The 998407-nt window shown below is 43.8% G+C and overlaps 7 protein-coding genes across 15 annotated transcripts; 4 read left to right on the plus strand and 3 right to left on the minus strand.

Annotated features, from left to right (window-relative positions):
• Positions 1-101780: 101780 nt before the first annotated feature.
• LOC148538826 (uncharacterized) lies at positions 101781-151830 on the minus strand. 2 transcript variants are annotated; one of them, XM_088452280.1, is made up of 6 exons: positions 151171-151830; positions 145369-145486; positions 108921-108980; positions 108255-108305; positions 103705-103762; positions 101781-102347 (listed from the first exon to the last, which is right to left on the minus strand). In XM_088452280.1, exons 1-6 carry the CDS (start codon positions 151194-151196, stop codon positions 102211-102213), a joined length of 450 nt encoding a protein of 149 aa, XP_088308406.1. In that variant the 5' UTR covers positions 151197-151830; the 3' UTR covers positions 101781-102210. The 2 variants fall into 2 exon arrangements, with proteins under 2 accessions (XP_088308406.1, XP_088308407.1); XM_088452281.1 differs by lacking the exon at positions 108255-108305.
• A 90-nt stretch (positions 151831-151920) lies between these two features.
• On the minus strand, positions 151921-188171 carry LOC148538827 (uncharacterized). The gene is made up of 5 exons (XM_088452279.1): positions 187879-188171; positions 184926-185081; positions 184466-184594; positions 184250-184387; positions 151921-152496 (listed from the first exon to the last, which is right to left on the minus strand). Exons 1-5 carry the CDS (start codon positions 187879-187881, stop codon positions 152407-152409), a joined length of 516 nt encoding a protein of 171 aa, XP_088308405.1. The 5' UTR covers positions 187882-188171; the 3' UTR covers positions 151921-152406.
• BBS12 (Bardet-Biedl syndrome 12) lies at positions 188108-226769 on the plus strand. Of its 6 annotated transcripts, XM_088452272.1 has the most exons (5): positions 188108-188330; positions 188428-188485; positions 193131-193244; positions 223847-223936; positions 224585-226769. In XM_088452272.1, exon 5 carries the CDS (start codon positions 224606-224608, stop codon positions 226592-226594), a length of 1989 nt encoding a protein of 662 aa, XP_088308398.1. In that variant the 5' UTR covers positions 188108-188330; positions 188428-188485; positions 193131-193244; positions 223847-223936; positions 224585-224605; the 3' UTR covers positions 226595-226769. The 6 variants fall into 6 exon arrangements, with proteins under 6 accessions (XP_088308398.1, XP_088308402.1, XP_088308399.1 ...); XM_088452276.1 differs by lacking the exon at positions 193131-193244; XM_088452273.1 differs by lacking the exon at positions 188428-188485.
• On the plus strand, positions 197306-198705 carry LOC148538829 (microtubule-associated tumor suppressor 1 homolog). The gene is made up of 2 exons (XM_088452294.1): positions 197306-198099; positions 198429-198705. The coding sequence occupies exons 1-2, from the start codon at positions 197306-197308 to the stop codon at positions 198703-198705; spliced, it is 1071 nt and encodes a 356-aa protein (XP_088308420.1).
• Positions 226770-317937: 91168 nt separating the features above from the next.
• On the plus strand, positions 317938-386412 carry FGF2 (fibroblast growth factor 2). The gene is made up of 3 exons (XM_088452287.1): positions 317938-318448; positions 341544-341647; positions 386162-386412. Exons 1-3 carry the CDS (start codon positions 318271-318273, stop codon positions 386345-386347), a joined length of 468 nt encoding a protein of 155 aa, XP_088308413.1. The 5' UTR covers positions 317938-318270; the 3' UTR covers positions 386348-386412.
• Positions 386002-421204, minus strand: NUDT6 (nudix hydrolase 6). 2 transcript variants are annotated; one of them, XM_088452286.1, is made up of 5 exons: positions 421131-421204; positions 416903-417106; positions 408668-408723; positions 388669-388723; positions 386002-387065 (listed from the first exon to the last, which is right to left on the minus strand). In XM_088452286.1, exons 1-5 carry the CDS (start codon positions 421156-421158, stop codon positions 386671-386673), a joined length of 738 nt encoding a protein of 245 aa, XP_088308412.1. In that variant the 5' UTR covers positions 421159-421204; the 3' UTR covers positions 386002-386670. The 2 variants fall into 2 exon arrangements, with proteins under 2 accessions (XP_088308412.1, XP_088308411.1); XM_088452285.1 differs by lacking the exon at positions 421131-421204 and adding an exon at positions 420251-420483.
• On the plus strand, positions 420888-965051 carry AFG2A (AAA ATPase AFG2A). 2 transcript variants are annotated; one of them, XM_088452282.1, is made up of 16 exons: positions 420888-421078; positions 435505-435629; positions 437708-437865; positions 453009-453070; positions 455491-456096; positions 457944-458073; positions 473922-473978; positions 474671-474794; positions 478681-478936; positions 596143-596297; positions 599073-599282; positions 608531-608584; positions 619528-619607; positions 680373-680496; positions 900501-900665; positions 964818-965051. In XM_088452282.1, exons 1-16 carry the CDS (start codon positions 420955-420957, stop codon positions 964992-964994), a joined length of 2607 nt encoding a protein of 868 aa, XP_088308408.1. In that variant the 5' UTR covers positions 420888-420954; the 3' UTR covers positions 964995-965051. The 2 variants fall into 2 exon arrangements, with proteins under 2 accessions (XP_088308408.1, XP_088308409.1); XM_088452283.1 differs by lacking the exon at positions 900501-900665.
• Positions 965052-998407: the final 33356 nt, after the last annotated feature.

Consider the following 998407-nt stretch of genomic DNA (forward strand, 5'->3'; position numbering starts at 1 on the left):
GAGGAGGAGTTTCATTGGGAGATGCCAAATGAAAAGGAAAGGCAGAGAAGTTTGGAGGTAGCAGGGTTGGAGATATTGTCAGTTGGTATGTGAAAGTCCCCCAGGATGAGGGAGGGCAGGTCAGAAGAGACAAAGTGTGGGGACCATGCAAAGAAATTATCAAAAAAATTGGGGATAAAGAGGACAATAAATGGTGGCAATGTGGAGGTGTATAAGATGGAAAGAGTGGACATCAGAGGAGGATAATTAGAGAGGATGCATGTTGTGGAAAGCAACCATGGCAGCTGGTTGGTCCGTGGGTGTGGAAGAAGAAGAGCCTCATAGGATAGTGCAGCTTGAGAGGTAGTGTCAGTGTGAAATAGCCAGGGTCCTGCAATAGCGAAGAGGTGAAGAGAAGTAGAGATCATGGATGGGGTCAGCTTGTTGCAAACTGTCCTGACATCCCAGAGGGCATAAGCGGAAGTACAGAGGAGGAGAGATGTAGATGAGGTTAAAAGGGTTGCAGTAGCGTAGGTCATAGAGTGGCAGTATTAAATAGTAGATATGACAGTAAGCAGACTAAATTAATCAGTACATAAGATGGTAAGTTTTGACGGTGGAGAAAAGAAGGCTAAGTAATATTGAGACAACTATGGTGTACTACACAAGGGACAATAAGGAGATGGATGAGGGAAGGAAATAGTGAGTTTGCAGGTATGGGGAGTAAATACATGAGAGATAGAGAATCCTAACCAGTAGTTGTGACTCTGAAATTGTATTACATAGAATTGGCAGTAACAACAATAGAGGCACTGAGGGTTGAAGCCGAAGAAATCACAATATTAAAAAATATGAAGTTACTCAGATTGGCTCTCACAACTCTGTGACCAAGACCATGAAGTCTGCGTCATAAAATAGAGAACCTGGCCTCAGGACCCCCGCACCGCCCCCAAATGTCCGTAGCCTATCAATCAGGCTGGGGCTCAGGGGGCACTGTGTGCAACAATGCAGAATCCATTGAGCACATGCATAAAACGAGTCCTGAGCATGCACAGGAACCCCACCATCAGAGATGTATGCAAAGTCCAGACCATCGGATTTGCGTACATCTCTGAATAAGGCCCTCAGAGAAGTGTGTTGAATGTAGTCCTCCTGTAGCAGTGGTTTCGGGTAGAATGCTCTCTTCTGTCCACTCTGTTTAACACCTTAACAGTTTTGGGTTATGCTACACCTAGTAGTAATAATCCATTTGTAGCAGACAAAACTAGATAAGCAGCTAGAATGGCTATGTAGCCAATACACACTGATTAAATATGATATGTGATCAGTAACATGAATCATCACACAAAAACCTCTCACACATGCCTAGCAATAAAATCCCCTCTCAAAAAACCCAGTGCAAAAGCAGCATGCCAAATATTTTTAAAAACAGCACTGTCCTATTGCTGTTCAGAGTCTGTGGGGTAGATTCACTAAAGCACCTAAAAATAAAAAGTGGTGGTGTTACTCATAGCAACCAATCTGATTCTATTCTAGCTATCATTTCTCTATTGCATCCTAAAAAAAAGTAGACAGAATATGATTGGTTTCTATCGGCAACACCACTGATTGCCTACTATAGAAGCTTCAGTAAATCTACCCCATTTAACGGGTGCAATTATGGTATAGATTAAGTTCAACCCATTTCAGGTAGCCATGTAGAGCAGATAAGAGATTGAGGGTAAAGGCGGGTATCCACTAGACGATATGCTCCATGAGCAATATCGTCTAGTGTTTCCCCAGCAGTGATGTGCTCAATGTCATTAATGACATTGAGCACCTACTGTACACTGAATGATATATCATTCAATGACGTCACCCTCCTTCATCCCCATACTTGCGGAGCCTGATATCGTCAGGTTGCCCTGCAAGTACGGTACGGGGGATGACAGATGCCATCAACGACCAGCGGGAGCACGCATCGCTGGTCGTTGACGGCATATACACTGGAAGATATTGCAGACGATGAATGATAACGATATCGTTATCGTTCAAATTGTCCAATTTATCATCTAGTGGATACGTGGATTAAGTTTCTGAATTGCACACAATTCAAATGCAGCCGCATCCCACACTTTTTAGCAAACTGCAACTGTAGTGGCCTACATATGCAACTATGAGTGATTCTGAGTTGGACACATCTCAGTAATTTCTCACAATAGACTGAATGAGCATATCTGAACTGCATTTGGGTGGCATTGTAGCATTTGCACATTTAAGTGTCCCGTGGGTGTGTAGCCATAGTTGTGAATATATGCAGAATGGACACCATTTTCTGTTGGATCTTAAACAAACCAGACAAAATAATATGGAATGCTAACATTAGATGTTAATATGGTGTTACATCACCAACTACTTTAATTACAGCTCGGCTATTCCGAAGCATGCTATCAATATGACTCTAAATCACATTTATATCGATTTGCGCCCATTCCATGACCAAGTGGTCCTTCAATGCAGTTAAATTTGGAGGTGTTTGTGTTTCTACTTCACAGCCCATTCCAACATGTCCCAAATGTTCTCAATAACATTGAGATCTGGCAAATTGGAGGGCCATGTGAGATGTGGCACTTCAGTCTGGTGTTCTGCAAACCAATCCTGCACAATCCTAGCGCGATGGACAGTACAGTTACCTTCCTGAAACATTGGATCCAGGAGACGGTCTTCGTCTTTCAGAAACTGGAGAAATGGCAAGAATGCATGATCCAACAATGTAACATAGTCCACCGCTTTAATGCGATTGGACACCTTGACCAAGGGTCCAGCTTCAACTCTCGAAATACACACCCAAAACATGACGCTTCCACCTCCTTTTTGCACAGCTTGTTGGACACAGTCTGGTTGGAACACTTTCCCAGCCCTCCTCATGCCGTCATAGGAATACAACCAAATCTGTATTCATAAGACCATATAATGCATCTCCACTGTTCAATGGTCCACTGACGATGCTGTTTGGCCCATGCCAGATGCTGTTTCTTTTGGATGGTTGTTAATCTGGGACACACCTGGGTTATGCGATTAAAAATTTGTAACCCCTGCAGTTCACGTCTAAGTGTTTGTTCTGACACTGTTTGGCTGAGTCCAGCATTGTACTGTTGGTGCAGGTCCTGACGCATTTGGAACTGATTGGTGGTTGCTTGGCTCCCTAAACGCCTGTGGTCCCGATTTGTCATGATTGACTTCGGCCACTGTTCCACCGCTGGTGTCCATGCTTCTTCCACAGTAGGTGGATACTGCTCACTGTATTCATGGGCACACCAACAAACACCGCCACCTCCTCCAGGCTATGGCCATACTCTTGGCCAAAAACAATAGCTCCCTTTTGCCACTCAGTCAAGTCACGTGTACGACCCATGGTTCCATCTGAAAAAGAAACAATATCTCAACAAATTCGCATTTTATCAATACCTCAGACATTCACAATGATCATCCAATAATTTTAGTGAAACCATCTACACGCATGTTCACGTCCCGCTTCATTGATACCACCTTGTCTTTCTGCATTACATATTATTTTTTCCGGTGTGTTCATGTATGGATAGGTGCAAATGAAGATTGTAGTAACGATGATTATGTAATGATGGCTGCACTTGCAGCGGAATGCAGAGGGTGGTGCTGTCACATAGATTTGCCTGACTTAGCGTGTGGGTGGATATTTTTACAGGCCTTCCAATCGCAGTATGTGTCTAAAATTACAACTGACCAGAGTGTGCACACAGGCATTCCAGACCCGTAGTGTTGAGTGTCAGCTCTGACATAAACCTGTGACCCACTATCAAAATTATTTATGGCTTGCAGGTAAGTGGAATGCTTGAATAGTAGTGGGTCATGGGTCATGAGAGTTAGCTGTACATTCAGTGGCGAGTGCTTTCCAGGTGTGGTGGTAATGGAATTAATTTTAATCAATTATTTAATACACTGTCTACAGTGCCATTACACTTACGGAAACACTTACACAACTTACATTGCTTGTTATTAAATATAAAATATATTACATACATATTGATGATTACAGACAGTCCGCAGGCAGGCAGTCAGCGCTTTGCCCGGGCAGCATCCATTCCCTGCTCCTAGTCTCTGAGACGAAAAGAGGAGGAGCAAAAGGGAAAGTACACAGAACTAGTGGGGCGGGCGATTAGCTGGCCTGCTTTCACAAGTGAAAGCAAGCGCTGCGGCCGGGCGGCAAGTTATGTCAGCAGCAGCACTGACGCCTGACGGACACTTTTGTAACCCTCCCTTATAGGGTACTATATTATTGTGCCTCAACCCAAGCTTAACAGTATAGGGATATATAGTTTGGGCTTGCTTGGGTAAGCCCAATAAAAGCTGTAAGTGATACCCCTATTATATAGTGTTATACAGTAAGGTATGTCACTGGATTATCTATAAGATAAATACGTTTTTTTCTATTTTACTTAGTATAATAAGACTGCTGGTATATTCTACCACTCTCCCAGGTAAGTAAACAGACTGTTCAATAAGGCAACTCATTTATGAGAGTGCAGGGGAAAGTATTATATCGCCTGAGCGCTCATTGACTGCTTCTGATGATAAAGCCCACTGGTAGCTGTACAGTATCTGCTGCCCAGAGTGTAAAATAAGTAAAATCCATAAACACGTTAGTCCTCACTTCACATACTTTTACTTCAGTGACAGATTACTACTACATGTCTGACAGATCTGCCGAGCTGCAGCTTATCTCACAGTGTGGTACAATGACCCATTACCGACCTCTAAGCGCAGTTGTCTTCACTCCTAAGCTCTTGCTAGCTATGGCTGTAATGCTACAGTGCTTTCCCAGCTCTCCTCACTGCTGTCACCAATTCTAGGGAAGCTTCTTCTGTAAAGGTACCTACACACTAGAAGATGTGATATCGTGAGCTATATCCCTTGAACTCTGGGCCTGATTCAGAGCCGGACGCTCTGACCAGAGCGCTCGCTCTGAATCAGGGCCCTCCTACCTAAAAATGGAGCAGCCTCCTGGCCGCTCGCATAGCTGTGGGTGACCACCCACAGCTTATGCGAACGGCCAAAAAGATGGTCGCAATGGTCATGACCATCGCGACCATCGGGCTTGCGACGCGACCCTGCGGTAGGGTCTCGCTGCCGCAAGCCGAGGAGTGCTTTTGGCTCTATCGGAGCCAAAAACACTCCCACTGACATCACTAGTGATGTCAGTGGGGCCGGACCCAGACGGTAGGTGTTCCCATGGGAACGCCTCCGTCTGGACAGCAACACCCCCGGCACGCCCACCAAAGGGGGCATGCTGTCACTCACCATCGACAGCACGCCCCCTTTGGTGCGAGATCCATAGCAACAGCTTGGCTGTCGCTATGCGGGTCTCGCGCATGCACACGACGGAGCTTCCTCCGTCGTGCGCATGTGCATTAGGGCACCATTGACCCGCTTGCGAGCGGGTCTGAATTAGGCCCTCTCCCCGGCACTCCAGGACACGATATGGTGCTAAATAAGTGTCCAATCTGACTTAAGATCTATCGTGCACAAAATCTATCTATTGCACATCATCGTGTATGAGATTGGCAAATCTTGCCTGCGTTAGGCAAGATCTGAAGATGCGATATACAACCAGCAGGTACGTGCATCGGCATCGTGATCGTGTGTGGACATATTTTACATGATTTGTTGTTCCGATGCGTCTAAATCGTGCAAATCATGTAAAATATCGTCTAGTGTGTAGGCACCTTAAAACAGGCAGGCAGGCTGCCCTGAACCCGCCACCTGATGCTGAGGCTGGGGGTGGGTTCAGGGCCCCCACTCCAGGGAGTGAGGAAACAGACAGTGTGCACTGACGCTGCAGTCCACTGTCTCAGTCCCTGACATATAGCCCAGTGGCAGCGGCCGGCTTTGCAAGTGCCGCGGCCGCCACTTGAACATTACATGGGTGGCCGGGCCATTATACTGTCTGTGCCCGGACATACAGTAGCGGTGGCTGCATCTGGCTTTACAAGTGCCGCGGCCGCCACTCGGAATTTACACGCGGCCATTATAGTTAGTAGTACACTATCCCTAACATAACAGGGCACCGAGTGGCTCCCTCCAGTCGCCGATGCCCCTAGGCAGCTGCCTAATGGTGATGCCAGCCTTGCACTACTGTGTGTCGTAATGTGAATAAGGGACACTACTATGTGGTGTAATGGGAATCAGGGGCACTATTGTGCTACTGTGTGGCATAATTTGAATTGAGGATTCTATGTGTGATTTTGGCTGTGCAAAAGGGAGCATGACTTTGCAGCAAGGGGCGTGGGACCACTTGCTGGGAAGTTATGCCCCCTTTTGCATGCCACGCCCTCTTTTTCAGGCTTGGTAGATCACAAAAGGATTTTAGCTTTATAAGCAGATCATCGAAAAGTCTGGCCACCCCTGCTCCCCCTGCTCTAAGAAATGGGTAAGGGATACAGGCAGAATACTGACAGGGTTAGAATCCCGACACTTTGTCGTCGGTATACTAACTCTCGCCCTCTCTCTACCCTAACCCTCCCTCCCTGGTGCTTAACCCTAACCACCCCCTTTAGTGCCTAAACCTAACCTCCCGTTTCCACACCCTAAACCTAACCCTCCCCTATTAGTACCTATCCCTAACCCTCCCTCTAGTGCCTAAATCTAACCCCTGACCCTAATGCTAACCCTCCCCCTAACCTCGGTACTTACCTTCGGGATTCTGGCGGTCGGGATACCTGCGGCGGGATTCTGACAGGTGTTGGGATCCGGCGCTGGCATTCAAACTGCCGGAATCCACTCCATTAGTATATTAATCGCATCCCCTGCTCTAACCCCTCCGTGCAGTGATGACAGAGGAAGAATACAAGGCAAGACTCTCTCACTTGCTGTTTGTTTTAAGTTACGAGACAGCATCTGAGATGTGTTGTGGGCAGTCATTTTTAAAAAGCTACAAATATTTTTTCTACTGTAGATTTGTAGAATTGCCCTGTATAATTCCAAATATTATTATTTTTTTTAATTCTTTATTTATAAAAGGAAACCACAAAAATAGATGACATCATAGAAACAACTAACATAATTTCCTTTGTTTTCTGTAATTTTGAGAAAAGAAAGAAAAGAAAATGAAAAAAGGGATGTAATAGAAAATGAAAAAAAAAAAAAGAAGGGAGGGGAGGGGGGTGGTGGACAGGCACATAGCTAGCCTAGAACTATAGCCACACAAAAAATACAAAAATAAAAATACAGTAGAGTCCATACATAAAAAAATAAATAGGTAGCTAAATAGTTCTTACATAAACAGGAGGGGCTGTATCCATCGTGGAGGACCTGAGGACAGCAGTGTAAGCAATTAATATAAGAGTTTCATGGTCAAGGGATAGGGACTGGTCCAGAAGAGGTAACAGCATTCTCTATGAAACCAGGGAGCCCATATAAGATCAAACTTATGAGGTGTATCATACAGGTAATGAGTAATACTTGTTACAAGTCGCGGTCACGACTTGCTTCCCTCTAGCAATTTATCTCTTTCTGGCAGTTTGGTTCCAGTTCCGTCGGTTGCTAGTTGATCTGGATGCCACAGGATGTCACGTGCTATCCACAGCATGGCATGATTGGTTCCTTCCCCTTTTTGTACATGCTTGCCTTTTGCCGCCTCGCTGACTTTAGGATTTCTTGTGGATTTCTTAGCTTTGCTGCATGGTCAGCGTTTTCGTCTTTCCTGGTCGTAGCTCAGTCTGTTTCCCTGGCTTCCACCTACTCAGTCAGCCTCCTAGCCGCTACCAGCTTCCAAGCCGCTCCACTGGCACTGCAGACGCTCCATCAGCCTCCTGGCTGCTACTGGCTTTTAAGCCGCCCCACCGGCTCTCCAGCCACTCTGTCAGCCTTCAAGCTACCATCGACTTTCTAAGCCGCATCACTGGCTTCCAAGCCACTACATCAACTCTTCAAATTGTATTACTGGCTTTAGCCGCACCATCAGCGTACACAGCCGCACCATCGGCTCTCAAAGCCACATCACTGGCTTCCAAGCCACTGCATTAACTCTTCAAATTGTACTACCAGCTTTAACCGCACCATCGGCGTACAAAGCCGCACCATCAGCTCTCCAAGCCGCATCAATGGCTTCCAAGCCACTACATTAACTCTTCAAATTGTACTGCCGGCTTTAGCCACACCATTAGCATGCAAAGCCTCACCACTGGCATACAAAGCAGCAACATTGGCTCTCAATGCCACATCACTGTCACCACATTCAAACCACTTCATCAATTCATCAAATTGTACTGATGGCTTTAGCCGCATCATTGGTTCTCTTAGCCGCACCATCGGCTTCCTAGTTGTGCTACTGACTTTCCTGCCAGTATCCAGTATCTCCTGCTATTCTATAGTTTCCGAAGGTAATCAGTGTAAACCTCTGCTACCCTGAGTATTAAGACCAGATGGCCACTTAAGTACCGGTGAATGTCTTCCAGTTCTAAGGGAACAGCAGGTGGCTATTAGTGGCAGAAGATCTTGCCAGCCTGGGTTCTAGGGGTTTACACGGAACAGCCTAGGAATCCGTAATATTATAGTCTGCGCTAAAAAGATAATATGGAACGGGCACAGAATCCTGCCCAGCTGCTTGCTACACAAATCCAAGTTCTCAAACAAAAGGTTCAAGAGCTTTCCCTTCGAGTTGAGGTTTGGTCTCCAGCAGCTCCAGTTGCTTTAAAGGAACCTAAAATGAACTTGCCAGATCATTTTGCCGGGATTGCAAACAATTCGAGTAGGTCTGATCATTCTTATGTTTCATAGAATTGTAGCATTCTACCTCTATGGAGCTACGTACGAGTGATTATGAATATGAACATTTAAAAATAATCTTTTATACTGCCAGGAGATATTAGCTAACTCTCTTAAAGTACTACTTTGCTGATTGCTATTTCTAATAAAATAACATATTTTTTTGAGTATTAGTGTGTCAAAGTATATATTGTTCTAAGCGCCACTGCATAACATTTGTTTTGTCTGGGACAGACACTTACCTACTGCAGCGCCAACCCGGGGTATGGCCGGGTCAGCACTGTTCACACCAGAGTCGGGTCTGCAGTGACCCAGCTCTTCCGACGTTGCAGTGCATGCTTGGAAATGATGTAATCTCCAAGCGCCACTGAAGCCACCCAATTGGGTAGCATGCGGCACGATCTGGGTCATCATGACCCGGATCATGATGTTTACACTGCAGGATGGCACAGGAACGACACGTGGCCAACCCTGCAAGCTACCCAAATTTATACTGACAAAAATCCTGGGTTGATGCGCGTTCGATGTTCAAGTTTAGACCCGTTATTTGCTTGGATGCTGCCAAGCACACACACACAATTTTTTCTCTTCCCATGGGTCACAGAATCATTCCAATACCAGGTGGCTGGAATGGTAAGTGGGGTCCACTGCATTACATTCATATTTTTTATAAGTGGTTGATACAGTGCAGTAATGAGATATTGGGAGGAGTAGGAGGATATTTATGTTGGAATGGTCTATGTATGTGAGTAGCGGTGGATATTATGTGATGAAGTACTGGTGTGTGAAGGTGCAGCCTTATGAAGGTGCTTGAAATTAAAATGTGACAATCAGTGTAGTGGGAAACTATTTATCTTAATATATAAAAACAATGTACTGACTCACTGACTCATCAATGCCCAGCCCAAACCCCTGGACCTAGAAACATGAAATTCCAAGAGTATATGCCTTCAATCTCAAGAAACACAAATAATATCCTGCACAGGACAAAAATGTAATTCAATTTATGGACCAGCAATTTAGTACATTCTAATAATTAGGTACCAAATTTTGTATATAGCTGGATGTGCTCCCTGGAATCGAATATGAAATACTCAGAAAAAAACCTCCATTGGCCTTGGCCAATGTGCAGCAAGTGATTCCTTTGTGGGGCACTCTTTTATAATACATTAATTGATATTATTGATATCAGGAAATATACATAATTACAGTATAACTTTAATTGGTTCCCTCTTTAAAGAGATTGAGGATTATTTTGACTCTGTGGGTCTGATTCAGACCCAGTCGCAAGCGCTGAGCGCTCGCAACCGGGTCGATGGTGGCCCACAGTGATGCGCGGCCAAGCGTGGTCACCCACAGCGCATAGCGTGATCACACACAGCTATGCGAGCGGCCAAGAGGCCGCTCCAAAAATAAAAAAGCCCGGCCCTGATTCAGAGCGAGCGCTCTGTCAGAGCGAGCGCTCTGTCAGAGAGAGCGGCTCTGAATCAGGCCCTGAGTGTGTAAATATGACAGTCACCCATCAATAAACACCCAAAAATACCATATAGTTGATATCAGAAAATAAACATAATTAAAACATAACTTTGAGTGAATATACTAACTGCTAAACCTGTCTATTTTACCCATTAGGGGATATGTTGTTAATGATTAAATATGATCACCACAAGGTAATTATTTCATACACCATTACAGAATGTCTAATATATTTGTGTTTGCTTATTGATGGACATAATATTTATTTGTGCTTATTGATGGGTGACTCTATCATATTTTCATAATCAGAGTCATAATAATTCCCAATTTATTTTAAAGAAGGATCCGATTAAAAGTTATGTTTAATTATGTTTATTTTCAATCAATTATATAAATTAATTTATTATAAAAGAGTGCCCCACAAAGGAATCATTTGCTGCACATTAGCCGAGGCCAATGGAAGTTTTTTTCTGAGTATATTCCTTCAATGACCTAAGCATGCACTAAGGGGGTGAAAAGAGGTAAAATGTTTCCACCCCCTGTACAATGTCCTAACTGACTGTCTTATCAACTCCCAGCCCAAACCCCTGGAACTGGAAATTTGGGGAGTATATTCCTTCCATGACCTAAGCACCCACTAAGCAGGGATTTTTCAAAATTCGACTTCTAAGGGCCTGAAAAGGTGTAAAATGTTCCTTTAGACCGAGGTGATTGGGTGACAAAGCAACATTGCCCAAATGCTGAGGGACTGTAAGCTCATTGTCTGGGACAAGTGGCGGCTCCAGAGGTGTGGCTGTAGTGTAGTGCAATATTCAAATAGGTGAGCCACACCAACTGCCAGTTATGTTTGGCAGCATTTGAGGTGGCAGGTGGTGTGGCTCCCCTATTTGAATATTGGACTGCACTGCTGTCCCACCTCTGGAGCCGCCACTGCTAAGGATTTAACACTTTGACTAGGTCTTTTCTTATTAGAAAATTTGCTTCATTTGTATTTGGATATTAAAAACTTACCTTAATTTGGATTGCAATACGGTACTTCACTTAATTTGGATTTCGAACATGGCAATTGAGTTTTTGAATGTTAATGGGGAGATGGTTCCTCACACCATTGTCCCAGTCACAGGAGATAGAGCTTGCCTGTATCTATCTCCTATCTCATGTATGGCACTCAGCTAATGGCTAGGGAGGTACGTTAGCTAAACGTGAGGAATGAGGTGGACAACTGGAAGGACTTCTCCATCATGTCACATGATAGCAAGGGGGACAACTACACCAGCTCCACTGAGTGCCTCCTTAACATGTCCCAACCCATTACTTATGATGGGATTGACTTGAGGGAGGACTGCTTCTCACATGTGCAGTTCTACATGGCCTGCTCCAGAGTCAGCTCATCCAGCAGCGTGGTGATCCTAGCACCTGAGCAGAGAACCACCAATGTGGTTTACAAAGAAATCCTTAAGTAGAGAAAAAAAAACAGTTTTACCGTATACAACTGGGTGCTTTCATGATTGGCCCTGTATTTGCGAAAATAGTTTGATGCTCTTTGCAGACAGGTATTTTTCCTGAACCACTAAAGGAAGCAATTATTAGACCACTTTGTTAAAAAACCTAATTTAGACCCTGACTGCATGACTACAGACCGGTATCAAAGCTTCCTTTTCTAGGAAAGGCTACTTGATATTTATGATCCATTCCAGTCAGCAGGGGCTGGCTGGCAACTTTTAGCCTGGGGGGCAGGCACAAGTAGGTGGCCCGGTTTTTAAACCAGCGCATTGAAATGGGGAAAGACACATGATAATAGCCTCTGTAGGTAAGGCTTGTCTAATGTGGGCGTACTTTAAATGGGATGTAGTTGCGGCCGCCGGTCACAATACCGACTGTTGAATGCCGGCAAAGGAGGAAGCATGCCCGAACGAGTTAAGTACGGGCCGCCCGTCCTTTTAGCCGCGGAGATGGGTGGGTTATGTTTAGGGCTGTTAGCGGGTTAGTGTTAGGTTTTGGTGGGGGTGGTTAGTATTAAGCACCATTTCAAACCCATTCCCCAATGAAGTATATCAAAAATTGTTGTGTCAAAGAGCCCTGTCCCAAACCAGAAACCAGAAGTTCAGAAAATAGTTCAGCCAAAAATTTTTAATATAAGCAGGCTCCCTATGATCCTGGAATTGGGTCTGGCTCTTTAACAGAGCTATGTGCTTTGCAGGGGCAGAAGCATGGGAAACAATGGAGGCGCCTGCCGCCGGGCTCCAGCTCTGAAGGGGCACCTCCTCCATTGTCACAGTGATGTGCCGTATAATGCAGAGGTTCGCAGTGACCACCAGATCATGGAGCGTCGCAGTGATGTGCTGTATAATGCAGAGAGGTTTGCAGTGACCATCAGATCAGGGAGCATCGCAGTGATGTGCTGTATAATGCAGAGAGGTTTGCAGTGACCGTCAGATCAGGGAGCATCGCAGTGATGTGCTGTATAATGCAATCGCCAGATAACGCAGAAATCGCTAGATAATGCAGAAACCAACAGATCCACGTATAACACAGATATTATGAATATCCCCTAACACACAATAATAATACACCCTATAAACACTCATTATTACACCCCCCCAGCACAGACTGTATTAAAACACCTCCCCTCCCCAACAGAAAACAAAAAAAAAAGCAACTACACCTCTCCCCATTGCATAAGTAATCCAACCCCCCCCCCCCCCTCAAATATGATTTAAACATTTCACATCTCCACTGACACTCTGCCAGATAATGCAGAGAGGTTTGCAGTGACTGCCAGAACAGGGGGCTTCGCAGTGATGTGCCATATAATTCAAAGAGGTTTCCAGTGACTGCCAGAGCAGGGAGCATCGCAGTGATGTGCCGTATAATGCGGAGAGGTTCCCAGTGACCGCCAGTTCAGGGAGCGTCACAGTGATGTGCCGTATAATGCAGAGAGGCTCCCAGTGACCGCCAGATCAGGGAGCGTCACAGTGATGTGCCGTATAATGCAGAGAGGTTCCCAGTGACCGCCAGATCAGGGAGCATCGCAGTGATGTGTGGTATAATGCAGAGATTTTCTCAGTCACCGCCAGATCAGGGAGCGTCACAGTGATGTGCCGTATAATGCAGAGAGGTTCCCAGTCACTGCCAGATCAGGGAGCGTCACAGTGATGTGCCGTATAATGCAGAGAGGTTCCCAGTCACTGCCAGATCAGGGAGCGTCACAGTGATGTGCCGTATAATGCAGAGAGATTTGCAGTGACCACCAGGTCAGGGAGCATCGCAGTACCTACCACATTATACAGAGGGGTATGCAGTGACCGTCAGATCAGGGAGCATCGCAGTACCTGACACATAATACAGAGGGGTTCGCAGTAGCCGCTAGATCAGGGAGCATCGCAGTACCTGACACATAATACAGAGGGGTTCGCAGTAGCCGCTAGATCAGGGAGCATCGCAGTACCTGATACACCATACAGAGGGGTTCGCAGTAGCCGCTAGATCAGGGAGCATCGCAGTACTGACATAGCGTTCCCGCTAGGCTGTTTTAGCGGGGCGCGGCGCCCTGCCCTCCTTCTGGAAGGCAAAAAGCACCCTGCCCTCCAGGAGGAGGGCAAAAAGCGCCCTGCCCTCACAGCCTGCGGGTGCCGTTCTCACCCGCGGGACGCAGTGTCCCGCGGGTGGAGAAACATGCGGTGTCCCGGTCACCGCCGGCATCTATTCTCCCTTTCTGCAGCGCTTGGGGGCTGCTCGGCATGTCCGTAGCGCCGGGCACGCCCCCAAGTATGACGAAAAGGGGACGCTTCTTATAAATATGCCCCTTTTCATGACCACGTCCCCTTTTCGGGCGCGCGCATAAGGTTGCCCTCTCTAGAGTGAACACTACCTGACACATCATACAGAGGGGTTCGCACTAGCCGCTAGATCAGGGAGCATCGCAGTACCTGACACATCATACAGAGGGGTTCGCAGTAGCCGCTAGATCAGGGAGCATCGCAGTGGCTGCCAGATTATGCAAAGCATCGCAATAATCGCCAGATAATGCAGAGACCAACAGAGATCCACATATAACACAGATATTATGACTATCCCCCTAACACACAATAATAATACTCCCCTATAAACACTCATTATTGCACCATCCCCCGCACAGACTGTATTAAAACACCTACCCTCCCCCACAGAAAACAAGAAAAAAAGCAGCTACACCTCTCCCCATTACATAAGTATTCCACCAGCTCCCCTATAAATATCATTTAAACATTTCACATCTCCACTGACAGTCACTTACCTGTCTGGAAGGATCAGTCTGGTCCCTGCAGAGTGCGGAGCTCCAAGTACAGGAAGGGATAAAAGATAGACTTGAGAGGGGGCGGGGACTCAGGGTGAGGAGGCAGGGTCTCTTGGGCAATGGGCAAGGACAGGAGGAGGTGAATTAAAATAGTCACACAGGTCAGGAGAGGGGGGGCGGGGCCCCTGGTGAGGAGGTGGGACCTTAGTAGCGGACAGGAACAAGTTTAAAACACAGAGGGTAGAGGAGGGGGCGGGGTCTTGCCCGGGATACTGGAGGGATAGAGTGTGAAGTCAGAGTAGTGACAGGGGATAGCAGGGAGGTGGAGACTCAGGAGTCTCAAGCAGGGAGGGACTGACACTCGTATCAGAGAGGAAGCATGTAGTAGTGTACCAGTGCACAGTGCACAGCCCCTGCTGCGGAGCGGACTCAGAAGGAATACAAGCTGCATGAATGTGACAGACAGCTGGGTAACCGGCAGAGAATGCTGCCCAGCCGCTCTGATGGTTCTATTGTCGGAGCGACTGCAGAGCACTTTCTGCCTGTCACCCGGCCGTCAGCCCTTCATGTGCAGTGTGTGACACCGGCCCTCACTGAAGGATAAGTGTACCGGCCTGGGGGGCATATGGCACCCTGCCCCCCAGCCCTGCCTGCCACTGCCAGTCAGGAATCAGGAGAAGACATAGCACTGAAACAGCCATGGTATGTGTGCTTAATGATCTTCTGATGGCAACAGACAGAGGTTCAATCTTAATCCTTATTGATCACTCTGCAACATTTAATATCATGGACCACGGGATTCTAATTGAGTCCTTAGCTGGTTCAAATAATTTCTCCCCGGCAGGTCACAAAGAGTTTCTTTTGGAGTAAACTCTTCATCACCAGTGCCACTTCCATGTGGTGTCCCACAGCTTTCTATAATATCTCCCATTATTTTTGCAGTATACATGCTAATACTGGGTGAAATAATCAGATGACATGGCCTGGTCTACCACTGCTATGCAGATGATACAAAACTGTACCTGTCCATTGCTCCAGGTACTGAGAACCCAATAACAACCCTAAATGGCTGCCTAGCAGAGCTCCAGGAGAGGATGAGTGCCAGTTGGCTGCGACTCAACCCTGATAAAACAGAGGGCCTGATTCAGAGGCGCTCGCTGTTTGATCACCCACAGCTTTTACGAGCGGCCTGGCGATGGTCCGATTATCACGACCATCGGGCCTTTGGTAGGGTCCCTTTGGTAGGGACCCTTTGGTAGGGTCTCAGCTCTCGCAAGCCCGAGTGGACTTCCTGCTCTAATAGAGCAGGAAGTCCACTACTGTCATCACAAGTGATGTCAGTAGGGCCGCCCACAAACGCCAGGCATTCCTAAGGGAACACCTGCATTTGTGCAGCCACCCCCCCTCCCCGCCTACGAAACGGGGCGAGCTGTCAATCAACATCAACAGCCGCCCCGTCTTGTAGCGAGACCCGTTGCGATGGAGCTGCCGTCGCAGTACGGGTCTCGTGCATGTGCACGCCGGAGGTGGCGCATGCGCAGTCAGGGAACATCGACCCACTTGCGAGCACTATGCGCTCGCGAGCGGGTCTGAATCAGGCCCAGAGATCCTTACGATAGGTCACAGGACAAGACTGCAGCAAAGCCAACCAACAGGACTTACACTTGTGGGCTCAGAACTACAAAACTCTGAACATGTGCCGTAATCCTTGGTGTTGTCCTGGATAGTGGCTTGACACTTAAACATCAGGTATCAGCCATAATCAAATCCTCATTCTTTCATCTGAGGAATATAGCCAGATTCAAGCACTTAATTCCCTCAGAAGATCTGTCTAAAGTCATACATGCATTTATATCACTACACCAGTGGCATCACAAGATGGTGCGGGGGGTCCGGTCCGCACCCGGGTGTCACTCGCTGAGGGGTGACACCAAAGTGCAGACTCCCGCTCACTGACAGGAGCCGGGTGCTGCACTGTAGCACTGAGTACAGCACTCGGCTCCTGTCATTGAGGGAGCCGGCCAGCACTCCATACACGGACCTCTTGCACCCCCCACCCTTCTCCCCCAAATAATAGGCACAGGGATTCAGGCTGTGTGATCATGCCCCCTTTCCACATTACCATGCCCATTCTGCGTGGCCAAGCCCCCTTATTGCGGCACTTGGTTGCACCGCACGCACAGCGTCCCTCCCCGCACCGAGTGACACTGCGGGGAGGGACGCCACTGCATAACACCTAGACTACTGCAATGTTCTCTACTTTGGTCTCCCAGCAAAAGAACTGCACTGCTTGCAGACGGTCAAAATGCAGCTGCCAAGCTATTAATCAACCAGCCCTGTTCCAGCCACATAACACCCATTCTCTACTCCCTTCACTGGCTGCATGTAAGATGGCACATCGTTTTCAAGATTGGCTTACTGACTTTCAAAGCCCTACATGACCAGGGCCCAAGGTTATTGAAGCAGCTTCTGATCTCATATGATCCCACTCAATTACTGCAATCCATTAACGAAGGACTATTAACAGTACCTAGAATCTCCCGTAATTAATTTGGGGTTCAAGCTTTCTACTTTGTGGCTCCGACTCTATGGAACTCTCTTCCACGCACAGTTCGAGAAGCCTCCACTCTAGAATCCTTCATAAATAGATTCAAGACTCTCCTTTTCACCCAAGCTTTTCACTAATGACCCTTGTTAAACTTGTTTTGTACTATGGGCCTGATTCAGAGCTGAACGCTCTGACCAGAGCGCTCGCTCTGAATCAGGGCCCTCCTACCTTTTTTTGGAGCGTCCTCATTGACGCTCGCATAGCTGTGGGTTACCACCCACAGCTATAGCGAGCGTCCATGATGATGGTCGCGATGGTCTTGACCATCGCGACCATCGGGCTTGCAACGGAGACCCTGTGGTAGGGTCTCGCTGCCGCAAGCCCTGGAGTGATTTTGGCTCTATCAGAGCCAAAATCACTCCCACTGACATCACTAGTGATGTCAGTGGGGCCGGTTTGAGACGGTAGGCGTTCCCATGGCAGGCACGCCCTAGGCACGCCCACCACAAAGTCCAGGAATGATGATGTTTGTCAATGCAAGATGACGTTTTGCCTCTTTCTGAGTTCCGTTTTTTTGGAGGGAAAAATCCGAACTCGGCATGCAAACTCGAACCTATCCGAGCCTGCACATCCCTACTTCAAACCCAAATGCCGCCTTGTCAGCTGCCACTCAAGTTCCACCCAGCCGACCTCCAAACTCTCTGTCCTTGCCACAGGCAAGAGGAGTTGTCTGCCACCTTGCCAGAGGTCCCAAATTCTTTTGCCAGGTCCAAGAGGTATCCGCCACCTTGCCAGGGCAGTATGAAGCATGAGGGGAGCAGTAAAAGGCAAGCGCTATGAAGCATGAGTGGGGCATTGTGAGGGGGGCAGAATAAGATATGACAGGAGAAGTGTGAGCGGAGCAGCATGATGCATGAGGGCAGAGCCGTAACTAGACTTTTTGGTGCCCTGTGCCAGAAAGAGCATTGGCGCCCCCCTCATTTTTCAAAGGGACATAATGCACCCAAAAAAGGGCCATGGCTTCATGGGGAAAGGCCAGGGAAGAGATAGGAGAGGCCAGGAGATGCTGGGGATGAAATAAGAGGAAGCTACAAGCAAGAATGAAAATAAACAGAAATTTGACAGACCCAAACAGTGCCCCCTGACCTGTGGTGCCCTGTGCGATGGCACCGGCCGCACTACCTTAGCTACGGCCCTGCATGAGGGGAGCAGTGGGAGGAGAGCAGCATGAACATGAAGGGAGCAGTTTGAGGTGTGATATAGGGCAGTGTGAGAGGTGCAGTATGAGGCATGAGCGAAGCAGTGTGAGGGAAGCAGTATGAAGCATGAAGGGAGCAGTGTGAGGTGTGATCAGTGGCAGAACTAGCGGCGGTGCAGCCAGTGGCTTGCACCAGGGCCCACTGTTGTGCATGGTTCCATAGCCGCCTGCATTCAACAGCACCGCTGCACCCGCTGCCAGTGTCCCCCGGACCCCACAGTATTTAAGTGTATTGCAGACCGCAGTGAGAGAGGTTCGCACTACACAGTAACAAATACACCACCGCCAGCTGCGGCTGTGTGTTTGTTATAGCAGCCAATCAGAGTCAGACAGACTCTCATTGGACACTGCATAGGGAGGACTATTACTGGGGACAATGCATAGGGGGACTACTACTGGGGGCATGGCAAATGGGGGACTACTACTGGGGGCACTGCATAGGGGGGACTACTACTGGAGGCAATGCATAGGAGGTACTACTACTGGAGGCAATGCATAGGGGGACTACTACTGGGGGCACTGCATAGGGGGGCCACTGCTAGGGTCACTGTATAAGGGGCATTACTGAGGGCACTGCATAGGGGGACCACTACTGGGGGCATGGCATATGGGGGACTACTACTGGGGGCATGGCATATGGGGGACTACTACTGGGTGCACTGCATAGGGGGGACTACTACTGGGTGCACTGCATAGGGGGGACTACTACTGGAGGCAATGCATAGGAGGGACTACTACTGGAGGCAATGCATAGGGGGGACTACTACTGGGGGCAATGCATAGGGGGACTACTACTGGGGGCACTGCATAGCGGGGGCCACTTCTAGGGGCGCTATATAAGGGGCATTACTGAGGGCACTGCATAGGGGGAGGACTACTGGGGGCACTGTATAGGTGGACCACTACTGGAGCACTGTTGTCACGACCAGGGTTTCTCGGCATGCCGGCCGGCAGGTATTATCTGTGAGGACGCTATGGCGAGGGGCGTCTGGCGGTGGCGCTGGTATCTGGCGGGGTGCATTGTCTGCACGTAGTCCTGTGCGGGCATACTGTCACTCTGGTCTGGTTAGGCCTGGTGGTGCTTCCATTCCGCTCTGGCATGGGCGCCGCCATCTTGCCTCTGGTCATGTGACCCAGTCGCCCTACCCTGGTGTGTCACATGCTCTCTCTGGCCTGTCACAGTATTTAAGGGAGTGCCGAGCTTCCTCTGATTGCCAGTGCAACGTGTTTCTCAGCGAGAGCTGAGAGAGAGAGTTCCTGTGCTCATTCATCTGTCTGTTGGGATCATTACCTAACCTGCTTCACCCTGCCTGTCACAAACTGCTGGCTCCTGCCTCCTACTTTGCCACTCCCTTGTCTGAGTACCTGTGTCAGCTGTTACCCTGCACCTTGCCTCCACTTGCAGTTTCCCTGGACATTATTTCTCAGCCTGCAATTCCTTTCAGCCTGCCATTCACTTCAGAAATACATAAAAAACATAGGCGGCGTCTAAGAACACGTCTGGAAGTGTATTTATAAACCAGCTTTATTGAAGGCTATAATATTAGTATTATATAAACTTTCAAAAATCTCAATAAAACTCCCGGGAGTATAAAAAAATTCTATACACACAGTATGTATTTAAATGAATAACATGTCTTCAAATAAAGCACAAAATTACAATTAGAAGATAAACAATTACAATAAAATATCTCAATTATTCTTAAATTGATGGATTGAACATCTGAGCTCTAATGCTTCAATGAGCCAAGTGAAAATGACCCAGTTAGCAGCAATGTTCTGAATAACTGAGAATGTTAAATGACATGTTATTCATTTAAATACATACTGTGTGTATAGAATTTTTTTATACTCCCGGGAGTTTTATTGAGATTTTTGAAAGTTTATATACTAATATTTTAGCCTTCAATAAAGGTGGTTTATAAATATACTCCCTGATATGTGTTCTTAGACGCCGCCTACTTTTTTTTTGTATTTCTTTATTGTTGTTGGAAGTGTGGCAAAAACTTCCTGTGGGCGTGCTGCAGTCTACACAAGGAGAGGGGTTAACAGCACACCATTACTGGCGTTTGGGCTATCTATCTTTTTTAAACTTTTGCAACTCACTTCAGCCTGCAATTCACTTCAGTCTGCAACTCACTTCAGCCTGCAATTCTTTTCAGCCTCACAAACCCTGGAATACTGGACTACCTTCTGTTATCACTACCTGGACTTTTTCCCATTGCTTCACTACAGTTTCCCAAGTGCACTTTAGTCCTATACCCGGACTTTTTGTTTTTCCACATTCATCTCTGTTAAGCCACTCATTAAAAACTCCATGTTTATTATTAAATCTGCTTCAGTGTCTGCTCCTTTTACCACCCTGGGCCCACAACAAAACCAGAACCTCACAGTTTGCACTGGCCCCATGGACCCGGCCACGGGACAGAAGTCTGGAGTGGATTTATTCCGATGTATTGCATACCGCTTGGAAAACCTGGAAGCTACATCAAATGGCTCAGTTTCTAAAGAAATGTCCAAACAACAGGATAATCTGCAAACCTCCTTGTCTACCTCTAATGTAACTATAGTTACCTCTACTACTCCCCCCAATAATACCGTTTACAGGGCATCCCCTTGACTACACCTTCCTATGCCAAGTAAATTTGATGGCAACCCCAAGCTCTGCCGTGGATTCCTGAATCAGTGCGATATACATTTCACCCTACAACCTGACAACTTTCCCACTGCTAGAACCAAAGTGGCCTACCTGGTGTCTCTATTGTCTGGTCCCTTATTTGATTGGGCTTCCCCACTCTGGGAGCATTCAGATTCTCTACTGGACAACTATACAGACTTTGTAACATTATTCAGGAGGATTTTTGATGAACCTGGGCGAACTGTATCAGCCTCATCTAGCATTATGTCACTGAAACAAGGAACCCGTCCCTTCAGCCAATATGTAGTACAGTTCCAGATTTAGCATCAGAGCTCAAGTGGAATGAGGAAGCTCTCACCTGAGCTTCCTGGCATAGGCTTTCCGACCGTCTGAAAGATGAGTTGGTCACCCGCGACCTTCCTACTAATCTCAATGACCTGATTTCTCTCTGTAACAAGGTCGATCTCCGCTTTAGAGAACATCAGGCTGAGAAACAAAGAACTGACTATACTAAGTCCACCACTCTTCCTTCCTCTACCCGTCCATCTCCTCCTCCTACAGATGAAGAGCCAATGCAGGTGAATCATACCCATCTCTCCAGAGAAGAATGCCAGAGAAGAATATCAAAAAACCTCTGCCTATACTGTGGAGCATCGGGTCACCTGGTGGCCACTTGTACCCGCAAGCCGGGGAACGCCCGTTCCTAACTGACCCTGGGAACATCAAGTTAGGAGTAATCTGTCCATCCCCAACTTCCAAAGACTTTGTCCTGATCTTGGCCATAGATGTCAAGCCTAAACCTGCCTTTGTCACTGCTCTACTAGATTCTATAGCAGCCAGAAACTTTATGACCTCTAGTCTCATTGAGAAATTACGAATTCCCTGTTCTACCCTGGATCATTCAATCTCTCTGACTGCTGTAGACGGATATCCTCTGGCTAACGGAGTTGTCACCAAGGAGTCTCAACCAGTGCTAGTCTGCATTGGAGCACTCCATTTTGAGTATCTAAAATTTCTCATGATTCCTGAGGCTTCCCAAGAAGTCATTCTAGGTTGCGTCTGCACAATCCCAGGATAGACTGGTGCTCTATGCAAATTCTTTCATGGGGAGTTGAGTGTCAGAGATACTGTCTTCCCAAGATACGACCTATGAGGAAAACAGTCTCGTTAGTACCTCCAGCTATTCCCAAAGAGTATCAACTGTTTGCTGACGTTTTTTCTGAACGACAAGCTAATATCTTACCTCCTCACAGGGATTGGAATTGCCCCATCGAATTGCTGCCTGATAAGATGCCTCCTCGAGGTCACACCTATCCTCTATCCTTGCCAGGGACCAAAGCAATGTCCAAGTACATCCGGGAGAATTTAGGGAAAGTCCTCTACATCTCCTGCTGGTGTTGGATTATTTTTCGTCAGGAAGAAGGATGGTGGGTTAAGACCATGTATAGATTATCGAGGCCTTAATGACATAACAGTCAAGAATCAATACCCTCTTCCATTGATTACAGAGCTATTCGACAGAGTCAAGGGATCCATCGTTTTTTCTAAATTAGACCTACGAGGGGCCTATAACCTTATTCGTATACGTGCGGGAGATGAGTGGAAAACCACTTTTAATACCAAAGATGGACATTTTGAATATCTCGTGATGCCCTTCGGCTTATGCAATGCTCCTGCTGTCTTTCAAGGCTTCGTCAACGAGATTTTCCGGGATTTGTTGTATGTCTCCGTAGTCACTTATCTGGACGATATATTGATTTTTTCCTCCTCTCTAGAGGAGCACCATAAACATGTGAAGGAAGTGCTGTGTCGTTTATGACAAAACCATCTCTATTGTAAACTAGAGAAATGTGTCTTCAGTGTACCCAGTGTACCATTCCTTGGTTATATCATCTCCGGTTCCAGTATGGAAATGGACCCCAAAAAGGCTCAGGCAATTCTAGATTGGTCCCATCACAGTGTTGACTCATAAAGGCGCCAATCCTACTCTATGGACTCCTGAAGCTGAGACAGCCTTCCAGCTTTTGAAACAAGCTTTTATCACTGCTCCAGTGTTAAGACAACCAGACGTGGATAGACCTTTTCTGTTGGAGGTGGATGCATCTTCGGAGGCAGTGGGAGCAGTTCTATATCAACGGTATGAGGATAACAGAGTTCACCCTTGTGGCTTCTTCTCCAAGAAGTTTTCTCCTGCTGAAAAAAATTACGTTATTGGTGAGCAAGAACTTTTGGCAGTTAAGCTGGCACTTAAAGAGTGGCAATACCTGTTGGAAGGAGCTAAATTGCCTTTTACTGCCTTCACCGACCATAGAAACCTCCTCTTCCTCAAAAATATCCACTGTGTAAGTCCTCGTCTGGCCTCATGGGCAATATTCTTTGCTCAATTCCATTTTACTCTGACCTTTTGCTCTGGAGCCCTCAATCAGAAAGCAGATGCTCTATCTAGATCATTTCCCTGTGACAACAATACTGAAACCTCATGCAGTACCCCCGTACTGGAATCAAGGGTGTTTGCTATCACACAGCTACAGCCTCCTACTGGGAAAACCTTTGTGGCCCCAGAGTTAAAGAAGCAGCTGCTCACATGGGCTCACTCCTCATGCTTCGCAGCTAATTCTGGTACTCGGAAAACCCTGGAATTTTTGAAAAGGTCCTACTGGTGGCCCTCGATGAAGACTGATGTATTGGAGTTTGTCTCCTCATGTACCCCATGTTCCCGCATCCTCCCGTCAAGCCCCAGTGGGTGAGTTTTGCCTCTACCCATTCCATCATGTCCATGGACACACCTCTCCATGGACTTTGTAACGGACTTACCAAGTTCAGAGGGCTATACCACCATCTGGGTCGTGGTGGATCGATTTTCAAAGATGGTCCATTACATTCCTCTAAAGAAATTACCCACAGCTTCTGATTTGGCTCATTTGTTTGTCCAGCAGATATTCCGCCTGCATGGACTCCCTGTGGAAATAGTCTCAGATCATGGCGTTCAATTTGTGGCAAAGTTTTGGAGAGTCTTACGTTCCATTCCGCAAGTAAAACGAAATTTTTCCACAGCCTACCACCCACAGTGTAATGGATCCACAGATAGAGTTAACCAGGACCTTGAGACTTTTCTAAGAATATTCATGTCATCATCCCAAGACAATTGGTCCGAATTACTGACCTGGGCCGAATTCGCGCACAATGCCTCATATCATTCCTCTACGAATCAAACTCCATTCCACGTGGCTTACAGTCTTCACCCTCGAGTACCTGAATTCTGGAGCTTGCCGGCTTTTGATGTACCAGCCATAGAGGATACTGTACAGAGATTTGCGTCCATATGGGTTCGAGTGCGCACTGATTTGGAGAAGACGTCCTCTCGCTCCAAACTACAAGCAGACAGGAGGCGAAGGAAGGTACCTTGCATGAAAGTTGGAGACCAGGTTAATCCTAAACAAGTTCCTCAAAGTTCTCCCTGTTCCCCCTCGTATCCAGACTGCCGGAGGTGTGGAGTTCGAGGTCTCCCAGGTCCTGGATTCTCGTGTCCGCAGGGGTCGATTACAGTACCTTCTGGATTGGAAGGGTTACGGCCTGCACTCATCAGGAAATTCCATGCTGTCCATCCTGAAAAGCCTGGTGAGTGTCCTGAGGCCACCCATAAGGGGGGGGGTTCTGTCACGACCAGGGTTTCTCGGCATGCCGGCCGGCAGGTATTACCTGTGAGGATGCTATGGCGAGGGGCGTCTGGTGGTGGCGCTGGTATCTGGCGGGGTGCATTGGCTGCGCGTAGTCCTGTGCGGGCATACTGTCACTCTGGTCTGGTTAGGCCTGGTGGTGCTTCCATTCCGCTCTGGCATGGGGGCCGCCATCTTGCCTCCGGTCATGTGACCTAGTCGCCCTATCCTGGTGTGCCACATGCTCTCTCTGGCCTGTCACAGTGCAGCACTGGGTATTTAAGGGAGTGCCGAACTTCCTCTCATTGCCAGCGCAACGTGTATCTCAGCGAGAGCTAAGAGAGAAAGTTCCTGTGCTCATTCACCTGTCTGTTGGGATCATTACCTAGCCTGTTTCACCCTGCCTGTTCTAGCCCCGCTGGCTCCTGCCTCCTCCTTTGCCTCTCCCTTGCCTGAGTACCTGTGTCAGCTGTTACCCTGCACCTTGCCTCCACTTGCAGTTTCCCTGGACATTATTTCTCAGCCTGCAATTCACTTCACTCTTATTTTTATATCTGCTTCAGTGTCTGCTCCTTTTACCACCCCGGGCCCACAACAAAACCAGAGCCTCACAACTGCATAGGGGGGCCCAAAGCTTATTCTTGCACCTAGGCCTACCACTCTCTAGTTCCACCACTGGTCATGATAGAGGCAGTATTAGAGGAGCAGTGCGTGAGGAGCAGTATGATGCATGAGGGGCCAGTGTGAGGTGATGCGGCAGTGTGAAGGAAGCTGTATGAGGCATGAGGGGAGCAGGGGGAGGTGATGGGGCAGTGTGGGGGTACTCAGGGAGCAGTATAAGGCATGAGGGGAGCAGTGTGAGGTAATGGTAGTGGCATGTGAGGGGAGCTGTATGAAGTATAAGGGAAGCATGTAAAGTATAATAGTGGCATGTGAGGGGAGCAGTATGAAGCATGAGGGGACAGTGTGAGGTCGGATAGGGGCAGTATAAGTGGAGCAGTATGAGGCATGAAGGGAACAGTGTGAGGTGATGGGGCAGTGTGAGGGGACCAGTATGAAGCATGAGGGGAGAAGTGTGAGGTATGATAGGGACAGTGTGGGGGGAGCAGCAGGAAGCATGAAAGGAACAGTGTGAGGTATGATGGGATTAGTATGAGACCTGAAGGGCTTAGTATTAGGCTTGAGGGAAGCAGTGTGAGGGGAACAGTGTGCGGTGTAATGAGGGCAGTGTGAGGGGTGCAGTGTGAGGGGAGCAGTGTGCGGTGTAATGAGGGCGGTGTAATGAGGGCAGCGTGAGGGGTGCAGTGTGAGGTGAGCAGTGTGAGCTGTGGCTTGGAGGGAACTGGCAATGAGAGAGCTATGGAAGGAGTAATGAGAGAGCTATGGAGAGAGCAATCCAAAGATTTTTAGAGAGCAAGCAATTCGAGAGATATGGATGACAGTGGCAGTGAGAGAGCTATACTCCAGCATCACTGGTCACTCCCCCACATCACTTGTCACTCCCATATATATCAGAGAAACATCAGAGATGTACGCAAACCATCGGAATCAGGCCCTTAGTCTGTTCTTACAAAAGTGATAAACTATTTACTCACAGGAAAGTCCAAAAGCATTTTCTCTGGAACTTTTGACACCGTTTTCCACTGGTCTTCACAGAACACTTCTTTCCTGGCCCATATCATATCTGTGCAACTGCTCCTTCAACACCTCCACCTTTAGGACATCCTTCTGCTCTCACAATCTGAACCAGTTACATAAGGCTCTGTTATGGCCCACTGCTTTTCTTGCTAAAAAATCTCTTGTCCCTGTGAAAAAATCCACTCATTTGGCCCACAGTGTTTGCACTACATGGCTGATACCAAATCCTCCTACATTCCCCTGGTCTGTCCCCTTCCTCCTATCTCAATCGAACAATTCTCTCTCCACTATTATTACCACATGGATGTCTCAGTATTACTAGCTCAACAAAACCAAAACAGATCTCATTTCTTTTCTCCTTCTAAGGTTCCCAACCACTACAATTCTCCAACACTGTCAATAACACTACATTGTCTTCAATCTGCCTGGGAGTCTTACTGTATTTTAGACCTTTCTGCCCTTTCTTTCAAGCCTCATATCAGTTTTGTCCCCAAAACTTTAAACAATCTCTAAAACGGGATCTATTCTCTGAAGTCTACTCAGCAACCACCACTGCCCTCTAACACAGTTACCCTGCTATATCAAGCTCTAACCCGAGTAAGACTTGGTCCTGAACTATTTCCCATCATCACAACATTGTAAGCTCTCAAGACTCAAGAGTAAGGCCCACTCCACCATTATTTCACATCTAAACTCTTGTTGGTTCACTCTTACTTAATATCTTATGTTTATTATTTGCAGTCCTGTGTATCACCAGTAATCGCTTTATGTAGTTTCCCATTATCAAAATAATATAGACATGCAGTCGACATGTTGAATGTCGATGTTGCATGTCAACATTATGAATGAACTTGTCCACATTCAGAACATTCAATATTACAATGTTGACATTGCGAATGTCGACAATATTATTGCATACCATTAAAACAGTCCCCATACTCAGATACTGTTACTAAACATCTTTCTGATTCTAGCTTCCTTTTAAGGTTTTTAAATAATAGGAATTGTTCCTGGACACAAAACTTTGTTTGGTTTTTAACGTAAAGAAACAAATGATATGGAGAATCAATAAAATGATGGACTAAAATGCTTATAACACAACTTTCCCTTTGATACAAGTAATAAATTTGCTCTAAGGGATAAATTTACTAAAGTGAGAGTTTTTAGAAATGAGTTTTAGAAGAGATGTTGCCCATAGCAACCAATCAGCTTCTAGCTATTATCTTCTAGAAGATGCTAGTTAAATGTTAAGTAGAATCTGATTGGTTGCTATGGGCAACATCTCTTCTAAAACTCACTTCTAAAAACTCTCACTTTTGTAAATTTACCCCTAAATTGTATCTAATGTGCATGCTGTGACCACACCTTGCAATAAAAAAAATCAAAAAACAATATATGTAAATTAAGTATGTAAATTATTAAGATATTATATCTAATGTATATATTTTTTATACTTCCTGTGCTCTAAACGAGACCTTTTAATTTTCCTAGGTGATGTCATGGGTTATTACTGACAGTTTAATGTTTATCTGTGAGGAAATCTTGAAGACGCAAGGATCATAGGTGAACACCGCTTGTGTTTCATTTTGATTGTACCAGCGCTATTCCACGTAGATGGAAAACTCTGAAGGCGGACGAGCATCACTAAAAGAATAAAGAGAGCGACAGTAAAATAAACAACTTCCTATTTTCTTGTTTAATTGTGCCGTGGTAAGAAATGTCAGCTTTTAAGATGAGTTTCGTTAATCAATATAACACAATATCAGTAACAGAGAAAATAGATACATTCTGTATTTGCAAATATAGTTTAAAAAATAGGTAATAAATGAAATAATTTTGTGCTGTCTTAATTCATGCTTTTCATAGTATAATCTATCTATTTGCCAATGTGCTATTATGGTGCAGCCAGAAAACAGGAAAGGATTCACCAGCTCTCATCTCTGAGCCCTGAACTACCCCTTATAATGTTTGTCACACTTTCTACAGCTGTTTATAGGTTACTACAGTAGAAATTGATGCAGAGGAAGGGAAAACATGTAAACGCTTTTTAAAATGCTTGTGACTTCTGCATTCGAACATCTGCATTCATTTATTATCAGTTATTTATAAAGCACACACCAGGAGTGTTTTAAGAAAGGACCTCCCTGTTTGGGTCCCCTCATCTCTGGGAAAATGGTGCCCGCGCCTTTTTCTTAGGGACATCTCTTCTGCGAATGCTTGAGTCCGCCGCCATTTTCCCTGTGACTTTTTGCTGATCTGCAGCACCAGTCCTACGCTGCAGGGCAGTACACCGGAATCGGTGAAAAGATGAGTATAATTAACTATGGATGCAGGGTGTGCGGTGGGGCCCCCCTGGATCCAGGGGCCCGTGTGCACCATACACCTTACACCCATTATAAAGACACCCCTGGCACACACATCAGTCCGTCCCAGTGTAGTTTACAATCTATAACCCTACCACATGTACACGCACACGTGTAAACACTAGGGTTTTGTCAGGAGCCAATTAACCTAACAGTATAGTTTTGGATTATGCCCTGGAGGGAATCAAGCCCAGGATCTCACTGCTGTAAGGCAGTAATGCTAACCATTACATCTGTGTTCAGTCATTACACATAGTACTATGTGCCTGTGTATAATTAATAAAACACATATATATTATTTATATAAAATTGTTAATAGTTTATTTTTATCAATTAACAAAATGCAATGTGAATGAACAGAAGAGAAATCTAAATCAAATCAATATATGGCGTGACCACCCTTTGCATTCAAAACAGCATCAATTCTTCTAGGTACACTTGCACAATGTCAAAGATTTTGTAGGATTATAGTCAGGTGTATGATCAATCAATCATATCAAACAGGTGATAACGATCATCATTTTCATATGTAGGTTGAAACACAGTCATTAACTGAAACCGCTGTGTAGGAGGCATAAAACTGGGCGAGGAACAGCCAAACTCTGCTACAAAGGGGAGGTTGTTTCATGTCACAGGTCATACACCATGGCAAGACTGAGCATAGCAACAAGACACAAGGTAGTTATACTGCATCAAGGTCTCTCCCAGACAAAGATTTCAAAGCAGACTGGGGTTTCAAGATGTGCTGTTCCAGCTCTTTTGAAGAAGCACAAAGAAACGGGCAACATTGAGGACCGTAGACGGAGTGGTCGGCCAAAGAAACTTGCATCAGATGAAAGACACATCGGGCCAAATGTAATAGGTAGTCTGTTTTGGAAAATTGCGAGTTTGGTGCTAAACTCGCAATTTTTCACAACTCTCCAATGTAATAGGGTGTCTGTTCACTAAAACTAGCATTTTTCAGAGTTACTAAAACTCTCCATTCTCAAACTCGCATCCAGATGTTTTCTCATTGAAAACAATCAACTCGCCCAATGTAATAGAGTGTCTGTTTCAGACTCGCAAAAAAAAGTTTACCAAAAGTCCCCAAATAATAGACCTGCTTCAGGCTAGCGAGTACATCCTGAGCAGGTCAGATTAACACAGAAACATGCACATATCCATGAGATATGTACATGTTTCTGTGTGTACTTATGTTAAATGGTTTTAAATAAAAAAAAAATTACGTGCACCCCCTCCCCAAAAGCATAACCAGCCCCGGGCTTTATAAAGCCTGTTCTGGTTCTAATAATACAGGGGCCAAAATGCGTAGGGGACCCCTGTATATTAAGAACCAGCACAGGGCTTTGTTGAGCTGGTCCTGGTTCTGGAAAATCAGGGGACAAAACGAGTAGAGGTCCCCCGAAAATTCCAGAACCAACACCGAACTCTTTCTAGCGGGGGGATAATGCCACAGCCAGGGAAAACCTTTCACCAGTTTCCCCGGCCAAATCATTACCCCTGACCGCTAGTCAGTCCAGGCCGGGGATCCCTGGGGAGTTGGGTACCCACCCAATAAAGGGGTACCCCTCTCCAGGGCACCCCAGGCCTAGACTGATAGCCCGGGGCTATCCCCGGCACCCTAGGGCGGTGGGTGCCGGGTTGATAGTGTTAGTGTAAAGTGTAAAATTAAATTTTCAATATTGTCTTTATTTGTAGAACCACAAGTACCAGCAAGCCTCCCCTGCATGCTGGTATTTGGAGAACCACAAATACCAGCATGCGGGGCATTACGGGCCCGCTGGCACTTGTAGTTCCACAACTAAAGAAATACGTAAATAAACAAACATACACCGTGAAAGTATAATTTTAATAAAACATACATGCACACTCACACATACTCACCTAGTATCCGAAGTAATCCATAGGGGTGTACCTGAAAAAAAAATCCATACTCACCTCTCCTATGCGTCGATCACGTCCTCTTCTCCAAGTAGGCAATCCAGGGGTTAAAATAAAAAAACGCAAAAAAACCTGATCCATACGGACTGAGCAAAGGTATGTGTGTACACATACCTTTGCTCCGCGTAAATGACCGGGGCACACGTGTGCCCAGTCAGTGAAGGGGCCACCAGCCAATCAGGGAGCATCTCCGTCGGAGCAGCTCCCTGATCAGGTGAATGTGGCCAGCCTGTGTGTTCCATAGACTTCTATGGTGAGAAATCCCCATAGACGTCTATTGTGGGAACCGCTACATCGTAGCCGCAAAATTAATTGAGGTTAATCTTGTGGTTACATCAATGATACAATGTCGCGACATTGTATCAGTGATGTAACCACAAGGTGAAAGGTTTTCCCTGGCTGTGGCATTATCCCCCCGCTAGACAGAGTTCGGTGCTGGTTCTGGAATTTTCAGGGGACCCCTACTCGTTTTGTCCCCTGATTTTCCAGAACCAGGACCAGCTCAACAAAGCCCTGTGCTGGTTCTTAATATACAGGGGCCCCCTATGCATTTTGGCCCCTGTATTTTTAGAACCAGAACAGGCTTTATAAAGCCCGGGGCTGGTTATGTTTTTGGGGAGCGGGTGCACGTTTTGTTTTTTTAACACACACACAGAAGCCATCACAGATCTCACTGATCTGTGATGGCTTCTCTAAAACTCGCACCTTTTAATGCTACTCGCATTAAAAGGTGTCAGTTTACATAGTCCTAAACTCGCCTAACCTCGCAAATGCAGTAGCCTCGGGCTGAAAAGTTCGCAGGCTATTGAATTTGCGAGTTTCAGTACAAACTCGCACTTTCTAAAAGTGCGAGAAAGTGCGAGTTTGTACTGTTACTAAAACAGACTACCTATTACATTTTGCCCATTATGCTTACTTCCATTCGAAATTGGAAGATGTCCAGCAGCACCATCAGCTCAGAAATGGCAGAAACTAGTGGGACCCAGGTAAACACATCTACTGTTTGGAGAAGTCTGGCCAGAAGTGGTCTTCATGGAAGAATTGCGGCCAAAAGCCATACCTTTGACATGGAAACAAGGCCAAGCGACTCAACTATGCACGCAAACATAGGAACTGGGGTGCAGAAAAATGGCAGAAGGTGTTCAGGACTGATGAGTCAAAATTTTTAATATTTGGCTGTAACAGATGGCAGTTTGTTCGCTGGAGGGTTGGAGAGCAGTACAATAATTAGTGTCTGCAGGCAACAGTGAAGCATGGTGGAGGTTCCTTGCAAGTTTGGGGCTGCATTTCAGCAAATGGAGTTGGGGATTTGGTCAGGATTAATGGTGACCTCAATGCTGATAAATACAGGCAGGTAAATTTATTCTGCAGCAGGACAATGACCCCAAACATACAGCCAATGTCATTAAGAACTATCTTCAGTGTAAAGAAGAATAATGAGTCCGGGAAGTGATGATATGGCCCCCACAGAGCCCTAATATCAACATCATTGAGTCTGTCTGGGATTACATAAAGAAACAGAAGGATTTGAGCAAGCCTACATCTACAGAAGATCTGTGGTTAGTTCTCCAAGATGTTTGGAATTACCTTCCTGCTGAGTTCCTTCAAAAACTGTGTGCAAGTGTACCTAGAAGAATTGATACTGTTTTGAATATTGATTTGATTTTGACTTCTCTTCTGTTCATTCACTTTGCATTTTATTAATTGATTGCTAAAAATAAACTGTTAACACTTTAATTTTCTGAAAACATTCTTACTTTGCTGCATTTTTCCACACCTGCCTAAAACTTTTGCACAGTACTGCATATATACAGTGCCTTCACACCCCCCCCCCTTTGCATTTTTCATGTTCTGTTGTCTCACAAACTGGAATTCAAATGGATTGTTTGAAGGTGTGCATCATTTCATTCACAGAACAAGCCTACAGCTGTGAAGTTGTGTTTTTTTTTATATTGTGATTCGAACATTTAGGACAACATAACAGAAAACTTCAGCGTGCATAACTATTCACCCCCCTAAAGTCAGTACTTTGTCAAGCCACCTTTTACAGCAATTACAGCTGCAAATCGCTTTGGATAAGTATGAGCTTGCCACATCTTGCCCCTGGGATTTTTGCCCATTCCTCAAGGCAAAACTGCTCCAGCTCCTTCATGTTTGATGGTTTGACCACAGATTCTCAATTGGATTGAGATCTGGGCTTTGACTAGGCCATTTCAACACATTTAAAAGTTTCCTCTTAAACCACTCGAGTGTTGCTTTAGCAGTATGCTTCAGGTCATTGTCCTGCTGGAAGGTGAACCTCCGTCCCAGTCTCAAATCACAGGCAGACTGTAACAGGTTTTGCACAAGAATATCTCTGTATTTAGCACCATCCATCTTTCCCTCGACTCAAATAAGTTTCCAGTCCCTGCTGCTGAAAAACATCTCCACAGCATGATGCTGCCACCACCATGTTTCACTGTGGGGATGGTGTTCTTGGGGTGATGGGATGTGTTGGGTTTGCGCCAGACATAGAGTTTTCCTTGGTGGCCGAATTTTAGTTCAATTTTATTCTCATCTGACCAGAGCATCTTCCTCCATACATGTGGGGAGTCGCCCACATGCCTTTTGGCAAACTCAAATCGTGTCTTCTTATTTTTATCACTAAGTAATGGCTTTTTTCTGGCCACTGTTCCATAAAGCCCAGCTCTATGGGGCGTATGGCTTATTGTGGTCACATGCACACAGGGCCGCCATCAGGGGGGACTGCCGGGACTGGAGTCCCGTGCCCGGACACTCGGGGTGCCCACTCCTACCCCCTCCTACCGCACTGTAAAAGTGTGTGCCGGCTGCCCTCCTGCTCCTCCTACTTACACCACGGCCAGATACACAACATTAGCATCTGCCGGGAGATACTGAGTCAGAGGGAGAGGAGACAGCACTGTGAGCATTGCAGCACTGGGATGGGGGCAGGGCCTGGCTGTCTGTGATGACTCCTCGGATAATTAAGCCAGTGATCTGAGGAGTCTGAAGTGAGCTGAGCTGTCTGCTTCAGGCTTCTTTGATCACTGGCTTAGAGAGCTGATGAGTCATCAGGAAGCTCTGCCCCCACCCCAGTCAGTGCAGTATGCAGTGTGTTCAGCTTCACCAGGGACCCCGACCAGCATCAGGCATAATGACAGCAGCACAGCAGTAGAGCCAACTGCCAGGGAGCAGGACTGGCCAGCATTGTAATAGGTAAGTGTTGGAGGTGGGGCACAGTGTGGGTGAGAGGAGGGGGCACAGTGTGAGATGAGGTAAGGGGGGCACAGTGTGGGTGACATCAGGGAGCACAATGTGGGTGACATGAGGGAAAGGGAAAAACAGTGTGGGCAAAATGAGGGGGCACAGTGACTGAGAAGAAGGAAGGGGGAGAACAGTGTGGGTGACATGAGGGGGCACAGTGTGGGTGACATGAGGGGGCACAGTGTGGGTAAAATGGAGAAGGGGGAGCACAGTGTGGGTGAAATAAGGGGGCACAGTGTGGGTGACATGAGGGAAGGGGGAGAACAGTGTGGGTGACATGAGGGGGCGCAGTGTGGGTGACATGAGGGAAAGGGGAGCACAATGTGGGTGAAATGAGGGGGCACAGTGTGGGTGAGAGGAGGGAAGGGGGAGCACAGTGTGGGTGAGATGAGGGAAGGGGGAGCACAGTGTGGGTGACATGAGGGGGCACAGTGTGGGTGACACGAGGGGGCACAGTGTGGGTGAGATGAGGGAAGGAGGAGCATGGTGTGGGTGACATGAGGGGGCACAGTGCGGGTGGCATGAGGGAAGGGGGAGCACAGTGTGGGTGGGATGAGGGAAGGTGGACCACAGTGTGGGTGAGATGAGGGAAGGGGGAGCACGGTGTGGGTGAGATGAGGGACTGGGGAGCGCAGTGTGGGACGGGAAGCATAGTGCGGGATAGGGAAAGGGAAGCACAATGTGGGATGTGGAACACAGTGGGATACAGAGAAGGGGAGGCTGAACATATAGGGGGCACAATGCAGAACATATAGGGTGAAGCACATACATACAGATATAGGAAGGGACCAGACAATATATTTTTATGATGGCATATATTTTATATTGGCTTCTTTGCTGTTCAAGTTAAGTCTGCCAGGAGTCAAGTTGACGGTGAAGTCAAGCTACCGCCCAGAGGCAAGTGAGGATCCAGCGCTTGGCAAGTTGAGGAGCGGCGCTGACCCTTACAGGGAAGGGCTGGCATAGAGGTTACATCGCGTTGCTGGTCAAGGTCAGCAGAGCAGGTAAGGTCTCAGTGGGACAACCCTTCCTCATTACCACCCTAGACCACCAGGGTATCGGGCCTTATTCCCTGGGCACACAGCAAAGCCAGAGCCACTTGCTTGTATTTGCCTCTTTATCTGAAAGTTACCAGCTAGTCCCTCACTATCCCCCCCTTCTGCAGCACAATAGAGTGAGTCAAGTCACTTTTCACCCAACTGCCCAGGGCCGCCCTCCCACAACACCTCCTACATATACGCCACAATAAGTTTGAGCCGGCATGGCATAACGTCAAGGGAGGGGGGGTTGAGGCAGGGGTAGGGGGCCCTGCCTATTTTATCAGTCCCTGGCCCCACACTATTTGATGGCAGCCCTGCATGCACAGATACACCAGTCTCTGCTGTGGAACTCTGCAGCTCCTTCATGGTTACCTTTAGTCTCTGTGCTGCCTCTCTGATTAATGCCCTCCTTGCCCGGTCTGTGAGTTTTGGTGGACGGCCCTCTCTTGGCAGGTTTGTTGTGGTACCATGTTCTTTCCATTTGATGATGATGGATTTGATGGTGCTCTGGGGGATCATCAAAGATTTGGATATTTTTTTATAACCCAACCCAGAATTGTACTTCTCAACAACTTTGTCCCTGACTTGTTTGGAGAGCTCCTTGGTCTTCATGGTGTGATGCCTCTTGCTTAGTGGTGTTGCAGCCTCTGGGGCCTTTCAGAAAAGGTGTGTTTATACTGACAGATCATGTGACACTTAGAATTCACACAGGTGGACTTCATTTCACTAATGATGTGGCTACTGAAGGTAATTGGTTGCAGCAGAACTTTTGAGGGGCTTCATAGCAAAAGGGGTGATTACATATGACATGCCAATTTTCTGAATTTTATTTATAAAGATTGTTTTTTTATATATATTTTTCTCATTTCACTTCACCAAATTAGACTATTTTGTGCAGATCCATCACATAAAATTCAGAATAAAAAATTTAATAAATTACAGGTTGTAATGTAACAAAAAAGGTAAATAGCCAAGGGGGTGAATACTTTTGCAATGCACTATATATATATATATATATATATATATTCATAGTGTGCCTGGAGGCCAGTGGGGGACAGGAGACCAGTGTCCAGACCCACAAGAGGCAGGGAGGAACACAAATCTACAAGATTATTTGTGAGAAGTTGTGACAGCCAAGCTGCAGGCCAGGAGGTGCAGGGAGGAACACAAGAGAGACTTTGGGCCCTATTTACTACAATCTGCATTTAAAATGTGGTTGTAGTGTGATTCCTAAATTTAGGAAATATCACATGGATGTACTAACATCCACACACAGGGACAGAGCTTGTGATGAAGCTCTGTCCATGCGAATCCCATCCGCACACTTTTCTCTGTATTTTTCGGAATAAATACAGGGAGAATGTGTCTGTGCTTGAGCTGCCGCCGTATACCGCAAACCCCCCCCCCCACTCTGCTGCTCAGGGTCACAGTGCAGGAGCCAGGAGACCGGAGCACCAGAGGACATCGCCGGAGTACCTATCACCAGTCCCTGGATGCAAGTAAGTGTTTTTTGTTTTTTTTTGCAGTGATCAGCTTGTGGTCTATTTAGACCAGTGATGTCAAACTCGGGCCCTCCAGCTGCTGTGAAACTACATATCCCAGCATGCCCGGCCACAGTTTTAGCATACCCTAATAGCAAAACAGTGGCAGTGCATGCTGGGATGTGTAGTTCCACTGCAGCTGGAGGGGCCCAAGTTTGACACCACTAAGTTAGACCATACAGATGATCACTGGGGCCCAGCTCCCAACTTTGCTCTGCCTGTCAGGAGTTGGTGAACCGGGGGAAACTCTGGATAATGCTATCTCCAGGTGGCGTTATCACAGGCCTTCTCCCGGTATTTTTTCACAATAAATTTTTAGTAAATCTGGGCAGATCACATTTCCAATTACAAGTATGGGAAATGTGATCTGCTTACTAAAAATATGTGATAATTAGGGTTTGGAATAGAATTTTGCGAATTCTACTCCAATTGCCCTTTAGTAAATTCATGTGATAGTAAAATAATGTGAAGAGGTTGTTGAAACACCCGTTTTTACATTATTTTAGTAAACATAATGTTAATAAATAGGCCCCTTTGTGTGAAGGCCAGGAGGCTACATGTGAGAAACTTTTGAGAGACTTTCTTACATTTGCAGACTAGCTGCCAATTATAGTTAGGGTTCAAGAAGTGAGGAAGTGTCCTGAATGTTGGGCTAGGTTTTTTCCTGAATGCTGACAGTAAAGCTCCATTTATTTTCATTTAAACCTTAAAAGCTGTGTGTGGACCCTTATTATGCACCTAACACAGCACCACTGACCACTGAGTCACCACTGAGCTAATTACCCCAAGTTATTACAATATGGTGGAGAATGTGTGCATGCATAAGGATCTATGCATATATGAATCTACTGAATTGATCTGCACAGAAATAATAGATGCACAGCATAATGGAGACAACAAGATTGAACTCGCCTGAATGAAACCCAGGGAGATGGTGAGTGCCTGCGATAAATTGTTGTTGAACACAAAAAAAATTGTCTGCATAGGTGATGCAAAATTTGCTAGAAAACAAGTGTGCAAAGTCACTTTTTCCTTTGGAGATGAAGACAATGTGTTTGCAAAGCTGCTAAAGTGTTATTTCAAAGAAATGCAAGAGGTTATGATATTTGTTACAGCAGTGAAAGTGTTAAAAGGAAAAAAATGTGTTTATCTTACTGAAAGCACCAAAAGTGTTGCTCTGGCTCATTATGTGAAGATGTGTTGTTGTTTTGTTTTTGCTGAAGAGAAAGAAAAAGTGTTTTAAATCTGCATCAACAAGAGAGTGTCTGGCAGAGCAAAGATACCTCTGGCAAAGGTTGTTAAAGAGACAGTGCTTGATACATGCTGGTAGTGGTAGTGCCACATCAAGTGAAATGTTTTGCTGTGCTGGACATAATTTTGAAGGCAAAGTGTGATACAGTGAAAACAAAGGCTGATCCTGTTCTTATGCTGTGTGGAGATATATTTTGGAAAAAAGAAGCAAGCTCTCAAAAAAGGCAGGTTGTCTACAATTGTTCAAGCTGTAGAGTTGCAAATCCAGGACTGGAGTGTACAGTCTGAAAGTAAAGCAAGTGTGTTGCAATGAAGTAATTTAAAGTTGTTTGAAATCCTATGTGGTAATGCTTTTCAAAATGCTGGGGCTTCAAGTAATGTTCCAGAGAAAAATACATTTAAATTGCCAAAGCAGAGTAAAACTGGCAGTGTGTACAGTCAGTGTATGCTGCAAGGTCCACCAGGAAAGGACTATATCAGCATAGAAAAATTTGAGTCTCTGTGTGAAGTTTGGTATGAAACACTTTTACGGTATTATGACCTGATAAGTGACTTAGAGGAAAAGTCTACGAAAGAGAAGCTTTAGCATGTGTAAATTGAAAAGACGTTACAGAGTGAGTTATCCTCTTTGAAAATAGCATTTAAGCTGGAGGAAGAAAAAAAAACTTAAAGCTCTTAAAGACACAGACCTCAAAATAACGGTTATGGCGCGTATTCAATTAGAGGCGAAAAGCCGCCATCTCCAGAAAGTTTACGCCAAAGCGCAGTTTTCACCAGTATACGAAGTATTGCATTAGTCAATTCCAGGATGTTTTCGCCTGGGTGAAAACTCCATAGGCAAAAACAGGCAAAAAAGTTTCTCCACCCAAAGGCAGTAGAAAAGATGTGCAAAATCCCTATTTTTGATTAAAAATGTGGGAACTTGGTTCAGAACTCTTTGGACACCCCCCATACTAACTAATTAGGTACCAAAAAATTTTTATCTTAATATCCCCTAAATAAGGCATGTCATTTTTGGGGTGATAATTTAAAAAAAGTGTTTGAAAATGGGTTTTAAGTATGGAATTGGGTATTTTGGGGTGCTGCATGGATGGGACAGGTGATGCTAGGATTGCAGGGGGCAGCAGCAGTTTTTTTCTAAAATTTTATTAAAATGCACTTTATTAACTCCAAAATATACTAGTACCCATTTAAATGTTCCCCCAAATTAACTACTGCAATTATTTTTCACCAAATAAATTGCTTTATATATGTTTTTATACTAAGTGCATATAACAGCCATTTGACTCAATTTAGGAACCCAAAATAGTTTTATTACAGCTATTAATACACTTCTATATTAATTACCAGGGTCACTTATGCTTTTTTTTGGGTACAGACTGATTTCTCTATTTTTCTATTTTCGCTATTCGCAGCATTCACATGTCCGCATTTTTGCCTGTTTTGCAATTGAATAGGGCAAAAAGCGGGAGCGCTCATTGTGAAAGTACGCGATAACTTTGCCTCAAAACAGGCAAATGAGGCAAAAACATTACGCTTTTCATCGCTAATTGAAAATTATGTTCTTTTCATAAAGAATTAAGTGTTTTGGGGAAAAGAGCATGAGAATGAGGTGCTTTTTGCAAAACATTGTTGAACTGCATCAGAGGTGTTTGGAACTTCAGAGGGAAGTGGAAGAATTAAAAGAATGTGTAAAGGGACATCAGAGTGATGCAGCATGCACACAAGTAAAAGTGGCTAATTTAACTCTGGCGATAAGAGAAAAGGACATGGAGATTGTCCATCTTCAAGCAAGTTTGGAAGAAGTGATATTTTGAAAATGAACTGTACCATGCACATGTTGAGATTGTAAAGTTTCAAGAAGAGAATAAGAGCCTTGAGAAGTGTCTGTTAAGTACACAGAACAGAACCAGTTGCAAAATCTCCAAATAGAAATGTGTGCCAGAGAACTGGAGCTTCAGTGTAAGTTAAACATGGCAGAATCTGAAATAGCTGTACATAAGTAGAGACTGATTGAATTTGGATATATGGAGAGCAATCTTCTACAGTCTGAGTACAAACTGGAAAGCATTATGGCGAAAATTACCCAGTTGGAAGAGCAGCTCTCTGTAATGAAAGGAAAATGGCACTTGGAAATGGGAAAATCAGAAGAGGAAAAGAAGTTGGATAACACACTGAAATTAGATTCTGGTCTCAAAATGGTGTCTGATGTATTTGCTGAACCTAGTGGGATAGAAATACAGAAATTCAAGAAGTTACTACTGGTTGATCGTGAAAAGGTTGGCATAAAGAGTGATATGCTAGAGATGCAAAGCGACCTGTATAATGAACAGCAAACAAACAGTGAATTGCTTGAACAAAGGATGCTCCAGAAGAATAATATCTTACAGCAGCAGTGGGACGATGGAGATGTCCTCATTAATTGTCAAAGAGATACCTTGCAGGGACATTTAGCTTCAAGTTATATGTCTGAAGGAGTGATGTACACCCAAAGGGTTACAGTTTCAGATAATAAAGCTGTGTCTAAAATTGGTGCTGTGAAGCTGACAAATAAAGATGATGGTTGTTTGTGCCTTGAGGAAAAGGTACAAGATATACAATAGCCTACAGAGATATTGATGGCTCCCAAGGATGAGACTGTTGTTTCACCGTGTAATCAAAGTGATGTGAATATGAATTGGTCACACAATTTTGCAATAGAAAGCAAAGGCCTAAAGAATGTTAATGTTGACAGTCGCATGAAGAGTAATACTCTTGTATGTGAACAGTGTCATTATGCAACCAGGATGTAACTTGCAATGCAGCTGAATTTGTCTGTGAGAAAGTGAAGTTGTCTCACACTACAAGGTGTTAAACAGGTAAAACAGCTAAACAGAAGCTGAAATTAAAGACCTGTGTTGAGGGTGATTCTGAATCTATGCTGATGGAACATGTTGGTGATGTCACTGGTGATGTCAGTAGGGCCGCCTACAAATGGCAGGCGTTACATCAGGAATGCCTCCGTTTGTCCGGCCACCCCCGCACCACGCCTACAAAATGGGGCGAGCTGTCGATCAACATGGACAGCCGCCCCTTTTGTAGCGAGCCCCGGAGCGAGTGAATTTGTCTGGGACGGTACACCTGTCAAACCGTAACGCAGGTGTCCTAAGGCGAGCTCAGGGAGGACAGAAACCTCCCGTTGAGCAGAAGGGAAAACTTACTTTTGGCCCCTTAAAAAGTGGGAGGCACATATAGAAACCGTTGTAATTCCTACACTGTTCACCTGATTTGGATGTAATTACCCTCAAATTAAATCTGAAAGTCTGCAGTTAAAGCACATCTTGTTTGTTTCATTTCAAAGCCATTGTGGTGGTGAATAGAGGCCAAAATATGAAAATTCTGTCAATGTCCCAATATTTATGCACCTGACTGTGTATGTGTATGTGTATATGTATATATATATATATATATATATATATATATATATTTATTAGGGGTGTGCATCGGCCACTTTTCGTGTTTTGTGTTTTGGTTTTGGATCTGGAACTTTCTTCATGTTTTGGGTCTGGATTGGTTTTGCCAAAACCACCCTTCCGTGTTTTGGGTTCTGGGTTTTGTGTTTTGGATCTGGATGTTTTTGAAAAAAAAAAAGCATAAAAACAGCTAAAATCACAGAATTTGTGGGTTTTTCTGCTCCTATGCTATTATTAACCTCAATAACCTTAATTTCCACTCATTTCCAGTCTATTCTGAATACCTCACACCTCACAATAGTGTTTTTATGTCCAAAAGGTTGCACTGAGGTAGCTGGATGACTATGCTAAGCGACACGAGTGGGCGGCACAAACACGTGGCCCATCTAGGAGTGACACTGCAGTGGCAGACAGGATGGCAGTTTGAAAAACTAGGTCCCAAACAGTACATAATGCAAAGAAAAAAAAGAGGTGCAAGATGGAATTGTCCTTGGGCCCTCCCACCCAGCGCCAGGGTCTGCCACACAACTGTGGCTGAAATGATTGCTTCGTTTGGGCCCCCACAAAACAAGCTGGCAATTAATCTGTCCCTGCACAAACTGGCTGTACGGAGGCAAGATGTCGTCCTCATCCTCCTCATCCACCGATTCCTCATCCTCTTCAGTGTTGTGTACATCCTCATCCTCACAGAGTATTAATTCGTACCCACTGGAATCCACCACCACAGGTCCCTCTGTACGTTCTGGAGGCTGGTCTCCCTGGAAGAGTTGATAATTCATTTTTATGAACATCATCTTCTTCACATTTTGTGGAAGCAACCTCCTACGCCTTTCGCTGACAAGGTTCCCGGCTGCACTAAACACTCTTTCGGAGTACACACTGGAGGGGGGTAACTCAGGTAAAATAGAGCCAGTTTGTACAGGGGCCTCCAAATTGGCTCTTTTCCTGCCAGTACAGGTACAGACTGTCTGACATCCCTACTTGGATGCTGTCACCAATGTAATCATGTAATCCTCCACCATTCTGTCAGTGGTGACAGTATCATATGCAGTGACAGTAGACATGTCAGAAATTGTTGGCACGTCCTTCAGTCTGGACCAGATGTCCAAACCGGCCCTTGACTTATGACACAGGCACACGCTGGGCGCTGCTGCTGTGTTGATGCATGTGCGGCTACTGCGCATACATTTCACACACAAACACAGAAAAAAAAGAATTGTTTATTTTTTTGTGGAGTGTACTTTGGGGGTTACACCACCCTTTAACAGACTTATGGGACATAGGCGCACGCTTGGCGCTGCTCCTTTGTTGATGCACGTACAGTGCACACAATTCACAAACACAGAAGAAAGTGTTTTATTTCTGTTGGAGTGCACTTTGGGGGTTACACCACCCTTTAACAGACAGACGCATGCTTGGCACTGCTGCTTTGAGAATGCAGGTGCGGCTACAGCCCACACAATTCACAGACAGAAAACAAAGAATTTTTTATTTTTTGTGGAGCGCACTTTGGGGGTTACACTACCCTTTAACAGACAGACGCACGCTTGGCACTGCTGCTTTGAGGATGCACGTACAGTGCACACAATTCACAAACACAGAAGAAAATATTTTTTTATTGTTGGAGTGCACTTTGGGGGCTTACACCACCCTTTAAGAGATGAGCCAGCCGGCCCTTTACTTATGGGACACAGGCGCACGCTTGGCGCTGCTCCTTTGTTGATGCACATGCAGCCACAGTGCACACAATTCACAAACACAGAAAATATTTTTTTATTTTGTTTGGAGTGCACTTTGGGGGTTACACCACCCTTTAACAGATGAGCCAGCCGGCCCTTTACTTATGATACAGGCGCACGCTTGGTGTTACTTTGTTGATGCACGTACGGCTACTGCGCACACAATTCACAATCACAGAAAAAAATAATTTTTTTTTGGAGTGCACTTTGGGGGAGCACCTCTGATGCACAGATCACCCCCTGGACAACACTACAGCACCCCTCTAGGACTACAGCCTTTATGGGACACTACACTACACAGTTCAGCCAGCCCCTATAGACTTTGGAGTGGACACAGCCCCTATGGACAACTGACTGCACAACACAGCCCAGCCAGCCCCTATGGACTGAGTGGACACAGCCCCTATGGACAACAGCAGCACAACACAGCCCAGCCAGCCCTAGCTCCCACCCTCCCTCTTCACTGTAGACAGCCGGAGTGAGAAATGGCGCCGACGCGGGGACCTTTTATAGAATCCAAAACCCGCGAGATCTGGAAGGCAGGATGATGACGTTTTGCCTCGATTTCAGATCAGAGTCAGGCGGGAAAAGTCGAGCCTGACTCGGATACGTCTCAGATCCGGGGGGGCTCGGATTTCAGAAATCCAAACCCACTCATCCCTAATATATTTTATAATATATATTTTATATATATATATATATATATTTATATATATATATATATATATATATATATATACACACACACACACTCACACACACAATCGTGCCCTTATATTGAGGCTGAATAGAAAAAAATGGAAATCTCCTTAGAGAATTCCAGAGGGGGGGCAGGGTGTTTAAGGGGCTACACCTCAAAAGCTATTGGAGGTACTGTGCTGAAATTTGAAATGGACTAGTAGAACGGTTACTCGGTGCTGCATGCCAAATTTCAGGGCAACAACAGACACTTTTTTCTGACATTCTCAGTTAGGACTACTTTACTGCTGTTCTCTATGGGGGATTTTTGAGAAGGCATAACTCAGGATAGGGGGTGAATTTAGACTTGGGGTTTGTTTTATTAGGTAGCTATTGTTCCAGAATAGAACCTTTTGGGGTTCAGGTAATTGAGAAAGTTACAGTTTTTAAACTATTAACTAATAAAAAAATCCAAACTCACCTCCTTCTATGCGAAGATCTGTCTGTCCTCTTCGTTCCAAAGTAGGCAATCCAGGGTCTTGGCAATAAAAAAAGGCAAATAAGCGGAACCTCGTACATTAGTAGTGTCCTCTAAGGACACTACTACCCGAATGACAGCTCTGCCGTGGGATTTCAGAAAATCACAGATTACAGAAAATGACAGAAATCCCGGTGCAGAGCGCTCATTGGCTGAGAGAGGTAAGCCTTTCACCTCTCAGCCAATGAGCATTCTCACTATTGACTTCAATGGTGAGACATGAGCGTGCCCATTTAAAAAATGGTGCCTCAGCGCCATTTTTGAAACTTAAATATGGCCGCCACGAGCCAATAACGGCTCGCGATGTCATCGCCCCGCCTCCTCATGGCTTATATAAAGCCAGCTACAGGCGCCGTCCAGCAAGTTCGTTGGCCGGGTAGCAGCAGACAAGAGCTGCTGAAGAAAGAAGACGCCGGGAAGTCCTGGATGAGCGGCGGCCGTGAAAAAGAGCTGGAAGGCCGCCGCCCTCCAGGTGAAGACGCCGCAGATGTCCTGGGGGAAGCGGCAGCCATGAAAAAGAGCTTAAAGGCTGCCGCCTCCCAGGTGAAGGAGCAGATTAATTAAATATTTGAATTTCTGCCACTCAAACTTCAAAAAGCAATAAAATTACGATGATTACGGCTGATGCCTTAATGGACATGTTCCTTGCGTAATACAGATATGGTATGCCATGACACCATGTGGTTAACTGCAGACTCAGCACTCTCACAGAGTGAGATTGCTGTCACTCACAAAATGGTGGCACTGCTAATTCACAGAATTGTGTGCTCATTGGAATACACACATGCAGTCTATGCAACTGAGGTCTGAGCAGAACATAGAGCTGCGCAGATGGGATAAGAGTATGGTGGATGGGGAGAAGACAAAGTGGTGTGGATGGGGCAGACAGATATGCGTGGAGAGGGGAAGATTAAGCAGTACAGATGTGGGCAAGCCAAAGTGATGCAGATGGGTTGAAAACAGTGGTGCACATGGGGGGGAGACATAGTGGCACGGTTTGGGGGAACAGAGAAACATGAATGGGAGGTACAGAGTGTCATGGATGCTGGAAGACTGAGCAGTGCAGATGACTAAAGACAGATTGGTGTGGATGAGGAATACAGACTAACACAATGGGAGAACACACAACAGTAGGGATTGGGGAAGACAGAGTGGTGTGGATGGGTGGGAAGAAAGAGAGGGTCAGAGATGAGGTTAAGACAGAGTGGTGTGGGTGGGAGGGGAAAGACAGAGTGGCACAGTTGGGGGGGCATAGTGGTGAAGATGGAGGAAGAAAGAGTGGCAGAGATGAGGGGAAGACAGAGTGATGTGGCTAGGGGCAAGGCAGTGGTGCAGATGGAAGGAAACACAGTGGCACAGATGCAGGAAGACAGGGCGGTACACATGGAGAAAAATATATTGGTGTGGATGAGGGAATGCAGACTAGCACAGTTGGGAGAACACACAGCTGTAGGGATTGGGGAAGTTATAGCAGCATGGAGGCGAAGAAAGTGTACATGTATAGACAGAGTATGATAGTTTTAGCAATTAGGGGCTGAATGTGTATAATGAATGAGATGGATGTATTCAGTAAGAAGGATGTTGAAACCCAGTGGGATTATTGTGGTGACTGAATGGGAAGATTGTGGGCACTGAGTGGGATGTGTGTGCCACATAACTGCTCAGATCTCAGTTGCATAGACTGCATGTGTGTATTCCAATGAGCACACAATTATGTGTGTCATGGTATACCATATCTGTATTACACAAGGAACACATCCATTAAAGCGTCAGCCTTAATCATCGTAATTTCATTGCTTTTTGAAGTTTGAGTGGCAGAAATTCAATAGGTTTTGTGAATATTATTTATATATAAATAATGTGACAGTCAGGATGGGGGTCCCTCTCCTGGGGTAGATGGACTCCCTCTTTATACACACAGCAGCCGTAGAAACAGGACACAAGTCTGGGGTTCTCGTACAAACTGGTCGGCGCCGGTCTTTATTGTGCCAGATAAATATAACAAAACATAAACAAAAATCCTAGCCCCGTCTGGGCACTAACTAAACATCAGGTACCTCACTACCAGGACGGTATGGCCTACTGCCCTCACCATCAATAACAGCACGTGCACAGTACTCACAGGAATATCACAGTGTCTCTGGACATGCTAGCGTGCATGCCTGCTTCCCCCAGGTGTGAGACACTCAGCCACAAACAAACCAGGCTTATCTTAGCCCTTTCCAACTGCAAGCCCTAATGAGCCTGTTACCAGGCTAAAAAGGCCCAAAACCTGGAGTGGGATGTGGATGGAGCCCTCCCTCTCCTCACATCCACACCCCGAGGTCCCAAACCAGCTTTTCCAAAAGCAGATACTCTGGGCTGTTTACAAAACAGACTTCTCCTGGGTTTTTTTAGAACACATAGGCCAAAACCTAGGAGAAATGTACCTGCCACTGACCACTTTACTAGTGCTTCTACCACAATATATATATATATATATATATATATATATATATTATATGTGTGTGTGTAAGTGTTAAACATGCACACACACACATATACTGTATATATGTAGCAAGAGTATATATTACATACACACTAACACACACATATAAAGGGTACACACTTGTTCACACATGCTTACACAATAACACATAAACATTATACACACACTGACACATATACTGTATGTATGTATGTATGTATATATATATATATATATATAAATATATACATTAACACATACATACACATATATACATACTAACACATCCACAGTATGCACACAATAACACATACACATACTGTACAGCAGTGATTCCCAACCTCGGTCCTTTAGAAAAAAACTGCTCTAAAAGACCCAGTCGATGGCGCCTTTGTAGAGTATTACTTGAACATTTTACTCATTGCTATAAAGAAGCTTACAGAAACAATAGGAGTATATGCGACTTTCAAACAGTAATTTGAGTATGTTCCTGTAAGTATTTAACATTTCGAATATAGAGATCTGATAAATAATAACAAAACTCTACATTTGTTTTGGCTTGTGGCAAATGAAAGTGCTATTTTCACCTTATATTATACACTGCCACCTACGTACTACTTTGCTAATCAGTCACCAGGCTTAATCATAGAGGAATGATATTACAGGTAAACAGTAAAATGTTTGCAACATATTGGCTCCAGCAACACAGATTTTTCAACTATTATATAATGCATTGCTACTGTGGTCTCTTTGGTTTACTGTTTCTTATAGATGAGTTTTGCACAAAACAGGAAATCGGTGCATAGAAATTTTCTTCTCATATAGCTAAACTTATTATTTTTCCCATATTTTTTATCTACAGGATTAGGGTATTAGCACATACAGTAGGTGTGCACATTATAACTACTTGTAAATGCATAGCATTATTATACTGTAAGTACAGTAAAACATTTTCCTGAGCATACAACTTTCACCTAACTGCCCTGTTTGCCTAAAACACAACAACTAAACACTAAAAGCAATATAAATAAAGCAAACCACCTGCAGTCCTGGTTTTGCATTGTTGTGAGAATACCATGACAGGCAATATTTTTAAGGCAGATTCTCATTAAATTCCATCAAGACAATGGGCCTGATTCAGACCCACTCGCGAGCGGCTGTACGCTCGCAAGTGGGTCGATGGTCTGCACTGAGCATGCGCACGACGGAGGGAGCTCCGTCGTGCGCATGCGCCAGACACGACGAGCGAAGGACTTTCCTTCGCTCGTTGTGTCCGATCAAAGGGGGCGTGCTGTCAATGTTGATTGACAGCACGCCCCCTTTGGTGGGCGTGCCGGGGGCGTGCCTCCCTGACGGGGGCGTTCCCACGGGAACGCCTCCCTTCAGAAGCCGGCCCACTGACATCACTAGTGATGTCAGTGGGAGTGATTTTGGCTCTGATAGAGCCAAAATCACTCCGGAGCTTGCGGTTGAAAACCTCAACCGCAGGCTCCGGCTCGCAATTTCGATGGTCGCGATGGTCACGACCATCGCGGCCATCAAAATGCACGCTCGTATAGCCTGTGGGTGGTGACCCACAGCTATACGAGCGTCCAGGAGGACGCTCCATGAAAAAGGAGCCCGGCCCTCATGCAGAGCGTGCGCTCTGCTCAGAGCGTACGGCTCTGAATGAGGGCCAATGACTGTTGATTTTTTGTGTAATATGTTACAATTGCGACACATTTACTGCTGTACCTTCTGAATGACTTATCTAACGGTCAACACTAGAGGGCATAATCATTCCATAAGACAGCGGTTCCAAAACGTTCTCAAATCAAGGCGGCGTAGAGATTCAGCATATTGTTACAGCACCCCCTAGGCCATATGTTTCTTGTTGAAATAATCAGTAAACATTATTAAAGTTAGCAAATTGTGCTTACCTATCATCTTTAGGTCCAGTTATGTAGTTGTGCGTCCCTATATCCATGTATTTTATCATTGGCAACCACAAGCATAATTTTTGCCATAAATCATTTGATATAGGACTGGACCACCAACCTGTGGCACCCCTGCAAATGAACTGCGGCACCCTGGGGTGACACTAGGTTTGCCATCTCAACCCTTTAATAAGGGACACACATGGATTACGGAATCTGTGGCTGGCTGACTTCAAGTGTCCACTTAATCTGGTTTTAATCAGCCATAGTACCTGTGTAATACATATGTATCCCTTTATATAGGGATGAGGTGGAAACCCTAGATGCACAGCACACAGTTTGGGAATCACTGCCATAAAGATTAGCATAACATTTGCAACTTGAACTATTTTTACACAATAATTACAGTGGAACCAAACCTCTGACTAGTGACTATCCATATCAGGCAAACCAACCTGGCCACTAGTTTCAAAATTTAGGGCTCTCACCTGACTATGATGCGCTTGATGAAGAAAATACAGACTTTCCATTTACCTTAATTTACACTGCATTAATCTACACATATATTGAATAGACAATTACTGTTCAAATGGCTTTATTACAGACTGTGATGCAAACATAGGTGTAGCCAGAACCTTGTGAGCCTCATAACAAGATTCTGAACGTGCCCCAACCCCAATGCTTCTGAAGAAACTCCCCTCTCCGCATTGGTTGTTCATCATATGATCCATAGAAGTTCCTTAGTTAAGTTTATGAACCATAGTAGTGTCCTAGTTCTTGTTATCCTTCATAGTGGTGTCCTTGTTCATTTTATGCCCCATAGTAGTGTTCTTGTTAATTTTATGCCCCATAATAGTGGCCCAGTAAACACTACATCACACTGTGCCCCCAGGTCATATAATGCCAACTGTAGTACTGCCAGTAGACATTATGCCAGATAGTGCCTCTAGTTCATTATATACCATATTGTAGTATCCAGAGTTCATATTATGCAACATTGTAGTGCCCCCAGTTCATTATATGCCACACTGCATTGACCCCAGTTCATACTGTGCAACATTACATTGCCCCAGTTCAAATTATGCCACATTACAGTGCCCCATAGAAATTATGCAGTGCACCTAGTTCATATTAAGTCACATTACAGTGCTCCCAAATCATATTATGTCACATTACAGTGTCCCCAGTTTATTTTATGCCACGTTACAGAGCCCATGTTCATATTATGCCACATTACGGTGCCCCTGTTCATATTATGCCACATTACATTGCTCCTTGTTCATATTATGCCACATTACAGTGCCCCTGTTCATATTATGCCACATTACAGTGCTCCTTGTTCATATTATGCCACATTACTGTGCTATTTGTTTATATTATGCCACATTACAGTGCCCTGTTCATATTATGCCACATTACAGTGCTCCTTGTTCATATTAAGCCACATTACAGTGCCCCTGTTCATATTATGCCACATTACAGTGCTCCTCACTCATATTTATGCCACATTAAAGTGCCCCTGTTCATATTATGCCACATTACAGTGTCCCTGTTCATATGATTCCACACTATAATGCCTCCGGTTCATAATATGAAACATCACAGTGCCCCCAGCACATTAAAAATGCACTACAAACACACCCCTTACCAGTATAACATCTGCTACACACACCCCTTACCATTATAATATCCAGTATACACACACACTCCACTAACTGGTAAAAAAAGGCTGGTAAGAGATTATGGGCCTGATTCAACATTGGATGACTTTACACAAATGCCACCAGAAAGCCCTTCCCTGATGTACATCCATGCATATGAATATACAAGGACTGACACTCCCACTGTCAGCCTCTGTAGATGCTGCAATACCTCCTGATGCATCTTTAGATGCCATCATCGGTCACACCATCAAAACTTGGATCAGTTCTATGGCAGGTGCAGATTTGCTGTGTGAGAATGGCCTCCAAAGTGAACGATTGAGTGTTGTGTGTACAAATACTTCAGTGACACGCCCACGACACACCCATAACACACCCATTGGATGGACCATGCATGTGCGTCCCTTTAGCCACCTCCCAGTCACCATTCTGGAACGCCCAGCACTTTTCCAAGACATTTCTGTTACTGTGCATCTCAATTACTACATTGCCTTTGTGAGTACACTTGGTGTAACGCATGCGCCATAGGAGTTATTAGGGATTTTCGTGCATGCGAACATCGGCAATGTGTGTGCCTCTGAATCAGGCCCATATCGCTTTGACCCCTTATCAGGGCAGGTGCAAGGTTTCCTGGCACCCTAGACAAAATGTCAGCCTACTGCCCCCCTCCCCAGATCCAGACGCTCTATAATGGTAGAGCCAACCCTGCCAGTGTTACTCATAGTTGTGTTGTCTTAATATTATAGTGACTATGTGCAGCGTCTTCTGCTACTGCACAGTGACACATGTATGTAGACATGATACTGTGATAAAATTATACATGGCATAGATGCTTGTATGTATGCATAACATGAGCAAGCGGTACACACATACATAACAGTGACATACATTTGTTGACATGACAGACACTCATGATAAACATGAGTTATACACTTACAGTATATATATATGACAGCAACACACAGTATATATACTTGACAGACACATATATGTATTTATAACAAAGCAATACATATTGATATACAAGAGTAACAAGACACAGCAAATTATACACTTATACAGTATATGTGATCAGGCTTGGACTGGGGCCCCGGGGATTCGGGGATTTCCCCGGTGGGCCCCGGTGTTTAATAGCCACGCCCTCTTTTGCGAGTGGGCGTGGTCTAGACCAGGTCGCATGCAGGGTTTATTTTATAGCAGGCTGTTTAGGTGACTGACCCGGCTGCTGATCGCTGACCCCCCCTTCCCTGCACTGGGCTGTCTCATCACCTGCCGCGGCATTCCGCGCTGTTCACTACTTTGTTTATAGTCTTGCCTGCAGAGTCCCGTCTGGTGTAAGCTGCTGCCCCTCTCCCAGAACCATCCACCAATGAGATAGGTTTGTCTCTTCTAGACACGCCCGCCTCTCCTCTCTCTGCACGGACTCCTGTGGCTGTGGCTTCCTGCTCCCTGCACAGCACTCTGACATTACAGAGAGTGAGAGGCTGGCTGGAGGCTGCTTTATATAGTAGTGTGCAGCATGGATTGCTTCATGTCTCCTTGCACTTGCAGCAAATGTCTCTCTCCAGTCACCTGCCATGAGAATGGCTTCAGGTAACATAGGACAATAAAAAAAAAGTTAATAAGTGCAACACCCCAACCCCCCCCCCCCCCCCCCAATCCACTACACATGTCCATTTTCTCTGCATCCCAATCCTTGGAATCCTCCTAATCTCTGGAATGTAACAGACCCTCTTGTCTTGTAAATTGTAACCCTCTCCCTGCCAGCCTCCTATTCCATGTACAGTATAGATTTTATTCCTGCTAAAAAATAGATTAAATATATTAGGTATGTATATAGAATATACACTATGTATGTATACTATGTATATGTATGCATGTTTATGTGTATACTAATTATATGTATGCATGTGTATACTATGTATGTATGTATATGTATGCTATGTGTTTGTATGTATGTGTATGCTATGTATAAGTACAGTATGTATGCATGTCTGTGTATACAATGTATATGTATGTATTATATATGTACAATATGTGCGTGCATGCATGTTTGTATGTTATGTATGTATGCATGTCTATGTATACAATGTATATGTATACTATATATGTATTCTATGTGTAGTTAATTGTGTATGCATGCTATGCATATATACATGTGTTCTATGTACATGATTGTTTATGTACAGAGGGTCTGATTCAGAGCCGGACGCTATTTGCGGACGGTCGTTCTGATAAAGGGGGTGGCTATTTAAATGAACCGTTCGCTCTTTGTGGTCTGTTGACGCCTCTATGTCTGAACGAGCGAACAAAACATGTGGTCGTTATTTAGAAAAATACGCCCCCTGGCCGCTCGCATCCTACGTCATGTCCGCTATTTAATAGATTAATCGAGTACATCGAAAGGCGAAAGAACTGCTCGCTATTCTTGTGGTTGGTTTTTCCTACCGCTATCTTACGAGCAGTTCTGACTATAAAATAACCAATGACGCTGCTGTATTAATTATGCACACCTTTAAAACGCCCATTTTGACCTTTAAGCACGCCTGCGTTCTGATCTCCACTCCCCGTTTTCAAGCACCTTCCCCTGTTACCACCCACATACGCCTCATTCTGTCACTCAAAATAGCAAGCATTCGCTATTTAGCGAACAAACGATTTTCGGCCGCACTGACTGGTTCGCGCATGCGTATTACAATCCGTACGTATGCGCAGTTGTGCAAACATCGCTCGAAACGAACGAGCGGCCGCTTACGAGCGGCTCTTAATGAAGCCCAGTATGTGTACACTATATATATATATATATATATATATATATATATACACACACACACTCAGCATATGTGTGTGTGTGTGTGTTAACTATGTATATTATATATAAGCAATAATTGGTGCCCCTTTTATTAGACTACTATAATAAAAGGGTCACCGATTATTTATACTTTTAGAAAGGGGGCACGAATTATTACTCATTTAATAAAACAGAGCACAGAATACTATAATAAAAGTGGGCACGGATTATTGGTATTATTTTAAAAGTGTCATAGATTATTGGTATTTAATGGGGATGACCATACCTACAAAAGGCTGGTCATGGTCACGCCCCATCAGTGGGCCTCTGTCATTGCATTCCCCTGTGGGCTCTTTATGCCCCAGTCCGACACTGTATGTGATACAGTTACATATACATAGACATGACACAGCAATACATACACTGATATACAGTACATGACAGTGACTCATATATGCACATGACACAACGATATACAGCCAGAGCGCCTGCACTAACCTCTAGCCTGTTTAATGTAGATAGACTTACTATTACATAAATATTGTCATGATAACTGATGATAATTATTACATTACAGACGGACCGCTCTCTGCCCGAGCAGCACCCCGATTCCTTTCCATGCTCCTCGTCTCTGAGAGGAAGAGAGGAAGAACAAAATAGAAAGTACACAGTAATATTGGCTGGCAGCCGGGCGGCACTTAACAACACTTTGTCACCGGCAGGCTGCAGCGCTGACACCCAACTTGTGACAAAGCAGGCAGGCAGCCTTGAACCCTGACACTCAATCCCCTAATCTAAAGGAAAATAAACAAATCTCATTTAAATTTTATATAATCAAGTTCTGTGCGGAACAGGGTGATCTGCAGATGTGGGAAGTTCCAGAAAGGACCTTTTCGAGTTCTGCTTTTACTTCACTATTCTTCCAGCCTCCCCTACTGTCAAGAAACTGCATAGATAATGGCAGAAGATCAGAAATATTGCTATCTGCTAAGTATGTTTCATAGTAATCTGTGTCACAGAGCTAACACTATGATCGACAGTAAACTCCCAGTGGGAGTGATTGCCATCCATGGACTATTATACAGTACAAGTGCATTAATTACTACAAAGATAAGTAATAATAAATTGACTTGGTTTATTAGCAATATAATTTGACTATACCCAGTCAGGATGTTACTGTACAGAGGGAATGCTGATAGCATTAGTCAGTAAAGCACATTCACTAAGAGCAGTTATATGGTCGCTTATGCTCAGTACTGCTGTGAACATGTTAGTTAGGAGTGGATGAGTTGTATAGAGAATACTCAAAATATGTATATGCATTAACATTGTTATATTTGATTTACAAGTAAAGAGTATACAGCAGCTCAGTACAGTTTGTTTATTATAGTCTTAGGTCAAACATATGATTTTGGGTTCCTCACTACGGTATACAATCGGGAAGCCGGCTGCCTTAATACCGACAGCCTGCTTCCCGACTGTCATATCCCGGCGAGGGTGAAATGCCGGGCGTCTATAACTAGACGCCTGTCATTTCCCCGATCGGGATGCCGGGCACCGCGAGCGGACAGCCGCAGGGGGGGAGGGTTAGGTTTAGGGCACCTGGGGGGGACTTAGGGTTAGGCTCCCCCCCGGGAGGGTTAGAGATGGGCACCCCCGAGGGGGACTTAGGGCTAGGCACTTAGAGGGGGGATTAGGGTTAGGCACAGGGGGAAAGGTTAGGGTTAGGCACCCCTAAGGAGGGTTAGGGTTAGGGGGGTTAGGTTAGGATAGTAGATACTTACCTTAGGACGATCAGGATTTCCAGCGCTGTCGGCCTTCCACTGCCGGGCTCTGCTGGTTTGTCGGGCTGCCGCTGCTGGGATTCGAACTCCCGGCCATGCGGCAGCCGGGATATCATACAGATTCCCTCACTACCTCTCCTTCTATTTACTCTGATGGTAGAGTGCAGCTGAAAACTTGATGCACATACGGTACCCCTACTATGGCGGTGGTCTTCTTAATTTAACAGCACCCCAAACACTCTCCCCGAATGCAGCAAGCAGGCAGACATCGAGTCCAGTCAGAGTGAAAGACCCTCCCCCATTCCCTACTGACCACTACCCCAATTGTAGCAGGTGGATGTTAGTAAGTGCAAACAGTAAAGGCAGTGACAGGTGCACCTCACCTTCCAATCTTCTATCCTCCCTAGGGAGCGGTGCACCTCACCTTTTTCTATCTTCTCGGCTCCTCTCTCTGTGCGTGTGACGTGACAGGTCACTCGCAGCACAACACAGTGCAAGAGAGGAGACAGAGCAGAGTGCGCTTGAGCAGGCACCTGGCAGCTGTCCAATGAAATCACTGACAGCCTGCCGGGGACCAGAAATATTCAACAAGCCGAACGCAAGCAAAAATGCCTCCAATTATACAGCCCTGTCAGAGGGCCCCCTGGTACCTGCCGGGCCCTTAGTGGCCGCTTGTGTTGTCTAGCAGTAAATTCACTACTGCTGTGGAATGCCATTCAGGATTGTATGTTTACATTTCATGGAATGAGAGCTGGGATGAAATCAGCTAGTTCATAGTTCTGTGTGGTGCTATTATGGTAGGATTAGGATACATTGTAATGCACTTTTTGTGCTGAGAAAATGCTTCATGGAAAGAGAGGATAACAATATAGGAGCCACTTTGTTTCCACTCTGTCAACAAGAGCCCTATTACTTTACAACAGAATGGTTAGAGAGTTGGCAGTAAGAAACAAAAGCTTTTAGATGGTGTCTTGAGCATCGTTCTGCAAAAAATATTGACTTGTTTTCTTGGGATAACCTCGGAAATTGGTTCTTCCTTTCCAACCCCCTCCTGCCTCCTCTGTTTTTATATTATTACTGTTTTAGTTGTATTATGCCATTTGTTTCACGGAAAACTTGGTCATTGTAAAAAGTAATTTTTTTATACTCTGTATATGTTTTGAGAGCCTGGTAATGGGTTTCAGACTCCCTAGCCTCATATGCTTGGTGCCCTGTAATGATGCTAAACACAGAGCACAATGCATAGGCATGCTTAGGAAATCAGCATTTACAGTATACTGCATATGTGCAGGCAGAGCCATAACTAGACTTTTTGGTGTCCTGTGCCAGAAAGAGCATTGGCGCCCCCTTCATTTTTCAAAGGGATATAATGCACAAAAAAAAGGCCCATGGCCTCATGGGGAAGGGCCAGTGAAGAGATAGGGGAGGCCAGGAGATGCTGGGGATGAAATAAGAGGAAGCTCCAAGCAAGAATGATAATAAACAGAAATTTGATAGGCACAAACAGCGCCCCCTGACCTAGTGGTAGTGGTGCCCTGTGTGATGGCACCGGCCGCACTACCCTAGCTACGGCCCTGTGTGCAGGTAACAAGGGTTATGCAACTGACATGATTGATTTTGGCTATAAATGAGCCAATGATGTTTGTGGAGTGTGAAGGAGACTTTGGCTTCTGGGGAATGTGATGGAGAATCACATGCAGTTCTTCAGGCTACCCAGATGGCGCTGTAGCACAATGTATACAAAGCAAAGGTTTAGCAGTAAGTTACATTGGGCTCTATTTATTAACATTATTTTTACTAAAATAAAGTGAAAAAGGGTGTTTTCACACCCTTTTCACATTATTTTAGTTTCACCTGTAGTTATTACAGGGCAATTGGAGTAGAATTAGTAAAATTCTACTCCAACCCCCAGTATCACTTATTTTTAGTAAAGCAGATCGCATTTCCCATAATTGTAATGGGAAATGTGATCCGACCATAGTTACTAAAAATAAATTGTAAAAAAATACCAGGGGAAGCCCTGTGATAATAACGCCACCTGGAGGTGGTGTTATCCAGGGTCTCCCCCGGTTACCGGGCTCCCACTCTGCTCTAACGGGGAGAGCAGAGGCGGGAGCCGGTACCAGTAATCAGCTATGTGGTCTAAGAAGACTGCAAGCTGATTACTGTAAAAAAAAGAAAAAAAAAATTAAACATTTTTTTTTTTACTTACCTGAATCCAGGGAACGGTGATCGGGCCTCTGGTGATGGCTCCTCTCCGGTCAGCTGGTCTCCCACAGTGCACTGGGGCCTGGTCATCAGGTGATCGGGCCCCAGTGCAGTATGGGAGATCACCTGATCGGGAAGCCCGGATAAGATCACCGGAGGCCAGGAGGTGCAGGTAAGTGAAATGAAGGGAGGGGGGGTCACGGGGGGGAGGGGGGGGTCGCGGGGGTCCGCGATCGCGGGGGGCGGGGCTTAGCGCTGGGGGCGGGGCTTAGCGTCGGTGGGGGGGTAGTAGTGGTGGTCAGTCGGCGCATGTGCGGGCTCTTAGTCGCAGTATTTTTCCGAAAATACCGCGACTAGAGTGCGGATGGGATCCGCAGGGACAGAGCTTTATCGCAAGCTCTGTCCCTGCAAGGGATTTATAGTAAATCCCTGTGATATTGCCTGAATTCGCAATGCGAATTCACTCGGTAATATCACACTACAATCCGCATTCAATATGCAGATTGTAGTAAATAGAGCCCATTGTCACATTGGTGAAGCCATTTGGTGCACAGGTACACACTTTTAAAATTTCCCTCAATACTGCCTCAGGATGACTATATAAGTAACAAGATTCTTTAATTAAGCTGTGCAACATGAAATGAATAAGGTATTCATTGTATTCTACAGATGACAAAGGGCCTGATGCAGTACAGATCGCAACTGCGATCGCATACACATTAGTGGAGAAGTGGGATGGTCTGCCATAACTCTGGAGACCATTTACATCCATAGGATATATCTGGAGGACATTTTCCTGGAACTAATCTACAAAGAAGCAATAAAAGATGTTCCTTTTATGGCCATCTCATACATAACTCAATATTCAGTATTCATATTATTTTGATATTTAAAATCCACTGAACCATACCTTATTTTTTAAGTAGGATAAACCAATGCCAAAAGCACTGACAATGTCTAAATGTCAGGGCCATCTCTTCCATTGGGCTTGTTGGGCAGTTGCCCAAGGGCCCGAAGCTTGCAGGGGCCCGCCAACATGCCCCTTGCAGCCGTGGCCATCCCCCCCCCCCTCCCTTGATGAGTACACACCTCCGTTCCAGTTTCACTTCATCCGCCGGCTTCAGACCAGTCAGACAGAGTCTCTCTGCATGTGTGGGAGGTCTGATGGGCATGCAGGAGGGTTTCATTTTATTGACCATTTAAATTTTTTTCCCGTGAATGGGTGGGAAGGGGCCCCTGTGCATTGCTTTGCCCGGGGCCCACACCAAGACAATTCTGCTAAATGTATCCCCTGACAACAGCTGGGGACACTAAAAGGAAAAGCTACAGAAGTCACTGCTCCAAATATAGTGAACACGTATAAAAGTGTGTTTAGCATAGGTTATGGTATTTACATTAAGTGAGAATTCCATACCAAATATTATAAAATAAAAAAAATATGTTAAGCTAGACAACTATAGAGTGGATAAATCACATCAGTGGAATATTGCCACTTTGTAAAAACAGTGCACTTAAGGAGTGACACAAACTCACAAAAACTGAAAGCTGAAGAAGTACATAGGGATTTAGCTACAAATGCTTATAAGTGGACAATGACGGCAGACAGAATTCTGGGGCCGTTATCCCGACAGCAATCAGATTACCGGTTCCAGAATCTCGACAGCTGCGATCCCAACAGTAAGTATTAGGCTTAGGTTTAAGGTTATGGGTTAGGGTTAAGCACTAGGGGGAGGGTTAGGCTGCAGGAGGAGACAGCTAGGGTTAGGTTGCAGGAAGAGAGGGATAGGGTTAGGTTGCGGGAAGGAAGGGTTAGGGGTAGGGTTAGGGGAAGGATTAGAATACTTACCTGCATGAGTCTGAATTTCCACTATCGGGATTATGCTGCCAGGATTCTGAACACCGACATTATCAGAAAATGCCAGGATCGCGTACCAACCCCTTATAAGCCTTACTCCTACACACCAAAGTACTAATTTCTGCTATATAGAGCCTATAATCATTATCCATATTTATTTGTATGTCATCATATTTTCTATGGTGGCTGACATATATGACATACATTAAAACAGAAAGAATAATAATAGACACATAGATAAAAAATTAGTAGAATATAAAATGCATAGATGCAATTATCAAAACATATTGCAAGTCCTACAGAAACAATTCAGCATCATAGATGACAAGAAGCACACGAGGTAAACAGATTGTGGACGTACATGATGCAGAGGGTACAGAGGTGCCTGTACAGTACATGAGAGCTTTCAGTCTAGGGGGGGGTGAAGAAAGACTGTATTGGTAAAGTTTAGTTTGGGGTATGGACCAGTGTAGTTGAGATACAAAGTAGTAGAGCAGTTTACAAAGAAAGCACGCGCCTAGGGATGAAAAATAATGCTGCGATAATTACCATTTACTTTAAGAGCTAACACAGGGCCTGATTCAGAAACTGCCGCTAATGCAATTTTCTCACAGATCGAGCGATTGTTTACCATTGTACATGCGTGTGCAGCATACTACGCATGCACTGCGATGGCACTGTGAACACGCACACACAGAGGAATTCATCGGCAAGCGAGTGACAGACTGCCAGCGTTTGGGGGTGGTAATTGGAAGTGGTCACAAAAACGCATCCGTGCCTGTCCGTTTAAACGCCATTACGTGGGGGTGCATAAATTAGCCACTGCGATTGCATATGCAGCTCTACGTGTCAGAAGAGCACTTGCACGCAGGTGAGAAGGCAGCAGTGGGCATCTTGATGCTCAAAAGATCTTTGCTGACACTTGCATATTTTCGCAACTGCGTTGCGTACAGAAACACAGTTGCGATCGCATTAGTGTCCGTCTCTGAATCAGGCTCATTGCTCAGTTACTCCCTGATTTATCCCAAACAGTAATAACAAACTAATTTAATCAGATAAACTGTAAATTGAAACAAATTTATTTGAGGCATTAATGTAGAATTCTAAGGGCGGAATTCCATTGTTTTCATCCCCTATCGCGCCCGACGGAGCTATTCTATTTCTATTCTTGCTCCTGTCGGGCGCGATCAGCTGCCAAGCGCTACATTTCAGCTCGCAGCCCCTGGGGGATGAGAGCTGAAATGTGCGAAAAGTGACATGTTTGGGCGCCCAAACATCACTTTTCGCGATCGCGCCCAGCACTTTGGTCAGGGTTAGACGATTTACGCGGCTAAACCCGACCACTTTGGGTGCGATCAGCGTGAAAAGCTGGCACAATTGAATAGCGGCCCGCGATCTCCTGTCACTTTAGACGGGAGATGCGGGCCGCGAAAACAATTGAATTCCACCCTCAAAGTCAAACCTCTATGATACATCGATTTTTTAAGGACAGAACTTTATTGCATGATATTTAATATGACAAAAAGTTACAATGCTATTAAGTATAAATGGTGATTACAAACTGAAATACCAATGTCAAATTTTATGTTCAGCTATGTGGATGCATACTACCAGCTAAGATTTGCATAACCAATAACAGGTGCAGAGCTAAAGGAAAAGAAAAAGAACAGGCTAGGAAATAAGGAGAGTTATGGTAAAATCCACAGGGAGACATTGGGGGTATAGGTGGGACCTGGAGGAATAGACACCAACAGCAAAGCTTTTCAATCCCAAAATGCTGCAGCCCTTCCTCATATACCCCACCCACAGCCTGGGGGCACTTCATTTTTGTTAACGAGGTCAATGCAGGAGCAGGACAGGAGAGAAGGAAGACTGGTACACTGAAGAATCACACTCTCACGCAGAAAAAGGAAACAAGTGACCAAGAGGAGAAGCCCATAGAAGCCAGGTGTATCAGGGCAGGTGCCCTATGTGTCACGATCCGGTGCAAATGTTCCTCTGTGGAGGATGGTGAGCCAGGGGGTTCGGGTGACTATGGGAGTGACTGGACTAGGTCTCCTAGTTGCAGCCGAACCCAGGTTTGACTAGACCTGCCCAGAGGCGCGGAGTCTAACTCACTTGGTGGTTTTCTCCAGTGACCCCTCCAATTGGGATTTGGTTTTCCACTGCATCAAGTGAGCAGGTCGTGGCCCTCTGGACAGGTACCTGGGAATGGCAGAAGACCGAGGATATAATGAATGTTATAATACTGGAGGTGAATGGAATGCTAGAACTCTGGAGATGGATCTGAATGCTAGAAGACAGGCATGGACTGGAAACAGTTAAATAAGTTGGTGCTGATTTGCACAGACAAGACACAGAGCAGAGTGGACAAAGGCAAATACGGGGAGTGCTAGAAATGCTGGTACTGCTTGCACAGACAGGACACAGAGCAGAATGGACAATGGCAAATACTGGGAAAGTGCTGGGAGGACCAGCTGAGAGCTAACTAGTGATTAGCACAGTGAGACACAGAGAGAAGTGGACACAGGCACATATATTGGGAATTGTAACAAAGCAGGTGCAGATTTGCACAGAAATACACAGAGATATACTGGGAATGTTACATATGCAGGAGCAGATATACACAGACAAACACAGAGCTGTAGACTAGCTGGGAATGCTCAAAGAGGCAGCTGGGAGCTAATTAGTACTAGCAGGTAATCAGACACCTCAGTAGCACAGAAAGCTGCAATAGAACTAGCAGCACATATACAAGACACACAGACATTGAACACATGAAAGGTAGAATATTGAGAGAGAACTAATCTCTCAGACTGAGATTAGCATGAAAGCTAATACTGGAAACTGGAGAAATGTGGGCAGGCTGAAGCAACTCTCTGAAGGAATACCACAGAGCAACACTGGTATCACAGGCACTGGAACAAAGAAGTTGAACAGCAGCTTCCTGTTCCTCGGGTCAGACTAAAACACCCCTGAGTAGCTGATCATTGGATCAGAGGATCAGCTGAGCGACCACGGGACTATCACTGGGAGAGACTAGTCAGGTGATATGAGCCAACATGGCTGTGCCCATGTCCGGCACCCTGGAAACCAAGACGCAGGCATGGAAGCCCTAGCAGACCCCAGGGAGAATACTCAGTCACCACTCACCTCCACTCCCAGCGTCTGGACACCTAAGCCCAAGGAAACCAGCGCAGAGGTGAGTAGCAGTCGATCCCAGGCCGAATCCTGACAGTACCCCCCCATTTTAGGGTGGACTCTGGACACAAAAAAATGTGCACAAAAATTTCCTTCCAGAAATACAAGAAAGCTTGAAACTTGAAATATCAGGACAAACTCGAAAAACTTCCAAAAACTTGACTGAACCTGTCAGATATCTTCAAGAAATGATGCACACAAAGACTTAGTGTGAAGAACTGTGGACTTCCCAATCTTAAGTTGATTTCTAGTATGGAAGGAAGAACTTTTCTTTTGCAGTGAAGTAGTTCTTACTGGTAATTCTTGGGGGAACATACAACTAGGAAGAATATGGTCTGATACCAAATGGTTGTCAAGGAAAGGAGTATTGTCATGCACAGGATCAATATCAGAATCAGAATCCATGTCCAAAGGAAGATCAGAGGAGTTAATATGACTTGAAAACCTAGAGGACTCTGGAGATGGGCAGAGGGAAACACAACCAACTCTCATGGTGTCATGTTGTTGGTCCCTAATAGTTCTTTGAGTCTTCTTCTTTCGGACTGATTGATCCTGTACCATATGATTTTGAGAAGGGAGTACAGCGGTGTATGCGAGTTTAATATCTGAAGGTGGTGAAATAACTCTAGAATATTTATCAGAAAAGGTATCTGAAAACGGACACATAGGAGCAAATTCTTTAAGCAGAGCTGCACTAAAAGCTATTACGTCTTGTAGAATTGGATCTACGGACTCAGTGAGTGGGTTAGCCCACTCCAAGGCTTTACCTCTAAAGTGCATAAAAAGAAAGATGACGATGTTGGTGGGAGTAATACCACAAGTTGGATTGGTTCTCATTAGGGCATCATAATGCTTAAGCAATATGGTGTACTGGGACACATCATCATCGAAGGTCATGGACACTATGGCATCCTGAGTTACAGCATTCTTTTCAGGAACTGAGAAGGAACCACTTAGAGATTCTTTAACGCAATGATTGGATGATTCAGCCAAAGCTGATTGATGTTCTTTCTTAGACAGGACAGAGGAAACTTCCACCAAGAGTGTGGAACATGAAATCTGCTCCTGGGGAACGGGACTTGAAACCTCCTCCTGGGGTATGAGACTTGGAAACCCCTCTTGGGACATGAGACTTGGAACCCCCTCCTGGGGTGTGACTTGGGACCCCCTCCTGGGGTGCGAGACTTGGGACCCCCTGCTGGGGTGCGAGACTTGGGACCCCCTGCTGGGGTCTGAGACTTGGGACCCCCTGCTGGGGTGTGCGAGACTTGAGACCCCTGCTGGGGTGCAAGACTTGAGACCCCCTGCTGGGGTGCAAGACTTGAGACCCCCTGCTGGGGTGCAAGACTTGAGACCCCCTGCTGGGGTGCAATACTTGAAACACTCACTTGGGGTAAGGAAGTTGGGACCCCTTCTGTACAATATTTGTAATAATGTTGTGCCTTAAACAAAGTTTATGTACATTGAACCATCAAAAAGCAAAGATTTCTCTATCTCAGTCATGCTGAAAAAATTTCATATATATCAGAATATTCCGTATTTCGGAATATTTGGATATGGGAGACTCAACCTGTAAATTAAAGTCTGGCTAAAATAGGTTTAGTGCCAAGGATTCTCAAACAGCATAATTCTGTATTGCACTTAAAGCATTACCTGGAGCCAAAAACACACACTTAGGTTGCATGTAGACCTTAGTACGTGTGTGTTCTAGATATACTCATGTAGACATTAGCACGCGTCTGTTCTAGATATACTTTAATGCAGAAGAGAGTAACATGCTGTTGTTTCAGTCCACGAAAAATAAATCTATAACATGAATGTGCTAAAAAAACTAAAATTATTTCCAATATCTCAGCATGGGTCTGCAGAGGGTTCAGAGGAGGATACAGCCAGGTGGGTGGTATGGGGCATGCCACTATGATCCAACACAGTAGGCCATCAGTCATATGGCCCACATAGCACTGGCAACATCCACACAGCACTGATCACACCTCCTCCACTTCTCACAATAAGGCCTTGATACTTTTCAGCCCCAGGCCCGTGTAGCCCCTAAACCTGCTCTGCTTTTCTCAGATGTTTATGGATGGCCAAAAAGCATGTGAGAATGCCTATACTCTGCTCTTGTAAGTTGCATCTGCAACCTAAATGTGCACCTAAGTGTGCAAAATTGTAAACATTACATAAAAATCAAACCAAATTACTTTAGTACCCTCCCTTTCAATAAAATAAAAATAAATATATTATAATAATAAATCAATTAATTTCAATATAGCCCACAAGCTCAAAACTAAAATGAAATTATCTATCGGATTTTATCACATTGACATGTTCAGCTGTACCCTAATTTATATACTATTCTATATACCTAATATACTGTACAATTTAGGGTCTGATTTATAGTCTGGCTGAAATATTACACAGCTCTTATTGTTGAAAATGCTGATTTGCTTCTAAATATTGCCATTTGCTTTTGATCTGCTTAACCACTTAACTTAGCTGATGAATTTTTCCCCTAAAACCGGTCAGAAATTGTTGTTTTTTTATATAATAAAGTTTTTAAAGTTTAAAATAATATTTCAATACATTATTGAAAAAAATATATATATGCCTAGGGGGTGTCTCGCACCGCCTCGAGTCTATAGGTCCCAATTGTTAACTTACCGCCCACCCCCCATTGGCAATAGTGGTCATAGTTTCTATTAACAATACGCCTCACACAAATCCCCTTAGTGGACACTGTTTTATAATCCCCCTCTTGTGTAAAACACCAGTTTTTTGCACCCAAACCCCATCACCCACCCTGACTGAAAGTAGATTACCCCCCTGGGGTATTACCCCCCACCCCCAAGGGTCGCTACCCCTTGCCCTACACACATGCAAAGCGCAGCGGAGCATGTGTCAGGGAAGACAAATGATCAGTTCCCCCAGCTGCAGCTGATCTGTACTCTTGCAGAGATCAGTCAAATTGTGCTAGGCGGGAACAAAGCTCCCATGCTCACACTTTTGTCCCCGGTGATTGCGCTACAGAATGCCGTTCTCACAACATGCTGGGTCCTTATTCTGGCAGTGATATCGACGGTTATGTCCTTTAGATGCTCCAGACAGGAACCCTGCAGTCTGTGCACAACTGGTCGTAGCATCCTCAGAATGCTCCAGTCAGCAACTGGTGCTGCTGGCCCCGCCCCCTCTGTGCAACGTAATGATGTCATGACCTCGGATGCTAAGACGGCGGGCCGGACACAAGGAGCACACTATCAGCTACTGGGGTTAAGAAGCAGCTTCATAGTGCTGCTGGCATCAACATCATCACTTATCTTCACATTAGGCCTTCACCACCGACATAAGCTGGACCTTCTAAGAAGCATATGGTGTATTTCAATCAAGCTTCATTAGGTTGCATTTCCAGGAGGAGTGGGGTTAGGCAGTTACTACACTTTCTACTCAACTTGTGCTTGCCCTTTCTTCCTCTATAGGCATAATGGGTTAAGATATGCACAAATCTAGATGCTGTATGTAACACAAGAGGACCAGGGAGTTTTATATCCAAAATATATAATGTACGGACCAGAGCTGCTACAATATTACTTATACAAAGTTGCCTCTTTTTGGAACCTCTGTGCTCCAAAATTTCTGACTAGGTTTTGCACTTAAGAGATGCCTGTTTCCATCATACCTCATATACATATACATATAAAAAAAAAAAAAAGTTTAAGTAGGGTAAATATAAACTGCTCATTTTGGAACTTATTGAGTACCTCAAAGTATAGTATAATATAGCAACAAGCTTTGGAAAAATTAATGCAAACATATTGCCATCTTGCTTTGTTGTGGGTAACTCTATCACAAAATAGTTTCACTCTTGCTGCTAATGTAAACAGCCTTTGAAGTAGAAAATGTAATGGTCTCCACAAACAAGTAATGGGGACACATACCACTGGGCTCCCGCTAGGCGGAAACACCACCCACAACAATGTATCTCATCACAGTTCATGTCAAAGGAAAGCAGGAGAGTAAAAACTACCTTCTGTCTTGGTCAATATTGTCGGGTTTCATAATGAATAGTAAATAGAAAGATTCAAAAATGAATTTTACCTATTGTTACTGTAAATGCAGTAGAAAAAAATTACCGTAGGTGGGTATAATTTGTCTGAAATGCAATATAAATATACAGTATATCCAAACTCAAGATTGATTTTATTGAACACACTCCAATGTGCGGAATCATTGATTAAAACATAATACAATTATATATTTTATATATATATATATATATATATATATATATATATATGTCTAGTTTTTGGTAAGGAATAGAAATGTACAGTTTTTCAATTATTTTTACAAAAAGAATTAAAGCATTATTTCATGAAAATATGACAGATTAAAGAAAAAACATACAGAGCTGAGAGCCCAGTAACAGAACTAGACGTGGCTCTGGAGGTGATGGAACCTACTGTAGCAAGGACGTCCCTCACCTTCCCATTCCCCGAAATTCCTGATATGCTTTCTTTTTGTGTGCAGAGAAGGAACCTCTTCTGGGCAGCTCCCAATAAATTTAGATGTAGGATGATTCAAATATAGAGATTAAGGCACACCATGTAAGAGAGGTATAGGAATTTAAGTATATGTTTGAAATGATTGTGTTGAGGAAAGTAATCGATAGACACAAAAGTGGAACTCAACGTGACAAAAACAAAAATGTTCAACAGAGAAAGTATTTATAAACTACTGACAATTTGTTAGCTATACATTACCGAAGATGTATTATACCTAAACTGTGATTTACATTTATGATAACTCATAATCTAAACTATCTAAATAGGACCTAAACAGCTAACATTTCTTTTCCTGTGGAACATGATCCAGTAGGTGATTTTAAACAAACCAAACAGCACCTCCCTGAAACTTGACAGTAGCCACCAGTTTAGTAGATGTAATTAAATGCAGGGTCGTAACTAGAGTGGTGTTGTAACATGTGTCATGGCACAGGGCACCGCAGAGCAAGGGGCGCTGCTCAAGCCTGTCAATTTTCTGTTTATAGTTTTTACTTGTAGCTTAGTTTTATTTTATTCCCGCCACCTAAGGGCCATCCCTATCTCCTCCCTGACTGACTCCCCCTCCCCAAGCACCTGCAGTGACATCCTCTTTGTATTTAATACACACATTTAAAAATACTGTCATACATAGGACTCAAACCTATCACCTCTTACATGGCAGTCAGACACCTTACACATGGAGCTATCTGCCCCACAATTTCTGATTACAGCCCTGAACACAGCCACTGATCAAGGTGTTACCAGCACACTTCGAGTACCTTTGCCGGTGAGTTCAGCTGGCAGCGCAGAGTACATACATGGATCTCTCCACCCCGCTGATATTTACTGCATATACACTACTAATATACCTTCAGACGGTGATCTATACTGCTGGCTCCAAGCTTGTGCACAGCTGCTCTGATGGACACCTGGACATTAACACTAAAATCCTTAAGGGGTGGTGACAGAGCAGGTGACCTCTTGCGGAAGGAGGCCTGGTGGATTTTCCATCTTAACACCATCAGCCCTAATGGTCTTAACGAGAAGATCACATGGAGCGTATTTAATTAATCCCAGAGCATTCCGGTATAATATCCATCTAGACTCCAGCCATATGTTCTTCTCTACTAAACGACCACCCTCTATTTAGAGATGGTTGAGCGCACACATTAATTCCATCCTACTTCTCTAGGTCCCATTTGCATGAAACATCTATATTATCTCCGCTACCATGAAGTTATTACAAAACCCCATTTCCCATGTGTTTAGAGTCCACAGGAACGCAGTCTATTGTTGCTTAGTTGAAGTTTACAGTGTTCATTTGTTGTTGTCTATAGTTATGTATACTTTGTGCAGCAATTATAATATGCACTGCTATTTTAAATGTCATGGTGGGGGTTTAAGGTAAACTGTTTTTCATGTTCTCTGTACACACCTTGACAAAGGGGCTTATTTGCCCCGAAACGTTGGCTGTCTTGTTATGTGATTCATCACAGTAGAAATCTTTTGTACCTGTTTGGAAGCCTCCGAGTGTCGCTGCCTTTTGTTTACTATTGATTTGAATCTCCAGAGGGCACCGGAGCACATTGTTATTGATTCACCGAGTGCCGGTCTGATATCACTTGTCGAAGCCGGATAATTGGCTGAGACAGGATCAGTTAATAATTAGATCGGAGCTACGCCATCTTGCGAATGGCGACACGACTCCATCTTCAAAATGAGATCTGCTCAACTCCATTTTGCGAATGGCCGCCCAGCGCCATTTTAGCGAAACACACTTAAGTACATACGGCGATGCTATTATTAGCTTCGTGCGATCGCATACATCATCTTACCCCATATACACATTAAATACGCACAGTTGCGCTGTTAACACCATACGCACATTAGCGTACGAACGCTGTTTGTTAGTTTCATGCGTTCGCATCTGCCCCAAGTTAAAAGTCCTCACTATATAAATACAGACAGTCACTAAAACATACAAGGGGATTAACCCTGCAAAACACGTACCATGGTGAACTCTAACTAGCATCCTTTCCCAAACCCCTAATACTTACACACTGCACACTTACATAAAAGGTTCAATAGCTCCAAAGTGTAATATTCAAGGTTTATTCATTTATTACTAATGTTCTGAAATAAAGATTATTTGATATCTAAGGTTTAGTACATGATAAGCAGACCGTGTTTGGTGTTTTACTGATCTACTGTGTCTCAACAGTGTCACGGTTTCATCGGTGAGAAGATCGCAACATGCGTCCGCAACTTATGGACTATAGAGAGTTAAAACACTAAAATGTACTATGTAATATTAGCAGCTTAGATTTGCATGCAGCGGGAAAAAGGAGACAAAAGGCTGTCGGAGGCTGACCTGTGTCCATTTGAACTGACCTATTAACTGTCCTGTAACAGAAGCATCGTGACGGAAAACCAATGGAATCATGCCAAACTTGCTTATTGTATTGCCTATCCCTGTAAGAGTATATATGTGTGCTCTCAGACCCCAATCGGGAGTCTTCTTGCTGATGCTGTTGACAGATGTTTCTTGCTGATGCCGGTATCTGGTCCCAGAGCACGTGCGTATGTAACAACTGTACCTTGGATCTGTACGATATATTTGCGCTAATTGTCTTTAGATCACAGTGTGTAACCTTCTGTTTTTATGTTGAATAATAACCACTTGTGCATTGAAAACACATTCAAAGTCTGAAGGCATTTATTTACTGTATGACTCATTACGCTAATAGCGATAATTTTAGAAGGTATAGGCAGAATCGTATAAAGGTGTAGAAGGTATAGGCAGGATCATACAGAGGTTTTTACTAGGCAACGATAGTTGGGGGCTCGCAGTGTTAATCACGCAACTGGTCGGTAACTCGGTATCGAACTCTCAGCAAAAGGGTGGAGGCGCCTGGCAGGAGAATGCATTGTGTGTTCGGAATCTGTTACCACCGTTGTTGCTGAGAGTGCGCTACCTGTTACTGTGACTTTAAGAGTGCTGATTGAGAATCCAGGGATGAGGGAGGAAAAAGTTTGTTTTCCTTCGTCGATAGGTTTTTTTTATGTATTTTGTTTTGTGTGTTAAAAAGGGGAAATCGCATTTTTGCGTACGCAGCTAATTCGCATTATTACGTACGCAGCTAAGTCACAATATAGCGTAAGAGTCATAATACGGTTGTGTAGTAGTCGCATTATTGTTTGTGCGACTACTTGCACAATAGCGTATATGTATTTCCGGTCTTGCTGCCACGTGTTTTAAACAAAGCCATTGAGATTACATTATCAATTGTTGCCAATAACTGGGTTAACGTGTATTTTTCTGCGCAGTAAAGAAATGTGTAACAGTGAGTATTTGTTTAGGGTGTAACACGGGTCCTAAATGTTAAGGGTATCGTAGGACCCTTAAGTGCTAGGCGTAACGAGCGGCCTAGTGACTCGGTGGCAGCTTACCGTTTACTTTACACAAGGCGGGTGTGTGGGTTGTTATTTTTGTTAGGGTTCGGCTCTCAGTGTGATTACAGTATTCAGTAATCGGTTAGGCTTATTTGAGCACTGTAATTGAACCGCATAGTTTTGGCTAAACTGTGATTGTGAACTGATGAGAGGGTGGACGAAATCAACTGGAAAACAAAGGTTATTTACTGCCCCCTAGCGGTTGAAAGGTAGTCAAAAAGGGATTTCTGCTTGGGAGCAGCTTTTCTTCCATAGGTGAGTGGAGGCGTCTAGAGGTCTTCCATAGGGATTGTGGATTCACCCTTTTTCAAAGACGTCCACAGGTAAGTGAAAGTATCTTGATTGTCTTTCACCAGTTTAAATCTTTATCGAAAAACGTAGGGGTTGTCCCAGGATGGGAGCCACGCAAACAGTAGAGATTTTAGACAATGATGTGCTGCTAATGGAAGCGCCGCTTGGTTCGGCACGCCGTATTATGCATACTAAGTACGGTGCTTATGCTATTAGGTACTGTGATGTATGGTTTAAGATGATGATGAAGAGTGTTAGACCATTTCCCAGAATTGGTAGCTTTGATAAGGACGTATTGAACAATGTCGGAGATCACATCAGTCTGGTGCGTTCTCGTGTGAAAAAGATAAAATATAATGAATGTTTAAAATTATGGCAGCATGAAGGGGATGTGTGGCTTAAAGGTGTGCAAGCGACGCAAACTAATGTCGTGAGCACGTTACCAGAAAGTACACCCGCAGCGCTAAATTGCAATGTGTGCGAGCCGCGAAATGGCGCGCACATGCAGCAAGGTAGCGTTGTGGAAGGTATTGCCAGTGGTTCACGCGCTGACGCCCCCCCGCACTATGCTGATGGGGGTGCAGGTACAGTTGTTGAAAAAACCCATAAAAATGTAACAAGTAGTTTGTACCCTCTCTGAAGTAACCATAAGGAAAATGTTTATGATGTGGATGATGAGCCTATTGTTATGTCTGCCATTTCCCATGCTGTACACATGTTAGATGCTCCACCACGGCAACCACAAGTGGTGCCGCCATCTCCATCAGTGATAGTACAGGAAGTGTTAACATCCACTGCACCCGTAGAGGAAGTTGTTAACCCTATATATAGCAGTAATAGACTAAACCTCCAGCGAAGTAATAAGGTCAAAAGTAGTAGTGCGGCCGGTCTGCATCCCATCCGGACAATAACTGTTCCGAATGGAAATGCAGATGCGAATGGTGTAGTGCCCACAAGGGAAGTAGCAATGCATTGTCCTTGGACAAGAGCGGAGCTAAATTCCATAATGAATGATTTGCCCGATCCCAAAAAGGAATTAGCCAAATGTCAAAGATTTTTGAAAAATTTGGGTAGTTCTCACGAGCCAACCAATAAAGATTGGAGAGTGGTGTTAAGGGCTTGTCTTCCATGCAATACCGACGTGACAAAATTTATCACGGATTGTGTATTAGATGGAGATGTTCCCTTAACAGACGAAATTAACCAAGGTAACATTTCCCACATTGTAACTAAATTAGGTGTATATTTTCCAGTAGTAGTTAACTGGAGCAAAATTTTCACCATAAAACAAAAAGAGAGTGAATCTGCAGAAGATTATTGTAACCGGGCTCTGCAGGCTATCACCCAGTACACTGGGTTAGAAGATATTCAAGATAGCACTCACCACAGGGCAATGATTGTCACTGTACTCATGGACGGTCAGAAAGACGATTTAAAGATTCGGGTTCAGACCTCACAACCTGGCTGGAGGGGACTTACAATAGATAACCTCATAGAGTCTGCCATAGAACATGATAAAAACATCTCCAAAAAGAGAGAAGCCCAGAGCGAGAAACTAATGGCTGTCAGTATACAAGCTCTGGAAGGATGGTCTTAAAGAGAACCTAAAGACCTGGGTTCAGACCTCACAGCCTGGCTGGAGGGGAGTCACTGTAGACACCCTCATAGAGTCTGCAATTGAACATGACAAAAACATCTCTAAAAAGAGAGAGACCCAGAGCGAGAAACTAATGGCTCTTAGTATCCAAGCTCTAGAAGGAATGACTGTAACATCACAGCCAGCAGACACACCTGCAACTGCACCTGAACAGTTACACGTCCTCACTAATCCTAAACCACCGCAAACACAGCCCTACCCCACTTATCACACACAACCACAATTCCCGTACTATCCACAAACCCCATACCTCCCTCAATATCCTTACCAATACCCACCACCTTTCCCTCCAGCTCAACCCACACAACAATCCTTTGTTCCACCTCACCCACAAAAGTGTTTTAATTGCAAACAGCCAGGACATGTAAGTAAGAACTGTACAGCAAAAAGGGTAGGACCCCCAAACCAGGGAATACCTGGATATTCCCATAAAGGATATACACAGAGACCAGCAAATGTCCAACAGGCACCAGCTCCAATTGTGGTCGTTGATGCTTTATTGGAGAGTGGGAGCCAACACTAGGGGTCAGGTCATACCTGTAGTCTACAGATAGTCAGGTTAACGGGAAGTACTAGGGAAGAACCGGTAATGATGGTTGATGTAGCTGGTACCAAATATCCTTTTCTTGTAGACACAGGGGCGACTAGGTCAGTGATAAAATCTCCCATTAATTTACAGGTAACCAACGAGACAGTACCAGCAATGGGCATAATGGGTAAAGTGCAACATTATCCTTTAACAAAATCCACAGAGGTCACTATCGGGCCATTGCATGCCAGGCATTCATTTCTCCTGGTAGCGGCGGCCCCTACTAACCTACTGGGAAGGGATTTGTTATGTAAAATGGGATGTGTCATATACTGTACCCCTGATGGTGTATTTTTAGATATCCCAGAGAGAGTTGCGCATGAGGTGAGGGATATGTTGGACACTCCCCAAAGGATAATGTATCACTCTACTGGTTTAAGTGAAAATCCATCTCAGGTAGATCAAATGTTATCCCAAATTCCAGATTCACTTTGGACCAAGGATGGACAGGACACTGGATTAATGGCAAACGTAAGTCCCGTAATGGTAAATTTAAAAAGCGGTAGGCAAGCTCCAAAAATTCCCCAGTACCCATTAAAACAGGAGGTAGAATTAGGGGTTTATCCCATAATTGAGCGATTGTTGCAACAGGGAATTTTAGTGCGTACAGCTAGTGTAGCCAACAGTCCCATCTTTCCGGTAAAGAAGAGTGGTGGGAGGGGTTATAGGCTGGTACAAGACCTTAGAGGTGTTAATAAGGTGGTAGAGAGCCAATTTCCCATAGTGCCAAATCAGCTGTCATTCTCATGCAGATCCCACCAAATGCAACCCATTTCACTGTCATTGACCTCTGTTCTGCTTTCTTCTCTGTGCCTCTTCATCCTGACTGTCAGTACCAGGGTTTCATAGACAGCCCCAGTATCTTCTCCCAGGCCTTGCACGACTGTTTACAATCTTTTCAACCTGCCAATGGATCTGTTCTAATACAATATGTGGATGATTTATTGTTATGTTCTGATTCGTTTATGTCATGTTTAAATGATACTAAACTATTGTTGCTTCATCTCTCGCAAACAGGACACAAGGTTGCCAAGGACAAACTACAGCCATGCCAGTCCAGGTTTAAATATTTGGGACACTGCCTAAATCAGGGATTACGACATCTCACAAATGACAGAATCCAGGCCATACAGAACATGACACTGCCGCAGAACCAACAGCAAATTTGTACCTTCTTGGGAATGTGTGGATGTTGATCCCAGGTTTTTCTATTTTGGCCTTGCCATTACAGGTCTTTTCCTCAAAGCCCGACCGTGTCATACACACAGAGGAATCAGAGCAGGCTTTCCTTAATCTTAAAGATAGTCTTACAAAAGTACCTGGATTGGGAATACCTGATTATGAAAAACCTTTTGGTTTGTATTGTACAGAAGCCGATGGTTGCGCAGCAGGTGTCCTCACACAAAAACATGGTGATGCCAGCAGGCCCATAGCATACTACAGTGCACAATTGGACACTGTGGCAAGATCACTCCCAACGTGTTTAAGAAGTGTAGCAGCAACTGCTCTATTGGTCAGTAAGAGTGAGGATGTGGTACTAGGCCATGATATGATTGTCTATACTCCCCATGTTGTATCTGCTCTGCTGAACTCTGCCCAAACCAGACACGTCTCTTTGACTAGATTTACCAAGTGGGACCAGACCTTTACCGCAAGACCTGACATACGTGATACACCTTTAGAGAATGTGGATGTGACATTTTACATGGACGGGAGTTGTCATAGACAAACAGACACAGGTGAGTTGTGTACAGGTTATGCTGTTGTAAATGAAGAAGACATCATAGAAGCGAACCTTTAGGACCACCACACTCGGCACAAGTGGCGGAACTGGTGACTCTAAAGAGAGTGTGTGAATTAGCGGAAGGTAAATCTGCTAATATCTATACCGACACTAGATACGCCTTTGGAGTAGTACATGATTTTGGTGCCTTATGCCGTCTGAGAAAATTTATGACAGCAGCAGGCACATTGCACATTCCAAACATATAAAAGGACTATTAACAGCAATCCAATTGCCAAAGGCAGTGGCAGATTTTAAGTGCAAAGCCCATACATGTGAGGATGATCCAGTGTCACTGGGCAACAACAGAACAGACGAAGCTGCAAAATGGGCAGCAGGGTTAAAACTGAATGTACCAACGGAACAAATTATGTCTTTTCAAACAATTGATATGCTGAGATTAATTGAGATGCAAAATTTGTGTTCTACCCAGGAAAAGTCAGTCTAGAAGTCCAAGGGATGTGGGCAAGAGTCCTCTGGACTCTGGAGGGACGGACGAGGTAAGCCAGTAGCTTACGGCATATTACCCCAGCCTGGCTGAGGCAGCACACGGTCTGACTCATCTGGGAAAGCAAGGTATGTGCAAATTGGTGAGAGCATACTGGTGCGCACCGGGTTTCTCTTCTCAAGCAGAAAAGAGAGCAATGTCCTGTCTGACCTGCATGAGGAAAAACATTGGGAAAACGATCCCTACCAAACCATCCCACATTCCACCGACTGACGGACCTTTCCAGGTAATACAAATCGATTTCATCCAATTACCACCCTCCAGGAATCTCAAGTATGTATTAGTGTGCGCTGACGTGTTTTCCAATTGGGTTGAGGCATACCAAGCTGCCACGAATACTGCTGCATTTACTGCCAAGAAAATTGTACAGGAGTTTGTATGCAGATACGGTATCCCTAAAATTATCGAGAGTGATAGGGGTACTCATTTCACATTTGATGTTTTTCAAAATATGTGTAAGCTGATGGGTATTAATAGTCGACTTCACACCCCCTACTGACCGCAAGCCAGTGCCAAGGTAGAGAGGATGAATGGGACTATTAAAAATAAACAAAGTAAAATCATGGCAGAGACTGGACTAGGATGGCCAGAAGCATAACCGTTGGTCCTACATAGCATAAGGACCACTCCTAGACCCCCTCTAAATATGTCCCCATTTGAAATACTGTTTGGTAGACAATCTCATTTGATTATATGTCCGCAGGAAGATTTGAAGGGTAACAACGAGGTAATTGTAAAGTATCTTATATCAATGAGTAAACAGTTAAAACAGCAACAGCAGAAACTGAAATTGTTGTCCCATGATATGCCTGAAACAAACTGTTATGATGTTGAACCTGGAGAATATGTTATGATCAGAAATTTCTTGCGTTCAGGTTGTTTGACTGATCATTGGGAAGGTCCGTATCAGGTATTACTGATGAGTACCACATCTTTGAAGGTGGCCAAGAGAGATACCTGGGTCCATTCCACTCACTGCAAAAAGGTCAACCAACCGGTGGAGAAAAAAGGCGTAGACGAGGCTGATAACGTGGGCCTGTTGATAGCGAGCTTGTTCCGGGAGGATTAAAAGGTTGTAGTGAGATACCTGAGCTAAAGAAATTTGCAGTTCCTTGCTGCGGCGATGGACTGGTCTGCTGTGTTCATTTTTATATTCTCTTCCAGAGTTTCCATCAACTTGGTTTGCTAGGGGATTTCTGGTTTCTGTGACGATAGAGGAAATGGAAGCTGATGGTAGTGCTGATGGAGTGGAGTCAAGAGGAGGAGTGCTATGCCAATCAGGGGAGTGTCTGACTAATCTTAGTACTGTGATTGTTAAGAGATCTGCTATTTTGGATACTCGGGGACAGTGTGAAGGTCTATTGACTGAGGATTATTGTATGTGTGCGTCCAACAGTGTCAACCCAAATATAACCAGTATTGGGATGAGTATCCTTTAGAGGATTATCACACCATGGTGGGCAAAATTTTGAACCAAACTGACTGTTGGGTGTGCTCTCACGTGCTCCAAGGACAACATAATGTAGGATTATTGCCCTTCCCGTTAAATATCTCTGAAATATTAGAGTTGCCAAAAGGGAAGATACTGGACGGGAAATTTCTTAATACCAAACCACCCCATTTTAAACTCTACCAGTACCAAGTAGATAAAACACTTTTATGTTTAAACATCACCAACTCCAATGACCCAGGAAGTTGGGAGGTGACTGGTAATAATCAGACGATGACCTTCTCAGAAAGAGCTGACTGTGAGTGAGCCTATGAATTATGAACTATTGCGCAAAATTAGATCAGGTGGAAGACACTTCCGGTATAAATATACACTGAGCAACACCAAAGAAATGGTTGGTAGAATACCAGAAGGATACTGTGCTAAGGTTCTACAACCAGAAACATGTATCCGGAGGTTATGACCCTCACAAATGTTGAAATGCTTGGTATTCATAAAAACACACCATCACCATATCTTCATATGCAGTATGAACACAGAGGCAAAAGAAATATGATACCGATGTGCATAAAGCCACACAGTTAATTAGTGAGACAACTGGCTTTCAAGTCTTAGTAGCACTGGATCCCACCAGGTTCGCTCGGGGTACACTAAATTTTAGATATATCCAAGATCTTGCTAAATTGATAGATAATATCACCGAGATGTATGATGACACATTCAGGTATACAGGTAGGGAGTTGCAAGCGTACAAGAAAGAATTGGTGCAACACAGACTAGTGTTAAATTACTTAACAGCTATCACTGGAGGGTACTGCGTAACTTTGGCCACCCAATTTGGAGTGAAGTGTTGCACCTATGTCACAAATGATACCAGCGACCCCAAGGAGGTGATAGGCCGGAAGGATGAAATTCTGCAGCTAAAATGGGAATTTCGAAAAGCACCATAATGCTTCAGTGGCTGAAGTAGAAAAGAAGGTAGAGGAATGGGTTTCATGGTTGAACCCATGGAAATGGTTCTCAAGTCTAGGAGAATGGGTCCAGGAAATGATCACAAGCATAGGTAAACTCCTGATCCTCATACTAGTTGTCATCATAGTAATTGGCATATGTGTCAAGTGTGTTCCTACTGTGTTGAAGTGTGGAAAATGTAAAAATAAGGTAAACCGGAAGAACAGATTTATGATGGTGGTCAGTAGTGACAATATGAATACTGAGGTAAATGTAGAACTGCATTACAACCCTGAACTAGGAAATACCATCGTATAATGTATTATATTTAGACATGCACAAAATGTATTATTAAAGTGTTATTTTAAAACACCTCAAATAATGTAAGTCCCTATCTCCCCCTCAAGACTTCCTTTATAGGATAGGTGCATCCCCACATCTTTCCCATGATCATCCAGGATCCGCGGTGTGTGTATAAGACCAGTGTATGATAGCATGTTGGTTGCTATCAAAGGGTGGACTGTCGAAGCCGGATAATTGGCTGAGACAGGATCAGTTAATAATTAGATCGGAGCGATGCCATTTTGCGAATGGCGACAAGACTCCATCTTAAAAATTAGATCTGAACAACTCCATTTTGCGAATGGCCGCCCAGTGCCATTTTAGCGAAACTCACACTTAAGTACATATGGCGATGCTATTATTAGCATCGTGCGATCGCATATCTCATCATACCCCATATACACATTAAATACACACAGTTGTGCTGTTAACACCATATGCACATTAGCGACTCAATAATACCCTGCATACAAATGCTGTTTATTAGTTTCATGCGTTCCAACTGCCCCAAGTTAAAAGTCCTCACTATATAAATACAGACAGTCACTAAAACATACAAAGGGATTAACCCTGCAAAACACGTACCCAAACCCCTAATACTTACACACTGCACACTTACATAAAAGGTTTCATAGCTCCAAAATGTAATATTCAAGGTTAATTCATTTATTACTAATGTTCTGAAATAAAGATTATTTGATATTTAAGGTTTAGTACATGATAAGCAGACCGTGGTTGGTGTTGTACTGATCTACTCTGTCTCAATAGCGTCCCGGTATCATCGGTGAGAAGATCACAACATGCATCCACAACTTATGGACTATAGAGAGTTAAAACACTAAAATGTACTATGTAATATTAGCAGCTTAGATTTGCATGCAGCGGGAAAAAGGAGACAAAAGGCTGTCAGAGGCTGACCTGTTTCCATTTGAACTGACCTGTTAACTGTCCTGTAACAGAAGCATCATGACGGAGAACCAATGGAATCATGCCAAACTTGCTTATTGTATTGCCTATCCCTGTAAGAGTATATATGTGCGCTCTCAGACCCCAATCGGGAGTCTTCTTGCTGATGCTGTTGACAAAGGTTTCTTGCTGATGCCGGTATCTGGTCCCAGAGCGCGTGCATATGTAACAACTGTACCTTGGGTTTGTATGATATATTTGCGCTAATTGTCTTTAGATCACATCGTGTAACCTTCTTTTTTTATGTTGAATTATAACCTTTTGTGCGTTGGAAACACATTCAAAGTCTGAAGGCATTTATTTACTGTATGACTCATTATGCTAATAGCGATAATTTTAGAAGGTATAGGCAGGATTGTATAAAGGCGTAGAAGGTATAGGCAGGATTGTACAGAGGTTTTTACTAGATAACGATACACTACATATATATATATATATATATATTCTTCATTAATTTCCCTGTACATTAACCACATCTGTGAGATGTTGTACTGTTTTGTTACATAAGAGAATAACAGAAAAGCTTAAGGAGGAAATTGTGATTGTGTTACTAAATCAACAGCTCTCTGAACAACATAAAATAATTTACGTAAACTAAATATTATACATTCTTGTTTTAATATTTATTTCATACATATACACTGGGAAAATAAATCCATTACAATAATAATAATAATAATAATAATAATAGAGAATTGAATAAATGTACCTCTATCAAAAACAAAAAACAGTTTCTTTGCAAAGCCTTCCTTTCATTTATTGGAACTTTCCAAGCGGCTCATCTCAGTGTGTTCAATTCCAAAGATACAAACTGAATATACAGTACTGCATGGACATAGAAATGGCTATTAGCCATTTATGCTATTGGTACCATCCTGTAACTGAATATGTTGGTATATAAATGCTGGCAGCTGTGTCCCATGAAATAGCACAATTAAACTATCAGGAAATTTGTTACTTTAAGGGCTTATCTACACCTACAGTATTTGCTGTTAATACACTTTTCATTCATTAACGAATACCTGAAAGTGCCTAAGAAGAGAATTAAATGGTTTAATGAATGTTTAGAATGCATTGTGCCTTATTCCTCTTGTGTGGACATACTATACCAATACAGGTTGAGTCTCCCATATCCAAATATTCCGAAATACAGAATATTTTTAGCATGACTGAGATTGTGAAAACTTTGATTTTTGATGGTTCAATGTACACAAATTTTGTTTAAGGCACAAAATTATTAAACATAAAGTATAAAATGACCAATAGGCTTTGTGTATAAGGTGTATATGACACATAAATGAATTTCATGTATGTACACAAACTTCATTTGAGCCACAAAATTATTGAAAATATTGTATAAAATTACCTTCAGACTGTGTGTACAAGGTGTATATAATACATAAATGCATTCTGTGTTTAGATTTGGGCCCTATTCCTAAGGCAATTCAATATGGTATACAATTATTCCAAAATACGGAATATTCCGATATCCAAAATACCCCTGGTCCCAAGCATTTTGGATATGGGAGACTCAACCTGTACAAAAAATAATTGCGGCTGAATATGAGCCGCAAGCAATGTGGCAGTAGTTGCGGGCAGCCCCAGAAGCCTGACTTACTACCTCATGCTAATGCCAGTAGGGCTAATGCGGGCACATGTATGCCTGCAAGCGGGAATCTGTGCCACGCATTGAACTTATGCCAGCCGCCACAAGCGTCATCGTTATTATAGGCACTTGCACCAGCCTCTTACTAAGTGCAAGATATACATCAGAAATAGACTTCTCTTACGCGTACACATGACTCTGAATCACATGGAGCCTTAGATACACGCCCACGACACTCTCATGACAGTCCCATGGGACTCCAACAAGACAGGGGCACTTCCAGTTGCTATCCCGAAATGCCCAATTTCATGGAAAGACAGATCTGAATGAGTCCCGTACGACTCAGCATAGAACAGACATAAGCAATAATTTGCATCTGCACTGGCACTGTTTGCATACATGTACAGAGATCCATCTATATTGGTAAAATCACAACGCATGAATAGCACAAGTAAAACACATTAAAATGGCAGCATTAAAGATCACATTAGTGTTCACGTATTTTACCACTATGTGTGAACAAGCCCTATAAGCACACGTGAGATTGCTACCTGACACTCTTGCAGAATCATTTTGCTTATGATTCATTTTCTAATTTTCATCAACACAATAAGATAAAAACCAGCTGCAGATGACCAAACTGCCTTGCTTTTCTATAATGAATAAAGTCATCTGATGCATACTTATTAACTGCACAATAGAGAAATCAACAATATAATATACATTATTGATGCATACAATGCATATTAAAATTTAAAAAAAACAATAGAATTAAAATGTTTAACTTAGAAATTAAGCAATTATTTCATTACATTGGATGAAAATGTAAAAGAAGCTACCTGAAAACTAAAGCATGACAATCCCGTGTGACTGATCCACAAGTAATTGTATTTGGTCTATTAATGTACAGTAGACTTTTTTCTTTATATCAGTCACTCGAGAGATCAGACTGACTCATATCACCTTTTAAGCCTACATGTCTTCCTTGTATATACCATGCCAGCATCCAGCTACAGACCAAAGCCTGTGTGCGACTTTCATTTCTGCTTAATTTTCTGTTTTCCAGTCAGTTAAAATGTCAGTGCTGACCTTAAAAAACAAAAGCCATAAGTTTCAGATAGACTCTGCCCTAACGTAACAATGCCGTTAACATCGTTGATAGCAGACTCATTTGAAGAATTAAAGTTTTGATGTTTACTTTATTTGTTTTTTATTGTGTATGTATATTGTACATGTAAATATATATATATATATATATATATATACACACACAAATAGTCAAAGCGCAAGACTTGAAGAACGGAATAGTAGTCCCAATAAGGAAATCCTTAAAACAGGGATCTGTGTGCAAATGCCTCATATATTGGGCCGGCGTATCTCCCTTCCAAGAAGTCACTGTATCCACCACACAGGTAATCAATTTCTAGAAGAAAGATAGAAGGGGCGCCAATAGTGCATTATCTTCCAACTTTTATTAAAACATATCAGAAAAAACATATGTCTTAAATGATGTACCAGACATAGCGGTCAAGCCACCGCAAGTATACAGCGCATAAAGAAAATTGATCCTCTGTCTCCGGGAACAACAGGTTCACTCGTAGGAGACCTCGTATCACAGAACAATGCTAGGCCACGCCCCTACGCGTTTCGTCACTCAGGACTTCGTCAGAGGGCTGGCCTAGCGTAACCAGAACTCCCCATATATACGAAGTGTAGCCAATCACTTTGCCACACCTCGTTTAACTTTCAAACAGTGCAAGAACATTATAGCGTTTATACGTGGTTTAAACATACAATGTAACATAACATATATTAAAACATACATTGTGACACAGCATATATTAAAAACATGGTAATATCCATTACTTACAAATACAACAATCAAAATTTGATCATATACAAATAAATATACATATACATAAGACATAATGATTCAAACCAAATACTATATAATATACACATATGCAAATTCACAAATAATTAAAAATTTAAAATTCATTATACACTATATATTAAAATGTAACAAGAAATAATTCATGACAAGAAAGGTGTAATCTCGAAACCTTCATTAAGACCTAGAGGGTGTAATGTATTCAAAGTAATAATCCAAAACGTCTCTCGTTTGGATAAATTATTTAATCTATCTCCACCTCTTTGATCTACTGTAACATGTTCCAAACCTATAAATCTAAGATTATCTAATTTACTGGCTTGACACGTTTTAAAGTGGCGAGGGACACTGTGATTGTCAATTTGATTCTTTATGTTTCTAGTATGCTCGAGAATTCTAATTTTTAGTGGACGCTTAGTTTTTCCCACATATTTCTTCCCACAGCCACAAATGACCATATAAATTACATAGGAGGTATTACAATTAATAATACCCCTAATTTTATATTCTTTAGAGCCTTCATTACCCGTAAAACTCTTTTTACCTTTGTGGCACAGTTAGGTTAGGGGGTCCCTCTCCTGGGTAGAGGACTCCTTCCTTACACACACACACAGCAGCAGGGAAGCAGCACACCAGTCTGGATGCAAGTACAAGCTGGTCGGCGCCAGTCTTTATTGTACAATAATAGAAATATAAAGAAAACATAAATACAAATCCTAGCCCTGTCGGGGCACTAACTTCACAGGTAGTTCCCTCACTACCAGAACCTGGCAGGGCCTAATGCCCTCGCCAGCAACAAAGCACAGCACAGTACTCACAGGTAGGTTTTTCAAGTGTCTCTGAGCAAACTCCCTGCCTGCTCTCCCAGGTGAGATAATCAGCCCTCAACACACTAGGCTTATATTGGCCACTCTCAGGTGGGAACCCAATCAAGCCTGTTACCAGGCTGCGAGAACCAAAACCTGGAGTGGCCATGGGTGGAGCCCTCCCTCTCCTCTCACCCACAACCCCCAGGTCCCAAACCGGCTTTTCAAAAAGCCGAAACTCAAGCCTGCTACACTGCAGACTTTCTCCTGCGGGTTTAAAACACAAAAGACAGGAATCTGGGACAAATGTACCTGCCACAGACCACTTTACCAGTGATCCTATCACATATCCCCCCCCCTTTGTTTCTACCTGTGGGGCGGAACAACTGAAGCCCCCAAACAATGAACGCGTGACAACGCATCAGCATTGGCCAGCTGGCTTCCTGGCCTGTGTTCCACTGAAAATTTAAAAGTTTGTAACGCCAAGAACCATCTTGTAATTCTCGCATTACTGTCCTTATTTTCAGACATCCACTTCAGAGGGGCATGGTCAGTGATCAATTTGAACTTTCTTCCGACCAAGTAGTACCTGAGAGCCTCTAACGCCCACTTTATGGCCAACGCCTCCTTCTCCACTGTGGCATAGTTTCTCTCATGTACATTCAACTTTCTGCTAAGATATAAAATAGGGTGTTCCTCACCCTCCTTGTTCTGGGACAGGACCGCTCCTATACCTACTTCTGATGCATCGGTTTGTACTATGAATTCCCTTTCAAAATTAGGAGTCATCAGGACTGGTTGGGAACACAACACTACTTTCAACTCCTGAAAAGCTTTCTCTGCCTCAGGACTCCATTCTACCATGACTTTTTGTTTGCCTTTGGTCAGGTCAGTCAGTGGGACTGCCATGGTGGCAAAGTTGGGTATAAACCTCCTGTAGTACCCCGTAATTCCCAAGAAGGCTCTCACCTGCTTCTTATTCAGAGGCCGTGGCCAGTTTTGTATGGCATCAACTTTATTGAGCTGAGGCTTTATCAGGCCTCTGCCAATGGTGTATCCCAGATATTTTACTTCCTCCATGCCTAGACAACACTTTTTTGGGTTGGCTGTCAAACCTGCCTTATAGATGGAGTCCAACACTGCTTGTACCCTGGGTAAGTGAGACTGCCAATCAGGACTATGAACGACCACGTCATCCAGATAAGCAGCCGCATACCATCTATGGGGCCTTAGAATCCTGTCCATCATTCTTTGGAAGGTAGCAGGTGCCCCATGTAGCCCGAAGGGCAACATCTTGTACTGAAACAAGCCCTCTGGTGCTGAAAAAGCTGTCTTTTGTTTGGCACTCTCGGTTAACGGTACTTGCCAATACCCTTTGGTTAGGTCAAGAGTGGTTAAATACCTTGCCGTCCCTAGTCTCTCAATCAGTTCATCCACTCTTGGCATCGGGTAGGCATCGAATTTTGAAACACTGTTCAACTTTCGGAAGTCATTGCAGAAACGCACACTCCCATCGGGCTTTGGAATCAACACAATGGGACTTGACCATTCACTATGTGATTCTTCAATAACCCCTAACTCTACCATATTTTTAATTTCTTTCAACACCGATTCTCTTTGTGCTTCTGGTAACCTATAGGGCTTTAGATTAACTTTAACCCCTGGGTCAGTGATGATGTCATGTTTAATGACCGAGGTTTTCCCAGGTACGTCAGAGAACAGCACCCTATTTCTAATCAGAAACTCCTTGACCTCTTGTTGTTGAATTGCCGACAGGGTTTTTGCCACTGTCACTTCGGGAACTAAGGGCCCTGGACTTACTGGAGGGTCTCGGATGGCCGACAGTACCGTTCTACCTTTCCAGGGCTTTAACAGATTTATATGGTATATCTGTTCCGGCTTTCTTTTCCCCGGCTGGTAAACTTTGTAATTGACCTGTCCCACTCTTTCTAAGATTTCAAAGGGCCCTTGCCATTTAGCCAAAAGTTTATTTTCCACAGTGGGAACCAATACTAACACTCTGTCCCCAGGAGCAAAGCTGCGTAACCGAGCATTGCGGTTGTATACCCTCTGCTGTGCCTGTTGAGCCTGTTCCAGGTGCTCTCTCACTATCGGCACTACCGCAGCAATTCTCTCCTGCATTTGAGAAACATACTCAATCACCGTTTTGTAAGGACTAGACTGCCCCTCCCATGTCTCTTTGGCAATGTCTAGTAACCCCCTTGGGTGTCTCCCATACAACAAGTCAAAGGGTGAAAACCCGGTGGAGGACTGTGGAACTTCTCTTATGGCCAACAATAAATACGGCAATAAGTAGTCCCAATCCCTACCATCCTTGTCGACCACTTTCCTAAGCATGTGTTTTAACGTCTTGTTAAACCTCTCGACCAGCCCATCGGTTTGGGGGTGATAAACCGAAGTTCTTAACTGTTCGATTTTGAACAGGCGGCATAACTCTTTCATGACTTTGGACATAAACGGTGTACCCTGGTCAGTTAGTATCTCCTTAGGTATACCCAGCCTGCTAAAGACATGAACTAGCTCTCTGGCAATAGTCTTGGTTGACGTATTGCGCAACGGGATCGCTTCTGGGTACCTGGTAGCGTAATCCATTATGACCAGAATATACTGGTGTCCCCTGGCAGACTTCATTAAGGGTCCAACCAAATCCATCGCTAATCTTACAAACGGCACCTCTATGATAGGCAATGGAACTAGTGGACCCTTAAAATGTGGCCTGGGAGCATGATACTGACACTCAGGGCAGGATGCGCAAAAGTCAGATACCTCTTTATGAAGCCCGGGCCAGAAAAACCTCTGCATTATTCACTCAGTGGTTTTCTCTACCCCTAGATGGCCTGCCGTTATATGACCATGGGCCAGATCCAACACTGTTCTTCTGTAGGCTTTGGGAACTATTAGTTGTTCCACAACATCTTCCCCCTTCTTAGTCACCTGATATAACAAATCCTGCCACATTGCCATGTGGGGATAGGACAAAGAACTATCAGGGTCTACGGGTTTACCATCAACTACTTTTACATTCTCCCTGGCTTTTACCAAAGTAGGGTCATTCAACTGCTCCACGGCAAAGACCTCTCTTCTGACCTCTAAATCAGGCAGACGATCACCTGGCCCAACAACACTTCCCACCTTAATGGGAGGCACATCAGTTGGCGGGCCACCGTCACACTCCGCATTCTCTAGTTCGCCAATCATAGTAGAAAAAGGGAATAACTCTGACTCAGAAGAAACTCCCTCCTCCACTACATCGACAACCTTCTCAAATGGATCGGGGTTGTTCACCTCTGGAACAAAACGGCTTTCCCACAACTTCCAGAAGAGAGCAAAGTCTCTCCCCAATATTGCATCGTACATCAGACCATGTACCAAACCTACAGAAACTATAGCAGAACCACATGGTGTCTCGATGTTCACCCCGGCAGTAACAATATCGAGTATCCCCATGTATGCAGGTCACATCAACAGTTTTCCCCTCATGCCGCAAGGGGTTCACCAGCTCAGCTTTTATAAGTGTCACCAAGCTACCAGAGTCTAACAGTGCCTCTACTCGGTTGCCATCTACAGTGAGTACACACAAGCGCTTATCAGTCACAGCCTGCCGGTCAGCCGTACAGGCTATCTGTGCAAAGAAAGACCCCCTGCGGTAGACATGAGCAGTATCACATTGCATAGGTTCAGTTGTAAGTGCACAATTAGCGGCAATATGGCTGAAGCCACCACATCGGAAACACTGAGTCATATTAATGTCTAGTCGTTTACGGGGCAAGAACCTTCCCGGCCTGGCAGGCCTGTCTCCAGGTTCTACACCCTTAGTCTTAGGTACATTCCACCGCCCAGCACCCTTCTCCCCTGGAACAGTCTTACCAGTGTCTGTGGGAGTTCGCCGGTGCACCATCGGGGCTTGGTGGGGCATACTCATCAGCTCCTCAGCCGCCACGTACCTCTCCACCAGCTCGACCAACTGGTCCGTGGACTTAGGGTCTGCATGGCTCACCCACTTGCGCAGAGTCGCAGGTAATGATCGCAGGTACCGGTCCATCACGACCCTTTCCACGATCTGTGGTCCCGTCAGTGTCTCGGGCTGTAGCCATTTTGAGGACAGATGGACGAGGTCATGCATCTGTGAACGTGGAGGCTTGTCCATATGGAACTCCCAGCGGTGGACCCGTTGGGCACGAACAAAGGTGGTGACTCCCAAGCGAGTTAGGATCTCCTGTTTTAGTTTTTTATAGTCCTTGGCATCAGCCAGGCATAAGTCAAAATAGGCTTTTGTGGCTCCCCAGACAAAAAAGGTGCCACCAGACTTGCCCACTGCTCCTTGGGCCAATTCTCCCTTTCGGCCGTTCTTTCAAATGCGGTGAGATAGGCCTCCACATCATCGCCCGAAGTCATCTTCTGGAGGAAGTGACTGGCTCGTACGGAGTGAGTGGTGGTGGGAGGACCAGTACCAACATCTCTGGGCCGGGCGATCAGGTGCTGTACCACCTCTTTTATGGCCTGGCTGTTTTCCGCTAAGGCCCGGCGAGTTTCCTCGATGGCAACCTGTTGTTGCCCCTGGGCTGTCTCCAAGGCCGACAGTTGCACCCTGGTGGATTCCTGCAGAGCCCTGGTAGATTCCTGCTGAGCTGCTGTAGCTTGGAGCAGGGCTTTAATAATGTCCTCCATTTTGTCCTGGGGTGTAGGTTGGAAGCTGAACCTTGCCTCTCTGAGCATGGGCTGACGCCTCCTCTATGGGACTCCAAGGACACAGCGTTATTTCCACACTCACAAATTGGGTGTCTGTCCCTTTAATTTTTAAACGGAAAGTTTTCCTCTTGCTGCAACTTCAGTGTGTGTGGGTGCCCGCATTCTCCACCATATTGTGACACAGTTAGGTTAGGGGGTCCCTCTCCTGGGTAGAGGACTCCTTCCTTACACACACACACAGCAGCAGGGAAGCAGCACACCAGTCTGGATGCAAGTACAAGCTGGTCGGCGCCAGTCTTTATTGTACAATAACAGAAATATAAAGAAAACAAATACAAATTCTAGCCCTGTCGGGGCACTAACTTCACAGGTAGTTCCCTCACTACCAGAACCTGGCAGGGCCTAATGCCCTCGCCAGCAACAAAGCACAGCACAGTACTCACAGATAGGTTTTTCAAGTGTCTCTGAGCAAACTCCCTGCCTGCTCTCCCAGGTGAGACAATCAGCCCTCAACACACTAGGCTTATATTGGCCACTCTCAGGTGGGAACCCAATCAAGCCTGTTACCAGGCTGCGAGAACCAAAACCTGGAGTGGCCGTGGGTGGAGCCCTCCCTCTCCTCTCACCCACAACCCCCAGGTCCCAAACCGGCTTTTCAAAAAGCCGAAACTCAAGCCTGCTACACTGCAGACTTTCTCCTGGGGGTTTAAAACACAAAAGACAGGAATCTGGGACAAATGTACCTGCCACAGACCACTTTACCAGTGATCCTATCACACCTTTTAAACCATACTGACACACTTTACATGAATTACATGTAAAAAAACCTTGCGTTTTATTTACAGACAAAAAAGAAGAAGAATCTTTAAAATCTTTTAACACAGGTAATAAACTTGGGCACACCATATTCTTCAATGTTATTGCTCTTCTGAAAATCAATTCTGGTCTATCAGACACAAAAGAAGACAGAATTGGGTCCATTTTAATAATGTGCCAATGTCTATTAAAAAATTTTCTCAGCTCTTCACTTTGGCTAGAAAACTGGGTGACAAAAGGACATGTAAAAGTTTTCTCTTTAACCTCTTTATTCTTATATTTTAAAAGAGTAGTTCTGTCAAGATTTTTTGCCCTCACTATAGCAGCTTCTATTAATTTTATAGGATAACCTTTTTCAACAAATCTTTCAACATAAACCTTAGACTGTTCATCGAATATTTCTATATTAGAACAGTTTCGTCTCAACCTCAACAGTTGAGAAAAAGGGAGATTTCGCTTCCATCGATTAAGATGACAACTATTGAAATCTAAGTAGTTGTTACTATCGACTGTTTTGAAGTGAGTTGATGTATTAATAACCTCATTCACACCATGGCTGTTATTAACCTCTAATAATAAATCCAAATATGTTATTTTTAATGGTTGAAACTCCGAGGTAAAACTCAAGTTATAATCATTCTTATTTAAATACTGGATAAAACTATCAAATTCCACTTCTGAGCCACACCACACAATTAACAGGTCATCTATGTAGCGTTTAAATAAAACCAATTTTCCTATAAATGGATTATTTGAATAGATATATTGTTTCTCCCATTCTCCCAGAAACAGATTTGCTACAGTCGGAGCGCAAATCGTCCCCATAGCAACGCCACACGTCTGTTTATAAAAATCAGCCAAGAAAGTAAAATAATTGTGTTGCATAACAAATTTAACGGCACTAACTAAAAAATCGATTTTAAGAGGGGGCATATCAGGGTCATTTTCCAGTACTAATTTAATACATTCCAAACCTTTATTGTGTGGGATTGACGTATATACAACGATTGAACGTCAATTGTACCCCATTTATAATTATCTCTCCACTCCAAATCATTTACTATCTGTAATACACTCGTAGAATCTTTGACATATGAGTCTAAGAGCGGGACATATTTTTAAAGAAAAATGTAAATATATTCAGACAATCTAGCAGTCAAGGACTCCACTCCGGGTATTATAGGACGACCCGGAGGAGATCTCTGATCCTTATGGATTTTTGGCAAATGATATATAGTTGCAATTCTTGGAGTCTCATTATACAAATATTTATACTCCTCATTTGTTAGTACCTTCTCTGCTAACCCTTTATCCAATAATATTTTTAATTCTACCAAGTATTCTTTGGTTGGATCATGTGATAACTCAATATAGGACTTTGTATCTGATAATAGTCTTTTAGTTTCTAATATATATTTTTCCCTGTCCATAATGACAGTACCCCCTCCCTTGTCAGCTTGTTTTATAACCAACTCTTTGTTCTCCATCAACGTTTTTAATGCCTTAATTTCACCTTTAGTAAGATTATTCACTCCACTATTATAGGCATTATTCATTTTATCCAAATCTTTTTTGACTAGTTTAGAAAAAAGGTCCAAATACGAACCTCGTGATTCGATTGGATAAAAACTGCTCTGTTTTTTAAGGCCAGAGGATTCCCCAGGAGTTGCTTTCCAGTTTATAACAGGAGCTAAAGATTTATTATTGTTCCGCAGGAAGTGCCTTTTTAATGTCATCTTTCGTATATATAAATTCAAGTCCATATATGTTTTAAACTTATTACTAGCCATCGTGGGAGCAAAACTAAGTCCTTTTTGTAATAACTTACTAGTATCAGCTGACAATAAATTTAATAAAATAAACAATTTTGTCTGTAAATAAAACACAAGGTTTTTTACATGTAATTCATGTAAAGTGTGTCAGTATGGTTTAAAAGGTAAAAAGAGTTTTACGGGTAATGAAGGCTCTAAAGAATATAAAATTAGAGGTATTATTAATTGTAATACCTCCTATGTAATTTATATGGTCATTTGTGGCTGTGGGAAGAAATATGTGGGAAAAACTAAGCGTCCACTAAAAATTAGAATTCTCGAGCATACTAGAAACATAAAGAATCAAATTGACAATCACAGTGTCCCTCGCCACTTTAAAACGTGTCAAGCCAGTAAATTAGATAATCTTAGATTTATAGGTTTGGAACATGTTACAGTAGATCAAAGAGGTGGAGATAGATTAAATAATTTATCCAAACGAGAGACGTTTTGGATTATTACTTTGAATACATTACACCCTCTAGGTCTTAATGAAGGTTTCGAGATTACACCTTTCTTGTCATTAATTATTTCTTGTTACATTTTAATATATAGTGTATAATGAATTTTTAATTTTTTAAATTATTTGTGAATTTGCATATGTGTATATTATATAGTATTTGGTTTGAATCATTATGTCTTATGTATATTTATTTGTATATGATCAAATTTTGATTGTTGTATTTGTAAGTAAAGGATATTACCATGTTTTTAATATATGCTGTGTCACAATGTATGTTTTAATATATGTTATGTTACATTGTATGTTTAAACCACGTATAAACGCTATAATGTTCTTGCACTGTTTGAAAGTTAAACGAGGTGTGGCAAAGTGATTGGCTACACTTCGTATATATGGGGAGTTCTGGTTACGCTAGGCCAGCCCTCTGACGAAGTCCTGAGTGACGAAACACGTAGGGGCGTGGCCTAGCGTTGTTCTGTGATACGAGGTCTCCTACGAGTGAACCTGTTGTTCCCGGAGACGGAGGATCAATTTTCTTTATGCGCTGTATACTTGCGGTGGCTTGACCGCTATGTCTGGTATGTCATTTAAGACATATGTTTTGTCTGATATGTTTTAATAAAAGTTGGAAGATAATGCACTATTGGCGCCCCTTCTATCTTTCTTCTAGAAATATATATATATATATTTATTTATAGATTCCCAAACAAGGTAAAATAAAGTATTAAGAAAATGTTGAATATTAAGTTCACTAAAATTGTGTAAATGATATTAGATTATATTTCATCCTTAAATTTTGGAATATTTCTCGTGAATTAATTAAAAACGGAATTTCTAAAAAACAATTGATCACTACAAATTAATAATAATGTATATCAGCTCCTAACTGTCATGTTACAGGCTGTTTGAAAAATGAGTTAGGAGCTGATTGGTTGGTAACTTATCTCTCTCCACTTTATCTCTCTCTAAGATTTAATAAATGCAAATATATTTGTCAGAATGGTAAGGAATGATTACATTTACACAGTTGAGATCATTTTAATGTATGGTTTCTCTATTTATTTAGGTATTAAGATGACTATTGTAATAATGGTTTACAGAAAATGATTTATTACACTGAAACCACGCAATGTGGCAGTAGCTGTGGGCAGCCCCAGAAGCCTGATTTACTACCTCATGCTAATGCCAGTAGAGCTAATGCGGGCACATGTATGCCTGCAAGCGGGAAGCTGTGCCACCCATTGAACTTACGCCAACCACCACAACCATCATCGTTATTATCGGCACTTGCACCAGCCCCTTGCTAAGTGCAAGATATACATCAGAAATAAGCTTCCCTTACGTGTACACATGACTGTGAATCACATGGAGCCTTAGATACAGTGGCAAACGCAGGATTTCTAGAGGTGGGGTTTCCAAATGCTTGATTTAGAGTGAGTGTGGCTAGTCCATGAAGAGGGTATAATTAGTACGTATCCAGCTTTAATATGAATCATACAAAGTGTATTGTGTGTCATAATTCCAGCATGTACAGGACCAGCGATCACAATAAGCCATTAAATGCAGCAGTAGGGCCATCCTGAATGTTTTTATTTTAGATGTGGGCTCCATTCCACAGTATTAGAGTAAGTCCTGGAGTCTGAGAGCAACCTAGCACTGCCCTGGACATATATGTACATATTGGGCTCTATAGCAGCACATCCCTAACAGTGAATGTTTTCCAAATCTCCTAGTTGCTGCACATGTTATTTATTACTAGCTGTTACATGTTAAAAGATCCACAGGTAAAGCTAATAATTTCATTTGTGATAGTGAGAATAACATGCAGCACTTGTAAAATCTATTATATTACTATTTCTATTGTAGTCATGGTGTGGGCTAGGGAGGGGGGGTTTCCAGGCAGACGGAAACCCCCCTGCGTTTGCCTATGAGATACACGTCCACGACACTCCCATGACAGTCCCATGGGACACCAACAAGACAGGGGCACTTCCAGTTGCTGTCCCAAAATGCCCAATTTCACGGAAAGACAGATCTGAATGAGTTCCGTACGACTCAGCATAGAGCGGACATAAGCAACAATTTGCATCTGCACAGGCACTGTTTACATCCAAGTACAAATTGGTAAAATCACAACGCGTGAATAGCACAAGTAAAACACATTAAAAAGGCAGCATTAAAGATCACATTAGTGTTCACGTATTTTATGACTATGTGTGAACAAGCCCTGTAAGCACACATGAGATTGCTACCTGACACTCTTGCAGAATCAATTTGCTTATGATTCATTTTCTAATTTTCATCAACACCAGAGATAAAAAAAAAAGCTGCAGATGACCAAACTGCCTTGCTTTTCTATAATGAATAAAGTCATCTGAGGCATACTTATTAACTGCACAATAGAGAATTAAAAAATATAATATACATTATTGATGCATAAAATGCATATTAAAATTTAAAAAAACAATAGAATTAAAATGTTTGACTTAGAAATTAAGCAATTATTTCATTACATTGGATGAAAATGTAAAAGAAGCTACCTGAAAACTAAAGCATGACAATCCCGTGTGACTGATCCACAAGTAATTGTATTTGGTCTATTAATGTACAGTACAGTAGACTTTCTTCTTTATATCAGTCACTCGAGAGATCAGACTGACTCATATCACCTTTTAAGCCTACATGTCTTCCTTGTGTATACCATGCCAGCATCCAGCTACAGGCCAAAGCCTGTGTGCGACTTTCATTTCTGCTTAATTTTCTGTTTTCGAGTCAGTTAAAATGTCAGTGCTGACCTTAAAAAACAAAAGCCATAAGTTTCAGATAGACTCTGCCCTAACGTAACAATGCCGTTAACATCGTTGATAGCAGACTCATTTGAAGAATTAAAGTTTTGATGTTTACTTTATTTGTTTTTTATCGTGTATGTATATTGTAAATGTAAATATATATACACACACACACATATATATATATATATATATATATATATATATATTCACAAACAAGGTAAAATAAAGTATTAAGAAAATGTTGAATATTAAGTTCACTAAAATTGTGTAAATGATTTTAAATTGTATTTCATCCTTAAATTTTGGAACATTTCTCTTGAATTAATTAAAAGTGGAATATCTAAAAAAACAACTGATTACTACAAATTAATAATGACGCATATCAGATCCTAACTGTCATGTTACAGACTGTTTGAAAAATGAGTTAGGAGCTGATTGGTTGGTAACTTATCTCTCCACTTTATATCTCTCTAAGATTTAATAAATGCAAATATACTTGTCAGAATGTAAGGAATGATTACATTTACACAGTTGAGATAATTCTAATGTGTAATTGATGGTTTCTCTATTTAGGTAAGAAGATTACTTTATTATAATAATGATATACAGAAAATGATTTAATACACTGAAACCACGCAGTAAGAATGAAATGATTAGTGTATATAATATCAAACAGAGTGAATTAAGATAAAGCTACAAATTAACTATAGCAATCAGTAGAAAAGCTATATATCAGGGCTAATGCCACTTATGGAAACTAAGTAGCCAAATGAATGCCTTTTAATATAAATCTTATTATATAATATTTTAAGTATTATTATAGCAATTTGAAACAGTATATCCCATATTATAAATGATGAGGAAATTATAAGGTAATAAAAGTCACTGAGGCTTTCCATGTTTCCTATATTAATACACGTAGTTACATGCTGTTGTCCTAGTGCTGCCTGGGTTATCTTTCTCTCATTCTCCCTCTCTCTCTCTCATTATCTTCAGCGCTCCCCTCTTTATCTCCTTTTCTTTCTCCCCCTTTTACTTCACTTCTATTTGCCTTGTCTCTCTCCTCCCTTCTCTTTTTCTGTTCACCTTTATTATCTCCAATTACTCTCTCTCTTGCCTTCTCTCTCTCTACCCTTCTTCTGTCTTTTCCCCTCTCGTTTATCTGCCCCTCTGTGTTTGCATTTCTCTCTCTCATTATCTTCAGCACCCCCTCTTTATCATCTCCTCTGTCTACTTCACCTATCTTTGCCATCTTTCTCTCCTCCCTTCTCTTTTTCTGTTCTTTTTTTCTCTCCCAGTACTCTCTCTCTCTCTTCTGTCTTTTTCCCCTATCGTTTTACTGCGCCTCTGTGTCTGTGTCTCTGTTTCTACAAACCCCCCCCCCAGCTATATCTCTCTTTTCTAGGCTTTATATCTCCGCCTCCATGGCAGCGTGTAGGCATAGTCTGTGGCACAGGCTGTGCACATCACTGTGTTAGTCTGTGCTGCTGACCTAACATGCACAAGAGCAAACCTGTATTGTGCTTTTAAACTTTACAGGCTAATGCAATTATTTAGTTACTAGTTGATGTGCTCGGTTTCACCCCGGTAGACTTTAGATATTTACTGTTTCCATTTCCATCTCCCCACTCCAGTAACAGATGAATCCTTCACCTCTATAGTAGTGCATCACTGTTATATAAAGAAATGACCCTCCCTCACCTATTTACTAACACATTCCACTCCCGCATCTCTGTAGTAACAGATTAACCATCCTCGCCCGTGTTGGTACACATGTGACATTCCCCTCCTTCAGCTGTGTAGAAATACAATCCCTTCCTCTCACCTGTAGTAACACATTACACTCACCCACATCTGTAGTAACTTATTCCCCTCCCTCACTTATGGAGTAAGATATTCCCCTCCCTTACTTCTGTAGTAACACATTACCCCCACTCACCCCTATAGTAACACATTCCCCTCCCTTGCCCATGTTGTAACACATTCCCTTCCTTTACCCTGTAGTAACACATTTGACATTCCCCTCCCTCACCTCTGTAGTAACACATTCCCTTCCCTCACTATTCAAATAGGAGAGCCACACCAATTGCCAGTGATGTTTGGCAGCACTTGGGGTGATAGGTGTTTGAATACTGTACTGTGCTACAGCCACAATGAGTCAGTTTGGACATTGCACAGGGGGAGGAAACATTTTAGCCCTATTCACCCCCTTAGGAGTAAAATTTTGAAAAATCCCTGTTTAGCGGGTACCTACATCATGAAAGAAATATACTCCCCGCTTTTCATGTTTCTAGGTCCAGGGGTTTGGGCTGGACGTCGATGAGACAGTGAGTCAGTCAGGACATTTGATTTTATATGTATATAGAGTGTTTAGGGGTTGAATGTAATTTTTTTATACTATGACTCAGTTTGAGATGACTGCTGTTCATGTTAGGTCAGACATGCAACATATTGAATAATTTTTATCAGCACTTGATTTTATTATATTGCTTATCCTTAATATTAGTATTTTCATTTTATCCAATTGTACTTTTTAGGACATCCTCATCTGGGTGCCTTTTTCCTTCCCCCTATATTCCTACTTTTTTTTAGTTGTGGATGTTATGATGTCATTGCTTGATTGTCAGGAATGTCTATCTTCTATCAGCATGATTAACTATGGGAAATAACAGAAGTGCTTGCTTACGGGAAATCATTTCTAAGAGCGGTTTCTAAACTATTGAAAATATGCCACAATCCACTGTATTAAGTTGTTTCTGTACTTGTTTGAAAATACAGCGTATCTAGAATGGGTGCAGGGTATGTTGTGCACACAGGCCCCTGGGTCCAAGGGGGCCCACGCCGCACACTCTACATCATATATTATACTCACTTCTCGATAGTCCCGCATTGACACTCCAAGAAGCCCGGGTAATTAGTACCCATTCCCCCCCTCTCTCAGCGCCCCTGATGATGCCAAGAGACTACTGCACCACAAGAGATGAGGGGACCCACACGGAGGCTGTACACAAGCCCCCTCCTAACTTAAACCATTACTGGTGGGTTGTGAGTGAAAAGTCTGTTCAAAAACACAGTTTGGTGGTGAGATAGAGAAAGTTGGTTTAAACTATCAAACAGAAGGATGCGGTCATAATACTGACCGAGAGGATTCTGATGCTCAGAATGTCTGTCAGTATCCCGACCGTCAGATTTCCCGAAGGTAAGTAGCGGGGTTAGGAGGAGGGTTAAGGTTAGGCACTAAGGGGGGAGGGTTAGGTTTAGGCACTAAGGGGGGGGGGTTAGGTTTAGGTTGCGGGGAGGGGAATGTTAGGTTTAGGCACTAGGGGGTAGGTTAGGTTTAGGCACTAGGGGAGAGATTAGGTTTAGGCACCCGGGAGGGAGGGTTAGGAGTAGGGAGAGGGTTAGGATACCAACCGGCAGGTGGTATCCTAAACCTGCCGGGATGCCGGCATTGGGATTCTGACCCCGGAATCCCATACCCAACCCCATACAGATATGTCCACCCTCGTCAGAGCCGGCCCTAGCCCATTTGGTGCCCTAGGCAAAATTTTGACTGGTGCCCCCAAACAACTTCCTATACCGAGCGGAACAGCCCCTCAGGAAAAAACAGGCAACACTACTCAGTAAGTGCTGTTAACTATTTAAGACCCATCTGTCTTTTCATCAGGACATGTGCTGATGAAAAAACAAATGGGTCTTGAAATGTCAACAGCACCTATGTGATTTATGACAATATATCACTTTTTTACAACTACTGAGGAATGCCGTCTGTTTTGCTTCCCAAGGGGCTGTTCAGCTCAGTATGGGAATTTGTTTATTATTCCTTACTTAGGAGGGCACCCTCAAGATTAGCAGTAAATCTATACTATATATATATATATATATATATACATACATGTATATGTGTGTATATATATATATATATATCTTACATTCTGATCAGGTCTCCGCAGCGTGGAGGCAGGGGGCGGGCAGCTGGCACACATTGCTGGGCATATGGTGGTGGCACATTGCAGGGCTCCTGTGGCAGAGTCCTCCTGAGGAGGGGCGGGCAGCCGGCACACATTGATGGGCGGGTGGCTGAGGAACGCAGCTGCAGGGCTCCAGACAGTGGATGAACACGCGGCACATTGACACAGGAGGCGGGCGTTAACACAGAGCCAGCCGCACAAACACACACTGCGGCTGGCTTCCTTGTATGACTGACAGTAGTGGGCGGGGGCATGTACTGCTTTCTAGCTCAGTGCTGAAGCAACGCCTCCGCTGGACTCCGATCGCAGTTGCAGTCGGGGGGCGGAGTCAGCGGTAGTCGGAAGGGTAGCGGCAGAGCCCTGGAATGCCCCTAGGCATTTGCTTATAATGCCTATGCCTAGGTCCGGCTCTGACCCTCGTCTTTGGTGCGGTCATGACAAACAGACCCTCTCGGCGCGCCTTGTCCTGTAAGACTCTGCTAGCGCAGGGCGTCCTTTTTGTCAAAAATGAATCTAAGTTGCAATGCAATACTATGACGCACCAGCAGACTGTGCTGATTAATTTGATAGGTGACACTTGTATATCTCTGTGCGACTGAGTCTCTCAATCAGCATGTGAAGTGCTACAATGCAGCGGCCACATCTTTTATCTACATCAAGTTCTGTTTACAGACTCAGTTGCACACAGATATACAAGTGTCGCATACAGGTCCGGATTAAGGCTTGTGGGGGCCCCAGGGCAACTAAGTTGCGGGGGCCCCCTTCAAGCCACACAGAGCTGAACCCAGCCCAGCCGTGCCCCCAGTAGCAGTCCCCCAGGAGTACCCCTAGTAGTGATCCCCACTCTATGCTCTGTCCCCCAGTAGTGGTCCCAGCAGTGTGCAGTGTCCCCATTGTTATCCCCAGCAGTGCCCCTAGCAGAGCCCCCCCCTCTATAGAGTGTCCCCCAGTAGTGGTCCCAGCAGTCCCCTTAGGAATAGTCCATCCCCTCCCTCCCAGCAGTGCCCTTAGGAATAGTAATCCCCCCCCAGCAGTGCCCTTAGGAATAGTAATCCCCCCCCAGCAGTGCCTTTAGGAATAGTATCCCCCCCCCGCAAGTCCTTTAGGAATAGTAATCCCTCCCCAGCAGTGCCTTTAGGAGTAGTAATCCCCCCCAGCAGTGCCCTTAGGAATAGTAATCCCCCCCCAGCAGTGCCTTTAGGAATAGTATCCCCCCCCCGCAAGTCCTTTAGGAATAGTAATCCCCCCCCAGCAGTGCCTTTAGGAATAGTAATCCCCCCTCCCGGCCAGACACACGCAGACACACACAGGAATAAAAAAACTCCACTTACCTTAATCCCCGCTCCTGCATCTGCTCGTCTTTCCAGCGTCCTCCCGGGCCGGCCCACTCTGCATGATGGGAGAGATGTCGACGTCTCTCCCATCAGCCACTGCGGGAGCCGGAAGACAGAGGCTCCAGCAGTGGGCCGCAGCGCAGCAGCCGATGAGAGTCTGTCTGACTCTCATCGGCTGCTAAAACAAACTCACAGCTGCCGGCACCGGCGGCTCTGTGTTTGTGCTGTGTAGTGCGGACGGAACTTATGTGCCGTCCGCACTACCACCCTGCCCCAAGCTGATGCAGCAGCACTGACTGTGCTGCTGCATGCTGCTGCAGAGCGCCCTCCTCCCGGGAACAGGTGCCGCCGGCACCTGCTCTCGGCAGGGTCACATCGACCCTGTGTGGTGGCCCTCTGTGTGTGGGGGCCCAGGGACGACCGCCCCTGTCGCCCCCCCCCTTAATCCGGCCCTGGTCGCATACTAAATTACTCTGTACAGTGAATTAAAACGACAATATACAGTGGTGCACGCAAGGGGAGCTGGAGTACCTAGAAACCTAGAGTTCATAGAAACACCCCTGAATTACCACAATCGAAGCCCTGCCCCATCACGGCTTAATGGCAGAATTCGTGGGTTTCATTTTGGCTCTGCCCCCTCCCATAGACCCACAAATTGCAGCATTATGTTGCAAGGGGCAAGGCCATAATGACTTTGCCTTGCCCCATCCCCAACAAGAGCTAATGTATATATATATACACACACACTTACATATATATATACTAGGGGTGTGCGCCAGCCACTTTTCGTGTTTTGTGTTTTGGATCTGCATCTTTCTTCGTGTTTTGGATCTGGAATGGTTTTGCCAAAAGCACCCTTCCGTGTTTTGGGTTCTGGGTGATGTGTTTTGGATCTGTATTTTTTTGGAAAAAAGCATAAAAACAGCTAAAATCACAGAATTTGTGGGTTTTTCTGTTCCTATGTTATTATTAACCTCAATAACATTAATTTCCACTCATTTCCAATCTATTCTGAACACCTCACACCTGACAATATTGTTTTTAGGCCAAAAGGTTGCACCGAGGTAGCTGGATGATTATGCTAAGCGACACAAGTAGGCGGCACAAACACGTGGCCCATCTAAGAGTGACACTGCAGTGGCAGACAGGATGGCAGTTTGAAAACCTAGGCCCCAAACAGTACATAATGCAAAGAAAAAAAAGAGGTGCAAGATGGAATTGTCCTTGGGCCCTCCCACCCATCCTTATGTTGTATAAACAGGACAAGCACACTTTAACAAACCAATCATTTCAGCGCCAGGGTCTGCCACACGACTGTGGCTGAAATGATTGGTTCGTTTGGGCCCCCACAAAACAAGCTGGCAATTAATCTGTCCCTGCACAAACTGGCTCTATGGGGGCAAGTTGTCGTCCTCATCCTCCTCATCCATCGATTCCTCACCCTCTTCAGTGTTGTGTACATCCTCATCCTCACAGAGTATTAATTTGTCCCCGCTGGAATCCACCACCACAGGTCCCTCGGTACGTTCTGGAGGCTGGTCTCCCTGGAAGAGTTGATAATTAATTTTGATGAACATCATCTTCTCCACATTTTGTGGAAGCAACCTCCTACGCCTTTCGCTGAGAAGGTTCCCGGCTGCACTAAACACTCTTTCGGAGTACACACTGGAGGGGGGGGGCAACTCAGGTAAAATAGAGCCAGTTTGTATAGGGGCCTCCAAATTGCCTCTTTTTCCTTCCAGTACAGGTATGGACTGTCTTACATGCTTACTTGAATGCTGTCACCAATGTAATCCTCCACCATTCTGTCAATGGTGACAGTATCATATGCAGTGACAGTAGACATGTCACAAATTGTTGCCAGGTCCTTCAGTCCGGACCAGATGTCCAAACTTGGTCCTGCCTGCCCTGCATCACTGCCAGCAGGTTGCTTAGGATACCCAAGTTGTTTCCTGGCAGCCCCAGGTGCAGTAGAAAATGAACAAGGAGCTGTTGACATGTTACATTCCGCTTCAGCTGACAGTGTTTTCACCAGCAGGTCTTTGCACCTCTGCAGGCTTGTGGCGGCTGGAAAGAGAGACACCATGTAGGCTTTAAACCTAGGATCGAGCACGGTGGCCAAAATGTAGTGGTCTGATTTCAACAGATTGACCACCTTGGAATCCTGGCAAAGCGAATGAAGGGCTTCATCCACAAGTCTCACATGCCGAGCGTTTCGCTCCATCTTAGCTCCTCCTTCACTTTCTCCAGCTGCTTCTGCAAAAGTGATTTTTTTTTTTACAAATCTTTAAAAAAAACAAAACTTTTTTTTTATGAAACCATTTTGAATAAGTTAAAGTGGATGTTCCTCACCTAATTCACTCATAAAAAAAACCCAACAATTTTGGAGCGGTTTTTGGAAAAACAAATTATCAGTTAAGTGGTTAAAAAAGCATAAATATACTTAGTATACATATATCACTACTGTGTATAACGTATTCTATATAATTTGACTTGCCTGTAAATAAATATCAGATAATCAGAGCTTGAATTTCACGTTTGAACTCACTCATAAGTATGCATGTATTTGCAAATATATATATATATATATATATATATACGATAAAACATATTTAATTGAACTTTATCTATATTTATAAATATATATAAAAATAGTATACATATATTATTATTGAAGACTCCATCTTCAATAATTGGCACCCCTAATGGATAAATATTATACATAAAAGATTCCTCCACAACACGGACCCCTGGGGGCGCACACCACACAACCATATTTTTAATACCTCTCTGGAGTCCCACATCGGCGCTAGCAGTGCTGCACAAATCGCCTGGAAAATAGCTGCTGCGGCTACCTATGCTGCACCATCCTTGTCCATTTCCCCGGTGATCTGTGCATGTGCAGACTAGTGCCCAGAGTCTACTGTGGTGCTCAATGTGCCGCCAGTCACCAAGGAGAGAGGAGGGGGCCTCGGTCAGCCCATCCTCTCTTAATATGCCTGTGAGTAGAATATACCATATAAGTTGTAAAACATAAAGTGGATAACACAATGCAGTATTTATAGGTTAATAATTATAAGCAATGTGAGTGACCGAATAATTGATACTTTTACCATTATCGCTAAATGCATGTTAGGTTTTATTCAGAAGGCAATGTGCTATCATACTAAATGTCCTATTGTGGACTATGCTGCATGTTACTGTGCCAGCAAAAGTCACTGATCACTGTAATGCTTCTTATTATAATGTTGGGGGAATGATGGTATCCCACTCTTGGAAGTGCAGGGAATGGTGTGAGTCCACAAGTGGTGCAAGCCCTGCCGGGGGAGTCAGCTCTGGAGGGGCGGCATCCTGTACCCTCCATTTGTGTCTTGCTGTGCGTTCCAAGCAGTATATTGATGTTGTTGTCCTGCTTCTGCCCCAATGCTAAGGGCTGACCCGTAGTGTGTCCGCACTCGGGAGTAGGACTGGCAACAGAAAGCCCAGTCCATTGTGTAACTGTTTGTCCCCACCTCTTTTCCTCATTACACCCCGCAGATTTGTTTTTATCTCTTCATAAGGGGGGGGGCAGAGCTTTCATTGTACCCCAAGATCTGTTGCCAGTCCTGATCGGGCGTCACTTGTGTTCTGCAGGACAGATGCTGCGGTCCCTCGGTGGTGGCCCCCGACTCCACGGCATGTTCTGTGAAATATAATACATGATTATTTTTAATTTTTGGTGTCGTGTTTTAAAGAATATGGCTTCTTGCATGTGGGGCAAGGATGACGCAGCATATTAGTCCCAATAAAGTGCTAGGTTTAGTGGCCATTTTCCCCAAACTGTGAATGCGCACCTGCCACAATGAGGTAACACATAGACAATAAAAATGGCAGCAATAAGCGCTACACCTAAAGGAGGTCCACAAAGTCCACAAAAAAAGCCATGTCTTGTAGTAAAATAATTTTTCACATTCCACTTCTCATGCGACGCTGCTATTTCTCCAATAACACTGTTGTACTGTATGGCAATAGATGAATCTAAAGCAATAAGGGGTATATGTACTAAGCCACAGAGAGAGAAGAAGTACCAAGCAATCAGCTTCTAATTGTCATTTTTCATATACAGCATGTAAAGTGACAGTTAGGAGCTGATTGGTTGACACTCCTACTTTAGTGGAGGTAACGGCATACTTACCAACATTTCAGTGCAGCAGGGAGGGTGGGGGCGGTTTCAGGTGGCAGAATGGGGGCTTGCGCTATCCTGACCCTGCCCCCCACATTATAATGCTGATATTACCGGCAATATAAAGCAGGCGGCGAGGCTACGATGACGCGATTCAGCCCGAAATGCGTCATAACACCCCCGGACCACCCACTATCATGGCGGGCGCGGGAGGTGAGGTCGCCATTCTGGGGGGCTTGCTTACTCTTGCGGGGTGACGGGAGCTGCACCCGATTTTCAGGAGGCTCCCTGCAGTCCCGGGAGAGTAGGCAAGTATGGTAATGGGGAGTGTCGGCAAAAAATGCAGGCGTGTCACAACTGTTTTGTGGGTGTGTCGCATCCTGTGTCTGCAATCCCGTATGGAAGAAAAAAAGTCTCTGGTGTCTTAGTGAGCACGCCCCATTCTACGCGACCAGAGGGTGACTCAGAAGACCAATATTTAAAAGATCTGTTTCTATGTACGCGGATGCTTGGATTTGCAAAGCCATAGGGGTAGGGGGGTCTCAATACATTACTGGGCGTCTGCGACATTTGCATATTTTCGCACAACAGTTGCGTACAGAATCGCAGCTGCAATTACATTATCACACAACTCTGAATCAGGCCTAGAATGCAATAAAATGTGTTTGAAAAAATACTTATTTGACATAAAACTTAAAATTGATATCACACAATACATATACACTTCCCATTATCAAGTATAACACACATGGCATTAACAGTGAAATATTCATATAGTATGTCATACAGACTTGATGTCATAAGCAAAGCTGCACCTAGAAGAACAGCAGGTGGGTGAGGATGATGTGGAGGATATGGAGACCGCACATGATAGTACCTTGCCGGTCTGGCTGATATAACTGCTGGCGGATACAGGAGATGTCCGGGCTGTATGCCTGGCAGAGGAGAAGGGATAAGAAGGAAAATGCATTTAGCCAAAGAGTGAGGAGGATTCACAAGGGGAATTCATCTGTGTATGTATCCCTTTTCCTTCTTCACTATCATGTGCCAGCAATTTCCCTGACTATACAGCGTGCCGGCACTCTCACTAACTATACTGTGTGCCAGCAATCTCATTACCAGTACTGTATGCTGGCACTCTCACTAACTATACTGTGTGCCAGCAATCTCATTACCCGTACTGTATGCTGGCACTCTCACTAACTATACTGTGTGCCAGCAATCTCATTACCCTTACTGTATGCTGGCACTCTCACTAACTATACTGTGTGCCAGCAATCTCATTACCCATACTGTATGCTGGCACTCTCACTAACTATACTGTGTGCCAGCAATCTCATTACCCGTACTGTATGCTGGCACTCTCACTAACTATACAGCGTGCCGGCACTCTCACTAACTATACTGTGTGCCAGCAATCTCATTACACATACTGTATGCCGGCACACTCACTAACTATACAGCGTGCCGACACTCTCACTGACTATACAGCGTGCCGCCAATCTCACTAACTATACTGAGTGCCAGCAATCTCATTACCCATACTGTATGCTGGCACTCTCACTAACTATATAGCGTGCCAGCAATCTCATTACCCATACTGTATGCTGGCACTCTCACTAACTAAGGAAAAAAGAAGAGAAAGAACAACTCCCTAGTTTGGGGCACACTCAGTCGTATTAAAAATTAACTTTAATTTTTATATTTTTAAAAAAATTCTTTTAATTGGAACTCTGAAAACCAAAAAACTTGTTTGAATCCTTGAAAAAGACAAAGTTGTATTCCACCATAAATATAAGAATTGCTTCTCAAAATAAACACATGTAACAAGATATCCGCAATTTGCAAACAGACATTATAACATGTGAGACCATTAAATAATTATAATAATATTTCAAGAAGAACAATGATAGCAGCAATTATTAATAAAGTGCTAGTGTTTAAACATGGCAGTAATAAGTTATCAAAGTGCTAAGTGCATAGTAATCCATTGCATGATATAACTTCAAATACAATATATAAATGGAAAAAGCACATAAGATAACAACAGTTGTTATTGGTGAATATGGCTGTGCCAAGGCAAAAAATAAAAATAAATAAAGTGCTAGTGCTTGATAAATAATTATATGTATATCTAAACAAAAGAACACAAGATGTGGCAATAATTCAAAGTGCTTAGTGCATAATATAACTGCAAATTCAGTATATGAGTTACATATTGGAAAAACACATAAGGTAAGTTGCTATTAATAAATATGGCTGTGTCAAGGCGAAAATACAATAATGCAATAATAATGTTAAACAAATATCACCATTTGATATTTATATAATATAACGACAAATAATTTACATTACACCACGGACAAAGTTTAAATAACTCTGATATAGTAGCATGAGGCATCCCTCTGCATAAACCTTATAATAAGGTGTCCCCAATAAGAGTGTGCTGAGAAAAAGAGACAATAGTGCATGTGCACTTAGAGGGACTTAGATCTGCTTTTTACCAGTCTTGTAATTACCATTGGACTGGAAATGAGAGTCTAAGTCTCAGGGCACAGTGAAGAAACAAAAGAATACTTTCTCTGCTGCCAGTGCGGGGCAGTACACTCACCCTGTTACCTCATAGCATTGCAGGGTTGAAAATGTATAGCTAGCAGCTGATGAGAGTCTCGTGAGGGAGAAGAAATAAATACCTGTCAGCACAACAGCGGGGAAGAGGTATGTATGCCTTAGACTGATGTCCGTGGTGTACGAAGTCCCTGTGCAACCCTGACTATACAGCATGCCGGCACTCTCACTGACTAAACAGTGTGCCGGCACTCTCACTAACTATACAACGTGCCGACACTCTCACTAACTATACATCGCGCCAGCACTCTCACTAACTATACAGCGTGCCAGCACTCTCACTAACTATACAGCGTGCCGGCACTCTCACTGACTATACAGCGTGCTGGCACTCTCACTGACTATACAGCATGCCTGCACTCTCACTAACTATACAGCTTGCCGGAACTCTCACTAACTATACAACTTGCCGGAACTCTCACTGACTATACAGCGTGCCGGCACTCTCACTGACTATACATCGTGCCGGCACTCTCACTAACTATACAGCGTGCCGGCACTCTCACCGACTATACAGCGTGCCGGCACTCTCACCGACTATACAGCGTGCCGGCACTCTCACCGACTATACAGCGTGCCGGCACTCTCACCGACTATACAGCGTGCCGGCACTCTCACCGACTATACAGCGTGCCGGCACTCTCACTAACTATACAGCGTGCCGGCACTCTCACTAACTATACAGCGTGCCGGCACTCTCACTAACTATACAGCGTGCCGGCACTCTCACTAACTATACAGCGTGCCGGCACTCTCACTAACTATACAGCGTGCCGGCACTCTCACTAACTATACAGCGTGCCGGCACTCTCACTAACTATACAGCGTGCCGGCACTCTCACTAACTATACAGCGTGCCGGCACTCTCACTAACTATACAGCGTGCCGGCACTCTCACTGACTATACAGCGTGCCGGCACTCTCACTGACTATACAGCGTGCCGGCACTCTCACTGACTATACAGCGTGCCGGCACTCTCACTGACTATACAGCGTGCCGGCACTCTCACTGACTATACAGCGTGCCGGCACTCTCACTAACTATACAGCGTGCCGGCACTCTCACTAACTATACTGTGTGCCAGCAATCTCATTACCCATACTGTATGCTGGCACTCTCATTAACTATACATTGTGCCGGCACTCTCACTAACTATACCGTGTGCCAGCACTCTCACTAACTATACAGTGTGCCGCCAATCTCACTAACTATACTGTGTGCCAGTAATCTCATTACCCATACTGCATACTGGCACTCTCACTAACTATACTGTATACTGACACTCTCACTAACTCATTACTCATACTGTATGCTGACACTCTCACTAACTCATTACTCATACTGTGTGCCTGCACTCTCACTATACTGTGTGCCAGCAATCTCACCAACTATACTGTATGCCTACACTCTCACTAACTCATTACTCATACTGTGTGCTGGCACTCTCACTAACTATACGGTGTGCCTGCACTCTCACTAACTATACTGTGTGTCAGCAATCTCATTACCCATACTGTATGCTGGCACTCTCATTAACTATACATTGTGCCGGCACTCTCTCTAACTATACAGTGTGCCGCCAATCTCACTAACTATACTGTGTGCCAGTAATCTCATTACCCATACTGCATTCTGGCACTCTCACTAACTCATACTGTATGCCGACACTCTCACTAACTCATTACTCATACTGTGTGCCGACACTCTCACTAACTCATTACTCATACTGTGTGCTGGCACTCTCACTAACTATACAGTGTGCTGGCACTCTCACTAACTATACAGTGTGCTGGCACTCTCACTAACTATACAGTGTGCTGGCACTCTCACTAACTATACAGTGTGCTGGCACTCTCACTAACTATACAGTGTGCCGGCACTCTCACTGACTATACAGCGTGCCGGCAATCTCACTGACTATACAGCGTGCCGGCAATCTCACTGACTATACAGCGTGCCGGCAATCTCACCGACTATACTGTGTGCCGGCAATCTCACCGACTATACAGCGTGTCGGCAATCTCACCGACTATACAGCATGCCTGCACTCTCACTAACTATACAGTGTGCTGGCACTCTCACTAACTATACTGTATGCTGGCAATCTCACTAACTATACAGTGTGCCGGCACTCTCACTAACTATACTGTATGCTGGCAATCTCACTAACTATACAGTGTGCCGGCACTCTCACTAACTATACTGTATGCTAGAAATCTCACTAACTATGTTTAGCCACCGGTTCAAATCCCGACAGGAGAAGCCCAACAGGTGGAGATCCCGACGCCATCTGGTAAGGACCCTAACCCTCCCCTCTTCTCCCTAACCCTCCCCTTCCCCCCCCTAACCCTAACCCTCCCTTAGGAGTGCCTGACCCTAAGTCCTCTCTGGGGGTTCCTAATCCTAACCCTCCTTCCCGCACCCTAAACCTAACCCTCCCGGGGGGTGCCTCATCCTAACCTACTGCCAGGGGTGCCTAACCCAAATCTTCTCCCCTAGGGGTGCCTAACCCTAATCTCCCCCCAAAAAACCTAACCCTAACCCCGCTACACTCCTAAACCCAACCTTTCCCCCCCTGCGGCTAATGCTAAGGACGCCCAGTATTTTGACCCCTATCTTAAGTCCCCCGTCGGGCTTCCCCTGTCGGGATATAGTCCAGCGGCATTCAGTCTGCAGGTCTATAAACTGCATCTCCTCACTAACTATAACAGAGAAATACAGTAATATATGCCATTAAGACCATTAATTGAGGCTTCTCTATCAGTACAATTGGACAATACATAGAACAATCAAATTACCAGGAGCCACAAGGTCTTCATGTACTTTTTTGTGTTGAAATATACCAGGTCCTTTAAAATGAAATAGAAATATATACATATGTTCTTATTAATGAGGAAAATGACATTATTATTACACCAGAATAAGTATTTATGTATCTCAGGGTGTGGGGATAACAGAAAGACAGGGATACATAGGACATTGTATTATCCATACATCAGAGAGCTATGAAGCTCTCAGTCACCTCCATGCAGGGTCAGACCTACCGGTGGTGTAGCCGGTGCATTGCACCAGGTCCCATAGCAATGAAAGGGCCCACAGCTGGTGGCATTATCAGAGAGCCGTACTAACAAAATGTGTCACACTGACTCATTACACTATGCCGCAGCTGGTCATGGGCCATAACTAAGGAGAGGCGGTCCGGCCAGTGGAGAAGAGAAGACCCCTTCCCTTAGTATCCTCTAGCTGTCACTATACACTAGAGTTACTCCACTCTAAAGCTGGGTACCCAGGACCCAGTGATACATTGCATAATCCCGTATACAATGCCATAAATGTATAGCGACATAATAAGAAAATAATACCCACATAACTCAAATGATCTACATGCACAAGTCTTTGCCATGCAAGCCAGGGACTCTCTGTGTTATTTATATGAAAAACATCTCTAACAAATATAGACTTACCATTTTCTTCCATCTCCTGCATAAGGTAGGCCTCATATGCCTCAGGGCTGGTTTACTTCTCTGCAAAGAAAAATAAATAATTACAAACACTATCAAGTCATGTATTGTCCAGCATGAGGCTAGTGAACTAGATTTCTGACTAGACCCCTACCAAATCCCAAACATACAAAACATCTACCACACAGAGGGGCCTATTTATCAAAAACAGTTGCGGAAAATCCCAGTTTTCGGGGGATATACACAAATGCATATTAAGTATCACCTGTACGTATGAAGGAGGAACTGAAGCAGATATCTCCATACTTTCCACAACAGCAATGCGTACCACTGCGCCAATCATAGTGCTGCCCACCACAATAACACATAAAATAAGAAATGTGGGATAAATGAAGTTCATTAAGTGCCAATTTTCCTGGAACAAGTTGTGAGACATAATTGTAAACCGTATTAGTGCTATATATAATAAACTAGCTGTAATGGCTAGTGTAGTCTAACTTTTATTTAAAAAATTTCTCTTCCTCCCCTTCCTCTCTCTCTCTCCTCCCCACCCCAACACTTTCTCCCTACAACACAGTCCAGTCAGCCCCTATAGACTTTGGAGTGGACACAGCCCCTATGGACAACTGACTGCACAACACAGCCCAGCCCAGCCAGCCCCTATGACAGCAGCACAACACAGCTCAGCCAGCCCCTATGGACAACAGCAGCACAACACAGCTGAGTTAGGCCCTATAGACTTTGGAGTGGACACAGCCCCTATGGACAACTGACTGCACAACACAGCCCAGCCAGCCCCTATGGACAACAGCAGCACAACACAGCCCAGTCAGCCCCTATGGACTGAGTGGACACAGCCCCTATGGACAACAGCAGCAGAACACAGCCCAGTCAGCCCTAACTCCCACCCTCCCTCTTCACTGTCCACAGCTGGAGTGAGAAATGGCGCAGCCGCGGGGACCTTTTAAAGAATCCAAAACCCGCGAGATCCGGAAGGCAAGATGATGACGTTTTGCCTCGATTTCAGTTCCGAGTCAGGCGGGAAAAGTCGAGCCTGACTCGGATACGACTCAGATTGGGGGCGCTTGGGGGGGCTCGGATTTCAGAAATCCGAACCCGCTCATCCCTAATATAACAGTATATGTGTTCATTCTAGCACCTGTCACAACAGCCCCTTTGCTTCTTACCATAGGCCCCTGCTTCTCACTCCTTCTTACCACAGCCCCCTGCATGACCACACAGGCCTCTGCATCTCACCACAACTCCTTGTTTCTCACTCCTGCCCCCTGCATCTCACCAGTATCACCACAACCCCCCTGCTGCTTCCCTGCAGCTGGCTGGGGCCCGGCCACTGGTATGTCCTGGGAAGGACAGGAGAATCATGGATGAGAGATTTGTATTGCAGCTACCATAAACATGTCCAGTGGCATCCGTCCCCGCGGTGTGACCTGGTGCGGGGAGGGATGCTGTGATCGCGGCATAGCCTCGCGCCACCAAAAAGGGGGTGTGGCCTCACAGACAGGGGGCATGGCCTAGCTGGCCGAACCCCTTAGTCCCGACTCCCGTGCTTTTTACTGGGAGGGTCAGGTGGGTGCCCTGTGTACAGGAGCCGAGTGCTGCACTTAATACTACAGTGCAGCACCCGACTCCTGTCACTGAGGGGGAAGTCTGCACCTTCGTGTCACCCCTCGGCGGATGGCACCCGGGTGCGGCCCGCACCCCCATTTGTGACGCCACTGAGCATGTCCCCGAAGCTGGAGAACCTGTGCATATTTCTGCAGCCTCCATGCGCACCCTTCCCTGGCTGCCAAACATGGTGATGAGCAATGTCCTGTTTGCACAATGTACTCTGTATTTCCGGGGCTTCCTGTGGAGCTTCCTCGTCTGTGTATTCTGGGAGAGCAAAAAACATTCAATATCAGCTTGACACCAAGTGACCTATCAATTCCCACTGAAGGTCCAATATTGTATAGATAAAACGAAAGGTTGTTTTCCCTGTTTCCACTGCAAAGTAAGTGTAAATGGCATTCTACTTTAAATAATAAAATGAATGCACTTACTGTCTTCTACCATTTAGAAAATAAAAAATCCTACACTAGGATATTATTTGTTGATTACAGTTCAGCTTTTACACCATTATACCATCTTCATTCGTGACTAAATTATAGTTTATTTGTAACTGGTTTCTGAGAGCCTGATTCAGCAAGGAACACAGGGCCTGATTCAGACCCGCTTGCCAGCGTGTCGATGGCCGGGCAGTGCAAACGTGCCGCGTGCGTGAGCCCCGGAGCGAGCGAGAAATCACTTGCTCCAGGGCTTGCAGCAAAACGGGGCGGCTGTCGATGCTGATCCCGAAGGAACACCTGCTGTTTGAGGGCGGCCCTACTGACATCACTCGTGATGTCAGTAGTTGAGCTTCCTGGTCTATTAGAGCAGGAAGCTCACTGGGGCTTGCGGGAACGAGACCCTACCACAAGGGTTTCATCGCAAGCCCAATGGTCGCGACCATCGCAACCATCACCTGGCCGCTCGCAAAAACGCCCTGATTCAGAGCGAGCGCTCTGAAAAAGAGTGTCCAGCTCTGAATCAGGGTCACAGTTGCTAATACGCACGCAATTGTCCGAATGTTGCATTCTGCGCATGTGTATGCATCGCAGTGCGCGAACTAGCCATTGTGATCAGGATTGCGATCGCTGTGACTACACAGACCCATTGCAGAGTGATTGACAGGAACTGCCATTTTTGGGTGGTGACAGGGGGGGTCCTATTAGGCATGCCAGTGCATTTGAACACCATTACAGAGGCGTACATAAATTATCCACTGTGATGGCTTACGCTGCCTGAGGCCTCATAGTGTGCAATGAAGTTAGCAATTTCTGAGTAAGGTCAGAGCTTGTGCAAGTGTGCATGAGGCTGCGATGGTACTCGGTTGTACCGATGGCTTCACAGTCTTGTTAAACATTACAGATGTGTGAAAGGTAAAGTGGGCATACTTATGTAGTGCTACAATGGCATTGCGATCACAATGAAGTAGCATACTATCGCAGTTGAACTGCGTGCGTAATCGCTATTGCATTCGTAGTTGCGTTCCGTAGTGAATCAGGCCCTGAAATTCTTGGTGGAGAACTAGTGAAATTAGGATAAGCACAGGTGTGTCCCAGGGGTGCATTTTAAGTCCAATATTTTAGTCTCTCTTCACTTACGACTGTGTCAGTTTCCAGTTCTATTAAGGCCATAGATTTGTAGATAAAATTGCTGTTGTTTCCTTATTAAGCAATGGGAAATAATGGACAAAACTGTGTACTGGAATGAAATATCACTATTTGTTAGATTAAGTGTGAAGAATCATTTACATCTAAATGTAAAAAAACCCTAAACCCCCCCGGAGATTCCTAAACCTAACCCTCTCCCCCCCTGTGGCTAAGACCTAAGGGCTCCCACTGTACTTACCATCGGCATGCTGGCTGTCGGGATCCCGACGTCGACATCTCCCCTCTTGTTGGGATTCTGGCACAGGTGTCTTGTCCCCGGTTCGGGATTCCGGCACCGGGATTTCGTCACCTAGCATGGCGATGGTCGGCATTTTGACTCCATCCCATACAATGAACCAGGTCGCTGCTCTAGACAACTGCTCAACCGAGGTCCATTGTGAATTGCCCTAGAAGCCCCAACTGCATGAACAGAATGAGCTCGTAGGAAAGTTGGGACAGGCTTATCTAAAGTCAGGTAAGCCTGGCAGATAGCAGAGGTAATCCATCTCACAATGGTACACTTACTGTACATGCCGGCCAACCTCTCTTTAGGGTAGGGATGGGGAACCTCAGGCCTGGGGGCCATATAAGGCCCCCAGAATCATTTGGTCTGGCCCTCTGAGCGTTTTTCTGCTTGCCTCATTTGGCTAGCAGGGTGCCTAGAATAGCACCCTGCAGCCAAAATCTATGCAGCAGTGCCGTCTGGAGCGTCCTTAGGTTGCTGCAGATGGTCACACCACTGTCCTTACAGCTCCTGGAGCATCCTCAAGATGCACTGGGCATTGCTGTAATCACTGACGATTGTGGCCCTGCCCCTGTGTGACATCACACGGCGGGGGCGTGGCCTGCACCAGGCCCGCAAATAATGTTATATATATCAAAATGGCCCTCAGTAGAAAAAAGGTTCCCCATCCCGGCTTTAGGGCATCAACTAAAATGGAATACATATGCTGAATTGAAGATGTGTGGTCAATATAAATCTGAAAAGCACAGATCATATCCAAAAGTTGTAAGGACGTAGAAGTAGAGGATGAGACTGTCCCCCGTAAAGGCCTGAGAAACAATATCCCGGTTCATATGAAATTTTTAAACCAACATCGGTAAACACAAAGGCTTTGTCCAAAAAACGACCCTGTAAAAATGAAAGATTACAAGGGGAGGCTTACAAGATAAAGCAGCCAACTCTGAGACGTGTCAAGCAGACACAATAGCCAGAAGACAAAATATCTTCTACATAAGAAGTCTCAAGAAATTGGAAGGAAGACCTGTGAATCACTTCTGATACCAATTCAATTCCCACAGAGGGAAAGGCAGGGTCGCCCTCAGGGGGGACTGCCGGGACTGGAGTACCGGGCCCAGACAGTTGGGGGGCCCGCTGCTACCCCCTGCTACCACATTGTAAAAGTGACTTAGACTTACTGACAATGAGAGGGCCAGCTCAAGGCCACCCTCTTGCTCCGCCTACCTACGGCTGGCACACACATCCCTTTGAAACAAGTGAGTTACAGACCCAGCCGGGGCCGGCTTCTGCCAACACACTGCAGCTGCCCACCACTATGAAATGGTGCTGCTAGCAGTCTGCAGCCGGACGCTGCACATACGTGCAGGACCTGGTCTTGAGTGTAAGCGAACAGGCCGGCATTAGCATCTGCCGCCGTGGCCTGGAGAAGCTGATTCAGAGAGGTGCAGCACTGGGGTGGGGGCGGGGCCTGGCTGCTTGATAACTAGTTGGATATTTAAGCCAATGATCCGGGGAGTCTTAAGTAAGTTGAGCTGTCTGCTTCAGACTCCTCTGATCACTGACTGAGAGCTGAGGAGTCATCAGGAATCTCAGCCCCCACCCCGGTCAGTGAGGTGTTCTACTTCTCCAGGGACCCTGGCAGCCAGCGTCAGGTTACAGCACAGCAGGCTCAGCACTCAGCAGCATCTGCATGCAGAGGAGCCAACTGCCAGGGATCAGGACTGGCCAGCAACAGTGTAGGTGAGATTAGGGAAGTGGGGCACAGTGAGGGGGCCCGACTTCCAGAGCTGTATAGAGCTGTGCAAGGCCCTGATACAATCGATGGGTGTAGCCTAATGTCAGGAGGCATGGCCATGCCTCCTTTAAAAACAAATTAGTATTTGCTGCAGCATTACAGGGGGCGCTGTGTGCTGCTCAGCCAGGGGAAAATCCAGGCAAATTTCCTCCATACAGCCAGGAAATACTGCTGCTACTGATCAATGTCAGCAGCCTCCTTGGGCCCTGGTAATCAATACATGCTTCCCCTTCCCACTCTGCGCCCTTGGTCTCTTTTACAGCATATATACATTGAAACAGGGGTAATACTTAGCTATTATTATAAAAATGTAACTTTACTTAATGCTTTTCCTCACAGTAGTCCTGATTCTGAGGTGGACGCACATGTCAACAAAACTGCGTCTTTATACCAGTGGCGTGCGGGGAGTGTGGGCCACACCTGGGTGTCACCCTTGGAGAGGGTGACACCAAAATGTCAGCTCCTCCTCAGTGACAGGAGCCGGGTGCAGCAGTGTGACATTCTCCTGCAGCAATCGGCTCCTGTCATAGAGGAGGAGCCAGCAGAGCAGGCAGTAGTTTCCTGGGGCAGCCCAGCATCTCCGGAGATGCTGAGTACGCCCCCAGAGTGATGCGATCGGAATATCCCGTGAAGCTACGCCGCTTTATGTTAGGCCACACCCCTTTTCTGGTGTCGCCGCCTGGGGGAATATAAAGTGCGCATCGGTTGTCACCAGAGCCTATGACGCCTCTGCTTTGCACACAAAGGCCGTGTGGCAAAATGCGGGAGGAGTCTTGTGTAAAAAGACACCCACTGCCGACTTCTCAGATCCACTGGCTGCATCCTAAGATGCAGCATCAGATCAACATCGCAACCATCAGTTGCAGCAATAGACATCTGCGTAACTCTCAGGTTTATCAGGATGTCCAGCAAAACTCCGCTGCCGCGGCCAGTGAAACTGCACCTGAGGACGGAGCCACAGGCTCCGGTATGCCCCCAGAAGGGAGAGACGCCTCCATTTTGTGGAAGGCTACCCATCTCCTTCCCCAAATGCCTGCAGCATGTAATTTATGCTGTGGTGTCCAGGGCACTGCAACCGGGGTTGTAGTAACATCGCTGCACATTATTATCCTCATGCGCACTGTGGCCCCCGGTGCATAGGTAGTCCTGGAACCATCAGTCATTTGAGACTGAATCAGGACTGCGTGTGCCCTTAAATCAGGCCCTGTATTTGTATGTTCAGATTTTGCAGAATGAACAGAGCTAGATCAAGACGGACCTTAAATTATACTGTGCATGGGAAATTTTTGTTGCTAAATGTGGAAATAGACAATTTATGTATTTACAGACAAGACGTGTAGCAATAACACAGATTGCAAGCATTAAAGAAGATACAATAGATTATGAGAACAATATGATAACAAAAGAAATACAGCAAAAATAAAATAATATTGGGTAACCACAGACCTGGTCATCTCGCAGAGAATATAAAAACCAAACAATGAAGGTCAGGGAGCCACCCAGAAAAAAAAAAAAAAAAGAGTAAAATGGCAGCCTGGTACAGTATATACAGTCTCATACCAGGGAGTGTTTTTGAAAAAAGGCCAAATTTGTACCTTAATACGGGGTGACAGATCAGCAATGATGCACTACCAGGTATCAAAACAGTGTGGTAGTTCTTTTGAAGATAGGTTTTTTTTATTCAATCCGTACTAAATACATGATATAATTTTTGTCGGAACAGTGATCCAGCTTTGAAGCACACTCTTTCTGGCAGCCGCAAATTTCCTAATATAAGGAATATTTACTAAAGCTTCTAAAATAGACACGTGGTGGTGTTGCCCATAACAACCAATCATATTCTGCATAGAATTTTATAGAATTCAATAGCTAAATGATAGCTAGAATCTGTTTGGTTGCTATGGGCAACACTTGACTTTAGCGATTCTTAAATATGCTTGCATCCATTTTCATGTACCCCAAATTTGATGGGACTACTTATTTTTCCAAAAAAACAGTGGTATATAATATTCTTCACCACTTGCTCAAAGACGCTATATAGCACCTACTGAGACCATTTAAAGACCCCAAATACCTTTAGCAAGGCTATTCGGGGGTACCCATAGCGAACTCCAATGTCAGAGTATCTTTTGGGAGGTGTCTGGCTGATTTCCCCAAAAATGACAGCATTTTACGCCGTCTTCAATTTCCGCCGATTTGGAATTGAATACGGGGATACGGGGGGACGAGCGCGATAACATTTTTGACCTGAAAACCTCCGATGATGATGAAAAGTCCGAGCCATATTTGCAGACCCCCCAAAGGCTATTGTTAGTTTTTGAATTTGTACCCCCACTTTTAACTTTTTCACTTTTTTGGGGTGTCTTGTATTTTTTTAAGAGTTTTTTTATGCAGTTAGCGTCAAGGGGGATGTACAAAGGGTGCAGAGTGGTTTCCGCACCTCTGCACCCCAACACCGCAATTCTGCACTTTTTTCCGCCGGGTAATCATAGGCGAAACTTTTTCGCCTATTACATTGCATTGTGTTTTCGCATCGGCGAAAAGACGCTACAATTGAATATGGGGATAAGCGAGAAAAGTTTAGCCGAGAACGGGTTTTCGCAGCCTAATTGAATATGGCCCTAGTTTCCTTGAAAAAAAAAATTACTCAATATAGCCCATTCAGGAGTGAGGTATAAATTGTTGGCCAAACATTAATTAGTGAATATCCATAGATGATGAGAGAGGTCTGCTCTGGGAGAGCGAATCGAAAGAGTCTATGGGGAGATAAGTAAGCATGGGGATAAATATTAAAAACATTTTTTGGCATATATTATTATCATCAAGAAAATTTTAATGGAAGAGACAAATGCTAAATTTATATGGGGGGGTTCTATATATGTGCTATATTATATTTGTAGTACACACATAATAATAATCTAACATATATAACTATATATATAACACACAGACACACTTTTCCCCGAAGAGGGTCCTGATGGGGACGGGGCTGGGTGCTTTGCTTCATTAGTTCTGCCCCCTCATGGTGTAATGGCACAATCCACAGAACTATGAAGAGAGGGCAGGGCCAAAATGATGCAATTTGCATAGCTCCGGGGCAGTCAGTGTAAAAACCGTATTCAGAAAGCCCCCCTCTGTGCACCACTGGATGCCAATGCTTTAAGGAGCACATCAATAGATAATGAGGGGAAGAGGATTGTGATTTTATTATAATACAGAGGCTTTCTAAGAAAAGCATAATGAAGACAGGGGGACCAGAAAGTAAATTATAAAGTGAATTGTGCCAGTCATGGGAAGAAAAAATGCAACTACAGCATATACAACAACTACAGCCTGGATGAAAGCCAGTAGGAATGAGGCTGTAACATAAAGGCTGGTATCTAATTAGCCCCAATATATTTTCAGGGGTGAAAAACTAGTATTTTTTTCAGATAATCCCCGTTTTTCATTAAAAAAATTTTATCACCCTATCCTATATTTTTGGACAAACAAATAGGATAATGTGGCTCAAAACACATAGGATTAGTGATAAGTTCACAGACCTGTGTGTTTTTTGCGCCGGCGAAAACACAGCACTTTTTGGGAATTATTTTTTGGGACACATCTGGTCACGAAAAAAATCGGTGATAAATGGGCTGAACTTCGAGGCTAATTGGATAGCCTCACTGGGATCCATTAGCGGCAGTAATTAACCACTGCTAATTGGATACTGGCCTATATTGTGTACAGCCTGGAATGTTAGGGGTTTCAAATAAGAATCTAAATGTTGTCCTACACAGGTCAAACCTGTCACATGCCACAAAGTGAAGGATTTGGCTGCCGTGCCCTCCTGAAAAGCCAAATTACCCAACAGTGGAGAATGAATCTAGTAATAAGGAATTAAATCCTACTTGTATCTCAGTATGTTCCATACCATCTGCAGAGAGGTCAGAAGAGGATTCTCGCTTCCATGTAGAGGAATTTCGAAATCGTGGATATGAAGAAAAGCTGTCAACTCATTTCCAGCAGAAAAGCCTGGTCCAAAAAGGTATTGGCATAGCTGCAAGTGGAGATGCAACTGAGTTTCTTATGACTGTGAATCACCGTAAGATGCGTGCACTCAAGTCCGGATCATGCGCAGTGAATAGTATCTGTCCACAAAACAGATTTGCGTGCAACTCTGCATTAGTCCCTTGGATCTGATTCTGAGTCACTCGTTGCTGCAACTGCTTTAGCGTCTTTTGGTGGAGTTACACCTGCCTCTTAATGCTAATGTTATTATTAGCCCTTCTTCCCTGGTGTACATCTGTGCATCTGACTGTGCAAGGACTGAGGTGCCCACTTTAACACTGTAATACCGCTTGGTGCATCTTGAAACACCACCATCGGTTGCACCATCAAAACTTGAACCATTCCTATGGTAGGACTCTTCCGAGTATGGTCTCCAGTGTGAGCGATTAAGCATCTCTGGGCCTGCATCTGCACAGACGCCTGACCCGTTCTGCGCAAAACGGAGGCATGTCACCGTGTTGGGGGGGAGGGAAGACGCCAGGATCTCCGTCGGCTGACGGAGATTTCCTGGCCTCTTTCGCTCTTCTGCGGCAGCCAGTTTGCGTGACCTCATGGGTCACTTAGCCGGCCAATGCTCCCACAGATGATCCGATCCTGCGTTGTACAATGCTGCTCAGATAAGTAGTGTATGCAAGAGGCGTGATGCATCCTGCAGAATTATCATAAATGCAAGAACGGAATTGCAAAGTTGCTTGCGTACAGTTTTGCAGTTCCGTCCTAAGATAAATCAGGCCCTCTGTATGCAACCACTTCAGTGACACGCCTGCCACACTCTAATAACATGGACCATTTTCATGTGTCTGTATAGCCACCTCCCAGGAACGTCCAGCACATTTCCAGAAAATTTCTGATCACAGCTGCGTCATCTCAATCACAGCTGCGTCTTACGCATTGCTGGGGATTTTCGTGCACGCACAGTAGCAAACAATCGCTCAACTACCAGCAATGTGTACAGCTCAGAATGGGGCCCTATTTGTCTAGATTTTATAGACTGTGATTTGTTCACATTTAAAATAAGGACAAACATCTATAATAGCAGCCGTAAAGGAATTGAAAATCACCAATCTGTCACATACTTACTTTTCTTATGAAGGAGACATATTCAATACATTCCTTGTAAGAAGTTGCTCATTACCTGAACTTCCAGTGACAATAACAGCAAGACTGACAGAAGTCCCCATGGAAGGAACAAATGAACCTCACCAGGAACAAGCAATACGTTTACAAAACACAGCGCAAACATTTCATTTCTAATTAACTCCATTGTTTTTGCATAATGCTTACTAGACATTTATTGCAATTTGTATAAAACATTTTAATCATTTTTAGAATGTGACTAATGTTTAGTTATTTAGTTTTGAAAGGTCTTGAAAGTTAGTGAAACTTCAGACTTTCAGGTACTTTCCTAAGCTGCATACATCGAAAGAATTGGAAAATGCATTGATAGATGTCTACAAAAAATGCTGATGGAAAATGTGCTAAGCAGTTTGCTTTAAGATCTGTTGCAGGTTCAGGAATACAGACAGACAATGCTTAATAATACTTTAGTCTTGTAACACTCAAAAGTACATCTGCATAACTAACATGATAGCTTAGGGCCTGATTCATTACGGATCACAAAGTGGACGGAGATAAAGTACCAACCAATCAGCTCCTAACTCATTTTTCAAACACAATCTGTAACATGACAGTTAGGAACTGATTGTTTGGTACATTAACCCGTAAGTCATTGTGGTAAGATGAGGCGACACTGTAACTAATGGTATATCAAAGCATGTAAATCAAGTGTTCTACATTAGAGAAATATTTTGAACAAACAGGATAAATATCTTCCCCTATCAAAACTAATAAATATAGATACAACAATACAAGTTTTCCCTCTGCTCTGTTTGATGGACAGTATGGGCGGGATGTAATAGAGATCGAGTCTGCCGGAGGTGCGGGATGCAGACTGATCTCGATCGTTTTTTTAAAGTTGCAGTCATTTACAAGGCAAAGCCAAACTGGCCGCGATGGCCATTTTGCGGTCTTCAAATTACTCTATACACTACACCCATTATAGATACGCCACTGTGCAAAACCATCGGTAACATCAAGTACCATCGTAGCCTCACAAGCACTTGCACAAGCTCTGACCTTACTCAGGAATTGCTAACCGCGTTACACGCTATGTGGCCTCAGGCTGCATAAGGCATCGTAGTGTATAATTTATGCCAGCCCATGTAATGGTGTTCAAACACCCTGACACACCTGCGTTTCGCTGACCACCCCCACGTCACCACCCACAAACGGCACTTCCTGTCAATCACTCTGCAATGGGTCTGCGTAGTCACTGTGATCACAGTCCCAATCGCAGTGCCTGGCTCGCGCACTGCTATGCATACACATGAGTGGTACACAACAATCGGCAGATTGCGTGTGTATTAGCAGTTGCGCTCCTTGCTGAATCAGGCCCTTAATCAATCTTTTTCTGTGAGTATTTTATGTCTTGTTGCCAGAGGGGTTTCAGGCAGGGCATGGAAATGTTTGTAAGATGCCTAATAACACACTGTATTGTAGGTACAAGTAGGATCTCATTTAGTTGAAGACAATTATGAAAAAGGTAAATAGCAGGTCATTCAAAATAAATAACATTTCTGCTATTATTGTTTTTGTTATTCCACTGTCAGTTCCCCAGTTTTATATGTTTGTTTCTCTTCCCATTCAGTGTTGTCATTAGGATAAGAAGAGGGGGGCTTTATTAATTGGCTTTACCATTTCCTTTCTCATGTTTGTCAGCAAAAAGAGATATGACTTTGGGGCGCTAGCAAGTTTTTTTGCTGTTTGTGACTAAAAATATGTTAAATAAAAAATAAACTTAAATTTTATTGCAAATACATTACAATACATCCCAGCCCTATTTGAATGCATACCCGTATACTGTTATCACCTGTATGCATCCACATTTAACTGCTGGGACCAGGGGGCATATTAATGCCTGAGGAGGCACATGTGCAGCGGTCCCCCTTCTCTGAGCAGCGGGTCCCCTCCTCCCCAGATACTTACCTTGTGCCTGCAAACTAGTCCCTCCTCCTCCACGGCCCAGTGATATTCGGGAACACGGCACATGCGCACAAGAGTGCAAAGAATCTGGCACAGTGACAAAGTCTTTCCTTACACCACAAGTCGCCATGTTCCCGAAGATGTCACTGGGAAGATGGAGCCGTGGAGGAAGAGGGACTCGCTTGCTGACACAAGGTAAGTAACTCTGGGTGCAGGGGGTGCGATGCGGGGCTCCCCCTAGACCCAGGGCCCTGTGTGCACCATACACCTTGCACCCATTGCAAATACGTCTATGGCCGGGACAGTCCTTCTGATATATAAAGCTGTCCAGTTGAAGAATTGACATCTGGGTTTATGATCTGGGGGTCCTAATGAACATGTGCGGCCATCGGCCAGCTCATGAGAAAGCTTTCCGGAGCTTGCTGCATAAGGCCGCATCGCAGTTCCATAGAATTCTATGGGGCTTGCTGTGCTGTGGGTCCGCAGCAGGTATCTCTTTTTTTAATACATATGGGGATCCATATGTATTGCAGTAAATCTCGGAAAACAACAGTTTTCTGAGGTTTTATCGCATTTTACATTTTGATGCATCCTGGTCCCTATGAAATAACCTACATCACTTGATGTCCAAAATAGATTGAAGGCCTGGTATGCCTTCATCACTACTTACATATTGATACCTGGGCCCAAATGTAATAACATGTGAGTTGTTGGTGGCAGAGACAAAATTTCAGTGATGCAGCCTGAGATTTACAGGGCAGTTTTGTTACAGGCAAAACCAGGTTAGCTTTCCTTTTTTTTTTTTTAAATATTGCCGCTTTAAAGCTCGAGGTTACACTGCTGAAATCTCACCACTGCCCGAAACTCACAGGCTATTACATTTGGGCCACAGTGTTTTTTTCACAACCATTGGAGAAGCATCAGGTTCTGCCTAGTGAAGGTCGTTCAGTCGATGTAACTATTAGGGTGAGATCCTTTTTTTTCTTAAACAACATTTGTATCAGAAGAAAAAGCTCATGGTTTCCAAATGTTTCACACAGATATACACATGCTACCCTTCTCTGTGGACATAACAGTGAATAAAAGTGATAGTCATGGAATGTCCTGAAAAATATTTCAGTTTGTACAGTATCAAGGTTTCTAAGTTAACATCCTTTAAAAATGTAACTGCAGCTGGTTAGCACTGCAGACCACAGCCCCCATTATTATCAATGGGGACTACGATCTCAGCCCTATGTACCAAACTCCGAAAAGTGATGCTTTTAGGAGTTTGGCCCCAGTAGTTTACACCATATTCAGTTGGTGTAAACTGCTTTAAGCCTATGGAAGTTTACGAGCAGGAGAGATATCTTCTGATCTCTCTCCCGCAACCTCCAGCTGGCGGCAGAAACTGACAATGTGTGCATGCGCAGTAACAGCTTCCGCCAGAGAAGTCTTTCACAGACGTCTACATAATGCCAATTCACACTGCAGAGAATGTTAGCTCCACATAATGCAATGCATGTCAAGCTGACAACTCACGCCAAAGTCTTCCCCATCTAACCAGTCTTATATGCTTTTTGTGAAAAAAAAAAAAAAGTGTTATACAAACTAATACATTTTTTTTACAAAAATAATAATTTATTATTGATGCCCTTGCAGGCAGGCAATAGACAGGTCACTGATATGTGTGCATTACTAAATGCACTCAAAATAGACACCTTGGAAGAAGTCCAACATTAAATAAATCATTGTAACAGTTTATTTACACAACTAAAATGCAATACCGTGTTTCCCCGATAATAAGACACTGTCTTATTTTTTTTTTGGCTCCAAAAAACACCATAGGGCTTATTTTCGGGGTAGGTCTTATTTTAACTAACATTGACAGCCCCTTATGCAGGCCACCCTGTAGCAGTGCCCCTTATGCAGGCCCCCCCTGTAGCAGTGCCCCTTATGCAGGCCCCCCCTGTAGCAGTGCCCCTTATGCAGGCCCCCCCTGTAGCAGTGCCCCTTATGCAGGCCCCCCCTGTAGCAGTGCCCCTTATGCAGGCCCCCCCCTGTAGCAGTGCCCCTTATGCAGGCCCCCCCCTGTAGCAGTGCCCCTTATGCAGGCACCCCCTGTAGCAGTGCCCCTTATGCAGGCCCCCCTGTAGCAGTGCCCCTTATGCAGGCCCCCCCCTGTAGCAGTGCCCCTTATGCAGCCTCCCTTGTGTAGCAGTGCCCCTTATGCAGGCCCCCCCTGTAGCAGTGCCCCTTATGCAGGCCCCCCCTGTAGCAGTGCCCCTTATGCAGGACCCCCCCTGTAGCAGTGCCCCTTATGCAGCCTCCCTTGTGTAGCAGTGCCCCTTATGCAGGCCCCCCCTGTAGCAGTGTCCTTTATGCAGGCCCCCTTATTGCAGTGCAAGTACGTACTTACCTGAGTCACCGCCGTCCGGGATGTCCCTTTCACCTGCGCGCTGACTGGATCTAATATGATCCAGCAGGCGCGGCCGCACAGGATCCTCAACACGCGGGTGACGTCATGACGTCACCCGCGCACTGCATGACTGGGAACGCTGGTCTCTGCAGCGTTCCCAGCTCAAAAAGAAAAAAGGTAGGTCATATTTTCGGGGTAGGGCTTATTTTAGACCGGGCTTCACAAGTAAGGGTAGGGCTTATTTTCAGGGTAGGTCTTATTATCGGGGAAACACGGTATATATCTGCTGAGAATGCTTTTTTTAACTGACAGTATTAAAAAATACTAACAAATTGAGTCATGATAGCAATGCATGCACCCAGAAGGAGGCGCTGTTGCTTAATATAATATTATGGAATTGTTTCAATCTTACAGAACCATTTTGCAACATTTTCCATAGATTACTGTTAATAGATCTACTTTAAAATATAAAAAGTAAACTTTTCACTCTGATATGCATTACCCATTTATGAATAAAATAATTAAAAAGTGAAATTCAATTTTCATACTAATTACAGATTCTTTGAACTGTAGTTATAGAGAAGCACATAAAAGCATGTCTCATGGTTACTATGCTAAATATAATGTCATAAGCTGCCGAAAATTGAGATATATAAAAAAATATTCATAATATAACTGACAGTAAAACTAGTTCTCCATATACTGTACTAAAACTATCAAGAAAATCATTAGTTTGCTAAAGAGTCCAAATAGCTATTTCTGGTTAGTTAACCACCTAATACATAGTACATTGGAGATCAAACAGTACAGTTATAAACAAGTTCACAACTTTACAGATATACAAATTTATATAACAACAATAATATAAGCCATAGAGCAGTGATTCCCAACCTTGGTCCTCAAGGCACACCAACAGTGCTGGTTTTAGTGAAATCCATGCTTAAGCACAGATGGTTAACTCCTGAGGTACTAATTAAGTCACCTGTGCTCTACTATGGCTATCCATAAAACCTGGACTGTTAGTGTGCCTTGAGGACCGTGGTTTGGAACCCCTGTTGTAGAGAGAGTGGGGCCATGATCACAAGAGTTTACAGGGGCTGTGGGTGGACATAGTGAGAGAGAGAGGAGCAGAGTTGGGGATTGCAAAGGCTGAAGCATCATGTAAAGTGGTGGTAGGCTTGTGTGAATAGACGAGTTTTGAGGCCATGGGAAGCTGGGATAGATGACACGTGCTTGCCTATATTGTCTTTTTGCTGATGCTTGCTTTGTTTAGTCTAAGTAGGTTTAAATAAAAGTAGATCACATTCGGGCTAAAACTTAAAAGCACCTTAAAAATGCATTCTAAATTTACCATAACTGCTAACACTGACATGTACTGAGTGTGTACACAACCACATCTTTACAATTTTGGCAAACCACCGCCTAATAAAAGGGGAAGTAGTTATGAGACCGGCGGCCTATCTTAATCCCGACATCGGAATGCCGAAGGACGCCAGACCAAACAAGGTAAGTCTGGGGCACCCTTAGTGTTAGCAACGGGGGGGAGGGTTAGGCTTAGGGACCATAGCGGGATTAGGGTTAGGTTTTTGGGGGGGCGGTTAGCGTTAGGCACCCTAGGGTTAGGCACCCCCAGGGGGAGGTTAGGGTTAGGCACCCCCTGGGAGGGTTAGGCTTAGGATGCGGTAAGGGGCGGTTAGGGTTAGGCACCCCTGGGGGGCGGTTAGGGCTAGGCACCCCCGGGGAGAGGACAGGGTTAGGCACTGGGAGGGGGGGGTTAGGGTTAGGTACCACTAAGGGACTTCATACCCATTCCAATGAAAGTATAGGTGTAAATCCCTGTAAGGACTTTAAACGCAATTGTGATTTAAGACCTTGAACTTTTGTTTGATGCTATTTTATGTGCAGTTTTGCCATTAATAGATTGAATATTTTACAAATCTGTATCCACAAACTGTGTATGTGTCTATCTAGGTAAAGTAAGGGGGGAACAACAGCGCTGTGGAACACCTGAAACCTAAATAAATAGTAATCAATAAAAATAAATACATTTGTCAGCTATGTCAAAGAACAGTTTAAATCTGTTTATTATTAAAAATATAATAAGTTCAATGTAAAACATACATCATTGGCCAATGAAACACACATGAATATAGATATAAATTTACAGGATGCTTAAAAAAACATAGAACATAAAAAATATAAAGAATGCGTAAAAAAGTAGCCAATGTCGATAAATATTGCAATAATGAACACTGATGCTGATTATTTAAAACGCAGATATTTATTATCCCAACATATGGGATGATAAATATCTGCACTTTAAATAATAGTCATTAAACCTTTAGCTGATACAAAGTATTGTGGTGATTCAAACAAGCCAACTACCTTGCTATAGTGTTCATTACTGCAACACCCAGTAAGTCGTGAGAACCGGCATTTTCGACTTGTTGCAATGAAAGGGGTGCAAATACATTTATTTATTTTGCATGCAGTTAAACACTGGCTGTTTTTATGTAGGGCCTGATTCAGAGAAGTACACTATGCCAATGTTTTCGTAGTTGAGCAATTAACGGCTGTCTGCGCCAAGGACATGCAGTCAGGGTAGGCAGAGCCTCCCCTGTCACACTCCCTCCTCTATCATACTCCCTGTCATGCTCCAGAGTTTTGATATGAAAACTGTGTTTTTATACATGTGTGCCTCCCCAGCCATTGACCTCACCGCACGTCACTGATCTGCGTATGTGTCTGAGTCGCACTGAGCATGCGTCAAAGTCCATTATCATAGTCACAAGCAGCGACCATTTTATTTGCAGAGTGATTGACAGGTAACGGTTGTTTGCAGGGGTGGAACTAGCGGCGGTGCAGCAGATGCACTGCAGCGGGGCCCACCACAATATAGGGCTCCACACTGCCTGTATGGCAGGTGCAGTGCAGCTGCTTGCCGGGCGGTCATCAAGGCTGTGACTAACCCGGCCGGCAGCTACACGTAGGGGACTGGAGCACAGTGCAGTCAGGCTCAACACTGCAGTGCACTGCTGGGTAATACATCCCAGTAGTCTCTGCAGTGTGGGCAGAAGACCATGTGCTGAGCTCTGATTGGAGAAGCCCATCACATGCTCCTCTGACCCAGCAGCAGCGCAGCTTCATGGTGTGACTCATTGTGAGGCTGTGACTGCTGCTCTGTCGGCTGCCTGAGGATACTGCTGGTGAGTACACTGTGTGGGCACTATAGATGGCATAATGTGGGGACTACAGTGTAGCATAATGTGCGGGCACTACAGGTGGCATAATGTGTGGGGTCTACAGTGTAGCATAATGTGCGGGCACTACAGGTGGCATAATGTGTGGGGTCTACAGTGTAGCATAATGTGAGCACTACAGGTGGAATAATGTGTGGAGACTACAGGTGGCATAATGTGTGGGCACTACAGTGTAGCATTATGTGTGGGCACTACAGGTGGCATAATGTGGGGGTACTACAGTGTAGCATAATGTGTGGGACACAACAGTGTGACATAATGTGGGGGGTACTACAGTGTGGTATAATGTGTCGGGCACCCACTGTATCTCCCTGTCACACACTGCCTGTCACCCTCTCCCTGTCACCCACTGCTTTTCCCCGTCACTACCGCCTGTCACCTCTACCTATCACTCTCTCCCTGTTACCCATTGCCTGTCAACTATCCCTGTCACCTTCTCCCCCTCTGTCACCCACTGCTTCTTCCTGTCACCTCTCACCCTCTCCCCGTCACCCACTGCCTTTTCCCTCTCCCTGTAACCCACTGCCTGTTCCCTCTTCCCGTCACCCACTGCCTCTTCCCTCTCCCTGTCCCTGTCACCCACTGCCTCTTTCCTCTCCCTGTCACCCACTGCTTATCCCTGTAACCCACGGCCTATCACCTCTCCCTATTATCCTCTCCCTGTCTCCCACTGCCTCTTCCCTCTCCCTGTCTCCCACTGCCTCTTCCCTCTCCCTGTCTCCCACTGCCTCTTCCCTCTTCCGGTCACCCTCTTGTCTCTCTTGTCTACCTCTTGCATCTCCGTCACCCTCTACCTCTCTCTGTCACCCACTGCACTTTGAACTTGGAGTAGGGCGGAGGAGGGGGGCCAAAGAAAATTTTTGCACCTGGGCCCACCACTTACAAGTTCCGCCACTGGTTGTTGTGGGAATAACGGGGTGTGCCGCCAAAAATGCAGGCGTGTCGCAACCATTTTCAGGGCATGTCGCTTCCTGCATCTGCAATCCTGTACGCACAAAACATGGCTATGGCGTCTCAGTTCAGGCGGCCATTCTACATGACCATACAGTCACTCCGGAGGCCGATTATCGAAAGATCTGCATATGCAGCTGCGCGTTAATACAGAGTTGCTTGGATTTGCAATGGCACTTGTGGATGTCTCAATACAAATCACGGGTTTGCAACATTACAATAGTTTTGCATATCCTTTGGGTATACATATGCAGAAGTGGTGGCATTAGCGTACAACTCTGAATCTGACCCGTAGACCACAAATGCTGGACAGTTTTGTTTTTAAACTGCAATTTAGAATTGAGCAAGGCACACCTCTCCCAAATCTAAATATCTCTCTACACTTTAAATCTGCCCCACTAGCAGTGCAACGTGGTTTTGGCAAGGTTTCAAGTTACTTGCTGTTTTTGCTTTGCTCCCAGTTTACAATCAGCCCCATAAGCAACAGATTAATGCCAATGAATTATTTCGTTTCATATGGGCCTATTCATAATCACTTAATTTCTACAAATGCAGGTGAAAATGAACATATTTACCTGCTTTTGTAGAAATTAAGTTTTTGGGCCATTCATCAAAAAGATAATGCTCCTGCTTACCTTTTGCTCCTGGAATGGCCCAATGTCCCCATACACTAGTATGGGGACAGAATTAATCAAGCTCCGAAAATACAATATTTTCGGAGCTCATCTGCCGAAGCATTCGCCATCTTCAGGAGGAAGGAGCCCCGGGTTGTGAGGGATCCCTATGCCCGTCCGGCTCCTTCCACTGGACGCCGATGGTTTTGTGCGCATGTGTAACCTGTAGGTCACGCAGGCGCACTAGTTTCACTGCTCCAAAAGGAGCAGTGAAAAGACTCTGGGAGACAGATGATTTTTGGAGGATTATAATTAACATAATGAATAGAGCCCATTTACAGAAATAAAGTACAACAGGTGTGGTATAAAAGATCAATAAATGTAAAGATCGACAGTCCATAGGTCGACATTCAATAGGTCGACAAAGACAAACGTTTGACTGGCAAAGGTTCGACAGTGCAGAAGGTCAACAGGGTTAAAAGGTTGACAGGTTCAAATGGTCGACACTTATGGTCCACACAAAAATGGTCAACACTTTTTTTTTGCAATTTAACCCTAACCCTACCACTAGTGCCTAAACCATATCCTAGCCTAACCCTAACCCTCCCCATAATAACTAAACCTAACCATCACCAGCGGCTGCCTAACCCTAACCCTCCCCCAAATGCCTAACCCTAAAAATGTTGAAAAAAAAAAATTTTCAACCATGTGTGTCGACCATTTGAACCTGTTGACCTTTTTAACCATGTCAACCTTCTGCACTGTCGACTTTCTATCAGTTGACCTTTTGTACCTGTCGACATTTTATCCCTTTCAACCTATTGCATGTGTCGACCTTTACATATGGTGTCGACCTATTGACTGTCGACCTTTACACTGTCAAACTTCTATCCAGTACAACATGGTCTCTTGGAATATGTGAAATGTAAATTGTCTTTTAAGAAACTGCTAAAGCTATTACTGACAGGACTAAGACCGAAGCAAGGTTTCCTCATACTTGCCGACTGCTAATTTCTCCTCTCTGGGAGGAGAGGGGATGAGACGGGCTCTTCACATCATGTTGGCCCCACCTCCTCTCTACATACCTGCAATTCCCAGTATTATTCTCCCCATCATGCTCACTTCTTTAGGAAGTGGACGGGATGCGGAAGAACACATGGGTAGGATATGACAATAAAAAAAGAGCTGGTCAATAATCTTATAAAAACAACGATTAATGGATAAAATAGAAAGGCAGGTTTTCACTATTGTTGACTTTGTATGGGTTGTAGCAGCACAACCAATACCATTATCACTGAGATCAAGTCAAATACAACAGGAGAGAAAAAAACTAAATTAAACAATAACTAACATGCCATACAAATGAGTCATTTATGTCATATCCTGCCCACGTGGGCTACAGTATGTGGGGAGAACTATAAGACCATTCAAAACGAGGATCACATAACACAATTCAAAAACATCAGAATAGGGTATGAGAAGCGCAGCCTTTCACTACACTATAAACAGGAATACCAGCAAGACCCATCTTCACTTCATTCACAGCTATACTAGCAATCATGCAAAATTGGAGAGGAGGGGACTACATCACTAAAACCAATAAGGAATAATTGTGGTGGATATACAGGCTCAAAATATTGGCTTCCATAGGACTTAACATTGAATTCAACATACAATCAATCATAAGGTAAATCCACCTTGATTCATACAAACACCAGAGAAGAGGTACTGTATTTTCAACAGTAATTCAATATATCCATATCAAGTTCACAATTATGGCACGAAATAGGCTCCTCACTTATAGACATATACTGGGATAGATGCTTAGCATTGCGTAGGACCCCCCCTCTAGCCCAGTGAAGTACAGCAACTCAATGTCACATCTATTCAACAAGTGGACAGAACTTAGACCTCTGAAGAGATGTTGACCCATGCCGTCTGGATAGCTTCTCACAGCTCCCTGATAGTTGTAGGTGCAGGATCTTGGGTGCAAATTGACCTCGCCACAACTTTCCATAAATGCACAATTGGGTTAATATCGTGCAAATGTGATGGCCACACCATTCGTCAGAACTCTCCAGAATGCTCCTCGAACCAATTCTGGGCAACTTGGAACTGATGACACAGTGCATTTTCCTGCTGGAATATTCCATAATTGTGGTCAATGACTTATTCAGGTGGACAAGCTGACCCAATCCATACCTCATGAAACACACCCCAAACCATTATGGAACCACCACCAGCCTTGTTGACAACTGAGATCCATGGTCTCGTGGGGTCTGCGTCATACTCTAACACCTATCATCAGCCCAAAACAACTGGAACTCTGACTCATCGGACTATGCCACATGTTGCCAGTCCTCCAGGATCCAAGTAGCAACATCACGTGCCCAGATGAGACACTGTGTCCGGTGTCATGGTGTTAACATGAGCACTCTACTACGGACTATTCTGGCCAGACACCACTTCGCTGTCCATGGTGGGTGGTAATGCCTTCCATGAGGTATTCCTGGCACAGACATGGCACTGTAGATTGAGGAATGTTGAATGTCTGCACAATTTCAGGCACCTACTATCATGCCCCATTTGAACTTCAATAATTCACGTCGTCTTGCCATGAGCAGCCTATCCAGTGTTCAAACTGACTCACAAGATCCCTACACATCCCAAACATCAAGGGGTCCTCCATAATAGTGGAAGTATGCCGGTCACCTACCTGTATGCAATATAAGAGTAATCCCTGAAAGATAACACCTAAAAGAGAGAGCGCTAAGATGCTTTAGTCAATAAATTAATCTTACCACCTGTACACTCTTCATTTAGAGTTATACACACATCATCTCAGGCAGACACAACCTCATCTGATACATTTGCTTTGCCCTCTCTCCCTCCCCTTTTACAAAAGATCCACAATGTAAAGTTCAACAGTCAATGGGTGGACCAGAGCCGTTTTAAGGGGGGGCTTTACCCTCTCAATTCTTTTATGAGCTGTAATGCAGCATAGGGCTGCACTGGCAGCTGTAGAACAGGAGGGAGGTGGAGTTCGAGGCAGAGCTACATGGCACTGTATATTTAGTGCCTGCAGCATAGGAGAGGAGGAGAGAAGACCTTACTATCCAGCAGCCAATATGGAAAGCCTGACTCAGGGAGGGGCACTGTATGTATGTATGTATGTGTATATATGTGTGACTGTATGTAGTATATACAACTCCCCAGTGGCAGAACTAGAGTGGTGGGCCCAGGTGCAAGAATATGCTTTGGGCCCCCCTATGCAGTGCCCCCAGTAGTAGTCCCCCCTATGCATTGCCCCCAGTAGTAGTCCCCCCATGCAGTGCCCCCAGTAGTAGTTCCCCCTATGCATTGCCCCCAGTAGTAGTCCCCCCTATGCAGTGCCCCTAGTAGTAGTCCCCCTTATGCAGTGCCCCTTATACAGTGCACCAGTAGTGGTTCCCCCTATGCAGTGCCCCCAGTAGTGTCCCCTCTATGCAGTGCCCCCCCAGTAGTGGTCCCCCCTATGCAGTGCTCTCAGTAGTGCCCCTTATACAGTGCCCCCAGTAGTGGTTCCACTATGCAGTGCCCCCCCTAGGCAATGCCCTTTATACACTGCCCCCAATAGTGGTCCCCCCTATGCAGTGCTCCCAGTAGTGCCCCCCCTATGCAGTGCCCCCAGTAGTGTTCCACCCCTATGCAGTGCTCCCAGTAGTTCCCCATATACAGTGCCCCCAGTAGTGGTGCCCCCTATGCAGTGCCCCTTATACAGTGCCCTCAGTAGTGGTCCCCCCTATGCAGTGCCCCTTATACAGTGCCCCCAGTAGTGGACCCCTTATGCAATGCTCCCAGTAGTGCCTCTTATACAGTGCCCCTTATACAGTGCCCCATATGCAGTGCCCCCAGTAGTGGGCCCCCCTACATATATAAAACAAACACACAAAAAACTACACTTACCTGAATCCTCGCTCCTTACGCCCACTGCCATCAGCTCCTCTGTCCTCCCGCTCTGCACGATGGGAGAAACATCATGACATCTCTCCCATCACCACTGTGGTAGCCCGAAGGGCTGAGCTCATGAGTGAGCTCCAGCCCTGCTCCCTCCGAGGATGCAGCAGCGAATGAGAGTCTGTCTGACTCTCATTGGCTGCTATAACAAACACACAGCCACCGCTGGTGGTGGCGGTGTGTGTGTTACTGTGTACTGCGGACTGCTCTCACTGCAGTCCACACTACACTTAAGTACTGTGGGGTCTGGGGGACACTGGTGGCAGTTGCAGCGGCGCTGTTGGATGCAGGTGGCTATGGGCCCCTGCACCACAGCGGGCCCCGGTACAAGGCACGGGTTGCACCGCCGCTAGTTCCGCCACTGCCCCCCCCCCCCCCAGTGCTGTATCTTTCCCAATTATATAAATTATCCATAGGGGGCTTATACAGCCATGCATGCTAGTGCATGGCTGAAAGCAGATTCCCAATGGTCGAGAATCTGTGCAAGCGCCGGACCCATACTGCACATGTGCAGTACGGGTCCTGTGTGTACGCACGCAGTCTGGCAGCAGACTGTCAGTGATTGACAGTCTGCTGTCGTTTGTGGGCGGCGACTGCCTACTTTTCCCGAAACGGAGGCATATCGCCGCTGTTGGGGGGGGAAGGAAAAGACCAGGATCTCCGTCGGCTGACGGAGATATTCTGGCCTCTTTGTTGTTTCTGCGACGGCCGGCTTGCGTGACCCCATGGGTCACTTAGCTAGCCAATGTTATCGCAGATTATCCGATGCTGCATCCTTGGACACAGCTCATATAAGTAATGCATGCAGGAAGTGTGATGCCTCCTGCTGCATTACCATAATTGCAAGGACGGAATTGCAAAGCTGCCTGCATGCACCTTTGCAATTCCGTCCTAAGCTGAATCAGGCCCACAATTCTTTATACAGCATCGCTTTTATCCACACTCATCAGTGAGCGCAGTATACCTAGCATTTCTATACCTAGCAATTCTAAGAAATACTTTATAGTTTTTTGCAAATCGTTAAAATTACTAGATATTTTGCTAGCGAATGAGTTTATGTAATCCACTTAATAAGATTAATGCTGCCATATATTACTGTTATAAGTATAAAATAATATACGGCTTTCAATCATGTGTTACTTTTTTCCTCTCAATGGGTTTGGTCTGCATAGAGAAAGCAGTCTGTTGTTAGGCCTCAAATAGCAAAACATCTCTTGAGAGCTGCATTTTAATGAGTATGGAAAAACAGCTCATCAGCGGCAATGGTAGCAGGATGTTTTTGTCTACGCAGAATACTTGGACCCTTGAGAATGAAATGTTGAATTATATTTAACACGCCATTATTAGCAATGCTAAAGACTAAAATAAAGCAAGGCTTTAACTTGTAATTAACTGAAATATCTGTGTTTTGGAGAAACATATCCTGCTGTGTTATATCTCTTGGGATAACCCTGATTGACTTCATTATAGTTCTTCCTGTATTCTATTGAAATGATTCCACTAGCTCATCATTTCTGCAAATTCGCAAAAGGTCTGTGTGGGTGGAGAGATTTCTGGTAATAAGTCCTCCCACACAGATCCCCTGCCCAAAATTGAAAGTGGATTATTGAGGCATCAATGACAAATATTCAGTGCGATGAGTCACAAGTTATTTGTCGTATTCCCTTTCTAAAGCAAGGTTCTAATGTCTTTCCTGAATGGCGGGCATCATTTGCAGTTTAATTCAACCCCTTCTTCATTTCTGAAATAACTAATCTGTTCATGGATCCGACTACTGGACATAGAGCCTGATTTAGCAAGGATCGCTACTGCGATTACGCACTCAATTGGCCGATTATTGCGTTCTGCGCATGCATCTCAGTGCGCGAACCAGCCACTGCGATTGGGACTGCTATCGCAGACCCATCACATGGTGATTGACAGGAAGTATCTTTTAGAGGTGGTGAAGAGGGGGGGTCAGCGGAACGCAGGCGTGACAGTGCTTTTGAATGCCATTGCAGGGGCGTGCATAAATTATCCACTGCAATGCCATATGCAGCTTGTGTACTCAATGCGTGCGACGAGATAAGCAATTCCTGAGTAAGGTTAGACCTTGTGCAAGTGTGTGTGAGGCTGATGGTACTCATTGTTACCGCAGTCTTGCTAAGCATTACGGATGTGTGAAAGGGACGGTGGGCGTCCTTATGTTGTGCTGCAACGGCATAGCAATCGCAGAGGATTAGCATATCTTCGCAGTGAGACTGCGTCTGTAATCGCTATTGCATTCAGTTGCAATTCGTACTGAATCAGGCCCATAATTAAGCAGACTGTAATGCTTAATGCATGGTAAAAATGTGTTTACTGAACACATACTGTCCATCAAACAGAGCAGAGGGAAAACTTGCGTTGTTGTATCTCTATTTATTGGTTTTGATAGGGGAAGATATTTATCCTGTATGTTCAAAATATTTCTCCACTTGATTTACATGATTTGATATACCGTTAGTTACAGTGTCACCTCATCTTACCACAATGACATACAGGTTTATGTTCTAAGCCTTGGAGAGGGATACAGTGGACGGAGATAAAGTACCAACCAATCAGCTCCTGTCATGTTACAGGCTGTGTTTGAAAAATGACAGTTAGGAGCTGAATGGTTGGTACTTTATCTCCGTACACTTGATCACCATGGCTTAGTACATAGACCCCTTAGCCACATATGAGTACACGTGTGTGTGTGTGTGTGTAAATGTTCCTCATCATCCACTCTATAAGTCTGTGTAAATGTCATTAACAAAAATGAGGGAATATTAATGGGCATGAACCATACACTTAGCAGACAATGGGGTCCATGTACTAAAACTCCACTTATCGTGGATAAAAAGCGCTGCTCCTGCCTCGCCTGCCATCATTGCGAAGCAGGAGGCAGTTACTGCAAACATTACTAAGAATAGCACCGCCGAGGAGAGTGAACGTTGAGTTCCCCCTCGGCAGTGACACATTTCATGCTGACTGAAACTGTGCACTCACCTCTCTCCCAGCCCGTGCAACTGCAGCAGAGAGGATTTTTTTTGTCAAAACTTTATTGACAAGTGGCCAAAGTGACAAAGAGCTATCTTCCTGCTTCTAGCAGGGATGGGGAACTCCAGGCCCGGGTGCCGAATAAGGCCCGCGGAATCATGTGGTCTGGCCCTCTGAGCTTTTTTCTGCTAGCCTCATCTGGCTAGCAGGGTGCCTAGAATGGCATACTGCAGCCAGAATCTATGCAGCAGTGCCATCTGGACGCTTCAGACGGTCACACCGCTGCTCTTACAGCTCCGCGGAGCATCCTCAGAATGCTCCAGGCATTGCTGTAATCAAGGGTGATTGTGGCCCCGTCCAGTGTGGCGTGGTCTGCAAAAGGCACGTGAATAATGTTATATATATCAAAATGGTTCTCGGCACAAAAAAGGTTCCCCACCCCTGTTCTACAGTGAGGAGAGGCAGATAACAACAGCTAGAGGTGACAAAGCCGCAGACCCTCCAACATGACCCCTTCCATCAGGTACAAAATGCTCTGCTCCTGGACTTCCCTCTTATTTATGACTGCTGTCACCTGTGTTGAAACACTTTTCTCATTAATGAACTAGTTCAACACAGGTGACAGCAATCATAAATTAAGAGGGAAGTTCAAAAGAGTATTTTGTACCTGATGGAACGGTTCATGTTGGAGGGTCTGAAGCCGGCGCTAGAGAAGACAGCTGACAGTAAGTGACCTCGCTCCTTAGTAACACCTGAGCAGTGACGTGCGGTGAGGTAAATGGCTGGGGAGGCACTGGCTAGTATTAGAGTTCGAATTACAGATACATATATGAACCCAGGGTTCATGTGGGCATTATACTAAGGTGCAGCAGTATATAGTGATGGAAATTTGGTGTTTTTTGATCAGGATGTACAGAAAAGGTAGACATGGAAGGCAGTGCCTCACCTACCATATACTTTTTACTGCAGAGTTTTGACTATAAATGATTAGAATAATACAAAGAAGATATTTATATTTTCTTTACATTATTCTTATGATTTTTATAGTCAAAACTGAGGAGTATATCTAGTTTCTGAGGAAACTTTAGTGGAAAGAGAAACATGTAAAGGATGTTCGGGTCAGGGGAGTAGCAAGGGTGGCTCCAGTGGAGCATCTGCTCCAGGTGCCTGCTTTGGCCAGGGCGCTGGAGATCAGCCATTCCGAGGAAGGGCAGAGCACCTGCTAAGCTGAGCGTGAAACACTTAAAGAGATCAGCGCTTCCAGAAAAGGGGCATGGTGTGGACGGTGCAGCGCTTGTGGCTTCGCCCACACCACGCCCCAGCAAGGATGCACTGATCTCTGTATAAGGCATAACATGAATAAGGGGCACTACTAAGGCATAATGTGAACTATAGATATTACTGTGGCATTATATGAAATGTGAGGACTACTATATAGCATAATGTGAAAAAATAGCAAAAACTGTGGCATAACGCAAATTAATGGGTACTAAGGTGGGCATAACGTGCATTGTGGCCATTATTTTATAACATAATATGAATAAGGGGCACTACTGTGGCGTAACATGAACAAAAGACACTACTGTGTGGTGTAATGTGAATAAGGGGCACTACTGTGTGGCAGAACGTGAATTGTGGGCACTAATGTATGGTTTATTTTTAATTGGTGGAATTACTTTAGTGGGTTGGAATATATCTAGCCCTCCATGTCCCAGTTTGATACTGCCCCTAATGTTTATTTTTATTTCCCTTTAATTTGCCCCTACATGCTGGACACGTCCCCTACCTGACAGGAAAGGCTCTGCCTCACCTCACTGCACCTTGGACACTTAGGGCCGGATTCATTAAGGATCGCTATTGCGATTACAGTTCCGTAATTGCACGCTGGTCTGCTGCGAAAATATGCTAATGATTGTTATCGCAATGCCGTCGCACTGCCAGCATAGAGATGCCCACTGCCTCCCACTACCGCGATCTCACATCCGTAATACATTGCAAACATCCATACACATTGGTAACATCGAGTACCATTGGCCCGTCATGCAGAATTACAGCAGCCCTGACCTTGGTTAGAAATTGCTAACCTTGGCCCTCATTCAGAGCCGTACGCTCTGAGCAGAGCGTACGCTCTGAATGAGGGCCGCCCTCCATAAAAATGGAGCGTCCTCCTGGACGCTCGTATAGCTGTGGGTCACCACCCACAGCCTATACGAGCGTGCAGTTTGATGGCCGTGATGGTCGTGACCATCGCGACCATCGAAACTGCGAGCCGGAGCCTGCGGTTGAGGTTTTCAACCGCAAGGCCCGGAGTGATTTTGGCTCTATCAGAGCCAAAATCACTCCCACTGACAGGGAGTTCCTCCCTGACCGTCAGGGAGGAACGCCCCCGGCACGCCCACCAAAGGGGGCGTGCTGTCAATCAACATCGACAGCACGCCCCCTTTGATCAGACACAACAAGCGAAGGACTTTCCTTCGCTCGTCGCGTCTGGCGCATGCGCACGACGGAGCTCCCTCCGTCGTGCGCATGCTCAGTGCAGACCATCGACCCACTTGCGAGCGGACAGCCGCTTGCGAGTGGGTCTGAATCAGGGCCCTTGTTGCATGCAGTAAGTACTAAAGCTGCGTATGCAATCGCACTGGCTAATTTATGCACACCCATGCAACAGCATTCAAACGGACACACACGCCTGCGTTTCTCCGACAACCCCCTCGTCACCACCCCAAACGCTCACTGCCTGTCAATCACTCTGCGATGGCTCTTCGTGGTCTGTGTGATCTGCGATCGCAGTGGTGCCTTTGCAGACTGCGATGCATGCGCAGTACACAACAATCGGCCACCTGCGTACACTTTAGCAAGAGTGATCCTTAATGAAACAGGCCCTTAGTGCTGCCATAGGTGCCTATGGCAGCACTAAGCTGAAGGCAAAGAAAACCTTTTAGTACATACTGAGAAGCAATATGTACATGGATTTTCTCTGTATTTTTCATTTGGCCCCTTATCTCCACTTAGTACATGGACCCAAATTATCCCTTACTGATCAACAATGGAAAACCTGAGGAGCAAGTAACACTGTAATACCTTCACTAAATGAGGGCTTATACAACGGCAGTATAAATCTTTTTAAAATGATCATGCTGCCTAAATACAGTACCTGTATCTTCTCCAGTATATATCCCTAGAAAAATGTTTATTACTACCTGTATTGTTTCTTCATCTATTTGGGGGTGATAAATGCGTGTTAGTCTCTGTATATTATTCAGATCTAAGGCCTCTAAGGGTTTGGGCCTTCCCAATCTTCATTTAATGGACACTATGCTGGCAGACTTTCTGGCAATGCAGATGGGATCTGTACTCACTTTGTTGCAGTTTTTACTTTCTAAATTTACCGGTGTTGGTTTGGCTCCACTTTTACGCTGGGCCATCCTCATCTGGTGCTTTGTACAGTATTTGCATATGGGTGTGGATATTGACCCCGACTCTCCTTTATGGTTTAAAAATACTCTCCTTGAGCTGGGTGCGCTCAGCTCTGACAATATTTGGCTGCTGTATTGTGTGGGGCAACTTTATTCAGATGGGGTCTTTTACACCTTTGCATATATGTAGGGGGTCTATTGTCACCCAAATACAGCCTTTTACAGATACCTTCAGCTCCGATATGCTGTGCGTGCCCAGTTCGGGAGTAGATATCTATATCTTTCGCTTTCCCATTTAAAGACTACACTTTTTTGCTTAGGCAGGTTTCCTTTTTGAAGACGGACCTAAACTCCTGATATTTTCCAGATATTCTCCCTTTGAAATTAAAATGGGAAGTGGATTTGGGTCCCCTTTCTGATGAGGACTGGGTACAGGTTCATCGATCTCTTAGACCTCTAACTGTCTTAAATGTGTGATCTCAGAAGTGGGGTTTTTGCATCTTCTATGCGATTGCCCTTTTGTCTTTGATTTCTGGGCTCAGGCCTGGACTAAAATTAAGATAACGCTCATACAGTATGCTTCCATCATTAGATCATAAAATCTGCTTATTTGGCCTTGGCCTGTAAAAGTCATACAATAAAATTCTTTATAAACACAATCTGGACCTCATTCAGAGGCGGTCGTTAGTTGCAAGCAACACCTACAGCTCTAGCGACCGACATGGGTGATGGTCAAGACCATCGTGACTTACGACCAGACCCTAAGGTTGGGTCTGGGCACTCCTAAGACCCAGGGAGCTTCCTGCTCTGATCGAGCAGGAAGCTCCCCACTGACCTCAGCAATGAGGTCAGTGGGGCCGCCCCCAAACGGCAAGCGTTACGGCGGGAACGCCTCCGTTTGGGAAGGCACGCCGGCTCCATCGTGCGCATGCCCAGTGGGGCAACATCGAGTCGGTTGTGAGCGCTCAGCGCTTGCGACAGACTCTGAATGACCCTCTCTCTCTCTCCACCATGGCTAAAGTCACTATAGCTAGGATGTGGTTTCCTCCAGAGTCCCCGGATATTAAGTGGAGAGCTCTTGTTGATGAGGTTTCTAATCATGAACATTACTTATGCACGCATAGAAATGTTCTCACTAAGTACCATAAGATTTGGGATGGTTGTCATTCTAGATTTGGTCTCCACAGGGAGCCTCCATCGGATCTTTTTTATTTTTTTACTTTTTTATGCTTCACAAGTTATGTTCTTCTATTCTCTTATTTATCCACCACATATTCTGTCAAGATCAATGTTGAACCATTAGATATGTGTATGTGTACATGGGCCTTTATCTCATGGCTGTGGCCTGAGGTTTATTGGGTCTATTATTGCCATAATGTTTTGGTTTATTTTTTGTACTGGCAGCATTTACAATGTGTATTTACAGACTCTTGTTTTAATGTTTATTTTTCAGTTTTCTTCTACACAAAACTCTCAATAAAAATTACATGAGTTCAAAATAATGGTGCATTATATAAAATCTGAAAAGGGCTACATCTCATCAGTGAGCTTCAAGTTGTAAGAAAGAGCAAAACATGTATGTGATGGGGCTAAGCTGCCTGATGAACAAGTACTAAGGAATAGGAAGATGAGCTATCTGCACTAAAACCATAACAACATGTTATAGGAAATGTAAGACTCGTCAATTTGATGCAAATGCACCCACAAAGCAATTTGATGGCCCTATAATGAGTCTTGCTCTGACTCAATCATTTCCCAATTCTAAAGGTTCCATACAAAGCTAGAGAATTCATCACTACTAATCTACTTACCTAAAGTAACTATCCAAAATAACACATTTTACAGACTTCACTATTGTTAAATGTTATGCCTATCTTTCAAGCTGCAATACCACCATATAGCATATTTGACTAATGTGTCCCTTAACTAAGCCTATTCCCTGTGGGTTTCCCATTGCAGCATTTTCCCAAGGCTGCTTGCCATCTGCTCAGAGGAGACTGAGGAATGTGGTTAGCTCTAACACTCACATCTCATCCCACTGTCACCATTCAAATAGTTAGCTCACTTGATTTGCCTGTTCTACTTTACAGAACTAGGCATGCCTTGGCACAAGAGGCTAGAGGTCATGTGCATAGTATATTGGTGGTCGTGCTAGGTGATGGTAACAATTTGTGTAATTCTTTTTCTTTATTTCATCATATCCTCTTCCTTCATCCTTTTTCTGCTTTCTGGGTTTTTCTTTTTGTTTCTTTTCCCTTCCATCTTTCCTTTCTTGCATCTCTCAGTATATTGGCCAAAACATTATATAGACCTTAGTCTGGACTTTGATTGACATGACCTCACAAACCGTTGCAAGAGAAATGGTATGAACCATTTCAGACCTTACCCCTTTTAATAATGCCAATCAAACCGCAAAGCAGATTGTGTGCAACAGTGCCAGGCATTGGGGTAAATGATATACTACGCATGGTAATGGCAAATGGAAAACTTTTCATAGAACATTTAATTAATTTGGCTCAGGGAACTATATAATAGTCAAGTAATCTTGACGCAGTGATTGGATCAGATGCCTTATTCACCAACACCAGCTTCTTATAAAACCTCCTTCCCTATTGTCCTCTAACATAGAGAGCTGGAATCCTCTATCTTCCAGGTAATAGTGGTCATCTCAGTTTTCATACACCGATGCATGCACAGATCATAAGTGCTCACATATGGGCATCAGCACTTGAAATATTACAATAGATGCTTAGACCAAATTGCACAAGCCTAAAATCTATATTGTTTAAATTTTTATTCCACCGCTATCATAAACAGCTATAGCCACCCCCACAATTCATAGATAATGAACAAAAGCCAGTGTATGAATTCTCCAATATGCACAGGGCATTTGTGTAAGCCTGGATATTATGGCCCTGATTCAGAGCCGGACGCTCTGACCAGAGTGCTCGCTCTGAATCAGGGCCCACCTCCATAAATATGAAGCTTCCTCCTGGACGCTCGTATAGCTGTGGGTCACCACCCACAGCATATACGAGCGTGCAGGATGATGGTCGCGATGGTCTTGACCATCGCCACTGCGAGCCGAAGCCTGCGGTTGAGTTTCTCAACCGCAAGGCCCGGAGTGATTTTGGCTCTATCAGAGCCAAAATCACTCCCACTGACATCACTAGTAATGTCAGTGGGGCCGGCTTCTGACAGTAGGCGTTCCCTTGGGAACGCCTCCGTCTGGGAGGCACGCCCACCAAAGGGGGCGTGCTGTCAATTAACATCGACAGCACGCCCCCTTTGATCAGACACAACGAGCGAAGTAAAGTCCTTCGCTCGTCGCGTCTCGCGCATTACGGAGCTCCCTCCGTCGTGCGCATGCGCAGTACACACCATCGACCCACTTGCGAGCGGGCAGCCGCTCGCGAGTGGGTCTGAATCAGGCCCAATGTTTCTATTATGATTCATAATAGCTACTATTTGTAAATATGTACTTTACCTCCCTCATTTCAGTTCACAAATCCAAAGCACCTTTCGCCATCTAAATCATCACTTACAGTGAAAAGTCTTGAAGACTATTACAAACAAATGCTGCTACCCAATATGACATGCTTCCCAAAATCCACATACCAGAGCAACTTCTGTCCTCAGAACCTTATTACAATTATTACCTACATGTCCATCCCTCACTCAGCTCTTTTCTCTCTTTTGAAAAGCTTTTTTTTCCCATTTTTTTTTTAATTTGTGCAGTTATTCATTCCATACATACAATGAATATCAAAATACTGTAGTTAATTGCATCTTAAAACTATTGGCAAGATATTGCCAGATACATCAGACACTCACCAGAGGTCTGATCGCATTCACTTATTTCCCATCTGTACAATAACTCCTCATAGTGGTTATTCCCTTATTCAACTAACTTCTGTACAGTCAATCTGAGATACAGTTGGCAAGCACATCTACAACATCCTCCTATCCTCCTCTGCTACTTCCCTTTGTAATTCCTTGTTCTAGTTCTCTATAGCTTTGTCTTTAATATGCTTAATTTCCTTATTTTACTGGATGTACAGTATTTGTCTTTGAAGACCTTTGCTTGCTTAATGTGACTGCAACTGTACACTAGATGTAGTTAACAAGATGCAATGTATGCCTTACAACTTTCATGCAAAGGTTATTTATGTTAATGGTATGCAATCTGATGTTATAAATAAAAAAACATTTATCCTCCATTAGTTCTGACCCCCTAATTGTTAAATACTTTAAAAAAAATAGTACGTGAGCTATATATTACAATTACCAAACTACACAACACATTAATTGTACATGTTATATGAAAGTATTATATATGCATTTATTTTTTCTCTTTTTATTTATGCACAGTAAATAATATTTCTGGTCTAGATTTAAAGATCCTCATGTATTCATCAATGTGAGTTAGATCTAGACCTTTGTGACTCCAAGAACCAAATGTAATAGCCCATTATTTGTGGGAGCCGACACAATTCAGACAAGATATTCACTAGATTTAAAACAGTAAATAGTTTAAATGCAAAAACAAACCAGGAGCTAAATGCGAGACTTCACTCCTCCTTCGGGAGCTGGGCGCACTACTGCGAATGCACAGTCTGCTGACCATGAATACACAAGTGGTGGCTGCCTACAGATCCCCCTCCTTAATCTTTGCGGGAAATCTGACATACCAGTCATATTATTCCAGTTAAAGATTTTGTTCTTGAACATGTGCTTTGTGGATAAGGCTTCTCCTTTTATTGCAGTTAGTATTATTCTTTATTTTAAATTACAATTGCCCATTGTTAAATTTTTTTCTAATGCAGCAGTGGCGTAACTACTGCCCCCGCAGCCCCCGCGGTGGCTTGGAGGCGCTGGGTAGCTTGCGGGCGACGGGGGCAGTAGTTACGCCACTCAGTGGCGGAATTCCCGTAACTACGGAGGGTGCAGGGAGTGCAGTCGCACCCCCTGCACCCTCCATCTGACGGGCGCCCGCTGAATGTGTTACCAGTGGGCGCTATGTTCCCAATCAGGCCCTATGTTCCCAATAATCTGGTTCTACACGGACAGAAAAACTGTGCAATCTGTCTTGAGCAGAGGTGACAGACTGGCAGGAGCAGAGAGGAGGGTTGGTGAAGTAGATCTGTCAGGGTGGGATGTAATGGGCATTACTGTTTGGCATAATGTGTATTTGGCATTACTGTGTGCACAATGTGCTATTAGGGGCATTACTGTGTGGCATAATGTGTTGTATGTGGCATAATGTGGTGTTCGTGGCATTACAGTGTGGCATAATGTGAAATAGGGGTATTACAGCATGGCATAAATTTGTTATAAGGGCTTTACTGTATGTCATTATGTGTTATACGTGGCATTATTGTGTGGCATAATGTGTTGTAAGGGGCATTCCGGTGTGGCTTAATGTGTTGTGAGGGGCATTCCGGTGTGGCACACTGTGTTATAAGTGGCATTACTTAGTGTTTCATAATGTGTAAGGCACGTTGCTGTATCATGTAACAACACACCTTAAATGTCGTCTTTGGGTGTGTTTGATGTTTGGGCAGGGGGGGGGGGTGAAACTTTTTTGGCATGGGGGAGCAAAATTTATAGTTACGCCACTGTAATGCAGTATACAATCTGTCTCTAATTAACCATTAGACATGTACAACATTCAATATACTGCCTCTTTACTTACATCTAACAGTTCTGAAATATGCATGCTGCAAAACACTCATTTATTCAGAACCTTAAAAATGACTTTGTGCACACTTACGGCTACAACAAGGAAATATCTTTTCATATCAGACAGCAATGGACTAGTGGGAATTAGAGGCGACAGTCACCCTCAAGTCTTTAGGTGTCATGTAGAGGATGTAATTTGAAAGTATTATTTCATGGTAACTGACTAAATATAGGACAACACTGAAGGAGGCTGAAAATATTTTAGAATTTCACCATATATACACACACTAAACATTGAGTAGCTTACAAGCTCCCTCTGGTGCATAACATGCAGTTAACAAGCAAGTTTAAAAGGGACAAAATAAAACAAAAATTTAGTTAGATCCCAGTCCACCACAATCAAAAATTGGATTAAAGGGGGGTGGGGGGCATTGGGGCTATGGCTAGACAAAGGGGGTGGGGACAAGCTGAGGCTATGGCCAGATAAGTGGGGGAGTGACAAGTTGAGGATATGGCCAGGCGAAGGGGGGCAATGCTGTGGCTATGGAGAGATACAGGATGAGTGGGTGAGCTGAGGCTATAGAGAGACAGGAGGCTGCTGGAGACACAGGGGACTGAGTATACGAAGAGAGACAGGAGACGGGGGCGAGCTAAAGCTATGGAGAGACGCGGTGGGATAAGTGTTGTAAAGAAGCAGAGGGGAAAGAGCTGGGGCACAATAATAGTCATTAAGACAACAATGAAAAAATAAATACCTCTGTTGTATTAGGATACCGAATGAAGTTATCTGTCCAGGGAGGATCAATTTCTTCAGATATTCCCCGTTGCAGAGAAACCACCATATAGGGGAGACTCAAGCTGACTGGCGTGTACCTAGCAGAAAGCGATGGAGGAAGAAAAAAAAAAAAAGTGTACTAGGACCAAAGATTACTGTTGCCGGCTGTCCGGGGATGATTCTGCTCATCTCCAGCCTCTGCCACCAGCAGCAGCTCTCCCAGCAGCAACACGACAATAGTTGCTACACTGCTACTAGGTGAGCTTCTGCTAGCAGCGGATACTAAAATAAATATACGTACATACACACGACATGTAGTGCTTTGTGTTTTTTATTAAGTGGTTTCACTGATTTTTGTTTCTGTTTGCAAAACTAGATATAAGAATTAAAAATGACACCAAAGAGGGTGATGGTACTGTGTACCTTTGAGTACCACCAGAAACAAGCACGAGTAACTATGTAATTGGTAAAGAAACTCGGCATATGCTGCATGCAGCCTGGCTCCCATTTCATGTTGAAGAGGGGATAATTATATGGGTAAAAGATTTTTTACAGTGTGCTTGTATGGGTGCTTCTAGGGTCAGAGCAAGCCTAAATGTGACAGAGTCTCCCTAATTAGAACTCACAAGGGTAACAATAATGGCAGAAAAAAAAGTCACAAATAATTGGCACTAGCCCAATAAACCATAAAGAGATATTATTTATCAAACATCTAAATATGTGCATAGATAATTATGCACTGATCACCCTATAGATAATCTGGTGGATATGGGTACATAAAACAATGAACAACAGTAGGCAGAAATAATGTGCCAGAAATTATCATAAAAAGGCCTTAATAAAGAAGGCTAAGTTCTCCAGAACATGGAATCATAAAACAATGGTAAAAACTAGGGACGTGCAGGCTCGGATAGGTTCGAGTTTGCACGCCGAGTTCGGATTTTCCCTCCAAAAAAACGGGACTCAGAAAGAGGCAAAACGTCATCTTGCATGGACAAACATCATCATTGCTAGTAAAAACATAAGTCACATAAGTAAAAAGAAGTTCCTACTGCCAACTGTGAAGAGGCACCGCAGGTGTTAAGGCAAAAAAAGCATGCTGAGGCATCGGTTCCACTGCATGTGGCTCCTAGGCTTTACCAGTTGAGTTACGTCCTTATTGCTGCATCAGGGGTCCGGGTAGCATGGGGGTACGCCAACATGTTTCGAGAGGCTTCCTGGACTCTTCCTCAAGGCTGTAACTTACCCATGCTGTGCTAGTCCTATTTATACCTGATTGATGTCCTGGTGCTGATTCGTGGCTCCAGATCCTGTGTGCTGCCATGTGTATCACAGGAAGATGATGTCAGAACAAAATGATGATAAACACAGGTGATGTTGGTTTAAAGAGAAAGCTGCAAGTTGTAGTGTCTTTAATATGTTGTTGTGTCGGCCATTTTTTTTGAAGTTCCGCCGGCCATCTTTTTGTAGACAAACAGATGGTGGTATCCCATTGGCCATTTTGTAGAGGATAAATGTATATATGTTTCTTCAGCCATTTTCTGGAAGTAATAAAGATGCAAATACAATGGAGGACTGTGTAATTGAGTTTTATATTCCGTTAGCCATCCTGGTGGAGATTATGTTCATAAAGATTTTCCACTGTAGATTGTTCCATATTGAGAGGATGTATAAATAATAATGGTTGTCATCACAGGTGGTAGGATCACTTTACTCCAGATACAGGGAGAGGGGTAAAGGGGTAAAATATCTAAATATGTATATATTATATACGAATATTATATACATACACACACATAAAAAAAACAATCATTGCAAAAACCACTTCAGTTCAAAATCTAGGTTTAAACCTAGTGGTGCCAGAGTTTGTAACTTGAATATAGTTTTCATTTCCGTTCGGGCTAAATTGCCCTCAATATCCCTGTCTCTCCATGTAGACCTCACGTGTTGGAACCCCATGAAATATTTAATAAAATCTGGGAAACTATTGTGGTGTGTTCTGAAATGTTCAGATAGGCTATGGGTAGTTAACCCTTTTCTGATGTTTCTTATGTGTTCTCCCAGATGGGTTTTTAGGGATCTGGAAGTCATCCCTATATAAGCTTTATCACAGGAACACACAATCAAATATACCACGTTAGTGGTGTTGCAGGTTATGAAGTCCCTGATTTTAAAATGATTTCCATTGATGGTTGTTTCTGTGAATTAACTTTTTTCTGTTTTGACAGGTTTGCAGGCTGGGCAGAAACCATATCTGTGAAAACCCTTTGGCCTGATGGGGTTAGGTGGTTTGATGGTTAGGGCACTTTTAACAATATGATTTTTCAGGTTAGTCGCCTTCCTATAGATGAATTTGGTTTACTAGGAAGAATTCCCTTCAGGATTGGGTCTTTATGAAGAGTGTGCCAATATTTCCTTACGATGGTTTCAAATTGTTTATATGAGCAATCATAGCCCATTATGAAAGACCACTGATGGTCATTGTTTAGTTGATGATGAATTAGTGGTTTTTGGTTTAAGTAAGGTTGATCTATTGGTGTTGAACGAGATGGTAGCTGCTTTGTCTAGATCCTTGTCTTTATAACCTTTTTTGAAAAAAAACCTCTTAATTCCTGGGTCTATTCTAGACATATGGTGTCCTCACTGCAGTTACGTCTAATTTTCTCTTAGCAGTCTGTTTTTGAGTATTTTTGGGTTTTGTCTTCTTTCCAGCTCTTATTCCTCATATTAGTTTTCTACGTAAAATTGTGCCTGAAGTGGTGGATGTCAGATTACTCTTCTTTTTGTGATACTTTTTAACGACATCTTCTTCGGTCCAACCTTCCTTCCCAAAAAGGAGACTTAATTCTTAAAGGTGTTAGGGCTTTTGGTTATCTTCATGGAGTGAACCTAGGTTTACTTAGTTTTCTCTGTTGACCTCACGTGGATTTTTGGGAGAGGGCCATCTGTCAATAGTACAAATGGTACTAAGCGAATTTCTTCTGTTAGGCGATGGTCTTCGAAGGGACTGTCTATGGCATTCTCTCCTATCTTCCCTTAACGGAGGAGAAAAGTCTCTTCGTGAATGATATCGAGTGAACCTATTCTCGATAGGTATGGCCAATGTGTGTACCATAGTCCATAAATGGTTCGTTATATCGGTGTCTTGTATTGAACCTGATGTTCCTTCCTGGTGTGTATCGTCTGGAATAGTCATCACTAGGGAGAAAGGATTGTCATTTATTGAACTGGTGATGCGGTTTATTCCTTATGTTCTGAAACCTTTTATTTCTGGAAGGGGAAAAAAAAGGTAGTTTAGAAAGGTCTTGTGAATCTCGATGGTGGTGTTCCACGGTTTCTCTGTCTGGTGTATCTCCCTTGAAAATATTAGTGGGGGATAATAGTCGGCCCTGATTGGGAATAAGCTTCCTGTTTTTATGGGGTCTGATTATCCCGAAGTTATAAAAATCAAAGTCCCTCTGTAATTTTGTTTGTTTTTTTCTTTACAAGTTCCTTTTTGTTTTGTTCCATCTTCAAGGATAGTTCTTTTTCCAAGGTATCATATAAAGGTATTTCTTTAAAGGGTTGTATTAAGGACTCAAGAGTGTCGATTCGGTCTTTGGTATCTGTTAATTTGTGTGCCCTCTCATTTATGATGATATCAATAAGGGCAAAGGAACATGCATCCAAAATCATGAACCAAAGTGAATTCCTCTGTTGCATCAGTAAAAGAGGGATGTTTTTCAACCCTAGACCCTTTAGGTATGACTTCTTCAGCTTGATATTTCTCAAAGGTGGCTACTTCCCACCATAATATGTGTGTGTACATACATATACACACATATACATATATATATATATACACACACACATACACAACAATAGAATAGCGGCACGCTGGAGACTCCTTAATGCGGTGAAAAAAAATAAGTCTTTAATTCAATGTTTCGGGTGACAATCCCCACCATCCACCGGCATGAGACTACTCACTTCCAGTCACGGCATCCGAAAACCGCGACTGGAAGTGAGCAGTCTGATGCCGGTGGATGGCGGGGGTTGACACCACGTTGAGCACCTAATAAGGTATTTAAGTCAGTGTTTGTGTATTTTTTGTTCCGTGTGTGTTCCTGAAGACGGGGTCACCTAACCCTGAAATGTCGAATTAAAGACACTTTTTTTCACCGCATTAAGGAGTCTCCAGAGTGCCGCTATTCTATTGCTATATATACACAAGGAGTGAGCTCTACCATTGAGGGCGCCTGGAGCAAGGTACATGCCCTGATTGGGGCTAATAGAGTGCCAGGCCGTGTGTGTGTGTGTGTGTGTGTGTGTGATATATATATATATATATATATATTTTCCCCCCTTTATCCCTCTCCCTGTATCTGGAGTAAATTGATCCTACCACCTGTGTTGACAACCATTATTATTTATACATCCACCCAATATGGAACAATCCACAGTGGAAAATCTTTCTGAACATAATCTTCACCAAGATGGCTAACTGAATATAAAAAACTCAAGACACAATCCTCCATTGTATTTGCATCTTTATTCCTTCCAGAAAATGGCTGAAGAAACATCTATACATTTATCCTCTACAAAATGGCTGCCATCTGTTTACCTTCTACAAAATGGCCAATGGGATACCACCATCTGTTGGTCTACAAAAAATGGCTGACAACATATTAAAGACACAACTTGCAGCTCTCTCTTTAAACCAACATCACCTGTGTTTATCATCATTTTGTTCTGACATCATCTTCCAGCGACACGCATGGCAGCACACAGGATCTGGAGCCACAATCCAGCACCAGGACATCCATCAGGTATAAATAGGACTAGCACAGAATGGGTAAGTTACAGCCTTGAGGAAGAGTCCAGGAAGCGTCTCAAAACATGTTGGCGTACCCCCATGCTACCCGGACCCCTGATGCAGCAATAAGGACATATTCCAACTGGTAAAGTCTAGGAGCCACATGCAGGGGAACCGGTGCCTCTACATGCTTTTTTTGCCTAAACACCTGCGGCTCCTTTTCACAGTTGGCAGTAGGACCTTCTTTTTACTTATGTGACTTAGGTTTTTACCATTGTTTTACGATTCCATGTTCTGGAGAACTTAGCCTTCTTTATTAAGGCCTTTTTTATGGCACATTATTTCTGCCTACTTTTGTTCAATGTTTTATCTACCCATATCCACCAGATTACATGTTGGGTGATCAGTGCATAATTATCTATGCACATATTTACAGGTTTACTGAATGATATAGGTAACCCTACAGGGTCTGTCCCAAGTTAGACGTGCAATTAGAGGTGAGGCATGTGCCGCAGGGAACAGAGTGAAGGGGCGAGAAGCCGCGAGCATGGAAGAGGTCACAGGTGAGTAAGTATACACTTGTACACCTGGTCAAAAGTTTTAGAACACACCCACTTTTCCCATTTTTATTGAAATTTACGCAGTTTAACGTCTCAATGTATGTTTAACAAAATGTAATCTACATTTCTGATTCAAAGTAGCCACTTTGATATAACCGCTGAACTTGTGACATTCTTTCTGCAATGGAAATCAAATATTGTTCAGGATGTTGCTTGTACTTTGGCTAGTATGCTGTAAGCCTCAATAACTACTTTGGTGTTTCCTATGACATGAGAAGTGCATTTCTCAACGTTATATGGACTCATCTCTGGCATCCTACCCAATACATATTATTGGATTGGAGTTTCCAACTCCATTCCAATAATATATCTTAAATTAGGGCTATAAATACATTTGAAGTATCCAAAAAAGGTGCAGTTTTATTACCATAAGAACATGTCCATAAAAGCCATAAGGTAATAATCAAATAGAAGGTAGACATTTAAATTCTTTTAAGAACCATTTTCAAGCCACATCAATGTACATGCATAAAGTGAAAGCCGTCTGTTGAACAGGTCCCTGCCACACCGGACCTGGGGATAAAATACAGACAATGCATATAATTTGTACTGGCAGTGGGGTATACGCACCAGAAGTGCTTGGAGGGTGGGGGTTCGGTGGCTGATGCTCTCAGGCAGGAGATGAAATATTAAGTGAGGAAAGTATTCAGAGGGACAGCAGCAAGCATGCATTGTGCACGTCAGCTCCAACATGCACACTTCCCACTAGAGAACCATTATTTATATTGATTAGGCTTTAACCCAGAGAAGCATCACTCAGCAATTAAAACAATATTGTGCATGATCCATAAATATAAAAAAATAGTGAGGTGGGAGGGAAAACTTGCAATGCCGGTTGACACAATGTGCCATGGAGAAACAGCCCATTGCATTAATGACAATTAATTGAATTCCCCACAAAAGATTTTTTTTATTTCTGAGTGTGGAAAGAAATCCAAATACTGTATAATAATGAAACACCAACACACTGTGCCCCCAACCACCAAACATACAAAAGGCACCACCAGGTTGTAGGTTTGCTAGAATTATACATTTGTCATTTGCTAAAACCTCATTAATCTCTCAATTAGATGTAAAAAATAAATAAATAAATATTCAAACATCACAGAGCCAAAACCACTATAAAAAATATGTTTATTACAAAATATCGGAATCAGTCAATATGCTACAATATACTTTAACACTTGACAGGACAAAAAAAAATGCTAACAGTCATTCATTACAATCATTAAACAGGCACCAAACAGGCAAATGAAATCTAGCTATACTCTACTGGTGGTAAATAACAAAAACACGCATTTAGTTAACCTAACAGAATGTACACAAATGCATCTATGCTTGCATGATGTAAATGTATAGATAGTGATATATTAACACTTCGCTAAAGAGCAGCTAGGAACATAAAGCAAGTTGTTTGGCTATGCCTTGCAAAATGGCACATTTCAGAGAATCCATACACACTGTATTCAGTAGAATGATACATAATTGTTTTAAAGCAATTAAGTAATGATATGAAGTAATAAGAACACCGGTTATTATCCATGGTTTGGTTTGTTTTACGATATACCGCCATAATATCACATGTTCATCAACAAGCGTTTCATTAGTAAAGACTTGTCTTTCTCATGATCCTAAGAAATTCTTGCTCATTAATTTCACCATCTCCATCACGATCGGCTTCATCAATCATTTCCTAAATAAAATAAAAATTAGGACATGCATGTAAACACTTATTACATGGTAACATGAGTCTGCATGAATCTTACATTTAAACAAATATATTCAGAACAAAGGCTGTGGACATATGTAATCTAGTTCATAAATAGCCGTGACGTCAATTGACATATCCTGAACAGACTTCTCTATGGTGAATTCAATGCCAGAGGGGATTGCAACAGATTGCAAATGTACAAAAGGTTTGCCACAGATGTGCAGCTATAATGTCATTCTTATCCCCAACACCTCTGACAAGATTATTGAAATAATTAGTTTCCTGCTGAATTAGGTTTTAAACAAAAAATAGGAGTTTGTTAAATAAATATCTGAAAAAAAGCCAACTGGGTTTTGGGTACTTACACTTAAATCTGTTTCACAGAGTCCATCTGGAGTACACAGCTTCCATGTGTTTGTGTTGATGACACAGGAACTGGGCACTTAGAAGAGCTTTATTCTAAAAGAAAATAACCTTTTTCCTCACAACCCCTCCTTCGTATCAAATTACAAAGCCCCAATAGATAGATTGTAAACCAAGAGAATACAAAAAGCACAATACACTAACAGAAAGAACATAGAATGAGAATAAGGGAGGAAACAGCGTCTTCCGGATGGAGCTCGGAAAAACAGATTTAATGGGGAGTACCAAAAAAAAATAATTATCTATCTTCTCCTTTATCCAATCTGAAGGACATTGCTACCGTGGGGACATTTCAATACTACTCACAAGGGGAGGTAAACTCAGACCTGGCGGGACACAACATTTTGCAACCAAGTCTAACATCTTTGGATGCAAAAACAAACAATAACAAAACCTGGTAAATGTGTGGACAGAGGACCAAGTATCTGTCCTACTCAACTGCTCGGCAGAAACTCTCCCTCATTCTGCCAAGAAAAAACAAAAATTACTGAATTAGCCTAAATCTGAGCAAAAACCAGCTATTCTACTCAAGAACACATCTGGTGAACATAATCCATATGGCAGTGGTTCCCAAACCTTTTCACTTCACGGCAGCCTTAGTGTCTCAATTTCTGGCGCAAAACCAGTCAGAAATTGTCAGGTCCCTAGGAAAGTCTGGAGTCAGAAGGGGATCGTATGATTTACAGCCAGACCCATGCCCGGCGGTTGGAAACCCGACAGCGGCAGGAGGAGGAAATCCCGATTGTCCAAGGTAAGTATTCTCTAAAATAATTCTACCCCCTAACCCTCCCTTAGGGGTGCCTAACCCTAATCCCCCCTTCCCCACCGCCTAAACCCAAGTCCCCCTGGGGGGGTGACTAACCCTAAGTCCCCCCCCCCGAGGGTGCCTAACGCTACCCCCCCACCCTTCCCCTAGCCTAAGCCTAACCTTTGGGGGGGTGCCTATCCCTAAACCTAACCCCTCCCCCGTTGCTATCCGCGCTCAGTGTCCCATCGATTGGGATGCCGGGCGCCGGTCTCCCGGCGTCAGTAAAATGACAGGCGCCTAGATTTAGACGCCTGTCATTTAACCCTCGCCGGGGTTAAGCAGTCGGGAAGCCGGCTGTTGGGATTAGGTCCTCCGGCTTCCCGACTGCATACAGTCAGGAGATCCATTCTGCACGTGTAGAACAAATTTCCTCTTCAAAAACTCAGCAGGGCGGTGTGGTCATACCGTGTCAGCGGATGCACAACTGGCTGCGTTTGCATTCCCATATGACCAGGTCAGTAAAGTGGTTAAAAACATCGGAATGGTTTTAGTTCGCCATACTATGGTATGGCGATGTCAAAATCATTAGATGTTTGCAGATAATGTAGAGAAAAGTGATTTTTCTCTACATTATCTGGGTTTCATATATACTGATGTTGGTTGTGTCATATAGCGCTGGTTATAGCACCTCTTCTTACATCTCCCCCACTACACTGGTGTGGGATTGAAGATAGTATTGAGGACTATAGTAATGATATTATTACATTGTTATAGATATTTTTTACTGAAGATAAAGTGTATAAGAAAAAATGTTTTACGCACTTTATCTCCATTTAAAATATCTATAACCATGTAATAACTTTACCATGGTCTGCAATACACCCTTCCACCCCACACCAATGCCAAATATACAGCTTGTTTACCAATCAAAAAAAAAAAAAAAAATCCACAACCAGGGTAAAATTATGAAATTACATATATTCAATTTTAATCAATAATAACTACACTACCTCAAAACTTCAGACACTGTCACTAACCTAGGCAGAGGAGAGTCCAGGAGTCATGCTGTGAGGTGCAGCCTGCCCTGCAGGAGAAGAGGAGTCTGGGTCACACAACTCTGACTGTTACAAGCAGCGAGAGCCAGCAGCACAGCATGGGACCAGCTGTGCAGTGTAAATGGCCACGGGCTGCTTAGAGAGGGAGCGTGCGGCCTGACCAGCTTAGTTGCTGTGAAAGCATAGACCCTCTGCTCCCCTGTAAAAGTGGAGCGGCGCACAATTTGGGAACCACTACCATATGGCCATTTTCAGTTTAGAAGTAGGCCAACCTCTTTTCTGCATATAATAGAGAACTACAAAAATGTCTGTATTTGAAGACTGGTAGTCCTCATCAAAAGGTAAATATGCAGTGCTTTAACATCTAGAAAAGAAGAGAAATACGCTTTGAGGGAAGGGAAGGAAGATCTCATAATTAATGACAAACTTGACACCACCTTCGACAGAAAAGATTGAATCGTACGTAACTCTGCCCTGCCAAAAATGGAATAAAAAAAAAAAAAAAAAAACCACCAGAAAACATCTGCAGGACAGAGCCTCTAATTCTGAGATTCTTCAAGTAGACAACAGCTAGAAGAACACCTTACATCAACTGTCTCCAGAGGCTCAAATAATGGAAACAGAGGAGCTGAAAGGACCAGGTTAAGATCACATAGCTCCATGGAAGGAACATATGGAGGTTGTACTTGAAATCCACCTGCAAAACAGTTGTAATCTCCACAATGCCAATTTTCTTTTCAAATAAACAGATAAAGCAGATACCTGCAACTAAAGCCACGTATCCAGTAGGCGATTGAACGATAACTACATAGTTAGCATTCATTCGCTCATTAATCGTTCACAAATCGGGCATAAAAATGTCGAAAACGACCAGCGATGCGCGCTCCCGCTGGTCATTTTCAACATCAATTATCGCCTGAATATGCTGGTCAATCTGCCAATAACGACAGATTCAGCATGTTCAGGGATGAGGGAGGGTTCCTGTAGTGAACGACATTTTGTTCAGTGTAGGCACTGCACATTATGAGGAACGACTGTACAATTACAATGTTGTAATCGTACAGCCGTTCCTCCATCTGCTAGTGGATACGCACCTTAAGGCAACTGGCTCAAATAAAAAAATATTTAAAAAAAAAAAAAAATGCATGAGTGGAATACAGCGCACTCACAACCACACAAGTCTTCCAGATCCTATAATAGTTGTGTGCTGAAATGAGTTTTCTAGCTCTTAACATAGGGCTTGATTCAGAGTTGTACGCAATTCTGATATTTTCGCAGATCGAGGGAATGTTTGCTAATTCGCGCTGCGATCGCATTGCAATTACCCTCGTGCACAGTAACCAATTGCAAAAAGAGTCACAGGTAGTCATCATTCGGGATTTGTAGGTGGTTAGGAAAACTTAAGCATCCGATCGTTTAAACGCCGGTTCATGGTTGTGCATAAATAAGCAATTGCGTTCTCTATGACAGCATGAGAGCGCTCGGAGTGTCAGAGCTGGTTAGTCAGACTTGACTTACATGCTGCGTGACTGCCCGATGTGCGTCGAAGGTACCGATGTTTACAGTGTTGCACGAAGTTAGAAGAAAATTTTTTGAATTCCCGCACAGAATTTTTGATATTAGTCTTAAAGCCCCCTATTAATATTGCATTTATATTGTAGTGCATATTCTGTTTTTTGCATATTTCAATATGGGGGAAGTGGTGCTACCTTGCTCACTAAAAAGATATGATATCACATCAAAAAGAAAAACAGTGTGAGACTATTCAGGTGCACACAAAGACACTCAAAGATTAATAATTACTAAACTAATAAAACAACCTTTATTTCATATATAAAATTTTTTATTAGTTTTGTATTTTGCTGTTTCTTTAAAATAAAAACAAGACAAGAAGTGTTTACAGTAAGAAAGTGTTTAAAATCAGTAAGTTCGTTTCACTGAGTCACAGTGGGATAATATTCTTGGCTCTTATATTTCATTCATGTTATAACTTATTGATACATACAACTGGATACGTATAATTCTATGTATTCACCTATCAAGTGAAGGTATACTAGTTGTTTTAATTAAACAATTGCATGTTGTAGCAACACAGTAAGTGTCTTTCAAAACATGAAATCTATTCTTAGAAAGAGCAGCTGCAACAATGTAAGCTAATTATTGCTTCACTGTTGCTCAGGTCCACAATTTGTATACATTGTAACAGACTATTTGTATATTTTTTGCAGCGTGTTGACGGTTGTCTAGAATTCCTATTTTAGGGACTCATTTATGTATTGGACATATTTTAAAACCTTTATAGGTATAATTCTTTATATTTCTTATAATTTTTCTATCCATTCCACAGCACTTATTAATGTGACCCACGTGTTTAATCTCACATTAAAGGTTTTAAAATATGTCCTTTCCAATACATAAATGAGTCCCTAAAATAGGAATTATAGACAATCGTCAGATACTTGAACATGCTGCAAAAAATATACAAAAATAGTCTGTTACAATGTATACAAACTGTGGACCTGAGCAACAGTGAAGCAATAGATAGCTTACATTGTTGCAGCTGCTCTTTCTAACTAAGAATAGATTATTTCAGGTTTTGAAAGACACTGTGTTGCTACAACATGCAATTGTTTAATTAAAACAACTAATATACCTTCACTTGATAGGTGAATACATAGAGTTATACGTATCCAGTTGTATGTATCAATAAGTTATAACATGAATGAAATATAAGAGCCAAGAATATTATCCCACTGTGACTCAGTGAAACGAACTTACTGATTTTAAACACTTTCTTACTGTAAACACTTCTTGTCTTGTTTTTATTTTAAAGAAACAGCAAAATACAAATAAATGTGTTTTTTAAATATGAAATAAAGGTTGTGTTTTATTAGTTTAGTAATTATTAATCTTTGAGTGTCTTTGTGTGCACCTGAATAGTCTCACACTGTTTTTCTTTTTGATGTGATATCAGTATTGCACGAAGGACTGATACAAGAAGGCAGCAGTGGGTGTCTATCCTCAGCTGTGCTTTGAAAAGCCTTAGCATATAACAGCAACTGCGAACCATGAGAGAACGCAATTACGATTGCATTAGCATACATCTATGAATCAGGCCCTTAGTCAGTACAACCTCTTTTGAAAATCTAGCTTTACGCTCAAAGTCCTAGTTTCAACAGTGATGCTTACAAACCAAACAAAGAAGTCCTAATGTGGACAAGGACCGTCCCTGAGACAGGAAAATTTCCCATCAGAGAAAGATGCTACCCAGGACCTACTGCCATACTTAGTACGTCAGACCCTCTTGGCCAATCCAGGCCAACTGTAAGTCCCATGGATTTGTCATGGCATCTACTAAAGTGGCCAATGGGTTTGTGGACCAGGACATAACATAAGTAACTGGTTATTGTGTCAGGAAATCATCAGATCAATCTACTTCTGACCCCCACCATTAAACCAACAAATTAGATACCTCGGATGGAGAGACCACACTCCTTGGAGAATATATTTCTGTCTCAGATACTCTTCCTCTCAAATCTCCACCTCCAAAAAAATGTACACAGTGGATATCTCTGAAAAAAAGCATTCTGCCAAGTTACAATATGAAAGGACTTGCAACCCGCTAATGAGTTATACAGTCAGGTGCATAAATATTGGAACATTGACAGAATTCTCATATTTTGGTCTCTATTCACCACCACAATGGCTTTGAAATGAAACAAACAAGATGTGCTTTAACTGCAGACTCTGTTTTTTAATTTGAGGGTAATTACATCCATATCAGGTGAACGGTGTAGGAATTACAACGGTTTCTATATGTGCCTCCCACTTTTTAAGGGGCCAAAAGTAATGGGACTATCAACTCAAAAGCTATTTCATGTACAGGTGTGGGCTATTCCCTCGTTATTTCATTATCAATTAAGCAGGTAAAAGGTCTGGAGTTGATTCTAAGTGTGACATTTGCATTTGGAATCAGTTGCTGTCGACTCTCAATATGAGATCCAAAGAGCTGTCACTATCAGTGAAGCAAGTAATCATTAGGCTGAAAAATCTAAATCAAAACAAACCCATCAGAGAGATAGCAAACACATTAGGTGTGGTCAAATCAACTGTTTGGAACATTCTTAAAAAGAAAGAACGCACCGGAGAGCTCAGCAACACCAAAAGACCCGGAAGACCACGGAAAACTGTGGTGGATGACAGAAGAATTATTTCCCTGGTGAAGTAAAACCCCTTCACAACAATTGGCCAAATCAAGAACACTCTCCAGGAGGTAGGTGTATATGTGTCAAAGTCAACAATCAAGAGAAGACTTCACAAGAGTGAATATAGAGGGTTCACCACAAGATGTAAACCATTGGTGAGCCACAAAAACAGGAAAACCAGATTACAGTTTGCCAAACAACATCTAAAAAAGCCATTACAGTTCTGGAACAACATCCTATGGACAGATGAGACAAAGATCAACTTGTACCAGAGTGATGGGAAGAGAAGAGAAGGAAAGGAACTGCTCATGATCCAAAACATACCACCTCATCAGTGAAGCATAGTGGTGGTAGTGTCATGGCGTGGGCTTGTATGGCTGCCAATGGAACTGGTTCCCTTGGATTTATTGATTATGTGACTGACAAAAGCAGCAGAATGAATTCTGAAGCGTTTTGGGCAATATTATATGCTCATATTCAGTCAAATGCTTCAGAACTCATTGGACAGCGCTTCACAGTGCAGATTGCAATGACCCGAAGCATACTGCAAAAGCAACCAAAGAGTTTTTTTAAGGCTAAAAAGTGGAATGTTATGCAATGGCCAAGTCAATCCCCTGACCTGAATCCGATTGAGCATGTATTTCACTTGATGAAGACAAAACTGAAGGGAAAATGCCCCAAGAACAAGCAGGAACTGAAGACATTTGCAGTAGAGGCCTGGCAGAGCATCACCAGGGATGAAACCAAGCGTCTGGTGAGGTCTATGCGTTCCAGACTTCAGGCTGTAATTGCCTGCAAAGGATTTGCAACAAAGTATTTAAAAGTGAAAGTTAGATTTAGGATTGTTTAGTTTGTCCCATTACTTTTGGCCCCTTAAAAAGTGGGAGGCACATATAGAAACAGTTGTAATTCCTACACCGTTCACCTGATTTGGATGTAATTACCCTCAAATTAAATCTGAAAGTCTGCAGTTAAGCCACACCCCCACAAGATGTGCTTTAACTGCCATCTTGAGTGGACGCGTTGCTGAATAGCTCCAGCTCTACAATATTTATAAAGTGCTAATCCTTTGGTTTTGTTTGAGTTTTGGGCTCCATTGATGCTGGGCAGCTACTTCTGCACACGGAGGTGCCTGATTTGGAGGTTCCCTGGTGCCTGTCTGACTGATCTTCGGCTCCGGGCCTGACACGCGGTCTAGGCCAACGCCGCTGGCTTCACCCCACACGGAAGCACCCTACCGCTACACCGCGCTGTGTAGCTTGGCTTGCCTAGGTTAAGGCATTTGCTGTCTGCCTCCTACCTGCTGCCGTCCGTCTATCCGCACTGTCTTCCGGTCCTCTGTGCTAGGATCCTGCTCCCCCGACGCTGGACTAGTTTTGCAGCCGCCACTGGATCCCGGCCTCCTTCTTCAGCGTAGCGTCTCCCGATGCCGAGGACCTCCGCACTCTGCCTCTCCGTCGCGCTGCACAGCCGCATTCTGTCTCCCACCTGCTGCTCCTACTGCCTCCTGTGATCAGGCCGGCAGGAAGATTCTGGACCCTGGTACTGAGGTCGCCCTGCAGATGCTGCTGGGTTCTACCCTCTACTGCAGCAATATCAGGTACTGTACTCTGTTGTGCCCCTGGAATACCCTCCTGGTTAGTAACCCTGTTTTGAGAGGCTGGGCTGTATAATTTGCACTCGGTCTCTGCTTCCAGACTGTGTTCCCTGGCTGCATAAGGTGTGCTGGTCCGTCTCCTCACAAGGCACACAGTCGGGCATGGTGCTGAAGATTACACCATCTACATATACGGCCCTGCAGTAAATATATTGCTCTCTTCATCTCTCAGCATTGTGAGTTGTTCAATGTGCATAAAGTGCCCTACTAGTTACTAGCATTTCTCCTGTGGACTTTCTTATAACAGTATTTAAGGGTCTGTACAAGTTGCCACTGACTCCGGCTACCCTCATTATCAAATAGAAGACCACTATTTTTGCATCCATTTGTATTTTTTGAAGACTTTGTTGATGTAGGATTAACTTACCTATATATATTACACAGCAACAGCTCTTGCTTTCCATATTTTTTGAAGTAATATTGCAATCTAGTGGATTTGCGGGACTTTGTGTGCATTTGTTATAATATAACTCTGATATTCCTTTTTCCTATGCTGGATTTTTTTGCTGTTTTAGTACCAGTGCTCATGGATTAGTTTATTCATATCCTGCTCACCCGGAATATACCTCACTATACCTGCATTGTTTGTTTTGTTTTTTTTGTTTGCTTTTGGTTTGTCTGTTTTTTGTGTTTGCCCTATACCATGCATAAGTCTTCAGCTAAAGGAGGTAAAAAAAGTACCCAACAAGGTATCATACAACACTTCCCTCGTTCTGACTCACGTCAACTGTCGGAATCTCCTCCAGCCTCTCAAGGCCCTGATCTCTCACCTGGACACACTTTTGCTACTAAAAGTGACATCCAATCCATGATTGCTGACCTCAGTAAATCTCTTACCGCAAATTTCCACCAACTATCTGTGGACCTTAAAAATGAGATCGCTACACTTAACGGACGCATTTCTGAGGTGGAGACTAAAGTTGAATCTAACACCAGAGGCCTAAGAGAAATATCTCAGGACACAGACTTTCTATATAAGGAGCTTGCTTTTCTTTGCGATAAAAATGAAGACCTGGAAAACAGAGAACGAAGGAACAATCTTAGGATTCGTTATATCCCTGAGTCTGTTTCCTCTCAACAATTGGAGCCTTACTTGCATAGACTCTTTCTGATGATGGTTCCTACCCTTACAGAGCAATCTCCTCATTGAGTGAGCCCATAGAGCTCTACGTCCTAATTTTTTATTAGTTTTGTATTTTGCTGTTTCTTTAAAATAAAAACAAGACAAGAAGTGTTTACAGTAAGAAAGTGTTTAAAATCAGTAAGTTCGTTTCACTGAGTCACAGTGGGATAATATTCTTGGCTCTTATATTTCATTCATGTTATAACTTATTGATACATACAACTGGATACGTATAATTCTATGTATTCACCTATCAAGTGAAGGTATACTAGTTGTTTTAATTAAACAATTGCATGTTGTAGCAACACAGTAAGTGTCTTTCAAAACATGAAATCTATTCTTAGAAAGAGCAGCTGCAACAATGTAAGCTAATTATTGCTTCACTGTTGCTCAGGTCCACAATTTGTATACATTGTAACAGACTATTTGTATATTTTTTGCAGCGTGTTGACGGTTGTCTAGAATTCCTATTTTAGGGACTCATTTATGTATTGGACATATTTTAAAACCTTTATAGGTATAATTCTTTATATTTCTTATAATTTTTCTATCCATTCCACAGCACTTATTAATGTGACCCACGTGTTTAATCTCACATTAAAGGTTTTAAAATATGTCCTTTCCAATACATAAATGAGTCCCTAAAATAGGAATTATAGACAATCGTCAGATACTTGAACATGCTGCAAAAAATATACAAAAATAGTCTGTTACAATGTATACAAACTGTGGACCTGAGCAACAGTGAAGCAATAGATAGCTTACATTGTTGCAGCTGCTCTTTCTAACTAAGAATAGATTATTTCAGGTTTTGAAAGACACTGTGTTGCTACAACATGCAATTGTTTAATTAAAACAACTAATATACCTTCACTTGATAGGTGAATACATAGAGTTATACGTATCCAGTTGTATGTATCAATAAGTTATAACATGAATGAAATATAAGAGCCAAGAATATTATCCCACTGTGACTCAGTGAAACGAACTTACTGATTTTAAACACTTTCTTACTGTAAACACTTCTTGTCTTGTTTTTATTTTAAAGAAACAGCAAAATACAAATAAATGTGTTTTTTAAATATGAAATAAAGGTTGTGTTTTATTAGTTTAGTAATTATTAATCTTTGAGTGTCTTTGTGTGCACCTGAATAGTCTCACACTGTTTTTCTTTTTGATGTGATATCAGTATTGCACGAAGGACTGATACAAGAAGGCAGCAGTGGGTGTCTATCCTCAGCTGTGCTTTGAAAAGCCTTAGCATATAACAGCAACTGCGAACCATGAGAGAACGCAATTACGATTGCATTAGCATACATCTATGAATCAGGCCCTTAGTCAGTACAACCTCTTTTGAAAATCTAGCTTTACGCTCAAAGTCCTAGTTTCAACAGTGATGCTTACAAACCAAACAAAGAAGTCCTAATGTGGACAAGGACCGTCCCTGAGACAGGAAAATTTCCCATCAGAGAAAGATGCTACCCAGGACCTACTGCCATACTTAGTACGTCAGACCCTCTTGGCCAATCCAGGCCAACTGTAAGTCCCATGGATTTGTCATGGCATCTACTAAAGTGGCCAATGGGTTTGTGGACCAGGACATAACATAAGTAACTGGTTATTGTGTCAGGAAATCATCAGATCAATCTACTTCTGACCCCCACCATTAAACCAACAAATTAGATACCTCGGATGGAGAGACCACACTCCTTGGAGAATATATTTCTGTCTCAGATACTCTTCCTCTCAAATCTCCACCTCCAAAAAAATGTACACAGTGGATATCTCTGAAAAAAAGCATTCTGCCAAGTTACAATATGAAAGGACTTGCAACCCGCTAATGAGTTATACAGTCAGGTGCATAAATATTGGAACATTGACAGAATTCTCATATTTTGGTCTCTATTCACCACCACAATGGCTTTGAAATGAAACAAACAAGATGTGCTTTAACTGCAGACTCTGTTTTTTAATTTGAGGGTAATTACATCCATATCAGGTGAACGGTGTAGGAATTACAACGGTTTCTATATGTGCCTCCCACTTTTTAAGGGGCCAAAAGTAATGGGACTATCAACTCAAAAGCTATTTCATGTACAGGTGTGGGCTATTCCCTCGTTATTTCATTATCAATTAAGCAGGTAAAAGGTCTGGAGTTGATTCTAAGTGTGACATTTGCATTTGGAATCAGTTGCTGTCGACTCTCAATATGAGATCCAAAGAGCTGTCACTATCAGTGAAGCAAGTAATCATTAGGCTGAAAAATCTAAATCAAAACAAACCCATCAGAGAGATAGCAAACACATTAGGTGTGGTCAAATCAACTGTTTGGAACATTCTTAAAAAGAAAGAACGCACCGGAGAGCTCAGCAACACCAAAAGACCCGGAAGACCACGGAAAACTGTGGTGGATGACAGAAGAATTATTTCCCTGGTGAAGTAAAACCCCTTCACAACAATTGGCCAAATCAAGAACACTCTCCAGGAGGTAGGTGTATATGTGTCAAAGTCAACAATCAAGAGAAGACTTCACAAGAGTGAATATAGAGGGTTCACCACAAGATGTAAACCATTGGTGAGCCACAAAAACAGGAAAACCAGATTACAGTTTGCCAAACAACATCTAAAAAAGCCATTACAGTTCTGGAACAACATCCTATGGACAGATGAGACAAAGATCAACTTGTACCAGAGTGATGGGAAGAGAAGAGAAGGAAAGGAACTGCTCATGATCCAAAACATACCACCTCATCAGTGAAGCATAGTGGTGGTAGTGTCATGGCGTGGGCTTGTATGGCTGCCAATGGAACTGGTTCCCTTGGATTTATTGATTATGTGACTGACAAAAGCAGCAGAATGAATTCTGAAGCGTTTTGGGCAATATTATATGCTCATATTCAGTCAAATGCTTCAGAACTCATTGGACAGCGCTTCACAGTGCAGATTGCAATGACCCGAAGCATACTGCAAAAGCAACCAAAGAGTTTTTTTAAGGCTAAAAAGTGGAATGTTATGCAATGGCCAAGTCAATCCCCTGACCTGAATCCGATTGAGCATGTATTTCACTTGATGAAGACAAAACTGAAGGGAAAATGCCCCAAGAACAAGCAGGAACTGAAGACATTTGCAGTAGAGGCCTGGCAGAGCATCACCAGGGATGAAACCAAGCGTCTGGTGAGGTCTATGCGTTCCAGACTTCAGGCTGTAATTGCCTGCAAAGGATTTGCAACAAAGTATTTAAAAGTGAAAGTTAGATTTAGGATTGTTTAGTTTGTCCCATTACTTTTGGCCCCTTAAAAAGTGGGAGGCACATATAGAAACAGTTGTAATTCCTACACCGTTCACCTGATTTGGATGTAATTACCCTCAAATTAAATCTGAAAGTCTGCAGTTAAGCCACACCCCCACAAGATGTGCTTTAACTGCCATCTTGAGTGGACGCGTTGCTGAATAGCTCCAGCTCTACAATATTTATAAAGTGCTAATCCTTTGGTTTTGTTTGAGTTTTGGGCTCCATTGATGCTGGGCAGCTACTTCTGCACACGGAGGTGCCTGATTTGGAGGTTCCCTGGTGCCTGTCTGACTGATCTTCGGCTCCGGGCCTGACACGCGGTCTAGGCCAACGCCGCTGGCTTCACCCCACACGGAAGCACCCTACCGCTACACCGCGCTGTGTAGCTTGGCTTGCCTAGGTTAAGGCATTTGCTGTCTGCCTCCTACCTGCTGCCGTCCGTCTATCCGCACTGTCTTCCGGTCCTCTGTGCTAGGATCCTGCTCCCCCGACGCTGGACTAGTTTTGCAGCCGCCACTGGATCCCGGCCTCCTTCTTCAGCGTAGCGTCTCCCGATGCCGAGGACCTCCGCACTCTGCCTCTCCGTCGCGCTGCACAGCCGCATTCTGTCTCCCACCTGCTGCTCCTACTGCCTCCTGTGATCAGGCCGGCAGGAAGATTCTGGACCCTGGTACTGAGGTCGCCCTGCAGATGCTGCTGGGTTCTACCCTCTACTGCAGCAATATCAGGTACTGTACTCTGTTGTGCCCCTGGAATACCCTCCTGGTTAGTAACCCTGTTTTGAGAGGCTGGGCTGTATAATTTGCACTCGGTCTCTGCTTCCAGACTGTGTTCCCTGGCTGCATAAGGTGTGCTGGTCCGTCTCCTCACAAGGCACACAGTCGGGCATGGTGCTGAAGATTACACCATCTACATATACGGCCCTGCAGTAAATATATTGCTCTCTTCATCTCTCAGCATTGTGAGTTGTTCAATGTGCATAAAGTGCCCTACTAGTTACTAGCATTTCTCCTGTGGACTTTCTTATAACAGTATTTAAGGGTCTGTACAAGTTGCCACTGACTCCGGCTACCCTCATTATCAAATAGAAGACCACTATTTTTGCATCCATTTGTATTTTTTGAAGACTTTGTTGATGTAGGATTAACTTACCTATATATATTACACAGCAACAGCTCTTGCTTTCCATATTTTTTGAAGTAATATTGCAATCTAGTGGATTTGCGGGACTTTGTGTGCATTTGTTATAATATAACTCTGATATTCCTTTTTCCTATGCTGGATTTTTTTGCTGTTTTAGTACCAGTGCTCATGGATTAGTTTATTCATATCCTGCTCACCCGGAATATACCTCACTATACCTGCATTGTTTGTTTTGTTTTTTTTGTTTGCTTTTGGTTTGTCTGTTTTTTGTGTTTGCCCTATACCATGCATAAGTCTTCAGCTAAAGGAGGTAAAAAAAGTACCCAACAAGGTATCATACAACACTTCCCTCGTTCTGACTCACGTCAACTGTCGGAATCTCCTCCAGCCTCTCAAGGCCCTGATCTCTCACCTGGACACACTTTTGCTACTAAAAGTGACATCCAATCCATGATTGCTGACCTCAGTAAATCTCTTACCGCAAATTTCCACCAACTATCTGTGGACCTTAAAAATGAGATCGCTACACTTAACGGACGCATTTCTGAGGTGGAGACTAAAGTTGAATCTAACACCAGAGGCCTAAGAGAAATATCTCAGGACACAGACTTTCTATATAAGGAGCTTGCTTTTCTTTGCGATAAAAATGAAGACCTGGAAAACAGAGAACGAAGGAACAATCTTAGGATTCGTTATATCCCTGAGTCTGTTTCCTCTCAACAATTGGAGCCTTACTTGCATAGACTCTTTCTGATGATGGTTCCTACCCTTACAGAGCAATCTCCTCATTGAGTGAGCCCATAGAGCTCTACGTCCTAAGCCTAAAGATGGTGATCCACCTAGAGATGTCATTCTAAAATTTTTGTCATTCAAAACTAAAGATTTGATTGTCTCCGTAAGTAGGCAGTCGCCTCATATTTTTTTTGAAAATAGTCATTTGCAGATCTTTCAGGACTTAGCACCCTCTACCATTCTCAAACGCCGGGACCTGCGGGAAGTCACCAAGGCCCTACGGGACAATGGCTATAAATACAAGTGGGGCTTCCCTTTCCGTTTGATCGTAGATGTCGGAGATCGTTCGGTGTCGGTACGAGACCCTGAAGAGGGTAAAGAACTCATACATAGGCTGAAGATTACTGTCTCTGCTCCGCCTCCCTCTTCTCGTAGTCAAGATATCTCTCCTACTTGAAATCTATATATGTATGCATATGGTAATACTGTTTTTTCATTTGCATTGCCCTTTCTGTAGTTTACTACTGTTTTTTTTATCTCAGGGTTATCTGCCATTATTTCTTTTCCATAATGTTTCATGGCCATTTCTTGAGTTTAGTTTGAAATGTTACAGGTATAGTGACCTATTATATGGGTCATATTTGTTTTAATGTTTCCGGGTGGCCGGTATTTAGACAGTCCTTTTCTGCCAACCCCCTTGCACTCAGTGGGACTAGTGAGAGTTCCTCCATAGCTTTTTTCTCTCACTTTATTTAACTTTAGCTTTATTAGTGGATCTCCCAAATTCCCGAGCCCATTGGATCCATTCTCTTACTGAGACGGATCTTTCCTTTTTCCCCTAAAGGGCTCTTCTACTGTGAACCTTGATCTCCCTGTTGGGGAGTGATCTGTCCACATTCCCCTAACCACCAATTCATTTTTATTTTATTTATTTATTTTTTTCACCCGACACCAGGCAGCGTTGTTACTGATTGTTTTATTTGTGTCTACTGTTTGCCCCTTGTTATCTTTCATTATGCCTCTAACCGTGCTCTCGCTTAATGTGAAGGGCCTCAACACTCCCCAAAAATGCTCACTTATGTACAAAACGATTAGTGCTCACCGGGGGGACTTTATTTTCTTACAAGAGACTCACTTTAAAAAAGGCTCTCACCCCTCATTGATATCTCGTAGATTCCCAATTGTTGAATATTCTTCACACTTTACTAAAAGAAATGGGGTAGCCATATTGGTTCGCTCCTCTCCAAATTTTTTCTACTAAAAGTGACAATGAGGGACGCTATATCATATTGGTAGGTCAAATTGGCCACCAAATTGTAACCTTAGTTAATTTATATGCTCCTAACACAGGTCAAGCAGGATTTTTCCGTGCGCTCTTTTCTGATTTACAAAAGACGCGCAGAGGTATGGTAATTCTAGGAGGGGATTTTAACACTATTTTATCTCCTGAGTTAGATAGATCAGGTCCACGTAGCGCTTTTCCTCAACGTCACCCATCAGGTGCTTTACGTAGACACATGACCGAGGCTGGTCTCTTTGACACATGGAGGGCGCGTCACCCATCCTCTCGGGATTATACTTTCTACTCGCATCCTCATGGATCCTACTCTCGCATTGATATGTTAATGGGTTGTAGTGAGGTTTTAAAGGCTCTGACTAATGTAGATTTGGTTTCTAATGTATGGTCAGATCATTCTATAGTAGTAGCACAGTTTGACCCCTTCCAATCTCCTAGAGGCCGTCCCTCATGGAGACTGAATGAAGCGCTTCTTCGTATCCCTAAATTTAAAGAGTATCTCCGGGCTCAGATTGAGGATTATTTTCAATTGAATATTACCCCAGATGTTAGTTTCTCCACAGTTTGGGAAGCACACAAAGCAGTAGTGAGAGGTGCAGTGATTAAATATGCTTCCCATAGAAAGAAACAAAAATCTGAAAAGATTGTTGAACTTAACGCCAAATTAGAACAGCTTGAAAGTGTTCATAAATCTACCCACTCTCATTCTGTATATGTCCAGATCCAGGCTGTACGGGGGGAGCTCCAGTCCTTACTGGCTGAACAGACAGAAAGATCTCTTAGATGGTTGAATCAGAGATTTTATGAGAAAGGAAATAAATCTGATACATTGTTAGCGGCTCGCTTACGTGCTAAACGAGCAACCCAAAGAATTACATCCATTAGGAATAAAAAGGATATTAGCTATGATCCAGTAATTATTAATGAGTCTTTCTATACTTTCTACAAATCCCTGTACAACTTACAAGAAGGTGACCATATACCTGCACCAACTTCGCTTGATTTACAGGCCTATTTAGATTCTTGTAACCTCCCCAAACTGAGTAGTTCCTGTATATCTAAACTGAATTCCCCAATTTCAATTGAAGAACTAACCACCGCCCTGAACAGCCAAAAACCTTCTAAATCCCCTGGCCCAGATGGCCTTCCTGCTTCTTACTACAAATCTTTCTCAGGTGTATTGCCGTCCCATTTGCTCACTCTTTTTAATAAAATTTTACAGGGGGAAAGTTTTCATACAGATACCCTGAAATCGGCTATTATTGTAATTCCAAAGCCACAAAAAGACCCTACCTGTTGTGCCAATTACCGACCTCTCTCTTTGATCAACAACAACCTTAAATTGTTTGCTAAAATACTGGCCAATAGACTTAATTTGTACCTTCAGCAGCTCATTGATATAGATCAGGTTGGCTTTGTGCCTACCAGACAAGCTCTGGACAATACTCGGCGTACAGTTAATCTGATCACATATATTAATAGATTTAAAACACCTGCAGTATTGTTATCATTGGACGCAGAGAAAGCCTTTGATAGGCTGTCCTGGCCTTTTATGTTCCAGGCGTTACAGACGTATGGTCTCAGTGGTGGTTTCCTGCAGGCAGTTCAAGCATTGTATATCAATCCAACTGCAACAGTATCCACTAATGGACTCTCATCCCCGACATTCAAAATAAATAATGGAACCAGACAGGGCTGCCCCCTCTCCCCCTTACTTTATGCCTTAAGCATCGAACCTCTGGCGGCCAAGATACGGGAAAACCCTGATATCAAAGGTATCTCTATTTCAAATAAGGAATATAAATTATCACTATTTGCGGACGACGTATTGCTGACTCTTTCCTCTCCTCTGACCTCACTTCCCAATTTGGAGGCTGAAGTAGCCTTGTACGGTACATATTCAGGGTATAAAATAAATGGATCAAAATCGGAGGCACTGGCACTTCACCTTCCCCCTTCCGCTTCTAATTTACTGGAACTTAATTTTGGTTATCTCTGGCGACCGAAATCTATTACTTACCTTGGTATCCAGATAACCAAACTGTATGACCAGTTGTATGCAGCTAGCTATATCCCTCTTTTGCAATCCATCAAAGCGGATTTGGCCAGATGGGCTCCCCTCTGTGTTTCCTGGACTGGACGTATCAATTCTATCAAAATTTATGTTTTGCCCAGACTGCTTTATTTATTTTAAACGATCCCAATCGCTATACAGACTAAATTTCTACGCACCATTCAGTCGCTATGTGGTATTTTCATTTGGCAGGGTAAAAAACCTCATACTCGCAGAAATTGTTTAGCTAAGACCTCTATTAACGGTGGTTTAGGCCTCCCTATCTTTGAACGTTATTATTTTGCTGCACAGCTTAGTCACATTATGTCTTGGCATCTAAATCCTGGACATAAAAAATGGGTGGATATTGAAAGCGATTTGATTGGGGACCAGAGGGTGGGCTTTCTCCCATGGCTCCCTCCACGTCTGAGACCAGCCTCAGTGCATAAGGTTCCATGTGTCAAGGCCACTTTGAGTATTTGGGACAGAGTGAATAAACGATTAGACTTAGCCTCGTACCCATCCCCCTTGACACCCCTTTGGAGACACCCTCAGTTTCCCTTGGGTTGTATAGGTCCTTACTCGCGACCCTGGGTAGCGGTGGGTATCACTAGAGTTTTACATGTTGTTGGGGATTTTGCCCCTCATACTTTTGGAGGAACTGTGCGAAAAATATGGCTTGCAACCGAATTACTATTTTGCATATTTACAGATAATTAGTTTTATCAATTCCCTCAGTAAATCACGATCCTTCAGGGAACTCAGCTCCTTTGAGCGACTCTGTACTTATAACCCTGCTCGTAAAGGAGCCATTTCCATTTTATACTCTCTATTAACTGGGTCTCCCACTGAATTTAAGGAACCATTTGAACTAGCATGGGAGACTGACCTGGGTAGGAATCTAGATGATGAGGAATGGTCAGATATTCGTCAGTTGGTCTCTAAGACATCTATTAACACCAACCTTAAAGAAACGGTTTACAAACTTTATACCAGATGGTATATGGTTCCTGAAAAACTTCATTCCATCTACCCATTGACATCAGATCTTTGTTGGCGTCAGTGTGGACATAAAGGTTCCTACTTCCACATATGGTGGGATTGTCCACTGATTTCAACGTACTGGGACGAAGTTTTATCGCTTCTAGGCAATATCTTCAATTCTGCACCTATTAAAGATCCATTACATGTCTTGCTATGTAAACCATTTCCTGGCACTTCTAAACCCTACAACAGACTATGTGGTCATGTATTTAACGCTGCTAAAAATTTTGATTGCAATTAATTGGAAAAAAATATATTCTCCCCCCATGCCTGCATTAATCAATAGAATCTGGTACACTGCTTCCATGGAATATATCACTGCTCTTCTCCATGACAAAATACCAAAATTTCATGAAGTATGGAACCCCTGGTATTCTTACTTTAATAGGACCCTTCCAGTTCTAGTTTGACCTTAATTTTTGAATTCTTGGAACCTCTTTTATTTATTTTCTGTATTTATTTACTTTTTTGCCTTTTGTTTTATTCAAACTCTGCTGCCTGGTGTCCCCCCTCCCCCTGTTATATCAGTTTTATCTTATTTTATGCTCTTAATTATATCTTTTAGATGCTATTGTTGTTTGTCTGGTTTTTTTTTTATGTTTCATTTTTTCAATATCAAAAGCAAGAAAATATGGTAGTTTTGCTGCTATAATTGCTTGTATTTACCAGTTATCTACCTTTCAATAAATAAAGAGATTTTTTAAAAAAAAGCACATCTTGTTTGTTTCATTTCAAAGCCATTGTGGTGGTGAATAGAGGCCAAAATATGAAAATTCTGTCAATGTCCCAATATTTATGCACCTGACTGTATATGCAGTGGAATTGCCAGACTAGACACAGATCAGTCTGTCTGGAATCTGCCCTCAGCTCAAGCACATTGATGAGATATTGCATCTTGTCGCTTGACCAGAGCCTCTGTCAGTAAATATTCAGGTCCATCAGTCATGATGACTTGTGTTTTTTGTCACAACTGTCCAGCCAGCAACTACACAGGTTTTCCTTTCCACAAGCACCATTTGATAGACTGATGCACCTCTGCTTTCAGCCTAATAAACTGTGCAGCCAACTGGACCTCAGCACGATACTCAACGTCCTTGATGTCCAAGAATGGATGTTTATGAATGCGAAAAATGTTTTGCCCCATGCCTTTTAGCATTGCGATCATTGACTCCATGTTGAACTTGTCCACTCAAAGCCGTGTGCCCCAGGCCTTTGGTTCAAGAAATTGATTCTCATTTTTGGACAAGAAAGGTTGGAGTAGAAACCCGGATTTCATAATGAAAGGGAGAAATAACCCCTGAATACAGTAGAGACTGTTGCCTGCCTGATGGCCAAGTGTTTTTCTCTGTCTTACAGAAGGCCTGTGGAAAAATCTTATTGGCAGAGGCCCTTGAAGTTCATGGACATAACCTTGCTCTATCACTGCTGTCACCCACAGGTCTGAAGAGGAAGCTTTCCCTCAGTCTCTGTACAAAAGGAGATAAGCTCTCACTCTGTTTGTCTGAAGGCTTAGGCCCTTCACACTTAAGTAACCACGCATGTCAGTCCCTTTGCAAGATACCCTGCTAAGAAAAAGGACTGGTTTTGTATACTCCATACTCATGCCAAAAAGACTTGCTCAAAAGGGAGAGCGACAAGAATTAAACCTAGGTCCCATAGATATGAAACTGCTTACTGGGAGAAAATTACCCTTTCCTCCGGTTATTTCACAAATTCTTCTCCTAAGTTTTGCTCCAAAACAGAACCATCCTATCAAATGGCAATGCCTTCAAAGATCTATTATTCTTCGAATCAGCTATCCAAATCCTGAGCTAAAGCACTTTCTGGCAAAAACTGTTAAGATCAAATCTTTCAAGCAAAGCTGCATCTATGGCTGCACCAACAAAGTAATCTGATGTTCCCATTATATGTTCCACCAAGACCTGGAGCTCTGTCCTAGGACAGTCCAACCATATGCCTTCCTCAAGAAGTGCTGACCAATTCCATGGTCTTTGAGACACACACTGACACTAGGTTAAGCTGCATCCACAGTAGATGGACTTCAAAATGCTCTCACATTTTCGGTCTGTTCCATCTTTAGAGGCTGCTCCTGGAAGAAGAGTAGTATTCTTAGAAAGACATCTCTGGGGCATATACTCATGACATTTGTTCTTAATGTGCCATTTCCCCTGGGGGTAAAAGGCAAACCATTGGCACTGATGCAGTATAAGAAACCATTTGGTCGGATCCATGGATCCCCAAAACATTTAGTCAACTTAAAGCAAAAAATATGGTAGTTGCTCAATCAGCTTAATATACTACAGGTGCTTGTAAAGGGCGGGGTTTACACTGAACACAGAAAAAAGAAAATTGCGGCTGGAATTTTTTGGGGTGCCTTGCTTCTCGGACGTGAACCCCTTAATGTTAGGGACGCTGGTATAGAGGAGCCTTGACGTTGGCCCAGCGCTTATTCATATATTTGCAAATGTATGTAAACCAATACCTCTGAATTTCTATTATCATGTAGGATTCAAGTATTTTTGATTTATCTGCAGTGTGCTGGGGGGCAATTTTCTTTTTTCTGTATTTAGTCAACTTAGCAGAGGAAAAAAAAAAATATATATATGTTCTTCTAAAGAGATCATCTGTGGGAGTCTCAGGCTCAGCCACATCTGTCATTTAGTAAGCCTGATGGGTTGCAAAACACCAGGTCCTCAATTCCCTAACACCAACCGCCTCATCCACATTGCAGACTGAGTGCTCTAGGGTGGAATCACACTAAACTTCTCCATCACCCTGTAATGAGAACTCTGAATCCGAATTAATCGCCAAGTAAATCTGATCCACTTGCAGTTTAGGGACTCCCAAAGTGTCTTTTCAGATATCATTTTTTTTTCAATTCGAAGGGCAGTGCTTTCAATTTCTTTGGTCCAGGATGGTGAATTAGAAGAATACACAGTACAAGTGACCTTAGCCAGAGAATGCTGAGAAGAGGAGGGAATAAATGTCAACTTTGCTCTCATTGCCAGGGCAAAAGTCGGACCCAACGATCATGCCCAAGTTAGCTCTTCCACCACCACTGGGGGGGTCCAACTGTTCTAGGTACCATTCTAAATTATCTTGAACAGAACAGGTGAAAAAATAAGAGATATGGTAAGAACTTACCTTTGTTATATCTATTTCTACGAAGTCCATAGGGTTCCACAGGATACCTTGGGGTATAGGTGATGACGTCAGTCTTCAGGCACCACAGAGTTAAAGTTTTCAGCCTCCTAGGATGCATCTGGGTCCCTCTCCTATACCCCGCCCCCGGGCCAAGGCATCTCAGTTACGTCACAAGCCATAGGAGGAGGAGAAGAAAGAGAGAAGAAAGATCTGGACACTCACGAAAATCACAATCGCACCATAGGGAGACGGAAAAACCGGAGACCAGAATAAAGCCCATCTGCAGTACAGGTGCGACAGGGCGGGAGTCCTGTGGAACCCTATGGACTTCGTAGAAATAGAGATAACAAAGGTAAGTTCTTACCATATCTCTTATTTTCTACTGCAGGGTCCATAGGGTATCCACAGGACACCTTGGGGATGTCCCAAAGCAGTATCCTTCAAGGGTGGGGACGCTCCTGTGCGGAGAGGAGAATCCACCGCCCGAAGCATCCTGAGAGGCAAAGGTGTCAAAAGCGTAATACCTCACAAAGGTATGAACAGAAGACCACGTAGCAGCCTTGCAGATCTGAACTGCAGAGGCACCACGTCTAGCTGCCCATGAAGGACCCACAGACCTAGTGGAATGAGCCCTCACAGAGAAGGGAACTGAAAGACCTTCATGAAGATAAGCTTCTGAAATTGCCATACGAATCCAGCCTGCCAAAGTCTGCTTTGAAGCAGGCCAACCTTTTTTACGGAAGCCATAGAGGAGAACAAGGCGTCCGACTTCCTAAACGAAGAAGTGCGGTGCACATAAACCTTTAAGGCCCGCACAACATACAAAGTGGCTTCACCCACTGAAAGTCCAGGTGAATTGAAAGCTGGCACAACAAATTTCTTCATTGATGTGAAAACAGGATACCACTTTGGGAAGGAATCCCGGACGAGTGCGAAGCACCGCCCTATTCCTATGAAAATTCTGAAAAGGGGGTCTACAAGAGAGAACCCTTAAATCCGAAACCCTTCTGGCCGAGGCAATGGCCAGAAGGAATATGGTTTTAGCTGTAAGCCATTTAAAGTCCACTGAGTCCAGTGGTTTAAACGGCGGTCCCTGGAGAACTCTCAGGACCACAGCCCAATTCCAATGCGCCACCGGTGGAACAAAAGGTGGCTGAATGCGAAGAACACCTCGCATAAAGGTGTGCACATCAGAGAGCGCAGTAATCCCACGATGAAACCAGACTGACAGGGCAGACACCTGCACTTTCAGAGAAGCCAGGCGAAGCCCATGATCCAGTCCATCCTGTAGGAAAGCCAACACCCTAGACAGGCGGAACCCTCTAGGTCTACACCACCGGAAGAAAAGTATGCCACACACGATGGTAGATTCTTGCCGAGGAAGGTTTACGAACTCTTAGCATGGTTTGCACCACAGAGCCAGAAAACCCCCTGGACCTTAGCATGACCGTTTCAACAGCCATGCCGAGTCAGGTCCGGGTGAAGACAAGGACCCTGTGACAGCAGATCCGGTCGTAATGGTAACCTCAGAGGAACGTCTACTGACAGACTCTGGAGGTCGGACGGGCCACTCGGGAGCTATCAACAGTAGCGTACCTCCTTCTCGTTTTGAATTTCCGTATTACCCGCGGAAGAAGGTAAAATGGAGGGAAAAGGTAGGCAAACTGGAACGTCTACTGGACGGACAGGGCATACACCAGAGACGCCTTTTTGTCTCTTGTTCGAGACCCGTACACCGGCAACTTGTTGTTGTGCCGGGACGCTATGAGGTCTATCTCTGGAAGACCCCACTTGTCCACCAGACTCTGAAAGACGTCCTGGTGTAAAGACCACTCTCCCGGATGCACGTCCTGCCTGCTGAGAAAATCCGCATCCCAGTTGAGGACTCCCGGGATGAACACTGCTGAAATTGCTGGGAGATTGCGCTCCGCCCAGACCAGAATACGGGACACTTCTGCGAGTGCTGCCCGACTGCGGGTTCCTCCTTGCTGGTTTAAATAGGCCGTGGTGGCGTTGTCCGACTGGACGTGCACAGGGTGACCCTGGAAAACCGGCTGTGCCAGCTTGAGAGCACTTAACACCGCATGGAGCTCCAAAATGTTTATTGGAAGCTCCGCTTCCGCCCGAGTCCACCTGCCCTGAAACAAGTGTGGACCCACGACAGCTCCCCAGCCCCGGAGACTGGCGTCCGTTGTTAACAGGACCCAGTTCGCCACCCAGAACGGGTGACCCTTGTTGAGGGTCGTCTGCAACCACCAGGTTAGAGACAGGCGAACGTCCGGAGTGAGCCCCATCGTCTGGGACTTGAGACACTGAGACAATCCATTCCATCTGGACAGGATCAATAGCAGCAGAGGTCTGGAGTGAAATTGGGCGTATTCCACCATGTCGAATACCGACACCATTGAGCCCAATAACCTCATTGCCGAGTGTAGTGACACTCGACGACACTGCAGACAACTGCGCACCCTCAACTACAAAGTAAGGATCTTTTCCTCCGAGACAAAGAGTCCAATAAGGCCCCGAGGTGCAGGATCCTCTGAGACGGGGTGAGAGTGGACCTCTGCCAGTTTATCAACCAGCTGGGACGTTGCAGTACTGCAATCGTCAGATCCATCTGGTGTAAAAGAGCTCTGGAGACCCCGCTATCAACAGGAGGTCGTCCAGATAAGGCAACAGTCGGACTCCCTGCGTCCGCAGGAGAGCCGCCATGACCTTGGTGAATACCCGTGGAGCAGGCACCAGGCCAAAAGGCAGCACCCGGAACTGGAAATGTTTGTTGCCGATTGCCAATCTGAGGAACTGCTGATGGCGCAAAAGAATAGGGACATGCAGGTAAGTGTCCTGGATGTCCAATGACACCATGTAGTCCCCAGGTTCCAGTGCCAGAATAATGGACAGCAGGGTCTCCATCCGAAACAGAGGCACCCTCAAGGACTGTTTGAGGGACTTTAGGTTTAGTATCGGACGGCAAGACCCATTGGGTTTCTGCACCAAAAATAGATTGGAATAGAAACCCAGGCCCCTCTGGGAAATTGGGACATGCACTAAAACTCCGGCCTGGAGCATAGTGTGCAAAACCTTCCGCAGTTCCGAGGCTTTGCTCCGGTCTAGCGGAAGGCAGGTGGTAAAGAACCGGGATGTAGGCCTGTACCGAAAGGAGAGGGCATACCCGTGAGAGACCACCTCCTGAACCCAAGTGTCTGTCGTAGTCCTCGACCAGCACTGGGCGAACCGAAGCAGGCGGCCCCCCACTTTGGGATCCCCCAAAGGGAGGCCCGGACCGTCAGGCCGCAGGTTTGTTATCTGACCTAGGAGCCGGACGTCTGGTACTCCAGACCTGTTTCTTGGGCTTGGACAATTTCTTGGTCCCAGCCTGCCGTGGAAAGGACTGTGCTTTAGGCCTACCTTGGGCCCTGTGAGGCCGAAAGGACGACCCACCAGCACTAGAAGGAATCGTAGCAGACGGAAGACATGCAGATTTTGCTGCTGCCAACGTAGCTACTATTTTGTCCAGATCTGGACCAAAAAGTACCTGTCCATTGAAAGGCAGACCTTCTAATCCCTTTTTGGAATTCGCGTCCGCTTTCCAAGAACGCAACCATAAGGTGCGACGAGCAGCCACGGCTGCAGAGGAGATCCTAGAGGTGAGCATACAAATATCTAAGGCCGCTTCATTAATGTAAGTGGCCGAGTCTCGGAGATTGCCCACCAACTCGGTCTGTTCAGCCGAACAGTCAGAGTCCAAAGACGCCTCCAAATTTTCCGCCCAGCGCTCCATAGCTCTGGCTACCCAACACACGGCCATAGCCGGTCTGGATGCTTCCCTGCAAGGGAATAAACGGATCTGAGGCAGATCTCCACCTTGCGGTCAGTAACATCCTTCAAGGATTACATCGAAGGCATAGGCAACGTGGCACTTTTGACTAGGCGTTTGATATGTGAATCCACTTGCGTAGGGGATTCCCACTTAGAAAAATAATTGACCGCAAACGGATAAGCCACAGCTAAGCGCCTCTGGGGCTGAAACAGTTTACCTGGATTTTTCCACGCCTCCTCTAAATGATCCACTAATTGATCAGAAAGAGGGAACACCGTAGCCTCACCCTTAATAAGGCATATTTGAATGTGGCCACCGAAGGATCAATATCAATAACTAAAGCCGTGCGGACCGCACGAATAAGACCAGGGATATGCACCTTGGACTTAGCGTCCGGCTCTTTGGTACGGAGAGGTTCCTGGTCAGATAGATCCAGAATCTCCCAAACATCGGACGTCTCATAGTCATCTCCATAAGGAGCAGATAAAGATGCCACCGGCCGTTTATGAGGCCGCAACACAGACTCCCCCTGTAAAACATCGGACAAACGCAGACCGATGTAGTTAGAGTATTAACCCACGCAGGCTCCGGAGAAACCTGGGAAGGGACAGGGAGACTGTGGGGTACCATCAATTGTCTCGGGAACTCCCGCATGGGTGACGACACCACTGACTGCTGGGACAAACCCGTCTGGGTAAACGCAGGTGGCGGAGCTAGCTGGCCCACAAGGGTTGTAAGCGCCTTAGCGAAACAAGCCCAGGGAGGTTCCTGTACCGGGACCGTGACCATAATCGGCCGTGACAGTGTCAGGCACTGGGACATAACCCCTCCGCATTACCCTCCCCCTCCGCTATTGGTACCTTACATTTAGTACACATGAGCTGGAGAGGAAAATCAGTCTCTGACATGATGGTAAGTATGTGACACTCACACCTATACGTATTTGTATAGTGTGAATAACACCCTGCACACCGCGCACCGTAAGGGCTTTGAGCAGAGCAAGATCAGGGACAGTAATATGGCTGACAGTAGAAAGTGAAAGTACAGACAGCAGGCTAGCAGATTAGTCACATACAATGCAGAAGAAACAAATCCCTGCGCTATTAGCACTGATTCTCAACTACTCAGACCCTCAGGCTGGTAGAACTCAGCGCTGCATACACTGACCTGTGACAAACAGAGGAGAGGTATGCTGGGGGACCCAGACCGCAATGCCACTGCTCATAGGCTTCCAGCAGCGTTCACCATGCTTCAAAGATGGCCACCGAGGAGCAGAGAATGAAGGAGGCCGGCCTGGGGGAGGAGCGCTGACACACTATGGCCAATCAGGCAGAGCAGAGAGGCTGTGTGCAGCACGGGAGGCGCCGGCTGTGAGACAGGGAAAGCGCGCTCCCCTGGCATGCATTTAACCCCTGGGACGCCGCAGCGCATGCCGCTCAGCAGCAGCCCGCTGTCCCAAGGGATCGTGGAAGCGCAGGTTGGTCGCCTGGCTCCACGCTGCAGCCAGTCCCCAGGGAGCCCCCTGCCTGGGGACTCAGGACCATGTGACCAGCGGGGACCCACCGCGGGACCCCGCTGCTTACCTGCTATCCCCTGGGATCCGGCCATGGTCCAAGACATCTGGGGGCACCGCTAGCCGTGACCCCAGATGTCTACCAGCATCCCCGGATCAGTACCGGCGTTCTGGTACCGGCGGGGTGTAGGGGAGACAGCATGGACGTCAGTACTGACTGTCCATGCTGTACTTCCAGATGTGCAGCCAGTGCTGCCTTTAAAACAAACTTCAGGGGCTCTTCATAGCCCCCCTCTGCACAGTGCCTCCGACTCAGAGTCAGGCGCCGACGAAACTGAGATGCCTTGGCCCGGGGGCGGGGTATAGGAGAGGGACCCAGATGCATCCTAGCAGGCTGAAAACTTTAACTCTGTGGTGCCTGAAGACTGACGTCATCACCTATACCCAAAGGTATCCTGTGGATACCCTATGGACCCTGCAGTAGAAATAAACCGTGCTCCCTCCTCCAGCTTTGCCCTGGCACAGTTTCCCCACCACATAACAGAAGCTTTCAAATGATAATTCTAGCTGGCTTTTTATTCCTGAGCAAGCCCCGGACTGATCAAACTTTTTTTCTTTCCTAAACACACTCTCTTTAGGGACAAATGGGCTGCTCCTTGCTTTTGCTCCGCTTCTAGCTGCCTTTTCTTACCTCCGATAGTGGCGACCATCTTTGGAAATAGGGACCACAAACTTGTGACCTGCTCCCAAACATGATCCCCATAGGTATCCCTGGAGAGCAAGCCCCACCCCCAAAACCTGGACACTCATCTGAAAGCAGCACTAACCAAAATGGAGTACTTACCAGCAATTCTATCCCAACAGGGGACCCTTCTCAGTAAACACCACCAACGCCTTTTTTCAGAGGACAGGGTGAAATATAGCTGCACCAACAGATAGCTCCACTATTGCTGCAAATAAAAAAATACTATACAAAAAACAGAGCTGTCTAGACAGCTTGAAACCCCTACTCAACTCCTTTGGACATTTAACCAAAATTAAAGTAGGGACTACAAGGGGAGAAGCTTTAAGCAATTAACCTAGCGTTCCCGCTAGACTGTTTTAGCGGGGCGCGGCACCCTGCCCTCCTTCTGGAGGGCAAAAAGCACCCTGCCCTCCAGGAGGAGGGCAAAAAGCGCCCTGCCCTCACAGCCTGCGGGTGCCGTTCTCACCCGCGGGACGCAGTATCCCTCGGGTGGAGAAACATGCGGTGTCCCAGTCACCGCCGGAGATGCGTCCGGCATCTATTCTCCCTTTCTGCAGCGCTTGGGGGCCGCCCGGCCTGTCCGTAAGCGCCGGGCACGCCCCCAAGTATGACGAAAAGGGGACGCGTCTTATAGACATGCCCACTTTTCATGACCACGCCCCCTTTTCGGGCGCCCACATAAGGTTGCCCTCTCTAGCTCCGGCGCCCTGCCTGCCGCCGGAGCTAGAGTGAACACTATAACCTTTTATGTGCCCAGCTACTACACCCTCAACACAATCCCATGGTAGCAGTTCCCCCAGAGTTAATGAAAAAAAAATACAAAATTTCGCCATGATGACCCCAAACGTATACTTTGTAGGAACCTGTGCGAATCTCAGCATCAGGTTTGCTAGCATTGCACCTTTTCAAAATACAGTTAAAAGATGGTGGAACGGCAGCCACCAGAGATATCGTAGACAAGTGGCAAAAATGATTGCAATAGAGTATAACTTCCATCAGCCAGAGTGCATGCACCCTATAGCAGTGCTAAACACAATGTGTCCCTTCCCTGTGACATCACAATGTTGCTTGTTGCCTGGTGAAGTCTAAATAATGAGTAGGTTGGTCAAATATTTCGAAGTCTTCACATTAGTGTCTGCTAACAGGGCAACCGAACAATAATACTCCAAATGTAGTCAGGCATTCATGGACGTGACAAAATAAAGTTCACAAGTACAGTGTTGTATTAGATTATATGTATGCTTGAGCGCAAGAGATTTAATGTAAGCCACTTGTATAAAAATGTACATACAAGTTGAGTCTCCCATATCCAAAATGCTTGGGACCAGGGGTATTTTGGATAACGGAATATTACGTATTTTGGAATATTTGCATACCATAATGAAATGTTTTGGAACTGGGACCCAAATATACACACAGAATGCTTTTATGTGTTATATACACCTTATACAGACACAGCCTGAAGGTAATTTATACAATATTTGCAATAATTGTGGCTCAAGCAAAGTTTGTATACAGAAATTAATGTTTCATATACACCTTATACACACAGCCTGAAGGTAATGTTATACAATATTTTTAATAATTGTGTGCCTTAGACAAAGTTTGTGTACAGAAATTAAATGAATTTATGTTTTATATAACCTTATACACATAACCTAATTTTATACAATATTTGCAATAATTTTGTGGCTCAAACAAAGTTTTTGTACATACATGAAATGAAATTAATTTTTGTTTCTTATACACACAGCCTGAATGTAATTTTATACAATATTTTTAATAGTTGTGTGCCTTAGACAAAGTTTGTGTATATTGATCCATCATGCCCAAAAAATTCCGTATTTCGGAATATTTGTATATAGGAGACTCAACCTGTATTTAAATTATGTAGAACTCTGTAACTACACATCAGGGGTGTATCTACCCATTGGCCAGGATGGCACTCGCCAGGGGTGCCGGCAAAGGGGGAGGGGGGCCATCCAGCTGTGCCATCCAAGGCCAGAGGGTAGAATCAGTAAGAGACTGTCCCGGGTATGCCCCTGCCTCCTACCCTGGGCAGATCTCCAGGGCCGGGAAGCCGCTGACGCTTGCCGGCATTTGCTTGCTGGACACAAACACAATTAGTGAATAAAGTTTTTGTTTTGTATTTTGACACAAGGCATGCGTGATGTCATGACGTCGCATCGCTGCGCTGAGGAGCCGGCCACAGCCAGAAGATGTGGTAAGTATGTGTGGGCAGATTAGCTCAGGCTGTCGGCATAAACTCAAGCTGCCTGAGCTGAGGTGGAGATCACCCCAAATTCTCACTGTGAGCTCATGTCAGATCAAGCTGCACCAATATTTTCTATCACTAAATTTCATATAGGTTTCTTCTTCAGAGTAATATAATATAATATAATATATATACACACACACATATACTATATTGTTACTGTTTTTCATTTTAATATTGTAGATCTAACCATATACTTGCCTCATACTTCCTTGATTTATTTTACTGTGAGTCATCTATAATTTTTTATGGTTGTTGGGATTTTAAATATTTCATTACAGATTTTAATATTCTGTAGGATTTCCTCATTCCACCTAAGTACCCAAATCTATGTTCTAAGGTGCTGTAATACTGCAGTTTAACAATGCATGATGCTGTAGATGTGCAATAATAAAATAGACTTTTTTTCTGAGTCCCCATATAGTTATAAATGTCTGTTGCCAGATATTCATATTCATGTACTTCACTGTGTTCCATGTTTCACTGTGAAAGTATTCAACGGCTACTACGGTGACAGGAAATATTCCTATATATCAGGATCACCTCTTACAGCAACCGGTTGTAAATAAGGTGATACAGCATGTGTTGAAAAAGTACAATTCTACTTTGGCAAACCCTTTAAGGTCATAAATGAGATCTGAATTACAGCGTGAATGGTATGCTTATTGGATCAACGATATTGGAATTATGAGCATTTTTTGTGTGATGTATCTGAAATAATTAGGGCATTACAATGCAGGCAAACAGTCCTGAACTTAGTTTTAAGATACAAACAGGGGGGCGGTGGGGGTGTTATCTGGCTGGCGAGACAGATGGGGGGGGCTGGTTGGCGAGACAGACAGGGGGGGGGGCTGGCTGGCGAGACAGACAGGGGGAGGGGGGCTGGCAAGATTTATTCTTTGTATTATGACATAAGTTATCATGTGACCGCTTAAGCACAATGCAGGGAGGTCAGGCAGCATAATTACAATCTGTCTGGAACAAGTGACTAAAGGTGTACCTGCAGATAGCAGGAGCTAGTACAGTGCCGATAATCACCAACTATGCAGAGCCAGGAACTAGCACTGTCTTTGTTTACCAATTGCCAAGAAGCAGCTCCTGGCACTTACAAACTGCTGGCAACTGGGACTTTGTCAGTGATCATCAACTACATGAAGCCAGTAAATGGCATAGAACCTGTATCCACTACAAGAGAAGGACTGGAACAGGGGCTCTACGCATGATCAACATGTCCCGATCCACAGCTACAATTGTTATCTTACTACTTTACGATTCTGGTTATTTCCCCAAGTCTTAGATATGAAGCTCATTTGGGCAGATTCATATATAAACTTCTGTTCAATGGCACTGTATTTATTTTATTTCTAGGGTGTCACAAGGTATCCCAAACAATACAGTGATAAGAACAGTTGCATAAAACTTTATGAATAAAATATAATACTTTGCAATGTATTATACAAAAATACCTGTAATTCTTCATCTGTAAGGTTTTCACCCAATTCCTTGGCAACCCTTTTCAGGTTTTTGAAAGAAATTTTTCCTGTACCATCGTCATCAAATAATCGGAAAGCCTTCATTATTTCTTCCTTGGAATCCTTTTCACTCTTAGAACAATAAAAATAATGTTATGAAGTAAGACATTTTATGTGATGTTTCAGAGGGAGGTATAAGTGCCTGCTTACCATCTTGTGTGTCATTAGAGACAGAAAATCTTCAAAGTCAATGGTGCCAGAACCATCTTTATCAATGTCCGATATCATCTTCTTCATCTCTTCCTTCTTTGGCTCAAAACCCAAGGCACGCATGGCAACCTAAATGGGGACAAATAAACTGTCCAAACATAGAAATTCAACATATTTCATTCTCAACATTTTTGACATCTACTCAACCATTGGAGCAGATGGAGAGCACCATGATAATTGCATGGAGCACATTCTTAATTGCTTCTACAAACTTGGCGAGTTCATTTTGAATCAAGATTCAGGTAAGAAGGACTTATAAATAAAGGATTGGTTTCCCTTTCCATGAATGCTAATATTTATAAAAGGAGGAAGGAGCCATTTATTCCCATATATACTTTTTCTTATGCAGAGAAATGTAAGCTAACATACAAGTGTAGACAGAACATGATTCCATACCCACCTTTAGTTCCTTGACATCAATAGTCCCAGATCCATCTGTATCGAACAAATCAAAAGCTTCACGGATTTCTTGTTTCTGTTCTTCTGTTAATTCAGGTTTTGCACCAGTTTTCTTGCGTTGGACTGCCCCAAGACCAGGTTTCCTCAATACAGATGCCTGACAAGTAAATAAGAGAAGGTGATCATTAATGTGTGTGAAGAACGAAAGATCAAAATGCTGAATTAAAGGGGAAAAAAAAAAAAAAACCCTTCCTGCTTCATTTAAATATGCAAGTGCTAAATACATCCAAGTCTGCATTGGCACATATGTATCTATTCTCTTCACAGGCATACACAGTGCGTATTTATACAATTTACACTATGCAAAGTGTTCAACTCAGCATTAGGCTCTTCATATCTTTCTTTGGCACAACCACTCCTCTATGTGCTGAGGTCCCACAAGTTTTTCTCACTGTACACTCTCCTCTTGGGAAACTATAGCTGGGTACACGTTTGCCGATGTGTGTACCCAGCGATGCCCGACTGCATGATATATGGGGCGGGCGGTAGAAAGACACTGCACGATACAGTTACCGTCCGACGCCTCCATCTGGGTTGTTCCTTCGGTCCTACATCCAGGCTGATGGAACGTCCCCGTGGAAGTGTGCATGGTCACGCATAGTGGGTACACTGGCCGATGTGGACGATATGTCGGCCCGATCCGCAGGATCGGGTGACATATCGTCTAGTGTGTACCCAGCTTAAATGACTCAATCGGCCTCAAGTGCCATCCTTAACTGTGACAATACCAACATCTACCTCTCTACGTCTTTTTGGGACATCTCAATGTATCCATTGTTTTTTATGCAAATGGAACTTTGTAACTTTAATTTGAGAAGTAAATTCTCTTACCAAACAGACTTATCTTGGCATTTACCTTCTTAGAATGTATGCAGTGAACTGTTATTTACAAGATGCAAAGACTGTGGGCCTCATTTATTAACGAGTTTTATTATTCACAACAAAGATAAAACTTATTGCGTATAATAAATGGTGCTCCAGCCAATCAGCTCCCAACTGTCATCTGTTTGAAAAATGACAGCTGGGAGCTGATTGGCTGGAGCACCATTTATTATACGCAACATGTTTTATCACTCGTCGTAAAATATAAAACTCGGTGCTAAATGAGGTCCTTTATTTTAATACTACACAAACATGTGATCCAAAATAGATAATTTATCATTAACATAAGTAGGATATTTACACATCTCACTTGTGAAAGGAAAACCTGCTCAATTAATCCTAAATGTAGTAGCAAGGCTGACCATCCTCTCGCTGATTCACTTTGCAAATTGCTACACTGGCTCCCAGTGTTGTATAGTATAAAATTCTAATTACTTCTCCTCACCACCACGCCTTCATACAGCCCAAAATACTTTCGCTCTTGTACTCTTAGCTCTGACCTACACCCTGCCATAGGTAACTACCTCTCACTCACACATACAAGACTTCTATATAGTGCACTACGCACTTATGGAATTCTCTACCATGCCAAAATAATCTTTAAACACTCTGTATACTCATCTATTTAGTACAGCTTACCCTATCTACATCTATACAGCACACACACAAGTGTCCAAATCCCCACATTGAGCAACACCTGCAAGCTCCTTCATGAGCACCTCCATAGCCTTTTTTTCAGGTCAGCATTTAGTTTGTCTACTTTGTACACATCTGTTTTATGCAAAAAAAAAAAAAAAAAAAAATTCAGACTAATCAACTTATAAAATAAACATAAAATACCATAACAAGGGTTGTTTAAATAAAATTACAGATACAAGTTGGGAGCTGATTGGCTGCAGCACCATTTATCGTACACAGACACATTTATTACTAGTTTTGGTGTAAAACTCGTTAGTAAATGAGGCCCTTTATTTAGTTACACTTCTGAGAATTTAGAAAAAGGTTTACAAGGCGGAGTAGTGTCTACTTCTGCAAAATACCATGACAAATATAGAATTTTTAAAATCATGAGTTCATAAAGTCACCAGGAAGATACACATTCAGAAACAATTAGCTTCTGTTCCCCATGCAGCATAACAGCTTTTACAGGAAAACTACCAAATCATACAACAGAATGCACTGCCTATAAGAGCAGAAAGCCATATGATTGCTTTCCAATTGCCTTTTATTCCAACAACATTGGGACATAAGTCTCTGAATATATATATATATATATATATATATATATATATATATATATATCACCAATGTGATCTATGAACACAGCATGCTACCTTATCAATACACTATTACCGTAATATCTGTCCGCATCCTGAGCACAGGGTACATTGGCCGCACAGGAGGCACGAAGAGTGGTGGAGGCCGCACTGGGTGGGAAGTACTGAGAGCGGATGATGAGGATCCCATACTGCCTTATACTGCCTGATAGAGCAGGGATGCTCTGTGCTTGTTATATCTCCCTTCCCCAGAGGGTATTCGTACATCTTGGTAACATCAGTGACACAGTGTTACTGTATTTAGCTACCAACACTGGGAAGGACCATGCACTAGTCAGTATTGAAGAAGATGGTTTATCTGGGAACTCTCAATTACCTTATGAGTTTATGCAGGTGGCCTTTGGTAACTTTGTATTTAGAACTCTCACTGTCATTTTTCAAACAGCCCCTGAGATGACAGTTAGGAGCTGATTGGCTGGTACCTTATCACTCTGTAGCCTCACATTGCTTAGTAAATAGACCCCTAAAGCAGAAATACTTGCTCCCCAGTGACATCAGCAGCCATTAGCCACCTTTTTATAAAGTACTGAGCAGTCACCTACAGGTTAGCAATGTTACAAATTATCATATTGTTTATTCAACGTAACCGGGTAACAGGGGAATCCCCGAACATGACAGACACCGGGCATGTGCATATGTGCATGATAATACAATGTAGCCGCCATTAAAACATACCATGTCCCTGTGTACGGCCAGACGCACCTAGCCCCAGTCCTCTTCCTCTGTGCAGCGAGTACAGGGACAGTCTGTTACCGGGTAACGGATCTCAAAACCACCAACACACGCTCACCCCTCCTTCTGCTGCTGCTGCTGCTGCTGCTGCTGCTGGGAGCCGCCTCCGATCCCTGCCCCCGCCCCGTGTGTGTCAGGGAGCCTCTGCTCAGTGTGCTCACCCCCAGCTATAGCGACCCCTGGGCGGCGGCAGTAGCTTTACAATGGGCGCCCGCGCTGCTACCCGCCATTCCCGGCGAGGCGCCAGAAGATGGTAACATAGACGCTAATTAGGACGTCTCCATGGTAACGCTCCCCCTACCTGCAGCACAGAGACCAAGTGACTCCGCCCCCCCTGTGTAAACCCAGTCCCAGCACAAAGCGGCAGTAAATGGCAGACTCCTCCCCCGCACTCTGTAAGTACGTTGTGCTCTGTATACACTCTGCTCACGCACTGCTTTAATATACACACACTGTATAATATGTTCACTGTGTATATACGTCTGTACACAGGGGCTGCGCCGATCAGCGCGGGAGGTTTGGAGGGAGAGGGGCCGCTGTGGTCAGACAGGTCAGTGCCCAGTGATAGCACTCAGTCCCAGGCTGCCAGCTATCTCTAATCTGCTGGATGTTATACCAGGTCACCATAATCGGTATATATCACATACGCAGAACTGTATAAGAAGGAGGATCTAACGTCCCAGAGAGAAGTTGTTGTTTTTTTATAGTGTGCTGATGCAGCATTTGCTAATCCTGGTCTATGTCAGGTTTCATGCATCAGAGAACAAAACGCAGAACCGGGTACCAGTGTCAGATCCAGCAGGGATCACCCCCCCTTACCACACAAAGCCCTAGCCCCATTCCACCTACTGATCCTGTAGGCGGCAGAGGCAGTGGCAGATTTAAACTTTACTTTTAGCGGGGGAGCAGTTTAAGAATTTGTATTGACTCCCCCTTTCTACTCATTGCTCCTCCAACTCAGTCCTGTCCCCCAAAGTGAGTTTCCGTGGTGCCTGAAATTATAATACACAAAGAGCATAATTCAAATGTTTTTTGGGCGCCGATATTTGCATATCGCCCGTCACTTTAGACAGGGGAATATGCAAATGTTTGTTCTGACGCCGGACTCCCATTATTTTTGGTGATTATCAGGAGGGAGTGAGCAGAAATAATAAGCGCCTGTGGCATGCGTGTTTGGAATTGGAATTGCTGCGCAGGGTGCTCAAAAAACATTTTAATTGTCCCAAACTCATTTGCAGATTTTAGACTTATTTCAACAGTTTTGATCTACCAGTGGGAACTCTGGCAACCCAAGTAAAGGCCCCCATACATCAATTGATTGCAGCAATCGTGCAATTTGCAATCGATTGTGTATAAAAATCTTTCCTTTTTCAGTCGATTGCAAATTGTACGATTGCTACAATCAATTGCTGATGCATGGGGGGCCTTAAGCTTGACCTGAGGACTACTGCAACATTAATTGACACAGAAAACATGATTGTACACTATTGCTAAGTTTCTGGACATTGCTGATTTCCTCTACTCAGATACCAGTACTGCCAGCCTAACAATAACTCTGTAATACATATTACAAACTGCATATACAAGCTAAGATATGTCACATGAGTCCCATACAACACACAGCCCCGTGATCCCCAAAACACAGCGACAGCCCATATAGTTATCCGTGCAGTACATTGTGTCACATAAAGTATAGACATCGCGCTCATTTCCAGCAAATGCCACACTAAAGGATCCCACCTTCCCCTCACATACATACACACATATACAGACACATGCAATTAATTAGACTGGTAATTAAAAAAAAACTCTTAAACATCACAATTCAGTTACAAAGCCCTCTCACTGATTTCTTGTACAGTCAGTTAAACCAGAGTCCGTCTGCAGATTTGAACTCCCCCACTCCCTTGGATCAACCACTCGATGGTCCTACCTGATGGCGGAGGGTCCCTCCCTCTTCAAGTTCTAAGTGGTTTGCAATGTGTACCACTCAGTCCCAGCCTGTGCTGACAGCTGACTCGTCTCAGCAGCCCACCCCTAACTGAATATTACATCTGTAATACTGTACCTGGCAATCCAGCCCAAACATCTATGTACATCGTAGCCACTCGCACATTTAAGGCAGGTCTGACCATACCACTAAATTGCTAACATCCCCGCAGGCAGTGAGAGCTCGAGCTGTGTATGCCATCGCAGTGGCTAATTTATGCATGCCCATGCAATGGCGTTCAAACGCACTGGCACGCCTGCGTTTCTTCGACCACCCCCCCCAGTCACCACACCCAAACGGTACTTCCTGGCAATCTCACCGCGATGGATCTGCATAGTCACCGATCGCAGACCCGATCGCAGTGGTGCCTTTGCACACTGCGATGCATATGCAGTGAGAAACAATCATTAGTCTGCGTACGCTTTAGCAGTTGCGATCCTTGCTGAATCAGGCCCAGTGTACCCAGCGATGATGCAGTGTAAAGTTACAATACATCGTGTGTACCAGCAACGTGTCCTTCATTTCATGAGACATACAATATATTGTTCCGATCCGCGTCAGAGTAATATATCGTACAGTATATCGTATAGTGCAGTGATTTCCAAACTGTGCACCGCGGCTCCCTGTGTAAGATATTTTTTTCTTGCACGGGCGGGGAAGGGGTTGGCAGTGCAGGGAGGTGGGGGGGTTGTGATGAGCGGAGGGAGCGGTGTCACTGTAAAGCAGGCATGGGGAACCTTTTTTCTGCCGAGGGCCATTTTGATATATATAAAATTATTAGCGGGCCTGGTGGAGACCACGCCCCCTCTGAGTGACATCACATGGAGGCAGGGCCACAATCGCCAGTGATTACAGCAATGCCCTGAGGCAGTGAATCCTGAGGCTGCCTGCTGCTGATTGGTTACCCCTGGATGGTAGTTGTTATCAAATAAACTTTTTTGTTTAATTTAAATACATTTTAAAATAAATCACGGATTAACTTTGGGGTTGGGTTGGGTGCCTATTCATGCACTACTGGCAAAAGGAACCCCATTATAATAATCTCCAAAATACAGTAGAAACCAGCCCAGCTGTCTTACTTTGGTTGAAAATTTGGGGTGTAGGCACACAGCTAATTTCATAATTATTATTATTTTCCTTTTTAAATATATTATATTTAAAAGAAAGAAAATAATAATAATTAGAATTGAATGTAAGCTCTCACAAGCAGGGCCCTCTTCCCTCATGTTCTTCTCCTTCACCTTCTTATACTATCATTTACTCCTAACTCCTTACAACAGCACCTAGCACTTGGTTGCTGGCGCCCTTATGCTTATTTATTTGTTATGATCGCTAATGCAGAAAATGCTTATAAACCGTGTCCTGCATTGTTTTGTACTGTTAATACCTGTATTCCTGTGTGCTCATTTGTTTATGTACTTTGTAAGGCACTGCGGAATCCTTGTGGCACCATATAAATAAAGTAGTGTTCCTGCACAGCATCTATTCATAGTGAGGGGAGAGCTTGGGAGCAGTGCAGCATGTCTGTATGTGCTGGGCTCACCCCCAAGAGTGATGAAAATATACTCCCCCCTTTTATCGTGGCCACGCCTCCTTTTTGGGTGCACACCGCAGCGTGAGTGCCCTTTCTATGGTCTGGCGCCCTGCCCTACGCCAGACATAGAATGAACGCCATAAAGGATAATAATAATATATATAAGTAAAGTAACAAGACCTCTCACGTATGTAATGTTCTCTATTTCATTGTAATTTCCCACCAGGCCAGATTAGGTAGACCACTGCTATCACTCACGCCCATTAGACTGCGGCCCATGTCAGTCATATTATCCCAACATCAGCTGTAAAATGACAGGGCTGGTGGAATATTTCTGCGTCTAAAGGGCACATCAGCAGCTGAAGTTCATTGCCAACTTGTCAAGGTGTACGGTGGTTAATGTCATGTCACGGAAACATGTTTGTGTTTGGTGCACTGCCTCTTTGTCGTCTGTAGTGGGCGTGCTTGGCCGGCTGGATCGCTGCTCATCATGAACATCTGTCCTACCGTTATCAAAGCCAGTGCTTAATCTGATCACACTACACACTTCAATGTTTTACCATGTTTCCGCCAGCCCTGCCATAGGTCATTTTAATTTTGTCGTCTATGCTATTAATGACATCTATCTGAGGGCCTGATTCAGCAAGGATCGCTATTCTGTTTATACGCACATAACGCAGTTGCTAATATTAGCGGTGATATGCAAATTTTGCATTCGCATTGTGATCGCAGCCTAACATAAGGACACCCACTTCCCCTCACATCCGTATACTTTGGCAACATAGGGAAATAATCAGTAATATCGGACCCATACGCACATTAAGGCAGGTCAGACCTCACCTAGGAATTGCTAACTTCAGCGCACGCTATGAAGCCTCAGGCTGCGTATGGTATCGCAGTGGCTAATTTATGCACGCCCATACAATGCCGTTGAAAGGCACTGGCATGCCTGTGTTTTGCCTCCCAATCACCACACACAAACGGCACTTCCTGTCAATCACTCTGCGATGGGTATGCATCGCCATTGCGACCGCAGTTCCGATTGTAGCGTCTGGTTTGCACACTGCGATGCATGCGCAGTGCAAAATAATCGTCCGACTGCGTGCGTATTAGCAACTACGATCCTTGAATCAGGCCCTGAGTCACAAATTCACACCTGTCTCAAGCCCAAAATAATAGAATGTCATCTATATAGCGGGTATAGAATAATCATTTCTCAGAAAACGCAGGTTGTGTAAAAACAATATCTGTTCAATTTCAATCATATAAGCCGGAGCTACATTGGAGCCCATGGCGCAGCCATGTAGCTGAAGATACAGTAATGGGCTTCTTCAAAATACAGTAAAGTTCTGTGTTATTTGATGTAATATGCAATTTAGGTGTATATAAAATGCACTTTTGATTAGATGCATCATAACTGCTCAGCTGCCTTTAGCATAGATACCACATAGTTATTTCAAAGTTTCTGTTTTTTATTTAATATAATTGTGTTTGATAAATGTAGCGTTAGCGCCATTAGCAAAATATTATATTTACTAAGTGCGTCCTTAATATTATTAAGTAGTTTAAGCAGGCTGCTGTAGTATGTACATTCCCCTTGTGTGCCTGTGTAATGGTTACAAAAGTTTATTGAAGGTTGCTTTGGTGATGGGATGCACTTTTCATTATCAGAGCCTGCATATATCACCTGACCTGAAGGAGGCGTTTACCGTCTTCGCGCACACCAGCGGAAGAGGAGGGGTGTCGACCCGGCGGCTTTTGCTTATGGGTGAACTGCTTTAAAAGGTAACAGTGTTTTTCTGTATTTACAGAATGTTCTGAATGTTGGGCTTTATTGGATTGGCTTTTATGCTGTATTAGAAATCCATGAAAGTTTAGATGGCAATTTTACGACACCACTAGGACGAAAATCACAGTCTTGCCGAAACCTGGTAAGGATCCCCAATTGGTCACCAATTATCGCCCAATCTCTCTGTTAAACGCAGACCTAAAACTTTTTGCTGAAAATCTTGTGATCAGGCTGAACCCCATCCTTCCCTCACTCATCCACCTCGACCAGGTGGGCTTCGTACCGTCCCGTCAAGCTCTGGATAACATCAGACGCACGCTTGTCTTAATCCACCATATTAATACGATTAAACTCCCCTCCTTACTCGTGGCTCTAGATGCAGAAAAGGTCTTTGACAGGGTCTCTTGGCTATTTATGTGCGCCACCCTTCACCACTTCGGCTTTGAAGGCAAATTTCTACAAGCTGTACAGGCCCTCTACTATAATCCCTCTACGTCAGTTCTAGCAGGGGGCCTCCTCTCTGACTCTTTTAATATCCCGAATGGGACCAGGCAAGGGTGCTGACCCTCTCCGCTCATCTTCGCATTAATTATTGAGCCCCTTGGATCCTGTAGGATCTGGGTCAATCTGGATATTACTGGCATCTCTGTTGGAGACTCTAATTATAAAATATCCCTTTTTGCTGATGACATTCTCCTCTGTCCAGTCCCCTGATCTCTCTTCCAAATCTATTTCAGGAACTGTCAATTTACGGGCACCTCTCTGGCTATAAAGTAAACCATGACAAATCCAAAGCGCTGCCTTTGCACATCCCAAACTCAACTATTGCTCTTTTGTAACTCAATTTCATTTTCACCTGGCGTAAGGACTCTTTGAAATACCTTGGCATTCACCTGACTAAGTCCTATGATAGCTTAAATAAAGGCAATTTTCCACCCCTTTTCAGGTCTATTGAGCAAGACATAGCCAGATGGCACAAATATTTAATCTCCTGGATTGGCCGCATAAACTCATTTAAGTTGAATGTTCTCCCCAAACTGTTGTACCTTTTCCAAACCCTTCCTGTTGCAGTCCCTGCTCGGGTGCTTGCCTCCCTACAAACCTCCTTTGGCATATTCATTTGGAATGGACGGAGACCACGCTTGCGTAGGGCAATTCTCTTCAAGAGTTCTCTTGACGGGGGTTTGGGCCTGCCATCTATCTCCAAATACTGTCAGGCAGTCCGTCTTAGCCAGTTGGTGGCCTGGCATTCTCCCGGGGGATCCAAGCGCTGGGTGGACCTGGAGGGGAGTTGGGAGGAGTGGATTCTAAGTCATACCAACCCTGGCTTCTCCGTAAACATAGAACTCCATCTGCCCTATCAGTTACTTTGGTAGCTCTTACCTTGTCTGTTTGGGATTCCCTTTCCACAAAGTTTAAACTATACACCTATCCCTGCCCCCAAACATCCTTGTGGCAACGTCTCTCATTTCTTCTGGGTCAATTCCATCACATGGCTTCCACTTGGACAGCAGCTGGTATTACTCACTTTCTGCAGTTTTGCTCCTGCCAGGTGAGGCATTCCTTACCCACCTCTTGCTTCTTTCAGTACCTTCAAATCTGAAGCTTTGTAGACTCGTCCCTTTCCAACTCTGCTCCGCCCGGTGTCCCCTCCCCCCCCAAGGGAACACCTGTGTATTTACCGCCCCTTAGATAGAGGCACCATATCCGACTTGTGTCACTCCATTTTCACCCCGGAACATCCACCCCTGGCCTCCCATGAACTATTGTGGGAAGCGGACCTTGGATCCTCCTTGGGGGAGATCACTTGCGAGGCAATTCGGTATATTGTGTCAAAATGTTCCATTAGTGTTTCCATTAAGAAGACTTCATACAAGGTGTACTCTGGTTCCGGACCGCTTACACCAAATGTTTCCCAATGTCTCACAGTTGTGCTGGCGCCACTGTGGCCAGATTGGAACCTTTTTCCATTTTTGGTGGACCTGTCCAATGATTGCACCCTTTTGGACTATGGTTAAATCGCTTATATCCTCAATAGTGCCCTCACATCCTCCCCTCTCCCCAGCCTCGCTACTCATGTGTGCCCCAGTCTGTCAGTCATCTAAGCAGGTCAACAAATTGATCCTACATATTTCTTGTGCAGCTAAATACAAGATTGCTAGGGGCTGGAAGCAGCCCTCCCCACCCTCTCGCCAGTAATAAATAAACAGGATTTGGTACGTTTCCAAAGTGGAATACATAAGTAGTCTTCAGAATGGCACAGTGGTCAGATTTCATGATGTTTGGACACCTTGGTATCTCTTTCAAAATGTTCCCCTCCCTGGTCTGGCATAGTGGCTAGCCCCATCAACCTGTTTTTCTTTTTCTTTTCTTTACATATCTACATTTTGTTGCTCTCACCCATCTCATCTCCAGCCTCTTTGCCCTTCTCCCCTTCCCCATTCTTCCTGGCTCGCATCTATGCTCATTTCCTTCTCTCTATTTGGACAAGTTATATTTTTATATGTGTAACCATACATGTACACATATATTTGCAAATGTGTCTCCAATGCTTTATGTTTGAATGGTTTATGTTGGCTACATATAGCCTTTTTTTGTTTTTGTGGCTGATTTGTTGTTTTTGTTTCTGTTGCTCCTACTTATGTGGACTCATCTGTGAAAAAAGAAAAAACATCTAAAAGGTGCGTACACACTGTGCGATTAGGAAAGACTGTACGATTACAACATCGTAGTCATACAGTCGTTCCTGTTCCCCTGTAGTGCCTACACTGAACGATTTGTCGTTCAGTGCAGACACCCTCCCTCATCCCTGGACAAGGCCAATCTGTCATTATCGGCATATTGACCGGCATGTTCAGGCGATGATAGATGTCGGAAAAGACCAGCGGGAGTGCGCATCGCTGGTCGTTTTCGACATTATAGTGCACAATTTGTGCACGATTAATGAACGATTACGATGTTGTAATAGTTCAAACGCTCATTAATATCGCCAAGTGTGTACACACCTTATATGTAGGGATTGATCTATTGCAAAGGAGCAGTCTACTTGTCTTGGCTTATGACAGGTTACCACTAGGATGCCCCCTGATAGATACAGCCTCTGTTGAGTAAGCTGTGTTTTTAAATGTATTTATAGCATCTATTCCTGTGGAAGCCTTGTAATATTGACTTGAAAGCAGTGCCATGCAAGAAAAAGGCTTGGGTGTCAATATTAACCAGGAAGCACATAACAGATACTGCCAGGGTCTTGTGTAATGGGGGGGAGGAGTCTCAGAATATTGTGAATAGTCTTAAACTGGCCATTCACCGGACCAACTTTTATCCAACCATCCAACTAGTTGGTTGGAATGAAATTCGGTAATGCATGTGAGCAAATGACAATCAGCAATCAGCAATTTGCCCCCAAACAACAGAAAACACGAAAAAGGTTGTTCAGGCAAGTTGGGTAAATCTGTTTTATTTAAAATAAAACTTGTCTGAACAACAGCTTTCGGACATTTTCCAGTGTTTGGGAGCAAATGGCTGATTGTCATTTGCTCCCATGAATTACCAGATTTTCATTTAAACCAACTAGTTGGATGGTTGGAGAAAAATTGTCTGGTGTAAGGCCAGCTCCACATTATGATGGCACAATGGTATTATGACATAGCTAGTGACTTACATAGCTAGTTACTGAGGGGGTCTATTTACTAAACTTTGTTAGGAGATAAAGTGAACGGTGATAAGGTACCAGCCAATCAGCTCCTAGTCCAAGCTGCCATTTTTCAAACACAGCCTGTGACATGGCAGTTAGGATCTGATTGGCTGGTACCATCTCACCGTTCACTTTATCTCCTAACAAAGCTTACTAAATAGACCACTGAGACTTATTGGCCTGATATTGGCTGGTAATGGCCGATATTAGCAGATATTGGGAGAAGAGGACGCTAGATAGTGGCCAGCCGACTCTGGCTCAGTGGAGTGCCTTTTCCCATTCTGCTGCTGTTTTGGTAAATGCAAGTAGATGAAAACAAGCCCTGAAGGGCCAGTTACGCCGACACAGTCAGCAAAGTGCAAGATGGTATGTGAGGAGCAGAAAGGACTTATCCAGCACCTGAAGTATCTCCTCACCTGCAGCAACCAGAGGTTTGAAGGACTGACAGCGGTAACACAGTACGTAATTAACCAGTGTGAAGAGGCTCTGAGGAAATGGAAAGAACTATCTCAGGAACTTCTAAACTTGCGTGGTGATTTAGTGTCCACATCCAGTACATGTGACAAATTAGAGAAGGAGAAGACCGACTCGTTGGTTGCTTATGAAGGGATCCTTCAAAAGGTGAAGGATGAGCATTTCTCCGAGCTGTCTGACCTGGAGAAGAAACTCAAGCAGTTCTACACTGGCAAGTGTGAGAAACTACAGACCATCTGCATTAAGGAAGCAGAGACATACAAGACTGAGCTGCAGGAAAAAGTTGATGACCTCAAAACCACTCATGAAGCCTACAGATTGGCAGCAGAGACCAGTCATAAAGAGTTGATAGAAGCTGCGAAGCAAGAGTTTGAAAATTCCATTGCTGAACAGAGAAACCACCAAGAGCGAGAAAATAAAGCATCAGAAGACTCTGCTAAAGAAAAGCAGGTGGAGCTTGAGAGAAAAATAGAAGAGCTGAACAGGGAGAATGAATCCCTGAAGGACAAGCTAAAAGCTGAGGAAGAACAAAGAAAATTGTCCAAAGAGATACGGGTCCAGAAGAACCCTCAGGTGATGTACCTGGAGCAGGAGTTAGAGAGCCTGAAAGCAGTGTTAGAGATTAGGAATGGGAAATTGCACCAACAAGACAAGAACCTGATGCAAATCGAGAAGCTGGAAGAGACTTAAGGCGGGTATCCACTAATAGATATACAAACGAAAGCACGATTACAACATTGCAATCGTGCTCTCGTTTGTATATCTAGTGATGTGCCTAGACTGAACGTTCACTTGTTCAGTCTAGGCACATCCCTCATCCCCGCACATGCTGAACCTGACGAGATCGTCAGGTTGACCAGCATGTACTGGCAATGTCGGATGTCTGAAGCGACCAGCGGGCACGTGCTTCGCTGGTCGCTTCCGACCAAAACATGCGCGATTTGCAAGCGATTGCACGATAATGATGTTGTTATCGTGCAATCGCTTGGTTAAATCGCTAAGTGGATACCCCCCTTAACACAACCCTAGAGAAAAGATTGAGCACATGCCAGCAGGAAAGCGAGGATATCAAGGCTCGCATAGCGAATCACATTGCTTTATTAAGGCAGCTGTCTACAGAGCAGGAGGTTTTGCAGCGATCTCTGGAGAAAGAATCCAGAGTGAACAAACGTCTCTCAATGAAGAATGAAGAACTCCTCTGGAAAGTTGCACAATGGATCTATGCAATACTAATTAACTGTCCCCATCCTCTCCTGGTTTTCCTCTCCATCCATATATTAGATACCTGAACATCTCAAATGACTGGATTTCCCGGTTCAATTAAATGGTTCTGTAACCTACTGGAATTGAAGCTTTGTTAATGTTGCCCTTTTAGCTAAAGAGAAAACTTTATGGTAGATATTTATTTATTTATTACCAGTTATTTATAAAGCGCACACATATTCCGCAGCACTTTTACAGAGAATATTCGGCCATTCACATCAGTCCCTGCCCCAGTGGAGCTTACAATCTATATTCCCTACCACATGCACACGCACATACACACAATAGGGGTAATTTTGTTAGGAGCCAATTAACCTACCAGTATATTTTTGGAGTGTGGGAGGAAACCGGAGAACCCGGAGGAAACCCACGCAGGGTCCACACCCACGTACCAGGGAGAATATACAAACTCCACACAGTTAGGGCCGTAGTGGGTATCGAACCAACGACCTCAGTGCTGTGAGGCAGTAATGCTACCATTACACCATCTGTGCTGCCCAATATATAATATTAAATAAAAGTAGCAGGGTCCACACCCACGTACCAAAATGCATACATTAATACATCTCATACATTAATACATCTCATCGTTAGTGCTTCCTGTTTCGCCTCGGTAAAGAGGTGAAGCAGGAAGCGTTATAGCGGCACGTTAAGTGCCGATATAATACATCCTCCGCACTGTGACTAGGATGCACCAGCAGTCTGTGCTGATTAATTTTTTTTTTTTATTATTTTTTTTTATTGAGTAAATTTTTATTGGTTTATAGAAATACATTAACAAATAACCAAACAAAATATATATACACATACTCATAAAACATATATATATAAAAAAAAATATATATATATACCACACTATACAAATATTGGAATATTGTCAAAAATAACACCTGAAAAATTGGCAAAATCAACTAGATCCCAACAAATTCTCAACTTATCACACAGCACATTACCTCCAACAAAGTAATAATCTACCTAATTATCCTAACAATAATATACCGGTCAATCATTAGGCAATGCACGGGCATAACAGGATTTAAGCCAACTGCTCCAGATACGTTCATACTTCTTCTCAGCTTTGCGACAAATAAACACATGTTTTTCATGTTCAACAGTGGTACGGACCAAGGACAGCCAAGCATTATAATCTGGTCCTGTAGGAGCCATCCACGACCGAGCCACACATACCTTAGCTAGTGTAAGTACCGCTACTAATTTTACATTTAGGGCATATGTCAGATGCTCTCCCCCCAAATCTCAGCAAACGAACAGGAGTTAAATAGGTACGGTGTAAAATAAACAGTTGAATCTGTTGAAATCTTATAGAAGTTGTGGAAATACGAGGAGCTTCTAGAGCATTATCCCATTCCGCATCACTTATAAGGCCAATATCTCTCTCCCACTTTGATCTAAGATGTGCTAAACTATCCTTATGATAAGAAGACAATATATAGGAGTATAAGTAAGAAAGCGTCTTCCGGGGACCTAAAGATAAAAGGAATGACTTCAATGGGGATATTTGAATTAGAGGAGGGCCATCTGAAAATTGAGCCGAGAGAGCATGCCGTAATTGTAAATATCTATAGAAATATGATTGAGGGAGATGATGAGCTTCTTGGAGTTGTGCAAATGATTTAAGAATTGAAGTGTCATATAAATGACCCAATGTAGTTACACCGTTAGAACCCCATGTCACCTCAAGCTGTAAAGAGGCCAGTTCAGGTAATATACGATAACTACATAGAGAAGTGTCTGGATCTAATCCCGTAAACTGTAGAATACTAGATACCAATTTCCATATCTTAATAGCTTGCATCAACAGGGGAGGGCCTTTCTGTATAATTCTACCCGCAAGCAAGGCCTGCAATGGTGTAAAGTTAGGGAAAATCTGAGAAACCAACAAAACGTGCAGGGCATTAGGGGAGTCATCTTGAAGCCATAACCGTATATGTGCCATCTGCGCCGCATAATAATAAAATGTAAAATTTGGAAGAGCCAAACCTCCCCCAGACCTAGATCGGGTCAGAGCTGCCAATTGAATACGTGGTCGACGATTCACCCAGACCAATAAAGAAAGAAGACTATTCAAACGCCTAAACAATGTATCTGTAATAAAAACAGGAGAATGCTGCAAAACGTACACAAATTTTGGCTGCACCACCATCTTTATTAAGTTAATTCTACCAGTAACGGTAAGAGGGAGCCGGCGCCAGGACTGAAGTTTGCCCTTTAAGTAGACAAACAGGGGCTCAACATTCAATACTATATAGTCCTTTGGGGAATTAGTTATCCAGACACCTAAATATTTAAATTTATTTACCCAACAGAGAGGGAGAGTGACAATGGGAACAGTCGGATACAACCCCCTAAGAGGAAGGATAGATGATTTGTCCCAGTTTATCTTAAGACCAGAAAAAATACCAAATTGTTCTATGACTTGAAGAACCACAGGCATAGCTGTTACATAGTCAGACAAAAAAAGTAATAAATCATCTGCATATAAGGAAACTTTGTCCATTCTATTACCCAATTGTAGACCTATAATATCATGGTGAGAACGTATAATACAGGCTAAAGGCTCAATAGCCAATGCAAACAGGGTTGGGGACAAGGGGCAACCCTGTCTTGTGCCCCGAGACAGGGGGAAGGATGGGGAGATAAACCCATTCACTGACACCCTGGCAGTAGGGTTCGCATACATAAGCTTTACCCATTTCAAGAACACCGGCCCAAACCCAAAACATAACATGACCTCCCACAGAAAGGGCCACTCCACAGAGTCAAATGCTTTTGCAGCATCTAATGACACAATAACAGAGGACGATTCTTCGCCATGGGAGGCCTGTAAGTGAGTGTGCAGCCTTCTAATGTTCTCCGACGTCGACTTGCCTGGCATAAATCCTGATTGGTCTGGGTGAACAATTGAAGTAATAACAGTGTTTAGCCGAATAGAAAGGATCTTAGCCAAAATTTTGGCATCTGTGGGAATTAGAGAAATTGGCCTATAGGAATCAGGGTATCTAGGGTCCTTCCCGGGTTTAGGGAGCACAACAATTATGGCTTCAGACATAGATGGAGAGAACAAATTATCTTCATAGAGCCCATTAAACAGATCTAAAAGTCTTGGAACAAAGATACGAGCATGTTTTTTATATATCTCTATGGGAATCCCATCAGATCCGGGTGCCTTGTTACCGGGAAAGGAACTAATCGCAGCATCTACCTCCTCCAGGGTCAACGGGGCATCTAAATACGCCCGAGCCTCGGATGACAATTTTGGAAGCCTAGCAGAAGCAACATATAATGACAAAGCATTCACGTCCTCAGTCAACTGTGTTTGATATAAGTTTTTATAAAATAAACTAAAAACCTCTGCAATATCTTGTGTAGATGTAACCATAGAACCCTCAGGCCCAATTAGTTCCGAGACAACAGCAGAAGGACGATCAGCTTGAACCAAGTGTGCCAAAAAACTACCAGTTCTGTCAGCCTGCATATAATATAAATGAGAACGGAATAACAGTCTACGGTTCATTCTATCTGTCAAATGATCAGTCCACTCTGTCTGTGCAGTCAACCATTTTAAACGTGAAGATTCCAACCTGTCCCCCAAGTAATCCAACTCAAGATTTCTACAGGCCATTTCCAAAACACGTTCTTTTTCCCTATAAAATGTTTTTAATTCTGCTACCCTTTTGATCAGAGACCCACGTAAATAGGCCTTGAAGGCGTCCCAAACATTAGCTACAGAGGCAGATCCCACATTGTCAGTGAAATAGCCATCCCACATAACTTCCAGCTCTGAACCTGCACCCATTTGAAGAAGCCAAGAGGGGTGTAGTTTCCATAAACGGAGACCTCTAGGACTACACATATTCAATTCTACTAGAAGTGGGGAGTGATCTGAGATTCCTCTGGCTTTATATTCAATGTTAGTTATATTAGGTACAATAGATGGGGACACCAGGGCCAAATCCAATCTAGAGAAAGAGTGATGCGCGGAGGAAAAACAGGAGAATTGTTGTACTCCAGGGTGTTTAACTCGCCACGCATCAACCCATCCCAAGTCAGTTACAAACTTAGCAAAGCCCTCACCACCTTTAGAAAGAAAACTGGAAGACTCACGCCACTTATCCATAGACTGGTCCATTATATTATTGAAGTCTCCCAAACAGAGCACTGGCGTATCTGGAGAACGGGCCACAAATTCAGCAGCTTTTTTTAAAACGTCATATGAAAAAGGAGGGGGGATGTACACTGCTAACAATAAAATGGGCTTAGAATACAGTACACAATCCAGAAACACATATCTGCCATAAGGGTCAGTTTGGACCGCAGTAAAAGAAAAAGGGACAGATTTATTAATAAGAATGGAGACACCCCTGGATGATGAAGTATGCGAGGAGTGATAAGCCCATCCCACCCATGGTCTTTTTAGAGCTAGTACTTTACTCCCGACCAAATGCGTCTCCATTAGACAAGAAATATCAGGCCCATATTGCTTAATCATTTTAAAGACCAAAGAGCGCTTTAAACGATCATTAACCCCCCGGACATTCCATGTTAAAAGTTTCACCATTGTGATACATTGAACTATAAAGCATAATTGAAGTTACCTTAAAAATAGTGTGGTACAGAAAAAATAAAAAAAAACATTTGTAAGAAAAAGACTGGACAACCCATCCAAAACCACCCCCCACCCTGTATACCCACCTGAACTTAGGCATACTTAAACCCAAAACTAAACTACACTAAAACCCACAGGATACAACTACTCGATCCTTATAGGCGTAAAAGGCACTGGAATAAAAATAACCACCAATGCAACGGAACTCTCCGGCCATATTTTGACCGAAATATCAACATAAACAACAAAAGAAAAAGAAAAACCCTACCAGGGAAAAAAAAAAAAATATTCCCAGTAAGGGGAGCGGGACATAGAACAATATCCAACCAATATCACAACATAAAATTATTATAGAAATATAAATATTGGAATATCAGAAAAAGGCCTATTTAATGTCGTAATGACACTAGCAATTTCTGGCCATAAACAAATATAATCAGCAAATGCAATCAGTACAGTCATTCCGGTGCCATTTGCCTGTTCCCAGGAGATCTCCGGTCCAGCCACGCCGCAGCCTCCCGTGGTGTAGAGAAAAAGTTTGACTCTCCATCCGCAACCACTCGCAGCTTAGATGGAAAAATCATAGCGCACTGAAGATTTAAATCCCGGAGACGACGCTTTATTGGAAGGAATTTAGCTCTGTCTTTTTGGACATCCATTGCGAAATCAGGAAACATAGAAATGTTTACACCGTTGCGTTCCAGTGGCCCTTTAACTCGAGCCAATCGAAGCACAGTATCACGATCCTGGTAATGAAGAAATTTGGCTATAAATGTGCGCGGTGGAGTGGCAGGGGACGGGTAGGGATCCGATGCGCTCTCTCCACAGCAAATTGGTTAGTAAATGAGTCTCTGCCATATGTATCCCCCAACCACTTCTCAAGGAATGTTTCAGGTGAAGACCCCTCCTCTCTTTCCGGGAGACCAACGAACCGCACGTTATTGCGGCGCAGTCTGCCCTCCATATCGGAAATTTTCTGCTGCATTGCGGACATTTGGGATGTCAGGGAGGCCACTTGAGCCCGTAGTGGGGTCTGGGAATCTTCCAGATTAGATAGACGTGTTTCTGCCTCCCCGACTCTTTCGCGGACCTGCTGGAGACCTTGATGAAGAGAAGATATATCGGATTGAACTTTCTCAATCTTATCTGCCAATTTAGTCTCGCAGGAGGTAACTGCTTCCAGCACTTGTTGCAGCGTAACTTCTGGTGATGAATCTGACCCAGATGCAGCAGGGGGAGGTGGGGTCACAGACTTGGATGTACCCTGGGGATCACAACACACTGGGGGCACAGGAGTAGAGGAACGGGCAAAGCGTTCCAGTTTTGCAGCAGCAGCAGCATGACCTGTTTTCCCCATAGTATTAATATAATGTAGGAGAATAATGTAGGAGACTAGTTATAATATATAAATGCACAGGTAGTGACACAGCAGCAGCAACAGGCAGATATTCCTCCAAACTTAGAAATCACTTACAAGGAAAGAAGTGTTGCTGAGTCCCACAGTTGCAGAGCTGACAGTTCTCCACACAGAGCAGGGAGAAATAGTGATGTCTGGCAGAACTGGGCAGTATCAGACTCAGAGATAACCTCCCTGGACCCTGACTCTAAACACAAGCCAGGCAGGAGAAGCAGACCAGAAGCTCCCAGCAAAGCCCCCTTGTCAGGCACAGACAGGCTGCATAATACAGAAGCCAACAGGAGAGGAGAGGCCTGGGTGCAGCTCTGGAATCACAGATAGGCAGGCCCAGGGAATGCAATGGAGGCCCTCAAGAGCCACTCTCCTCACTCCACACAGCTCCAACCAAGTCAGCAGGTTCCTGGCAAGGTATGTGAGAGACAGCAGGGTAGTAACGTTGATATAGGGGTCTCAGGAGGGTTAAGCAGGATTATCAGCCGGAGAGCTCAGAGTCCCTGTGTCCTACACTATTGCTGCCGTGGCCACGCCCCCCCTGTGCTGATTAATTTGATGAAAACAAATCTGTATTTAAAGTAAAGTGCACTTACCTTTTTCCCTGGTGGTCTATGGAGATGTGGAGCACTCTGCGGACTCTTGGTTCTCCCAGTTCCCCTCTCAGGGAACTGTAATGTCCACCCTTGCAGCATCCTGCATCAGAGTGGCAACAGGAGGTGCAAGGAGAGCTGTCAGCACAGCCAGCTAATTGTTTCACTGGAGCTCCAAAGAGATCACTCTCGATGGCCAGGAGACACCTGCCTGGGGATCCTAGCTCCCAGCCTCTGGATCGCATATTTTGCCAGAGAACATAATAAAGTTCCCCAGCAGAATCCAGGAAGTAAGTTTTGGAGGGAACCATCCCCCCTTCAGACTTGCCGGCACTTGGGTGTGGTTTATTGTCCAGGTGATCTCAGGCACAGCAGAGTGACCAGTCCCCACTTTCCATTAGGGACAATGTTACAAGGGTCCATGTACAGCACATGCATTTAGCTTGATTGGTTAAGGGACCCAGTGCAGGCTTACTCCCTGTGGTATTGTGGGGCCCTGAGTGTGTGTATCCGCTGACTCTGATGGAGGACTGTGCTTCTGGAGAATACCTGTATGCTGTGGAATGCAGACTGGTCCATAGTGGGGGACCAGTGGGAATTAACCAACACTATCTAGGTGTGTTGCAGCAGTGGGTACAAACATTCCCTGAAGTAGGCAGCTCCAGGTGCCTGTCCTTGGAGTCTTGGAAAAGTGGTTCCAGATGCCAGTGTAGAAGCTTGGGTGAAGCAAGACATTCCAGATGCCGGTGTAGGAGTCTGGTGGTAGATTACTCTCCTGCTATGTAGTGGGAGGAATCGGTAACAAGCGGATACTAATGGTGAGAGAGAATCCTTAGGAGTGGTGAAGTAAGTCCACTCAGGGAAGAGTAACCACCCCCTATTTTATTAGTGATAAAAATTTGTGATGGCCTGGTGACAGATTATCTGGTCACAAATAGTAAAAAAAAAAATAATAATAAATTATATAAGAATGTGAATGTGTGTGAAATCTCGAAGCCACATGATAAATGGGTGGTGATTACATTTTGGGAAGGATTAATGGAAATTTGCTAAATGTAGTGAAAATGGGCATAAACAAAGAAAACATTGTTCAATTTTTGTTTTTCTATTTCTGCCACTTATCGTTCATAAATTAAATCGTTCATAAACGGCAGTATACAGTGGTGCACGTAAGGGGAGTTTGAATACCTAGAACCCCCCCAACTAACTACAATTGAAGTCCCGCAGATATATATATATACACACACAGGTGCATAAATATTGGGACATTGACAGAATTTTCATATTTTGGCCTCTATTCACCACCACAATGGCTTTGAAATGAAACAAACAAGATGTGCTTTAACTGCAGACTTTCAGATTTATTTTGAGGGTAATTACATCCAAATCAGCTGAACAGTGTAGGAATTGCAACGGTTTCTATATGTGCAGTTAAAGCACATCTTGTTTGTTCCATTTCAAAGCCATTGTGGTGGTGAATAGAGGCCAAAGTATGAAAATTCTGTCAATGTCCCTATATTTATGCACCTGACATATATATATATATATATATATATATATATATATCCATCATGCAATACCATCAGGGAGGCGTTTGGCTCTACATTTATTCTGCAGCAGGATAATAACCCCAAACATACAGCCAATTTATATTAAGAACTATCTTCAGCTTAAAGAAGAACTAAGAGTTAAGAGTCTTGGAAGTGTTGATATGGTCCCCACAGATCCCTAATCTCATCATCATCGAGTCTGGGAATACATGAAGAGATAGAAGGATTTGAGCAAGCCAATATCCACAGAAGATCTGTGGTTAGTTCTCCAAGATGTTTGGAACAACTTTCCTGTCGAGTTCCTTCAAAAACTTGTGTGCAAGTGTACCTAGAAGAATTGATGCTGTTTTGAAGGCAAAGGGTGGTCACACCAAATATTGATTTGATTTAGATTTCTCTTCTGTCTATTCACTTTGCATTTTGTTAATTGACAAAAATAAACTATTAACATTTCTATTTTTGCAAGCAGTCTTACTTTGCAGCAATTTTTTCACACATGCCTAAAACTTTTGCACAATATTGTGTTAGTGTGTGTGTATGTATGTATATATATATATATATATATATATATATTTCTACTTCAGGGTCCATAGGGGTCCACAGGGTGACCTTGGGGTATAGCTGGATCCTGGATCCTCGGGCACCACGGAGTTAAAGCTTTTAGCTGCTCCCAGGATGCACTTGGGTCCAACCTCCCCTATACCCCGCCCCCGAGCCACAGGCACCTCAGTTTAAGATGGTGCCCGGCCGGAGTCGGGTCACCCTGCGGGGGGGGGGGGCTGCAGGAGCAGCCCCCTAAAGCTTTTTATTTAACTTAGTTTAATTTCCTTTTTTTTACTATGAGTTTTTCTCTAGAGCAGCAGCGATGGGCTGTCTGTACAGACGCCCACGCTGCCGCTCCTTCTCCCTGCTGGCGCCGCGACGCCAGCACTGAACTGGGGATCGCGGCGGGGGAAGCCAGAGTCTGTACTAGCCGGACTCTGGCTTCCCCCGGGACTGCTGCCGGAAGACGCCGGGGAGATCAAGGTAAGCCGCGCACCGCTGATTAGCGTCGGTGCGCGGGTTCCTTTTAAAAATGCAGTCCCATGCCCCCGGTTCTAGGGGACAGACCGGGGGCGCTAGCGGTGGTGGCGGGCCCCCCCTCCAGCGGAGGCATACCCCGCCAGACCACTAGACCACCAGGATTAATATCGCGGCAAGCGGGATGCCGGCAACCCGGGGGTTAAATATGCTAGCATGGGGAGGAAGCCTTCCCTGTCTAGCGGCTCCTCCCCTCAGCTCAGCGCGCCTTTCAGCACGGAGTCTGGCGTCGCTGAGCTGCAGTTACTCGGGCCACTCCTCCTCTGAGGTCTCCAGCGGCCATTTTCTTCAAGTGGCAGCGCAGATACTCTCAGGGAGCACGCGGACCGGTCCCCCTGTGTACCTCTCCCCCCGACAAGGACAGTGTACACAGCACTATAGCCCTCCCAGACACTGAAATTTTGCTAGTGCTGCCTGTCTGTGTCTTTTTTCTACTTACTGTCAGCCTATACCTATCCCTTTCCTTCTCCTACAAGCCCTACAGGTGTGCGGGGGAAGGACGTTTCTACTGACCTCACTTATATAGATCACGTATTTGTGAGGTCCGTCACATACAGTTGTGTGATACACGGTGCCATATTGTGGGCTGTTGTCCAGCACACGGGTGAGTGCGCAAGTTTTCTTCCTAAGTCATGTCTGAGGAGGAGATTGAGCACTCCGGGGCTCCGGTATTGTTCTCCTGCAGGCGCTGTTCTGCAGGAGTGGATAGGGAGGATTTGTCACAGGACGGCCTGTGCGGACGGTGCCAGGCGCTCCCTGGTATGTCTAAACCTCCCATGTCGCAGGAGCCACCTTGGGCGATGTTTTCCCAGGTGCTGGTGTCCATCGCGGACCGTCTGTCGGTCCCGACTGCCGCCCCTACTAGGGCGTTGCCCCAGCCTGCCATCCCCCATTCCCCGGGTGTCCCACAATTATTGCAGACTCCCCCGGGGTCTCAGCCTGTTGGTCAGTATGCGGGGTTGCCAATGTATATTCAGTCCACCCCTGTGGCGCAGCAGGCTGTGGTGCCGTTTCAGGCTCCTGTGGCAGCTCCTCCACCCTGGGTGGATGCGCTTTCCCACATTGTCCAAGATTTGGCGGCAGCATCTTCGGCTTTTCAGTCGATGTTGCGCAGTGACGTGCCCTCCAGGGCGTCTAAACGCTCAGTCATGGTGCAGGCTGCGCATCTTTCGGATTCTGAGGGGTCCTCGGATGATGGTGAGGTGCAGGATGACTCAGGCTCAGATGCCTCAGTCCAGGAGGTAGACACTAAGTCTTCCATCAATGTGCGGGCTCTGGTTAGGGCGGTGCGGGCCATTCTTCTGATTGAGGATGAGGCACCCGCTCCTAAGTCGAGGTATCCTAGTTTTAAAAAAGCTAAGGTTACTTCTGCAGCGTTCCCCTTGTCTGATCAGTTGACTGATCACATGGCGGTGGCCTGGCAGACGCCCAGTAAGCGATTCCTGCCACAGAAACGCTTGGCGTCCAATTATCCATTCCCGGAAGCGCATTGTAAGAAATGGGAAACTCTGCCTGCAGTCGATTCACATGTAACACGCCTCATCAGGAGTGCTACTTTGCCATTGCCGTCTATATCCTCGCTGAAGGATCCTACGGACAGGAAGGTGGAGACTTGTCTAAAGTCTATTTATTCCCTCTCAGTGGCTGTAGCCCGGCCGTCCATGGCCATCTCCTGGGTGGCCAAGGCCATTGAGGGGTGGGCCAACGCCTTGGAGGACACGTTTACGGATGAAGCTCCGGACGTCCAGAGGGCGTTGTTAGGACAGATGAGAGATGCCGCCTCCTACATTGGAGAAGCATCTTTGGATGCTAGCCTGTTGACCTCTAGGGTTTCGGCAGCAGCAGTGTCTGCTCGTAGATCCTTGTGGTTGCGGTCTTGGAGAGCAGACGCGGATTCAAAGAAAGGCTTGGAGGCCTTACCTTTTAATGGAGAATTACTATTTGGTCCGGACCTGGACAAAATAGTAGAAACCCTGGCAAAATCCAAGTCAGCCTTCCTCCCTTCAGCTACTACACCTGCTAAGGTCCGGAGCTCGGCCTTTCGTTCCTTTCGGGTTCAGGGCAAGGCAAAGGGTCAGTCCTTCCCGAGGCAGTCCGCACCCAAGACCGCCTCAAAGCCAAAGAAGCAAGCTTGGAGTGCTAGGCGCCCTTCTTCCAAGCAAGAAGATAAGCCTTCTGCGTGATGGGACAGGCCTCCCTCTGGGGGACCCCAGAGTGGGAGGCCGACTTCTTCAATTCACCCAGTGCTGGCACAATACCACCACGGATGCCTGGGTGCGAGAAGTGGTCTCCCAGGGGTACGCCCTGTCTTTTCGGCACAGGCCGCCTCTCCAGTTTTTTTGCACAAGTCCTTCTCAGGACAAAACCAAGGCCTTGCAGGTTCAGGAAGCCATAGAGGCCTTGCTGACGGCGGGGGTCATTATACCCGTACCACAGTCTCAACGTGGGATGGGGTATTACTCTACGCTGTTTCTGGTGCAGAAACCCAATGGCTCTCATCGCCCCATCCTCAATTTGAAGTCCCTGAACAGGTTTCTCAGGGTTCCAAAATTCAGGATGGAAACTTTGCGTTCCATCATTCTGGCGATGGAACCGGGGGATTATATGGTCTCCCTGGATATCCAGGACACCTACCTCCATGTGCCTATAGCAACATCGCACCAACGGTTTCTGCAGTTTGCTATTCTCCACAACCACTACCAATTCAGGGCTCTACCCTTTGGTCTCTCCACGGCACCAAGGGTATTTACCAAGGTGATGGCGGTCATGGCGGCTCACCTTCGGAGCCAGGGGATACGGTTGCTACCGTATCTAGACGACCTCCTCTTGCTGGCGAGCTCCCCGGAGGTACTGATCCAGCATCTCCACCTGACGGTCGCTTGTCTACAGGCGCACGGCTGGTTGATCAACTGGAAGAAGTCCTCCCTCATCCCATCACAGCGGATGGTTCATTTGGGGGCCCTGCTGGACTCTCGTTAGCAACGGATTTTTCTGACTCCAGAGAAGGTCTCCTCCTTACAGCTGCGGATTCACGGCTGTCTGAGCAGTGGCAGAGTGTCAGTGCACTCAGCGATGAGAGTTTTGGGGTCCATGGTGTCGGCATTCGACATGGTGGAGTTTGCCCAGTTCCATTCCAGGCCCCTGCAGGGGCTGATTCTTTCGGAATGGAACGGATTGCCACACAGGATCCGCTCTCAGATGCTGGTGTTGTCCTCGGAGGTGCGTCTGTCCCTAGCCTGGTGGCTGCTGACAGCTCATCTCCTAGAGGGGCGCCCCTTTTGGATCCCGGAATGGGTTCTGCCCACGACAGATGCCAGTCTCCGGGGTTGGGGGGCGGTGACAGGCTCCTTGTCACTTCAGGGTCGTTGGTCGGCGGAGGAAGCGATTCTTCCCATCAACATCCTGGAACTGAGGGCAGTATACAGAGCCCTGCAGTCGTCCGGCACCGCTCTTCACGGAAGGGCCGTTCAGGTGCAGTCAGACAACGCCACCACGGTGGCGTACATCAATCACCAGGGAGGGACTCGCAGTCGAGCTGCGATGTCGGAGGTGTCCCGCGTCCTGGCTTGGGCGGAGCGCTATCTTCCAGCTCTCTCGGCAGTTTTCATCCCAGGAGTCCTCAATTGGGAGGCAGACTTCCTCAGCCGTTACGACGTGCATCCCGGGGAATGGTCGCTTCATCCAGAGGTATTCCAACTACTCGTGGACAAGTGGAGGCTGCCAGAGCTGGACCTGATGGCGTCCCGTCACAATCACAAGCTGCCTGTGTACGGGTCAAGGACAAGGGACGCAGGCGCAAGTCTGATAGACGCGCTGTCGGTGAGATGGCTGTTTCAACTGGCTTACTTGTTCCCTCCGATATCTCTGCTGCCTCGGGTCCTGCGCAAGTTCAAACAGGACGGAGGCACACTGATCCTGGTGGCTCCAGTGTGGCCCAGAAGGCCGTGGTACTCCGATCTGCGGAGCTTGTCCATCGACGCTCCGTACCTCCTACCTAAACGGCGCGACCTGTTGTCTCAGGGGCCCTGTCTTCACCCGGATCTGGGTCGACTATCTTTGATGGCGTGGCTCTTGAGACAGCCGTCCTGAGGTCTCAGGGCTTTTCTAGCTCCGTTATTACCACCATGCTGAGGGCGCGCAAGCCTTCTTCCGTGAGGATCTATCACAGAGTGTGGCACACTTACTTTCAGTGGTGCGAGGCCAGAAAATATGATCCCCAGGTGTTCCGGGTTTCGCGTATTCTGGCTTTCCTTCAGTCGGGTTTGGATTTAGGATTACTTCTTTCCTCACTGAAGGTGCACGTGTCTGCTCTGTCGGTGTGGTTCCAGTGCAGGATCGCTGCTATGCCGGACGTACACACCTTTTTCCAGGGAGTTTTAAGTATCCAGCCTCCCTTTGTGCCACCTGTGGCCCCGTGGGATTTGGCGATGGTTCTTGGGGCCTTACAGGGTCCGCCTTTTGAGCCCTTGGAGTCAGTGGAGCTCAAGTGGCTAACTTTTAAAACTGTTTTCTTCTTGGCAATTGCTTCTGCCAGGAGGGTTTCAGATTTGGGGGCGCTTTCTTGTCGTCCCCCTTTTCTGATTTTTCATCAGGACAGAGCGGTGCTTCGCACTCGTCCTGATTTCCTGCCTAAGGTGGTTTCCAGGTTCCACATTAATCAGGAAATTGTTGTACCAGCCTTTCAGTCGCCTGATCTTTCGGCTGGGGAGGCTTCCTTAGACGTGGTCCGTGCTCTCCAGGTTTATGTGGACCGGACTAGTTCTGTGAGGAAGTCGGATTCTTTGTTTATCCTCTTTGGTTTTCACAAGAGGGGTTGGCCTGCCAACAAACAGACTCTAGCCCGTTGGCTTCGTTCTGTTATTATTGAGGCTTATATGCAGGAGGGTTTACCTGTTCCAGCCTCTGTTAAGGCTCATTCCACTCGGTCTGTGGGCCCTTCTTGGGCTGCTAGCCGTGGCGCCTCTGCTGTTCAGCTTTGTAAGGTGGCCACCTGGTCTTCCATTCAGACCTTTTTGAGGTTCTATGCGTTTGACACCTTTGCCTCTCAGGATGCATCCTTTGGGTGCCGGGTTCTCCTATCAGCACAGGAGCGTCCCCGCCCTTAGTTGGACTGCTTTGGGACATCCCCAAGGTCACCCTGTGAACCCCTATGGACCCTGAAGTAGAAAACAAGAGATATGGTAAGAACTTACCTTTGTTATCTCTGTTTCTACGAAGTCCATAGGGTCCACAGGGCACCCGCCCTGATGCACCTGGCTTCATATGGGCTCTGTGACTGGTCACCGGTTTTCCGTCTCCCTTTTCTGTGAGTATGGTTCTTGTGTGTTCCAGTCTTCCTTCTCTCTGTTTCGTCTCCTCCTCCGGCCTGGGCTGCTTACCAACTGAGGTGCCTGTGGCTCGGGGGCGGGGTATAGGGGAGGTTGGACCAAAGTGCATCCTGGGAGCAGCTAAAAGCTTTAACTCCGTGGTGCCCGAGGATCCAGGATCCAGCTATACCCCAAGGTCACCCTGTCGACCCTGTGGACTTCGTAGAAACAGAGATAACAAAGGTAAGTTCTTACCATATCTCTTGTTATATATATTAGTCCCACTTTATGTCGACACTCACAATAGAAAAGACAAAATGCTCAGGTGCCAAGTCTGATACTGAAAAATAAACAAAAATCAGGAAGGAAGACAGCACTCAGAGACTATAAAAAAATCCAATATATTAAGGTGCAGATAGGGCAGCGTTTCGGGGTGCAACCCCCTTTCTCAAGCCAACACCACAGATACAGTGAAAGGGGGTTGCACCCCGAAACGTTGCCCTATCTGCACCTTAATACAGGCTTACCTATCCTCCCGATTTGGCCGGGAGCCTCCAGATTTTCAGGTGCCGCTCCCGGACCCCCGGAAAGGCAGGCAAGCCTCCCGGAAGCTTGCGAACCTCCCGACCTCCTCCCTGAAAAAAATGGAAACCCCCGCAGCGGGGGGCCCGGTGACGCGATTCGCGCAGAATCGCGTCATCGTGGCCCCGCCCCCTGCTTCACGATGCTGAAAATAACAGCATTGTGAAGAGGGGGCGGAGTCACGATGATGCGATCGTGCGGCCCGCCCCCAGTGTGCCACCAAATGGCCGCCCCCAATGGCCGGCCCCGCCCCCTGCTATTAGCCGACAATCAGCTCCCTCCCGGAAGGCTGGAGCTGATTGTTGGCAAGTATTCCTTAATATATTGGATGTTTTTACAGTCTCTGAGTGCCGTCTTTCTTCCTGTTTCTTTGTTTTATATATATATATATTTGTGCCGTCTCCCTTCCTTATTTTTGTTATATATATAAGAATCCGCTGTCATCACAAAAATGTGCTGGGGTGCTTGCTCAAAGGCCATCACAAGTTAGTCCAAGCTGCCTTCCCCAGAGGTTCCCAAATCTGAATTAAAAAGCACTGGATTTCCAACTTCCCTGGGCTCTGGTGCTGAGGCTTGAGACGTGATCTTCCTGCTTTTATAGAAAGCAGCTGAGGCTGTATTGTGCGGGGATTGGTAGCAGAGGAGGAATGATTGTGCAGGGCAAGGACAATGAGTTTGTACTTCACCATTTTTATTCATTAAAATACTCTGTCTGTAAAGTGAAATCTTGTTTCTGTACCTTTCCGCCCAACTCCTTCCTTCTGCATATGCAAACTTCCGCTCTTACGCATTACAGACCATGGTGCGTGGCAAATTTATGGATATCTAAGCACATTTGCCCAAATCAAAGCAAACTGGAGTAATTTAAGGTGCTCGAACCCACACAACTATTTTTAATCTTGATGCAATAATATTAGATGAGATCTTACAAAAGATCTTCATCAAAAACTATATTAACAACTATCCAAGTTTGGTCGTATTTACTGTAGATGATCTTTTTCACTTTTGGTGATGATTAATTTGTCAGGTGTGGATAACAATTTGTGTACCAAAGGTTCAGTATGGAAAAATCTGAATATGGGCCCTCATTCAGAGCCGTACGCTCTGAGCAGAGCGCACGCTCTGCATGAGGGCCGGGCTCCATTTTCATGGAGCGTCCTCCTGGACGCTCGTATAGCTGTGGGTCACCACCCACAGGCTATACGAGCGTGCATTTTGATGGCCGCGATGGTCGTGACCATCGCGACCATCGAAATTGCGAGCCGGAGCCTGCGGTTGAGGTTTTCAACCGCAAGCTCCGGAGTGATTTTGGCTCTATCAGAGCCAAAATCACTCCCACTGACATCACTAGTGATGTCAGTGGGCCGGCTTCTGACGGGAGGCGTTCCCGTGGGAACGCCCCCGTCAGGGAGGCACGCCCCCGGCACGCCCACCAAAGGGGGCGTGCTGTCAATCAACATTGACAGCACGCCCCCTTTGATCGGACACAACGAGCGAAGGAAAGTCCTTCGCTCGTCGTGTCTGGCGCATGCGCACGACGGAGCTCCCTCCGTCGTGCGCATGCTCAGTGCAGACCATCGACCCACTTGCGAGCGGACAGCCGCTCGCGAGTGGGTCTGAATCAGGCCCATAATTCATAAAATTATTGCATGTTTGGTTCTGTGTTTTTGCATTTAGCAACAGTAAATACATTGGTCAAGTTTAAAGTGATACGTTAAACTATAGTAAAATTACTTCTGGATCTCCTGGAGGTGAGAGCATTAAAAAAAAGAAAATTGAAGGTCTGTGGGTATATGACCTTATAAGTTTTTTTTATTGTCTGTCCAGTTGTTTAACTTAATCATAGAATGACTAGATCTATGAACATTTTTGGCACACACACAGGGGCATATTCAAGTAGCCGTGGGTTCTGTGCTTGTGGGTTAACATTATGTACATTAAGTGGGCTATTTTTTTATAAAGTCTGCTCTTGATGTCCACGTAGTGCAATTAGAAATGGCAAGTTGTGGATATTTATTGGAGGCAGCTATATGGTGTTAAATGGTTGTAAATTTTGGAAAAATGAGAACCCACAACTGTATTTCTGGAAATAAGAGTATTTTGAGGTACACACACTCTAAATTATAGTGAATTTTTAGTATGTGTATATAAAAGTTGTAAAAAAAAAACCTTGGAACTACCTTTTGCATGTTCAAAAGTCCATTTCCCATCAATACAACACTTCCACATACATGGCAGTGGCAAATGTAGAATTTCTAGAGGGGGTTTCCAAATGTGGCCAGTCCATGAAGAAGGCATAATTAGCACTTATCCAGCTTTAATATGCGTCATACAAAGTGTATTGTGTGTCATAATTCCAGCATATACAGGACCAGCGATCAAGCAATTACATGCGGCAGTAGGGCCATCCTGCCTGCCCTGAATGTTTTTATTTCATATGTGAGCATCATTCCAAATCATTGTAGCAAGCCCAGGAGTCTGGGGGAACGGCAGAAGAACCTAGTACTGCCATGGACATATATGTACATATTGGTCTCCTTATGTACTGGATAGTGTATTATTATACAGTACTAATAATTAATGGTCTATAACAGTGCACCCCTAACAGTGCTTGTTTTCCAGATCTCCTAGTGTGTGCTCAGGGGTATTTATTACTGGCTGACACATGTTAAAATTTCCACAGGTGGTGCTAATTATTTCCTTTGTGATACTGAGAAGAGTCCTCGGGCCCTGAGGAAAGTAATGTTGTGAAACACATGTTGGCAATTTGATCCTGCTGTGTATTAATTACATATCAATTCATCTAGAATAAGATTGTGTCATACTAATGAGGGTGGCTGTTATACTGTGACAGGAACCAAGAGACTGTGGGGTCTATTTACTAAGCCTTAGATGAAGATAAAGTGAACAGAGATAAGGTGCCAACCAACCAGCTCCTAACTGTCATTTTTCAAACACAGCCTGTGACATGACAGTTAGGAGCTGATTGGCTGGTACCTTATCTCCATCCTAGGCTTAGTAAATAGACCCCTGCATTTGTTAATGTGTGTATGCCATGAGAACTGATCATAGACTGCTCACAAACACCAGTGAACGCAAACACACTGGTAATGCTCTGTAACTAGCTGTATTTAAAAGCAGATGCCGTTCACAAACTACATAGAGAGATCTATACAGCATCTCTGAATAAGATTAACAAACAAGTGTGATTGCTAACCTGCCTATAAGAGCTCATTGATTGCAATGCTATGAAACAACATTATTCTGTGGCAGTAATTCATTGCTGACTTTACAGAAGGAACTTGATACATTCACAAGTATCTTTGTAACTATCTTTATCTAGGAACAGGTGCAATCCGTAAACCACATATAGGGGTATTCAATATGGGTGCGATAACATCGTTTTTTGCGTTAATATCACACTTTTTAACGTTTTTGCGTTAATATCACCTGTTTTACTTTTACACCCTATTCAATTTCAAAGACTTATCGCAGTTTTGACAAGTCTTTGATAAAAAACGGTGATAACTTTTCACCATTGAATAGGTGTCAAAAAAAAGTGCAGAATTGGGGTTTAGGGGTGCAGGCTTTAAAAAAATAGCCTGCAGCCCTGAGATTGACATTTAAAAAAGAACTGTGTCAAAAAAAGTTTACAAAAAAATAGGGACACCCCAAAAAAATAATTTAAAAATTGGGGTGCAGAAAAAAAAAATGGGAAAAAATTGTTAAACAATAGGGAAATAGGTTCAGGGCTATTCTGCATGTATGCGGCAGGTGTTTTCTAGAATAGAATTATAGCGGCTGGTGCACAAATGCAGAATTTAAAAAAAAATACTTTAGGGACACCAAAATATGCTAGTACCCATTTTCATGTACCCCAAATTTGATGGGACCATTTAAAAAGCGAAAAAAATAACCTAAGTGCTCTTCTGCATCACTTCTTCAATGTCGGGAAAAAAACACCTGCTTCGGCTATTTAAATCCCCGACTTTCAATTAAAGGCTAAAACAGGGGTACCCATAGTGTTCCCCCATGTTTTTACAACTTTAGGGGGGTCTTACAATTATTTTAAGGAAAAATTCGTAACTTTACGCAAATCCAACTTCGGAGTTTCCCATTTTCGTTAATTTGATATTGAATACGGGGATAAGCGGGAGCGCGCACCATACCTTTACGCAGAGAAAAACTCCGATATGAAACGTTAACTTCGCCAGGGAAGTTAACGTTTCATATTGAATACCCCTCATAGAGAGAGTTACAATGTCTCTAAATGAGATTAATAAATAATTATGACTACTATAAAAAAGGAGATATTACCGCGCTGGTACACAAATGCAGTCAATTAGAAATAAATATAAATGTTTTAATAGTAAGCAAAAACAAGTATTAGATAAATACCAAGGAAATATTGTAGTTACAAAGTATCAATAATATACAGCTATAAAATAAAATAATATTAATAATAATATTAGAACTAAAAGCTGGTATAATGAATGGTGGTTCTTGATGAAAGAAATGTTCACAATAAAAAGTCAGAGAGTACTGTGTCCCGGATACATATTAATGTCTTAAGCTGCATACACACACAACGATTTTGTAAATGAACGATTTTAGTAAACGATTTTCGTTCCTTTTTTCAAGGGAAAAATGAACGAAAATCGTTTACTAAAATCGTTCATTTACTAAATGTAATGAACGATTTTTTTGAACTACAAACAATTTTTGCATATTCCCTTAATGAAAATAGTTGAGTTGGTCAGTCTGACTGAACTACAAACGTGAACGCGCATGAACGATAATCGTTCATTGTTTTAAGTTAGAAAGCAACGATTTTTTCAACGATTGAACGATAAACGATATCGTTCAAAAAATCGTGTGTGTATGCACCTTTATTGATTAGATAAGAAGAAGTGCACAAGCAACAATTGTATCCACGAAATGAAGAAAAATGCAAAAATGATACTTGCAAGTATTAACAATATATCCACTGCTTCCTGGTGAATGGGTCTGTACTGCCCGCTGAGAACTACAAGCAACGTGAGGGAGATGTATAGCCGCGTGGACATGAGCCACTGGATTTCACTGCGACAGTACAGCTCTCCACCGAGCTCCACAATGCTGGGTCGGTGTAAAGTACTTAAGTGGTTAGGTGATCGGCATGTGGGTTGATGTTTCTATATAAGATTTATCTAGTAATGTTTAGTAAGTAATCAATATTTATTCTGTTTTTATTCTGAGTTAATTTGTCTGGTATTATAATGAATATCATATGTTGTTTTTATAAATTCTCTCTGCTATGTGCGCATGCTGAATGTACAGTATGTATGTGTACACATGTTAATGTGCATACAGGTACACATATGTCGTGTACATCCTATGTATATTACTGTGTATGGATAATTGATCATGAGAATTTATATGTAAAGATCATTGCAATACTTAACAGAGGATTCTGTCTCCGACTCCCTAATTTGGATACAATTAGGATATGCTGATTCCAATTAGGGTTTGATTGGACTTAATACCTCCCCTATTTAAGAGAGGGATCTGCACCATGGGCATTTAGCTTGAAAAAGTCCCAGGATAGGGACGAAACGCGTTGCTTCCCACGGTCTGAGATGTGCTGATTACCGGGGTACAATTTGAACCTCTCTTCCTGGTATAAGCACCAGTTGCTCTGCTCTCTTGCGTGGGATATTCTTTCAAGTCACGGCCGCGCAATTACCGCTACACATAGTGAGAATACCCCCTTCATCGAGCTGCAAGCACAGAGACATCCGGTGCTACAGACACTACTCTACTTGTGGAGCCGGGCAGGGAACCACTAAGCCGGATGATATCCGGACGCTTGCACCCCACATGCCGATCACCTAACCACTGAGGTACTTTACACTGACCCAGCATTGTGGAGCTCGGTGGAGAGCTGTACTGTCGCAGTGAAATCCAGTGGCTCATTTTGGATATACATCTCCTTCCCGTTGCTTGTAGTTCTCGGCGGGCAGTACAGACCCATTCACCAGGAAGCCGTGGATATATTGTTAATACTTGCAAGTATCATTTTTGTATTTTTCTTCATTTCGTGGATACAATTGTTGCTTGTGCACTTTTTCTTAATATGTATCTGGGACACAGTGCTCTCTGACTTTTTATTGTGACTTTTAGTTCTAATAGTATTATTATTTTCATCTTTTACTGCTGTATATTATTGATTATTTGTGACTACAATATTTCCTTGGTATTTATCTAATACTTGTTTTTGCTTACTATTAAACATTTATATTTATTCTGCATGTGTGTACCAGCGCAGTAATATCTCCTTTTTTGCTTTCCTGTGGGGTTTCAGTGTTTTCCCCTTTATCTTTTACCGCTGCAGGGAATTTGTTAGTACAAGTGTGATCTTTGAGCGTTGTGGTATTTCTAATTTAATTGTGACTACTAAGCTGCACACAAGAGCTTAATGATTGCAATGATATGAAACATAACACTGTTTTGTGGAAGTAATCAACTGCTGATTTAACAGAAGGTATCTGGTAGATTACAAATACTTTTAAAACACAGTATACTGATTTATAATATCAGATTGTACTTCTGTGCTCAGATAACCAGCTTAACATGCATACGGTGGTTACACATATGACACTATATTGAGAAAATTATTGGAGGAGAATCCGCTAAAAAAGTATGTAATGTGTAATGTAGCCAGCCCTCATATGAATAACAAATCTTTTTTGGGTGTAATATATTAGCATATTAGTATTGAACTGGATTACCAGCATTGAAGCAATCAACACACAATATAAAACAGATGCTGCTAATGTACAACAATAAATAAACCCACAGTGGGTCAATTTGCTTTTTAATCACTTTATTCACCTTTTTATACACTTACAGTTGTTTTTAAATATTTCACTATTTAGCTTTCATATTTTAATTGTATTTAATAAAGGTTAAATTTTATTAATTAGTGCGCCAAACAGGACAATGCTTATTTTCTTCTTTGGCGTTTTGATACTGAGAAGAACATGCAGAACTAGTAAAATTCTCTTATATTACTTTTTTTATTGTCATGGTGCCGGCAACCAGAACTCCCCCCTGGGTATGCCTATGCATGTCCCACATAATTAGACCCATTTTTCTTCTTTTTAGAGAAAATTCCATATTTTCCTTTTTAACCTTCAGGGAACCATGTGGAGAAAATCAACATGGCGAACCATATGGGGTATCTCATACCCCATGCTATACTTCACAATAGGTATACTAACTTAGTACGACAGTAATTCTGAGTGTCATAAAATCGATTCTTGTCCCTTAAGGCAGTGGCTCCCAAACTCTGTGCCGTGGCATCCTGGGGTGCCTCAGGACACTTACAGGGGTGCCACAGGTTGGTGATCCAGCACCATATCAAATTATTTATGGTTAATGTAAATATGTGGACAAACAGAAGCGCAAACCTGTCCACCACCACATAACTGAACCTAAAGCCGCGTATCCACTTGCCAATTATAATGATAATGACATTTTTATCGGTCAATCGCTCATTAATTGTGCATGAATGTCGAAAACAACCAGCGATGCGCGCTCCCGCTGGTCGTTTCCAACATCAGCCATCGCCCGAACATGCTGGTCAATCTGCCTATAACGACAGATTGGGCATGTTCGGGAATGAGGGAGTGTGTCTGCACTGAATGACATATCGTTCAGTGTGGGCACCTACAGGATGAGGAACGACTAAACAATTAGGATGTCATAATCGTTCAAACGTTCCTCAGTCAGCAAGTGGATACGCACTTTAAGAATGACAGGTACTGTAAGCACAATTTACTTCCCTTTACTACATTTTCTTCTAAATTTCTCAATAACAAACTTTTGGCTTAGGAGTGCCATGAAAACAATGCTGATACTCTAGGGCGCCGTAATTCAAAAAAAATTAAGGTATAAAAATAAAACCAAAATAATAAAAAGGAATAAACTCTTTTTAAAACAAGAAATCAAAAGTAAGACTTTTTTTTAAGTACTAAACTTATAAGTCTTCTAGTAACAACTGTTTTGAAAAAGACCCTTGGAACACGTTTGAATTACAATCATTAGTAAAAACGTAAGTTTTTTTCTTTTAAACAATTAGAAATAGTAAAAAAAGACTTAGTCAACTCAGTGTTAACGAGACTACTTTTGTCTGACATCAAGGTAGGCTCTGAACCAGATGGGGTATGAGATTCCGAAACACAATTTACGCATGTGTACTCGCTGTGCTAGAGCTCGCTGCACTAAACCGCCGGCACTACGCCAACTGACGTCGCAACTCCAGCTACACAAATGGCAACTTGCCAGCAGTATTTTTTTTTAAAGTTATAGTTTAAATCCTGCTGGTATATGTCACACTCCACCTTGTTCACCGGTGGTTAACAACCATTAAAAACCATTATTATTCATTGGGAGGGTTTCCACAGGGATACTGCACTGTGTCCTATCATTTTTATAGTAAAAAAAAAGGATTTTCCTCTGCTTTTCATCTAGTCTGGAGCTGCGAACATAAATATGCATTAAGTCTCATTGGGACCACATTACCTTTGTGTAGATTTCTAATTGCTCTGGGTTATTAACCTGAAATAAGCAATTTTCGGTCAACTCGCAGCTACTTATATCTCTCCCATAAAGTAAGAGAGGCATTTCCTAGGCTACCGTTCTGCCAGAATGCCTTGCAAACACAGGGCACTCACTTCTGAATGCGTGTTGTATGGTTGTTTAGCTGCCCAAGAATAGCATAACCCAGAAACAACTTCTGTTTTATATCTGATAAGTGACAAGTGTTTTATCTACATTTGCACCTTCTAAGAACATATTTGGTAGAAAATATCTTATTGTCTGGGAATATGTTGAATTATAAAAGACGACCTCAGTTGACCAGTACTTTGTGCAATGTACATACCTTGTCAGGAAGTGCTCCTTACTGTGCATGCAGCAGGTGGTGGTCAGTGATCATATCTGCATTTGTGGCATTCTGCTCCTCAGTGCCTTCTGTAGCAGTGTTCTTCATAGTGACCATAAGGGGAGGTGCTCTCTGACATTACCATCCGTCAGCAGTTATTTACTTTTGTTCCTGATTTTTATTGATACACAAATGTTTATAAACAGATTATGGGCCTGATTCATACATGGACGGAATGGCAGAGCAGCACACAAGTGGTTGTGCAATTCTGTCCATCTCCGATACAGCAGGAGGTGCCTGTAGGAAACAGATTACCTACTTGCTGCATCTGCGATTCCAACGCTGAGACCGAGGTCGCAGCCGCCAGGCTGAGGTAGCTGAAGCTTACCGCAGCCTGGCTGTGTCCTGGCAGCTGCGAGCCCAGGAAATTTGCATCCACCGACGCAGACCCTGGCCTCGTCCCTCCCGGAAAAATGCGACAACACGCCCCCATTTCCAGAAACGGCCAGCCACGCCCCCCAAAATGCTGTAGCATTACAATCATGCTGCAGCTTGGGGGGGTATGCGAGCGAGATCACAGGACCCTTTCTGCATATGCACAGCATGTGTCCTGTCCATGCGCAGACCCTGAACCATCGGAGATGTACGCTAACCATACATGAATCAGGCTCTATGTCAGGTATGCAGAAAAGATGTAATGATGATTTACTTACATTATATAATGTCAAATACAGGGCTCAGGATAGTTTTCAAACCCAGATGGTCTGAGATAGGAATCTTTGTTATTGCGGAACTACAGGGTGACGATAACAATGTCATGGCAAATTGTATCAAATTGTGTTAAAAGAAGATCTATTTAAAACACATGCTAAATTATTCAGTCAGTTTCCTCTCTCTAGTGCAAACACATCAGGTCATTGAAAAAGTTAAGCCCAAATCAGGTTTGTGCAGTCAAAAATTGTCCAAAATCCAGATACATGTTTATGTTTTTATTTTATTAACAGTTTCTTCTATAGCATGTTTATAAATGTCCTGTTTAAAGTTAGCCTATCAACTACCTAAATACTGTAGTAATATCTCCACTCTTTCCTCCAGAATTACCTCTTCTAGTTGCTCTGTACGGCGTGCGATGGAGACATATCAGGAGGCGGAGCTAAAGCAAGACAGATTATTCATTATCATGAGGTTTGTACGCCACATCCTGCTCAACTTCACAGGTTTCCATCAGAGCACCACTGTATGCAAATCAAGATAAACACTTACCAACTATATATGCTATATCAAACCTATTAATGTACCTGGAAGACGCCCTAAGGAGGGGGGAGAAAACTTAACTGTGGGATAGGTAGTAGCAGGTACTCTTGTTGTCTGCAGTTAATCTAAGGGGTGGATTTCAGCATTTCACATATCTCAATATCTAAATTATAAGTTTTTCTTTATGTGGCACTTAGACCAATGAAATGAGTACAAAAAAATGAATCTAAAAATGTGGCCAAAAATCCCACCACCCATCCACTTTCTTCTGTGTAGTGGTGGGAGAGCCTCTGATATACATGTTACAGCAGAGTTAATAGTCGCCTATACCTACAGTATTAGCCAGTTCCAGCCTCTTCTTGCTTTTTACCCAAACTAAAAATATTGTGAATTTGTTGATAATTAGCAGAGTGCATTTGTAGCAGAAATTTGGATACTGATGGAAAAGTTCTAAATATCACATATTCAGGCAACTTAGGTTTTCATTATTGTTATATATCAGTCATATTACTATTGTGTTATATAACACTATACACAACATATACCTAACCTACAAAAATGTATTCTGTCTAAACATAGGCATTATTTGTAATCAACACAATGACTGCTAGAAACATTCAAGGACACGTGGGACTGATGGAATTATGTAACATGTCGTCTCCAGTAAGGACCTTCCTGGGACCTGTAAAATCATACAAGTTTATTTACGACCAAGATACCTATGAGTGTGCATTGACTTGTTCTTCATTTCGCCTTCTAGAGAGTCTAGATTTGACCAGTCCAGTTGGACAGCTTCTTAATGAAACAATTCAAGCTCATCAAAAAACATATAAAACTGGCACAACAACCCTGCTTTTCCTTGTTGGAGCATGGAGCAACGCTGTACTAGAATGCCTTCACCATGGAGTCCCCATTTCACTGATCGGTTCAGTAATGTTAGAAGGACTAAACTCTTGCATTGCAAATCTTGACTCTTTGCACATACATCTCAATAATATAGTTATAACAAATCAGAGTTCAAGTAGCTCAACCACTGTCAGACGTGAAAACACTTCTAATGGTGATGACCATTGCTTTCCCTGTTCTGATAGAGAAGACTGGTCAAAGCATTTCTCCAAAGGCAGCAAGCACATACAACTTACAGAAGCTAATGTGGAAAGCTTAAACAGTAGGGCACAACAGATGAGTAGACTCTCTCGTAGTAGATACTTTTCTGTCCAGAACAGAAGCTGCTTTCAGAATACCTCTGCAACGTCAGACAATAATCACTCTTTAGGAGATCTGACTAAGTCTTTGAGTCATGGCAGTTCAGAAGCCATGAAACTTGTGGATAAAGCTGTTACTCATCTTTTTGAAAATGCTGAAGTTACATCCGTGACCAAGGACCTCTTTCAGGCTTCCCAACTTGAGATTTGTTTTTTAAGAGGTCAATCAGACGTGTACTCATATGCTTCCTTTGGATATACAACTTTAATCGCATCAGAGAATGCTGCCGTCGCCAGGGAATTAGAGGGCAAACCTCTGCAGGTCCTTCTTGTGGATGGGGAACTGACTGAGAAGTATCGTCATTTGGGCTTTAATAATGCAACCAATGTAAAATCAATATCTGAGTATACAAACTATGGAAAAAGTACTCCTGAGGACTCATGGATATGTTCTGCATGTAGGAAAATTATTGAAGCTAATATTGATTTAATTTTAGTTAGGGGTGTTGTCTGCCCAGAGCTTATGATGCTTTGCATTCAGAAAAATATTCTTATTATTCCTAATGTAAAGCAAAAGGTTCTTCAGGCATTTAGTGAGTGCACAGGAGCAGAGCAAGTGACCTACCACACACAGATAAATCGGCACAGCATAGGGTGCAGAGTTTATGCCAACATATGCACACAGTCCAGCTCGGTATTAGAATCCAGCCAAAAAATTGCTATCACCCTCCAAGCAGGCAAGATGAACTTGGTCACAGTGGTGCTAAACTGTAGTTTGATCCCCAAAATGCAAATACTTGAAGACCAATTTTGGGCTTGCTCATATAGATTACATCATGCTCTTCATGACCAAAAAGTCTTTCCTGGTGGAGGTGGGGTGGAACTTTTGTGTCTCAGTCATCTTAGAAAACTTGAAAATAGTGTAGTACCCTTTAGTGCAGACAATGGAGGACACAAATTCTATATGTCATCATGGGTGGCTACTACTGCCAAAGACTACAAGGCTTCTGTTTTCAAGTGTCTCGCCAAAGGCTGGTATCGATATATTTCCGTTCTTCTCTGTAACCTGGATGCATCTTCTTCAGAGTTAGAATCTATGACTTTCATACACAATGAACTGCAAAACATCAGTGATTCTTCTTCTCCCTCTTCATATATTTTAAATGAATACTCCAAAAAGATTGGTTTGATTGATAATTTAGGAGCGCCTGCAGAAAGCAGACCAGCAATGGTGTACGATAATGTTGTTCCAAAGGTGGAGGCAATGCGCAGTGCCCTGCATCTAGTTCTCACAGTGCTTCAGTCAGATGCAGAGATTATTACAGGATCTACTACACACATAATAAAAAGAGAATCTGTAAATGGAGAATATCTGTTCTTATAGTTTTTCATGTTTTGTAAATATGTCATGTGAGATTAAAACGAGGATATGACAAATTATACATCTTCATTTAATGGTTTATGGAATATATTAAAAGTGACTGTTCTCCTCAATGTTTTTTCTGTCCGGCAGTAGACATAAAGAAAAAAAATATTAACTAAAAACAATATGATTTAAGTTGGCTACATAAACTTTTTATATAGAGATGCGTTTCACATTGCAGTCATCCTACATAAGGAATGTAATATCACTGCTCTGCTGTTGGTGTATCCTACTCCTTGCACTGTCTGTCTGTGTCTTCCTGCTTGCTTCCATCATGGCACTGCCTTCTTCACATCAATACCTATTCTCACTAATATGACCACACAAGTGGACAGGTCACTGCCTCCTATACGTAAGGTCAGCACATTACCTACTGCTGCCGGGAAGATTCCAATGATCCGATATGCTACTGTTTGTTCTATCCCTGCCCACACCAAAACTGAGGAGGAGCAGCATATGAAGACTGAATATATGGAGGTGCTCATATCAGTGGTGGATCCAGGGGAGGCAGTAATGGATCCAGGATGCCCCTCCATAACGCTTCCCTCCTGCCTACTACCACAGCTCTAGCAACGCAGCGGAGAGCTGGTATGCACCACTATAAAGCTTCCTCCAAAGTACAGATGTATTCCCCAGACCTCACCACATGATGCCACACTTCCCCTTTGCTATAAAAAATAACACCATGGTGTCATCCCACTGCTGATGTCTACGTGAAGGTGGTTCCATTAGCAAATAAGTAGTATGGTATGTGTAAATAAGCAGGTATGAGAAAGGCAGTTATGGCAACACCACCGACCTTAATGAAGGAGGTATAACACTTCACAGTACACGTAATGATAAGGGGCATGGCTACACAAAACAGAGGAGAGTGGAAAGAGAGAATGAGAGACATCTTCTGATTGGTAGGTGGTCCCAAGGGAGTGAGCATGAAGCTACCACAACCAGGAGCTTAGAGAGCCAGTCCAGGAGGAAGAAAGGGGCATGGCCTAATCACGGGAGGTGTGGCTACGCCCCCTTAGGGGGCTACATTTTTGCAGTGTCCCAAGAAGCTGGTGACGGAGCGCTGTGAGCCCCTCAGCCCGGTGGAAATTCAAGGAGGTGCACGATCAGTGTGATTGCTCCCCCTCCCACTGCATCCCAGAACATAGCAGCGTGTGCTGGGCTGTTGACAGGTAAGAGTAAGGGGGGGTGGGGTCAGACCTGGGCCCCACCAACAATCTCTGGTTCAGGTAATTAGTACCTGCTCCCCCCCTCTCAGCACCCCTGACCACAGCAATGCCAGGGCCACACAGCTCTCCCAGACCAGGGCCATAAGTCTCACACAGCTGTACCTGCATCTGTAAAACTGGGGCCTCACTCAGCAAGAGAAAGGGCCTCAGCAGAATTTTAAAAAAAAAATTGGGACCTGGCGTTCAGGAGCATTGGTGTCAATGGCCCCCCTGTCAGCCTTGGGTTTACTGCCTGTACCACCCTGATGGTGACCCTGGATGGGAGTAGAACCTAGTGCTTTTGGGATCTAGTTACATAATGTCAACATTAGAATATTGACATGGTTCACCATATTGACATGTTCACAATGTCAACACCTGAATGTTGTCATGTGAAATGTCAACATTCTCAGAACGCCGACAGGGTTAGGCCCAGCAAGGAGGATTAGAGTTAGGCTGCATTAATGTTAGGCACTAGAGGGGTTGGGTACAGGATGCCGGCGGTCAGAATCCCGATGCCGGCATCCCAACAGGGTTAGGATACTGACACCTGTTGGTCAGTATCCTAACCCCCCCTCTTCCATACACTTAACCCTCCCTCCCTGCTGCCTAAACCTAATCCTCCCCTCCTAGTGCCTAAACCTAACCTCCCCCCTTAGTACCTAATTCTGCCCCTAGTACCTAACCCCAGTACTTACCGTCGGGATGCCGTTGCCAGCATTGTAAGCACTGGCATCCCAACTGTTAGGATTGTAACTACATCCCCACTAGAGGAAGGGTTAGGAATAGTACTAGAACTGAAAATGTTGGAGCCGACACAGCTCCCAGGACCGGGTAAGTGACCACTGGGTCATCAGGGATGTTAGGTCGATGTTCTATCATGCCGGCATGTCATCTGTGTAAACATGGTGAATGGTGATATGGCCATAATAGTTCATGTGGACAATGATGCACAACGACCTAACATACCACACCCGTGCTTTAAGGTTTTTTTTTTCCCAAGAGGTGCGCTGCATTTTTTTTGGTGCCCAATTCCCCTAGGTGCAGGGGGAACCCATGCTGTGAATTTCTCTTTTATAGTGTGTCCAGTCTGTGATAGATTAGTGCTTGTTGCTGCTTTTGTTTGGGGGCGGGGGGTAAAATTCAGTGGCATCTGTATTGAGGTCGAGAAACACTGTTGTAGCGTGTTTATCATAATCCAGAATACCACACTAAATTCTGTTTTTGTTACATCATTTTAAAATATTAAAAGGTATAACCTACAAGCATCAATATTTAAAGAATAAGAATTTAGAAGTTATATTGTACCACTAGATGGCAGACTCCTGATAACTTATATACAAATCAGATACTTGCATTTTGTAAGCGACCACTGTGTTTACACTATAAACATGGCTCATAGCTTGTTACCTTAGTTTCACTTTTGCCATTTGTTATAAAATGTTATTAAAACCCTATTAGTATCGTGTTACATATATTAAGTCAGTAAACATATACTGTCAAATAAGAATGTGGTGACTGAGAAGGATGTATAAAAGCACATGTTGATCTGACCATCGTTATAACAGTCATAAACCACAAACCACTGTTTATGACAACAACTTTTTTTCTGCACTTTGCAGCCTCATTACCTATTATTGAGTGTAGCTTTCCTTATGTGCATTGGAGACAATTGCCACAAACCATGCAAAACTGACTTCTGTATATTTTGGTTTTACATATTTCTGTTTTCTGCATATGCACAGTACAGATCCTGTATATTTTCTGTATATTTTCTGTATATTTTGGTTTTGTACTGCATATGCACAGTACAGATCCTGTATATTTTCTGTATATTTTGGTTTTGTACTGCATATGCACAGTACAGATCCTGTATATTTTCTGTATATTTTCTGTATATTTTGGTTTTGTACTGCATATGCAACAGTACAGATCCTGTATATTTTCTGTATATTTTGGTTTTGTACTGCATATGCAACAGTACAGATCCTGTACTGGATCTGTACTGTGCATATGCAGATCTGTGTCTGCAACAGCGGCCGCAGTGCCCCCTAAGTGGCAGCATGATTGACATGATGTGGCTGTTTGTGGGCGAAGGAGGGGCGACCTCATTATCCAGTGTCCTCTTCACTGGCCCTGACAGCGTAGAATACACAGCAATCCTCAGTAACTTTAGGATTACTCAGATAACCATGTTACCGCAATGTATCTAATGGCTGAGCCGCTGGACATAGTATAGGATCAGAGAAGCCGGCAGTGGGCATCGTATTACTTGAGACATCTCCTGCGGCTTTTGCATATTGTAGCACAGTCGCTGCATACAAAGGCATAGCGGCTGTACTGCAGTGTCCATCTCGGAATCACGCCCACAGCTATATGTCTGACGTACATTAACTACTAAACATTGATTATTATATGCTATTCATTTGTTTTTCACTATTATCACTTAGACCAATTGTTCTCATTCCCACTGGCAGCTCGCTGTTGCCTGGGTTTAAATATTCAAGTTATTAAGTTTTATTATGTGATGTTGCCTAAATCCATCCAGTGGAAAGCACAGAACAGGCTACCGGGACCCCAACCACTCCATTAAGCATCCCAGATCAATTACCACCCCTCTGTGAAGTTTTCATACAAAACCATCCAGTGGAAGGCACAGAACAAGTTCCCCAGGTCAAAGTTCTGCCCAGCGTACACCAACGTGAGGTCTGACCGGGACTTCAAACCCCTTATGGGATCCAATGTTACACTCTAAAGTTTTTGTCCAAATGATGTGATGTCGTTCAAATCCAGCTAGTGGAAGGCCATAACAGGCTCCCTAGGTAAAAGTTCTGCTCAGTGTACTCTGCCGTGAGGTCCAAACAGGACCCCAACCACTCCATTAGGTGTTCCAGACCAATTGCCACCCCTCTGTGAAGTTTACATCCAAATCCATACAGTGGAGGGCTCGGAACAGGCTTCCTGGGTCAAAGTTCTGCCCAATGTACATGAACAGGAGGTCCGACTGCGACCCTAACCTCCCAAAAACCTGGCCAGGATCCATCTGGACCTCCTCGCATTGGTTTCATCCCAATCGGTGCAGGGGTGTTCGAATGCATAACCGGACAGATAAACAGACCAATGAATTGTATATTTACTGTAGGATGTGCTATAAACCAGATTTTTAAAAAAAATTCACAAAAATGGAATTGAAGGTACATCTATATTTCTCAAATATTACAATTTATGAAAAATGTAAGATGAACAATAAAAATATAGTCCACATATGCTTTCTTTTACAGGGATAAACTTTTTCATTTTGTTTTTAGGGTCATCTAGTGATATGTGGGGCTAATTATCACCTGCATGGCCTGCCCTGCCATTACAGAACCCGTGAACAGCAAAGATGAGAACTACTGACTTTGACAGTCATATTTCTTCCACCTTTCGTGCACAGAAGACTAGCAAATTGCCAATCCATTCATTATTCTGTAACTAGTGACCCACGCCGGCTTCACCTGAGAGCAATTTCACCAGCTCCCTGCATCTCATAACCTACGCCATGTTACCACAGCCCCCTGCATCTCACAATAGCCTCCTGCTTCTCACTACTGCCCCTGTTTCTCACTACTGCCCCTGCATCTCACTACAGCCTCCTGCTTCTTACTATTTCCCTCTGCATCTCACAAAAGCCTCCTGTTTCTCACTACTGCTCCTGCATTTCACCACAGCATCCTATATTTCACCATAGCCCCTTGCATCTCGCCACAGGCCCCTGCTTCTCACTCTTGCTTGTTACCACAGCCCACTGTATCACTACACAGGCCTCTGCATTTCACCACAACCCCCTGCTTCTCACTCCTGCCCCCTGCATCTCACCAGTGTCACCACAGCCCCCACTCCTGCTGCCCTACAGCTGGCTGGGGTCCGGCCACTGTGATGTGCTTTGAAGGGCAGGGGGATCATGGATGAGAGATTTGAATTGCAACTACTGTATGCATTATCAGCAGCATATCCCCGGGGCTGGAGCACCTGTGCATATTTCAGCAGCCTCTATAAGAACCTGGTCTTCCTGTTGAGCTCTCTCTCCACGGTTCCCCTGTCCGAGAACAGCGCTGACTTCCATGGGAGGTGCCTCCTGTTTACCGAGGGTGTGTGGATGAGAGGGAACATCATGTTGGAGAGGGAACACTTCACGGGGGAGGAGTGGTGGTCGGAGTTCGCCTGCAGGTTCAGCATAGGGATGAACATCAGAATCCAATGATTACTAACCATCAATGTTTTGTTCCAATGGTAGTGGTTACCATTTGGTGGTGGTCCACCATCGAATTTAAATCATTCAATGGTGTTCCAATGGTTGTTTGGTTTTATTAATTCCTGATAGCTATGCCTCCCTTGGCTCCTTCCTGGTTACTGCATCAGGGCATTTTCATGGGTTAGTTGAAGGCTGTCTCTCACTTTGTCTCGCTCAGACGTGACCCTGCTAAGTCCCTGACTCCTCCCCTCTAGGCTGCTGCTAAGCAACAGAGCACATTGCTATGGGAGCACTTCACGGTGGAGGAGTGATGGCCGGAGTGCACCTGCAGGTTCAGCATAGGGATGGACATCAGAATCCGATGGTTGCTAACCATTGATGTTTTCACAATTTGATGGTTCGATGTTTGCCATCATCGAATGGAAATCATTCGATGGTGTTCTGATTGTTTGCTTTTATTACATTCCTGACAACTATGTCCCCTGGCTCCTTCCTGGCTACTGTGTCTGCATCAGAGCATCTTCAGGGGTTGTCTCTCACTCTCTGCCTCAGACGTGACCCTGTTCAGACCCTGGCTCCCTCCCCTCCCTAGGCCGCTGCTAAGCAACAGGGCACATAGCTATCTCTGAATGGCTCATTTTCAGATGCTCACTTGCTGTTTCAGCACCATGACTAACTCCTATAAAACATCTTGGTGCAAGATTTTTTCTGTGACTTGCTTCACTAAAATTGTGACAGCTTGGCTCCATTTTGTCACAGATGAATGCTTCATACACCAAAACCTTCCTCGACCAATGCTGTATAGAATAGTGAAGACCCCATCAAATTCCGTCCAGTAGTTCAATAGATTACCCTGAACTAACAAACAGACCTCTAAGACAGGGATTTTATTTTATACAGTCAGGTGCATAAATATTGGGACATTGACAGAATTTTCATATTTTGGCCTCTATTCACCACCACAATGGCTTTGAAATGAAACAAACAAGATGTGCTTTAACTGCAGACTTTCAGAATTAATTTGAGGGTAATTACATCCAAATCAGGTGAACGGTGTAGGAATTACAATGGTTTCTATATGTGCCTCCCACTTTTTAAGGGGCCAAAAGTAATGGGACTATCAACTCAAAAGCTATTTCATGGACAGGTGTGGGCTATTCCCTCGTTATTTCATTATCAATTAAGCAGGTAAAAGGTCTGGAGTTGATTCTAGGTGTGACATTTGCATTTGGAATCAGTTGTTGTCGACTCTCAATATGAGATCCAAAGAGCTGTCACTATCAGTGAAGCAAGCCATCATTAGGCTGAAAAATCAAAACAAACCCATCAGAGAGATAGCAAAAACATTAGGTGTGGCCAAATCAACTGTTTGGAACATTCTTAAAAAGAAAGAACGCAACGGAGAGCTCAGCAACACCAAAAGACCCGGAAGACCACGGAAAACAACTGTGGTGGATGACAGAAGAATTATTTCCCTAGTGAAGAAAACCCCTTCACAACAGTTGGCCAAATCAAGAACACTCTCCAGGAGGTAGGTGTATATGTGTCAAAGTCAACAATCATGAGAAGACTTCACAAGAGTGAATATAGAGGGTTCACCACAAGATGTAAACCATTGGTGAGCCACAAAAACAGGAAGACCAGATTAGAGTTTGCCAAACAACATGTAAAAAAGCCATTACAGTTCTGGAACAACATCCTATGGACAGATGAATGGAAAGGGAAAACGAGAGCTTGTTAAAACTAGATCAGGGAAAACAAAAAAAATGAAACAATAAAAAAAAAAAAATTATATGGACAAACAAACAAATGAACAAACATAAAACACTGAAACCATATGTGTAAGCTCTTTTAGGAAAAATTGATGGCAGGTCCAAGCAAGCGTGCAGTGGTATGTTAAATCCAATGCGACCTAGCTGTCCCTACCTTAATCTGTGGCTTCTAGTGCTGGCAGCGTGTTGAATTGCCTGCACTGCACAGGAAGCTGCACGAAGTGTAAGTGGGGTAGCGGTGGTTGTGAGCAGCGGCACAGGATGACGTCAACAAGTCAGGAAGATCGTCAAGTTGTAGTCCAGTAATGCTCCACTGTTCTTCCTCCACACTATCTCAGGGGTCCAACGCGTTTCGTACCTGCCTAGGTACTTTTTCAAGGATAGTTTCCTTCTCTCTGGTTACTTCCTTTTATAGGGAAAACTGTGTCTGCCGGCTACAAAGTGTCCTATAGGTGCCACACACCTGGGGCGGAGATCTGGCTGCAGTCTCCAGTAAGCGATGTGTAAGCCATTTGCAGTAGAGACCTGGCAGAACATCACCAGGGATGAAACCCAGCGTCTGGTGATGTCTATGCGTTCCAGACTTCAGGCTGTAATTGCCTGCAAAAGATTTGCAACAAAGTATTAAAAAGTGAAAGTTAGATTTAGGATTGTTTAGTTTGTCCCATTACTTTTGGCCCCTTAAAAAGTGGGAGGCACATATAGAAACCGTTGTAATTCCTACACCGTTCACCTGATTTGGATGTAATTACCCTCAAATTAAATCTGAAAGTCTGCAGTTAGAGCACATCTTGTTTGTTTCATTTCAAAGCCATTGTGGTGGTGAATAGAGGCCAAAGTATGAAAATTCTGTCAATGTCCCAATATTTATGCACCTGACTGCATATAAATATATATAGAGATAATTGAATGAACAGAGATTCATTGTTTGAATGGCAGCGATCTCCATTGTGGATGTAGTTATTAGGGCTACATTTACTGTGTCAACATTCATAATGTTGACAATACAATGTAGACGGTTCTGCTGTTATACATTGTTAGATGTCAACATTAGAGTTAGGCTGTGGATGCGAGGGTTAGGGTTAGACTGCATGGTAGGGTTAGGCACTAGAGGGGTTAGGTTTAGACTGCAAATGGAGAGGTTAGGGTTTGGGAATAGAGCGTGGGTTAGGTAATGCGTACCGGAAAGCTGGAGAATCGGAGGTCTGACCCAGAAGTGACAGTCACATGACTGCCGGGAACCCGGAAGCCGCACTGGGGCCACTGCAGCCACTGCAGCTGCTGAGAGCAGGTAAGTCACTGCTGTGTCACCAGGGACAATATGTTGACATTTCCTGTGTCTACAAGATGAATGTCGACATAGTCAATGGGCCTAATCATAGATGGACACAATGGTGATGTTTACACAGTTGAGCGCTTATTGGTGGTTTGCGCGCACGTCTGAGTCGCAATGTGATGTGTCATTTCCATTGTTGCTCGCAGTGAGAATTTAATTGCAAAGTGATTGACAGGCAGGTCCTGTTTGTTAGTGGTAACAGAGGGGCAACGACTCCAGTGCAGACATGTCGTGACCATTTTCATGGCATATCTCAGTCTGCAACTGCGATCCTATATTCAGTAAACTGGCTCTGACAACTTAGTTTCCTCAGCCATTCTGCGCAACCATAGGGTCACACAGAAGTCTGACAAGTGACTGATCTGTGACCGATGCTGCATCTTTGTATGCAGTCGCTTGGATTTGCAAAGCCGCTAGTGGGCGTCTCAATACAAATCCCGGTGGATGAACATTTTAATATTTTCGCATATCCATTGCAAACAAATTTGAAACTGAGGCGGCATTAGCGTACAGCACTGAATCACGCCAATTGGCAACAAGCATATCGTGAACAGCATTTAGATGGAAGTGAGTGGATGATTAATCAAACCTGAATGGTATAAAAAGGGTCATGTGCTGTTACCAATAATGCTGTTTCATTATACATTATCCTAAAAACACTTTGGGGCTTATGTAATAGGGTGCGATCTGGTGCCGCTGTGGGAACTCCTGTGAGTCTTCCCGTATTTTTAAAGCAACAATCATTTTAAAGGCAAAACCAGCTGGATTTTGCCTTTAAAATGATTGCTACTTTGAAAATATGCGAAGACTCGCAGGAGTTTCCCGCAGCGGCACCAGATCGCATCCTATTACAGAAGCCCCTATAAATGACATGTCACCAGTACTCCATTACAGTCTCCATAGAGTGCAGGGATTTTGGATATATCAGCGTATTACAGGTTAGGGTCTTTTGATATTCTGTTATTTTTCTGCTCACACAGTTATATAGGCGATATCAGGAAACCAGAGGGGAAATTGTTTAGTTTCATTAGTATGTACATCCCTTATGGTAACCTGTAAGTAGGAAAAGCAATTACCTGAAAATGACAAAAGTAGACAAAAGCCCATCATCCATGTCTGCACATACTGTAAAAGAATTTGGAGCTAATTAGATTGTATACGAAAGCCTTCTTTGGGCACCAAATCAGCAGGGGTATTCAAACAGCAGTCTGACCAAAAGGTGTGTTCAAACCTCAAGTGTGAACAAAGACCAAAAGCATATGTTATCTGCTTTGATATGAAATTTATATTCTACACTAACTAGGAGCTTCAGAAATCATAGAAATATACCTGACATTTGTGCGCAGGTTAGGTGTGATTTGGGATCACCTATGACATATGGTTTGGTGAGAAATTAGGTATCTAACCAATCACACATCCCTGAGCAGTCTTGTAAAATCATTTTATAGTTTACATAATACAGATTAATGTGTACATATCATATTTCATGAGACTACTATATAGGGAAAATTATGTACAGTTATTTATACTTTAGTTAATAGTTATGTTAGCAGTCTTGGTATGAACTCTGGATTTTCAACAGGCCAGCAAGTCAGCAGGGACTTAGTCATGACATCACTATGGGCGATGGAAAAGTTGATAACAGGTATGGGAGCATTTTGCTCTGTGCCAGACTTTGGGGGATCAATTCTAAGTTGAAGCCTAGACCATCAATTCCTGTCATTCCCTCCTGTCTAGAATAAACCAAGTGTAATACTGTGTGGGTTTTTACTTTGAAATTGTAACTCATTTGTCTATGTAATCTGTAAGCCTTTTAATTTATATAATTTCTGTAATTTGTGGCCTCAGCAACATATTTTGTTTAGTATCACAGTGATACTAATGAATATGCCACTGGTATTCAACATTACTTACCCCTCCGATGAGGTCCAGCGACGTCCCCCTCTGCGGCATCCTCTGCTCTGCAGCTGGCAGCCTACCACTGCCAGTGTCGGGCTGCTGTGTCATGCACAGACACGAAGGTCAGCCTGCATTCGCATTTTAGTTGGACAGTATTGCACAGTCTCTTTTCTGGGGCCTACATTATTTCAGTAGTGCGGACACAACATTTATATTACAGTTTTTCAGCCTTGGCCACATCTATGAATCCGCATCACCCCTATACAGTGCATCCGGAAAGTATTCACAGCGCTTCACTTTTTCAACATTTTATGTTACAGCCTTATTCCAAAATGGAATAAATTCATTATTGTCCTCAAAATTCTACACACAAGGGCCCTGATTCAGACCCGCTCGCTGCCGGAGGCAGCTCGCTAAGCTGTGTGCAATTATTGTCGCAATCCTTCGGCCTTGCAACGAGACCCTGTGGTAGGGTCTCGGCTACCGCAAGGCCGAGTGGACTTCCTGCTCTAATAGAGCAGGAAGTCCACTACTGACATCAGTAATGATGTCAGTAGGGCATCCCACAAACTAAGGGAACGCCTGCGTTTGTGCAGCCGCCCCCTCCTCCCCGCCTACAAAACGGGGTGAGCTGTCACTCACCATCAACAGTCGCCCCGTCTTGTAGCGTGCTCCGCAGCGACTAAAGTTCAGTCGCTCGGCGAGGCTCTCACATGCGCAGGCCGGCACATTTGCAAGGGGGAAACATCGAGCGCTCGCAAGCGACTCTGAATCATGCCTAGTACCCCATAATGACAACATGCAAAAAGTTTTTTTGAGGGTCTGCGTAGTCATTGTGATCGCTGTGAGACCTTCGTTCACGCGTATTGTGATACATACGCAAGCGCAGAAAGCAACAATCGTCCGACTGCGTGTGTAATCGCAGTTGCGATTGGTAATGAATCAGGCCCTATGGGGCATATTCAATTGTGTGCGAGAAAAGCAAAAAACCCGCACCTGCAAGGTTTTGCCTGCAGGTGCGGGTTTTTTATCTATTTTGCGCGTTGGGAGGTTTTTATTCTCGCACCTCCAGACCAAGTGTGATTTTTTTCTAAAATCGCTAATTTTAAGAAAAATCTGTGGGACTTGCTCTGGGACCCCGGTGGCAGCCCTCCTAACGACTAAGCTTTTGGATGTTTCCAATTAACTTAATTAGTTAGTAATTACTCACCTTCCGAAGTGCTGTCTTCTGCATCCAGCGTCGGGACCCGGACTCCAGCATCAGCGTTGAGTATGTAGTGTGTATGAGTGAGTGTGTGTGCATGAGTGAGTGTGTGACCCCTGGTGTATGTGTGTCCCCCTCAGTGTCAGTGTGGCCCCCCCAGGATGGGCACTGGGAGAACTACATCTCCCAGCAGCCCTTGGAGCCTCCCAGCAGCTCCCTCGCCAGTGAGATGATAGAGAGGAGGCCACCAGGAGCCATGGAGTCCACCAGAAACCCCTGGGCAGGTAAGTGCAGAATTTTTTTATTTCATGTTTTACGCGGTGCAGGGTTTTCAGAGCTGAAAACCCTGCAACCACTTTTTTTAATTGGATCCGCGAGTATCGGGAGTGCGCATACCCGCAGTTATCCAAAATTGTGCGCAAGTTTTTTACCTCGCTAAACCTCGCGCCCAATTGAATATGCCCATATGTGTGGTAATGTTTCTCACCTATTTTTTGAGAAACTGTCATGACGCATTTGTTACCACATATCTGGAGCATCACTGAATTGAAACCACCATCTCATATCTAAGGGAAGTGTTTTCCATTGATTTTGATATTTAAAGTATTTATTTTTATACACTGTTTTAAATCCACGTTTTCAAGTTATACACAGGTTAGCGCCATTACCCTTGTCCATATATTTCTATAGTGTATTTCATTCAGCTTATGTTGATGGCGGTTTGACTACCTTCAGAAGTGCCATAGACTAATTCCTTACCATTTGTTTCAGCTTCATTGGCACTCCGTAACACCCACTCAGCCGCAAGCAGGGATGCTGAGGAGGGGGGGAGCAGTTACTAATTACCCGGTTCCCCTGTGTGCCCCCCAGCAGTGAGGAGGAGACATAGGGCGGGGGACATGTGCACTCAGGATGAAGTCTCTCCCCATAGCTGCCAGCTGGGGTGATCTGCAGGACACACTCTGAGAAGGCCATAATTCCGGGAAAATATATCTTAGTTCCTAAAGTGTGTATAATACGTGTTCTGAGGTATCAGCACAATAATGGCCTGTATAATTTTGTTAATGTTCCCTGCTTGACAAATCTTTTTCTTAAAATGTGTATCCTATTTACATCACATTGTAACATTACAGTGAAACTATTAAATTACCTTTCAGGCATACACTGAGTATTGGGGCTGGCAGTACTTGTACTTCTGTGTGTGACTAAGTAGAAGAACTGGTCCCAATACGAGTGGGCATGGCCATACCTCCCGCCGTGTTTTGTTATGCTTAAGTGCAACTTTATTATACTAATTCCTTTGCGACAAATGTAGTAACCTAGTGTCCCCAGTACACTGTGAGTGGCTTTGTTTTGGCTACAATGTGACTAAGATGCAATATTTAGGCAAAAGTAACCTTCACTACCCTTGGCCAAACATCTAAGTCGCACCAAGCGTCTTGCACCATATTGCAAAAAAGGTGCTAGGTGTAGGAGGACACATCTGTATAAGCTTTGTATAATCAACGGAGATCTATCCAATCGTGTCTAATACACCAAGGTTACTCAACCTCTATGAAGACCCTGTTATGTCTGTGAATATTGAAACCAATGGGGTCAACTGAGGGCACCAAAGGTTATATACCTACAGGCACCAGGGGAGTATATCTGGCTGTGGTTAGAAATTAAATGGATTCAACAGGAAACAAATTAAATCAAAATAATGAACGTTATTGACTAAATTAGCAGATTTTAGCGGTAAACTACATGTTTTGCCAAGTAAAAAATTATATTTTAATACTGTCCTTTTAGCATTTCTTCTTTAAGTTTATAAATACAAAACAAAAAAATATACCCAAACTGATGTTTATATCTTTATTGCTGTGCATATGACATCAGGCTGGATTCAGAGGTAGACGCTAATGTAGCTGCGGCTATAACTTTTTACGCATCTTGACTGCACCTTTATACTAGAGACGCCCACCGGCTGCAGCGCTAATCCACACATCGGTTGCACCATCGAACATTGCACCATCTCTATCGAGGCGCGGAATGTCTGTCTAAACATGGCTGCTGAAATCAGTGCAACTGCATTGGTGCAGACCGCAACACACCTGCGTCTGACATCCAGGAACACCCCCTGAAATTGCATTTTCCCAAATTCTTTCTGCGTCCCCTGGCGGTATCAATCGGAACGCATGCGCAGTGCAACTCGGATGTGCCGACTGAAAAAATAATCCACTTGCATCCCATGTTGACACTACGTCCTCAGAATAAGGCCCATAATTACAGATAAAGTAATTCAACTCAAAAGGGGAGTGTGCTGATTCAGTGGAAGGCAAGGACCTGTCCTTTGGGGCTGCAAACAAAAATCAGCATGTCCAGTACTACCATAATTGCTACATATGCGCACACTCAATCATGAGTCTAATTGAATTGACCCCTATATGATGCAATTCTACCTATTCTAAATGCTTTCTGTAATCTGGTGCACAACTCATATGATTTATTAATATATTCCTAAACCCATCTTTCCCAGCTGCCTTCGCTTCACCACCTTATTAAATTTCAGATGATAATGTCTCTGTGTGTGACAATCTCAGAATGCAGTGGTAATGAATGACTTTCTCTTTCTGATCTGCAGAGCTTTATTCATGCCAGATAGAATGGCCCTATGCTTGTTAGATGGAGGTACATTTCCCTAAGAGTCCTGGGAATTAATATCCAGAGTTCATTCATCTCCAGGAGAGGCTTTCACGCTTCACGGTCTCTGATTCACATTGTACCAGCTGGCAAGCTTTGGGACAATGCCTGCAAACTGTGAGCCCAAGGTTGCTGTGACCTTATTGTGGCTTGTAAGTTAAATGTTACTTCTTAAACTGTAGTGATTCAGAGACACCACCCTGAACCAATTCACCAAGGATATTTGTCTGCTCTCAAACTAGACTTTGTTACTGAATTAACACTAGATTCATTCAAAGAAAAATGTAGAGATTATATAAAGCAGCCTTTCTTAACCTGGGGCACGAGTACCCAAGAGATACTCACCATGCTGTTCAGGGTAAAAAATGTCTATATTGTGGGGGGAGAGAAATTTCACTTGTAGGGAAACAGTGGGCCTGATTCAGACCCCGTCGCAAGTGCTGAGCGCTCGCAACCGGGTCGATGGTGGCCCACAGCGCATGCGCACGATGGAGCCAGCTCCGTCGTGTGCATGCGCGAGACCCGGCTAGCGACGGGCTCTCCGTCGCTCCGGGTCTCGCAACAAAGGGGGCGAGCTGTCGATGTTGAGTGACAGCTCGCCCCCTTTGGTGGGCGGGCCGGGGGGTGGCTGCCCAAACAGGCGTTCCCATGAGAACGCCTGTCATTTTGGGGGCGGCCTCACTGACATCACGAGTGATGTCAGTGGAGAGATTCCGGCTCTGTTAGAGCCGAAATCTCTCTGGGGCTTGCGGCCATGAGACCCTACCACAAGGGTCTCGTCGTAAGCCCGATGGTTGCGATGGTCTTGACCATCGCGACCATCATCATGGCCGCTCGCTGTAGCTGTGAGTGGTCACCCACAGCTATGCGAGTGGCCAGGAGGCCGTTCTAAAAAAAAAAAAGACCGGCCCTGATTCAGGGCGAGCGCTCTGTCAGAGCGACGGGGTCTGAATCAGGCCCAGTGTCCTGGGAATCTGCCCCAATGCATCAGAGTGTGGCCATGATGACCCCTGGGCAGCACCAGACATCCCCACTCCAGTGGAATGCTGCAGAAAGAGGTCTATAGAAGCATTTGGGGCCTGTTCAACTCAGCAAATGTAAAAGTCTGCAAACTTGTGAGTTCGAGGCTATTACCTTGTGCGAGTTTGTGTGAGTTTTCTCATATGAAAACTCAGACCTTGTAATGCGACTTTCATTACAAGGTCCGAGTTATACAGAAGCCTTCACAGATCAGTGTGAAGGCCTCTGTGTTTAAAAAAACACAGAAGCCTTCACACTGCCGTTCCTGGTTGTGAAAATACAGTAGAAAAAACGTAGGGTTCCCCTGTATTTTCATCAACAAGCACCAGGCTCAGTAAGCTAGTCTTGGTTCTGGAAATAGAGGGCACAAAATGAGTAGAGGTCCCCTGTATTTTCCATAAACAGCACCAGACCCCTTTCACTGGGTCCCCGGCCAAAGCAAGTCAGCCCAGGCTGGGGATCCCTGGGGAGGTGAGTGCCCTGGCTCATGCTGGCTAGTGATTGGATGGATCGCGGTCATGTGATCAGGACAGCAGTACTCCTGGTCTGGCTGGCTGGACTGCGGCCTAGTAGGCCGGAAACAATGAAGCCTGTGTCCCTTGGGAACGATAGTTTACGCATGTACCATGTTCAGAGAGCGAGTCGGCAGGCGTCAGGAGCGGTAAGTGATCCAGCGGCAGGGGTAACAAACCTTGGTTGTGACAAATAGCCTTCAAACATTACCCTGACACTATAACTCCCCCACTGTAATCTTTTTCACCCATCACAACTCCCTGGCTGCACATCACACCCACTAAAATCCACTCTAATATTTGACAATAAAAGTGCACCGAAAACTATAACATCTTTATGTGTTAAATTAAATTGTCCTATATCTCAATTTCACCCACATATATTCATCATCCTTTGGGCTCCAATAGTACTCGGTAAAGGTGTTACGACATCCATTCCGTATTTAGCAAACAGCTTAGCTTATTGCTGCTTATGACTGCACCGCTTGTGCCATCTATAGATAGTTAACAGCCTCCCAGGCTTTGCTGAGTCCCCGCTAGGTTAAGCACTATGCGCATGCACAGATGGCTGTTACGCATTAGGTCCATTTCACAAAAAAAGAGGAAATTTTTGTAAAAAATTACATTTTTCAATATTAATTTTCTGTGTCACACAAACAAGGTCATAGATTGAGCAACATTAATCAGAAAACTAGTTATTTTGTTTGTTTTATTATGAAATTCTGAAATATTTAAATATACAAAAGGTGGAAGCATTGGTAGGATGATGCTCATTTGAGGGTAAGAGACGGGGACCTCTTTGGACATTTTTTTGTGGTTTTTGTTTACACAGTAGCAATGCTCACCAACCAATTGCAGAAAATATCTCCTCATTCATTTAACATAAGCAGGCAAGCTTCAGAACTGAGAGCTCAAAAACAAAATATTAAAGAGAGTACAGTCCGACTTCACTGAAAATTATGCCATTCAGGGGGCAATTCAATTGTGCCGCGTGTCCCCCGATGGGCGTTATTGATCCCTACTTATCTATACACTCTAAATGTCGCTATTTAGCGTTATAAGTCGCACAAGAAATAATTGCTTTCCAGACTTTGATTGTGGTTCCAAAGCACAAAAAGATATTCACCAAAAAGCAGATAGTTACACCCTGTGATCTAAATACAATTAGCGCAAACAAATTATACAATCACAAGGTACAGTCGATACATACGCAGGCACTCTGAATCCAGATTTCCGGCATCAAAGGTGAAGCCTCCGTCAATAGCAAGAAAATGATGACTAACTAACAGATTCAGAGAGCTTGCATATATACCCTTACAGAGATAGGCAATACAATAGAACTAGTTGGCATAATCCCATTGGTGGTTCTTCCTAGTTCTGTTACGATGTAATTCATAGGTCAGTTTGTACTGTAATAGTTCAGCCTCCAACAGCTTCTTTGTGTCCATTTTCCTGCCAAAGAACAAGTCTAAACTGGCTAATTACATTACATTTTCAGAGTACATTTCAAAGCCTATCTCTCTATGATCCATAATTTGCAGACATATGTTGCGATTTCCTCGCCGATGGAACCGGAAATCTGCAAATAAACAGTGGTTCAGAATGGCACCAAACACGGTCTGCTTATCATGTACTAAACCTGATATCTTAAATACAGTCGCTTTATTACATAATAATGAATAAAACCTTGGATATTAACCTTAACTGCTAGGGAACCTTCCTATGTAAGTGTGCAAAGTGTAAGGATATTAAGGAAAGACGCTAGTTAGCTTTGTGCGACTACGTGTTTGCGGAGTACACCGTGGTACGTGTTTTGCAGGGTTGTTCATATTAAATGTTTTAGTAAATGTATGTATTTATATAATGAGGACTTTTAACATTGTTCAATTGCATGGGAATCGCACAACGATAAATAATAACCGCCGTATGTACTTATAATGTGTGAGATTCGCTAAAATGGCGCTGGGCGGCCATTCCCAAAATGGCGTCTTGTTGCCATTCGCAAAATGGCGTCATGCAGATTTTAATTTTAACAGATTCTGGGCCTGATTCAGAGCCGGACGCTCTGACAAGAGCGCTCGCTCTGAATCAGGGCCCTCCTACCTAAAATTGGAGCGGCCTCCTGGCCGCTCTCATAGCTGTGGGTGACCACCCACAGCTTATGCGAGCGGCCAAAAAGATGGTCGCGATGGTCTTGCAGGGTCTCGGGGTTGCGACGAGACCCTGCGGTAGGGTCTCGCTGCCGCAAGCCCAGGAGTGCTTTTGGCTCTATCAGAGCCAAAAGCACTCCCACTGACATCACTAGTGATGTCAGTGGGGCCGGCCCCAGACGGTAGGCGTTCCCAAAGGGGGCGTGCTGTCACTCACCATCGACAGCACACCCCCTTTGGTGTGAGACCCATAGCGACGGCTGGCCGTCGCTATGCGGGTCTCGCGCATGTGCACGACGGAGCTCCCTCCGTCATGCGCACTAGGGCACCATCGACCCGCTTGTGAGTGCTCGCGAGCGGGTCTGAATCAGGCCCTCTGTCAATCATCCGGCTTCGACAGCGTCTATGCGAATAGGCGCCCGACAAAGCAATTCAATTGTTTCTCTGCTTGGGCGCCCATTAGCATTTACCACGCCCACAAGCTAAACCCGACTAAAGAGGAGGTTGGGGCACCCAAAAAATGGCACTTTAGACACATTTTTTCTCACACCTCTGGAGGCTGCGAGAGAAAATGTCACTGTCATGGCTAATAGGCGCCTATCAGAAAAACAATTGAATTGCTGTGATAGACAGCCAGCAGGGGGCGCGTGGCACAATTGAATCGCCCCCTCAGTATCAAAACGAAGTCATGGCAGCTCATTGGGCTCATCCTCATTATGCAACAGTAACAATTTATACATCTGTTGCATATTTCCACGAAGAAGGAAACAAGTATAGTAATGAAAACTTTCTTATTGTAAAATACTTGAAAATAAAAGGTGGTCTTGGTTTACAGGAATATTATGTTTTTCCTGAAAAAGATGACATTGGGCCTGATTCAGAGCCGCTCGTTCGCTCCGAGCGATGTTTGCCCAACTGCGCATGTGTACGGATCGTAATACGCATGCGCGAACCAGTCAGTGCGGCCGAAAATCGTTTGTTCACAAAATAGCGAATGCCTGCTATTTTGAGTGACATGAGGAGGCGTATGTGGGTGGTAACAGGGGAAGGTGCTTGAAAACGGGGAGTGGAGATCCGAACGCAGGCGTGCCTAAAGGTCAAAACGGGCGTTTTAAGGGTGTGCATAATTAATACAGCAGCGTCATTGACCACGTCACTGGGTTATTTTATAGCCAGAACTGCTCGCAAGATTGTGGTAGCAAAAACCAACCACAAGAATAGCGAGCAGTTCATACGCTGGTCGATGTACTCGATTAATCTAATAAATAGCGGACATGACGTAGGATGTGAGCGGCCAGGGGGCGTAGTTTTCAAAAAAACTACGGCAAGTTTTGTTCGCTAGTTCAGACATAGAGGCGTGAACAGACCGCAAAGAGCGAACGGTTCATTTGAATAGCCACCCCTATTTTCTGTTCGAACGACCGCAAATAGCGTCCGGCTCTGAATCAGGCCCATTGACCCCAAGAATGCATAAGAACAAGACATTGGACTATTCTGAAGTGGTCTTCTATGGGCCCTGATGTGAATCCTATCAAACAGCTATGGAAAGAGCGAAACTTGCAGTCTGGAAAAGGCACTCATCAAACCCGAGACAACTGTAGTAGTTTGCCCAGAAAGAGTGAGCTGAAAAACCTGTTGCAGGTGCAGAAGTCTCATTGACAGCTACAGAAATGCCTTAAAAACAGTGATTGCCTCTAAAGGCTGTGTAACAAAATATTAGGTTACGGGTCCCATCATTTATGCCCATGCCATTTTTGATCTGTTTTATTATTTGAAATATTCTGTTGAATCAAAAATGAAATGCACAGTCTGATTTCTATTAAATATGGAATAAACAATGATGGATGCCAATTGCTTTTGTCAGTTTCAAGGTATTTCAGAGAAAAATATGGATTTGTCTTTTTTCATGGAAAGGTACCAACACACTCGTCCACGTCTGTAGTGTTAATGGCGAGTCTTGTTAATATTTAGTCCATATATGTGATGGACAACAGTAAACTATTACCAAGTGGATTCCACTGTACCTCTTGTCATATGCTATCACATGATTGTCCTGCTTCAGAGCCACATGCAATACCCATATTCACATAGTTGAGCAAACTGTTTGCAACTGCGCATGCACGAATGCAGTGAGGATTTATTGGCAAAGTGACAGGTAGTGCCCGTTTAGGGGAGGTAACGGGTGTGGCTACAGAAACACAGGGGCGTTGCCAATGTTTCTTGGGCATATCCTAGTCAGCCACTGCGAATTCATGTGCAGTTAGACTGGCCCCAGCATGTTTATTGAGATGGACATTCTGAGACACCATAGGGTTGCTCAGAAGTTCGATGGTGCGACCGATGTTGCGTCTTTTGTTCGTAAGCGGCGGATCTACGATGCTGGTGTTGGGCTTCTCTGTACAGAATACAGTGGCTGAGTCATTAGCATATTTTCACAAGTCTGCTGTGTCCACCTCTGAATCAGGCCTCAAGTCACCAGCATCAGTATTCCATGTCAATTTACCAGTCTCTGGCCCTCATTCAGACCCACTCGCGAGCGGCTGTGCGCTCGCAAGTGGGTCGATGGTCTGCACTGCGCATGCGCACGAAGGAGGGAGCTCCGTCGTGCGCATGCGCGAGATGCGACGAGCGAAGGACTTTCCTTTGCTCGTAGTGTCTCATCAAAGGGGGCGTGCTGTCGATGTTGACTGACAGCACGCCCCCTTTGGTGGGTGTGCTGGGGGCGTGTCTGCCAGACGGAGGCGTTCCGAAGGGAACGCCTACCGTCTGAAGCCGGCCCCACTGACATCACTAGTGATGTCAGTGGGAGTGATTTTGGCTCTGATAGAGCCAAAATCACTCCTGGCCTTGCGGTTGAAAAACTCAACTGCAGGCATCTGCTCGCAGTGGCGATGGTCAAGACCATCGCGACCATCATCCTGCACGCTCGTATATGCTGTGGGTGGTGACCCACAGCTATACGAGCGTCCAGGAGGACGCTCCATATTAATGGAGGTGGGCCCTGATTCAGAGCGAGCGCTCTGGTCAGAGCGTCCGGCTCTGAATCAGGGCCTCTGTATTCTCTACCATTGCTCTCACTCCAAACTTGTTTGCTGTCAGTTCAGTTTGCTGTCAGTTCAGCTTCACCAATTCCATCTCTGTGTCTAGTCAGGTGGCTCTAGTATCTGCCACCAGTCTGATGGCTATAGTATGTGACAGCCCTGCCCCGAAGAAGGGTTCGAAGCAAAGTGATACCTTCCGCCACCACTTTATTTGCAAGAATGGACCCTGCAAGCTGAAGGTGCATGCAGTATGGACTAAGGGGAGGGTTACATTCTGAAAATGTACATTTTTGTGAGTATCCCCAAAAACAGCTATTTTGGGGGGAGTTTCTGCAAAATTAATTAAATATGACCCTAAGGGGTATATGTACTAAAATGTGGGTTTTTAAAAATGGAGATGTTGCCCGTAGCATCAGATTCTAGCTATTATCTTCTAGAAGGTGCTAGATGAATGTTAAGTAGAATCTGATTGGTTGCTATGAGCAATATCTCCACTTATGAAAACCTGCACTTTAGTAAATATGCCCCTTAGACTGATCACACCTTTGGAATTGGTATTGCACATTATCTTAGTTATAGTTTAATCTTGTAAGTGTTTTGCTTGTGTTTCTATTCATAAGATCACTGGAGCGTGAGTAATAACTGTAGTGCTTCTTTGCTCAGCCATTGCAAACTATACACACACTGGGCCTGATTCAGACCCGCTCGCGAGCGCAGGACGATTGCAAGCGGGTCGATGGTGCCCTACTGTGCATGCGCACGACGGAGGGAGCTCCGTCGTGCGCATGCGCGAGACCCGGCTAGTGACGGGGTAGATTCGCTCCGGGTCTCGCACCAAAGGGGGCGTGCTGTCGATGTTGATTGACAGGACGCCCCCTTTGGTGGGTGTGCCGGGGGCGTGGCTGCCAGATGGAGGCGTTCCCATGGGAACGCCTACCGTCTGAAGCCGGCCCCACTGACATCAGTAGTGATGTCAGTTGGAGTGATTTTGGCTCTGATAGAGCCAAAATCACTCCAGGGCTTGCGGCAGCGAGACCCTACTGCAGGGTCTCCGTCGCAAGCACGATGGTCGCGATGGTCTTGACCATCGTGATCATCATCATGGATGCTCGCTATAGCTGTGGGTGGTCACCCACAGCTATGCGAGCGTCCAAGAGGCCGCTCCATTTTCATGTAGGAGGGCCCTGATTCAGAGCGAGCGCTCTGGTCAGAGCGTCCGGCTCTGAATCAGGCCCTCTGTACACTGTGCTACACCCACTTCCCATGGTCCTAGGAATCAGCACTGAAGATTCAGGCTTTCACATAAGGGAGTTTCTACTAATATTAAGCATATCTAATGCAATAACATCACATGCTATTTTCTTTAAAGATAAGCCCTATATACTTTAGTGCTACAACCAGAGCCGTATCAAGGGGGGGGCGACAGGGGCCCCCACTAGCAGCGGTGTGCTATCTGCACCTACCGCTAGTGTCCCCTCCGCTAGTGTAGTGTAGACCGCGCAGTCAGCGTGGCCACACTACACAGTGACATACACACAGCCGCAGTCGGCAGCTGTGTGTATGTTACAGCAGCTGATGAGAGTCAGACAGACTCTCATTGGCTGCTGCACAACAGAGGGAGCCGGCTCCCCCCCGCAGCTGGTGATGATGTAAGAGACGTCATGATGCTGACGTCTCTCCCAACTGTGCAACAGAAGAGCCGGGACCCGCGTCAGAAGCGGGGATTCAGGTAAGGTTTTTTTTGTGTGTGGGGCACTGTCACTGCATGGGGGGGAGCGCTACAAGCGTCCCTGTATAGGCGGGGGCCACTTCATGGGGGCAGTGCATGGGGGGGCTGCTACTGGGGCACTGTGTAGGGGGACTACTGGAGGCAGAGCATGGGGGGACTACAGGGGGCAGAGCATGGGGGGACTACTACTGAGGGCACTGTATAGGGGGGACTACTACTGGGGGAAGAGCATGGAGGGACTACTACTGGGGGCACTGTATAGGGGAGGACTACTACTGGGGGCACTGTATAGGGGAGGACTAATACTGGGGGCACTGTATAGGGGAGGACTACTACTTTGGGCAGAGCATGGGGGAGACTACTACTCGGGGCACTGTATAGGGGGGACTACTACTGGGGGCAATGCTTTTGGGGGAATACTAGTGGGGGCACTATAAAGGACACTGCATAGGGGGATTACTACTGGCGGCATTGTATAGGGGGGACTACTACAGGGGGCAGAGCATGGAGGGACTACTACTGGGGGCACTGTATAGGGGTGGACTACTACTGCAGGCAATGCATAGGGGGGAAATACTAATGAGGGCAATGCATAGGGGGGACAACTACTGGGGGCACTGTATAGGGGGGACCAGTCTTATAAAAGCAGTCTTGAAGGGGAATTTAGACTTCACATTATCTGAGGTGCTCTAAAAATAACATTTCAATAATACATTCTATGCATGTTTAAACTTTAAATATAATACATTAAATGATGGTATTTCCTAGCTCAGGGTTGTAATGCAGTTCTGTATTTACCTCGGTATTCATACTGGCCACCATCATGGTTTCATTCTTTCATTTTACTCTATTTTTACATTTTCCACACTTCAACACAATAGGAACACACCGGATGCATATGCCAATTACTATGAGGACAATTAGTATAAGGATCAACAATTTGCCTATGCTGGCGATCACTTCCTGGACCCATTCCCATAGACCTGAGAACCATTTCACTGGGTTCAGCCATGAAACCCATCCTTCTATCTTTTCTCCTACTTCAGCCACTGAAGCGCTATGGTTCTTATAAAACTCCCATTTTAGCGGCAGAATTTCATCCATCTTCCGGTCTATCACCTCTTTGGGGTCGCTTGTATCATTGGTGACATAGGTGCAACATTTTACTCTGAACTGGGTGGCCAATGTTACGCAATACCCTCCAGTAACAGCAGTTAAATAATTCAGCACTAGTCTGTGTTGCACCAGTTCTTTCTTGTACGCTTGCAATTCTCTCCCTGTATACCTGAATGTGTCATCGTACATCTCGGTGATATTATCTATCAATTTAGCAAGTTCCTGGATATATCTAAAATTTAATGTACCCCGAGCAATCCTGGTGGGATCCAATGTGACTAAAATTTGAAAGCCAGTTGTCTCACTGATTAACTGAGTGGCTTTATGCACATCACCAGGTATCATGTTTCTTTTGCCTCTGTGTTCATATTGTGTGTGAAGATATGGTGATGGTATGTTTTTATGTATACTAAGCATTTCAACATGTGTGAGGGTCATAACTTCTGGAAGTATTCTTCCCAAATAACATAACAATTACAATACTAAAATTGGTCAGTCACTCCCCTGATTGGCATTGCACTCCTGACTCCACTCCATCAGCACTGCCATCAGCTCCCATTTCCTCAATCGGTCCTCCATCACAGACACTGAGGACCTCATTCAGAGTAGGTCGAAGCGGCCGCACGGTCGTATGCCACCGATGTTCGCTATACTGCGCATGCGTAAAGTTCGCAATGCGCGTGCGCAAACTAGCTGCTACGATCAGAAATTTCTCTCTCCTTGAACACAGCCAGGTCAGTAGTTTGAGTGACAGATTGAGGCGTTTGTGGGTGGTAACAGGGGAAGGTGCTTGAAAACGGGGGAGGTGAGATCCGAACGCAGGCGTGCCTAATTATGTGAACGGCGTTTTATGGGAGTGCATACGGTTTATGGGAGTGCATAATTAACAAAGTATCGTCATGGCACATGTGACATGGGAGGTTTTTACACTGACATGATCGTAGAGCTTAAGAGAGGGTATGGTCAACCTTAAGCTCTACGACCAGTTCCGATGGTCTCGATTAATCCTTATATGCCTGGAGATGACGTGCAATGCGTACAAGAAGGGGGCATATGTTTTTGAATTCCTGCCGCTTCCTCCCCTTGGTCGGCCAGCTACCGATCCGAACTTAGGGACGCAACTTGCGAGGGAATCATTTGCATATCCAGCCCCTTTTCCCGTACGACCGTGCGGCCACTTCGACCGACTCTGAATGAGGTCCTGAGTATCCCCAAACAGATCATCACGACAAAAACTCTGGAAAGAAAAAGAACTAGGATGACCACAGCAGACCACTCCATTGCTGGAAGCACTGATCTACACATTTCTTTAGCTCAGATATCTCACCGTCACCTTTTGAATCCTTCCGGCACAAGCTCGCAATCGACAGGTCCACGTTATCGGCCTTGTCTTAGCCTTGTATCTCCACCGGTTGGTTAACCTCCCTATAGTGAGTGGAATGGACCCACGTATCTTCCTCGGCCACCCTTTGAGGATGTTGTATCATCAGATACGGACCTTTCCACCGATCATACAAACAACCTGAGCTAAAAAAATTTGGATCATAACAAATTCTCCAGATTTGACATCATGACAGTTTGCATTAGACATGTTAGTTAATAACACTTTCAATTTCGGTTATTCTCATTCATCTTCGTGAGACCCTGCACAGTAACCTCATTATCATATTTTCACATGATGCTGCCTGTTTGAACAGTATCTCAAAGGGGGGCAAATAAAGGAAAAGACAGTCTGGGATAATCTTAGTGTTGTTACCCATCACCTTACACATGTTCTTGGAAACGTCACCTGTAAAATAAGTCTCCCTATCATTTTTAATAATTCTAGGGATATAGGCCCTCATTCAGAGGTGGTCGGAGGATGCAAGCGGTCTCTCAGAAACTGGACGGCCGCTTGCATCCTGATCGGCCGCCTCTGTTTCGGTTGTTAGGCTGTGGGTTAACACCCACAGCTCTAACGACTGCTCGAGTGATGGTCGCGATGGTCATAGACCATCGCGACCATCGGGGCTTACGACGAGACCCTAGGGTAGGGTCTCACTTGTCGTAAGCCCCAGAGAGCTTCTCGCTCTGTCAGAGCCGGAAGCTCTCCACTGACATCACTAGTGATGTCAGTGGGGCCTCCCCCAAACAGTAGACGTTCCCATGGGAACGCCTCCGTTTGGGCTGCCACCCCCCCGGCCCACCTTCCAAACGGGGCGAGCTGTCAATCAACATCGACAGCTCGCCCCCTTTGGAAAGAGACCCGCTACGACCGGCGCTGCCGGTCGTAGCGGGTCTCACGCATGCGCACGAGGGAGCACTGCACAAACATTGAGGCGGTCGTAGACCGTACGGCCGCCTCTGAATTAAGCCCATAGTATCTGCATACAGGTTCCTGCAATTAAATCTTGTTATTAATAGCTACTGCTCTAAATAATGTCTGGGCCACTGGGTTGGATAGTATTCCGAGTAGTCGACCTCAGCCTGGCATGGCTGCCGTTTATCCTTAGCAACCTTGTGTCCTATGAGTGGGAGATAAAGCACTAGGGGGAGGGTTAGGGCCTAGACCGTCTCTCCCATGGTTCAGAGGAGCAGCCTGGCGGACCAGAGGGCGGAGGATGCAGGAGCGGGTTTAAGGTAATTTTTTTTTGTGCGTATCAGCGGCTATAAGGGCACTCCAGGGGGCATTACTATAAGGGCACTCCAGAGGGCATTACTATAAGGGCACTCCAGGGGGCATTACTATAAGGGGACTACAGGGGGAATTACTAAAAGGACACTCCAGGGGGCATTACTATAAGGGCACTCCAGGGGGCATTACTATATGGGCACTCCAGGAGGCATCACTATAAGGGCACTCCAGGGGGCATTACTATAAGGGGACTACAGGGGGAATTACTAAAAGGACAGTCCAGGGGGCATTACTATAAGGGCACTCCAGGGGGCATTACTATATGGGCACTCCAGGGGGCATTACAATAAGGGGACTACAGGGGGCTTTATTATAAGGGCACTACAGGGGGCATTATTAATAGGGTATTACCATATGGGCACTACAGGGGCATTACTATAAGGGCACTACAGGGGGCATTACTATAAGGGCACTACAGGGGCATTATTAATAGGGTATTACCATATGGGCGCTACAGGGACATTACTAATGGGGTATTACCATATGGGCGCTGCAGGGGCATTACTATGGGATTATGGGATCATTTCCATATGGGGACTACTACAGGGGCATTACTATGGGGACATTACTACATTTAGAGTGCCACTCATCCACTTGCTATATATATATACATTTGTGTTTACGTGTGTGTGTATATATATATATATGTATATATATAGATATATATATATGGAATGCCACCACTCGGGATCCCGGCAGTCAAAATCCCGACTCCGCTCCTGGTTCCTAAAGCTAATCTCCCCGTGCCCTAAACCTAACCCTTTTCCCTCAGTACCTAACCCTCTCCCTGGTGCCTAGCCCCTAACCTTCCCCCTAGTGCCTAGGCCCTAACCCTCCCCCTAGTGCCTAGCCCCTAACCCTCCCCTTAGTGCCTAGCCCCTAACCCCTCCCTAGTGCCTTAGTACCTAGCCCCTAACCCTCCCCCTAAACCTAAAAATGGTGTGGCACTTTTGACTGTATCTGTATTGGTGTTTCGCTGTATTTACCGCTGTGCATCATGCAAGGGGTTAGTAGTAGCCGCGACTGCATCCAATTTAGAATCAGGTACTATAATGAGGGAGTACCCTGTCCCCTCACCATACCCCGTCCTCTCAACTGAGCCTGTCCCATTTGGGCTGCTTCCAAAAATTTCCCGGGCTGGTTTTCCATCCCCATCCATCCCAATCCGCCCCTGCTCCTAACAGTTTGTACTGAACTTTCCAACAATTCACATGACCGCGGATAGTTGGGACAGTTCTTATGTGGTATCTTTACTGCAGGGTAATTAGAGTAATAATCAGTCATGACAATGTACTTCTTCCAGGATATAGGGCCTGATTCAGAGATTGTACACTAACCCGATGGTTAGCGCACATCTCCGATGTTTGGAGGACTACGCATGCTCAGCTGGTGTACTACACATGTGCAGCACTCCGACTGCGAGCCCGGCAGCCTGTGTGATTGACAGGCTGCGGCATTTGGGAGGCGGAGCGGGGACGTTCCCTGGCAGCGTTCCCGGGAAGGGGGGCGTTTCACCCCCGTTTTCATGGAGGGACGAGGCCAAGGTCTACGTGGTGCACGTAGACTTCCTGGCCAATGGAACATCGACAACAATTGCAACCGATGGTCGTGATTATTTCGATGGTGACCCCAGGTTGCGACATGGGTCATAGCACTGGGATCATGCAAATGCAGCAAGGAAGTGTGTTACACCTCCTTCTGCATTTGCATTTTAAATGGATGGAATTGCACAGCCGCTTGTGTGCGTCTGTGCAATTCCGTCCATCTCTGAATCATGCCCATAGCTATGATCCTGGCGGTTGGGAACCCGGCGCTCAGAATACCGGCACTGGAATCCTGACACGAGTCAGAATCCCGGAGCCAGCATCCCAATCACTGACGTCCTGATGGTAAATAATGGGGTTAGGGGGAGGGTTAGGCACTAGGGGGGGTTAGGATTATGCTGCAGGGGGGAGGGGGAGGTTTAGGCTGCAGGGGGAGGGTGAGGTTTAGGCTGCAGGGGGGAGGTTAAGGTTTAGGCTGCAGGGGGGAGGGTAAGGTTTAGGCTGCAGGGGGGAGGGTAAAGTTTAGGCTGCAGGGGGGAGGGTAAGGTTTAGGCTGCAGGGGGAGGGTAAAGTTTAGGCTGCAGGGGGGAGGGTAAAGTTTAGGCAGCAGGGGGGAGGGTAAGGGTTAGGCTGCGGGGAGGGTTAGGTTTAGGCTGCAGAGAGGGAGGGTTAGGTTTAGGGGCAGGGTTAGCCTACTTGCTGGTAAGTGTTGGCATTGTAACCCAGTCGAGATGCCGGCATCAGGATTCTGAGTGCTGGCACCCCTTCTTCCCATTACAAACAAATCTGTGCCGACCACACAAGGTTGACAAAGCTACCTAGCGAAATGCTGCGTCTGTTAGCGGCGCTCCACACACTACCATGTCCTAATTTGATACTCTGCCAGTTAGCGCTGCAAGATCTGGAATACTTATTTAACAATGACAGAAACATGCACGCTGCAGCGCGACTAGCAGGAGACTGTTGTTAGCATATAGAGACGTGTGTATTGCAGTACAAGTAGCAAGAGGCTGCTGCTGTCAAACCTATATGAAACTGATATAAACTGTACAATGATAATGTATAAACATCACCAATTACTCTGACTGCCACTGACACAATAACTCGGTGCAGTGCTGTATTACGGAGGGACCCCCCCAGACAAGCACTTTAGCACATAGAGATCTGTGGGCAGAGCAGGATAGTGGTAATAGAGGCACCCATTATTTGCATGAATCATTTCCCAGCAATACCCGTACATGTATGATATGTGACACATGAAATAAGGTCATAAACCCATGTGGGAGATATTTAATCACATTAGAAGCTGTATAATACTCAATATGGTGGAATGCCCAGGATATAAGCATAGGATTCCATCACTGTAAGAGTGACAGCAACAGAGAGGAACTACACAGTAGACATGCTGGGGCAGTACTGGGTTCAATAATAGAAATAAAGTACTCTATATCTCTGTATAGAGAAGTTTACTGGTCACATGTTGAAATACACCATGAAGAGTGAACTGTTCACTAACAATGTATGAAAAATAAGGTGAAAAGCGATAGGAGAATTGTTCTCCATTATCTCTTTGAACAGTGGAATGGTACTCTTTACATGTTGGTGTAACATATGACACAATTTAGGCAGTGTTTTCTACAAGAATATCAGAAGAAGGGATTATTCCCCCTGTAACAGTGGAAAATTATTAAGTATCTGTCTAGATATGTGAAATGACCAGGAATTACCATACAGCTATAAGGGGGTGATGGCCCTTATATTACTCAAATTGAGATAAATTCTATACACAATATAGACCACACACAATTCTCATGTGTGGCTAATACGTTCAAGGTGACACCAGGAACGACCAGGAACTACCATACAGCCATAAAGGGGGGGATGGCCCTTACATTACTCAAATTGAGATAAATTCTATACACAATATAGACCACACACCAATCTTATGTGTGGTTAATACTTTCAAGGTGACACCATTTTCACCTATTGCAGTTTACATATGCTAACCAGTTATTGATACTAACATCAGGGCATCTAGTGGATTAGGAGCGTACACGTGTTTTATCAACACATTCATTTACATTACATAAACTATTCTTTTAAATATTTTGCTTTTTAGTCTTCAGATATTATGTGTATAAACTAATAAAAGTTGTATTTTATGTATCATTTTTGTTTTGTGCACTGCAATGGACATTTCCTTCAGTTTATGACAAATCTATAGCCTATGTAAGTAATGTTATTGACTATAGTAAGGTCACTTCGGTACATCCAATGTACAGAGAGCAGACATTTTTTTCTGCTTGCCATCCCTTCAGAATGATTTCTCTTTACACTTTCATTGTGTCTCTGTGTCTGTTTTTTTTTCTAATCTGTTCTTATCTTGCAAGAGAAACAGGGAGAGAAGCTCCAATCATGTCAACGTACAGTTTTCTTCTATCTCTTTGTCCATCAGACTTTTAGGACTTTCACTTGTGTCCACGGCATGAGAAAGCATGTCAGCAATATGGATTCCTACCTATCGATTCCTACCTACCTATACCTTCTAAAATTGTCGCTATTTAGCGTAACAAGTCGCACAAGAAATAAATGCTTTCAGACTTTGTGTGGTTCCAAAGCACAAAAAGTTATTATTCAATATAAAAACAGATGGTTACACACTGTGATCTAAATACAATTAGCGCAAATAAATCATACAGACCCAAGGTACAGTTGTTACATACGGACAAGCTCTGGACCCAGATACCGGCATCAATATAGAAACCTCCATCAACAGCAAGGCAAGAAGACTGGCATCCAAGTTTAGAGAGCCCACATATATACTCTTACAGGGATAGGCAATACAATAGAACAGTTTGGCATGATTCCATTGGTTCTTCTTCCTGGTTCTTATGTTATAGTATAGTCCATAGGTCAATTCCAATGGACACAAACCAGCCTCCAACAGCCCTTTGTGTCCTTTTTCCTGCTGCACACTAAATCTAAGCTGGCTATATCACAGAGTACATTTTAATGTTTAACTCTCTAGTCCATAGTTTGCAGACATATGTTGCGATCTTCTCACCGATGGTACCGGAAATCTGCAAAGACACAGTGGATCAGTACAACACCAAACACGGTCTGCTTACCATGTACTAAACCTTAGATATCAAATTACATTTATTTCACAACATTAATAATACTGAATAAACCTTGAATATTACACTTTAATACTAGGGAACCTTTTATGTAAGTGTGCAGTGTCTAAGTATTGGGGTTTTGGGAAAAGACGCTAGTTAGCGCTGTGCGACTACGTGTTTGTGAAGTACACCATGGTACGTGTTTTGCAGGGTTAATCATTTTATATGTTTTAGTGACTGTCTGTATTAACATGGTGAGGACTTTCAACTTCTTTCTATTGCGTGGGAATAGTACAACGCTAAATAATAGCATCGCCGTATGTACTTATAATGGGCGAGATTCACTAAAATGGCGCTGGGCGGCCAATCTCAAAATGGCGTCTCATTGCCATTCGTAAAATGGCGTCGCGCAGATTTAATTTGAAACCGATTATGATAGCTGCCAATGGCTTGTGTTCAGTTTCTACTATAAACACTTTACCATACACAAATGGTTCAAAATCTCTCACATGCATAAGTGATTGCTAGGAGCTATATTTCTATCTGTGCATACCGTGTTTCAGCACTTGTCAAAGCTCTAGATGCATAGATTACATTACATTATGTATGCTCATAGTCTTGCAACAATACAGATCCTAGGCCAAATTGCGAAGAATCTGCTAAGATCCTTATTCTTTTTGCAGGATCAAAGAATACTAGTTGCTCTGTAATGGTCTGTTTCAATTTCTGCCAACTTTCTTCTTTTTCATGTGACCACATCCACTCCTTGGGCTATGACGCTGAGGTCTCATAGCGTGCGCTAAAGTAAGCAATTACTGAGTGAGGTCTGACCTGCCTTAACTGTGCGTATGGGTCCGATGTTACTTGAGGTTTGCGATTATTTTGCTATGTTGCTCAAGTATAAGGATGTAAGTAAGGGGAAGTGGGCATCCTTATGTCAGGCTGCGATCGCAATGCGAATGCAATTATTTACATATCACCGCTGATATTAGCAACTGCGTCACCTGTGTATAAGCAGAATAGTGATCCTTGCTGAATCAAGCCAATTATCTTTGTTCAATAACCATCTATAAGATGAAGTAATTGTTTTGAGAGTTGAGAAATAAACTTTCCTAAGTAAGTAATCATTCCTAGGAACCTTCTGTCGTCATCTTTGTTGTGTGGACGTTCCATATTCACTATGGTTGATATTTTCCTTTGGTCAGGCTTCACACCTAGATCTGAGATCACTTCACCCTTAAAGATAAGTGTTTTCATGTTTAATTCACATTTGTCCTTGTTTAGCTTTATATTCACTCTCCTGGAAAGTCCCATCACTTGTCTCAATTTGGTGTCATGTTCTTCTTTGTAGCACCCCAGATAATAATGTCATCCATCATTGTTTCTACACCTGGAATATGTTCAAAAATCTTGTGTATTCTTTTGTGGTATACTTCTGGAGTGGACAGTGGGCCTGATTCAGACTTGGGAACTGATCATCTTGGTGGAACCATGCTGCACTGCAGGTGGGGCAGATTTAAAATGTGAAGAGAGATTTAGATTTGGGAGGAGTGTTTCCAAACTGACATCTAAATTGTGGAGTAATAATAAAGCTGTGCAGTATTTGTCGGCTACATGCAAAAGCAGCCAGTATTTGCAAAAAATGTATGTATTTACACCCCTTGCATTGCAATATGGTTTGTTCAGGTTCACAGTTGAGAGAGATATCTCACTCTATTCGCAAGTCTGAATCAGGCCAAGTATCCCCATAGGCAAACGCAGGGGGGTTTGTCTGCCTGGAAACCCCCCATCCCCAGCCCACACCATGACCACAATAGTAATAGTAATATAATAGATTGTTACTAGTGCTGCATGTTCTTCTCAGTATCACAAATGAAATAATTAGCACCACCTGTGGATCTTTTAACATGTATCAGCCAGTAATAAATAACCTGTGCACCAACTAGAACACAGGTTCTCAAACTCGGTCCTCAGGACCCCAAACAGTGCATGTTTTGCAGGTCTGTTCACATAATTACTAGTGAAACTGTTAGCTGCACCTGTGGATCTTTTAAAAAATGTCAGTGACTAATGAATACACCACTGCACGTGCTGGGTGATCTGCAAAAAGTGAACTGTGTGGGGTCCTGAGGACCGAGTTTGAGAACCACTGAACTAGAAGATCTGGAAAACATGCACTGTAAAGCTGGCCACACACTAGATCAACTTACATCCAACCACCCAACTAGTTGATTGGTTTGAATGAAAATCTGGTAAGGGATGAAAGCAAATGACAATCAGCAATTTCCTCCCAAACGCCGGAAAATGCACTAAAAACTGTTGTTTGAACAAATTGTTTTGATCAAACATTTAACAAACTTGTCTGATGACCATTTTCATCTGTTTTCTGGCATTTAGGAGCAAATTGCTGATCATCAGTTACTCCCATACCTTACCGGATTTTCATTCCAACCAATCAACTAGTTGTCTGGTTGGATGAAAGTTAGTATAGTGTGTGGCCAGCTTTAGAGATGCACTGCTATAGAGCCCAATATGTACATATACAGTATGTCTAGGGCAATGCTAGGTTCTTCTGCTGCTCCTCCAGGCTCCCGGACTTGCTCCAATAGTCTGGAATGGTGCCCACATCTAAATTAAATACGTTCAGCTCAGGCAGGATGGCCTACTGGCGCATCGAATGGCTTACTGTGATCACTGGTCCTGAATATGCTGGAATTAATACACACAATACACTTTGTATGATGATTATTAAAGCTGGTTAAGTACTAATTCTGCCCTCTTCATTGACAGGCCACACTTGCTCTAAAATTAAGCATTTGGAAACCCCCCTCTGGAAATCCTGCGTTTGCCACTGATCCCATATGGTCAAAGAAATCTGTAATGACCTTCTGGTGTATTAAATGTACACAGCTTTGAGCTGGCTTCATCTACCTTCATTTGCCAGAATCCTGAAGATGCGTCCAATTTACTGAACCATTTTACTCCCGCAAATTACAACATGATTTCATCCCTGGATGGTAGTTTGAACTTTTCCCTTTTAATGGCTTTGTTTAAATCTCTGGGATCGAGACATATTCTGAGTTGTCTATTTTTCTTTTCCACAATTACTACTGAGCTCACCCATTCTGTATCTCTATTACACCCAAGGCTTCCATGCAGTTTAGGTTTAGCTCTTTTTATAGTTTTCTCTCAGTGCAAATGGCACTTTTCTACATGGGTGTGTCACTGGTGGAAGTTTTATGTTTATCTTATGCTCACCAGGCAGACAACCTAAGCCTTCAAACACATCACTGTATACCATAAACACTGATTTGCACTCATGTTCTTGTGATGTCACCATAAAAACTTTCTTTATCAAGCTAAGTTTCTCACAGGAACTAAAATTGGTGGTACATCTTTGTTCACAATCAGAAAAGATGTTTTAAACTGTTTCCCTTTTATTAGTATGCATTAATAACCATAATATATGGTAATGTATTTAAAATCAGCAAATTAAAATTGGAGAAAAATAAATTAAGTTTAAAATGAGGCTATACTTTGACACAATGCCTTACAATTGTATTATGGACGTGATAATGTCAAACCCCAAATAAATTATTAATTATGTCAATTATTCCTTATCTATCTTGACATTTATTCTGGGAAGTATATGTATCTCTGCTGCATGGGTGTATTTTAAACATAACAGCTCAGCACATCCAAGATTGTGTGTCAGATAGGTCCACACATCACACTGGTGTCATTTCCCATAGGCTTATATTGTATGATACACTAAATTAGTAACTTTCTCTCACTATAGCTGGTATAATTGTAACAAAATAGTTACTGTATCATATTGTAACCACAATGTGTCACAGTTCCTGTGAGACGTACACTCTTAAGCTGGATACACACTGGTGCGATATCGGGCTAATATGTAGTTTAATAAAAGTCTTCTATCTCATCACTACTACATAGTTTCTGACCATCGGAACAACATATCGGTTGGATCGTTCAGTGTGTACAGCCAATCTGTGCGGTATCTGGACTACAGATAGACAGTTAAAAGGCCGGCAATGTCTAGATAGACACCAGATGTTAGACAGGCCGATAGGGACAAAATGACGACATGGAAGAAGGCCAACAGGTACAAAAGGTCGACAAGAAAATGGACGACACACATGGTCGACTAATGTTTGTTTTGGTTTCTTTAGAGTTAGGCACTCCCGATGGCTAAGGTTAGGCACTTAACCTGACGGTTAGGGTTAGGCACCAGGACGGAGAGTTAGGTTAGAAAACAAAAAAGTGTCTACCATTTGTGTGTTGACCTTTTGACCCTGTCGACTTTTTGCCTCCTGTCGACCTATTGCCTGTCTATCTAAGCAATGTCGACCTTTTAACTGTCTATCTTTTATACCACACCCAATCTGCGTGCTGCACAGCCAACTGGACAATATCGCATGCGGTGCCATGCAAGGTAATAAATGATGAAACAAGGGATTGTTCTATCCTTCATTACATTGTTCTGATGTGTACCATGGATATGATATGTTGGACCGTCGGCCACCATATCGTCCGAGTACACATCGCTCCAGTGTGTACATGGCTTTATCGAGACATTTATTAGGAGTCATACAGTAGCTACTCCATTCATTTAATTGTCTTTTATAATGCATATAACATGATTAGGGGTGCATCCTTATTGGGTCATTAGGAGTTCTACAGCTGTAACAGTTTTACAGTGATAGATAAAGTTGTATTAACTACCCATGAATATTGGGCTATTATTGTAATTCAGACACATATAGGTTGTGGTTAATATGCTAACATTACATCTATTACTGGGAAAATGATACTGTGCTTGTAACCCTTTAATTCCTGGTTAATTATCTAACCGCTGACGGTTAAGACTGTCTATCATTGTTTATACGGTGTACATTATACGCACAGAATGCAGGGTGATTATTAATCAGGTTCCTATAAGTGCATACAATCTTCCACAGGTGCTACTTTATAATGATCTTACTATCATACACTTGTGTTAGTTCTATGTATGTACTCTGTACATCCCATGTCTCAGTGTGCTGACTCCCGCAGACTTCTCACTGTCACTGCCTTATTAGTTTAGCTGATAATTAACCATATAGAGGGCGCAGAAGGCCGTTTATTCCCCACAGTGTATTTTCAATTCAGCAGACATTCAAGTATGTAAGTGCCTGCAGGTAGCGATTATTGCATTTTCTTTAATTGTGTCCCATTGGCAGATGAATACCGTCTCTATTAGATAACTGTCTCAGTGGACATATAAACAGATCAGTGCTTATACGTAGCAGTTAAAACCACTTATTAATTATGTTTTACTAGCAGACCAGTCCGAACTCTTCAGTTCACTGACATTTATACATGTAGGTGACACAAGCGGTAGTTGTGTCACATATCTTGGATCAGTCACGCTGATAATTCACAATCTTACAGTTATCTGACAGTCAAATCTTTAAATACTGCAAGTAGGGGTTATTGCATAAGGCTAATTCTATTCTATTCTAGACAGGGCCGGCTCTTGGAGTGTTGCATCTGCCTCCAAGGGGACAGAGCGGAGATGGAGGCGTTCATGTGGGAGCTGCAGGTGCCAGAGATCAGATGCCTGGGGAGGGAGTGTTGGGAGGTTGCCAACGGCATGGCTCTGCTCTGGGACTCTGACAGCCTGAGCCCCGATGTGTGCCAGGGGCCAGAGCTCTTCCATTGCGGGGCCGCGTCCTCCTCTTCCTCGTCGTCTGTGGAGGAGCTGAGCGCAGAGCCACAGCCCTGTGTGGTGGTGACAGTCCAGGTGCATCTCCTGCACCATGTCCTGACCCTGGGTGCCCTATATGTGCAGCTACACGGGGAGAGCAGTCACAGACTGGAGCCGCACGATAGGCCGCTGCTCGTGCAGAATGACTACCTCTACCAGCTGGGATTCAGGGACCTGTGCTGGGTGCAGAAGGGGGCCATGGAACTGGAGATCGGCTGTCTCATCCACTTCTAAACAGGGTAAGGACATGCTGTTTTGTGCTGGCACTGTATATCCATATAGCCTAGTAGGTTGGGGGCACCGGAGCTGGCACCATGTGAGTAGAGTACCTGGCAGATGGCAATGAGGGCTGCTGCTGTCGCCGGGACAGTACCTGCTGAGCCAGCGACGAAGTGCACTATACTGGATCATGATATAAGGTGACTGCTTTCTATACATAGGGTTAGGGTTATTTCATTCACTTGTTAGAACACATTAGCAAATCTTGGAGTATCTAACCATAGGGCCAGTTACAATGTCACTGTGTGACCACCCATGGGTCCTCGCTAAACTTAAGTCTCCAGGAGAGCAGATCTCCAAAGTGATGTGCTGCTGCTGCTGTAGAGACATAGAGAGACCCTGGATCACCAGTGCGGCCGCTGATCTATCTGTCGATAATATGTGGTGGGAAAGGGGGCAACTGTCTAATTTTTTCAAAAAATATCAGGGAGGAAGGGGGGTGCCAGTCCCTTACTTTGCCAGGGGAGCTTGGACCCCTAGATACACCCCTGCTTAGGTATACTTCAAAGTTTTGACTATAAACATAAGAAAAAATAAAGAAAATATTATAAATATCTTCTTTGTATTATTCTAATCATTTGTATAGTCAAAACTCTGGAGTGAAAAGTGTTTGACAGGTGAGGCACTGCCTCCCCTTCCCACTGGCGTCACTAGGAGGGTGCGGGGGGTGCGGGCTGCACCGGGTGACACCATCCGAGGGGGTGACACCAAAATAGCAGAGCTGCTCTGCTATTTTGGTGTCACCCCCTTGATGGTGTCACCGAGCAGCCACACTCGGGAGAGGCTGTTTGCTGTCCAGCGGCTGCGCTGAGCCGGGCTTGCTCAGCAGAGCAGCACAGAAGCCCTAGCCTCTCCCCTGCCCATTGACTGCAGAGGAAGGGGGCGTGACACATCCCCAAGATTGTTAAACATAAGTGGGCGTGGCTTCATGGAACAAAGCCATGCCCCCTTCTGCCCGTGCCTCCGGCGCGTGAGAATGTGGCCCCAGACCGACCACCGCAGCGGGTGCTATAAAGGTAAGTGACGCCACTGCCCCTGCCTATCTTTTCCGCACATCCCTGATCAAAACTCACCGAATTTCCAGCACTATATACTGCTGCACCTTAGTATAATGCCCACATAAAGCCTTGGGTTCATACAGTCAGGTGCATAAATATTGGGACATTGACATAATTTTCATATTTTGGCCGCTATTCACCACCACAATGGCTTTGAATTGAAACAAACAAGATGTGCTTTAACTGCAGACTTTCAGATTTAATTTCAGGGTAATTACATCCAAATCAGGTGAACGGTGTAGGAATTACAACGGTTTCTATATGTGCCTCCCACTTTTTAAGGGGCCAAAAGTAATGGGACTATCAACTCAAAAGCTATTTCATGGAGAGGTGTGGGCTATTCCCTCGTTATTTCATTATCAATTAAGCAGGTAAAAGGTCTGGAGTTGATTCTAGATGTGACATTTGCATTTGGAATCAGTTGTTGTCGACTCTCAATATGAGATCCAAAGAGCTGTCACTATTAGTGAAGCAAGCCATCATTAGGCTGAAAAATCAAAACAAACCCATCAGAGAGATAGGAAAAACATTAGGTGTGGCCAAATCAACTGTTTTGAACATTCTTAAAAAGAAAGAACGCACCAGAGAGCTCAGCAACACCAAAAGACCCAGAAGACCATGGAAAACAACTGTGGTGGATGACAGAAGAATTATTTCCCTGGTGAAGAAAAACCCCTTCACAACAGTTGGCCAAATCAAGAACACTCTCCAGGATGTAGGTGTATATGTGTCAAAGTCAACAATCAAGAGAAGACTTTACAAGAGTGAATATAGAGGGTTCACCACAAGATGTAAACCATCGGTGAGCCACAAAAACAGGAAGACCAGATTAGAGTTTGCCAAACAACATCTAAAAAAGCCATTACAGTTCTGGAACAACATCCTATGGACAGATGAGACAAAGATCAACTTGTACCAGAGTGATGGGAAGAGAAGAGTATGGAGAAGGAAAGGAACTGCTCATGATCCAAAACATACCACCTCATCAGTGAAGCATGGTGGTGATAGTGTCATGGCGTGGGCATGTATAGCTGCCAATGGAACTGGTTCGCAATATTATATGCTCATATTCAGTCAAATGCTTCAGAACTCATTGGACGGCACTTCACAGTGCAGATGGACAATGACCCGAAGCATACTGCAAAAGCAACCAAAGAGTTTTGTAAGGCTAAAAAGTGGAATGTTATGCAATGGCGAAGTCAATCCCCTGACCTGAATCCGATTGAGCATGCATTTCACTTGAGGAAGACAAAACTGAAGGGAAAATGCCCCAAGAACAAGCAGGAACTGAAGACTTTTGCAGTAGAGGCCTGGCAGAGCATCACCAGGGATGAAACCCAGCGTCTGGTGATGTCTATGCGTTCTAGACTTCAGGCAGTAATTGCCTGCAAAAGATTTGCAACAAAGTATTAAAAAGTGAAAGTTAGATTTAGGATTGTTTAGTTTGTCCCATTACTTTTGGCCCCTTAAAAAGTGGGAGGCACATATAGAAACTGTTGTAATTCCTACACCGTTCACCTGATTTGGATGTAATTACCCTCAAATTAAATCTGAAAGTTTGCAGTTAAAGCACATCTTGTTTGTTTCATTTCAAAGCCATTGTGATGGTGAACAGCGGCCAAAATATGAAAATTCTGTCAATGTCCCAATATTTATGCACCTGACTGTATATGTATCTGTAATTCTGACTAATACTAGTCAGTGCCTCCCCAATCATTTACCTCACCCCACATCACTGCCTGGAGCTGTAGTCCCATCCACCCCAGTATTAATCTGGCCCTGATTCAACATGTCAGTTTATATCATCGGTTGTCTGGAATATTGTTAAGTCAGACATAATACAGTTTGATTTGCAGTGTAAGAAAGCACTGGCATTTTGCTTACTTCATGGGAATATATACTACAAAGCAGTGGAAAGCCAGCCAGAATTTATATGTGTAAAGACACACTGGCAGCTTCTTCAGCCTCAATGACGTTTCAGCTAATTGTGTTACTATGATCCTGTTTATATATGGTAACATTTCCACTCTACAACGTGGTAGATAGTATGTTACCCATAAATGAATAATCATGGGTTTACATTTCACATTGGCATCCATAACAAAGAAATATATTCTAAAAATAATACAGAATGTGCAGATTTTTTTTGTAATAGTTATTTTGAACTGATTTATTTGAGAAAGTGAAGTAATAAGTTAATGCAAATATTTCCCAAATATTTCCCAAGCATAGGCACCAAAGACATTCTCCCACTGATGTATGTGGCAGAAACAGTTGAGGCATTATTCCACTGGAGTCTATAACTACTGAATTGGAGTTTATAGTAGGCTCTATCACATGTAATGTGGAATCACTTAATGCATTGTTCCATTGTAGTCTATAGTAGAAGCACTGTTTCATTGTAGTCTATAATAGAAGCACAATTTCATTGTAGTCTATAGTAGGTACTGTAGAGTTACTGGTAATTTGTAATCTATTATAGGTACAGACAGTAGAGGTACTGTTCTATTGTAGTCTATGCTAGGTACAGTAGAGGTACTGTTAATTTATAATCTATTATAGGTACAAACAGTAGAGGTACTGTTCTATTGTAGTATATAGTAGGTACAGTAGAGGTACTGTTAATTTGTACTCTATTGTAGGTACATGCAAAGGTACCGTTCTATTGTATCTATAGCAGATATAGTAGAAGCGGGATACATTCAGTGTCCCGGCGCAGGGGATGCCGGCGCTTAGAATACCGGCGCCGGAATCCCAACACCTGTCTGAATCCCGGCACTGGCATACCGAAGGTAAATAGTGGGGTTGAGGGGAGGGTTAGGATTAGGCACTAGGGGGAGGTTAGGTTTAGGCACTAGGGCAAGGATGGGGAACCTCAAGCCCGGGGCCATATAGGACCCACGGAATCATTTGGTCTGGCCCTTTGAGCTTTTTTCTGCTAGCCTCATCTGGCTAGCAGGATGCCTGGAATGTCATCCTGCAGTTAGAATCTAGACAGCAGTGGCGCCCCTGAGCATCCTTAGGACGCTTCAGACGGTCACACTGCTGCCCTTACAGCTCCCCGGACCATCCTCAGGATGCTCCAGGCATTGCGGTAATTCCCAGCAATTGTGGCCCCGCCCCTGTGTGACAACACATGGAGGGGGCATGGTCTGCACCATGCCGGGAAATAATGTTATATGTATCAAAATGGCCCTCGGCAGAAAACAGGTTCCCCACCCCTGCACTAGGGGGAGGGTTAGGATACCTACTGACAGGTGTCAGTATCCGAACCCTGTTGGAATGCTGGTGTCGGGATTTTGACCGTCCGGATCCCAAGCGCTGGCATCCTGTAGAAGTACTGTTCCATTGTAGTCAAAAGTAGGTGCAATAGTTTCATTGTTCCATTTTAGTCTATAGCAAGAACAGTAGAGGTACTGTTCTATTGTAGTCTATAACAGTACAGTAGAGGCACTATTCTATTGTAGTCTATAACAGTATAATAGAGGCACTGTTCTATTGTAGTCTATAACAGTACAGTAAAGGTACTGTTCTATTGTAGTCTATAACAGTACAGTAGAGGCACTGTTCCCTTGTAGTCTATAACAGTACAGTAGAGGTGCTGTTCTATTGTAGTCTATAACAGTACAGTAGAGGCACTGTTCTATTGTAGTCTATAACAGTACAGTAGAGGTACTGTTCTATTGTAGTCTATAACAGTACAGTAGAGGTACTGTTCTATTGTAGTCTATAACAGTACAGTAGAGGTACTGTTCTATTGTAGTCTATAACAGTACAGTAGAGGTACTGTTCTAATGTAGTCTATAACAGTACAGTAGAGACACTTTTCCATTGTAGGTAGAGTAGAAGCACTTTTCCATTGTAGTCTATGGTATATACAATTGAGGTATTGTTCCATTGTAGTCTGTAGTAAGCATAGTAGAGCAACTGTTCCATTGTAGTCTATAGCATTTACACTATTCTTAAAGTTTAATTCTTTGTCACTTGTTATGAGTTTTAATATGTTTAAGTTGTACTTCTAGAGTCAGAATTACAATTGGCTGACACTGATATGTAAATCTCCTGAGACTATACTCCCTCCCTCTGAAGAAATAACCTACTTGCAGAAAACGGTGTCAGAGTACGGAGAGAATATGTGAAGGATCTTTTATTACTCATCTTAGGGCCTGATTCAGAGCCGCTCGTAAGCGGCCGCTCGTTCGTTCCAAGCGATGTTTGCACTACTGCGCATGCGTACGGATCGTAATACGCATGCGCGAACAAGTCAGTGCGGCCGAAAATCGTTTGTTCGCAAAATAGCGAATGCCTGCTATTTTGAGTGACAGGAGGAGGCGTATGTGGGTGGTAACGGGGGAAGGTGCTTGAAAACGGGGAGTGGAGATCCGAACGCAGGCGTGCTTAAAGGTCAAAACGGGAGTTTTAAGGGTGTGCATAATTAATACAGCAGCGTCATTGACCACGTCACTGGGTTATTTTATAGTCAGAACTGCTCGCAAGATTGCGGTAGGAAAAACCAACCACAAGAATAGCGAGCAGTTCATACGCTGGTCGATGTACTAGATTAATCTAATAAATAGCGGACATGACGTAGGATGCGAGCGGCCAGGGGGCGTAGTTTTCCAAAAAACGACCTCATGTTTTGTTCGCTCGTTCAGACCTAGAGGCGTGAACAGACCGCAAAGAGCGAACGGTTCATTTGAATAGCCACCCCTTTTTTCTGAACGAGCGAGCGCAAATAGCGTCCGGCTCTGAATGAGGTCCTTAGTTCATTGATATGAACTTTTACTCTTGCTATAATACTTGATTGAATTAAAACACTCTGGATCTGATGCAGACTTTGTAGTAAATTGGGCCCAGAAAAGGCAAACAACAAATTGCACATATGCAGATTGGATTACATGTCAGAGAAATGTTTCCCAGGGAAACATATAAAGGATATCTACTCCATGTGCGAAGCATGGGGAAATATCATACTTGCCTACCTTTTAATATCTCTTCCTGGGAGAAGCCCAGGTAAGAGAAGCAGGAGGGTGGCGACGGGAGCGGGGCCTGATGATTCACGTCATTGAGCCCCGCCCCCGCATGGTAAAATTGCCGCAATTGGATAGAATTTACATAGGGGCGTGGCCAAATGACGTGATTAATGTAAAATCATGTCTTAAGCCCCGCCCCCTACACCGAGACCCGTGATCGCCACGGGAATTTTCTTCATTCTGCCCAGTTCACTAGGAAGTGGGCAGAATGCGGGAGAAATGCCTACCCTCCCGGGGGTGCGGGGGGTTACCGAATAATCGGGAGCCTCCCGCGAAAACCAGGAGGGTAGGCATGTATGGGAAATATACACATACGCAGAACAATGCACACAGATAGAAAGTAGCATGGGTAGAAGATTCATCACTTCGCCGACTGGCGATCCATAGCCTTAATTGGGTTCATTAAGCACAATAAGCACCACTGTTTCAGAACAATTAAAGAATATTACTCCTTTTACACTAATACTGGGGATTTATGATCTACTCAATGAACACGTGTCATTAATACAAGATTATCGTTTGGACCACGTCAGACTGGTACTAAAAATCTATATCCCACTATGGCCCTAACTGTGTTGAGTTTGTATATTCTCCCTGTGCCTGCGTGGGTTTTCTCCAGGTGCTCAGTTTTCCTCCCACACTCCAAAATATACTGGTAGGTTAATTGGCTCCCAACAAAAATTAACCCTAGTGTGTATGTATGTGTGCATGTGGTAAGGAATATAGATTGTGAGCTCCACTGGGACAGGGACTGATGTGAATGAGCAAATATTCTCTGTAAAGCGCTGCGGAATATGTGTGCACTATATACAGTATATAAATGGAAATAAATTATAATAATCCCCCAATTTCAAGTATTGAATGGACTGTAAAAAATTAGTATAATGAAAGTAACATTAAAAGAGATTAAGGGCCTGATTCAGAGCCGGACGCTATTTGCGCTCGCTCGTCCAGAAAAAGGGGCTGGCTATTTAAATTAACCGTTCGCTCTTTGCGGTCTGTTCACCTCTCTATGTCTGAACGAGCGAACGAAACACGTGAACGTAATTTTGAAAAAACGCCCCCTGGCCGCTCGCATCATACGTCATGTCCGCTATTTATTAGATTAATCGAGTACATCGGACGGCGTATGAACTGCTCGCTATTCTTGTGGTTGGTCTTTCCTACCACAATCATGCGAGCAGTTCTAACTATAAAACAACCAAGTGACGTGGGCAATGACGCTGCTTTGTTAATTATGCACACCCTTAAAACGCCCGTTTTGACCTTTTGGCACGCCTGCGTTCGGATCTCCACTCCCCATTTTCAGGCACCTTCCCCTGTTACCACCCAAAAAACGCCTCATTCTGTCACTCAAAATAGCAGGCATTCGCTATTTAGCGAGCAGACGATTTTCGGCCGCACTGACTGGTTCGCGCATGCGTATTAAAATCCGTACACATGCGCAGTTATGTGAACATTGGTCGGAACGAACGAGCGGCCGCTTACGAGCGGCTCTGAATCAGGCCCTAAGGCCCTAATTCAGAGGCGCTCGTAAGAAGCGAGCGCTCGTTCTGAATGAACGCGGCCGCTTCCTTTTTTTTAGTGCAGCCTCCTGGTCGCTAGCTAAGCTGTGGGTTACCACACACAGCTTAGCGACTGACCAGGTTGATGGTCGCGATGGTGAACACCATCGCGACCATCGGGGCTTGTGACGAGACCCTAAGGTTGGGTCTCAGCAACCGTAAGCCCCAGGGAGCTTCATGCTCTTATCGAGCAGGAAACTCCCCACTGACATCACTGATGTCAGTGCGGCTGCCCAGAAAACGGTAGGCGTTCCTTAGGGAACGCCTCCGTTTTGGAAACCACTCCCCGGACCGACTACAAAACGAGGCGAGCTGTCGATCAACATCGACAGCCGCCCCTTTTGTAGAGAGCTCCAGAGCGAGAGAGTTTCTCTCTCGCTCCGGGGCTTGCGCATGCGCAGTGCTACCGCTGTGCATGCGCAGGGCTAACCATCGACCCAGTTGCGAGCGCATCGGCGCTTGCGACCAGATCTGAATGAGACCCTAAGTGCATTTAAAAGATAAATCATATGGAATATGGTGTTTTACATTTACACTTGTATAATCAATGTACAGTGTGTTTAGCAGAAAAGCAGCAGGTCAGTATATTTTACATTTTTATTTAACCTCAGAAATTCTATAATGTTGTTGGTGCAAAATAATTGATGGACATCTCCTAACAAGATGTCTCTAGAAATTTAACAGGAGGAACCAATGTTTTTGCAGCCATAACGCAGATGCCCTTTTAGCCCCTTTCATTTAATTGGCCCTGACTACAGGAAAGCATCAGCTGTTGTAGTGCCCCTAGCAGTGACTACCGACATCACCATACATCGACACTGACATTAGCCTGTGATAAAAGGTTTAACAATGAGAATAAAAACATACCTTTTAAGCTGCCCATCCACTAGGCAATGCGGGAGATGAAGGCACGATTACGACGCCTTCGTCTCCCGCAGGGTGAACTGTATACATTGAACATTCAGATGTTCAGTGTATGCAGATCAATCATCCCCGAACATGGCGGTCGTCAGGTTGACCGTCATGTTCGGGCGATGATTGATGTTAAATACGACCAGCGGGCGCACATATCGCTGGTCGTTTTTAACCTTTTACTGACCGATTTGCAGGCGATTACCAAGCGATGGAGCGATAACGAACGTCATTATTTCTCCATCGCTAGGTTTAATCGCCTAATGGATGGGCAGCATTAGTTGTAATTTGTTGTTGTGTAAACATGATCTTATATGCTTTGTGGCTCACACTGATTAACATCTCTTATCAAGACTGGCAGAGGGCCATCACATTCACCCATCTCACGCAACAGAATACAGGTTTTACATGACCAGTGTTATGTGACATTGAATTTCTTAGCCCTTGTCATCCAGCCATTCTCATTTGAGAGCATACTGTCAGCTGCTGTAACAAATGTCTCCAAATCACAAGACGTACAGTATGTGTCAGACTGACACTAGCACAGTTGTGTGCGTAACAATAATCACCTGTTGATCACAGCATTACTCAGGAGTATAAATTCCTTTGCATGTAAGCATTCAGGATTATTTGAGATGGACAAAACTAAATTAAAAGCGAACCACATACGTAAACAATATTATATTTCCCAATGGATAATAAGGTGGTGATTTGTAAATAGATTTTAATGACCCATTATAATTTTCAAAATAATAATGTGTTAAAAAAAAGTCAAGAAAAAAATGTAAATATAATACTGAGTGCAGTAAATAATGTTCGCTAACAATATGGAGTGTTACGTATGCTGGTGAGCGTTTCTGCCAAACCACAGGGGTCACCAAGGAGATTAATGGCCCACCATTCACTTGCGTAGACTTTTTATGCCTGCCTCATTTAAACACTACACTGCCAAGGTATCTGCTTAGTGTCGCTCATTTAGCTTATGACAACATTTGTGGCACCATCCTCAACCACCATATGATGCCAAACACTTGTTTGAAGTCATTCCACTGGTAAAGGACAATGAGGCACATTCTTTTCTGTACACTTTATTGCCTAATGTTTACATAAAAAAATAGATCTCCAATTAATATTTCACTTCATTTATCAATAACTCTGTATACATTGATAAATAATTATAAAGTATGTATTCAAAACCAAAACACACATTTGTTTATTTTGTTTATTAAAATTCTATTTACATCTGTTAAAACTGAATTTTATCTGAGTTTTGATGTATAATGATTGTTACTTAAATATCATTTTAATGACCTTTCATTAGTGAAAGACCAACCTATGGGAATCAAACATGGGATTTCTAGGGATGTGCAGGCTCGGTTCTACTCGGTTCCGTTCGGTTTTTTTTACCGAATCTTATTGGCTATCCAAAACTCGTGACAGCTGAAACCCAATAAGATTCGGTAAAAAAAACCGAACGGAACCGAGTAGAACCGAGCCTGCACATCCCTAGATTTTACCTTTTCATTGCTGAGGTTTTTCACACCTCTGTGCTGAAGCCAAATATCAATGATAGCGCTCGTCACTTTCCCACATCAATAGTACTGTAATTTTATTTTATACCATGGGGTTTTTTTTAAGAAGACTTTCCATTTTCATAAAATACCATTAGTCTTTTTGCATACTCTAACACATCAAAAAAAAGGTGGTGGTTTCTTTACTGAAATGTAAAGAAAATTAACCAATATCATATATGATAATTTAATAAACACCACATATAAATACTTTGTAGTTCTTGTTTCGACAATCTACCTTTCCAAAATAGCAAAATGCAGGCTTCTGTGTATAGGTTTACATAAAAACTTGAAAATGCTAATGAATATTTTTTTATAGCAAATTTTTACTGTCTCAATTTATGCTATTACTATATGTAGAACTAATATGGTAGTCCAAGAAGGCATACCATTTTTTTAAATAGACAACCTACAGAATTAAATGAGGGGACCCCTTTTTTATTTGACACAAAATTCGGGAGATTTGGGCTTTAGATCCCCCCCATCTATGGAAAATGTAATTTTTTGTGTACTTTTTCAGATATATTGATCACCAGGCAATAGCAACTAAGGGGGCACATTGTTTTAAAGAAGAGACTCCCCTCATTCAAGTAACAGTGAAACTATGTTTCTGCGGACCAGTACGGGGAAGACATGGCACAATGAGCCCTTTCCCATCTATGGAAACCTATTTTTGTCCATAGAATTGGGCAAAATTGGTGATTACCAGACAATAGCTGCTAAGGAGGCCACATCATTTGAAAGAAGGAACTCTTTTATATTTCAGTAACCCCACATTTACAGGTGTAACTATGGAAGTCTTCTGACATTTTGGATGCCAGGTTGGGGGAAAATCTTCTCCCGTCTCTTGACTTCATGATTTTTATATTGTGTAGGTGTTAATGCCTAATGATCACTCTGGTCACAAGGCATACATTTCTATGAGGTGTGAAAGAGGGTGCCCCCATCTTTCCATGTTAAACAGTGGAGGCAGTGGGGGAGATAGAGGGATTTAAAATCCCTCCCCACCTTTTCCATTTCCATTTTTTCAATATTATTTTTCCATTATAGTGTCATGAGCAATGTGCTCGCCAATGGCACTTTCTGGACTCCCCGCCTGTAGCCTGCATGTCCCACCATCATCCTGAATGGTGTAGAAGAAAAAAAATGGTTTCAGCCCCGTCTCACAGCAGGTGAAAAGTCCCATGAGTTGTCCGTAGTTTTATTATACTGTACATGTGGATGGCAAGTGGGACTCCTCAGCGAAAGGGCTAACTATCACACTATGCCCCAAATACGCTACTTGGCTGAGGGAGAGAAACACTTATGAAATACTGTATAACACTTTTGCTATTATAGGATTTATTATTTTAATGAATTGAACTCCTATATACCACTGATAATGAAATTCCTGTTAGCAATGTGATATCATTGTCACATTTATATATTGTATAAAGAATCAAATTATCTTTTGTATTTGAGATTGTTGAGGACTTGGTGATGTACTCTATATATAAAAATGTTTCCAAGGCCTTCTTTCCATTTTTATTTATTTTAATAGTTACTATCATTACAATGGTACTGCACCACATTTGCTGTTTTTCTATTATACCCCTCTGAGTAGCAATCACATCCATAATACAAAAACCAGATGCCCATATGAGATGTTGCGACTTTTAAAGCCAAAGGGAGAGATGTATCAAACCTTCTAAAGAGGTGCCCATAGCAACCAATCAGCTCCTAGCTATTGCAACCCACACTAATGGTGTATTTAGAGCTAACCTTCTTTTTTCTCTCCCTATAAAATTATTCCTCCACCTAAGCCTAGTTGTTTGTGTTCTTCGGGTGCAGGCTTGGGACAATCCCCTGAGGTAAACTAATGTCCAGCTTAGTTTAGTCATGTAGATACAAAATAGAAGAATTGCATAAGACATATAGGAAGAATAGAATGTTTTATTTATTTCAGAACACTTCTTAATCTTGGAATCCTTTATTTAATAAAAAGGGTAATGCAGCAAGGTAATAATAACAATACTGTATTTAACACCTACTGTATATTCACATTGACACTCTAGGACAGATATCTATTTTGTAAAAACGACCTTCCTGAATCTAAACTGCCCCTCATCCTCATGGAGGCATTGGACAAATGTATTCAATCCATTTATCCCACTGTCTACCAAGGGGAGCCCAGTTTATTTGATCATTGAAGCAGTATACATCATAGTCCTCTCCTCCGGCCTTCATTTTATCATGGGACTCTCCTAAAACATTGCATTGCTTAGCAATATTGTAACAATAAATGGACTCTTCAGTTAAGGTGCCTACACACTTGGCGATGTGCTCACGATCAGACATTGTGTCTGATTTCCTCTTGAACTGTCCCCAGCAGCTCCCCGGCAGTCGTGGGCACGATTTGGTGTTAAAAACTGTCCAATGTGACAAACAATCTATTGTGCCTCCTAACTATTCCAGTGCATCGTGACTGAGATTGTCAGATCTACCCTACAGCACGGCAGATATGAAGATGTGATGTACGTCCTGCAGGGACACGCATCGGCATCGTGATCATGAGTAGACACGCACGATTAGGACATATTTTACACAATTTGTCGTCACGATGCATAGGAATCGGGCAAATCGTGTAAAATATCGCTAAGTGTGTGGACACCTTTACAATCCATTGCTTCTCCATGTACGAAGACTCTAGTGACAGAAGCATGATATGACCAGATTGCAGATAAGAGCTGCACTCTTGCCTTTGGTATTCATACAGATCTCATCTTGGAATAAGCCACTGCCTCCATCTAAAATTGCATAATTTTTCCATACAAAATCTGGTGGATGTATTTGTTTTTGTTTTCAGAACATAACCCGATTCCATGTATTTATCATTTTGGTGCTTTTAGAAAAATGTGAACTCTGTGTGTACAAATGTTCCTAAAGGCAAACTGAGAGTCTAATCCAAACAAATAGTCACTTCCCAGTGTGTCATGTAGAGAATTACTTTTCCACATTGGTATATGCCATTGCTATAGTAATGAACTACACCCAGTATTCATAATACTTACGATATTAATAATAATGTCTGGAGATAATGGTCTCATACATTACTGCACGTTCTATTATCCAGTGTACAGTATTGGAAGAAGATTGAACCTGAATCCTTAGTAATAAACAAGTCCCATCCAGTATTGTTACACATAATCAAGGCATTGTGTGATCTAATGTGATTACTCCCAATCCTATTACTTCATTGTCAGTGACATTAGGAATTCCAGATGGTGTGACTAAGTGCAATCCCAAAGATGGGCTGTGTGCAGACATTCCAGTGAGGTCAGAAAAATAACCTAATTGAGTGGTCGTGGTGTGTGGGATTTGGCAGCTAATCAGATAGGATGTTGCTGGATTCATAGGATAAGTTCATGTAAAAAAAACTTTAAATCAGCAGGTAGGACTGATTCCAAATATAATTAATATTTGTAAACAGGCTTATTTTTGCCTTCCAATTTCTGAGCTAAAGTACATAAAATAGTATTTATTGGTTAAACATATGATTGAAGGGTAGATATTGAATAAAATAAATAGTACATGGTTATGAGTCAGAATTAGGATATTTAAAAATTCTTGTCCATGCACTGTAAAATTTTACTTGTTCACTTAACACATAAACCATGAATGGGCAGCATTGTGGCACAATGGTAAGCATGACTGCCTCACATTACAAGCCCTTCTTCCTGGGTGATGGTCTTGATTCCAAAAATGTCTCTTACTGTGTGGAGTTGGTATGTTATTCTTGTTTTACATGGGGTTTCTCCTAATGCTCCAGCTTCCTCCCGCACTCAGAAAACATATTGGTAAATAGGCCTCTGAAAAAAATTTTTCCTGTAAATCACGGCATCATATTTAGGTGCTTTGTAAATTAAAGTTAAATAATCAAGAGGCTGATTGAGTTGAGCATAGTCATCTATAATTTCGTGCATGGAACTAAATGAGGATATTCACCCAAATGCTGAGTGGTATGCAGGATATCTGTCTGACAACAGATATACCTCTGTGTAGACACAACTCTCCATAGCCCACAGTTCCATTGAATGAGCAACATGCACCCGTCTGCATACACTTTTTAAATTGTGCACAATGAAGGAATTTTTTACTGCTGTTTAGTGTTTGTCCTAATTTTAGCATGCAAACACCTAGATGTCAGTAACTGTTGCTTACATATCTGTTATATAAGACTTGTACAGATGAGCCTATTGCAAGAATTTGCTCTTTTCGATTTCTCATAATGCGTTGCAAGAAAAAAGCTCTGAAGATTATGCTCACATCAGGACTATTGATCCAGTTCCTGCGTGCCTCTGCTGTGAGTGGTAGTAGATACCACGTATGACAGCATACGATTTGGATTTGTCCCTGGTCTACATTACGGTTTTTCATCCCGACCTATTGCGGTACCTTTGTATGACACCGTTGAGCTCCAGGAAGTTCATTATAAGAATATGTTGTGAGTATCTAGGTACAGGAGTACTTACTGATATGGCAAGTTAGCTGCCCTGGGCTCATGGACACTGTGCACAGATGCCTGTATCCCAGTCCTTTTCATCATTATTGTTTACTTGTACGGTGCCACAAATTCCACAGCACAGTCAACATATGAATGCAAACTAAGCATAATACAAGGATGGGTGGTTCAAACAGTGGTGCCAAGAAGAGGGATGGGATTAATTACCTGGGCCCAGGCTTGATGGAGGGACCCGGGTCCCCCACCGCCCCACACCTCTCCTCGTTATCTGCCAGCGGCAGTGTCTCCCCAGGACACGCTGCTGTGGTGGGTGCAGGGAGGCTGTTGCCACTGATCAGCAGCTGCAGTCTCTCTTTTGTCTGTGGAGGGGGAGCAATCACACTGATTGCATGCTATGCCTCTGGATCTACCCCTGGATGAGGGGCACAACGTGTGGAGCAGTTGCTGGCATGCCCTTATCGCGATGCAAAAGCTATCATTAATAAATGGGCCCCTAAAGCTGGGTACACACTAGACCACAGGTTCTCAAACTGGGTCCTCAGGATCCCAAACAGTGCATGTTTTCCAGGTCTCCTCACAGAATCACAAGTGAAATAATTACCTCCACCTGTGGATCTTTTAAAATGTGTCAGTGAGTAATGAGTACACCTGTGCACCTGCTGGGTGACCTGGAAAACATGACCTGTGTGGGGTCCTGAGGATCGAGTTTGAAAACCTCTGCCCTAGATGTACAGGGCAGCTGGAGACAGTAGGAGCAATAGGACACAGGTAGTCATGGCAAGTGAACATTACAGAAGTAGTAATTGGGAGGGGTAGGGAAGGAGTGAAAAGGTGCTATGTGAGCAAGTGCATGAAAGAATGTAGGTTGGAGAAGAGTCAAGTTGGGCGAAGTAAGAAGTTCCAAAGATACTGTTCCTTTACTTGTGTGTTAACCCTTTCTGTGTCTGTTCTCTTTGGTTATGTTTCTCAGTCCTCATTGCAAAAACAGCCCTGCTCCTTACTCCAACTTTCTCTTATCACTTCTGAAATGCACACAACTTACCTCACTAACACAAACTTCCACAGCGATTACGCAGGACCATTCTGTACACACTCGCAGAATGGGTCCTGCACACACACAGATTCCCGATAATCATGATCTGTGTTCAGTATTGCGCTTGCGTGCAATGCTGAATCAACCCCAACATCAGATGGGAGAGCATTACACATTTTAGAAATATCTTAAAAATATTTCTGCTATTTAGAACCAGTTCTAATGTCGTTATTCTTTTTTCTAAATTTTGCATAAATGTACTGATAATGAGTTCTGCCCTGTGCTTTAGGTGTGTGGCTTAATTGTGAAAAGTATTTTGCAAACTATTTTCAGAAATACCCCTTTGTATGTACTGTATCTTTACTATTCTTCCAAGCAAGGGTTAAAGTGGGCCGGAACGGGGCGGAACTGCGTTCCATAACCTATTTGGAGACGGAACCAGTCCTGCCTCCTCCGACCCACCTCAGCCCAGCGCCGCAGGGAGGCTCCATTTGCCTGGTGCCTGCTGAGATTTTGTTACCAGCGAGCACCCGGCTCCCTCCCCAGAGCGACAGCCGGAGGTTGGAGCTCACTCTTGAGCTCCGGCTTCCGGCTCCCCCCACGGGCACTATGGGAGAGACGTCATGAATAAGGGGCACCACTACTGGGGCACTAAATTAGGGGCAACACTACTGGGGGCACCACTACTGGGGGCACTGCATAAGGGGCACCACTCCTGGGGGCACTGCATAAGGGGCACCACTGCTATGGGCATTATGTGTAAGGGGCACTACAGCTGTGGGCATTGTATAAAGGGCACTAATACTGTGAACATTATGTGTATTAGGGGCACTACTACTGTGGGCAATGTGTATAAGGGGCACAAATGTGGGCATTGTGTATAAGGGGCACTGCTGTGTGTCATACACCAATAAGAGACACTACTATGTGGTGTAATCAGGGCTGGATCAATGTCTGTGGGGGCCCCTGGGCAACAAACGTGTGGGGGCCCATATATATATATATATATATATATAAATAGACACACACATATACATATAGACACACACATATACATATATATATATATATATATATATACATACACACACACACATAGACACGGTACACATATACATGACTTACTGTTTCAGAGGCAGTTACAGGCATATTGGCCAGCAACAGCAGAAGGGGGCGGACCCAAATCCAGGGGCGGGGCTTAATCGCGGGCTGCAGCAGGCGGCTCCGATGAAGAAAAAAAGAAGAAAAAACAGTTAATCTTGGGGATTGGGGCTGGGGACGGTGTGTGTGGGGGCCCCCTATGTGTGAGGGCCCCAGGACGACCGCCCCTGTCGCCCTCCCTATAATCCGGCCCTGGGTGTAATGTGACTCAGGGATGAATCAAGATTGTGCTACTGTGTTTGGCATATTATTGTGTGACCACGCCCTTTCTATTTAGAATGCGACACCTTTTTCGGCGCGCGCTGTACTTCTCTAGGACCAATTTAAGCACTGCTTTCTATTGTTAACATTTTAAGTCTATTTATCTGTACTACTGTAATGTAGTGTTTAAAAAACTTGCTCCCAGCCTGGTACCTTGATTATAGTTAAATATTTACATATATATGTACATTTGGTGTCTCTTTAATAAAATAATTATGAAAGAGTCTGTCTTTAATAAGTAACTAACCGCTTTCTTCCCTTTCATTACTGGCAAAGCATTTCAGAGTCAATGGGGTAAATTTACTAACTGAGAGTTTTTAGAAGTGGAGATGTTGCCCTTAGCAACCAACAACTTAATTCTACTAGTTTTGCATTTGACAAGATTGATGGGACCATAAACTAACTTAAAACTTCATCCACACAAATTCTAGTCACCACATACAAGTTCTGGCCATTGCTGTCTCTGTAGACATTTAAGGAGAGATGTATAGAGATAAAATAACTGTAGAGAGATAAAATAACAACCAATCAGCTTCTTAAAGCCATTTTACAGGCTGTGTTTGAAAAATTACAGAAGCTGATTGGTTGGTACTTTATCTCCAAGGTTTGCTATATCTTACCCTTAGACCAGCGGCTTAACTAGGATATTTGGAGCCAAGGGCAAGTTAAAAAACTGAGCTCCCCACTCCCAAGTATGTGTGCACACTGAAAAAGTGGGCGTGGTCACATGCCACAATGGGCGGGGTCACTGGAAAATGGGGGAGTGTCAACATGACACACCACCGTTTCTTGTCACTCTGGGAACATCCCTTGCCATTTCATATGTGCCTTAATGGCCCCAGTAGCAGTGCGCCTCTTGCAATGCCCACTGTAGTAATGGCCCTTATGCAATTAACCCAGTAATAGTCCCCCCTATGCAATGCCCCCCAGTAGTGCCCCTTATATAGTGTCCTCGGTAGTCATCCCCCCTATGCAGTGCCCCATTAGTGTCCCTTATATAGTGCCCCCAGTAGTCATCCCCCCTATGCAGTGCCCCTTATATAGTGCCCCTAGTAGTAGTCCCGACTATGCAGTGCCCCCTGTAATGGTCCCCCCTATGCAGTGCCCCCAGTAGTGTCCCTTACATAGTGCCCGCAATAGTAGTCCCCCTTATGCAGTGTCCCCAGTAGTGGGCCCCCTATGCAGTCCCAGTGCCCCTTACATATATAGGACAAATACTCAAAAGGAAAATATGTTAGAACAATTGCGCCTGGGCAGCTTAGGTCATATCTCCCAATGGGGATGTATCCAATTCCCTTCATAAATCATACATGGAAAAAATTAACGAAAGATCAAACCTGAGCGCCTCCTATCAATAATTAGCAGAAACTAAGAAAAATACTAATCAGAAAAATTCCTCTTTGCTTTAGCAGCTTCCACAAGTCATATCAATGTTGTATTTGGACTCTATATAAGACAAAAAATAGAAATAATCTACAGTAGTGCAGACCATTCAAATGAGTTGTCTCATATAACAAAGTTGTTTCCACACTAATTAATGAAAATTCTCCTTATAAAACAGTGCATGTTCCGATAGCTTGTCTCATCTTGTTCATTTTCTTATATCGAAAATATGTCCCAACACTTTCATAAGAAACAATAGATATGTTTAATAAAATGTCATTAAAAATTCACCGATATGTATCAAAAGATGGGCATAAAATATACACATTAAGACACCAACTTAGGTGAGGATGAACTCATACCAGAATCAGGTAAGATAATAGCCTGTAGTGAGCTGAAGAGATGTTATATCCCCAGGGTAGGTTCCAGTCGACTGTCAGGATACGTCCTAAGCCAATCCAAGGTAAGGTCCTGTTGTTCCCTCTCTTATCCAACAGGTTTCAACCTTTGTAGGTCTTTTTCAAGGCAGTGAGGGAACTTAACTAACAACCCCCTATATACCCAAATCAATTGGAACCTGATTGCTGGGAGGAGCCAACCTCATTAACAAGCCAACAATTAATGGTGATCTACATATATAATATATATCCACATTCCTAAACCATCAAAAATATTTTAAAACATACCAAATAACATAAAATACATTAGCGGCAACTGAAAGTAGATGAATAGGCACACATATATATGAAGGAATCATTCATAAGAAAATTAAAACTCCGCCTTTCCTAGGGAGCAGCTAGCCATCAGTCCTCTGTCACCGGGAATAACGTATAGGCCTCCCCAGTGTCAACAAAATAACATATGACCGGTTTTCTTAATGGAGGCAGACGGCAACCTTGTTATATCGCCTCCTGAAGCGTCACAGGAAGTGACGTATTGGAAACCATGCACTGTACGGGTTAGGTCTAGACTACACGGCGCTGATGGACCTATGATGTCACACCCACGTGACCCAGCCTGAAAGGGGGAGGGGCGCAGATGCTAACGGGAGACCAAAAGTGTCCCCTCGCGGGCTCGCTACGCTTCGGGCACGGTGGCTCGCTGCGCTCGCCACAAATATATATTTCTCCTCTATGCCCTAGTGGATGGTAACGCAGGAGCGGTCCAGCCTCCTGCAGCGGTCACGTGGTGGATACATCACAGAGGTCCTTTAGCCACATAGGAAATAGCAGCAACCATGCACTGGAGAGATCGCCATCAGTGCTCTAGAAGACCGGAACTCAGACGTATCTTCATGCAAAGCATCTTGGAACTTGTAGGCAAAAACAACTCTGCTGACTCTAAAGGAAACCAACTTTTCATCACGGCATAATTATATGGACAATTCCATATTTGCAATTCCTCCGGTCTGATCTTGAAATGCTTAGGGAACCATTAGTCACACACCTGCTCGTTAGGTTGCATTTGCACGCAGCCTGCCGATGTTTGCAATATGCGCATGTGTATGCATTGCAGTGCGCATGCGCGAACTAGTCCATGTGATCGGGAACCGGTCGCTCGCTGCGCATAGCCACCTCACTAGAATGAGTGACAGGAGAAGCCGTTTGTGGGTGGTGACGGGATGGTCGTTGGAAACGGGGGAGTGGTGGTGTGAACGCAGGCGTGTCTGGTGGTCTTAACACCTTTTCAGAGGCGTGCATATTAAGACACAGTGTCATAGTACATGTCACATGGTTGTTTTACACACTGAAGCACTCGCAGTGCTTGCGGTAGGGTATGGTCAATCACAAGTGCTGCATTCGCTTCCGATGGTACTCGATGTTACCGATGGTTGCATACACATCCTGGAGATGACTGCATAAGTGGGCGTCTTAAGACAAGCTGGTGGGCATCTAAATACACACCGCGATTGCACGTCAAGACATAGTGGGCGTGCTAATGCCTTGCCGAGTGATCACGGGATTTGCATACTTTAGCTGCATGCGAACGCATCTAGTGAGCAGGTCTGAATCGAGACCTTAGTTCATTATGTCCAATTACCGGAAGTATTGTAAACACCATCTCAACTGCTGGCAAACATGAATCATAAATATATAATAAAAACACAAACATTAAAAAGGGGGTGTTAAAGAAGTTAAAGAAACAGAAAAAAATCTCATTATTCACTCCAAGAACCACTTTACCTCAAAATCTTTATTCAACCATCTAGGGCACAGGTTCTCAAAATAGTGCATGTTCACAAGTGAGATATTATCTCCACCTGTGGATCTTTTAAAATGTGTCAGTGAGTAATGAATACACCTGTGCACCAGCTAGGTAACCTGCAAAACGTGACCTGTGTGGGGTCCTGAGGACCGAGTTTGAGAACCAGTGATCTAGGGCAGTGGTTCTCAAACTGACACATTTTAAAAGATCCACAGGTGGAGTTAATTTCACTGTCAGGAGCACAGAAAAAAAGGGAGATTCCCTCCAGCACACTGCAGCAATATCAACAAAAATACTTGAATACTACATGATAATAGAAATTCAGAGGTATTAGTTACATACATTTGCAAATATATGAATAAGCACCAGGCCAGCGTCAAGGCTCCTCTATACTGGCGTCCCTAACATTAAGCGGTTCATGACCGAGGAGCAGGGTACCCCAAAAAATCCAGCCAAGGACCATCCCCAGGGCATCACATGAAAAGGGGTAAAAGGTGATAGTGAAGTGTAAAGTATAATCAATAAGTGTTAATAAAATGAGGAAGAATTAAAATTACATAAATAATAAACAAACAAATAAAAAGGTGATAAAAAAATATCTATGTGAATTAAGTGGTGATGCCCTGAAAAAGGCCCAGCCAGAGCAACTCCGGGGGCCCCACTCCCAAACGCTCACCCCAAAATAATTATTGCTACCTAATAGTAGCACCCACTCGGGGTTATGATGATGATTATCCATTTAGTCGACATCGACTTTTGGACACTTTATGGATCAGTGAACGCCACGCTTCTCTATCTCTGACCGGTTCCTTTAGGTCATTTATGGGCATGTTCGTGTCAGCCTTCATTGTGTCAGGCCAACAACTTTTTTGGCGTCCTCTTCTTCTGGACCCGCTGACGAATCCAAGCATTAGTGCTGTTTCTAGGGAATTAGCCCGCATGACATGTCCAAAAATACGAGAGTCGTTGTTTGGTGATCTTGCCTTCCAATGATATTTTTGGTTTGACCCGCTCTAGGACTGCCTTGTTCGTATTCATTGCTGTCCATGGTATGCGCAGCATTCGCCTCCAGCACCACAATTCAAAAGTGTCAATTCTCTTGCGATCTGCCTTCTTGAGTGTCCAGGTCTTGCATGCATACATAAAGATAGGAAAAACAATTGCATTGACCAATCGTGCTTTTGTTGCGCTGCTGATATCATTGCTCTTCCATATCTTCGTCATTCCTAGCATAGCATTGCGGCCAAGTGCAATTTGTCGCTTTATTTCAGTAGATGATTCTCCACTGCGATCAATCTTAGGCCCTCATTCAGAGCCGCTCGTTAGCGGCAGTACGCTCGTTCACCGAACGAGCGAGAAAATGTTAATTCCTGCGCTCGCACTTAAGTTCGTTCGTATCTAATCTTCCGCCCCAAAGTCTCCCAACCCCTCCTCTAGCTAACGAGCGAGCAAAATTGCGACCGGCCATCTTCCCAATTACAAACCGGAAGTGGGCCTGTCAGATTTCGATTACCTGCTCGTTCATTCTGCATACATATTTTAATCGTATCATGCCAATCAATATATTAATTAGCTTAATTGCTCTTCACATGTTTGCCATCCTTTTTTTTTTTTTTTTTCAATAAACTTTATTGTTGTCCGTGTGTTTCATTTTACCCGCAGAATACGTACGGTTTCACCAATGGTTTACTTTTTCAAAAAAACATGTTGTAACCAATTATCCTTTTGTTTTCCTGTGTTTAGGATATTCCTATTTTCAGATATAAATTTCTTTATTTAAATTAGCTTACACATGTCACTGCATGAAGCCTATCATAACTCACATTAGATTTTGGAGCCTGTAGGACACATGACTCATACAATAACCAATACAATGGTTCCTGTTAATTTACAAAGTACATTAGCCAATCAAAAGTTTTCTCTGGCCTTTATTAAAACTGTTTGTTGTAAAAAAAATCATTGTCATCATGACAGCCTCCGCATTTACAACACGGGAGCTGTTGGACCTCACAGAGGTCATGGACCGGAGGATCACCAGCCAGCCTCCCCCCATCACCAACCGGGCCAAGCGATCGGCCTATGCGGAGGTTCGCCACCACCTGCGCTCCTTCGGCTCACGCCGTAATATAGGCCAATTAGAGCGCAGGTGGTCTGATCTGCGGTGCCGCACCCCCCGCTTGCTGGCATGTTTTCGGCAGCGGATCGCTGCAAGTAAGTTTTTTCTTTTGTTTGTCGGATTTGTTTTCTGCCCTATCTGTGTGTGCTTGTTTACAGTATAGCCCTGTTTGTTTTTTGCGGCCCTATCTGCGTGTGCATGTTTGTTTCCAGTCTCGCCCTGTTTGTTTGTTGCGGCCCTATCTGCGTGTGCATGTTTGTTTTCAGTCTAGCACTGTTTTTTGTTTTTTGACATGTCTGTGTGTGGATGTTTGTTTTCAGACTAGCCCTGTTTTTTGTTTTGTGTCATGTCTGCGTGTGCATGTTTGTTTTCAGTCTAGCCCTGTTTTTTGTTTTTTGACATGTCTGTGTGTGCATGTTTGTTTTCAGTCTAGCCCTGTTTTTTGTTTTTATACATGTCTGTGTGTGCATGTTTTCCTGTTTTAGAATGTTTGTTATTTTTTGGGTGTTGTAAATTTGGCTTCCACCCCCCCCCCCCCTTCCCTAAAACAATTAACAAATTTTTCCTTAATCATTTAGGGGCTGAACGCAGAATCCGGACTCGCCGCAGAAATCGGCGCCGGGCTCGTCCCCTGCCGCCGACGACCAGTCCGAGCCCATCTCCCCAACCTTCCCCCAATTCCCCCTCCACCCCTGCCTGGCCAATAGGTGAGGTCTCTCCCTCTCCCAATTTACCCCACCCCCAAAATTCACCCACCCCTCCAACCCCCCCTCTATTTTCTTCACCCTCCCCTCCAACCCCCCCTCTCTTTTCTTCACCCTCCCCTCCACCACCCCCTCGATTTTCCGGCCCCTCCACAATTTCCGCCCTCTCCCCTCCCTCAACCCACCAGCACTGGCCCACCTCCGAGGAGGATGGAGTTCCTCCAAGACCATCCAGCCCATTGACCGGTATGTTTACCTTTCTTTTGTTGTAAAAATTCTTTAAGAATTGGATATACAATGTCTTGGATATTTTCCACTGATACATATCACACATGTGAAAACACTCATTCTTGGGCTTTTGTGCTTTACCCTAACAAGGCTACTGTGTCCTTTTTGGTTCGCCTTTTTGTGTGTTCATTTATAATTTATTATTGATACCATCTTAGCATTTGCCTTGAGTTTTTTTTTTATCACCAAACTGGATCTTGTTTGCAACTAGATTTATTTGTTTAGTTTGCTTATTCCACTTGTAATGTAAGGTGTAATTTCATTAAGAATCCCTTTTTTTTTATACCAACAGCGGACCAGAGGCGGATGCATGGTATGCAGGATTTCTATGCTCGTGGTCCTCGACCACATGGCGGCGCTCCTTCGGAGCTGATTTTTTGCTTTTTTGTATTTTATTTTTTGGTCAAAATAAAATAGCGTTGTATGTTATCGAGTCTCATTTCTTGTCTGAAAATATTTCATTGTTTAACCTTCCATAAGTCCACTATTTGGTCATGTTCTTTAAAGTAAGGTAAATTAGATTGTACAAAGTGCTAGAAAGTACGTAAGCTGCTACATTAAACACCTCACCATACCAATAGGTTTGTGGCTAAACCAACAGTTTGTTGTTTTTCTTGTGGTGGGTAATGTAAACAGAAACTGAAACCTGCTTAGTCCTCTTTTTTATCAAACTACTGATTTACCCTAATACCTTTGTTGTTTTATCTAAGCCACAAAGCATGTTCAAAGACTTAACAATTTCACACATTACAGGATTCGGCATTATGAAAGGTGGCATTTTTGGAGACAGATTACACGTGCTTGTAATGTGTAAATAAACAGTCTTTTTAACGGAAAACAAAACTTTAATACACAGCAAGCACAAACAGAAAGTGAATTGTGACAAGCAATTCACACAGTGAAAACACACTACAAAAAACAACCTACACCATACGCAAAAAAAAAAACAACACTCAAGAACTGTTGAAATAAGTAGCAGGCCAACATGAATCCACACATTAGGCAAAGAAATAATTTTTCAACCAGTTAGTTCCAATGTGGCCACATGTCGCCAATTTAGTGGATAAGGTAGTAGGCATCGTTTTTACATGGTTTGAAAAGGAAGACAAGAATAAAAAATGAAAAACAAGATTAAAAAGGCACATTACAATCGTACATATAGACATTGGGACAATTAAGTAAATGTTTGTCAATAATTACCTGAAAAATCGGGCCACCACATCATCGCGTATGGCCCCCCCACATACTGACCTCCGACCAACCTCGGGGGGGCCATCCTCAGGTAAGGCATCCTCTGGCTGCATTGGGACACCACTCCTTATGGCGATGTTGTGAAAGATCCCACACAGGACCACAATTTTCGAAACCATAGCCGGCAAATACATGAGTTCGCCACCAGAGCGGTGGAGGCATCTGAATCGGCCTTTTAAAAGGCCAATACAGTGCTCCACCACCTGCCTGGTGGCTGTAAGTGCATAATTATACTCACTTTGTGGCCCTGGTGTGGGAGCCAAATAAGGAGTGAGCAGCCAGGGCGTGCAAGGGTAGCCACTGTCTCCTGTGAAAAAACAAAACAAACAATCAGGATCACTGTGTATCAAGCTTTGCATTGGTTACAACTAAAGGTCTCCACTTACCCAGAAGCCATGCATCACCAGCTTGTAGGTTGTTTAATTTATGCCAAATCCCTGATTGCTGGATGACGAATGAGTCATGTGCACTCCCGGGTAATTTTGCATTCAGGGACAGGATCTGGAGGGAGGCATCACATATCACCATTACATTAAAGGAGGGATAGTGCTTTCGGTTCCTAAAAATTGCCTCCAGCCATGCTGGAGGCTGAAGTGGTATGTGAGTACCATCCACAACCCCTATGATGTGTGGGAAGCCAGCTATTTGATAAAAATTGGCCTTCGCCACATTAAGGGAACCCATATCCAATGGCATGTTAATAAAATGATGGAGGTGCTTGAAAAGGGCCTCCATCACTGCCCTCAGGATCCTTGAAAATGAGGATTGTGAGATTCCGGCCACTATTCCCACCGTGGTTTGAAAGGATCCTGAGGCACAGAAATGTAACACCGCCATTAATTGCGTAAGTGGTGGTATTGCTGTAGGACTGTCAATTTGCTGCTCAAGATCACTCTCTATTAATGAGAGAGTGTCTATGATGATTTTTGGAGGAAGACGGTATCGTCGTAAAACCTCATCATCGGGCATTCCAAAAAGGGTGACACGTGTTCTAAATATCTTGTGCCTTGCAAGCCTACGATGCCTATGCCTGGGACGAGATTGAGGTTGGTCGGGTTCTGGAAGCATGGCCAAAACAATACGACCAACATCAACCTGAAATGGGAAGCCAGGTAGTTATTTTATTTTAAAAATGTAAAGCCAAAAATATACTTATCTTAGGTTAAAAATCCAAAGATGCTTACATGCCAGGGTATTGTCATGACTGCAACAACCTACATTTACAAAATTGAAATTCCGGTTAGTTTTGTTGTGGCCCATATTTGATTCTTTATCAAAAATAAAAATGCATAAAAAGATAGGGGGGAGCACACATTATTTTGAAAATGAACCCTACATTGAGAGGCCAAAAAAGAATGGGCAAATTTAAACCCAAACAAACATTAGTGCGCTAAATAGTTTGCATTTGGCGAAGGAGAATAAGGGAACATTAGTGCGCTAAATAGTTCGCATTTTGAGAAGGAGAATAAGGAAACATTAGTGCGCTAAATAGTTTGCATTTGGCGAAGGAGAATAAGGAAACATTAGTGCGCTAAATAGTTCGCATTTGGCGAAGGAGAATAAGGAAACATTAGTGCGCTAAATAGTTCGCATTTGGCGAAGGAGAATAAGGAAACATTAGAGCGCTAAATACTTTGCATTTGGCGAAGGAGAATAAGGAAACATTAGTGCGCTAAATAGTTCGCATTTGGCGAAGGAGAATAAGGAAACATTAGTGCGCTAAATAGTTCGCATTTGGCGAAGGAGAATAAGGAAACATTAGTGCGCTAAATAGTTCGCATTTTGCGAAGGAGAATAAGGAAACATTAGTGCACTAAATAGTTCGCATTTGGCGAAGGAGAATAAGGAAACATTAGTGCGCTAAATAGTTTGCATTTGGCGAAGGAGAATAAGGAAACATTAGTGCGCTAAATAGTTCGCATTTGGACATTGAAAAACCAAGGAAAAATATTTGCCAATAACTGACGCTATATTTAGTGTTAATACATGATAGGAAAAAATATAAATAAGACATTAATGTTCAAAATATATGCGAAGACCCACACATCTAATTCTTCAAAGAATGTTAAATACAAACTTACCAAAAGTCGAACAATAAGTCACAGTCCAAAAACTTCTCTGGGGCCAAGCCAAAATAACTGAAATTCGGGTTGTAGATCCCTTATTTTTTAAAGGACATGAAAAAAAAACTTACTCACAAAAAAAACAACAAAATATCCGCAATAAAAAAAAAAGAACGCAAAATAGCCTAAACAAAAAAAAGCAACAACTCCACCTCCAAAAAAACGCCTCACAACCACTAATCCCGCCAACAATCCACTACTACACACGATACCTCCAACAATCAACGCCCGCCACCTCGACTCGAGTCGCCCATATCCATAAATAGTCTTTTTTTTCCCGCTCAAATTAAGGACAGATCATAGGAGCGCACAATCAATGATGCGAACCAAAAAAAAGGACGCATGTAAAAATACGTCACGGAAAAGCCAAAACGGTCTGGTGTAGTTCAAGTTGTTTTGATCACAATGGCTACAGACCAGCAAAACGATGGCCAAGAGGCGCCCGGTAAGTACTTCTCTCTTTCTGATTAAAGGATTCGTTAGACCCCGAATTTAGAGACAGTTGGACATGTAACTGATAATAATTTTTTGTATAAAAGGTGTGGAGGATGCCATGGAAGAGGCTGCTGGGCCGAGTATGCCAACCAAAGAAACCAAAAAAAAAAGGCAGCCACAATTCACAAGAAAGGAGATGGAGGTTTTGGTTCAAATGTGTGTTGACACCCTGCCACAGGCAGATCGGAATATGGGTTCAAGCCACAGGTGGAAAATGTGGGAGGAGTACGGTTGGTGAGTTTTAACGTCTAGCCCGGGATGTCAAACGCCGGTACGTAAAAACTACATTTTTAATATAAGTGGTTACAGGCCCAAATACTGCAGGAATAATGCTTTTTTTTGGACCCACAGATGGACCGATTATAAATATCGGCTGAAACAAAAACTGGCAGAGTGGGCTAGGCATGCAAGAGGGACAGGTGGGGGTCCCACCCCTGTGTCATTGGAGCTGAATGACTTGGAAGAGCTGGCACAAGGGTGTGTGCAGTATGAGGAGGTGTTTGGCGTGTCCAACATGGATACGGACATGCCAGACTTTGCGGCTCCTCATGTTGTCCCAGGCAAATGTTGTTATGTTACCAACTCAGAAATGTGTTTGTGACAATATGTAGATAGTAATGTTGCTCTTTTCTCATTTTTCGCACAGAGACACAGGCGGATGAGTCTGCTCCAGAGGAGAGCGTTGGCCGCAGAATTTCTGCTAGCTCTGCAGGGGAGGAAGCAGTAGATCCGGCTGGGGACCCTGCAGAAGCCAGTCCAGGGCAATCCCCCTCGCAGGCAGTGGCCCTCCTCACGGATCTCAATTTTAAATCGGATCACCACACGGAGATTCTGCTGAGGATGGACGCCAGTCTGCTATGGATGGCGGAGACCATGGAGCAAAATGCTGCGGCCAACGTGACCATTGGTCAGGCCCTGGCGGAGAATTCCAGGGCCAACATCCGAATTGCCAATGCCCTGGAGCAGCTCGTTCGCCAGCACATGGTGGAGCCGGCCTCCCTTCTCGCCGGAACATCAGGATCCTCCACCTCTGGCACAACAACAGCCATCCCTCCAAATGTGCCTAGCCCTCTGCCTAGTCCAGAGGCCACAACATCTGCCTCTGGAGAGGCCAGCCAAAGGACATCCCGGACCCGGTCAGGCTCCCACCCTACCCCAGCCAAACGGGGCAAAAAGCGATGACAGCACTGGCTAATTTTCCCACAATTCTTCTGTGCTTGACCCATATTCCTTAAGGGCCAAAACTTCCCTCTCCTCTCTTGTGAATTGTTTTTAATGTGTGTTATTTTATTTTGGCCAAATGCCATTCTTGTTTTTTATTTCATTATGTCATTTTTTGTGACGTTATCCAGACCTGCAAACTGGCAAATGGCCTTGAAAATCAAAAAATGTGTTTAAAAAAATAAAAACATTCTAAATCTTCAACATTGTATTGTGACATTATTCCAAAAATGGTTTTTAGGTAATCCCGGCACAAAATTAAAAAAAATAAAAAATAAAATAAACGGTTAAAAAACCATTTCGGAGTTTAAAGGCACACTTTTCCATTAAAAAAAGTTTGTGAAATTTCCGTGAACATTAAAAATGGAGAAAAAACACAAACATGATGACAATATTGTTGCAAGAACATAAACCCAAAAACAAAAACCAGCAAAAAAATTTGTGACAACAAATGGTACGCTAATTGATAGTCTAATCCTGAAATTAGCAGCTGAGTATTTCACCTGCGTACGGTTTTGTGCTTCCAAAAAAAAACTAGTTGCTAAACACATTACAAGCAAGTTTTGTAATCAAAGTTGATTGCTTTTCTGGTTAAAATGGAAACATCGATGAAACATCGAAGAGGCACGGGGAGGGGGACGAGACCATCGACATTGTGGTAGAGCATACCAGACCCCAAGCTGTGCGAGCAGTTTGAACGGAAAGTGGATCAGACAGTGACGTATGACTCGTTTCGATCACATTTGCCATTCGCATGAGATAATTTAGGGACGCCCACAAAATGCCTCGACACGCCTGCGTTTTCCCATCTCCACACCCGTCACCGCCCAAAAACGGCCTGTTCTGTCAATCACATTTGACATGTCACTTCCTGTTCGCTATTTGACGAACGACTTAAAAAAAGATCGCAATCAGTCGTTCGCACATGTGCTGTGTAACACCGGCGCATGCGTGGTTGCACAACATCGGAACGCTACGAGCGTACTGCCGCTAACGAGCGGCTCTGAATCAGGCCCTTAGAACCCAGAAAGAGGAAGTCTCGTACCGATTCGACTTCCTCATTATCGATTGCAATATGGAATGCATCGTCACTTGCCGTAGTCATTATCTTTGTTTTCTTGATGTTGAGGTACAGTCCCATGCTCTCGCTTTCTTCTTTGACTCTTCTGACAAGATATTCTAGGTCTTTTCTACTTTCAGCAAGCAGAGTCGTGTCATCAGCATATCGTAGATTGTTGATGTTCCTCCCTCCGATTTTTACTCCAATTGTAGACTCGTCCAAACTGCATCGTCTCATGATCATTTCGATGTAAAGATTGAATAAAGCTGGCAAGAGAATACAGCCTTGTCGAACGTCTTTTCCGATCTTGAACCAATCCGTGTTGCCAAAAGCTGTCCTGACTATGGCTTCTTGACTCATGTAGAGCGATCGCATTAGTTTCTCCAGGTGCTCCGGAATGCCCATCTGCCGTAAACATTTCCATAGTTTGTCGTGATCAACGCAATCGAATGCTTTGCTGTAGTCAATGAAGCAAATGTACACGTCCTTTTGATACTCTCGTGTCTTTTCCATAATCCATCGCAGGTTTGCGATTTGATCTCTGATCCCCCGACCCCTGCGAAAGCCAGCCTTCATGTCTGGGAGCTCCTTCTCTACAAAGTAGGCCATGTGTCTTTGAATAATCTTCAGCAATATTTTGCTTGTGTGCGATATGAGTGCAATAGTCCGATAGTTGCCACATTCCTGTGCATCGCCCTTTTTTGGAAAAGGGTCTGGGTCATATAATTACAAATTAATGTACTGCAGCACATGTATAAGACGAGAGCTGACTCACCTAGGAGGTACCCCAGAAACCTCCAAATGGCACTATACGGACCAGGACATCCTCCAAATGCTGGCTCCCTTCATGCCTCTCAAAACTGCAAACAAAAAGTATGGTGGTCGCTCACATCAGCTTAATGACATTGCACAGGTGCTTGTAAAGGGCGGGGTTTACACTGAACCACAGAAAAAAAGGGAGATTCCCTCCAGAACACTGCAGCAATATCAACAAAAATACTTGAATCCTACATGATAATAGAAATTCAGGAGGTATTAGTTACATACATTTGCAAATATTTGAATAAGCGCCAGGCCAGCACTACACTGACTTGAAACCAGTGTACTGGACCGCGGCCGGCGGCGCCTTCCCCCGCGCACCGCTGGTCTGACCCCCGCTAGATACGCCACTGCCTTAGACATTAGTTAAACAAGAAAAAGAGGCTAAGCAGAAACTATGATATACAATAGAACATTCAGAAAGATTATTGTGTAAAGTGTAAGCTGGCCATGCATCTAAAGATTATCTGTCCAACCAGTAAGCTGGCCACACACTAGACCAACTTACATCCAACCAGTCAACTTGTTGATTGGTTGGAATGAAAATCTGGTAAGGTATGGGAGTAACTGATGATCAGCAATTTGCTCCTAAATGCCAGAAAACAGATGAAAATGGTCGTTCAGACAAGTTTGTTAAATGTTTGATCCAAACAATTTGTTCAAACAACAGTTTTTGTCCATTTTCGAGCGTTTGGGAACAAATTGCTGATTGTCATTTGCTTTCATACCTTACCAGATGTTCATTCCAACCAATCAACTAGTTGGCTGGTTGGACAGATAATCTTTAGAGTATGGCTTCAAGGATTGTGTAACAACTTTACTTTTTTCCTAAGATAATTGCCACAATTATTAAAAATGTATCAAAATATAGTTAATTGAAGTCTGACATGCTTTTGTAAAAATTTCAAATATGGTATTATTTTGTTTGTATTGTACAAGAGTCAAGATATTTATTGTTATTTGAGGATAATTTAAAGATAATCCACAAATTACGGTTAGGGCTCTTACTCAATTAAAGGTGAAAAGTCGGAAAAGCTTAGTCTGTCCGACTTTCCGCCTGCTTTGCCTATTTCAGAGGCGGAAACTTTACGCACGCGTCCCCCGCTTTTCTCCATATTCAATTCCTAAACAGGCAAAGATGGAAATCGGCGACTAGGGAACAGGCGGAAAGTACTGTCAGAAGTGGGGGAAATCGGTCTGTACCCCACCAAAAAAGATGCACTAACATAGGGAATCAATGTAGATGTGTACTAATAGCCCTAATAAAAGTGTTAGGGGTACTTAAGTAGTTTGAAATGCTTCTTATTAGCGTCTTTGCAAAAGTGGTGAAGAATGGCATAAAGCAGTATTTTGTGGTGAAAATAAGTAGTACAGTCAAATTTGGAGTACTTGGAAATGGGTGCAAGCAAATTTTTATGTCTGTAAAGTGAACTTTTAAAAAACATGAAAAACCACCCTCAAACATGCACCTGCAATCCCAAAAACACTTGTCACCCCCCCGGGAGGGTTAGGTATAGGGTGCGGAGAGGTTAGGTTTAGGCACCACTGGTGGTAGGTTAGGGTTAGGCACCCCTGAAGGAGGGTTAGGGTTCAGGGGGGAGAGGGGAGGGTTAGGTTACCTAACTTTACCTGTCGGGATTTCGACCCGTCGGGCTGCCTCTGTCAGTATTTGATCTGCCGGCATTACATACCGATTCCGATTCAAACATACATAAACGTGAACATAATACAGAAATGTGTAGTTTCCTCAGGACAAAATGTCTTATTCTCTAAAAAAAAAAGGTCATCTGAAGGTAAGCTTACCCCTACTGTCTCAATGGATAGTGGGTAAATCTCGTATACATATTATAAGGGCACTTATATTAAGGTTGCATCTAAAAAATTTCTTCATAGAGAATTCTGAAGGGGGGCAGGGTGTTCAAGGGGCTACACCTCAAAAGCCATAGGAGGTACAGATCTGAAATTTGGCATGGCCGGGTAGAACTGTCACTGGATGCTGCATGACAAATTTCAGGGCATAAACATAAAAAAATGAGGACATGGGAGTAATCTAAAGCTCCAACTGTCACTTTTTTCTGACATTCTCAATTAGGACAACTTTTCTGCTATAGTCTATGGGTTTTTTTTGGGAAGGCAAACTGAGGGTAGGGGTGGAATTTAGACTTGGGGTTTGTTTTATTAGGTAGCAATTGTGCCAGGGTACGTGCTTTTGGGGTTCAGGTAAATTAGAAAGTGACAGTTTTTAAACTATTACCTCAAGAATGCGCCATTATAAAGATAGGACTTTTCAACTTGTTGCGCAGCCGCAGTAGGAGCTTCCAACAGGTGTAGTCATAGTGGCTTCACTTGGGTGCAGCAAGATGACCGTCGTTTGCAGGCAGTAGCGGGCAAAGCAGCGGCGGGGACACGGATGCGGCGGTGGGAACCTCAGCGCCGCGGTGGGCGGGTCACAGTTGTTGGTGGGGGACGTGGGTGTTGGCGGAGGCGAGGGTGTTGGCGGCTGAGGGTCCGGCGTCATTGGAGGGTCCGGCGGCGGCAGAGGGTCCAGCGGCGGTGCGGGCGTTGGCGACGGGCCTGGACCAGAGAAGATTCAAACCCCGCCAGCCATTATGCCGAATAAGGCAGCAGCACCCATTTAAAAAATGGCGCCTCAGCGCTATTTTTGAAATTCAAAGATGGCCACCGCTAGCCAATCACAGCGGCGGCCATCTTTGAATTTTAAAATGGGCGCCACTGCCGAACTCAGCAGAATGGCTGGCAGGGACTAGATCCTCTCGGATCCAGGCCCACCACCGACACCCGAACAGGCGCCGGTCCCACAGCTGCCGCCGACGATGACGTCACGAGCCACGATTGGCTCGCTGCGGCCATCTTTGATTTTCAAAGATGGCCGCCGTGAGCCAAATACGACGCGTGACGTCATTGGAGGCGGCGTCATCTGCAGAGGACCATAGAAGCCCTGGGGAGGTGGCAGCCACCCCCCAGGTGAAGACACCAGAAGCCCTGGAGGGTGGGCGCCCGCCAGGCAAAGACACTGAAGCCCTGGCAGGTTGGCACCCGCTAGGTGAAGATGCCGAAGCCCTGGCGGGTTGACACCCGCCGGGCGAAGACACTGGAAGTCCTAGTGGGTGGCGGCCCTGCAGAAGAGCTGACACAGGCTGCCGCCCACTAGGTGAAGATGCCAGAAGCCCTGGCGGGTGGGCGCCCAACAGGCGAAGATGCTGAAGCCCTGGCTGGCTCCCGCCAGGCAAAGACACAGAAGCCCTGGCAGGTTGGCACCCGCCGGGTGAAGACACCGGAAGTCCTAGTGGGTGGCGGCCACAAAAAAGAGCTATCACAGGCTGCTGCCCACTAGGTGAAGCCACCGAAGCCCTGGCGGGTTGGCGCCCGCCAGGCGTAGACCCCGGATGTCCAAGTGGGCAGCCACGAAAAAGAGCTATCACAGGCTGCCGCCCACTAGGTGAAGACATCGAAGCCTTGGCAGGTTGGCACCTGTCAGGCAAAGATGCCGAAGCCCTAGTGGGTTGGTGCCCGCCAGGTGAAGACGCCATAAGTCCTAGTGGGCGGCAGCCATGAAAAAGAGCTGACACAGGCTGTCGCCCACTAGGTGAAGATGTGGAAGCCCTGGCGGGTTGGTGCTTTTCCAAGTACCAGCATGCAGGGAGACATGCTGGGACCTATAGTTCACCTGCAAAAGAAAATATTTTTTAAAATGCACCACACACTACAATCAACCCAGCACCCACCGCCCATGGGTGCTTGGGATAGCCCCGGGCTATCAGCCTGGGCCTGGGGTGCCCTGAGGAGGGGGACCCCTTTATTGGGGGGGTCCCCAGCTCCTCAGGGATCCCCGACCTGGACTGACTAGCGGTCAGGGTTGATGCTGTGGCTGGGGGGCCCGGTGAAAGGGCTCCCCTGGCCATGGCATCAGCCCCTCCATTAGAAATAGTCCGGTGCTGGTCCTGGAGAATACAGGGGGACCCCACTAATTTTTTCCCCTTGCATTTCCAGAACCAGGACCGGATCAGAGCCCAGTGCTGGTTGCATAACTTACGGGGGACCCCTACGTCATTTGTCCCCCATATTTTGGCAATCAGGGCTGGTTCTGTCTAGCCCGGTGCTGGTTGTGCTTAAATATGGGGGAACCCTATGTCATTTGTTCCCTGCATTTAAGCACAACCATGACTGGCTGCCTGTGTTTAAAAAAAAAATGGCTTGGTCCCACCCCCCAGAAAACAACCAGCCCCGTGATTTTGAGCCCCAGTATTGGTAACCAGGACAGGTTCTCAAAAGCCTGGTGCTGGTTGTGCTTAATAAAGGCGACTCCTACATCGTTTGTCCCCTGTATTTAGCACAACCAGTACAAGCCCGGGGCTGGCTGTTTTCTGGGGTGGGGGTGGGGGGGCGCTACACTTTTTTTTTTTTTTTACACATTCAACTTTTAACATAGATGTGTAGATCTCACTGCTGCATTCGTCCATCTGTGACTTATTGATTTGATTTTCTCAGGTGTATACGCACTACCAGTGAGCCCTCTGTCTCCCACTGATATCCCCTTTACACTGCACTGCTGCCACTGCTCTGCACCACTGCTGCTGCTGCCACTACCCCACACGCCTACATCCGTCTCGCACTCTGCACCTCCCAAATCAACCTCCTGTGTGCTGTCCCCTCTTCTGCTGCATTAGAGTACCATTTTGTTGCCCTTCTCCACTGCAGGGGGCCCGGTTTGCTCATCCAAACCCTGATAGTTAATACATTTTAAAAAAGCTATGAAATTCCATAGACAAAAAACCTTACGGTTTCATATGTCCCATTAAGGCTACTTAGACATGATCTGAAAATTCACAAACTTCAAAAAGCAATGAAATTACGATCATTAAGGCTGATGCCTTAATGGACGTGTTCCTTGCGCAATACAGATATGGTATGCCATCACACCCTGTGGTTAACGGCAGATTCAGCACTCTCACAGAATGAGATTGCTGTCACTCACAAAATGGTGGAGCTGCTAATTCACAGAATTGTGTGCTCATTGGAATACACACATGCAGTCTATGCAACTGAGGTCAAAGCAGAAAATAGAGCTGTGCAGATGGGATAAAAGTGGTGTGGATGGGGGGGAGGAGACACAGCAGCGTGGAAGCTCTGGACTCCCTTAAGTACCCAGTGCAGAATCATGATAGGTCAGCAAGAGCATGTGACATGCCAGGACTGGAGCAGCTAAGTCACATGACCAGAGGCAAGATGGCGGTGCCCATACCAGAATGGAATGGAAACACCACCAGGCCTACCCTGGACAAAATGACACAGTGCCCGCGGAACACCTCGCACAGCCAATGCCCACCACCAGGCACCAGTCCCTCCACCGGAAAGGTCCACGCCACAGCGCCCTCGTAGGCAATACCTGTCATCCCCTATGCCAGGAAACCCTGGTCGTGACAGTACCCCCTCCTTACGGGTGGCTTCAGGACACCTTTTAAGCTTTCCAGGGTGAGCCAAGTGGACTTTGTTGACAGGTCTGGAAGCGAGGACGTTCACAGCTCTGGACCAATCAGGAACTAGAACTTGAAACCTTCTCCTGGGGTATGAGACTTGAAAACCCCATCCTGGGGCTGGACACTAAAAAACTTCCTTCAGACATCTTCCCAATTCTCAATTTTGTTGGGATATCTGGAGTGGAAAGTCTACAAAGGAGATAGTTCAAGACCTTCACCGCTTCTTCTTTGTGCTGCGAGAATGTTTAGTGCCAACCAACAGGCATGGAATCTCAGGTAACTCCTGTGGAAATATGTGACTGGGAAGGACAGGATCAGAATTTTGGGAGGCACAGTAGTAAAAAGGGGACAAGGAGGTAAGCGCACAAGTCATGTTCAGGGTTACAGATTCACTAGTGCTGCTTCCTTGGGATGCCTGGAATTCAGCACGCTGGCCCTTGAAAACTTGACCTTGTTTGGACTTTAGGGAAGTGGAGGTGGAATTCTTGGTAGAACAAACAGACTGCTTGGACAATATTTTGGAATTTTGGAACTGAGAACTTTGCTAGAATTTTGATTTACAGGGTGAGGACCAAATTCTTTGACAAAAACTTCACTGAAAGTCTTTATATTTAGAAGCACTGGATCTTTTGAATCGTAAATAGGGGCAACCCAGTCCCAAGCTTTACCTTGAAAAGATGGGATAATAAACTCTACAATATTAGTAGGCTTGACTCCACATGGCAAAGAATTCATCATAGCGAAGAATTGTTTCAATAAAGCATAGTATTGAAATAAGTCCCCATCAAAATAAATACATGCTGGAGTTTCCGACGAATCCTGTGTGTTCGAGGATTGCGGAGCACATTCAGGTGCAGGGCTGGGGGAAACTTGAGGATGCTCCAATTGATGAGGAGTCGAAATAACAGAAGCTGACTGATGTTCGGAATTCGGACCAATTGATGGAACTGGAAGGGGTCCTGGGGAGCTAGAGATAATAGCATCAACAATCAAAGCTGAGAACAGACTACAGAGATTGTAGTCCTCTGGAATTATATTTTCAGGAGATGCTGAACAGGAACCATGATCAAGATTAGTAGAACAAGACACTCCTCCCTGAGAACTGGAACCTGAAACCCGCTCCTGGGGTACGAGACTTGAAATCTCCTCTTGGGACATGAGACTTGAGAGCCCCTCCTGGGGTGTGAGACTTGAGGCCCCCTTCTGGGGTGCAAGACTTGAGGCCCCTTGCTGGGGCGTGAGACTTGAGACCCCCTCCTGGGGCGCGAGACTTGAGGCCCCCTGCTGGGGTGCGAGACTTGAGGCCCCCTGCTGGGGTGCGAGACTTGAGACCCCCTCCTGGGGTGCGAGACTTGAGACGCCATCCTGGGGTGCGAGACTTGAGATCCCCTCCTGGGATCAGTGATTTAGACACCCCTCCTGGGGTTGCCGTCTTGAGTTCCCTGCTGGGACAAGCAGAATCCGGGCTGGGACCGGAACGGGCAGAATCCGGGCTGGAACCAGGATGGGCAGAATCCGGGCTGAGACTGCAATGTGCAGTGAGACGTTGATACTTGGAATTGCAAAAGGAACAGTCTTTAATGAAGTGGTCTGAACCCCCACAATAGAGACAGAGCAGTAAATCTTTGCGCCGCTGGTGTTCAGCCACAGAAAGCTTAGGGCGCTGGTAACTACGGTGTCTCACTTTGCTTGGTAAGGAAGAGTCTTTGGTTCTTAGGGATTCCAAGGTAGAGATTTTAGTTGAGTCAGGGGCAGCACTAAGAGGCTTGGAAATCACTTGAAAAATTTTGGGACGGAGATTTTGTAGTTGTTCTAGAAGCCAGTAGAGACTCCTGAAAAATTCAAAGTCATGAATATCAAATAGAGGATACTTGAGAGGTTCACTAGTATGCACAGAAAATCTTTTGTCAGTAGGAGCAATTGGAACCTCAGAACGACACTCTGGAGATGAGGATACAGGAGAATTCACAGGCGGAACTTATGGTCTATCTGGAGACAAAGCGGCGAGAATAGAATGAATTACCATCAACTGATTAGAAAGTTCTTGCAGCTGCTGTCTCACGAGTTGCAGAGCTATCTCTTGTGCACTCACATGAAGGAGTAGATTTTGAAAGCTCTCTTCACTCTGGAACCCAGCGACTTGCATACTAGGGCTACTCAAACTGTCACGATCCGATGCAAGCTGGAATAAATCTGCTCTGGACTCCTGTCCAGAGGCCGAATCCATTTGGCCAGTGCAAACTGTTAGGACCTGTGTTTGTTGTGGACTCGGGATGGAAACAGGAGCAGACACCAGAACTGATTTAAATGGAAAAGTGAGTTGTTTAATGTGACAGTTGGTAGACATGACAATTATATACTTAAGTCCAGTAATGACAGAGTAATATGTGACTGAAGGAGACTGAGGGGGAAGGGAGTAAACAAATGTCCAGATCAGTGACTGATGAATCAAGTGAGTCCAATTAGGCTGTGGAAGTGGAGAAAATATCCAAGTATGCTGGACACTAAATGAGAGGGAAATCCAGTAATACTGTAATAATGGCTGAGGGGAAATCTGGTAACACAGTGACAATGGCTGAAGGGAAATCCAGAAATGCTGTGGTATTGGCTGAAGGGTAATCCAGAAATGCTGTGGTATTGGCTGAAAGGAAATCCAGAAATGCTGTGGTATTGGCTGAAAGGAAATTCAGAAATGCTGTGGTATTGGCTGAAGGGTAATCCAGACATGCTGTGGGTTGACTGTGCAGAAATGGGTTAACTGAGGAGACAGGTTCAGACAGGAGTGGGTCTGGTGGAAGGTGCAGGGTGGTTCCAGCAGGAGATTGGGAGCAGGCTAAAATGGCTCAGTGAGAAATAGGATAGCTTCAGAGAGCTAGGTAACTGGAGGCGGAGTAGGGATAGGGTTAACTGCTCACGCAGGTCTTTAGGCAGGGAGAGGGTTAATGGAAGGTGCAGGGTGGTTCCAGCAGGAGACTGGGAGCAGGCAGAGCAATACAGGCTGCTTGGAAGCTGGGATCCAGCAGGAGCACAGGTAACAGACAGGTAATGGAGCATAGCAACTCTTTCTCACAGCATAAGCTGTGAAACATGTTGCACTGGCAACTATGGGAAGCTCTGGACTCCCTTAAATACCCAGTGCAGAATCGTGATAGGTCAGGAAGAGCATGTGACACGCCAGGACTGGAGCAGCTAAGTCACATGACCAGAGGCAAGATGGCGGCGCCCATACCAGAATGGAATGGAAACGCCACCAGGCCTACCCCGGACAAAATGACACAGTGCCCGCGGAACACCTTGCACAGCCAATGCCCGCCGCCAGGCACCAGTCCCTCCACCGGAAGGTCCACGCCACAGCGCCCTCACAGGCAATACCTCGTCATCCCCTATGCCAGGAAAACCTGGTCGTGACAACAAAGCAGTGCAGATGGGCAAAGACAGACTGGAGCGGATAAGGGAATACAGACTAGCACAAATAGGAGAACACACAACAGTAGGGATTGGGGAAGACAGATTAGTGTGGATGGGTAGGAAGACAGAGTAGTGCGGGTGGGGGGAGGAGAGAGAGTTGCACGGTTGGGGGGGACAGAGTGGTGCAGATGGAGGAAGAAAGAGTTCCAAAGAAGAAAGGAAGACAGCGGCGTGGCTTAGCAGAAGGAAACAGAGTAGCTCGGATGCAGGGAGGTGCAGATGGAGAAAGACAGATTGGTGCGGATGAGAGAACACAGACTACCATAGTTCGGAGACCACACAGCAGTAGGGATTAGGGAAGACAGATTGGTATGGATGGGGAGGAGGACAGAGTGGTACCGATGGGGGGAGACAGAGTTGCTTGGTTGGGGGACCAGAGTAGTACAGATGGAGGAAGAAAGAGTGCCACAGATGAGAGAGAGACAGCAACGTGGCTGTGGAGAAGGCACAGATGCAGGGCGGTGCAGCTGGGGAAAACCATTGGTGCGGATGAGGGAACACAGACTATCACAGTTGGGAGACCACACAGCAGTAGGGACTGGGAAATATATAGCAGCATGGAGGCATATAGGGGAAGAAAGTGTACATACATAGACAGAGTATGATATTTTTAAAAATAAGGGAGCTGAATGTGTATTCTAAATGAGATAAATGTATGCAGTGAGAAGGGTGTTGGAAGCCAGCAAGATTGTTTTGGTGATCAAATGGGAAGATTGTGGGCACTGAGTGGGATGTGGGAGCCACATAACTGCTCAAACCTCCGTTGCATAGACTGTATGTGTGTATTCCAATGAGCACACAATTCTGTGAATTAGCAGCTCCACCATTTTGTGAGTGACAGCAATCTCATTCTGTGAGAGTGCTGAATCTGCCGTTAACCACAGGGTGTGATGGCATACCATATCTGTATTGCGCAAGGAACACGTCCATTAAGGCGTTAGCCTTAATGATTGTAATTTCATTGCTTTTTGAAGTTTGAGTGGCAGAAAATCAATAGGTTTTGTGAATTTTCAGATCATGTCTAAGCAGCCTTAATGGGACATATGAAACCATAAAGTTTTTTGTCTATGGATAAATGTTATAATCAAAGAGGAGTGAGTAATCAATTTATTCATAGCTTCATAACAGAAGACACAGCTAACTTTCATATAAAAGGTGCAATCTCAAGCTAGTAGCGGTATCTTTAATGAAAATACTGGTATGTACCCCAGTAAATCCTCAAAGGTTAGGTTCAAACAAAAGCTTGTAAACAGAGTATCTAAATCCACAGAGAATAGATAGTAATGGATGCATACCTGTACTCACACTCAGGGTCTCATTCAGACCCGCTCGCAAGCGCCTATGCGCTCGCAAGCGGGTCAATGTTGAGGCCCTGCGCACGCGCAGCGGCCATGCTGTGCACGCGCAAGCCCCGGAACGAGAGAGAAATTCTCTCGCTCCGGGACTCACTACAAAAGGGTCGGCTGTCGATGGTGATCGACAGCTCGCCCCGTATTGTGGGCGGAGGGGTGGCTACACAAACGGAGGCGTTCCCAACGGAACGCCTGCCGTTTGGGGGCAGCCCCACTGACATAACTCGTGATGTCAGTGGTGAGCTTCCAGCTCTAATAGAGACAAAAGCTCACTGGGGCTTGCGGTAGATGAGACCCTACCACAAGGGTCTCGTCGCAAGCCCCGATGGTCGCGATGGTCTTGACCAACGCGACCATCAACCTGGCCGCTCTCTAAAGCTGTGGGTGGTCAGCCACAGCCTAGAGAGCGGCCAGGAGGCCGGCTCGGAACATAGAAGCGGCCGCCCTTATTCAGAGCGAGCGCTCGCATTTTGCGAGCGGCTCTGAATGAGGTCCTCAGTACAGTGTTGTAAATTGCATCTGGGTGTCTTTACATCCCACCAGGCAAAAAAATCCTTGATTCCAGGCTCATAAAGGTAACAAATACATGTCATTAAAAAATCCACATTCAGTGGGTGAAGGTACATAAATATATATAAAAAGGTAACATCAAAATACCATAATATTTATAAAAGTGTAGCATTGTGCAAAGGTATGGGAATTGCACTGGAACAAAAAATGAGGTATGTGCAAAAAAGGCAATAAATAGGTGATGGCTCCTATGTATCACAAGATGGTAACAAAAAAAGGCACATACCTCTTATCGCAAGTGACAGTGCAGGGTTTCCTTCCTTGTGGTGCCTCCAAAACCAATGTACACCGTTTTCTCATTAGTAAAAGTGATAGATGGGTAATGTAGTTCATCCCCTTAGGCTGCTTCTCCGTGGTGATATAAATAAATAAACAAAAAAATATTGAAGCTGAATAAGAGGTAGTCTGGGAAGAATAAAAACAAGGTTTTAAGTAACACTATGTGCATCATAAAAAGAACTGCCTCATAGAGGAAAATATTCTAGATGTAAGGACAGGGGTTCAAAAGGATGTTACATGTATGAATCCCACAATAATAGAGGTGGTGGGTTGGAAATGTAATGCCTCCCCTTCTGTTCATCTCCCTAGTCAAATAAATAAGTAAACCACACAGCAATGGTATGGAAATAATCAAGGGAACATAAAAACAAATTGAAAGCAACAATACAGTGCATCCAGAAAGTATTCACAGCGCTTCACTTTTTCCACATTATGTTATATTACAGCCTTATTCCAAAATGGAATAAATTAATTTTTGTCCTCAAAATTCTACACAAAATACCCCATAATGACAACGTGTAAAATGTTTTTTTTAGATTTTTGCAAATTTAATAAAAAAAAGACTAAGAAATCACATGTACATAAGTATTCACAGCCTTTGCCATTAAGCTCAAAATTGAGCTCAGGTGCATCCTGTTTCCACTGATCATCCTTGAGATGTTCCTACGGCTTAATTGGAGTCTATCTGTGGTAAATTCAGTTGTTTGGACATGATTTTGAAAGGCATACACCTGTCTATATAAGGTCCCACAGTTGACAGTGTCAGAGCACAAACCAAGCATGAAGTCCAAGGAATTGTCTGTAGACCTCTGAGATAGGTTCTCTCCATGTACAAATCTGGGGAAGGGTATAGAAAAATATCTGCTGCTTTGAAGGTCCCAATGAGCACAGTGGCCCCCATCATCCGTAAATGGAAGAAGTTCAGAACCACCAGGACTCTTCCTAGAGTTGGCCAGCCATCTAAACTGAGCGATTGTGGGAGAAGGTCCCTAGTCAGGGAGATGATCAAGAACTCGATGGTTGCAAAAATCTCAAAAAACCTTTTTACACATTGTCATTATGGGTTATTGTGTGTAGAATTTTGAGGACAAAAATGAATTTATGCCATTTTGGAATAAGGCTGTAACATAATAAAATGTGGAAAAAGTGAAGCGCTGTGAATACTTTCCGGATGCACTGTATATCCTATATGAAAGAAACTATTCCTTCTTAAAATGAGAGAACTCCTGAGGGGAAAAGGCATAATCTGAAAGTGGACCAAGACAGTGGTTGTTCTCAAACTAGGCATGGATATAGTCACCACAGAAGATGAGACTTCCTTGGTACTGTTATATATCCTCCAAAACACAGTTATAAACATTGTCAAGACGCTTGCAAGTAAATTATAATTATAGAGTGAAAGATAAAATTTTACAGGAGGGACGATAAGAAGATTACTAAGGTAAAGAAACAGAAAGGCAGGGGCAGAGGTCTTCAAAGGAACCACTTCAATTCGAGATCTTGGTTCAAATCCTTCAGGCTCAGCGTAGTTAATTTAAAAATCGTCCTCATCTCTGTTTTAGCCAGGTTTTTTCTTTGTTCTTGTCTCTCCAGGAGGCTTTTATATGTTGAATGCTAACAAATCTAAGTGTTTTAAAGAACCTGGCAAGATGTTCTTAACAAGATAGGTTTTCAGATTTTTAGCCTTCCTATGTATAAAACACAGTTTCTTGGTAATCAACTCCTTTAAAATTGGGTCCCTTCTCAATAGGTGCCAATGTTGGCGAAAACGTTTCTCTATCTGTTAGTACTGGGTATCACAGTTGGTAATCAGTGCCCACTTTTGTTTGACCTTAGTACTATAAAGCTGGGTACACACTGACAGATACATTGGCCGATAAATTGATCGCCCAATGTATCTGCTGCCCGTCGGGCAGTGTGTACCCGCGATATCGCATTGGCATTATTGTATACATGAATACCCAGAGCTGCAAAGGTTAATATTTTTACCTATAAAACCTTTTTCATGGTATGTGATTCACACAAATAGGATATAATGGGAACTACTAATATGTATCACATGTAGTGGAGACCCAGTAATACTAGGTGTGTTTAACTATATACTAACATAATATACCTGCCGTGTGGGATTAAACCTTATAGCTAAGAGACTTAGAACTACAACATATATTTGTACATACTGCATAGCTAAGAAATATTTACTATAAGCATTGCATGGCAATACATAAGGATAAGACATCTAAGCATAGGAAGAGAAGACACTATCAGTTTGGAATACTGACTATACACATTATTAGTCACTGCATTGTTTGATACAATTTGCTACTTCCTTCTAGAAGCTGATGAAGGCATTTAGCCTTGAGAAATAATTATTTGCAACATAAATAACAGAATAAACTATAATAAGTAATGAACCACTGTGTTACTAAACACTGATCATATTGAAAGAATAACAAATTGACAATGGTTTCGTTTTGCATATTTTATTTCACACATCATTTTTCATCTCTTTTGCACAATTCTATCTTTTTATATTTCACCATCTTAACAAATTTAATTCAGTGAGATATTTTAATGCATACCTATTAAAAATATAACATTTTAAATTACCAACGTGGATCCCAGTGCACCCATTAAAACTACTTACTTTTATTATTTGTATATGTAACTTACTTAATGTAACTTGGGGTGTGAGTGGGGAGGAGGCGCTAGTACTGGGGGCACTACTTTAGGGGGCATGACTACAGGGGCATTGAAGATAGGGCACAACTACAGGGAGCACTGGAGAAGAGGTACAACTACTGGGGGCATTGAACGGGACACAACTACTGGGACATTGAAGAGGGGCTACAACTACAGAGACAGGGGGCATTGAAGAAGTGTCACAACTACAGGGGGCATTGCAGAAGGGGCACAACTACTGGGGACATTGCAGAAGGGACACAACTACAGAGGGTATTAGAGAAGGGGCACAACTATTGGGGGCATTGGAGAAGGGGCACAACTACAGAGGGCATTGGACATCAGGCAGGCAGCCTGATGTATGTGCGTGTAACCCCACTGTTTATTATTATTATTATTATTATTATTATTATTATTATTATTGTTAGTTATTATGGTGAGTGCAGAGCCCCTCTGATTTCTATTTAAACAATATGGGCACATACTATGTTGCACCCCAAATCTAGGAATGGTGAGTGCCGTGGATTAGTGCTTTTTTATTAATATATATATAATATATATATATATATATATATATATAGCAAGGACAGTTCAGCGGCACTCCAAATAAACACTGACAATAGTGCAGGTACAATCAGTGTTTTATTTGGAGTGCCGCTGAACTGGCCTTGCTATATTAGAAGGAACCATATCCTTCACAGAAGGCACCCTGACTTATATGTTATACATGAGAGTGCCATCCGTTTGTGACTGTGTATATATATATATATATATATATATATATACCCAACTTTTATTGATATGGGTCCCCACAGACCTTAATCCGGCCCTGGTCACAACCCAAGATCTAAAAGCCCATCTCCTTGCTACTCGTGAAAATTTGTCCTGTCCATTCTAAATCTTTACTTTTGGTGGATACAGTTTATGCCTGCAACAAAGCTGTGGGCATGGCTATGGAAATGGACAAGAGCCTGTTCCTGAAAGTAGACAGTAGATGATGTAGATGTGCACAGGGTCGGCTTGAGAGCCGTTCCAGTAAAGAGGCCAAGTGGGGGGGCCACCCTGTAGGGGGCGCAGTGCGGCTGCCAGGCCCTGGGACCGATGTGGCGGGCCACACCACAGGTGACCTGCTCACCTGTATGGGAAGCTCAGATGGCTCCCATGGTGACTGCTGCATCTGTGCAGCAGTGAGCAGCGGTGCCCCCACTGCTGCTGCTGCTTAGTCCCAGGCAGCCTGCCTGACACCCTCTGTCTACTGTCCGCACTTTATACAGCCAAGCCGGAGCCCTGAGAGGCAATCTGCACTGGCAGCGGATTCCGGAACCTAGCAACTGGCAGGGAGCACTGCGTTTACAGAAGGGTCCTCTTTGCTACTGCAGACTACAAGGGTGACCAACAAATCTACTACATCCACAAGAGGAGATTCATCACCTGGTACGTAACTTGACTCCTTAACACCCTGAACTTCACCACTCAATAGGAGAGACTTTGTTGTTACCATACACTATCATTCTACAGCCATGACTGGTCGGTGAAATCCAACATGTTGGACAACCTGATATACCGATTACTATCACTTTTTATGTCGGAGTCGGCTATTGATGTACAGTACTCCATACATTGCCAATTTTTCAACCAATCATCTGCAATACAGGGAATTGTCCCAATCCATCGCAGATGTATTGGGGCCTTTACACTGTGTTGTGTGTTATTATAGCACATACCAGTGCTATACAGGTCCTGTTAGCTGTTACTCCAATTAGTATGTGAGTAACAGCTGTGTTTTATTTTTTTTCTGTGGGAGCAGTTAATCAATGTGTGTGATTTTTTTTTTCCTTTGGTGGACCATGTGTGTGATTTTTTTTTTCCTTTGGTGGACAATGTGTGTGATTTTTTTTTCCTTTGGTGGACCACATGTGTTATTTTTTTTTTCCTTTGGTGGACCATATGTGTGATTTTTTTTTTTCCTTCGGTGGACCATGTGTGTGATTTTTTTTTCCTTTGGTGGACCATGTGTGTTGTTTTTTTTTTTCATTTGGTGGACCATGTGTGTGATTTTTTTTTCCTTTGGTGGACAATGTGTGTGATTTATTTTTCCTGTGGCGGACGATGGGCTGGCGTTTTTTGCTTTCACCGTCATGAGGTGGAGAGCAGAAATTTGGCAAAAGTCCTTGTTTTGGCACGTTAACCAGGACTAAGTTAGGCATTTTACATGAATGAGCACAGTCTAATAGGGTGCATAAACAAATGAATATCACCATCTGATCTCCCATCACTTTAGATGGGAGAAAGGGCACGATAAAACAATTGAATCATCCCCAATGTGTGTGTTTTTTTTCCTGTTGTGGACAATGTGTCCTGACTCCTTGGTAGTTCTTTATTTCTCTTCTGTGGAATAAATTATTTAATTTGAAAATAGGAAATACTGTTTTCAGTTAATACAAGTATTAATTAGAAATATAGCTGTATGGGAGTGGGGTTGCACAAATTTATTTTACAGGGTGCTAGCAGATCTGGGACCGGCCCTGGATGCGGGCAACTACTAATTAGTATAAATCAAATAGTAGTGAAAGTATAAACCACATTTTGGCTGGTCACAAACAAAGAAATCACCAAGCCTTTGCACTCAGACCCCGCCCGCTAGATGCATTCGCACAGAGCCAAAGTATGCAAATCCCGCGATAGCACGGCAAGGCATTCGCACACCCACTATGTCTTAGCATGCGATTACGGTGTGTATTTAGACGTCCACCAGCCTGTCATAAAACGCCCACTTTCCCACATCAACTCCAGGAAGTGTATGCCAGGCTTGCCTACCCTCCCAATGTGGTCGGGAGCCTCCCGAATATCGGGTGCCGCTCCCGACCCCCCGGAAAGGCAGGCAAGCCTCCCGGCTGCCGCCTGCCCCCCCAGACTAATAGTAAAAACCCCCGCTGGCGGGGGGCCCGATGACGCGATTCGCGCTGAATCGCGTCATCGTGGCTCCGCCCCCTGCTTCACAATGTCTTTTTTCCGGCATTGTGAAGAGGGGGCGGGGCCACGATGACGCGATCGTGCGGTCACGCCCCCGGCCCCGCCCCCAAACGGCATCATAGCCCGGCCACGCCCCCCACACAATGCAGGCATTCAGCTCCCTCCCGGAAGGAGGGAGCTGAATGTCGGCAACTATGGTGTATGCAACAATCAGTAACATTGAGTACCATCTGACCATACCCTACCGCAAGCACTGCGAGTGCTTCAGTATGTAAAACAACCATGTGATGTGTACTATGATGCTGCGTCTTAATTATGCACACCTCTGAAATGGCATTAAGACACTCAGGCACGCCTGCATTCGCACCACCACACCCCCATTTTCATTGACCATCCCGTCACCACCCTTAAACGGCTTGTCCTGTCACTCTTTCTAGCGAGCTGGCTATGCGCAGCGAGCGAATGCTTCCCAATCGCATGGACTAGTTCATGCATGCGCACTGTGATTTATACGCATGCGCTGATTGCAAACATCAAAATTTTGCTCCTTATCTGCCCATACTGCCATACCAAAATTGAAAACAGATTTGGTCTTTAGGTGGTGGCGCCAAAGTAATGGAACACAGTGTATGCTTTTGATCATTAATATATCTCCCAAGAAAATAGAAACCAACACAATGTACTTCAGTGTAGCTCCAACTACATATTGCAGGAACTCTATTCTTGCCATTTCGTTCTGTTTCCTGAAAACAGTGGACACCAAAAATATGGGTCTGCATTGAATAAAAACCTGCTAAATCAGCAAAGTAGGGATATCAGACTGGTGTGGTATAAGAAGTCTACACTCTGAATGTCAACACTTTCTGAATGTCGACAGTCAGAATGTTGACATGGACTTAAGGTCAACAAAACAATATGTCTAGCCTAACCCTAAAAATAAGCGGAAAAAAAAACCTTAACATTATGGCATTGACATGTTAAATGTCGACATTATGAACATGTCGACATTTTATCAATAGAGAATATACAAAGCTCCAAGAGGGCTACTGGGGATATATAGGATCAATGCCAGCAGCAACAGATAAACAAGAGGGAATGTCAACCTCACCAAAATACCACGCTGTGTTCTATCAAGCTCACTGAGCTTTCAGAGTGTGTAAACCAAAAGTCCATAATATCTGAATGAAGTTGTGGTACTCTAATAGTGATTTAAGACACTGTGGATTAGTATATTATTAAGTAGATATTTTAAAGATATGTGAAACTAGCTGGGATACCCGGCGTTGCCCGGGTTGCAGATTAGACCCTGAAGTACACCTGCAGCCTTTATTTATTTGTTTACATTGTCCTAATCTATAACCGCATTCCATTGATACTGAAAAGGACCCCACTGTTTGCTAACATGCATGCAAACAGTAGCGTAACTACCGTGGGTGTAAGGGGTGTGAATGCTATGGTGCCCGAGTTGCCTCTGTGGCCTGCCGCTCCCCCTGCACCCAGTCATGCACAAAAGGTGGGCCAGTCCAGTAATGGCCGCCAAGGGGGGCCCGGGTGTCAGCGGTGTTGGGTGTTTGGTGCTTTGCCGCCAGCTGATTACAGCTGGCGCACCGGAAGGCAGACACATAGAGACAGCGCCGCCGATCACGAAGCAATCAGAGCTTGCAGACCAGAAACAAATCAGCAGTGGCAGCTTCTGATTGGCTGCCTGACTGTGAGCCCCGATTGGCTCGTGACTGGCACCAGATTCAAATTGCACCAGCACCGTCTGTCCATGTCTACCACTGCCTGTTGGTGTGCCAGCTGTAAGTAGCTGGCAGCCCAGCACCAAATCCACACCTGCTGGCTGCTGATAGCACATGGGGAGGTGAGATGCTGCTGGAGGGATACGGGAAGGTGAGTTGCAGGGTGGGCATAATGTGTAAGGGGCATTACTGTGTGGCATAATGTTGTAAGGGGCATTACTGTGTGGCATAATGTGTAAGGGGTACTACTATTGTGTGAAATAATGTGTTATATGCAGCACTACTATTATGTGGCATAATCTATAAAGGACATTACGGAATAGACAGTGGCATCCCGATGGTGAAAATCCCGATGGGGGCCGGTAAGTAACCCATAAAGTTTGACACTTGCTCAGACTGTGAGGCCAAAGGATAGCTTTGTAGTTTTCACACAGGATTTTGGCAGACTGCCAATTTCCACTTGAGCCAGCATTAAAAATGAGGATTGTGATAAAAATGCCCCTCACACTCATTACTTGCTACAATTTCCAGTTGCTTTTCTCACATTACAGCCACTATATGAATTCCCTCTCTCAAACAACAAGACAATTTTGTGAAATATTTTCTTAACCTCCCAAGGCTAATCTGAAATAAATGCTAAACTGGGCATGTTTAGCATTTATTCCTATTGCCATTTTAACGGTGGCTTTGACAACCCGCTACTTAGTAAACAGAGCCTAAAGTGTTTAGCATCCCTCTACAGGTCAAACAAAACTGTTTCCCATTGCAATCTGGTTGGGCCAATATGTGGTATTTTAAAATGTTCTATTTTTTTTTTTTTCTTACATAAGGACATTTTATTAAATAGATAAGAGACAACAGGCACATGAGATATGCAGAGCTACTGTACAGAAAAGACAAGTAGTACAACAATAATATACATGGGTCATGCAAAATGAAAGCAGAACAAATAAAATACACGCAAGCTGGCCACACACACTAGACCAACTTACATCCAACCAGCTAACTTGTTGATTGGTTGGAATGAAAATCTGGTAACATATGGGAGTAAATGATGATCAGCAATTTGCTCCTAAATACCAGAAAACAGATGAAAATGGTCGTTCAGACAAGTTTGTTAAATGTTTGATCTAAACTATTTGTTCAAACAACAGTTTTTGTACATTTTCCAGCGTTTGGGAGCAAATTGCTGATTGTAGACCTTACCAGATTTTCATTCCAACCAATCAACTAGTTGGCTGGTTGGACAGATAATCTTTAGATGTGTGGCCAGCTTTATACATTAGAATGTAAGCTCTTATGAGCAGGGCGCTCTACCCTCTTGTGCTTCTCCTTTTCTACTTTAATCTACTTCTTACTCCCCACTAGGGCACCTAACACTTGGTTGCTTATGCTCTGCTGCTTATCTTGGTGTTATGGTCGCTAATGTAGCAATGTATAGTATCCATGTCCTTGCCCTGTATTGTATTGTATTGTACTGTAAGTCACTGGTCAACTTATTTGTTTTTGTACTTTGTAAGGCGCTGTGGAACACTTGTGGCGCCATATATATATAAATGATAATAATAATAATAATTAGGCACTTGTACACTATAGGGGAGTCTCATCCAGGCTTTATACTGAAATGTTTAGTGTAGAGAGAAGGAAGATATCAGAATAGGAATATAGTGAGTAGAAAGCAATTGGGAGATGTGGGGTGACTTCCCACAGACAGTAAGAAGAGGAAAGAGAGGATGGGGAAAAGGAGGGGGGGTGGTTGACACAGCTGAACGGTACTATGCATCTACTAAATAGCAAATCTGTCTCAAACACAGCGTGTCCGCAAATGGGAACAGCAGAAGAACATCAAAGATTTTCAATTAAATGCTGGTGTGACATGAAAATGAGCAGTACATGTTTCCCAATATTTTGGTGAAACTTTTGGAAGAGTTCCTGAGACTGCAGGTCGTATATTCCATATAGAATATATATGACATACTTTATCTATGACCTCCCCCACGGTTGGGACTACTGTGTTATTCCAGGCAGCTGCTAATTGACAGGAGGTTGCCTAGACTATGTGCCGAATTATGTTGTTGGTGAGGGGCACCAGGGACACACATCAGTAGGAGAAAGTATTTAGGAGGGAGAGGAACATGTACGTTTCATTTGGGAGTAAACAAGGGTATTAATCTCATTCAAAAAGGGAACAAGCTTCGGGCAGCTCCACCATGTATGCAAAAATATTCCAATGTCCGATCCGCATCTCCAACATAAATTTGAGATTTCGGGACGCGTATTGTTTAACCTGGAAAGGACTTCATAGTATTTAACATTTTAACTCATGTATCAAACTCCTATATCTTATGCATTGGAAGCTTGCGAGGATGGCATTCTTACCTCTTTGTCCATTTGTCTAACAGAGTTGTTTCAAATAGAAATATGCTTTATGTGACATTGAGATTCCTGTAACAAACATCTATTATCCTATAGCTTTGTCTTTTTTTTAATGCCTACAGGTCAATTTATTAAAGATAAAAGCATACTTTTTTATACATATAAATTAGCGCAGGAAATAATTTCTATTCACTTCGATATGTGACAATAAGAAATAACAGCTTATGGTGCGCTACTGCAAACAATGATAAATAGTGTATGCAGTCAGGAAGCCGACGGTCGAAATGCCAACTGCCGGCTTCCCGACTCTGCAATCCCGACAGGGGACTAATGATAGGCGTTGAAATCCCGACGCCTATCATTATCCCTACATCAGGAGCCCGATATCCGGCTTAACGAACAAAGGTAAACTGGGCGGCGGGCGCGGACAGCAGCAGGGGGGGAGGGTTAGGTTAGGGGCTCCCAGGTGGGACTTAGGGTTAGGCACCCCCTGGGAGGGTTAGGCTAGGGCAGTGTTGGCTACCCTTGACACTCCAGCTGTTATGGAACTACATAACCCAGCATGCACTGCTACAGTTTTGCTATTAGGGCATACTAAAACTGTGTCAGGGCATGCTGGGATATATAGTTCCACAACAGCTGGAGTGTCAAGGTTAGCCAACACTGGGCTAGGGGAAGGGGGGTCAGTGTTAGACTCCCCCAGGGGGGAGGCGGGGTTAGGCACCCCCCGGGAGGGTTAGTTTTAAGCTGCGGGGACGGGGGGGTTAGGTTTAGGCACTTACGGAGGGGGGTTAGGCACTAGGGGGGAGGTTAGGGTTAGGCACCCCTAGGGGAGGGTTGGGGGGGGAGCTGGTTAGGTATAGTTAATTTACTTACCTGTCGGGATCTTCACTGCTGCCGGTCTTCCGCCATTTGGATTTGAACCGCCGGGCATAGGTCCGGCAGTGATTCATACCGATCCCGCTAAATAGTCTTATTTTTATTACTATGGTTGTTCCCAATTTAAAGAGCTGTAGACTGCGCAGGTTCCGGACTATAGATAGACAGTAATAAGGTTGACAATGTCTAGATAGACACCAGATGTTAGACAGTCAATATGTCGACTGGGACAATAGGTTGACACACTAAAAGTCAACATGTAATAAAGTTGATATATGTACAAATGGTCGACAGGGTTATAAGGTCAACATGAACAGTGTCGACACATGTTTAAAAAAAAATTTAGGGATAGGGTTAGGCACTTACCCTGATTGTTAGGGTTAGGCACCAGGAAAGAGTTAGGGTTAGGCATTTACCGGAGGGTTAGGCACTAGATAGGACGTTTAGGGTCAGGCACCTACCCCGATGGTTAGGGGTAGGCACCAGGAAGCAGGGTTAGGCACCAAGGGGAGGGTTTGGGTGAAGATTAGGACTAAAATAAAAATTAAGTGTCGACCATTTTCATGTCAACCTTCTCACATGTCTACCTTTAGTGTGTCAACCTTTTGTCCAAGTCGACCTATTGACTGTCTAATATCTGGTGTCTATCTAGACACTGTCAACCTTTTTACTGTCTATCTGTTAATCCACACCCGAACTGTGCTAGCTCTTTATAAATACATAATAATGTACAGAACATTTATGAATATTACACAATCTTATACAATCGTATATGTGCAAAATCTATTTGCTAATAGAATGGAATTGTGCTTTACAGACAAGCACACAATACAAATAAGCATATGTGTGCGCTATATAAATAACTGGAAATAATAAGACAAATAACTCTAGGCCTGAATAGCATGAAGCAGGGTATATTGTTCTGCTTCCAATGCTCAGTACTGACTGCTGTTCCTTTGCAGACAGTGTTATAGCTGAATAATGAAAGATCTGGCAGCAGGCTCCTGCAGCGCAAACCCCCCATCTCTTCTCTTCTCCCCCTCCTCCTCCCTGATTGCCCTGCTCAGTAATTCGGTGCTGGGGGAGGGAGCTGAATACTGAGAAATGACTGGCAGAGCCTGTCTGACAAAATACCCAGGAACACTACTCTGCTTCTTATAGTCCATTCCTGGCAAAGTGCTTTCATTTAGCTTCCTACACTTCAGGGGCTGGAAAAATATTATGTGCTGGTTCACAGGCTGCTGCTCACAACAGAGACTGTTGCTGTTAGTTGCCTGAACTTACCAAGAGGAGGAAGAAATAGGAGGAGGGATTCACCTATATAAATAAATAAGGCCATTCTGACATAAGGAGTCCTGATAGTAGGCTGGAGTTGGAATATGATGAGGAACAGCCACCACCACACTGCCCCCAGTCCTGGCTGCCACCTCTGCTGCTCTTATATGTAACATCAGTGTGGAGCATGGATGAGACACTGGCAGGATAGCAGGAGGCAGCAGTACAGTGTTGGAGCCATAGCATCCTATGCTGATACATCATGCGCCTACAGCAGACAGGCTGCTGAGAAGATACATGTGTGTGTTACTACTGCATAGACATAACTCTTATAGGGAAAAGTTCGCTCTACTTCCAGCTGCGAGTAATTGAATGAACAGTGAGGAGGCCCTGACGGGGGAGAGACGGTGACTGGAGGACTGGGAGCCACTGCTACCTGCTGGACCCTCACTGTAACAGTGCCTGCCACTAGTGTGCCAGGGAGAAGGGGCATGGCAGCAGGAAGCATCACCACCCTACCAATAGGGCCAGATGACGGGGGTAGTAGCCTCTTCCCCCCGGGGAACTTTAAGGAGCCCAAGAGACTGTACTGTAAGAATGGGGGATTCTTCCTGAGGATCAACTCAGATGGGAGAGTGGATGGATCGCGGGAGAAGGGTGATTCACACAGTAAGTGTGTCCTGGTGCTATAGTTGTGCTGGGTGCTATAGTAAAGTCCTGGGTGATTGTTGTTGCTGTTCGAAATGAGGGGTATATATGTATCGTGGGTAACATTACATTTTCCACTGTGATTCTCTGCTACAGAAAGTGACTGATCACATACATGTACTGTAGCAATGATTGTAATGTGTGATGTCTTATAGTAATGGGTTAATGTGCTAGCGCTGGGTCTCTAAAGATGTGTAAACACCTTCACCACATCTCTGTGGAATGGCCTGTCAGGGTCACTGGCCTCCTAATGTGCCCAGCTGCCAGGATGTAGTCGCACAAGAAAATTCTAAGATAGATAGATATGAGATAGATAGATAGATAGATAGATAGATAGATAGATAGATAGATAGATAGATAGATAGATATATATAGATGAATAGATATGAGATAGATAGATAGATTTATGAATGAATAGATAGATATGAGATAGATAGATAGATAGATAGATAGATGGATAGATAGATGCTCAGGTAATTTATCAACTACAAACATGCGTGCGGTGTGGGACATTACTTGATGCACCTACAGTATGAGCCTATATATGTATAATGCACATAAACAGGTGCATGCCTCCATTCTGCTTTTTTAAAGACATGTATACAAGCAACTGGCGAGGTTGTGGGCCCTGATAGTAATATACATGTTAGGAAATGTCACGGCACAGGCCTGTCTAATGTATACTAAAAACCACCTCCTACATTATTGCTCATTGAACTTCTGTCATTTAAATATGGCAAGAGATTAATGGGACATTAGGGCTGTCTGTACTCCATTTGTCACATGCAGTACTTTGCCTTAATCTGTGTGTGTATATATATATATATATATATATATATATATATGTATATATATATAATGCATGCACACACTGTACAAACTGTGGGTGACGCAAAATCTATTCCTTTGTCAATGCTGATATTGGGGATGTTCTAAACTGTGAATTTGAAACGAAATGAGCACATTGCTCTCCAAAAATGTATTTTCAATATCCTATCCCACTATTAGACCTCTTGTTTTGCATTTTGCTGAAGAAACAGGACTTTCGCTACCATCATTATTCTCAGAGACTACACCTGGGTGCTATTTAAAAGGCTCTTTTGGAGCTTGGACCCGTTGGTTTATCATTAGCTGCTCTGCTCTGCATTCTCAAAGCAGAGGGATTTGCAATCCCTATCCCACAGTGTCCATCATCCTCTATAAATTTACATTGCCGCACATGTACAGTATCAGAAAATGCAGTGAAGTGATAGTGATAGCTAAGGTTTTGCCAGGACATCCTCTTATTGGAGCTGCTGTCCCAGCAAGAAATATTGGTCTATAAAATAAACCCCTTAGTAAACACCTTTTTTTTGTCAGAACTCACTGATGCAAGTTTGGGTTCTGCAAATTCCATATAAAAATCTTTCATTACTATAGGAACTTCATGGTTAATTTTGAGGTATATTTTTTATTGTCTTACAAACATTGACCTAGCATCACTATAATCATGAGATATTATTCGTACCTCCCAACTTATGGGAGTTAAAATTCAGAACCCATTGTGCGTGCCCGAAAAGGGGTGTGTTTTACAGAATGAGGTATGCTCTTGTAGCATACCACCATTTGCATCACTTTGGAGCCGTGCCCAGCACTCCCACAGGACACTGGGGCATACAGGTGGGTAAAGCAGGACAGTTGGGGTGTATGTATTATTTTAAATATTAGCCGTGTAGCAGATAAGCTGAGACAGAGGGGTTTATTATTATTTTTTCTTATTTTGTATAGTACCCGATACCTCCCAACTACCCCAATTTAGGTGGAACCCTCCTGATTTGGCCTGTGCAGTAAGGTGCCTACACTCTAGACAATATTTTACACGATTTGTCCGATTTCAACGCATTGGAACTAGAGATGTGCGGTTCGGTGTTACTCGTATATGTTCGGCTCTCGAAAACTGCATTATATTGGCTATCCGGCTGTCACGTGTTTTGGATAGCCAATAAGAGAAATCCGAACTAATCCAACCTTGCGATAATTTGGCGATAAGAACTGAATAAAACCGAACCCGCACATCTCTAATCGGAATGACAAATCGTGTAAAATATGTCAAAATCATGAGTGTCCACTCACGATCACGATGCCGATGCGCGTATCTGCTGGTCGTACATCGATTCTTCAGATCTTGCCTACAGCAGGTAAGATTTGCCAATCTCATACACGATTTTGTGCAATAGATTTTGTGCACGATAGATAAGTCAGATTGGACACTTTTTAGCACCATATCGTGTCCTGGAGTGCCGGGGAGCTGCCGGGGAGAGTTCAAGGGAAATGCCTCCTTCACTTGTGTGCACACACAAGCACAACTACAAAAGCTTAAAATTTGGTAGTATAAAGGCACACATCCACTAGACGACAGGCAAAAGACTGCATGATTATAACATTGTAATCACGCAGTCGTTTGTCTGTCTGTGATGTGCCTACACTGAACGAGCAGTCGTTCAGTGAAGGCAATTCAGTCATCTGCAAACATGTTGAACCTGAGGCTATCGTCAGGTTATAAAACATATTTGTACGATGATAGATGTCTAAACGACCAACGATTTTCAAACGATGTTCAAACGATTATCAAACGATCGAACGATAACGATATCGTTATTGTTTCGATTGCTAAATTTAATCGGTTAGTGGATGTGTGCCTTAACACCACAATAGTGTGCAGAGAATTTTGTATATTTAACATCAGTTCTAGCCCATTCGAAGCTTACAGCCTAAATAGTGATTCTGTGTTGCCTTTGGCAAAAGCAATTCAGAGTGAAAATAATGACATATAGTTCTGGAAACCCCCCTTCTGCTCTACCAAGCATTTGTTAAATGATATGTACTGGGGTTTTCAGCTCTATTAATTTCCCAGACCTGTCCCAAAACAAATATTTCATCAATAAAATATTTTTTTGCAGTGGTTCCTTCAGCTAATAACACCCTGAGACAGGGCCGGATTAAGACTATTAGAGGCATTAAGCACTTAAAATATGTTGGTGCCCCCATATATATTTTGCTCCCCCCAAAAAACAAAACAAAAAAGTTATCTCCAATTTTATAAAACAAAAAGTTATCTCCAAAATTCTCGCCAAGGGCTTTAAAAACCTCCAATTTGGAGAAACCCCCCATCTGGCAACACTGAACTAATCGCCGCTATGCTCACTCTCAGTGGCTGACTGAATGGGACAGCCAACATGACCAGACAAGACAAGAACCATCTTGTGAGCCTCGGTGGACCGTGTGGCAGGTTGCCAGTTACCAGATAATAATTTTCTTGTATTCCCAAGATTAATGTATATCATTAACCTCTATTATTACTATTTTATTATTATTTTTATTATTGCATATAGGACCTGATTCAGCTTGGATTGCAGTTGCTAATACGCACGCAATCGGCCAATTGTTGCATTCTGCGCATGCGTATGCATCGCAGTGCACATGCGCGAGCCGGGGTACTGCGATCGGGACTGTCGTTGCATAGGCTACGCAGACCCATCGCAGAGTGATTGACAGTAAGTGCCGTTTGTGGGTGGTGACGGGGGGGTGGTCGGCCGAACGCAGGCGTGCCACTGTGTTCGTACGCTGTTTCAGGGGCGTGCATAAATTAGCCACTGCGAAGCCATACGCAGTGTGAGGTCTCATAGCGTGTGTGGCTGGTAGCAAATTCTGAGTAAGGTCAGGGCTTGTACAAGTGAGCATATGGGTCCGATAGTACTCAACTGTACTGATGGTTTCTCTATTCTGCTACACGAAGACTGTGGCAGGAAAACGTTCTCATCACAGATTTCAGCCTATTAGTAATGATGAGCTACACATATATCGATTGTCATCAGACGACATGAAGACAGCAGGAACCAGAGTTAGTGTCACTATGACCACAGTCACAAAAACTGTAGGCAAAAGTGTTCTGCAACCTGGAACATACATAGCAGCAGTGTATGATAACATCTGATACATTGGGTAAATCATTCAATGCAATGAGGAGGAACAAGATATGCTGGTACACTTCATGAAACGAAACCAATCAACAAATGTGCTGTCCTGACCTTCAAGAGGTGATAAGTGTTTTGTTACTTTTATTCACGTCCTCTATGTAACGGAAGTGCCTACTATCCAAGGAAGTACTGGGAGGCAGTATACACTTTCTGCTGACACTTAGAGACCGTTATAACAAGTTCAAAACGGGAAAATAATGAGATTGTTGACTCAACTTCAGTTATGGACTCAAGTTATGTTAAAGGTTTTAAATTTCATGGTTTCTTGTGTTAATTATGTATGCGGTACACCAGTAATCAAGCGTCAACTTGATGATTTTTTTTCTCCACTATGAGCCGTATTCAATTTTAGCCGAGCCACGATACTTTTTCGCGGCCCGGACTTTTCGCCTACTCCGCCTGTTTTGTAGGTGGAAAAGTATGGGGCGCGTGCCGGCTTTATCCCATATTCAGTTTGAAAGTACGCGAAAACGGGACCCGGCGAAAGTAGAACAGGCGGAAAGTCCTGTCAGATTTTGGAAAATCAGCCTGAGACCCCCCAAAAGATGCTCTGACATGGGGGTTCCCTATGGTACCCCCTGATTTGGCTTGCTGAAGGTATTTGGTGTTTTTAAACACACTCAATAGCTGGTAAATAGCGTTTTTCAATACGTGATGCAGAATAGTATTCTGGAGTATTTTTTGCAGAAAATAAGTTATCCCAGCTAATTTGGGGTGCTTGAAAATGGGGGTCAGCATATTTAGAAGTTGCTAAAGTGAAGTTGAAAAATTAGTGAAAAAATCCACCTGCCGGAAGCACCTGCAATCAAAAAAACACATGGGGCATACTTGGGGACCCCCGCAGAGTCAAGTTCGCTAGTTTTTAACTTTGTACCCCAACATTGTTTTTTTCGCCCCCTTTTTCAAAGTAATTTTTAGGGGTGTCCTTAAGTGTTTTTTTTTTATTTTTTGACACAGTTTACCTTTGGGGGACTGTCTGAAGACTGCAGGGGGGTTCCCGCAGCGTTGGACCCCAAAACCCCAATTCTGCACTTTTTTTCGCTTGCTATTCATAGGCGAAACTTTTTCGCTTACTACATTGCATTGACTTTATGCCTAGGTGGAAAGTCTTTCAAATTGAATACGGGGTAATCGGCGAAAAAGTATCGCGGATCCGGACTTTTCGCCTCAAATTGAATACGGGCCTATGAAAACAGAGGCCCTCATTCAGAGGTGGTCGGAGGATGCAAGCGGTCGCTCAGAAACTGGGCGGCCGCTTGCATCCTGACCGGCCGCCTCTGTTTCGGTCGTTAGGCTGTGGGTTAACACCCACAGCTCTAACGACCGCTAGGGTGATGGTCGCTATGGTCCTTGACCATGGCGACCATCGGGGCTTACGACGAGACCCTATGGAGAGCCGGAAGCTCTCCACTGACATCACTAGTGATGTCAGTGGGACCTCCCCCAAACGGCAGGCGTTCCCATGGGAACGCCTCCGTTTGGGCTGCCACCCCCCCGGCCTGCCTTCCAAATGGGGCGAGCTGTCAATCAACATCGACAGCTCGCCCCCTTTGGAAAGAGACCCGCTACGACCGGCGCTGTCGGTCGTAGCAGGTCTCACGCATGCGCACGAAGGAGCCGGCTCCCTCGTGCGCATGCGCACTAGACAAACATCGAGGTGGCCGCCTCTGAATAAAGCCCAGAGTACCCTGCTGATTTTTTTTGTGGTAGTAATGGATACCTTTTTTAAGCAACCCCAAAAAAATGGGATACCTAATGTCGATGGAACCTAGCGTTTTTAATTCTATTCGAAAAATGTGCGTTTTTGTCGTAATGCAAAACATGAGCAGATAAAGTAATTTAGTTTAGATTTTTGGATTTGGGGTGAAAAGTTACCTTAGGGGTCCAAATTTCATGGTGATTCCTTAATAAACACCTGTGCTATTTCAAATAAACTAGATAAAGAAGCCACGATTAGTAAATAATTTAATAAATTGAAAAATCAATATTTAATAAACTAATTGTCAGACAGTCGAGATATATGGCAGAAGTAGTTGTCTTGACATCCTCTCTTAACTAAAAAAAATGTTGTAGAAATCTGAGATGGGTGGTAGACACCCCTGGTTGAACTGACATGGAATGACCCTATTATTTTTGTTTGATTATTTGTTGGTTTGACCTCAAAAATCATAAGTGGCACAAAGTGCTAAGCCTAAGAAACATCGGCATTACGTATATAAACCCACTATTGTGATAGTAGACCTAATGGAGTATCTAGATGGATAACGTTCTCAACGGTAGAGATTAGTCATTGGGTCGGTGGGTGGGTGCGGGGGTTGGTCACAAGCAAAATATAGAAAGTGAAGTACATTGCCAGAGATCATATAACCAGACATTACACCAGACTACAGATTTGCCTTAGGCTGCTTAGCAGATTGGGATGTTATACAGATAGAACCAGCATATACAAGTGTAGAGTTAGATACAATTTATGTAAAAACAAACAAACAGGTATAAGTTGCATGTAGAGTTGCAGGTATTTAAAGATACAGGGTTCAAATTTCCTGCATGGTGTATTGTGTGTTTTAATACAGGGTAAAATTAAACTGCAAGTATTTCTTAACAATGCGCACATTTATATTACACCAGGAATGTAAAGCGTGTTGATCAGTCAATCGTGGTATGCTAGGCTGTAGATCATCCTCATCATTATTTAACGAATGCTCAGCTGAACACACTTTTGTTTCAAATTATGAATGGTGGTGGGAAGGTGTGGTAGATTATGGTTTATTTTTACACATGAAAGTAGATCACAACCTATTGGAAGTTGGACATGCCTGTATTACACTATTACTGATCAGTGGATTACCCAGAGTTCTCCTGTCTGTTTGGGTTGCTGAGAAACAACTCACATGATGGCGGAGAATCACAAATGGACTGTGCTAGGGAGAGGGGATCTGCCACTGCTTGCGTCCAACTTTACATCAGCCGCCTCTATTTCATTAGATGTTTTTGCACACTTGTTTACACCTTTTTCCTTCCGTGCTAAAAACCATTACAAATTATGTTATTTCACTGAATGTTTCCTTGAGTAGAACTTGTGAATAATTACTTACTTGACAATGAATCCATTGATGAAAATGGTAATGGTAAATCTGTAAAACTATTAAATGACTAAAATTGTGTAATTATGGAAGATTACTGGTCATTTCCACGCAAATCAGACCAAAAAAATTCCTTAAACAGGTTTGTTCTTTCAGAAGTTCATCTTGTGGAATCCGGAACAAAATGTTCCAAAATAAAGTCAGGATCAAAATTAGGCGAATGATTTAGGGAATGGACCTGTTAAATCCTCCTATCTGTTGGTGTAGTTAAGTACACTGACAGGAAGCTATTATATAAAACTTTCTCGCACACTTCCACATGAATGACAATCCTGGAAGACTTGCATTAAAATCCATCAACAAGCTATCATTATGGTTTCTATGTTCAGGATCACCTTATAGGAGAACGTGTGTTTGCCTGTAGCATAAATAGATGTGAGCCACTGATGATTACAACATTTTAAACTTATTTTATTGAGTGCATAGGTATAGTACAGGATCAGCTTTTATATACACAATTAAAGGTAAGTGGTTCACTGGCGCTGCCCCTTATAATCCTAAATGGAATATAATATATGACAAAAAGATGGAATAAACTTATTTATTTTATTTCTACACCTTCTGCCCCTGGAAAGCAGTGACTGAGGATTGGAACCATTACAGATAAGCTTTGGGGCCCACTACATCTATCCCCTTGCAGAGTCGTTCGGAGTTCCTAGTTCCGGATGGTCAAGGGGCCCCAAATCTATACTTATGGTATGAATAAAATACAAATATCTATTTTGCACTGACACTTTATTGCTATAGTGATTCAGTGATATACAGTCCCTCATAGAAGATATGTTTTACTGTGTTATTCTATGCACCATTTTTAAGAATGTCATGTAATTTTGTCTGTTTTAGCCCATACCAGGGGCAGAAGGTGTAGAAATAAAAGAAAATTGTTTATTCCATCTTTTTGTCATATATTATATTCCATTTACCATTATAAGGGGCAGCGCCAGTGAACCACTTACCTTTAATTCTGTATAAAAAAGCTTTTCTTGGTCCATATAGGTGGAAGGACCTAAGCGGTTTTAGGCTGCAATAGGAAGCGCCTTTTCCTTTTTTACCCCTAGGAGCGCCATGTTACTTACCCCCCTCCCCATACTTTACTATAGTACTGGATCAAATTAAGCATGGACCTGTCACCTAAAAGGAAGTTAAGATTATTTTAAAGGGTTCTGTGAACAATAGGTAATGATAGTTACTTCTCTCTGGCACTGCCTGTTGAATACATCTTATGGTAACCCCTCTGAAGTGCATGTATTACAGTGTTTCATTGTGCACATAAACAGTGTGTCAATGTTCTCTTCTTGACCTTTGCCTGTTTACCCTAAATGTTAACAGACCGATGTAAGATTCGCAATTATTGCCCACTGAATCCCAGTGTTTAAAGTAGATTTTAGATTCATAGCTCTTCTAGTACTCAACATGCATTTTCCATGTTTAATTTCTGTTCCCAGCTTTATGACAGCTACTTTTTATGAATATTATGCTCAATGTACTGTTTTGCTTGGGATATCTTGTAAAATAAGACAAACTATTAGAAAGTTATTTTAAATATTGATGGTACTGTAAGCTTCAGATCTGTAACTAGATATTTTAGTGCCTTATACAAAAGAGAACACTTGGACCCCCTACTCCATCTTGGTAGCAGTGATAGTAGATTTACCTAGACCCAGTGGAGTGAGGTGAAGTCAATGGCTGGGGAGGCACACATGGAGATGGATCTGAGTGCTAGGAGCCTGTCTCGCTCCCTACTCACTGTAACTCTCCCCTCACTACACTAAGCTTCAGCATCCATTGTTTCTCCTACCTGCATCACTGTGTCTTCTCTTGCTGCTGTTAGCTCTGATCTCTAAACACTGTAGTGCACTTCCTGGTCACATGACATCCAAGATGTCCATCAGTGCTCAAGGCACACCCCCCATACTCAGAGGCATGCCTCTATTAGCTCTCTTTCTGTGCAGCTTACTGCCTGTGGTGTGGCCCCGTCCCCAGCTCGGCAAGCAGTATCTGACTAAAAGTGAGGCTGAGCTGTTGTCTGACTCATCTCCCTGCTGTCCCAGGGAGCTCCACAAAGCTGGTAAGTGTTAACTATAAAAGTTATTACAATAAACAAAGAAGATGTTTAAAATATCTTCTTTGTATTATTCTAATAATTTTGATTTCAAATCTCAGGAGTATGACAGGGTAGCCTCTGCATCCCCTGTCTACACGTCCCTGGTGCACACATATACAAACTTAGCATACTTATCTAAACAATTAACTTATATAATGAAAACTATTTAATTTACTATATATATGTATATATAGATTTTCCAACAGCCAAACTCTCCATCATGTCCCAGACGCCAAGGTGCACACTGAATAACTGCACACCCGTTATGTCCTGCGCCATAAAATTATTACAGCAATCTTTACAATAAGCCCCGTCACTGTATCGCTAATCCTCGTCATGATAATCGCGGGTTTTGTTATAACTTTTTATTTATTGCAGCAGAAAAATAGTACACATAAGCTGCAATATGACTGAGTCTGTATGGGAAACACAACAAAACTTGGGATGGAAAAAAGCTGTGGCCGCTGCATCATAGCACTTCGTAGACAGATTCAGAGACTAAGTCACACAGAGATATACAAGCGTTTCATATAAAATTAATCATCAGATAAGGAACCAGCCAATCAGCTCGTAATTGCCCTGTCACAGGCTGTTTGAAAAAATGACAGTTGGGAGCTGATTGGCTGGTACCTTATCACCTTTCACTTTGTCTCCTAACACTGCTTAGTAAATAGGCCCCTATATATTATACCGCCATCCTGAGCAGCATTGTGTCTTCTCAATAAATGGCTTGGCCCCTTACTTTTGACTCCTTTGTGTTTTTGTTTCCTGTGGGTTAATTTATATAATTAAAAGATAGGAAACATATTAATTTTGTTCAGTTAACAAAAGAATTGGAGGGAGGGGGGCGCTCCAACATTTCTCGCACAGGGTTCTAGTAGACCTGGAGCCGGCCCTGGTGTGGTCAAAATGTGGACATTCATAATACAGGCATGTCATATTTTAACTGTAATGACCATGTGTATATTTTGTATGTCGACATTTTGACCATGTCTACATTTTTACCTGTCTATATATTAATTATCTATATTATGTACATGTCAACATTATGTCCCTGTTGATATTTTGACCGTCTACATGCAGATTGTTGACATATAGTCCATGTTACCATTTTGTTTGTCTTTTTTTTTTGTAACAATATTTTTTTATTAAGACAGATTCAGATACAAACGTAATCAAATGACATATAATAACACAGTATACATAGTTTGATGGCAAAACAAAAGTTGGCATATCAGTAAACAGATACATAAATCACAATTGGTGAATTTTACTTGAACAGACATTTTTTAAATTGAATTGCAATATAGTGAAAGGTACAGATGGAAATGCTAATTTCACTTCAGATTTGCCGAATATTATAGAACAAAAGGGTGCAATATGCATAAACTACTGTATTAGATTCAGATGTTCTACAAAAATAGAGAAGTCTCATATTTTATATTTTTTTGTAAAGAAAAGAAAATGATAAGATAGTTAAATAATTCTTGGGGAATGGGGGAGAAGTACAAATGAGAAATGGAAAGAAAGAAGGGGGAGGAGGGGGGAGGGGGTTAGGGGGAGCGGCCGAGCCAGTGAGTGAGGGGCACTGCATCCCCAACAGCCAGTCACTTATCATGGATAAGATATCAAGGGGTACGTTTCATGATTAGGGCAGGGCATCAGCATAAGTAGTATGCGACTGCAGCCATTGTGTTGATCTAAAACATCTAGATATCATATTTTTCTGTGCGATGTGGTTTGGAGAAGCAAGGTGAATGTACTAGTGAGTAGAAATGAGAGATCAATTTAGACATTTGGTCTGGTCTAAGAAATGACGGATCCAATTAGTTGATCCAGTGATTATCTGATAGATTATGTAAGGACGTGTTTGCATAGTGTTGCGATTGGAAATAGGCGAAAATATGATTTTTGATAAACCCAAATTTTTCAATCACATTTTGAAAAGATAACGGTTTCCGAGATGAAGTATCCATGATACATCTAAGCGAAGAAAGCCCATTTCTGGACCAGGAGCAGAAGGGATTTGGAAAAGCTGGGTTCCCACAGAATGGTAAAAACAGAGAACAGGAGGGATTTAAATTCCAAGCTTTTCTTGTTTTGAACCACACTGTTCTAATGGACATTAGCAGTGGATTCTCTATTACTGTAAGAGGGATGTCCTTTTTTGCCATATGAAGAAAGGCCACTAGATGAGTGTCAGGTATGAGCTGTTGTTCCAATTCAGAATTGGCATAATAATTTTTAGAGTGTATCCAATCCCTAATATAAGCCATATGAGGGAAATTAACACCTCCTTCTTTTTTGTTTTTTGTAGGATTTTAAGGCTAACTCTGGGTTTATTGCCATTCCATATAAAGCGACGAAAAGTGGCGTTCAGACTCTGCTCGTCTTTATTGGTTAGTACTATAGGTAAAAATTGAAAAGGAGAGGGGATAAAGGATACCCCTGCCTTGTTCCCCTAGCAAGAAGATCTGGGGCACATAACATTGTTAACTATTAGTTTGGTTGTGGGATTGGAGTAGAAAAAGTGGATCAGGTTGATGAAATTCGGGCCAAATGCTCTTTCCTTCAGCACCCGATATAGGTGGGGCCAGGCTATCTTATCAAATGCCTTTTCTGCTTCAAGGCTTAACAAGACATTTTGAGAATTTGTACAATTCTTAGATGCAACAATGGCAGAAATAGCAGATCTAATACCCAGGACCGAGTGTCTTGAATTAGTAAAGCCTAGTTGGTGGTGGGTTAAAAGGGAAGGCATCAATGTTTGTAGTCGGGTAGCAATTATTTAGTCCTGATTTAGGAGCATGATGGGATGGTAGGACCCCACCAGCTCCTCATCTTTATTGGGTTTTGGCAGTAATATAGTATGGGCTTCCTTAAAGTCTGGATAGGTCGCCATACCTTTTATGATATGTTGGAATAGGGATGTAAGAGCAGGAGTCAGGTCCTCACATAAGAGCGTATAGTATTCGCCACTAAAGCCATCCGGCCCCGGAGCCTTATTGAGTTTGAGTGTATGAATGGTACGTCGGACCTCCTCAACCATCACATCTGACTCCATTATCTCCCATTGTGACCTTGTTAGTTTAGGTAGGTGTGCCTCCGAGAGTAAGAATAATGCTAAGTGAGGATAGTCAGGGTTGGCTAAATATAATTCTGAGAAGTATGAATGGAAGCTATTTGCTATGTCCGATTGTGAGGTAATAACACCTCCTGGGGTTTTTAATTTGGAAATACATTTTCTTTTGGATTGTTGGCGGACCATGTGCGACAATAATTTTCCCGCCTTTCCACCCCATCTAAAATATCTATTGTTAGCGTAGGACACTTTTAGCTGCGCTTCATTATAAAGGAAGGTGTACATTTTGTTTGTCTAAATAATGTACCTGTTGACATTATGGTGTCTTATTACGATTGTCTATATTTTGAATGTCTTAATGATATACCACACGTGGGCCTGCTGCACAGATTAACACTAGTCATATTTGCAGACAGGTCTAAGGCATTTTCACACTGCACATGCTCTGGAGCCATACTTACATGCTCTCCCGGAAGTTGCAGGAGGCTTACAAATTTTCTGGGAGCCCCCCACATCCCCAGATCCCCCGCATCCTCCTAGTGAAGTGGGCAGGATAGGGAGATGATTGCCGTGAATCGCGGCTCCGTATGGAGGCATGGGGCTAAATCATATGAAGTTTAGCCCCAGCCCCTTCTCGCGCTCCCATGATTCGCTGCAGTTTCCCATGATGTGGCGGTGCCTAATGACGTAGGCCTGTCCCTCAAAATGACCAGCTGTGTCTGCCCTCCGGTCATCTCCCAGGGAGCAGATTACAAAAGTCGGTGAGTATGTCAGGATTGAACAAATGCAAGAATGGACAATGCTAAGTTGCACGCATCTCCACTTGTGGCTGAGCATAGCTGGGTGGTAACAGAGTGTTCGCATGTAGGCTATGGTTAGTGAAGGCCTGTTGAGGAATTTACATTATTGCAGGCTAAGTTGTGTTCATGCATGAATATACCTGTCTTCAGATCTTTTGTATCAGGTATAGGGCTGGTACAAGTGCAAACTGATAATAATGACATCTGTGCAACTAAGCGTATAGGGCAGTCGTATGGATGCGTACAACTATGTATGTGGTGCATGCAATGCAGGTATATAAATACGGCTGAATCACATTCAACTCTGGATCAGCCATAAGTGTCTATTACCAGAATCCAGTAAATATATATAACTTTGTACTTGATGGATATGTGGCAAATACTACAGTATAAGTGGCTTGGAGTCATATAATGAACACGTCCCGTTAGGCAGATTTCTTTCTTTATGCTTGAAACAGAGAATATATATATATTTTTTGTCCATGCCTTGGATGAAGGGGGTTAGTGGTTAAAGTGCTGGCCTAAAATACACAATTTTGTGGGTTTGTTTTCGGCCTTAGCCACTTAACCTCCGTGTGATGTTGGGCAAATCACTCTCCTCTCCCTTCCTCGGCTTACCAACCTGCACTTGGGAATTAAAATATGTTTTCTTAACGCCTGCTGGGATTCTTCTGTGCAGTGTGCAGCATGCTTCTTATCCAGCAGCTGTGCAAAGGATTTTCTAAATGCCAAGAGTGATCAGGATCTATGTCATTATTTGTTATATTATATTTATTATATGAAGTATTTTATTAATTATTATTAGTGTTAATTATAAAGGCGTCTCTATTTCCCTACAGATTGTAAGCTTGCGAGCAGGACCCTCTTACCTTTTGGTGTGTCTGTTATTACCCAGTCTTGTTTTATTACTGTTTTGTTACCAATTGAAGAATGCAATGGAATATGCTGGAGCTATATAAATAAATGTTAATAATGTGAATAAAAAATAAATTTTGTTAATGATTTGGTCAATATTAAAATCCCACTTTATCCCACAATTTATCTTGTAGTTTCAGATAAGTGTTTATTCACCCAATGTCTTGAAGAAGAGCAGGTCAAGGTGACTTTAGGGAGGTGGTGATGTTAGTACTGAGCATTCCATAATGTATTTATTCTGGAATATTTCCTAGTCAGATAGAGGTAGGGTTCTTAGTTCTCATTAGTCTGTACCAGCTTCTGCAGACTTGATATTAGCTCCCTGACACTTTCTGTAATATGAGTATATTTTCCTGTTTAAAACAAGAATATATCACCATTACAGTATTCTCTATTAATGGATTTACCTTAGGTATGTGAGGAACGTTCTAACTCTAAGGGGTAAATTTACTAAGATTAGAGTTTGGTCGAGTTAGCATTCTCTGGAGAATTTGGGAATTTTTTTCCTCTCACAAATTTAATAATGACAAACTCGGGAGAGAAATCTCCTTTGCTAAGGGAAAATTCTGGAGAGTTAGCAAACTCTCTTCACTTCACCATCGGTCAAACTTGAGTAACTTTTCACTAGTGAAGCTAGGATTCGGGAATTTACCAAGATGAGAGTTTCTAAACTCTCATGAGAAAAGACAAAACTCCTGTCCAAATTTGTGAAATCAATTCACCTGCCTGTGAGCTGAGAGTTCAGCAGAAACATACTCAGATCAGTGTGATCCATGTATGTTTCTTCCTGTAAATAGTTAATGAAGGGTTAATTTTTATTAAATAAATGACATAGGGTCCCCCCCAAAAGCATAACCAGCCCCGGGCTGGTTCCTAAAATTGCAGGGGAAAAAATGTGTAGGGTTCCCCCATAATTTAGGAACCAGCACCTGGCTGCAGGGCCAGTCCTGGTTTTAAATATAGGGGGAAAAAAAAGCGTGTTGGTCCCCCTATATTTAAAACCAGCACCGGACCCAAACCGACCAGGGTGTAATGCCACAGCCAGGAGACCCTATCACCGGGTCTCCCTAGCCAAGGCATTAGCACCCCAAGCCGGTCAGTCCAAGTCGGGAATCTCAGGGGAGGTGAGGACCCCCCCAAGAAGGGGTTTCCCCTCTCCTGAAACCCCAGGCTTAGGCTGAAGCCCGGGATATTCCCCACACCCCTGGACTGAGGGTACAAAACTGTTGTATTTTACAGTGGAACTACAGGTGTCAGCATGCCTGCCCTTTTTCACTTGTGGAACTAGCAGGCGGCCGGCACCCGTACCAGCACTGTAAAATAAATATTTAAATAACCACAGTACACACACCGTATACAGTCTAACTTTAATACATACACCTATCCCACTCACTGTTCATGTCCACTTCTCCATGTAGAATCCATTGGGAATACCTACAATAAAGATCCCATACTCACCATCATCCTGGCGCCGCTTTCCGTAGCAGGACAGATGTAAGTATGTGTTGTCACATATACTTACACTACGCAAAATGACAGATGATCGTTGTCAGCTTATTTCCCACGGACCACTAGCCAATCAGCGTCCGCTTTACTTGTAGCGGCCGCTCATTGGCTGGTTACACATGGGTCCCAGCCAATGAGCGGCAGCTACATGTAAAGTGGCCGCCTTCTGAAGAAATTGTCAGTGAGAAAGAAACGCGTCAAGTGTGTCTTACACTTGACACACTGAGGCAGCGCTGCAGAGCAGCAAAAATCACTGGGAAAACGGCGGTGCCCATTTTACCGGAGACCTGCGCATGCGCAGTAGATTCTGGCACTAAGCCAGAATCTACTACCAGTGCTGCGCCACGGGACCACCGGAGAGAGGAGTCTGCACACGGGCCCCCTCCTCTCTTGAAACGCCCTTGCACAGGTAAGAATCACCTGACAAGTTTGGAGCAACAAGTTCCTGCCTGCTCTCAAGCTGAATATCTTCTGGAATATCCTGTAGGAGTGGTGATCCCTGGCTATTTTTTATTCTGGGGCATCTGTGACGGACCCCTGTTGCCCCCTGGGTCAGAGTTGAGACTATTTAGCAGTGGCTGCTTTCGGTGTTCTCCTTCTCCACTCCCATGTGCCTGGCGAAAGTGTCTCCGGCATCTCTCCTCGGCGGCTCCGCAGCTGGAGGGCTCCTGGGGGGAAGTGCATTCCTCTGACCTCGCTGTGCTTCGTAGGCTGTCTCCCTTCTCCCGGGGCTTCTCTGGGTGCTCCTTGTATTTAATGCTGATGGTGGACATCTCTGACACCTTTGAGGCTCCTGGTTGTGGTTATTTAATTCTCCTGGCTGGGTTACTTACTGATGTGCCCCCACCTGCTGGTCCCTCTAGGTCAGTATCTATTATCTGTTCCCAGTAGTGGTGTGTTTCCTTAATTTGACCTACTACATCTGGATTATGTCCACAGTTTGGTAGCTTTGCCTGTACTATATTTCTTTTCTGGAGGACTTCTGTGACTTTATTGCATAATATGGGAAAATTAGGTAGCACATCAGCAGCTGCCTCTAAATTGGAACAATTTACTCGCACTCTTGCCCCCTCCCACTTTCGGCTGATAACCCTCCTGCGGCTCCACCACCTCCTCCCTTTGCCTATTTCTGCAGGTGACCCCTCTCTCTCCATCACTCAGATCCTTCAGGCCATCACTGCTTCAACAAAAAGTGTGAAAAATAACATTGACAATGTGCATGTGAACATTTCTTTGTGGGAATGAGGCCGAGCACCATATCTCAGCTGTGGAGGATCTCACTGGTTCTATGCAGAGATAATTTGCGCCTCATGGGCCTTTAGGAGTGGCCTAAGGGACGGGGATGTACTCCAGACTACCGGTAATTCCTTGTAAACTGGCTTTTGCAATTGCATGGTAGGGAGGCCTTCTCCCCTCAATCCTCTGTGGAAAGGGGTCATCGAATTCCTTCCAAGTCCACTTCTCCTGGATTCTTGCCAAGGATCTTTATAGCCTGTATGCTTCACTTCACTCCTGGTTCAGCGTAGGCTTTGTGATCAACAGCTTCAATACTCTATGCTGTTCCTATCTCATCTCCGTGTGGTGGTGGAGTGGAGTACTCACTTTTTCAATGCCTCCGGCTAGGCTGAGGCTTGGCTGGAGCAGTGCCGTGGCCGCACCGATGATGTACTCCTGGACCTTAATGTGTTAGACCTAGTGCTCTTCCCTAGTTCTGGTTCGGTGAAATTGTAAACTTCTTCTTGTCTTTAAATATCTTTTCCCAGTTACCGTACTTATTTGTCTGATATCTTCTTTTGTTTTATATTTTGTTATTATGCTGTGTTGATTTTGTACGTCATGCACTGCCCCGATTAGGCTTTTTTGTATATATCATGATTTTGTGAGCATATTTTAGTTAGTTTGATTTTTATTTGTACACCAAAATAAGTTGTACCTGCTGTCATTTTTGCATGCCATTATGTAGTGGATGCATTTTGCACATGCTATCTTGGACTCAATTGCTCTTAAATTCTAAATCAGGCTCAGTGTATTCACAGAGTAGTCTACTAGAGCAAATATCATGTAGGAGGACTACCTTTTTTTTTGTTAAATCTATTTAGATGAATGTGCAAAATACAATATACAAATAAAAGTCGACATTGAAATTTTTTTAAAACTATAATGAAGAGGGAGGGGAGAGGGAACGGTGCACACGAGGAGGAAAACAGAAGGAAGGAGAGGTAAGTACAATATTTTAGTCAGGTAACACATGAGCCATAAAGCGAAACTACTATATGGAAACCGGAATTGTAAATTAAATGTATATAACAAATAAGGATTAGAGAAGTAAACATAATAATGCACAATACAGGCAGAAGTATTCAAAAAAGGAAAATTAAACACGGATTAAGACCCATTTTGTTGTAAACGTTAATATAGGAACCACTCAGTAGATTCGTAGAATTTGGGGATTTTTCTTGAGAGGTAAAGTCCAATTTTGCAATAAACAGACCCCATTTACTATCAAATTTTTGGACTCCGTCCTCAATGTTTGGAAGCGTAGAACGCCTGTCATAATACAACAATTGGAGGGCCCTAAGCTTGACCTCTTGCAAAGACGGATTGTACCAACTAGTCAATGGATTAAAATTACTTTCTTTGCTAAGGTAAGTAAGAAAGAAGCAAGGTTTTGTTATCAGTCCCCAGGTTCCAGTTAGGAGGACTACTGTACCTTTAAATTAGTCTGCAACATGCAGACAGCTGTAACTTTAATTTTTTACACTTGAAATTCACTGCATTATACATCAATAAATATTGGGGAAAAAACAATGACCCATTAATTTGTGTGGCTCATTTATTTCCACAGGATTCCTTCATCTATATGAACAACTACCTTTTAAATGAATGGGATAAAGGAATGGATGGGCCATTCACCATTGACATGAATGGGTAAAATGGTGCAACTGCTTGTGTTAACTCCTAGTGGATATGTAAACAGTATGCTCGCATATAGAGATTGATGGACTTTCTCAGGTACACAACATGCTTCTCTTGCTTAGAACTTACTGAAATGGAAAAAAAACATCCAGCAAGACACAGTGCTAAGCTAATGGATATGCAGCCAGCAATTCAAGGCTAATTCTTTGGGGCGGTATCTGCAATAAATCAAGTTTCAACAACTGAGATGATCTCTGTGTAATATAGATACAGTAATTGGAGGAAGGGATCTATTTTAACTGGCAATTTGGTCTGTGCAAAATACATAACCAGCAATTGAGGAGGGGGGGAGTCAGTATATTGGCAGTACTATGGGAAGAATCTCTGAAAAATGTCTCCTACAACTGGGGGAAATCTGTATTCAATGTACAGTTGGCAATTAGGGGTAGGGGATCTTTGAGCAATATATAGTCAGCATTTTAGGAAGGATTACTGAAGGGCTTTTCTGTGCCCTGTGCCGGCCATGCCTCCAAAGCGCATGACGTTATGCGGAAGAGATGGGGCTGGCAGTGCCGAGAATTACAGCACGACATGGAGCATCCTCACTATGCTCTGGGGGGTGGGCTGTAAGGGCAGCTGTGTGCACGTCTGGAGTGTCCAGAGGACGCTCCGGTCAGCACTGCTGCAGCAGCACTTCTGGCCGCAGGGTGTCATTCCAGTCACCCTGCCAGCCAGATGCAAGGACCATGTAATATATGTCAAGCAATTGGGTGTAGTCTCTATACAGCTAGGAGATATTTAATTTCATTTCCGCAATGGGAGAAATGCGGTCAAACCCTGAAAATGTGTTCCAGGGCTTGTATGCGGTGGGTAATGTGATCTTCTGATGGCGTTACCCTATAGAAGTCTATGGGCTTCTCTTCGGCGAGTGCTGTGACAGGGATCCAATCCCTCTCAGCAACCCCCGCGACGCATGTGTCTTTCTGCGCATGCGAAGAATGACACCAGAGGGACTTCTGGGTCATAGAGCCAGAAGTCCTTCATTCGCAAAGGACCGCTCTTATCGAGAGAGCAGTCCTTTGTGCTTTGTGCTTTCCTTCATGCATAACTGCTTGCAAAGAGAGGCAGGATGCATCGCATCCCGAATGCCATGCATCATGCATCTCGCCCATTGTCTAAAGCTGCATACACACGTAAGGATTTTCTGTCCAACCATCCAACTAGTTGATTGGTTGGAATGAAAATCTGGTAAGGTATGAAAGTAAATGACAATCAGCAATTTGCTCCCAAACGTCGGAAAATGGACAAAAACTGTTGTTTGAACAAATTGATAGATCAAACATTTAACAAACTTGTCTGACGACCATTTTCATCTGTTTTCTGGCATTTAGGAGCAAATTGCTGATCATCAGTTACTCCCATACGTTACCAGATTTTTATTCCAACCAATCAACTAGTTGGCTGGTTGGACAGATAATCTTTACGTGTGTACCCAGCCTTAGTTTGCTGTAGACAAAGTCTAGGTGGTATATTTTTCAAATTGGCCTGAAAACGCAAATTTTTTTGTACTGATTTATCCTAAAAATGTCACTGGTGACACTGGACGGCAGCAGTAAGAGTAGTCTTGCCACTTGGCCAGACATTTAGATGTCAAGGAGCTCATGCGTAAGCCAGTATACAGGGACCCACATGTGCACTGGAACAGGTGGCCCCATTATGTTCTATTTGTGTAGTGCACAAACTTTTCTCTATGCAGAAGAAAATAAAGTTTTGTTTCACCTGTAGGCGGGTATATGGGAATCTACCCCCAAACGTGTTTCCACGGTGCTTCTGTGCTTTTCATCTCACAGCACTTCTGTTGGCTTTGTGTCTGGGAACTGGGCGCCCATGGGGAGGGAGTTTCCAGGCGCTAAGAGCACCCCTGGAATGAATGGGTCTTTTTGGAAGTTTAGTCTTTTGAGTGCTTTGGAGGACATGATTCATCAACACCTTTCACGTCAATTGGTTTGTATTGGTTACAATTTTATGTACCATGCTATATAACCAAAGATGTTTCTGAATAAAGCGATAGTTCATATGTTAATAAGTTGAAAGAAATTCTGTCTATGATAATATATTTCCTTTGCCTTTATTTGGTTACTTTTCCTCTTGATACAGAATGTCATGTGTACAAGTGGTATCTGTATATAGTAGTGTATAGAAGTAGTGTATAGTAGTGTATAGAAGTAGTGTATAGTAGTGTTTAGAAGTAGTGTATAGTAGTGTATAGAAGTAGTGTATAGAAGTAGTGTATAGAAGTAGTGTATAGTAGTGTATAGAAGTAGTGTATAGTAGTGTATAGAAGTGGTGTATAGTAGTGTATAGAAGTGGTGTATAGTAGTGTATAGAAGTAGTGTATAGAAGTAGTGTATAGTAGTGTTTAGAAGTAGTGTATAGTAGTGTTTAGAAGTAGTGTATAGTAGTGTATAGTAGTATATAGAAGTAGTGTATAGTAGTGTATAGAAGTAGTGTATAGTAGTGTATAGTAGTATATAGAAGTAGTGTATAGTAGTGTATAGAAGTAGTGTATAGTAGTATATAGAAGTAGTGTATAGTAGTGTATAGAAGTGGTGTATAGTAGTGTATAGAAGTAGTGTATAGTAGTGTATAGAAGTAGTGTATAGTAGTGTATAGTAGATAGAAGGTAAGAGAGAGGGAAGTGATGCAGACAAGTATAACATATGTTTGTACAGTATTTTTGCCAATGTTTCTAATGATGTCATGATTCCAAGTTTATATCTTAACAAGTTGTTATGTCTATCTTTGTTCATTTTCCATTTTAAAAATGTATTATTACTCTGATATATATTGTCACTGTTACATTGTCCTGGCAGAGTTTACACAGAAAATGGCTTTAAATGTGCTATAACCAGTATTTGCTCCAAACAGACTGACCATCTTTACCATAAAGGGAGTTATCTGTTATCAGTGCTGTTATTTAATCCACACATGGCAGCTGAAGGTTAGGTAATGTCGCTATGAAATTGTGGCTTCACATAATAACTTCTGAGGTCAGATGATTCAGCACTTTTTTTTTGTTTGTAAAGTTTTATATAGTTCACTTTTTCCATTTGTCTCGGATGCCTTTCTTTTACTTTTATGGCCGGAAGAAGACTTTATAAGGCCCGTCACTCTGATGCTGAAAAACATTACCATTAGTGGTTTCCTTTGGATGGTGACTCGAGGTGTGGGGGCAGGATTTGCATCACGCAATTACAAGCTTGGAACCAAATGAATAACAATACTACCGCAGCACACTGTATCTGGCTGGGAGACTTACTCATCTGGGCCTCTTTAACCCCTGGAAAGCTGGCATAACCGGCCCTGTAATAATAATGACTCCATATTGTGCTGTGAATTCTTTTCCAGTTCAAATGTTTTTTAAGCAGTATTTTATTGTGGAATGGTTTATTTAGTTTAATGAACTAAAACTATATCTGAGTGGAGCAATGTCGAGAAGTAGAGAGGCAATATGCCTCCTTCATTTATATTTTGTATTCATTTATAATATATTTCTGACATGTACTTTGGAGGATTAATTGTACTGACCTGTCTTTCTTTTACTGTCAGTGCTACTCTGGTTATTTACAAAAAACTAGGTAAGAATCTTGTCTTTGATAACCCAAGTAGTTGTATGGTGTCTCTGGGGGAAATTATAACATCATTTCAAACACCATAATATCACCCATCTGCCATTGTCATGTATCATACATGATGAAGTTGTGAAATAAGGGCCTGATTCAGAGCCGCTCGCTATTTGCGGTCGTTTGTTTTATAAAAAGGGGTGGCTATTCAAATGATGAACCGTTCGCACTTTGCGGTCTGTTCACGCCTCTAAGTCTGAACGAGCGAGCAAAACTTGCTGTTGTAATTTTGAAAAATACGCCCCCTTGCCGCTCGCACCATACGTCATGTCCGCTATTTATTAGATTAATTGAGTACATCGTAGAGCGTATGAACTGCTCGCTATTCTTGTGGTTGGTTTTTTCAACCGCTATTTTGCGAGCAGTTGAGTTAAAAAAAACCAAGTGACGTGGTCAATGACGCTGCTGTATTAATTATGCACTCCCTTAAAACGCCCGTTTTGACCTTTAAGCACGCCTGCGTTCTGTTCTCCACTCCCCGTTTTCAAGCACCTTCCCCTGTTACCACCCACATACGCCTCCTTCTGTCACTCAAAATAGCAGGCATTCGCTATATAGCGAACAAACGATTTTCGGCCGCACTGACTGGTTCGCGCATGCGTATTACAATCCGTACGCATGCGCAGATGTGCGAACATCAGTCAGAACGAACAAGCGGCCGCTTACGAGCAGCTCTGAATCAGGCCCTAAGTGTTTTTACTTTTAAAAAGAATTTTAGTTTCTAGCATTACAGTATAAATGATATTTGAAACTTTCGGAGGCTAAAACTAAAAGAAACTTTAGAATTTATTTTATTGCATTTTATAATAAGGAATAAATAATATTTTGTTTCATTTTTAATCCCCTGCATTTAACAAACAGAAATTATAATTGTATTCTATTTGTTTGCAGTCAAGTTGCAGCTTCAAGCAGAAGAGCGAGGTGTTGTATCAATCAAAGGAATCAGTGCAAATCGCTATCTTGCCATGAGGGAAGATGGCAAGCTAACAGCTCTGGTGAGTACACTTAGTATAAATGGTCACTAAGTCTTAAAATGGCAATCTTTAGTGCTAATATATATATAGTGCTCGATTCTATTCTACAAGATGTGAATAGCTCCAGGAGTGAGCTCCCGGAGCTATTCAATACACCGCGCTGCTAAGCCTGACTAAGGATTTCTTCTCACACCCCTCCGGGGATGCGAGCAGAAATCTGACAAAAGTCCAGGCGCGATGCTGTTTTCTGCCCTTGGCGCCTGGAAAACAGCATCGCGCCAGGAAGTTTAGTCGGAGAATGCCCGTTCTCGCGCCTAAACACCCTGTTTAAGGCGCGAGAACGAGCCTTCCCCGACCTAACTTTGCGCAGAATTGTATAACCCAGGGAGCTGATTCCGGGCGCTATTCACATTGCGTAGAATAGAAACGTGCCCCATATCGTCCTATTTCTAATCCATACTTCAACAAGAAGGCATAGAAAAGACCAGCACACCAAACAGTGAATTACAATTCATGAAAAAGGGGTATGAAATAAAGTGTACCTATCACAGCAGTATGGAGTAGCACATTTAGCAGAAGATATATATATATATATATATATATATATATATATATATACATATATACTGTATATAAAGAAAAAAAATTCTGCCCCACACACCATGATACCTATGTATTTCTCTTATATTTAAGTGCCTCAGTATGCATTGTTGTTGCAGCTTTGTATTTTGTTCTATGTATTTCAAGAACGTATTTGTAATATGCAGGCAGGCTCTCTAGCTGCCATGCTTGGGTTGTTTAGTGTTACTATGAGGGGTTACTATGGTGATGGGGTATACAGTGATGTCATCTTTGGTTGCTGGTCATGTGACCATCCTGATGACGTCATTGAGGTGTGCCACTGGCCGGGTGTGCGGCTCCGCTTCCGGCATGGTGTGCATTGTGACTGGGTGCTATGGGGTTTAAAGGTAAGACACTGTTTGTTTGTAATTTATGTCCTGATGAAAATGTATTAAACATTGAAATGTTGACTGCACTGACGCTGATTGGAAGTACTTTTCTGTATGGAGTGCCGCATGTACCATATGTGATTGTCGAGTCATCGTGAAGGCACCCAGCTAAGTCACTAATTTGAGGGAGTGCCAGATCCCTGCTTCGTTTTTTTATATATATATATATATATATATATATATATTAGCGTTCCCGCTAGGCTGTTTTTGTTTTTGTCCTTCTGGAGGGCAAAAAGCACCCTGCCCTCCAGGAGGAGGGCAAAAAGCGCCCTGCCCTAACAGCCTGCAGGAGCCGTTCTCACCCGCGGGACGCAGCGTCCCGCGGGTGGAGAAACATGCGGTGACCCGGTCACCGCCGGAGAATAGACGCCGGGCGCATGCGCCCGGCGTCTATTCTCCCTGTCTGCAGGGCTTGGGGGCTGCCCGGCGTGTCCCTAAGTGCCGGGCACGCCCCCAAGAGTGACGAAAAGGGGACGCGTCTTATAGACACGCCCCCTTTTCCGATGACCACGCCCCCTTCTCGGCCGCGCGCGCGGGCATACCCTCTCTAGCTCCGGCGCCCTGCCTGCCGCCGGAGCTAGAGGGAACACTCTGTATATATATATATATACACACACAGTCAGGTGCATAAATATTGGGACATTGACAGAATTTTCATATTTTGGCCTCTATTCACCACCACAATGGCTTTGAAATGAAACAAACAAGATATGCTTTAACTGCAGACTTTCAGATTTACTTTGAGGGTAATTACAACCAAATCAGAGAACGGTGTAGGAATTACAACGGTTTTTATATGTGCCTCCCACTTTTTAAGGGGCCAAAAGTAATGGGACTATCAACTGAAAAGCTATTTCATGGACAGGTGTGGGCTATTCCCTCGTTATTTCATTATCAATTAAGCAGGTAAAAGGTCTGGAGTTGATTCTAGGTGTGACATTTGCATTTGGAACCAGTTGCTGTTGACTCTCAATATGAGATCCAAAGAGCTGTCACTATCAGTGAAGCAAGCCATCATTAGGATGAAAAATCAAAACAAACCCATCAGAGAGATAGAAAAAACATTAGGTGTGGCCAAATTAACTGTTTCGAACATCCTTAAAAAGAAAGAACGCATCAGAGAGCTCAGCAACACCAAAAGACCCGGAAGACCACGGAAAACAACTGTGGTGGATGACAGAAGAATTATTTCCCTGGTGAAGAAAAACCCCTTCACAACAGTTGGCCAAATCAAGAACACTCTCCAGGAGGTAGGTGTATATGTGTCAAAGTCAACAACCAAGAGAAGACTTCACAAGAGTGACTATAGAGGGTTCACCACAAGGTGTAAACCATTGGTGAGCCTCAAAAACAGGAAGACCAGATTAGAGTTTGCCAAACAGCATCTAAAAAAGCCATTACATTTCTGGAACAACATCCTATGGCAGATGAGACAAAGATCAACTTGTACCAGAGTGATGGAAAGAGAAGAGTATGGAGAAGGAAAGGAACTGCTCATGATCCAAAACATACCACCTCATCAGTGAAGCATGGTGGTGGTAGTGTCATGGCGTGGGCATGTATGGCTGCCAATGGAACTGGTTCCATTGTATTTATTGATGATGTGACTGCTGACAAAGGCAGCAGAATGAATTCTGAAGTGTTTCGGGCAATATTATATGCTCATATTCAGTCAAATGCATCAGAACTCATTGGACGGTGCTTCACAGTGCAGTTGGACAATGACCCGAAGCATACTGCAAAAGCAACCAAAGAGTTTTTTAATGCTAAAAAGTGGAATGTGATGCAATGGCCAAGTCAATCCCCTGACCTGAATCTGATTGAGCATGCATTTCACTTGATGAAGACAAAACTGAAGGGAAAATGCCCCAAGAACAAGCAGGAACTGAAGACATTTGCAGTAGAGGCCTGGCAGAGCATCACTAGGGATGAAACCCAGCGTCTGGTGATGTCTATGCGTTCCAGACTTCAGGCTGTAATTGCCTGCAAAGGATTTGCAACAAAGTATTAAAAAGTGAAAGTTAGATTTAGGATTGTTTCGTTTGTCCCATTACTTTTGGCCCCTTAAAAAGTGGGAGGCACATATAGAAACCGTTGTAATTCCTACACCATTCACCTGATTTGGATGTAATTACCCTCAAATTAAATCTGAAAGTCTGCAGTTAAATCACATCTTGTTTGTTTCATTTCAAAATCATTGTTGTGGTGAATAGAGGCCAAAATATGAACATTCTGTCAATGTCCCAATATTTATGGACCTGACTGTATACACACTTCCCACTGAACAAAGCCATAAAGCCACAGACAAGTGTAAACTATACCATCACTCACAGAGACTCATTCACAGAGATCTCTTCAAATAACTTGAACCGGACCATTTCATAAGATAGCTATACCACTCTTGGGTGTTCCGCTATACACAAGCCTAGCTTTTCTTGAAAATGCTCGACCTTCATCGTTGTGCATCACCATGCACACCAAGATGTGCATATATCAGTGCGTATATCAGGTATATCTGATAGATAGATAGATAGATAGATAGAAGATAGTTCGATATATAGATAAGATATGAGAAAGATAGATAGATATAAGATAGTTCGATATATAGATAGATCTATAGGTAGATATGAGATAGATAGATAATGTAGATAGATAGATATGAGATAGATAGATAGATATGAGACAGATCAATATATAGATAGATATAAGATAGTTCGATATATAGATAGATATATAGATAGATAGATGATGTAGATAGATATGAGATAGATAGATAGATATATAGATAGATATAAGATAGTTCAATATATAGATAGATCTATAGATAGATATGAGATAGATAGATATTTGATAGATATGAGATAGATAGATAATGTAGATAGATATTAGATTGATAGATATGAGATAGATAGATAATGTAGATAGATAGATAGATAGATATATAGATAGATATGAGATAGATAGATAGATAGATAGATATGAGATAGATAGATAGATAGATATGAGATAATGTAAACAGATATATATTAGATAGATAGATAATGTAGATAGATAGATATGAGTAGATAGATAGATATGAGATAGATCGATATATAGATAGATATAAGATAGTTCGATATATAGATAGATCTATAGATAGATATGAGATAGATAGATATGAGATAGATAGATAATGTAGATAGATATGAGATAGATAGATATATAGCTATAAGATAGTTCAATATAGTTCAATATATAGATCTATAGATAGATATGAGATAGATAGATAGATAGATAGATAGATATGAGATAGATAGATAGATATGAGATAGATTATGTAGATAGATAGATATGAGATAGATAGATAGATGATAGTTCAATATATAGATAGATATGAGATAGATATTTGATAGATATGAGATAGATAATGTAGATAGATAGATATTAGATAGATAGATAGATAGATAGATAGATAGATAATGTAGATAGATATATAGATAGAAAGATAGATATAAGATAGTTCAATATATAGATGATCTATAGATAGATATGAGATAGAGAGATATGAGATAGATAATGTAGATAGATAGATATGAGATAGATAGATAGATAGATATGAGATAATGTAGATAGATAGATATGAGATAGATAATGTAGATAGATAGATATGAGATAGATAGAAAGATAGATATAAGATAGTTCAATATATAGATAGATATGAGATAGATAGATATTTGATAGATATGAGATAGATAGATAATATAGATAGATAGATATGAGATAGATAATGTAGATAGATAGATATATAGATAGAAAGATAGATATAGATAGATATGAGATAGATATATAGATATAAGATAGTTCAATATATAGATAGATCTATAGATAGATATGAGATAGAGAGAGATATATGAGATAGATAATGTAGATAGATAGATAGATAGATAGATAGATGAAATATAACTTAGAAGACAGAGGAAAAGTATCAGACAAGACTTGATTCAAAGTTGCCAGCGGAGCAAATAAAGTGAGGAAATACAGGTCTTGGAAATATTCTCACAGCTAAATACAGAAGCTGACGTTTATATCTTAGTGCTCAGCTGCACAATAGTCTTCTTGTTCTGTGGTGCAGAAGACCTCTTTTTTCATATGAGGTCCTGCTTGAATATAAATATTTATAATAATGCTGTTAATTAAAAGCAACTCATGGACATATGTATGTCTGATTTGCCATATTTTTGTTAAATAACTAAGTTTTTTTTTTTTAATCTTTTAACTGTTTATGGTAAAGTCTGAAATGACATTTCATTTTCATTCCTTAATAAGTAATAGCAATTAGGATAAAAGTGCGTACACACGGAGCGATAAAACTGAACGATGTGAACGATATCGTTGATATCGTTATCGTTCATTTGTAGGTACTTACCAACCTGACAACGACCAACGATGCGCGTTCTCGCATGGACGATAAAGATATCTTTTATTGTCCGTACATGCAGTCCAACTTGCACGATATTGTCAACTTTGCCTGTTCAGAGATGTGGAAGGATGACTTCACTGAAAGATATCTGTCAAGTCGTTGGTGGTACAGATCGTACCGTATGTATGCACCTTTAGGGGCATATTCAAGTAGATGCGAAAAGTCGGAAAGGTTTTGCCTGCCATACGTTTCACCGACTTCACGTGTTTTGGAGGCAAAAACTTTTCGTGCTATTATCGCCCTTTTCGTGCTATTATCGCCCTATTCAATTTCAAAGGACGTGAAAACAGAACCCGGTGAAACTCAAACAGGTGAAAAGTGCTGTCAGATTTGGGGAAATCAGTCTGACACCCCCCAAAAGATGCCCTAACATTGGGGATCATTGTTAGATGCCCCTGAATAGCCCTACTGAAGCTATGTTGGGTACTTTAAAGGTCTCAATAGCTGCTAATTTGCATATTTGCACAAGTGGTGAAGAATAGCATTTAGCAGTTTTTTTTTTTTAGAAAATAAGTAGTCCTAGAAAATTTGGGGTACATGAAAATGGGTGCGAGGATGGTTAAAAATTGCAAAAGTGAAGTTTTAAAAAACCCCTCAAAAACGCACCTTCAGCAAGCACCTGCAATCCCTCCCCCCATACTTGCAGACCCCCCCAAAAGCTTATTTAGTTAGTTTTTAAGTTTGTACTCCAACTTTGTACTTTTTCGCCCCTTTTTTCAAAGTCATTTTTTGGGGTGTTCTTCAATTTTTGGGGGATTTTTTTGATGCAGTTAACCAAGGGTCCAGGGTGGTTACCCCACCTTTGCACCCCAAAACCGCAATTCTGCACTTTTTTCTGCCTGCTTTCATATACTTTTCCGCCGAAAATGGCTTTTTCGCGGCTAACTGAATATGCCCCTTAGAAAACAAAATCAATCATGTTGTGTAGTACTCTTTTGCATTTTTTTAATGTATATTGTATACAGTATATTACTGTATAAAAACAGCGAAGTATTTTTGAGACAATTTTTGAAAAACAAGTACTACTAAGGGGCATATTCAATTAGGTGTGAAAAGTCCCATACTTTTCGCATGCCGGACTTTTCGCCGTCATCGCTGGTTTTCCATGCGGAAAAGTATCGCGCGCGTCCCCGCTTATGCCCGTATTCAATTAGAAATTACCGAAAACGGCACCCGGCAAAACGCAGACAGGCGAAAAGTGCTGTCAGATTTGGGGAAATCAACCTGACACCCCCAAAAGATGCACTGACATTGGGGATCAGTATACATACCCACGAATAGCCCTGCTGAAGGTATTTGGGGTACTTAAATCCTCTCAATAGCTGCTAATTAGCGTCTTTGCAGAAGTGGTGAAGAATAGAATTTAGCAGTTTTTTTTGCAATTCTGCTCTTTTTTTCAACACCTATTCATAGATGAAACTTTTTCGCCGGTTATAATGCACTGAGTTTCCACTGGCGAATTGACGTTACCGGTGAAACTTTTTCGCCGAAAACGGCTTTTCGCCGCTAATTGAATATGGCCCTAAGACTGAAGTTTAGTTTGATTTGCAGCATAGAAAAAAAAATTATTAACCTAATGTAACATAAAGCGCATGTGTGTCAGGGTCATGTGATAAATACTGTAGGTGTGCCATAGATTCCTGGCTTCTGTCTGGTGATAAAATGTGTGTCAGTTGCTAGTCTCACTCTCTCACTAAGGGGCCCATTTATCAAAGTGTATTTGAGGTATAATCCCCGAAAACACCCGTTTTCAGGGGTTTACCTCAAATATTACGTATCCCCCGTATGTATTAAGGAGGGACCACAGCAGGTATATCCGACATCTGCTGTGATCCCTCCATTACCGCTGGCAGCTGCATCCCCCATCTATGATGGTTTCTATGGGGGTGCAATGCTGCCAAATTTACCAATATCCGGAATGCGATGTGTTCCAGATATTGGCTCTGGCAGCTAACGCCATCTGAAGATGACGTTAGCCGCTGTAGCCTATGGGCTACACCATGCATAATTAGCCGGCGGAGGGATCCACCAGAACCCTCCCCGGCTATGGTGGATGTGCATGTGCAGTCTGCGGGACTGCGATTGGGCAGCACCCCCTGCACTGGCCGGCAGCTCTCTGGAGACATCGCAGGGAGGGTCTCCTTTCGGAGCCCATGTCCCTGCATGTCCCGGATGGTACATCCGGCCGGTATGATCGCATTTTGCAGTTGCTGGCATGCCCTTATCGCGATGCAAAAGCTATCATTAATAAATGGGCCCCTAAAGCTGGGTACACACTAGACCACAGGTTCTCAAACTGGGTCCTCAGGACCCCAAAGAGTGCATGTTTTCCAGGTCTCCTCACAGAATCACAAGTGAAATAATTAGCTCCACCTGTGGTTCTTTTAAAATGTGTCAGTGAGTAATGACTACTCCTGTGCACCTGCTGGGTGACCTGGAAAAAGTGAACTGTGTGGGGTCCTGAGGACTGAGTTTGAGAACCACTGCACTAGACGATGTGTGTACTCTGCGATGGCAAAATATATCCGGCTGTCCATACACACTGCATGATCTGATGCACGACCGCCCAATATGTCATTTTTCTGCCGCATCCAGAACCATGGTGTCAGCTGTCAGATCTTCAAATTGGCTTGCACTGCAGGCGGATTTGAAGATGTGACGAACGACGCACGGGTTCGCTCAAAAGTGCGTACACACTGGACGATGTAGACAATTTGTCCGATTCATCACAAAACGACAAATTGTCCAATATATTGTCTAGTGTGTACCCAGATGAACTGGGGTGCAGGCAGCAGGCCTGTTGAGAAACGCTATGATTACTGGCTGAAAGTGTTGGAAATGTGTATGTCTAGACTTGAGGATGTAGCAGAGTTCTTGTACACACTAGCAGATGCCTCAAAACTAGGAGCTACAAAGTTTCTTAACCAGTGGAGTGGTTTATTGATGTTACATAGCATACAGCGTACTCACTGTTATGCACACTCTGGTCAGCATGTGTGAGCTTGTGCAGCTAGTGAGTGTATGCGGTGCAGGAGTACTGAACAGTGTCTGGGACAGCTGGTAATACGAGTCGCTCTTACACAGTGATAAGATGGTGCCGCACAGGTGCAGTATTTAGGTCAGCGGCCATCTCGATACAGGGAATGCACTTTCCCTGGATGATCAGCAGCGTGGAGTCTGCATGTTAGTGCACTCCACTTTCAACAGTGAGTACCATGCTGATACTGTTGTTTTGTGAGAGGGACGTTAGGTTCCTCCACGCTGACACGGGGAAGAATTTGTTTAAAGACGGACAGGTTAAGCTGTTATTTTATGGATTATTTACCTTTATGCTGCATAATGAAACTAGCTGCAGATACTTGTACCAAGGCCCTGGACTAGTGTGCTACTAATTGGCTGCTGTGTACACTCATCTGTCAAGGAGATGGCATCCATACCCTGATTTTGGCACAGACAAGCAAGACATATTTTTATATCCAGGTATGGTTTTGAACACTTACCTATACTCAAAGAGAGAACAGTACTTAAAGCTTTGCAATAAATTATTCCTTTCCATAAAATAGACCCTTCCTGGTTATCATTAACCAATTCTCCAAAACTCAGGGCTGATTCTGAGTCACACAGATCTCTGTGCACAGATGCAAGCAGTGAGTTTTTGCATACAGCGCCTGCACAGAACTCGATTTACGCATTTTTGTGTATGTCCATCCTGTTCTGCAATGGACTCAACTGTCTTTCCGTGAAATTGGGCATTTCAGGATGTGAACTGGGCTGTGACAGTGCTATTGCATGTAACCACCCTGACCTGTGGGGGTGTCCTGGGTGCAAGCAATACTAATGATTACAGTTGTTACTACCTTCGTAAAATGAATGGGCGGCACAGGTTTTTTCTGCTTGCACATGCACGAACCCCGCATTAGTTAAACAGATGTTATGCGTTTGGCATACTGGTGGAGGGGATGGCGACGCTTACAATACCGGCGTCAGAATACCGACGCCAGCATCCCGACCACCAGGATGCCAAAGGTAAGTAGCGGGGTGGGGGGGAGGGTTAGGTTTAGTGTGTGGGGAGGGGGAGGTTAGGTTTAGGCACTGGGGGGATGTTAGGTTCAGGCACCAGGGAGGGAGGGTTAGGGTAGGGAGAGGGGGGGCTTAGCATACTGAACACCAAGTGTCGTTATGTTAATCCTGTCAGGGTCCAGGCGTCAGGACTCTGACTGCCTGGGTCTCGTGTATCGGTATTACATACCAATTCCAAACAGATACAGGCATTAGCATAAGGTAGTAAATCTGGCTTCCGCTGTTGCCCGCAACTACATTTTGCGTGCAACTCAGAATCAGCACCTATATATGGTAGAGATGTGTGCAGACCCCTGTGTTTTGGTTCTAAATCATTGTCAAGCAGACAGGATGGCAATTTAACATAAACTATATGCCCATATAGAGTGTTTTAATTAGTCATGAACTAATAGCCTAAAGTTAAAAGCCTAGTAGAAAATATAATTTACAATTTATAATATTACCCAAAGTTTTGGTAAGTATGACATGGGTGTTTTTTTTAGATTTTATTTTAAATAAAAGATTACAACCTTTGGAGTGTATGTACTGTGGTTATTTTAATATTTTTGTATACAGGTAGACTACATTGTGCCCATGTCTGGGCATGCTGGCGCTTGTTGTTCCACATGTGCGACATGCCGGGGCTGGTTTGCTGGGTACTTGTAGTCTGTCTGTAATGAATAATATTATTTTCTATTATTATTTAACTATCAGGGATGTGGGAAATAGCCCTGAGCTGCTGGTTTTTCCTCAGGAGGAGGGACCCCATTTTATTTTTGGGGTGTCCACTTTCAGAAAACTTCCAGCCCTGGGCTGACCAGTTTGGGGCTAGTTGCCGTTATGGCAGTGGGATCCCACGCTGTGTGTCAGCTTCTGGCTCAGAGGACTGGGGCTGATTATTGATTTGGGAAGGATGGGTGGGGGCACACATTTTTTTTTTTAAATTAACCAGTTATTGCTTTTTTTTTTTTTTGCACATTACTAAGCTTGCGCAGATCATACACTTTCAGCCCGCTCACAAAGGCAGAGCTGCTGCAGAACTAGGAAGTAGACAGGGAGGGATTTACATATATGCAATCTAAAGCAGTTGAGATCCGACATTTCCGGGATATGACACTTTGCCTCAATTTGAGTCCCAGATTTGGCTGGGGAACTGGGACATGCCTCGGTCGACTCAAAACCCCAAGTTTAGGTGTGTTCCGTTTTCAACAAAACCAAACCATTCAACTCTAATATACGGTTGAGGATTATTTCCAATTATTTTGTCTTTTGTCCCTTTCGTTTTTAGGTATATGTACTGTATATCAACTTATAATATAGTGTTACCAGTAATAATTACTTAATAGACAAATTCCAGCAGGGGCGTTTTAAGAGAGGAGGGGGCCCGTGTGCAGACACATGCGGGCCCCCTCCTCTCTCGTGCGGAGTCACAGTGCAGTAGTCTCTGGCTTAGTGCCAGAATCTACTGCTCATGCGCGGGTCTATGGGAAAATGGCACTCGTGCTGTTTTCACGGGGACAGCAGTACTGCGCATGCGCGAGTCACTGGGAAAATGTCCGCCACCAGTTTCCCAGTGTTTTGCTGCTCTCCAGCGCCAGCCCGGCACTGCTGAGAAGCACTCTGGTGACTTTGGAACGGGTAAGTATAAAACTATATGGGTGCAGGGTGTGCGGTGTGGGCCCCGTGGACCCAGGGGCCTGTGCACCCATTATATATATGTTCCTGAATTCCAGTACTAACTATGAAGCTATGTCCTCAGAAAATCAAAGAGAGAAGCTCTACTCTGTACGGCTCCATTGTAGATCTTATGTTCAGTACAACCTTGCACTTTTACGTTTTCCTAGCAAGATCTTTTTATTGTATTAGCATCATACTCCACAGCTTACAGGAATATATAAATTTGCATCACTAAAATACACTATATTAGGATACCATAATATAGCTATCTTTATACCTGGGCTCGGTCAGCAGCCCAGCTGCTGACGGAGTGCTGGGCTCGTCCCCAGCCTGACATGAAATGAGAAGCGTGCCATACGGGCACGCCCCCAAGTAACGTCATCTAGGGGGCATGGTCTATGGGAATTAGACCACACCCCTTTGGGGGGTTACGGGCGCCATCCCTTTCTGGCACAGAACGGACCCTGCCCTGATCAGTAGCAAAGGCCGTGGGGGCAGCGACTCGCACACCCTTGGTTATGGCCCTGTGCTGGGTCTGGTGATGCGATTCACTGTGAATAATGTTATTGAACCTCTGGACTCTGGGCTGTTTCTAGACTTGGCTGAGCTCAGGGCGAGAGTCTCCTTTGGAGCCCTGAAAATTACAGGGTTTAATATAATTACTGATTTTTTAGATCTTACTAATTATTGTATCAGTGGTAACAAGGTAGTGTGTATTAAATAAAAACGTGTATTGTAATGGTAAAAAGTTGTGTAACGGAAATAATTCATGCATTCTGAATGTTGGCCTTGTACAGAGAGAGATCTTTCTCATATATTGGCTGTAAGACATAAGTGATCACACTTGAAGGCTTTCCCAGCATTTCCTGTAACTACTAATGCATCTGGGTATATAAATGTTGCTGTGACCTGCAATACGTGCCATAATTTTTCTGTTTTATAATACATTTGTTGCTGCAAAGCCATGTTCATTATTTCAGATGACTAAAAAGGAAATAGTAACTTAAATATAACTCCAAGTTATTTAATATGAAATATACGGTGACATAAATGTAATATTCTGTATTGGTAGGTCACTGACATTTAAGGAGATGAGGGCTAGGTTTGGTGATGGAGCTAGTAGCTGAGGTGGCACTAACTGCACAGGGAAGGGTTGGCGTGTAGATATATGTGTGACCACCTCTTCAATGAAAATATAAGAGTAGGAAATGACGAGCTAGTCTACTGGAAGGAAGCAGGATTCCATACAATACAGCAATTGCAATAACTTGTTTGTATGAATTATTCTCATTTCTACTTTAATTTACTTTACCTACTGGCACAATAAATCATGGGACAAATAAATGTGGGCAAGAATAATTGAAGGTGAATAAATAACTTTGTTTCCTTTGAAAAAATAAATGTAAAGTGCACCTCCAGTTGAGCTTCCATTAAATGCATGTATATCCACCTTATAGCAACTGGGCCAACCTGAGGGATGCAGTCAGAAAGCCGATGGTCGAAATGCAGACCGCCGGCTTCCCGACTGTCTAATCCCGGCAGGGGTCTAATGATAGGCGTTGAAATCCCGACACCTATCATTATCCCTACGCCGGGAGCCCGACGCCCGGCATACCGAACGAAGGTAAGTTGGGTGGCGGGCGCAGACAGCCGCACGGGGGGCGGGGATTAGGTTAGGGGCTCCTGGAGGGGACTTAGGGTTAGGCACCCCCCGGGAGGGTTAGGCTAGGGTAAGGGGGATTAGGGTTAGGCACCCCCCCGGAGACTTAGGTTTAGGCTGCGGGGACGGGGGGTTAGGTTTAGGCTGCAGGAACGGGGGGTTAGGGTTAAGCACTAGGGGGGGAGGTTAGGGTTAGGCAGTAGGGGGGAGGTTAGGGTTAGTCACCCCTAAGAGAGGGTTAGGGGGTGGACAGGGTTTTATTTACCTAAATCCCCTGTCGGGATCCTCACTGCTGCCGTTCTTCTGGCGTAGGGATTTGAACCGGCAGTCATACATACTGATTCCCAACCAGATCCTTTTTATCCAAAACAAGGAACCTTCTTCTTACATTTTACTAATATAATTATCTTATTTTAGAAGCAAAGTCTATTTGTCAATATCTGCCAAATAAATTAGACTTCACATTTGAGCATAAATTAGAATTGGTGCCTAAAATAATGATAGACTAATTTGCTACAAAGTCTGTGTGCAATGTGTGATTCTCATTGTGACATCAGTAGTACTAGAAGCACTATACTTTTGTAATTATCTTACACCCCGTTCACACTGCCTGCAAATAACCTGGGTTATTGCATATGAATACACAGCAACTCGGGTTTACTGTGCAGTGTGACAGGGCCCAGTTGAAATAATACGGGACCCGGCATTTCAACTCGGGTAATGAGCAGAGTTGAACACGAGTTCAACCCGGCTCGCGGTGCAGTGTGAACGGGTAACACGGATCAGGACGACCCGGGTCCGGTTCACTGCATAGGAAGAGCCAGTGCTTGGAGATGATCTCATCTCCAAGTGCCGGCTCAGCAGTGATGGTGGTGACATCATCAACCCAGTATTATTGTAGGGTCATGCCACCAGTCTGAAAGGGGTCTCAGTCGGGTCACACCTGGGATGGGCACGTGTACAAATCCTGGGTGCGACCCAGCATTTGCAATGTGAAAGGGGTATGACTGTCCATAACTAGGATTAAGCGTTCATTGTCAATGGTTGAAAAAAATAATTTAACAATATATTGTACATTTGGGTGAATAAAATCAACAACCATCAACAACATTTTTCCATCAATGGAAATTGCAGCGCCATAACTGGATGTCCTGGTGGGTGTGAATTAATAGACAGTAACTAGAAAGACAATCAATAGATAGGCACCAGAAGTGAATGGTCAACAGGGACAAAAGGTCGACATGGACGAAAGGTAGACAGATAAATGGTCAACAGGGTCATAAGGTCAACAAGTAAATGGTCGACATGGACTTAAGTCTACAGGGTTAAAATGTCAACCTTCAAATTGTCAACACAGAAAACGTTGTCACATTTCTTTTTTATTTTAACCCTAACCCTCCCTCTGGTGACTAGCCCTAACCCTCCCACGGGTGCCTAAACCTAACCCTCCCCCTAGTGCCTAAACCTAACCATACCCTTACACAACCGAACCCTAACCCTCCACCTAGTGTGTAACCCTAACCAGCCCCTTCAGTAGCCTAACCCTAACCATCCGCCTAGTGCCTAACCTTAACTACCCTGTTCTGCAGACTAACCCTGACCCTAAAAATTATGACAAATCTGGCAAAACCATGTGTCGACCATTTGAATGTTGAATTTTGACCCTGTTGACCTTTAGACTACGTTGACCATTTACCTGTTGATCTTTTGACCTAAGTCTAATTATTGACTGTCTATTTAGTTACTGTCTTTCTACCGTCCGGATACCGTCGGGCACGATGACGTCATGCGGAAGGGACAGGGCCACCATCACTGGGAATGACAGCAAGGCTGCTCTGGGGGGCTGTAAGGGCAGCGATGTACACATCTGAAGCATCCTAAGGAAGCTCTGAGTAGCCTGCAGCAGAGATTCTGGCTGCAGGGTGCCGTTCCAAGCACTCTGTTAGCCAGATGCAAGGACTTTGGAGCAGTTACAACCTTGTGGAAACATTCCAATAGCCCATCTTTTTTTCTAATTCAGTTCAATTTATTACATCTGCTCACAGTTTGAGGTGAGGTGCCCTGGATCTCATTGCAGTGGATTCTGAGTGTACACAAAACTGATTTCTTTCATTGCTAATTAGAGTCTTAAATTCAACAGGACCAGGGAACAAATCCACAACCATATGGGATAGAAACTACATTGTAAAGTTTAAATCAAATTTTCCAATAATGAGCATATATTAGTATACAGGAAGCTAAGCACCTAAACGGATATGCAGTTTTATTTAAAAAACAATAAATAAAATTATAATACTAAAATAATCAGAGCAATTGACCATGGTCAATACATAAAAGGAGCAAAATACACATACTAAACGTTCAGCAATTCATTTGTTTATCTCAATCATTTTTCTACCCTTCAGATAGATTATGATTTAGTATTCAGTGAAGGCAATTCAATTACACCCGATGTGCAGCAACTGAGCACATCAGAGATAATTATAGGAGAAACACATGACTGTTACTGTGGAGTATACCAAATATAACTACATCCATATCCCTGTTACTATGAAGTTCAAGTACCATTATGGCAATAGGTAATCCCACCTTGTTCCTTAAATCTTTATTGCATACCTGAATATTAAATGTGACTGGCCTCATGCCTCATGCACAGTTGGTCTTTCCCATCCCTGTGCAACGGTATCAGGTATTTCTTAAATGAGAAAAACTTCTAATAGACGAGATTAAATTATAGTGGGATAAAACTGCATTATAAAAGTATAACCAAGAAAAACTAATCCCAAAAGTCCTACTCTTAAAATAGAATTGCATATTGTATGAAGAAATATCTTTTAGGCAAATGTTCATTTTAATTTATGTATCTTTTAGTACAACAAAGAAATGAGAGATTACTCATATTCAGAATGTATTGGAACCATAATTAGACCATTTAAACAAGATGACTCAAGTAAAATTGGACAAAATTGAAAATGAGGTCATCTGATGGAAACAAAGCACATGTAAAATTGATGTAGCAGATATTAAAGTTACTGTAGATATAGAAATATGAGAGGATCAATTCATAAGGGACATGGACAACAGGGAGGCAAGGTAGGCTCAAACCAACCAAATCTAAGAATCCAACACCCATGAAAAGAAGCCAAATGAGGGAAGTAAAAGATTCAGAAAATATGACCCACAATTGAATTATAAATATGTAGTCTCTGAGAGAAGAGAAAGGAAAGGTCGCCAAAATAAATAATAAATTCTTTTATGCAAAAATATTTAAAAAAAATAAGGGAAATCAACAATTTGACTACAAAATGCAAAATATATAGCACTGGTACATAAACTAATAAATCAAGGTAAGTAAATATGAGCAGAAGATCTTTAACCTAAATTCCGAAGGATTTTTAATATTATTCAGTTTGAACTGAATGACCGCCATGTAAGTAAAGGCCAATAAAGGCCTACAGTTTAAAATCCTACAGAGAAGTCTCAGTATATATTGATACATATACTGATTTACACAAGTGTATTAATAACATTGTATGAAGAATAAAGTGGAATGATCAGAATGAACTAGAACACCCAATATTAGGCTCCTGGATTTTATGTGCAAAGCTAGCTTATATCCAGCTTTTATGGAAGGTCATGTTATTCCCACCTAACCAGACAACAGCAGAGTCAAACTGAAGAAAATTAAAAACTATAAGGAGTTGGCTATTAAAACAACAGATAAAGGAATGGGTGTGATATGTCCAAGAAGCAGTCTGGCTCCTCTCAATTAAGGGAACCTATGTAGTCCCTAATAAGAATGCTAGTCAGGTATATATATATATATATATATATATATATAAAAAAAGTCAATGATTTTCTTGAAGAAGTTTCTTTGTATGCTGGTAGATTACATAGATCTAAAACATTAGGATCTGTTTAATGAAGAACCAAGTACAGGTTGAGTCTCCCATATCCAAATATTCCGAAATACGGAATATTTTTAGCATGACTTAGAAAGTGAAACCTTTGCTTTCTGATGGTTCAATGTACACAAACTTTGTTTAAAAAACAAATTATTAAAAATATTGTATAAAATAACCTTCAGGCTGTGTGTATAAGGTGTATATGAAACATAAATGAATTTCATGTAGGTACACAAACTTTTTTTGATGCAAAAAATTATTAAAAATATAGTATAAAATGACCTTCAGGCTATGTGTATAAGGTGTATATAAAACATAAATGCATTCTGTCTTTAGATTTGGGTCCCATTCCCAAGATATTTCATTATTTTGTGCAAATATTCCAAAATCCGGAATATTCCAATATCTAAAATACCCCTGGTCCCAAGCATTTTGGATATGGGAGACTCAACCTATACTCTATAGTTACCTGTGACATCTAGTAGTTTACATAGATCTAAAACATTGGGATCTGTTTAATGAAGAACCAAGTACTCTATAGTTACCTGTGACATCTAGCCACTATATGCCTGCATTGCCCGTGAAGCTGGATATAATCATATCTCCGATGGGGACCAAATTTGCTCACAGGTTCTGCTCATTTATTTATGGGTAAGTGGGAAGATGATTAACAACCCATAAGTGTCAAATGTAGTGAAATGGTATAGATGAATAGACAGTGGGGCTGAGGCGGAATTGAATGCAAGTCAGTTTTACTGATGGATCTGTTTACACACTACATGTGCACTGGAGTTGAGCATAGTCAAGAATTGGTGAGTAATAGTGCGGAACTCGGTGCATCTTAGCTTGCGGTTGAATGGACATAACTCGGATGTTTGCACGGAGTACTATTCAGAGATTCGAGTTCAGGTGGATCTTTTGCACCAAGGATAGGACTGGGGCAAGTGTGCAGTGATAACAATGATGTCTATGAAACTAAGCATATGGTTACCCGCCACAGAGATGTGTAGAACTCTGCATACTGGCAAATATCCGCATTTAGTACAGTGCATGCAAATCAGGTGCAGTTATGGATGACTTGTGTTTATTATCTGGAAAAGAAAACAGGAGGCCTTGAATGAATTACATACCTAAATACAAATAAATGTAGAATTAATTTCAAGGATGAAGGCCTAAAAGAAATCCCTACGAAGAGCACCAAACCTTAGCCAAAATTAGTGAGGAATTACTGTTCCCACATGAATGCGGGCAGGGAGCAGAGTGGTAGCAGGGCATATTCTGCGCGTGCCTGTTTCCGAAAAGGGGACATAGCCGACTGGGAAGGGGGCGTGTTCATGTGACACACCGCCAATTCATCTACGGGGGCGTGTTCAGCACCTACGGAGGTGCTGGGCTTTCCCCAAGCTCTCCCCTTGTGGTGAATAGATGCTGCATGCATGCGCATGGTGTCTATTTACCCAGTGGTGATCGGTCACAACTTTTCCCACCCGCGGGACACTGCGGCCCATGGGTGGGTAAGTCTTGGGGCAGGCTGTTTTGGCGGGATACCACTAAAAGGTCAGGGCTCATTTTGCTCTTTTAAAATTGGGCAGGGTGCGGCACCCTGCTAAAACAGCCTAACGGGAACACTAGGAATTATATTGGAGATGTAACTAAGTGTAGCAAATAATGCCATAGTTGCCAGTAGGATCATTGAAATACCCAAAAGGACAAAATTAAGTGGTTTCAAACTCAATCAAGTGGAAATTTTGATATTCAGGAAAAATAATCACTTGTATAAGATAAATTATGGAGCATATCGGAATTATTCAGTCATATCCTTTATATCAGCACATTAAGGCCAAAGGAGCTGGAGGTGCAAGGAAAAGTCTACATTAAAATGTACGCACTTGCATTTAACATGCATTGAAAGATTCCGGATTTTCTGTGGAATCTATGGGTTACTGCACTTTTTACAATGGTTTACCACACAGGCAAAGTGCAGAAAAATGTAATATCTCCAGGAGTGGAACCTGGTAAAACCGGCCCCTAATTGGATATGCCCCTATGGGTCTGTAGGCGCATCAGATATATATCAAAGGAAAAGGTGGTGATAGCGCAAGCTAAATCGGATTGTGTACAGAGAATGGATGAACAGTGTGTATAGGGAATCACTCTTAGTTAACCTATCACAAGGCAGATGTATAAGCAGCATATATTTAATGAAGTTAAAATTGAATCAACATTACATATTAAAAAGAAAAATATTGTCCATAGTAATCATGAATAAATAACTTGTATGATGTGAAAATATATGAAAAAATGTATACTGGGATTGATGCAGACAATGAAAAGTTAAAAAAAATCAATAAATCAGATATATATGTTTGGGTTTACAGTTACATAGTGTTTTTTAAAAAAGGTTGTTTTCTGGCTGCCCTGACCATTGGTCTATAGTCTGGTGGAAGTGTCTGCCACTTGCTTTGAGCCCTGGATCATAACATTTTTGTCCTGCATTTATCTGCACTATTGCCTGGTGCAGTTTTGACTGCTAAATCACATCATCATGTATTACAGTATTCAAGTACTCTCTCATGTAAACTCTGTAATTATTTGCAAATGAGGGGAACAGCAATGGGGTCAAATATGGTCCCCTCGTACACCAATCTCTATGCACATATAATTTATGAGAAGCAACACTTTACATCCCATTTTTTTCGAACTTCATATATTTCATGTTTAATAAATACATTTCTTTATTTGTATTGACCAACTGACTGATTTCATAGACTTACTCAATGCATTGGATACCACCACACATTTTACTTTTTTGATATAGTGCATTTTCAATCAATTATTTGGATATTTGTGTTAATAGAAGCAGGTTTGGGAATTTCTTCTTTCACATACAGCAAGCATACTGATAAAATGCTCTGTTGTTAGCAGATAGTTTTCACCGATGCTTTGAATCAAGCCCTTAGTTCAATGGGGCAATCAGACTATTCTGCATTAGATAATCATAAAACAACTTTTTTAATTTTGCAGATAATAATAATAGGCTTTTTTTTACGAAAAGTGTTATAGGATATAAGAAAGAACTGAACAAAACATATAATGACTGGCGTGGTTTCTCTGTGAGTACTAAAATTGCTAAAAATTCCAGCATACAGTGGAACTAAATTGCCATTAATGGATAGACAATGTAGACAATAAGTACCCAAGTGGCTTGGAGCATCTGAAATACTATACTGCAAAGCAGATAAGAATATAACATGTATGTTTTTTATATTACAATACTTCTTCTTGATACTGTAAAATGAGAGTTCCTTGCAGTCTAAAATTAGCTTGTAAGCACTGCTCCTACAATTTTAATGCATTTGAATACATGAGTAATAATCATCACCAGTCTGGATCTTACAGTGAGCGGCTATGTTTGCAACTTTTTACCGGTCTATTTAGCCAGAGCTTGCCTGAACTGTAATTCTCTTACAACTGCATGGCCTCTTGCCCTGTCTATACACCCATCCATCTGAAAAAAATGCAAAAACCTGTGCTTGCGCACAAAAAAGTTAGACTTAACTCTGTGTTACAAGTCGTGGTCACGACTTGTTTCCCTCCAGCAATATACCTTCACCTTCCTGTATTTCATCTGGAGTGTTTCCGTTGTTGCTAGGCGATCCGGATGCTTCAGGATGTCACGTGTGAACCACAACACAGCGAGATTGGATCATTTTCTTATTTGTTCACACTGACCTTTTGCCACTTCGCCGACTATAGCGTTTCCTTTTGGATCACTGTGCTCTGCTGCATGGTCAGTGTTTTGTCCTTGGTTCTCAAGCTGCACCAACGGCTCTCAAGCCGCACCACCGGCACTCAAGCCGCAACAACGGCTCTCAAGCCGCACCACGGGCTCTGAAGTCGTAGCAACGGCTCTGAGGCCGCACAACCAGCTCTCAAGCCGCATCACTGGCTCTTAAGCCGCACCTACGGCTCCCAAGCCGTATCGGCTCTTAAAGCCTCACCACCTGCTCACAAAGCTGCATCACTGGCTCTCAAGCTGCGTTATCGGCTCTCAAGCCACAACACCTGCTCTCAGGCCGCATCACCAACTCACAAGCCACACTGCTGGCCCTTATTCCACACCATCAACATACCTCTTGCATAAAAACCTCTGGCTGTATTAGTCACACTCTCTTCCTATCAAGCACCTACTCTGTCTCATACCCTGGTGATCTAGGTAATCTGTGTAAACCACTACTACTCCGAGTTTAAGTCCAGGTAGCCACCTAAGAACCGGTGAACATAATCAGTTCTATGAGAATAACGGGTGGTTGTTATTGGCAGAAGACCTCGCTAGCCTGAGTTCTAGGGGGTTTACACAGTATGGCCTAGGAAACCGTAACCTGGTGTTCACACAGAGGCATTCTTACCGTGTGTGTGTCGAGGCAGTGTCGATGGAACTGAGGCCCTGATTCAGAGCTGGACGCTCTGACAGAGCGCTCGCTCTGAATCAGGGCTGGGCTATTTTTTTTTAGAACAGCCTCCTGGCCGCTTGCATAGCTGTGGGTGACCACCCACAGCTATAGCGAGCGGTCAGGAAGATGGTCGCGATGGTCAAGACCATCGCGACCATCGGGCTTGCGACGATACCCGTGTGGTAGGGTTTCGTTGCCGCAAGCCCCAGAGAGATTTCAGCTCTAACAGAGCCGAAATCTTTTCCACTGACATCACTCGTGATGTCAGTGGGGCCGCCCCCAGCCACTCCCCCGGCCCGCCCACCAAAGGGGGCATGCTGTCACTCAACATCAACAGCACGCTCCCTTTGGTACGAGACCCGGAGCGATGGATTGCCCGTCGCTATCCGGGTCTCGCGCATGCGCACGACGGAGCCGGCTCCGTCGTGCGCATGCGCTGTGGGCCACCATCGACACGGTTGCGAGTACTCAGTGCTTGCGACCGGGTCTGAATCAGGCCCTGAGTACAGTGCAGAGATTCCAGTGCATGTTGCCTGAATTGTCTGCTTGATTCAGAGATAAAAAAATACACACACAAGGGAGTGCTATAGTAAAAAGTGATAAATTAATTTAATATAACATAATTGTTAGAATATATTTTACACCTTACATGTAATAAAACCACTTAATATGGCCAAAAATAATTTAAATATATAAAAAACTAGGATACAGTAGGACAAAATAGCCTCAAGAAGAACAGATATAGAGTCCACTATGCCTTTAGAAATCTGTTTAAAATGCAGGGATTCACTTTGTGAAATAACATGTACATTTATCCAGGTATACAATATAAGGATCATAGACGCCTCTCTAGAATGAGTGACAGGATGAGCCGTTTGTGGGTGGTGACAGGGGTTGGTCGATGGAAACGGGGGTGTGGTGGTGCGAACGCAGGCGTGTCTGTGCGTCTAAACGCTGTTTCAGGGGCGTGCATAATTAAGACGCAGCGTCAGCATAGACGTCACATGGCTGAATTACACACTGCAGCATTCGCAGTGCTTGCGGTAGGGTATGGTCAGCCACAAGTGCTGCGTATGGGTCCGATGTTACCGACTGTTGAATACACTTCCTGGAGATGACGTGTATTACTAGGGGAAAGTGGGCGTCTTAAGACAGGCTGGTGGGCATCTAAATACACACCGCATACTTTGTCAACTGACGGCTGCATGTGAATGCATCTGGCGAGCGGGTCTGAATCGGGCCCTTAGTGCCAAAACCAGAACCTTCAGTATGTCTTAGTAAGTGTAGTAAAAGTGTCATCTCTGTCAGTGATTTTCCTGGCTAGTGCAATGCATTCAGTCCACACATTAAATGTTTTCCATGTAGCTTACGTATATGTGCTGAATATAAATGCTCCTGATAACTGGAGAAATCCCAGGTCTGTGATAGCTATGCCTGTAGGCCCTGGTGGGTATAACAGCTATTTCTGCTATTTTGCTGTAACGTGTTTTAAACGTGTTTTAAACAGGCACTAGTATTTGTTCCACTAATCATTAAAAAATAGGTGAGGCTGATAACACTAACGGTCATAACTGGAATCATCTGGTTACCCAATCCTCACTATATATAGCTACTGGCCTGTAGGAGTAACAGAAAAATAACCCTGGTCTGGAAAAATTGCTTGGCCTCTTGTGCCGAAATGATGAGAAAAAAATCCACATTCATGGAATCCAAATTCTTTAGACATTGTTTTGTAACCCTTTGCAACCTCCCCTGTACTGAAAAATGTCTTTGCTTAGGTCCTCGGGAATCTCTTTTCTTTGTGCTCCAGTAGATAGGTATTATAGGTATTATGGACATCTGACTCATGTTCTCACACAAAGTTTGAGGTTTTATTATTTTTGAGAGGGAAGGGACTTTCACTTGAAACTCTGGGTCATTTATGAAGTAACAATTGTGCAGCACATACATAGAATAATGCTTTAAATGGTAATTTCATGGTACATCTACACAAATACTTTTCACAATTCTTGTTTTTTTCCCCTTTGGCTTAAACGCGCCTGATTTGCAAAAGTGAGGTAATCATCTCAATAATAATAACGAAATGATCTACCTTATCTAGTGTAAGCCAGGCAAGTAAAGGTGGCCAGACACATTAAAACAGTCTTGTCTACACTCCCGGACTGTCCGGCAGACTCTTGAATTTTCTAGAGGTCTCCTGGACTACCAGAAGAGCAGGCCAACCTGTCCACAATCTGGCTACTTCCCTAGTGAAGAGAGGGATGGGCCTTGATTATGCATATTGCTTCATCATGGAGCCACTCCCTGCTGTGCATTGCTCCTGTCATGGAATCACGCAACCTGCACCTCCCCTCCAGAATCTAACAGAATGGAGGTAAAAATAACAACAAATATTGGTCAAATGTAGATGTCTGAGTCAGTCAATAACACAGACTTGAGAGCTGCATTTTTCCTCAATGCATGGGAATATAGTAAAAAGTGTTCTATGACCACAAAGGTACCGAATGTATTAACATTTATTAATCCACATATAAAAGATCTTTTTAAAAGTTTTCATTGTAAGTATCGAAACACATTAGATTAATATTTGGCTGTGGCTGAATCATTAATAAATAGACGTCTGATTAGCAGCAAATAGAACCAGTGCTCTACCTCCAATATTGTTCAATAGTAGCCTTTATACAGAAAGTTATTGCTGCTGGCTCATGAAAGTCAACAACAGCCATCATGCAGGTAAGACCCTCTGTGGATGCGATTGCTGCAGCAAGTATACGGTTACAGGAGAATATATATTAGCTGCTCCGGGACTCCTCTCAGAGCTAACTCATTTTTGGGGGCATTTTTGACAACGGTGCAAAACTTGCTGTATAGTAAATTGCATGGTTTATATCCTTTTAATGTCGATTTCTGTTCTAAAGTGTGGTCTCTGTTTTTGATGTGGTTTTGAGCCGAGTAATGCAATCCTAAAGGGAAAGTGCCATAATTACGTTGAAATTGCAAAATGTACCCCTAGGGCTCTTCTCAAAACCTATGCTAGTGGATGTTCATATAATACAAGATTATTATTTAACATTATTTAAAAGATATCACCATTATTGTATGTGGCACTACTGGCCCCAGCAAGCATACACTGCTTGGGTATGTTGGTGCTTGTAGAAATTGTGTCATCATAAACATGGATGGAAGAGCATGCTGGCACTTATAGATCTACAAGCGCCAACATGCTCCGGCATCCAGGTTCTTCTGGGATATGTAGAGCCACTTATAAAAATACTGTTGAAAAACCCACAAAGTGAAAAAATATTTTTACTCTACTTAGTTAGTAGTGCCTGCAGCGGCTAGAGTGCATCCTTAAAAAATGCTCTTCTGCTACTACGCTCTGTCAGACCCTACACTGGTTGCCTGTAATTTCTACTTCTGCTTACACATAAAGCTGGGTACACTGAGCGATATGTACCCAGCTGATATGTCGGCACCGACATATTGGATCCTGGGTACAAATCAGAACAAGGTAATGAACGACGGAACGGTACCTCGTTCCATCCTTCATTACCGGCAAAAAGGCCGCTTGCGATATTGTCCGGTTAGACATGTAGCATTGCCGACCAGACAGTGTCGCAAGCATCTGCATATTGTCTGTAAACACTGAGCGATGCAGCCCATACGTCGTTCCGATTCGGCCGGAAACAACATATCATGCCGACATCGCTCCAGTGTGTACCCAGCTTTAGGTTATCAGCCAAACTACACCAACATACATATTTGCATAACTCAAAATATCTCCCAACTTAACCTCTCAACTCTGTGCAAGATCTGCATCTCTCATTCACACTCGTTACTCGCTCCCATTTATGATTACAAGACTTTTTATGGGCTGGACCTACTCTGTGGAATGCACTCCCTCCAAACCTTCACGTGTTTCCTGAAAACTCACCTCTTCGAGCAGGCTTATCTAATCCCAGAATCACCAACTTCATAAGCTACAATATTCTACTATTTACCTATTACATAGTCCACACATAACTTTACGTGTTCTCTTTCTACACTCACACATCCAGCTGACCCCAGGACAACATTGCTGTTTGACTGGATCATACAGCCCACCAAGAGCCTCTGCAAAGTTCTGCTTGTGAGCTGGGCCTTCTTTCCTCTCTGTCGGTCTTGTTTTACTATTGGTTTTTTTCCAGTTGTAAAGTGCTATGGAAAATGCTAGTGCTATATAAATAAATGTGAATAATAATAGTAGAGTCAACGCATTGTCATATCAGGGCTTTTCTGCTCCCCGTGCTGGCCATGCCCCAGAGCGCATGACATCATGCGGAGGGGGCAGGAGTGCCGGGATTTACAGCACTGCTTGGAGCATCCTCAGGATGTTCCGTAGGGCTGTAACAGCTGCAATGTGCACGTCTAAAGCTTCATCTGGACACTCCGGGTGGCACTGCAGCAGTGATTCTGGCTGCAGGGTGCCGTTCAAGGAACCCTGTTAGCCAGATGAAGGTGCCGTTGGTGTGCAGCAGTGTCGCCCACAGAGCACTGCGTTCTGTGCGGCGGCAACAATCGTACACCCTTAGTTATGGCCCTGAGCCCACATAAGATCTAACTACACTGATATTGATAAAACATATAAGGAATAAAAATTAAAAAAGAAAACCAAAACAAAAAGAACTGGAAAAGACACTGGGCCTGATTCAGACCCGCTCGCTAGTTGCTGCCGCTCGCTCCCAGCATATGAAAATTCAGCTAAGTGACGTCAAGGCAGCCGCTCGCACGGCAAGGCAAGGCATAAGCACGCTCACTATGTCTGGGCGAGCGATCACTTTGTGTTTATAGACGCCCACCAGCCTGTCTTTAGCCGCCCACTTGCGTACGTCATCTCCAGGAAGTATATACAACCATCAGTACATTGGGATCCATCGAATCTGACCACAGCGCTTGCGGTTGTCTGTACCCCACCACAAGCACTGCGAGCACTTCAGTGTAAAAATCAACCAGGTGACGTGTACTATGACGCTGCCTGTTAATTATGCACGCCCCAGAAATGGCGTGAAAACACTCTGGCACACCTGCGTTCGCAACTCCACTCCCCCGTTACTACTGCCCTGCCACTGTTACCACCCACAAAAGTCCTCTCCTGTAACTCATTCCACTGGGCTATCTTTGCAGGGCGAGCAAGATATTTCCGATCGCCCGTACTAGTTTGCGCACGTGCACACGCACTGCAAACTACACGCACATTAGTGAACATTGTCTGCAACGAGCAACCAGCTCTGAATGAGCTCCTCAGTACGGATCGCAACTGCGATTGCAGCACAACATAAGGACGCACACCTTACCTTACACACATCCGTAATACTTAGCAAGACTGCAAAACCATCAGTAACATTGAGTACAATCGCAGCCTCACGCACGCTTGCACAAGGTCTGACCTTACTCAGGAATTGCTAACCTCATTGCACGCAATGAAAGCCCAAGCTGCGTATGGCATCGCAGTGGCTAATTTATGCACGCCCCTGCAGCGGCGTTCAAACACACTGGCACGCCTGCGTTTTGCCGACCACCCCCGTTACCTCCCGAAACAGTACTTCCTGTCAATCACTCTGCGATGGGTCTGCGTAGTCACTGCGATCGCAGTGGAGTGTTCGTGCATAGCGATGCATGAGCATAACACAACAATCGGCCGATTGCGTGCGGAATCGCAGTTGCACTGCTTCTTGCAGAGGCTCGTTGCGAATGACAGACTGGGAAACCTGTCACTAACTAATTATGTGTATTTTGATTTCAATTTAGCAAAAAATATATGCAACTCAAAACAAGTATGCAAATCCAACTGTAAATGAACTAACTATAGAGATAATTAAAAATGTAAAGAAATACACTCACAGGTATTCAGTCAAATGTGGCAATATGTGTAACAATCATTGTATTTCTGATAACATATCCTGTATACCTTACTATAGAGGACTCACATAAGGAGGGGACCCATGCCTTGTGTGCAGGATCCAAGAAATTGTAAATAAGAGAAAGATAAACATTGTAATATTCCAGCGCTTCGGTGAAAACAGAAAATCCACAGAAAACTGTTTACCAAAGAGTTTACTTTTTCTGCCCTACTAAGCAATCAACATAGCGGTAAGACTGGCTGAGAGGTCATGTACGAAGGCCTCATAAAACACAGCAAATAGTTTTTGCTTAATTTGCATAACCTAATTAATGGAACATTTGTAGTACCTATGTAGATATTACAATACAATATATACAAATACTGTTTATTCTTCCTAATAAGTTAATTTGTGATTTCACGTTGAAAGAATACATACTGTTAAAAAATATTTATAGATAATGCTTAGTGAAATAGTGTGAATAATAGTACTAAAATAATAAATATATATTTTCAACTCTAAAACCAAAAAGATCAGTTTGACACTGGGCAAACTGTCCCTACTTCACATGCTTGCGTAGGTTCTCTGGGATATTTACACTACAAAAATAACATTATTAGGCACATAAACAAAATCAAACGCTACATCAACAACACATGCAGATTTTCATACAGTTCTGCAGTACTTGGCTGGCTCCTGAGTAATCATTTCCATTGTTTATATACTGTACTAGCGTTTGCCCACAGCTTTGCACGCGTTGATGTCTGTTATTGCTCAGCGGAACTAATTTTACAAAGACAGTAGTGGCATCTAATATTGTGAGGTATATTTTATATTGTAGACATAAGGTCTGATTCAGCTTGGACCGCAGTTGCTAATAGGCACATAATCGGCCTATTGTTGCATTCTGCTCATGCGTAAGCACCACAGTGCGCGAACTGGCTGCTGCGATCGAGGCCGCGATTGCATAGGCTACGCAGACCTATCGCAGAATGATTGACAGGAAGTGCCATTTGTGGGTGGTGACGGGGGGTGGTTGGCGAAACGCAGGCGTGCCAGTGCATTACAACGTCGTTGCAGTGGTGTGCATAAATTATCCACTGCGATGCCGTATACAGGTCAGAGCCTATGCAAGAGTGCGTGAGGCTGCGATAGTACTCTATTGTACCGTTGGTTTCGCAGTCTTGCTAGACATTACAGATGTGAGGTAAGTAAAGTGGGCGTCCTTATGTAGTGCTGCGGCGGCATAGAGATCACAATGAATTAGCATACTATCGCAGTTAAACTGTGTGCAGAATTGCTATTGCAATCGCAGTTGCGATCCGTAGAGAATCAGAGGTGTCTTTCTAAACAATATTTGCAGTTTTTCCTTCAGGGATTAACATGAAAAGATGCTTGGGGCTACTAGTGAGCAAGTCATGTGAAGGCTACTTAACCTACAGTAACACTGGCAACTAACATGAGCAACAATATGTAGTATTTGTCTTGGTGTGTCATCTACTGGATTGACATGTATACTGCAACTTCATGAGTCAATATAAGCTGCCTGATTAGTGCTTAATATATAGTTGGATTTTTCTGCGAATAGATCTTGAGCTATATATATGTATTTCTATATGCATACATATATAACTGTTTAAGTTCAGGGTGTGCAGTATATGTATATATTTATATATAAATATACATTTATATACATATAGTCATTTTGGACTTGAGGAGCCTGTGCAAATTCCGATAAAAAAAAATGATGTCTCCATAGTTCATAAACAGTCCCTAAAAGTATATTTTTCACAAAAAAATATATATTTAACGAACAGACAGAAAAACAAAAATTCTGAAATTCTTTTTTTTGTCTCCATAGTTCATATACAGTCCCAAGGAGTACATTTCTCCAATAAAAATTCTATGTACAGACACAACCACTACAACTTTAATATATATATATATATATCTCAATATTATACATATATATATCAATATTATACACAGTATAGCACTTTGCTTCAATTATTTTGTCTTTACTCAGATCAATTAGAATCTCAGATGGAAGGGCCACTAAATCGAAAGTTGATAAAAGGAAATGTCTCTTAAAACATTCTCAAATGGTTGTGCAAAACCTCCTATGCTGTAGCAAATATTAAAATACTGTCAATCCCTTGCAGCCCTGGAAATTAGGCCCTGATTCAGAGCCGGACGCTCTGACAGAGCGCTTGCTCTGAATCAGGGCTGGGCTATATTTTTTTTAGAGCGGCCTCCTGGCCGCTCGCATAGCTGTGTGTGACCACCCATATATCGAGCGACCAGGAATATATAGCGAGCGGCCAGGAAGATGGTCGTGATGGTCAAGACCATCGCGACCATCGGGCTTGCGACGAGACCCTTGTGGTAGGGTCTCGTCGCCGCAAGCCCCAGAGAGATTTCATCTGTAACAGAGCCAAAATCTCTCCCACTGACATCACTCATGGGAACGCCTCCGTTTGCAGCCACCCCCCCAGCCCGCCCACCAAAGTGGGCGTGCTGTCACTCAACATCGACAGCACGCCCCCTTTGGTACGAGACCCGGAGCGACGGATTGCCCGTCGCTATCCGGGTCTCACGCATGCGCACGACGGAGCCGGCTGCGTTGTGCGCATTCGCTCTGGGCCACAATCGACCCGGTTGCGAGCGCTCAGCGCTCGCGACCGGGTCTGAACAGGCCCTTAGTATTGTAATAGCAATTATACTTTTCGTAGATACTAGTCTTTTGGACCCATCATTTGGTGGGATGCTAGTTATATTGCTTGGCGTTTCAGGTGTTTTTCCCCAGTCTCTCATCTCTGCCAGCAAGTGAGAGCTGTGAAGGGACAGGGCCTCCATGCAGCTCTTACTAGACACACACTAGAGGATTATATAATAGATAATGACTTGTATGTTCTTCTTCTTCTTATTGTTTATTTATATGGCGCCACAAGTGTTCCGCAGCGCCTTACAAAGTACATAAACAAATAGATTGATTTACAGTGACTTACAGTACAGTACGATACATTACAGGACATGGATAATATACATTGCTACATTCATGACCATAACACCCAGATAAGCAACAATGCAAAGCAATCAAGTGTTAGGTGCCCTGGTAGAGAGTAAGAAGTAGATGAAGGTATAGAAAGGAGATGCACAAGAGGGTAGAGGGCCCTGCTCAAAGGAGCTTACATTCTAAGGGGGAGGGACAGACAAACAGGGGTGAAACAGATGGGGTAGGCAGGGAGGAAGGAGTATGTAGCAGCAAGTTAAGATGAGAGCTGGAAGGCTTTGATGAAATAGTGGGTCTTGAGAGCCCGCTTGAAGGATTGTAGAGAGTTGGAGAGTCTGATGGGAAGCGGGAAAGAGTTCCAAAGGTGGGGACCAGCGCAGGCAAAATCTTGGAGGCGGGAGTGGGAGGAAGTAATCAATTGGCATGAGAGGCGGCGTGCATTTGTTGAATGAAGAGGGCGGACAGGAGAGTGAAGGGAGATGAGATCAGAGATGTAAATGGGAGAGAAATGGCTGAGGGCTTTGTGAGTGTGAGAACCTTAAATTGAGTTCTAAAGGGGAAGGGGAGCCAGTGGAGGGCTTGTAGGAGGGGGGAGGCAGATGCAGAGCATTTTGAGAGGAAGATGAGCCGAGCAGCAGCATTGAGGACAGACTGGAGAGGGGAGAGAAGGAATTTGGGGAGGCCAGATAGGAGAAGGATACAGTAGTCCAATCTGGAGATGACCAATGAGTATATGAGGGTTTTAGTGGCATCCTGGGTGAGAAAGGGTCTAATCTTGGAAATATTTTTAAGATGAAAGCGACAGGACTGTGAGAGATTCTGGATATGTGGTTCGAAGGAGAGGGAGGAGTCCAGGATAACTCCAAGACAGCGCACTTTGGGGCTAGAGGAGATAGTTGTGCCATCAATTGATAAAGAAATGGTGGGAAGTGTGGTTATGTAGGGTGGAGAGAAGATGATTAGCTCAGTCTTAGACATATTAAGTTTAAGAAATCACTGGGACATCCAGGAAGAAATGGCAGAGAGACAGTTGGGAGACACGAGTGAGGAGAGAGGTCAGGGGAGGAAAGGTATATTTGAGTATCATCAGCATAGAGATGATATTGGAGGTCAAAAGAGCTGATGAGTTCACCTAGTGAGGATGTATAGAGTGAGAAAAGGAGAGGTCCAAGAACAGAACCTTGGGGAACACCCACTGCAAGAGGCTGTGGGGGAGAAGAGGAGTCATGAGAGGAGACAGAGAAGGATCGGTCAGAGAGGTAAGAGGATAGCCAGGAGAGGGCAGTGTCACGCAGACGAAGGGAGTGAAGGATTTGCAGAAGGAGAGGGTGGTCCACAGTGTCAAAAGCAGCAGAAAGGTCAAGGAGAATGAGCAGAGAGTAGTGGCCCTTGGATTTAGCAGCAAGGAGGTCATTGCTGACTTTTGTGAGGGCAGTTTCAGTGGAGTGGAGAGAACGGAAGCCAGACTGAAAAGGGTCAAGGAGGGAATGAGAGGAAAGAAAGGTGGTAAGGCACTTGAAAACAACATGCTCAAGGAGCTTGGAAACAAAAGGGAGGAGAGAGATGGGACGGTAGTTGGAGAGAGTGTTAGAATCAAGGGTTGGTTTTTTTAGTATGGGGGAGACAAGGGCATGTTTGAATGCAGACGGGACAGTGCCTGATGATAGGGAGAGATTAAAGAGGTGGGCAAGATGGGAGCAGGCAGAAGGAGAGAGGTAGCGGCGGAGACGTGAAGGGATAGGGTCAAGGGGGGAGATCGAAGGGGGGGAGGACATGACTTCCTCTCCAGATACAGGGGAGAAGAAAGTTAGAGTCGGTAAAATTGAAGGAGAGGGGTGATCTGGGAAGAGAGGAGGTGGATAGCAGGGGGACTGGTGGGATATGGTGTCCTGACGTATGGAGTCAATTTTAGATGTAAAGTAGGTGGCAAAATCAAGGGCAGAGAGCGTGGAGGGAAGGCGAGGAGGGGGTGGGCGGAGGAGGGAGTTGAAGGTGGTGAAGAGACGGTGGGGATTTGAGGACTGAGAGGAGATGACGTTCTTGAAATATGACTGTTTAGAGAGGGAAAGGGCAGCACTGTATGATGAGAGCATAAATTTTAAATGGAGAAAATCAGCCTTAGAGCGTTATCTTCTCCACTGTCGTTCGGCAGTTCGCGAACACTTTTGCAGGTATCTGGTACATTTGGAATGCCAGGGTTGAGGTGTAAATCTGCGAGGGTGAATAGTGATCGCCGAAGCAACAGACTCCAGAGCAGAAGTAAGGGAGGTATTGTATAGAAAAATGGCTTGTTCAGGGCAGGAGAGAGAGAGGATAGGGGAGAGAAGTGAGTCAAGCTGGGAAGAAAAAGAAACGGTGTCAATAGCGTCAATGTTACACTTAGTGATAGTGGCCTTAGGAGGTAGAGGAAGGGAAGGGAAGGAGAGAGGGATAGGTTAAAAGAGAGAAGGTGATGGTCTGAGAGGGGGAATGGGGAATTGGAGTAATCAGAAATATCACAACGGTGAGTGAAGACCAGGTCAAGCGAATGCCCACTCACATGGGAGGGTGAAGAGGTCCATTGGGAGAGACCAAATGAAGACATGAGGGTGAGGAGTTTGGAGGCAGAGGCTTCTGTGGGGATATCAATAGGAATATTGAAGTCACCTAGGATAATAGAGGGAACGTCAGAGGAGAGAAAGTGAGGAAGCCAGGAAGCGAAGTTGTCAATGAATTTGGAAGGAGGGCCAGGGGGACGGTAAATGACAGCTACTCTAAGGTGAACTGGTTGGAAGAGGCGTATAGCATGAACCTCAAATGTAGAGAAAGTAAGAGATGGTTCAGAGGGTAGGTGTTATGTTCTGGGTTGCTTGTGGACCCGGGGTGGTAGCAGGAGCGATCACAGAAGCAGATTTGAAAATAAAACTAGGATTTTTAATAAGTGCTTGAGTAGACATATAATGACAGTAAACAAAAGTCCAGGAAAATATAAATGTGCACAAGAGTTCTGTGGTGGGAGCAAAAGGGTTAATGTCCAGGTAGAAACAATTAGAGCAGTCCAGGTGTGCAGGTAGTGAAACTGAAAATAATCAAGCCAGGTTTGCAGGTAGTGAACTGAAAATAATCAAGCCAGGTTTGCAGATAGTGAACTGAAGCGCAGGATGTCAGCAGGCTCAGGCACTCAGGTATGGGCAAGGGTGATGGAGGTAGCGGGGTAGTCCAGTGGGAACTAGGAGCTGACAGGCAGACTGGCAGACAGCGAATTCACAGGAACAGGAAAGCACAGAGAACTCCCTCTCAGCTAGGCTGAGATACACGTTGCACTGGCAAAGAAGGAAGGCACTGACCCTTCCTAAATACCCCATGCCGTGCTGTTACTGGCCGGAGGGAACATGTGACTCACCAGGATTGGCCAGCCTCATCACATGGCCAGAAGGCAAGATGGCGGCGCCCATGCCAAACGGAACGGAGACGCCGCCAGGCCTCACCAGCGCAGAGTGACAACAGGGCCGCACAACAACGCGCGCAGCCAAAGCCCCCCGCCAGACACCAGCTCCGCCACCAGACAGCCCGCGCCACAACGACCTCACAGGTAACACCCGCCTAGCGCCATGCTGAAATACCCTGGCCGTGACAGTACCCCCCCCTTTTGGGGTGGCCTCAGGACACTCACCAGGCTTCTCCGGATGGGCAGAATGGAATCTCCTGATGAGCGTGGGAGGGTGGACATCACGAGCATCGGTCCAGCAACGTTCCTCTGGACCGTAACCTTTCCAGTCGAACAAATACTGAAGATGACCTTTGCGCAGACGAGAGTCCAAGATCTGGGCGACTTTAAACTCAACTCCTCTCTCCGTCTGGACTCGAGGAGAAGCAGGTAGAGCATTATGGAACGTATTCAGGACTAGGGGCTTTAATAAGGAAACATGGAAGGAATTGGGAATTTTTAAGTATGGGGGTAACTGTAAACGGTAGGCCACTGGATTAATGACTTCTGTTATGGTGAAGGGACCGATGAAGCGGGGTGTGAATTTCATAGACGGAACTCTTAGACGAAGGTTCCGAGTAGACAACCAGACCTGGTTTCCTACTTGCATGCGTGGAACTATTCTACGCTTCTTATCGGCCTTGGTCTTATAGCGAGAGGATGCCTTCAACAAATCAGACCGTACTTGAGTCCAGATGGTAGCAAAATTCCGCACCGTGTCCTCCACGGCCGGATCATCGAAAACAGGCAGGCTTCGGAATTCGGGAACACGAGGATGAAGGCCATATACAACCTGAAATGGCGTTTGGTTAGTTGACGAGTGGTAGGAAGCATTATGTGCAAACTCAGCCCACGGCAGCAAGGCAGCCCAATTGTCCTGGGAAGATGACATAAAAATTCTTAAGAAAGTCTCTAGATCTTGATTAACTCTCTCGGTGGAGCCGTTGCTTTGCGGATGGTAGGCCGTGGAAAAGTTTAACTTCACTTGAAGAACAGAACACAAAGCCCTCCAGAATTTTGCAGTAAACTGCACACCACGGTCAGAGACAATTTCAGCAGGAAGGCCATGTAGACGAAATATGTGTTGGACAAACAACTGTGCCAGGTCAGGGGCAGAAGGTAACTTCTTCAACGGTATATAGTGGACCATCTTAGAAAATCGGTCTATTACAACCCAGATAGTGTTGAAACCTTGAGAGACTGGCAGATCTGTGACGAAATCCATGGAGAGATGCGTCCATGGACGTGATGGAGTAGGTAATGGAAGCAATTCCCCAGCTGGAGCTTGTCGTGATGATTTATGCTGGGCACAGGAGGAGCAGGAAGAGATAAACTCCATTATATCTGCCTTCATAGAAGGCCACCAATAGTGTCTTTTCAGGAACTCCAAGGTCTTCCGAGTGCCTGAGTGCCCTGCAAAGCGAGAGGAATGTGCCCAGGTGAGAAGCTGCTTCCTTAATTCTGGGGCCACAAATGATTTTCCCGTAGGAGGCTGAAGTTGTAATGCGGCGAAAACTCTTGATTCCAAGACAGGGGTATTGCTTTGATTTTCAGATTGATCATCACAGAGGAGAGATCTCGATAGGGCATCAGCCTTCTGATTAAGTGCTCCAGACCGGAAGGTCAGGGTGAACTGAAACCTGGCAAAGAATATTGCCCAGCGGGCCAAACGAGGACTCACACATTGGAGGTTTTTGAGAAATAGGAGATTTCTATGGTCCGTAAATACAGTAAATGGAAACTTGGCGCCTTCTAGCAAATATCTCCATTCCTTCAACGCCAACTTTACAGCTAGTAGTTCTTGCTCACCTATGGCGTAGTTCCTTTCGGCAGGAGAGAATTTTTTAGAAAAGAACTCACACGGATGGACTCGGTTGTCCTCATAACGTTGAGACAAGACTGCTCCCACAGCTTCAGATGATGCGTCTACTTCCAACAAAAAAGGCCTGTCCAGATCGGGTTGTCGAAGAACTGGTGCTGAGATAAAGGCCTGTTTTAGAAGATGAAAGGCAGACTCTGCCTCAGGTGACCATTGGGCAGGATTAGCACCTTTGCGGGTCAAGGCTGTAATGGGAGCCAGCAGTGTAGAAAATCCCTTAATGAAGCGTCTATAATAATTTGCGAAGCCCAACAATCTCTGGATGGCCTTCAGAGTCTGAGGTCGGGTCCAATCCAGAATTGCCTGTACCTTCTTGGGGTCCATTTCTAAACTGGAGCCAAATATTACATAGCCGAGAAAAGGTACACTGGGCACTCCAAAGACGCACTTCTCCAGTTTGCAGTAAAGGTGGTTTTCTCTCAAACGGGTCAAAACTTCTTTAACATGTTCTTGATGTTTAGCCACAGAGGGTGAAAAAATCAGTATGTCATGCAGATAGACAACAACCGAAACATATAACAGATCCCGGAAAATTTCATTAACGAAACTTTGAAAGACAGCAGGGGCTTTACACAATCCAAAAGGCATTACTAAATACTCGAAATGTCCATCTCTGGTATTAAAAGCGGTCTTCCATTCATCGCCAGCTCGGATACGAATGAGGTTGTAAGCCCCTCTTAGATCTAATTTTGAAAAAATGACAGAGCCCTTGACCCTATCAAACAACTCAGTAATCAGGGGAAGAGGGTATCGATTCTTTACAGTAATGTCATTAAGGCCTCGATAATCGATACATGGTTCTTAGACCACCGTCCTTCTTGCCGACGAAGAAAAACCCAGCTCCGGCAGGTGAAGTAGAGGGGCGAATGAACCCCTTTGCCAGGTTGTCCCGGATGTATTCGGTCATGGCTTGAGTCTCAGGCAAGGACAGCGGATAGGTACGACCACGAGGTGGTATCTTATCAGGTATCAATTCAATTGGACAGTCCCATTCCCTATGAGGGGGTAAGATATTTGCTTGTTGTTCAGAGAAAACGTTGGCGAACATCTGATATTCCTTGGGAATGGCAGAAGAAACTAATGGAACTGTCTTTCTCACAGGTCGAATTTTTGGAAGACAGGATTTCTGACAGTCCATACCCCAGGACAGGATCTGCATAGAACTCCAATCAATCCTGGGATTATGTTGACGTAACCAGGGTAGACCAAGAACAATTTCTTGAGAGGCCTCTGATATCACCAGGAATTTTAAGGACTCAGAATAAAGTGCCCCAATTCGGACCAATACTGGTTGAGTCTCTTTAGTGACTATCCCGTTAGTTAGAGGGCGTCCGTCTATAGAGGTCAGAAAGATGGCATGGTTGAGAGACAAACAAGGAATCTGAAATTTATCTATGAAACTAGACGTTATGAAATTTCCGGCTGCTCCCGAGTCGATTAGAGCAGTAGCAAAGACAGGTTTGGGTTTAAGATCCAAGGCTAGGGTAATCGTGAAATCTTTAATTTTTGGAGACGGGTTCATAACTCCTAACTTGATGTCTCCAGGGTCAGTTAGGATTTGGCATTTCCCGGTTTACGGGGGCAAGAGATCAGCAGGTGACCGGACTCTCCGCAGTACAGACAGAGGTTCTTTTGCATTCTTCTCTGACGTTCTTCTTTAGAGAGGTGTGTATGATTCACCTGCATAGGCTCCTCCTCAGTAGGGGAAGGAATGGGACGGGTAGAAATGGAGGGGGTAAATGACCTTTGCCGGTCAGTTCTGTTTTTTTCAGCCTGACGTTCCCTGAAGCGTAGGTCAACTTTGATACACAACGAAATCATGTCGTTCAGATTAGTAGGAAGCTCTCGAGTGACTAGATCATCCTTTAGTCGGTCTGACAACCCATACCAGAAGGTCGAGGTGAGGGCTTCCTCATTCCATTTGAGCTCTGATGCTAAAATTTGAAATTGCACGGCATATTGACTGACAGGACGGACCCCTTGCCTCAGTGTCATGATGTTTGATGATGCTGATACAGTACGCCCAGGGTCATCGAAAATCCTCCTGAAGGATGACACAAAGCCTGCGTAATTATCCAGCAGCAGATCTGAGCGCTCCCAGAGTGGGGAAGCCCATTCCAAGGCCTGGCCGAATAACAGAGAGACTATATAAGCCACTTTAGTTCTTGCAGTTAGAAAGTTGTCAGGCTGCAGGGTAAAATGTATGTCACAGTGATTTAGGAAACCTTGGCAGAGTTTAGGATTGCTGTCAAATTTATTTGGTAAAAGAAGACGTAAGCGGGGAGATGATCTGCCTCCTGTATTCCCAGACGCTGATGCGGATGTAGATGCTGGTACTTCAGGGGTAGAAAAGGAAGTTTGCAAACTATCCTGTCGCTTGGACATCTCTTGCAAAAATTTAGCCATCTGATGCTGCATGTTTTCCAGATTTTCTAAACGACCAGAAATGCACCTGAACAAATCCACTCCTGACTCCTGATCCATGGCCGGCTCCATGGGGCCAGTGCAAACTGTTATGTTCTGGGTTGCTTGTGGACCCGGGGTGGTAGCAGGAGCGATCACAGAAGCAGATTTGAAAATAAAACTAGGATTTTTAATAAGTGCTTGAGTAGACATATCATGGCAGTAAACAAAAGTCCAGGAAAATATAAATGTGCACAAGAGTTCTGTGGTGGGAGCAAAAGGGTTAATGTCCAGGTAGAAACAATTAGAGCTGTCCAGGTGTGCAGGTAGTGAAACTGAAAATAATCAAGCCAGGTTTGCAGGTAGTGAACTGAAAATAATCAAGCCAGGTTTGCAGATAGTGAACTGAAGCGCAGGATGTCAGCAGGCTCAGGCACTCAGGTATGGGCAAGGGTGATGGAGGTAGCGGGGTAGTCCAGTGGGAACTAGGAGCTGACAGGCAGACTGGCAGACAGCGAATTCACAGGAACAGGAAAGCACAGAGAACTCCCTCTCAGCTAGGCTGAGATACACGTTGCACTGGCAAAGAAGGAAGGCAGTGACCCTTCCTAAATACCCCATGCCGTGCTGTTACTGGCTGGAGGGAACATGTGACTCACCAGGATTGGCCAGCCTCATCACATGGCCAGAAGGCAAGATGGCGGCGCCCATGCCAAACGGAACGGAGACACCGCCAGGCCTCACCAGCGCAGAGTGACAACAGGGCCGCACAACAACAACGCGCGCAGCCAAAGCCCCCCGCCAGACACCAGCTCCGCCACCAGACAGCCTGCGCCACAACGACCTCACAGGTAACACCCGCCTAGCGCCATGCTGAAATACCCTGGCCGTGACAGTAGGAGTTGGTAGAAGTAACCGGGGGATAGAAGGACCTCTACCCCACCACCATGGTGACCCCCAGGCCGAGGGGTATGAGAGAAGATGAGGCCCCCAGAGGAGAGAGCAGCAGGGGAAGTGGTGTCAGAGGGTGAAATCCAGGTTTCAGTAATGGCTAGGAGATGCAAGTTTTTAGAGATGAAAAGGTCATGGGTGGGTATGAGTTTGTTACATACTGATCTGGCATTCCAGAAGGCACAGGATAGAGGGACAGTGTTTGTGGGAGAGATGTGAAATAGATTATTTGGGTTGCTGTAGCGAGAAGGTGAGTTTAATATGGGTGGCCGAGATGAATGTAGTGGAGAGATTATGCGGGGACCAGTGCTGGGAAGGGAACCTGTAGGTGGTTGGCAGGGAGGGAGTTTAATATGATGGGGGTGGTATGGGGTGACATGGAGAGGAGGTTTGGAGGAAGGATTATCAGTGGGGTAGTAGAGAATGAAAGTGTATTAGTGGGAGAGGAGAGGGAGGATGGCAGACAGAGGAGGGGAGATAGAGGAAGGAGGAGGTGGAGGAGACAAGGGGGAAATGATATAGGTGGAAAAAGGGGGCAGAGCAGAGTACTAGGTAGACAGTGAGTGGAGGGGGAGGTACACATGATAATGGTGTGGAAGAGTTGAGTAGAGGGAGGAAAACTAGATGTAGGAATAAAGTATGAGTGCAGAGAAGCGAGTAACAGGACAATGGAGGAAAATGTGCCTGCAAAATTTCCAAACTATTATTGAGCAGAGGAAAAGAGGAGAATGGAATATTAAAGTAAACTGAATTAGAAGACAGATGACAGGCTAGGAAAAGAAGAGAGGTGGGAAGATATTATTTCTAAGACATATACTAAAATTGGCACTGAATACAGTAAGCTATGAGTTGTTTGTGAAACGAGCGAGTCAGTACAAATAATAGCAGGTGTAAGTTCTTATAGTGAGCAAACAGAGGCCAGTGATGATTGTCCAGGTGATGAAGACAGCAGTTGCTTGTAGTGTAGATATTGTGAACTTACATTTCTTGATTATACTTTGTCCATATGTTCTTGTTAAAGAATAGTTTCAGGTTAGAGTGGTCTCCTTCAGTTTAATCCCGGTATAATGCCGAATTTGGTAAGAAATGCACTTTTACAAATTATGCACTTCTAATAATTATGCCCTACTCAGCCCAGGGCCCTTCAGCCTTCCTATGCACTTAAATAGTCAGTGCTTGCATGTGTATGCAATGAATCCAATCATCCCCCAATACCCTCCCACTAATATGGCTAGCAATAAATGTCTAACATAAACAAACAGTGAATGCCACAAAGCTAAGAAGAACTAGGTCTAGTAATCTATACAATTTTCAAATAATTTAAATTAGATGATCTGCAGCAAGGATGAGTTACCTAGTTTGCAGTACAATTTTCAAATAATTAAAAATTAGATGATCTGCAGCAAGGATGAGTTACCTAGTTTGCAGTACAATTTTCAAATAATTAAAAATTAGATGATCTGCAGCAAGGATGAGTTACCTGCCAATTAAGAAGAAATCTGTGTCAGTTCTCAGTCAATATCAGCTGAAGATGTCATCTAATAATGCCGGTATAATGCCGAATTTGGTAAGAAATGCACTTTTACAAATTATGCACTTCTAATAATTATGCCCTACTCAGCTCAGAGGCCTTCAGCCTTCCTATGCACTTAAACTTATCAAGCTGAGCTCTATATGTATGTAAGATGGTAAATCAGTAGCGCACACAGGGGAAGTTTCTGAGTACCCAGCAACTACCCCTGATGGACCAAATGATTTTCTGGCTGAGTGGCGGGGCATGAGCCGTATACCCTCATGGCATTATGACATGATTTGTGAGTCTGAGGGGAGGGGGCGGAGCCAATATGACACATAGACACGCAAATTGCTGCATTATGCTGCAGGGGGTACAGTACCCTGGTGTACTATGCATTCCGGATCACACAGGAAAGGGACAATAGCAAAGGGGCAACAATAGCTTTATATTACACATCACACAATGTAACAATGGTAACATAACTATGTGCAATATATACACAAAATACACAATGTAATACCATGAAGTATCAGTTTGCATTGAGTGCCCTCCACCTTCTAACAGTTTGGCTGTCTGCACGGAGTTAAGCATATTATAGTCTCTTGCCCACTTTGGTTATCGCTGATGGTGAAGATGGCTAAGAGAGATCCTGTTGTGAGAGATCCTGCTTCTGTTGTATCACTGGCTTGATCTTGAGTGTCTCGGCTGCTTAGTCTGTTTTTCCCCTACCAACTTGTTAGTGACCTGTTTTCAGTCAGTCCTGTCCATGAGGTTTACTGAGTCACCCAAGTCGGAAGGGAGCTCCTGAAAGAGCTGTTCCATGTGTAGTCTTGTATTTTCTGTTGGCATGGTATTGCGGTGGATTACCGATATTCAGCGCTTGTCCATCCTCTTTTCCGTATATATATATATATATATATGGTCCAGAAAATATGTACAACACCTGAGGATATCTACTCAGCCTCTTTTATCCTCTTCCTCATGTTCTGTCCCAGGTCAACCCCTAGTGGGAGTCATTGCTAGCCTTCAGAATATTTTTTGTTTTGTTCAGATATCTGTGGGGTTTAGTGACCATTATCATGGCTAGTGTCTGCTCTTTACCCTTCTGTGGCAAAGTGCCCTCAAGTCTGGGGATGTGATCCCAGAGAACATTTCCTTTTAAGTCAAATGAGGGACTGAAGATACACCACTGGTTTACCAGCTCTAGTTCTGGTGACTTGCAAAGGTAGGGGTTTCAGATGGAGTTCTGAGCCATGTATATATAATTACCTCTGTGTCCACTTGTCAGTGACACTATACAAATTTTTGTTACAGGTGCTAAGAAAAAAAAAAAAAAAAAACTACCAAATGACAGCAGTTGAAAATGAGAAAATTTGTTTTTTGGACTGAGAAATTTCCCTTTAAAATTTAAAGTAACACTCTCCTTGAGATGTAATAGGATACAGTTTAGGTCTCCCATATCCAAAATGCTTGGGACCAGGGGTATTTTGGATATCAGAATATTCTGTGTTTTGGAATATTTGCATATTATAATGAAATATCTTGGGAATGGGACCCAAATATAAACACAGAATGCATTTATGTTTATATACACCTTATACACACAGCCTGTAGGTCATTTTATACAATATTTTCAATAATTTTGTGGCTCAAACAAAGTTTGTGTACAGAAATTACATTTTTGTTTCATATACACCTTATACACACAGCCTGAAGGTAATTTTATACAATATTTGTAATAATTTTGTACCTTAAATAAAATTTGTGTATATTGAACCATCAAAAAGCCAAGTTTTTATTATCTCAGTCATTCCGAAAAAATTCCGTATTTCGGAATATTTGGATATGGGAGACTGAACCTGTATTTTAAAACAGATCAACCTTTGGGGTATATTTACTAAAGGTCGATTTTAATAGATTTAAAATCAAACATCATTGATGTTGTGTTTCTGGGGCTAAATCACACATTTACTAAACCTAAAAACCAAATAAAAAATTGTCTGTTAGTAAATGTGTAATTTAGCCTCAGAAACACAACATCGATGTTGATTAATTTTGATCAAAATCGTCCTCTAGTTACTATTCCCCTTAATGTCAGGAATGGGATAATATTATCTGGTAAGTGAAAGGTTCTCATTAAGCCTTGTTCTGGTTTTTCCACCTTGCACACACATGGAGACTGAAGAGACCTTAAAGCAGATTTTCCTGGTAGCAGAATGGTATATTGCAGTGAGTGTGCAATCCCACAGCTATAAATAGGCATACAGTTAGTTACTATATATATATTTTTTGTTATAAGGAGTTATATTACTGTCTTGTTTGGCTCAGTGATCCATGTAACATATGAATCATTTGGTATATCATTACATTTATATGTTGGTGCGTTATTTGGTAAACTTTGAAATAAAACTGGCTAAATTAAGCTTCTTTATGATCATTTTCTGTGTTGAGAAGAGCCTACAGCTGTTATGGCCCCACTTGCAAATTCTATAATAAGGTCAGGATAAAATTTTCTTTATTTTATTGTTTTATTTGGACAGTATTTTATAGTTCACAAATAAATTACAAATGATGTATTAAAAAAAAATAGTAATAACATAAGAAAATATAACTGAAACAAAAGGCTTAGAATATACTGAAATAATAAAATAAATGGAGGATGTGTTAGTACATATGACTTTAAAAAATATATAGGTAAGGTATAGTAAAAACACAGGACATCACCTAAGGATACTGTATAAGTTACTTCTTCAATATCAATGTGACAGTGTCAGCACTTGGATGAGGAGTGCACGTTCTATCCTAATTTGAATGGAACACTTGTGCATGGTGGGAAATATATTTTTAGCAGACTTGTGTGACATTTGTGCCTACTGCTTCACATGCCTGGAGTGGGGTGCCAGCTGCTATAGTGGCATAGGTTATTATAACAGTATCAAAGATGAGTTTGGGTTTTAGAATTGTGGAAGTTGCAGAGTTGATGATAGGATCAAATCAAGAGCCACAATGTAATAAGTGGATGTAGACTTGTCATTCTCACGTATATCATCTATCCCAGGCAAATAACAGTTAACTTCAGGCTGAAAGAGGAATATTTTTTTTTCTAGGGAAGACTATTATTTGAGACCTTCATCAGTGTGTTTCCCTGTAACTAGCAAAATAAACCCATGATGTGGAGCCATATTATAACACTGAAAACTTACGTAAACAATCATTTATCTCTTTGTTTAATGACTAGCAGCATGGCAGACATCCAACTGCATTTATAGAAGTTCAAACAAATTTCAAAAGACTAATTTATATCATCTAAGATACTGAAAGCATTTGTATATTCTGGAAATACTTAAATATCAATGAATTTAGATGTCAGAAAACATCCTCTTGTGAAGCAACCCTATCATATTTATTTGTCGTTATTATATATTGTTTTGGGTTTTTTTTGAGAAAATAAATTGTTTACATAAGTATTCTCTTATTTTAAAGTGTACTCTCTGAATACACACAATGGAGACAGAAGTGTTAAGGACCTAGGGTTTGGTATATATGTTGACTTTCATAATGTCGACATTGAATATGCAGATATGTTCATGATGTTGACTTTCAGTATGTCAACACTGATTTTATGTTGACATATCATTTTGTGATCATTCTGTCCCTAAAGCTAACCCTAACCTTCTAGAGACTGTTGACATTCTGTCAATGTCAACATTTTGAAAGTGTTGAACTTCTGCTGTCCACATTGTGAATGTCGACATGTTAAATGGTGTCATAGTGACTGCACACCCTAACCAAGGTTCAGCATACCAATTCTCCGGGAATGCTCTAGTGATGTCACTATTTCTTAGTGATTCAACTGGCCCATGCCCCCGTGATGCCATGAGTTAATAGTGAATTGATAGTCTGCCCACAAAATGGCTGCCTTCACTGCATATAGGCAGGGGTACACTATATATATATATATATATATATATATATATATATATATATATTTTTTTTTTTTAATACATATATATATATTTATTTATTTAAGATCATAATGTGAAATTTTTCCCCTTGATAGGGTTTGGAATATATGCAGTGTCTTTCATTATAAAAATAGCGATGAGAATACACATTAATGTAAACGGGGCTATTTGTGGTGCACCTGTCCTGATAATACATTGTTGCTAAACTGTAACACTGTCTCCTTTCATCTTTATTTCAGAAAGTTGTAACTGATGAATGCTTCTTTTTTGAGCGGCTAGAGGCAAACAACTACAACACATACCGGTCTCGCAAGTATAGCGATTGGTACGTGGCGCTGAAGAGAACTGGGCAGTACAAAAACGGATCTCAAACTAGTCTGGGACAGAAAGCTATCCTATTCCTTCCCATGTCAGCAAAGAGCTGATCTCACAGGACAATTGTTTTGTTTCATGCAATCAGGAGGTAGACTTTTAAAGAACACTAGAATATAAATATATATTTTAATCAGTATTAAATGTGATTGAAAGTCTGAATACGTTCTCTCTTGTGACAGTGTATAAAGTATATATAATCATATTTTACTATAATTTCAATTAAATTTTGTCAATACGTAAAAATACATATGTGCTTATGATACACACTTAGCACATAAGTGTTGGCTCAATGAGGTATTTTGTATTCCTGAAGAGTTAGCTATAAATTGACAATATTACTTCCTAATACTACGTTGTTTCAATGTGAAGTCTGCTAGATGTCAGTCTTGGTTTCATAATGATCTGGTAATACTCTATGGTACAGAGAGTAAAACAGGCCAGAGTAAACAGCTGGGAATGTCCTCATAGTCAGGTCAATGTTCTGAAACCCCTCCTTGTATCCATAAAGTAGCACTTTAGCAATTCTGCTGGTGATAGGGGTGGTATTGCTAGTATATGCAAGCTCATAGAGGTCCATCCATTCACACTTTATGCACTCGTGAGGACAGAAGTTTATTCTGTAAGACAATGGTTTCAGACGACATATAATATACATATCTGACTTTCCGAACGCCCCAGGGTGATTATGCTGCTGCCTTATGCTTAAAAGGGACTTAAACTCTGAATTAATGCCAGTCTCCTCAAGAACTTCCCGGACTGCTGTGTCTCCTGCAGTGGAAAGGAAAACAAGAACACGTTTCAGTAATAGCAGTAGTAGTATTCCAATATGACTATAGACCATGAATGAGGTAATTGAGCAATGTCCTCAGAGAGGTGAAATACAGCACACATATTGTCTCACTCACTCTCATTGTACAAATTAGAAACAGCATAAACTATGCATGATATATTCCGTGCTGTGATTTTATCCGATCAGCTCAGATCATGTGTGAATGTTTATTTTCTTCATTAATGTAAAGCTATTAAGGCTGATGGACTTTGAGAACCTTTTTTAAATTATTTTATAGCGTTGAACACATTTAAAATGGAAAAAGCACATTTGTGGTTAAAACTAGAGAACTCAATAAGCTGAGAAAAAATTTAACATTTCTTTCCAGGTTACAAAGCAGAAACTGATAGAAACCTAGGGTCCCATTTAACAACACATCTTATTACCAGAGGCATATTTGCATAGTATCGCAGTGGTACTAACGAATATGCTATTGACATTTAACATTACTTACCTCCACGGGGGAAGTCCAGCGGCATCCTCTGCTCTGCTGCAGACAGTCTGCCAGTGACGGCCATTTGTATAATGCGTATGCACGATGGCCAGTCTGCACATGTGCATTACACTTTCACCTGGTGGGGACTCGGGAATGCCTGGAAGGCTTTGCTGAAGCTGGAAAAGCCTGTTGCTGTGTCCCCATTTCCGTCAATGGGAACTGTATCGCTATCGCCATCTACAGACGGCATAAGCGGAAACAGTGACAAACAGCGGTAAGCTAAGCTTACCGCTGTTTGTTAAATACTGACAGGAAAGCAATAGGGGTTACGAGTCGTTATTAAATGGAGCCCTTAGTTTTAATGTAGTTCTACTACCATTTTATTTTATAAGCTGCTATACATAGAAGCCAAAAGACAGTAATGCTGCGTACACACTAGACGATGTGTACCCAACCAGACATCTGCAGCGACGGGACCTGGCGGGGGAGCTGGCATTGACAAGTGCATACACACTTGCCGATGTGGGCAGTGGCGGCCATACTGCATTCGGCAGCACGCCCCCCGCTAACGACATCCTCCATTGGCCCTGCATGTAGGGCCGATGGAGGATGTCACTGACAATCCGCGGGAGCGCACATCGTCAGCGACATAGCGGTTAAACACTAGACAATGTGCCAGATATGTCTGTCCGATCAGCCGGACCGGACGAGATATCGTCTAGTGTGTACCCAGCATAAGGAAGATGTATCAAGCCTTGGAGAGAGATAAAGTATAGAAATTGCCTATACCAACCAATTAGCTTCTAACTGTCATTTTGTGGTAGATAGATGATAGCTAGAAGCTGATTGGTTGCTATGGGAAACTTCTCATTATCCCACTGGATAGTTGCATACGGTCCCCTTGTATAGCAGATATCACCTCCAGTGGCCCAAACATTTCAGAGATAAAGAAAATAGACTTTTATTAATAGGATCCGGTCTGTGAACAAATTTTTTACATATATATATATATATATCTATATATATATATACACATTTCAAGAACACTTGTGTTAATAAAATGATGAAAGCTGTTATTAATAGAAGCAATAGAAAAATATACCAACCAATATCTTCACATGCATCAGACAGTCCTCCTGGAAACTTCCATGCATTTACAGCCTGAAATGTTAAAGGACATTTTTCAAAGTTTTTCCATTTATGTTTTATATAAATTATAACGACAACCAGTATACATGTCTCTGAAGTGCAGCCTGGTGTTTACACATTATAAAGATGTTTATTAAATATAGTATGATTTAGAAATGTATTATAAACCACAGCAACTAATCAGATTTTTGTATCTGCTTGTGCGGTAATGTCCATGATTATACCTGTAGCCCAGATAGTACTGATCTGGTCACTAGGTAACTCTGGGTAGACACCAATGTGTGGTATAAATTGCATAGCTAACTGGTTGCTGTGAGATACTGAGATCTAATAATAGTTACACTTTTGTGGTATCATGATAATTGTATTCAATGGAAAGTAGAGTTAGAATATAAAACCAAATGATACAATGTTGAATTTAATCTGTCACACTTAGGGCGGTATTCAATTAGTTTCACGTCCACAATAAATTTTCGGCTGCCGGACTTTTTGCCTACATCGTGTCTTTTGGCCGCGGAAACTTATCGTTGCCATCCCCGCTATTCAAATCCAAAAGACGCGAAAACGGTGACACACAAAGTCAGAACAGGCGGAAAGTGGTGTCTGAATCCCCCCAGAAAGATGCATAAACATTGGGGACCAATGTAGTTGTGCCTGATTAGTCTTAATAAAACTGTTTGGGGTACCAGAGTTGGTACAATTGCCTCTAATTTGCACAAGTGGTGAAGAATGGCATAAAGCAGTATTTTTTGGAGAAAATAAGTAGTCCTGGCAAATTTGGGGTACTTGGAAATGGGTGCTAGCATATTTTAAAGACGCTAGAGTGAAATGTGAAAATTCCCCTGTTGCAAACACCTGCAATCCCAAAGACACCTTGCCCATCCTTGCAGACCCCCAAGAAGACTATTTCGCTACTTTTTATGCTTGTACCTCCACTTTGTACTTTTTAGCCCCCCAAATGAAAGTACTTTTTTTGGGGTGTTCCTCACTTTTGTTTAGGGATTTTTTTGATGCAGTTATCCTTTTAGGGGCTGTCCCAAGAGTTCTGTGTGGCTTCCCTACCTTTGCACCCCAAAATAAATAAAATGCACTTCTTTTCTCCTGCTATTCAGAGGCGAATCCTACGCGAAAAGTATTTGGAATTGAATATGGAGCTGAGTTTCCGACTGGCGAAAAGTCGCAATCGGCCATGCTTTTCACGGATCTCGGCTTTTCGCTTCTAATTGAATATGGCCCAAAGCAGGGGCGTTTTAAGAGAGGAGGGGGCCTGTGTGCACTCCTCGTGCGGGGCCCTCTCCTCTCTCCCTGGTGGCTGGCAGCCGACTGACGTGGCTGGCCAGCCACAGGAGCATTAGTAGACTCCGGGCACTAGAGTGTGCCCGGAGTCTACCGCGCATGCGCAGAACACCGGAAAATGGCCACGGCGGCCATTTTTCCGGTGTTCTGAGCAGCAGTGACACCCGACGCGGGACCTCGGACAGGTACGTTTAAAAAAAATATGGGTGCAGTGGGTGCGGTACGGGGCCCCCCTGGACCCGGGGGCCCTGCACACACTGCACCCATTACAGATACGCCACTGGCCCAAAGTTTGTATGAGTATTCAGAGAGGCTCACTCCCTTTTCTTGTTTATCTGATAACGTTCTACTTTAAAGCACAACTGAAGCCTATAGAACAGCTAACAGTCTCCTATGTACAAAATGGCTCCCACATATTATACTTTCAGCAGTCTGACAATTATTGTAATACTTTCAAACTTTGGTAATATTTACATATATATAAGAACAGTACAAAATGTCACATAGGAATAATTATTATATCCAGTGTACAATTACTGTAGTAGTGCTGTAACCCATATTCCTTTCAGATCATGTTGCAGTGCTTACTTTTGTGCACTTGTGGAGGAACAAAAGTTCACACAGGTAGAGTTCAGTGAAGTGAGGTGGTTACTTGTAAGCTTTTGTGAATAGTGCAGTTATGGAGCGTGTTTATTGATGAAATGGGCAAAGAGAGCTATTTTTTAGGGGTGTCCCTCGCTGTACCAAGAGTACATGTCACTTTTTGTTCAACAAAAGGCCTTAAATCATGCACCTGTACAGAGATGAAGCTCTTCCGATCATATCCAATGCTTTGAATTGAGCACAGTACTTTGGTACTGTAATAAACAGCTGAAGACACATAAATGTGCCACATGTAATACAGACAGGGCCGGTGTCGACTTATGATTAGCCATAAATGAAGCTATACCAAGCTGTATTTAAGGATTGAAACAGAAAAGTCTTATTGAAGTAGCTCCTTCTAAAGTAGCACATCATTTGACTTTGATGTACATTTACACTCATACCCACTTCTCACCACACCAAGGTGCACTTCTATGTTGTAGAAACCGCCCTGAGAGTGGAGGATTCCTGGGTGCACCATCCAGAACCACGGCATAAAGTGCTGCGCATCTAGCGTGCTTCACGAATGAGGCCCAGTGCCTTTGTGTGTGTGTAATGCGAAGGCATGAATATCTAGAACATATAGCTAACGTGATATCCAGACGTGTATGATAGTAACACAATGACTGATTTAAAGAAGACTGATACGTAACAATGCTGCTAGTCATCTAAATAAAGGGAACTGATCACTTTCATGATGAATAAATATAGGAGAAGGTGAGACTGCTCATATATCATGTTAGATGCAGTGCTGTTTGTCATTGTAGACTATGGACAGCTGTTTGTCGTACAATCAAGTGGTAACTGAATAGAGCGCATGAATGTGATCCTTTCTGTTTAATCATATGGAAAACTTGCAGAAGCTGCTATGTTAGGGGATATGCTGTATGGTCCTTGTAATAGCTTTTTTATCAGAGATATTTTACACAAGTTACTGTTTTACATTATATTTCACCAATTGAACAATGTTGATTTGTAGTACTGTTCTTAATGCACTGACTGTAGTGGCTTATCTTTTTGTACCTATTATTAAATTTTATCTATTTAATGACTATAACGGAATAATGTTTTATTTATTTATTTAAAATCTCTCTTTCATACAAAATGTCTATTTGAAACAGACCATTTCTTTTTTTTATCTCTCTTGTCCCATTCAATGTCAGTGTTATTGTGCTATATGGGAAAAGTCTCTCAGTCATACTCCAGTCTATTCAGACTAACAATACCATACAGTATCATGCTTCCATGTCCTGATTTTGGCTGCTAAAAGGGAAAAGCCCTATCAGAATAGGGGCAAGACAACATCCAAAAGAGACATGGTTTGGGCTGATATGGAAAGGGCCTAATTTGTCTCAAACTACCAATGAGGAATGTTGCCAGGTATGTAGTGGTGAAAGACCAGGATGTTCTGCAGATGTTAGCGTTTATCACTTTGACTACTGTACACTAGTATGCTAAATTCAAATAAATATAGCTGTTAAAAGTACCCTATATATCCAGTTGCAGAAGGTAATTTGGTATATATATGAGGACCACTTACAGTTTGTAGATACTGATGAAATGCTGACATATCATCCCTGGTGGTCCAGCAGTGATTTACGGCTGCAGGGGCACCTTCCGTGTCCTGCCAATTATGTATCACTTCAGACGCAGACATCTGGCGGACTGGCTCTTCCAATTAGTATTCTCCCTCTATTCCTACCTCTAGTGCCTAATTCTACCCCCCCCCCCCTTAGCCTAATCCTAACTTCCTCCAGTCAACACTGTAACATCGCAACTTGTCAAGATTGTCAAACTTATGACTACATCCCGTTACGAGGTATCTGCCTAATCTGCCACAGCTGTAAAGGGCCTGTAAAACCCAACACTTGTGACCTAGATCAGTAATGGTCTGCAACATGGCTAGACTGTAATTATCTCTTCTAAATGCCTGTGCACCTTACAGTCAGGTACCCCGAGAACCGTCCTCTATTGGCAACATGATTTGGCTACATATACATAAAGGTTAATACCTCTTATGTATGCAAAAGTAACTTACCTTTGTAATATTAAAGTAGAGTTTTCTCATTTGCACACTGAAGATGTCACTTCTCTGCACTGTGCTCTAGTAACGTTAAATGAACTTGCCAGTATGACTAGGCCAAGTTAAAAATGCACTGGCCAACAGGTTGGTTTTGCCTTTTTAATTATTGCTGCTTTAAAAATAAGGGCTTATTTGTCAGAATCTCGTCCGTTCTCATCTCACAGCCTATTACATAAGGCCCATGGTGACACTTTTGTATATTTATTTATACAAAATATGGCAAAGTATGATACTTGTTTTAACCAACGTAAAGCGAATATTATTATTGAAATGACATTTATTTTTCTGGTAATACCAGTAGTGCTGAGTGTCAATTATTCAGAATAATCTGATTAACAAAAATGATAGCCGTATGGACCCGCTTCACATACTGGAAGGACAGCTTCAACAAGGGAACATGCTAGAATACCATGATACAGAAAGGTATGACAGACAAAATAAAAGGTTTCCTTGCGCAGGAAATGAAGCAGCTAGAAGAGAATACCACCTGGTAGGAGTTATCAAACCTGGTAATCAAATAATGTATGGGAAAAATATACGTTTTCTGTGCTCCACTATTAGGGATGTTATTTGTATGTCAATATTAAATAACAATATATGTACTGTAACAATGCAATAAAAATACAGTAAGATCACAATAAATGCACTAAATGCAATTTGAAAACATGAAAGGTAGCCCTTTTCTTTCCTAAAATGCAAATCCTTCGTTATGTGTTGAAATCCATTTAGTGTTTCTCTCCACGTTATGTCATAAAAGGAGAGGAAGAAACAAAAGAACATTTACCGATGGCGTCTAAATCTAAATTGGTAAATTCAAAACATTCAGGATGGATAAAAACCATGAAAAGGAAAGAGCTCACCTTGACAAAGACTATTACAGTTGAAACGCGTTGGTATGGTGGCGTAGGACTGTTTAACTCTTGTATTATATAGCTCTCACCATAACCGGGTGGTGAGAATACCCGGGCTCTGTTGATACTTTCCATTTTGGTTACTGTTGTACTTTAAAAACTCTTCACCTGCCTGGTACAGATGTATCCTATTGTTTTATGTATATAAATTTAATTTGTTAAAACTTTGGAATATTTTACCTTTGGAACAACCTTTGCCTAATCCTGAAGAGATTGGATTTAGTATTCACAACAGGAAGGACAAAGAAAGCTTTATGTGCATAGAAAAGCAATATATGTAAGCATACATGTAAGTATTATGTGTTCTTTGTACACGTGATGACTATGGGCCTGAGCAGTTAGCGTGGACCATATCTTAAACATATCTTTATATGCTTCCTACTCTGCAGTGTATGTAAGCAATCCTGTGAGCACGCGGGTACCTTACCTACATGTGTCACAGGGCGATCCTCATATGCAGAGAGCACCTTCCTTTTCATGTTGTTTATCCATCCTGGATGTTATGAATTTACCAATTTAGACGCCATCGGTAAATATTCTTTTATTTCTTCCTCTCCTTTTATGACATAACGTGGAGAGAAACACTAAAGAAGATTTGAACACATAACGAAGGATTTGCATTGTAAGGAAAGAAAAAGGGCTACCTTTCATATTTTCAAATTGCATTTATTGTGATCTTACTGTATCTTTATTGCATTGTCCTTACAGTACACATATTGTTTTTTAATATCGACATACAAATAATATCCCTAATAGTGGAGCGCAGAGAACGTATATTTTTCCCATGATACAGAAAGGTATTTGCTTCTGAAATAAAAAACACATCTGATTCCAATTCCTTTATGTCACTAAGGGGTTTTGTTTAAACTCATCAAGATATAATAAAATGTGGCAGTAAATTATCTATTATAATCCAATTAAAATGTGCCACATTAGCATTCTTATATTGCTATCCGGCAAAATATTGTTTTGTTTGTATGTAAAAACAAAAGAAAAAACTTAGAAATATAAAAAAAAAAAACAATAAAAAAACTATGGACGATAGATACAAGTATATTTCTTATTGTTAATAATTTGTTCTCTAAAACAAACGTTCCTCTTAACTCCAGCCAAGGATATTTCTCATCAGGAATAACGGCCAGTGCTTGGGGCCCTTCTAAAGGATTTATACAGCGCAACTTACACAACAACATGGTATGTACTGCATGTGGGTTTTATACTGTGATAGGATCTGTTCTTGAGTGTGAATCACTCCTCTCATGGTGTTTATTAGTTCTATTTTGCAATTTAGCTTCAAAAGTAAAACTACATTGCTTTTGCAGAGGAGATGGGAGTATTTAGCTAACAGAAAACAAAAACAAATGTTACAAGAAAATATAAAACAAAGAGACAGTTCTTAATTACTAATGTTGGATCTTTTTACAGTCACAGATTATACATAGCCTTAAAGCTAAATAACATTTCCTAAAATTATTTAAGAAAAAAAAGCACTCTGTAGAGTAGCCCTGGGACAAAACATTGATCTGTAAGAGATTATCCATAGAGGCCAATGAACAATCACAAACAGATCTCTGCACTGCAATGAGTGCATGGCCATATAAATGGTTCTCTATACCCATTCTACTACACAGGAGGCATTTTAAAGACTGCAACTGAGCGACAATGCATCAAGTGTTCCAAAATAAGCATTTTACAAATATAAGAATAAAATACAGCGCATGTACTTATAATGAAAACACACTTGAGCGCTCCTCCTCTGAGGTCAAATCTTACAATTATAACCAAAATGGTACACAGTTCAAAAAGTCTCTCTTTAGAGATGTTTCTAAAATCTTCAGATTGAAAATTCTTCTTAATACACTTCCTCCATTGAAAGTACAAAAAATGGCAATAAAGTATTTTATTCAACACACCAGCGTATACCCCCTTCAGTGTCAAACCAGCACCTCAAAAGTAAATCACAAAAAAAGGAACTCCCATAGTGAAGTACTGTAAATGTATTTAATAAGTAAAACAAAACAAATAAATGGCAGCGTACCACATAAAACCTTTTCATGAAAGGCACAGTATGAAAGTAATAGGGTTTATTTGCGTCCCCAAAAGCAGTTCACCTTCTCCCTGCTAAATGACAGGTCTCTCTCAGGATAATCAGGTAATGGTAAGCTCCCACAGTGGACCAACGCGTTTCAGCTCATAAGCCTTTATCAAGGTGACACCTTGAGAAAGGCTTATGAGCTGAAATGTGTTGGTCCACTGTGATTTACTTTTGAGGTGCTGGTTTGACACTGAAGGGGGTATACGCTGGTGTGTTGAAGACAACACAATTTTCAATCTGAAGATTTTAGAAACATCTCTAAAGAGAGACTTTTTGAACTGTGTACCATTTTGGTTATAATTGTAAGATATGACCTCAGAGGAGGAGCGCTCAAGTGTATCTTTCTGCTTTTTCATGTTCATTTAGTGACGTGTGTAGGTCACTTTCCATTGAGCTGCACTCCAATTGTATTGGAGCGCGGGTGTTACACATATTTTTCCTTTTCTATTTAGTTATAAATTGAAAGTCTTTACTTATTTATCCCAAACATTTACTATAAAGCTGTTCAAATGAATTTGCACTTGGAACATGGATTCTAAAACAGGAATATGCCCACGCTCGGCTTTACCCATATTATTCATGGTACCAGCTGCGCGGAACTATTAATCCCATAAATGAATACAAAACAGAAAGACAAATTGTTGCAAATACGTTAATCTATAGCTACAATTCTGTGTGAAACAAAAAAGTATGGGTATTTTGTTCATATTTTGATCAAAACAGCCTGAAGTCCTTAACAAGGAATCCCCCATCCCTAAATGAGTATAGATGCTTTACACGTCATTAATTTGCAACCAAAATACTTTACCTGTAAGATACAGGGTATAATATGTATACAGGAGCTCAGGGCTGGCCCTGGGCATAGGGACTGTCTCAGAGATCCAAGGAGGTATATTTACTAAAGTGAAAGTTTTTAGACATGGAGATGTTGCCCACAGATTCTACTTAACATTTAACTAGCACCTTCTAGAAGATAGTAGCTAGAATCTGATTGGTTGCTATGGGCAACATCTCCACTTCTAAAAACTCTCACTCTAGTAATTATACCCCAAGAAGTCATCAGGCAGCCCCGCCCACACCCCAGTGCTCAGCCTCTCCAGGTCCTCCCTGGCATCATCAGCAGCAAAGAAGAAACACCGCCTCAGCACAGCTGTGATAACCATGCAATGTTGCCTGTTAGACTCAGAGGAACAGGCAGAAGAAGACAGACGATGGCCCAGGCCTTTCTGGTATTGTAAGTAACTATTAGGGGCAGGGAAGTCCGGGGGAGCACAAATGTGAGATGTGGATGGGGGAATGGGAGCACAATGTGGGATGTGGATGGGGGAATGGGAGCACAATGTGGGATGTGGAGGAGGAAGGGCAGTACAATGTGTGATGTAGTTGGGGGAAGGGGAGCACAGTGTGAGATGGGGGTATGGGAGCATAATGTGGCATAAGAATGGGGGAAGGGGAGCACAGTGTGGGATGTTGAGCAGGAAGGGGAGCACAATGAGTGATGGGGAAGGGGTGCACAAACTTGAATGCGAATGGGGGAAGGTGAGCACAGTGTGGGATGTGGAGGGGTGCACAATGTTAAATGTAGATGGGGAGCACTGCGTGGGTTGTGGAAGGGGAAGGAGAGCAAAGTGGCATAAGAAGGGGAAGGGGAGCACAGTATGCAATATGCGTGGGGGAAGGGGAGCGGAGCACAATGTGGGATGTAGAGGAGGAAGAGCAGCACAATGTGGGTTGTGGTTGAAAGAAGGGGAGCACAGTGTGAGATTTGGATGGAGGAATGGGAGCACAAAGTGCAATGTGGATTGGGGAAGGGGTGCACAATGTTAAATGTGGATGGGGATGGTTAAGGGGAACAGTGTGGGATGTGTGGATGGGGAAGGGGAGCACACTGTGGGATAAGGAGGGGAATGGGAGAACAGTGTGATGTGGATGGGGGAATTGGAGGACGATGTGGAGGAGGAAAGGGAACACAATGTGGGATGTGGTTAAGGGGAAGGGGAGCACAGGGTGAGATGTGGATGGGTGAAGGGAAGCAAAATGTGAGATGCGGATGGTAGAAGGGGAGTATAGTGTGGGATGGGGAAGGGGAGCATAGGGTGGGATGGGGGAAGGGGAGCATAGGGTGGGATGTGGAGCGCAATGTGGGATGTGGTTAGGGGGAAGGGGAGCACATTGTGAGATGTGGATGGGTGAAGGGGAGCAAAAATAAGAGTTATGTTAGACTTACCATTGATAACTCTTTTTCTTCGAAGTCTATAGGGTCCACAGGGACACCATGGGGAAAATGTGGTTGGAGTGATCAATTAAGCTTTCAGAAACTGTCTCAGAAAATGAGTGAATCTGTGAGGGAAAGAAAAATTACCCAATGAAGCGAGGTGCGTCACAGTGGGTGCCCTTTGGACTTCGAAGATAGTCTACCATAACTCTTATTTTCTTCTTTAGGGTCCATGGGGATCCACAGGGATACAATGGGGATGTCCAAAAGCAATTCCCCTAAGGGTGGTGGACGCTCCTGAGCAGAAAGGAAAACTTTTCACCCAAAAGGAAGCATCCTGAGATGCAAAGATATAAAAGGTGTAGAACCTAAGAAAAGTGTGGACATAAGACCACGTGGTTGCCTTGTACAAATGTTCAACATAGGCAGCTCGATGAAATGCCCATGATGGTTCCATAGACTGAGTAGAATATGCTGTTGCCGTGTTTGGGTCAGGGAGATCAGCCTTAGTCAATAGGACAAAAAAACACTAAGCAGGTGCTAATAAAAAATTCAAGTTATATGTCACTACGTCTAGAAATAGCAGCAAAACAATTATGAGCTTGTATGAGCTCAAATACTGTGGCCACAGAATGGTCACTGGATACTAGAAACAGAGATGGGATTTGCGCCAATTGATATTATGTATCTGAAAAATATGAGAGTATAATAGGGATATGGTAGAACCCACACAAAGATCAAGACGCCATTTTTAATATCACATAATGTTTATATATGTATTTTGAATAAAAGTAACAATAATTTAACAATAAAAATACAACAATTCACCAACATTAATAATCTAGTAATAGCAGAATGAATATTAGCTGCAGCCCACTGGGATCTAATGTGCTATAATAAGAAATTCATAGAGTCCAGACCTGAACCATCGATAGTCAGCTTTGAAAAGTACAATTCTGTGTATATAAATACAGATTTAGCGTCCACAAGGGAACCTCACCACATCCAACCGAAAATGGACACCAGAGTCCGCTCTTTGTGTACACAGGTCTCCGGACCTGTCACAGAGTGCACCGTCTCATGCTGATAATATCGTTCAAAGGCCTGGAGTGGAACTGAGCATATTCCACCATGTCGAAGGTGGATACCATCTACCCTAAGACCTGCATCACTGATAGAATGGATACACTTTGATTGCGGAGCCATTTAACTACTCGCAATGAAAGGGCCACAGTCTTGATCTCTGACAGAAACACCCTTTATGCCCGAGAATCCAGAAGTGCCCCCAGATGTACCATCCGCTGTATTGGAGACAGAGACGATTTCTTCCAATCGATTATCCAGCCGTGCTTCTGTAGGCAGGCCATGTCAATTGGAGATGGTGTTATCATTATCAGAAGACCCGCCCAGGTGTGGCCATATTCTGATTCCCTGAAGCCTGAAATAGGCCGTCATCACTGCCATTGATTTGGTGAAGACCCTCGGGGCTGTCGAGAATCCAAAAGTGCAGTGCCTAAAATTGGTAATGTTGTTTCAGGACAGCAACCCGTAGAAATTGTTGGTGAGATGGCTTAATCGGCACATGGAAGTACGCACCCTGAATGTCCAGATAAGCCAAAAAAATTCCCAGGTTCCATTGATCGTAGAGTTTCCATATGGAACTTGGGTACACGGATAACCCTGCCTGTTTCTGGAATGCTAATGAAAAGTTAAAAGTAAGAAATTACCATTGCACCATAGTGCATGGCCGCTGGAATGCATACGTAACACCAGCTGAAACGCAAACACTGTGAAAAGAAAGATACAGGAAGTGGCCATCTAAAAAAAAATATTACAAAAATGGTGGCTGGAATGCATAAAAGGAAGAGGCGTGGCCTAAGTATGTGATCTGTGTAAATGGACATGGCAGCTTCATATGAAGTAATAAAACAGGCAATTAAGGAGGTATAAATAAACTCACTGCTAGCCATGGAGTCATTCTGTCTGAGGAAGCCGCTGACATACACTACAAGCGGAGAAACGCGTTACAGGCTCCTTTTCTCTCCACACATCCATGTAATACTGAGATACTCTGCTGAGATGCCCAGTGTAAGAAATCACAATAAGAACTCTGAGTGAGTATCATCACATGGTCGGCAACAAGACCCCTGCCAAGTATCCCTGAGCACAATGGCTGGTGTAAGGGCAGCAGTGACATTACCATTTGGCTGGGCAGTATATCCATTTTTACAGCATGGGAGGATTTGTATTTAAATGAGAGGCTCCCCTATTGAAGCTGACTGATATAAACTGATATTGTGAACTTTGATACACCTATGATCAGTTCCCTTTATGTCTTCAAAGAACTGAAAGTTCTGTTTTTTTTTATGAAACAAAGGGATATGGATAAAAGCTGACTGAAGATTTCCCAAATTTGGATTTGGTGTATCACAGAGGATTGTCCACTTAATTAGTAGAAAGGCTATCCAAGAAAAATATTGTTAAAATAACAGAGGGTATATATTGAGATGTGTGATTAAAGTAGTGTGGAGTATTATAACAATACATTGAAACCTTGTGTGAAGGTTTTGACTGTGTCCTTTGTTGCTAAACAAAACGCTCAGACCAAGCCTGACTTATTCTTCAAATTTTCTTTTATTGCTATTATTTTTTATGATATTTATTGTGTTTTATTGTGTTTAGGATATGGCCATATTATCATGTAATAATAAATTGTATTGAAAACTATTAATGCGTCTCCAATTGGCAGCGCTTCCTATACTAATATATATTTTCCCTGTTACAAAAGGTGCGTCTGAATCCTGCCGCACCAAACTAACAACTGAATGCCTGTGGCCGGGGTATATATGGAAGAGGACCAGAGGCATCCTGGGAGCTGAAAGCTTAACTGTTTGGTGCCTGGATCACTCCAATCACATTATCCCCATGGTATCCCTGTGGATCCCTATGGACCCTGATGAAGAAACTAAGTATATAAGGCTATAACCTTAGTAGTATTAACCCTGACCTCTCTGCACAACACAAACCCAGACTGGTCTGGGTGTATCAGGCCAGGAAGTCAAGCCTTTAAGTGATTTGCAATTAACTTACAAAAAGCTTCATATGGTAGCTGGAGACTGGGTCGGGTCTTTGCCTTCTTTCAGCAGGACAGGTATATGGGCCTCTAGAGCTTGGGAGTCAAAAAGAGGATAGTGTCTGAAATTTTGGTAAAGGCAGGGACCAAAATAGGGATACGTTTCTCACAGAAACATTTATAATATAAGTTAGTGAACCCATCAGGGCCCGGGCTCCTTCTCGTCAGAGATGATTTAATCGCCTCCTCCACCTCACTATCTGTAAATGAACTATCTAGACGGGTTACTGCTTCTTCTGGGAGTTAAGGGTAGGTGATCTTAGATAGACACGAATGAATACGGGTTTTAAGAATAAGGGCAGCAATTTGTTACCTGCACTTTAACCAATAGCTGCCAGTTTAGTCACCAGCTATCCAAATTTTAGGACTTGTTTATACAATGAGCAGTGTCACTTTGAGGGTAAAGTGAACAGAGTCAGCTGAAACCTAAACAATAGAGATGGCTGGCAGAAATAAGCACAGTGCCCTCCGTGAGGTTGCTGGGTTGAGCCATGTGTCATAGGACAAGCATAAACATAAATAACAGCTAATCTACCTTTAATGTAAGTACACTGATGGTCCGTTACAGACTAACCATAGTGACATTAGTGTGAAAGGACACATTATGAAAATGATTAACCCGTCATAACCTTTGGAAGAGACTGTAGAAAATGGATAACATAAAGAACATTGACTCTTAAGCAAATATTATCATAATGAACATAGGTGAAACTACGGTAAGGAAGTCAAAATTCTTAATTAAAGTCCTTCAAGAGATAATGTAACATTTACTCAAATAAGCACTGAATTATATATAGTGTTCCCGCTAGGCTGTTTTAGCGGGGCACTGCACCCTGCCCCTCCTTCTGGAGGGCAAAAAGTGCCCTGCCCTCACTGCCCAGCGCCCTGCTAAGACAGCCTGTGGGTGCCGTCTTCACCCGCGGATCGCAGTGTCCCGCGGGTGGGGAAATGTGCGGTTGCCCGGTCATCGCCGGTGAACAGACTCTGGACGCATGCACCCGGCATCTATTCTACCTGTCAGCAGCGCTTGGGGGCTCCCCGGCGTGGGGCACACGCCCCCAGGAGTGACGAAAATGGGACGCGTCTTATAGACACGCCCCTTTTAAATGACTGTTCCCGGTGGAACGAGATAAGGTTCTTGGATACAGAAGGTTAATTAAGCCACACAAACCAGTATCTTGAAAAAAGTTATCATTTATTACAACAGATAACAAGATATGGAAGAATAATAGTTACTTAGCTTCGGAATATAAGATGGTTACACGATCCAGGAGCCTCCTCTCAGAATAGAGCTGGAACGAACAATATTCTGGCCACCAGCTGCAGTCTCTGGTCCAGGCATAGGGCAAGCCACTGGAAGCTTCTTTGTTCTTCGTTTATATAGTATCCTACTTGCATACCCATCTAACTCTTACTAATATGGGCATAAACCTACTTCAAACTACTTTATTGGTTAACTATTGATAAGGATTTCTAATACTTAACGCAAGCATACATCGCAGTAGACAACGCCTAAAGGATTTATGGCCTGTCTGCTTCCACATTCCTGTACCATTTCATGCCTGATACCACTTCATGTCTGATACACACATAAGAACCATGAATAGAAATGGCTGTCAGTAGCCATTTTGCTATCCCAATACAATGACCATGCCCCCTTTTTCGGGTGCGCGCACGCAAGTGCCCTCTCTAGCTCTGGCGCCCTGCCTGCAGCCAGAGCTATAGTGAACACTATACAGTATATATATATACATATATATATATATATATCTCCATGTAACAAACCCTCAATGCATTATTGATCATACAATTAAATGACACTCAAATAAATATATATATCGCTGCTCCTCTTGTACGATCCTTGCCAGCCAATGGATCTAAAAAAGATACAAACAACAAGACAAGAAGGCGCTTGTAGTAATTTCAAAATCTGTTTGGTTATTATGGTAAGTATTGTGCGTACATTAAATAAAAGTATTTAAGCTTCTCTCAATTCCACTTTGATCGATGGTATGATGAATCAAGACCCAATACTTCTTTAAAGCCTCTAATATCGGAGTGCAGCCCAGCACCAAAAACAAGATCAGAAAAAACTCATAGGGTAGTATGTATCATCTTTATCAAAAAGTAAAGATTAAAAACATGTACATAAAAACCACTTGACACAGAGCATGTATACAAATATGAATCACCCAACCAGGGATTAGGATAGTCCAACCAAAATGGTATCGAATTCTGGGAACTCCCGACAGCCGTGGTATTTCTTCAATGGGTGCAAGCTTTGGAAAACCGTGAGCAGGAACCTCCAATGCGTTTTCTTTGAACCAAACTTCCTCAGGGATAGGTTCCTGTTCCACTGAAGGTGCTTAAATAGGGCTATCAATTAACTACAGAATCTCTGTGGCTATTTCCTGTTAGCAATAAAATGGACTCCTTCTACAGATATGTAACATATAACAGGACTACTAGAACATGGCTGACTTAAAAAGTTACAGATCACATATAGAAAATATTTAATAATGTTTAATAATACACTCTTTATATATAGACAGACATTTAATCATATATAAATATGCAAAACAATATTTGATAATATATAAGTGTTGAAATTCATTCATTTTTATAATAACCCAAAATGGCCGCCAAAAATGAGGACAAAACTATAATTATGAAATATAAAACACACCAGATGAATAATTAATCAGTGCGAGTGACAGCTCTAGCCTCCTATCGGACACTACCACATCATACATGTGTTAACCGGAAGTAAGCCAAAGACTTCCAGGTAGCCACGTGTACCGGAAATGACACGGCACACACATACATATTAGGTGCATAACTAAACAGCTATATTAGGTGTATAATACAGCGTCACCCGATATCGGAAGTGATGTGACACTATGAGTGGTGTACTAGGTAGCGTCGCGTCACCCGCTGACCGGAAGTGACGCAACGCTAATCCCAGAACCCGATATCGAAAGTGACGTGACCTTGTGGGTGATATACTAGGTAGTGTTGCATCACCCGCCAACCGGAAGTGAGGGGACGCTCCTATCAAAGTGCTGGGTAACTCCGCGTTCCCTATTTTACCGGAAGTGACATATAGTCACCTAATCACCGGAAGTGACATTCCGTTCCCTCTAGCATCGGAAAGGAATATATAAAACCGAAAGTGGGGCATGTTTCCCAAACCGGAAGTGGGGCTGTGAAGTCAAATAACAAAAATTGAAGTTAAAAAACATCTATATTGGGGAAAATAATGTATACCCATATCTAATAATAGACCAAGTGATATCTATATCACGCCTGGCCAACCTGTGGCTCTCCGCTGTTTTTTAACTACAAGTCCCAGCATGCCCTGCAACAGTTTTAGCATTCCCTAATAGCAAGGCATACTGGGACTTGTAGTTTCACAACAGCTGGAAAGCCACAAGCTGGCCAGGCCTGATCTATATGTTCAACATCCAAAAATATCCACTTTTTATCACATACCGAAGATCTATAAGGATAGGGACTCCCCACCAGGGAGACCCATCATCTCCGGGGTGGAGTCCCTTACCTCTAATCTCTCGCATTATATTGACTTAAAACTCTCATTTACCATTAAAACCCAGAATAGTTTATAAGAAAGCACGACCACTGAAAACAATGCTCGCCCCAAGTAATATTAAAAATACTATCACCGATAAAAAATCCAATTGGTTACCTTTGAATAAAACTGACTGTTTCCCATGTACGAACTGTATAGTTTGTAAATACATGGATAAACAACCTTTTTCTTGCCTTTTGGACAATGGTAAAAAGTATACACTTAGGTCCAAGGTGACATGCAATACTATGTATGTCATATACCGTATTGAATGTGGTTGTGGTTTATATTACATTGGAAAGACTAAAAGACCAGTTAAAATCAGGATTCAGGAACACCTGCGTAATATTCGGAATAATGTCTCTAACCACAGTTTACCAAGACATTTCACTCGTGTCCATGGTTCTAACCCACATTAGTTAAAATTTACAATATTAGAACACATCCCATCATATCATTATAATAGGGATTTAATTCTATCAAGGAAAGAATCATATTGGATATATATGTGCAATACACTAACACCAGCGGGACTAAATGAGGGGATGGACATTGTGTCATTTTTGGGTTAAAGATTAGGAGTTCAGTATATTATATTAATTTTAATTAATGACACCATATGGGGTGTATTATTAACCAATATTTTAGATATGGTTTTGTAAGGGTTGTGTTGCTGCAAACTGCATTTTTTTAATATTAATTTTTATATATGTATTAAGGTTTTGTAAATATAATTGTTATGTTCATTCATTTACATTAATTTTAATTTAACATCACACTAGGTAAGATGACACTCATATGTTCATGTTGGACATTGACAGTGTCTTAGTTTTTAGAAGGGGAGTCACTATTAATTATATTATTTATTATTTATGTTTCAATTAAGGGTTACATAGAACTGTATACAGGAAGATGTCAATTAGATATGGGTATACATTATTTTTCCCAATATAGAGGTTTTTTAACTTCAATTTTTGTTATTTGACTTCACAGCCCCACTTCCGGTTTTCAATTATATATTCCTTTCCAGTGCTAGAGGGAACGGAACGTCACTTCCGGTGATTAGGTGACAAAGAGGGGAATTCAATTAGAGGTGAAAAGCCATATTCGCCTGTTTTTTTGTGAAAAATTCGCCAAAAAAAAATTTGCCAAATTCAATTCCAGGACAATTTCGCCTAAGTGGAAACAATTCTCCAAAAATGATTCTCCAATCAATAGCTGGTGAAAAGAAATGCAAAATCTTTATTTTGGGGTGCAAACGTGGGGAAACAACTCAGACCCCTTGGGACAGCCCCCCAAAGGACAAATACGCAAAAAAAACCAGAAACTAAAACCTAAGAACACCCCAAAAAAGACATGTCATTTTTGGGGTGTAAATTTAAAAAGTGGGGGGATAAACATTAAAAGTAGCGAAAAAGACTTCTTGGGGGTCCACAAGTATGGGTCAGGTGTTTCTGGGATTGCAAGTACATGCAGCAGGTGGATTTTTCACGGTTTTTAAAAGTTCACTTTAGAGACATAAAAACATGCTAGCACCTATTTTTAAGCACCCCAAATTTGACAGGACTACTTATTTTCACCAAAAAATACAGCTTTATGCCATTCTTCACCACTTTTACAAAAATGCTAATAGCAAGCAATTTACACAACTTAAGTACGCAAAATAGTTTTATTAGGGCTATTAGTACACATCTATATTGATTCCCTATGTTAGAGCATCTTTTTCTGGGGTACAGACTGATTTCCCCAATTCTTTCAGTACTTTTCACCTGTTCCGTATTCGCCTATTTCCGTGTTCGCCTGTTTTGCAATTGAATTAGGCGAAAAGCGGGGACGAGCACGGAATAAATTTGCCTCTGAAACAGGCGAATGAAGCGAACAATTGGATAGGCGAAAACTTCGCCTCTAATTGAATATGGCTCTATATGTCACTTCCGGTAAAATAGGGAACGTGGAGTTACCCAGCACTTTGATAGGAGCGTCCCATCACTTCCGGTTGGTGGGTGACGCGACGCTACCTAGTATATCACCCACAAGGTCACGTCACTTCCGGTTCTGGGAGTAGCGTCGTGTCCCTTCGGGTCAGCAGGTGACGCGACGCTACCTAGTACACCACTCATAGTGTCACATCACTTCCGATATCGGGTGACGCTGTATAATACAGCGCACCTGTTTAGTTATGCACCTAATAAGTATGTGTGTGCCATGTCATTTCCGGTACACGTGGCCACCTGGTAGTCCTTGGATTACTTCTGGTTAAGACATGTATGATGTGGCAGTGTCCGATAGGAGGCTAGAGCTGTCACTCGTACTGATTAATTATTCATCTGGTGTGTTTTATATTTCATCACTATAGTTTTGTCCTCATTTTTGGTGGCCATTTTGGGTTAGCCCTTATTATAAAAATTAATTAATTTCAAAACACATATATTATCAAATATTGTTTTGCAAATTTATATATGATTAAATGTCTGTCTATATATAAAGAGTGTATTATTAAACATTATTAAATATTTTCTATATGTGATCTGTAACTTTTTAAGTCAGCCATGTTCTAGTAGTCCTGTTATATGTTACATATCCGTAGAAGGAATCCATTCTATTGCTAACATGAAATAGCCCCAGATACACTGTAGTTAATTGATAGCCCTATTTAAGCACCTTCAGTGGAACAGGAACCTATCCCTGAGGGAGTTTGGTTCAAACGAAACGCGTTGGTAGGTTCCTGCTCATGGTTTTCCAAAGCTTGCACCCATTGAAGAAATATCACGGTTATCGGGAGTTCCCAGAAGTCGGTACCATTTTGGGTGATTCATATTTGTATACATGCTCTGTGTCAAGTGGTTTTTATGTACGTGTTTTTAATCTTTACTTTTTGATAAAGTTGATACATACTATCCTATGAGTTTTTTCTGATCTTGTTTTAGGTGCTGGGCTGCACTCCGATATTGGAGGCTTTAAAGAAGTACTGGGTCTTGATTCATCATACCATCGGTCAAAGTGGAATTGAGATAAGCTTAAATAGTTTTATTTAATGTACGCACAATACTTACCATAATAACCAAACAGGTTTTGAAATGACTACACTATCAGCGCCTTCTTGTCTTGTTGTTTGTATCATTAATATATACTTACATCTAGCCTCCTTGCATGTCAACATACATCTAGCCCCTTTGTGCGTTAAACAGCTCTTCTAATTGCGCCTTGCCATGGCGTGACTCGGTAGCGCCAAGCCTCTTTTCGTTACACCTTTTCCCTTAAAGTGTGTCTTATTAGCTCAAAAAGTTGCACCAAGTTGCATGCCGCTCACGTGTTATGTGTAATGCGACTTATAGCGCACAGAGGATAGATGTATATGAACACATCTGTATATACACACACAGACCTAGGTTCTCCTCTTTAAAAGCTGGGGGATGCATGGGATGCATCTGCATTGGAATGCAGGTTTGTTTCTGCTGAAGCATGTGGTATATCGTCTCCCACCCAGTAATCTCACAGATAATGGGCAGCATGGATGGTGTAATGGTTAGCATTACTGCCTCCCAGCACTGATGTCTTGGGTTTGATTTCACCAAAAATACATTTGTAGCTTAATGGCTCCTGACAAAAATTATCCCTAGTGTCTGTGTACATGTGAAAGGGAGGAATATAGATTGTAAGGTCCACTGGGGCAGGGCCTGATGTGAATGGACAAATATCCTCTGTAAAGTGCTGTGTGTGCGTTATATAAATAAAACATTTGTAATCTCCTGGGATGACGTGCTCAAACCTGACAGATGTTGGACTAAACTATACATATATAATGTGCAAATAAAAACAAAACAGTCCAAACACACCAAAAAATACATATATGTATGTATGTATGTAATAACAAATTATTTCCATGTCTGTGCATTTACAGGAAAACCATTGTTTTTTTTTTACTCTGATCATTAGTAACATATAGCATAAACTATATTTTTCAACTAAATATATGCTGTCAGTACACATACCTTATTTCTGTCCTGTACAACCAATACTTTGCCAGTGTCCTCATCTAAAACAGCACCTGGAAAAGATTACAAATTACATTGTGCCTGTATGTGGAGTGAGTGATCCAAGAATTAATCGCAACATAAAGTATATTTTGTTATAGTCACGTATTACAGATTGGACATAATTTTTTGGATTGTAAAGGAAAAATCTCTACAAAAGAAACTATTTTACAGCATTTATTTATATTGTCTCCCTGCTCATTTCCAGAGTAATGTCATCAATCTGTAGATGGAGTGATTTACTATACTTAGTAACAGGAGTGAGACTATAGTTTGAGCAGCATCATTATTTGGTAAGCACTGTAACCTGCCATTTAAAACATACATAGCAAAGTTAACTACCTTATCTGACAAAATTGTTTAAACCCCTAATATCTCATTGAAAGTCACGTTACGCAGTCTCTACTCATGGGTAAAGGGCCTCATTCAGCTTGGATTACAAGTCTGCAATTGCACGCACCCGGCCGATGTGAAATTATGCAAATGAATGCGATGGCAGCACTATACCAAGATGTCCACCAGCTTATAAAGCTGCCCACTGCCCATTACATACATCTGCAAGTCAGCAAAAACATTGGTAACATCAAGTAACATCAGACATATACGTACAGTTGTGGTTGAGCTTGACATGACTTACAAACTGCGATTCTTCCTGTCGTCATCTAAACCTCTGGCTGTGTATGACGTCGCAGGGGCTTAATAATGCACGCCCCTGTAGCGGCATTCAAATGCTCAGGCACTCCTGCATTCCTTCAACCACCCCCAAACTGCACTTCCTGTCATCATTTCTCCATGTCTCTGCATATCCGCTGTGTTCACTTTCGCGATCGCAGCGGCCAGTTTGCGCACTGTGGTGCATACAGATACACAAAACGCACACATCGACTGGGTTTGTGCGTCCGCAGTCTTGGGATCCAAGCTGGTGAGGCCCAAAGTGCATGCACCTTTCAAAAGTGTGAGCAAAAATAAGCGATGACTGCGACCTTAGTGCTACTCGCAGGTCTCTAATTGAATAGCTCCAGGCACTTTACTATTAGAAGAGACGTGACACCACCCACGACTAATTGAATCTGCCTCCAACTGTAGCATTTTCGAAAGTATGCTACACACAAGCAACTCATTAAAGTTTAAGGGGTCTATGTACTAAGCCTTGGCGAGAGATAAAGTGGATGGAGATAAAGTACCAACCAATCAGCTCCTAACTGTCACGTTATAGGCTGTGGGGAGTTTAGTGGTATCAGCGCACGTTATGTGTGCTGATACTGCTTCTCCCCCATGTGTTAATGTGGAGATGTGTTTTTGAAATGACTGGGCATTATGCGTCTGTCATATTCTAAGCTCCTATCTACAAGATAGTGTGCCTATGTGTAATCTAATGTATGAACAATCAGTGGCACTGACTGCAGCTATCGATTTCGACATGCACAGCACTGTCCCTGTCTGCGGCGGCTCCTGGGCTCCGGGTTGTGCATGGGAGATCTTGCGAAGCTTGAAAGAGCTCGCGCAAGCCCACTGGAGCTGGCTGGAAGGTGAGACAGCACAGCAGCACTAGGCTGATGCACTGTGGGGTCTGGCAGGGATCGCCGGAGGGTGTTGTTTTCAATCCCCTACTCAGGCAGACGAGACTTTACAACATCTCGTTGGTACTGCTTCCTGCTTTGCCTCGATAAAGAGGCAAAGCAGGAAGAGCTATAGTGGCACAATCTGTGCGGCTATAATACATCTACCCCAGGTAAAAAACTGACAGTTAGGAGCTGATTGTTAAAAATTTGTAGCCTGTCACTATCCACCCTTTACGCGTTTCTCCGCTACTTTGAAGCAGCGGTTTCATCAGAGGAAACCCCTGCTACAAACTAGCGGAGAAATGCGTAAGGACTGGATAGTGACAGGCTACAAATTTTATTTACCTTGGAGAGCTGTCCTGTGAATCTTCGTATGTACATGGAGATACTTTGGAAGCGGATACAAGCTACTGGTGATTGCCGATAGCTGAGAGCATTACGCTACATGTCAGAATACATCCTCCACTTGATTGAGACAAATGGTGATTGCTGGAATTGAGAGGTATTATCTCGATAAGCAACAGATCCCTACAAAGTAGCCAGTGGTAAGTGGCTTTTTAAAAGAACTAGTGTGCACACCACTATAGACTGCCTTTTCTGTTTATTATGTGACAGAGGTGGAGAATAAATAATCTTCATGGCTACATTATTGGGATGATACTTTGAAGATCCAGGACTCTGTTGTTAACTCTACAAAAATCATCTATTTAAGTACAAGAGCTTCTCCATAGGATATCCTTTTTTTCCCCGACCGGTATCTTATTAGAGGGTCGAAAGATATATACAATAAATATCAGTCCTTATTGTTTTTTTCCACAGACAATGCCTCATCCCTATTGGTGGACACCTATTGCAGAAGGATTAGAGTCCCAACATTAGGAGATTTTTGATAGGTTTGTGGTTATTTAGACATGTGGATTGATGTGCACTGTGGGGCTGATTCAGACCCGCTCGCAAGCGCACAGCACTCGCAGGCGGGTCGATGTTTGCCCCCTGCGCATGCGCCGCCTCTGGCGTAGGCATGCGCGAGCCCCAGCGAGCGACTGTAGTTCACTCGCTCCGGGGCTCGCTACAAGACGGGGCGGCTGTCGATGTTGATTGACAGCTCGCTCTGTTTTGTAGGCGGGGAGGGGGGGCGGTTAGGCAAACGCAGGCTTTCCCTTAGGAACACCTGGCGTTTGTGGGCGGCCCTACTGACATCACTCGTGATGTCAGTAGTGGACTTCCTGCTCTATTAGAGCAGGGAGTCCACTCGGGCTTGCGAGAGCTGAGACCCTACCACAGGGTCTCCTCGCAAGCCACAGCTTAGCGAGCGGGCAGGAGAAAAAAATAAAAAAACCCTCGCCCTGATTCAGAGGGAGCGCTCTCAAATAGCGAGTAGCTCTGAATCAGGCCCTGTGTGTCACGTTCGGTGTAGAGGAATCCCCTACTGAAGGGATGGAAGCTGAGGTCCCTGGAGCCATAGGTGTGGGGCCTGGATATATGACCTCCTCATCCACGAGTATCAAACGTTGATGAGACCTATCCAAAGGCGCGGAGTCTAACCAACTGGGAGGTGTTCATCAGTGACCCCTCCAAGCGGGATATGGGTTTAAGCTGCACCCAGCTGGCAGGTCGTGGCCCTTTGGACAGGTGTCTGATACTGTGGGAATAGAGACAAATAACCGGTGGCCCTGGAGGTATACTTCTACAAGAAATACTGAGAACTAGTAGTCGTATGAGTAAGGAGTAAGTGCTTGAGGCACTGTTGGTCCACGGTATGGCATTAGCAGCTTACACTGGAGGAGTGGTGTAAGATGCACAATTGCGTCAGCAGATGGTAGTATACACAGGCAAAGTGTTAGGACACACTGTTGCACAAGAAGTTGGCACTTGTATCGCACACAGGCAAGATGTTAGGACGCACTGTTGCACAAGGAGTTGGCACTTGTATCGCACACAGGCAAGATGTTAGGACGCACTGTTTCACAAGGAGTTGGCACTTGATTCTCGAGGAGATCGCGTAGAGAACCTGGAACTGGGTATCAGCAATACACAGGATAGAGACAACGTTGCACAGGCAACTTCCTTCCATCCGAAGACTGGCTTTATACTCTAAGGTAGCAGGTTATTGATGGACAGCGTCAGCTGACCAACACCATGCTACCATTGGGTCAAGGGTAGTCATGTGATGTGAACTGTCATGGCTGCGTCCATGATGGCAACCGTAGCAACCAAGGCACAGCGCATCACATGGATGTCCACATGGCTCTAAGTATAATACTCAGTGCGTCACACGCCGCCGCACCTGGCGTCTGACCTCCTGAGGGATCGGGGAAGCCGGTGCTGCGGTGAGTAACGGCCGATCCTAGGCCACAACCTGACACTGTGATTGATTTAATATTAATATTTATTTCTTGTGAACCTTTCCTGATTAACTGGACTGTTTATTAATTTTTATTTAGTTTTTATATATCTATTGTATGTGATAAATAATATAATAATAATATCTTTATATATTAGCGCTCCTTTTAAATTTATTTCCTATAACTGGTTAATGTTGAGTTACTACCTACTAATTATATTAACGTGATTTAGTGTTTCCATAGGTTGTCAACATGTTAAGTACTAAACTCCATCATTTAAATATTATTAGTATTATTGACATGGCCCGTACACACGGGACGATCAGACAACGATCAGAGATCACAAAAAGTAATCCCCCAGCACACTGAATGAAATCAGCAATAAGATTTGAAAAACTACATGGTGGTAGATAATTCAGAGATCTCAGTTGCATATATTTGCAAAGATATGGCTAAGCCTCTGGGCCGCGTCACGGCGTTTCTGATACCGGAGGTCCCTATCACTTGGTCAGAATCTGGGGTGCAGAACCTCAAAAAAGCCGGCGATAGCCAGCCACCCCAGTGAAGCACACCAGTGAGAGACTAAAGTGTTAGTACGAGATTAAAGCAAAAACTATGTGTTAATAATACCCCTTTTCCACCTAAATTCCGGGTCTGACCCAGAGTTGGAACAAAGTTCCTATCCGGATCAGACCCGGAATTTTGCCGGCGCCGACTCGGGATATTCCCGAGTCAGCGCCGCTCACACCGCAGTCGGGTCTGCATAGACCCGGCTTTTGCGAAGTGAAAGTGGTCACTTGGACATGACGTCATCTCCAAGCGCCACTGAAGCCGGACCAATCGGCCGGCTAACAGCGCACTCCAGGTCATCGTGACCCGGAGCGCGCTGTTCTCACAGCAGGATTTCACGGGCTACGCCCGTGTTAAACCCTGCTAGTTACCTGGGTTGGATTGCCGGGTCACTCGACCCGGCGATCCAACTCTCTCCCCTTTTACACCAGGGAGCTGCCCGGGTTAACCCATCAAAAACCCGGGTTTTAGCTCCGGTGTAAAAGGGGTATCAGTGAAAGGTGTAATTAAAATGCTAAGAAAAATATATATACACAATATAATGGAAAAAAATATATAATTGGAAAGTGTGAAAGTGCTAAATAAAGTGTTAATGTGTGCCTCACCAGAGCAGCCCAGCCACACCAACCCCAACTAACACTTTAGTCTCTCACTGGTGTGCTTCAAATCTTATTGCTGATTTCATTCAGTGTGCTGGGGGAATACTTTTTGTTGTTTCTTGTATAGACTAACCTCTCCCTTACATGCACCTGAGTGATATTACTGAAGTGATTGAGCAGCTACCAACTTGTATTAACGATCAGAGATCGTTGTCTGATCGTCCTGCATGTGCTGGATGTTCGATATCAAACATCCAGCAACATGCACCAACCCCCAAACAACTATAACGACCCGCGATCGGTCCCTATAGTAAACAGGTTAACCTGGTCGATATCGACCAGGTTGGCATGCATGGGCAAAGGTTGATATCGATCATCCGTGCCCGCGCATCGAACATCGTTTGAAGACGCCAGAAACTGGTCGATTTGAACGATAACGATATATCGATATCGTTCAAATCGACCAGGGAAATCTGACCGTGTGTATGCACCAATAGGGTAGAACTGCTTAAAAGATCTGCATTCAAATAAATTGATTCCACAATATGACACTTTATAATACCAGATTTGGCCTCTGTTTTCAGATGATTTTAAAAAGAGGGAATGCTATTACATTCCCTAACAATCTAATCACCAAACACAAGTCTGAAGTTAATTGGTGAAAAACAAACCCAGAACATGTAGCAACATGTCCATAACAACTATTCATCATTTACTAATTTGGTGCCCTCTTCTGGTCAAATACAGTTACAAAACGTTTTAACGGGACAGTGATGGACAACCTGATATTCATCAAGAACCACACATTGATGCAAAAAATGGTGTAACTCTGCACTTGGACAAACTATGCTGCAATGCGAGGAGTGCAAATAATTGTATTTTTATGTATGCAGGGTAAATACTGCCTCCTTTGCATGCAGCCCACAAATGCTGGACAGCTTTATTTTACACTGCAATTAAGTTTTGAGCTACGACACACCCCACCCATATATAATCTCTCTGCACATTTTAAATATGTTCCATGTGCAGTGCAATATGGATTTGTCAATGTGTCAAGTAACTTGCTTTTTTTTTTGCCCCCACATGCCACAGATATCCCAAAAAGTCCTCACATTCCACTCAGGCCTTTCCTGATGCTCCTTATTGCACTGAGATTCCTGGTATTTTGGCTTGCCTCGGCCAAACTCCTGGGATCTTGCGTATGGCTGAAAGGTACCTACCCGGGAACACATTCCCAGGTAGCCGACCCTACAGTTGACCAGGGAATTTCCCGGGACTTTACTCCCGGGCTGCACCAAGCAGCTTTTACAATGAGTGGGCAGCACAGAGCGACCTATAATACGCTCAGCGATGCTGCTCCACCATCCCAACCGCCGGTGGCTGCGGTGCTGGCGACCGGGTCCTCCTCAAACATAGAGGACCCCAGCCGCAGCTGGACGCTGGGGACTCAGGTAAGGGAGCCGCGTTGGCGCGGCTAATCCCGCTGTTGCTGGAGACCGTCGGCAGGTCTCTGACACAGTGGGTGGCCGGGCCGCCCGCACTCCTGCTGGACCACCAGGGCAAATAGGTAACGGGGGCTCTATTGTGATTGGCCGGCTGCCTGCTGCATGATGAAGACATCATCAGCGGCAGCCGGAGAGGGGACAGCAGAGACGCCGGACATGCCCACGATATAAGGTGGAATAGGTGAGGAGAGGGGACAGACGAGGGGTGGCAGAGGAGAGGCAGGTGCTGTGTATAAACTGAAAAACCTGGCTTATGTCTGAAAGGGTAGTACTAAATAATTGTGTACAATTCCTAATGCACAATATAGCAGCCCAGGGTGGTTACTCTAAACGAGGCTTCCCTAACCTCCAAACAATATTGACAAAAAGAAGAAAGAGTAATTCTCCCTCCGACGCTTACTAACATAGACCATATATAAGAGGAAATTACCTTTGTTGAAGGAGGATTTATTAAGAAGGTGTACCATATGAAAAAATCCATTGGGATTAAAGGACTCATATGACTTTTCTCTAAAAAGGAATGTAATGAGATTTGTTCTTATATATGTCTGAAAGGGGTCTACCTGGGAATTTCCCGGGTAGAAGCTGTAGTGTGAAAGGGGGGTCTGGACCAAATATCCAGGATTTTGCACAGTAGAAAATCCCGGGTCTGAGCAGGGCGATTCCCGGGTTGTATGTCTGAAATGGGTATGAGACATTCAGTTTATGAAAACAATCAGCATGTGTGAAGTTAACTGGGGAGAACCCAAACCCCAGACCATAGAGCTACAGGACTATAATAACTATTCAGCAGGTGAGGGCTCACTAGGACACCTTGGGCCCCATCACCGCATAGATTACAGAAATAAAACACCAGACACATTTTAAAAACAAACTGCTGTATTAATAAAATGTAATCTTTTTAGGCAAATAGTAATTAAACACAATGGTGCTAAAGCCGAGCTGGCTGCATGTGTCCAACAATGAAGATCTACAAATCTGAATGTAAAAAGAGCATATTTACGCCCATGTACTGGCAGCGGGGAAGGGGGGGCTAGGTTTAGGCACTTATAGGGGGGATTAGGGTGGCACAGGGAGGAGGAGGTTAGGGTTACGCACCCCTAAGGAGGGTTAGGGGGGTTAGGTTAGTTTGTACTTACCTAGAGACGATCGGGATTTCCAGCGCTGTCGACCTGCCACTGCCGGGATCTCTGCATCTGTCGGACTGACGCTGCCAGGAATCGAACTGCCGGCCATGCGTCAGCCGGTATTTCATACCGATTCCATTGAGTCTCCCCATTTGTGTATGCTTGGTTTGCTACTAGTCATCATCATCAGTGTGCACTTATACCTTCCTATACTAGGTGCAATAGAAGCGCCTCAGTATCTGCACTTAAGCCCAACTTTCCATAGATCCAAAAACATACCCTCACTTAACTCTGCCTATGTGAGAGCACCCCATTATGTCTCTTCAGTTGTGTCGAGGCGACAGAAGTGTGCTCCAGAGGTGCACAGTGCAAAATACACAAGGTATGCTCTGCAAACAATGTACAATTTTAAATCCAAAATTCAACCAACATTCGAGTAATACATTTTCCTTAAAATACAAAAATAAAGCAGACTATGAACTGACCTGCAACCCCTACTTGGTGTGTGGCATATCCAGGCAGCCTGTTTGGACCTTCCTTTAACCAAAGAGTCAATGTGGATGTGTTATGTTCAGCATGATGAAATGTAAATCCTTCTAAGGCCGCAGTGGCTATTAGTCCACTCAGCATGATGGGAATGTGCAACCACACTGCAATCCTGCCTTCTACCTTCCATCTCTGTATAGCATCTGAAGTGAGAAAAATACAACACAAATAATATTACTTTACAGTATGGCGGCAAAATTTCAATGTTAACAGATTTTGTTGCTTAAATTAGACACATTTTTCAATAAATCCTCATCTGACGTGTTAACTATTTGTGCAATGGAGATAGGGGACATTTACAGAGGTGTCATATGACAGTTTACATCAATAGTAAATTATAGTGCCGCTTATATTTAGGGTGCTTGCATCATATTTACAGTCTGCCCTTCAACTATATCTGACTGTCCTCCAGCAGATTTGCACCTTCAACATCATAAAAAAGTCATTTTTCTTTCCAAAAATGTGGTCAGTTTGCAGACAAGTCTCAGATTTTCAACAGAAATAGTGTCCTCGTCTTCATGGCAGTACTATATTATTACTGTAGCATACATACAGCATGCCTTGTCGATGACATCACCGCCATCACGTGCTGAGCCAGCGCTTGGAGATAAGATAATCTCCAAGCGCCGGCTCTTCCTATGCAGTGAAAGAGACCCAGGTCGCATTGACCCGGGTTACCCGTTCACACTGCACCGCGAGCCGGGTTGAAAACTTGTTCAATCCTTCTCGTGACCAGGGTTGGAATGCTGGGTCGCTCGACTTGGCTTATTTCAACCTGGCCCTTTCACACAGCACAGTAACCCAGGTTGCTGCATGTTCATGTGCAATAACTGGGTTATTGCTTGTAGTGTTAAAGGAGTATAAGTGAGTTTTGTGGGAGCCTTTGAAGCAATGGAGTTTGGGGAGTCCGATGGAGAGTGTGCCATACTTTTGGGACAGGGTGGCAGATGTCTTGGTAGGTGGGTGTGAGAGGTGGTGGTCACCAGCTGACAGGAGAGGGTGGAAGGTAGATGAGGTTTGAGATGTAGCTAGGAGAAGAACTTTGTATGTGAGGAGATTCAAATGTTTCCTCAAATTTCCTTTGAAACTACCTCACTGAAACTGGCGGGAGGTAGGTTCAAATGAAATTTGAGGAAAAATTAATTCATGAATAGGGTAGTGGATAAGTGGAATAGCCTCCCATATAGCAACTTAAACATGCTTGGGAGAGGCATATCCTTACAAAGAAATATCCTTACAAAGTATTGAAGAGCACATAGTTTTGAGGTTACCAAAAGGTAAGAAAGGGCAGACTATATGGGCCAAGTGTTTTTTATCTGCCGTCAAATTCTATGTTTCTATGAAATTAATTCTAAAGTGGGAGGAAGTCAGGGTAGGGATTGGTACTGTGTGGAGGCAACAGAGGAGCAACGTGAAAGAAATCTAATGCTGCAGAAATGCGGAACAACTTGAACAACCATAGATATTGTTGATAGATTTCCCTCCAACTTTCTGTAGTGCAGGTCAAATGATTTTGGTTGTACACACTGATACAGTAAATATCTATAATAGATATTTCAATGAAGCTATCTTTTTACAGGTAAATCTTTACAAAATCGTCCAAGTTGGCCTGCATGCATAAAAGACCATAGATATCGTTATCGTTCATGCAGGAACGCGCATCGTTGGTCGTTAAACAGTTGTCCTTTGTCACTATTATACCCCTTTTACACCGACTGAAATATCCTGGGTTGATGCACGTGAGCGCGCATAATCCCGGGAATTCAGTCGGTGTGAACGGATCAACCCGGGTCCAGAGACCCGGGGATCCGACCCTACTCGATTGCAGGATTGAGCGCGGGTTGTTCCCGTGTCACCCTGCAATGTAAACGGTGTGGCCCGGCTCACGATGACCCGGGTCGCGCCGCATGCCGCCTGATTGGCCGGCTTCAGTGGCGCTTGGAGATTACATCATCTCCAAGCGGCCACTGCAAGCAGTGCCTGCCCGAGCGGCACGAAGCGGCGCACCCCACCTGCTCTCCCTGCCTCCGGACCGCTGCAGGATAAGCTACGTAGGTCGCGGAGGGGGGAGGGAGGGGAAAAAGCGCTGGTCACCTTCGCCGCGCCGGGTCAGTGCTGACCTGGGTCAGGTGTGAATGGTGCCGACTCGGGCATAGCCCGGGTCGGCACCGCAGTGTGAAAGGAGGTTGCCCCGGGTCTGATCCGGGTTGGAAACGTGTTCCAAATCCCGGTTCAGACCCGGGGATTTTGGTTGAAAAAGGGGTATAAAAGTGGTAATCAAATAGTACAATTGGTAATTTAAATCATAAAAGAAAGCTCTCTAGACGGGATTTTCCTGAGATGATCTTCAAGATGATACAGCAATACAAAACCCAAAACAATATTTTATTTCTTTTTGTTCAAAAGTCTTAGTTTATTGTAGTTAATTAATGGTTGAAGACAACTAATGCTCAACTTCAAAGTATATACTAGTGTCTGGGAACAATCTGCTGCTGGTATTAAACTAAAGGTGCCCATACATGGTGCGATATAGCAGCCGATCCGACGGATTGGTACGATATCTCTACTATATCGTACTGTGTGGGCATGATATCGGCCAGTGTGCGCTCCTGTGGAGTCGTACATCGCACCTCCAGATCATAAGCCGCCCATACACAGTGCCATATGCACCTTGCGACACGACCAGCGAACCGACATATCCACACACGGAGCGATCAGGTGGCTGTCCGCCCGATATGCCAGCACCACCATCATAGTGCTGCATGGGATCGTACATCGCATCCCCAGATCAAGTCAACATGCGGTATGATCTGGAGGTACGATGTACGACCCCACAGGAGCGCGCACTGGCCGATATCATGCCCACACACGGTACGATATAGCAGCGATATCGTACCAATCTGTCTAATCGGCTGCTATATCGCACCGTGAATGGGCACCTTTACTGCTTGTTCACTTGATCTGGGGGTGCGATGTACGATCCCATGCAGCGCTATGCGGGTGGGGGATGTCAGCATATCAGGCGGTCGGACACCCGATCTCTCCGTGTGTGGGGACCTCCCGATATGTCAGCCGTTGGGTTGCGTCGCAAGGTGCATATTTAGAGAATACTGAGACTTTATAACGTACAGTACATCATGTTTATATAGACTCTTGTACATGGGTGTAAGTTTTTTGACTTGTACATTACTGGATATACTGCATTCAGTGTTGACTGCGAAGGGAAACCTGGCAGTGCCTCCTGCTAATCACAGACCTCTCCCCAGTGCCTGGCACACGACACTTGCCCTGTAACCAGCTCCTGAAGACAGCCTCGTCTCTGGGGTATGCCGGCTGCAGCCGTACACTCACTCCGCCAAACCTGTCTACCGTGCTCCGGAGACAGAGTTCTGGCCGTGGCTCGGAGGTGAGATGGCGCCCACACACCCCGGTGTAACGGGTAACAGACCTCCGTATCCATCGTGCTCCGAGCCGCCACATCCCGGTATCCTATGGGAAAAGTTATATAACAACCTTTGCCACCCGGCACTCCAGCAGCCATTGCTGCTATGGGCACCGTGACTGTCCGGCCCGGAGAAGGCACTAACTGCGCCCTGTAAGAGCTGGTTACATGCGGGGGTCGTCAGAGTTTAGACACTGAAAGAATGACCACCATTGCTGGTGTCCTAGAAAAATCCTGCTAATGCCATGAAAGCACCCAGCAACCAGAGTGCATGTCTACAGAGACTTCAACATGGCGCTAACGGCTTCCATCATAACACACTGCGTGGGCCAATAAGGGGCTAAGGAGCATGAAAGTGACGTGTTGATGTAATCTCTGTAATACTGACTCCGCTAAAGGTCTGTTAATGCTGACGCTGCCGTTAGCTGCTCCTGTATGTGATACATTACGGCCACAACGTGTGTGTGCTGTGAGGAGGAACTTGAGGAAGCTGATGCGTGTTGTGCACGCTTGCTGTATCTCCCCGGCTCTCGCAGCAGCAGCAGCAGCATGTCTGCCAGCAAGAGGAAGAGCAGGGGGAAAACCGGCGCACTGAGCGCCTCACCCAGCCTGGACACCTTTGCTGTCAGCGGCCAGCCCTCGCTGTATACAGTCACAGACTTCCTAGAGAAAGGTAGCAATGTCTGAGCTGCTGTGAGCGTCTCTGACAGGGAGATGCATCAAACCTTCCAGGTCGGTGTTTCCCAAACTCATTGCTCAGGGACCTCTAACAGTGCATGTTTTCCACTTTTCCTAGATGGTACACAGGTGTACGCATTACTGACTGACCTTTTTTAAAAGATCCACAGGTGGAGCTAATTATTTAATTGTAATCTCCGGGTAGACCTGGAAAACATGCACTGTTAATGCGCCCTGAGGAAAGAGTTTGGGAAACACTGTTCTAGAGGATAGGTTCTTGAACTCGGCCCTCAGGTCCCTAAACTGCATGTTTTCCAGGTCTCTTCATAGAATCATATGTTTCACCTGTGGATTTTTAAAAATGTGTCTGTGAGTAATTAATACACCTGTGCACCTGCTAGGGGAAACGTGACCTGTTAGGGGTCTAGAGGACCGAGTTTGAGAACCACTGTTTTAGAGAGTGGAAAGTTGCTATAGGCCAATTTATCGGCTTCTAGCTATCATATACGTAGCACAGTTTATAAAATGACAGAAACAGAAGATAATTTATTGCTGTGGGCAACTTCTCCACTTTCTGTCTCGATGGTTTGATACATCTCCCCCAGGGTGAGCAGATCTAACCCCCCCCTGCATGCCTCTGACGGGGTGAGCAGACCTTACCTACCCACATGCCTGATTCTGAGAAGATGAGCAGAGCTTACCTCCTTGTCTGAGCACACTTGCTGTACAAAGAATGAGATAGATCCACAACAGATATTCATCTGTTGTGGAACTACAAGTCTCAGCGTAATGGTTGGCAGGAATGCAGGTACTTGTAGTTGGGTAACATGCAGTGCAACAATTTTTCTTAACTTTTATGTTGTAGTGAAGTACCTTGCCTTTTATCCAGCAGTAATGAGCAATAACCACTGCGCACTAGCTTTATAAAATAACATGGTGAAATGCAAAAACTACTGTAATCTCAACAATATGATTGATCATTTCAGGAGACTCACACATTTCAGGGATGGTAGGATATCTTCCTGGGTGCTGAAAATCTTTCTTGTGAAGTAGGGTTGACCATCGATGTCTGGCAAACATTAATGTCCAGGGTCTGATGTGTGTTGTTTTGATGGCACTACTGGAATGGGTTAACACAATGGCTTTGTACCAATGTTAATTATGTGAAGAGGCCCTGCAGCATGAACTGCACTGAAAAGGTGCATACAATGGTCAGATTTGTCAGATGACCGATTTGGCCAACGATTTGAACTATGAACGATTTTTGACTGCATTGAAATGACTGAAATCGTCCAAAACTGACTGCAAACACATCAGATGTCAGATATCGTTATCTGACCATTGGAACGCGCATCGTTCATCGTTCAGACATGTCAGATTTTCCTTCAGATATGAACGATTTTTGAAATTATTGTTCAGATCTTTAGAAAAATCTGACCGTGTATGCACCAATAGTAGTATTCAAGTCTTGTCTGTAGTTACATTAACCTGACATCAGCTCTGGTGCAGATTGAGATGGAGAAAATATCAACAGTCAGTATCCTAACCCTCTCCCTACCCCTAACCCTTCCTATCCGGTGCCTAAACCTAACTTCCCCTTCTAGTGCCTAAACCTAACCCTTCTCCCTTAGTGCCTAACCCTAGTACTCCCCCTAACTCCAGTACTTACTGTCTGGATGCCGGGTTTCTGAGAGGTGCCTGCATCCCGACTCTCTGGGTATTGACTGCATCCCGGTAGATGTTTGTAATTTTAGGTTTGCATGCATACCATGTAGGGAAGACAGAGTGGAACAACAATAGAAGAATGTTTCTTGAGAGGGAGATTGAGTATGTGAAAAAAGGTTTTCTTCTACAGGGTCCATAGGTATCCACAGGGATACCATGGGGAATATTATGGTTAGAGACCAGGCAACAAACAGTTAAAGCTTCAGCTCCCAGGATGCCTCGGGTCCTCCTCCATAAACAACCTGCCCCTAGCCATAGGACTTCAGTTGTTTGTTTGGTGTGGCAGGATCACTTTCAGGAGGCATCCTCCCCAGAAGTTTTTTTTTTTTTTTTGCACAGATCCGCCAGCAGATGCGGTGGAAGCTTTGGCCTTCAGGAAGCCATTCACTCCCTGCTGCAGACGGGGGTAATAATCCCGGTTCCTGTATCGCAACAGTTCAGAAATCGAATGGGACTTATCGCCCTATACTGACTCTAAAACCCTTAACAGGTTTATCCATGTACCCATGTTTCATATGGAAACTCTTCGGTCAATTATTTTGGCAATGGAGCTGAGGGGATTACATGGTTTCCCTGGACCTTCAGGATGCATATCTGCATGTTCCTATTATGCCATCCTACCAGCAATTTTTACGGTTTGCTGTCCTTCAGGAACATTAGCAATTTAAGGCTCTACCCTTTGGTCTATCTACAGCTCACCGGGTATTTACCAAAATAATGGCAGTCTTGACTGCCTATATCAGGCGTCAGGGAGTCAGAATTTTGCCATATCTAGACGACCCTCTGATAATGGTGTAAATTCTGGTTGTTTTACAAAACCATCTTCAACTGCCCATAAGAGAGAAAAAAACCAGTATTACTACTGATGGAGTGCTACTGATTGGGTGTATGACATTAAAAGAGAAGATAAGCAGCTGTAAATAAGAGGATAGTCAGTCCTCAATAGATATCACAATATATGCAAACAAAGATAAACAGCGCTCTAGTAATAAAATTCAATTATGTTTTAATAATAATATTAGGTAATTACCCAAATCACACATAAATAACAACATAGAATCATAAAATTTATAAATCGATTTTTACACAAATCTTGCATTATTCTCAGTAATTCCCGATCACACTCAGAACCAGTTCAGATGTCCATATAATGAATATTGATAATGTTTAAGAATAGGTGTCCAGCTAGATATTTACCCAGTCCAGTATCCACAAAAGTTTGGGGTCCGTTTGGTGATAAAAATGTAATGTGCACAATAGTCTCCCCAGAACGCAGGTGTGTGAAGGACTTGACCAGGTCCAGTGTCCAAATATACCAGGGTCCAATTAGCGATTCGGCAATTCGCACAGTGAGGTCTCCAGGGCTCAGGTCCAGTAATGGGTTGTTGTGACGATCGTTACCTGCTAGGCACCGCGGTAGGTTGTAATGAGCGTGGCTCTGGATCAGGAAGAATTTTGCAAAGTGTTACAGCCAATCCCTGACGTGTTTCGCTGTGTCCAAGTCACCGCTTTATCAAAGGTGTTGGTAGTATGGCTGTAAAGGCTATTTATACTCATATTCTAAAATTGGCTGCTTATTAGCAGCTGTTGCACTTAAGCCTTCTAATTGCATGAAAAATATATAAATATCAATATAAACATTAAAATATACAGTCAGGTCCATAAATATTGGGACATTGACAGAATTTTCATATTTTGGCCTCTATTCACCACCACAATGGTTTTAAAATGAAACAAACAAGATGTGCTTTAACTGCAGACTTTCAGATTTAATTTGAGGGTAATTACATCCAAATCAGGTGAACGGTGTAGGAATTACAACGGTTTCTATATGTGCCTCCCACTTTTTAAGGGGCCAAAAGTAATGGGACTATCAACTCAAAAGCTATTTCATGGACAGGTGTGGGCTATTCCCTCGTTATTTCATTATCAATTAAGCAGGTAAAAGGTCTGGAGTTGATTCTAGGTGTGACATTTGCATTTGGAATCAGTTGATGTCGAATCTCAATATGAGATCCAAAGAGCTGTCATTACCAGTGAAGCAAGCCATCATTAGGCTGAAAAATCTAAACAAACCCATCAGAGAGATAGCAAAAACATTAGATGTGGCCAAATCAACTGTTTGGAACATTCTTAAAAAGAAAGAACGCATCGGAGAGCTCAGCAACACCAAAAGACCCAGAAGACCACGGAAAACAACTGTGGTGGATGACAGAAGAATTATTTCCCTGGTGAAGAAAAACCCCTTCACAACAGTTGGTCAAATCAAGAACACTCTCCAGGAGGTAGATGTATATGTGTCAAAGTCAACAATCAAGAGAAGACTTCACAAGAGTGAATATAGAGGGTTCACCACAAGATGCAAACCATTGGTGAGCCACAAAAACAGGAAGACCAGATTAGAGTTTGCCAAACAAAATCTAAAAAAGCCATTACAGTTCTGGAACAACATCCTATGGACAGATGAGACAAAGATCAACTTGTACCAGAGTGATGGGAAGAGAAGAGTACGGAGAAGGAAAGGAACTGCTCATGATCCAAAACATACCACCTCATCAGTGAAGCATGGCGGTGGTAGTGTCATGGCGTGGGCATGTATGGCTGCCAATGGAACTGGTTCCCTTGTATTTATTGATGCTGTGACTGCTGACAAAAGCAGCAGAATGAATTTTGAAGTGTTTCGGGCAATATTATATGCTCATATTCAGTCAAATGCTTCAGAACTCATTGGACGGCGCTTCACAGTGCAGATGGACAATGACCTGAAGCATACTGCAAACGCAACCAAAGAGTTTTTTAAGGCTAAAAAGTGGAATGTTATGCAATGGCGAAGTCAATCCCCTGACCTGAATCCGATTGAGCATGCATTTCACTTGATGAAGACAAAACTGAAGGGAAAATGTCCCAAGAACAAGCAGGAACTGAAGACATTTGCAATAGAGGCCTGGCAGAGCATCACCAGGGATGAAACCCAGCGTCTGGTGATGTATATGCATTGCAGACTTCAGGCTGTAATTGCCTGCAAAGGATTTGCAACAAAGTATTAAAAAGTGAAAGTTAGATTTAGGATTGTTTAGTTTGTCCTATTACTTTTGGCCCCTTTAAAAAGTGGGAGGCACATACAGAAACCGTTGTAATTCCTACACCGTTCACCTGATTTGGATGTAATTACCCTCAAATTAAATCTGAAAGTCTGCAGTTAAAGCACATCTTGTTTGTTTCATTTCAAAGCCATTGTGGTGGTGAATAGAGGCCAAAATATGAAAATTCTGTCAATGTCCCAATATTTATGGACATGACTGTATATCTTTAGGTCGACAGACTTATCCAATTGTGGATTCAAACAACTTATTCATTTATTCTAATGCCAGGATTGCTAGCACTTACCAGTGACGATCCTCTCCGTCCACGTGATGTAAACAAACACACGTGGATAGGGAGAGGAAATGCCGTTGGGTGGTAGTCTTCTACGGCATGTTGATAATCCAGCAGTGCTCACGTGATTTTCTTTCGATCACATGCTGGAGATTCACGGATGTTCCGTTCACGTGATCTCTGTCTGTCACGTGATACGGACGTCAGTGTGGAACACAGTACTGGGGGAATCACATGATGTCAACAATCCAGCATGTACGCTGTCTAAATGAGATCATGGTTAGGAGGTAAACTTATGTGTCTAACTTAGATGAAGGCCGGTTAGACACTGTCTCTAATATAGACTCTAAATATACTATAGGAGATGTTAGGAAATCACAAATAAAGGAAAAGTACATTAAAAAATTGTTGTTCTATTATTCACATCTGTCTCCTACCATGGTTCAAATGTTTTATTATTTCTACAAAAGATTAAATACTAGCTAAATGATTTATTCAAATCCATATACATTTGTGTATAGTATCTATACAATGAAAGAACATTTAAACAACAATAATAAATAGACATGAATACATATATAAAAAGGGAGACAAACACATCTATATTTGTTATAGATCAAGGGCCAGAGGAAGAAGCAGAAATGGGAGCTGATATTGATGGATCAACACATGTCAGAGAGGCACAAGAAGTTACTCAGCCATGAAAGAAGTGACAAGGGTTCTGATTTGGTCAGAACGCCATCTCTGCAATATTCATATTGGGAGTACTCAGTGGGGAAGCCGACTTTCTAAGTCGCCAGGATATACATGCCGGTGAGTGGTCTCTCCGTCTGGGAGTGTTTCAGCTCCTGGTAAACAAATGGGGTCTACCAGAGAGATCTCATGGCATCATGTCACAACCACAGGGTCTCCAGGTATGGGTCCAGGTCCAGAGACCCATCTGCAACCTTCGTGGATGCACTGGCAGTAAGATGGTACTTCAAGCTGGCTTATCTTTTTCCTCCAATCTCCGTCATCCCAAGATTGTTCAGGAATTTCAAGCAGGAAGACGTAACAGTAATACTGGTGGCTCCGGCTTGGCCCAGACGTCATTGGTTCACCCAACGCAGGGCCCCTGTCGGCATCCGGACTTACCTCGTTTGGCTTTGACGACGTGGCTCTTGTATCTTCCGTCCTAAGAGCAAAAGGTTTTTCCAATTCTGTGATTCAAACGATGTTTCGGGAACAGAAGCCGCCTGCCTCTGCCCACATCTATTACAGAGTGTGGCATTCTTTTGGTCAATGGTGTTCCCACAGAAAGTATAATCCTAAAATGTTTAGGATTTCCAGGATACTGGCTTTTCTCCAGGCAGGTTTAGACCGTGGTCTCCACCTGGCTAATTTTGAGAGTGCAGGTTTCTGCACTGTCAGTCTGGTTCCAGAGGAAGATTACCTCATTACCAGATGTTAGAATTTTTTTCCAAGGAGTGTTCAGCCTCCATTTGTTCCAACGGTAGCACTTTAGGATTAGTCTTTTGGTTCTTAAGTGGCTACAGACTCATCCATTTGAACCTGACTAGGGCCCTTCTCCCACGATCGCTCAGTTTAGACTGCCGGCCATCTCTAGGAAGAGTCCTGGTGGTTCAGAACTTCTTTAATTCACGGATGATGGAGGCCACTGTGCTCATTGGGACCTTCAAAGCAGCAGATATTTTTCTGTGCCCTTCCCCAGATTTGTGCCTCGAGAAAATCCTGTCTCGGAGGTCTACAGACAATTCCTTGGACTTCATGCTTGGTTTGTGCTCTGACATGCACTGTCGTGTGAGACCTTATATAGACAGGTGTATGCCTTTCAAAATCATGTCCAATCAACTGAATTTACCACCGGTGGACTCCAAGCTGTAGGAACATCTCAAGGATGATCAGTGGAAACAGGATGCACCTGAGATACTTCCAGATTCAATGATCAAATATATAGAATGCAATAATAGTCAATCTCCTTCTCAGCAATAGGACTGTCCAATGGGTATGTTTTTACCAAAGCTTTTCACCGGTAGAGGAATGTTCCTATTAACATATGAATTCCATGTGAAGAGCTTGAAGCCCTCAGATGTTCGCTGTGTGTAGGTATGCTCTTAGTGGGTGACGGCTTTTGAAAAAGCTGTCTGCTTACACAACGAAACGCGTTGTTGTTTGCCGTCACCCACTAAGTACAAAATGTATTGCCATCACTTTGGCTTTCATACTCCCATCTTCATATTCCTTTGGACTGGACCATACCTACACACCGCAAACATCTGAGGGCTCCAAGCTCTGCACATGGAATTCATATGCTAACAGGATCATCCCTCTACCGCTGAAAAGCTTTGGTAAATATGGACAGTCCTATTGCTGAGAAGGAGATTGACTATTATTGCATTCTATATATTTTATCATTGAATCCGGAAGTATATATAGGAACAGGTTATGTATATGTGGATAATTACTAGGGTGAGGCACCTTGCTCATATATGAAATTTTATATTGTATGCAAGATCCTTTTTTTTTTTTTTCTTATTAAAACGAATAATTTATTTTTAACTAAATGTATACAATTGTCTACTCAATTTAGCACTACTATATTGTTTCTATGTTCATTTCTCTGACTACCCCTATTTTGATAGTAGCTACTTGGATACACAGACCATTTCAGCGCCTGCATACAACCATATTGGCAATTTCAATTTTCAAACCCGAAACCTAGCCTATTTACTTAACAACATTTAGGGGGTGATACCGAGTTGAACATACGCCTGTTTGTAAAGCGTATCTTGCGTGCTCTGGGAACAGTTTATGCATTTCATTTGCGCCTGAAAGGGTGTAACTCGGTTGTAACTGTAACAGAGCTTTCTTGTGTAGGCAATGTTCAGGGAGGGCATGTCAACGGAAATGCAGGTTAATCAGAGTTATCCAGAAGCGTAAATATCCCTGTTTTCAGACTTCTCTTTACACTAGGGGTAGGCAACCTGCGGCATTCCAGCTGCTGTGCAACTACACATCCCAGCATGCTCTGCCACAGTTACAGCGTGCCATTACAGCAAAACTGTGCCACAGGTTGCCTACCCCTGTTTTAAAACAAGGGTATGGCTGCTGTAAGTGGAACTCAACTGTGGTGGCCCGATGCGGGACCCTATGGGTCACCTTAGCTGGCCGATGTTATGCAGATTATGCAATGCTGCGTGCAGCTTTGCAATTGTAATCCTTGCTGAATCAGGCCCCAAGACTATGTAGTTACACATGTATTTCCATGCACCCAATGCATGAGCAATTATTGCTGACTTTCCTTCAACTTTTCGTTAGACTCGGGCAGAATTCACGTTTTTTTCGGTTTTCTTAAGTAATGAGCGTATATCAGAGCAATTCAATTGTTTGTCTGATGGACGTCCATTAGCTGCGACAGGCAAATTTTTTCTCGCAGCCTCCTGAAGTGTGAGAAAAAAATGTTTGCAAAGTCCGTATTTTGGGTACCCAAACTAGGACTTTAGACGCCCAAACCAGGAGTTTAGTCCGTTCTAGCCGTTTTGAGCATTTAAACCTGGTGCTTCTGGGCATGTTAAACACTATTGGGCGTCTATCGGAGAAACAATTTGTTCGGGATTCTTCTACGAAATAATATATTTTGGATTATGTTAGAAAAAAAAATGAGGTGGTGATTTCAAAGGCAAATGTTATATGGATCATACTATTTTTAACCAACAAAATAATGACCGTTTTGCAGAGATGTAAATTAGAGGGATATAACAAGCCATCTATAGATGCTTAAATTCTCCACAGGAAAAAAAAAATCTCTACAGCTGCATACACACACACAACAATTTAGTAAATGAACGATTTTAATAAACTATTTTCGTTCATTTTTTCAAGGGAAAAATGAACAAAAATCGTTTACTAAAATCGTTCATTTACTAAATGTAATGAACAATTTTTTTGAACTACAAACGATTTTTGCATATTCCCTTACTGAAAATCGTTGAGTTGGTCAGTCTGACTGAACTACAAACGTGAACGCGCATGACCGATAATCGTTCATTGTTTTAACTCGGAAAGTAAATGATTTTTTCAATGATTGATCGATAAACGATATCGATAATCGTTCAAAAAATCTCTTGTGTGTGTATGCACCTTACCTATTTAATTATAAATTAAGTGTTAACTTTTACTGTGGTAATTTTTGAATAATAAAGTGCACCGTGGATTGATTATTTGTTTTTTATATATATAGCAGCCCTTTTGTGGCATCCTATTAATAAAGATTAATGTAATATTGTGTGGCTCTTATTTTTATCTCCGTTTATATATTTCATAATAACTACTTAAATACATCAGACTTTTTTGTTTATGGTGAAATTTAGGAATATTGGAAGTCACGGAGTTACTTATAACCATATGAAGGTTAAAGTCACGAGCCTGCTGTTATTCTTTACACATGAATAAGGGAGTATGTTACAGCTGTCTTATTACTATTATCTTTTATTGCTAAAGGTGCGTACATACGTAACGATTATTTGAACGATTTAACTATAACGAAGTCATTATCGTTCAAAAAATCGTTCACTTCCTGAGTTATAACAATGAACGAAAATTGTTCAAGTGCGCTCCTGTTTGTAGTTCATTTCAGACTGACCAACATAACGATTTTCATTAAGGGAAGGAACATTTTTTGTTCATTGTTGTAAAAAATCGTTCATTACACTTCAAAAAATCGTTCACTTTTCAAGGGAAAATCTGACAGATAACACTGTACAACAAATGAATACTTTTAATTTTTCCTTTCTAAAAATAGTCATACATTACTAATTTGAGGTCCAGAAAAACTAAAATGATTTCAGAATGTTTTTACTAGCTCTATTTTTTGAGCTACAGTACTTGCACTATACTGTATGTACATTAGTAATATAGTCATAGTGAAAAGCTATTTTAAAATCTAATATTTTCTTGATTGATAGAAAATAAATAAGTTCTTTTAATTCAATCACAAATAAGAACACAAAACGAAACAAACATACAGCATATGAAACAAACATACAGCATACGCAAGTACTATGTAATATAGTGGCCTATTCATGGGGGTGCTTTGTCTTTGCTTGTCGCTTGTACTCCTCTTCTGGGGCATCTCTTGTCACTGTCCAACAGTAGTGAATCACCTACCCTGATATCTTTGTTCCATTGCTGAAATGTCTTGGTGGAATCGCTCACTATGCTTGTCACTCAGTGCACCACAGTTATCTTGTGTGGGTAATCCCGTGAATCGCATATATTTGAATAGGGGAGGGGACAAAAAAAAATGATTCATTTAATTTGTCATGAGGCCCCGCCCCCTCTGTGCAGAACGCAGATTGCTGGTAAGATTCTCTCCATTCTGCCCACTACACTAGGAATACCCCTACATCGTCATAAATGGGCTATATCTCGGAATTCAGAGCTAACAGAGTTTTAAATGTCATATTCATTCTTTACATGCTGAAATCAATTAGAAGTAACTATTGTCACATCGGAAACATTTTCATTGTTGTGCAGTGTAATCGTTGGTTACAAAATCGTTACGTGTGTATGCACCTATAAGTGCCACAAGAGTACATTAGTGAACAACAAACCGGATTACACAAGTATAGAGTGAACACTATAGTCAGACACAGACAATGAACAAATAGACATAGATACATAACTACAACCTACAAATTGCATAACTGTAATGAACAGGAAGAGAGGACTCTGCTCGCAAGAGCTTACATGCTTAATTCATGTAAGAAATCATTGAGGGGGAATTGAATTGTTTTTAGGTACCCATAGCTACAGTCTAAAGTGACAGGAGCTATTCAGCTTTTTGTGCTGCTGTGTGTAGTGCCGCAGGTGCCCATTACTTATTGTGGATTTCTGCTTGCAGCCTCCTGATTACTGATAAAGCCTGTTAATAGTTAGTTTGTAATTTGTTTAACCTTACTCAAAATATGATTTATTATTTTCTCTGCTTAGTTATGGTTGGAAACCCCACATTTAATATGCATGAAGTTTTCTGTAGCATTGAAAGAAGAGACCCAAACATATTTTTTTATTTTACAGAGGTAATGTCTACACCAACTTGCACAATAGTGTCAGTTCCGACAGCTCCCGGGCAGGATGGTTTAATGCCCTGTGCCAGCCCCATCTAAACATGTGATGTCATGACATCACACTGAGGGGCGCAAGGCTTCGGCACCAGGAAGAAGAGCACTGCCAAGGATGCTTCGGGCTGCTCTACAGTGTGTGCGCGCCTGGAGTGTCCTGCCAGCTTGGCTAATTCGCTTCTCCATGGCTGATCCTGGGAATGTTTAATAGGCTACACACTAACGCAATTTATTGATTCTATAAAGCTGATTGGACAGCTATCATGGCCTGTCTCTAATTGGGTTTATCAAATTATTACTTTGGCAAACATCTCTACAGACCTTCAGTGGTCAAGGAATGCTTACCCTCATGGTTCTACTAGTTAGGGAGAAATTTATTTTGGTTGGACACCTTTTTTATGTTAATACTGCTACTGTGCAAACTAAAAATGCAAATCTAACAGTAGCTTTGAATATCTTTCCAAACACCCTTCCTACATCTCTGCTCACAAAGAGTTTGCATGGTATCATGCTCATAAGGTATTCGGATGGAAGATCAACAATGCATAGGTCAGCCGTTAAATGGTCGACATGGTTAAAAGGTCTACAAGTTCAAAAGGTCAACACATGTTTTTTTTTCAACATTTTTAGGGTTAGGGACTTGGAGGGGTATGTATAGGCTGGCGGAGGGGGCGGTTATGGTCAGGCACTAGGGTAAGGGTTAGGTTTAGGCACTAAGGACAGGGTTAAATCATAAAATTTGTGTTGATCATTTTTGTGTCAACCCTTTCAACATGTCAGCAGTTTAACCCTGTTGACCTTCTGCACTGTCGACCATTTATCGACATTTTGTGCCTTTTGACCGGCTGGTGTCGACCCATTGACCGTTGACCTATTTATTGTCTATCTATTACACCACACCCTTTCCAAAGTTTATATAAAAAAAAAAAAGCAAAGGTTTTGCAAATCATTTGCAGATGCACGTGGTTAGGATGAAATTGAAACACTGTTACATTGCTGAGGTACTAAAAAGTTTAATGCAAATCCTACCTAGACCAAACCACGTTGATTGACTTTATTATACTCTACTTCAACAACAGTTTATAGAGCAAATTAGGGCAATACTCACATAAAGCGATGCACATATTTAGTGTTCACTCTAGCTCCGCCGTGAGGCAGGGTGCCGGAGCTAGAGAGGGCACGTTCGTGCGCGTGCCGAAGGAGCGTGTGAGCGAGAAGGGGTGTGGTCATCGAAAAGGGCGTGTATAAGACGCGTCTCCTTTTCATCACTTGGGGGCGTGCCCGGCACTTACGGACACGCCGGGCAGCCCCCAAGCCCTGCAGATAGGGAGAATAGATGCCGGGCGCATGCGCCCGGCGTCTATTCTCCGGCGGTGACCGGGTCACCGCACATTTCACCCGCGGGACACTGCGACCCGCAGGTGAAGACAGTTCCCGCAGGCTGTTAGTGCAGGGCGCTTTTTGCCTTCCAGAAAGAGGTCAGGGCGCCGCGCCCCGCTAAAACATCCTGGCGGGAACGCTACATATTAATAATGCACATTGCACTTAACATGTTTTATATCTCTCAATTAGAACTACATTGCCATTAAAAGACAATTACACTTTAAACAAGTGGATTTCACTAAATATATTTTGTACAAACACATTTGCTAATTCAGTGAACACTTTAGTGTACAAGAGGCAGTAATACTTGGACTCTGGTATAATTGTTTCTAATACCCCTTTTACACCGGAGCTAAAACCCGGCTTTTGAAGGGTTAACCCGGGCAGCTCCCTGGTGTAAAAGGGCAGAGAGTTGGATCGCCGGGTCGAGTGACCCGGCAATCCAACCCAGGTAACTAGCAGGGTTTAGCACGGGCGTAGCCCGTGAAAGCCTGCTGTGAGAACAGCGCACTCTGGGTCACGATGACCTGGAGTGCGCTGCTAGCTGGCCGATTGGTCCGGCTTCAGTGGCGCTTGGAGATGACGTCATCTCCAAGCGACCACTTTCACTCTACAAAAGCCGGGTCTATGCAGACCCGACTGCGGTGTGAGTGGCGCCGGCAAAATTCCGGGTCTGATCTAGGTAGGAACTTTGTTCCAACTGCGGGTCAGACCCGGAATTTAGGTGGAAAAGGAGTATTATACTGTAGGTAAAAGACACTGGTAACTATAACCGCTAAATGTTTCCCTCTCTATCACTTTTAATCCATTTTATGTTAAGTACACTGCAGGTGTTCACTCTGTGCAATCTAGTTGCTGCATTCAGGCTATAGAGAGCTAGGTGGTGGTATCACAGGGGAGAGGCAGATTGTGTTCAGTGCTATGGTATCAGGGCGGTTTTCTCCTCTAGAAGCTGCATTTTGAATAGTTACAAATCTAGAAAAATGTCAGATATACATGGATCAAATAGTAAAACAGTAACACAGACACAGTTACTGATATTCAGAGATGGAGTTGTCCTTTAAGGTTTGTCCTTCAGTCTCTAAAGCTGCGTACACACTGTGCGATGTGTACCCAGCGGGATGACATATCAGATCATGGGTACACATCAGAACAAGGTAATGAACAACGGAACGATCCCTTGGTCCGTCCTTCATTACCTGCAACAGGGCCGCTTGCGATATCGTCCAGCATGGCCGATCGGACAATGTTGCAAGCGGCCGCGGGAGCGCACATATTGGCCATACACACTGAGCGATGCAACCGATACCGCTCTTATTCTGCAAGGAACGACATATTGTGCCGACATCGCTCCAGAGTGTACTCGGTATAAGGCCTAAAAGAAAAGCACAGTATGCTTCTCAAAAACAAATGTCTGATGACTTCTGTAACAAGCAAACATGAATGGGGGCTGACAAAATGGTTACTCCTTATTGAGAAAATCAAGTGTAAGACCTGTTCACAAGAAAGCATATTTAGACATGGATCACCTAATCACCTCTGAGGCAGCCATTTTGTGTGTAGAACCTGTATGCAGCTGATTTACTTGGAACTAGTGACATCGCTGAGACGCAGCCTGGCCAATGTTTATGAGGTCTGCCTTATATTTCTGAGGCACTGGTTCCTAGTGAAATTCAAAATGACTTTATCATGGTTATAAGTTCAGCCTATAGAAAATGGTTTCCTTCACTGTGTGGAGGAGGCAGGTCTAGTATAAGTGCAGCTCAGCTTTCCCTGCATCACATAATTATTGGAGCTTTTTTTTCCCGTTTGATAGTGGAAGACAAGGTACCGAAGGCTTACAGAGGCTCTTTCATACAGCTGGGACTGAACAGTATGAAATCAGCTGAATTGTGTATTGGACGTCCTGCTCTACTTACCAGCGCAGATGGAAAACAAGAGGTATACATTAAATGTCAGATAAATTGAGTTTACTGTAGGGTGGTCCATCAGTTGTTTCTGGTTGATGGATTTACCAATGATGGCGATGGCGCAATGGCAATTTCTCTTTAGTGGGTGTGCGTTTGTCTTCCAGGTATCCATTCCTTTGTTATGCGCAGCCGCAAACCATTATTGGTTAAACCATCAATAGCTTTTTGATGATGGGCACCTGACAACGACCATCGTTTGTGACCACTATGATAGATAACCCTAGTTTGCTGTACAAGTACACTTTGCAGCATTTACTAAAGCTCCTAAAAAACTAAAGTGGAGGTATTGCCCATAGCTCTTATTTTCTAGAGTGTATTATTGAAATGTTGATGAAGTCCGTTGTAAATATCACACAAACCTCTGTTAACACAGCTGAGGCTCTTTTACTAAGGAAACTATAGGTAACAAATGCAATAACATTACACAGGTTATACTCTCCACAGATATGTTTAGCTTTGGTACAAACTTGTATTAATTGTACTTAAAAGAAAGAAGCCTGTTTTGACTAAATGTGTAAAAAACCTTAGTACATTACACCACACTGTTTATGAAATCTGGTACACAGGAACCTTTGTAGAAAATGCAACAACCAGTCAATTGGATCAGATGCTCTGGGTTATAGCACATTTTATACACCAATTCTCATAAATGGCTCCACTATGTCCAGCAGACTACATCATACACATAGCCATACTCTATTATATATATATATTATTGTTTGATAAAGTAACACGCATTAGTGGCCAACCCTTTTCCAGCCATACTGCTCATAGTATATTGTACTAAGCAGTGACCAGTACAGCCCAACTGCAAACGTTTAGCACTAAGATTAGGACCACCAGCATAGACCCTAAATCCGTTTTATTCAGCTGCAGCAGTATTCAATTGTTTTAAAATGGCTGCAGCTCCTATCTACATTGACTGGAGCTATTCAATTATTAAAGCTATTAAATTGTCTGTGCTTCAGGGCGCGAGTGCCTATCACTATCGCAGATGTCGCGCTGAAAATGCAGAGTATTAACTATAAAAAGTCTAATCCCATCTAAAAAAAAACGTTAAGGTATTCAAAATCCCTTTGGGTGGATTTCTGGTCACAGCTCAGGAGGCTGCCAGCAGAAGTCCATGACAAATAATGGGCTCCAGTGGCAGGAACAATTGAATAACTTCCGTCACTTCATAACACCTATGCCTGTATACAGCAGCGGTTTCTCACATAAAGTAATATGTGAATGAAGCACCAAAAATAAGTTTAAAAAAAAAAAAAAGTCTCAGCTAAAGCAGCTATAACTATTGTTAGATCCCAGCTGGTTTATCATAAGCGCATATGTAAAATTCATTAAAACTATATTCTGGTAGACTTGCCTACATGAGGAGCACTGACAAATTGGTCATCCTCAGTAGAGGAAAAGAGCTTGCTATACAACTGTTCATTTCACCACATGGTCACTAAGGTAACATTATTTAAAAGGCTCAGGGCCTGGTCCAGCAAGGATCGTAATTGCAAAGCTGCTCATAGGCTATAGATATATGTGTATACACGCAGGCAGCTTTGCAATTGCGATCCTTGCAGATATGGTAATGCAGCAGGTAGCAGCACGCCTCCAGTGCATTACTTATCCGAGCTGTGTTTTCCAACGCAGCATGTGATAATCTGCTCACCATCAGCAGGCTGCGGTGACCCATGGGGTCCCGCAGCCGGCCACCACAGGTGAGAGGAAGAGGCCAGGAAATCTGCACTGCTGAATCAGGCCCTCAGTCCCAATGTTTTTTCTCTGGGTCTTTCAACTCTTGATTATGTTGCGGCAGAAAGAAGTGCTGTGGGATGAGACGGTAAGGAAGCATACAGTAGCTCCAACAAGGTTTGCAAAATGGGTCCTTCTTTGAGCATGAAAACTTTATTCATCCAGTGCAGTAGTGGGAATACCTCCACTGTGTAGGTGACTGGTGTACTATAAGCAAGTGTTTTGCATGTCACTTTATGATATCTGACTTGTGGTTTACTTGTGGTTTTTTGTATGTCATAGTTGTATGTCCTACACTCTCGCCAGGTATGCACCGCGTGGCCTGTCAGCTGTTTTCCTTCTGGGAAGGTCGGTATAAGTTTGACTGCTCAAAAAAACCTCAAGGTGAAGCCTGGTGAGTTAGTTCATGTCCAACCTCTGATAGGAGCTGTGTTACAAGCAGAAGAACTACAAGTCACACTCAGGTATGTCATTGCTATTAGTATAATTTAAGAAAAATTGGACCATAGATCAAAAATACCTGAACTTTTTAAACTTGTAAAGGAATAAAAATGTAATGCATTACTCATAGGCAACACACGCATACTTACAATTTATTCATTATTATTTTTACTTGTGACTTGGGGGAGGGGGGGGGGGGGCGGGATTGCATTGTTTTTCTGCAACAATAATTAATTGACACCCGTCGGAGCAATTCAATTGTTTATGGGCGCCAATTAATTATCGCGCTTGTTGCCCTCAAATAGACCAGGTTCATCAGCGTAAAACGGTTAAATCCATCTAAAGTCCTGTTTAGGGCGCACAAACCTCAGGAGGGTGCGAGCAGAAATGCCGGCACTGGTCGGCTATTGCGTCCGACCAGAGCAATAATTCATTTGCTCCGTTGGGTGCATATTAGTCAGAGCTGCCAGAGAAAACCATTGAAATGCCCCCTGGATGCTTTAACAGTCATCTACTTGGCATTTGTAGAAAAAGATTTTATATGAATGCGTTTGCATATGGGTTTCATTTGTGTAAACAATATAGCGTCCTGAAAATTACATATTGGATGCATCTTGTATTTTTTGCAGTGTTTCTTGTGTGTTATTAATTTGTTCTGTGGGTAAATAATGTACGGTCTATGTCTAGGACCTATGGCTTTACCTTTTCAGTATGCATGTAACATGCTTTACATTAGAGTTTATAAGTATGATACTAATGTTTCTACTTCAGGGTCCATAGGGGGTCCACAGGGTTGACCTTGGGGGTATAGCTGGATCTGGATCCACGGGCACCACGCAGTTAAAGCTTTGCTGCTCCCAGGATGCACTTGGGTCCGTCCTCCTCTATACCCCGCCCCGGCCACAGGCACCTCAGTTTTAGTTGGTGCCCGGCCGGAGTCGGGTCACCCTGTCGCAGTGGGGCTGCAGGAGCAGCCCCTAAGCTTTATTTTAAAAGAGAAATTTTTTATTTTTTTTCTTCTTTTTTTACACTTTTAGAGCGGCAGCATCAGACTGTCCTTTAGGACGTCCACGCTGCCGCTCCTTCTCCCCGCTGGCGCCGCGACGCCAGTACAGCTCTGGGGATCGCGGCGGGACCCCAGAGCCTGTACTAGCCGGGCTCTGGGGACTCCCTTGACTGCTGCCGGACGCGACGGGGATCAGGTAAGCCGCGGGTCGTCGCGTGCGGCGGCCCGCGGATACTTCAATGCAGTCAGGAGCCTCCGGTCTCTGGGGACAGACCGGAGGCGCTAGCGGCGGCGGCGGGCTCCCCCTCAATTGAGGAATACCCCGCGTGTCCGCTAGACCACCAGGGTATCAGGCTGGTAGCGGGACCGGCAACCCGGGGGTTAATTGCTAGCCAGGGGAGGCAGCCTTCCCTGTCTAGCGGCTCCTCCCCTCAGCTCAGCGCGCCTTTCAACTAGGAGTCTGGCGTCACTGAGCTGCTCTTATCTTACGGCCACTCCTCCTCTGAGGTCTCCGGCGGCCATCTTTACTGGCACATCGCAGACTCCCAGGCGGTATCAAGTGGACCGGTCCCCCTGTGTACCTCTCCCCTGCTAAAGGACAGTGTACACAGCGCTATAGCCCTCCCAGACACTGAATCTGGGCGGTTGATTGTAGCGGAAGGTGCAGTGAGTATAACTTTTCTGCATTGTATGTGACTATTGCTAGTGCTGCCTGTCTGTGACTTATTCTCCTTACTGTCAGCTTATAACTATCCCTTTCCTTCTCCTACGGCCCGGCAGGTGTGTGGGGGAAGGGCGTTTTTCTGAGACCCTCACATATATAAAACACGTATTTGTGGGGTCAGTCACATACTGTTGTGTGCTACACAGTACCATATCTGGGCTGTTGTTTCGCATACTGGTGAGTGCGCGGGTGTTAAAACCGTAATTCCTCTGGTGATACCTATTTCTTGTGTATTTACGGTATCATGTCGGATGAGGAGACTGAGCGCTCTGTGGCTCCTGTGCTATTTTCCTGCAGACGCTGTGCTGCTGGAGTTGATGGGGAGGACTTATCTCAGGATGGTCTGTGCGGGCGGTGCCAGCTGGTACCGGGCCCCTCCAACCCCCCTGTATCACAGGACCCTCCTTGGGCGATGTTTTCACAGGTGCTGGCGTCTATTGCGGACCGGTTATCGGTCCCATCAGCGGTCCCTTCTAGGGCGTTACCGCAGCCCACCATCCCCCATTCCCCGAGGGTTCCACAAATGTTGCGGTCTTCCCCCGGGGCCCAGACTGTGGGTCCTTACTCGGGACTGCCTGTGTATGTGCAGTCTTCCCCAGGGACGTGTCAGTCTGTAGTGCCTTTGCAGAGTGTTGCTCCGACGGCTCCTCCGCCTTGGGTGGATGTTCTATCCAGCTCCGTACAGAGTCTGGCGGCTTCATCCTCGGCGTTTCAGTCTATGTTGCAAGGTGATGTGCCACCAAGGGTGTCTAAACGTCCGGTTGTGAGTTCACTAGCTGCGCAGTTGTCGGACTCGGAAGTGTCCTCAGATGATGGAGAAATCCATGAGGACTCTGACTCTGATGTCATGGGGCAGGAGGTGGAAGCTAAGTCCTCCATTAATGTTCCAGCCTTAGTTAGGGCGGTGCGGGCTATCCTACATGTTGAGGATGATGCGCCGGCTCCTAGGTCGAAGTTTCCTAATTTTAAAAAGGCCAAGGTGACCTCAACTGTGTTCCCCCTGTCTGATCAATTATCGGATCATATGGCGGCGGCCTGGCAATTACCTAGTAAGAGGTTCCATCCACAGAAGAGGTTGGCGGCGAACTATCCTTTTCCTGAAGCTCATTGCAGGAAATGGGAAACTCCGCCGGCGGTGGATTCCCACGTTACCCGCTTGATCAAAAGCGCGACGTTGCCATTGCCGTCTATCTCCTCTTTGAAGGATCCCACGGACAGGAAGGTGGAGACTTGTTTAAAGTCCATTTATTCTCTTTCCGGGGCGGTGGCTCGCCCGTCCATGGCTATCTCCTGGGTGGCTAAAGCCATTGAGGCATGGGCCAATGCCTTGGAGGATACCTTTCCTGATGAGGCTCCGGATATCCAGAGAGCGTTAGTGGGACAGATGCGGGATGCAGCTTCCTATATTGGGGAAGCGTCTTTGGATGCCAGCCTGCTCACTTCTAGGGTGTCGGCTGCAGCGGTATCTGCTCGGCGCTCCCTGTGGCTGAGGTCCTGGAGGGCTGATGCAGATTCAAAAAAGGGTCTGGAGGCTTCGGTCCTTTCGGGTTCAGGGTAAGGCCAAGGGCCAGTCCTTCCCGAGACATTCGGCGACCAAGGCCGCACCCAAGCCCAAGAAGCAGGCATGGAGTGCTCGGCGCCCTTCTTCCAAGCAGGAGGATAAGCCTGCTGCCTGATGGGACGGGCCTCTCTCTGGGGGACCCCAGAGTGGGAGGCCGACTTCTCCAATTCGCCCAGTGTTGGCACAATACCACCACGGATGCCTGGGTTCGAGAAGTAGTCTCTCAGGGGTACGCCCTGTCTTTTCGGTTCAGGCCGCCCCACCAGTTTTTTTGTACGAGTCCTTCTCTGGACAAGACCAAAGCTGGTCAGATTCAGGTAGCTATAGAATCCTTGCTACAAGCAGGGGTCATTGTTCCCGTTCCGCAGTCTCAGCGCGGGACGGGGTACTATTCTACTCTGTTTCTGGTACAGAAACCCAATGGTTCTCATCGCCCTATCCTGAATTTGAAGTCTCTGAACAGATACCTCAGAGTTCCCAGGTTCAGGATGGAAACGTTACGTTCCATCATTCTGGCGATGGAACCCGGGGATTATATGGTCTCCCTCGATATCCAGGACGCCTATCTCCATGTGCCCATAGCACCGGCACATCAGCGGTATCTGAGGTTTGCTATCCTGAACCATCACTACCAATTTCGGGCGTTGCCTTTTGGCCTTTCCACGGCTCCGAGGGTGTTCACCAAGGTGATGGCGGTTATGGCTGCCCACCTTCGGGGTCAGGGTCTACGTCTGTTGCCGTACCTGGACGATCTTCTGCTGCTGGCGAGCTCCCCGGAGGTGCTTTTTCGACATCTCCACCTGACCATTGCTTGTCTTCAAGCACACGGGTGGTTGATAAACTGGAAGAAGTCCTCCCTGATTCCATCACAGCGGATGGTTCATTTGGGAGCCCTGCTGGATTCTCGTCAGCAGCGGATTTTCCTGACTCCAGAGAAGGTCTCCTCCCTGCAGCTGCGGATACACAGTTGCCTGAGCAGTTGCCGCCTGTCGGTCCATTCAGCTATGAGAATTCTGGGGTCCATGGTGTCGACATTCGACATGGTGGAATTTGCCCAGTTCCATTCCCGGCCCCTGCAGGGGCTGATTCTATCGGAGTGGAACGGGTTACCTCACCGGATCCGCTCTCAGATGCTGGTGTTGTCCGCGGAGGTTCGGCAGTCTTTGGCTTGGTGGCTTCAGACGGTGCATCTGGTCGAGGGGCGCCCCTTTTGGATCCCGGACTGGGTCCTGCTCACGACGGATGCCAGTCTTCGGGGTTGGGGGGCAGTGACCGGCTCATTATCGCTTCAGGGTCGTTGGTCCGCGGAAGAAGCACTTCTCCCCATCAACATCCTGGAACTGCGGGCTGTGTACAGGGCCCTGCAGTCGTCCGGCCCCGCTCTTCACGGAAGGGCGGTTCAGGTGCAGTCCGACAACGCCACCACGGTGGCGTACATCAACCACCAAGGGGGAACTCGCAGTCGGGCAGCAATGTCGGAGGTGTCTCGCATTCTTGCTTGGGCGGAGTGTCACGTTCCAGCGATCTCGGCAGTCTTCATTCCCGGAGTCCTCAATTGGGAGGCGGACTTCCTCAGCCGTCACGATGTGCATCCCGGGGAATGGTCGCTTCACCCAGAGGTGTTTCAGCTACTCGTGGACAGGTGGGGGCTGCCGGAGCTGGACTTGATGGCCTCCCGTCACAATCACAAGTTGCCCGTTTACGGGTCAAGGACAAGAGACGCAGGCGCCTGTCTGGTAGACGCTCTGTCGGTGAAATGGACGTTTCACCTGGCGTATCTGTTTCCTCCGATATCCTTACTTCCTCGGGTTCTGCGGAAATTCAAGCAGGACGGCGGCACGCTCGTGCTGGTGGCTCCGGCGTGGCCCAGACGTCCTTGGTACTCCGATCTGAGGTGCCTCTCCATCGACGCTCCGTACCTTCTTCCTCAGCGTCGGGACCTGTTGTCTCAGGGGCCCTGCCTTTACCCGGATCTGGGTCGGCTGTCTTTGACGGCGTGGCTCTTGAGACAGCCGTCTTGAGGTCTAGGGGTTTCTCCAGTTCAGTGATTGGTACCATGCTTAGGGCACGCAAGCCTACCTCCGCGCGGATTTACCACAGGGTGTGGCGCACTTATTTTCAGTGGTGTGAATCCAGAAACTATGATCCGCAGGTGTTCCGGGTTTCCAGAATCTTGGAATTTCTTCAATCGGGTTTGGACCTCGGCTTACGCCTGGCCTCTCTGAAGGTTCATGTGTCTGCTTTGTCCGTGTGGTTTCAGCGACGGATTGCTACACTGCCAGATGTTTACACTTTTTTCCAAGGTGTTCTCAGGATCCAGCCTCCCTTCGTGCCTCCGGTGGCTCCGTGGGACTTGACGGTGGTACTGAGGGTCTTGCAGGGTCCTCCTTTTGAGCCGCTTGAGTCGGTGGAGCTCAAGTGGCTGACGTTTAAGACCATTTTTCTCCTGGCAATTGCTTCGGCCAGGAGGGTTTCAGAATTGGGGGCGCTTTCCTGTCGCCCTCCTTTTCTGATTTTTCACCAGGACAGGGCAGTGCTCCGCACGCGTCCTGAGTTTTTGCCCAAAGTGGTTTCAAAGTTCCACATTAATCAGGAACTTGTTGTGCCAGCTTTTCAGTCACCTGATCTTTCGGCTGGTGAGGCTTCCTTGGATGTGGTCCGGGCACTTAGAATCTATGTGGACCGGACTGCTTCGGTTAGGAAGTCGGATTCTTTGTTTGTCCTCTTTGGTTTTCACAAGAGGGGTTGGCCTGCCAACAAGCAAACGATAGCCCGTTGGCTTCGTTCAGTTATTTGTGAGGCTTATGCGCAGGAGGGTTTACCTGTGCCAGCCTCTGTTAAGGCTCATTCCACTCGTTCTGTGGGTCCCTCTTGGGCTGCTAGACGTGGCGCCTCCGCTGTTCAGCTGTGTAAGGCGGCTACTTGGTCTTCAATTCAGACGTTTTTGAGGTTTTATGCGTTTGACACCTTCGCCTCTCAGGATGCTTCCTTTGGGCGCCGGGTACTCCTTTCAGCACAGGAGCGTCCCCGCCCTTAGTTGAACTGCTTTGGGACATCCCCAAGGTCAACCCTGTGGACCCCCTATGGACCCTGAAGTAGAAAACAAGAGATATGGTAAGAACTTACCTTTGTTATCTCTGTTTCTACGAAGTCCATAGGGTCCACAGGGCGCCCGCCCTGACGCACCTGGCTTCAAATGGGCTGTGTGGCTGGTCACCGGTTTTCCGTCTCCCATTTCTGTGAGTATGGTTTCTTGTGTGTTCCAGTCTTCCTTCTCTCTGTTTAGTCTCCTCCTCCGGCCTTAGCTGCTTACCAACTGAGGTGCCTGTGGCCGGGGCGGGGTATAGAGGAGGACGGACCCAAGTGCATCCTGGGAGCAGCAAAGCTTTAACTGCGTGGTGCCCGTGGATCCAGATCCAGCTATACCCCCAAGGTCAACCCTGTGGACCCTATGGACTTCGTAGAAACAGAGATAACAAAGGTAAGTTCTTACCATATCTCTTGTTATACTGTTCAAATACAGTTGTCCCTCATTTATTTTTTTTATCCTTCACTGAGATGCCATCTGTTCTATGCCCCCATACAAAGCTCTGTGAAATTGTGCGGCCAACTCCATTTGCTGAACTGTATATAGTTCATTTTATGAATTACTATGTCCTTCACAGCAAAATAAATAAATATACTGTTTTTGGCCTTAGGTTAAGTAAGTGCATGCGTGTGTGATTTAAATGGCATGTTTTGAAGTTGTTTCTTGAACATCTGGAAAGAGAATGTATAAAAGCACTAGAAGTTTTGTGAGAAACAGAACTTTCATGGCAGATAAGAGTCACTACTTTGCTAATTGCCCTTCAGTGCTATTTTTTTTCTTTTACTTTTTTATTATTAGGCACAAAGAGAAGGACAAAGGAGTGTTAAACACTGTTATAAATAATCTTACAATTTTACATTTCAGAGTCAATGTATGTTAGAAGAATTTGTGAAGGACTATAGCACCATCTAGTGGTTACTTACTTATTTTACATTGCTTATTTCTTTTACAAAATTTTGGCTAATGGTTATTCAGCCCTTTGTTGCTCTACAAATATTCAATATGCTTACAATTTGTTCTGTCTTTTTCATGTAATATAAAATATACCTTTTTTTAGGATACTGTTTTGCGTAAAATATATATACTTTTAAGGCTATAACATCCTCTTTTGCCAGTTTGTTACTTGATGACTATAAGGGGTGTTAACAGGTTCCGGTTTTGCATATCAATACACTAGTGACCTAGTTATTTATTTAAATTTAGTATTTTATCTTGAAAGGTTTTATAAGAAAAACAAATAAAACAAGAAGTACAAAAAAAAAACAAAAAACAGCAATTGGTTGCAAAATCAAAAGCACAAACATAGCTCATACTGAAAGAAAACATGGGTTGAGGAACAATGCAATCATATTGACCTAAACACATCAAGAGATGGAAACATAGTACAATCAGAAATGGAACAAAGTAAAATACAATTAGGGTAGCAGAAACATCTATGGAACACTGAGACAAAAATCTTAGGATGCGGGGGATTGTGATTACAGGGCATACCTGGAAGATTGCCAAAGGGCCAAACTTTGTCAAATTTATGGGGGCATTGCCGTTTCAGGTACATATATAGCTCATGAGAGATGGCAGCATTAACCAAACCTAGCCAAAGTAAGAGCAAGCAGAGCCATCCAGGCCCGAGCAATACAGACCCTAGCTAACACAAAAAGATTATTAACGTATAGCTGCATGTAGGAATTAAGGAAGTCAGTCAGGTCCAGTCCAAAAATACAGAGACAAGGTTAAAATAACAGTATCCTAAACCCAGTCCTACCCATATTGTCCACTACTTGGGACCAAAACAAGGAGACATGAGGACAAGACCAGAGCAAGTGCCAAAAGGCAGCTCCAGAAGCTCCATGCTTAGGACAAGAGTCCAACAATATGAGCACACGGGGTCCAGTAAGCTCTATGAAGGAGATACAATTGGATCTTTTAAAATCTGGCAAATACTGTGGCAGCATAAGAAGGGCCCAACCCCAATCCTCAACAGTCAGAGAACAGGTCCACCTCCCAGTGTGATCCAAGAAAGCACAGCCCACCAGTCCCCAGACGTGTTAATAAAGTGGAGTATGTTAGAGAAATAGACCCGTCTAAAAAGGGTACGGAGCAAAAAACGTACAGGGGATTCAGAGATAGCAGGGACAGAACCCCCCCACACAGTGCACAGATAGCGTGTCGAAGCTGCAGGTATCTATAAAATAGGTGGGATGGGAGATCAAAGTCCAGACTCAGATGAACATAAGATCGAAGCAGGGAACAAAGAATGCAGGTGCACACTCTAAGTACTAAACACAATAATAGTCAAAATAATCCTGGTAAACTCTACAATTAAGTTGTAGTATAAGTGAGGTTCTCGGTACATGTTTTCCCAAAGATGTTTTCCCATCCACCACACCAAGGTGAACTCAATCAGATGGGTGCTAACAACCCTAATACTAACACATTATGGCCCTGATTCAGAGCCGCTCTTAAGCAGCCGCTCGTTCGTTCTGACCGATGTTCGCACATCTGCGCATGCGTACGGATTTTAATACGCATGCGCGAACCAGTCAGTGCGGCCGAAAATCGTTTGTTCGCTATATAGCGAATGCCTGCTATTTTGAGTGACAGAAGAAGGCGTATGTGGGTGGTAAGAGGGGAAGGTGCTTGAAAACGGGGGTGTGGAATTCGAACGCAGGCGTGCTTAAAGGTCAAAACGGGCGTTTTAAGGGAGTGCATAATTAATACAGCAGCGTCATTGACCACGTCACTTGTTTTTTTTTTTACTCAGAACTGCTCGCAAAATGGCGGTTGAAAAAACCAGCCACAAGAATAGCGAGCAGTTCATACGCTGTTCGATGTACTCGATTAATCTATTAAATAGTGGACATGACATATGGTGCGAGCGGCAAGGGGGCGTATTTTTCAAAATTACAACCGCAAGTTTTGCTCGCTCGTTCAGACTTAGAGGTGTGAACAGACCGCAATTAGCGAACGGTTCATTTGAATAGCCACCCCTTGTTTTAGAACGAACGACCGCAAATAGCGAGCGGCTCTGAATGAGGGCCTATGTCAATTTATCCAGGACTTGCCTATAATAGTGCCCATTCTAGACAGCTATGTAGGAACAAAGCAGCTCAATCTGATAATGTTACCCCACAGAATCCACCCCCTAGGAAGTTCAGGGAAAGCAGCATTGTCCCAGAATGGAGAACAAGGGTCAATCCCAGGCTCTTCCATTAAATTGGCTACTACTTACCTAACTCTACACCTGGAATAGGAGAGCAAGAGAATGGGCAAGTGAAGATTTTACCAAAAGACTGTAAAGGGGTATACCTTAAACCAGCACAGTCCAACAAAGCACAATGCGCCTCTCCCTTCTCTGAAGCAGAAACCCGGTCCAGAAGGTGAACAAGCTGTGCAACCAAGTAATACTGTATAGTCTCATGTCTGAACCAACCCCCCTCCCCCCGCTAGCCTGACACTATACACAAACCGCCTAGTCCATTGCACTTTAAAATCAGTATTTTATTTCTTAAGAGGGTTTGTGTCATTTGCTGTTGTTACAGGACAGGCTGTTTGAAGAGATTATGTATCCTAATTTATTAATAGCATGGCAACCAACGGCTAGTTCTTTCATCAGTCTGCTTCAATATCAAACAAAAATGGTTGCTGTAGCTTGCAGCCACATCTGCTGCTTGTGTTAATAAATAAACCTGTTAATGACACAGCTGTATTTTCACTTTATTTCCAACACATAAAACCTTATTTCTCTTTCATCTGGGCTGGGGGACACTGGACCATGGGTTGTAGGTGGTGTGGATTTGGCACTAACACTGAAATCTATAACTCCTCCCCTCTGCAACCCCTGACTTCCGTGTAAGTTTAGTGCCTGTGGAGAGAGGCACGTTTTTTCAGCGCTGCTCTGCAGCCCTGGTTTAGCTTAGGGATTTTTTCCTTTATTTGTAATGTTATGTTTATTTTTTACTATAGGTACTGTGTGTTGCTTATAGCAGCACACAGCTGGAGTGGGAGTGTTAAGCGATGGTGAGAGCCACATCTAAAGGGGGGATGGCGCTGAGCGCTTCCCCAATTCCACACACTCCGGTCTCTGAAGAGACCATCTGGGCCCGGGGATAGCGTGTTGCTGTTACCTGGTAGAGGTGCAGGCAGTCACCGTGGTCCTGGATGGCGGGCGCCATCTTGTCGGGTTTCTTGTCGGCGGCTCCTGTGGGGAGAGCGCCGACTACAAACCGACCGCAGGTGAGACCTACAGCAACACCACACTGGACATGCTGTTCTTGGAAACTATGCAGTGTTGGGCCTGGTTAGTACTTGGATGGGAGACCACCTGGGAATACCAGGTGCTGTAGGTAACAGCATGGAGGGAGGACAGAGCAAGCTCCTTTCCCTCTGCAGCGTACAGCTAAGTAGTTTTCAGTATTACTGTAATCTGTTCATGTGCCTGCTTGGAGTGTTGCATATTCATTGCCACTTGTTATATTTTTTGTATTTTGTTTTAAAAAATAAATAATAAAAAAAGCTTTTCCGGGCTGACTGCTGCGGCAGGGCAGCGCAGTAAGGGGGGTGCTCTAATGACTGACAAAAAGTCCACAAAGGGCCAGAACCCCACTATGGCTATATTTTTTTACATGTGCCCAGTGTCAGGCTAAATTGCCCTGTGGACAACTGGATGCAGGGGCTTTGTGTATGGACTGTCAGCTGGGGCCCACGTGTGCACAGCCAGCTGGGGGAACCACTCCACTTACGGAGGAGCTGGCATGGACTCAGGCTATGAGCCGTCCACTCTCTGACCTGGTGACGTTGCTCCACCTTAGAGAGGAATTAGCCCAAGCAGCGCCAGCGCCTGTTTTGCCCTCACCGCCTGCTGTTGCAGGGGGTGGTTACCAGGGTCCTGATCCTCCTTGGGTCCGTACCATGGAGCGCTCGGCGGTAGGGGTCGAGAAAGTATCGGCCTTTATGGAACGCTTCTTTCAGGAGTCTAAACTACGCATAAGCATCCTCCTCTATCCAGTGTCTTGTTGGAGTCAGATCACGAGGGGGAGGAAGAAAAGGAGGAGGGGGAACTCCAAGAGGAGGTTCTGCCCGACGAGGAAGGTTCAGACTCTGCGTTAAGTCAGGGCGCAGAGGACCTTATTATGGCAGTCTTTGGATTGTCTGGACATGGACGCCTCAGCTAGGACGGAAGGGTCGTTTAAGCGGAGGCGTTAGAGGGTCGTTTGTTTCCCAGTGTCTCAGGATATTTCAGATCTGGTAGAGGAAGCCTGGAAGACCCCAGATTAAAAGTATGCTACGCCTCGTAAGTTTGCTGCCCTTTATCCCTTTTCACAGGAGCAGGTCGCTAAGTGGAAGCTGCCTCCAAGAGTGGATGCGGCTGTTGATCGTTTAGCAAAGCATATGGCTCTGCCGGTCCAAGGGGCATCCTCCTTTACGGATCCGCTGGACAAAAAATTGGAGGGATACCTTTAGAAGTATTTTTATGGGCATCGGAGTGGTTATTCGCCCATTATTGTCATCTGCATGGGTCTCTCGAGCCATGGAGAAGTGGGCTGACACATTAGTGGCAGGCCTTGCTGGTGACTCATCCAGAGAGGACTTACTGGTACTGGTGGAACCAATACATGCGGCTGCAGACTAGGTGTGTGAGGCCGCACAAGATGGAACGCAGATTTCCTCTGGAGTCTCAGCCATGGCAGTAGCAGCACGCAGAGCACAATGACTTCACGCCTGGGAGGCGGACGTCGAATCTGAACTCTCTTTAGAGTCTCTGCCTTTTTGTGGAGTCATCCTGTTCGGCTCTGAGCTTGATACAATTATATCTCAGACGACAGGTGTAAAGAGCACTTTTCTGCCTGTGGTGCTCCAGTAGCTAAAGGGCTCACGTTTCCTAGTCTTCTGTTCTTCCTTTCGAGGAGGGGGAACGATTAGAGGTCGGGACTCAAGGACGCTCTTTTCCCAGTAGGGGTTCTGCCCCCCGGGGTAGATTCTCCGGCACATTTAGGCGCCTGGGTGCTAGGGCATCTGAGAAGCCAAGTACCTGACAGCATCTCAGCCCATCCGGTCTCAGGGAAGGTAGGGGGCCGTCTCCTTTTCCGAGACAGGTGGGTAACTTCGGGAGTAGATGCCTGGGTAAGGGGCATTGTCTCCCGAAGTTACGTGATCGACCTAAGGGGGCAGCCGCCACAACATTTCTGCGCTACAGCATTACCCAGGGAGCCGGAGAAGAGACGGGCCTTAAACCAGGCCATCAGTTCCCTCTGTTCAGAAGGGGTTATAGTTCCGGTTCCACAGTCTCAACAGGAACAGGGGTTTTACTCCAACTTGTTCCTAGTCCAGAAACCCAACGGCACTTATCGGACGATTTCGAATCTACGAGCCTTGAATGCCAGCCTGTGGGTGGATCCGTTTCGCATTGAGTCGCTCCGATCAGTGATCCAGAGTATGTCGGCAAACGAGTTTCTGGCGTCTTTCGACATCAGAGATGCATATCTCCACATACCGATTAGGACGGGGCATCAGTCTCAGGTTCGCGGGCGGAAGAGCCCATTACCAGTTCCAGGCTCTGCCGTTCGGTTTGGCTACAGCTCCGCGGGTCTTCACAAAGATCATGGCAGCAATGGAAAGCTTACTGCATTCCGAGGGGATAACGGTGATTCCCTATTTGGACGATTTGCTAGTAAAGGCGTATTCCGCTGCCCACTTCAGCTCCACCTGGATCACACGGTGCAGGTGTTACAGCATCATGGGTGGATACTGAATCTACTCAGGCCGTGCCAATGTCTGACGTTTTTGGGGGTGATCTTTGTTACAGCACTGGAAAGGGGTTCCTTGCCCGAGCCCAAAGCCCGGGCCCTTCAGGACTGAGTAAGGAAAAGTGCTGTCTGTCCCTCGGCCATCTGTTTGGCTGGGCATGCGCTTACTAGGCACGAGGGTCTCTACCTTCGAGACCATCCAGTACGGTCGCTTCCATTCACGGATTCTCCAGTGGGAGATTCTCCGGAATTGGACGGGCCGCTCATACGACCTTTCTTCTCAGTTGCTGGTTCTGTCAGACAGCACTCGTCAGTCACTTCGCTGGTGGCTGATTACCTACCGATCACCTTCTCCAGAGTCGGTCCCTGGTGACTCCAACAGGATTATTGTCACCACAGACGCAAGTCTCAGAGGTTGGGGAGCGGTGACGGAGAACCTCTATCTCCAGGGGACCTGGTTGTCATCAGAGATAGGTTTCCTAATAAATATGCTGGAGCTCTGGGCCATTTATTGGGCACTGTGCGGGGCTCAGGTCCTCCTGATGGGCCGACCAGTGAGGATCCAATCAGAAAATGCCACGGCAGTGGCATATGTGAACCAACTGGGCGGAACCAACAGCGCACTTGCCATGGCAGAGGCAAGTCTCATTCTCTCTTGAGCGGAGACGTTCCTCCCGGCAATTTCAGCAGTCTTCATACCGGGAGTGGAGAATTGGGAGGCAGACTACCTCAGCAGTACTACGTTCCTGCCAGGAGAGTAGTCTCTCCACCCGGAGGTTTTCCAGCAGCTGGTCCAGAGATGGGAGCTGCCGGAGGTGGAACTGATGGCGTCTCACCACAGTTTCAAGTTCCCTCGATTTTGTGCAAGGTTCAGAGATCCTTTGGCATTTGCAGTGGATGCCATGACAGTTCCCTGGAACTTCCGTCTGGCCTACATTTTTCCTTCAATTCCCATGTTACCAAGTCATCCTAGTGTCACGTGGCCTTGGCTGAACAGGTTTGTCGCGCAGCTACCTGGTCCTCTGTCCACATGTTTGTGCGGTTCTACAGGTTTCCTGGTTTTGCCTCCAGGGATGCCCATTTTGGGCGTATAGTTCTCCGGTCGGGCAATCTGAGCATTTCCTCCCATGGGGGCGGCTTTTGAACATCCCACTGTCCAGTGTCCCCAGCCCAGACGAAAGGGAACATAGGATTTTTGGGTACTTACCGTTGAATCTTTTTCTCTGAGTCAGGCTGGGGGACACTGCGTTCCCTCCCTCACACTCATCGCTTTTGGGTATGAGTTATGATTTTGGGTCGTAATGACCGTCAATTTCATTTTTATTTTTCGGAGTGACAGTGTCACTCAGGATTGCTTCTCCTTACCAGGCACTTTTGAAGTTGTACTGAAGTCAGGGGTTGCAGAGGGGAGGAGTTAAAGATTTCAGTGTTAGTGCCAAATCCACACCACCTACAACCCATGGTCCAGTGTCCCCCAGCCTGCCTCAGAGAAAAGGATTCAACGGTAAGTACCCAAAAATCCTATTATAAAAAATGTGATTTTTGAAAAAAAAAATATTTGTGGATACTACTATTTTGTTTGTTCTGCTAAAGTAAAATATAATGTGTAAACAGCAATAAACCAGGAGCACTCAGTGGTAAACTTATAATTAAGCTGCCATTATCTTGCACTTGACACTGATGTTTTTCTTGTAGAAAATTGACTCTTCACCAGGTGATAATGTAGGGTAATACCTGCGTCCTTAACCCTCTTCGTGCAGTGTGATTACCAGACTCCAGATGCGGAGTGGGGGATTGGTCTGGTCTGAATGAATTTCTTTATGCAGTATTATTTGTTCTGCTGAAACACGAGTTCCCTGTAAGAGGGCTGCTCAGTATTTGTTTCCATCTTGGACAAGTACATATAGCACAGAAAATTGGGTTAAGCTCGTTACTACAAAGATTGATAAACTTTAAGTAGTAACATCTGTGAGACACAGTACCAGTGCATATTACATGTGAGAGGCCTTTATTCACCATGCCACCTTGTATTCATTCATCACAGGGAAAGAGATGCTGACGCTGTCAGTATTGAAGAACTGTCGTCTTTTCTGCTGAGGCTCATGGGTAAGAGCTCTTGTGTTATGTTTATTTCCCATGCTTCATGTGTAATACAGTGAGATAGGGGAACCATTTGTGCTTTTTCTGTAGACTGGGAGGTTCATTGACTTGAAAGTCTCCCAAATGTTGCAAGGCACATGGTGAGTTCTTCATGATAACTTTGGCATACCCCCCAATTAGCTCCACATCGCTCTTTTCTGGTATTCTACCATTGTCCCTTTCTTTGGCTCTGGTGTATCCGCTTGTATAGATAAACTCTGCTATAGTCTTTCAAATGTGTTGCATATCTGGATGGAAAAGTGATATTATATATATATATATATATATATATATATATATATATTAGGGATGTGCAGGCTCGGATAGGTTCGAGTTTGCACGCCGAGTTCGGATTTTTCCCTCCAAAAAAACGGAACTAAGAAAGAGGCAAAACGTCATCTTGCATGGACATACATCATTATACCTGGACAAAGTCCAAGAATGATGATGTTTGTCCATGCAAGATGACGTTTTGCCTCTTTCTGAGTTCCGTTTTTTTGGAGGGAAAAATCCGAACTCGGCGTGCAAACTCGAACCTATCCGAGCCTGCACATCCCTAAAAAATATATATATATATATATATATATATATATATATATATATATATATATATATATATATATATATATATATATATATTTTTTTTTTTTTTAATTCATGGCTACAAAATTATGAGTACATATTTGTTTAGAATAAACAAAGTCATAGTTGGCTCTATCTAATTTTTAGTTCCAGATATTAAAGATTTGTTCCTGTATATTTTGTCCATGAAAATGTTTCTGTTTACCAATATTGGCTCTTTTCAGTACGATCTCTTTTTTTTATACATTGGATGCAGCTCTCACAACACTGTTAGTCCCTGAGCTTTGTAAGTTAATATGTATTGCAGTGGAAATAAATGACATTCTAATCATGTCAGTAAACAGATGATTATGGTTATTGTAGTGCCCCAAGGTCCCATTTCCCAGCAGGAACATGTCCTGGGAATTTATATAACAATGTTGTCAGCTATGCAGAATATGGTTCATGTGAGGCCTGGGGATGCTTTGTACAGTATCTATCTCTATGCTTAACATTTTGACGTTTTATTGTTATAATGAGTCTAATGCTGGGTACACACTTGGCAGACCTATCTCACGATTGGTAAACGCATACACTCTTGCCAATCGTTCAACCGATGTGTCTGCACTGTCAGCGCTGACGAATCACAACTGGGCGGGTATTTAAATTTGCCCGTCCAGTTGAGATGTCAGTCACCAGCGGCTCCCTGCAGCAAATGTAAGGGCGGTTGTTGGGTTGCCTGTACCCACAGCCAGACATGGCCATATATCTGCAAGATATATCGGCATCGGCTTTGCTGCAGGGCGATGCGTCTGTACACACCCGCCAATGCACTACAGATACATTGTTTGTTCAGTTGAATGGGTGATATATCTGTCAGTGTGTACCCAGCTTTATTCAATACATTATAAATTATTTGCAACAATGTAAAAGGGGAAGTAAGAAGATCTTAAATACAATGTTGCTATATATTGAATTGCTAAATGACATCTGGGCCTTTTGCTTAGTAAGCAGAGCAGGGAAGTGTAAAAACAAGAGATTTTTCAATCTCCGGTCGTCTTTATTTGCTAATATGTGAAACAAACAGACAGTAGCGTGTGATGGGACCTGAGCACTGTAATGTATGTATGCCTCTGGCCTCTGCAGTTTGTAATGATAACTGTGATAAGGAGTTACTGTGTGAGAGCATAGTGTAATAATCTCTTTTACTGAGGAGCTTTATTGTTTGTGTTAAAACAAATGAAGCAATCAGTCCTAAGAAGTAGTGAAGCATAACACAGTTGTCCTGTTAGCAGCCTATTGTAGATGAATTACTCTTTTAGACAATGGCCCTGTAATTGGAAGTGCTGATGTGACCATGTCTGTTCTGTATGTTTCCATTTATGTACATGATTGCATGGTATCTGTCATTTTGGGAATGTATCATATGTTTATTATATAAGGACATGAGATAGATAGCAGCAATACTATTTACATGCTCAGTGTATGAATTCTCGGGGATGTTAGGCTGCTCAGATCCCAATGACCTGTCACTGCCCAATATTACACATTTCCCTGCATGTCTCTATGGGGGCTGCAAGGGGCCAGCATTCCCACTGCTTCCCTGGTATTTCATGCCCATCACCAATGAGTGAATTGCCACCCATAAATTCTAAAGATTTTTATTTCAGTCAAAAACCTATATGTTATAACACGGTGCTTCTATACAGGGTCAATATTTTTTTATTTTATGTACAATTTTCCATATACTGAAGATAATTTGAGAATATCCGTTTTTTTTTCCCTCTCACTCTATGCTCATTCTTGTTCTCTAATCTATTTTCTAGATGGGAAGATAGTTTTACCTGGGAACTGTTTAAACATAAGTTTCTATGGGCGTCCCTGCAGCTTACAAGTGACCAGCATAAAAGGACCCGATGGCATAGTACAGGAACCATTGCTCAGTAATACAATTGAAACACCTATGGAAAAGTCCAGCAGGGACACCAGTTGCATGAACTTATCCTTACAGCTCAGCCTACTTGATATTGAAGACCAACAGGATGTAGCAGTCACAAGTACGCCATGCAAAGCAGATGACAGTAGAGCTTCACTTCCTGCTTCTGATATAGATGCCCTTGTAGAGGAGCAGAGCACAGGAGAAGCGGGCCAGGAGACCTCTGAGAGTCCTGTCTGTGACTTAGCCAGTACTGGAGATGACAGTGGAGTATCTACACACAGGACAACTTCAGTCAGAAGTAACACAGATACATTTTATTACATTTCTCCTCATACTCATATCAGATACAGGAGTCCAAAGTTGTCTTCCCAGACAGAAGATATCAAAAACAAAGTTACTTATGACATGATTGGCGGCTTATACGCCCAATTGAAGGAGATCAGGGAAACCATAGAGTTGCCTTTGAAGCAGCCTGAACTGTTTAAATGTTATGGTAAGTTGCCACAAAATGTTTGTAGTGCTCTTCAGCAAGAATCACATTTGCTCACATGGAGAAAAAAGTCCATAAAGTGCAAAACTGTGGGCATGGAGCACAAATACATGTTTGTGGTAAGTATGTGATTGTGTATGTAGTACGCTGTTCACCCCAATTAAAAACACCTTTTGTTTAGCAAATTACGTACACATTTTACTGCCAATGTAAAGATTTGAATTTGTTTTTCTGTATGAGATATTTAAATGAGATTGATAGGGATCCATAATACAATTGTTGAATTGTAATCCATAATAGACAATGTAAACTGCTCTGCTAGGACCTCCGCCACAGAATGACAGTATATTGAATTGCCTAGATCTTCCTTTAGCTCCTCAGTCAATCATAAGCGCTCTTCCACTCTAGCCACAATGTAATTGGCTGGTAGAAAGAAGAGTCAGTGGGACTTTCTTCTTTGTTAACACATTAATAGAGTAATTTATTATCTAATTATGTGGTAAAAACAAATGAACAATGCTGGGGAGCTCCATTCATCTCAATGAGCCATTCATTTCAGTGGCCTATTCATTTCAGTGGAGTCTCTACATGTCGTACACAACTTCATTGAAATAAGTGGAAAAATATTGTGTGGTGCTGTTTAAACCATTGGTATTAAGGGATGTTATTAATATCCTGGCTGTCGGGATGCCGTCGCTCAGAATCCCGGAGCTGGAATACTGACACCAGTCACAATCCCGGCACCAGCATCCCGACCGCTGGCAATTTCGACAGTAAGTATTGGGGTTAGGGGGAGGGTTAGGCTGCGAGGGGGAGAGTTAGGGGTAGGCCGCGGGGAGGGGGAGGATTAGGTGTAGGCTGCAGGGAGGGATGATTAGGTTAGAGGGGTAGGATTTTGGTTTGGATACTTATCGACAGGTGTCTGTATCCTAACCCTTTGGGGACGCCGGCATCGGGGTTCTGACTGCCGGGATCCTGAACGTGGCTTCCCGTACCCAACCCTGTATAATACCCTAGTGAGTATACACAATGTACTTCCATAGGGTTGAACAGACTTTTTCTTATGACTTACCATAAATGCACTGAATTGGTGCAAATACTGTCCAAAAAATAAAGCAATGCAAATGCACGCAGAAGCGAGTATGATTGTAAATTGGTGTGTACACATATGGACAGATGCTCAATTGTTTGCCCAATAGGAATAAATTACTGGTGAAGCAAAAATTACACGTAAATATTCCATATTTTCACTCATATGCAAATCTGTACATCTTGAAATTGTCAGCTTATGTGCCAGGTTTACTTCTAAGTCACCACTATCTGTGTGTATTTGTACCTGTCCTAGCAAGTGCAAATGATTTGCCCCCTAACAGACATATACAGTATATGTGTTTCTGCAGTTCTGCATAAGCTGCATGAGCACATCCTTGCTGTACTTAGCCTACATCAGACTGCCTGTTCCCTCCACTGGTCTGTATACAATCCTATCGTAAGTAGGTACAAATACCAGAGGCGTACAAGTCTGCATTGATACAGTACAAATTTACACAATTTAGCATCCGCAAACTGGCATAAGTTTCTGCATCAAGCACATAAAATATATTGGGCCTTGTATTTACATGCCAGTGGTAAAATGTCCTCAAGTGCACTCCTGTATCTCATGTTATTTTGCTTTTAAGTGTTCTACTCATGTGCTACTCATTTATAAGCCAATAATTGGTCATATACGCCGACATTAATGTGACTTTTTTTATTTTCATCAAAATAGTCTAACTAAATAGCGGAATACTTTTGCCTTGTAAACTCTGTGCATGGAGCTTTTAAAGGTTTCTTTTTTGTTTAACTTCCAGGAATTCCTCCTCCTCGCGGAGTTCTACTCTACGGGCCTCCAGGGACAGGCAAGACACTGATAGCACGAGCAATCGCTAATGAAGTTGGGGCTAATGTTTCAGTTATCAATGGTCCGGAAATAATGAGCAAGTAAGATTAATTCTGATCCTGAAACTCTTGGCTATATAACATTTTTGATCCACAGTGATGTGCCACCGTTAGACCAATGTACAGTTCAATGGGCCAGCTAATAAGTTGCTCTTTTGAATGGATGATAAACCTGCAGGTGGAGCAAGTGTTTGTATTACATACTGGAAAAATCAGGCACATATATTTAAATAGCATCATAGGTTGCTTATCTATATAATTTACCCATGCCCCAAGAGAAGCGCATTTGTGGATTATACATTATCATATCATATACATGGTATTCAATATCTACTACACACTACTGTACAGATGTGTCCACATACATCTATCCTCCGTGTGCTACAAGTCGCACTACACATAACTCCGTGTGACTCTGTAGCACCGAGCGTCTTTTTGTGCATATTTTTACCTTCAAATGTGTCTTGTTTGCAAAGCTTCTGCTGAATAAAATGAAATGCAGCAGGCCAATGTTCTGTGTGCAACTGCGGGTGTATCTGCATACGAAACGCTACATTACAGTGTTATACAGCCGCTGACACGTAGAGTTTCGAATGCAGATACACATACAGTCGCTCACAGAAAATAGGCATGCTGCATATCATTTTGTTCAGCAGAAGCTGTTAGTGCTAAATATTCACTGTGTCAATAAGACACATTTGGAGGTAAAAAGTTGCACGAAAAGACACTCAGCACTACCGTGTCACGCCATGGCATGTCGCGACTAGAAGGGCTGTTTAGCGCGCAAGGAGGCTAGATTTATGAGGACACATCTGTAATAAGCTTTTATTTATAGTGTCAGTGTCTGTTTTGTAAGTTCCTATATGCATGGCTGGCAAAGAAATATATCACGGTGTTACTAAATTGTAAATAGATAGCAATAGTCTAGAGCTGGGTGCACAGCAATGGTGGCTCCAGAGGTGGGGCGGCAGCGCAGTTCAAAATTCAAATAGGGGAGCCACACCAACTTCCAGTGAGTCCTGGCCGGTAATGTTTAGCAGCATTTGGGGTGGCAGTTGGTGTGGTTGCAGCCATACCTCTGGAGCTGCCACTGGTACACACTGTACGATACATACTTACGATGTATCGTTCCGACATGGATCTGAACTATATATTGTAACATCATATGTACTCTCCTATGTATCTCACATTAGGGGTGCAGCCTCCTACTTAGGTGAGGCAGCTATGGATAGCTGCCTCTTCGGTATTGGTCCGCCTTATTGTTTGGCTCCATTCCTGTAAAGCAGATTTAGACTCAAAGCGGGCTCTGGAGTCTCTCCCTTATTTGGGGGACATCCTACTTGGTCCAGAGCTAGATAAAATTGTAACTACTTTGGCAACTTCCAAGACTGAGTTCTTGCCCTCTACCTATAATACAAAGTCTAGGATGTCATCCTTTCGCTCCTTTCACCCTCAAGGCAAAGCCAAGGGTCAGTCCTTTCCACGGCACCAGACGTCAGCCAAGGCCTCCAAGCCTAGGGCCAAACAGGCCTGGGCTACTAGACGTCCACCTGCCAAGTCTGCGGACAAGCCTGCAGCCTGACAGGGCGGGGAGGCCAGGGCCAGGGTGGGAGGCCGACTTCAATTCGCCCAGGTTTGGCATCAAACCACAACATATGCCTGGGTAGGAGAAGTGGTCTCCCATGGATACGCTGTCTCCTTCCTGAGGTGACCCCCCCAACAGTTATTTGCACAGGACCTCCATCGGACTCAATCAAGGCCCTGCTGCTCCTCAAAGCCATTCAGTCCTTACTGAATTCAGTAATAATTCAGGTCCCCTCCTCACAACGGGGCAAGGGCTATTATTCTACCCTTTTCTTAGTTCAGAAGAGCAATGGGTCTCATCGGCCTATCCTCAATCTCAAATCTCTGAACAAGTTCATCAGGGTGCCCAAGTTTCGTATGTAAACTCTCCGTTTGACTATCCTACCTATGGAGCCTGGAGATTTTATGGTATCCCTGGACATTCAGGACGCTTACCTACATGTATCTATAGTGCCTTCTCATCAACAATATCTCTGGTTTGCTATACTACAGCAACATTACCAATTTCAGGCTCTGCCATTTGGCCTATCAACGGCCCTTCAGGTTTTTACCAAGATCATGGCAGTTATGGCGGCCTCTCTTCATTGTCAAGGGATCAGACTGCTCCCATACTTGGATGATCTTTTGCTGTTGGCAAGCTCCCCAGAGACTTTTCATCGCCATCTGCAGGTAACCATTACCTTTCTACAAATGCATGGTTGGCTGATCAACTTGAAAAAGTCTTCCCTGACACCCTCTCCAAGGATGGTACATTTGGGAGCTCTCCTGGACTCTCAAGTTCAGAGAATCTTCCTAACAGCAGACAAGATTTCAGTACTACAGTACAGACTACGCAGACTGCTTCACAATCGCAGAGTGTCGATTCAATCTGCAGTGCAGGCCTTGGGATCAATGGTGTCCACCTTCGATATGGTGGAGTTCGCCCAGTTTCACTCCAGGCCCCTGATCCTCTCTAGGTGGAACGGACTACCCCATTTGCTCAAATCCCAGATGATGAGCCTCCCTCCAGAGGTTCGCCTGTCCCTACCCTGGTGGCTACAGACTCTCCATTTGAACCAGGGTCGCCCCTTTTGGATCCCGAACTGTGCTCTCCTCACTATGGGTGCAAGCCTCCGAGGGTGGGGTGTAGTAACCGGCCAACATTCCTTCCAGGGCCGATGGTCCCCATTCGAGGCAATGTTGCCAATCAACATCCTGGAACTTTGAGCCATCTACAGAGCTCTCACTCTGGCTCAGAATATTCTGAATAACAGACCAGCACAAGTACAGCCCAACAACGCCACGGCTATGGCCTACCTCAGTCATCAAGGGGGCACTCGAAGTCAATCTGCTATGACAGAAGTGTCCCACATTCTCACATCTCCCAGCCATCTCCGCAGTGTTCATACCGGGGATTCTCAATTGGGAAGAGGATTTCCTCAGCCATCACGACATGCATGCAGGAGAATGGTCTCTACACCCAGAAGTCTTTCAGCTTCTGGTGGACAAATGGGGTCTTCCAGAAGTGGATCTCATGGCCTCAAGACACAACAACAAACTTCCAGTTCATGGAGCAAGAACAAAGCACCCCGACGCTATCTTCATAGATGCCTTGTCGGTGACATGGACTTCCAGTTGGCATATTTCTTCCCTCCAATATTCCTGCTTCCTCGAGTGCTTCGGAAATTCAGACCGGAGGGAGGCACAGTCCTGTTAATAGGTATGGCTTGGCCTAGACGTCATTGGTACTCGGATCTTCCTGGACTCTCCACAGGCGTTCCTCTTTAACTTCCTCTACGAGTAGACCTGTTGTCTCAGGGTCCATGTTTACATCCGCACCTAGCCCGCCTACCGTCTGGGGCCGGCCCCACTGACATCACAAGTGAAGTCAGTGGGAATGCTTTCGGCTCTGTTAGAGCCGAAAGCACTCTTGGGCTTGCGGCAACGAGACCCTACCACAAGGGTCTCGTTGCATGCCTGATGGTCGCGATGGTCTTGACCATCGCGACCATCTTTTTGGCCGCTCGCTATAGCTGTGGGTGGTCACCCACAGCTATGCAAGCGGCCAGGAGGCTGTCCCGGGCCCTTGTAATAGTGCCCCCAGTAGTAAGCCCCTTGTAATAGTGCCCCCAGTAGTAAGCCCCTTGTAATAGTGCCCCCAGTAGTAAGCCCCTTTTAATAGTGCCCCTAGTAGTAAGCCCCCTGTAATAGTGCCCCCAGTAGTAAGCCCCCTGTAATAGTGCCCCCAGTAGTAAGCCCCCTGTAATAGTGCCCCCAGTAGTAAGCCCCCTGTAATAGTGCCCCCAGCAGTAATCCCCCTTGTAATAGTGCTGCCAGTAGGCTGCACCCTGTATTAGTGCGCCCAGTAGTAAGCCCCCTGTATTAGTGCCCCCAGTAGTAAGCCCCTTGTAATAGTGCTCCCAGTAGTAAGCCCCCCTCTAATAATGCCCCCAGTAGTAAGCCCCCTGTAATAGTGCCCCCCAGTAGTAAGCCCCTTGTAATAGTGGGTATACAATCGGGAAACCGGCTGCCTTAATACCGACAGCCGGCTTCCCGACTGTCATATCCTGGCGAGGGTGAAATGCCGGGCGTCTAGATGTAGACGCCTGACATTTCCCCGATGCCGGGAGACCGGCGTCCAGCATCCCGACGGGATGCCGGGAGACCGGCGTCCAGCATCCCGACGGGATGCCGGGAGACCGGCGCCCAGCATCCCGAAGGGATGCCGGGAGACCGGCGCCCAGCATCCCGACGGGATGCCGGGAGACCGGCGCCCAGCAGCCCGACGGGATGCCGGGAGACCGGCGCCCAGCAGCCCGACGGGATGCCGGGAGACCGGCGCCCAGCAGCCCGACGGGATGCCGGGAGACCGGCGCCCAGCAGCCCGACGGGATGCCGGGAGACCGGCGCCCAGCAGCCCGACGGGATGCCGGGAGACCGGCGCCCAGCAGCCCGACGGGATGCCGGGAGACCGGCGCCCAGCATCCCGAAGGGATGCCGGGAGACCGGCGCCCAGCATCCCGAAGGGATGCCGGGAGACCGGCGCCCAGCATCCCGAAGGGATGCCGGGAGACCGGCGCCCAGCATCCCGAAGGGATGCCGGGAGACCGGCGCCCAGCATCCCGAAGGGATGCCGGGAGACCGGCGCCCAGCATCCCGAAGGGATGCCGGGAGACCGGCGCCCAGCATCCCGAAGGGATGCCGGGAGACCGGCGCCCAGCATCCCGAAGGGATGCCGGGAGACCGGCGCCCAGCATCCCGAAGGGATGCCGGGCGCCGCGAGCGGACAGCCGCTGGGGGGTGAGGGTTAGGTTTAGGGCACCCGGGGGGGACTTAGGGTCAGGCACCCCCCCGGGAGGGTTAGGGTTAGGCTAGGGGGAGGGAGGGTTAGGGTTAGGCTAGGGGGAGGGAGGGTTAGGCATCCCCCCGGGGGGAGTTAGGTTTAGGCAGCGGGGAAGGGGGGGATTAGGGTTAGGCACTTGGGGGGCAGGTTAGGGTTAGGCACCCCTAAGGAGGGTTAGGGGGTAAGGTTAGTTTATACTTACCTTAGCGACGATCAGGATTTCCAGCGCTGTCGAGCTTCCGCTGCCAGGAACTTTGCTTTTGTTGGCCAGGAATCGAACCATGCGGCCGGCGGTACTTCATACCGATTCCTTAATAGTGCTCCCAGTAGTAAGCCCCCTCTAATAGTGCCCGCAGTACTAAGCCCAGTCTAATAGTGCCCCTAGTACGAAGTGTGCCGCGTACACACACAAAAAAAACAAAACAGAATACTTATCTTAGGCCAGGATCCCGCGTCCGCTGTCGTCTGCCGCTCTTCGGAACTATGGGAGAGACGTCATGACATCTCTCCCATAGTGCCCGTGGGGAAGCCAGACGCTGCAGCTCAGGAGTGAGCTCTGGCTGCATCTGCGGGGAGTCGGGTGCCCGCTAGTAAAATTTCAGCGGACGCCCGACAAATGGAGCTTCTCTGCGGCGGGGGGGGGTAAATCCCGGTCACCATGTCTAAAATCTTAGTCGCCATGGCGCCCAGGATTTGTCGAGCCCTGCTTTAGTACATACTGAGAAGCGGTATGTGCAGGGATTTTCTCTGCCTTTAGCGCTTTTCCCCCTTTTCTCCCCTTAGTAAATAGACCCCTGAGTCTGTTATTGAAGCACAACGAAGCTTGGCATGAAAAAAAACTGCAGCCGCTGCATCGTAGCATTTTGTATACAGATTCAGACTCCGTCCTACACAGATATACAAGTGTTGCATATTAAATGAATCCGTGCATTTTCGAGAGAAAGAGGCTCTTTGAGCAGACTGAGTTGCACGGGATCTGGCGCGCCGAGAAGGGCTATTGGAGGCGAAGCTGCATCCTGATTTATATCTTCTGATTTGTGAGAGGAGCCCATTATTACACACAAGTTCTATGGGGGAAGATTTATCAAAGCGTGGAGAGAGATAAAGTACCAACCTGTCAGCTTCTAACTGTCATTTTACAGGCTTTATGTAAAAAAATAACAATTAGGTGGTGATTGGTACTTTGTCTCTACAAAGTTTGATAAATCTCCACCTGTGTGTGTTCACTTTACTGGCCCCAAATGTGTGCACAGGATCACTGAATTAGATTAATTGGACATTCTACTAGTGTAGTAAGGGAATCGGTATGAAATACCGATGAACGGGATGCCGTCCGTCAGTACACTGACAAGCGGCATCACGATGGATCAAATCCCTACAGAGGAACGGTAAGAAATGTTCCCCTGTCCTATTTACTTCCTTTCCTGCACCCTTATACTAACCCTCCCTACCCCGCACCCTAAGCCTAACCCTCCCGGTACGTGCCTAAACCTAACCCTCCCCCCTTAGTGCCTAACCCTAACCCACCCCCATTAGTGCCTAAACCTTTACCCCCCCCCCCTTGTGGTGCCTAAACCTAATCCCCCCCCCCCCCCCCTTCCTGGAGCCTAACCCTAACCTCCCCCCTCCCGCAGCCTGACTCTAAGCCCCCCCGGGCTGCCTAAACCTAGTGTTTAGTCTCGGCAATCGGGATTCCATTCCCGGGGTTCAGGCAGGCGGCATCACGGTTGTCGGGATGTTAACCACATCCCGTATTAATTGGATGTTGGTAATTTAGTATAGGGGATACTCAATTAGAATAGGAAATAGCCAATTCTAGCCATTTAAATTTATAAATTTGATCTTTGTATATTCTTGAAATAGCTGAAATAGTCAGTGAAGTTATATTTAATTTAGTAATGGGGATCGCTAACGCGCTCAACCCCCACGTGGTATTGATGTGCTATCTTGATGGGTGGTATGCTGGTATGCAGTAAATAATATATATAATAACAGTATGCAGGTGGTAAATATTATTAGTATCACTTAAGTTGGTATCAAATAATGGGTGATATCGCTGTGCATGCAGTAAAGTACAGTGAATTGGCAATCAGTACGAATCATTCAACAAGGATTGTCCAGTCTGTTGCACCTGTGTGTGGGTCACACTGTGCAGACTTCACAATTTCAAGGTTCAGGAAATTTGTTTATGTAGATCACAGCCTGTGGGAGCAGTGTCGCAGGTGTAAAAGTACAAACTATACCTGGTAGTATGCAGAGAGCGGCATTCTGCATCTCTGATTAGTTGTCTTTTTTTGTCCCGTGTGGGACTGGGGCTAGTGCAGTGAAGACTCTTCGTCAGGACTCCAGGTAGGCTACCTGTGCTGAAGTGTTGCTGCCATCAACTGTGCCAGTGCAGAATGTTCTGCAAGACATCTACCTCTTACCAGATCCCTGTTACACCTGCACGTCGACGCTTCTGGGTATAACTTCAGGGTCCCGGTTACGTGATCTTGGCCGTCGCACGTTCAGGTCGGATGTTCGTGCTGCTGTAGCACAGGCATAGTGGTGTTGGTAATATTTGAAGTGCAGTGTGGGCTCAACACGTTTCGGCCGATAGGGCCTTCCTCTGCTGATGATGTATATACACAGCACACCACCATCAAGACAGCACGTCAATACCACGTAGGGGTTGAGCACTTTAGTAATCCCCAATACTGTCTATTTTGTGAGGTCTGTGTGACCTCATACTACCGACAGCACACCCTGCTATATTAGCTCCACCACAAGTGCGCAGAGACTCACGATTTTTTGTTAAATTTAATTTAGAAAAAAGGTAATAGCTAGTGTTGTTATTTATGCAGTTTTTTTATTTCAATATTTTAACTAAATATACAGTCAGGTGCATAAATATTGGGACATTGACAGAATTCTCATATTTTGGGGCATGTGTGGCCAATGGAACTGGTTCCTTTGTATTTATTGATGATGTGACTGCTGACAAAAGCAGCAGAATGAGTTCTGAAGTGTTTCGGGCAATATTATATGCTCATATTCAGTCAAATGCTTCAGAACTCATTGGACGGCGCTTCACAGTGCAGATGGACAATGACCCAAAGCATACTGCAAAAGCAACCAAAGAGTTTTCTTAATGCTAAAAAGTGGAATGTTATGCAATGGCTAAGTCAATCCCCTGACCTGAATCTGATTGAGCATGCATTTCACTTGATGAAGACAAAACTGAAGGGAAAATGCCCCAAGAACAAGCAGGAACTGAAGACATTTGCAGTAGAGGCCTGACAGAGCATCACCAGGGATGAAACCCAGCGTCTGTTGATGTCTATGCGCTCCAGACTTCAGGCTGTAATTGCCTGCAAAGGATTTGCAACAAAGTATTAAAAAGTGAAAGTTAGATTTAGGATTGTTTAGTTTGTCCCATTACTTTTGACCCCTTAAAAAGTGGGAGGCACATATAGAAACCGTTGTAATTCCTACACCGTTCAGCTGATTTGGATGTACTTACCCTCAAATTAAATCGGAAAGTCTGCAGTTAAGGCACATCTTGTTTGTTTCATTTCAAAGCCATTGTGGTGGTGAATAGAGGCCAAAATAAGAGAATTCTGTCAATGTCCCAATATTTATGCACCTGACTGTATTATTCTATAGCAGTGACCCATTCCAGTAACTTTGTAAAATAAATAAATTGCATAAGTTTTGTCTCACATTGTCTGGTTGGGGATCCCTTGCTTCTCTGCCAGGTGTGGTCTGAGTTGGGAGTTCCCGCCACAGTAAGAAGTCAGAATGTTGATATACAGATGTAACCCCAGCTTGTACCCGTGCCATACCATTTGTATCCTCACCTCTCCAGTATCGCACCAGCACTGAGCTGAAAACACCAGTGCTGGTCAAAAAGTAATGGGACCCCCAATAATTCTATTTGCATTATTTATTCTGTTTTTATATGCAAAGGTACGCAGGTAATGCCTAGTTAATTCTTCAGGGTCCATAGGGATCCACAGGGATACAATGGGGATAATGTGGTTGTAGAGATCCGGGCACCAAACAGTTAAAGCTTTCAGCTCCCAGGATGCCTCTGGTCCTCCTCCATATATATACCACGCCCCTAGCCACAGGCCTTCAGTTGTTTGTTTGGTGCAGCAGGATTAAGACGCACCCTTTATAACAGGGGACTGCTCAGGCAGTCCTAAGCTTTTATTTTATGTTTTATTTTCTATATTTTTGGGTTGGCAGTATGTGCTGCGACTCAATCTATCTCCGCCGGGCTGCAACACCAGTAACAGTGCTGGTGATTCTGGCTGGTCATGGCTGAGTTTGCTAGCAGCGATGCTGGGACCCGAACTGCAACCGGACGCACAGAGATGTCAGGTAAGGCGATTCCTCGTTTATGGGGAATCGCACGCGGCAGTCCTTGCTGCCGGCGCCAGAGACGCACTGGAAGCCGCTGAAGTCAGGGCCCGGAGCTTCCGCGTCCTCGCTAGACCTCCGGGGCCTTATCGTCTGATGCTGGGGATTGGCAGCAGTCGCTTATGCTGCTTTGAGGCCAGCGTACCTGGCTGGTTGATGCAGCTTATGGGAGGTAGGCGCTCCTCAGGCAGCTCCTCCCCCGACTCAGACGCAGAACCATAAATAGTTTTTGCTCGTTCCTTGGTTTGTGTAGTTAATTTAGAGTTTATTGTATATTACATATGCCAGTGATCGTGCTGAGCAAAAACAATTGTGGTCCCAGGGACCCCTCACTTTATAAAATTGGGGTCCTACACCACTTTTTATGGGTTTCGTCATATATTGTAGGAGTTGAGGGCAGGCACCAGTTGAAACAGTGCTCGGGGGGTATATAGCAGTTGGGGTAGAGGGGGTTGGAGTAGAGCTTGGGGGTAAAGGCAGGGAGGAGTTGGGGTAGAGCTGCAGCTATAGGGCAGTAAGGGGAGGCAGGGATGGGGGTAGGGTGGGGTAAGTGCAGACAGTTGTTGTGACAGTGCTGGGGGGCAAGGAGGGGGCTAGGAGCAGGCACTGCTGGGGATACGGAGGGTCAGTGGTGTTTAGCAGCTGGCGCAGTACTTGGGGGGCACGGTGGGGTTAGCAGCAAGCTGTATTTGGAGGTAGGGAGGGGGCGAGGGTAGATAGCAGCTGGGGCAGTACTGCAGGCAAGGAGGGAGGTTAGGGACAGGTAGTGCTGAGTGTAGGGAGGGGGCCAGGGTAGATAGCAGCTGGGGCAGCACTGGGGGTAGAGAGGGAACAAGTGTAGATAACAGCTGGGGCAGTATGGGAGGCATATAGGGGAAAAGAGTTGTTAGCAGTTAGGGCAGTGCAGGGGGCAAGGAAGTGTTAGAAGCAGGTAATACTGGGTGTAGAGAGGGGTAAAGGTAGATAACTAGGGCAGTACTGGGGGGCAATGAGGGGGTTAGGAGCAGGCATTACTGGGGTTAGGGTGGGGGTTAGGATAGCAGCTGGGGCAGAATTGAGGGTAGGGAGGGCGTAAGGATAGACAGCACATGGGGTAGTGGTTACCTCCTTGCTATTGCTGGGAGCCCCCGGCCGGGTCACTGTTGCAGGTCCCGTCTGTCCCATGCAGTGTCCACCTCCCCTGCCTCCTGTGTGGACAGAGCTCAGCTTGCTGAAGGAGCACCGACAATACTTCTGCCGATGGCTGGGCGATGACTATGCCGGGCTGGGCGATGATGGGCTGGGCGATGATGGGCTGGGCGATGCTGGGCAGGGGGGAGGCGCCGCAGTGCAGGGATTGGCCAGGGAGACGGCGCCATGCAGGGATTGGTCACTGCAGCACACACACCGCCAGCAGGTTCTACAGGACCCGATTCGTTTTTAAAACTGGGTCCCCAGTTTGCTGTACCGCGTAAAAACGTGCTATAGCGCATATTTTGTGATCCCTCTATACATTGTATGTGACTGTTTGTTAGCTGCTGTATTGATGCTGTCTTTCATTTCTGTCAATTATAACTATCACTGCTTTTTTCTCTCCATCCCTGTGGGGTGAAGGTTTTTCTTTATGTACTTCACATTCACTAAGTATTTGTGAAGGTTGTCACATAGCATTGCATGTATTGCCTTTATCTTGAACATGTTGTCTGTTATAAAGAGCCATCTCACCAGTCTAGTTTACCTGTCCCTGTACAAGAGCCATCTTGGGTGTCCTCTTTGTCCCAGGTAATGAAGAAGTTTGTGGATCGTATGGCTGCTCCCACACTGACTCCTTGGATGGGGTATCCACAGCAGGCTATGTTTGCACCTCCTATGCATCCTTCCTGGAAGGATGTTTATGGCCATTCTAGTCAGAGTATGGCACCATCAAATTTTGAAAGTAGACCGGTAGTTACTAAGCGCCTAAGCGCAAGTTATCTCTTTATCAGTCTGCTCAACATATGGTTTCAGACGCATCATCAGGGGAATGAGATGATGCGCAGGGTTCTTCTCCAGGGTCTATCTCGGGGGAGGAGAGGAGTACCATCCGTCCACAGTGGATGTTCTTCTTTGGTGAAGGCGGTTAAATCAGTCCTAGATATTCAGGATGATGAACCAACTCATAGTAAGTAGGCTCCAGTGTTTAAACACCACCGAAGGAGACCAAAATGGAGTTTCTTATATCTGAGCAGCTCACTGAGCTGATGGAAGAGGCATGGGGTAATCCGGATAAACTGTTTTATGTGAATAAAAGCATAACATCGGTGTATCCTTTCCCAGCTTCTGTATGTACTAAGTGGGAAGTACCCCCTACTGTGGATGCTCATGTGACGCATTTAGTCAGAAATGCTACATTGCCTATTCCATCAGCATCTTCTCTGAAGGATTCCACAGATAGAAAAATTGAAGCAATATTTTCATCGTCTGGAGCTGTTACTCATCCAGCTATGGCTTGAGCCTGGGTAGCCAAAGCTTTTGAAGAATGTATGGGGGCATTGGCAGATTTTCTACCAGATGCTACCAGAGAATAGATGATCTATATCTCTCAAATACTAGAAGCGGCTTCCTATTTGGGAGGAGCTGCAGTAGATGCTGGAATTTTAGCTTCTAAGGCATCAGCAGCTTCAATAGTGGCACACAGGGCCATTTGGTTAAGATCCTGGAAAGCTGATAAAGGATCAAAGAGGGCTCTGGAAGTCTTACCTTTCTATGGAAAAGTACTTTTTGGAGCAGAGTAAGATAAGATAATAGCTACTCTGGTAGCTTCAAAGTCAGCAGGTCTACCATCTACTGCTACAATAAATTCTAGGCAGGTTTCTTTTCGGTCCTTCCGTCCTCAGGGATTATCAAGGGATCAGTCTTCATCTAAGCCGTCTAGTTTTCACAGGACAACAAAGCAACAAACTAAGTCTGGGCCGGCAAGACGTCCAGCTTCTAAACAGGACGACAAACCCTCGGCCTGATGGGGTGGGCCTCCTCCTGAGGGATCGCAGGTAGGGGGGCCGACTTCTTCAGTTTGCAGATTACTTGCATCAAACAGATACCTGGGTCCGAGAAGTGGTCTCACAGGTTTATGCACTCACTTTCAGGAGGCATCCTCCCCAGAAGTTTTTGCTTTTGCACAGATCCTCCATAAGATGCGATCAAGGCCTTGGGCCTTCAGGAGGCCATTTATTCCCTGCTGCAGGCAGGGGTAATAATCCAGGTTCCTATGTTACAACAAAGAAGGGGATATTCCAATCTATTCTTGATTCAGAAACCGAATGGAGCTCATCACCCTATTCTAAATCTAAAAACCCTCAACAGGTTTGTCCATGTATCCAAGTTTTGTATGGAAACTTTCCGGTCAATTATTTTGGCAATTGTGCCTGGGGATTATATGGTTTCCCTGGACATTCAGGATGCGTACCTGCATGTTCCTATTATGCCATCCCACCAACAGTTTCTACGTTATGCTGTTCTGGAGCAACATTACCAATTTCAGGCACTACCCTTTGGCCTATCTACGGCTTGCCGGGTATTTAACAAAACAATCGCAGTCATGACTGCCTATCTCAGGCATCAGGGAGTCAGAATACTGCCATATCTGGACGATCTTCTGGTAGTGGCGCAGACTCTGGTTGTTTTACAAAACCATCTTCAGTTGACCATAGCCTGCCTGGGAGCATTGCTGGATTCTCGGGCACAAACGGTGTTTCTGCCAGAGGACAAGATTGTGGCCCTGTCATTGCGAATACGCAAGCTGCTACGCAAGCGAAGGGTATCCATTCTGTTAGCAATGCAAGCCCTGGGATCAATGGTTTCCACCTTCGACATGGTGGGGTATGCTTAGTTGCATTCCAGGCCTCTGCAAAAATTGTCTCTCTCCAGGTAGAACGGACAGTCTCATCTAATAAGGTTCCGGAGGATCCTTCTCACTCCAGAGATTCGTCACTCCTTCTTGTGGTGGCTGAAAAAGGACCATCTGAACAAAGGGCGCCCATTCTGGATTGCAAATTGGGTGCTTCTCACCATGGGACGCCAGTCTTCACGGATGGGGGGCAGTGACAGGTCATCACACCTTACAGGGAAAATGGACAAATCAAGAAAGTCATCTGCCAATAAACATTAGGGAACTGCTATCAGTATACAAAACACTTATCATGGCACAGGGCCTGCTCCAGGGCAGGCCAGTCCAGATGCAGTCCGACAACAGTGGCCTATCTCAACCATCAGGGAAGCACAAGAAGTTATGCAGCTATGAAAGACGTGACAAAGGTTTTGATTTGGGCAGAACATTCCGGCCAACTCAGCAATGTTCATACCGGGAGTACTCAATTGGGAAGCAGACTTCCTAAGTTGCCAGGACATAAACGCCAGAGAGTGGTCTCTCCATCCTGGGGTATTTCAGCTCCTGGTAAACAAATGGGGCCTACCAGAAATGGATCTTATGGCATCATGTCACAACCACAATGTCCCCAGGTATGGGTCTAGGACCCATCAGCAGCCTTTGTGGACGCACTGGCAGTAAGGTGGGACTTCAAGCTGGTGTATGTCTTTCCTCAGATTTTCCTCCTCCCAAGAGTGCTCAGGAAATTCAAGCAGGAAGGCGGAACAGTAATACTGGTTGCTCCGGCTTGGCCCAGACGTCATTGGTTCACCGACATACAGAATCTATCCATAGACAGCCCGTATCCTCCTCCTCCTCTATGGCAGTATCTGTTAACGCAGGGTCCCTGCCGGCATCCGGACTTACCTCGTCTGGCTTTGACAGCGTGGCTCTTGAATCTTCCATCTTAAGAACAAAAGGTTTTTCCAGGTCTGTAATTCAAATGATGATTAGGGCACAAAAGCCTGCCCGCATCTATTATAGGGTTTGGCATTCTTTTGGTCAATGGTGTTCTCACAGAAAGTATGATCCTATGGTGATTAGGATTTCCAGGGTACTGGCTTTTCTCCAGGCAGGTTTAGACCGGGGTCTCCGTCTGGCCACTTTGAGAGTGCAGGTTTCTGTACTAGCAGTCTGGTTCCAGAGGAAGATTGCCTCATTACCAGATGTTAGAATTTTTTTTTCAAGGAATTCTGCGAGTTCAGCTTCCTTTTGTTCCACCAGTGGCACCATGGGATTTGTCTTTGGTTCTTAAGGGGCTACAAGCTCCCCCATTTGAACCTCCTGGACTCTGTAGACTTGAAATGGTTGACAGCGAAGACACTTTTTCTCCTCGCTATTTCTTCTGCATGCTGAGTCTCTGATTTGGCAGCGCTCTCCTGTCCCTACCCATTTTTTATTTTTCACCAGGATAGAGCTGTTCTTCGTACAAGGGAGGGTTACCTTCCTAAGGTAGTGTCCCCATTTTTATGTGAATGAAGAAATTGTAGTTCCAGCTTTTCAGGCTCCAGATCTTTCTGTAGGTGAAGCCTCCATGGATGTAGTTCGTGCTCTCCTTATCGATGTGGAGCGCACAAACTCTTGTTAGAAATCAGATGCTCTTTTTGTTTTATATGGTTTTCACAAGCGAGGATGGCCAGCTAACAAGCAGACTCTAGTGAGATGGCTACGCATGACTATCTCTCAGGTGTACACACAGACTGATTCCCTGTCCCAAGCACAGTGACAGCACACTAGGGTCTGTAGGGCCATTGTGGGTGTTTAGTCGTGGTGCCCCTGCTGAACAGTTGTGTAAGGCAGCCGCATGATATTCTGTCCACACTTTTCTTAGGTTCTACGCCTTTGATACTTTTGCTTCTCAGGATGCTTCCTTTGGGCGACGAGTTCTCCTTTCTGCTCAGGAGCATCCCTCACCCTAGGACATCCCCATTGTATCCCTGTGGATCCCTATGGACCCTGAAGAAGAAAATTAGAGTTATGGTAGACTTACTTTGATAACTCCATTTTTTCAAGGTCCATAGGGTCCACAGGGCACTCACCCTGTCGCACCTGGCTGCATGGGTAATTTTTTTCTTTCGCCATGGATTCCCTCATCTTGTGTAAGAGTGTTTCTGGTGTACGATTGATCTTCCTTCTCCTCTTTCCTTCTCCTGCCTTGAGGCTTGTTAACAAAACTGAAGGCCTGTGGCTAGGGGTGGGGTATATATGGAGGAGGACACCAGGCATCCTGGGAGCTGAAAGCTTTAACTGTTTTGTGCCAAAAGAAGTCTGAATCCCGGCTCCAGAATCCCGACCGCTGACATCCCGATGGTGAGTTTTAGCGTTAGGCACTCAGGGGAGGGCTAGGCTGCTGGAAGGGAGGGTTAGGGTAAGGTTGCGGTAAAGGTGGGTTAGGGGGAGGGTTAGGGTTACTTACCAAATTCTGTTGGGATTCTGACTGTCGGTATGTCGCTGTCGGCCGCTGGGATCACGTGCCCGACCCATAGACAACACTTGCATCCATTTTACTACTATATCTACAATTCATTTTATGTGATCTGTTGTCATTCACACTCTTGTTAATTCCTTAACAATTTGGTAATTTATTAACAAACTAGATTTATTGAAGTGTAGTGTTTTTGTCCAGCTTAATAAATCTGGCTCCAGGCTGCTAAACAATATTACTGTTTATTTATCAAACTCCCTTTTCCTATACAGATATTATGGAGAGTCAGAGGCTAGACTGCGGCAGATATTTGCTGAAGCATCACAGCGGTAATGTTACAACTTGGAATATTTGAATAGTAGTCAAGTGGGTCATTAATTATTATTAGTTATTTATATAGCAAACACATTCCGTATCGCTTCACAGAGAATATTACGCCATTCACATTAGTCCCTGCCCCATTGGTGCTTACAGTCCATATTACCTACCACATATACACATATATAAACACTACGGTTCTTTTTTTGTCAGAATCCAATTAACCTTCCAGTATGTTTTTGGATTGTGGTAGGAAACCAGAGTACCTGGGGACAACCCACGCAAACACATGAGAACATACAAACTTCACAGAGTTAGGGCTGTGGTGGGAATCAAACCCAAGACCTCAGTGCTGTGAGGCAGTAATGCTAACCATTACACCAACTGTGCTGGCCTCTACATATTTTTTTTTATGTTAAAATGTTTGCAATAATATGAGGTGGGAAATGATGCTTATTAATTTTAATCCATAGAAAACAAATAAATAATTTCTTATACAAAGTTCTGCTGCCTGGACAACAGGCAGCAGAACTTTGATAAAATTGATGATGAGGCCCAGTGCTTAGCACAGGCTTTAATACAGTCTGATTATGGACCCGGGCCATTTCATTGTCTAATCATGTAGCTACACTAAATGCATTACTTTAAAAAAAAAAAAAAAAAGATCTGAAATATGAAGGGAATTCCTATTTTATTTCCATAGTCAACCTTCCATTATATTTATTGATGAGCTGGATGCACTGTGTCCAAAAAGAGAAGGGGCGCAGAATGAAGTGGAGAAAAGGGTGGTAGCCTCGTTACTCACACTGATGGACGGGATTGGCTCGGTAAGATCACTGGTCTCAGGGCAGATCCCTATCTAGGAACACGTCTGATATTATTCCATGTTTTAAATCAATGGATAAAAGATGAAACAACCTGATAATATGTTATTATAATAGTGGCAGTATAGTAAAGTGAATCACAATTTCTATGCAAATAGGTTTAAATACAGCACGAATGGTACATTATTGAATAGAGCTCTTAGAAGCCAGTCTGACAGGATAGATTAGATAATCAGGACACAGTGTGTGTGTGTATATATATATATATATATATATATATATATGTCTTTTTTTAACTATTTATTTTACAGTGAAATTACAGGTGCCGCATGTCTGCTGGCACTTGTATTTTCACTAGTGCAAAATGGCAGGCATGCTGGCACTTGTAGTTCCACTGTAAGGTACAATAGTGTTACATTATTTGGCCCCCCAATTACCCCCATACCCACCGCTCCAGGGGTATGGGGATGAGCCCCAGGCTTCAGCGTAAGCCTGGTGCTCGGGAGAGGGGGGACCCTTTTTTGGGGGGTCCCCGACTCCCCCGAGATCACCGGCTTGCGCTGACCGACTTGGGGTGTAATGCTTTGGACCTGGAGCCCCGGTGATTGGGTCTCCGGGCTGTGGCATTGCACCCCTGTCGGTTGGGTCTGGTGCTGGTCTTAAATATAGGGGGTACCCCACGTCGTTTTTGCCCCCTATATTTAAAACCAGCACTAGTCCCTGCAGCCTGGTGTTGGTTTCTAAAATACGGTGGAACCCTACACATTTTGTTCCCCGTATTTTTAGAAACCACCACTGGCTGGCTAGCCTGGGGCTGGTTTGGCTTTTGGGGGGGGGGGGGGGGGGAAACCTTATGTCATTTTTTTCAAAATTTTTACAATTTTTTTTTTTTTTTTTTAAAGGTTAACAAAAACGGGAATTTTCGGGAAATATTCTAGGGACCCCCCTAATGATGTCTCGACATGGGGGATCACTATGGGTACCCCCATTTTTAACTCCTGAAGGAAGTCGGGGTTTCTAATAGCCGCGGCAAGTGCATGAATGCGACTTTGAAGAAAGTGGTGCAGAAGAGCATTTAGATTTTTTTGGGGGGGAAAAATAACTATGCCCAGCAAATTTGGGGTACTTGAAAATGGGGGTCAGCATATTTTAAAGTTGCTAAAGAGACTTGAAAAAATCGTGAAAAACCCACCTGCCGCAAGGAGCTGCAATGAAAAAAAAAACACCTGGGGCATACTTGGGGACCCCCCCAGAGTCAAGTTCGCTATTTTTTAACTTTGTTCCCCAACATTTTTTTTTTTGACCCCGAAATTCAAAGTGCTTTTTTTGGGGTGTCCCGATTTTTTTTTTTTTTGACACAGATCGTTTCAAGGGGTCATTCTGAAGGGTGCAGGGTATTTTTTTTAAACCTGCACCCCTAAACCCCAATTCTGCACTTTTTTTCGCCACCTATTCAGTGGTGAAAAGTTATCCCCGTTTTTTATCAAAGACTTTTCAAAACTGAGATAAGTCTCTGAAATTGAATACGGTGTAAAAGTAAAACCTGCGATAATGACGTCATACCTCTGATATTAACGCAAAAACGGACTTATCGCACCCATATTGAATACCCCTGTAAGTGGCATATTCATTAATGATCCAATTGGATCCCTCTTCACATCCCTGCCTACCTTCACATAGGTAGGAGTGGGGCTTCGGAAACAAATGCCATCTGAAGATGGCGTACGTTTTTGCTGTAGTACGGGGACCTTCTTTTATTAAACTCTGAAAAACAAGTTTTTAGAGTATAATAAAAGAAGGTCCCCATACTACAGTATGGGGACCACGGCTATCTTCGGAGATGAAGGGTAAACAGATGCCAGTTATTGTGTTACCACTGTACTTAATATCTCCAATACCTGACTTCACAAATGCAAGTGGCAATTGCCATTTTTACTTACATTTAGTGATGATGAATAGGCCCCTTAGTACCTTTTTCTATGTATTATGCTATTTAATGTTCCCACCCCCTACCTCCAGTTTTACTCTTCCTACTTGTTGTTCATCTGCCTCCATCGCACAGCTGCCGTATATACTCTACTATTATTGCTCCCTCCTTATGGAGAACATATGTAAACTATAAATACTGGGATACTGTATCAGCATTATATAGCATACAAAGCATTAATGAGCTCATCTGTTGAAAATGATATAGAGTTCATATACTGTCCACATGTCTTGATAAAGTTATGAGAGAGAGCGAAACGTGTTGACAGACAGTGTGTTCTTCGCTGCAGTACTTTGCAAAACAGAGTTCTCATTGGTGTGACCCAACTATTTAATCCACATATTGTATTTTCTCTATTTAAACTGTAAGTGCGCACTTTACCAGCTTCATTTAAACACTGCAGTGTAACTTTTATATGACGCTTACCAGCAAACTGCCCAGCAATTACAGGAGCAGTAACACTACACAGCCGGCGGGTGCTGAGACTCGCATGCATGCTAGAGGTGATTCCTTTATCATAGGAGTTTCCCACACACTACGAATCCTGCTCTTTTTGGGGCAGTGACTCAAGCGGCCGTCAGGCACTGAGACAGCTGGCGGGGACCGAGACTTGCTGATGCGCTAGAGGTGTTTCCCCTATAGGAGTCTCCAGCAGACTACGTGCCCTGCACTGTCTAGTACATTATTTGCACTGTGTATCTATCTGCAGTTATTAATATTATATTATATATTATTATATCATTTTCAACAGGCTAGCTTATGCTTTGAGTTTTAATAATTATTGTTTTTTTGGTTTAAAGAAAAGCCTCCTGCATTCTTTATCAATAAGAACAATTACATATTTTTGTGGGTTGCATCGACGGTGAGTGGCAGACCAGCCTGTTGTAACCGGCATCCCCGCTGCATGTGCTTTTGCCGGAGGCAGACTGCGCTGTACTAGTGTTCTCCTGCTCAACACAGGAGATACATTGTATTTCCCCCACGCAGTGTAACAATCTTGGTTCTCATAAGAGGCACACTGCATCCACACTACCACTTTAATACCATACAAGCTGCCAGGGATATCCGGATTACCACTGTTTAGCAGCCGGGGAGCGGTGAGTCTATTGTGCTTAGGAACACCTTTTTTTGCTGGCTTTCCCCCTGGAAACCGGAAAGCATTTATATCACCGTACTCATTCCAATTGTGACATTCTTTTACAATCAGAACTCACAAGCATCTTTTTCTGCTAAGCAGGACTCTATCTTATGTATTTTGGCATTTAAAAAAAAATTAATAATTTCAGGATTATGATATACATATCCATTTCTTATGTACTGATGTATTTTTGCACCTGCTGATTGTTCATTTAATATTGAGGAACTGCAGTTCTTTTTTATGTGTATTTCATTATTAAACATTTGGTAAACGTATTGCTCCATTCTGCTCTTTATGCTTTAGTGAACCCAAGCGCAGACATACTTATATTTTCATTGTGCCTTTTGTGAGAGGATTTGTGGCAGTCTCCACTGTATGTCAGCTGCTGTGGATTCACTCTAGATCCCTGATTGATTAAGCGCATCACTGCATTTGGTTTTTGAGGTGCATAAACCATGTCCTTGTCCTGTATTGTATTATATTACTATTAACTGGTTTTCTTGTGTGCTCATTTATCTTCTGTGCAAGGCACTGCAGAACCTTTGTGCGTCATATAAATAAAGGATATTAATAATTATATAATATATTTTTTAGCGCCAGGAATAGAAGAGACTAGTGAGAAATCACTAGTTTGCTTCCCAACTTTTCCCTCTTTATGGATTACATTAATCACCATGTACCATTGCTGATAACTGATAGGCATTATGACCACTCAGTGCTCCAATATATAGTTCACATTTGTTTTTAATATGCCTATATTTTAGGAAGAAAGCCAGGGTCAGCTATTGGTGCTGGGGGCAACCAATCGGCCTCATTCACTGGACAGTGCATTACGTCGTCCTGGGCGATTTGACAAGGAAATAGAGATCGGTGTTCCCAATGCACAGGGGCGCCTGGACATCCTCCAGCGGATACTTGTGAAAGTCCCACATCAGCTGACAGAAGAGGAACTGTTGCAGCTAGCAGACAGTGCCCATGGCTATGTGGGGGCAGATTTAGCAGCACTGTGCAAGGAGGCAGGTGAGTACTTGTTATACCCTGCACATAAAATAAAGGCCAAATAGGTGTTTCTTCTTCAGGGTCCATAGGGTCCACAGAATCTACCTTGGGGTATGTAGTGTAACGATCCATTTCACCAAACCGCTCTAGCTTTGTTGCTTCCAGCATGTATCAGTCCTCCTCCCTATATGCATTGCCCCCAGCTACAGGCATTTCGTTTTTTTGTTTGGTGTGCAGCAAGTATCCAGACGCACCTGTTATAACAGCGAGACTGCCTAGGCAGTCCCAGGCTTTTTTTATTTTATGGTTTACTTAGTTTTTCGACTACCGAGTTTAGCAGTACAGGCGCCGGTAAAGACACAGGTACTGCAACTCCAACTACCTCCACCGGGGCCGGAATCACCAGTACCGCTATATGCCCTGAGGTTCTTGGCGGGCCTCAGCGTGGCTTAGCTAGTGCCTGTGCTGAGGTCCGGACTGCAGGTCTGGCACGGAGATGACAGGTAAGTGAGCGGCAGTCCTAGCTTCCGGGTTTAGGAGACGCATCGGTGTGGCTGCGGGTTAAGGCCTCGTGTGACGTATCCTCACTAAGGCGGTCGGGGCCATATCGTCTGTTGCCGGGGCGGGTGGTAAGACGCACTAGAGCGCACTAGTCAACGTCTTGCTACTGTTAGGTGAGCGTAGCCGGCCGTCAAAATCGCAGCCTAGGGGAGATGGGCGCTCCCCCAGCCGCTCATCCCCCCAAACCAGGCACAACTTCCGGAGCGGAGTTTAGCGTCTGGTTTGCTATATTTGACCACCTTGTGGTGAGACGCCTCGCAGATCGCGTTTGTGTGTGTGTACTGCTGTAGCTGCTGGTCTCAGTGATTGGTCAGTCTCCCTGTATACCTGTCCCTTGGGCCTGGTATATAGCACTCTATATCCTACCATTACCCCTCCGGGGCTGGCTAGTTGATTCAGAGTACCATTCTCAATAGCAATTGTGTGTATCTATGCATTGGATGTGACTTTAATGCTAGCTGCTGTATGGTACTGCCTTTCTGTTCCAAACTGTCAGTTGTACCATGCTGTCACTGTGTTTCTCCTCATCCCTCTGAAAGGTGTGGGGGATTTCATTGATAGGTAGTCGCATTGCATTTACGCTGTACACCTTATACCATTTACGCATTTGTCATGTCTAAAGGTGTAGGTGAGAAGGATGATATGCCAATACTCAGATCATGTGTGTCTTGTTTGGCAGGCCTATCTGAGCAGGATGTTAATCTGGATGGTTTGTGTAGCCTCTGTTGTAAACCGCTACCTGTTCAAGCCAGTACATCTAGAGCTCCAGCACTAGAACCACCCGGGTGGTATCAGGTTTTGTCGCACTTGGTGGACAAAGTCGCAGAAGCGCGGGCTCATGCTGTGGTATTTCCACATGCTATGGGGTATTCACAGCAGTTGCATCCTTCTATATATATGCCCCCAATGAATTCCTGTTGGGTTAATTCTGAGTCTTACTCAATAGAAGAAGACCATCAGTCTCTGGTGGATGTCCCCTCTCTGGTGAGAGCGGTTAGATCTGTCCTCAGTATAGAAGAAGAGAAGGCCCCACCGACAGCCAAAGTGGTCTTTAAGCGTCAAAAGGTGGCTAAGGACTGACGAATCTTATGTTTGAGGCATGGAGTACTCCTGGAAAGCATTTTCATGCTACAAGGAATATAACCTCTCTGTACCCATTTGCACTTGGTGAGTGTAATAAATGGGAGGTTCCCCCAACGATAGACGCTCATGTCACCAAGGTTGATTAGGAGTGCTACGTTACCCATTCCTGCAGCATCCTCTTTAAAGGAGGTTACAGATAAGAAACTTGACAATAATTTTAAATCAATGTTTTCATTATTAGGAGCTATTACCAGACCAGCTTTGGCTGTAGCCTGGGTAACGAAAGCTATGGAGGAATGGACGACAGCTCTGGAGGGTACTATACCTGATGCTACCAGAGTACAGCAGTCTTTTCTCTATCAGATGTGGGAAGCAGCTGTGTATATGGCGGAAGCGGTCATTGACACAGGTATTTTGGCTTCTAGGGTCTCGGCAACCTCGGTTGCAGCCCAAAGATCCCTTTGGCTAAAGACCTGGAAGGCTGATACAGGATCCAAGAAGGCTCTTGAATCTTTGCCTTTTGCGGGGAAGGTACTGTTTGGACCAGAGCTGGATGACATAATGACTTCTCTGGCAACACCGAAGTCAGCTGAATTGCTGTCGATGACTACTCCTAAATTTAGGCAGTAGATAGCTCGGCCCTTTCGTCCACAGAGTAGGGCGAAGGGACAGTCCTCCTCTAGACAGAGTCTGCCCCGCAGGACACATCAGCCCAAGAAGTCTTGGTCAGGCAAACGTCCTACCTCCAAGCCAGATAGTAAGTCTACTGTCTGGTGGGGCGGGCCTCCCTCTGGAGGGTCTCGGGGTCGAAGGCCGACTCCTACAGTTCTCCCAGGCCTGGTATCAGACAACTATGGATGCCTGGGTTCAAGAGCTGGTCTCTCAGGGTTATGCAATCACGTTCCTGAGGCATCCCCCTCCAGAGGTTTGTGGATACAAATCTTCCTTTTGACCCGGGCAGGGCTTCAGCTTACCGGGAGTCTATTGGGACCCTCCTGAGGTCAGAAGTCATAGTCCCCATCCCTGTGACGCAACAGGGAAAGGGTTGTTATTCTAATTTATTTTTGATTCAAAAACCAAATGGGTCACATCGCTCTATCTGAATCTGAAGTCTCTCAACAGGTTCATCCATGTGCCAAAATTCTGTATGGAAACCATATGGTCAATTATGCTGGTGATTTATCCCTGGACATACAGGATGCATATCTGCATGTTCCGATTGCACGATCCCACCAAAGCTTTCTCAGATTGGCGGTAGATCAGCAACATTACCAATTTCAGGCTCTATTTTTCGGGCTGGCTACAGCTCCTCGGGTATTTACCAAGATAATTGCAGTCGTGACTGCTCATCTCAGAGGACAAGGAGTCAGGATACTGCCATATCTAGATGACCTCCTGATATTGGCTCAATCTCAGGAGATATTACAATGTCATCTGTGGATGACCATTGTCTGCTTACAAGAGCACGGCTGGGTAATCAATTGGGAAAATCTTTCTTTCTCCAACTCAGCAGATGGTGCACTTGGGGGCGTTGCTGGACTCTCTGGGACAGAGGATTCTTCTACCCAAAGACAAGATTGCGGCACTACAATCTCGTGTGCACAGTCTACTCTGCAAGCAAACAGTGTCAGTTCACTTGGCTATGCAGGTACTGGGCTCCATGGTAGCCACATTCGACATGGTGGCTTATGCCCAGTTCCACTCCAGGCCCCTACAGCATTAAATTCTGGCTCATTGGGATGGTCAGTATCATCGCATAAAGTCACAGATCATTCACATCTCACCAGAGGTTCGGCTTTCCCTTGCATGGTGGCTGGAGACGACTCATGTAAACAAGTGTCGTCCGTTATGGATCCCGGAATGGGTACTCCTCACCACGGACGCAAGTCTGTGAGGATGAGGAGCAGTGACAAGTCATCACACCTTTTAAGGGAAGGTGGGCGGTCCAGGAAAGTCACCTGCCAATAAACTTATTGGAGCTTCGTGCAGTGCACAAAGCACTCCTACTGGCGTAGGACCTCCTACAAGGCAGGCCTGTCTAGGTTCAGTCCCACAATGCGATAAGTGGCCTACATCAATCATCAGGGAGGCATACGAAATCTGACAGCCATGAAGGAAGTGGCAAAGATTTTGCTATGGGCAGAATGCCATCTTGCAGCAATCTCAGGTGTACTCAACTGGGAAGCGGACTTCCTAAGTCGCCAGGACATACACGCTGGAGAATGGGCACTTCATCCGGACGTGTTTCAACTTCTGGTGGGGCTTACCGGACATAGACCTCATGGCGTCACGTCACAACCTCAAGGTCCCCAGGTACGGGTGCAGAACATGGGACCCCTCAGCCGCCTTCGTGGACGCTGTGGCGGTGAGGTGGAACTTCAGGTTGGCATACCTGTTTTCTCTAAACTCTCCTCCTCCCAAGGGTCGTCAGAAAGTTCAAGTAGGAAGGAGGCAGGATAAAACTGATAGCTCCTGCCTGGCCCAGGAGACATTGATTCTCCGACCTGACATGTCTGTCCATAGACAGTCCACTTCCACTGCCTCTACGACCGGGTCTGCTAGTGCAGGGTCCCTGCCAATGTCAGGATTTACCTCGTCTGGCTTTGACAGCATGGTTGTTGAGTGTGCCGTCCTCAAGGCCTCTGTGATTCAGACGATGCTGAGGGCAAGAAAGCCTGCTTCCGCTCGCATCTATTACAGAATTTGGCATTCATTTTATGTTTGGTGTGCTCAAAGAAAAGACCCTAAACTTTTCTTCAGGTGGGATTAGACCTAGGTCTTCGCCTGGCTACCTTGAGAGTTCAGGTTTCTGCATTATCAGTTTTGTTCCAATACAGGATTGCCCCTCTGCTGGATGTTAAAACATTCTTGAAAGGGGTTCCAGGGTTCGCAAAATACGCGCAATAGCACATTTTTACGCGCTACAGGCTGTCGGGGACCCGATTTGGGACGTGCTGCCTGTGTGCAGCGCTGCAGCCGCCAATCACCGCCACCGGCGTCTTCTCATCCAATAGCCGGAGCAGCGTCTCCTCCTCTAGTCACCGCCCCTCCAGTCCTCAATCACTCAATCAATCACCAGACACTGGTTGGCCGACCACCCCGTCTTGTGAGAAACAGGCTAAGCCCACAGCCCAGGAGCAGCAGCAGCACCCCAGCCAATCGCTTGCCACCTGGTTCCCCAGTCAGTCACTGCATTTGACTCTTCAGCCAATCGCAGCCTGCAGGGTCTTCCTTCTGCGCTCTCTCTCTCTCAGCCGCCAACTGCCCAGGAGCAGCAGTACCACACGTCGATCTTCTGAGTGCTCTTCCAGCCCGGGTCAGTCTCCAGCTGCATTGTCAGTCTTCTGCATCGTCTTCAGAGCGCACTGACCCCAGGCGCAGCCACCCTCCTTCACTGCAAAGGTGAGCGATGCGGCTCTGTGTACGTACAGCAAGCCAGTGTGATGCCTGCCTATACTCCCCTGGCCTGCATCTGTGCCCGGGGAGACAGTTAGTCTGTATGTAGGCTGTGACCCTGTATGGTAGGTATATGTAGGAGTGTCTCCCCTGCAGTAATGTGTGTTCACTGTGTCTGCAGGCCTCAATTAAGTTATTAACTGGGCTTGGTATATATACATCTGCTGCTTAAGCCCCTTTTTGCCCCGGCTACTATCTACTCTTACCTCCTCCTTACCCCCAGTACTGCCTGTCCCTAAGCACCTGCTTGCCCAGCTTATATCTACCCTTACCCCCTCCCTACCCCCTGTACTCCCTGCCCCTAACTCCATCCTTGCCCCCCAGTACTGCCCTAGCCGGTATCTACCTACCCCCACATCACTGCCCTCAGTACTACCTGCCACTAACCCCCTCCTTGCTCCAATGCTACTCCAGCTGAATTCTAACCTTACCCCTAGCACTGTCTGCCCCTAGTTTCCTCCTTGCCCCCAGCACTGTCCCAACTACTGTCTGCACCTACCCCTTCCCTGCCTGCCCTTATCCCCCCTACCCCCACTTCTCCTTGTCTCTATATGCAGCTTTACCCTAACTAACTACTGCTTGCCCTCAACCTCCTCTACCATAACTGCTACCTGCCCCTAGCATTGTACCATAATATATACAGAAAAAAAAGAGATTTGCCCCCCCAGCACACTGCAGCAAAAACAATACTTAAATCCTACATGATAATAGCGATTCAGAGGTATTAGTTACATACATTTGCAAATATATGAATAAGCGCCAGGCCAATCGTCAAGGCTCCTCTATACTGGTGTCCCTAGCATTAAGGGGTTCACGTCCGAGAAGCAAGGCACCCCAAAAAAATTCCAACCAAGGGCCATCCCCAGGGCATCACATGAAAAAGGGAAAAAGGTGATAGTGAAGTATAAAGAAAAGATGTGTAAGTATAAATCAATAAGTGTTAATGAAATGAGAAAGAATTAAAATGACACAAATAATATACAAACAAATAGAGAAGTGATAAAGGTATTCTATGTGAATTAAGTGGTGATGCCATGAGAAAGGCCCAGTCAGAACCCCCCCGGGGGCCCCACTCCCAAACGCTCACTCCAAAATAATTATTGCTACATAATGGTAGCACCCACTCTGGGTCATATAATTACAATTGATGTACTGCATGATAACAGTACATATAAAAGCTGAGAGCTAACTTACCTTGGAGGTACCCCAAAAAACCTCCACATTCCACTATAAGCATCAGCACATCCTCCTAATGCTGACTGACTTCATGCCTCTCCAAACTTGCAAAAATAATGGTAGTTGCTCATGATCAGCTTAATTGCATAACACAGGTGCTTGTAAAGGGCGGGGTTTACACTGAGCACAGAAAAAAAAGAGATTTGCCCCCCAGCACACTGCAGCAAAAATAATACTTAAATCCTACATGATAATAGCGATTCAAGCAACTACCATTACCATAATATATATCATGGGACCCAGAAAAAGTGGAATAGGACCCTCATTTTCTAAAGTAAGGGGTCCCTGGGACTCACACATTTTTTCGTTCAGCGCGATCACTGGGTTCTCCGGCTGCAGCCTCCATTTGTCCCTCTGGTGGCACCGTGGGATTTGACTTTGGTTCTCAGGGCATTGCAGGCGACTCCCTTTGAACCTTTAGATACGGTGGACGTAAGATGGTTGACAGCGAAGGTATTTTTTCTCATCGTTATCGCCTCATCTTGTAGAGTTTTGGACTTGGCAGCCCTGTCATGTCGCTCTCCATATTGGATTTTCCATCAAAATAGAGCTGTTCTCTGTACTAAGGCGGGTTACCTACCAAACGTGGGTTCCCGTTTTCATATGAATGAGGAGATTGTAGTTCCGGCCTTTCAGTCTTCAGACCTGTCTACAGGTGAAGCTTCCTTGGATGTGATTTGAGCCCTTCGTATCTACGTGGATCATACCAGCTCCATCAGGAAATCAGACTCGCTGTTTGTGTTATACGGGTTTCACAAACGAGGCTGGCCAGCAAGCTAACAGACGTTGGCTCGCTGGCTGCGTACGACTATTTCTCAGATCCTTACACAGGCTGGTCTCCCTGTTCCTAACAAGGTGACAGCACATTCTACTCTGTCTGTTGGACCGTCATAGTTGGTTAGATATTAAGCCTCGGCTGAACAGCTGTGCAAGATAGCCACTCGGTCTTTCGTCAATACACTTATAAAATTCTATGCTTTTGATACGTTTGCCTCCCAGGATGCTTCCTTTGGGTGGCGGATTCTCCTCTCTGCGCAGGAGCATCCCCACCCTTAAGGGAACTGCTTTAGGACGTCCCCAAGGTAGATTCTGTTGACCCTATGGACCCTGATGAAGAAAATCAGAGTTATGGTGCATACACACAGTCAAATTTAGCAGGACGATATAAACAATATCATTTATTGTTAGATGGTTTATATCGTCCATTTTTTAGCCCCTTCCAACCCCCATACGACGGACGGTACGCGGGCACGGATGGTTGATAACCATCGCCCGTGCATGCAGTCCAACCTGGTTGATATCGACCAGGTTACTATAGGGACCCGCGATCGTTGATCGCGGGTCGTTTAGGGGTTGGTGCTGTGATGTATGTTCGATAACGATCATCCAGCACATGCAGGACGATCAGACGACAATATCTTTATCGTTGTCTTATCTGACCGTGTGTATGCACCCTTCTGGTATAACATACCTTAGATAACTCCTTTTCTTCAAGGTCCATAGGGTCCACAGAGCACCCTCCCTGACGCACCTGGCCTCAGTTGGGATCTGTTCTTTTGTTTTTTCGTATCACTGATTCCCTCTTCGTATGTGGAGTGTGTCTTGTGTGTGTTGTACTTTCTTCTCCACTTACCGTATCTTGCCGTTAGGCTTGTTAACAAACTGAATGCCTGTGGATGGGGGCGGGGTATATAGGGAGGAGGACCGATGCATGCTGGGAGCAACAAAGCTAGAGCTGTTTGGTGAAATGGATCATTCCACTACATACCCCAAGGTAGATTCTGTGGACCCTATGGACCTCGAAGAAAAGGAGTTATCTAAGGTATGTTATACCATTACTCTGATTTTATTGGTCCTTTAAACGCTCAATTTATTTGAATATGTGATGCAATAAATTCACTTTGATTTATAAATGGAGTCAGTAATCTATTTCTCAGAAATTCTACCTGTAATGATTAATTTTGTATAATATTATAATTTAAAAGAATATAGTGCCCCTTGTTTTTTCTTGTTATACTTTGCGTTCTTGAAGTTGCAGTACTCCATAAGGTAGCAGCTTCTAATTTATTAATTTCCCTGTGCCATTGGATATATATTCTTTCTGTTTTTAAATGTCTGATTTTTGCCAAGTTTAATAATAGTGAAAAAAAATATGGAAAGCAAGTTCTACATGAACTTTGGGTGCATAAAAATGCATGTAGGTTAATTTTTCTTTCATTTTAAAAATGTGTGAAAAAAACACCGCCTGTAACTCCCACTTGCAAGCTTAGAATCACCTGTCCCATCTATACAGCAGCTCCTTATACCTGTCCCACATGCTTTAACTCATTATTTGCACATGATTTAACTCATTATTTGCATTTTGCAGAATATTACCCCAAAAATTACCTGTCATTATTGTCCAAATTATATAAAAAAAACTTCTAAGTGCCTAATTAATCAATACGGGGTGTCAGGGGTTCGGAACCAAGTCCTGACTTTTCTTTTACCCAAAAATAGGGATTTTCCCCTCCGCTCAGGTGATGTGAACAAAAAGCTGCATTAATTCCTATGGAGCGGTAATGCGGCTTAATTCGCACGGCTGATTGAATAGGGCAGAATTTGTGCTCAGCTGCGTTTAGTGACATTAACATGCGTAAACGGGTTAATGCTCCTAACTGGCTTCAACCCTATGAGTTTTTATGTCTTGTTATTACAGCCCTTCAGAAGTTCTCATTGTAGAAGAGTAAAACACCACTAAATGGAATATGTAAATTGTATATACAAACATACATACTGTACAGAAAAAATGTTCAGGAACTTTTGATACTTCAAAGGGAAAGAATTTTTTTTACATGCAATGGTCAAAGTACTTTATGACCAGTAATTATAGAGGTATTGATGAAATAGTAGTGCATTTTATATTGCACCCTCTGATATGTTCTTTTATACAGAGTAACTGGTCTGCACTTTTATTAAAGACAGAATTAATAGTAAGATACAATAAAATGTGTGCAATGTATGCACAACATATAGACTCAGAGCTGGATTAAGACAGCATGATGTCCTCATACACTATTGCTACAGTTACGCCAAACAACCCCTTTTGGCGCGCTAGGTCCTGTACGAATCTGCTTGTGCTTTTCATCCGAAAATGTGTTTTAGTTGCAATGTGACGACGATGCATTAGGAGACTGCACTGCTTAATTGTATATGCGACCCTTGTATATCTGTGTGCTACGGAGTCTGCATCTGTATACTAAGTGCTACGATGCAAAGGCCGCGTCTTTTTTACATGCCAAGTTCCATTGTGCTTCATTAACAGACTCAGTCACAGATGGGTGAAAAAGATGCAAAACAGATGCTGGTTGCAAGCAAAGTCGCACGGGACCCTGGCGTCTCACTCACGCCCGGCGTTTCTCGCTGCATGGTATATTGAGGCTAGGTGTATGAGGACACATCTGTATTCTGTATATACTGCCGCTTACTATGGAGGGGGTGAGCAGGAATAAGCATTAACGGCTGCCCTGGGGGTGCTCGTGGGTTGTTTGCAGTATCTAATTGAATAGCTCCAGGTACTTTACCCAGGAGAAGAACCCATGTAACACAACTTGCAGCTAATTAAATCTGCTTCTATGTATTTTATATGCCTTAAGCAAGTTACATTTTATTGCCGAACCTTCAAATAAGTATCTCCAAATGTGACCCTCAGGCCTCGTGCACTCCATTCTTTTTTGCGGTAAGAAGAGCTCCGTGCGCCCATCGCACAAAGCACCGCCCCTGCATTCACCTTATCCACTTGTTTACCTTGTGCAACCGATTGATTGTGTTCTGCAAATCTGATTCTATTTGTTACACATGGCTGCAAAAGTGGCGCTCTATTGCTCCTATGTCACACTCTGCATGGATTGCCCCCATCCTAATGAACTCCTCCAATGGAGGGTGAAAAACTGGCCTGCCCATAAATGTCGGTATCTTGGCCTATAAAATCATGGTCTTACCCATAAAACTGAAAGCATTTGTGCAAAATCACATGACATCACATAAAAGCATTTACACTGTGGGTTTTAGTTTCTGCAAAGTTGTAACTGAACCATGCAGACTTGGTTCAGTAATCTACCATGTTAATAGGATTGCTTACAAACATAGATGTTCAACAGATCTAAGTAGAAAGTACTATTTTCTTTATTACTCTCAGTATATATACTCTGTGAGTATCAGCATGGCTTCTTCCAGCTAGCAAAGCTGGTACTGCACAGCTAATTTGAGCCTATATGAATTACTTATAAAAGTATTAATGCTCTCTTGTGCATTGGTGCTTCATTTGCCTCTTTAACAACTGTGACATGAGATATTTTACACTGCTAAATAAGGTGAAAATACAATTAGGTAAGTCCAAGTTATATTCTAATTTATGATGCGTTTATAGTGTAGAGTGTTGTTCGGTGTCTGTTTTCTAGCTGGTGTGCAACTTACAAGTAGCTATGTGACTGTGCAATCCCATATTATAAACAGCTAGTGAAAGAATTTATTTCTCTTAAACTCTTTGTGACTTTTACCTTGTACAGTGCAATGAAATGAATAGCACAGATTTCTTGATACCCACGCAACTGTAAGAAAAATATGTAACTAGCTTTCTGTCTTTCAAAAGGCTTTACTGGTAAAAATATATATATTTTTTTCTTTTCCCTTCTACAGTTTTTTATGCCCTCTTTCTTACATCATAAAGGTCATTCTTTTAATGTTATACTTCCATATCCAGTGACTGCTGATCTAGCTGTTTTGCACACTGTTTGGCAGCTTGCATATACAGTAGACGTTTTGATAGGTTTGTGGTTTCTATGCATCTTTTCTAACCCTTTAGTGACACTCTTTTTTTCTGTATTTCATTGTATTGCAAAATTTTACTATAGTAAGTTATCAAATATGACATTGCAATGCTTTACAGAAGTAAGGTAAGACAACGTGTGTGTTAAGGGGGGTACCCTGTGCCAGCAGCAAAACAGTTATCCTAACACAGAGGTCCCCAAACGCTGTCCTGAAGGCACTCCAACAGTTCAGGTTTTAGAGATAACCAAGGTTGAGCATAGGCGGTTAAATCAAATTGACTGAGGTACTAATTAAGTCACCTGTGGTCAAGCAAGGATATCCTTAAAACCTGGACTGTTAGGGTGCCTTGACGACCTCGTTTGGGAACCTCGGGTTCTTGACTATAGATGAACAGTAAAATGGTTGACAAAGTCTAGATAAACACCATATGTTAGACAGTAAATAGGTCGACTGGGACAAAAGGTCGACACACTAAAGGTCGACATGTACCAATGGTCGACAGGGTCAAATGGTCTGGATTCGCACATTGCTTAGGTATTGTGATATAGCCTCTCACGATGCAAGTTTTTTTTTTATTGTGCCAAATTAAATGGGAGAAAGTGTTATAATACCTAAGGAAATTTGCCTTGCTAAGAAATATGGGCAACATGGATTGGATAGGAAATTTTGACAAAAGATTATTTTTGATAACCGCTATCCTTGAGGGAGAGGGGCAGGTCTTTCCAACAATTCAGGTGTGTAATGATTTTGTCATTGACCTTGGAACAGTTGAATTGATAGAGGTTTCAGAATGCAGACAAGACATACAGGGGCTGATTCAGACCCGCTCGCAAGCGGGTCGATGTTTGCCCTCCTGCGCATGAGCCACCTCCGGTGTGCGCATACGCGAGGCCCAGCGAGCGACTGAAGTTCAGTCGCTCCGGGGCTCGCTACAAGACAGGGCGGCTGTCGATGTTGATTGACAGCTCGCCCAGTTTTGTAGGCGGGGTGGTTAAGCAAACGCAGGCATTCCCTTATGAATGCCTGACATTTGTGGGCGGCCCTACTGACATCAGTTGTGATGTCAGTAGTGGACTTCCTTCTCTATTAGAGCAGGGAGTCCACTCGGGCTTGTAAGAGCTGAGACCCTACCCAGGGTCTCCTCGCAAGCCCGATGGTCGCGATAATCTCGACCATCTCCAGCCCGCTCGCACAAGCTGTGGGTGGGCACCCACAGCTTAGCGAGCGGGCAGGAGAAAATAAATAAATAAGAAATCCCTGCCCTGTTTCAGAGCGAGCGAACGCAAACAGTGAGCGGCTCTGAATCAGGCCCACAGACCTAAGTATGACATCATATGTAATATGGAATTTAGAAGTTATAGTTTTTTTGTTGCTGGAAATCAGGATTAGTCAAAGGAAGAATTTGTGATTTAGAGACATTAATTTTATATCCCGCAATGTAGCTAAACAAATCCATATCTCGACAAATCCCTTGGAGGCAGGTTGGGGGATGTAAAATGAATAACAACATATCATCTGCATATATTTAAGGTTTGTCAGCACGAATACCTTGGTAACCAGTGTTTTGGAGGAGAGCTACTGCTAAAAGCTCCTGAAATATTTTAAGACTACGGCGACATCCCTGACGCATAATCCGAAAATAGATGAAGCAGAAACATTTGGCCTCATTCAGCTTTGGGAATATAATACAATATTGCAAATAACTCTGAACCTAGACAAACCATGTTGCAATGCAAGGGTGCAAATACATTGTTTTTGCAAGTGGTGTAAATACTGGCTGCTTTTGCATTTAGCCCACAAATGCTGGACAGCTTTAGGTTTACACTGCAATTTAGATGTCAGTTTGGACACTACCCTCCCAAATCTAAATCTCTCTGCACATTTTAACTCTGCCCCACCTGCAGTGCAATATGGTTTTACAAAGATGCACAGATACTTGCTCTTTCTTAAGGTGCGTACACACGTAACGATTTTTGGGCGATTTGTCGTTAACGACGTCGTTATCGTTAATTCCTTCAAAAAATCGTCCAGTTTCAGGGGCAAAACTATGAACGATAACTACCAGTGCGCGCTCCCGTTTGTAGTTGGTAGTTATCGTTCATCTCCCATTCTGACTGTCCTGCATAACGATTTCAGCTAAGCACAGACATCATCGTTGATGAAATCGTTATGAAAATCGTTCATTTCATTACATAAATTCGATCTATTTTTCAAGGAAAAATCTGAAGGGAAATCGTTAACGAAAATCGTTAACTACACAAATCGTTACGTGTGTACGCACATTTACTCTATTCCCAAAGTCAACAATTAGGTTCATTTAGAAGGTCTGAATAAGATCAATAAATTGTAGTGGGAACCCAAATCTCCACAGGTGATCCCAAACTAGCAGATCAATGGCCTTTTCAACATCAAGGGAAAGTAAAACATGCAAAAAAGTTTCCCAGAGATTGCAGGGCTGCAGGGACCTTTTGAATATTGGAATATTGTTATGGCCCAAAATGAAAACTGACCGGTATGTATGGGATGGTAAAGTGATAATTAGGGGTTTGGTAAAAATCTTAGTCAACATTTAAAAAGGAGATGGGATGCAGGGCCGTACCTAGGGTTCCAGGCACTCCTTCCAAAGTGAAAGACTTTAAGCCACCCCTAACCCCCATCATCTATATAATATTTTTTGCTTATAACCAGGCCATCTGTACTGTGCATATTATTGAAGTAAAAAGCTAGACTGTAGAAGGAGAGGTACAGTAAGACGGGGCTCGACAAATCCCAGGGGCCAGGTCGCCATGGCTACCAGATTTTGCTGCCTGGCTACCAGATTTTGCAGTGATAGAGGAAGCAGATCCTCATCAGCTCTGGCTGAGATTCGTGCCTATAGTATTGCGGTGTTCATATCATGCACAGGAGTGCATGTGTTGAGTGTCGCCTGTGGTGACTGCTGTGCCTCTGTCCGTCCCGGCCTGCGCTCACGACTCCTCTCCATCCTGGCCTGTTCTGATCCCTGCTGGCTGTCCCAGTCTACGCTGATCCTCCTGTACATCCCGGCTGTCTACTGTCTCCTATCTCCGACTGCAAAGAGCTCTCTGATTAAGGGTCTATGCATGGCCAGGGATTGCGGAGCGGCTTCAGAGGGATAGTGGTGTGACCACGAGGGGAGTGGGGTTTTGTTGTACTTTCTGGCACCATTGTTTTATGTGAAACGTGGTCCGTTATTCCTGGAGGGTGGGGTGTGGAGCAGGGGAACTGTGCAGAGCAGTGAGCGGGGCCTCCATGTTACTGTATCCATTCAACTGTGACCATTTTGTGGACTAGTATAGTGTGTATAAAGGTTGCATAACACACACAGCTGTGCTCATTACTTACTCCTGTAATATTTTTTGGGGGGACGGTGTTCTGGCTCCTACACTATCATCCTGGCTCCTAGATTTTAGAAAAATTTGTCAAGCTCTGCAGTAAGATAAATTAGGTGAAGGTAGGACCAGGGCCTTAGTGGTACATTGGGGAAACTGAGGAGGATGAGACTGAGCAGTAACAGTGGCAGGAGGGTAGGGATATTGGGCAGGAATAATGGGGAAGAGGGGGGACAGGAGAGGTGTAGTAGGATGGGGGAGGGGGGGAGTGAAGAGTGGTGAGGACCAAGGGTTAATATGTACGTTCTTGTAGGATATATGCAAACATGGGAAAATTATAGAGAATGCAAGTAGGGCATGACCTACAGTAAGTTAGTGTGTAGAAAGGAGGACATGACCTGAAGCAGATTCAATAAAGAGGGGACATTACCTTGTGGAGTCCATCAGCTCTGAGCAAAATGAAGGCAGTGCTACACCAAACAGTCCTATGCACAGTGTTGCTTTGGAGGGAGAGGGGATCTTCTAAAACACTAGTCACATCTATCCATGATCTGATCATGCTCCTCTACCTAGGAAAACAGATGATATTATGCCATTTTATACTACCCATGGATGATGTTCTGCAGGGTACTCTCCCCCACTGTTGTCACAGGGCGCAGCTCCTGGTGTCCACTGTCCACTTTTAGCTTTTGATAGCAAGATAGTCACAGATAGCAAGCTTCCGGCTCATCACTTTTAAATCTTCACTGCCGATATAATTTCCATCATCATTGACGGAGCCCGGCCTCCCTGTAATGTGCTGTCTGAGTACAGCCGTTGAACTTGCCCACAAAGATACAGAGGCTGCAGCCCTGCACTAGATGCTCCGTTTTCCCTCCCTCTGATTGTCAAGAAACTGGACACTGCTGATCAGAGCAAATAAAGCACAATGTAATGAATAATAATAAAGGTTTAGAATGAGTCATCTAGGTTACAGATGACCCCTAGGGGTTGGCAGTTTGAGCCATGTGTTGTATGGATTGTTCCTCATCTAATCCATCTCCCCAGAAGAATTGGGAGTCTGGCCTCCATACACGGGGCGATTTGTATAAGATCCGATGGCACATACGATTTCCCTTGAAAATTCTACCCTTGACATTCTGTACGATTTGTGTTTAGAAAAGTGATTGTCCAAACGACCATACGATCCGATGTATCTTAAACGAATGTAAATCGTTTACGATAAATCGTATGCAGCAAATACACACACGATGCATCTGCTGGAATGTGAATAGGGGAGGACTTATCTAGGGGGTAGAGTGTCCAGGGACATTGTACTTCAAATCATACACGATAGGTCGCAATCTTTCTGCAAAACCATCTGATCTACGATGCCGATACACGCGCCAGGGACCCGCATCGTAATCGTGTATGAAGACACTACTTTTCACATGATTGGTCGTTCCGATCGAAAACAGCCATATTGTGTGAAAAATCGCTCCGTGTATGGGGGCCTTTAATGAAAAATTAGATATCTGTGTAAGGGAACTTGTGTCCCAAAATAGTAGCTCTTTATTATCTTAATTGTTGGTTTCTTGGTGATAAAGAGATTTGTAGAAACGTTTGAGGTTAACCATGATGTCCTCCTCACGATGCTGGAGGGTATGAGTATCATATTTCAGGGTAGAAATGATGGAGCTAGCTCTGTCACCCTGTAGTAAGATGGAAAATACATTACCTACCTGCTCCTGTCTGTGTCCCATTACTTAACTATTTCCTCAAAGTGTGACTTGCATTAATAATATATAGACTTAGCACCAAAGAGGGATATAGCGAGTGCTTGAAGTGCTGCCCAAAACATCTCAAACTGAGTTTTCTTCTTCAGGGTCCACAGGGCTCCACAGGGAGATATTGGGGTGTAGGTGGTACTTGGAGGACCGGACACCAACAGCAAAGCTTTTTAGTATCCCAGGATGCTCCGGTCCTTCAACCTATACCCCGACCACAGCCTGAAGGCAAATCAGTTTTGTTGTGTCCGGTAGGAGCTGGATCACTATTAGACAGTGAGGCTGCAAGCTTTATTTTTAAGATTTACTTTTCTTTAAATTTTTTTTACAAAAAGAGCAGCAGCACTAGACAGTCCTCTGGACATCTGCACTGCTGCTCCATCACTCCTCTGCGGCGCCGCTACACCAGCCCTCGCTAGGTACTTTCGGCGGGGCTCCTGGGGGACCTAGCTAGCAGGCTCCTCGGACCCCAGACTGCAGCCAGGACTCAAGGGGACAGGTAAGGCGGATCCCCATTTGCAGTGACCTGCTTGTATGCGCAGTCTTGCCTCCGGTCTCAGGAGACAGACCGGAGGCGCTGATGTGGACGCCAGTTAGTCCGGGACTCCACTAAACCACCAGGGCATTACAAGCACGGTGGTTGATGTCAGCATAGGGCAGGGCTCGACAAATCCCGGGGGCCAGGTCGCCATGGCTACCAGATTTTGCTGCCTGGCTACTAGATTTTGCAGTGATGGAGGAAGCAGATCCTCATCAGCTCCGGCGGAGATTTGTGCCTATAGTATTGCGGTGTTCATATCATGCACAGGAGTGCCTGTGCTGAGTGTCGCCTGTGGTGACTGCTGTGCCTCTGTCCGTCCCGGCCTGCACTGACGACTCCTCTCCATCCTGGCCTGCTCTGATCCCTGCTGTCTGTCCCAGTCTACACTGATCCTCCTGTACGTCCCAGCTGTCTACTGTTTCCCATCTCCAGCTACATAGAGCTCTCCGGTAGTAGGGTCTATGGTGTGTCCACGAGGGGATGGGAGTTTTGTTGTACTTTCTGGCGCCATTATTTTATGTGAAATGTGGTCCGTTATTACTGGAGGGTGGGGGGTGGAGCAGGGGAGCTGTGCAGAGCAGTGAGGGGGCCTCCATTTTACTGGAAGATCTAATTGCAGCGGTGTGGCAGTCTCTAGACTGCCTGGACTTGGAGACCAAAACACAAGCTGGGCGACCGTTCAAACGCAGGCGCAAGAGGACAGTTACTTTTCCTGCTTCCACGGATCTCTCCGATCTAGTGGAAGAGGCGTGGAAGGGTAAGTAGTTCTCTGTACCTCGCAAGTTTGCGTCCCTTTACCTACTTCCATCTGACCATGTCACCAAGTGGGAGCAGCCATCCAAGGTGGATGTGGCAGTGGCCTGTTTGGCTAAGCACACGGCGCTTCCCGTTCAGGGTGCAGCGTCCTTCAAGGATCCGCTGGACAAGAAATTGGAGGGTTACTCCATATTTGTTGGCCTTGGGGGTCGCTATGCTCCCTTTGCTGGCCTCAGCGTGGGTTGCTCGGGCCATGGAAACCTGGGCCAACAAGGGTGACTTGTCCAGAGGAGGTTACTAGATTTGGTGGAACAGCTTCACGGGGCAGCTGAATATTTGTGTGAGGCCGTCCAGGACGGCACTCAGGTGGCATCCATGGTCTCTGCAACAGTTGTATCAGCCCTGGCTCCGCACCTGGGAGGCTGAGGCTGGATCCAAGCGGTCTTTAGAATCTCTCCCATTCGGTTGGGGGATTCTGTTTCGGGCTCAGTTGGACACCATTATTGCTCAGGCTACCGGGGGAAAAGCACTTTCCTGCCCGTGGTGGCCCAAAAACGGCGGGGCCCACGTTTTCAGCCTTTTCGCTCTTCTTTTAGAGGGGGAGCGTCTTCTAGAGGTCAGCCAGCCCGAGGCCATTTTTTCCCCCTGCAGGGGTTCCGCTCCTGAGGGCAGGTTTTCGGGTACTTACAGGCGCTCGGGAGCCAAGGCTACGGAGAAGCCTAGTACCTGACGGGGTCTCGGCCCACACCATCCAGTCAGCGGTAGGCAGACGCCTGCGCCAGTTCAGGGTCCGGTGGGTGGTGTCGACAGGCGATGCCTGGGTGCGGGGCATCGTATCACGAGAATATGTCATCGATCTCAGGGGTCTGCCGCCACGCCGGGTTTTCACCACGGCCCTGCCCCGGGACACGGAGAAGAGAGTGGCCTTGACACAGGCCATCCGTTCTCTGCTTGCGGAAGAAGTGGTGTTTCTAGTGCCGGCGCCGCAACAGAAACAGGGATTTTGCTCCAACCTCTTCCTTTTTCGGAACCCAATGGCACCTATTGCCCGATCTTGAATCTACGGGACTTAAACACCAATGTGTTGGATGGATTCCACATGGAATCCAGGGAATTTTGGTCAACGAGTTTTTGGCCTTGCTCGATGTCCAGGTTTGCAGTTGGCAGGGCACACTATCAGTTCCAGGCTCTGCCTTTCGGATTGTCAACTTCCCCACGCGTCTTCACAAAGATCATGGCGGCTATGAAGAGCCTGCTTCACAAGGACAGGATAACGGTAGTTCCCTATTTGGACGATCTGCTGGTAAAAGCAGATTCAGCTTCCCAGTTGCAGGCCCACGGTGCAAGTGCTTCAGGATCATTGGCTGGATTCTGAACTACGAGAAATCTCACCTGCCTTCTTGCCAGCATCTGGGAGTAATATTCGATACCTCTCTCCAACAAGACTTTCTGCCCGAGTCCAAAGCCCGGGCCCTACAGGATTTGGTCACGACTGTGCTGTCGGTTCCTCGGCCGTCCATCCGGCTATGCATGAAGCTATTGGGCATGATGGTCTCCACCTTCGAGACCATCCAGTATACACATTTCCACTGGGAATTCTCTACAATTGGGCGGGTTGCACAGAGGACCTCTCCTCTCAGAATCTGGTCCTGTCGGACAGCACCCGTCTATCCCTTCAGTGGTGGCTGGTTTCCGATCACCTGCTCCAAGGTCGCTTCTTGGCTGCTCCAGACTGGGCCATTGCGACCACAAACACGTCTCCTCGGTTGGGGAGCGGTGACGTTGAACTGTCGTTTTCAGGGTCTTTGGTCGTCATCGGAGACGGTCCTGCCGATCAATGTGCTGGAGCTCCCTGCCATCTATCTGGCTTTGTTGGGAGCCCAGTCGATCCTGTCGGACAATGCCACGGCGGTGGCATATGTGAATCACCAGGGAGACACCAAGCACCAATTGTCGGCAGCAGCCCACATTCTCACTTGGGTGTAGACCTTTTTTTTTCGGCACTGTTTATTCCGGGAGTGGAGAATTGGGAGGCGGACTTCCTCAGCAGGAACACCTTCCTGCTGGGGGAGTGGTCTCTCCATCCGGAGGTCTTCCAGCAGTTGGTGCAGAGGTGAGGTCTTCCGGAGGTGGATCTGATGGCGTCTCTGTACAACTGCAGGGTACCCCGATTTTGTGCGCGTCCAGGGACCCACTGGCCTTCGCAGTAGATGCCATGCCGTGGCGGTTTTGGCTGGCAATTCTTTTTCCTCCGATTCCCATTTTACCCCAGATACTCCGGCGGATCAGGGAGCAACACGTTCAGGTGATCCTTGTGGCTCCAAACTGGCCGTGCAGGTCGTGGTACACCCCCATTCTCAAGCTGGCCGTGGGTCCAGGTTGGCGCCTTCCGCAGTGGCCAGATCTGCTCCTGCAGGGTCCGTTTCAGCACGAGGACCTTCCTCGCTTGGCTTTAACGACCTGGCTTTTGAGACTGAGCTCTTAAAAGCTAAGGGTTTTGCCCCTTCGGTAGTCCGTACTATGTTGCGGGCCGGAAACCGGTTTCAGCGCACAACTATCACAAGGTCTGGAAGACCTATATCTTGTGGTGTGAACAGCGTGAGGTTCACACATCCCGGTTTCGACTGCCACGGTTTTTGGCTTTCCTTCAGGGAGGTCTGGAAGCCGGCTTGCGGCTTCGTTCCTTAAGGTTCAGATCGCGGCTCCGTCAATTTATTTTCAGCGGCGTCTGGCCCTCCTGCCAACGGTTCGGACTTTTTTGCAGGGAGTGTTGCGAATTTACCCTCTGTTTCAACCACCGGTGGCTCCGTGTGATCTGAACTTGGTCCTTTCCGCTCTTAAGCAGGCTCCATTTGAGCCCTTGGACTCGGTGGACCTTTGTTTTGTCACGTGGAAGTTGCTATTCCTTAAGGCCATTGATCGGGCAGTGCTCCGAACAGTACCTTCGTTTCAACCGAAGGTCGTTTCGGCTTTCCACTTAAACCAGGACATTGTATTTCTGGTGTTTGGCCCATTGTAGACTTCCCTGGACCGGGAAGATCTGGCTCTGCAGGACTTCATCCGGGCCCTACGGATCTACTTGGACAGGACTTCGGCCCTCCGTCGGACAGATTCCCTACTGGTTCTCTATGACGCAAAAGCGTGGTTGGCTGGCTACGAAGCAAACCATTGCATGTTGGATCCGGTAAGTCATTTCTCTGGCCTATTCTGATGCAGGGCGACTGCCGCCTGTTAGGGTGGCGGCTCATTCTACAAGGGCAGTGGCAACCTCCTGGGCGGCGCGCCACGGGGCCTCAACTGACCAGGTCTGTCGCGCAGCTACCTGGTCCTCTGTCCACACGTTCTCTCGGTTTTACAAGTTTCAGGTTTTTGCCTCCAGCGACCATATTGCACATATATCTGGGTTGCTCACTGTACTGTGCCAGATCGTGTGCTACATTATCTTGCAGCTATGTCTAGCAAAAGCAAGAATAACAAGCAGCCTGCTACTCCCACTCTGGTGTCTTGTAAGTCCTTAGCTTCAGAGAATCTCAAGCCCATCAGCCCCTGCGTCCTCTCCTCAGAACCCCCAATGGTCTTCTTTTTCACAGGTGTTGACAAAAATTGCGGACCACCTAGCGGTCCCTATGGTAGCTCCTCCTATGGGATGGCCACAGCAGGTACTCCCTGCAAATCCTTTGCCTCCCACATGGGTAGACGTACTTTCTACCTCAGTGCAGAGTCTGGCGGATACCTCTACAGCTGCAAAAGGAGAGACTCTTACCTAGTAAACATACTAAGCGTGCTGTGTTATCTTCTCAGTCCACCCAGCCATCAGATTCTGATTTATCATCTGGGGAGGCAGAAGACGCAGACCTCTCTCACTCTGACTCCCCCTCGGGAGACGAGGAACCCCTGTCAAGACTTGATTAGAACTTGGACCCAGAGTGGAGTCAGGTGGTGACCGTAGAATGGGTTTTTGGTATTGAAAAGAAGCCGGCCTTAGAGGGGTGTAATTCATGAATAGAAAAATAAAAAATTGGAGGAAGACTGTAGAAGGCTGTAGAATACAGGGAGTTCATCAGACTCAGTGACTGCTTACATCGGAGGGAACACTAGAACTCTGTGGATGGCAGGATCTCCAGCAGGGTAGCGCTCTCACCAATCAGGAATCCGAGGAGGTATGGGCTGGAACTGAGACAAGCTGAGCGAGACAGACTACAAATGGAACTGCAGAATATCATAGACACAAAGGGAGCACAGAGAAGTAGCTCACAGCTTATGCTGTGAATAACGTTGCACTGGCAACTAAAGGACCTCCAGACAGCACTTAAGTACCATGGGATGGTGCAGGATTGTTTGTTAGGACTCCCAGGGAGATACTGTGACAGGATTGGCTCACCTGGTCACATGTCCGAATCCAAGATGGTGGTGCCCAGTAGTCTGCAACGCGGAAGCACTGCCAGTCTCAATCAACAGCCAGCAGTCCGGCCACTGACCTCCAGAACTCACCAGCACCCGCGCTACCTCCAGTCAGCACCCCGCTGAAGGGTCCCTGCCAGAGCGCCCGGACAGGTAAGGTCCGGCGCAGCACAGCCCTGGTCGTGACAACCCCCTCTAAAATCTATTCTTCAAATAGAAGAGGCAGAACCCACTCCTAAGGCAAAAGAGGCACTATTTCAACAAGAGAAGGTAGTTTTGCCAGAGTTTCCTCACTGATCAGCTATCTGATCATATGAGTGAGGCATGGAATATGCCAAGTAAAAGGTTTAGCTGCCTAAACGCTTAATTTCCTTTTACCCTTTTCCAGCTACTGATTGCACTAAATGGGAAGTTCCCCCTGCAGTGGATTCTCACGCCTAGTTAAAAACGCTACCTTTCCTATCCATACTGCAACGCCTACTTAAAAACGCTACCTTTCCTATTCATACTGCAACCTCCTTAAAGGAGACCACGAATAGAAGGATTGAAGCTTGCCAGAAATCTGTATACACTCTCACAGGAGCTATTACTCGTCCTGCTAGGGCTACGGATTGGGTGGCAAAAGCCATTGAGAGTTGGGCAGATGCCCTATAAGATACTTTTCCCTCTGATGCTTCGAGGGAACAGCTGTCCTACATTAGAGATGCAGCCGCTTATTTAGGTGAAACAGCTTTGGATACTGGTCTCCTAGCTTCCAAGGCATCTGCTACTTCTGTGGAAGCCCGCCGTACTGTTTGGCTTTGCTCATGGAAAGCAGATTCGGACTCTAAATAGGCATTGGTGTCTCTGCCTTCTTCTGGGGAGATCCTGTTTGACCCAGAATTGGACAAGATTGTGACTACCTTGGCAGCTTCCAAAACGACGTTCTTGCCTTCTGCATCTACTATGAAGCCTCGGATGTCATCCTTTCGCTCCTTTCCTCCTCAAGGAAAAGCTAAAGGTCAGTTTTTTCCAAGGCAGTCGGCATCCCCTAAGGCTTCAAAGCCTAGGACCAAACAGGCCTGGGCTACTAGATGTCCACCTACCAAATCTGAGGACAAGCCTTCAGCCTGATGGGGCGAGCCTCCCCCTTGGGCTCCCAGGGCGGGAGGCTGACATGTTCAGTTTGCCCAGTTCTGGCATCAGACTACCTTAGACGCCTGGATAAAAGAAGTGGTCTCTCACGGATACGCCCTCTCATTCCTGAGGCGGCCCCCCCAGAAGTTCTTTTGCACAGGACCTCCATCGGACCCAAGCAAAGCCCTGCTGCTCCAGAAGGCCATTCTTTCCTAACTGCTCTCGGTGGTAATAATTCCGGTCCTCTCCTCACTTCGAGGGAAGGGTTAGTATGCTACCCTTTTCTTGGATCATAAGTCCAACGCGTCTCATCGGCCTATCCTAAACCTTAAGTCTCTGAACAAGTTTATGAAGTTGCCTATGTTTCGTATGGAAACCCTACGCTCTATTGTACTGGCTATGGAGCCTGGGGACTTTAGGGTGTCTCTGGACATTCAAGACTCTTAAGCTGCCCACACACACACAGCGATATTTTACCCGATCTGGCCGATTCCGACACATTGGAACAACAAATTGTGTAAAATATGGCCAAATTGTCCCCACTCACGATCATGATGCGATGCCCGTCCCCGCTGGTCGCACATCGCATCGTCAGATCTGCCGTGCAGTAGGGCAGAACTGACAATCTAGGACACAATGCACTGTAAAAAGTCTGGATACAGGAGAGATCGTATGAAGATTGGACACCAAAATCATATGCAAATCGTGTGCAGAGCTGCCGGGGAGAGTTTCAAGGGAAATCGTACACTTCGGCTGATCGTGAGCACATCGCTATGTCTGTGGGCACCTTTACCTTCATGCACCTAGAGCGCCTTCTCATCAGCAGCATCTCCAGTTTGCTATACTACAGCAACATTACCAATTTCAAGCTCTGCCTTTTGGGCTTTCTACAGCTCCTCGGGCCTTTACCAAGATCATGGCGGTTATGGCGGCCTATCTTCCTTGTCAAGGGATCATATTGCTCCCATACCTGGATGATCTCTTGCTCTTAGCATGCTCCCCGGAAACTCTTTACCGCCATCTACAAATAACCATTGCCTTTCTACAAACGCACGGTTGGCTGATCAACTGGAAAGAGTCTTCCCTGACTCCTGGGAAAGATGCATCTGGGACCCTCCTGGACTCTCAGGCTCAGAAAATTTAACTGACAGCAGACAAGGTCGCTGCACTATAACCGAGTGCGCAGGCTACTCTACAGTCGCCGAGTGTCAATTCACTCTGCAGTGCAGACCTTGGGATCCATGGTATAGGGAGGGGCTCTAGTCTGCACACCCTAATCGTAATGAAAGGTGTCATCATGCTGAGATTTTAAAGTAATATACACAAGAAAGGAGTTGCAGATGCACTATGCGATCATTACTATTCACATTTACTATGCGATCATTACTATTCACTCTCTACCTCTGAAATTATATTTAATGACAAAATAAATTTAAATGTGAATAGTAATGATCACATAGTGCATCTGCAACTCCTTTCCTTTCTTGGGATCCATGGTGTCCACCTTCGACATGGTGGAGTTTGCTCAGCTCCACTCCAGGCTCCTACAACACCTGATACTATCCAGGTGGAACGGGCTGCCCCATCTGATAAGATCCCAGGCAATGAGCCTCTCTCCGGAGGTTTGCCTGTCTCTCTTTTGGTGGCTACAGACGTCCCACTTAAACAAGGGTCGCCCCTTTTGGTTCCCTGACTGGGCGCTCCTCACCACTAACGCAAGCCTCCGCGGGTGAGGCGCAATAACCGGCCAACACTCCTTCCAGGGATGCTGGACTCCAACTGAGGCGGTCTTACCAATCAACATCCTAGAACTCAGAGCCTTTTACAAAGCCCTCACTCTGGCTCAAGATCTGCTTCAGGGCAGACCAGTACAAGTACAGTCCGACAACGCCAAGGCGGTGGCCTACCTCAATCACCAAGGAGGCCCTCAAAGTCGGTCAGCAATAACAGAAGTGTGCCTAATTTTCATATGGGCCGAACGCCATCTCCGCAGTGTTCATCCCGGGGATTCTCAATTGGGAAGCGGATTTCCTCAGCTGTCATGACATGCATGCAGGGGAGTGGTCTCTACATCCAGAAGTCTTTCAGCTCCTGTTGGACAAATGGGGTCTACCGAACATGGACCTCATGGCCTCACGATACAACCACAAGGTTCTAATGTGCGGGGCCAGGACGATGGACCCCAACGCAGCATTATTTGTGAGGTAGACCTTCCATTTGGCATACCTCTTTCCTCCAGTCTCCCTTCTGCCCCAGTTTCTTCGGAAGTTCAAGCAAGAGGGGGGGAGCAGTCCTCTTGGTGGCTCTGGCTTTTCTCAGACGCCATTGGTAGTCCGACCTTCAAAGTCTCTCCATAGATGTTCCTCTCCAACTTCCTCTTCGGAAAGACCTGTTGTCTCAGGGTCCCTGTCTACATCTGGACCTGGCCCCTGTCTTTTAATGGCTTGTCTCTTGAGACATCCCTCGTAACGTCTAAAGGGTTCTCTAACTCTGTGGTCCAGGCCATGCTCAGAGCATGTAAACCGGCCTCATCCAGGATTTATCACCGATGGTGGCATACTTATTTCCAGTGGTGTGCTACTAGAAACTATGACCCTCAGTTTTTTAGGGTATCTAGAGTCCTTGCCTTTCTTCAAGCTGGAGTGGATCTTGGACTCCGCCTAGCCTCCCTGAAAGTACATGTCTCTGCTCTGTCCATCTGGTTCCAGCGCAGACTTGCTCTACCAGATGTTCACACCTTCCCACAAGGTGTTCTACATATACAACCTCCCTTTGTCCCTCCTGTGGCTCTGTGGGATTTGTTAGTGGTTCTCCACGCACTTCAGGATTCTCCATTCGAACCCCTGGAGTCAGTAGATGTCAAATGGCTCACTGCGAAGACTCTGTCTCTTCTGGCTATAGCATCTGCCCGGGATGTAGTTATTTGCGGCTGACGATCTCAATCCCGACGCTGGAATCCCGACAAGGGACTTAAGATAGGCGTCAAAATACTGATGCCTATCTTAATCGTTAAAATTGTCCAGTGTGTATGCACTATATCGTGCAGTGTCGTCAGCCACATCGCCTAATCTTTTGTATATGCAGTCCAATCAGGCGATGCTGCTGATGACCCCATGCAGCGCTATGTGTGGGGGCGGGCATATGTCGGCCCGTTGGCAAGGGGGTCGTGTCTTGCATCGCTGGTTACACACATTGTTTAGTATGTACCCAGCATTACACAGATTTTGACTTAATGGCCAGCGCAGTCAGATGTCTTGTGCAGGAGTATGAATTGTAGACTCTTATGCATCAATATGGCCACTCCTCTTTTTGTGTAGGCCTGGATAATTTCAGGTGTTCTATATCAAATGTGTCTCTTGAAGTAGAAGCACATCTACTTTGACAGTGTTGAAATAGGAGAGGATCTTACGACTCTTGGCTGGGGAATTTATACCTTCTAAGGACATTCCAAGAAATGTTTATTTTAATATAGTTTCAAAAGTGAGGGAGATAAAAATCACACATGTAGAGTATAAGGACAGCCAGTCGAGCATCCCAAAATGTACATAGGAGGTAAGCATATCTGCTGCATAGGACAGGAGGGAATAGGGACTGGGCAACATATAAGTTGGTGATATTGTAATGGACATTATGCCAGACATGAAGAAAAATAATATTGTAGGAAATAAGTCTCAAACAGAAACACATGAAAAACACATCAAAAGAGCAAAAAGAAAATGAATAATAATAACATGGATATATTACATTGTAATGAGAGCATAAAGCACACACATTACTGCAGTGCCTCACGGTCAGGCCATATGGAGAAAAGGAAATCTGGACTAGTACATATATTACAAAGTGCACTCATAGGAAAATAATAGTAGAAAGCAGTCAATGTTTAATTTTGGATAACAGCAGTAATGGGTCAACAGTAATCAAAGGTCAGAGATAATATCAAAAGATTACAGCTCTGAGGTAATCATATATTACAATATTAAGACAAATATACTCAGCGGTCTGCAGAGTAAGTAGAGAGATTTTCTCACTCAGATTTCTATTCATCAAAAAAGGCTAGAGTATCCCAAGCTGAAGTAAAATCCTTGAAGACTTTGCCATTGAAGATTCAGAGTCTAGCAGAATAGAAGAGAGCCAATTTCCAGCCCACTTTGGACCAACCTGTAACAGACTGGTGTGACACATCTTTCCTAGCTCAAGTGAGATCCGAAGAATAATAGAAGCTAATGGCCAGAATAGTTGGTTCTCCCAAGCTCCTGAGCTGCTGTCCAAAGAAGAACCTTTAGGGCAAAGTTCAGACATCTGAAGATTATCGCGAGAGGTTGATAAGAAGAGTTATCGCTTATAGTGCCAAGAAGATGGGCTCAGTCAATATCAAAGTTTTGTTACTCCTCAGAAATATAGCAGGGAAGTCAGATTTTAGAATTTTAATAAGGCCAAAACCTTTAAAGTCCTCCGGCAATGTAACAAGACAGAGATTTATGTATATTGCATAACAGAAATCTGCTGTTGTACTATGAAAAGGTCCTACAAGTGCTCGCCAAGTATCTGTTCGTTGACTGCACTTGACAGAAGGTCTAAACCAATTAATCTTTTTTTTTTTTCATTTTATATCATTCTTTTTCAAAAGTGTTTAAACATAATAGAGAGAGTTGGAGACAAAAGGCAAAAAGGGCAATAAGGTAAAGGACATCGGGAAAATGTACATTTTCAACAAACAAAGTAGACAAGCACACCATACAGTAGTAGAATGCGAATATGTCTGTAAATTTGAGTGGAACAAGTAATCAAAAATGAGTGAATCAATCAGAGCAAGCTAGGACAAGAGGGAACCCAAATCAAAAACCTAGAGAAAAGGGAGCAGGAGCATTATGATATGTCAGCCATGGTGACCAAATCGAGAGGTATTTATCAATCTTATTATCTGTAATGCTGGTTATGTGCTCCATTTTGTATGTGAACCTAATTGCTTATTTTATAGACTAGAGAGATGGTGGAGTGACAGACCTCCAATTAACTGCTAGCTGCCATTTTGCTGCATTTATTATATGGCATATGAGTTTCTGACTGTGTTTCGAGACACTTCGAATAAGTCTGGCTATTAGGGAGTAAGTAGGCGAAGAGGGATCGAGATGCCAGTGACCTGAGTAATGAGCTGGTGTACACTAGTCCACATAGACAATTTTGGGTAAGTAGAAAATGTGTGACAGTGGCGGCTGGGAAATTTTTATGTAAGTACCTTGGAACCTGATACCTGCGTATGTAAATCTTCAATAAGTTTATTGTGAACTGAGGATGCTGACGTTATCAGACCGTATTTGCATCCAAGTGTCAGCACCAAGAGCCTCCCCTGTGTCCTGTTACCATGCTAATTCATTACTTTAATCTGTCAATGCTGTGATAGCAGTAGTAAGCGTTTCTTCCGTCATGGGTAAGTTGTTTGAGAGGACAGATCTGGATGTTAGTGGGCGTTGTCATTGTGTGGGAACGGGAACAAGACAACCAGGAAGCCGCAGATAGCATGCTTGTGTGATCAGATGCTGCATCCCAGGACGCAGCCATCAGATGACTTGCGAGACTATTGGCCATGTGAGTAACCTCCACTATTGTAATCAACTGACAGGGTCCAAGGCGCTGTTAACATAAATGTGAACTCGGAGCCAGAGGACGGCTCACAGAGTATAAGATGGAAGTACATCACTAGTTACTAGTTGCATAATATTACGTAACAGAATCTTGTTGCTTTTGAAAAATGCAACCACTTTATTTAGGATACCTATACCACAAAGTATAAATATCACTCAGTGCGCACAGCAGCTAGTAGTGCGGCAAATTCTTTATAGAGGCTCTTCCAACCTCCACCACAGACAATGCACATATAAATCAAAGAATACCAATCCACCAGCGTTTGAAGGGTCAATAAATGTTATAAATTATTTTGCTCCATATAATGGTTTCCAGCTCCCAGGGGCAATATGCACCACCTCTCAAGGATGTAGTTCACAACCGAAAAGAGAGAAAGAAATACCATACACAGTTCAGTATTGAAATGAGCAAAGATAAATTTAATTAAAAAAAAAAATCACAAATGGGTCACATAGAAACAAAGTAAAGTAGTAGACCTCTTTAGATTAGACTGTGTCCATATATAAGGCTGGCATGATGATTATTACCGGTTTAAGATGAGAACTGGCAACGGTCAGTTCTTATGAGCGTAAATATCAAGAGAGGCTCCCCAGCTGCAGCAACGGGTTCTCCTGTCATCAGTTCTCCTCTACAAAGTCGGCTCTGTCTGCATCAAACACCGCCCAGATAGGATCAGTCCTGCGAGCACCCACGCATTCCGACCCTCCCCGGGTCTTTCTCAAGGTCAGCTCCTGTCATAAAGCAGGATGTTTGTTTTAGCTGCAGGTTTTATTCCTACATGTGGAATTCTGTGTCCCTTTGTGATACCTGTACCTATTTATCACTAAGCACTACTGGAGAAGGACTGCCATATTTCCATCTAAGGGGACTTCTCATGACAAGATCAATATTCTTGAAAAGGGATATAGTCAGGATCCCAACGGTCAGAAAGCCGACGGTCACAATACCAATAGATTCCGACGATGAGTATTAGGGTTAGGCGCCAGGGGGACGGTTAGGTTGAGTTAGGATTGGGGTTGGAAAATTTACCAAATTCCTTTGGGATACTGGCCATTGGTTTTCGGGCCAAACACAGATTTTATTTATAATCTTGGGGAGGCAGAAAGATTATATGATCAGGGCACACTGCTCATTTTTCAAACATGCAATAGTACCTGGTAAATTTGCAACTATCTACTATAATATCACTGCATATTAATTAACTTTGTAATATACTGAAAATTAAATTACAACTAGATACTGATGGATGCTATATTGACTAATGAGTCGAGGTTTGGAACAATGGAGCTCATTCAGACCTGCTTGCAAGATGCGGCCGCTCGCTGGCAAAAAGGGACCGGATATTCAAATTCCACGCTCGCACTGCGTGGCGTAAGGATGCCCTCTTTGTCTTAGCGAGCTGCGGCACTGAGCGCTCGCTAGTGTATAAATACGCCCCCTTTCCCCTCGCTACACACGTCATCTCGAATTGTAGGATTAATCAGTAACATCGAGAGCCATCGCAGCTGCTCACAGCCCTTGAGGTAGCCTTACCCCGCCGCAAGCACTGCGATCAGTGCTGGCTGAAATACATGCAGGTGACGTGTACAATGACGCTACTTTGCTAATTATGCACGCCCTTTAAACGACGTTTTGTGGGCCTGACACGCCTGCATCCGCAACACCACTCCCCCGTTTACAAGCACCTTCCCCTGTTACCTCCCACAAACGGCACTATCTGTCACTCAAAGTAGTGGGAAGTATGTGTACTACGAGTGCACGATTCCCCATCGCTGAGACTGGCTTGCACCCTCGCACTGTGACATACGCATGCGCACTGAGCAATAATCGCCCGGCAACGAGCGAACGCGCCTTAGCGAACGGCTCTGAATCAGGTCCAGTGTTCGTAACATCTTACTATGGGCTCACAATCGTCTATTTACTTCCCTGCCGTCGTCATCTGGTATTATGGGTTATTTTATTATATATTATTTATATTGCTCTACAAAGTTTATGTAGCACTGAACATGGGGAATTACAATAGGGTGTTAGCTAGATCTGGCAATAAAAAGGCACTGACGTTACCTTGTGAACTGCAGACCAACGTTCTTGCCAGGTGAGTCACTGCATGCACTGTAGGTTCAGTGTTCTGATTAGTATTCTTGAGTGTCTTGCATTTTACTGGTTCTCCGTCCATTACCTGGTCGCATCCAATCCCCTGCAGGTAGTGGGCATTTCAGGCACATTTCAGCACACTCTATGCCAGTATATTGTCTGGTTTCTTTGAGATACTTTCCCTGCATGCTCTTTTCTGCCTGTTGTTGACCTGTTCTCTTTAACCATGTTAGTTTCCTGTTGCGCTTGGACTTTATCCTGTTTATTGAATACTCTCTTGCCTGCCGCCTGTCCTGAACTTGTACTGTTTACAGTTATTCTGCCTGTAGCCAGGCCCGACTCTTTGCCTGTCCATGGACTATGCTTCCGCCTCAGCCATTATGTGATTTGATACCTCATACCAATTCCCCTGCCAGTGTCCTACTCAAACCTACCAGCCATGTCCAATTCTGACCTGGGAGCCACAAACTATTGGGAAATCAGCAGTAGAGCCCAAACCTGTTTGCGAGGAGTCTCTGGTTAAGACCTGACCCCCATTAGTCTTCTTGCCGTTGGACTAAGTATTTTCAAACTGGTCTGTCTCTGCCAGAAGCTCATCTACATAGTAACAAGCAAACAATGCAGTATAAAAGGGAACAGATTAGCAGTAGAGGGGCAAAAATCAACTAGTGAAATAATTATACAATTCATGAGATACACACTATGACGTCTTATCTGGGAATTGGACCATATATTTAGATTTATTAAAGCTGGAGAAAGATAAAGTACCAACCAATAATCTTCTAACTGTCATTTTCTACCACAGCCTGTAAAATGACAGGAGCTGATTGGTTGGTACTTTATTTCCATTCAAGATTTGATAAATCTCCCCCTATGTATTAGAAAATGTAAAACCTACTGTTCTGAGCATTAAACACTTTATAATTGATGTTCTGCCATATGTACACTGCATTGTACAACAGCATTAAGCATATGTAAGCAACATCTGTTTTTTCACAGTCAAGTATTAATTTACAAAAGTGACTTTTCGGCCCTCCGCTCCTAAGCAGGATATTAATCTCTTAAAGCGTGCATGAATTTCTAATGTCATGAGAAAGATAAGCCGTCTCTTTTTTTTGGAAACCACTAGGAAATGTTAATAATTGAGCAGAGAACAGACTGTAGAGATCACTGGTTGGCAATCTAGCTTTCCTAATATAGGGATTTATTGCGATCGTGGCCTTGTAAGGCAGCCTGCGCAGCTGCATCAGGGTGAATGTAAATAGAGCCTGATTTCTTCAAGAAGGGGATTCATGTGATTTGTTTAGAGTGGAAGGAAGTATTTAGTTTGTAATGCTTAAAATTAATCTTCAATATCCGCACGATCTGCACACCCTTTTGGCGTGCTGTTATGAAACACTGGGCCTCTGATGTGATAGTATCTTGGGGGCCAGAGAGGTTTGAAGACATAGTTTAAAGAGTAAGACTAGACAGTGAAAGTCTAATTGAATCCAGACGGTGCTGTATTATTTGAAAGTTTATTATCATTTAGAGGAAGGAGTGGGGAGGGTGCAACAGGAAAATGAATTACTAAACCCCTGTTTCTCTTCCTATGTTTCCAGATTACAGCTTTTGTCTTCTTAAAGAAACATCAGTACTAAAACATTTTAAGATGTTTCTTAAGCATAGCATCCCTTTGGTCTTTCACACGAAAGTTTAAATAGAAAACTGGTGTTATTAAATCGCTTTGTTTGGACAGAGACCCTATATAATAAATCGCTTTGTTTGGACATAGACCCTATATCTTTTTTATATCCTGTGCCAGTGTTTATCTAGTTATATCCTGTGCCGGTGTTTATCTAGTTAAAATAGCGCAACAATATAGTGAGGCCAGTGCAGTTAGCCAGGGAATCTTTGTTTTATAACAGCAATAGGTACTAGAATGATAATATCACGTGAATCATGGGTAGGTAGCACCACATTGTTACGTATTGCTTTTATTTCTCTTCTGTCTTCATTTATAGTCCAACAAATGCAGCTGTAATTAAAAGAGTTGAAACCAGACCAGAGACCAAAAGCTAAGAATCTAGGCTGGCAGGGTGTTTGTGTATATGCTTGTATTCCTATTATTTGTGTCTGTGTGCTAAACATGTCTATTTCTTTGTGATTGTATAATGAGATGTATTCTCATTTCACTGTATTTTTGTCACTATCTTTGCTTGGGTGTATATTTTCTGTCGATTTTTATTTGTGAGTATACTATTAGATAAGTGTCTCAGACACCAGTGCATTAGGCTATTAGCGAGAGTAACCTAAAAAATTGATGATGATAATAAAGTAAACAAATGGACCTAAATACACAGAAGGTTTTGCTTCATATAAATGTTGATATTGGGCCTGATTCAGAGATGTACGCTCATCCTACAGTATGATGAATATTCATCTCCGATGGTTAGGGGTCTGTGCATGCGCAGTACACGTTCTGCACATGTGCAGACTGGGTCCTACGATTATGCTGGCAGGCCACCCCAATCAATCAAGCTGCGGCGTTTAGGGGATGGAACGGGGGTGTAGCTGGTCACGGCTCCTGGAAACGGGACGTGTCATCCCCGTTTTCCCGTGAGGGACACGTCTAGGATCTGCGTCGGCAGATGCAGTTTCCTGGCTTCTGAAGTGATCAGCACCCGGTCAGGCTGCGGAAAGCTTCAGCTCCCGCAGCCTGACTAAAGGAGCAACTATCGGTCGCGATGGTTGCAATGGTGCTTGCAAATGCAGCAAGGAGGTGTCTGACACCACCTTCTGCATTTACATTAAGATGGACGGAATTGCAAAGCTGCTTATGTGGAGCTCTGCAATTCCCTACATTTCTGAATCAGGCCCATTGTCTGCATTAATGCTCTGTAAGCTACAGTGGAGTTACTATGGGTATGCTTAGTAAGCATGCTTCTACTACAACTATAGCAGTTTGTCTACCCTTTTAACTATGGTTGTGGGTCAGCCTGGTCCCTTAACAAAGGGACAGCCTGTGCCAATATCAGGTCATTGGGTTTCCTGAGCAGAACAAGAGTGCAGCCCTAGTCATAGTAACAGCACCCTAGTTATAACACTGTGCTTGAGAGCTCTAATCCCCAACCGATTAGAACTTCATTTGTGCTTTTTTGGACTAGAAGAGACAGGTAATTTTATTTCATTAGTGTAGTATAGAAAACATGCTTCTAGAACAGGGGTAGCCAACCCTGATCCTCGAGAGCTATTAACAGTGCATGTTATCCAGGTCTCCTCACAGAATCACACGTGAAATAATTAGCTCCACCTGTGGATCTTTTCAAATGTGTTAGTGAGTAATGAATACACCTGTGCACCAGCTAGGTGGTCTGGAAAATGTGAACTGTTAGTAGCTCTCGAGGACCGAGGCTGGCTACCCCTGTTCTAAAACATTCTCAGATCCAATTGCTGAAGCCAGCTCTGCAGACATTTCTTCTCTGTGAATATTTCAAAAGATAATAAGAGTTATGGTAGACTTACCATTGATAACTTTTTCTTCGAGGTCAACAGGGATACCATGGGGGGGGGGGGAATGTGGTTGGAGAGATCCAGGCACCAAACAGTTAGAGCTTTCAACTCCCAGGATGCCTCGGGTCTTCCTCCATATATACCCCGCCTCCAGCCACAGGCCTTCAGTTTTGTAAACAAGTCTCAAGGCAGGAGGAAGAAAGAGAAGGAAGAACAATCGTACACCAGAAGCTGAGGGAATCCCTGACCGAAAGAAAAAATTCCCAATGCAGCCAGGTGTGTCGGGTGGGTGCCCTGTGGACCCTATGGGCCTCAAAGAAAAAGATTTATCAATGGTAAGTCTACCATAACTCTTGTTTTCTACTTCAGGGTCCATGGGGATCCACTAGGACACCATGGGGATGTCCTAAAGTAGTTCCCCAAAGGGTGGGGATGCTTCTGATCAGAAAGGAGAACTCATCGCCCAAAGGAAGGACCCTAAGAGGCAAAAGTATCAAAGGCATAGAACCTAAGAAAAGTGTGGACAGAAGACCAAGTGGCTGCCTTAACCAACTGTTCAGCAGAGGCATCACGACTAAATGCCCATGATGGCCCTACAGACCGAGTAGAATGTGCTGTCACCGTGTTTGGGACAGGGAGATCTGCCTGTGTATACACCTGAGTGATAGTCATACGTAACATTCGAGCCAGGGTCGTCTTGTTATCCGCCCATCCTTGTTTGTGAAAACAATATAATATAAAAAGAGTATCTGATTTTCTAACAGAGTTTGTACGCTCCACATCGATACGGAGAGCGCGAACTACATCCAGGGAGGCTTCACCTACAGAGAGATCTGGAGCCTGAAAAGCTGGAACTACAATTTCTTCATTCACATGAAAATAGGACACTGTCTTAGGAAGGTAACCCTCCCTTGTACGAAGAACAGCTCTAACCTGGTGAAAAATCAATAATGGAGAGCGACAAGAGAGCGCTGCCAAATCAGATACTCTGCGTGCAGAAGTGATAGCGAGGAGAAAAAGTGTCTTCGCTGTCAACCATTTCAGAGTCCAGAGGTTCAAATGGGGGTGCTTGTAGCCCCTTAAGATCCAAAGACAGATCCCACGGTACTGCCGGTGGGACAAAAGGAGACAGAAATTTTTTTCAGGGAGTTCTGAGAGTTCAAACATATGGTAATGAAGCAATCTTTTTTCTGGAACCATACTGACAATGCACAACCTGCACTCTCAAAGAGGCCAGGTAGAGACCAAGGTCTAATCCAGCCTGGAGAAAACCCAGTACCCGGGAAACCCTATACACCTTAGGATCATACTTCCTGTGAGAACACCATTGGCCAAAAGAATGCCAAACCCTGTAATAGATGCGGGCAGAGGAAGGCTTTCGAGCTCTAAGCATCATTTGAACCACAGAGCTGGAGAAACCTTTGGCTTTTATGTTGGAAGATTCAAGAGCCACGCCATCAAAGCCAGACAAGGTAAGTCCAGATGCCGACAGGGACCCTGCGTTAACAGATACTGCCATAGAGGAGGATACGGATTGTCTATGGATAGCTTCTGTATGTCGGTGAACCAATGACATCTGGGCCAAGCCGGATCAACTAGTATTACTGTTTCGCCTTCCTGCTTGAATTTCCTGAGGACTCTTGGGAGGAGGGAAATCTGAGGAAAGAGAGACACCAGCTTGAAGTCCCATCCTACTGCCAGTGCATCCATGAATGCTGCTGATGGGTCCCTGGACCTGTACATGTGGACTTTGTGGTTGTGACGTGATGTCTGGAGGACCCCATTTGTTTGCCAAGAGACAAAACACTCCCGGGTGGAGAGACCACTCTCCGGCGTGTATGTCATGACGACTTAGGAAGTCTGCTTCCCAATTAAGGACTTCCGGTATGAATATTGCCAAGATCGCCGTAAGATGATGTTCTGCCCAATTCAGAATGTTTGTCACTTTCTTCATGGCTGCATGACAGGCCACTGTAGTCGCGTTGTTGGACTGGATCTGGACCAGCTTGCCCTGGAGCAGGTTCTGTGCCACGATGAGTGCTTTGTATACTACTTGCAGCTCCAGAATGTGTGTTTTTTTTTTAAATTTGAGTTTATTTATAAAACTTTTTTTTTCCATAACAAAACACAATACAGAAAACAAAATACAAAATCCCCCCACCCCTAAAAGACCATGAAAAAAAATGTATAATAATAATCAGCCATTAACATGTAGTCTCATTAATACTAATACACAGTCAAATCCGATATATAAATAATACAGAACAAAAATATCTGCACAAAATTAATCTCAGCCATTGAAATTAGCAGAAAAATCATAAACAAAAAACTCAGATTATCAAGACATTATTATGCTGTCTCGCCAGTCGCCAACCTATCAGCGTCTGAAATCTCCCCACCTCCAGTAACATAATTGGAAGAAGAAATCCATGGGCCCCAAATACGCTCATATTTGAGAATACAGTTACGCTTAGTATATAAAAATCGTTCATGCCCCACCACTACATTCATCAACCCACACCACTCAGCAAAAGTAGGGCCCCTAGATGCCATCCAAGTGCGGGCAATACAAACCTTTGCCAGGGTCATTGCATTAATCACATATTGGACCGTTAAACGATTCGCCCTGTACAAGAGACCCAATCCAAAGATACACATTTTAGGGGACAAAAGGGGGATACCACGTTCCGTGTTGTTGACACAGTTGGTGACTTGGGACCCAAACATCTGGACAGCAGAACACTCCCAGAGGAGATGCCAAAATGATCACTGAGGAGTAGAGCATTTAGGACACCTATCAGAAGCACCAGATCCAAATCTACTCAATAATAAAAGGGTAAGATACACCCTGTGTAATAAAAAATATTGTATCTGTTGAAATCGCACTGCAGAAGTGGCAGACACAGGACTATTCAACATTAGAGACCACTCTTCATCATCTAATGGACCCAAATCATCCACCCATTTAAGTCTAAGTGGTGCTAGGGCGTCATCAGAATTAACGGTTATTAGGTAAGAATAGATTCGAGAAATCAATCTCCTACCACTAGTCGCTTGCAGCACAGCCCTAATAGGATCAAGAGTAAATTGCGGAGGGCCAGAAGAAAACTGGATGGATAGGGCATGTCGAAGCTGTAAATAGCGAAAAAACATAGAATTCGGGACCCCAAATTCACTATACAACTGTCCGCTGGATGGATAGGGCATGTCGAAGCTGTAAATAGCGAAAAAACATAGAATTCGGGACCCCAAATTCACTATACAACTGTCTGAGGGAGAAGACCCGCCTCCTGGACCACAAAGCGCTACCATCTAATAGGGCCAGCTCTCCATAAAGACAAATCTGGATCAAGACCTTCCGCCCCCACTAAAGCGCGGGCCTGTTTCAATGTATGAGCTTGTGTGACCAGTGGAGCTCCCCCCGTAGGGCACCTGTTGTCAAGTAAGAGTTGCAAAGGGGAAGGTCTTCTAGAAACAGTATGTACCAAGAAAGTAGGCAAATCCTGGCTCTCATCACCCAAAACCCACCCCCACAGATTAACTAATTGGGAGGCCAGATAATAAATGCGAAAATTCGGCAGTGCTAGGCCGCCCAACGCTCTAGGTCTACATAGGGTCTAAAGTTTTATTCGAGGACGTTTTTCTGCCCAAACTAAAGAGGAGATATAACTATCAGTCGAAATATACGAGGACAGATATAAACAGGGGCCTGCTGAAAAACATACAGAAATTTGGGGAGAACAATAATTTTTACTAAATTCACCCGACCTGTAACGGTCAAGGGAAGTTTATTCCAGACGTGCAGCTTGGATTTCAAGAGGTCAACTTGTGGCTGGACATTAAGTGGGACAAGGTCCGACACAGATTACGTTACCCAGATTCCCAAATATTTAAACCTAGAGGTCCATTCTAAGGGAGTTTTCACAGCACCAACAGGGGAGGAAGGACCATGAACAGGAAGAATGCAAGATATGTTCCAATTAATGTGCAGCCGAGAAAACCGTCAAAAAGAATTCACCACAGAGAGAAGGGTGATCAAAGACTCCGATGCATCAGACAAGAATAACAACGTGATATGAGGATCTAGCAGTAATAGAACCAGAGGACAGATATTGCTGTTCAAGCAAAGTACAATGATTTTCCAACTCCGCTTCCTTTTTCTTATGGAAAGTTTTAATACTTATCACCCTACCAATTAAAGAACCACGAAGGACAGCCTTAAAGGCATCCCACAAAATGTCATAGGAAGCAGAACCAGTATTCTCAGTGAAAAAATCACTCCATTGGGATTCCAGTTCCGAGCCAGCGCCAATTAATGTAAGCCAGAAAGGGTTAAACTTCCAAAAAGAGTGACCTTGTGGAGCAGCAACATCAATAGTCAGCAATAAACGGGCATGATCCGACACACCACGGGACCAGTACTCCACCTCTACAACCTGTGGGACCAGCCTCCCGGATATCAGAGCAAGATCAATCCTAGAAAAATAATGATGAGAGGCCGAAAAGCAAGAGTACCGAGCCAAGTGAGGATGTCGAACCCGCCAAATATCCACCAACCCAAGCTCATCCACTAAATTGGCAAAAGAGTGAGGGGAGGGACCAGACACATTCGAACTTTCACGCCACCTATCCAGGGCAGAGTGTAGCACATTATGAAAATCCCCTACACAAATAACCGGGGTATCAGGGGATAAGGAAATAAATTCAGCAGACTTTTTCAGGACCTCACTAGTATAGGGAGGGGGAATATAAACCGCGAGAATATGGAGTGGGGAGGAATGATTAGATGCCCGTATGAAGACATATCTACCCAAGGGGTCAATTCTAACTTCATCCAGCACAAAACCTAGGGATCTATGAACAAGGACTGATACATCCTCTAGAATATGAGGAATGTGTAGAATGTTATGCCCAGCCTATCCAAGGTTTACGCAAAGCCAAGACTTTCCCACCCACTAAATGTGTTTCCATCAGACAAATAATATGAGCCTGAACCTTTTTTACCTCAAAACTAAGGAGCGCTTGACCCGGTCATTGAGGCCCCGGACATTCCAGGAGAGAATTTGGAGAAGGGAACCTAAGCTAGTAGACATCATGGGGTTAGCCACACACCAGAGGGGAGACGAGACAAAGACATCTGAGACAGCACAGCAGGGGGCACCCGGCAAGACACGGCAACGGTACATAATAGAGAACACAGTAGAAGCTGAGAATATAATAAATAAAAGCATAATAGTTTAGAATAAGACATTGCAATGGCGTAAAATAGAAACAGAAAATAAAATCCCATTCAATAACCCTGAAGATAAACCCGCAACCCACCCTGTATATCCACCCCAACCAGATATACCTAAATCCCTAACCTACCGACTACTAACCCCGAAACAAAATGCCCATTAAACCCCTTTTTTATTTTTTAAAGACTAACGAGTGAGAGAGAGGGGGGGAGCAATTCTTACCTCAGCCGTAAGGTGGATTGTCGGCCAGGCCCAGGACGAATAATCATCAGATTAACTAAGAAATAAGCATAGCTCACGGAATAACAAGTCCAGGTCAGTCCGGAGGAGCATCGTCACCACGGCCCCTAAGATCCAACCACGATGAAGGTTCACGTGGGTAATCAAAGAAATGAGATCGTCCACCAGCCACCACACGCAGACGGGCAGGAAATAACATGGCGTAGGAGAGGCCCAGATCACGTAAGCGACGTTCAATCTGTATAATTTGGGACCTAGACTTCTGGACATCCACAGAAAAATCCGGGAACACTGCAACCCGATTTCCATTATATTCCAAAGGACCACGTAGACAAGCCAATTGGAGGATCGAATCTCTGTCTTTGAAATGCAGGATCTTCGCAATGAATGTGCGAGGGGGAGCGCCATGAGGCAAAGCCCTACCAGGGATACAGTGTACCCTTTCTACCGCAAAGTGGGCAGTGAAATCATCCCGGCCAAAGGTGTCCATCAGCCACTTTTCCAGAAACGACTCCGGTTGAGAACCTTCCGACTTCTCGGGTAAACCAACAAAACGGATGTTATTTCTGCGAAGTCGGCCCTCAATATCTGAGATTTTGGTGCGACAGGCCACCATCTGGGACTCCAAGGTTGAAAGTCGTCCTGCAACCGGAGCAGTGATATCCTCTAATGTGGAGATACGAGTCTCGGCCTCACCAACCCCATTCTCGCATCGTCTACATATCATGACGGATAAGGGAAAGCTCCACATGAACTTCAGAAATCTTGCCAGAGTTTTCTCTGAAGAGGTGATTGCCTGCATTAAATTATGCATAGTGATCCCAGGCTCCAAAGGAGGGTCCTCAGGAGCAGGCGGTGAGGAGGGTTGAGAGGAATGAGACGGAGTCCCCGAAGAGCTGGATCCCGTAGCCCGACCAGTTCCAGAATGGGAGAACCTCTCCAGCCGTGCAGCGGCCGACTGCTGGGAGTTTTTTCCCATTACTTCTAAATCGCAGGCACAAATTCAGAGATCAGCAGGTAGTGGGGAACAGTGCAGGGTGAACAGCAGTGTGCCGCACTGAGGGCAGGAGTCACTAATACAGCTGGAGCCGGATCCAAGATGGCGGCCGCGATCGGGATTCACGGGTCCGCAGCAGGAAGCAGGACACTTAGCAGAGTGTGTGAGCGGTCCCTCACCCCCCCAGCCCCCCAGGGCACCTTCCGGACAGCAGAGGAGACAGATGCAGGAGCCAGGAGCCTCTTCAAACACCGGGGGCCGAATCCAAAATGGCGGCCGCGATTGGAAATTGCAGGTCCGCAGCAGCCAGTAGGACACTTAGCAGGGAGTGTGAGCGGGTCCCTCACCTCCCCAGCCCCCCAGGGCACCCTCCGGACAGCAGAGGAGACAGATGCAGGAGCCTCTTCAGACATCAGGGGGCCGAATCCAAAATGGCTACCGCGATTGGGAATCGCGGGTCTGCAGCAGCAAGCAGGACACTCAGCAGAGAGTGTGAGAGGGTCCCTCACCTCCCCAGCCCCCCAGGGCACCTCCTGGACAGCAGAGTAGACAGATGCTGGAGCCAGGAGCCGCTATAGACACCAGGGGCCGGATCCAAGATGGCGCCCGCGACCAGGAGACGCTGCAGGGAGAGATCTTCAGCTCCCACAGCACAGCAGCCAGGGCACCCAGACCGACCTTAGGACTTAAGGAGCTGGAAGTGGCAAGTACTGAGGGGTATACCAGTGCCAGGGACTGGGTACAGGGATCAGGATGGTGCACTTAGGATAGAAGGGCCTTGGAGCTGCAATATCAGCCTCCTACATCCAGCCCATCCAGGCCACGCCCCGAGCTCCATAATGTTTATTGACTTTCCTGATTTGTCCATCTTCCTTGAAGGTTGTGATGACCTGTCATTGCCCCCCAACTGCGAAGACTGGCGTCCGTGGTGAGAAGCACCCAATTTGGAATCCAGAATGGACGCCCTTCATCCAGATGATCCTTTTTCAGCCACCACAGGAGGGAGAAACGAACCTCTGGAGTGAGAAGGATCCTCTGGGACCTTATTAGATGATACTGTCTGTTCCACCTGGAGAGAATCCATCTTTGCAGAGGCCTGGAATGAAACTGAGCATACCCCACCATGTCGAAGGTGGATACCATTGATCCCAGGACCTGCATTGCTGATGGAATAGATACCTTTCACTTGTTTAGCATTTTGCATACTCGCAATGATAGGGCCGCATTCTTGTTCTCTGGTGGAAACACCCATTGTGCCTGAGAATCCAGAAGTGCTCCCAGATGTACCATTTGCTGTGTTGGAGAAAGAGAGGATTTCTTCCAATTGATGATCCAGCCGTGCTTTTGTAGGCAGGCTATGGTCAGTTGAAGATGGTGTTTTAAAATAATTGGCGTTTGTGCCAATATCAGAAGGTCTTCCAGATATGGCAGTATTCTGATTCACTGATGCCTGAGATAGGCCGTCATGACTGCCATAACTTGGTAAATACCCAGGGGAGCGTTGATAGGCCAAAGGGCAGTGCCTGAATTTGGTAATGTTGTTGTAGGACAGCAAACCATAGAAATTGTTGGTGGGATGGCATAATAGGAACATGCAGATACACATCCTGAATGTCCAGGGAAACCATAAAATCCCCTGGCTCTATTGCCAAAATAATTGACTGGAGAGTTTCCATACGGAACTTGCTTACATAGATAAATCCGTTGAGAGTTTTTGGATTTAGTATAGGGTGATGAGACCCATTCGGTTTCTGAACCAAAAATAAATTGAAATAATAACCCCTTCCTTGTTGCAACACAGGAAATGGGATTATTACCCCTGCCTGCAGCACAGGGAGTGAATGGCGTCCTGGAGGGCTAAGGCCTTGACCGCACATGATGGAGGATCTGTGCAAAAAAAACTTCTGAGGAGGATCCCTCCGGAAAGTGAGGGCATACCCCTGAGAGACCACTTCTTGGACCCAGGCATCTGTTGTTGTTTGATGCCAGTAATCCACAAACTAAAGAAGTCGGCCTCCCACCCTGGGATCCCAAAGGAGGAGGCCCGCCCCTTCAGGCCGATGTTTTGTCGTCCGGCTTAGAAGCTGGACGTCATAGTTTGCCGCCTGGATGTCCTGCGAAAACTAGACGGTTTGTAGGAAAACTGTTCCTTTGCTCGCCTCTGAGGACAAAAGGACCGAAAGAAAACTACCTACATTTTATTGAACCCGTAGATGGCAGACCTACAGAAGCCGCCAGAGTAGCTATTATCTTATCTTTCTGCCCCAAAAAGTATATTTCTACTTCAGGGCCCATAGGGGGTCCACAGGGTTGACCTTGCTGGATCTGGATCCACGGGCACCACGCAGTTAAAGCTTTGCTGCTCCCAGGATGCACTTGGGTCCGTCCTCCTCTATACCCCGCCCCCGACCACAGGCACCTCAGTTTTAGTTGGTGCCCGGCCGGAGTCGGGTCACCCTGCGCAGTGGGGCTGCATAAGCAGCCCCTAAGCTTTATTTTTAAAGAAGATTTTATTTTTATTTTTACTTTCTTCAGAGCGGCAGCATCAGACTGTCCTTCTGGACGTCCACGCTGCCGCTCCAACAGCCCCGCTGGCGCTGCGACGCCGGTACTGATCCGGGGATCGCAGCGGGACCCCGGAGTCAGTGCTAGCGCGGCTCCGGGAGCTCCCACTGACTGCTGCCGGACTGAAGAAAGGTAAGCCGCGTGCAGCGCGAAAATGCAGTCTTCATGCCGCCGGTCTCTGGGGACAGACCGGCGGCGCTAGTAGCGGCGGCGGGCTCCCCCCCTAGTGGCATACCCCGCGTGTCTGCTGACCTCCAGGGTGTAAGACCGGCGGGGAACCGGCTTCCCTGGGGGTTTATTACTAGCAGGGGAGGCAGCCTTCCCTGCTTTACCGCTCCTCCCCTCAGCCCAGCGCGCCTTCTCTCATGCGTGCTGGCGTCGCTGGGCTGTTATCTCCTGGCCACTCCTCCTCAGTGCTCTCCGGCGGCCATCTTCAGGCAGCATCGCAGAGCTCCCAGGCAGGCTTCCAGTGGACCAGTCCCCCTGCGTACCTCTCCCCTGATCAGGATAGTGTTCGCAGCGCTATAGCCCTCCCAGACACTGAATCTGGGAGGTTGATTGTAGCGGAAGGTGCAGTGAGTATATCTTCTCTGCATGGTATGTGACTATTGCTAGTGCTGCTGTCTGTGCTTATTTCTACTTACTGTCAGCTTTTTACCTATCCCTTTCCTTCTCCTACGGCCCGCAGGTGCGTGGGGGAGGGGTGTTCTTTCTGTGTAACCTCACTTATATAGATCTACGTATTTGTGAGGTCCGTCACATACAGCGGTGTGCTACTCAGTACCGGATTGTGGGCTGTTTGTGTTGCATACTTGGGAGTGCGTGGGTGTTATACGCCTTACCTCGTTTTGGTGATACCCTTTTATTGCGAAATGTTTGTGTCATGTCTGATGAGAATGAGCGCTCCGTGGCTCCTGTGTTGTTTTCCTGCCGACGCTGTTCGGCAGGACTTGACGGGGCGGATTTGTCTCAGGACGGTCTGTGCGGGCGGTGCCAGTTGGTACCTGGACCTTCTAAACCCCCGGTGGCGCAGGATCCTCCGTGGGCGATGTTTACGCAAGTGCTGGCGTCGATCTCTGACCGACTTGTGGTCCCGACTGCGGCCCCTTCTAGGGTGTTGCCCCAGCCTATCATCCCCCGTTCCCCGGGTGTGACGCGTCTGGTGCAGTCTCCTCCCGGGTCTCAGACTGTGGGTCCTTATGCGGGTTTGCCTGTATATGTGCAATCCCCCACGGTGCCGCAGCAGTCGATGGTACCTTTTCAGGGGTATCCTCAGGCGATACCCCCTCCCTGGGTGGACGTCCTCTCCAGCTCTGTTCAGAGCCTGGCGGCTTCGTCATCGGCCTTTCAATCTATGTTGCACAGTGATTTGCCCCCACGGGCGTCCAAGCGACCCGTTCCGGCTTCACTGGCGGCTCAGTTCACGGACACGGACGTGTCTTCGGATGACGGCGAGATCCATGAGGACTCTGACTCGGATGCCGGGGCCCAGGAGGTGGAGGCTAAGTCTTCCATTAATGTGCCGGCATTGGTTAGGGTGGTGCGGGCCATCCTTCATATTGAGGAGGATGTGCCGGCCCCTAGGTCAAAGTACCCAAATTTTAAGAAGGCCAAAGTAGCTTTGACGGTTTTTCCCCTGTCCGACCAGTTAACGGATCATATGGCGGGGGCCTGGCAGTTGCCCAGCAAGAGGTTCCAACCGCAGAAGCGGTTGGCTTCGAACTATCCGTTTCCGGAGGCTCATTGCAGGAAGTGAGAAACTCCGCCCGCGGTGGATTCCCACGTTACCCGCTTAATTAAAAGCGCTACGCTGCCTTTGCCGTCGATCTCCTCCCTGAAAGATCCCACGGACAGGAAAGTGGAGACTTGTTTGAAGTCTATCTACTCTCTCTCGGGGGCGGTGGCTCGTCCGTCCATGGCCATCTCTTGGGTGGCTAAGGCCATCGAGGGCTGGGCCAACACTTTGGAGGATACCTTTCCGGAGGATGCTCCGGAGATCGAGAGAGCGTTGATAGGTCAAATGAGGGATGCGGCTTCCTACATTGGGGAAAAGTCGTTAGATGCAAGCCTGCTGACCTCTCGGGTGTCGGCGGCAGCGGTGTCGGTGCGTCGGTCCTTGTGGCTGAGGTCTTGGAGAGCTGACGCGGACTCCAAAAAGGGACTGGAGGCCTTACCTTTTAATGGGGAGTTGCTTTTTGGTCCAGACTTGGACAAAATTGTGGACACTCTGGCTAAATCAAAAGCAGCCTTCCTCCCTTCGGCTTCTGCACCTACCAAGGTACGGAGCTCTGCCTTTCGGTCCTTTCGGGTTCAGGGCAAGGCCAAAGGTCAGTCCTTCCCGATGCAGTCGACGACCAAGGCCGCTTCTAAGCCCAAGAAGCAGGCCTGGAGTGCAGGCGCCCTTCTTCCAAGCAGGAAGATAAACCTTCTGCCTGATGGGACGGGCCTCCCTCTGGGGGACCCCAGAATGGGAGGCCGACTTCTTCTATTTGCCCAGTGCTGGCACAATACCACCACGGATGCCTGGGTTCGAGAAGTGGTCTCCCAGGGGTACGCCCTGTCTTTTCGGCACAGCCCACCCCACCAGTTTTTCTGCACGAGTCCTTCTCAGGATACGACCAAAACTTTACAGATTCAGGAAGCTATAGAGTCCTTGCTGAAAGCAGGGGTCATTGTTCCCGTTCCTCAATTACAACGAGGGACGGGGTACTATTCTTCTCTGTTTCTGGTGCGGAAACCGAATGGTTCTCATCGCCCTATCCTCAACTTGAAGTCTCTGAATAAATTCCTCAGAGTTCCCAAGTTCAGGATGGAAACGTTACGATCCATCATTCTGGCGATGGAACTGGGGGATTACATGGTGTCCCTGGAAATCCAGGACGCCTACCACCATGTTCCGATAGCACCTTCACACCAGCGGTATCTGAGGTTCGCTATCCTTCAACACCACTATCAGTTCCGGGCGCTACCTTTTGGTCTCTCCACTGCACCGAGGGTGTTCACGAAGATTATGGCGGTCATGGCCGCACATCTTCGGAACCAGAATGTTCGGCTGCTGCCGTACCTGGACGACCTCCTGTTGCTGGCGAGCTCCCCGGAGGTACTGCTTCAACATCTCCACCTGACGATCGCTTGCCTGCAAGCGCACGGGTGGCTGATAAATTGGAAAAAGTCCTCCCTGATTCCATCTCAGCGGATGGTTCATTTGGGAGTCCTGCTAGATCAGCGGTTTTCAACCGCTGTGCCGCGGCACACCGGTGTGCCGTGGACGTTTGTTTAGTGTGCCGCGCCGCCGTTGGAGTCTGCTGTCAGAGCCGCCGATCAGATTACTGCAGTACAGTCATTGCGGCCCGGGCAGCGCTGCCGCTGAGCTCTTCTGGGAAACTCAGGCGCGCCCGGGCCGTGACTCTGTAGGCGTGGCGGCGTGACATCACAGGCCACGCCTGCCCGCTCAGCCAGCCAATCATCCCGTTTGATCCCCCCAGCCCTCCCTCCCTCCCGCTCCACCTGTCCTCTCCGCCTGTCCTCTAGTGTGGTTACCGGCCCGCTCCAACCCCACGGCTGCACTATGCTGCACTGACAGCTCTGCACTGTCAGCAGATGAGGCACAGCCTGGTAGGTGCCAATAAATCTTTATTTATTCTTAACGTGGGAGCAATGTGGGTTTTTTTTCTGCAGGGGTCAGCCAGTGTTGTTGTATTTTTGTGTGTGGGGAGCATTGTGGTTTATACTTATTCTGTGTGGCCAGCCAATGTAATTGTTTTTTCTGTGGGGGCCAATGTAGTGTGTTATTATTCTGGGACCAATGTATGTGTGTTTATTCCTGCGGAGGCCAATGTATGTGTTTTATTCCTGTGGGGGCCATTGTAGTGTGTTTTATTCTTGTGGACGCCCATGTATGTGTGTTTTATTCCTGCGGAGGCCAGTGTATGTGTGTTTTATTCCTGCGGAGGCCAATGTATGTGTGTTTTATTCCTGCGGAGGCCAGTGTATGTGTGTTTTATTCCTGCGGAGGCCAATGTATGTGTGTTTTATTCCTGCGGAGGCCAGTGTATGTGTGTTTTATTCCTGCGGAGGCCAGTGTATGTGTGTTTTATTCCTGCGGAGGCCAGTGTATGTGTGTTTTATTCCTGCGGAGGCTAATGTATGTGTGTTTTATTTGTGCGGAGGCCAGTATATGTGTGTTTTATTCCTGCAGAGGCCAATGTATGTGTGTTTTATTCCTGCGGAGGCCAGTGTATGTGTGTTTTATTCCTGCGGAGGCCAGTGTATGTGTGTTTTATTCCTGCGGAGGCCAATGTATGTGTGTTTTATTCCTGCGGAGGCCAATGTATGTGTGTTTTATTCCTGCAGAGGTCAATGTATGTGTGTTTTATTCTTGCGGAGGCCAATATCTGTGTGTTTTATTCCCGCGGAGGCCATTGTAGTGTGTTTTATTCCTGCGGAGGCCATTGTAGTGTGTTTTATTCCTGCAGAGACCATTGTAATGTGTTTTATTCCTGCGGACTCTAATGTATGTGTGTTTTATTCCTGTGGAAGCCAGTGTTTGTGTGTATTATTCCTGCGGAGGCCATTGTAGTGTGTTTTATTCCTGCGGACTCCAATGTATGTGTGTTTTATTGCTGCGGAAGCCAGTGTTTGTGTGTATTATTCCTGCGGAGGCCAATGTATGTGTGTTTTATTCCTGCGGAGACCAATATATGTGTGTTTTTTTTTCATTTGTCTCGCACCCCGCATTGCCGGATGGTGTGCCTTGGCAATCTTAAAATCTTGAGCTGTGTGCCTCAAGTTGAAAAGGTTGAAAATCACTGTGCTAGATTCTCGTCAGCAAAGGATCTTCCTGACCCCGGAGAAGGTCTCCTCCCTGCAGCTGCGGATACACAGTTGCCTGAGCAGTTGCCGCCTGTCGGTCCATTCGGCTATGAGAGTTCTGGGCTCCATGTTGTCAACATTCGACATGGTGGAATTTGCCCAGTTCCATTCCCGGCCCCTGCAGGGGTTGATTCTATCGGAATGGAACGGGTTACCTCACCGGATCCGCTCTCAGTTACTGGAGTTGTCCCCGGAGGTTCGGCAGTCTTTGGCTTGGTGGCTTCAGACGGCTCATCTGCTCGAGGGGCGCCCCTTTTGGATCCCGGACTGGGTCCTGCTCACGACGGATGCCAGTCTTCGGGGTTGGGGGGCAGTGACCGGCTCATTATCGCTTCAGGGTCGTTGGTCCGCGGAAGAAGCTCTTCTGCCCATCAACATTCTGGAAATGCGGGAGTATACAGGGCCCTGCAGTCTTCCGGCCCCGCTCTTCACGGAAGGGCGGTTCAGGTGCAGTCCGACAACGCCACCACGGTGGCGTACATCAACCACCAAGGAGGAACTCGCAGTCGGGCAGCGATGTCGGAGGTGTCTCGCATTCTTGCTTGGGCAGGGTGTCACATTCCAGCGATCTTGGCAGTCTTCATTCCTGGAGTCCTCATTTGGGAGGCGGACTTCCTCAGCCGTCACGACGTGCATCCCGGGGAATGGTCGCTTCACCCAGAGGTGTTTCAGCTACTCGTGGACAGGTGGGGGCTGCCGGAGCTGGACTTGATGGCCTCCCGTCACAATCACAAGTTGCCCGTTTACGGGTCAAGGACAAGAGATGCAGGCGCCTGTCTGGTAGACGCGCTGTCGGCACGCTCGTGCTGGTAGCTCCGGCGTGGCCCAGACGTTCTTGGTACTCCGATCTGAGGTGCCTCTCCATCGACGCTCCGTACCTTCTTCCTCAGCGTCGGGACCTATTGTCTCAAGGGCCCTGCCTTTACCCGGATCTGGGTCGGCTGTCTTTGACGGCGTGGCTCTTGAGACAGCCGTCTTAAGGTCTCGGGGTTTCTCCAGTTTGGTCATTGGTACCATGCTTAGGGCACGTAAGCCTGCTTCCGCACGGATTTACCATAGGGTGTGGCACACTTACTTTCGGTGGTGTGAATCCAGAAGCTATGATCCTCAGGTGTTCCGGGTTTCCAGAATCCTGGAGTTCCTTCAATTAGGTTTGGACCTCGGCTTACGCCTTGCCTCTCTGAAGGTTCATGTGTCTGCTTTGTCCGTGTGGTTTCAACGACGGATTGCTACACTGCCAGATGTTCACACCTTTTTCCAGGGTGTTCTCAGGATCCAGCCTCCCTTTGTGCCTCCGGTGGCTCCTTGGGACTTGGCGGTGGTACTACGGGTCTTGCAGGGTCCTCCTTTTGAGCCGCTTGAGTCGGTGGAACTCAAGTGGCTGACGTTTAAGACCGTTTTTCTCCTGGCAATTGCTTCTGCCAGGAGGGTGTCAGAATTGGGGGCGCTTTCCTGTCGCCCTCCTTTTCTGATTCTTCACCAGGACAGAGCGGTGCTCCGCACTCGTCCTGAGGTTTTGCCCAAAGTGGTCTCAAAGTTCCACATTAATCAGGAAATTGTTGTGCCAGCTTTTCAGTCACCTGATCTTTCAGCTGGTGAGGCTTCCTTAGATGTAGTCCGGGCACTTAGAATTTATGTGGACCGGACTGCTTCGGTTAGGAAGTCGGATTCCTTGTTTGTCCTCTTCGGTTTTCACAAGAGGGGTTGGCCTGCCAACAAGCAAACGTTAGCCCGTTGGCTTCGTTCCGTTATTTGTGAGGCTTATGCACAGGAGGGTTTACCTGTGCCAGCCTCTGTTAAGGCTCATTCCACTCGTTCTGTGGGTCCCTCTTGGGCTGCTAGACGTGGCGCCTCCGCTGTTCAGCTGTGTAAGGCGGCCACGTGGTCTTCAATTCAAACGTTTTTGAGGTTCTATGTGTTTGACACCTTCGCCTCTCAGGATGCATCCTTCGGGCGCCGGGTGCTCCTTTCAGCACAGGAGCGTCCCCGCCCTTAGTTGAACTGCTTTGGGACATCCCCAAGGTCAACCCTGTGGACCCCCTATGGACCCTGAAGTAGAAAACAAGAGATATGGTAAGAACTTACCTTTGTTATCTCTGTTTCTACGAAGTCCATAGGGTCCACAGGGCGCCCGTCCTGACGCACCTGGCTTCATATGGGCTATGTGACTGGTCACCGGTTTTCCGTCTCCCATTTCTGTGAGTATGGTTTCTTGTGTGTTCCAGTCTTCCTTCTCTCTGTTTAGTCTCCTCCTCCGGCCTTAGCTGCTTACCAACTGAGGTGCCTGTGGTCGGGGGCAGGCTATAGAGGAGGACGGACCCAAGTGCATCCTGGGAGCAGCAAAGCTTTAACTGCGTGGTGCCCGTGGATCCAGATCCAGCTATACCCCAAGGTCAACCCTGCGGACCCTATGGACTTCGTAGAAACAGAGATAACAAAGGTAAGTTCTTACCATATCTCTTGTTTTCCGTAAAAAGGTAAGGATTCCAGAGCCCTCTTTGATCCTGTATCGGCTTTCCAGGATCTTAACCAATGGACCATTCGCTCCACTACTGAAGCTGCTGATTATTTAGAAGCTTAAATTTCAGCATCTACTTCAGCTCCTCCCAAATAAGAGCCCGCTTCCCGTATGTGAGAGATATACATTATCTGTTCTCTGGTAGCATTTGGTAGAGAGTCTTCCAATGCCCCAATCCATTCTTCAACAGCTTTGGCTACCCAGGCTCCAGCCATAGCTGGACTGGTAACAGTTTCCGATGATGAAATTATTGCCTTAAGACATGTTTCAATCTTCCTATCTGTCGAATCCTTAAGAAAAGATGCTGACAGAATAAATGCGTCACATGAGCATCCACAGTAGGAGGTACCACCCATTTAGTACATTCAGAAGTTGGGAAAGGATACAACGATGTTGTTTTTTTATTCACAGAAAACAGTTTATCCGGGTTACCCAATGTCTATTCCATAAGCTCAGTGAGCTGCTCAGATATAGGAAACTCCGCTTTGGCCACCTTCCAGTGTTTAAACACTGGAGCCTTTTTACTAGGACCCTCACCAAAGAAGGTACATCCACTGTGGACAGGTGGTCCTCCTCTCCTGAGCTAGACCCTGGAGAAGAACCCTGAGCATCTTCTGATTTCTCTGATGATGCGTCTGAATCCATATGCTGAGCAGACCAATAAAAAGATACAAAAACTAAATGATGTAAGAGGTGCTGGTCAATTTAAAATATATATCTATTTTTTATATCAGTATTAATAAATGTAAGTATGGAAAAAAATAATGAGCTCGCAAAAAACAAAACAAGAAAAACATAAAAAAACAAATAAATAGCATAGAATGGCCAATTTACATAAATCAATCTAATTAAAAAGTTCCACACACCAGTACTAAATTGATACTCAGATGTTCAGTTAAAAATAAATGGTTGATGGTGTTACACTTAGTAACAACTAAAATATTGTTGCAACCTAATATAAAGAATGATACTTTTAGTATTCGTAGCAACTTAGCACTTATGGAGTCAGCACCTAAGTTCAAGTCTATGGATAATTTGTTGTGTTTTAAAAAAACAGACAGACATGTACTCTGATAGAAAAATAAATGTTCCAGTCTAAAGAATAATAATAGCTGTGGGTTCATTTAGGCATTGTTGGCAAGGGAGGTGTACAGGAAAAAGCGTTCATACATAGTAATTAATATCCAAACACTTATTCCCTCATGTTGTCCTTTCTATGTAATTAGCATTCAGGACTTGTTGTTTTTTAAAAGATCTGTATAGTTACCAGTCCTTCATATAGTGGTATAATGCTCAGATACTTAGCGTACTGTGCCAGCACCAATACGAGCAACAAACATCGGGTCAGTAACCCTTGATGACAAGCCAACTGTACTTTTCCTTATGCCTCTCCACATGTGGGCAGGTTTTAACGCATTTCTCAGCTTCTTTTTTCCATACTTATATATCTGTTTTTTTATAGCAGTATTAATAAATGTATTTTATATTGACCAGCGCCTCTTACATCATTTCGTTTTTGTATCTTCTTATTGCTGGGGTTCCAGTTCCCCAACCTGTGTAGGGGCTGCTGTCTATTTATTTATTACTATTTCAGTTTTTTTTTTATCAGTATTAAGTTAACCACCCAGAAGGTTAGCGCCTAGTATTTGTGTATTTTATCGATAAAAAGATAACTTACGCTTAGGTGCCTTAGTAACTACCGGTCTGCTTGCAACAGTTGACTGATCCATACTCTGACTTGAGCGGGCATAAGCATCCATCCAGGAAGGATGTATAGGATGTGCAAACATAGCATGCTGTGGATACCCTATACAAGGAGACAGTATGGGAGTAGCCATATGATCCACAAACTGCTTCATAACCTGAGACAAGGAGGACACTCATGATGGCCCTTGTATAGGGACTGGTATACTGGACTGGTGAGGTGGTTCTTTATAACAGACAGCACACAAACCATCCTTTATAAAGTCCTGAGAGGACAAGACCCCCAAAAAGGCTTTACATGAAACCGTCACAGGGGGCTTCCTCCTCCTCCTGATTCCCTTTACTTTTTGACATATCAATAATAAAGGTAACAATGCAATGTAATGTGACAATCTTTACAAATAACAAATAAAGAAAAACCCCTGCAACAGAGGGATAAAAGGCAGTTTTATCACAGCAGCTAACAAACAGTCACATACAATGCATATGCAAGTTTAGTTGCACTGAGCTCTGAATCAACTACTCAAAATCACTATGCTTGGTAGGATATAGAGCACTATATACCTGGCCCATGGGAGAGGTATACAGGGAGACTTACCCAAAACCTCCTGAGACCAACAGCTACAGCAGCGCACCGATAGTAGACTGTGAGCGTCTCATATACACGAGGTGGGTAGGAGGAGCGACCTAGATGCGCAAAAACCTTTGAAGGGACTGCGTTTGGGCCTTGACTGCAGCGGCTTCCGGTGCGTCTTCTACGCAGGAAGCAAGGACTGCTGCTCGCGATTCCTCATAAGTGAAGAGTCGCCTTATCTGACATCTCCATGCGTCCGGTTGCAGTTCGGGTCCCAGCATCGCTGCTAGCAAGCTCAGCCGACACCCACCGAAATCACTAGCCCAGTTACTGATGTTGTGGCTCGGCGGCAGTAGATGTAGTCGCAGTCTTAATTTAGATGCCCAGTACTGCCAAACCAAAAACATAGAAAAGGAGAAGGACCTGTGGCATCCTGGGAGCTGAAAGCTTTAACTGTTTGGTGCCTGGATCTCTCCAACCACATTACCCCCCATGGTATCCCTGTGGATCCCTATGGACCCTGGAGAAGAAATAATGCTTATCCACTAAAGTTCTGCTCATAAACTATTGGCAAATGGCTAAGCTAGTGAAATTAATTCATCTGGGAAATAACATGTCACTTGAGGTAATTTTGTATTATTTTGACCATTCACAATTGACTGTAGGTTTATTTCCCTTTTATCTGATACTGCTCAGCCAGTCATTTTGACAGACATGACAAGTCAAGAGTAAGTAGATCCTTACAGCTGCAAAATACTCTTTCCTGCTCTAGTCAGATGTATGAGACTTCGGTAAGCCGTTTTTTTTTTTTTTAAAGCAAAATATTTTATTGGAAAACATTATAAGTTTGCATAAAGAAAAACAGATAAACAAAACATTGTCTTGAATATGTGATAAATTAGTACACATTCAAACTATATACTTATACAGAAATAAGTAAATAATACCAATAAACATATCTCGGTATTTAATAAATTAGCCAAAGTCAACACAAATAATACCGATCGTTTACTAAGCATTATTAACCATAACATCTCAATAATTTTGTATTTTATAACACAAAAGAGAAATAGAAAGGAAAAGGAAAAAAGAAAAGAGGAGAAGGAACAACAAAAAAAAAAAAGGGGAGGGGGGTTTCAGAGGGGAAAGAAGGGAGGGAGTTTTAGGGTAAAGTATTCAACGGACTCCAGGAGCAGGACGAGTCTGAGAGTGAAACCATGGTAACCAAATCAGATGATATTTTGTTACCGAATTATTTTGTAAACTGGAAATATATTCCATTGATGCAATGTAGTTAATTTTAGCTTAAAGAGCCTCTTTTGAGGGTGGGCGGTGGTCTTTCCAGTGTTTGGCTATAAGGGTTTTAGCTGCATTACATATATGTGTAATCAGTTTATCCTGGGTTTTAGATACACCAACAAGTGGTGCATTCAATAAAGCTGATAATGGATCTAAAGTAAATCCCGTACCAAGAGTCTGATTAATCAATTGGCGAACATGGGACCAAAAAAGGCGGATAGAGGGACAAGACCACCAAATGTGGAAAAATGACCCCTCTTGACCACAAAGTTTCCAACACATTTTGGATGTAGCAGGAAATATGGAATGGAGTTTAGTAGGTACTAAGTACCAACGGGTATATACTTTATAGCAAGTTTCGCGTATGGATACATTAATAGAAGCTTTGGCGGTACGTAATCTAATTTCTTCCCATTGATCCTCATCTATATTTGTAGCTAAGTCAGATTCCCACAGTAATTCGTGCGGTTCGCGTGGAGTATAATCGGGGGCCAAAATTGAATTGTAAATTATTGAGATATTCCCTCTTCTCCCAATTGAATATAAACACAAACGTTCAAATGAGGTAGGGTTGCGCAGCGAAGAAGATTTAGATTGGGAGCAGATAAAGCTAATAATTTGAAAATATTGGAAGAAGCAAGAGGAAGGGAGGTTAAAGCGATCTTGGAAGTCCTGGAATGAGGAGGGAGCAAAATCGCCTTTGATATGAATAAATCTTTCTATACCTCGAGCCTGCCATGGAGCTGCCATTTTTCTATCACATCCTGAGGGGAATTGAGGATGATCCCATATTGGGGTGAGTGGGGACGGATAGGGAGAAAGATCATAGGTGGTGCGTACTTTGTCCCATAGTTGGAGAGAAAATTTGATAGTAGGGATTGAGTACACTGACGCCGGCCTACAATTTTTAGGAAGCCAAACCAACGTACTAAGCGTACCACATTGTGTTAAGGAGTTCTCAATATCAATCCACTTTTTAACTCCTGGGTCAGAATGCCATGACAGGATGTGATTAAGATGACATGCCTCATAGTAAGACTGTAGAATAGGGAGTCCCAAGTCCCCCGTGATTGTACTTTTGCTAAGAATTGATCTCTTGATACGTGGTCTACTACCCGCCCATACAAATCTGTTACAGTGTTTTTGTAAAGAAATGAGGGTTGCGCGGGGTACCGAAATTGGAAGAGTCTGGAAAAGATATAATAAACGGGGGAGAAGGTTCATTTTGAGAGCGTTTATTCTACCAAACCACGAAATATACATCCGGTCCCAGATCTGAAGTTCCTGAGTTAAATTATTAATCAGAGGGACAAAATTAGCCTGATACAGAGAAGAATAGTTTTTAGTGATGAATATCCCAAGATATTTTATAGCGGATGGCCTCCAAAGAAAAGGAAATGAAGAGGTTAACGTGGCCTGCATTTGCGGAGAGACATATAATGCCAAAGCTTCCGATTTAGAATGATTAATTTTGTACCCCGAAAAAGAACCGTAAATGGAGAGCTCCTTTTGAAGGTTAGGAAGGGATATTAACGGATTGGAAAGAGTCAGGAGAACATCATCTGCGAAAAGGGATATTTTATAATGGTTTTGACCCACTGTGATGCCCTGTATATCAGTATTAGCTCGAATACCGGCTGCTAGTGGTTCGATGCATAGGGCAAATATAAGGGGTGATAATGGGCAGCCTTGTCGTGTGCCGTTATTGAGGGTGAATCGGGGGGAACAGATCCCATTCGTCAAAACCATAGAAGAGGGACAGGAATAGAGGGCTTTAATAGCCGTGATAAAATGGCCTCTGAATCCAAATGAGGAGAGGGTAGAGAATAAGAAGGGCCATGAAATGCGATCTAACGCCTTCTCAGCGTCGAGTGCTAGGACTATAGAAGGTGTTTTGGAGGCATTAATATGATGGATCAAATTGATAGTGCGTCTTGTATTATCTGAGGCCTGACGTCCCGGCATAAAGCCTACTTGATCAGTGTCGATTAAAGATGTTAACACAGAATTTAATCTACTAGCAAGTACCTTGGCAAATAATTTAAGATCAGTGTTTATTAAAGAGATCGGCCTATAATTGGTACAAAGGGAAGGGTCTTTACCGGGCTTGGAGATAACTATAATACGAGAAGCCAAAGAATCAGTGTGGAACGGGGTTCCATTCATGACTCCATTAAATAGTTTAACCATATATGGTAACAGCTGAGGGGCAAATGTTTTGTAGTAGGCCATTGAATATCCGTCTGGGCCTGGGGCCTTAGATGGTTTCTGGGTTTTTAATGCCGCTTCAAGTTCCTCAATTGAGATATCATTATTTAACAGCTGACAAGTAGATGTATCAATTTGGGGGAGGGCACAGGAATCTAGATACAATTGGGACTCAGTGGCATATGAGGATGGGTCAACCGGTGGTTTTAAATTATATAGAGCTCGATAGTAATCCAAGAAAACCTTGTTGATACATTTAGGGTCATAGGTCAAACGGCCAGTGGGGTCTTTAATTGAGTAGATGGCCTGGGCAGCTTTTTTATTTCGGAGTTTATTTGCCAATAAGGTATGAGCCTTGTTGCTTTTGTCATAGAAATTTTGATTAGCCCAGCGAAGAGATCGTTCGACCTCTTCAGCTTGGAGAGATTGCAATTCAGCTCTTGCTTTAGAAAGTTGGGAAAGAGTGGTCTTGGAGTGAGTGCGTTTGTGTTCTCTGTCAAGATCTGCAATGGAATTGGTCAGGTAATCTATCTGTTGTCTCTGTTCTCGTTTTCTACGAGATGCATATTGGATAATCGATCCCCGTATGACTGCTTTATGGGCCTCCCAGACCGTCGACATAGTACACTCTCCCTGCATATTAAGAACAAAGTAATCCGGAATTTTAGATTTGATCAGTTCTTGAAATTGGGGGATTTTTAGTAAAGGCTCGTTGAGTCTCCATGGTGACCTACCATTCTTAGATTCTAAAAGGTCAAATGTTACTGACAAAACTGAATGGTCTGACCAAGTGTTAGGAATTATCTTGGAATGAATTGCAGACTGTGAGAGTGAGGCACAACAAAGAAATAAATCAATACGGGAATAGACATCATGAGGTATAGAGTAAAAGGTGTAATCTCGGATGGTGGGGTTAAGAGAACGCCATACATCAAAAAGCCCATTCTCAGCTATATTTTTTTGTAATGCTAAGGATGGGGTTGATATGTCTCTACGAGGGGGGGGAGCCTGATTTGTCCATATGAGGAGCGAGAGTCATGTTAAAATCTCCCCCTACCAGTGTTTTCCCCTTATGATAAATACTGTGATCATGAAAAAATTTACGAAAGAATCTGGTTTGGCCAGTGTTAGGGGCATATATGTTAGCTAATGTAATCTCCTCATGTCCGAGTTTACCTCGTATCATAATATATCTGCCCTCAGAGTCACTTCTGGAATCTAGAAATTGAAAAGGGAGGGACTTTCTGAGCAAGATTGCCACGCCATTACGTTTGGAGGCATGGTTGGAATACCACACCATTGGGAAAGTTTTGGAGGATAGTCACGGGTGTGAGTTATTTTTCAAGTGGGTTTCTTGTAAGAAAATAATATCTCCTTTCAATTTACGGAGGGTCTTGTGAAGATGTGAGCGCTTTTGGGGTGTATTAAGACCCTTTGTGTTAATGGATAAACTTATTAAAGGCATCGCGATAAGGTTTCAAATAACTTAAATTGCCAAATAAAAAACAAAACTCCGGGGTCCGCTAGAAAGGGGAAAAAAAAAGGGGGTAACAAGAAAATAAAATAAGAGATGAAAACAAAAATAAAGACTAAATAAACTGCCGAGAATATCCTACAGATCCGGATAGTCGGCCACAAAAGTAGAGCTCCACAGGAATGGGAGCTCACAGGTGGGATTGAATAGTATAATTAATAATAGGCCTACTAAGAAGCCCAATTAGTATATATAATTATAATCCCAAGATTGGGGGGTGGAGTGACAGGTGAAATTACCACCACTCCCCCCTAGGAGCTACATATAATAATTATTGATTAATACTGAACAGCATATAACATTATGAACAAGATAACGAGAAGAGAAAAGATGAAAAAGAGCATAGGTCTCATGATAGGGCCACAATACACATTATAATCGCAAGACATTGTATTAACGGGCAAAGAGACAACACTAGTAACCTTAGTATCATTATCAATAGTGTACATGTATAGATGCTAGCGCGGCAAACACAGATAATATTATGACTATGTTCCAGCACACATTAAATCAAGATAATAAAATAAAAAAATAAAAGCCCTCACTACTATTAGAACTAGATTGAGCTCTTGAAAAGAAAATCTTTGCCTGTATGTTAGGCGGGGCCACAGCAATAAAAGATAACGATATATCAAACATTTCGGAAATTTCTAGTTGACAGTAAAGACATTGAGTCAATTAAAGAATAGCTTGTAGGAAACAGAATATTAATTTTAGAGTCATAAAGGGTGACAAAAGACATTCAAACCCAAATCGGAAGTAGGTCAAGTCGGCGACGATGCTCCAGAATGACCAAGAACTGGATCAGGAATAGGTGTCAGGTTCAGCTTTCTAAGCAGTTGATTCCCCTCTTCCACCGAGCGAACAGAATGAAGGCGGCCCTCAATGTTCACTGAGAGACGAAAGGGGAATCCCCATCTGTATTTATAGCCGTGATCCCGGAGTGTAGCTGTGACTGCTCGGAGGTCGCGGCGTTTAGCTAAGGTGGCCGGAGCCAAATCTTGAAATATTTGAATATGGGATCCTTCGAACAAAAATGAGGTGTTTCTGCTGGCCATGGTGATGTTGTTCTTGATCTGGAATGACAGCAATTTAAGAATAACATCCCTAGGAGGGTCAGAATCTTTGGGTTTGGGTCGCAATGCTCGATGAGCTCGCTCTATCTGTATGGACTCAGCGGTCAGTGAAGGAGCTATTGAAATAAACAGTCTCTTGAGATAGGATTCCAAGTCGGAAGCTGTAATGGCCTCCGGGATATTACGGATTCGGAGGTTGTTCCGTCTCTCACGATTTTCGAGATCCTCCGTCTTCTCTCGGAGAAACTCCAGTTCGCTATGTAGGCAGTCCATGTTGTTGCCTGTTTTTTCTTGGAAATTCCTATGGGTGTCTGCTTGTGATTCCATCAATGAGGTACGAGAATCCAGATCGGCGATGTCAGATTACAATTCACCAATAGCCGTTTGAAGAGCACTTGTGAATGAGGTTTTAAGGTCCAATATCATGGATTGAAGGAATTGTATGTCCTCTTTTGTCAAGGGGGCTGACATGGGATCCATCATTGGTTGAGATATAGAGGTAGCAGGTGAAGTAACTGAGGTCTGTGACCCACGGCGGGAGAAATGTTGTGAGATATCTTGTGAGGCAGTTTTTCTTGTTCTATTCCCTGATCTGCTCATAGTATCGTGTTAAACAAGAATAATATAGCAATGTGTGGATACATAGAGAAAAGTAATAAGTATGCTTGTAGCTCTGAAGCGGGGGGAGCAGAGGATCACATATTACACCAGGAACAGCATGAGTCTATATCTAGAACGTCCACCGTTTCCCCGGCACTTATGACATCCAGGGTCAGATATAGGTCAAGAACACCAGTGTAGTTGCACGTGGCGGATTTGACCCAGTATATGTTGATTTAGCAAAAACCACTCCAGTAATCAATAATGGTGCAGCAATAGAGCAGAGGAAAAGGTTAAAAACGAAGTTTGTAATAGTGTTTCACAGTAGTAGCCCCTGCACATGTATAGGGAGCATGGGCAAAACAGAGATCCCGGTCCAGCCGACAGAACTCGCCCCTCAGCCCCTATCAGGAGTGAATTATGGGAAAATGTAATGATTAACCATGAGGTGGTAGGGTGCCCGTTAGTGGACTGGGCTGCCCACAGTATCTCCGCTATTAAGGGTCTCCAGGTGTGAGAATCAGACAAGAGCTGATTGTCACTTGGGCAGCCTAGTCTCATCAGCCCCCTGTGAGCTGCACAGCAAGTCCGCAGGGCAGGTCGCCAGGAAGGACACAGGGCACAGGAGGACTCACCCGTCAACAACAGGAGCCGGTGGTTCCAGACAGTGGGAGCCGCTGAGAACGTCCAGAGCGGCAGACCCTGCAGACCTCACACGTGACCAGAGGATCGCAGCATAGCCGGCCCTGTAGCTGAGGCCACGGCTCCACTCCGTGCGACAGGCCCCGCGAGCGGGAGCGGGTCAGAGGGGCCACTGAAGAGAGACAGTGTGAAGAGGACAGGGGAGGTATAGGCACCGCACCAGGTAAGGAAGCGCTGCATTTCGGGAGTCAATCCGCCGGGCACCAGGTTTAAAATTGAGGCCCCGGCTTCACTCGCGTGACCAGGCCACAACCCGCAAGAGCAGATTAATCACTCCCCGGCTCCGTAACCTCGGCCACCGCTGGTGCAGGGGGTATATCAGAGGCTGGGACTGGTGTCAGTTGTCCCCAGCCGCTTTGGTCTCATATATCTGGGCTATAAGGCGGGAGCTGCAGGGAGACACTACCGATCCTGATGGACGCCAAGCCACACCCCCCGGTAAGCCGTTTATTTTATTTACAGAAAATATATTCCTGATTTGAAAAATATTTCTGCTAAGCGGTTTAAAACTATCATTGTTGGTGATCACTCATTTAGTGCATCTGTGCTCCTACACATTGGTGACAGATTTGTTGCTGCATACAGTATTTATGTGCTTGCAGTCAATCAGTTCACTTGAGAAACCTATTAATTCACTTGGTCTTCAGTGATGACATTAAGGTATATTTACTAAAGCGAGAGTTTTTAGAAGTGGAGATGTTAACCATAGCAACCAATCAGATTCTACTTAACATTTAACTAACACCTTCTAGAAGATAATAGCTAGAAACTGATTGGTTGCTATGGGCAACATCTCCACTTCTAAAAACTCTCACTTTAGTAAATTTACCCCTAACTATTAGTGAAATGATAAGCTGCATTCTTACAATGTCAGCTTCCTGTGTGTGAGACGTGCACTGTAAGTAATAGAATATTAGTAGAATGCCACTAGATCAGGCTTTTTTTTTTCTTAAATGACTTTCAACTTTTGAACCCAAAAGTTTAATCAACGTCTATGCGACCCCAGGATTAGTTGTCAACTCTAAGGGGGTTGATTTGGAACATTTTGGGAACTCCTGCATACTAAATACAGTAAATGCAAAAATTAGTGTAAGGGAAACAAACATAATTTTTTTTCGATTCTTTTTTTTTTTACATTTATTTCACAACAGCAGGTACATAAAAAATTAAGCATGTTGTAAATAAAGCTCATACAAATATTATTATTTTTTTGTCAAAATGTCTAAACATAGAAACAAAATTTGATGGCACATAATAACCACTTAGCCCATCTAGTCTACCCCTCAACCCTATTTGATCCTTAGTTTTTAGTAAGTATAGCCTTATGCTCTACTGCATTAGCCTCTACCACCTCTGATAGAAGGCTATTCCACTTATGCACTACCCTTTCTGTGAAATATTTCCTCAGATTTTCCCCTGAACCTACTTCTCTTACTTTGAATAATGCCTTCATCCTGTACCTTGTTAAAACCCTTGATTTGAAAGTTTCTATCATGTCCGACCCCCCACCCCCTCTTTCTTTTCTCTGCTCCAAACTATACATCTTTTAGTCTTTCCTGGTAAGCTTTGTGATGTAGGCCATGCACCATTTTAGTTACCCATCTTTGTACAGTCTCTAATGTATTTATATCCTGGAGACATGGCCTCCAGAACTGAATACTGTATTTCTACTTCAGGGTCCATAGGGTATCCACAGGATACCTTGGGTATAGGTGTGACGTCAGTCGCAGGGCACCAAAGAGTTAAGCTTTCAGCCTCCCAGGATGCACTAGGTCCCCCTCCTATACCCCGCCCCCGGGCCAAGGCACCTCAGTTTAGTTTGGTGCCCGGCCGGAGTCGGGTGCACCTGTTGGAGTGGGGGCTAGAAGAGCCCCTGAAGCTTTTTCTTCATGCAGCTGTGGCTGCACATCTGGATGAACAGCATGGACAGTCAGTCCTGACGTCCATGCTGTCTTCCCTACACCCCGCCGGTACCAGAACGCCGGTACTGATCCGGGGATGCTGGTGGGCGTCTGGGGTCACAGCTAGCGGTGACCCCAGATGCTCCGGACCATGGCCGGATTCAAGGGGGACAGAGGTAAGCAGCGGGGTCCCGCGGTGGGTCCCCGCTGATCACATGGTCCTAAGTCCCCAGGCAGGGGGCTCCCTGGGGACTGGCTGCAGCGTGGAGCCAGGCGACCAACCTGCGCTTCCACTACCCCCTGGGACAGCGGACCGCAGCAGAGCGGTAGCGCTGCGGCGTCCCAGGGGTTAAATGCATGCCAGGGGAGCGCGCCTTCCCTGTCTCACAGCCGGCGCCTCCCCCGCTGCACACAGCCCTCTCTGCACTGTGCTGACTGGTCCTGTGTCAGCGCTCCTCCCCCAGGCCAGCTTCTCTCTGCTCCTCGGCGGCCATCTTCTCTGCAACGCATGGTGAACGCTGCTGGAAGTCTGGAAGGAAGCATCGTGGTCTGGGTCCCCCCGCATACCTCTCCTCCGCTGTGGCTCAGGTCTGTGTATGCAGCGCTGTGTCCTACCAGGCCCTGTGTCTGTGTAGTTGAGTGATCAGCGCTGTTAGTGCAGGAATTGTTATTTCTCTGCATTGTATGTGACTGTGCTAGCGCTGCCTGTAACTTTTCTTCTCTAAACTGTCAGCTTTATTACTGTCCCTGTTCTTTCTGCTAAAGCCCTTGCGGTGCGGTGCTGCAGGGTGGTCTCTCGCCTATTTAATACTTAATTGGTGAGAGAGGTCACATACGTGGTGCCATCATGTCTGAAAGTGATTTTCCCCTCCGGCTACAGTGTACCACGTGCAAAGTACCGTTAGCGGAGGGGGAGGGTAGCGCGGAGGGCCTTTGCCGGCAGTGTTTGTCCATGGCGCGGCCTATTACGGTTACAGCACCGGTACAGGAGCCGCCCTGGGCTTGTTTCGCTCAGGCGTTAACAGCTTTAGTGGGCCAGTTAGCTCCGCAGCCCGCGTTTACTCCGATGGGTTTGTCCCAGCAGTCTGTGGTGTCGTCACCCATGCAGGGGTTCCCACGACAATTGGTGGTACCCCACAGTCTCCCTATTTCCCCGCTCCCGGGTTCTCAGGAGCCAGCGTGGGTTAACTCCCTGACGAGTTCTGTACAGCACTTGTCGGATGTGTTGCAAGGGGAGTCTGTGATGCGGCCTCATAAAAGGCCGGTGGCGTCTCTGTCCGCTCCTTATGAGGATGACGAAGGGACGTCTGATGATGGGGAGATTCTGGATCCTTACGATCAGGAACCTTTCCATACTAAGGACGCTGATGCTAAGTCCAAAGTATATATTCCTGGACTTATTCGGGCGATCCGCACAGCCTTGGTGATTGAGGACGAAGTTCCCCCAGCGGCTAAATCTAAGTATGCCTTTTTCAAAGATGTGAAGGGCGATGCCACAGTCTTTCCTCTTTCGGGTCAGTTGGTGGACCATTTAGAGGAGGCGTGGAAACAACCTGGCAAAAGATACCAGCCGCAGAGACGCCTGGCGGTGGCTTATCCGTTCGCGGATAATTATTTTGCTAAGTGTGAATCCCCTCCACAGGTGGATTCTCACGTGACCCGTCTTGTCCGTAGTGCCACATTGCCGATGCCATCCATGTCCTCCCTTAAGGATGTTACGGACCGCAAGGTAGAAATCTGCCTGAAGTCCGCTTATTCCCTTGCAGGGGGGGCAGCACGGCCGGCTATGGCCATTTGCTGGGTTGCCAGAGCGATGGAGCGCTGGGCGGATTCATTAGAGGCTTCTTTTGAATCCGACTGTCCGGCCGAACAGGCGGAGTTGATTGGCAATCTCCGTGATTCGGCCACCTACATCAACGAGGCGGCTCTAGACATTAGTACTCTGGTGTCTAGAATTTCTTCAGCAGCGGTAGCTGCTCGTCGCACCTTGTGGCTGCGATCCTGGAAGGCGGACGCAGATCCAAGAAAGGTCTGGAAGCGTTGCCGTTTACCGGAGAAGTTCTCTTCGGTCCGGATCTGGATAAGATTGTGGCCACGCTGGCGGCAGCCAAATCTGCTTGTCTCCCGTCGGCCGCTGCTCCTTCTGGTTCTGGACCATCGTCCTTTCGGTCATCTAGGGCCCAGGGCAGGCCCAAACCACAGTCGTTTCCTCGACAGGCTGGCCCTAAGAAATCGGTCAAGCCCCGGAAACAGGCATGGAGTACCAGACGTCCGGCCCCCAAGCCAGATGACAAGCCTGCGGCCTGACGGTCCGGGTCTCCCCTTGGGGGATCCCAGGGTGGGAGGCCGCCTGCTGCAGTTCTCCCGGTGTTGGTCGTTCACTACGACAGACACTTGGGTTCTGGAGGTGGTCTCTCACGGGTACGCCCTCTCCTTCCGGCACAGACCCCCGGCTCGATTCTTCACCACGGGTCTACCATCAGACCGGAACAAGGCTACGGAGCTGCGGAAGGTATTGCACACTATGCTCCAGGCTGGAGTTATAGTGCCTGTTCCATTCTCCCAGAGGGGCCAGGGTTTCTATTCAAATCTATTTTTGGTACAGAAACCCAATGGGTCATATCGTCCGATTCTCAACCTCAAAGCACTCAACAAGTCTTTGCGGGTCCCGAAGTTTCGGATGGAGACCCTACGGTCCATCATTCTGGCGCTGGAACGTGGGGACTACATGGTGTCATTGGACATACAGGACGCTATGGCGGTCATGGCGGCTTCTCTGCGGCTGCAAGGAGTCCGCATGTTGCCGTACTTGGACGACCTGTTATTGGTGGCAGGATCTCCAGAGCTCCTGTTACACCACTTGGACCTGACCATTGCACTGCTGCAACGGCACGGCTGGCTAATCAACTGGCAGAAGTCCACTCTAATCCCGTCTCGGAGGATTCTGCATCTTGGAGCCTTATTGGACTCGGGACAGCAAAGCATTTTCGTGACGGAGGACAAGATCTCTGCTTTACAGTCAAGGGTGCGCAGTTGTCTGCACAGCCGCCGGGTGTCCTTACACTCGGCGATGAGGTTACTGGGCTCCATGGTGTCGGTGTTCGACATGGTGGAATACGCCCAGTTTCACTCCAGACCTCTGCAGCACCTGATCCTGTCCAAGTGGAACGGGCTGCCTCAGTCTCTGAAGTTCCAGACGATTGTGCTCACCCCGGAGGTTCGCCTGTCCCTTGCGTGGTGGTTAAAGACGACCCACCTCAACAAGGGACGTCCGTTCTGGGTTCCAAATTGGGTCCTGTTGACAACGGACGCCAGTCTTCGGGGCTGGGGAGCAGTTTCGGGTCCACACTTGTTCCAGGGCAGGTGGACACCGACAGAAGCGGAGCTTCCAATAAATATCTTGGAACTCCGTGCGGTCTTCAATGCTCTCCTGCAGGCACAGCGTTTTCTCCAGGGTCACCCGGTGCAGGTCCAGTCGGACAATGCTACCACCGTGGCCTACATAAACAGGCAAGGAGGAACTCGCAGTCGGGCGGCTCTCGTAGAGGTCTCTCGGATCCTGGTTTGGGCGGATCGCAATCTTCCGGCCATATCAGCGGTCTTCATCCCGGGAGTGCTAAATTGGGAGGCGGACTTTCTAAGTCGCCAGGACGTTCATCCAGGGGAATGGTCCCTGCACCCGGACGTTTTTCAACTACTGGTGGACAGGTGGGGTCTTCCAGAAATCGACCTCATGGCGTCCCGGCACAACAACAAGTTGCCGGTGTACGGGTCTCGCACAAGAGACGAAGGGGCGTCTCTGGTGGATGCTCTGTCCGTCCGGTGGACGTTCAGGTTCGCATACCTGTTCCCTCCGGTCTCCCTTCTTCCACGGGTAATCCGGAAATTCAAACAGGAAGGAGGGACGCTCCTGTTGATAGCTCCCGCGTGGCCCAGACGGCACTGGTTCTCAGACCTTCAGGGTCTGTCCGTGGACAGTCCTCTGCGGTTGCCGCTACGACCGGACCTTCTGTCTCAGGGTCCTTGTCTTCACCCGGACCTGACTCGGCTGTCTTTGGCGGCGTGGCTGTTGAGACGGCCATGCTGAGGTCCTGGGGGTTTTCCAGCTCTGTGGTGCGTACCATGTTACGAGCTCGGAAACCGTCTTCCGCGAGGATATACCATCGCGTGTGGCATACGTTCTTCCAGTGGTGTCGACCGAGAGGTTATGCACCGCGGGAGTTTCGTCTGTCTCGGATTCTCGCCTTCCTGCAAGCGGGACTAGATCATGGGCTTCGCCTTGCTTCTTTGAAGGTACAGGTTTCGGCCCTATCTGTCTGGTTTCACCGTAGGATTGCTACAATCCCGGATGTGCGCACCTTTATGCAAGGTGTTCTCCGTATTCAGCCGCCCTTTGTTCCACCTGTGGCGCCTTGGGATTTGGCTGTGGTCCTGAGGGCTCTCCAAGGACCGCCGTTTGAACCACTGGGCTCAGTGGATATTAAATGGCTAACAGCTAAGACTGTTTTCCTTCTGGCCGTTGCTTCAGCCAGACGTGTTTCTGAGTTAGGGGCTCTTTCTTGTAGACCCCCTTTCTTGGTTTTTCATGGGAACAGGGCAGTGCTCCGCACTCGGCCCGAGTTTCTTCCCAAAGTTGTTTCCCAGTTTCGTGTTAACGAGGAAATAGTTGTTCCGGCCTTTAACTCACCGGGTCTTTCCGTGGGTGAGGCCTCTTTGGATGTTGTGCGGGCCTTAAGGACTTATGTTGACCGCACTTCTTTGTTTAGGAAGTCGGACGCTTTGTTGTCCTCTATGGCTTCTGTAAAAAGGGTTGGCCTGCTTCAAAGCAAACTTTGGCAGCCTGGATCCGTATGGCTATTTCTGAAGCTTATCTTCATGAAGGCCTACCGGTCCCTCCTTCTCTGAAGGCTCATTCCACTAGGTCTGTGGGTCCTTCGTGGGCAGCTCGACGTGGTGCCTCAGCAGTTCAGATCTGCAAGGCTGCTACGTGGTCTTCTGTCCATACCTTCGTGAGGTATTACAGGTTTGACACCTTCGCCTCTCAGGATGCTTCCTTCGGGCGGCGGATTCTCCTTTCTGCACAGGAGCGTCCCCACCCTTAAAGGATACTGCTTTGGGACATCCCCAAGGTATCCTGTGGATACCCTATGGACCCTGAAGTAGAAAATATGAGATATGGTAAGAACTTACCCTTGTTATCTCTATTTCTACGAAGTCCATAGGGTTCCACAGGACTCCCGCCCTGTCGCACCTGTGCTGCAGATGGGCTTTGCTCTGGTCACCGGTTTTCCGTCTCCCTCTGGTGAGAATGTGATTCTTGTATGTGTCCAGATCTTTGTTCTCTCTCTTCCTTCTCCTCCTCCGGCCTATGGCTTGGTAACTAACTGAGGTGCCTTGGCCCGGGGGCGGGGTATAGGAGGGGGACCTAGTGCATCCTGGGAGGCTGAAAGCTTAACTCTTTGGTGCCCTGCGACTGACGTCACACCTATACCCAAGGTATCCTGTGGAACCCTATGGACTTCGTAGAAATAGAGATAACAAGGGTAAGTTCTTACCATATCTCATATTTTTAGATGAGACCGTACCAATGATATACAGGGGCATTATTACTTTAATTCTGCTACTGATCCCTCTCCCTACGCAACCAAGCATCGGACATGCCTTTCTCATTGCTTTGTTACATTGCTTTCCTATCTTTAGGTCACCTGAAATAGTGACTCCTAAATCCCTTTCCTCCTCTGTACATTCCATTATAGTGCCATAATACTATATTTAGCCTTTGGGTTTTTGACACCCAAGTGCATGATTTTGCATTTTTTTGGTATTAAACTGTAGTTGCCACGTTGTTGACTATTCCTGTAGCCTACCTAGATCCTCATCATTTGTTTTACCCCTCCTATATTAGGAGTTAAGTGAAATCACTGAGGTGTGAACACTGCATTAGTGATGCCACTAGATGTTATTGAATTCATAGGCTGTATTTTCATAACTATTGGTTCAGCCCACAAATGTCAGTTTGTGCAAGCTACACAGCTATTTAAGATGCACGTCAAATAGCTTGATGTATAATTTAGTTTGTAGCGATCACATCTGAAACTAAGAAGGCACTTTGTACCCTAATGCTGGGTACACATTAATATCTCATAGTGCATCAGTGTGTTCGTGTGTACAGATGATATGTGAATGATATGATATTAGTTCAGCTGTATTAGGTAAATGACTACAGCTCCCAGCATATTCTTGCTGCATTGTGTTTGTATGTCCCAGCCTCAGCTGTATTAGGTAAATGACTACAGCTCTGAACAATTAACTTAGAAGTAATGGTAACTTAAGTAGTTTATCACTGCATACTATCTGTAGCTGATGGTTTTGAATATAGTTTTTTGTGTTTTTGTTTTCTTTGTTAGCTTCTAGATATATAGACCCAGGTGTTAGCTTAATGGTATGTGCTATATGTTTGTTTAAGGTAATTTATTGCTAGCAATATTAGTAGGAGTGTTTTGGGGGTAGTTAGTAATCATTGTTTTCACATGCCAGGTCTCCTATGTAAGGTTCATTAGAAGGCTGGATAGCCTTAGCTGGAGTCCCCTATCTCATAAGTGCCCTATTTAAAAGTGCCAATTACATTTTAAATCGACTTATTGGTGTTATATCAGCGTGAAACAGAAGGAAACCCACCGATCTACAAACAAACAACAACCCAACCATTAATTGGACAAGGTGGAATGAACAATTGTGAGTTCACATTCTCCATGCTACAAGATCCTGTGGACTACATAACAAGGACTTTCATTACTGAACTCCCTGTCTGGTGGCTGCATAGACCTGGTGCCTCCTTTGCTACTATTTGTGCTGGCTCTGTGCTTTACATATAATCCTAATGCATACTTATCTGTGTTAATGTCAGTTAACCTATAATAATATACTTTTACCTTCGCTCTTTTTCTAAGCCTTATATAATCTAGCTCCAACCACTGTCTATTTTATTATTTAATTTCTGCTCCCACCAAATCTCCACTTTTATTATACTCAATAATAAGCTTTTGTTTTACAGACACATTTTTCTCACACTGTACTCTTATGCTGGCCATACACGGGACGATTTTTAACACGAATTTGGCATTTCCTACAGGTTGGTCAGACCAATCGTTTGCAAATAGTTATATTTTGAGTCTTCTGCGACCCCGATGCGTGTCCCCTCCGTCGTCTAGTTGGATCGCAGATCAGATGGTTTTGCAGAGAGATTTCAACTGATCGTGTACGGTGTGATACACTTCTATGCATCTTATCCTATGATCTTAAAGGTCAATCGTACACCATTTGACCACATCTTATGAAGAATTTCAAGGGAAGAATTTCAAGGGAAATTGTACAACTGATCTTACCAACTTTGAATCTCACCGTGTATGGGGGCCTTAACTTGCATTTCTGGAAATCTGCACTCTTACATTCTTTCTTCATTCCTACTTTCAACTTTTTCTTCCCCTGTTTACATCATCCTTACCATTACCATGTTTTCTTCAACTCCCACCATCACTCAGTTTCTACCTAATCTTTTGTTCTGCCCCTGGCTTCCACTTTTATCCTTTTCCCCCTTGTCTCCTCCACTTCCTCTTCCCTTTATCTCCTCTCCTCTGTTTACCTTCCTCCCCATCTTCTCCCATTACTCCACTTTCATTGTTTTATACTCCACCGGGGTCCTACTACCTCACTGCTAATCCCTCCTCCCACCCCCCTCTCCATGTCACTTCACCCCACATCCATCCAGATATCATTAATCTCCATTTCTGCCCACCTTCTATTGGCTCCCCTTCTAGCACTGGAGTCCGCACCATCGTTACACTCTTCATCTCGGTCCCCCAAATTAATCTCACCTCCACGCTACAGCAACCCTGATAATCTCATTCAAATCTCTCCAACAAACGCTGTCCCTCTATCCTGTGCCCTCTGGAATGCCAGGTCAGTCTGTAATAAACTGGTCCCAACCCATGACCTTTTCATCTCCAACTCCCTGAATCTCCTAGCCATTACTGAAACCTGGATTTTATCCGCTGACACCACTTCTCCTGCAGCTCTCTCCTCTAGGTGCCTCACCATTTCCAACACCCCACGACCTGGGGGTTGCCATGGTGGTGGTGTTGGGGTCCTTCTATCCCCTGGTTACTCATACCAACCTATTCCCTCTGAACCATCCCTTAAATTCTCTACATTTGAAGTCCATGCTATACGCCTCTTCCACCCAGTACACCTCCAAGTAGCTGTCATTTACCGTCCCCCTGACCCTCCCTCCAAGTTCCTTGACAACTTTGCTTCATGCTCCCTCACTTTCTCTCCTCAGACCTTCCCTCCATTATCCTAGGTGACTTCAATATTCCAATTGATATCCCCACAGAATCCTCTGCCTCCAAATTCCTCATCCTCACATCTTCACTTGGTCTCTCCCAATGGACCTCCTCACCCTCCCATGTGAGTGGCCATTTGCTTGATCTGGTCTTCACTCACCGATGTGATATTTCTGGTCACTCCAAATCCCCATTCCCACTTACTGGCCATCACCTTCTCTCTTTTAACCTGTCCCTCTCTCCTTCCCCTCCTCTACCTCCAAAAGCCACCATTACTAAGTGTAACATTGACGCTATCGACACAGTTTCCTTTTCTTCCCTGCTTGACTCGCTTCTCTCCCCTATCCTCTCTCTCTCCTACCCTGAACAAGCCACTTCCCTATACAACGCCTCCCTTACTTCTGCTCTGGACTCTGTTGCTCTGGCATTCACTACTCACACTCGCAGATCTTCTCCTCAACCCTGGCATTCCAAATGAACCAGATACCTGCAAAAGTGTTCTCGAACCACTGAGCGACAGTGGAGAAGATCACGCTCTAAGACAGATTTTCTCCATTTCAAATTTATGCTCTCAACCTATAGTGCTGCTCTCTCCCTCTCTAAACAGTCATATTTCAAGATCCTCATCTCCTCTCAGTCCTCTAATCCCCAGCGTCTCTTCACCACTTTCAACTCCCTCCCACCCTCTCCTCGTCTCCCCTCCTTGCTCTCTGCCCTTGACTTTGCTACCTACTTTACATCTAAAATTGATTCCATACGTCAGGACATCATATCCAATCAGTCCCCCAGCTCTCCACCTCCTCCTTTCCCAGATCACCCCTCCTCATCAACTTTACCAACTCTAACATCCTTCTCCCCTGTATCTGGAGAGGAATCATGGCCCTCATCCAGTCCTCCCCCCCCCCCCCCCCTTCCACCTCCCCTCTTGATCCTATGCCCTCCTGCCTCCTCCGCTTCCTCTCTCTTTCTTCCTGCTCCCATCTTGCCCACCTCATTAACCTCTCCCTCTCATCAGGCATTGTTCCTTCTGCATTCAAGCATGCCCTTGTCTCCCCCATTCTTAAAAAATCTCCCCTTGAGCCTAACCTTTCTAACTACCGACCCATCTCTCTCCCTTTTGCCTCCAAACTCCTTGAGCGGATTGTCTACAACTGCCTTACCGCTTTTCTTTCCTCCCACTCCCCCCTTGACCCTTTTCAGTCCGGCTTCCGTTCTCTCCACTCCACTGAAACTGCCCTCATGAAAGTCAGCAACGACCTCCTTGCTGCCAAATCCAAAGGCCACTACTCTCTTCTCATTCTCCTTGATCTCTCTGCTGCTTTTGACACTGTGGACCACCCTCTCCTGCTGCATATCCTTCACTCCCTTGGTCTAAGTTTCCTCTCATGACTCCTCTTCCCCCCCACAGCCTCTTACAGTAGGTGTTCCCCAAGGTTCTGTTCTTGGACCTCTCCTATTCTCCCTCTATACTTCCTCTCTAGGTGAACTCATCAGCTCTTTTTACCTCCATTATCATCTCTATTCTGATGATACTCAAATCTACCTTTCCTCCCCTGATCTCTCCCCCTGCTTCTGACTCGTATCTTCAACTGTCTCTCTGCTATCTCGTCCTGGATGTCCCAGGGATTTCTTAAACTTAATATGTCTAAGACTTCCCACTATTTCTTTATCAATTGATGGAATAACTATCTCAACTAGTCCCAAGGTGCGCTGTCTTGGAGTTATCCTGGACTCATCCCTCTCCTTCAAACCACATATCCAGAACCTTTCACAGTCCTGTCGTTTCCATCTCAAAAATATTTCTAAGATCAGACCCCATCTCACCCAGGATGCTACTAAAACCCTCATACACTCACTGGTCAACACCAGATTGGACTACTGTAACCTCCTCCTATCTGGCCTCCCCAAATCCCATCTCTTTCCTCTCCAGTCTATCCTTAATGCTGCTGTACGGCTTATCTTCCTCTCCAAACGCTCTACATCTGTCTCTCCTCTCCTACAAGCCCTCCACTGTCTTCCCTTCCCTTTTAGAACCCAATTTAAGGTTCTCACGCTCTCTTACAAAGCCCTCACCCAATCTTCTCCCATATACATCTCTGATCTCATCTCCCTTCACTCTCCTCTCCGCTCTCTTTGTTCAACTAATGCACACCGCCTTCCATGCCAGCTGATTACTTCCTCCCACTCCCGCCTCCAAGATTTTGCCCGCACTGCTCCACACCTCTGCAACTCTCTCCCACTCCCCATCAGACTCTCCACCTCTTTGCAATCCTTCAAAAGGGCTCTCAACACCCACTAGTTCATTAAAGCCTTCCAGCTATCATTCTAACTCCCTGCTACATGCTCCTTCCTCCCCATCTACCCCATCTGTGTCAAACCTGTTTGCCTTCCCCTCCCATTTAAAATGTAAGCTCTTACGAGCAGGGCCCTCTACCCTCTTGTGCTTCTCCCTAATATAGTTTCATCTACTTCTTACTCACCACTAGTGCACCTAACACTTGGTTGCTTATACTCTGTTGCTTATCTTTGTGTTATGGTCACTAATGTAGAAATATATAGTATATTAATCCATGTCCTCATCCTGTATTGTATTGTTCAGTAAGTCGCTTGTCTACAATTTATGTACTTTGTAAGACACTACGGAACACTTGTGGCATCATATAAATAAATGATAATAATGATTATCTGGTCGGCTGTGCAGCATATCTTGCAGATATATCGGTACATCTGTCTGTCAGTACGGCTGACCAACCCAAATGCTGGCCCAGGAACCACCGACAATGACGTCACTACCAGTTCCTGTGGCCAGACATGTTGGACGGCATATTGTCATGTGTGTATGCACAATATAGTTTGTGCATACCACTTACCAAATTGTTGGATCGATTGGCCCATCGGGCGGCCGAAAGATCCATCTATCGCTCAGGTGTGTACACAGCGTAAGAAATGAGAGCTGCCATTGCAAAACAATAAATGTAACAGCACAATGCTGTGATTTTCAGATATAAGAGTCATTTTTCCTTAACAGGTTGATGTATCTTATTATTTCAATGGGACTGTTAAATGCTTTATTGGGACTCGTCCTCAGCAAGTACATCCAAAATTTTGACGCCAAATCCCATTAGTCCTCAATACTGCAATGCTTCTGTTAAGTATTAAATGAAATTGCCAATAGAGAGAGGGGGAAGAGACAGCACAATATTGACGTCATTGCACCTGCACGCCTTAATGTTAGTGTGAGGCACTTCACTGAAAATAAACTTAAGTGGAACTTACAGATCTGGGAGCACCCTCGCTTCAAACTATGTGTCCCCTTGCAAGTTTTTATTTGTTGAGCTGTAGGATGCATGCCTTTAGTAGCTGTTGTCTGGTTGCCACATGTGTTGAGAAAACATGTTTTTGAGAGATGGTGGGGGACTTCTAATGCCGAGATCTCCATCATAAAGAGTCAAATAACTGTGATCCTCTCATTTCATGTAGTAGATTTTCTAGTTTATAAAATGTTATGGCTACGATATTATTCCTGCATATCAAAAATAAAGCATTATAATTTTCAAGTGCAGGTTTTATTATGAAAATCAATGTTTAGAATCTTGCTTTTTGTTATTTTGGATGTGTGGATTAATGCAAAGCAAGAACTACAAAGTATTGCTAGGTGGCGTTTATAAATAGAAAAATAAAAATTGCATTTGGTTCACTTTCTTGCAATTTGAAAAAATAAAAACAATTTCAATAAAGCAGACTATTTAGTTTTTTGAAAATTCAGACTAATATAGTTTTTTTTAAAAATTCATATTTGAAATAAAAAAAAAAGTATTATTTGTGTGGGTGCTGCATAATGATACTGATGTTGGAATGTGACCAGCCAAAAAGTGCTAATATTCTTGAATGCTGTGACCCTCTTCAGTTCAATCAGTTGGCTGCTTTGTATATACAGTTGTGTCCTGTGGGGCACCACTTTGGGATTTGCAGGGGTTGCTTCCATTTGAATGCCACTACTTGTACTGAAATAATAGAGAAGTGTAGGTATGGTAAATGGTAAATATTCTTAAGGTAATGCTGACAAATCTTACACAGTTATTTAGTATAAAAAAAGAAAGCTATTAGACCACAAAGCTACAAAGCGACAAACCAACACGATGTGGTCTAGTTAGATCCTGGCCAGGTTTTAGGGGGTTTGTACTGGGCCTTCCACTGGATGAATTTGGATGAAAACTTTACAGAGGGGTGGCAATTAGTCTGGGATGCCTAATTGAGTGGTTGGGGTCCCGGTCGGACCTCACAGTGTAGTGTGCCAGACAGAACTTTGACCCAGGGACCCATTTGTCAACTCGTTTTGAATTCTTACCTGCTGACGTACAGAGGCAGACCAAGAGGGTGACATCCAGTTAAAACTCCCATGGTGCCACTGAACCGGCACGATTGACCTCTTAAGCACATAGCAGTGAAAGGTGGGGCTCTCATATTTACAAGGACTGTTAGTATAACCTGGTCAGAAAGACTCCTTTTTTGATGTTATATAGGAGGCACAGCCAGCGGAGTACATTCCAAGTCCCTGATAACATTCGGAGCAAAGAGACCTTTCTCACAGCGGATGCCCCAAAAGTTTTACACCATCCTACTCACGTGTATATACAGTGGCTTTGATACAATTTGTTTCAAGTCCTTTATTATATTAAGTTGGTATCACCAATTAAGTGAATACATTAAGGATCATCACATTGCAAACGGAACTAACCTTACTCTGGGATTTATTTATAGTGCACATTGATTTTTTAATACTTGTGTTGACACAATTTAGCAAGTCTGACTACACAATTGACGTAAGTCATTATTATACTGCTTTCTATTGCTTTTAATATATCTTTATGTGTAAATGTTTTAACATTTGTCTGACTATATAAAATATTTTCATTATATCTATGGTGTTTTGAGTCAATTCCTGCCATTATAAGGTTTGATATGCGCAATCACTTTTTTGTTTAGTTTAGAGGCCTTTCACAGATTGGTGTTAGTGAGTTTGCACAACTCACCTGGTGGCTGCTGCTATTCGTAATATGTCTTTTTGCACATTTCTCGATTAGCGCCTAAATACTAGTTCTAAATATTTGTAGTTTATACACACAGAAATGATCACCGAGTTCATACTCTTATTGCCTCTACTAAATTGCTTAATGAAGATGAGATATCTAGCAGTGTTAATGGATTAAATGGGGGTACATCTATCTATACACAGTATAAAATAAAGTCCCTGGTAAGCATCTATCTGTTTGTTTGGGCTAATCTGGAGAACCACTGGATTTGTCAAAGAAGGTTTAGGTGTATAAAACATTAATGTATGACAAAAGGGAGCCAAGCAGTGATGATTTTAGTGAAGCAAGTCAATGAAAAAAACAGACGTCCGAGCACTTTATTGACTTACGCTGCTTAAACCGTCAAACATAGGATGGACTTTATTTTATACCATGTAGAGATTGATATGTATCATCCTGTTTCTCCAGAAACCTTCATGTAAGCCCTTTTTACTGATACAAAATTTCAGTTTTTACCTTTTATTACCAATCCTATTTCATTTATATGAAAAACGATTCTTTAATTTCAAACAAGTCCAATTCCCGGTAAGAGTTTGCTTTAGCTTGACAATAAATAAAGCACAGGGACAGACACTTAACGTGGCTAGAGTTGATCTAAGTGGAGACTGTTCTTCTCATGGACAACTTTACATGGCCATTTTGCTTGTCACGTCAAAACTATATCTTTTCATGTTGACGTCGTGAGAAAACGATGTCGTCTACAAGGCCATCTTATTAGACCTTAGTTAAAAAAAGATTACCTCAGCAAATTCAAAATTGCTAGGTGTGAAGCTGGAGCGGGTCGTTAGTTGTAAATAGAATATTGTATATTTTATGTGTGTTGCTCCAGATAGCTGAAAAGCCCTAACTCCCAGATCCCATACTTGAACTTTCATGGTGGGAGATACTTTTCTGTTTTGTCAGTTGTTTAATGCTGCTTTTATATTAGAAGTGCTATACAAACCATGTGAAACTAGTGTTTCTTACATCAGTGTTCGCAAATATGCGGTATAGTGCATATTTTACCCGGTATGGAGGACCGGGCACTCACATTTTCATAATGGGCGGGTCCCCGGGGACGCGCTCTGCTGCTGCCAATTCCTGGCTCCGTGATGACCTGACGCCTTACCTGATCGTGGACCAAGTAGTGGCACCGCACTACAGTGACATGCGGTTCCGTGTTGACTTCCCCTGCTCCTGTAAGTATAAATGGGTAGTGGGCGGGGGTTTGGTGGCGAGTGGGGTGACTTGGTGATTCAGGCCCCGTCCCAGCTGCACAAGGTTGCCATAACATAGTGGGCGCTGTGTGGCCACCGCCAGGACCCGCACCCATAACCTATATACATGTACATATATAAGGGGCCCGGAGTGTTTGGGAGGCCTTCTTATGTCTGCTGGGCGGCTGTCTATACTTGCCTCCCTGGCAGCATTGAGTGAGGTGTGACAGGCAGCCTAGCAGAAAGTCAGATTGGCTGCCTCTCATTACAGTGCGGCTGCTGTGCAGATCTCAGTGTGGTGAGCAGGGAACGTCCGAAGACAGCTCACCACACCAGTGCTGCAGAGCCGACTGACAGCTCTCCGCAGCCGGCATACTATAATGACAGACAGCCAATCTGATGTTATTACTGCCGGGCCCCAGTGAGTTAGAACTGTCCTAGCACAATCCCTCCCGCTAATTGTGTATAAATTATGCAGTTCATTGACACCCCCACCCCATCCTTACCACCAAGTACAATATGTCTGTCAATGGCTATATATATATATATATATATATATAGAAACACAGCTGATCCGGCACTCCTGATTGAAGCGATAAATTATACCTGCTCACGGAGCCCTCCTTGCAAGGGTCAGAGCCCCTGAGATATATGAACACATAGAGGCGGCACTCAGAGACTTTCAAATGGAATGTGCAAAAGCAATACTTTAATCCATCAACGTTTCGGGACCTCCCGTCCCTTCCTCAGGATGTACAGTACAGAATGACAAACAAACAAACACACAACAGCTATAAATAGCTCACCTGTCTGGACGCGTGGTGCACATCCCGCTCGTCGCGCCGGGGACCCGACCGGAACACAGGCACCAAGTCAGCCGGAAGTTCTGTGCGTGTCACGCACCGGAAGTATTCCGTGAGTCATGTGCCCATGTGGTCACCCCTAACACAACAGCTGATAGAGGCAACCTGCAGCCCAATGGTAGCCATAGCAACCCACTAGAGAGACATAACAATGCACAGACATAATTTTATATGCAAACGTGCAAAAACAATATGAATGATGGTAATCTTAAATACTAAAAAACAGCAAGTTGCGAAAGATTATTAGTGGCACAGATTGCAACTACTGGTGGGCAAAAATATCAATTTAAAAACAAGTAATCAATAAAGAGATAGTGAAAAATGAAAAATAATAAAAAATACTTAAAGTGACAAAAAACAGTCATATATGTCGGCATGAGGTGAAATGCGAACAATATTATTCATAAAATGATACGGTGAAAAAATGGTGAAGATATCTACAAACTAAGTACAAAAAGTGAAAAATATGTGTTATGGAGTGACGACTGGTGTGAGATAAACAATGAAAAAACGTGTTGGGTCAAAAAAAATTTCTTTGGTAGCAATGATACTGCAGGTGTACTAGTGAATGTGTCCTGATCTACTTAAGGAACAACAAGGTAAATGAAACCCTTGTATAAAAAAGTGGAAATGGTATAACCTTTAAAATGAACAATGTGTATGGTGATGTGATTAGTGCTCATGCCGCCATAAATATGACAAATATACTGTATAAAATAACATACATACATAAAAAAAGATACATGCATAAAAAACCTATAAACACATCGGCTGAACCCTGTAAGGACAAACCATCCATGCTAACGTGAATACAAATAAAAACCTAACTATGCATCTGCTGAACCCCATATTATAACGATATAACTTGCATTGGCAATGCGCTGGTATTAAACTAAAGTTGTAAAACCATGTGTTACACATGAGCAGCTTACTAGTCTATAGTAGAAGCCAAATGGATCAAACACTATGAATTTAGATAAGGACAGGGATTATAGGAAACAATTAAGCCCCAGGGATTCGTTGAGCCCCCGTGGTGACAGGGTGTCCAACCTATATATCCATGCTGACTACAGCTGCAGCAGTTTTTTAGATCGATTGCCACCCCTCAATGATGATGGTACATGATCAATGGCCTTGTATCGAACCGTGGCTATGCTGTGTTTCAATAAGGCAAAATGCCTCGCCACTGGCTGTTCGCTATGGCCAGAAATTAAAGCTGCTCTGATGGCTGCACGATGCTGCGCCATCCGTTCTTTAAATTGGCGTTCCGTCTTGCCCACGTAGTGTAACCCACATGGGCAAGACAGAATATACACCACAAAACGGGAGGTGCATGACAATGACCAATTAATGCAGAATTTTTTACTCAGGCAAAAAATTCAGCATTAATTGGTCATTGTCATGCACCTCCCGTTTTGTGGTGTATATTCTGTCTTGCCCATGTGGGTTACACTACGTGGGCAAGACGGAACGCCAATTTAAAGAACGGATGGCGCAGCATCGTGCAGCCATCAGAGCAGCTTTAATTTCTGGCCATAGCGAACAGCCAGTGGCGAGGCATTTTGCCTTATTGAAACACAGCATAGCCACGGTTCGATACAAGGCCATTGATCATGTACCATCATCATTGAGGGGTGGCAATCGATCTAAAAAACTGCTGCAGCTGGAGTCAGCATGGATATATAGGTTGGACACCCTGTCACCACGGGGGCTCAACGAATCCCTGGGGCTTAATTGTTTCCTATAATCCCTGTCCTTATCTAAATTCATAGTGTTTGATCCATTTGGCTTCTACTATAGACTAGTAAGCTGCTCATGTGTAACACATGATTTTACAACTTTAGTTTAATACCAGCGCATTGCCAATGCAAGTTATATCGTTATAATATGGGGTTCAGCAGATGCATAGTTAGGTTTTTATTTGTATTCACGTTAGCATGGATGGTTTGTCCTTACAGGGTTCAGCCGATGTGTTTATAGGTTTTTTATGCATGTATTTTTTTTTTATGTATGTATGTTATTTTATACAGTATATTTGTCATATTTATGGCGGCATGAGCACTAATCACATCACCATACACATTGGTCATTTTAAAGGTTATACCATTTCCACTTTTTTATACAAGGGTTTCATTTACCTTGTTGTTCCTTAAGTAGATCAGGACACATTCACTAGTACACCTGCAGTATCATTGCTACCAAAGAAATTTTTTTTGTTCCAACACGTTTTTTCTTTATCTCACACCAGTCGTCACTCCATAACACATATTTTTCACTCATTTTTTCGCTTTTTGTACTTAGTTTGTAGATATCTTCACCATTTTTTCACCGTATCATTTTATGAATAATATTGTTCGCATTTCACCTCATGCCGACATATATGACTGTTTTTTGTCACTTTAAGTATTTTTTATTTTTTATTATTTTTCATTTTTTTCATTTTTCACTATCTCTTTATTGATTACTTGTTTTTAAATTGATATTTTTGCCCACCAGTAGTTGCAATTTGTGCCACTAATAATCTTTCACAACTTGCTGTTTTTTAGTATTTAAGATTACCATCATTCATATTGTTTTTGCACGTTTGCATATAAAATTATGTCTGTGCATTGTTATGTCTCTCTAGTGGGTTGCTATGGCTACCATTGGGCTGCAGGTTGCCTCTATCAGCTGTTGTGTTAAGGGTGACCACATGGGCACATGACTCACGGAATACTTCCGGTGCGTGACACGCACAGAACTTCCGGCTGACTTGGTGCCTGTGTTCCGGTCGGGTCCCCGGCGCGACGAGCGGGATGTGCACCACGCGTCCAGACAGGTGAGCTATTTATAGCTGTTGTGTGTTTGTTTGTTTGTCATTCTGTACTGTACATCCTGAGGAAGGGACGGGAGGTCCCGAAACGTTGATGGATTAAAGTATTGCTTTTGCACATTCCATTTGAAAGTCTCTGAGTGCCGCCTCTATGTGTTCATATATATATATATATATATATATATATATATATATATTATATATTATATATTTATTTCTACTTCAGGGTCCATACGGTTCCACAGGATACCTTGGGGAATAGGTGATGACGTCAGGCATCGGGCACCATAGAGTTAAGTTTTCAGCCTCCCAGGATGCACTAGGGTCCCCCTCCTATACCCCGCCCCAGAGCCAAGGCATCCCAGTTTAGTTTGGTGCCCGGCCGGAGTCGGATGCACCTGTTAGAGGGGGGCCAAGAAGAGCCCCTGAAGTTTTCTTCTATGCAGCTGTGGCTGCACATCTGGAAGTACAGCATGGACAGTCAGTCCTGACGTCCATGCTGTCTTCCCTACACCCCCGCCGGTACCAGAACGCCGGTACCGATCCGGGGATGCTGGTAGGCATCTGGGGTCACAGCTAGCGGTGACCCCAGATGTTCAGGACCATGGCCGGATCTAAGGGGGACAGCAGGCAAGTAGCGGGGTCCCGCGGTGGGTCCCCGCTGAAACATGGTCCAGAGTCCCCAGCAGGGGGCTCCCTGGGGACTGGCTGCAGCGTGGAGCCAGGTACTAACCTGCGCTTCCACTACCCCCCTGGGACAGCGGACCGCGGCAGAGCGGTAGCGCTGCGGCGTCCCAGGGGTTAAATGCATGCCAGGGGAGAGCGCCTTCCCTGTCTCACAGCCGGCGCCTCCCCCGCTGCACACAGCCCTCTCTGCATGTGCTGACTGGCCCTGTGGCAGCGCTCCTCCCCCAGGCCGGCCTCCTCTATGCTCCTCGGTGGCCATCTTTACAAGCGCAATGTGAACGCTGCTGGAAGCTTGGAAACGGAGACATTGCGGTCTGGGTCCCCCGGCATACCTCTCCTCCGTCTGGTTCAGGTCTGTGTATGCAGCGCTGTGTCCTACCAGGCTCTGTGTCTGTGTAGTTGATTATCAGCGCTGGTAGAGCAGGAATTGAATTTCTGTGCATTGTATGTGACTTCTGCTAGTGCTGCTGCCTGTACTTTCATTTCTACTGTCAGCTTTTTCACTGTCCCTGATCCTTTTCTACTAAAGCCCTTGCGGTGCGGTGTTTGCAGGTTGGTCTCACACTATACTACGAGTATCAGTGAGAGGGGTCACATACTTACCACACATTTACCATCATGTCTGAAAGTGACTTTCCTCTCCAGCTTTTATGTACTACATGCAAGGTACCTATAGCGGAGGGGGACGGTAGCGCGGAGGGGCTATGTCGGCAGTGTTATTTTTTGACGCGGCCGATTACTGTCACGGCTCCGGTACAGGAACCGCCCTGGACCTGTTTCGCCAAAGCGATTACATCCCTCGTGGGCCAGTTAGCTCCGCAGCCTGCCTTCCCTCAGATGGGTTTGTCCCAGCAGTCAGTGGTGTCGTCATGCAGGGTTTCCCGAGACAATTGATGGTACCCCACAGTCTCCCTATTTCCCCTCCTCAGGTCTCTCATGAGCCTGCGTGGGTTAATTCGTTAACAAGCTCTGTACAACATTTGTCAGACGTGTTGCAAGGGGAGTCTGTGTTGCGGACTCACAAGTGGCCGGTGGCGTCTCTGTCTGCTCCTTATGAGGATGACGACGGGACGTCCGATGATGGGGAGATTCTGGATCTTTCTGACCAGGAACCTCCCCGTACTAAAGAGTCGGACGCTAAGTCTAAGGTTTATATACCTGGCCTTATTCGTGCAGTCCGTACTGCTTTAGTTATTGAGGATGAGGAGCCTCCGGTTTCAAAATCCAAATACGCCTTTTTCAAGGATGTTAAGGGCGATGCCACAGTGTTTCTTCTTTCGGGGCAATTAGTGGACCACCTAGAGGAAGCGTGGAAACATCCAGGCAAACGGTATCAGCCTCAAAGGCGTTTAGCAGTGGCGTATCCATTTGCGGACAATTATTTTGCCAAGTGGGAATCTCCGCCACAGGTGGATTCCCATGTAACACGCCTGGTCCGAAGTGCCACGTTGCCCATGCCCTCCATGTCCTCCTTTAAAGGATGCCATGGACCGTAAGGTGGAAATCTGCTTAAAGTCCGTTTATTCCCTTGCGGGGGGGCAGCTAGGCCGGCTATGGCCATTTGTTGGGTAGCCAGAGCTATGGAGAGCTGGGCATATACTTTAGAGGCGTCCTTCGATTCCGACTGTTCGGCTGAACAGACCGAGTTGATAGGCAATCTCAGAGATTCAGCCACTTACATTAATGAAGCGGCTTTGGATATCAGTACCCTGACCTCACGGATTTCTTCGGCTGCTGTGGTGGCTCGTCGCATGTTATGGTTGCGATCTTGGAAGGCGGACGCTGATTCCAAAAAGGCCCTTTAACGGAGAAGTCCTATTTGGTTTGGATCTGGACAAAATTGTGGCCACGCTGGCGGCAGCCAAATCGGCATGTCTCCCGTCTGCTGCAGTTCCATCCAGCTCAGGTGCATCGTCCTTTCGGCCTTACAGGGCCCAGGGTAGGCCTAAAGCACAATCGTTTCCCCGACAGGCTGGCCCCAATAAAATCGTCCAAGCCCCGGAAGCAGGCCTGGAGTACCAGGCGTCCGGCTCCTAAGCCAGATGACAAGCCAGCGGCCTGACGGTCTGGGCCTCCCTTTGGGGGATCCCAAAGTGGGAGGCCGCCTGCTGCAGTTCGCCCGGTGTTGGTCAGTCACCACGACAGACACTTGGGTTCTCGAGGTGGTTTCTCATGTGTACGCCCTCTCCTTCCGGCACAGACCCCCGTCTCGATTCTTCACCACGGGTCTGCCGTCAGACCGGAACAAAGCCTTGGATTTGCGGAAGGTTTTGCACACTATGCTCCGGGCTGGAGTTATAGTGCCATTCTCCCAGAGGGGCCAGGGTTTCTATTCCACTCTCTTTTTGGTGCAGAAACCCAATGGGTCGTATCGTCCCGATACTCAACCTCAAGCTCTCAACAGGTCTTTGCGGGTGCCGAAGTTTCGGATGGAGACCCTGCGGTCCATCATTCTGGCGCTGGAACCTGGGGACTATATGGTGTCGTTGGACATACAGGACGCATACCTGCATGTCCCTATTCTTTTGCGCCATCAGCAGTTCCTCAGGTTTGCAATCCGCAACGACCACTTTCAGTTCCGGGCGTTGCCTTTTGGCCTGGCGACAGCACCACGTGTTTTCACCAAGGTGATGGCGGTCATGGCGGCTTCCCTGCGGCTGCAGGGAGTCCGCATGTTACCGTACTTGGACGACCTTCTCTTGGTGGCAGGATCTCCAGAGCTCCTTCTGCGCCACTTGGACCTGACCATTGCGGTACTGCAGTGGCACGGCTGGTTGATAAACTGGCAGAAGTCCACATTGATCCCGTCTCAGCGGATTCTGCACCTCGGAGCCTTATTGGACTCCGGACAGCAGAGGATCTTTGTGACAGGGGAAAAGATCTCTGCCTTGCAGTCGAGGGTGCGCAGTTGTCTGCAGAGCCGCCGGGTGTCTCTGCACTCGGCGATGAGGTTACTGGGCTCCATGGTGTCGGTATTCTACATGGTGGAATATGCCCAGTTTCACTCCAGACCTCTGCAGCACCTGATCCTGTCCAAATGGGATGGACTGCCTCCGTCTCTAAAATCCCAGACGATGGTGCTCACTCCGGAGGTTCGCCTGTCCCTAGCCTGGTGGTTGCAGACGACCCATCTCAACAGAGGTCGTCCTTTCTGGGTGGCGAATTGGGTCCTGTTAACAATGGACGCCAGTCTTCGGGGCTGGGGAGCAGTTTCGGGTCCACACTTGTTCCAGGGCAGGTGGACTCAGGCGGAAGCAGAACTTCCAATAAACATTTTGGAGCTCCGCGCGGTATTCAATGCTCTCCAGCAGGCACATCTGGTTCTCCGAGGTCACCCAGTGCAGGTCCAGTCGGACAACGCTACCACCGTGGCCTACATAAATCGTCAGGGAGGAACCCGAAGTCGGGCGGCTCTCGTAGAGGTGTCCCGAATCCTGGTATGGGCGGAGCGCAATCTCCCGGCCATATCAGCGGTATTCATCCCGGGAGTGCTGAATTGGGAGGCGGACTTTCCCAGTCACCAGGACGATCATCCGGGGGAATGGTCTCTGCACCCGGACGTTTTTCAACTGCTGGTGGACAGGTGGGGTCTTCCAGAGATCGACCTCCTGGCGTCCCGGCACAACAACAAGTTGCCGGTGTACGGGTCTCGCACAAGAGACGAAAAGGCGTCTCTGGTGGATGCTCTGTCCGTCCGGTGGACGTTCCGGTTTGCTTATCTGTTTCCTCCGGTTTCCCTTCTTCCGCGAGTAATCCGGAAATTCAAACAGGAAGGAGGGACTCTCCTGTTGATAGCTCCCGCATGGCCCAGATGGCACTGGTTCTCAGACCTTCAGGGTCTGTCTGTGGACAGTCCTTTGCGGTTGCTGCTGCGACCGGACCTTCTGTCTCAGGGTCCCTGTCTTCACCTGGACCTGACTCGGCTGTCTTTGACGGCGTGGCTGTTGAGACGGCCATGTTAAGGTCCAGGGGTTTCTCCAGCTCTGTAGTGCGAACCATGCTCAGAGCTCGGAAACCGTCTTCCGTGAGAATATACCATCGCGTGTGGCATACGTTCTTCCAGTGGTGTAGACCGAGAGGTTATGCACCTCGGGAATTTCGTCTGTCTAGAGTGCTAGCCTTTCTACAAGCGGGATTGGACCATGGGCTTCGTCTTGCTTCTTTGAAGGTGCAGGTTTCTGCCCTGTCTGTCTGGTTCCATCGTAGGATTGCTACAATCCCTGATGTGCGCACCTTTATGCAAGGTGTTCTACGCATTCAGCCACCCTTTGTTCCACCTGTGGCGCCTTGGGATTTGGCTGTCGTCCTCAGGGCTCTCCAGGGACCGCCGTTTGAACCACTGGGCTCAGTGGATCTTAAATGGCTAACAGCTAAGACTGTTTTCCTTCTGGCCATCGATTCGGCCAGACGTGTCTCTGATTTAGGGGCTCTCTCTTGTAGACCCCCTTTCTTGATTTTTCATGGGAACAGGGCAGTGCTGCGCACTCGTCCTGAATTTCTTCCCAAAGTTGTTTCCCGGTTTCATATTAACGAAGAAATCGTTGTGCCGGCTTTTAACTCTTTCAGTGGGTGAGGCCACTTTGGATGTTGTCCGGGCCTTAAGGACTTATGTTGACCGCACTTCTTCATTTAGGAAGTCGGACGCCTTGTTTGTCCTCTATGGCTTCCGTAAAAAGGGTTGGCCTGCTTCAAAACAAACTTTGGCAGCTTGGATCCGTATGGCCATTTCAGAAGCTTATCTTCATGAAGGCCTGCCGGTTCCATCCTCTGTGAGGGCTCATTCCACTAGGTCTGTGGGTCCTTCGTGGGCAGCTCGACTTGGTGCCTCTGCAGTTCAGATCTGCAAGGCTGCCACGTGGTCCTCTGTCCATACCTTTGTGAGGTATTACGCGTTTGACACCTTTTCCTCTCAGGATGCTTCCTTCGGGCGGCGGATTCTCCTTTCAGCACAAGAGCGTCCCCACCCTTGAAGGATACTGCTTTGAGACATCCCCAAGGTATCCTGTGGATACCCTATGGACCCTGAAGTAGAAAATATGAGATAAGAACTTACCCTTGTTATCTCTATTTCTACGAAGTCCATAGGGTTCCACAGGACTCCCGCCCTGTCGCACCTGGGCTTTACTCTGGTCACCGGTTTTTCCATCTCCCTCTGGTGAGAATGTGATTCTTGTGTGTGTCCAGATCTTTTTTCTCTCTCTTCCTTCTCCTCCTCCGGCCTATGGCTTGGTACGTAACTGAGATGCCTTGGCTCGGATGCGGGGTATAGAAGGGGGACCTTAGTGTATCCTGGGAGGCTGAAAACTTAACTCTATGGTGCCCGATGCCTGACGTCATCACCTGTACCCCAAGGTATCCTGTGGAACCCTACGGACTTCGTAGAAATAGAGATAACAAGGGTAAGTTCTTACCATATCTCATATTTATTTACTTGTGTGTGTCTTTCCCCCTTCCACATGTGTGCCTCTGCCCCAATCCCTATATGTATCTCTGCCTGCACCCCATGTGTGCATCTGCCCCAACCCCTATATGTATCTCTGCCTGCCCCCCATGTGTGCCTCTACCCCAACGTTGTATCTCTTCCTGCCCCTTGTGTGCTTCTGCACCAACCTCTATTTGTATCTCTGCCTGCCCCCATGTGTGCCTCTGCCCCAACAACCTATATGTAACTCTGCCTACCCCCCATGTGTGCCTCTGCCCCAACCCCTATTTGTATCTCTGCCTGCCCCCCATGTGTGCCTCTGCCCAAACCTCATGTGTGCCTTTGCCCACCTTCATCTGTTCCCCTGCCCACCCAGCCTTTATAAGCATCTTTTCGCTTCCTCTCATTTGTGTGCTCCTGATTGGGGAGCACTACTGTATCATTTATACTGGGCCCCACAAATTTTGATGCAACCTGCCTGCACCCACCATGTTGCATCTTGTAGGCTGGCAGTGCAGGACTTTTCCAAGTGGCTCAGACGCAGCCCAATCCTGGCATGAAACAGAGACCGAGATGCATCGATATGATGTCTCATAGCTGCATGCTGACTCCCGCTACAGTTATTCAGTCACACAGCAAGGCAGCCTGCAGTGCTGACTCAGGCTGCAGTGCAATGTATTTGAATAATTGTGGGGTTTTTTTTGTTTTCCTGTGGGGTCAAAAGTGTTTTTTTATCCTATCTGGGCCAATGTGAGTGTTTTTCTTCATGTGAGGGGTTAATATATTTTAATTTTTTTTTTACTGCCAGGGCCAATGTGTGTTTTTTTCTTTATGCGGGGGTCAATGTGTTTGTTTTTTTCCTACTGGGGTCAATGTGTGTTTCTTTCTTTATGTGGGGATTAAAGTGTTTGGTTTTTTTCATGTGGGGGCCAATGTGTTTTTGTTTTCTCCTGTGCTAGGATAAAAAACAATCGGGGCCAATGCATGTGTGTTTTTCTTCATGCGGAGGCCAATTTGTTAATTTTTTTTTCCTATTGGGGCCAAAGTCATCTGCTACATTCTTCAAGATCTGTAGCTGCTAAATTGTTAAATTTACAGAAAACCTTAATTTAGATGGGACCCAGAAAAAGTCAAGTAGACCCCAATTTTTTTAAGTGAGGGGTCCCTGGGACCCACATTTTTTTTGGGCTCAGCCCGATCACTGTTGCATTATAACGCCTTTCCATGCTAATGCATGTATTAGTCATTTATATTTCCTTGTCTAATTCTAGATTATATAGTGACTCTGGAAATATATACATTTTACTTCCAGATTAAGGGGTGAATTCAAACAGCCGCGGTAATTTACTGCTGCTAATTTATCCCCTGGGGGCTATTCAATTAGCCCCAAAGCTGGCAGACATCTGGGCTTTTTTCACCTGCCTGCAGGCGCTTAAACACATAGCTCTGTGAACTTCTCACGGATTCTCGGTGTTTTCGGGCAAATCTCGCTTTTTTCACACAAACAAACTGCTTGGAATTGAATTGTGCAAAAATAAACCCCTGCCGTTTTTCGCTTGTGAAAAATTAATGGGGCTAATTGAATTCTCCCCTAAGTGTAACCACACTGTACAAGGTTAGTGATAGTTTTTCTAAATCAGTTGGATCACTGCATTTTCCAGACTATAATACCAGTTTTAAATACAGCGCTTAGACAGTGGACAATGAAATATAGACGCACACTGAAAATGCATAATTTTTTCTGTTTATTGTTTTGAAGTTAAAAATGAAAAATGGAGAAATTGACCATAGCAACCAATCAGCTTCTAGCTAGCAGTTGTTATTAACATTCTATAAAGTTATCGGTAGAATCTGATTGTTGCTATGGGAAGCTTGTCCACTTGTCTACTCTTTAAAAGGCTTGTTACATTTCCCCGATAGTCCTCAGCAGACACGTTTAAAGATGTGTGTGACACGTTTATAGTAACAGTACAACACTTTTACAAAATGATGTGTAGGAAAGGGGTCAGTTTTTCAGAATATGCTGTACAGTGGTTATAAATGCTGCCAAAAATTAACCCTTTGAAGGCCTTCCTTATTGGGAATACACAGCAGTCCTATGTTGAAGGTCTTATAATTCCAGTGCCTGATCTGTAGTTGCTTTTATGCAAATGGTTATGTATATGTGCAGGGAAATGGGATGCACCACTTATAGATGTATTGCAAAATGGGCAAGGGGATCATTTGAACATTCACTGTCTTGATAATCAGGCTTCCCAATTACAGGTATATAATCAGTATTTAAATAGGATAAAGAGTAACTGAAAATATTGTTCTTATTTATGTAATAAAGCAGTTGGGGTTGATTTTGGTATTTAAGTGTTTTGAGAAATAAACTCACATACCGTACTAACCACAGTCATTGACACAGATCCCAGTCTTCCAATATTTTCTAGTGAAATTAATTTAATCTATGTGAACCTAAGCTTTAGATGTTGTTACTTTAAGGTCTTCTCCAGTAAGTAGGTGACATAGAAACATTGTTTCACTGCATGGTAGACATTGTAAGGGATTAAAGTGACCTGTACTCATGTCCTTTTTTATTTTTTTCCACTTTCATTTTTATTGCTTTTCTACGTACACCGATGAGCCATAACATTAAAACCACCTGCCTAACATTGTGTAGATCCCCCTTGTGCCACCAAAATAGCTCTGTCTTATTGAGGCATGCACTCTACAAGACCTCTAAAGGTGTCCTGTGGAGTCTGGCACCAAAACGTTAGCAGCAGATCCTTTAAGTCCTGTAAATTGTGAGGTGGGGCCTCCATGGCTCTGACTTTTTTTTCTGGCATATCTCACAGATGCTCAGTTGGATTGAGATCTGGGTAATTCAGAGGCCAATTCAAAACCTTGATATCTTTGTCATATTCCTCAAACCATTCCTAAACACATTTTTCTGAAAGAGGCCACTGTCCTCAGAGAATAGTGTTGCCTTGAAGGGGTGTGCTTGGTCTGCAATAAAGTTTGGGTAGGTGGTACGTATGAAAGTACAGTACCATTCACATGAATGTTTAGGTAGGTGGTATGTGTCAAAGTAACATCCACATGATTGATAGAACTCAGGGTTTCCCTGCAGAACATTGTACAGAGCATCACACTGCCTCTGCAGGCATGTCCTCTTCCCATAGTGCATCCTGCTGCCATCTCCTACCCAGGTAAACAACGAACAGGCATCCTGCCATCCACATAATATAAAAGAAAACAGGATTCAGACCATCTTCTTCTTTCTCTCCATGGTTCAATTCAATTGATGTTATTCACTTCACACTTCGCACTTGACGGCAGGCTGAATTCGCTCAAAACTGTGCGCAGCCCCATATGGCTGCGTACTAAATTGAGCAATTTCAGCCTGAAAGAGGGCCGTGAGGGGTGCGAGATGCGGTGCCGTTGCCAGCATTTGAAAGCCGTGGCAGCGGCACACCACCAGATTTGCACCCCTCGCGCTAACTGGATTGCCCCCTTAATGTTATGGGTGATCGGTGTATTGCCGTTTGCACTACATAATAAAAATTAAAGAAAAGAAACAAATCGTTGTTCTTTCTGGGAGAGCGCTTTTTCCCCAGTTGTCTGTTATCTCTCCCATAGAGAATTCCCCCAGTCTGGACTGCATTAGTATCTATGTGATCCTGAAGGACCAAAGAAATTTGGGTACAAGAGATGGTAATCAGGGCCGAAACTAGGATTTTAGTCACCCGGGGCAAGGCAGTAATTTGGCGCCCCCCCTCCATGTTTTGATATTACTGATTGTTTTACTGCACCCCCCAAACACCCTCTTTTACTTACCCATAAAAGCACAGAAAAAGCCTCTTGCCTCACAGCCCTCCTCATCACAGCCTCATACTGCAAAGCCCTCTTCACAGCCCTCCTTATCAAGGGTCCCTCACACCACAGCCCCTCATACCACATCCCCTCACTACACAGCGCTGCCTCACTACACAAAGGCCCTCACTAAACACAGCCCCTCACTATACACAGCCCTCCCTGCAAAGCCCTCATCACAGCCCTCCTTATCAAGGGTCCCTCACACCACAGCCCCTCACTACACAGCGCTGCCTCACTACACACAGTCCCTCACTACACAGCGCTGCCTCACTATACAGCGCTGCCTCACTACACACAGCCCCTCACTACACAGCACTCCTTATCAAGGGTCCCTCACACCACAGCCCCTCATACCACATCCCCTCACTACACAGTGCTACCTCACTACACAAAGGCCCTCACTAAACACAGCCCCTCACTATACACAGCCCTCCCTGCAAAGCCCTCATCACAGCCCTCCTTATCAAGGGTCCCTCACACCACAGCCCCTCACTACACAGCGCTGCCTCACTACACACAGCCCCTCACTACACAGCGCTGCCTCACTACACACAGCCCCTCACTACACACAGCCCCTCACTACACAGCGCTGCCTCACTACACACAGCCCCTCACTACACAGCGCTGCCTCACTACACACAGCCCCTCACTACACAGCGCTGCCTCACTACACACAGCCCCTCACTACACACAGCCCTCCCTCACTGAACAGCCCCCTACAACAAACAGCCCCCTCACTAAAAAGCCCCTCTCATCTCCCCACCAGCAACCGCATACTTAACCTGCTGGCTCTTGCACAGCAGCGGACTGGAGGCGGCGGCAGCGCCGTGTGGACTGGAGGCGCTTAATCGTGATGGACGGGCCCAACGCCGCGGCCATCCTCAGCGCAGGGCACTGTGAGTATGGACTGGAGAGATGTCATGACATCTCTCTCAGTCCCAAGAGACACTGCAGGAGACGGGAGGGGGAACAGCAGCAGCAAGCTGCCTGCTGCCATGTGTTATGGTAGCGGTGCGCACAGCAGAGGAAGAGCCGGGCCCACCGATACTGATACTTGTGGCACCAGAGTGGTCATCAGTGAGGCGCCCGGTGCATATGACCCCTCAGCCCCCCCCTAGTTGCGGCCCTGTGGTAATAAATACATTTACATAATCTGGATTTCAATGATTGAATGCCTGACACTACTGGTCTTCCCTGGTGTTTGTCAATATTCCTGCTAAACTTCAGTAGCTACAGCTGTAGGTCTTTGGATAGTGGCTTTCTGAAAAGAAAATTAAATTGAAGTATTTAGTGTGAACATTAGTGGTTCCAATAACCTACAGTATGTAGCAGTGCATTAGTCTAGCAGTACTAAATATACAACTATATACGCCTTTTGAACGTATTCAAATTTTTTCATTGTTATGTGTTATTTGTATTAGATGGCTAATGTATATACTATGTCTTCCTCTCCTACCATTCAACAAAACTTCTTTTTATCCTTCTTTGCTAAATTTATTGCAGAGGAGTGTTTTGATCTTTGCGCTGTTGGAATGTATATGTCTAGTCTTTAAATTTGTATCACTTTGCTTTACATTACAGAAAAACTATATGTATATATTGTTTTATCTATTTAAACAATATGCCTGTCTTTTGTGATTGTGTTGTCTACTTAGAAGGAGGACATTTATGTGCTGGGGGCTGTTGGCAATCCTACTTTTTCACTGTGCAAACAGTAGAGCTTCCTGCCCCATAAAAATTGTGAAAGCACTGCACATCCACCCACATAGTCGTTCTCTAGCCAAAAATATGTCCCGGTTCCTAAGGACTTCACTAAGTTGTCAAGGGCTGCATTCATATTCTATACAAGGATAATTACATTTTAGGAAACCGTAATTGTTAGGAAAAGAATTATGCAGACATCCAAATAAATCTGAGGCTACCAGGAAAGAAAATGAACAAACCACAAAACCACATCCTCATTCTGGTAACCTAGGGCAAATGGACAACTATTAAAGGAAAGAGCAGACTTTAGAGTGATTGCAGCTAGCAAATATTAAATCCAGACCTGAAGAAAAAAAATCTGTTGGGAAGTTATTCAACTGCATATTTTCCTTGTCAGCTAATAGTTCTCTGGTACTTTCGTTAAAGCTCTCATTTAACGTTAAGAAAATGTAGCTACAGTGTGATGGTTATTAATTTTCTTGGTTTGCAACAGAAAACATATTTAGCCTGTTTTTCCTAATTCTTTAGCAGGGTTGTATTGTTGGTTCCTAGCTACCCTAGATAATGAAGTCCTTGTATAACCTCAGTGGGCACATTTCAGTAAGCATAAAGACAGGAAGGTACATTAGTAGAAGAGTGAATGTTTGACTTAAGGCGCCCACACACTGGACGATTTTAGGCACGATTTGCACAAAAATGACCAATCGGAACGATACATTGTTTAAAAACGTGCAAATTGCACAGCTTCCAGGAACGATAACGATCGATGCGCAGTCCCGTGGGTCGTTTGTCGTATCTTCAGTTCTTACCCACAGCAGGTAAGATCTGGCAATCTCCTTAATGATGCACTGGAAATAATTAAGGACACACGATAGGTCATTAGTCACATTGCACAGTTTAGCAAGATATCGTCTATTCAGGAGTGCCGGTGAGTTACCCGGGGAGTTCAAGGGAAATCGTTGACGACATTGCATGTTTTGCAAGTCGTCCAGTGTGTGGGCACCTTTAGTGATGTTGGTTATATTGTTCTGATTGGTGCAAGAACCTCTAGATTCTAGATGGCATGTGTTTTTCAGGTTCTAGATTTTTGATCATTTAGATATGGAGAAACTTTTTCTCAGAAACATAAATAATGCAATATTCTATTAAACATTTATTCCATATAGTGAAGTTTTAATGAGTGAACTATTTTTTTTTTTAAGTTGGAAAGGTGACAACAAAAGATGTATGCAGCAGCTCCTGCCTCCGGTGACGAAGATCTTCTACCTTCCCTCTACAATTCAAAGCTGTCTGTTTGTTTTCTTTTTCATGACTGTCAGCTTATACCTTTCTCTTTCTTCTGCTACACCCTGGCATACTAAGGTATAAGGGATTCATTGTACCTCACATCTCCATATATTTGTGAGGGCTATTACATACTACATATCGCTGTTGCGCACTACACTGTGCCATATTACACATACATCAGGGTTGCTCACTCAGATTGTGTGTTTCAGTATTCTTGCAGCTATGTCTGGCATCTGGCAGAGGAAAGAATGACCAGCATCTTGCTCCTCCCACTCTGGTGTCTTGTAAGTCCTGCTCAGCAGGCTTAACTTCAGAGGACCTCAATCAGGATGGTCTTTGTGCATCTTGTTATACTGCCTCGGTGTCCTCTCCTCAGGACTAACCCTGGGCTATTCTTTCACAGGTGTTGCCAAAAATTGCGGACCATCTAATGGTCCCTGTGGTAGCTCCCCTATTGGGATGGCCACAGCAGGTACTTCCTGCAAATCCTTTGCTTCCCCCATGGGTAGACGTACTTTCTACCTCAGTGCAGAGTCTGACGGATACCTCTACAGCCTTTCAGCAAATGTTGCAAAAAGAGAGACCCTTACCTAGTAAACCTACTAAGCGTGCTGTGTTATCTTCCCAGTCCACCCAGTTATCAGATTCTGATTTTATCACCTGGGGAGGCAGAAGACGCAGACCTCTCTCACTCTGACTCCCCCTCGGGAGATGAGGAACCCCCCTCTAAATTGAATATACCTACACTTGTGAGAGCTGTAAAATGTATTCTTCAAATAGAAGAGACAGAACCCGCTCCTAAGGCAAAACAGCCATCTTTTAAACGACAAAAGGTAATTTTACCAGAATTTCCTCACTCGGATCAGCTATCTGATCATATGAGTGAGGCCCAGTAAAAGATTTCAGCTGCCTAAGCGATTAAGCTCCTTTTACCCTCTTCCTGATACTGATTGCACTAAACGGGAAGTTCCCCTAGCAGTGGATTCCCACGTGACCCGTCTAGTCAAGAATTCTACCTTACCTATCCATACTGCAACCTCTTTGAAAGAGACTATGGATAGAAGGATGGAAGCTTGTCTAAAATCTATATACTCTCATACAAGAGCTATTACTCGTCCTGCTAGGGCTACGGCCTGTGTGTTTAAGGCCATTGAGGGTTGGGCAGAGGCCCTTGAAGAGACATATCCCTCTGATGCTTCGAGGGAACAGCTGTCCTACATATCTCACATTAGAGATGCAGCGTCCTATTTGGCTAAACAGCTATGGATATGCCTCTCCTAGCCTCCAAGGCATCTGCCACTTCTGTAGTAGCCCACCATATTGTTTGGCTCCGCTCATGGAAAGCAGATGCGGACCCTAAAAAGGCTTTAGTGTGTCTGCCTTATTCAGGGGATATCCTGTTTGGCCCAGAATTGGACAAAATTGTGACTACCTTGGCAGCTTCCAAGATGGCGTTCCTGCCCTCTGCATATAATGCGAAGCCTCGGAAGTCATCCTTTCGGTCCTTTCACCCTCAAGGAAAAGCTAAAGGCCAGTCCATTTCAAGGCATCAGCATCAACTAAGGCTTCCAAGCCTAGGACCTAACAGACCTGGGCTACTAGATGTCCACCTACCAAATCTGAGGACAAGCCTTCAGTCTGATGGGGTGGGCTTCTCCCTGGGGGCTCCCAGGGGGGTAGGCCGACTTCTTTAATTTGCCCAGTTCTGCCGAAAGTTGCCTGGGTAAGAGAAGTGGTCTCTCACGGATATGCTCTCTCATTCCTGAGGCGACCCCCCCAGCAGTTCTTTTGCACAGGTCCTCCGTCGGACCCAAGAAAGGCCCTGCTGCATCAAAAAGCCATTCAGTCCTTACTGCTCTCAGGAGTAATTATTCCAGTCCCCTCCGCACAGCGAGGGAAGGGCTTTTATTCTACCCTTTTCTTAGTTCAGAATCCCAACGGGTCTCAGCAGCCTATCCTCAACCTCAAGTCTCTGAACAAGTTTATAAGGGTGCCCAAGTTTTGTATGGAAAGCCTCCGCTCTGTTATCCTGGCTATGGAGTCTAGGGACTTTATGGTGTCTCTGGACATTCAGGAGGCTTACCTACATGTACCTACAGCACCTTCTCATCAACAATATCTCTGGTTTGCTATACTACAGCAACATTACCAATTTCAGGCTCTGCCTTTTGGCCTTTCCACGGCTCCTCAGGTCTTTACCAAGATCATGGCAGTTATGGTAGCCTATCTTAGTCATCAAGGGATCAGACTGCTCCCATGTTTAGACCTCTTGCTGTTGGCCAGCTCCCCAGAAACTTTTCACTGACAGATAACCATTGCCTTTCTACAAACACACGGTTGGCTAATCAACTGGAAAAAGTCTTCCTTGACACATTCTCAAAGAATGGTACATCTAGTAGCCCTCCTGGACTCTCAGGTTCAGAGAATCTTCCTAACAGCAGACAAGATCTCGGTATTACAGCTACGGGTGCGCAGACTACTACACAGTCCCCAAGTGTCAATTCAGTCTGGGATTCATGGTGTCCACCTTTGACATGGTGGAGTTCGCTCAGTTTCACTCCAGGCCCCTACAACACCTTATCCTCTCCACGTGGAACGGGTTGCTTCATCTGCTCAGATCCCAGATGATGAGCCTCTCCCCAGATGTTTGCCTGTCTCTGGCCTGGTGGCTACAGACGTCCCACTTGAGCAAGGGATGCCCCTTTTGGATCCCAGACTGGGTACTCCTAACCACGGATACAAGCCTCCATGGGTGGGGCACGGTGACCATCCAGCACTCCTTCCAGGGCCGCTGGACTCCAGTCGAGGCGGTCTTACCAATCAACATCCTAGAACTATGAGCCATCTACAGAGCTCTCACTCTGGCTCAGGATATCCTTCAGAACAGGCCAGTACAAGTACAGTTTGACAATGCCACAGCATCTCAATCACCAAAGATGCACTCGAAGTCGACCAGCAATGGCAGAAGTGTCCCGCATTCTCACATGGACCGGACTCCTTCTCCCAGCCATCTCTGCAGTGTTCATCCCAGGAATTCCCAATTGGGAAGTGGATTTCCTAAGCCGTCACAATGTGCATGCAGGAGAGTGGTCTCTACATCCAGAAGTCTTTCAGCTTCTGGTGGACAAATGGGGTCTATAAGATGTGGATCTCATGGCCTCAAGACACAACCACAAACTTCCAGTGTATGGAGCTAGGACAAGGGACCCCAGCGCAGCCTTCGTGGACGCATTATTGTGAGGTGGACCTTCCATTTGGCGTAGCTCTTCCCTCCAATTATCCCTTCTTCCTCGAGTTCTTCAGAAGTTCAAACAGGAAGGGGGCACAGTCCTGTTGGTAGCTCTGACTTGGTCCAGGCACCATTGGTACTTCGACCTTCAAAGTCTCTCCATAGACGTTGTTCTTCAACTTCCTCTATATGGGAATGGGCCTCAGGTTGCACACCTTGAACATATATATATAATTGGAGGTGCTGCCTGTGGAGACAATTGATATATGCACAAAAAAAGAAGTACAGGTGCTCAACTCCAAATTAACTGATTGTATATAAATAAATAAATTTTTGCAATGAATAGAGGTTTTTAGCATAATCTTGGCCAAGGTTATGGGCCTACCCACCGCATCTGGGTAACCTCTGTCGGGTAGGTCCCTAACATACTAGGATTCAAATCCAGAGCGCAGGACACCCCCAAACTGGCCCAGCTAAGCCACCGCCACAGTTAGAAAAGTGCAGTGTAAAAGAAATAGTTAAGAGCAGCCTAAGCTGCATATAAAGAATGAAGTACAGGTGAGCACCTGTACTTCTTTTTTTTGTGCATATATCAACTTCCTCTATGACAAGACCTGTTGTCTCAGGGTCCCTGTCTACATCCGGACCTGGCCCGCCTATCTTTATTGGCTTGGCTCTTGAGACATCCCACCTAAGGTCTAAGGGATTTTCTAGTTCTGTGGTCCAGACAATAATCAGAGCTCGGAAACCGGCTTTTACCAGGATTAATTCCTGGGTATGGCATACATATTTCCAGTGGTGTGCCCCTAGAAACTATGACCCTCAAGTTTTTAAGATTTCTAGAATATTTGCCTTTCTTAAGGCTGGATTGGATCTTGGACTCCGCCTGGCATCTCTGAAAGTGCACGTCTCTGCTTTGTCCATCTGTTTCCAGATGTTCAAACCTTCCTGCAGGGTGTTCTACGTATACAACCTCCCTTTGCCCCTCCTGTGGCTCCGTGGGATTGGTTCTCCACGCACTTCAGTAACCTCCATTCAACCACTTGGAATCAGTGGATGTCAAGTGGCTGACTGCGAAGACTGTTTCTTCTGGCTATAGCATCTGCCTGTAAGGTATCGGATTTAGGTTCACTTTCATGTTCCTCCCCCTTTTTAATCTTTCATCAGGACAGGTCTGTTCTTCCCAAAGTGGTTTCTCATTTCCACATTAATGAGGAAATTGTGGTTCCGGCCTTTCACTACCAGACCTCTCGGCAGGTGACGCCTCTTTGGATGTGGTCCATGCTCTGAAGATCTACAGTCAGGTCCATAAATATTGAGACATTGACAGAATTTTCAGTTTTTGGCCTCTTTTCACCACCAGAGTGGTTTTGAAATGAAACAAACAAGATGTGCTTTAACTGCAGACTTTCAGATTTAATTTGAGGGTAATTACATCCAAATCGGGTGAACAGTGTAGGAATTACAACAGTTTCAATGTGTGCCTCCCACTTTTTAAGGGGCCAAAAGTAATGGGACTATCAACTGAAAAGCTATTTCATGGACAGGTGTGGGCTATTCCCTCCTTATTTCATTACCAATTAAGCAGGTAAAATGTCTGGAGTTGATTCTAGGTGTGACATTTGCATTTGGAATCAGTTGCTGTCAACTCTCAATATGAGATCCAAAGAGCTGTCACTATCAGTGAAGCAAGCCATCATTAGGCTGAAAAATCAAAACAAACCCATCAGAGAGATAGCAAAAACATTAGGTGTGGCCAAATCAACTGTTTGGAACATTCTTAAAAAGAAAGAACGCATCGGAGAGCTCAGCAACACCAAAAGACCCGGAAGACCACGGAAAACAACTGTGGTGGATGACAAAATAATTATTTCCCTGGTGAAGAAAAACCCCTTCACAACAGTTGGCCAAATCAAGAACACTCTCCAGGAGGTAGATGTATATGTGTCAAAGTCAATAATCAAGAGAAGACTTCACAAGAGTGCATATAGAGGGTTCACCACAAGATGCAAACCATTGGTGAGCCACAAAAACAAGAAGACCAGATTACAGTTTGCCAAACAACATCTAAAAAAGCCATTACAGTTCTGGAACAACATCCTATTGACAGATGAGACAAAGATCAACTTGTACCAGAGTGATGGGAAGAGAAGAGAAGGAAAGGAACTGCTCATGATCCAAAACATACCACCTCATCAGTGAAGCATGGTGGTGGTAGTGTCATGGCGTGGGCATGTATGGCTGCCAATGGAACTGGTTCCCTTGTATTTATTGATGATGTGACTGCTGACAAAAGCAGCAGAATGAATTCTGAAGTGTTTCAGGCAATATTATATGCTCATATTCAGTCAAATGCTTCAGAACTCATTGGACAGCGCTTCACAGTGCAGATGGACAATGACCCGAAGCATACTGCAATAGCAACCAAAGAGTTTTTTAAGGCTAAAAAGTGGAATGCTATGCAATGGCCAAGTCAATCCCCTGACCTGAATCTGATTGAGCATGCATTTCACTTGATGAAGACAAAACTGAAGCGAAAATGCCCCAAGAACAAGCAGGAACTGAAGACATTTGCAGTAGAGGCCTGGCAGAGCATCACCAGGGATGAAACCCAGCGTCTGGTGATGTCTATGCGTTCCAGACTTCAGGCTGTAATTGCCTGCAAAGGATTTGCAACAAAGTATTAAAAAGTGAAAGTTAGATTTAGGATTGTTTAGTTTGTCCCATTACTTTTGGCCCCTTAAAAAGTGGGAGGCACATATAGAAACCATTGTAATTCCTACACCGTTCACCTGATTTGGATGTAATTACCCTCAAATTAAATCTGAAAGTCTGCAGTTAAAGCACATCTTGTTTGTTTCATTTCAAAGCCATTGTGGTGGTGAATAGAGGACAAAATATGAAAATTCTGTCAATGTCCCAATATTTATGGACCTGACTGTATGTGGACCGTATTAGTTCCATTAGGAAATCGGACTTGCTCTTCATCTTATATGGATTCCATAAGAAGGGATGGCCAGCTAACAAACAGACTCTGGCCTGATGGATTCGCATGACTACCTCACAGGCTTACATGCAGGCTTGCCTTCCTGTGCCAGCTACATTATCTGCTCATTCTACTCGCTCTGTGGGTCCCTCGTGGGCAGGCGGCGTGGCGCTTCTGCTGAACAACTATGCAAGACGGCTACGTGGTCTTCTGTCCACACTTTTCTTAGGTTCTATACCTTTGATACATTTTCCTCTCAGGATGCTTTCTTCGAGCGTAGGGTCCTCCTCTCAGCACAGGAGTGTCACCCGCCCTTGAACAACTGCTTTGGGACATCCCCATTGTCTTCCCTGTAGAACCCTATGGACTCTGAAGAAGAAAAGAAAAGTTATGGTAAAACTACCTTTGTTAACTATTTTTCTTCAAAGTCCGTAGGGTCCACACGGCACCCGCCCTGACTCACTTGGCTTCTATGGGTTTCTGATCTTGGTCACTTGTTTCCTTCTCTGTGTGAAAGTGTGAATCTTCAGTGTACCAGTGTTCCTTCTCTCCTATCCTGCTCCTGCCTTGGGCTCGTTAACAAAACTGAGCTGCCCTCAGGCTGTGGGCAGGGTATAGGGGAAAGGACTGGAGCATCCTGGGATTGAAAAGCTTTGCTGTTGGTGTCCGGTTTCCACCTACACCCCCATTGTCTCCCCTGTGGACCCTATGGACTTCGAAGAAAGAGAGTTAACAAAGGTAAGTTTTACCATAACTCTCCTTTTTTATGTTAGTAACATATTGTTTATCCATGTTCAAATAAATTGTATTTCTCTATTGTTGCATTCATCCTTGTTTAAATTTTTTTTTTCAAGTTCCTACTGTACTAGTGTAGCGTTTTCTTTCATTTATTCCTTTGGGTGGGCTTGACAACCCCCCCTTACTTTGACGCTGCTGCTGGCAGGGTGACTTTAAAATTTAGACTATTAGAGTTACTCAGTTGTGTGTGTTTTGTCAGATTCACTAATTCCCCTGAAGTAATGTAGATTCACTAAACTTTCTGAATTGCTTATTGTTGCAAAATGATTTATTTGTGTAATTACCAATTGAATTAAATGCTTAAACTTTTTTTTTTTTACTACAAGATTTCATATACAAACACTAATATTTTTTTCTCTCCTTTGGGTGAGAGTGATGCTGTCAGTATGTAGGTACTTCTACACAAATACTTGTAAATGGTACATGATTCCTTTTTCGTTGGGCCAATTTGTGGTTCATGGTTAGTGGCCTTTTAATATTAAAAGGGAAGTCGTGGTTTTAGTCATGTGCTGAAGTAATATCTGGAACTGTGCAATCTCCTTTAAAATTATGGTCTTGGAACAGCCAAGTCTGTACACAATGTTTAGGTTATATGTGGTCTTGCATGTGTAAGCTAGTAGGATTATGGATCTTACAGTTGACATGTGATTTTGCTTGCAGTGGCTTTCTGAAAAGGAAAACACAATTGCACGCACATCTGAGATTTGCTGTGGGTTTGTTGTGGTATGTCATACAGCCTGATGTGCCTTAAGTTTTTTGTGTGGTCAGGTTTCAGCACTGGAGTAATGTGGGAGGAGAAACTGATTATGAAAACAGTATGAGGAAACAGGAAAATACATGCTCTTATTCCCTGTCTGCTTTTTATTATCGTTCAATGTACAAAATATTTCCAGTTAAATGATGACCCCAGAAGTGGCTTGTGCACGCACATTTTGCTCAAATGACTTCAGGCTTTGTTTGAAAAGCTTTGATCACTCATTCCCTGATTTGGAAAGGGGAAACTGGATTTTAGAAACTTAAATAGATCAGTTTATGGTTTTTGATAGGTTTAATAATGCAAGCAGAAGGAAACATACCTCTCTGTGATTTTCATTCATGTTTGTTTAGTGTCACTAAGTTTATATTATTTTTCTACAGTGTTACATTAAATAGTATTTTGATGCCTTGTAATATAAAAAAAAAAAAAAAACACAGAAATCTGTATGGGGCATATTTAATTGCAGGCTAAGCTTTCAAAAACCTCACGCCGAGGAGTTTTTCCCACAGGCGCAAGATTTTTGGTATTCAATTGGGTGCGTGATTTTTATTTTTTCACACGGCTCTTAATTATTTTTTTTTGATCGCCTTCTGAGCAAGTCCAGTTCTTCCTAAAATCTTTATTTTAAGGAAAAATTGTCAGGCCATCTGAAATCCTTGGACACCTCCCCCAATGACTAATTAAGCAAGTGGTAGTTTCCAGTTAGCTTAATTAGTCCATAATGCTCACCTTCTGGCAGAGCTATCCTCCTCTTCCGCTTCTCCCGACATGCAGAAGACCTCTTCCTCCATCTTCTACATTAGTGTGTGAGACTCCCTCTCAGTAGTGTGTGTGAGACCCCTGTCACTGTGTGTGTGTGAAACTCCCTGTGGTATGTGTAAGACCCCCCCCCATGTCAGTCGGAGAATGTTTCAGCTGGGCACAGCAGAGCGAGGAGTAGCCTGAACACAGGTGAGTGGTTTGCGACCATTTTTTCTAAATTGAATACCACTGGTATACCTGTGGTAATTCAAAATTGGTCTCGATACCTGCATAATTTTTTTTGCAGGTAATTGAATGTGCCCTTAAATGTATTATTACATATACATGTCACATTTCCCTTTGTTTCTTAATTGCCCTACAGCATAGTTATTTTTTTTTTTTTAATGAGGTGCTGTTAAGGGCAGACGTTCTCTTGACACTGGGCTCATTTGATCATTCAGAGTCAATGTGAAAGTTGTCAGCTTGATGATGTCATTAGACATATATCGGGCACACTGAGCATGCTCACGCCATTGCATGGGCCGTTCTTGCTCTCATAACTCATGAATATTCATAGCTACACAGAAGATTGCTAACTTTGTACTGGCTTGTAAAATGTATACATATCTCCATCAGTTTCCGAAACCCCTTGGCGGTGGATGGAAGTTGTTGGGAGACTGATATCAAGATCCCTCTCCACTGAAAATGCCTCTATAGTCAAAAAGCAGCTACTGCATCAGAGAATGGGTACATTTTCCCAAAGTTAGTCTGACACATATGCCAACCTTCATGTAAAATATTTTCAGATTTGGAGATGGTCAGGTGGGGTCAATCTTCAAATTTAGTCCACGCAATATGGAATGACCCACATGCCATGCAGTTGTTTTCTTTGTTCTCTGTGTATCAGCTCCAGGTCTGAGGAGAGGAGCATGTTAATCAGCCTTTGTGATATCGGATGACAGGAAACATTAGGCCCACCCATATTTGGCCTGATTCAGAGGTGTGTCAAAAATTTTCCAGTGGTGTTACAACATGCAGAGACACTGAAAGTAGGCATCTCAGGGCTTGTACATTCAGGAGCACTGTAGTGCAGAAGGGCAAGGCTGAAACTAGCATTTGCATATAATCGCCGTTGCAACTCCAATAAAAACCCCACACCAACGGACACATCTGTGACCAAAATGAAGAGGCTTACATATTGTGAGATCAGCCTTTAGCCTTCTAGAACCCTGCACCTATCACAACCCGTGCAGTTCCTCTTTCCTGTCTGGGGTGTCGCTCTCTGCTCTGGTACCTTTAGCACACTCTGGCCTGTATCTCACCAGTTTGTTGCATTAGCTGTGGGTTCTAGGAGAGCAGAGAGCGACACCCCAGGTAGGAAAGAGAAATTGCACAGGTTGTGAAAGGTGCTAGAATGAACTCTCTGCCTTAATGTTTTCTATATTTCCTTAACAAAAGAAAATGTAATTTAAGGATGCCACATTTGTCAGTTTCATACTGTAGAATGGACCCAAGAGTTCAGTGATGGCAAATAACCATTTAATGCTGTCTCTCTTTCCAGGATCTTTATTAACAGCATTCAAAACTGAACATTGTTTGTAAAATGCACTACAAGGATAACAAAAGCTATCAAATAAAGTGGCCTGCTTGCTGAAGATGGCGGACCCACTTGCTTAGAGCTTGTCTGCCTCTATCATGCCCATACAACCTAGCTTGGGAGTCTCCCTCATCCGTTTCTGGTACCCACAGGTGGCTGCAGAAGGGGGCTGCCCGTTGAGCCGCTAAGACCCACTCCATGAGTGCATTGAACTTAATTGCCCGCTCCTGCTATCATGGACCTGCTCGGCACTCTCTAATCTGCTCTCTGAGACACACTGCAAACTGCTTGGTACCGATAGCGAGTCTGCATTTCTCCAACCACTTCCCCGTCACCCCCAAACACTCATAGCCTGTCACTCAATCAGCCGATCTGCGTACATGAATGCAATTATGCTCTGTGGTGAAATCAGGCCCTCTGGCTTGAGAGAGGGGACACCTTAGGAAAAATGTTTCCTAGGTGGTAATGCAGCTTTAAAAATTTGTAGTAATTGGTTATCTTAATTTAATTTGTCTGAAATGTAGATTGTAAGGCTTCTCCTCTTTATGGTATTGTTTTGTACATTGTATGCTTTATACTTTTATTAAGGTTTATATATAGCTGTTGTTCATAGTATGATATTTGTTTAATATCCTTGTTCAATGATATCATGGACTAGTAGCCTTCTATTTTTATTCTGTAAAAAATGGTTATGGCTGTGATACTGATATAACAAGATTCCACCATTCTCTACTCCAATCTGTCACTGCTACTGCTCTGCCCAAATCCGGAAGCAGTGTGATAGCATAAGCTATCACGCTGTATCCAGCTTTTTGTCGAGATGGGCTCTTATCAGACTCCATCTCCCGGCAAGTGCAGAATGTTAAATTCAAGTGAAAATAGGGGGATCTTGGTGCGGGCAGGTGGCACTGAAGGTTGAAGGTGCTGTTGCTGGTGGTAAAAATATAGGTGGACACTGCCGGCCATTGTCCTCCTACTTATCATTCAGTTGGGGGGAAAGTTGGAAACTTTGCACCTACAATAGAATGATTAGCGGGCAACATGTTTGATTTTCCCAACTAGTTCGATTGACTGTTTTTGACCGTTTTTTCGGCATGTGGAAGCAAACGAATGACTATCGTTTACTCCCAAACACTGTCCGAATATCATTCCAACCAGCCAACTAGTTGGCTGTTTGGAACTATATCGTTCTGATGTATGGCCAGCTTTACTTATACTATGATTTACTCCTAAATCCCCACAACAGCACTTGGTTGCTATAGCCTTGTTGCTTATTTAAGTGTTATGATCACTAATGCAGTAAATTGGTCGACTTTTATATTAAAAATGGGAAAACATCTGGATGAGAGTTTAAATCGTGAGAGTTTTTTTAGTCTAAAAACGTGAGTTTGCATGTTCTCGGACTCTAAACTACTACTGCTACTACTAAACTCACACCCTATTATATTTGGCCCCATGTCAGGATTGCCTACCCTCCCGCTTTTAGCGGGAGTCTCACGATTTTTAGCTGAGACTCCCGCTGCCCTGCAAACCATAGCGGATCTCCCGAGTCTCATCCAGACTGTGCATGTGCAAGTACAGAGATGCTGGGGGCGGGGCCTGCACGGGAGACGTCGCGACGCAATGTTACTTAAAGGCAGGCCATCGCTAGGTTGTGGGTAGCGGTGGCCGCCTATCACTGAGCAGTTGTCTGGGTGCCTGTCAGCTTCAGCGTCGGACACGTCATCAGCGGCGGAAATGGCAGCGGTGGCTTCTCTTAGGTACAGTGGCCCTGTTAAAATGTAAGGGAACTATTAAGCAAATTAGTACACCAACAGAGCTGGGGTCCATGGTGGCTTGGTGCTGAGTATCATAGGCATTAACTGCACTCTGAAAGAGCACTCACCGACCGCCATCCATTCCATGACTGTCAATGAGTGGTTTCTCTGAGGGGCAGGTAATGCCTGTGACACTCAGCACCAAGTTCCTTCCCCTTCTCCTGTCAGCACTTACTTAGGTCTGCTCTGTCTGTCTTTGCCAATATAATAGTGTCTCTTCTACAATGGCCTCACAAGCTCACATAAAAGGAAAACATGTTACCAATATTTACGCATATGAGAAGGCAGCTCTGGTAAGCTCTGGAACTATTAGCCTATTTTCGCAAGCTGCGTTCCATGCGATCATATTACGGTCCATTATTCACTGAGGAACCAGCTGTTATTGCTATACAATGTCTTGCAACCCTCATTAATAACATAGCAACAAAAAGCACAATATATGTAAAGCAGCAGTATATTTATTTCAGGGGACAGTATATTTATTTCAAGGAACAGTATACAGTATTTATTTCACTGGACAGTATATTTATTTCACAGAGCTCCCGCTGCCCCGCAAACCCTAGCGGGTTTTTTCGCAGAACTTCGCGCTGCACATTCTATTACCACCTACAATGTCCCTGAAACTAGTTTTCAAAAGTAGGCAAGTATGCCCCATGTCCTTGACTGCATTGTTTCGTACTGTTAATTACTGTTTTCTTGTGTACTCATTGTTTATGTACTTTGTAGTTGCTGCGGACCCATGTGGCGCCATATAAATAAAGGATAATAATAATCGGGAGTAGTCCCTTTCAATCACTGCCATCTTTAACACTCAGTTAACCACTTACTGTGTCACAGTCGAATGGGATGTGATCGCAGCCATCTGTGCATTAGCTGATATGGTCACATTCCATGTGACCATGCCGTCCCGTTGCCTCCCCCATCTGTTATGGAGGAAATCTGTTCTGCACATGTGCAAAACAGATCTCCACCTCCTGTTCCAGCACCCTGGGAGTGATGGTGCCCCAGAATGCCACGCTAACGGCACTCCGGGAAGCGTGCACCATATACCAAAAATGCGAGGAGGGGAACATAGTAGAGATCATCTGCAGCATGGGGACTGATAATCAGTCTCATCTGCCCCCTCACCTTATTGTACAGCGGTGCAAAGCATGGGGCAAGGAGACTGATCATCAGTGCCACAAGGGGATGGGGGTAATGGGGGAGAGGCGTCTTTTGGCACATGGGTTATGCCGAACAAAAAGAATGTTTGACCGGGGGAGGGAGGAATATATTAAAAATATCCGACTACAGTCAGGTGCATAAATATTGGGACATTGACAGAATTTTCATATTTTGGCCTCTATTCACCACCACAATGGCTTTGAAATTAAACAAAGAAGATGTGCTTTAACTGCAGACTTTAAGATTTAATTTGAGGGTAATTACATCCAAATCAGATGAACGGTGTAGGAATTACAACGCTTTCTATATGTGCCTCCCACTTTTTAAGGGGCCAAAAGTAATGGGACTATCAACTCAAAACCTATTTCATGGACAGGTGTGGGCTATGCCCTCATTATTTCATTATCAATTAAGCAGGTAAAAGGTCTGGAGTTGATTCTTGGTGTGACATTTGCATTTGGAATCAGTTGCTGTCAGTTCTGGAACAACATCCTATTGACAGATGAGACAAAGATCAACTTGTACCAGAGTGATGGGAAGAGAAGAGAAGGAAAGGAACTGCTCATGATCCAAAACATACCACCTCATCAGTGAAGCATGGTGGTGGTAGTGTCATGGCGTGGGCATGTATGGCTGCCAATGGAACTGGTTCCCTTGTATTTATTGATGATGTGACTGCTGACAAAAGCAGCAGAATGAATTCTGAAGTGTTTCGGGCAATATTATATGCTCATATTCAGTCAAATGCTTCAGAACTCATTGGACGGCGCTTCACAGTGTAGATGGACAATTACCCGAAGCATACTGCAAAAGCAGCCAAAGAGTTTTTTAATGCTAAAAAGTGGAATGTTATGCAATGGCCGAGTCAATCCCCTGACCTGAATCCGATTGAGCATGCATTTCACTTGTTGAAGACAAAACTGAAGGGAAATTGCCCCAAGAACAAGCAGGAACTGAAAACATTTGCAGTAGAGGCCTGGCAGAGCATCACCAGGGATGAAACCCAGCGTCTGGTGATGTCTATGTGTTCCAGACTTCAGGCTGTAATTGCCTGCAAAGGATTTGCAACAAAGTATTAAAAAGTGAACGTTAGATTTAGGATTGTTTCGTTTGTCCCATTACTTTTGGCCCCTTAAAAAGTGGGAGGCACATATAGAAACCGTTGTAATTCCTACACCGTTCACCTGATTTGGATGTACTTACCCTCAAATTAAATCTGAAAGTCTGCAGTTAAAGCACATCTTGTTTGTTTCGTTTCAAAGCCATTGTGGTGGTGAATAGAGGCCAAAATATGAAAATTCTATAAATGTCCCAATATTTATACACCTGACTATATATAAAGTGACACATGGGGAGGGGAAGGTACCAATATAGTGGGGTACCATTGACTGTGGGATGGGGATCTATTACCACTGAGATCTATTCCCATTAAGAGGCTGATAATGCTGGGGATCACTAAATATAGTTTTTTTTTAAAACTGACAATTTCTGATTGTTTTGGGGAAATTTAAGTGGTTAATGGTGTCTGCTAGTCATCTGCCACCAACTCTACGCCTGTCACGTTTGCCTAATTATAGTGGCCATGCTCAAAACTAGATGTATGTTTTTTTCTTTTTTCTAAATAAAAGTGAACTCTTGGATTATATACTTGTTCTTGTATCTGTGATTGGCCAGGGAGCTTTGTCTGCGTACCAGCACCCTCATGATGTCTGATGTCACTGTGCACATAATATCATCACAACCCACATAAAGGTATAAAATAAACCTACCCCACCATGAAAAAAAGCTGCACATTTTTCATTTCTAAATTGTTCACTAACATGCCTGTGTTATGCAAGAAAACCTAGTCCAGACGTATACTGTACTGTTTCATTTAGAGGGACTGAAGAGGGAAAAGAAATTTGATCTAAATACGTAAAGTACTCCATACATATTTAACATCCCATATACAACCAGGCAAGCGTAACAGCTGCATTAACCTTTTCACTGCTGAATGATACTATTGTAGCTTTTGCGTTCGTATACAGCACTCCACATCCAGGCCAATTGATAGTTGATTATGCAATTGCAGAATATAAAGATGGAAGCCAAGCACTATCTAAGAACATGTCAAAAGCTGATCAAACCAGGAGGTATATATAATAAGGAGTGATTCTTCAGAATCTGAGATTAGTGAAAAGAGATTTAAAGCGGCAATTGTGTAAAAGTAAAATCCTGCCTTGTTGGGTTGGAAAATACTGTATATGTTCCACTCTGTAATATGCCTAATATAAAATACCATAGTGTAGAGGTTCCCAAACTTCATCATTACAGTCCAATTTTTAAGGATATCCATGCTTCAGTACAGGTGAATTAATTAGTAATCAGTCAATTTTATTTAACCATCTGGACTCAAGCATGGATAGCCTTAAAACCTGAACTGTAATGGCAGAGTTTGGGAACCTCGGCCATAGCGTTTTGTGCTGTGTTTAAGCTTGGGTGTCCTCTGATTGTTTTGACTTCAGTTATCTTACCTTCATTGGTTGGGTCCAGTGTCCTCTTATTCTATCACATCTTTTTTTTTTTTTTTTAAACTTTGCTTCTGGCCCATAAATATTGTGGTTTTAACATGCATGTTATGTGGCCTACCGTATGACCCTAAACACTCAATCTGGTACACACTGGTTTGGTGGACATTGTAACCATGGTTGCCAGTCTTCAGTATTTTTTTTTAATTGATAATAAATATCATATCACTGTAGCACAAAATGTACCACAGCAGTTGTTTGGAGATGGGTAGGTTGTCAGCCCTTCCAAGCTCAGACCTCCTGTTCAATATGAAAGTCAGTGGCCATCAGTTAGTTTCCGTACAATTAAATGGCAATTATGGCATGTGGACCGAAGTTCTGTGCCATGCAAATTTACAGAGCAATACATAGGAGTGCCATCATACCAAGGACAGTTGTTTTGACCATACCCTGAAATATTATCCCAGTTCTGCTTTTGGATCCAGAGATTTCAACTGTATTTCCTGTAGCAAGCTGGCATGTAACCGCAAGAGCACAGTAACGCTAAAGCCTTTTCCAGAACCAGAATAGGAAGGAGGTTAGCAAATGGCAAAAAACAATCATCATTGCCAGCAGCCTTCTTAAAATTTCTTCAGGGAATGGTTCATCCATCATGTGTCCACTTTCTTCTGTCTCCATTTACAACCGCTCTGTATAATCAGCTACACAGATATGAAAGTCGCCAATGGCTACTTTACTGTTGATGGCTGACAAAGCTCCTGCCTTGCAATAGCAACACTATATTTCTCACCACTAGCTACAATTGTTATTCCACTATCTCAGTTGGTCCCTACACCTCTTAGAATGTAAGCCCTTTTGAGGAGGGCCATAGTTACCTTCATTTACATTCAATTGTTCTTTATTTTTGTGTACTGTGGCAGCCTTACTGTACAGCTCTGCATGATATGGTGGTGTTTCAGAAATAAAAATTAGTACTAAATAATATATATTAAATTCTCAGTAAAATGCCTGCGGCGAGCATCTTTTTCATGTCTTATTTGCCGGAAAATGCATCTTTGTTTTATTTTTCTCAATTAATCGTTCTAGTGTAGGGGGAAAGCAACTGAATGATAAGTAGGCGGACACTGGCCGGCAGTGCCCACTTACTTCTGTCAACATCCTCATGCCCATCACTGCCGGGCTGCTGTCCCTGTTAGTCCATGATTGGCAGTGGAGCGGGATCCAGGAGGAGGGTCAGCAGCAGCTGCAGCAGTCCATCACTGCCGGGCTGCTGCCCCTGTCATCCTGGGTTCTCCGGGAGGCAGGAGGAGGTCACCGTGATCACAGGTGCAGCACCCAGCGATCACAGGTGCACCTCTCACATGTGCCCACCCCGTTATCGGCACATCCCTTTCCCTGCGGCAGACATACTGCAAGTACCCAGCACTGAAGGTATCTGCTCCATGCTGGGTATATTTCCTGTATATGGAACCTTATATAGTGTCAATGTGTGTATATAATGAACCACTGTATAGTGTCACTCTGTATATATAGACCCCTGGATAGTGTCAGTGTGTATATAATAGACCCCTGTATAGTGTGAGTGTGTATATGGACCCCTGTATAGCGCTAGTGTATATATAATGGACCCCTGTAAAGTGTGAATGTGTATATGGACCCCTGTATAGTGTCATTGTGTGTATATAATGAACCCCTATATAGTTATGTCTCACAAGCACCGCCAGCAACAGCACCTTCAATGCCACCTGCCGACACCAAGCCCTATCTCCCCTCGACCACCTCCCGCAGCAGCACCTTCAGTATCTTCCATCTCCCTTCCCTGTGATTACATACAACCCCCACCAACCCCCCTCTAGAAGCACCTGCAGCCTCCCCTGCCCGTATCCCTCCTCAAGATCACACCGCCCACCTGCAGTCACACACGGCCCTGCGATCACCCCTTGAACATTGATTAATATTTTCACTTGAATTTACCATTCTGCTCTTAGTGTTCACTCTAGCTCCGGCGGCAGGCAGGGCGCCGGACCTAGAGAAGGCACTTACGTGCAAAAACAAACAAAAATGTTTTCAAATAATGCAGAAGTCGGCAGAACCTGTCTGCCTACTTCTGTGACATCACAAGTTAGAGAGAATTTTGCTGGTCTGATGAAAAAATTGGTTAGGTGTGTGGGACGGAATCGGTATGAAATACTGATGGACGGGATGCCGGCTGTCAGTATACTGACAGCGGCATCCCGAAGGTTCAAATCCCGACAGGGAAACGGTGAGTACTGTTCCCCTGTCCTATTTACCCCCTAACCCTCCTTTCCTGTATCCTAATACTAACCCTCCCTACCCTGCACCCTAAGTGCCTAATCCTAAGCCTCCCCCCTTAGTGCCTAACCCTCCCCCCTTAGTACCTAAACCTAAACCCCCCCAGGTAGTGCCTGAACCTACCCCCCTTGCCTGGAGCCCAATCCTGACCTCCCCCTCCTGCAACCTAACGCTAAATCCCCCCCCCCCCCCCCTGCGGCTGATACTCATCTTTCCGCGATGTCCTTACGATCGGGATGCCGAGTCATGTCGGGATTTCGGCGCCGGTGTTGTCTCGGCGTTCGGGATTCCGATGCCGGGGTTCCGGGAGATGGCATCCCGCTTGTTGAGATGCTCACCGCATCCCCTGTGGGACACCATTTTAGTTGGACAGACAAGTTCGACACTCGGGGGGGAAAGTTGGTCTGATACATGGCCAGCATTTGTGAACTCTTTAAAATAAAGCCAAGAGCAATTTCTTCTTTCTATAAAATATTACTTTTATCATGTTCACCTAGTGCCACAGCTGGAGCCAAAGGTCCTGTATATGCGAAGATTATTAACAAAATGTACCTCTGACTGGAGGGTGAGTGCATGGGAATATAATACTTGTAGCACATTGTGACATGCAATCTGCCACAGATAAAGATCCCTTTCACAGTGGGTCATACACCTTTTTTTGTTTTGTGTGCATATCACAGAGAAAAGCCTATATAAGTCAATAAAAATCTTTAACTTTTCCAATTATTTTACGTATACTGTAAACAATTCACTAATATACCACACTTCATTACAAAAGAAAAGGCTTGGACCCGTATTCAATTAGCCGCAAAAAGTCGGAATCCGCGAAAAAGTATCGCGGATGACGTAATTTCGCCTGGCGGAAACGTATCTCTGTATTCAATTCCAAATACTTTTCGCGTACGCGGAAAGTCAATGCATTGTAATAGACGGAAAAGTTTCGCCTATGAATAGCAGGCGGAAAAAAGTGCAGAATTGCGGTTTTGGGGTGCATATGTCGGGAAACCACTCAGCACCCTTGGGACAGCCCCCCAAAGCATAACTGTGTCAAAAAAACCTGAGAAAATAGTGTGGAACACCCCAAAAAAGTGGGGGTATAAACTTTTAAACTAGCAAAATAGTCTTTTGGGGGTTCTGCAAGTATGGGTAAGGTGTTTTTTTCTTTGCAGGTGCTTGCAAAAGGTGCGTTTTTACGATTTTTATAACTTCACTTTAGCGACTATAAACCATGCTTGCAACCATTTTCAAGTACCCCAAATTTGACAGAACTACTTATTTCCATAAAAAAAAACTGCTTTATGTTATTCTTCACCACTTGTGCAAAGACGCTATTTAGAAGCAATTGACAGCACTTAAGTACCCCAAATAGCTTCAGTAGGGCTAGTCGGGGACATCTATATTGATCCCCAATGTTGGTGCATCTTTTGGAGGGTATCAGGCTAATTAACGCATTGTTGACAGCACTTTTCGCCTGTTTGAGTTTCGCCGGGACGCGTTTTCGCCTCCTTTGGAATTGAATAGTGGGGGCGCGCATGATAAGTTTCCATGGCCAAAACACACGATATAGACGAAAAGTGCGGCAGGCGGAAAAGTATCGCGTGTGCGAAACTAGTTGAATACGGGCCATAATTTAAGGCAAAATAGCCATCACATGATACAATTAGCTCCTTTGAGCACTGTTCACACCTGAATCACAAGGAGTTCCCTCTATGTAATGTGGGGCTGTTTTGTTGAAGCAAAAGTTCAGTTGAAAGGACATTCCTAGAAAAAAACATTATGAAATAAGTTACCACAAAGGATTATACATTACACTACAATTTAAATGGTGTGGTTAATTTTGCTGCCACAGACTCGTTAATAATTTGCATTTATGGGGAATATGATGACCTGTGTACTGTAAGAACTCGTCTGCCATTGCCATTGGGCTTCTTAAGATAATTAGCTTAAAAATATGATCTGCGGTCACAATAGGGAAGATATTCGTAGCATTTCCTTTGCCTGTAGCTCTCTCCTTCTCCAGCTGGCCTCCTGGAATGTTTTTTATTGATATTGTACCGTATCCTGTTCATTATGAATGTGCCACATTACAGGAAGTCTGTATTGCAAATATTTGTGATTCTGTTACAGAGCCTGGGGAGTAGAGGCAGGTGTGCATGCCCTTTTATAGCTCTTGTGTCTTTCTGTGTAGGCACCAGATGCTGCATGGTACAGTTTTATTTGCGTTTAAAGTGTATCAGGTCCATTAACAGGATTTAGTAAATGATGTCTGTTATGCATTGACATATATATTTTTTTTAAAGTTCGGCTTAGTTTTTGCTTTCTAATCTCTTCAAAGACATAGTGTTACTGCTGTGCATTTCAAAGAGCCTTGGATGATATTGGGCTTCATGTATAGATCCTTGCAACTTGCTTTTAGATATTAGAAATGTTCAAATGCATTATCAGAGTGAATGATGATATGAGATATTTTGTTGGTTAAAGTAACTAAAGGTACACATCTGCTAGCAGAGATACAAACTGCACGATTACGACATTGTAATCGTGAAGTCGTTCCACAGCCTGTGCTGGGCCTACACTGAATGTTGAGTCGTTCAGTGTAGGCACATCAATCACCCCCTACCATGCTCAACCTGACGTTATCATCGGGTTGTACAGCATGTTCGGCCAATGATTGATGTTGGAAACGACCCAATTCATGCACGATTCATGAGCAATTGAACAATATCGTTATTGTTCAATCGCTCATAAAAATCGTCTAGTGGATGTGTGCCTTAAAAGAGTAAAAGGAAATATGTCATATTCATTAGTAGGGTTTATTGTAGTTGTATTTTTCTGTGCACAGTCATTAAAATAGAGCCACATTTGTTTGCATTTAAAAAGGGACTGTCAACTAGGGTTACCCTACCCTAGCAAAGTACTTTGCATACCCCCTACCTCCACCCAATGCCAGAGCACTGAGTTTAACAACTGAGAGCGCACTGGAGCTTTAAGGGAGGTACCAGATCCACTCACATTCATTTCCAAGCTGCCTAACTCTCTAAGATTCATACTGATGATGCTGTAAGTGCTTTACTCAGCCGGCAATTACAACACTCCAGCAGCCAAGGGGGGCTGGGGTGAGGCTGAGTGACACAGGGACTGGGATGAGGCTGAGAGACACAGGTACTGGGGTGAGGCTGAGACACACATGGACTGGAGTGAGGCTAAGAGACACAGGGACTGGGGTGAGACAGAGAGACACTGGCTGGGGTGAGGCTGAGAGACACAGGATGGGGGGATGAAGCTGCGATACACAGGGTGCTGAGAAATGTGTGTGGAATGAGGCTGAGAGACAGGTGGATGGATAATGATGTTAAGAGACACAAGAGATGAGTGATGGCTAGAGATGGAGAGACACGGGGATGTAGCTGGAGAGACCTAGGTGGAATGAGGCTGGAGACACAGGGATAGTAATGGAGCGATACAGGCGAGGATGAGGCTGGAGAGACGAATGTTGAGGCTGGTGTAACATAAGCGAGGATGAGGCTGGGGAGACACAGTTGTGGATGAGACTGGAGAGACACGGGGAATAAACCAATGGCTGACCTGCATGTACCTAATGGGAAGGGAGAGGAGGCCCCAAAAACATAAGTGTGTCAGGCCCCGAGATTTCTGTTGCCGGTCCTGACCTTTCCAAAAGTGGATATCACCTTTTAACATGAATTGCCCAATTATTATTAAACTAGTATGCCTGTGGAGAACATTTTGTCAATTTGGACGCAGAACATACGTACGGAAACTGCTTAGCTAGATAATGGCTAGATCATATGTTAATACGACGGAATCGGGTAATAAAAGATGTCTGTGAAACATAAATGGCTAAGCCATGCTCTTTGATGGTTTTTGGGGATTTTTATATTGTAACATTTTGCCAATTTATAAGTGCGATGATATATTTGGCCATGGACTCTGAAGCATAATAGACCATTTCCAGGGGATTTTGCAAGCTGACCCCTATAGATGCAAATGATAATGCACTGTTACTACACCTCACCGTCTCCCACCCTCCCCCCAATCAGCGGCTGCCGACAGCTCTCGTGGAAAGCAGAGAAAAGAGGTGTTGCTTTCAAGGCTCAACCTAGTGTTGATTGACTGGGAGTGGTGTGCCTGGTATCGACGTGTTGGAGAAAGTAGATGAGGGAAGAGCGCCCCCTATGGAGGCCGCCCGCGCCCCCACCCTCATTATCTAATAGCTATGCCACGCAGCCAGGCGGCTAATCAGGAGCCGGACTGGGCAAAACCTAAACAGTGTCCGAACATGGCTTGGGCGCCGGGTCCATGTGAGACCATACCACCAGTAGTGAATGAGAACAGCAGCCGGCAGCGGTCATCCCTATCCCGCTTCCCTTGGGTCACTGTGCCGGCTCTGTGTTCTAGTAGTTTTCTTAACATTTTAAGGTTAGCCATACCAAAGCATTTATTATGGTTTTTCTCAATATATTTTTTTTTTCATCATATTTTTTAGTTTTATTCCAAATTCTGTAATTTATTGCTGATTTGAAATCCGTCGCCAAAGAATCACATAATTAGTCTTTGAGATATTCAAATTCAAAGAGCATTCCGGACAAACGGACTAAGCAAATTATACATATAAGATTACATAGACTCCCAATAGTAAAGTGATTATGGATGGATGATCACTTGCCTGAACTAAACAATTACGACATCTTCTTAATATAGTTGAAATTTTATTCAGCTAATTTCCATTTTAAACTGTAACCTGTAGATTCAGTGATCTCTTCCTTTACTTACCACCAGGTATTTTCTTAGAAAAAGTCAATTTAAATGTACAGTATACACTCAATCATGTTGCCCCTTTATTACACTGCCCAAACTGTAACAGTTTTAAAGGTGCATACAAACAACAATTTTTTTAACGATTATCGATAACGATATCGTTTATCGTACTTTGTTGAAAAAAAATCGTTCACTTTCTGAGTTAAAACGATGAACGATTATCGTTCATGCGCGTTCACGTTTGTAGTTCGGTCAGACTGACCAACTCAACGATTTTCAGTAAGGGAATATGCAAAAATCGTTTGTAGTTAAAAAAAAATCGTTCATTACATTTAGTAAATGAATGATTTTAGTTAATGATTTTCGTTCATTTTTCCCTTGAAAAAAATGAATGAAAATCGTTCATTTGCTAAATCATTGTGTGTGTGTATGCAGCTTTAGAATTATAAAGAAATAAGGGAAAACCTGCTGATTAAATAATTGTTAGTCAGTGGGAGGAGGGTTCCCAGGGGAGCGGATTGGATTTTGAATAATGTTAAATTAATCAATATGTTTTTGTTATCTTCCTCTATGGATTAGGAGGTGGTGTGGATGAGTTTATGGAACCAAAGGGTAGAGGCCAAACATTTGGGAACCACTGCTGTATTGTAGTTGTAGGTACATTCCATGTAAGGCTGTATTCAATAAAGTCTTTTTAATTATCTTCCATATGTTTGATTGTTTATGCAGTCAAAATCAATGTGATATACTGTTATTAATTAAGGGCATATTATTGTACATAGGAACAAAAGACAGAACTAACTGCAGCCTGGTATCATAAGCATGTTAAGTGAGGAAGCTAATTACAGATCACTCAGCTTTCCTATTTATGATTCAGTTTGCGTATATGTTTGTCTCTATTAGTGGTGATAGCAGAATTCATGTGTGAATGACTTCCTTTACAGGCTTGAACGCTCTGCGGAGAAAGCTGGGAGAGCTAAGCAGCCCATCAGACAAGGAAGTGGCTGGCTCTGTGGTAATCACTCTGAACAATTTCCTACAGGCGATGAATGATGTCAGGCCTAGTGCCATGAGGGAGGTTGCTGTGGATGTGCCCCATGTAAGTACTGAATAGCAGTCGCTGAATGCCATTCTCAGCCCATGATTTCCAGGGGTGCCAAATGCCAATGTAAACAGTGATGATTTGGATTCATTTACCTAACCATGAGGATCTAGTGTGTAATTGTTAAACTATTTACATCTGGCAACTGATTACAATATGTATTGAGATACTCCCATGTCTGTTAAGCTTCATTTAAAATGTATTGTTTAGTAATAGAACGCCAGCCCTGTGTTTATATATGGTTTACATACTATGTGTATAATCTACATGCCATATTAAAATACTTAAATACATGCATATTCCAACGTATGTAATGTGATGAATGCAGTCCATGAGCACACTTATTTATGTGTCATTAGTCAGTAGCATCCTGTGCGGAGGGAATGACAAAACTGGAATAAGCACTCCTCCGCTATCAGACTGGAGATATTAGAACAGGCAAAGTCATTTCCTTCACTGGAATAAATGTTGTTTTCCTGTATAGTTTCAGGTTCCAGTAATAGGATGCGGCAATGTTTTTGGCTCTCTACTCTGTACATCTGGAGATGCTGTTGCGAGTCTGGTCATTTCTGAGCAATTAATCCATGCAGACTTTTCTCCTATAAACTTCTGTTCAGGAAAGACTCTTAGAGCTAGTTAAATAAGCAGGTGATCCCAAAGTGTTGCCTTTTGGTAAAAAAGAGATTAAGTTTCCTTTGTGGAAGTGTGTGAGCTATTCTGTTTGACACATGAAACCTCAGTCTAAAAATACCACACGGGATCACATATGGCTCGAGATTTGTCATTACCAGGGCTGCAATCATTACTGGTCCACTGGTTAATATCCAGTTATTCTGCTCCAAGAGAACATGGTATATATTGTTTTTTGTTTTGATTGGTGTATACGGAAGAGCAGCAAATGGACAATGGTTGGACATCCAGGTAGAGACAGTAATGAAACCATCCACGAAGAGACAGAAATGAAAGTGAACAGTAGAGTTACTTAGCATGGTCCATCTTCTTTGATATATTGGTATTTTGAAACCAAAAAGGTAAAATGCAATACATCTTGAGAGTTGTTCACCCATCTCGGTTTATATTGCACACACAATTTTACATGACTGTACACAGAATTGTTTTGTCAGAGGATTCTATTTTCATTTGAGAATCAAACTCAAGAGTGCTGGTGGGCAGCAGTACTAGCCACTGTTGCAATGATTTGTTTTGTATGCATTTTGATGGTTGAGGTTAAGGCTCTAACCGACACACCAGAATTCTGCAGGGAGATTGCCACTCTTTAACCTGCTCTGCATTTTAATGTGCCCCATGATGAGAGAGTCTGCTCACATGTATAATTTGGAGCAGAAATAGGCATCAAATTTGCAGTATACTGATTCATGACATTCCTTACCCTATGTGAATGACTTATGCAGAAATCACACAGCCTTTTACTGCGGAACAGGTGGAAAGAGACCAGGTGGCCCTGAGTTGTGCAGAGGAGGTCATGTCATGCAATGAAAGTCGCATAATACAGAAGTCATCTGCTCTTGGCAAATAATAATGTTATGTTCAGTTCTCTGCTTTATGACCAAGCGTCACCCGCTGACCCTATTTTTTTTAATTAAGTAAGAGCTGAGGCTGATGGGGCATAAAGTTGGCAAAGGGCTGATAGGACTTACAGTAGGGAGGAGATGGGGCCAGTGGGGAAGGATCAGCAAGCCAACTGCAACCCATCACTGATTTCAAGGTTTGTTTGTTCTCTGTTCATTTTACAAATATAACTTCACTCAGACCCAAATATTATATATATATATATATATAGTGTATCCAACTGGATGGCACTCCCAATCGGCAATCAAAAGTCCCGTGAGAAAGCAAAGTCCTCCACATATACACCAAATCAGCGGCACTCCAGTATAAATAAAACGAATGGGCTGGATACTGTTCCAACGTTTCGATGCTTTATTGCATCTTTGTCAAGGTAGAAAATGCATAACATAAACACACTTAATTATACCCCTCACCAGACCACATGCATCGCTGCGGCTTCCGGGTCTGGCTAAGGAACGCCCACTTGTGACGTCATAAGCGCGACCCCCGTTGCCCGGCAACAATACTAAAAACAAATAAAACATAGCAGCATATCACAATGAGGAAAGAATAAGTATAATCCCCAAACCATGTAAATACATTATTCACAAAAGCCCACATAAAGTATGAGCAGATAATCAATGCGAATCAAATAATAAACAATAAACATTCTCAATAATAGGCTTGCAGAAAAATCTTAATGCATTTTGTACCTTGACAAAGATGCAATAAAGCATCGAAACATTGGAACATTATCCTGCCCATTCGTTTTATTTATACTGAAGTGCCGCCGATTTGGTGTATATGTGTTGAGTCTCCCATATCAAAATACTCTGAAATACGGATTATTTGTAGCATGACTGATATAGTGACACCTTTGCTTTTTGATCATTCAGTGGACACAAACTTTTGTTTTAGGCACAAAAGTATTAGTAATATGGTATAAAATTACCTTCAGGCTGTGTGTATATATAAGGTGTATATGAAACATAAATGCATTCTGTGTTTTGATTTGGGTCCCATTACCAAGATATCGCATTATGGTATGCAAATATTCCAAAACACGGATAATTCCTATATCCAAAATACCCCTGGTCCCAAGCTTTTTGTATATATATATATATTTTCACACACAGGTGGCAGTTCTTAGGAAACGGTCAAACAGTCAGTCCTCTAGCTTTTATGTTGTTGTTTTCTTTTCAGGTATCATGGTCTGACATTGGAGGGATGGAAAATGTTAAGTTAAAGTTAAAGCAGGCAGTAGACTGGCCGCTGAAGCACCCAGACTCCTTTACACGCATGGGGATACAGCCACCAAAAGGCGTACTGCTCTATGGACCCCCGGGCTGCTCCAAAACTATGATTGCAAAGGCATTAGCAAATGAAAGCGGCCTAAATTTCTTGACAGTGAAGGTAAGTTATATGTGAAATAAGTCACAGTGGATTTTTGCATGACCATTGCAGGTCTACTGTTGTGCTTCTCACAGTTACAGTGCAAAATGTAAAGCCTTAAAGTGCTATAATCCTGTCTATGCTAGTATTTAAAGAAACCAGATTGTATTTCTTATTCAACAAATTTATTAGGAAAGTTAATGCATGAAACTAGGTATTCAAATTGATGGCACCTGTACTAGGCATATGCTTTGCCCAATTATCTAGAAAATGTGGACGCCATGGGGTATATTTACTAAAGTGAGAGTTTTTAGAAGTAGAGATGTTGCCCGTAGCACCAATCAGAATCTAGCTATTATCTTTTAGAAGGTGCTAGTTAAATTTTAAGTAGGTATCTGATTGGTTGCTATGGGCAACATCTCCACTTCTAAAAACTGTCACTTTAGTAAATTTACCCCTATGAGAGAACAGGTCTAATTATTATTACTGATGACATTGCATTACATGGCTGCATAGAAACAGGGTAAACTAGTATTTTTTTCTAAGAAGTAACTTTGCTATTATTGAATATTGTATTTGGCAGTCCAAATGTACAGTATGTAGATAATTACTTACCATTCACAAACATGACCTGGAAGACCCCCATCTCCCCCACCCTGGCATCTGCACATCAGGGGGAGACCCTCTTTCAAACTATAGAAGCTGTTGTTTGGTGATCTGTGATTTGATGATCTGTGTTATCACCCGGCAAAATCCTCTTATTCTCCAATATGCTAAGTACATCCAGCGGTCAAGCATTACTTGTTCTATGGATAGAGCTAACTGCTGCACTGTGGTAAACTACAGGAAGATTTGTTATAGCTTAATTATGTGTATTGCAAACCACCGTATACATAACAGTATTATGTTTTTCATCTTGGTTAATGTGAAGTACAATGAGCAAGGTTACCTAGAAATGTATGCAGTCATGTTGTCGACATTCATAATATCGAACCTGTAATGTTTAATGTTTTTAGAATGTTGACAGTTTACTTTCATAATGCCAACATGTTCAAAATATTGACATTATACGTCTCTTCATTACAAACACATCAGCATTATGAAGATATGCTCAAAATGTATAGACACTGCCAGAGTAAAAAAAAAAACCAGTCATTGTCATCAAATTGATGGTTAGACACATCTTTTCTGTGTACTGCCCAAGCTGAAGCTATTCTGTGTACTGCCATCATCAAGGGTGGGACACAACCAAGTGGGAGATGCTGGGTGGGGTGTGGTGTTGTGATTGCATCATCATGACCCCACCGCTGCTATACAAAGCTGAGATTTCCGGCAATGTAAAGTGGGGTGGACCAGGGCGCAATGATACGATACAGTGCAAATTACGTCATCAAGCCGCCAGGACCACCCACTTCGCTCGCAAAGTGAACGTTAGCAGAGTGCTTGCCTACTCATCCAGGAGAGATAACTGAGATCCGGAAGTCTGCCGGATGTCCTGGAAGAGTAGCAGTAAGAGTAGGTGAGTATGATGCTGTATGTACTACTACCTTTATTGTTTTTCACACTGGGCCCGATTCAGAGGTGGATGCAGCGACAATGTTGGATTCAAGCAGGGATGTTTTAAGTCTGCTCATGTGTCCCGATGGTTGCGGCTGGGGGACACAGAACAAGTTTGGATGCAAAGAGAGGCAATTTCAGTGGGCGTTCCTGGGTGCCTGGCCAGATGCGTGGTAACTGACCGCATCTCTTTATGCGGTTCTACTGAATTTGGTAGCCATGTTCAGATGGACATTCTGCTCCTCCATAGGCTGGTGCCATGTCCAATGGTTCGTGTTTGTACGCACATCGGTAGTTTAGCATCGCAGCCGGTGGGCAGCTCTGTAAGAATCACATTAGCATAAAGCCACAGTCGCACTGCATAAACGGTCGCAGTCACAGCGGCATTAACGTCCACTTTTGAATCAGGCCCACTATCTTTTATATTATCATTTCCAGCACTCCAGCAGCTGTGGAACTTTAGTTATCAATTAGGTCAGGGGCTGCCTTTACTCTCAGACTTGCTCCAAAATTTACATGATCAAAGTCTTAGTAATTAAAAAGAAGGGACAAGCTAAATGGTCATATATAGTATATACCACTGTTATCATAGATAGGTACTTCAATGTCCTATGAGTGTGATAAGTGACAATGCTCCCCAATGAGTAATTATAATAGTATATTGGTATAGGGAAAGCAAGACTCATCAGAATGGGCATTCTTAAAGGATTTACTATGATGAAAAGCTCATCAGGTTTTATGGAAAAGTATAATCTGCATTGCCTTATGGATGAGAGTGGGAATTATAATTTGGCCCAGTTGTGTGATGGACAAACTACTGCTGGGTGGTACCTGAGCAACCAGTGTGACTGGGCTGTGCTGGTTTACATTCCAGTATCCAGCTCTATGATAACATTTCCAGTACCCATTATCCATCACAGATTTTGGCCCTAAACATGCATGTGTTACATTTTTTACAAACCACTAGTTTTTTATCTTCCTAAATCATATAGTTTAACATCTGATCTGACAAATCTGTTTTATTGTAGGTCTTGAGACCTCAAGTTTTTTTTCCTAATGTTTAGCTGTGTGCTTCCTGTTGTGCACCACATGGTAGATAAAAACTGATATGGTTTTAGATCAAAGGCTCTCCTCACTGTCAGTGTCCACAGCTGGTGCTTTGATTATCTCTGCAGGTAAGGTCTTATACATGCCAGGCCCTGGCCCATAATTATAATAGCTTTTCATTGTCTCTCACCTGGAAGTATCTAGACAGACTTATCTGTTTTATCAAATTGTTACACACTATTATTGCCAAATGTGATGATAACATTACAAGGTGTGCTATTTGTCGTTGTACAGACAGTTGCTGAAGAGGGGTGGCAATAGAGGCAATGCAGACTAGAACATTTTAAAGTGCATTACAACTAGCATTCATTTGCTTCATTTAAAATATCTGCTAACACCATAGACAACTATATACTGTATGTAAAAGTTTCAGAGGCTTCTCAAAACAAACGGAATTTGAGATGAGGGGATCTATTTACGCTTGTGTAAGCCATGGCTTTTCGGTGGGTTGCAGGTGAAAATGTAAAATGTCACCCGCAGTCAGTGTAAAGCTCACCGGGCTGCTACCTGCCAGGCGCTGCTTCATAAATAAAGCCCAAAGTTTTGAAGGGACAGGGCATTTTTACCCATACACTTCAGGCTGCTGGTATGTAACTGTGTTAAAGTACACTGTAGAGACTGTAATATGTTTGCTAACTTAGGACATGATTCAGACCTGCTCACTAGCAAGCAATCGCCTCTTGCTGGTGAAGTTTACTAATGTGCGCATGCGTATACTTCGCGCGCAAACTGGTACGAGCGATCGGGATGCGCTCGCTCACCCTGCAAAGACAGCCCAGTGGAGTGAGTGACAGGAGAGGCCGTTTGTGGGTGGTAACAAGGACAGGGCACTAGAAACGGATGTACAAACACAGGCGTGTTTCAACACAGTTTCATAGGCGTGCATTATTAACAGTCAGCGTCATTGTACACGTCACCTGCTTGTATTTCACACTGAAGGGATTGCAGTGCTTGCGGCCAGGTATAGTCAACCTCAAGCGCTGCGAGCACATCCGATGGTTCTCGATCTACCAATGTTTTCATGCACTTCCTGGAGATGACGTGTGCAAGTGGGCATATTATGAATGGCTGGTGGGCGTCTGCATACACAAAGTGATCGCTCGTCAAGACATAGTGGGCGTGCTAATGCCTTGCCGTGCGATCGCCTGCCTTGCTGGCCGTGCGCTGGATTTGCATATGCTGAGCGGCCGCATCATGCGAGCGGCTCTGAATTAGGCCCTTAGGACAATATGTTTTACCACTGCTCATTCATTATCAGTTGCCAGCAAGTCGCACAATGCATTTTTTTCCTTTCAACATTCAAACATAAAATCAGGACATACTAAGCCCTCCCTCCTGATCTGTGCAAACCATTTCCTCATTTCACACAAAACATGCCCTAATCCACTTATACCCCTTTTCCACCTAAATTCCGGGTCTGACCCGGAGTTGGAACAAAGTTCCTATCCGGATCAGACCCGGAATTTTGCCGGCGCTAACTCTGGATATTCCCGAGTCAGCGCCGCTCACACCGCAGTCGCGTCTACATAGAACCGGCTTTTGCGGAGCGAAAGTGGTCGCTTGGAGATGACGTCATCTCCAAGCACCACTGAAGCCGGACCAATCGGCCGGCTAGCAGCGCACTCCAGGTCATCGGGACCCAGAGTGCGCTGTTCTCACAGCAGGGTTTCACGGGCTACGCCCGTGTTAAACCCTGCTAGTTACCTGGGTTGGATTGCCGGGTCACTCGACCCGGCGATCCAACTCTCTGCCCTTTTACACCAGGGAGCTGCCTGGGTTAACCCTTCAAGAAACCGGGTTTTAGCTCCGGTGCATAAGGGGTATTAGTAATGCATTCTGGTGGAATCCCACCCATGTCGGGGTTAGTATATCGGGACCGTTTTGCATTCTCAATAGTTGGGGGGCATAGTATTTTTATTTTGGATGAACCATTTTCCTTTTAATGGCCCTTGATTGGTACTCTTTTAAAACAACTTAGCATGACTTTTCTGTAATATTGTTTTGTATATTTTATGCCCATCTGTTCCATTTGCTGTCACAGCCGCTGACACTGTAACGTAGCATTTCGCATGCAGATACACCCGTAGTCGCATGCACAATATAGACATGCCATATATAATCAGCAGTCCTATTCGCATTGCTTTGGGAATAAGACGCATTTGAAGGTAAAAAATTGGACGAAAAGATGCTTGACGCTTTCGAGTCACACGGCGCTCATGCGTTATGTTTAACGCAACTTGTAGCGCATGGAGGTAAGATGTATGTAGACACATCTGCATTTGGAGATATTGCCCAAGTATTTTCTACATTTCCTTTGTGGCTTTTTAATTTATTCCGAATGAAATACTGTATGTACAAAACAAGATAGTTATCAAAGTCATTCCAAACTAACCCATATTTTACATTTTGAACTATTGAGTTGATAAAAATAATAAATAATAATAATAATAATACATACCGGAAAAGATAAGATGCAGACTCCAGCCTCATGCCAGAAATCCAAAACAGCTGCACAAATATTTTCTGACCATGAAACTTTGTTTTGACATTTTTGTAAACTCTGACTGCGTGAGACGTTGATAAAAAGAAAACTATATGTTACTGTAGATCTAAATGAATATGAGCAAAATATTTTTCTTCTGACATTAGATATTTAATCTCTTACACCAACCTTTCATTAAAACTAATTCAGTTTCATTCAAAGGGGTTATCACATAAAACTACCTGGCTTGTCTAAAAAATTATTAAAATACCCCATGTTATACAATACTTAACACGCACTACCATTGTTCCAAATACTGCCAGCACTAAGATTTGTTTCAAGAGCTGGCATTTAGAAGAAAGTTTAGGTTACTTATTGACTGATTTCCTAGCACAATCCAAATGAAATTTACCAGATTTTCTATACCATATAATCCCCTGTATTTCAGTTATGTAGCATTCATAAATTAGCCAAGCTTATCTCGCACACAAATTGGTTAAGGCCACAAAGACAGAACATTATTATTTATAATAATCATTATCATTATAATATTTATATGGTTCCTTTTTCACAGTATGAATCAAAGTACTTTACATTTGCAGATTAAAAAAATACATTATTATTATTATCTTTTATTTATATGACTGAATGTCTATAGTTCTGTACAGGGAAAATACAAAGGTAGAAACAAACAAGTGTTTGATCATGGCCATGTTGCGGAGGTGAAAGGAGGTGGATTTATATTTAGCATGAATATGGGATGCGAAGGAGAGGAAAGAGTCAAGAATGACTCCTAGGCAGCGGACTTAAGGGACAGAAGAGAGGCTAGTGTTAGCAACAGAAAGAGAAAAGTGGGAGCAAAAAAGGGAGAAATGGCAGAAGAAGCAGACCAGAAAGGGACTGAGAGGAATCGAAATTGAAAAGGAGATAATTTGTTCCAAGAGTTTGGTAGTAAATGGAAGGCTAGAAATGGGGAGGGAGTTTTTAGAATGGGAGAGATGAGTGCATATTTAAAGAGGATGAGGACAGTACCAGTGGAAATAGTGAAGTCAAAGAGATAAGCAAGGTGGGAGCAAGCATCAAGAGAAGGAGCTGAAGAAGTAGGTGGGTATGAAGTCAAGGGGGTAGGTGGAGGGGGGATTGAAGGGAACTGACTTTTTGTCACGCCTGAAGGTTGGTTTGGACTGAAACAGGCGTGGGAGGCTGAAGAGGAGACTTAAAAGGTGTGAATAAACCTGGGTGGCTTAAGCCAGGACTTCCTGTATTGCTGTGAAGAGGTAGAGAAGCTGCAGAGGTTGATGGGCCCGAAGGCAAAAACAAGAATGGAATGTCTTTATTAAACAGCTGATTGGAATGAGAACTGGAGATGATAATACTGAATGAATAAGCAGAATCGGATTGGGACCGATGTTGATGATTTGAAGAACTTTATGGATTTGAATCCGATGTTGAAGAATTTATGAACTTGATTGGTTGGAGACCGATTTTGAAGAATTTAAGAACTTAATTGGTATAAGTCCGATATTAATGAATTGATGAACCTGATCGGTTGGGATCGATGTTGCATAGCATAAATTTACACACAGATGCCTGCAAGACCTGGATAGGAATGAATAAATATTTGGGAAAATACTACATTTCTCTGCCTGGTTGGAGTGCCATGGGAGTCTCCTGTGCTTGTAAGGTGACTCAGTAGCTTGCAGATGTAGATGGGATGCCTGTTTCTGGCGTATCTTTTGCACCCAGCATGGAGTGGGTGTAAGTCACTAAGCTATTGATGAGAGCAGCAGAAGTAAAAACAGTGGGCGGGATGAACTTCAACATGCAGACACACGAATATTTCGTCAGGGAATCGGTATGTAATGCTGGCGACTGTTTACCCGCCGGATCAAATACCAACAGCAGCAGCCGGACAGGTCGGAATCCCGACTTCAGCAGGTAAGTACTCTAACTGTCCCCACCCGCTACCCTAACCCTCCCTTAGTGGTGCCAAACCCTAACCTCCCCCCGTTTGTGCCTAAACCTAACCCCCCCTCCCCGCACCCTAAACCTAACCCTCCAGAAGGGATGACTAACCCCCCCTTTCCGTAACCTAACCCTCCCGGGTGGATGCCTAACCCTAAATCCCCCCTGGGGGTCCCTAAAGCTAACCCTCCACCCCACCCCCCGCGGCTACACGCTAACACACCCAGCTTACTTTCGTTCGGTAAGCCAGTTGTCGGGGTTTAGTAGTGGGGTTAATGATGGGCATCGGGATATCGACGCCTATCTTTAGACCCATGTTGGGATGTGGGTGTCGGGATATTGATGGGCGGGATAGCGCCCGCCGGTATCCTGACCGCATCCCATTCAGCATACATGGTCGGACTCTCGCATAAGTATAAGGGAGTAAGTAGACTGCCACCGCCATGTGGAAAAGAGACCATGGATGCGTCAGAGTCAGGCCCATTGATTTAACATACAGTGTTTTTATTTGAACCAAAAGTTTCACTTATCTAATTACAAATTCTGCATTTGAAGTTATAGTTGTAACTGTCTCTTCTCAAGGTTTGTTTAGGTGCATGTGCAACAATCTGCTAGAAAAAAAGCATCAGAAGAAAATTACCATTATTTTATCTTTTGAACATTTTTTTTGCTAGCTGACTTGTACCAACTGCTCTTTTATACAATCTAAACTTTTAAGTAGATGTGTTGTCTGCATTTTAATTTAGGTGTAGGTTAGGGCAGCACAACCTGTAGGTTCCTCCATTAGCATGTCTTAAAATGAAAGCAGAGGTACATGTTTACACATGCCACCAATGGAATGTTGGTAGACATAGTAGTTTGGCGGCATTCCCACTCTTATCATCCAATCAGGTGTTGCCTTCGTGACACTCCTTCCATCACTCTTTTGAATTTTTTCACTCATTTGCATTTGGAGAACACAGAATTGCAGCTCTCAGGCAGAGGTCCATACCATACCCACTGGCCTGATTAATACATGACATGGCACTTCCTAGGGCAGTGGTAGAGGTCATGATGAAAGGCTACAGTGGATGGAGAGTATGCGCGATTGGTTAGTGAGCAGCCAAACAGTCTGTATATTGTTACTATATAGATCACTGTTCTGTAACTGAATACGTTTAGTGGACACTATGAAAAAGTATTCACTAGTAATTGTGCAATTTTTAATTTGTCTCTTTGTGGAATGATTGTATACTGTTAAGCCTCAGCCACAAAAATTACGTGGAAGTTTTTGTTGGCTTTGGACAGCTGCTCACAACTCCCTTTTTTCATGACATACAAAATTAGAATTTTCGTTTCAAAGCCTGTGTTTTATGCTGCCATTCGGAGACTTTGTTTTTGTTGAAAGAGAACATCATTAAACAGTATTTTGTTGTCATAATACACAAATAACATACAATACGCTGTAACAATTCGTAAATAATATGGTGCAGAGGGAATGGGATTGAAATTCCGGTGGCTGTTTAGCATGGCTCCAACCACATTTCTCCTTTCTATATCGTCACCCTCATTTCCTCACTCCCTCCTGTCCTCTTTCCCCTGTAAATGTCTCCTCACCTCTTTCCTGATCGCTACCTCCCATTTTTGCCTTCAGGGTTTCTCCTTGGTTGCTCCTGACCTCTGGAGTGCCCTCCCATACTCCATTAGACTTTCATCCAGCCTCCCAGATTTCAGATGTGCCTTTTCAAACTATTTTCATTGTAATGGATTCGATTCTCCACAGTGAATATAACATATTTACATTTTAAATGGAACTCCACTTCCACTGTGATGCACAGCAGACGAGACGATGTTATGCTGCAGCATGGAATGTAGCATTGCGCCGTCGTACACTGCATTGTACAGTTTACGGACGGCGCAATGTATCGTTACATTGTGTCGTCCCGTTGCCTGAGTACACCATCTTATAGTGTATACACAGCTTTAGCTGCAACAATATATATACGTATATTGTGGATGCAATGGATGAAAGTGAGTGTATCTGTTGTCATATCCTAGGCCTAGGGTAACAGAAAGGAACAACTGTGCTGGGACAAAATAATTCTCTAAAAATATAGATAACTTTTTTCTATTCACAATTTCATGTAAGCATTTACTTAACATCTATTCGTTTTTTTAGGGCCCAGAGCTGATGAATAAATATGTTGGTGAATCAGAAAGGGCTGTTCGAGAGGTGAGTGTATCTATTGTTATAAGCCATCTGTGTACAGTATAAATATAATCTAACATTTATTTTTAATTTTTTTCTTTGTTTTTCCCTAGTTTAAGTGTAGGGAGAATGACTATAGATGAATTCTTCCTGGGCTTATATAAAGGTTTTACATGCACTTGTCATGCCATAGAGAGCTACAGTATTTTGCGCTATAATTCCTAAAGTATTTCTGTCAGTCTTACTTATTTCTTTCGGGGAGACAGATGAAAGCAAATAAAATTTCTTGTAGCCTGTACAGAAATATAACACAAAATGATGTTTGAATTTTCCTTATACAAACGGTGGTTGTTGACTCAGGTGTTCTTCTGGTATGTCTATCGGCCCATGGATCTATGCCTGTTAATCCTCCCTTATTGCCAGCTCCCATTACTGACTCCAAAATATTGCCACCATACATTATCCAAAATGGCCTACCTGACCAATTTGTTTGACAAATTAAGTATTATGGTCCTGAGTTCTTGGTGGGCAAAGCACATTTTATAATGCTTCCCGAGATCACTCTTCAATCTCTTACCATCTGCCACTCCACTGCAACTTGAGATCACTGAAAACAGCTTATCGAGTGCAAATGAGTCCAGGTAAGTGTGCCACAATGGGAACTGACTTCCTGTATTCAACCTTTATTCTCCTGGAGTCCGGTTCAGTGATCCAAGGCAGAGCAGAGTCCACCATCTTGCCCGAGGCAAGCTGCAGTGATTGTATTGGGTACAAACAGCATCTGCACAGATTTTGGGCCTGATTCAGAGATGTACGCAATGGCGATTTTTACGCAGATCAAGCAATTATTTGCCATTACGCATGTGTGTCACCCGCACTTTGCACGTGGAGCTTTTGCTTTGTGTTTACCCCACACAGAGGATCCATTTGCACATTGAGTGAGGAAGGTAACAGATGTTACCGATGTTTGCTCTGTTGTACATCGTCAGATGGATATGGGAAGGCAGCAGTGGCCATCTCTATGCTCGGCTGTGCCTTGGAAGGCATTAACATATTTTAGCAACTGCGATCCATGAGAAAATGCAGTTGTGATTACATTAGAGTAAATCTCGGGTCCTCTGTCCATAGTGTGCACTACTTTAGATAGTGACAAATACTGTCTCACAGCCAGCTAATATCCATATGGCTACAGCATTCTTACCAAGGTAACAAAATTTGTTGACAGCCCATGCCACCATCTTGACTCCATTACTGCCACCTTTGCCTAAATGGAGTGTAGTAGTGTGGGATTGGCTTTAACAGAGCAATGAACACTTGATAAAACAATGATACAACAATAAGAACTCTCAACAGCATATGCATTGCACATTTACTACATCTGGGCTGCGTTCTGCCATTCCCTCTGCCAGGCACTATTGAGTCTCCGAAGTACCACTTGTACAGGACACTAGTAACTGGCTACTGGCTGGATAAGTTTCACTTGGCCCTGATTCAGAAGAACATTCTTTTTTTTATGTCCTGTCTACACTCATTGTAGCCCAGACTATAACAGTTTCAGATAAAGTGACCCTTTGTATCCCAAATGCTAATGCTGGGTTGGTTTTGTCCTTGAACTTAAGGCAGTAGAATTTCTTTTGAAACAGCTGTTTAATTTTTAAATGATAACTCTTGCTCTGTTGGACTACTATGCTCTACTCCTTTCCCTTGTGGCTGAACCTATGACATTTTAGATTTCATGGATGTTATAGCACTCTCAATGGGAATCATATTGTACTTGTCCTGTTAATTAATCCTTATCTGGGTGCATGTGTTTGACATGCTGCAGACTTTAGTTAATAGATTCCACAGTTACACACCAGACTTGGTGTATTGACAGATTGCCCGTACACCATTTACCTCTGACATCTGGTGAACAAGAACAGCCTCCCTTTCATCAAGTTGAACTGCTTTGGTCTTCCTGTGGTCATTGACACCGTTCTTACCTGCTTGACAAAACTGTTTCCTAGCTAGGCTGCGAATCGTTCGTTTAGAGGGTGTGCTTGTAGATTTGTTGGCAACTGGATTATTGTCACAATTCAATGAGTTCCTCTGGCCTACATCAAGATTCAATCTTCTACCCATATTCTCTTCTACTAGATATGGTTTACAGTAGTCCTGTTTGCTACACACGTTTATTTATTAAGCTATTTATATAGTGCGGACATATTTTGCTGTGCTTTTCAGAGAATACTTGATCATTCACACCCAAACTCCACACAGATAGGGCCTTGGTGGGAATCGAACCCAAGACCTCAGTGCTGTGACTTATTGCTTAGCCTAGCTTTAGTGTCGTATATTCCACTTTTCTTTTAAAACATGGAAAATACTCAGATCCATTGTCAACTATAATATTATTAAATCTATCTTTGAAAATTAGGCTAACGTGATAATAAATCGATTTTGATCCATCCTTTCTGAAATTTGGACATCAATCAACTGCGGTTTATGGACAATCATCACTAAGTAAAGGGAGTTTGGACAATGCTTGCAGATATTATTGTGAAGGACAACTTGCTGAGCTTTGTCGCCAAAAAGGAGTTTGACCAGAAGTCACGATGGCATCTTCAAATAATTTTTGATGCGTGGGTATTTTACCAGGAATTTATCAGTGGTGTACAATTTACTCTTGTCTCAGGAGACCAGGGTGCCCACTTTTCCCACATAGTTGAGTCTAGCTTTAGATACCCTCGTTGGGTTCATGTCCTTAAATCCTCACTTCATTGTTGTTGCAATTGGTGATCAAAGTATAGGCTTTTTCCAATGATTGATTATTGTTAATTTCCAATCCATAAAAAATACTTAAACTAAAGGCTTTAGTTTTTTTTTTTAATTGTCATTGTGTAACTTTTCCCTGCAGAATTTGTGGCATACAGTGTGGCATAATATGAATGTGGGCCCTACGGTGTGGATTAATATGACTTTGGGCCCTGCTGTGTGGCATACTATACATTTGAGCTGTATTGTTTAGCATATATAAATTAGGGCCCTACGATGTGGCAGTTTGGGCCTTACGGTAATGATTTATTATTGTTAATTTCCAATTCTCATCAGAACTAAAGACTTTACTTTCAAAGATGGAGGAGTTTGACATTGTGTAACTTTTCCTGCATGTTTTGGGGCATACAGTGTGGCAGAATATGAATTTGGGGTATATGGTGTGGCATAATATGAATTTGGGCTCTATGGTGTGGCATGATATGAATTCGGGCCCTATGGTGTGACATCATATGAATTTGAGCACTATGGTGTGGCATAATATGAATTTGGGCCGCACCGTGTGGCATAATATGAAGTTGAGCCCTACGTTGTGGCAATTTAAGCTCTACGATGTGGAATCATATGAATTTGGGCCCTACGTTGTGACATAATATGAATATGGTCTGGTATACTATAAATGTGGGCCCTATGGTGTGGCATAATATGAATTTGAGCCCTATGGTTTGGTATAATGTGAATTTAAAGCATATGGTGTGGCATAATATGAGTTTGGGCCCTATGGTGTAGCATAATTGAATTGGGGGCATACTGTGCGACATAATATAAATTGATGGCATATGGTGTGGCATAATATGAATTTGGGCCCCATGGTGTAGCATAATATGAATTGGAGGCATACTGTGCAATGTAATATGACTTGATGGCACTAGTTCATGACATTTTGAATTGGGGGCAGGTATGGACATGTGCCAGAATCTCATGACCATTGAAGATGCATGTTTGGTGCTCTGACGGGCATTGAAGGGGCATGTGTGGTGTTCTATACAAGTTTTCATATATTTTGGTCTCGGATGATGTTCTGGCTCCTAAACTTTTAAGCTGGATCCTAGATTTTACAAAAAAATTTCGAGCCCTGATTTAAAGCACTGTATTACTCGGACACCATGGATACCTGCATACCTTATGTTGTTGCCTGATTGCCGCTGAGATCTTCTTACTCATTTTCTTGTTCTCAATGCTACTCTACAGACTGCAGTCTGTATGTTGTGCTCTCTGTACTTTTATTGACTTATGTTCATTGTGTCCCATTTGCACAGTCTGCTACGGTATGTTTGGATTTGGTTCAATAAAAAATTACACATTTTTCAAAAAGTATTTATCCATCCAACTAACCAACCATCTATATAGTTTTATCTGGTCCACTGTATGTATTGTCTAACTACTCATAATATTTAGCAATCTTCACCCCCACCTTGCTCTCTAACTACCACCTAATTTCTCTTCTCTCATTTTCATCCAAAATACTTGAGCTGCTTGTCTACAACCGTGTCCTCGATCTTCTGCATTTTGACTTCCGCCCCTTCAACTCCACCTAAATCACCAATGATCTTCTTTCAGCCAAATCCAGGAGTCACTTCTCCCTGCTTATCCTTCTTGACCTTTCTGTGGCCTTTTTACATTGTGGATCACCTTCTCCTACTGTGCACCCTTCAGAACGTCAGCCTTTCTGACACAGGCCCTGATTCAGAGCCGGACGCTCTGACAGAGTGCTCGCTCTGAATCAGGGCCGTCCCTCCTACTTTTTGAGCTGCCTCCTGGCCGCTTGCATAGCTGTGGGTGACCACCCACAGCTATAGCGAGCAGCCAAAATGATGGTTGCGACCATCGGGCTTGCGACGAGACCCTTGCGGTAGGGTCTCGCTGCCGCAAGCCCTGGAGTGCTTTTGGCTCCATCAGAGCCAAGAGCACTCCCACTGACATCACTAGTGATGTCAGTGGGGCCGGCCCCAGACGGTAGGCGTTCCTATGGGAACGCCTCCGTCTGGCCAGCCACGCCCCCGGCACGCCCACCAAAGGGGGCGTGCTGTCAATCACCATCGACAGCACGCCCCCTTTGGTGCGAGACCCATAACGGCGGCTTGGCCACGTTATTCGGGTCTCACGCATGCGCATGCGCATTTGGACAACATCGACCCGCTTGCGAGCGCTCAGTGCTCGCGAGCGGGTCTGAATCAGGCCCACTGTCCTCTCGTGGTTCACCTCCTACTTTGTCGACCACTCCTCTGTTTCTACCTCAGGTACCTCCATCCATCCTCTCCGTAGGAGTCCCACAGGGGTCTGTTCTCAGTCCTCTGCTATTTTCTCTGTACACCACCTTCCTGGTGAACTCATCAGTGCCTTCAGTATCGCCTTTATGTATCAATCCCCAACTCTATCTCTCATTTCCTGATCTCTTCCCTTCCTTCCTCTCTCGGGTGTCTAGTTGCCTCTCTGCCATCTTCACCTGGATGCACTCATGCTTTCTCATACTCAACCTGGCCCAAACTTAACTCATTGTCTTTGCTCCATCCAGTGTCTCTTGCCCTCCTGATATCTCAGTCACTGTTGACAACACCACAATCACCTATGCCCCAACTCCGCATCCTAAGTGTTATCCTTGATCCTCTCTCTCTTTCGCCCCCCACATTCTATCTCTTGCTCAATCCTGTCGCTTCCATCTCAGCATCATTGCTCATATCAGACTCTTCCTCTCCCAGGATGCCACCAAAAATATTATCCACTCATCATTTCACGTCTCGTCTAATGCAACCTTCTCCTGACAGATCTCACCCGCTCTCATCTTGCTATGCTTAAACCTATTATTAATGCTGCAGCTAGACTTCTCTTTTTCTCTCCTGCTCCACTTCTTCCTCCCTCTCTGCCAAGCCTTACAATGGTTTCCCTTCCCCTACAGAATCCTCTTTAAACTCCTCACCCTCACGTGTAAGGCCACTACTCCCTGCATCTCCAACCTCATCTCCATACATGCTCTCTGCTGCCGTCTCCGGACGGCCAATGACTATCTCCTTTCCTCCACCCTGGTAACTAAATTGCGCTCCCTATTCCAAGATTTCTCCCATGCTCCCCCCCCCCCCCCCCAAACAGTGGGACTATCTTCCTGGTTCTATCTAGCTATCGCCTAGCCTGAATAGTTTTAAGTGGCCATTGAAAACCCACATGTTCCTAAAAGCATACCAGTCCTCTGCGTAACCATTACACCATATATATTCTTCACCCTTCTTTCATCCTCCATCTCTCCCACTCTTGCTTCTTGCCCTTCAAATCCTCTTACTGTGGCTCATCCCATGTGTCAACCGTCTGGCTGCCCCCTTTCCTCTAGATTGAAAGCTCTGATGAGCAGGGCCCTCTTCCCTCATGTTCTTGCTCAGGAACTACACTTGCACCTCCTCCTTGGACTTCCTGCCCCTTGACTCCACTCACTCTTTGCACCTCTTTGAGTGACTCTAAACCCACGCTAATGGGCACAGTTTTCAGCTTGCACTGAATACTCGCCCCTGCACCCCTTTACCATCCAGTCTATCAGTTGCTGTGTTGAGAGTTGTAGTGTTATTTATTTACTGTATTGTACTGTTTTACCATGTACTGTCTTGTTTGCCCTCTGTACAGTCGCTGCAGACCACATGTGGCGCCTTATAAATAAAAATTAATAATAATAATAGGGTGTAAGCTCTATTTTCTCTATTGTTTAATAGTAGGTTTTGTTTGCCCACTTTCTGTTCAGCCCATTATATATATAAATAGTTATGTTAAGTAAAGGCTATTAAAAAAAGAACACTTGTACTGTTTTGTTACATCTCTCATTATGACCTTTTTAAAATATTTGTATTTTTGATCTCCTTCATGTTAGACAAAAGCAACATTTCTTGTTCTTTTATGTGTAAAAATAAAATACTGCCTTGCTATTGTCAAAAAAGCAATCCAGAAATAATTAAATTCATTCTAGTTTGTGGTAGAACCATTATCAAACCACATTCATTTTTACTGCAATTGGAACATATTTATTAACTTAAAATGATTCATGCTTAAATAAAGGTCAGCTAATTGAATTTGCACGATAACTTTTCTTTAGTAGACAATTGGAGAGTTTATAACATAACATTTTGTGAAATAAAAAGCTATTTTGGTAGCTTATAAATAGTATAAAATAAAGTCCGTGGTAGGCGTCTGTTTGTTTGTTCTGGCTAATCTCAAGACCCACTGGACCAGGGCTGGATTAAGACTTGTGGGGGCCCCGGGGCAACTAAGTTGTGGGGGCCCCAACCAATCAAATAGACACTAACTGCTTGTTGAATCTCCTATGCCCCTGCATGATAGTACGACACATGGCAGTAGGGAACATTGGGGGCAGTAGACCTAGCAGGAAGGAGATCTCTGGGCAGCCAGGTACAATCTTGCAATGCATGGTTGCCGGCTGGAGCCCCCCATCACAGCTGCAATGGGCAGTGGAGGGCAAAACGCACATACAAGGAGGGGGTTAGGACCCGGTGCATTACCTGTCAGGACCCCGGTGGCCGCAAGTGGTGCGCATCACGACGTCAGCTGCCGTCTTCATTCTGCCGGAGGTGCTGTCACTGGCCCGGCTTTCACAGTGGAGCAGTAGCAGCCTGGGCTGGTAGAACGGGGAGCCAGTCAAGCAAGCAGAGCGCCGAGGAGCACATCTCCGCTGCCTGAGGAAAACCTGGACTGGACCCTGGACTGGAAGGTGAGCAGGGGAAGGGTCCAACTGCAGTGTGCGAGTCAGCCATGCTTGCGGATGCCGGGTGGGCAAGGGAGGTAGCAGAGTGGGCCAGGTAGGGGCAATGTGTGGGGGCCCCTGGACGACAGCCCCGTTCACCCTGCCTATAATCCGGCCATGCACTGGACAGATATTGATGCAGTTTTCGCTATTCTATAAAGCATTTGTCGAGGAAGGTTTAGGAGTAGGAAACATTAATGTATGACAAAAGTTAGCAAAGCAGTGACGATTTTAGTGAAGCAAGTCAATGAAAAAACGTCTGAGCACTTTCTTGGTTTGCACTGCCTAAACCGTTAAAGATATATCACAATGATGGACTTTTTTTTTTACCATGTAGAGGTTGATACATGTTATCCGTTTTCTTCAGAAAAAATGAAGTAAAAAATTGATGTTTACTGATACAAAATTTAAGTTTTTTCCTTTTTTTACCATTCCCATTTAATTTATGTGAAAAACGAGTTTTAATTTCAAAAGGGTTCAATTCCCGGTAAGAGTCTGCTTTGGTATGACAATAAATAAAGCACAGGGACAGACTCTTTTAGGGGTATTCAATATGAAACTTAAACTATGCGTGTCGAAGTTTTCGCCGCACATCGGAGCTTTTGACGGCGAAAAAGTATCATGCGCGCCCCCGATTATACCTTTATTCAATATGAAATAGGCGTAAACGGCACCCGGCGAATGTGAAATCAGCAAAAACTTCGCTAATTTTTGGGGAAATCACCTTAACACCCCCAAAAGATGCTCTGACATGGGGGATCACTCTGGATACCCCCGATTAGCCCTGCTGAAGGTTTTTGGGGTCTTTAAACGGGCTCAATAGCTGCTATTTTGGGGATTTGGGAAGGTGGTGAAGAATAGTAGAATAGTATTTAGAAGTTTTTTTTGCAGGAAATAAGTAGTCCCAGCAAATTTTGGGTACTTAAAAATGGGGGTGAGCATATTTAAAAGTTGCTAAAGTGAAGTTTTAAAAAACTTGAAAAATCCACCTGCCGCAAACACCTGCAATGAAAAAACACCTGGGGCAAACTTGGGGACCCCCCTAGATTGTAGTTCGCTAGTTTTTAACTTTGTACCCCCCAATTTTTTTTTCGCCCCCAAAATGAAAGTTATTTTTTTGGGGTCCTCTGAGGTATTTTTCAAAAACATTTTTACACAGTTTTCCTTTGAGGGACTGTCTGAAGGTTGCAGGGTGGTTTCCGAAATGTTGCACCCCAGAACCCCAATTCTGCACTTTTTTTCGCCACCCATTCCTTGGTGATACTTTTTCGCAGGGTCGAATGCAATATACTTTTCGCACCGGCGAAAAGTTTTCAAATTCAATACGGTGTAAAAGTAAAAGCGGCGAAAATGACGTCATCCGAGCGAAAACCTCGCAGAAACGGCGTTTTCACTCCATATTGAATACCCCTGTTTAAGTGGTTGGAGTTGACCTGAGCGGAGACTGTTTTTCTCTGTGGCCCTTTGCTGTCACGCCAAAACTAAATTTTTTACGTGTTGACGTCAGGAGGAAAAACGACTGTCATCTACAAGAAAATAAGACCTTGGTTAAAAGAGACTCTCGCTGTAAATTTAAAATTGCTCCTGTGCGAGCCAGGGCGGGTCACTAGTATATAATATACGTTTGTCAATCTAAATGTAACTTTTATATATTACAAATTTGATCTTCGTTTGATCAGAGGCATTCCGATAATAACACTGGGTACACACTGGAGCAATGTCGGGATGATATTCCATTTGTAATGACATATTACCTACATTGTTTACGCATGTTAGCGCGCTGCTGCGGTTGCTAGTGATGGTGGCCAGGTTTGATTTGCAGCACATCAAGCTTAGCTATATCGCTAGCGGCCAGTGCATTGTTAATGAATGATGTGATGGTGATCATTACGTCGTTCATTAAATTTGTCCAGTGTGGACACGCAATCACTGTTAACGGGCATTCGTTCCGATGCCGGAACGATTGCCTGTCGCTCCAGTGTGTACCCAGCATTACTCTCAGTACAATATATTGCAGTAGCCACTTCAGCCACACTATTTATGTTCTGTTAAACAAAACAACATGTACCGATGTGTCCTTTTCTGCCATGTGACGCGAGAAGTCTGGTGTAATCACCCTGCTGCGTAGTTTTTCCTCAACTTTGTTACTTTTTCCTTTATTATGTTACTTTTTCCTCAGTTTTGTGTCTTAGGGCCTGATTCAGAGCCGGACGCTCTGACCAGAGCGCTTGCTCTGAATCAGGGCCCTCCTACATGAAAATGGAGCGGCCTTATGGACGCTCGCATAGCTTTGGGTTACCACCCACAGCTTATGCGAGCGTCCATGATGATGGTCGCGATGGTCAAGACCATCGCGACCATCAGGCTTGCGACGGAGACCCTGCGGTAGGGTCTCGCTGCCGCAAGCCCTGGAGTGATTTTGGCTCGATCAGAGCCAAAATCACTCCCACTGACATCACTACTGATGTCAGTGGGGCCGGCTTCAGATGGTAGGCGTTCCCATGGGAACGCCTCCGTCTGGCAGCCACGCCCCCGGCACGGCCACCAAAGGGCGTGCTGTCAATCAACATCGACAGCATGCCCCCTTTGGTGCGAGACCCGGAGCGACGGAGAGCCCGTCGCTAGCCGGGTCTCGCGCATGCGCACGACGGAGCTCCCTCCGTCGTGCGCATGCGCAGTGGGGCAACATCGACCCCCTTGCGAGTGTCCTGCACTCGCGAGCGGGTCTGAATGACCCCTCTAGTTCACATATAGTGTACTAGGTACTTAGGATTAGTGTTTTGGCATGGCTAAGTAGCAAGTCCGTGGCACAATAAATGGAGCTGTTTGGCACGACTTGAGGATAGGTGTATGCGGACAAGTCTGTAGTGGTTTAGCAAATCATGCTCTTCCTTGAAATAGCATTTCCTGTGCATTAAGTGGCTGAAGAAAAGTAAGTACTACACCTTGCACTGTACGAGTCCAGAACAGTTCAGATGCCTAAACGGCAATGCAGATTTGCGCGATTCTGTCAATCTTGCTTGGATGGACAGAGCATGGGCATTCTAACATAAGTATAGTAAGCGCAATAGCAAACATATAAAGACCAGGCAAAAAATATGCATACGAGATGAAGACTTGCTGTGTTAGAGAGGTTTTTGTAGTTAAATTGATGCCTAATAGTGAATGCACTTATTACATATACAATAAATGGTTTTACAACATGGAGACAAGTGGAAAATAAGTGTCTGTGGCATGTACCCAGTATAAACCAGATGCCTATGCTACTGTTGCTGACGGGAGTTTAAGTCATATTGCAGCCAACTTTGCATGATCCCCTGTGTGTGTTTCTATCTACAGTATCTTGTCTGAAAAATAATAGAAATGCATATGTTTAGACCATATTTTTATATGTTGCATTGTATTTGTTTCTTAGATATTCAGAAAAGCAAGATCCGTTTCACCAGCAATTCTCTTCTTTGATGAAATAGATGCTTTGGCTGTTGAGAGAGGGAGGTATGAGACTAACATTTCTCTACATACTTAACATTTTGTGATCTTTCCAATCAGGTTATGTGCAATTATTATTATTTATCAATTTGAAAATATGTCCAGTTGCTTTCACCTGGTGCAGTGAGAGGCTTACCCCCTGATGTGGTGGTTGTGCTGTTTTCCTACAACTGTGCTAAGCTGTCTTTTTTAACAGAGAACCAGGAAATGTAAATAGTAGAGGGAGAGCAAGGAATGTGATTACAGTATTTTGCACTATTTGCTTTTATCTAAGTTAGTTCAATGCTTTGAACAAAAGACGGAGCTTCACATACAAAAATACATTCTTCTTTTGTGGGGAAAGACATTTAAGTGTGCACTTTTTCTGGAAGGTATATTTTTTACAACACGTAATAAAGACAGTCACTATGTCCCATGAAAAATCACTTAATATAAATGATGCCTAAACAAATAGTATATTCAGACTAAAGTGTAACAGTTCTAATTAAAGAGATAGTTTAAACATGACAATGGGCAAGTCTGTGTGTTCCCATATTGACCCATAATTTCATAATTGGTCACATAGCATTTGCATAGAGGCGCTGTGGGTGTATAATTTGTATTTAAAATCTGTGTGATACCTGGAGCCAAAATGATGCAGAGCAATGCTCATATTTTTGAGAGTCAGTGTAGGGACTGACCTGGGAAGGGGGGAGACCTTGGCGCGTTCGGTCAGCTTGACAAAATATGAGTGGCATCATGAGCAGGATTCAGGCTGCTCCTGACTGTCACCCTCGGAAGGGGTGACACCAAAATGTCGGCTACACTGAAGTGGCAGGAGCCGGGTGCTGCAATGTGACATTCTCTTGCAACACCCGGCTCCTGTCATAGAAGAGGAGACGACAGTGCTGACAGCCCAGTCTCCGGGAGGGGCCTAGCATCTCTGGGCTGACCCCGGAGTGACATAATCGGGATCCCCCGCTAGGCTGCGCCTCTTTATTTTAGGGCATACCCACTTTTCGGGCACAGGGATAGTCAAAGTACGCACTGGGTGTCACCAGACCTAATGACCTCTGCAAATTATTGCAATACTAACTAACATTCCCTGAATTTAAATGAAATACAGTTTGGAATGTATTTAGGTGAGTGCTGAGTATGTATATATATTTTTTTAAATGGTGTGATCACAAACCAATGGCACTGCAGATGGTTGAGTGACGTGGATCCAAGCCAATGCTGCCAGTACTGTGACCGTCTGGATGGTCACCGCCGGAATCCTGACTACATGTCCCATAGAGGAATGAAATGTTGGACCTGTATATTCACGTAGATATTTGATCACAGGGTAAATAGGAAGAAGGCCTAATCCGGGTCTATGTTACACGTTGGGGAAGCCTAAGCCTAAACAAAAATCTCCATGGCAGAACGAAGAAAAAAATTATAATAATAAAAAAAATCGTTAGAGTAGGAGATCTGAAAAGCCTGAGGGGAGGGTCCTATGTGGTGTGGTGCTATTATATAACAACATTTGATCACGGTTTTAATACTTGTGAGTGTGATATTTTGGTGCTTTTGAGTTTGGACACAGAGATGAAGTAGTCCACTCAGGGTTTTGGGATAATTTTGTTGTTTGTTTGGTGGGTGGTCTGTGTGGCTATTTAAGGTCTGTCATTGGTGTACATATGTGTGCCTTGATAATAGTTTTATAGAGTGGGCTGGGTACATTATCCCGGCAGTGACCATCCCGACTGTCACTATACCAGTAGCAGAATTCTGCCGACCAAAATCCCAATGAATTTTAGTAAGTATTCTAACCTTAACCCTTCCCGCAGCTCAACCCTAACCATCGCCTTTGGCAGCCTAACCCTAACTGTCCCCTACCGTAGCTTAACCCTAATCCTCCCCCTAGTGCCTAACCCTAATACCATCGGGATTCGTCTGTAATTTGACTGCCAGGATTCTGCTGCTGTTATTGTGACCCTCACGATTGTCACTGCTGGGATCATGACTACATCGCCTGGGATACGTTCAGTGGATGCCGGCTCTTAGAATACCGGCGCCGGATTACAACACCTGTCAGAATCTCTGTGCCAGCATCCTGAAGTTAAGTAGTGGGTATGGGGGGAGGGTTAGGGTTAGACACTAGGGGGAGGGTTAGGCACTAGGTGGGGGGGGGTTAAGTTTAGGGTGCGAGGAGAGGGAGGTTAGGTTTGGGCACTAGGGGAGGTTAGTTTCAGGCATCGGGGAGGGTTAGGTTAAGAGGGGGAGGGTTAGGATACCTACTGACAGATGTTGGTATCCTAACCCTGTCTGGATGCTGGCATCTGGATTGTGATCGCTGGGATCCCGAGCGTCGGTACCCCGTACTCATTTGTTTTGACAATATATTGTCCCGAACCCACGGCTTATTCAAAATACGGACATTTGGAAGATTTCATATTAATTGTTTTTGGATTTAGTATCTAATTACAGATTTCTGTGCTTGATTGGGTATTAAGAGACATTCATTTATTATTATTATTATTATTATTATTATTTTTTACATGTTTGTGTTTATATTTTTCAATAATTATTTATTTATCTTCGAGGTCTGATTGAAAAGTAATGAGACTGTTCTTTTTATTCAGAATCAGATGACTCCACAGGATCTGAACATTTTTATTTTTCAAAGTAGCGTCATTCACATTCGATACATTTTTTGCAGCATTTCGTGGAGCTACTCGTAAGCTCCGAGCGTTTTTCCCTCAAAATTAGTCAAGCAGCTTATGCGGCATGCCTATATTCTGTGTGCGACTGCAGCTGTATCTGCATGCAATATGCTACTTTACAGTGCCACAGCCGCTGATAATGTAACATAGCATTGTAGCATTTCTGCATGCAGATATAGCCACAGTCACAAACAGAATATAGGCATGTCTCATATCATTTTCTCAGCATAAGCTGCTTGTGCATCCGATTCGCATCAGTTTGCGAATAGGACACATTTTAAGGGAAAAATTTTCATGAAAAGACGCCTGGGGCTACCAAGTCGCACGGCACTCAAGCGTCATGTGTAACGTGACTTGTAGTGCGCGAAGCATAGGTGTATGTGGACACATCTGTATAACTTTCGTGCTAGTTTGTTAGCCACCTTACAAGGTGATGACTGAAGAATGGCTTGGTATCCAAAAAGGTTGATAAGGATTATAAAGAACACAGGGTCTATGGGCAGGTGACCGGCATTGATGTGACAAGATGCCGTTTTTTAATTTAAGCCCGATTCTAGTCAATTTGCGCACTTTTTTGCAGCATCCTGTTCTGATAAGTAGTTATCTGATAAGTTTGACTCTGAAAACAAATTACCAAAGAATCCTCAGACATGGTAATAAATATTTCATCTTATACTTGATATGGATGAGGAGTCTATATATACAGTATATATTCTGCTGCCACACCATCCTTGTAGTGCAGCAAATAAGCTTTACTCTATTAACAAAATACATTGGAAAATATGATTATACTTCCTAACTTCCCTCCCTCTGTATCCAAACTTTGGAGTTAGTTAAGGTGAAAAAAAACAGAGGACGAGTAAATCTGGACTAATTTTTCTCACATCTCTGTAACAACTATTATTAAAATGTTTCAAACTATAGCGGATGTAGTAATCTGGTGTGTCCTTTAGTGGTTTGTTTAATAAATATTTCATTTTTGTTTCTGGAAAAAAAACAACTGTCATGTTCTATGGAGACACATCTGTTCTTTTATCCCAGGTTTGGGAAGTACAAATATTTCATTGTCAAATAGGAACCAGATGGGAGGTAAAATATGTAGCATAGTTCTCATTAAAGTCATCTGTAATGAAACGGTGTGGGCACCCAGACCTGGCACTTGTTAGAAATGACCTGTTTTTACAAGCTGATTTTGCACAGTAGGAATTTGAAAATGCATTAGAGATGCTAACAATTTGCTGCCTCTGGAGATCAATTTCCTGTACTATTAGTGCTAACCATGCTGAAGTTTTTACGGAAACACCTGTCTACTTTGTCTCCGCCATTCATTCTCCATACCTCATGCTACTCAGTGCTATAAATTAGTTTTTCAGGCTGCAATTTGTAGGGAATTATCTGAAATTGTAGAAGTCTATTCAACAGAAATTCCATCAGCTGGAAAGGATTTTCAGATGAACACACTGTAACTGCCCTGTTTAGTGTAATGTATTGGCATCACAACTTAATACAATAAAGGCTGTCTTATCAGAACACAACCACCTTACATATGATCAGCACTCTTTCCAGATAAGGTATACTTTCAGAATGTCAACAAGTCGACAGTGACAGAATATTGACTTGCTATAATGTCAACATTGTGAATGTTGGCAGGTACTTTTTTTTTTTTTTTACTGATTTTAGATTTCGGTTCAGGGTTAGGATTGGGCGGCGGATAGGGTCACGTTTATTGATACTTACCCTGTAATTGGAAAACCGGATGGATTACATGCCCAATGTCGACATTATGTTAGTGTTGACATTCAGGGCCGCCAAGAGCTGTGCCGGGCCAGGGTGACAAGGGGCGTGGCCTAATCGCTGGAGGCATGTCCACGCCCCCTTAGGGAAACTAAACAGGAAAAAATTTTTTTAGTGCACTGTGAGGGGAGTGCTGAGAGCCCCTCAGCTCAGTGCACAGCCAATGGGGGGCGCAATCAGCGTGATCATTCCCCCCATAGGCATAGGAAACTGCTCCAGCAGCTGGGCTGCTGCTCCCACGGCAGCCCAGCACGCAGCAGCGTGTGCTGGGCTGCTGTGATGTAGAAGGGAGGGGGGGCGGTGCCGGGCCCCTCAGCAAGCCCGGGCCCGGGTCATTTGTACCCGCTCTGCCCCCCTCTCGGCTCCCCTGTTGACATTAGGAATGTTGGCATGTCAGAGGTTGACGTTCTGAATGTTGACATTGTGAACGTCAACCTCTGACATGCCATCTTGACATTCTGTTGACTTTCTGTACCACACCACCATATAAGGTAAAACAAGTCCTAAACAAAGTTTGAGGTATAACCCCCCTCTCTCCCACCTGTTCACTGAATTACCACATTCGTTGCTACAAGTTAACTTGTGTCTGTCATCCCTACAGAAAAATAAAATTGGAGCCTTTAAGATAGGAAATGAAGAAATATTTCTCTGTTGCTCCTCAGCCCGATGTTGCCGTGGCAGAGCAATAAAGACAATGCTGAATCATACACTTAGGCCCTCATTCAGAGCCACTCGCTAGCGGCAGTACGCTCGTTCCGAGCGATGTTCGCACATCTGCGCATGCGTACAGATCGTTATACGCATGCGCGAACCAGTCAGTGCGGCCGAAATTCATGTGCTCGCAATATAGCGAATGCCTGCTATTTTGAGTGACAGAATGAGGCGTATGTGGGTGGTAACAGGGGAAGGTGCTTGAAAATGGGGAGTGGAGATCCGAACGCAGGCGTGCTTAAAGGTCAAAACGGGCGTTTTATGGGTGTGCATAATTAATACAGCAGCGTCATTGACCACGTCACTGGGTTATTTTATAGCCAGAACTGCTCGCAAGATTGTGGTAGCAAAAACCAACCACAAGAATAGCGAGCAGTTCATACGCTGGTCGATGTACTCGATTAATCTAATAAATAGCGGACATGACGTATGGTGCGTGCGGCCAGGGGGCGTTTTTAACAAATAAACGAGCGTATGTTTTGCTCGCTCATTCAGACTTAGAGGTGTGAACAGACTGCAATTTGCGAACTGATCATTTGAATAGCCACCCCTTGTTTTTGAACGAACGACCGCAAATAGCGAACGGCTCTGAATCAGGCCCTTAATACGCAATTGATTAGAATGCACCTGGCAAATTCTGTGAAGAAAAAGAAAGGAAACTAGAATGGTAATGAGGGTTATTATATAACAGTGCTCAATTAACCTTTTTTTTTTTTTTTAACTAACCTTTATTTATATATTACACACATGTAGTGCACTGCTTGGAATCAAACCTATGGCCCTAGTGCTGTAAAGCTGGGTACAAACTGGCTGACATATCAGCTGTTCAACTGAACGGCCGATATGTCGTGTGCATGTCGGCCAGTGTGTACAGACGATATTTATGTGAATTACGTCGTTCACAGACATATTGCGTCGGCTGTGCAGCACAGCTGATGGCAGATATATCTGCAGATCTATGGGCTAATTGCCCTGTGAGTACGAGTGGTCAGCCAACCCCCTTTACACTTGCTGCAGATGCCAGCGTTGAGGGGGTCGCGATGCGACCCACGGCCAGAGGCAGTGATGGTTGTTCAGTGTGTATAAACAACCATCATCTGCTGATATATCTTTCCAGTGAAATGCTAATCATTGTACCAATGTGCTGCCTTAAAATTACTCAGATCTGGAAATGTGCATTAAACTTTGCCAAACAGATGTTTGTTTTAATTTTATTTAACTTGCACAAGTGAAATAAAAGCTAATTGCTGATTGGTTACTGTGAGATACTGTGTTTATGTTCTTTAGTTTCACCAGTGTTAGTAAATGATACTTTCTTGTAAAAACAAAAATAACTTGCATGATGCATGTGTTTGTTTTTAGTATGCTATACAATTAGATGTTATTCACAGACACACTTCAAGTATACCACATTTCTATGAGACCTTAAAATGTTTAGGCTAAAACATAAAAATTGTATGATTGTTCCTTCCATATATGGGGGTATAGAAAAAGCAGATTTTCTTTTTATTTGTAGAAATATTGACAAGTTCAGTTTGAGGCAGAGAGTCTGGCAGTACCTAATACGTTTCTTTTTTGAATATGCCAAAGACTGGAAATTATTAAAATAGCTCTGATCCTTCATTCTGGCACTAGACACTTAGTCCAGACTAATGTACCAGCATGCAGCTTGGCAAATAGTTCACAATCTTATAATAGGATCTGCAGTCAGATTTTCCTTGTCTAAGGGTCCAGATTAAAGGAAAAATTACCCACATTGATATTTATAAGAATGCTTTATTTTCCCTTTGGAGGGAAGTAAAACATATGGGTATGGTTTATTGTACACAAGGAAAATGCCACACCTGCATATTATTATACATATTTACTCTCTTATAATTGTATTGTGGGGAAGGTCATTATGGGAGAGATCTGCGTCATTAGTGGGAAAGAGTAACAGCAGCATGAAGTGAGCACTAAAATGTAAAATGGCACTTCTTCAACATAATAGAATGGTATTTTCAATGTTTTTTTTAAATCTACAGCATGCATCTTTTACATTGCTGTCACATGAAATGGGATTGGCAGGAATGAATATTATGAATAATTGTGTAAAGATGTCGGTCCACCGCAGTATGGTACTCATGACCAGGGAACCTCCTCCCCGGCTGCTGGCTGCTCTCCTCTCTCTTCTGCTATGCAACTCTGGTTGTAGGTGGCTGTGGTTCCCATAGGGAGATTGCGATTTTAAGAGTAAGGCACACCAAATTTGACGTCACTATTGACGCCAAGTTTGAAATCATCTCCCTAGAAAAGGAGTACTCTGAGGAATGTTCTACTGCCTGAGTATTAGGCTCCATACCTTTTCTCCAGCATCTGTTCAAAGTGTACCCCCAGTGTATTATCCTGATCTGGTTCTTCTTACTATTCTTCTCGCTTACTGCTCTTAGAGATTTCCTGGTACTGACTTTGGCTATATATTTACCTGATTCTGCTTGCTTCCTGGTACCGCATTGTCCTCCTAGTTCTGGTCATTCTTGACGAATATGCTCCACTGTGAGAGTTGTGACCGTATACTTTGGCACAACCTGGATGCCGCTGGTAATCCTTCTCTGAAGGAACTTTTGGAACACCTGCTCAACAAAGTGGAGAAACGAGCTCGACCAGGCTCAGATCATGCAGTATTTGTATACCTTTATGCAGCGGATTGATGCTATGCAGCCTCCTCAGGCACAGCCTGCACGACCTCCTGTAGCTCCAGGTCAAGCCATAGGAGCCTCACCTCAGCTAACCTTCTGGACACCATTAAAAAGGTTTTCAATGAGTTAAAACGAGTGACATCTACAGCCACCATAATTTTGCACCTCAAACGGGACCCAATCCGTGGGTTATTATTTTGTTATGCTATACATTTCATAACTCTCGCTTCTGTGCTCCATTGGAATAATTAAGCTCTTATCACCATTTTCTGGCAGGGTTATCTGATCGAGTTAAGGATGAATTGGCATCCAAGGAGCTTTTGTCATCCTTGGATGATTTAATATCCCTCTGCATCAAAGTGGACCATAGCTACAGGGCGAGAGCTCAAGAAAGGGAACAGTTCCGTTGCTCCAACTACAAATTTTCTGCTCGGTTCTCAGTCTTCTACCCCTTGAAGAGCCCATGCAAATTGGGAAACCACATCTTCATGCGGAACAAGAAAGGAGGTTCAGGAACAATCTCTGCCTGTATTGCGAGGACCCTGGACACCTACTTGCTGGCTGTCTCAAGTGTTCGGGGAATAGGAAATAGGATGCCTTCTCATATTTTTTTAATTGTCTTACTCTTGAAGACTTCAGAGTCACTTATAACCTACTTGGATTCCGGTGCAAACTAGAACTTAGTGATGGCGAAGAAAGGAACTTGGAATTCCTACTATGCCTTTGCAGTCTCTTTTCTGTATAATTTGAGTTGACAAAAACAAAATCCCTACTGCTATCACTTGTGATCAGAGTTTGACCATGCAGGTAGGTGCTCTCCATAGGGTGCTAATATCATTCTACGTGCTTCCTATGGATGAAAATCCAATTATTTTGGGGCTTGAATGATCCCATTCTCGATTGAAGTAAGACCCAAATCCTGTCCTGGGAATTGATCTGCCACCAGAATTGTTTGCAAGCAGTAACCCCTCCACATCAAGTTATTCAAAGTACCACCATCAGTTCTATAGTGATGTAAGACAGCGGTGGACACCTTACTGGCCTCGATATAATACCTGGAGAAGTGCCTCCCCGAGGTTCAGTATTCCCTCAATTACTTACTGTGACCAAAGCTATGATAGCGTACATTCAAGAGAACCTCAAATGAGGCTTTATCAGGGAGTTTTTTCCAAACTAGATATACGTTGGGCTTAGAAAATTAATTCAAATTAGATCTGGGGATGAGTGGAAAATGGTGTTTAACACCTGTGATGGTCACTACGAATATTTGCTCATGCCGTTTGGGTTAAGTAACATGTCGGCCATTTTCCAAAAGTTTATGAACCACATATTTCAAGATCGCCTTTATCAGAATATAATGATCTATCTAGATGATATTCTAATTTTCTCTAAAGACTTGTTGATCCATCACAAATGTTAGAGTCTTTGTTTGTTGTGGACCCGGGGTGGTAACAGGAGTAAACACGGGAACAGGTTATACTGAAAAGTAGGCTATTTAATGTGAATGTTGGTAGACATGAACAATAAGATAAGCTAAAGATGAATACAGTGTTCACAAATACGCACTATAGCGCGTATTTTACCCGATATCGGGCACGGGGGACTCACTTTTTTAAAGTTGCCGGGTCCCCGGGGATGCGCTGTGCTGTGGCCAATCCCTGACAGCTGGCTGCAGCACAGCGCGTCCCCCTGAGAAAGACACAACGCTGTCTGTTAGAGCAGCCAATGAGAGTCAGATAGACTCTCATTGGCTGCTGCTGTGGAAAGCCGTGCTGGGATCAAGAGTCTGATCCCAGCATCGGCACAGCGTCGGTGCCCGGCGCTGGGACAGTGTGTTTGTTTCCAGCGCCGGGTAAGCCACCACGGCGGGTACCTGGTGAAGGGAAGCTTGGCTTCGGGCGCAAGCTAAGCGGAGCTCGCTGCCCGGAAGCCAAGTGGCGGCGGTTGTTTGGCACTGGCTGCGAGCCAAACACGGCTCGTGGTCCAGCAGCCAATAGGAGGCAGACGTGACGAGCCAATCGCGGCTCGTCATGTCATAGCTCCGCCCACTCGCGGCATCTTGAATTAGACGCCGTTGAGCGGGAAACTTCAGTACCGGTGGCGGAAGGGAGGAGTGAGGACCTTCCGAAGAGCAGGGCAAAAGTTCTGGCGGCCGCGCAAGAGGCCAGAAGACGGCGTGATCAAGAAGGAAGAAAGGAAGAGGCGGCGCCACTGGCCAAGATGGGCCAGCGGCAGAAGAAGTAATCTGAGGACTGGAGAGGACTGCCTTGGGCCACCGTTATTTACCCCTTCCTAGACCACCAGGGTTGTCGGGGACTGGGCCCATGGCATAAATTCAGGCAATAGGCCTGTGGGTATATAGGTGGGCACAAGGCCCGGGCTACATTGGGGGCATTAGGCCCAATTGAAGATATCTCCCACAAATAGGTGTGAGTGATCTGGGCATTAGGCCCAGGTCACTAAAGGGCAAATAGGTGGGCCAATACTGGGGGCAATGCATAGGGGGTCAACTATTGGGGGCACTGCATAGGGGGGATTACTACTGGGGGCAATGCATGGGGGACTACTAGGGGCAATGCATAGGCGGACTACTGGGGGCAATGCATAGGGGGACTACTAGAGGTAATGCATAGGGGGATTACTACTGGTGGCAATGCATTGGGGGTCAACTACTGTGGGCAATGCATAGGGGGGAGGACTACTACTGGGGCCAGTGCATAGGGGGACTAAAGAGCATTAATGTGCAGCATAATGTGTAAAGGCCGGGAATGGCTGAATGGCATCATTTGTAAAGGAAATTACTGCGTGGCATAATGTATAAAGACTGGGCATTAATGTGCGGCATAATGTGCAAATGCCGGGCATGGCTGTGTGGTATCATTTGTAAGGGGTTAGGGGAGGTTTGAGAGTTATATGGGGAGCTCTAAAGCATAAATTATGATGGGACCCAAAAACGGTCAGGAAGGACCCCATTTTTTTTAAAGTGGAGGGTTCCTGGGACCCACATATTTTGTCACTCACTGCGGTTACTGTGACTAAGGTGAATCCAGATGGACACTAAAGGTGAAATGGATATCCGGGTATGCAGAGTAATGACTGAGAGGGATATCCGGAAATGCTGCGATGATGGCTGAAAGGAGAATCCGGAAATGCTGTGATGGTGGCTGAAGGGAAAATCTCCAGCAGAGTGCAAGGCAGAGCGGTGCAGGCAGCAGGGAGCCGAAGGTAGACAAGGAGCTAGGTCAAGCACCAAAGGTTCTCAGGTTCAGGAGCGCAGGAACTCTCTCTCATAGCTGACACTGTGAAACACGTTGTACTGGCAACTACAGGGTGCTCCAAACACCCTCAAGTACCCAGCAACAGAACGTGATAGGCCAGAGAGTGCAGGTGACCCACAGATGATTGGCCTGCTATGTCACATGGCGAAAGACAACATGGTGGCGCCCAGACAGCCGTGACGCGGAGACGCCACTAGTCTTACCCCTGTCAGGACGGCCTAACGCTGGCAGACCTCTGCGCACACGCAATGCCAATCTCCACACGCCAGCTCCCCCGACAGAAGGACTGCGCCACAGCGCCCTCACAGGTAAGGACCACAAACCACCACGCCGCGAAACCTGGGTCGTAACAACAAACACATGAGTGAGGTTTTTACCTGTCTTTTTGCAAGTTAACTATACTGCACACTAGAAAAATGCATCTTTGAATCATGAGGAAATTGCCTTTATGGGATATATCATCTCTGGTTCCAGTCTACAGATGGACTGTGAGAAGTTCTCCACCATCACCAATTGGCCCCATCCTATGAGAGTAAAGCAATTTAGCGTTTCCTGGGGTAATTAATTTTCTATAGACATTTCTTTAAGAATTACTCATCCGTAGTGGCACCTAATGCTGCACTTACCAGGAAATCCCAGTATTCCAAGGTTTGGCCTCACGAAACTAAGAAGGCATTCTCTCTTCTCAAACAGTGCTTCACTTCTGCACCGATTCTTAGGCAACCAAACCCCGATCAGCCTTTCTTACTGGAAGTGAATGTCTCTTCGGTTCTCGCAAAAAGACCCAGCTGGAAATTGATACTCTTGTGTCTTATTTTCCAGCAATTTCTCAGCTCCTGAGAAAACTATACAGTGGAGGACAAGGAGTTGTTAGCAATCAAACGTGCTTTACAGGAATGGCAACAACTTTTGGAAGGAGCGAAGTTCCCAGTGACCGTCTTCACAGTGCATAAAAATCTGCTCTATTTCCAACCAGCTCACTGAATTATTGCCAGGCCAGGTGGTCATTGTTCTTTTACCGTTTTAACCTGGTCATAACGTTTTGCCCAGGAAACAAAATATCAAGGTGTCACGGCCAGGGTATTTCAGCATGGCGCTAGGCGGGTGTTACCTGTGAGGTTGTTGTGGCGCGGGCTGTCTGGTGGCGGAGCTGGTGTCTGGCGGGGGGCTTTGGCTGCGCGCGTTGTTGTGCGGGCCTATTGTCACTCTGCGCTGGTAAGGCCTGGCGGTGTCTCCGTTCCGTTTGGCATGGGCGCCGCCATCTTGCCTTCTGGCCATGTGATGCGGCTGGCCAATCCTGGTGAGTCACATGTTCCCTCCGGCCAGTAACAGCACGGCATGGGGTATTTAGGAAGGGTCAGTGCCTTCCTTCTTTGCCAGTGCAACGTGTATCTCAGCCTAGCTGAGAGGGAGTGCTCTGTGCTTATCCTGTTCCTGTGAATTCGCTGTCTGCCAGTCTGCCTGTCAGCTCCTAGCTTCCGCTGGACTAACCCGCTTCCTCCACCACCCTTGCCCATACCTGAGTGCCTGAGCCTGCTGACATCCTGCTCATTTGCCTTAGTTCACTACCTGCATACCTGGCTATTATTTTCCTGCATCACTACCTGCATGCCTGGTTGATTATTTTCAGTCTCACTACCTGCACACCTGGACAGCTCTAATTGTTTCTACGGACATTAACCCATTACTCCCACCACAGAACTCTTGTGCACATTTCTATATTCCTGGACTTTTATTTACTGCCATATTTTATGTCTTCTCAAGCACTTATTAAAAAACCTAGTTTTTTATTCAAATCCGCTTCCGTGATCGTTCCTGCTACCACCCCGGGTCCACAAACAACCCAGAACATAACACAAGGCTAATACATTGTCTTGCACATTTTGTACCAGTAAGGAGGAAGTGCCTTGTGAGGACAAGCCTGTTCTTAATCCAGCATGTTTCCTTTCAGGACCCAGAAGCGTGAAAATAATGGAAAATCATTTGTATTATCGGATTTACGCCCAAAGTGTCTCCAATGGGCACATGCATCCTGCTTCACCAGTCATGCAGGGGTGAAATAGTCTCTGTTCTTGATTCTCAGGATTTACTGGTGGCCTTCTGTACATCAGGATTTGTGGCAGCCTATTCTACCTGTGCTCAGCACAAAGTTCAGCAAGGTTCCTTTTTGGCTCATTACATCCTCTACCTCCTCCAAATCAGACATGGACCCATCTCTCTGTGGACTTTATTAAAGAGTTACTTCCCTGTCAAGAACTCCTTACCATCTGGGTAGTGGTGAACAGGTTCTCCAAACAGTTCATATTGTTCCCTTAAAGGGTCTACCTTCATCTCTGAATTTGGCAGATGTATTCATCATAGAAATCTTAGGTTACATTGGTTCCCCAAAAACATTGTGTCTGACAGGAGAGTACAGTTTTCCTCCAAATTCTGGAGAGCAGTTTGCAAGCTTTAATATCACATTGAGCTTCTCTTCAGCCTATCACACACAGAACAATGGACAAACTGAACCAGGATCTGGAAAAATGTATTATAATTTACGTCGCTGCCAATCAGGACAACTAGGTTTCTCTGTTGCCATGGGTTGAGTTTGCTCATAATAATAATTTTCATGAAACCTCAGAACATTGTACTTTTTATATCCAGAATGGGTTCCATTCTGTCTTACCTGAACTGCCCTCCTGTCAGTCAGAACCCCTTCCAGCAGTCCGGTGCACCATTGAATACTTTAGCAAGATCTGGAATGAGGTGAAAAGAAATCTGGGCAAAGCTTCTGCACAGTACACATTCTTCTCTAATTGGAAGAGAAGAAAGCCCCCTTGTTTAGACCTGGTGATAGGGTTTGGCTGTCAACTAGACATTTACGACTGAAAGTTCCCACCATGAAGCTCGCTGTTAGGTTCATTGGTCCCTTCCAAATCCTACAGGTAATTACCCGATGGCATTCAGGCTGAAACTTCTGGCAACATTTAAAATCCTTATTTCCTATTCTAACGTCTCCCTGCTTAAACCCCTGGTTCCTAATCAGTTTTCCACATCCAGGAGTCCCTTTCCCACCATCCCACTTGACCACTAGGAGTGAGACCGATCCTGGACTCCAGAGTCTCTTGAGGATATGTTCAATAACAGGTTGATTTGAAGGAGTTGGCCCTGAAGAACATTGTTGGACACATTCTTCAAAAGCCCTTTGTGGTGTATCGGTGCTCACTCCTGGGGGGGGAGGAGGGGTGTAATGTCACAGTATGCCCAAACCTGGTTCCAACTTACCAGCTCCGATGGCGCTAGTCCCCCTGGACTGCAGCTATCCCGCTGTTTCACCACTCCCCCGGCTGCTGCTGTGTGACCCTAGTTGCAGGCTGCTGCAACTCCCATAGGGGCATGCGTCGCTTTGCTTGAGAGTTAAAGAACGCACGCCAAATAACGTCAAGTTTGTAAATCACTTCTCTATAAAAGGGAGTCACTGAGCACCGTTCAAGTATCTTTAGTATTAGGCTCCATACCTTTGCTCCAGCGTCTGTTCCCAGTAACCCCTCAGTGTATTATGCTTGTCCTGATCCGGTTCGTCCGACTTTTTTTTTGCTTACTTCCCTTGCCACTGCTCCTAGTGATTTCCTGGTACTGACTTTGGCTATTCCTTGACCTAATTCGTCTTGCTTCCTGGTACCTCATTGTCCACCTGGTTCTGATGACTATTCTACAATTTCGCCCAATGGCAATCCGTCTCATTGCCTGCCTCCAATTCCCTCATACCCACTAGCCCTTACATTATTGGGTGCAATAATCAGCCGATTGCCTGTACATATGCACATGCAGCAGCAGCCACGGGGGGGGGGGGGAGGGGCGGACCTGCAAAAAAAAAAACCCCAGCCAGCGGGCACCGCTGCTGTCTGGATGATGATGGTCGTTCAGTGTATATGAACGACCATCATCTACAGATATATCTGCAGATCACTCGATCTGCAGATATATTTGCTAGGTATATACTCGGCTTTATTCATATTCCTTTATGGCATTTTCCAAAGAGACATCACTGAAGAAAACTATTTGTATGGATTGCTTTCTGGGCAGCAGCATCAAATCTGATTTTCAAGAAGACTGGCAGTTATTTCAGCAGACCTCACTTACTCTTACACCTCCCCACATACCCCTAATAATACTCATCAGACCAGGGCTATCTTATTCGCTGGGGGGAGCTTGTGTGCTGTGTGCCCATCTCGCCCTATCTCATGTTCCAGTGTCTACCGTTCATGGTCATATTTCTTCTGAGGTGGCTGCCGCAGAAGGTAAGTATATTGAATTGGGTACAGGGTGTACCTGGACACCGCACACTTTGCACCATGATAGATATGCCACTGCAGACTCCTCCATATGCCCTCAAACCTTGTTTTGTGCCACCACAACCACATGCATTTTATGTGCCATTAAACCTCCTCCTCCCCTTGTTTATGCATTGTATTGATTACTCTCTGGAGTCCTCTTCCTTCTGCTTCTGGAGTATCAGATTAGCAGTTAAGGACAAGCACATTGCTGCTGCCTGTCTGGCCCTGCTCCCTCTATGGGCTGCTCCATCTCCTCTCTGCTGCTCCTTCCCCCATGTATTCTCCAACTCTGACCCCTTTCCCTCTTTGCTTCTGCCCATATCCTTTTTAAAATGTACACTCTCCCAAACAGGGCCTCCTATTGACCCTATAATTCTGTAACTTGTCGGTTGTAATTATGTGTACATGTAGTAAGATTTTTAATTCTTTCTGTAACTGTCTATTGTACTTTTGTGGGTTTTTTTTTATGGAAACCTTGTGGTGCCATATAAATAAAACATGATAATTAAGCTCTTTAGCAAAATCAATGATCCATCAAATATGAGATGATTTACTGAAGCCCAGAGACACATAATTTGTAAAAAGTAATGCAGGGCTAATTATGATATTGTCCCTTGGTTTTGTCTTTGTGTAGTGTTGTGTGTTATATACTATATTTCTCACACATAAACTAGCTGCCGTGCACTCATTGAAGCAGCTCTTGTTTGTCTGCAGTCTGAGAAGGTATTATCTGCTTTCATTCAGTCATGGGGAGGTAGAGTTATTTATCACTCAGCCATAGATAACATCTCTGGTACATGATTGACGCTGTTTCCTCACTGATTGTAGTCCTCTAGTAAGGGCTTATCCACTCATAAAGAAAAATATGGATGTACTGTAGCCGAAATCTGTTTTTTATCAATTCACATGATATATAAGTGTGCATTTTTGTGATCACAAATATTTTAGTTTTTCAAGCTTCCATGTTTATAGGCACAAAGTGATGTCACTATTTTATAATTAATTGAAAAGTCCAATGAATATTGTTTAAATTAAATAAAATAGCTACCTCCACTTTTATCATGTGGCAAGTTGATCCAGCATCTGTATTGCTGTTATAGCTTAACACTAATTACTCTTTGGGGATGTAGTTAGCAGGCCACCAGTCTAAAGGGACTTAAGATAGGCGTCGAAATACCAACGCCTATCTTAATTCCGACGCCGAAACATAGAAGGACTGCTGGCGAGGTAAGACCGGGACGTCTAAGTGTTAGACGAGGGGGTTAGGTTTAGATAAAATAGTAGGGTCAGGGTTTGGGGGGGGAGTTAGGGTTAGACATCCCTAGGTGAGAGAGTTAGGGTTAGGCACCACTTTGGGGGGGGGGGGGTTAATGTTAGGCACTAAGGGGGGAGACTTAGGTTTAGGCACTAATGGGGAGAGTTAGGGTGCGCGGTGGGGAGGGTTGGGGTTAGGCTACAAGGAGGGAGGGTCCTGTTGGTATTGTGACAGGCGGTGTCCCGACAGCCGGCATGACATACCAATTCCACTCTTTGATATGACTGACCTTTTTTTGTTAATACTATCTTTTTATATATCTGTAACATTATAGCTTCCACTGAACAGTGCCAAACAGTACAAGGTAACAGGACTAAAGCGCAACAAAAGAACTTATGATTTCCACTTACAACTTACCAACAAACATGCAATTAAACAAAATGACAATTGATAAATTAATTGAAACCATGCAAATAGTTTCCTGCTCCCATCAGTCCAATACTTTAATGTCAGAGTTTAATAGTATTCATCACAGTGCTGTGTGTTCAGAGCCAAAATCTCTTCATGATGCGATTGGATAGTACTAGTAAAATAATCTTTGTTTTAGGGACAGAGTGAGCCATGCAGCAAGTGATGTAAAATTGTTAATATTTAGAAGTTCATGTTAAAAATGGTTAGTGATAGTCATGTTCCTTTGGAGTGATGTTGTAAAGAAAATTAGACAGAGGATGGTTTGTTCTTGCTATTTTTTTGTAATTCCTAGACACTGCATTGTAGTGCCTCCCTCTCCAATACAGACACATCATATTTACATTGCCAAGTCTCTTTAACATTGACATAACTTTTTTTTTTCCTGTTACATTTGGCAAGGGCCTAGAGTCACACCTGAAGTGTGTACTTGAGAAACCACCTCTTCAACCTGTAATGTAGACTCAGTTCAGATTAAATTGTTAGCATTTTTATAACTGACAGCATGTTTACATGTGACATTTTATTCCACTAAGGACTGTACTTACCAAGTGAATGGGCTGTAGAGTGTCTTAATGTTTATCGCTACTTTGGAAAAAAGGTTATTATATTTTTTCTATTTGAGAAAGTCAGTTGATGTTATCATTATGTGTTCCTGTTTAGTCCTTTTCTTATCTTGATGACATGCCCCAATCTTTTACTATTAACTATCCCATTGAAAATAGATCAATATTTACTTTTTTGTACTCAACATGTGGATTGGCTACTTCAGGTGCAACAACGTTTTCTGCTTTTTGCTCAATTTCTGTGTACTACAAACGACTAAACTAATTATTAGTTATATTAGTGTTTTGTACAGTTACCTCATTACCTAATATATCTTTATAGATATGATAAACATGGTCATTAGAAGAGTAATTGAAAGAAAATTAATTATTAGTTGGAGGGCTTTGGGCCAAAGTCATAAATCAAGTTTAAGATTATCATTGTATCTTTGTGAATTGAGTTGGCACTGAATAATTGCATCAAGTGGTATACTGTAAATGAAAACAAATTTGTAGAGTTTTCCCATTGCCATGACATTTCTCCCAACATTGTAAAACAAAAAATCATGACAAGTACTGAAGCCACACCAAGGTTGGCCAAACCATATTGGGTCCAAAATCGCCCTATACCCTCTTGGTTCTCACACTGTACTGTACTCATTGGGCCTGATTCAGCAGCGTACGCAAATGCAATCGTAACTGCAATAGCCTACGGATCGCAGTTCCTAAAGTATGCTAATGCCTGCCACAGCCGACATAAGACGCCTACTGCTGCCTTCTCATATGCGTCCAATGTTTCTCTTCTGCGTAAACATCGCTACCATCGATGTACATCGGCCAGTCACACAGCATTTACAACAAGTGTGACCATTTGCAAACACTGCAAGTCTCCTCGCACACAGAGAGCTCTCATGCTGCGAATACATTTGCATTGGCTAATTTATGTACGCCCTTGAAATGACGTTCAAACAGACAGGCATGCCTGCTTTTTTCTGACCACCCCCCCCCCCCCGTCACCACCTCCAAACGCTGACAACCTGTCACTTACTTTGTGATGGATTCCTCTGTGCGTCCTTACACACACTGCGGGTTATACACTGCGCACAAACACTGCGGGTTATACGCATTTGTGATGGCAAACAATCACTCTATCTGCATCTGTAATCACCATTTCGTACGTTGCTGTATCAGGCCCACAGTCAGCAGCTCTGGTCCTTTCTGTCCACTCTTCCCAGGGCACTGGGTTATTAAGTGCTACTGTCGATATCTCACTGTATGATTTTATTCCCCCTCTACTGTCTCATTAAATATTTTTTATATTGTATTGTTTATGCATTGTATGTTTTCTTGTACGGCACTTCCAACACTTGGTTGCACCATATAAATAAGTGATTATAATAGTAATAATAATAATCTAAAAAAAATGTTGTTGTTCTGCTTTGCCAGAAAGTGGGCTGTTAGGAGATATGCCATCCTCTCTGTCTAACTAAAGAAAAGTTTATTTTCCTTCTTTTTGGGCCTTTTTAGTCTATTTGCTGTTCTTTTGAAGTTGTGTACCTCTTGTGTGTCTGCTGACGTGCTCCTCATGTCTCTTTCCATTGCTCTTTGATAAATATCTGAGCCAACAGAATTTATTCTGAGGTATATCCTCGACAACATTTTTTTTTTTGCAATTGACACCTTTGCCTGATCTGAATTCTGTCCACCTGTTAATAATAAATGGGTCTTGGCTTTGTGAATAATGTGTCAAAGTGGAAAGTTTACAAATTATTAGTGACTTGTCAAAAATAATTACACAAAACCACTAAGCAAGCGGAAGTAACCTATAAACGGCCTTACAAGTTTCTGGTTACTAATTAAATGATCACAAGGTGCCCACGATTTGCAATTTATGCTTTGAATTGGAGCATTTAATTAAGTACTCAGAGTTAAGGCCCCCATACATCAGAGATGGATTGCAGCAATCGTGCAATTTGCAATCGATTGTGTATAAAAATCTGCAATGTATGGGCTTCACAGATCGCAGATTGCAACCAAAAAGTGGTTGGAATTGTTAAATCTGATTGTCCAACATGTTGGATTTCACAGATCGATTGTGGCTGTAGATTGCTAGTGTATGGCCATGATCAGCAGATTTGCAGACAGTAAAATGATGGGCCTTTCAAGATTGTCCGATCTGTGTTTTCTGCAATCGATCTGCAAATCACTGAAAAAGATCTGTAGTGTATGGGCGCAGATTGCTCGATTGGGAAATCCTAAGATCGGGCAATAAATCTTCAAATTGTTCAATTGTGGTTTTCAGATTGCTGATGTATGGGGGCCTTTACATTGAACCAAGTTCATTTTTCTGCTCATTTCACAGGAATAGTGCCATGGTACAGTGAAGACATCATATTTTTACATATACATAAATAGTTTAAATTTAACATGGTACTACGTTATTGAAGCAGTAAAAACAATTAAAACTCAATGGTTAATTACAGTCCTTAAACTTTAAGATCCGTTTTCTCAAAATCAACTCTCATGGACTTGGCTCATTTTATCTCTGAACCATCCAAATAATTATCATCATTTCCTTTCAAAAATAAATAACCCGGGAAATGAGTTACATCTTATTACTGTAAAAAAGTAGAGCTAGTTGTAAAGCTGGAATATGTAATAGTAGATAATTATTATCTTTTACAAAAGATCATTCTGTGCCCGTTTGAAGGATATCAAGAGTTCAGTGAGGACACTGTAGCAGGGAAACGTTGTCATCAGATAAAATTTAGTGATTCCACTAGTTATCAACCCAAAACTCTTCATTCAATGAAATATACAATGTAGGTTACAAAGCAGATGTTGGAGGTGTGACGTGTAAAATCAATAATTTAATACAGAAATTGGAGTAAATCAGAGCCCTTGAGGTCCTTGAAACAAGCTGCTTTACCACCAGGTATAATGCTTGCATAGTTAAAATGCATTAAGTGGCATTACCACCATGTCAGCACTGACATAGTGACTATTAGCATAGTGACTACGTGCCGTGTGCTGCTTCCATCAGCGTGATTATAAAGTGAAATTGAGAGGAGGTTGAGTAACTACATCCTTTGCACTATACTCCAAATGGGAATCTGTATGTAATGCTGGTTGTCGGGATTCTTCCTGTCAATATACCAACAGCGGCATCCCGATGGTTGGAATCCCGTCAGGGGTTGGGTACGTATATATCACCCTCCCCCCTTAACCCTAACCCTCCCTCCTTGTAGCCTCATGCTAACCCTAAGCCTAACCCTAACACTCCTTTGGGGTGCCTATCCCTAACACCCTCACACCCCCAAAACCAAATGCTCACTCCGCTCTGCTACCTAAACCTAACAATCTTCCCCCCCCCCCCTCTCGCGTCTAGCAGCTAAGACGCGCCGGACTTACCTGGTTCGGGCTGGCATCTGTCTGTGTTCCAGTGCCGTGATCCAGACCAGCGGCGTCCCGTATGCCAGTCTGCTAACTACATCTACCCCAAATAACATTTGGAACAATTGCTGAACTTCCCATTTTGGTTACATCTATGTAACTTGTCATGGACATATACAATTTGTGTTGCATATCTTTGATATTAAAATGCATTGCTTCTCATTTGCATTTTGCACAAAAAGCCATCCGTCTAATCCCTTAGCTATCTAACCGAATGGTGAGTGTCTAACTATCACGTAACAACATTTTATAGCATTGCTGCCTGGAGACCTGTGCTAAAGAGAATGCAGTCATAAGGTCGACATTCACAATGTCGGCACCACTATGTCAACAGTTATGTTGACATTGTTTAAATGTCGACATGCAGATTTATGTGTCATCTCAATGTCGACATGTCCACAATGTCGACATATGAAATCCCAACATCAAATCGCGGCACACTCAGAATGTTGACAGGGTTAGGCCGCAGGATAGGAGGGTTAGGTACTAGGGGGAGATTAGGGCTTAGGTAGTGGGGCAGGGGGGGAGGATGGGGTTAGGCACCATGAGGAGGGACAGGGATTAGGGATAGGGGAAAAATACTTACTGGAACAACTGCTTTGTCAGAGGTCTGCGCCGGAACTTCTCCACATGTGACCACTGGGACCCAGGAGACACCTCTATAGATGCAGCTGCCACCAGCAGGTAAGTCACAGTTAGACCACCAAGGATGGCTTGTAATCATTCTATCATGATGACATTTTAGCATGTGCACATGATGAGTGTCAACATGCGAAGCATTCAACCATGTTTCTCAAATTACAGTTACATCTTGTGCATTGCAACATGGTTTTTCCAGGTGCAAATTTGCATTCTTTAGCTGTATTTTCTCCTAACTCTAATTTCTCACTTGTTAGCATTGCTTAGCTTGAAAATATATATGTATATACTGTATGTTTATTATATAACTAGCTAAAGTACCCAGTATTGCCCGGGGTTTAAATCAAGTTATTAAATTTTATTATGTGATGATGTCCAAATCCATTAAGGGAAAGGCCCAGAACAGGCTACCTGGGTCAAATCTCTTCCCGGCGCACTCTGCTGTGAGGTCCAATCGGGACCCTAACCAATCCATTAGGCATCCCAGACCAACTGCCACCCCTTTTGTGAAGTTTTCATCCAAATCCATCCAGTGGAAGGCTCATAACAGACTCCCTGGGTCGAAGTTCTTCCAGGTGTACACCATCGGGAGGTCCGGCTGGGACCCTAACCCCCCCCCCCCCCCTAAAACCTGGCCAGGATCCAACTGGACCACCTCATGTTGGTGTCATTCCAATCGGTGCAGGGGTGTCCTAATACAAACAAACAGGCCAATGAATTACGTATATATATAATATTTTACATAATGTAAGTAAGTTTTTTTTTTTTTTTTTTTTGTAATTTGTCCCTGTTACATTTTCTGTTTTCAATCTAGATATTCTTGTTTTACGCCATTTCTGTCTATAGGGCACAGTACTATTCTGAGTTGACTCCTGCATCACTGCAACCTGTTCTGGTACTGATGCCCAGACAGAGGCATAGATGAATGAGACTTATTGGACATGCTCTCTTGGTTGTGTGTAATATGAGTGATTTGCAATTGTTTAGTGTTTAGAGGCTTCAAATATTTCACATCATATCTGGGCCCCATTAAATTACTTTCACATCACATAATTCTATTTAAAAAAATAAATTACCCAATTTTATCCTTAAATTATAGATTCATTTTACAAGCTTCTCTACGTTTTCCCCACAGATGTCGTCATTATGTGATACTTCTGCTATAAATAACCAGAAAGTGTTTAGTCTTGGTACTTCATGATTACACTCTTCTTGTGCATGAAACATGTAGGCGTTGTTTCTGTAATCACTGTTTCTGTTGTATGTTTCCGGATACTTACTGTGGATTTTTGTTACTTTTTCTTTAATCAGTCTGGTAGGGTTTATTTTATTTTTTTCGCTATAGCCAAACTCCTATGCTACCATTTATAACTATAATGTCACATATTACTTTTTTGATTGAAACTTTAATAGACTGTGAGGGATATATATTCAGACTCATCTGTCCGTTCAAGTTCTGCCAGAGTGGCTGCTAGTGAGAATAATTGTTAAACTGTTGTAAAGTCTGACACTACAGAAAATGGGAATAACATATGTTTTTTAGGACATACATATCAAGATGTTCTCCCCGTGTAAGTTTTATCTGGGCATTCTGAGTTCCTCCCACTATCTAAAAGTAGGCTAATTAGATTCTGACAACATTTAAAATAAAATGAACTATGGTATATATAAGTGCGTGTGTACATGTAGGGATTATTGATTGTAAGCTCCACTGGGGCAGGGACTGATGCAAATGACCAAATATTCTCTGTAAATCACTGTTGAATATACAGTATGTGTGCCCTATATGAATAACTGTTAAATAAATAATAATCACATGAGAAGTCCAGATGCTGTCAGAAGCTATTAGGTAGTGGCAAGGTTGAAGTCCAAGAGAGGCCAAGAATAATATCAGAAAATCCAACAGTGAATCAAGAACAAACCAAAACCTGGGACAAGCAAAATCTAGGACGATGCACTCTGCTGGCAGACTAAAAAGAATGACCTGTTCAGTCAGGCTATATAGTGTCATTGATTACATGGTCAGCTGCAGAGAAGTAGAAAGTATTTGAAGTTCTGATATGCTGGAATGCACACCATAGTAACTACTGCAGGAAGGATTACAGGACCCCGACACCTGTTTTAACTTAATTAAGAATCCTTAAGGCAGGGGAAGCATTGTGTGGCCCTCCAGCTGTTGTGGAACTACACATCCCAGCATGGCAGTTCTCCAGGAGTTGCTGGTAAGCCCCCAGCCTCTCCCGACTCCTGGCATAGTGTGGAAGATGCGCTCATCATTCATCACCATTGCTTCGTGAAACCATCCAAGGGGGTGACACCAAAAAAGCAAAGCAGCTTTGGTATTTTGGTGTCACCCCTCAAGTAGTGTCATCCGATGCGGTCCCCACCCCCTTAGCGACACCAATTTTGGACAATAGTGACCCTGGCCAATATCAAAATAAAGCCTAGGACATAGCAGTCTGTTATGGGACCTGCAAGGGAATACCAATGAAGTAAGGCCAGCACTGGGTCTGGGGAAAGAGTAAGTTCTAGAATATCATTAATGAGAGCGTACTCCTTGCCCCAGAAGGAGTGCAGGACAGGACAGACCCAGAAGATTTGCAGGAGGATACTTTCCGCATTACAGAGGTACCAATATAGCTTTGAACATGAGGGCCACCCAGCCACATTTTGTGGAGCTTGCTGGGGGGGGGGGAGGTTGGGTAAGTAAAGTTTGTTCAACTGTTTGATGTGCATTTTGGTGTAGTTGGTACACTGCGACAAGGCGAGAGAGGTAACAATGAATTCCTATTGTTTTGGAGTAAACATTCACCCCAGGGGGGTGCCTAACCCTCCCTCCCCCTAGCCTAACCCTAACCTCCCGGGGGTTGCCTAACCCTAAGTTCCCCCTGGAAGCCCTGAACCTAACCCTCACCCCCCGCGGCTGTCCACACCCGGCATCCCTTTGATCGGGATGTCGGGCGTCGGTCTCCTGGCGTCGGTAAAATGACAGGCCTGTCTTTTAACCCTTGCCGGGATTTAGTAGTCTAGAAGCCGGCAGTCGGCATTCCTTCTGCCGGCTTCATAAACGTATACCCTGCCCCTCCACCTGTTACTCAGGCTGCTGCTGGGAGGCACTGTGAGCGGACTCGCAGATGGAGGGCTGCACATGCGCAGTACACAATCTGCATATGCCTAGTCCCCTAACCATCAGAGATGTGCGCTAACCATCGGGTTAGCGTACATCCCTGAATCAGGCCCTAAGTCTAGGGGTCCAAAGGAAGTCTGCCAGTGGAAACCTGAAGTCAGAGCACACTCCAAGTTCACACAGGGTTTTGAGAAGGAAGGGAGGAACCAATCACTCAATTGGAAGAAGAGACTAGCCTCTTGGTATCGAGCAATTTCAGGAAGGGTCAGGCCACCTTGTTGTTTAGAATGTACCATACGTCCAAATGCAAGATTGATGAGGTTTTTAATTCATCATCAGTTTTTTTTAAGGAGTCTAAGAGTTTATGGGGAATTACATAAGGGATTGCACGAAAGAGATACATAAAAGACCCAACCAGGAAACTTGATGGTTCTTACAGGCTCCAGTCAATGTAGTTAGTTGAGCAAGTAGGGGAGTATAATTAACAACAGAAATATTTTTAATAGAAGAAAAATATTATTTTCCAAATAGGTTAATGAGGTTTCCTTCCAAGTAAATGGGAAGCACCTTTTCAGGGTCTGAAGTACTGGTGGTGAGATATTGATGGGGAGAGCTTCTTATTTGATGGTGTTAACTTTTTAGTAAGAGGTTGCACTATATTGAGCCTGGAGAGCAGACAACCAGTTTCCTGGTCAGTCACAAATAGTAGGACATCTTCTGCAAAAAAGAAGATTTTGTGGGAGGTATCATGTATTGAAAGCCTTGGGAATTCAGAGAACAAACGAAGCCTTTATGCAAAAGGCTCAATAGCCAACAGAAATATTAAATGGGAGAGAGGGCAAGGGGAGGAGAAAAAAACATTACTAAAATTTGTGGCTGTAGATCCTTCATAGAGAGCCTAAATGGAAATCAAGATGTCCCCCAGGAAATCGAATTTGGTGAGCAATTTAGACTGTCAGATGCCTTTTCTGCATCAAGGGAAAGGAGTAGTAGTTCGTCTGTGAATCTGACACACAATCAACCAAGTGCAAAACTCTGCGAGTGTTGTCAGGGGCCTGGCTTCCAAGAATAAATCCCACCTGGTCAGGGTGGATCAGCTGAAGAAGAAAGGGATTGAGGCGATTAGCAATCTGTTTAGCAAATTTCTTCACATCAGTAATGAGGAATTCTATGGGCCTATAGTTTCTATAATGAGTGGGGTCTTTACCAGGCTTCAGTAATGTTATAATCTGAGCCTCAACCATCTCTAGCAGAAAATTAATAACAATTATTGTTAAGACAACACACTTAGGGGCCCATTTATCAATAATCACATTTGCAGTTTTGATATTCGCACCCATAATTGCATTGCAGGATGCATTGATAGCGCCCGCATGTATGAAATTGCACATGCAGGAGGAGCCCGTCTCTGCGATGTGCTTGGAGTGTAGAGACCGTATCTTTACTCCTATGCTGAACTCTTGTGCGTGCACGGTCTACAGACCACGCATGAGTGACAGCCATTGCCGCCGGGACAGGGGTACATTTTACAAAGAGTATCTCAGCAGCACAATGACATTTTCAGATAGCGTTAGCTGCAGGGGCCAAGCTCCGGGGGTACCAATCAATAGATCTACAATAAAAAGGTTTAAAGTGTCTAGTTAGACATCAACTGGTAGACAGCCAATAGGTCGACAGGTACAAAAGGTAGACATGGATGAATATCGACAGGTACAAAAGGTCAACATAGTCAAATGGTCGACATTTCGGTTAGGTTAAGGCACTTACCCCTTCAGTTAGGGTTAGGCACTTACCCCGATGGTTAGGATTAGGCACTAGGAGGGACGGTTAGATTTATGCACTTACCGGAGAGTCAGGGTTAACGCCAGGAGGGAGGGTTATGTTTAGGCACAAGGGTAGGGTTAGCTTGAAGACTAGGGTTAGAAAACAGAAAAAAATGTGTCGACTTCACCTTCCGGAGCTTGGTAAATCCTATAGCATTGCATCCCTCATAGGAACCTATGGGGGGTTGTGGCTGCTGTTGGAAATGGAAATATCTGCTGCGGCCCCTCCATAATACATCTGGGAAATACGTTTTTCAGGGGATACCCACAAATAATGTTTTTTTTCTGGGAATATGGTGCAAATATTGAAATTATATAATAGGCCCCTTGCTGAAATGTTTATCTACTGGACATCTTCAGTTCGGTTTAGAGTAGTTTTTGGTTCATTGTATGGAACTAGATAAGATTATCTTTATCTTATGTACAGTATGTGCTTTACTTTGGTATTAATATTACATTTTGTGAACTTCTTATATATATGTGTGTGTGTATATATATATATATATATATATATACATATATATATGTATTCTGATACCCTCTTTCCAGTTTAACATTTGCCTGTAGTTGTTGCTAGAAGCGATGCTTAGTTCTGGGAGGAGTTTTGTAGTATCCCTCAAATTGTCTCAGATAAGCCTGATTTATTTTTACACATTGGTAAGAAGCTATTAGCTAATTCACTAAAGGGAATTGGCTAATAGTTAATGATTAACTATTTTGGTTTTATAATACACTACACCAGTCCTATGTATGTGTCGCATACTAGTGGCGTATTGCAATGCCACACCTGCTTTTCGGAGTCCCAAATGGAATCTTCAGAATGTTGGGAGGTATGCTATCTGTCTATCTTTGTGTTGTGTATGTTTCGTGATGAGTATTCCATTTAAGAACAGAAGCCCAAATATAAACAATAAGAATCTGTGTGCAATGTTCTTCTGTAATTCTACTATTTTCTGAAGCAAAAGGGTTACATGTAGCATCTGTTATTCTTTTAAATATTATTGATATGAAAAGAGAAAAAAAAGCTTGGCTGGCCTTTGTAAGGAATGTGCAAAGGAAATAATGTCCAGTGCACAATGCCAGATTCCCTTCAGTTTGAAATATGGAAATCTTAGGTCCTGGCAGAAATGGCCTCATACACCCGGGGCTTCAAAATGATTACATCAGGAAGCGAGGGGAAAAAATGTGTTTTTCAGCACGTTTGGCACCAGTTTACCAAGCCACATTGTCCAAGAAATGTTTAAATTAAAAGAATGCCTGAAAGCTACAGCATGTACTCCAAATGAAGCTAGCTTAGGAAAAGAAGTATTGTTGTAGCAAAGCCAGGACTATTTATTACTATTAATGCTTCCCTCATATTTGTGTTTAATGCTTGATTGAGAAATTGTAATTTCTACTATGGCTTGCCAGCAGTCATGTTATAACTTTCAGGTCCAGACTGTCCTTCCTTCTTACGTAGGTGCCCACTATATCCTTTGGAGTTACTCCCTGACATTCTCATATGGAAATGTAGCCAGTGACAGCCTGTTTGCTTGATTACAGTTATGTCGTGTATGTTAAAGGGGCCTATAAATGCTGTATTTCCTTTAAACTTTTAATATTTTCCATTTGACTCCATTACCATCCTCTTCACATTTGACACGTAGCCACACAAATGACGCTGACAGATGTGCAATAAGTGGTTACATTAAATCTAAACCCCAACTGACATGTTTACATTTTTATATAAGATGGCAGATTGAAAAGTAATGAGACTGCCTCTGTTTTTCAGTCCCATTGGTAGACGTGGCAGCGCTATGCTGTTATTGTGAAGCTCATTCCATTGATGTGTCTGAACCTGCGGTTGGACTGCAATAGTCTTTTTTGTTTGTTTTAGCCGTGCTGCAGTATTTCGGTGGAGGAAGCACTTCACAGAGGGTAATACGCCAGTGACTGATGAAGTGCATTCTGGGAGACCATCCACCATGGTTACAGATGTCAACATTGCTAAAGCTGCAGAGATGTTGCAAAATTACAGAAGGTTATCTTTACGTAAACTTTCGGCTTCACTTGGCATCTCATTCAAACGGGTTCAGCATATTGTGACAAAGAAACTGAAAATGCATCGCGTGTGTCAGGTGGGTACCCAGAAATCTCACAGAAGAGCAGCGATGACGAGTTGAATTGTACAAGAACATTGTTCGAATGACGGGGAGGATGCTTAATTTCCTGACATCGATTGTGACGTGTGACGGATAGTGGATTCGTCATTATGATCCGGAATCAAAACAACAGTCCAGTGTATGGAAATATATCTGCTTTTTCCAAGTTTAACACAAAATTCAAGCACACATCTCTGATGTAATCTCATAGGCACGTCTTCTTCATTCGCCATGACGAAATGTACGAAGATCTTCCACTCGCTGTGATTATTGCAGTCCAGTCACTGGTTCAGACACATCGATGTAAGAGCTTCCTAATACTAAGCATAGCGTTGCCACGTCTACCTATGGGACAGAAAAACAGAGGCAGTCTCATTACTTTTCAACCAGCCCTAGTATATGTAAAAACTAGGGGCATCTATTATGTCTGTATATGAATGTAGAAACTGGGGGCATCCTTAATACATCTGGTACCTATTAACAAATAATATATATCACTTGCTTTTTAAAATCTCCTCAAACCTAAATATGTTGCACTTTCTTAATCTGGCCATAAACAGTACTCACACACTTGTGCGACATAGCTAAACCTCACAAAACCATGCAGGGGCTTCAGGTTAATTCTGTTGAAGTTGCTTACCCTAAGTTGACCATAGTCAGCATTATTTTCTGAATGATCTGCAAGTAAGTGGTTTTCCCAAATTCAAACACATCCTTTTCAAAATGAATTCCCGAGGCACACAGGTACAGGGGCCTCACTACTGTGTGCCATGGGTTCTCTTCCAAAAATATGGACTGTCCATAACAGGACCTAATATGCACAACTAATTGCAGCAGACTGATGGGTCCACATTTCACTATATTATGGACCAAGAGTACACTGTGCTAGATCTCCAGTCTCGAAAATTGCACTTTCTTTTATGGATCCCTGAACTCTTCAGGGGTTCCTCCATGATTCTTTCAAAACATGGTACCCCATGTGTGTCCGGGTAGGAATGTGGGAGATAGGGCACAATGTGCCCTTTTCCCATATATGGATAACTTTTTCCCCCAGCACTGCTGGGCAGCACAGACGGTGTAGTGGTTAGCATTACTGTCTCACAGTACTGAGGTCCGATTCCCACCATGGCCCTAACTATGCGGAGTTTGTATATTCTCCCTGTGCTTGCGTGGGTTTCCTCCGGGCACTCCGGTTTCCTCCCACACTCCAAAAATATACTGTTAGGTTAATTGGCTCCCAACAAAAAAAAATAAAAAATTAACCCTAGTGTGTATGTATGTGTGTGAGCATGCAATAGGGAACATAGATTGTATGCTCCACTGGGGCAGGGGCTGATGTGAATTGCTAACTATTCTCTTTAAAGCGCTGCGGAATATGTGTGCGCTATATAAATAACTGGTAATAATAATTGTCTGGTGATCACAGGTGAACACCAGACAGTAGCTGTAAGGAAGAGGACTCCCCTCTTTCATATGTGAGCGACCCTACATTTACAGGTATAATTATGGGAGTACTCACCCACCATATACAGAAAATGTCTATTTTCTGATGCACAGGCTACTAGTGGACTACATCATTTGAAAGAGGGGACTCATTTTGCCCACACGGTGAGAGTGAGAGTGCACATAGTGCCCTCCCCCATATACGGAAAACATAAATTTACTGTAGCGTAGTGTAACAATGTCTGCTGATCATCAGTGATCACCAGACAATAAGTACAAAACGGACCCATCATTTGAAAGAGGTAACCCCCCTCCTCTTTCTAAAATGGTGCCCCTAATTTTATGGATGCCAGGTTGGGGGAGACTTTCCCCCCATCCCTGGACTCCATAATTTTTTGGTAGTGCAGGGGTTTCTTGCCTGGTGATCACAGTGGTCACCAAGCAATAATCTCCATGGGGCACATATGTTGAAAGAGGGGAATCCTCTCTTTCAAACGTGTGCTCCATCTTTCTAAGTGGTGGGGTTGTGGAGATAGAAGTCCCTCCCCGTATATTTTTTATTTTTTTTATTGTTTTAGAAGTGAATGATGGTACTTCCACATAAGGAGTGCATTAGTCCCCACCGGTAGTGAGGACTGATAGGGGGGCAGGTAAAAACTTTTTTTTTTTTTTATGCAGCCCCTCTCTGCAGACTATGATTAGATCTTGTCCTCCACAGTTTAAACGTATATCCTGAGGTCGAGCCATACTGCAGCAATGAGGTTTATAACAAAGTCTGGTCTATAAGAGAAGTCAGTTAAAATAAAAATAACTGTTGGATCTAATACTCTCCACAATTGTTGTGTTAGTACCTGTAACCCCTCCAAGTTCATGGGAGCCTGGAGCTTTCCTTTAGCCTCTTGAGGTAATATAAAGTAATTTCCCTTCCTCTTAGCAGCATGCCAAAGGGGAATGGAGGGGGGTCATAAAGTATTTAACATAAATCAGCGGCTTTCCACTTACAAGTAATAATCACTACTTTCAGACACTGGTATGTGTGTTGGGAATATAGGGCCTGATACAGCATGGATCGCAACTGCTAAATCGTACACAGACGGCCGATTGTTGCGTACTGTGCATGCATACGCATCACAGGGTGTGAAGGTATCATTGTGTTCACGGAGACCGCAGAGAACCATCAAAGAGGGTAATGTACACTACATAATGTTCCCTACAACTCATATGCAGTTTTTGTTGCAGGATTGGTTCTTTGATATTGGTGTAGTGGCTAATAGTGTCCAGCATGAGCACAATATATTATCTTTCTCTGACTTTTGGATTCTTTCTCTCTAGGATAAGAGTGCCGATCATTTTTTTTCCCTCTTACATGTGTTTTGTAAGATAACTGTTAGATAAGCTGGGCAGAGACAGCCTCAGAGCTTTAATTTCATCTGCGAACATGTGCTAGTAAAAGCAGGTGGGGCAAGGACTTGTAAAAACGAATCATATTTGTTTTGTTACATCCTTTTCAAAATATCTTCCACTTTTATTGGTATAATCTTTAATTCTTATAACTAGCTCCAGAAACAGGAAGAGATCAGTGAAATCATTTCACAAATGAATAAAATAAGCACCTGCACACTAATCCAGAGTCTAGTAGCTACTATAAACTTCTATTAACTTGTAACCTTAGGTGAGTGCCGAAACCTTTTTCCGGAGTAACGGTACTTTTTCATACAGATGTGTCCTTGCTCATGTAACCTTAATATTCCATGCAGCGCAATATGCCTGGCGTGAGTGAGCTGTCAGCTCCTGAGCAACTTTAGCGCTAACAGATTCTTACAGGACCAGGCGCACCGAGAGGGGTTGTTTGGCGCGACTGCAGCAAATACGAGTGAGGACACATCTGTATGTTAAATGTCTATGTTAAAATTTGTCTAGGTTGTAACATGTGGGTAATAGTCTTTGCTGGTATATGGAGGGGCAAGTATCTAAATTTTGTAGCGGTATGGTATCCATATTGTTTCACTAGTTTACCTTTCTGTACATTGCACATGCTCCTTTTAAATTAAAGATGGTCTAAAGATGTCAGTATATTGTGCTTATACTACAGCTATCCCAATAAGCAGGTCAGCATAATACATAGTTGTATAAACAGCACCAAGATGTGTAAACAAAGCACATATCATCCAGCCAGATTGTTTCATAGTTGTTTTTCCATTCCATTTATTGACTTGCCGGAAATTTCAAGCTGTCATTGCTGCTTCCCTGGGTAGTATTCATTGCATTCTGCTACTCGGACTGAGAAGCATGTGGACTGCATTACTCCCTGGCCTTCACTCTGTGTGAGGGGCCACTCTTACTCGCTATTTTCTAACTTTGGTTTCTACTTCTCTTATTAAAATGATGCACTGTCCTTGAGGGGCAGAGGGGAAGCTTTGTTACATTGTTATTTATTCCCTTACTATGTGAAGGGTGTAGTGACATTTTTTGAAACTATTCGGAAAAGAAAATATTAGAAAATAACAGGAAAAAGTGACATCAAATAAACAAACACAATAATTTCCTTTGCATTTTATAATTCCATAAAGAAGAGGGAGTGAGAAGGGATAAGGGGTGCAGGAGAATAGGTACATATCAAACCAAGGTTAGTATTCCACAGAAAAGAAGAGACAAGGAATATAGGCCCTCATTCAGAGCCGCTCGTTAGCGGCAGTACGCTCGTTCCGAGCGATGTTTGCACATCTGCGCATGCGTACGCTTTTTAGTACGCATGCGCGAACCAGTCAGTGCGGCCGAAAATCCTTTGTACGCTATATAGCGAGTGCCTGCTATTTTGAGTGACAGAATGAGGCGTATGTGGGTGGTAACAGGGGAAGGTGCTTGAAAATGGGGAGTGGAGATCCGAACGCAGGCGTGCTTAAAGGTCAAAACGGGCGTTTTATGGGTGTGTATATTTAAAACAGCAGCGTCATTGACCACGTCACTGGGTTATTTTATAGCCAGAACTGCACGCAAATTTGTGGTAGCAAACACCAACCACAAGAATAGCGAGCAGTTCATACGCTGGTCGATGTACTCGATTAATCTAATAAATAGCGGACATGACGTAGGATGCGTGTGGCCAGGGGGCGTTTTTAACAAATAAACGAGCGTATGTTTTGCTCGTTCGTTCAGACTTAGAGGTGTGAACACACTGCAATGTGCGTACGGATCATTTAAATAGCCACCCCTTGTTTTTAAACGAACGACCGCAAATAGCGTCCGGCTCTGAATGAGGGCCATAGACAATAGCAGAAGAGGCAGAAAGAACTGAATAATACTTGACCAGGAGAAGCGGTATCCAGCGTGGATGACCTGAAGGTGGCAGTGGAAGTGATCACTATGAGAACCGCATTATAATGGGATAAGAACTGCCCCAGAGACAGGAGAGTGGTGGCTGCTCTCGCTATGAAACCAGGGAGCCCATGTAAGATCAAACTTATAAGATGTGTTGGGCATATCGTAAGTAATACTTTCCTATGGCTTGCGATGTACCAGACATAATTTTTGAGGGCTGGGATTGTAGGGGTGGCAGGGGTTTTTGTAGTGGCATTTTTTAACTCAAACATATAGCCACCTTCACCAGCAGAGTAATGCATTGGATCTGCAAATACAAGACAAGGTCTGGTCATTTACTTTGATAATCTCAATACTATTCATAGAGCTATTTTAATTTTGCAACACAAACAAAATATTAAAATACATTGTATCCATCTTATGTACAAAAGTTGAATTCTAACATTAACCTGCATATGTAGACAGACTAAGACGTGACTTTACATACAGTGTTTCATTCTAGGTTTTGATTTATGTTCTGACAGAAACCATCTTCCACACATCTGATCTGTAAATAAATGTGTAATTATAAATATTTTGAGCATCTGTGATAAACTAATTGATGATATAGTTATCTAAGAATTACATCACTCCTTGGTTTATTCTGAATGATAATTATCTCTGTGGTAGCAGAAGAAGAAAAATATTACAGATATTTTTATATTTGGACATATTTTCACCTTTTGCTATAAGTATAGCTGTAAAATATTAGAAAAAGGTTATATATCGTCATAATTAATTTGGCATAAATTATTAGTTAGGTTTGTGTGTGTCTCTATTGAGGAACTTCTTTATTCTCTCAAGTTTTAATATCAGACAATACATACACAATATATACATAAGATTTTTCTTCTTTTGTTTTTGAGCTCTGGCAGAAAATACAGTTTTGTATATTTCCGTATACATTAAACTCGGGAGCACCACCAGCATACAGAAATATATTTAGATGTGTTGCATTGTTGGTAATTATCCTTAAAATGTCCAGATCATTATGATATACTTCTGTGGTAGAGGTTATACCTCACCTATATCTTGTGCGGAATCCACCTTTCTGTTTTTGCATTAAAAGTGGAAAATTGTAAGAAAATAAAAGTGAACCAATGTATGTGTCATTAGCATGTGCCAGTCCAACCATGGAACACTAAAATATAAGAAAAACCCTACACACTCCTCTATAGCTGGTACATGGTCACCACCGTATTGCATAGATTTTCTCTGAACACCTCCCTCAGGTGTTGGAGTGGTTGTCTTGTGGATGGCTCTTATAGCCATATAGGGTGGCATTGCCAAAAAATTTTGGTCAGATATTAGATGACTCATGTCCTCTTTCATGAATCTAGATATTCCCTTCTCTCTTAGGTTCTGTCAGGTTGCGGCCTAGGATCGGCCGTTACTCAACACAGCGCCGGCTTCCCTTGATCCCTCGGGTGATCATATGTTAGGTATGACGACGAGTAACACGCTGAGTATTATACTTAGAGCCAATGTGGATATCCGTGAGCTGTGCTGTGCCTGGTTGCTGCGGTTGCCGTCATGGACGCAGCCATGATAGTTCACATCATCTGACTAACCTTTACCCAATGGTAGCATGGTGATGGTCAGCTGACGCTGTCTACCAATGATCTGCTATCTTAGGGTATAAAGTCAGTCTCCGGACAGAAGCAAGTTGCCTGTGCAACGTTGTCGCTACCTTGTGTATAATTGCTGTTTTCCCTGTTCCAGGTTCCCTACAAGATCTCCACGAGTATGCAGTGCCAACTCCTTGTCCAACAGTGCATCCGAACATCTTGCCTGTGTGCGATACAAGTGCTAACTCTTTGCGCAACTGTGCATCAAATACCCTTTCTCCAGGGTATAGTTACAAGTGCTATTCTTTGGCTCTACAGTGCCTCAAGCACTTGCCTTCACACCCATACAAGTATAATTTCTCTGGTAGAAGTATATCTCTTGGGCCATTGTTTATATGTCTCTATTCCCATGGTATCATAGACCTGTCCAAAGGGCCGCGATCTACCTGCTGGGTGCAGCTTAATACTCATATCCTGCTTGGAGGGGTCACTGGTGAAAACCTCCCAGTTGGTTAGACTCCACACCAGGGCCGTAGCTAGGGTACTGCAGCCGGTGCCATCTCACAGGGCACCACAGGTCAGGGGGCGCTGTTTGGGCCTGTCAAATTTCTGTTTATTATCATTCTCACTTGTAGCTTCCTCTTATTTCATCCCCAGCATCTCTTGGCCTCCCCTATCTCTTCCCTGGCCCTTCCCCATGAGGCCATTCCCCTTTTTTGGGTACATTATGTCCCTTTGAAATTGATGGGGCGCCATGCTCTTTCTGTTACAGGGCACTAAAAAGTCTAGTTACGGCTCTGCTGCGCACCTTTGGACAGATCTCGTCAACGTTTGATATTCGTGGATGAGGAGATCATATATTTAGGCCCCACGCCTCCGGCTTCTCTTTCCTCCAGGAATCTCAGCTTCCATCCCTTCAGTAGGGGATTCCTTTAAGCCATATGTGACAAGTTCCTCTTCCCATAGAACATCACGTCCACCACTAAACACCAAAACAAATTAATTTGTGCATAGACAGGTGTGAGTAAATGAAAGAGTAACTCAGAAAAATAGGGTTGCTCTTAAGGTTGGTGCACACTAGACGATATGACGTCCGGTCCCGCTGATCAAAGCGACATATCTAGGTACATCATCTAATGTGCACCCATGATATGCGTGCTCCTGCGGGTTGTTAGTGACAGCGCCCGTCGGCCCTACTGCAGGGCCAACGGGGGATTTCGCTAATGATGTCATGCTGCAGAATCCAGTATGACACATCCCTCCCCCCTGTCGGACCTGGCATTGGCAAGTGTGTATGCATTTTCCGCATGCCAGGTCCCGTCACCGGCGATATCACACTGGGGTATACCTTGGCTGATGTGTACCCAGCTTTATTCCTTAAGCATCAGTCACATATACATGTTAATTTTCCAAGTTAAAAGTTATAAATTCACTTATTTCCCTGCCTGTGTGTAATGGACAAGCCTCTTACATGCATTTTTTTCAGGATTAAAAACACAAAAACACACACAGAAACATATACAGACAGAAATATATTCAAATTTATTTTGTAATTTGAAATTAAATAAAACAATGGCCCTGATTCAGAGCCAGACGCTCTTTGTGAGCGCTCGCTCTGAATCGGGGTGTTTTTTTGTTTAACTCCCCGCCTCCAGGCCGCTTGCTAAGCTGTGTGTGACCACCCACAGCCTTAGCGCGTGGCCTGGCGATGGTCGCGACCATCGGGCTTGCGACGAGACCCTTGTGGTAGGGTCTCGTCCACCGCAAGCCCCAGTGAACTTCCTGCTCTAATAGAGCAGGAAGTTCACTACTGACATCATGTGTGATGTCAGTAGGACTGTCCGCAAACGGCAGGCGTTCCTTCGGGAACGCCTCAGTTTGGTCAGCCACCCCCCCCGACCCGCCTACAAAACGGGGCGAGCTGTCGATCAACATCGACAGCCGCCCCGTTTTGCTGCGAGCCCCGAGCGAGTGAAGTTCTCACTCGCTCCGGGGCTCGCGCATGCAGCGCCATCGACCCGCTTGCAAGCGCTGTGCGTTCGCGAGCAGGTCTTAATCAGGCTCAATGTCTTAACTCGAAACAACACAACAAAATACATAAAAAGAATAAAACAACATACAAATCAATAATGTAGAGGACTTTGATGAGGGCAGGAAGTGCTAATCCTGTGTTTGGATTTTACAATATGTACAGAGATATAGGAAACAAATAATTTTTGGGATATATTGTACAGGAAACCTAGGGAAAAAATTACAAAGCAAAAAAAGTGTGGATTATTCATGCCCCCATTTCCAAACCATGTTAATGGGCAGCACGGTTGCTGCTCTGGTTGATTATCATCCATGTTTTTACCATTGTCATTTCCATCATTGTCAGATATCACTTGATAATAAGATCCGGAATACCTGAACTGAACACAGTAAAGCAAAGAACTATCTGACACTTTTTAAAATGTAAATTACATGAAGACTTGTAAATTGTGGGGATTCATTGTAGACCTGTTCAGATGGCTAAAAGATAATGGACATCAAGTTATTATTTGTTTAACATAACATCAGCAACAGGGCTGTAACATGACTGCACTGCACAAGCGATCCTGGCTGTAGAGTGCTGTTCCAGGCACCATGCTAGCCAGAAGCAAGGACCGTGAGGCAGTGACTGTTCCATCCATAGTGCTCTGAGCTCTGGGCCTAATTCAGACCCGGTTGCGAGCGCTGAGCGCTTGCAACCGGGTCGATGGTGGCCCAGAGCACATGCGCGCGACGGAGCCGGCTCCGTCGTGCGCATGCGCGAGACCCGGATAGCGACGGGCAATCCGTCGCTCCGGGTCTCGCACCAAATTGGGCGTGCTGTCGATGTTGAGTGACAGCAAGCCCCCTTTGGTGGGCGGGCCTGGGGGGTGGCTGCCCAAACGGAGGCGTTCCCATGAGAACGCCTACAGTTTGCGGCCGGCCCCACTGACATCACCAGTGATGTTAGTGGAGAGATTCCGGCTCTGTTAGAGCCGAAATCTCTCTGGGGTTTGCAGCAACGAGACCCTACCACAAGGGTCTCGTCGCAAGCCCGATGGTCGCGATGGCCTTGACCATTGCGACCATCATCATGGCGCTTGCTATAGCTGTGGGTGGTCACCCACAGCTATGCTAGCGGCCAGGAGGCCGTTCTAAAAAAAAAAAAAAAAAGACCGGTCCTGATTCAGAGCGACCGGCTCTGAAACAGGCCCTCTGTTCGGTGGTATCAGTCGCACATCCCTAGTTATTTATTTATTACCAATTATTTATATAGCGCACACATATTCCGCAGAGCTTTACAGAGAATATCTTACCATTCACATCAGTCCCTGCCCCAGGGGAGCTTACACTATATATTCCCTACCACATGCTCACACACATACACACTAGGGGTAAATTTGTGGGGAGCCAATTAACCTACCAGTATATGTTTTGGAGTGTGGGAGGAAACCGGAGTACCCGGAGTAAACCCACTCAAGCACAGTGAGAATATACAAACTCCACACAGTTAGGTATGACCCTGATCAGCAAGAAGACGTATGCTATAATTGTAAAATATAATCATATTATGATGTATGTCTTGAATAGACACGTTGATCACTTGGGAATGTGTGGAACAGCAGCTGCTAAACCATTTACTCTGGACATATTTGTATAGCATAAAGTATTATAGCTGGGCATATGATACAGAGCCATTATTTGAGCACCTGCCTAAAGGCGCATATCCACTAGCAGATGAAGTAACGACGGTACGATTATAGTATCGTAATCATACCACCGTTCCCCATCCCCTGCAGTGCCTACACTGAATGATAAGTCGTTCAGTGTAGGCACCCTCCATCATCCCTGAACAATGGCCAATCTGTCGTTATTGGCAGATTGACAGTCACGTTTAGTCGATGATTGATGTCGGAAACAACCAGCAGGAGTGCGCATCACTGGTCGTTTCCGACATTATAGTGCACGATTAATGAGCGATTGCACGATTACAATGTCGTAATCATGCAAACGCTTATTAATAACTGCTAGTGGATACGCGGCATAAGTCTTCCTACACGGCGCTGCAAAGTATTCTGCATATATCCATATTTACTCATTCCTTCCATCTTAGACAAGAGATGAACATGCAATGAAACAACCCCACACAAACTTCTTCACTGTATGAACCCTTCAGACTATTAACTAAGTCTGTAAGGAGGCATTTGTTGCCTTTCAGGATAGCGGAAACCCTGGGGCACAGGACTGTAAGTTGTACTTCCTTTGCCGGTCAGGAAGAATATGCAATAAAGTTATCACTATGAACTAAATAAACTTTTACAATTGTACATGGTCACAGATAGTGACTCAACTGTCAGTCAAGAAGTGCAAAGAGCTTTATCCTGGCATGGATTGTACCGGTTTGTTGGCGGCACACTACCATATAATATGGATCACCCATGTAGTAGCAGGAGTCAAGTTGAAAATGGAACTGGACATGGGATTCACCCTTTTTCCCTCTAGGAAAACAGTCAATTTGTCAATACCCAGAAATTATATTTAAATGTATTATCAAATAGTGGGCCAGCATTGCTTGGCTGTGAGTGTCTAAGGAAGATTCAAGTTGACTGCCAATGTATTAAAACATTGCAGGTGTCAATGTCTTCAGTGTCAAATAGTAACTATTAAGAGATTAAATCAATTAACTGATGTATATTGGAAAACATCATAACCCAAAAGACTGATTTACAGTTTATTTACAAAAGGAGATTGCAGATGCTTCAAGAAAATGTTTAACGATCAACACAAGATTGGCTCTATCTAATTAGGAGCGAAGGGGGTGAGTTGCCATTGTAATGGAGTGCAATTCGCCCCCCTTGTGGTAGGATCTCACCTCGGACTCGCACATTTTTGCTCGCAGCCCTATGTGGCTCTGAAATAAATTGTGCGAGTCTGGCAATATCGTAAGTGTGCCATATAGCCGCATTTATACGAGCCGTGAGTAATTCGAACTTACTTGAATCGAGCCCATTGTCTTATTTAAGCACAACTGTCTTTGAAATAACTTCAGCTTTATGAATTTGGCAAAGAGACATAGATTTGGTGTTACCTCAATTATATTATCATTACAGGAAAAGATGATGTATGTAATTTGCTAAATCTTTTTGTATATACAAGATTATCTGAATATGGGTTGAGAGCCAATCAAGATACATGTGAGTTTTTTAAGGGAATACATTTCTTCCTGTAAACATGGAATTGACAAAATAAAAAAACGGTCTGCACAAGTTTAGTTTACACACCACCAATCGTCTTGTGCCTGTATACAAACCTAAGAAAGAATTACCTCCAATGGCAGTTACCAGGTTCTTATTCTTGGGAGCTCATACTTATGAGGTTGAATTCAATGCACTCACACTTTACAGCAATGCGTATGGATTCTCATGATCCTTTCTACAACATGCTGATGAGTTTAACCAAGAAGATATATATCACTCCAATGTTGTCATCTTCCAAGAAATTAGAACATATCTACAGTGCATCCATAAAGTATTCACAGGGCTTCACTTTTTCCACATTTTATGTCACAGCCTTATTCCAAAATGGAATAAATTCATTTTTGTCCTCAATATTTTACGCACAATACCACATAATGACAATGTGTAAAAAGTTTTTTTTTGAGATTTTTGCAAATTTAATAAAAAAAACAAAAACAAAGAAATCACATGTACATAAGTATTCACAGCCTTAGCCATAAAGCTAAAAATTGAGCTCAGGTGCATCCTGTTTCCACTGATCATCCTTGAGATGTTCCTACAGCTTAATTGGAGTCTACCTGTGGTAAATTCAGTTGTTTGGACATGATTATGAAAGGCATACACCTGTCTGTATTAGGTCCCACACTTGACAGTGCATGTCAGAGCACAAACCAAGCATGAAGTCCAGGGAATTGTCTGTAGACCTCTGAGACAGGATTGTCTCGAGGCACGAATCTGGGGAAGGGTACAGAAAAATATCTGCTGCTTTGAAGGTCCCAATGAGCACAGTGGCCTCCATCATCCGTAAATGGAATAAGTTCGGAACCACCAGGACTCTTCCTACAGTTGGCCGGCCGTCAGGAAGATGACCAAGAACCCGATGGTCACTCTTTCAGAGCTACAGCATTCCTCAGTGGAGAGAGGAGAACCTTCCAGAAGGACAACCATCTCTGCAGCAATCCACCAATCAGGCCTGTATGGTAGACTGGCCATACGGAAGCCACTCCTTAGTAAAAACACATGGCAGCCCGTCTGGTGTTATGCCAAAATGCACCTGAAGGACTCTCAGACCATGAGAAACAAAATTCTCTGGTCTGATGAGACAAAGATTGAACTCTTTGGCGTCAATGCCAGGCGTTATGTTTGGAGGAAACCAGACACCGCTCATCACCAGGCCAATACCATCCCTAAAGTGAAGCATGGTGGTGGCAGCATCATGCTGTGGGGATGTTTTTCAGCAGCAGGAACTGGGAGACTAGTCAGGATAGAGGGAAAGATGAATGCAGCAATGTACAGAGACATCCTGGATGAAAACCTGCTCCAGAGCGCTCTTGACCTCAGACTAGGACGACGGTTCATCTTTCAGCAGGACAACGACCCTAAGCACACAGCCAAGATATCAAAGGAGTGGCTTCAGGACAACTCTGTGAATGTGCTTGAGTGGGCCAGCCAGACCCCCAGACTTGAAATAAATTGAACATCTCTGGAGAGATCTGAAAATGTCTGTGCACTGACGCTTCCCATCCAACCTGATGGAGCTTGAGAGGTGCTGCAAAGAGGAATGGGCGAAACTGCCCAAAGATAGGTGTGCCAAACTTGTGGCATCATATTCAAAAAGACTTGAGGCTGTAATTGCTGCTAAAGGTGCATCAACAAAGTATTGAGCAAAGGCTGTGAATACTTATGTACATGTGATTTCTTAGTTTTTTTTTATTTTATTAAATTTGAAAAAATCTCAAAAAAGCGTTTTACACGTTGTCATTATGGGGTAGTGTGTGTAGAATTTTAAGGACAAAAATGAATTTATTCCATTTTGGAATAAGGCTGTAACATAACAAAATATGGAAAAAAAGTAATGGCAACTGATGGTGTCCCATATTTTCAGCAAGAAGAAACCAACTGACTTTGGCCCTCATTCAGAGCCGTACGCTCTGAGCAGAGCGCACGCTCTGAATGAGGGCCGCCCTCCATAATTATGGAGCGTCCTCCTGGACGCTCGTATAGTTGTGGGTCACCACCCACAGCCTATACGAGCGTGCAGTTTGATGGTCGCGATGGTCTTGACCATCGCGACCATCGCCACTGCGAGCCGGAGCCTGCGGTTGAGGTTTTCAACCGCAAGGCCCGGAGTGATTTTGGCTCTATCAGAGCCAAAATCACTCCCACTGACATCACTAGTGATGTCAGTGGGCCGGCTTCTGACGGTAGGCGTTCCCTTGGGAACGCCCCCGTCAGGGAGGCACGCCCACCAAAGGGGGCGTGCTGTCAATCAACATCGACAGCACGCCCCCTTTGATCAGACACAACGAGTGAAGGAAAGTCCTTCGCTCGTCGCGTCTGGCGCATGCGCACGACGGAGCTCCCGCCGTCGTGCGCATGCGCAGTGCACAACATCGACCCACTTGCGAGCGGACAGCCGCTTGCGAGTGGGTCTGAATCAGGCCCTTTATGTGAAGGAACAGTAACATGTAGTTATTGGAAAAACTGCATTTAGACCACTGTGGCACAGTGAAAATGATTGCTTTAGCAAATATGTATGTTGGCCTGATGTTGATAGTGATAACATATCAATAACTAAAGATTGTGAAGGATATGAAAAGATTCAAAATGCACATCTGCCAGCTCTGTTATACCTTCATACTTACTACAGTATTATCTGATCGTCTTGTTTTGTGCTTAATTTTAATTCTGTTATATTAATTCTTTGTGTTTACTGATTTTTTTGTTACATTTTGTCATAGTAAAATTATCAACAACCCCATCAACTGCATCTTCATATAGAAGCACTAACACCATATACACATACAGAATAGTTCTTTAGGCGCAATTTGCATAATTTATCATTGTGACATGTTCTTTCCTAACGCATCCTGGTACTCACTGTTATACACTGATGTTTAATTTACACTTATTATGTTTAGGACTTGTTGATACAATTTCCACATAAGACATACTTGTCTACTTTTGAAAAGCATTTCAGGAAGATTGTGAAAGCGACACCTATGAGCGTGCATTAAAGTGGCCGTTTACTGCTACATCTGAGAGGCGTGTCATAAAACTTATTTACATCCAAATATAAATGAGCCCCAAAGCAGTTAATAAAATCTACTTGTTGATGAAAACATACTAATACTTTTCAGAAAATGCATGTAGCCATAAGGATCATTGTGCCTTATAACCAATGCAGGGAAATTATACTAATGATCCCATTTTAATGTACACATTTCTGATTTTTGCTTTGTATAACAGCAACATAATGGGAGTAAGGTGCAATCAGGGAGATTGCTAGACTCTTCAGGGAAAAAGGGAGATTGTCAGAGAGACTCCCTGAAATAGTAGCAATCAGGGAGGGTTGGCAAGTATGAGATAAGAAAAGAGAGTTTAAAGCAATACACCCGATATAAGTGCCCATTTAAAATAAATAGATGGTCATGTAAGGCAAATAATGAACCATATGCATTTTATATCACTAATGTAATAAATTATGCTTTAATCAGAATGGGACAATATTCTCACTAGAGTAAAAAGGGAACTAGAAAGGCATCGGACTACCAGTGTTCTCCTTTCCACGTACAAGTGGCTTGCTGTGGAGATCCAGGCAAAGAGCAAATAGAAGCGTGTGGGCATAGTCACAATCTGGTGCAGACATTTTTGAGAGTAAATGAAACTCAGAATATCTGCCTGCATTCTTGTAAGCATCGCAGTAAGCCTAAAAGCTCTGTTTTCCATAAACTCACATTCAGCATTGCTTGCTTTGAGTTTCTGGCACAGTAACAACATATCTAAACAATGGATGTCATACTGGTAATGCGTCACAAATTCCTAGCATTTTGCTTGCTTGCGTTCATGTGATTTTTTTCTGTTTGTGAAATGTATGGGAATGGAAGAGTGACATAATTTGTGTATCCACAGAACAGCTGCATGATCATTTATTATAGCACTGGACACTTTGCTAAACTAGTCTTTGACCCTGTGGTTCATAACCTTTTGTTTGATTTTACTTTTCTATCTACCTGTCCTTTCCTGTGTATTCAGTGATGTTTTTTAACTTTTCCTCCTCAGAATTTGAGGGTGGCCCTACCAAGGTAACATTAGTGTATGTATGTAAGAGCGATTTCTTGAGCTAGTTTGCAGCCTGTTAGCCTGTGCGCTGCAGATTAACTGTATTGTAGAGGATTGCCTTATAAGCTGCACCACATATACAGTAGTCCACTGGCTATGTTTTATGGCCCAGGCAAGTCTCCTTGCTGTAGGACATCTGTAAGTTCGTAACCCATTACTTCTTCCCTGAAAAATAATTTTTTTAACTCTAAAATTTAAATATAAAAAAAATATATATAATTTTCAGTTTTTGCTAACCTAACATTAAATCACATTCTATACACATTCTATGTGAAAACATTTTATAATTTTTAAATAATTGTTCAGTGGATTTTTATATTTATATAATAAGCAAGAAAACATGTCTGTCTGTCTTTTTGTCCTTTATGCACGGCCAGGGTTTTGGACCTAGCTCTACCAAATTTGGCATGGTGGTGTAGTTTGACCAGGTTTAGGTTTTTGCCTAGGTTTGAACTTTGTCTGGACCACACACTGTCACACAGTCCCTAAAAATGGGAACACTCTTAAATTACACAGGTTCCAGGACTGGCTCTAGTGGAAATTGGCAATCTGCCAAAAAACTGTGAGAAAGCTACAATAGTATCCTTTTAATCTTAGTCTAATGGTGCGTACAGACGGGACGATCGACAACTATAACGATATTGTTGTTCGATCTCCCGGGTGTGCTGGACGATCGATATCGATCATCCAGCACACCACCAACTCACCAACGACTATAGCGATCCGCAATCAACGATCGCGGGTCCCTATAGTAACCGGGTCGATATCGACCAGGTTGGCCTGCATGCACGGGTGATTATCGATATCGACCATGCGTGCCCACGCATCGCAGATCGTTGGGCACAGAAAAATGCATGATATGAATGATAACGATATGATGTAAATCGTTATCGTTCATATCGTCCATTTTAATCGTACCGTGTATACACACCATTAGCAAACTTGATGACTCATACAGCTTCAAATGAAATCTAGAGCCTCTGTGTTTGCATTCAAGGACGTACAGTAACTAGAACTTTGTGGGCCACATAGCAAGATCTTAAAAGGGCCCCCCAGAGGTAAAAAATACATACATTTGTCCTCCCACAGAGCCCATTCATGTTATGCCACACAGTAGTGCCCCTTACACTACACAGTAATGACAGACAGTGCCGAAGCAATTTGAATCTGGCGCTGGTCACAAGCCAATCAGTAGCCGCCACTGCTAATTGGCTGCTGGTCGCGTGCTCTGTTTGCCTCGCGACCGATCGGCGTTGTCTCTCCATGACTGCCTGCCAGTGGCCAGCACCAAATCAACTTCGCTGACACCCGGGGCCCCCTCGACGGCGATGACTGGACTGGCCCACCTTGTGTGCGTGACTGGGTGCGGGGGGAGCGGTGGGCCACAGAGGCAGCTCAGGAACCATAGCAGCCACACTCCTTGCACCCACAGTAGTTATGCCACTGTGTGCATGCATGTTAGCAAATAGTGGAGTCCTTTTCAGGATCAATGGAATGAGGTAATAAAGGCTGCAGGTGTACGTCAGGGTCCAGTCTTCAACCCAGGCAACTCCGGGTATCCCAGCTAGTAATTTTTTATTGCAAAATACATTACTCCTAATTTTATTTAACACAAAATTGAATTTTCCTCATACAGTGTGTGTGTGTGTATATATATATATATATATATATATGTATATATATATATATATATACATATATATATATACACAGCGAGTCAGTGCAGATTAATATAGACTGGTGAACTGGTTCAGTCCCAATTGATGGCCTATAAAAACTTGTGTCTCATTGCTAAGGTGTCACTCAAGAAACATCTAATGATGGGTAAAAGCAAAGAACTCTCTCAAGACCTTCGCAACCTTATTGTTGCAAAACATACTGATGGCATTGGGTACAGAAGGATTTTTAAACTTCTGGATGTTCCAGTGAGCACTGTTAAGGCCATAATCCGGAAGTGGAAAGAACATAATTTCACCATAAACTGGCCACGACCAGGTGCTCCTCGCAAGATTTCTGAGGAGTGAAAAAAATTATAAGATGAATCGTCCAAGAGCCAAGGATCACTTGTGGAGAGATTCAGAAGGACCTGGAATTTGCAGGTACAATTGTTTCAAAGAAAACAATAAGTAATGCACTCAACCGCCATGACCTGTATGCACGCTCACCACGCAAGACTCCATTGCTGAAGAAAAAGCATGTTGAAGCTTGTTTAAAGTTTTCTGCACAACATTTGGACAAGCTTGTGAAAAACTGGCAGAATATATTCTGGTCAGATGAGGCCAAAATTTAACTCTTTGGATTCCATAATACACACCATATCTGAAGGAGAAATGGCACTGCACATCATCCCAAAAACACCATACCTAAAGTGAAGTTTGGAAGTGGGAACATCATGGTGTGGGGCTGTTTTTCAGTATACGGTACTGGCATACTTCATATTATTGAAGAAAGGATGAATGGAAAAATGTAACGAGACATTCTTGATAAAAATCTGCTGCCATCTACCAGGATGCTGAAGATGAAATGAGGGTGGACATTTCAGCAAGACAATGATCCAAAACACACAGCCAAGGACACTCTCAATTGGTTTCAGAGAAAGAAAATAAAGCTGCTAGAATGGCCCAGCCAATCACCTGACTTGAATCAAATTGAAAACCTATGGAAAGAACTAAAGATCAGAGGGCCTGATTCAGAGCCGGACGCTATGCTGCGCTCACTCGCTTTGAGCCATTTTTTGCAATCTGCGTATGAGTCGCAATGCACGTGCGCGAACCAGTCAATGCGTTCGGAAATTGCTCGCCCGTAGTCCGCAGTCGGGCCGCCATTTTGAGTGACAGTGCCGTTTGTGGGTAGTAATAGGGGAAGGTGCTTAAAAACGGGGGTGTGGTGCGAATGTAGGCGTGCCCGACCGTCAGAAGGGCGTTTAATGGGTGTGCATAATTAGCAAAGTAGAGTCATTACACACGTGACTAGGTTGTATTTTAGCCAGAACTGCTCGCAATGTTGTGGTAGGAAAATGCAACCACAAGCACTGCGAGCAGCTTCGATGGTCCCGATTAATCCTTCAACTGCCGGAGATGACGTGTGTTGCGAGAGGCAAAGGGGCGTCTTTATACAGGTGCGAGCATAATGCGGATGCTTTCTATTACTCAGTGGGCGGCTTTACACGACGCAGTGCGAGCACATGATTTAAATAGCCGGCCCCTTTTAGCCAGCGAGCGTACGCTCATAGCGTCCGGCTCTGAATCAGGCCCAGAGTTCATAGAAGAGGCCCACTGAACCTTCAAGGTTTGAAGACAATTTGTGTGGAAGAATGGGCCAAAATTACACCTGAGCAATGCATGCGACTAGTTTCTCCATACAGGAGGTGTCTTGAAGCTGTCATTACCAACAAAGGGCCTGATTCAGAGCCGCTCGTAAGCGGCTGCTCGTTCGTTCCGAGCGATGTTTGCCCAACTGCGCATGCGTACGGATCGTAATACACATGCGCAAACCAGTCAGTGCGGCCGAAAATCGTTTGTTCGCTAAATAGCGAATGCCTGCTAATATGAGTGACAGGAGGAGGCGTATGTGGGTGGTAACAGGGGAAGGTGCTTGAAAATGGGGAGTGGAGATCAGAACGCAGGCGTGCTTAAAGGTCAAAACGGGCGTTTTATGGGTGTGCATAATTAATACAGCAGCGTCACTGACCACGTCACTAGGTTATTTTATAGTCAGAACTGCTCGCAAATTTGTGGTAGGAAAAACCAACCACAAGAATAGCGAGCAGTTCATACGCCGGTCGATGTACTCGATTAATCTAATAAATAGCGGACATGACGTAGGATGCGAGCAGCCAGGGGGCGTAGCTTCCCAAAAAACGACCGCAAGTTTTGTTAGCTCGTTCAGACATAGAGGCGTGAACAGACCGCAAAGAGCGAACGGTTCATTTGAAGAGCCACTCCTTTTTTTTGAACGAACGACCGCAAATAGCGAGCGGCTCTGAATCAGGCCCAAAGTCTTTTGTACGAAGTACTATATAAATTTCAGTAAGCGTGTACAATACTTTTTCTTTGTGTCATTTCACATTATTACACATAACTTAATATATGGACATCTATAGTTTGATTTCTTTACATGTGTGGATTGCATGGGTTGTTGCTGACATTTGGTGAAAATGTCATTACGATAGCCCCATTACAAATATATTTACTGAGAAAAATGTTGATGTGTTCAATACTTATTTTACCCACTGTATTTATGTATCTATCTATCTATCTGTATATGTATATGTATGTATATATATATATATATATATATATATATTCAATGAATTGGTAAGCTTCCACATTTCATTGACATGGATCCTTGGACAAGAACTATGCAAGGGTACAGAGTTTATCGTCAATGTCAAAGTTCACGCTGTCATGCTTCAGGTATTCCTAACCAGAAAAGTTAATAAGCAATCTGATTTGTGCCTGTCTAGTAAGAGATGCCCCCTGCTCCAATTATTAACATATTGTCATTCTGAGGTTGCTAAGAGCTGCTCAGTATTCCATGCTTCAGTGGAAAGAGACAGGATTGCAAACCCCGGCTTCCTGCCCTTCTATCTACACTGGATCACCATGTCAAAAACATCCTGCTTAAACTGTGATTCTCTAGGTTATGGCTGATGAAAACCTTTTGGATATCAACCAGCAAACTTTCCAGACCTCCTGTCAAAAATGTAAATTACAAAAGGGAACGCTGGAACAAACTCAAAGGATTTACAGTTCTCTATGTTCCTATTACACTAATGTTAAACAATAGCCACACAGACAATATCCTTTTCTGTCTAGGTTTCAGATGTTATTTTCTGCAGAACCCTATATTTTTACTATGACAAGTCAGGAGTTTTATGACAAGTCAGATTATTCATTTATGGATTCTTCATTATTAAATATGTAAAATAGTTTTCCATAATTGATCCTATCACTTTTTCTGTCATTATTCAAGTTGCAAATAGTAGACTTGCTCATTAGCACTGAATATGTTTTAATTTGGGGGAATTCACCCCAAAAAGGGTGTCAATGTTATGGCAGTGACTATATATTTAATACAATGTATAAAAATGGCTAAATAGCTATTTGTTCCGAATATATCTAGACATAGAAAAGATTGAAATCTATGTCAGAAAAATCTGGCTTGCAATGTAGCAGTAGCTGACACACCCGACATCTGAATAATGTCTCTAATTAACAATCAGCTGAGCAAATTAGAGCTATGCTGATATAAACGGAACTACATCAGTACCATAGTACTCTGTCTCCTGAAGAAGCCGCCGATGTTTCTAAGGCGGAGAAACGCGTAGAGAGAAGGACGGGACGTGAGACCGCAAGCCGGGCAAGTGAGTCACTGACCACTCTACACTGACCACTTTACACGGAGGAAGAACAATAACGCTGCACGCTGCACACCGACGGGTGATTGCACCGGAGCCGATCCCTCTCCTCCGTGGATTACTGTGAGGCCACTGCATGTGAAAGATAAGTGGGGAGTACGGTATGACTTATGGTCACAACTGGATCGTGAGTGACAGACCCTATAAAGCATGCATGCTTGAATGTGCACTATTCTAAAAAAATTTTTTACATTTTTGTTCTCTGATATATTGAACAGAGCTGTCTGCAGCTGTGCGGTCTACACGTATTAGGAGTGGCTTCAAATGTTAGAAACAGCCAATGCTCCTAGATGAACAATCTATAAGCCCAGCTCCTAAGGGCTCAATCTATATTCTAACTTTTTTTCAGAATATCACTTGGCATCAACAGTCCCCCTAAAAATCCGTTGTGCCACATAGGCTGGAATACCTTTATTATGGTGTACTAATTAACATTCTCCTACAGTCTCAGATGTGTGAGAGACATTAATATATATATGTCTACACGGACCATCTAAGAGCTATGTAAACATCAACACCTTTAATGTTATTTGTGATTGTTTATATGCAAGCCACTATACACTGCCATTGTTGCTACATATTTACAATTTATCTTGCAGGTTTATTATTCTCTGCTTGGTGCAGATTGTATGCAATTACAACAAGTATTGCTTTTTATTTTCCTATTCATTTTTTATTGTCTTAGTTGAAGCAATTCTCTAATTTATTTATATATATATTTTTATTCTTTATTTTTTATTTTTATTTTCATTATCCCATTATTATGTCATTTTAGCATTTCCTATCCTATATGTATTTTTATTAATTTTTTGAGTGTCTAATTTACTATTTACTGTGGTCTTCTTATTAAATATTAGTATCTTTAGCGCCTGTCTATCTGTGCTTTCGATTTCTTGTCTGTTATAGACAGGTTGGTAGTCGTGCTTATATGGCTATGGGTGCATTAAGATAGCACATTGTGCTGCAAAGAAATATTGCAGGGTTCAGGGGATAGCTGCTGAGATGAATGGCATCACGCTAGCACAGCTCAGTGATCTTTACCACAACTAAGGGCCTGCAGGATAATCCCAGACCAGATCTACCATTTTTCTCAAACACCACTTTGGGCCATATTCAGTATGGAGCGAAAAGTCCATTATCGCCGATAATTTATCACCGATGACGTCATTTTCGCCATTTTCACTTATCCCCATATTCAATTTCAAAGACTTTTCGCAGGTGCGAAAAGTCTTTGTAAAAAAACTGGAATAAGTTTTCACCACTGTTTAGGTGGCAAAAAAAGGTGCAGAATTGGGGTTTTGGGGTGCAGAATAAAAAAAAATAGCCTGCAGCCTTTGGAATGTCCCCTTAATGTAATCTGTAAAAAAAAACTAATTCCTTAGGACACACCAAAAAAGGTACTTTCATTTTGGGGTCGAAAAAAAAAATGTTGGGGAGCAAACGCACAAACTAGCGAACTAGCCTCAGGAGGGGTCCCCATGTATGTGGGTGGTTGCGGCAGGTGGATTTTTGAAGAATTTGTAAAAATCACTTTAGGGACATAAAAATATGTTTGCACCCATTTTAATGTACCACAAATTTGATAGGACTAGTTATTTTTCAAAAACAACATAAATGCTATTCTTCACCACTTCTTCACAGGCGCATTTATGCACCTGTCACGGCTATTTAAAACCCCCAATTACCTTCAGTAGGCCAAATCGGGACTACCCATAGTGATCCCCCATGTCAGACCATGTTTTGGGGAGTGACAGGCTGATTTCCCCAAAACTGACAGGACTTTATGATACTTACCTTTCCGCCAGGTCCCGTTTTCGCCGGATCCTAATTGAATACGGGGATAAGCGGGTATGCGCCTGATACTTTATCCCAGTAAAAAACGGCAATGATGGCAAAAAGTCCGACCTCTGACTTTTTGCCTCAAATTGAATATGGCCCTTAATCCAGAAAGATCATGGCAACAAGTAGGAAAGGAAATAGAACGTAATGTTTTGTGCAGCTATTTGTATTAAAATTACCCAAGGTGGCAATCCTGCTGCGTACCTGAAGTGGGATACACCTTCCCCATCTTATTTATGGAAGCATGAAAGTGCCAGTGTGCTTAACCAGTAAAGGAAGAAAAATTTGCAGCTCTGAAAGCATCCATTAAAGGGGTGTGATATGAAGTCAACAGTCATAATATCAACATTCATCACTCATTCTCCAGCGTAAGGGTATTTTTCTGCTGTCCCTAGTCCCTACACCTAACCATCCCTCTAGTGGCTAACCCTAAACCCTCCCTTCCCATTCCGCAGTCTAACCCTAACCTCCCCAGTTCTGATGCTCACATGCCCATTTAGGCACTTTCGCTGTAAGTGATTTGGCAGCTATATCTGCTGCCCTACTACCCTCATCCTCCGAGCTTGACCTAATACTTGTTAGGAATACATAGATTATCCATAGCCAAGATGGATGTCTTCAGGGTTTTTATCTGGAAACTTCTCCTGACAAAGGACCTCTGAGAGGCCCACAATTATTTGCAGACCTGTTTAAAGCAATTTCCCTAAGGTGACATAAATTGAACCCAATAATAAGGATTCTGTTACAGCAAATACCTTGTTTGTGGGGTTAACTGACCAAGCGGCAAATGAAAAAGAATAGCCAGACATACCCTCTCTCTCTAGACAAAGATTATAACATATTTAAATAGTTGAACCTACAAGATGCTGCAGATGGCTCTTGTAGTTAAACCAACTCCAAACATCTTTAGATTGGCAGAAGCCTAGGCATACTCCTGACTGCAAGATGGGTGACTGAGATAAGTACTACCATATCAAGCAGGTTCCCTTATTTTGCTCATCACCCATTAGCACAAGTCTATACTCATGTTGAGTGCACTTTTATATGTGGGCATTACAGTCTACCCTAAGATAAAAATCCTGCACTTTTAGCATTGAGTCACATGCAAGTCAGCCATAGATCCGGCCGTATTGCGTGCTTAGAAATAATCGCGCATCTCCACCTGTATTCAGAGGTGGAGCCACTGTTATTATTTGCTGCTAAAACCACTTTCATATTGCATGACAAAAAGGAAATTGTTAGTAAGGCCCACGGTTGCAATTTATGGTAGATTCTCACACTCCCAAGGCCTACTACAAACATCCAGCTAAGAGGAGGGCAGATCTTCCTTCAGTAATATTCCAATTTGGCATATAAGAACTATGGAGAAATTTAAATACACCAGGTAAGGACTGAGGGCCTGATTCAGACCCGCTCGCAAGCGCTATGAGCTCGCAAGCGGGTCGATGGTTGTGCATTGAGCACGCACGGCGTGCGCTAGCCCCGTAGCGAGTGAGAAATTCACTCCGGGGCTCGCTACAAACGGGGCGGCTGTCGATGTTGATCGACCGCTTGCCCCGTTTTGTAGACGGAATGGAGGGGGGGTGGCTGGAAAAACTGAGGCGTTCCTGAAGGAACGCCTGCCGTTTGTGGGCGGCCCTACTGACATCATCAGTGATGTCAGTAGTGAGCTTCCGGCTCTATTAGAGCTGGAAGCTCACTGGGGCTTGCGGCAGACGAGACCCTACCACAAGGGTCTCGTCGCAAGCCCGATGGTCGCTACCATCACCTGGCCGCACGCAAAAGCCGTGGGTGGTCACCCACAGCTTAGCGAGTGGCCAGGAGGCTGGCTTAAAAAAAATGTGGCCGCCCTCATTCAGAGCGAGCGGCTCTGAATGAGGTCCTGAGTGCCCCAACAAAGGCATATTTGTCTTTTTCTCTAATTTTTGCACTTTGCAAAAATTCTCTTTGAATGACTATGGGCCTGATCAGAGATTTACGCTGATTTATTTATTTATTACCAGTTATTTATATAGCGCACACATATTCCGCAGCGCTTTACAGAGAATATTTTGGCCATTCACATCCATCCCTGCCCCAGTGGAGCTTACAATCTATATTCCCTACCACATGCACACACACACTAGGGGTAATTTTGTTGGGAGCCAATGAAACTACCAGTATATTTTTGGAGTGTGGGAGGAAACCGGAGCACCCGGAGGAAACCCATGCAAGCACAGGAAGAATATACAAACTCCACACAGTTAGGGCAGTAGTGGGTATCGAACCCATGACCTCAGTGCTGTGAGGCAGTAATGCTAACCATTACACCGTCTGTGCTGCCCTGCTATTGCAATCACAACTACATTCTCTCACGGATCGCAGTTGCTAAAATATGCTAATGCCTTCCAAAGTATAGCTGAGCATAAGGACTCCCACTGCTGCCTTCTTATACACATCCGACAACGTACAACAGCGTAAACATTGGTAACATTGATGCACATTGGGCAGTCATACAGCATGTAAGTCAAGTCTGACCAGCTGCAAACTCTGCAGCTCTCCTGACATGCAGAGGGCTCCCACACTGTGTAGATGATCACAATGGCTAATTTATGCTCACCCATAAAATGGGGTTTAAACGGTCAGACACGTCTGAATTTTTCTTACCACCCCAAACGCTGACTACCTGTCACTCACTTTGTGAGTGGTTCCTCTGGACGAGTGTATTCTCTATGTAATCGCTCTTTGTACACAGCTAGACTTTCGCACATGTGCATTTGCAAACACTTGCTTGTTCTGCGAAAATATTGACTTTGCATACATCTCTGAATCTGACTCTATGTGTTTTTATCACATACCCACAACTCAGTCCTCTATTGATTTGTTCTTAGCAGACAAATGGCTAACTCAACATTACATGTTATCACCTGGTCAGGCCATACCCACATCTCCATCAGATTGTATACCCAAATCTTACAGTCCCACACAGTGGCAGATCTACATTTTTGGGGCCCTGAATCTTGAACTGTTATGGGGGCCCCTTTGCAACAGCAAACAATAGGGCAACATCCAACAAGGTTCAAAGGACCTTCCTGCCCTTACAAGGACCTTGAGGCCCAAATTGTAGAGATGTAGAAACCCACCAAAGAGACTGTAGATATATAAATAGATTTAAATACCCCCCACAGAGTGAGAGACTGGTGATAGATGTAGTTACCCCCCAGAGAGTGAGACACTGTAGATAGATGTAGAAACCTGGCAGCAAAGGTGTTTTAAGAGAAGAGGGGGCCCATGTGCAGACTGTGTGGGCCCCCTGTTTTCTCTAGTGGTGCCACTTCCGCGGCGGCTGGCAGGTGCCACAGTAGATTCTGGCTTAGTGCCAGAATCTACTGCGCATGCTTGGGTCTCTAAGAAAATGACGCTCGCGCCATTAACCCGGGGGACAGCAGTACTGCGCATGCGCAAGTCACCAGGAAAATGTCAGCCGCCATATTCCCGGTGTTTTTTGCTGCTCTGCTGTGCCGGATTGGTGCTGCTGAGCAGCACTTTGGAGACAACGGACAGGTAAGTATAAAGAGTATATGGGTGCAGGGTGTGCAGTGTTGGCCCCCCCTGGACCCGCACACCCTGCACCCATTATAGATACGCCCCTGCCCTGCAGAGTGAGAGACTGTAGATAATTGATAGAGAAACCCAGCAGAGAGTGAGACACTGTAGATAGATATGAGACAGATAGATAGATGTAGAAACTCCCCAGAGAGTGAGAGACTGCGGAGCTCCCGCAGCTATTCAATACAACACGCTATTTGACTGGTCAGGAATTCCTTAAGTCAGAGAATGCCGGTTCTCGTGACTTAAGCTGGATGTTAAGGTGCGGTAACCGGCATTCTCTGACTAAAGTGTCGGGGGGTGCAAGAAGAAACCCTTTAGCGCCCAAACAGCGGTGTATTGAATAGCTTCGGGAACTCCCTCCTGTGGTTATTCATCATCGCACTGAATTGAATTTGGCCCATAGATAGATGTAGAAACCCCGCAGAGAGTGAGACACTGTAGATAAATAGACAGATGTAGAGACCCTGCAGAGAGTGAGACATTGTAGATAGATATGAGATAGATAGATGTATAAATCCCCCAGTGAGTGAGAGACTGTAGATAGATAAATAGGTGGATGTAGAACCCCCACAGAGAGTGAGACACTGTAGATACATACAGCCATGGACAAAAGTTTTGAGAATGACACATGCCAACAGTAAAGCATCCTGAGACCATTCATGTGTGGGGCTGCTTCTCAGCCAAGGGAGTGGGATCGCTCACAATTTTGCCTAAGAACACGGCCATAAATAAAGAATGGTCCTAAAACATCCTGCAAGAGCAACTTCTCCCGACCATCCAAGAACAGTTTAGTGATGAACAATGCCTTTTCCAGCATTATGGAGCACCTTGCCATAAGGCAGAAGTGATAACTAAGTGGCTTGGGGAACAAAACATCGAAATTTTGAGTCCATGGCCAGGAAACTCACCAGACCTTAATCCCATTGAGAACTTGTGGTCAATGCTCAAGAGGCGGGTGGACAAACAACCCACAAATTCTGACAAACTCCAAGCATGTATTAGGCAAGAATATGTGGCCATCAGTCAGTATGTAGCCCAGAAGTTGATTGACAGAATGCCAGGGCGAATTGCAGAGGTCTTGAAAAAGAAGGGTCAACACTGCAAATATTGACTCTGCATAAACTTAATGTAATTGTCAATAAAAGGCTTTTACACTTATGAAATGCTTGTAATTTTACTTCAGTATACCATAGTAACGGGATGCAGTCGGGAAGCCGGCTGACATTATTCCGACAGCCGGCTTCCCGACTGTCATATCCCGGCGAGGGTGAAATGCCCGGCATCTAGATGTAGACGCTGCTCATTTCACCGACGCCGGGAGACCGGCGCCCATCATCCCGATCGAAGGGATGCCAGGCGCCGCGAGCGGACAGCCGCGGGGGGGGAGGGTTAGGGTTAGGCACCCCCCTGGGAGGGTTAGGGTTAGGCTAGGGGGAGGGAGGGTTAGGGTTAGGCACCCCCCCAGGGGACTTAAGTTTAGGCAGCAGGAAGGGGGGATTAGTGTTAGGCACTTGGGGGGGGAGGTTAGGGTTAGGCACCCCTAAGGAGGTTTAGGGGGTTAGGTTAGTCATTACTTACCATACGACGATCGGGATTTCCAGCGCTGTCGGGCTGCCGCTGCCGGGATCTGTTCCAGTGTTGAGCTGCCGATGCTGGGAATCAAACCGCCGGCCGCGTGGTATTTCATACCGATTCCATAGTAACATCTGACAGGTCTAAAAACAGTGAACCAGCAAACTTTGTGAAAACCAATACGTGTGTCATTCTCAAAACTTTTGGCCACGGCTGTAGATGTAGAAATCTCCCAGAGAGTGAGAGACTGTAGATAGATCACATACAAAGCCAAAACTTACTTCCTCTGTAAGATCCCAGCTATTGATCCTCCTGAGTGAGATCTCAGGAATCCCCGAGTCAGGTCTCTTCCCCAGGCTGCGTGCTCCCGCCTCTGAGCTGCATGCCGTCCCTCAGTCAGCTCAGCTTTCAGTTTGCTGTCAGCACTACAGGGCCAACTTCTGTCAGATTGGAAAGCACAAATGGAGATGGGAGCAACTAGTGGCTACTGGCAGTACTGCGCCCAGCAGTGACACTGACAGCAGCTTCGGCCGGCTCATAAGAGCCATCCTCTGGTCAGAGTTGTAGATAGTGTCTGCCAGGCAGTACTGATCAGGGGGGTTTTCTGAGTGAGTGCTCAGAAACCCCCCTACTTACACTACTGTAGAGCATATTCGAAGGTCAATATGTACTTCAACTCATTGGCTTATGATTCTATCACTAATATAACCTTATTTTAATATCACACAGTTAAAAAAACTCTATTGATTTTGCTGAAAAATTCACTAATTAAATAAAAAATTTCTTCACGGCCCCTCCGGGGTTAGGGGCTCTGATACTTAAGCTTCATTAGTTTCACAGTAGATCTGGTCCTACATTAGCGGCAGTTCATGGCTGTCTCCTGTCTTAACCCTGAATCAGCTCCATTATTGCCATTTATTTATTTTTTTCAGAATAATAACAACCTTCTCGGTGCTTGAAGGCACCTAGAGTGTGCTCGTTCAAAGCTGTTGCAAGAGGAATATTCTGCTAGAATACAAAAAAGCAGCACTTAATAGAAAATTATAACCCATAAGCCAAGAGCTAAGCAAGGTAAAGGAAAGTGAACGTTACTATAAGTGGCTTTGATAGATCATACACATAATTCTACAAAGGGGGCAAGGCAGGAAAGATCTTAGAAAGTAAGCTTTGCAACTAATAATTCCATTCTCATATCCTACCTATCCAGGTCTAGTAAGTCTCTCCAAGCCCAATCCCATACACATAGCAAATGCCTTTGCTAGATAAAACAGCACTCTATAAAATTAGGAGGGGCCCCTTAATCCATGAACTTTCTTCAAAAAATTTAAAGTTTCTTGACTTAGTCCACCTACTCCATTTTACTCTCTTCAATGTAGCAGCCCTCATGGTCCCCTATATTGATTTATAGATTGCAGAAGGAGTTTGAAAAGTCGGTTCGGCAAATGCTACGATAAAAACTTTACATCCACATCTGACAAGCCTATATTATTATTGCTAATTTCTCACAGAAATACTGGGGGCCCACGATTGTGTCCATCCTGAAGCCAAACTAGGTTCTCACGTTATGCCAAGAATTCACATACAGTATATAACAAACCATACTTTCTCCTGTTTCTGTGCTGCAAAAACATTAGCTGGCTACACTTAGACTAAAGTCTGGGTAAGCTCACATAATAGTCTTCATGTAGCTATTTATACTATTGCCAATAGATAAAGGGCCTGATTCAGCAAGGATCGCAACTGTTAATATGCACGCAACTGGCCGATTGGTGCATATGCATCGCAGTGCGCATGCGCGAACCGTTCACTGCAATCAGGACTGCGATATCAGTGACTACACAGACCCGTCACAGAGTGATTGACAGCAAGTGCCATTTGTAAGTGGTGACGTGGGGGTGTTGTCGGCGAACGTCGTTGCAGGGTGTGCATAAATTATCCACTGCGATGCCTTATGCAGCCTGAGTACTCATAGTGTGCGATGAGGTTAGCAATTCCTGAGTAAGGTTAGTGTTTGTGCAAGTGTGCGTGAGGCTGCGATGGTACTCGATGTCACCGATGGTTTCGCAGTCTTTCTAAGGATTACGGATGTGTGTAAGGTAAGTGGGCGTCCTTATGTTGTGCTGCGACGGCATAGCGATCGCAATGGATTAGCATATCTTCGCAGTGAGACTGCGTGCGTAATCACTATTGCAATCGCAGTTGTGATCTGTAATGAATCAGGCCCAAACTTTCTAATGTAGATTTTTATTTATCCCCCCAAAGTCTCCATATTTAATGACACCACAGGGATGCTCACACACTCAATATTGCTCTCACTGTTATACCTACTGGTGGAAGCATTAATAAATAATGCTGAATTGCACAGCTTCTTGCATGGTTCCAAAAGGGGCATGGTCAACAAATGTAGCAGTCGTAAAATTAAGGGCTTGTTCACATCTTACATCTTATATTACATTAAAGAGTCATAAAACGTCATGCCGTGTACTGCAGCATATGCTATTATAAGTATTTTCCAAGTTTTTGTTTTGTACATTCCTGTCCTCTTTTTCATGGTTTGCCTTCAACAGTGAAATCACTTTGCCAAGGGTTCTTTTTCTAGAAGAGTACGCTTCCGTATTAAGCTGTACATAGAGTTCCCTTGGAATGCTGTGTACAGCCATCTGGTGGCCAGTGAGTGAAATGTAAAGCTCCTGGCCAGATTGGTAAACCTGAGGCTGTGACAGCATGCTTCCTGCTATGGCATACCATGCAAATTTTAGACCTGAGATATTGGGACAAAATATGTCCTTTCTGATACTCCCAACCCCCACCATGAAACACTCACTTTTGATTGAAACATATATTATGTTTGTATAAATGTCACCCATTTTAAAGTCTGTGGCTCTGGACTGTCCTGTCAAAATTGGGACAGTTGCAAGGTATGTTATGGGGCTATGCACAATAGTGTACATACTACGACATAATGGTCTAATATTGATAAAGTAAGTAGCAAACTGAGATAGTTTAAAAGGCATCTGCATGACTGCTTTGTGCCAGTACACAGGGTCTTGCAAACGTATTCAGACTTTTGACCAATTCTCCCATTTCAGTTCATGACAACTATTTTTATGGTAATCCGGTCAGAATGTCGACATGGAGTTTAGGCTAGCAACCAATATGTCGATATTCGAAAATGGCAGCATGGTTAAAATGTTGACGTGTTCATAATGTCACCATTTAGGGTTAGTCTAAAATAACAAAAACTGTTGACATTCTGGTGGCGACATGTTAAATGTCAACATTATGAATAAATGTTGACATATTGGTTGTCAATCTAAAGTCCATGATGGCATTCTGACTATCGACATTCAGAACCTGTTGACATATTTTCAGTGTTGACTTTTCTTACCACACCCCTATTTTGTGCTGCGTTATTAACTGCCTGTATTCTTTAGAATTGTTGGGCTCCACATTATCTATTGCTATTTTATTGCTATTTGTTTGCAAGGCTTGCTGCACATAGCAGAAGTCGAGGAAACAGGTCATGGATTAAGTCCTATTCTTAACCAAGTCACTTACACATTTGTTTAGTAGAACAATACCCTTTAAAATGATATGCAATAATATGACAACTACTGTTAAAAACAAATGTTGAACCAGCACATCTTTCTTGTGTACTAGACATTTATGTATTATTTACTTATGCTTCTTCCATAGTTCTGGAGCTGGGAATGTAGCTGATCGCGTTCTAGCTCAGCTGTTGACAGAAATGGATGGAATAGAACAGCTAAAAGACGTCATGATTTTAGCAGCTACAAATCGTCCCGATTTGATAGACAAGGTAGGCACGGAACATAATTATAATTCTCCAGCTTAATGTTATGTTAAAGTTCCTATATCACATAATATATTTCTCATGCAAAAACTAAAAATTGTCACTGTTTGAAGCTTGGTTGTGATGCCAGTTAGTGGCACATTTCAAGCCTAGTTGTTATACTCATTTATTTTGTTTTCAAATTGAAGATTATTGAATTACATTTTATATTTAATTTTTATTTATATAGCTCCATAACAGTACACAAGGCTGCACATCAAATATTTGTCATTCGGGAAGCAATTGGGAAGCCGACTGCCTAAATACCGGCAGCCGGCTTCCCGACTTATCCCGGCATCGGTGAAATGCCAGGCGTCTAGATGTAGACGCCCGCATTTCCCCGACGCCGGGAGACCGGCGCCCGGCATCACGATCGTAGTGATGCCGGGCGCCGCGAGCGGACAGCCGGGGGGGACTTAGGGTTAGGCTAGGGGAAAGGAGGGTTAGGGTTAGGCACTTAGAGGGGGGATTAGGGTTAGGCACTTGGGGGGGAAGTTAGGGTTAGGCACCCCTAAGGAGGGTTAGGGTTAGGGGGGTTAGGTTAGGTTAGCAGATACTTACCTAGCCACGATCGGGATTTCCAGCGCTGTCGGGCTTCCGCTGCTTCGCACTCTGCTCCTGTCGGGCTTCCGCTGCTTCGCACTCTGCTCCTGTCGGGCTGCCGCTGACGGGAATCAAACCGCCGGCCATGCGGCCGGCGGTATATCATACCCATTCCTGTCATTCGCCTTAGTCATTGTACCACAGTCTAAATTCTTTAACACAGAGAGAGACACAAACTTTCATTAGAAGCCAGTTCACCTACCAGTATGTTTTTGAAATGTGGAATGAAACCAGAGCAGTTGGAGGAAATCCACAGAAACATGGAGAGAACATACAAACTCACCTATTGTTAAAACACGTGTCTACAGGGACTTCTGTAATCTTAGAAATAATTTTCGTATAAGCCAATTATGTGCATGTAAATACAAGCTCTAACAATTGTAATAACAACAAAATACAAGCATATTAACCCTTTCAATACCGTAGACCACCAGCACCCCTCCCTTTGCATGGGGCCACAAGCTTACATTTTATGCACCTGCCGCTTTCTTGCACTACACTGCTTATTACCGTCAGTAATCATGATCAATCCGGCTAATATATAAAAAGCAATTGGGCTTTCTGATACAGGATAAGGCCTTCCCCGAATGATTGCCACAACGTTGTCAGCGCACAATTCTCTAGACGATTTCCCTTCACTGAAACTATGATAAACAATGAAAAACAACCCCAGTCCATATTCACACCACCCCCCAGAAGAAAACTTTACAGTTGGTAATGTGGATGCGGGCTACAAACATTCCAGATTCGCCCGTCAAACTGCCAGACAGTGAAGCAGGGTTTGTCACTAAGGAACACTGCTCAGAGGTCCAATGCGTGTGAGCTTTACACCGCTCAAGCTGATATTTGGCATTGTGCATGGTGATCAGATGCCCACATGCAGCTGCACGGGCATGGGGAGCCAATCCATGAAGCTCTCAAGGACCAATTCCTGTGCTGACGTTGCTCCCAGAGGCAGTTTGGAACTCAGTAGTGACAAACGAGGACAAACATTTTTTTCGTCGATCAGGTTCTGTGAGCTTGTGTGGCTTACAGCTGCCCCAGCTGACTATTGTTGCTGTTAGACATTTCCACTTCTCAATAACAGTTGACAGCATTAGCAAGGAAAAAAAAATGAGGAACTGGCTTGTTGGAAAGTGCCACATTCAAAGTCACTGAGCTCTTCAATACAACCCAGTATACTGTTTACTATGGAGATTGCATGGCTAAGTTCTTGATTTTATGTACCTTTTAGCAATTTCTGTGACTGAAGTGGCTAAACACACTATTTAGAAGCGATGTCCATGTACTTTTGCAGCATATGTTACTAAGAAGATCTCTATTTGTCCTGAAAATAAATGGAAACAGAGGGGCTGATTCAGTAGCGTGCAATGCTGAACGCAGATTCATGATAATCGGGAATCTGCGTGTGTGCGCAGGACCCGTTCTGCATGACCACACAATTACCCATGCTTTGCCTCTGCCTGATTGACAGGCAGAGGCATTTTCAGGGTGGGGCAGGGACGGACGGTGTTCACGGAAATGGGGGTGTGACACCCCCGTTTTCTAGGAGTGGCAAGGCCAGGATCTGCGTTCACGGACGCAGTGTCCTGCCTCGCAAGCCGGCCAGCCTGCATAAGCTGAGGCTTACTCAGCTGGCCGGCGCTGTCCACCATCGTGACCGATGGTTGCAATGGTTATCCCAGGCTGTGACGTTGGTTGCAGTGCTGGGATTACAAATGCAGGAGGGGGTGTCAGACACCTCTTGCTGCATTTGCATATTTGCAAGGATGGAATTGCAAAGATGCTTGTGTGCGGCTTTGCAGTTCCATCCTCTGCTGCATCAGCCCCGGATTCCTTAGTCAGAATTCAAAATGAAATGTTATTCCTGGTGATCCATAAAATTTTGAAAACTGGCACAGCCGTCTGAGATTCACTTTCAGCAGCAATAAGGTTTAAGAATGTATTATTCAGCCGAATTATAGATAGCTTCTTCCTACTTAAAGATTAACTGTTTTCAGTGTGTTTTATCTATGAACAGAAGGTGCTGGTACTCACCTAAAGTTATAAGATGATACAAGATTTATAGTAGCTTTTGAATAAGTCTTCCGATATTTATTTTATACATTTCTGAATAATTTCACTGATTTCTTCCTATCTCTGGAATTAGATATAAAATAAAAAATGACACCAGAAAAGGTGCCAATAGTACGTACTCCAAAGTGCCAACGGAAAAAAGCTGACACTGTTATATATAATTTAAACAACAGAAATGAAAAACACTATGAGAATGAAATGGTCAATTAATTGAATCTGCGCAGTGAAGAAACCATGCATATGCCGAGAGCGTATAACCCATTGGACACTGGGACCGAGCCCCCCCCTCAAAAAGTAAAGGCACAAATTAAACTGCTGAATCATTATCACCTATTATATGTAAAATATGACCTTTATAGCCAAGAGATATTTGATCTGAATAGGTATGTTTTGTTACTGTTCTGAGGCATTGTACCTTAACGGCAGGTTTAACATCTACATAAATTAACCGTCACCAACATTTTCAATATTTTGCCATAGACCGCTTCCAGGTTTACTACCCCTTATAACTTTGATGCTTAACATACTATACTCCCTTTTAGATTGTAAGCTCACTTTACCTTCTACAGCAGTGTGATATTGTGTGTTATACCTGGAACAAAATGATTTACTTGTTCATTGGTCAGAAGTGGAAGTTGCTCAATCACTGTATAAGTTCACAACAAATGCTACAAATAGAGGGGTTATGTAGAAAAGTGAAAAACAGAAACATTCCTCAGCTAAGAGCTGCTTCTCTACTTTACTATATAATTCTACTAAACGTCTGTCTAGCAGCTGCGCAGGGAGAGCGGCTGTCTATCCCTTTCCTTTTGCGTATTTCTCCACTGCCCAACCAACTGTAACCCCCCTCACACTTTCTACTGAGACACAGAGGAGGAGTGGTCACAGATGAGAGATTGAGGGAGGACATATTGCGACAGATGGAGGAGGGGCAGAGGTAAGAGAGAGAAATGGGGGAGGAGGAGCAGAGATGGTAAGGTGGGGGGAGACAGTGTATAAAGGCATGTTTCTGACTAACACACTGGTCTGGTGTTTTGTGATTTTAATAATTCATAATTTATAAATTAGGTTTATATAAAGCCAATTATTTATTTACGCATTATTTCAAAATGGTTCCTTGCTAGACCTATATTTTCTGTGAGGACCACATAAATCTGCTGGGTAACTGGCACTTATCCACATATTTAATTTCCAATGTCCAAACACAATGAAGATAAGGAAAGTGTCATATCTACAGAGAGCTCACGGACTGCTTCAATGTGGGTCATAGAGGGGGGCGAGAAATAGAATGACTTAGTCTCCCATTAAGCTGGATGTTAATGTCAGACACATTAGCTGGGATGCAAAGCACAGAATAAATGCAGGGTCTGCTGTCTGTGATGGCACCCTGGGGCCCCTGACAGCCTTTCTCCACCTTATCATAGAGTGCAGAAAAGATGCATCCTCAAATGTCCAATTTACATAAGAATGACAGGATGTGATTGGACAAATGAAGATGAATGAAAGGCAGTGATGTCAGCCAGGGCCATTGTCTGAAGATGGATGGGGGGGCCTGAGTTCCATCAAGCTTAAGGGGCTTCCTCACAGCACAGAATTGGAGCAGAAAGGACACCACCACACAAAGAGGTTCATTGAATACTAGACAGATGGGAGTTTATATTTTCTTAGTATCTGTCATTCGCTGTGTTCTCGTAGGGCTGGAGTGTCTTCATTAAAATAAACATTTCTGTGACAGGATCGTGAAAGAAGAATAAATGAGAGAAAACACTACTTGTTCCTTTGCGGTCACTTTTAGGTAGAATCTTCTCACTTTTTAAACAGGTGATTGTACTGTGCTGAAAGTTTATCTGAACCTTGCAACATACAAGGGAAGATATGTTATAGATAATATAAGGCAGCCAATCAAACATTATCATGGCTAAAGCCTTCTGCACACAAAGCTGTTTTAAATATTGAAATTGTTGAAGTACTACCGTTATTGTACAGTTTTATATTGTACATTCAGCTAAGAATATTTGACATTTTTATCCTGACAGTCTTTAGAAATCATACAAATATGTAAAACACTTGAACAATATTTTTTTATTTTGATTTGTCAGTTTTATTCATTATCATAAATCAGAATATTTTATGAATGTGTCAAGAGTGTATTCAGTTAGTGTTCTTTTCTACATATTGAAAGATTAACATGTTTTTTTTAGAAACAAAAGTTAATGTAATTGCTTTAAGCCTTATTTGTTTAATATTTGTTGCTGTCATGTACTAAAAAAGTATTAAATTATGTGAATCCTCATTAAAACAAATAATGACAGCTGTGGTAAATAGTGTGACTTACTACTTAGTTGCTGACAGTAGGTGGCATTGCTGGAAGGCGGCCAGCTTTTTCTTGCTTGCATAAGTCAGTATACAGATCACATCCCTAAACACCTGTACACAGTAACGTCAGAGGACAGCTTCCTTATGTCAGTCAGCAAATACGTTTTTACCACAACTTCTTCAGAATGGTGACCCCTTTATCATTTTCCCTGGGGGTTACCCAAGTATGACAGTGCTTTTCAATATGTACACTTGTGTAATCTGGTCACTGCTAAATAATACTGTAGAATGATTTCATTGTATTGAGGTGTTTTAGGATGCAGAAAGATGTGGACATATTGCTGTTGTGGGCAGATTTAGATTTTTATTAAATTGTTTTCTTTTTTTTTTTTCCACATGGTTTTTGCCCATTACCCTATCTATTCATTCAGTAGGGAATGCTGGCCAATGTGACACCCATCTATATAAAATAGGTGTTTGTTTTGTAATGATTCAGACATTAAATTGGACTAGACTATGAGTATTTATTACAAAATGTTTCTAAAGGTGCATACACACGTAAAGATTTTCTGTCCAACCATCCAACTAGTTGATTGGTTGAAATGAAAATCTGGTAAGGGATGAAAGCAAATGACAATCAGCAATTTGCTCCCAAACGCCAGAAAATGGACAAAAACTGTTGTTTTAACAATTTTTTTAGATCAAACATTTAACAAACTTGTCTGATGACCATTTTCATTGTGTTCTGGCATTTAGGAGCAAATTGCTGATCATCAGTTACTCCCATACGTTACCAGATTTTCATTCCAACCAATCAACTAGTTGGATGGTTGGACAGGAAATCTTTACGTGTGTATGCAGTTTAAATGTTTCAGTCATTTCTATTTGAAAAAGGAGGACAGGGTGGTGTAATAGAGCAAAGGACATACAAATACATTCCTAGATGGCATAAAGTGAAACCTCTTATTGCTATTGCCATGACTGCTAGAGGCTTTTATCACATCTCTAGTGCATTATATTTATACAGTGTTTTTAGCATCCAAAAAATTATAATAGTGCATTAGGTATGTATATTAGTTGTGCTTTATAGTGGATGATTTTAAATATTTTTTATTCTTAACCTTAAAATCGGAATAATTTTTTGCTTAACCAGATAGGATAGTTGATGACACGTGGTTTCATATTAAACATGCGATCTCACTTGTCCTAGCATTTTGCCATCATTGCCTGAAGCTACTGGAGCTACTTTGAAATAGAGTTAAGAGGCCCATACATCAGCACCGCGAATCCCCGTACTGCTGATCCAATCCGCGATCCGACCCATGGATTGAAAGCCATTGATAATCAGCATTTTTTGGATGGAATTGGCAAGTCGGGGAAATTCAACATGTTGGATTTCTCCAGTCCCCTGTGCCAGCTGTTTGCAGAATGGGGAATTGCCACCATCTTTCTTAGATGTATGGAGGCCTTGAGTTGGTTTTGAGCTATTCAAATGTGTTTACATTTGGGCCATTCCGTGTCAAATCAACACACTTTTAGTTAAAATTTTACCTCACCATCTCATGCCGTTTCCAAAATATATAATTTTTCAAAAATCTGTCAAGAACACACAACTAGCATATTTTCAAATCGCCATAGCAGCTCTCCTAAATAAGCTAGAGAGGTGGGAATGGTGTCATTTTACTGTCTTGTTATGCCTTTTCCTATGATATACAACACAGTAAGATTTGTGAGGAAAAACTTTTTCCAAATTCAAACTGAAATTTTTGATTATGATTATCTCAAAAAGTGCGTTGACAAAAAAGTAAAAAAAAAATCTGGAAATAGTCTATATCAGTGGTTCCCAAACTTTTTTGAATCGTGGCACCCTAGTCCATCAGAATTATTTTCACGCCACCCCTAAACCAATAGTTTGTTATTGAGAAATTCAGAAAAAAATTTAGTGAAGTAGTAAAGTGAAGTAAATTGTGCTCACCTGTCATCCTTAGTCATTCATTTATGTGGCTGTGGACAGATTTGTGCTTCTGTTTGTCCACATATTTACATTACATTGACTATACATAATTTGATTTGGTGCTGGACCAACAACCTGTGGCACCCCTGCCAGTGTCCCGAGGCACCCCAGGGTGCTGCGGCACACAGTTTGGGAACCACTGGTCTATACTAATGTTAAATGTTTGTCAAAATTTAAAAGTGGGAGAATAATGGGTTCATAGTTAAAATTAATTTTAAAGCAAGGAAGTTTATTCAAAAAAGCCGGATGTATTACAAGTAGTACAGTTGAGTCTCCCATATCCAAAATGCTTGGGACCAGGGATATTTTGGATAACGGAATATTCCATATTTTGGAATATTTGCATATCATAATGAGATATCTTGGGAATGGGACCCCAATATACACATAAAATGCATTTATGTGTTTATATACACCTTATACACACAGCCTGCAGGTAATTTTATACAATATTTTCAATAATTTTGTGGCTCAAACAACATTTGTGCAAAATTTATTTATGTTTCATATGTACCTTATGCACAAAGCCTGGAGGTAATTTTATACAATATGTTTAATAATTTGTGTCTAAGACAAAGTTTGTGTACATTGAACCATCAAAAATCAAAGGTTTCATTATCTCAGTCACGCCAAAATTATTCCGTATTTCGGAATATTTGGATATGGGAGACTCAACCTGTAATAGGTAATAATAGATTTAATGGCTTCATTAGTTTAATTATATAAATCAAGTTGAATAGAAATATTTGATATTGTATTAGTCAGTCAACAAGGTTAGCTGAAAATAGTTTGACAATATCTCAGTGGTTTTTAAAGTGTCATTAGCAGACATGACATAAATTATTTTTATGTATGGACTTCTACTCTCTGCAATTGTGTGGTTGCCACTATACAGACACTATCACATCTTTAAAAAAGTAATAAATAGAGCTCACATTATACAGTAAGTTGCAGTTCTTACTCCATATATACTTATACATGAAAGACATGGTGTAAGTCTGTATACAGTAGCATTTGTCTTTGTAATTCTGTTATATACCTATGTAGGATTTTGGCTAAAGCTTATCAACTTTGGCCAGCCACATGTGTAAGGGGGATCCTGTGACTGACTTAGGTAAAGCAGAGGCTGCAGATTAGTAGGAGAGGTGGTAGGCTTCAATGAAGATATGAGTTGTAAGGGCACGTATGAATACTGGAAGGCTATAGGCCTGATTGATTGAGCTGTGGGAGTGCATTCCGGAGACTGGGAATGGAAGAAGTACTGAAGGAGATAGTGAGTGGGAGGAGGTATTCAGGGAAGAGGAGATTGTTGGAGCAGGTAAGTTGGCGGGCAGGAGGGAGTGCGAGTGGATATGTAATTATTACTTTGTAGGTGAGAGAGAGAAGTTTGTATCTGATTCTGAATGTGACAGAGAGCCAGTGAAGTAACTGTAGAGGTGGTCAGCATAGGTAAAGCAAAGAGAGAAAAAAATGGGGCTGGCAGCAGAGCTAAGGATAGATTGAAGTTGGGCGAGGCAGGAGGTATATAATGTTAAGGAATAAATAAGGGCTGTGTTCTCCATAGATTCTGCCTAACATTCTGACACAGTTTTAGTGTAAAGCTATATTATTATTAATATTGATAATAATAATAATAATAATAATAATAATAAATAGCCATAATAATTTTCACTCTTCTAAAATTCTTTAATAATGCATGTGTTAAATGCTGCCTTTTTGCTTTTCTGCACACCACAAGTGAAGACTGGGAGGCATTCAATCAGCAGTGGTAATTTACAGTGTGCTAATTGATCCCCCGGGCCTATTCAATTAGCCCCTAAAGGTACCCATACACGGTGCGATGCACCGAGTAGGGTGACTGCCGACCCGTCGGCAGACGCATCGTGCTGTCACCGCCGGCAATCGTGCGGTCCCCACAGACTGCACGATATGCCGGCTTCCCCCTCTGTCACCTGAATGGGATCATTCATCGTATCCCAGATCAGATGGTTTTGCAGGAAGACCTGGGGATGCGATGTACGACCCCGTGGGAGCGCACAGCACGATATCAGGTACGATATCGTGCCCATACACGGCACGATATAGCGCCTATATCATGCCGATCTGTCTGATCGGCACGTATATTGTGCCGTGTATGGGGGCCTTAATGCAGCTGCCAGTCTTCACTCATCGGAGATTTTTATTTGGGGTCTGATCAGACCCGAAGAGAAATCCCTGATAACTAGCCAGTTAATGTTGAAGCTCAAGGCTATCACCCTTTTTCACCCCTGTTAATTTAATTGGGCTAATTGAATTCGGCCCTATAGCTTGCTCATTGTGAGGTGTTGTGTAAATATGCTGGTGGCTCAGTTGATTGCCGCATGTTTCTTTTAACTAGTGTTCACTCTAGCACTGTCGCAACCCGCGCAGTTACTTTCCTGCCTGGGGTGTCGCTCTCTGCTCTGGTGCTTCTAGCACAGTCAGCTAATGCAGCACACTGCATAGATACAGACCAGAGTGTGCTAGAAGCACCAGAGCAGAGAGCCACATCCCCTACAGCAAAGAGGAACTGCATGGGCTATGACAGGTCCAGGGTGCTAGAATTAACATTATTTTAACTATGGGGTGATTGTTATATTTAAACTATGTTTTTTTTATTGTATTTTTATTTATCAAACACATTCAAAACAAGTAAGGGACAATTATATGTAGCATGTTTTTTTTCCAGTGAGTTTGCTGCTTGTGGAATTGTATGAGACTGCCAATGTGTTTGACTTGAGGACTGGGGTAGAATAAATTAATCATTGTAACTTGTTGTGTAAGCAAGAAGATACCGTATGAGCTTCTTTTACTGTGTAAATATATTTTGTAAGGTATATATCAATTGTTTCACCAGTCACAGGTTCGTCTAATGGCTGCCATTTTGTTATGACTGGAATGAGGGGAAATCTAACATACCTAATGAATGTCCCTGCCAGCACTATGATGGAACATAGATGGTTTTGTCTGTTTATTTCCCAGTCATCACTGTAGTAAGTTCTTTACTTGCACAGAACTTATTACACTGCTGTAGAAAACAGAGGGTTTTTCCTGAAGTACAGGTAATAAATATTTCCCAGGTGTTCAACAGCGGCTTTTTTAAGCTGTTTGATTGTCACAGCTTTAAAGAAGGGCAGTAAATCAGTGGCCCCAGCCTTCAGGCCCAGGTATAATAAAACAGGGTGGTGACAGCTGCCACTTCTGGGAGGAAGATTTATTGCAAAGAGAAGAGAGCTTGCCTTTTAGACTCCCCTGACTGTGCTTAATTAGAGGCAAATTTAAAGCAAAATTATAAGCTGCTCTTATATGAAAGAACATTTTGTAATAGTCACATTTAATATAGTAGATGTACTAGGGAATATAAACCAGACAAGACAAACACACAACTTCGGGAACTTTTGTGTATATTACAGAAAGATGGCTCTCACCTCAGCATACCGTCGTTTACTACTTATTTGTACACACGGACACTTGGCATTATGTAGAGTTGCACATGTTAATTTTTTATTGTGCTTCTACTGTGTGGCAACAGTGTCTTTGCATGCAGAGATTGCACACACAATTTACAATACAACTGTAAGCACTTGTAGACTGTAAGATCTCAGCTGCAGGGGACGCTCTACCTTTCCCGTCACATCTGCACATCCTCGTCTGGGCGATTATATTTGTTACTTTGAGTGAGCGTTATGGAATATTAGAGAGTTGTATGAAACCTTCTAAAGAAGACAGGTTTAGAAGTGCCTATAGCAACCAATCAGCTTCTTCCTATCATTTTATAGAATGTACTGGATAAATGATTGCTAGAAGCTAACTGGTTGCTATGGGCAACTTCTCCACCACTCCACCATGGAATGTTTGATACATCTCCCCCATGAAAAACAAAGGACAGTTCTAAATTGTACACTTTAAGACAATATTTCCATTCTTCATCTTTCATATAAACCCCTTCCTATTTATTGAAGAATAGGATATTTCCCATTTTAGCGTGCCCATATTCATCTTGCTTGTTGCCCCTGGAGAATCTGTCATTTTGGCCATTCATGTGTATGATCAATTTGTCAGTTTTACAGTGTCATAATTCAGCGCCATGCTATCTATTGTAAAGCTGAATCCATTATTCTTATTAGCTGTTTCATTATGTTTTGTCAATAATCACAATGTTGTTAGTCATTATATAGACAATATAATGTCAACTTGAGTTGGGAACGGGATACCAGTGGTCAGGATGCCAGCAGTCAGAACTCTTACAGCGGCATCCCCACAGTCAGAATCCCGACCCAATTAGGTAACTCTCCTAACCCCTAACCCTCCCCCCCCGCAGCCTAACCCTATCCCTCCCCCTAGTGCCTAACACTAAACCCTAAACCTAACCCTCCCCCTAACCCTTATACATACCATTGGGATTCCTACTGTTGCCAGGATTCCAGCGACAGCATTCTGAGCGCCAGTATCCCGACCGCTGGAAACGCTACTACATCCTGTTGACAGATACAAAATGTCGACATGTTCACAATGTTGACAAATGCAGTGTTGACTTGCAAAATTTTTAAATATTGACAGGTGCATAATGTCAACACCCGATTTTAAGCCAAACCCTAACCCTAAAATTTCTATTGTCAACATTTTGCAGGTGTCGACATTTTTTACCATGTGTACAATATGATAATCCACATTTTCGTGTCGACATTGTGACTGTTGACATGATACCTACATATCTTATTAGTTCATACCAAGCCTATCTGTGCCATGTTTTTCTTGTGTGCACTTAGTATCAGATGACCCAGTGCACTTATGAAATGTAACATGCTGATTCTAATGCTGGGTACACACTTGTCCATATATCGTTCGTTCGGCAAGTGCATCACCGGGTGTGTACACCCGATTTGTCTGTGAAGTTGAACGGTGTCGTTCACAGACATATTAGGTCGGCCCTGCAGCACAGCTGATACCGATATATCTGTACGTCTGGCTGTGTCTATGGGCGACCCACCAACTGCCCAAACACTGGTCACTGGAACCGCCGACACTGACATCACAACTGGGGGAACAAATTTAAATGTCTGCCTAGTTGTGATGTCTGATCAGACATATCGGGCATCTGATTGGTAAGTGTGTATAGTTTACCAAATCGGCCACTCGGTCGGCACGGTCAGTCGCTGAGTCGGATAAGTGTGTGCCCATCTTAAATTGTCAGACTAATAATTTTACCAGATTATTAATGGAACTGGTAGACTATTTTAAATGAAAGTATATGCCATTACTTGAATGCACAAGATTTTTTGTGTACGCGGTTTAAAAAGACCACAGGAACCCATAGGACACCACCTGTGCATTTTAGATCATCAGTTTGCTTTTCACAGACGTATAGCCCACAGGGATTTTTATTTTTTTATGAGCACTTCTGACCTTTAACTGTCAGTGACATTTTTTTTCCTGTCACTGATACCATTCCATCACCCACCACCTCCCATTTTTTGTTGTTAAACTACATCTGCCTTTAAATCAGATTACATATATGGCTTGTTTAATATCTAGTGTTGTCACATTACCCTGCTCTGTATCTACTGAAAGGTGAATGCCAGCGTATTGCTTGCCAAATAGTGATATCGTGATGTTTAATAGTAGCACTGCCCTACATGTTAGTTTTTACAAGCACCAGAAAGAATATGAATGCAGATTTTAGTGTTTGTCATTTGTAACCATCTGATTTTGACTAAATTGCCATAAGTATAATTGCAGTGTTTGTCACAATAGATCATTATTTTGACTAAAGCTTTGTTTACATCCTGGTGAGCTCTGTGCTGGTCACAATGGTCAGTTCTTGTACAACCCAAGACTGTGTTACCTACTGTAGCATGGAAATTCAATTCACTGCAGCAAAGGCAAAACTGATATCTTTGCCAGCATTACATTCACCCTAAGCTGGATCTTATTTGTACATTGGTGTCCAAAGCACCTCTTGCAGAATTCAGTAGAATGGTGGACAGGTCCTGCTAAATTTATCCCTGGATGAGCAGGAGTAAGACCATTAAGCTGTTTGTCAAATTTGATTGCACAGATCTCCATGTAGACGGGGCATTATGTCGTAGCATAGAGGAGAAATCCTTACAAGGCAAGGGCAAATAGGTCTCATCCCACCCTTACCCTGTTACACCTCTAACAAGGGCACACTCTAAGTACTCTTCATTTCCAATATAACCTTTATTACTATAATAAAAAGTTCTTAAACACTGTACAATGAAAATCAAAAGACATTGAATAATTAGTAGGAGAAACATCTCCACACAGTAACACTATTGTAATCAACCCAAACAATCTGATTATCAATTAACCAATCAAGATAGTGTTATTAGAGCACAAAACAAATAAAATGCAACAATAAAACAACAATATTAAATATACATGTGTTAATACACACAGTGAAAAAAACTTTGTGAAATTATGACGAAAATATGTGAATAAAAATGGCATAAATAACAAAGTAAGTGTTGAATTAATAGTAAAAAGCCTGACCAACCAGCCTCTTGTATCACTAAAACTACTATCATAGCAGTATATTCTATAACACTTGTCACAATTTTGAAGTTCTTGGAAAACTTCCCAATCACATATAGGTACAGTATAATAACTTGTAGATTTAAAGCAATAGTTATGGCTTAGAAAATAGTTCTTCCAGATCTTACATGATGGGCCATATCCAATTAGTAGCGAAAAGTCCGCTATCGGCAACATCATTTTCGCCATTTTCACTAATCCCCATATTCAATTTCAAAGACTTTTCAAGGTGCGAAAAGTCTTTGTCAAAAACCATGGATAAATTTTCACCACTGAATAGGTGGCGAAAAAAAGTGCGGTTTTGGGGTGCAGACTTAAAAAAGAAAAGTACCCTGCACTCCTTGGAATGTCCCCTTAAAGTAATCTGTGTCAAAAAATGTTTTAAAAGTTCGATAGGACACCCAAGAAAAAGTATAATTTTGGGGGCTAAAAAAAAAAAAGGTTGGGGAACAAACTAAAAAACTAGCGAAATAAACTCAGGGGGTCCCCAAGTATGCGGCTGGTGTTTTTTAGAATGCGCTTGGTTGCGGCAGGTGGATTTTTAATGATTTAAAAAGAATCCTTTTGGGGACTTAAAAATATGCTTGCACCCATTTTCATGTACCGCAAATTTAATGGGACTAGTTATTCTTTTTAAAAAATTAAGCTAAATGCTATTCTTCACCACTTCTTTACAGACGCATTAAAGCACCTGTCCCGGCCGTTTAAAAACTCCAAATACCTTTAGCAGGCCAATTTGGGGGCACCCATAGTGATCCCCCATATCAGACCATCTTTTGGGGGGTGACAGGCTGATTTCCCCAAAAGTGACAGGACTTTTTGATACTTACCTTTCCACCGGGTCCCGTTTTCACCGATTCCTAATTGAATACGGGGATACGCGGGCACGCGCCCAATACTTTATCCCCAGGAAAAACGTTGATGATGCCGAAAAGTCCGACCTCAGACTTTTCAACTCTAATAGAATATGGCCCTAAGTTTGGGTGTGGCATTCACTCCCTTTGCTGTAATGCATCTCATTCATGCATTTTATAAAGCAGTGCGGTGTAAATGTAAACTTTGCTCAGTGTATTAATGTGCTCTAAATAAAAACATATCAAGACAAAATCATGCTTCATATATGTATCATATGCTATATAAATGTTTCGGGAACTTGCTGTAACAGAATATAATGGAGATATTTACCCTGAAGGGGTAGCATGTTATTATATCTGTCACATTTTATTTGTGACTATTGAATGAACCTAGAGAGATGCCTTTGGGAACCTTACAGTTGGTTACATAAGACTGAGCCATAAACTATTTAACAAAATTGCATACAATTTCAAACATCTTATGTACTGCCGCAGTTTGGCAGCTATTTGTGGATACCTTTGGGTTATTACTGCCTTTTCTCATTAGAACAAAGTGCACATCTGCGTAATGGTTTTCTAAAGGTTTGTTTGCTTAAAATAAATTTGTTCCTTGCTGCAGTAAACTGTTTTCTCATTACAAAATAGAAAAAAATATGTTTTATGGAAAATTGTGAAAGCGTATTTTAAATATTTTTCTGATTATTTCTATTCCCATTGCACTTTTATTTCCTACCATTGTGAGTTGTTCTCTTGTTAAATGGAATACAGGAACTATTAATATTTTCATTTGCATTTGCTTGTGTAGAGCCAAGCATAATGTAGAAACAGTTATTAAAAGTGTAAAGGGTTTCATATCCACTCTAGAGCTATAGCTAGTGAGAAAGCACAAATCCACTCTAGAGCTATAGCTAGTGAGAAAGCACAAATCCACTCTAGAGCTACAGTATAGCTAGTGAGAAAGCACAAATCCACTGTAGAGCTACAGTATAGCTAGTGAGAAAGCACAAATCCACTATAGAACTATAGCTAGTGAGAAAGCACAAATCCACTCTAGAGCTATAGTTAGCGGGAAAGCACAAATCCACTACAGAGCTATAGCTAGTGAGAAAGCACAAATCCACTCTAGAGCTATAGTTAGCGGGAAAGCACAAATCCACTACAGAGCTATAGCTAGTGAGAAAGCACAAATCCACTCTAGAGCTATAACTAGTGAGTGTCACACCTGGATGTATATAGACTGCAACTGCTGGAACTTGGGCCGGTGGGCTAAGGGTAGCGGGTGAGTGGAAACGGGAAGGCAATATATACGTCCTCTTCATATGTCCTCTCCCAGGTGTTAGCGAGACCTACCCCAGGGCGCGAAGTCTAGTCCACTCGATGTTATTCACCATTGACCCCTCCAAGCGGGATGCGGGTTTCGCTGCACCAAGTGAACAGGTCACGGCCCCTGAGGCAGGTACCTGGAGAAAACACAGATATATATTGGAGGACTATATAAGCACTGATGAGCAAGGATGATGCTCCAAAGACTAATATGTGAGTTGCACTGGTAATCAACCCCTGGTATGGGATGCTGAATAGCGATGGCAATCAGGACTTAGTATGAGACGCTGAGTGACGGTGGTAATTGATAGTTGGTACGAGATTCTGAGTGACGTTGGTAGTCAGCACTTGAAATCAGACACTGAGAATCGATGGTAATCGATAGTTGGTATGAGATGCTGAGTGACGATGGTAATTGATAGTTGGTATGAGATGCTGAGTGACGATGGTAATCGATAGTTGGTATGAGATGCTGAATGACGATGGTAGTCAGCACTTGGAATGAGACACTGAGAATCGTTGGTAATCAATAGTTGGTATGAGATGCTGAGTGGCGATGGTAGCCAGCACTTGATGTGAAACACTGAGAATCGATGGTAGTCAGCACTTGGTATGAAACACTGAGAATCGATGGTAGTCAGCACTTGGTATGAAACACTGAACAGCGGTGGTAGTCAGTGCTTGGAATGAATAGCTGAACAGCGGTGGCAGTCACGAGGAGGGTTCACTGGGAAGGGACACTGCGGAGCCTGAGACGCAGTCACAGTAGAAACCACTATAGGAGCAAAGTTGTACAGGCAACTTCCTCCTGCAGGAAGTGCCCTAAAATACCCCTTGGTAGCTGGTCATTGGCCAGAGGTATCAGCTGACCGACCGCAGAACTACCATAGGAGGATACTGATCAGATGACATGAACCAACATGGCGGTGCCCAGGACTGCACCTGCAGCAACCAGAATGCACACATGAAAGCTCTAGCAGTCCCTGGGCAGAATACTCAGCAACTACCTGTCTCCACGGCTGAAGTCTGGACGTTTAGGAGCCCGAAGAGACCATCGCAGATGTGAGTAACGGCCGATCCCAGGCGGCATCCTGACAGTGAGAAAGCACAAATCCACTCTAGAACTATAGCTTGTGGGAAAGCACAAACCACTCTAGAGCTATACAAAAAAAGTAGGCGGCATCGAAGAACACATATCAGGGAGTGTATTTATAAACCACCTTTATTAAAGGCTCAAATATCAGTATATGTAAACTTTCAAAAATGTCAATAAAACTCCCGGGAGTATAAGAAAATTCTATACACACAGTATGTATTTAAATGAATAACATGTCTTCAAATGAAGCACAAAATCACGATTAAAAGACAAACAATCACAATAAAATATCTCTAGTATTCTCAAATTGATGGATTGAACATCTGAGCTCTGGTGATTCAATGAGCCAGGTGAAAATGACCCAGGTAGCAGCAATGTTCTGAATAACTGAAAAAAAAAAGTTTGAGATTGTTTGTCGCCTACTGTGATTGTTTGCCGCCTACTTTTTTGTGTATTTCTTTATTGTTGCTGGAAGTGTGGCAAAAACTTCCTGTGGGCGTGCTGCAATCTACACAAGGAGGGGGGTTAACAGCACACCATTACTGGTGCTTGGGCTATCTATCTTTTTTACACTCTAGAGCTAGAGCTAGTGAGAAAGCACAAATCCATTCTAGAACTATAGCTAGTAGGAAAGCACAAACCATTCTAGAGCTATAGCTAGTGAGAAAGCACAAATCCACTCTAGAGCTATAGCTAGTGGGAAAGCACATATCCACTCTAGAGCTATAGCTAGTGGGAAAGCACATATCCACTCTAGAACTATAGCTAGTGGGAAAGCACAAATCCACTCTAGAGCTGTAGCTAGTGGGAAAGCACAAATCCACTCTAGAACTATAGCTAGTGGGAAAGCACAAATCCATTCTAGAACTATAGCTAGTAGGAAAGAACAAACCATTCTAGAGCTATAGCTAGTGAGAAAGCACAAATCCACTCTAGAGCTATAGCTAGTGGGAAAGCACATATCCACTCTACAGCTATAGCTAGTGGGAAAGCACATATCCACTCTAGAACTATAGCTAGTGGGAAAGCACAAATCCACTCTAGAGCTGTAGCTAGTGGGAAAGCACAAATCCACTCTAGAAGTATAGCTAGTGGGAAAGCATAAATCCACTCTAGAGCTGTAGCTAGTGGGAAAGCACAAATCCACTCTAGAGCTATAGCTAGTGGGAAAGCACAATTCCACTCTAGAGGTATAGCTAGTGGGAAAGCACAAATCCACTCTAGAGCTACAGCTAGTGAGAAAGCACAATTCCACTCTAGAGGTATAGCTAGTGGGAAAGCACAAAGCATTCTAGAGCTATAGCTAGTGAGAAAGCAATGCATTGATATAATTGTCCAAATATTAGGTGTACAAATGGAAATGAGAAGTCTCATTATGACAACTGTTATATTCTTTCATGTTGTGCAGAGAGCAAAGATGTGCAGGACATGAACTAAAATAGTCAGGTTTTGCTTGGATGGGGATTTCTGTGATGGACACCGCTTTATCCCTTGGTTCTTTGAAGGCAGTGCCCTGGAGACTGGGAGTCAACAGAGTGTGGTAAAAACAATACTGGGAGTGGACGCATTTCTATTTGAGAGTAAATGTCTGCTTTTCCTATTTCATGCCAGTGCTGACAGTATCCATCCCTACTGCTTGCTATCCTGCCTTGTGTAATGTGTCGTCACAGGCAGTACATGTAAAAGCTTGTGTCAGCTATTTTTTTTTTTTTTTGCCTATATAGTCCACAATGAAAACATTTATGTGAATTTGTTTTTAACTTCCCCTGGAATATAGATAGATTAGCTTTTTCAGAAAAGTCGGTGTAGTATATGTTGTGATACGATTGGGGTAGGGGTCCCTCTCCTGGGGTAGATGGACACCTCCTTACACACAGCAACCAGGAAACAGCACTCCAGTCATGGGTTTTCGTGCATGCTGGTCGGCACCGGTTTTTATTGTGCAACACCAATAATCAAATAAACAAAACATAAAATAAATCCTAGCCCGTCTGGGCTCTAACTAGACAGTAGGTTCCCTCACTAACAGAACACAAAACAAGTTCACGTCCACAGTACCTTCAGGTTTGTATCAAACAGCTAACCTGTGGGCCTGCTCTCCCAGGTTTGAGACACTGCACCAAGACATTACACAGCTCTTATGAGCCACTTCCAGGTGTAATCACTCAGCCTGCTCTCAGGCTGAAAGGCCTAACACCTGAAATGACCCTGTGGATGGAGCCCTCCCTTCTCTCTCACATCCGCCAGGACCCATTCTACGGCTTTTACCAAAAGCCGACACTCAAACCTGTTTGTAAAACAGACTTCTCCTGGGGGCTAAAACACATAGGACAGGAACCTGGGACACACATAGAAGCACTGGAGAAGTGTGGAATGGCTTCTATCACATATCCCCCCCCTTTGTTTCGCCCTGTGGGGCGGAACAACTGCAGCCCCCAAACAATGGACACTTGACAAAGCATCTGCATTGGCCAGCTGGCTTCTAACCTGTGTTCTACTGTGAACTTAAAGATTTGTAATGCCAAGAACCAACTCGTTATTCTCGCATTGCTGTCCTTGTTCTCTGACATCCACTTCAAAGGGGCATGGTCAGTGATCAATCTGAACTTCCTTCCCTCCAAGTAGTACCTGAGAGTTTCTAATGCCCACTTCATGGCCAATGCTTCTTTCTCGACCGTAGCATAGTTTCTCTCATGTACATTTAATTTTCGGCTTAAGAAAAAAAATCGGGTGTTCTTCACCCTCTTTGCTTTGGGACAGGATCACTCCTATGCCTACATCTGACGCATCAGTTTGCACAACAAACTCTCTGTCAAATCAGGGGTCATCAGAACTGGTTGGGTACATAATGCTATTTTAACTCCTGAAAAGCCTTTTCTGCTTCAGGACTCCATTCCACCATGACTTTCTGTTTGCCTTTGGTAAGGTCAGTCAGTGGGACCGCAATGGTGGCAAAATTTGGTATAAACCTCCTATAATACCCAGTAACCCTAAGAAGGCTCTCACCTGCTTCTTATTCAGGGGTCGTGGCCAGTTTTGTATTGCCTCAACCTTATTGAGCTGTAGCTTTATCAAACCTCTGCCAATGGTGTATCCAAGATACTTTACTTCTTCCAACCCTAGACAACACTTTTTTGGGTTGGCTGTCAAACCTGCCTTATAGATGGAGTCCAACACTGCTTGTACTCTGGGCAAGTGAGTCTGCCAATCAGGACTATGAATCACCACATCATCCAGATAAGCAGCAGCATACTGTCTATGGGGCCTTAGAATCCTATCCATCATTCTTTGAAAGGTAGCAGGTGCCCCATGTAGCCCAGTGGGCAACATCTTGTATTGAATCAACCCCTCTGGTGCAGAAAAAGCTGTCTTTTCTTTGGCGTTCTCAGTTAACGGCACTTGCCAATACCCTTTGGTTAAGTCAAGAGTGGTTAAATATCTGGCTGTCCCCAGCCTTTCAATTAGTTCATCCACCCTAGGCATAGGGTAGGCATCGAATTTTGACACACTGTTCAATTTCCGGAAGTCATTGCAGAAATGCACACTTCCGTCGGGCTTTGGAATCAGCACAATGGGACTTGACCACTCACTATGCGATTCTTCAGTTACACCCAACTCTCACATTTTTTTAATTTCCTTTGACACTGATTCTCTTTGGGCTTCAGGTAACCTATAGGGCTTTAGGTTAACCTTAACCCCTGGGTCAGTGATTATGTCATGTTTAATGACCGTGGTTTTCCCTGGTATGTCAGAAAACAGCACCCTATTTCTGATCAGAAATTCCCTAACTTCCTGCTGTTGACTTGCTGACAGGGTTTCTGCCACTGTCACTTCAAGAACCACGGGTCCTGGGTTTACTGGAGGGGCTCGGACGGCTGAGTGCTGCTCTATCCTTCTAGGGTTTTATAAGATTTACATGGTATATCTGTTCTGGCTTTCTTTTCCCCGGCTGGTAAAGTTTATAAATGACCTGCCCCACTTTTTCTAAGATTTCAGAGGGTCCTTGCCATTTAGCCAAAAGTTTACTTTCCACTGTGGGGCCCAACACCAAGACCCTGTCCCCAGGAACAAAGTTGCGTAACCGAGCATTGCAGTTGTATACCCTCTGCTGTGCCTGTTGGGCCTGTTCCAAGTGCCCTCATACTATTGGAACCACAGCAGCAATTCTTTCTTGCATTTGGGAAACATCAATAACTGTTTTATACGAACTGGACTGCCCCTCCCATGTCTCTTTGGCAACGTCTAGTAACCCCCTTGGGTGTCTCCCATATAACAAATCGAAAGGTGAAAACCCGGTGAAGGATTGGGGAACCTCTCTTATTGCCAACAACAAATAATGCAACAAGTAATCACAATCTCTACCGTCCTTGTCGACTACTTTTCTTAACATATGTTTTAACGTCTTGTTAAACCTCTCCACTAATCCATCGGTTTGGGGGTGATAGACCGAAGTTCTTAACTGTTCAATTTTGAACAGGCGGCATAATTCTTTCATGACTTTTGATATAAATGGGGTACCCTGGTCAGTCAGTATTTCCTTAGGTATTCCCAACCTGCTAAAGACATGGAGTAACTCTCTAGCAATGGACTTGGTTGACGTATTGCGCAATGGTATCGCTTCTGGGTACCTGGCAGCGTAATCCATTATCACCAGAATATATTGATAGACCCATGCAGACTTCATTAAGGGTCCAACCCAATCCATTGCTATTCTTTCAAACGGTACCTCAATAATGGGTAATGGGACTAGAGGACTTTTAAAATGTGGTCTGGGAGCATGATACAGACATTCAGGGCAGGATGCACAAAAGTCAGATACCTCTTTATGGACCCCGGGCCAAAAAACCTCTGCAAAATCCGCTCAGTGGTTTTCTCTATCCCCAGATGGCCTGCCGTTATATGACCATGAGCCAGGTCTAACACTGTTCTTCTGTATGCTTTGGGAACTATTAATTGTTCCACAATATCTTTCCCTTTCTTAGTCACTTGATACAAAAAATCCCGACATACTGCCATGTGAGGATATGACAGAGGACTATCGGGGTCTATGGGTTTACCATGGATCACTTTGACATTCTCCCTGGCTTTTGCCAGAATAGGGTCATTTAACTGCTCTACGGCAAAAACCTCTCTTCTGACCTCTAAATCAGGCAGACGATCAACTGGCTCATTAACACTTCCCACCTCAGTGGAAGGCACATCAGTTGGCGAGCTACCATCACGCTCCGCATTCTCTAGTTTGCCAATCATACTAGAAAAAAAGAACACCTCTGACTCTGAAGAAAGTTCCTCTTGCTGCAATTTTCGGTGTGCATGGCCGCATTCTCCACCAATTGTGATATGATCGGGTAGGGGTGCCTCTCCTGGGGTAGATGGACACCTCCTTATACACAGCAGCCAGGAAACCACTCCATTCGTGGGTTTTCCTGCAAGCTGGTCGGCACCAGTTTTTATTGTGCAACACCAATAATCAAATAAACAAAACATAAAATAAATCCTAGCCCGTCTGGGCTCTAACTAGACAGTAGGTTCCCTCACTAACAGAACACAAAACAAGTTCACGTCCATACTACCTTCAGGTTTGTATCAAATAGTGTCTCAGAGCAAGCTAACCTGCGGGTCTGCTCTCCCAGGTATGAGACACTGCACCAACACATTACACAGCTCTTATGAGCCACTTCCAGGTGTAATCACTCATTAGCCTGCTCTCAGGCTGAAAGGCCTAACACCTGAAACGGCCCTGTGGATGGAGCCCTCCCTTCTCTCTCACATTCACACCCTTAGAACCCATTCTCCGGCTTTTACCAAAAGCCGACACTCAAACCTGTTTGTAAAACAGACTTCTCCTGGGGGCTAAAACACATAGGACAGGAACCTGGGACAAACATAGAAGCCATTCCACACTTCTCCAGTGCTTCTATCACAATGTATATAGGTTTAGAGCATAGGAAAGTAACCTCACAGGTGCTGTTAGAGTACAGGGTTTGGTCACATGCAGTTAGTAGGCAGAAATAGCGCCAGCAGTGTGAATAAGTTGATATTTGTTGGTCAGTTGCCTTCTTCCTGTGGATAGTGGATTAGCTGAATGATGAGGTGTAATGTACTGGGGGGGGGTGGTAGCGAAGAATGTGGTGTGTTGTACCATAAAGGATGACAGACAACAAATGATGGGGCCAAATTGTTTATTGAGAGGCACAGTGCTGCTCCGATATGCTCGATAGGGTTGTCGTGGGTACGTACCCTTCCTCCTTGTCCTGACTCGGTCTGCTGGTTCGATGGCTGGAACACAGATGGTGCAGACTGCTTGTCAGCGAGGCTGGATGTGCTGGTTGGGTTCGGTGTCCGCACTTGACCTGGAACCGATGGTGAGGTAGCTCGCTGGTAGTTAGCGGCTAGGGTCAAGTGATGAGCGACCCTCCTCTGGGGGGTTGCCTGTGTAGCGTGTTGCGGGCGTAGAATCGCCGGTGTGGGGGATGGGTTGTCTGGGATGTTCGCTCTGTGACTGCCCAGGGCAGGATACCGGTAGCTGAAGGTGCTGCCGGTAACCTGGGCAGGTGAGCATCCCTTGTGCAGGCAACCTCCCCTGTGGGTGGTTAGTGGCGTGGTAAGGGGTTGGAAGTAGGGTAGTGGCACAGGCAGTTCTGGCTCCGGAGGTCAGGAGCACTGTTGCCCTGTTGAGGGAGGTATTGTGTGCAGGGTAGTGGGTAAATATCCAACGCGTTTCGGTCTTAGCCTTCTTCCAGAAGGTAGTAGTGGCGAGTGTGGGCATTTATAAGACGCCCTTTTGGGTTCGGACGTGGTCACATGGGGTGCCGCAGCCAATCTGAACGGGGCAGGCTTACGGCGTCTGGATGCAGCGGGGGGTGTGTGTTGTGGACGGGAGTGTGTGACTGATCTTGGATAATTGACGTAGATGAATAGGGGAAGGCATTGCTTAGGACTGCGGAAGGGATGGCGTCTGGGTAGTGGCAGGGTGTGGAGGTGTGTGATCTAGGACCAATGGGAGGTGGTGCTGCGTGTTATGGAAGAAGAGAGACAACTGTCTGGGAACAGGGGATAGCGTGGTGTGTGGGTATTATGTGTGAGCATATGGAGGTGAGTTAGCGTGGACAGGATGCTGCAGTGTTTGTTATGTCCCCGGGGGACGGGGGGATGTGCGGGTGTTAACGGGAGTGGGTACTGTTAAACCAGGACTCAGAGGAGCTAAATATGAGGAGGGGGGGGGGGCTGGAGGGAGCTATATCAAGTTTAGGTGCGGGTGTTGTGGCGAGTGGACAATTCAGGGAGGTAGAGCATAGTGAGGGAGGGGGGGGGGGTTGGAAGGAATGTGCAGTGGTGTGAATAAGTTACTACCGGTTAGCTGGTGTCACATTTAGACCACTGTCTATTTCATCATTGTGCAGTGTTGTTTGACCACCGCAATTCCCTCCATCTTGTTTATTCCCTTTTTTTCTATAATCATTTAGTTTGACTTTTTAAAGGGGTTGTATTGCTGAGATGACTTGTGCTAGTGTCATGGCTATCTAGTCAGGTGTCACCATCCCACAGATGGTCTGATCAATTCTCAGGCACCATTCTATATGCATAGTTATCCTATTTGGTTATGAATGGTATTTATGCCAGATGCTTTACTATGTTTAGTTTTTACATATAATTTACACAAATACATTGCAAGATTTAAAAACTTGTATGTTGATTAAATATTTTCGCAATAAATTAAATAAATGTATTTAGAAATAGATAACATACATGGCAATTAGTCATGAAAATATATCTTGTATACACTTATTCTGCTATTTTCTACTACAGAATTTACTCTGTGTTCTACCTACAGTATGTCTCATTCTAGTACATTCTACCTGAGTAAATAAATTAACAAATTCTTCCTGCTGGTGATTGTTTGTATCATCCCTTCTACTTGCTCTTTTCACTATGAAAACAGAAAACATTCACTTAATTCCTTCCTTCCTTTGGCTATTATAATTTGTTCACAGTGGTGTTCTAGAATGTCTAAGCCATTTATCTGTGCGACCTCCAGCCGTGATCTTGTAATGATGAATTCCTGCTGTCACTTTTTCCTGCTTGTCTTTAGTTAATGTGAGTCCTGCTTTTAGTTTAATTATTTGCACTTTTTTGTTCTGTAGTGTTGTTATTTATTTTACTTTTTTTACTTTAAAATGTAAAGCACTGTATGAACTATGGACCTGATTCAGAGGCGCACGCTATTTGCTTGCGCTCGCTCTGAATCAGGGTATTTTAAATTTTTTTATCCTGGCCTCCAGGCCACTCGCACAGCTGTGGGTGACAACCCACAGCTAGTAGGAGCGGCCTGGCGATGGTCACGATTATCGTGACCATCGGGCTTGTGGCGAGACACCGCGGGAGGGTCTCGGCTCCCGCAAGCCCGAGTGGACTTCTTGCTCTAATAGAGCAGGAAGTCCACTACTGACATCACTCGTGATGTCAGTAGGGCCACCCACAAATGCCAGGCATTCCTAAGGGAACGCCTGTATTTGTGCAGCCACCCCCCCTCCCCGCCTACAAAACGGGGAGAGCTGTCAATCACCATCGACAGTCGCCCCGTGTTGTAGTGAGCCCCGGAACGACGGAGCTGACGTCGCTCGCAGGGGCTCGCGCATGCGTACGCCGGAGGCGGCATATGCGCAGGGGCCAAACATCGACCCACTTGTGAGCGCAATTGCAATATCCAGTGGTCTTGAAAAAATTCAATATTCAAACATGGCCGATGTAATTTTTTTCAAAGGCCACACAATCTAGCAAGGTATGGTCAACTGAATATATTTTTGTGGTATTTAACTTTAAATCCACATCACATACAGTACATTGTTTTTTTGGTAGTGCATTTGTTGCAGTGTGGTCGCTGGTCCTTAGCAGTATGTAAATCTTGTGCATTTTCTTGTTAGTGTTTCAAACCAATGTGCATATTTGTTCTCTGCATGAGCATGATAACTAATACTTATATGGTATGGATATTGTCAGATTCTGTAAAGACAGTGTTTTGTCCAATGATACGGTAGAGGTTTTATTCTTGGCTCATTTCAACTGATCCTCATCTGAATAATACATCTGTGGATTATTACTCAGAAAATGTTTTAACTTTATGATGTACATTAAAACTTTTGTTGACCAGTTTCAAGAACCAAATGTACACTAACATAGAGTATTATGAGAACTAAATGTACCTGGAAATAAGTGTTCTTTTCTTTCTGATGTTCATTAAGTCCACAACCCTAACCCCAAGACAAATTATTGTCTCTTCTGCATTACGTTTTTTCTTAGACTCATATTTAGAGGGTAGCCATCACGAAAACTGTTTTCTGAATGATTGTTTCCTGTAACACATTACAATAACGAGTCTGCTTTTAGCACGCAGTTTCTGCTACTCCAGATTTAGCTTGTACAATAGCTTTTCTATATCTACATTAAAGATTTTGTTTTTCCAAAACACAGCTTCAGTACAACCCACTATGCAGAAGTGAAAATTATGCTTCTGTTTTAGATTGAAAACATTATTTAATTTGTCATGCATGAAGGTTATTTGTCCTTCTTTGGACAACTACAAAATGTTTATAATGTCAGCAATATTGTTTGAGCTTTTACATTTAGCAGAGGTACTAGAATTTAATTCTAATTATACTTAAATGTAGAATTTTATTATATATGTTCCTGTTTGGAGACAATTTTCCTATCTGATTCAACAAATGTACTGTAAGATACACATTGTTTATTAGTGAATATGCGAGGTGTGGCTAACAAACATCAAAAAATCTTTTGTGCCACTTATAGAAACGTGCACAGTTAGCATACGGAAAGGTGGGCGTTTTGTTCAATTTGACAATTAATTTTAGGTGACCACGTTGCTCTACTTTTGACGCACTGGAAAAATAAAATAAATGTCAAAGCTGTATGACATCTGTGCGAGAGCGGTGAAACTTTCAAAACCGTTTGGAATAGCAATGATTGCAAATATTCACTATAGCGCATACTTTACCTGATTTTGAGTACTGGGGACTCACTTTTTCAAAGTGGGTGGGTCCCTGGGGACGCGTTTCGCTGCATCCAATCCCTGGTTGCCAATTAAGTGACTGATGTATCTTGGCCCAGCTGCAGGCTATAAAAAGTGAAGATGGAGCCAGGACAGAGACCTCTTTGGCGCCTCTCCTGGCATGCAGCGGCTGCAATGGCACTACAGGGTCATAATGCGGCTCCCTGACTCGGTGTGAAGCCCCTGCACCCACTAGCACACACGGGGGGGGGGCGGTTCTGAGTACCTAGAACCCACCCTAAAAGGCCAATTTCCCCTTAGACTGGCCACAGTGGGTGCGGAGCCAATACAAGTCCTGCCCCCATATCTCATTGAATATGTGTTGCCTGCCTCCATTAGAACCGGGAGCTGCTGCATCGAAAGTATGTATACTGATTTAGTGTGTGTACAGCGGGTAAAATAAGTATTGAACACATCAACATTTTTCTCAGTAAATATATTTGTAATGGGGCTATTTTAATGACATTTACACAACATTTCAGCAACAACCCATGCAATTCACACATGCAAAGAAATCAAACCATAGATGTCTATAAATTAAGTTGTGTGTAATAATGTGAAATGATACAGGGAAGAAGTATTGAACACATGAAGAAAAGGAGGTGCAAAAGGCATGGAAAGCCAAAGCACCAGCTGAATATGTCAGTAATTAGAAAGCAATCCTGCCCCTTGCCAGTGAAAATTAATATAAGCTGGTTCAGTCCCAACTGATGGCCAATAAAAGGTGTCACACAAGAAACATCTCATGATGGGTAAAAGCAAAGAGCTCTCTCAAGACCTTCACAAAGTACCAGTGATCACTGTTGGGACTAAAATCCGGAAGTGGAAAGAACATAATTTCACCATAAACCGGCCACAACCAGGTGTTCCTTGCAAGATTTCTGACATAGGAGTATAAAGAATTATCAGAAGAGCCAAGGACCATTTGTGGAGGGCTTCAGAAAGACCTGGAATTAGCAGGTACAATTGTTTCAAAGAAAACAATAAGTAATGTACTTAACCGCCATGGCCGTTATGCACGCTCACCACGCAAGACTCCATTGCTGAAGAAAAATCATATTGCAGCTCATTTAAAGTTTGCTGCATAGCATTTGGACAAGCCTGTGAAATACTGGGAGAATATAGTCTGGTCACATGAGACCAAAATTGAATACTTTGGATGCCATAATACACACTATGTTTGGAGGAGAAACGGCACCATACCAACAGTGAAGTTTGGAGGTGGAAACATCATGGTGTGGGGCTGTTTTTCAACATACGGTACTGGCATACTTCATATGATTGAAGGAAGGATGAATGGAAAGATGTACCGAGACATTTTTTATAAAAATCTGCTGCCATCTACCAGGATGCTGAAGATGAAACGAGGCTGGACATTTCAGCAAGACAATGATCCCAAACACACAGCCAAGGACACTCTCAATTGTTTTCAGAGAAAGAAAATAAAGCTGCTAGAATGACCCAGCCAATCACCTGAATTGAAAATCTATGGAAAGAACTAAAGATCAAAGGGCCTGATTCAGAGCCGGACGCTATTTGCGCTCGCTCGTTCAGAAAAAAGGGGTGGCTATTCAAATGAACCGTTCGCTCTTTGCGGTCTGTTCATGCCTCTAGGTCTGAACGAGCGAACAAAACTTGCGGTCGTTTTTTGGGAAACCGCCCCCTGGCCGCTCGCATCCTACGTCATGTCCGCTATTTATTAGATTAATCGAGTACATCGACCAGCGTATGAACTGCTCGCTATTCTTGTGGTTGGTTTTTCCTACCGCAATCATGCGAGCAGTTCTGACTATAAAATAACCCAGTGACGTGGTCAATGACGCTGCTGTATTAATTATACACACCCATAAAACGCCCGTTTTGACCTTTAAGCACGCCTGCGTTCTGATCTCCACTCCCCGTTTTCAAGCACCTTCCCCTGTTACCACCCACATACGCCTCCTCCTGTCACTCAAAATAGCAGGCATTCGCTATTTAGCGAACAAACGATTTTCGGCCGCACTGACTGTTTCGCGCATGCGTATTACGATCCGTACGCACGCGCAGTTGTGCAAACATCGCTCGGAACGAACGAGCGGCCGCTTACGAGCAGCTCTGAATCAGGCCCAAAGTTCATAGAAGAGGCCACGGAACCTTCAAGATTTGAGGACTGTTTGTGTGGAAGAATTGGCCAAAATCACACCTGAGCAATGCATGCGACTAGTTTCTCCATACAGGAGGCAACTTGAAGCTGTCATTACCAACAAAGGCTTTTGTATGAAGTATTAAATAAGTTTCAGCGAGCGTGTTCAATACCTTTTTCCCTGTGTCATTTCACATTATTACACATAACTTAATTTATGGACATCTATGGTTTGATTTCTTTGCATGTGTGGATTGCATGGGTTGTTGCTGACATTTGGTGAAAATGTCATAACAATAGCTCCATTACATATATATTTACTGAGAAACATGTTGATGTGTTCAATATTTATTTTGCCCGCTGTATATGTATATGTGTGTATATATGTATGTGTTAGCGTGAACATATATGTGTTAGCGTGTGTATATACAGTATATGTTTGTGTGTATGTGTTATTCTATATATTTGTTAGCATGTGTATACTGTATATGTGTTAGTGTGTTTATATGTGTATGTAGGTGTTAATGTATATATATGTAATAGTGTGTGTATATATGTGTTAGTGTGTGTATACTGTATATGTTTGTGTTAGTGTGTATGTATGAGTTAATGATGGGCCAGCTGCTATTACTACTACTTTAAGCTGCTATCTACTCTTATCCCCTCCCTACCCCCCAGCACTGCCTGTCCCTAACTCCTTGCCCCCCAGTACTGCACTAGCTGCTGTCCTCCCTACCCCCTGTACTGCCTGCCTCTTATCCCCTCATTTCCCCCCAGTACTGCACTAGCTGCTGTCCTCCCTACCCCCGTACTGCCTGCCTCTTATTCCCTCATTTCCCCCCAGTACTGCCCCAGATGCTTCCTACCCTACCCCCAGTACTGCCCCAGATGCTTTCTACTCTTCTCGCTGTACTGCCTACCCCTAACCACCTCCTTGCCCTGCCAGTACTGCGCCAGCTGCTGTCTACCCTTGCCCCCTCTCTACCCCCAGTAATGCCTGACCTTAACCCCCTCTTTGTCCCCAGTACAGCACCAGCTGCTATCTACCCTTGCCCCCTCCTAACACCAAGCACTGCCTGCCCCTAGCCCCCTCCTTGCCCCCCAGCACTGTCGCAACTGCTGTCTACACATACCCCCTCCCTACCTCCAGTACTGCTTGTCCTTACTCCACTCTACTCACAGCACTACCCCGACTTCTCCCTGCCTTTACCCCCAGCTCTACAACCATTGCTGCTTGCCCTTAATCCCCTGTACTCTAACTCCGTCAGCCGTTTTGTGAAATGGAGGCCGTCGCCGACCCCTCCTTGCCCAGAATCTGCAGAATAGTCAATAACTGCCAGTCTGTTTGCGGGATCGCAAACCTGTACTGCACTTGCGCAGTGCGGGTCATGTGCCGGCACAGAGGAGTAACAATCAGATATTTGCGCTAACTATCGGGCTAGCGCACATCTCTGAATCAGACTCTATGTACAGTCCGTTCAGCAGCTCCAAAGTGAGCGTCTCTTTGTGACATTAGAATACAATGTGATTTCACTGTAACTTTGCAGAGAGTTCTTCAGCCAGTGTCAGGTTTCATATTTTAGCTGCTTGGCTGGCACTTGGTGGCACTACATGCCCTCACAAGTCCTATGCGTCGCTGTTTAAAGTCTGCAGGAGATTCTTTTATTTTATTTTCTCTATGAAAGTTGCGTGCACGGAGTAACCCACTGTATCTTTTCAAACTAACGGCTGCAATCATAATAATCACCCATTTCCGAAAAACTGTGGAGAATGTTATGAATGTACCTAGCTTGTAAAATAAAGAATAGGGGGGGGGAGTGTGAATAGGGAGGAAGCAGGAACACAAATACAAAGCTTTATCTGATTGTTATGTTCCCCTATATACTCAATTCCTCAATTCACTTCCAGATTAAGGACTTACAGTTTTGTTTTATTTTTCTAGGTGAAAATATTTGTATCTTGATGAACTTGGCAGACTGTAAATACTTTTTGCCCCACACATTCATCTCAGAGCTGATATATTCTGGGCAAGATTTTCCTGAGCTTAGAAATGTGGTGCGATTTATGATCTATCTGTTAGTTATTTTCTGGGGGGTTTGTTGTTTTTTTTCTTTTAACTTACTTTAAATGTTCAGAACTATATTATGGGTTACGGGCCTGATTCAGCAAGGATCGCTATTCTGTTAATACACACGCAGAATGATGCAAATGATTGCATTCGCATTGCGATCTCAGCCTAACATAAGGACGCCCCCTTCCCCTTACTCACATCCGTATACTTTAGCAACATAGCGAAATAATCGATAACATCGAGTAACATCCGACCCATACCTTACTTTAACTTCCACGCACACTATGAGAGCACACTGCGTATTGCATCACAGTGGCTAATTTATGCATGCCCCTGCAACGGCGAATGAACTGGCACTCCTGCGTTTCCCTGGCCACCTCCCCCCCCCCCCGTCACCACCCAGAAATAGTGCTTCTTGTCATTCACACTGTTAGGGGTCTGCGTAGCCTCTGTGATCGCAGTCCCAATCGCAATAGCTAGTTCGCTATATGCATGCACACAACGCAACAATTGGTCGATTGCGTGCATATTAGGAAATGCGATTCTTGCTGAGTCAGGCCCTATATATACTAAAGGTCCATTTTAATTGATTTTAATCAATTCTAAATCGATGTTATTTCTGGGACTAAATAACACATTTACTAACATAAATTTTTTATTTTCAACATTACATTTTTATTGAATTAATAGAGAAAATGAAATGGGGGGGGTACAGAAAAAAGAAACAGTAAGGGAGGGGGCGGAAAAAAAATTGCGTATTGCATCACAGTGGCTAATTTATGCATTCCCCTGCAACGGCGAACGCACTGGCACGCCTGCTTTTCCCTGGCCACCCCCCCCCTGTCACCACACACAAATGGTGCTTCTTGTCATTCACACTATTGGGGGTCTGCGTAGCCTCTGTGATCGCAGTCCCGATCGCAATAGCTAGTTCGCGCATGCGCACTGTGATGCATATGCATGCACAGAACGCAACAATTGGTCGATTGCGTGCATATTAGCAAATGCGATTCTTGCTGAGTCAGGCCCTATATATACTAAAGGTCCATTTTAATTGATTTTAATCAATTCTAAATCGATGTTGTTTCTGGGGCTAAATACTAACATACATTTTTTTTTTCAACATTACATTTTTATTGAATTAATAGAGAAAATGAAATGGGGGGGTACAGAAAAAAGAAACAGTAAGGGAGGGGGCGGAAAAAAAAAATTCATAGAAGGTACAAATAATCAAAAAGTACATACAAATACACCAACAACAGTAAATAAACCATATCACTATCAATTTGAAAAATGCATAAAAAAAATATTAGGGAATATTCCAGCAGACAGCAAAATTAAAATATTAAACAATAAAGTGGTTTACCGAGCAGACAAAGGAAAAATTACAATGGAATCAACAGAAGATCACAGAAAGAACACTACAATTAAGCTCTGGTTTTCGCTTCCCAATATTCGTTCCAACCAAACCATCTAATAAAGGGGTTAGAAGCTGAAGAGGAGTAGGAGACTCCCGCTGCCTCTAATTCATAATGAGATTGTACATCTTTCTCAATAGCAATGGAAATGTAGGTAGAACGCCAATGTCGCGCTAACATTAGTTTTGTGGCATGTAGTATGTGGCCCATAATGTAACGATCATTAGTGGACAAGCCACCATGGTATAAATTTAATATTGCTGTTAATGGATGAGGTGGAATAGAAATATTCAGTACTTTGGAAATTAGAGCAAATACCGATGACCATAAAGCAGTAATATGTGGGCATGACCAATAAATGTGCACTAAGGAACCTACATTACCGCAATTGTGCCAACATAATTTAAATTGGGAGGGCCAAAGGGTGTGCATTAAAACTGGTGTGAAGTATAGTCGGTGAAGTAATTTATAAAATTGGGAATGGGAAGTGCACTTGGAAAGCCTAAAACTGTTTTGAAAGATTAAATGCCAATCATCCTCAGATATTTTACAAGAGAGGTCTGCCTCCCATTTCAGTAAGGATTTAAATTTGGTAAATTCGTGGGGATTAGTCATATATGAATACCACCACGTAATTCCCCCCCTACCTTCTGTCTTGAGAACTGATCATTAAGAAATTTGGGTAGTCTCTGCACTATGGACCACATTCAGAGTCGGTCATAAGCGGCCGCTCGGTCGTACGCCTAACGACCGAGAAACTGAAGAAGGAAGCAATCGCACGGCCGGTCGGTCGCAACCAAAGTGACACCCATACGTGAACAATGCACCTCCTCTAGCTAGCGAGTGATAGCAGCTAGCGATCGAGTCAATAGTTGTCAGTCGTCAGTCGCTGTATGTTCATTTTCTTCTGATGGTTGCGGCTGCTTGTGTTGTGTTGATGCCCACATGTCATGTTTCCATGCTCTATCGATCAGCTTGTTACTAGCTTGTTGCCAATTATTATTGGCTAATGCAAATGCAGCTGAATCAATTACAAGCCAATTAGCAGTGTTATTAGCTACAACAAACGATTATTAGCTGCTTGCATTGTGTGGCTCAAAATAGAACATCATTCCTAACATCAGTAAGATTCGATAGTATCGATTGTACTCTGGGGCTTGAGAGAGCACGTACCCAACCTCAAGCTGTACGATCAGGCAGGCCTCGAACCTGCTCGCAGAGTGATGTTTTACTACTTCCGGCCTTCTATGTCGGTCGTAGCAGGTAATTTATGTACGCCCCTAAAACGCCCTGAAAATTGTGAGGAACGCCTGCGTTTTCAGACTACCACCCCCATCCACACCCACAAACGGCCTTTCATGTCAATCAACTCTCAGAAGCCTCTTCCTGCTCGTAAGCCACATGCGCACAACTAACTGTACGCATGCGTGGTTTGGAAACATCGGATGCGTACGACCGAGCGGCCGCTTACGACCGACTCTGAATGAGGTCCTATATGTGGAGGAGTATTATTACTTATAGTTGTAAGTACTTATAGAAGTCCCTGGAAGGGAGTGAATATTGTGATTGAATCTGGGTGTAAGATAAGGTATCAGGGGCAGTTACCTCAGCCATGGTGAAGATTCCTCGAGCTCTCCAAGTTTCAAAAGATAAATTCGGGATCAAGGTGGCTAAACCTTCAAGGGAAAAATTAGTAGAGGGAAAGAGAATGTCCAAAATCATAGTGGCCAGGCTTTGCGGGAGTTAGAGACAGACACTGATCTCTCCAATACCTTTACCGTAATTGATGAGGGCAGCCAAAGACAATCTGTGAGAGGCAATGGGGAAACCATAAAGCATTCCAAGAGGACCCACAATTTTGGGTTCTCCTGAATAAACCATGCATTTATTTGGGAGATTAATGTGGCGAGTTGATAACATCATAACTTAGGGTAAGCTAAACCACCCTACTATGATTCAGAGCCGCTCTGTGCTGGCGGGCGCTCGCTCTGAATCTGGGCGTTTTTTTTTGTTTTGTTTTGTCTCCAGCCGCTCGCAAAGCTGTGGGTGACCACCCATAGATTGTGCGAACAGGCAGAAGACCGTCGCAATTATCGTGACCATCGGGCTTGCAACGAGACCCTGGGGTAGGGTCTAGCTGCCTCAAGCCCGAGTGGACTTCCTGCTCTAATAGAGCAGGAAGTCCACTACTGACATTAGTTGTAATGTCAGTCAGCCCTCCTACAAACGCCAGGCGTTCCTAAGGGAATGCCTGCGTTTGTTCGGCCACCCCCCCAACCCGCCCACAAAACGGTGCGAGCTATCAATCAACATCGACAGCCGCCCCATCTTGTTGCAAGCCCCGTAGTGACTGAACTTCAGTCGCTCAGAGGGGCTCGTGCACGCCAGATGCGGCGCGTGTGCAGTGGGCAACCATCGGACCGCTTGCGAGCGCACAGTGCTTGCGCGCAGCTCTGAATCAGTCCCACAGTCTTCCTTGCTAATCTTAGTTTCTTATCCTTCCATACATATTTGATGAAAAGTGAATGAAACCTAGTGAGGATAGTTTTGGGGACCAATAAAGGAATAGTCCAAAATAGATATAGTATCTTTGGTAAAATCACCATTTTAATGGCCGATATGTGACCTAACCAGGAGACATTTTGCATCATCCCAACAGTCATCAATTATGAAATGTTACGCAACAGAGGTAATAATTTGCCGAAATTAAACTGTTAGCAGTAGGAGTTAAATGGATCCCTAAATACTTAATACTGTTGTCTTGCCAGGAGTAAGGATATTCTGATTTTAGGGTTTGTAACATAGCCAGAGGGAAATTAATAGGTAAGGCTTCGGTTTTAGAACCATTTGTAATAGGATACTCTAGAGTAGTTCTCTAATACTGAGTGTAAATGTAGTAGAGACGGATCCAGTTTTGTAAGAGTTAAGAGAACGTCATCCGCAAATAAACTGATCTTATTTGTCTGACCAAATAGGGCAGGGCCTCGTATAAAGTGATGAGATCTGCCAGAGGTTCAATCACCAGTGCGAACATCAGTGGGGACAGTGGGCATCCCTGGCGTGTACCATTAGTAATCGGGAACAAAGGTGACAAAATTCCATTAACAAAAACTCTGGTGGATGGGTTTGAGTACAGTGCAGAAATCGAAGACAATGCTAAAGCCAAATTTATGAAGGACAGCATGAAGATACCGCCAATGCAACCTGTAAAATGCTTTCTCAGCATCCCATGATAACAATAAAGGGAGCTGATCGAACTCTGAGAAGGCATTGACAATATCATTCACTCTTCTTGTGTTGTCAGGAGACTGATGGCCCTGAACGAAATCTACCTGGTCCAGATGGATAAGTGCAGGAAGCAAAGGGTTAATCCTGCTCGCTATTAGTTTTGCATAGATTTTGACATCTGTATTGAGAAGTGCAATCGGACGATAATTAGGTAACAAAGCCAGATTTTTTCCCCGGTTTAGGAAATGCAACGATTCTTGCTTCCAGCATCTCTTTAGGGAAGTACCCCATAGAGGAGGCCTCATTAAAAACCTGAACCAGGATTGGAGATAAAATATCTTTGAAACATTTGTAAAATGTGTTAATATATCCATCAGGACCAGGGGCTTTCTCTAAGGAAAGGAATTTAATGACTGATTCAACTTCCTCTCTGGACCATGGGCACTCAAGAGAGTGAAGTGTGTCAACATCTAAAGATAGCAATTTAATATTTTTCAAAAATTCATTTATATTAGCCATCGTTGGTTGGGGGACCTCAGAGTCTGCATGCAAATTGTATAAAGTGGAATAATACTTAGCAAAGGCATCAGCTATAGCAGAAGGTCCAACACCTATATGCCCCTTGTGTTAGTAATCAGTCTAATACGTTCCTTCTCCCTTTTACCTCTTAGTTTCCTTGCAAGCAGGCGTCCTGCCCCGTCCCCTTGAGCATAGAACTTTTGCTTAAATTTTAATAATGTTTTGTAAACCTCTTTCAGAGCTAAAGTGTTCCATACCTCTCGAACATTAAGTAGTTCACGATAAAGTTTGTCATTGGACGGGACAAGCTTATGTTTAGATTCTAGGTCAGCAAGTCAGGATTCTATATCTGCTTGGAGAGATATAGCTGTCTTACTTATACGCGCCACAGCTTGAATAGCCGACCCTCTAACTACTGCTTTTAAGGAGTACCAAAATGTGAAAACATATGTATCTTCTGGTTTATTAGTCTCTAAAAATAAAGAGAGGGAGTTTGAAATAGTTTGTTTAGCTTCTAGTTCTGAAAAGAGGTGTTCACCCAGATGCCAGGGACCTGGAGCGGTTCAAAAACATGTAACATCCCAACATAGGCTTAATGCCACATGGTCAGACCAAACAACTGGCAAAATAGAGGATTGTGTAATATGTTGCAGGGTCCAGATCAATATGCGAGTAGGAGCTATGGACGTGAGAATAGAAGGTATGGTCTCTCTCAGCGGGGTGTTTGGCCCTCCAGACATCATATAAATCGTACTTGCATTAAAATACGTCTAAACTTATGGGATTGATCCTAGATAGGATGGGAACGAGTTTTAATTTTTGTAGAAGATTTGTCGAGAGAGTGATCAATAACCATATTGAAATCTCCTAGGACCAAAGCCGATCCTTTACTACAAGATTGGAGAGTAGTACAAAATTTTCTAGCAAACGCGGATTGTTCGGTATTGGGAGCATATACAGACGCGGTTGTTACTGGATTGTCATCCAGGTGACCTATAAGTATTAAATACCTGCCCTCCCGGTCTTTTACCTGATCCTGTAAAACAAAATTACAGGAACTAAAAAAAAGTATCCATTAGACATATAGCAGATAGAGAATTTGAAATCAGAGAATTAATATGAGCCTTAGATTTGGCAAAATATCGAAGGGCTAATCTTCTCTTATTAGGGGAGGCCCTTAACATTCAGAGAGAGTACCTTAACCATCTAGAAAATACAAAAACATGCTGAAACCACTGTATACAGAAACACTCTTGAAAAAATTAGTGTACCATAAGAAGGGAAAACATTTAAAAACAAATACAATAGAGAGGGAATACAAACATAATAGGGGTGAAAATAGTACCTGAAAGGAACCATAAATGACCGCCTCCAAAGGCGGCACATTGGGGTATGTGGCAGAAAAGGACCTCCATCACTCCATATACAACTATATAAAAAACCGTACAAATTATTAGACAAATTGTGTCCCAATATATCCGGAGCCCAATAAAAATGATGAGCCGTTACATAACTGCAAAATAGTATTGAGAGTTATGGGTCGCTATAAAAGCATTGGGAGGGGAAACACCAAGTCCCAACGTGTAGTGGGTGATATGTGGAACATTAGGGTAAACCAATCAACCTGTGGGACGTTTTACCATCCTTTAAAATTTATATAAATATGTGGAAACAGTATACCCTTTAGAACCGGGAATAGTAAATGAAACATATCTAACAGTCTCCCCAACGGTTTTAGAAAAAAACAAGCTCATAAAACAGCAGTTTGAGATATTGTAAATATAGAAAACATTAGTAGTCAACATCAAAAATGAGCTCAACACACTAGAGCTTATAGAATCTAGTGATAATAGCAATACATCAAAAGACACAGAAATCTGACATGTATTGAGACTACAAAGAAATCGCAAAAATAGAAATCAAAGGATATTAGGTCGAGGTGCTTCTTGCCAACAGTCCCTATTAATCCGTGGGCTGCCTGGAATCTTTAGCGAGATGTCCTGCAAATTCCAAAACACCAAAACTGAATGCCATCAGCTGGGGGTGGAGAGGACGTTGGTGGAGCCATTTCTCCTTATTAGTAATTTGGTGGGAAATCCCCAACGATAAGGTATATCCGATTTCTGGAAGGTCCTAGTAACTGGTAGGAAGGATCTCCGGAGAGCTAGGGTAGCAGCAGAAAGATCTCCAAATATTTGGAGGTCACCAAGAATTAGAGAGGATAACTCAGATGGCATAGCTGCACGGAGTATTGTCTCTTTGACATGGAAATAGTGAAGACGCATTAAGGTGTCTCTAGGGGCTCCGATTGGAGCATTACGTGCCTTGGGTAATCAATGAATACGATACATGAAGAGGTCCGTAATCAGGGTGGCCTTGAGAAACTTCATAAATAGGTCCGTTGCATATTCTTTTAGGTCCGCATTGGAAACTGACTCCGGGATACCACGGATTTAAATATTATTGCGTCTCGACCGGTCTTCAAGGTCACCCACCTTACTTCTGAGGGAGGTTACTTCTGCCTGAAGTTCTTCATGTTGGGTGATCAATTCATTATGAGATTTAACCACCTCCTCCAGTTTGTCTTCGAGGTGATCAGTGCGAGTCCCCAAATCGGCAACCGATTGTTGACACGTTTGTAGAGCAGTTTTGAAATCAGCGGAGATATCTACTTTAAAACAAGCTAATAGTAATTTCATAGACCCCCAAGGTGAGGGGGGCATCATCTGCTATGTTGCTCTGCTGCGACGAGATAGGGGGAGAGTAGTCAAAAGGCACACTGAGTGCAGATAGCTGTTTAGTACTCTTATCTTGCGCTGAACCAGCTTTATGACGATGGAGAAGGCTTAAAGAAGCTTACAGGAGGAAAATAAAGAGGAAAGTAACTGGTGATGAGTAGTAGTAAATTTATCGAAATCTTTGCGGAACACGGTGCAATTTCTACATCTATAGAGTATCATATCTTGAGGGAGCGATGGAGGTCAGCAGCATATCTAAAGTAAGAACATTTTCCAGGTAGCCAGACCAAAGGATGAATATATATAGATGGTAGAGTGGGGGGCTGTTGGACTTCTAGGGGTGGACGTGCCCGCACTTCACAACTCCTTGTACTGGGTCAGAATGGTCACTGTAAAAATTATAGCCAGGTACCTCTTTGTAGTAGCCCCACTAATGTTGAGGAGGCAATTCCAATATACTTCTCCCGTGCTCGTACTCACTAGCGGGTGGTTGAGGGTGAGCAGGCGGGGTGCCAAAGAGGAGGAAAGAAGAGAGGGTCCTGGGCGTCACGGATCCAGGTCGCACCCACGACCTCTGCGGTCCCAGATGTCCGTGTGGCGTCAAAGCGCACTTGATGTCCCGGCGTTAAGGGGAGGGCAGGTTGCAACCTGCAGGAATGAGAGAATCGGATCCAGGACTCGTGCCCCCCGCTTGTAGCAGTAGAGCAGGGCGTGGAGCGGTCACTACGGGTCCCGGGAACCACAATACAGCCGGTAAATTAGGGGGCCAAACCGGAGCTCCACTTACGTGCGACTGCTGTCTAGGCTCGCCAAGCCACACCCCCCCCTTTTTTTTTTCCAGCCTTAGTAAATGTGTTGTGATTTAGCCCCAGTAACACAACATCGATTAAAATCGACCTTGGTAAATATTCCCCACTGTATTTAAGTTATTTATATACTGTATATAACGCACCCATATCACAAAGTGCTTTACTGAGAATATTTTCAAATGTTCATATCTGTCCATGCCCAGTGGAGGTTACAATCTATATTCCCTATTATATGGACAAACACACACACTAGGTTTAATTTTTTATTAGCAGTCACTTAACCTACCTGTAAGTTTTTGGCGAAAACTTGAGTACCCAGAGGAAATCCACACAAACACAGGGAAAACAAGCAAACTCCACCTAGACATACAGTAAGTTATTTTGATGTGTGTTTTTAACTGTGCTATTTTAAAATCTGAATTGGAGCAGGTCTCCGTGCTACCAAAGTAAGGATCTGGTCTGCACATTGCGTTATTTGCAACATTTTTAAATTGTAATTGTTTTTTATATCTAAAACACTTAACACAGACATGCAGTTCCCAATTCTAAAGCTGCTCAAGCAAAACCACATTTTGCTTTGCTACTTAATGGTCACATATCAGAAAGAAGGAAAGTATTGACAGCTGCAGATTCACAAAGGAACTGTCTCTTGTTACAAATGCACTGTTTCCTGTTCCATCTGCTGCCCTATTTTAGGATAAGTCATTTATCAGAAGGGGTACTGTGCATTGGCCAGGAATCACAGCCAAATAGGAAGCCATCAGTGATTGTGCTGTGGTTTCCCCACATACAATTCAGTTAAGTTATTTACAATTTAAAAATTTCTTTTGATAGAGATATGTCAGCCAACAAAATATTCTGTGGTCTCATAGCTTGCACAAGCCAAAAGCCTGCCCTGACTGCTATACAGAGTATCTACTGTATCTATCTATTTTGGAATGGCAATTCCATTCACTACATGATAAAAATCCATGTTGACAAATACACAGAAATACATGCTGACAAAAACACATATTACAGTCTACAATCACCATAACCCTTAGTAAGCTGTCATGGTCAGGGACCTCCATGGATAGTTTGTTCCTTGCACTATCCATGTCACTAGTGCTCCTCTCCACTCCAGTGATTCTGACACTGTTTGCACAACCCCATATGTTGGGTACAGGGTCATTGAGCACTGTATTCCCACCAGTGACCTGCTATGTCTCTTGCTAACGTCAGCGTCCTGCCCATGTTAGCTCTCTGTCCCTGTATGTGGTGGTATTGTAATGTTTGGTACTTTGCTGTGTATGTAATGGTCAAAAAAACAAAGGAAAAAGTACATCTGCACACATCACATATAGCTATGAAGGGAACCCCATATTCAGTATTGTGAATCACATTCAAACTGGAGGTGCTGCCGCTTTATTTATTTATTAACAGTTTCTTATATAGACAGATATTTTATATTGACAGATATTTAGCAATTAATGGGTTTCTAAGAGAAGAAAAAGAAAAAAGAACTCTGTCCTATTGTGTGGCGCACATTATTTGTTTCATATAAAATGATAAATCTTTATTAGGTATACGTTAAAAGAAATGAGTTATATAATACCGGTTCAGCGAAATAAGGGTTAAGGGAGTGACTAAGTGAGAATAACACGTGAATAAGTGGTGAATTTTTAATAAAGAGATATTAATAAAATCTAAATAAAAACTTGTTGTGTCTTCATTATCAATTTGTCTTAATTGTTGTTGTGAATGTACAGGTTGAGTCTCCCATATCCAAATATTCCAAAATACGGAATATTCCGAAATATGGAATATTTTCAGCATGACTGAGATAATGAAACCTTTGATTTTTGATGGTTTCATGTACATAAACTTTGTCTAAGGCACAAATTATTAAAAAGATTGTATAAAATAACTTTCAGGCTGTGTGTATAAGGTGTATATGAAACATAAATGAATTTCATGTATGTACACAAACTTTTTTTGATGCACAAAATTATAAAAAATATTGTCTAAAATGACCTGCAGGCTGTGTGTATAAGGTGTATATAACACATAAATGCATTCTGTGTGTATATTTGGGTCCCATTTCCAAGACATTTCATTATAATATGCAATTATTCCAAAATACGGAATATTCCGATATCCAAAATACCCCTGGTCCCAAGCATTTTGGATATGGGAGACTCAACCTGTATTAGAATCAAGCAATAGTATGATTAGTATGTCCTAAGTAGAATTTAGATGAAGGAATAGGAAAGTTAAAGAGGTGATGATAAACCTTTCGTTCATATACAGTGAAGATGCCTTGAAAAAGCATACAGCGAAATGCGCGTCGGCACGCCCGCCGTGTGTCTCATATGTCTGAAATATTCAATATGTTGTGATATGATTTTATTTGCAAGGAACCTGTTATGAGACAAGACGCCGCAGGATGAGAAACTTAAACAAATCGTACTATAAGATCTACATGAATAGACCCCAGAGAGAGGAAGAGGGAGGGAGAGAGAGAGGGATGGGAGACTGAGAGAGGAGGGGGGGGGATAGAGGAAGAGAGAAAGGGAGGGTGAACAGAAGAAGGGTGGGAGGAGATGATGGAGAGAGAAGGGGAAGAGTAGAGAGTGAGGAAGAGAGAGAGATTGATAGAGGGAGGAAGGTACTGAGAGTTATCACCAATTATTATATAGCGCACACATATTCCGTAGCGCTTTTACCGAGAATATTTTCCCACTCCCATCAGTCCCTGCCCCTAATCATACACCCGCGTATCGCAACATTATTTCAGCAAAAGGGGCGGGGTTCCATAGTCAGCCACGGTCAGGACCATCAGTGAAAGTGAGTGGGCTGTGTGATGCTGCTGGAAGGTGGGAGCTGGCCAGGGAGAGTCTAGAGTGGCAGGTCCCGGCTACTGTTTGTGGCAGTGTGGGGGCCCCTGGGCGACTGCCCCCATCCCCCCTACCCCCCTGCCCCGCCTATAATCAGGCCCCGGAGCTGAGTTTGTGTTTCCTTTTGCTAATTGTTCTGTCTCTAGTATTCTGCCCAAATCAGCCTGCTATGCAGTCCCTGCCCCCTAGAGGCCTTGCAACAAATTAAATAAGCCGATCTACCTAGACAGAGAGAGAGAGAGCAGTGTCTGCACTGTAACTAGTCCTAGATCCAGGGGTGGGCAATAACCCACCCTCCAGCTGTTGTTGAACTACACGACCCAGCATGCCTTGCAATAGTTTTAGCATGGTCAAATAGCAAAACTGTGGCAGGGCATGCTGGGATGTGTAGTTCTACAACATCTGGAAGGCCTCTAATTGCCCACCCCAGGCTAAGAGGTACTTGGAGCACATTGTGCTCTACAACCATGATAGTCATATTTACAAAGGAAGTGACACGTTTTCAGGTCTAACAAATCTGGAATGCTCCTGCGTGTTCTAGTATATATGGTAGGCCTAATCATGTTGTACCCCTTATCCACATGCATGTGTCAATTTGGTTTCAGACCCTGCTCTGCCTAGGCATATTTTTGTTTTGTTTAAACCAACATCCTTCCATCTGAATGAGTAATCCAGTAATACATTATGTATGCATATAGATTTTATTTGTAAATTGTGAAATATGTACACAGTACTTTGCAAAAGATACATAAGAACTCCAGGAGTCATGATACAATACAGGGATAAGTGCATCCAAGCATAAAGGCAAACACAGAGGAGAAGGAAGCTTTCTGTCTGAGTGGTATATTGGAAGGCGCACAGAGAAACTTGGAGTGTGCATAAGTGCGCTGGTTTGTAGTGTTTGATCAGACTTGTGAGAATATTATGGAGAGGTTTGTTGAGTTTTGATATGAAGTAATTGAAATGCTTCAATGACAAGGTGTGATTTCTGTAGGTGGGACAACACATCCATTACTTGTCCTGTAATATAGAAGTGGGGCTAACACACGATTTCCAGGTGGGGACAGAGTGGACAAGGGGATTTTCCAGAGTGGACAAGTCTATAATGCAAGGAACATGGTTGTCATTTTAGCCAATTATGAGATGCTCTCCAACACCTATCTAAGCACTTGTGATACATGGGCAATGCTGAGTGCAGTGCACTGCTGTTAGGTGCACGCAGCTGCCCCTTCAAGAGCAGAATGTTGGGAAGTATGTATTAGTAACCAGCTTGTGCCCTTGTCAGTGACCTGCAATTCAATCTGTCCATACCTTCACAAGAGAAAAAGTACTCCTCCAAAACCCTCAATCTGGCCAGGACGAACATTGAATATAAAGATTACAAAATCTCTGGACCTGAATGAACTGGGTACAAATTTTTGTACATCCAGAAGAAAAACTGGGAGTATATTGATTATCATATGGCGATTGCTATCACTGCCTAAGAACTCTACAATTTGCATCTCTGTCTGTATAATGTAATACCTTGGCTATAAGTCTACATGGAGGGGCTCCGAGTGCTGGGGTCTGTATCGGAATACGGGGGGTCATTCAGACCCGCTCGCGAGCGCAGGACGCTCGCAAGCGGGTCGATGGTGCCCTACTGCGCATGCGCACGACGGAGGGAGCTCCGTCGTGCGCATGCGCGAGACCCGGCTAGCGACGGGCTCTCCGTCGCTCCGGGTCTCGTACCAAAGGGGGCGTGCTGTCGATGGTGACTGACAGCACGCCCCCTTTGGTAGGCGTGCCGGGGGCGTCGCTGCCAGACGGAGGCGTTCCCATGGGAATGCCTACCGTCTGCAGCCGGCCCCACTGACATCAGTAGTGATGTCAGTGGGAGTGATTTTGGCTCTGATAGAGCCAAAATCACTCCAGGGCTTGCGGCAGCGAGACCCTACCACAAGGTCTCAGTCGCAAGCCCAATGGTCACGATGGTCTTGACCATCGCAACCATCATCATGGACGCTTGCATAAGCTGTGGGTGGTAACCCACAGCTATGCGAGCGTCCATAAGGCCGCTCCAAGTTGAGATAGGAGGGCACTGATTCAGAGCGAGCGCTCTGGTCAGAGCGTCCGGCTCTGAATCAGGCCCACAGTGCACTGTTCCACAGCAGGTTGCAATGTAAATGCCTTTCACCTCAAATACTTGAATCAGACATTTTTCAAAGGAGGTCATCTGAATTCCTTCTCTCTGAGCTCTGGTATTCCCCCAAACCTTTGATTGAGTGTTAGGGGTTCTTCAATATTGCATTATTTGTTCTTACACCATACATAGAGCACTTGCATCTTCCAACATAGATATTTGATTTTATGCCTCTCCACTATCTCCAAAAATACACATATTGAACTTCGCTATAGGTGTAAGAAATATATGTATACTATATATTATAATAATGGTATTATTTGACTGAAAATAAAATATTAGATCAAGGCTTTTCTCAATAAAAATAAAAATATTTAATAGTAAAAAACATACAGTACATCATACTTAAAACACACATGACAATATACAAAAACATGAATGTATTGAAAATATCTATAAAAAAACAGTAAATACTAGCTTGTAATATTACCACTTGTGGTTACGATGTTCCATAAATAGATTGTGTTTATAAAAGTCCAAGTTAGCCTTTATATAGTCATTAGGAAAGGCAAAAATCTCTTATACATTCAAGAGATATATGTAGAAAATTTGATCTGCTCACAGGCAGGTTAAAACGGAACACTTAGTTCTTTTACCTGTCTGCATGCATGCATTTATATTGAAAGCCTTTGCCGCGGTGGGCTTTCTCAGCCTGTATTATACACACCACACTAGTTTTCCCGGGCCTGCTTGTGAGTATGAGCAGTGCACTGCTGCTTGGTGTAATTAGGAACACGTAGTTCCAAGGAGACTACAGATAGTGGCACCCTAAAGGAGCCTACTAAACACCTTTACCATTACCCACTCTAAGGGACTTTGGGCCTGATTCAGAGCCGAACGCTCTGACCAGAGCGCTCGCTCTGAATCAGTGCCCTCCTCCCTGAAAATGGAGCGGCCTCCTGGCCGCTCACATAGCTGTGGGTGACCACTCACAGCATATGCGAGCGGCCAAAAAGATGGTCGCGATGGTCTTGACCATCGCGACCATCGGGCTTGCGACAAGACCCTTGTGGTAGGGTCTCGTTGCCGCAAGCCCTGGAGTGATTTTGGCTCTATCAGGGCCAAAATCACTCCCACTGACATCACTAGTGATGTCAGTGGGGCCGGACTCAGATGGTAGGCGTTCCCATCGGAACGCCTCCGTCTGGCAACCACGCCCCCGGCACGCCCACTAAAGGGGGCATGCTGTCAGTCACCATCGACAGCACGCCCCCTTTAGTGCGAGACCCATAACGACGGCTTGACCGTCGTTATTCGGGTCTCGCGCATGCGCACGACGGAGCTCCCTCCGTCGTGCGCATGCGCATTGGGGGAACATCGGCCTGTTTGCGAGCGTCCTGCGCTCGCGAGCGGGTCTGAATTACCCCCTTTGATACAATTACCACCATATCAAGTGTGGAATTTTATTTTATTTCCTTTTGGAGCATTTTGACTCCACATTAACAGTTAAAACGTTCTCGATTTTTATATCGGTGCAAGTGTGATAAATGTAGTTATAACCAATTATATTTTATTTCACAAGACACACAGTACATATTCTACAGAGGTGTAGCGCTTAGCACATCCTTTAACCATTTCATTTTATTACGCAAGAGTGGACGGCTCGCTTTCAAAGCTGCTCCTAACCATATAAGTGAAACCTATGGAGCGCTATTACATTTACCTTAAACTGGATCCTGATGTAAGTATATACACTGAAATATAATGGATCCAATGACTCTAGAGCAGTAGAAATAATAATGAAGGGATAGCGCTAGTAACCAATACCTACTGTAAACAATATATATTGGAGTTATAAGACAGATGCAGTGCAAAACTCATAAGAAAACTGGATTGCCCATCTAGTTCACTACAGTGTGGGTCTGTGCTCACTAAGAAAAATACTGACTATATATCTGATGTCCTAAACAAGGACTTCACCGTAACCTGTCAAGCATTAGATACAAGATCATCGACTCGGTTGCCCCAAATATGAAAGGTGGCAACAGAGACCATGTCCTATTACAAACAAAAGCAAAATGGATCTACATTCTGCAAAAAGTCCATCCATTTGGACTGAATGAGAATTTATCTCTCACGTGCTTTTTGTAGAGTTCAAGAGTTCTAGATTGATTGTTATACACAACATAGGTTTTCTACCTCAGGGTTCTTAGGGATCCACAGGGATACCTTGGGGGTATAGGGCTTGGCTCCAGCCATGGGCACCACAGAGTTAAAGATTTCCTCCCAGGATGCACCGGGCCCCCTCCTATACCCCGCCCCCAGGCCAAGGCACCTCAGTTTCAGTAGGTGCCAGGCCAAGGCACCTCAGTTTCAGTAGGTGCCTGGCCGGGAGCTGGTCATTGCAGAGGGGGGCTGTGTATAACAGCCCCTGAAGATCTTCAAGAGCGGTAGCATAGGACTGTCCAGCGGACGTCCATGCTACCGCTCCGACACCCCCGCCGGCGCCGACCTGCTAGCGGAACCCCCAGGGGCCTTGGACTGTGGCCAGATGTACGGGGGGCTACTTAAGGTAAACAGCGGGCGTCTGCGGTAGGCGCCCGCTGAATCACAGTCCGGCGTCCCCAGGGCTGGGGGCTCCCTAGGGACGGCAGTATAGTGGAGCCAGGCGGATGCCTGCGCTCTCCACTAGACCACCAGGGATACGGGGCTGGAGCGTTGCGGAACACGTTCCAGCATCCCGGGGGGTTAATGGCCTGCCAGGGGAGGATGCCTTCCCTGTAGCGCACAGGAGGCTCCTCCCCATCACTGCTCTCTGCCGCCTTACGCTGAGGTTTTGGCGGGCTGAGGCAGTGATCCTCCCCAGGCCCGCCTCCCTTCATCCTCCGGCGGCCATTTTATGAGCAAAGACGCTGTGGTGCAGGGTGCGGAGCCTGGGTGCCCCGTACATACCTCTCCTTCCAGTATAAGGTCAGCGTATGTAGCGCTATCACTGCCAGGTTGTTGGTCTGTGTAAGTGATAGTGCATTTAGTGCAGGGTTTCTGCATTGTATGTGACTTTATGCTAGCGCTGTGTGTCTGATCTTTTCTGCTGTCAGCCATTTTACTATCCCTATTTCTTCCTCCTGAGCAGCCCTCTCAGTGCCAGTACTGTCATGGTAAGAATTTACCTCACAGCTTAAGATTTATTTCTGTGAGAGGAGTGTCACATACCACTATGTCCAGTGAGGACTCTGTTAGAGGAGCACCTCTCCTATTTTCCTGCTCCAGATGTAAAGCAGGTGTGGGGGAGGGGGCGGTACTCCAGGATGGGTTATGTGCTGCATGTTTGGCCATCCCTGGTACCTCTGCTGTACCTAGCACCTCTCAGGAACCACCTTGGGCTTGTTTTACACAAGCCCTGACTGTTCTTGTAAATAGGCTTGCAGCCCCTCCTACGTTTCCACAATTTGGGTTTGCACAGCAGGCGGTAGTCCCGCCTCCTGTTCTGCGAGTTCCGGGACCGATAGTAATGCAGTGCCCCCCGCAACATGTCCTTAATCAGGCTGACCCAGGTTTGTCTGATTCTGGGGTGCGGGGCTCTCAGCAGGATCAAACTAGACCTGCTAAAAGACCATTATTGTCATATCCATCCGCTCAGGATGATGAAGATGACGACTCGTCTGATGAGGGCGAAATTGTAGATTTTTCGGACACTGACACTCCTCAAGTAGGGGCAGAGGCTAAGTCTAGTATTTACATTCCAGGCCTCATACGGGCAGTCCGTGCGGCCATGGTAATTACTGCCGACAACTTACCTGCAGAGCCTATTCATGCTTATTTTAAAGAGGTTAAAGGAGCTGCAGCAGTATTCCCTCTATCTGGTCAGCTAGTTGATCACATGGAGGAGGCCTGGAAATTTCCAGGAAAAAGATTTCAACCTCACAAGCATCTGGCTCGTACATATCCCTTTGCGGAAGATTACTTCACTAAATGGGAGTCTCCTCCTCAGGTGGATTCTCACGTGACGCGCTTAGTAAAGAGCGCAACTTTGCCTATGGCGTCTATGTCTTCTCTGACGGATACTACAGACCGTAAAGTGGAGGTGTGCCTAAAGTCTATCTATTCCCTTGCTGGAGGAGCATCTAGACCAGCTATGGCTGTCTGCTGGGTGGCCCAGGCTATGGAAAGGTGGGCGTAAGCTTTGGAAGCATCATTTGCTTCTGAGGGTACCAGCGAACAGGTTGTGTTAGTGGGTTACCTTCGGGATTCCGCTACGTACATTAGCGAAGCAGATTTGGATTTGAGCCTGCTTACTTCTAGGATTTCTGCGGCGGCTGTGGCCGCTCGACGCTCCTTGTGGTTACGTTCGTGGAGGGCGGACGCTGAATCCAAGAAAGGCTTGGAATGCTTACCCTACAATGGGCAGGTCCTGTTTGGACCAGCTTTGGAAAAAATAGTGGACATGTTGGTGGCTGCCAAATCTGCATGTCTACCCTCAGCCCCGACTCTGTCTGGGTCTAAAAATCTGTCATTTCGGCCCTATCGCCCTCCGGGAAAACCTAGGGTTCAGTCTTTTCCGAGACCTTCAGGTTCCAAAAAGACCGCTAAGACCAAGAAGCAAGTTTGGAGTACCAGAGGTCCAGCTGCCAAGCCAGACGACAAACCCTCAGCCTGACGGGTTGGGCCTCCCCTTGGGGGATCCCAAGGTGGGAAGCCGACTTCTGCAATACGCCCAGTGTTGGTTCAAAACCACCACAGACACTTGGGTAAGGGAGGTGGTATCTCAGGGATATGCCCTCTCCTTCCGCAGAAGGCCTCCTCATCAGTTCTTTGTAACAGCACGTCCTTCAGATCCAATGAAGGCTCTAGCGATCAAAGAGTCGGTGCGTTCTATGCTTCAGATGGGAGTAATAGAACCTGTTCCGTTATCCCTGAGAGGGACCGGATATTACTTCAACCTTTTTCTGGTTCATAAACCAAATGGATCATACCGACCTATACTCAGCCTCAAGTCCCTGAACAAGTTTTTAAGGGTCCCTTGGTTCCGAATGGAGACTCTGCGTTCTATTGTTTTAGCTATGCAGCCTGGGGATTTTATGGTGTCCCTGGATATTCAGGATGCTTACCTGCATATCCCCATTGCCAGGGTTCATCAGCGTTACCTCAGATTTACAGTGTCGGACCTCCATTACCAGTTTCAGGCTCTACCGTTTGGCCTTTTCACGGCTCCTCGGGTGTTCACAAAAGTAATGGCGGTCATGGCGGCACGCCTGCGGTTGCAGGAAGTTCGCCTGTTACCTTACTTGGACGACCTTCTGCTGTTGGCAGGGTCGCCACAAGTCCTTTGCAGCCATCTACAACTGACAATATCTGTATTGCATGCTCACGGCTGGATAGTGAATTGGAAGAAGTCCTCTCTAATTCCTTCTCAGAGAATGGTCCATCTCGGGGCATTGTTGGACTCTCAGCAACAGAGGATTTTCTTGACGGAGGAAAAGATAGCCCAGTTGCAGTCCAAGATACGCAATGTTCTAAGCAGTCGCTGAGTGTCATTTCTCTCAGCGATGAAGTTACTGGGTTCCATGGTGTCAACGTTCGACATGGTGGAGTATGCCCAGTTCCATTCCAGGCCTCTACAAATGTTGATCCTGTCCAGATGAGACAGAAATCCATGTCGAATAAAGACGCAGATGATCAGGCTCACTCCGGAAGTGCGCCTGTCTTTGACATGGTGGTTACAAAAGCCTCATCTCAGCAGGGGACGTCCGTTTTGGATTTCAGATTGGGTCCTTCTAACAACGGATGCCTGCCTTCGGGGCTGGGGCGCTGTGACAGGCCCACACGTCTTTCAGGGCCAGTGGACGTCAGAGGAATCGGACCTGCCAATCAATTTGAGCAGTGTTCAGGGCGCTGCAGCATGCAAGACCGTTTCTGCTGGGGAAACCTGTGCAGGTTCAGTCAGACAATGCCACCACGGTGGCTTACCTAAATCGTCAGGGAGGAACTCGAAGCCAAGCATCTCTAAGGGAGGTGTCCCGATTTCTGACTTTGGGCAGAAGGCAATCTTCCGGCCATTTCGGCCATCTTCATTCCGGGTGTGCTCAACTGGGAGGCGGACTTCCTCAGCGGCCACGATGTACACCCGGGGGAATGGTCTCTTCACCAGGAGGTGTTCCAACTCCTGGTGGACAAGTGGGGTCTTCCCGAAATAGACCTCATGGCCTCCAGACACAACCGCAAGCTGTGGGCGTACGGATCCCGAACAAGAGACGCAGGAGCTCTCCTGGTAGACGCTCTGTCGGCACGATGGAACTTCCAATTCGCGTACCTGTTTCCTCCATTCTCCCTGCTGCCTCGAGTAATTCGAAAGTTCAGGCAGGAAGGAGGCAAGATCCTGCTGGTGGCCCCTGCGTGGCCCAGAAGGAGTTGGTACTCGGATCTCCAGTGTTTATCCATCGACACTCCTTGGCTGTTACCTCAGAGGCCGGACCTATTGTCTCAGGGTCCTTGTCTCTACCCGGATCTGAGTCGGCTATCTTTGACGGCGTGGCTCTTGAGACTTCCCTCTTGAGGTCCAAGGGTTTCTATAGAGTGGTGGACAATACCATGTTACATGCTCGTAAGCCGGCTTCAGCTAGAATTTACCACAGGGTGTGGCATACCTATTTTGAGTGGTGTCGCCCTAAAGCGTACGATCCTCACGAGTTTAGAATATCGAGAGTGTTGGCTTTCCTTCAGGCAGGCTTGGATTTAGGTCTACGCCTTGCTTCACTGAAGGTGCATGTTTCTGCCCTGTCGGTTTTGTTTCAACGAAGGATTGCTACGCGGCCTAATATCCGTACCTTTATGCAGGGTGTCCTTCGCATCCAGCCTCCCTATGTCCATCCGGTAGCTCCATGGGATCTGGCTGTGGTCCTGAAGGCGCTACAGGATCCTCCATTTGAACCTCTGGGTTCTGTGGATCTGAAATGGCTTACAGCAAAAACAGTGTTCCTTTTGGCTATTGCTTCAGCCAGAAGGGTGTCGGATTTGGGGGTTCTTTCATGTCGTCCCCCTTTTCTAATTTTTCATTCGGATAGGGCGGTACTTCGTACCCGTCCCGAATTCCTTCCTAAAGTGGTGTCTAGTTTCCAGATTAACGAGGAAATTGTGGTCCCAGCCTGTAATTCATCTGATCTCACAGCTCGTGAGGCTTCTTTGGATATGGTACAGGCTCTGCGGATTTACGTTGACCGTACCAGTTCTTTGAGAAAATCGGACTCTTTGTTTGTCCTATATGGATTTCATAAGGCCTGCCAATAAACAGACTTTGGCACGCTGGATCTGCATGGCGATCTCTGAGGCATACACTCATGAGGGACTTCCAGTGCCACCCTCTGTGAAAGCTCATTCTACAAGATCTGTGGGACCTTCGTGGGCAGCTCGATGTGGCGCCTCAGCTCTTCAGCTTTGTAAGGCGGCCACGTGGTCCTCTGTCCATACTTTCGTCAAGCATTACGCCTTTGACACATTTGCTTCTCAGGATGCTTCCTTCGGGCGGCGGATTCTCCTGTCGGCACAGGAGCGTCCCCTCCCTTGAAGGATACTGCTTTGGGACATCCCCAAGGTATCCCTGTGGATCCCTAAGGACCCTGAGGTAGAAAACAGGAGATATGGTAAGAACTTACCTTTATTATCTCCGTTTCTACAAAGTCCTTAGGGTCCACAGGGCGCCTGCCCTGATGCCCAGTGCTTCTGTAGGGTGTTGTTCTGGTCACCAGTTTCTGTCTCCCTTTTCTATGAGAATGTGAATCTTGTGTGTTCCAGACTTTCTTCTTCCTTTTTCCTCTCTCCCGGCCTATGGCTTGATACTAAAACTGAGGTGCCTTGGCCTGGGGGCGGGGTATAGGAGGGGGCCCAGTGCATCCTGGGAGGAAATCTCTAACTCTGTGGTGCTCATGGCTGGAGCCAAGCCCTATACCCCCAAGGTATCCCTCTGGACCCTAAGGACTTCGTAGAAACGGAGATAACAAAGGTAAGTTCTTACCATATCTCCTGTTATTTCTAGCATTAGATATATATTGGTTTGAGTATGCTGATATTGGTAGTCAGTCTATGGCCTAGATCTTAGTGAAGTGTGCACACATGATATTCATGTTAGGACTTAAGTCCATGTTTAGGACATCAGATATATAGTCAGTATTTCTACTTCAGGGTCCATCGGGTATCCACAGGATACCTTGGGGTATAGGTGATGATGTTAGGCATCGGACACCACAGAGTTAATTTTCAGCCTACCAGGATGCACCGGGTTCCCTCTCCTATACCCCGCCCCTGAGCCAAGGCAAATCAGTTTTGTAGGTGTCCAGCCAGGAGTCGGATCACGTTCACAGAGGGGGACTGTAATGGCCAATATGGTAAAGCACCCGATGGACATTTTACAGGGGGAGTCATTATTGCGGCCCGCAAAGCCACCTTTAGTGTCTCAGATTGGTTATTATGAGGAGGATGACATGACATCTGATGACGGAGAGATTTTTGACCTCTCGGACCAAGAGCTCTCCCATACTAGGGAGGTGGAGTCTAAGTCAAAAATATATATACCTGGCCTTATACGGGCAGTCCGTGAAGCCTTGGTTATTACAGATGACGATCCCCACGTGGCAAAATCTAAATATGCCTTCTTTAAGGATATTAAGGGTGGTGCCACTGTATTTCCTCTATCTGGTCAGTTAGTGGATCATTTAGAGGAGGCGTGGAAAATTCCAGGTAAGCGGTACCAGCCTCAAAAACGTTTGGTTTTTGCATACCCCTTTGCGGATAATTATTTTTCCAAATGAGAAACCCCTCCATAGGTGGATTCTCATGTCACACGCCTTGTGAGGAGTGCTACATTGCCCATGCCTTCCATGTCCTCCTTAAAGGATGTCGTGGATCGCAAGGTGGAACTATGCCTGAAATCCATTTATTCTCTTGCGGGGGGGGGGGCATCCAGACCGGCAATGGCCGTGTGCTGGGTAGCCAGAGCCATGGAGCGTTGGGCTGATAGCTTGGAGATGTCTCTAGACCCTGACTCGTCACCTGAGCAGGTGGAGTTAGTGGGTAACCTCAGAGACTCAGCTACTTATATTAATGAGGCAGCCTTGGATATAGGGCTCCTCACTTCCAGAATCTCCTCAGCAGCAGTGGCTGCACGCCGCACCCTCTGGTTGCGTTCTTGGAAAGCAGACGCAGATTCCAAAAAGGGATTGGAATGCTTGCCCTTTAATGGGCAGGTCCTGTTTGGCCCTGATCTGGACAAAATTGTGGCCACTCTGGCAGGGTCTGGTACTTCGTCCTTTCGGCCCTATAGGGCCCAGGGTAAGTTCAAAGTGCTTTCCTTTCCGAGACAGGCAGGGGCCAAGAAACCTGCCAACCCAAAGAATCACGCTTGGACTACAAGACGTCCAACTCCTAAGTCCGACGATAAGCCTTCTGTCTGATGGGATGGGCCTCCCCTTGGGGGACCCCAAAGTGGGAGGCTAACTTCTTCAGTTCGCCCAGTGCTGGTGTCTCACAACCACAGACACGTGGGTAAGAGAAGTGGTCTCTCAGGGGTACTCCCTCTCCTTTCGACGGAGGCCTCCCAGTCGGATTTTCACTACAGGCCTTCAGTCAGATCAAGACAAGGCCCAGGAATTCTGGAAGGTGAGCCACTCTATGCTCCAGGCCGGTCCCATTGTCCCAGAGAGGATTGGGGTATTACTCCAATCTCTGGTACAGAAACCCAACAGGTCTTACAGGCCCATCCTCAACCTCAAATCACTCAATTTTTGAGGGTTCCTCGGTTCAGGATGGAGACTGCGCTCCATCATTTTGGCGATGGAGCCTGGGGATTTTATGGTGTCGCTAGATATTCAGGATGCCTACCTGCATATTCCAATAGTCTCACCACACCAGCGTTTCCTCAGGTTTGCAGTAAAAGACCAACACTTCCAATTTCAGGTACTGCCCTTTGGTCTGGCCACAGCGCCTCGAGTGTTTACCAAAGTCATGGCAGCTCACCTGTGGATGCAGGGGGTCCGCCTGTTGCCTTACCTGGACGACCTTCTGTTGCCAAGGTCTCCAGAGGTCCTTCAGCGCCATCTGCAACTGACAGTCTCTGTGTTGGAGGCTCACGGCTGGCTGATAAACTGGAAGAAATCTCTGGTACCATCACAGAGGATGCTCCATCTCGGAGCCCTGTTGGACTCCCAACATCAGGATCTTTGTGACGGAGGAAAATATCTCTGCATTGCAGGCAAGAGTACGACAAGAGACGCAAAGGCGCTTCTAGTAGATGCCCTGTTGGTCAGGTGGACCTTCCAGTTTGCGTACCTCTTCCCTGCGTTCTCCCTTCTTCCTCGAGTGATTCGCAAGTTCAAGCAAGAAAGCTCCAGTATGGCCCAGACGGCACTGGTACTCAGATCTCAGGAGCCTATCCATAGACGCTCCGATGCTGTTGCTTTTACGTCCGGACCTGTTGTCTCAAGGTCCTTGCCTTCACCCAGACGTGGGCCATCTGTCTTTGACGGCATGGCTGTTGAGACTGCCCTCTTGAGGTCCAGGGGTTTTTCCAGCTCTGTTGTTACCACCATGCTCAGAGCTCGGAAGCCATCTTCTGCAAGAATTTACCACCGAGTGTGGCATACTTTCTTTGAATGGTGTTGACTTAGAGGATATGAGCCTCAGATTTTTAGGATATCCAGGATTTTGGCTTTCCTACAGGCGGGCTTAGATCACGGTCTTCGCCTTGCTTCACTGAAGGTGCAGGTTTCCGCCCTCTCAGTGTGGTTTCAGCGTAGGATTGCTACACTTTCTGATGTCCACACCTTCATGCAAGGTGTACTTCGCATACAGCCTCCCTTTGTGCCACCTGTGGCTCCTTGGGACTTGGCTGTGGTCCTTAGGGCTCTCCAAGGACCGCCATTTGAACCACTGGGCTCAGAGGATCTAAAATGGTTCACAGCTAAGACTGTGTTTCTTCTGGCCATTGCTTCGGCCAGAAGAGTGTCAGATTTGGGGGCTCTCATGTCGTCCCCCATTTCTAATTTTTCATAGGGACAGGGCAGTGCTGTGCACTCGTCCTGGGTTCCTACCTAAGGTCCTGGGTTCCTACCTAAGGTCCTGGGTTCCTACCTAAAGGTCCTGGGTTCCTACCTAATGTGGTATCCACATCAATGTGGTATCGGCCTTCAATTCCCCAGACCTATCTGCTGGTGAGGCCTCCTTGGATGTAGTACGGGCTTTAAGGATTTATGTTGACCGTACCAATTAATTTAGGAAATCGGACTCTCTGTTTGTCCTCCTATGGTTTACATAAGAAGGGTTGGCCTGCCACTAAGCAAACTTTGGCAGGATGGATTCGCATTGCGATTTCTGAAGCTTACATTCATGAGGGCCTATCTGTACCATCCTCTCTTAAAGCTCACTCTACTCGGTCTGTGGGTCCTTCATGGACAGCTCGCCGTGGTGCCTCTGCAGTTCAGCTGTGCAAGGCAGCCACGTGGTATTCTGTCTATACCTTTGTGAGGTATTATGCATTTGATACCTTCACCTCTCAGGATGCTTCTTTCGGGCGGCGGATTCTCCTTACAGCACAGGAGCATCCCCACCCTTAAAGGATACTGCTTTGGGACATCCCCAAGGTATCCTGTGGATACCCTATGGGCCCTGAAGTAGAAAATTAGAGATTTGGTAAGAACTTACCTTTGTTATCTCTATTTTTACGAAGTCCATAGGATTCCACAGGACTCCCGCCCTGTCGCACCTGTACTGCAGATAGGCTTTGATCTGGTCACCGTTTATTTTGTCTCCTTCTGGTGAGAATGTGATTCTTGTGTGTTCCAGACTTTCTTCTCTCTCTTTGTTCTCCTCCTCTGGCCTATGGCATGTTGCGAAACTGATTTGCCTTAGCTCGGGGGCGGGGTATAGGAGAGGGACTCCGGTGCATCCTAGGATGTTGAAAATTAACTCTGTTCTGTCCGATGCCTGATGTCATCACCTATAACCCAAGGTATCCTGTGGAACCCCATCGACTTCGTAGAAATAGAGATAACAAAAGTAAGTTCTTACCATATCTCTTATTTTTTCTTAGTGAGAACAGATCCAAGCTGTAGTAAACTAGATGGGCCATCCAGTTTTCTTCTTATGATTCTTGCACTGCTATATCAGTGTCTTTACTCCAATATATCTTTTTTTCAGTAGGTATTGGTTATTAGCGCTATTCCTTTATTATTATTATTTCTAATGCTCTAGAGTCGTTAGATCCATTTTCTGTATATTTCAGTGTATATGTTTACATCAGGATCCAGTTCTATTAGTCTGTTTTTATTCAGATTACTTGTTACAGTGTTATGTAGCATTATATCATGTGATTAGGTTCTATCCAGCAGTTTTTTGTATTTGTTTTCATAACTATAGTGACGGCACTATTGTGACGGTTACCACGCCCCCCTGATGCGCTCATGCTGCAGACGTGTCCCTTTGTGATGACGTCATTGGCACTGGCGGCTGCGGTGGGCTGGAAGGTGATGGACATGGGGTGTTGATAACAGGTATTTATTGCTTGTTTTTGATACTATGTGTATGTGTTGATAAAAGCGCTCCGACGCTGAAACGTTGACTTACTTTATCAATTGAGTCTGTGATTTTTTTCTACATATCAGTCTGGGAGTGCCATTCATACCTGCTTGTATATTATATCTATGAGAAGGAGCACCCTGGCAAGCTGTGGCTGTTGTTAGTGAGTGCCGGACCACGTGAGAAAATAAAATAAAACTAATAATAATAATAAAAAGTATATATATATATATATATATATATATATATATATATATATATATACACACTGCATATAGGAATGCAATGCTGGCGGCACTCAGGAGACTTTTATCAAAAAATAGACTTCTCTACATGTTGTGTATCCTGAGGAAGGGGCTATCATGCCCTGAAATGTTGAATAAACCACATCAGTTTATTTAATGATAAAAGCATCCTGAGTGCCGCCAGCATTGCATTCCTATATTGTGGGGGATTCGTACCCCAAAGGAGGGCATCGGGAGCAAGCTGTTCCCAATTTGGAGGGGAGTGCTGGACGGAATTTTGACTTATATATATATGACAGGCTTAATACACGACACTTGGTATGTGACCACACCATCTACATAAAAAATATCATACAATCTCGGCACTCACTTTTCAAACTGTAATTCCTTTGAATACAGGGAATATTAGTTTGAAAATAATGCAATAATTTGTCAAGCTGACCAACCACTTCACGGTCTTCCCATCTGGCCAGTCCCTACACTGACTCTCAGATATATGATCTTTGATCTGCTACATTTGGCTCAAGCTTGCACACATTTTAAATATGAATATGGGTCCTGGCCTAAAGAGAAGGACCACACCCAGGGATATCAGTTAATAATTAGCTGGGGATAGACTGACAAAGTTTGTCTTACATTTGAAAAGCAGGGTGCCCTAGCAAGTGTGACCACAAAATTTAAATAAAATACAGACTTAATCCATGGCACTCAACCATCTGGGGTGCCTTTGGTATGTGACCACACCATCTTCATACAAAATATCATACAATCTCGGCACTCAGTTACTTTTCAAACTGTAATTCCTTTGAATTCAGGGAATGTTAGTTCCAAAATATTGTAATAATTTGTCAAGCTGACCAACCACTTCACCAATACCAATATAGGCCGTGAAGTGGTTGGGCAGCTTGACAAATCATTGCAATACTAACATTCCCTGTATTCAAAGGAATCACAGTTTGAAAAGTGAGTGAGTGCCGGGTTTGTATGATATAAAATATATATATATATATATATATTAATTAGGTTTGTCCAGCGGCCCCCGTGTTTTGGTTTTGGTCTTTATCTCCTCGTGTTTTGGACCTGGATTTGGTTTTGCCAAAACCGCCCCTTGTGTGTTCTGGTTTTGGCTTTGGATCTGGATTTTTTTTTTTTTAAATTGATAAAAACTGCTAAAATCACATAATTGTTGTTTTTTCTTGTTCCTACAGTATTATTAACCTCAATAACATTAATTTCCACTTGTTTCAGTCAATTTTGACCACCTCACAGCTCACAATATTGTTTTCATCTGGTTTAGGCCCAAAATTTGTGTGTAATTTGAGGCAGGTTTGTATTGGTAGTAAATCTAATTTAATTTTTTTATTACGAAGCTAATTTATGAGGGAGAGCATGGGTGAACAATATGTCCCATGTTTTGCCCACAAAATCAACCTGAGGGAGTTGGAGTATGTGTGTAGTTGAAAGCAGGGAAATGAAGATTTGATTAGTAGTAAATTTCATTTCTTGATTCCAAAGGAAATTTATGAGGAGGAGGGGAAGCATTACAAAAAATATTTAAATCATTCACATCAGACCTTGCCCCAGAAGAATCCTTGAGCACTATGCCTGCTGTTGCTGGGAGTGGATTTCCATCCCAGAAGGTGGACAAGGAAGACTACTAGTAGTACTTTAAAAAACAATTGACTGTTAAACAATTTGCAAGGGGAGCAAGTATGACAGCAGTCACCCAGTTGCATAAACATAGAACATAGAATTTGACGGCAGATAAGAACCACTTGGCCCATCTAGTCTGCCCTTTTTTACCTTTTGGCAACCTCAACCCTATGTGATCCTCAGTTCTTTGTAAGGATATTGTTATGCTTATCCCAAGCATGTTTAAATTGTTCTTCTGTCTTAGCCTCTACCACCTTGATCGGAGGCTATACCACTTATCTACTACCCTTTCTGTGAAGTAATTTCTCCTCAGATTTCCTTTGAATCTACCTCCCTCCAGTTTGTGTATGTCCTCGAGTTTTAGTACTTCTTTTCTTTTGAAGAATGTCTCCCTCCTCACCTTGTTAAAACCCATGATATATTTTAAAGTTTCTATCATGTCCCCCCTTTCCCTTCTTTGATCCAGACTATACATATTGAGATCTCTTAGTCTTTCTTGATAAGTTTTGTGATGTAGGCCATGCACCATTTTAGTTGCCCTTCTTTGTACCATCTCTAATGTTTTCATATCTTTCTGGAGATGTGGCCTCCAGAACTGAACACAGTATTCTAGATGAGGCCATACTTAGCCTTTCCTTGCCACTTCATGTGGTGAAAGCATATTGCCAATTTTATGTCTTTCTGCAGCTAACTTTTCCTTTGATGTTTTTTCTTTACCACTGTAAAAAAATTGGTTCTTGATTTTAGATGCCCTGACTTAAACCCTGTATGCCCTTGGGCATCGGCTTTAGTAGATTATGTAGATGGACTAGTATCGTCATGACTGATGGCACTGGCAGCAGTTCCAGCACTAGTATGTGGTTCCTGCTCTCCTCCATCAATTTGAACCAATTTTAAATATTACACTGTGGTTTCAATGACCTGCAGTGTCACAAGAAATTTTATGAATAAGAAAAGAATAACACACTGCGCTGCCACTTAGTGTCACAAGATTATTTATGAATAAGAATAACACACTGCACTACCACTTTGTGTCAAGATTTTTTTATGAGTAAGAAAAGAATAACATACTGCGCTGCCACTTACAGTGATGTCATTATGTTTTATATATGACCCATGTTATTTAGCACTTTGTTGTGGTCTTGTAGTTGGCGTGTAGACCAATCATTTATTCGCGAGTGAGGAAATAAGGGAAAAGTTGAATATTAGACTGCGCTACCACTTACAGTGTCACAAGTTTTTTTCTGAATAAGAATAACACACTGCGCTATGACTTATAGTGTCACAATACGTGGACGATAAACTGGTCTGGCCGGCAGTGTCACTAATCAATAATAGCGCAGCTAAGTTGCTAATGCACACACACACAAGAAAAAGCACTTTTATTTTTTTGACACTGGGGAAGAGTACTCCTGAATGAAGCAGTAGCCCCTTGATGAACAACACAGACAGCACCCCTTCTTTATGGACAACAGAGTACCCCTGCCGAGTGCGGACAGACCACCTGCAGTGCAGAGTTACAAATACGTGGATAATAAACTGCGTTTTGGCCGGCAGTGTCACTAAAAGTAAACAATAACAGTGCAGCTAAGTTGCTAACGCGCACACACAAAAAATAAAAGCACTTTTATTTTTATTTACACTGGGGAAGAGCTCCCGTGATTGACAGAGCACCCCCCCTGGACAACACAACACCCCTTTATGGACTGCAGCCCTAGCCTGATGGACAGGACAACAACATAGCAGCCATAGTTAATTGACAGGACAAGGGACACAGCAGCTGCAACACACTGAAGGAAGCCCCCCTTTATATACTGCTGCCTAAGCCCCTTTATGGACAACACAGTAGCAGCCTTCAGCCCAAGACCCTGACTGGACACACACACTGAGTGACTGACAGTGACTACACGTCTGCTAGCTTCTCTCTCCACAGCCAGAGTGAAAATGGTGCCTATTGCGGGGACCTTTAAGTAATCCAAAGCCCCCAAGAATCCGACAGCGGGAGGATGAAGTTGTGCCTCGTTTTGAGAACACGAGCTGGTCTTGGACCAGAACCAGATCCGCTCATCTGAAATATATATATAATATATATATATATATATATATATACACACACACTACTGTGCAAAAGGTTTAGGCAGGTGTGGAAAAACTGCTGCAACATAAGAATGCTTTCAAATATAATTGTTTATTTTAATCAATTAACAAAATGCAAAGTAAATGAACAGATGAGAAATCTAAATCAGATCAATATTTGATGTGACCAACCTCTGCCTTCAAAACAACATCAATTCTTCTAGGTATACTTGCACACAGTTTTTGAAGGAACTCGGCTGGGTGGTTGTTCCAAACATCTTGGAGAACTAACCACAGATCTTCTGTGGATGTAGGCTTCCTCAAATCCTTCTGTTTCTTCATGTAATCCCAGACAGACTCAATGATGTTGAGATCAGGGCTCTGTGGGGACCATATCATCACTTCCAAAACTACTTGTTCTTCTTTATGCTGAAAATAGTTCTTAATTACATTGGCTGTATGTTTAGGGTCATTGTACTGCTGCAGAATAAATTTGGAGCCAATCAGGCATCTCCCTGATGATATTGCATGATGGATAAGTACCTGCTTGAATTTCTCAACATTGAGGACACCATTAATCCTGATCAAATTCCCAACTCCATTTGCTGAAATGCAGCCCCAAACTTGCAAGGAACCTCCACCATGTTTCACTGTTGCCTGCAGACACTCATTATTGTACCGCTCTCCAGCCCTTTGGCTCAAAACTGGCAGAAACCAGTGGGACCCTGGTACACCCATCTACTGTTCAGAGAAGTCTGGCCTGAAGTGGTCTTCATGGAAGAATTGCGGCCAAAAGCCATACCTTCGACATGGAAACAAGGCCAAGAGAAACAAGGCCTATGTGCAAAAACATAGGAACTGGGGTGCAGAAATATGGCAGCAGGTGCTCTTTACTGATGAGTCAAAATTGTAAATATTTGGCTGTAACAGAATGCAGTTTGTTTGCCAAAGGGCCAGAGAACGGTATAATAATGAGTGTCTGCAAGCGTGTGTGCGCGTGTGCACGCTACTGGAGCCTGGGAAGTATAGATTACCAACTCAAATATTTAACTATAATGAGTTGGAAAATGTACATATATTTCATTGTATTACAGTGTTTGCATTGTTCATGTTATTCTTGGAACATTAGTTTTGCTTTGAATCTATTCTTAAAACCAAAGCAATGGGCTGATGTACAGAGGTCTTCAGCTTGTGAGTCTGGGCTCTTTATTTGACAAATGATTGGAAATGTTCTTATTCGACCATTCATTTACAGATTACACTTCTAACATCCGCAGCCTATGTTTAATTACATTCAATGATATTATACAGCTCAAGTAAAGCTGTGTTATTCCTACCAACTGGAAAGTTTCCACATAATAGTATTGTACAAAGCCATAATTTCTCAAATAAGCATAACTGCTAATAAATATTAATAGATACAGGGGAAAATTTGAAAGCATAGATCTAACGTCCAACCTCTGTATTTTGGAGATAAATTGCAGTGATTGCAGTCTGTTGGCAGATTGCACCCTTATACCCCTTTCAGACATAAACCCGTCTTTAACCCGGCGCGGACCCTGGACACTGAACAGAGGTTGAAGCCGGAGTGATGGACCCGGGTTATTCCCAGGACATCACCCTTCACACTGGACCAGGGTCTTCCATCTAACAGTAGACGCTTGTAAGTTATGTCATCTCTAAGCACTACAGTGCCGCCAATTAAGTCCTTTTAGCCGTGACCCGGGTCATGCCTTTCAGACATAAGCCCCCGAAATAACCCTAGTCGTTTGCAGTGTCAACCCGGGTCAGATCTTTTCAGACATATGTAAGCATATGACTCGCCATCCCCCGGCAAGTTCCTGCCGGCAAATTCCCGGGATGTCTGAAAGGGGTGTTAATAAAATAAAGGATAACAAAGATACTGTGTGTATATATCTGTTCAAGTCTAATGAGTATTAGAGGCGTGCATGAGATTATATTTTTTGCAGGTATCAGAGATCCCATGTGCCGCAGTTTCTTAGTTTTTGCAAGTGTTTTAACTGAGAATGCATATATTTCCAGTACTCCGAGTCCTAGTACAAGTAAACTAACTAACTAGTTTTGAACAGATCTCTGTAGCTAGAGCAGAAATTACATTACATTGCCAGGTGTTTTCATTTTTTTGTATACCTCTTGGTAGGTGCGAGTACACGGGTTTTTGGCAGTTATGGGCCTGATTTGGAGTTGGATGGTATTTGCATTGTTGCTGCTTCTTTGGACGCTGCTGCAATGCAAAAAATTGCTAGTGCCGCAGGGGGCATCTAAAGGCTAAAAACATCCACTGCCGGCATTGCAGACCCGAAGACGCAGCACCAGATCCCCAACAGGCAACCGTTGGTCATCTGAGTGAGCATAACTTTACTTAGAATGACCACGGGAACTCCTGGTTTGCTTCCAACTCTGAATCTGGCCCTATATCAGCAGCAGATCTATGATATATACTGTCCTATATTGAGCTTAATTTGAGCAAACCTAGATTAACAAACACATAGTCAGCTGGACTGCATATAAGCTAAAATAGGCTTCATGGGCCTGTAAAGGAACCCCACTATTTTGCAAACAAAAATAAGCATGCGTGCAAGCTAGAGCCCACTGGAAAACCGGACGAAATTAGGTTGTAGTTATTAATGAAATAATATATATGTTATTGTTTACAATGGACATCAACACAGTTTTCTTCAGTAGTTCCCATCATTTTGGTGCTAGTTACCCTTTGTTATGGGTACTTTTAATTGTGTTGTATGCACAGTAGACTTTTCCATATTGGAAGCTCGTGTTATGTCTGCCATGAGTGTGACCAACTTTTCTTTATTTAAATTTAGTTTTCCTCAAACTTTGTTCTCATGGAACCCTAATGCTGGGTACACACTTGGTGCTATATATCGCTCGTTCTATGGATGAGTGATTTATCATGAGTGCATCGGCGTGTGTGTACACCCCATATGTCTGTGAACAACGTAGTTTGTAGACATATCAGGTCAGCTCTGCAGTACAACCGATGCCTGAAAGATATATCGGTGCATCTAGCTGTGTGTAAAGGCGACCCGCCGACAGCCCATACACCTGCTGCAGGGACTGCCGACACTGACATCTCATTTGGGTGGGCAAATTTAAATGTCCGTCCAGTTGTGATATCAGCCCAGACACACAGAGCGGCCAATTATTAAGTGTGTGTAGAGTACCAATCTGCCTCTCAGCTGACAGATCCATTGTAACAGTGTGTACGCAGCTTAACAGTGCATGTTTTCAAGGTGGTATCCTCAGGAATAATTAGTACCGCCTGTAGATCTATTATGTTAGTCAATTAGCACACCTGTGCTCCAGGTAGGTGATCTGGAAAACATGCACTTTTAAACTGAGCACACACCTGAACGATTGGTCGATCTAGCAATGATCTGATATGATTTTAGAATATATTATGCCCGCATACACATTATACTATCCGTCATACAATGACACAATATATCGGTGCATGGGTAATGTTACCGTACTGCGTCATACGTTGTATTGCCCAATTTAATGGGCAGATGTGAACAGATAGTTACTCAAGCAATGATTTTGGAGGTACACACTATACGATGGTCATTGCAATGCATCGCGAATCGCAATATTGGCCAATATATTGTGTAGGGTTCCCTGAGTCCTGGGTTTGAAAAACATTGTTTGAATCCATTCCTCAGAAACTATCTACATTGTGTACTACTTATTGCATACTCCCGTTTAATGCGTTAGCCCAGAGGTTCCCAAATGCAGTCCTCAAGGCTCCCCAACAGTACAGGATTTACAGATATCCATGGTTGAGCACAGGTGTTAAATCAAATTGACTGAGGTGCTAATTAAGACACCTATGCTAAACCATGGTTGTTGCTAAAACCTGTACTGTTGGGGAGCCTTGAGGACTGCGTTTGGGAACCTCTGCGTTAGCCTAAGAGTTGCACTGAAAGACTAATGATAAAAATATGTTTGTGAAGGGTAAAACATGCTCTGTATAGTGCTTTCTAATATGTTGCCACGCTATAGAGAGAAATGTTTAAAATAAAAAAATTATAATAATTAGTACAAAAACAATGTCTGCTGCACTGAATCAGGAGTAATATGTTAGTAACTTTAAAAATGACACTCCCTGGGATTTATTTCCCATTTCATTCTAAAAACGGATGTTCCATGACCGATCTGTGTAATTTTAATAGGAGAAAGGAAGTCGGAGAGAAAATAAAAAAGAAAGCGCTGTGTAAAGAATTTGGTGACAGTCTTGTGCCTGTGAAGCTTATTCCCTTGGGGATAGTGCAGCTGAACTGCTTGTGAGCTTGGCAGCTTTTCCGTTTGCTTTCCCTCTTCCTTCCTCTTCAAGAGTCCATCAGTAATAGGTCCCTTGTTCCTGGAGAACAAAAACAGAACTTAACGGCCATTCAGAGAGGGATTTATTAAAACCAGGAACCAGGGTAATTGTACACATACAGCCCTCTACTGCACCTAAGGGCACAACAGGCATATGTTGTATATTCTGGGGGACAACTATGTTAAAGAGGAGAGGAAAAAACAGACTTATCCACAGCAGCCCTAGATATAGGTACCTGTACAATCGTTTTGCCTCTGCCTGTGTGTTGCAATTGCTCCACAGAAGGAGGGAGACTACTCCTAAGAATGTAAATGTCATTTTGTTGTTTTAAACCAACAGCTTGGATTTTAAAGGCCAGCTAATCAGTCCAGTGGGAAATAAACAGGCATGTGGCAAGGTATATTGTAACAGACGTATTGTGTCTCACTCATTTGGCATTGATCAGAGAATTTTCATTTAAGTGCTTAAACAAATACTGATTAAATTGAGTATTTAAAGCCATAATACTTGTTAACATTACAGTTAAGATATAGGTGACCTATAAAAATGCATTCTGTTTACACTTTGGTATTATTTTGCAAACTGTACTGACTACTAGTAAAATACAAGTCCACATGGGACTAATTGAATTATATAACTTGTAATTTCCTGTAAGGAAGGTTTTGGTCATTTTGAGGATATTAAAAATTATTTAAACAGTAAAAATGACAGGGCAAAAGAAGTACTGGAACTTTGGGCCTGATTCAGAGCCGGACGCAATTAGCGCTCGCTCGTCCAGAAAATAGGGGTGGCTATTCAAATGAACCGTCCGCTGTTTGCGGTCTGTTCACGCCTCTAGGTCTGAACGAGCGTACAAAACTTGCGATCGTTTTTTGGGAAACTACGCCCCCTGGCCGCTCGCATCCTACGTCATGTACGCTATTTATTAGATTAATCGAGTACATCGAACAGGGTATGAACTGCTCGCTATTCTTGTGGTTGGTTTTTGCTACCACAATTTTGAGAGCAGTTCTGGCTATAAAATAACCCAGTGACGTGGTCAATGACGCTGCTGTTTTAAATATGCACACCCATAAAACGCCCGTTTTGACCTTTAAGCACGCCTGCGATCGGATCTCCACTCCCCGTTTTCAAGCACCTTCCCCTGTTACCACCCACATACGCCTCTTTCTGTCACTCAAATTAGCAGGCATTCGCTATTTTGCGAGCACATGAATTTCGGCCGCACTGACTGGTTCGCGCATGCGTATAACGATCCGTACGCATGCGCAGTTGGGCAAACATCGCTCAGAGCGAACGAGCTGCCGCTTACGAGTGGCTCTGAATCAGGCCCTTTGTTCCTGTGCATGTCAGCACAAAGCAAGCCCTGCATAGGTATATATACATATACTTTGTGCATCCAAACCACATGCAGTACACTGCTAAACAGAATATATAGTGGTGCACGCACATACTCCATTACAGTGCACGTGCCTTAGCCCTGTGTAAAGTCCATGTTCGCTTACTCTCATTATATTGCATCATTACGGCTCTGTCCTCCATTGTGAATTGCCCTGAACTGAGGCTTTAAACAGCGCAATGTGGCGCAACACTAGTGCCCACACCCTCACCATCTCCCCGCACCATGGACATGGGTCAGCAAGTATGGCGTATTGAGAAGAGTGGGGCTCTCTACAATGGATGGCCCATACATTCTGGAACTCCTTAGAAGTTCATAGATTTCTGTCCCAAATTATATGTAATCATTTCTAATTACACAGATGGCACCTGATTAAAATAGGAAATATCTGCTGCTGATCTTTCTGAGCCGCAGCATCATTGTCAGACTGACAAGAGGCAACTGTATATTGGTTTGCATAGAAAGTAAATGCCCTTTTGTATAATGTAAAAGCGAGAAAAGAAGGTAGTCCAGAGGTGCACAAATAAAAAAGGAATATGTATATACTGTAATAAAACATAAGTTTTATTATAACATATTAAATGTTGTATCCTCAATTTAATTGGCAGCTGCACAGGCATAATTTATTTATGCATTGAATTATATGCTACATATGGAGGCTGTACCCTGTGAGAGCTGTCCTTCTCATAGATAGATAGATAGATAGATAGATAGATAGATAGATAGATAGATAGTGCATCCGAAAAGTATTCACAGCGCTTCACTTTTTCCACATTTTGTTATGTTACAGCCTTATTCCAAAATGGAATAAATTCATTTTTATCCTCAAAATTCTACACACACTACCCCTTAATGACAACGTGTAAAAGTATTTTTTGAGATTTTTGCAAATTTAAAAGAAAAAACTAAGATCACATGTAGTAGGAGGGACTACTACTAGGGGCACAATATAAGAGGCATTACTGGGGACACTGCATAGGGGGGACCACTACTAGAGGCACCATATAGGGGGGACTACTACTGGGAGAACTATATAAGGAGCACTGCATAGGGGAGACTACTACTGGGTGTACTATATATGGGGCACTGCATAGGGGGGACCACTCTTGGGGGCACTACATAGGGGCTATTACTAGTACTGGGGGGCACTGCATAGCGAGGACCACTACTGAAGCACTGCATAGGTGGGACCACTACTGGGGGCACTGCATAGGGGGACCACTACTGGCAAGTATAAGGGGGCATTATTGTGGACACTGTATAAGTGGTACTACTGGGGGCACATATAAGGGCCACTGTATAAGGGTGCATTACTGGGGCATTGTATGAGGGGCACTACTGGGGGCATTGTATAGCGTGCACTACTACAGGGGGCACTGCATAAGAGGCACTGCTACTGGGGATATTGCATAATGGGAACTACTACAGTGGACATTGCAAGAGGGGCACTACTACTTGGGGCATTAAGGTGCATATGGAAGGGAAAACAATGTTCCCAGAGTGACGCGAATTACTACGCCACTGGTTCTCAGTTGATTCTCAGAAGAAGTCATTGAGAGAGAGAGAGAGAGATACTGAGACTCTATTATAATGCCCCTAACCCTGTACTCAGAGCTAGTTACTCTGACTGCCTTTACTGCCTTGTATATTAGAGTATATTTTTGGTACAAATGTTGTATCTGTCCACACCATGGGAAAAACAAGCATGTGTCTGTTCCAGCCTCGCTGTCAGTGATTTCCTCTTGCGCACTTGCCAGCATTACAAACAGAGACACTAACAAATGTTTCCACTCTCCCTGCATAAACTGAGATGGTGGCTAGCCAGTCAAGGTGGCTGTTCACATAAGATGGCCACCCGATTTAGTTCCGCTGCATCAAGTGGACAAGACAGGGTTTGCTCCTGGAATGTGGTGGAATACTTTATGACTCCAATGTGCCATACCAATTTATAACTTTTTATTTCTGTAAATGGTATGATCAAAGCTATAGGAATGCTTCTAAATATGTGTACAGAGCCATGTAAATGTTTCTCCTTTTGCAAGCACTGGCCATGGGAGAAACCCTTTTTAGAATGTGCTGTCCAGCAAGACCTCCAGCCTGGGTATTATGACTGAGCAAAATGAAAAGTAAGCCAGCAGTGTACTGTAACAAACACTTGTGTGTCAAGTAATTAGCTGCAGAACTGGTAGTTGGTCTGCATACATTCCAAGGACATTACAGCTGCCACACTAATGTATATATGTATGCATGCAGCTTTTATGTGAGTGTTAAGTTTTACGTCTGTAGACCGTAGCAAATAGATGTTTTTATCCGTGCAATTTAGTTAGCACAGCTGGCAGTCCCATGGCCCACAACACCTGCTTGCTTTGGTGCTACTGATGGGACCATTACACACGTAACCATACTTGCCATATGTTTCAGTAAACTGAGATTTGTGTGTGTGTGTATATGTGTGTGTGTGTGTGTGTGTGTGTGTGTGTGCGCCCTGTATTTGTGGGAAGTTTTTACTTTACAGGTCAGGGTAGTATGCTTGAAACTTAATAAATGCAAATCCTATTTTATTATCATCTTCTCTAAAAGTCAAAGACGGATCATCAGTTGGCAAAGTCCTATTGTATCATACAAATTCCCCTGTGCCCAGCTACATAAGGATGCACATACTGGCATTGTTTATGGTACTTTCACATAGACAGTCTGACTTCCGTTTGTGTTCCATATTGCTGAGCTCTGCTCACAGCATAATAAGTGGATAGATTATTGTGGGGTTGTTATATAATAAAATATAAAAAGTTGGAAATAGAAACCAATTTATATGTAGGTCATTCATTTTGATTTGTACAACGTCTGTAATATAAATTCAGAAGACACCTCATCAAAGGTTGATTTACGGAAACTGCTTGTTCTTGCTTGTAAGGAAAAATACTAATTTTCTAAATAAGGTCTGCCATAATTATAAACACAAACCTCCTTTTGAAGTGGTGAGAGCTGAATGCGTTTGCTCCACACTTTGTTCCTTCATTACTAAAGTTTAAAGTGTTGTTTTATAAACAGAGTGCAGCAGCGGGTGCCAGCTTCTTAAGAGGCACCAGGGATACAGTTACACTTGCAAAGGAGAAGCATCACATTAAGTGAGCATAAATAATGTGTGAACCTGGGGATTTGGATCTACTGTAGACCACGTTATGTGTAATGATAAAGCTGAGTAATTATGCAGAGTAGCATGTTCTCAGCTTTGAAGACTTCCCAGAGGTAGTGTTTATTTTGAAGTAGACTAAAAATAATCCACAGCCGGAAATTTCAGAACAAAAGAGGAAACTTTTCATATATTAGCCGATCAGAAAGTCTTAAATACGGTTTAAAGGGACTTAGTGTAAGGTACAATTTATTTTCTCACAGAAAATGTGCTTAGTATTTTTTCACATTTGCCAGCACACTAAAATGCAACGCTATGCTGGTTATTGCAAAGCTCTTATGTCGATGTGTCTTAACCAGTGGTTGGACTGCCATAGTCTTTGTTTGGTCACAGCGAGTGGAAGATCTTGCTACATTTCGTCATGGCGGATGAGGAAGACGTGTCTGTGAGATTACGTCAGAGATGTGTGATTGAATTTTTTGTAAAACTTGGGAAAAGCAGACATGAAACTCATTAAATTTTACGGTAAGCATGCGGTGGAGAAACAATTAGCCGTGCTGCAGTATTTCAGTGGTGGAAGCACTTCACAGAGGGTAATACGCGAGTGACTGATGAAGCGCGTTCTGGGAGACCATCCACCATGGTTACAGATGTCAACATGGCCAAAGCTGCAGAAATGTTACAAAGTGACAGAAGGTTAACTTTACGTGAACTTTCGGCTTCACTTGGCATCTCATTCAAACGGGTTCAGCATATTGTGGCAAAAGACCTAAAAATGCATCATGTGTGCCAGGAGGGCACCGAGAAATCTCACAGAAGAGATACGCAAATTCGCCTTTGCCCAAAACATTCTGTGTGATTCCAGTCATTATTCTGCTGTTCTTTGATGTACACGGTATGATTCTACAGCACTGGGTTCCCTGCACTCACAACTCATAACTTCAACAATGGGGTGCAGCCTCCAAGACCACCGTGGTGGTCCTGTTGTATCCATAAGAGCTTCTTATATATGAAGAAGTCATAGAGGGCACTCACCAGCAGTAGTTCGCTTATTTCATTTATTGCAAATGGTAAAATTTAGATAGGTTGCAGTCATCGCCAATGTTTCAACCCAGAAAGGACCTTTATCAAGACTTGAATACAACAACGATTATCTGCTTGCATGTGTACCAAATAACGTTACCGTCACCAGCAGTCTAAAGTCTGCAACCTGTCTAAATTTTACCTTTGGCAATAAATGAAAAAAGTGTACTACTGCTGGTGAGTGCCCTCTATGACTTCTTCATATAAAGCCATGGCCAAAAGTTTTGAGACTGACACAAGTATTGGTTTTCACAAAGTTTGCTGCTTCAGTGTTTTTACACCTTTTTGTCAGATGTTACTATGATATACTGAAGTAAAATTTCAAGCATTTCATAAGTGTCAAAGGCTTTTATTGACATTTACATTAAGTTTATGCAAAGAGTCAATATTTGCAGTGTTGACCACTCTTTTTCAAGACCTCTGCAATTCGCCATGGCATGCTGTCAATCAACTTCTGGGCCACATACTGACTGGTTGCCTAATCAATGCTTGGAGTTTGTCACAATTGATGGGTTTTTGTTTGTCCACCCGCCTCTTGAGGGTTGACCACAAGTTATCAATGGGATTAAGGTCTGAGGAGTTTCCTGGCCATGGAACCAAAATATTTATGTTTTGTTCCTCGAGCCACTTAGTTATCAATTTTGCCTTATGGCAAGGTGCTCAATCATGCTGGAAAAGGCATTGTTCATCATCAAACTGTTCTTGGATGGTTGGGAGAAGTTGCTCTTGGAGGATGTTTTGGTACCATTCTTTATTCATGCCTGTGTTCTTAGGCAAAATTGTGAGTGAGCCCACTCCCTTGGATGAGAAGCAACCCCACACATGAATGGTCTCAGGATGCTTTACTGTTGGCATGATACAGGACTGATGGTAGCGCTCACCTTTCCTTCTCCAGACAAGCATTTTTTCCAGACGCCCCAAACAATCTGAAAGGGGATTCATCAGAGAAAATAACTTTACCCCAGTCCTCAGCAGTCCAATCCCTCTACCTTTTGCAGAATACCAGTCTGTCCCTGATGTTTTTCCTGGAGAGAAGTGGCTTCTTTGCTGCCCTACTTGACACCAGGCCATCCTCCAAAAGTCTTCGTCCTGTGTCATGCCAACAGTAAAGCATCCTGAGACCAGTCATGTGTGGGGTTGCTTCTCACCCAAGGGAGTGGGATCAGAGGTCTGCGCGGCTCGCCTGTGGTGCAGTCCCGTGCTTGCATGCGCTATCTTCACTCTGGGTGTTGTCAGTATAAAAGTGGTAAGTGTATTTTGTTTGTTATTCTGATGACAGTGTGTAATAAATAGACACTGAAATGTTATGTTCTATTTGTACTGAACACTTATTGCCGCACTCGTAGATCTTGAGGGCACCGGGCTATTTGGTTGTTGGTTGCTGGGAGTGCCGGACTTATTGGTATTATATATGTATGTATGTATATATATGTATGTATAAATAAATAAATATATAGTCCTCAAATTGTGATATTAAGCAACCATGCCACTTTTGCTAGTATATTAAATTATGGAACATTATTACATAGTAATGCTACTTGCGTGTTAACTGTAATTTTAATTTACTGAGGCCTCTGGTAATGTGAAATAACTTAGTTGTAAGTGCACAAAATGAGTAGATATCAGTAGGTAGAACTATCAAATTCCATACACCTGCATTTTAAAAATACTGCCCTCTCTAAATTGCCACTTTGTCTACCATCGGTGGCCCCTACACCCACCTGAGGCACTAGATTGTGTGTTGGCGTGTGTACATAGAAATCAGAAAGCATGCCGCCTGTTGTGGTGTATTTCTAAGTCCCATATATATATAGCCCCAATGGTCCGGCACTCACATAGAAAAGCAGCTGTGCCCGGTGCCTCCACACAAAATCGTAAACATAACCACACAAGTGCGGCACTCAGGACTGAAGAGACGTTCAAGAATGTACAACACTCAGAGGTGTTGTACATTCTTGAACGTCTCTTCAGTCCTGAGTGCCGCACTTGTGTGGTTATATATATATATATATATATATATATACACAGTGGGGCAAAAAAGTATTTGGACAGCCACCGATTGTGCAAGTTCTGTAATTTCCATCATAGGTACACTTCAACTGTGAGAGGCAGAATCAGAACAAAAAATTCCAGATATCACATTGTATGATTTTTAAACAATTTATTTGTATATTCTATCCGAAAATCAGCAACATGTTGATGCAGCCTGACGATGGGCAATAAAGCCCGAAACGTTGTATTAGAGGTGAAGTGATGTCGTTTTTTAAGCCCGCTGAGTGCCGCTTATGGAGCATGATATAAATTATAGACGCTGGCACCGCGGCAATTTCGCGGGGAAGGAGTATACCGCACTACTGGACATTTATATATATATATATATATGGGGTGGTATCTATGTTGTGTACAAACTCGCACAAACTCTCCTATTTATGAATATAACACTTGGTTGTTTATTTATATATTATGTGTTTTAGAGTGCCAGACTTTCTTTTGATTTTACAGATACAGTGATCTTAATTGTCTTGTCAGCACTTTTTCAAATGATTTTATTTATTTACATATCGCTGTTATTTTCTGATGGCTTTGACTTTGTGACTTTATGCCTTCCTTTTACAATTAACTATTGAGTGTGACCTTTCTGCTTCCTAATAGACGCCCGTAAAATAAAACATGTAGATAGAATAGACCTTTCAAGGGCTGTGACTCAGGTGACTGGACTGTACATACTTTTGTCTTGCAATTTGTTTATCAGGACATCCTTCATGTCTTCCTGCCTTCCTTCCTCTGAAACAAGATCCATGGGCTAACAAAGGAACAGAGTGCTCATTTGGGTAGGGTTTATCTCTCAGGGCTGAATGAGGCAGATTTATCAAGACTCTGTCCTATGTTTACATAGTGGTTACAGTTATGGATAGCATACAAGCAATATAAACAGGCTGGAATAGTGGAAACTGGGAACCTAGCCATAGAACAGGAGAGGAACACACCGCTAGAATATGTGGGAAGACGAATTATAATAATAATTGAACAAAACTCAAACCATTCACATATCTGAGAATGATCTTTTTACTTAGGCAAACATATTAATCAAATTAGAAATGTGCATATTTTTTTTTAACTCATTCCCAACTAGAATTGCTATCTTTTCTGAATTGCATTTGTTTTTACATCAGTTTAACAGTGAAAAGGGTAATTTATTACTGATGACCTACTCTGGGCACATTATAGGAGCTGGACAAGTTTAATGAAGTCTATTCAACATTCTCTCCTAATTAACCACTTATGTTCCTTATGAATGAAGAAAAAAATACATAGAGTAAAACTAAAAAGCTCTGAACAAATGGGGCACTTTCTATCTGCAGCTGTAACCGGTGGCTGTAGAAAGAATAAGTTATGTATGATATTCCATATTAGGTAGTATATTTTTTTTATATTCAGGTTGTAATATTTATTTCAGTATATACTGTATACACCAGTATATGCATTATACAATATAATAATATATGTATAAACTCCTGCAAGTAATACTACATAGTTATCTCAGAAACAGAGTATACTCACAAGTAATGGTGCCTATCCATTAGACGACCTGAACGTCTGAACAGCTAGCGTTCAGACCTTCAGGTCGCCGAGGTGCGGTGCCCGCATTGAACGGCGTTCACTGAACGTCATTCAGTGAAGGAGCCCAACCTCTTATCCCTGAACATGCCGAACCTGACTAGCGTCGTCAGGTTGACGGGCATGTTCAGTAGACAGTCGGGGACGGGAAGCACCCAGCGTGCACGCGCATCGCTGGTCTTTGCCGGCTATCCATTACACGACTTTGTGAACAATGCGACCAAAACCTCCTGGTTTTGGTTGGATTGTTCACAAAGTCGGGTAATGGATAGGCTCCTTGACTCTATGGGCCATATGTAATAGCCTGCAAGATGCAGGCACAGGATTGATTTCAGTGAGTCTACCCTTATTTTTAAAGTGGCAATAATTTTAAATACAAAACCAGGTTGGTTTTGCCGTTTAAATTCTTGCCGCTTTAAAAATATAGGCATTCTCGCCAGAATCAAGCTTGTGTCTGCATCTCGCAGGCTATTACATATATTCCTACACATTGTAAATGCCTTTAGATTAAGATGGCGAAAACTAGTAAATGGAAATAAAACCGCATTATCATTTCATTATCTTGCTGTTTCAGAAAGGTGGATTAATGCCGAAGCAAGAACCATAAAGTATTTATTTTTGGCGTGTGGTGTGTGAAAAATAAATATACACTCTTATTTGTAACTCACTTTCTTGCAATTTCAAGAAGAAAAAAAAAATCTTTTCTTGGTCATTTTGGTAAAATTTTTGGTTGGCACTGGGAGACAAACTAAATGCGCACATCAACTAGCAGATATTAATGGACGACTGAACGATAACGACATCGTTTCTCTCTCAGTCGTCCATTAATCGTGCATGAAACGGGCGCTAAAATGTCGGAAACGACCAGCGATGCGTGCTCCCACTGGCCGTTTCTGACATCAATCATCGCCTAAACATGCTGATCAATCTGCCAATAACGACAGATTGACCATGTTCAGGGATGAGGGAGGGTGCCTACTTTGAATGATATATCGTTCAGTGTAGGCACTGCACAGTTTAATGAATGACTGAACGATATCGTTATCATTCAGTCCTTCACTAGTCGCCTAGTGGATGTGCCCCTTTAGGGTACGGGGGCATGGAGCAATCACATAGGCTGCGGGCTAGATAAGTGCAATTGGTAATGCAACTTTAAGTGGTTAATGGATAATGGAAAAAAACACAGAAATACAATGAAGTATTTCAGAAACTGACCATCTATTTATATATTTATGAAGGAACAGCAATAAGAAATGACTGATTTAACACAGACATCTTGGGACAGCACCTCCGATAAGAGGCTGTCCCAGTGATGACTTAAAGCCCTCACTCCTGAGCTCTCTCCCTGACTGAGGACTCAGCACATGTGCGGACCTTGCTGTAGTGGAGAAGCGTGCAGGATTTCTGTGTAGGGCTGCATTAAGAAGATCCCTTGGTGCATGGTTATTTTTCTCCAGATCTCCTTTGCTAACGTTATCCTGAGATGGAGTAGTTAAAGAGCATAGACTACAAAAAGCTATGCTTTTCCAGAGCATGGTAAATTTATATAATCACCATTTCCATCGAGGACTATGAGGGCTGTGGTGGTCACAGGTTCCTTAGTTAACACAGCAGATATCTATGATACCTCATGCACTAGACCTTTAATAAATGCCTTTTTTCACTAGAATTTGAGACAAACATGAGAAAAACAGCAGTTTCCTCATGATTTTTGGAAAAAATAGTGATGATATACAGGTCCCTATTTGTGTTTTGTAATAGCATTAGTATTGCACATTATGGAAGTAAAGAACACCAGAAAAGAATGTTGATACCCTGTGAACACTGGCCAAGTTATTGATATCTTCATCTTGAGAGAGCCTTAACACTCACCACAAAAAGAGTGGAAACTGAATTGTGTTTACCTTAGCAAGACCTGGGTGATTAGCAGTTAGTGATGAGCTGATGTGGATTGATAATGTGGAGAGTGGCTTTGGTAATTGTCCTGTTGTCTGTGTCTCAGGAAGAGGTGTGTCTGTCTCTTGCCTGCAGTAAAACTGATGACACAGTCTGATAGACAAGTGCTACACAAAGACTGAGGAATTTATGGGCACCTGAAGGCAATACAAGTCAATGATGAAAGGCGTACTCAATGTTAGACACTAATTCATAGTGAAATGAAATCCTCACAAGCGCTTTGTGTCTGCTGTGCAGCCTGCGAGGATGAAAGCCATCCCTAAACTCTTAAATGCCAGGAGGTCAGACTCATAACTCAAGTGTGGTTCGGTGCCACTGTGAAGTTTTTAGTGGACACTCAAGTAGTAATTAGAACAGAGCAGGACACAACTTTGTAGTAAAGTACAAAGAAGGTTTACAAAGTAAAAACAAAATACTGATATTTTTAACAATTCTTATTTCAATTATAACGCTAACATTTTCTGTAGTGCTGTACAGTATGGAATAAACCAAACCTACATTAATAATAATTTATAACCATATGTTTTCACAACATAATGCAGACTAGAGCTTTATAAAAGGTCAAATAAAGGCTAAACCAGCTAAAGGCAATCAGTGAATATGTAACATTCTCCAGAAAGTTTTTATGGACCATTAAACCTAAAATACAAATTACTTAAGTTGAAAAAAAAAAAAAAAAAAAACGAATCTTTTTAAATTTACATGGAAGGGCATTAGAAAAAAATTTGTATTACTCTCCAAATTTGAGTACGGTTACATTCACCGGATATTGAACTGTGGAAAAATGTAGCTGAAAACCATGATCACTGTTCCCTTTTGTAGAGAATGGGCTCCTATACAAGCAATGCAGGGATTACTTCGGATGGCTGAAAAATAGCGCAACAAATTCTCCAACTCTACTGTATTCTTTTTAAAGTCTGGTTTGCACAGAAATGGTCATCATTATCATTGTTTATTTGTTAGGCACCACAAAACCTTGCGGTGCCTGACAGAGTTATAAAGCAGACACATACAAAGTTCCATAAAGTACAGACGAGGTTGACAAGATAGGTTCAGATGTGAGACAAAGGGTAGAGAGGTCCCTTCTTACAGTCAACTTCCTATATTCGTCCATTTGATATTGGCTGCCAAGGTGTAATTACCATAAGAGTTTGGAAAGCGTATTATTACGCTTTGAGATAGTTTTGATTCTGGTGGAATTCTTTTGGCCTATGCATAGTTGATTTACTGTCTTTAATTCAACCAAAGAACAACATAGTGGACCTCATTAATAGCGGGATGTATCAAGCATCGCATTTTGAATGCAATACATCCTGCCACTTACCGCATGCATAGCGCCGTTTATTAACGCAGTATGCATATAGATTAAAACTACAAAGGGCAGCACTTCTGATAAGAGCTGTTCTTTGCTGTTTGGGTTTATGACCCGGGAGTCCTTCTGCGCGTGCACGATCCATGGGGGGACCCTGGGACGGATCCTATTGGATTCCTCTCTGGGAATTATATACAAAAAGAACCCTTGGGCTTCAATTAAGGTGGCGTTGCCTACTGGGTACAAGCTCTGGGAAGTTTCACTTTACGTAGCTTGATACATATGGCAAATGCAGTCAAACCTCCGAAAACTGAAGTTTTCCGGTGGATTAACCATATTTACTGTTAGTACATCCCTCCCTAAATCTGAAATGCTGTGATAATGTCTCATGTATATGGTAGAAATATTGATTTCTTGCACTAACATATACTTTAAAAAAAAAAATGCTCTCACACTTATCCCAGCCATGCCATCTTTCAACCGAACCCCGGCTCTTATCCTCACCTCATCTCACCTCTTTGCTCCTCGCTGTCCCTTCACTCTGACTCCCACAGCGTATGACAGAGATAAGACAGACCATAAGGCATTATTATATAGATGCCGAGATAGGTAATCTTTGACTTTGTAAATGTTTCTAAAATTATTAAAAATTATATTTTGGTCTATGGCTGATTGGAGATGGAGAAGGTTATTGGTCATCCAACACAGTGCAGAAGTTAATGCTACAGCTCATTTATGTAGATAGGGACATAATTGTAGCCAAGTACTAAGAGGCTTCATTACCCAGTGTTCTATCTGTATTATTAACTGATACATATGCCAAGTTATGCTATAAGGACTACACAGCTGACATTCACACTAATGGAAAATGTAATGGCACTTTGTTACCAAGGACCAAAATAAATTTGCTTTCCTTTGAATATAACTGTCATGAATTGGCACGTGAAGTTATTGGCACTAGATTTGGCCTATAACTCTAACAATTGATGTGGCAGTGCCAAAAACTGTGGCATCAGAACCATTTTATCTGTGTAAAGTTCTCATTGTAAATGTATACTTTGTGGCACAGGTTGTCCTACAGCAATGTCTGTCATTCCAAAGCTCCAAACCAGCCAGTGCTTTTATGTGTCAGCATACAGGTACTGTCATTAATAATGTATAGGAGGTAATGGTATCTATTCACCACTCTCTGAGCCTGACTCAGAGGTGAACGCAGTGTCGATGTCAGACGCAAGTGGATATTTTTCTCACTCTGCGCATGTGTCTGAGCCGCACTGCGAATGCATCCCGATGGTTACCGCCAAAAGCCATAGAATGATTTGGACGCAGTGAGAGGCAATTTTAGCGGGCGTTCCTGGGTGGTATCGTGAGTGGCTAGCTATACACATGCATGTAGTGATCAGCACAGCGACGGAATAGCGACACAGCCACTGGGCGTCTGTACGGACCTTATCGGCTGCAGCATTAGTATGAAGACGCAGTCGCACCTGCATTAATGTGCATCTCTGAATCATGCCCTATGTTCTCTATTCAGCTTATACTGCCTTTAGCGTCAGCTTATTAGTCAATGTAAAATTTCCTTGTCATCTACAGACAGTTTGCTGAATACTAACATTACTAGGGAAACAAAATGTGTGTGTAGGGGGGAGGGGGGTGTGCAGGCTCTATCCATGCCATTAGAATATATATATTTTGCATGAACCATGTGTGCAGAGTAGTAAGCAATGGAAAACATACTGTGCAGTGTATACATATACAGATGTGTCACCATACATCTTGCCTCCATGCGCTACAAGTCCCATTAAACTAGGCGCCATGAAATTTGGCAGCGCTGAGCATCGTTTCGCACAACTTTGCACATGCAGCAGCTTAGGCAGACAGAATATAAGCATGCCTCATATCATTGTAATCAGCAGAAGCTGTCCTTGCAAGATACTTTTCCAGCATATTTGTGAAATCTTTCATATTTCTGAAATACTTTTCCGAAGGACTCTGACACTGCGCATGTGCACATACCCGGGATTCAGCTGGAGGCTGCAGGAGAGAGAACGTAAGATCCCTCTCCAGCGAGATTGCCTTCCATAGGATTAAAGAGTTTGCTTTAATCCAATGGAGGCAATCTTCCGAGTGATATTCCGGAAGATAGCGTATGCATACAAGGATCCGGGGACGGCGTAAATCTATGTGGCCACACTCCGAACACTTATGCAGAAACTGTAGTTTCTACATTATTTTCTGAAAGAAATACTTGATAAGTAGGACACTAACACATACCTGAGTATGTTTTATTGATGCATTTTATTTAATGCTTTTTTATGATTTTTTTTTTTCATGCAGTGCGCTTTTTGCTTCTTCATGCTCCTTTTCAGGTATTAGCATCTAAACCGTACATTAATAGTGGATGGTATGGACAAGCCCTCAGTGACTAAAATAGTTACACTTTCTGACATTTCACTAATAATGACTTCTGAGTTGCTGGGTCAGTAAGGAATTCTACAAAATTACTTCCACCAGTAGAGAGCAACAGTGGACAGAAACAGGTCTCCTAAGGCTATCATTGTCATTTCTTTGGTTACTTTATGGATAAGTGCTAATGATAAAGTTTACACTTTCCTTGCATGTGTAAAAGTTTTGTGACAGAACAGCAGATGTTTGAAATATGGTTTTCATAATAGGCAGACATTATTCTTGTGCACACCAGACATTCTAACTTGTAATTAACTTTAGAATGTAAGCTCTCACGAGCAGGGACCTCTTCCCTCATGTGCTTCTCTTTACATTTTCTTATACTCATTACTCCCCATAAGGGCACCTAACACATGACTGATAACTCCCGGCTGCTTATTGTGTGAGTGCTTTAATCGCTATTGCAGCAATGTATATTAATCGTGTCCTTGTCCTGCACTGTAATGTACTGTAAAGTTACTTGTTTCTTGTTCACTTATTAGTTCTATGTAAAGGCTAATAATAATAATAATAATAACTATCTTTTGGGTTATGAATCAAACTTTGGATTCAGCAGGCCCATCCAGTGTTTGTAGTTAGTACCAAGAGTATACAGATTGTGTGGACTACATAATAAGATATTGATCCCTTTTCTGAGCCTTACAAAGACACAATACAGAGCTATGTACTAAGTATTGCTGTACCCTAACCAAGCCTAAGGGGAATTCAATTAGCCGCTGTAATTTACCACGTGCTATATGATCTCCTGGAGCTATTCAATTAGCTCCAAAGGCCACCCACAGGCTACTCTTAACAGGGTTTTTTTCAGGTCTGATCAGAAATCCCTGATAAATAAGCTGTTAACGGATGAAAAGACCCTATTAACGTATCGGTCTGTGAATTTTTCACTGATTCTATGTGTTAAAGCATGTTAACTCATTAATTTAACTGGTGTTAAAAAGGGTCTCGAGTGAAAAGGGGGCTCTAATTGATTAGCTCTTGGCATTAAAGCCCGAGGCTACCATCTTTTTTCACACCTGTTAAATTAACGTGCCTAATTGAATTCCCTCCTGAGACTATATACACCCTGGCATTGAGTTTCTAGTTCCCCTTTTAGTAAAGCTGGGTACACACTGACAGATATATTGGTCGATCAATTGATCGACCAATATATCTGCTGCCCGTTGGCCAGTCTGTGATCAACGTTATTCACAGACTTATATTTTCTGTGCTTCACAGCCGATTAACATATATCTGCAGACATATCTGTCCATCGGCAAGTCTGCATATCGCCCGTACACATACATCGGCAGCCACGGGAAGGGGGGTGAACCCGTCCCCGATCTGGCCAGCGGGACCCGCCCCCTCCTACACACTGGACATAGATGATGGTTGTCCAGTGTGTACGAATAGTATGTAGTTATGTGACCGGCAGCCTTGCAGAATGCCGGCTAGGGATTTATGACAAGCGTTGACATACCGACGCCTGTCATTATGCCGACACCAGAATCCAGGACGACGCGGGCCCGAACAAGATAAGGACGATGCACCCGTCCTCTTAGCCGCGGGAGGGGGGGTTAGGTTTAGGGCTCCCCGTGGGGATTTAGAATTAGGCACCACCCCCCCGGGAGGGTTAGGGATAGGCTAGGGGAAGGGGGGGGTTAGGGTTAGGCACCCCCGGTGGAGGTTAGGATTAGGCACCCCCCCCGGGAGGGATAGGGTGCGGGGAGGGAGGGAGGGTTAGGTTTAGGCACCGCTGGGGGGAGGTTAGGGTTAGGCACAAGGGAGTTTAGGGTTAGGCACCCCTAAATGAGGGTTGGGGTGGGAGAGGGGAGGGTTAGGGTACTTACCTCACGTTGACGGGATTAATCCCATTCCGCACGAACAATTATCATCTGCAGATATATCTGTTTAGCTGGGTACACACTACATGATAAATGCTGCTGATCCTATAATAAATGCTCTGATCCGACGGAGCAATTATCGGATTGGTGCACACTGAGCAATTTTTTGCTCAGTGTGCAATATCTTTTTTTTTTTTTTTTACGTATTTATTTTTACATTTCACAAATTTAAAACTAATACAAAGATATGTGCATAAGCAAATAAAATATCAGGAATGTACAAGGACAAAATGAATAAATTTGCATAGAAACATATAGGTACATAAGTAGCAATAAATTCATCTGAGAAAAATACAAGGAAATGAGAATCGCTAAATACCAAAGCACATATCGAAATAAACTGTAGAAAGCATAAAAGAAGATGATGGGAAACATAAGAGCATGGAAGAAAATGAAGAAAGAGGAAGAAGAAAAGGAGGAAGGTATTGGGAAGTGACAGGAGGAGTATGAAAAAGGCCTAATCCGGGTCTATATTACACGCAGGGGGAACCGAAACACGGGATCTCATATTTTATAAATCCGAAAGAAAGCCGTCCGCTGGTCTGATAACTACATCCCCCTGAAAATAACCAAGTACAATATGTTGATAGAAAGTTAGGTTACGCATAGTGTGAAATATCCACTGTTATTGTATGTAATTGACATATATATGTGTGGATGTCTCTATATTATTGGGTGAATTTATAATTTAAGTACACACACCAATGATATTAACAGGCTTACCTGGGTCAAATCCCAAAGAGCTAGTAAACGTTTGATTTGATGCAATTCTCCTTATCAGGGTGCACTTGGACCAAAAGATACTCCTGAAAACGGGCATGTAGACTTTTATGTCCAGTTATGCATAGCCCACAGATGTGATGACATGCTCCCACTGAGCTTTGCCTATGTGGGACTGCCCCAGTAATGCCCAGTTTCACCCCTTTAGTCTCAAGTGTAGATACTAATAAAATGTGTACAAATCTTCATTGCTCATACTTGCATGTACACAGTTCCCGAACACGTGAGCATTAAACCCAATATGTATAAAATTGTGCTATGGGTTATTCCATATGAAATGGACCAATTTTGAAGATCGTCCCCACCTGACCATCTCCATATTTGATAAAATGTTACATGAAGCTTGGTATATATGTCAGACTAACTTTGGGAAAAATTTAGTGCACAATATGCAATAATAACAAAGCTATGACCCTCAAAGTGGGGGGTGGGTGCAACTGTCACCGACTCAGCATTGTTCAGGTTATTGGTGTGGCGGATCTAGGAGAGTGGACGTTGTAGTCCTAGGACTTACATGCTTTTATCTTTTTCACAGTATGATGCCAAAGTAGGCAAAAAAAATCTGTTGCGTAAAGCTTAATCTGGAATTCAGCTGCCTATATCTCCTAAGGAAAACATTATTTTAGTATGACATCAGTGCAGCTGACTACCCAAGTGGTCACCATCACAGTCCTCATATGTCAGACTCCTAACTACTATAATTCTTGTTATAACATTACTGGAAATTGCTCTCACAAATCTTGTAGGTTATAACATTACTGGAAATTGCTCTCACAAATCTTGTAGTGAGTTCAATCCAAAAAAAAAAAAAAAAAACAATTTTTTTTCTTAAACAACGTTCAACAACCGGATTTTAAACTACAACATATTTTTCTTCTGTATATGCAGAATGAGGCATTTTTCAGTGACTGTTACTATAAAAAAACAATAGCTTGAATCCTGTGTTTAGGTGTCTTTGTACAAGTTTTGGTTGTGATTTAATTTTTTTTTATAAACCAATTTATTTTTTGCAAAGTAAGCTTGAAGTGGACCAAAAAATATGTCACAACAAGTCTGACAGCCGATTTAGAGCTTGCTGATTTTCAACAAAACATAAATTTTGTGTTGGTTCATGATGAATGTGCTACTGCCAATTCTTAAATAATTGTTAATCCCATCACCTAAGGGCCACGCCCAACAGCCCAGGTGGTGGGTCTCTCTTCCACAGACTCTCAAGCCTGAATTTGGGGTGCTTTCTGGTTCCCAAGGCAGAGCTATTGCATTTAATTCATGCCAACAATTTTTTTTAATCAATTCTATATTCTGGAATATAACCAATAATATTTAGTTTTGGAACCCCACAGGAGTAATTTATTTCTCGTCAATAGAATGATTGAGCTGGACCATGAGGGTGCATGAAGCTGACCAGAGCATCATGATGCTCTTCAAAAAAACCACAAATATTTGCAATACACTTATTTTTGTCATAGATGCAAGCAATGTATTGTTCTGAATGAAGGTTTGCAACTTTTGTGACGAGCAAACTCACTTTTTTACTTGGGTCAAAGATGGCTTCAATTGATGTTGTGTCATTTGACACTTTACTAACATAAATTGTATTTTGATCCACAGACACAAAATGGTGGTAACCAATTCTTTAAGAATTGGTAGTGGCATTGTCACCATGGACCTTCACAATATTAATGTTTTGTTGAAAATCAGCAAGTTCTAAATCTGCTATCTGCCCATTGCGACAGATTTTTTTGTCAACTTTCATCTTAATTTGCAAAAAAATTATTGGGCTATATCAGTTCAGATAAAAAAAAATTGAAATCACCACCAAAAGTTGTACAAAGACACTTAAACTCAGGGTTCTAGCTCTTGCTGCTTTATAATAACAGTCACTGAAAAATGCCTTGTTGTTCATAATATTGTTGCGTAAACCGAAAACGACCTCATTTTAAAGCCTGTTTTCGCACTTCAATGGTAAAACGCCTATCCAGAAAAAAATATATGTTGTACTTTAAAATATGCTCTTTTTGATGAAAGTTGATTGAAAAAAAATGGCTATATTTATTTTTTTGCTATTGGAAAATAGCCAAAAATTAACTGCAGAATGTGTGAGAGCAATTTCAGGTAAAGTTATCACAGGAAGTTAAGTAGTTTAGGCAAGGACGTTTCTAAAGAGGAGGGGGCCCGTGTGCAGTCTCCGACACGGGCCCCCTCCACTTTTCCCGGTGGCTGGCAGCGCACTGAGCTGTGCGCGGCCAGCGCGGAGTTATAGACTCTGGGCACTAGAGTGTGCCCAGAGTCTATAATGGTCTATAAAAGGTCACCGGGAAAATGGGCGCAGCGGGCATTTTCCCTGTACTGCGCATGCGCAAATGACGGGAAGATGGCCGCCGTGGTCATTTTTCAGTCGTTTTACAGCGCCGGACCCCCTCGCCGACGTGGGACCCGGAGAGGTTAAGTATTATTATGGGTGCAGGGTGTGCGGTGCGGGGCCCCCCTGGACCCAGAGGCCTGTGTTCCCCGCACACCCAGCACCCATTATAGATACGCCCCTGAGTTTAGAGTCTGATATGTTTGGACTGTGATGGTGACCACTTGGGTAGTAGCTGTACTTATGTCATACTAAAATAATGTTTTCCTTAGGAGATATAGGCAGCTGAATTCCTGATTTGTCTTGCCTACTTTGGCATCATACTGTGAAAAAAGTAAAAGCATGTAAGGGCCCCCATGCATCTGCAATGGATTGGGACGATTTGGAGATAATTGTCCCAATAAATGGCCAATGTATTGATGATTGGTATCAAAAAGTGATTGCAAACTCCAAATCAATCAGGGCTGTAGATTGCTGCTAGTGTTTGGTAACAAACAGATGATTTGACTGCTTTACTAGTAAAATGATGAGCCTTTCAAGGATGGCAGATCTGTCTTTCCTGAAAATTATCTGCAAATCACTGAAAAAGATCTGTGATGTAAGGGTGCGGATTGCTAGATTGGGAAATCCTAAGATCGGGCAACAAATCTTCAAATCGTTTAATTGTGGTTTTCTGATTGCTGATGTATGGGGGCCTTAAATATTAAACTGGTTACACAGTGTACCCAGAGCGTCATCGCCGGCGACGGTATACAGAAAGTTTATGCACATTGCCGATACCGGGTCCGACGTGGGGGAGGGACATGTCATGCTGCATTCTGCAGCATGACATCGATAGCGACATCCCCCGTTGGCCCTGCAGTAGGGCCGACAGGCTCTGTCACCAACAACCCGCAGGAGCACGCATATCATGGGTGCACACTAGGCTATGTACCCGATACATCGATAGTGACATCCCGCATCAGCCCAGCAGTAGGGCTGGCTGGCGATTCGCGGGAGCATAATGGGTACACACTAGAAGATGTACCCGATATGTTGTTCTGGTCCGCGGGATCGTACGACATATTATCTTGTGTTTACCCAGCATTAGGACTGTGATTTTTTAAATCAGCACCAAAAGTTGTACATGTATGTCCACTGACACAACGTCCACTCTCCTAGATCCACCACATCAATAACCTGAATATTGCTCATGTAACTTTTTATAAAAATTGGAGATAGTCAGGTGGGGCCCCCTGGTCCACTTGACATGGAATGAACCCTTTGTAGAAAAATATATTTAACAAAACACATATCCGCAATTCTTAAATAATACAGGTCAGTGAGAAGGTAACAAAAACAGAACGCTGAATGCCATGTCATATCAGTACACAACAAGAAGTGATACACTTCATAGGTTCTCTAAACATGTGGTAAGGATATGTCGTTTTAAAAGTCTGTTTGCTTCTGCCGCTTTAGTCTGACTGGCAGTGTAATTCTGCTGTGTTCTCCTGGCCACGTGCCATGTCTTTTCATTGCATTTGATTTAAAAGTTAGACTAAGTAGTGAATAAATAGTTTGCACTTGAACAGCTCCAATTAGCATCTCTTGGTTTAAGTTAGCATTGAATAAACTACCATGATGGGGACTAGGATGTCGTCCCAGTATATCCAAAAGAATAAATAAGAACAAGCTAGGGAATTACCTATGCGAAAAATAAAATAAAGTATTCTTTTTGCCTATTGGCAGGATTTTTCTTTGCCAGAGTTGTAACGTATATATTAATTGGATTGTAAGCTATAAACACTTTTAAGAAATGTAGTTATGAACAAGTAATGCTGCCACAATGTTATATAAGACATTAGCATTAGTTATAAATCCCTTGTTATTCCATAATGGTGGGGAGTGGTGCACTGTTAAGGTTTCCACTAGGCTTTAATTTGAGCTTGCAATCTATGGGGCATATTAAATTAGGGGCGAGAATAGCAAAAATCCCACACCCGTTGAGTTTTCCTGCAGGCGCAGGATTTTTTGAGCACCGGGAGGTGTTTTTTTGCACACCTCCAAAGCACCACCAATTTTTCCTGAAATCCACAATTTTAGGAAAAATGGTTGAGAAATGCTCTGGGACCTCAGCGGCACCCCTCCTAATGACTAATGAAGCAATTGGAAGTTTCCAATTAGCTTAATTAGTCAGTAGTACTCACCTTTTCGAAGTACTGTCTTCTGCATCCAGCGTCGGGACCCGGACTCCTGCAGCAGCAGTGAGTATGTCAGTGTGTGTGTCCCGATGTGTGTGTGTCCAGTGTAAGTGTGTCCCCCCGTAATGGGCGCTGGTAGAACTACATCTCCCAGCAGCCCTTGTGCCTCCCTGGAGTCTCCCAACAGCCCCCTCCCCAGTGAGAAGATAGAGAGGAGGCCACCGGGAGCTGCAGAGACACCCGGGCAGGAAGGTGTCATTTTTTTTTTGCGCTGGGTTTTCAGCTCTGAAAACCCCGCGATCACTTTTTTAAATTTTATACCGCGGGTATCGGGAATGCGCATACTTGCGGTAATCCAAAATGGGGCACAAGGTTTTTTCCTCGCTAAACCTTGCGCCCAACTGAAATGCTCCAATGTCTCCAATGCTGTGGCTGAATTATCAGAGTGGCTGTAATCAGTGATGTGCATTTTGAATCTGTACAATTAGAAGGTATAAAGGAGGTTACAGAGCAGCAATCCAACATGCCTGTTGTATTTTGTAAAGTGATGTAACTAAATGTAATTAGAAATCCAATACAAATCAACTAAGCTGAGTTTCTGAATTGTTTATATTAAAAGAAAAATTGGGGACAGAATATAATTTAATTTGGGTAGCAGTACTATAATAACCAAGCTGTTTTAACCAATAGTGGAAAGAGGAAATTTAAACCAATAATGCTTTTCACTTTGATAAATTCTTTATAAGGGTTAAGATTTTTTTTTTTTATATAATCAGGATGGTTCATGCCAATACTAATACTCAAGTATCTTAATATATTTTGCCATATACAGTAAATTGACAGGGATGAACCATATATGGGCCTAATTGAATGTAAACCCGATGTTTATCTACATCGATGTTTTTAGATCTGCACATGCACAGAAGCCGCACTGCAGTGCCCCAAATTCTGCTGCATGATTGACATGCTGCTGTTATTTGGAGGCAGCAACATTCAGCGCTACGGAAAACGGGATCATGTTGTCCCCATTTTCGGGCCGTTCTTAAGCCAGTGGCTGCAACGTTGGATGCAGCTTCACTGGCTTTAGCAGCATGAATTTCCCAGCCATCGTGTGTAACCTAAGGGTTACCCAGATGACTGATGTTCACGCAGTTGATCCGATGCAGCAGCCGAAGATGCAGCGGCTGTGTGATCTGCTGAATCAAGCCCTATATTGTGAAGTAAGGTGTACCCAGAATGAGACAGGTTTATTTCACTTATTACACCAAACTGATTCACTGTTTCCAACATGTTTTTAAGAGACAAATAGGGATCTAGCAAATACACTAGCATAGTGTACATCATTATTATCTTACACAATCTTCTCTCTCCAAATCTCACTAATGAAAACTTTCAAAGTTTGTGTTATGAAATAACAGGGCTAGGGTCTCCAATGCTGAGCAGCTGATATCGAGTGATACCCATTCCAGAGAACCTAATGCCTTGGTAGTGTGTAAGGATGCTACACAGGGCTGACACTGAGGTGAATGTACGCCTGTTTGCAGAGCATATCTTATGTGTTCTACATGCTCTGGAACCAAGCGTATGCACGTATGGGCGATGCAGAGTCCTGCGCATTTCATTCACATCTCCACATGTCACTGAGAAAGTGTAAGGGGACATTCTCATATAGGCAAATGTGAGGGCGCATCCACAGGACTGTGAGCTGTACAGACTTGGAGAAGAGCAAATATGTTAGGTATATCATTTGCAGCAAGTTTGGGCTGGTCCGAGTTGCCACTAATTGATTGATTTATTTATTATTTATTACCAGTTATTTATATAGCCTGTAGCACTTTACAGAGAATTTGTTTATTCACGTCATTCCCTGCCCCAGTGGAGCTTACAATCTATATTCCCTATCATATGTACACACACATACACACTAGGGTTATTTTTTTGTTGAGACACATTTAACTTATCAGTATATAAAATCCATGCACGCATGGGGAAAACATGAATCCACACAGATAGGGTCTTGGTGGGAATTGATGATCATTAGTCGGAAACCAAGTGTACTAATAGGGGGCATTTATTTCCATGCAAGGAAATTAGAAGCATCTACAGCCAATTTGCGTTCAACTCAACATTAGGCCAAATATGTTTTTCCTGCAACTTCCATAATAACATATCTCTTTCTGTGATCTTTCTATTTAAAACTCTCAGCATAAAAATAAATATGATTGTTAACTATAATTTATACACCAATTGAATAATTAGAATAGGTAGATTGATACATGTACTTGATCTATGGAGTTAGAGAGTAGTGACTATTGCCCTGTAATATGCGTCTCCTAGGGAAGAGTAATGCCTGGGCGTTGGTTGTCAATATATCTTAAGATCAGTGCTCTTTTCATTTTATTATTTAGCTCTCAAATATTCAATTAGAGAACTATAACTGCTTTAGCCCCCATCGTTGTTCATTATAAAATATTTATAAAAATGTGTTCATCCCTCCTATTTATAAAGGCATGTCTTCATTAAACCTGTGTAGGTCCTAGTATTTTCCTATAATTACTTTTATACTTCTATATTATTATTATTATCCTTTATTTGTATGGCACCACAAGTGTTACGCAGCGCCTTACAAAGAAAGTGAACAAGAAACCAGTGACTTACAGTACAATACAGGACAAGGACATGGTTTGTACACATTGTTGCATTAGTGATTATAACACTCAAAATAAGCCGCAGGGAGTCAGAATTCAAGTGTTAAATGCTCTTGTGGGGAGTAAGGAGTAGAAGAAAGTATAAGGAGAAGCACATAAGGGAAGAGGGCCCTGCTCGTGAGCGCTTACATTCTAATGGGAAGGGGCAGACAAACAGGCGTGACACAGATGGGTTAGAAAGGGAGGAAAGAGCATGTAGTAGTGGGTTAGAGAGTTCCAAAGGTAGGGAGCAGCACGGGAAAAATCTTGGAGGCAGGAGTGGGAGGAAGTAATCACTTGGCAGGAGAGACAGTATGCATTTGTTGAGCGAAGTGGACGGACAGAAGTGTGAAGGGAGATGAGGTCAGAGATATAACTGGGAGAGGATTGGGTGAGTTCTTTGTAAGTGAGTGTAAGAACCTTGAATTGAGTTCTGAAGGGGAAGGTTAGCCAGTGTAGGGCTTGAAGGAGAGGGAGGCAGATGTAAAATGTTTGTAGAGGAAAATGAGCTGAGCAGCAGCATTGAGGACAGATTGAGAATGGAGAGAGGTGGGAGTCAGGGAGGCCAGATAGGAGGAAGTTACAGTAGTCCAATTTGGAGCTGGCCAGTGAGTGGATGAGGATTTTAGTAGCATCCAAGGTGAGAAAGGGTCTAATCCTAAAAATATTTTTGAGATGGAAACGGCAGGACTTCGAGAGGTGCTGAATATGCAGTTTGAAGGTCATTGATGACTTTCCTGAGGGCAGTTTCAGTGGAGTGGAGAGAACAAAAGCCAGATTGAAATGAGTCAAAGAGGGTGTGGGAGGAAAGAAAGGTGGTAAGGCGGTTGTAAACAATACGTTCAAGGAGTTTGGAAGCAAAAGGAAGTAGAGAGATGGGTTGATAGTTTGAGAGTGTGTTAGGATCAAGGGTAGGTTTTTTAAGAATGGGGGAGACAAGTGCATGCTTAAATGCAGAAGGGACAGTGCCAGATGATAGGGAGAGATTGAGGAGGTGGGGAAAATTGGAAACAGGCAGAGTGAGAGAGGTAGCGTAGGAGGCGGGAAGGGATAGGGTCAAGGTGGGAGGGAGAAGGGGGAGGACCGGATGAGGGCCATGACTTCCTCTCCAGATACAGGGGAGAAGGATGTCAGAGTTGGTAAGATGGGTGGGGAGGGTTGGTCTGGAAAAGGAGGGGGAGGCAGTGCTGAGGGTCCGGTGGAATATGATGTCCTGATGTATGGAGTCAGTTTTAGATTTAAAGTAGTTTGAAGACTGTGAGGAAATGAGGTTCTTGAAATATGATTGTTTGGAGAGGGACAGGACAGCACTGTAGGATGAGAGCATGGATTTGAAATGGAGGAAGTCTGCCTTAGAGCATGATTTCCTCCACTGTCGCTCGGTGCTTCGTGAACACTTTTGAAGATATTTGCTGCATTTGGAATGCCAGGGTTGAGGTGTGGATCTGCGAGGTGGAGTAGTTATCACTGGAGCAACAGAGTCAAGAGCAGAAGTAAGGGACACATTGTACAGGAAAGTGGCTTGTTCAGGGCAGGAGAGAGAAAGAATGATAGGGGAAAGAAGCGTTATGAGATAGTGGATATAAGGCTAGACAAGAGAGTTATGTTAAAAAGACAGTATTTCCAAGTGGAATGAGGTAAGCTGACATAGGCACAGATACAGTGGGCCTGATTCAGAGCCGGACGCTATTTGCGAACGGTTGTTCAGAAAAAGGGGCCAGCTATTTAAATTGAGCGCTCGCTCATTGCAGTCTGTTGACGCCTCTATGTCTGAGCGAGCGAACGAAACATGCGCTCGCTATTTTGTAAAGACTCCTCCTGGCTGTTCGCATCATACGTCATCTCCGCTATTTATTAGATTAATCGAGTACATCGAAAGGCGTCTGAACTGCTCGCAGTGCTTGTGGTAGGTTTTACTTCCTGCAATAACTGCGAGCAGTTCAGGCTAAAAGACAACCAAGTGACGTGGTAGATGACGCTGCTTTGTTAATTATGCACTTCCATTAAACGCCCGTTTTGACCGTTTGGCACGCCTGCGTTCGGATCTCCACTCCCCGTTTTCAAGCACCTTCTCCTGTTACCACCCACAAACGCCTCATTCTGTCACTCAAATTAGCAGGCCCTCGCTGATTTGCGAGCGCATGATTTCCGACCGCAATGACTGATTGGCACATGCGCATTACGACCCATACGCATACGCAGATGTGCGAACATCGCTCGGAGCGAACGAGCGGCCGCTTACGAGCGGCTCTGAATCAGGCCCTGTATGCATTGAGATGTTTGTGCAATTCAGAAATCCAGCTGTAATAATAGCAATTGAAGTGCGAAGTTCCAAACATGGAGTCCAGTTGTGACTGTCCTGGATATGCAGACAGCAGATGTTTGTAGTGACAAGTTTTTGAACTCACAATTTTTGTTCTAAAATTTGACCTTATATTGATGTAATTGTTGAAAGCAGGAAGTCAGAGTGACACAATTTTGGATTTCTGATTGCACCAGACACCATATATGCCCTTGTATCTTGATTCAAAAAAACCCCACAATAATCACTCTTTCTCATTTGGAAGAATGGGGGTGCTACTACGGACAAGAATCATATCACAAGTAAATAAAGAGAAAAAAAGAGAAATGTCCCTTGTAGTGCACTAAACAAAAATGATACATAAAATATAACTTTTATTAATATAATTAATATCTGAGGACTAAAAAGCGAAATATTAAAAAGGGGAAAATTGTGTGTAATGTAAATGAAATGTGTTATAAAAAATGCGTACGCTCCTGTTACACTGAATGCCCTGATATTGATGTCAATAACCAGTTAGTATAAGTAGATATAGAGAGATTATGATGTTGCTAGAGAGTGTATATATATATATATGTAAATATAAGATGGCCACCCCTAGATACAATGTGTGGCCCCTATTTAGTACAGAGTTTATCTCAATCTGAGTGACATCAAAGACATCATCCTTTGGTGATTGTCATATTATAAATTGTTCCTCACATCACATATATAAACAGATAATAGTAATATACACTGTTGTAATTACAGTGTTAATAAACAATAGAATTTATGTGATGTGTATTCACATATGATCAGTAGTATTCTCTGTCCATAAATATAAGGTTTATTTATTTTTGTTGTTGAACCCAATGCTATCATAGCATATCCACTGTGTAATTTTTCTCTATAGTTGTCACTCTCAAAGTGATGAAGTCCAACGCTTATATCACGGACATTCCACCATATGAAATATCTCACAGTCTCATATAGGACTCTATATCCCTCCCACACCAGACTTTATAGCTTGATTTTATATATCCCATATCAAGTATATCCCATCATATGTGTGGGGATGTTCATGGGAAATGGTTTATGCAAATTCTGGGCGTCTCTATTACCACTATCTTGTTTATTACATAAATCTCTGTGTGCTAAAGTGTCTGTCCGCAGGGGTCCCTGCGTAGCACAGCACTGCACTGAGTTACTATATCAGTGGTAATTCAAGTAATGGGTGATATAAATACATAATATTCTCGTTTGACACAGTTTCAGATAAAGAGGTTAAGCAACAGTAGCTTCTTATTGCTTGTGCTTATTGCTTGTGCTTATTGCTTGTGCTAAGGTAAACTTGATAAAGCTACCTAGCGAAACGCCGCGTCGGTTAGCGGCGCTCCAGACTCTGTTATGCCCTAATACTCTGCTAGTCAGCTCAGCATTATGTGGAATACTTACCTTATATATGTATACTACAGCGCGACCAGCATGTGAATGTTTGCTAACATATAGAGAAGTGTGTACAATAGCACAAGCAATAAGAAGCTACTGTTGCTTAACCTCTTTATCTGAAACTGTGTCAAACGAGAATATTATGTATTTATATCACCCATTACTTGAATTACCACTGATATAGTAACTCAGTGCAGTGCTGTGCTACGCAGGGACCCCTGCGGACAGACACTTTAGCACACAGAGATTTATGTAATAAACAAGATAGTAGTAATAGAGACGCCCAGAATTTGCATAAACCATTTCCCATGAACATCCCCACACATATGATGGGATATACTTGATATGGGATATATAAAATCAAGCTATAAAGTCTGGTGTGGGAGGGATATAGAGTCCTATATGAGACTGTGAGATATTTCATATGGTGGAATGTCCGTGATATAAGCGTTGGACTTCATCACTTTGAGAGTGACAACTATAGAGAAAAATTACACAGTGGATATGCTATGATAGCATTGGGTTCAACAACAAAAATAAATAAACCTTATATTTATGGACAGAGAATACTACTGATCATATGTGAATACACATCACATAAATTCTATTGTTTATTAACACTGTAATTACAACAGTGTATATTACTATTATCTGTTTATATATGTGATGTGAGGAACAATTTATAATATGACAATCACCAAAGGATGATGTCTTTGATGTCACTCAGATTGAGATAAACTCTGTACTAAATAGGGGCCACACATTGTATCTAGGGGTGGCCATCTTATATTTACATATATATATATATACACTCTCTAGCAACATCATAATCTCTCTATATCTACTTATACTAACTGGTTATTGACATCAATATCAGGGCATTCAGTGTAACAGGAGCGTACGCATTTTTTATAACACATTTCATTTACATTACACACAATTTTCCCCTTTTTAATATTTCGCTTTTTAGTCCTCAGATATTAATTATATTAATAAAAGTTATATTTTATGTATCATTTTTGTTTAGTGCACTACAAGGGACATTTCTCTTTTTTTCTTTTTATTTACTTAGGAAGTCAGAGTGATCTCCTTCTGTTTGATTAGCATAATGTAATATGCTCTTACTGAAATGCAACCTCACCATTAATACATTTACTGATCAGCAATGAGTGAACATGCACATAACTTTGTAATAACAATATAAATCACTAATCAAGAGAAGCCTCTTTACACACAATATGGACATCACAATGGCTTCTTGACCATGATTTGAAACATATTATGCAACATAATTACAGAAAAATTCAATGCAAGCTTTACATCTATACTTCTATAATAATTACGTTGGATCTGTCTGTTTGTTTCAATTTATCGCAAAAACTACTGAACCTATTTTCTTGCTGCATCATTTTGTATCGAATACTCCTAGAAATAATCTACACTTTGTTTCCACTGACATCATAATGCTAGAGATAGGTGTGGCATCATGCGCATGGCCGGTAATGGGTGGGTGCTTTGGGCCCTCGTTCACTGGAATAGAATAGGCTACATAGCGCTGCTACCACTAGTCTGTATAGCGCTGCTGGTCATGTTGGCTACTCATGCAACAGGGCCCCTATGCAAAGCAATACAACTAAAACACCTCTAATAAAAAAATGTTGGCAGAAGCGATTTAATTGGGGGGGGAAGCTGTGGGCAACAGCTAGTATTATATAAGGACATTTGCAGCAAGTATAACATCAGGGAAAAATTACATATAACCTATTAGATTGACGTATAGTTGTATTAAACTTTAGTCAAGCAGCACAGTAACCATTTTTAATTACCATTTCCAATTTATCTGGCCATCCCGTATGAAAATAAAAGAATCTGAACTGAAGTAGTTTCCCCACTCCCACCTTAGAATGCTGACGCTGGCATTACCAGATCTCATCCATTACCTTCACCCTATTCCTGCAAGTTTTTCTTATGTGTGAACATCACCACTGCTTCAAGATTATAAACTTGCAAAAACAGGCCCCTTTTTCTCTCTGCATCACATCTATTTCTGGTCTTGTCCCTTTCACAAGTAATCTGTAGACTACTGCATGTTTTCTTTGCATAACTTAAGTGGCCATTTCAAAATTATTATGCAGGCTGTGTTTCATACTTGCCAACTCTACCTGATTGCCAGGGAGACTCCCTGAAATAGTAGCAATCTCCCTGACTCCCAGAAGAATCTAGCAATCTCCGTCATTGCTCCTTACCTCCATTATGAAGCTGTCACCATTACGCAGGGGCTGCTTAGGCAGCCCTTAAGCTTGTTATTTTTATGATTTATTTAGTTAGTTTGACTTCTACTAGAGAGCGCAGCAGACTATCCATGGGATGTCTGCACTGCCGCTCTGTCACCCCTCCAGAACCGCGACGCCAATACTGATCTGGGGATCTTGGCGGGCATTCTGGGGATCAGCGCTAGCCAAGGCCCCTGCGGAGGACCCACACTGCAGCCAGACATAAGGGGACAGGTAAGACGGGTCAGCACTCGCGTATATCAGCGCGTTTAGGCAGTCTATACCTGCAGTCCCAGGGGACAGACCGGAGGTCGCTGGGTGTGGATGCAGGCTCTAGCCACCGCGATCCACTAGACCACCAGGGACATTAAAAGGTGCTGGAACCAGCGTCCCGGGGGTTAACAACCAGCCAGGGGAAACAGCTTCCCCGTTTTAGCGGCTCCTCCACTCGGCTCAAGGCGCCTTTCCTCTGAGGTCTGGCTTCCCTGAGCTGTTCTCCTCCTCGGCCATGCCCCGACTGAGGTCTCCGGCAGCCATTTTCTTCAGTGTTGCAGTTGCAGCTCTCTCAGGTCTCCCTACATACCCCTCCCTTGGGTTAGTGTATGTAGCGCAATATCCTTCCAGACACTGAGTCTGTGTAGTTGATTGTAGTGCCAATTTGCAGTGTGTATTCTGCATTGTATGTGACTTATGCCAGCGCTGCCTGTCTGTCTTTTTTTCCTAAACTGTCAGCATATCTATATACCTTTCCTCTCATCTGCCCTAATTCAGGTGTATTTAGGGTGGTTCCTATACCTTGCATATATAAAAAGATAATATTTGTGATGTCTGTCGCATACTGTTGTGTGCAGCACTGTGCCATATTTAGGCAAATGTTCCTCGGACAAGATATCCGCATTACAACTACGAATACGCAGATACCTCCAGTCGCCTGGGTGTCAATTCACTCAGCGAAGCAGATTCTCTGCGATCCATGGTGTCCACCTTCGACATGATGGAACATGCTCAATTTCATTCCAGGCCTCTGCAGGGGCTGTTCTTCTCCAGATGGAACGGATTGCCCCACTGGATCAAAACTCAGACAATAGTGTTCTCTTCGGAGGTGCGTGTCTCTGTCTTGGTGGCTACTGACGTCTCATCTAACCAAGGTTCACCCCTTTTGGACGGACTGGGTACTCCTAACAATGGACGCCAGTCTCCGGGAATGGGGCGCAGTGACCAGTCCGCACTCTTTTCAGGGTCATTGGACAGCAGTCGAAGCAACATTCTCAATCAACATATTGGAACTTCGGGCCGTGTACAGGGCCCTCAAGATGGCCAAACACATACTTCACGGAAAACCCGTGCAGGTTCAGTCCGACAACGCCACCACAGTAGCTTACATCAACCATCAAGGAGGCACTCGAAGTCGGGCAGCAATGACAGCAGTGTCACAAATTCTGATATGGGAGAGTGTCACCTCCCGTCCATTTCGGCACTGTTCATTCCGGGAGTTCTTAATTGGAAAGTGGACTTCCTCAGCCGTCATGAGGTGCATCCAGGGTAATGGTCTCTTCACCAAAAGGTGTTTCAACTCCTAGTGGACAAATGGGAACTCCCAGAGGTGGACCTCATGGCCTCCCGACACAATCACAAATTTCCAGTGTACGGGTCCAGAAGAGATACCAAGGCAACCTTAGTGGATGCTCTATCAGTAAAGTGGACCTTCCAGTTTGCGTACCCTTTTCCTCCAGTCTCCCTTCTTCCTCGAGTTTTCGGAAGTTCAGACAAGATGGAGGCACTGTCCTGCTGGTGGCTCCAGCCTGGCCCAGGCGTCATTGGTACTCAGATCTTCTGAGTCTCTCCATCGACACTCCGTTCCTATTGACTCAATGTCCGGACCTGTTGTCTCAGGGTCCTTGCCTTTACCAGGACCTGGAACATCTGTCTTTGACGGCATGGCTCTTGAGACATCCTTTCTAAGGTCCAAAGGATTCTCTTGCTTTGTCGTCAACACGATGGTTATAGCGCATAAGCCAGCTTCTGCTAGGATCTGCCACAGAGTCTGGCATACATATTTCCAGTGGTGTCGTCCCAGAAATTACTACCCTCAGGTTTTTCGGATTTCCAGAGCCCTGGCCTTTCTTCACGCTGGATTGGACTTCGGCCTCCGCCTGGCTTCGTTGAAAGTGCTTGTCTCTGCTCTTTCAGTATGGTTTCAACGGAGACTTGCTCCACTTCCAGATATCAACACCTTCCTCCAGGGTGTACTCTGGATTCAACCTCCCTTTATCCCCCCAGTAGCTCCTTGGGATTTAGCGGTAGTTCTTCGGGCCCTCCAGGGTCCTCCATTTGAACCACTAGATTCCATGGAGATCAATTGGTTAACAGCTAAAACTCTTTTTCTTCTGGCAATTGCATCTGCCAGGAGAGTTTCTGAGTTGGGGGCGCTTTCCTGTCGCTCCCCTTTTCTGATATTTCTCCAGGACAGGGCTGTGCTCTGCACTCGCCCTGGGTTCCTTCCTAAAGTTATTTCCAGTTTCCACATTGAGGAAATTATAGTCCCGGCCTTTCAGTCACCGGACCTCTCGGCAGGTGAGGCCTCTTTGGATGTGGTCAGCGCCCTCAGGATTTATGTGGACCGTACCAGTTCCCTACGAAAATCGGATTCCTTATTTGTGCTCTATGGATTTCACAAGAAAGGATGGCCAGCCAATAAACAAACATTGGCTAGATGGCTTCGTATGACTACCTCAGAGACGTACACGCATGCTGGACTTCTGTTAATGCTCATTCCACTCGGTCTGTGGGTCCCTCATCAGCAGCTCGCCGTGGTGCCTCGGCTGTTCAGCTGTGTAAGGCGGCCACGTGGTCTTCTGTCCAGACCTTTCTGAGGTTCTATGCATTTGATACCTTCGCATCTGAGGATGCTTCCTTTGGGCGCCGAATTCTCCTCTCAGCTCAGGAGCGTCCCCACCTGTAATAGGACTGCTTTGGAACTTCCCCAAGGTCTCCCTGTGCAGCTCTATGGACCCTGAAGAAAAAAATTAGAGTTCTGGTAGAACTTACCTTTGTTAACTCTCTTTCTTCGAAGTCCATAGCGCCCACAGGGCATCTGCCCTGATGCACCTGGCTTCATATGGGCTATGTTGCTGGTCATCGGTTTTCCGTCTCCCTCTTTGTGAGAGTGTGATTCTTGAGTGTACTAGTCTTCCTTCTCTCTTATCCTCCTCCGGCCTTTGGCTTATTACGAACTGAGGTGCCTCTGGCTCGGGGGCGGGGCATAGGGAGAGTGGACCTAGTGCATCCTAGGAGCTGAAAGCTTTTAACTGGGTGGTGCCTGAATTCCAGATCCATCACCTACACCCCAAGGTCTCCCTGTGGACCATATGGACTTCAAAGAAAGAGAGTTAACAAAGGTAAGTTCTTACCATAACTCTCATTTTCCCTGCATTGGTTATAAGGCACAAATATCCCTATGGCTACATGCATTTTCTGAAAAGTATTAGTGTGTTTTCATCAACAAGTAGATCTTACTAAATTCTTTGGGGCTCGTTTACATGAGGATGTAAATCAATTTATGACATGCCTCTCAGATGTAGCAGTACATGTGCACTGTAACGTCACGCTCATAGGTGTTGCTTTCACAATGTCCCTGAAATACTTTTTCAAAAGTAGGCAAGTATGATATGTTTTATATGCATAACTAGAGTTTGCATAAGATGGAATTTCTTGTGTTTTCTCATTTATGAAATTACTTCTGTTTTTTTATGCCAAGGGCATATCTATAGTAGGTGTAGGGTGTGCAATGCACACAGGGCCCTGAGTTCAGGGGGGCCCACACCAAACACCCTGTACCCATTCACAATACTTACCTCTTTGTTGGCTCCCCCAAACATGACATCCTGTCACTCACTTTGCAAGTGAATCCTCTGTACGAGCATAATTACAATTCAATCGCTACATGTGTGCAGTGCTGCTTATACAATCACTACACGTGTGCAGTGCTGCTCATACAATCGCTACATGTGTTCAGTGCTGCTTATACAATCACTACATGTGTGCAGTGCTGCTTATTTTATTTATTTATTAACAGTTTCTTATATAGCATAGCATATTCCGTTGCGCTTTACAATTGGAACATTAATAGAACAAAACTGGGTAATACCAGACAGATATATAGGTAGGAAGGCCCTGCTCGCAAGCTTACAATCAATCACTACATGTGTGCAGTGCTGCTTATGCATTCACTACATGTGTGCAGTGCTGCTTATACAATTACTACATGTGTGCAGTGCTGCTTATGCAATCACTACATGTGTGCAGTGCTTCTTATGCATTCACTACATGTGTGCAGTGCTACTTATGCAATCACTACATGTGTGCAGTGCTGCTCATACAATCACTACATGTGTGCAGTGCTGCTCATACAATCACTACATGTGTGGAGTGCTACTTATGCAATCACCACATGTGTGCAGTGCTGCTTAAGCAATCACCACATGTGTGCAGTGCTGCTTATGCATTCACCACATGTGTGCAGTGCTGCTTATGCAATCACTACATGTGTGCAGTGCTGCTTATACAATCACTACATGTGTGCAGTGCTGCTTATGCATTCACTACGTGTGCAGTGCTGCTTATGCAATCACTACATGTGTGCAGTGCTGCCTATGCAATCACATGTGTGCAGTGCTGCTTATGCAATCACTACATGTGTGCAGTGCTGCTTATGCAATCACTACATGTGTGCAGTGCTGCTTATGCAATCACTACATGTGTGCATTGCTGCTTATGCAATCACTACATGTGTGCAGTGCTGCTTATGCAATCACTACATGTGTGCAGTGCTGCTTATGCAATCACTACATGTGTGCAGTGCTGCTTATGCATTCACTACATGTGTGCAGTGCTGCCTATGCAATCACTACATGTGTGCAGTGCTGCCTATGCAATCACTACATGTGTGCAGTGCTGCTTATGCAATCACTACATGTGTGCAGTGCTGCTTATGCATTTACTACATGTGTGCAGTGCTGCTCATACAATCACTACATGTGTGCACTGCTGCTTATACAATCACTACATCATTGCTCCAGCGTGGAGACCACTGATGAGAAAATCAGCTGTCTCCCTGAGTCTTTTCACTGCTCCTTTAGGAACAGTGAAAGTAGTTCACCTGCGTGACCTGCAGGTGCACAAAAGCCCCGGGGTCTGGCAGAAGGAGCCGGACAGGGGCGGAGGGACCCAAAAGGATCCCTCTTCGCGACCTGGGACTCCTTCCCATAGGAAGATGGCGAATGCTCCCGCAGTCAAACTTCGAAAATATTGTATTTTCGGAGCTTGATGAATTGTATCCCCATACTAGTGTATGGGTACAGCGGACCATTCCGGGAGAGAAAGGTAAGCAGGAGATTTCTGTGATATCTCCTGCATTACCTTTTTGATGAATAGCCTGAAAACTAAATTTCTACAAAAGCAGGTGAAAATTTTCATTTTCATCCGCTTTTGTAGAAATTAAGTGATGATGAATAAAATAGCTGTAAAAATGTAGAATGTATTATTATTTATAATTCAAGGTAGCATACAGGTAGTAGAGTGTTAGGAACTCAATGTTGCATATGGGAAGCCGACGGACGAAATCCCGACCGCCGGCTTCCCGACTGTCTAATCCCATAATGACAGGCTTCGAAATCCTGACGCGTGTCATTAGACCTATGCCGGGAGCCTGACGCCCGGCATACAGAACGAAGGTAAGCTGGGTGCGGACAGCCGTGCGGGGGGGGGGAGGGTTAGGCTGTAGAGCTCCCGGGGGGACTTAGGGTTAGGCACCCCCCCGGGATGGTTAGGTTTAGGCTAGGGGAAGGGGGGTTAGGGTTAGGCACCCCTGGGGCGAGGTTAGGGTTAGGCCCCCCCCCGGGAGACTTAGGTTTAGGCAGGGTGGAAGGTGGAGTTAGGTTTAGGAACTTAGAGGGGGGTTAGCTTTAGGCACTGGGGGGAGGTTAGGTTTAGGCACCCCTAAGGGAAGGTTAGGGTTGGGGGGGCAGATTAGGGTTACTTACCTTTAGAAGCAGTTGAGATTTCCACCCCTGCCGGGCTAGCGCTGTCCGGATTTGATCTGCCGGGCATGTGGCCGGTGGGATTACATACCGATTCCGTTGCATATGGGTAATAGATTAACAGGAAATCAGCATTGCATTCAGGTAGCTAGGTATTAAGAACTCAAGGTTGCATTTGGGTATCAGAACCCCAGGTTTGCACTTAGGTAGCAAAATATCAGGATCAGTAGCAGGGTGTCAGAAACCTAGCATCACACTGGTAGCAGGTGTCATGAACTCATGAAAATATGTAGCAGGGTGTCAGTATCTCTGGGTAGAACATTGGTAGCTGTGTGTCAGAAACTCAGGACAGCATGTTGGTAGCATGGTGTAAGGAACTTCGGATTGCAAGATAATGGGTTTTAGGATCAAGACAGAATCCCAGGAATTCTAATGGTGTGACAGCATAAACTTACCAATGATGTGTCCATGACTGCAGTGAGAGAGAATACATGCTACCATCTTTTCGCTAGCATGAAGTCTTGACCACCAGCTTTTCTCTAACATACCCCCTGCTTTCCATTTTTTCCTCACATGCCAACCCCTATCCATCTGTGTACCCCACATTGCTATTATACTTACTGTACCTAAATCCCTGCTCATGAACTGGCTTGCCTGCACATTGTGAGATGTACTCAGTGGTCAGCCAAGCTGACCACTGTGCCACTATGACATTCCCATTAGTAAGATAATTGGTTTCTCAAAATCATACATGGAATCCAATTTTTATTATGGTGCTATTATTTCTTGTTCATTAATATTCCATTGAATTGTGATTTGCAGCAATGAGAAAGTACATATTTTAAAACTTTATTATACATTCCATACTATCCTTCACCATTTATTATATTATTTTTTAATGTATTAATTATCACAATGTTACCATATTTTATGATTTTTTTTATCATCTTATTAAAAGATTAAATAAACTGTTGCCCAATGAGCAATACCTTAAACGGTGTTAAATTACACATTTTTTAACGAATGAGCATAAAATAGGAAAATATAAATTTATGGATTTTCCAAAATATTGCAGCTGGTGTACTTATTTATTCATAGAAATATTATATTTACCAGAGTGTGCTGTGGATTGGAAATTGAAAATATGTCTGTTATTAGCTGAATATAAACGTAATGTTCATAAATATAAATAAGCGCGAGAAATGATTAGGAAAAATAAAAGGCACATAAAAATTAAATTTCCGTTATTAACATTTTAGAAAAATATTGATGTAGCGTGAATGAATAACGTAGTGTATACTGAAAATTAATAGAAATGTTTAATTGAATAATAATATTTTATTGTATGAATATTGTGTTTTGTATATTCCTCAGTATGATTCATTACTGCAGTGTTTTACCTAGCTCGCATGTAATTCTAATTAAGCTAATAATGATTGTATTAATTTTTTTATGATTGTATTTTTTAATAAGACACACTAAAACTGTACCTGTTACATATATACTGAGAAGGCAGTCATTTTGCACACTGACCTAATTTCAGTGAGATTGTTGTTCACCCTATTTGCCTTATGTTTGGTCCATCCCCCGGGAGGTCCTCTAGGCAAGTGCAGGGAGCCATGATGAAGCAATTCCTAGCGAATCATATACAGTAATAAAGAACTTGACGAGAGAAGTGGACAGAAGTTTGAGAGAACTTTACTCTAATTCAGGAGTCTCCCAAACATTCCAGGAGAGTAGGCAGGTGTGCGAGTGTGCTGTGTACTAGTGTTATCATTGTGATTTGAGGCACAAAGCAATAGACTAGTTTCTAGTACAGTGCTCCCTAGAGTATCAGCGTTATATTCACAGCACCCCAAAAGTTTGTTATTCCGAAATTCAGAAAAAAATTTAGTGAAGTAAATTGTGCCTACCTGTCATCCTTAGGGTCAGTTATGTGGTGGTGGACAAGTTGCACTTCTGCTATCCACATATTTACATTACATTGACCATAAATAATTTAATTTGGTGCTGGACCACCAACCTGAGGCACCCCTGCAAGTGTACCGAGGCACCCCATGGTGCCGCTGCGAACAGTTTGGGAACCACCGTTCTAGTGTTATTGGGCTACATTCAAATATTGATCAAGCATAAAATGTAGCTACTTCCATGGTATCTAGTCATCAGGTTAACTTGAAGAGTAAATGTTACTCAGAATGTATATTATTATAAAATATTATCTTTGCATAACATATGAATATTAAAACTAATATTGATGTATTATCTTCTAAACAAATGTAAGATAAGGAAATAAGTGATACATAATGCATTGATAAGGCTTGTATTATTCTGAAATTGTGCAATAAGTGAAGCTGATGGCTTGCCTTTTGATTCACAATTTATTGTTTATACTTATACCAGTGGTTCCCAAACTAGGTGTTGGTAATTCAGGACCAAATCAATTTATTTATAGTCAATGTGATAGACAAAACCTGTGCTGGTGGCTGACAGTCAAAAAATATGTGGACAAACAGAAGCTCAACCCTGTCCACCACCACATAACTGACCCTAAAGGTGACAGGTAAGCACAATTTACTTAATTGAATAATTTTTTCAGAATTTCTCAATAAGAAACTTTTGGCCCTGGGGGGGAACCATAAAAATTGCTGATACTCTAGGACGCTGTGATTTCCAAATGTTCATGAACCACTGATTTCTACTAAGTTATATCATATGGTTATATTGTTAAAATGTTTTAACCACTTCACTACTGACACTACTATGAGTCCTCATACACCTAGAGTCTATACACCATATGGTGTGAGATGCCCCAAGAGGTGTACCGTACCGTCTTTTTCATTACGTTTTTTGTGTTATGCATGTCGCAGAAACACCGCTCAAAGTGTGCTAGAGACACTGGGCTCTTTGACCTTAACAGTACAGGAATTCGTTTTAAACACGTACAAAGTCGAAGATGAAGCACAATGGAACCTGGTGTTGAAAATAAACCACTACATCGCAGCATTTTGTACACAGACTGAGACTTACAGGGGTATTCAATATGAAATGAAAACTTCGCCGTCTATGCGTGTCAAAGTTTTCGCTGCACAACGGATCTTTTGCCGTTGAAAAAGTATCGCGCAAGCCCCTGTTTATACCCGTATTCAAAATGAAATCGGTGAAAATGGCACCCGGCGAATGTGAAATCAGCGAAAACTTTGCTGATTTTTGGGGAAATCACCCTAACACCCCCCAAAAGATGCTCTGACATGGGGGATCACTCTGGATACCCCCAATTTAAACGGGCTCAATAGCTGCTATTTTGGGGATTTGGGAAGGTGGTGAAGAATAGTATTTAGAAGTTTTTTCGGCTGAAAATAAGTAGTCCCAGCAAATTTGGGGTACTTGAAAATGGGGGTCCTCTGAGGTATTTTTTTTTAATTTTTTGACACAGTTTACCTTTGGGGGACTGTCTGAAAGTTGCAGGGTGGTTTCCGAAATGTTGCACCCCAAAACCCCAATTCTGCACTTTTTTTTGCCACTCATTCCTTGGTGATACTTTTTCGCAGGGTCAAATGCAATATACTTTTTTCACCGGCGAAAAGTTTTCAAATTGAATACGGTGTAAAAGTAAATCCGGCGAAAATGACATCATCCGAGCGTAAACCTCGCAGAAACGGCGTTTTCGCTCCATATTGAATACCCCTGTTAGTCGCACACAGGTATAGAAATGATGAACATGAAATCAATCAGTGCAATCTAGCAAAGTCGTTTTGTCTCTCCCAGTTTTATTTAGGCAAATAAAATGAACATTTTGTGCAACAAAGACAAAGTGTGCTGTGAGGGGCAAATTGACGTGACGAGGACACATCTGTATTCTGGCACTTTTTGGGCTTGTCACATCCATCATAAATATCAGTCATTATTTTTGCAGTACCTCACAAGTTATATCTTTTATTATTATTTTTTTTTTCCGAAAACTTAAAATTTACAAAAAAACAGTACTATTTTGCTGTTTTATCCTCACATGGCTGAGACAACATGGCCATATATATATATTCCCAAGAGGGTATGTGCAGTGTAGTGCACAGACAGATTGCCACACCTTTTCTTTATAATGTGGCAGACACAGATAGGCAGCCATGTCTCTCTGACTAACGCTTAACCACACCCCCCACATGGGTATGATGAGTGACAACAAACCACCACACCCATTTTTGGTGATGTGGCAGATGCTGATAGGCTGACATGTCTTCTTGATGATGTAGCAGGCACAGATTGCTCTGTAAATCAGTAAAAAAGAGCCTTCGGTCCCAAGGCTCCGGTTAGCCTTGTTAAAGCTTACTGCCAAATGTGCATCAGCATTTCCACTGTGCGCCTATGCCTCATGTTACAATTCTGATTACCAATGTAAATGTTCTTGATAATGCCCTGTTCAAAAATTGAACCACTGCGATATTACTGGTTAGACAACTGGTGCTCTAATGTGCTGAATCTTAAGCCACATATAACTTAGCTCTGATCTGTATGTATTGTTATGAAGGCTAAAGAGCACTATATATTTTCTATCAGTCACCAGAACAACGGTGCTGGAAAATCTTAGACCTTATGTTGTACTAAGACTGCATGAATATAATAGCACTTTAAAATAAAAATAAATATGTTCTGAAGGGAATACTGAGAATACATAAACAATCAGCGCAAGTTGCAATATCACTAAAGAAGAAAATTAGTGTGGATGTTGCAGTATATAAATATACTTTTGCAGTATCTAAATATTTTAAAATTGCTACATCATAGAAGTTACTAATACATAGATATTTAGTGACTATTATTTCCACATTACTATTTTCAATTTGAGCTGATGAACTTTTTTTCCAAGATAATAGATTGTCTATGGCCGGTATTCAATTAGGCGCTTTTCGTCCTATCCAATTACAAAATATTCGAAAACGTATATTTGCGATAATTGCGCTTGACGAAACTATCGAAAAGTACAGCACATTTTGGGGAAATCAGTCTGTACCCCATAAAAGCCTAACTGACACTGGAAATCAATATAGAAGTGTATTAATAGCCCTAATAAAAGTACTTTTGGTTTTTAAATTGAGTCAAATGCATATTTGCATAAATGTGGAAAAATTGTAAAAAGCTATTTTTTTTAATAATTGCTACATTAAAATGGGTGCTAGTATATTTTTGTGTCTATAAAGTGCAGTTTTACATTTTTTTTAAAAATACACCTGCTGCAGTTTTAAAAACACATGTCCCATCCATACAGCACCCCAAAATATCTGACCCATTACTTTAAACCCATTTTCCAACACTTCTTACATTTTCACCCTAAAATTGCATGTCATTATTAGGGGGAATTAAGCTAATTTAAAAAAAAAATTTGCCTAATTTGTCAATAGGGGGGTGTCCAAAGGGTTCAGAACCAAGGGCCTTATTCAGACCCACTTGACCATCGCGACCATCTTTTTGGCCGCTCGCAAAAGCTGTGGGTGGTCACACAGCTATGCGAGCGGCCAGGAGGCCGCTCCATTTTTAGGTAGGAGGGCCCTGATTCAATGAGAGCGCTCTGGTCAGAGCGTCCAGCTCTGAATCAGGCCCCAAGTCCCCACAATTTTAGCCAAAAATAGGGATTTTGCACATTTTATTACCTGCTCTGAGATGGGGAAAACTTTTGGCCAGTTTCTGTCTATGGAGTTTTCTCACAAGTGAGCACTCCAGCAATTTTAAAATGTGATTCTCACTTATGTGCGAAAAGTTCACACCTGTACATGCTTTTCGCCAAACGCAACTTTTCGCACCTAATTGAATACGGACCTATATAGACACATAACATAGAGGGAATACCCCCGGTGTCTTAGAAAAGTAGTACTTATTCTATAATAAAATTAAATTGAGGATAACACAAATTATATGGAGCTATCTAACTACCTTAATTAATTAAAAGGGTCCAATGATTATTATTGACTAAATCAGAACTACGTGGTATTAACACCCTTGCTTAATATATCTACCCCCTGTATGTGTATAATAAGTCAACAATGTAATAATATGTAAGAGGTATTAGGATTTTAAATTAATTTATTCAGAGGCAGTCTCAATGTTATTTAAGAATAAAATTATTATGATTACAGTCACTCTAGTCTACATAAACATTGAATGTACAAGAAAGGCACACAGTCAGATTTATACTTTATTTTTCACCTTTTTTATGCTATATACACTCTATCAATTTTAAATATTTTGCTGATTGTTTTTAGTATATGTTATGCAGTGATTTATTTAAAATTATCCAATAAAATGTTTTTTTATTCTGTATAAGTACATCAAATACAGACTCTTTAATATTTATCCACTTAAAGTACCTCTTTTTAGTCTGTGGTAGCACCCCATACTTGCCTACTTCTGAAATCTAGTTTCAGGGAGATTACAGACTTTAGTAGAATACGCAGAGCGGCGGGGGGGATATCGAGGGGGCGTGGCCAGCTCCAACCAAAGGGCGTGTCTAACTTCACTTAAGGGGGTATCTATTCCCACTAAGGGGGGTGTACTGCAGTGGCAGGTGTGACCTGCTTGTGAGAGAGCTCACAATTTAATGGGAAACAGAAACTGGCACAAGAAAAGTATAACTTTTGCTGCACTATGAGGACAGTAACAAGGGTGCACCAGTGTCAGTATAGGTGGGAGTATTGTAGATTGTTGTAAAAGGGTGGGCTAGTGAATGTGAGAGAGTTCAGTGTGAGGCTGGGGCTGTCTGTACTAACTGAATTGTGTTATCTTACAGGGATATGATCTCATTAGACAGCTCTCTGGAATGACAGGCAGTCTGCCCTCCCAGTGGGGACTTGCAGAGTGCAGACTGCCTGTCATTCCAGAGAACTGTCTACAGAGATCACAACCTTGTCTTATCCCTCGATCCTTCCACCCACAACCATGTGCACAGAGCAAAGCATGTAAACAAAGCTGCTTAGTGAAGCTCTGTCATATAGTAAACACAAGTCCCGAGTCCCTGGCTCCCTGCTACTCACAGTTACCTTTTTCTAAGACAGCAGTTTAGAGCTACCGTACCAGGGGAAGAATGAACTGCTGCTGCCTGCAGCCACTGCCATGAGACTGCGGGTGGGAAGTCACTGCAGAGAGTCTGTCTGATTATGAGCTAGGCAGCCATCGCTGCGCTGCTCACAAACCCTGCGGTGGCCAGCCTGTAGCACTGCAGCAACAAAGACATGCTGTTACATCCTCCAGCCCCGGCCCCGTCCCATCCGGACTCGCGCATGCGCAGTCCGGATTTTCAACTACACAGTGAGGAAACCGGGAGGTTCTCATCACTGTCCGGGGTAGCGGGAGCTCCCATCATAAAACGGGAGGCTCCCGCGGAAATCGGGAGGGTAGGCAAGTCTGTAGCACCCCTATCATCATTTGGAATAATTAACTTTAATCATATATAGGGGCTGATTCCTAAAATAATTCCTGGTGCAACAGGTGCTCCTTTTCTACCAAACATTCCTTGTCACGTCCTTTTCTCCTTTAAAAAGGGAAATCACCTAGCACTCATTTCAAGATGATTAAGTTCTGTTCCCAGAGTCTGCCCTGAACCTGGCTCGCTACTGATTGATTACCTGTGTTCTGACGCAGCTTGCAAATTGTATCCTGAGAGTACTGATTACGTGTACTGACCATGCTTGCTTATTAGATTTTGAGATAACTGATAACCTGTCTACTGACCCAGCTTGTATATTAGATTCTGAGAGGACTGATAAATCTTGCATACTGGTTTCTTAAAGGACTGGTTACCTGTTTACATCAGAGGAATCCATATATATGTGCTTGCCCTATCATCGCTTTAATCTGGGACACATATGAATTTAACAGATTCTGTGGTTGGCTGACTTATCTTACCTGGTTTTATTCAGCCAAAGAACCTGTGTAATTAACATGTTTCCCAAAATAAAGGGCAAGTCTACTACAGCATGACCAATATAGTTTACTCTAATTGCTCACATACTATAATTGCTGATCCCTGCCACCGGGATTGATACTGCAATATTGGGATATTATTTATACCTAAAAGCAAATGTGTGCATTTTGCTTCTCTAACCACCACCAAGAAATACTTTGTGGTTCTTGCTCTGGCATTAATTTACGCATTATGGAGATACAGGTGGGTGGTGATGGGGGCAGGGTCCCCCAGAATAAAATGGTGTGAATCATGTGTATTTGAATAGGGGGCAGGGCCCAAAATGAAACGATTAGCATAGAATTGCATCACTAGACTACGTCCCCCTCTTCACGGACTGCGATTCCAGGTATTATTCTCCTCATCATACCCACTCTTCCTGGAGCGCGGGGGACTACCTGAAAAATCTACTGTCTCCTGCAGATTCTAGGAGAGTAGGTATGTGCTAACCACTGCACCATCTGTGCTGCCAACATTTACCACAGTTAGTTTCTCTATGCTTTTTATAAATAAGATGTGAATGTACATTACATATTTGCTCATATTTCAACTACACACACACAAAGAACCATCATTGTCAATCCTAAGGTGTTTTGAGCTATGTACAGGCTAAGGGGCATATCCAATTGCAGTCGTGAAAATTAAAATATCCCGCAGCGCAGCCGTTTTTTCCCGCAGCCTCTGGGTTTTGCTATTCAATAAGGTGACTGAAAATGGGACTCGGTGATTGCTATAAAAATCGCTGCATCCTTTTTCTCACACCTCCAGAGGCAAGTTTGATTTTTCCTAATTTTAGGAAAAAACAGCGGGACTTGCTCTAAGACCTCTGCAGAACCCCCCCTGATGACTAATTAAGCTATTGGAAGTTCCCAATTAGCTTAATTAGTGCTTAATTAGTCACCTTCCAAAGCGGTGTCTTCTGCATCCAGCTTCGGGAGCTGGCTCTTCTGCAGCAGGGTGACTTTGTGTGAATATGTGTGTATGAGTAAGTGTGCGTGTGTGAGTGACCCCCCCCCTCACCTTGTGAGTTTATATCCTCACGTAACAGCTGCTGCGCCTCCCAGCAGCCCCCTCCCCGGAGACCCCCGGACACATGAGTATAATTGTTTTTTTAATTGAAAACCACAGGTATAAGGAGCGCGCATACACGCGGTAATCCAAATTGGGCGCAAGGGTTTTTACCTCGCTAAACCTCACTTCCAATTGGATATGCCCCTGACCAATAAATGTGTGAGCCATTGGTAAAGCAGAAACTTGAGTGTGACAAGTTATTCAGACGGAGGCCAGATAGATCTGTATGTCTTTTATTTATAAGGTTCCATCATTCGTTACTATAGCAGGTCCACTATTGAACCTAAACTTATTCCTACAATTGACCAGGAAGTATATTTACTTTGTCAAAGCCTCCGATGATTGGCAGCTTTGACTGATGGTTTTAAAATGGCAAAATAAATAAATGGTAAATCAGGCTAGTTTAGCATTTATTTCTGTTGCCGTTTTAAAACCATCGGTCAAAGATGCCAATCATCAGTAGCTTTGACAAACCTGTCCCCAAGTGTAGAGAAAGAAGATAAGAGGTCAGAATGTAGCTATGCAGATATTTTGTAATCCACCCTGTCAAAGCAGGAATGAAGATTTATACCATCACACTGGATACTTATAAACTTGTTTTGGATTTTTTCTCTCCTCCCATTCCTTTTTGCCTCTCCTCTTTGCCTTTCATATGCTGTTTACTTGCCAAATTATCTTATCTGCTTTCATGTCTCATAATTGTTTTCATACTTACTGAAATTCAGGTTTGCACATGGCATTTAAACTTTGTGCTTAAACAATCACATAAAGGTCCAGTACAGGAAGGACTATTTGTCTCCAGGTATACTATGGTATGATACGAGTATTGGGAGTGTCATGAAGAAACTGCGCAGCAGAAACGGTTGTTCTTGATTAGAAAAAGGGTTGGTTATGTGTGATTGTTACACTCATGCTGGGTACACACTAAGAGCCGGACGCTATTTGCGCTCGCTCGTCCAGAAAAAGGGGCTGGCTATTTAAATTAACCGTTCGCTCTTTGCGGTCTGTTCACGCCTCTATGTCTGAACGAGCGAACAAAACATGCGAACGTAATTTTGAAAAAAACGCCCCCCTGGCCGCTCGCATCATACGTCATGTCCGCTATATATTAGATTAATCGAGTACATCGGACAGCGTATGAACTGCTCACTATTCTTGTGGTTGGTTTTTCCTACCACAATCATGCGAGCAGTTCTAACTATAAAACAACCAAGTGACGTTGTTGATGACGCTGCTTTAGTAATTATGCACACCCTTAAAATGCCCGTTTTGACCTTTAGGCACGCCTGCGTTCTGATCTCCACTCCCCGTTTTCAAGCACCTTCCTCTGTTACCACCCACATACGCCTCATTCTGTCACTCAAAATAGCAGGCATTCGCTATTTAGCGAGCACACGATTTTCTGACTGGTTCGCGCATGCGTATTAAAATCCGTACGCATGCGCAGTTGTGCGAACATCGGTCGGAACGAACGAGCGTCCGCTTACGAGCGGCTCTGAATCAGGCCCTATGTTTGTACAACCAATGAATGCGAAGTGAGTCGGCTCATGTGTACACACAACATATCTGTTAACGATGTCGTCCACAGATATATCGTGTTAGCCGTGCAGCACGGCATATGGGATGTATTTTGCAAATATTTTGTGCGCATCTGCTGGTGTGTACGGGCGATCCACCGACCGACCCTTTACACTGCCTGCTGGAACTGCCGACACTAACCTGATGTGTGGCCAGACATATATAGCGGCCGACTGGTAAGTGTATATGTTTACCAAAACAGTAGCTCGGTCCACAGGGATGGTCGGCCAACTGCTGGGTCGCTGAAGTGTGTACCCAACATAAGAGTTGTTGCGTTCAGATTGCTGATGTTCATCTAGACCAGTGGTTCCCAAACTCTGCGCCGTGGCACCCTGGGGTGCCTTTGGACACTTGCAGGAGTGCCTCAGGTTGGTGGTCCAGCGCCAAATCAATTTATGTATGGTCAATGTAATGTAAATATGTGGACAAACGAAAGTGCAAACCTGTCCACCACCACATAACCGACCCTAAGGATGACAGGTAAGTACAATTTACTTCACTTTACTACTTCACTACATTTTTTTCAGAATTTCTCAATTACAAACTTTTGGCTAGGGGTGACTTGAAAACAATGCTGATACTCTAGGGTGCCGTGATTTAAAATAGTTTGGGACCCACTGATCTAGACAATACATCACAAATATTAAACATCTGCATTTGGCTTTAAATGATCTTTAACATGTTTAACAAAGTGTTAATAAATCTTCATGAATCCTATTTTGCTGCAGTTTTTTTTATTGAAATTGTATTTAGATGCCTATAGTGAATGTTAAGGATTTAATGTTGATGGCAGACCATCTATTAACCACGATTGGCATTCTTTTTGTGCTTATGCTATGTCTGTGTGCTTTTTATTCATTTAATTTTGTGAGCACCAGGCAATCAGCATGAACAGTACAGAGAAAGACTATTCAAGCCTGCCATTGCATCAAGAGATTAATGACTAGCTGAAGGGAGGAAACCCTTAATTTATTCCTGTTCAGACTTTGTTAGCTCGCAGAACCAATGACTGCAATGGCCCGTATTGTACAGCTGTGTCCTGTGTCGTTTACTCTTAGTGAATATGGCATAACAAGGTTTGAATAGTTATGCTGGTATATGACTTGTTTGGTGTCCTTATATGACAGCTGTTGTTTTCTTTTTCTAATCTTTCCTAAAAATGTAGGCCTTACCCCTATGGAGAGAGCTTGTGTTATGATAGCGTGTCTCAACTTGTTTAAAAAAAAACATGCCCGCCAGTGTGAAATGAGACCATTAATATTTCGTGCAGGATCATGAATTTGACTTTTAAATGACTCAGGGGCTTTGGAAGGAAAAAAAACACCCAGAAAGTCCCAGAGGAATATGCTATTTTTGTGAATGCGTTTTGATAACTAAAGACATAGTTTAAATTATAAGTACGCAACTTGCCTTTTATTAGTTGTAATTGAATCACTGATTCCATAGTTTTCACTTTCTTTATTTGTTGTTGCTGTACTCACTAACGGTCTGATGCTGAGTAGCACACAATGCCAATGTTTGCGAAATTGAGCGATTCTTTTTGTTATTTAGCGTGTATAACAATACAGAGAAATTTGCACTGCGCAAGCGTTCCATGGTATGCACGTAAAGAGGAGCAGTTGCTATTGGGACGCAGGGTACCAGAAATGTCTTGGAAATGTCCTGGGTATTCCTGGGCGGTGACTGTTAAAACGTACAAAGGTGGTCCGTCTTATTATGGGCATGTTATGGGAGTGTCGCTGAACTGCTTGCAAACTCAGACGCTTAATCCCTCACATTGGAGGCCATTCTCCCTAGCATGGTGCAACCAATGGTAATGTCTAAAGACGCACCAAGCGGTATTACAGCATCTGAAGATGCACTAAGTGGGCGTCTCAGTCCTTACATTCAGACGAACGATTGTGTCTGGGGAAGGATAAAGTTGCAGATGCCACTACAGCAAAAGCGGTCACAGCAGCACATAACTCTGAGGTTGCTATTAAGGGTAATTTCTAAATGTCCAAAAGTGCAAACCCATAGTAGGGTTTCTCGCGATGTTATGTGACTACTTTTACGCAAATGTACGTGTTTTTACAAGCAAGTGCATGGATTTGTGAGCCAAGGTGCGAGTACAAAACTTGAATGGACCTGGGTTTTCTCTTGGTAGTGGTTCTATTTATTACCCTCTTTCTCCTCCCATCAGGCTTCTCCCTAGCAATAAAGAGCTACCGCTGTGCTATAGCCCCTGCCGACATATAGATTAACCAGCATTCTCTCAAGCCCTGTTTAATAAGGACTGAGGCCTTACATTTACTGCCTCAGTTCTATTGCTTTCACCATCTCAGGGTGGCGATACCAGGGGATCCAAGGTATTCCTAGCTTTGGGCCTGATTCAGTGGTAGACGCACATCCCATTGTGGCTGTGATCCCGTATGCAGCGATATGCAAATTTCACAGCCTCTGGGATTTGTAAAGAGATGTCCACTAGCAACAACTCAAGTCCGGTCGCTTGCGTGCATAGACGCACCATCGGTCGCAGCATCAAAGTTATGAGTAACCCTATGATCGCTCAGAATTTCCATCGGAAGTAAGCCACCAGAGCCTTGACCACTGCATATGAATTTGCAGTCGCAGGCACAGACGTGCCCCCACAAACACTCCCTCATAGTCGATAACTCCTAGTTCTAGTCCTCACTGCGACAGGCGACTATAATGAAACTTGGAGCATGCGCAGTACACAAATAATCGCTGGACACCATAAACATCGGCATTGTGTCCACCTCTGAATCAGACCCTGTGTACTTACCGCTGCCAGACAGTAATTCTGATAATCTCTGAAAATTGCAACAATTACAGACTATTTTATTGATGTGATGAATGGTAATAAAAAATGTGTTATCTTTGCAATGTGCCTAGTTTTGTAATGATGTAAAGAAAGAGAGTTTTTCATGACAGATTATTTTAATGAGGTCCTGGAGGAGAAGGTGATTTACAGATGTGCTGTAGGTTATGGGTAGCGGCAGAGGTTCTGGAAAACGGGGGGTATATTTACTAAGCATCAGTTTTGCTGTTAAATCAAAATTGATGGGTATCTCCAGCGGTTTAGACTCTAAATAAAACCTGTATTTACAAAGCATTGGTTTTGACTGTCATTTTGAATCCATCCTTCATTTATAAGCCCCTATCCTGTCTCAGAAACTGCAAGTTTCGTCGCAGGCAGTGAGTACACAAGCTGCGTAGGCAATCACAGGGGCTAATTTATGCACGCCCATGCAACGGCATTCAAACTGACAGGCACGCTTCGTTTCTGCAACCACTCCCCCAAATGCTCACAACCTGTCACTCACTCTGCGACGGATTACTGTGTGGGTACATAACTGCAGTGCGATCGCAGAGCATGCGTAATGCTGTGCATGCGCAGTACGCAGCAATCGGCCTATCTGCGTACACGGTTGCAATTGCGATCTGTGCTCAATCAAGCCCACTGTCCATAAGAATGCATTGGGCCACACTGACTGGGTAGAGTGCAGCAGTCCACAAGCTCTGACCAATCAGTTAGACCCTATGCATTTTTATGGAGATATAGGTTAGACTTTTAGCAGTAATGGATTAGTGTACTGATAAACATAAATACATAAAAAATTGAATGGCATGGGCTTAAAACCCATGTCCATTAATTTGAGTAATAAAAGGCATCAAAATTCAAATAAAATCAGATGGAATGTGGTGAATAACTGCACTTCTTTTAGTGCTACAGCATAATATTTATTCATTGGAATTGCCTGGGGAGGATTTAACTCCTTATTTAAATATTTTGTGGGCATTCCAAAATTTTCCCTTTGCAATGTTGGTATATAGATTGATGAACACTTATGACTAGTTATGCAGTGGCGTAACTTCATCCCAGGTGCCCGGAGGCAAGATAAATGTTGGTGCCCCCCCAAATTAAAATGTACCACCCCCCCAGCACCTATGCCAGCCCCAGCTGCGGCCCCCCTATGCAGTTCCCCCAGTAGTGGTCCCCCTGTGCAGTGCCCTCTGTAGAGGTCCCCCTATGCAATGCCGCCTATGTAGTGCCCCCCAGTAATTGTCCCCCTATGCAGTACCTCCAGTAGTGGTCCCCCTTTGCAGTGCCCCAGTAGTAAGGGCCCCTGTAGTGCCCCCAGTAGTGTTCCCAGTAGTAAGCCCCCAGTAGTAAACTCCCTGTAGTGCCCCCAGTAGTAAGCCCCCAATAATGCCCCCTATAGAAAGCCCCCAGTAATGCCCCCTGTAGTAAGCCCCCAGTAATGCCGCCAGTAGTAAGCCCCCTGTAGAAAGCCCCCAGTAATGCCCCCTGTAGTAAGCCCCTGTAATGCCCCCTGTAGTAAGTCCCCGTAATGCCTCCTGTAGTAAGCCCCCTTTAATGCCCCCTGTAGTAAGCCCCCAGTAATGCCCCCTGTAGTAAGCCCCCAGTGATGCCCCCTGTAGTGAGTCCCCAGTAGTGAGCCCCCAATAATGCCCCCTGTAGTGAGCCCCCAGTAATGCCCCCTGTAGTGAGCCACCAATAACGCCCCCTGTAGTGAGCCCCCCCCCCCCCCGCGAGCGCGCACACATACAAAAAAAAAACAATATTTACCTGAAACCCCGCTCCAGTGCTGCTGTCTTCTGTCCCCGGCGCCCGCTCCTCGGAACTATGGGAGTGACGTCATGACGTCACTCCCATAGTGCATTGCGGGACCTGGAAGCGGAGCTCAGGAGTGAGGACCGTTCCGGCTACCGCCGGGGTGAAAGAAGGAGCCGGGCGCCCGCTAGTAACACACTCAGCGGGCGCCCGGCAAATAGGGGGTGCGACCTCACCCCCCCTATTGACGCCGCTGGAGGTGGAGCGCCGATCAGCTGTGCTCCATCTTCATAGCAGTGCCCGGAACGGCCCGGGGACAATGGAGCCAGGTGCCACCTTAAGGGCTGGAGCCCGGCGGCAAATGACTCCATTGTCTCCGGGAGTTCCGCCACTGTAGTTATGCATTAAGAATAACCATACTACATGATGCACCTGTCATCTAAACAAACAATGGCTGCTTGCAAAACACGCTGTTGGGTCACAGAGCTAGTTGTAACAACCAGGCCAGTCACATGACATCACAACACAGCTTTTTAGCGCTCATTAGCACTTTGTCATCATTAGTGACCTTGAATAAAGGCTTTATATATGGCAGCCGTGACAAGTATGGATAGCTTACAACAGAAAATGTGCAGTCTGGGTAGAGGTATTTTACTTATTGAGCACATTTCCAAGACGTTAACACATATGCATAAAACATCATATAGTTCAGAGTAATTAGAAGTATGTGTATGTCTAGTTTTGATGTTCCCATCTGCATTAGTTACATTGCAGTAAACAGCAACATTTTTCCCAATCATATATCGGGTTCAGTGACCTTTTTAATGCTCAATGTTATAATAACGTACATTAAAGTGTTTAGAATCAGGAAGAATCTTCACATGACATATGCAGTTCTTAAAACTGTCAAGGTTTCTCAGAAAGAAAACTCGCACAAAGTTAAGAGGGGGAGTACATGCCTAAGTGTAGTGATTTACTTTGGTTGTAAGGTTCAGCTCCACAGAATCCTGGATACTAGGCTCATTGTATGAATGTGAAAGAATTCATTTTAATGCATATCATCTATCTCTATCAGTAGCAATTGACCACTGCTGTAAAAAGCCAATGGTTTTGTTTGTACAGTGTTGAGGAACATATAGGTAGAGTTACATAAAGTGGCAATTTATGGTTAGAGAAAACGGTAAAAGCAGGCATTTTTCACAAGGGAGGTCCATCTTGGGACCAAAGTATTGATGATGTTGATTTATAAAATAATAACATTCAACTTGTGTCTACTTGTGAGCTGTTATATCTTGTTACGCTCATATCATAAACCTGCAAACAAAGCCAGGGGTTTTAGTTTATTGCAGGCTCCAGTATGCCTCAGCAAATTGGACTCTTGGTATTGGTGCCTGACTGTCTGTCTCTACCTGGACACTAGACACAGTGGAGCTGAGAGTTTCCTCTCAATATTTCTGCTCAATGTGGCATGTAAGCTTAAGTGGTCAGAGGTGTAACCCAAGGAAGGTTTACTCTTAGCATGAGCTAAGCCTCAGCTTTCAAAATTCTTTGAAAACAGACATGGAATTTATTATAAGATAAAAAAAGTATTTATGTTTAAGTACTTTTGGCATGGTTTGCAATTCTATAGAAGAATACATACAGGCAGAAGACCGGAGCTCACATCATGGTACCGAACATAAGAGGAGATGAAATGACTTGCTCATAGTCACTCAGGGTGAGTACCTGGATTACTCAGTCTCAGTGATAATACCTCCTAGAATCAAACTAAGGAAAGATTCAAAGAGTATTTATAGTTCTGCGATGACACGGTATCAATTTCTGATCGACATCCAAAGGAACTGTTTGTTTCCTACTGGGTCCCATCATTGATTGAGCTTTATTCTTTCATAAAAATGTTATGATCTTACAGTATATTAAGGGCTGTTGCAGAGTTGAATGTAAAATAGATGTACACTACTCAAAGAAGCTCGGAAGAATAGAGTATTTTCATACAGTGTGTTGCTTAAAATGTGTACACCACTGCAATCAACAGCATATGTGTTTGCTTTACTACATGTCAACATCGGTGTGTATTTGCACCTGCCATGAACTAGGTGCTAAATATACGCCCCCTAGCAGGCATACAGTATCTATTCTTACGTGCTGGTGTGTATGGGCTGCATTTACATGAACACGCCCTTACCGAACTTTGGGTACATGAGAATACCCCTTCAAACCCCCATTCTGCCTGTCTGGTTGTAAGTGTAGCTGTGGTCAGAATGATTTGACTCTGCGTTCTCGTACTTGCTTGCCCTCATTTTCTGAGCTTACGCAATGTGCAATCACAGAAGATATGATATGCAAACACACACCAAAAAATAGTAAAAGAAAATATATGTTCATAAGTTTATGTTCATAAGTAGAGAACACTCAGAAGTTGCTCACTACATCATGCCATACAGTATTTCTGTTAACTACATATTTCTGTACTATATACATAAATTCTCACAGACTTTAAGGTGGGTACACACTTGGACGACGGATTGGCTTATAGGTCATTCCACCGACCTATCTGACGATTGGTAGGGGCATACACACCTACCAATCATCGGCCCAATGTGTCAAGCCTGATGTCACAACTGGGCGGGCGTTTACATGTGCCCACCCAGTTGTAATGCCAGTCACTAGTAGTCTCTGCAGCAAGTTTATGGGTGGTCGGCTGGTCAAACGCAGACACGATATATCGGCCGTTCAGTTGAACAGCCGATATGTCGGACAGTGTGTACCCAAGCATTAGTCAGTAAACTGCTTCGTTTGTAAACAATGCATATTTTAGTACACCTTTTTTGCCACTTGTATCTCATATATATATATATATATATATATATATATATATATATATATCGTATTATAATAATATACACTATAAATTTCTCAGCTTCTGGTGAGGTAAGACTGAGTTTGCAAATATATAGTGAGTCAGTATAAAGCACCAATTTATCACTTCTGCATGTGTTACAGGATGTCGCTGTGCGTTGTAATAAAAAATGTGAACACTATGGATCTGCTAGTTCTTTTTATACAGGGTGTTGTACCATCTCTGGCAGCTTGACATAGGAAGCTGCGGCAGTGCCTTCCCTGGCTGTCGCAGAGAGCACCTGCCTTTCTTTAGCTGCCCTCTTGTAAGATGGCGTTAGCCCACGCAGACTTTGCGGATCTTGTTGAATACCGTCCCCATAGAAAACTATATGGACAGCTACTGCGGGAGCCGGCAAATAAAAAGATGCAGAAACAGAAGTTTCAACATATTTTGAGGCCAGAATTGATTAATAAATAGGCCTCATAATGTCTAACATTAGGCAAATAAGTCCTAATATGGCTGTCATCATTGTGGCCTCACACAACCTGCTGTTACTTGGAAAGAAATCACAAATTTACTACTGTGGGTAACTAATGAGATTTGCATAAGAACAATACATGTAAAACCCGTACATTGTTCCATATTGAAATAAACAGAAAAATGTATATGTAATTTAATTGTAACTTGTATACTTTTCAGGTAAACTATTATTATTATTAGAGATCTCTAAGAAAACATCAGTGTTGAAATGGTGTTGTGCTACTAAATGTCCCATAACATCCTGTGACATAACAGCCCCATTTTATCATCCTGAATATTCTATTTTTATGTTGTTGTTGTTGTTGTCATTAAAAAATAGTGAAAAGTAGCTTCATTGTGTCACAAACATGAAACCCAACGTTGATGTGTGGTGTAACTTCCAACAGCCCAAAGACTACTCTGGTGTATACTGTAGATAGGTGTACAGCTTGGTTTCTGTGTAATAATGTATCTATGAGGTGTGTCAGTCATCACCAGCAGAATATTAGTGATTAGCACTTTATGAATCACGCCTTCTTCTGAATGGAAACTAGAAGCTTTTGGTAATGCTCCTGGAGACAGCTTGGTGGGATTAAAGCTCTTGTCCTGTTTTGGCTTAAGAGCAGTGTTTGCTTTAAATAGCCCCACTAATGTGATCGCTTTTCCAACTCTTAAGAAAGCAATTTTCAAGGAAATGTCAACAGTTTTGCTGAAAGTCAGTTGAACTGTGTGAATACTCCACTTGTTGACTGCTTACAGAAAGTGAACGTCTTCAGCATACTGACTATAAATGTTTCTGGACGCATTGATGAGGAAATTCCCTGGGCTAATTGCCTTTTTTTTCTATTTGAAATCGTTCGTCTCAATGAAATGAAAGGATGTTGTATACATTTCTTTAAATAGACAAAATTAAGTTTATTAACGTGGAAATCTATGATTTGTGGAAATATAAACAAACTAGTCCATGTTTTACTCATTTATCCTTAATTTTGTCCCTAGATATGTTACTTTTTTATAATACTGATTATGATACCAGTACAATTCCTCCTCTTCTGTTTATATTTCATGCAATTGACAATATCTATTATCTCTGGTTTCTTTGTTATCTTTTAGTGAAGGGAGCATATAAATGCAAAAAATGATTACAACTACATCCATCAAACATTTGACTATGGGCATACTTGTCTACTTTCTTTGCCTTCCTGGAGGGGCGGTTAAAGTGCTGTCGCACATCGGTGATGCGGAATGCCGCATCTTCAAATCATAACCTCAGAGATCCGGGTAATTGATCTGGTCTCTCAGGAGTTCATGAGAACTCCCCAAAATTCAGAAGTCTCCAGGACATTCTGGAAGAGCAGACAAGTGTGATTTATGGGTATTATAATGCAGATATGTCCATGTATGCCGTACTGCATGTGCTCACAAGCTAAGGAAATGATTCAATAATGTTGGCACCTATGTTGATACCACATGATATGCCTACTACCAAGTCCCATGTGCAAAATATAATGATCAAGAATCCAACTGTCAAAATATTTTTAAACATCAAAAGTACATTCAACAATTATGTAAAGTAAAGTAAATTAGATCATCATTCTGACTTTTTTTTGTCTAAGCTTCCAGTCCATGACTCATGTGTGAATCAGCAAAGGGGCATTTATGGGCAAAAACCTCAAGGGCTGGCGAAACATTAAGAGAAACACTGCCACCCTAGTCGCACCTTCTTTCTCAGTTACTAGTTTAGGTGACAATCCATGCCTTTTTCCAGTAGCCCCCACCAAATATCTGGCCATACCTAGAAAATGTGCACATATTTTGTACTCCTTAAATGTTACAATATAGCATGGGTATGATTTATGTGTTCAACTGATTTCTTCAAAATAGTTAAAGGGAAAATTAAGAGGCGCATGGATGCCCTATGCCGCCATTTTTTTAGGGTTATTTTTAAGGAGATGACGCATGCGTAGAAGATATCAAAATCTCTGGCAGAGTCTTTGTATTACCTGCACCATCTTTCAGAAGATATCACCCGAAAAATGTCACTGCCAGTAGAATACAAAGGGGGTGGTGTGGCACACATTATAGATCTGTCACTGGAAAGAATTATGTAAAAGCACATGGTTTTGCTTTTTTATGCTTTTTTTTTTTTTTTTTTTTTTACTCCTCTTTAACCATCCATAAAGTGAAATGAAAACCCCATATGTATTAAAACATACTGATATCCCTGTAAATGCTATAGTAAAGCAAGTGAAATTTTTCAAAGTACTGTATAGCTCAGTGGAATTATCTGAAAAAGTGCATTATACTTCAAAGTACTGTAGCTTAGTAGAATAATCTAAAAAAAAAATTATTTTTTTTTTAGAAATAATGTTTCCCTTTTAGCCAGTTACAAAAGTAAATACAAATCCCTATATGTGCCTATATATATATATATATATATATAGACCAATGGCTGCAGAATGGTTGAAAGCTGGTATTTAAAGCAAATAGCACACCTATATATTGTTACTGCTATTATACTTAGGCTGATATACCTCCCAACATTCCATTTACTGGATTTATAAGTGGTGGGGGCATGGTCATGACATAAAGCAGTATGGTCCTGTTACAATGGACCTGGGCATATGTTCAATGGTCATGGATGTCATCCACAACTCTCTTCCTTTCCCGCACCATATCTCCCAGCATTGTCAGCAGTCGAGATAAACACTCCAGTCAGTCCAACAGAGTCAGGACTGTCCCACCTATATCGGCACAGTCAGGAGGTGTAAATTAGTGTATATAATGCCAATGTAAAACAAAATCTAACAAACGATTTTAGTTTATGGTTTAAACACATTAACTCTGCCTGTGAAATATAAAATTCCAATCTGTTTTTTTTTAATATGCATTTGACTCCCCAGAACAATAAACAGCCATAGGGAGACCCTTAGGCAATAAATGCTGCCTGAAAAATTAAATATTTGAAAAAGCAAAAGGGGCTGGAAAACAAAGGGTCTTATTTGGGTATAATATTATTATTCTTTATTTATATGGCGCCACAAGTGTTCCGCAGCGCCTTACAAGGTACATAGACAAATAAGTGAACAAGCAACAAGTGACTTGCAATACAATGCAATGCAGGACAAGGACATGGTTTATACACATTGCTGCATTAGTGATCATAACACTAATATAAGCAACAGGGCAGAAGCAACCAGGTGTTAGTCAGCCGAGTGAGGAGTAGATGACAGTATAACTAAGGAGTAGCACAAGAGGGATGCAGTTGAAAAATTGTGTGCCTTCATGAGAAAATGTTCCACTAATAAGCTTCCCTATGCAATAACAAAATAGAGAAGCGTTCCTGAAAATGGTGAGTACTCCAATTACAGAGGAGATGTAATGCTGGCTGCAGACATGTGTCCATCTGATTGTGAAATGACAAGCTCCTACTCTACTAGTTCCTGTTATAAATAGAGCAGATGTGGTATTTAGCTAAACGGACATTTGGCTTTCACAGGAAATGCTAAAAGTGCAGTAATGATATGAAATCCTGATGTTTCCACCAGCTTCACGGTCAAACAATTTGGGGGGAAATCTGTGTTAAACTAATATATGCATGCAGATGAATAATCTGTACTCTACTTACTTACACTTTTGACAGCCTCAGTAATAAACCACCTGATTTATGTAGCAGAAAGCCATTATTCCCTGATGAAGGAAACATCTAATGAAATAGGTATTTCATACTGATGGCGTACATTAGCCAGTATTTGATCTTTTTAGCTGCAGATCATGTTAGTTACACACTGTGTGCTTTCATTTGTTCATCCCCTCTGTTGCTGAAAAACCATTTTGATGTTGTAGCCACAGCAGTGGTTGCTTGTTAGTCTCGGTTACTATCAGAGCAGCTAGTAATGGGTGCAAAGTAATAGATGAATGTTTCTGCATTGTCTATTAGGCATTCCTCCTGGCACAAGGGCATGCACTGTCACCTTGTGCACAATATAAGGGGGCCAGCACGTTCTGGACTGCAAACTTCCCCATCACGTTCCTTGGATGTCACACACCAGAGCAGCTGTGCGCGGAGCAATGCAGAGCAGTAGTAAATATGGTATATCTTCCCAACTGCAGGGCCAATCAGAAAGGATGGACAGAGCCCTCAAATTGGGACAGTCTCGCCAGAATCGGGATAGTGGAGAAGTATGACTGAGGCCAATTGGCTGAACTTAGGGCAGGAAATTAACTGGGTTTTTATTTAGAGAATATTTGGCAATCAAAATTTAGGTAAGAATAAAATGATCTGTACCTAAAAGGAAATGTGAAACAAAATGCCAATTCAACCTAGAAACCCTCTCCCAGATTTGTAGAACTGGCACTAAATTTTCCCTGAAAATCTATCACTGTGTCGTTTGTATTAAGAATTTATCTGATGCCAAATGGAAGCAAATGTGTCCATTCCGAAACTATTGGGTCATGGGCATGGCAAGTCAACTGTTTTACCAGTCGGGTGAGGATTAAGAATAATAATTTGCCTGGAATTCCCCTTTAAAGTGACACAAATAAGAAGAATAGGACTATTGGGGGAACATTCATAATGTAACACATTGTAACCAGTCTACTCAGTTAGGGCCTCCCATTAACTCCAGTCAAAATTCTGCCTCTGAAATACCATTTAAAAATATGACGTATAGTATTCCCACTCCTGGTAGTTCTGGATTGCAGCCCAACATTCCTGCCATGTAAAGTGCTTTTAGGTGCAGGTATTGTTGAAAAGAACAGGGTCTATTAAAAAGCATTTTTATCATATCTGTTTGAGTTACCAAAGTTTAAGCTTATATAATTTGTATGTAAACATGTTAGAGCACAATTTAATAAGGAAGCTTAGATAAAGTAAAAATGCCATACACGTCTACATGCTTTATAACAGAGTAAAGTAAATTGTTGGAGGGGGAAATGCAAACAAGAAAAAGAGTCTACAGGTAGAAGGAATGTCAGGAAGGCGTCATTCCATGCTCCTCTGTGTATGCTGCACACATTAAATTCAGCTGAACAGAGGTAGAAATGGGGATCATTGTTCCCTATGTAAAATTGCTTATTAGTTAAAATGAAAGATGAACCACAGAAAGCGCTGTTCATAAACTGTTGGCTGGACAGTGATTCATGCAAGGTAGACCAACACACAGGCAGCATTATACTGCATACACCTGTGACAGTGTCTAGGTTTCTGCTGGGAGCAGGATGTCAGCGTTTGCGGAGGAGCAACGTGCACAGACAGAAAGGAGGAGTTGGGTGGAGTGAAGGCATTAGCGTGAAGTAGAGGCAGGGTGCACTGCTGAAATTAAATTCAGCTAAGTTATAAGTGAGGATAAGAATGACACATGATCAAGTATCCAAATACTATGAATGTAAGGGGCAGGATAAGAGTCATTGGAGTGGATTTACTGTCATTCAGCGCAATGTCTCCGGATATTACTGCTGTGTCTGGCTGCGTACATTACCATCTATTATGGTGGCCAAACTGTGCTCATTTTCCTTTGCACCTCTATTAGGAGCAAAGGAAAATTAACAATATGAATGGTCATAAAATGCCTTCTCCCGACCATTCCACTTCTCAGCCAATCTACAGAATTAGATTCCTTCCTCTAATACTAAATTAACATTACTTTTAGTTTTCCTAAATATACATTTTTTGATGATTTTTTAAATCATGGCGTAATGATGCTAATAAGGCAGATACCATTCATTATTAAATTAAAATTGGTTTAAAACTGCCAGTGACAAACGCAGGATTTATAAGGGGGGGTTTCCATGTATATATATATAATATATATATATATATATATATATATATATATATATATTAGGGATGTGCAGGCTCGGATAGGTTCGAGTTTGCACGTTGAGTTCGGATTTTTCCCTCCAAAAAAACGGAACTCAGAAAGAGGCTAAACGTCATCCTACATGGACGGACATCATTATTCCTGGACTTTTTAGAGACAGTGCTGTCTCCGTCTCTAAAAAAAAATAAAATTTGGTCCATCAGGGGGGGTTTCTGGGTACTCAGAAACCTCCCCTGCGTGCGCGTGTGACTGCGATCAAATAGACACTTGCTAATTGTTGTAAATTTTGCACCTTAATGCAATAGTAGTAAATGAGTTCCAGAGTGTGCAAGACCTGCACATTTATAATTACCAGTCTTCATTAGAGTCAACTGACTGATTAATGCCTTGTAGACAGTTAACACATGTTCTCAAAACCTATTAAATTCTTTGAATGAACCTGTAAACACTTAAGCCACAAACATACTAGACGATGTGTGTATGCGGCGATATCGTCATTGGTGGGCCCAGCGGGGGTGCCGGCAAGTGTGACTGACGACGGCGGAGGGGGGGCGGGGCCAGGCTGCACTCAGCAGCGTGGTATCGCTCACAATTGGGCTGCATATAAAGCCGACTGGGGATATCGTAAATGACCAGCGGGAGCACACATTGTTGGTCGTTTACCGCATACACACTGGCCGATATTATGAACGATAACTAAATCGTTCAAAATATCGGCAAGTGTGTACTCGGCTTCAGTTTCTGATGAGCTTCAGTTTGTACGATGGCAGCTGCATTCATAAGCATTTAGCGCTCAGTAAAAATCCTCAGAGTGCTCCAGTTTCCTACCACAAACCAAAAATATACTGATATGTTCCCAACAAAAATTAACCCTAGTGTGTATGTGTGCATACATGTAGGGAATGTTGTTTGTAAACTGCACTGGAGCAGTGACTGACATGAATGGCCAAATATTCTCTGTAAATCGATGCAGACTATGGACCTTATTCAGACCCGCTCGCAAGCGCTGAGCGCTCTCAAGCGGGTCAATGTTTAGGCCCTGCGCACGTGCAGCGGCTGCACAAACCCTGGAGCGAGAGAGAAATTCTCTCGCTCCGGAGCTCACTACAAAAGGGTGGCGGCTGTCGATGTTGATCGACAGCTCGCCCCGTTTTGTAGGCGTGGGGGGTTCACAAACTGAGGCGTTCCTTAAGGAACGCATGCCGTTTTGTGGGCGGCCGCACTGACATCAGCAGTGATGTCAGTGGGGTGCTTCCTGCTCGATCAGAACAGGAAGCTCCCTGGGGCTTGCGGTTGTCGAGACCCAACCTTAGGGTCTCGTCGCAAGCCCCGATGGTCGCGATGGTAACCCACAGCTTTTCTAGCAACCAGGAGGCCACACTTCAAAAGAGAAGCGGCCGCCCACATTCAGAACGAGCGCTCGCATTTTGCAAGCGCCTCTGAATGAGGGCCAATGTGTGCACTATATAAATGACAGTTAAAAAATAAATTGACAAATACAATGGAGTACTATGGGACTAAATGCAGTCATAAGGTTGACATTCACAATGTCAACAAATTTAAAGTCGACAGGCAAGTCGTTGACATGTGAAGTGCCAACATTCTTAGAATGTCAACATTAGGGTTATGGTGCGTACACACGGTACGATCAGTCAGCGATAACGATATTGCTGGATGATCGTGCTGCACCTTCCCGGTGTGCTGCATGATCGTTATCGTCCATCCAGCACACCACCAACGACGGGCAGCGATCATGGGTCCCTATGTAGCCTGGTCGATTTCGACCAGTTTAGCCTGCATGCACGGGCGATGGTTGATAACGTTATTGACCATAGATGCCTGCGCATTGCTGGTCGTTGGGCACCAAAAAATTAACGATCTGAACGATAACGATATGGTTGATATCGTTATCGTTCAGATCGTTAATTTTTTGGTGCCATAAGCTGCATACACAGACAACGATTTTGTAACCAACGATTTTATGAACGATTTTCTGTCAGATTTTTAAAGTGTAATGAACGATTTTTTTTGAACTACAAACGATTTTTGTAACTTCCCTTAATGAAAATCGTTCAGTTGGTCAGACAGAATGAACTACAAACGGGAACGCGCATGAACGACAATCGTTCGTCGTTATAACTCAGAAACTGAACGATTTTTTCAACGAATGAACGATAACGACGTCGTTATAGTTAAATCGTTCAAAAATCATTACGTGTGTATGCACCTTAACTCTGCTCTCAGACAGGCAGCATGTTGTGTACCAGTCAGAGCCTGCAGGAGCTGAGCTACAGCACTGTGAACCCCCTGGATAGGCTGAACACAGGCTGAAAAAAAACTACCTTTAGGGACCACTATGTTAGCAAACTCTGGGGTTAATTTAGTGGTGTGAGAGTTTTTAGAAGTGAGTTTTAAAAGTGATGTTGCCCATAGCAACCAATCAGATTCTAGCTATTATCTTCTAGAAGGTGCTAGTTAAATGTTAAGTAGAATCTGATTGGTTGCTATGGGCAACATCACTTTTAAAACTCACTTCTGAAAACTCTCACTTTAGTAAATTTACCCAACTGTTCTTCTAAAGTACTGCTCACTGAAGCTTAATTTACATATTATTATATTATGAAAGTCACTGGTGTTGTCACCGCACATTTTCACATTTGCTCTTAATTTGTTAATAACATTTTATGTATGCTATGAAGTTTGTTCTATTCAGACTAATAAATATGGCAGCTGCTACTTGCAGTATGCTAACAATTCCCATGTTTAATTGTCCAGTTATTAAATCATATAATAACAGGGAGCCATGCATATATAGATGCTTTTTTTTATGTCCTTCTGTAGTTTTACAAGTTTATTACAGCTGCTTGATCGTAACATTATGTTCTTGTAAGTACTGTACAAAGAGAATAGATTACAGTGTCCATAGGGTGTTCATTAATGCATTTCCATGTACTGTCCAGGAAGAGGAAGCTGAAGAGCGATTTCTTAACTGTCTGTCAGTTGTGCACCTGGATTCTCAGCCCCATGTGATTATACACTGCAGATGGAGCTGCTTTTGTTTGCTGAATTCATTGAGGCTGATGCACCTTGATCTCTGTGGGTAGTTTCCTGTCGTATTTGCCATTTGAAGCTAACTGTAAAGCCCATCAGCTTACCAGTGCTTCATCTCTATCTGCTAGTACAGCCAAATGACACTAGGGAAGTGCAAATACTGGAATTACCCATGAGACCACCTGTTGAGGAGACTCCATTGTTTAGAAAGCTGTGTTTACATTTTTTTTAAAGCACCACATAGCAAAGGTATTGTAGAAATACAAATCAGGACACAGTACAAGAGATTCTAAATCTAATTTTTAAGGTACATCTGAATAGTATCTGAACAACTTTGGCTGATTACCTACTGGCTTTGCATTAAAAATGCCAGTGACAACACCTGTCAAATGCAATCATATGTGACATGCAGTAGTAACAAACCAGTGGATTCCATTCCCATAACAAGTTACATGTTTTAATTAGCCATAAAAAAACAAAAGTAAAAGCATGTATTTTAATTGTCAGTAAAGGCTTTTATTATATTTAATCTTTATATCCTGCTCCTGGGATGTCCTCATTTTTGTAGGAGACAAAGCAACCCTAATCAATCAGATAAACTGCGGGATAAGGGCCTGATTCATTACGGATCACAACTGCAACAGCGTATGCAGATCGGCTGATGGTGCACCGCAGTGTGCGCGCGTGAGTTGGCATTGCGATCGCACTGCAATCACCTAGCAGATACAAAGTCATCACAGATCAAGGGACGGTACGTCAGTGTTTTGGGGTGGTGACGGGGGAGTGGTCAGATAAATGCAGACGTGCTTGTCCGTTTGAACGCAATTGCATGGGCGGGCATAAATTAGCCACTGCGACGGCATACGCAGCTTGTGTACTCACTGCGTGCGACGAGGTTAGCAATTTCTGAGTAAGGTCAGGCCTGTTGTAATTGTGCGCGAGGGACCGATGTTACTCGATGTTCCTGATGCATATGCAGGATTGCAAGGTATGTGCAAAAGCAGTAGTGGGTGTCTCTATACTGGCTTTGCAATTGCAAACATTATCATATTTTTGCAGCAGGTCTGTGTGTGTAATTGCAGCTGCAATAGCGATCCGTAATGAATCAGGCCCTAAGTGTGCTGCTCTTGAGGGAGCAGTTTCTTATATCCTTTTTTTGCACTTTTCAATAACATTTTATCAGATTTGGCTTTACTGTTCTTTTGTGATGAAACCTCTTGTTTGGAAATGCACTAACCAACAATGGGTCCTCAAATTAAAGCAGCAATCCCATGAAACATTTGTTTTTGTTTTGTTTTCTTACATAACTTCCAGTGGCAGACTATAAGAATATGCTTGGTAATAAACATTTTTCCTTGGATTGTTTAAATAGGCTGACATTAATATATAGTTCTGCACTGTTTGCACAGTGTGATGGTACTACCATGGAAACCATAATCACATGTCACATAAGCAGAGAGGCTTTGGAATTCCCCTCTGTGTACTCTACAGTCCTATGCCTCTTTATCCCCCCCTGCCATCACATGATCACAGAGGCTTACTTACCAAGATATAGGGCCATATTCAGTATGGGAGTGAAAAGTCAGTTTCGCTCCACATCGGAGGTTAGAGTGGGGTAAAGTATTGGGCTCGTGCCCGCTTATCTCCGTATTCAATTTAAAAGGAGCGAAAACGGGACCCAGCAAAATTGGATATGCGGAAAAAAAGGGAGATTTTTGGGAAATATTCCAGGGACCCCCCTAAAGATGTCCAGACATGGGGGATCACTATGGGTACCGCCATTTTTGCCTACTGAAGGAAGTCGGGGTTTGTAATAGCCGCGACAGGTGCATATTTGCGGCTATGAAGAAGTGGTGAAGAATAGCACTTAGCAATAGTTATTTTCAAAACAAGAAAAAAAAATCAAATTTGGGGTACATGAAAATATGGGTAAGCATTTTTTTAAGTCCCTAAATGATTTTTAAAAATTCTGCAAAAATACACCTGCCCCAACTCCCGCAATGAAAAAAACACTTTCCGCATACTTGGGGAGCCCTCTGAATTTAATTTGGCTATTTTAGAAGTGTGTTCCCTATTTTTTTTATATTTTTTACCCCCAAAATTAAAGTCAATTTTTTGGGGTGTCCCGATTTTTTGTTTTAACTTTGTTTGACACAGTTTATTTTTAAATGACATTCCCAGGGGTGCAGGCAATTTTTTTTAAGCCTGCACCCCTAAACCCCAATTCTGCACTTTTTTTCACCACCTATTTCAGTGGTGAAAAGTGATCCACGTTTTTTTTCAAAGACTTTTCGAACATGCGAAAAGTCTTTGAAATTGAATACGGGGATAATTGAAATAGGCGAAAATTACGACATTGCGCTCCAAATTGAATATGGCCCATAGGATAAAACTTATTTTTTTGAGATGGAAATACTGCTGCGGTTTCTGCTGCCCTTGTAAACTGGGATAGTCAGCACATGAGGAAGACCATTACTCAGAGGTCATGGCCATATGAACACTAGGGGGCATTCAGACCCGCTCGCGAGCAAAGGACGCTCGCAAGCGGGTCGATGTTGTGTGCATGCGCACGACGTAGGGAGCTCCGTCGTGCGCATGCGGGAGACCCGGCGAGCGACGAGGAATACGTCGCTCGGGGTCTCGCACTAAAGGGGGCGTGCTGTTGATGGTGAGTGACAGCATGCCCTCTTCGGTGGGCGCGCCGGGGGCGTGGCTGCAAGACGGAGGCGTTCCCATGGGAACGCCTACCGTCTGAAGCCGGCCCCACTGACATCAGTAATGATGTCAGTGGGAGTGATTTTGGCTCTGATAGAGCCAAAATCACTCCTGGGCTTGCGGCAGCGAGACCCTACCGCAGGGTCTCCTCGCAAGCCCGATGGTCTTGACCATCGCGACCATCTTTTTGGCCGCTCGCATATGCTGTGGGTGGTCACCCACAGCTATGCAAGCGGCCAGGAGGCCGCTCCATTTTCAGGGAGGAGGGCACTGATTCAGAGCGAGCACTCTGGTCAGAGCGTTCGGCTCTGAATCAGGCCCACTGTACCTACTGACACATAAGATGTATGTGAATGTGACCAGCTGTCATACTTGTCTCCCTTTTAGTTAGATTTTGAAAAATACTTTTGTAGAAGAGAATCAAAGAAAAATTCTGCATACTTAAAAGGTATTTAACTTGCTATTTAAAGAAAAAAAGAAAACATCTCAGTGATTCTTGCTTTAAATTTATTAACTGTGCATAAGGGCACTTTGCCTGCAGAGAAGAACCCTGTTGTCCATTTAGTCTGCACCTTACAGCGGGGAGGAGGCAATTTGTTTTTTATTTTCTTAATAGCGTCTGATAGCTTGTTTGTACCATGCATTCTCAAACCATACTTTTACTATTCCGTGTATCACTTTCTTTACATAGAATAGATATCCCCTCTCCCCTCTATGTTGTACATGATCTGCTTGATGTATTTCCTGGTAAGCTTTGCTATGCATCCCACAGTCTTGTTAATATCCCTCCTTTGCATTATTTATACTTTATCACTCTCTCTTTTGGAGACAGGTCCCCCTGTGACTTTTCATGTTTTTCAAGGTGAGGTCTTATAAGTGCCCATATAATCTCCCTCTTCCTGCTTCTAATGCCTCAGTATCTTGCTGGCTTTTCCTACTGCTGGCTTACCTCACATCATCTGAAGGTCATGTTCTGTTTTGTTGACATTACATTATTACACATTTGTTCTCTTAATTCTGGAGTAGCCGCCCTGTTACAAATGTGTGTATCATATGTATACCTACCTTTGTAGAGCACAAGCAGCATCACTAATGAATGCATCAAACAACACCAGGCTCTGGACTGATCCCTGAGGTACTCTAGTAGTTACCTGCCCTTCCAGTGAACTTACGTCACTCACTGCAGCTCTCTGGGGCTGATCCTGAGTTGGACAGTTTGTGTAGCATAAAATATGCAAATTGGTTTTGGGCATGCGCAGAAAATAGGCCTCATACATATGCAGATTTGCTGGAATCTGACACTTGCGACTGGAGAGTTGGGTGGGGAGGGAAAGGGAGGCTAAGTACAGGAAGGTTGTGTTTACGTACTTGCAAAAAGATTTAGGAGGTCTATTTACTAAGCCTTGGATAGAGATAAAGTGAACAGAGATAAAGTACCAATTAACCAGCTCCTTACTGCCATGTCACAGGCTGTGTTTGAAAAATGACAGGAGCTGATTGGTTGGGACTTTATCTCGGTCCACTTTATCTCCATCCAAGGCTTAGTAAATAGACCTCAGACCTGCCCTGTGATGCATATTTGCCTGCCAAAGCTGTATCAGTTGCGGGTGCCTGGAGGCTGACAGATATAGGGCCTACTTCAGAGCCGCATGCAATGGCAATGTTCATTGTTGAGCGCAAACATTTCTGGATTCCCCTGCGGTGCACGAAGTGCAAGCACAATGGTGCTGTTGTGGTCGATTCAGAAGGTGTGTAATGGGAGTGTCACAGGAGTGTCAATGAAAGTGGCTGCATTCCCAGCCACAAGCATAGGAGACTGTGGTCAGATGCAGAAACTGCACCTGCCATAGGGTTGGTGCAAGTTTCAATTGTGCATCCAATGGTGGTGTATAAGGACGCACCAATTGGCATCTATGGGCATTAAAACTGGGTGTCTCAGTCCTTACACATTCTGCCGCACGGATGTACCCAAGGGAAGGAGTTTGCAGGCCATTTGTATGAACTAGCAGATCGGCGACCACCAGTAGATGCTGCTGCGTGCACTTTTGCGCTCAGCGTCAGGCCCATAAACACATGATGATAATTGTAGCTAACTGCCTGTGATGGGCTGATTCACAACTGCTTTGTGCTTTATTTAGCTATACCTTAGTTGGTAAATACATATGCAATTAATTGTTGGGGGAAGGAGGGGTTGTACTTTTTGAAGCAAATTTTATATATATATATATATATATATCATACATGCCTACCCTCCCGGTTTTCGCGGGAGGCTCCCGATTTTTCGGGTAACCCCCCGCACCCCCGTAAGGGTAGGCATTTCTCCCGCATTCTGCCCACTTCCTAGTGAAGTGGGCAGAATTAGGAGAATACCCGCGGCAATCGCGGGTCTCCGTGAAGGGGGCGGGGCTTAAGCTGTGATTATGCATGAATCACAGCATTTGGCCCCGCCCCCTATGTAAATTGTGCCCAATCGCTGCAATTTTACAGCGAGGGGGCGGGCTTAATGACGTGAATCATCAAGCCCCCGCCCCCGTCAGCCCCCTGCTGCTTCTCTTACCCGGGCTTCTCCCGGGAAGAGAATATTAAAGGTAGGCAACCCTGATATATATATATTAATATTTCTTCTTCAGGGTTCATAGGGCCTGATTCAGAGCCGAACGCTCTGACCAGAGCGCTCGCTCTGAATCAGGGCCCTCCTCCATGAAAATGGAGCGGCCTCCTGGCCGCTCGCATAGCTGTGGGTGACCACCCACAGCATATGCGAGCGTCCATGATGATGGTCGCGATGGTCTTGACCATCGGGCTTGCGACGGAGACCCTGCGGTAGAGTTTCGCTGCCGCAAGCCCAGGAGTGATTTTGGCTCTATCAGAGCCAAAATCACTCCCACTGACATCACTAGTGATGTCAGTGGGGCCGGCTTCAGACGGTAGGCGTTCCCATGGGAACGCCTCCGTCTGGCAGGCACGCCCACCAAAGGGTGTGGACGCAGGCTCCGGCCATCGCGCTCCACTTGACCACCACAGACATATTGGTGTGGGAAACCAAAGTCCCAGGGGTTAATAACCAACCAGGGGAGACAGCTTCCCTGTTTAAGCAGCTCCTCCCCTCAGCTCAGCGCGCCTTTCCACTGCGGTCTGATTTCCCTGAGCTGCTCTCCTCCTCTGGACACGCCCCCTCTAAGGTCTCCGGCGCCCATTTTCTAGGTACAGTCACAGTTTTCCCAGGACAGCTTGTGGTCCAGTCCCCCTGCATACCTCACACCAGGGTCAGCGTACGTGGCGCTGTTTCCTACCAGACACTGCGTCTGTGTAGTTGAGTATAGTGCCGTTTTGCAGCGTCTTTACTGCATTGTATGTGACTTGTGCTAGTGCTATCTATCTGTGTCTATTTTCTATCTATCAGCTTATGGCTATACCCTTTCTCTCATTCTGCTCTAATACAGGTGTTGTAAGGGTGGTTCATACCTGACCTCATACATATATATATATATATATATATATATATATATATATAATATGCAATACAATATTTGTGAGGTCTGTCACATACTGTTGTGTACTGCACTGTGCCATATTTAGGCAACAGGATCCTGCAGCTTACCTAAGCATAAGACAGTATTGCTTCCAGTTAGTATTTTTACATACTCGTGGTTGCTTTGTACTCAGGGCCTGATTCAGACCCGGTTGCTAAGCTGCGAACGCTCGCTGCCAAAAGGGGCCGGGTATGCAAATTCCGCAATCGCACTGTCTGGCTTAATAACGCCCTTCATATCTTAGAGGGCGACGGCAGTAAGCGTACGCAGGAGTATAAAGCCGCCTACCTTTCTCTCTTAGCACACATCATCTCCAGGAAGTGTCTGATTAATCGGTAACATCGAGACCCATCGGAGCTGCACGCAGCACTTGAGGTAGCCCCTACCCCACCGCAAGCTCTGTGATCAGTTCAGGCTAAAAAACAACCAAGTGACGTGTTCAATGACGCAACTTTGATAATTATGCACACCAATTAAACTCCATTTTGATGCACATCCACTCCCCCGTTCACAAGCACCTTCCCCTGTCACCACCCACAAACGGCACTATCTGTCACTCAAAGTAGCGTCCAGTCTGTGTACTACGAGTACACGATTCCTGGCCGCAGTGACTGGTTCACCCATGCGTACTTTGACGCATGCGCAGATGTGCAATAATCGCCCCTAGCGAGCTTTCGGAGGCTAGCGACCGGGTCTGAATCAGGCCCTCAGTACTATATTGTGTGTCATTTTACCCTGCAGACATGTTTGACATGGGCAAGGAACACATTCCTGTACCCATACTGCATTCTTGCAGATTATGTACTGCAGTTTTCAGTCAGGAGGATGTGGTTCGGGATGGGATGGGTTTTGTGTGAGATGTTATAACCCGCCATGTTCCTCGAACCCCCCGACATCAGTACAGGAGCCAACTTGGGTGACATTTTCGCATATGCTGGCCTCTATTGTGGACCTCCTGGCGGGGTCGGCTGTTTTTTCTCCTATGGGGGTACCACAGCAGCTCCTCCCTCCCTCAGAAGGACTACCACTGGTTATGCAGACCCTTCCTGTACCACAGCAGGCGGTCATTCCCTCTATGGACCTCCACCATGGGTGGTTGTTTTCTCTAACTCTCTGCTTTTCAGACCATGTTGCAAAGTGAGAAGCCCGTTAGACCAGCTAAGCGTCCTGATTTGTCATCTCAATCCACACAGCTGTTAGAATCTGAGATGTCATCTGATGACGGAGAGGTGGCTGATGCCTCTAACCTCGACTCCACACGGCAAGAGGCAGAGCCTAATTCAAGGATTTATTCCAGCCTTGGTGCGTGCGGTCAGATGCGCATTGGTTATAGAGGATGTCGAACCAGCCCCTAAATCCAAACACTCTCTGTTTAAACAGATGAAGGTGTCTTCGGCAATATTCCCTCCGTCAGATCAGCTGGTAGATCACATGGCTGGGGCCTGGCAATCGCCTGATAAGAGGTATCAACCTCAGAAACGTTTGACCTCATGTTACCCATTTCCTGAGGCTCAAGGTAAGAAGTGGGAATCACAACCCGCAGTGGATTCACAGGTTACACAGTTAATTAACAGTGCAACGTTACCGATGCCTTCCATTTCTTCTTTAATGGATCCTACGGATAGGAAGGTGGAAACTTGCCTAAAGTCTATATACTCTCTTTCAGGAGCTGTTGCCCGGCCGTCCATGGCTATCTCCTGGGTAGCTAAGGCTATAGAGAGTTGGGCTGATACACTTTAGGACTCCTTGGACGTTCCAGAGAGTCCGCGGTCACTGGTTGGCCATATTAGGGATGCGGCTGCATATATCGGTGAGGCCACTCTAGATGCTAGTCTACTGACATCTAGGCTCTCGACTGCGGCTGTGTCTGCTCGTCGTTCCCTGTGGCTACGCTATTGGAGCGCGGATGCCGATTCTAAGAAAGGCCTGGAGGCATTACTCTATAATGGGGAGATTTTGTTTAGTCCAGACTTGGACAAGATTGTTGACACGTTGGCCAAATCTGCATTTCTGCCCTCAGCATCTGCTCCTGCAAAGTCTCGAAGCTCCTCGTTTCGTACACAAGGAAAATCCAAAGGGCAGTCCTTCCCTAGGCAATCCGCTGCCAAGAAGACTGCCAAGCCTAAGAAACAGGCCTGGAGCACAAGACACCCGGTCTCCAAACCGGAGGATATACCTGCAGCCTGACGGGACCCCAGAGTGGGAGGCCAACTTCTTCAGTTCGCCCAGTGCTGGTGTCAAACCACCAAGGATGCTTGGGTAAGATAAGTGGTCTCTCAGGGTTACACCCTCTCATTCCTTCGAAGGCCTCCCCACCAATTTTTATGCACAGGCCCTCCTTCATACAAGACCAAGGCCTTGCAGATCCAGAAAGCCATACAGTCCTTGCTGCAGGCAGGGGTAATTGCACCAGTTCCGCCATCTCAACGAGGGACTGAATATTATTCTACTCTCTTTCTGGTTCAGAAACCGAACGGGTCTCATCGGCCTATCCTCAACCTCAAATCTCTGAACAAGTTCCTCAGGGTGCCCAGGTTCAGGATGGAAACCTTTTGCTCCATCATACTGGCTATGGAACCTGGCGATTACATGGTATCAATGGAAATTCAGGATGCATACCTACATGTTCCCATAACACTTTCTCTCCAGCGTTATCTACGGTTAGCTATACTGCAATGGCACTTACAGTTTCGGGCGCTACTCTTTGGCCTATCCACGGTTCCAAGGGCAGTTACCAAAATTAAGGCTGCCATGGCAGCCCACCTGCGGAGTCAGGGTATCCAGCTCCTACCATATCTGGACGACCTCCTCTTCTTGGCAAGTTCTCCAGAAGTACTTCACTACCACCTGCAACTGACAGTTGCTTGTCTACAAGTGGGCAAGATGGGAGCAGGCAGAAGGAGAGAGGTAGCGGTGGAAGCGGGAGGGGATTGGGTCAAGGTTGGAGGTGGAAGGGGGGGGGGGACCAGATGAGGGCCATGACTTTCTCTCCTGAAGCAGGGGAGAAAGATGTCAGAGTATGTCAGATGGATGGGGAGAAATGATCAGGGAAGAGAGTGGGTGGAGTGCTGGGGGTTTGGTGGGACATGATGTCCTGACGTTTAGATTAAATTTTAGATGTAAAGTAGGTGGCAAAGTCAAGGGCAGAGAGTGTGGAGGGGGTGGACAGAGGAGGGAGTTAAAAGTGGCGACGAGACATCTGGGGTTAGAGGACTGGGAGGAGATGAGGTTCTTGCAATATGAAAGTCAGCCTTAGAGAGCGATTTCCCCCACTGACGCTCGGCGGTACGTGAACACTTTTGTAGGTATCTGGTGCATTTGGAATGCCAGGGTTGAGGTGTGGATCTGTGAGGGTAGTGATCGCCGGATTATATTGATATCCGTCACATGGACTGTGAGGGCACCGGGCAGGTTATATATTTACTTAAGGAGTGCCGATCCACTGCAATATTATATATATATATATATATATATATATATATATAAAAAGTCATATGGGCTGGCACTCCACATTCAAGCAATATATAGCTTTGGCCCAGGTGCCATCCAAAAGTGCTACAGGGAGCAAAGTATTTACAGACAAATGGTAGGCGGCACTCACGGGACTTTTCAAGGAAAGAATCAAACTGACAACTGTGTCAAACCTTGTCCGACGTTTCAGTCAGTGAAGACTTTTATCAAGAACATGTTCTTGATAAAAGTCTTCACTGACTGAAATGTCGGACATGGTTTGACACAGTTGTCAGTTTGATTCTTTCCTTGAAAAGTCCCGTGAGTGCCGCCTACCATTTGTCTGTATGTATATATATATATATATATATATATATAAACGACAGGCTCAATCCACGGCACTCAACCATCTGGGGTGCCCTTGGTATGTGACCACACCATCTACATAAAAAATATCATACAAACTCGGCACACACATGCTTTTCAAACTGCAACTCCTTTGAACATAGGGAATGTTGGTTCCAAAATATTGCAATAATTTGTTAAGCTGGCCACCGCTTCACGGTCATTCCCATCTAGCCAGTCCCTACATTGATTCTCAGATAAATGAACTTGATCTGCCATCTTGGGCTCAAGCTTGCATACATTTTAAAGATGAAACTGGGTCCTGCCTTAAAGAGACAGGACCACACCCAGGGCTATCAGTTATACAGTTATATCAGTATACACAGTGCCTTGCAAATTCACTCCATTTGCATTTTCATGTTTTGTTGCCTCACGACCTGGCATTAAAATGGATTGTTTGAAGGTGTGCATCATTTCATTCACAGAATATGCCTACAACTGTGAAGTTGTGTTTTTTTTTATATTGTGAATCAAACAACATTTAGGACAACATAACAGAAAATTTCAGTGTGCATAAATATTCACCCCCCTAAAGTCAGTACTTTGTCGAGCCACCTTTTGCGACAATTAAAGCTGCAAGTTGCTTTGGATAAGTCTCTATGAGCTTGCCACATCTTGCACCTGGGATTTTTGCCCATTCCCAAAGGCAATACTGCTCCAGCTCCTTCATGTTGGACGGTTTCCACTTGTGAACAGCAATCTTCAAGTCCAATTGGATTGAGATCTAGGCTTTGACTAGGCCATTCCAACACATTTAAATGTTTCCCCTTAAACCACTCGAGTGTTGCTTTAGCAGTATGCTTCGGGTCATTGTCCTGCTGGAAGGTGAACCTCCGTCCCAGTCTCAAATCACAGGCAGACTGAAACAGGTTTTGCTCAAGAATATCTCTGTATTTAGCACCATCCAGCTTTCCCTCGACTTCAATCAGTTTTCCAGTCCCTGCTGCTGAAAAACATGCTGCCACCATCATGTTTAACTGTGGGGATGGTGTTCTGTGGGGTGATTGGATGTATTGCGTTTGCGCCAGACATAGTGTTTTCCTTGGTTAGCCGAAAAGTTCAATTTTAGTCTTATCTGACCAGAGCATCTTCCTCCATACATTTGGGGAGTCGCCCACATGCCTTTTGGCAAACTCAAATCGTGTCTTCTTATTTTTAGCACTAAGTAATGGCTTTTTTTCTGGCCACTCTTCCATAAAGCCCAGCTCTATGGAGTGTACGGCTTATTGTGGTCACATGCACAGATACACCAGTCTCTGTTGTGGAACTCTGCAGCTCCTTCAGGGTTACCTTTGGTCTCTGTGCTGCCTCTCTGATTAATGCCCTCCTTGCCCGGTCTGCGAGTTTTGGTGGGCGGCCCTCTCTTGTAAGGTTTGTTGTGGTACCATGTTCCTTCCATTTGATGATTATGGATTTTATGGTGCTTCGGGGGATCATCAAAGATTTATTTTTTTAGAACCCAACCCAGAATTGTACTTCTCAACAACTTTGTCCCTGACTTGTTTGGAGAGCTCCTTGGTCTTCATGGTGTGATGCCTTTTGCTTAGAGGTGTTGCAGCCTTTTGGGCCCTTTCAGAAAAGGTGTGTTTATACTGACAGATCATGTGACACTTAGATTTCACACATGTTATTACTAATTATGTGACTTCTGAAGGTAATTGGTTGCACAAGAACTTTTGAGGGCTTCATAGCAAAGGGGGTGATTACATATGCACATGCCAATTTTCAGATTTTTTTAATATATATTTTTCTAATTTCACTTCACCAAATTAGACTATTTTGTGCAGATCCATCACATAAAATTCAGATAAAAACCAAAACGGTAAAAAGCCAAGGGGGTGAATACTTTTGCAAGGCACTGTGTGTATATATATATATATATATATATATATATATATATAGATCACGATACATAGCATTTTGCGTTGAACAGTGAGGTGCAAAAATTCATCATTTTTTTATTTCATCTTACAAGAAATTGAAATGCAAAGCATTACATAAGGGTGAATACACAGAACAGCCCCAATTGTCAGGAATATAAATGGATTGTATCTTGTATAGCTAGATCGGGGAAAGTAGGGTGCATTGCCTGATTTGCTTCTATTTTCCAAGAGGGAATGTTGGAAGTATCCTTATTATTTGTGTATCAGTTAAAATGACTCACTAGTATCTGCCTAGTTTAGAAAAGTGTCTGTAAAAGCAAATTGCCATGTGATAACTGAAATCTTGCATTCTAAATATTTTTCTCATATCATGCTTATTTGGCTTTACTGTAGGTTGTAAATAAAAAAGCAAAAACAAAGGGCCTGTTTCAGAGTTGGATGCTATGCGAGTGCAGTTGCGATTTTGCACAGAACGCAGCTATAATTTTGCACAGAATGCAGCTGCGAAAATATACTAATAGTTTCAAAGCTTACCCGAGCATTAGGACGCCCACCACTGCCTTTCCATATGCGTACGACGTTGCTTACCTGTGTAAATATCGGTAACATTAACCCACAACAAGTGGCCATCTTGCCCTTGCGGCAGGTCTGACCTGCCACAGACACGGTAACTCTTCTAACACGCTGTGTAGGAGATCTCAAGGGGTAATTTATGCACGTCCATGTAACAGTGTTTAAAAGATTAGATAAGCCTGTATTTCTCTGACTACCCCCCTGCTACCACCCCCAAACGCTGACAACCTGTCACTCACTCTGCTTGGATTAACCGGCTAATATCAGCACCTGTTCATACCTATGGGCAATTTCCTACTGGATTTCTCTGTGTGTCTGTAATTACAATGCGATCGCTGGGCACGCGCAGGGTGACTTATACGCATGCACGATGGCAAACAATTGCTCGATCTGCGTAAAAATCGCATGAGCGTTTATCTATGAATCAGGCCCAAAGTCTTTCTGCACTGTAGTAAACAACAACATAAAGTAGTGTAACATTTGTTCACATGCCCTTCTGCCCACAAGTTTTACCCTCGCATGCTTACCTGCTCATCCGCTTTTTCTAATATGTCCCTTTGCTCACCAGCTTTTCCCTTACATGTTCCCCCCTGCCAACCATCTATTCTCTCACATGCCCCCTGTTGCTAACCAGCTTTTCCCTCTCATATCCATTCTGCCCACCAGCTTTTCTGTCACAAACAAAGTTTTGCCACCACCCTTTTTTTTATCACATACCTCTTTGCCCACCAGTTTTTCTCTCACATGCCAACCCCTGCCCACCAGTTTTTCTCTTCACTCAGTGACGCCCACCAAAACCCTGTTGCTCTAGGTATCTGCCTTAAACTGAAGATGCGGAATGGACCTGCGCCAGGATCGTTGTAACTGCAGGCAGGAATATAGAACTCAACCTTTGGCTTTCTGGAGTTCTAGCTTAAGAGGTTTTTATTCTAGTGCTCCCCAAGGATTTGATTCGGTGGTGATATTTGTCTAATCTGATACTGTATTGTATCTGAAACTTGGTGAATGTGCTTACACAAGCACTTCTCCTCACTATATTTACGGATGACACTATTTCTTTCTCTTTCATCTTTCGAGTATACTTCTCCTAAGAACATTACCACCAAACCAAATCCTTGGGGAGTACTGGAATAAAAAACAGCTGTCTACTAGTAGAGCCAGGCCTATGGATTCGGTATCTTCTCATAAACTTTGGTTCATCTGTGTGTGCAAGAGGTACACTCTCCATTCTCAGCTCAGCCAGTGAGTGTGATTTTCATCATAAAACACATATGCATGTTACTTTATTATATGTGAGTGCATGCCAACAGTTAAAATCCCTCCACCCCTTCTTTGGTAAAACATTGCTTACCTTCTGGGAGCTGGAGGTTATGGAATGTTTAATAGGAAGTGCAGTGAAAGTGATTAGAAGAGGGTTTTCAATGCCTAAAGCTGTTTATTCACTTTGTGACCCGGTAACTAGTTTTTGCAGATGCTGAAATCAATGTAATCCAAAATAATACACATAGTTTTCATGCTGTTATATAGTATTGCTTTGGCATTTTACATTTCCTGTCATTTCCACCCAGAATAGGATATGACTCTGAAAACGACTTGTTGCCTCGGGCTGAACAAACTGTCAGGTGTATGTTATTTATATTTCTGCATTTTCCAGTATTGGTTTGAAGCCAGGACTTTTGAAGGGGGCTGGATGGCATTAACCGTCTCTTCTTGTTTTTCAGAGGAGAAGAATTAAAGTATACTACACACGTCTAGAACTAATGTTCTGGCAGTATGATCGTGATCTATATATGTTATGGTTTAGCATATATTCAGGACAATGCAGTTGTTTTTTGATTCCTATATGCAATTGTTTCCAAAATTATGGGGGGGAATTCAATAACCCCGTGGCTAATTACCTGCCCAGCGTGGAGAAATGCTATTCAATTGAGTGTGGTAAACCAGAGGTTAATGTGTACTAACCCACTGATTCCGCATAACCTGCAAAATCAACGGGTTTTCCCATTGTGATAACCCCCCCGCGGATGCCTTTTTTCGCTGACCTTTCCACGCAGCTCCTGAAGCTGCAAGAAAATGTCAACCTCTGTGGATTAATGTGGGCGTAAACCCCGCTGATTGAATTCCCCCCTCATATATATATATAAATATATATATATATATGCATTGCCTGAATAAATGTCCCAAAATGGTGGATTTGCTGATATCAGTAGGCTTTCTCTTTTATCTATGTTGCAAAACAACAAGTTAAATGCGTCATTTGTTTTCACTGCTTATGATACTGCAGGAGGAGATATCGCTGGGTAAGACTGACTGCTGAGCATTGCTAGTGCAGAGATGCAGTGAACATGTACATTATTATTCAGTAAAGTACAGAGAAAAATATTAACCAATCATTTCAGTTTGTGACATTGTTTTTCTTAATAGTTTACTTGTATTACTGACTCTGCAGTAAGTAAATGATATCTATACTATGTTGTTAATTTGTGTTGCTGTAGATTTTGATATGTAAATTGCTGAAATCCTGGCACTTGCTACAACTTGCAGGCTAATACATTTGGCTCAGAATGTTAGGATTGTTTATTTTCTTCACAATGCTGCTGCCTCAAACTCATATAAAGTACAGAAATCGCCATGTAACAACAGTGTTCTCCCCGGGCTATTTTCTGCGGGCGCATCGCCGGCAGAAATAGCCTGCCGCCTGGAACTTTTCCCCACTGACCCCCGATGTCCCCCGCTGTGGAACGCTCTCCTCTGAAGTGACCGGAGGCTAAAGAAGCCTCCGATCACTTCAGAGGCCAGCGTTCCCAGTGATGCACTGTGCGGGTTACGTCATGACATCACCCGCGACGTGAGGAGCCTGCCCCGAGCGCCTGCTGGATCTAGTTAGATCCAGTCAGCGCGAGGCAGCGGCGGGCGGGAGAATGGCCGAGCTGCCAGCAAGTAAAGGTAAGTGCTGGGGCCGGGGCCAGGACCAGGACCAGACTGGGGGCATTATTTAAGTCTGGGGGCACTGCATAAAGGGGCCAGCCTGGGGCAGTGCATAAAGGGGCCAGCCTGGGGGCACTGCATAAGGGGCCAGTCTGGGGGCACTATTTAAGCCTGGGGGCACTGCAATAAAGGGGCCAGCCTGGGGGCACTGCATAAGGGGCCAGTCTGGGGGCACTATTTAAGCCTGGGGGCACTGCATAAAGGGGCCAGCCTGGGGGCACTGCATAAAGGGGCCAGCCTGGGGGCACTGTATAAAGGGACCAGCCTGGGGGCACTATATAAGGGACCAGTCTGCGGGCACTACATAGGGGCACTACTTCAGCCAGGGGGCACTGCATAAGGGCAAAGCTAAACTACAGGGGGCAATGCATAAAGGGGGAAAACTGCAGGGGGCACTGCATAATGGGCACTTTTGACTGAGAGCCAGTGGGGGAGCAGCCTGAGACATGTCGGGCTGGATTGTTAAGGGAGATACCCCTTTTCCCGGCGCGCGCATTATTGCGAAGGCCCCCACCCGGCTACTTTTGTATGCCAACTGGCTGGAAAAAATTTCTGGGGAGAACACTGAACAATATTCCTGATTAGTATTATAAAGGTGTTTGATCTATAGGGCACAGTTTAGATTTAGGCACGTATTCAATTTGGAGCGAAAAGCCGGAAAAGTTTCGCCAATGATGTCATTTCGCCGGGCGGAAAAGTATCGCCGTATTCAATTTGAAAGACTTTCCGCCTAGTCGGAAAGTCAATGCAATGTAATAGGCGGAAAAGTTTCACCTATGAATAGTAGGTGGAGAAAACTGCAGAATTGGGGTTTTGGGGTGCAACGTTGCGGGAACCCCTCTGCAGCCTTCAGACAGTCCTGCAAAGGTACACTGCGTAAAAAAATAATAAAAAAAAACCACTTAATAACACCCAAAAAAAATCACGTTGAACTTGGGGGCAAAAAAAAAAAAAAATGTTGTGAGACAAAGTTAAAAACTAGCGAACTTGACTTTGGGGGGGGTCCCCAAGTATGCCCCAGGTGTTTTTTTCATTGCAGGTGCTTGCGGCAGGTGGATTTTTCACGATTTTTTAAGCTTAACCTTTACCAACTTTTAAATATGCTGGCCCCCATTTTCAAGTACCCCCAAATTTGCTGGGATAAGTTATTTTCTGCAATAATACTCCTGCATACTATTCTTCTCCACTTATACAAAAAACGCTATTTAGCAGCTGTTGAGGCCATTTAAAAACACCAAATACCTCCAGCAAGCCAAATCGGGGAGGTACCATAGCTAACTCCCATGTCAGAGCATCTTTTGGGGGGTGTCAGGCTGATTTCCCCAAATCTGACATGACTTTCCGTTTGTTTAAGTTTCACTGGGTCCCGTTTTCGCGTACTTTCAAATTGACTACGGGGATATGCGGGCGCTGCGCGCAATACTTTTCCGCCTGCAAAACAGGCGAAGTAGGCGAAAAGCCCGGGAGGCGGAAAAGTATTGCGGCTCAGCTCAAATTGAATACGGCTCTTAGTCGCAAATGAACCAATGTTTTGTGGCCTATGCATGCGTCAGAGCTGCACTGCGCATGTGTCGCAATGGTCTTGCGTTGGTGGTTGCAGTGCGGATTAGGACGCAGGATAATGGACAGACAGCAACCATTTTGGGGAGGTAATGGGGGGAGTGACGTAAAAAAAAACAGATCTGCTCATACAGTAGTTCCGAAGGTGTTATCAATGTTTCCGATGTTCGCCCCATGCTGCGTCTTTTGACAGAAGCAGCGAATCTGAAAAGCCGGCGGTGGGCGTTCTTTTACAAAAGACTGTAATTGCAACATTTACATAACTTCTCAGATCCACTACATAAGCGGCCCCCCTCTGAATCAGGCCCATAATCTGCAGTCTCCAGTTTGAGCAGTATACAGAACTTTGTAAAAGGTTATAAGGAGACTTTCCCATTTATAACATTGTTGATTAGTTCAGAAAAAAAATCCCACATAAACTTGAGGTCTTTCAGATGGCTGATGTTGACACCTGCTTAACTGTTGTTGATTAGCATTTCCTGGTACATCAAAGTGTGGACTCATCAGCACTCTGCTACCTTGAAGAATTGTTTTGAATTCCGGTGGCCAAGTAGCGCTGCTTTTGAGGAATGAAATAATAAGAAGAGTTAAAGGGTATATGACATGATGTAGACCTCGGCCTTGTTTTTACAGGTGCCTCGTTTATAATCCTTGCTTTGTAGAAGAATAGAGGCAACAAATCCAGGTATTATCCAAAAAGATAAGTATGAAGAAACATATCAAGGCAGTCAGCCCTATTTCAAAGACTTTTATTACCACCTTAATTTTTGTCATTACAAAGTAGATTTAAGAAAGGCATTGTAGATTCTGGAGCAGGTAAAAAAATGTGTCATTGTGTAATTTCATATATTAGCCTGCCTTTGCTTGTTTATTAATCACCAGTAAATGAAATTGTTCTGCCTAAAAAGTATATATATTTACGTCTACACATTTGTTTGAGCTTTTTATCTACCAGATAGTAAAACTAAATAGCTGTTATACCTGTATAAAGTTGCTATATAGGCGGCACAGACGGTGTAATGGTTAGGATTACTGCCTCACAGCACTAAGGGGGATGCAGTCAGGAAGATGGCGGTCGAAATGCCGACCCAACGGCTTACCGACTGTGCAATCCTGACAGGGAACTAATGATAGGCGAGTCGAAATCCCAATGCCTATCATTATCCCTACGCCGGGAGCCCCTACATACCAAACGAAGGTAAGGCGGGCGTGGCCAGCCGCGGAGGGGGGGTTAGGTTAGGGGCTCCCGGTGGGGACTTAGGGTTAGGCACCCCCACTGGGAGGGTTAAGCTGGCCACACACTAGACCAAGTTACATCCAACCAGCCAACTTGTTGATTGGTTGGAATGAAAATCTGGTAACGGATGGAAGTAAATGATGATCAGCAATTTGCTCCTAAATGCCAGAAAACAGATGAAAATGGTCGTTTAGACAAGTTTGTTAAATGTTTGATCTAAACTATTTGTTCAAACAATAGTTTTGGTCCATTTTCCAGCGTTTGGGAGCAAATTGCTGATTGTGGGCCTGATTCAGACCCACTCGTGAGCGGCTGTCCGCTCGCAAGTGGGTCGATGTTATGCACTGAGCATGCGCACGACGGAGGGAGCTCCGTCGTGCGCATGCGCCAGACGCGACGAGCGAAGGAAAGTCCTTCGCTCGTTGTGTCCGATCAAAGGGGGCGTGCTGTCAATGTTGATTGACAGCACGCCCCCTTTGGTGGGCGTGCCGGGGCCGTCAGAAGCCGGCCCACTGACATCACTAGTGATGTCAGTGGGAGTGATTTTGGCTCTGATAGAGCCAAAATCACTCCGGAGCTTGCGGTTGAAAACCTCAACCGCAGGCTCCGGCTCGCAATTTCGATGGTCGCGATGGTCTCGACCATCGCGGCCATCAAAAAGCACGCTCGTATAGCCTGTGGGTGGTGACCCACAGCTATACGAGCGTCCATGAGGACGCTCCATGAAAATGGAGCCCGGCCCTCATTCAGAGCGTGCGCTCTGCTCAGAGCGTACGGCTCTGAATGAGGGCCTGTATTCCTTACCAGATTTTCATTCCAACCAATCAACTAGTTGGCTGGTTGGACAGATAATCTTTAAATGTGTGGCCAGCTTTAGGTTAGGGGAATGGGGAGTTAGGGTTAGGCACCCCCAGGGGGAGGTTAGGGATCCCCCCGGAAGGGTTAGGTTTCGGCTGCGGGGAAGGGGGGGGTTAGGTTTAGGCATTTACAGGGGGGGGTTAGGCTCTTGGGGGGGAGATTAGGGTTAGGCACCCCTAAGGGAGGGTTGGGGGGGGAAAGTTAATAATAGTGAAAAAACTTACCTGTCGGGATCTTCTGTTGCCGGTCTTCCGGCGTCGGGATTTCATACAGATCACCACTAAGGTTGTGGGTTCAATTCCCACTACGGCCCTACCTGTGCTTGCGTGGGTTTCCTCTGGATACTCCGGTTTCCTCCCACACTCCAAAAAATATACTGGTAGGTTAAATGGCTCCCAACAAATTTAAACCATTAACCCTAGTGTGTATATGTGTGAGAATGTGGTAGGGAATATAGATTGTAAGCTCCACTGGGGCAGGGATTGATGTGAATTCTAAAATGCTGTGGAATATGTGTGCACTATATAAATAACTGATAATAAATAAGTGAATAAATATAGCTGACATGTAGCCAGTATATTTAGAATGATGTGTTGTGTTGTTGTAGGAAATGGTAGTTTATCTGAGGCCTAACATTTACCTAAATCTGCTGTCTTGGATTTTTAAAATATAAATAGCAAAGTTAAATATTACACCTGACCCTTGGACAGGTATATGCACAGATTACTGCCCCTATTGGCCTATTTCGTATCCAGTCTATAAATCGTACCATACTTGATGAAGTTTCCTAAAGAGTGTTTTTGGTGTAATATTAAAGGTTTTGGGTCTCTTCTGCTCTAGGACCACCAACCAAAATCAGTATATTTGTAGGTGTATTTTAAAGTGCGTAACTTTTGTGATAATGGATACATTTTATGGTTGGAACTAACATTAACTAGATAGGGACCATTCTGACCACCTACTTAGGTGTAAAATCCAGAACAAATTACTCGGACACCATCCACTTGAAAGTGTTTGTTTGTGATCAATGATAAGGGATGGGTATGTAATGCCGACAGCCGGGATCCCAGTGGTCAGAATCCCGACGCCGGGATCCCGACAGGGTTAGGATACCGACACTTGTTGGTCGGTATACTAACCCTCTCCCTACCCTAACCCTCCTTTTTTGGTGCTTATCCTTAACCTCCCCCCTAGTGCTTGAACATAACCTCCCCCTCCCCAGTGCCTATCCCTAACCCTCCCCCCTTAGTGCCTAACCCTAACCCTCCCCCTAGTGCCTAACCCTAAACCTAACCCCCCAATACTTACCTTCGACATGCCAGTGGTCGGTATTCCGACGTCGGGATATAGTTTGTCGACATGCCATGTGGAGGCATGCTGACTACATCCCCAATGATAAGTATCCCATGAACAAGCAACAACTTCCTCTTGTCCATTAGTATTAAATAATAAAACAAATGAAAATGTCATGGCCAAAAATTATGGGGTCCTGAACTTAATATTTTGTTGCACAACCTTTAGAGGCAATCACTGCAATCATGTGATTTCTGAAGCCCTCAATGTGACTTCTGTAGCTGTCAAAATGTAGTTTGGCTCACTCTTCAGAGCAAACTGATCCAGTTGTCTAAAGCTGGGTGCACACGTAAAGATATTCTATCTAACCATCCAACTAGTTGATTGGTTGGAATGAAAATCTGGTATGGTATGAAAGCAAATGACAATCAGCAATTTGCTCCCAAACGCCGGAAAATGGACAACAACTGTTGTTTGAACAAATTGTTTAGATCAAACATTTAACGAACTTGTCTGAAAGACCATTTTCAATTGTTTTCTGGCATTTAGGAGCAAATTGCTGATCATCAGTTACTCCCATACGTTACCAAATTTTCATTCCAACCAATCAACTAGTTGGATGGTTGGACAGAAAATCTTTACGTGTGTATGCAGCTTTAGGTTTGATGAGTGCTTTCTCCAGACTGTTTGTTTCAGCTCTTTCCATAGATGTTCGATAGGATTCAGATCAGGGCTCATAGAAGGTCCTTTCAGAATAGTCCAATGTTTTGTTCTTATCTATTCTTTTGGTGCTTTTAGCTGTGTGTTTTGGGTCATTATCCTGTTGGAGGACCCATTATTTGCAAAGAAGCTCCAAAACATAATTGAGCACCCTCCATGTTTCACAATAGGTAGGGTGTTCTTCTTTTTGAAAGCTTCATTTTTTTGTCTGTGAACATGGAGCTGATGTGACTTGCCAAAAAGCTTCAGTTTTGACACATCTGTCCAAAGGACAGCGCCCCAGAAGCATTTGTAGCCTGTCGATATGCATTTTAGTAAATTTCAGTCTAGCTTTTATATGTTTTTTTTTCCAAAGTTGCACACCTGGGTGTGCTTCCATGGAGCCCAAAAAGCGTTGGATAGTGCGATCAGACACTGACATACCTTGACTTTGGGTCCAACTTGTATCTCTTTGGAAGTTTTCCTTGGCTCGCTATCCTTCTGTTTAATCTGGGGTCGATTTTCCTCTTGCCACCGCGTCCAGGGATGTTGGTTACAGTCCCATGGACTTTAAACTTCTTAATAATATTTGCAAATGTAGTCACAGGAACATCAAGCTGCTTGGAGATGGTTTTATAGCCTTTATTATTGTTATTATTACCAGCGCTTTTACAGAGAATACTCTGTCCATTCACATCAGTCCCTGCCCCAGTGGAGCTTACAATCTATATTCCCTACCACATGCACATACATACACACAGTTAGGGTCGTAGTGGGAATGTCTTTATGCTTGTTTATCATTTTATTTCTGACCTCCTCAGACAAATCTCTCTCTTGCTTTCTCTAGTTCATGTTCTGTGTAATTCAAGATAACAATTAGTTTGAAATATCATATAATCCAATTATTTATTATGTTTTCTAAGGGCTACCAACAAATCATTCCAGGCTATTTTATAATATATTTGGAGAATAAGCAATAATGGCCCTCATTCAGACCCACTCGCAAGCGGGCGCACGTACGTTAGGCGTACGTACAAAATTATTTAAATTCAATGGCTCGCTCGTATTTTCGTTCGCATCTAAAATTCCTCCCTAAACTCAGGCGACCCCTCCTCTAACTAACGAGCGTGCGAAATAGCGAGCGTACATCCCCGAAATGGCTTGAAGGGAACGCATGCACAAGTGAAACCGGAAGTGGCCTTGTCAGATGTCGATTACCTGCTCCTTTATTCTGCCTACCTCCCTCAATCGGATCATGCCAATCAATGTATCAATTAGCTCATTTTTTTTTTATTTTCAACACAATGCAAGAAACTTTACTCTTGTCCGTGTTTGTGTTTACCCGCAGAATACGTACGGATGGAACATTCGCTTTTATTGTTCAAAAAACATGTGAACCACAATTAAACAATTGTTCTATTGCTGTGGATCCCCGCATATTTTCCGGGGTTCATTTCTTTATTTAAATTTGCAAACGCATGTCACTGCATCAAGCCTATCATAACTCTCCAGAGATTTCTGGCCCTGTTGAACACATGACTCATACACTAACCAATAAAATTGCTCCTGTTAATTTCCAAAATACATTAGCCAATCAGAAATTTTGGCCACACTTTATCAAAAATGTTTTGTATGAAAAACTCCATTGCCATCATGAGAGCCTCCGCATTCACCAGGCGCGAGCTGCTGGTGCTTACGGAGGTGATGGATAGGCGGATCACCAGCCAGCCTCCACCCATCACCAACCGGCAGAAGCGCTCCGCGTATGCGGAGGCACGGTCCCGCCTGCGGTCGATGGGTTCACGCCGCAACATCGGCCAGCTTGAGCGCAGGTGGTCAGACCTGCAACGGCGAACGCCCCGCTTGCTGGCATGCTTTCGCATGCAGATCCTGGAAAATAAGTGTTATGTATTGTGGTTTTTGTGTTTGTGGGGCAAACTGCGTGTGCATGTTTTCCTGTCTGTCCTATTAATTATTTGTCCTCATATCTGCGTGTGCATGTTTTCCTGTCTGTCCTATTAATTATTTGTCCTCATATCTGCGTGTGCATGTTTTCCTGTCTGTCCTATTAATTATTTGTCCTCATATCTGCGTGTGCATGTTTTCCTGTCTGTCCTATTAATTATTTGTCCTCATATCTGCGTGTGCATGTTTTCCTGTCTGTCCTATTAATTATTTGTCCTCATATCTGCGTGTGCATGTTTTCCCTCTATTTCTGTTTTTTTCATTCTACTCCTTTTTGCATGTTTTTTGTTGTTGTTTTTTTTTTTTAAATTTGGGCCCCGGATTTGCCCAGAAACTAACCTCAATTTGTTTGACATATTTTAGGAGGACAGCCAAGACTACGCCGTCACCGTCCGGCCAGACGGCGTTCCCGGCCACTATCCCCAACCCCCAGCCAACACTCCACCCCAAATATTTCCCCTATACCCCACTCCTCCCCAGCCTTCCCAGACCCTCTCCCGGAACTGTCGGGCCTCCTTCCCCTCCGTCCCACTTCCCCCTCTCCTCCACCCACCCCTCTTCCAATTACCCCCTCCCCGGAGTCCATCATTACCCCTCCCCGTTCTTTGGGGAATGAAGGCTCCTCCGAGGAGGAACATGGATGGACTTCCGGAGCTCCCGTTTTGGCTCCCGGTATGTTTTTCTTTCTCATTTTTTTTAACCACAAACTGTTTGTATGTAATCATGTGTCGTGCCTTTATTCGTGCTTGTTTGGTTTACTTTTGTTGATTTAGCAGTTTGCCTTTACCTCTTCCTGCTGATTTCAACATACACATATCACACCTGTGTGAATTTGTACATAGGCCTTGTATTTTTGCCAGCACCCCCTTTTTGTTTTTGTTTTTTCGGTTTAGGAGTGATTTCGTTGTGTTTTTGTTTTTTTAATGTGGATTCCCTATTGTTTTATTAATCCACACACTTTTCTCACCCACAGAGGAACAGAGGCGTCGTCAAGAGGTGGAGGATTGTGTTGGCCAGATGCGGCAACATGTAATTGGCCTTCTTGTGGCCCTTGACCGGCTGTCTGGCATCCTTCGCCAGTAGTTTTTTTTTTTTTGTTTCGTTTTGTAAATAAATTTTGTAGTTCTAATATACGTTCTGGCTCCTTCTTTTTTTCGAAAACCCAAATAGTTTTCCCTGACATAAGTAGACTGTTCCTGCACGGATTTCCATTTTTTAAAAGTTAGATTGTATTTTGTATTTGTATGTTAAACAGCCACAAGAAACACATAACAGTAACAATGTCATTTCCCTTTTTGGGTGTAGTGTCAATTAGATATTTCGCCAGTTTACAGGTTCCTAGTTGGTGTGCAAGCTGCTTAGGCCAATCTTCAAAATCCAAAGGTTTGGACAGGCTTCCTTTTGGTGTGGGTTGGGAACCTGCAAACATATTTCAGTTTACATCAACTGGTGTCAGTACTGGATTACCCCTTAGTCAGTTGTAAGGTGTGTTAACCTGGTTACACTTGCTGTTAACGTCCAAAAAAAGGAAGACCATTTCACTCTCCAAACATTTATTCACAACTTAAATGAGAAATCAAAGTGGTCAGTCCCCAAACCAAAAAACACAGATAATCTCAAATCCAACACATACAAATAAAATATTTAATTTAAAAAAACAATCAAGAACTGGTTGACGAAGGACCATGCCAACATGATTCCACAAACATGGCGTTGCGATATGGGTTCCAGAATATATGGCCAAAATCACCAGATCCAGGTTTGGTAAGGGTAGCAGGAAGTAGTGAGCGTTGGAGTGGCAAAGATTATGTGAACAAACAGAAGATGGTGAAAAAATAAAAAGAAATTAGATGTTCGCAAACAAACACAAACACATTAGGTATAAACACTGTAGTTTGGGTCAAACTTACCTAAAAAATCTGGCCACCACATCATCGCGTATGGCCCCCCCACATACTGACCTCCGACCAACCTCGGGGGGGCCATCCTCAGGTAAGGCATCCTCTGGCTGCATTGGGACACCACTCCTTATGGCGATGTTGTGAAATATCCCACACAGGACCACAATTTTCGACACCATATCCGGCAAATACATGAGCTCGCCACCAGAGCGGTGGAGGCATCTGAATCGGCCTTTTAAAAGGCCGATACAGCGCTCCACCACTTGCCTGGTGGCTGTAAGTGCGGAATTATACTCACTTTGTGGGCCTGGTGTGGGAGCCAAATAAGGAGTGAGCAGCCAGGACATGCAAGGGTATCCACTGTCTCCTGTGAAAAATAAGAGACAACATCAGGAACACTGTGTATCAAGCTTAACATTGTTATGTACTAAAGGTCTCCACTTACCCAGAAGCCACGCATCACCAGCTTGTAGGTTGGTTCATTTCTGCCATATCCCTGATTGCCGGATGACGAAGGAGTCATGTGCACTTCCTGGTAACTTAGCATTCAGGGACAGGATCTGGAGGGAGGCATCACATACCACCATTACATTCAGGGAGTGATAGTGTTTCCTGTTTCTAAATATTGCCTCCAGCCGTGCTGGAGGCTGAAGTGGTATGTGAGTACCATCCACAACCCCTATGATGTGTGGGAAGCCAGCTATTTGGTAAAAATTGGCCTTGGCCACACTAAGGGCACCCATATCCAAAGGCATTTGAATAAAATGATGGAGGTGCTTGAAAAGTGCCTCCATCACTGCCCTCAGGATCCGGGAAAAGGAGGATTGGGAGATGCCCGCCACTATTCCAACCGTTGTTTGAAACGATCCTGAGGCACAGAAATGTAACACCGCCATAAATTGCGTCAGTGGTGGTATTGCTGTTGGACTGTCAATTTGCCGCTCAAGATCACTTTCTATTAATGAGAGAGTGTCTATGATGATTTTGGGAGGTAGACGGTAGCGTCTTAAAACCTCATCATCGGGCATTCCAAAAAGGGTGACACGTGTTCGAAATATCTGGGGCCTTGCATGCCTACGATGCCTACGCCTGGGATGAGATTGAGGTTGGTCGGCTTCCGGGAGCATGGCCAGAACAATCCTCCCCAGATCAACCTGAAAATCCAAAATTTTAAAGTAAGGCTTTTGACCCACCACAAAACTATATTAAAACAACTTAGCTTGATGATAGCATCCATTGCTGCTTACATGCCGGGGTATTGTCATGATACGTCCAAACTGAAAATAAACAACAAAATTACTTGACACATTTCACTCTGTGCATTTTTGTGGATACATTTTGTGCTAGACCAAAGTTCAAATATGCCAAACACCCATTTAGCAAAACCGCAAAGCGACATTTAACACAGTACATCAAAACGGGTCGAAATGTTGGCTTAAAAATGCGAAAGCTAAACCATCAAAAAGTTAGAATGATTATTAAGCTGTTAAAAATGCGCTAATTAGTTCGCTAATACAAGTCCCAAGAGTAACTACTAAAAATGCGCTAATTAGTTCGCTAATACAAGTCCCAAGAGTAACTACTAAAAATGCGCTAATTAGTTCGCTAATACAAGTCCCAAGAGTAACTACTAAAAATGCGCTAATTAGTTCGCTAATACAAGTCCCAAGAGTAACTACTAAAAATGCGCTAATTAGTTCGCTAATACAAGTCACAAGAGTAACTACTAAAAATGCGCTAATTAGTTCGCTAATACAAGATAAAAAATGGACTTACCAAGAGCAAATATCTAAGATGCAAAATCAAAAGGTCTTTGGGGTCGAAAAAAACCAAAATCTAAAATAGAATAAATTAGGTATCCAAAAATTACAAAATATACGAAACACAATGAAACAACAATTGAACAAAAGTTAGACTTCACAAAACTTACCAAATCAACAAACGAGGTCCCAAAAATATAAACCAACAAAGATAACGGTAAAAAAAACGCAAATATAACCAACAAACGATTCAACAACCTCCAACTCCTTTCTACACAATCAATACACTCCAGCCAAGATAACCTCCAACAATCCAAAAACGCCACCTCGACTTGAGACACACCAAGCCATAAATAGTGTTTCGTTTCCCGCACAAATTAAGGAGGGATCATAGGGCCGCACAATCAATGATGCGGCCGCAAAATAAGGACGCATGTATAAATACGTCACGAAAACACATTCAAATTCTGGTGTATTTCTTGTTTGGACCGCAGACATGGCGACAGACCAGGGAAAAAATGCCCAAGAGTCAGGCGGTAAGTCTTTCATGCATTTTCTATCAACGATTAATTTGAACCATAAGATGAGGCAAGTTGTGATTTTGTGAATTCTGTAATTTTACACAAATAGGTGAGGAGGATGACATGGAAGAGGCTGCTGGGCCCAGTATTCCGGCCAAAGCGGCCAAAAAAAAAAGGCAGCCACATTTCACAAGAAAGGAGATGGAGGTTTTGATCCAGAAGTGTGTGGACATCCTGCCACAGGCAGACAGGAATATGAGTCTAAGCCAGAAGTGGAGAATGTGGGAAGAGGTAGCCGTTGCTGTCAATACGGTGGGTGATTATGTCCGTCTAGCCCGGGATGTCAAACGGCGGTAAGTAAACCCTTGCCCCCCCTAAAAACAAACCCCATTTTAAACCAAAGGATAATGGCTTCCATTTTTCCCCACAGATGGGGCGACTTCAAATATCGCCTAAAGCAAAAACTCGCGGACAGGGCTAGGCATGCAAGGGGGACAGGTGGGGGTCCCACCCCTGTGTCATTGGAGTTGACCGATTTAGAAGAGCTGGCACAGGGGTGTGTGCAGCCTGTGGAGGTGTTTGGCGTGTCCAACATGGATACGGACATGCCAGACTTTGCGGCTCCTCATGTTGGCCCAGGTAAGTATTGTGATGTCACCAACTCTGAAATGCTATTGTGCCAATATGTAGATTCTAATGTGACTCTTTTCTCATTTTTCAAACAGAGACACAGGCGGATGAGTCTGCTCCAGAGGGAAGCCTTGGCCGCCGAATTTCTGCTGGCTCTGCAGGGGAGGAACCAGTACATCCGGCTGAGGACCCTGCAGAAGCCAGTCCAGGGCGTGCCCCCTCGCAGGCAGTGGGCCTCCTCACAGAACTCAATTTCAAATCGGATTTCCATACGGAGATTCTGCAGAGGATGGACGCCAGTCTGCTACGGGTGGCTGAGGCCCTGGAGCAAAATGCTGCGGCCAACGTGACCATTGGTCAGGCCCTGGCGGAAAATACCAGGGCCAACATCCGCATCGCCGATGCCCTGGAGCAGCTCGTTCGCCAGCACATGGTGGAGCCGACCTCCCTTCCTGCCGGAACATCAGGATCCTCCACCTCTGGCACAACATCAGCCAATCCTCCAAATGTGCCTAGTCCAGAGGCCACAACATCTGCCTCTGGACAGGCCAGCCCGATGGCATCCCGGACCCGGTCTGGCGCCCACCCTCCCCCATCCAAACGGGCGAAAAAACGGTGACAGCAATGGCGACTTTTCCCACACTCCTTCTGTGCTTGGCTCATATTCCTTTCTGGTCAAAACTTCCCTCTCCTTTCTTGTGAAATGTTTTTAAGTTATTTTTGTACGTTTATGTTATCAGTTATTGGTTTTTTTTTTTGGATAAAAAGTATCTTTGGCAGAAAAACTAAAAAAAAAAATTATGCCAATTGGTTTGTGTTTAAACAATAAATTTATGACAAAAATCTGACATTGTATTGTGACATTATTGGACAAATGGGTTACATTTAATCCTGGCCCTAAAGGCAAAAAAGGACACCAAAAACCATTTCATTTGTCTAAAAAAAAGGCCTCTTGAAGGAACGTTTAAAAAAACACATAACGATGCAAATTGCACATTAAAACAAAAAAGGGGGAGCTAATTAAAACATGATGACATTATTGTCACAATAGGCCATAAACAACAAATTGAGGCCAAAAAAAACCCCAAAAAATGTACGCCAATTGATTGTGTAATCCTGACATTAGCAGGTATGATTTCCACCTGCGTACGGTTTTGTGCTATCCCAATAAACTGCTTTCCAAACACATACCAAGCCGGTTTTCAATACAACACTAATTGCTTTTGTGACCACCCGCGATTAATCGCTGCAACATCGTGGAGTCCCGGGACGGAGGAGAAGGCCATCGCCAATGTGGTCGAGTAATCCAGACCCTAAACTGTGCGAGCATTTTGAAGGGAAAGAGGATGTTCCAGTGACGTATGTGACGGTCCGAACACATTTTACGCTCGCATCTGCTAATGTATGTACGCCCCAAAAACGCCTCGCCACGCCTGCGTTTTTCCATCTCCACCCCCGTCAACACCCAAAAACGCCCTGTTCTGTCAATCACATTTGACATGTCACTTCCTGTACGCTATTTTAGGAACGACAGATAAAAAGCTCGCAATCTGCCGTACGCACATGCGCAGTGTAACACCGACGCATGCGTGGTTAGTCAACATCGGAACGCAACGAGCGTACTGCTGTTTGCGAGTGGCTCTGAATGAGGGCCAATGTTTCTATTTTCATAGTTCATTTGCCTTATTCTATACTATAGCAAAGGCATGCAGGTTGGTATACTTAAGACAATGGCTTTTAATTTAATAATTTTAAGCACATTGGAAGGGATGTAAGGTACTTTTCCTTTAGCTAGAGTTCATTACAGTACAAGTGAAGTTAACAGGAAGGATACATGTTTTGATCCACAATAGACTGTTGGTTTAATTTCACGGTAAGGTATTGATTATCTCAAGTTGCATTTTTTACATTGTGGTATTATCTTACCATTTTTCAAGTACACCTCTGACATTTATCTATACATGTTTACAGTTAAAAGGCAAATTAAGGACACTATGAGAGCAACATTTCTGGGAAGTAGAATTAAAGTCAATTGTTCACTGTCATTTCCCATATTACTGTAATGTTTTAAAGCAACATATCATTGTTTTTGAACTCAGCTATTGAATAATAGAGCTGTTATCAGTCTTCACATATTATCTGGCTAGTAAATATCTATACATATTTTGTAGACACTCTTAAGGTGCCTATCCACTAGAAGACAGGCAAAAGACTGCACGATTACAACATTGTAATGGAGCAGTCGTTGTCAGTCTGTGATGTGCCTACACTTAATGAGCAGTCGTTCAGTGTAGACACAATCAATCATCTGCAAACATGCTGAACCTGACATTATCGTCAGGTTGACCAGCATGTTTGCATGATGATAGATGTCTAAAAGACCAATTTTTTAAACAATTTGCAAATGCTTTTCAAACGATGATCGAACGATATCGTTATCGTTCAATGGCTCATTTTAATCGTCTAGTGGATAGGCACCTTTACGTGCTGTTTATAAACCTCTGCTTAAATAGCAGTAGCACCAAAAACATCAACAGTGCACAAAATACGAGGGGATGCAGCCAGGAAGCCGACGGTCGAAATGCCGAAGATCCCAATACGAGAGGCAAAGGCAGGTCACGATCATACCACTTATATCTATGGCTGACTCTATCATGGCAGCATAGCAGGTTTTGTGTTTGATTATTAAAAACTCTTGATTCTTTTAAAATGAGTCAAATCTTAGCAAAAATAATAAGTGTTTTGTAGTCATAGAATTATGTAGATTTGTATTTTTGTTCTCTTATAACCGAACATTAACGGAACTATTTATCCTCCTTATTTGCTGTAGGTTTTTACTTTACCTTTCTCTTATATTCTACACCTTTCATTTTCCTCCTAAAATACTGGCTATAGCCTCATTTATGGCTTAAACTAGTCATGTTGAAGTGCTATGTTTACTAAGGGATGACGCTTAGTAAATACAGCCCTGAGTCTGTCTTTATTACATGTGCTGTTTTTGTGATTTTGACACTACATTGGGCCAAGAGCACCCAGAAATATGCTTCTCTGCAAGAGAACAATATGCATTCCATTAAAAATACAAAAATGTGATACCCAATCATCTGAGTGTTTTTGTGGAATGAAAATGTTTGTGCATCTTCCAGCAAAGCAAGTAAACCCCCAAAAATGCTACCTACCTCTATCTCACTCTGCAACGTTGTATAATGTGTGCCCTGTCTGCAAAGCTAGGTGAAATACCGCACCTAGGGATGTGTCCACATGCATCTTACCTCCTTGCTATACAAGTCGCGTCAAATATGTGTGAGCGCCGTGCAACTCTGTAGTGCCGAGTATGCATCTTAAGGGCCCCATACACGGTGCGATATGCACCTTGCGATCCGATGGCCGACATACCGGGCCGGTCCCCACACACTGAACCGGCACCCCCCTCTCCCACCCGCATAGTGCTGCATGGCTTCGTACATCGCGCCCCCAGATCAACTGAACATACAGAAAGATCTGGAGGAGCGATGTACGATCCCACAGGAGTGTGCAGTGGCCGATATCATACCCACACACGGAACGATATAGCAGCGATATTGTTCTGAACCATCAGATCGGCTGCTATATCGCACCGTGTATAGGGGCCTTTATTCGCACAACGATGTTAGATGGTCAGTACTATGACATAATATATCATGCTGTATTGTAGTTGCCAACATTTTAAAAAGGTTTCTTGGAACTTATTTGATGCTGTTACTCAATCTATGTGTCTCAGGTGTCGTGCTGCTTTGTCAATCATTGGAGCGCTACAATCTTAATTATGACAAATTTATTGACTTTCATTATAACATGCTGTATTACTTGTTATATGCAATGTTTTTATAAAATGAATATGAGGACCAGAGAGCAAGAATAGATGGTAAGAATTGCATGTAACATTCAGAGTTTATTGTGCCGTTGATCAGTGTGGATAAATAGGGTCATTTCCAGAGACACATCTATGCCATATTTATGTGTTAAAGGATTAGGCTTTTCCCTAGTTGCCTCTCTGCCTGTGACATCAGTACTGTGATCTTGAGCAAGTAACTTAACTAGTTACTAATTATAATGCCTGACAAAATAGTCTGATAAATTATTTCCGTTTTGTTCCCCTTGAGCAAACCTTGTAAGCATACAAGCTAAAGTAAGTCTCTGTTTACCTTTCTTTTATCAAAATACTGGCCAGATGAGAGGATTCCTCATTTCATTACGTTAGTACCATGAGTACAGGACTAAATTTACTAATCTGCAGCGTATCTGTGATATGAATGTCTTATAGAGGCCCTATTTATCAATTAATATCCCATGAACATACCCATTCTTTCATTCTTTGTGGTTGTTGATGATGTTGTTTTTTTTGGTGGGTGGGGTACCTGCAAATATTATGGATTACGATATTTGCAGAGGTCCCTCCATTACCGACTGCAAAGCAACCTCCATAGATTTTTATGGGGGCTACTATACAGTTGGATTTACCAAGCTCCAGAATGGACCCAGTAGCTAAAGCCATCTGAAGATGGCGATAGCCTAAAGTAGTCTGGGATTTTTTTCAGAGAGGAATCCCTCTCCATGTCCTCTCACTGACGCATGCATCGGCCTTGTCACAGGCCGCACTCTGGAGCCAAATCACGAAGTGCTATCAGTCTGCTTCTAGCTCTTCGCTGGGACGGGCTCCTATCGGAGCTTGTCTTCCTGCAAGAGCATAATGGTAAATTCAGAAGAAAATATAATTTTCACAATGCGAATTTTGGTGAAAAATATTATCACATCTGCATTAAAATTGCAGATTGTAGAAAATATGCTCTATTGTGTTATATAAAGAAAATGTGATGAAATTCCTGTAGTATTACATATTTGTACATTATTTCATAATTTAAAAATGGCTTGCTTTAAAATAATTAAAACAATATTAAAAACAAAAAATGAAGGCTGTGGTTAGTGTCATCATGGGTCCATGACAATTGTATTATTATGTGCCTATTTTTAAGATTTTCGAGCGTTGTACTCCACTTTTCATTAACCTCCCTTATTACGTGTATGTATTGTATATATAAATATATATATATATATATATATATATATATATATATATCTATTGTAATAGAAGCACTGGAGAAGTTAGGGATGGCGTGTATTTGTGTCCCAGATTCCTGTAATATGTGTTTTAACCCCCAGGAAGAGTCTGTTTTACAAACAGATCTGAGTGTCTGCTTTTGGTAAAAGCCGGAGCATGGGTCCTGGGGGTGTGGATGTGTGAGAGAAGGGAGGGATCAATCCACAGGACCGTTTCATATGTTGGGCCTTTCAGCCTGAGAGCAGGCTAATGAGTGATTACACCTGGAAGTGGCTCATAAGCTCTGTGTAATGTCTTGGTGCAGTGTCTCACACACCCTGGGGAGAACAGACACTGAGGTTTTGTTCTGAGACACTGTGACATTGGTATGTACTATGTTTGTGGTAAGGCAGTAGGCCCTGCCACATGTAGAGAGGAAGATACCTGTCTAGTTAGAGCCTAGACGGGCTAGGGTTTATTTCTATGTTTTGTTTGTTTGATTATTGGTGTCACACAATAAAAACTGGTGCCGACCAGCTTGCACGAAAACTCACGGCTAGTGCTGTTTCCTGGCTGGTGTGTATAAGGAGGCGTCCACCTACCCCAGGAGAGGGACCCCTACCCCGATCATATCACACTATATATATATATGTATATATATATATCCACAGCAGCAGCACTCCAAGCATTTAAAAAAGTCTCAGTCAGCAGTAGTATTGAGAAGCAACATTTCAATGCATTTAATCCTACGGCATTTTCATCAGGACATATATATATTGTAACACGGGGTATTGAAATGAGGACTCCAGACAGGCAGGTAATTGGTAAAGCAGTGTCTTTTTAATGGTAGCAGACACTGGGCCTGATTCAGAGCCAGATGCTCTGACAAGAGCGCTCGCTCTAAACCAGGGCTGTCCTACCTATTATTGGAGCGGCCTCCTGGCCGCTTTCATAGCTGTGGGTGACCACCCACAGCTTATGTGAGCGGCCAAAAAGATGGTCGCGATGGTCAAGACCATTGCGACCATCGGGCTTGCGACGAGACCCTGCGGTAGGGTCTCGCTGCCGCAAGCCCAGGAGTGCTTTTGGCTCTATCAGAGCCAAAAGCACTCCCACTGACATCACTAGTGATGTCAGTGGGGCCGGCCCCAGACGGTAGGCGTTCCCAAAGGGGGCGTGCTGTCACTCACCATCGACAGCACGCCCCCTTTGGTGCGAGACCCATAGCGATGGCTTGGCCGTCGCTATTCAGGTCTCGCGCATGCGCACGACGGATCTCCCTCCGTCGTGTGCATGCGCACTAGGGCACCATCGACCCGCTTGCGAGCGCTCAGCGCTCGCGAGCGGGTCTGAATCAGGCCTACTGCACCTTAGCATACGTGAGCATATGCCTGGACACAAACAGGCACATAACAGAAAATAAGCAAACAACATAAAAGTAAATGTCTCAGCACTCCTTGTGCTAATGTCTGTGGACCCTCCAGGTCCTGGCACCCTAATGTTAACCACCACCCCCAGCCTATCGCCGGGCCAGTTTGTCCAGCAACAGGAGCCAGGACCATCAGGTGTGTGGGAGTTTTAAACCCTTCCTGTGCTGCTCAGTGATGAGTTGCAGCTGTGCCTGTGCAACTGTGAAAACATGGATTTCCATATTCTATTGCATCTGTAAAAAGTGCGGGTCTTGTTTTCCTCTCCCACTGTGACAACCTAGAATTCCACACCTCCACTGCTAATGCAGAACGCATAGGCTTTACTCCAGCCTCCTTTGGAGAGAGCTGATCCCACAGGAATGTGTGTAATTCATATATATATATATGTATATATTTATTTAGGTATTCAGGTATAATGCAAATTCCAACTGATTTTAATTACTGAAATCCTTTAACCAGTGGTTCCCAAACTTTTTGGAATCACGGCGCCCTAGAGTATCAGCATTGTTTTCATGGCACCCCTAAGCCACAAGTTTGTTATTGAGAAATTCAGAAAACCATGTAGTGAAGAAGTGCAGTGAAGTAAATTGTGCTCACCTGTCATCCTTAGGTTTGGTTATATAGTGGTGGACAGGTTTGTGCTTCTGTTTGTGCACATATTTACATTACATTGACCATAAAGAATTTGATTTTGGTGCTGAACCACCAACCTAAGGCACCCATGCAAGTGTCCCCAGGCACCCCAGGGTGCCGCGGCGCACAGTTTGGGAACCACTGCCTTAAACTTGGCTCTCAAGACTGAGTAGACAGTCCTCTGTTCTCTGTCGATACATCTAACCTTTCATGCAGCATAATGATGCACATCAGATGTCACACTTAAGGTAATAACTTTGAGAGATGTAAAGAACAACACCAAAATAGGTCTTTATGAAATAGGTTTTATATCAGTAACGTATTCACAATAAGAACTGAGTCAACTAATGTCATACAATATGGTTTGTAACAGTACAGGTAAAGTGGACATTAGGGACTTTATAAGGTGTGGGTGTGTGACTATAGTTATTTGGAGGGGGGGGCTAAACCAAAAAAGATGAGGAGGGGTATTGTTAAAGTTATTTAATCAAACATTATATGCTTTAGCTAATGCATTTGAATAAGATTGTACAATTATGTGACACTGTTCATTTGAAGAAAACTAAAACAAAACAAGATATCCCCCCTAATAAGATAATTTGTGATCTCTGAATATATGCTATGTCATATTTTCTCATTCCATTGTATTTAGAAGCTGAATGCACTTCCTTCTAATTATCTATTAAGTTGAAGAATGCTTTCTCCCCGTGCCTGATAGGGTTAACTTCCTTCTAAGACCAAAACACTATAAAGATTCTACATATCAGGACTGTGCTAGGGCTACTTAGCTGCAAGTTGTTTTCATGAGTTAAAAAGTATATTAGTTTGATTACCCACTAGCCTATTTTGCTTTTGTGTGTCTCACTCAGCATTGTGTATGGAATCATCATGCTCACTCTCCCTGTCAGCATCAGTGGCGGCAGCCAGTCTGACCTGGAAAGAAGCCGACACACTGGAGGTCTCCTTTAAACCCGGAAGTGTCAGTAATCCAGTGCTTTCCTACAAACTGGCTCTGTTTATAGTGGATATCAAGTGGCTCCCTCACCTGATTCTACTGTCACCAAGTAGCCTGAGGCTCCAGCAGCGTGGTGCCTATAGCTGATTGCAGTCTGGCCTTTAACGCAGATTCTCCTTTTGCTGGATGTGTCCATTTGTCTGTTATACGCACATTTATCTGGAGACATTTTCTTTATGCTTTCTTGCTATGCAGTTATTATATAAATAGACTGTCCAGCATTTTATTGCCTCTTGTTGACAATGTGATCCCTGCAAATAGACTATTAGTTAAGTGCTCTTGAACAGTATGCACTTGTTGGTGCTATTTCATTAGCTTATTCTAACCGTATAAGAAGAAGCCAACTAGAGATTTCAGGGACATATTTTACAACTGTAGGGGATAGAATTACTAAAGTGTCTAAAAATAAAAGTGGTGGTGTTACCCATAGCATCCAATCAGATTGTACTTATCATTTCTCTATTGCATTCTAGAAAATTATAGGTTGTTATGGACAACAACCCCACTCGTCTGATGTAGAAACATTAGTATATCTACCCCCTAGATCTCACTCAGAGTAAGGTAAATCCTGGGATATATATATCTGCAAATAATTGATTTACTTACGAGATATTATGGGGGTTAGGGCTATAGATGCACAGAGACTGACTACAGATGAGGATTCTCACAGACTTGAAAGCGGGAGGTGACTGCGTGGACCAATTGCAGATATCGCATTTTCATATTGGTTCATGTAATCTCTCCCCCTCACAATCAAAAAGGATGGGAGTATAGAGATGGCATCTCCACTATGTGAAATGTAGATAAAGATGTTAATGAAGTAAAATACTCTATAGGCAAATAGGATGATAATAGATATATGTTCTGTATAGACCAAACTACCCTTAAAAGGGAAAAAATCTTTAGCCGAATATATAAAAAGGTATAACTGTATTCAGTCCACAAGCACAGTTATAACATAAAATGATAGTAGTAAGTGCAATTTTTTTATATATTTTTTTTCTCTTTACAGGTAATAAGCACACTATCTCCCTCTCTATTGTCATTCACACTGTGTGTCAGCATGTTGTAGAATACATCCAGACAGACGTTTTATTTTTCTCCCACTTCTCTCTCTCTCTCTGTTACTTCTGGTTTAATATTACACATACAGTATATATTGGTTGAGGCAAGGTCTTCCTTTCTCCCGGTAAGGTATTCAGTTTTCCAAGCACCCAGTGACTTCTGTGTTATTAAAAAGTTTCCATGCTTTGTCTAACTGTAGCTTTCACACTGCAATAGGTATGTTCCTACTTCTCCCCTGTTCTCATATGTACTTGTGTCATACATGCCTACCCTCCCGGTTTTCGCGGGAGGCTCCCGATTTTTCGGGTAACCCCCCGCACCCCCGGAAGGGTAGGCATTTCTCCCGCTTTCTGCCCACTTCCTAGCGAAGTGGGCAGAATGGGGAGAACTTCCGCGGCAATCGCGGGTCTCTGTGTAGGGGGCGGGGCTTAATTGCGCGATTCTGCACGAATTGCGTCATTTAGCCCCGCCCCGTATGCAAATTTACACCAATCGCGGCAATTTGCCACTAAGGGGCGGGGCCTAATGACGCAAGATGTCAGGCCCCGCCCCCATAACGACCCGATCTTTCTACTCTCCCCAAGTCTCCCGCAAAAGAGAAATACCATGTAGGCAAGTATGACTTGTGTGCGTGGGGGGAATCAAATCCCGTCAGCGGTGGCCCGCAAAGGGTGAAAATCCTGATCGTAAATTAAGGTAAGTATCGCTAACCTTTCTAACCCCTCTAACCCTAACTCTCCCTTAGGGGTGCCTAACTCTAACCTCCCCCCCAAGTGCCTAACCCTAACCCCCCTCTAAGTGCCTAACCCTAACCCCCCTTCCCCGCAGCCTAACCCTAAGTCTCCCAGGGGGGTGCCTAACCCCCCCTTCCCCTAGCCTAACCCTACACCTCCCGGGGAGCCCCTAACCCTCCCCCCCGCGGCTGTCCGCGCCCGGCTTACCTTCGACCGGGATGTCGGGCTCCCAGCGTAGGTAAAATGACAGGCGTCGGGATTTCGACGCCTGTCATTAGACCCTTGCTGGGATTACACAGCCGGGATGCCGACGGTCGGCATGCAGACCATCGGCCTCCCAACTGCATACTGCTTGGGGCTTATCATCAAGAGTTACCCCAGTATTGTAAGACATGACCCCCGGGCATTATCATGAGAATAACTGACACCATCATTGAATGGTGTAGGTTGCTTTAAGATCATGTGTGTTTGTTTATATAGACTAACATATATATTATTTGTATGTATTATTTATATGTATGTATACAATATATATAGTATTAGGTCATCAGTATATGTATGTGACAAAGCTGTTTTAAAAAAAAAAAAGTGATTTAAGTAAATTGTTGCTACCAACCATTTACAGATTAATATTTGAATAAAGGTGAAAAAGTTTGCTTAAGGAGTAGTTGGCATTGTAGGAGCGGCAACATATTATGCACCTATTCTCTCTGGAACCATGTGATCTGATCTGGAACCATGTGTACACAAGTGCAGGTTGTACGCATTTTCAGTTGCATCTCCTTATGACTGAACTGAAGGGGTGTAACTGGGCTGTAAAGAGATATTCTCACATAGCAAAATTCAGTAACGGCGTGTAGATGCAACTCCGGGCTATAACAGAAACTGTAAATATACATGTTTTTAGATAGATCTTTTGCCTCAAGTATAGGCTGCTGCAAGTGTACCCTGCCGATGATGACCGCTATCAAAGTATGTGTATGGATAGGGGGTGGTATGGCCACAAAGATGCGTACAACTTTGCATGCAGGTAAAAATATGCATTATGTTCATGCACGCAATGAGGTAGCAATTGTGGCTAACTTGTGATTACATGAGGTGTAGCGAGGTAAAAAACATTGCTCCCAATTTTGGATTACCGCAGGAAATGCGTGCTCCTGATCCCCGCAGTATCCAGATAAAAAACAGTTGCAGGGTTTTCAGAGTTGAAAACCCCGTGAAGCGTGAAAAAATAAATATACTTACATGTCCGATGGCTTTCCCTCCATCTTGTCACTGGGGAGGGAAGTGCTGGGAATCCCGGGGGTGCTTCGGAGGCGCAAGGGCTGCTAGTAGGAGTAGTTCTCCCAGCACCGGTTACAGGGAGGGGGGTGGGACACACTCGAGGGGTCACGCACACTCACTCATACACACTCACATACTCACCCTGCTGCAGAAGATTCGGCTCCTGAGGCTGGAGGAAGAAGACAGCACTGTGAAAGGTGAGTAATAAAGGACTAATTAAGCTAATTGGAAACTTCCAATTGCTTAATTAGTCCTCGGGGTGGGGGTGTTGTCAGGGTCCCAGAGCAAATCCCGCTGATTTTTCCTAAAATGAACGATTTTAGGAAAAATAAGACTTGCTCTGCAGGTGCGAGGTAAAAATCTCCCGATGCTCAAATACTAGAAAAAAAAAACACCTGATTGAATAGCAAAAATCCCGCACCTATAGGAAAAACACAGGAGGTGCGAGATTTTTGCTATTCTTGCACCTAATTGAATATGCCCCTAAGAGTCTACATACTGCAACTACTGGATCTTGGTGGGAGTGGCTCCTTTGGGCCTAAGGATCTATTTACTGTGCACTGTCAGTTATCTTCTATGGCCACTTATTGCATTCTTGTTTTGCTGCAATTTAACAAGACAATTTGATTGATACTCTGCTCCCGAGCAATACTGGCTGCCAGCGTTAAGAGTACTCTAACCACTTTGCCACCGAGTCTTGGAAGCTTTTGTACATGCATGACCTGGCCTGCTTGTGTCTCGGATGGCTGAGCTCACAGGCTGTGAAGGTAAGAGCAGAATCAGGCTACCTCAACTACCTGAAAACCATATGCCAGCTTGCATTTTATTCAGTCTGCCTCTTGTGTAAAGAAAATTTGTACCATGAATTTGTATCTCGTAAAGTTAGTAAGTTACTTGTCACTGCCCAGGGCACAAAACAATAATTTCTTATGTAAGATGGTATAGGATCCATTTTGTTCAGTAGAGTGTCCATATATCTCTTATGAAGAGGCACTGTGACATTCCTAATATGTCTACAACTCTTGGAAAATTGTCACTATTTCCTGGGTTCTTAATGCCTAGCCATCATCCTCTTCCTGCACTGTCAATGCTCCAAGGGACTTCAGCATTCATACTCTCAATTGTATACTTTACAAACATCTCTAACCTATGCCTGAGAGAAAAGACAGGTGTGGGCACAGTGTTGCTCATCCGTACAGGCCTCACTGTTTTCCTTCAATTATGCTCTTATCTGTTCTATCCAGCTCTGTGTATACAGTAGCATCAAACAATTTTTACTTACCTGTGCTTGGTAAGGGGGGGTTGTGGCTGGACAATGCTGTGTGCTCCACTATAAGTTGCACACAGCTCCCCCTCTGCAAACGTAATCAGTATGATTTACCGCCGGCCGCAAGGCAGCGGCAGCCCGGCAGGGGTTAAAATCCCGATCGTCCAAAGGTAAGTGTTTACTAACCCTATTCTACCCCCTAACACTCCCTTAGGGGTGCCTAACCCTAGCCTCCCTCCCAAGTGCCTAACCCTAACCTCCCTCCCAAGTGCCTAACCCTAATCCCCCCTCTAAGTACTTAACCCTAATTCCCCCTCTAAGTGCCTAACCCTAAATTCCCCCCGGGAGCCCCTAACTCATCCCCCCCCCGCAGCTGTCCGCGCCCGTCTTACCTTCGATTGGTAAGCCGGGTGTCGGGCTCCCAGCGTAGGTCTAATGACAGGCATCGGGATTTCGACGTCTGTCATTAGACACTTGCCGGGATTAGACAGTCGGGAAGCTGGTGGTCGGGATTATGTCCGTCGGCTTCCCGACTGCTACCCCTGCAAACAGATAGTATGAAGTAGGATCTATCTCCCAACCTTTTCTGACTGAGCAGAACAGTCACCTGGAAATCAGGACTGTCCCACCATTGTAAGTATAGTTGTCAGGCTGTCACCTACCAGTTCTTGCAGCTTTTACTACCTACTGGTGTTTTAAGATCAGTAACTGATTGTGTGGATCCAGGCATTATATCAATACAGGGAATGGGCTAGCTAGCTTTACCAGAGATCTAATTTGTCATGGAGTGTAACATTCACACATCTCAGCTGTTAATACAGTTTTCAGCTACTAACACCTGAAAATCACATTAAACTTAGGATACAGGTACGTGCCTTCTTATGGGCTCTTTCCAACAATTGCTTTCAAAAATTGGAACGCTGCATGTAAAATTTTAGAACTCTGAACAGTATATATGAAAAGGGGACCTCAATTTTTATTTCTTATTGTTCCCATCAGAAGAAATGCCGTGTATCATACTTATATGTGTAGAGTCTGCACAACACATGTCATACCTCATTTATGCTGATTGTAAACAGTCCTTTTGGTACATTTTTTAGATATGTTAAAATGTAGTTGGACTGTTTATAGAACATATGGATTATTTACACAGCACAATCCTAAGGTAATTACAAAGTATTCTCTATATTTACGTAGTTGCTTCCTTCTAGTTGCGAAATTCTGAAAATTACAGTTGTTCGTTTAGAGAAAAATAAATTGTTTACATTTGGTTTTTACCACCATGTGATATCTGAATATTCTACATCAATGACCGCACATTTGCCATTGTTTTTTTTTAAATAAATAGTGCCAAACCTATGCAAACCCCCTTATGTTGTATTATAGTACAGGAATGCACCAGTCTGGGTATCCATGAACTGCACAATTGCACTGCTCTCCCTAATCTACTGGCAGACATGTTAGGGGTATAGATCCACACAAGAACAGCCCTACCAATAGGAAACCTTAGGCATTTGCCTTGCATGCCAATGGTTAGGGAAAAGATTTGCCCCCACGTAGAGCATCGGCTCCTGACATGAAGGAGAAGCAGTCTTCGTTTCTTACATGTGAGGGTTCTGGTTGCCGCTCCTCTTTGTCAGTATTATGCTGGAATGTGCCACTTGGCTATGATGTCACAGCCAAGTCCCACACTCCCATTCTGAGACACTGAGTGTGTTGCCTCCCCCTGTTGCCTGCCAAGGTAGGAAGCCACTGGGATGCAAGTGCCACTTCCTAGTGGGTGTTGAGCACTACCTAGTGTGTCCATTGGGCTTGTACTGTCCCTCTACTTGGTCTACCGCATATGACAATGGTTTAAAAATTTTGGCTGGCTACCTCTTTATTCATGAAGGGATCAATCTATTCTCATTAATTTCTCTGGACTCAATATATATCTTATTGCTCCTGCTTTTTGTGACAAGCAGGTGTCAAGAAACAGGATTGAAAAATATGTAAAATGTCACAACTAAAGCTGTGTACACACTATGCGATTTTTGGCCCAACATAGCTATGTAATGAAGAGGGGGTAAGGCTGCCATCAGAAAGTGCAGCACTGTCCAGGGGGCTGTACACGCTGCAGGGTGCTTATCTGGAGCATCGCAGCAGCGTTACAGGCATCTGGATGCCTCCAAATAGGTTCCATGGGGCCCTGAGCGACAGCCCCGCTTGCACATCCCTAGATACAGCCCTGACCGTATTATGGCTATTGGTTAAATAGGTACTGTCTTGACTAAGGAGTGCTGATCCACATGTACTAAACCCTACCTCTGCATGGGATGCAGTCAGGAAGCCGACAGTCGAAATGCCGATTGCCGGCTTCCCGACTGTCTAATCCCGGCAGGGGTCTAATAATAGGCGTCGAAATCCCGACGCCTATCATTATCCCTACGCCGGGAGCCCGATGCCCTCATACCGAATGAAGGTAAGCCTGGCGGTGGGCGTGGACAGTTGCGCGTTTAGGGGCTTCCGGGGAGGACTTGTGGTGCATACACACGGTCAGATTTTTCTTCAGATCTGAACGATAACGATTTAAAAAATCGTTCATATCTGAAGGAAAATCTGACATATCTGACATGCCTGGACGATGAACGATGCGCGTTCCCGATGGTCAGATAACGATATCTGACATCTGATGTGTTTGCAGTCAGACTTGGACGAATCCATTCATTTTAATGCAGTCAAAAATCGTTCAACCGTTCAAATCGTTCAAATCTTTGGTAAAATCGTTCAAATCGTACAATCGTTCATCTGGCAGATCTGACAAATCTGACCGTGTGTATGCTCCATTAGGATTAGGCTTCCCCCCTGGGAGGGTTAGGGTTAGGCTAGGGGAAGGGGGAGTTAGACTGGGTTAGTCACCCCCTGGGGAGGTTAGGGTTAGGCACCTCTAAGGGAGGGTTAGGGGGGGACAGGGTTAGTTTTATTAACCTAAATCCCCTGTCGGGATCCTCACTGCTACCAGTCTTCTGGCGTCGGGATTTGAACCTCCGGCCGTCATACTGATTCCCTTTTGGATGTGGACCTGAAAATGGTTAGGCTTGAGTAATAATGATTTTACTAATAGCAACTATATTAGAATAGGGATTGTCCATATAAAGCATGCTAATTAATTAAATAAACAGTTCTGATTTGTGCTAAATCTTTAATATGAAAGGCGCAGCCATATTTAATGTTATACCGTATTCATTTATTCGTTACACTTGAATTAGAAGTGGTACATTTTTGTGACAAGTTCTGGCTTTTGGATACTGTGGCTAAGTGTTACAGGTTGCAGTCTTCCGACGCTGCAGTGATTTATGCAAGTCTCCCTGTATTTTTAAATTGACAATAATTTTAAAGACTGAACCAGCTTGATTTAGACTTTAAAATGATTGTCACTTTAAAAATACGGGGAGACACATAAATCCCTGCAGCATCAGAAGATCGCAACCTATTACCTTTAGCCCTGTATGTTGTTTGTTTGGACTAAGGTAGAAGTCATATTTACATTTTTACATTTACATCAGATTATTCCTGACGCTGAAAACTTTCTACACCGGCTGTTTGAAGCTATGGTGGCGCTGCGTGAATTACATAATGTTCCTTTCAGTTCAATTGATGTCCTATGGAAACAACTTTAAACAGTAAAAAGAGAGATGTAGTCTAATATGGTAAAAAAAAATTGTATCAAGTATATCAGCAGATAGGATTGGACATCTTATGTCTTAGTAATTTTTAAATACCGTGACATTTCATTACAATAATTTTTTTTAGTTGGTTTTTCTTCAGTTATTTGGCTCATATACAAATGTGTCCTCACACAATGTGGCTTCATTTGCGCCAAACAGCCCCTCTCAGCGCACCAAGTCCTGCAGAGTGTCTTTTTCACTTAAAATGTGTAAATAAATGTCTTCTCCGCTTGCTATTCCCCCTTTTTTCTCTCATCAGTCTGCTTTCCAACCCTTTGCTTCTTTCTCCTGCCTTTCCTGTTCCCCCACTCTTAACCACCTCCCTCCCTCCATGGCCTTGCTACCCCACCACTAAGCCCCATTTCCTCCTGGTTCTGCCTGTCACCTCCAGGGCTGCCAAAATAAATTCTGGGCCCAGATACAGCAACATCCTGTGGGACCATAGCATGTTGGGCATGGCTGCGCCCGCTTGTGGGTGGGTCTAGCATGTGAGATGCACCCACTCACAGGAGCATGGCATAGCACCCAGCAGCTGGGACTAAAGTATTCACTATTGTATTAGGATGGCAGGAGCTGCATGTTTAGAAGGATGTATTTAGATGCTAAAATGCAACACACAAAAACTAAAAAGTGCTACAACTTTATTTTGTACATCTCTCCAGTAAATAACACATAAACAAAATCTATTTTCTGTCATAGAGATAGATGAATGAAGGACTTAATTTTGACATAACGTCAGGTCATCTTAAACACACGCATTCCGCAGCACATATACTAACCCACTGCTCCATGCTCCTTCCTCACTATCTACCCCATCTGTGTCGCCCCTGTCTGTCTGCCCCTCCCCTTTAGAATGTAATCTCTCACAAGCAGGGCCCCGTCCCTCACGTGCTTCTCCTATCCCTACTTATAGTATCATTTACTCATAACTCCCCAATTGGCGCCCAACATTGGGTTGCTGAGGCCCTGCTGCTTGTGCTATGCAGCTATGTGTATAAACCATGTCCTTGTCCTGTATTGTTTTGTTGTACTATAAACTGTTTTTCTTGTGTGCTCATTTATGTACTGTGTAAAGAGCTGCGGAACCTTTGTGGCGCCATATAAATAAAGGATAATAATAATAAGACAACTGGAAGCGACAAAACTACAGTACTTAGGTAGATCGCACAGAGCAAGCTGTGCGAATGAGTCTGAATCTGTATACAAAGTGCTACGATGCATCAGACGCAACTTTTTCTCATGCCAAGTACCATTGTGCTTCATCTGCTATTTTCTATGTGTTTAAAACTAATTTCTGTGTGGCTAAGTCACAGCCCAGCATCTCTAGTACACTTTGAGTGGGGTTTTGCTGCGTCTGCAATGCAAATAAAGCAAAAACTGTAAAGAAAAGGTCGCTATGCTACGGTGAGTGGCATCTCGTGCCATATGGCATAAAGAGGCTAGGTGTATGAGGACACATCTGTATGATGTCTACAATTGACTCATGTAAAAGACATGCAATGTATGAAGTTAAGCAGTTTGGTGATGTACTTAGCAGGTTTTTGAACATGTTTAGTGAAATACATATTCAATACAATACAACTAAATTGCGGTAAATATTTTGATGAATAGGAATATATGTGCTTGTAACATAGATCATTTACAAAGTCTATTATGAGTGAAGCGCAGAACAATTCCCTCTTTGGCGGTGCTGTTTGCGCAATAGAACCTAGATTTTTGCCATATTGCATAGAAGAAGATGGCTGCAGTTGCAGAGAAGTAAAAGATGGTACCTGATGAATGGCGTAGTCGGTGGAGAGGGGGTGTTCCTTAACAAAACACTCAGTAAACATACTTGGTTTTGTGGAGTATAGCAGAAACTGGATTATATCTTGCAGAGCCAGATTACAGAGATTAGATAGAGGTGTGGAAAGGGCACATTTTTAGGGCGTGTTCCATGAGGAGTAGAGTGGTGTACACCCGTTTTCGCTCTGTTAAAGGACTTGATATTTGCACCAGCTCTGAGGTGGAAGAGATCTGGTCGCATCATGGACTTTCCAGGAGCACCTAAGCAGATCAGCGCATTTCTGAGTTCTCATGTCTAAATGTATAACAAAGCTTCGAAACACACAAAAGTGCCACATGTAATAAAGACCGGTCAAAGCCCCTTGACAGGATAGTGCCAATCTGTGAAATGGTTGGCTCTAAAGTGTTAAGAATTTTAGTTTTGTACAATGCCCACTTTAGATTTCTTCCCCCTTCTGCGCACTCAGGCACATTTCTGATTTGCAGTAATATTCCCAAGAGCACAGTTAGGGGTATATTTACTAAAGTGCGGGTTTATAGAAGTGGAGATATTGCCCATAGCAACCAATCAGATTCCACTTATTATTTATCTAGCACCTTCTAGAACATAATAGCTAGAATCTGCTTGGTTGCTATGAGCAACTAATAGCTCCATTTCTATAAACCCGCACTTAAATACCAATATACCCCTAAGTGTGCTCCGTGATGTGCAGTGGGTAAAAATCCAAGGATGCTTTTGTAAATGACCTCCTCTACAATCTAGGAGTTTCACTTAACACATTAAAGTACACTTAGGGCACCTGGAGGTACTAGTAGGGCATGGCAAAACAAGGGGGGGCTAAGATCACTGTAAACATCAGTGCCCTCCTCATGCTTAAAGGGCATCACCACGACAACTTGGGGGCGCATCCCCCCTCTCCCGACACCCTTGTACTCGGCCCGGCGCCAGGGAGGGACTAAGGGGACACCTGTACCGGGCCCCGAGGTCCAGAGGGGTCCCGAGGACAGGCAGTGGCACAAAACGGGGCAGCGGACTGTGGTTTTTGTTCCAGCCGGCGGGCCACAGCCCCCGGGACCCATAGCGGCTGCCCAGCCCCTAGTCCCCTGTAGCCTGGCCGGGGCAGCGCTGGGCTCGTCCGAGTGGCTCAGTTCCGGGCCGGGCCTTACCTTTAATTGAGCAATGCGGTGGCGTGACATCATAGGTCACATCACCGCATGTCAGACAGGCAGCGTCGTTGTGGGGATAGAAATGGAAGTGGATAGATCCCTGGATGGTACAGCCTGAGGAATAGGTGCTGGGGACTGAAGAAGTAGGAAGATGATAGGGGCTGGGGGCAGCGGAAGGTGATGGGAGCTGGGGATAGAGAAAGATGAAGGGGCATAGGAAGGTGATGGGGACTGGGGGCAGAGGAAGGTGAGATGGGCTGGGGCAGAGGAAGGTGAGATGGACTGGGGGCAGAAGAAGGTGAGATGGGCTGGGGGCAGAGAAAGGTGATGTGGGCTGGGGATAGATGAAGATGAAGGGCAGAGGTAGGTGATGGGGTAGACGGTGACATGGGCTGGGGCAGAGGAAGGTGATGGGGGCTTGGGATGGAGGAAGATGGGGCAGAGGAAGGTGGTGGGGGCAGTAGGTGACACGGGCTGGGGCAGAGGAATGTGATGGGGATGGAGAAAGGTGAAGGGGAAGAGGAAGATTATGGGGGCAGAAAAAGGTGATAGGGGCTAGGGACGGAGGAAGGTGAAGGGGGCAGAGGAAGGTTGATGGGGCTGGGACAATAGGTGATGAGGGCTGGGGACGGAGAAAGGTGATTGGAGCTTCTGGGCTGAGGATGGTGATGAGAGGCTGAATTTGAGAAAGGTTATGAGTACTGTGGCTGGCTGGCTGCAGACACCATCCCTCCTACCCCTGAGGCATCCACAGCACTGTCATCAAGAAGACCTTGCAAGAGACGGCAGACAAGAACTACAGCCTGCATCATTAGTGACCGAGAGACAGTGTGGTAAGTCATAGTGTATTTTTACTTTATGTAAAGGCTGGCATATCTTTCAGTTAACATTCTCATGCTTCACATATCACACATGCAGGGGAGGGATGTGCGGGATCTGGGGTGGTGGTGAGAAGGTGGGGCCCCCAGATACATCAGTGTACTGGGCCTCGAGATTTCTGTTGCCGGCACTGCTTGTACTTAGGTTCAGTGTTCTCCCCAGAAAATTTTTCCAGCCAGGTGGCATCAAGAAGTAGCCGGGTGGGGCCTTCGCAATAATAAAATGTTTTAAACCTTGACCTTATAATGATTTGAAATAACATTTTTTTTATATATTAATTCTCCTCTTCTTATTAGAGGCCCAGTCGTCTCATTATAAAAAAGCTGCAAAGTCTGTAGGATCTGGTCCTTTTTATACAGCTCCCAGATACTGGCCCTCATTCAGCTTGTTCTGAATGAAGGCGGCCGCTAGTATTTTTTAGTGCGGCCTCCTGGTCGCTAGCTAAGCTGTGGGTTACCACCCACAGCTTTAGCGACCGACCAGGGTGATGGTCGCGATGGTCAAGACCATTGCGACCATCTGGGCTTGCGACGAGACCCTAAGGTTGGGTCTGGGCACTCGCAAGCCCCAGGGAGCTTCCTGCTCTGATCGAGCAGGAAGCTCCCCACTGACATCACTGCTGATGTCAGTGTGGCCGCCCACAAAACGGCAGGCGTTCCGTCAGGAACGCCTCCGAGAACTCCGGAGCAAGAGAATTTCTCTCTCGCTCCGGGGCTTGCGCACGCACAGAGCCTTAACATCGACCCGGTTGCAAGCGCTCAGCGCTTGCGACCGGGTCTGAATGAGGTCCATTGTCCCCACTTGGAGGCTTCCAAAGTGTCGGGTGGTAGGCCGTTTCTTACCGGGTGGTGCACCCGCCAAAAACAGCCTGGGAAGAACACTGTAGGTTGTTCTAAAATATATAAGCAAAGTCGATATACAGTTTAGTTTCTGTCTTCTCAGATTGCAACAACCATAGGAAACCTTCTTTGTTATCACAGTAGTTGCTCTGTTTTTCTCTTTTGCAGGTTGCACCCAAATGCATTCACCCTCCTGTAACACAGAAGCTTGGTTGTGTAACAGTTTACACTTATACCATGAGGATATCCATTAATTGCATATAAAGCAATTATCTAACTCATTGTTATGCCTTATTTACTCATGTTGTGCTTTGGGCTGGATGTCAGTACAGCCCATGCCTATAATTGTTGTATTTAGTTGAGAAGTTGGCCGATTTATATTAGTGTCTCTTAATGTATACACTTTACAATTTTGTATATAGCTTCCTTATTTGTCTTTTATTTTCTAGTCCCATTCAGGCTCCTGGCATGTGCCCCTTTGTCAACAAGGCATCTTTCATCACTCAATCAACATCCACAAGCTTTTAATTGGTCTTTAGCCCTGTTTTTCCCACCATTCGTCTTGTAAAAACTTTTAAAATAATGTTGCCAAAAGGCCTTTCCCTGAGTGAAACAGGATTATCATAAATACTGGCACTGAAAGGAGGGGGATTACTCCAGCCCACTTCATTTCACAGCTCTGAGTAAAAAAAAAAATTATATATGCCTTCTAATTATCTTCCCTCCTCTGAATAGCCTGCCTGACAGGAAATTCAACTTCATAAAGGTGTCTTAAGCCAGCATGCCCCAAGCACAAGTTCCCTGGAACTAAAGGACTCCGGAGTAATGAGCATGTTAATTAATAGGTTATGGAAAGAGACTTATTGTCAGAGAGGAAAGTGTGAAGCATTTTCATTTGAAAAGAAAGAAGCTAATGTTTCATTTCTGGCCATCGCTCCATGTGGTCACAATAACAACAGGTACACTTAGAAGTGAAAGCGATTCAGACTTCCACAGTTTGTGAAGACCAGTAACAGTGTGTGTTGCAGTTTTTACTTCAAAGACTTAACAAAGTTTGGTTGTATCCACTGCATGGAGCTATCAGCCAGCAGACCATTGGAATTTAGGAAACAGTGTAGTATTCAGCACACAGTGGAATTTGAATTAAGAATCTTGGAATGTAATGTAGGAAAGTACAACATATAACTTGAATTATTATTTTTTGAATGCACACATTTTTATCAGTATTAGTGATATTGTACCCTAATGTTGCACTGGAATATAAAAGGTCCCCCTGGGTAAAGCAGGGACCTAAATAATAGCTTGCTAGCTGAGGGAGCATGGCCAGCCAGCAGAGGGGACGTGACTAGCGCTAAATGAATCTTCCCTCCAGGCATTAAACTCAACAACACTATATCATGTCGTTCCTGATATGGAGGCATGCCAAGTCCAGGGTCTGCGGATGCAGATTTCCTGGACCCGACTTTCCATTTCCAACAGCCAGGCTGAGTAAGTTTCAGCTTATGCAGCCTGGCGAAAGCAGCAACCATCACGACTAATTGTCATGATGGTGATCTGTGGCAGCATCAACATGCGCTGCTCGCGAGACAAAAGGCGGCTTATTTATAAATTGACTCTCTGGGCGGAATTCAATTGATTCCAGCCCCTATTGCGCCCGGCGGAGCTATTCAATTCTTGCTCCTGTCGGGCGCGATCAGCTGCCAGCGCTCCATTTCAGCTCGCAGCCCCAGGGGGGTGAGAGCTGAAATGTGCGAAAAGTGACTTGTCTGGACGCCCAAACAGCACTTTTCGCGGTCGCGACTAGTACTTTGGTCGAGGTTAGCTGCTTTACGCGGCTAAACCTGACCTCTATGGGCGCGATCAGAGCGAAAAACGGCATCAATTAAATAGCGGCCCGCGATCTCCTGTCACTTTAGACGGGAGATCTGGACTGCGTAATCAATTGAATTCCGCCCTCAGAGTCACCAACCTTCAATTCCATTTCATTGCCACACACCTCACTAAAGCGGTGTTATGGCACTGTGGTCCTTTCTCCTGGCTTCATTCTCCAGCAATAGGTTACTTGTCCTCTATACTGTATACCATCTACTAATCTCTAAAAAATATCCCATCCAATGACACTCATGAGGTAGCTTGGTAGGTATGCGGGGAAGACGCTGAATGCCTCTGTACACATTCACACCAACTTTGTTACCTGTGATATAGCAGACAGGAAGAGAGCAGAGACACCTGCTGCTGTGTGCTGTCGGCCATGATTGCTGCACTGCAAGCATTCCCCAGCCCCTCCTTTTCTTTACTGAAAACGTCATCATAATTGTGAGCCAATAAAATCCTTTAAAAATGACATCACACTGTTTTAACATGGGCAACCCGGGTTGAGTTAAAAGGCACCAAATCTGCAATAACCCGGGTTATTAAGGTGATGTGAAAGACCCTGAACCGGGTCTGACCCAGGTTGGACCCGGGTCCGACCCGTGTTTGCGATGCGAAAGGGGTATAAGTGGTGTAGATTCAGGCATTTCGCTTAAAGGAGCAGGAAACTTTGGCTGTATCTCTGTATTTATTGTGAAGAGGCCATGGGACTAGTCCATACCTTGCTGACAAAAACAAATCATAGAGCCTTTGACCAGCTGATATTTCATCCATGCACGCCCCACTCTGCAGCCAATTTGCTGCGAGAGTCTACTAATGCTTTTACTTTCATTAATGTGAAAAAAATGGCCTGTCCCACAAGGTAAATCAGCAAGTGTGAATATAGTATAGTGCAGGTAAATAGCTGATACCTATGATCGGATATAGCTGACAACCTATGTAAAATTATTTTTTAACAGCATTCAGATCATAATAAAGATTTTTTTTAAATTGACCGTATTACTATGGGCTGTTTTTATTATTGTTTTGCTCAATATTCTTCAGTTGAATGATCAAACCCTTTAGCTGGTATGCAGTTAGGATGCCGATGGTCGAAATGCTGACCGCCGGCTTCCCGAATATCAAATCCCGGCAGGTTACTAATGACAGGCGTCGAAATCCCAACGCCTGTCATTAGACTTATGCCGGGAGTTAAGCCGGGCGCGGACAGCCGCGGGGTGTGGAAGGTTAGGTTTCAGGGCTCCCTGGGGGACTTAGAGTCTGGCACCCCCCCCCCGGAAGGGTTAGGGTAGGGGGAAGGGAGGGTTAGCGTTAGACACCCTGGGGGGAGGTTAGGTTTAGGGTGCGGGGAAGGGGGGGTTAGGTTTAGGTACTTACAGGGGTGAAGGTTTGGATTAGGCAGCCCTAAAGGAGGGTTAGGGGGGGGGAGAGGATTAGCAATAGTTAAAATACTGACCTTCGGGATTTTCAGGGCTGCCGGTCTTCCGCTGTCGGGATTTGAACCGTCAGACATATGTCCGGCGGTCATTCATACCGATCCCCTTTAGCTGTAAATTCAGTTATGATAGTATAAATATTTGTACAGCTGCCTGTAGTGTCTGGCAGAATGCAAATTTATACAGCATAAACGCTTGTTTTATGTGCGTTGCGTGAATCAGTAACAGCAGGAGCATTTCCTGCAACAGAACTCCAACAAGCAAACTTTTGTTTGCATTAAACATAAACAAGACAGCAAATTAATACTTCTTTCCTCTAAGGCTGATATACAATGGAGTTCATTACAGGTGTTAAAGGTTCATTCTTAAAGCCTGTTTAAACGCGTTTTTGACATTGATAGTCAAAAATATTCTGCAAGTGAATGGAGATGTACACACACAGAGGCTCATGTAGAGTTGGTGACAAACTCAATTTGCACCTACTTTTACCTGCAAATTGCTCTCTTAGAAAAAAAAAATATGCATTAATAGAAATACAGACTGAGACATATTTTTGCACTTACGACCCCTTGCATTAAGGAGGACTGGCTGGGGGTTGGAAGCGGCATGTAGGCAAGGCCAAAGTACAGTATGACTGCAAAACACACCATAGGCACATGTTGAGTGGCGGATCACTTGCAGATGCTATTTAAACAAAAGTTCCACTAAATACAACATGACGCCACGGTTTCTGACAACCGCTCACTTTTTTTAATTTGTGTCTATTTCCCCATTCTTGCAGAGTTTAGAAGTATTTGTGCTTGATAAAATAATTGCAGCACATTAATTTCAAGTAATGGTGCATACACACGATCAGATTTTTCCTTCAGATATGAACGATAACGATTTAAAAATCGTTCAGTCGTTCATATCTGAAGGAAAATCGTTCATATCTGACATGCCTGAACGATGGACGATCAACGATGCGCGTTCCCGTTTGTCAGATAACGATATCTGACATCTGATGGGTTTGCAGTCAGACTTGGACGATTCCATTCATTTTAATGCAGTCAAAAATCGTTCAATCGTTCAAATCGTTCAGATCGTTCAAAACTTTGGTAAAATCGTTCAAATCGTTCAAATCGTTCAGTTGTTCATCTGACAAATCTGACCGTGTGTACGCTCCATAAAGCTTTAAAAACTACTTTATTAACAATTGCACTTCTAACACAATTTTAATGTAAGGCTAAACTACACTATTAACTAGTGTTGTTTTCCAACTGATGCATTTACAAGCCCTTAATGTACCATTGTTGATAGGTTTCTCAAGATTGTTTTATAGCAGGCTACTTTAAAATATCACATTTTTTATTTGAGTTTTCTATTTTTTTTAATGAAAGGAAATGTTGCGAATGTTTATTTTTACTTTTTTATTGTTGTGTAATGAAAAGCCCAAATCGGTGAAAGTACAACTCAAACCTGGTCTACGCTACATCTCTCATTGTTTGATAATGGACCAAATGTAATAGGGTTTTCCTAGAGATGTGCGTGGACCCCACTGTTTTGGCAAAACCACCCTCACATCTTATGGTTTTGGCAATTTCTTCAAAATTGATAAAAACAGCTAAAATTGTGTTATGTGGACCTGCTTACATGCAATACAAAACCTAGGATCTGAACTTACAGGTAGACCAGAGTCAGAACACTGTTCTTCTTGGAACTCCAAAAGTGATCCAAGCCTGGACTAGTTTGGATCCAGAACCCCAAATTTCAGGGTGTGTAGAGTTTTCAGCAAAACTGAACCGCTCATCTCTAGTTTTGCTTTACCAAACATTGCTGCTTTAAATTTGACTGCTACCTCACTGAAATCTCTGCAGTTTCAGAATCCTGCACCCTATTACAGATTTGCCCTCATACATCTAGCCGCAATACACAACGCAGCACGACTTACCTGGCATGAGTGAGCCACCAGGTCCCATGCTACTCTGCTAGCGTGGGGCATTTTTTTTTGTGAAAAAGGTGTCTGTCGCAATGCGATGCCATCAGGACGCACCAAGAGACTGTGCAGATGAATTTGATATGCAACACTCGTGTATGTATCTGTGTGTGACTGAGTATGTATATGTAGCACAACGGAACTTGGAATGAAAAAAGCTGCGGCACAGTCTGCTGGTGCATCCTAGTCGCATCACATTGCAACGTATGTGCGGCAAAAAAGACGCTAGCAGAGTCTCACGGGACCTGGCGCGCCAAAAGGGGATTTTTTAGCACGACTGCAGAAAAGATGTATAGGATGTATAGAACACATCTGTACATTTGGCTCCTCATCTGCATTGTTAGCTCTAATACTAACTAAATTGTTGGCAAATAGATCACTATTATATTTTATGCTATTGTTAGATCATTTGAATGTTATGATTTGGTGCAACCACTAACAGGCTGGTTCCACCATTGGAAGCTTATACTGCAATCTTTTAGCAATTTAGCTGTAAAATTAATGGACAAAGAGGATTCAGTTTCCAACACATTGGATTTTGTGCATGCGTTAGAATGTGAACTAGGAATATTTTATAGTCAACATTGGTTCCATGTGAGTACTTTATTTTTATTCTCATTTGAAGATGCTATACCACATTTTAGGTTTTTTTAACAGCTTTACGCTGAGCCCTATTTTTGGGCTGATCTTATCCCAACATCAATATCTGCAATTTGTTTATGTAATAACCACTAAATTTTACCTTATGTTTTCAGAAAATAACATTAATTTGCTTATACCCCATAATATGGCAAATAAAAATCTACTAAAAGGGGGGAATTCAATTGTTCGAGATGTGCGGGGAATAGCTAAGCCTTTACGCCACGCGGTAAACACTAGGTTTAACTGCAGAAACAATGGGTTTCCCCACGCATTAATATGCAAAAACACAGATTTTTCCTCGCAGGTCCAGCCTCTGGTAATTAGCATACAGGGTTCACACAGCTGATTAAATCGGGCAGACCAATCAATTAGCTTCGGGATAAACCCTGTGACTAATTGGATTCCCTCCATAATGGTAAAAAAGTGTGGGGGGGTTTTGTTCAATTTGTTTTTATTCTGAATATGTAAACACCAACTGACACCAGACAATATAAAAAAATTATAAAAATAGCTAACAGAAGTCCCCATGCACTGAGTGGGGTAGGCACAGCACAAACATCAGTAAAATAAAAGTTCTCTCACCATCTGGGATAGATGAAATGTAGGATAAATAGGAAATAGGCACATTGCAGCATTTCTGGTAGACAAATGTGGAGAAATTTATAAAAGGTGGGGGAGCAAGGACCAGGAGAAGACTGGGGAGGGTAGAGTAAGGGTGAGTGTAGTCGCTAATGGTCAGTAAAGTCACAGGTCACTGCAACCATTAGTCAGAGAGGTAAGTGATACTGTTAGTCTATTATTCCTTAAATTCTAGCCATTGTAACCAAGTGGAGCAAAAATCCAATTACCTGTTGTAGTGGTGATCATATCATCCATATCCATTTACAAATCTATTTTCATGAACCAGTCATCCAGAATGTGGAGGAGAGGGAGTAGAGGACATCTAATGGACAGGGATGACTGTCTTGGCTGCAATATTCAAATGGCAAAGAAGGGATTTTTTCGTACCTCCTTGAAGAGTTTTAGTAAGCAGTCAGATTCCCAGGTCCTCAGGGACCCCACCGGCCAGAATGGTTTTGCAATACAGAATATTCTATTTCCAGAAAGGGAGAATTTTATTGCAATCCCACCATCAATGGAAAAGTTGCCCAGGGCTGCATCACACATCCAACATGTTCTGGAAGCCACCAGGAACATTCTCTACAAGAGATGAGGATGCCTATACCTATATTCTCCCAATATGCCACATTGAACACAAGCCCAAAATCCTTCTCCCAAGCTTTTGCAAAGTGAGATGATTCTATCAGACTAACAATGAGTAATGTGTAAAGGACTGAGATAGTGTGCCAAGGGGCACATGTTGGTGAAAGTAGAATGTGGGTGTAATAATCTCAGTCAGCTTCTGCTCATGAAAGGTGTGAATTACCTTCATATAGTCCTTCCCAGGGCAACATGGGGCTCCACTGGAAATGTCATGAACAGGATCTAAGGTCCATTTCAAGTCTCCCCAAACACCGTGATGCCTTCTATGAGAGACTCACCCTTCTCCAAAATGGAAGCAAAAAAGCATTTTACATTGAGAAGAGACCTCTGAGGAGATGAAGGAGATGGTGGGCAAATAATATGGACACCCCTAGGATTTCCCCTGAAAGATGATTGCTACAAAACACTTGAGAGTAGTGACTATGGAAAGATGGGGCAGTTGGGCCATATTTAAAATAGGTTTCTTGAGTTAGGGTCAAATAATAAATTAAGCATGGAGGAAATTGGCACAATCTGATTATCCGTTTGAAATGGAAATTAATGTCCACCAGTTGTTGAATTAGCCCAATTGCTCTGTTGAGTATATAGATGGATTTCATATTGTGCACCAAACAATTGCTCCAGCACATATAAAAGAGGGTTTACGAGCCTCGTCAAGGGGGAGTCCAATTAATAAAGCATTCCTTTGCATTGATGATGGCCTCCTATATTCCTTGTCTGTGTCATGGTGTGTCCCAAATCAGCTGGAGAGCAATGATTGAGGCGTAAGTGCAATAAATGGTCCTTATACAAAGCAAGTAACAAGTGGCAGGCCTCTAACGCATTTCTCCGTGATTCCACTCAGCTTCGTCACATATAAAGAATTCCTTTATAGTAGCCACAGGATCATAGAAATTTGTTTTTCTCTAGAGGTGGAAAATCAGTAGTCTCAAGAGGATCCCTGAAAAGACAAGAGACTCATCAAATGGAGGATGGGAGGGAAAGCCCATGAAGGGATGGTAGCATGGGTAAGAGATACATAGAACTGAACAATAAGCATGAAAATTTGAGTACGAGTAAAAGACGAAAGTAAAACCATAGAACTGCGGTTGAGCTTATTTCCCCTTCATTGTAAGGACCTGGAAGTGACGAGGAGTGAGGGCGGAATTGCAGTTCCATGCCCATAAAGGCCACCAAATTAAGAAATTTGTCCCCTTGTGGGCTTGCTTCACTCGCCACAGGTTTATATACCCCCTCTATGTCCACGTGGATTGTAGGGAATGACAGTAACTGATGACGGCAGGGTCCGCTCCTTTAAGGACATCTAGATACTACCATAGAACTGCACATGGCTATTATGAAAAGATAAGCCTGAGAAATGGGCAGGTATAACATCATTTCAGAGGGGGCACTGGGAGACAGTGATAACAACAAACTGCTGCATGAAGTTAACTAAGAAATGATTACCAAAATGAAGTAGAGGCATCCCACATGTTAAAGACAACGCGAAGTGCGGATAGATCCCCTCTTAATACATACTGTAAGACAGATACTTAAGGCGGAAATCTTCATAAAACTAATTTGCAGAGGATTTTCTGTAAAGTGACTGTAATAAATATGTTCCTATACTAGTGTCTGAAGTTTGAAAATCGTGTAAAATACACTGTTAAAGAATAGCAGAGGAAGGGACTATCTCCTGTACAGCAGGATGCTGATGCTTCTTGGGGGTTACAGGATATTAGGATATCCCATATTCATATACATAGTTCTAAAATGTGAATCGTAACAAGCAACAATAACTACTTGTCGCACAGGAGGGCTTTTTTCAGTGTGAAAAACATTTGGCATTTGATACAGCATGGCATAGTCACCTTCTGCTACATCAGTGGATGTGCGTTGTTAGAAAGTGAAAAAGAACTTGATAGACTCTTGACTTTTTCTTAACCTCAGTAACTGTGTAACAATGTTGTAGTTTATTACTATCTCTTTTAATTAGTCACAAAACTGTCATGATGGAATTTATGAGTCAATTAACTAGAAATATTTGTTCTTCATAATGGGTTATTGTACTGAGTAGCAATAGTCTGTACTTTTTGTCTAGACGGAATATATTTGGGTCAATAGATGACTTTATGAGTGTGTGGAAAGTCTTTATGAATTTCCCCTATTGTTTGGTACCACATTTTTCACTGCCACCACTGGAGGCGTAGCATACTATGTGTGGTGGAATGTCATTTGGAGTGTTATAGTCAGGAGGTTAATAGTAATTTAATATGAAATTGAGTTGATGACAATGAAACACTTCATAAATTAAAAGTTCAAAATAGGCATCCAAGATCCACATCAGATTCTAGCTATTATTTTATAGAATGTGTTAGATAAATGCTAGCTAGAAGCTGATTGGCTGCTTCTATTTAGAAGGTTTGATAAATCTCTTTCTGTAAGTATAAATGCTAGCATAGAGTTCTCAGGAATAGTACAGTGGTCATAACTGGATAAGTTACTTTAGTAACTAAAAAAAATTATTTTATTGTTTCAGCCCTGGGTACAGTATAATGTAATATGTACAACTAGTGTGCTCCTATGTTAGGGTATATCAGCCAGGTAGATGCCATGCTCATGGAATTGGAGCATAGTAGTCAAAGTGTGTTTGATAACATATTCACACATTAGTTATATTTTCCTCAGTGCTTGAGGTATATAGGCACAAGAACAGCAGTTACAAATAATATACTTTAGGAATGTTGTGCTGAAAAGTTGCCCCCTACAAAAGAGAAAATCATGAACTAGTCATTGACTAAAGAAAATAGCTTTGTGTGTATCTATATTTATCTATTAAGAGCTTTGATGGTGTGTTTTTGTTAAAAAATGATGACTGATCACCTAGGTATATTGCTTTCAAGCTTTCTGTCCTCTGGATAAAAATGTAAGATATCAGATGTTTTCAATCACTTGATGATGGGTGACTTGCTGCTAAACTAGATCTAATAATGACCATGTTTTTTGGTTTCAGCATTACCCCTAACTGAGTCCCTTTGCTGAGGATTTTGAGCCTTTTCCAAGCATGCATGCTTGATTTCTTACTCTGTCTGTGATAGCTGGACCAGATAAAAAAAAAAATAAAGGCTTATTGTCTCCTCAACCCAACATCTGCATTTTAAACAGCCTCACGCGCATTACTTCTCCTTCAATCCAGCTTGTTTTCCCGGATGATTTTGTTTAATTATCCTGCTTGAGGAATTCTTCTTGTTCTCCCGAGAAGACAGATTTTTTTTCAGGCATGAAAACCACTAACACATGTTTGTGTGCATACACAATGTTAGAAAAAAGATTTTTTTTTTCTTCCTATATATAAAAAGTTCCAGCCTTTTCACTGGAGACAGGATGAAGCTGGATAAGATGTTTCCTATTAGTAATGAGGTTAAATCTTGGATAAGAATCATTCAGTATTACTTGAAAGGCTACGAATGCAGACCAAGAAGTCCTATGCATACAAATTACCTACTAATTCAAATGCTGTATGATTTGCATGCAAATGTTCTCAGCGTTGTTTCCTAGAACGATCAATGATGATCAGTATAGTTTTATAAAGACTGGTGGAAACAAATATATGCTTTGGCATTCATCATAGTACCGATGTGCTATTTTCACCAGATTCTAGAATACGATGTATTGTGTATGTATACTGTACATGGCTGAAGTTATCTGAGCACTAAGCAGTGATGAGAGGCTCCTGTCAGATTAATGCAGGAGAATTGTGATGGCGTCCTATGTATATCTGTATGCAATGAACTTCATATATATATAAAACTTGCTAAAATTAAATTTTTTAAAAAATTTATGTTTAAGTGTTATACAGGAGAATAAAAAACGTAGCTCTAACATAGTTTTGCTTGACATTCTAGTGAAAAAGATGTACATAGGATACAATGTAGTTTATAATATGATATTATAGTTATTACTTGGTCTTAGCTCTGTGTCCATGGCAAAGACATATCATTTGTCAAGTGTATTAACTACAAATAGATTACTCAGTCTCATTCACTCTTCAGCAGTTCCTAGAATTTATTTTGAGAAAAAAGCTTCTCATGTTTTAATGTTAATGAACCTGGAGGTTTCCAAATAACTGATTTCATTAACTGCAACATCTGTTATTTTGGGACAAGGTTCAAGTTTGCAGAATTTAGCATGGAGGGGTTACATATCCCAATTATTAGAAAACCATGAGCATAAACTGTTGCGGCCTCTCTGGGCTGGGTGGACATTGGCTGACATATACTGAAGTTCTATAAAGTACTTTTAATCGCCGTTGCTATGGCAAGTGTTAATGTTGTATTATTATTTAACACATATTTATATATGTATTAAGTATTACTCATTTGTTATGACCTGAGGACATGTTGCTCATTTTTGGATTACCAGAGCAATAGCTATAGCTAACGGCTTTTTAACTCTTTCCATATTTTGCGAGTCAAAGGCCAGAGAAGGGCCTTAATGGTGAGAGCTTACAATTTAAAGGGAGGGTACAATGCTGAGACAATAAGTTGGACAGGAGTGGGCAGGGGACTAGAGCTGGTTGAACAAGCAGAGAGAGTGCTATCAGGTAGTGGTAGGATAGACTGTAGTGAAGAGGTGGCTTTTAGAAAGTCCTTGAATAATTAAATTGGGGAGCAGCAGCATGTGTTAAATCTTGGTCAGTGTGAGTGGTGGTTGCCATGGAGGTGGAGAGGGTAGAAGGCAATAGGGATTGACAAGGTAAAAGATATTTGAAGGAGAGGAGTTGGTGAGGGCTTTGAGGGTGAGCGTGTGATACTTGAATTGAAATATGGAGGGTATAGGAAGCCATTTGAAAAATGTTTAAATATACAAATGTTTATTGAGAAGTGAACACCTTATCTATAGATATTCAGTATTTAAAAAACACAATAAAAACCATATACATATCTGACATTAACTATAAAAAAAAAACCACATACACAGTACAAAAAGGATAAATTAATAATAGTTATCAGTGGCGTCTCCTACCTTTAGACTTGAGGGGGACTGCTAGTTGCCTAGGGTACACCACATAGAGATAATCTATCTTAAATCACTCTAAACTATATAATAGAGATATAATAACTAACAAAACGCCATATTAATTGCACAAAAATTGTCTTTCTGTATTATTATTTTTTCATAGTAGTGTCCTAAAATAATTTTCCTTACTAATAAGGATTAACTTTCTACCTGAGCATCTGAGACCAAGCTTTATCTTTAGATCACTATAAAAGGCTTAATTAAGCCTTAACAAGTAAGGAGAATTATTTTAGTACACTAAGCCACTATTGTAAAAATGTATATATTTATAACAGTACAGTTGATATTTGAACTTTAAATATCCTCTATTGTCAGTGATTTTGGCTCAGCATACCTTCAACTGATACTGACACCGGCATGTATGTGGCAATCAGTTTTCGTGCATGCCCAACTACCCTAAACAGCTTCTAGGTTTGCACTGTCTGGAGCCCCTAGAAGTACAGTAAGGACGATTAATTTAGCACAGTGTGGGCTTCTTGTTGGAAGCTCTTACTGCTAATTGCACTTCGGTCTGGCAGTCCCAAGGGGAGGAGTTTCCTCCCTCTGAAACTGCCAGCCCTGTTTGAGATTAACAGGAAGAGCTTCCAATCGAAAGCCACTACACAGCCAACTCCTCCTCATTTATCACTGCAGGTCCGGGACGGTCTCTTGCTCACTACCTGTGAGGGGGACTGAGCAGAGAAACAGAAGCCAGAGCTCACTGGTGGGTGGGTGTGTGGGGGGAGGGGAGGGGTGTTGCTGTGGTGGCCCCTAGGTAAAAGCCACCACTGGTTATTATGCATGAATTACACACTGAAGCCAACAACAGCATAAATATTCCCTGTCCTCAGATGACCCTCCACTTGGTTAGGGAATACGGTATTAAATTTATATGGATAAGAGTCTCAGTGACTGAAAGGTAATATGCAACAATCTTCCAGAACAAAATGACCAAGATGAATGCATTGTATCCATAGTATGTCCAATTCTAAGCATATACAATACTGGATAGATTTAAATTTCCTGCAAGCTTGTATCTGTCAGTGTGTGACTATTTAATTTTGCTGACAAGTTTGGTGTATCCGTGGATTAGCCTGTTCTATGAGCTCACTGCACAGGCGAATAGGATTAATGTAGCTGCAAGTTTCCTCCTCCGCATATAATTCAGCATACAGCAGTGGTGTGGTTATTTTGAGGCAGGCTCTCTTTATTTTGTGAGTAAATGATATATCAGCCACATAAATTCACAAAGATATTTAAGATACCATCGTACCAGTCTCTAATGAGCAGGGCTGGTTACAGGGGTAACCGCGCCCTGCGCAGGATGGCAACTCATTGCCTCATCACGTTCGGTGACCGAAAATGGGGGTGTGGTCTAATTATCATAGGACACGCCTGCTAAATGCCATTATTTGGGGGTCGTTAACGTCCAACTGGGGGTGAGCCCAGCCCTCTACCTGCACATGCGCGTGGCATCCATTCCTCTTCTCCGGGACCGGCACCGCTGCACAGCTGGTGCGGTGGAGGTGCCCAACCGCCCCCGGGACACTTCATCCCATGGGTGGAACAGCGGGGCAATGCCCGAAAAACGGGATTGTCCTACTGAAATCGGGAATGGCAGGGAGGGGTGCGTCCTCTATGGAGTGGCGCCCCTGTTCGACCGCACTGGTAATACGGGTGCACAAACCAACCACGACTAAAGGTCTCACACCAACCTCACCAGTACACATTGTTAGTAATCTTTTGGTAACAGCAGACTGATAATAATGATTAGACTGTTGTATTATGGTGCTGTCCTCACTCAGATATCTGTCAACCTACATGACTTCAGATACACCTCTACTAGTCCAGACAAATCATAGTTTATGATCGTTACTCCCTACTCCATGTATTAAAGATATTTCCACATCACATACTTTCCAAAAGCAATGATAATGAACTATGATTACCATGGGTCCGCACTATACTAGGAAGTGGGCAGGATGCGGGAGGACCAGAAAATTTGTGAGTCTCCCGGACTTTCCAGGTGAGTAGCTCTCACACTAGGGTTCATTTTGTCAACAGCCAGTTAATGTACTAGTAAGTCTTTGGGTGTAAGAGGGAACAGAAGCAAACATAGGAAAGCCACCCAAACACGTGGAGAACATACACACTTTACAGAAATATGGCCCTGGTCAGAATTGAACCCATGACCCTACGCTGCGTGAAAACAGTCCTAACCACTGTACCACCGTACTGCAATAATCAAAAACTTGCATACACAAATTTCTGTTAAAAACTTCTGTATGTTCATTTCCTAGCTTTGTTACTATAAACCCAAGTTGAGGTAAAGGGCTCTATTTATTAACATTATTTTTACTAAAATAAAGTGAAAAAGGGTGTTTTCACACCCTTTTCACATTATTTTAGTATCACCTATAGTTATTACAAGGCAATTGGAGTAGAATTTGTAAAATTCTACTCCAACCCCTAAGTATCACTTATTTTTAGTAATTAGATCGCTTTTCCCATAATTGTAATGGGAAATGTGATCTGGCCAAAGTTACTAAAAATAAATTGTGAAAAAAATACCTAGGGAGGCCCTGCGATAATAACGCCACCTGGAGGTGGCCGGACTCCTGCTCCGCTCTAACGGGGAGAGCAGAGCCGGGAGCTGGCACCAGTAATCAGCTGTGTGGTCTAAACAGACCGCAAGCTGCTTACTGTAAAAAAAGGGAAAAAAAAAATTTTTTCTTACTTACCTGACCCCAGGGACCGGTGATCGGGCCTCCAGTGATGTCTCCCCTCCGGTCAGCTGGTCTTCCATAGCGCACTGCGGCCCGGTCATCTGGTGATCAGGACCCAGTGCAGTATGGGATATCACCTGACCGGACGCATGGAGGACATCAACGGAGGCCCGGATCATGCTTGTAAGTGCTATTAAGGGAGGGGAGGGGGGGGTCCGCGATCGTGGGGGCGGGGCTTAGCGCCGGGGGCGGGGGTAGCAGTGGCGGCCGGTCGTCGCATGCGCGGGCACTTTGTCATTGTATTTTTTTCGAAAATACCGTGACTAGAGTGCGGTAGGGATTCGCAGGGACAGAGCTTTATCGCAAGCTCTGCCCTGCAAGGGATTTGTAGTAAATCCCTGTGATATTGCCTGAATTCGCAATGCGAATTCAGTCGATAATATCACACTACAATCTGCATTCAATATGCGGATTGTAGTAAATAAAGCCCTAAATGTGCAATGTATAAACGTCATTCTCAAGTTCCATTATTCCTTATCAATTAAAACCAAGCTGTTGAATCTAAAAAGTGCAAACACTGGTGTGTAGAAATAGTGCCAAAATATGTCAGGTAAAAAAATTATAATGGCAGACATGTGGGGGGAGAGACAAGTGTGAAAGGCAGGGTTGCCACCAGGATAACTGGAGAGGCGGATGGAGTTAAATTAGCCATCTTGTTACAGCCTTACCATATGGCAATGGAGTGGCGGAGTAAGGGGTGTGACTACGTTGTAGGGGGTCTCTGGTGTGGGTGTAGCCAGAGGAAGGAATTTACAGGATGACCATCCAACAGTGCAGTCTCCTTGTCTACCCAAACCTGGTGCCCTGAGGAGAATGCCATTGTACACACACACACACTGGACCAACCTGCATTAGTATGGTTTAATTGAATGAATAGTAAAAAAAAAAAGCTTTGAATGTGTGTGAAGGCACTAACGAGACTCAAGACACAAATGTCTATAGGTAAAACATATTATAGCTCTCCTGGTGAAAGAATTGTAAAATGGAGGCAAAGTCCAGCAACATATAATAGGCAAGTGTCTTGCCCTAGGTACTTTCTTTAGCCGACATCCCATGTAGCAATGGTCTGCTGCTTGTAATTCTGACAATCTTGTTGAATGTCAGCTGCGAGTCTCTGTACTGTCCATGCAGGTACAGTCCAGTACTGTGTAGTGACAACAAAGGCCAGCACTTTGTGACCATGGGTTGTATATGCACTGACTGAAAGTTATGGTACAGTATGTAGTAGAAATTGGGGTCATGGACATCTATAGAAATAGGAGATAAAAGGAAGTTTATAGAATTGTGGACCTTTTTGAAGCTTTTAATTTTTTCAAACGGTCCTGCAGAATATTCACATCTGTCCGCATTTGGCAAACTAAATTTAGCATGTTTCAATGGTGAAATTTGGCTTCATGTGTTTGCAGTGCTCTATTTGTGGTTAAGGCCTCCACAGGACAAAGTACCCAATCTGGTCATTGGAAATATGCTCAATCCAACAGGATACAAAATTTATGCATGAAAAATGAATCCAAGGTTTTGCCCTGGATACACATTACAGGTTGATAAAGCAACAGGTCTACCCCATAGAGGTATGGATGCTGGCTTGTGGTAATTGGTGCAAATTGCCAGAGGCGCCGGCACAGTTTGGGTAACTCATTGGTGAGTTAATACTATGTCCGGGCTTACTTCGCTTTTTTTTTCTATAATTGTAGTACATGTTCATGATCCTTGTTGTGAACCAGCAGTTGGTGAAGAGGCGTCATGATTCATATTGCCACTTAGACCTACCTCATGTTAGGTGTAAAAGATCCGTCTGATATAGGTATCTCCTCGGCATACGCACAACTCAGAATGGGATGCAAGATGCAGTGGTCGGATCCCGTACCCTCCTCAGGACACAGCAGAGTGAGCAAAAGCAATTTCTGCTCTCTCCGTGCCCAGATGTGCTGCACACCCGCCAACAGAGGGTTGATTGAAAAGTAGAGACTGATTTTTTTATTCAGAATCAGATGACTCCCCAGGATCTGAACATTTTTCAAAGTAGCGTCCTTCACATTCAATACATTTATTGCAGTGTTTCAAAAATGATTCAAAGCAGTAGACTGTTTTGTGACATCACTATTAGTGTTGCAGCTGTGACATTTTTCACTTCATCATCTGTTGAGAACTTCTGTCCGCGCAATTGTTTTTTCAGGGTTGGGGATAACTATAAATCACAGGGCGCTAAGTCTGGGCTATATGGAGGGTGTTCCAGTGCTGTCCCATTAATTTCAGTCAGTGCTCCCAATGCAACAGCTGCAATATGTGGTCGGGTATTGTCTTGGAGCAAAAACTACTGTTTATTCACCAAATGTCTTTTCTTCCTCATGGCTCCACGCAAATGGGTTTTCAGGACGTTTGCATAGTAGTCACCATTAATTGTCTGTCCATGGGAAGCCCAGTGCTGTAGGATCATACCATGCACATCAAAGATTAGCAGAAGCATGACTTTACATGCCGAAGGAATCACACAGAATTTTTTGGGCGGAGGCGAATTCGCATGTTTCCATATACTGTACTGTTGTTTGGATTCCAGATCATAATGACGAATCCACGATTTGTCACACGTCACAATCGATGTCAGAAAATCGGTTATCCTCTCCGACATTCGAATAGTGTTCTTGCTTGATTCAACTCATCGCATCTGCTCTTCTGTGAGATTTCTGGGTACCCACCTGGAACACGCGATGCATTTTCAGTTCCATTGTCACAATATGCTGAACTCGTTTGAATGAGATGCCAAGCGAAGCCGAAAGTTCGCGGAAAGTTAACCTTCTGTCATTTTGCAACATCTCTGCAGCTTTGGCAATGTTGATATACGTAGCCACCATGGATGGTCTCCCAGAACGCGTTTTGTCAGTCACTCGTCTATTACCCTCTGTGAAGTGTTTCCACCCCCGAAATACTGCAGCACGGCCAATTGTTTCTCCACCGTATGCTTGTCGTAACATTTCATGAGTTTTATTTCCGCTTATTCCAAGTCTAACACAAATTTCAATCACACATCTCTGACGTAATCTCACAGACACGTCTTCCTCATCCGCCATGAAGAAACCTAAGATCTTCCCTCGCTGTGACCAAACACGGAAGACTACAGCAGCCCAACCGCAGGTTCAGACACATTGATGCGTGAGCTTCACAATAATCAGCATAGCGTTGCTACGTCTACCTATGGGACAGAAACACAGAGGCAGTCTCATTACTTTTCAATCAGCCCTCGTACATCTATCCTCCAGGCGCTATAAGTCGCATCACACATAACGTGTGATTGCTGGGTGACTTGGTAGCGCCTTGCATTTTTGTGCGACTTTTTCCCTTCAAATGCATCTTATTGGCACAGCAATGTGAATAGGATGCACAAGCAACTTCTGCTGATTAAATTCTGTGTATATAGATAGGGGAAAGGGGATGTAGTGCAGGACTGATTGCACAGGAATATTGGTGGGTAAGAAAGATCGTTATAAAGCAATTGTTTGTTTGTATTGTTCAAACCTGATGGGTCTTTTTGCCCATTTTTTTCTCTTTTCCTTTTTTAATGAATATCAATAAAATGTATTTTTTATAGCTTGTTAATTCTTTAGGAGTGTGCCTCACATACGGAGTCCTTTTTTCTCTCCTCTGATAAAATGATATGCAGCATGCCTATATTCTGTGTGTGTCTGCATACTAAACACTATGTTACAGTGTCTGAAGTTGCATCGCTGTGCCAATAACATGCATTTGAAGGGAGAAAGTCGCTCAAAAAGACCCTTGGTGCTACCGAGTCACGCCACGGCATGGCGCAACTAGAAGGGCTGTTTAACGCACAAGGAGGCTAGATGTATGAGGACACATCTGTAGTAGGTAGGAGGGAAGTGTTACTGAGGGGGATGGAGGAGCAATCACCAAAAGTTATGTTTCAAGGGGAAGGGCCAAATACTACACAGTCACTTTTGGTAGGAAGTGCACACCTGTGGGACCCATTTATGCATACACAGTGCTATTATTCAGCAGGAACTCCGTTCCTGAACCTCTCATTAACTATGACATAATATCTTGGACCAAAATGTTTTTTGCATACGATAAGTTTTATTTTAAAGGCTCTTTTGAGTGCCTTCTTTTCTAAATACTATATATTTGTATACATAATAGATATACAAGTATATGTAATGTATATATTATTGTTTTTCTATAGCTCCACCCCCAGTAGCTCCTCCCACAGTTCCTGAACCTATATTTCCAGAAAAATAGCCCTGTGCATACATGATAAGTTGAATGCATAGTTCTTTATTGCCTGTTCTTTTGGCTTCCCATTAATATAATCATTATTTATTTAAAAAATCACCATACTGAAATTGCTCTGAGAAAGCATTTGGCAGAGTAAAACACTGATATGACTGTTCAGTGGCAAATAGCTGATGTTTATAAAACACAACAAAAAGAAATATCAAAACACCTGTGCTACAAGGTGCTGTAAAATGACCAAATTACTATAATGTCCGCAGTATGTGTATTTGCTTGAGTGACAAGCAGCCTAATCCATTTAAAATCTATCAATATGCTGAGATTGAGATACAGGGTGCACATCAGAACTATGTGTCATAACAGTGCTGACCTGCCTTATCTTTTCAGTTTGTACACCGGAATTCTTAGTAACACACTGGTAATTTAATCACCCATGGTAGTGCTAATCCAAAGGCACAAGTTGCGAATGGAAAATACACCAGTGTGACACAGATAGTGTTACAGCCTGCAATGACTTTTCAAAAAAAGAAATGGATATTTTTGGACATGTCCCAACTTTTTTTAATAATGTCACTTTGAGGTTATCCAGTAACATCTGTCCTGCATACTGTAAGCTTTGTCATCCATCTGTTGCAGCGGTGGCATTTTTTTTTTTATTCACGTCCCCAGATCAACACACTTCTCCCCTTTTGTGGTCCCTCCTGCAAACATCTGTCCTATCTCTGAAGCCTTAAACATTTTATGGAAAAAAAAATCAGGTGGAATGAAGTGGTTAGAAAAGCATCTATCAACACATGTGTTGCTTGCCAAGTCAAGTATTTGGGTTGGAAGTCATGCCTTCCCAACTGCTTGAAAACAGGAAGTACCTCTGCTAAGTGATGGATAGCCTTACTTTGCTGAGAGTTAAAAAAAAAAAAAAAAACCCTCTTAAATATGTGCTGCAAAATATTTCTGGCAGACAATTCTGTGTACCAAGAATGGACAGTAATGCAAGCTAAATTGCAGCGGCACCACCTAGTAAGTAGCAGGATCTTCAGGATTCTGGTTAGGGGGAGGTTTGAACATCTGCACATCACCTTTTATTTGGTGTTAGTGCAGCTTTCAATTTCAATCTACAGCAGTATTTGAGATTGGTAGTAGCACAATGAAGAGCTTGCACTTTTCACTTAATTAGGCAAAAAAACATATTGCCAGTATGAATACTTTTCTGCATGTTAAAGTTATATTGCTTATACATTTTTAGTTTTTACTGGTATTGGACTGAGCTGTGACTGAGAGGTCTATTTAGTAATCTAACGCTATAACAATATAGCCATGATAGAAAATCAGATTTCGATACAATGAGGTCTATTTACTAAGCAGTGTTAGGAGACAGAGTGAAAAGTGATAAGGTGCCAGCCAATCAGCTCCCAACTGTCATTTTTCAAACACAGCCTGTGAGATGGCAGGTAGGAGCTGATTGGCTGGTACCTTATCACTTTTCACTCTGTCTCCTAACACTGCTTAGTAAATAGACCATAAAAAATTTCATCTGAGCAGCTGTGATACTCCACTGCCCGTATACTGGCTGGCCGCGATAAAAAGGAGTCTTACCACTTCATTGGTTAGCGTTCCTGGATCTGTCCTTGCAGGAGCCACCTTTGCACTTCACAAAGAAAAACTACCAATTAGCAACAAAAATGCTGTTTTAAAACATAATAAAGAATTTTTTCAAGTAATTTTTTCTACGAAGGAGGGACTGTCACAGTCCTAGGTAGATAGGCATGGGCCGAAACCTGGCAAAACGTTCTCCTGTGAGGGTCTATCTCCTGCAAAAGCCAACAGTAACTGTTTCATAGATAGGGAGAAGGGTTTTTATCCCCTTAATAAACAAATCCATAAGGCTGCCAAAATTATATTTTAAAGTTATCAGTTTAAACGCATTCACATTTGAAAATATTAGTAAAAAAATGTAGATAGGTAACAAGATGACATGAGTTCAATTTGAAAATGGGCCCATTAATTATTATTACCTGATGTCAGTGGCGTAAGTTCATCCCAGATGCCCGGAGGTAAGTTAGAATTTGGTGCCCCCCCGTCACAGCCGCTGACACTGTAATCTAGCAATTCTCATGCAGACAGGCTATCGATAGACTAAGGCAGCAGCTGATGGTCTGACATGGAGCTCTCCACTAGTGTACGGTGGCTTCTCAAGTGCCGTGAAGGGCCATGACGGTACACTCCGGGTACAGAGTTACAGCCCTAAGTGGGGTGAATATGTTGTGGACAATGGAGGAGGTGCCCCCTCCAGAGCTGGAGCCCAGCGGCAGGCGCCTCCATTGTCTCCCATAGTTCTGCCCCTGCCTGATGTAAGTTCTGCATTTAGCCATGGAATTCTGCATCTGTTGCTGGTGTAATTTTACCTTAAGTGTTGTCATTCTTGCCGCAACCAACGTCATACAACAAAATTAATTGGCTACCGTCCATTTACACATACGGTGTGAAATTGCAGCAAAAAAAAAAAGAATACAAAGATTGTATCACTGAAACCACTGCTATAGGGCCTAGGGCGCTGCAAAGCGGAATTCACGCAAATTGTTGCCGCAGCTTGGCTCGTCTCTGGTAAAGAGGTACACAAAGCAAATTTATTCTGGCAAGGTTATTCAGCCGATGAAGTTTTCAGAGATGAGCTCACTTTCGATAACCACTTGAAATGCAAATGTAGGTGCTGAAAAATCAGTTCCAGACCTGAAATAACCTTAACAACAAGTTCTTGCAAAATTCAAGATGCCTCAGAAGAGGAAGCATTCCAAGATAATGTTTTACTTTCAGAAAGCAGATGAGGCACACTGACTCTTCTATAAGCCTCTGTAGGGACGTAGTCCTCCATATCCACCGTAGTTAGTAGAAGTACAACCTGATACAATGCCTATTGAAAGAAACATTTCTCTGTAGTTCTCTCTGACCTCAGATCAGAAGTGTAACATGATCATCTATAATTTGGTAGCAAGCATCATTACTGCAGTATGGAAAGACTAACCTCCTGAGGGGGCTGTATTTTTTCAAAAGCTTTTCAATCAAACAGAACTGAGTATTGCCGGCAGAATAACCTTAAAATTATACAAAAATGTACAATATAACAATTTTAGTATGAAAGTTACCTTATAAACAATTAGAGGAAGCAATGGCAAGGTAGGTGGCTGTTAGAGTTACCAACAGGTATCTGTGGAACAACACCATTTACCTTCGGCCATAAAGTAATGGCCGGTACTGTTGTTAAGGTGAAAATAGCACAGCATATTTAATTCTGTTATACTGGCCAAACATGCTGCAATATCCCCATACCTGATAACAATCCAAACCCAACCAATTGCATCATTATCAGATATGGGGGCTGATTCACACTCAAAGTGGCTGTAGCTGCTGGCAGCCGTGGAAACCAGATTCACTACCTTATACTAATGATGGAATCTGTAGGGCTAATGCTGGGGTTTGTGCATCTGCAAGTGGAAACCGGGGCTGCCCATTATGCAAGCTGCCGCAACTGTCATCCATAGCATTGGCACTTGCACCAGCCCCCTGCTAGGTGCAAGAGATCCGTCAGAAACAGGTTTCTCTTCACCGTTCGCACAACTCACTTTTCACCCCGAAATGCCTTATTTCAGAAAGACAGAACCGGCCACATTCAGCCAGACTCAGAATAAGATGGACATATGCAAAAAATGCATAAGTTCACATCTGCGCATGCACTGTGTGCAAAAACTCACTGTGCCAATGTGCACAGGGATCCGCCATGCTGAGAAATGCAATCATAGTGGCAACTAGAAGCTTGGAATTGCCAGTTCTTTATCTGAAAATGATGCTTTGTTGTAACATATAGTTCCGCTGATTCATTTGTTATTCTGTATGCATCGAATGTGTTGCTTAATTAAGAGATACACATCTTTCCTGGCAGATCTTGATCAGGGAAATCCAAGAAAAATGCTGAGAGAACATTTTTAAAGCAGACTACATTATTGTGTAGTAATAGTCTGTTCATTAGTAAGACACTCAATATTTCAATGCTGGATCCCAAAAGGGGCCAGTATTTTATTTTTGTATTTAAGTCTCTGGAGTATGTGAGAGAGCGTACACTTAAACCAGATTCAGTCATGTTCCAAGAATAATTTTAGTAATGTATCTCTGTTACCTGCAAAAGCTGAGAACATGTTTTACAGAGATAATATGCAGACAGCCTAGAAAAGAGGCCCAGGGAAGGATAGAAAGATTTTGAGGGGATTAGAACAATAGGGTCTACATGTAGGTATTTTGTGCTCTGCAACAGGCAAAAATAACTAAACCTAGATAAACTAGAAATATCCATTTTCTGCAATATTTTTGTCAGTATGTTTTATATTACACCACATTTCACCGTATTACATGAGTCCATGTTACGTGCCCAAGCTGGACAAGTAACCCCCTGCTGAAGAAAGAGGGCACTCGATTTCTCAAAATTAACCACACTGTGCCAAATTCTTCCAGTCTGGCCATCAAGGGCCTAAGTTATTCCTGAGGGTAAGATATGTAAATTATAATATTGTCTGCAAATATATAAAGCTTAACTTCTTGTTTACCAATAGAGATACCCCCTAAACTTCTGCCAGTTTTGAAGCAACTGCAGCATAGGATCCATGACCAGAGTAAGTAGATGGGACAGCGGCTATCATTGTCGGGTCCCCCTATGCATAGTTATGGTATCCCCTATCAGGTCATTCACTAGGAGAGATCTGATAGGTAAGTCATACAAATATTTTATATCTTGATATATTGACATGTTCCCTAAAACAATGGCAGCACCAAATATCATAAAGCTATGGCCAGGACACGGAATCCAAATGCTTTTTGTGCATCCAAACTAAGCAACATATGAAAAGAGTGTCCCAGCAAGGATGCTACAATCGCTGCCACAGGTGTGCAAATGCCTCTCACTGAGTGACCACCAAACGCAAAACCAAGTTAGTGGTCTGTTAGAAGAGAGAATTGATTGTAGTCTATCGGCCATAATTTTGGGCAACAATTTAAAATATAGGTTAAGGAGACTAATGAGACGGTAGGAGGAGGAAAGCTAAGGTCTTACCCAATTTTGGAATTAATATAGTGTGAACAAGGTTAGATCTTGGGTAAGAAGGACGGACCCTATGTATGGTTTGTAACCGCTCCAGCAGCAAATGGGAAACCTACACTTGGAGATACTTGTAATATTCAGATGTGAGACCATCAGTGCATGGAGCCTTATGTAGATGGTGATTAGAGATGGCAAAAGACACCTCCTCAATCAAGATTTCAGGAATTTAGTTTTTCTCGTTGTGCTAGAGTTAGTTTAGGGAGATTAAATTCTCGAAGAACAGAATACATCAACAGGGTATTGGGGGGAGTTAAGTATAATGAAAAATAGAATCGATTAAATTCTGCTCCTGTGTCTTGAGATTGGGTAAAAAAGGTAGAGGGCCTTGGGGATAGCCACTATATGAGATGAGCATCATTAGGTTAGGGTCGGCTACATACACGGAGCAGCTGTCTGCCATGGCCTTCTGGAGCAAATCATACTTTTCCTGTACAGACTTATCTTAACTAGTACGATAAGGGATTATATGACCTCTCATCGCCGCCTTTGAAACCTCCCAGAACAAAGTGGGACTATCCCAGTGTTCCAAGTTGTCGTCAACCAAGTCAGACCATTTTGACTTGAGAAATTGATGGAAATTAATTGAACGATAAAGATGCACTGGGAAACTTTAAAGATGGGATCATCTGCCGAGAGCAACTTGGAGAGAAGTCTTGCACACGGCATCGTCCACAATCACGGTATTGGCAATATCTGAATTACATACAACCAACATCCAGTTATCGGCTAACAAATTATAATATGTTCTAGAAAAGGACCTATAAACCCCTCAGTGAAATGTATTAGTCTTGTCACCAGGGTTAAGAAGATGCCAATGATTCACAAGGTTGTGATCTGCTTTCATTTTAAAAATGTGACCCTGTTTTGGGCTGGGGTGAGAATTAGGAAGAGCTCTGTATAGTCTTGGAATGTTAAAGTCTCAGCATGAAATAGATTAGGGGAATCCCTTTTCCAACAATAGATTGGTGAGGTGTTGGTAAAATACTTGTTTAATACTGCGATCCAAACTCTGGACAAGAGCCACTGAATGATCTTGAACTATTAAAATTTTACAGCCATTAACAAGAAGATGCTTCTTATGTCTATAAGTACAGAGTATCTTTTTTTCATTCTAAAATCAAGGAAACGGGCTATGACTAGACAAGGTCTAGTAGCATTGCCCTCATGATTTTGACCTAAACAATGAAACCTAAGGGGTACTCTGCTCCTCTTGTAAATTCAGGGCAGAACCCAAATGGTGATTTAGAAAAGTAAAGATCTCCTGACCCTTAACATCTTCTGGAATTCCAATGAAACAAAGTTATTTCTTTCTGTTTTCCAGATCATCAGATTTGTCCTAAAACATTTGGAGCTTAGTGGCCTGTGTACCAGAGCTGTTTTGGAGAGTAGGAACATCATTCTCATTTTTGCTCACACGTTGCTCAAGCGCTGTGACCCTAGCAACATTATCAGATATTTTTTCTAGAGTGAAGTAGAAGCTAGCTTGAAGAACATCAAATTATATTTTTATACTAGGAAGCCATTATTGCAATATATCCTTTGCCGTTTCCCCTGCGGAGGGTCTCGACTTAAGTAGAGGTCCACACTCAGCTCTGGGGAGTCAGGCTGAAAGTGTTGCGGGAGCAGATGTGGACTTTCCCATTTTGCCCTGTTCAGATTTACCAGCAGGACATTTAGCAGAACTTTTGTTACAACACTTGTCCATGCCTCGGCAGATAACGAAGGAATGTAAACCAAAATAGAAAATTACCACCAGTTAAGAAATAGAGAAAATTAGTGCATAGAAACCGAGTAGCAGTAAGAGGCTTCCCCCTCGAAAAAGATATAGTTACATAGAAAAAAAGGGGAGACAATAAACAACAATAAATGAACAGAGACCCATGTAATATGTAGAGAGTACAGGCCTAGGACAGGCAAAAAAAAATATATACATAATCAAGAGGGGAGCTCATGACCCACCAAAGAAACAGAAGGCATAGACATCAAGTGTTAAGCAACACAAGGTAACGTGGCCCAGAGGGCAGAAGAGATTTTGAATTGAAATTGAAGTAGCAACAATAAAAAATAGTAAGTTGAAAAAAAATTAAATGACTATTCACAAGTGAAGTACAAACACATGATAGTGATGTTCACTCATACTCCATGGACGATGACCCAAATCCTTCCCGGCCCAAATGGAGTTCGGAGATGTCAATCAGCAGAAACAAACAAAATGTCCATTCACAGAAATTCAGAATAAATAGAGAAGTCTTACAGTGGCAACAAAACAATAAGTAAAAAGTGAAGGCAAAGGAGTCCTTGTAGGCAAATATCCCTGCCAAACCACAATCCCCCAAGGGAGAGGCCACCAGGAAACATGAGAATAGTATAAAAAGTTGGAAACCGGGAAGGAGACAAGGGGGAGGAAAGGGTAGCGAGTGTGTGTGGGCGGAAACACATGGGAGGAAGGGGCAGCAAAAGGAGTAAAAAGATTGGGACAAACAATAACTGGGGAGATGTGTTCAGGGAGATCGCTGAAGCCAGCCATTGGTGCAGCTATGGGAGAGAACTCAGCTGGAAGTGAGTGGAGTGTCCCCAGAAGGCATAAGGGATCGACGCGATGGAGAAGACACCAAGCCAGTCCACAGCAAAAGGAGGGGTTTCCAGAAGCGTGCTTGTAGATAAGAGGCCCAACAAGCCGATATCACAGGCTCAACAAACAGCTGTCCTAATGTATAGGAGCAGCGAGGTCAGTACTGCAGTACACAAGTCCAAGTTCCCATGTGAAAACGAGACCTCAGGTACGACAGATTCTTCAACGTCGGGCATCACACCAATGGTATGCAGCCACTCGTGGACCTAGATCTTCAGCATCAGACAAGCTTAGGGCAGCTCCCAGGATATGCAGTCGGATCTCCACAGACAGCCAGGAGGAGGAACAGGACTGCTAGCCAAATGGGTATGGGGTACATAGATGAGAGGCAGCATCTGAGCAGGAGGGCACGTTCAGGGTAGAAGGAAGCCGTGGATGGTCCAAATGGCAGGAAAACTCCACACAAGTAGGGCTGGTAGCAGGGCTGGACTCAGGGGAATCAAATGATAATGGTTCAATTGTTCTGTTCTTGTACACATCCAATGCAGGTACACTGTATGGTCCAAGTTCTGCCATGCAAGGATGGTGTAGGGGGCAGATTGGGGTTGGATGGATAAAGATAGAGAGAGCAGCAACAGAGCAGAGTTAAAATACAGCCAACTTTGATGAGCCGCCCACAGGAAGTCCCCACCACATGCATTTTATATAGGCCCCACAGTCTAAAATGGATTTAGATTAAAGAGGAGTATTGTTAGGGTGCTGTTTGTGTCTTAAGATGTATTAACCTTCCAATGGTTCTCAGGTATGGTTAACATTTGTTGCACAAATTGTGGTGCCCAGGTTGTTTCAAGGTATTTCTTTATATACTGTAGTAAAACCAAAAATAGCATTGGAGGAACACATTACATGGCCAAAAGCTTGTACAGGCAAAGTCTAGTTGGTGTGTTTGACCATTTTAGCCACATCCATTGATAACAGGTTTGTTGATTAAGCATACAGCCATGCTGTTATCTATAGACAAACATTAGCATACTGAAGAGCTCAGTGACTTTCAGCTGGGCTCTGTCATATACAGTATGTGATTTTTCAAGCAAATCAATTCATTAAATGTATGTGCTGCTAGAGCTGTCCTGGTTGACCATAAGTGCCATTATTTTGAAGTGGTAGGCCACACAACCTCACAGAACGGGATCCACAAGTGCTAAAACATGTAACGCATAAAACGTATCTGTCCTTGGTTGCAACACTCACTACCAAGTTCTAAACTGTCTCTGGAGGCAACGTCATCACAAGAACAATTTGTTTGATGGCTTTATGGACTGGGTTTCCATGACTGAGCAACCACAGACAAGCCTCAGATCATTATGCGCAATACCAAATATGGGATGGAGTGGTGTAAAGCACAACACCTTTGACCTCCGTAGCAGTGGAAATGCATTCATTGGAGTGTTGAATCATGCTTCAGCATCTGGCAGTCTGACTGACTTATCAGGGTTTGGCAGATGCCAGGAGAATGCTTCCTACCTGAAAGCATACTGCCAACTGTAAAGTTTGGTGTTTTCATTGTTTGACCTGGGATCCTTAGTTCAAGTGAAGTAAAATCTTGAAGCTACAAAATGCAATAATATTCTAGAGAATTGTATGTTTCCAACTTTGTGGCAACAGTATGGTTAAAGCCCATTCCTACATCAGTGTCCCCATCCACAAAATTAGGTCAATTAAAAATGGTTTACCTATTTTGATGGTAGAATTACTTGACTGCTGTACACAGAGTACTGACCTCAATCCCATTGAACCCCTTTTAGATGAATTGTAATGCTGATTGGAAGCCAGGCCTTATCGCACAGCATCAGTTCCCAACTTAGCAAGTATTCTTGTTGCTTAATGAGATGACTCCCAAACTGTGCTCCGTGGCACCCTGGGGTGCCTCAGGACACTTGCAGGGGTGCCTCAGGTTGGTGGTCCAGCACCAAATCTAATTATTTATGGTCAATGTAATGTAAATATGTGGACAAACAGAAGCGCAAAATTGTCCACCACCACATAACTGAACCTAAGGATGACAGATAAGTACAATTTACTTCACTTTACTACTTTACTAAAAAAAATTCTGAATTTCTCAATAACAAATTTTTGCCTTAGGGGTGCCGTGAAAACAATGCTGATACTCTAGGGCGTTGTGGTTCAAAAAAGTTTGGTTACCACTGGCTTAATGGATGCAAATGTCTGCAGCCATGCTACAATATCTATTGGAAATCCTTCCCAGGGGAGTGGAGTCTGTTATAGGAGCAAAGGAGAGACCAACACCACATTAATGCTCATGGTTTTGGAATAAGATGTTCAACATTTTACTGGAGCCATCACCGACAGTAGCAGGCTGCCTCCATACTTTAATGCTGTTTTCTCCCCTCCACTGACAGTTATGCTGTCTCCATGCTGTTTTCTACCCTCCACTGACAGTGTTATGCTGCCTCCATACTTTAATGCTGTTTTCTCCCCTCCACTGACAGGCTGTCTCCATGCTGTTTTCTCCCCTCCACTGACAGTGTTATGTTGTCTCCATGCTGTTTTCTCCCCTCCACTGACAGTGTTAGGCTGTCTTCATGCTGTTTTCTCCCCTCCACTGACAGTGTTAGGCTGTCTCCATGCTGTTTTCTCCCCTCCACTGACAGTGTTAGGCTGTCTCCATGCTGTTTTCTCCCCTCAACTGACAGTGTTATGTTGTCTCCATGCTGTTTTCTCCCCTCAACTGACAGTGTTATGTTGTCTCCATGCTGTTTTCTCCCCTCCACTGACAGTGTTAGGCTGTCTCCATGCTGTTTTCTCCCCTCAACTGACAGTGTTATGTTGTCTCCATGCTGTTTTCTCCCCTCCACTGACAGTGTTAGGCTGTCTCCATGCTGTTTTCTCCCCTCCACTGACAGGCTGTCTCCATGCTGTTTTCTCCCCTCCACTGACAGGCTGTCTCCATGCTGTTTTCTCCCCTCCACTGACAGTGTTAGGCTGCTGATGGAGGGAAGAAAACCTTTGCATGGGAGTTTTGAGAATACATTAAAAATCCCTGCTATTGGTGATATAAAAAGTTATTTTTTTTTGGGAGGGGGCTAAAATTTTCATAAATAGATCCCAAATACACAATGAAGTAAGGTAAATTAATACAATGTAATGTACAACAAGAAATATGATTTTGTAGGTGGTATATTTACTAAAGTGCAAGTTTTTAGAAGTGGAGATGTTGCCCATAGCAAACAATCAGTTTCTACTTATCATTTATCGATCACCTTTTAGAAGATAATAGCTAGAATCTGATTGGTTGCTATGGTTCCACTTCTAAAATACGCACTTTAGTAAATACACCCCCTAGCATTAATCTGGGGTTGTAGTATTGCAGAAACAGTTCACTTAGCACTTTTTTTCTATTTCATTTAATTTTGTATAGTAATCATTACTTACATATTATAAACATTTTGGGAAGAATTATTACCTTATTTGTTACATATGAAATATTTTGGAGTTTGGAACCCTGAGGACATACAGAAGTAGGTAGGGTGCGGGTTAGGGGCTGCACAATAAAAAAATACCCTAGGGAGGCAACAAAGTGTACTGTAAATCCTGTGTGCTGGAGACTGCATGTTTCCATTTTATGGTTTAAATGCTTGACGGTGGGAAATGTTGCAGACACACTCCTTCCCAAAAACTATATATTCATAGTATGGTAAATAGTGGCCTTTGTGACGGTATAGACAAGTTTTGGAATCCATCTGTGAGATATTAAAATTCATCGAACACTCCAAGTGGATTATTATAGCTAAGTGCAAGAGGATAGGGTTAATGTAATTGGCAGATGTACAAGATCCCAGTAGATAGCTGGGGGATTTCCCCTTTACCTAACACAATCTGCTCTTTGCATTTGGCCAATAGAGGCTTGTTAGTAGTGAACCACTTGGCAAGGACCTGGTTTCCACTGTGGCTAAACATCAGTGTAACAAACTAACAAATGGCAGATGCTTTTGACTAGCAAAGCCCTAGGGTTCACTCTAGTTGAGGAATTAGTTTCTATCACTGTAACATAAGCCACAAGTAGTTATGTAGAATTTTACTGGCATAAATATAAGTGTTGTGGTTATACAGTGAAAATATGTTATATGTTTTAAGAGAGATTGAGAGGGTTTGTGATTCTGAACAATTTAATCATGGGATTATTGGATTTGACACTACAACCAAAATTTCTATTTAAAGATTACGATGTGAAGTAAACAACTTGATTTGGATTGATAACAATGTACTCCAAATAATATATGCAATAAGTAGGACTTGATTAATGTGTACTGGTTGCCTCAGTGCTGGATGGTGAGGGCAGCTTTTTTTTGTGGCTTGAACCAAAGTTCCTATACCTCAGAAAATGCCTTATATCTCATCAGTATCGCTAATTTCATCTATGTTACATAGGTGAATATTTAGCCCCAAAAATACTTCCAACACTGTGTGTAATCAATTGATACACTGAGAACAAAGAACATGGGAGACTATTCTTTAGTGCTGCTCTCTGCTACCAAAATAACAATAAGGAATTTGCACAAATCCATTGCCGAAGGGAATTGGCTATGTCATTTCTGCTTTAAAGAACTATATATTATTCACATATAACACATTTAATTGTGCAGTGTAGTTATGTAATTGCTAAGATCTATCTTAATAAGCACTGATGCGTGTCACTTTAGTGCTGAAAACAATGGTTGGAGGAAGGATTATGACAGAGCTGAGGATCACAGGTGGAAAATGCTTTTACATACTATAATCCCACAATGCAGCAGTAATAGTACATTCATGTGGTGAGTTTTAATAAGCTTACTACATATTTGTTCCAGTGCATAATTATTTTGACCAGGTCTATATTTAAAATAAGTGCTACCTATACCGCTACGACATAATGTTCCCTAAATCATTCATTAAATAAACAACATGCTTAACACACTCTAGAATGCTGTATTCTCCATAATTTAAAACAGTGGTTCTCAACCCTCAAGTTTTCCCAACAGGTCATGCTTTAAGTATTTCTGTCTGTTGAAGCAGGTGGGATAATTACTGACCCAGCAAGATAGATTAATTCACTTGGGCATGATTAAAGAAATCCACAAAACATGACCTGTTGGCGATACTTGAGGTCTGGAGTTAAGAACACGTGATTTAAAAAAAGAACTTAAAACATATTTCTAGATCCTTCAGAACAGTACTGATATCAAACGGGCTCTCAAGACCCACTTCTTCATCAAAGCTTTCCAGCTCTCCTCCATGTTCCTTCCTCACTTTCTACCCCACCCCATCTATGTCACCCCTGTCTGCCTGCCCCTCCCCTTTAGAATGTAAACTCTCAGGAGGGCCCTCTTCCCTCATGTGCTTTTCCTACCCTTACTTATATTGTCATTTACTCCTAACTCCCCACAACGATACCTAACACTTGGTTGCTGATGCCCTACTGTTTATTTAAGTGTTATGCAACAATGTTATTAAACCATGTCCTTGTCCAGAAATGTTTTGTACTGTTAATAACTGTTTTTTCTTGTGTGCTCATTTACGTCCTTTGTAAGGCGCCGCAGAACCCTTGCGGTGCCTTATATATAAAGGTTGATTATAATATCAACCTACTGTATCATGTTGTATAATAGCTTCCCATAGATATGCCTCCAGCACTTGTAACTTCTAACTATGCCACGTTTCCTCTTTTGCAATTTAATGGACATAATATAATAATTCAAAATATTATTGTAAGCAGCTAAACGATTTTTATTTTTAATTAAAAGTTTGAATTTATGTCAGGTTAACTTTGATAACTTATTTACAAGTGGTTTATACTGTTTATCACCCCTCCTCATTGCCATATAATATCAAATAGTTTAAAAGAGGGAACAATGGATCCTACATATATTTAGCTTGCTACAAAGTGGGCCCTGTGTCATGACCTTTGTTTTGTAACACTACATTAATAAGATTGAAACAATGTTTGCTCTTGCTGAAAATTTCTAATGAAACACAGGTTTGTGTTATAAACATCTGACAATGTCCTATACCAACATTCTTGTAATTAAACTAAATAAGGCACAATGTGAAAGAAAAGCAACCAAAACACTTGCAGGTTGGCATATGAGAAATCTTCACCTAGAGGGCAGATGCCAGCTTTTAGTAAGAGTACACTGAGTACAGTCAGTAAGTGATGAGGTCACCTCTTCCCCACTAAGTACACAAGAATAGCTTTTACCTGCTTGAATCCCATCGTTTCGTCTAAGGCGCCTTTGTTCTTTATGTGTAACGATATTATACAGGTGATGTCAGAAAAATAGCGAAAGGATATAGTTTTGCATGCCAGTAACCCCCAAGGCATCTTTATTCACCTCTGAGAAGGAAATAGGCTGGATGGTAGATGAGCCTGACAGTGGAATGCAGAAAAGTGGAGCTATGTTTTACGATGTAGAAAATTAGTTCAAAGGCATAACACTGACTTCAGCCTGCATGTGGCGAGATTTTTGTGCAAAGTGTTTGCATTAATACAAGCAGAGCGAATCTCACTGAAACCCGAGACCTCTGCCTCTTAGACCTGTCAGAACATATTCAGAATTTTAGCATACCAAAATTATGTAGGTGTCCCTGGGTCTGAGTGCACTCTGAGGATGCTCTGATTTCAGTCTTGGCCAATTCTAACAGCATGCAATCTGAATAGCCAAGAGCAAGGACAAACACCGTGAGTTGTCAGGGGGGCTTTCTTGTTATTTATTGCATAGTTAAAAAGAGTTATAAATTGTCATAGCCAATAATTTCCAGCACAACAGCCTCTATAAAGAATGATCAGGAAGGGTGTTAGCTGTATTGGTTACAGGAAGGAAGCTCCTTTCCTCTCATTTTTCTGCATGACTTTCACTGACATGATGAAGCTGGGAAAGCTCCTGTTGGCCTGCAGCCCAAGGCAACCATGCAATATTTGTAATCAATGGGAACTTAAATTATACTGCCCAGGGGATAGCTGGAACAAAAAGCATTACAAGACAAGTCTTTATACATTTCTCTTTTATAATAGTGTTTTTTTTGTTTACTTTAGAAAGACTAAAGCAATAGTCATTGTTCATGAATATGCATGAAAGAACATGAAACGTTTTGACATGATCTGTCTTAATGGTGTAATGAACATGTAAACCAAGGTGGATAACTGCCAGCAGCTACATTGCAACAGGACTACAAAATGTAAAGTTATCACCTAACTTCTTGGTTTTCAAAGTGACTTTAAGTTTAGTCCAACCAGATGCTTACTAATATCTTTACAGGTTATTTCTTTCTTCTACCCCAGGAATGTTCTTTATATTCAGGCTAATTGAAAAATATTTCACATTTGTTGCTACCAGGAATCCCAATTGATTTATATACCCACAATGAATTTTCCATATTGTGTGACTTTAGTTGTACTAAAAATTAATGATTGCAGTAGATTTAGAAGAATGAAACTAGAAAACAAACAGGGGCAGAACTATGGGAAACAATGGAGGCACCTGTGCCGGGCTCCAGCTCTTAATGGGTACCTCCTCCATTATCCACAACATATTAGGGCTGTAACTATGTACCCGGAGTGTCAGGGCCACCCAATACATGGCACCTCTTCCCAGCACCTGAGAAGCCACCATACACTAGTGAAGAGTTCCATGTCAGACCATCAGCTGCTGCCTTCGTCTACCTATAGCCTTTCTGCATGCAAATTGCTAAATTACAGTGTCAGCGGCTGTGACGGGGGGGGCACCAAATTATAACTTGCCTCCGGGCATCTGGGATTAATTTACGTCACTTTTTCAAGGTCTTCACACTTGAATAACGCCTTGAAAAAGACCCTAGGAAGGGGCCGAAACTCGTTTGTGCAGAGACGGGGAACCCAACCAGAGGGCAGTAATTGCTTTCTGTGGCAGATGGAGACCTTGTATCCTGCTTGTTGCCCGGGAGATACACTGGATATATTCCACACATGCGAGTAAGAACCGACCATTGTCAGCTCTTCTCATTAAACTCTGTAATTACTGCCATTCAGCTGTTGAGGGATACCTGAATCTTGTTCTTTTTATTATTTGAATTGTAACTGTGAGATTTATTAAATTGTACTTCACTATGTACATGTTCTAGCTTTCTTTACATGAGCAACATCTGTGAAGAGACCCCTGTTAAGATTTCTATGGTGAAAAACTACCAAACAATCTGACGTAGCGCTGGGAGTATTGTGTCTATTTCCATTTTTTGCTACATCGTTCACAGACATATCATCTGAACACACCGGCCGATGGGCATACGATATATTGGCCATTCAATTGACCAGCCAATATGTTGGCCAGTGTGTACCCAGTTTAAGACTCCACACTTAAGAGTCGGAGGGGTTTTGCATATAGGGTTCATTATAACAATGCACAACATCGCCAAAAACAATCATAACTGCACGCCACTTACAGGGCACTTAGAAAACAGGTTAGGTAGACCATCCGACCATGAATTGGGGAGGGTGAATGACCTGCGGCGGGAATGAACAAACGGTCTTTACTTTCTTGATTGCCCTCATAGTAAAAAGTGTGCAGAGATAAAGGAGCTGATGCAGCGTTGAATCTTAGTCCATTTGCGCAGCCTATCTTGTGTGTTTCCACACTGTGCATGCTCTAGAACCAAGCATAAGGCAACTACAGGTGATGCAGAGTCATACGAATCACATTCACATCTCCACTGGGCTGTAACTGGGCGTTCCCATGCAGTCTAAGTTCAGAGAGGGCGTATTGATGGGCTAATCAGAGTTGTAAGTACAGACGCATCTTTTGCACCTAGTATAGGGCTGGTGCTATTCCATATTGGGAATGATGACGGCTATGAGTCCATGTGTACAGATAGGTGCAACTCTGCATTTGGGCAATTATACGCATTTTATTCCTTTGGCACAATGAGGAGGAAACTTGCTTTCAGTTGTGCATTGCCTGAAAATCCTCACCTGACAATACAAAATATAATAATATTTGTCATTATTTCAGATAAGGGGAGATTATGTTTACTTTTACATATTGCATTCATAGTAACAACTAGTATGACTTTTAATTATTTTTTTTTACTTTGATTACTATGATGTCAAATCCTTGTTGTAATAAATAAAACATGGAGATAAAATGACCTTTTGCTATTTTACAGCTATACGTAGATTTATTATATTGAACAGCGCTTTCCACATCTTTGTTTAATTTGTGTAGCATTCTATTTTAACTTACACTGATCAACAATATCCACAGGTTCCCTGCTGACTCCCTTTCAAAAGCTACAGTTTAAATATAGAGCATCATCTCAAATAATATTATCTAGATGTTTTAATAGCAGAAACCAGTGCTCTGGTTTTTTATTCGGTATACTGGCATTCCTCTCAGGCATCATTGCTAGACCTTATTCCAAAAATACGGGTGCAAGCGCTCAGCCCCCAAGGGTAATCAAATCCCAAATTTCATTAGGAGAGATACTATAATAAAACAAATATTTTTCATATAGTCACGTTTTTCAATGTTGTAGTTCCACTTTGAGTCCAAATAAAAGTCAAAATCTTGGCCCAATCCTGATTCCTTCAACATTTTTCAGAAAAGGTACAGTTAAATTCATATAGGTGTCATTTATATAAGCTCCCCTACTAAGCTGTACCTCCTTTTCTCCAGATAATGGTATTGCTGCCTACAAACTCTACCAACGCGTTTCAACCCACAACAGGTCTTCTTCAAGGTGTGTTTATGTGTTGCTCAGAACCAGGTACTTATAGGGGCTAAGAGCCACCACCCACTTCCTATAGTGGGTGGGCGGGCTTAAACCATGAATCTTATAAATAGATCCTTATGTTTGCATATAATGAGTTACTCCCTTCATAAATTGCTCCACTCTTGACATATGGCCAGATCATCCCAATTAGAAGCCGGCAAGTTTTAATAAATTATTTATTAAAACTTGCCAGTGCGCTATCAACACAAGCTTCTAAATTCATGATTTAAGCCCGCCCACCCACTATAGGAAGTGGGTGGTAGCTCTAAACCCCTATAAGTACCTGGTCCTGAGCAACACATAAACACACCTTGAAGAAGACCTATAGTGGGTTGAAACGCGTTGGTGCAGTTTGGACCCCTATATGCATTTAACTGTACCTTTTCTGAAAAATGATATATATGGTACGTAGCCATTTTAATGTGTGTACTTTTATGCAAAATAAATTGTTCGATGTTTTTACACTGAATGCCCTTTCCTTCTGTTTTATATGACATCTACATGAGGAATTATATATCAGCATTTGGTTAATGGTGTTGAAAACTCACATATGTTGAAGGAATCAAGATTGGGCTTTTATTTGGACTGAAAGTGGAACTACAACATTGAAAAACGTGACTATATGAAAAATATTTGTTTTATTATCATATCTCTCCTAATGATATTTGGGATTTGATTATACCCTTGGGGGCTAAGTGCTTGGACCCGTATTTTTGGAATACTTTCTAGTTTATGATCTGGTGTTTATCATTGGGGGATAAGCAGCCAGCCCACTAATGTGTGTGCGCAAGTGAGTTCCATTGTTTTATCATTGCTAGACCTAATTATGGGCCTGATTCCGAGATTTATGCAATACAGATATTTATGCAGATGGAGTGATTGTTAGCTAATACACATGTGCGAATGCCGCACTGTACACATGCAGCGAGTGTATTGTGATTACACTCGTACAGAGGATCCACTCTGCACGTCTGACTGTTTAAATGCCATTTTTATTGGCGGCATAAAGTAGCCATTGTGATCTCCTTCTCAGCATGAGAGCTTTCAGCGTGTCAGGAGAGATGCAGTGTTTGAGACAGGTCAGACATGCTGCATTGCTGCCCAATCTGCGTCGATGTTCCTGATGTTTACGCTGTTACACATGGTCGGATGGATTTGAGAAGGCAGCAGTGGGCGTCCATATGCTCGGGTAAGCTTTGGAAACATCAGCATATTTTCACTATTGTGGTCTGTAAGAGATTGCAGCTGCGATGGCATTAGTGTAACCTATGTACAGTAGTGGAATAAAGTTTGTGAACATATTGGAATTCTCCGTATTCGTTCATTAATGAGAACTAAAATGTAATTTGTTCTAAATCCAATTCTGTGATTATAGTGGATAGTTTTTGTTGTGTTTGTCCAATCCAGCATTCACTGTGTTTATTCTGAAAAAGTATGTGCACCTTTGAGTTTAGTAAACGGTAACATGTCTTGTAGCATCATCGACAGCCAATTATTTTCTGTATCAGCCAATCAATCCCACTTATCAGCTTGGTGATTTTTGGTGCTCTACCTTCATGGGGCAGATGTACTAAGCCTTGGAGAGAGATGAAGGCGTCTATTTACTAAGCCTTGGATAGAGACAAAGTGAACGGAGATAAAGTCCCAAACAGTCAGCTCCTGACTGCCATGTCACAGGCTGTGTTTGAAAAATTACAGGAGCTGATTGGTTGGGACTTATATGTCCGTTCACTTTATCTCCATCCAAGGCTTAGTAAACAGACCCTAATGTACCAACCGGTCAGCTCCTAACTGTCGTGTCACAGGCTGTGTTTGAAAAGTGACAGTTAGGAGCTGATTGATAGTAGTTTATCTCTCTCCACTTTGTCACTCTCCAAGGCTTTGTACATCTGCCCATATGAAACAAAATTGCTTCCACTCATTTATATTTTTAGGCTACAACATTGGGTCAACATAATTTTGTCTCCAATCTTATAAAATGGGATTTGTCTCTGTGTCAGCCTTTCTGTTTTGCTTTTGTTTGTAGGATAATTATCATAATCAACATTCTGGTAACCTTACGTTCGCAAACACCAGGAATAACCAGGATCTATGGCAGCACTTGTTTCTGCAACCACATTTATTAGCGTAGTTAATCTACACTTATATACTGTTTACTGTACTTACTGATGTGACACGGGAACACCAATTCGTTATGTGATGCAGTTGGCAGTGTTCACAGAGCAAAGTAATACTTGTTAGTCAGGAATGTAGTAGCACTCATGCTGCCTGTTACGTGCAGGAAAACAGTGTAAAAGCACAGAGTTCTCTAAAGGCCGGCATACAAGTAACATTGTTACTTGGGCACCCATGTATACTGGCCTTTGGGGAACAATGACTAACAATTTGTGTAGTTTAACCAATTTATTGTTTCGTATTAGGGCTCAAATTACATTTTACATCTGCAGTCGGGCTGGACCAATTTGCAATATGTAGCACCTATCCTTGTGTATCAACACCTATTTCCCTACAGATTGTAAGCTTGCGAGCAGGGTCCTCTTACCTTTATGTCTGTTTCCGACAACCCAGTTTTGTTCTATTAATGTTGTTTCAAATTGTAAAGCGCAACGGAATATGCTGCGCTATATAAGAAAATGTTAATAAATAAATAATTGTTTACATTAAACTAATGCTTAAATACACATTGTTATACACAGGGCCGCATAGAGGGAAATTCAGTCAAGCTGGGTACACACAAAACAATGAGAGTACCCAGCGATGCTACACACGACCCGGCTGCCGACGGGCCGTCAAATCGGGCGGTCCGTACACACTGGGCGATCCGATGCCCGACCGCCCAATATGCCGCCCCCCCCCCCACATAGCTTAATAGGATCATCAGCCGCATCACCTGATATTACATGCAGTACATAAGACCAGGCGATGAGGCTAGCGACCCCACGGGAGCGCACACTACACGATGTAGTGCATACACACTATACAGTAACATTTGTCGTCCAATGTGTCGGAATCGGCCAAATCGTTAAAGATATCGTGTAGTGTGTACCCAGCTTTAGTGTTTACCCAGCCAAAAGGGCTGCAGTGTTGGTGTCACGGTGACCAGCTTATGGAGTTTATGGAGACACGTTGGGCACGATCTTAGCGAACAGTACATCATAAACTGGGAGGCGGTGGCAGCCTGCCCCGGCCACTGAAGTGCCCTGTTATGGCACTGATTATACATAGTGCACAAACTTTCTATCACTACTGCATCCACAACTTACTTCAATATAAAGAATCGTTCATCAAGAAAGTCTATGCATGTCTATAAGTAGATGTATTACACTGGTCAGCCATCTTTCTACAAATATACCATTTTCATAAATGTATTATTTATTAATGACCTTAGATGTATTGTTATAGTAATCATGATATATCATGACTTGCAACTAAATATGATGTTTGTAGTAGATAGTTATACTTCTGCTGCTGCTGAACACAGGCTAACTAGCAAAGATAAAAAAGAGCTACAGATAACAATATATCAAGTTTTACCCTTGTACTACTTGGTTGCTGATTACAAGGGAAAGTATATAGCTGTTTAACATGCAAGTCCATACTACTGATACAGCATATGTCATAACAGTGAGAGATACAGACATGTCTAAGGAATGTTAGGAAGTCAGATATTTGTCAAAACTGTGCAGACAAGTGTTACTGCTACATGTGGCTCAAAAAGCACAATTGTTGTTATTTTAACTATTTTTAATTTAGCTCTTACTAAAGGCACAGCAGACTTTGCAGAATAATTAGTATGTCACAGCTCACATAATAGGGCAGTGCTTGAAAGCTCAAGGTCATCACCTCCTGGACACAATAATCAATGTGAGTTCTTCCTGTTGTGTGGTGTTTAGTCACTGTTGTAGTTGCAGGCTCTCCACTTTTCTGATCTTGTATGCAGTTACTTAGATGTATTTATTTATGCATTTCTGTAGTGCTCAGTGAAGGTTGTTGTGTATTGGGGCTGTCAGATGAACGATTGAACAATTTTTCCAACGATTTGAATGATTTTACGAACGATTGAACGACTTCAGACAGTATTAAAATGAATGAAATCGAAATCTGACTGCAAACACATCAGATGTCAGATATCGTTACGTGAAAAACAGGAACGCGCATCGTTGCAGGCTGACATGTCAGATTTTCTTTCAGATAGCACGATTTTTAAAATTGTTATGATTCAAATCTGAAAGAAAATCTGACCGTGTGTATGCACCATATGTTTGAGGATTTTAGTTTGTGGGGGGGTTTTCACAGTCATGTCTCTTCTCTCCATTTCAGGCTTTGATGCGTCCAGGACGTATCGACAGAATCATTTTTGTGCCTTTGCCAGATGCTGCTACTCGCAGGGAAATCTTTAGACTTCGGTTCCTGTGTATGCCTATTGACAGTGAGGTCAGCCTAGATCATCTTGTGCTGCAAACAGAAAGGTATTCAGGTGCAGAGGTAAGCATTGACCATTGTCTAGTCACAGCTGTTGCTTATTTATTGTGTGGATAAACAAGTAATTATCAATGTTACTAATTTGGAACAAAAACTAAAAAATAAACCTCAACAATGTTGAGCTATAACAATGTCTTTCTTTTTTATTAAAATTTGGTATTTTTACATCAGATTATGTCAGGGTTTTTTTCTAATATTTTATTGATTCTTATTTATTCTATGTGTTTCAGTGTACTCAGCTATCCTATGTAGATTCCGTAAACTATATTCACATTTTGAAATACCCAAAGAATGTAATGTAGTATTAATTATTTATTTATTATTTATTACCAGCTATTTATAAATCGCACACATATTTCGCAGCGCTTTACCGAGAATATTATATAATTATAACATGGTATTTAGATTTTAGGTTACAATTTTCAAGGTCCAAAAACACAATCTATTACATTTAAATCTGGTGTTAATGAAGTTGTCATATAAAGGGAATGTCCACTTTGGGAATCCTCATATTGTGAAGCCGTAAGGTTTTGATCCATCTGCTGTAACTAGGTATTATAGGATTCAAAACACACTTGTGGATTGGGTCGGGGCAGTGGGATAATACTTACCTCTCAGTTCTAGTCCCGTTATCCGGAACTCCGCCATCGATTGCGATTTACCTTCCACCCATGTGCTTCTTCAATGGTCCAAACAGATGGAAATCACTCGGTGCCAGGCCAGGGCTGTAGGGATGATGGTCCAGTACCTCCCAATGGTAGCAACTTAACAACTCATGTGTGCAGTTGGCAGAGTGTGGCCTGGCATTATCGTGCAGCAATACAACGCCTGTTCTCAGTAACCAAGGTCGTTTTTGACTAAATGCTCTTCACAACCGTCTGAATGTGTCACAATAGCAGACAGCATTCACACTATCTCCCTAGTTGAGGAAATCAACAGGAAGCATGCCCTTGTAGTCCCAAAACACAGTTGCCCTGACCTGCTTTGCTGATGGAGTTGTTTTGAATGTCTTTGAAGGTGGGGACAATGCATGTTTCCATGTCATGGATTCTTGCTGTCTCCAGTGTCACATACTGCACCCACGTCTCATCGCCTGTACCGATACCCTGCAGGAACTGCACTTCCTCCTCATGGTACAGGGTCAAGTGCATGAGAGACAATCCCATCCTATTGGTTTTGTGAACTTCTGTCAGTTTCTTTGGTGCCCAGCGTGAACATTTTTTACTGTACCCCAGTTCAGGGGTGTATCTAGGAATCTGAGCGCCCCTGGCAAGGTAATGGACTGGCGCCCCCCTCCTCCCCATAATTTCAGGAAGTTTTCCCAGTAATAGCCCCCCTATGCAGTGCCCCCAGTAGTAGTCCCCTCTATGCCGTGCCCCCAGTAGTAGTCCCCTCTATGCAGTGCCCCCAGTAGTAGTCCACCCTATGCAGTGCCCCCAGTAGTAGTAGTCCATCCTATGCAGTGCCCCCAGTAGTAGTCCCCTCTATGCAGTGCCCCCAGCAGTAGTCCACCCTATGCAGTGCCCGTAGAAGTAGTCCCCTCTATGCAGTGCCCCAGTAGTACTCCCCTCTATGCAGCGCCACCAGTAGTAGTCCACCCAATGCAGTGCCCCCAGTAGTATTCCCCTTTATGCAGTGCCCCCAGTAGTAGTCCTCCTTATGCATTGCCCCCAATAGTAGTCCTCCTTATGCATTGCCCCCAGTAGTAGTCCTCCCTATACAGTGCCTCCAGTAGTAGTCCCCCCTATACAATGCCCCAGTAGCGGCCACCCCCCCCCCATAATGTGCCCCCAGTAGCGGCCCCCACAATACAGTGCCCCCTAGTTCAAGCCCCTGGGGTAGTCCACCCATTGGCTGCTGGTGGCACTGCCGGACAGCGCCCCCCCTTTGGCCGGCGCTCCTGGCAAGTGCCATCCGGCCAATGGGTAAATACGCCCCTGCCCCAGTTTCTCATGAACAATGTTATGCACAGTATCCACTGTGATGTTCAGTTTGTCAGCAATATCACTAACTTGAATGTGTCTGTCCTCTTGAATCATACCTTCATTGTGGCACAAATTGTCATCTGTGGTGAACATACTTGGCCGGTCGGATCGCTGCTTATCTTGAACGTCTGTCCTGCCATTATCAAAGGCAGTTCACAAAACCCAAATCTGTTTCCGTGACATGATGTTATAATCATACACCTTGACCAGTGGGCAATGAATTTCAGCTGCTGATGTGCCCTATAGATACAGAAAACTGATCACACAACGCACCTCAATGTTTGATCATGTTTTCGCCAGCTCTGCCATCTTACAACTGATGATGGGACAGTATGACTGATATGATCACAGTCTAGTTAACGTGAGGAGAAGCAGTGGTCTACCTGCTCTGGCCTGACAGGAAATTAGAATGAAATAGAGAATATTACGCACGTGAGAAGTCTTGTAACCTTATTTATTGAGCCATCCCGTACATACTCCCATAGTGCTCATTCTAGCACCCTGCACCTGTCACAGCTCGTGCAGTTTCTCTTTCCTACCTGGGGTGTCACTCTCTGCTCTGATGCTTCTAGCAAACTCAGCTGATGCAACAAACATTTGAGATACAGACCAGGGTGTGCTAGAAGCACCAGAGCAGAGTGACACCCCAGGCAGGAAAGAGGAACTGCTCGGGTTGTGACAGATGCAGGGTGCTAAAATGAACACTACTCCCAACAATTAATGTAACTAAAATCGGTTTAAACAAGTGCACCATAGCTTGTTTTCCACTTATATACATATAGAGAGATAAACTATACCACAGGGCTATGAATCTCCACAATGTACATGCTGGACATAGATATGCTGATGTTAGGAACTAAATATATTTAATATCACATGATTCAATATATTGACATTAATGACGTTAGATAAATATATAAATATCTGTCATCAGAAAGCTGGAATCTCTGTAATTGGTGCTTCACATTCTTATCAACACCTCTCTTAAGTGTAAATCTGCTGTATTAATAATACAATTTGATACATCCTTGTAGTGTCAAGAAAAATGCTACAGGTGTCTTTATGTAAAGTTGTTCAGACAGGTTTGGTTTCTAATCTTACGTAAACTGGCAAACAGCTTATCCTTTACTACAATTAGCCAAAGGCAAATGGTAGATGTTTATAGCAATAACACCAGCATCTTGCAGAACACTGTGTGCCGCCTTGCGTCTAACTCTGTCGGCATGCCAGACATTTCTACCTGCTGGGAATTCATTCCATCCCAAAGCCACAAAATACTACACAATAACAGAATAAGTCCCATATCCGTGTTGTTAGCTGTTGCTTTGGACAAAGATAGTGTCTTTCTGTCAGACAGTCCTCTGTTTGCACTTTGCAGAAGTGTATATGTATTGGATGTTGGCCATTCGAAGTCAGTGAAAGCATTGTTTCTGTTGTGCTTGTTCCAAATCCATTAATCTCAGCAGCTGACAAAATCAGCAGTTCTAGCATCTGATTGAAGCCACTCTGAGTATAGTGTTTGTGTATTGTGCTCAATGTCCAGCCTTCCATGTTTTTGTTATGAATGTTTTGTTTGTGCGGGAGACATACAGTATCAACTGCTAGTCACACATTCCATCTCATCTCTTTCTACAGCAAAATCCCATGCTTTGTACTTCATCATAGAAAGACCTTTTATCACCTCTGTTGCACTGAGATATATATACTTTAATGTATATTTATTGTGCGAGTGTGTATGTATATGTATGTGTATATATATATATATATATATATATATATATACAGTGCACATACATACACACACTCTAATGTACTAAATGAGTGCAGACAATAGTATATCAATTAATCCTTTTACTACTGAGCCTATTCTGAAATTTTCTGGGTTGGTCACATTAGAACATCACTATCAGTAATAATTCATGCAGTACCCACACAAAGTAAAAGAGAGAGGACCTACTATATCCAATAATTTAAACTGGATATGGAGTTGGAGGTAATCAGGTTCATTGTTTACATTTGTACCCACTAATGCAACTAAGGCTGAGTCAATATTTTGGTTACTGCAACTCATTCTCTATTATTACAGGAGCCCTGAAGCCTTGGTGAGTAAAATAACATACTTCAGAATCTGAGTCCATATCCCAGCAAGATTTAAATGTGAATGTCGCTGTTGGTCTTTTAATCGCACTGCAGCCATTTGTATGCCACTTCTTTTACCTTGTTCACAAGTGGCAAAAGCTAGGGATACTGGCTACTAATATACTGGTGGAGGAGGGTCCTCAGGAAAGGACTGAAGTAAGCCTGTGTGAGTGGCAAAGATGCTTTGGAATGAGAACTTCTCTGCTCAGTAGTTTTCCTATATTTGGAATATTGAATTGAGTGCATTTATTGACCCTCAAATGAGGTCTGCTGTAGGTGTGACTCTTCTCATTCAAACAAAGGGAGACTTGAGATGGGGATAATTTCAGAGGCGTTACTGACAGGATCATCTATGCTCTATTATAAAATCTTCTGTTACTCATGATGAGGGAAGGACTAGATGGATGAGTCCTTGAGCAGGGCATAAAGGAGAACAGCAGTGAATCAGTTGCAGTAACTTAAACTGCGTCCTCCATTGCGTTAAACTGAAGTGACTGGGCGTGTTCTTTAGGTGCTTGCCTATGAGTATTCTGTGCTGCAATTAAGTTCTCTGACAACTGGAAGTGGTTTGGGGGATGTAGATGTCATCCTGCCACACAGAATGCTGGTGCTGGAATCCCTACAGGAGTCAGAATCCCGGCGGCTGCGATCCAGACAGCAAGTATTAGGGCTATGCACTAGGAGAAGGGTTAGGGTTAGGCTCCGGGTGAGGGTTTTTTTTTTTGGGGGGGGGGGGTGTTAGACTACGGGAGGGTTGTGCTAGGGGAAGGGTTAAACTACTTACCTGCAAGTGTCTGGATTTCCATCGTGGGGGTTCCGGCACCGGGATTCTGACTACTGCATTGTGTGCGCCTGGTTCGGGTACCCAACCCCTACAAAGAGAGCAGTCTCACTAAAATACCAATTGGAAGTGAGTCTTTTTCAAACCCTATCGGTAGGATATTTTAGACCTATTGATGGGTTGAGTACGTGATCCTGGCGCACACAATGCCAGTGGTCAGAAGACTGCCTCCTTTGTAGCTGCTGCTCGCTGGCTAGCTGAAATACTCTATTAATGCCAATAATCACTGAAATAAAGCAGTACTGCAGTAAAAAAACACAGCAATTCACCACAATGTGTTTACACTCATTTTAACAGTTTTATATTTTTTTTAACACATATCCCCTTTTGCGTTTATAAATGTTTAACAAGAATCTTCTTATACCTTTAAAGTAGACTTGTGTTACAAATACCATAGTTACACAAAACTTGGCCTGTATGGAGAAATGATGCCTCCAGCCACTAGATGGCATACATTTACATTAAACCATATCATTTCTAACCGTGCTGGTTTATAGTTTACAAGATTAGAAGCTGTGAAGAGCACATGGAGATTATTCTGAGGTCTTCATTAGATTTACTATTTAATTTACAGTTTTTGTATACTGACAATCCAACAGATTGTGACCTATTGCAGAGTTATATATATCAAAATGCCAGAATTTATTCATTTTAGTAGGTAATGCCACAAACAAAAAAAAAAAATATTGTACATATATATATATATATATATATATATATATATATATATATATATATATATATTTATTTATTTTTTTTATTTTTTTTTGCCCTAGCAAGTACTGGAGCACATTTAAGTAAACAGTTACAGGAAAATGGTGGTGTTGCCCACACAGCCAATCCGATTTTAACCTCTTTTTTTTTTTAATATAAGAAATGTACCCCTATGTGGTTTCTCCCACTGGCACAGTAATCATAACTGTACTAAATACAGAAAGTGAGACTATATAACCATCACCTACAGAATTATTTTAACCATGGATTATTTTTCCAACCCACAATCTTACCAGGTGAAGCTGTAATCTCGGGCACACTACTTAGCTTACAGTGGGTGGGATAAGCAATATTCGGAGAAGTGTTCCATAATTGGGAAACAGAAAGAAAAAGCAGTATATGACACACAGTCTACAAAAGTGACATGATTTACAAGACACCCACAGTGTCACCAGTTCTACGTGCTTTTCATCCTAAATGGCACATGTGGACAATTCGATGTAGGCTGTGTATATAGTGATTCCCAGTGTGGGCCACTGGTGAAAGCAATCAGGTGGGATATAGTTGACCTCCTCCTTGGAAATGACTAGCTTAGAGTTAAAAGCTTGGCAGTCCATAACCAATATCAGCCAAATGAATGGTTGTGTTTGGGTTCTGCCACAGTGGAGGTGGTAGAGCACTCAGGATCGGTAGCAGAATAAGCAGCCAGGTCACTTAAGTTGGACTTCAATCCTTTCAGATCATCTTACCATGGAATAAAACCTAAAGGATGAAAACACTTGGATATTTTATAATGGTTGTCATAGTGCGCCGGACACCGGCTATTACTTTCCGGATCCAGCAGCACTGGAATCTTGGTTGGCAGCGGGCAGAGAGTCCCCGGCGCTCGCTGCTGAGGCGTCCGCTCCTGGTTCCCCTTGCTGTGCGGCTGCAAGTGAAGGCAGCTGCGGCTCCCCTAGGAGTTTGCGCCGACCTGCAGAGAAATTTAAAGGGACAGACACGCCAAATGAAAAGTCACTTGTGGCGCGAGATTTGAACTCCTCTCTATAAGAGGGAGTCTCTGGCAACAAACAGGTGCCAGAGAATAGGTTCCATTACCTTTCTCCAGCGTTCCTGTGTATAGTTGCTATCCGTTCCTGACTTTGGCTTTGTCCCTGACCCGTCTTCATCTGATCCTTGGTACTGCATTTGGTACTCTGGGTCTGACCTTGGCTATCCTCCGTGTCCTGCATACGTCTGCTCCCTGGTACCGTCTTGTCAGTTTGGTTCTGACTCGACCTGTTGACTATGCTGAAAGTCTCCTCCGCTCCATCCAGAGTTTCACCAGCACCTGTACGTCAGACGTAGCCAAGTTCATACCTTCTTGCGAGGGTCCCTGGTAAACACCGCCGGCACATTAGACTCCGCGCCTCAGAAATAGATCACGCCAGTGCCCAAATACAGGTTGCATCCGTTATCTACCTGAGAGTTGCGACACTGACATATATAAGGTCTACAATCTCATGTTTTTGTTATGTTTAGCTACTATGTCATTCCCTCTCAAAGTGGGTGATAGTAGTAATGTATATGGTATAGAGCACAGTGGCCTGATACAGAGATGGACGCACTTAGCATCGCTGCTTTATCTTTGGACACAGCAGTGATGCTAACATATGGTAATGCAGTAGGAAATGTCTGTGGAGAAAAAACGCCTCCTGGCAGTATTGCATATTCGAGTGCTGTGTCCTAAGACGCAGCACCGGATCTTCTGCGCCACCATCGGCCATCTGAATAACCCTGAGGTTACTCAGATTGGCCCTTGCAGCTCCCCTGTCCTCGGCATTCCCAGAAAACGGAGGCCGGCACTGCCCGCACCCCACCCCGGGTGCTGCCTGCAACAACGCAGTACCCATTCTACACATGCACAGAACAGGCTCTACGTAGGTGCCCCACCCTCTGAGGTGTGCGCAAAGCATTGGGTTTACATACATCTCTGATTATTGGCCATTGTCTGATTACTAGTTAGGGTCTGGTGCTCATTATTAAATAACCTCTGCTGCCTTTTTTAATTGATAATATATAAACAGGTAAAAAGAGTAACAAAAAAAGCATAAATAATAAAGTATTTCATTTTCTTCCCTTTTCTACATCATGTCAGTATGTGTTCCAGTATTGCTAGGAATATATTCTTGCTCTTTACCATGTAGAGTGTACAGTGAGGTTTGTTTGCAGGTATTTATCTTTTCCTGTTGTTCTTCTGCATGTCAGTGTGGTAACTGCACAGCTTAAAGACACAGGTGCACTTAGTTTTACTCTGTAGGTGCTCATGGCGGGCTCCTTGGCTGATTGACTTGAGCAAACCATGCAATTGGATTACAGACAGCAAAGAAATCACTCAGAAGTTGCGTGACAAGAGTAATGAAATGATTAACAGCTGCATATTTGTTCCTTTGCCTGGGGGGCTTCATATTTCCTATGTGATCCTATCTTTGTATAGTTAGAAGCCGTTGTCTAATCCTTCCATGTTCTGTCTCCTCATCTATCTGCCCTCTATGACTTTCTCACCTCCTTTCCTCTCAGCTACAACAGAAACACTGCAGATTCTGCCATCTGTTTCATATTGTGTGTGCTATAGAGGATGAATGGAGGAAGGCACTAACCTATCTAGAACTGTCTTTTGTTCCATTTTACTGCTTCAAGATTCAAAGTGACATACCAGGCCTGGGATACAGTGCAAAATCCTCTTTGGGGAACTCCTCAATTTGCAGTAATGTGCAGGAATTTGCATTTGTGAAAGAGCAGATGATTGCAGGCCAGATAAGAGGAGGTTACAGTAGCCCAGTCTAGTGAGTGTATGAGGTTCTTAGTTGCCTTCAGTGTGAGAAATGGCCTGATCCTGGAGATATTTCTCAGATGAAAATGGAAGGACTGCAAAAGATACTGAATGTGAGGTTTGAATGAGGAGGAAATTGTGGTGCTGTCAATAGATAATGAAATTAAGGGAGGTGAGGTTATTCGGGAGGGTGGGAAGACTATCAGCTCAGTCTTAGACATGTTAACTTTAAGAAAGTGCTGGGACAGCCAGGAGGAAATAGCAGTGAGACAGCTGGAGATAGGAGTGAGGAGAGAGGGGGAAAGGTCAGGAGAGGAGAGAGAGATTTGAGTTACATCAGCATATAGATGATATTGGAGGCCGAAGAAGCTGATGAGCTCACCTAAAGATTATGTATAAAGGGAGAATAGAAGAGGCCCAAGAATAAAAACCTTGGGGAACACCTACAGGTAGTGGAAATTGGGGCACAAGTGGAATCATGGGAGGAGACAAAGAAAGAACTGTCAGAGAGGTGGAAGGACAGCAAGGAGAGGGCTGTATCACGCAGACCGAGGAAGTGCAGGAAAGGGTACTCTATGGTATCAAAAGCAGCAAAGAGTACTTGCCCTTGGATTTGGAAGCAAGAAGGTCATTGCATATCAAATTAATTAGTGCAGTCTTGTGAAGCAGTTTGTCACATCCATTTGTGGCCAAGATGCATTTTTGGTTCAAAAAGATGATTGGTGCAAGTCGAGCTGCAATAGTGTGTGAGGACAGATCTGTATCTCAGTTTGAGCATAACGATACATGGCGCTGGTCACTCGTATTGGACCTCTGAGCTTGGCCTATTTACCCAAATTGCGTACTTTTTGCTGCATTTTGCTTCTTTCTTAATTCAATAATAGTGTACAGGATTAGTATTTTTGTCATAAAGGAATTTGTATAAAGTTGCAGAGTAAGACGCATATTTTAAGAAAAGTTGGTGACAGATGTGTCCTCATACACCTAGACTCAATACGCCATGCGGCCTGGCATGAGTGAACCGCTATGTCCCGTTCAACTCTGCTTGCACCAAGCAGCTTTTTCGCCCAAAAATGTGATTTAATCACAGTGAGATGCAACTAAGACGCACCAGGAGACTGCACTGATTAATTTGATAAGTGACACTTGTATATCTGTGTGTGAGTCTGTAAATGTACTTGGCGTTGAATAAAGCCACAGCTGCTGCATTATAGCAATTTGTGTGCATCTAAGTCTAAATATATGGATGCAGATATACAAGTGTCACTTATGAAATGAATCCGTGCAATCTACTGGTGCATCCTAGGTGCGTTGCGACTGAGACGCATTTTCCATGAAGAAGACGATCAGCACAGGATCTTGCATCCTAGAGGCCCTGTTTGGCGTGACTGCACCAATATTGTATGAGGACACATCTGTATTATTGGCCAGTATAGCGAGACAACACACCCTGGCAGTACTTGTGCCTGTCAGTGCTGCAGACCCTCCTCCCACTACCACATAGCACAGACAGCAGCAGTCTGGAGATCACTCATTGCAGCCCAGTCATTGCCTTTGAGACCAGGTACCCGTCATGTGACTCTGCTGCTTTTCTCCCTCACTGAGGCATGCTTAGGCTCGGCTCCTCTCTCTCTGCGCCTCTCATGAATAATGACATGACATCATCACGCCTGACATTGAGAGAGAAGAAGGGAGGAAGACACAGAGAGTGTGCCCATACAGACTGTAGCAGTCCGGGCAAAGGCTCTGTTAGCCAGCCCTTGGAACCGCCCCTGAACCCTGCTTCACAGGGCTGGATTAAGAGGGGGCTACAGGCAGTCGGCGCAGGGCCCCCACACACAGGCCCGGCGACTGGAGGACTAAGGGCACAGGTGTTCTGCTGCCTGCGCTGCTACATAATCAGCAGGGCGCAGGGAGATACCTGTATGGAGACAGTCCTGGAGCCACTCAGTAACTTTATTGCATCGGTGGTGGCAGGTGCAATAAAGTTATTTTGTTTAATTGGTGCAGCGCGTGTGGCGTCACGCAGCGCCACACCCGCTGAAAGAGTGCAGGCAGCTGGAAAACATAGAAGGTAAGTATAGGGGCTGGGCGCAGGGGGGTTGGAGAAACACTGAGCTTTAGAGACAGGGTCTGTGCGGGGGCTACCGGGGGGGGGCATTGTGGCCATATTGGAGGGTGACAAGGTAAGGGGCCAATTTATTGGAGGGGAGCCCCACAACTTAATTGCCCCATGCCCCCACAAGCCTTAATCCGACCCTGCTGCTTTATGACAGTGAAAGTGGACAAAGTTAAATATTCTTAATTATAACACTGGGGAACAAAAAAATATATATTTTTTCTTGCCAAGGATTTAAAATCGATATGAGAATACTCGCAGGTTCTATTTTCGCATTAGATCTTCACTAATGAAAAATGATAAAATTCAGTTATTTTCTCCATGTGAAGTACCTTACTAGTCTAGGCCTGCTTTACTTAACAGAATCAGCTTAGTTTTGCTTTTTTAACAACTACCCTCTTTAAACAATAACATGAATTTGTTTTATTTGTGATAATGTAGCTGGTAGTCACGTTTAAGATACAACAAATTCAAATCTCCTCACTAACGTTGGGAGAAGGCGTGGCAGTGCACTGCTGGGACATCCTCAGTCCACAGCCACGCCTCCTCCCAGCATACCGATAGGAGCAACGGAGAGGACCGAGTGACGCAGTTAGCACACCTCCTGTTCCTTTGTTCGGCCCTCTCTGTGTCCCACCACAACCAATTTCCTGCCGCTTGGGCTTGTTTTGTTCAGTACGTCCTCGGCTTTTGTTGGGAGTTATCACTGAATGTGTGAAACAAAATGTTTTTGCCATAAAAATTAGTTCTTCTCAGAGACGGTGTACTAACAACCCTGATGTTTATTGTTATATTTGTGGCAAATATAGTGTTGCAAAAGATAATATCACTGTATTCGTAAAACAAACGTATCCGGCTTATTTTGGACGTCACTTAAGCCAGCAAGACAAGATTTGGGTGCCTCACAAAGTTTGTAAAACCTGCGTGGAATCACTCCGCAATTGGACTAAAGCTGATCGAAAAGAACTTAATTTTGGCATAGCTATGATGTGGTGTGAGCCAAAAGATCACTTGAGTGACTGCTATTTTTGTGCTGTAAATGTGAAGGGTATGAATTGATTTAAGAAACGCAAATGGGCATACCCAAGTATGAATTCTGCAAAACAACCAGTACCACATAGCAAAGATTTACCTGTACCATCAGTCAGTTCTTTGTGCGAAGTTGAATGTGATGATGTGGAAATGTTAATATCATCCAGTGCAAGTGACAACACAGATGAAAGTGAGTTTGAAGAAAGTTCCTCTACTCCAAACAAATTTTCTCAAAAGGAACTAAACGATTTAATTTGTGACTTGAATTTATCGAAAAAAGGAGCTGAGCTTTTAGCATCCAGACTATAACTTTGTATCGAAATAGAGAGCAAGCCATACTGCCGTTCTTTAGCCAAAATAACAATCTTGTGCATTGCAACATTATTCCGGAACTTCTCCAGATGATGGGCTTACCAGAATATCGAGCAGAAGACTGGCGGCTCTTTTTGGATAGTTAGTTCTAAAAGGAGCTTAAACTGTGTATTACTGCACAATGGGAATAAATTTGCATCAATTCCTATCAGTCATTCGACAAAACTTAAAGAACGGTATGAAAATATCAAGTTAGTCTTAAAAATGGTAAACTTTCTTCTTGGGTAGCAAAGTGGATATACTAAGCATCTTCGTATACTTATGGGATAGTCGTGCAAAACAAAAGCACTGGCAGCAAACCATATGGCCTCCAAGAGAAGTTTTAACTGTAGGAGAAGCCAACATCATTCATGAGCCCTTAATTGACATGGAAAAAATCATACTGCCGCCTCTCCATATCAAACTGGGTATAATGAAACAATTTGTAAAATCATTTGACAAGTCAGGCGATTGTTTCACATATATTTGTCGAACATTTCCATCTCTTAGTATTGAAAAATTAAAGGCAGCAATTTTTGACGGCCCACAGATACGGAAACTGGTGAAGGATCCAAATTTTACCACATCTATGACTGAAACCGAATCTGAAGCCTCGCTGAGTTATGTGTCTGTCATTCAAAATTTTTTAGGCAATTACAAGGCAGACAACTATCATGAATTAGTCCACAACATGCTAAAATGTTTTGAGAAAGTAGGTGCCAACATGAATATTAAAGTACATTTTTTGTACAGCCATTTAGATCACTTCCCGTCCAATCTAGGAGATTTAAGCAATTAATAGGGTGAATGGTTCCACCAGGATATTCAGGTAATGGAAGAAAGATATCAAGGAAGGTGGGATCGTCACATGATGGTCGATTACTGTTGGTGTTTGCAGAAGGACTGCCCGCAACAAGAATACAAAAGAAAATCCTCCAAAAAACGGTTCTCATAGCTTCCTAACACTTATGTATGTAATTATCCTGTGTCTTTTTATAACATTTTACAAATCAAATTTAATCAAAATAAAAAAAACATGTGTTTAACTATTTTTGACATTGTTTAATTTCAATTTTCAGAAATATTAAAGACATATCATATCTCAAAAACTAGAGTCAATTGAAAAATAAGCATGGCATATTCATGATCAGGAGCACAAAATTAATCAAACATTGAGGTATGTGCATTACAAACTGTGCAATAAAGTCCAATGCATTGGGGTGTGTGCAAACAATTGGCTGTGCAAATGGGGATGGATACGGGATGCCAGCTGTCAAAATCCCAACAGGGTTAGACTACCGACACCTGTCGGTTGGTATCTTAACCCTCTCCCTACCCTAAACCCACCCTCCCCGGTGCCTGAACCTAACCTCCCCACACCCTAAACCTAACCGCCCCCCCCTAGTGCCTAAACCTAACCCTCCCCCAGCACTTCCTTACAATCATTTCTTGATGGCATTGCGTATCTGCTGCATTCACTTTTGAGATCGCAGCGGCCAGTTCGCGCATGCTCGATGCGTGCAGAAAACGCAAACATTGACCAGGTGCATGCGTGCATCTGCAGACGTGCGATCCAAGCTGAATCATGCCCTCTATACAGTGCATTGAGGGCTTGTGAATCGTTCCATATCACTTGCTGTCACCCCTTGCAGTCCTAGCTCTGGTCCCCTCAGTGACAAGAATTGGCCCCCTTCAAACTCCTGCTCCTGTACTCTCCCAATTTACCAGTGTGTGTGTGTGTATATCTATATACAGTATATATATATATATATATATTAAGGTATGCGGTCAGGAAGCATTTAGTCCGCCGGCTTCCCGACTGTCAAATCTCGGCATGGGGCTAATGATAGGCATCGAAATCCCGATGCATATCATCATCCCCACGCTGAAATCTCGACACCCGGCATACTGAACGAAGGCAAGCCGGATGCTGGGAGTGGTTAGCCGCGGGGGGAGGGTTAGGTTTAGGGGCTCCCCGGGGGACTTAGGCTTAGGCACATTCCCTGGGAGGTTTAGGGTTAGGCACCCCCAGGAGGAGTTTAGGGTTAGCCTCCCCCCTCTCGCCACCCCCCCCTGGTGCGGGAAGGGGGGAGTTAGGTTTAGGCACCCCTGAGGGGAGGTTAGCATTAGGCACTAGGGGGGAGGTTAGGGTTAGGCACCCCGAAGGGAGGGTTAGGGGAGGAGAGGGTGGATGTTTAGGGTTAATACTTACCTAGGTCAGGATCTCCACCTGCTGGGCTTCCACTGTCTGTATTTAATCCACCAGGTTTACATACGGTGGTATTACAAACAGATTCCATTTATTAATATATATATATATATATATACTGTGTGTGTATATATATATATATATATATATATATAGCAGCAAAGTCCAAATAGGGACAAATCCAGCACATCCAGTAGAAAAAATATTTAATAAAATGACACCAACAGGGATAAATAGCCATATAGCATAAAAAATATACTTAGCACATAGTAAATAGCCTCCAATGGGCTCAGGGAGCCATGCTCACAACCCGATAAGTCCCGACAGCAGCCGTTTCGCATCATTCGTCAGGGGACTGTCCAGTCATAGTTCCACAACACCACTAAATACCGCTATCAATCACCCACCAATGAATCTCACCTGCACCAGGCCACATGATGTGCCATATGGCCACCGGGATCCCCGCGTCTCCAGAGTAGCACGTGACATGTAGCACCACCCGTCGCACCGGAAATGGTGCAACAGCCGGAACCAACATACCACAGCCACTCAGAAGGGAAGACACAAAGGTTCCCTGGCGCCGGAAATGACACCGGCAGACCCGATAAAACATACACCCAAAAAAAAATAATAAAAATAGCATATAGCATATCATAAGTCTAAATAGGGCATCCGTATACACACCTGTATACACATTTTTTTTGGTCTATGTTTTATCGGGTCCGCCGGCGTCATTTCCGGCACCAGGGAACCTTTGTGTCTTCCCTTCTGAGTGGCTGTGGTATGTTGGTTCCGGCTGTTGCGCCATTTCCGGTGCGACGGGCAGTGCTACATGTCACGTGCTACTCTGGAGACACGAGGATCCCGGTGGCCGAATGGCACGTTGTGTGGTCTTGTGTAGGTGAGGTTCATTGGTGGGTGATTGATAGGGATATTTATCGGTGTTGTGGCACTATGACTGGACAGTCCCCTGACGAAGGAGGCGAAACGGCTGCTGTCGGGACTTATCGGGTTGTGAGCATGGCTCCCCGAGCCCATTGGAGGCTATTTACTATGTGCTAAGTATATTTTTTGTGCTATATGGCTATTTATCCCTGTTGGTGTCTTTTTATTAAATATTTTTTCTACTGGATGTGCTGGATTTGTCCCTATTTGGACTTTGCTGCTATTTATAGATGTTATCCGAGCACTCCAAATGGATTATTTTGAGTGGTGTGTGCGTCCTTCAAACCCTTTCTATTGTGATATATACATTGTATATTCAGGTTGCACCACGCATAAGGACTATTTTCTAAGTATTTTTATTTTTATTATTCTTCCTTTGGAACATCTTTTGTTTTTTTCACTGTGGAGAACTTCTAATACATACACCAAGGAATCCGATATTGGTGATATAACCGGCACCAAGAGATTTATGGATAAGGACATTTCTAAAATCTTATTACCTAATACAGCTCAGCTGGCGTTTGATGTTGACACCCCTGCAGAAACCTTTGCTGATTTGGTCAAATTACGTAAAAGGGCAGTTGAGCTAGAGCTTCATGGCTTGATTTTATCCCAATACCACAAGGAAGGGCTTATCCCTAGAGGATTTAGAATACGAAATCAGCCTACCTTGGGGCAAAACAATAAGGAATTCTGCAGGCAATGATTACAAAGATATGAGAGTTTACCCATGGCTTGTTAGTCAAGTTACTAGACGCCCCTGGAGAGGTGGTGGGGGTATTCGTAAGAGGACTGACATTCAGTTTACAGATATCGATGCTTCACAAAGTGACTCTGACAACCCTGTATCTGGTAGAGGTAATTTTTTAGGAGAGAAGATGTACACAAGGGGTACATTGAAAGATGGGAAGGTAATAAGAGACCCTGTAGGAGAGGGGGCTGCAAACATAAAAAAACGAGGGAAAGGAAACAAGGGGCCAAAGAGGTAACTGTGTTTAATCTATCCGATCATGTTCTTTCTGAACATGAATCTGCTGTGCTTTCAAAGGGCTTATCTTTTGTGCAAACTTTTAAGCAAAGCAGTTTTGATCATGAGAGGGAACTCTATAATTTCCATAGGACACTCAGACTCAAAGATTTTTTTGTGCGGAAGGGTGAACAGGAATCTGTTACTAGACCTTTTAAGGCCAGTAGCACTTTTGATCCCCCTTCCCCTAATGCCTCAATTGAAACATTCATGAGACTTGTTAAATCTGAAACGTTACCTAAGATCTTTCATTCCAATCTTTCTAAACAAGAGATAGTGGCTATTAAAGCTTTGCAAAATAATGATGCAATAGTGATTCGCCCCGCCGATAAGGGCGGGGGGATAGTAATCATGAATCATATAGACTATATTAATGAGGTTATGCACCAGCTGATTGATGTGGAGTGTTATAGACCACTTACTGATAAATTTAAGAGAGAATTTGATGCTATCATTCACCTAGGTCAATGTGAATGGTTGGATTGATGACTACACAGTGCGCTTTCTTAAACAAGATTTTCCCAAGGTGCCCTTACTTTATATTCTACCGAAAGTGCACAAGTCACTTATACTAGGCCTACCAGGCGGTTGTGTAAGTGCTTGGGGGTCACTCTGCCAGAGTTTGTCACAATATGTCGACTATTATTTACAACCAGTAGTCCAGAGTACGCCTTACTTTCTTAAGGATACATCTGATTTTTTGCGAAAATTATCATCTGTTGGACAGCCACCGAAAGACTGTTTGCTGGTGACACTTGATGTCACCAGTTTATACACTAATATAACACATTGCGAGGGAATGGAGGCTGTTAGGGAGGTTTTGTCCTCCAGTCCACAGTATGTAGGTCCTCCGATTGAGTTTATTCTCTTATTGATGGTGATTATTTTGCAGAAAAATAGTTTTTTGTTTAATAATGCATTTTACTTACAGCTTAATGGGACAGCCATGGGGTCAAACATGGCCCCGGCATTTGCTAATATTTTTATGTATTATTTTGAGAAATTGCATTTTATGGCTAATCCTTATTTTTCACATTATATTCAATTTTATGTAAGATTTATAGACGATCTTTTCATGCTGTGGACTGGAGGAGAGGAGTCCCTCCAAGAGTTTGTGGGGGGTCTGAATCAGTTGCCGGGATCTATCAGATTTACCTATAAATACAGTATAGCGAAATTGGATTACCTGGATGTTTGTGTCAGCATTACCCAGGGTAATTTTTCTACAAAAATTTTCAGAAAGCCTACAGATAAGAACACTCTTCTGTCAGCTAACAGTTTTCATCCGTCTCCTCTGAAAAGGGGTTTACCATATTCTCAACTTATCAGGGTGGTTCGTATCACTTCTGATGCATGTCATCTACCAGAAGCCCTGGAAAGAATGGGCAATAGGTTTATTGGCAGGGGTTACCCGCATAGAGAAGTCAAAGATGCGATAGAGGTGTCTTACTTTGAACAGAGAGGATCTTCTTAATCCACCACCCACAAGTGATGAAGATATGCGACTAGTTTTTTCAAGTATATATTCTATCACATCAGGGATAATTAAAAAAGCCATACTACGCCACTGGCACATAATACAGACAGACCCAATTTTGAAGGATGTGTGCAAGCTTACACCTTTGTTCTGTTATAAAAGGAGCAGCAATACGAAAGACAGGATTGTAAGGTCTGATATTGGTCCCAGAAGTAAATCCATCAGTAGATGGTTGAGTCTACAGATTGGGTCCTTTTGGTGTTCGGGTTGTGTTAACTGTCGGTATATGAGGATTGGCAGTACTATAGTACACCCATCTAAGGGGTCTGTATATCACCTTAAACACTGAATGTGTTGTGATATGAAATTTGTCATCTATGCGATTATTTGTCCCTGCAAGAAGATCTATGTGGGCAAAACCATCCGGATGCTTAAAGAGAGGATAGCGATGCATCGGTCCTCCATCAAGAAAGCCTATGTGAAAATTGAACCCAGTACACCTTCGGTTGCCCGACATTTTGTTGCAGAGGGTCATACCCTGAGTGATTTTGTCTTTATGCCCATCGATCATGTTCCACCCCTTCGTACAGGAGGTGATAGGCATGGACTCTTACTAAGACAGGAATGCAAGTGGATCCATAAACTTGTTCCCCATGGACTAAATGAGGAGTTCACTTTTGCTCCATTCTTGAATATTTGAATGGCTTGTCTGTATTATAGGTTGATCCCCGTACCGATTCAGTTTATTCGGCTCCTTTAAAATACTATTGTAAATATTAATATTATGTTCAATAGTGTTTTGCCTTATGATATGGTATACCGATTCAGTTTATTCGGCTCCTTTAAAATACTATTGAAATATTAATATTATGTTCAATGGTGTTTTGCCTTATGATATGGTATATTTGTGTTATTTGTTTCATGTACTGTGTGTCATCTGTCTGTCTCTTTATTAATACTTGATTCTTTGTCTAGATTTGTAGTAAGGAATCTATATTTGAACCTCTATATACCCCTGCCTATACCTTCTAATATCCTACCTATAAACCTCTAAGGTTGACGCTATTTTGCGTACGCAGTCATACAGTAAATAAAGACTTCAGACCTAGAATCTGTGGTTCCAAAGCACAAAGTATTATTCAAGTAAAAGTACAGCAGTTACACGCTATGATCCTCATATAATCTAAGCGCAAAGAGATTATACAGAGCCAAGTACAATTATACATATGCAGCGCTCTCTGGTCCAGATGTTAGGCATCAGCAAGAAACCCCTCGTCAGTCAGCATTCAGCAAGAAGACTAAGACCCAGTGTTGGAACCATGGTTCCCCATGGACTAAATGAGGAGTTCACTTTTGCTACATTCTTGAATATTTGAATGGCTTGTCTGTATTATAGGTTGATCCCCGTACCGATTCAGTTTATTCGGCTCCTTTAAAATACTATTGTAAATATTAATATTATGTTCAATAGTGTTTTGCCTTATGATATGGTATACCGATTCAGTTTATTCGGCTCCTTTAAAATACTATTGAAATATTAATATTATGTTCAATGGTGTTTTGCCTTATGATATGGTATATTTGTGTTATTTGTTTCATGTACTGTGTGTCATCTGTCTGTCTCTTTATTAATACTTGATTCTTTGTCTAGATTTGTAGTAAGGAATCTATATTTGAACCTCTATATACCCCTGCCTATACCTTCTAATATCCTACCTATAAACCTCTAAGGTTGACGCTATTTTGCGTACGCAGTCATACAGTAAATAAAGACTTCAGACCTAGAATCTGTGGTTCCAAAGCACAAAGTATTATTCAAGTAAAAGTACAGCAGTTACACGCTATGATCCTCATATAATCTAAGCGCAAAGAGATTATACAGACCCAAGTACAATTATACATATGCAGCGCTCTCTGGTCCAGATGTTAGGCATAAGCAAGAAACCCCTCGTCAGTCAGCATTCAGCAAGAAGACTAAGACCCAGTGTTGGAGCACACATTTATAACCCCCAGAAATAGACAACACAATATAGCATTTAACAGGCTGATTCAAATAGACACAACCCAGCCTCCAACAACTGAGGGTCTCTGGTTTCCCGCCCCATGCAACATCCTAACATTTGTTCATATAATATACATTTTGTTGCTTGAAGTCTCTGCGGTCCATAAGTTGAGAATGCATGATGCGATCTCCACACCGATAATACCGGAATTCTGTTGAAAGAGTATGCATCAGTACAATACCAAACACGGCTTACTTATCATGTATAAAAACTTAATTACAAAATAATCTTTATTTCACAGCATGTATACTAACTGAACAAACTTAAATCTTATACCTTAAAGCTTATTAAACCTTTTATGTGAATATGTAATGTGTAAGTATGCAGGGTGTGATGTAAAGATGCTAGTTAACTTGGGACAGATGCGTGCGCATTTAGCTACTAAACAGCGTTTTCATATAGGATCTTATGCATTCGCTAATATGCGATTAGTTACCAGCGCAATTGTGCATATTAATGTGTGTATGAGAAATGGTGCACTTAAATCTCACTTAAACTAAGTGAACACCTAGCAGTGTGGAATGCTGAGCCTTATAGTTCCACACACCCCCTCTCTCAGCAGCCCCCACCCTTCCCAGGCTCAAAAGTAAAGTCCTTTGTTCTCCCAGGCTCTTGTGTAAATGCAAATTAGCACAGCTACAAGACCCAAACCTAAGATAACACTCTTGGCTTTGAAGGTATTTTATTGCAGGAAGCCTGCTAATGTAAGGTGTGTATTCGAGCAGGGCCACCTGGAGTGAGAGCAGACGTTATATCCAGGAAGCTTGTCTACACAGGCTAGTTGTCACATGGCCATTTGCTCTGTTTAGCTAATGCAATATATCCTTTAGGGGAATTATAATAATATACACTTTATCCAGAGCACCCAAACTACGTAACGTCATGAAATGGGCTTTTGGTGAATCGCCGTAACTTATGGCGATGGTCACAGACGCAATCGCATGATGCTAATAGTAATATCGCCACATGTACTAAAGTGTGAATTTATCTAAAATGGCGCTTAGGCGGCCTTTCGCAAAACGGCGTCTTGCGGCCAGTCGCAAGATGGTGTCGCTGCGATTCAATTTTAAACTGATCTTGTCTCAGCCAATAATCCAGCTTCGACAGTAGCATATTGTCTGCTTGTGTTATTTATACCTGTGTTAATGATGATATTGAATATTGTTATCGGGTGTGTATACGGATGCCCTATTTAGACTTATGATATGCTATATGCTATTTTTATTTTTTTTGGTGTATGTTTTATCGGGTCCGCCGGCGTCATTTCCGGCGCCAGGGAACCTTTGTGTCTTCCCTTCTGAGTGACTGTGTTATGTTGGTTCCGGCTGTTGCGCCATTTCCGGTGCGACGGGTGGTGCTACATGTCACGTGCTACTCTGGAGACGCGGGGATCCCGGTGGCCATATGGTGCGTCGGTGGCCTGGTGCAGGTGAGGTTCATTGGTGGGTGATTGATAGGGGTATTTAGCGGTGTTGTGGCACTATGACTGGACAGTCCCCTGACGAAGAAGGCGAAACGGCTGCTGTCGGGACTTATCGGGTTGTGAGCATGGCTCCCCGAGCCCATTGGTGCCTATTTACTATGTGCTAAGTATATTTTTTGTGCTATATGGCTATTTATCCCTGTTGGTGTCTTTTTATTAAATATTTTTTCTACTGAATGTGCTGGATTTGTCCCTATTTGGACTTTGCTGCTATTTATAGATGTTATCCGAGCACTCCATATGGATTACTTTGAGTGATGTGTGCGTCCTTCAAACCCTTTATATATATATATATATATATATATATATATATACATACATATATATATATTAATGTATATACATATATATGTACACATATATATATATATATATTAAACTCACACACACATACATACAAATGCAGATGCCAGGCATTGCACCCACTCTGGTTATGCAGACTTTGCTACTTTTCTGGGTTTTCTCACAACTAGCTGCAGACGCGTCAATTCAGTTGCCAAGGGAAAGCTGGGTGAGGGGTGGGAGGGCAAGTCCTCCTTCAGCAGACCTGCGTACAGACATATAGGCAACGAGTGGAATACAACTTTAGGGGAGGAGCTTAGCACGAAGTGGGAGCGGAGCTTACCACAACTGAGGATGTGCTGCTGATGGAGTTTGCTAAGACCCAGGGTGGAGCTTCAACGTAGGCGGGGCTTCAGGTGGCAAAGCTCTTCTGGCCTGGCTGTCAGTGACTGTCTCTGTGTACTGCCGGAGCTGAGCTCCGACTGTGACAGCAGCACATAGGGGGAGATTCAGAGCCGTGGGATGTCCATAGGCATTCAGATGCTCTAGGCATTTGCTTAGAATGCCTATGCCTAGGGCCGGCTCTGGTTCACAGACATATCGCTGGTACATACTGGCCGACGGGCACCAGATATTTTGGGCAATCAATTGAACAGCCAATATATCTGTCAGTGTGTACCCATTATATAGGGATTGTAATTAGCTGTCAGGTTGTTACAGGATTGTGCACAAATATAAACAACAGAAGGACACACAGGTGCTACCTGCAGCTGCTATTCAAAGGTGTGTGTTAGACTCTCTATAATATATATAAAATGGGAGAGAACAGCGCTATGGGTATATACACCACAATTGGTGAAATAATATGTACAATGCTGTTGGGTTAATAAAAGAAATATCACATTTAATACAATTCAATAATAATGAAACTTACAGACATAATATATGTGTTAAAAAGAATATGAACGAGCTAAGATTCTACTAAATAAAATCCACAGACCGGTCTACTAAAAAAGGTCAGACAAAGCCATGTCCATTCTACTAGTCACTGTTTGGGAAAGTAGTAGTATATCCCTTTAAATTGGAAAGACACAGTCACTGGATGTAAACAGATGTATTCAGGAAACTAATAAATCCAGTATAGTGGCCAGTGGCAGAAGCCGCAAGGTAGGCAGTATTAGGGAAAGTTAGATAGAGCACCCGATCTGTCTCTATAAAATACCGCACTGCATGGCATGATATCTGAACCCTTCACTTCAATATGTACGGACTTTATAAATATTTAAAAGAGCTATAAACATTGACTATTACTAACATCACTTATTTCCACAGGTATTGCGTTTGCACATTGATATTTACACCTGATTGTACAAGCGCTCTGTATTCATGTTTTATTCAGCAAATAGGAGAGCTAATACCCAGTCAATGCGATACCGTATAGATCCAGCTGGCAAGAGGCTCTCGCCATAGTGGTACAGGTAAACTGTGTATCCGGGATAATTAATATTTTCCAGTTGTTAGTACTGGTCCGGAAATATTGAAATCCACAGTGGGCGTCTATTTAGGGTGTCCGTGTAAGGGCTCAATGGGTTTCAACGTGGCAGTGCCTACATCTTCCTCAGGAGCATATCACACATCATGTTACAGGAGTGTGGTTCACCGGAAATGCAGAGAACCAAGCAGCTTCCTCCTTGTCATTTGAGAATTTTAAACAGTTTGTAGATCTTCTTATGGTTAAAGCTGTCAGTTTGGATCAGGCTGTCACTCAGACAACTGGTCGGCTTGTCCACTGTGTTCAACAAGCATGTCTTACTGGTAGATTGTAGGTCTGATTTTACTTATATCTGCTAGCAGTACAGAAACGTAATGCACCTGCTATAAAGGGTTCTGGGCAGAAATGTAACTAGACATTTGTGGCTATAGCAAAACTTTGTAAGGGCTCTCGTACATCATGTTGCACCAGAGAGGACTTATGGAGCATACACACGGTCAGATTTGTCAGATCTGTCAGATGAACGATTTTACCAAAGAGTTGAACGATTGATCGATTTTTGACTGCATTAAAATGAATGGAATCGTCCAAGTCTGACTGCAAACACATCAGATGTCAGATATCGTTATCTGACCATCGGGAACGCGCATCGTTCAAATCGTTCATCTGACAGATATGTCAGATTTTCCTTCAGATATGAACGATTTTTTAAATCGTTATCGTTCAGATCTGAAGAAAAATCTGACCGTGTGTATGCACCATTAGTCAACACTCCCAAGGTACATGGTCAACCACCCCAAATATGCCCTAATAACCCCTACACCAGAAATCACCATCGGCAGGTGCTTTGATTCTTAAGAGTGTTCCTGAGTAGCAGTTATCTCTCACACACAGCTTCCATTCTTCATATGTCTCCTCTTATTAGATGAGTGGAGCCACAGACTGCTCCTCCACATATAAAGTAACACACATATACTACTGCTTAAAAATGAAACTGTACACATGGGCAGCTGGAGGCCCCATAGCAGGTCAGATGCACCTTCTGCTACTACAGTGTTTTTTTGGGTTTGCTGAGTTACCATTTTGCAGCTGAGCCTCTCTTTTTGGCCGACCTGCTGACCGTCAAATGAATTGGCAAAGTTATGCACAAACGACCTTGTACATGCACACTTATCAATTGGCCGCCCGGTAGGTCTGGCCAGAAGAACCTACTGTGATGTCATTATCACTGGCTCCTAAGCCAGCATATGGGTTGGTCAGTTGTGTGCACACAAGCAGATGTGAAAGATATAGCTTTAAGATATATGGCGCTGGCTGTGCAGCACGCCCGTTTCAATATATCTGTGAAAGATATCTTTTGCAGATATATTGTGTGTACACACTGCCAGATGGACTGACCGATATATCGTTCGCTAGCTGTATGAACGATGTATGTGTACCCTGCATTAGAAGCTGATTGGTTGGTACTTTATCTCTCTCCAAGATTTGATAAATTTCCCCGTCAGTCTGTAAAGTTACGCTATGGTTCGCATGCACCTATCTTGCAAGTGAAGATTAGGAAGTACATGACCCTGCAGGAGGTAGCACAGGACATGTTGGGCAGATTACTGCACTGTAAACTTATTTAATTTGTACATTGTGTTATTGGAGCTGAATTGTATACTACAGTATACTATACTGCATACATAGAAATGGGAATATATCAGGTAAAAAGAGAAAGCTGCGTAATGTAGCAGTAATAATTGATATTTACAATTTATATCAGCCGTATAACATGTAAAACATTTTTTAGTTGTTAATGGCATAAAAAAATAGGGATTAATTGTGAGGTCATTTTAAACCTTTGGGTAAAGTTTTTGGGATTAATTTAATAACTTTACTTTACTTAACTTTATACACCAAAGAAGAAACTGCATGCAGACCCCAAAAGTATTACTTGGGAGCAATCAAGGTCAATGCGGTGTCAGCACAGCAAGTGATATATTACATCACCATTGTCTTTTTATTGTACTGTTTGGATGTACACATTGACTCTTTGATGCCAAGGACCCAGCATACAATACTTTTACATTTAATGTTCTCTGGATTGTTTGCTTTGACCCTGTGTGGCACCAAATAGGACTTGTCTTGTGTAAATCAGATGAGCACTGCCTTTTATTGGCTTTGCTAGACTTGACCACACACTTTGCCATACCATCCTCCATTTGTTAAACATATCCTTGTGCGGAAGACTCCTAATGAATGTACCCACTTTCTAGATAACACATGGATGTTAGAAGCCAGTCAGACAAAGCTAGAGGCTGGCTGATGATTTAAAAAAACACGAGAACTAGTGCTCTTTATTTTTGTGAGTTAACATGTATTTTGTCTCTCATAGGCTGAGATGTCTGATGAGTGTCTGACGTCGTACTCCTGGGGTTACCACAGATTAATAAACCCTTTATACTGACCTAATACAATATATTCTCTAACAATCCTGTACAGCTTTTCCAGCTGTTTCATTTCTTTCTTCTTTCCTGTGGCTTTATTTAGTCTTTGTTACTTCATCAGCTCTTCAAATACCATAGCTACATGTTCATATTCCCCATAGCGCATACTTGGCTAGTTCATAATTGGGATAAAAGTGAAGGTATTTTTGTCTGGGCAGCAGATTGAAACCTAAATTTACACTCTGCAAAGGATTCCTTCTATATCCGTCTGTTACTCAAATTCATAATATTCCATTCATTTTTATACCTTTATTCTCAGATAAACTGCTAGATTTAAATTCAAACAAAATTTGGGAGTCATTTTAGAAAATGTAAAAATGTGACCTCAAGGCCTATTTGTGCACCTAGCCTATGCATGGGTGCACCCCAACAGTACGCTTTTGGAAATGGCCCTTCTAAAAGAAAAAAATAATAGATTCTGTCCTTTAACGAGATAACAGGCCAACATCATGTTTGCCTAATCTCCCAGTATGTCCTCAAACTCACATATTTCATGGAGTGCCTCCGACTCCCAAAACAGTACCTCTGCCTCCAGGTTTTGCCCACTTTCCCCAAAAAGTTCGATAACAGAATTCACGACAACGTGCTCCCTGCAAACACCACCTAGACCCCACCTCCAGCATCTCCAGGGGATTTCAGCAAAAAAGCTGGCACGTATGGTCCACTTTGAAATATATATTGCTGAAAGAATAAAAACATAATTTCAAAGTCATGCTCACTGGAACTGCATCTCCAACCTCTCTTTTATTAGAACCTTTATGGTTTTATCCTTCAATAATGCTCAGTCTAAATTAATTTCTGTCTTAATTAAAACATGAGCGTGAGGAGACATTGGGATTGTGTGTTATTACACATGTTACAATGGGTTGAGTACGGGATGTCTGCGCTCCGGATCCCTGTCGGTAAGTATCCTAACCCTACTCCTCCCTCCACGCACCCTAAACCTAAACTCCCCCCCTAGTGCCTAACCCTCCCCCCTGTAGTGCCTATCCCTGTCCCTGCCTCCTAGTGCCTAACCCCTAACTCCCCCCTAACCCAAATACTTAACATCGAGATGCCGGTGCCGAGATTCTGACTGGTGTCGGGATTCCGGAACCAGCATCCCGACAGCCAGAATTTCAACTACCCCCCATTATAATTGTTTATTGAAGTTCTCTATTATGGGCTTGATTCGAAGATGGACGCTGTAGCACAGCCGATGTGCTAAAATATGCAAGAGATGAAGCCATCAGATTAGCTACATGACCATCCGACATCTGAGTAACATTCGGTACTCACAGTGTCTGAGAAAGTCATGCTCCTGGCACCAGTGAAACTCTGTCCAAGGACGCAGCCAATGGCTTTGGCACGCCACAGAATATGGGACAGACGCGCCCCATTTTCTGGAACACTCCGTGTTGCCACCCCCAAACGCCAGCAGCATCCCAATTGTGCTATGGCATTGGTACTGTGACCGATATCACAGAAACAGATCTGCACATGTGCAGTGCAGCTCCTGCGCAAATCTGCAGATATTGGAGATGTAAAGTACGTAAATACTGAATTTAGGTACATCTCTGAATGAAGCTGTCAGGTTCTGGCCTAGGATCGGCCATTACTCGCCACAGCGCCGACTTCCCCTGACTTCTCGTACAGTCAGATTTCTGGTGCAGCGACAAGTGACGCGCTGAGGATTATGCCTTAGGTGCACTTGTCTACTAGTTGTTGCTCCGTGATTTGGTTACCGAGGTTGCCGTCATGGGCGAAGTCTTCATCATCTAACTGACCCTCCATCCAATGGTAGCATGGTCATTGTCAGATGACGCTGACTTCCAATGAACTGCTACCTTAGGGTATTTAACAGGCTCTGGACAATAGGAAGTTGCCTGTACAACGTCGTTACTACTAGTGTTTGGTTGCAGTCACTTCGTTCCAGGTTCGCTTGCTGTTCTGCTCTCGAGTCTATTCTAGTGTCATCCTCCTGTGCCAGCGGTGCGTCGGGAACACCTTGCCCGCGTACTCGGGCTGATTCAGTCCCGCTCGCAAGCGGGTCGATGTTTGCCCCCTGCGTATGAGCCGCCTCCGGCATGCGCGAGACCCGGCCAGCGATGGGCGCTCCGTCGCTACGGGTCTCGCACCAAAACAAGGCGGCTGTCGATTGTGATTGACAGCTCGCCCCGTTTTGGAGGCAGGCAGGGGGGGTGGCTGGACAAACTGAGGCGTTCCTGAGGGAACGCCTTCCGTTTGTGAGCAGCCCTACTGACATCACTAGTGATGTCAGTAGGTGGACTTCCTGCTCTTTTAGAGCAGAAAGTCCACTGGGGCTTGCGATGGATGAGACCCTACCACAAGGGTCTCGTCGTAAGCCGGTTGGTCGCATCACCTGGCCACTCGCAAAAGCTGTGGGTGGCCACCCACAGCTTAGCGCGCGGCCAGGTGGCCGGCAGAAAAAAAAAATTGCCGCCTTGTTTCAGAGCGAGCGCACTGAAAGAATGTACGGCTCTGAATCAGGGCCTCAGTACATCCCTCGAGTACAACTACAGTGTCATTCTCCTTTGCAAGCGGTTCATCTGAACACCTTGCCCACATACTCAGTAATGCTTCGAGTACAATCACAGCGTCATCCTCCTGTGCCAGCGGTGTGTCTGAACACCTTGCCCGCGTACTCGGTACATCCTCCAAGTGCAACCACGGTGTTGTTCTCCTGTGCCAGCGGTGCGTCTGAACACCTTGCCCGTGTACTCAGTACATCCTTCTGGTGCAACTACAGTGTCATCCTCCTGTCCCAGCGGTCATCTGATACCTTGCCTGTATTCTCAGTACTACATCCTCATACAGTGACCTCTCTAGTGCTTCAGTACAACCTCCTGGGCCTCATCGGTGTTCTAATCTCTATTTCTTTGGGTTCCATAGGGTCCACAGGATCTACCTTGGGGTATGTAGTTGGATCGCATCGAATGCATCAAACAGCAAAGCTTTGGAGCTTCCAGCATCCACCGGTCCTCCCTATATACCCCAGCCACAGGCATTCAGTTTTTTTGTTTGCTGCGCGGCAAGACGCACCTGTTATAACAGCGGGACTGCTAGGCAGCCATGAGGAAAGTGGCAAAGATTCTGCTGTGGGCAGAGGGCCATCTTCCAGCAATCACGGCAATATTCATCCAATGTGTTAAAGGCCAGGGGTTTCTCTGCTTCTGTGATTCAGACGATGCTGAGAGCAAGGAAACCAGCTTCTGCTCGCATCTATCACAGAATTTGGCTTTTATTTTTTCTTTGGCGTTCCCACAGAAATTTATGACCCTAAAGTTTTCAAGGTATCGAGAATACTGGGTTTTCTTCAGGCTGGATTAGACTTAGGCCTTCACCTGGCTACCTTGAGAGTACAAGTTCGGCTTTCACAGTTTTGTTCCAGCGCAAGATTGCTCCGCTGCCGGATGTTAGAACATTTTTACAGGGGGTTTTGCGGCTGCAACCTACATTTCTCCCACTGGTGGCACCGTGGGATTTGTCTTTGGTTTTCAGGGCACTGCAGTTGCATCCCTTTGAACCCTTGGAAAAGGTGGACTTAAGATGGCTGACTGCGAAGACACTCTTCTCGCCATCTCTTCAGTTCGCAGAGTTTCTGACTTGGCAGCATTGTCACATCGTTCTCCATATTTGATCTTTCATCCAAATAGAGCGGTCCTCCGTACCAAGGCAGGATACCTCTCAAAGGCTTTCCCATTTCCATATAAATGAGGAAATTGTAGTCCCGGGCTTCAAGTCTTCAGACCTGTCTACAGGTGAAAGGCGCGGAGTGGTGTTGGATGTGGTTCGAGCACTTTGTATTTACGTAGATCTGACCAGTTCCATTAGGAAATCAGATTCTCTCTTTGTGTTATATGGATTTCACAAACGAGGTTGGCCAGCAAACAAACAAACGTTGGCTCTCTGGCTTCGTATGACTATTTCTCACACCTATACACAGGCTGGTCAACCTGTTCCTAACAAGGTGACAGCACATCCCACTCGGTCTGTTGGACCATCGTGGGTGGTAAGACATGGTGCCTCGGATGAACAGCTTTGCAAGGCAGCCACTTGGTCTTCCGTTAATACTTTTATAAAATTCTGTGCTTTTGATACGTTTGCCTCCCAGGATGCTTCCTTTGGGCAGCAGATTCTCCTCTCTGCGCAGGAGTTTCCCCACCCTTAAGGGAACTGCTTTAGGATGTCCCCAAGGTAGATCCTTTTGACCCTATGGAACCCAAAAAAGAAATACAGAATTATGGTATAAAATACAGTGGATAATTATTTTTCTTTGAGGTCCATAGGGTCCACAGGGCACCCACCCTGATGCACCTGGCCTCAGTTGGGATCTGTTCTTCAGCCTTTATTCACAGATTCCCTCTTCGTATGTTGAGTGTTTCTTGTGCAATTTTTCTTCCTTCTCCACTCTCCGTCTCTTGCCGTTAGGCTTGGTTACAAATTAAATGCCAGTGGCGGGGGGCAGGGCATATAGGGAGGATGACCAGTGCATGGTGGGAGTTCCAAAGCTTTTGCTGTTTGGTGCATTGGATGCGATCCAACTACATACCCCAAGATAGATCCTGTGAACCCTATGGACTTCGAAGAAAAATAATTATCCAAGGTATGTTATACCATAATTCACCAAAAGGGCCCCGACCTGCTAGCTGGGTGCAGCTTAAACCCATATCTTGCTTGGAGGGGGTCACTGGTGAACACCACCCAGCAGGTTAGACTCTGCGCCTTTGGTCAGGTCTCGCCAACATTCGATACTTGTGGATGAGGAGGTCATACATCTAGGCTCCTCGCCTCCGATTCCTTCCACAACCCCGGACCTCCGCTTTCAGCTCCTCAGTAGAAGATCCTCCTGGGGCAATCATGACAAAGGCCCTATATTTGTCCTTTCCAGTATTTTGTGCACCTGGAAAGTGAAAAAGTTAATTGAATAACTCTTCCTGAGAAACAAATTGTTACATTTGCACGTCATTTGCACTGGGGGCCCACATTTTTTAATCTATACTTTTTTTAATCTCAGGAAGTGAGTTAAACCAGATACATGCATGATCCTTGCTATAGGGCTACATTGACAATATGTTGCTCACATCACTAAAAGGAGAATTCATTTGTCATCTAGATTGCTGCTTTCATCTCCTCCTTGTCACTAGTGCACTGCCAGAGGACAAGGGTCATAATATTTGTGCATTGCTCAATTTGTGTTTTTTGTCTTTTGCATTCAGTTGAGGTTGTGGTTTTGTTTTTATTTCTTTGCACATTAGATTTAGTCTGTGGTACTATAGAAAGGATCAGTCTGATGTTGATTAATCAGTGTGTAGACGTGCTTTGGCTATTAGTTAGACTTTCCTTTTTAAATACAATTAGTAGACCATACTTGTCGTACTAAAGTTGACAAGCCATGCATATTTGTGCTTTTCCTGTCTTTACTAAATACTGTTATTAGCCTCTTAGCATTATTAGATGTCCTGCAGTATATCATTGGGCTGTCTGGTTATGCCTGCATCTTCCTTCACTGGGCGTCTCGAAGCTCTGAGACGGATCCTGCTGCTATGTGCTGTGTACCACACACAATTATACAAAAACATAACTTGGCACACAAATTCAATATCTAATACGTAATGCCCAAATAATATGTAATTCTGGCAGAGATCTTTCTTCTAGGAGGATATGGTGTTAATTTAAATAAAGTAACTCTAAAGTGCTCTATGTTTTAGTTACTAAGAAACATCTCAGTTTACGTCATGCTAATTACTCTTAGTAAACTATGGCCCTCATTCAGAGCCGTACGCTCTGAGCAGAGCGCACGCTCTGAATGAGGGCCGGCCTCCATGAAAATGGAGCGTCCTTCTGGACGCTCGTATAGCTGTGGGTCACCACCCACAGGCTATACGAGCGTGCATTTTGATGGCCGCGATGGTCGAGACCATCACGACCATCGAAATTGCGAGCCGGAGCCTGCGGTTGAGGTTTTCAACCGCAAGCTCCGGAGTGATTTTGGCTCTATCAGAGCCAAAATCACTCCCACTGACATCACTAGTGATGTCAGTGGGCCGGCTTCTGACGGGAGGCGTTCCCGTGGGAACGCCCCCGTCAGGGAGGCACGCCCCCGGCACGCCTACCAAAGGGGGCGTGCTGTCAATCAACATCGACAGCACGCCCCCTTTGACCAGACACAACGAGCGAAGGACTTTCCTTCGCTCGTTGCGTCTGGCGCATGCGCACGACGGAGCTCCCTCCGTCGTGCGCATGCTCAGTCCATAACATTTACCCACTTGCGAGCGGACAGCCGCTCGCGAGTGGGTCTGAATCAGGCCCTATGTTTTGTGATTATAGCGTGTATGTGTTTATCAACAGGATGTTGTGATTAAAGAGAAACTGAATAAGAATTACCTTTCAATTTAAAACCCTTTGGATTAGAATTCATTGTTTATTCCTACCCTGAACTTTGTTTCTGACAACTACCCAACCCCCACCCCCACTTCCTGCACCCTAAACCTAACCTTTCCCCTGGGGGTGCCTAATTTTGACCTCCCCCGGGGGGTGCCTATCCCTAAACTTCTCCCTAGGGGTGCCTAACCCTAACCTCCCCCCCAAAAATCTTACCCTGCTGCGCTCCCTAAACCTAAACCTCCCCTCCGCGGCTAACACTAAGGGTGCCCCGGACTTTCCTTGGCGCTTAGGGCAGAAAACGGCATCGCTCCCGGCGCTATTTACTTCGCGATCAATAGAATCGAGCCCGCTAGGCAGTGATTATTGTCAAGACCTTCCCAATCCACAGCAGCAAGAAATGCTGGCCTCAGTTTGCAGGTTCATGACCATATACACTAAAATGTCAGCACATACACACCCAGGTCTGTATACTAGTGTGTGGGCAGTATAATATCCCATTGTTTGCCATGAGTAACCTTAAGTCATATACTTATGTTTTATTTATTTACATGTGTGTATACATGTACCTCAAGAAATAAAGTTTTCTATATGTTCAGTGACTTTCACAATATGATTGTCTATGTTTCTCAAATACATATGCCAGATAGGTCAATGCTGTGTATTCCCAATTTCCCCCCGGCCGACGATTTTTCATTAACGTGGTATCTACTGCATATGAGTCATTATATTTGAATAATAAAATATGTAGTACCACTAAAGGAGTGTGGTTAGTTGATATCCAGGTTCTGGTGCCACTAACGGGGTGTGGAGAGCTAATAACCAGGTCCTGGTGCCACTAAAGGGGTGTGGTTAGCTGATAACCAAGTCTTAGTGTCACTAAAGAGGTGTGGTTGGCTGATTACCGGGTCCTGGTGCCAGTAAAGAGGTATAATTAGTTGATAACCGGGCTCTTTAGCAAAACAAAGTCTATGGTTAATTAATAACCAGGTCCTAGGGTTTAAAAGATTGTGTGACTTCCCCTTTAAGTCCAGCCCTAGTTTACCTACATTACAGTATGGAGTATATAGGCCTAGTAAACATTTATACCCCTTTTACACCAACCTAATGGGTCCACCCGGGTCCAAGGACCCAGGGATCCAACTCGGGTACTTTACAGGGTTGGCCACAGGTTGTCCAGTACAAACCCTGCAGTGTAAACAGCGCAATCCGGGTCATGATGACTCAGATCGTGCCGCATGCCGTCTGATTGGCTGGCTTCAGTGGCACCATCATCTCCAAGCGTCCAATGCAACATCAGGCAATGGTGTGAACGGCTCTGACTCGGGAATATCCTGAGTGGGCGTCACAGTCTGAAAGGGGTTAGTTCCGTGTCTGATCTGCATTGGAACCCTATTCCAACCCCTGGTCAGATCCCGAACTTTGGTATAAAATAGGTATTACACACCATATGGGGTAAACTTACTCAAATTAGATGTAATTGGTAAATATTAGCAGTGGCCATGGTGCTTGCAGGGAACCTCCAAGACATAAGAGGGACATGGGTCATTCCATATCAAGTGGACCAATTTTGAAGATCGTCCCCACCTAACCATCTCCAATTATGATAAAATGTTACTTGAAGATTGGCATATATGTCAGACTAACTTTGGTAAAATGTTAGTTCACAATATGCAATAATAACAAAGCTATGACCCTCAAAGTGGGGGGAGGGTGCAACTGAAACCGACTTGGCAGCGCACAATCACCATTGTTCAGGTTATTGGTGTGGCGGATCTAGGAGAGTGGACGTTGTGTAAGTGGAAATGTCTGTACAACTTTTGACGCTGATTTAAAAAATCGCAGTCTTAGGACTTACATGCTTTTACCTTTTTCACAGTATGATGCCAAAGTAGGCAAAATAAATCTGTTGCGTAAATCTTAATCTGGAATTCAGCTGCCTATATCTGCTAAGGAAAACATTATTTTAGTATGACATCAATGTAGCTGACTACCCAAGTGGTCACCATCACGGTCCTAACATATCTGACTCCAAGCTACTTTAGTTCCTGAGATAACATTGCGTAAAATCTTGCAGTGAATTTCTAGCTATTTTTGAAGGCCATAGTTTTGTTACTATTGCATATTATGCACAAAAATCCCAATGTTAGTCTGACATATATGACAACCTTCTTGTAAAATGTTATCAAAATTGGAGATGGTCAGATGGGGACCCCTGGTCCACTTGACATGGAATGACCCACACAGTGAATATTTATCAACATTAGAAGGAGCTTGGTAATTATGGGGGCCTGATTCAGAGATGGACGCAGTACACATCACTACTGCATCTTTAGACACAGCAATGTGTACAGTCATGGCCAAAAGTTTTGAGAATGGTACAAGTATTGGTTTTCACAAATTCTGCTGCTCCAGTTTTTATGATGGCAATTTGCATATACTCCAGAATGTCATGAAGAGTGATCAGATGAATTGCAATTAATTACAAAGTCCCTTTTTGCCATGACAATGAACTTAGGGGGTCATTCAGACCCACTCGCGAGCGCAGGACGCTCGCAAGCGGGTCGATGTTTCCCCACTGTGCATGCGCACGACGGAGGGAGCTCCGTCGTGCGCATGCGCGAGACCCGGCGAGCGACGAGGAATACGTCGCTCGGGGTATCGCACCAAAGGGGGCGTGCTGTCGATGTTGATTGACAGCACGCCCCCTTTGGTGGGCGTGCCAGGGGCGTGCCTGCCAGACGGAGGCATTCCAATGGGAACGCCTACCGTCTGAAGCCGGCCCCACTGACATCACTAGTGATGTCACTGGGAGTGATTTTGGCTCTGATAGAGCCAAAATCACTCCAGGGCTTGCGGCAGCGAGACCCTACCGCAGGGTCTCCGTCGCAAGCCCGATGGTCGCGATGGTCAAGACCATCGCGACCATCATCATGGACGCTCGCATATGCTGTGGGTGGTCACCCACAGCTATGCGAGCGTCCAGGAGGACGCTCCATTTTCATGGAGGAGGGCCCTGATTCAGAGCGAGCGCTCTGGTCAGAGCGTTCGGCTCTGAATCAGGCCCTTAATCCCAAAAACATAATTTCCTGCATTTCAGTCCTGCCACAAAAGGACCAGCTGACATCATGTCAGTGATTCGCTTGTTAACACAGGTGAGTGTTGACGAGGCCAAGGATGGAGATCACTCTGTCATACTGATTCAGTTAGAATAACAGACTGGAAGCTTTAAAAGGAGGATGGAGCTTGAAATCAGGACTTCACAGGCAAGGATATTGCTACTAGTAAGATTGCATCTAAAGCAACAATTTATCGGATCATCAAGAACTTCAAGGAGAGAGGTTCAATAGTTGTGAAGAAGGCTTCAGGGCGCCCAAGAACGTCCAGCAAGCGCCACAACCATCTCCTAAAATTGATTCAGCTGCGGGATTGGGGCACCACCAGTGCAGAGCTTGCTCAGGAATGGCAGCAGGCAGGTGTGAGTGCATTTTCACGCACAGTGATGGCCTGGTGTCAAAAAGGGGCAGCAAAGAAGCTACTTTTCTCCAGGAAAAACATAAGGGACAGGCTGATATTCTGCAAAAGGTACAAGGATTGAAATGCTGAGGACTGGGGTAAAGTTATTTTCTTTGATGAATCCCCTTTCAGATTGTTTGGGGCATCTGGAAAAATGCTTGTCTGGAGAAGGAAAGGTGAGTGCTACCATCAGTCCTGTGTCATGCCAACAGTAAAGCATCCTGAGACAATTCATGTGCTGGTTGCTTCTCATCCAAGGGAGTGGGCTCACTCACAATTTGAATAAAGAATGGTACCAAAACATCCTCCAAGAGCAACTTCTCCCAACCATCCAAGAACAGTTTGGTGATGAACAATGCCTTTTCCCACATGATGGAGCACCTTGCCATAAGGCAAAAGTGATGACTACGTGGTTTGGGGAACAAAACATGGAAATTTTGGGTCCATGGCCAGGAACTCCCCAGAGCTTAATCCCATTGATAACTTGTGGTCAGTCTTCAAGAGGTGGGAGGACAAACAAAAACCAACAAATTCTGACAAATTCCAAGCATTAATTAGGCAAGAATGGGTGGCCATCAGTCAGTATGTAGCCCAGAAATTGATTGACAGCTTGCCAGGCCGAATTGCACAGGTCTTGAAAAAGAAGGGTCAACACTCCACTAAAAGCACTGAAACAGCAAACTTTGTGAAAACCAATACTTGTGTCATTCTCAACTTTTGGCCATGGCTGTAAATATGCTAATGTTGCAGGAGGCGCTTGAGGGAAAAAGACACCACCTGTTAGCATCTGCAGTCCGAGTGCTGCATCCAAAGATGGATCATCATCGCGTCTATTTTTCGCTATGTTTCCAGCATCGCCCATCTGAGTAAGCTGAAGCTCAGACTGGCCGTCTCCTACTCGCTTGCGAGGCCAGGAAATATGCACCCTCCAATTCAGACCCTGGCCTCAACACTCCCAGGAAAATCGGGCAACGCGCCCTCATTTCCCGGGAACGCAATTCCCTCCCTGCCCCAAATGGCAATCATGCTGTGGCTTGGGGGCACTGCGTGTGATCACGCAGGATTCATTCTGCCCATGCGCAGGTGCCCCACCATCAGAGATTTACATAAACCATTGGCTTTACGTACATATCTGAATCAAGCCATATGTACAGACAATAAATTCTTAATTACCTGTTGTTTGGTGAAAATTTATCAAAACAAAATCTTTTTTATACATAAGGGTTATAAAAACAAGTATTGAGAACCATAATTTGCATCAGTACTGTTCAACAGACTGTGGCCCATATACAGCTCACCCACATACCTTCATTCAGGCCTGTGGTGTATAGCTGTTGCATTTTCCTCCAAAGCAGTGGAAAATCTGGAATAATAAAATAATTTAATTAAGGTTCCATTCCTGTTCTGTATTATAAAGCTGGACTTTCTTATGGTCCACTTGGCTTCTTTGTTTACTTTTGCCATCAGTTGAAATCATGTTTGTAGCTCAGTTAGTTAACCAAGTGGTTTCGAAATGAACCAGCTGTATCCAGAGTTGGTGCTGAGCAATTTGGTGCCCTAGGCAAGATTTAGCTGGTTCATCTTAAATTGCTGCCTGGGCAATGCAGGGCCGGCCATGGTGCTTGCTGTGAACCTCCAAGACATTGGCGCTATAAGCATTCATCTATATGGCCTATGCCCAAGGCTGGCTCAGGCTGCATCCTCACTAGATTAAATCACTATTGAAGAGGTTTACCTGCTATTGACATATCACCATGTGTATAAATATTTACCAAATCGGCGGGACTGGAATCTTTTACTCAGTGAAGAGACAGAGGTGAATATTGTGATGTCAAAGATAGGTTGTGTTTGAGACACATAGCTGGAGTAAGGCTAAGGCATATGAAATGCATTACCCTAAATAAAGACAATATAAGCACATAAACTCCCAGTACAACAATTGAATTATACAGTAATGAAACTGAAGAGAACCAAAAGCCTACCTTTAATGGGGATGAATGAAGAGAGTACTAATACTAACTTACGTGAATGGGCCACGAATACAGGCAGATGGGGAGGAACTCCTAGTGCTTCACAGGTCCAGTGTCTGAACTGTTCCACAGGTCTGCACCTAAAAGCTGGTGGTTACAGCATGCGCTTGAACAACTGTTGCCCACAGGCCTGTCATGACCAGAGTTTCTCGGCATGGTGGTCGACGGGTATTACCTGTGAGGTCACTATGGCGGGGGGCGTCTGGCGGTGGCGCTGGTGTTTGGCAGGGGGGGGCTGTGCGTGGTGTTGTGCGGGCAAGTTGTGACTTTGGGCTGGTAAGGCCTGGTGGTGCTTTTGTTCCGCTCCGGCATGGGCGCCGCCATCTTGCCTCCGGTCACGTGACCTAATCGCCCAATCCTGGTTTGTCACATGCTCTCTCTGGCCAGTCACGGCACAGCACTTGGTATTTAGGGAGGTTCAGAGCCTCACTTCATTGCCAGTGCAACGTGTTTCTCAGCATAGATGAGAGAGAGTTCCCTGTGCTCACCATCTGTTCCTGTGAAACGCTACCTGCCTGCCTGCTTGTCTTCTCCAACCCCGCTGGACTACCCTGCATCCTCCATTACCTTCCCCTTGCCTGAGAACCTGGTCTGCTGTTCACCCTGCACCTTGCCTCCACTGACACTCTGCTGGATGATTTTCTCTCAGCCTGCATTCTTCATTTCAACCACTACACCTGATTTCCCCTGCCTGTCATTAACTGGACATTTCCCTATTAACCAGAACCTCACACTGCTGGACAGCTCCTATCTGCCACTACCTGGACTTTTACTCATTGCATTCACCTCAGTTCCCATTTGCACTTTAGTGCCATCCCTGGGCTTATTTTCTCCCATTGTTCATGTCTGCCAAACCACTTATTAAAAGTTCCATGTTTTCTTTTAAATCTGCTTCTGTGTCTGCTCCTATCACCACCCCGGGCCCACAACAAAACCAGAACATCACAAGGCCTAAGGCCTGAACTTGGGAGACTGATGTCCCACGGGTCTTAACTAGTCTGGCTGCCTGTGATGCTAGTGGGGCGAGGTGATAACTGTTTTGTTTCCCCCTGCTATTTGCTGCTTGGATGGCTGCCACCTCGAAGGGTCTGGGGATCTTGAGTGTTGGATACAGCATCTTTTAATTTGACCCATCATCTTCTATCTTGATGCAGTGCTATCCACTGTTCTCTGCCGTCTTCTTTTCTTCTGAAGATCTGCACTCTTCTATGTCTCCCAATGGACTGCACTGCTCTACATATGATGGACAAATATATAGTTGTTAAGAGGGTGATGATACATCAATCCCAGATTGACTCACTGCAGCGTTCTATTTCAAAGTGCCCTCAGTGAGCTCCAATTGGATGGAAATGATGGTGTTATCATTGGACAGTAGTGAATATGTCTAGGTTCTCTCTGTCTAGCGCTAAGGGACAATGAAGACGGACCAGAATGAGGACTGTATAAGCAATCTTTCCTTCCTATTGGTGCACCATTATGCTCTGTGTTGCCTTCCATATCACAGAGATTTTAAGGGCAGTACAAACATGAAGAGGTCTCTAATCACAGTGATTGGGATGTAAACACATAAAAAGTAAGGTTTGTGTTAGGAATGAGAGGAGGGGGCAAGGAATATTACTAATGAAATGAATTAGCTGTATAAACAGGTTGACTGGTAATAATAATGTAAGGAATAAGGGGCATAAACGGCTAATAAGGGTTATTAATGAAAGGTGTGAGGGCCATAAATAGAATATTTACTGATCATTTAAGGGGTGAGGGGCATAAATAAGGTGAGGTCAATTAATAATCAAAGGCGTGAAAGGTATTAAGGAAAAAACCTACCCTTGATCCCAACTCTCTCTCCAACTACGTCCCATCTCTCTCCTCCCTTTTGTCTCCAAGCTCCTTGAGCGTGTTGTTTACAAACGCCTTACCACCTTTCTTTCCTCCCACTACCTCCATGATCCTTTTCAGTCTGGCTTCCGTTCTCTCCACTCCACTGAAACTGCCCTCACAAAAGTCAGCAATGATCTCCTTGCTGCCAAATCCAAGGGCCACTACTCTCTGCTTATTCTCCTTGACCTCTCTGCTGCCTTCGACACTGTTGACCACCCTCTCCTACTGCAAATCCTTCACTCCCTTGGTTTACGTGACACTGCTCTCTCCTGGCTGTCGTACTACCTCTCAGACCGGTCCTTCTCTGTCTCTTCTCATGACTCCTCTTCCCCACCACAGCCTCTTACAGTGGGTGTTCCCCAAGGTTCCGTTCTTGGACCTCTACTATTCTCCCTCTATACGTCCTCTCAAGGTGTACTCATCAGCTCTTTCGAATTCCATTATCATCTCTGTGCTGATGATACTCAGATCTACCTTTCCTCCCCTGACCTCTCCCCCTCTCTCCTCACTAGTATCTCCAACTGTCTCTCTGCTATTTCTTCCTGGATGTCCCAGCGATTTCTTAAACTAAATATGTCTAAGGCTGAGCTGATCATTTTCCCACCCTCCAACATAACCTCACTTCCCACTATTTCTTTTAACAATTGATGGCACAACTATCTCTTCTAGCCCCAAAGTGCGCTGTCTTGGAGTTATCCTGGACTCCTCCCTCTCCTACAAACCACATATCCAAAGCCTCTAACAATCCTGTCATTTCCATCTCAAAAATATTTCCAAGATTAGACCCTTTCTCACCCAGGATGCCGCCAAAACCCTCATACACTCACTGGTCATATCCAGATTAGACTACTGTAATCTTCTCCTATCTGGCCTCCCTAACTCCCATCTCTTTCCTCTCCAGTCTGTCCTCAATGCTGCTGCTCGACTCATCTTCCTCTCCAAACGCTCTACATCTGCCTCCCCTCTCCTACAAGCCCCCCACTGGCTTCCCTTCCCTTTTAGAACCCAATTTAAGGTTCTCACACTCGCTTACAAAGCCCTCACCCACTCCTCTCCCATTTACATCTCTGGCCTCATGTCCCTCCACTCTCCTGGCCGCCCCCTTCGCTCAACTAATGCACACCGCCTCTCATGCCAACTGATTCCTTCCCACTCCCGCCTCCAAGATTTTGCCTGTGCTGCTCCCGACCTTTGGAACTCTCTCCCTCTCCCTATCAGACTCTCCTCCTCTTTACAAACCTTCAAACGGGCTCTCAAGACCCACTACTTCATCAAAGTCTTCCAGCTCCCATCCTAACTTGCTGCAACATGCTCCTTCCTCAGTTTACCCCATCTGTGTCACACCTGTTTGTCTGCCCCTCCCCTTTAGAATGTATGCTCTTATGGGCAGGGCCTCTACCCTCTTGTGCTTCTTCTTACTTTACTTTCACCTACTTCTTACCCCCCACCAGGGCACCTAACACTTGGTTGTTTACGCTCTGTTGCATATCTAGGTGTTATGGTCACTTATGTATCAATGTATGTTATCCATGTCCTATTTTGTACTGTAAGTCAGTTGTCAAATTATTTGTTTATGTACTTTATAAGGTGCTGCGGAACACTTGTGACGCCCTATAAATAAAGGATAATAATAATGGACATAAACAAGATGATGAATAAAAATAACAAGCGGAAAAGTAATAATAATGAAAAGGCAGAGGGACATATACATGGTAGACATAATAATTAAATAGGTAAATAATATCAATAGAAGGTTGTACAAATGGTCTAAATGATATTAAGTAAAGTGTGTGCAGTGCAATAATTATATAATTAATGCAGGGGCATTATTAAGAGGTTTGGAGAGCATTAATTCCCAAAAATTATCCAGTTACTTAATGGACAAAAATTATCCAGTTACTTATAAAGTTAATTTTAGCTAGATTTTCTGGGAGTATTGTGTTTTGGTGAGGTTTTTTTGGAGCAAAAAGCAGAGATATTGGGGCTTCTAAAGAATATAAGCAATGTGTGCGGCTTGCTTTAGAAAAGCATAAATAACAGTGACTCGGTTTCAAAAGAGCTGCTTTTTATCAGCCATGCAAACTAGAAATGAAATAAATGTTTGTCATTCCGTCAATTAATACACACTACAGGGGGACATATTTTGTATTTCTTTTTCTTGAAATGGGTAACAAAGGAAGAGTGAACAAAGAGCAGTTTAAACAGACCAACGGGTTTATGAAAAAGACTAAAATTAAAGTCTTATTTCAAAACAAGTTGAAAATGTGAAAATACTATGTACTCTCTATAAGTCTCCTGCAAGGCACATTCCAAAATTCCATGTCCCACTCAGTTTTCTCAGAAATAGTCATTTCCAAAGATATATCTAACAGGCCAGTTAGCTACTACCTTAAAAAGAAATATCTATTGTAGACAAGGCACAAAATATGGCTTGACTTACCAACCTGTCATTTATGAGAAAAACTAAATGCAACCATCTCAGAATCATAACGCTCACATGATACATTTGAGAAAAACACCTTAATGGCTGACGATGGCTTGGCTTCAGACATCTTAAATAAACCTGATAACATAACTTGAACTTATCACCAAAATAAACAAACAGGGTCAAGTAAGGCGGGTGTAAGGTGGTCTTCTTTATTGATAACAAACGATTAATAATAATGGTTGCCGACGAAATGCAGTCAAACCAGGGTGACTATTGGTAACAAAGCACTAATGCAACTTTTATATGCATTGTGCAAAGACTCCAACACAATGATAATATGTGTTGGAGAGGGGTTAAGTTAAGAAAGGCCTAAAATGGGCAGGCAACAGCCATCGCTCAATCCAATGGAACGATCATATGCATTGGGGAGAAAATGGATGGGAGCAATCACTCACCCAAATGTGACTATTAACGCCTTTCATCTCATGCCGATAAATATCAGTGATGACCTTATTGTAAGGAGAATGGATCAAAATATGCACACTACCACTTTAACTGGTCAGTTGCACTTACCGGCCACAAGACCAATCCAAAACAAAAAAACATCGGAGGAAGGAAGAAAAGATCAGATGAGAAAGAGGCTGATCTCTTTCAGAATAGCTATTATGAAGTTACAGTACACCCTCCCACTGTAACACATAATACTATTGGCTATATGTAACCCAAAGCTGATATCATTAGTCCTGTTTACAGGATAATCTCCAGTAGTGGCTCAATCTGAAAATTTATTATTTTCATAGGAAGTGATATTAGTGTATATGTAAAAATATGGTGTAAGGTTCAAAATAGCTTGCAGTTTGTAGGCACCATTGAAATGTGACATACCTTCTGCTGCTAGTGCATTAGTTCTAGAATATGTAAATTCAGTCCTGGTAACTCATTTACCCTATGCCATTTTGAAGGTTCACTCTCTCTCTCTTGGGTATCCAATTGTCTCCTCGCCTTCTCCTCCTGGATATCCACATGCTTTCTTAAACTCAGCATGTCCAACACTGAACTCATTGTCTTCCCTCTACTTAGAGTCTCCTCTCCTCCCGTCCTCTCTGCCCCTGTTGACAACACTACTATTTCCTCTGTTTCCCAACTCCACTGCCTGGGTGGTATTCTTGACTACACCCTCCTGTTCTCCCCCCCATGTTTAATTCCTTGCCCAAGTTTGTCATTTCCAGCTCTGTAATATTGCTGACATCAGAACCTTCCTCTCCCAGGATACGACCAACACTATTATCCACTCCTGGTAATTTCTTGTCTGGACTACTGCAACCTTCTTCTCACTGGCCTCCTCCACTCTCATCTCGCTCCTGCGCAGCTCCACGTCTGCCTTCCGACTCTGCCAAGTTCTGCACTGGCTCTCCTTCCCCTACAGAAACCTAAACTCTTCACCATCAGGCCCTCTCCAACTCCACTGCTCCATATATCTTCAACCTAATCTCCATACACACTCCTTCCCGCCCTCTCCTGACGGCCAGTGACCGTTGCCTTTCCTCCACTCCCAAATCCAATATCTATACCGTGTTGCCCCACCTCTGAAACGACCTCCTTCGTTAGATCATGTTATCCCCAAGCCCGATTAGCTTCCAACAAATGCTGGAGACACACTTGTTCATGAAAGTATACCCAACTACAACATAACCCGGCAACCATGTGGCCTACCTCACTGTTCTAGCACCTCCGTCTCACCCACTCTTGCTTCCTGCCCTCTGCTCCCCTCACTCCTTGTGTCATCCTTTTGTCTCCCCCCTCCATTTGTCTCCCCCCATTCCTTTGGATTGTAAGCTCCTATGAGCAGGACCCTCCTGTTCTCATTGCCTACTTCTCATACACACCAAGTTTACTCTATACCTCCTCCTTGGGCTCTCTGCCCCTGGACTCCACCCATCCGCAGATTTCCATACCTCCTTCAGCGACTCTAAACCTCCTGTTGCACTCTTACTTATGGGTACAGGTTTCAGCTTACGCCGAGTATTCCTTCTGCACCCCTTGCTTCTGTAGCTATGCTGAGAGTTGGGTGGGGCCGACACAGGACGCTGAAGAGCCCTTCTCTGGTGCTGATCAAATGCAACTACCAGAAAGTGTTGTTGAGACCATAACACTATTATCCACCATAACAAATACTAGTAGTACCTGAGAATCACTGAAGGGTCATCAAAAAGACATCCAAAAACAAATCCAAAAGCAAATTGGACACTGATTGTTGTAGCTCAGTGGGGTAGGAAAAGCTAACACCGCCAATAATGACACTTGGAGCTTTTAATGAATCAGCCATCCTTGAAAACTGAGGGGTAATGCCGTGTTTTAATATCATTACCATTCTAAATTTCGGGCTTAAACATGCAAACTTCCCCTTAGTAAATTTATCCCTGAATTTAGATTCTTATGAGATGATAGTGTAAAAATAACTTTCAGTAATTTTAAAATGGGCATAGCATGGTTGTTTGGTCACTAGACTTTGCATTGTATTAAACAAAGGAGATGACAGTTCTAAATGACATACAGTACAGGTTACCGGAATGGTGTCTGTATTATATGTTTATCATCCGATTAATATTTTTACCTACTTTTGTAGAAATTAAGGATACTGGACATTCATTATAGGTAATACAGGCGATATCTATCACTGATATCTCCTGCTATCTTTCAGCCACTATATGTCCTGCTATCCACATCACATTAGTATAAGGACCTAAATTCATCAATATATTATTTTCGGAGCTTGACGGTGGGAGCATTCGCCATCTTCAGATGGCGTTTGCTATGCACCCCTGCTCCATTCCTATGGGAAGTAGTCCCGGGTTGCAAAGAGGGACTACTCTTCCTAGTCCGTCCTAGTTCACGGAGGCGCACTAGCACTGCAGAGTCAGACTCTGCAGTGCTAACTTTCTCTGCTACAGAAGATTTTCGGATCAGCTGTCTCCTATTCGGAGCAATGATGAATTGCTCCGATGAATATGTATCCACTGCTGCTACTCGCAGCAAGTTGGATACTTAATTATCAATAAATAACATGATGAATGGACCCCATAGAGTGGGGTGCTTATTAGGGGCAGATTTACTGCTAGGCAACCTAAGCGCCCGGCGGGTCCCAAGAGGCCCTAGAGAGAACCTGTCTCTGCTGCGCTGTGTTTTGCACAGCACACACAAGTAGCAGGCAGTATAGTAGCAGCAACACAGAGGAGACGGCGGAGTTACAGGGCAGGGTATGAGTAGATTGGGCTCACACTATTGCGGGACCGGGTGCTGTGATCAGAGCTCAGCTCCGATCAGGCAGCGCTCGGTGTTCGGAGGAGCCCTCTGTGACATCCATTAGCCCCTGCAGTAAAGGTTTTTTCTGGTACATTGGCACAGATCGTGCGCCGTGCAGAGGCTGCCGGAGAGGAGCCACGGAAGAGGAACACCAGGGAGACACTGAGTACGGTAAAGGAGGCTGCTGGGCTGGCACGGAAGTGTGTGCGCCTTCTGGGGGAGTGTTAAAGGCTCAGGCACGCCCTCTAACTCACACTAGCCAGGCTGACTAGTGTGTAGGAATCACAAACAACAATAACAGAGTACTCTATCCAGTACTCTATTACTGTTGTATGTGACTGTCTCTAGTTACTACAATCCGCAACTGAAATGCAGATTGTAGTATGATATTTTCGCCTAAATCCGCATTGCAAATTTAGGCAATATCACAGGGATTTATCAAAAATCCCCTGCAGGTACAGAGCCTGCAATAAAGCTCTGTCCCTACGAGTCCTATCTGCAGCCTTATTGCGAAAAATAAGAAGGTGCGCCCGTGATCGCCATGCACTTTCACTAACTTCTGGTTATCTGTGCTCGGTGATGACCACTCTCCGGGACTCAGGCCAGCTGGTCTTCCATCCTGCACTGTGACCCCGGTCAGCTGTTCTACGCAGCAGCTGACCAGGGGGGTCACAGTGCAGAAGCCGGGAGACCAGCTGAAACACATAACCGAGCACCGATCACCCTGGATGCAGATAAGTATTTGTTTGTTTGTTTTTGCAGTGATCAGCTTGTGGTCTGTTAAGACCACACAGCTGATCACTGGGGCCCGTATCCCTGCTCTGCTCTGCAGAGCAGGAGTCAGGGAACTGGGGGGAAACCCTGGATAACGCCATCTCCAGATGGCCTTATTATCACAGGGCTTACCCTCACATTATATTTTAGTAACTTTAGCCAGATCACATTTCCCATTACAATTATGGGAAATGTGATCTGCTTACTAAATATATGTAATAATTAGGTTTTGGAGTAGAATTTTAGGAATTTTACTCCAATTGACCACTAGTAAATTTATGTTAATCTAAAATAATGTGAAGAGAGTGTGAAAACACCCTTTTTCACTTCTTTTACTAAAAATAATGTTAATAAATATAGCCCTAACTATCTAGTTACCATGGCGATTGTTGGGCCAGATTAAGAGGGAGGGAGGGAGGGATGGCACACAAAAAGCTTCCCAGAGGCTAGGCGATGTCAAAGATATTAAGGGTGCAATATGGGCTGAAGGACTTTTAATGTCACATCCATGTGACCCACGATGGCAGGGGGAGAGGTAAGGTCAGTGGGCTAGCAGTTTTACTATCCACCTGTTACCTCTGTCCTGTTCCCTCTGTTCTGTCCTGGCCCTGTCACCCCCATCCTCTCCCTGTCCCCTCTGTTATGGTCCTGTCACCTCTGTCGTGACCCTGTCATATCTTTCCTGGCCCTGTTACCTCTTTCCTGGCCTTGTCACCCCTATCTCCTCTGCCCTCTGTTCCATCCTGGCCATGTTACCCCCATTTTTTCCATGTCCCCTTTATCTTGGTTCTGTCACCTCTGTCCTGTCCCTATCCCTGTCACCTGGTCCTGTCAATGCTGCCCTGGACCTGTCACCTCTGTCCTGTACCTGCACCCCTCTCGCCTGTTCCTCTGTTCTGTCCTGGCCTTGGCTCCCCTGTCCCCACTGTCCTGGTCCTGTCACCTATGTCCTGGCCATGTCCCTGTCACCTCTATCCTGTAACTGTCACCTGTCACCACTGTCCTAGTCTGCCCTGCTCTTCTGTCCTGTCACCTCTTAACTGCCCTGTCCCCACTGTCCTGTCCCTGCCACCTCTGTCCTGATCCTGTTACCTCTGTCCCTTTTCCCACTGTCCTGTCCCTTTTCCCGCTGTCCTGTCCCTTTCACCCCTGTCCAGTCCCTGTCACCTTTTGTACTATGGGTTGGAAAGTTCTGAGGTATCTAGAGAATAGCAAAGTGTTTGGGGGTCATTCCTAGATGTACGCAAACACAATGATTTGCATACATCTGCGATGGTGGAATGCTTATACATGTTTAGAATCCGTTCCCTGATATGCCAGTTTTGTAGCTGCGTTAGCATAAAGTCGGACAGAACTGCAGCAAAAGACTCAAGGAAGGTCGCTGCTGCCTCCGACTCAGAATGAGGCCCTATGAGAAGGAAGTATCCTGCCTCCTCAACAGACTCTCTCCAATTAGGGCTGCTTACAAAAATTTCCTGGGCTGGTTTTCCATCCCAATCTGGCTCGGGGAATGATGCCAATTACTTCCATTTCCTCCTCTATTAAATGTATTTTCAGTGTGGTCATATCAGGGAGATACTATCCTTTCTCACCTGCATCTCTCTACTCATGTTGGCGATCTATGTGCTGCTAATGCAGCACATGTAAGGGGAGAAAGGTGCTGTGGTGGCATGGGAGGGGGGTCTGTACTATTAGGGGAGAGCAGTCTGTGGTATGAGGGGAGGGGGGTCTTTGCTGTGAGGGGAGAGGGGTCTGCTATTGGGTCTATGATGTGAGGGGGGTCTGTGCTGTGAGGGGTGCTGTGCTGAGAGACAGGCATTAAAGGGGGCAGTATGTGGTGCTGTGAGGGGACAGTGAAGGCAGTATGTGGTGCTGTGATGGGACAGGGAAGGAGGCAGTATGTGGTGCTGTGATGGGACAGGGAAGGCAGTATGTGGTGCTGTGATGGGACAGGGAAAGGGGCATTATGTGGTGCTGTGATGGGACAGGGAAGGGGGCAGTATGTGGTGCTGTGATGGGACAGAGAAGGGGGCAGTATGTGGTGCTGTGAAGGGACAGTGAAGGCAGTATGTGGTGCTGTGATGGGACAGTGAAGGCAGTATGTGGTGCTGTGATGGGACAGAGAAGGGGGCAGTATGTGGTGCTGTGATGGGACAGTGAAGGCAGTATGTGGTGCTGTGATGGGACAGGGAAGGCAGTATGTGGTGCTGTGATGGGACAGTGAAGGCAGTATGTGGTGCTGTGATGGGACAGAGAAGGGGGCAGTATGTGGTGCTGTGATGGGACAGGGAAGGCAGTATGTGCCCACTGCCGGCACCGCAGATCCAAGTGATGTGTCTGAAGATGCACCATTGAATCACCATTGCGACCATCGGTTGTGGCATTGCCCATCTGAGTGAGCCTAAGGTTACTCGGAATGGCCGTTTCAGCTATGCAGCTGAGGCCAGTGTCTTTGTCTTCTGACGCAGATTTACACCATCATGCCCACTTTTTTGGGAACACTGGCCGACACTGTCCATTTCCCACCTCTAAACGGCCACAGCATGTCAGTCATGCTGAGGCTTAGGGGCACTGTGACTGTAGTTGCAGAAATATACTTGCAGATGCTCATATTTCCAACCATGGGAGATGTACAGAGATCTCTGAAGCCCAGAGCCCTCAAAGCAGCGTACTGGTGAAGTCAGGACAGTTGGGTGGTATACAGTTACAACATTTTCATTAAACAATGCAGACGGCATGCTCATTGACTGGGCACAAGATCAGTGTGAACAGTTTGTGTATGGATAAGGTAACCGGGGACCAAATTAAATGATTGTCAGCCTAGTTTCATATATGCAATTTTGAGTGGACTTTTGTAAAAAAAAAAAAAAAAAAAAAGCCTTGGTGATATACTGTATCTATGGATTACAGAATGAAAAAGGTCAAAACAACTATATTATTATAATGTCAAATTATGACTGTCTAAGGGTCCTGTTTCTGCAATGTTCAGCACATAGCATGTATAGATGCACCTGCCCAGCAGCCAGGTGTCTTTAGAAGTGTTTTTCAAAAATTGTGCAAATTAATGTAACCTCATTTGCATATATAATTTTTTACTTTAACTCTGTATAGGATTGTAAATAACTTGTCCCAGTTCTATTGGCACTGGTGCACAATGTTACCATTATGGCAGGACGGAAAAGTGATTTGTGTTTGTTAACATCCAGATATGTGGACTATGGGCCTGATTCAGAGCCGTTCGTAAGCGGCCGCTCGTTCGCTCCGAGTGATGTTCGCACAAATGCGCATGCGTATGGGTTGTAATACGCATGCGCGAACCAGTCATTGCGGTCGGAAATTGTGTGCTCGCAAAATAGCGAATGCCTGCTAATCTGAGTGACAGAATGAGGCGTTTGTGGGTGGTAACAGGGGAAGGTGCTTGAAAACGGGGAGTGGAGATCCGAACGCAGGCGCGCCAAACGGTCAAAACGGGTGTTTTAAGGGTGTGCATAAATAACAAAGCAGCGTCATCGACCACGTCACTTGGTTGTCTTTTAGCCTGAACTGCTCGCATGATTGCGGTAGGAAAATGCTACCACAAGCACTGCGAGCAGTTCATACGCCTTTCGATGTACTCGATTAATCTAATAAATAGCGGAGATGACATAGGATGCGAGCGGCCAGGGGGCGTTTTTCAAAAAATAGCGAGCGCTTGTTTCGTTCGCTCGTTCAGACATAGAGGCGTCAACAGACCGCAAAGAGCGAGCGCTCTATTTAAATATCTGGCCCCTTTTTCTGAACGAGCGAGCGCAAATAGCGTCCGGCTCTGAATCAGGCCCTATATTTACTAAAGTGAGAGTTTATAAGTGGAGATGTTGACCATAGCAACCAATCAGATTCTACTTAATATTTAACTAGCACCTTCTAGAAGATAATAGCTAGAATCTGATTGGTTGCTATGGGCAACATCTCTACTTCTAAAAACGCTCACTTTAATAAATATACTCCTTAGTCTTGTGTTTAATTATTTCTTATGCAGAGTCACACATTTCTAACATGTCATCCCATGTCTCTGTTGACAGAATGAATATGAATGTAAGGATGCATACACACCAGGACGATATCGGCACGATTTGGCTAAATCTGAACGACATCTCGTGCAGTGTGTATGCCCAAATTGCGCTGCCGCGGTTGTATGTGATATTGTGTGATTGGCCGTGCTGCACAGTCAATCACACAATATCGCATGTGAGGCTGTACATATTAATGACGGACGGAACAGTGATTGTTCCGTCGTTCATTAAATCTTTTAAGTGTGTACCGGCAATCACGCAATGTCCAGGGTGAAGGCTAATCGCCCTGAACATCGGCACGATTGCCGGTCGTTTAGGTGTGTACCCAGCCTTAGAGATGTTTGTTTTCCTGCTCACAGTTAGTATGTGGTCCTGTTTCCAACCAGTGTGCAGCCTCCCCCGATTATCTCAAATGACTTTCACATGGAGCTGAGGTTAGCTGTTGTTTCTCTTGGCTCGTCCCCACTGCAACAGACACTTCCTCTCCGCCTTAAAAGGACCAAGTGATGTTCAGCTGACTGGGCTTGAGCCCAGCACTTGATTTATACATTATTTAATTTCCTTCAGAAAATTGAAAACAGTGCTTTTAGGAATGGAAGTTGATATTTTTCATTTGCTTCAGAACTCTTTTAGGGCTAATATAATCAGTGGTTGCGCATATCAGCTTGTTTATGGAGGCTCTCAGTAATGGAACATGGAGCTAAAGGGCGTTTTATCCGAGTTCAGTAAACACAGGAACAGAGCAACTCAGACACAGAACAGAGTCTATAACTTTATGACAGGGGAGGCTATTCAGCACTGTACATAGAGACAGCTGAGGCTCAGGGATATTATCAAGGTAATGCTTCCCAGACTGCATAGATCATCACATCATTCTGTAAGAGGCAACAGTATGAGTGTCTGTTTACAAATGATTGTATCATAATTCTATCTATATCACACACTATATGCTATTGTGGGGTACTATTATAATCAGAGCCTTATGATTTTTACGTCAGTCTGTATTTCTGTGTCTTACCACTTGTGAACCATTACTGTGCAACACAACAGAATATGTAGGTGCTATATAATGAAATGAAGGGGTGACATTGCCATCTTGGGTAATCTTTGTGCACCTGGCATGTTTGTCACTGTCAAAAAGAATACAAGTTAGTTATACATTTGGGAGGTAGAGACTTTATAATAGTAGCTAGGATAGAAAAACACAGAGAATTGAACCATGTTTATGAGTAATCTGAACAAGGTCACACTGTAACTAAGGATAACAGCATTACTCATACAGATGGCTCATCCCCAAATAAAGCAAAAATCTGAAATATGTTCATTTGCTATATTTTCATATACATGCTGCAGCAATAAGGTAAAATGTATATTTATATAGATCATGCATTAGTATGTTTTTCGCTTTTCGACTGGATGGTGCATTTTTACTTCTTCTATAACGGCTGTGTAACAGCAACCTATACTCCTGATTTAGATACAATAACTTTTTTTTCACAGTAGAAGAATACAATTATTTTTCCTGGAAAGACATGCAATTTCTGGGTTATAGCCCATAGATTTAAAGCTGCAATTTGTTATAAGGCAACACCAAACTGGTTCCGCTTAAAACAAATTGCTGCTTTAGGTCTAGCTTCTATATTTCCGATATCACTCCAGTGCCCAAAAAACTCAGGCTATTATATTTGGGCCAAAGTGTCTATAAACTAGCACTGGCTGTACGTCTGCACAGTGATGGAAAAGAATATAAGTTTCAGTAATAAAATTGTATCTATATTTGCATACAAGAATACAACCAAGAAATATATGTATGACATCCATTTACTGGCTGAAATGTTGTCCTGCCCCGTGCACAGACCCAGGATCTTTGCATTTAAAGTGGGATAAATGTAAACGGGTTTGGAAAACACCTGTTTAACTTTTACTGTTTTCAGCAGTAAGAGACATTTTACATTCATTGCTCAGTGTACTGTGGTACTGGAACATTTTAAAGAGTCTCATTTTACAGGGATTGTCGAGTTGGTCTGGTAGTTCCCTTTTGGGCTGACTTTGCATTCACTCCTGCAGTGAGGTCTACATATGTTGGGAGAAAGAGCCAAGATTGTTTGAGCATTGCAACTAGGTCAGGAAATTAAAAATTAACTCTGGAGTAGAGTTTGGCACTGCACTTTGAATAATGTGTCCATTAGGAACTGGATTCCTTCTCTGCACCCTTTCAGGAAACAAGAAAACTTGTTCCAGAGAGTATCGGAGAGGTCTGCAACTAGCACAAGTGTCTTATTGGATAAATTCATTTATTACATTAAATGTAAGTGGGTCTTGCCCTAATACTAATACATTCCACTACACAATGACCATTCCAGGTCCTGAGTAAAGAGCAGGGTAACCACGTGTATATGATTTTTAACTGGATTATTATAAAGAAATCTACCTCCCCATATGCCTCATACAATGTTACATTATGCGCCATTTATTACTTTTTGTTTTTTTACTGATTGTAACCTGTATATATATTTCTTAAAGAAAGAAAACTACAAAAATACTTTTAAATGAAGGAACATGTTTTAAAGAAAAACTGCAAGAGCTTAAATGATACTGTGACAGCGAACAACTAAATGGTAAAACAGTTGGGCTCCAGTGTTCAGATACCCCAGGATTTGTGATATACTCGCCTCTAGGCGCCTGATCAGAAGTCTGTTCTCCTATTGCAGGAGACTGGGGAATTTTACATATCTGTGTACTATCACCTAATGTCAAAAGCTCTGATTGGACGTTTTATAAGCCACTTAGCACTCCTGATACACATGTGTTCAGAGATGTAGGAAATCTATACCCCCATCATCATGAAATGAGCACATAATCCACACTCCCTGTATGCAGGGACAAATGTAGGAAAATCCAATGACACTCATTTCAGGTGAGTTTAATCTCAATCCAGTACATTCACAGGAAGAATAATTATGTTAGAGATACTGTAGTTCATCCTGTGTAGGAATAGGTTATTTGTTGCTTCATTAGTGATCCCTTTACACACACTGCATAAAGGCATTAATGACACTGCCAAGTGAGGCCTTTTCTGTTATTCTTCTAGCTATATTGATGTTGGAATCGTAGATAAATAGATGTAACTCAGTTAAAATAAAGACACTATTAAAAACATTGTGACAGATTTGTTATAGAGAGGTCATACCTAAATCTGGCAATAATTTGTGTTTTCTCCTGAGATGCACCCTCTGGATTTATGAGCAAAATTGAGGGATGTTAAACTCTACTGGAGTCATGATGCTCATCACGGGACTAATTGCCGTCTGAAAATGATATGGATGACTGTAGTCCCTGTCCATACACTTACACATCGTTGTCTAAAACAGATTTAGGGCCCCATTTATCATCAGTGGATCAATAGCTGCAGTATGTATTGAGGCATATCGCAGTCATACAGATTGCAGATGTGCCACTATTTAACATTCCATAGGAGCCCTGGCGAAAACCACACTCCTAAGTTTTCTCCCACGCAGAGCTAATGTTCACGCATGTGCTTATAGGTTTGACCCTGATAAGATCTAGCCCAGCCTCTCTGGCTTTGCTGGTCCCCCATTGCTGGGTATGGCAAGGGCACAGGGAGCAAAATGGTTTACCACTGTGGAAATCTCTGCTTTCTCTGGGATTAACATTTTAGAAAAAGCAGGAGTTTTGACTGATCTCTACTGTATAAATAGACCCCTATGTCTCCTAGACAATATACAGTCCTCCAAATGGGTCTTGTTTCTTCTGCTTATGGGGGGCATCCACTACAAGATCTGAAAACGACTGCACGATTACGACATTGTAATCGTGCAGTGGTTTGTCAGTCGTGTGATGTGCCTGCACTGAACGAGCAGACGTTCAGTGCAGGGTCATCCATCATCTGGAAACATGCTGAGCCTGATGATATCGTCAGGTTGACCAGCATGTTTGCACGATGATAGATGTCTAAAAGACCAAATTTTCAAACGATGTTCGAACGATTATCGAACGATTTTATCGTTATCGTTCAATCGTTCACCTTTATCGTCTAGTGGATACCCCCCTTTACAAATGGTGCAGTCTGGTGCAGACTCCCAAATAACCATTATTATGCAGACCGTGTTCCAAAATATGAAATTTGGCCAAACTGTTACATGTACAGTATTAAAGAGGTGTATTTGTCCCAACTTGAACATCTCCTTTAAATATTCACATGACCACTCATTATCCCTCCTGTGCAACGTTATATCTTTCTTACACACTGCATTCCCATCTGGATAGAGCATAGGTGAGGCATGAGTAGTTGCTGGTAACGGATAGTGCACAGTAGCTGCTGGTGGTGCGGAAACAAACTTTCTGTGCTGAACCTGGTCTATTTTTTTTTCAGCTCCCCAATTTCAAGACCAAGTCCTAAGATAACATGACATATACCCCACTCACCTCATTTTCACTAGGTGGATATAGGCATCAAAAATCACTTTTATGTCCTATCAAAGTGCAGCAGATTAGATTTGTTTTTTTAAGGAGTGATTATGTTATTCTTTGACAGATGCAGCCTTGTTCTATTAATCTACATTATCCTGCTTTCAGTTTGAACCATAAAACCAGAGCGAAAACCTCACTTGCTGTTAATATGATGCCCACTACACCCAGCTCTCGCAGCATTAAACCATTTGCCAGCTGGAGCACTTCACAGCCTCTCAGAAAAAGGAAACACTGCACTAGCACTTTGTACAATCTAAAGCATAATCTATTGGATTATGTTTGGTACAGCTATGTTAATAGTGATCTTGTATACATGGACAGTTTTTCAGTCATTAATTGTTCTGCGTCAGCTTCATTCACTCACGTAATCCATTTATTCTGCTGCCCTAACCAAAGTGTATTGGATGTTTATGCAAAGTTTGCAGCTCCGTTTCCTCTCTGGCTTGTTTCTGTATAGGCTGACATTTGTTTGCTGCCTTTTTACATGCAGATGTTACTTCCTTTCATAATACCATGGTGTATTCCCCTAAATGGCAATCTTCCCCTTCAGCTTTGCATCTAAAAATAGGATTGATTTTCATGGCATGTGCTGCTGCAACCAGAGGCCTGAAAAACTCAATTGATTTATGTTCTGTCCTGTCGCTGAAATCACGGCTGTTTACATAGGTAAAGCACCTAGAGCTCCCGGCCTGCTTGTCTGTGTGATGTATGTAGAAATACCAGGAAAGAGCATTAGGATTCTGCCATATACTATATACTAAATATTTTAATGTATAAATTAGTGATATATATATATATATGTGTGTGTGTGTGTGCGCTCTGTAGTGCAATTAAAAATACCATATAGTGAGACAATGGAAGCCTGCGACAGTAAACAGGGTACGTAGCCGCTAGCTACATCACTAGACTGATATATAGCGAGGCCTACACCTCGTTCCTGCCCTCCTGGTGACTCCTGCTGATGTTTCAGGTGGCATGGCCAAGCCTAGCAATATTGCCGGGAGCAGATGATGGCACTGGCTCTGGGGACAGTAAAACTATTTAATTTTCCCTCCCTCTGCCACACTATCTGCCTTGATAGGAGTAGTAATGCACACATACACTTTAGTAGGCCCTGAAACACACACTCATCGAATCCTCCAGGCTGGTCTAGATCTGCCCAACTGGACACAATACGGTAGGCACTTAAATTGAGCTGTAATATAACCTGGTTTCCCAAGGCATATCATTTTATGACACTCCAAAGCTAAATTGCTTATTTTCACAGAATTATTCACCTACAGTAACACAGTTAGGCTCATTTATAAGTAGGCTAATTTATACTTTGATTGTATGTAGGAATGTATGTAGATTAAAAATGTATATTTTCATGCAAAGGTGGAACAGTACATTGCCGGCTCCATAGCATCATTTAGGTACGGATTCCGCTATAGCCACCAAACCCTCTTCTGAATATGCTTGTGTCTGACACTTGTACAGTAAAGCCCAGTAGTCTTTTGAAAGTAGTGTGGGGGACTCAGGGAAGTGGCCCTGATGGTGTGTGGTGCACATGGGCCCCTGGAAGCCCACAGCACACACCCTGCACCCATATATTTTACTCACCTTTCTGAAGTCCCATGTCAGCGCTGTAAAGATCAATGGGAAAATGGAGTGGTCTCCTTTTACCTGGAGATATGCGCAGTAGATAAATCACCGGAAACATGGCACAGATGCCATGTTCCTGTACACCAGTGTAGTTGACTCTGGCACAGTGCCAGTCTTCTCACAACTGCAGGGGATGGTTTGACACAGCAATACAGGGCTCAACTCTGGGCCTCTCCAGTGGCTGAAGCTTAAGTGCATATGTTCAGTCAGACACATCACAAGATGCATCCAGCTTGTAACCAGTAGCATATGCACCAGACCTATTTCAGGCGGCTCATTTTATAACCCCACAATAATGTAGAGCTGTGTCTTCACAGTGTTAGTAATAAATGCTAAAGTTGTATTGCTTTATTTGCACACAATATAGAATTATTACAATTTAAATTTATGTAGTGTTCTGTATGGAAATGTCAGGTAGGTAATGTGAATAGACAGACACAACGTGATATCATATAGCTACAACACTAATGATCTGAGTATTATCCACTAGAGGGGTCAATAATACAAGCAGCCAATCAGAAGAGGCTAAATAGCACTGCTGACAGTTATCCTCTTTGTTGTGTATCATTACACCAGCCCTACTTCCTAAAAGTCGTACAGCATCTGGGGATATGGCCACATGTAATTATTTAGCAATCATGTGAACATGCACTTACTGTACTCACACATGCCCACTCCCGTTCCGCATCGTCATGTGTAATGAGACACAATGAAACAATAACATTTATATATGGTATGGATGTAGGTCTACACATTTTACGTGTGCATGCGCAGTATGGAAATGCATTTCTTACACAACAATGTACATTACTCATGTAAGTCTTACTTATTTTGTTAGACCATTGCATGAATGGTATATTTCTTTAAGGTAATTGTAAATTGTCCTATCGGGATACATGCCAGCAGCTACCAAAGTTGAGATGTGCCCTGTATTTCCCAAGCAGCCCTCACCTGGTTGCCGTTCTCAGGTTGTGTGTCTTCCCCTGTGCTCTGATGCTTTCAATCACGTTTTTTCCTGTACATACCTTTCTAAGAAAGACATAAAATTTGTTATAATTTGTACATTTTTGGAAAATGGTTTATGTTATATGAGGAAACAAATCTTCCGGGCAAGTTAGAACCAGCAGCAGGAACCTCTGGCCTGAATCCTCCCCACCTGTTGAATGTGAACTTAAAACATTGCTTGAGATTCCACAGTTTAACTCATTGTGTCTCTTGTATTCTCTATGGGTGTAATATATAGACATCTGCTATATAGTAAGACTCAATGTGTCAGTCCTCAGCTTGTATATGTTTCTAAGGTTGCCGTATTGCATAGATGAAACACCACTTTACATTATAAAGGAGTTTAATATGTAAAACAGGAGTGCCTGTCGTGAATACCTTGTAATAAGTGAATGGATAAGATTACTGGTGGACTGATAGTGTATTTACAATTGTTTCACAAAACATCCTCTTGTATTTCATTCATATTCTTCACCACAAAGGAATGCATGACTCCTCACCTCTTATTTATCCATTATTTATCCATCACAGGCAGCCTGATCGCTACAGGTGACAAGCTACAACATGGAAAAGCTGGAGCAAGTTAAAAATATGCAGTGTCAATAGGATGTTGTAGGCACGCTACCTCTCTCAGTCTCTCATTACTATGGGTGTGTGGCTTACACTGCTTACATATAGTGGAGGTAGCCTGAACCAATATTTACCAAACTGCATCCTATCAATTCACTAGGAACCAGGAGCAGAACTGAAGCACAAAAGGCACCTGTCACCATAAATTAACTTTTTTTTTGTTTAGTGGTACAGATATGGGATCTCTTATTTTGATACTCATTATTCAACAAGTTCAGAAAGCCAGATAAAACAAAAAGTATATAGTTGGTGCTGCCCAGTAATGCTGTAATGCATAGCGTTTTGCGTATGTATTATTCCCTGCGGATCAAAACCGTTGCTAGCCAACGTAAGCTGATTCATCATGGATAGCTCAGATACAAATACCGCCATAGACATGATCATAAAGTAGCTTTTCTTACAGAGACAAACAGTGCTAAACTTTTCAGAGAGAAGGGGAATTTTGCAGTGTTGGGAAAGGAATATATAATATTCATTTATGATATAGGATAACTTTCCAGTTCCATCTTATATTAAAAAAGTATTGATGCCTAATAAAACTAAATTCCATACTTGTACATAATAATTGCTTTTATAGCCTCCTAGATATTTGTTAAACAAAATATTTGCTCGTTTTTGTTTCCCACCAATCAGTAATTGAACCATACTTGCCTACCCTCTGGATTTGGTCGGGAGCCTCTTGAAAATCGGGTGCCGCTCCCGACCTCCCTGGAAGGCAGGCAATCCTCCCGGCTGCCGACCACCCCTCCTATCCCCGCGCAATAACCCCTGCAACCCCACAGCGGGGGGGGCGGTGACGAGATTCACGTCATTTTGGTCCTGCCCCCTGCTTGACAATGCCTATATTATCGGCATTGTGTAGCGGGGGCGGGTCCAAACTGACGTGATCACTTGGCCCCACCCCCACCACAAGTGCCTGTCACCTGCCCGGCCACTCCCCCTTATCCTGGCCACGCCCCGTCCTGCCGATCTGGCTGCTCCCTCCCGGAAGGAGCAGTCAGAAAGTTGGCAGGTATGAATTGAACCCCCTACACACCTATGGGTAAATTTACTAAAGTGAGAGTTTTTAGAAGTGGACTAGTTGCCCGTAGCAACCAATCAGATTCTAGCTAATATCTTCTCTAGAAGGTGCTAGTCAATTGTTAAGTAGAATCTGAATGGTTGCTATGGGCAACATCTCCATTTCTAAAAATTCTCACTTTAGTAAATAGACCCCCCTAATGCCTATATTCTACAGGTACCAACCAATAATTACATGCAACAGCCAGCAATACGCACCATTATGTTATGGGAGCATAGACAACCCCTTATTTGATATTTAGATTAGATATATTAAATATATTTGTGTGCAATTTTATCAGTGTAAATAATACTGTTTCACATTTCTTTGGAGGGATGATGGCTGTATCTTTAAAAATATGGAAAAACCATTTATGAAATCTTAATGCCAACATAAATAAATACGGGTATGTGACCAAATGGATGTAGCAGTCACCTCATTTGGAACTAAAAATATATAGAAATCAGTTTTCCCAAATTATCACTTTCATAGGAAAATACAGTAACTGGCTAATTTTTTACTAGACTTTCTATGGAGCAGTAGAGGCTGGAATGTTTATCATAGCATTCAGGGACATAAAACATTAAATGAAAGAGCAGAGAATGGACAGGATGTGAATGCTATAGAATCTCCTTTGTGACGGAACTCAGTATAGATTTTTAGCTTCACTGGCCTTGTAAAAACTAGCCCCATGGCACTAAGTGTAATATTGTTGCATGACAAAGCCATCTAAAGCCATGCATGTTTTTGTGAAAGCTTCCTAAACATGCTGCTAAATCCTCTAAAATGTGACTTAACTGCTTTGGCTTCCATCATCATGGCATATGCAGGGCAACAGCAAGTGAACAAACAGAGAAAATATTCTGAATGGGCAAACAAATAAGGTTTAGCTGGTCCTTTGGTTCACAGCGATGGGTGCACTGTGAATACCAATCACTGTATTCTGTGCTGTACTGAAAACCCACAATATATCTTTTCATCCTGCAAGCAATGTGTCTTTATTGTCTTTAGAATGACACCAGCCTTGGACTGCTTCCGCTGTCTAAAGGCCCGGGAGCTGGAAAAGAAAGCATTCATACCATCAAAAACCTTTTACCCACTTATTCCCAGTTGCTGTATTGTGGTTTTGTTTTTCTCTGAACTTACTTATCTAAACACTATTTAAATTAAAGCACAAAATTTCTTTGGCAAAGTAGCAGCAATGACAGGTCGTTTTTACTGTTTCAAGTAATTTGGCCAATTTAATTTGTAACAGAAACAGGAAAAAAGCAAATTAATGGTTTGTCTACACTGTTCATAACAATTTATGGTTCAAAAACAACATTCTAGGGTAATGCATTTCCATGGGGTCAATTCTAAATACAGCCTAATACACCAGGCATACAGACACCACACACAAAAAAGGTCAATTCTAAATACAGCCTAATACACCAGGCATACAGACACCACACACAAAAAAGGTCAATTATAAATACAGCCTAATACACCAGGCATACAGACACCACACACAAAAAAGGTCAATTATAAATACAGCCTAATACACCAGGCATACAGACACCACACACAAAAAAACACAATCTATTGCACACCATATACAGTATAGGACAGAAATATAGAGAAATTACTACTCCAACTTTGAAGAGAAAAAAAGGCAACTTTGAAATGTGAAACAAGTCCAGATCTTTCCCAGACAGGCCCAAAACAAGCCCAAACTATTGTATAAGATGGAAGGCAGACTAAACCGTCATTTTAGGCTGCTTTTAGAGAATTTATGAATGGATGTTGCTCATCAGCCCAGCATCAAGTTAAGCATGTATTGTAATTGGTTAAAAAGGTCTTCTGCATTCACATTGGGAGGTGAGCGACATTCAATTCTACCTCGTCAACTAATGAGAATTAAATGTTGTCTGTCAGCTAGTGGAAAGCTCTCCTATTCCAACCCGTCTGATGCGTCGAACATGTTGTGGAAGGAGGGATCCAGCCCCCAGAGGCTGCCCTTGTGTCTGGGCAGGAGGGTGAAGCACTGGTTCTGGCTGAGATTGTAGTACATGCTGTTCTGCTAGCCCTCCTGTAGCCAAGAGTAGTATGGGAAGCGCTGGGCTATGGCCTTATAATGCAGATCAGGGACTGCCACTTTCTGGGCTCTCCAGCACCATCGCAATCAGAGCCACATACGAGTAGGGAGGCTTCTCCTCTCCCAGCACTGCCTGCCCCTCTATCAATGGCTGCTCCTGCTGCTCTCTCCCGCCCCTCTATAGCTCCATGCTGCCCTGGGGAAGCTGCTCCATTAGTACGGGCCAGTAGAAGAGCTAGCGTCTATTGATGCAGCTGCTCTCAGTCACTGATTGGCTGGGAGCGCCCATCACAGTGATGATGTCACTGCACAGTGCGGTCCTTGTGAGCCATACTTGCCTACTCTCCCAGAAAGACCGGGAGCCTCCCTGCACCACCCTCCGGTTTCCGTTCCCCCCTTTTATAAGTGGCCGGTTTGGGGGAAGCTGATGACGTGATACGAGCTAAATCGTGTCATCGTGGCACGATCACGCAGTCACGCCCCCTGCCTGCCCTCAAAATCACATCATTCTCCAACCCCCCCCCACTGTGTCTACCTGGCAGCCAGATTGTCAGCAAGTCTGCAGTGAGTCCAATCCACAGTGTGTTTTGAATCACGTAATACTCGGGATTTAATGATTATAATTCCAAATATTTTTGGGCCTCAAAAATTTGACTTCCCTACACAGCGCAATAGAGAAAGATTACAGGACTGCAAATTGCATACAAAACTACAGTGCATACATAACAACAAAATATATATAGGCTATATATTATTTATAGCAGTCAATAACTACACATCTCTGTAAATACAATAAATATCAGTGCTAGTGGAGCCTGTACCCAAGTTAATAGGTTCTGAACCTATCAGTGGCTCTGTACCTAATCCTGTGATCAGTGGCTTTGTACCTAATTTAGTGGCTCTGTACCTAATCCATTGGAGCATTAACTGATGTGAATGATTAAATATTATCTGAAAAATGCTATATAATATGTGTGCACTATTTAAATAACTGTTAAAAAAAATAAACATATGTTGGGTATATGTAATACATGGGACTGTAACTTATAATAAACAGGAAGCTATATATGGTGTTTATGAGGCTGTTAAACTTGATATAGGCCTTTAGATTAATGACATGGAACTGTAGTGGGCGGGATACGTTTAGTATTCTGACACAGGGGATGCTGGCACTTAGAATACCGGCGCTGGAATCCGACACCTGCCAGAATCCCGGTGCCGGCACCCCGAAGGTAAACAGCGGGGTTGGGGGGAGGTTTAGGCACTAGGGGGGAGGGTTAGGTTTAGGGTGCAGGGAGGTTAGGTTTAGGCACATGGGGAGGGAGGGTTAGGCAGGGAGAGGGGGAGGATTAGGGTAGGGAGAGTTATCCTAACCCTGTCGGGATGTCGGTGTAAGGATTTTGACTGCCAGGATCCCAAGCGCCGGCATCACATACTCATCCCATTGTGTGCATGAAGCCATTACGCTGAGCACATAGCTGTACATGATGGGTATGCTTTGTATGTGCTGAGCATATCATTATTTAGCATAGTTTGTTAGGTTCATTTATTACGCATTTTACATTTTCACGTTTCCACATTATCACCATGCCTTTCTACCTGTGACCTACGCCATCTTCACTGGAGACATTGTACTGGAACCAAGGAGCAGTTTTTCTTTTTAGGGTTGATGATATTGACAGGGTCACAAGAATGTATATTCTTTACAAAAATGTGTTTAGATTAAATTATTTTATGCACAGCATTATGTATCCATATGACCAGCAGTTATTCTTCTAAAATAAGAAAATGTTATTGTTTATTTTTCTGTTTACAAATGTGTGCCTCTCTCCTTGTGAGCAGCATAATGTACTTGTCTGTTGCATTACCATACTTCACTCTGTTGTGAAATAAAACCCAATCTCCCTGTTTGTAAAAATGATTTATCAAATCTTGGAGAGATATGAAGTGTTGAGAGATAAAGTATGAACCAATCAGCTTCTAACTGTCACTGATTGGTTGGTACTTTATCTCTCTCCTCTTTCCAAGGTTTGATACATCTCCCTAGTGACATTGTACAGAAGTACCACTGTATAGGGCGGAATTCAATTGATTACGCGGTCCGGATCTCCCGTCTAAAGTGACAGGAGATCGCGGGCCGCCATTCAATTGCTGCCGTTCTTCGCCGTGATCGCGCGAGCTGAAATGTAGCGCTTGGCAGCTGATCGCACCCGACAGGAGCAAGAATAGAATAGCTCCGTCGGGCGCGATAGGGGATAAAAACAATTTAATTCCGCCCAATAAGACAAGTTTCTCATAATTTGGCAACTGAAAAAATATAGGTTTCTTAATATTTTACTTCAAAAGGATTTTATTGCAGTTGCATTAAAATGACCTGGACTGGCACAACCCACTTGATCGTCTCTTCCTAACGCCCCAGTGCCTGTTAAGAAGGCTTTATCTCTTGGCTGGATACACGCTGATATATATATCGCCCGTTCCATTGAACGAGCAATATACAGTATATGTAGTGCATTGGCGGGTATGTACACCCGATATGTCTGTGAACAGCGTAGATCACAGACGTATCTGATCAGCCCTGCAGCACAGCCGACGCCGCTATATCTAACAGATATATTGTTTCATCTGGCTGTCTGTATGGCCGACCCGCCGACAGCCCGATATGTCTGCAGCAGGTCATTAATGCCCCCATTTATCAATGAAGCATAACCCCTTTAGCGCTTGCTTAAGGGGTTATGCCACCATTTCTGAATTTAACAACAGCGGTAATCTAAGATTACCGCTGTTTGTCACAGCATCTCTCTCACCAACTTTTAGATGGCGAGAACGATGCAGCATTTCTTTGTCGCATGGAGCATATGGAGGTGGTGTTGGAAAGGGAAAGGAGAGTTGCTCTTTTCTTTGATACTTGGGAGAGTCACATAGATTCTCTTCTAGATCCTATACAATGCCGGCTCATGAGTTGCCTTCATAATACAACTAGGTTATTATTAGGCATGTTATTGCTAGCAGCCCAGTGGAGGACCTCGCAGACGAGGAGTACTTTGCGGGACCTCGCCGGCAGGGAGATCAGTTGTGCACCACTGACTCTCCCTCCATCTGGACACGCGTTTCGCCTGGCTCTCCTTATATTAATGCTAGGGCAGTTGTGTTTGGCTCGGGATCATATAATTAGAACTTGTTTTTATTTTTCTTCTCCCTGGTTCCAACCTGGTCTCTGTGTGGGACTCACAATGTCTGAAATAACACTTTCTGAGATATGTATGTTTTTTATTAGCTTCTACTTAATGATTGGTCACTATGATTAATTACCTTTTTTTTCTATTGCATGTTTTTTCTTCTACATAATTTTTTTGTGTTGTCAGTTTTTATGTCCGGTGCCTAAAGAAAGAGAATTGAAAAAAATACATGTTTGTTTCCCCTCAGATCACTGCGGTGTGTCGAGAGGCTGCACTGCTGGCTTTACAGGAGGACATTAATGCCAAGTGCATTATGGGAAGACATTTTGATCAAGCTCTGGCCATTGTGACCCCAAGAATTCCAGACTCACTTATCCAGTTTTATGAGACTTACCAACAGAACAGTAGACTGCATAATTTATAAGTTGTATTTTTTTTGGCAGAAAGCAACCTCTTAAATACAATTATGAAAGGATCCTATTTTGTCAATGTTTTCTATGTAAATTGCTAATAAACATTTGTTTTGATTAAAAGCTTAAACTGGACAAAATCAGAGTTGTCACATAGCAAAAGACATATAGCAGATGACTTGGTTGATTTCTAATGCGTACACCTGTCCAGTAGCTGCTGAAATGCTACCTTAATAGGTGAATTTTAAGATGTGTGGTGAGAGTATATGCTTGACAGACATTGAAAGACAGCACATTCCTGAAGCTAAGGGCAAATCATTAAATGGGCCTCCTAATGAGGAAACCTGGAGAGATATCATTCTAGAGAAGGTCAGATAAGCTGGCAGCAGCAAATGTGACCAAAAGATTCTCAATAAGTGATGAAATTGCCCAGCATATTGTTTACATAGGTGATGGTGCTAGAGAAAATGTTAAGAATGTCTATCTTTTCCTTATATATTCAGTATACACACAGAATCCTGGCTCCTATTACTGGAGTGACATTCTGCTCTGCATGCTAAGTAGGGGTTGGGTACGGGATCCCTGCACTTATAATGCCGGCGGTCAGAATCCTGGAGGCCTAATCACGAAAGTTGGAAATGCTGATGCATACAGGTAAGGATTGTAACCCTGCCCCTAACCCACCTTTACTGCAGCCTTACCCTCCCCCACCCGGCAGACTATCCCTAACCCTCCTGGCAGCCTAACCCTCCCCTCCTGCCGGGATTCTGGAGTTGGGATTCTGACTGCCAGCATTGTGTGTGCAGGGATGCCAACTACATCCCGCTAAGATGGTCACACACAGACAAATGTAATAGGATGGGAGATTAGAGAATGTGAGAGGTTAGCAGTATGCTCTCACACTTTGTAATCTCGCCCAATGTAATGGAGTCTGAGAACATACAAACTCACATGTTTTCAGCCTCAAAAAACTCTCACGATATAAACTCTCATCCAGATGTTTCCCAGTTTTAAGATAAAACTCAACCAATGTGAGAGATTACTGCTAAACTGTCACATTTTCCAAACTCTCACCCTGTTACATTTAGCCCCAAACTTGCTTCTGAGCAACAGGGGCCATTGCAATTTGCCCACACTTATAGATGGCTAAATTGGGTAAGTTGCAGACATTGAACACTCAACTTTGACTGAAAGGGCATCAACACTTCTGTAAGCTTTTCAAAGAGTTACTAAACAATGGATTTAGTATGGCTGGAGTGAAAATAAGATCAGGGTCAAGATTGCATGCGCCATAATGTTTTCAATATATCAAATTATGTTTTTCAATACTCCATGGGTCAGCAAAATTCCGGCTAAATTATCACTAGATTTAAAGCAGCAATTAGGTTAAATGTAAAACCAACCTAACTCTGCCTTTGCCTTTAAACTAATTGTCACTTTAAATCTAATGACTATCTCGCCGGAAACAAGCCTACTCCCACAAGTCACAGGCTATTACATATGGACCATATATCCAGCCTCCTTGTGCGTTAAACAGCCCTTCTAGTCGCACTATGCCATGGCGTGACTCTGCAGCGCCGAGCATCTTTTCGTGCAACTTTTTACTTTCAAATGCGTCTTATTTGCACAGCTATGTGAACTGGATATACATGCACCTTATGCTGATTAAAATGATATGCGGCATGCCTGTATTCTGTGTGCAACTGTGGGTGTATCTGCATGCGAAACGCTACGTTACAGAGTCACAACCGCTTTAACATAAAAAGTTGCACGAAAAGCTGCTCGGAGCTACCGAGTCACACAGATCTCACGCGCTATATGTAACGTGATTTGTAGCACATGGAGGATAGATGTATGTGAACACATCTGTATTTCAATATTAGTCAGTGCGGGTTCTCAGAAACCAATACTTTACATTCAATATCTAAACGGCTCATTTTTGCATCGGCCATGAGAGTGTTTGTTTAACAAAAGTGGTGCCGTTAATACTAAAAGTAATACTTCCTTTTTAAATGGGCAATGTGGTCTAACCTGTAGAAATTTATTACCAGCCTGAATTTTCTTTGCGTGGGTTGATTATGACTACCGTATATACTCGAGTATAAGCCGACCCGAATATAAGCCGAGGTACCTACTTTTACCACAAAAAACTGGGAAAACTTATTGACTCGAGTATAAGCCTAGTGTGGGAAATGGCAGCAGCTGGTAGTGTCCCCAGTAGTAATTCCCCCTGGTTGTGCCCCCAGTAGTAATCCCTCCTGGTAGTGCCCCCAGTGGTAATCCCCCCTTTCAGTGCCTCCAGTAGTAATCCCCCCCTGGTAGTACCCCCAGTGGTAATCCCCCCTTTTAGTGCCCCCTGTAGTAATCCCCCACTGGTAGTGCCCCCTGTAGTAATCCCCCCCTGGTAGTACCCCCAGTGGTAATCCCCCCCTGGTAGTTCCCCCAGTGGTAATCCACCCTTTTATTGCCCCCTGTAGTAATCCCCCCCTGTAGTGATCCCCCTTTTAGTGCCCCCTGTAGTAATCGCCCCCTGGTAGTGCCCCCTGTAGTAATCGCCCCCTGGTAGTGCCCCCTGTAGTCTCCCCCCCCCAGTAGAGAGAGACATGACAAGAATAAAAAAAAAATCACTTACCTGAAACTCCCGCTCCTGGTCCCGCCGCTGTCCGCTCCTCCGGCCGCTTTGCATGGGAGAGACATCGTCATGACGACGTGTCTCCCATCACCCACTGCGGGAGGCGGAAGATGGCTCCCGCAGTGGGAGCAGCAACAGCCGCTGAGAGTCTGACAGACTCTCAGCGGCTGCTGATTACACCAAACACGCAGCTGCCGGCTCCGGCGGCTGTGTGTTTGGCAGTGTGTAGCGCTGACCGAACTCCGTCCAGTCAGCGCTACACTTGACTCGAGTATAAGCCGAGGGGGTACTTTTTCAGCACATTTTTTGTGCTGAAAAACTCGGCTTATACTCGAGTATATACGGTAATTATAATTAGAGATGAGCGGGTTCGGATTTCAGAGATCCGAATCCACCTGAATTTAGCAGATCCGAGTCGGATCCAAGCATGCTCGGGTTTCCCGCCTGACTCGGATCTCCAAACCGAGGCAAAACCATAGTCGGAAATCTCGCGGTTCGCGAGCTTATGTCTCTATGATCAATGTAGTATATAGGGACCACGCGGCGGACGCCATTTCACTCCGGCTGTGGAGACTGAACAGGGAGGGTGGGTAGTGTAGGGCTGGGAGAGTTGCTGGTGTTTGGTGTTGTGCTGTCTGCTGTGTCCTGGGCTGTTGCACTGCTGATCCATTCTGGGCTGGTGCTGTCTGTTGTGTCCTGGGCTGGTGCTGCTGATCCATTCTGGGCTGTGCTGTCTGCTGTGTCCATCTGGGCTGGTGCAGAATACATCTGGGCTCTGCTGTGTCCATCTGGGCCCAAGTTCTGGACTAAAAAAAAAATTGTCAAAAAAAACCAATAAAAGTGTCTTTTTGTGTAATATTTTTCTGTGTGTGCGTGTGTGTTAGGCTTAACCGCACAAGATCCAGCCAGCAACGCAAGCTGCAACCTAGTGCTGCCCGACTCCAGTCGTGATCAATCTTTGCTCTGGACTCAAGTTCTGGAGCTGAAAAAAAACAAAAATCAATTCTCCTTTTTTATCTTTTAATGTCTGTGTGTGTGCGTGCGTGTTAGGCTTAACTGCACAAGATCCAGCCAGCAACGCAAGTTGCAACCTAGTGCTGCCCGACTCCAGTAGTGATCAAACGGTCCTCTGGGCTCAAGTTCCGGAGCTGAAAAAAAATAAAAATCAATTGTCTTTTTTGTCTAATATTTTTGTGTGTGTGCACGACTGCACGTGTGTGAATTTTGTAACCGCACCTTGGCTACACTATTGGTGCTTGTGACACTGCTTCAAGACCACAGAAAATATGGAGGGCTGTCACATGACAGGAGAGCAGGGCCAAGAACCACATGTTGTAGCTGCCACCAGCAGTGCAACGCCGTCAACTTCATCGTCCTCTATGAAGGCCCATGCCCCAGGGCTTAAGTCACGCAATAGATATGGTAAAGCTACTTGTACTGAAATTAAGAAAAAAAAAATTTAAAGGAAATTTGCCTTTAGATAAACAAAAAACTGGCAATATGCCCCTCACTACACAAAGTGGTAAGGAAAGGATAAGGCCTTGGCCTTTCTGTAGGAAGACTGCTGATTCTGATAGCCCTTTGGAAAAAACAACTGTGTGTCCTAAGAAATCGAAATCACAAATCCCCAAGGAAAGTGCAAGTGTGTCCGCGGTTGCCATGTGTGAGCCAGACCTAAATACTAGTGAACTGGAGGATCCTCCAAGTTCTAACATTTGTGTGCCATCTGTAAATGTGGGGAAGGGCAGTCAACATCTTGCAGACGTAGTCATTGAGGATGCTTCTGTGGAATTGCACATGGAGGAGGAGGATATTTTGGTAGTTGAAGGCGCTAAGGATGATGAGGATGTTGATGATGAAGATGTTGGTGATGAGGATGTTGATGCCGAGTATGTCCTTTGTGTAAGTAAGGCAACAACTGTTGCCCATGGATTGAAAAAGCCAAAACACATTGTTGTCATGCTGGGACAAAAGACAAAAAAATCTACTTCTCACGTGTGCAATTATTTCCACCCCGATCCGGACAACATTTGTTAAGCCATATGTGACCGTTGCCATGTAAGAGTGAGTAGAGGGAGGGACCTAAACCATCAAGGAACCTCCTCCTTGTTATGTCACTTGGAGCACATTCATCAAATATCAAAGTATACGTCGCCAAGTTCCAAAACTCAAAATGTAACAAATCCAGTGTCACCTACCTGCTCCCTCTCTGTGAGATCCAAGCGCCTTCGATCTCCAACACCTGCACCATCAACATCCTCATTCGTCATCGGGAGAAGTCCTGCTGCATCCATTGTTGGTATTCGAAGCATGATTGACTCCTATCCGTGATTCCTCAGAAGGATCCTTGATGACTATGCCTGTTGCTGTTGCTGTGACTGGATCTTCATCCCAGAAGGGGACCAGGAGGAAGACTACTTGTAGTGTATCCTCCAAAAGAAAATTAACTGTCAAACAATCGTTTGCTGTCATACTTGTTTGCCTTTGCAATCACACAATTGCACAGCGGATTACTGACACCATAACAGCTATGCTGGTATTAGATGTGCATCCAGTATCTGCCATTACCGCAGTGGGGTTTCAACAGTTAATTGAGGTCATGTGTCCTCACTACCAGATCCATTCTAGATTCCACTTCGCTAGAACAGCAATTCCAAATCTGTACAAGGACATTAAAAAAAACCTTATTAATGTCCTCAGAAATGCCATTGTACCCACTGTCCACTTGACCACTGATATGTGGACAAGTGGCGAATAGGGCAAACTAAGGATTAGATGACTGTGACAGCCCACTGGGTAGGTGTATTGCCTACAACAGCAGCAGCAACATTTACCAAAAGACAGCTGATACAGAGGCAGGCTACTCTTTGTATAACTGGTTTCACTAAGGCATACCGCTGAGAACCTCTTAGAAAAACTCAGAGAAATCATTGCTAAATGGCTTACCCCACTTGGACTCTCCTCAGGATTTGTGATTTCGGACAATGCCACCAATATTGTGAGAACATCACATCTAGGCGAATTCCAAAATGTCCCATGTTTTGCTCACACAATTTGGTGGTGCAACATTTTTTTAAATATGACAGGGGCATGCAGGAGATGCTCTCGGTGGCCTGCAAAATATCCGGACATTTTAGACATTTGGCAAACGCTTGTCGAAGATTGCATGACCAACAGGTAAAGTTAAATTTGCCCTGCCATCAGCTGAAGCAAGAGGTAGTAACTCGGTGGAATTCAACCCTCTATATGCATCAGCGGATGGAAGAACAGCAAAAGGCCATCCAGGGCTATACAACGGCTGTGGAGAGGGAATGCACCTTACTCAAGCGCAGTGGAGAATAATTTCCATGTTGAGCAAGGTTCTCAAACAATTTGAACTTGCCACACGTGAAGTTAGTTCAGACACTGCCAGCTTGAGACAGGTCATTCCCCTCATCAGACTTTTGCAAAAACAGCTGGAGAAACTGAAGAAGGAGGTGAAACGGAGCGATTGCGCAAAGTATGTCGGACTGGTGGATCAAGCCCTTGGTTCACTTCACCAGGATCCAAGAGTTGTCAATCTATTGAAATCTGAAAAATATAGGGCTATTCCATCTTGCACCTTCTACCATTCCATTATGTGCTGGTTGGGGCATTGCTGCCTGACATTTTAAATTAATGTTGTGGTTGGTTTAGGAACCAATCATTTGTTTTTAAATTAAATTTTTATCAATTTTACAGCCAGGGGCTGTACCAATGAATTTCTTTGTATTAATTATTCAGCCAGAGGCTGCACCCAATGAATTGTTTTTTAATTAATTTATTATCAGTTTTACAGCCAGGGGCTGTACCAATGAATTGCTTTTTATTATTCAGCCAGGGGCTGCACCCAATGAATTGTTTTTTAATTAATTTATTATCAATTTTACAGCCAGGGGCTGCACCCAATTAATTGTTAATTCATTTATCATCAATTTAACAGCCAAGGGCTGCACCAACTATCAAGGGTATTCCAACCATCATCTTTGTACAATTCTCAACTCTATTAATAATTATATCAATCAGTTTTGAGCCAGCAAGCTGGATGCAACCTTTTGGCCCTATAACTAGATGAAAAAAAAAATCAATATTGTGAGGTGGTCAAAATTGATTGGAAACGAGTGAAAATAAATATTATTGAGATTATTAATACTGTAGGATCACAAAAAGGCCCATTTTATGTGATTTTAGCTGTTTTTTTTTTTTATTAAGAAAAATTCCAGATCCAAAACCAAAACACTAAAACAAAACATGGAGGTGAGGTTTTGGCAAAACCAATCCAGATCCAAAACCAGGGGAGATCCAAAACCAAAACACGGGGATTGGCGCACATCTCTAATTATAATAGTGAAACTAAAAGTGTGGGGTTCCCATTATGGTGAAGATCAGCTCTCAGGTGGTCACAGGAGGAGTGGCTCTCTGTTAGTGGAAGGCAGTACAAACATTTTTTAGCTTCACTCATAGGGGTATATTTACTAAAGTGAGAGTTTTTAGTGGAGATGTTGCACATAGCAACCATCAGTTTCTAGCTATTATCTTCCAGAAGATGCTAGATACATGTTAAGTAGAATCTGATTGGTTGCTATGGGTAACATCTACACTTCTAAAAACTCTCACTTTAGTAAATATACCCCATAAAGTTAACTTCATTCATTTAGCACTGCTCTGCATTGAAGCCAATTTTATGAATTAAGATGTACAGCCCAACTTCTAGAAAGTAGTGATTGTGGTTCTTGTTTTTTGTCAGTAAGTACATTGGCTGTATTCCCTGCTACCAATTATGGTCCTGTTTAAGAGTCGGACACAATTTGTGTCTAAGAGCAAATGTAAAATGCATCCAGAATTTTTTTTAGTTTTGCTACTTTTGCAGAGAGAGATGTATATGTGAGATGCAACTAACTGCATAGGTAGCAAATGTAAAGATGGAATCGGTATGTATTACCACCAGACATAAGCCCGGCGGATGAAATAGCGACACCAGAAGGCCGGCAGATGAAGATCCCGACTGAGGTGAGTACCCTAACCCTGCCCTCTCCCCCCCCTAACCCACCCTTAGGGGTGTCTAACCCTAACCTCCCCCCTAGTGCCTAACCCTAACAACCCCCTTGGGGTACCTAAGCCTAACCCCCCTCCCTGCACCCTAACCCTCCCGTTGGGGGGGGGGTGGCTAACCCTTACCTCACCAATAGGTGTGCCTAACCCCTCCATCCCCTAGCCTAACCTCCCGGGGGGGGGGTACCTAACCCTAAGTCCCCCCGGGAGTCCCTAACCCCCCCCCCCTGCGGTTATGAGCTCCCGACGCCTGGCTTGCCTACGTTCGGTATGCCGTGCGTCAAGATTTCGGCGTGGGGCTAATGATGGGCATCGGTATTTAGATGCCTATCATCAGTCCCATGCCGGGCTTTCACTGTTGGGAAGCCGGCGGTTGGCATTTTGACTGCCGGCTTCCTGACTACATCCCGTAAAAGATGCAGCATGAATATGATAGGAGGCGTTGCTTTTCCGTTAGAACAAAAAGATGGACAAATGCTAGTGTTAAGTACACTGTAATCATGGTATTAGGTTACAGTCACAGCAGTTATTCTATATTTAGCTAATGAATGTGTCTAGAAGCATTCTGTCATCATCATCAGCTTGTTAGGTGGCCATCTTGGGAGGCATTTCGACTCAACACACTGTTACTGTACATTGGCCACTTCTACACATCCCCTCCAACGCCCACTGTGGCTGTAATGGTGCATAGAGCTATAAGTGGAAAATGTGTCAGGGCAACAAGGGCAAAAGTCGCGCATGGGCACTTAAAAAAAAAAAAAGCCAAGTTACAGGGAAAAAAAGGCACAGTTTGTTTTTACATCCAACTCTGCATGAGGTCCTATATGTTTGGAAAAGAAATCTAAAATAACCAGGAAAAAGACACAAGTGGTTATGATGTTGCTAGTTCATGACTGTATGTAAATGATTAACTTTTTATTTATAATTCATTTCTCTGAGCTGTTCCAAGAACCAGATTGTAATATGCACTTGTGTAACCCTGTGAACTACCAAATGTAATTACTGTTGTGTGTTTGTGTGTGTGTATGTATATGTATATATATATATATATATATATATATGCTGTCCTGATACTTGTGGTGCACCTGCCCAAAATTATTTAGTTCTGCTGGCTGGCTTCCTCCCTGTTGTAGGCCATTCTGTCTCCTTGAGTTTGCTGAGGCTGTTGCGCTGCACCTGCTGGCTGGGACCTGTAGTTCTCCTGCTGAGGAGAGCTTTCATCTGTGTCAACTTCTTTTAGCCTGGAATTGCTTTGGTAAAGCCTGCTGTGCCCTCCGGGTCAGGATCTCTTCTATCACCTTTTTTTCCAACAGTGGTGTGTTTTTTTTCTATTTGACCTATAGCACATGGCCTTGTTTTTATAATTTTCTGGATTTTCTTATACTGTTCTCTATTTACACATGACTTTTGTGAATTTATTGTATAAAATGGGGAAGGACTCTAGCTGAATCCCTCCCTCGTGGCCCCGCAGATACCTCCCTATGACTCATCGTCTGCTCCTTCGGGTGATCTCCATCTCTCCGTCACACAGATCCTTTAAGCTATAACTTCTATAGAAACCGTTGTAATTCCTATACCGTTCACCTTATTTGGATATTATTATCCTCAAATTAAATCTGAAGTCTGCAGTTAAATCACATCTTGTTTGTTTCATTTCAAAGCCATTGTGGTGGTGAATAGAGGCCAAAATATGAAAATTCTGTCAATGTCCCAATATTTATGGACCTGACTGTATGTTAATTCTAAATGATCTTCAAAAAATTGAAGGGGTGAGTTGTGGAAGCTAAACATTGTATCTCCGTAATGGAGAACATACCAGCACCTATGCTAGATCAAATTGCAGATATCGCCTCTCAAGTGGCGGCATGTTAATCTAAATTATCTGCCCTGGAGGGTCAGTTCCTGAGAAATAATTTGTGCTTTGTGCACCTTCTGGAACGTGCTGAGGGATCCACTCCTGAAACTTTCCTTGAAAACTGGCTGGTACAGCTGTTCAGCAAGGACACTTTTTTCTTCGCAACTTTCTCTGGAAAGGATGCATCAAATGCCTTCTAGTGACCCCTCCAGGAGCACCACCATGAACATTTATAGCTCTCATGCTTCATTACAAGGATCAAGATGCTGTTCTATGGCTAGTTCGACTGCATGTACCCATCACGTTGGACATTCATTCTCTGTCGGTCTATCCTATTTTGTCCTTGATATGTAGAAAAGCCATTCTCAATTTTTTCCACCTAAACGCATGCTTTGAGAGCATCAACTTTTGTACTCCATGCTTTCTATCTTGTCTTTGTATGGTGGCTGATGGAGCAACTTATTTCTTCAATATACATGGCTAGGCTGAGGCATGGCTGGAGCAGCAAAATCTTGCACTTTGGTCTCAACAACCTAAAGGCTAAATATAGTATCAAGGACACTATAATGGCTGTGCAGCAAAGCCAATGCCCAATATATTTGCAGATATATTGGTGCATTGTGCTGTGTATACGAGCGGTCACCTGCTGAAGAGTCTGCTAGTGACTGACAGCTCAACTGGGCAGGCACATGTAAATACCCGCCCAGTTGTGACATCAGTCACGACACATCGGGCTGATGATTATTAAGTGTGCATTCACTTACCAATCGTCAGATAGGACGGTGGATCAGCTGGATGGCTGATCCGTCGTCCTGGTGTGTACCCAGTTTAAAGTCTATGAAGGTCTAACTTTGAGTCCTTTCTATAACAGACCGTTCTCTCTTCCTCCCCCTTTTACCTTCTAGTCACTTTTGTTATGTTCCGGCCTCCACACGCTGAGCTTTTATGTTATCCTCTTGTAAAATGCTTAGGCCCATTTACTCTTCATCCTCTATACATTTTTCTCCAACTTTATTTATGTTTGCATTGTGTCAACAACTATAAATTTGTATTGTTTTATCTGTTTCTTTTGTGTAAAAAACTCTAATACAAATTTACTTGATTTAAAAAAGAAACCTAAGGGATGGCACCAAGTTGGCTGCAAGAGTAAAGGTGCATACACACGTAACGATTTTGTAACCAACGATTTTCTGTCAGATTTTCCCTTGAAAAAGTGAATGATATTTTGAAGTGTAATGAACGATTTTTACAACAATGAACGAAAAATGTTCCTTCCCTTAATGAAAATCATTATGTTGGACAGTCTACAATGGACGATGAATGATCACTACAAACGGAAGCGCGCTTGAACGATTATTGTTCATCGTTATAACTCAGAAACTGAACGATTTTTGAACGATAACGACGTCGTTAACGAGAAATCGTTCAAAAAATCATTACGTGTGTATGCACCTTAAGTGGAATAAGTGTTATGCCTCTATTAGCAAACATCAGACTATTGCCATAGCCAAAGTATCAGTAGGGACTCGCTTTGCTGTAAGACATAGTGGGCAGGCAATGCTAAAATCAGTTAAATGTTGTGCAAGAGATTCAAGCGAAAGATCATCGGAATTCTAGGAATTTAAAAAGAAAGATGGCTTCTTCTGTAAACAAAAGAAAAGATTAAAAATTACAAAAGTCTCTAAACACAGACAATAAAGTCATGCTTAAAAACCCCAATGTGATGTTTAAAAACACCAACATTGACATTAAATAGGGAACAGAAATCTACACCCCTAAATAATGTTTAATGCAAATCAAATTGTAATTCAGCATTTACAAAAAAGTATTTCTGTAGCATGTTTCAGATCCACCGCTAAAGCGTGTGATGATATAAAAGCAGGATGTGGATGTAAGAGGCCAGAATTAGAATTTGTTGTCTGCCTTAGCTGTCTAAGTCTGCTGCATGTTTGTATAATGCAAGTTTATTGGTTGCAGTTCTATGTGTGGATAATGTAATACACATAAACTTCTCTTAACTCCTCTAAAAGTACTTAAGGATGAGAATAAAGGATAGCCTTTCAAAAATTGTAAGTGTAGCACTGATGGGGTTAAGGATGAATTTTGACTTCTGGGCTCTTAAAATAAGGGGCACTAATGGGGGAGAAATATTTGTTTTGTTATGCACTAAGGCCCTCATTCAGAGCCGTACGCTCTGAGCAGAGCGCACGCTCTGAATGAGGGCCGGGCTCCATTTTCATGGAGCGTCCTCCTGGACGCTCGTATAGCTGTGGGTCACCACCCACAGGCTATACGAGCGTGCATTGTGATGGTCGCGATGGTCGAGACCATCGCGACCATCGAATTTGCGAGCCGGAGCCTGCGGTTGAGGTTTTCAACCGCAAGCTCCGGAGTGATTTTGGCTCTATCAGAGCCAAAATCACTCCCACTGACATCACTAGTGATGTCAGTGGGCCGGCTTCTGACGGGAGGCGTTCCCGTGGGAACGCCCCCGTCAGGGAGGCACGCCCCCGGCACGCCCACCAAAGGGGGCGTGCTGTCAATCAACATTGACAGCACGCCCCCTTTGATCGGACACAACGAGCGAAGGACTTTCCTTCGCTCGTCGCGTCTGGCGCATGCGCACGACGGAGCTCCCTCCGTCGTGCGCATGCTCAGTCCATAACATCGACCCACTTGCGAGCGGACAGCCGCTCGCGAGTGGGTCTGAATCAGGCCCTAAATCCGATCTCTTGTTAAACCCTGTAATCCTATTTGTTTCCTCCCTATCCTGTTATTCCCCTATAGTCTTACATTAAAACATCTTTACACAGAACTAGATTTATCAGAATTCTTGTGAATTGTTCTCGCCCTGTGACTAACTGATAATGAGAGTTATGGTAAAACTTACCTTTGTTAACTCTTAAGTCCATAAGGTCTACAGGGAGACCTTGGGTGTAGTTTGTGGTTGAGGACAGGGCACCACGCAGTTAAAGCTTTCAGCTCCCAGGATGCATTGGTTCAACCCTCTATACCCCGCCCCTGAGCTGGAGGCACCTCAGTTCATGACAAGCCAAAGGCCGGAGGAGGAGAAGAGAGAAGAAAAACTGGTACACACAAGAATCACACTCTCACGTAGAAGGAGATGGGAAACTGGTGACCAGAAACATAGCCCATGTGAAGCCAGGTGTGTCAGGGCAGGTGGCCTGTGGACCCTATAGCCTTCGAAGAAAGAGAGTAAGCAAAGGTAAGTTTTACCATAACTCATTTTCTTCAGGGTCCATAGGGCTCCACAGGGAGACCTTGGGTATGTCCCAAAGCAGTTATTCAAGAGTGGGGACGCTCCTGCGCTGAGAGGAGAATCTGGCACCCAAATGAAGCATCCTGGGAAATGTATCAAAGGCATAGAACCTTAGAAAGGTACGGACAGAGGACCACGTGACCGCCTTACAAAGCTGTTCAGCTGAGGCACCACGGTGAGCTGGCAACGAAGGACACAAAGAGCGAGTAGAGTGAGCAGTAACAGTAGTTGGCACAGGAAGGCCTGTCCCCATGTAAGCCTGTGAGATAGTCATGCAAAGCTATCTAGCCAATGTCTGTTTGTTGGCTGGCCATCCCTTTGGAAATCCATAGAGCACAAAAAAAGGAGTCTGATTTCCGAAGAGAACTGGTACGGTTCTCGTAGATCCTGAGGGTATACACCACATCCAAGAAGGCCTCACCTGCCAATAGGTCTGGTGATTGAAAGGCCGGGACAACAATTTCCTTATTAATGTGGAAACAAGTAACTTTTGGAAGGAAACCAGTATACGGAGGACGCCCTGGAGGAAGGTGTGGACATCCGGTAGTGGAGCAAGTCTATGCTGGATCCAAATGGATAGAGCAGAGACATGCACTTTAAGTGAGGCAAGGCGGAGTCCAAGGTCCAATCCAGCTTGAAGGAAGGCCAGGACTCTGGAAATCCTAAACACTTGAGGGTTGTAGCTTCTGGTACAACGCCACTGGAAATATGTATGCCACACTCTATGGTAGATCCGAGCAGAGGCTGGCTTATGCGCTCTGAGCATAGTTTTGACCACAGACCTAGAGAATCCTTTGGACCTTAGGAGGGTTGTCTCAAGAGCCACGCCGTCAAAGACAGACGACCCAGGTCCAGGTAAAGGCAAGGACCCTGAGACAACATGTCCGGACTTTGAGGCAGCGGGAATTGAGTGTCGATGAAGAGACTCCACAGATCTGAGTGCCAATGACGTCTGGGCCAAGCTGGTGCCACCAGCAGGACAGTGCCTCCTTCTTGTTTGAACTTCCAAAGAACTCGAGGAAGAAGGGAGACTGGAGGGAACAGGTACGCAAACTGGAAGGTCCACTTCACTGACCATGCATCTATGTAGGTTGCCTTGGCATCCCTTGTTCTGGACCCGTACACCGGCAGTTTGTGATTGTGCCGGGAAGCCATGAGGTCCACCGCTGAAAAGCCCCATCTGCTTGCTAGGAGTTGAAAATCTCTGGGTGAAGAGACCATTTCCCAGTATGCACGTCATGAAGGCTGAGGAAGAATGGTTCCCAATTGGGAACTCCCAGAATGAACACCGCAGAGATGGCCAGGAGGTGAGCCACGGCCCATGTCATAATGCGGAACACGTCTGTCATTGCTGCCCGACTTCGAGTGCCTCCTTGATGGTTGAGTAAGCCACTGCTGTGGCATTGTCGGACTGTACCTATACAGGTTTTCCCTGAAGTATGCCCTTGGCCATATGAGGGCCCTGTAGACAGCTCAAAGTTCCAATACGTTGATTGGCAGGGTTGATTCGACCGATGTCCAATGGCCCTGGAGGAGTGTTGACCGGTCACTGCGCCACAGAACTGGAGACTGGCATCCGTTGCTAGGACCCAGTCCGGGACCCAAAAGGGGCAAACCTTGGTTAGATGAGATGTCTGTAGCCACCAAGATAGGGACAGATGCACCTCTGGAAAGAGCATCATCGTCTGAGCTTGAATCCGATGGGGCAACCCGTTCCACCTGGAGAGTATCAGCCTTTGCAAAGGCCTGGAGTGAAACTGAGCATACTCCACCATGTCAAAGGTGGACACCATGGATCCCAGAACCTGCATTGCTGAGTGGATTGACACTCGGCGACTGTGGAGGAATCTGCACACTCGTAGTTGAAGTGTGGAGATCTTGTCTGATGTCAGAAAAATTCTCTGATCCTGAGAATCTAGCAGGGTACCCAAAAGAATCATTCTTTGTGAAGGATTCAGGGAGGACTTTTTCCAGTTGATTAACCATCCGTTCTTGTGAAGGAAAGCAATGGTTAGTTGCAGATGGCGTTGAAGCACCTCTGGGGAACCTGGTAAGAGCAGAAGGTCATCCAGATATGGTAGCAGTAAGACACCCTGACCACACAGGTGGGCCGCCATGATAGCCATAATTTTGGTAAATACCCGTGGAGCTGTGGATAGTCCAAAGGGCAAAGCCTGAAATTGGAAGTGTTGCTGTAGAATAGCAAACCGGAGATAGCGTTGATGAGAGGGTGCTATAGGTACTGTATATGTAAGTAAGCGTCCTGAATATCCAGAGATACCATAAAGTCCCCAGGCTCCATAGCTAGGATGCTAGAGTGCAGGGTTTTCATCTTGAACCCTGGGGACTTGAGGTTGAGGATAGGCCGATGAGATCCATTCGGCTTCTGAACCAGAAAGAGAGTAGAATAAAAACCAGTCCCTCGCTGAGATAGCGGGACTGGCACAATTATCCCTGCTTGCAGCAAGGACTGAATGGCTTTCTGGATTTGTAGGGCCTTGCTGGGGTCTGAAGTAGACCTTGGGTCTGTGCAGAAAAACTGGTGGGGTGGCTTTCATAGAAATAAGAGGGCATACCCGTGAGAGACCAATTATCTTACCCAAGCATCTGTGGTGTTTGACACCAGCACTGGGCAAACTGAAGAAGTCGGTCTCTTACTCTAGGATCCCCCAGGGGGAGGCCCGTCCCATCAGGCTGATGGCTTGTCCTCAGATTTTGAAGCAGACCATCTGGCGGTCCAGGCCGCTTGGTCCTGGTCTTGGCAGCCCTAGTGGAAGCCTAGGAAAGGACTGACTTTTAGGCTTTCCCTGAGGACGAAAGGACCTAAAAGATGTAGTCCGAGGCTTTGTAATAGTAGTCGCTGAAGGCAGAAATGCAATTTTTGATGCTGTCAATGTGGTTACAATTTTGTCAAGGTCCGGGCCAAACAAGATCTCCCCATTGTAGGACAATACTTCTAGGCCCTTCTTGGAATCCGCATTTGCCTTCCATGAGCGCAACCACAGGGTGTGGCGGGCAGACACCTCCGTGGCCAAGACTCTAGAAGTTAGGATACTGGCATCCAATGTCGCTTCACCAGTATAGGAAGCTGCATATCGTATGTGAGCTGTGAAAGACATCTGATCCCTAGAAGCATCTGAGGGAAAAGACTTCAAGTGCGTCAACCCAGCTTTCTATAGCTTTAGCCACCCATGCTATAGCCATGTTCAGACGGGCAATAGCCATGGAAAGAGAGTACATCGATTTAAGGCTGGTTTCAACCCTTCTATCCGATAGGTAACGTTGCGCTTTTAATTAAGTGTGTAACATGTGAATCAACCGCAGGGGGAGTCTCCCATTTTGAACAATGAGCCGCAGGAAATGGATAACAGGAGGTCAGACATTTTTGGGGGCTGAAACCTCTTACCAGGCATCTGCCAGGCTGCTGCCATGTGTTCAGCTAGTTGATCCGATAGAGGGAACTCTGTTGAAACCACTGTCCATCTTTTAAACAGTGGGTGCTTTGATTTAGGGGCTGGTTCGTAATTTTCCATACATAAGATTGATCTATCTGCTCGGAGGGGAGTCCGTATTAGAGAGATCAGCATCTTCTGCCTCCTTAGATGACACCTCAGAATCTGAGAACTGCGTAGACTGTGAGAATAACACAGGATGCTTAGAAGTCTTACTGGGTAGGGGCTTCTCATCTTGCAACATAGGGCCTGATTCAGACCCGCTCGAGAGCGCTATGCGCTCGCAAGCGGGTCAATGGTGGCCGTCGCTCCGGGTCTCGTACCAAAGGGGGTATGCTGTCGATGTTGAGTGACAGCACGCCCCCCGTGGTGGGCATGCCAGGGGAGTGGCTGCCCAAACGGAGGCGTTCCCATGTGAACGCCTCCGTTTGGGGCTAGCCCAACTGACATCACGAGTGATGTCAGTGGGAGAAATTTCGGCTCTGTGAGAGCCGAAATCTCTCTGGGGCTTGCGGCAACGAGACCCTACCACAAGGGTCTCGTCGCAAGCCCGATGGTCGCGATGGTCTTGACCATCGCGACCATCTTCCTGGCCGCTCGCTATAGCTGTGGTCACCCACAGCTATGTGAGCGGGCAGGAGGCCGCTCTAAAAAACAAGAAGGCCGGCCCTGATTCAGAGCGAGCGCTCTGTCAGAGAATCCAGCTCTGAATCAGGGCCTGAGTTTGAAAGGCTGTAGAGGTAGCCACCAGACTCTGTACTGAGCTAGAGAGTATGTCTACCCATGGAGGGGGCACAGGAGGTACCTGTATAGCCTGAACCTGTTGTGGCAACCTCATAGGGCAAATTACAGCCGATACTGCTAGGCAGTCCGCAATAGTAGCCAGCACCTGAGAAAAGGAAGCCCAGGGGGGCTCTTGTGCAGGAGCCGGGGGGGGGGGGGGGTGTGATGGGCCTAGTGGAGTATAACACTTAGCACATAACCCATCTTGTATCAAATACTCCTCACTTAAGCCTGCAGCACATAATTTGCATGATAGCAGTATGCCTGCTTGCTACTCTTGCCCTTGCTAGACATAGAGTAGTATAGCACACAATATGGCACTGGGTATAATGCAACCACTAGGTATGTAGAATACAAGTAGGAATGCAATATACTGATCCTGGCTTATGCTTGGGCAAGCCGCAGGAGCGCACAGCACAAATATGGCACATTGCAGTAACCAACTGTATGTGACAACCCTCACAAATACATTTGTTTTTAGAGATGTGAGGCACAGGAAAACCCTGAATACACCAGTATGTTAGGGAAGATATATACTGACAGTATAGAGAAATAGACAGGCAGCGCTAGCATAAGTCACATAAAATGCAGAAATACAATATAACTGCAGAATGGCACTACAATCAGATTCTGTGGTCAGAGACTCAACATCTGGTAGGCTATAGCGCTACATAACCTGACTCCGGGAGAGGTATGTAGGGGGACCGGACCCAGCATTTCCGAGAGCTGTGGCTGAGCCTTGAGAAAATGCTAGCGAGGACCCCAGGATGCCTGCCGACTTCCCTAGCCGTAGCTGGCGTTGCGGCGCCCGGAGGGGTGACGGAGCGGCAGCGCGGCATGCTCAGTAATAAGTACTAACAAAAATAAATAAAAGCTATTTGGGCTGTCTAATCAGCCCACTGCATAATGGTGACCTGATTCGGCTGGGCACTGATGAAACTGAGGTGCCTCTGGCTCGGGTGCAGGGTGTAAGGGGTCGGACCAATGCATTCTGGAAGCTGAAACTTTAACTGCATGGTGCCCAGTCCTCGACCACCACCTACACCCCAGGGAAACAAGAGTATGACCCAATGAATTCACGTATATATCCATTGTCAGTATAAGTCTAAGCTAACATTTCTGTATATACCAAAAGAGGACATACACAGATGTGATAAACTTAGTTACAAAACTAGTAGTTTTTTTATCAGAGATAGCTCTGTCATATAAATATACGTTAGTATTGTAGGCAGTTTGTTTTTATATGTGGCTGACTAATACAAAGAATATATTTGTTGACTGTGATCCACATTGAGGTACATATGCACATTTGTTTGTGTTCTAAAATGCTTATTGTGCACCACAGTGAATAGAGTAACTGACTTAGAAGCATCATTCTTTCCAAGATATAACTCTTAATCTTTCACAGAGGTGGTCACTACTCCTTGAAAATAAAGTGTAGAGACACTGCCAGGGCTGGATTAAGGTCTGTGGGGGCCCCTGGGCAACAAACTTGTGGGGGCCCCTTATGCAATATCCCCAGTAGCAGTGCCCCTTATGCAGTGCCCCCAGTAATGGTCCCCAGGGGTGTATCTAGGGATCCGAGCGCCCCTGGCAAGGTAATGGACTGGCGCCCCCCTCCTCCCATAATTTCAGGAAGTGCCCCCAGTAATAGTCCCCCTTATGCACTGCCCCCAGTAGTAGTCCCCTATATGCAGTGCCCCCAGTAGTAGTCCCCTCTATGCAGTGCCCCCAGTTGTAGTCCACGCTATGCAATGCCCCCAGTAGTAGTTCCCCTTATGCATTGCCTCCAGTAGTAGTCCCCCTGTACAGTGCCCCCGTAGTAGTCCCCCTATACAGTGCCCCCCAGTAGTAGTCCTCCTATAGAGTGCCCCCCGGTAGTAGTCCCCCTATACAGTGACTTCCAGTAGTAGTCCCCCTATACAGTGCCCCCCGGTAGTAGTCTCCCTATACAGTGACCCCCCATAGTAGTCCCCCTATACAGTGCCCCCCAGTAGTAGTCCCCCTATACAGTGCCCACAGTAGTAGTCCCCGTTATGCAGTGCTCCCAGTAGTAGTCCCCCCCCTATACAGTGCCCCCAGTAGTAGCCATTCCCCCCCATAACGTGCCCCAGTAGCGGCCCCCACAATACAGTGCCCCCAGTTATGGCCATCCCCCCCAATGTGCCCCCAGTAGCAGCCCCCACAATACAGTGGCCCAGTAGCATCCATCCCAACCCCATAACGTGCCCACAGTAGCGGCCACTCCATATACAGTGCTGACGACCGCCGCTGTCCTCTCATCCGGGCCCACTCTCGCTCTGCACTATGAGATGGGAGAGACGTCATAACGTCTCTGTCATCACCCGCTGCAGAGGGAGCCGGAAGACGGAGCTCATGAGTGAGCTCCGGCCGGCTCCCTCCGTGGTCGACGCAGCAGCCAATGAGAGACTGTCTGACTCTCATTGGCTGGCTGCTACAACAAACAGACAGCTGCCGGCTGTGTGTTTGTAACTGTGTAGGGCAGACCACTCTCACTGCGGTCTGCCCTACACTTGGGTAGCGGGGCTAGTTCAAGCCCCTGGGGTAGTCCACCATTTACTGCTGGTGGCACTGCCGGACGGCGCCCCCCCTTTGGCCGGCACCCCTGGCGAGTGCCATCCTGGCCAATGGGTAGATACGCCCCTGATGGTCCGCCCTATGCAGTGCCCACTGTAGTAATGCCCCTTATGCAGTGCCCCTTATATAATGCCCCCAGTAGTGGTCCCCCGATACAGTGTCCCCAGTAGTGCCCTTTATATAGTGCCCCCAGACCCAGTAGTGGTCCCCCCCTAAGCAGTGCCCCCAGTAATGGTTCCCCATATGCAGTCCCCACTGTAGTAATGCCCTTATGCAGTTCCCCCAGTAGTGGTCCCCCTATGCAGTGCCCCTTATATAATGCCCCCAGTAGTGGTCCCCCTATACAATGCCCCCAGTAGTGCCACCAGACCCAGTAGTGGCAACCCCTATTGCCCCCAGTAGTAGCCCCCCCTATGTATTGCCCCCAGTAGTTGTCCCTCCCTATACAGTGGGGCCAGTAGTTGTCCCCACTATGCATTGACCCTAGAAAACACCCCCCCCAGTGCCCCCATGAAGCGGACCCCTATACAGTGACTCCTATAGCGGCCCCCCCTATGCAGTGCCCTCTGTAGTGGCACCCTCCCCTATGCAGTCCCCTGTAGCTGCCCCCCCTATGCAGTGACCTCTGTAGCGGCCCCCTCCCCTATGCAGTGTCCCCTGTAGCTGTCCCCCCATGCAGTGACCTCTGTAGCGGCCCCCTCCCCTATGCAGTGACCTCTGTAGTGGCCCCCTCCCCTATGCAGTGTCCCCTGTAGCTGCCCCCCCATGCAGTGACCTCTGTAGCGGCCCCCTCCCCTATGCAGTGACCTCTGTAGCGGCCCCCTCCCCAATGCAGTGTCCCCTGTAGCGGCCCCCTCCCTTATGCACACACAAACAAACAAAAAATCACCACTTACCTGAATTGCCGCTCCTGACGCGGTCGCCGCTGCCCGCTCTGAGTCCCGGCTCTTCCACTGCACTATGGGAGAGACGTCAGCGTCATGACATCTCTCCCATTATCAGCAGATGCGGGGGAAAGCCGGAAGTCGGAGCTCATGAGTGAGCTCCGGCCGGCTCCCTCCGTTGTGCAGCAGCCAATGAGAGTCTGTCTGACTCTCATCGGCTGCTGTAACATACACACAGCTGCTGCCGGCGGCTGTGTGTATGTCACTGTGTAGTGTAGACTGCGCTCACTGCATTAATACACAACTGCATCATTTTGCCTGCTATGCACACATGCCTCCCAACCCAACCAGGGCAAAATCAGCCCCATCACCGATATGTACATGTCCCACTCCCATTAATGATACCTATCCATATTCATGTAATTATGTCCACTTTAGAACCAATCAGTCTTGAGATCTGAAAATTTGGTCTATTTTGCTGAAAAGTGGACATATGAGAGATAGGTACGATGGCTTTTCGATGTCTGTATGCAGTCAAATTGCACTAAATTTTGTGGGTTGCAGTCCATGACTACAATTTGTATTTTAGCAATAGTAAAACTGTATAACGTCAGGTATTAAATGTTTCATGACAGTAAGGGTACAAGGGGGCCAGCTCAGTTGTAAGTGTCAAAACTTTAAATTTTTATTGTTTATGTACACTGAAATATGTGTGCATATTAATGAATGCAATTTTTACTATGAAACGCACCTAGATAGATAGAAAGTCACATTGCAAACAGTTATAATGTCAACATTCGTAATGTCGACGCGGTTCAACATTTCAACATGCACCATGTGTCAACATCTGAAATATCTCCATGTGAAATGTCGACATTCTCAAAATTAGTTAGGCACTAAGGGGAGGTGTTACAAGTCGCCGTCACGACTTGTCTCCCTCAAGCAGTTTACCCAATCAGGACAGGGTTACTCCAGTTTCTCTTGTTGCTAGGCGATCGGCACACCTCAGGAAGTGGCGTGTCATCCACAGTGTTGCGTGTTTGGTGGTTTCTCCTATTTGTACACACTGGACTTTTGCCACCTCGCCAACTATAGCATATCTGTGAGTTCCCTCGGCTTGGCTGCATGGTCAGCATTCTGTTCCCCCACATGGTGCATATTTTGGACTTCCTGAAGTGGCTTCCATGCTATCTCTGGCTATTCAGCTCTACGGCTTCTTAGCCGCACCTTCACCATACTGCCATCGGCTCTCCAAGCTGCAGCACCGACTACTTACTCCTCTACTATCGGCTCTTGACGCACCTTTGGCACATTTGCCGCACCAACAGCTGACCCTGGCTCTCCAGCTTCTACGGCTTTCAGACCGCACCAATACCACCGTGCTGCCATCGGTTCTCCAAGCCACAGCATCTACTGTTTAACTGTCTACCATCGGCTTTTGCCGCAGCATCGGCACACAAGCCACACCATCGGCACATTTGCTGCATCATCGGCTCCCAAAGCCACAGCATTACTACTAACTGTCTATCATCGGCTATTGCCGCACCATCGGCACACAAGCCACACCATCAGCACATTTTGCCACACTATCAGCACATTTACCACACCATCGGCTCCCAAAGCCACAGCATTACTATTAACTGTTTATCACCGGCACATTAACTGTCTATCACCGGCTATTGCTGCACCATCAGCACATTTGCAGCATCATCGGCACATTTGCCAAACCATCGGCACAGTAGCCGCACCATTGGCACATTGGTCACACCATCGGCTCCCAAGCCGCATTCCCCCAACTATCATTTGTTCTTCCTGTACAAAACTCTTTTCTTCTTCTCAGGATTCCAGCCGACACTCCTGTAAGCTGCTACTACTCCAAGCAGTAAGTCCAGGTGGCCGCCTAAGTACCATTGAGCAATTCATCTCTAAGGGAACAATTGGCAGTTGTTAGTAGCGGAAGACCTCGTAGCCTGAGTTCTAGACGGGTTACTGAGAGTGGTCACTGGAATTGTAACAGGAGGTTAATGCTTCCACTTCCTGCTGAAGTATCAAATACTTTTGGTGCAATTCAACAATGTCTTGCTTTTTCTTTGCAAGAAGCACATCATCTTCATGCTCCCTTTTCAGCATAAACTCTCAACACTTCAGCCTCCTCAAGGAGTTTTGATATGTCTGCCAATTTGAGGTCTGTGTCTTCAAGAGCTTTAATTTCCAACTCTTTTTTTCTTCTTGTCTAAATTATCTTTTTAAAGAGGATAATTAACTTTTCAACAATTTTCTCATGCAACAGTTTCACTTCAGCAGAGTTGTAATTTAAGTCACTTATCTGTACCACAAAATACAAAAGTCTTTGGTGCAAAACTTTATTCATATGGTCAAATTATTCCATGCTGACATACAGTAATCATCCTCCTGTCCCTTTTGATTGACTTTTGAAAAAGGTATCTTCTTCCACACCACACCCAACTCTGATGAGGCAGATTAAAACACTTGTTTTCTTTAGCAGAACTACACTTGGGGTTTTCCTCTATCAATCACTTCTCTGACTGCACACTGCTGCATTCCTTCTCAAACACTTGCTTTCTAGCAAATTTTGCATAACATTTTTGCAACTTCACATATGCAGACATTTTTCTGTTTAAAACCTCACAACATGCGTTTTGTCACTTTGTCACAACCTCCCTGGGCTTGATGTAAATGAGTCCTGTCTCCATTAACTGCTGCTGTGCAAAAAACATTCATATTTTCCATTAAGCTGCTGCTGTAATCCACATATTTTTGCGTAGATCTCAATTGCTTCCACCATAATGTGACATTCTGGGGTATTTTGCTCAGTAGAGTGGTCAGTGGTGCAGTGTTTGGGTGCTCAAATAAGTGTCACCATGCAAAACAAACTAAATGATGCTTTAATATCGTCGGCATACAACAACAGAAAAATAAGAAACATCCCAGCTCCCATTCAGGGCAGTACCTGACTTCTTAACGCCCTATTTATCCAGGACAGTTAGGTTGCGCACAACTCCACACAAAGTCTTAGTCCTGCCTGCTTCTAGCAGGTATAGCCACAGACCACCTGGCTTTGCTACCCCAGCCCCACCAGAGCTGTATCATCTGGGCAGCCCTTAACCCCTTTTTAAAGCTGTTCCCATTCCAGAACAGATTCTGTGGCTCATCAATACCACATAGCTTTATTTTACCACTATATATACATATAACTTGTGCAATTTGGTGTCTCAATGTACTCTGAAATTATATCAGGAAAAAAAAAAACAATTGAAGATAAAGGCCCTCATTCAGAGCCGCTCGCAATTAGCGCTCGCTCGTTCATAAAAAGGGGGTGGCTATTCAAATGAACCGTTCGCTCTTTGCGGTCTGTTGCCGCCTCCATGTCTGAACGAGCGAGCAAAACATACGCTCGTTTATTTTATAAAAACGCCCCTTGGCCGCTCGCATCATACGTCATGTCCGCTATTTATTAGATTAATCGAGTACATCGAACAGCGTATGAACTGCTCACTATTCTTGTGGTTGGTTTTTTCAACCACAATATTGCGAGCAGTTCTGACTATAAAATAACCCAGTGACGTGGTGAATGACGCTGCTGTATTAATTATGCACACCCATAAAACGCCCGTTTTGACCTTTAAGCATGCCTGCGTTCGGATCTCCACTCCCCATTTTCAAACACCTTCCCCTGTTACCACCCACATACGCCTCCTCCTGTCACTCAAAATAGCAGGCATTCGCTATATTGCGAGCACATGAATTTCGGCCGCACTGACTGGTTCGCGCATGCGTATAACGATCCGTATGCATGCGCAGATGTGCGAACATCGCTCGGAACGAGCGTACTGCCGCTAGCGAGTGGCTCTGAATGAGGGCCAAAGACCAGAGGGTACTGCACAGCACTGCAAAATGTTGTGGTAGTCCAGTTTTGTTTCAGGGTGCCAGTCACTCTGCAAGTCAACGACTTCAGATCCAGCAAAAGAGATTCACACCAACCACCTTCCTCCTCCATGTTTGACAGTTGGTGTTGCAAGGGTTATTTACAAAGTGACACCACTTCCTGGTGTGTTCAAACCTGAAATGTAAAAAGGCAACTCTTTTCATAGTAAATATGAGTTGCTATTAAAATAATTAAAAATGTAAACTGTTTACATTGGATGCATTTCGCCCCTGGCATTAGGGGTGTTGGAACGATATTATGTTGGGGGGGTGCAAAATCATTCAGATGCCTCCCCCCTCTCTACCCTTCCATGCCCTCTCCCCCCTCCCTCCAACTTACCTGTTGCTGGGTGCATAGGCATCATAAACCATGGAGCAGTAGCCGTGGCGGAACTAGCAGCGGTGCAGCCGGTGGCTTGCACTGGGCCCGCCGTGGTGCAGGGGCCCATAGCCACTGCACCCGCTGCCAGTGTCCCCCGGGCCCCACAGTATTTAAGTGTAGTGCAGACCGCAGTGAGAGCGGTCCACACTACACAGTAACAAACACCGCCGCCAGTGGATATACTCTCATTGGCTGCTGAATCCACGGAGGGAGTCGGCTGGAGCTCACTCATGAGCTCGCCTTCCAGCTCCCCCCGCAGCGGGTGATGGGACAGATGTCATGCCTGTGTACAGAACAGGCTGGGGGGAGCGGGGATTCAGGTAAGTTGTGTTTTTTTCTTTTGTGTGTGTAAGGGGTACGGGCACTGGCACTGCATAGGGTGGGGTGCTGCTGGGGGCACTGTATAGGGGGAGTGGTCACTACTAGGGACACTGTATAGAGGGGGTGGCCGCTACAGGGGCACTGTATAGAGGGGGTGGCCGCTACTGTGGCACTGTATAGGGGGGACTACTACTAGGGGCACTGTGTAGGGGGGACTACTACTGGGGGCACTGCATAGGGGGACCACTACTGGGGGCACTGTATATGGGCCACTGCATAGGGGGACCACTACTGGGTGCACTGTATATGGGGCACTACTGGGGGCACTGTATATTGGGCACTACTGGGGGCACTGCATAAGGAGGCCTAAAGCATATTCTTGCACCTGGGCCCATCACTCTCTAGTTCCACAACTGAGCAATATGAAGCAGGGACTGGAGCACCGGCTGTGAATGGTCAGAGGCTGTGCTTTATAGCAACAGGCTGCACAGCCCCTGCACTGCATGGAGGAAGAGGTGTAATGTGCGGTCTTTTAACTTAAAGACTGCACATTACACCTCCTCTGTGCAGTGCAGGGGCTGTGCAGCCTGTTGCTATAATGCACAGCCCCTGACCGTCTGCAGCTGCCACTCACTGGCACCTTTCAAATGTTTGGGGAGTGAGCTGCACCCTTGCCCCTCCTTCCCGTTTCAACCCCTATGCTTGGCATTCTACGGGATCAGCCAGTGCTTCCTATGAAATACAGGCAGTAAAACCGATTCTCTAAAATCACTAATGCCTAAAACCCACATTTAAAATATGGCCAATATTTACACATGCAGTTATTCTTCCAACAATAAACTGCATGTAAACACTGAAAAATGGTCCTCATTACAATTTTTTAAAGTGTGTATTTGGAAATGAGAACATATTCATCCTTTTATTTAATGAGGTTTTCTGATGTTAGATAGTAACTAAAAAATGCAATAACACCAAATATGTGAATTAGCTCTCAGTAGAATTATTGTTACAGTAACCAGCATCTTTCTGAGCCCATATACACTACCCATGTAATATAGACATTGAAAAGTTGCAAGTGAAATATAGTCCATATGTTCCTTTATTCTCGTTATTTACAACATAAATAAGACACAAATGTGTAGCATTTAAAGACAATAAATTAAATGAATGCAGAAGATGAGCCTGAAATGGTATTAGGTGAGCCTTATAAGTGACCTGTTTTCACTTCCCATCATGTTTTAGTGAAATGCGTTGTACAGTCAGACAGTCCTTAATATCTTAGTTCTCTATCCCATGAGGTGACACTGAGTTGAGCATAATAGTGAGATTGATGATCCTTGTGCTACATGGAAACTCTGTAAACACAGGTTGTTAAGAAAACACAGCATTGAGCTTATATCATGACTTCACTTCTGTAATAAGCAAACCATCCACTTAGCACAAGGACGTAGTAACATGCCAAGCACGTTTATCTGTTATATTTTCCATGATTGTTTTACAGTAGTGTGGATACTATATTGTGTGACAGACAGAGAGAGACAGCCTGTGGTCCTACACTCTTGGCTCATCTACAACTCTGGACCTAATGGGAATTGTGGTTGATCAACAGCTGTATAGGTGTAAGTTGCCTAAGCCTCATATAAGGAAAGTTAAGTGCACAGTGCAGTATTCAGAGGGCCAGACAGAGGCTGCCTTCTGTGTTTTGCGAGAACACCTCGAGCACTCACTTCCCTTCTACCTGCCTCATTACTTTTTGTGTGTGTACGGAAACTGCAGGTTCACTTCCGTCACTCATTCTTATTTAACCTTTCAGTACAAGGTACTGAAAGAACCTTCTATGCTTCTAAAGCGTTATATGCTTGGTCTGCTTTCATTAGAAGGGCTAGGGAAAAAACAGCTAATTTTTCTCTTAACCTTTTCCCCCTCCCGTATGTTTCATGACTAACGATGTAATTCAGGTTTAACAAAACTGCTCTGTAATAACGTAACATTAACTTCCCTGAGCTCTAACTATTTTCACAATAATTGTGATAGGTTTTGTTATTTTTACTACGCTTTGAATTAAAAGCAAAATGAAGAAGAATGACAATAATGAGAAGTATGTAATTCATAATTCAGGATTCAAGCAAATACAAAAAAGTAGGGGTGTTCCTCTAACTGCCTTCATAGTCTGATTTTGTTTTTCAGGATAATTTAATGTTTTTATAGTTTATTTTATGTACATAGGGCCTGATTCAAAGATGGGCGCAGTTTCGATGCTGCACAAAGTGAGCAATTGTTTTTGTTACTGCGCATGAGTGACAGTTGCACGGCACACGTACAGCGATGGATTAGCAATGACGGTCACAGAAAGGATTTCTTCGCAAAGTGAGTGGCAGGTAGTCGTTGTTTGGGGGATGTAATGGGGGATGGTTAGAAAAACACAGGCGTGTTGGCATGGTTTTCTGGGCATGCTCTTACTGCGCTTCTGAAAATTCTTATGCAGCTTTAGAGGCCTCAGCATCTTAGGAGAAACGCTTTCTCTGAGACAGCATAGGCTTCCTCAGAAGTTCAATGTGCAACCCATGTTCCCGATTTTGTGCGTGAGTCGCGGATGTCAGACACCGGAGGTGGGTGTCTCATTGCACAAGATGGTGTCTGAGTCAACATATTTTTGCAAGTTCGCTGCATACGGAATTACAGTCGAAACAGGATTTACGTCCATGTCTGAATCAGGCCCATAATTCAAATACGTAAGTAGTGCAGTGTAGTGCTGGGAATAGTTTTCTGACAGAAAAGAGCTTGTCAGAGGGTGTAGCTGAGCAGCGCCTTGCAGGATGAGGAACATATGAAATGGTTTTCTGTGGAGCAAAATAATCTCTATTGAGACCATTGAGTATAATATCAGATTATTATCCTCAGGACACATGTGCAATCTGATGTGCTTTCAGTATTGGTAGCAGCTATAGATATTACTGTCTTGAGGGCCTAATTATCAAGGTTTTTCTTTATAAAATTATGTAGAAACTGCAGTTTCTTTCCACATAATTGTAATGCTCCAAAAAGGTTACTTATCACTGCAGACCGCAGTCTCCATTATTATCAGTGAGGACTTATCACTGTCTGACCCCCATGTTCTAAACTCAGAATTGTAAAGCTTTTTGGAGTTTGGTCCAGTTGTTTTATGCCATCCTCAAATGGCGTAAAACACTTTATGCCTATGGAGGCATTCTGGCAGAAGTGAGATCTTACAATACCTCTCCCCAGCCACCATCCGACTCTGGAAACTGTTACTGTCAGCATGCGCAGCGTCAGCTTCTCAGGAGCATTTAAAAAATGTGAGAGACTCCTCCGATGTGGCCGGGTGCAACTCACAGGGACAGCGGTGATCCCAGACACTTTCCATACAAGTTACATTTAGTACATAATGGGAAAAATTTTAACAAAAATGAAAAAGTCAGTTGTGATTATTAATACATAGTCACAGGCCCCTTAGTCACAGGTCAACAGCCTCCTCCAAATCTATTACTATGGGCTGGATTTATCAATAAGCGCTCAAAGATAGCAGTACCGCAGCAATACAGTATAAAGTATCGCATCAAATTATTAATATAGACCATGTGTGAGATGGTCTATGAAAAGAGAGACCCCTTCCAAAGTATTAAACAATCTTCAGTATTAGCGTAGCAGTCAGACAAAAGTCTCAAATAAGTAATGAATAAGTGTGTATGTGTGATCCGGGGAAAAAAATAATAAATTAGCCTTAGCTCAATACTGGGCATGAGTAAGCCAATAAGGACACGCATGCCCAATGAGTTTTATGCCAGTTTCTGCACTGCGGATGGGCAATAGTAAGCATTGCGCATGCGCTCTACATATTAAGGAGGGGTCAATATCCCGCAACTAGGGATTCCGCCGCTCATAATGCCGGCGGCGGAATCCCAACACCTGTCAGGATACTGGGGCCAGCACCCCGACCGCCGGAATCCTGAAGGTAAGTAGCGGGGTTAGGGTGAGGGTTTGTGTTAGGCACTAGGGGGAGAGTTAGGGTTAGGCACTAAAGGGGGAGGTTTAAGGTGCAGGTAGAGGTAGGTTACGTTTAGGCACTAGGGGGGAGGTTAGGCTCAGGCACCGGGGAGGGAGGGTTAGTGTAGGGGGAGTGTTAGGATATCAACTGACTGGTGTCGGTATCCTAACCTTATCGGGTGATGGGTACAGGATGCCGGTGGTCAGAATCCCGTAGCCTGTGTCTCATACCAATCCCATTACGGATAACTGCAACGGATGGTAAGTATAATTAATGCCATCCTGAGATGAGCAGTACTTCCCATACTATTATAAAAGAGACTACAGGCAGGGCTGGTACTAGGGGTGTGCGAGTGGTGCCGTCACATAGAGCACAGGGCCCTGTGGGCGGCACCGTTGCTGCCCCACGGTCCCTGCATCTGGCTGGAAGGGTGCCTGCAATGGTACCCTGCAGCCAGAATCATTTGTACAGTGCCACCCGGGGCATCTTCTGGACACTCCAGACATGGTCACCGCAGCCTATATAGCCAGCACACCGCCACCCCTCCAGGCACTGCTGTTCTTCCGCCCCCCCCCTTGGCATGTCGTAACGCTCTCAGGGGTGTGGCCAGCACAGGGCACCATAAGACCCAGTTACGGCGGTGACAACAGAAGAAATCAGTGAATTTTCTATTGTATCCCTGTTGGTAAATTGGAGGAAGCAGTAATAATCCCTTTTTTAGATGATGAAAAGAGCAATTGTCTGCTGCACATACCCTCTTTAAAGTCATCAAATGTAAACATTACTATTAGAAACATCAGATTATAAAAACATTACTTCTTGTCATTTTACTTTATGATTTATATTAAGTTTTACTTTAACAATGCTGAATCATGTGGAGCCTAAAGTACTCAGAAAATATTTGCAATGCAGAAATTCATGACCATATTAGAACTTCAGAGATGGCTCGGTGTAGTGCCAGATGGCACTTTCTGAATGAAAGAGTTAATGTGATTTACGATTGGTCTCATGCAGTTCCAGGTTCTCTCATGTTGTGCTTCCCAGAAAGCTTAATGGAATAGAATATTGGGTACTAATTAGACGTTGTTTTTATCATCTATTTATGATTTTATTTTACATTATAAAATGAATATAACAAAACAACAAAGGAAAAAAGAAGACAAAAAGAAATCTGGGGAATGGAGTAAGAGATATAGGTATTCCACAAAAATTCAAGGAATGAATGAGCTCACAAGACAATGAGATTTTAATCAGAGCCTAGGATAGTATGTCGGTCTTTATCCTTTTCCATCCAGGCAAACCAAACTAATCGGATTGGTGAGATTTGTTCTGAGCTTCTGCTATGAGGGTTTCTAAAAGGTAATGCTGATTTAGGTGCTTTAAAAACAATATATATATATATAACATGTAGCAAACAAGGCGGCACTCTGGCGTCTTAAAGAAATGCAATGGACCCCAAAAAGTAATATCAACGTTTCAGAACACTTTACTTGGGTTCTTTCCTCAGGATACAAAAGATACAAAAAAGAAACATACCTTTATGCTTACACCACGTGAACAAGCCAGCACAGCTTCCGGTCAGGAAGTTGAATGACGTCAATTAAGTGAACTCCCATCACCATACGTACTAAATATGTTAAAATAAATACATCACTAAACATAGAAAATAGTTACAAATCGAAATAATCAATTATCTGTATTGCAATATATCATGTTGTTCTTAGAAATTCAATTACTAAGCAAAAAAAGGATTTCTTAAAGGAGTGTCAGAAGTAAATTATTAAAGCTCAAAATTTAACTACAACTGTCATTAAGTGTTAATTAACCATTCACTAGTTAATCTTATGATAATGGCAACAAATAACATGTCAGTTAATTTAACAAAACTATATAATCACAAACAAATGTTTGAAAAAAATATATAAACTTTATTGAAAATGTAAATAAAGGATACAGGTACAAATTATAAGTAAGAAAGAAAACCAGCCATAAATGCAGAAGCGCTTGCCGCATGCATTAACTCATGGCAATCAGAACTAAATCTGAAAAAAGGCCAATATAATCCCTATAACCATACAAATAAAGAACAAATCCGTAACAAATAAGTATCTCATGCAATGTGAGATGGAATAAACTATGTAGCACTAAGAGTTTTAGGGGGAGATGTATTAACGGCGACATTGCCGTTGCGGTACATCCCCCCCGACTTCGCGTACATACCACGGTTCATTACCGTGGTATGTACTAAGGATTTCGCAAAGGACAGCTCTCTCGATGAGAGCTGTCCTTTGCGATGCTGCCGGGCAGAGGGACTTCCGGGTAGAACACTCAGAAGTCCTTCTGCGCATGCGCAGAAGTCCTTCTGCGCATGCGCAGAAGGATGGGGGCCGCTGGGGCTCATGGGAGGGATCCGATCGGATCCCTCCCAGCCCCGAGCGTCGCGCTAAGAAGCCCATAGGCTTCTATTGGGTAACGCCCCCTGAAGGTGGCATTACCTAGCGACGCGAAGCAGCAGAATGCAGCGCATTCTGCTGCTTAATACATACGGGGAATGCGGTAAAACCCCTGAAAACTGCATTTTCGGGGGTTTTACCACATTTTGCCGTTAATACATCTCCCCCTGACATCGTAACATCAACATAGCCTGTCTGCGTTTTAGATGATATAATTAGCTCAAGAAATTATCAGCAACCTGGAAGCATTTGTAACGCATGCTATTAACCCTTGGTAAGTAACAGGCATGAGAAATAAATAACATTATTAATGTAAGGCTGTTACATACAGTAAAACAGCCAACAATAACCAGCCCGATATCGTAAGAAGCACAGGGGTAGGATGCAAATAATCACAAACGATAATGGAGAAAATTTTCTCACATAACAACCTTAATGCCATCAACATAAATGCATATGACCAAAATCAAAGAAAACACTGTTAAGGCCAAAAGGTGATATAGTATTTAGCCTATAGATCCATTTGGATTCTAGTTGTAATAAGCAACGTGATCGGTCACCTCCTCTAGATAGGGGGGGCGACATGATCGATGATTTTGTACCTTAATGTGGCCAAACTATGTCCCACTGTTAAAAAGTGTTTAGCTACGGGCTGATCGCTGTGCCCCTTTTGGAGTGCTGATCTTATGGCACTTCTATGTAAAGCCATCCGCTCCTTGAACATGCGATCAGTCTTCCCGATGTAATTGAGACTGCAGTGACAAGTAATCATATAGATTACGAATTTGGTTGTACATGTAAGAAAATGTTTTATGGAATATTTTTTACCTGTCAACGGATGGAAAAAACTATCTCCACTAATCAGTGATATCTGATCTCACTAATATATCTTTTAAATTCCTGCCTCTAGTATAGGACTGCATGATAGAATTACATTTAAAAGTTTTCAAATCAGGGTCAGATGTAATGATTGACCAATGTTGCTTGATTTTCCGATTAATGTTATTGCTTAATGGATTAAAATGATTAATCCACGGAATTCTTGATTGATTTTTAAACTTAATACTATCTTTATCCGAAGATGACAGTAATTGGTTACGGGGAATAGCTAAAGCACGGTTTTTTTTGTTTTAATAGATCTATTAACGGATATCCTGTCTGTTGGAATTTTTTTATCATGTTATCCAAATGGATAATCGCTGTATTCCTATTGCTTGTGATGCGACATACTCGTAAAAATTGAGAATAAGGCAGTCCTGACTTCATGCTAGTGGGATGACAACTTTTGTAATGAAGCATATTATTCCTGTCAGTTGGTTTGGAAAAGATCACAGTCTCCAATTTATTCTCTGTTTTAATGATAGATATATCTAAATAATTTACAGTATCAGCACTGATGTTCCAAGTAAATTTTATTGGATGATTTTCAGAATTATGTTGTTCCAATAATTCAACCAATACATTGATTGGTCCTGACCAGACGATCAATAAGTCGTCTATCTTTTGTAGATAAATAAATTCTTAAAAATATCCAACTTCGAATAGAAAATATCTCTCTCAACAACAGCCATGTAACAATTGGCTAGGGCCGGAGCCACGACAGAGCCCATAGCACACCCGGAAATTTGTAAAAAGAAATTCCCGTCAAAATAAAAATAATTTTTGGTCAGTGTCATCTCCAACAATTGCATGAAAACATCGATGTGAGGACCTTGGTAATATTTATTGTTACTAATCAGATGTCTCACTGCCCATAAACCTGCTTG

Source organism: Taudactylus pleione, unplaced genomic scaffold (assembly GCF_031769625.1).
Source record: "Taudactylus pleione unplaced genomic scaffold, aTauple2 ptg000036l, whole genome shotgun sequence".
NCBI classification, from domain to species: Eukaryota; Metazoa; Chordata; class Amphibia; order Anura; family Myobatrachidae; genus Taudactylus; species Taudactylus pleione.

Coding starts and splice junctions, on each gene's coding strand:
- LOC148538826 (XM_088452280.1), bottom strand. CDS start 151,196: ATGGCTTTTATGGACATGTTCTTATG. Junction 108,306..108,920: donor GCAGGAGATGGAAGAAAATG/GTAAGTCTATAT, acceptor TTCATTTTAAAG/GACCTGGTATATTTCAACAC. Junction 102,348..103,704: donor ATATCAGCCAGACCGGCAAG/GTACTATCATGT, acceptor TATATTTCACAG/AACATGCCGTGGAGTCGGGG.
- LOC148538827 (XM_088452279.1), bottom strand. Junction 184,388..184,465: donor CTCTAATGACACACAAGATG/GTAAGCAGGCAC, acceptor TATTGTTCTAAG/AGTGAAAAGGATTCCAAGGA. Junction 152,497..184,249: donor TTACAGATGAAGAATTACAG/GTATTTTTGTAT, acceptor TATTTTATTTAG/GAAATGATTGATGAAGCCGA.
- LOC148538829 (XM_088452294.1), top strand. CDS start 197,306: ATGGTATGTGAGGAGCAGAAAGGACTTATCCAGCACCTGAAGTATCTC. Junction 198,100..198,428: donor CAAATCGAGAAGCTGGAAGA/GACTTAAGGCGG, acceptor AGTGGATACCCC/CCTTAACACAACCCTAGAGA.
- BBS12 (XM_088452272.1), top strand. CDS start 224,606: ATGACTGCTAGAAACATTCAAGGACACGTGGGACTGATGGAATTATGT.
- FGF2 (XM_088452287.1), top strand. CDS start 318,271: ATGGCAGCAGGAAGCATCACCACCCTACCAATAGGGCCAGATGACGGG. Junction 318,449..341,543: donor GGAGAAGGGTGATTCACACA/GTAAGTGTGTCC, acceptor ATTTGTTTGCAG/TCAAGTTGCAGCTTCAAGCA. Junction 341,648..386,161: donor ATGGCAAGCTAACAGCTCTG/GTGAGTACACTT, acceptor TCTTTATTTCAG/AAAGTTGTAACTGATGAATG.
- NUDT6 (XM_088452285.1), bottom strand. CDS start 420,443: ATGTGGCGGCTCGGAGCACGATGGATACGGAGGTCTGTTACCCGTTAC. Junction 408,724..416,902: donor ACACCAAGTAGGGGTTGCAG/GTCAGTTCATAG, acceptor AATCTTTTCCAG/GTGCTGTTTTAGATGAGGAC. Junction 387,066..388,668: donor TGATGCATGTGAAGATATTG/GTTGGTATATTT, acceptor TTTCCACTGCAG/GAGACACAGCAGTCCGGGAA.
- AFG2A (XM_088452282.1), top strand. CDS start 420,955: ATGTCTGCCAGCAAGAGGAAGAGCAGGGGGAAAACCGGCGCACTGAGC. Junction 474,795..478,680: donor TGATGGACGGGATTGGCTCG/GTAAGATCACTG, acceptor CCTATATTTTAG/GAAGAAAGCCAGGGTCAGCT. Junction 608,585..619,527: donor CAGAAAGGGCTGTTCGAGAG/GTGAGTGTATCT, acceptor TTTGTTTCTTAG/ATATTCAGAAAAGCAAGATC.